The 1,148,526-nt window shown below is 40.5% G+C and overlaps 4 protein-coding genes, 3 long non-coding RNA genes, 1 other non-coding gene and 1 pseudogene across 23 annotated transcripts; 4 read left to right on the forward strand and 5 right to left on the reverse strand.

The window, feature by feature from the left end:
• Nucleotides 1-17,675: 17,675 nt before the first annotated feature.
• Nucleotides 17,676-637,268, forward strand: CPQ (carboxypeptidase Q). Of its 5 annotated transcripts, XR_008536792.2 has the most exons (10): nucleotides 17,715-18,065; nucleotides 54,675-54,734; nucleotides 156,685-157,150; nucleotides 212,853-213,060; nucleotides 257,668-257,875; nucleotides 343,360-343,471; nucleotides 406,820-406,911; nucleotides 443,478-443,679; nucleotides 635,743-635,902; nucleotides 637,128-637,268. XR_008536792.2 is itself a non-coding variant. In XM_054656909.2 (9 exons), the coding sequence occupies exons 2-9, from the start codon at nucleotides 54,708-54,710 to the stop codon at nucleotides 594,894-594,896; spliced, it is 1,338 nt and encodes a 445-aa protein (XP_054512884.2). In that variant the 5' UTR covers nucleotides 17,716-18,065; nucleotides 54,675-54,707; the 3' UTR covers nucleotides 594,897-595,327. The 5 variants fall into 5 exon arrangements, 4 of the variants coding, with proteins under 4 accessions (XP_063672511.1, XP_054512884.2, XP_054512885.2 ...); XM_054656909.2 differs by lacking the exons at nucleotides 635,743-635,902; nucleotides 637,128-637,268 and adding an exon at nucleotides 594,874-595,327 and having other exon boundaries at nucleotides 17,716-18,065; XM_054656910.2 differs by lacking the exons at nucleotides 635,743-635,902; nucleotides 637,128-637,268 and adding an exon at nucleotides 476,429-487,412 and having other exon boundaries at nucleotides 17,716-18,065.
• On the reverse strand, nucleotides 452,654-454,562 carry LOC134810682 (endogenous retrovirus group FC1 Env polyprotein-like). Its single transcript, XM_063816444.1, has 2 exons — nucleotides 454,322-454,562; nucleotides 452,654-453,201 (listed from the first exon to the last, which is right to left on the reverse strand). Exon 2 carries the CDS (start codon nucleotides 453,176-453,178, stop codon nucleotides 452,654-452,656), a length of 525 nt encoding a protein of 174 aa, XP_063672514.1. The 5' UTR covers nucleotides 453,179-453,201; nucleotides 454,322-454,562.
• Nucleotides 595,406-959,806, reverse strand: LOC134810683 (uncharacterized). Of its 2 annotated transcripts, XR_010159288.1 has the most exons (4): nucleotides 956,267-959,806; nucleotides 812,739-812,837; nucleotides 626,412-631,253; nucleotides 595,406-603,161 (listed from the first exon to the last, which is right to left on the reverse strand). It is a non-coding gene; the product is annotated as an uncharacterized LOC134810683 (long non-coding RNA). The 2 variants fall into 2 exon arrangements; XR_010159287.1 differs by lacking the exon at nucleotides 595,406-603,161 and having other exon boundaries at nucleotides 625,230-631,253.
• LOC134810684 (uncharacterized) lies at nucleotides 645,603-649,770 on the forward strand. Its single transcript, XR_010159289.1, has 3 exons — nucleotides 645,603-646,470; nucleotides 647,091-647,233; nucleotides 648,381-649,770. It is a non-coding gene; the product is annotated as an uncharacterized LOC134810684 (long non-coding RNA).
• On the reverse strand, nucleotides 668,350-672,907 carry TSPYL5 (TSPY like 5). The gene is made up of 2 exons (XM_016959710.4): nucleotides 670,550-672,907; nucleotides 668,350-670,161 (listed from the first exon to the last, which is right to left on the reverse strand). The coding sequence occupies exon 1, from the start codon at nucleotides 672,709-672,711 to the stop codon at nucleotides 671,458-671,460; it is 1,254 nt and encodes a 417-aa protein (XP_016815199.1). The 5' UTR covers nucleotides 672,712-672,907; the 3' UTR covers nucleotides 668,350-670,161; nucleotides 670,550-671,457.
• Nucleotides 748,779-748,992, forward strand: LOC112204331 (small nucleolar RNA U3). Its single transcript, XR_002937892.1, has one exon. It is a non-coding gene; the product is annotated as a small nucleolar RNA U3 (small nucleolar RNA).
• Nucleotides 959,807-1,017,815: 58,009 nt separating the features above from the next.
• LOC107976393 (uncharacterized) lies at nucleotides 1,017,816-1,023,730 on the reverse strand. Of its 2 annotated transcripts, XR_001720323.3 has the most exons (3): nucleotides 1,022,733-1,023,730; nucleotides 1,018,352-1,018,678; nucleotides 1,017,816-1,017,947 (listed from the first exon to the last, which is right to left on the reverse strand). It is a non-coding gene; the product is annotated as an uncharacterized LOC107976393 (long non-coding RNA). The 2 variants fall into 2 exon arrangements; XR_001720322.2 differs by lacking the exon at nucleotides 1,022,733-1,023,730 and having other exon boundaries at nucleotides 1,018,352-1,020,841.
• A 36-nt stretch (nucleotides 1,023,731-1,023,766) lies between these two features.
• LOC472824 (small ribosomal subunit protein uS5-like) lies at nucleotides 1,023,767-1,024,873 on the reverse strand (annotated as a pseudogene).
• Nucleotides 1,024,874-1,043,278: 18,405 nt separating this feature from the next.
• Nucleotides 1,043,279-1,126,178, forward strand: MTDH (metadherin). 10 transcript variants are annotated; one of them, XM_016959711.4, is made up of 13 exons: nucleotides 1,043,934-1,044,852; nucleotides 1,061,077-1,061,178; nucleotides 1,086,373-1,086,457; nucleotides 1,087,171-1,087,347; nucleotides 1,088,782-1,088,847; nucleotides 1,090,718-1,090,954; nucleotides 1,095,960-1,096,049; nucleotides 1,099,804-1,099,902; nucleotides 1,106,653-1,106,777; nucleotides 1,113,668-1,113,775; nucleotides 1,118,896-1,119,036; nucleotides 1,122,742-1,122,898; nucleotides 1,124,463-1,126,178. In XM_016959711.4, exons 1-13 carry the CDS (start codon nucleotides 1,044,472-1,044,474, stop codon nucleotides 1,124,531-1,124,533), a joined length of 1,839 nt encoding a protein of 612 aa, XP_016815200.1. In that variant the 5' UTR covers nucleotides 1,043,934-1,044,471; the 3' UTR covers nucleotides 1,124,534-1,126,178. The 10 variants fall into 10 exon arrangements, with proteins under 10 accessions (XP_001147548.1, XP_016815200.1, XP_016815203.1 ...); XM_001147548.6 differs by lacking the exon at nucleotides 1,095,960-1,096,049 and having other exon boundaries at nucleotides 1,043,279-1,044,852; XM_016959714.4 differs by lacking the exon at nucleotides 1,118,896-1,119,036.
• The last annotated feature ends 22,348 nt before the right edge of the window (nucleotides 1,126,179-1,148,526 follow it).

Here is a 1,148,526-nt window from a genome sequence, read left to right on the forward strand (position 1 = left end):
GCACTTCTTTCTGCCTCCATGTGAAGAAGGACGTGTTTGCTCCCCTTTCGGCCATGACTAAGTTTCCTGAGGCTTCCCCAGCCATGCAGAAGTGTGAGTCAATTAAACCTCTTTCCTTTATAAATTATCCAGTCTTGGGCAGTTCTTTATAGCAGGATGAGAACAGACTGATACACCAATACAATAAAAATCAAGACTCTTTTGAAAGCAAATGACAGAAATGCTAACTCAAATAAACCTAAATATAAAATGAATTTATTGGTGCATGTAGCTGAAAAGGAGCAAATTTAGCTTCAGGCACAGCTGGATCTCGGGGTTCAGATGGTAGCAGCACTTTCTATCTGCTCTCTGCTTACCTCTACCTCCCTCCTTGGTTTGGCTTCATTTTTTTCACTACGTATGGCTTTTCTGGTGTTGGGAAAGATGTTTGCAAATACAACAACTTCACTTTCCTCACCTGTCTAGAAGAATACACCCTCACTCTTCCAGCATCTATATTAATTTTTTTTGAGGCAGAGTCTTACTCTATCACCTAGTTTGGAGTGCAGTGGCCTGATCACTGTTCACTGCAACCTCCACCTCCCAGGCCCAGGTGATCCTCCCCACTCAGCCTCCTGAGGAGCTGGGGATACAAATGCACACCACCATGCCCAGCTTTTTTTGTGTGTGTATTTTTTGCAGAGAGGGGGTTTTGCCATGTTGCCCAGGCTGGTCTCCAACTCCTGGACTCAAGTGATCCACCCATCTTGGCCTCCCAAAATCCTGGGATTACAGATGTGAGCCACTGCTCCCAGCCGTGTATTAAATTTTAAGGAAGAATCTGGCCCACTTTGGGTCACATACCTATTTGAAACTAATCACATGGTCTGCAAGATGGGCTATTCTGAGTGGTCATTCTGGGTCTGGGGCTGGGGAGGGATGGTATCAGAATCATATGGAAAGAGAGCAGAGGAGCTCTAGAAAGGTACCAAAGTGCTGTTACTAGAAAAATGGAGAATGAGTTCATGGTAGGCAAATGCATTATCCATCACAGACAACTATATCCAAACCAGGGAGTACACACATTTTCCATGCCCAGGACACCTATCCTGACTTATTTTGTGTGCTCCTCATCCCTAACATGTAGGAGAATGACCCTAAAAGAATAACTCTGAAGGCTCCATAAGACATCCTGGAATGTCTTGCTAAGGCACTGGCATCCTTTTAAGTCAGGCCCTGTCTCTACCTGCTACACCGATGTCCACTCTGACCCATGTTTGCTTGTCATTTTAGTATACCTGAAGAAGCCAGTGAGCAGTTAGCTTGACTGCCACACATGTAGTAGGCAAAGTGCATCCAGGCTCAGCCACACAAAGAAATAAATCTTTGGGTCTCTGGTGAGATGGCTCCTGCCATACATGCCTACTGACTGTTTTTGCCTCTGGTAGAAAATGTTATAATCTACTCATGAATAAGGGGAGAAAATGTCAACTTGTCTTTCATTGCCCTTCCTTCCTTCCTTCTTTCCTTCCCCCTTCCTTCCCTCCCTCCCTGCCTTCCTCCCTCCTCCCTTCAAACTATCCATCCATTCATGCGTATGTATCTACCCATCTATCTTCCTTCTAAAATCTTTGACACTTACATAGCATTCACTGTGTGCCAGGCACCATTCTAAGTGCTTTTTTTAAAAAAAAATTATTTTTGCCAGGTGCAGTGGCTCACACCTGTAATCCCAGCACTTTGGGAGATTAAGGCGGGTAGATCACTTGAGATCAGGAGTTTGAGACCAGCCTGGCCAACATGGTGAAAACTTGTCTCTACTAAGAATACAAAAATTAGCCGAGTGTGGTGGTGGGCACCTATAATCTCAGCTACTAGGGAGGCTGAGGCATGAGAATCACTTGAACCCGGGAGGCAGATGTTGTAGTGAGCCGAGATCATACCACTGCACTCCAGCCTGGATGACAGAGCAAGACCCTGTCTCAAAAAAAAATTTTTTTTTACAAATATCAACTATTTTTTCTACATAATCTTCATATCCTAACAGTTCCCTTTGTGTCCCAGTTGAGGACAGGAGTTTTCTTCTGCAGGTTTATGAAAGTCCACAGGTTGATCTTGAAGATTTGAAGAGTCAACGTAATCAACAATTAAAACTAACAAGGAGAAACTTAGCTTAGAAAAAATCAAGACTACCGTAGAAGAAGAAGGGGTTGGGGGGAAGAAGGAGGAGGAGGAAAAGAGGAAAAAGAGAAAATGTTACATACATACTCACTGAAGTGTTCAGCCTCTGAGTCTTTTGAAAATCGTAATTCAAGACACTCTTCTGGATTACTTGAATTGGATATAAATAGATTGAATTCAATCAATGTTATTAAGGGTCTTCTATGTGATAAATACTGTGCTAAAAAATGTACTCAACTTATTTGTGCTTAGTGAATGACACAGTTCCTGCTATTATAAAATATACTGTCTAGTGAGGCTGGGCATGGTGGCTTATGCCTGTAATCCCAGCACTTTGGGAGGCCAAGGCAGGAGGATTTCTTGGGCCCATAAGTTCAAGACCAGCCTGGGCAACATAATGAGACCTCGTTGTTACAAATAATAATAATAATAATAGCCAGGCATGATGGTGCATGCCTGTAGTCCCAGCTACTTAGGGAGCTGAGGTGGGAGGATGATTTCAGCCCAGGAGGCAGAGGCTGCAATGAGACATGGTTGCACCATTGTACTCTAGCCTGGGCAACAGAGTGAGACCCTGTCTAAAAAAGAAAAAAAAGTACTGTCTGGTGAATAATAGTCATATGTGACAGACTGATAAATATCTTCTGTTTATTCCATCTTTCTTCCTGTTAGTAATAAAATATCTAAAAGTTTTAGCTGTGTATATGGTTGCCAAGATAGAAATGACTTTTTTAAGTATCCTTTGTGACTAGGTTTTGCTATGAAATTATGTTTTGGCCAATCAGGTTTAAGTAGAAGTAATGCATGCAATTCTCAGGTCATTTTTTTAAAAGAGTCTCCCTGATTTCACTTCTTCTCTCCCCCATACCATATATTGTGGGTATATGGTGCTGGGGTCCATCTTCCACCACGTGATAAGAACCACACTCTAGCAGCCTTTCTCAACTGGGGTTCCTGTAAGAGAATTAAACCTTCCACAGAATGATTTCAGTAATTCTTATCTACACTATTCCAAGGATGGTGTAAAGCTATACTATTCTAGATGCATAGAGGGAAAGTTAATTTATAATTATAATGGAAGCTTTAAAGCATTAAAGCTTAATTCTCTCAAGAAAATTCCACTGGAAAAGGCTTATTGAGAACATACGAGCAAGAAGATGGGAGGAAAGTGGAATTGTGCAGCAACATAGGACTCAAGAGGCTTGAGATTCAAAGAGCTGTGAGATGTTGGGCAGGTTGGGTTCAATCCGAAAAGATAAATAAGAACGCTCTGGTTATTGTCTCTGGCACAATTTTTCTGCTAAGAGAGGCCATTTGGACGGAGCAGCAGCTGCAGACCCGGGGAGAACACACTCTCAAGCGATGCCAGGGGGCGCTTCTCCCATGTGCCTCCTGCCCAGTGTTGCCCCTGACCCTTCTGGATTAAATACCCCCCTTATCCGTGAACCAAAAATTCAGACTGCCATGGAATCAAGTGTATGTAGAAAAGAACTGCCAGATCAAATACATATTAGCAAATGGCTGGCCTTTCTTATGGGAGACACATCTTTTCCTCAAAGACAAATAGCTGTAGTTACCAGCAGAGTGAGTGTTAATAGATATCTTGGGAAAATGCTGTATCTGGGTCCTATTGGATTTTTGTTTCTTTCCAGTATGGTAATTTTACAGCACCACAGTCCAACCGCTGATCTCCCTTCCATAGTTCTTACTAATAGAGACAGGACACACTAGATGTAGCTAGCAGTCAGAGGGTCTTAATTAGCATTGGTGCCTGAAGTACAAAGCCCCAACATCACATGCAGTTCTTATAATCTCTTATAAGGTGGGGAGGTATCAAAACAGATTTTTATGGATGAGAAAAGTGATGGCCAGAAAATTTTAAATAACTTGGAGAGAGGCACAGAGCTATTAAGTGATAGTCCGTGTGACTCCACAGCTAGTACTCCTTCTATTACACCATGCAGTCTCTAAGTACTGAATAAAAATGGTCTCTATGGTAGATTAAATTCTTGTCCCCAAGTTTTCACCACTCCCTCTATCCACACTCTTTACAAGTGAGTTTATAGTTTGTCCCACTAAAGGCATAATGGACTTCCCTGCCTATTGACTCTGAACTCAGCTACATGACTTGCTTTAACCAATGAATGTGGGTGGAAGTTACTATGCACCTACTCTGAGCCTAGGACTTAAGGTGAACCCCAATTTCTGCTGCCCTCTGGGCTTCTGCCATTGCCATGAGAAGAGCATGCCCTGGATAGTCACTTGCTCAAAAACGATGAGAATGCCCCTTAGGCATCTGCTTTCCCTTTAGCTTGGGCCCCTGAATGAACCTACACGGAAAAGACCCAAGCCCAGCCTACAGGAAGGAACTGAGACCAGACAGTCCTGCAGATTGAAGCAGAGCAGCCCAGCCAAGTCCAGTCTAGATCAATCCTGGCCAACATACAGACATGTAAGCAAGAATAAATAAGTATAGTTTTAAGACTGAGTTTTTGGGGTGGTTTGTTATATACCAACAGCTGGTTGAGATCATCTCTGAAAAAATTTTAGCCACTGTGGAAATATATTGGACTGTCCTGAAATTGGAGGAGAGATAATACTATTCTGCTTATAATTCTTAAGTGGCTCCCTATATGACTCCTTTGTGATAGTCTGTACCCTAATTGATCTCCAATAAACTTTCTTGGACCTGATCCCTGCCTGACTGTCCACTTCATCTCCTCCTCTATATATCCATTACTTTAAGCCCCACATGGATCATGCTGTTTTACACCTCCAGGTCTTTGTGTACTCAGTTCTGTCTTCCTAGAATGTCTTGTCACCTTCTCTGTCTAATTAATTCTAATCTTTCCTCAAGATGAAGCTGAAACATTCCCTCCTCCAGGAAACTTTCTCTGCCCTCCATTGTGACTTAGATGTCCCCTTAGATGTGCTTCCCTATACTGTAGCCCTTATCACACCATATTAAAACCAAATACTTGAAATTCTGGATTTATTTTGAAGGTACAGCCAGCATTATTGGTTGATGCCTTGGATGTAGGTGTGAGAGAAAGAGAGGAGTCAAAATGTTACCATAGTTTTTGGCCTGGGCATCTAGAAGGTTGGAGTTGCCAACAGATATGAAGAAGGCTGCAGGTGAGACATATTTGGACATGATAAGTTGGAGGAGATGCCTATTAGATATCTGTTTTAATTTGTTTAGTGTTACTATCACAGAATACCTGAGGCTAACTTATGAAGAGCTTTACTTGGCTCGTAATTCTGGTGGTTGGAAGATTCAAGATTGGGCAACTGCATCTGGTGAGGGCCTCAGGCTGTTCCAACTCAGGGCAGAAAGCATAAGGGGAGAAAATGTGTGCAAAAAGATCACATGGTGAGAGAGGAAGCAAGAGCACTGAACTGAGGAAGCTCTTTTTAATAACCGGCTGTCTCAGGAACTAATCCATTCCTAAGAGCAAGAACTCACTCACCCCAGATGGCGGGCATTAATCTATCCATGGGAGATCTGCCCCCATGACCCAAACACCTCCCACTAGTCCCCACCTCCCAACACTGCCATGTTGGGGATCAAATTTCAACATGAGTTCCAGAGGAGACAAACTATATTCAAACCACAGCAATATCCAAGTGGAGAAGTGAAGTCAGCAGTTGGATATACAAGCCTGGAGATGGGATGGAGAAGAATACATGAACTTGTTCAAGGTATTAATACATCATAAATGCTCTGTGAATGCCTTCCAAACCCTAAAAATCTGGTGGATTTTTATTTTCCTCATTTTAAAATGCAAACTAGATACTTCCCAAATGCTCATCAACAGTAGAATGGATAAATAAATGGTGGTATATGTGTACAATGTAGTAATACTGTATAGCAATGAGAATGAATGAACCACAGGTGTGCACGATAATATGAGTGAATCTCTCAAACATATTTTTAAAATGATAAAATTTTTATAGCCAATCACAGTGGCGTCAGCCTGTATTTCCAGCTACTTGGAGGCTGAAGTAACAGGATCACTTTAGTCCAGGAGTTTGAAACCAACCTGGGCAACAGAGTGAGACCCTGTCTCAAAAAAATTTTAAAAAAAATTTTTTTTCTTTTTTTTTTTTTTTTTTGAGAGACAGAGTCTTTCTCTGATGCCAAGGCTAGAATACAGTGGCATGATCATAGCTCACTGCAGCCTCCAACTCCTGGAATCAAGGGCTCCTCCTGTCTCAGCCTCCCAAGTAGCTAGGACTACAGGTGTTCAGCACCATGCACAGCTAACTTCTTTTTTTTTTTTTTTTTTTTTGGTAGAGATGGGATTTCACTATGTTGCCCAGGCTGGTCTCAAACTCCTGGCTTCAAATGATTCTCCTGCTTTGGCCCCCCAAAGTGCTGAAATTACAGGCATGAGCTACTGTGCTTGGCTTAATTTTTTAAAATTGTAGTAAAAAACCATGTAACAAAATTTACCATCTTAACCATTTTTAGGCGTATAGTTTAGTAAAGCATATTCACATTGTTGTGCAGTGGAACGCCAAATCTTTTTCATCTTGTAAAACTGAAACTCTATATCCATTACATAAGAACTCCTCATTTCCTACTTCCTCCAACCCTAGGCAACCATCATTTTGTTTCTATGAATTTAACTACTTTAGATAGCTCATACAAGTGGAATTATACAGTATTTGTCTTTTTGTGACTGGCTTATTTTACTTCCCATAATGTCTTCAATGTTTAGTGCCCTCCTGTTAGTGAGTGAGTTCTCATGAGATCTGGTCATGTAAAAGTGTGTGGTACCTTCCTCCCACTCTCTTGCTCCTGATTTTGCCACGTGATGTGCCTGCTCGCTCTTTGACTTCTGCCTTGATTGGAACCTTCCTGAGGCCTCCCCAGAAGCAGAAGCTGCTATGCTTTCTGTATAGCCTGCAGAACCATGAGCCAATTAAACCCGCTTTCTTTGTAAATTACCCAGTCTCAGGTATTTTTCTTTATAGCAATGTGAGAACAAACTAATACATGTAGCATGTGACAGGATTTCCTTCCTTTTCAAGGTTGAATAATATTGATATATAATATGTATATGCTACAACTTGTTTATTCATTCATCTATAGGTGAAATGTCCATTTGGGTTGCTTCCTTCTGCTGGCTATTGTGAACCATGTTATTATGAACACAGGTGTGAAAATATCTCTGAGATCCTGCTTTCAATTATTTTGCATATACACCCAGAAATGGGGTTGCTGGATCATATGTTAATTATATTTTTCACATTATGAGGAATTGCCATACTGTTTTCCATAGTGCTGTACCATTTCCTTGCCAACACTTGTTATTTTCTGTTGTTTTTTTAATGTAGCCATCATAATGAGTGTGAGGTGGCATCTTATTGTGGTTTTGATTTGCATTTCTCTAATGATTAGTGATGTTGAACATCTTTTCATATGCTTGTTATCCATTTGCATATCATTTTTGGAGAAATGTCTGTTCCAGTCTTTTGCCCATTTTTTGTTTTTAATTTTAAAAAATTTTAATTTTAAAAAGATAGGGTCTTGCTATTTTTCCTAGGGTGGACACAAACTCCTAGGCTCAAGTGATTCTCCTACCTCAGCCTTTCTCCCAAGTAGCTGGGACTAGCAGCATGAGCCATTTTTTGTGTTATAATTTATTTATTTATTTATTTATTTTGCTGTTGCATTGTAGGAGTTCTTTATATATTCTGGCTATTAACCACTTATTGGATATAGAATTTACACATACCTTCTCTCATTCTGCAGGGAGAAATTTTTACTCTGTTGGTTGTATCCTTTGATGCATAGAAGTTTTTAAGTTTGATATGGTCCCATAGGTCTATTATTGCTTTTGTTGCCTATGCCTTTAGTGTAATATTCAAGAAATTATTGCCAAGCCCAATGTCATGAAGGTTTTCTTCAATGTTTTTTTCCCTAGGAGTTTTATAGTTTTAGCTCTATATTTAGGTCTTTAATCCATTTTGAATTAATTTTCATATATGGTATAATAATGTCAGAGTCTGACCTCATTATTTTACATGTGGACATCTAGTTTTCTCACATCATTTGTTGAAGACATTGTCCTTTCCCCATTGAGTGGTCTTGGTATCCTTGTCGAAGATCATTTCACCATATATGTGAGGGTTTATTTCAGAGCTCTCTATTCTATTCTGTTGGTCTATATTTCTGTCATTATGCCATTGAACATATTTTTGAATAAACGAATCCAGACACAAAATGACACTGTATGATTCAATTTATATAAAATTTAAAAATATTTAAATCTAATCGATGGTATTAGAAGTCAGGCTGAGGGATAGCCTTGTGGGGGTAGGTGATGACTAATAGGCAGTATGAGGGAGACTTTGGGGGGCACTTGTACTATTCTGTTTCTTGATCTGCATGCTAATTATATGAGTGTGTTAACTTCGTGAAAATACACAGATATAGCCATGTACTGCATAATGCTATTTCAGTCAACAACAGACCTCATATGGATGGTCAACTTCGAAGATTATAATGGAGCTGGAAAATTTCTAATTCCTAGAGACATTGCAGTCATCATATTACTCAAATGTTTGTGATGATCCAGGTGTAAGCAAACCTATTGCACTGCCAGTCATATAAAAGCATGGCACACAATTATGTACAATACATAATTTTGATAGCAATAGTAAAAGAGTATGTTACTGGTTTATGTATTTACTATACTATACTTTTTATCATTATTTTAGAGTGTACTCCTTCTACTTACAAAAAAAAAAAACAGATTTAGGCAAGTCCTTCAGGAGGCATTACAGAAGAAGGCATTGTTATCATAGGTCCACGCATGTTATTGCCCCTGAGGACCTTCCAGTGGGACAATATGTAGAGGTAGAAGGCAGTGATATGGGTGATCCTGACCCTGCATAGGTAAAAAAAGTTAGCTATTATTAACATTTATTGAGTAACTAGCATGTGCCAAGATTGCTAGTAACTTTTATAAGGTTAATTAAATCTAATCCTTGAAGTAGGTTTTGTTATTTCCCATTTGATAGATAAGAAAATGAATGCTCAGAGAGGTTAAGTGATTTGCCCGTGGCGACACAGCTAATAAATGGCAGAGCCAGAGTTTAACTTCCAAATTGTCTATTGTAAAGCCCTGGTTTTCAAAATGCTTTGGCTAATATACTCCTTGGCACATTTTTGTAACATTAAAAAAAAAATTCAAACATCTTATAGATATTGACATTTCAACATAAAACTGTTACATCTCTCTTCTAAATGTATCTAATGGAATTTAGATTCTGCAATAACCAGATACTCCCCATGGTACCCTTAAAAAATACCTGAAAAAAGCTCTTTAATCGTCAGAAATTTTATGCTGTTCCTTTTCTTCCATAAAGTTGTTTTTCTATTCCAGTGCTCTCCATTCTGGGTTTTATCTCCCCAGTTTTTATGCTTCACAATATTTTGTTGATTTCCCTATCATAGTTCTCCACAACAAAAAAATACACATTAAAATATAATTTAAAAATTTTTTGTCCAGGTCCTGAATGTTAAAAATTTTGCTGAATTGAATTATCATTACGATTACTAGTATTATATGATTTATTACAACAATATAAATACATTACATATTTAATAAATAAGTATTGAATACAAGAAGTAAGATATTGGAAGTGAATCTTCCTGAGGCAGATGAGGGTCACGAATACTGATGGAACTTAGATTAATGGAATTATCAAAGTGTCCCTTGGCTTGACACATCTTTTCTTCCACCAGACAATGCACCTCAGAGAGATAGAGGATGTGTGAGAAGAATTCTTTCTTTTGAGAAGTGGAAGAAAGGTAATCATGAAAGGTACCTTGGAGGCAAATTTGTTTTGGAAAGAGGTAATATGGCGTTTTAGGTTCTGGATCTTGAAACTGATTCTTTACAACTGTCTCTGCCTGGCTGCTCCTTGGAAAGTTCTTAAGCACTACCACGACCACACATCCCTCTTTCATGCCTCTCGTCTCTCTGTTACTCACTGTCTCAGTTTCAGTGGTAAATTATTGGTCATCCCAGTGAGTACCCCTTGTCATTCCCCTTCTCATTCCCAAGGTGAACATATATTTAGATTTGAAGATGACTCTTGAAAACCAAGGAGTGCCTATGTCCTATTTCTTTTTTTCCTATTAAGATTTTAAAATATTCATTGCATACCTACTATGTGCCACACACTGTATTAGGTACTTCGATATATATCTCATTATCAAAATTATCATGTGAGATATTTTTATTATACCCTCCCCCTTTTAAAACAGTTTTTAAAATCCTGAAAACCTAGAAGGTTTAATTGACTAGCGATGGCTAATAAGTGGCTGAACCAGAGCCCAAACCTGGGTCTCCCTGTTTCTAAAGCCGTTTTTTTTTTTTTTTTTTTTTTTTGAGAGAGGCTTGCTCTGTCGCCCAGGCTGGAGTGCAGTGGCGCGATCTCCACTCACTGCAAGCTCCGCCTCCCAGGTTCACACCATTCTCCTGCCTCAGCCTCCCAAGTAGCTGGGACTACAGGTGCCCACGACCACGCCCGACTAGTTTTTTGTATTTTTTAGTAGAGACGCGGTTTCACCGTGTTTGCCAGGATGGTCTCCATCTCCTGACCTCGTGATCTGCCCGCCTTGGCCTCCCAAAGTGATGAAATTACAGGCGTGAGCCACCATGCACGGCCTAATTTATTTTTTTAGATGGAGTCTCGCTCTGTCGCCCAGGCTAGAGTGCATGGTGTGATCTCGGCTCACACCAACCTCTGCCTCCCAGGTTCAAGCGATTCTCCTGCCTCAGCCTCCCAACCAGCTGGGACTACAGGCACACACCACCATGCCCAGCTAATTTTTTTTTTGTATTTTTAGCAGAGATAGGGTTTCACCATGTTGGCCAGGATGGTCTCGATCTCTTGACCTCATGATCTGCCCACCTTGGCCTCCAAAAGTGCTAGGATTACATGCATGAGCCACTGCACCCGGCCTTTTTTTTTTTTTGAGACAGGATCTCACTCTGTCATCCAAGTTGGAGTGCAGTGGTGTGATCTCAGGTCACTGCAGCCTTGACTTCCTGGGCTCAGGTGATCCTCCCACCTCAGCCTTTCAAGTAGCTGGGATTACAGGCATGCATCACTGTGCCCTGGAGACCCAGGGACTAGACCTGGATTTCAAGAAAAGCCTATTGTTGAAATCCATGTCTAGTCCCTGGGTCTCCAGGGCAGGCAATGCCTTGCATTAGTGTCCTTTCCTGGGGCAGGAGGTCCTACCTCATGAAACTTGGGTTGTGGCTCAGTCCTCCTCACTGCCAGACTGCTCTTTTGCCTATTAGGCTCCCTTTAACAAATGTTTGTACTTTCTCGTAATCCTGGTTCTGTTCACCAGCATCTCTTTCCTGGGTGACAGCACAGTGCCAAACTATTCAGTGATGGCAGCCAGAGCAATTTCTCCAAATGCTAAATTAAATGCACTGGATGTAAGCCAGTCCAGTGTTTTCTATAAGGATAAAGCCTTAACCTCGAAACAAGATTGATACGGCCCTTTTTTCAAAGGCACACTCCAGCCCTACTAAACTTTCTTCTCCTTCCTTGTCCACACCCCGACTCCTCTCATTTATTGTTGAGGAGTTGCCCCACACACGTCTCCACCTATTGTTGCCTATGGTTGCCCCACACACGTCTCCACCTTCCGGAATCATTTTTGATTCATGCTTCAGATCTTAGATCTCTGAAAAGTTCCCTGGGTTTTGTGCACCACTCTCTGCCCCACTAACTTTGATGCCCGTCCAGTGGTGTGCTGAAGCCAGCTGGTACAGGCTCTCGAAGCCGACTGTGCATATCACTTCCCAGCTCTGGTGTTGCATGACATCACTTTGGCATCTTGAAATTGGCCATGATGGAAGTATTGATAGCATGGAAATCAACAAATGGTACAAATGAGGGTTTTATTAAAAAAATCCAACAACTTGTTGGTAAGCATTTACAAGCACACCACCATGCCCCTCTTATATTTTCATAACACTCTGAGCACTGTGTATTTCTTCATTTGTTCAGTGAATATTTACTGACTGTGTATTATGTGCCAGGCACTGCCCTCTATACTGAGGATATAAATGTGGGTAAATAATATCGTTCTTGCCATAATGGAGCTTAAAGTTAAAAGGGGGAGACTGCCCTTAAGTAAGTAAGTAAATAAATAAATATTCAGTGATAATTACGTTAAGAACTAAAAATGCTTTCAAAATATATAATAGGGTATTTGACCTAGTCTAGGAAGGTTTTCCTGAGCTAAAATCTGAAGGATAATTTTGAGTTGAGGAAGGAACAAGGTGAGGGAACAGCATTCCAGGCCAAGGGAACCGCATGTGCTATGTTTGGAGGGAGCATGCCTCCTAGGAGCAAGGAAATAAGACAAGTTTGGCTAGAAGGGAGTCAGAGAGTTTCGTGTAAGATGCAGCTGAAGAGTTAACCAGGAAGCAAGCCATGCAGAGTTTTGTAGGCCCTACTAAGGAGTTTTGTCCTTTCCTAAAAGCAGTGAAGTGTTTTTTTTTTTTCTTTTCTTCAACTTTTAAGTTCAGGGGTACCCATTACTGGGTATATACCCAAAAGAATATAAACCATTCTATTATAAAGATACATGCACGCATATGTTCATTGCAGCACTATTCACAATAGCAAAGACATGGAATCAACCCAAATGTCCATCAATGATAGACCAGATAAAGAATATGTGGTACATACACACCATGGAGTACTATGCAGCCATAAAAGGGAATGAGATCATGTCCTTTGCAGGGACATGGAGCTCCTTTAGGAGCTCTTGAAAGGCAGGCCTGGTGGTGATGAATTCCCTTAGCATATGCTTGTCTGAAAAGGATCTTATTTCTCCTTCACTTATGAAGCTTAGTTTGGCTGGATATAAAATTCTGTGTTGAGAATTCTTTTCTTTAAGAATGTTGAATATTGGCCCCCAATCTCTTCTGGCTTGTAGGGTTTCCACTGATAGGTCCACTGTTAGTCTGATGGGTTTCACTTTGTAAGTAACTTGGCCTTTCTTTCTGAGTGCCCTTAACATTTTTCCTTTCTTTAGGCCTTGGAGAATCTGATGATTAGGTGTCTTTGGATTGATCTTCTTGTGGAGTATCTTACTGCAGTTCTCTGGATTTCCTGAATTTGAATGTTGGCCTGTCTTGCTAGGTTGGAGAAGTTCTCCTGGATGATATCCTGAACTATGTTTTTCAACTTGGTTTCATCCTCTTTGTCTCTTTCAGGTACCCCAATCAGTTGTAGGTTCAGTCTTTTTACATAATCCCATATTCTTGGACATTTTGTTCATTCTTTTTTATTCTTTTTTGCTCTATTCTTGTCTACTGGTCTTATTTCAGAAAGATAGTCTTCAAGCTCTGAGATTCTTTCCGCCACTTGGTCTATTCTGCTATTGATACTTGTGATTGCATTGTGAAGTTTTTGTGTTGTGTTTTTCAGCTCCATCAGGTCAGTTATATTCCTTTCTCACCTATTCTGGTTATCTGGCTATCAGCTCCAGTATTGTTTTATTATGTTTCTTAGCTTCTTTGCATTGGGTTACAACATGCTCCTTTAGCTCAGCAAAGTTCGTTGTTACCCACCTTCTGAAGCATACTTCTGTCAGTTCAGCCATCTCAGCCTCAGTCCAGTTCTGTGCCCTTGCTGGGGAGGGGTTGCGGTCATTTGCAGGAGAAAAGGCACTGTGGCTTTTTGGGTTTTCAGCATTTTTGCGTTGATTCTTTCTCATCTTTGTGGGCTTATCTACCTTTAATCTTTGAGGTTGTTAACTTTGAATGAGGTTTTTGTGGGGTCTTTTTTGTTGATGTTGTTGTTGTTGTTTTGTTTGTTTGTTTTTCTCTTAACAGTCAGGCCACTTGACTGCTGCAGTTTGCTGGAGATCTGCTCCAGATCCCAGTTGCCTCACTTTTTCCTGTATCTGGAGGTATCACTAGTGAAGGCCACAAAACAGCAAAGATGGCAGCCAGCTTCTTCCTCTGGAAGCTTCATCTCGGGTGGTTTCTGATTTGTTGCCAGCCTGCTTCTTCCTCTGGAAGCTTCATCTCGGGTGGTTTCTGATCTGTTGCCAGCCCTCATACACCTGCAGGAGGTGGTTAGAGACCCCCATTGGGAGGTTTCACCCAGTCAGGAGGAACGGGATTAGGGACCCACCCAAAGTAGTCTGCCTGCTTTTTGTAGAGCAGGTGTGCTGTACTGGGAGTGGGGGTGGGTGGGGCCCTCATAGTCAGGACCACTTGTATTCTCCACAGCTGGTAGGCTGGAGCAGCTGAGTCCGCTGAACCATAAAGATGGTGGTTGTCCCTCTCCAAGGCAACCTGTCCCAGGGAGATATCAGAGCTCTATCCATAGAGCCCTGGCTGGAGTGACTGAAGCTCCTGCAGGGAGGACCCACCCATGAGGAGGAATGGATTGGGGTCCCACTTAAAGAAGCAGTCTGGCTGCAATTTGGCAAGGCAGCTGTGCTACATTGTGGGGGACCCTTCCTTGTATGGTCCATCTGTATTATCCACAGCTGGCAGGCTGGAATGGCTGAGTCTACTGAACTGCAGAGATGATGGCTTCCCCTCCCTCCAGGAGCTCCGTCCCAGGGAGAGATCAGAGCTCTGTTCATAAAACAGTTGCTGGAGGGGCTTAAGGAGGTCCTCTCTAGCAAGGAGGAATGACTTGGGGTCCCGCTTACAGAAGCAGTCTGGCTGCTTTTTGCTAGGGCAGGTGTGCTGCATTGTAGCAGAGGGAACCCTTCCTAGTTCAGACCGTCTGTATTCTCCACAGCCAGGAGGCTGCAGCAGCTGAGTCAGCTGAATCACAGAGATGGCAGCTGCCCCACCTGCTGGGAACTCAAACCTGTCTCAGGCAGACGCCTATCCACTGCCATTGGCTGGCTGGGATTCCAAGCTGGTGGGTCTTAACTTGTGGGGTGTCATGTAAGTGGGGCCTGAAGAATGGTATTGCTTGGCTCCCTGGATTCAGCCCCCTTCCTACAGATGGATTTCCTGCCCTGCTGGTGATTGTGGCCAGAGTATGTAAAACTTCTGGGCCTCTTTGTATGTGCCTGAGTGGCTGCTCTGTCAAGACAACACACAGCTCTGTGTATCAGACTCAAGGCCCTGGTGGTGTGGAGTCACGAGGGGGTCTCTTGATCCACAGGTTGCAAAGATTCATGGGAGAAGCATGGTTTCCTGGGTTGCACAATCACTCACCACTTCCCTTGGCTGAGGGTGGAGGTTCCTTTGGCTCTGTGCTGCTCCGAGGTGGGCTCCCCACCCTGCCCAACTTTTCTTCATTCTCCATGGGCCAGTGAGAGAACCTGGATATTTCAGTTGAAGGTACTGAATTCACTTGCCCCTTTTTATTCCTCTCTGAGTGCTGCGGGCAGGAGTTTCTAATTGGCCATTATGGATTGATCTCCCTGCAGTGAAGAGTTCTAAGTAGGAAGAACACATGGTATTGTGGAAAATCAGCATAGCATGGTGGCTCAGAAATAGATTCTGGAGCCAGGCAGGTTGCTTGGTTTGGAATTCTGGTCCTGCAACTTACTGGAACCTCTCTGTGCCTTAGTTTCCTCACCGTTTAAAGAGGGATAAAATAATATCTATAGGTCTATTTGCGAGGTTTTAAAATTCTTGGAATAGTACCTGGCTCATTATACATGCTATAGAAGTGCTTATTCAATTAAAAAAATAAAAGCATCTTTGGTAAGATAACGAACATTGTATGGTTTAGTAGAGGATGCTGACAAGAATAAATAATTAAAACATATCATGAAGTAAGCATAAAAGATAGTGGTAACGCAAAGATGCGAATGAGCTCTGCTTCCTGTGATTAGTGTGAGCAGACAAATTCACTGTACTCAGAAGCTTAAAGCCTAGCGTGGGAAGCTGACATGAATGAAAACCAACGGGAAAAAATGTTAGAGTAGAGGTGTAAGCAAGAGTGATTAATTTCAACTTGAAAGCAAATGGGGGAGGTTTCACAGAGAGGGGCCCAGCATGTTGGTTGATTGCTTGGGCTCCAGAATCAGGCCAGCTCAATTTAATGCTGACTTTGTACCTCACTGGTTTTGTGACTTGACCTCTCGAATCCTCCATCTCCTTATCTGTACAGTGGGGAAAAATAATAATGATAATAATATGTAGCTCATAGGACAAATAAGAATTCACAGTTAATGCATCAAAAATCTTAGCACAAGGCACTCAATAAATGTGAAGCTTTTATTGTTATTACGAGTTGAAACTTGAGTGGGAAAGAACTTCGTTCGCATTAAACATGAGAAAAGGCCCAGAAGTTGAAAAGCATTTGACATAATTAAAGAACAGCAAGTCAGTGCCACTTAAACTGTAATCCAACCACTGCCAGTCAATGAACAGCTTTTTACTGCTCCATGAACAGGTAAGTACAGAAATTGTGAGTAAGCCTTTAGAAATAAAAACAACAACAACAACCAATAATTGAAAAACTAATTTTATACTTTTTGGCATACTCATTGTACACTTGTAATAAAAACTGGGCTTGTAGTTTTTGTCTCTTTTCTTATTTGCTAGCAGGTTTTGATTTGTATTTTACAGAAATAATGGTCCATGTCAGATTGGAAATAATAAAAACTTGTCTTTTACCCTTGATAGTTTGAGAAAAAAGTAATTCAGTGGGGTTAGATATGGCATCCGAGAGATGATTCTGGAAAGGTGGGCCAGGGCCATGTTTATGTGGACCCTCCAATGACTCAGAGTTCACACTTGTTTCAGTGGGCAACAGGACTGGTAAGGTTTAGAGGGACTGTTAACCGAAGGTGAGTGGACTTTGCACATTTTATGGTATTTTTTTTTTCCCAGTAGGCATGTGCTTATTCTTTCTTTTCTTTTCTAATTAAAAGTTCTGTTTGGTTTTTTTAGTTAAGAGGAGAGACTGGAACTGCTCAGTGTTTCACAAAGATAACTGTTTGTATTTGATAAGAGTTTCGTTAAACAAAGGAATTTGCACTTATCAAAACATAAAGCATTGAAAACACTGAGCACATACTCTGTGACCAGAATGCGTGTGACTTGTTGAGATAAGCCACACCGGGTAATCAGATGAGTCTCCTTTCTTCTTGGGCACCCTCATATAATTAAGGCACAAACGAAAGAGAAAACACTTTTTCTGATCTCTCAGTTCGGGTCATCTCCTCTGCCTTCCATCATCACCGCCTAACAATCCTACACCTGGCAGGGTGGGAAAACGGTTTAATAATCTCTTCCCTTTGGGAGGCGTTTGACAGCTCAGAAAGCATGGCCTTTACTCAGGCTCAGAGACACACAAAAACCTTTCACGTTTTCCTTTCAGCTTCGCAGCCCCGTCCTTCTCCACCTGCACGGGCACCCACTGAAGCACAGGACCCTTCTGCCAAGCCATGAGCCTTCTCAGGCCCCTGCCGCCCGCCTCGCCTGAGGCTGCGCTTCCGAAAAGCACGCGGCCCTGGCCTGCGCACCACCCAGTCTGGAGGCGACGCCCCTGCACGAAGGAGGCAGGCCTAGGGGCTCGGGACCCAGGGCGACACTCAATTTTCTAACAGGAGCCACAGCCCAGAAGCTGAGAAGCCTTCCGGCCGATCTGTGGCCCTGAGGTCGCCCTTGGAGGGCGAGTGAGAACCCCCCAGGCGTTCCGGAGGTGGCGCCCAGCCCGAACCCAGCGCCCGCCCCGGCCCCCCGAGTCAGGTCTTTGCCCCGCCTCTCGGCCCCGCGGCCTGGCCGGCAAGCAGGGCTGCAGTCACGGGGCGGCGCGGAGGGCCCCAGCCCGGTCAGGGGTGTGGCCGCCGCCACGGTAAGGCTAGGCCGCGAGCTTAGTCCTGGGAGCCGCCTCCGTCGCCGCCGTCAGAGCCGCCCTATCAGGTGTGTTTGCAGCCGAACTGGCAGTGCCCGCGGGCGGCTGGGCCGAGGCCTTGGCTCCTACCCGCGGCGGTCGGGCGGGCTGAGGCTGGAGCAGCCCAGGGGCGGGGGCAGAGGGGGACGGACTGCCAGCATCGCTCATTCGGGGGCGTGACGGGAGGACCTGGCTGGGGAGCGGCGGGTTGGGAGCCTGTGGCTGCCCCTTCGGTGACAGTGGAGTCACCGAGCCTAGAAATGGGGAAGCTGTGACGTGGGGGTGGTGGAGGATGCTGCGGGACAGCAGCGAGCACGGCCCTCAGCCGTCCTTCCCAACACGGTTTCACTTCCCCTCAGCTCCAGGGCTCAGCCCCAAGCCGCCCCCTTCATCCCCCATCTGCAAACAATCCTGGTCCCCCTGAGCCTCCAATATGCCTTATGCAGTTCTTTTGGGGTTCCTTTCGCATTTTACCGTGTACTTTCGCTTTTGATGCGTCTAGTTTCTGCTACTGGACTCTCCTAGAATCGAAGTTCCATGAGGGCAAAGTCCCATCTGACTTAGGACTCAGAGCTACTCAATAAGTAATTGAATGAGTACCTATGCCGTAGAACTGAGTGAATTAACAAATGAGTAAGTGAATAAATGAGTGCATACGAGATACAGCTGAATGAATCAGTGCATGAGTGAAAATAAAGATGTGTGAAGTGGAAGCAGTGGAGACGCAGGCTTACAACTCCTGTTTTTTGATAGCTTTCCGAAAAGTTGTGTGAATGTCGCACTTTTGCAAATGGAGGCATTCTGATTGGGACCACTTAAAAAGAGTTCTATGCTGTTCAAATAGTCTCTGGAAACGCCCCCTGGTATTTCCATTTTTGTTGGACTTGGCTATATGTGTTTGCTTAAAACAAAATATGCCTAGGTTTTTTCTTGCTTGTGTTTTGTTCACTTCTACTTTGGACGTTTAAAGAATCATTGTCACTGTGATATTATTTCATGTATTTCTTAAAGATAAGGGTGACTCTGAAGGCAGAACTATATGACTCTGACTTGTTTGTAAAACCAGGCTTTTCTTTTGAATTCAGAGTTGTTAAGAATCTTGTCTGTTTTCCTGAGACAGGTGCTGGCTGATTTGCAGGTGACTGAAGAAGGCTACATAAGGCCCAGAAAGACACTTATTTGTTTGTAAACAAATAGGCTTAGCACATAGCTTTAATACAGTTGGTCACTGCATCCGTTCTTACTTGCCAGGTCCAGGTTCCAGAAGAGCTGGATGACCTTGGACTTGCCACTTGATCTCTTTAGGTTTTAATTTCTTAATCTCCAAAATGAAGATGTTTAGCTAGGAACCCTGCCTGAGTTAAACCTCTGGGATTCTTTTGTATCAGGGTTAGAAGGTGAAATTACAGATGATTTCATGGAGTTCTGCTTACTTCACCTCCCATAGCATTTTGTCTCTGCTCTCTTCTCTGCTGTTTACAGCTCATTTCCTTTCTTCTCCACATCTGCAACAAGAAAGCCTGGGAGCTCAAGATAAGTGTAATAAACCCTAGGCTGGTGGGGAGAAAGGAGGGTAAGATTTTCTTCTACATTGTCACAGGCTCTGGTCCTGGGTCTGACTTTTTTCCAGTGCAACCCAGTCTGACAATGCCATATATTCCCAGTATATCTGGGGAACTGCATCACTATTTCTTCGCATGCATTTGAGATTAGTTATCATAGATCACATTTTGGAGCTGGAAGGACCTTGGAGATTTTTTAAAGGCACTTCAAAAGTCATTATACATACATATTTAAATATTTTTGCATGCTACATTTAACAAACACAAAGTTCCAAATGTGTTAAGCAAAATGAAATTAATGTTACCTACTTCAGTGAATTCAAGTTTATAAGGAGAAGTGGAATACACATGTTGCTTGGTGAAAAGGGCCAACTTTCTCACACTGTTTTCCCAATGAGGTCATGTGTCATACAGGCATGGAATGTTACAAAGCTGATATTTATGGGGCACTGACCATACACCAGGCACTGTTATATTTAACCTTTTTACTTATATTGCCCCATTTAATCATCACTATATATCTAAGAGCTAGATACTATGGTAAGTCCTATTTGATCTTCTTAACTAGAAACAGTACATGGAAAATGGGAGAGTTAGGACTCAAAACTCAAGCAGATGGAAACAGGGTTTCTCCCAGAAACAAGACAATCCTGCCAGGAAAAACTGTGTGACTTTGAAGAATGTGGTCTCTGTGTGTGTTCAAGCATATATACAAACCCTGGGTTATTTGGGTAAATGAATTTAGAATGAGAGCACAGGATGAAATGATGAAGACTGAATTGTAGGGGAGTTGGTTGTTTTATCATTTTGAAAATTATTGAATTCCATTGAGATTCCAGGAGACTCTGATACTTTGACCTAGGTGCCCATGCATCTTAATTTTAAATGTGTTCAGACTTACCAATTTAGGGAATATAAAATGAGTGACATCGACAGCTGCCATCAGTGAATGGCACTTAAGGGCTTTGAACCATGAGTGCCAAGCAGTGTTGTTTCTTGGACTAGCTTTGTGCCCTTGGTAAGGCACTGCCTCCCAACCTCTTTCTTTATAAGACCAACAACCCCTAGTATAGACAAAGAACAATGCCTACATCTGTGTAATCCAGAGACAAGAATGCAGGATGGGTTTCCAGAACCCTTATAATTAATTGATGAGAGCAAAAGACGAAAAGAGAGGCCCATAAAATAAGTGGGAAATTATTTTGTTTCTTTTTCGTCAGCCAAGTTTAGCCCCATGGAAAGCAGAGACCAGTTGTGGCCGCCTGAAAAACTAAGAGCTGATGCCAGTTTGATTTAGCTCAGGAGGCTGAAACTTTCTGCCCCGAAGGCTGGTGTGATGGAATAGACCTTCCCATTGCTCACAATATTATGAAAAAAACATTAAAGCAACAATTTTTATTACTTGCCCTGCAGCTAGAGCTTTAAAATGTACTTTCTTCTCCCCTACCCTCCCTAAACCACTTAGGTTTTAAAAACAAACAACCCATTCATGTGTTTGTTACAGTCACATTATTAGTTCTTTCTCTTTATTCCTGGGCCCTTTTCTTTAATGCAGCAAAGTATTTGGAGGGATGTACTTGTGGATCTGTGGAATTTTACTTTAGTTATTTTATTCAGAAAATATTAATTTCAATAACCATTTATTGAGTGTATACTATGTGACAGATAAAGATGAATGAGAACAAATCTAAATAGGAGAGTGACCCATCTGCAAACAATTGCACCACAGGGTAATGTGGAAGTAGTGGCCACTCACTCTTCCAGGAAAGAGGTATGATTGGAACTCAGGAAGACTTTGCAGAGAAGGTGAATTTTGAACTGTGTTTTAAAGCCTAAAGACCAAGCAGAGGGAGAAGGGTATTCCAAGAATGGAGAACAACAAGAGCAAGGAAAAGGAGGCAAGTATGAACATGGCATTCTTCAGGAGATGGGAGTTCAGTGTGGCTGTGGTAGGGAGGTGTGGTAAGGTTAGGGCCAGACAGTGATGGTCCTTGAATGTCATGTTATTTAAACTTTATCACAGTCTAGATAATCCTTTTCAGCATTATTTTTGTTTTGTTTTGTTTTGTTTTGAGACAAGGCCTCTCTCTGTCACCCAGGCTGGAGTGCCGTGGCAAGATCTCACTGCGACTTCCGCCTCCCGGTTCAAGTGATTCTCCTGCCTCAGCCTCCCAAGTAGCTGGGACTACAGGCGCACAACACTACAGCCTGGCTAATTTTTTTATTTTTAGTAGAGACGGGACTTTGCCATGTGGGCCAGGTTGATCTCGACCTTCTGGCTTCAAGCTATCTGCCTGCCTTGGCCTCCCAAAGTGTTGGGATTACAGGCATGAGCCACCGTGCCTGGCTCTTTTCAGCATTTTTAAGCTGAATTTTAAACAGAGGAATGATATGATTGGATTTTCCTTAGAAAATAGCCAAAGTAATAATGTTTCAGAAGAACTGGGGAAGGAAGAGCCAGAAGGCCACAGGAAAATGAAGATGCTATTGCCATAGGTCTAATGAAATAGGATAAGGATCTAAACTAAGATAGGTTTGAGAGACTATTTGAAGACAGAGCAGGATTAATGACTAGCTGGATATGGGAAATATGTTTGAAAATAATCTGAGGTTTTGGAATTGCTTAACTGGGTGAGTGGAGATGCCACTAATGAGGGTAAGAAATATAAGGTGAGGAAGAAGTTTCGGGAGAAAGACGGTGAGTGAGCAGAGGTAGCTGTGGAACATCTGGGTGGAGATCCCAGGATATAGCCTTTTCTGTAGCTGTGCTGTGATGTCACACAGTCAAGACCTTGGCCAAACATTACAATAGGGCCTCAGTCTAAAAAGACACATCAATTTAATAACTCACTTAAAAAATACATCATGCTTATCTAATGACCATTACATTATATTTCAGGCAAGTTCTTAGAGAACTCTGATTCTTATGTAAGTGCCAGTGAAGGAAAAAAGATTGGAGACTCAAACAATGAGGAGTTATTATAAGCTGCCAGGAGAAACTGAAAAAGAGAAATACAGACCAGAGTCATTCAAAGGAACAAAGATAAGGAAATGGCAGGAGTGTTGCAGAAAGCAGTGGTTTCTGAAGACACAGGTATAGGCAGATATGAAATACAGAGAAGAAATTTGAGCTGGCACTTCCAAATAACTGTACTTCTTTAATGGTAAGATATCGCAAGCTTTGATTTCTCATCTTATTCAGTTTGTCAGGAAGAGACAAACAGGTGTGGGTGCTGGGCAGAGGGCTTGATCTCATTTTGCAGAGAAAGTGTTTGGAGACTTTGAACTAAGCAAAGAGTAACAGGGAAAATAAGATAAAAATGAAAAGGGTAATGATTCGGAGAAATTTTTCAGAGAATTTAAGGAATTCTATGACAAACAGGTGTTAAAGAAAAAGGCAGATCAACACAGTGTTCTCTTGATATAGTGGTATTAGACTTCACTGGAAAAAAGATTCGCATAGCCCCTTATATTTAAAAAGCAATTTTATATTTGATTGTTACAAGAACCTAGGAAGCAGGTGCAGCCAGGCATTATTATCTTTCTTTATAAACTTAAAATCTGGCATGAAGGAGGCTGCAGTTTGTTTCATGGCTCAGATGGCTCAGATCCCGTGGCTGGCAGGGACTCAGAGCCTTCTGACTTTGGGTCCATTGCTTTGTCCATTGTATCAACGCCTTGCCTTACCTTGGAACCTTGGCCTTCTGCAGTGTGCCTCCTTCCCTTATCATATCATATCACATAAATGTAAAAGTAAAGCAGATGGTATTTGAAGACCAAAAGAGCCAAGATCTCTGGGGAGACAGGCAGTGATGTGAAAGTATCCTTAGCACTGATTATGCTATATACAATAGGGATGTTCATGAAGAGTTGTGCATAGAGTGTTATCTACGTAAATCAAATGACACTTTCAGTGCAGTAGGGGAGTCCACAATATCCAAAGTGTTATGATTAAATTTTTTATGAGGCAAATAATCCCTTTATAAAATGAACAATCAGTCACTCCTTGATATATTATCTGAATAAATCCAGATTTTCAAATATGGGGTTGACTTAAAGCAAGATACATCTCCAGTAGCCTACATCTATATTTATCATATATGAAGATTTTTCTGACTTGGGTATTGAATATGAAGATGGGGATCTGGAGCTGGATCCTCTAATTGTTAGAGACCTTTTAAAATACAATGGACATCATGACTTGCAGCTAAATCCATTCAGCTACCTTTACTGTTTACCAAGCACCTAACAGGTACGCCATTGGATGGGGCAAAACTCAGCTGGGAAATGGAGAGAGAAGCCCAGCGCTGGCACTGCCTTGAGTCTGACAGTTAGACCACAAGAAAGTCATAAATGTAAATTCACCAATATAGTGAGCCAGGGTAAGAAAACTAGAAACTCTTATGGTCCTTGAATTCTACATCAGTATTAAAATGAAACCAAGTATATTTCAAAGCAAAGACCGTTATATTAGACCCAGAGTTATTCTGTACTGACAAAAGATAATCTTTGTAAGGAAGAAGAGGTAGTTGTGACTCTTTATGCATCAAACATTTAAAAATGCATATCTTTAAAACATATAAAACTAATGATTAGAACTATGAGAAATAAGCGAAGCTATTTGTAGGACACTTTAGATCTGTTGTTTTACATGACAAATCAAGTAGACAAAGTCAAATGGTAGTACACAAGATTTGAATAATATAACTAATGAGGTTGAATAATATAATTTATGAGTGAATAGGGATATGGAACATTTAATAGTATATTATTAATCAAAAAATTATGTATGAATATATATGTACATGATATATATTGGGATATATATGGGGTATATGTATGTATATATGTCTCCTTTTTTGCATTAATAAGTTCTTTTTTATTTTACTGTAAATTGGCAAATTATGGTTGTATATATTTATGAAATACAAAGTAATGTTGATATATGTCATAATACAACCTTCCATACAATGTGGAATGATTAAATCAAGCTAATAAACATACCCATCACCTTAAATACTTATCATTTTTGTGGTGAAAATATTTGAAATTTGCTCTCTTAGCAATTTTGAAATATACAACACAGTATAATTAACTATAGTCATCATGCTGACAATATAATCTCAAAAAATTTATTCCTCTTGTTTAATTGAAACTTTGAACCCTTTGGCGTTCCTCATTTTCCCCAACCCCTCAGACTTTGGTAAGCACCATTCTACTCTACGCTTCTTAGTTCTGTTGTTTTAGATTCCACGTAGAAGTGAGATCATGTGGTATTTGTCTTTCTGTGCCTATGTCTGGCTTATTGCATTTAGCATAATGTCCTGCAACTTCATCCATGTTGTCAGAAATGACAGAATTTCCTCATTTTTAAAGGCAGAATAGTATTTCATTGTGCATATATACCACCTATTCTTTAGCCATTTATCTGTTGATGGACACTTCGGTTGATTCTATAATTTGGCTATTGTGAATAGTGCTGCAGTGAACATGGGATTGCATATATCTCTTTAATATAATTATTTCAAATCTTTGGCTATGTACTTAGAAGTGGGATTGGTGGATCATATGATAGTTCTATCTTTAGTTTTTTTGAGGACCCTCCATGAAGTTTTCTGTAATGGCTATACTAATTTACATTCCCATCAACAATGTATAAGAGTTTCCTTTACTTCACATTGTCACCAGAATTTTTGTTTGTTTGTTTGAGACGGAGTCTTGCTCTGTCGCCCAAGCTGGAGTGCAGTGGCGCCATCTCGGCTCACTGCAAGCTCCGCCTCCCGGGTTCACGCCATTCTCCTGCCTCAGCCTCCTGAGTAGCTGGGACTACAGGCGCCCGCCACCATGCCCGGCTAATTTTTTTTGTATTTTTAGTAGAAACAGGGTTTCACTTTGTTAGCCAGGATTGTCTCAATCTCCTGACCTCGTGATCCGCCCGCCTCAGCCTCCCAAAGTCCTGGGATTACAGGCGTGAGCCACCGCGCCCGGCCCCAGAATTTTGTTTTTGAGGCAGGATCTGGTTCTTTTGCTCAGGCTGGAGTACAGGGGCGTGATCTCGGCTCACTGCAACCTCTGCCTCCCAGGCTCAAGCCATCCTCCCTCCTCAGCCTCCTAGGTAACTGGGACTACAAGTGTGCCACTGGGCCTGGCTAATTTTTGTATATTTGTAGAGAAGGAGTTTCGCCATGTTGCCCAGACTGGTCTCAAACTCCTGAGCTCAAGCAATCTACTCTCCTTGGCCTCCCAAAGTGCTGGATTACAGGAGTGAGCCACAGTGGCTAGTACATTTGTCATTTTCTGTCTTTTTCATAATAGCCATTCTAACTGGGGTGAGATAGTCTCATTGCAGTTTTGATTTGCATTTCTTTGATAATTAATGATGTTGAGCATTTTTAAATATATCTGTTGGCCATTTGTATGTCTTTTGAGAATTGTCTGTTCAGGCTCTTTGTCCATTTTTTAATCAGGTTGCTTGTTTTCTTGCTATTGAGTTGTTTGAGTTCCTTATACAGTTCATCCTTGAGCAATGCGGGGCTTAGCGGTGCTGACTCCCTCTACAGTTGAAAATTCTAGTATAACTTTTGATTCCCCCAGAACTTAACTACTAATAGCCAACTGTTGACTGGAAGCCTTACCAGTAACATATATAGCCAATTAACACATATTTTGTATGTTACATGTAATATATACTATCTGCTTACAATAGAGTAAGGTAGAGAAAAGAAAATTTTATTGAGAAAATCCTAAGGGAGAGAAAATATATTTACTATTTATTAAGTGGAAGTGAATCACCATAAAGGTCTTCACTCTTGTCATCTTTATGTTGAGTAGGCGGAGGAGGAGGAGGAAGAGAAGGGATTGGTCTTGCTGTCTTAGGGGTGGCAGAGGTGGAAGAAGCGGAGGAGGTGAAAGGGGAGGGAGGAGAGGCAGGCCCACTTGGTGTAACTTTCTGGAAATACATAATAATTTCTGTATGGCTACTTTTCTCTTTCTAAAAATGTTGTAAAGTTTATCTTAAAATGTTTCTATACAGTATCAGTCTTTCTTCTGCTATTTGCATTAGCTTCAGTGCCCATATCATAGAAGCGTTCATGTCATAAAAGAAGTCAAATGTAGTCTTAAATAATCAGAACGCTTCTGCCAGATTGTCTGATGTTAATTTGCTTTTTGGTACTTTTATATCCTCCTCATCATAATAAGGCACTGGTTCAGAAGCACTCCGTCAAGTTGTCTTCTGTCAATTCCTCTGGTGTGTAGTGTCTATTAGCTCTTGAATTTCTCCAAGATTCATATCTTGACACCTTCATTCACCACCTTTTTTCCCACTATATTTACAATCGCTTTCATTATTTCCTTGAATTGGCTTTGTCATAAACCCTGTGAAGTCATACACAACAGCTGGGCACAGTTTTCTCCTGCAGGAACTTATTGTTGGCTTGATGGCTTTCACAGCTTTTTCCATAACAATGATGGTGTCTTAATGGGGTAATCCTTCTAGGCTTTCATGATGTTCTCTCTATCGGGGTTCTCTAACATAGCACTGACATCCTTTCCATAGAGTACTGTGTATAATGAGCCTTCAAGGTCCTTATGATCCCCTAATCTAGAGGATGATTAGAGAGGTTGCATTTGGGGGCAAGTAGGACCCTTGGATGTCTTTGATGTTGAACTCATGGGGTTCTAGGTGGCCAGGGGCATTGTCTAATATGAAAATAATTTTAAAAGGCATTCCCTTACCAGCAAGATACTTTCTGACTTCAGAGAAAAAGCATCAGTGGAACCAATCCAGAAAAATAGTTCTTGTTTAAGCCAGAAGACTGGTAGCTGATGTTTATCTTTTTCCATCAAGGCTTGGAGGTTAGCAGCTTTATAGATGACAGTCCTGACCATAAACCTGACTGCATTTGCATGAAACAGTAGTTAGCCTATGCCTTCCTACCTTAAATCTTGGTGCTCACTTCTCTTCCTTACTAATAAATGTCCTTTGTGGCTTTTTTTTTTTTTCCCCAGAATACAGCATGTTCAGCTGCATTAAAACCCTGTTTAGGCAGGTATCCTTTCTCCTCAATGATTTTTTAATGGCTTTGCAATATAGTTTGATATCAGGTAGTGTGATGCCTCCAGCTTTGTTTGTTTTATTTAAGATCATCTTGGTGATTTTTTTAAATTCCCTATGAATTTTAGGGTTATTTTTTCTGTTTCCTTTTAAAATATACTTTCTGGCCATTTTTCTCTCTCTTCGTCTTCTGAAATTATGTGAAGATTAGTTCCCTTGACTGTGATTGTGTCACATAATTCTTGTAGGTTTTCTTCATCTTTTCCATTCTTTTTTCTTTTTGCTCCTCTGATGAATAATTTCAAATATTCTGTATTTAGCTCATTGATTCTGCTGCTTAATTGAGTCTGCTGTTGAAGATTTCTATTGCATTTTTCAATTAAGTCATTGTATTCTTTATCTCTTGGGTTTCTTTTTTATTGTTTCTACTTCTTCTATATTCTCGTTTTGTGTACTGTTTTTCAAATTTCATTTAATTTTATATCCATATATTCTTGTAGTTCACTGAACTGCTTTACAAGGATTTTTCTGAATCTTTTTTCTGCCACTTTATAGATCTTCATTTTTTAGTCTGTTATTGGAACTTTGTTAGTTTCTTTTGATGATTACAGATGCCCTTTGACTTACAATGGGCTTATGTCCTATTAAACCCATAGTAATTTCAAAACTTTGTAAGTAAGAAATGTGTTTAATACCCCAGTAAACCAATTGTAATGTCAAAAAATTATGAGTTGAACCATCATAAGTGCAGATGCTCCTTGACTTACAATGGGGTTATATCCTGATAAGTCCGTTATAAAGTTGTATAGTTGTAAGTTGAACCATCATAAATTGGGGACCGTCTATATTTGTAATCCTTGTGTTCTAGCATTGGTGTCTGCACATTTGAAGAGACAGCTTCCTCCTGAGTGCAGTGGTATAATGACAGCTCACTGCAGCCTTGACCTCCTGGGCTCATAAGATTCTCCCACCTCAGCCTCTTGAGTAGTTGGGACCACAGGTGTTTGCCACCATGCCTGGCTACTTTTTGTATTTTTTGTAGAGAGGGGTTTCACCATGTTGTCCAGGCTGGTCTTGAACTCCTGGGCTCAAGTGATCTACTTACCTTGGCCTCCCAAAATGCTGGAATAACAAGCATAAGCCACTGCATCCAGCCCCAACAGCTTGCTCTTCTGGTCTTTACAGGTATTCTTTGTCAGGGATTGACCTTTACTTCTTAGTCTAGGCTGTGATTCTAGTTGGGTCAGGTGGTAATGACCCCATGCAGGCAGAGCTCGCTATAGTTGGCTGGGTGCTGCCTTTGCTCTGAGGTCTGATGGGGCTGCTGGCTCGGCTCCCATGCTTCGGGGAGACCACTGGCTGAGCTCTGATATAATTTCTGATTGGACAAGGTTGTAGGGTGTACTTCCTGGCTGGGTGGTACTACTTTTTTGGTTCAACAGTTGAGCAGGGCTGCAGGCTGGACTCTGAGTTTAGGTGGAGTTGCTGCTCAGGATGGATGGGGTCTGGAGTATATGCTGCATAGAACTGCACAGTTGAGGATTGCCTGTCTCTGGGCAGGGCCTTAGAGTGGGCTCTGAGTCTGGATTGAGTCACTCTTTGGATTTCTGCATCAGGCAATTCCAACCCCTATGATCCACAGAAATGCCCTGTGATGGTCATCTCCACATCTCCCGCCTGGGTAAGGCATTGGGGTCGCCTCTGAGGCTGGCCATCTAAAGACTCAAAGCAGGCTGACCTTCTCATCATGTTTCTGTGAACAGTGAACTTGGCTTTGCAAGTGAGCCATACCATTGGCTGGTATCTCTGATTGTGCACCACCACTGGGAGGAACATAGAGCCATCACCAAAATTTGCACACTGGTCCCTGTGAGCTCTGCCTCCTTTCTTTGTTTATACCTAACCCAGGAGGTCTAGCCATGTCATTACTGCCAGTATTCCCCATGAGGTCAGATGGGAGTGGGCTTTCTGGGAAGTGTCTCAGAATGCTAGGGAGCTGGATGTCTAGAAACTCTGGTTACCTTTTTTTTTTTTTTTACTGTATGGGCCCAGTTAAAAAGATCCTCTTGGCTGGGCACAGTGGCTCACGCCTGTAATCCCAGCACTTTGGGAGGCCGAGGTGGGTGGATCACGAGGTCAGGAGATCGAGACCATCCTGGCAAACATGGTGAAACCCCGTCTCTACTAAAAATACAAAAATTAGCTGGACGTGGTGGTGTGCGCCTGTAATCCCAGCTACTCAGGAGGCTGAGGCAGGAGAATCACTTGAACCCAGGAGGCAGAGGTTGCAGTGAACCGAGATTGTGCCACTGCACTTCAGCTGGGGCAACAGAGTGGGACTCTGTCTCAAAAAAAAAAAATCCTCTCTCTGTGTGTCACCATGCTGATCTGGGGGAGCAGGAGGGGCAGTGTAGTCAACGTGAGATTGTTCCTCTTCTAATGTGGTTTTTATTTGATTCAGTGGCCTATTCATTCAGCTGTCTCCATTTCTTTCTCAGGTTTGTAAGTTTTCACAAAAGTGTTCTTGTCTTTGGATTGTTGCTTGTTGGACTTTCTGTAGAGGGAAGTGAAGCCAAGTGAAGCCTGGGACTTCCTATTCTGCCATCTTGCTGATGTCATGCCTACATGTTTACAGAAAATTCACATCCTGTTATAACATTTATGAGACATTGTAAAAAACAAAACAAAACAACAACAACAACAAAACCCAAAAGCCTTAAATGAAGACTTTAGTGAATTCCAGAGTCCTTCTTACTCTTACTGGCCTTGTGCCTTAGCCCTCTGGTTTAGCCCCTGTTTCCAGCTAGCTTTTAACAGGTTGAGATGATGAAAAGAAAACATACCTCTCTCCTTTCATAATGCTGTGAAGTAGCTCATATAATTCATCTTCCACGTTTATATACGTATGTCTCTTTTGTGCCCAGAGCATCATTTTGAGATTCTTTTTTCATTATCAAAATACATTGGATCTATGTTATTCATAACTAATCTGAGGCTGTATTTGTTACATTTGAGTATTTTAAATCATTAATGCCATATGTATTGTATACCAAAATTTACCATCTAAAACACCTGGCTATTCTTTTGTAGGGTTTTTCTTTTCATTAGCTTTTTTGAGCTAAAGCTTAAAGAAAATCAGGGACCAAAGGAAGGTTAGAAAGTGGCTGGAGGTATCATAAACACCAACTAAGTTCTTTGAGAAGCAGAAGGTACATCATGGAAATCAGCATTATTCTGACTTCATTTCATTGCCTACTCAGTCCAAATTTTAGGGTTTACAACTTAAACTAATAACTCACTGGCACCTTGCATTTCCTGTGGCTTAATGGTTAAGAACATGGGCTTTGAAGTCATTGTCCTGAGTTCAAATTTGAGGTCTACCACCATCACCTATGTGACTTTGGGCCAAACACATATACTCTTTATACCTCCATTTCTTCATCCATAAAATTGGGATAAAAATTATAACTGTCTGCAGTGGGCAGAATACTGTCTTCCCTACCACCCCCTACGGTGTCCATATCTTAATCCCTGAAACTGTGCATGTTAGGTTACATTGCAAAGGGGAATTAAGGTTGCAGATAGAATTAACATTATTAATCATCTGGCCTTAAAATAGGAAATTATGCTGGATTATCCTGGTGGGCCCAATGTAATCACAAAGGTCTTCAAAAGTGGAAGAGTGAAGCAGAAGAAGTCAGAGAGTTAGGAAGATGTGATTATGGAAGAATGTTCAAAGAGAGACAGTGCCACTGGCTTTGAAGATGGAGGAAGGGGGCCATGAGCCAAGGAATGTGGGTGGCCACGAGCCAAGGAATGTGGGTGGCCACTAGAAACTGGAAATAGATTCTCTCCTAAAGCTTCCAGAAAGGGATGCAGCCCTGCCAATACCTTGCTTTTACGTGATGCATACAGTGTCAGACTTCTGACCTAAAGAACTGCAAAATAATAAATTTGTATTCAGATACCAAATTTGTGGTATTTTGTTACAGCAGAAATAGGAAATAAATGCACCGCCATATGGGGTTGTTGTAAGGGTTAGGAAATGTAAATCTTTAAGATAGACCTGCCACATGGTAAATGCTCAGTTAGTATTAGCCACTATTATTATCCATTGGTACTTTAGTTTCCCTTCTGTCTTTGCTCTTTTGTGGTAGTTGTCTTGTAATTACCCAAATTTGTGGTTATCTTCCCTACAAAGACTATGGCCCTAGGTGTTTTTCACTCTCATTTTAGTCTAGACTCAGCCTCCAGTAATTTGTCAAAATTACCATTTCAGAGTTCCTACCATTTTGTGGTTCCAGCAGCTTCTGTTCCAGGTGAGTAGATCTTGGCTGTGACTCTCTGGATTTGCCTGTCTCTCCAGATTTTAGGGTGGTAGTTTGCCCTGCAACTTCAGTTCTTTGGGGCATCCAAGGGAAGTCACTGGTTTTCACTTTGTTTTGTTTCATTATTGTAAGGACATGAGTGCTGACTTCCGAGTTCTTTACATGTTGGTACTGAAATTGGAAGTGTGGGCAGTGCTCTTTACCCTACGGCTTTAATAATCTTTCTATACACATGAGATCTTCATCTCTACACTTTACTTCTTTCTGATTTCCATTATCTGGTTTTCACTTCATTCATTTCATTTCCAAACATGCTTTTTCTGTATTTTCTATTTAGGTTAGTGGCATCTCAATCCAAGGGATAGTAGTTAATTTGATGTGTCTGAAATACAGGGTACAAAACAGGCTCATAGTCGGGGAGATTACCCTTAGCTCTCCACCTTTCCTGAATCCTTTTCTTCAGAATTAGTAAGTCGCCAAGGGCTGTTGTGTCTATGAATTTTGCCCACATCCTTGCTGTCATTACGCTAGTCCTAACTCTTGACTCGGCCATGCAGAATATTTTAAACCACTTTATCCTCTACACTGCCTCAGAGTTAGATCATAAGTTGGATCATGTTACTTCCTCTCTCAGAAGACCTACATTTTGAAAAATTGCCTGTGGAATAAATCCCAAACTCCTAATTTGGCATTTAAAGTTCTTAAAGATCTGTAATTAAGGTATATTTCTAGGTGTATTCATAGTGCATGTACCTACTGTATTTGCTAGTGCTACCACAACAAAATCCTGCAGACTGGGGAGGTTAAACAACAGAAATGAATTTTCTCATGGTTGTGGGGGCTGGAAGTCCAAGATCAAAGTGTCTGCATGTTTGGTTTCTTCTGAGGCCTCTCTTTTTGGCTTGCACGTGGCCATCTTTTCTCGAGGTACTTACATAGTCTTCTCTCTGTGCATGCACACCCCTGATATCGCTCTGTGTATTCCAGTTTCCTCTTCTTATATGTACACCAGTCAGATTCTTTTAGGGCCCACCCTGATAGTCTCATTTTACCTTAACACCTCTTTCAAAGCCCCATTTTCAAATAGTCACAGTCCAAAGCCCTGGGGGTTAGGGCTTTAACGTATGAATTTTGGGGAACACAATTTAGCCCATAACACCGACTGTATCCCTCTATGTATTCTGTACTCATGAATGTATAATGGATCACCTAGGAAGATTTAGAAAATACTGATTTGGGGGTCTCACCCAACTTCTTGTAGGTTCTGAATCAGTAGGTCTGAAATGGGGCTGAGAATACATTTGGTGTGTGTGTGTGTGTGTGTGTGTGTGTGTTTACACTTCTCCCTAGTGCTTTCCCAGCTTTCCTAGACTCTTTAACATTATTGGTGAACATACTATAAATGTTCATACCTTTGCTCATATTTGTTTTTTAACTGAAAATTCTCTTCCTACCATACCTATGAAATTTAATATCTATGAAAATTAATTTAGCCTTCTAGGCTGATCTGAAATATCATCTTTTCTGTTATCTTTTTCTTATTCTCTCCAGAGATAATCCCGCAATACTTTGTTGTGATTTTATTTTACTTTATATAAATACTGAAGAATTTATTTTGTTTTATATGATAGTCATTTGCCTTCTTCTTTCACTAGCTTTCTGAGACCAAAGAGGACATATTCTTTATTTCTGTATATATGAAACAGTGGCAGTTGCTCTGAACATAGTAGATAATTAATCAATCTTTGCAGTGTGAAAAGTGAACTAGTTAAGAAATGCTAATATTTTTATTGTGACTTTTTATAAAATGGAGATCATTGGGTAAACAATGAACATATCAAATGTAAAACAAGTGGCAGACTTTTTTTAAAAAAAGACTTTACTTTTTTTTGAAAAGCAGTTTTAGATTTATAGCAAAATTGAGAAGGTGTAGAAATATCCCATACACTGCCTGCCCCTCACATGTGCATTCCCCACCAGAGTGGTACATTCGTTGCAATTGATGAACCCATATAGACATATCATCATCGCCCAAAGCCCATGGTTTATATTAGCGTTCACTCTTGGTGGTGTGCTTTCTATGGGTTTGGATTGCCCTAAAAATCCCCTGTACTCTACTTGTTCATCCTTCCCTTCCCCTCACTCCTGGCAACTACTGATCTTTTCTCTGTGTTTGTAGTTTTGCCCTTTCCAAGATGTCATATAGTTGGAATCATACAGTATGTAGTCTTTTCAGATTCGCTTCTTTCACTGAGTAATATGCATTTACTTCTCCTCCCTGTCTCTTTATGGCTTGATAGCACATTTCTTTTTAGCTCTGAATAATATTCCATTGTCTGGATGTACTACAGTTTATTTATCCGTTCACCTACTGAAGATCATCTTGGTTGCTTCCAAATTTTGGCAATTATGAATAAAGCTGCTCTTTACATCCATGTGCAGGTTTTTGTGTTTACATGTTTTCAACCCTTTTGGGAAAATATTAAAGAATGCCATTGCTGGATTGTATGTTAAGAGTATGTTTAGTTTTTTAAGAAACTGTCAAACTATTTTCCAAAGTGGGTGCACCATTTTACATTCTCACCAGCAATGAGTGAGCATTCCTGTTGCTCCACATCCTCACCAGCATTTGGTGTTGTCAGTATTATGGTTTTGGGCCATTCTGCTGGGTCTGTAGTGGTATCTTGTTTTCTTTTCCATTTCCCTGCTTACATATGATGTGAAGTATCTTTTCACATGTTTATTTTCCACTTTATATCTTCTTTGGTAAGGTGTCTGTTAAGGTCTTTGGGTCATTTTTTAATTGGGTTGTTTGTTTTCTTGTTGCTGAGTTTTTAAGAGTTCTTTGTATATTTTGGATAATAGTCCTTATATTTAATATGTCTTTTGCAAGAGTGGCAGAATTTTTGTTCGTTATTTTTTTCTTGAATTAAATATCCTTAACATTACACATAAACAGTATTTTTAATGTGTATTTTCAATTTGGAACTTTTAACATTTAAAAATTTCTCTTGATGAAGATATGTGATAATAAAAGGGGGGCAAAGTGAAGACATTGTAACAATTTTTGATAATCGCATCTTCTTCTGCATTGCATTTTTCAGGGCAGAGTATTAATGGTCCAGTTCTTAAAGATAAATGGATTCCTCAATGTTTATTTGTAGTATATCCTTGTTTATTCTCCTAATGAAGAACTGCATCCTTAAAGCTGGCATAATTAGGTAGACTTGTCTATTAGCTGAGCTACTAAGCTTTATTTTCCTGGGTCAATGAATAACAGAAACAATTCTCAAAATAATTAAATCTGTTAAGACCCAGTTTTGGGGTAAGGAGCTGGGGTCTGGCATTTCCTTTTTGTTGGTTTTTCAAAAATTATTAAAACTTCAATGCTTGGCCAGGTGTGGTGGCTCATGCCTATAATCCCAGCACTTTGAGTGGCAGGCAGATCGCTTGAGCCCGGGAGTTCAACACTAACCTGGGCAACATGGCAAAACCTCAACTGTACAAAAAATATGAGAATTAGTTGGGTGTGGTGTGGCACTCCTGTAGTCCCAGCTACTTGAGAGGCTGAGGCGGCAGGATCACCTGAGCCCTGTAAGGGTGAGGCTGCAGTGAGCCAAGATCACACCAGCACTCCAGCCTGAGCTACAGAGCAAAGCCCTGTCTCAAACAAAACAAAACAAAATCTCAATGTTAAACTTTCTAGAGAATGGGTAATCACCTTTCAAGTCATTTTTCCAAACCCATTTCTGAACCAGGACAGGCAATAACAGAGATTGGCAGGGGAAGGACTGATGTCTCCTCACAAGGGAAAAAGGACTCTGCATTGAAAACACAGATGAGCCTTTGGATGTGGAAATTTACAAGGCTCAGAGAGCTCCGAAACATCTTCAGAAGTGGAGCCCAGCAGAATAATGGGAGGCTGTGTGCTGGCTTGGCACTGGAGACTGTCTGGCACAAACTACACTGTAAACAACTCCTCAAACATTTTCATCTGCATACATGACATTAGATTCTCCAAATGTCCAATTAAACACTTGTCAATGGAAGAAATGTTTATTTCCTCAGCTGACCTGTTGTCAGCCTTGGCCTTCCTGATGGGGAAGCAGTTTCAGCTGATACTGTTGTATGCTTTTCCTTTCTGGGCCTGATCTTGTCCCTGTTGAGAACTGTTAAGACTGTGCCAAGCTGTGGACCATGGGATTAGGTTAGGTAACTAAAGAAAATATCCAGGCTGTGAGCACTTTTCAAACCTAAGAAAATCTTTAGTTTCTTTTGCACAGTTGTAAACCATTTGTGCTTAAAAAATTATAAAAGTGATTGCAGTTGAGATAAAGAGAAAAGAGCAGTGCTGATATGTGTTTATATACTTCTAAGGGCTGACTTCATTTTTTTCAACATCTTAAACTTCTATTGAACAAATATTGTGTGTGTAGGTGTGTGTTTGTGTGTGTGTGTGTCATCATCTCTGTTGACAGAAATGCTCAATTATAAGTCTCTGTGACTGGAAGAGCAGTGAAGGACTTGGACACATGCTGTAGAAACATAAAGGAAGTGAGGAAGGCAATATTGGAGAAGAATCAAAGGAGTTTAAATTATTCTTTGGAAAAGTTGGAGTTTATAAATTTAAAAAAAACTGTATGACCTTGAGCAAATTTCTATTTTTACTAGTGTCAGTTTCCTAATCCATAAAATAGGGAATATAATGTCAAGAACATCGAAGGTTATTGTTAAAATTAAATAAAACGATCTATGTAAAATACAGCAACACTTGCCACATTGTAAATGCTCAAGAAATGCTAGCTAATATTGAAATATGAAATAATACTTCTTTGGTCCAAAGATGTTTAAGCATTCCTATTTGGTAAAGAGAAGGAGCAAAAGAACAAGAGAAAAATTAGATAATTGGTACAGTATGAACAGAGAATTTGGCTTTGGAAAGGAGGGTGGGCAGTTCTTTCACTGGGACAGGAGCTCAGAATGACTCTATAGGTAAAGGGATAGAAGAACTTTAAGGTGAGGATGAAGAAAGACAAAGCATGTCATGGTCATTCTATTGTCTCTTCAGTTACGTAGAAGAGGAGAGCTTTTTCTGAGCATGAGGGGGAATAGGAGTGAAATTTGAGGCTTAAAGAGAATGGAAAAGTTTCATAGCAGCTGCTGTGGAGAATTTGATATGTGTCAACTGAAGATAAATATAAGGGTTGTGCAGCAATGCAGAGGATATGGCTGAGGTCAGACAGCCTTAGTTTATAGTGGCATGATTTTGGGAATGTAGATGATGGCATTATGTACCCTGGAGCAAACACAGAGAAAATTCAAAATTACCTTTGAGGAATAAGAAAGGAAGTGAGGAGTAAGGGTAAAGGCATCCTAAGGTTCTAATGAAAATGCTGTTGAAATCATTAACCACCAAGTAAAGTTGTGAGCCAAGATTAATCTGAAATGGTGATTTGTGTGGATAGAAGTACAAATAGACTGGAGGTGGGGAGGCCCTTCACTGGACAGGCAACATTAATCTAGCTGCCACTGTACCACACACATGCTGAATGATGATGATACAGGAATGAAGGAAACACAATTCACTTGGGCAGCTCAAGAGCATTTTTTAAAGCTCTTAGTATATACTGGCTAGATCATCCATATGACAGCAATGCTTCCCTTGAAAAGCTTTAAGTCTAGTGATATGCTCTGGATAATTTAAACTCAGACTGTGGGGTACGTTGAAGGAGGTAAGCAGAGGGTCCTAGGAAACAATAGAAGAGGACATTCAACATGACCTGTGAAAAGAAAGGGCAGGTCAGTAAAAGTATCCTGGAAAATATCTTGCTTGAGCTGAATCGATTGTAGAGAGCTAGGGTAAAGAATGGCAGAAAGGGAGAGGCAAAAGCAAGGGAGAAAAAGCAAGGAAAAAACAGAGCAAGGGAGTGATTTGGCTAGGGCAGACAAAAGATTTCAGAGAAGGGATAATTAAGATGAGTTACATATGATACTATTACTAAGTGAGAGAAATAAGGAAGACATGAATGAAAGTGATAAACAATATGTTGGTAGGAACAGAAGAAAGAATGTCAAGAGAACAGAATGATGAGATTTAATGACTGATTGAATACGTGGGGAATGAATGGGTGATTTTACACTCTTGATCCTGAATTATAGGGACAATTATGGTTTCCTTAACAGAAAGAGGGAAATCCCGAGTTAGGGAAGATTTAGGGGAAGGTGATGAGTTTGGAGATGTTGAATCAGAACATATGGTTTCAAGTGAAAGTAATTCAACCAAGATGGGATTAAACCAAATGAGAGAATTTGTGATGTTCATAATTAGTAAGTTCATAGGTGCATCTGGATTTAGGCATACCTGGCTCTCCAGGGTTCAAATATGATATGGGCTTATCTCTATTCCTATGATCTCTGTCTCTTAGATTAGCTTGTCTTGCTTGTTTTCATTCCAAAGACAGGCTTTCAGTATATGGTAGGCAAATGGGTACCTCCAGGTTCACATTCCAGCGATCCCAGTGGAAATAACTTTTATTTGCAACATCCATATATTTTAAATGTAGGTTTTATTATTATTCAGATATGGTGAGGCCAGGAGATTAGGAGAAAATTGCCAATGGAAAATATAATTTGTTACTCATATCTCCTATGATATGGGGGCACACAATGACATGCAGACCACACAGGGAAGCACCAGGGTCAGTTAGGAAGCAGAAGGAGTGAGGGAAAGAGCCTTTATTGTGGGGTTTGTGGGAAGGAATGGATGAGTCAAAGCAAGTAGGCTTAGGTTTGGCTAGTTTGAATGATTTTCGTGGGCTCTGGGTTGTAGAGTTCTTTAGCAAGACGTCTGGTACCTAGCCCTGTGGTTATAAAGGCAGGAGAATATTGGCTAGGTGTATGAGGATTTGATAAGGGAGGTCATGCTGGTGGGATGGGCTTTGGATTGGCTAGTTTCTGTATGAAAGGCACGCTTACAGGGGTGTTATTTGCTATCACTAGCAATTAGCTAATGCTGTGAGGGACAGTCCTTCCTGGTCCATTGAGTCCCTGGATGCCAGAACATTAAGAATACACAAAATAAGAGAATATAGTTAATACATTGTATACCAACGTCAGGAAAGATTCTGATTTGCCTTACTTGAGTCATTCCAGCTCTGTAGTTTAGGTGCAGAGTACAGGGTGAGGAATGGTATTGTGATTGACAGTCAACCTAGACCAGAGTGTAGGGATCAGGGAGGACTACCCTAAAGAAAATAAAGCCAGAACATGGGAAAGTATGCTGGTAAATCAAAAACTGTATCGACTGGTCTATCACAAGGTGGCTAGAGCCGTCTTGGTTGAGATGACCAGGTGGCCATTCAAATATGGCTCTTGGCCTCTAGACTTCGAAGAGGCTAAGGATTTTTATTTTTGTTTTAGCAGCTCTCGTACACCATGTATTGCTCCTGGGCTTGATGGCCCTCTTCTGTCCTGCTTTTCTAAAGCCTATATAGTTCCTGAGCTCAGTGTTAAAAACCAAACTGGAGTTTTAGGCATCATTTAGGGTTTCTGATTCTCTTGGTGAGGTACCAGTGTTTTCCTCAATGCCTACCTCAGAAACCTTAGCTTTGACTCCCTTCCTTTCCCTTCTATCAAGTCATCTATCTTCTTCTGAAATAGCTCCCAGATTTACTTCTTCCTTACTCATATTAGCTGTTGCCTTTCTAGTCTCTCTTTTTAAATACGGCTTTCTGAATATTGCCAGAGTTATCTCACTGGGGAAACATCATCCCCACTTCTCCCACAAAAAAATCTACCCCCGCCATTTGGACATTACAGAGAGTAAATGGTGTGTACATATTACATGGGTGAGTGTCTGAAGACCTAGATTCAAGTCACTTCACGTTCCTCCTCTGCATTTTATTAAAGATATTTGGTAGCTTACATAAGAAAATGCATGTTTTAAAACTTTTTATAAATCGTAATGTAGTTCAGATGATGGGGATTTTTTGATTTCTCTAATTTTGAAATTCTAATTTTCAGGCTTATCTTTTTCTTTTTTTTTTTTTTTTGAGAAAGTCTCGCACTGTCACCCGGGCTGAAGTGCAGTGGCACGATCTCGGCTCACTGCAACCTCCGCCTCCCGGGTTCAAGCAATTCTGCTGCCTCAGCCTCCCATGTAGCTGGGATTACAGGTGTGTGCCACCACGCCTGGCTAATTTTTTTATATTTCTAGTAGAGACAGGGTTTCACTATGTTGGCCAGGCTGATCTCAAACTCCTGACCTCGTGATCTGCCCGCCTCGGCTTCCCAAAGTGCTAGGATTACAGGTGTGAGCCACCGCACCTGGCCTTATCTCCTTTTCTAAATGAACCTCTCCGTCGCCACACTTAGGCCAAGTTTGTTTCTATCTTTATATCTTTCTATATTGTTCCCAACCCGAAATCCCCTTCTTTGCTCTACTGTCTGCCAACTAAATATTAGCTATCCTTCAAAGTGTGTCTGAAGTCCTGTCTCTTATATGAAGTCTTGTCTAATTATCTAGATCACCTGTATTCTCTATTTTTCTTACACTTCAATTTCACTACTGATTATTTACCTTTAATTATTATATATCTTTTATTCTCCACAATATGTTTGATGCTTCTGAGGGCAGGGATCCTGACTTTTACTTATTTTGTATCATGGACAGTTCTGGGCATAAATTTAAAAAAAAGTTGCTAATGATTAATTATTAATTGGGGAAAAGTACTAATTTGCAATAATCACACTTTGGATATAGTTTGTGAGCTTCCCTTTTCCTCATGGGAAGAAATAAGTTTGGATTGATTGGACTGACAGATGTTGAAACAATTTGGTTCAGTTAGACAAATTCTTATTGAGTTCTAGGACATATGGGTAACTGCTGAATAAATATTCATTTGTTCATTTATTCAGTCAACAAATATTTATTGGATATCCATTGTTTGCCCCACACTGTGCAAGTTACCATAATATATGTCTGCAATCAGACATTTAGATATTGAAAATCTAAACATGAATCTCACATGGTTCTCATCTTCAATTTGCTTTATTACATGACCAAGGATGAGATCATTGGGTGATTATAAAGCATTGCAGAAAAGTAAATGATATGCTTGTGGACATTTGAAGAAGGGAGTAATTTATTCTGACTCGGGTAGCTCAGAAGAGGATTCAAAGAGACCATATTCAGGAAAAAATGAAACATGTAGAAAGGAAATATTAACACTCATGTTTGCCTTGTGAAAATTTTGCATTTTAGACAGTGTGTTGTTAAAAATTAACATGTTGGAGAGTTTCCATTTCCAGGAAGATGGAGTAAATGTAGTTTTTCCTATTTGTCTCCTAAGTACAACTAAAAACCTTTGACATTATATATATAAAACAAATATAAGAAGACTCTGAAAGGTGGAGAGAATAAGTCAAACCAGCTGGAGACCTCAGGACCTGAGGAATGACACATTACTGAGTTCTCTGGGTTTTTCTTTTTGCCTTGTATATCTCAGACTTAGAGCTGAACAAATGGGTAACTTGGAGATGCCAATGGTGCAGACAAAAAAAAAAAAATCTCCAACAAAAGCCTGTTTTCTCTAACAAAGGACCCAAAAAGGGATAATCCAGCAAGACAAAACTTTTAAAAAGTAACCACTCTATTGCAAACAAACAGAAAAAATTGTGGCCCCACCCTTATGTATTCAGCAAAGACTGAGTGGATATCTTAGATGTCTACTCTAATAAGGCTGTGATGAGGTATCTGAATATCCCTGCCAGGGTAGGGTCAGAGAAGACCAAGTAGAGGTACTTTCCTTCCCATCAACCAGTAATGAGCCTCCTGCTGCCCCCACCACATCCCCACTTGTGATGTCAGCGGGGATCTTGGACTTGTGGCCTAATTGACAATAATGCACCTCTCCCTTGCCCTGCTGGCATGATGTCAGAGGAGATCTAGTGGACTTTTACCGTTTCCCAGAAGTATTGAGGCCATCTTACCACAGTGTCAGTGGATACCACATGGAGGATCTACAACTCTCACTTTCACTCAGAATGTATGAGGAGACCCTGCCCCTCCTTGAGTGTCAATGGAACCTGGACTTGTACCTCTATCTGGCATTGATGAGGCAGTGACACCTCCCACTCTCCATTACCCCTGCAGTAGTGTCAGAGAAATCCAACTAAAATGGATGTGGAGTCTCATAACATAATATAAATATCTGGGTTTCAATTGAAAATTACTTGTCACAGAAAGACAGGAGGAAAAAAAACCTAGAGAAACAAAAAACAGAGAAGAAAAATAGAAAATAAGAAATAAAATGGTGGACAAGTTCTAATATATCAACAATTACATTAAATGTTAATGGCGTAAATGTAACAATTTAAAACAGATTGCCAGAATGGATTGAAAAACATGATCAACTCTATGCTATGTACAAGAAACTTACTTCATATGTAAACATATATGCAATTTGGAAAGGAGAGAAAAACATATGTAATTGATTCTTGTTAATCATGGTAGTTATGTTCTGTAAAACTGCTGTGAATGCTGAATTTGCAAATACTAGACTGCTGTTCCTAGGGGAAATACAGAGCTAGATTCCTGCAAGCCTCTGGTCACATTTTTCTCAACTGGTCAATGAATAATTTTATTTTATGTGTTCTGTTTAAAGACACCTTACTGAGTATATATTATCGATTCATTAACTTTGAACTCATTGCCAAGAGCTCTAGAACTCATATCTGAACAAAGCTTATCGCACACACATGTTTTCTCTGTAAGGTACATCAGAGCTTTCATTTGCTTAGGAACAATAGGGCTTTAGTACTATGCTTGAGGCCATTTTAAACAGTAAAATCACCAACAAAAAGTACAAACATATCAAAACCGTGGCACTAAATAAACTGTGAGAACAGTTGTTTACAGCATGAGAGCTAAAACAAGAAGGCAAAGTATTTACTTGTTTGACCTAGGCTAGGAACATGTGTATGGAGTGACTCAATTTTTTTTTTTTTTTTTTTGGCTGTACTGCGCTTGTGCACAAATGACTGCAAAAGCAATGCAAGTATGATTTTGGGGTTACAAATAAATTTTAGTGAGTAGGCAAATTAGCAAATATGGAATCCACAAATAATGAGGATAGATGGTGTCATGCAAAGATCAATCAAAGGAAAGCAGATATATTAATATCAGATAAAGTAGACTTCAGATGAAAGAAAATTAAGAGACAGAGAGACATTATCTAATGATAAAAGCCTTATGCTAATGTTTATAACAGCTTTATTTGTAATAGCCAAAATGGAAAGAATCCAGTTGTCCTTAAATTGATGAATGGTTAAACAAATTGTGATATATCCATACTATGGAATACTACTCAGCAATAAAGAGGAAAAGATTATTTATATAGGCAATGACCTGGAAGAATCTTTAGGGAATTCTGCTGAGAAAAAAATCAATCATAAAGGTTATATACACATGTTTCTATTTATATAACAATCTTTAAATGACAGAATTATAGAAATGAACAACAAATTAGTGGTTGCCAGGATTTAAGGAGTTTGGGTGGGGGTGGGAGTAGAGGGATGCATGGGTGTAGCTGTAAAAGAGCAACAGGACGGATCCTTGTGATAGACATGCTCTATGTCTGGACTGTCTCAATGGCAGTATCCTGCTTCTGATAAAGTACTGTAGTTTTGTAGGATGCTGCACTGGGGAAACTGGGGAAAGTTTACATAGGATCTCTCTGTATTCTTTCTTATAACTCAATGTGAATCTACAGTGATCCCAACATAAAAACTGTAATTTAAAAAACTTAGTGTACTTTACTGTATGTAGCTCCTTTCCTTGTACTTGATAATCTTAAGTCTTTTTGTCAACCAGTGATACACTGGTCTACAAATATTTATTTTGAATTCCTGCTTTGTTCTCAGCATTATGGTGGCTGGAACTATTAGGAATACAATTACAGAAGCATAAGATTTAGAGTACATATAAAAAAGTGCGTGTGTGTGTAAAGCATATGCAAGTATGTCTGAGAGAGTAAACATAATTCTCATCTTTCAAAATTTTAGTGTTCCACTGTAAATTGTAAAAGCTATAGTGTAAAGTAGCATTTGTAATCCTATTCGGCTCTTAACTTGCCAAGAATATCCTCTCAGGATGTGTTGCTTCACTACAGTACCAACCATTGTGTTGTCAAATCCATGTGAATTATGCAAAACAAAAGAAAAACAAATGGCCTACCTAAGGTTTGGCAGCTGCAACAAGGAAACTATCAATTTGAGGTTTATTGTAATACATTAAATTTGAAAGAATATTCTTCCAAGTAATTCTAGGGCTTGGAATGAATGAAGGATCATTTGAAAAATCTGCAACTCATTTCTAAAAGATTAGGAAAAAAGAGAAAAGAACATAGTTGCCAACTTCTCCTTGGTTTGTATTTATGGAATATATGAAGGTTTAGCATTTTAGATTCTTTCCTAATTCTCAGTTAATTTACCTGTAGAATCTCTTTGAAGAACTACTTTTAAATTTCTTTCATTTTGATGAGAAAATTGAAAACTTGGGGCAACTAAAAAGAAGTGTTTAGCTTGAGTGATAGTTCATTAATATGATTTTTAGGGGCCTGGCAGAAACAAATAGGTCCTAGCAGGTCTCGTGATTTAGAGGATTATTAGAGATTTGGGTGAAATAGATAAGTATTTCTCCTTTGATAGAATCAGATAATTGTCTCTCTGTGCAATGTCCAACACCAGCTTTCTATGTAATAAAAATAAACTATGAAAACAAACAGGAGGCAAAAATAAAGCTTCATGGGCTTCTTAAACTGTTTGTGAAAGTTGTTGTTCTAGAGATCATAAGGTAGGGAGTTAATAAATACTTTGTTCCTTGACAGGGCTACCCCATTGTACCACTCCAAAACCATGGGAATGGTGTCCTGTGAGGTTGTATAGTACACAGTCAGCCTTGTTCTGTGCAGCATCCCTGGGACCTGCCATGTACTAGACACTGTTCTAGGTACTGGGGATATAGCAGTGAACAAAACAGATGAGAAATATCCCTGCCTTGATGGAATTTCCATTCTAGACTGGAAATTGAGACAATGAGCCAAATGGATAAATTAATTTTATAGCATGCTTGGAGGTGGCATATTCTATGCCAAAAAATAAAGCAAAGGAGTTGGAAAACGATTGCTAGGATTGGGGAGTTGTTTCAGTTTTAAATAGGGTGGTCAGATCACTTGAATGCAGGAGTTCGAGACCAGCCTGGCCAAGATGGCGAAACCCCATCTCTACTAAAAATACAAAAATTAGCTGGGCTTGGTGGTGTGTGCCTGTAATCCTAGATACTCTGGAGGCTGAGGCATGAAAATTCCTTTAACTTGGGAGGCAGAGGCTGCAGTGAGCTGAGCTTGCATCACTTTACTCCAGCCTGGGAGATAGAGCAAGACTCTGTCTCAATTTAAAAAAAATGGGGTGGTCAAGGAGTGCTTCTTTGAGAAGTGAATGTTGTTTCTTTAAAATTTTTTTTTAAAATGTTAGATTCAGGGGGTACATGTGTGGGTTTGTTACATGCATATAGTGTTTAATGGTGAGGTTTGGGCTTCAAGCATAGCCATCACCCAAATAGCAAACATTTTCAACCAAGATGAAGGTGTACTGTTCACTCTGGGTAAGAGTGTGCCAGGCAGAAGGAACAGTTACTACCAAGGTACTGAGGTGGGAATATTGCCCTTCAGCAAAGAGGCCAGAGTGACTGGAGCAGAGAAGGGGAATGGTAGATGTTACCAGTGGAGTCTTGACTAGGAGTCATCCAGGTTCTTGGCAGTTTGAACAAAGAATTGGACAAAACACACACAAAGCAATGAAAGAATGCAGCAACGGAAGTACAGATTTATTGACGTGAAAGTACACTCCACAGAATGAGAGTGGACTTGGGCAAGCAGCTCAGGAGCAGTGGTTACAGAATTTTCTGGAGTTTAAATACCATCTAGAGGTTTCCCATTGGTTACTTGGTTACATCCTACATAAATGAGGTAGTGGGCCATGACCAGCCTGATTGGTCGCCTTTCATGATCAGTCAGAGACTGAAGTGGTTACAAAGTTACACCCCTATGCAAATGAAGACTAGGCCTGTGACCAGCCTGATTGGTGGTGGGAGGGGACAAATCAGAGGTACTTTCCATTTTTCATCTGATACTGGAAGGGGGGTGTTGTAAAGGGAGTAGCCTCTGATACTTTTGTTACATGGGCTTGGAAAGTTGGGGTTTTCCTTATGATTTAGTTCTAGGAAGTCAGTGTGAATTGGCCTTAGGGTCCCTGCCTCCTGGCGCTATTCTCCTGCCTCAGTAGAGATGAGATCTGAACATAAGACGGGACTTGTGGGACATCCATAAGACTTCAGCTTTTATTCTGAGCAAGATAGGGTGCAATCTGAGGGCTCTAAGCTGGGAGGTGACATTAGCTGACTAGATAGCTGTGGGTAGTGTGAACACTATATTGTCTGGCTAGTTGGGAAGTGGCTCAAATATCATATTGAATAAATTGCAATAAAATGCTAACGTTGGAGCTGTAACTGAGGAAAATGGTGGTTAGAAAAGAGAAATGAAAAACAAATAAACCCGTGACAAGACTTTTCTATTACTTGTAAAAAAGTGGAAGTGGAGGAGTGGGGGATACTGTCTTGTAATAAAAACTTAGTCTTATTTCTAAAAAGTAATTGTTCAACTAGAAGCAACAAAACTAATCATAGGGAATCTGTTTTAGTAGGTAATGCAGTATGTCAACCATTTTTAGAGTATCTCAACATTTTCAACATTGGCAAAATACCCAAAGCTGGCATTACAGCTTGGATTCTTCCCAATGGAAAACCAAGTTGTACACAAAGTTCTGAAGAGGAAAGGAGTCTGAGAAATAGAAAGAACTGAGATGCATGTATTTCCTGAACCTTTTTTCCCCCTGTCCTTAATGATGTTGTGGTTAAAACACTTTTGTGGGTTTATTGAGACTGATAAATACACTCATTTACATCTCATTAATGTCAAATTGATGTGGCTGAATAGCATAGTTTGGTAGTCTCTAATGTGTGAGACTTCATGACTTAAGTAAACTTTTCTATTACTCTGAATTAGTGTCACCAAGGGCATAGGTTTTTTAAAGAAATGCTTGTAGAGACTTTAAAATAATGAAAAATATTCAACACACCTGGCTAAGAGTGATTGTATTACATTCCTGTTTCTTTAGATAAAGGTCTGTCAGCACATCCATTACAGGCACATCTTTTCAGGTTGAAACTTGGCATAGCAGTTCTAAAGAGGAAAGAGATTCAAACAAAATGTGAACAAAATGTTTCTTTTGCTTGAAGAAGACATTCCCTTCATACCCTGATGCAGCTACATCCCATAAAACTTTGAGAATCTTATTTTCGTTTTGTTTTTAGTAAAATAAGAAGCGCCTTTGAAAAACAGTTTATCTTTGGACACGAAGGTAAAGAAAAACCTTTTGATGTTTGGCAACAGATTTGCTTAAGAACAAAAATGATTTAAAGGACTTTTTGAAAAGAGTTAGTGTTGTCTATTTTTATTTTCTGAGACAGACCATAATCACAATGACAATTGAAACACCGATACCCTTAAGGGCTAAATTTATCCTGCCTGTCCCTGGAACAAAACAAGGATATCCACAAACATGACACCCTCTTTGGCAGAATAGACACTAAGTGCATATTTGTTGAGAATTGAGAAGATGCATAAGTCAGAGAAAAGAAATTATATTTAAAAAGGCTTTACAAATTTTTAGTTTTTGAGGTAATATATACAAGTGGAACACAACTCAAAAAGAGTATGTACTGAAATGTAAGTTTCCTTCTTCCTCCTTGCTCTAAGCCACCACTGGGTTACCCTCCACAGAGACAAGCACTGTTATCAGTGTCTTATGTATCATTTAAGAGAGCATATTCTTTTTTCTTTTTAGTTAATTGGTAGCTTTACATTTTATTCTGCACCTTGCTTTGTTCTCCTGACATTTCATTTTGGAAGCTGTTCAATATATGTATGTAGAGAGCTACTTCTACTGCATTCTTTTTAATTAGCTTCATGTTCTAATTGGTACGTTACATGTACCAATACACATAGATGTACCATGATTTACTTAGTCTATACATAAACATTTAAACTATTCCTAACTTTTCCTATTACAAACAGTGTAACACAACATCCTCGTGCACAGATCATTTTGTGTGAGTGTATCTGCAGGATAATTTCTAGAAGAGGAATATTTATGTTAAAAGTATATGCATGTATGTAGACTCTTCTCCATAGAAATTGTACACGCCCAGCAGCAATATGGAAGTGTGCCTATTTCTCCATTCCCTTTCCATCACAATGTATATCAAAAACTTAGTAATCTGATGGAGGGGAACAGCACTCTGTTTCAGTTTGTGTTTTTATCATGAGTAATGTTGAGCATCTTTTTATAAGTTTAAGAATCATTTGTATTTTCTATGAACTGTTTATATATTTTCCTGCTTTTAGAAAATATTATTGATCCTTTTCTTATTGATATGTGAAAACTCTTTTTTAAAATAAGTGTTTTCTCAACACACACTAGTGCATTTTTGGTGTATGTAAGTTCCAGTTGGCTTTTTATCGTACCAAAAATGTTTATTTTTTCCTATTTTTATAGATTAATAATAATTGTACATACTTATGGAGTATGTGTGATATTTTGATACATGCATACAATGTGTAACAATCAAATTGGGATATTTAGGATATCTATTACCTCAAACATTTATCATTTCTTTGCTTTGGGAACATTTCAATTCTTTTAGCAATTTTGAAATAATAAATTATTATTACTATGTCACCTTACTATGCTATCCAACACTAGGACTTATTCCTTCTACGTTTCTGTATATAACCAATCTCTCTTCATCCCTCCCACTGCCTCACACCCTTCTCAGTTTCTGGTAACCATCATTCTACTCTCTATCTCCATGAGATAAACTTTTTTAGCTACCACATGTAAGTAAGAGCGTGCAATATTTTTTCTTTATGTGAATTTATTCCTGGGTTTTCTATTCTATTCCATTGGTCCATGTGCCTGACTTATTTCACTTAACATAACGACCTCCATTTCCATCCATGTTGCTGCAAATGACAGTATATCATTCTTTTTTATGGCTGAGTAGTATTCCATTGTGTATATATATGCCACATTTTCTTTATCCAGTCTTCTGTTGATAGACACTTGGGATGATTGCATATCTTGGTTATTGTGAATAATGCTACAATAAACATGAAAATGTAGGTATCCCTTCGATATACTGATTTCTTTGTTTTGTATCTGCTTTTTTAAAAGTAATTTTTATTTCAATAGTTTTTGGGGTGCAGTTGGTGTTTGGCTACATGGATAGGCTGTTTAGTGGTGATTTCTGAGATTTTGGTGTACCCATCACCCAAGTAGTGTTCACTGTACCCAGTATGAAGTCTTTTATCCCTCATCCCCTTTCCAACCTTCCCTACTGAGTCCCCAAAGTCCAATATATCATTCTTATGCCTTTGCATCCTCATAGCTTAGCTCCCACTTATAAATGAGGACATACAATACTGGTTTTCCATTCCTGAGTTATTTTACTTAGAATAATGGCCTCCAGCTCCATCTAACTTGCTGCAAAGACCTGATTTTGTTCATTTTTATGGCTGAGTAGTATTCCATGGTCTATATCTACCACATTTTCTTTATTTACTTGTTGTTTGATGGGCACTTTGGTTGGTTCCATATCTTTGCAATTGCAAATTGTGCTGCTGTAAAAATGCATATGCATGTGTCTTTTTCCTACAATGACTTCTTTTCCTCTTGGTAGATATTCGGTAGTGGGATTGCTGGATCAAATGGTAGTTCTACTTTTTGTTCTTTAAGGAATCTCCATACTGTTTTCCACAGTGGTTGTACCAGTTTACATTCCCACCAGCAGTTCTAAAAATGTTCCCTTTTCACCACATACACACCAACATTTATTGTTCTTTGAATTTTTAATTATGGCCATTCTTGGAGGAGTAAGGTGGTATCTCATTGTGGTTTTGATTTGCATTTCCCTGATCATTAGTGATGTTGAGCATCTTTTCGTATGTTTGGTGGCTGTTTGTATGTCTTCTTTTGAAAATTGTCTATATGTCCTTTGTGCACTTTTTGATGGGATTTGGTTTTTTTTTTTGATGGTTTGTTTGAGTTCCTTTTAGATTCTGTATATTAGTCCTTTGTCAGATGCATAGTTTGTGAATATTTTCTCCCATTCTGTGGGTTGTCTGTTTGCTCTGCTGATTATTTCTTTTGCTGTGCAGAAGCTTTTTAGTTTAATTGGGTCCCATTTATTTATTTTTGTTTTTGTTACATTTGCTTTTGCAGTCTTATTCATGAAATCTTTGCCTAAGCCAATGTCTAGAATAAGTTTTCCAATGTTATCTTCTAGAATATTTATGGTTTCAGGTCTTAGGTTTAAGTTTTTGATCCATTTGAGGTGATTTTTATATAATGTGAGAAATGAGGATCCAGTTTCATTCTTCTACATGTGACTTGCCAGTTTTCTCAGCACCATTTGTTGAATAGGGTGCCCTTTCCTCAATTTATGTTTTTGTATGCTTTGTTGCGGATCAGCACTTACTTAATATATTTGGCTTTCTTTCTGGGTTCTCTATTCTGTTCCATCGGTCTACATGCCTATTTTTATACCCCTACCCTGCTGTTTTAGTAACTATAGCCTTGAGGATAATTTGAAGTTGGGTAATGTGATGCTTCCAGATTTGTTCTTTTTGCTTATCTTGTGTTAGCTGTGAGGCCCCTTTTTTGGTTCCATGTGAATTTCAGGATTATTTTTTCTAATTCTGTGAAGAATGATGATGGTATTTTGATGGGAATTGCATTGAATCTGTATATTGCTTTGGGCAGTATGGTCGTTTTCACAATATTGGTTCCACCTATCCATGAGCATGGGATGTGTTTTTATTTGTTTGTGTCATCTATGATTTCTTTCATCAGTGTTTTGCAGTTTTCCTTGTAGAGATCTTTTACCTCCTTGGTTGATATACTGATTTCCTTTCCTTTGGATAAACACCCAATAGTGGGATTGCTGGAGTGTATAGTAGTTATATTTTTAGCTTTTTGAGAAACCTCCATGATGTGTTTCATCATGGCTGCACTAAGTTAGATTCCCACCAACAGTATATAAGCGTTCCCTTTTCTTTGCATCCTTGCCAGCATTTGTTATTTTATGTCTTTTTGAAAATAGCCATTCCAACTAGGGTGAGCTATCTTTTATTTGCCTTTCCTTCATGATTAGAGATGCAGAGCATTTTTTCATATACATGTTTTCCACTTGTGTATCTTATTTTAAGAAATGTCTCTTCAGACCCTTTGCCCACTTTTTAATGGGATTATTTGGGCTTTTTTTTTTTTTTTTTAGCTGTTGAGTTGTTTGATTTCCTGTTATGTTCTGGATATTAGTTCCTTGTTGGATAAATAGTCCGCAAATATTTTCTCTCATACTGCAGGTTGTCTCTTCACTCTGTTGATTGTTTTCTTTGTTCTGCAGAAGATGTTTAGTTTACTATGACCCCATTTGTCTATTTTTGTTTTTGTTGCCTGTTTTTGAAGTCTTAGCCATAAAAATCTAATGTCCTGAATTGCTCCTTCTATGTATTCTTCTAGTAGTTTTATACTTTTGGGTCTTATGTTTTAGTATTTAATCTGTTTTGAGTTTATTTTTGTATATGTAGTAGGGGTCTACTCTCATTCTTCGGCATGGATATTCAGTTTTCCCATTTGTTGAAGAACTGAATGCTTTTTCTATGTCTACTGAGATGATTCATATGGTCTTTGTCCCTCATTCTGTTGATGTGATGTATCATATTTATTGTTGGTGTTGAACAATCCTTGCATCCCTGGGATAAATTCCACTTGATTGTGGTGTATTGTCTTTTTAATGTGTTGTTGGATTTGGTTAGCTAGTATTTTGTTGAGAATTTTTGCATCTGTGTTCATCAGGGATATTGGCTTCTAGTTTTCTTTTTATTTTTTAGTGTGTCCTTGTCTTGTTTTGATTTCAGGGTAATTTTGGCCTCATAGAATGAATTAGGAATAATTCCCTCTCTCCAATTTTTTTGAATAGTTTGAGAATAATTTTTGTTAGTTCTTCTTCATGAGTTTAGTAGAATTCAGCAGTAAAGCCATCTGCTCCTGGTCTTTTCTTAACTTGAGACATTTTGTTAATGATTATTACTAATTTTTATTCTGCTCAGGCTTTCTGTTTCTTCCTGGCTTATTCTTGGTAGGTTTTATGTGACCAGGAGTTATCCATTTTCTCTAAGTTTTTCCATTTGTTAAAGTATAGCTGTTTATAATAGTCTCCAGTGATTCTTTGTATTTCTGTGGTACCAGTTGTAATGTCTCCTTTTTTTTTTTGTTTCTGATTTTATTTACTTGAATCTTTTCTTTCTTTTTCTTGGTTACTATAGCTAGCAGTTTGTCAATTTTACTTATATTTTCAAAAACCAAGTTTTCATTTCATCGATCCTTTGTACTTTTTCAAGTCTTGATTTCCTTTAGTTTTGTTCTAATGTTATTACTTCTTTCCTTCTGTTAATATTAGGTTTGATTTGTTCTTGCTTTTCTAGTTCCCTGAAATACATCATTAAGTTGTTTACTTGAAATCTTTCTACTTTTTTGAGGTAAGCATTTATTGCTATAAACTTCCCTCTTGGCACTGCTTTTGCTGTATCCCATAGGTTCTGGTATGTTGTATTCACATCTTCATTTGTTTCCAGAAATATTTTAATTTCCTACTTTATTTCCTCACTGATGCAATAGTCATTCAGGGGCATGTGGTTTAACCTTCATATATTTGTACAGTTTCCAAAGTTCCTCTTGTTACTGATATATAGTTTTAATTCATTGTTGAAATTCCCAACTGATATGGTTTGGCTGTGTCCCCACCCAAATCTCATCTTGAATTCACACGTGTTGTGGGAGGGACTCAGTGGGAGGTAATTGAATCATGGGGGCTTGTCTTTCTCATGCTATTCTCATGATAGTGAATAAGTCTCATGGGATCTTATGGTTTTAAAAACAGGAGTTTCCCTACACAAGCTCTTTGCCTGCTGCCATCCATGTAAGACATGACTTGCTCCTCCTTCCTTTCCACCATTATTATGAGGCCTCCCAGCCCTGTGTAACTGTAAGTCCATTAAACCTCTTTCTTTTGTAAATTTTCCAGTCTTGGGTATATCCTTATCAGCAGCGTGAAAACAGACTAATTACAGTAAATTGGTACCAGGAGTGGGGTGCTGATGAAAAGATACCCCAAAATGTGGAAGCGGCTTTGGGACTGGGTAACATGCAGAGATTGGAACAGTTTAGAGGGCTCAGAAGAAGATAGGAAAGTGTGGGAAAGTGTGGAACTCCCTAGAGACTTGTTGAATAGCCTTGACCAAAATGCTGATAATGATATGGACAATGAAATCCCGACTGAGGTGGTCTTGGATGGAGATGAGGAACTTGTTGGGAACTGAAGCAAAGGTTATGTTTTAGAAAAGAGACTGGTGGCATTTTGCCCCTGCCCGAGAGATCTGTGGAACTTTGAACTTGAAAGAGATGATTTAGGGTATCTAGTAGAAGAAATTTCTAAGCAGCAAAACATTCAAGAAGTGACTTCAGTGCTGTTAAAGGCATTCAGTTTTAAAAGGGAAACAGAGCATAAAAGTTTGGAAATTTTGCAGCCTGACAATGCAATAGAAAAGATAATCTCATTTTCTGAGGAGAAATTCAAGCTGGCTGTAGAAATTTACATAAATAATGAGGATCCTAATGTTAATCCCCAAAACAATGGAGAAAATGACTCCAGGGCAGGTCAGAAGTCTTCATGGCAGCCCCTCCCATCACAGGACCAGAGGCCTAGGAGGAAAAGATGTTTTTTTTGGCCAGGCCCAGGTCCCTCTGCTCTGTGCAGCCTAGGGACTTGGTACCCTGCATTTCAGCAGCTCCAGCCATGGCTAAAAGGGGCCAAGGTACAGCTTGGGCTGTTGCTTCGCAGGGTGAAAGCCCCAAGCCTTGGCATCTTCCACATAGTGTTGAGTCTGTAGGTACACAGAAGTCAAGAACTGAGGTTCGGGGACCTCTTCCTAGATTTCAGAGGATGTATGGAAATGCCTGGCTGCACAGGCAGAAGTTTGCTACAGGGGTGAGGCTGTCATAGAGAACTTCTGCCACGGCAGTGCGGAAAAAAATGTGGGGTTGGAACCCAACACAGAAACCCTACTTCAGCATCGTCTAGTTTAGCTGTGAGAAGAGGACCACCATCCTCCAGACTGATAGATCCACTGATAGCTTGCACCATGCACCTGGAAAAGCTGCAGACACTCGATGCCAGCCCATGAAAGCAGCCAGGAGGGGGACTATACCCTGCAAAGCCACAGAGGCAGAGCTGCCCAAGGCCATGGGAGCCCACTTCTTACATCAGTATGACCTGGATGTGAGACATGGAGTCAAAGGGCACCATTTTGGAATGCCCTGCTGGATTTCGGACTTGCATGGGGCCTGCAGCTTCTTTGTTTTGGCCAATGTCTCCCATTTGGAATGACTGTATTTACCCAATGCTTGTACCCCCATTGTATCTAGGAAGTAACTAACTTGCTTTTGATTTTACAGGCTCATAGGTGAAAAGGACTTGCCTTCACTAAGATGAAACTTTGGACTACGGAATTTTGGGTAAATGCTGAAATGAGTTAAGATTTTGGGGGACTGTTGGGAAGGCATGATTTGTTTTGAAATATGAGGACATGAGATTTGGGAGGGGCCAGGGCAGAATGATATGGTTTGGCTGTGTTCCCCACCCAAATCTCATGTTGAATTCTCATGTGTTGTCGGGGGGACCCAGTGGGAGGTAATTGAATCATGAGAGTGGATTTTTCTTGTGCTATTCTTGTGATAGTAAGTCTCACTTACTCACTCGTGATAGTGAGTAAGATCTGATGGTTTTAAAAAGAGAAGTTTCCCTATACAAGCTCTCTCTCTTGGCCTGCTGCCATCCACGTAAAACGTGACTTGCTTCTCCTTGCCTTCTGCCATGATGGTGAGGCCTCCCAGCCATGTGGAACTGTAAGGCCATTAAGCATCTTTCTTTTGTAAGTTGCCTAGTCTTGGGTATGTCTTTATCAGCAGCATGAAAATGGGCTAATACACCAACTATTGTTGTACTGGAGTCTGTCTCTCCCTTTATATCTGATAATATTTGTTTTATATATCTAGGTGCTCTGCTGTTGGGTGCATGTATGTTTGGAATTGTTATATTCTCTTTCTGAATTGATCCCTTCATCATTATATAATGACTTTCTTTGTCTCTTTTTACAGGTTTTAACTTAAAGTCTGTTTTATCTGATATAACTATCACTATTCCTGCTTGCTTTTGGTTTCATTTGCATGGAATATATTTTTCCATCCCTTTACTTTCATTCTATATGTGTCCTTACAGATGAGATGAGTTTCTTGGAGACAGCATAAAATTGGGTCATGCTTTTTATCCATTCAGCTTGATTATATCTTTTAAGTGAAGACTTTAATCTGTTTACATTCAAGGTTATTATTGATAAATGAGGAAATATTCCTGTCACTTTGTAATATGATTTTTGGTTGTTTTATATATCATTTGTCTCTTTCTTCCTTCTTTTTTATTTTTTATCATTGTGGTTTAGTGGTTTTCTTTAGCGGTAATGTTTCACTTCTTTGTCTTTCTCATTTGTGTATCTTACTTTTATACTTTCATGTGTTTTTATGATGGTAGAGATTATCCATTTGCTTTCAGATGTAGGATTCCGTTAAGTATTTCCTGCAGGGCTGATCTAGTGGTGATGAATTCCCTGTTTTTGATTGTCTGGGAAATACTTTATTTCTTTCATTTCTGAAGGACAGATTTGCTAGGTATGGTATTCTTAGATGGCAGGGTTTTTTCTTTTGGCACTTTGAATATATCATTCCATTCTCTTCTGGACTGTAATTTTTTGCTGAGAAATTTACTGTTAGTCCTAATCAGACTTGTATATGATAATCCCCTTGTATATGACTTGGCACTTTTTCTGTTTTTAGAATTCTCTCTTTGTCTTTGGCTTTTGGCAGTTTGCTTATAATGTAATTTAGAGAAGACCTTTTTGGATTATGTCTATTTGTGAGTTTTTGTGCTTCTTGTACCTGGATGCCTAAATCTCTTGCAAGATTTGGGAAGTTTTTAAGTATTATTCTGTTAAACAGGTTTTCTATGTTGTTACCTATCTCTTGCCCTTCTGGAACTGCCAGAATTAGAATTTTTTTCTTTTTATGGTGTCCCATATATTATCTAGGCTTCCTTCATTCTTTTAAATCCATTTTTTCTATTTTTTTCTTTTCTCTTTTGTCTGACTGAGTTATTAAAAAAAAAACCTGTCTTCATGTTTAGCAGTTCTTTTCTCTGCTTGGTGTACTCTATTGTAGAAGCTCTTGATTGTATTTTTTATTTCATTTATTGAATTCATCAGTTCCAGGCCTTTGGTTTTGTTCTCTTTGGATATCTGTCTCTGGTATTTATCATTCAGCTCATGAATTATTTTTGATTTCTCTGTATTATTTATCTGTGTTCTCTTGTATCTCACTGTGTTTCTGTAATATTATTCTCTGGAATTCTTTTTTAGGCATTTTATAAATTTCCTTTACTTTGGGATCTCTTACTGGATAATTATTGTGTTTCTTTTGAAGTGTCATGTTTCTTTGCTTTTTGTGTTTTTTGTATCCTTACATTGATTTCAGTGCATCTGACATAACAATTGCTTCTGATTTTATGCATTGGCTTTCATGGAGAAAGACTTTTTCCTGTAGATAATCTATAGTGTTGGTTGGGTAAAGTGCTTTGGTTTTGATTCTGGTTGGGCACGGTAGTATAGTCTGCATGATTTCTTTGGCTGTAATTAGCATCAGTGTTTTCTCTGAGTTCCTCAGTGGCTTAGACTGCAGTTGTTAATGGATGTTGTGGTGAGGCTTTGCTGGAGATGGGCATGCCATGCAGGCTGGTCCTTGGGTACCAGTGGTGTTGGTGAGGCATGCCTGTCCTCAAGTCCCTGATGGTGGATGCAGGTGTTAGCTGTGGCAGGTACGGTGAGGACTGATCCTTAGACCCCCACACAGTATGCTCGGGTGCAAGCAATCATGGTGGTGGGTGGGATCGGCTTGTCTTTAGGCCCCAGATGATGTACTTGGGTGCCATCAGTGGTGGCAGCGGATAGGGTGGCCCTGTCTTCAGGCCCCTGGATGGAACATGTGGGTGCCAGTGGCAGCAAGAGGGATGGGTTGATTTCCAGGTTCTTGGATTATGTGCACAGATACCAGCAGCAGGGAAAGTGAGCCTGTCCTCAGGCCCCCTGATAGTGTGGGGAGGTACCAGCAACAGCAGGTGGAGCAGATTGATTTAAGAGTTAGCTCAGTGTTGGCCAGATGTGGTGGCTCACGCCTGTCTCCCAGCACTTTGGGAGGCTGAGGTGGGTGTATCACAAGGTCTGGAGTTCGAGACCAGCCTGGTCAACATGGTAAAACCCCATCTCTACTAAAAAAAAAAATACAAAAATTAGCCAGGCATGGTGGCGCTTGCCTGTAGTCCTAGCTACTTGGGAGGCTGAGGCAGGAGAATCACTTGAACCCGGGAGGTGGAGGTTGCAGTGAGCTGAGCTCATGCCACTGCATTCCAGCCTGGGGTGATAGAGTGAAACTCCATCTCAAAAACAAACAAACAACAAAAAAACAAAAAACAAAAAACAGAGTTAGCTCAGTGTTTTATGATTTATAAATATTTTCTTAATTTTCTAGGCATTTGTGTTTTGATTTTTTGTTATGAAATACTTTTTATTTCTATTTTTATTAGTCAAATTTCTCAATTTTAATGGGTTCTGAGTTTTTTGACAGAATTAGAAAATCTTTATTGCTCTGAGATCTTTTTTATAAACCATCTCATTTTTTAATGGTACTTTAAGGGTTCTTATGTTTAAATCTTTAATCTGTCTCAGATTTATTTTGGTGTAAGGTGTGTTATATATATCTAGCTTAATTTTTCTTCAATTAGTTATCAAGGTTTTTTTGTTTTTATATCACTTTTTGAAGTTCATTTTTTCCCATGGGATTCAAATATACTTATCACATTAAAATTTTCTAACTATATTTGTGTCTATTTCTGGGTTCTCTGTTCTGTTTCATTGATCTATTTTTCTGTTTACAAACCAGCAACTCACCATTTTAAATAATAGCTTTACAATAGGTTTTTATATCTTGCATTGCTAATCCCGATCATTTGCGTTCTTTTTCAGAATGTTTCTTGTTATTCTTATTTTTCCTGTGAACTTCAGAATCAAATCAATTTCTTTTGTTTCAAATAGTGTTAATTGTGTGTGTGTGAATATGTGTGAACATATTAAATTTATAGAATAAGTCAGGTAGAACTGACATCTTTAACATTTAGAGTTTTCTTATCCATCAATATCCCTCACTTTTCCATTTATTTAATTCTTGTGGGTCCATCAGTAACATTAAAAGTTTTATTCACATATTTCTTGTTATACATTTTTCTAGTTACTCTATAATTTTGGTTGCTACTTTTAATGCAATCTATTCTTACTTTGGATCTCCTATTTGCGTTGTTCGTATGTATGAAAAGTAGTGGTGTCACAATATTATTTTTGTATTCATTCACTTAACTGAATTCTGTCATTATTTATAGTTTTCCAGTTGATTCTCTTGTGCTGTCCAGGTAAATAATCATATAGTTTGCAAATAATGATATTTTAGTTTTATCTCTTAAAATTTTACCTGCATTTTACTGTCTAGTTATGTTATTCAGGACCTCCAAAAAATTAATGGTGGTCATAGTAGACACTCTTGTCTTCAACTTATTGTTAATAAGAATACTAATAGAGTTTTCATTAAGCATGACATGCTGGCTTTTGAGATGCAACAGAGATATTTTGTCATATTAAGAGAGGAAACCCTCTTTTCTTAGTATAGTACATGATAAAGATTTTTGTCAAAAATAACGTTGAATTTTATCAAAAGCCTTTTCATAATTTATTGAGATGGTATTTTAGTTTTCTCTTTTTATTATTAACATGGTAAATTATATTAATAGATTTATTGTTATACATTATTCTTTTATTTGGGGCATAAGCACCACTTAGTAATGGTATATTATACTTTAATGTGATCCTGGATTCTATTTGCAAATACTCACTTAGGGTCTTTTTTCATGATATTCACAAGTGAGTTTAGGCTATATTTTTATTTTTTTCTGTGCTTTTTATTGTGGATTTATATGTTATAAATATACATTTGAAGATTTTCTTTTGTTTTTCCTATGCTCTACAACACTTTGAATGGCATTAAAGTTAGGTGTTTCTTAAAAATTTGTCAGTATTCCGCTAGTGAAACCAACTATGTGTTGAACTATTTTGTTGGGAGTAAATTGACAATTTGTCCTCCTTTTAAAACAGATAGTGATATGTTAGATTTTCAAATTTATCTGGGGTGTGATTTCTTAGAAAAGCATCTTAATTCTCAAATTTACTCACACTGAATTGATCAAACTGGTGTTATAGGAGTCTTTTAATTTTTTTCGTTTCTGGGATCTTCCTCATTGTTTCTTGTTCTTTGTATTTGTATTTTCTATCCTTATAATTAAAAATGTTTTGGCAAGTTAAAGGTTTTGTTTCGTGTTATTTCTCCTCCTCCACCCATGAAACATCTGTTGGGTTTACTTATTCTTTCACATTCCATTTTTCTTTTCTTTTCTTTTCTTTTCTTTCTTTTCTCTTCTCTTCTCTTCTTTTCTTTTTTTCTTTTTCTTTTTCTTTTTTTGAGACAGAGTCTTGCTTTGTCACCCAGGCTGGAGTGCAATGGTGCGATCTTAGCTCATCGCAACCTCCGCCTCATAGATTAAAGTGATTCTCCTGCCTCAGTCTCCTGAGTAGCTGGGATTACAGATGCACACCACCACTCCTGGCTAATTTTTGTATTTTTAGTAGAGATGGGGTTTCTCCATATTGACCAGGCTGGTCTCGAACTTCGCCTCATGATCTGCCTGCCTCGGCCTCCCAAAGTGCTGGGATTACAGGTGTGAGCCACTGCACCTGGCCACATGCCATTTTTCTAATTCATTATTTCACTTTTTATGTTTATTAATTTCTTTTTTTCTATTTTCCTGTTTTTCATTTTATTCTAACTTCTTGAGTGCTTATATTATCTCTTTCATTCTTTCTTGTTTATTAATATTTCAGCTATATCACCTAGATAATTGTATATTGTTCTTTCTTCGATTGTTATTTCCCAGATATCCTATAATTTCAGTTTTGATTTTATATTTGATGCAAAACTTAACAGAATTTAAAAATATCCTGATAGTAGATTATTTTCATTTTCTGGGTTTGTTATTTTTAAGTTTTATTACATTATGAGCACAGATGTATACATTGTTTCTCCTTTTTGAAAACTGTCGAAGTTTTTTTTTTGTTTGCAAATGGTCAGTTTTGTGAATGTTCCATGGAAACTTGGAAAGAAGGTGTAGTCTCTGTTTTTAGAGTACTGTATATCACTTAATTTTATTTAGGTTTTCTATATTCTGAAAAAAATTTTTTTTTGCTTATTCTGTCATGTCCTGAGAGAAAAGAAAGTTTCCTATTGCTGAGATTTTATTTTCTAATTTAAGACTTCTGTTTTCTGTAGGTTTTTCTTTATTGATATTGCTTCTGTATTACTGGGTAATTAGATAGTCATAACATTTAATCTACATTTTGTATTGTGCCCTTTAGCATTACAAGGTGTTTATCTTTTTTCATTGAACATATACTATGCTGCATTAAAACCCATCTGATATTAATACCATGAACGTTATTTTCTTTTTACTTGCTCTTGCCTGTTGTAATCTTTGCCTTTCCTTTTATTTTCAACCCTTCTTGGTTACTTATTTATTTGTTGTATTCTTGTGTGCAGCAGATATTTGGATTTTGCTTTGAGGCCCACCTCATTTTTCTTTTAATGAGTATGTTTAGGCCATGTGTAGTTGTAGAAATAAGTGCTTACTTTTAATTCTGTCATTATATCTTATCACACTTTGTTCACAGTATGGACTATTTCTGCTTTGTGGGGCGTGTGTGTATTTTCTGATTTGGAAGATTTGTAATTTTATGCTACCAGTTACTTTATAATTATATCTTTATGTGACTCTCTATTTCCTATTATTAGCATAGATGAACTTGGCAATTTCCATTTTCTTCCTTCTACTCCTACTGCAAAATTGACGGTACTATATTTCTTCATGTATGCCTCTTTATATTTCAATGTACTGTAATTCTGTTGCTTGACTTACCAGTTTTAAATGATCTCTTTTGATTGCTAGTATATCAATTAGAATATTTTCATTGATAAATAACTGAAAAGCCATCTAGTGGTTGCTTAATCAATTAAGACAATTGCTACCTTAATAATAATGTTAATAAGTCCAGAAGTAGGATAGTTCTAGTATCTCAACAATGTTTTTAGAATCCAGTTTTTCCATATTTTTCTTGACCATTCTCAGCATGTAGGCTCTTAACCTCATTGTTGTTTCTTCTTGGTTACATTTATAGGCATGAATTTATCCTATAGCAGCGTAAGAGACAGAGAAAAATGCTGTTTATCTTCTCAAATTTCTTCATAAGAACTGAGAAACAAATGTCTGCTCATGACTCATTGGACAGAATTGAATCACATGTTCATGCTAAAACCAGCCAATGTTAAGAGAAATAGATTTCCCAAGACTAGCTTATGCTAATCACAAATCATTCTGTGGAGCTGAGGAGAACCTCCTAGTTCTACAATACAGAAGCAGAAAAGGATAAATTTGTGTAGGTCTCCAGTGGTGTCTGCTACCTCTGTCTCTATAAAATGAAGAAATCAGCAGAAATATACTGCCACTAATTTTCTTGCCCCCTTGCTGTGTCAAGTTTTGTTAATTACACATTGTTACATGTCAGGGCTTCTAACCTATTCATTCTATCCTGTAACCATAATGTATTTGTTTTGGTCTTCGTTATAGAGAATTCAGTACAACTATTAGTCATTTTGCCAGAGATTTATCATGCATTTCTTGATTGACTGAAGTTAATGCACTAGCAATTTCTTCCAGAAATGGAAAAAGGGAAGAAGGGAACCAAATTCTGTGGATTATTGCATGTTAAAAAAAGTTTGTCAGCAGTCATTGTACTTCAGCAACAGTTCGATTAGATATAAAATTTTTTCTTATTTCCTTGAGGACTTTTCTCTAGATGGGAAAAAATTATGTATTGAAACCTGTTCCTTCCATTGTTTTGATTACACTTTTTGGGGACACTAGTTGTACATATGCTTGATTTCCATTTTCTCTCTCTTCCTGGCCTTTTGGCTAAGATCAAGTGTAATTGATTTCCATTTTCTGTATATATCCTTTTTTCTATAATCATTAAAAAATTTTACTTTTGCTGTAATCCTTTTTAACTTGGTTATTTACATTTTATTCTGATCACTTTTTAAATTTGCGTCCTTCATAATTCTTACTTTGTTTTCAGCAGCATTTACTCTGTTTGGATTGTCTCCAATATGACCTTCATTTCTCTGATGGTTTTATTTTTCTCTCCTGTTTATGAACTCTGCCAGTCCAAGTATCATCTCCTTGTATTGCCTTGCCTTATTTTACTTGGGCTCTTGTATACTTAGTTTGCATTTTTAATTTATAGAGATATGTGCTTATTTTTTTGTTTATATCATTATATTTGGTCACAATTTTTATCTGTTCTGTGGCAATATTTTTTGGATGCCACTTTCCTCTGTTCCCTATTTTCTCCTTTTGTGCTCTTATGCAAGTTATTCCTTTTAAAAAATAATCATCTGTAACTGAGGCACATTTTTTCTGGATCAGCTACCTGTAAAAGGTTTGTGTGAGAGGGGCACCCCATTGTGTTCTAGGCTAATAACAATTGTCCTTATGATTTAGTGAGTATTTTTTTAAATTTAGCTTTTACTCTCTTCCCCATTGCCTTGCCTTCAGACAGATTTCTGAAAATATGGCTTATACATGTGATTTGTTATTCAGTCTCAGTTACTTGCTTTCTTTAGTGCCAAGTTGTGTCCAGGAAATATATTGCCAAGTTATGCAACTACTATCATTATTCCTAACAAGGGATTGTTAGTTTTTCTGTTAGGATGTGATGCTTACTTTGGAAGATTGTTTTCTGCTGTAGCCATATGTAGTTTCTTTTGACATCTTCTTGCAACTCCGTTTGAGCTGTGATACAAAGTTTACATGCCCAGTGCAGGGAAAATGATGTGTGTCTGCCGCTTTTGAGTGCTATGATTGTTCACTTCTTTAGATTCTCATAGTCTGTCCTGATAATTGCAGGAATTAGAAAAGGCTGGCCTAGAGTCCTTTCCTCACCTATGACTTTAGGGCCACATTATGGCTTCCTGTTCCCATTTCATGAAAATATGACTACATCTATGGTCTTTTATGAAAAACAAAGTAAAATGCCCTGCTAGCAACTGGCAACCCAAATCCAAGAGGTAACCAGATTTTCTTTAGGAATATAAGTTTTTCCAAGGCAATATCCATGTGTGAGACATCTTCATGTATATGAAATGCCTAGACACAAGAGCCTCCTGGGGGATATTTTCTGAATGGAAGAATAAATGTACAGTAGTTGGTTGTATTAGTTTCCTAGGGCTGCTTTAACAATTTACGATAAAACCAGTGGCTTAAAAGAACAGATATTTATTCTTTCACAGTTCTGAAAAGCTGAAGTTCTAAATGAAGGTAACAGCAGGGATGCTGTTCCTTCAGAGGTTCTAGGGGAAGAATTCTTCCTTGCCTCTTCCAGGTTCTAGTGGCTCCAGATGTTTCTTGGCTTGTTGCTGCATAACTCTAATCTCTGCCTCAGTCTTTATATAGCTTTCTTCCTTATGTTCTGTCTTCTCTTCTGTCTCTTATAAGGATACTTATCATTGAATTTAGGGCCCATCCAGGATGATCTCATCTCAAGATCTTTAACTTAATTATATCTGTAAAGTCCCTTTTTTTGAATAAGGTTATACTCATCAAAAGTACTAGGGGTTAGGACATGGATGTATATTTTGGGGGACCATTACTCAACCCACTCCACTAGTGTTTCTGTGTCATCTCTCTTCATACATTTAACAGTTGTATATATAGCAATGTCTTTGTGAGTAACACTGTTCTGGGGGTTTCAGAGTATTGACTATCTTTTCCTTAAAATGTTTATAATTTACTTGAGGACTCAAGATCTACATTTGGACAATAATATAAGTTAAAACAAAAAATAAAGCGGAGTCATTTTGGTAACTGGTGTGAGAATTCCATTGCTGGGAAATATGTTCTTGATATGATACTTTGATAAGCTTGGGTAGAAGTTAGCCTCCAAAGCCCAGCTAGTCCTCAGGTTTCTTTGATGCTGGTATGAGAAGTGGCTTTTCGGTAGAGGCAAGCCTAATGGGGATTTCCATGTAAAATGCTGTTCTGTGCACTCTGACCCTTCCTCATTACTCTAAAATATGTCCAAAACCATATAAATAACAGTGAAAATAGGTTGAGTGTATTTCTTTTGGAAATCACTGAACACGCTGGGCATTATCAAAACATACAATTACATATAATTAAATAAGACAATAATACTATTAATAAGTCATACGGTTCTGGAAAGCAGTAAGGTCTCTCTGGTTGGAGTTGTCTCTGGAAAATGAATCTTGAGTTGAATGTTAAAATTGGGTGGAATATGATTGAGAAAGGGTATTCTAGAAAGGAGAGTGATATTGGTAAGTGCAAGAGTGTACCTAAGACAAGCTTGAGACACCAAGTGAGTGGTCTGATCCTGCTGAATTACAGTAGGCTTTCAGTAGAAGTGAAAGATTGTACCTTGCTTGTAGGTGTGTAATAGAACTATTGTGAATAAAGTTGTGGTTCGTAATAATTATTGAACCCTAGGGCATTAAGCAAACATAGGCAGTGGTCAGGTAGTTACAGCGGGCCTTGGGTGAGACCCAGTGCTATGCTGGCTTCAGGTCTGACCCAGCACAGTCCCAGTGTTGGTGACTGCAGGGTTGCTTGTGTCACCCCTCTCCCAGCTCCAGGCAGCTCAGCATAGACAGACTCTGTTTGTTTGAGAGAAAGTAAGGAAACAGAGCAAGAGTCTTCCTGGTAATCCAGAGAATTCTTCCGGATCTTATCCAAGACCACCAAGGCGATAACTCTACAAGTCCACAGGAGCCACAGTTGTACTAAGCTTTAGGTGTCCCCTAATGCAGATACAGCTGCAATGACCAAAAACTTAGACCACAACACCCAAGTCCTTTCAAATACTTGAAAAGCCTTCCTAAGAAGGACAGGTACAAATAAGTCCAGGCTGCAAAGACAACAATAAATATTCAATTCTTCAACAGCCAGAGACCAATGAACATTCACAAGGATCAAGACGGTCCAGAAAACATGATCTCACCAAATGAACTCAATAAGGTGCCAGGGACCAATTCTGGAGATACAGAGATAGGTGACCTTTCAGAAAATTCAAAATAGCTGTGTTGAGGAAACTCAAAGAAATTCATTGATAAGGAATTCAGAATCCTATCAGATAAACTTAACAAAGAGATTGAAATAATTAAAAAGAATCAAGCAGAAATTCTGGAGTCCAAAAAGGCAATTGACACTCTGAAGAATGCATTAGAGTATCTTAACAGCAAGAATAGATCAAGCAGAAGAAAGAATTAGTGAGCTTGAAGACAGGCATTTTGAAAATACGCAAAGTAGACGAAGAAAGAATAAAAAAGATTGAAGCGTGCCTACAGGATCTAGAAAATGGCCTCAGAAGTGCAAATCCAAGAGTTATTAGCCTTAGAAAGGAGGAAGGGTAGGGAGGGGGGAGAGAGAGAGAGAGAGAGAGTAGGGTAGAAAATTCATTGAAAGAGATAATAACAGAGAACTTTCCAAACCTAGAGAAAGATATCAATATTCAAGTACAAGAAGGTTATAGAACACCAAGGTTTAACCCAAAGAAGACTACCTCAAGGCATTTAATAGTCAATCTCCCAAAGGTCAAGTATAAAGAAAGGATCCTAAAAGCAAGAAAAAAGAAACAAATAACATACAATGGATCTCCAATACATCTGGCAGCAGACTTCAGTGAAAACTTTACAGGCCAGGAGAGAGTGGCATGACATATTAAAAGTGCCAAAAGAAAAAATCTTTTACCATGGAATAGTATATCCAGCAAAAATATTCTTCAATCATGAAGGAGACATAAAGACTTTTCCAGACAAAAAAAAAGGCTGAGGGATTTCATCAACATCAGACCTGTCCTACAAGAAATGTTAAAGGGAATTCTTCAATCAGAAAGAAAAGGATGTTAATGAGGAATAAGAAATCATCTGAAGGCAAAGGACTCACTGGTTATAGTAAGTACACAGAAAAAAATGGAATATTATAACACTGTAATTGTGGTTTGTAAATTACCCATATCTTAAGTAGAAAGATGAAAACATGAGGTGATGAAAAATAATAAACTGCAACTCTTCAAGATGTAGGCAATACAATAAGATATAAATAGAACAATAAAAAGTTAGAAGCAGGGAGATGAAGTAAAAGTGTAGAGTTCTCTTTTTGCTTGCTTGTTAGTTTGTTAATGCAGTGTTAAGTCACCAGTTTAAAATAATGGGTTATAAGATGGTATTTGCAAGCCTCATGGTAACCTCAAATCAAGAAACATAAACAAATACACTAAAATTAAAAAGCAAAAAATTAAAACATAGCACCAGATAAAATGACCTTCACAAAAAGGAAGACAGAAAGGAAAGAAGGGAGGAAGGAAGAGAAGACCACAAAACAACCAGAAAACAAATAATAAAATGGCAGGCATAAGACCTTACTTATCAGTAATAACATTTAATGTAAATGGACAGAACTCTCCAATCAAAGGACATGGAGTAACTGAATGGTTTAAAAAAAAAAAGACCCAATTATCTGTTACCTGCTGGAAACACAATAAAGAAATATCAGACTTAATCTGCACAGTAGATCAAATGGACCTAATAGATATTTACAGAACATTTTATCCAATGGCTGGATAAGACACATTCTTCTCCTCAGCATATGGCTCATTCATAAGGATAGACTATATGTTAGGCCACAAGACAAGTCTTAAAACCTTTGAAAGAACAGAAATTATGTCAAATATCTTCTCTGACTACAGTGGAATAAAACTAGAAGTCAATAACAAGAGGAACTTTGGAAACTACAAACACACAGAAGTTAAACAATGTGACCCACTGGTCATTGAAGAAATTAGGAAATTAAAAAAAAATTGAAGCAAATAATAATGGAAACACAACATACCAAAACCTATAGGATACAGTGAAAGCAGTACTAAGAGGAAATTTATATGTATAAGCAGCTACATAAAAAAGAGGAAAAACTTCAAATAAACAAACTAATGGTGTATCTTAAAGAACTAGAAAAGCAGTTTTTTCCAATTCTGTGAAGAAAGTCACTGGTAGCTTGATGAGGATGGCATTGAATCTGTAAATTACTACTTTAAAGTTCATATGGAACCAGAAAAGAGCCCGCATCGCCAAGTCAATCCTGAGCCAAAAGAACAAAGCTGGAGGCATCACACTACCTGACTTCAAACTATACTACAAGGCTACAGTAACCAAAACAGCATGGTACTGGTACCAAAACAGAGATATAGATCAATGGAACAGAACAGAGCCCTCAGAAATAATGCCACATATCTACAACTATCTGATCTTTGACAAACCTGAGAAAAACAAGCAATGGGGAAAGGATTCCCTATTTAATACATGGTGCTGGGAAAACTGGCTAGCCATATGTAGAAAGCTGAAACTGGATCCCTTCCTTACACCTTATACAAAAATTAATTCAAGATGGATTAAAGACTTAAACGTTAGACCTAAAACCATAAAAACCCTAGAAGAAAACCTAGGCATTACCATTGAGGACATAGGCATGGGCAAGGACTTCATGTCTAAAACACCAAAAGCAATGGCAACCAAAGCCAAAATTGACAAATGGGATCTAATTAAACTAAAGAGCTTCTGCACAGCAAAAGAAACTACCATCAGAGTGAACAGGCAACCTACAACATGGGAGAAAATTTTCGCAACCTACTCTTCTGACAAAGGGCTAACATCCAGAATCTACAATGAACTCAAACAAATTTACAAGAAAAAAACAACCCCATCAAAAAGTGGGCAAAGGACATGAACAGACACTTCTCAAAGGAAGACATTTATGCAGCCAAAAAACACATGAAAAAATGCTCACCATCACTGGCCATCAGAGAAATGCAAATCAAAACCACAATGAGACACCATCTCACACCAGTTAGAATGGCGATCATTAAAAAGTCAGGAACCAACAGGTGCCGGAGAGGATGTGGAGAAATAGGAACACTTTTACACTGTTGGTGGGACTGTAAACTAGTTCAACCATTGTGGAAGTCAGTGTGGCGATTCCTCAGGGATCTAGAACTAGAGATACCATTTGACCCAGCCATCTCATTACTGGGTATATACCCAAAGGACTATAAATCATGCTGCTATAAAGACACATGCACACATATGTTTATTGCAGCATTATTCACAATAGCAAAGACTTGGAACCAACCCAAATGTCCAACAATGATAGACTGGATTAAGAAAATGTGGCACATATACATCATGGAATACTATGCAGCCATAAAAAATAATGAGTTTATGTCCTTTGTAGGGACATGGATGAAATTGGAAATCATCATTCTCAGTAAACTATCGCAAGAACAAAAAACCAAACCCTGCATATTCTCACTCATAGGTGGGAATTGAACAATGAGATCACATAGACACAGGAAGGGGAACATCACACTCTGGGGACTGTTGTGGGGTGGGGGGAGTGGGGAGGGATAACATTGGGCGATATACCTAATGGTAGATGACGAGTTAGTGGGTGCAGTGCACCAGCATGGCACATGTATACGTATGTAACTAACCTGCACATTGTGCACATGTACCCTAAAACTTGAAGTATAATAATAAGAAATTAAAAAAAAAAGAACTAGAAAAGCAAGAGCAAACTGAACCCAAAATTAGTAGAAGAAAATAAATAATAAAGATCAGAGCAGAAATAAATAAAATTAAAATTAAAAAATAGTACAAAAGATCAATGAAATGAAAAGTTGGTTTTGTGAAAAGATAAACAAAATTTACAAACTTTAGTCAGGCTAAGAAAAAAAGAAAGTCTACCCAAATAAATAAAATAAGAGATGAAAAGGAGACATTACAACCAATACCACAGAAATTCAAAGGATCATTAGAGGCTGTGATGAGCAAATATGTGCCAATAAATTTGAAAACCTAGGAGAAATGGATATCTTTCTAGATACAAACAACCACAAGATTGAACTATGGAGGAATCCAAAACTTAATCAGATCAATAACAAGTAACGAGATGGAAGCCATAATGGAAAGTCTCCCAGCAAACCAAAGCCTGGGACTTGATGGTTCCATGGCTGAATTCTAACAAATGTTTAAGGAAAAACTAATGCCAGTGCTACTCAAACTAGTCCAAAAAATAGAGGAGGAAAGAATACTTCCAAACTGGCCTTCTATGAGACCAATATTACCCTGATACAAAAACCAAACAATGACACATTGAAAGACAAAAACAAAAAATTACAGGCCAATCTCCCTAATGAACACTGATGCCAAAATTCTTAACAAAACATTAGCAAACTAAATTCAATGATACACTAAAAAGATTCATCATGACCAAGGGGAATTTATCCCAGGGATGCAAGTATCCTCAACATATGCAAACCAATTCATGTGATACATCATATAAACAGATTGAAAAACAAAAAATCATATGGTTATTTCAACTGATGCTGAAAACGTATTTGATAAAATTCAGCATCCCTTCATGATAAAAACTCTGAAAAACTGGATATAGAATGAACATAGTTCAATGTAATAAAAGCCATATATGACAGATCTATAGCTAGTATCTTACTGATGAGGAAAATCTGAAAGCCTTTTCTCTAAGATCTAGAACATGACAAGGATGCCCACCTTCACTACTGTTATTCCACAGTCCTAGCAAGAGCAATTAGACAAGAGAAAGAAATAAAGGGCATCCAGATTGGAATGGAAGAAGTCAAATTATCTTTGTTTGGAAATGATGTGATCTTATATTTGGAAAAACCTGAAGACTCCACCAAAAAAGTATGAGAACTGTTCAACAAATTCAGTAAGGTGGCAGGATACAAAATCAACATATAAAAATGAGTAGTATTTCTATATGCCAACAACAAACAATCTGAAAAGAAATTTAAAAAGTAATCCCACTTACAGTAGCTACAAATAAAATTAAATACCTAGGAATTAACCAAACAAGTGAAAGATCTCTACAATGAAAATGATAAAATGCTGATGAAGGAAATTGAAGAGGACACAAAAAATGGAAAGATATTCCATGTTCATGGATTGGAAGAATCAATACTGTTAAAATGTCCATACTGTCCAAAGCAATCTGCAGAATTAATGCAATCCCTATCATGATACCAATGACTTTCTTCACAGAAATAGAAAAAACAATCCTAAAATTAATATGGAACCACTAAAGGCCCAGAATAGCCAAAGCTATCCTGAACAAAAGGAAAAAAATGAGGAATCACATTATCTGACTTCAAATTATACTACTGAGCCATAGTAACCAAAACAGTATGGCACTGGCATAAAAACAGACAGACCAATGGAACAAAATAGAGAACCTAGAAATAAATCTATACATCTATGGTGAATTTATTTTTAGCAGAGGAACCAAGAACATATATTGGGGAAAGAACAGTCTCTTCAATAAGTGGTGCTGGGAAAACTGGATGTCCATATGCAAAAGAATGAAACTAGACCCCCATCTTTCATGATATACAAAAATCAAATCAAAATGGATTAAAGACTTAAATCTAAGACCTAAAACCATGAAACTACTATAAGAAAATATTGGGGGAAACTCTCTAGGACATTGGACTGGGCAAATATTTCTTCAGTAATACCCCACAAGCACAGGCAACCACAGCAAAAATTGACAGATGGAATCACAGTAAGTCAAAATGCTTGTGCATAGCAAAGGATACAACAAAGTGAAGAGACAATCCACAGAATGGGAGAAAATATTTGGAAACTATCCATCTGACAAGGGATTAATAGCCGTAATATGTAAGCAGCTCAAACAGCTCTATAGGAAAAAAAAATAATATTATGAAAAATGGGCAAAAGATGAATAGATATTTCTCAAAAGAAGGCAAACAAGTATATGCAAAGGTGCTCAACATCACTGATCATCACAGTATGCAAATAAAAACTACAGTGAGATATCATCTCACCCCAGTTACAATGGCTTTTGTCCAAAAGACAGGCAATAACAAATGCTGGCAAGGATGTGGAGAAAAGGGAACCCTTGTATACTATTGGTGGGAATGTAAATTAGTACAACCACTATGGACAACAGTTTGGAGTTTTCTCAAAAACCTAAAAATAGAGCTACCATAAGATCCAGCAATCCCACTGCCAGCTATATACCCAAAAGGAAGGAACTCAGTATATTGAAGAGATATCTATGCTCCCATGTTTGTTGCGGCAGTTTTTCACAATAAGCAATATTTGGGGGCAAACTAAGTGTCCGTCAACAGATGAATGGATAAAGAAAATGTGGTACATGTACACAATGGAGTACTATTCAACCACAAAAAGAATGAGATCCTCTCATTTGCAACATGGATGGAAGTGGAGGTCATTTATGTTGAGTGAAACAAGCCAGGTACAGAAAGACAAACATCACTTATTTCCACTTATTTGTGGGAGTTAAAAAGTAAGACAATTGAATTCATGGACATAGAGAGTGGGACGAAGGTTACCAGAGGCTGAGAAAGGTAGTAGGGGGCTGGTGGGAAGTGAGAATGGTTAATTGCTACAAAAATATGTTTAGAAAGCATGAATAAGACCTAGCATTTGATAGTACAACAGGGTGACTATAGTCAATAATAATTTAATTATACATTTAAAAATAACTAAAAGAGTATAATTGGATTGCTTGTTACACAAAGGATAAATGCTTGAGGTGATAGATACTCCACTTACCCTGAAGTGATTATACACATTGTATGCCTTTATCAAAATATTTTATGTAACGCATATATATATACGTACTATGTACCCACAAAAATTAAAACTGAAACCCCAAAATAATATAAACCACAGTGTCATATTTGTGATTCACTGCATTCAAACAAATTTTGAAACATATGGTACTGAGGGCCCAAGCTGAGGACAAAGAGACATCAAGCACACCTATTCTAAAGTGAACTATAAATAACTGGGGTCAGACACGTGCCCCAGAGATCAGTGAGAGGTGGCCAAACTGTCCTTATCACTCTAAACTGTCACCCAAGGCCTTTCCTATCATTTCCCAATTGATAAAAGAAGATGTGGGGTAGAGAGGAGAAAGAAGATGACATTGTTACATTTGTGAGTTTCTTGCCAAATGTTGTGTTTCCCTCCCTTTCCCATGGGGGCTTCCTGCCTACTTCAAAGCCCTGTGAAAAGTGGACTACTAGACAAGAGCCTGGGAGTGTTAACAGGAGACTGGCTTCTCACTCCTGGCTAGATGTTGCATGAGGTGAGACAGCAGAGGCTTAGCTTGGTGAGGTTGTTAGCATGAAGTGAAGTATGGTGAAGGAAGAAAAGGACCTACCATGGGTCCTTGATGTGTGGGGGCATATATGTACTTGGAAATTGATGCCTTCTGCTTGCGTGGCTGCACTACTCTGCCAAGGCTGATAGACAATGGACCGCAGGTAAGATGTCTAAGAAGAAGACAGAGAAAATCCCCCAGCTCACTTAGAAGGTCTGGAGGAGGATTTTCATGGTTCCTATGGCTTGTCAGAATAAGTCTAGCAGGTAGAATGCAAGGCATGAGTTTGGGAACTGATCAAGTGGCATCTAGTTATGAGATACCCCATTTGGTGAGAGGGTTGAGTGCGTGGACCAGTGACTGAGACACAAAATGGAGATGCAGTTGTCTCTTGTTTTGACGGCATTCTCAGTCATGTATAGTGCTGGCTTGAAGCAGAACATCTCTCCAAGTAAACTGCATGCACCTTCTGGGTAGATAGCACCACATTGGTAAAGACCACCAGCATCAGAAAGAACCAGACCTAGCTAGAAGGGAACTCGAAACAGCTGCCCACTTCTTCCAGACAGCCAGTCTCATATGTCAACCTCTGCCACATCTGAAATTTCTCTCCCACTGCTCTAATGCGTGGGTGGACTTACAGCCTGGAAGCTGGAGGAGGGAGGAGGTATAGAGGACACAGAGAACATCTCTTTCCTTCCTGAAGGATGGAGGGAGAAGAACTTTCCCCCTGTCTGCTCCAGGCCTGACCTGAAGCTTGGCTGGCCCCAGGGAGAGCAAAGAAGAGCTTTATACTAGCTATGAAACTGGAATTTAAAATATATTTGAGTCTTAAATACTGGAATTAGACTCTTCTAATAACTGAAAGTGATTGGAATTTTGTGGAATATTCCCAGATGTTACTAAGGGATAGTGAAATATGATTCAATGTAGGACAGCTGTCAGCAGGGATTGGGAAAATGAAACCATTTTAAGTTTATTTTACATCGAATACAGACTGTACAATAACCTGGTTATATACAATGTAGTGGAAAGAAAATAGATTAAGTCAGACTGACTTGGGTTTGAATCCTTGCTCAGCAACTTACTTTCCACATGATTTTTGGCAAATTACTTTCAATAGTTTTCTTAACTGTGAAATGGGGATAGGCAGTAACATCATTCTTCCAAGGATTTGGGAGAAGATTAAATGAAATAAATTCTAGGAAGCGTCTAGTGTGATGCCTGAGACATATAGACCTCTGAAATGGGGATTGATTATTACAGCTGGAGACAAATCTGGTAAATCAAGGACTAATGGCTGATGTAGCTATCAAATGTAATTTGAAGTAGTTAGATGGGTGGGATCTGATGAGTATTTGATGTTTTCTAAATCCCAAACTATCTTTTTCAATGAAGTCAATGCATTTTCAAAGCATTTTTCTGCTTAATTTGGAAGTTTAAATGTATCTAACTGGAAGCGCATACTATGAAAAGCATGAGAAAGGGCTTCTTGTCCTGATCAGAAAGATGAGGAGGCTCCGAAGAGATCTGAGGTAGGACTTCTGCCAGCCTCAAAATGTGCCACACACATTTCACTGGGAAGATGCTCTGAATAACATACTCTTGGTCATGTGAATGCGTTCCTTGGCAACCCTGGCCCTGCAAAGTTTGGCAGGAGGGGATTTTCGGGTTGCCAGCTAAAGCCCTGACACTCAGAGCAGGCCTCAGTGTCTCTGTTCCCAACCCTGTCCCCATCCCCAACTGAGGGAACTTTTGTTTGTGCAATAGCTGTTGTATCTCACTCATCCCTTCTACTAATTGGCTCTGACCCTAACTTTCCATATTCTCCAGCTTGGAGATGCCTGTGGGAGGTTTGCTTTGAGAAGGCCCCAGCTTTGGCATTGTCAGTTTTTCATCTGGCTCCTAATCTATTTCACTTTGTCTCAAGCTTCCCTTCTTTGGTGACCCACTAAAAACTGAAGTTGTGCTGGCAAGATGGTGCGTTGTTGTCATGGAAAGAGGCTGTTTGCAGAACTGCAGGGTTAACAAGAAGGCTTCTTTGGCCTGTGGACGGTTGGTTTGTCTTTGGCAGTAGCCAGTTGGAGTACAGCAGGGAGGCATGTTCATTCCAGAAGCTGTCTAGTCTTCACTTGAAGGAAGTGCCATCTTAATTTTGAAATGAGAGCAACTTACATCTAGAGCAAACTCTTTGAAGGAGGGGGATCTTCCAATATCCCGTGTGGGCCTCCCGAAGGCCCGAGGCATAGACAACAAGGAAGCAAGGAAGATGAGGAAGAAAAGGGGTGGGTAGAGAAAGGGAGAATAAGAGAGAGAAAGGTGAACGAAAGCTACAGCTGCTGAATCCTCTTCTGTATCCATCACATGTTTTTACTGAAAGTTTATGATAATATCCCATTGCCTTATGTTTATTTGTTTATTTTGATAGCTAACACTTAAATAGTGCTTACTACCTACCAGGTGCTGCATTAACACTATATATATTAAGTCTTTTAAGCTTCACTACAAACTCATGAGGTAGGCAATGGTACTATGTTTATTTCAAGATGGTAAACTGAGACATGGAGCCATTAAGTAACTTTTCTAAGATCACACAGCTAGTAAGTGGTAGAGCCAGGTTTCAAATGCAGGATTTATATTTTCTCTTCCCTTTCCTTCCTGTCCCTCCCTCCCCTTTCTCCTTCTGTAAACAAGTGTCTTCTTTGAGGTGTATTTAGTGTCACATATTTTGCATTTTTGTGCTTTTTTGGGGGGGGTTGTGATTTTGCTGTTTAAAATGGCCCCCAAGTGTAGTGCTGAAGTGTTGTCTAGTGCTTCTACATGCAGGAAGGTTGTGATGTGCCTTATAGAAAAAATGTGTGTGTTAGATAAGCTTCATTCAGGCTTTAGTTGCAGTACTGTTGGCTGTGAGTACAATGTTAATGAATCAATAGATAGATATTAAATATGATATTTAAAAGAAGCATACATAAAACAAGGTTATGTCTTCATAAGTTGATGAAAGTGTTATGACCAGAGGCTCACAAGAACCTAACTCTGTATTTCCCAAGAAGCCATTATTCAATAATCTCTAATTCAGTGTTTGTGACAACTTTATAGAACATAACTCCATGAATAATGAGACTTTGCCATATTTTTTTGGCAAAGATTATAATAAATATGTCTTGCCACCTAAGTTTAGCTTGATGCACAGTCTTCTTTCTAAGCTATGTGGCCATTTGCTAAGCAATACCACTATATATGTTTTGTTTCTTCAGTTCATAAAATCTCATGCATAATATCTTATGTGGTGCCTGAGAAATAGTCAGTGCCCCATAAATGCTTATTGAATGAATGATTAAATGAATGAAAAAAGTAACACTCAAAATTTACAAGATAATCTAGTCTAGTACTTTACATTTTAAGAAATACATGAATGGACCTGGAACTAACGTGTGTGTGTTTTTTTCTTTTTAAGTAAGCCATATAACCTATGAGGCAAGCAAGTTGTTCTAATTGCCTTCTGGTTGATTACATACTATTTGTTGAGTACTAGCTACTGGGATTTTCAAAATGGAATTTTGTGTAGTTTATTTCCCTCAATCCTACCTAATAAGATTAAGGTCCATCTGTTTTGTATAAGAGTCCACTGTTTACTTATCAAGAGTGCTTTGATAAACAAAGAGGTTATCAGCCACTTGTATGGGTATCCTATACTCTGTTTGGCTATAGTGAGGTTAAAAGGTCAAGAATCTGTAAGGGGATTCTTATCCATGAGGATATTATGTATGCCTAGGGACCATGGAAGTGAAGTTTTGTTTCATTTATTCATCTATTCAACAAATATTTTGAAGATGTGCTGGTGATATAATTTGGAATACAAAAATATGATGTCCCTGAGATTGTTCTTTGGCATCTTGGAAAATAGTCCTATGTAGAAAGCAACATCCTTCATACTTCCAGTTCTTAAGTATTCATCAAGCACCTATTATGTCCCAGGCACTGGGGATATAGCAGTAAGACAAAGCCCCTACCCTTTGAAACTTATATTCCTTCAGGAAGACCAGGCACTGAACAACCCATTTGAGGTAATACTCTCCCCTTTGGCCCTGATTCTGATTCAGCCACTCTTTATTTATTATCTCCATATTATGTGAAATTATCTTGCCTTTTTGCTCATTTGCTTATTGTCTGTCTCCCCTCATGACAAATGTAGCTCTAAAGGAGCAGAAACTTCGTCTTTCCTATTGCTGAATGTCCATCACTGAGAATAGTGTTTGATCCAACAGTAGATGCTTAATAAATGTTCGTTCTTATTTAATTATAGTTATGGTAATGCTAGGAAGTGTATTTCTGGAGATTTTGAATTAGTATGGATAATCAGGAATACTCCTTTAAGGAAATATAGATTAAGTTGAACTTTGAAGAAGTAAGCAGCAACTAAATGGAGCAAAGAGTACATATTCTAGGCAGAGGGATCAGGTCAAAGAATGGAGCATTAGAATGTGTGATATAAAATTGATATATCTGGAGTTCAAGAGTAGAAGAGTATATTAGGTGAGTCTAGAGAGGTAGGAGAGGGCAGGATAGTCAGGGATTAGGAGGCTATATAGGGATTTGGAGTTTTATCCTAAGAGCATTGGGAAGTTATTAAAGAACTACAAACAGGAAATCAATCTGTTGTTCTGTGGATGGGAGAGAGACTACTGAGTGGATAGTGCAACCATTCATGGTCTTGAAGATTAGGTGTTCAGTTTGGGAAATCTTTGATTCAAAGTACCTGTGACACATCCAGTTGGAGGTATTAAGTAGACAATTGGCTATACATATTTTTGGGTTCAGAGAAGGAGGTCTGAAATGAATACACTCATTTGAGTGACAGCACTGTGAATGGTGTTTGAAGTCAAGAGGACTGATGAAATTGTCTAGGGGGAGAGTGTAGAGTAACAAAAACAGAGGGCTTCATTCAGGCTAATCTTTGAGGAACTTCCTCTTTTAAAGATGATAAAGAAGGGTGAACAGGAAAGAATCTTAAAAGCAGAAAAGTTTAAACTGAACTATCTATGCTTATTTATATGGCCTTTCTGAGTGGTTTTATTGTCAATTGCCCAAGCATATCTCTCTAATAAGACTCTATTTAGTTTACCGTATTTTAATCACTTATTTTCTTGTCTTTTTCTTCTATTGTCCTTGAGAGTAGAGATTTTGTTCTTTAAAATCATGCTTGAAACCCTAGTGCCTAGCATGCTTCCAGCTTAATAGGCATGAAATATATCTGTTATTGAGTGGGAATACAGAGCTTTCTTAGGAAAGATGAGCAAGAGCGGAAAGCAGATTTTTCCTCACAGCCTCTTCTATGTGGGACACCATAAACATTTTATTTTAAGCCTTTTGTCTATAACTGTGAAATGGTGATTTAGGTATCAGGAAGCAGATGGGAAACTTTTTGAGGGGTAGAGGCGTTTAAATTCTGCATCTGTGGTTTCTTTGCATGGATTTGCTCCTACCCCTAGACCTGTGGCTGCTAAAAGTTATTTCCAGAAGCTGTTGCAGCCAAGAGTCTGGTGTCTACTTCATCACTTTGGAGGTTGGCCTGCCTAGGTCTCCCAATAGTCCCTTTCCTTCTATTCCCTCTCTCTCGACTATCTGTTTCCCATTTCCTCTAACTTTATCCCAATTCCTCTTTGTCCAAAGAATCCCAGGGCATGTTTCATAATTATAGGCATTATTTTACTCAGGATTTATTAACATTTTGTACAGTTATCACCTTTCCCCATTTTTCCATTATGAAATACATTTTTTATCTCATATAATTTTTACCTTTGATAATGAAGTGTGTATATTCTCTTTGATAATGGATCTAATGATAATGTGACCAGTGTGTGAAGATCAGTGGGCCTTCCTCTCCTCCCAGTTACTCCACATTCTGGCTAGGTGCCTCTGTTACTAATAGCTTAGCCTGCTGTTCCCATGTTTGAGGATTGATTCTTTTTCCTAGGCTGAGGCAAACAGTTGTAATGTTAAAGGCTTGCTGACAGCCAGTCTTTGTTGCCTGGACCGTGTTTTAATACGTGATCTTTGCTGCCTGAATTTTCTTTTTTCTAGACTACTTGATTTTTCTTGACCTGTGGAATTTTATGATTACTTGATTTGTGGAATTTATCTCAAGCCCCTGGTTTTGAACCAATGACTCTATTATTTTAAGCCAGGTGTATTGTTTTTTTAGCCTGTGTCTATTATACTGTGTGTTGCTTCTTATATTCCCTATATCTAAGTAACTTGGCTGACTGGGCATTTTGTTAACTTTGGGGAGGAAAAGCATCAACATGACCTGCATATGGCTGGAGAAGAGTGCGGTTAGCCCTTGAGGGTTGGGGGTGAATGTGTTAAGGGTATTAAGGGTGGGGAGATAGTGCTAAGTTGGAGAAAAACTTTCAGCAAATTTCACTGATTTCAAATCAAGCTGAATTTGAAGTTCTTGTCTACATGAGTGAACAATTTTTAAAACATTTGAAGGCATGCATTTAAAGTGACAGCTTAATGTTAAAATGGGAAGTTATGATTCATAAGCAGTAGTAAAATTTTGAATAACATGACTTTATTCATTGACAGTAACTGCTTTACATTTTCCGGTTTCATTATATTAGTACTGTGAATAAAATCCAGAAAAGTTATAGAGGAGGAAATAACTTTGAGTTTTTATTCAATAGTCATTACTTACATCTTTCCACATTTTTTTGCAAATTTTAAATTTCAGTAATGATCTTGCTATTCAAATTTTCTATTTCTTACAACCATAATCTTCTAGAATAGCCACAAAGGTAGGAGTAAGCTGAAGTAAAAAGCCTGTAGGTCAGTGTAAATGCCTTTCATAAAGCCCACAGCTTGATTCAGTAAAACCCAGATTGACGTCTCTTTTCTTATGACAGGCCCAGAATTTATTTGATTTAGTTATATCTATGACATTTTATTTATTTTCTCCTGGCAACATATAGTTTTCACTTTTGATCTAGGGGGAAAAAAAGGAGGCTTATAGCTGTAAAAATAGCCCTGTACAAAGTAATAGACCCTAAAGTATAACTGTGCAGAGACAATGAAGAAACAGATCACTGTTGCTTAGTAGGAATTTCTGCAATGATAGAAGTTTTTCTCTGCACTGCCCAATACAGTGGTCACTAGCCACAAGGAGCTGATGAGCACTGGAAATGTGGCTATTGAACCTGAGAAACTGAAATTTAATTTTAATTTCAATTTAACTAACTTAATCACATGTGGATAGGAGCTACTACAATGGCCTAGTCCAAGTATCTACTTCAAGCTTGTCCAACCTGTGGCCCAGGACAGCTTTGAATGCCCACACAAATTTGTTAACTTTCTTAAAACATTATGAGATTTTTTTTTCCTAACTCATCAGCTATCCTTAGTGTTAGCATATTTTATGTGTGGCCCAAGACAATTCTTCTTCTTCCAATGTGGCCCAGGGAAGCCGAAAGTTGAGGCACCCCTGATCTAGATTAGGCACCCCTGATCTAGATCATTGTATTAACTTTCTACTGGTATTACAAAAAAATTACCATGGACTTACTGGCTTAAACAACACAATTTCATTTTAATGAATGAATGAATGAATGATTTTTTTTTTGGCTTAGGACAACACAAATTTATTATTTTGTAGTTCTGGGAGTCAGAAGTCCAAAATGGGTTTTACTTGGCAAAAAATAAAGTGCCAGTAGAGCTGCATTCCTTCTGGAGGCTCTAGGGGAGAATCTGTGTCCTTGCCCCTTCCAGCTTCTGAATGCTGTCTATGTTTTTGGCTTGTGGCTCTTTCCTCCATATTTAAAGGCAGCAATTACCAGTCAAGTATTGTCATATTGTGTCACTCTGACACTCAAGTTAGAAATCTAGCACTGTTCTCACTGGGCTAAAATCAAGGTGCCCTCAGGGCTGCTATATTTTCTGGAGGATTTAGGAGAGAGTCCATTTTCTTTTCCTTTCTAGCATTTAATGGCTGCCCATATTCCTTAGTTCATGGCCCCCTTCCTCCATCTTCCAAGCCATCAATGTTGCATCTCTCTGTCCCCTTCTTCCGTAGTTCCATCTTCCTTTGCCTCTCTTCTGCCTCTCCCTTACACTTATAAGGATTCTTGTGATTACACTGAGCACACCTTGATAATCCAAGATAGTCTCCTTATTTTAAAGTCAGCTGACTAGCAATCTTAAATCCCTTTTGCTATAGAACCTAATATATCCGTAGGTTCCAAGAATTAAGACTGGATATTTTTGTGTGGGCCATTATTCTGCCTACCACAGCTTCTAAATTTGGAGCCATTTAATGAAAAGACAAGGTAAGCCATATGTGTGTGTGTGTGTGTGTGTGTGTATATATATATATATATATATATATATATATATATATACACACATACATTGTTTGTTGGGCCTATACCTATATTTCATCCAACACAGTATAGGGTCTCAAAATAATTTAAGAACAATAGAAACTTAATTTTAAAAGAGGACTGATATGATATCTGCTCCAATCTTCTATCCCTTGTAGTTTTATTCTCTTCTATAATAGAATCTCTAGTTTATTAATTTTCTGTCATTAGTTTCCTCTGAAGGATACTCCCTACTTAACAACAAAATCAGCTGCATTGTTGTATAGCTATGATTGTTCTAGATCATCCTATCACCTAGCCTTTACAATCACCACAGAGTAGCACTTTGGTTTCTGACTTTTGGAACAATGTTAACCTGCTTTTTCGCAGAGTTACGTATCTCAATAAATGGAATTACTACCTACATAGTTGTCTCGGCAAAATCTTGGGAATTCTTCTTTATCACCCACCATTCACCACTGTTGAATATTCTGAATATATAACTCCTAAAATATCTTTCAGATCTGTCTACTTCTTTTAAGTATTTTACTTTTCAGTTTTAGAATTTAATTTTTATATAGTTTCAATTTATTTGCTGAGATTCTCATTTGTTTATGAATCAAGACCATGTTTTCTTTTTCTGTCATTGTTCTTTATGTATGTTCATTTTTTAGTTTTTAAATTTATCTGTATTTAACTCATTTCCATAGCTTTTGAGGTACAAGTGGTTTTGTTTACATGAATAAATTGTACAGTAGTAAAGCCTACGATTCTAGTGTACCTGTCCCTGGACATTGTACCCAATATGTGGTTTTTTTAATCCCTCACCCCTCTCCCACCCTCTCCGCTTCTGAGTCTCCAAAATCCATTATACCAAGCTGTATGCCTTTGCATACCTACAGCTTAGCTCCCACTTATAAGTGAGATCATACAGTATTTGGTTTTCTATTCCTGAGTTACTTTACTTAGAATAATGGCCTCCAGCTCTGTCCATGTTGCTTCAAAATACATTAGTTCATTCCTTTTTATGGCTGAGTTGTATTCCGTGGTGTATAAATACCACATTTTCTTTATCCGCTTATCTGTTGATGAACACTTAGGTTGGTTTTATACCTTTACAATTTTGAACTGTGCTGTGATAAACATATGCATGCAAGTGTCTTTTTGATATAATGACTTCTTTTCCTTTGGGTAGATACCTAGTAGTGGGATTGCTGGGTATCTACTTTATTGCATACTCATTTATTCTGAGTACACATAAATGTGGTTGTGTATTGACTTGTGAATGCAAAACCATCTCTGCATCCTTGGGATAAAACCCACTTGATCATGGTGAATTATCTTTTTGATGTGCTGTTGGATTCGATTTGCTAGTACTTTGTTGAGGATTTTTGCATTAATGTTCATCAGGAATATTGTTCTGTAGTTTTCTTTTTTTGTTCTGTTCTTTCCCGGTTTGGGTATCATGGTGATACTGGCTTCATAGAATGAGTTAGGGAGGATTCCCTCTTTCTCAATCTTTTGGAATAGTTTCAGTAGAATTGGTACCAATTTTTCTTAGAATGTCTGGTGGATTTCCCCTATGAATCTCTCTGGCCCTGGGCTTTTTCTTTTGTTGTTGGCAATTTTTAAAAATTACTGATTCGATGTTACTGCTTGTTATTTGTTTATTCAGGGTTTCTATTTCTTACTTATTCAAGCTAGGAGGGTTGTATATTTCTAAGAACTTATCCATTTCCTCTAGATTTTCTAGTTTATGTGCATAGAAGTGTTCATAGTAGTCTCGAATTTTTTTTTGTATTTCTGTGCTATTGGTTGTAATGTCTCCATTTTTATTTCTAATTGAGCTTATTTGAATCTTCTCTCTTCTGTTTTGTTTATATTTTTAAAGAACCAACTTTTTGGTTTATTGGTTTTTTGGTTTCAATTTCATTTAGTTATGTTCTGATCTTTGTTATTTCTTTTCTTCTGCTAGCTTTGGGTTTGGTTTGTTCTTGTTTCTCTAGTTCCTTCAGATGTGACATTAGGTTATTAATTTGTAATCTTTCAGGCTATTTGATGCAAGCATTTAGACCTATAAATTTTCCTCTTAGCACTGCTCTTGCTGTATTCTGAGGTTTTGAAACCTTGTGTCACTATTATCATTCATTTTGAATAATTTTTATATTTCCATTTTGATTTCATTGCTATGCAAAAATCATTCAGGAGCTGATTGCTTAATTTCCACGTATTTGTGTAGTTTTGAGGGTTCCATTTGAAGTTGATTTCTAGTTTTATTCCATTGTGGTCTGAGAAGATACCTGATTTGATTTCAGTTTTAAAAAACTTAATGAGATTTGTTTTGTGGCATGTCATATGGTCTATCTTGGAGAATGTTCCATGTGTTAATGAGAAGAATGTATATTCTGCAATTCTTGGGTATAATATTCTGTAAATATCATTAGGTCAATTTTTTTTATAGTGTAGATTAAGTCCGGTGTTTCTTTGTTGACTTTCTGCCTCTATGATCTGTCTAGTGCTGTCAGTGGAGCATTGAAGTTCCCCACTATTATTGTGTTGCTATCTATCTGTTTTCTTAGGTCTAGTGGTAACTGTTTTATGAATGTGGGAGCTCCAGAGTTAGGTGCACATATATTTAGGATTATAATGTCTTCTTGTGACCTTTTTTGCCCCCCCCCTTTTTTTCTTACTATTATTGCTTTAGTCTGTTTTATCTGACATCAGAATAGCTACTCCTGCTTGCATTTAGCTTCCATTTGCATGGATTAACTTTTTCCACCCCTTTACCTTGCGTTTATTAGAACCCTTACATTTAAGGTGATCTCTTGAAGACAGCAGATATTTGGCTGTGATTTTTTAAAAATCCATTCTGCCAATCTGTATCTTTTAAGTGGAGCATTTAGACAATTTACATTCAACGTTAATACTGAGATGTGTGTACTGTTCAGTCATCATGTTGATGTTGCCCAGATGCTTTGCTTTCTCCACTGTGTGGTTGTTTTATAGGTCTGTATTAGTCTGTTCTCACACTGCTAATAAAGACATACCTGTGACTGGGTAGTTTATAAAGGAAAGAGGTTTAATTGACTCACAGTTCAGCATGGCTGGGGAGGCCTCAGGAAGCTTACAGTCATGGGAGAAGGAAAAGAAAACATGTCCTTCCTCACATGGTGGCAACAAGGAGAAGTGCTGAGGATAATAGGGAAAAACACCTTATAAAACCATCAGATCTGGTAAGAACTGACTCACTATCATAAGAACAGCAGCATGGGGGTAACTGCCCCCATGATTCAATTACCTCCCACTGGGTCCCTCCCATGACACATAGGGATTATGGGAACTATAACTCGGGATTTGTGTGGAGACACAGCCAAACCATATCATTCTGCCTCTAGCCCCTCCCAAATCTCATGTCCACATATTTCAAAACACAATCATGCCATCCTAACAGTCCCCCAAAGTCTTAACTCATTCCAACATTAACCCAAAAGTCCAAGTCCAAAGTCTCATCTGACAAGGCAAGTCCCTTCTGCCTATTAGCCTGTAAAATTGAAAGCAAGTTAATTACTTACTAGATACAATGGGGATACAGATATTGGGTAAATACAACTATTCCAGATGGGAGAAATTGACCAAAACAAAGGGGATACAACCCCTTTCAAGTCTGAAATCTAATAGGGCAGTCATTAAACCTTAAAGTTACAAAATGATCTCCTTTGACTCCATGTCTCACATCCAGGTCATGCTGATGCAGAAGGTGGACATCCATGGTCTTGGGCATCTCCACCCCTGTGGCTTTGCAGGGTACAGCCCCTCTCCCAGCTGCTTTCACAGCTGGTGATGAGTGTCTGTGGTTTTCTAGGCGCATGGTGTAAGCTGTTGGTGGATCTAGCATTCTGGTATCTGGAGGACAGTGGCCCTCTTCTCACAGCTCCACTAGGCAGTGCTCCAGTGGGGCCTCTGTGTGGGGGCTATGACACCACATTTCCCTTCCACATCACCCTAGCAGAGGTTCTCCATGAGGGCTCCATTCAAGCAGCAAACGTCTGCCTGGATATCCAGGTGTTTCCATACATCCTCTGAAATCTAGGCAGAGCTTCCCAAACCTCAGTTCTTGACTTCTGTGCACCCGCAGGCCCAGCACCACATGTAACCCACCAGGGCTTTGTGCTTGCACCCTCTGAAGCAACAGCCTGAGCTGTACTTAGGCTCCTTTTAGCCATAGCTGGAGCTGAAGCAGCTGGGATGCAGGGCATCATGTCTTGAGGCTGCATAGAGCATGGGGGCCCTGTACATGGCCCACAGAATCATTTTTCCCTACTAGGCCTCTGGGCTTGTAATAGTAGGGGCTGCCATGAAGGTCTCTGACATGCCCTGGAGACATTTTTCCCGTTGTCTTGATGGTTGACATTTGGCCCCTTGTTACTTTTGCAAGTTTCTGCAGCTGGCTTGAATTTCTCCCCAAAATTTTTTTTTTCTATTGCATCATTAGGCTGTAAATTTTCCAAAATTTTATGCTCTGCTTCCTTTTGATCGCTTTGCCCCTTAGGAGTTTTTTCTGCCAAGTACGCTAGATCATCTCTCTCAAGTTCAAAGTTACACAGATCTCTGGGGCAGGGGCAAAATGCCACCAGTCTCTTTGTGTACCAAGAGCCACCATTACTCCAGTTCCCAACAAGTTCTTCATCTCCATCTGAGACCACCTCAGCCTGCACTTCATTGTTTATATCAGCATTTTGGTCAAAGCCATTCAACAAGTCTCTAAAATGTTCCAAACTTTTCCACATCTTCCTGTCTTCTAAGCCCTCCAAATCTCTAGGAAGTTATAAACTTTTCCACATTTTCCTGTCTTCTTCTGAGCTCTCAAAACTGTTCCAACCTCTGTCTGTTACCTAGTTCCAAAGTCGCTTCCACATTTTCAGGTATCTTTACAGCAGCGCCCCATTCCCGTTACCAATTTACTGTATTAGTCCATTCTCGTGCTGCTAATAAAGACATACCCAAGACTGGGTAATTTATAAAGGAAAAATATTTAATTGAGTCACAGTTCAGTGTGGCTTGGGAGGCCTCAGGAAACTGACAGTCATGGCAAAAGGGGAAGCAAACACATCCTTCTTCACATGGTGCCAGCAAGGAGAAGTGCAGAGTGAAGTGGGGAAAACCTCCTTAGAAAACCATCAGATCTTGTGAGAACTCACTCACTATCATGAGAATAGAAGCATGGGGGTAACTGCCCCCATGATTCAAATACCTCCCACCAGGTTCCTTCCACAATGCATGGGGATTATGGGAACTACAACTCAAGATGAGATTTGGGTGGGGACACAGCCAAACCATACCAAGGTCCTTGAGTTTTATGCTTTCAAGAGGTCTATTATGGAGCATATTGACCTATTGTTTCAAGATTTAGAACTCCTTTTATCATTTGTTGTAGGGCTGGTGTGGTAGTGACAAACTCCTTCAGAATTTGGTTGTTTGAAAAAGACTATTTCTCCTTAATTTATGAAACTTAGTTTTGCTGGATACAAAATTCTTGGTTGATAGTTATTCTTTTTAAGAGGCTAAAGTGGACACCAACTCCTTCTGGCTTGTAAGGTTTCTGCTGAGAAGTCTCCTATTAGTCTGATAGGTTTTCCTTTATAAGTTTTCTGATACTGTTGTCTCACTGCTCTTAGAATTCTTTCCTTCATGTCTACTTCTGAAGCCTGTTGGCCATATGCCTTGGTCATGCCCTTTTTTCAGTGACTCTCTTAGGAGTTCTTTGAGATTCTTATATTTGGATACCTAAATCTCTAGCAAGGCCAAGGAACTTTTCCTCAATTATTCCATCAAATAAGTTTTCCAAACTTTTTGCTTTCTCTTCTCCCTCAGGAACACCAGTGATTCTTAGGTTTGGCCATTTTACATAATCCCATATTTCCTAGAGACTTTGTTCATTTCTTTTAATTCTTTTTTATTTCTATTTTTGTCTGATTGGGTTAATTCAAAAGCCTTGTCTTCAAGCTCTAAAATTCTTCTACTTGGTCTATTCTACTTTTTAAACTTTCCTCTGCATTTTGTAATTCCCCAAATGTGTCTTTAATTTCCAGAAGTTTTGATTGGTTTTCCTTTAAAATATCTATTTCTTTAGAGAATTTTTCATTCACATCCTGATTTTTTAAATAAAAAAATTATGTTGGTTTTTATCTTTCTCTTGTATCTCCTCAAGTAGCTTAATAATCAACCTTTTGATTTTTTTATCTGGTATTTCAAAGATTACTTCTTGGTTTGGATTCATTGCTGGAGAGCTACTGTGACCTTTTGGGGGTTGTTATAGAACCCTGTTTTGTATTTCCAGAATCATTTTCTGGTTTCTTCTCTTTTGGATAGATTATTTTTTCTAATTAATCTTGAATTTATTTTTGATTCTACTGTGTTTGCTTTTTTTTCCCTCTTGATGATGCGACTTTAGTATTTACAGTTTATTCTAGCCTAATGAAGCTCTTGGTGCTTTCAGGGGTGAAGACTCTGTATGAAATTTGTTGGTTATAGATAGTCTTTGTATTATGGCTTTCTCAGATGCTGATTGTAGTAGCAATGTGTTCAGTGTGTGAGCAGGTTCATAGTCTCTTGTGGGGTTGAAATGGCAGAGGTCTCTTGAAGCTTATCTTATTCCCCAGTGATGTGCACATTTTAATTTATTTTTTCCCCAGTATTTTACTTACTGGGTTGAAGAGTTCAGGCTTCAGGCCAGTAGGGGAGGTGTCTGTGGGTAAAAAACCAGTGTGGCCAAAGCAGGTGGGTAAATGCAATACCCAATGGTGGGCAGAGGTCCTAGCCTTGATAGAGGAGGCTGGGGGAGCTCTCAGTGAAACACAGTGAGGTCTCTGCAGGGGAAATTTAGGCAGCCACATTAGCTTCCCAGCCAGGCCAGCAGGAAAGCAATCTACCTCCCAGTCACACTCCTGACCCAGTGTTCTAGCTATTCACATCAGACAGGTGCCTCTTTCCATCTCCAAGAATGTTGATTCTCTAAGTAGATAGGGATTGTGACTCTACTCCTTGTGCAAGCCGAACCTGGAGGGCACTCCTCCTGTGAGGAAGGAGTTACTCTGAACCATTTCAGAAAGGCTGTCTATAGGTGTACCCACACGAAGCTCCCATGAAAGAATCCCCAGCTGTATCTGCAATGGTGGATGAGGGGGAGAAGAAGTCCCCTTCTCCAAGACCCTTCATGAGTACCAGGGCTGCCCGAGTATTGGATAGAGCTGCAGACTTTCCCTGTGGAGTGCAGCACTTCACTTTTGCCTCTGCTGAAAGAAACTTCCCACAAGCAGAAAGTTCTGGGACTCAAGACCTGCCATCTGGATTCTTTTGTCCCATGGGGTGCTCCCTTGATGTGGTGCAGGAATAGGAGTCCTCCTTTCTGCAGGAATAGGAGTCCCTGAGGGCCAGATTACTGTGAATGATGCTGCTCCTCTTAGTTTAGCCACCCAGTGGGGCTGTCACACTCCAAGCTGGTGCTAGGGAATGTCTGCAAGGGTTCCAGTGATGTGAACTGTCCTCAAGTCTCTGAGCAGCAGGTACCAGCTCTAGCTCTGATGCAGGTGGCAGGGGAGTGACATAGACTCTGTGAGATCCTTTGGGTATACATAGCCTTAGTGTGTTGGCTTTCTCAAATGTTGGCTGTAGTAGTAATGAACTGGTCATATGGACAGACCAGGACCTTCTCATTAGCTAGGGTGATGCAGGCAATGGTGAAAGCTGAGGTCATGCACAAGTTTTCTCTGGCCTGGGCGCTGTGTCATTTTAACTGCAGATGGTGTAATGGACTGTGTTGGTTGGCTTCTAGCAGGTGGTGGCACTTGCAAAAGAGTGCCAGCTGTGGTGGTAGCAGTGGATTTTTTTTTGTTGTTGTTGTTTCCATGAGCAAATATACAGATTTATTTTTTATTTATTTTTAAATTTTAAATTTTTTTTTTTTTTTTTTTTTGAGACGGAGTCTCGCTCTGTCGCCCAGGCTGGAGTGCAGTGGCACGATCTCGGCTCACTTCAAGCTCCGCCTCCCGGGTTCACACCATTCTCCTGCCTCAGCCTCCCGAGTAGCTGGGGCTACAGGCGCCCGCCACCATGCCCGGCTAATTTTTTGTATTTTTAGTAGAGACGGGGTTTCACCGTGTTAGCCAGGATGGTCTCGATCTCCTGACCTCGTGATCCGCCCGCCTCGGCCTCCCAAAGTGCTGGGATTACAGGCGTGAGCCACCGCGCCCGGCCTAAATTTTAAATTTTTATTTTAATAGATTTTAAGGGAACAGGTGGTGTTTTGTAACATGGATATGTTCTTTAGTGGTGATATCTGAGATTTTGATGCATCCATCACCCAAGCAGTATACACTACTACACTGAATGTGTATTCTTATTTCTCATCCCACTTCCACCCTTTCCTTGGAGTTCCCAAAGTCCACTATATCATTCTTAGGCCTTTGCATCCTCATAGCTTTGCTCCCACTTATGAGTGAGAACGTACGATGTTTGCTTTTTTATTCCTGAGTTACTTAACTTAGAATAATGATCTCCAGCTAGGTGCAGTGGCTCATGCTTGTAATCCTAGCACTTCGGGAGGCTGAGATGGGCAGATCACCTGAGGTCAGGAGTTTGAGACCAGCCTGGCCAACATGGTGAAACCCCGTCTCTACTAAAAATACAAAATTAGCTGGGTGTGTTGGCGTGGGCCTGTAATCGCAGCTACTTGGGAGGCTGAGGGAAAAGAATTGCTTGAACCCGGGAGGCAGAAGTTGCAGTGAGCTGAGATCACACCATTGTAGTCCAGCCTGGGCAAAAAAGAGCAAAACTCCGTCACACACACACACATACACACACACACACGCAAGAATAATAATCTTCAATTCCATCCATGTTGCTGTGAATGTCATTATTCCGTTCCTTTTTATGGCTGAGCAGTATTCCATGATATAAATATATATATATATATGTATATATACACACACACACACACACCACATTTTCTTTATCCACTCATTGATTAATGGGCATTGGGGCTGTTACATATTTTTGCAATTGTGAATTGTGCTGCCATAAACATGTGTGTGCATGTATCTTTTTCATATAATGACTTCTTTTTCTTTGGGTAGATAGCCAGTAATGGGATTGCTAGATCAAATGGTAGATCTACTTTTAGTTCTTTAAGGAATCTCCACACTGTTTTCCATAGTGGTTTTACTAGTTTACATTCCCACCAGCAGTGTAAAATTGCTCCTTTTTCACCACATCCATGCCAACATCTATTATTGGCACATAGCCACTGGTCTATGTGCCTATTTTTATACCAGTACTGTGCTGTTTTGGTGACTATGGCCTTATAGTATAGTCTGAAGCTGGGTAATGTGATGCCTCAAGAACAATATGATTTATTCTTTTTGCTTAGCCTTGCTTTGGCTATGTGGGCTCTTTTTTGGTCCCATATAAATTTTAGGATTTTTTTTTCTAGTTTTGTGAAGAATGATGATAGTATTTTCCTTTGCCTTATGTTACCCAGGGGAGGTACTCAGACAATGGATTGGGACATAGAGCTCCCCAAAAGTTCTATCATTTGTGTTAAGCTACTAGGACACATGGAGGGGCAAAGCCAAGTCGTGGGCGCTGGGTCAGGCAAGTATGTGTTCTGGCTCTCCACGTGTGGGCACAAGCAGTGGCTCCAGAGGGGATTGTAGGGCAGTTCTCTAGCTGCTGGGGTAATGTTCCAGGGAGGAGCACAACTGCCTCTGTTGTACAGAAGAGTCTTCATGGGGAGTGAGGAGTAGCAGGTGACAGTAAGCCCTACTTAGCTCCTATGCACTTGGCAAGGCTGTTTTCACACTTGCAGTGTTCCACTAGCAGCAGCTAGCTAGTTTCCAGGCAGTCTGCATCAGGACTCAAAACTTCCCCAGGCCATAAGCTTTCTCCATGGAGACAGAAACCACTGTACCCAGGCCATGCCCCTCCCAGCCTGCCCTAGAAGCAGGGGCACACTGCTTCTGTGCTTGTGGCTGCAGCCCACTTCCCACTCACCCCTCAGTTCTGGCCAAGGGAGTTCATCCCTACTTGAGATTATATTGTGAATCTTAACTGGGGGCTTCTCCCGACCTGTTGTGTCCGGAATTGGTGGGTTCTTGGTCTCACTGACTTCAAGAATGAAGCCGCGGACCCTCGCTGTGAGTGTTCCAGCTCTTAAGGTGGTGCGTCTGGAGTTTGTTCCTTCTGATGTTCGGATATGTTTGGAGTTTCTTCCTTCTGGTGGGTTTGTGGTCTCACTGGCTCAGGAGTGAAGCTGCAGACCTTCGCGGTGAGTGTTACAGCTCTTAAGGCGCGCGTCTGGAGTTGTTCGTTCCCCCCAGTGGGCTTGTGGTCTCGCTGGCTTCAGGAGTGAAGCTGCAGACCTTCGTGGTGAGTGTTACAGCTCATAAAAGCAGTGTGGACCCAAAGAGTGAGCAGTGGCAACATTTATTGCAAAGAGCGAAAGAACAAAGCTTCCACAGTGTGGAAGGGGACCCAAGTGGGTTGCCACTGCTGGCTTGGGCAGCCTGCTTTTATTCTCTTATCTGGCCCCACCCACATCCTGCTGATTCGTAGAGCCGAGTGGTCTGTTTTGACAGGGCGCTGATTGGTGTGTTTACAATCCCTGAGCTAGACACAAAGGTTCTCCACGTCCCCACTAGATTAACTAGATACAGAGTGTCAATACAAAGGTTCTCCAAGGCCCCACCAGAGTAGCTAGATACAGAGTGTCGATTGGTACATTCACAAACCCTGAGCTAGACACAGGGTGCTGATTGGTGTGTTTACAAACCTTGAGCTAGATACAGAGTGCCGATTGGTGTATTTACAATCCCTGAGCTAGACATAAAGGTTCTCCATGTCCCCACCAGACTCAGAAGCCCAGCTGGCTTCACCCAGTGGATCCCGCACTGGGGCTGCAGGTGGAGCTGCCTGCCAGTCCTGTGCTGTGCGCTCGCACTCCTCAGCCCTTGGGTGGTCGATGGGACTGGGCGCCGTGGAGCAAGGGGTGGCACTCTTTGGGGAGGCTCAGGCCACACAGGAGCCCATGGAGGGGGTGGGAGGCTCAGGCATGGCGGGTTGCAGGTCCCAAGCCCTGCCCCGCGGGAAGGCAGCTAAGGCTCGGTGAGAAATCGAGCGCAGCGCTGGTGGGCTGGCACTGCTGGGGGACCCAGTACACCCTCTGCAGCCACTGGCCTGGGTGCTAAGTTCCTCATTGCCCAGGGCTGGCAGGGCTGGCCGGCTGCTCCAAGTGCGGGCCTGCCAAGCCCACGCCCACCCGGAACTCCAGCTGGCCCGCAAGCACCGCACTCAGTCCTGGTTCCCGCTCACGCCTCTCCCTCCACACCTCCCTGCAAGCTGAGGGAGTGGGCTCCGGCCTTGGCCAGCCCAGAAAGGGGCTCCCACAGTGCAGCGGTGGGCTGAAGATCTCCTCAAGTGCCGCCAAAGTGGGAGCCCAGGCAGAGGAGGCACTGAGAGCGAGTGAGGGCTGTGAAGACTGCCAACATGCTGTCACCTCTCACTATGACCACTGCCTGTGTCAGCTGGCAGACTTCTGTGAGGTCCCTCCCCTGTGAGGTAGGATCAGGAATGGCTTCCCTCTATCTCTCCTGGAGACTGGGAATGCACACAAAGCATGTCTCAATATTACTCTTTCTCATATACTCCCTACTGCTCCCTATAACAGCTCCAGTGCTGTATAGGGTTAAGGCCTTCCCCTGTGCTTGGGTTGCCAGGTTCCCCAGTAGGAGTGTATATCCTGGAGGTAGTTTATCCCTCTCTCACATTCAGGGGACTTACGGTTTTCTGCCTGGCTCATGGTGTAGGCTGAAGCCTGCCACTTCATTCAAGGGGTCTGTGGTTTCTTTTAGTTTTCCTGTTAAGTTCCTGTATTGCTTCTTGGAGAAAAGTTCACAGTGTGAATCTCTGTGCACTATTTTGTCTTTCCAAATGGAAGAAGCATGCCACCAATAACTCCAATCTGCCATCTTGGAAAAGAATGTACATATATCAAGATGATATTTTCATTTCATTCTTTGAACATATTTTCTCTTAATTCCTTGAACATATTTAAAATAGCTATCTGAAAGTCTTCTGTAAATCCAACACTTGCGGCATCTTGGGATTGGTTTCTATTGATTACTTTTTTTAAAAAAACTGTGGATCACATGTTCCTTTTTTCTTTGTGGATCTAGTCATTTTTTTATTGTATGAGGGACATTGTAGACAATATATTGCAGACACTCTAAAATCTGTTATTTTTCTCTGAAGAGTTTCATGTGTGTGTGTTTTGTTTTGTTTGTTTAGAAGGCAGTAGAATTATTGGCTGATCACATTGAACTTAGATAGGCATGGTTTTATGCTTTGCTGGAATGGTTCTGTGGAAAGCTGTAGGTGCTGCCGAAGCCCCTATAAATTACTAGGACTTAACTTACAAATTACTTCCTCTGAAGATCTTGTCAAGACTTAGTTCTAGGCTTTTCTTGGACTAGTTTAGTCTGTACTCATAGGGCAGTGTTTCTCTATCTTTTTTTTCATTACTATAAAAGAGATTTTTAAGACATTTTTTTCCCAGTTTTGCTTCCCCCTCCTCCATGAAGTTTTAATACCACAGATATAACTCTATATCTGTTTATGTACTGTGGTTCTTTGAAGAGGTACAAAGCATTGTAATATCTAAGATTCTTTTTGCTCCCCGCCTCCCTGCCAAGAACTAATTTTCATCCCTTGGGGATGATATTCCCCTTGCTGAGAATGCATTTTCTATGGTGTGGTCCTAAGGTAAAGCCTTTCTGATATCTCTGCTGGATGCTCCAAAGATTAATAAGGTGTTCATGGGTTTTTTTTTTTTCTTCCCTGGCTGTGCCAGAATGCCAGTATCTTCCAACAATGCTCAAAATCTCATACATCTTTTATGTTTTTAATCCTATAGCAGCCACTCTATAAGCTTTGGGTAGTGCTGTTCTGCCCACGTACAGCCCATCTCTCAGCAATGTACTTGCAGGGGGCTCCTACACGGACTTTGAGGACCCCATGTTGCATGGTTTCTTCCTCTCTGGTGCCCTGCCCTGCATGTTTTAACTTTTAGCACTTTGAATTCTGCCTTCTTATCTCAGTAAGACTGCTGTCCTCTGCTTGGACTCTAGCTCACTTTACTGTGGTTGGGAGTTGTCCTGGCACAAAGAGATGGGAAATTGGGATTACTTTGTGAGTTTTTATTCTCTCAGAGATTGCAGTCTTACACTGCCCCCTTCCCAATGCCTGAAAATAGTTGCCTGTTTTGCCCAGTTTTATGGTTCTGTGGTCATGTATGGAGGGACAGTACACCTATACCAATAACTACAGTTTCTCTGACTTCTTTTGGAAGCAGAAGTCCTCCTTCTACTACTTTCAATTCTCATCTGCACCTAGTACAGGTGATAAGCATTCTATCAGAATTAGGATGATAATCTTCTAACGGGTCTTCTTATCTCCTTACTTTCAGCCTCCATACTACCTCCAGAGTGAACTTTTTGAAACACAAAAACACAAATCTCCTGTCATTCTCCTGTTTGGAACCCTTATTAGGCACTCCTTTATCCTTAGGATAAAGTAGCTCACAGGCCTCCCTCTGTGATCTTTCTTCCAGCTCTCTCTCCAGCCTTGGCTTTCACTCTCCACCTTGAACCTTTGTGCATGTCATACTACTTTTTTCAGTTTGTCATATGTGCAGTGGTTTTACTTGCCTCCTTGCCTTTGCACATTTATTTTTCTTTTTCCGGAATTCCTACTCTGTCTCCCCACTTTACTTGGCTAACTCTTGCTAATCCTTTAGGTTGCAGCACAGATTTAACTTTTTCTGGTAGTCCTATACCAGGATAGAGGCCCTGTTTTGTGTTTCATACACTACCCTGGTGTCATTATTAACAGTTCTTTTTTTCTTTTCCTTACTTCCACAAGAAATAAGCTCTATAAAGGCAGGGATTTTATTTGTCTTGTCCAGTGCTATATCCATAGTGCTTAGTACAATGCATGGTTCACAAGTAGGTATTCCATTAATATTTATTTATTGAATGAATAAATAGAGAAAGATAGTGTTTATTCCCTTTTTCATATGATTGCTCTTTAAATATATAGGATAACTCTTGTGGGTTCCTTATGTCTTTACTTTTTGAGGCTACATATTCAGAGATCATAAAGGAAAGGTTTAAATATCTATAGCAGGAGTTGGGCAAACTATGGCCCTGGGACCAGATCTGGCCTGCTCTCTGCTTTTGTAAATAAGGTTTTATTGAAATATAACCATACCAGTTTTTTTTTTCACATATTATCTATCTATGGCTGCTTTTGAACTATCATGGCAGAATTGTGTAGTTAGGACAGAGACATATGACCTAAAATATTTACTTTCTAGTCCTTTACAGAGAAAGTTTGCTGACCACTGGTCTACATGAAGTTTCCCATGCATCCTCAATTTATTTAAATGAAGAAGCATAGGAAAGTATGCTAGAGTATATGTTGTAAGTGATATACTAGGCTAGTCTGAGGTCAGCAACTAACCTTAAAATCTTAGTGGCTTAACACAACACAGATTTATTTCTCTCTCATGCAAATTTCTTTGATGCTTGGACAATTTTCCAGTGTACTCCTCTCCATATAGTGACTTAGAGATCCAGGCAGCTTCCATTTTGTGTTCCATCAAATCATCTATTTTCTTGATTTCCCTGGCGCAGGAAGAGGAAGCTAGAGGGCCTGCAATTCTTGGGACTGAAAGTGACACATAGAGCTTCTTCTCATAGCTCATTGGCCAGAAGTAGTCATATGGCCCTGCTTAGTGAAAGTTGGTTGGAAAGTAAGGAAAGACATATAAATATTTAATGAGCGATGAGCATCTCTGCCATAGAAAGATTGCCTTAAAATGATTAAATGCTTGTTTTTTGGGGAAAGTTTTTCAACTTAACATTTTCAGCTTCAGTTATCTTGAACATGCAATCCTTCCAAGTAACACATTATAATTATGTTTTTATTTTACAGATACCATACCCCGAATAGTAAAATATTATCAGAAGTAAATAGGACAAGGATTTTTTTCTTAAAAAATTGGGTCTACTGGTTTTTAAAAATTGGATTTTATTAAAAAAATTCACTGACACAATTTTCTAAGAATATATCAATTAAGCAAATTAAATAAAATACAGTAATGGTTGAAATGGCCTGAAGGATCTCCCTGACACAAGGGGATCTTTTTATAAACACTTAAATGGAGACTGAAAATTTATCCTGCTGATGGAGTATTGTTATTTAGAGTGGTGGTTTTTCACTACTCCCTCCACCCCTTTGTTTTGTTTTATGTGATAGAACCCTCTTAGGAGAGAGCCCAATTTATAAAACATACCAAAAGGAGCTATTGTGTCTGAAGAAGGCTTGCGTTGGATTCTGTCTACTCAATCTCTCTTTTATTACCCCCATCTCTCCCTCCCTAAATGAGTACCTTTTTAGTATCCTTGAGGACTGAAAACCACTGCTTTAAGCATCTATAGGACATAATTTCGAGCTGTAGAACCACAGATTTTAGAACTCAAAGGGAATTTAGAGACCATGTACTCTAATTTTACTATGATTTAGTAGATGTTGGTTAGCAACTCTGGAGCTGCAGGACAACAACCAACTTGAGTGCCTGATTTTCTAAAAAACTAGGGGCATCTCAAACAAAACTAACTCTAAAGTGATTATTTATTCCCAAGAGACCTCTTATATTAGGGGAAGACTACCAATTTACATCAAACTAGATTCCGAAGGGCATTTTCAGGATCTGTACTTTTCATTTTAATATAATATAATTTTTAATATATAAGTACCCAAGAACCTACCCTAAACAAAATCTGGGATCTTGGCAGTAATCTGTCTTTATACCTCACCAACCTATCTCTCTGCCTACCCCTATTTGAACTAATCATCATTCTGGACCCTATGTTTCTATTTGCTTGCTTTTCTTTTTGTATAGTTTTATTGCATCTGTATGCATTCTCTCTCTCTCTCTCCCTGCCCCCTTGCTGTTTTTAACTAAAAAATAGGGGATTGTGTTGTTTATAATCTTTTGAAGTACATTTTTAAAATTCAGTATTATACTGCTCAGAATCATCCATATTGTTGCATATTATAGTCATTCATACCTTTTGACTGCTCTTTAATATTCAATGTGTGAATATAACAGCTTGCTATGGCTTGAATATTTGTTCTTTCCAAAACTCATATTGAAATTTAATCCCCAATGTGGTGGTATTTAGAGGTGGGGCCTTTAAAAGGTGATTTGCAGTAGTATTTCTGTGCATAATATTCAAGCTGAGAGCCAAGTCAAGAATGCAGTCCCATTTAGAGTAGACACACACACACACACACACACACACACACACACCCCTAGGAATACATCTAACAAAGGAGGTGAAAGATCTCTATAAGGAGAACCACAAAACACTGCTGAAAGAAATCATAGATGACATAAGCATATGAAAAAGCATTCCATGCTCATGAATTGGAAGAATCAATATCTTTAAAATGTCCACACTGGCCCCAAGAAACCTATGGATTCAATATTATTCCTATCAAACTACCAGTGTCATTTCTCACAGAATTAGATAAAACAATTCTAAAATTCATATGGAACCAGAAAGGAGCCTGAATAAACAAAGCAATCTTAAGTAAAAAGAATGAAGCTAGAGGTATCACATTATCCAACTTCTTTATATTATAAGGTAGTGGTACAAAAACAGACACATACACCAATGAAACAGAATAGAGATCCCAGAAATAAAGCTGCACAACTACAACCATCTGATCTTTGAGAAAGTCAACAAAAATAAACAACGGGGAAAGAACTTCCTATTCGATAAGTGGTGCTGGGATAACTGGTTAGCCATATGCAGAGAATGAAACTGGACCCCTGCCTTTCACCACATACAAAAATTAACCAAAAATGGATTAAAGACTTAAATATAAGGCCTCAAACTGTAAAAGTCTTAGAAGAAAACCTAGAATGTACCATTCTGGACATCAGCTTTGACAAATAATTTATGGCTAAGTCCTCAAAAACAATTGCAACGAAAACAAAAATTGACAAGTGGTACCTAGTTAAACTAAAGAGCTTCTGCATAGCCAAAGAAACTATCAACAGATTAAATAGACAACCTACAGAAAGGGAGAAAGTATTCGTCAACTATGTATCCAACAAAAGTCTAATATCCAGACTCTATAAGGAACTTAAGCAATTCAACAAACCAAAAACTAATAACCTCATTAAAACGTGGGCAAAGGACATGAACAGACACTTATCAAAAGAAGATAGACAAGTAGCCAATAAACATATGAAAGAAATGCTCAACATCATTAATCATCAGAGAAATGCAAATCAAAAGCACAATGAAATACCATCTCACACTAGTCAGAATTGCCATTATTAAAAGACAAAAAATAACAGATGCTGGTGAGGCTGAGGAGAAAAGGGAATGCTTATATGCTGGTGGTGGAAATGTAAATTGGGTCAGCCACTGTGGAAAGCAGTTTGGAAATTTCCCAAGAAACTTAAAACAGAACTGCCATTCAACCCAGCAATCCCATTATTTGGTATATACCCAAAAGAAAATAAATCATTTTACCAAAAAAGACACATGCACTCATATGTTTACCATAGCACTATTCACAATAGCAAAGACCTGGAATCAACCTAGGTGCCCATCATTGGTGGATTGTGTAAAGAAAATGTGGTACATAAACATCATGGAATACTACACAGCCATAAAAAATAATGAAATTGTGTTATTTGGAGCAACATGGATGCAGCTAGAGGCCATTATCCTAAGTGAATTGACACAGGAACAGAAAACCAAATACCACATGTTCTCACTTATAAGTAGGAACTAACCATTTGGTACACATGGACATAAAGATGGGAAAAATAGACACTGGGGACTAGTAAAGTGGGTAGAGAGGCAGGGGGTCAAGGGGTGAAAAATTACCTGTTGGGTACTCTGCTCACTACCTGGGTAATGGGATCATTCATACCCCAAACCCATGTAACAAACCCACACATATGCCCTCTGAATCTAAAATAAAAGAAGAAATTATAGAAAAAGAAGTGATTGGGTCATGAGGGTTCTGTGCTCATTATGGATTAATTCATTCATGAATTAATGGATTAATGGTATAACAGATTGATTGCTTATCATGCGTATTAGTCTATTCTTGCATTGCTATAAAGAAATAACTGAAACTGGGTAATTTATAAAGAAAAGAGGTTTAATTTGCTCATGGTTCTGAAGGCTCTACAGGAGGCATGATGCTAATACCTGCTTGGCTTCTGAGGAGGCCTCAGGAAACATACAATCATAGTGGAAGGCAAACAGCGAGCAGGCATCTTACATGGCAGGAACAGGAGCAAGAGGGCGAGGGGTAGGTGCTACACACTCTTAAATGACCCATGAGAACTCACTCACTATCTTAAGGACAGTACCAAGAGGGTTGGTGCTAAACCATTCACGAGAAATCCACCTCCATAATCCAATCACCTCCCACCAGGCCCCACCTCCAACAATAGTGATTACAACTGAACATGAGATTGGGTGTGGACGTAGATCCAAACCACATCATCATGGGAGTGGGACTGGTGGCTTTTTGAGAAGAGGAAGGGAGACCTGAGCAAACACTTACGATCTCCTTGCCAAGTGATGCCCTTTGCTGCCTTGGGACTATGCAGAGAGTCCACACCAGCAAGAAGGCTTGCACCAGATGTGACCTCTTGACCTTGGACTTCTCAGCCTCCAGAACTATAAGAAATACATTTATTTTCTTTATAAATTACCCAGTTTCAGGTTTTCTGTTATAAGCATCAGCAAATGGACTAGTACATAGTTTATTCATCCTCTTTTCTGTTGATGGGAAATTGGGTTATTTCTAGGTTATTGCTGTTGAGTACAGTGATGGCTATGAACATTCTTGTGCATATCTCTTTTTGTACATGTGCAAGAGGTTCTTTTGGGTATACACTTAGTGACTAAATTACTGGGTCATAGAGTATGTGAGTTTTCCACTTTAGGGAGTAATACCAAATCGTTTTCTAGCCCTTTAGCCAATATATAATGGAAGCAACAGCACTTTTTTTCTTTTCTTATGTAAGAGCAAGCAGCTATTTAGTCCTGTCCCTGCAGTTCCCATTTCATTTTCACTGGGACCTGCATTAAAACACATCTGAGGGTGTCTCACTTTGAAAACAGGTGTGTTCAATCATCTACTTTCACCTTAGGTCATCCTCAGTCTAGTTAGCAGTCCTTGTTCCTGACATAAGGTATAAAAACACTCTCAGGACCACTTCAGGTTTTATCTCATCTCACTGCTATGTTCTGTGGCAGTACCACCTTGATTTTCCTAGCTGCTTTAGTCCTTATAGTTCTTTTACATCTCACCTAGCTTTCTGGCTTTAAAATCCCTAGCTTGCACCTACATGTTGAGGAAAGATAATTCTTAGGCCTCCCTGACTTCCAGATTCCGGATTTTTTTTCTCACCTTTGACAGCTGAGAGCTCCTTAAACAACGGGTGACACATTCAAATGCTTATATAGGCCAGGGTGGGAGCACTAATGAGTGACTCAGGATTCCAGGATTAATGTAACACTATCAGGAGCAGTGGGACTGTGGTGGCCTGATGATGGGGGTAGCTTCTCCTTATGGGGTTGCTCCCAGGACTTCTGATTTTTCCAGAGAAAAATAGTTATCTAGATTTTTAACTGAAATCTCTTGACCTTTGAGTGTCAACAATAGATTTAATATTTAGAAACACTGTGCAGGCCAAATGAAATATTTCTGACCTGGATTCAAACCATAGGTCGCCCGTTGGTGAACTTTGCCTCAAACTTTGGCTTATCTGCCTTTTGCTTTGGCCATTGCCTCATCTGCCTGTTCCTGCCAGGGTGTGCCCCTCTTTCTGGAGGACACCTCATTGTGACATCTCTCAGGTTTACCTTGACTTCCAAGTGACCTGATACTGACAGCAGGCAGGGCAATGTCTGATTACTTACCCTTTCCTTTCTCTCACTGCTTGCCTTAAATGCTTCTATCAAATGCTGGTTCTTGGAGGCCTGACTTGTTTTGATAATTTTTAGAAGAGAAATGTTATACGGAATGATATTTTTTTAACTTGAAAAAGTATGACAAGAGGCCAGGATTTTATTATTTAATGGCTCTCAAACTTATTTGCAGTTTTAGGGCTTCTCTGCTTGATCTTGCTCTGGTGTTGATCAGGTGGCCCTGACTTCACTGGATGCTGGATTTGTCCCTACTCTTGTCCTAATGGATTGGTGAACTAAAACAGCAGTTTTTTGATTTAGGAAAATAATGTCTTTGACTTTCCCCCATCTTAGAAACGGTCACAATATTTTGATTTGGGATTCTAGGCTTTTGAGCATTTGAGAATATCCTTCTCAAAACAGAAAACCTTTGCTTTCTTTGCAATTATTTGGCACATTCTAAGGGTGGATATGGTCAGTATCCCGTTGGGAAATAAAGAAAGTGCTTCATAAATCACACAACTTTTTCTGTTGCTGAGTCAGTATCAGACACAGATATTTCCTGAGTCAAGCCTGCTGTTCTGTCAGGTGGGAGATTATGGATAAGGTCTGAGATTGAGTGGAGTTCGTTAGAGCAAGATGCTAATGAGCACAGGGTCATGGGTTTGATCCCCATACAAGTCGATTAGCTTAAACCATAAAGGGACTCCTGGCTCATCCATCCTGGCAAATATGTGGTCACAGGCCTAAGGAAGACTAGGTTAGAGAGTGAGAAAAATCCTTCATCATCAAGAGGAAAAAAAACAAACAAACCTCAAAGCACATGTCCTATTGGATGTAGTAAGTGATATCATCTGTGGTTGTAGTCAGTGCCTATATTACTTATATGTAGGGAGAAGATTTGCATCCCATTAAATCTCCCAAAATATGTAATATAGCATGCATGAGGTTAAATAACCAATGGGAACTATAGTGGCATCCAAAAACTCTCGCAAGAGAAGTCTTATAGCTAACTGAGATGGGGTGGAACCTCCATGGCCATGGTGGAACTCTGTGACTGTGCTGAAGACCTCTTGTGCAATTAATTCCTTGTTGGGCATGAAGCCATGCACATATACCCTAAGACAATGCTGTCTTCTCCTGGAGGATGGATAAAAGGGCAGAGAGGATTGTGTGAGGGCCTAGGATTGCAGCCACTTGTCCTATGGCTGTCTTATTCACTCTGTATATTTGCACACCCTGGTTTCACATTATCTGAGTGTTTTCCTATGGAAAGAGGTTTTCCTATCTTCATTATAAGAAGGACAGTATTTTCTAGCCATACCCATTTTTCAAGGATGGTCTATTGAAAAATTATTTTTCCCAATGAAAAATTTCAAATGAAATAATCAGAATAGAATAATGAATGTCCATATACACATCATCTGGATTTAACAATTGTCAACATTTTGCCATATTTGCTTCATTATTTTGTGTTTTTTTGCTAGTGTTATCTCGCCTTTACATATTTTTCTTAAAAATGACAATTTTCTGCATAACTGTAATACTATTATCACTCCCATTAAAATTAACTATATAATTTCTTAATGTCCTGTAGTACTGCAAATTCAAATTGCTCAATTGTCCCCAAACTGTCTTTTGCAGCCAGTTTGTTCAGTCAGGATCTAATCAAGGATAGTGAATTTCTTATGTGTGTGTGTGTATGTGTGTGTGTGGGCATGTGACATGGAGCTGTGGAAGAGACAAGCCAGTTGGTCTGTACAATGTCTCATCTTTTCGATTTGTCTGAGTTTTCAGGATAAGTTTTGATGATTTGTATTTGGTGTTGAAAATGGGCTTGGGTCTGGAGATTGGCAGTGGCCAAGAGACCCTGAGGGAGGTAAACACAAAGGCAGTAGGAATGTTCCATATTTTTGTGTCTTGCTTCCCACCAGGGCTGACAGACACAAACTCATGTGAACACACAGGGACATAGACCTTTATAAAAGAACCGGGTAATGTTTTTCTCTTTGCCAGGCCATAGATAGCACAGAACTTGAGGATATGATCATCCTATTGGCTGTATATTTTGAATAGTGTATCCTGAATAAAACAAGATAAAACCAAGAGGCAGAAAAACGAATAGAAATTAAAGCTATGAGAAAGTCATAGAAAATTCTTAGTGGTTTGACATTTTGAGTTTGTTCTTCTTTGGTTAAGTTCACTCATCTCTCTTGGGAGTAGAGAGAACCCATATTTGAGATAAACAACTGCAGAGGACCAAGAGTCTTGGGAGAAGCTGATGACAGGCATTCAGAGGTAAGACTTGGGAAGAAAATAGCCACAGAAGGAAAGTACAGGGAGGCAAACAGTGGGAGGGGTCAGCTCATCTCTTTTCTCCTTCCCCCCAAAGACTGCTGGTTGTCAGTGGGCCTATAAAATCTTTTCTGATCTTAAAGGTATTTTGGAAGACTAAGTCAATCTTTAGCATTCTTAACCTGGAGCAGGGGTTCTGAAACTTGAATTGGCACATTGGCATCACCTGGGAACTCTAAAACACACTGATGTCTGGGTACCACCCTCAGAAATTCTGATAGAATTTGTCTCAGGTGTGGCCAGGGCAACGGGCTTTTTAAAAGACTTTCCAAGTAATTCTAATGAGTATCTAAGTTTGAGGACCACTGATCTAGATCAATTAACCATATATATATATATATATATATATGCCTTTTTTTAAAAAAAAAAAAAAAGATACATTTAACACCTCCCCCCACCCAATAAACCTTTTGGAAACCCAATGCATAAAAAAGATAAAAGTGGAGGTGCTTTACATAAGGTGCTCTTGAAACCTGGCTGAGTAGGCGCCATTTGCTACACCCACTCCCCGTTTCTTTCAAACCCTCTCATCTTCCTAGAGCAGTGTCTTCAAAGAATTAGGGTCTGAAGAGTAGGACTATTTGAAAAATAACTGGTCCAGAGTTTAAAGGGTTTTAACCATCTGCATCTAGAACTCTGGCTCTTTCAATTAACTTATTAACTGTATGACTTTGGACAACTATACCTAAACTCTCTGAACCTCAGTTCTCATGTATCTTAATTAGAGATGATACCTATCTCACAGGTTGTAATGAAGACTAAAGTTGGATATATGCTAGTGTACTGTCAGTAGAGATTAGTTCCTTCAGTAGTTCAGGCTTTCCTCCAGGCTACTGCAAGCTTTCAGGTCTGTCCTGGGATGGGACTGATGGTTTGGTTTAATCTGGGAACTTCAGTTACCTTCATATTATACTCATATGGTAGGGTGTACACAGATTCCCTTTACTCATGATGGGTCTAAAATTCCTGATTGACTTGCAGCATCATAGGAATAAATGGAGGTGGGATGGGGGTGAGAGTTTGTTCACTGCTGAATGCTAAGGGAGAAGCCAGGAGCTTCCATGAAATGACTCAGGAAATGCTCTATAATTCAGATAAACTGTTAATCAATGGGGAGGGAACCAGGCAAAGTCCATTTTAATATGAAAAAGGTATTAAGATCCATAATAGGCATAGTGGAAGGGCTGGGGGTGTTGAGGTGGGAAGGAGTTCTCTGTGGACCAGAGGAGCAGGTTCATGACTGAGGGAGGAGTTATTGATTTTTTTTGTAAACAATAGATTTTTAAGCAGGAATGAAGAAACATGAACATATTCTTCCCTATTTTTTTGTTCCAATATGGTTAAACAAAACTCCCAGATAATATAGAAACCTTGCTTATTCCCCTTATGAATATTTTACCAGTATTGCTAAGAAGTGAAATTGATTGATATTAATTTAACTTCTTCCTCTTCCCACCCAGACATTAGTAAATAGTGAAATGGTTGTAAGTGTTCAGGGAGATGACAAAAGATAAGTCTGAGGCTTGAGGAATTACAAAGTCAGATGATCTGTAATTGAATAATATTGAGTAGAATACACATATCAAAAGTGGTGTAAAATCTATTACAGGAAAATCTCATTTGAGTCTGGCCCTGTCACAGTAATTGAACTAGTGATTCAAGTCTGAACATGGCCAGCGGTGGTATTTCCTGTTTATCTTTCACAAAGCTGGCAATAATTTCCACATTATGTTCTCTGCACATCTCCAACCTCTACGGAATGAAAAATGCATTTTAGTTTCCTCAGCATTCACAATGTAGAACCTTCCAGAGAAGCTTTCTTTTCTTTCTGGCATCTGGATAAATGGAGGAATAGCATGAAGCGGTAGGTGCTTAGGCCAATTAAGATGTTTGGTGGGCTCAGTGGGGATGACCCTTAGTCTTTAAAACTTTTTTTGTAATTATCTTATTCACATATTGTTATCCAAAATACCATGACTGTGGTTTTGGTTGCTACTGCACTTTAATATAGTAGATGTATTTTTACTTTCTATTTTTCTTTTTTTTCTTTAAAGATGTCCATTCTTAATAGATGAGAAAAAAAATTTCCTAAGAAGTAAAATGTTAAAGATGCTTATTTGGGATCATAGGATCTCTTTTAGCAATTTGCAATCTGAAGCGGAGGCCACACAATTTCTGGCCACATTGGGATACTGTCTGTACTGCTGCCTCTTTCTCACATTATCTTCCTGCTATCTGACATACCTATGCTCACATCCAGGTACTGAACAGGGGCCCTACATGGCTCTGAGGTAATCAGAGTTCAGTTGTCCACAACTTGCCATTGAAAGGCTATGCCCTTTAGAATTTCGTATTCTGAAGAAAATTTCTATTTTTTTTAAATGTTTCAATGTTAATGAGTTGTCTGAGGAAAGAATGTGATAAAGGTAGTTCTGATCAAGGTATATGTGAGAGACTAATCAATGGTAGGACTCAATGTTTTATCCTGATATGAGTATATTCATTTCAAAAGGAGTCTTCTGTAAACTCCAGCTAAACAAACACAAAGGCATTTTCAGGATTTCAGGTATACATTTGATGGCTGGGGCAGAGTGGTATATAGAGTTTTTCATATAGACCCTCCTCAAATCTCAACACATGACTTCTATTTCAAATCTATTTTAAAGACCAGAACTATTTAAATTTTACCCTAACATGACTAAATTTACTTTCCTTTATACCTCCACATTGCCAGGACATTTAAAAGCCTCTTCCAATCCTACCAAAGATAAGACATTGATGACATCTCATCGCCTGCCTAACTTGTGACTATTCTCAGTATTGGTGAAGAGGTGAAATTTGTAGATGAGGGATTTTAATCCTTCACTTTATATTTGATACATGACTTTATGTATTATGGTGCTGATTTTTCAGAACATCTTTATTTTCCCTTTTCCAGTTTTAACAATGAACTTTTCCAATCTATCATTACTTAGTGAAGATGGTTAATAGTGAATACATGGTTCAGGTATTTCTTTTAACAGCCCTGCAAATAGAAATACAGTGTAAGTCCCATATATGATTATATATTTTCCTATAATCACATTAAGAAAAGAAACAGGTAAAGTAAATTTTTAATAATACATTTAATCCAATATGTCAAAAATATTATCATTTTAACATGTAATCAGTGTAAATAATGAGGTATCTCATTTTTTTCCTGAAAAAAATCTTTGAAATCTAGGAGGTATTTTACAATTACAGCCTATCTCAATTTGGAGGCCATATTGAAGTACTCAATAGCTAAGTGTGGCTACCATATTCACAGCCTTAGAAAATTTTGAGTAAGATGAATATAAGCTGTGAACCCGTACTTAGTTTCAGTTAGACTATCTTCTTTATGAAAATGTTTAAATCTAAACTCATTTTTCTCCCCAAATATGCTTCTCTGCTAGTGTTCTCCAATTCAGTAGTTGGCCCTGACATGCCTGTCGTATGTGGTTTTAAAGGTAGAACATGGTACACCTCTAAGAGGCATTAATTACAGTGTGCACAGCTGTATGTAGCAGTATGGGCTCAATAACACTACTTAGTTGTCCATGCCAGAAAAAGAGTTATTTGAGACACATCATCTTCCTCATTTCTACACTCCATCTTCCAAAATTGTCTTTCACTAAGTCCTTTCAGTTCTACCTCCAGAGTACATCTGGGACCGGATCACATTACTCCATCTCTACAATCTTCTCTTTAAGTAGGCTGCTACCTCCTAGATGGCTGCAATAGCCTCTAACAGGCTTCCCACATCCTCTTTGGATATTCTCCAGTCCATTCTCCATGTTGCAACCTGTTTTGTGAAAGGCAAATCTAAGCATGCCACACTCCCACTTAAAATCCTCTGACAGGCTGGGCGCGGTGGGTCACGCCTGTAATCCCAGCACTTTGGGAGGCCCAGGCGGACGGATCACAAGGTCAGGAGATCGAGACCATCCTGGCTAAAACGGTGAAACTCCGTCTCTACTAAAAATACAAAAAATTAGCTGGGCGTGGTGGCGGGCGCATGGAGTCCCAGCTACTCGGGAGGCTGAGGCAGGGGAATGGCATGAAGCTGGGAGGCGGAGGTTGCAGTGAGCCGAGATCGCCCCACTGCACTCCAGCCTGGATGACAGAGCGAAACTCCATCTCAAAAATAAAATAAAATAAAATAAAATAAATAAAATAAAATAAAATAATAAAATATCCTCTGACAACTTCCCAGGCTTTTATACTTGAGTCCAAAATCCTATGGTGACCTACAAGGTCTTTGTGATCTGGCTCTATTTATCTACTACTCCTTCCTTCTTTATTTTGCTATGCTACTCTCTCTTCCTGTGTGAGGATTTTCACATACTCTCTTACTTTTATCTGCAGTGCTTGTTTGCATGCTCTCTCTCTTTCTCTCTCTCTCTCTCTCTGTTTCTCTCTCTCTGCCTGGCTAACCTCTTTTTGCTGTTCTGCTTAAATGTGACTTTTTCAGGAACACCTTCTCTAACTTCCTTGACTTTTGGGCCCCATCCTGTATGTTTTTATATCAAACAGGACCACTATGTTTTTTTCAGGACACTTATCACAATTTTATCTATATGATTATTTGTGTAATTTTAGTATATTATCTGTCTCCACTAATGTAAGCTTCATACAAATAGAGAACCAAATCTCCCTTGTTTATTCCTTTTATGTCTGTAGTACTAGCCTAGGGCCTGGCATATATTAAGCCTTCAATAACTTCCAGCTGAATCTGGGAATGCATGTGCTCAGCCCATTGTCTGTAGCAGCTTGGTAGTTTTAAGAGGCTTCTCAAGGTTGCAGAAACCCTTGTGGGTATGACTAAGTGTTCCAGCTTCTGTTTCATTGTGAAGATTTTAGAAGTGTAGCCTTTAAGAGGCATACTACAATCCTTCCAAAAACAAAGAAAGTCTGAAAATAAATTTGGGAGAGGATGTGGAACAAAGTAATTTCTACACTAATAGGAAAAATGCAAATTGGTGTAACTTCTTTGGACTGTGTCCCCAAACAAAAGCTGGGTCATGTCAACTGGCTGTTATTCTGTCTTCTTGGTTATTGGGTGTTTCTTTGTGGGGGTATTCCTTCTGGTGGGTCATAACATATGCCATAAAAATCCACATTGTGGCCACTTCCATAGACCCATCTGCAGACAGGCCTTTACTCAGATCTTCTTGTCCCAGATCTTTCAATCTTTCTTCTTTCAGATGCCTGCCCAATTAGCCAGGGTATTCTTCACTGTTTATTAATCCTTATATCTTCTAACAGCAAGTCACTTCTTGTCCACACAAAGAGGATGATTTAGTATACTGCCTTCGTCCATTGGGAAGATTTTCCCCTCTTCGCTGTCTTTCGAGGCCATCCCTAAGGGAGGGTTGTTATGCAACAGCAGTCCATTTTTGGGTCACACCGAGATACTGAGCTGATTCATTTATGAGCTAGTTTTCCCTCTTTCAGCTGGCCATTAGGGACTCAACACAGGGCTACAGGTATCGTTTAAAGAGAAATGGATGATATGGGTTTGAGAGTCATGCAATTTGCTTGTGCCCCCTGGCCCTGCCTTTGTCCAATCCTGGAAGTATCATTTCCATCTTATGATGGAGTACTACCAGACCTGCCTAATCATATGAATTGTTGCGTTTGTTAGAACTCAGCTTAATGTGGTTATTTCTTATTGTAGGGTAACTTGAGGTTCTATGGTCAGATGCTCAGTCTCTACTAGGGCTCAGTAGTATTCCAAGAGCTGCTGTTTGAATGTTATATAGTTCCTGGCTGAAGATGGCATGCTTTGTTTTAGAATCCTGGGAAACTGCTTATGTTATGATTCTACTATTTCTTTCTATAAAATCCACATGGTGTCTTTTCAAACCACAGAAACCCCAAGAACCAAAAGTTTTGCCGTATCATATTGCATAAGTCATAGGGTCACTTTTATGACAACCTGAACCTGCTGGAGAGCCCTTTGGTGTTTTGAGCTCCACTCATAGCTCGTAAATGTGTATTGTTGCCTAACCTATGTAAATGGGTACTGCTTCTGATCTTCTTACTGATAGGGATGGAAAAGAATGCATTTGCCAGATAAATGGCTGCATACTACATGTCAGATATTGTGTTAATCTGCTCTAATGAAGCTATCATATCTGGCCCAGCAATTGCAACTGTGGCTACTACTTGGTTATTATAGAATGTTGTAGATTTTATTTCTTTAATAATTAATGGACATTAGAGATTTTCTAAATCTTTAATTTCTAAATTAGAGATTTTCTAAATCTTTAATTTCTAAATTAGAGATTTTCTGAATCTCTCTGAGCCCATATTGGTAGTTCATACTTTCCTAGGAATATGTCTATTTCACCTAAGGAATTTAGTAAATTTCTCTTATTACCTTTTTAATATCTGCTACATCTGTAGTTGTGTCCCTTTTTGATTCATAATATTATTTGTGCCCTCTTTCTGTATTTCTCATTCACTTTTGCCAGAGGTATGCCAATTTTATTAGTTTTTGCAAAGAACCAATATTTGGCTCTGTTGTTTCCTTCTAGTCTATCTTTGCTTTCTGTTTTATTAATTTCTTCCTCTTGTCTTTATCTTCTCAATTTTTATATTATTCCTATTTGCTCTTTTCTTAACTTTTCTAAGTTGGAGGTTGTATTAGTCAGGGTTCTCTTAGAGGGACAGAATTAATAAGATATACACACACACACACACACAAAAAAAACTAATAGGATATATATATGTATATGTACACATACAAAACTAATAGGATATATATATATATACACACACACACAGAACTAATAGGAGATATATATATATATATGTATATGAGTTTATTAAGTATTAACTTACATGATTACAAGGTCCCACAATAGGCTGTCTGCAAGGGGAGGAGAAAGGAGACCCTGTCCAAGTCCCAAAACTGAAGAACTTGTAGTCCATTGTTTGAGGGCAGGAAGCATCCGGCACGAGAAAAAGATGTAGGCTGGGAGACTAGGCATGTCTCACCTTTTTCACGTTCTTCTGCCTGCTTTATATTTGCTGGAAGCTGATTAGATAGTGCCCACCAGATTAAGGGTGGATCTGCCTTCCCCAGCCCACTGACTCAAATGTTAATCGCTTTTGGCAACACCCACACAGACACACTCAGGATTAATACTTTGTATCCCTCAATCCAATCAAGTTGACACTCATTATTAACCATCACAGAGGTTTAGCACATTAATTTTTCACCCTTTCTTGTTTCTTATTATAAGTATTTAAGGCTATAAATCTTCTTTTACTTTGGATTTAAAAATTATGTATATTTAAGTTGTAAATGGCTCTAAATCTGTCTCTATCTGCATCTCACAATTCTTGATTTGTAGTTCTTTTGTTATCTTTCAATTGTATGTATTTTCTATTTTTTAGTATTTTCTAATTTTTATTCTTCTATAGCCCATGAGTAATTTAGAAGTATGTTTTTGAATTTTCTAATGTGTAATTTTGTTTGATAGTTCATTTTGCTGCTGATTGTTAATTTAACTTTTTTGTCAGATATTGCAATGTATGAGATATAGATTCTCTGAAATTTGTCAATATATATTTTATGGCCTGAAATGTGGTTAATTTTTATAAACCGTGTGTGCTTGAAAAGAATGTGTATTCTCAAGTTGTTAGATGCATTGTTTCATAGACACACATTAAATTTAACCTTGTGCTGTTCAAATTTTTATATCATTATTGATTTGTTGCTGTTTGACATATCAGTTAGTGAGGAGGTATGTTAAAATCTTCCATTTATGTGGATTTGTCCATTTCTCTGTAGTCCAGATATTTTTTGCCTTATACTTTGAAATGTGTTATTAAGTGCATATATATGTAAATTGTTTTTTTTCCAGGTAGTTATTCATTTTTATTTTTTATTTTTTATTTATTTATTTATTTTATTATACTTTAAGTTTTAGGGTACATGTGCACAATGTGCAGGTTAGTTACATATGTATACATGTGCCATGCTGGTGCACTGCACCCACAAACTTGTCATCTAGCATTAGGTATATCTCCCAATGCTATCCCTCCCCACTCCCCCCACCCCACAACAGTCCCCAGAGTGTGATGTTCCCCTTCCTGTGTCCATGTGTTCTTATTGTTCAATTCCCACCTATGAGTGAGAATATGCAGTGTTTGGTTTTTTGTTCTTGTGATAGTTTACTGAGAATGATGATTTCCAATTTCATCCGTGTCCCTACAAAGGACATGAACTCACCATTTTTTATGGCTGCATAGTATTCCATGATGTATATGTGCCACATTTTCTTAATCCAGTCTATCATTGTTGGACATTTGGGTTGGTTCCAAGTCTTTGCTATTGTGAATAATGCCGCAATAAACATATGTGTGCATATGTCTTTATAGCAGCATGATTTATAGTCCTTTGGGTTATACCCAGTAATGGGATGACTGGGTCAAATGGTATTTCTAGTTCTAGATCCCTGAGGAATCGCCACACTGACTTCCACAGTGGTTGAACTAGTTTACAGTCCCACCAACAGTGTAAAAGTGTTCCTATTTCTCCACATCCTCTCCAGCACCTGTTGTTTCCTGACTTTTTAATGATTGCCATTCTAACTGGTGTGAGATGGTATCTCATTGTGGTTTTGATTTGCATTTCTCTGATGGCCAGTGATGGTGAGCATTTTTTCATGTGTTTTTTGGCTGCATAAATGTCTTCCTTTGAGAAGTGTCTGTTCATGTCCTTTGCCCACTTTTTGATGGGGTTGTTTGTTTTTTTCTTGTAAATTTGTTTGAGTTCATTGTAGATTCTGGATATTAGCCCTTTGTGAGATGAGTAGGTTGTGAAAATTTTCTCCCATGTTGTAGGTTGCCTGTTCACTCTGATGGTAGTTTCTTTTGCTGTGCAGAAGCTCTTTAGTTTAATTAGATCCCATTTGTCAATTTTGGCTTTGGTTGCCATTGCTTTTGGTGTTTTAGACATGAAGTCCTTGCCCATGCCTATGTCCTCAATGGTAATGCCTAGGTTTTCTTCTAGGGTTTTTATGGTTTTAGGTCTAACGTTTAAGTCTTTAATCCATCTTGAATTGATTTTTGTGTAAGGTGTAAGGAAGGGATCCAGTTTCAGCTTTCTACATATGGCTAGCCAGTTTTCCCAGCACCATGTATTAAATAGGGAATCCTTTCCCCATTGCTTGTTTTTCTCAGGTTTGTCAAAGATCAGATAGTTGTAGATATGTGGCGTTATTTCTGAGGGCTCTGTTCTGTTCCACTGATCTATATCTCTGTTTTGGTACCAGTACCATGCTGTTTTGGTTACTGTAGCCTTGTAGTATAGTTTGAAGTCAGGTAGTGTGATGCCTCCAGCTTTGTTCTTTTGGCTCAGGATTGACTTGGCGATGCGGGCTCTTCTTTGGTTCCATATGAACTTTAAAGTAGTTTTTTCCAATTCTGTGAAGAAAGTCATTGGTAGCTTGATGGGGATGGCATTGAATCTATAAATTACCTTAGGCAGTATGGCCATTTTCATGATATTGATTCTTCCTACCCATGAGCATGGAATGTTCTTCCATTTGTTTGTATCCTCTTTTATTTCCTTGAGCAGTGGTTTGTAGTTCTCCTTGAAGAGATCCTTCACATCCCTTGTAAGTTGGATTCCTAGGTATTGTATTCTCTTTAAAGCAATTGTGAATGGGAGTTCACTTATGATTTGGCTCTCTGTTTGTCTGTTGTTGGTGTATAAGAATGCTTGTGATTTTTGTACCTTGATTTTGTATCCTGAGACTTTGCTGAAGTTGCTTATCAGCTTAAGGAGGTTTTGGGCTGAGACAATGGGGTTTTCTAGATATACAATCATGTCATCTGCAAACAGGGACAATTTGACTTCCTCTTTTCCTAACTGAATATCCTTTATTTCCTTCTCCTGCCTAATTGCCCTGGCCAGAACTTCCAACACTATGTTGAATAGGAGTGGTGAGAGAGGGCATCCCTGTCTTGTGCCAGTTTTCAAAGGGAATGCTTCCAGTTTTTGCCCATTCAGTATGATATTGACTGTGGGTTTGTCATAGATAGCTCTTATTATTTTGAGATACGTCCCATCAATGCCTAATTTATGGAGAGTTTTTAGCATGAAGGGTTGTTGAATTTTGTCAAAGGCCTTTTCTGCATCTATTGAGATAATCATGTGGTTTTTGTCTTTGGTTCTGTTTATATGCTGGATTACATTTATTGATTTGCGTATATTGAACCAGCCTTGCATCCCAGGGATGAAGCCCACTTGATCATGGTGGATAAGCTTTTTGATGTGCTGCTGGATTCGGTTTGCTAGTATTTTATTGAGGATTTTTGCATCAATGTTCATCAAGCATATTGGTCTAAAATTCTCTTTTTTGGTTGTGTCTCTGCCCGGCTTTGGTATCAGGATGATGTCAGGATGATGCTGGCCTCATAAAATGAGTTAGGAAGGATTCCCTCTTTTTCTATTGATTGGAATAGTTTCAGAAGGAATGGTACCAGTTCCTCCTTTTACCTCTGGTAGAATTCGGCTGTGAATCCATCTGGTCCTGGACTCTTTTTCATTGGTAAGCTATTGATTATTGCCACAATTTCAGCTCCTGTTATTGGTCTATTCAGAGATTCAGCTTCTTCCTGGTTTAGTCTTGGGAAGGTGTATGTGTCAAGGAATTTATCCATTTCTTCTAGATTTTCTAGTTTATTTGTGTAGAGGTGTTTGTAGTATTCTCTGATGGTAGTTTGTATTTCTGTGGGATCGGTGGTGATATCCCCTTTAACATTTTTTATTGCGTCTGTTTGATTCTTCTCTCTTTTTTTCTTTATTAGTCTTGCTAGCGGTCTATCAATTTCGTTGATCCTTTCAAAAAACCAGCTCCTGGATTCGTTAATTTTTTGAAGGGTTTTTTGTGTCTCTATTTCCTTCAGTTCTGCTCTGATTTTAGTTATTTCTTGCCTTCTGCTAGCTTTTGAATGTGTTTGCTCTTGCTTTTCTAGTTCTTTTAATTGTGATGTTAGGGTGTCAATTTTGGATCTTTCCTGCTTTCTCTTGTGGGCGTTTAGTGCTATAAATTTCCCTCTACACACTGCTTTGGATGCGTCCCAGAGATTCTGGTATGTTGTGTCTTTGTTTTCGTTGGTTTCAAAGAACATCTTTATTTCTGCCTTCATTTCGTTATGTACCCAGTAGTCATTCAGGAGCAGGTTGTTCAGTTTCCATGTAGTTGAGCGGTTTTGAGTGAGATTCTTAATCCTGAGTTCTAGTTTGATTGCACTGTGGTCTGACAGATAGTTTGTTATAATTTCTGTTCTTTTACATTTGCTGAGGAGAGCTTTACTTCCAAGTATGTGGTCAATTTTGGAATAGGTGTGGTGTGGTGCTGAAAAAAATGTATATTCTGTTGATTTGGGGTGGAGAGTTCTGTAGATGTCTATTAGGTCCGCTTGGTGCAGAGCTGAGTTTAATTCCTGGGTATCCTTGTTGACTTTCTGTCTCATTGATCTGTCTAATGTTGACAGTGGGATGTTAAAGTCTCCCATTATTAATGTGTGGGAGTCTAAGTCTCTTTGTAGGTCACTCAGGACTTGCTTTATGAATCTGGGTGCTCCTGTATTGGGTGCATATATATTTAGGATAGTTAGCTCTTCTTGTTCAATTGATCCCTTTACCATTAAGTAATGTCCTTCTTTGTCTCTTTTTATCTTTGTTGGTTTAAAGTCTGTTTTATTAGAGACTAGGATTGCAACCCCTGCCTTTTTTTGTTTTCCATTTGCTTGGTAGATCTTCCTCCATCCTTTTATTTTGAGCCTATGTGTGTCTCTGTCCATGAGATGGGTTTCCTGAATACAGCACACTGATGGGTCTTGACTCTTTATCCAATTTGCCAGTCTGTGTCTTTTAATTGGAGCATTTAGTCCATTTACATTTAAGGTTAATATTGTTATGTGTGAATTTGATCCTGTCATTATGATGTTAGCTGGTTATTTTGCTCGTTAGTTGATGCAGTTTCTTCCTAGTCTTGATGGTCTTTACATTTTGGCATGATTTTGCAGTCGCTGGTACCGGTTGTTCCTTTCCATATTTAGCACTTCCTTCAGGAGCTCTTTTAGGGCAGGCCTGGTGGTGACAAAATCTCTCAGCATTTGCTTGTCTGTAAAGTATTTCATTTCTCCTTAACTTATGAAGCTTAGTTTGGCTGGATATGAAATTCTGGGTTGAAAATTCTTTTCTTTAAGAATGTTGAATATTGGCCCCCACTCTCTTCTGGCTTGTAGAGTTTCTGCCGAGAGATCTGCTGTTAGTCTGATGGGCTTCCCTTTGAGGGTAACCCGACCTTTCTCTCTGGCTGCCCTTAACATTTTTTCCTTCATTTCAACTTTGGTGAATTTGACAATTATGTGTCTTGGTGTTGCTCTTCTCGAGGAGTATCTTTTTGGTGTTCTCTGTATTTCCTGATTCTGAATGTTGGCCTGCCTTGCTAGATTGGGGAAGTTCTCCTGGATAATATCCTGCAGAGTGTTTTCCAACTTGGTTCCATTCTCCCTGTCACTTTCAGGCACACCAATCAGACGTAGATTTGGTCTTTTCACATAGTCCCATATTTCTTGGAGGCTTTGCTCGTTTCTTTTTATTCTTTTTTCTCTAAACTTCCCTTCTTGCTTCATTTCATTCATTTCATCTTCCATCACTGATACCCTTTCTTCCAGTTCATCGCATCGGCTCCTGAGGCTTCTGCATTCTTCACGTAGTTCTCAAGCCTTGGTTTTCAGCTCCATCAGCTCCTTTAAGCACTTCTCTGTATTGGTTATTCTAGTTATACATTCTTCTAAATTTTTTTCAAAGTTTTCAACTTCTTTCCCTTTGGTTTGAATGTCCTCCCATAGCTTGGAGTAATTTGATCATCTGAAGCCTTCTTCTCTCAGCTCGTCAAAGTCATTCTCTGTCCAGCTTTGTTCCGTTGCTGGTGAGGAACTGTGTTCCTTTGGAGGAGGAGAGGCACTCTGCTTTTTAGAATTTCCAGTTTTTCTGTTCTGTTTTTTCCCTATCTTTGTGGTTTTATCTACTTTTGGTCTTTGATGATGGTGATGTACAGATGGGTTTTTGGTGTGGATGTCCTTTCTGTTTCTTAGTTTTCTTTCTAACGGACAGGACCCTCAGCTGCAGGTCTGTTGGAATACCCTGCCGTGTGAGGTGTCAGTGTGCCCCTGCTGGGGAGTGCGTCCCAGTTAGGCTGCTCAGGGGTCAGGGGTCAGGGACCCACTTGAGGAGGCAGTCTGCCCATTCTCAGATCTCCAGCTGCGTGCTGGGAGAACCACTGCTCTCTTCAAAGCTGTCAGACAGGGACATTTAAGTCTGCAGAGGTTACTGCTGTCTTTTTGTCTGTCTGTGCCCTGCCCCCAGAGGTGGAGCCTACAGAGGCAGGCAGGCCTCCTTGAGCTGTGGTGGGCTCCACCCAGTTCGAGCTTCCTGGCTCCTTTGTTTACCCAAGCAAGCCTGGGCAATGGCGGGCGCCCCTCCCCCAGCCTCGCTGCCACCTTGCAGTTTGATCTCAGACTGCTGTGCTAGTAATCAGCAAGACTCCATGGGTGTAGGACCCTCTGAGCCAGGTGCGGGATATAATCTCCTGGTTCGCCGTTTTTTAAGCCTGTCGGAAAAGGTCAGTATTAGGGTGGGAGTGACCCGATTTTCCAGATGCCGTCTGTCACCACTTTCTTTGACTAGGAAAGGGAACTCCCTGACCCCTTGTGCTTCCCGAGTGAGGCAATGCCTCACCCTGCTTCTGCTCTCGCACAGTGCGCGCACCCACTGACCTGCGCCCACTGTCTGGCACTCCCTAATGAGATGAACCCGGTACCTCAGATGGAAATGCAGAAATCACCCGTCTTCTGCGTCGCTCATGCTGGGAGCTGTAGACCGGAGGTGTTCCTATTCGGCCATCTTGGCTCCTCCTCCTAGTTATTCCATATGTAAATTGTTATATCTTCTTGATGAATTGAGATTTTTATGTAGTGATCTTTTTTTATCAATAATCCTTTTGCCTTGAAGTCTATTTTGTCTCATACTAATAAAACTGTACCAGTTTTTAAATTAGTGTTTTCTTGATTTTTCTATAAATTTGACATTAAATTTTTGTTTTATTTTAAATTTTTGTATGTTAAGCTTTAGATGGTGTCTCTTGCAATAACTTAGAGTTGTATTTTCTTTTTAATCCAGTCTGACAATATTTGTCTTTTAACCAGGTAATCTAGGCAATTTACATTGATCATGATTAATATTATATTTGGATTCATTTCTATCATCTTATAATGGTTTGGACTGAAGTGTTGATCTGGATTGTTGCACATCCCTTGGTTGAAAGATGTTACAGCCACTGAATCACCCAATCACTGATCCACATCCTATTATTTTGAACTATACCTATGGCCCCCAATAGCATAGTGACTTAGGGTTAAATGGCAGTGTAAAAGGATACAGGAGGCTGGGCGCAGTGGCTCACGCCTGTAATCCCAGCACTTTGGGAAGCCAACGTGGGTAGGTCACAAGGTCAGGAGTTTGAGACTAGCCTGACCAACATGGTGAAACCCCATCTCTACTAAAAATACAAAAATTAGCTGGGCATGGTGGCTCATGCCTGTAATCCCAGCTACTCAGGAGGCTGAGACAGGAGAATCACTTGAACCCAGGAGGTGGAGGTTGCCGTGAGCTGAGATCACACCATTGCACTCCAGCCTGGGCGACAGAGCAAGACTCCATCTCAAAAAAAAAAATGTATACGGGAACTGGAGATGGTTAGTGGGGTGAAGAGCAGTTTCAGGAAAGAAGTTCATCATCATCCTATATTTAAAGGAGTATAATATGTGTATAAAAGAGGGATTAAAACATGAGCAGCAAATGACAGAACTAGAGCAAATGAGTGGAATAATACCTTATTCCTTGAGCAGCTGTTATGTGCCAGGAAAATTGCTAGATACTTTTCACATATAGCTTAATTCATACAACAAACCACTGAGGGAAGGGCTCATCATCCTTATTTCATAGGTGAGAAAAACGAGGCTCAGAGAGATTAAAGAAGATACTTGAAGTCAAACAACTAGTAACTGGCAGAATTGGGAATCATACTCAATTTTGTATGACTCTAAAACCCTTGTTCTTTTTACTGAATTACATCACAGAGAGGTGAACTGGTAAATACCAAATGAAGGAAGAATACTTTTTATAATTAAAATTCATAAAAAAGTAATGAACTATCATTTGAAATGATGAGCATCCCATCACTGGGCATTTCTAAACAGAGGTAATGTGGTCATGTGTCAGGACTGTTATAGTGAGAGTTTTACTTTGAGTGGGAAGTTGTACTTTAGAACAGACGCTTGGATTAGATGATCATTAATTATGGTCTATTTCATTTTACATGAGGTTATTGAAACTGTGCCAGAGCTTAACAAATGCATGATTTTCAAAACTCTCCCTACCTTCTGAAACTAGCCGCAATGTGAACTTGTCCTTTCTTCACTTAGCCTCCTTAACTCACTGCAGTGTTATGTGATGTGTACAGGTGGGGACTTTAATAAAACCCTATTTGATGATGACTTGATGAAAGTCTATTTGGCCTGTTTAGATAGGAGAAAAACAAGTCATGTGTATAAGTGCAGTGTAAGGTTCTTTAATTTGAAATACTGGAGCCAAGCAATGCAAAAGCTGAGAGACTCCATTTAATAGCATGTGAATATATTAAAACCCTTAATAATAAATTCATAGCACTTAAAATACAAATATTTCTACAGTGTAATATTATTTTACAGATGGTATTTAGTAAATAGCCAGTATTTACTGGGAAGTGGGGAATTCATTGTCCTTTGTGCCTTGCTTTGTTGACACATTCTACCATGTGAAGGCCAAGAGCCTGTAAGAATAGAAAAACCTTTCTGTCAGCAGCAGCCTCATCAAGCTGGTCCCTCTGTAGACTCTGCTCTGTCCACTTATTTTCTTTATCCTTACTGCTAATCCATCAAGTAACCATTTCCCCTTCTTTTAAAGCCCAGCCACAAGCATTATTTCTTCCCGGAGCTTTCATTGACCTGTGCCTCTCCCTGCACTGTACCTCTCGAGGTATCCAGTAGTGGCAGTTGAAGTATATGAAGAAGGATTTTATACATTATTTACTTTTGTTCTGAGTAGTTCTTTTAAACCTTGTGAAAGCAATTTCACAAGTGTTTCCTATAGTATTGCTCTGATGTGGATAGGAAAGACCTCATTATAGCCTTTGGACATGAAGAAACTGAGACATCAGGAGGCTGAGAATTGCCAAATAGTGGTAGAGTTTTAGCATCTTTCAGCTCCACAGCTCTACTAGCCAAATGTGCGCTCCAAAATATTTCCCACAGGTTTCTGACTCTTGGATTTTAAGTAGTATGTTATGGCTGGTACCTGGGATTTGGTGTATTTAAAATTTGTTTGGGCCAGTCGCAGTGGCTCACGCCTGTAATCCCAGCACTTTGGGAGGCTGAGGCGGGTGCATCACCTGAGGTTGGGAGTTCGAGACCAGCCTGGCCAACATGTTGAAACGCTGTCTCTACTAAAAATACAAAAATTAGCCAGGCATGGTGGTGCACACCTGTAATTCCAGCTACTCTGGAGGCCAAGGCAGGAGAATCGCTTGAACCCAGGAGGTGGAGGTTGCAGTGAGCAGAGATCCTCTCACTGCACTCCAGCCTGGGTGACAGAGCGAATCTTTGTCTCGAAAAAAAAAAACAACACTGTTTGACTCATTATTTGAATGGGCCAAGCAAGTGCTGACCAATGCATAGAGAGAAGTATGGTTATTGAATCCCTACTAGAATGTGAACAAATTTTGAGAAAGGCCTACCATTGAGGTGAGTGTGCTGTAACCTGAGCACGTGAGACCAAAAAAACACCTGAGAAAAATTTTTGCTTTCAAAATTCATCCATGTGACTCTATAGATTGGATATTCTGGTTTCATCCATTTAGCCCCATACTGACAGAGGGTTGTCTTGGGCAGTCAGAGATGTGTAGTGTAAAGATTATTGGGCACTACTTAGGAGCCAAAGGTTCTAATTATGGAGCGTCTTAAGATTAGATTCATCTTTTTTACTTTCCTGGCCTCAGCTCTCTCTTACGGCAAGTGAGGGGTTTGCAATGAGGTCAGTGGTTCTCAGACCATAGCCTTTGGAGTACATGGACCAGAATCGCCAGGTTATTTGTTAAAAGTTGAGATGCTGGACTCCATCTAGGCCTACTGAATTGGAATCTCTGGAGTGGCACTTGTTTATCTGCCTTTTGACAAGTTGACCAAATATGCACACTAAAGTTTGAGTACCTCTGGATGATGTAGATTCTAAGGTTCCTTCCAGCTCTATGATACTTTGAATGAGAAAGACAAAGACAGACAGCAATTACGGATTTCATTTCAGGTTTCTTTACTATTCTTTAATGTCAGAGCCTTTAGTGATTTTAAATTTGCCAGAAATCACCTAATTAGCATGTGATGACAATATACTATTTTCATTTTTTATGTCTGCCTCCCCCAGCTTATTATCAGCATTGTTTCTATTTCTTTTGTGCATTACTACAGTAATCATCAATCTCTTCTTATTCACTTCCATCCTTTGTATCATCTTCAGAGATTTTTGGTGTTGTTTTTGTCCATAAAACAACAAACACAAAAAATGTCCCTCACATGATTAATAAGTTGCTTTTTTTTTCTGGCAATAAAAACCCTTAATTTCTCAGCATGGCTTACTAGACCTTTCCAAGTATTATTTATCTTTGTAGTTTTATCTCCCAAATTTTTACCCACATCCAGCCAGGAATCCTTTAATTCTCAAACTAGTTTAGGTAGCTGATTACCTAGAGTCATCTTGTTTCTTTCTTTCTTATTAAATATGAAATAGCTTTATAGTTAACTTCATTGTACGATCTGGTACAATTTTATTCATAGAAAATATTACTATATGATAACATTTTAGACCGTAAGCATTTATTAATAATAAAAAAAAACCAAGCAGTGGATTTAGTTTGGCTCTCTCTGAGTTTTTTACCTAATATATTTTCTATCTTTTTTAACTGTTTGCTACCTCTTTCTGTTAGAAAAGTGAAGAAAAATACCAAAGAAATATTTTTGTAAGAATAACTTAAAATTAAGACTATTCCACATATCAATTTAAAAACAAAATTTCAACAGATTGCTACAGATTGCTTTTATATGGTTTAAATAATAAATTACTTTGATTCCATTTGTAGAGCACTGGTGTTTTTTGTGAACGCTGTTAGGTAACAAGACCTGTGTCCCTGTGGTTCTCTTTCTGGAATGCCTTTCTGAAGCTTCTCCTCTTAAAGAATTCCTGCTCATTTTTCAAGACCCAGTAGATTTGTCACCAATTGCAAAGCCTTTTCTGACCCTCATAGAAATAACTATCAACTCTCTCCTCTATATTTTCCAGATTTCTTGGTATGTTCATCTCTACTTAAAAAACTAATATCTAACATCATTATAATAATAATGATTATTCTGTTTATCTCCTCTCTTCCTCTCTTGCCTCTATGGGTCCTGGCACAAAGTTTATGTTCCATAATTGATGTTAAATGAATGTCTTGTTTTGACTAAGATATTTGTTCCTTAAGAACCTTATCCATCTTACCTTTATTCTGTAGGACCAAGAACACAAGATCTTATGTGTACCCATTTAGCGATGACAGACTGACCAAGTGATCTGGCTTTTCTCCACGCTCTGGGAAATAGTTTAACTCTGTCAAAGAGCAGTCAAGAAAAGTTCATATATTGAGAGTGATGTGATGATGGCTGTTTGAAAAGCTTGGAACTACCTTTTTAGATCAAATAGGCTTGGTTCTGTCTCAAATCTGGATTAGGGCCAATACTTTGATATCCCAGTCAGCAAAGATCAGAAGTCAAGAATTCACAATCTTTTATCATGCTCTGAAATCATTTGTCAATAAACAACAAAGACCTTCTAGGGCTGGATATTAGAGAGGGAAGTAGCCGAGAGCTTGGAAGGGGAGCTTTTCTATCAGCTGAGGACTCTGGATGGGAAAAAGGCTTAGTTCAGGTCTGGTAAAGAATTTGAGAATAAGTGAAATTCAAGGACACAGTAGTCAAGAAAGTGTTTAGTACTGGGTGTTGGCTCGGATGTGAGGAAAAAGGCACTTTACGCTGTTAGTGAGGACAGAAGTAGAAATTGGTACAGCCTTTCTGGAGTGCAGTTCTGCAAGGTGTATTAAAAATGTTAATGTTTTCCCACCAATTCTACTTCTAAGAATTTTTCCTAATGACATACTCTAATAAGTATACCAGGATTTTTGTATAAAGAAATTTATTTAGAACAACTATAAAGGTCCCAAAATAGGGAACTGATTAAACAAATTGATTAATCTATACAAGGTAATATCACACAGGCATTCAAATAATGATGTAGAGATATATTTATAGAAAAGGAAAGGGGTATATGATGTATTATCAGATTTAAGAATCTATTTATGAAATAATAGGTAGATTATGATTAATTTTTGTAAAACAGATATATACATGTATATATATATTTTATATATACACACACATATGCTACACAATTTATGGAAGTTGTCAATGAGAGATTTTTTTTGGTTTACCTTGATGTTACAAATTTTCTACAGATAATACATAATACTCAAATTATAAAGAAATAATTTTTTCAACATATATTTTTCAAAATATTTCAATAATTTCAAAAATAATTATTTTTCAAAATAATTTTGAAAAAGTTATTTCTTATAGGAGGGATAATTCTTTCAGATTGGTATTCTCCAGGTTGACTGAATAGTGCTTGGAACAGCGTACATGTGTGATATGTATTAGCAAATTTAATGACTGAGTGAATAGGCAAATGACTTTACTCCAAACTTGGTAGTGTAGGTTTTATTGGTGAGAATTTTCTAAATTTTATCCATTCATCTTCCACTGGAACTGCATCTGTAGGATAGCTGATTTTTGATTCCTGAGATCTTTTCTTTTTTTTTTTTTCCTGGTTTTCACTTTTTTTTTTTTCTCTCTTCAACTTTTATTTTAAGTTCTGGGTTACTAGTGCAGGATGTACAGGTTTGTTACGTAGGTAAACATGTGCCATGGTGGTTTGCTGCACAGATCAACCCATCACCTAGGTATAAAGCTCAGCATCCATTAGCTTTTCTTCCTGATGCTCTTCCTCCCCTGAACCGCTCTCCCAATAGGCCCCAATATGTGTTGTTTCCCCCAGTGTGTCCATGTGCTCTCATCATTCAGCTCCCACTTATAAGTGAGAACATGTGGTGTTTGGTTTTCTGTTCCTGGATTAGTTTGCTGAGGATAATGGCTTCCAGCTCCATCCATGTCCCTGCACAGGACATGATCTTATTCCTTTTTATGGTTGCATAGTATTCCATTATGTATATGTACCACATTTTCTTTATCCAGTCTATCCTGGATGGTCATTTGGGTTGATTCCGTGTCTTTGCTGTTGTGAATAGTGCTGCAATGAACATATATGTGCATGTATCTTTATAATGGAATGATTTATATTCCTTTGGGTATATACTCAGTAATGGGATTGCTGGATCAAATGGCATTTCTGCTTCTAGATCTTTGAGGAATTTCCACACTGTCTTCCACAATTGTTGAACTAATTTACACTCCCACCAACAGTGTAACAGCATTCCTTTTTCTTCACAAACTTGCCAGCATCTATTGTTTCTTGACTTTTCAATGAACCACCATTCTGATTGCATAAGATGGTATTTCACTGTGGTTTTGATTTGCATTTCTCTAATGACCAGTGATGAAAAGCTTTTTTTAATATGCTTGTTGGTCGCATGAATGTCTTCTTTTGAGAAGTGTCTGTTCATGTCCCTTGCCCACTTTTTAATGGGGTTGTTTAATTTTTTCTTGTAAATTTGTTTAAGTTCTTTGTAGATTCTAGATATTAGACCTTTCTCAGATTATTAGATTGCAAACATTTTCTCCCATTCTGTAGGTTGTCTGTTCACTCTGATGATAGTTTCTTTTGCTGTGCAGAAGCTCTTTAGTTTAATTAGATCCCATTTGTCAAGTTTTGCTTTTGTTGCAATTGCTTTTGGTGTTTTCATAATGAAATCTTTGCCCATGCCTCTGTCCTGAATGGTATTGCCTAGATTTTGTTCTAGGTTTTTTATAGTTTTGGGTTTTACATTTACATCTTTAATCCATCTTGAGTTAATTTTTGTATAAGGTATAAGTAAGGGGTCCAGTTTCAATTTTCTGCATATGGCTAGCCAGTTCTCCCAGCACCATTTATTATAAAGAGAATCCTTTCCACATTGTTTTTGTCAGGTTTGTTGAAGATGAGATGTTTGTAGGTGTGTGGTCTTATTTTTGAGTTCTCTATTCTGTTCCATTCTATGTGTCTGTTTTTCGTACCACTACCATGCTGTTTTGGTTACTTTAGACTTGTAGTATAGTTTTAAGGTGGGTAGCATGATGGCTCCAACTTTGTTCTTTTTGCTTAGGATTGTCTTGACTATTCAGCCTCTTTGTTCCATACAAGCTTTAAAATTTTTTGTTCTAATTCTGTGAAGAATGTCGGTAGTTTAATGGAAATAGCATTGAATCTTTAAATTAGTTTGGGCAGTATGACCATTTTGATGATATTGATTCCTCCTATCCATGAGCATGGAATGTTTCTCCATTTGTTTGTGTCCTCTCTGATTTATTTGATCAGTGGTTTGTAATTCTCCTTGGAGGGGTCCTTCACTTCCCTTGTTAGCTGTATTCCTAGGCATTTTATTCTTTTTGTAGGAATTGTGAATGGGAGTTCATTCATGATTTGGCTCTGCTTGCCTGTTGTTGGTGTATAGTAATGCTAGTGATTTTTGCATATTGATTTTGTATCCTGAGCCTTTGCTGAAGTTTCTTATCAGCTTAAGATGCTTTTGGGCTGAGACGATGGGGTTTTCTAGATATAAGATCATGTCATCTGCAAACAAAGATAATTTGACTTCCTCTCCTCCTATTTCAGTACTCTTTATTTCTTTCTCTTGCCTGATTGCCCTGGCCAGAACTTCCAACACTATGTTGAACAGGAGTGGTGAGAGAGGGCATCCTTGTCTTGTACCAGTTTTCAATGGGAATGCTTTCAGCTTTTGCCCACTCAGTATGATATTGCCTGTGGGTTTGTCATATATGGCTCTGATTATATCATGATATGAGGTTATATCCCTTCCTTGGTATGAGTTTGTGCCCCTTCCTGTGTCTGAGTGTTGATGATATATTTCTGACTGGTCATTAGTTGTTTTTGTTCATTTCATTAAGGGTTTTGAGAGTCAGGTTCCATTAACCAGTGTCATTCCACCATTTTATTCTGTGACTTCTTTTGGTGCTAATACATTTAGAAAATTCTTCCTCTCTAAAATGTGGTAAATATTTACCTACTTAGCTTTTAAAATATATTTTCATTTAATTCTAAAATGTATTTGAAATTAATTTTTATATGATGTGAAGTGAGACCACAAGTTGATATTTTTCTTTTGAAATACATAACCGGTTTTACACAAACCGTTTATAGAGTAGTCCATTTTTTCCATATTGGTTTATGATGTATGTTCTGTCACATATTAAGTTATAATGTGTACAAGGCTCTATTTCAGGCCTGTTTGTTTTGTTGTGTTAATTTGTCTGTTGATTCTTATACCACCATTACACTATTTTGTATGTGTTATAAAAGGCAGTTTAATATTGAGTTTGGATACATTTCCACTGATTTTACTTTTTTAAACAGTTGAACTATTTTCACACACAATATTTGCCAAATGCAATGCTTGACATTATATCAAAAATATAAATTAATTTTGGAATAATTAACATGTTTTATTATGTAGTCTACCTCTCCGGGAGCATATTTTATCTTTCCATTTGTTTAAGTTTTCTTCTATCTTGCATCCCTCAAGGTTTTGCTTAAGAAATTTATAGTTTGTAAGTATTATGTATTGACCTTTCCCTCATTACATTTTCTAATTATTGTTAGTATATAGAAAATTGAATCTTGAATATGTATTTTATAATTAGTGATTTTCTTGAGTATTATTATTGATTTTGGTTCTTTTTGTATCTTTTAGAAAAGCAATCATACCTTCTGCAAATAATTATAATTTCTATTCTCTTTTGAAATAGTTGTATCTTGTTTCTTTTCTTGCATGTTAGTATGATCTTGGACATCCTTACCTTCTTCCTGATTTTAATGAGAGCAGCTTTAATAATTTGCAGCTAAGAGGCAACTGGCCTAAAAGAAATTAGGAAATACACTTAGCTTCCTAGTGAGGCTTAAAAATCAGAAAAAAAAAACAGTGTTGAATTTTATCAAATGATCTTTTGTTCTTTTTTAAAAATAATTATGTCCTCTTATTTGACCTAGTGATGCAATGTGTTATATTAATATATTTCTAATATTAAACAATCCTTGCATTTCTGAGGTAATCCCTACTTGATTATGCTGGGTTATTGTTTTAATATACTTTGACTTAATTTTCCAGATTTGTTATTTAGAATTTTCACAACTGTATTCATAAATAAAACTTGTTTGGAAGAACATTTCTTGAAATGCATTCTAAGAAGGAATGTTATGAGGAAGAAATGGTTCCGTGGTCAAATACACTTGAGAAAGGCAGATTAAAACATTTTAACAAATTTCTTTGCTTTAGGTTTCTCAGAGACTTTAGTATGCTAATACATGCTGTAATCTCTGAGGGAGTGCTTTTCAAGCGCACTCACAATAGATTCCATTCCCCCCTCAGAAAGTGACACTAATTTCCACAGAACCCTCTTTGGAATATTAATCATTGTCATATTTTGTTATGAGGTTTATGTTAACCTCATAAAGTGAGTTAGGATAGCTTTTCCTACTTTAACGTACCTTGGAATGGATTATATAATGTGGGTCTCATAAGTTTCTTGAAAACGTGAAAGGCCTAGAACCAGTTTTGCAAATTATTCCTTAATAACATTTGCTAAATTTTCCATGGATATTCAGCTTTCTTATAATATTGAATCAATGTTATTAATTCATATTTCTAGAAAATGGTTCGCTTTATTGAAATTTCTAAATTTGTTAAAACGTGATTGTGAGTGGAATTCTCTTTTAATTCTTAAAATATGTTTCATTTACCTGTTGGTAAATACAATGAAATGAAATGATCTGTGCCAAATACTTGAAACAGCGCATGGCACATGGTAAATGGTAAATGTTTTATTTCCTCCCCCTTTTTCTTATTCTGTATCTTTCTTTTTCAAAAAATTTAGATTTGTCAGAACTTTGTTGATTTAAAAACTTTGTTTCCCAGATAATAACCTCTTCTGCTTATCTTTTAATCTACTTATCTCTTCCATCTATTTATTTGATTGTTTAAAAATTCATCACTGTTCGCCCTAGATTTATATTTTATTCTTCCTGCTTTTTTATAGTTTTTTTTCTTTCTTTTCTAGCTAGCTTCTTGAATTGATTGAATAATTCTTTTAAAACAAAATTCTTGGTTAGTAATGAAAATATTCAAGTCTATCAATTTGATTTAAAAATAGTTCTGTATTTTGTGGTCCTTTATGCACATTGTACAAAACTCAAAGCATACAAAAGGGCTTACAGATAATAGTGAATTTTCTTCATTCTCCTGCCTTAGTCTTCTTGTTCCTCACCAGGAGGTAACCACAATTATGATGTTCTTGTGTTTCCTTCCAGAGGTATTCTAAGTGGATTTGGCTATTGAGTACAGCTTTGTCAGAACTATATATATTTTTACTTAATTATTACTTTCATTATTTTAAAATAGAATTTGCTATTTAAATTTCTCACTTGATACAATAATTAGGAGGGTCAAATTAAAATACTTATTCATAGGACATTTTTTGTTATTAATTTCTAGTTTTGCTGCATTGTGATTAAAGAATGTAGTCTATAATTTCTGCTACTTTGAAAGTCCTGAGGTTAATCATGTGAACAATTACAAGGTCAAATCTTATAAATATTTTATGAAATATTTTAAAATTTATAATCTTCAAAGGGCACAAAGTATATAATTATTAATTCAAAATAATTTTTATTTATTGTGGTTTACTTGATCTATTACAGACAGCAATAAATTTGTTTCCTTCTCAAATCGAAATTTTGTTGTTTTATTTATTCTTATAATAACTGAAAAATTTGTATGCCATAATATTTTGCATAAATTATGATTATGATAAATTATGATTCTATGAGAATAAGCACAAGCATAAAAGCAAACTCTGGCTTGTAAATTTTATTAAATAAATAAGTCCTGAAAGTAACACCTATGCCAGGATATAAACATTCAATTAGTGCAGCAGGATATCAAATTAGAAGTGAAATTTTTGTTCAGACTCCCCATTTCTAATCTCACATTTCAGTCATAATTACTTTTGAATGCTTTGTATTTCTTCTAATAGTTACCTCCATAACTCTAAATAATGTGTTTAGATCTTTCATTCTTAATTAGTAACTATAGACTTTATCTATTGATTCTTCGATATGAAAGAGTAAGGCTCAAGTTATTTATACTACCCTAACCTTTCCTTTTCAAATTCTTCCCAATTGTAATTTTTTTCTTAGATGAATAACTTTTGTAATTTTTAAAAATACTTAAGCTTCAACTTCTTGATTCATCAACTTTAAACATTTTTTGGACTCTTGGTTATTTTTTGACTCTTGGGGAATGAATTTCCCAATTTAGCATTCTCTATGTCTTCCTTTCTCTACTGTCTGACTCCTGTTAGCTATGTTATCACTTTATGTGGGGAATGTTTAGAGCATTCTGTTCTCTAATTCTAATTAAATTTTCTATGCTTTGTAGGTTAATTCTGAAAGTCAAAAACTGGTGGAATTTTAATATAATAGTTATATAAATATTCATTTCATGTTTGAGGAATATTGGGTATGTAGAGAAAGCAATGCAACTCAACACCTACGCCCCTTTAAGGAGAATTTTCTAAAGGTCAAGATTAAATGGATTTTCTCTTTCTATTTTAACATTTCATCCATTATTCAGACTATTGTCATGATTTAACTTGTTTCATATTTGGACCATTCTTGGGAAATGTTTTGGGTTTAATTGCCTTTTTTCTTGAGAAAAGAAACACATATCTTTTTACCATATTGCCAATATCTTGCAATTGTTTAATGCTTTAGTAAGTATCACTCTGTTTCTAGGTCTGTTTCAAAGCCGTCACCCTGATATTTCTCTTTATTCCACTTCTAGATTAGTTTCACTATTTCTTAGATCCTGTGTACTCCCTTTTAAGAACATTTCTTTTTCCTCCCCTTCAGGACATTTATTCAAGTGATTTTTTTTCCATAAAGGGTGCATGGGAGGTAAACTTCCTGGGTCCTTGTTTTTCTGAAAATGTATTTATTTTTCCCTAATCCTTGACTGATAGTTTTGGTAGGTACAGAATTCTAGATTTAAAATGATTTCCAGCTGAGCGTGGTGACTCATGGCGTAATACCAGCACTTTGGGAGGCTGAGGTGGTAGATCACTTGAGATCAGGAGTTTGAGACCAGACTGGCCACCATGGTGAAACCCCGTCTGTGCTAGAAATACAAAAATACTTAGCTGGGCGTCGTGGCGCATGCCTCTAATCCAAGCTACTTGGGAGGCTGAGGCACAAGAATCACTTGAACCTGGGAGGCAGAGGTTGCAGTGAGCCGAGATCACGCCACTGTACTCCAGCATGGGCAACAGAGCAAGACTCCATCTCAATGATAATAATAATAATAATAATAATAATAATAATAATAATTTCTTATTAGTAATTTGAAGGCATTGCTTCTTTGTCTTTCAGCATTGGCTGTTCCTAATAAAAAGCCTGAGGCCAAGTTTATTCTCTTTACTTTCTAGGTAACCTGAAGTGCTCTATCACAAACTATATTTTCTTCAGTTTCATTCTGTTCTTCATTGTTGTCAATATGCTTTTAAACTCTTGATTTTGTTTTGGGTTTCCTTATATTTTCATATTTTAGCCAATTATTTTTTTCAGCTTGTTCTCTATTTATTGTGTTCTGACCTTGTTTCATAGAGATGATGACCTTTTACATATTTATGAAGACAGCAAAACTGGTTTAAATTTTCACTGAGAAAACTCTTTTTAGAAGTTTCTCTTTCTTTGAGGTTTTAGAGAGTTATCTATTTTCTCTGTTGTTGAAGTATCTTTTTATCCATAATCCCATTGTTGGCTCTTTTTCTACTTTTTCATTCTTGAATTGTGTGAGATTTATCCAGGCTTTGTCTTTATTAACAAAAATAATAGGTGAATTATTTTTTGCTTCACTTGCCGTTCACACATTTTGCCCAGATTTAAACTAAAATTTTAATTTGATGGTTTTTTCAAATGTCTAACGGGCTTTCATCTGTCATGGATTTAGGTGAATTAATACAACTCTTGCATTTTTTAAACTGTAAGGTTACATGTAATTCGAAGTTGTTTGAATAGTGTAAAACATTAATTAGTTTTTTCTAAATAACTGTGCTTCCACTCATGCTGATTATTTTGCTAAGTTAAGAGATCTGAGGTCTTTTAGCAAAAGTAAAATAAGTAGAGCTCATAGAATGGGAAGACTGGTTTGTTTAGGAGCCCATGACTGCAGTAAAGAAAGTTCCCATAAGACTGATTGCTGCTCACTATATTTCTCACCACTGTAGCCCCTGTCTTCTGAAACATGGTGTAAACTCTATGGGTAATCAACATCTTTTCTTATATTTTTTTGAGACCAGAATGGAAGGAAGCACCCATTTTATGTGGTTGTAAAAATAAAATATGTGATGTATGGTCTAAAACTACACCTGCCAACCTATTCCTGATGATACATTAAATGGAATTTTTATACTCATAGTGATTCTGATCTTTGGCTTTCTGTACTTTGCCAGTCAATGAAGGTGTGTGCATGTGTGCATGTACATATGCGTGCATGATTTTTTCATAATGGGAGATGGGGGAGGCCCTATCATACATAATAGCCTGCTGCCTGCTGCCATGTTAAGAAGTCCAACCATTAGTCTGTTTTGATAAGCTAGGCATCTCAAGTAGCCCTATTGATTTTTCTTTAGTTCTTCTTCTTTTTTGTTTTCTGTTCATTTTTGTGTTTTTAATTTATCCTAGGCAGTTGAATTAAATTGTCTTCCACTTAATTCATCTCAGCTTCTCTCCCAGTCTTTTTACGTCCAAAGTCCTTCACCAGTCTTCTTACTGCCTCCAGATTGTGAGCCAATTTCTTGAAGGTGGAACCAAGTCTCACTCTTTATATCTCCGTATAATACATGTTTCATACATACCTACTGATAAGCTGATCAGCTTAATGATGGGGATAGAAGTGAGCTCCTACTCCTGTTTTTTCCGTCAAAGGTAAACCCTGGAAAAGGACAAAGTTCGAGTAATATTTTCTACGGAGAGCTTGGAACTCAGACGTCTCCTATGGAGTTCTCATCTTCTTGCTCCCTTGCCTTTTGGTGAGGGAAAGAATATGCCACCTGTCTTGTCTCCTGGGACCATGCCAATAGGTGTGCTGCCCCAGGGGCTCTGCAGGATGGGTTTGTTCACCTGCTCACCTTGCTCCATCCCTGCCCTACCTTTCATCTGCTTTCAGGAGGCTCAAATTGTTTTCTTGTTTCCTTCTTTCCCTTTCCCCCAAACCTCCAGTAAAGAAGAGATTTTGGTATTAAGAAAATGGGCTGTTGAATTCCAAAATCAGAAATAGACCACATAAATATGTATGAAGCATTAAAACCCTTCTTTGAAGTGTGATTTCCTGGCTAATGGATGCTTCTGGGATGATTATTATATATATTTTTGTACTCAATTAAGCCCTATTCAGACCAACTTATTTTTTGGTGAACTTAAGGACCTTATGATTAGCATCCATTAGCATTTCCATTACATCTATATTGTAATAATACCATCTAAAATTTCTATGCTGTATCTTTCACAGAGTGCTTTTATGCCATTATTTTATTTGATACTCCCAACAACACCGTGAAGAATGTTGAGATTCTCTTAACATTTTTGTTTTATAGATGAGGAGACTGAGGTGCAGAACATTTAAGCGACTTGTCCAAAGTCATGCAGTGAGTAAGGGAGTGGAATGCTGACTAGGAGCCATGTCCTCAGCTAGTATGGCAAGGGCATGCTCCCTATCACTGCTAGTAATAGCAAATGATCACTACCACTGAGTATTTGCATCATGCCAGCTACTATATTAGGCTCTCTGTATATATTTTCTCATTTAATACTCCTCATAACCCTGCAAAGTAGGAATTGTTATTATTCCCCCCGTTACATAGAGGGGAACTGCAATTTAGAGAGGTTACGTAACTTGGTCCAAGTCACACAGCTAGTCCTAGTATACCTAGGACTATACTGCAGTTGGAACCCAGGTTTCCCTGATTTCAGGCCTCAGCCCTAGCCATGTGGGTCCCTCATGGTTTTACTGGACTGAGCCTATGAAGATATTCAACATAGCATAGCTCATAAAGGCTGTTCCAGTTCTCATGATTCCCTGAGCTGTGATTACGAGCTCTCCTTGTGACTCCTATGGCTCTGGGGCATATTGCCAGAGGTAAAATTGGGAGCTGTATGGATCAGAAAGGCAGAGAAAGTGAAGGGACTAATATTTACTGAATACTTACTATATGCCCAGTGGCCATTAAAACCCATATCACAGGAACCTTGTAAGTCTGGTATTATCATTTCCACTTTATGGAGGAGGAAACACAGGTTCAGAGAGGTAAAGAAATGTATGCAAGATTGTAAGTGGAAAAGTCAGGATTTTTAGTCAGGTCTGTCAGACCTTATAGCCCATGTTTTCTCCTCTATGCCTAAGTAGGAGTGGGCTCAGTGGTGATGTTTTAAGGGCTAATGTTGATGTTTTAAGGGCTAATGAGAAGGAGCAGTATTTCTAAAGGGCTTAAGGAGGATTTTAAGGAACAGAGATGAATTTAGACCCTGGTGGTTATAATGCATTATAATCAGTACTCTGGAGCCCTATAAAGGAACTCATAAGAGAACCCAAAGAGAAGAAAAACTGTGGCAAGTTTTAGGCTACATTGCCTAGCTTATATCACAATGCCAGCAGCCTTCAACTGCAATACATAGGAACTGGGACTTAAAAACCGGCAGAAACACATTGGTAAACATCATAATGACACGCACATTTAGGAAAATGATGTTTTTAATTTCAAATTCTATGCAGCCTTGCCTTATATAGTCAGTGCTAGGAAGTTGTGGTGTACCAGGAAATGATTTACATTTTAGCCTTAGGCAAAAATATGGAACTTGTAATTATGTCAGAGAGAGGCAAAACCTTCCAGATTTTACAGCTTTAAAGCTGTAAAAGTCTCAGTTGGGATGTGTGTTGATTAAACTGTGGTGTGGCTGAGCATTTTGCCTGAAACTTCATAGGGAATAAGCATCTGTTAATGACTTTCAGGTAAAAACCTTCCTTCTAAACCTTTAATGCAGTATTGTCAAAATGTGGAAGTGGTGGGTGACAAGCATTTTCTTGTTCCTTCTAAGGCCTTCCTGATCCAAGGTAGTTTTGAGCACAAACGGCTGTGCTGGTTAAGCTTTTGGCTTGTGGGAAGAAAGCCGCACATCAACTCCTGATACGCACGAGCTATGACCATCAGATGCAGATAAACTGCCAGACAGAGAAGCTGTCTTGTAGATGTGACTTTGCTGCCTTCAAGAGCAGGGCTTTCTGCACCTATGCTCTAAGCGCCCTTAGTGTTCCTCTCCCAGTGGTCCTGGATTGATTTCTCTAATGGGGAGCCTCCTCTGTAGGGTCTACAAGGTGACTGGTGGATTGATTGCCCTACTCCACGTAATGTGAGTAGGCGATTGTAAAGGGGAGGCTGAAGAGCTTGCCTGTTTTCTTTGTTATTCTTCTTACTGAGAGAGGTGGACTAGAGTGGTAGTTCAAAGATCTGGCTCTGCAGTCACAGATCTGGGTACCAATCAAGGTTCTGTCCCTGATTTTCTGTGTGACCTTGAGCACATCATTTATCATCTCTAAGCCTCTTTCTCATCTTTTAATGCTTTATTCACAATACCTGGTTCACAGGATTGTTGTGGGAATTAAATGAGATAATGTGATATTAAGTCCTTAGGACTTTTAAAGTTGACATAGTATTATAACTGTTACCTCCGCTAATAGCATCAAACCTTGGGTCTAATCAGGGCTCAGTCTCTTTACTGTTTGTGTGACCTTCCTAACCATTTTGCCATTCTGTCTCCCTTCTGAACATAGCAAATGTAACTAGCTTGCTTTGGCCTTCAAATTAATAGAATTCATCAGCCACAGATCTCTGTGAGCCACTTGCTCTGTAACAGGGAAGGAGTATGTGTGTCTGGCATGGGAGCTTGCCAAGAATATTTGCTCAATAGCTATGCTATTATACCATCACGTGCTGCTGTGGCTTTATAGGAAGTATATCCTGGATGGTTATTACATATTTAGCTGGAATTTAGTTTCCTAGGGAAATAAAAGTTTCATATTTTAAGAATAGACAATTATTTTGAACAAGTGGTTTATGTCCACAGAAAGTTCATGTTCTTATCTTTTATGTTTGAATGAAGGCACTGTGTATGAGGTGTCCCTGAACATTGGAAGTCTAAAGAGCATGGATTTGGATGTCAAAACTGGGTCCAGATTGAAGTTATGATATGGACCACCTGTGAGAGCCTTAATTTCTTCCTGTGTGAATGTAAATAATACCTACCTCATGGCATTAAAAGAGAAAATAATATAAGAAAGCGTGTATCATATTATGTAACACATAGTAGCCTCTCAATAAAAGTTAGTGGTTACTATTTTGGGCAGATCCAAACATTATGTTAATAAATTTCAATGGCTTCCACATTTTATTCTTTGGGGTGGCACATTCTGTAGAGATATCTTAGGGGCTACAGAGGGACAGTGATGGAGGGACTAAGGAAATAGTATCCAGGCTCTCTGCCCCACTTCCCAAGAAGCTCTGCTTATGTCTGTTTTATATCTAGGGCATCTGAGATTGTTTTACGGGGGAGAAAGAAGGCTTTATAAGTGCTTTCAGTTCAATTTATTAATTTTTCCCTCAATGAACCGTAGTTTTAGTGTTGTATCTAAGAAATCTTTGTATATCCCAAGGTCACAAAGGTTTTCTTCTAGAAGTTTTTATGATTTAGAGTTTTAAATTTAGGCGTATGATCAATTTTTTAGTCCATTTTTGTTTATGGTAAGAGGTGTGGTGTATTAGTTTGCTAGGACTGCCATAAAGCATCACAGATTAAGTGGCTTAAAAAATAGAAATATATTTTTTCACAATTCTTGAGGGTGGAAGTCTGAGATCTAGGTGTAGCAGGGTTGGTTTCTTCTGAGGCCTCTCTTCTTGCCTTATAGATGGCCATCTTCTCCTTATGTCTTCATGTGGTCTCTTCTCTCTGCCTGTCCCTGTCCAACTTTCCTCTTCTTATAAAGACATCAGCCATATTGGGTTAGGACCTACCCAAATGAACTCATTTTAACTTAATTACTTCTTTAAAGACTATTTCCAAATGCAGTCATATTCTGAGGTACTGGAAGTCAGGACTTTAACATATGAATTTGGGGGGGTACATAACTGAGCTTATAATTCATGGATGAAAGTGTTTTTTTCCCATATGGATATTCAATTGTACTAGTGTGGTTTGCTGCAAAGAACCTCCTTTTTCACTGAATTGCCTTTGTACCTTTCTCAAGAAACAGCTGTCCATATAAATATGGGTTGATTTCTGCACTCCCTGTTTCGTTCCACTGAACTATTTGTCTATCTTTGCTCTAATATCATACTGTCTGGATTACTTCCATTTTATAATATGTTTTAGAATTGACAAACTGGACTTCCTCAAAATGAAACATTTCTGCTCTTCAAAAGACACTGTTAAGGGAATGAAAGGACAAGTCACAGACAGGGAGAATATATATATATACACACACACATCTGCAAAAAGTAGAGCTGATATGGGACTACTCATATCTAGAATATATAAAAAACTCTAAGATATAAATAATAAGAAAGTAACCTAATAAAAAAGGACAAAAGATTTGAACAGATACTTCACCAAAAAAGATATGTGACTAGCAAATAAGCACATGAAAATATACTCAACATTATTAGTCATTAGAGAAATGTAAAATAAAACCACAATGAGACACCAATACACACATATTAGGAATATAAAAAGACTGACCATATCAAGTGTTGGTGAACATACAGAGGAACTAGAACTCTCATATGCTTTTGGTGGGAATGTAAACTGGTACAACCACTTTGAAAAACAACTTGGCAGTTTAAAAAAGTTAAACATACACTTACATGGTCCAGCCATTCTATTACTAGAAATGAAAGCATATGCCCATATAAAGAGTACAAATAAATGTTTTACTTGTTATAGCCCTCCTTGTTATAGGAGTTTTACTTGTTATAGCCCCAAACTGGAAGCAACCCAAATCTCCATCAATAAGTGATTGGATAAATGAACTGTGTTATATCTATATGATTCAGCAATAAAAAAGAATGAACTATTAGTGAATGCTACCACATGAGTAATTGCAAAATAAATATGCTGGATGATAGAAGCCAGGTATAAGACGCAAACATGCTAAATGATTCCATTTGTATCAAACTCTAAAACATGCAAACTAATGTACAATAACAGAAAACAGATCAGTGCCAGTGGTAGAAGGGTAGGAGGAAAGGAACACCAAGGAGCCTGAAGAACCTTCTGGGAGTGTTCCTTATAATACGTTCATTATCTTAACATATATTCATTCAGTTAAGGAACACATGTTCATTATTTTAACTGTGATAATGGTCTTATGGATGTAAACATATGTCAAAACTTATTAAATTATATATGTTAAATATGTGCAGTCTATTATATGTTAATTATATTTCAGTACAGCTGCTAAAAAAGTGATAAAAAACATTTGGGCCAAATATGAAAAACCCAAGACTAAAGTGAAAAATTACAAGACTGTTACTGATCAATGTTCAGGCCTATTAAAATTTCCCCTATCCCAATGGCACTTGGACAACTACTTTTCTTGTATACTTTAGGAAGTATCTAATTCAGACAGGGGACTAAGAAGAGACTCTTCACAGTGCTTGCTGATAGCCCCAAAATGCAGCATGAAACCACCCAAATGCCAAGACAAATTGAGAAAGGTTGACCTTTATATGTAGAGTTCAGTACCTTTGAATTAAATTGCATGTTCAGCTTTGGTTCTAGTTGCTAGAGGCTACTTTTTTCAAGTCCACAATTGGCTCCCCCAACTGCGTTTGAAATTCAGTAAAACCAGCCTTTGCACCTGCCTTTGTTAAAATCTGTACCTAAATTGTTTGGAACAAGAAAGAATAGTAACTAGAAGCAGATTTACTGCAGTCTGGACTTAGTTGTTTGGGTGACCTCTTTTTGCTGGTTTTCTGGGTTGATTAGACTTTGCTAATTGACAGAGTGTTTGGCGTGATAGCCCAGGCAGAGCCACTCTGCTCTGGACTTGGATTTGGTACAAGCATTCCTGGTGGTCAAGTCATGTATTTTCTAGTTTGGAAACAGACGTTGGAACAGGACTGCTGGAGCAGGTTTGCAGGGTTCTATGGTGGAGAAACTATAATGACTTTCAAAAACATGGGCCAAGGTAATTTGGCTGTCTTTTCATTCCCATCTCTAAAAGAAAGAACCCACCAAAGTTCAGAGCATCTTAAACATTTTGAAGTTGTGACAGTGAGTGTGAATAATTGGTGTCTGTGGGACTCTAAGGGTGAAAGCAGGGCTTACTAGTGCTTCTTCTTATTTAACAGAGAAGAGCCTGGAAAAAAAAAACCTATAGTCAGACATAAACATTTCAGCCTTATTTATTTTCAACCAGGGAATAGCTAATACCACGATGCTGTAAAGTTCTTGCATTTAAATGTCCATTTCACAGGTCCAAACCCATGTTCCACATAGTAGTATTATAATAGCACCATGGAGACTATCCAGTAGGATCCTGAAAGTCTTCTTACCCACTCTTTTCCATTTTGCTAAGCACTTGGTTAAATTAAAATTCCAAACAGTATTATTCAGAGACAGCATGGAACAGTGGATTCTTAATTCTGGCCCCCCCATTCATCAAGCACACATAGGCCAGGCAATGCATTTAGCACTGGAGATACTGAAGTAAGGGATTGCCTCTGCCTTCAATGAACCTTTGGTCTAGAGATGGAGACTGAGAAATAAACAGGAAATTCTAAGCAGAGTGCTGTGTACGATGGAGAAAGTCCTAAACAGAGTAATATTGGGACCTGTAGGAGGCCCTCCCACTCCAAACCATGAGGGTCAGGCAAGGCTTCCCAAAAGGTGAGTAAGAGTTACCTCCTCAAAGAAGCGGGGGAAATTGTCTCTTACTACTCTATGACAATGAGCAAATCACTCAAATTCTCTGACTCTCTCTTTTGGAAGAAATAACATCATTTACTGGTTGCTTTTGAGGATTGAATCAGATGAGATATAGTAAAGCCCTTAGCCCAGTGCTTGCTAGGGGAAAGGTCAATATTGGTTTTCATCTTTCCTTTCTTTTTTCCTCCCCTCCTACCTCCATCAGGTGGGGAGTGTGACTTCCGGAGCACACTACACAGAGGAGACTTTTGGAGGGTTTTTAGTTGTCATCTCTGTCACTTGGTGTTTATCTTCCTGCTTCTAGTTCGTTAGGGCCTTTTTCTTCTGATGCTGGCTTGGGCTGTGTTTATGCCTTTCATGTGCTTCTGTGACACTTCATCAGGGGAAGTGGCTGGCCCTCTGAGCAACTGCTGGAGGTGTAGGGAAGATGGGAATCAAATGCAGCCTCTGTAGGTGGGTGTGGAACAGAACAGCAGTGTGGCCCTGTGCATGTGTCAGGGGCAGGCAGCAGCCATCATCTGTCCTCATGTCCTGCCTGTGGGGTCTGATGAGAAAAGAATGAGTTAGTAATGAAGTAGAGAGGAGAGAGAGCTGAGTGCTAAGTGGAGAATAAAATCGTCTTCAAGTATAACTCAGGTTTACTCTGGAGCTGTGTATCCTGCAAATAGTACAGTATTCCCACTCTTGGCCAGGCACTAACAGCTGTGGAAGCAAATGGTGTAACTGCCTTTAGGGGGCGTTCTGACTGGCCAGCAGGCATTACTGATGCAGGGAAGCAATGCAGAAAACTCCACGGCAAGCTGGGCACACTTTGCTTTCTGTTGCTCTGTGTGTCCTTTGGTTTATTTTTCTGTGTACTCTCCCCTCCTAAGAAGACTGTGCTCTTTCCAAACCCAAATCACCTTCTTATGTTGCAAATCCACCTAACCATCAGATTTTTTTCCCGCACAGCTGTCACAACAAACTTCCCCTCATCTGCTACTAAATGTATCAGACACTGTTGTGCAGTCTGTGAGCTGCCGACTCATTATCCGAGGGCTTTCCAATAGAATCTGATGTTATCCAAAGCTTCTCATCTGTTTCAAAGGGAACAATTTCCTGCGTTCTCTGGAGGGAAATCAAACGCACTACGTTTAAGAAGTAGGACGGTCCTTCACAGATTTAGTAGATCTCAAGGCAATTATGGGCTGATTATTCCCAACTTAGTGTTTCCTCACCTCATTTCCCATAACAGCGACTAGAGTGACCTGAAGATGGGCTTTTTGTCTTTCCAGTGAGACATCGGGAAATAAATCACAAAAATCAAGATAAGTTGTGGTACCTTTGATTTCCCTCTGTCCTCTTCCCAAGCCGTTTTTGGCACTCCCTAGAGGAAACCAGTTCTCCTCTCCTCTTTTACTTCTGCAGTGGGCACTTGGGCTCCAAGTATCTTTTTTTTTTTTTTTAAGTTCATCTTCATCATCCTTTAAATTAAACACCTACTCCCCTGATAAATATGATGCTCTTTTTAACAATTAGTCTTTGGATATAGAAGTTGCTGATGAGGAAAAATCCCTTTCAGCTGGTTACCTATGCTTTTTTTTTTTTTTTTTTTGAGACGGACTCTCACTCCGTTGCCCAGGCTGGAGTGCAATGGTGCGATATCAGCTCACTGCTGCCGATGCTTCCCAGATTCAAGCGATTCTCCTGCCTCAGCTTCCCAAGTAGCTGGGATTACAGGCATGTGCCACCATGCTCGGCTAATTTATGGTATTTTTAGTAGAGACAGGGTTTCACATGTTGGCCAGGCTGGTCTCGAACCCCTAACCTCAGATGATCCACCCACCTCGGCCTTCCAAAGTCCTGGGATTTCAGGTGTGAGCCACCGTGCCCGGCCCCATGCTTCTTTATACTAGTTCTTTCCTCCCTTCTCACCTCCAGCCTGGGATGTAGTCTCCACTATGGTCTTTATTCCATACTCCAAATTTGTCTCTTTCCAGGTATCTTCCTAATTCCTTTTTTTAAAGTTACCTTTTTAATTTCCTGCCGTGAAACATCTGCTGTATCATCTTGCTTCCGCCACTTCCTAGAAAACTTGTTTTATGAATGTTCTTTCTCCTCAGTATAATTTTCCTGGCTGTGCCCTGATGTAGTGCTACAATAGTTTTATTTTACATTGACTGATTAAGCACTTTGAATAATTGTTTTAGCTCCATTATGGCAAATCTATTTGGCTTAACACTTTTTTTTTTTTTTGCAACCTTTGATTAATGCCTGACCATTGGGACAGAAAGGAATTGGCGCATTAATTTCCCCTTGACGCCACGGAGAGCTGCTCTTTTTCCTGTGCAAGAGCCTGAAGCAACAGATGCTCTGTGTTCCTATTGCAGGGGAGAGCACACACTGTTGCAAATAAGTATGTGTGTGTTCCCGGTCAGTGTTTGCTAATGGTGCTGTGTGGCAGCCATTTCATAGCAGAGAGCAAATGTTAGGATTTAGGGAAAATTGTACCAGCATATCAGATTTTAAAACGGAATGGTGAATTTTTGTTGAGTTAACAGTGTGTAGCTAGACGATGTTTTCTTTCTAAGCTCATGAAACTTAACAGCTGTTTAGTGAAGCAGTATTTTCATATATGCCTGTTTGACAGGTTTAATAGCAAATTTTGCAGTAAGTGACTTGCTGAACAGGGCTTCTGGCTTGGGCTGTAATAAGAACTGTATTTGCAGCAAGATTCATTGAGGGTCTTTGTGCTTTAGTGTTTACGGGAAGGGGAAGCCTGGCTAAAGTGAGGAAAACTGAAAGGCATAATTCAAAGGAAATTACTAATATCTCTACCAGAGTATTCCTCAGAACTTGTTATTAACTAGTTTAGGAGAAGATAACATGGGGAAAACATGCTGTTTAGCAATAAAAACACACGAGTACTATCAGCTTACTGTAACCCATTATCGCTGCATAGTAATTAAATCTATATATCTCCAACTTTATAGTTTTCTGCAGCAGAATCTCTGGAAGACTTCTGCACTTCATCTGATTCAAGGAAGCCTGTATTCTCTCCCCTGTCTCTGGAAAGGCTGCTGTGCTTTGTAATAGCTTTTTAATATTGCCAGATCGAAGACAAATGCTTCACTGGTTTTACTGGGAGAAATAAAGCACTTCCTATTACACTTATAGGGGGGATCCAAGTCTTGGGAAACTAGCACTTTATGAGGTTAGAATCCCTTTTCCTTTCTTCCCATTTTTGAGTTCTCTCAGATCGTAGGACCTCAGAATCACTCATTCCTAGGGCTACCCACTTTGTATTTGGCTCCTAAGTGCATTTTTCGTGATTTATCTGTGCTTTTATTGATTGCATGTGCTTAGTTATACCTGCTGATTGTGGGTGTGTGCATGTATGACAGAATCACAGATCATAGACCCCTGTTCTCCAGGGCAGCCACCCTCATGGTCAGCCCAGCATCCTCAGCTAACAAAAGGACCAAGAGCTGTCTTACATCCTCTTTGGATTTCCGCATAGATTTTGCAAGCTGTAAATACAAAATTTGTCTAGAGTTCATAGTTGGTTCTGTTTACTGGATTTTTTTTTTTTTTTTTTTTGAGACAGGGTCTGGCTCTGTTGCCCATGGTGGAATGCAGTGGTGTGATATTGACTCTGTGCAGCCTTCGCCTCCTGGGCTCAAACGATTCTCACACCTCAGCCTCCAGAGTAGTGGGGACTATAGACACGTGCCACCATGCCTGCCTAATTTTTGCATTTTTGTGGGGGGTGGGTAGAGATGGGGTTTCACCATTGTTTCTTAAGCAGCTTGTAAGGGAGCTTCATATTTGTTTGTCTCAGTCCCATCATGATGTAGGTCAAAAGCAAGTTACATTCAGCTAGCTGTATGACAAAGATGCCTCCTTTTGAACATTAAGAATTTAGGCTTTGTTGTTTTATACACTCAGGCAAATTGAAAAGGATAAAAGAAAGGTGGAGAAAAGAATAGTAAAGTGAGCTCAATTAATTTTCTAAGAAGGCAAACTAAAAACTTCTCACATGTAAACAATAAGATGTCAGGGACACAAAATGAGTTAGCCCATGTTGCTGGGATGAGGAGGGATAGCAGAAAAATGGCCATATGATGTCTGAGAGTGTGGCCAGTGGGAGGAGAGGGGTCTACTGGTGGACTTCTCTCAGCAGGTTGTCACCTCCACACTTTCTCATCCAGAGCTCCTGGGATTCCCTCTAGGAAGGAATCATTATACCATTTGCCCTGCTCCCATCATCTCACTAACCTGCTATCACTGTAGTAACTCCAAGAACCAGTGAGACAGGAAAGAGGGATGTCATGAGCTGCCTCTGCACAACTGTTGAATTCAATTTTCTTTCTTCAAGACTCCTTCCCCCGTGTTTCTCTAATGCCCATACTTTATTCAGGATGTCATGTTCAGTAGCAGAGACATTTGAAATGAAGCTTCCTTATCATGGCTTTTAGGGAAAATAATGGCAAAACTATTGGATACAGGTGAATTCTAGTCCAATATGGTAGGAGAGGTAAGCCTGGAATTGCCCTTTTTACATATCCTGCAGTCTGATTCTAATAAAAGTAGACACAGTTCTGGTACACTACTATGTGGTTATTTCCAGAAATATAAATGAGTGTTATTTTATATATATATATAATATATAATATGTACATATATAGTATTGAACCGACAGTAGGTACTTATGCCTTCTAAAAATGTAGTAGTAAGTGAACATAGGCAGGCAATATAGGAGGTGATACCTGAATTAGTTTTGAAAGGCTCTAGCACAGCCACCAGGCATACAATTAGGGAGGAGAAGTGGATGTACATTCTATACCGAATAATAGTTCCCTCCTTATAACCCAAAGAACAGTGCTGAATACATCTTACATGCTTTGTAAATAGGTACTGTCTTGAGTTGTTGTAACAAAGAGAACATATTGGAGAAGAGGAGGCTGGAGGCAGGGAGATCAGTTAGGAGATTATTGTGGTAGTTCAGGTTGAAGCAAGATAACTGAAACCAAGGTGGAGAGGAAGACCTAGGGGAAGGGATGGGTTTGGGGGCTACTTAGGAGCTAAATTTAAGAGCACTTACTGATTAACTGACTATAGAGTTGAAAAGAGCGAGGTGTCCAAAATGGTCCCAGATGATGGGGTGGTGGAAGTGCCATGCACCAAGAGGGAGAGTCTGGGAGAAGGGCAGACTCTGGAAGAAAACTCTTGATGGGGTATGGATGTATTGAGTTTGGGGTGTCTGTGGGATGTCCAAACTGAGAGAGCTCACTCAGTTATAGATGAGCTCAAATGATATACGGTGCCTTGATGTGAATGACTTTGCCAGTTAAAGTATGTAGTAGGACAAGAAGGTCAAGGAGAAGCCTTAGGAATCACTAAAATTTAAAGGACAGATGGGGGAAGGGACCCTGCAGGAGAGATTAAGAAGGAGAGCAGAGTGAGAGGAAGAAGACTGGAAAACGAGAGGCAGTCAACAATATAAAATGTTTTAGATGTCAGATATGATAGAAATTGAAATGTTTTCATTGGAGTTAGGGACAAAGGACATTCTTATTGACCTGTGTGAGTTCAATTTCAGCTGGCTGGTTGCAGGAGACAGCAAAACAGTAGATCAAGTAGTGATTTTTAACTATGAAACAATTAAGAGTTTGGTATAAGGCAATTTAGTTAAGTGCTAACATGGAGTGTAAAGAAAAGTGTAATTGATATTAATTATTTAAGAAAATCCATAATAGAATGTTAGAGCAGAAATGCGACCCCATTTTTAAATATAAAGAGAGATTTCAAGTAAATTGTTCAAGGTCATGCATCTAAAGAGGAACAGCCAGGACCAGGTCCCAGGTCTGTTTACTCCCTTTATAAAAGAAAATTCTGGATAGACTAGTTTAAAGGAGCAAATGAATGTCTGTTGCAGGAAAAGTGATTGTTAAAATGATGAATCAGAGCTGCATACTTCTATTGTGAAATATAACTACTTGTTTGATGAATTTATTCATGTATTCTATAAATATTAATAGATATTGTGCTATTTGTTTAATATGCAAAGACAAATAAACAATTAGTTGTAGAGAACATGCTTGGTGAATTTTATAAAAGTAAAATATTACCGCCATTAAGTGATATAGTCTAGCAGGGTGACAGACACAAAAATGGTATCATACAATGTGCAATTGAAAAGGCAGGAAATAGTTTTGCCTAGGAGTTGGAGACTAGTGAGCTGAATCTTCCATCATGATTGTGATTTCTCCAAATGGAGAAAGGATTAAAGGGAACTTTCAACAAAGGGAACAGTATGAACAAAATCAGACCAGTATAAAGAAAGTCTATAACTTCACAGACTGTTAAACAGCCTGGTGGGGATACGATATAAAGGTAGGGAAATAACAAAGAATTATTTTGAAGACTAGAAAAGTATTAGTTTGTTTGTGCTGCTATAACAAAATACCTGAGACTGGGTAATTTACAAAGAATAGAAATTTGTTTTCTCACAGTTCTGGAGTCTGGGAAGTTTAAGATCAAGGCACCAGCATTCGGTGTCTGATGAGGGCTGCTTTCAGCCTCTAGGATGGCACCCTGTGGCTGCATCCTTTGGAGGGGATGAATCCTACATCCTCACACATGGAAGGGACAGAAGAGCAAGAGAGTGCTTCCTTCAACTTCTAGCCTTTTTATAAGGCTGTTAATCCCAGGCATGAGGACAAAGCCCTCATGACTTAATTATCTCCCAAAGGCCACACCTCTTAATACTGTTGCAGGGGATTACATTTCAACATGGGCCAGGCATGATGGCTCAGACCTCTAATCACAGCACTTTGGGAGGCCGAGGTGGGCAGATCACCTGAGGTCAGGAGTTCGAGACCAGCCTTGCCAACATGGTAAAATCCCATCTCTACTAAAAATAGAAAAATTAGCCGGGCACAGTGGTGCATGCCTGTAATCCCAGCTACTCAGGAGACTGAGACAGGGGAATTGCTTGAACCCAGGAGGCAGAGATTGCAGTGACCCAAGACTGTGCCATTGCACTCCAGCCTGGGTGACAGAGCGAGACTCAGTCTCAAAAAAAAAAAAACAAAAAAAAAAACATGAATTTTGGAGGGGACACCATCTCAAACCATAGCAAAATTCATAACCATAATACTGAACAGTAAATAGTGGGGAAACAGATGTTTTAAGCCAAGGTGTCCTTTGATCTGGGCTTAAGATAAATCTGGTGGCAATGTGGAAGATGAGTTGGAAAGGGACCTCTGTTTAAGGCAGTGAGATGTGTGCAGAAATGTGTCACATGAGTGATAATGAGGTTGTGAGCTAGGGAAGTGATGGTAAGAGTGAAGAGGAGGGAAGTTAGTCAAGAAAGAATTTGAAGGCAGAATTACAGGCAGGGTTTGGCAAGTGTTCACCTGTTCTTCCTGAGGGAAAAAGAAGAATCCGAAAAAACCCCACAGTCATTTCTAACTTATTGACTAGGGTGGGGAATAAAGGGAGAGCAAGTTTGGAAAGGAAGATTCTCAGTTTGGTGTTGGATATTTAGAATTTCAAGTACTTTGGGAAATCTAGGTGGACCATACATGAGGTCCTAAACACAGCATAGTCATAGGCCTTGCTTATGGTGTTAAGTAGTGTAAACAATATATTTAATTATGGATCCCCAAGAAGCACTTAAAAGTAGTTTATAAGTTGGAAATGTATTCAGATACATGGCACAGAAAATCTGACTAAGTGGCTAAAAGAAGTAGAGTTTATTTTTCTCATATACAGGAAAGTTGGTGATGCTGGTATTGGTTCAACTGCTCAGTGATGGCAAGACCAGTTCTCTGGGACTTGCCATCATGGTTATAAATAGCTGATGCAGCTCTAGAAACATAACCACTTTCTTGTCAGGTGCTTCTGTTTGGGTCTGTTTGGGTAGAACTGGGTCACGAGGCCTCCTCTGGCTGGAAGGTTGGCTGGAAGAGCGGGAAGAAAACTGTTGAATTCACTTAAATACATACTTTCCCATCCTATTAGACACAATTCCTCTTTTTTAAAAACAAATAATTTGTAATGCCTTCTTTATTATCCTGAAATAAACATCATAGACAATCTGCTTGTGTACATTTTTAAATAAATATATTATCCTAACTGTAATATAAAGGAACAATTAAAGGAAAATAATTTATAATTATTTCAAAATGTGAATTCTAAGGCATGACTGCACTAGAAGACATAATGAAGAAGTCAGATTCTTGCACGGTGAATGTGACAGCAACATATGCAGGTGATACAAGGGTATGGTAATGGTGTTTCCAGTACCACAGGCAGCATATTCATTTGTGTTTTACTTAAAAGATGACCAATTTTGGGTCAAGTTCTGCACAAAACACAGCATAGTCTTCTCTTGATATACAAGATAGTTGTTTCTTGAAAGAGTCAACTTGCATGAAAACTGTGCAACAACAATTTTGTATTCGTATACACAATAGAGTTACATTCAAGGCCAAGGTAATAGGTTTTTCACATTTAGAAAGCTATTTGGAATGTAGGAGAGTTCTTAGTACACAGATTGTCCCCCACATAGCTGTCTGTCTAGTGTCCCCGGCCTCTGCCAACTAGTTACCAGTAGAATCTCCATATCATGGTGACAAGTAAAAGTGCTCCCCCCACATATTCAAAATGGCCCCTAGGGGCAGCATCATCCATATTAAAAACAACTGGCTTAGATTAATGGAACTGGACACTTTGTACTCCAAACAAAATGGTGGTTGGTTAGCAAGGAAAAGGGGGAATGGATATTGAATAGGGAATTAAGTGTCTACCAATAGTAGGAACTGGGTTTTCCTTATGTTTGTATCTTTTCCCAAATTCTTGCAGAATTCCTTGCATATAGTGAGTTCTCAATAAGCTTTCCTGAATGACTGAATAAATAACTGGAATGTAAGCTATGGGAAATGGAAACCCAGTATTATGTGAGCTTTGAATAAAGGCAAAAATCTTCCTTAAGATACTTAAAGGGCTAACTACCGTAAATCCAGGAATATTGTCAGAAGTTGGGAAGTGAACTTTGGTGTGCCAGTGTCTGTGCTAGGATTTAGCACTTCTGGACTTTCTGTCTGTTACACATTCTAGACTGAAGACTGAGGGTTAAATTTATATCAGTGAATCCTGTTCAGGAATGGAGGGTTTAGGGGAAATATTTAAGTTTTCATGTAAGTAGTATAGAAGAAAAAGTAACTGTCACAATAAAAGATCAATAAATCTCAGGCTTTAAATCTTAGTCCCTCTGTCTTTTAGCACATTCTCTTTCCACTGTGTTCTTTTCCACTTCTGTTTGTCTATTCGCTCTGGCATTTTTATCATAGCCTGAGACATTTTTGAATGATAATTTTTAGGAGAAATATTTAGAAACAGAATCAAAGGGCTTTCTTTTGTTTCCTCGAAATATAAACCTATTATTAGAATATAATTCACAGTATGAGAAATGTAGGTTTTGCTTGAGTTTGCTTCCAGATTTAAGTAGAAAAGAAAGAAAATGACATTATAAAGAATTTTATCTCTTTTTTTGTGAAAAAGATAATCTGTAACTATGGATTGTGAAGACAATATATGAAAAGCAAATCTTTTTCAAACAGTGCTCCAAAGTTGCCTTTGAATATATAACTTCTGAATTCAAAAGCATGATACAGCATGGGTTTTTAAAAAAATAGTTGTTTAACATTTTGAAGAGTATAACATTTGATAATTCCATACTTTGAATTCAAGTGAAGGAACAATAACTTCAACCTTTTGTTTATAAGAATAAGGAACACTAAAAAATGTTGTGTAGTTTAAGTTTAGACATTTCAAATAGTCCTATAATTGCTTGAGAGAGCAGTAGAGTTTTTTTTTCAATTAGTTTATTAGTATTTCAGGGATTTTAAATGGAAGAAAATCTTGAGTGTCTTTGTAAATGAATTGCATCTTTTATAGGCACAGATGTTTTTCGCAGCATTATTTTCATCCCCATGGCTGCTTTACAATATGTGGCCTATGGAGAAAATGACAAGTAGGTATATGATGAGTAGGGGAAAATGGTGGAAGGTACAGCAGCAATAGGAAGGAAGTATTCCCCAAGGTTTGCCTGAAAACATCTACTTTGTGAAGCTCCAACATTTATGGAGCAAAATGCCCTAGAGTGCTGCAACAGGAGACACAACTTACCACCCCTCATACGGAAGGATGGGAGGGAGAAATGGAAGGGGAAAGGGAAGGAGGGAGAATTCCTGTGATCTTCACTACCCGCTGTCTCCTTAGCACAGAGAATTCATCCATTGCCACATCACCACAAGGACAACATATGAAGTTCCTCAAAATTTCCAAATAAGCCATTACTTATTACCTATACGGTTATTCCCTAAAAGTTTCACACTGAAGTAAACAAGTGTTTTTGGTCATTTCATGCCAACAAACTGATGGCCCTTGATCATCATCCTTTGAACTGACTCCAGGTCTAGAATGAATTTTCCTATGTGTGGTGACCCTAAGTCTGTGTCTTAGAAAATATATATATATATATATATATATTTTTTTTTTTTTTTTTTTCTGGACTCACTGCAAACTCTGCCTCCCTGGTTCACACCATTCTCCTGCCTCAGCCTTCCGAGTAGCTGGGACTACAGGCACCCGCCACCACGCCCAGCTAATTTTTTGTATTTTTAGTAGAGACAGGGTTTCACCGTGTTAGCCAGGATGGTCTCGGTATCCTGACTTTGTGATCCGCATGCCTTGGCCTCCCAAAGTGCTGGGATTACAGGCGTGAGCCACCATGCCCGGCCAGGAAAGAACTTTTTAAGGTTGCCCTTGAATACCGGTCTTGATTAAGTTTTATTCTGTCTATATATTTCATTATTTTAATTTTATAATACATTTCTATTTCTTGCTTAGAATTTATAAATTATATATCAGATTATGATTTCTGTGTTTTAAAAATACCTATTATATCTTATGCTGGTTTTCTTAAGTGGAATGTGATATATTAATATCTTGTTCCATTTTTGTTACTTCTCCAAATATAGACGATTAGTAATAGTATTTTCTACTATTTATTAATGAAAAACTACCTTAGTTGGCCTAATGTAACTATCTAAAAACAATAATAATAAAATTCTGTAGTGCTGTTAGAGAGATATATGATTATGCATTCCAGCCAGGAATTACATCAGTAATTTTTAGATTATATTCCAGGGAAAACCAGGTTTTGAGTCAACTACCACCTATTTATTGTTCACTTATGTTGAAGGTTCTAGGTGATTTCTCATATAGCTCATTGTTTTGTGCCTTCGATCTTAGTAAATCTTCTAAAGTGCTACCGATATACTCAGGGAAAACTAACTTTGTTAAAAGAATATCTTTTAAATTAAACTACTTTTAAAAATAAGCATTATTATGTTTGTGGAATTTGAAAATACAGTCTAGTTAAGGTATTTAGAATAACACTCAGTTTCTGTTTTAAAGTGATTATATCATTTTAGTATCAAAATTAATTTAATTGACCATATAAGGAGACATTAAGTATTATTATAAAAATGGCATGTTATGGCAAAGTGTGGTGGCTCACGCCTGTAATCCCAGCACTTTGGGAGGCTGATGGGGGTGGATCACAAGGTCAGGAGATCGAGATCAGCCTGGCCAATATGGTGAAACCCTGTCTCTACTGAAAATACAAAAATTAGCTGAGCATGGTGGCAGGCACCTGTAATCTCAGCTTCTCGGGAGGCATAGGCAGGAGAATTGCTTGAAACCAGAAGGTGGAGATTGCAGTGAGCCGAGATTGTGCCATTGCACTCCAGCCTGAACAAGAGTAAAACTCCATCTCCAAAAAAAAAAAAAAAACAAAGGCATGTTATTTATTAATACGAGTAACATACATGCAAAAGGATGTCTGACTTAGGCAATGTTATTTTCTGGACATATTTTTTAACTAGACTGTGACCTAAGTTCTGGTGGTCCCTCTAGAAAGGGTACCATTCCCTCTTCTCTGCCTGCTGAGCCATTTCCTAAGACTGTCTTCAGATGTTATGTCTTCTCTAGAGCTTTTCAGCATTCCTTTTATTCTTTTTTTTGTTCTCATGGTACTCTATGCATGAGAATGTTTGAGTATATATATATTATTACAGTTATTTGCCTCTTAGACTGCATTTGGGTATTCCTCATTGAGTTTCTATTTCGTGTAAATGCATATGGTTTCCTATAAAAAACACAATTTATAATCCTCCAGGAAGTCTGTGTAAGTCAGTCAGTCAAATTACCTGGTTGATTATAGTTTCAGGTTTATCTGCTGCCTGGGAATCAAAACACAGGTCTTGATTAACTTTCTATAAAGCAAGGATATGGACTAGGGATCACTAAGCTCTCCTATATCTCTACAAGGGTGTCATTATATGATTCTAATCCATCACTAGAAATGTATTGTGAAATAGTTAATTAATGTTTGCAGAATGCTTAGAGAACTTTTAATGAGAAGTAGATATTTGTGGTTAGTGCTAATGAATAGATGTCTTATGAACTTTTTTTTGCACCAACAATACATTGGAAAAATGTACTTTCAAGAATAAATTGCAATCTGGTGAAATTTTTTTATTAGTTAACAAAATTTAGCTTTTAAAAACAAGTATCAGTATAGTGGCTTTAGTGGCTTTAGAAACCAGGACCCTATGCATGTAAATAGTTGTAATAAAAAGGGAAGCAGCAGCAGTGTATAGTTTTCATAATTTTTCAAAATAGTTTAAATATGATAGCAACTTTTTACTCTTACAGCTTAGTTGTGAAGGAGGCAAGGCCAGTACTCTTATACTCTGGGAAGCTAAGACCTAGAGAGATTAAATGCTCATTTATTTCTTAAATAAAAATGTATTGAGTGCCTATATTTGAGTATAACAATTGAAGGTGCAGTGGTGAATAATTTACCCTACTTGACTTTGATAGTAAGGGAGACAGGTTTATAAACAAACATATTAGCTGATAGCATAGTTAATTATGGTAGAAACACAGAAGATGGTGCAAATAACTCTGGGGTGTTGTTTAGTGAGCCTTTACAGAAAAGGTAGTTTTTAAAGCATTTTCATTAAAGAGTAAGTGGAGGCATTTGCCAGATGAAGGGGAGGAGGTGAGGAGAAGGGTCTTTCAATAAAAGAGAATGAACATATGTAAAGACCCAGAGTTATGAAAGAGCCTGTGCGTTTGAAGAACAGCGTGAAGTTCAATGCAGCTAGAGCAATATTGTCCAATATAAATATGAACACAAATGTGCAATTTAAATTTTTCTAATAGCCATAGTACAAAGTAAAAAGAGACAGGTAAAATCAATAATAACACATTTTATTTAACCCAATTTATCTGAAATATTTATTTATTTTTCAACTTAAGTCATTAAAATCAAATCAGGTGAATATTTTACACTTACAAAACATTTCAATTTGTCTTCCTTCCTTCCTTTCTTTTCTTTTCTTTCTTTCTTTTTCTTTACTTTTTTTTTTTTTTTTAGGGACTGGATCTTGCTATATTGCCCAGGCTGGTCTTCCTGCCTCAGTCTCCCAAAGTGCTGGGATTACAGGCATGAGCCACTGCCCTCAGCCTAAGACATCTCAGTTTGGACTCAATACATTTCAAGGGCTCAATATATAGAAGCTTAGCAATGCATGTATATGTATGTGTGTGTCGGAGAGAGAAAGAGAATGAGAATGAAAATCTGTGTGCTCTAGAGGGGGAGGAGGTTAGATAAGGTTGAAGTAGTTGTTGGAGTCATATTTTTAAAGGCTCTGCATGCTGGCTTATTTTAGAATTTTTTCTTATAATTTAGTAGTTTATGATTGTGCTTCTCATATTATCTGTGGTGAAGGAACAATTTTGAAAATTTTGAATTTGTTATAGACTAATGCTTTCGCAAAATAACAATAAATTAGAAAGGTGAAAGTAAAAAGACATACAAAGAGAAGCACCATTTTTTAATCATTAAAGTTGACAAGATGTTGTCTTAGTCTATTTTGTGCTGCTATAACGGAATACCATGGACTGGATAGTTTATAACTAACAGAAATTAATTGGTTTACAATTCTAGAGCCTAGAAAGTCCAAGATTGAGGGGCCACATCTGGTGAGGGCCTTTTAGCTGCATCAAAACTTTGAAAAGGCATCACATAGTGGAAGGGCAAGAGAGGGAGAGAGAAAAAGCAAGAGGGGGTAAACTCACTCCCATGATAAATAACCCATTCCCTCAATAAAGGCATTTGTCCATTCACGAGGGCAAATCCATCATGATCTAAACATCTCTTAAAGGTCCTACCTTCCAAGACCATTACAAAGGCAATTAAATTTCAACATAAATTTGGAGGGACAAAAGTTAAACCCATAGTATTCCTCCCATCATGTTTTTCTTACATACAAAACACATTTATTTCATCCCAATAGCTCCAAAGTCTTAATTCCTTCCAGCACCAACTCAAAAGTCCAAAGTCTTGTCTAAATCAGATATGGGTGAGACATAACACAATTCATTCTGAGGCAAATTCCCCTCTAGCTGTGAGCCTGTGAAATTATACAAGTTATCTATTTCCACAATACAATGGTGGGACAGGTATAGGATAGACATTCCCATTCCAAAATGGATAAATAGGCAAGGAAGGGGTAACTGGTTCCAAGTAAGTCCAAAACCCAATGGGGACAACAACAGTAAATCTTAAGCCTCAGAAATAATTTTCTTTGACTCCATGCTGCCCTGCTTCCTGGACACACTAGGGAAGGGGTTGAGCCCCCAAGGACTTGGAGAGCCTTGCACCTATGGCTTTGCTGGAAGGTTGGAGTCTTATGCTTACAGCTCTCCCGGGCTGGCTTTGTGTGCTGGTATCTACAGTTCAGGAGTCTCAGGTGTGGTTCTGCCCCTGCAGCTTCACTAGACATTGCTTTAGTGGGGACTGTTTGTGGCAGCTCTGCTCCTGCAGCAGATTTCTACCTGGATCCCCAGGCTGTCTGATACATTCTTTAAAATCTAGGTGAAGGTAGCCATGCCTCCACAGCTTGTGAACTCTGTGTGCCTGCAGAATTGGCACCGTGTGGATACCACCAGGACTTACTGCTTGTGCACTCAGGAGCAGAGGCCTTAGCTGCACATGTGCCTGCTCAAGCTATGGCTGGAGCAGCTTAAGGGCACTGCACCAGAATGTGGGGAACAGACATTTGGGCAGGTGAGGTGCAGGGCAGTGAATTCTGAGGTCCCCTGGGTGCCTCTTTGGAAACTTTGCCCTCAAGATTCTAGCTTGCCTCAGAGATCCCTGAAGTGCCTTTGGGGTCATTTTCTTATTGTCTTGATGAATAGCACCTGGCTCTTTACTATCCATACAAACCTTTCTAGCAAATGGTTGTGTGGCCACATCTTTTGTTTGCACTCCTAAGCACACATTTTTAGTCTTTACATGGCCAGGCTGTGAATTTTCATAATTTTTATGTTCTATTTCCCCTTAAATTATAAATACTGTCTTTAAATTATTTCTTTCCTCACATTCTATTATACACATTTAAAAGAAGCCACACAGCTCCTTCAGTATTTTGCTTAGATATTTCTTCCATCAGATATTCTAGTTTATCACTCTTAAATTCTGCCTTCTGTTAAAGCCCTCAGGCATGGACACACTTTGGCCAAGTTTTTTGCCACTTAATAACAAGGATAGCCTTTACTACAGTTTCCAATACGTTGTTCTTCATTTCCATCTGAGACCTCATCAGAATTGCCTGTACTGTCCATATTTCTGTCAGCATTCTGGTCATGAATCTCTAAGAATCACTCAAGTAATCTCTAAGAAGTTCCAGACTTTCTCTCTTGCTCATCTGCTCTTCTGAGCCCTTCCCAGAATTGCCCTTAATACTGCATTCATTGTAATCTAGGCTTTTCCTAGGCTGCTCTTCCAAATTCTTCCGGCCTCTCCCCATTACCCAATTTCAAAGCTGCTTTCACATTTTTCAGGTATTTGTTATAACAACCCACCTCTCTGGTACCAATTTTTGTCTTAGTTGTGTGTGTGTGTGTGTGTGTGTGTGCGTGCACGCGTGCTGCTTTAACAGAATACCACAAACGGAGTAATTTATAAAGAATGAAAATTTATTGGCTCGTGGTTCTGCAGGCTAAACAGTCCAAGATTGAGGGACCACATCTGGTGAGGGTCTTCTTGCCAAGTCATAACATGGCAGAAGGCATCGCACAGAAGAAGGGCAAAGAGGGGATGAGAGAGATCAAAGGAGACACAAACCCCTTCCTGCAATAAACATTAGTTTATTCATAAAGGTGGAGCCCTCATGTCCTGAATACCTTTTGAAAGTCCAACCTTATAATACCGTCACAAGCGCAATTACATTTCAACATGAGTTTTGAAGGGGGCAAACATTCAAACAATAGCAGACATACAGTTTATAAAAAAGTGTCTAAACCAGTGCTATCCAATAGAACTTTCTGTCATGATAGGAATGTTCTGTCTGTGCTGCTTAATATAATAGCCACTAGCCACATGTATCTATTGAGTACTTGAAATGTGGCTAGTGTGACTGAGAAAATAAATCTTTAGTTTAATTTAATTTTAGTTAATTTAAATTGAAGTGACCATATGAGACAATTGATTACTATATTGGACAGCATTGAATACATTTACTCATAATCTCTGTATTTACCTATTGTGCATTAGTAAAAAACAGTTTGTGGACTGGTATGGCCCACAAACCATGCTTTGAGTAGCACTGTTTAAAGCATGGACTCTAGAGCTAGAAAGCCTTTGTGTATCTTTGGCAAACTGCTTAATCTCTTGGTGCCTCAGTTTCCTCATTTGTAAAATAAAGGTAATAATAAACTACCTTATAGAGTTGTTGTGAGGATTAAATGCATTAATGAATGTAGCATACTTAGTACAAGGTCTGACACACAGCATGCACTATATAAATGCTTCCTGTTATTGTTATTATTATTTGTATTATGTAGGTGGTGGATATCAAACAGTTAAATGGTAACAAAGCCCAGTCTTTTTATTAATTCTCTGCTTTTTGCAGTAGCTTAGACTTTTTCCTTTTAAAAACATACCACAGTTTGTGGCATCTAGTGGCTTCCAATAAATAGCTTTTGAACATAAGCATAAAGTACTTTTCAAGCACAGATGAAGCAATTATTGTTCTGAAGGGGGGGTTGGTAAAATTATCAAAAACAGATGACAGCTGAGAAGGCCTCAGTGGAGGAGTCTGACAGGCAAAGAGGAGAGAACACACCTGGTGGAGGGAGCAAGGACACCCATTTGGATTATACTCTATTTAGGAGACTATACAGCAGGTAACACTGACTTAGCCCTATCACTGCTACCACCACTTCTTTCTCTCCTTCCCAGCTCTTTTCTTGATTTATCCTTTTAGCATATTTTAAACAGGATTAATAGGTAACACGTGATTCTACAGTTTTAAGGGAGGTCAATCGTTGCCTCTTTACTTGTTCATTCCTCGGAGTAACAGTGCCTGAATTTGATGGTGGATGTTGGGCAGTGGTTGGGAAGGGAAGGGGAATGCTGCTTGAAAAGCAATCCCTGGGTTATGGGCAGATAGCTGTGAGATTATTTTCCCCTAAAACATAATGTTTCTTATTTATGTAGATTATCTTAACAAGAAAACCAACTGGAAAAAAAATGAAATTCCTTATCTTCGCATTTTTTGGTGGTGTTCACCTTTTATCCCTGTGCTCTGGGAAAGCTATATACAAGAATGGCATCTGTAAGAGGACTTTTGAAGAAATAAAAGAAGAAATAGCCAGCTATGGAGATGTTGCTAAAGCAATCATCAACCTAGCTGTTTATGGTAAAGCCCAGAACAGATCCTATGAGCGATTGGCACTTCTGGTTGATACTGTTGGACCCAGACTGAGTGGCTCCAAGAACCTAGAAAAAGCCATCCAAATTATGTACCAAAACCTGCAGCAAGATGGGCTGGAGAATGTTCACCTGGAGCCAGTGAGAATACCCCACTGGGAGAGGGGAGAAGAATCAGCTGTGATGCTGGAGCCAAGAATTCATAAGATAGCCATCCTGGGTCTTGGCAGCAGCATTGGGACTCCTCCAGAAGGTATTGTTTGTCTTTTCAGTTTGATTTGTATTTTATAAAACTAATGTCCCTTGGTGTAATTGAGTACAATATGCATGATTCATATTATAATCTGGATAATTTCCTATTCCATTGGCTTAATGAGTTCTCTACCCTTTTTCATCCTCCCATTTTTTACTTCTGTTTCTTTTGTGAAAGGTAACTGATCATGTTGGATCGCTTTTTAAATGCAGAATCTCTAGCTACTGGTCCATGATACTTACCAGCCCTATTACTTTGTAATTGCTATCTAGTTAAACATTAGCATCGTTCTATAGATAATTGAAATATACATAAACAGGATACAAAAATGATGTCTTCTTCCAAGTGGCCTCAGTGTGAATAATTTTTTAGAATTAATGAAATAGAGAATAGAACTTTGCACTCTGAATTGATTTAATTATTTTTATAGAACTGAGGCTTCTCCTGCAAGGAATTATCCAAGGTTGAATTCTACCTTTACTTATAAGCACCCTGGATCAGCTTTATCAGATAATATACAGTAAATGCCTAGATCAGGGATGTATAGCCAGTCGTCAGGGAGCTATCAGTTAGCCTTGAATATATCCATGGGCTAATTTCCGGTGGCAGAAGAACAAGTTTCTATTCTTTTGACTTTTTTGAATGCCAAGAGAAAGGCGTAGTGAAGAAGTACATTGTCAGTTTAAAACATTATTTATTGAGATATAATTCACATACTATGATGTTCACGCATTTAGAATGTACAAGCGATTTTTAATATATTCACAGAGTTGTGCAGCCACCACAATCTAATTATAGAACATGTTCATCACCACAAAAAGAAACTCTGTGACTATTAGCTGTCATTCTCCAGTCTACCTATATCCCAGCTCTAGGAAATCACTAATCTGCTTTCTGTCTTTATGGATTTGCTTATTCTGGGCATTTTACATGAATGGAATAATAAATTATGTGATCTTTCATGAATGCTTTTTTTCATGTAGCATACTGTTTTCCAGGTTCATCTATGTTGTCACATGTTTCAGTATTTCATTCTTTTTATTGCTCAATAATATTCCATTTTATGGATGTACCACATTTTTATTTATCCATGCATCAGTTGATGGACATTGAGATTGTTTTCACCTTTTAGATATTATGAATAGTGCTGCTATGAACATTCATGCACAAGTTTTTCATGTGAACATTTGTTTTCATTTCTCTTGGGCATATACCAAGAAGTAGAATTGCTGGGTCATATACCAGCTCTATGTTTAACTTTATGAGGTATTGCCAAACTGTTTTCTGAAGTGGCTGCACAGTTTTATGTACCCACTGACAATGTATTATAATTTTTCCATATGCTTGCCAACACTTGTTATTATCTGTCTTCTTGGTTATAGCTATTCTAGTGGGTGTGGAGTGGTATCTCATTGTGGTTTTGATTTGCATTTCCCTAATGACAAGTGATGTTGAGCATCCTTCCATGTTCTCACTTGCCATTTGTTTATCTTCTTTGGAGAAATGTGTATCCAAATTCATTGCCCGGTTTTTAATCGGACTATGAGATTTTTATTATAGAGTTTTAAAAGCTTTTTTAATGTATCGTATATACAAGTCCCTTTTCATATATTTGATTTACTAATGTTCTCTCCCATTCTGAGGACTGTCTTTTCTTTTTTTTGACGGCAATATTTGCTACAGAAATATTTAATTTTTGATTAGTCCAACTAATTTATTTTATTTCTTTTCTTGCCTGTGCTTTTGGTGTCATATCAAACCATTGCCTACACCATGGTCACAAACATTTACTACTACTACTGTAATGTATCTAGGTATGTATATCTTTACTCTCATCTCATATTTTCTTCTAAGAATTTTATGGCTGCCATTCTTACATTTATATCTGTGAATTAATTGTGTTAATTTTTGTATATGGTATAAGATAAGGCTTCAGCTTTCTTCTTTTGAATGTGGTCATTCAGTTGTCTCAGCCTCATTTGTTGAAAAGACTATTCTTTCTCCTTTAATTCGGTGCATTACATTAATTGATTTTCAGATGTTAAACAAACCTTGCATTACTAGGATAAACCCCACTTGATTACAATACATAATCTTTTTTATATGGTGCTGAATTCAGTTTGGTGGTATTTTGCTTAATATTTTGCATTTACATCCATAGGGATATTGGCTTGTAGTTTCATTTTCTTATAATGTCTTTTTTTTTTTTTTGTATTAGAGTAAGACTGGCCTCATGAAATCAGTGGCAAAGTGTCACCTCACCTTCCATTCTTTGGAAGAGATTACAACTGACTGCTATTAATTCTTTAAATTTCTGGTAGAATTCACCAGTGAAGCAATCTCATTCACGCTTTTCTTTGTGGGAAGATTTTTAATTACTAATTCAGTTTCTTTACTTGTCTAATCAGATTTTCAGTTTCTTCTTGAGTCAGTTTTAGTAGTTTGTGTCTTTTGAGAAATGTATCTGTTTTATCTAAGCCATGTAATTTGTTGGTATACAGTTATTTATAGTATCTTATAATTTTTTTATGTTTGTAAGGATAGGGGTCTAAATCACTGCTGTCACTTGCTTTTGGGCAGAACAACTGTTTAGATTTTTCTAGCAACAAATTCTCTGAGCCTTTATTCATCTTTATCTCTTTGCTTAACCTTCAGTTTTGAAAGATAGTTTTACTAGACATGAGATTCTTAGTTGACGGGTTTGTTTTTCTTTTCTTTTTTTCTTTTCTTTCTTTTTTTTTTATTTTCAGCACTTTGAATACATTATCCATCCCATTGCCTTCTGGACTCCATTGTTTCTTTTTCTTTCTTCCTTTTTTTTTCTGAGATGGAGTTTCACTCTTGTTGCCTAGGCTGGAGTGCAGTGGCACAATCTCAGCTCACTGCAACCTCCATTTCCCCAGTTCAAGTGATTCTCCTGCCTCAGCCTCCCAAGTAGCTGGGATTACAGGTGCACACCACCATGCCCAGCTAATTTTTTGTATTTTTAGTAGAGATGCAGTTTCACCATTTTGGACAGGCTTGTCTCAAACTCCTGGATTCAGGTGATCCACCTGCCTAGGCTTCCCAAAGTGATGGGATTACAGGCTTGAGCCACCATGCCCGGCCTGGACTCCATTGTTTTGATGAGATGTCAGCTGTTACAGTTTTGGAGGTTTCCTTGTATGTGCTGAGTCATGTCTTCTTTATTGCTTTCAAGGTTTTCTTTTTCTTTTGATTTTTATTATTTTGACTCTAATGTATCTAGGTATGTATATCTTTATTCTCATCTTACTTGGAGGTTGTTGATTTTCTTGCGTGTGTAGATTGAAGTTTTTCATCAAATTTGAGAAGTTTTCAGCTATCATTTTCACAAATTCTTTTTCTTCCTTTTTTTCTTTTTCCTCTCCTTCTGGTACTTCCATTTACAGTGTGTTGGTGATTTAATGATGTCCCATATTTCTCTTATGCTCTGCTCATTTTTCTTTATTCTTTATTTTCTTTGTTCTTCAGATTGTATGACCTCTATCAATCTGTCATCAAGCTTACTGATTCTTTCTTCTATTAGCTTAAAGCTACTATTGAGCCTCTATACTGAATTTGTCTTTTTAGTTACTATACATTTAAACTCCAGAACTTCTTTTTGGTCTTTTTAAAAAATAATTTCTGTGTCTTTATTGATATTTTTTATTTGATGAGATGATGTCATCATATCTGCCTTTAGTTCTTTAAGTATGGTTTCTTTTAGTTCCTTGAATATTTCAATAATAGCTGCTTTGAAGTGTTTGCTATATCCTACATCTGGGCCCCCTAAAAGACAGTTTCTACTGCCTACTTCTTTTTTTTAATGTGTATGGGTTGTACTTTATTGTATCTTTTTATGCCATAGTTTTAAAAACAGAAAACCTGAATATTTAAAATAGTAATTTAAAATAATATTTTATGGCAACTCTGGATACTGACTTGTCTTCCTCCCTTTCCCCCATCCATTAACTTGGTCATTCATTTGTTTAATCGCTTGACTGTACTAACTCTGTGATGTCTATTTCTCCTACACTGTTCAGCTTCTGACGTTCCTGTTTAGATTGTTTTTCTGTTTTATTTTTTGTTTTTCTTTTGGCTGGGTTCCCTATGAGTCACCCGTAGGTCTGCATAAGCCACTTATTGGTCAAAGGTTATGCTTAGGTTCCTTTAGACAGTTATATTTTTACTCTTTGCCATTTGATGTTTTTATGGCTTGGAGTCTGTTATTACAACTTAAGAAGTTTGTTTTTTTCCCCAACTTTGGCCAAGGCCAAATGCCTTGGAAGTTCCTTTTCTAATCACTTCTGAGAGGGTGTGGCCTTGGGCATGCACACAGCCTTGCAGATTACCAGAATGCAAATAATTTTATTTTAAAGCTTGGCTTAATAGTATTTTCTGCAGGGTCAGAATAGCTTATTTTTTAGCCAGTGTTTGCTCAGAGGTTGTCCTTAAACACCTTGAGTGAGTGAGATTTCTGCCCTTTGTTGACGGATCTGTGTGCAGCTTGGGAAATGTTTTCAAGTCTGACCCATGTGTTGTTTTGATTGTTCCTGAGTAGGTATGACCTAGGACATGTGTGTAGCTTTTCAACCCCCAGGGTTTACTGGGATCCCAGGAAGGCCCTTCTTGGTTGTTTCTTTCCTTGGTTCTTTCTGTTAAAGCTATGGTTGTTCTGCCATTTTGCTTGTTGCTAGCAGTATCATGAAGCTACCAGCACCCCCTTAATTGTTCTTCACCAAGCTCTCCATTATTTTCAGCAACACCCTTAGGTAGGGAATTCTCCATTCTCTGCACTAAATGAAGTCACTAACATCAATAAGAACTATGGAGCTCTTCATCCTTATGGCTTCTCTCTTCCCCCAGGAGAACATTCGTGCTACTGCAAGGGAGCTAGATGCAGTGATAGTGGCACCTCCCAGTGTCACCCAGAATGATATCCTTAGTGGATGATAAGAAGGGAGGAGGTAGTTCTCAGCCTTGTTGGCTTGCAGCTTCCAGTGTGGGACCACCTCCTATGAGTGAGCTGAGAAAGGGGTGATCAGAGTCTTAGTATTCTTGATGGCTACTTAGGGTAGAGTTTCCACCCTATGAGTAGGACTTGGGTAGAGGAATGGCACCTCAGTTCTCTTGGCATTGCTTGACTAGAACAGAGGTTCTACCACAAGGTAATGGGGTTGGGGAATGAGAAACACTGGTAGCCTGTCCTTCCAAAGGTGAAACTATAGCCCTAAACTGAGAATTGGGTGGAGAGAAAGCTCTTATGTTCTTGTCTGCACTTGGTCAGAATACGGTACCTGTAGTAGAGTTTCTGTAACATGGGGCTGGGGGTGGGAGAGGAAAGCAGATCATGATCCAGATGCCACAGACTCTTACTGTTCTCATCAAGATTTGGTAAATTTTCTTGGATGAATGTTGTCCTTTGCTGTATGCCCTTAGGGGAGTTTTGAGAGACATTAAATTATTTTTTAAATAATTTTTCCCACTAAATATTTTGTGGGGTGAAGATCTGCTGAGTTACTCATGCTGCCATGCTGGAAGAATCAGTGGGATAGCCAGTTTTGATCTCTCTAAGGCTGCATGAATAGGTGGTAGAATTCTCCAAGGTATTAGGGAGCTCCTTAGCTTGGGTTCTATAGTGTTAGTCAGTTTTCTTCAGTTGCCTTCTGTTAAATGCTAATCTATGTTAGACACCAACTTAAATCCTCCTTTTTAAGCTCTCTCAATTGTCCAGTTATCTGAAAAGGATTAGCACTTTTTTTCCCAGATGAGAGAACCAGACTCCAAGAGGTTATGTAATTTACCAAGGGTTGCACAACTGGTAAGAGGCCTTGTTTGGGCATGAACAACTGTCAAACTCCAGAGTTTGTGCTTTTAGTCATTAGACTATATTGCCTCACATACAAATATTTTAATGTTGTTTCATTTATAAGACTACTATTTTTAGCCATCTAGCTGAAGCAGATCTGTTTCAAAAGCCGTTGATACCTGTACTGTAACAGCAGAATATATTGGTTTTTGTGTGTTTTTTTAAAGAAAGTTTTCTTATTCCCATTTCTTTCTCATTGTCATTTCTCATTCTACAACTGGGCCTCCTCTTTCCTGGCCACCTGCCTGGTATTGAAAACTAAGCCAAGTTACTGATTGCTCCTGAGACCTTCAAAACCCAGAGGATGTGAATTTTACTCACCGGAATCTATTCTGGTTTTCCAAGACTCACTTTCACCCCACTCCTCGTTCCATGGGGCTCAAAGTAGATAAACAGTTGTCTGGCAACTGGACTATTTTAAGCTCTGAAGAGACTGGAGAGTTAGGCTGGACCAGGTGTGGAAAATTCCCACAGGAGACAGTGTAAAGTTGGCGTAACAGGATCTCTAACCCAGGCAGAGTGGTGCAGAGCTTATCTTCTAGCCTCTCTCTCAGGAAACCTGTCTTCTCACTTTGGCTTACCACTAACTAGTTGTGTGACCTTGGTTGCCATTTAATCATCATGGCCTTGATTTCATGACCTGTGAAATGAGAGATGGTTGGAATGTTGAATCTGTAAGGTCTCCTCTAGATTGGAAAGGGTAATTTTTATGAGACTCCATAAGGGATCACTGAAGCTAGAATTCACAGGAGCTGGATTCTGCCAACTATATGTGATGGAGTAGATTCTTTGTTTAACCAGATTTTTAAACTTTTTAATTCTAGACTTGAGTATTACAGTATGTATGTTAGTTTATGCACTCTTCTCAACTTCAGTATTACAGTAGGTATGTTAGTTTATTCACATGGCAGGATTGAGAGCTCTGCAAGTTATCTGTGGAGAGTTTGAAGAAGGCAGATATACAAGCAGGCCAAGTCTGAAGAGATGAAGGACAAACTTACAAGACAGGAGAAAGCACAATCTCCAATCAGTCCTGAGATAACATAGCATACATCAGATTTGAATGGACCAAGTAAAAGAATGAGAATCAACAGTCACATCTGGGACAGGCTGACATATGTTCAAGAAAGAGGAACTTGGGCAGACTATGCGGTTCTTTCCCAGCAGACATAACTCTGGGTCTTCATGGTTTATGGTCTCTGAGCCCAACACAGCAGGTCATTGAGTATTTATTAATCCTCAGTGGAGACTGACATCTCTACCGAAATACAGGGCTTTCTTCAAATTTTAGGATTGTATGTTTTTATTATGTTTGGTGTATGTTTTATTATGTTTATATGCCATATTATGTTATGTTTTATTGTATGTTTTGTATTAGTTAGGGGGTTCCTGGCGGCCTGGACTGAGTCTTATCCATTTCTGTATTCTCAACATCTAGCATCATACTCAGTAAATAGTAGTTACTCATTTAGTTTACTCATTTATTTGAGAAACAGTGAATTTTTAAGGTAGTTCTTTCCTTGGGGTATTATTCACTTGTACTAAAATAAGGCCTTCTTCTACATTGTATTAGTCTGTTCTCATGCTGCTATGAAGAAATACTAAGACAGGATAATTTATAGATGAAAGAGGTTTAATTGAATCACAGTTCCACATGGCTGGGGAGGCCTCAGGAAAGTTACAATCATGGCCGAAGGCACTCCTTCACAGGGCGGAAGGAGAGAATGAGTGGCAAGCAAAGGGGAAAGACGGTTATACAACCATCAGATCTTGTGAGAATTCACTCACTATCACAAGAACAGCATGGGGGTTACTGCCCCCATGATTCAGTTACGTCCCACTGAGTCCCTCCATAAGATTTGGGTGGGACAGAGCCAAGCCATATACATAATGAATGATGATACTGTTGAGCCATCATCATTTACTCAGAATTTCTCTGATTATAAAATTAATACTTGCTTATTATAGAAAGCATGTACATAAATATAAAAATAATAAAAATCTTCTGTATTGGTCCATTTTCACACTGCTTATAAAGACATACCCAAGACTGGGCAATTTACAAAAGAAAGAGGTTTATTAGACTTACAGTTCCACGTGGCTTGAGAGGCCTCACAATCGTGGCAGAAGGTGAAAGGCACATCTCACATGGTGGCAGACAAGAGAAGAGAGCTTGTGCAGGGAACTCCCCTTTTTAAAACCATGAGATCTTGTGAGACTTATTCACTATCATGAGAACAGCATGGGAAGGACCTGCCCCCATGATTCAATTACCTCCCGCTGAGTCCTTCCCACAACACGTGGAAATTCAAGATCAGAGTTGGGTCGGGACATAGTCAAACCATATCATTCTGACTTGGCCCCTCCAAAATCTCATGTCCTCACATTTCAAAACCAATCATGCTTTCCCAACAGTTTGCCAAAATCTTAACTCATTTCAGCATTAACTCAAAAGTCCACAGTCCAAAGTCTCATCCGAGACAAGGCAAGTCCTGTCCACTTATAAGCCTGCAAAATCAAAAGCAAGCTAGTTACTTCCTAGATACAATGGGGGTACAGGCATTGGGTAAATACAGCCATTCCTTGTGGGAGAAATTGGCCAAAACAAAGGGGCTACAGGTCCCATGCAAGTCCGAAATCCAGCAGGGCAGCCAAATCTTAAAGCTTCAAAATGATCTCCTTTAACTCCATGTCTCACATCTAGGTCATGCCAATGCAAAATGTGGGTTGCCATGGTCTTGGGCAGCTCCATCCTTCCAGGCTGCTTTCATGGGTTGGTCTTGAGTGTCTGCAGTTTTTCCAGGTGCACGGTGCAAGCTGTTGGTGGATCTATCATTCTGGGGTCTTGAGGACAGTGGCCCTCTTCTCACAGCTCCACTAGGCGGTGCCACAGTAGGGACTCTGGGTGGGGGCTCTGATCCTACCTTTCCCTTCTGCACTGCCCTAGTGGAGGTTCTCCATGAGAGCAATGCCCCCACAGCAAACTTCTGCCTGGACATCCAGATGTTTCCATACATCCTCTGAAATCTAGGTGGAGGTTCCCAAACCCCAATTCTTGACTCCTGTGCACCGGCAGGCTCAACATCATGTGGAAGATGCCAAGGCGTGAGGCTTGTGCCCTCTGAAGCCATGGTTCAGATTCTACATTGGCCCCTTTCAGCCACAACTAGAGCGACTGGAATGCAGGTCACCAATTCCCTAGACGGCACACAGTATGAGGATCCTGGGCCCAGCCCATGAAACCACTTTTTCCTCCTAGGCCTTCAGGCCTGTAATGGGAGGAGCTGCCTTGAAGACCTCTGACATGTCCTGGAGACATTTTCCCCATTGTCTTGGGGATTAACATTCAGCTCCTCATTATTTATGCAAATTTCTTCAGCCAGCTTGGATTTCTCCTCAGAAAATGGGATTTTCTTTTCTATCACATTGTCAGGCTGCAAATTTTCCGAACTTTTATGCTCTGCTTCCCTTATAAAACTGAATGCCTTTAACAGCACCCAAGTCACCTCTTGAATGCTTTGCTGCTTAGAAATTTCTTCTGCCAGATACCCTAAATCATCTCTCTCAAGTTCAAAGTTCCACAAATTGCTAGGGTGGGGGTAAAATGCCACCACTCTCTTTGCTAAAATACAGCAAGAATCACCTTTGCTCCATTTCCCAACAAGTTCCTCATCTCCATCTGAGACCACCTCAGCCTGCACTTCATTGTCCATATTATTATGAGCATTTTGGTCAAAGCCATTTCAACAAGTCTCCAGGGAGTTCCACACTTTCCCACATTTTCCTGTCTTCTTCTGAGCCCTTCATACTATTCCAACCTCTGCCTGTTACCCAGTTCCAAAGTTGCTTCCACATTTTTGGGTATCTTTTCAGCAGCGCCCCAGTCTACTGGTACCAATTTACTGTATTAGTCCATTTTTGTGCTGCTGATGAAGACATACCCAAGACTGGGCAATTTACAAAAGAAAGAGATTTACTAGACTTACAGTTCCACATGGCTGGGGAAATCTCACAATCATGGTGGAAGGTGAAAGGCATTTCTCACATGGTGGCAGACAAGAGAAGAGAACTTGTGCAGGAAATTCCCCCTTTTAAAATGATGAGATCTTGTGAGACTTTTTCACTACCACCAGAAGAGCACAGGAAGCCCTGCCCCCATGATTCAATTACCTCTCACCAGATCCCTCCCACAACACATGGAAATTCAAGATGAAATTTGGGTGGGGACACAGCCAAACCATATAATCACCTATGATATTTTCCTCTAGAGAGTCATTGCTATCATTTCTATTTTTCCTTTTGATATTTCTATATGCATATGTATTTTATTTTATAAACTTGTGTTCACACTGCATATAGTTTGTGTCCTTTTATCTTATATATCATGAACATTTACCACATACTAGTAAATATCTTTTTAAATAAGTTCTAATGGCTACCAAATTTAAATATGCAATAATTAATATAATGCCTTGTTATTGGAAACTAGATTATTTTCTTATTTTTTTCTCTTCTTTTAAATAGCATGGGTATAAAATCTTTTAATGTAGAAAGAAGTATAGACTTTTAAAGGAAATTTTATGTTTTTAATAAATGACATATAAAGGAGGAATCATCGGTATATTCTAGGAAGTTGTAGGAGAGTAGAGACAATTAGTTTTGAAACTGCTTGTATAGATGTAAAAAATGCCAATAAAGTTCTTAGAAGCTGTTTTATTTTTTAGTGGTTTTAGTTGTTTAAAAATGTTAACACAATAGATATGTAAACATTGTATATAATGTACATTTTAATGATACAACGTAAATATATATTTAATTACTTTAAATTATTAATGTACATATTGATACATTTATATTCTTGATATATTTTGTTAAATTGTTTTCCAGATTGTACACACCTATTCTCTTATTAGCAGTGTATCTTCAAAACCCTGCACCTTCACCTGCATGGGTATTTTTTCCTAATCTTTGCCAATTTGATGAACCAAAAGTGATATTTCCCTATTATTTTACTTTGCATACCTTTGCTTATTGTTCAGGTTAATATTTTCATATGTTTACTGGAAGCATATTTTTCTTCTTTAAATTATTTGAGCATATCCCTTGCCTATTTTTCTACTGGTGCTTTAATGATATTCTAATTGATGAATAATAATTCATTATTAATGAATTATTTTAATAAATCAATTGTAATTGATTGTCCTATTTTATTCAAATTGAGTGTTTTAAAAGATATTAAGATGGTTTGCATTGATATATCACCTTCTTTTTCATTTTTTCTTAAAAGCATATTTCGTTCTGTATTTTGAGGATGACTTAGAATGTAAGTAATAGACTACAAAATAGCAAAGTTGACTAATTTCCACTCCCTCTCCCCTATCAAAGTGCTCTAAGGAACAGTTCTTTAGGTTAGCTTACACATACTTTGGAACATCAGTGTCATTGTTCGAAGATTGGTGAATGACATGCTTTTGAATATGTACCAGCAAACTTAAGGTCTCAGTGTAGCTAGACTTTGATTTTTGAGCTGCGTATATGGATTGGTACTTCTGCTGGTTTATGTCAAACTGTGTGTACCTTATGACTTTTCCTTTTGGGAATAATATAGGAGTGAGAGGAAGGACAGGTAAAGAGCACTAGATTGAGCTCAATGTGCAGAGTTGACTGGATAGTTAATGTTCAGCTGTGGAGATTAGCATCTCCTCTAACTGGTTTAACCAGCTATGAATATCTTACAGGATTTTAAATGGTTTACAGAATCACTGGGTAAGCTAATGATGCAGATTTTAAATTGAGCTTCTCAGGAATGAATTTGAGAATAATTCTGTAGAACCAGGCTACCATGATTCCTGTTGCCTTTCCTAGATTAAGCAATGGCCTTTGTCAGAAAACTGCCACAGAAAATCTAGAGATTTTCACAATGGTGCTTGTCTCTGAAACAGCAGAAAACAGTCTCTGTCTAATTCCTGCTTTCCAGATCTTGTTCAAGTGCAAAAAATTGGTGACACTTAAATTACTTCTAGAACCCTAACTGTAGAAAATCCCAGGAATGTAGTTCTTAGGTTTTCAGTCTTTGTTACTCAGAAAAGCACATTTGAAGGACCTTGGATGGATGTTGAATGCCAACTCTCCATATCTAACACAATACTCCTTTCATTATGTCCCTTAATCAACAATATGATATGGACTTTTTTGCATAAATAAACAAGAACAGATTGCCATTGGTTATATAGTACAAGTAACACTACCAATAGCATTGTGGTCCTCTGTGGTTATAGGATTAGAATGAATTTAATAGGACAAAAAGGAATATAGAGCATAATCATGAAAGGAGTTATCTCCAAGGGCATTCTGATGGATTGAAGGGAAATTGCTTTAGGCTGTTTGTCACATTTGCCATATAAGTTAAAGTAGGTTTGGCTGGGCGCGGTGGCTCACGCTTTTAATCTCAGTGCTTTGGGAGGCCGAGGCAGGTGGATCACCTGAGGTTAGGAGTTTGAGACCAGCCCAAGCAACGTAGTGAAACTCCCTCACTACTAAAAACTACAAAAATTGCCAGGTGCAGTGGCTCACACTTGTAATCCCAGCACTTTGGGAGGCCAAGGCAGGTGGATCACAAGGTCAGGAGATCAAGACCATCCTGGCTAATGTGGTGAAACCCAGTCTCTACTAAAAATACAAAAAATTAGCCAGGCGTGGTGGCAGGTGCCTGTAGTCCCAGCTACTCAGGAGGCTAAGGCAGGAGAATTGCTTGAACCTGGGAGGTGGAGTTTGCAGTGAGCCTAGATTGTGCCACTGCACTCCAGCCTGGGCAGCAGAGCAAGACTCCATCTCAAAAAAAAAAAAAAGTTAAAGTAGGTTCTCCTTCATTTTTTATACCCTTTCCCTTTATCTGTTTTGTATGCTTCTCTTTCCTAGGCCATATATATATATATATATTTCTGGTCTTACTCTGTTGCCCAGGCTGGAGTGCAGCAGCACAATCATGGTTCACTGCAGCCTGAGCCTCCCAGGATCAAGCAGTCCTCCCATCTCCATCTCTCAAGTACCTGGGCCCACAGGTGCATGCCACCACACCTGGCTAATTTTTCGATTTTTTTAAAATAAAGATGAGGTCTCACTATGTTGCCCAGGCTGGTCTTGAACTCGAACTCCCAGCTCAAGTGATCTTCCTGACTTGGCCTCTCAAAGTGCTGGGATTACAAGCATAAGCCACCATGCCCAGCCCCTAGACCTCATCTTAAAGGCTGGCATTTCAAATGTTTCTATCTTTTGTTTATAAACATTCTCCTTAAGTGATATGATGCAGTTCCATGGCCTTAAGTACCACCTTGTGCTTCAGCCACATGGGGTCTATTTGCCTTTCCCTCAACATGTGAGTACCCCTTGCCTTAAAAGCTGCTTCTTGGACCTCTGTCTAACCTAACCCTAACCCTGACCTTAACCCAACTCAACCCCTCTCTGCTTGGAGAATTTATACTAGTTTTTAAAGACTCATTTTTTTCTTTGAAGTCTTTCTGGAACCCCAACCTAAATAAATTTAATTGTTCTTTCATCTCTACTTTTGTAGCACTGTCTGTTTTATACAATGGTCAGATTTTATTGTAGTTGAGTGTTCACATGGTTATCTCCTCTGAAAAACAGTGACCTCCTCCATGGTAAAAGCCACACCTTATTTATCTTTCCATCTCCTGTAGCACTAGGCCCAGGGCCTGGTAAGTAATAGATACATATTAGATATCTGCATGTTAAATCATGAGTGGATTGTGAAAGGTCACAAATTTAAAAAGGATATTTGAAAACTCATTCATACTAAAACAAGCTTCATTTTAGCACTGTGTGATTCTCATAGGTCTTTTATGTCCATGTCATATCCAAATAACAAGAAATTTTGGTTGGCATCTCAGTGAAAGCAGATGAGAAAGAGAAGGATAAATAAACATCAATCAAATGGTGATTAGATTGTTCACCATGGCCTATTCTTTCTGGAAACTTAAGCAGCACAGATAAAGTCTGGGAAGCTACAGCCTAAACTTATTTCCAAACTCTTGTCTCATAGGAACCTAAAATAGCCTTCCTGCATACTTCAAGCACATCTAGCAAAAGAAGGCTTTCTATAGCCAATAAGTTCAGTCCATTTGTTAGTGAGATGCTAATTTACCTGCAAAGTCCCATCATCAGATAAGTAATTATTTGCACATGACCTCATCTCCTCTTTTGATCTCATCAAGGAAACAGCATTTTCAGTATTTTTTTTTTTAGGGCTTAATCTTTGTCTGATATCTAATTGCAGAATGAGCAGAAGTGCTCTAGACAGCCTGTATCCACAGATGATACTTTAAAATTGGCGGTATGGGATCAGTTGATGGATCTGACTACAAAGTGTCAGAGGTTGCAAATTCCTTCTCTCTGTATCAAATTAGGGATGGAAATGAGGAAGTAGGGGGCCAAGGAATTTACATTGATCAAGTGTTTATCATATTCTAGTCTAGTCATTGTGCAGATTCTTTTATGTATTTTGTCTGTGACTATAGGGGTTGTTCCCACTTTACAAATGATAGGCTCTGGGAGGTTCATCATCTTGTCCAAGGTCACACAGCTAATACATGGCAGGGTCTTGCCCCAACATCATGCCTTCCCAGTAGCCTTCCCTCTTCACCTTGCCTCATGGTAGATCTTTTTGCCCATATCTTTTAAGTATTCCACTTCCCTCTTGACTGTTTCTGTAACAATAAGCACACCTATCTCCTATGCACACAAGCATGACCTAAGAAGCATAAATTAAAAGACAAAAATATTGCTGAATTTGATTGCGTCAGAATTTAGAATTTCTGTTCCATGAAGGATACCATGAACAAAGCCATTAGAAGGCAAAATGAGAGAAGATATTAGCACTGTCTAAAATGTTAAGGAATAAATATGTGGGCCTAGAGAATACTGGAAATCAACATGAAGAAGGCAGTAGTCCTAATAGAAAAATGGGCAAAAGTTCTGAATTGGCAACTTAAAGAAGAGGAAGCCTAAAAGCTAGCAAGTATGTAAAGAAATGTTCAACTCATTAGTAATAAGTGCAATGCAAATTTTAAAAACAATGAGATCACTTTGTAGCAGGGATGTATTAATAAAATGTGTTGGCAGGGCTGTGAAGACATAGGCACACTCATGCACTGATTGGTGGGTGTGAAGCATGTGCCGCCATTCTGGAGAACAATCTCTAGCCAAATTAAATATATTTTCATATTCTATGACCCAGTAATTCACTTTTCTGGTATATTTCCCAGAGAAATTATTGTACAGACCCCTAAAGGTACATATTCAAGGATGATTATTATAGCAGTATTTATGGGGGCAAGATCTATGTGGGAGAGTGGACATATAAAATATGGTGGATGACCCCAGGGACTATGACAAAACAGTTGGAAGCAATAGACTAATGTATGTATTGCAACATGAATGGCTCTTATAAACATAAAGCTGGGCTTTAAAAAAGTAAAAAATAGAATTATATATAATACAATTGCATATGTATACATACAATTTTACATGCACACAGAATAATATTTTATATTTTGCAAGAAGATATACAATCAAAAAACATCTTAGAAGAGTTTTCTACTTAGGACATTGTGGGAGGGAGTGAGAAATGGGGATAAAAGAGAACAAATAGTTTTTTAAAAGCAAATAAGACAAAGAGACTTGCGATGAATAGGCTAATGATTTTGTACCATGAATTGAGGCACATAATTAACTGAACACTCTGAATTTGATTTTTTTTTTTTTTTGAGACAGGGTCTCACTCTGTCACCCTGGCTGGAGTGCAGTGGCATGATCTTGGCTCACTGCAACCTCTGACTCATGGGTTAAACCAATTCTCATGCCTCAGCCTCCCGAGTAGCTGGGATTACAGGCGTACACCACAATGCCCAGGTATTTTTTGTATTTTTTGGTAGAGATGGGGTTTTGCCATGTTGGCCAGGCTGGTCTCGAACTCCCGACATCAGGTGATCCACCCACCTTGGCCTCCCAAAGTGCTGGGATTAAATGCGTGAGCCACCATGCTGGCCTGAATCTGATCTTAAAAACAAAAATCCACTCGCCTGTGAGGCATGAGGTTAAGATAGATATATGGATAATTTATTACTTACCTCAAGCATAAAGGAGGCCACTTCTCTTTTACTCTTTCAATGCTTATCCAGTACCCTTTTCACTCACTATTTTATGACATTCAATTAGATTTTTGCTTTTGATTTTATATAATGTAAACACAATGTAATTATTCACTTTTTAAAAATATGTTTTTGGTTTTTATGTCATACATCTTTGCCATTGTTTTCTTCTTCATTTCTAAGCTTTTAAGGGCAGGGATGATATTTCTTTTCACTTGTTATTGTATAGTCCCTAGCATGGTGATAATCCCAGTGTTCAAATTTATGGAAAATCTTCTAGGAGGAGGTTTTCCTTTTTAAATTCTAAAAGTGTGGATAATGTTCCTAGGAGAATAGATGACTAAATAATGTAGGCTGATAGCATCAGGTATCCTTTTTAATAAACACCCCATTCCATCTTAACACCTCCTCTCTGCCTTCTCTTTAGCAAATCTGTCTGCCTTTTTTCCTGATAGAAAGTATCATTAGTTAATAACTGTAGATTCTTGATAATTGTTATTGTGAATGAATTGCAAAATCGTGGTCAATAATTAATAGGTTATAATAAGTATTGAGCTTAATTAAGTAGAAGTAGTAAATTTAGATATTTCTTCTTGATAGTTATGATTCCATCTCTTTATTTGTCTTTGTGTTTATTTTTTCAGCTTCTCTCTGTGTGTCTTTTTCTATATCTCTCTACTAATCACCTCTTTCTTTCTCTTTATCTCCCTCTCCCTTTCTTTCTCTTTGTCTCTTTCTTTATTTTTGATGGTGTCTCTTTGTTTTTATCTCTTTTTTTCCCCTCTCCTAGTTTCTGGTTCATGGCCTCACCAACAGTGTAGTCCAAGGCTGATGCATTTGCAGCTATGTCAGGTTAGTGCTCTAGAATTAATTAGAGCTTCTATCTTTTTTTTGAGTCTGTAAAAGCTTTCTTTGACAGGCTCATTGTAGTCTTGGAATTATAGTCACTTGAATCAAGCTGGTGAGTACATATTTTGTATCTTCATAACAGTAAAGAAACATTTTGTGATGCATTTCACATTGAAAGTGGCTCCAAAAGAGTCAGTGCCATTTTGATGGCACTTGGGAAAATGCATCAGTAATATCATTTAGCTGAAGGCACTTTGATTTCTCCAGGAGAGCTGAATAGACCAAGGCCTTGTGAGACTCTTTACAGTCCTGATTTTCTTTGCCTTGAAAAATTTCATGGCAATTTCCAGGAAGTTTCAGAACTTTATGTCATCAAATTGAAACTTTTTTTCTTAGAAAAACATTAAGATTTTTCTTCTTTAGTAGTAGATGGCTTAAAGGTTTTAGGTCTGCTATTGGTAAATGCATTGGATGTTCAAAGCTTGATTGACAAAGTGGGTAATAAATAAACCACTGGGACCAGATGACATCAACCCAGTATTTTTGAAGAAAGTAGAAGGTAATATTGTCAAAACTTGGTTCAATTATTTTTAACCCTTGTTAGTTGGCACTGAACACAGATTTTTTTGAGCTTACCCTTCATAAGAATTATCCTACGAAGACTTAAGCAGTACATTTTGTTGGTGATTATTATCTCTTTATTTCATCCTTGTATTAATCAAGGTTCTCAAAAGAAACAGAAGCATACACACACACACACACACACACACACACACACACACACACACACACACATATGGCCTCTTTGGAGGCCAAGAAGTCTCATGATTTACCATCTACCACATGGAGACCCAGGAAAGCCAGTGGTGTAGTTTGAAGGACTGAGAGCTGGAGAACCAATAGTATACATTCCAGTCTGGGTGTGAGGACCTGAGAACCAAAAAATGCTGAGGGCAGGACAAGATTGATGTCCCAGTTCAAATGATCAGGCAGAGTTATTCCAGCCTTCTTTTGCCCTTCTGCTCTATTCAGCCTCTTAATGGTTGGATGATGTTAACCCACATTGGGGAGGGCCATTTGCTTTATTCAGTCCACCAATTCAAATGCTGGATGGAATAAGAGAAAGACTGAAGACAGAGTCCAGATTTGAGGGATGAATGGTTTGATTTAATGGCTTCAGAAGTGGAGAAGCAAAAATGTTAAAGATCTATTAATACCTTTTGTATATGAGAGATGAAGGAATTGGAGGAATCAAAGATTATAAAGCTTTCAAGTTTGGATTGGTGAGAAAACCATAATGGTATTACAGAGAAAAAGAAGAGGGTTGGGGAGGTAAGTTAGCTGAAGCCAGTAATGAGTTTGGTTTTCAATACACTGAACCTTTTGAGGTTGATTCCATAAAAGGTAGTCACGTCCTCATATGCAATGCTCCCAAGTGTCACAGAGTGATAACAATGGACCAGTGTAGTCACTGATCCCACCCATGTAGCATTTCTTATTTTCTTCAGTTAAATTCTACAAACTCATCAGTATCTCCTACTAATACTGCCACAACAGCGATCTCTGCTTAGTTATCTGTCAGGTCAACATACTGTGAGCCTGATTATGGCAAGGGCTGCCTGTAATCTGTCTCCCAAGTCCTGAAGATAGCACCTGCCACTTGGTAGGTGATCAGTAATTGGTTGTTGCATTGGCATCCACGGTGTGCCCAGGTCAAGGTGATGATGATACACAGATGAGTCAAATGAGGAGATAGCACTGGTGTAATGTGGGAACATGGAGAAGAGGAGGAGTGATAATTCTGTTTGGGGGTTGAACAAGCCTTCAAAGAGATGTGACATTGAAGGATAAAGGATTTACTGGGGCTGAGGAGGGAAAAAAGATATTTTTAGGACAGGAAACTAGAAAAGCAAAGGCATGCAAGTGTGAGAGTATAAGATGTGTTTGCTCAATGACTGGAGGAGCGGGTTCACAGAGAGGAGAAATAAGTGGATGGTGCTAGAACTGGAAACGTATGCAGGTGGACTATAGAAAACCTTGCTAAGGCTCTTATGTGCTCTCACACTTCTTAGGACAGAAATTATTTTTAGAGTGAGGAAAGAAGGGGAGGGAGGTTGTTAGATGGTAATTTAATCTGGTATCTTTTAGTAGAAGCACAGAGAACTGGGAATGAAGAGTTTTGAGTTTTAATTTTTGTTGCTAACTAATGTGATTAGGACAAAGTTATAAAAATTCTCTGAACTATCTAGGGTTAGTTTCTGTTATTTATAAATACTATTATTAGTGGTATAATTTTTATTTGATACAAGAATTCCTAAAAGTTTTTTTTCAGGAAAATATCTAGTTTTTTTAATTTAAAAAAATCGAATAAACCAAACAACAGTTCATACTCTTTTGGTCACATAGGCATCAATGAAATAATTTCTATTCTGACTGTCATGGAGAATCATTAGCCTGTTGCCTACTAATGTTCCCTTTGTCTTTTACACTGTGGTTTTTTGTAAACTATGTCAGTCTTACTATGATTCAAAGGACATTAAAGCAAATGGGGTGTTTAGTGACAAAAGTATTTACAAAAAGCTTTTTTTTTTAAGTTCACACTGCCGTATTGTACTCTCTTCAACCTTACTTTTAAGTACATTTTCTATACTTAATTTGGGAGAAATTACCATAAAACATTCAGTGCTTTGTTTTCTGATACGGTTTGGTTTTGTCCCTTAGTTCATGGAATAGAACATTTGCCTTCGGACTGTATTTATGTATTACTTTCATCTGAAGAACATTTATTAAGCACCTGTTTGTGGGCATTGCCAGTGATATAACTGGTCTGAACAAAAACATAGCTAATGATGTGCAAACAGAAAGTGTAAGTTTCCTGCAGCCTTTTAAAATAATATTTTCCTGATCATAAAAGCAATGTACTTAGAATGTAATATATGTAGAAGTTTGAAAAATAAAGAAAAGCACAATTAGGAAAATAAAATTCCATGAAATTCTACTGCCTGAAGATAAGAGCTGTGAATATTTTGGTCTGTTTGCATGCTCTGTTTTTTTTCCCTATGCATTTAAATATTTATGTACATTTACAATATCTTGTGAATGCTTCCCCTCTTTTAAATGAGAGTATAGTGTGATTGTTCAGGACTTGGCTTTCCTGATCCAATTAATAATGACAGTGTGACCTTTATCAACTTATTTCACCTTTCAAAGGCTCTGTTTTATTTTCTGCAAAATGGGAATAATACTAGTGTCTACTTCACAGGTTTGGAGTCAGGGCAAAATGAGATAATGCATTTACCGCACTCAGAGCCTGGCTCATTACAGGAGTTCTTTATTATTGGATATTGCAGTTATTTCATTTTTTTCATGTATGTAATGTTTGCTAAGCTATGCACAGTCAGTGCCATCAGTTTCCTTACCATTCAGTTGTTAATCACAGAGTTTGATTCCATTACAATAATAATCACTGAGTCAGACTTTCACCCCACTGTAACTTGTCCCTAGTGGAAATTTTTCCATTAGTTTCTGAAACTTGGGACCTCTCTGTTGTTTCCCTCATGCAGATTTGGTCACACTAGATGACCTCATTTGGTTGTCGTGGGGTTTATTTCTGTAGTGGTGATAGCCTCTTACATTCCCTCCACCATAGAACTTGGTAGGGATGAGAACTAGCTGGATGGGGCCAGTAACGGGGTTGCATATGACCTTCTGGGTGGTTCTAGAGTCTGGATCTGAGTCACTTCTGGCAATGGATCAGCCATAGGATTTCATAAGAGTGGCCATTAGAGCCCTTTTAAGCAGAATACTGAAGTCTGGGGATGGAACCAACCTAGGATTAAGAGTTGGGGAATCAGCTATCACCAGCATGAGGTGGGATGGAGAAGGGGATGAGGCTAGCACAACATTAGGGAATTTTGCTGTTGTTTTGGCGGGCAATATAGGTTTGGCTGTGTGTTTGTCTTCTTGTGTCTTGGTTACATCTTAGAGCCTCACACTACTCCCTTCCTCAACTTATTTATTTATTGGAAAATATAATAAAATTGAGATAATTTTTACCTTTAAAATAAAAGTTCAGCTCTAAAAAAATGTTTGGCAAAGCAGAAACTCTAAGTACTAATGAGGGTATGAGTTGCTCCTACAGCCACTTTAGAGAGCTACTAAATGCAAATAAGCATGACCTGATTCTAGGCTCACACCCTAAAAAATCTCTCCCACAGTACTAAGACAGACTTGTACAAGCATATTTCTTGCAGTGTTGTTTGTAAAAATATGAAATTATTATTAAGGGAGAGTAGTAAACCAGGTCAGATTTATATAAGGAAATACTAGAAAGCAGTTAAAATGGATGAACTGTAGTTACATATGTCAGCCTGAATTAAACAATGTTGAATTTAATAGGTGTGTTGAGAATTACAGGTACAGTATCATACAATTTAAATGACATTAAAGAACATGCAAATGATACTGTATGCATTTATGTATAGTGAAAGTATAAATGCATTCATTCACATGTTGAATACTGTATTTAGATAACAAGTGCTATGTCTGGAGAAGGAAGAGAATGAGATGGGGGAGATAAAGCATCAGAGATTTGTATTCTATGGATATGTATTTAAGTTAAAAAATGACAGCAAAAACAAATATTTGAGGGGATGGATTCCACGTTTTCCATGATGTGATTATTATACATTGCATGCCTATATCAAATATCTCATGTACCCTATAAATGTATACACCTATTATGTACCCACAAAAATTAAAAGTAAAAAATTTAAAAGGACAAAATATTAAGTTTTAAGGAGACTGAAGTATGTTTTATATTATCTCTATTTGTTATCTGATTAATGTATTTCACCATTTTCTTAAATGGGGAAATAAGGACAGAGGAAATTAACATATAACCACAATAAATTCTAGCAGTGCAAGGGAAAGTAAGCCTTAATCACACTGCTGATCCCTGATCCCTTGTTCCTGTGGCCAGAGAAAACTGCTCTTTTTATTTTATTTTATTTTATTTTTTTGAGACGGAGTCTCGCTCTGTCTCCCAGGCTGGAGTGCAGTGGTGCAATCTCGGCTCACTGCAAGCTCTGCCTCCCAGGTTCACGCCATTCTCCTGCCTCAGCCTCCTGAATAGCTGGGACTACAGGCACCCACCACCATGCCCAGCTAATTTTTTGTATTTTTAGTAGAGACGGGGTTTCACCGTGTTAGCCAGGATGGTCTTGATCTCCTGACCTCGTGATCCACCTGCCCCGACCTCCCAAAGTGCTGGGATTACAGGCTTGAGCCACCGCGCCCGGCTGAAAACTACTCTTAATAGTTACCCATGAATCCTCATGACAGCCAGTGATATAGAAGCATATTGTATGCACATTCCTTTTACACCTGCATGGTAAATGCTCTTTGCTCCTTTCACTAAACTATGTATACCTTGGAGGTCATTTATCCTGCAATATCTGACCTTTTCTTCTAAAGAAACTTTTGCTTCATGAAGGTAAGTACAACTACAGTTTCTCTAAAGCTCAGTTTTGAAATCAGTGATATAAAATACATAGGGTCAGTTTTACATAGTAAGTTGTCAAGACAGATTGCACTCAGACTCAAACCAACCTTGAAAACAAAGTCCTGTATATCTGTATTTACATTTGAAAGGCTCTTTTCCCACTTCAGTTTGTCAAACAGTTGAATATGTTAAGCTTGAGACTAGAGACAATGTCAGGGTGAACATATGTGAGGGATTCACACTTCTCAAAGAAAAGCACGCTTTTTGTGGCCTTGGACAAAGCTGGGATTCGGTGCTGTTGTTATTTTCACAAGTCCCTCTACTGAGATCATGACTGCATCTTAGAGTTGCTGTTGAATACAGATGATGTTAATTTTGTTCTCATTCATATTCTATTTAGTTTTTACCAAACTAAATATTTATTAGTTCGTGATATTTAGGAAGGTTGATAGGATTGTGACTATATAGCTATATTTTATGAAAAATGGAGGAAAAGTTCCCTTTAAAATACCTAAATTTTTTTTGAGTTAAAGAAAGAAAAATAAAATTCATGAAATAGTGACGTGAAGCTTGGTAGTTTAGCTGCAGCTGCCAGGTGTCTAGGTTGGCTCTTGGGAGAGATTATTATGGGATCACAGTGAGCCTGGCTACACAGAGCATGGAAAGTCCCCTCGTCCTTGTCATCACAGAGTTTGGCTTACAGACCTCTCCTTTCAAAGATGGAGGCTTCTGGTATTTCTGATATTGTTTTCTCTTCCTGTCCCTCCTTATAGAGAGAAATCCAATATATTTTTGCTAAAATTCTCTAGAGTTGAATTTGGGAACACCAGGGGATAAAACCCCTCATGTTAAGGCATGTAGGAGGAAAGGTATCCTCTTATCAATCGAATTGTAGTTCAAATATGCTGTAAACCCACCTGTTTACTCCTTCGTGGTGGCCATAAGATGTGAAAAGGCAGGGGCTCCAGAAGTTCTAGGTAGGAGTCCTTTGTTCTTATGTTTTTCAAGGGTCTCATGGTGACCAACATTGTTAACTTCTTTTAGCCTCTGTTTCCTCACCCTCAAATGAGGTCAATAGTAGCTACTTCCAGAAGTGATATTCAAAACATCTGATATGGGAGTGGGACTTGGCTGTTATCAGACAGATGGCATATGCATCCCGTAAGGTTGTGCCTGGTGCTGTAAGGTTGTGCCTGGTGAATGTCAGCTAGGACTGTTTTACGGGGTTGCTATAAGGGTAAGATAAGATCATGCACATGAATGTGCTTTGAAAACTGCAAGGGGATACATAAATTTGTACTATTAATGCAAAATACATGCAATGGGCAGGAAGTTTGAGAAGTGCTTTGAGCTGTTTGACCAGAAGATTCTTTAATGAGAATAAGGAATTATTGCCCTGTGATGTCAATGTATTTAAATATATGCTTATTATACATATATTGAACTATATATATAATATACATATATTACACATATATTGAACTCAGCAATTGAATGCTTAGGTATTTACCTAAGAAAAATGAAAACACAATTCTACTCAAAGGCTTATAGGTGAATATTCACCGTAGTTTTATTCATCATAGCTAAAAACTGGCAACAATTTCTTATGTTGATCACCTGCTGAATGAGTAAACATGCTGTGATGCCTCCATACAATGGAACACTACCCAGCAATAAAATGGAACACATGCCTGATGGACACAGTAATGTAGACAAGTCTCAAGTGCATTATGCTAACTGAAGGAAGACAGACACAAAACATTACGCACCACATGATTCTATTTCTATGAAATTCTATCAAAGGCAAAACTTTAGCAACAGAAATCAGATAGTGGTTTTCAGGGGCTAGGGGTCAGGGGAGAGATTGGCTGTAAGAGGTATGAGGAAACTTTCTGAAGTAATGGAAATATTCTATCTCTTGATTGTGGTGGTGGTTACATGATTCTATATGTATTTGTCAAAATCTATGGAATTGTATACTGAAAAATTGATCAATTTCATTATACATAAATTATACTTCAAAAAAATGGAACTGGGTAAAAATAGTTCCCTCATGAAAAAAATAGAAAATGCAATGTTGAAAGAGAAAGGAGGAACATTCTTTACAAAACAAAATGTTTCTTCTTTATAGGCTATATATTTCATTTTCAGCTTCGAGTAATGAATTTTATGGCTTCGTCTCTTGCATTGAGCATTACACTCTAGTAAACACCCAACTTGCTAAGTCATCCCCCATACACACCTTACTGTTTCTCCTTTGTTATCATTTCCTTACGCTGAGCACTTGCCTGGAGTAGCTCCCTCCCCCAGCCTTCCCTGGGGCTCTCATTTCCTCCCTCACTCATTTGGTTAACTCTTATTTACCATTGAAGATTCAGTTTGGAATTCACCTTCTCCAAGAGCCTTCCCCTGGTTTCTCCCCATCCCTTTCACATTGGGGCTCCTTTGGGTATCCCTGGCCATTAGCTTTGTCAGTATACTCACCAGATTTCACTATAAGTAGCTCTTTATGGGTTTGTCTTCCCCAAAAGAGGTTAAGGACCATATCTTACACACTTTTATACCCTGGTGCCCAGCATGTTGCTGATGGTCAATAGATGTTTGTAGAATTAGTGATTGGGAGTGCCAAAGGGAGTGGTGAGGACATGTGAGATTGTGGAAAGAATGCAAGGGAAGGAAGATTGTTTGAATCCCACTCTCTCACTTAGTGGTTAGAGTAACTTTGGACAAGTTGGTTAATGTGTCTCAGATAGAAAATGGAGATCTAGACCCATCTACTGGATAGGATTACCATAAGATCTACATAAAACTATGATGTGAAAGCACTCTGTACCTAGTAAAGCTGTTCACACACTTAAGTTATTATTATGTCATTGGAAGAGTGTTGTTTCTCAGCTCTTGGATATAGCAATGTAAACCAAACCAAATGGATAAAATATATTCACCTTCAACTTTAAGGGTAGTGTCAGCATTGCATTGATATGTTCACCTGACTCCTTATAGCATCTAGTTAGAACTTCCTCTGCTCATAAGAGACAGCTATAGTCTTGTCAGTCCTTTCACTCTGTTATTTCTCATTGAAGCAATTGCTAACCAGTGTATATAATTTTTGAAAACATGGATCTTGTTTTATTTAGCTTTGGGTCCTCTATAGCACTTACTAGAGTTCATTGCATCTAGAAATGTTAAAATGGCAAGCCAAGTAGAGGTTAACATAGACATCTAGAGAAATGTTATCCAGTTTTCCAGAGAAGGCTAAATATCAAAATAGTGTTGTAATTAAATCTTATTTTTAGAATCTGATAAAGTAATTTTGGGTTACCACAGAAATCTTTCAAGTTTAAGCTAATAAAATATTAATGTCCTGGATCTTTGGAAATCTACTAATGTCTTCATTTGGAACTTCGTAAGAATCAAGAATTTCACTGCATCTAAGATCCGTTTTCCACAAGTCTTAAAATCTGAACTATAGCACATTATCTATGTGATATTCTTTCTAGCATTTCATAAGCCTATTCTTTTAAAAAAATAATTATTTTATCTTGATTATAGAAGAATGGAGTCTATACCTTATTTGTAGGTGATAGAGCAAGCACCAGGCCCTTGACCCACTCTCACTGCCTCCGTTCATCATTATTTTTAGATTCTACTAACCTTTATTGTATTATTTGGAACAAAATGGAAGAAAACCTAATTGGGTATATAAATTTTGATGTACATTAATAATTCATCAAAGTGATATTATAGATAATGTGACTGTTTTCATAAACAAAACAGGACTAAAATAAATGAATATGCAGAAGAAAGTGTGAGAGATACTGAAATATTTTGCTGGTATAGTATATTATGCAGATGTTTGCATTTATGAGGTAGAACTAGAAAACAAAAAAACTCTATGTTATAATCATTTTTAATAAATGAATTTTTATTTCCAGGTAATTTATACCTATATTCAAGTCTTGGTAAGCAATTTAAAATAATTTGCTGACTTGTTGATCTCACCTTTCAAATAATATGCCAGGGGCCAATAACTTCTTGCAACATGTATAGATATTTATCCAAATGTGTTTTTGATAAGGATATGAAAATATTTGGGGAATAAATCCAATACTTATGCTTATTTATGGTACATAAATCGGAGTTTCCCATGAGTGACTGTAAAAATTGGAGGAAGTGGAAAGAAAGAGGAACTGAAATATAAACCAAATGTTTGTTTATGGGCTTTATTTAGAAATCCACATTAGTGATTCTGACATTGGGATATTAATCCAAAATTTCCTTTCTTTGTGGATTATTTTCACACAAAATTGTACATTCTCATGAGGCAATTCTCTTTGGAGTACCCATAAAGAATTATTACATTTTTACCAGATAGGTTCTTTTTAATATTCTAATCTAGCAAATTTGCATTTAAGAAAACTACTTTATTCCAGGATAGCTTTTTTGCACAGGTTATTGTTCTGCCCACCTCCCCTCAAATAAAACCAGCATCATAACTTCTCAGAGCTTTGTCTGCTTTCAAGATTCTTTGGCACCTGCACTGGGTTATATGCCATACCAAAAATGTTTCCCAGCCATTCATGTTTAAATACATTTAAGTTTACATTAATTTTTAAAAGGATTAAAAGCACCTTCAAAAATGAAGCATGTATTCTCTAAGCAGCAAGTATTAATTTATAGGGGCTGTTCATGGAAAAAAATGCTGTTATTGTATGTCTCTTGCCCCATGCATAATAAAGAACTTTTCTTTTTGAAAGTAATTGCTGTAAAATATTCCTTGAGGGATCAAAATATTAGTATGATTGGGAAGTAGGATCTCTGTTCTTAGGCAGATTGTTTTGTTACTTAGTTCCAAATATAAAAGTGGACAAAAGTAGGTGAGGTAAGGGAATGATAGAGTGGTTAAAAGAGATCTTTAGATAAGAATATCTTTGGCAACAGGGATAGGGCCTTCACGATCTTTCTTAAAATCCTGGAGCGGCAGGCTTCACGTGGGAGGAAAGCAGGGGTTGCCACTAGATCAGCTAAGAGACAAGCAAGTAAGAGGCTGGGTGCAGAAAATGCTGAGTCTCTCCTAAGGTTTTTCCCTCAAGCTGAGCTGGTGTCTGGTTTTCTGACCACATGTTGTTTCTTCTCTTTATAAGAGTGAAACAACATTCCTGTTTTAAAAAAAAAAGCCAAAATGTTTGTCATCAAGCCTGACAGTGATATGGGTCCTCACTCAAATACAGTGAGACTTCTTCCTACGATATTGGTCCTGTGGAGTTAGGTCAGAAGGATGTGGTTATAAAATAAAGTGATTTCATTTTGTTTATCTCCTACTCAGAAACTTTCAGTGTTCCCCCTTTCCCACAGTGACAACAGGAAAAGGCCCGAAAGCTTCAGCATGGCAGGTGGAGGCCTTCTAGAACCTGGTTCCAATCTCAGCATAACTTTTACCACTTCCTAACTCAAGCCTCAACTCTAGCTCCACCATTCTTCTATGTAATCAAGAGATATTCTAGGCACTTCTGGTGGGAAGTAGAGAATAAGCCAAGGCTGGGAGGGGTGAGGCCTGGGGAACTTAACAGAGATTAGTACCCAGATCACTAAATTTGGGGTTGGAGGGTGAGGCAAAGAACTCTGGTACTGTCCACACTGACAGTCTTTCTAAGGTACCTTTCCAAGAAGAGAAGACAGTGCTTGCCAGTGACTGTGATGATTCAGGGATAATGTGACAATTCTTGACACCCTGCTGTTACTTTACTTATAGATCAGAACATATTCTGTGAGCTGATATATTAGATTTTAGAAGGAGAAGCCAATCCCAAAAGACAGGTAGGAATTAAATGGGGAACTCAGGATACACAACTATCAGTTTGGTGGCCAGAGCTGGACTTGCTTTCTTGAGGAAATTATGATGAAAACCAGGGCCTGAGTCTTGCAGTCAAACTGGCCTCTGAAAGAGAGGGCTGGAGGTGGGAATGGGTGGGAAAATGGCAGCTCACTCTGCTGCCTAGGACTCGTAACGCCTGGTATATCAGATACCAGAAAACAAGTATTATACTATTCCAGAGATTATCTGTCTTACTAATAGGGCCCTGGGTAGGGCAGAGCCTATAGGCTTTTAATTTTGACACCTGGGCAGGACAAGTTCTTTCAGCGACGGACACTTATCTTCCAGCACTATAATAGGCCTCATTATGGTACATATGATAAATTATCTTGTCCAATTAATTTATGCCACTTTAGACTAAGGACTGTCATATATATACATATATATACACACATACATATACATGCACATATATAGTTTCTTTAGGTCTTACCAAAGTATTAAATACTTTTTGAACAAATAACATATTTTGGGGGGGATTATTCTGTCCACTTACCTAAATCAAGGATGATATAAACAATAAATCCAATTTCATATAAATTAGATTTTAATTTTTTTTAATGAACAGAAAGCCAATTGATTGGTTTCCTGAAGCTCTATTGTTTCCTCCTGTCAATGGAATACAAAATCACAGGAACTCTTTATCACTTAGATTGGAGATTATGAATGCCGTGGAGGCAAGTAACTGCCTTTCTTCTTCTAATTATTTTGGAAAGAACATATTTTTCACTAGAAAGACCAGAAGCTGGAAAGCCAAAGGCTTTGGCCACAAAACTGTGAAGGGACTCTGGATGGATGGAGGCTCCACAAGAGCTTCATTCCAAATTAAGATGTTCAGGCTACATTGAAGAGAGCAATCTATTTGCCTTGGAAAAATTTATTAGTGCTAAGAGCTAATATATGAAATATACAATCTGTATCTGGATGTTTGCATTTCTCTAAATCTTGCCCTCAACATATATATCATTTTCAATAAATGGTTTTGAGCCATAATTTTTTCATTCATTCTTTATGCCAGTTGGTGTGCAGGTGGTGTTGTTATAGAAATGAGTAAGGCACAGGTGCTGACATCAGGGGCTCACAGTCCTCACTGGCATCAGGTGAGGCACTGCATGCAATACAAGGACAGGTCCTCAAGCAACTGATGCATAGATTTTTAAAAAGTGGTATAGCCATACAACAGAATAGTCTTTGGCAATAAAAATGAATGAAGTACTGGTGCATGCTAAAAACCTCAGAAACATTAGGATAAATGAAAAATGCCAATCACAAAAGACCGCATTTTATATGATTCCATTTATATAAAATGTATAGAATAGGCAAAGACATGGAAATAGAAAGTACATTGGTAGTTGCCAGGGGTTTGGCAACCCCACTTTGCCAGTGGAGGGTGCAGATGGGGAGTGATTATTAATGGTACTGTGTTTGTCGTAGAGGTGATTAAAACCTTTCAAAATTGATTGTGGTGATGGCTGCATAACTCTGTGAAATACTAAGAACCTTTAAATGAACACTTCAAATGAGTGAATTGTATGACATGTGAATTTAACCTGAACAAAGGTTTTATAAAAAGAGAGAGAGAAATGGAAGGAGGAGATAGATCTTTCAAAAAATTGTGAATTAGGGGAAGTAGAGAAAAGGGAAGGTGTTAAAAGAAGATGTTTTAATCTACATTGGTTATCAAATGTACACAACAGTTTTAAGTATACATTCTCATTTCATCCAAACAAGATTGCTGTGATTTTGCTGTTATTTAGATAAGGAAATGGAAGCTTGGAGAGCTTAAGCGATTTGCCAAAATACATACAACTTAACAAGCAGAATGGGCTATTAAGGTCAGACCTGAGGAAAGCAGATCACAGTTGAGGGGGTTGGAGGAAAAAAAGAAAGAAAGAAAGAGAAAGAAAGACAAGATGAAGATACAGGGATTTTGAATTCTCTGATCCCAGAAGCTCTCATTGGCTAAATCACAGTTTTAGCACTGTTCACTTTTATTCTTTTGTAGGCTAATGTACTAAGCTAATTATGTATTTACATTTTAAATTCCTTGAGGACTAGGCAATGTCTCTATCATTTAGATTCTTCTAGGTACAGGCATCCCTCGGAGATATTGTGGGTTTTGATTCTGGACCACCACAGTAAAGTAAATATCACAATAAAATTTTTTGGTTTCCCAGTACATATAAAAGTTATGTAGTCTATTAAGTGTGTAATAGCATTATGGCTAAAAGAATGTACATACTTTAATTTATAAATACTATTAATATATTGCTAAAAATGCTAACTGTCATCTGTGCCTTCAGCAAGTTGTAATCTTTTTGCTGGTGGCGGTCTTGCCTTGATGTTGATGGCTGCTGACTGATGAGGGTGGTGGTTGCTGAAGGCTAGGGTGGCTGTGGCAATTTCTTTTTTTTTTTTTTTTTTAATATTTGCTTTTTTTTTTTTAATTATACTTTAAGTTTTAGGGTACATGTGCACATTGTGCAGGTTAGTTACATATGTATACATGTGCCATGCTGGTGCGCTGCACCCACTAACTCGTCATCTAGCATTAGGTATATCTCCCAATGCTATCTCTCCCCCCTCCCCCCACCCCACCACAGTCCCCAGAGTGTGATATTCCCCTTCCTGTGTCCATGTGATCTCATTGTTCAATTCCCACCTATGAGTGAGAATATGCGGGGTTTGGTTTTTTGTTCTTGCGATAGTTTACTGAGAATGATGGTTTCCAATTTCATCCATGTCCTTACAAAGGACATGAACTCATCATTTTTATGGCTGCATAGTATTCCATGGTGTATATGTGCCACATTTTCTTAATCCAGTCTATCATTGTTGGACATTTGGGTTGGTTCCAAGTCTTTGCTATTGTGAATAATGCCGCAATAAACATACGTGTGCATGTGTCTTTATAGCAGCATGATTTATAGTCATTTGGGTATATACCCAGTAATGTGATGGCTGGGTCAAATGGTATTTCTAGTTCTAGATCCCTGAGGAATCGCCACACTGACTTCCACAATGGTTGAACTAGTTTACAGTCCCACCAACAGTGTAAGAGTGTTCCTATTTCTCCACATCCTCTCCAGCACCTGTTGTTTCCTGATTTTTTAATGATTGCCATTCTAACTGGTGTGAGATGATATCTCATAGTGGTTTTGATTTGCATTTCTCTGATGGCCAGTGATGATGAGCATTTTTTCATGTATTTTTTGGCTGCATAAATGTGTTCTTTTGAGAAGTGTCTGTTCATGTCCTTCGCCCACTTTTTGATGGGGTTGTTTGTTTTTTTCTTGTAAATTTGTTTGAGTTCATTGTAGATTCTGGATATTAGCCCTTTGCCAGATGAGTAGGTTGTGAAAATTTTCTCCCATTTTGTAGGTTGCCTGTTCACTCTGATGGTAGTTTCTTTTGCTGTGCAGAAGCTCTTTAGTTTAATTAGATCCCATTTGTCAATTTTGGCTTTTGTTGCCATTGCTTTTGGTGTTTTGGACATGAAGTCCTTGCCCACGCCTATGTCCTGAATGGTAATGCCTAGGTTTTCTTCTAGGGTTTTTATGGTTTTAGGTCTAACGTTTAAATCTTTAATCCATCTTGAATTGATTTTTGTATGAGGTGTAAGGAAGGGATCCAGTTTCAGCTTTCTACATATGGCTAGCCAGTTTTCCCAGCACCATTTATTAAATAGGGAATCCTTTCCTCATTGCTTGTTTTTCTCAGGTTTGTCAAAGATCAGATAGTTGTAGGTATGCGGCGTTATTTCTGAGGGCTCTGTTCTGTTCCATTGATCTATGTCTCTGTTTTGGTACCAGTACCATGCTGTTTTGGTTACTGTAGCCTTGTAGTATAGTTTGAAGTCAGGTAGTGTGATGCCTCCAGCTTTGTTCTTTTGGCTTAGGATTGACTTGGCGATGCGGGCTCTTTTTTGGTTCCATGTGAACTTTAAAGTAGTTTTTTCCAATTCTGTGAAGAAAGTCATTGGTAGCTTGATGGGGATGGCATTGAATCTGTAAATTACCTTGGGCACTATGGCCATTTTCACGATATTGATTCTTCCTACCCATGAGCATGGAATGTTCTTCCATTTGTTTGTATCCTCTTTTATTTCCTTGAGCAGTGGTTTGTAGTTCTCCTTGAAGAGGTCCTTCACATCCCTTGTAAGTTGGATTCCTAGGTATTTTATTCTCTTTGAAGCAATTGTGAATGGGAGTTCACTCATGATTTGGCTCTCTCTTTGTCTGTTGTTGGTGTATAAGAATGCTTGTGATTTTTGTACATTGATTTTGTATCCTGAGACTTTGCTGAAGTTGCTTATCAGCTTAAGGAGATTTTGGGCTGAGACGATGGGGTTTTCTAGATAAACAATCATGTCATCTGCAAACAGGGACAATTTGACTTCCTCTTTTCCTAATTGAATACCCTTTATTTCCTTCTCCTGCCTGATTGCCCTGGCCAGAACTTCCAACACTATGTTGAATAGGAGCGGTGAGAGAGGGCATCCCTGTCTTGTGCCAGTTTTCAAAGGGAATGCTTCCAGTTTTTGTCCATTCAGTATGATATTGGCTGTGGGTTTGTCATAGATAGCTTTTATTATTTTGAAATACGTCCCATCAGTACCTAATTTATTGAGAGTTTTCAGCATGAAGGGTTGTTGAATTTTGTCAAAGGCTTTTTCTGCATCTATTGAGATAATCATGTGGTTTTTGTCTTTGGCTCTGTTTATATGCTGGATGACATTTATTGATTTGCGTATATTGAACCAGCCTTGCATCCCAGGGATGAAGCCCACTTGATCATGGTGGGTAAGCTTTTTGATGTGCTGCTGGATTCGGTTTGCCAGTATTTTATTGAGGATTTTTGCATCAATGTTCATCAAGGATATTGGTCTAAAATTCTCTTTTTTGGTTGTGTCTCTGCCCGGCTTTGGTATCAGAATGATGCTGGCCTCATAAAATGAGTTAGGGAGGATTCCCTCTTTTTCTATTGATTGGAATAGTTTCAGAAGGAATGGTACCAGTTCCTCCTTGTACCTCTGGTAGAATTTGGCTGTGAGTCCATCTGGTCCTGGACTCTTTTTGGTTGGTAAACTATTGATTATTGCCACAATTTCAGCTCCTGTTATTGGTCTATTCAGAGATTCAACTTCTTCCTGGTTTAGTCTTGGGAGAGTGTATGTGTCGAGGAATGTATCCATTTCTTCTAGATTTTCTAGTTTATTTGTGTAGAGGTGTTTGTAGTATTCTCTGATGGTAGTTTGTATTTCTGTGGGATCGGTGGTGATATCCCCTTTATCATTTTTTATTGTATCTATTTGATTCTTCTCTCTTTTTTTCTTTATTAGTCTTGCTAGCGGTCTATCAATTTTGTTGATCCTTTCAAAAAACCAGCTCCTGGATTCATTGATTTTTTGAAGGGTTTTTTGTGTCTCTATTTCCTTCAGTTCTGCTCTGATTTTAGTTATTTCTTGCCTTCTGCTAGCTTTTGAATGTGTTTGCTCTTGCTTTTCTAGTTCTTTTAATTGTGATGTTAGGGTTTCAATTTTGGATCTTTCCTGCTTTCTCTTGTGGGCATTTAGTGCTATAAATTTCCCTCTACACACTGCTTTGAATGCATCCCAGAGATTCTGGTATGTTGTGTCTTTGTTCTCGTTGGTTTCAAAGAACATCTTTATTTCTGCCTTCATTTCGTTATGTACCCAGTAGTCATTCAGGAGCAGGTTGTTCAGTTTCCATGAAGTTGAGCGGCTTTGAGTGAGATTCTTAATCCTGAGTTCTAGTTTGATTGCACTGTGGTCTGAGAGATAGTTTGTTATAATTTCTGTTCTTTTACATTTGCTGAGGAGAGCTTTACTTCCAACTATGTGGTCAATTTTGGAATAGGTGTGGTGTGGTGCTGAAAAAAAATGTATATTCTGTTGATTTGGGGTGGAGAGTTCTGTAGATGTCTATTAGGTCCACTTGGTGCAGAGCTGAGTTCAATTCCTGGGTATCCTTGTTGACTTTCTGTCTCGTTGATCTGTCTAATGTTGACAGTGGGGTGTTAAAGTCTCCCATTATTAATGTGTGGGAGTCCAAGTCTCTTTGTAGGTCACTCAGGACTTGCTTTATGAATCTGGGTGCTCCTGTATTGGGTGCATATATATTTAGGATAGTTAGCTCCTCTTGTTGAATTGATCCCTTTACCAATATGTAATGGCCTTCTTTGTCTCTTTTGATCTTGGTTGGTTTAAAGTCTGTTTTATCAGAGACTAGGATTGCAACCCCTGCCTTTTTTTGTTTTCCATTTGCTTGGTAGATCTTCCTCCATCCTTTTATTTTGAGCCTATGTGTGTCTCTGCACGTGAGATGGGTTTCCTGAATACAGCACACTGATGGGTCTTGACTCTTTATCCAACTTGCCAGTCTGTGTCTTTTAATTGGAGAAATTAGTCCATTTACATTTAAAGTTAATATTGTTATGTGTGAATTTGATCCTGTCATTATGATGTTAGCTGGTGATTTTGCTCGTTAGTTGATGCAGTTTCTTCCTAGTCTCGATGGTCTTTACATTTTGGCATGATTTTGCAGCGGCTGGTACCGGTTGTTCCTTTCCATGTTTAGCGCTTCCTTCAGGAGCTCTTTTAGGGCAGGCCTGGTGGTGACAAAATCTCTCAGCATTTGCTTGTCTGTAAAGTATTTTATTTCTCCTTCACTTATGAAGCTTAGTTTGGCTGGATATGAAATTCTGGGTTGAAAATTCTTTTCTTTAAGAATGTTGAATATTGGCCCCCACTCTCTTCTGGCTTGTAGAGTTTCTGCTGAGAGATCGGCTGTTAGTCTGATGGGCTTCCCTTTGAGGGTAACCCGACCTTTCTCTCTGGCTGCCCTTAACATTTTTTCCTTCATTTCAACTTTGGTGAATCTGACAATTATGTGTCTTGGAGTTGCTCTTCTCAAGGAGTATCTTTGTGGTGTTCTCTGTATTTCCTGAATCTGAACATTGGCCTGCCTTGCTAGATTGGGGAAGTTCTCCTGGATAATATCCTGCAGAGTGTTTTCCAACTTGGTTCCATTCTCCCCATCACTTTCAGGTACACCAATCAGACGTAGATTTGGTCTTTTCACATAGTCCCATATTTCTTGGAGGCTTTGCTCATTTCTTTTCATTCTTTTTTCTCTAAACTTCTCTTCTCGCTTCATTTCATTCATTTCATCTTCCATTGCCGATACCCTTTCTTCCAGTTGATCGCATCGGCTCCTGAGGCTTCTGCATTCTTCACGTAGTTCTCAAGCCTTGGTTTTCAGCTCCATCAGCTCCTTTAAGCACTTCTCTGTATTGGTTATTCTAGTTATACATTCTTTTAAATTTTTTTCAAAGTTTTCAACTTCTTTGCCTTTGGTTTGAATGTCCTCCCGTAGCTCAGAGTAATTTGATCGTCTGAAGCCTTATTCTCTCAGCTCGTCAAAATCATTCTCCATCCAGCTTTGTTCCGTTGCTGGTGAGGATCTGCGTTCCTTTGGAGGAGGAGAGGCGCTCTGTGTTTTAGAGTTTCCAGTTTTTCTGTTCTGTTTTTTCCCCATCTTTGTGGTTTTATCTACTTTTGGTCTTTGATGATGGTGATGTACAGATGGGTTTTTGGTGTGGATGTCCTTTCTGTTTGTTAGTTTTCCTTCTAACAGACAGGACCCTCAGCTGCAGGTCTGTTGGAATACCCTGCCCTGTGAGGTGTCAGTGTGCCCCTGCTGGGGGGTGCCTCCCAGTTAGGCTGCTCAGGGGTCAGGGACCCACTTGAGGAGGCAGTCTGCCCGTTCTCAGATCTCCAGCTGCGTGCTGGGAGAACCACTGCTCTCTTCAAAGCTGTCAGACAGGGACATTTAAGTCTGCAGAGGTTACTGCTGTCTTTTTGTTTGTCTGTGCCCTGCCCCCAGAGGTGGAGCCTACAGAGGCAGGCAGGCCTCCTTGAGCTGTGGTGGGCTCCACCCAGTTGGAGCTTCCGGGCTGCTTTGTTTACCTAAGCAAGCCTGGGCAATGGCGGGCGCCCCTCCCCCAGCCTCGCTGCCGCCTTGCAGTTTGATCTCAGACTGCTGTGCTAGCAATCAGCGAGACTCTGTGGGCGTAGGACCCTCCGAGCCAGGTGTGGGATATAGTCTCGTGGTGCGCCGTTTTTTAAGCCGGTCTGAAAAGCGCAATATTCGGGTGGGAGTGACCCGATTTTCCAGGTGAGTCCGTCACCCCTTTCTTTGACTCGGAAAGGGAACTCCCTGACCCCTTGAGCTTCCCAGGTGAGGCAATGCCTCGCCCTGCTTCGGCTCGCGCACGGTGCGCGCACCCACTGGCCTGCGCCCACTGTCTGGCACTCCCTAGTGAGATGAACCCGGTACCTCAGATGGAAATGCAGAGATCACCCGTCTTCTGCGTCGCTCACGCTGGGAGCTGTAGACCGGAGCTGTTCCTATTCGGCCATCTTCGGCAATTTCTTAAAATAAGACAACAATGAAGTTTGCTGCAATGAATGATATTTCTTTCATGAAAGATTCTTCTGTAGTATGTGATGCTGTTTGGTAGCATTTTTCCCACAGTAGAACTTCCAAAATTGGAGCCAGTTCTCTCAAATCCTGCCATTGCCTTATCAGCTAAGTTTATGGAACATTCTAAATCCCTTGTTGTCATTTCAACAATGTTCACACACCTTCACCAGGAGTAGATTACATCTCAGGAAACTCGTTTATTTGCTCATCCATAAAAAGCAACTCCTCATCTGTGAAAGCTTTATTGTGAGATTGCAGTAATTTAGTCATATCTTCAGGCTCCACTTCCAATTCTAGTTCTTTTGTTATTTCTCCTACATCTGCAGTTACTTCCTCCTCTGAAGTCTTGAACCCCTCAAAGTCATCCATGAGGGTTGGAATCAACTTCTTCCAAACTCCTGTTAATGTTGATATTTTTACCTCCTTCCATAAATCATGAATATTCTTAATGGAATCTAGAATGGTGAATCTTTTCCAGAAGGTTTTTGATTTACTTTGCTTAGATACATCAGAGGAATCACAATCTATGGCAGCCATAGCCTTATGAAATGTATTTGTTAAATAATAAGACTTGAAGGTTGAAATTACTATTTGATCCATGGGCTTCAGATTGGATGTTGTATTAGCAGGCAAGAAAACAACATTAATTTTCTTGTATATCTTCATCAGAACTCCTGAGTGAACAGGTGTCATGCCAATTAGCAGTAATATTTTGAAAGGATTTTTTTTCTGAGCAGTACATCTTAAGAGTGGGCTTAAAATATTTACTAAACCATACTGTTTAATAAACCATATCTGTTCTATAAACAGATACGCTGTCATCCAGGCTTTGTTGTTTCATTTATAGAGCACTGTTAGAGTAGATTTAGCATAACTCTTAAAAGCCCTATGATTTTTGGAAAGGTAAATGAATATTGGCTTCAACAAAGTCATAGCTACATTAGTTTCCAACAAGAAGGTCAGCCTGTCCATTTGAAGCTTTGAATCCAGGCATTGACTTCTCTCTAGCTATGAAAGTTCTAGATCTTCTAATAGAAGGCTGTTTTGTCTACATTGAAAATCTGTTGTTCAGTGTAGTGACATACCTCAATGGTCTTAACTGGGTTTTCTGGATAACTAGCTATAGCTTCTACATTAGCACTTGCTGCTTCACCTTGCATTTTCATGTTATGGGCCCTCTTTCCTTAAATGAACCAACCTCTGCTAGCTTATATGGGTGCAGTTCATGGTGCTCCAAAACAATTATGATAGTAAATCAGAACTCACTGCTCACAGGTTATCATAACAGATATAGTAAAAATGAAAAAGCTTGAAATATTGCAATAACTTTTCTTTTGTAGCTTCCTTACTTCTTTCAGCCATCATAGAATTGAAGAGAGTTAGGGCTTTCCTCTGGATTAGGCTTTGGCTTAAGGGAATGTTGTAGGGGGTTTGATCTTCTGTCCAGACAACCAGAACTTTCACCCTATCAGCAATAAGATTATTTTGCTTTCTTATCACTCATGTGTTCACTGGACTAGCACTTTTTTTTTTTTATTGAGACGGAGTCTTGCTCTGTCACACAGGCTGCACTGCTTTGGTGCAATCCTGGCTCACTGCAGCCTTGATCTCCCAGGCTCAAGCAATCCTCCCACCTCAGCCTTCTGAGTAGCTGGGACTACAGGTACATGCCACCATGCCCAGTTAATTTTAAAATTTTTTTGTGGAGACAGGGTCTCACTATGTTGCCCAAGCTGGTCTCCAACTACTGGATTCAAGCAATTCTCCTACCTTGGCTTCCCAAATTGCTGGGATTACAGCAATGGGCCACCACACCTAGCCAGCACTCATAATTTCCTTCAAGAACTTTTCCTTTGCATTCACAACTTAGCTAACTGTTTGGCACAAGAGGCCTAGCTTTTGCCCTATCTTGGCTATTGACGTGCCTTCCTCACTAAGCCTAACCATTTCTTGTTTTTGATTTAAAGTGAGAAATGTGTGACTCCTTTCACATGAACACTAAGAGGCCATTGTAGGTTATTAATCGGCCTAATTTCAATGGTGTTGTATCTTAGGGAATAGGGAAGCCTGAGGAGAGGGAGAGAGCACCATGTACTGCACCTATATAAGAAGAGAAACCTAATCAATAAACTTTGTGTTCTGACTGCTCCATCAACCTTCCGGACAAGTCAGAACACAAGCAACACTTATTGATTAGGTTTCTCTTCTTACATGGGTGTAGTTCGTGGTGCTCCAAAACAATTACAATAGCAATATCAGAGCTCACTGATCACAGATCATCATAACAGATATAGTAAAAATGAAAATTCTTGAAATATTGCAAGAATTACCTAAATGTGACACAGAGACATGAAGTGAACAACTGCTCTTGGAAAAATGGTATGGATAGAGTTGCTTGATGTGGGGTTGCAACAAACTCGATTTGTAAAAAAGCGCATTCATCTGTGAAGCACAAAAAGGCAAAGCAAATAAAATGAGGTATGCTTGAATATTTGGGGACCTGACTACCCATTTGCCTGTTTTGGGCAACTGTATTCTGAGAAAAATCTGAGCTCATTGGCAACCAATCAGTAGAAGTAGGGTGGCCACAGATACAGACATATGTCCTTGTTAGTCATTATTATTTTGTAAGAGAGTATCACCTGTAGTGTCAATATGTATTACCCTGCCCTGAACTGATAACATGGAACACACATTACCTCCAAGTTTTTGGCAGAGATGCTGTCCTTTAACTCTTTGTTATTCAATCCTCATCAAATCCTTCTTTCCTTTTTCTAATTGCACTCCTTTTATACTCCCATATCAAATCATTCAATGTAAACTGTTAATTCTATTTCTAAAATATATTGCAAATTCAGCCACTTCTTTTTCTCTTCTGTGAAATCAGGCCTGGCCATCTCCATCATCTTTGTTTAGGTCTTTCTTTTCAGCTGGTTACATTACTTTCAAGTCTGTCTCTCCTCTACTCCGTAACTGAAAAACTATATTTTTTTTTCTATGGAAATTCCATCACATAGCTCCCTGAAGGTCCTCCTGCCTAGAAAAATTATCATCACACAATTACCTTTCAAAACACATCTTAAAAATCCAATCAGCAAATGTTTGAGGGGCTAATATGAGGGAGCTTCAAAAAGTTTGTGGAAAAAGTGAATTAAAAATAAAAATGAAAAATATAAACTTTATTTCTCAACATAAGCTCCATCAAGTTCAAAACACTTTTGTAAGTGATGATATCAGCCATTTAGTTTATCCCTAAATAACTGGGCACCCTAGGTATATAACCATATCATTGCAGTCTTTTTTACATTATTAACTAAAGAAAAATGGGTGCTCTTTACAGATTTTTAAGATTAGGAAACAAAAAAAAATCTAAAGGAGTTAAATCAGGACTTTCAGGTGGATGCCTAGTAACTTTCCCTTGAAACTTTTGTAAAATTGCCCTTGTTTGATGAGCAGAATGAGCAGGAGCATCATTGTGGTGGAGAAGGATTTTCTGGTGAAGCTCTCCTGGGCATTTTTCTGCTAAAGATTTCGCTATGTTTCTCAAAACACTGTTATAATAAGCAGATATTATTGTTCTTTCACCTGCAGAAAGACAATAAGCAAAATGCCTTGATCATCCCAAAAAACTGTTGCCATGACCTTTGCTCTTCATTGGTCAGCTTTTGCTTTCACAGGACCACTTCCACCTCTTGGTAGCCATGGCTTTGCTTGTGCTTTGTCTTCAGGATCATACTGGAAAGCCATGTTTCATCTCCTGTTACAGTTATTTAAAGAAATGCTATAGAATCTTGATTCCACTTGTTTAAAATTTTCATTGAAACCTCTGCTCTTCTCTGCAACTGATCTGGGCACAATGGTTTTGGCACCCATCAAGTGGAAAGTTTGCCCAACTTTGATATTTTAGTCAGAATTGCATAAGCTGACAAATCAAGATATCTATGGTGTTGGTTATTGTTTCTGCTGTTAATTGTCACTCTTCTTCAATTAGGACATGAACAAAGTGAATTTTTTTCCTCACAGATTGATGTGGATGATCTGCCACTGCAAGCTTCATTTTCAACATTGTCTTGTCCCTTCTTAAAATGAGTTATCGATCTGTAGGCTGCTGATTCCTTTGAGGCATTGTCCCTGTAAACTTTTCATAAAGCAGCAATGATTTCACCATTCTTCTTCCCAAGCTTCACCTTAAATTTGCTGTTTGTTCTTGTTTCAATTTTAGCAGAATTCATGTTGCACTGATGGGGGCTCTTTTTCAAAAAAATATTTTTTTATTGTACTAAAATATACATATATAATTTACCATCTTTACCTTTTTTAAGTGTGTAGTTCAGTGGTAATAAATGCATTTATATTCTATTTGTTTCTTCGACTCTTCTCCCCTCTCCTCTTCCTGGCCTCTGATAACTACCAATCTCTATCTTCATGAGATCTACTTTTTTAGCTCCCACATGTGAGTGAGACTATATGATATTTGTCTTTCTGTGCTTGGACTTTTTCACTTAACATAATGGTCTTCAATTCCATCTATGTTGCTGCAAATGACAGGATTTCATTCCTTTTTATGGCTGAATGATATTTCATTGTGTATATATATGGCATTTTCTTTCTTCATTCATCTGTTGATGGGTACTTAGCTTGATTCCGTATTTTCACTATTGTTAGCAGTGCTGAAATAAACACGGGAGTGCAGATATCTCTTTGATGTATTGATTTCCTTTCTTTTTGATATATACCAAGTAGTAGAATTACTGGATCATATGGTGGTTCTACTTTTAGTTTTCTGAGGAACCTTCATACTGTACATTAGGCTGTACTAATTTGCATTCCCACCAATAGTGTATGAAGGTTCCCCTTTCTCCACATCCTCACCAGCATCTGTTATTGCGTGTGGTGAGATGCTGTCTCATTGTGGTTTTCATTTGCATTTCTCTGATGATTAGGGATATTGAGCATTTTTTTCATGTACTTCTTGGCCATTTGTATGTCTTTTGAGAAATGTGTGTTCAAACCTTTTGCCCAATATTTAATCTGAATTTTTATTTATTTATTTTTTTTATTTTATTTTTTTTGCTATTGAGTTGTTTGAACTCCTTATATGTTCTGGTTATTAATCCCTTGTCAGATGGATAGTTTGCAAATATTTTCTCTCATTCTGTGTGTTGTCTTTTCACTTGTCGATTGTTTTCTTTGCTGTGCAGAAGCTTTTTAGGTTGATATAATCCCAATTATATATTTTTGCTTGGGTTGCCTGTGCTTTTCAGGTCTTAAACAAAAAATATTTGCCCAGACCAATGTTCTGGGACATTTCTCCAAAGTTTTATTCTAGTAGTTTCATTGTTTTAGGACTTCTATTGAAATATTTTATCCATTTTGGTTTGATTTTTGTGTACAGTGGGAAATAGAGGTCCAATTTCATTCTTTTGCATATAGCTATCCAGTTTTTGATAGGGGCTCTTTTAAAACTGATGTCTTATCCTTCTTAGTGCCTCAAACTAGATTCTGTTCAGATATGTTATAATAAATTAGTATGAGTTTATTTTGATGCAAAAAAGTTGAAATCTATTTTTTTATAATACACATTTTTCATGAACTTCTTGAAGACCCCTCCTATTTGCCAGACTCTGTTCTTCCATTGACTAATAAATAAATTCTCTCTCCTTTCTTTTTTCATTTTTCAGCTCTTGGGTTTTACAGTTTTAAAAATTAATTTTTAATTAGACAAGTAAAAATTATATGATTTGTACTGTACAAGTGTGATGTTTTGATATGTATGTACACTATGTAATGGCCAAATCAGGCATATCCATTACCTCACATACTTAACATTTTTTTGTGGTGATAACACTTAGAATCTATCCTCTTAGCAATTTTCAAGTATACAATCTATTGTTACTAACTATAGTCAGCATGATGTACAACATATCTCTTGAACTTTTTCTAACTGAAAATTTGTGTCCTTTGACCAACTTCTTCCCAATCTCTACATTCCCTCATCTCTGGTAATCATTATTTTACTCTCTGTTTCTATGAATTTGAGTTTTCTAGATTCCACGTATAAGTAAGCTCAGATGGCATTTTTCTTTGTGTGCCTGGCCTATTTTACTTAACATAATGGCCTTCAAGTTCATCCAAGTTGTTGCAAATGACAATATTTCTTTTTTTGGTAAGGCCGAATAGTAATTCCATTGTGCCTATATACCACATTTCCTTTATCCATTCATTCACTGATGGACACTTAGGTTGATTCCATATCTTGGGTATTGTCAATAATGTTGTAATGAACATAGGAGTGCAGGTATCTCTTTGACATACTGATTTCATATTATTTGGATATGTGTACCCAGTAGTGGGATTGCTGGGTCATATGGTAGCCCTATTTTTAATTTTTTAGCTCTATTTTTAGTTTTTTGAGGAGCCTCCACACTGTTTTTCATAATGGCATTCGCAATTTACATTCTCTTCAACAGTGTACAAGGATTCCCTTTTCTACTTATCCCTGCCAACACAAATTCTAACTCTTCACCATGGCCCAGGAGGCCCTGCATGATATGGTTCCTGCCTTTTTGTCAGATTTTGTCTCATGTTTCTCTTTGCCCTTTCTTACTGCACTCCAGCCGCAAAAAATCCTCTTTCAGCTTCTTGTGAAGGTTTTCCTGCCTAGAGGCTTTTGTAGGTACAGTGACCTCTGCAATGAGTATTCTTGTCTCCATTCTTCTTGTCCATAGTTCCTTAGCATAAAATCCTTCAGTTTTTCAGCTTAAATATCTCCTCAGAGAAGTCTTCCCTGATCACCTAATACAAAGAAGTTTTCTGTCCCCCTCATTCTTCAGTTAGCTAAAAATAATAGAAAACCCAAAACAATAGTAGCTTACACACCATAGAAGTTTCTTTCTCTGTCATATGAAATTATAGATAACTATGCACCAGAGTGTTAGCAACCCAGATTCCACTGTCCAGATGTTCCTTTCCAAGCCTACCTCGTCATCCAGGATGGCTTCTTCCATCTGCATTTGAGTGACCAGGATAAAGACATGCCACCCCCTTTAAGTAACATGGCCACATCTAGCTACAGAGAAGCTAGAAAATGGGGTCTTTTTAAAACTCTAGACAGTCATCTTCCCAGCAAAATTAAAACGGTTATTACTAAGGGAGAGGGAGAAAATGGAAATGGAGGGATGAAGAGGAGTTACATTCCACATTTTATACTCATGGTAGAAATGGACTTTTGTACATTATTGTATCACATGGCATTTTTAATTATATAATTTTCTTGTAGGAAAATAACTTTCTTATGGGAAATTTGTGCTACTCTTAAGCAACTGGCGTGTTTTCCTATTATGGACATTGTGAATCTTCTGCCTGATTATGTTTTGCTTTTTGATTTGTTTGCCAGGAAGTTTGTAGCTAAATTTATGGTCCTCTCCAGCAACTACACAAATCCTATGATGGATATTTTTTCTGATAATATTATCTGTAGCGTTATTTTATTTTACTATACCTTCTTCCTTTCTTTCTTTACCTTCTTCCTTTCTTCTTATTTTCTTCAATGTAATTTTGCAAGTCTCTTCAAATTCCTTTGGTAATAAGTCAGGAAATAAGTAAAACAGAAGTATAAATAAATAAAGTATTTTATATTTAATGAAGGTGATAAAAGTGCCTACATTATAGGGCTGTCGAGAGAATCCACTGAGTTAATGTAAGTAAAACATTTAGAGCAGTGCCTGGCATATTGTAAGACCTATAGAAATGGTAGTTCATTGTTATTATTATTTTAATTAAATCTTTCCTGAAGTGACCGTCAGATAAATCTGCTTGATAAGACAGTTTTACTTTAACTTTTGTTCTAGGTTAAACAAAGAGGGAAAGATTAAAATATACATTTAAGGACCACTCAGCAACAATTATTCTGTGTCTTCATATTCTAATCTATGTGGCAGCTAGTAAATGCATTGTGCTGTGTAAGATGGCCTCTAAATTTTGTATGTTTAGTATTTAGGCATCTTGTAGATAAAATGTATGGATGAATAATCAGATGAGGATTCAATGACCAGAAGTACTGTTGCTCTCTCTCCATCTCTTTCTGTTAGAAATAGATCTCCATCAGATAGGTCTGTGTTTGAATTTTAGATGTACTACCAACCACACTATGTGACCTAGGTCAAGTCTCAGCTTTCATGTCAATATATTTACCGATGGGTGGCAGTAATACCTATCACATAGGGACATAAGGATTACATTAAATAATACATGTTAAGATCTTTGCATGGTTCCTGGCCAGAGTACACATACAATAGCTATTTCTGATATCATTATTTTCACTCAAGTCTCTTAAACTGAAGAATTATCACCTTTTACCACTTGAATTTATATTGAATCTATACACACATCATTTTTTTATTTAAATATTTGAAATCCTTACCCTACAATCCAATGGAAATTCTGCAAATGTTTAAAGTTTTGGACTCCATGACAAAGTTGTATAGATAGAATAGTGGTTTTAAATATGGCTTGGGGATTACAAATGGTCCACATGGATCCTTGGGAATGAATCAAGCTACGAGCTCCTGTAGCAATAATATTTCTATTACCATAGCGTTTGTGCCTAAGTTTCTGGTGTGGATTAATAAATTATTATTGTTGTTAAATGGATGCCTGGTTTTCTTAATTGGTAGCTCATCAAAAGCTTATTAAAAACTTCCTATTCATTTTGTTGATTTCAGTGGTTGGGGATAAATGGCCCAGGAGGCTCTTTGCCCTGCTAAAGTGGATCATGAACAATGTGGGATATTTAATTCAATTCAATTCAGCAAACATATTGAATTCAAAATATGCAAAAAGCATTGTGCTACAAATTGTGGCAATATCAAGGGACATCCCCTGTGGTGGCCTTCTGTTGTTTGGTACCCAGGATCCATTTTTATTCTATTTGGGAACTACAGCCTTGGCCCACTCCAAGCTATGTGGTTTGGGTAGGATTGGCCCCTTACCCAGGTCTGGGGGTGGAATGGCCTTGCTTGGCTTAAGGTAGTCAGCATAGCCCTTTCCTATGGCCATGGTATTAGATTTATGAGTGGGCATAAAACTCATGAATCTTTAAAAGACTTGTGCCTGGGGCTTCTGAAAAAAAATGAAGTCTCCTCTGTCTTTGCAGTGGGAACTTCTGGAAAAGATACTTTCTCTTTCCCTGGGCCTATAGTTAGGATGTAAGGTCTAGGAGAGCCTGCAGATGTTTTGGGGGAGAACACCACACAGATTTTGAATATGAAGCTAACACCATGGGTTTGGAGTCGGTCTGACCTGGATTCAAATCCAAGCACTGTCACTGTCTAGTTTGGTAAGATATTTGAGCTTCGTTGTGCCTCCATTTTGTCACCTATAAAATGTGGCTAATGCCCTTACTCTCTCCTCCTTAAAACTATATGGTACTGGCTTTTAATTGTAACAGAATTAACATCGATAATTGGATTTGTGCCCATCAAGCCAATGAACTTTCATAAAATGAAATCCAGAAAATTTTCATGTAATTCATATAGTTCTGATATTTAACCCATGTCTCTAGAATCTTCTTCCAGTGACAAATTATGTTGTATTGAATCATGTGAAACTGAGCCAAGTTTATCATTATTTAGGGTAGAAATTCTGTTTTGTCACAGTAGTTTCACTCAAGTTTTACTTCTCTAAGAAGAACATAAGACACACTTAAAATTTTAAGCATATCTACATAAAAAAGCCCAGTTTGTTATACCATTTTCATACAGTTATTTTAGCCCTCTAATATAGCACTGTAATAACATTTTGTACTTGCTACAAACATAAGCACACTAGTTTCTATCATTTTTGCCCTTGGTTTATAAAGATGGAATTTAGAAAGCAAATACATTTAGGGATGAAATAGTGAAATCTGCTGAATGTGTGTGGAATTATTAAAGAGTATAACATGGCTGCTTGTTTTATTTAGAAATGACATTGGGTGGGTTAGCTAACCAAAGCTGCCAATACTGTATTTTAATGATCTTGAGCTTATCTCCTATTTACAATTCTTTGTCATTTAGTCTACAGGTGTTAGATCACTTAACACTTGCTGAATTCTTCAGATTTGTTTGTTTCCTGCCGTCTGGTGTTGATCATTTTGATGTGTGATAGGAGGAGGAAGTAGTTATCTAATTTTCACTGAACAATCTTCCCTAAGGTATCACATATATTCATTCTATATCTTCTATCAGTCAGCCATAGATTGTGAAAAACTTTGATAGAAACTTTAAATTCAGAGCCACTGAATTAGTCAGTTTTCACTCAGTAACGCTGTGGTAACAAACAACCTCCAAAATCTCAGTGGTTCACAAAAACCAAGCTTTAATTCTTGTTCTGTATATATATATACATATATCTGCCAGTTAGTAGTGCCTTTGCTCCTGCCTCAGGTATCTTTTTTTACCCCAGAATGCAGACAGAAGGAGCAGCTTCCATCTGGGACATGCCATTCTCCTGGCTGAGGGCAATGATCTCTCTTTTTCTTTTTTATTTTTCTTTTTAAGTTCTGGGGTACATGTGCAGGATGTGCAGGTTTGTTAACATAGGTAAACGTGTGCCATGGTGGTTTGTTGCACCTATCAACCCATTACCTAGGTATTAAGTCAAGCATGCATTAGCTGTTTTTCCCAATGCTCTCCCTCCCCGTACTCCACTCCTCAACAGGCCCCAGTGTGTGTTGTTCCCCTCCCTGTGTCCGTGTGTTCTCATTGTTCAGCTCCCACTTATAAGCGAGAACATACAGTATTTGATTTACTGTTTCTGCATTAGTTTGCTGAGGATAATGGCTTCCAGATCCACCCATGACCCTGCAAAGGACATGATCTTGTTCCTTTTTATGGCTGCATAGTATTCCATGGTGTATATGTACCACATTTTCTTAGAGACAATGCCAAATCTTGCAATGGTCCTTAAAGCTCCTGCTCAATTATGACCGTATATCATGCGTATTCATATTCCATTGGCCAGAGAAAGTCTCTTGGCCAAGTCCAGGCTCAGTGTCATTGACTGAGATATCGCAGTTTACAAGGCAATGGGTGGGCATGAGTTTTGAGAGGAAATAATGGAACATATGTCATAAGTCTGTTTTGGACAGGGCTACTGGTATATTTTTCTCTTATGTCCTATTCTTCTGCTGTTTTTTTCTCCAAAAACTCCCTTCCTTGGTTCTCTCATCCACCCCTCCATCACTTCCTCTGTACTCTTGGCTGCCAAGTAGACCCATGGAGCCTACTCCACTTTTCTGTCCAGCCTGATGTAGGATCTTTAGGATATCGGACCTAAATTATTGCTTTAGTAAAAACTGGAGCTGTCTGATGTTATAAGGAATAGCTCTACTCTGAGCCAAGTAGGCTTGATATTTACTGAAGTCATATCCACTTTGTTTTATTCCTGGTAATTTGGCTTGAAGTGAAATTTTAAATAAACCAGATACTTATTGCTTATGCCCACTAAATATATGTCCACAGCCCTTAAATAACTACCTTTGTCTTATAGTGCTTTATGGAACATAGAGCAATTTTACCACCATTATCTCATATGATGATCACAAGAAGCCTGGTGATGCCAATATTATTGTGATTCCCATTTCACAGGATAAAAAAAAGTTAAGTAGCTTATTCAGGATCAAAAGGCTGGTGAGCTTTATAGCCAGCATTCAAGCCAGGGTATGTAGTGATAGGCATTTCTTGTTATTGACAAAGAAATCCTCTGCTTTAAGCATATATCGAATAATGCATAATGTAATAAATACCCTGTTTTTTCAAAAAAAAGTTACAGAGTAAGATGTTGGCTTGTTTCACTGAAAATATTCAACTTAAAATTTTTAGAAATGTCTTCTTAGTTTTGAATGATCTGATGACTAAATTTCAGTTTATATAAAACTTTCCCTCATAAAACAATCATTACACAGTTTGGGCACTATGCTTGCTGGAGTATAAAATCCCATTGCAGTAAACAGTGTGTCATCATGCTGTTACTGAAAGTGGCCTACTATGCTTTATCTCCACTGCCCTGTCCCAATCTAAGCCACTGTCACCTCTTACCCAGAATGTGGCAGTAGTCCTTTCAACAGTCCTCTATACCTTTTCTGACTTCCTCCAAGCTTTTCCTCAAGCTGAGCCTAGTGATATTTTTAACTGTGAATGTGAATTTGTCTGACTTCCCTATCCTTACCCAAAGTCCTTAATACAAGTCTCCCATGTGATATCACCCTGCAGACGTGGCCAGCCTTCTGTCGTCATTCTCTCCCTCAATTTCTGCTTACTTTCTCATCTTAGTCCTCTCTCCTACCCACCCTCCAGCCAGTGTCTCCTAGTCAACTGGCACTCATTTTTCCCATCCCAGCTTCCCAGGGAAGCTAGCCATGACCCCCAGACCATGATAACTAGCCCATTTTAGTCTACTGTAGCTGGCAACTCACCTCCATATCCCACCCATTGCCACACCTGGATTTTCCTCTGTAAATACTGCTTGAACCTGACTGAGGTGCATTATGCTTCCTGCTGCTCACTTTACCAGGTTAGATGACAGCAGTTTTCATGAAAGCCGTCCCTCACTCACGCACATTAGTCACCTTTACAAGGAAACACCCAGTGATTAGAGAGAAAGCAACCACCATGTCAGCCATGCTTCAAAGCAACCATATTCAAAACAAGTTGTTTTTGGAAAAGAGTATATTTCATGTTTTAGAGTATAAATGTTCCCTGTGATAATTACTATAAGAAATCAAGGTACTCAAGTCTGAGTGCCTGTTCATGCTGCTGCAAAAACAATGGGAAAAGTTTGGATTTTAAGGCAATCCAATTTCTAAGGACCAGAAGCAGTCTATGCTTATGGCTGCTTATTGCTAGTTGGGTTCTTATAAACCTGAAGTGTCCTACATTTCATGTTGAATTGAACATAATGGGCCTGTGATAGGCACCTCTCCACTAAATAACAAAAGTCTCTGTATAAACTCAATATTTTAGAAGTCAAAGTAGACAGGATACTTTGCTTGTGGCTTGTCCTCAGGTATCAGTACAGCAAGTGGCTCTCAGCACACCACCCAACAGGGCAAGCAGCTGGCTCTCTAGTGGTAATTATAATTTATTGTGCCCATGGATTTTGATGCAGTGGGGTCCGGGCTCTCTCACAAGGCCAACAGAGCAGGTCTAATTTCAGCCAGATCTCAGGAGACACAGTCCGGAGAGGATGGGTCATGTGCCTTCAGTTATCACTTGGAGTTGCACTTTGCCCCTTGTTCCTCTTTCTCTCAACCAGTAGCTAAGTTTTAATTTTTTTCCCTGAAAATTTATTCAGAGATACTGTTTTCCTTTTCTTCCTGGAATTCACAGAATGAAGATGGAGGTCCATAAATACCTTGGTTAAAAGTTGGGAGATCATAAAGTGTCCCACTGTCTGTTTTGGGGCCTGGCAGGAATACTCCTAATCACTGTAAATGAATAGGTGTTTCATCTATTTTTGTCTTCTCTTCTTTGTTCTCTACCTGAAAACGTCCTTCCCTCATTTTCAGGCCACTGAAATCTTCTAAAGCCTTCTTAAAGTTTCTTCTTTATAGGAAACTTCCTAGATTTCTTCCTTTAGTCAGAATTAATGCTGATTTATGTTCTCTCATGAAATTGTACTTTGTACTTTCATTTAGTGCTGTGACTGTGTTCTTTTTAAAGTTATTGTTTACTTATTTTTTTCTCCTCCAGATTATACAATCCTTAAGGATAGTACTGGAATTTCCTCATCTTCCTATTGTCCACATTGCCCAGCATGAAATTTTGGCCCAGTAGGAAGGCTATACATTTGTTGAATTAATTTGAATCTGTAAGGCATATTCTTCCACCAAAAGGACATTGCACAATCACAATATTCTCCATAAACAAATGGACACTCAGAAAGAACTGTTGTGATGTTCTTTTATCTGCCTTCCATGAATGTGCAGTTTCCTTACCACTTCAAGCCAAAACACTGAGTTTCCCAGAACAATTGTTTCTCTTCTCCATAACTCTGAGTTCTGGAAAAATCAGCCATTCCATGGACCTAGTTATCTTGCATAGTGCACACATTAGAAGATTATGTGATAAGAGTAGAAAGCTAGGTTTCCTTTGGGTAGGGCTAGACTATTTCCTGTTCAGAGGTGAAGACTTCTGAAATCAGAATCAATTTTCTAAAACATACCACATTAAAATAAGCCCATAGACACGTTTTTCTGTCTATAAGTCTTTTTATTTTAATGGTAGAAAATGTTGTAAGATTATTTCATTATCTTCTTATTGTTAACTGTTTTGGGGAAGAATCAAATCAGGAGAGACTGAGATTGGAGTCTTTTTATCAAATTCTCTATAGACTAGATGATCCATGTCAATACCACAGCAGTCAGCAGCTGTTGTCTGTGCTAGGAGACCACAGTAGTAATTACACACAGGTTAAGTGGCTTTAAAAAATTGATCGGTTTTGAAAATTAGGTGTGGAAGATAGAAAGGAACCTGAGGATTTTTATAATATTTTTGTGATATAATAACTATAGCCAAAAGAGTTACTTTATAGTGAGTATTTTTAGCTTCAGTCCCACATTCTCTTCAGAAATTAGTATTATAATCCTTTTCATTACTCTAACAGAGTCTGATGACTCCTGTCCTAGAATGAAACACCCTCCCAACTCCCTTATTAAGAGATTGGGACCTAGTGTGATTAACAGCACCCTGATCGATGAGCAAGATTCTTATAAATTAAGGAAAAGAATTGCTGACAACTTAGGCAGACTTTTATATACCTGTTTGTTTTCCTTCCTAATTCCTCTTAAAATGCCAAGCTTTTCTTTTGATATTTGTTACATTTGTGAAAGAATATAACAATGCAGTTAATGGGAAGAGCATGAGCCCTGGATTCAGATATCCAATAGTTAAAAATCTCAGCTTCAGCACCTAGCAGTTATGTGAACTTTCTTCTCTGCATCTCAGTCTCTTCATAATAACTACTTTGCAGAGTTGCTGTGAATATTAGTGTAAACAATGGACATTCAAATATAGCTATTACTGTTATTATCATCATCAATTATTCTGACCTATAGAAATATGCAAGTTCCTTGGAAGTATACATTTCTGGAGAGTGATCAGGGATGGGGTATTATACTTTTATTTTTTCGGTTTCTCTTCATTCATGCAGTGGGTTGTGGGTATGTGTTTGTGTGTGTGTGTGTTTCACACATTATGTGCTAGGCAGTATTTCAGGCACTTGGAACTTACATTATTGTAGGGGTACAACTGGAAAGTGATAAATGCTGTAAAAAAATTAAACAAGCTAAGAGGTATAGGAGGTTGGGAGAGAGTTGCAATTATTGATAGGGACATTAGGGTAGGCCTTACTGTGAATATGACACAGGTTTTGTGTTCTTAGAGGTTTTCATGAACTATCTTTTGGAATGGGAGGATGGGAAGAAGGGAGATGAGAGTAAAGAGTAAGAGCTTGCTGATTTGTAGGCAGGCATGAATATTCCCTTTGGTATAAGGTGTCAAAACACAAACTAATATGGAAGGGTAAAATTTTCTAGGTGGTCTAGTTTTATTTTATTCCATTTGAGCAAAAATCTTCCTAAAGTATTTTGTACACACCCTGCCTTCCCAAACAATGGCTACTGAATACAGTGGCCCACCTTGTCTGTGACTGCTGGAGGAGGTCATCACCATGACTCACATCTGTTATTGGACTTTCATGAAGCAAGTCCCTCAGGGCCAGAAGAGATGCTGTCATCTGTTTGTCCTATGCAATGGCCTAAGCCTGCAGTCATTGTGAGTTCTACCCACATGTGGCTATTTAAATGTACGTATAAATTAATTGAAATTAAATGACATTAAAAATTCAGATTCTTAGTCAGTCTAGTCACATTTCAAGTGGTCAATAGCCACATGTGGCTAATGGCTACTGTGTTAGCACAGATAGCAAACATTTCTGTCACTGTAGAAAGTTCTCTTAGTGTTAGTTATTTTATATGTTTCTGACTCCAACATTGTTTTTTGTGGTACTGTTGTCAGTTTTCAGACCTTATTTCCTCTTTTTGATTTGTTGTTTCTCATAGCTGATAGGTTTAAATGCCAGATGTAGAATTTTGTGTAAAGTAAGGGTAACCAGGCTCTAAGAGATCAGAAGAGCTTTCTTGTGTTCAAGTTTTTGTACTTGGAATTTTTATTTCTATTCTGAGTGCCCCAAGGCCTCTTTTGCTTGGTTATTGTTCTGCAGCTGTACTGTAGGTGTAAGGGAATCAGACTGCTGAGTTCCTATGGGAGAAGGGCTATCAAACTTTAAAGGTAAAATTGAACATTCATGGAAATGCTTTAGATCCAGTCAGCAGTCTCTTATTTGGAGCAGCAGAACTCCAGGGGTGCTTAATGACCAACTGGCTACATGTACGCCAGGCACTGGGTTAGTCCCTTGACACACAAACAAAAATGAACATGGACCCAAATGGAGGAAATTACAGTTTAAGGGGTAGAGAGAGTTTCATTAAGTCAGTTCCCAGATATGTCCCAGGTACTCTGAAAGTCCAGAGGAGGGCGGTACCTGATCCAGGCTTCCCTGATGTTACAGGAGACAAGAGGCCAAGGAATGCTCCCTAAAGAAGTGATTCTTGAGTGGAATCTTGAGGGATGCATAGGTACTGGTCACATGATGAAGGTGGGAAAATGTGTCTGTATAGGTAGGTGTCTATACAGGCAAAAGTGTCTGTATAGGTAGGCAGACTTTGGATGTTGAAATGATGGGTTTTCGGCAGAGGTGGAAATGGGGAAGAGGGGTTGGGGATGGTGCCTGGGGCAGATCTGACTCTTCAGTAGTTTGACTTGTTCACTCTGGCAGCTCTGTGAAGGTAAAAAGGAGCCAGGTTGGAGGCTGGCACACTGGTGGTATGGGAGGGCCAGGGAGTAGAGACCTGTAATAGTTCAAAAGAGAGGTAATGACAGTCTGCTGTGAGAGTGTAAGGGGGTTGAACAGAGTTCATGATTTCAATTGGTATTGATTTCTAAGGAGTAAAATTATCAGTATTGGGGGATTGATTACATATGGGGGATAAAGGAGACAGAGGAATCAGAGATGACTGTGAGTTTTCAGAAAAACAGATTAATTTAAACTCTTCTTCCAAGTTCACAGTGATAGGTTTTGACCTGTAGCTGCTACTAGTGATTTGCATTGGCAACTGTGGTGTCTAGATTAGGTTTTGGCACTTTAGGACTCCACTCGCTTGTTTGTTAAAAAAAAAAAACAAAAAACTTGAATGGAAGCATAGACCATAGTGAAGTACTACCCTCGTATGACTTTAATTTCACAGTGGCCTATGAAAATTTATAGAAATTTGGCTTCATTTCTAGTGGCTCCAATCTGGATGCCAAAATTGCCCTGTTGTTGCGACATCCCTTGAGTGGACTATCGAACCTGTTATTCATTAGGAGCAGCTGAAAACCATCAGCCAAGTTCCCATACTATGCCAACAATAACACCAGTCAAATTTCAAGGTAACTCCAGGTTTCAGAAATGTATGAATCTCAAAATCTGTCTAGCCAAACTCTTATTTGTATTTTTATGCATGCATATTATATGAAAAAAGCTGGTGGTTTCCTTAGTTTCCATAATTATACATTGCTTCTTTTAGACTATAAATTGAGTTCTCAGTGTTGGTGAAGGCATACCTATAGATCTGTAGCCAATCACTTTAAAGTGAAAATGGAAATTCAGTCTGGATCATGGTACCAGGGGTAGCCAGCCCAAAGGGCCCATTATCATGAGGCCTATATTGAAAGCAAAAATTCTTGCATATCTTTAGTGCATTTTAAAAGGATTTTCCAAGTAACAGTTAACATTTGTTAAGCTTTCAGAAAAACTTATTTCTCTAGTTTTTAATATTAAGGAAATATGGAAATATATGTTGATACTTTGTTTTTTACTGACATACTTCATGACTGCATGGCTAAAGCCACAAAACACTAGGCACTTACCACTTTCTTTCTTTTAGATATATTTAGCCACTGCATCTGGCCTTTGTTGCCAAATATTTTTTCCTTTTTACTCTAACTACTCCATCAATTTGGATCTTTAATGGTCAGGCAAATTTTGAATGATTTCTTGGAAGATGTGAAACCCTGTTCCCTAATCAGGAAAATGTGGGCAAGTCTTATGGTGTGAGAAAAGAAGGGACATCTCTTCTAACACAGACAACAGGATTATAGCGCCATTACACAACATCTTCAACGTTTTTATTTGAAAAATAATGATGTGTTTGGTGATGAACAAGTACCGTAAATGGGAAGCATGGGGAGTTTCCACTCTTTAAGAATGTTTCTATGCAAAGGAGGAAGGAAAGCTTACTTTTTGTGGTTCTTCAGAGAGATTACATTAACCATTTGTTGAAAGTTTCATTTATGAACAACATTGGCTTCTAAGAGTATTCTTCACACACTGGCATCCTTTGTATGATGTTGTTGTAGGTTGTTTAGCAACATATCAAAATAGTTATATAAAAAGATTAATATGTGTTTCATTAATCCTAAGGAGAGCTTTCTGAAATTCATTTTTAAAAATAAATGATTAGCATCATTCTTTGAAATTTGTGACTTCTGAGGGTGGGAAAGAATTAAAAAAGAAGCTATCTTTTCAAGCAGTTTGTGATTTAATACCAGCTGGTCAAGTGAGTTGAAAAACCTTATGATTTTTATGTTATATTATTTTGAATGCCTTTTCACTCTCTTGGGAAGTTGGCTAACCCCACAGTCTTTTTCCCATGGTAAATGGCTCTAAAACTTTGATCTTCTTATACCAGTTTGCCAGATGTAGCAGAAAGAGCATGTATGTGACCTTTCCTGTGCCAATTCAACCCAGCTGATGGGAAACTGTAAGTTAATCTTGTATGACTTTTATTTCTAGGCATTACAGCAGAAGTTCTGGTGGTGACCTCTTTCGATGAACTGCAGAGAAGGGCTTCAGAAGCAAGAGGGAAGATTGTTGTTTATAACCAACCTTACATCAACTACTCGAGGACGGTGCAATACCGAACGCAGGGGGCGGTGGAAGCTGCCAAGGTGGGGGCTTTGGCATCTCTCATTCGATCCGTGGCCTCCATCTCCATCTACAGGTTTGTCACAATGTTCATTTGAACTCCTTTCAAAAACAAGGGTTTTCCATGAAGGAAAAGTCCTTATGAAGTAAAAACAAACCATTCAAATGAAAATACTTATTGTTCATGGAGTTTCCCCCCCAAACACACACACCCATTCCACATTTGGTCATTTGTTTGTAATATCTTCTTTGGCTTTTCTGGATTCCAAGCATCATTTGTGCGTTCCTTTAAAAAGCTTTAAGGCTTTTCACATCCACAGTGATCCCATTACATTACTTATATAACTAACATATTATGTATTTTCATTGGAGGAAGAACTGCGTTCATGTCTGCATTTCATCAAAGATTCCTAATGACTTCAGAGGGAGCCAGGCTGTTTTCCATGTTGCTAGAGAAGTGGAGTAAAAAGAGAGTGGGTGACATGATGGGGGCCATCTATGGTATAGTGAAGAGTTAGGGAATTAGAGGACCTTGGATACAGACTTGGCTCTGCTCCCAAACAACTATGTGGTCTTAGGAATGTTTCTTAAACTTCTCTAGGCCTCATAATTTTCTTCTGTTAACCAGGGATAAAGAATAATAATAAATGTACAAAATAATTTTGAGATTAAATGAGGTCAACTTGAAAAAGATACTTAATTATCTGTAAATGATTATCTACAAAGGTCCATATAAATATTTGGTAATATTGTTTGAGAGTAACATAAGACTTGTCTTTTTCTTTGTAGCCTTGATTGAGGTAATGCCAAATAACTTTATTGGCCCTCAGTCCTAGGATGAAATTCAGTATTACAGTGGATAAAAAGTCTAAAACCTGAGATGTAGATGTTCAGCCTAGTTTAATAGCTATTATGGCAGTGTCATACGTTAAGGATAAAATATTTGAGAAACATGGGGAAAAGAAGCATAACTTTAGTGTGATAGCCTGGCCTAAGATTTTTTTAAAATGCAAAAATAATAGCAGATGGGGTTTATTTGGGTCTCCGGATTGGATTTTTAATATCTATTGGAAAGGGAAGTTTATTTATTCTGCACAATTGCTGTTTGGAACTGGAGACACAGCTGCTTGACCTTAATTAGCACCCTACACCCCTGAAAATAAAAATAACTGGGGAACATATGTCAGCAGCTAGGAAATCCAGTCAGAGGAGAGTTGTACAAAAGTGCAGGGAAAAGGAAAGAGACATTTTCCTTATACAGGGATAAGATATCTTCCCAGGGGAGGAGGATGGGGCATGTTAAAACTACATGTTAGAAAGTTATACGACTAGTTACATTGATGTCATAGTGCTAAAAATAATGTTCTTTGCGGGGTCTTTAGAGGTTTCAAGACTAGTGAAATGATGATTGGACCATATTCTTTTGGATGATTAAGCTTCCCAGGAGGGAAGTCCTAAAATGGCTAGCTTACTTCCCATAATACCTCCATCACCCCTTGGAATAACATACTCAGCAAGCTGTGGCCATTCACCATGATTTCACTGGTCATGAGACTTAAATTATGGAGCTGGTCTGTTGCTTTGTGAAACTGGGTGATTGCCAGAAACCTTTATTTAAGAACTACTACTCATAAGACTAATAAATTCCCAAATGACTTAATGCACAGTAATTTGTCAGGATTCACTGGCACTTTTTTTTTTTTCTGGCATAATGAAGACATCTGGAAACCCAAGCTACAACTTAGGAGTACCAGTAGAATTGTCCAGCAAGGGACTTCAGAATCTGTTGCTAGCCTCTAAGACTGATTATAATGTTTCACTGATTTTATAGCCAATCTATATTTCACTGGACTCTTAACTTGTATAACTCTATTCTTTCAACATTTATAAATACATAATAACATTGGACTTTACATAGCACTTTAGAATCTTTCACATGTTACTTTATTTGCTCTGACAACAATTCAGTGGCTCATGTAGAAGGGTCATTATTAGCCCTATTTTATTGATAGGGAAATAAAAGTTCAGACAATTAGACATATTAACATGTTTAAGTTTTGCATCCTAAGAAATAAAAATGAAAATAAAATGAGATAAACTATGTTTGTCTACTTCTAGCTTATTGTTTTTAGAACCAAATTTCTTTGATGAGTATTCTATATTCCTACCTCTAATTCCTCACCTTTCATTTGCTCTTCAGACTATTATAGCCTGGCTTTTGCCAATACTGAAACAGGACTTGTTAAGGTCGCAAATAACTGCCTACGTGTCAAATTTAATGGACATTTTTCAGGCCATCATCTTACTTCACTTTTATGAAGCACTTGCCTCCATCAACTGCGTTTTCAGTGTTTCTTCTCTTTGGCTTCCATGACTTCTTTCTCATGTTTTCTCTCTCTTTCTTGCTTGCTGTCACTCTCACTCTCTTCTCTATTCCTTCCCTATATCTCTGGCTTCTCACTGTGACTGTTTGACCTGTGTATCCTCATCATGCTCCTATGAATGCGGTTCATACTTGTGAAGATGTGACTTCAACCACAATCTACATTGTGGCCATTTCCAAACCCCTCTCTCCCATCCATACCACTGCCGCCAGCTCTAGGCCTATATATTCACCTGCCTGTGGATTCTTCTTTGGGATGTTCCATAGCTATTTCAGTTTCAATTTTTTTCAAAATTGACCTCATCCTTCATCTTCTAAGTCACATGGTCCTTTATTGCTTTTTTCTCTTTCTGTGTCCATCATTTCTAACAGACACTGAGTCTCTTAGGTTCTGCTCCTTATCAGTCATTTCAACAATTACACACGGAGCAGCTCCATTTCCCAGCACGACTCCACATTCCAGCAGTCAGCAATCACTAACACTTTTCCCACGCACCACGTTTCCTCAAAGTGTTGTGACTTTGCATATACTTTCTCCTCTGCAACCCTCCATTTCCCTTCTCTCTGCCACACACTTATGAGTTTCTTCCTCTGGGGATCCCTCCCTGATATCCACTTGTAGCCCAGGTGAGTTACCTCTTTTTTGGTATTTCCACATACATCGTTCTGTGCATGCTCTGTATCATAATGTCTTGGAAGTATTGATAGTTTTGGTTCGTGCTTTGGTAGAGTAGACTAACTGTTGTAACAAACAGCTTCAAATCTCAGTCACTTCACACAATAGGAGTCTTTTGCATGTTCACATAATGGTTTCAAGGGGGTGGTCAGAATGTGGCCCTCTGCTCCTTTCCATCTGTGGCTCTATCATTTTTGAGATCTGAGTTCTCTGCAGAGTCTTCTGCATTCATCTGACGCATAAGGGGATAGAGAGAGAAAGTCGATAACCTAGAGGGAGATTTTCCATGGTTATCCATATCTAGGCCTGGATATGGCACACCTCACTTCTGCTGACATTCTATTGGGCAGAATGCTATTACATGGAGGCTAGGAAATTTGGCCTATCTTTATGTCCAGGGTGAAAGGAAAGTGAATTTGGTGAAATACTGCCCAGTCTGCCCCAATTGCCTGTCTCCACACTAGACTCTAAGTTCCAGAAAGACATTGATTATGTGTATTTTTTAACCTCTGGATTCCTATCATCTAGTATAATGTTTGAAACATGGTAATAACTTAGGAAATGTCTACGGAAGGAATGAATTTGTCTGAGGATGTAGAGTAAATCATGGCAGGGCTCTCGTAACAAACCAGCTGACCCGGTTCCTGGTGCTCTTTGTCCGAACTATGTAACCTATGTATAGTAAGTTTGAAACAACTTGAACTTTTAGGGTACTTTGCTCTGCATTTGGAGGAAAATATTCAGATGCCCAATATGCCAGATTATACATTTTTTCTGCCACAACACTTATGAACAAAGATGTTTTGAGTTGCTGATTAAGGAAAATAGCTCCCTTCTCTCTGAAAAGCATTTCACCTCTATGGGAGTGGGTGATACTGGATTTCATCTAAAAATATAGAGGTCAGCAACACTAGAGAACATTATATTATATATATATATTATAATTTGTTGCTGTTGGATTCAAAATTTGAGAATCCCCTGGAGGGTAGTTTGATTTGACCAGTTTGATTGGACACTTTGTGGTGTAATCATCAATATCATCAGCCATTTTGGGTCTGCAGTGGTCACACAGTTGCATGACAGATGTCCTGAAAAAATGTCCATTGCTTGTTGTCAGCATCGTCTCCAGGTTCATTATTGTTATTCTCTGTGTTGCCATTATTAGTGTTCTTGGGCTCAACTTTACTTCTAGGAGATATTCCCTTTATTAATGCTTTTCTAATGACACTTCTTTCCATCACCATTATCAACTGAGACCCCCCCATTAGAGCTTTTTTAGTTTTTCTGATGGTAAAATCCCTTTCTTTGCTTTTGTCATGGGAAATATATTTTAAGAATAAATGCAATTAATTAGAGATTTAAGTCCCACAGAGGAAAGCTTCTCTATGGAACAATTTGTCTTGCATTATTTCTCTAATTTATCATATTGTTTAGTACATATTTCTTGAGAGCTTCCTAGTTGCTCAGAAATTTCCAAGTACTAGGATTACTAAGGTGAATTCCATATGTTTTTTGTCCTCAAGAAATATTTTTATGTAGCCAAAAGAGAAGGGGGTAAGAACATGTAAGTGATTAGTGTTATTTATTTTATATTTAGTGCTAAGTGAATGATTGGGGGAAAGGGATAAAGAAAGGAAATTACTATTTATTAAGCACCAACTTTGTACTATTCTAAAGGGTTAAAGAGTTTGTCTCAATTAATTCTTTATGTAACCCAATAGAAGTAGATACTGTATTGGTATCTCTTTTACTGAAGGAGAGACAGGTTCAGAATGATTAATGGCTTATCATGCTACACATCTAATGAAAGAACTAGGATTCAAACTCAGAGTCTCTGGCTCTAACTTCCATGCTGTTAGATTGTACCAAGCAACCTGGAGAGCTAATGCTATAGGAATCTAGAGGAGATAACAGAAATCTGATTGGGGTTGGTTGCACTGACAATGTGGATTTGGGGTGTGTTCAATAAAAAGGCAGAATTGACCAAGAGAAAGGAGGTGGAAAGACTCTCTGTAAATATTAAAGCAAGGTGGGAGTGCATGATATATTTGGGTAAAACACAAGCAGATCAGTTTAGCTGGAGCCAGGCCTCCTAGGGGGTCAGAGAAATGCAATTTTGGGATGAGAGGAAGAGACCAGGCTTGAAGAATTCAGGGTAGCAGATTAGGCCGTTTTAAGTTTAATGTGGAGGAAATGGAGAACCATGGAATGTGTTAAAGATATGGGGTGAATTTTACAGCAGTGGTTCTTGAAGTGTGGTCCCTGGAATAGCAACATCAACCTGTCTAGGAGCTTATTGATGTGCAAATTATTAGGCCCCACCTAATACCCGTTGTATCAGAAAAGCCAAGGGTGGGGTCCAGCAATCTGGTTTAACAAGCCCTCCAGGTGATTCTGATACACATTAAAGTTTAAGAACTACTGTTTTAGAAAGATCAATTTGGCCATTGTGCATAGCATGCATTAGACAGGGAAGGACAGGTTACTCCTCTGATAATGCAGATATGAAGTAATGAGGGCATAGATGATGGCAATTGGAATGGAAAGAAATCAGCAGGAGGCATAGTATGAGAACATTAGAACTTGGGGATTGATTGTATTCAAAGGGGGAAGGAGTAGGGGTCCAAGTTGATAGGCAAGGATTAAAATCTATGGGATGAATCTGTGTTTAGTTCAGCCCAAAATTTAAAAATCATAAGTTTCAAATAACAATAAGGATTTGTGGTTTTAGAGAAAAACCAGATTTGGTGATGTATCTTGTATGTTCCGTTGGGCAAACTTCAGCTGAGCAGATTAGCCACCAAATTCTTCTTGTTGATGGGATGTCCCCCCTCTTATCTGCCAAGTTTTCCTCTCTTTTTTTATATACTTTATTCATTTATGTTGCCTATTCGAGTCCTGTAGATATTTGAGCTGATGATCCCTGCTCTAAGGATCCCAGCTTGGGGACAGGAGAATAAGAAATGTAGGGGTCGGGAGAGGGAGCTGGCTTGGAGGGAAACCAGCCAGTTTGGTTTCTAGACATTTTGAGTCTGAGGCAACTGTAAGATAGTCCCATTAATCTGGTCTTTATATTTTGCAAGAAAAACAGTTCAGCATTTCCATTTCTCTGTTGTCCACTTTTTAGATCACCCAAGGCAGTTTAAAATTCTAGGCTGGCTTTCTTGCAATACCTTGGGACTTCTGCCTCCTGCTTTCTTAGCATGCGAGCTCAAGAATGCAAAGTAATTTTTATATTAGCCCAAGTAAAATATAATTCAAAAGGTAACTCTACTGAGGCCAAATTGTTTGTTGTATTCCCATTGCCACACATACATTTTTTTCCTAGTTATTTTCTCCATTGCCCCAGATAGTTGAACAGAGACTGCAACTTTTAATCAGCTAAGGAAGCAAAAGACTTTCTCTTCACTTTACTGTGAAAATTGCATCACCACACTGGGTATGAACTCATTGAGGTGGGAATGAGTTGTTGATAGGGCTTGGCTTTGCAAATACTACTGGCTGATGTTTTATATCACTTGGCCTTTGTGTACTGTATTGACAGAGTATAGTGAAGAGGAGGAGGAAGAGGAGCAATTTAGTTTGAAGATGACTAAGAGCTGATTAAACATTCAGCTGGGGAGAGAGATGAGTGAATCCAGGTGATGTTTATGGAGTGTCAGAGAGGGAGAATGCTATACCATCTGGTGAGAGAGACATGAAAAAGTATATAAATCAATCTCTATAATGATACTTAATTAATACAGAGTTGATAAATGACATAATTGAAGCAATGGTTGGGCTACATCATAGAGTTAAATAGCTTCAAAGAGGGTGCTGATTAAAGCCATTACAATTTACAAAACATTCTTCATGTTAAGAAAGCATCTTGATGAGATTTCACATGAACATTTTGTAATCAGAGGGCCAGCTTAAAACACTCAGAGCAGAGGTGAAATGTCTTAAGAGGTCTATTTTGGATGATTTTTGAAAACCAGTTATTCTCAGGGAATAAAAAAGCTTGCTTTCCCCACTCCCTTTGTTTTTTAATGGGAAAAAAATTAATGTTGCATTCTTCACCTTTAGACAGTCTCAGATTTTTGATGTCCTGGTGGTTTGGTTCTTAAGCATGACCTTAAGATAATTAGCTATCAAGCTTCATTTAAATTGTTTTGAAATATCATTGCAATTTGGGGGGCATATGTGCCTGCTGGTGAAAAATAAGGAAAATACCACTGGGACTCAAAAACTGTACAAGTGACTCACCTCGATTAGTAGGCTTATTTTGTTTTTGCTTAACTCACTCTGAAGCTCATAACAGATGCACAGTAATCAAGCAGAATGCCAATTCTCATCATTCATGCAGGTGGAGGGCCACTGTGCTCCCAAGGGGGAAACCAGAGAAGACCCACAACGAGCACTGCGTTTTTTCTTCTCATCATCCTTTTCTTTTCCCCCTTTCTGATTTTTGGAAGGTACATTCTTTGTTTGGAAAGCCTTTGTTAGAAATTCCAAAATGTTCTTTAATCACTGGATTCTTATTATTGTATCAGGTAGTGTGACAGGCATGCTTCCTCATAATGGATAGAGCCAGGCAATGTGTTTTGGAGCCCGCATTCTGGAGACTCCATGCCTGTGTCTTTGTTCAGCCACTTGCCAGATGTGCCTCATTGGTGCCTCAGTTTCATCTGTAAAATGGGGGAAATATCTTCTTTGTTTTTCTTCCTGGAGTTTTGAGGGTTTTCTTTTTTTGTTTCATTTTGTTTTTGTTTTTCTGAGGCAGAGTTTTGCTCTTGTTGCCCAGGCTGCAGTGCAAATGGCATGAGTTCGGCTCACTGCAACCTCCGCCTCCCGGTTTCAAGCGATTCTCCGGTCTCAGCCTCCTGAGTGGCTGGGATTACAGGCACCCGCCACCACGTCCAGCTAATTTTTTGTATTTTTGGTAGAGATGGAGATTCACCACGTTGGCCAGGCTGGTCTTGAACTCTCGACCTCAGGTGATCTGCCCGCCTCGGCTCCCAAAGTGCTGAGATTACAGGTGTAAGCCACTGAGCCTGGCCTTTTGTGGGGTTTAAAAGCAGTAATGTTATTAATTCCTGACATATAGTAAGTTTTAAGTACGTGTAAAGTTGCTACTATTATACAGTCTTGTTAACTATTGACTGGATATAGTTATTGAATGAAAAGGGGGAAGGGAGGGAAGCAGGTAATCAGGGAGGGATTGAGGGAAGGAAGAAAGAGAAGAAAGGAAAGAAAAGAAGGAAGGAAGGAAGAAGAAAGAAGAGCTTAATTTAGTTAATGTCACTGTTGTAATTGGTGGATTATAATTGAAGCTGTCTGGTTGGGAGACAAACCCTATGCCATTTAGATCTCTGTCTGTTCAGTTTGTCCAAACTCTGCTGGGGTTATGTATTTACTAGTCTGTCTCCCTTTTTGGATTGGCAATTCTGCAGACAGACTGTGTATCTTACTCATCTGGGTATCCCCAGGGCTGTGCTCTATACCTGGCACACAGTAGTGCTGGAATAAATAAAGAGCTAGAAGCAGCACATCCCTTTCTCTAACATGTAAATTCAAGGTGTCACCATTTCACATTCATAGACATTGAATAATAATGTAGATGAGGTGACTAACCTTTTGAATTGCTACTTATCAAAAATGGAATCTCTGGAATCTGAGAGGAGACTATATAGTTATGTAAATTTCTGCAAAGTATTGCAAACTCCATATTACTATGGTGCTTTGTGGGGCTGCTATAATTAATGGTCTGTTTGCATTTCTAGTACAGACTCATTTTTCATCTGCTTATAACCTTGATATAAACATTTATTCTTGGCTGCTATTTTGCATTCGTAATTGTAAAATATATATAAATGTTAACCTTCTGTTTTCCAGCTTTTTTATTTATCAAAAGCACAGCTCAAGAATCACATCATTGTGGCATGTTTTTCTGAATCTCTAGTGGCAAAAAGAAATGAATGCATTTTGAATTCAGGCTTCAGGATTAAGGCAATGTTGTTTGCTTATGCAGTGCCCTTTGAAAAATGTGTAATGTAGCATATGAACCAAAAGAATCCTGAGAAACTTTTTCCAGCCGGTCTTTTTCTATTACTTATGCCTTTTTTATCCCTCTGTGTTCCTCCCCACCTCTGTCATCAGTTCAAGATGACTCTTAAAGTCCTCTTGCATCCATCCAAATGACCCATTGGCCTCTTTAGGTGCCTGGAGAAAGTACCAACAAAGGTATTTGTTGGAGTCTATCAAAGGTAACAATACATAGAGTGGGTTTCAAAATCAGACAGGCTGGGTTCTGTTGTTGACTCTCCCATTTAGATGCTGTGTGACCTTATGTACATTAAACAACCAGTGTGAGCCTGTTTTCTCATCTGTAACATGTGGAGAACAATGTTTACCTCATAGAGTTGTTGAGAGAATTAAATGAAATCAAGCCCTTGACACAGACTGAAACATGGGAAGTGATCGATGAAATATAACTGACGTCTTATCTTGGCCATGGTCATTATTATCACTGTCATCATTAGATAGTGATGGGACTAAGCTAGGTAGGTTGACATGAGCTGACTTATCTTAAAAGGCACCAGCTCTAGATAGAGCTCTCCTCAGTGTTCAAAGACTCAAGAGAATTGGGTTCTGTTTATCTCCCGATTTCGGGAGCCCACTCTCCTTAGTCTCCCTCAGTCATTGACTAAAAACTATGCACTTGTCTTTTCCATTCTCTCTATCCTCATGTTAAATGCTTGATATTGTTCTTGCAAGAAGTACCAAAGTTGTGGTGGCCCAATTCAGTATCAGTGGCCAGCTTACCCAAAATGCAGCAAATGTTCTATTTCAAACAATACCCAAGATATTTTCCACCTCAGGGCCTTTGCACTCACTGTCCCCTTTGTCTGGAATGCTGTTTCCCTGCTTTGTGTATGGTTGACTCTGTTTCAATCTTTACATTTCAACTGAAAAGTTCTTTTTGTGAAAAGCCTTTCCTGACTGTACTAAGTAGAGTAGCACTCTCCCTCAAACTCTCTCACACATAATCTCCTCTGTATGCACAGAATCCTAATTATATTTGGTAATTTATGTCTATCTACCTACCTACCTATCTAGTTTTCAGCATGTACTTCTGCATAAAAATATAAATTGCATGAGGACTGGAACTGTGTCTTTCGTGTACCTCGTTGTATTCTCAGTACCTAGGAGATTGCTGGCACAGGGCAGGTACTTAAGAGATATTGATTGAATAAACAACTATTTTAAAAATCATCTAAGACAATAGAGAACCAATTAAACAGATACATATTGTATCATAGCTATTTTTCTGAAGCCACATTCTAAAGCACCACAGATTTTTTTCTCAATTTTTTGTTTTGTTTTGTTTTGAGACAGGGTCTTGCTCTGTTGCCCAGGCTGGAGTACAGTGGCATGATCATGGCTCACTGCATCCTTCACCCCCTGGGACCACAGGCACAAGGCACAATGCCTGGCTATTTTTAAAAAAAAATTTTAGTAGAGATTTTTGTGGAAAAATATAAATCTATAGTAAGGCTGAAAGAACAGTAAATGAGTCATATACTCTTCTGAGATCAGACAAGATCTCAGTGTGGTATGGCCATAGATGTGACTCATATACTCTTTATAAGAAATTGCCTAACTTTTTATTTTTATTTTTATTTTTTGAGATGGAGTTTCACTCTTGTTGCCTAGGCAGGAGTAAATGGCGCGATCTCGGCTCACTGCAACCTCCGCCTCCTGGATTCAAGCGATTCTCCTGCTTTAGCCTCCTGAGTAGCTGGGATTACAGTCATGCACCACCACACCTGGCTAATTTTGTATTTTTAGTAGAGATAGGGTTTCTCCATGTTGGTCAGGCTGGTCTCGAACTCCTGACCTCACGTGATCCACCCACCTCAGCTTCCCAAAATGCTGGGATTGCAGGCATGAGCCACGGCGCCCAGCCTCCTAACTTTTCTTAAGGAAGTTGTACCATTTTATATTTTCGGCAGTCATGTGTGACACTTCAGGCTGCTCCACATTCTTGCCAAAATTTAATTTTAGCCTTTTTGGCAGATATGTATTGGTATATCACTGAAGTTTTGATTTACATCTCCCTGATTTCTGAATCTCACTTTGTGAAAAGTCTACTCCAGGCTTTTGCCCATCTATAATTTTTTTAAAAATTACTGAGTGGTAGGAGTTCTTTATATAATTTAGATACAGATCTGTAGTCAGATATATGTTTTGCAAATATTTTCTCCCAGCTGATGTCTTGCCCATCTTTTGTGTCATAGAGTCTTTTCTTAATAGTGCCTTTTGATGAGTAGAAGTTTTAAATTTTGAAGTCTAATTTATCCACTTTTAGTTGCTTTCTTTTATATGCATCTACATTCATTACTCAATATTTTGCCACATTTGCTTTCTCTCTCTCTCTCTCTGTTTCTGGATCATTTGAAAGTAAGGTTGTTATAACACTGAAAACATTTCACCCATAAATATATAAGCATGTATTCATAAGAGCAAGGACCACCTCTAACATAACTGTAATATCTTTGTCATGCCTAAGAAATTTAGCATTGCTATAGAAATATTATTTAATTTGAAATTCATCCATATTCAGATTTTCCCAATTGTTTCCCCCAGTAATGTTGTTGATCTTTTCTTTCTGAATTCCATAATCCAATCAAGGACATACATTACATTTAGTTGTCATAAAGCTTTAGTCTCCTTATATCTGAAATTGCTCCCTAGTCTTTTTAGTATTTTATGACACTAACGTTTTCAAAGAATATAAGGGAGTTATTTTGCACAATGACTCTCAGTTTGGAGTTGTTCCTCATTATTAGATTCACGTTAAATATATTTGGCAAGGGTTCTATATGGATAATGTCATGCCCGTCATTGCATCACATAAGGAAACAAATAATGTCACTTTTCCTTATTGGTGAGGCCAAATTTGATCACTTGTCTAAGGCATTATCTCTGGATTTCTTTATTGAAAGGTAGCATTCCACCTTTGTAGAGGAAATACATTGCAATTATGGTGGGATGCTCTTGAGACTTTGTGAATCTTAAGTTCTTTAACAAAATTTCACACAGTGAGATTTTAACATCCGTTGATGACCCCTGCCTGAATCAGTCATTGTACTGGAAGTTGCAAATGTTTTTCTAATTCAATTATTTCTATTACAATTATTTGCTGTGTGCTTTTGTAATAAAGAGCATCTGCCTCCTTTTCCTTCTTTTTGTTTCTGATGATCACTTCATGGGTTTTTAAAAAATGTATGTGATAAAATTCATTACTATCATTCTTTTTGATAAAGCATCAAAAATTTCAAAATAATTGATGTAAAAATTAGCATTACATGATAAGCTTGAATATTTGAAACACTGGAAGGAATACTCTTTTTATTCATCCAAAGTTACCCAGACTACCACAGATAAGTCAACTAATTAGGAGTGTGTAATCAATATCATTTCCTCTGAACTTTTTCATTAACAGCATGAGCTTTGGGGTAATAATCCTGAAGTTATTTTTAGTTTACAATTGCCAATGTATAGAATATGCAAATAAAGATCTTTCATCCCATACATAATTGCTGTTAATTGTTAAAATAAGTGAGCAAAATCTCAGGTCCAGCAATTGCTTCTGAGTTTCTGCAGACTGATATTTGTTTTCCTTTTTTTTTTTTTTTTAAACTATGCAGCTCTGATGTTGAGGAGTATGAAAAGAGCTTTTTTTTTTTTTTTTTTTGCAAGAGAAATAAGGATCTCAATATAGGTTTGCAGAGGCCAACAGGGATGTATCTTTAGGATGGGTTTACCTCATATCTGTGTAATACAGAGAACTATAAATTATCCACCCACTCCAACCTCCCCATGTCATCAGTGGTTGTGAAGGGGTAACTAGCCTCTGCCTGGGTGTCAACAGTAATAGTTTAATAGCTCAGTGAATGTCTGTTGCCTCACTGGTTACTGCTCCGTAGAGTAAATATTTGACATCAAGGACAAGAATTTAATTTTTAACTTTCTCAACTTAATTTTATTCAGTAAACATTTATTATGTGTCTTCTATATTTCAAGCCAGGAGAAGACCCAATTTTTGTAGGGGTAGGAACTTACATAATTTGGGGGCCTCTTTAAGAAAAACAATACGAAGTTACTTCTACACATTTAGATATAAAATCAACATTTATTTACAATAGGGAAGAAATTATAACAATTTATAAATTTAAGAGAGCCACCAAATACTACAAACGTGACAAAATTCAGAAAAATATCTTGTTTTGATTAAATAACTACCTATCAAGCTGCTGTACTTTGTCTGCATTTTTTATTTGCACATTCTTTGATTGCTCTTTGTATGACAGTGCTTTTGTGTTGTAGTTTCTAAAACAAGAATAAAAAAGGAATTCAGTCTTTCCTCTAGTATGGTTGATCATAATTTAGCTTTTATTATTGATAGTTTGGAAAAGTTTGTTTCAGCTTTATAGCTTTTTTATTGGTAGTGTCATACACATTTTTAGGATTGTTGTCAAATTTGGGGAAAATGTTATCAAGTTTTGTTCATGTATGGGCTGTAAGATTTCAGGACATTTTATGTTTTTGTATAGTGACAATGAATGAACATCATTCCATTTAGTTTGTTGTCTAGATCCTCTTTTTTAGTGGCATTTTATGAATTTTTGTTATCTTTGTATTTGTCAGCATTTTGTGTCAAACCAACAAGAAATTTCAATCTTTTCTCAAGGTGATTTACTTTTTCATTATTTGGCTTATTGAGTGATCTATGAGACTACTCATCCCAAATACCCAAAGTATGTCTCTTTCTGTCAATAAACTGTAGTTTTGTATGGCTTTTGTCTGGGAATGCCATACTTTGTCAGAATAGGATGTGGTGTATATTTTAACATGTAATCCAATATGTTAACACAAATAAAACTGTGACTTCATACATAGATGCATTTGCTCTTTGAGCTCTACAAACACAGGAATTCTGATAAATTCTATTTTGCATGACTTCCTTAAAAATATAAAATTAGAGGTTGTGTTCACAATAGCATACTCTGAATTACTGAACCTATTCTTGATAGGAGAGAACTTCCATTTTAAGTAGGAATTAATGAGGATTGGATACCTCGACTGCAGTTCTGCATATCTGATAACTGGAAGCATTTTCCAGTGACTGGTTTCTGGATCTCCACCACTGTCTCCATGCTTTCACTGCCAGATGTTGCAGGATGCATTCTTGTTACAATATGACCTCTGACCCTGTGTCTTTGTATTATGACACTAGTAGTCCCGGGACACCTTCCTGTACCAAGATGGACACAACTGTGAATCACCTAAGCACATCCCTGTAAACCCAAGCCAATATATCTCCAGGTCAGCTTCTCCTAGCTGGATCCTCAATGCCTATAGTCAATCCAGTGCTGCTCCATATGTTGGGAAGTACGACAGAAAGGAAGTCAGAGTGGATTAAAAGATTCCCCACCTGTGGAGGGCATGGATTGGTGCAGCCCTCCTAGTGAGACATCCCCAGATGTTAGCTGATAACATCCTCACCCTCATCCTCCCCACCATCACTTCTCTATGTTTTACTGGCCTGATCCAGTTTTTGGTGGCTTGGCACTTGGAATTCTTTACAAGCACTTTCTTTCTATAGTGACTTACTATCATTTTTAGAACCCAGATTTTTTAAATGTTCAAACTGGATGAACTCTTATACATTTGCTTTACTCTTTCATTTTATAAATGAGGAGCTTGGGGCCGAAGGTCATTCAGCTAAGTGAAAGAACAAGGACACATTATTTTTTAGCTCTTTATGCCATCTTTCTTTTCTTTCAAGTCCCCATCAGACTACACCCAGCCTTCCAGGATTAAAGTAAGTTAATTAGGCATGCATTGATTTAATCTCCGTAGGTCCCCCCTAAATTGATATTTTTAGGAGTTAGAATATTCAATGTGCTCCCCAAATGCTACGTAATAGTGGTTTTTTGCTCATTTTGATAGGGCTTTTAGCAGAGTGAACTGTTTCGTGGACACTGTCACAGGAAATGGAAGCTCACCTTGTGAAAAGGTAAGCTTTCCATGGGCTTTGAGTTTTCCTTTCCTCAGCAGGGGAAGGGCCTATATGTGTTAGTGTTAGCTGCCTGGCCTTCCTCTGGGGCTTGGTTTTTAATCTCCAGGGAGGCAAGGCTGACAAAATGTCATCTATTTGCCTACTAAGGAAAGAAGCTGTGAAATAGATCTCCATTGCTTATGCACCTCAAGTCGCTTAGTTCCAGCTGTATCCATAACATCATGGTGTATTTAAAATACTGCTCATTGCAATCCTTTTGAAAAGAGATTCTGATGCTTGTAAATACTCCAAAAAGGCATTATGGTGTTACACTGATTTTTATTTTATTTAATTTAATTTATTTATTTATTTATTGAGATGCAGTTTTGCTCTTGTTGCCCAGGCTAGAGTGCAGCAGTGAGATCTCGGCTCACCACAACCTCTGTCTCCAGGGTTCAAGCGATTCTCCTGCCTCAACCTCCCTAGTAGCTGGGATTACAGGCATGTGCCACCACACCTGGCTAATTTTGTATTTTTAGTAGAGACAGGGTTGCTCCAAGTTGGTCAGGCTGGTCTGGAACTCCTGACCTCAGGTCATCCACTCAGCCTCCCAAAGTGCTGGGATTACAGGCATGAGCCACTGCACCTGGCCGCTTTTTATCTTTAATTGGATTTATTCCCTTTAGAAAACTTAAGTTTGTGGATTCATGTCCAAATATTGCCCTTTACTGATCTAGCTTTTTCTGCTGTAGGTTCTAGGAACCTTTTAATTCAGAGAGGGGAAAAGAAAAGAGCTAGCATACACTCAATAGCTTTTATGTTTTGGATGCTTCATAAATATCACCTCATTTGGACCCTTACAAGAGCTTTGGGAGGCAGGGAGCTTTAGACACATTTTACATCTGAGTAACTTGATCAGGACATTTTGAAAAAAAGGTTTTTGATTATCTGTTTTTCAACTTGAGAGAGTCGTGAGATAACTAAACTACAAATGAAAAATATGTAGGTAAGTCTCTTTGTAAGGTCATATTTGTAAAGGTTGCAAAAGAGACCAAACAATGTATTCCAATTGAGAAGTCCAGGTAGAGTATTTGGTTCATTTGTGCTGCTATAACAGAATACCATAGACTGGGTAATTTATAAAGAATAGATCTTTATTTCTCACAGTTCTGGATCCTGGGAGGTCAAAAAACAAGGCACTGGCAGCTTCTGTTGTCTGGCAAGGGCTGTTCTCTGCTTCCAAGATGGCACCTTATTTCTTCATCCTCCAGAGGGGAGGAACGCTGTGTCCTCACATGTGGAAGAACAGAGGGACAAGTGAACCAAATCTTTGTGTGAAACCTCTTTTATAAAAGCCTTAATCCCATTTATGAGGGGAGGAGCCCTCTTAAAGGCCCCACCTCTTAATATCATCACATTGGCCATTATAAGTGTCAACACCTGAATTTTGGAGGGGACACTTTCAAACCATAGAATAAAGAAAATGAAAGGGGGAAAACTGCAAACAAATATGCTAACACCAGCGTTAATGAGATTAGATGGATTTGAAGGGGACTCGACAGTCTTGGGCCTTTTGTTTTGGAAGATGGATTTTGAAAGTTATCTTTTATTGTATTCCTGTGAGGCCCATTTGTTTCCTACCCTTTTCTCTTGTCCCCCTCTTCCTTCTCTTTATTCAGTATCTTCCTGTGGCAAATAGCAGTTACTAAATTTGGTTCTCTGTTATCTTCCAACTCGAAAGGCAAAAGGCACAGGCAGTACCCTCCTGGTAATTATTTATGATATTTCTCCTTCCAGAGATTTGCCCTATGGCAGCTTCAATCCGTTACCATCACTTTTTATTTTTTTGCCCATATTGGCAGCTTCCCAAGACTTTGGGAGGAAAAAGCAGATCTGCAGATACGCAAACCTCAAAATCAAGACTTGGTTAATGAAATCACTCCTCCACTTGCCCTTGCCTGTTACTGAATCCTGTTCCAGCTGGGATGGAAAAAGTGCATTGGTCATGCTGTCAAAAGCGTATCACATTTCTCCACTGCTATTTCCTTCCTTCTTAACTAAAAACAAAACAAAACACCACAGACAACAAATAGACACACACACACAAAAAGACACTAGGTGAGAGTGAAGGTAGTTTGTACTATTTTCATTTTTCGTGTGTTCAATCGTATTTCTCTCAGCAAATATGATTGGAAGTGGTGCTTTTCCTTCCTTCCCCACCTTCCAGCATTAGGTTTACAGGTGAACAGAAAAATACACTGACACTCAAAGAAAGAGCTCTTTCTGCTCTGCACACATCCCATCTCGCCCTCTTCCTTGCTCCTGCTTACTTCTCTCTCTTTCTGCCTCCTTACCTCCTTCAGTTTAGAGCTTAGAGAAGTTTTTCACTCTTCTTTTGACAGGTGTCAGATAGACAGTATGAGCTCATTTAAGCTGAACTGTCTGGGGGAAACTAAATTTGTTCAGGAGAATAGCAATTTGGATGACAAGTGCCAGGACATACCAGATGGCACGGCTGGAGAAATTCTTATCGGGCTCCCAGCTCACGTTCCAGGCGGCCTCTCTGTCTCTCTCCTCTATTCTTATTTGTTCATGGTTGACCCAAATGGAAACTTGAAATGCAAATGTATTTCTTCTTGGAAGTTTCCAAGTAAAAAAGGTGATAGTGACTCAGCATAAGATGCTTACATGCCCCCAGAAGAATAGCCAGTACTTGTTATTTATGCTTATTACTACTGATGCTTCCCAGACCCCTGTGGGCACATATTTGAAGAAGTCTTAATTGTGAGCCCTAAACTGATTGTGTAATTCCAGTTGTTTACTAAAACAGGACTGTTACCTAAGCTGCAAAATATTTGATGTTCTTGTCAGGATGTGAATGGAAGTGTTCTTAAACATTCTTCCTCAGTTGCCACACAGTTTGACTGATTTTGTTGGCCCTCACTTTCCAGAAAGGGAACCGTGGACATAAATGTCATGGGAAGGTATTTAGTAGAAGGTGTGATTTTTGGGGGTGCATATAAAACATTCTAAAATTCAAGGCCAGGGCGCTGTGACAGGCTCTAATCTATGAATCATTATATTCTTAACATATTCTGAGAACAGGAAGAGAAAGCTCAACCTTTATAGACACAGATGGAATTTCTCCTGTGAAGACTGGTAATTCATGTGACATTTGCTGTTTGCTTTTGTTTGCAGTCAAATTCTTTCTCTCAACCTTGCACTGTGCTGTTACTGGTCACTTAACAGACCTTCTGAAAGAGCAATATAAGTTTATATTTTAGGTACACAAACAAAGCAGATGTTTATAATACTGGGCATGATTTTTTTTTTTTTTTGGTCAATATTTGGTTCACATGAGAAGATCAACTTTTTCTAGCCTGTATACTTTGGCTCTGAATTTACGTGTTTTGAAAGGTTTGTTGTTGTTGATAATTTAGTGATGAAACTTACTCGTGGAAAAGGCTTATTGTGAGTGAATAAATAAATAGTATAGGCTAAAGTATGTGTAGCCTACATTATTTGGTAGTGTAGTGTACACTCCACATACTTTTATCATTTTAATTTTCTACTAAATTATGCATGTCCTGGTATTAGGATTCCCATAGTCATGGCAAAACCAATGATGGCAGCGCCATACTTATCTGGAGGTTAAAGTTTCATTAACAGTCTAAGGTGGAAATCAGAGAAGAAGGCCTCTGAGCCAGCCTAATAGATATTCTAACCCCACACAGCAAGGTAGTATATTGTATTGCTGCTCTTCTCACCAAGAGCTTCTGGGCCTTTAGCGCATTATTTTTAACATGTTTAAATTTCTGGGTTTTGTGGACACATCACATTAGCAGATGTGGGAATGATAGAGGATATTTTGACATACAGAGAGGAGACAAGAAAACAGAAGTGTAGCCACAAAGCTGGGTTGCCACATCCTATGGAGGTGTAAATTCATAAGGATAACATTGAGTCACCCAGAAAAGTTGTATTGTGTCTTCCTTTTAAGATACAATGTGGTGGAACTAAAAGCCCAGTAAAAGTGTAACATGAAAGGAAAGGCTATGTTATATTAATCCAATAGGGTGTGTGTGTATGTATGTGAATATGAAGAAATTTATCATAAAGAATTGGTTCATATGATTACGGAGGCTGACAAGTCCCAGAATCTTCAGGGTGAGTCAGCAAGCTGGAGACCCAAGTGAGCCAATGCTTTAGTTACAGTCTGAGTTTGAAGCCTGAGACAGGAGAACTGATTGTGTAATTCCAATCCTAAAGCTATCAGACTGGAGACCAAGGAAGAGTTGACGTTTTACTTCAAATGCAAGGCAGGAAACATTCTTCCTCAATTGCCACACAGTCTGACTGATTTTGCTGGCTCTCACTTTCCAGAAAGGGAACCATGGCCATAAATGTCATGGGAAGGTATTTAGTGGAAAATGCAATTTTTTGGGTCCATATAAAACATTCTGAAATTCAAGGCTTGATATCCCAGTTTGAGGGCAGCAGGGCAGGAGGAATTCTCTCTTCCTTGGGGAGGGTCAGCCTTTTTGTTCTATTTGGGCTTTCAGCTGCTTGAATAGGGTCCACTCACATTGGGAAAGGCAATGTGCTTTGCTCAGTTTACAAGTTTAAATGATAATCTCTTCCAAAAATGCCCTCACAGAAACATCCAGAATAAAGTTTGACCAAATATATGAGCACCCTGTGGCCCAGTCAAGTTGATACATAACAATCACAGCCATCCTTCCAATTAGTCACAGAAAGATACCTTCCTGCATCTAGACAACAGGCAGCTGCTGAGGAGGGCTGGGAACAGCAGTTCATGATCTGGTATCAGATCATGAACCCAGGGGTCCAGCACAAAGACATAGATCCAGCCCTGATAGGAGAATGCCTGGTTTTTAGAAATAGGGGGATTAGCTTCCAAACTATGGAAAGAATTCATTCATCCATCCATTCATTCATTTTAAAATTCAGGTCTTAATTCAAATATCACTTCCCCAGGGAGGCCTTTCTGATACATTGTCTACAGAAGTCCTTTCAGCCGCTATCATTTATTCATTCACGAAAATATATCAGGCCTACCCTGTGAAAGGCACTGGGAATCCAATAGTGACTGTGAATAACGAGCAAGGTCCCTTCCCTCACGCATCTTACTTACTAGTGGGGACAGACAGAAACTAAGTAAGCAAATAAAGGTAATTTCAGATAGTGATAAATGCCATAAAAGATAAAATAGGGTAATGCATTAGAGTGTTGATTTGAGGACAGGGGGAAGTTACACTAGATACACCCGTTAGGGAAGACTTCTCCAGAAGACCAGTCAGCTTGGATTGAAGGATGAAAAGTAAAAGCTCCATTCAGAGCTCTTGGGGAAGAGCCTCTTAGGCAAAAAACAGCTGGTGCAACAGATCAACGGACAGAACCATTTGGCCAGTTCTGGGACTGAAAGAAAGCCAGTGTGACTGGAATACACTGAGCAAAGGAGAGAAAGGTCAGAGAGGTGAGCAGAGAGGTTGGCAGGGCAAGATCTTCATGGAAGGTCATATAGGCCCTGATTCAGAGCTTGCATTTTATCCTGATTGGAAATAAGTTTTAAGCAGAGGAGTGATATGATCTAATTTGTGCTTTGGGAAGATCACTGACTGCCCAGCGGGACACAGATTGTGTGGAGCAGGAATGTTGTAAGAAGTACAGACATGTAGGAGGCTATTCCAATAGTCCAGGTGAGAAATTACAATAGCTGGGCTAGGGTGGTAGCTGTGGAGACAGTGGGCAGTAGGCAAGCTTGGCTGTTCTATTGAAAAAGTCTTCAGGAATTGCTGATGGTTTGGATATAAGGGGTGAGAAAAATAAAGGACTCAAGGGTGACTGCTAGGTTTTATTTTCTTAATGGCACATATTTTTGTTTGAAATTATCTTGTTTATTTGTGTACTTCTTTACTGTTGATCTTCCTCATCAGGCTGTAGGTACAGTGAGAGAAGGAATCTTGCTTATCGTGTTCACTGCCTCAGCCTCAGTATCCAGAAGAGCGCCTGTTCCTTGAATGTATGTGTATATAAATATTGATTGAGTACTTAGTATGGACCAGGCCTGTACTAAGGCTGAGATACAGAGGAGAACAAGACAGAGATGACCCATACGATCATGGAGGCTGCATTCTGGCAGAGGAGATAGACAATAAACACATGAACTGAGTTGTTTCAGGTTTTCATAAATGCTATGTTGACAAAAGGATGAAGAGAGTGGTTAAGGAAAAACCTCTTCTCTAGTGGTTCTGTTTTTCTACATGTATTCACTAGACTCTAACTTCTGTGAAAGCAAGGACTAGGTCTTATATTCTTTGTGTAGTGCTAAGAAGATAGTATGTGCCCAGGAAATAAAAGTGGGCTTGTCAAGCCTGGAAGCCATGCTCAGTTCCTGGAGCATCCTCAGTACCTGTTTTGTTACCTATGTGATGTGACCTGCTAGGGAAATTGTCCGAGTCTCTCCTTTCTCGTGTAGGTTGACAATGCCTAGACCCATCAGTCTCTGCCTGGACAGGCCTGTAATTTAACTGCCTGCCTGGCTCTGATTGCTAATAGGCATGGGTAGCCACCTATGGATTTGCACAGCCACACACGGCCTTGCTGCAAATTTAGCAGCAGATAGTGCCTCAAGGTCACTAGGGAAGAAATGGATCTGTAAGGTGAATAAACTAAGGCCAGTAAGCATAGAGTGCCAGAAAGTAGCGCCCAGAGGGATCTGAGGGGCATCTGCATGTTTATTAATAAACAAACACACAAAAAACCCCGCCTCCTCCTCTACTTAAGGAACACAGTGAGATCTCCTCTTATGAAGTCATTTCTCCCACGGCTTCTGTTTGAACAGAAGATTTTCAAAAGAGCTTTGTTTGCCCTTAAGCAGTCTTATCCTCAGATAAGGATAAACGATCAGAGGAAAATTTCACTGGGTTGTTGGTCAGCTATCAAAATGAAAAATGAAAAATCTTTCTTAACTGGAGTAAGTGTGGAATGCTTGAATAGTGCAGCAGCTTTTAGTCATTCTTTTACAACTGCTGTACACATTGCAGCCAGAAAAGACATTTTAGTTGTCAGGTAGTCAATAAATATTTATTACATGCTTCCTGTGTACTGGTCCTCCACTGGGAACTGTTCCTAAAGGTTTGTTTTCTTGTTACTTTTCTTGTCCTTGTGTTCCTCATAACTCAAAACTGCTGACTCATTTAGGAGGTATGGGAAAGCAAGATTGATCAGAAAGCAGACTGGGAAGAGACAAGTCATGGTAATTCTTATGCTGTCAAAAACTGAGTTTAGCATCATGCTAAGCAGGTAGTATTCAATTCATAATTCAAAACTGAGTGTCGCAGTGAATGGGGCCCTGCAAAGTCAATGTCTGATTGTTTTCTTGCTGATAAGCACCATGATCAGAGGTCTCTTCACTTTGGCTTAAATCATAAACATGTTTGGAGCACCTACCATGTATGGCCACTCTCCTAAGAGTGAGGTAGGATATTGAGGTACCCCCAATGTAGTGTCTGGCTTCTGGGGACTCAGTGTTAAATGAGTGTGGAGAGGATGTGTATATGAAGACTGTGTCTTAAGGGAGAATGTACCAAGGGAAATACGAAGTCTGGTAGGTACACAGGAGAAGGAGATATTAATACTTACTGGGGGGAATCCAGGCCTTACTAGAGATCCTTCTGCACACTGTCCCCCAGCTCCTCACTTTGAGTGTTTCTTTTGGATTATTCATTTTCTCTATCTTGTGGCAGGCCTCATCAAGACTGGTATGTGCATCTGTGTTTGCTTTTATCAGATAATCTTCTACCTACTTTGAGTTTACCTTCTGTTTCTAATTCCTTGCTTAACTTCTGAGTTCCTTGCACAGCAGCGTCTGATATCCTGCATGTTAGTTCTTTGTTTTCCCTACCCAACTGAAAATTACTAATGCAAAATTATATTAGCAAAATGGGCATAACCAGAATCACCACTGCTGGGGTAGTTAATGAGCAGAGGTCTCCCATTTGCTTCCTGCCCACCAGTCTCTCTCCTGCCCTTTCAAGGCAGACGGGTTGCTGGCTCACTAATTTCCCACATACTGCAATCTTTTCCTGTGATGCAGAAAGCTATGTGTATTTCCCCACTCCTGAGGTGACTGAACTGTTTAAGTAGTTTTGATAATTCGTTGCTTTAAAAAATACCCAAAGATTTGAATAATATAGATAAATGTTTTCCTTGACTACCCCCACCACCCTATTGAGGTCAGTATTCTTAGCTATAACGAACAATGTGAGTTTGATCTATATTCTTCCAGACTTTGCTCCCATGCACTGACATATGTATATATGTGTGTGTATGTGTGTTTGTGTAGTTTTGTGCTTTTTTTCTAACAACTCAGCTGCCAAATGATCAGTGCATATAGCACTACTTCATTGTTTTTATTCTCTTGAGTGTCATTCATGTATTTCTAACTCTTCGTATGCCTAATATTTTTTGTTTGAATGCCAGGCATTGTTTTAAAAAGCTATTGATGCTCCATAGGTTTACCTTTCCTCTACTAGGCAGATCAGGTTGAAAGACTGATTGCCTTAATCCAACAACTGACTAAGTTGCATCAGAACAGGTTGCAATTTTGTTAAATTACTTTTTGTTCTCCCTATTTCAGAAGCATGGCCCTCCAGGGCTTTTGATTGTAATTCTTTGTCTCCTCAGCACTAAGAGACTGCAGAATATCTTGTCTGCTTTTGAGAGATTTGGGCTTAGCTCTTTAGTCTTCTGCACTGTGCAGCTTCTGAACATGACAAATAACTTGACAGGGAGACCAACTCTCTGTTCAAGGCTCCTCAAATCTTCAATTTAACCACTGAAGCCATACATGGTTTCCAGAGGATCTGCTGGTTTCTTTGTCCCAGCAGCTTCCCTCTGCCTGAACCTACCCTAGATTCCATTCTCTAGAATAAGCCAGCTTAGGGTGGCAAATGTCCCTGAAGTTGGCTGCATGTCCTCAGATCACCTCTGAAATCTTTCCTTTCTATAATTTTACTGTTGTTAGAACTTTTGGCTTCATTAACTTTCTAATGTCCTTAAATATGTGATTTTTATAATTTATTTAAATTTTCTAGTTGTTTTTAGTGGGCATGTTGGCCTGCCATGAACAACTTCATTATACTTCGAAGTAGAACTTCTCCCTCATTGCTTTTAACTCCTTCACATTCTTTCATTGCATGATGTCTGTGGCTTATTTGGCCATTTCCCTGTTGATAGACATGCTGATTTTTATTTGTTTGTCACTGTTACAGTCTTATAATTTAAAATGAAGTACATACATTTTGTGTACTTATTTATAGCAATTACTAATATCTGGAATTTCTGGATTTAAAATATGGATTTTTAATTTTAATAGAGATTGCCAAATTGTTCTCCAAAAAGACTTAAATTTAAATCTCAGGGGCTGAGGCTTCCCTTTAAATAAACCAGGTCTATCTCTGATCTTATAGGTTGGCCCTAGTACCAAACAGTTCTACTAGTAACATTGAGAGTTCTATGAACTCTTTTAGAGACTCTGAGCACACCAAAAGCTTACCTGCTGTGTTGTCCTTGCCACTCTTAACTCAGTGCTCTCCTGTGGGTACATTTAGTACCTTTACAACGTGTGCAGTGATCATGCCATGGATTACAAGAGTTTAACACATTTTCTAAGACACCAAGTGAGTAATGTAGATACTGAGGAGATATTCAGTAGAAAAAGCCAAGTCACTAATAATAGCATATTTTCAATATACAGGCAATTTCTCAGTTGAAAAGCTTAGCTATTATTGCTATGGCCATGGCTTCAAAGCTGTGAGGTTCGCTTTTTATTTATATTGGCAATTTTCCCATGTGCTTATAAAAATCAGTCCTTTGGATGGTTCACTCAGTGTATTTGAATACCTTTTCCAATTCTCTGAAGCTCCTTGATCCAGTAACAGTTTCTTTCCTTGGCAGACCATGAGGAGTGGGAAAGTAGCTTTTTCTAAGTAGGCATTGATTGGCATTGAGCAGTGGGAAAGATTGGAGCTGGTGAACATGGGGTGTGCAAATGTATTCAGCCAACAGGAGCTCTTCCAGTTCATAGGGTGGATCTGCTGGAATAGTTGCCTTGGTTCTCCTTTCACTTCAGGGTGGAATTAAGCTCCTGGCTCAATAGGGAGGAAGCAGGATAAGTCTTAGCCTCTGGACACTTAACCTAAAATTCTAAAGAAAAATTCCTTATTTCTTTTTTCCTTTTCAATGGCTTACCTTTAAACAGCATTAATATACTGCCTGTTGTACTGAAGCAAGAAACTGTAGTACCTATTTTCAAAACTAGTACATGGATTTTCAATGTGAGTGTCTTGGTACTAAATGCTGGTTTATTTTGAATTTAAAAATGTATTTTGATTTTGTACTGACAGTTTAACTCTTTGAAATATAACGGAGGAAGGGTCAGAAATAAAGCAATCTTTCTTTCTTCTGGACTTATTTATTCACTCTTCTTTAAACAGTTGTTAAATCTCTCTTATGCATTTGACATTGGGCTTTGCACTAGTGATAGAAAAATGAATAAGACTGTGATATCTTTTGGTACTACAACATATAAATTGTCTAGATTGTACTTCTAAGCCAGCATGAGCATTTTAGAATATAAAAAATAGAAACCAAACCAAGAAACTCTAGTTCGGAGCAAAATTATATGCCCAGTTGTCTAAGAAAGGGCTTTGCTTTTTACCAGTAATTTAGAATTTTATGACTAAGACTAAGCAGAAAATTGGGAAGAACAGTGAAAAGGGCAAGAAGTTAATGGAGTGCGGTCAGAGCTGAGAGGACAAAATCTAAATGAAAGGGGGAAAAGCAATAAGGATTGAGGAAGGTTGTTTAGGTCACTAAGCTTACAAGATCTTCTATTTCCCAATTAGTACATTCTGACCCTGAAGACGTTTAAGTACATGACGAGGATGTCACTGGAGTGTGACAAATTCTTCACATTCTCACTTCCCTTTGCTAATTCTGGCGTCAGAAGTTATTGCAGAGAACATAGTCAACCGTCTGTGGAGATACATCTAAAACAGATGTGCCTATTGTTAAACAAACATGGTATGTTTAAATCCATATTTATTTATTAAACAAAAATTAGATAACTACTCCGATTATCTGGTACTTATTGCTACCCACAGGGATCATACAAATGACAAACACAAAGGGCCAGCACTCTGAGAATGAGAAGCCTAGAGAGAGGCCAGGCTGGGATAGTGCCAACCCTGACATAAGATAGAATATAATTAGGACTTTAAAGGAAATACAAAAAAATATTGTGGGCACTCAGGAAGAAAAGCACTTTTGGTTGTTGTGGATACAGGTAGAGGGAGAAAGCACAAACAACTCAGAGAAACTTTCATGAAGGAGATAGTATGCTAACTGGCCATGGAAAATTGTTTGAATGTCAACAAGTGATGGGATCTCAACAGGGATAAAGGATACAGGTGTCATAGGTAAGGTAGTGGCATAAGCAAATCCATGAAGGAGGACAGCTTGTTTGATGACTAGCAGTGTGTGTTATAGGAGATGGGGTGGAGGATGCAGAGAAACAATGTATTTTGAGACCATACAACTATGCCTTTAAATCCCAGCCCTTCTGCTTATGCATACGGGACAATGCCTAGGTTGCTTAACCTTTCTAAATCTCAGATTACTCATCTTTAATATGGGGACAATAATATTGATTTTTGCATTTGTGTGTGTGTGTATGTGTGTGTCTGGGAAAGAGAGAGAAAGGAGAGATAGAGGAGAGCAAGACTGGTTATAATCTATGTAAACCTTCTGGTGCTCAATAAATGGTAGTAATTATTATGGCAAGTAGTTAGGCTGTCTCAATTTTGGACAATGTGTTAGATAAAATCAAAAAAATAATTTGTGATCAAATTTTGGGTGATCTTAAGGATCTAGTTTAGGAATATGGAGTTACTTTGATAGGCATTGGAAAGCCATTGAAGACTTTTGACCAGGGAATGATGTGATTAGGGCTTAGAATTGCAGTGCTGATTCTAGATACATTGTAGAGCTACGACATAAAGGATTAGAACAATTAAATATGAACCATGGTGTCAGACACCTACATATCTGTTCTTTACTCTCTTACAGTTATAAAAACCCCTGATTTTTAGCTGGAGACGTGACCGTCTAAAATGAAGACCCTATTTACCTGTTTTGCTTGTGGCTAAGTGTGCCTATGTGACGATGTTCTGGCCAGAAGTATCATGCAGTAGCATACCTAAAAGATGGCTGGCCCACCTTTTACCTCTTTTCTTCTTTATCACTTCCTCCATCCTGCTTCTTAGATTACCTGCCATCTTGGTGTAGGTCCAGCTGCTAATTTGGACCCTAGCAATATTGGAGGGATGAACTGGCAGGAGACTGAGTCCCAAAGAACTTCATGGAACAGAATTCTGCCATACCATCCCTTGACTAAATTTCACTAGCCTTCTACATGAGAAAAGAATAAACTACCTTGTTGAAGCCTCTGAGATTTTGAGATTCTGTTACATGCAGTTGATCTTACAATCTGATTCTAACCAATTCAGATATGGAGGAAATAAATGAATAAGAACTTAGTTTCTAGGATTTCAAGCCAGTAGCCATTATAGGAATATAAGGAAACATGTTTGGAGCAGGGGGAGGATGATGGTTTTGGTTTGGGATTCAATCCAGGTGGAGATGTCAGGTAATTGGAAACAAATGTCAGGAGCTTGGAAGAGAGGCCAGAGTTGGAGGTTTAGACTTGGGGTGGGAAGTAGGACTTTAAATAGCTCTGATAGTTGAATGTATGATAGGGGAAGACATTTTCAAGGGATAAAAGTATAAAAAGAGTGCAAAAACCTGAAGGCTGACCCTGGGCTAAGTGTCTGCTTATACAGGTGAGGAGGCAATAGAGATAGTGAAATTGGGCAGGAAGAGGTGTGGTGAAGGTGAGGGTAAAGGGAAGAAGAGTTGAGGCTGAATTAATGAGCTTATTTCTTTTGCATATGGCATGTAGGAGAGGAAAAGGATTCCTAGGTTTCTCATAGTCAAGAATGTACTGATTATATGCATTTGCTTCATTAATGAATACAGTGCTATTTTGTTTAGTGTTTCAGGAAATGCTTTGATTCCAGCATTGTTTTCCACTTTTAATGCTTGGAAACAGCTTTGCTAGGCTCTTCTCAGGTGAGTAGCTGCACGCCAAAGTGTCTCAGTGACAGCATTGCTAAGGAGTTTTATGGAGAATGGATGGTCTTGACTGGAAAGTCACTTAATGGCTTTTAAAGTTGTGAGCAGATGATCATACTGTATAAGTGACAGACTGTGAAGTCTGAGGCCTCATGAATGGTTTTGATGTGGGCATCAAATAAAATTACTAACAAATTAGATCTGACATATTTTAATGGTATGTATAATTATTATTGGTCTTTGTGATTATAGGCTACATAGTAACTGCTATCACTGGTAATAGCCAGTATTACTTTTGTCTGGACACACACCAGACATTTAGGGAAATAGCTGGAAGAAGAATGATATTGAGAATTGAGGGAGAGGGTGGTTTGTGCCAAAAGGAAGGTTTGGGAGAGGTGGACACTATTCCTCTCTCACTTCCTAACCGGCTTATTCTGGAGTTGGAGGCCTCCAGTGCCTCACCCTGTCAAGCTGACCTAGGCACCTAGTATGTTTAGCTGTTCCAGTCCCCGATCTCCAGATTTGGCCACATTCTCTCAGTTGGAGATGATGGAAGATATTGCCATCTGGAGTTCTCTGATTTCCTGTAAGTTCTTTGAGACTTTCTGCATGGCCCCACCCAAAGCTTTTCCTTCACCCCAACAGGAGAGAAGGAGGCTGCAGACCACAGAAACTTCAGAGATGATGATTTATGTGGACTCATCAGAAGTCTAAAGGGGCATGTCTGTGTTCTTAAAGGGTACGGGAACCTCAGAGAGCCAATTGGCCCAAGAAGCAGTATATAGAATGGCTACATATTCTATATTTTCAAAGATCAAACAGTGCAGAGTGCAAGATTATAGGAAACCCAAAAGGGTCTTGTACAAACCATGATAAGAAAATATCCCATTCACTGCCATATTTTCCAAACCTAAAAGAGTGCCTCAATGAATGTTTGTTAAGTGAGTTTTAAATAAATATCTTTATTTCAGTAATATTTAAAAATGTATCCTAAATCTACTTGTCGTCTGTATTTTCAAACATAGGGAAATAAGCACCAATAGCTAATTGGAGGAATAGGATGGGGGATGGGGCACAGCATGAGGAGAGGAGCGAGAGTATGTCTCTCCCAGAAAACATTTATTGTAGGTATTGATTCAAATTCCAGTTCCTTTCATTCCTAGCTGTGTGATATTGGGCACATTACTTAAATTTGAGCCAGAGTGTCTCCACTGTTAAACTAAGTAACAATATCTACCTTATAAGATTATTGTGTAAAGTAGGTAAAATTTATGAGACATGCTTAATAAATTCTAAGTGACAAAATGTTAGGTGTTATTACTGACATTTATAACAATAATAATAATAATAAAATAATAAAGATTGGAACATGGCCAGGGAGTGGTGAGGGGTCATACCGTTGGTGTGAAAGTTGGATTTGAATGTCAGTTTCTCTGGATCATATGGTAACTCTGCCTATCCAGGATTTAACTTAGAATCAACAGCTCCCCAAACAACAGCTGAGCTCTATCCAGTTTGAACACTTGAACTAGTTCTTTTACTCAGTGAGAACCTGTGAGTCTGTCTGGAGTAGAGAGGCGGGTGTTGAGATTTAACCACCACAGTGGGCTGTCTCTGTCTTAGGGAAGAATAACAGAGAAGGAGTTTCTGCACACCAGTCTGACTTAGCGCTGAGCAGCACATAGACGTGTACCCAGGTATCTCATGCCTTATGCCCAGCGGGACCCTTCCTGGTGTGTATGGTCGATATGCTACCCTGTGGAGGGTGGCTATTTATTGAATTCCTATTCCACTCAACTTCAGTTTATCTGACTTTGGAGGGGTTGCAACACGGCCTTGCCTCTTATGCTGAGCTTTCTTTGGAATTGCTATGTGACTGGTTCTTTGACAGACTTAGTTAGAAATTCAGATGATATTGATTTAAAATAGACCCGTGGGGTTTGAGAACAGTTAGAGAGAGCACAGATGAGAAGGAGAGGTTAAATTTTTTCTAAACTCAAGTTGTCAGTACTAAATTCATTATCCCCCATTAACAGGCATAATAATGAAAATAATAATGTATAACTTTTTCACTCCATTCACTCATTTATTCATGAAATATTTATTAAGTGCCTATGTACTAGAGTGTATACTAAATGCTAGACATATATAGATAAATAGATAAACCATGCCTGTCTTAGGGACTAAGGTGGAAAGCCTGAGGGTGGCATATAGGTTAGTCTGGCATATAATCTCAACAAGCTTTTGGAAAGATGAAATGGTTGTCCTTAGAGGCAGAAATTGCATTTGTTTTGGTCACAGATGTAGCCTACCTCCATTGCCTGCCACAGAACCTGGCTCAGCTAAGTACCCAATAGATGTTTTTTGAATTGGCTTAATATTTCTAATTGCATGATTAAGTGGCCAGAATCAGTTAATTTAACCCATGAGTCCTTTTCACTCCTTTTACAGAGCTAGAAAATTTTTGTGGCCAGTCAACCTGGTAACCAAACATTTAAATTCTGGTAATTGGTAAATATGCCTCGTCACAGGTTTGTTGAATGATTTATTTTTCATAAAAGCAGGAGGTTCATGACAAGCTCAGCAAATCTGTTGGCAGTTTTAAGACATTATACCAGGTAGTTTAGGGAAATTTCTCGGCACATGAGACCCTTTAGATTATGTAATATTCTTGCAAGGCAACTAGGAAAAATAGTTTTTAAAATTATGTCTATTTTGCTATATTTAAAAGCAGAAATTATCTTATTATGGAGAATTGATTAAATATTTGATAGCATTTTTGTATGATTTAACATATTTATAGGTGTTAATTTCTCACAAAATTTAAGTTATAGCTCTAAGTGTAGAATTAATAGTTTCCCTTTGATTACAGTTTTTTTGGTGTTAACTTTCATCTATTTTTGGATGATTTGACTTACCCTTCCTTTTTAAAATTCAGACTAAATTTAAGGCTATACATCACCATAGTGTTTATGAAGTGAATTAAATCTTACAGAATGTTCCAGTGCAATCTGAAACTACAGCAACTACTTGAGGTTTTATGTCTGAAAAGTGTTTTAATCAGTGATGGATTTGGAATTATTGCAGCTGATTCCTGAATTCTTAGGCCTAGGCCTTAGGAACACACTATGCAGATGTTTATAAAATGCCATTTTACCAATGTCCTGTTTATACTTTGACTTTGTGGTTCAAAAGAAATACATTTGCCTACTTCAAAGTACCAGATGAAAGTATTTTACATCAACTAAATACTACATTTGAGCTGCCCAACAGTCCCTAACCCTGACTCCTTCTGCCCTAAAGGCATTTATTTCCTATCATCACCTATTTTCTCCAAGACATGTGAGAAGAATACAGCCTGTATTGTGGCATTTTGTGTGAATGCTAAGTTCTTGGCAATGTTTCTTATACCTTCCCTAGCTCTTCTATTTTCCCTAAAAAGTATTCTCTTTTTGAAAGAAAAATTTAATTTCTTAATTTCTTAAACCAGATTATTAATTAAAACTGCAAAATGAAGGAAGGAACACCCACTAATTCTTCAAAGCTCAGCAACAGAATCAAATCCTTTGAAGATCTGTCTGCTTAACTCATCACTATTAATCAGTTTAAGACTATTTAGAAAAGGTATTGAGAGAAAGAAATGAATAAAAATGGGTGAATAAGGCAATATTAAGCTGACACTTTATAGTCCGGTTGGTCGAGTAAAAAAGCAGTCAAACTTAACAGCTTTTTTAAAAAATTAAGAATGTTATATAGGTTGATGTTATTTTTATTATTATAAATGTAATATTTACTCTTTTTGCCAACTTGGAAAATGTAGAAAAGTCAAGAAGAACATAACATTCATCCATGATCCCACCACCCAGACAAAACCACTTTTACCTTTTCCCCTAATTTTTAAGTCATTTTTTGCTACATAATTAATCATTTTGCATAAATACAAAATTGAGGTAACAGTATATGCACAATTTTGAAACATGTTTTAATCACTTTCTTGTGGCATTAAATATTCTTCAACATATGTTTTTAGTGGCTGCAGAGTTATGTTATGACTTTCTCATCCTTTAGTTGGTCTTTAGTGTGTTTTTATGGTGTCCAGTTTCAGTCTCATGTTGATCTCCTTCCACCCTTTGTCTTCACTGAATCACTCTTGGCTCACTATGGTAATCATTAGCACTGGTTTCTAGATATTTCTGGCTCTTCACCTGCACATGAAACAGGGCTGTACATGTCAGTCCCTTGGAGTTTGGGTGAGGACATGTGACTTTTTCTAACCAATGAGATGTGAGTAGAGCATTTAATTACTGATGAGAGAGACCTTTCAGAGTGCTGTCCTCTTTGCCACAGTGACTGGCAGCTTTCCAGAGAGTGGCTGCTCCATTAGCGTGGATCCCAGAGTGAGGTTGAGGCCAACATAAACACCTAATTGGCCTGGGATGGATAGGTAATGTGAGAAGAAAATGAAACTTTGTTTTAGTGAGTGAAATCTTAGGGGCTGTTTGTTATCAGTGAATAAGTTTGCCTGTTATAACTGATAACACCAATCATTTGTATCTAGATTGGGAATCTGATTTAGACCTTGTGGTCATCTTATAGACTCATGTTCACCTTCACATCTGTAAATTATGTGGCAGGTCATCGTATACACTTTCTCAAACAATTGGGGAATCTTTGCCCCTATGCATCTGTTTTCAGGGTGTTTCTTTAGTTGACTTCAGGCGTATTCAATAACTCATATCATATACATACATAAACACTCATACCTTCATTCTCACAATGTTTATGATTAGCCTTGTTCATACTTTTCTGTTGACTAGGAAAATGTCAATAGAAATTTTAAAGTAAAGACTGATTTTTTTTAAAGTATAAACTTTGTAGTTATATGAAAAGGAGAAAACTCATAAGGAAAAAATCCTGTCATTTCCCCTGCCATTCAAACCTATTTTTTATCCCATATTTCCTCTATTCCCTGTGTATAAAACTTTATATTGCTTATCATAGTTTACATACAACTTGACATTTTCTCTCTATATAAAAATTTTCATGTTTTTCCTACACTTCATAATTAACATTTTAATGGCTGCAAAATATTCCACTGAAATTGAACACCGTAATTTATACTACAATTTCCTTATTACTGGTTTTTTAGTTTGCTGCAATTTTTTTGAAATTCTGTTGGAATAAATAATTTTTAGAGCATTTTAAAACAAATATACTAGAATGTATACATCTAATCAGTATTATCATATAAATAACTTCTAAGTCTAAACACATATTCTAATGCAGGTGCCATTGATACAAACATTTCTAATCTCTTTTAAAATGGTCTTTATGGCCAATTGATGAGCTACAAATTAAAAATTAGTCTCATTATTTTATAATATATCTTGATTTGGACCCCAAATCATTCATTCATTTTGTTAATCATGTTTTGGCTGTTTTCAAAAGTTAATTCTAATTTTAAAGCACCAAATTTTGCCTTCATTTAGACCATTTGGAAGGCTGCCAAATGCTCTGAAGGCAATTTCAGAGGAAAAGTTCCAAAACTGTTAACAGCACTGGGCAATTGCTGCGATAACTGTGCAGCCTACCATAGTGATGGTTTTAGAGAAAAAAACACTCCTTTTTAAATGTGAGTTTGAGTAGATTTGTTACTGTAATCATTAAATCCACAACTCTATAGTCACACTGGGCATGGATATAATATTGTTCAAAATAAATGCCAGTTGCTTGATAGCAGGGACTGATTCTTTCACGGCATCTACATTAGTGCCTTGCACATGGTAACTACTTAGATATATTTGTGATCGAGTCTGTGAAAGTGATCCCTGTTGAGATCACACTTTTTCCATTGGCAAGGACCTATCTTTGAATAAATCCTTTCTGCTGGTGAAGTCTTGAAGTCTCCAGCACTCTAGACTTACAGCATTAGCACCATGTGGGAATTTGTTAGAAATGAAAGTTCTCTGGCCTCACCCTGGACCTACTAAATCAGAAATTCTAGAGATTGGGCCAGCAATCTGTTTTAGCAAGACTTCCATGTTATTCTGACACATAATAACTAAATGGTAAAGTTAGCCTGAAGAAAAACTGAAAATAAAGGTCAAAGAGGTGATTCTATAATGAAAGAAAGTTGGTGTTAGAAGCCACAGACTAGCAAAATTCAATAAACATCTTCAGAGCACCTACTGTGGTCCAGAAATTGAGCTTGTAGATACTAGGTATGCAAAAGCAAAATAGATAATGTCTATACAGAAGACATAAATGTGCGTAAATGGGTATAAAATAAATACAATGCTGAGTGATACTTCGGTATAGAAGAATATACAAAATATGGGTGGTGATGATCATAACTACCATTTATAAACCACATGTTGTCTGTCAGGCACAGTACAGTGCTTTATATATATTATTTTTTTGGTATGATTATCAGAAGGAATATAAAGATTAAAAGGTGCTGCATTACTTAAATAGGTTCCCTTAAACCTGGAAAGAATAAAATCCTGGTCACAAAGTTCATTTCTTGCCCAGAGCACTTGACCCATTCAGGGACCCTGTGTTTGTCAGTTCACTTCAGAAATGATTATATTGGCACCTATCTCAGAAATGATATACAGATTAAATACGGTCATGGATGAAATTATTTAGCCCACTATATATCATCAATATTCATTAGACAGTAATCATTTTTATTGCTACTAATAGTAATCATCATCATCATTAGAGGGATGAGCGGCAATATAAGATAGATTCTATAGAGGTTAAAAGCATGACTCCAGCCAGATTGCCAGGTTTCAGTTCTGTCTTTGTCAGCTTCTAGCTGTGAGACTATGGGCTTAGCCTCTCTGTTTCAATTTTGTCATCTGTACAATGGGGACAGTAAGAGTCCTTCACAGGGTTGTAATAACTGGTAAATGAATTAATGTGTGAAAAGCACACAGCACACTGGCAGGCACAGGGCAAATGCTCAGTAAGTGCTAGCTTGGAGTGTTCTGTCAAAAAGCCTAACATCTCTTTGTGGTATTTTGTGATTTTTGACAGAATGGTGTATGCTTTAGGCATCTATGGAACAAAAATATCACCCTTCCTTAAATCTGTGGCGTTCAGGGATCACTACATATTTGAATAAAGGCCTTTCTGTGATGTCTAACAGGAAGAAGAAAACCACTGATACCAAACTAAGGTTTAAAAAAGGCCAAGGGGAAGAAAATTTTAAATCAAAAGTCATCCATTCTTATTTCATGGAAATGCGTTATTTAAGCAAATATACTGATAATGATGCACAGATGCTGTTTGTATACATTACTTTCCTCCTTTGAATTCACTAAGTACTGATTTCTTATTGGTGCCAGTGATCTTCAGAATTAGTTCTGTCCCCTTCTGTATCATTGTGTGAGACAAATATCTCATATACAACTTTTCTAAAGATTAGAAGACTAAAATATGTGTCTATTGCCTCAAAGGCAGAGAAGAGGTACACAAATGTGAATAAACAGTTAAAACATTAACAGATGTATTGGAAGAGTCCTTGAACACACAAGCGATTGATATCAAGAAAACATTAGCTTTGTAATTCTGCCTAGATCGAACACTGATGGGCTGGCACTACAGAAAGATTCAGCTGCAAGTATTTCATGTAACTGATGGTGTAACGCAAAAACATTTCAGTAGATATCTTTCTAATAATTTGCCACAGGTGCTCAAATGCCTGGGAGCTAGAATTTCAAGGATTCAAATTGCTACTGTGATAGCTTCAGGCTTTGCTTCCAGGTTTTTTTTTTTTTTTTTTTAAGCAGGCTGTGGCACATGTTTTTAAGAATTTAAGTCTATTTATTGGTGATGCTGCAGTTTGCTTGATTACAGTTTAAGAGGGTGACTGTAGTTTCTCAAAGAACCTAATGAATATGAACTCAGTTTACATCATTGAAAACTCATGTTCAATCTCTATCCTGTGTGTACTGTGTTCAGTTATTTTCTTTGAACTTAACATTATTTCATCTGCGTTTCTATGTACTGCTTTCGACCCATTGACATGTCATAGATGTCTTCTCTTTTGCCACTTCCTCTCCTGAAGTTTCTCTCCTGGGTTTCTTCTAGAGTTCAACGTATATATAGAGATGCAGAGAACATCTTAGTACAAATTATTTTTTCTTTTTTTACGATATTGCCGAGGAGTTTGTTCTCCAAAGCAAAATAACCAAAACAAAATCAGAATTTTTATAGGTTTGCTGCATTTTGGGAGATCACACTCTAGAAAGATCAAACTAATTTAAGGGCCACCAGCATTGGTTATACAGATTGATCATCCCTTATCCAAAATGGCTTGGGATCAGAAATGTTTTGGATTTTGAATTTTTTCAGATTTTGGAATACTTACATGTACATAATGAGATATCATAGGGATGGGACCCAAGTCTTAAACATACAGTTCACTTGTGTTTGAGATACACCTTATATACATAACCTAAAGGTAATTTTATGAAATATTTCTGATAATTCTGTGCATGAAACAAATTTTTTTTTTTTTTTTTTTTTTTTTTTTTTTTTTTTGAGACGGAGTCTCGCTCTGTCGCCCAGGCTGGAGTGCAGTGGCGCGATCTCGGCTCACTGCAAGCTCCGCCTCCCGGGTTCACGCCATTCTCCTGCCTCAGCCTCCCGAGTAGCTGGGACTACAGGCGCCCGCTACCACGCCCGGCTAATTTTTTGTATTTTTAGTAGAGACGGGGTTTCACCGTGTTAGCCAGGATGGTCTCGATCTCCTGACCTCGTGATCCACCCGCCTCGGCCTCCCAAAGTGCTGGGATTACAGGCGTGAGCCACCGCGCCCGGCCACAAAATTTTAACTGCATTTTGACTGCCACTGGCCACAGAAGTCATGTGGAATTTTCCATTTGTGGCATCATGTTGGTGCTCAAAAAGTTTCAGAGCATTTTGGATTTTGGATTTTTGGATTAGGGATGCTTAAACTGTATGTATAGTTTTCCCATAGCTTATACAGTACCAGATTTTTATTATAATTTAGGTGTGTAATAACTTCTTACAGTAATTTTAATTTAGATTTACTTAGTTGGTAGGAAGTTATATATCTGTGAGAGAAAATTCTTAATATTTATAATTTGAAAATATATAATGCACTGATCTATCATTTTGGTCATGGCAAACATTGGGATATATTTGTCTGCAAATAAAAGAAAATTCGACTAATGGTGGTTGTATTAGTCAGGGTTATCCAGAGAAACAAAACCAATAGGATGTGCAAGTAAGCAGAAATTGTAACATACAGTAGAATTAAATTGGAAAGGAAACAAGGAAACTCATATATTTTCTGATGTTTACTATGGGTTACAGAATGTATAGTAAACACAAAAGCTAATATTTATTCAATACTTTCTAGCTCACAAAACATTAAGTGTAAAATTGTAGCTATTTTAACTTTTCTTTTATCTTTATTTCACAGGCACTTACCTCCTGTATCTTTGAATCTTCTTTATATTTTTATGTTTAAGAGAAAAAAGCCAAAAGTCCTTTCTGTATGGTGTGGATGTTAAATACCAAACAGTTTTATTCCCCTTAACATTTTGACCATCTTCCTTCTTTCTTGCACTCTTGTGGAGTTGGCTGCTTTCCTCTACTTTGGAAGAAGCTACGTTTTTCTGACCCTGTAATGGTGTTCTTCTGAGATTTGCGGATGAACATAAGATATTAAACATATCGGTTGAGTTTTGTTCATGTGGAGTCTGTCATCAATATGGAATAGAATTCAATAATTTGACTTTTTCTTGCCTCTCTTCTGCCATTTCAAATGAATCATAAAAATTAGGAAGGAAATTTAGTCCCATCTCCTCTTTCTTGAGCAGATTTCTTTTCCTTCTCTTTTTTTTTTTAAACCTGTGGGAGTTGGGAATATTTTAGTACTCCCGCTTTGTGAATTATGGTGTAAATGAAACTTTTTGCTTTTGTGTTGTTAATGACAGTTTAAAAGTCTGAGATGGATTTTCTCTTATTGTTGTTAATGACAGTATAAAAGTCTTAGGTAAATTTACTCTTAAGGTGCTAAATTTAAAAAAAATTAATAAAGTCAATTGAAAATTTTCCAAGAGTTATTTTAAAGTTGATTTTTAAATCAAATAAGCTTTTCTAATAAGCAAAATAAGTGCTCTTTTAATTAGAAGCTTAAAAAAAACTCTATGGAAACAAAAGACTATACCTTCAAAAGCTCACAATCTTTACAATTCCCACCTCCAGACCTTTTTATAGGAAACATTCCAAGCCTTTAAACTATTTGTGAATAATTTTTATCTTAGTCAATGTGTTATATGCCCCTGCACAGACTTACATATTCTTCATTGAGATATATAATTGTCCTCTTGTTGGATATTTAACCTATAAGCTGACACTCACTTTCAAGGATTGATTTGAGCTTTGCAAATTTTGAAATGCTCAGAAACATAAAGTGCTTGGTATCTTTTATAAGAAGCTAGTCAGAACTGCCTGACATGAAGGGAGTTTGATTGATGTGTGATAATCAGGTGGGAAATTTCAAACTTATTTATTTAAGCACTGCATTTATTTTATGTAGATCAAAGGAAAATATTCAGCTGGCTTCAAATGATGTCACGTTTCATAAGATACACAAGAAATTTGATGAAATTTGAAAAACTGATTAAGACTTACATTTGTTCATGTTCATTTTATATTTTGGGTGTACTATCTTGCAAGCACAAACACCAGCAGGCTTTGCTTTTACACATCTCATAAGCCAAGTCCATGGAAGTATAAATTTTTAATGAGATAGATACTAGGATTCTCTCCTTAAAGGAAAATTGGAACCTTAGGATTCTTATTTTGATTTTTATAATAGAAGTTCTATTTGGGATATAATTCAGACACAATAAAATATACTCCTTTAACTTGCACAACTCTATGGTTTTTAGTATATTCACAGAGTTGTGCAACCACCACAACTAATTTTAGGACATTTCATCATCCCAAAAAGAAACCTCGTACCTATTAACTTTCCACTCTCCCCTGCCAGTCCTGGGCAACCTAAAATTTACTTTCTATCTAAAACCTAAAATTTACTTTATTGAATTTACATTCTATCTAGATCTGCCTGTTCTGGACATTTCATACAAATGGAATCTTGCAATATATGGTCTTTTTTGACTAGCTTCTTTCACTTAGAATAATGTTTTCAAGGTTCATCCATGTTGTAGCATGTACCAAATGTCATTTTGTATTGCTGAGTAATTTCATCATATGGCTATACTGCATTTTGTTTACACATTTATCATTTGATAGGTATTAAGGTTGTTTCTACCTTTTGACTATTAAAAATAATGCTGCTATGAATATTTGTGTGTAATTTTTCTTCATGTGGGCATATATTTTCATTTCGTTATAATATATACCAAGGAGTAGAATTGCTGGGCCATGTGATAAGTACATGTTTAACTTCTTGAAGAACTGTCAAATTGTTTTCCAGAGTAACTATGCCATTTCACATGCAATGTACAAGGATTCAAATTTCTCCACATCCTCCCCAATGCTTGTTTTTATCTCTTTTTGGTAATAGCCATCCTACTAGGTGGAAAGTGACATCTCATTGAGGTTTTGATTTGCATTTCCTTTATGGCTAATCATGTTCAGCATCTTTTCATGTAATTATAGTCCATTTATATATCTTCTTTGGAGAAATGTCTATTCAAATTATTTTCCCATTTTCATAATTAGATTTTAAAATTATTGAATTGTTAAAAATCTTTATATATTTTAGATACAAGTGCCTTATCAGATATATGATTTGTAAAAGTTTTCTCCCATTCTGTGGGTTGCCTTTTTACTTTTTGATGATGTCCTCTAAAGCACAAAAGTTTAACATTTTGATGGTTCCATTTATCTATTTTTTATTTTGTTGCTTGTGATTTTGGTGTTGTCTCTAAGAAACAATTTCCTTTCCCAAAGTCATGAAGTTTTGTAGTTTTAGCTATTACATGTAAGGCTATGATTCATTTTGAAATTATTTTGTCTATGGCATGATTTAAGAATGTAACTTTATTCTTTTGCATGTGGATGTCTGGTTTGCCTAGAACCATTTGTTGAAAAAACTGTTCTATTCTTGTTGAACTGTCTGGGTATCTTTGTTGAAAATGAATTGGCCATTCCTAGAAGGGTTTATTTCTGGACTCTCAATTCTACTCTATTGGTTTATATATCTATCCTTATACCAGTACCATGCTATCTTGGTTACTATAGTTTTATGATAAGTTTTTAAATATGGAAGTATGAGTTCTCCAACTTTGTTCTTTTTTTAAAATTCTAACTTGTTTTATTTTGAATGATTTCCATATGAATTTTATAATCAGCTTGTCAATTTCTTTTTTTAAAAAAAGCAGCTGGAATTTTGATATGGATTGCATTAAATCCATAAATCAACTTGGGGGACATTGCCATGTTAACAATATTAAGTATTCTACTTTATAGACATGAACATCTTTCCATTTATTTAGATCTTTAATTTATTTTAACAATATGTTATAGTTTTCAGTGTACAGGTCTCACATGTTGGTTAAATTTATTTGTTCTATTTTATTGTTTTTATTATGAATTACATGGATTGCTTAGTTAATTTAATTTTCAGATTACTCTTTGCTATTGTTTTGCTTTTGCATCGTTCATTGTGGCTGCACAATTGATTTTTGTATGCTGATCTTTTATCTGATAACCTTGATGAACTTCTTAATTAGTTCTAATCGTTTTGTGTGTGTGTGTGTTCCTTAGGATTTTCTATATGTAAGATCATGTCACTCTTTCTAGAAATTTGGCTTTGATATTAAAAATACATTAATATAAAACTAAAGAATTAGTTAGAATAAGATTTTATTAAAAACATTAACTTACTCAAAAAAAAAGATCATGTCATCTGTGAAAAGAGATACTTTTACTTCTTCTTTTCCAATATGGAATTAAAAAAATTTTTTTATTCTTATTTGATTCCTCTGGTTAGAATCTCCAGTAAAATGTTTAATAGGAGTGGGGAGACAAACATCCTTGGCTTATTTCTGATCTCAGGGGAAAAGCATTCATTCTTTTCCCATTACATATGATGTTAGCTGTGGGATATTTGTAGATGCTTTTTATCAGATTGAGGAAGTTCTCTTTCATTAGTTTGATTAGTGATTTTATCATTAAAAAGTGCTAGATTTTGTGAAATACTTTTTCAGCATCTGCTGGGATAATCATGTGGCGTTGTCCTTTATTATATTAAAATAGTATATTACATCGATTGATTTTTGGATGTTAAATCAACTTTGTATTCCTGGGATAAATCCCGTTTGTTTGTGGTATATAATCCTTTTTATATGTTGCTGGTTCTCTTTGCTGGTATTTTGTTAAGGATGTTTTGCATTTATATTTATAAGGGATTTTTGGTCTGTAGTTTTCTTTTCTTGTGTTGTGATGCCTTTGTCTGGTTTTGATGACAGTAATGGTGGCCTTGTAGAATGAGTTGAGAAGGGTTCCCTCCTCTTCTATTTTTTGTAAGAATTTATACAGGATTGTTATTAATCTTTAAATCTTATTTAGATTAGTTATGGCTTCCTTGGTAGTTTACCCTTTGCTTTTATAAATTGCAGAAGGGGCTTGTAAATGGGGACAGGACGGTGGTGTTTGTGCTGATTGGTCCCTTTACAATAATTTTACTACAGTGAAAGTAGAGGATTTTAAATAAAACTGAGTCTTCATTTTGCCTCCTTCTATAAAACAATGATAGATGCTCCACCATTGGAAGACATGCTTAGTTGCAGAAACAAATTCAAAGGTTTTTATATCTTAAATTAAAATTAGAAGATGCCTTTCAGTGCCGTCTCCTCAGCTGAGCCATGGGTGCATGCCCGGCTCACTGTCCCCACTTTAAGAAATCTTACCAGTAACCTATAAGTACAAATCTGTCTAGAAACACTACTTAAAAGAGCCTGTTAAGAAGTGTTATACTGACCTTCTCTTGGGTAAGAGCCTAAGAACAAGGAGAGTTTGTTGAATCCCAGACATCACGTAAGGTAATATGAATAATAAATATTTAGATTGTCTTCCTACATGTTGCAAGGTAATTTTTGGTCATTAATCACTCCACTAGCTCAGTGGGAAAAATTAACACCAAAGAAGCAATAACAACTAATGTTTACTAAGTAATTACTATGTGCCAAACACTGTCTTAAATCCTTTATGTATACTATCTCTTTTATTTTTCATAGCAATATTATGAGGTCAATGCTAACATTATTCTCCACTTTACAAATGTGGAAATTTAGAAACAAAGAGGTAATCTTAGTTGCAAAGAATGCTGGAGCTGGGATCCGACCTAGGTTAAGTGACCCCAGAACCTGAACCAGAATTTGGAATAGATTATATGCATCCCAGGGATTTAGACTCAGGGTCTCTGTATTCCAAGTTCTGGGTTTGGAAGATAAGTCTGTGTACTCCTTTTGATGAATAATAAAATTTGCAGTCCACCTTTTCTTTTCTTTTTTTTTTTTTTTGAGACGGAGTCTCGCTCTGTCGCCCAGGCTGGAGTGCAGTGGCATGATCTCGGCTCACTGCAAGCTCCACCTCCCGGGTTCAAGTGATTCTCCTTCCTCGCTATACCTGTAATCTCTGGGGATTACAGGCATGCGCCACCACACCTGGCTAATTTTTCTGTATTTTTAGTAGAGATGGGGTTTCCCCATGTTGGCCAGGATGGTCTTGATATCTTGACCTCATGATCCACCTGCCTCAGCCTTCCAATGTGCTGGGACTACAGGCATGAGCCACCATGCCCGGCTTGCAGTCTACTTTTTAGAAATGTTCATAGAGGGTATACTCAGATGGTACTAATCACTTGAGATTAGACAGTCTCTGCAGGGATAATTGAATAAGCAAGTTAATAAAATAAATATTTAAAATGCATTGAGTGATTAATGTGTTTGAGGGTAAGTGAGTTAGTTGTATAATTAATTATTTCTGCAAAATAACTCTATGAAATGGTATTATTATCACTTCCATTTATAGAAGACACCCCTGAAACAAAGATGTGGGTAACTTGCCCTGGGCCAGTTAGCAATAAGCCCAGATTTGAACCCAAGCAGTCTTGTTCCAGACCTTCTGTTTTTAAACAATTCTACATTGCAGTTTCTCTAAGTAAATAGTCACCTGAAATATGGTTACAACAATACAGTCACACCAAGAATGTAGTTAGAGATAAGAATGCATCATTGTGTTTGTGCATGTGGAGACTGGAGCTGCTTCTATAGGAGATAAGCACCAAGCTATCATCTGTTGGAGAGAAATGTGTTGTGGGTAAAAGGAGGAGGAAGGCTGTTCTGTAAATATGAGACAAGCTGAAACAAATATAGAAATATGAAAAGAAAAAACTAATTTTCAAAAGTGAAGTTTTTAGCCTATGCTTTAACAGAAGATAGGAATAGACTGTGGCATGCACTTGGAAGCTGTGACAGTTTGGTCCTGAGAGCACTGTGGTGTGGGAGGGTTAGGAGCCACACCTCAGGGGTGAAAAGGAACAGTTTGAAAGGGCAATTTTAGAAAATGACTTTGATAAGCTCCATTAGTAGATACAGAGGTTGAATCAACAGATTAATATAGGCTTCAATTATAAGTGTTTCTATGAATATAAGAAGCATCTAGAAATTAACAGGAAAATATCTGACCAGTTGGGATGGTATTTCTCCTTTAGTGCCAAAAGTATAATAGTTTTTTTTTTCTCTTGTGGCAGTAAAATTAAAGGCCTGGATTTATTCAGCAACTTTTCTTTATGAGAATACGAATATATTCCCAGACATTGTTCTACACTTTTCCTGCGTGGTGTTCTACCACCAATGTGGAGTTATAGATTTAGACCTCTGTGTTTGGGTGGGAAGAGAGTAGGCCCACTGGCAGGCAGTAACCACAGAACTACATGTATCTGGGCCAGTTTTATTCCAGACATGTGGATCTTCTGGTCTGCAGCCTTGACAAACTTCAGAGTTCCCTTGTCTCCTTGTACAGATGTGTGTACCTTTTGATCATGAAGGCACTATTAATGTCCTTCAGAGTTTGTGTCAATTTGCAACTTTGAAGGATATCCAAATTATCGAATAATTTACATATGATGATTATTAAATTGAAGTTTCTAATTTATTCTTAACAAAAAATAAAAATTACATTCATGTCAAAAGCAAGTAAATCAATACTTCCCACATTTCCTGTTTCCCAGATGCAAACAAAGATAAGTGGAAGTTAAATATCAATATACAGGTGTTTTCAAAAAAGTCTTTTGGTCTATTTCCACTTTCAAGGTAACCTGGTGGCTTCTTCTCTCAAGTCCTCACACAGGTATTCAGGAATACCAGGATGGCGTGCCCAAGATTCCAACAGCCTGTATTACGGTGGAAGATGCAGAAATGATGTCAAGAATGGCTTCTCATGGGATCAAAATTGTCATTCAGCTAAAGATGGGGGCAAAGACCTACCCAGATACTGATTCCTTCAACACTGTAGCAGAGATCACTGGGAGCAAATATCCAGAACAGGTGAGTGAAGGAGAAGGCTGGCCTAAGAATACAGTTTCCTGGTCTAGTTTGAGTTATTAGAGATAGTTTGGGAAAGAGAGAACGTGAAACCACCTAGATGGTCCTCATAGATTCATTGAAGGCAGAAGCTTTATATATATTTTTTCTCATCAAAATTTTACCATGTTTACCATCTCACACCAGTCAGAATGGGTATTACTAAAAAGTCAAAGAATAATAGATGTTGGTGAGGTTGTGGAGAAAAAGGAACACTTATATGTTGTTGGAGGGACTGTAAATTACTTCAACCCCTGTGAAAAGCAGTTTGGAGATTTCTCAAATAACTGAAAACAGAATTAGCGTTTGACCCAGCCATCTCACTACTGTGTATTGTAACCAAAGGAAAGTAAATTGTTCTACTAAAATGATACCTGCACTCACATGTTTATTGCAGCACTATTCACAATAGCAAAGACATGGAATCAACCTAGGTGCCCATCAATGGTGGGCTGGATAAAAAACAAATATATGGTCATAGATAGATAGATAGATAGACCATGGAATACTACCCAGCCATAGAAAAGAATGAAATCATGTCCTTTGCAACAAGATGGGCACAACTGAAGGCCATTATCCTAAGTGAATTAATACAGAAACAAAAACAAAAAGCATGTTCTCACTTACAAGTGGGAGCTAATCATTGGGTACATGTGTACATAAATACTGGAAGAATAGGCAATGGGGGCTCCAAAATCGGGGAGGGAGAGAGGGAAGCAAGGTTTAAAAAAACTACCTGTTGGGTACTACATTACTCTTTGGGTGACGGGTTCAACTGAAGCCAAAACTTTAGCCTCACTCAATATGTCCATATACCCCCTGAATCTAAAGTTTAAAAAATAAAAAATAAAAATTTTAGCACATTGACTGAAGAAGGGCAGGAGTAATTGAAGGACAGAATGGTATTCGTGGTGTGGAAATTCAACCTCGGAACAATTGAGAGTGGTATTTGTCCACATGTGTTGTATTTATTCCATTTGAAGCTAGCCTGGCATTTGAGATAAAACCAATAGTTAATACTTATTGTGTTAATTATCTTATTTAATCCTTTCAAAGCTTAGTGAATTTGCATATATTTTCTGTATTAGTCCATTCTCACATTGCTATAAAGAAATACCTAAGACTGGGTAATTTATAAGAAAAGAGGTTTAATTGGTTCACAGTTCTGCAGGCTGTACAGGAAGCATGGCGGCATCTGCTTCTGGGAAGGCTTCAGACAGCTTTCAATCATGGCAGAAGGCAAAGGGGGAGTGAGGTGTCTTACATGGCAGGAGCAGGAGCAAAGGGGAGGGGAGATGCCACACACTTTTAAACAACCAGATCTCATGAGAACTCACTAACACAAGAACAGCACCAAGGGGATGGTGCTAAATAATTCATGAGAAACCGCCTGTATAATCCAATCACGTCTCACCAGGCCTCACCTCCAACATTCGGAATTACAATTCCACATGAGATTTGGGCAGGGACACAGATCTAAATCATATGAAGTTTCTTCATTTTATAGGTGAGAAAACAAACCTAGAAGGAAACTCAATTACCCAAGGTCCACACAGCTAAGTAGGCAGCTAAGAAGGAATTTAAACCCAGGATCTTGTGAATATTAAACCAAGCTTTAAACCACAGTTTATGTGCAGTTTCCAGAGTTTATGAATTTATCTGCAAATAAAGGGATAGTATGCAAGTAATTAACAGAATTATTGTGAGGACTAGATTAGGTAAGGCACATCAAATAGCTTTGTCGAGTGTTTGGCACATCACAGCTCACTGAATGTAAGTTTCCTTTGTATGGCATCAAGTGTGCAATAAACACTTTTTATAAGGTTTCTGGTGCAAATCTCATACATTTGTTATTGAAATTCTAGAAATGGAACTTAAAAATGTTATTTAGAAATTTCAGACTTGTATTTTATTTGACAGCATCAGTGGGATGAAGGAAAGGGTGAAGAGTGATGGCGTTTGGTGATGGAGAAACAAGTCTTATGCACATGACTTCTCCCAGACTAAGGACTGGGAGACTCAGGACTCAGGACTTCTCCCAGACTTGAGGGCTGTACTGCAGTAAAGATTCATTTTCAGCTCAGGACTCTTTTCCCTCTTCTAAAATGATCTGCTTCAAGGACCTGGGCATCAACCATGGCTTTTGCCACAGGGATGATGGAAAACAAGAACTCAGTAGAATCACAGGGAGTCAGACAGCTGTAGAGAAACTGTGGTTTCAAACAGACAAGCCCAGCCCCTTGTCCCTTTAAGAAACTGATAACAACAGAAGAGCCAAGAGTCTATATTTCAGATGTTAAATAGTCAGATGCCTTAAAGTGTAATCCTTCCCAGGTATTTTCCCCGGTCAGTAGTTCCAGGGTAAAGTTATGTCATCATCAGGTAGCTAGCCCAGGGCTTGAAGGGTTTAGGATTATAATACTATCGCTGTTTGGTCGAGCAGGCTGGGTGAGCTGGCCTAAGGTTGTGGGCAGGTGGGTGGCAGGGTGAGAGTGAGTTATTGGGATCCTTAGTCTGTAGCAGCTAGGGAGTCTCAGAATCTGAGGCTGAAGTATTTAGGCAGAGGAGTTCTTGAGAGCCAGAGGGCTGAGATAGTGCTGGCTCTGACAGCTTCATGAGGGCCATTAACATCTTCTGGCTAGGAGAGCTTGGGCCTATTTGTCAGCTCAGCCTGACTCATTCTTTTATTTTTTAAAATCAGCTGAATTGAGGTATAACTTATATAAAATAAATCAGCCAATCTAATGTACAATTTGATGAGTTTGGAAAATGTATAATGTAACCACTACCACAATTATAATATATAATATTTCCACCACCCAAAGTTTCCCTTGAGTTCCTTTGTAGTCCATCTCCGACTCTACCACCCTGCCCTGGCAGCCAGTGATCTCCTTTCTAGAGCTATAGTTGTTTTTTAAATTATTATTTCATATATAAGTGAAATAATATAATTTGTAGTCATTTTCTGTCAGGCTTATTTCACTCAGCATAATGCTTTTGAGATTTATCCATGTTGTTAATTCAGTTGTTTCTTCCTTTATATCCCTGAGTAATATTTCATTGTACAGATATATGACAATTCGTTTATCCATCAGCAATTGATGGATATGCGGGTGGTTTCTAGTTTTTGATTATTGTGTATAAAGCTTTTGTGAACATTCTTGTACTAGTCTTTCTGTGGACTTAATGTTTTCCTTTCTTCTGAGTAAATATCTTGGAGTGGAATTGCTGGACTGGCCTAAATTTAAGTACCCTTCTCTCTGTCAAGATGCTTCATTCTGTATTTTGTCGGGGTAGCACCTTCTCCCAGAAGGTAGATGGACAATTTCAGGGCAATCATGAGATTTAGGATGTTGCCTAGAATTCCAAGAGTTGATCATAAATACTTTGTTACCAAGATGTAAAAGGTAGAAGTTTAACAAAACTTCTTCCACAAAGAAGTAACAGCATTACTTTCACAGAAAAAAATGAAAATGAGGACAGTAAAGTCAAGTCTGTGGTTGACTTTTGTGGAGGGAATCTGCATTCTAGCTGGCCTGGAACCACAGGGGACATACAGACTATGAAGGCAAGCAAGAAGCATGAAGTCCCTCTGCAGGTGTTAAGTTGACTAATGGGCCTGAAAAAGAATGGCCTTATCCCCAATAAATGTCGCTTCTTCCATGAAGACTGCTTTGGTAACATTCCCCTCATCCCAACACTTCATGCGACTGTTATGGTGTCATCTCCTAGCAGAACTTGCAAATGCCCTGAGAGCAGGCACTCTGTTCACTCTATTTCCTTTCTTTTCCTTTTTCCTGCCCTAATGGTTATTTCAGGAACTTGGCATGCAGTGGCTTCTCAACACATGTTTTATTTTGGTAAAAGGAAGGAGTAAGTAAAAAAAAAAATGGTTGGAGGATGTTACTAATTTTGATCCTCTTTAAATCTGGAAGTTTTACTGCCCTTTTAGCATACCAATTGTTCATTGGCACATTGAACCTCATCCCTGAATGTAGTGCAACATATCCAAATATGAACATATTGGCTCCCTCGTACCTGATTTTTTGTCTTTGTTTCTTGTTTCTATTAAATGAACCATATTTATCTAACAGCAAAGTTATAAAACTTCAAGTTAATTTTCATTCCCTCTCCTTTATCACTGTCCTACAGTCAGGTATCACATCCTATTCAGTCTATTTTCAGCATATTAAAAAAAAATTCTGTTCCTACCTTGCCTTTACTGCTACTACTGCCTTAATTCAGGCCCTCACTATTTCCCCCCGATTTTTTTTCTTCTGGTCTTTTCCATACTTCTTTGCAATGTGGCTCAAACTTATTTTAAAACATTTGATCTCAACATGGTGATTCCCTGCTTTCAGATCCCTGTCTCCTATTTCTTATAAGATAAAGGTTGTGATGAAGATAAATGCTGAGGTGAGTAATCAGAGGTGAGCAGAAGACAGAGAAAAAAAGACAAAGAGAGAGGGGAGTCAGGGTTAGATAACAGGCAGTTATAGTAAGAAGAAATTATATGGTACCATTCATAAATGAACAGAAAATGAGAATGAAGAAAGGGGAAAAGGAAATGTATGATGGTGAAAGGCAATGTCTGGTGGAGATTCAAGGTCAACTGAGAACTGATCTTTCGTAGGCCAGGGAAGGAGTTCAGTTCCAAAGTCTAGCAGACTTTCCTAAAATCATTCATTTTTAAGTTATCAGTAATGCTAACAGTAACCTAAAAGTTGGTTTTTATAATTTAGGTTGACTAACTTCTGCCTGACACACCCTTGCTACTTTGCTCCATAGCATACTAAAGAATAGTGGTGCTAAATAACTTATAAAATTAGCTGCAGTGGAAATTATCTCTATAAAAGGAGAAGGTCTGTTGAAACTATCATTATTCTGCCTGCAGAATAATGCAAATATCTTTGGAGACTTGAAGGTAGGCAGAGGGGAGGAAAGTGGGTATCTTAGTCTGTTTTATGCTGCTATTGAAGAATATCCTAGAATGGGTAATTTATAATGAACAGAAATTAGATCAGAGTTCTGGAGACAGGGAAGTTCAAGAGCATGGCACCAGCAATTTGCAAGGAACTAAGGAACTTCATGCTGCATCATCCCATGGCAGAAGGTGGAAGGGCAAGAAATGGTGAGAGCAAGAGAGCAAGAGGGGACCAAACTCCTTTTTATAACAAACTCATTTTTGAGATAATTAACCCATTCCTGTGATAATCATATTAATCCATTCCTGAGGGCAGAACCCTCATGATTTAATTACCTCATATTAGGCCCCACCTTCCAGCAATGTTGCATTGGGGATTAAGTTCTCAACACATGAACTTTCGGGTGACATATGCAAAACATTGCATGGACTAACACTAGGCAGTGGCTAATAGATATTGTTCAGTAATAACACCCAGTATAGTTCCTTACATCTCATCAACCATGCAGAGAACCTTAATAAAAGTAAAGCAGTTAGCATGTAAATAATCCTTCCATTTTGGCCCAAAACCCATGGGCAAAATGTGGTAAATATCAGCTTTAGAAAAGTGTATATGTGATTGATAAAGTATTAGTACATTTCAAAACCCTGTTGCATAATTCATCCATAAGCCTGGACTGAATTAACCACAGGCTTTAAAAAGATGCCAATAGGCCAGGTGCGGTGGCTCACGCCTGTAATCTCAGGGAGGCCGAGGCGGGCAGATAACTAGGTCAGGAGATGGAGACCATCCTGGCTAACACGGTGAAACCCCATCTCTACTAAAAAATACAAAAAAAAGTTAGCCGGGTGTGGTGGCGGGCGCCTGTAGTCCCAGCTACTGGAGAGGCTGAGGCAGAAGAATGGCATGAACCTGGGAGGCGGAGATCGCACCGCTGCACTCCAGCCTGGGCAACACAGTGGGACTCCATCTCAACAGGAAAAAAAAAAAAAGCCAATAATGAAAATACTTTATTGGGTTTCACTTTGTGAAAATAGCAGAATAGGGGTAGTATATACCTAAAATCTACCCTCTTTCCAAAAAACCGATGGTGGCACATTCTGGCTCCTCTAAGCCCAGAATTCTCTCTCCACTCTGACTTCCTCAGAAACTGTACTCTTCTGTGATTTGGGCATGTTGTGCAGGACCCAGAAGATCTTGGACAGTGTGCATGAGTGCACTTCACTGGGGCTAAAGCAGTCCTCTGGAAGCTCTGACATTAGCCTCAGAACTGCATTCTCTCAAGACAGCTTTATCCCTGGGAAATCATGGTATATTTAAGACCCATCTATGGTTGAGAATAAATCCGAGTAGGTGAAAATGAGCGCTTTTTGATTTCTGAGCTGATACTTCATGGTACTAAAATAGCAATATTATTTCTACCCCCACTTATCAAGGAACTACTTTGCATTTGAAAATTCAGAGGAAACTTCTTACCATCTGTGAATAGGTTTTATTTTTTGTTAACTCTATAGAGGTTATCCTAACAATTAAAATAGTCTTAGAGGCAGAGACAGAGAGTAGGGATCCTAGAGATTTAGTACAAACTCTATGACTTTCAGATTAGGAAAATTGACCAAGGAGAACTTGTCCAAGGGGACACAGCAAATATGTGGTACAAACACATCTGGAACATAACTCTAGATTTCTGGACTCCCATTTCTTTTAACCTCTAAGAGATTCCATTATGCCTGGGCATGCCTTAGTTGAATGGTGTCTAAATTTGAGGGCTATACATTGATTCAGGATATAGGCAGTTCCATCCTTACCAAGTCATTTTTATAGGAGAAATTGTACCTTTCTCTCATGCTTTTTCTCCTGACATCTTTTCCCTAAGCACAAAGAGTTCTCATATCTACTGTCCTTTGTCGTCTCAGAGTTTCCTTAGAGCACCCCTGAAGGAGTTTCACCTGGGAAAGTCGCCTGTGCTTGATCCATTGATTTTATGTATCCTCCCTCTAAGTCCTCCTTGGGTCATTTCTTTTTAGCTCCTTGTCACTTTGGAAGAGGATCTGATGAATGCATCACTTCTGGGGTGTTAATGACTCTTTATGACACCTTGTTCCCCTGTGCCTCTTTTCACACCCCTTCACCAATCAGCTACTCAGGTCCATCTTTATCAGAGGGCAACAGAAAAAGCCAAAATAGATGCACTACTAATCATATTATATTGTAAAATAAATTTTTTAGAAATAATTTTAGACTCACAGCTATTGTAAAAATAGTGCAGAAAGTTCCAATGTATGCTTTGACCAGGCTAACGTGATCAGTGATAACATCTTACGTAACCATAGTACATTAACCTGTTGAGGACACTGGTGAGAGGAGACTCCTGAGAGCGAGCTGCTTTCTTGGAAAGTGAGGGCTGTCTTGTGGGCATCTCTGTGTAGCACCCAGTGCAGGGTGGACCTGCTCTGACTTTAGCCCCCTTAGTCTTTTTCCAGTTTTAATTTATGATGCTTTCATGATTTTCCACAAACAAATGAACAAATAAACACCGAAGGAAGGTTGTGCTTGAATTGACCTGACCAGAGGACAAACTGATCCTAAACTGGACTCTCTCACCAGTAATGGATTCTCTAATGTTGACTCTTGGGGCTGGCCCATTTCTTTTGATCCCCAGCAATTTCCTAGGTCTTATTTTGAGGTTTGCTTAGTAAAGGCAATATTTTTAAAATGTTAATATATTCATGAATTATTCTGAAGTTATTGTATGGAAAGGAAAGTGTTTGGGATTTTGGAGTGGTTGGCGGTTGATGATATTCAAACCCATTTTGATAAGGCCTTGATGCAGTGAATTCTTTTTAACATGCCTTTTTCTTACAGCAGTTATTTTCATGCATTCAAAGAACAAATTCAGTTTTATATGCCAGTATTATTTTAAATATGGTACAGTACTGTGAAGGCTAGTGGGGAACATTGAAATGAAAACTCTAGTTTGTTAACTGAACACTTCACTTTCTTTTTTCAGTGTGGGGCAGGATTTCTCAACATCATCTCTGTTGGCTCTTTGGATCAGATAATTCTTTGTTGTAGGGGGCTGTCCCGTGCATTGTGGGGTGTTTAGCAACATTCTTGGCCACTAACCACTAATGTCACTTCCTACCCCACACCACACCTCCTGCAGTCTCGAGCATCAGAAATGTCTCCAGACATTGCCAAATGTCCCTTGAGGGACAAAAGCCACCCCAAGTTGAGAATCACTGATGTGGAGTAATGGAAGGATGACTAGATGGGTGTTGTGAGGCTTTGGTTCTGGTTTTATTTCTGGCACAAATAAGCTGAGTGGCTTAATCCTTCATCTATAGAAGGAGGAACTTTGTCTGAAAAAGCTTGAAGGTCATTGCCAGCCCTAAAATTCCTTTATTAAAAAAATACTGAAAGATGAAAAAAAATACTTAAAGATGAAATTTATCATCACACTAATGGTAAATTCTGTGTACTGTTAAATAGCAACAAGACATCATGGAAGCCCTTTCTAAAGCTGGTGCTGGAGAAAAGCATTATTTACAGAGTAAGGGTGTTGCTGTTTTGTTTTGTTTTTAAATTCTGTGTTCGAATACAGTTGGGAACTTTCCTATTCAAAAAGTTAAACAGGCTCCCTTTTTCTGTGGTACTTCTTAAGCCTTTAATGTGCTGATGTGCACTGGGAATCTTTAAGAGGTAGCTTTGCAGTATTCTGCAAATTTTTGATCATGGAACACTGTTTTCACAGAGTATCTTAACATAAAACATTTTGTGAAACAGTAGGATGAGGCATGAGTTTTGCTGGGTAGATTATGTTTTACTGTTTTTTATTATATTCTTTTTAAATTGCTCTTACATTAATTCGGCATCTATTTATTTATTGGGTATTGGTATGTGTGAGGCACTAAGGTTATAGCAATAGCATGGGGTGGGCAGTATGCTCTGAGCATAACCTGTAAAATTTGCATCCTGTCTCTTATATTTTGTTGGTAGACTATTTTGCCTTTCTGGATGTAAACATCAGCCTTTCCTGAAGATGGGAGAACTTATGCAGAAGTTGAGAAATAGGAAAGGCCCATTAGGAGGGACAGCCCACGGTGGGTCTGACATGCCATGTGAAGGGCCAGGGCTTTGTCCTGTAGGCAGCGCGAAGGCACTGTAGAGTTTTAGCAGTGGATTTGCATTTTAGCTTACTCTGGCCACTGCATACTTTTGAGTAGGCAAAGACTGAAATTCAGCCAGAAGATAATAGAGTTTAAACCAAGACAGTTGAAATAGTGTTGGAAAAGAGGAGAAGGATTCAGAAAATGTTTGGAAATAACGTTGGCAGGAGTTGTTGAAGTTTGGGTATATGAGAGAAAAAGAGGTAGAAGTGCAGTTTGGGTGAGTAGGAGAATTCATCCATTAATTCTACAGGAATTTATTGAGCTCCTACTTTGCTGGGTGTATTAGGGTTCTCTAGAGGGACAGAACTAATAGGATATATGTGTATATGAACAAGAGTTTATTAAGGAGAATTGACTCACACGATCACAAGGTAAAGTCCCATGATAGGCAATCTGCAAGTTGAGGAACAAGGAAGCCAGCAGTGGATCATCCCGAGTCCCAAAACCTCAAAAGTAGGGAAGCTGACAGTGCAGCCTTCAGTCTGTGGCCAAAGGCCCGAGAGCCCTTGGCAAACCACTACTCTGAGTCCAAGGGTCCAAAAGCTGAAGAACATGGAGTCTGATGTTCGAGGGTAGGAAGCATCCAGTACAGGAGAAAGGTGGAGGTCAGAAGACTTAGCAAGTCTGCTTTATCCTAGCCTCACTGGCCATTGCTTAGATGGTGCCCACCCAGATTGAGGGTGGGTCTGCCTCTTCCCGTCCACTGACTCAAATGTTAATCTCCTTTGGCAACACCCTCAAAGACACATCCAAGAATAATACTTTGCATCCTTCAATCCAATCAAGTTGACACTTAATATTAACCATGACAAGTTCACCCCTTGTCAACTTGAACCCATACACATCTCCTGAAATCGTATATAATCTCCAAATAAAGACAATAATTATGCCTAATATAATACAGCTATCTCTTATGCAACCGGGAGCACACTAATCGTTAACCTAAATGCTATTACATAAAGTTAACAATACTTAAATACTGATATGAAGTCAATAAATCTTACATCACATGACAAAGGAAAAAGAAAATGAAGATATTTTCTTAGTGCAAGTGTATACATCTACATATTCTTAACAAAATTAGGAGGAAATATTCACAACAATTACAGTCCTCTTTCTGTAGCTGGTCACGTGGTTGTAGCTGGTATTGATGACTACCTTTTTCTACTACCTATTCTGTATTCCCTTTGCCTTCAGCAAGCACCTCAGTGGGTCATAGTTTTTTACTTGGTGTAGTGACCCAAACCTTCACTCCTGAAGGGTCTGGGCCATTTGTAGTCATGCCTGGATTGGGTTGTTGTAGTTTCCCATTGACCATAATCACAAGGCATGGTAATACTAAGAGATGCCGTAAGGATCTCCTGTATTCCATGCATACTCTTCCTTACCTCCATTATGGGATAATAGACTAATTTTATCTTGATAATCCGGATCAGTCGCCCCGGCCAACACTGTAACTCCCTTCTTAGCCTGTTGACTTAGAGGTAGGCAGAGCCCAAAGTGTCCAGATGGCAACCTTAACTTCCAATTTAATAGAATCATTGTTGTGCCTCCTGGCAACATTCCTCCCTCTGGAACTAAGACTTCTAAGCCAGCAGAATATAATGTAGCAGGAACAGAAAACAAGAATTTTGCTAGTGGGTCACTAGGGGTGATGGTGAGTGATGCCACTTCCATTTCCACCCCTTGTTTCTTGGACCTGTGAATCCTGGCTATGGGAGAAACAGTACCATGTATTGGATGCTGATTCAGATCATACACAGCCTTCTGGAGAACTTCACTCGAGCCCTGCAAAGCCCTGCAAAGTATTGTCGCCTAGTTGGCATTGTAATTGTGACTTCAAAAGTCATTCCACCATTCTGTCAATCCAGCTGCTTCAGGATGATGGGTAACATAGTAAGACCAGTGAATTCCATGAGCATGCACACATTGCCACACTTTTTTAGCCGTAGAGTGAGTGTCTTGGTCAGAGGCAATGCTGTGTGGAATACCATGACGGTGGATAAGACATTCCATGAATCCATGGATGGTAGTCTTGGCAGAAGCATTGCGTGCAGAATGGGCAAACCCATATCCAGTGTCTATTCCAGTGCGGACAAACTGCTTCCCTTTCCATGATGGAAAAGGTCCAATATAATTGACCTGCCACCAGGTAGCTGGCTGATCACCCTGAGGAATGGTGCCATATCGAGGGCTCAGTGTTGGTCTCGGCTGCTGGCAAATTAGGCACTCAGCAGTGGCTGTAGCCAGGTCAGCTTGGTGAGTGGAAGCCCATGTTGCTGAGCCCACGTGTAACCTCCATCTCTGCCACCATGGCCACTTTGTTCATGGGCCCATTGAGCAATGACAGGGGTGGCTGAGGAAAGAGGCTGAGTGGTGTCCATAGGATGAGTTATCCTGTCTACTTGATTATTAAAATCCCCCTCTGCTGAGGTCACCCTTTGGTGAGCACTCACATTGGATACAAATATTTTCACAGTTTTTGACCACTCAGAGAGGTCCATCCTTAAAATTTTGTATATACATATTATCCCATTATCAAATATTGTCAAATTGCCCTCATAGCACCATAGCTGCATGGTAAGATGGGCAATTAAACAAGCAACAGTGATAGAAGGTGGTAAGTGCTACAGTATGGCAGCTACATGCTTCTATAGGGGCTCATTTGAGGGCAACCATCCTGGTCTAGGAAGCCAAGGATGGCTTTCTGGAGAGATTCAGTTTATTCCTACTAAAAAGAAGATTAACTGCATGCTAGAGATTATAAGGATGGGGTTGGGATGAGGTATATTACAAGCTGAGGAAGTACATGTGAAAGCCTGAAGAGTAGTGTTACTCTTTTTTTTAAGAAACGTGATGTGACTTCCTTTAACTTCTGAATTCATTTGCTAATGAATCCTGTTTTTATGGAGTTATCCTGTAAAATAACCCAAAGACAAAGACATGGCTTTTTTAATGTATATGTGTTTTTAGAAATAAATCATTGAAAAGCTCAGTAATCCCTTTGGAGGACAGCTTTAGCATTGATGCTGTCAAGACCCTTGTCAAAAGAATAAACCAAACCTGATTGGCCTGGTGGATAAACTCATTCCATACATAATTGAATAGTTAGAGACTGTACAGAAATGCAGTTTTGCCTTTCATCTGAATATGTAGTCTGATGATTTGTAAAAACCTTCTTAGTGGGAACAGCAGGTTATTCTGCCTGGGTGGGAGCCTTTTTACTAACTTAAGCAGCTGTTTAAACTTTCATAAGCAAAGTAATTATTAAATGTTTCATGAACATATTGGTTGGAACGTTTGTTCACATTTTAACCTTGAGTTGGCAAGTTTCAGGGGGGTGGGGTTAAAGAGTTTTAAGCTGGCAAATTCATTCTTTTTTTCTTTCTTATTATAAACTTTTTATGGCTTAGAACCAGCCAACCTAAATCATGGAAGGAAAAATACATGTGTGGCAAGCATGAGACATTTCATTGTTTATTTTTCAAATTTCTGAAATGTGCTCATAGCTGTGCATGCCTCTGGGCTCATAAAGACAGCAAATGGAAATAGCTGAAGCCAGACAGACTGTTTTAGATAGCCACCCAGGTAGGCAAGGAAAACCTTGTAGGTTACTCTTTCCTGGAATCAAATCATATTAATTTGCCAAAATGGGATTTTCAAGCAGGAGGATGTGATCTTTCATAGGTCTGAACACCTTGCCTTTTTCGATGATGGAGCCATTTAATAATAATCATAATCAGAAGATGAGGAACAATATACATTTATAGAGTACTTAGTACATGGCAAGTGTATATGACACATAGTAGTCTAGGTGTTTCTCATACATTATCTCCTTTAATGTTCACCACAACCTTTTCAAACAAGCAATGCTGTTATATCCATATAACAGATGAAGAAACGAAGGCTTAGAGAGGTCACAGAATTTGCAAAGCTTCTGAGTGGCTGAGCTGGGATTTAAATTCATCTGTCCTATCCAAGAACAATTCATTATCCTGTACTTCTTAGTGCCTTTTTATTCTAGTTTGTGAAGTGCTGCTACCTAAAGATTTTCCCATTTTACTCTAAATGAAAAAGAAAACCAGGACAACCATCAGCATCAACAGCAACTAATGCTTGTTGAACAACTACTATGTGCAGGACGCTATGTTATAAGCTTGGGAAATATTCTGGGATGAGAATAAAGAAGATAAAAGGGTCCTTGCCCGTGGCTGATGAGGAAAATAGGCAGTAAGTTCTAGAGCTCACACTGTGCAGCACTAGTGCAGGGCCTGCAGCACTGTGTCCTTGCTGGCCCAGTACTAATGTCTGCATATAGTACTTTACAATTTGTAATGTGCCCTCACTGATATTGTCCCACATAATCCCAACAATAGGACTGATAATAACGATTCCCACTTTAAAGATGAGGAAGCTGAGATTCAGAGGGACAAAATAATTGGACTAAGGTCAGGCACACACCAAAATAAGTGGAAAATACGATTCAAAATGTGATTCTCTATAACTTGCTGTAGTCATTACCTAGAGCCCTGCAATTTTATATAGCATAAAATAAATGCTTTAAGGATTACCTGAAACACAACCTTAAAAAATGAAAGCCTTTAAATAATAATAATTACAATATAGTGAAGTAATGAGAGCAATTTTAGTAGTTTTAAAATATGTCCACATTTTTTTTTAATTTCTGTTTAAAAGGTGGAGCCGAATTCTCTTCCCCTGCATGTGTACTGTACTTAGTGTCTGACTTCTAGTGAATAGAATATTGCAGAAGTGCTGGGTTATGGCAGCCAAGATTAGAACATAAAATGCAGTGTAGCTTCCGCCTTGCTCTTTCTCTTGCATCACTTGCTCTGGGAGAAGCCAGCTGCCACGCTGGGAGGAGCACTTGGAGAGGTCCAGGTGGTAAGACACTGACTTCTTCTGCTATTAACCAGTACAAACTAGCTAACAAGTAAATCCAACAGGTCCAGTCTAGGCTTCAGATGACTTCAACCCTGGCCAATATTTTGACCACAACCTTATCAGAGACCCTAAGCCAGAACCACCCAGCTACGCCACTCCCAGATTCTTGACTCACAAGAACAGTGTGAGATAATAACTGTTTATTGTTTTAAGCCACTAAGTTTTGGGGTAAACTAATACAGCAATTAAAGGGCACAAGATACACAGAAAGGAATAACTGTGTCTAAGCTGTCACAAAAGATGGGTACTAAAATGTGACAAATATGAGTAGGAACTTACAGGTGGACAAGGAATTTATTGGGAGGTGTTCTGGGCAAAGAGGCAAGTGTATGCAAAAAAGTGTGGAAGTGTGCCACAGCAAGGTACATTTATGAAACTGCACAGTACAGCACAAGATAAAAATCACACCAAGAAATGTAATATATCATAATATAACAACAAATGTTCTTAAGAGTGACTTTGAGTCTGCAAGAAATTTAGTTCTATATGGACTATTTTAAAAGATAGGAAAGCAATTAAAACATTGTTTGAAATATTTACTTCAAAATTTTTTTAAAGTACTGTATAAATTTTTAGTTAGAGTCTAAGCTATCCAGAAAAGCCACTTCCCTGTTTTCTTACTTCACTAGAACTGTCTGGTTCCATGTTTTGAAAACTTTAGTTTAAATGTAGAGCCAAGAATTAACTAATTAAGAACACCTGGATTTTCTGCAGGATTTCACTGCACCAATTCTGTCACAACAATCAGGTAGAAATTAACATTTTATAACCAATTATATGTTTTACTTGGCATCATGCTAACCAACTGAATTTTTACAAAAGAGAATTGGCCAAATTGACTCATTATTCTCCACTATACCTCACTCATTGACTATTTATTGAGTGCCGTCCATGTCTTACCCACTGTGATAGGCCCATAAAACAACCCTTTATGGTTGCAAAAATCACTTTGCATCCCAGTTGCAGCTCTACTGTTTTCTAGAGTTAATAGAAGTTCCTGGTGAAAAAAACTTTGCTTAGTTTTTTTCTAAGCATGTTTAACTTGGGTTTTTAATTAAAATTAATACCTACTCATTTGAAATAAAGAGAAAAGTGAAAAGAAATTTTACTTGGAAATACATTAATTGAAAGACAGTTGCTGTTAGCATCTTGCTGCACTTCTTTCACTCTATTTTCTTCTATGAGTATCTTTTTAAAGTTATAATATTTTATAGATACTGTCAAATCTAGTTGTTGTTTAACATCAGGCAAAATATCCCTTGAAACAGAATTTTTAATGTATTTAATTTATTCTAACAAATGGATATCCTGCAATTTACTTAACCTGGTATTAGATGTTTTGATTATACATGAATCTTTCAGGAAAAATGATGTCATAGTTAAATAAATATGTAGCTAGTGAATTTTGAATGTGTCTTTTGAACTGTTTATGGGCTTTGTGATAATTGGGTAATTTTAAATGATAATCAGTAGGAAGCTTAGGAAGAGGTTAACATGGTTTCTCTCCCTTCCAAGAGAACTGCCTTTGTAAGATTCTGAGATGACCACTGTGGCCATGTGCCCAAGTGTGCTGTCACAGTTATACTGTCAGTTAAATTAAGCATGAATGATTGGATGGAGAACATTATTATTCTCTGCACATTCTTGATTCTTAATTTAAGGTTAAACTAATTTAATGTCATGTGAATTTTTAGCAGCAATTATGGACAGTTAATGCATGTTCTTCCTTAGTTATGCCTCGTCTCTTTGCAAAATTACAATATTTCATTCCAAATTTCTTCTGACCAGATTTGGAAGTAGCTCTCTCTTCTCTTTTCCCTCAGTGTTTATATCAGAAGGGTTTTGAGTTTATACTGTAAATCTCCATTTGTGTATTTTCATAATAAGACTCTAAGAACCTTGACTGGTTATGAGGGCACTGGAATCAAAGCAAATGAGGGCACTGGAATCAAAGCACTGGACCCAGTGCTTTCTCCATCCTTCAGGGGATATTGTACAGACAATAGAGATGCTATCTTAACATCTCTGAGTTTTTCCCTCTCCACCTGTCTTGCATACCACCCTAACCAATACTCCTTAAGTATGCCTCTATATTACTATGCCCCTATCAACACTCTATTTTAAAAAGGCATGGCTTCACACTTCCTGTAAGATAATAGCCAGTAGTCCTTGAATCTGGCATTCAAAGCTTTAAATCTACAAGATGATATACTGGTCATACCTTTTCCTGCCTATTTTCTAGAGTCTTTTTCCAGAAGACTCTGTTCCATGTATTTGGTGTCACTTTCCTGTCTCTGTGCCTTCCTCATACTGACCCCCTTTTCTAATCTGACTGTTGAAATCTTACCTACTCAGTCTTTTTTCATTTATTTGTTGATTGTTTCAATAAAATTAATTTACTTAATAAGTATTTACTGAGCACTGATTGCTCATCAGACAACATTCAAGAGCCTACTGAAATGGCACCTTCCCTGAGAAGCCTCTCTTAATTACACACCCATATACAATGTTTCTCTCTTCAGAACTTCCATAGGTCTCTTTTCTATGCTTTCCATAAAATTTGTCACAAATCCCATACCTTATTTATGTGCATATAGGAGCATCTAATGGGAACTCAAAATTGCTTTAAAGAACATAAATGAATGAATGAACATGAATGAGCTAATGAATGAAAGAAAAGTTATGCCTTCTGCACCAGCAGAAGCTAATGACTAAAATAAAATGGTTAAACTGGACTAGAAATTTAATATTGTTATGGGTTTCTAGTCTAGGAAACACCCTCAATGTGGTTTCCATATTGGATTATCCCAACAGAGAAAGATATGGAATCCCCATCTTCTGATTCCCACACCATTACTCTTTCTGCACCATGTTATCACATGCTACTCTATTAAAATTGAGGCAGTATTATCATACTTTGTTATTGCTTTTCATTATTAGACATAGTGTTTTAAGGACAGTATTGAATAGGAAGATTGTTTTTTCAGAGTGCTATAACCCATTTTAGCATTCAAAAGGGCAAATGTATAAACCTGAGTGGTGAGAAAAACGTAGCAGATTAACTAATTTTGAAAGATAATTTATTTTGAACTTGAGTAGGGGCTAGGGACCTTCATTAGTTCCTAAGAAAAGTAGACCACAAACTCAACCTCTATGCTCTTTTTTATCTAGTCAAGATATTAGAGTATGTGTGGACTTTGACAGTGACACCTAAATGGTTTTTACTTGCCTCATTGTTTCCTTACTAACTGTATGAAAGAAGAACACGTGTTGAGCCCCTCCAATCTAAAAATACAAACTCTGGAATGCTCCAAAATTTGAAACTTTTTGAGTACCAACATGACTCCACAAGTGGAAAATCCTGACCTCACATGTTGGGTCACAGTCAAAAGGTAGTAAAACAATTGTTTCATGTGCAAAATAATTAAAAATTTGTATGAAATTATCTTCAGACTATGTGTATAAGGTGTATAAGAAACATAAATTAATTTTGTGTTTACACTTGGTCCCATCCTCATGATATCTCATTATGTATATGCAAATATTCCAAAATCTGAAAAATCCAAAATCCAAACATTTCTGGTCCCAAGCATTTCAGACAAGGAATACTCAACATGTGAGACTCTGGAGGTGAATTTTTGTTTGTTTGTTTGGTTGGTTGGTTTTTGCAGTAAATTGTTGAAGTCTTAGAAGGGGCGCATTCAGCAGTTAGAGCTTCCCTTTTAATTTGCATACCATGCCGAAGAAGAGGAGGTGTGATTCTCCTTCTGGAGATGATCATTCTTTCAAAAAGAATTATGGTGAATTCTGTTTTTTAAAAATAGACTTCTAGGGCAGAGTAGGGGAAAAACATAGGGAACCGTTAATTAAGGTATCAGGGCTTGAGAACGTTGTTTTTGTCTGCCCAAGACCCTTCCTTTGGAAACAGCACCTCTCCCAACATTTGTGCTCCTAGTGGACTGGCAACTTGCACTCCTAAGAACTGGAATCTTGAGGAAGACACAGAGCAATAGATGAGATTGGGGCTGAGTCATCCATGATGGTGTCCTGGGCAGTTCAGAATCTCTGAGCCTCAGTTTTTCTTCCCCCCAAAATGGGATTCTATGTCTCACTGAGTTATTTGAGGATTCAGTGAGATGATGTCTCTGCAAGCTTTGGCACAGAGTTGTTATTCAAGTGAATATTAGCTACCATTCTTTGAGGTTAGTAGTCCTGGGGACAATTCTTTTCTCCCCCTAAAGAAGGAAAGGGAAAGGAAACTTTCTACTGAGGAGGTAGCAAATGCAGAATCACTGAAAGTGCTTGGGAAGAATATCCAACTATTCAAATTATGAATTAGCAAAAGATAATCAGGTGATTGTGAACTGTGGGTTGCTGCTGCTTTGTTGTAATACTGCTGTTAAAACCCACGTTACTTCATTCTTAAAAAGTCAATAGTACTGCAGAAACTCAGGCTTCTTGTTGGGTCGGGGAGTGGCGAAATGTAAAGGGAGTAAAAAGGGTGGTAGTCTATAAAGGAACTAGCCATCCAGCCATCCAGAAACCAAGTCCCTCTTTTAATTAATAGAGTTATGGAGAGGCTCCAGCATATTAATAAATGTCCCCCTATGGGTGGTGAGAACGTCAAATGTGAAACAGAGCATATTGGATTTTGTAATAAAAATACAGAGAATTATAAATGAGATGTCCAGGAGGCATCTAAGTTAAGGACACCTAAGATCAAGAATTTATATTCTAGTTGATAAAAAGTTGTGGATAAAATTAGGGTGCTGAGATGGAAAAAGAAAGGCTCCTGTTGGCAGGAGGAACACTGATATGAAGTGATGGGAGAGTTTTGATCAAGCCTGTATCTTTGGTATTTAATATGGGGATGCGTAGAGAGTATTAGAAGCCATAGGTACAGCCACATACATTGTTAAAATGTGACTTTTTGTATATTATTTCATGTTTGAGCAATTACCAACTTACTAGCAGTTGTACAAAAAGTAAGCCATTGTGAATTTGGGATGCATTTTCACATATACATTGTATTAGACCATTCTTGCATTGCTATTAAGAAATACATCAGACTGTGTAATTTATAAAGAAGAAGTTTAATTGGCTCATGACTCTGGAGGCTTTATAGGAAGCATGGTGCTGACATCTGCTCCGCTTCTGGGGAGGCCTAGGAAGCTTACAATCATGGTGAAGGTGAAGGAGAATCAGGCAACTCACATGGCGGGAGTGGGAGCAAGAGAGAGAGAGTGGGAGGAGAGGTGCCACACACTTTTAAACAACCAGATCTCATGAAAACTCACTCACTATTGCAAAGGCAGCACCAAGCCATGAGGAATCTTCCCCCATGATCCAAACACCTCCCACCAGGCCCCACCTCCAGCACTAGGGATTACAATTCAAAAGGAGATTTGACTGGGGATAAATATGGAAACTATATTAGACATGAAGCTGCAAATTATTATTTAATTCATATTCTAGCATTAGGTATACCAGAACAAGGTATCTGGGTAAGAGAAAGTCGATATGAAGGGCACAAGATAATGGAGGAAGACAGTTTCTTCTATCATCTAGGGACTTTGAGCCAATTCTTGGGGAAAAAAAATAGATGATGTTGTCTTTGATGGTCCTTTTGTTGTTGTTTTGATCCTCTTCTTCAAATTCCTGGTACCTTTTCTTTCTGACTAACAGAACTCTCTTGTTGTAAAACAGCCCAGTGAAATAGGTATTATCCCAATGTTACAGTTGAGAAAATGGGGCTCAGAAAGGTTTTGTTAACTTGCTCATGCCAGTATAATAAATAGGAAAAGCCAGTTTCATAATCAAGTATGTCTGGCTCTAAAGCTCACCAAGTCCAACATTTTTGCCTTGGAATGTGTAAGTTAACAATGCCCCCACTAACAACATGAAGCAATACAGAAGGAATGGGTTGAGATGGGGTTTGGGCAAAGGAAAGATGAGCTTGGTTTTAGGTATGTTGATTTTGAGCTACCTTGGAAAGCCATTTTCTGTTTTGTGGTTGCAAGAGAAATCGTGGTTTGTTGCCCTGTGTTAGACATGGGTAAACTTAGAGTGTTCCATTTGCTGTAGAATTAGTGGAGGATAGATAGATGGGATATATAGGCAGAGATCAATAGACAGATAGTTGTTTGTACATTGGTTGTTTGAAAGTTGAGCAATGTCTGCAGTCACTAGTCAGTATTTCTATTGCTTAGCAACTCTATTTCCTCATGTAGCCATAACAAATGGAACTTTTATATTTATTTTTTATGCCTAAGGGTACATAGTGCTGCTTATAAATGATGCATAAGTGACAATTTTATGCTGTGAGCATTACTCTGACTCTTGGAATCATAGAATCTCAAGGTTGGACAGGAACTTAATAGTTGGATTTGTTCTATATTCAGACTGCTTTACACCTCCATGAGGTCCTGACTGACACATACTACTCATTTAGATAGTGCTCCCTATCTGAAAAGTCTCGGTTTTGAGATAACATTTTCTTTCCTTTAGGCAAATTGTTCCTGTTTTACCCATGAAGGACAAATCCAAATATCTTGTCTTCATGAGAGCTCATTGCACATTTAGAAATAGGCCCCATGTCTCTGCCAGTTTTCTCTTTCCTGGGCTGAACTTCTTCTCCATCTTTTCAGTGGCTCCTTGGGGAGATATATTCCTTGAGCGCAGGACTCTTTAGCCCAGGTTCTGGGAATGCACCTCACAGAAGGCTCCAGTGTCATCCCCTGCAGGCATTGTCTCACTGGCAGACAGCCACTCATCCATGGCCATAGCCTTTTCCGGTGTGGTCCCCATCTAATGATTAATTCAGATGGGGTATAAAAGCTCAGTTATTTCAGTCCAATATGTGACAACTCTGACACGCCATTTTAGTCTCAGAGCTGCTCATGGGGTCAGCCGAGTCTATTGTTGGGCTGCATTGCAACTTGATTTGTTTTCTGTTCCTTCTTGAGTCCTTCCCCTCCCTTTCTCAGGTGTTCATTCCAAGGGCATAAACATTCTGCCTGCCAACTCTGATGCAGAGTCTGCCTCCTGGGAACCAAGCCTGCAATGTATGACTTCAAGTCTTCTTATGAAACCATTCCAATTTGTTTATGGACTTAGACATGTTGGCAGGGCTTCTGGAGTGGATAGATACCTCTAGGTGTAATCTCCTGTGTAATCAGAATACATTTTGCTTTGAAGAATATTTTAAATTAGTAAGATTCCACAAATCTAATGTGTAAAGCTCATGCAGTAGAAAGTTTTCAGTGTGGATCTCTTAGCTTAGGTTCCCCCTCAAAAGCAGAGTGTGAAACAAGGACTTACATGTGAGTAGTTTATTTGAGGAAATTATCCCAAGGAACAGAAGTGGGAGACTGGAAATGATTGGTCACAATAATCTCTGTCATTTCATAGCCATAGTTTTTCATCAACACTTTCCTAATGAGCTCATCTTTGGGATGCCAAGTGACATTGCTGTGTGCTTTCTTCAAGAGATCTAAGCAATGTAGTCAGACAGCCAATTAACATTTTTATTTACTTTGGGAAAGCTTTGAGTCCTGAGACCTGCATGAGATTTTTCTGGTAGTATTTCCAACTGTCTAACAAAACATGTCAAAAATTTCATATTTGTCATTCCAGGAATTCAGCTTAATAAGACTACACAGACCAGGACTGAGAGGTTGGTGGCAAAGGAAGGAGCTACTGAGAGCCACACATCAATAAAATGAGATATCCAAAGCATGGAAGGAGGGTCAGTCAAGGCAATGAGGGATAGACTGGGATCAGTTCAGGAGGCTCCTCCCAGAACCAGGAATCTAATTAGGAGGCTGAAAACAAAGGAAGTGAAGGGGCCCCAAGCCAGAGAGCCCTATGTATAAAATTATACATGATTTTATATATGTAAGTCATAATTTAATTCTCACAGAAATATTGTGAAGAATGTGCCAATATTATTATCAAAACTATTTAGCAGATGAAGTAACTGAGGCACAAAGGGGCCAAATAAATTGTCCAATGTTGCATAGGTAGTAAGTGGCTGAGCCTGACTTCAAACCACGATAGACTTTTCCCAAAGTTCATGCTCTTCTGAATATTACTTATTTCTCATGTACCTGTTTCTGAGGCAGAGGTTCTCATGTATTATAAATTTCCTTGATGAAAGACCAGGACTGGTTCAGAATGTGTGTGTTGGAGAAGAGGGGTGTAACAGATACATTTTATTGACCTCCTTCCATCCATCTGGGCCCACTGCATCTTGCACTGCACCACTCAGGGAACTACCCCCTTGCCCTTGTCTGCTACTATGTATCTCGGTCAGCAAGTTCCAACTTGGAGTTTCTGGCTCTTCTTGCCACTTCAGGACTTGGATGAGATACTAAGCCATGGGGCACGCCATGTGGCCCCACATGTGTTGGAAGAAGCCAGATGATACACCCTGGACATGAAGGAGAGTTAACTCCTTGTAGGGTGAAATTTGACCAGAGGAGCGCAATGGACAGGAGGGAAGTGGCTAAATTCTCTCATCTTGCACTGTCCAATCGACTTCTCTGAGGCATGAGTTTTTCTTCTAGCTCATTCTTTCCCTTGTCAAGTGGACACACCAGCAAAGGACCTGTTGCATCTCTTTGTGGCTTGGTGTGAAGTGACAGGCAGCATAGTGATCCTTCAGTTGGCATTGCTTGGCATCTTTTCTTGCCTCAATTTCCTTCTAGCTCATTCTTTCCCTTGTCAAGTGGATGCACCAGCAAAGGACCTGTTGCGTCCCTTTGTGGCTTAGTGTGAATTGATAGGCAGCATAGTGATACTTCAGTTGGCGTTGCTTGGCATCTTTTCTTGCCTCACTTTCCTTCTTTCTAATCCTTGTGCCCTGGGTTTACCCCTTTCAAAGAAAGCATTAAAGGCCAAGCTAAGAAAATGGGTCTGGACTAAAAAGTGGAAACAAATAGAGTAGTAGGCATAGTTCTTAACAGCACTTCACTGTTCAGAGACAAGAAAGGACATAGATTCTTTGAAAAATAAGTGTAGAACAAGTTAGATGTTGATATTATGACTAATGTGTAAGTTCCAGTACTTAACAAGAAGTTGTTGTAAGGTGAGTATTTATGAAGAAGGGGGAGAAGGGAAGAACTCCCTGATCAGGCTGATTTTAAGTCAGATCTATTTACTGCCTGTTATGCCTGTCTCCTCTTCCTCTTCATGTTGCTAATAGCAAAAATAGCCGCTATTTTCTGAACACTTAAATATATGTCTGAGACCATGCTAAGTGCTTTATGTATATTTTCTCATTTATTCCTTTGAGGTAGAAAATTGAGACTCAGAGAAGAGAAGTAGCTGTCAAGCAGCTAATGAGTGCTAGCACCAGATTTCAAAGCCAGGGCTGACTAACTCTGAAGCCCATACTAAAAATGGATTTGTTCTGCTGTCTTCTGCAAAGTTCCTTATCAAAGGAAGTTATCTAGAGCAGAGGAAAGCCACATGGAGAAAAAAATATGGCGTGAGAGCATCTTATTCATTTTGTTCTTATTTGCTCCAAAAGCAACTTCTGGTGGAGCCAGCTGCTGGTGTTTGGAGTGTCTTTGCCTTCTAGGAGGAAATACTCTTTCCTAGGTGCCACACTGTTGATACTTCTCAAGACCAAAATACCACAGGCCTCCAGCTCCTTGATAAAGCTTTAATGTGTTGAATTGGCATAAATCAATTCCCTAAGTCTGCCTAGCAGAACCAAACTCTGAATATGGTGACCTCACAGGGTCACCTAGCTCAAGGCAGCCAGCAGGCTTCCTACTTGATACTTTCTTTGATAGATGTCTTTAGGGGAGCCAACTTTTCTTTAACATCTTTCCTTTGACTCTAAAGCTCTCCTCTCCCAACATTTCCTCCTCAGTTTAACCCGAGTTATGTGTTCATGACATAAATAGGGCCACGTTTGCCGCTGAATGATGTCACAGTGCAGGTGATCCACAGATAGAGAATACAAATAGCATTTGACATTTGCCTTTGGGATGCCTTATACTACTTTTTATCCTCCCAGTAATGTTTATGTTGTTGTTTTGTTTTTGTTTTTTGTTATTTAAATGATAATGGCAAAAGACCCTTGTTAAGAGTCATGAGATCTGGGATCTGATTGCACCTCTGACTTATCATCTGGATGTGACTTTGACCTCTCACCTGGTCCTCTAAGGACTCAGTTCATTCACCTGCAAAATGGGAGAGTTGGGAGAGATTATTTATTCTTAAACCATGCTGATCATCAGACTCACCACAGATGCTTTTTAAAAAGGGCCCATCTCAGAGTCCTGAATCACACTTCAGGTGAAGGGAGGAGAAAGGAGATTGGGGAGAGGAGCAAAGGTCCAGAATCCATAATTGCAACAAGCTGCCTAGGTCATTCTGATGCACAGTTTAGGACAACTTTATGCAATACTGCCAGTTGCACAACTCCAAGGGGTGCCACTTGCATTCTACAGACTCCATGGGCACAGTTCACATGAAATAGAATCTGAACAGCACCTCTTGGTATTGTGTAATACAGCAGCCCTGTATGAGCTGATTACGGTATAGGGTCATTTGTAAGCATGGATATTCTTTGATTGGATGACAGTAGAGTGCTTTGAGGTCCTCAGTAGACAGTAGCCCTGTATTAGTTCATTTTCACTCTGCTGTAAAGAACTACCTGAGACTGGGTAATTTATAGAGAAAAGAAGTTTAATGGACTCTTAGTTCTGCATGGCTAGGGAGGCCTCAGGAAACATACAATCATGGCACAAGGCCAAGGGGAAGCAAGGCACATCTTACATGGTGACAGGAGAAAGAGAGAGAGAGAGAGTGAGGGGGGAAGTGCCACACTTTAAAACCATCAGATCTTGTGAGACCTCACTCACTATCATGAGAATAACAAGGGAGAAATCCACCCCCATGATCCAATCACCTCCCACCAGGCCCTTCCTCTAACATGTGGGGATTACAGTTTGAGATGAGATTTGAGTGGGGACACAGAGCCACACCATATCAGACCCATAAGCATGTGGTTACAGATGAAGGCACAGTAGCTGTGACCAATAGGATAGGAGAGTGGATGGCTTAAGAACAGCTGATGAACACTGCCCCATACAAAGCTGACTCTCAGATTGTCTCCCACATTATAGCATTACAGCTGGTGCCCATCTGACAAGAGGGAGAGGTGTGTGAAGAAAGCAGGATGTTGAGAGCAGCGTGAGCCAAACAGCAGGACCTCGGGTCATGGTTTCCCCAATAGGGTTGAATTGAGGAAAAGAAACAAGGCTTTCTCCCAGCTAAGAAAAGCTTTTAGTTGCCTACTAATTTCTGTGCTTTGGGGTTTCTTTGACTTTGTTTTCCCTTTACACATGGTGAAATTCCTTTTGAAAATAAATTCAGCCCTGTCTTAACCAAAAAAAAAAAAAAAAAAAAAAAAAAAAAGACTGGTAAACCTGTATGGAGATATTACTTGAGTTCCTAGAAGCCAGGTTTTGTTAGTAAAAAATTGGATAAGTTTGGGTACTTGGGCAGACAGAAAGTTGAAAATCTGGGGAAAGAGTGTTAGCGTGCAGTTGTGATTACATTAAATGTTATAAATGAATTTTTATCAGAAGCTAGTGAGATGCTGCTGAGCTGACTTGAGGTATTCCATTGTCTAGAATAATACTCTGATTAATTTGCATGAGAATCAGTTGAGGCATTTGTCAAAAATACAGATTCCTGCCACAGCCCCAGGCAATTCTGAGTCACCGGGTATGGAGGGGGCACCTGGGCTGTGCATTTTACATGAGCATCCAAAAATCATGCTTTGAGAATGCTGCCCTAGACAACTGATGGAAAGACAGGGAACTTTGTTCCAGAATACATCCTGTGTTCCTTGGAAATTATATTAACTCCTCTCAGCCTTAGTTTTCCCTCATGTAATGTGGATAAGGATACTTACCCTTTCCAAAATCAGAGGTCTTAGAAAAGTATTTTAAAAAACTGGATAAAAGAGGTAATGCTAGTTACTTAGAATAGGAATTTATGTGAGTAAAAGTCTATGTCATGGGCTTCTGTAAACTCACCTCTCAACCCCAGCATACAGCACAAGAATATGGAAGTAGAAGGAAGTATGTATGCATATATGTGTATAAATATGATTGAGATTGCGTAGGAGCCTGTCTTAGTCCATTTGTGCTGCTATAACAAAATTATAATAAAATACCACCAACTACATAGCTTATATACAACAGAAACTTATTTCTCACAGTTTTGGTGGCTGGGAAGTCCAAGACCAAGGAGCTAGCTGACTCAGTGTCTGATGAAGGCTCACTTTCTCATAGATGGGGCTTTTTTGCTATGTGTCCTCCTGTGGTGGAAGGGACAAGGCAGCTCTCTGGGGCCTCTTTTATAAGGACACTAATTCCATTCATGAGGACTCTGCCCTCATGACCTAATCACCTTCCAAACACCCTGCTTCCTGTCACATCATATGAATTTTGGGAGGACACAAATGCTCAGACCATAGGAGAACCTTGGAAAGATTTCTAGAAAGTCAAACAATAGATTTTTAAGAAGTTTATTTTCTAATAAGCTATTAGTTAGTGCTTATTAGAAAATAGAATCTGCCAAAGTAATGTAGGAGGAGCATTTATCGAGGCAGATTGATAGAGACAGCTCAGTAGATAAGGCAAACAAATGTTGACAAGTGAATTATATTCATAATATATTTTGTATTTGTAATATATTTTGTTCTTAATTAGAGAATGTACTAATTAGGGTAAAGTATAGCTGCTGTAACAGAGAACCAACAATCTAGTGGCTCAAATAACAAAGAAGTTTATTTACTGCTCGTGTAGCAATCCTGGTATGAGTAGTCATTGCCTGATGAGTAACTTTGCTCTGCATGGTCATTCGGTGAGAGGTTCCTTCTATCTTGTTGCCCTGCTATCACGTAGGACACTGCCATCATTTACTTTGCAGAAGCTGGCTTGTCACCTGGAAAAGGGACAGAGAACATGGATCATCATAAAGCTCAGACCTGGAAGTGGCACATAGAACTTCCATTCACAAACCACTAGTGAGCTTAAAAACACCAGGATGCCTAAGTGAAGGGGAGGCTGGGGAATGTAGCCTATCAGAATAGCCATACCCAACCATAACTCTATTATTACTGCTGTTGAAGAAGGGGAGAATGGGGTTGGTGACTAACTAGCAGTCTCTGCCATGGGAAGGTATACAGAACTTTGAAAATGGAGCCAATTACTACTTTTTATGGCTTCACTAATTGGCCAGAGCTACTACTGTGCTGTGGAGTATCAGTGTTTCCTTTGATGTGTTGTTCCTAGCCTCTCTATGGGCTTATATCTAGTATCCCAGGTAAACCTGAGAGTTATCCTGGGCAATGTGGATGCTGGTATTCCCTTTTCTCAATTTTAGGATTCTCCTCCTGTATCCTGTACAGGTCATGAGAAAAGACTTGTTGAGTCCTATCCTACTGTTAATAAATGTGCTGTTGATAGGAAAATGTTGGCAGAAGTGCCAATATGAATAGTCTTCTAGTTGCCTTTCTGACGGTTGTGACATAATGAATCTCAAGTGTGACTTTTGTCATATAATTGGAGGCTCTGAACATTAAGAACATTTTCTTAAGGATCATCCAGGCAGAAAATGAGTTCACAGGTTTTTAACATTTTTACTGATGGTTCCCAAGGTTCCACCTGTCCCTGCATTCTATTCTATACTGCCTCTTTATTGGATTTCTCCCCCACTGCAACGTGTGTGTGTGTGTCTGTGTGTGTGAGGAGAGAGAGACCACAGAGAGAGGAGAGAGGGAGAAGAGAGAGACAGAAAGAGAAAAGATTGACAATATATTTCAGAATTCTTAAGGTTTGCTCCTCGTTATTCTGTGATGTGTAGTACTATTCATAACAGAAATGTCTGATAATTAGCTGCCTTGGGATGTTCTAAAGGTGAAGCCACTCTCCTGCCATGCATCTTGCAAGAGAGATTAGTGATGTAGACTGGAGGTTGGCATGTGACAGAGACTGTTAAGGACAAAAGCAGATTGATAACAGTGAAAGCTGCTGCTTGGATAGGTTCATGGATTTAGAGAGCGACCTCCCCACCATGGGAACTGGATCCCTATGAAACTGTGGCATGAACTACAATGAGATGAAATTACCTCAGAGAAAAATCTGAAGGCACATTTGAGGGTTGGGACATTGCTTAGGAAGCTGATTGCCAAAGACAAAAACATTCATGTGTATAGTGGGAGAATGGGAGATAGGTTACTTTTTAAATAGCTAGTTGGCATTGTCATTGAAGTTTGCCTTACTGGAAAAATTATACAGCTATTTCTCTTTTCAGTTTTATACACATGCGCACTCACACACACACACCCCCCATATATTCTGGGGAAGAGGTGTTTTATTTTCCTTTTGTATCATGATTTCATAGACCCTTATATTCTCTAAGAGATCTGGGCTTTCAGCCACATTCCCATAGGATTCTGGAATTTTTCCCTCTACCCTCAGCCTGCCCCATCACCCAAGTGTGATTTTTGTGATTCTTGTGTTTCTCTAGTGTCTCACCAACTGTATTTCTAAAGCTTGGTCAGTGTTCCATCTTGGATTTCATGTTTTGCCACTTGTGATGGCAATTTATAATAAAACCAAGATATGACCTGTTTTGTATCCAGCAATGAAACAAGTTGGAATCTGCCTGTGATGTGCAATGTGCCTTCAATGAAGGGGCAGCTGTGATGTGAATGGATCTTGGGGGAGAGGAAGGACCTTAATTTCTCTTCTCTTTTCCCATGGATATAAAACTTTGTTATGGTAAACTAAACCTCTGATATCATATGCAACCGCTGGCATTCTAGATTGTTTTAATGGCCACTCCTTATTGCTTCATGCTAAGCATTACCATCTGTTTCTTTCTTAATTATAAATGCAGCAGGAATTCACAATTACATCAGTAACGGTGGAAATAAAATGGAGTTAGAGGCTTTCTACTTAACACAAGGCAGCCTTCCTCTAATATTTTTCTTCTGTTATAGGCATTGGTCAGAGAGGAGACTTTTTCAGTGGTTTTCTTTTCCCTCTCTTCAGTATACTTACCATGAGAATGTCATGCTATAAATTCGGCAATTTCCTTTTAGTGAGAGGGAGAGCTGTGTTTATTTTCTGTCCATGGAGCTGGGGATGTGTGGGCAGCTCTTTCTCACAGTATTGGAAACCAGTGGTGTGATTGTCCTGCTGTTATTGGCCTCTGTTTTTGTGAAAAGAGATGAGTTATAATAGCCCAATGACATGAGTCATGTCATCCCCCAGAGGAGAGCTGGGAGTGGACATCTAAGAAACTCTGGTAGCCAGCTTGCCTGTCTGTGAATATATGGGAACATTTATAGAGGGAGGTGATATAAAAGCTGAAGACATGTTTAACCCAGATTACTTAGGCTTTTATTTTTCATTAAGTGGAAAAACTAATCAAATTTCAGACTCATGAAATTTTAGTGCTAAAAGAAACCCTTATAAATCACCTTGATCAAAGCTGTAGTGACTGCCCTTTCCTTTGTGTAGTGCTTGACCAGGTTGAGCACGAGATTTGGAGTCAGCAGTACAGGTTTGATTCTGAAGCCACCACCATGGACTTTGAGTCCTCTTCACTGAGTTTTTAGTGTCAGTTCTCTTTATCCATGACAGGAGACATGATGCTTCTTATGAAGCCTATGTTTGGATTAAATGAGAGGGAACAAGTAAATCCTAGCCATTGTGTGGCCGGTCTGTGGGGTTTTTTTCCCCTTCTTTCCATTCACATTTATGATAGATGAAGAGATATTGGTCCAGAGAGGTTAAATGCCTTGCCCAATATGATACATCTAGTTCAGGGTGGACCTGAAGTAGAAGTAGTTTTAAAACTCTATTTCAAGGCTTTTGCTTACTATGTCATATCTAGACCCTTTGCTACCTTTCTCCATCCTTGTCACCATTGTACAAGGATATGTACTTTTGCACAATGAATAACCACAATGGTTATCATGTGTATGATACTTTTTAAATCTGTAAAGTACCTTTTAAAATGTATATTCCCATTTAACATGAAGTAGGTGAAATAGTGTTATAATCTTTTTTTTCTCTCTCTCTTTGAGACGGAGTCTCACTCTGTCGCCCAGGCTGGAGTACAGTGGTGTGATGTCAGCTCACTGCAAGCTCCGCCTCCTGGGTTCATGCCATTCTCCTGCCTCAGCCTCCCGAGTAGCTGGGACTACAGGGGCCTGCCACCACGCCTGGCTAATTTTTTGTATATTTAGTAGAGACGGGGTTTCACCGTGTAGCCAGGATGGTCTTGATCTCCTGACCTCGTGATCCGCCTGCCTTGGCATCCCAAAGTGCTGGGATTACAGGCGTGAGCCACGCGCCTGGCTGAAGTAGTGTTATAATCTTATCCTTCCTCTTATTTTAAGTTGGAAATTCTGAAAGGTCAAGTATCTTGTTGAAGTCACACAGAAGGCTGAGTCAGGACTTGAACCAGGTTTTTAAGACTTTCCATGTATGGGCTTCACTCTATACTAGATGGACTCTTACTGTTACACCAGTACATGTAGGAGAGGACTGAAAGATGCAGTAAAAAGAAATTGATATTATTATCTATCATTTAATAGTTGTAGTTAGGACTTTTTATGATGTGAATACTATAAGACCAAAACCATTTTCTTGAATTACATTAATATTTTAGCGATCCACGTGCTTTTTACCCACCAGAAGGTTCCCCTGGGTAAGTAAAGAGGTGGAGCAGAAGAGAGCAGGTTTGCACCGAAAGTAGTTACAAAACAAAACAAAACATATATGACATCAACCACAAGAAGCCCTTGCTCCAAAATGCAAATGACTCATTTGCTACTTCAAAAATGCACCTCATCAATGAAGGGATCATTTGATCATTTGCTCCTGCCAAGTTTATGTTTAGTCCAGGAAGGGTCAGGCTGGTGCCTATTCTCACCCAGGGGTCTGAGAGCACAGTGGCAGGTGTGAAAAGAGTCTTTGGGCCTTGCACTTGCCTTTTCATGCCAATGCCCTCATCCAAATAAGAAGTCCCCTTTGCACTTTCCCAGCTTCTAGGCCATATGTTATGTCTGTTTCTTACAGGGTGATTCAATGATTCCTGGTGATAATGACATCACACTGAGTTTTACTTACATCCTGTTTCTCTTGTATAATGCCCATGCTCCTCTTGTCATGCGGTCCTGAGCCATCAGGGCCCACTCTATAAAGCTTCCTGAAAATCAGGCCTTCCTGGCAACAAAACTAAATCTTTTAATCTCAGAAACCCTACTACTGACCAGGTATAGAAAACCATGCAAATTTAAAGAATGTAAATATTGACATTCTCAGGTTTTCCCATGTAACCTGATTTAGTCTGATTTCCCTATTATTTCTGCCATTTCTGTGGGCATTTTACTGAAGCCAGGTTTTATAAAGCAGCCCAGAAGCAGCATCGTTCATAAGGTAAGGGCACAGGCTGTAGTATCGGCCAGACCTTTGGTCGAGTTCTGGCTGTGCAGCTTGACTGTGTGATGTCATGTAAGTTCTCAGAGCCTCCATTTCCCCATCTGTAAAGTGATGATAACGGTGCCCACCCATTAGCTGGTGCTGTGAGGATTGGATGAGCTACCGCATGCAAAGTGCTTAATTACAGGACAATGTTTTGCCTTTCTGACCCCCGAGAACCAGATGAATGATTCATTTGTGATGTTTTTCTCTCATTAGAAAGCTTTAGCTGGACAAAGGTCATTCAGGATTATTTTAACATATGAAATGCATTTGTTTTATTGAAAGAGATTAGAAATGTTATTTTGAAAGTTTTATACCTTACTTTAGAAGTCAAGTCTTATAACATTAGTAGGTTTTCACTTCAGGTTACTTTCATGTTCTGTCTTTTCACTGTGAGCAAGGTGGTGAGAAAGCCATTCTTTCTATTGTCTTGTATGCAAATGTGAAAATATCCTCTATGTGCCAAATACAACTTCGTGAGCATATTGTTTGTTTTAATGTAGCCTTTTAATGTCAGAAAAAAAGTCTCGAAGTTCTAGTATAATAATAATGATTAAAATGCTTATTAAAGAGCACATTAAAAGATAAGGCTATTTTGAGGACTCAGGGGCATATAAACAGGTTATTATTTTTTCATAAATGTATTAAATCAGACATGTGCTAGCCAAATGTATGACCTTATATAGGTTTTCTTCAGAGTTTTACAGAAATAATGCTAAAATAAAGGAATGTGAATTCCTTTGCCAGTTCTTTGAAGGAAATGGTAGAATCTGACCTACCTCGAAGGAGTATTAAGAGAAACAACCTGGTTATATTGCTGGAGGCTTAGAGTCTTTAAATAGTCTCAGAGATCAAATCTCCCTCGGCTACATAGAATGATTCCATATGCTTTCTTCTGAAACTTCCTCTCTTTATCTCTAAATGGGGCCGTTTTGAGCCCCACATGAGGAGGCGCAGTGGAAGAAAAATGTTCTGCTGAGCAGAATCTGCAAGCCATGCCACATGCAGACATCTCATCTGATAATGACATTCTCACTCTGTAGAGGCCAGGACCAACTGTGTTATCCTCTTTCTCCTGCTCCTCTCCTCCCACCACACACATGCACAAGCACCTGTCAACCAACATCCTCATACTCCTTCTTCTCTTAGAAAGGAGGGGCTTCAAATAATATTCTAGGGGGAAAAGTCCCATGACTCTCTGATAAGAAGAGGAATCTGTGTTAAATCCTTTAATTCTACTAAACATGCAAAAGCATTGAGCAAGCAATTAGGCAACCATGTATATAGCTCCAGATGTCCCATACATATGGACAATTGTCCACACTGCTGGTGGGGCTGGCAGCATTTTAAAAGCTGGTTACAACACATATGGTCCTTTGCTTTTTGCTCTGGCATCTGAAGTCTTGCTAATCCAAACACATCATCGCTGTGGTACTTCCAGCACAGTAAATACCTATCTGCTCTCAAGTTACGAATGCGGTGTGCTTCCCTAGCTCAAGGTTGTGGGTAAATTAATTCTTAAATGAAAGTGAGAGGCAGGGAGCTTTGCAAAGAGAAGAAGCATGTTAGGTGTAGGAAGAGGAAATTAAATGGATTGGACTCTCCTCTATCTTTTCAGTGTTTTGGCCCTCCACCCATTAAAAGCTTTCAAGCTTTATTGGATGATAGTTTCTAATTCCCCTTCTAGCCAAGGCTCCAAGGTACGATTTCAGGATGGAGAGTAAATTCTTTGTGTTTCCCATCTCTCAGAAAAATTGCTTATCAGCTAAAGTTTTCGAAGAGTCAGTTTATGGGAAGCTATTTTGGTTGTCTAGCTACTTATGTTATCATTATTCAGTCTAAAGTCTTGCCTATTGCTGAAAACTTTATGCAAAACAAGATATTGTGGTTATTTATTTCTTAGCCATTGCTTTGTTGTTTACACACCCACATAATTACCTTGAACACCACAGAAAAAAAATTTCAAAATAATATTTCCTAAACACACTTTGGGTTTACAAAGTGATTATAAATGGCTTTTAAAGAAAGTAATTCCTGTTCATTTCATTGTGTTCAAGCTTCTCTACTTAATTGTGCTGTGTGTGTTGGAGGATTGTGGTGGTAAGTTGAGATATGTAGACAAAACAGATTTTGTCATTTTTTTCAGTAGACAAAATTATAATAGTGTGGAGATACTGTCATTTTAAAATTAATCTGAAAAACATTTATTGAGTACTTTCAATATGTCATCAGACAACTTCACCTGTCTTTGGGTATGAAGTTTTTGTTTGTGTTTTGCTTCGATTAGTTTTGTAAAAGGAGACAGCAACCCAAGGACTTTATAGCTATAAAAAGGCAAGGGTGGTTACTACAAGCTAAATATGAGAAAAAAACAGTTTTGATTCATGCCTTGAATGCCTCCATCACAGAGCAGTTTTTAGCAATGGAAATAAGGTTGTGAAAGGAAAAGAACAGGGCCCTTTACAGAGCTCCAAGAATCCTTCTGTGGTACTTTCAGCAAGTATTGGCGGTAGAAAATTAATAGATATAATAAACACTGTGAGGTTGGCTGGAATTTTATCTATCCCTTGAACAGGTTTAGGAAATATAATTGACTTGTGTCCACAAATCTGAAATACAATTTTTTTGTGTGTAATAGTAATTTTCCCTGCAGCTTTGGCATTCTTTTTTCCATTAAACATCTCAGTTTTCAGTGAGGGGAATACATCCTTGGTCCTACTTTGTCATTTTGGGATGATTTATTTTAAAATTACAGTAAGGGACTTTGGTCGGAATTCCACTAGGCTAATTTCAAACCCAGTTTGCTGACTCCAACTCGCCATAATGTTCCCCACCTCCAGCACACCGAACAGGAAGTGGCATACTCAGATGCCAGGAACAAGGCGATTGCTCAGATGGAATAACACTTGGCAGTTTGGAAAAATTTGTTGATGTAAGCTGAAATTGTAGGTTAGATACTGACTTGTGGGATACATTTCTGCCAATTATGGTCCATTGTGCAGTCAAAAATGGGAAAAATTACTTACTGCAGCTGGCTTTTTGGCATTGAAATCACTGATGGAATAATCAGAGGGAAATCTTCTAAGTTATCATAAAAGATGGATTGTGACACAGGATGTCAGTTTCCAGGGTTATCCGTTTTACCTGCCTCACATGACTGGAAGGCTTTTTGTTTAAGGAAAGAATCAAAGAGCCAGAGAACTGTTGAGCAGTCCTTGACACTGACTTGCCCAATGATAACTGATTCCTACAACTAGCCTTCCTGTCCTGCTACTTCAGGGGCCTATGTTTTTAAGAGCTGCAGCCTTGGGAAGATTTTTTTTCCATGCCTCTCCTGTGTCCAAAGCTCCTGAAGCATCTGTAACTTCCTATTCCAGGAGTGTACACATTCTGTAACTAGAAGCCTACAGCTGTAATGCTGAACACCAAAATAACTACGGTTGATCACTGGAAACATGCCTAAGGCTGAACATAATTTTTCATTTTCATTCATGGATTTGTACATATTCTAAAAAAAAGTTCACTCTGAAAATAATATTTGCATAAAAGGAAATAAGAGAAAACATACTACCCACCCATGTAGAGCAAATGAGCTACATCTCTTTATTGATGAATTTTAAGTCATTTGGGTTTGTCCATACTTATTTCTCATTGAATGCTCCTTTTCCAGAAGACCTCACAGTTGTCTGATTGTGTCCTCCATCACAGTCCTCCCAGTATTCAGGACAGATCTTAGGATTCCTCTCTTGAGGGTCACGTATCCCTGCTTTGTAATTCACCTCCTCTCTCCTCTATTTCAGGATGCTCGGCTCTAAATACACTGCTTGCCTCAACCTTCCCTTTGGATTGTAAGTTCCTTAAAGGAACTTAAGCAGCCGATGTTTCAGCCTCCCCAGAATCTGCCTCCTCTTTTTCTGGAAATAGTACCTTAATTACTCAAGAGAACCTCCTCTCCCACTTTGCATACAGGCCAAGTGGCATCCCAATTAAGATTTTCTTCTCGTTTCTGCCTGGAGGTGATCACATGATTCAGTTGAGGCTATCCAGATTATCTCTGCTCTGAGAATTTGAGCTTTGAGTAGAATCCCTGTGAGAATGGAAAAGAGAGAGATCTGATTCCTCTTAGGAGAGTTTTCTGAAGAGAAGGCAGGATATCCTGCTGCTTGCCTTGACTTGCCTACTTCCCTTCCTTTATAAGCCCCGGTTGAGTAGCTTCACTTTAGAGTATGCGAGTTGATGCATATCTTGCCAATACATCTTTTAATTTTGTCCCAGTTGGCCCAAATTGGTTGGTGTTTGTTGACAAAGTATCCTAATACAGCCTCCATCTTCCAGTTCCTATTTATGTGTCATGATGATCTGAAGCATTTTGAAAGAATAGTGAAGGTTATTGCATAAGATTCAGAAAGTTCCAGTATTCAATGGGATCATAGATATGAATTAAACCAAAAAATATTCTTTATTATACAACTTTATTTCTTCCCAGGGTTTTAGAAATGTGTGAGTTTAAAATGGAGAGTTCGAGCAGGAAATAACTGGAAATTCATGACCATTATCTTTAAAAATGATTTTTTAAAAATTTTAGAATAGTTTTAAATTTACTGAATTTTTGTAAAATAGTGCAGAGTTTCCATATAGCCCACACCCAGTTCTCACACTATTAACATTTTACATCAGTATGGTAGAGTTGTCACAATTAATGAACAAATATTGAATATTTTTAACTGAAGTCCATAGCTTATTTAGATTCCTCTGTTTTTCCTTAATATCCTTTTCCTGTTCCAGGATCTTATACAGGATACCACACTACATTTGAAGTCACATCCTTTAGGCTCCTTTTGGTGTGATAGTTTCTCAGAATTTTCTTGTTTTTGATGGCCTTTACAGTTTGGAAGAGCATGGTCAGATATTTTGTACCATGCTTCCGATTGAGATTTGTCTGATGTTTTTCAAAAGTTTAGACTGGGGTAATTTGTTTTAGGGAGGAAGACCACAGAGGTAAATTGCCATTCTCATCATCACATCAAGGGTGCAAACTATCAAAATGCTTATTGCTGTTGATGGTAACTTTGGTCACCTGGCTGAGGTAGTGTTCGTCAGGGTTCTCTTTCTTTTTTTTCCTCCTTTTACACATTGCACTCTTTGGAAGGAAATCACTACACTATGTGTAGCCCACACTGAAGAGTTGTAAGGTGAGAGACAGACAGGTACAAAGAAAGAGGCAGTTATTAATTCCAGGATTTAAAAAAACAAGATGGCATTATACTCCACCTCCTTAAGGGTGTAGTTTGTATATATATATTATCTATAATTCTTCCACACAGGAGATTTATCTATTTTCCTTTTTTATTTTATAGCTTGTTTATATTACTGTAGATACATGAATACTTATTCTATAAGTACTGGTTATAATCTAGTACTAGTTTATTTATTATGTTGCTCAAATTGTTACAGCCTTGGCCATGGCCATTGGGAACTCTTTCAGTGGCTCTTGTGTCCCTTTGGCATACTCCCATTGTTGTGGGGTTTTTTGGTTTTTGGTCTTTTTTAGCCCTTCCTTACTTTCTGGCAACACAAAATGCTCTTGGCTTATCTCTCATACTTCCTGCTCCAGTCCTAGAATCAGCCATTTCTCCAAGGAACCCTGGTTCTTTTTAGTGGAGAATGGCATTAAAAATATGTATCTGGTGTTAGTTACGCTCATTACACCTAGAGTGTCATTGCTTCTAGGTCTTCTCAGCTGAAAGCAAGAAGATGTATGTGTGTATACTAACCCATCTGTATACACATATCTATAAGTATTTCTCTGTGTAATCATTTGTATCTATTAAGATAAACATGAACACATACTGATATCTCCAACTCTAATCTTTCACCACATTCTAACTTTGTCCTCTTGCTTTTCTGTAAGATCCCAACAGTGAAAATCTGGTTCCCTTCACCCACCATTCATTGTCCAGTTCCAGCATAGATGTATTGTTTCAGAATTGTTAACTCATACTCCTGTGGAGAGCAGCTGTATCAACTAGAGTACAGTGCTTATAGTGCAGTTACTGTTACCTTTAGCCATATAGAGTGTACTCTTAGTGTACCTTATTCCAACCCCCTGCAGTGACGTTGTTTCATACTGTTCTCTTTAAAATTATGTTTTAAATTTATCCAGGGGATAATGCATAGCTAAAGATGACAATTCGTGCTGATAGGCTTATAATAAAAACTAGCAGCCCCTTTCTCTCACTCCTTCTGCACCTTTACCTGTTCCCCAAGAACAACACTTTCAACTCTTTTAGCTGTTCACATCAATTTGTCTAAAATCTAAATAATGTACTTTACAGCTTGAGATATCAATTTTAAACATTATACATTGATTTCCTATTATCGTAGGTAAGGATTTAGCTTTATTGTACCTCCTTTCCCTGACCTATTTCTTTATAACATAGTTATTTCACATTTTTTATTAAATCAACATTTAGTGTTTACATTGCTTTCCTGTTTGTTTTTTTAAATCCTGGGACCAATAATTGACTCTTTCTTTGTACCCATTTCTCACCCTATAAGACTTTTCCCACATGATCAAACTTACCAGACAGTATCCAGTTTCTTCTTACTCCTAGTTCTTACTTCCCAGGACCCTCTGTTTATTCAGGCTGCTTCATTGAGTGTATTTATGCATAGCTAGGAATAGGGCTGCTGGTGTCTGGGAACTGAATGGGGAAGGAGACTAGGTGGGTGGGGGGTTCTCATTGTCTTCTATGTAGGCTTTCATTTCACCTCCTTGTTCTTAGATTGATGTCTCACCTCACCTCACCTTCCACTGTGCCCAGGTCACTAAGTCACAAGCCTTTCTGAGTCACTTACTGTGAGACTGATACTACTATCTCCAGACATTGGAAGGATGTGGGTTTCAGTTGCCTCATTGGGCATGAAGGGCTTAGGGACCTAAGGGTGTATATGCTTTTCATACTGCTTTCTAAAAAACTTTCTGCTTTCAACCCTATGACTTACCCTGCTTTAGTGGTATGCGGTACCTCTAATTCCTGCACCTGCCTAAGGTTCTTCGCAGTAATGCATTTGTTTCTCTTAGGTATACCCTAAGATTACCCCATGGGTACATAAGTTACTCTAGCTTTACTGTGCTGAGTCAGTAAGAATTCCTATATCTGCTTGACATCTTCATTTTGTGTGGTTCAGTGTTACAGATATCTTTCGCCTTTTTTTTTGTGCTGTTGGTTGTTGTGAGAGGTGATTGTGGAAAGAAAAGGGTGTGCCAAGTTAAACCTGAAGTCCCATACCTGGTCTACATTTTGTATGACCACACTAAACTCAGCTCATGCAGCCTCTTTGGAGAAGGTACTCCTGAATCTTCCAAAGTAAGTTTCTTTGTCTTTGGCTTCCACGGCATTCTGTCTGTGGCACATGCCATACTCTTGTCATTTTCCCCACTAGACAATAAACACATCTAGGGCAGGAATCATATCTAACAAACTAACGTATGTGTACTGTGAACTCTGTGCTGCTGACTCTACTAGATATCCTCAATGTGTACTTACTTAAATCTAAGAATTTGCTACATTAATTGTAAACTAAAACCTCTGAGATATATTATGTTGCTCAGGTACCATCTGAGAATTTATGTGTCAATGTTGGGCTGAAACTAGAATTTCATGTTTAAAAGTCTTAAACTGGTTTTATGTCCCACAACTCTGTGGCCCCTGGAAAGTATTCTTGTGTGACCTAGAAAAGATTGGAAGAAATTGAGGATACTTCAATTAGGGAGGTTCCCCAAATAACTTGATCTTTCTAATTAGATAGAGATATCTTTCATATTTAAAATTTTATCTCTGTGCAGATTTGCTGTGACTTTGGTGTGGCCTAATCTTTAGAAGTAATCACTTTAGCAGTGAAATTTAACTTAGAAGTCCAGTTAGGGTTAAGATAAAAAGGCCACATGAGGTAACAAATGAGAATATGTACTCTGGAGTTATACAGATCTGAGTTTGAACTTTAGCTCCTTCACTTACCAAATAAATAAGTCATCAACTTCTTTCAGCCTCAATTCATCTATGTTAAAATTGGGATAATAGCAATACAAACATTATTGGTCTGTATGAAGATTAAACAATATAAAATATGTAAAACAGCATAATGCCTGGTATGTGGTAAGCTTTCAATAAATGTTACCTTCATTTGTTATTATATATCATGACAGTTAATACAATGCTGAGCAAATATTTGATGATTGTCTGAAATAACCTGAAAAAGTTTAGTGAAAAAATTGGGGAATGGAGGGGTTGGGAACTGGGCACAGACAATTCAGCCATCTAAGGAAGCAGTGGCACTTTCTTCACTGAGCCCTATTAAATTGAAAGATTGTGTTCTAGCACCAGGGAAGAGTAACTATATGAATCATTTCTTGTGATCTGAAGTCCATTAGCTACTTCATTTAGCTGTTAATGTTGCGAGGCCATTGGTGGAAATAAATATGTTATTTGGTAATGGACTTGTTTTCTTAACAATTATAATATATTCTTTCCAAATACTGTAATTTAATTCTGCCATTCTGCTAATTAGTCAGCCGATCAGCCTTCAGCATTGTTTCAATATCCCGCCCACCACATTTTTATATTAAAGCTCATTTAATTGGTGGTGTGGGTTGAATTCTGTTCCCCCCCAAATTCACACATACCCTAACCCCTAGTACCTCAGAAGGTGATCGTATTTAGAGATATTTCATCTTGAAAAGATTAAAATTAGGCCATTTAGCTATTAGGGTGGGGTCTGCTTCAATGTGACTTATCAGAAGAAGAAATTTGGACACACAAAGGGACACTAGGGGCATGCAGAGAGGGACCACCTTGTGAAGAGACAGAGAACAGGCGGCCATCTGCAAGCCACAGAAAGAGACCTCAGAAGAAATCAGCCCTGCCAACAGTTTGATCTTCAACTTGAAGCCTCCAAACTGTGAGAAATATATTTCTGTTGTTTAAGCCACCCTGTCTGTGGGATTTTGTTACAGCAGCTAAGCAAACTAATGTGGTTGGCATTGAGGAGCAAAATTTAGACTGGAATTTCTGATTTATTTTATTCTGTATAGCTTATAAAGCACTTATCACACACGCCATTTGAACTTCACCCAGTCCTATAAAGTAAGTGTTATTATTAACTCCCGTTTTACAGATGAAGCCATTGAGGCTCTGAGAGTCTACACAAACGCATAGCTGCTCAGGGGGCAGGTGGAAATTGAACCTGGGCTACTTGATTTCAATCCCCCTTTCTTTTTATGTTTCTCATTTCTCTCCCCCTTTACTGTGAATGTAGGGCATGCACCTGTTCTTTTCTATTGCAGTTCATTCATTTGTGCAACTGACAGGTTACCACTGGTGACTGTGGATTGCTGCCTAATGCTGGGCTGAAGAAAACAACAAATTTGCCAATCTCAAAAGAGAGCATTTTTATTTATTGCTCAGCTTCCAGAACCTAATGCCTTTCAATTTTCTGTCATTGTTCCACTGAAAGTGAAGAATGCAATGTTGATATACCTCTTGTTTTTTCTGCTTTTATGCCACTCCATGTGGTTAGACCACCTTTTAGGTGTTCATTCATTCCACAAATATATACTGAGCACCTGTTTTGAGCCCCGAGTTTGGATGTCATGTTTTTGAGGCAGGAGTTAATGTGCTCAGCATGAAGAGCTGGGGCTGCACAGAAAACTGCTGCTTCTTGAGCCAGGGAGGTCTTCCCATGATACTATATTGCAGCTTCTTTGCTGTAATGAAAATACAGTACACCTTTCCCCAACTCCCAAATTAAGCTTTCAGTGTTCTTCATTCTCTGAAAAACTTTTATAGAAATTCTAAGAAGTGTGCCTCAAAATAATATAGTAAGCAACCTGATATTACTGGTTTTATATAATCTTAGTGCACTATCTTATTCATAATTAAAGTTACAACGGTGACTATGTGGAAGTATCTTGGAGGAGAAAGTGAATAGATGAGGTAGGGGGACATTTGAGTAATAACTTTGATTTTGGATGTCTTCTCTATTATTTTTAGATTATAATTTAAGTAAGTTCATGTGTATTATATTATTTCATCAAAAATTTTACTTTAAGATATGGAGAATGCTCCATTTTTCCCCGTAAGAGTAGCAATAATTTTTAAAATTGTCTTTTAAAATTAGATTAAATTACTTAATTCCAGAGACCTGTGTTGTTCTTGTGTGACAACACAGAGTATGCAACTTTAAGTTACTGGCCGTCTAATTAAAAAGATGTTTCCAAAGTATGACCAGCATTGGAATTTGTTCAGACCCATATTTATAAACAGTAACTATGACAACCCATTCCTCCCAACCATGCTCAACCCCTCATACTTTCCCAAATGTCTGTTTTACAAGATGACATAAGTAGAGGGTTTGGAAAAAAGAAAAAAAAATCTTTGGATGATAAACGCTTTTTGCAAACAGAGCCTATAAAGCTGTTTGTTCAGCAGCATGCGAATCGGACAGTGGGAGTTCATCAGACAGCAAGGATTAACCCCCTAATTTGTTTCTCTCTTTTGGAAGAGAACAGACTGCTGTGAATTCCGTGTACTCAGCCTGAGCTGCCAAACATGATTGAAAACTATTTGACTGACTGGTGGCCAAAACATGAGGCAGGGACAATTCATCATTTTCCTGCTCTTCATAACCCCATATAATAAGTTTTGTTTTGTTTAAAAGGAGTAAATGTATGTTACAGTTTTCAAACCAATGTCTCCCAAAACCTAAAAGCATTTCAATATTGTACCCTTTTCCAATAGAATGGAATAATGCTACATATCTCTAGCAATTTTAACCAAATTCCTTCTAGTTACCTCCATTTCCAATGCAGAAACTCCTCTCAAGTGAATACATACACAGGTTATAATATACTTAATGAGCCAGTTTCTTTAGGATGAGTACATGCATGATTGGTTTTGATTTGACCATTGTGGTATGCAGTGGGCTTACTGTGTCCATACCAGTGTCAGAATAGTCCTCTGGTGCTTGATTGGGTGGCATAGCCCATAAGATTAGCTGACTTTTAAAATCAAAGTAATAGGAGGACTATGCAATGGAGACAACTCCTCAACATTGACCCATCCCCTCAGTCCAATTCCATATGTTCCATTGGGAATTAATTTCCTGCAGGCATAGAGGAGTTGTAAGAGCTGCCTCTGCCAGAGAAGCCCCATCTTTCCTTAAGCCAGGAGTCAGTAGAAGATAGTAGGCTACAAACCATTTGACTATACCTCCGTGATCTCTTGCCACTGAATATAGAAAAGGAGTATAAAGAAGCAGTATAAAATATGAAATTGAATTGTCAGTGGCTAGATAGTTAAACATATAGTCTGGGTATTCAAAGGGAGTGCCTTTTAAAAATGTGCTCAACCCCCATTAGCCCATGAAATGCCTCCTTTCCATTCCTACACTGGCATATCTTTCACCAGAAGCATTTAACCAGATTCTAGAACCTGTCCATTGGGAATAATTTAGTCACCTTCTTCAACTTATTTTTCTCTTTTTCCCCTCTCAAATGTCATTTTTTTCGCATGGCTCCAGTCTCAATTCTCCTCTTATTTTATCCATTGTCCCCAGTAACACACTCTTCTTTGTCCATCTAGTCATACATCAATCCACCTATCTATTCATCCAATCAACTATTATTGAGCCCCAATTACATGCATGTGAAGCATATTCTCAAAGCACCTTTTCCCTGGCCAAGCTAGGATGATAATGAGAGATAAGATGCTCTGTTTCAGTTTGGTTATTCAAAGCAGACCCTATAATAAGAAATTGGGAGCAAGTAGTTTATTTGATAGGTAATTCCAGGAAGCAACAGTGAGGTAAAGAAGGAGGGGAAAGGGGGAAAAAAACCAACAAAATAATAAAGGTGCATTAAGATGTGAGAAACTGCTTATAGGCAACTGGGTTTAGTCCTGCTGGGAATTTTTTGAGAAACTTTGTAGAACATGCCTCAGACTTGTCCCCCTGAAGGATGAGAAAGCTGAGATGTTTATCCATTTACTTCAGTCCTCACTGGCTAAGAGTTATCTTGGGGGCATTAAATCCCTGGCATTTTCAGGATGCCCTCCCAGTAGGCTTTGCAAGCCTTAGTACTGGAGAGAGCCTTCAGGCAGAAAAGCAGAAGACAAGGGCATGCATAGTTTCTGTTCACCTAGGCTGCAGGTGAACTCAAAAGTGGATGCAGAGGTTTTGGTTGGGGGTGGGGGCAGGGGCGGTGGTGGTGATTCCATAGCATCTGCTTCAACCTCTGTGTGACCACCCCCAACTGCCTTAAATGGAAGCATATCAGAGTTTTTCATTTTCTGGTAAAGAGTACCAGGGTGGGCATCTACTCTATGTAATGTGCAGAAACACAGCACTGTGTTTAGAATTGGACTTACTCATTCCCTGAATATATGTATAGCTTCCCTTTCTCTACAACCTCTTTTCAGCAGATTTATGCAGACAAGAAAAATATTGTAACCCAAAGCGCCACTGCAAATTTCCCTGTGCTGACATTAATCATGCCCATTTGATTTATTATCTATCATTTGAAAAGAATATTTTGCAACTCTTGTGCATTGATTTTTTTGTTTTTTACCAAGAATGATTACATCCATGCAGCATAACTCTTCTAAAGGCTAATGCAGTTTGCTTTTATCACCCATTCACTCCCTAATTATGGTGTTTTCGAAAGCAGACACTATACCTGGAAAGTTGGGAGAGAAATATTTGATTCACCCATCTTTCAGAGAAGAGGAGATGGATTTAAACCAGGCTAGATACTGTAACTGATTATTGAGTACTTGGCTTGGTGGGCTTAATTTACCAGCTACCATTGAATTAATTGAAATATAAACTTCTGTGGATATTAATACTTTCAAGAGTCAAAGTTTAAATGCCATCTACTTTGGATCCATTCAAAATATTTTCACTAGCCCTTTATAATTTAATTGACTTTTTAACTTTTTTGTTCTGTTTTGTTTTAACACAGTGATCTACCCTTTTATGTAACCCCTTCTGCTCTACATATCACTGGGCTGGGGCCAAAAGTAACTGAGTGACTAATATCTGGGAAATATTTATTGAATGAGTGAAAGAAATCCACTTGGGATTTATACCCAAGAACAAATGCTCGTTAACTGTAAATTCTCCTTCTTTTGAGGTTCATATATAGATGCTCTATATGTGTTTATCAAACACCTATCAGATTATGAAAAGAATGCAAGAATGCCTCTCTTTTCTCTCCATTTATCCAAATCTATCATTTAAGGCCCTGGCATAATTTCTCCTTCTTTAATGAAGCTGCTTCAATTTCTTCCAATTCAGTGCTTCATATACTTGGCTGCAGTTGGGGAGCTGTAAAAAATCCTTTTGACTAGGCTACACCCTAGAACCCTAGATGATTTAAACCAGAGCCTTTGGGTGTGGAATTCAGGCCTCTGCTTTTTTTTTTTTTTTTTTTTTGAGACAGAGTCTCACTCCATCCCCCAGGCTGGAGTGCATTGGTATGATCTTGGCTCACTGCAACCTCCGTCTCCTAGGCTCAAGCGATTCTCCTGTCTCAGCCTCCTGAGTAGTTGGGATTATAGGTGCCTGTCACCACACCCAGCTAATATTTGTATTTTTAGTAGAAACAGGGTTTTTCCAGGTTAGCCAGGCTGGTCTCGACCTCCTGACCTCAAGTGATCTGCCCGCCTTGGCCTCCCAAAGTGCTGGGATTACAGGCATGAGCCACCGTGCCTGGCAAGGCCTCTGCACTTTTTTTTTTGAGACGGAATCTTGCTCTGTCGCCAGGCTGGAGTGCAGTGGCGCGATCTCAGCTCACTGCAACCTCTGCCTCTTGGGTTCAAGTGATTCCCCTGCTTCAGCCTCCTGAGTAGCTGGGACTACAGGTGTGCACCACAATGCCCAGCTAATTTTTTGTATTTTAGTAGAGATGCGGTTTCAACATGTTAGCCAGGATGGTCTCAATCTCCTGACCTCGTGATCTGCCCGCCTCGGCCTCCCAAAGTGCTGGTATTACAGGCATGAGCCACCGTGCCCGGCTGGCATCTGCATTTTTAAAAGCTCAAGTTATTACAATGTGCAGCCAAGGTTGAGAACACCACTGTACCTGGATGTGATTGCTCTCTTCTCTGAAAACCTAGGAATCCTCGATATTAAAAGCCACCTCTTAAGGACAGTTGTAATTGGCCTAGTATGCTGGCTTAAGTTACTCTGAAGATCAACTAGCCTAACCACCCTTCCAATTCCAAGATACCTCTGACAGCCTTCTGGTTGTCCAGTTCAAATCCTTAATACTGACATGAAACTTATTCCCAGTGCAGCCTTGCCCATCTTTGGGCAGCTCTGACCAGTCCAGATATAAGTCTGTCTCTTTGTAGCTTCAAGCTATTCTTCCTGTCTCTATCACTTTGGGGTGGGGCTGGGAGTGAGGGAATCTTTCTAACAAGTGTTTTAAATGTCTGAATAATCTATTTATTCAATAAACATTTATGGAATGCCTCCTATGTATTGGACACTGGGCTACCTCATTGAAAAGCAACGTACAAATTCCTAGGAGGATTTGCAAGCCAGTCCTCCTTTCTTCTTCTTCTTCTTTTTATTGTACTTTAAGTTCTGGGATACATGTGCAGAACGTCCAGGTTTGTTACATAGGTATACACGTGCCATGGTGGTTTGCTGCACCCATCAACCTGTCATCTACATTAGGTATTTCTCCTAATGCTATCCCTCCTCTAGCCCCCAAGCCCCGGAGAGGCCCCAGTGTGTGATATTCCCCTCCCTGTGTCCATGTGTTCTCATTGTTCAACTCCCACTCATGAGTGAGAACTTGCATTCTGTTTGTTGTTATTTTGTTATTAAGCTGCCACATTTCTGACATAAAAGAATATCTTTGGCTGCAATAGTGAAAGAGCAAATGGGCTTAAGCTACAACATGAGAAATTTAGGTAGCAGAGCGATGACTATTAAACTTTGAGAAGTTTTCTGTTTAACGTTGTGAAATCTTTCCTTGAAGCTTTAAATATGACATACTTTCATGTGACTCTATTTATATACTGCCTTGAGGGCAGAGGGCAATGCCCTGTGTTCCTTCTGAGGGTTCCTTCTGAGTGATTCTAAGTCTCTAGATGAGGTAGCCCTGAGGAAGCAAGAATGAATGATTAAGATACTTCCTGATGATGTTTTTAGGGGAAAGATAAACAAGGTTGCTTCCCCTGCTGGCTGGTGTTCCCCATCGTGCATGCATCCAGATGAGGTCTCCAAGGAAAATCTTGGTCCAGCAATGCTTGACTGTGCCAGTTCCCTGATGCTGAAGGCTTTGCTGGGAAACAAAGCACATTAAGGGTGGATCTAGGTCACTCTGGACTTCATACCTTTCCAAGGCAAGGAAAGGCCAAGCTCCAGGGGCTCCATTCACATTATTGTGCTCCTGAGGGGTTGCGCTCCTAGACTTCATCAGTGTCACTGGAAATGATACCTCCCACAGTCATTTATTGAGGTAGTCCTGGGCATATAGCACAGTGGAGATAGGCACCTTGTCAAACAACTGGTGCTGCAGAAGTGCTGAAAACTCTATGCTGTCTCATTGGAGGGAAGGTAAGGGGTCTCAGGGACTCTCTCCTAGGAATTAGAACATGGTTCCACTTACTCCAACCTAGAAACACATCAGAGAGGAATTTTATACTCCAGGAACCAAGCTAACTAAGATGTTTCCACCACCTTTTTTTGCCTGCTTAGATTTCAGATCCTTCTTTCTTTCTAATACACCAAGCCCTGAGATGACATGGGTTCCTTCTAATCTCAGAGTGTGAAATTTTCTCTCTGGAATTTAATTCTGGTTTATTCCTCCACCTTGCCCTGCTTTATCCTGTGGCATATGTGATGCCACAATGCAGTTGTGACTTCCCTAGATGCATCAGCGTTAAAGCAGACACAAGCACTGAAAATATGCAGGGCCAGACCAGCAGGTCCCGTACAGCCGAAGTTCGTCATGGTGTTTTACAACCAACCAATTACTCAATTCATTTTATGGGTTGACTGTGCCCATCTTTTACTCTCAAGAAGCATTTTCTAATATCATAAGACAGAAAGTGAGGGAAAAGTGCTCTTTCAGTTCCAAACCCTGGGGCATTTATGCACTAATAACCTTCCTCCTTTGTGCTTTTCCAAAGAATGTAAACCAAAGCAATTAAATTAAATGGAGTTAACATTGGCATGGTAGCATAAATCAAATGTCAGGAAATTCATTATTAAGGGGTTATCGTTCCTTTCTTATGAGCTATCTAGTATCTGCCTTCTCTGAAGTAAAAATAAGCCAAAAATTTGGTCCTGATATAAATGAGGGGACTGCATGAGAGAGAGACAGACAGGGAGAGAGAGACCTTGTGTTTAGCAGCAGATAGGCAGACTTGTGATTTGTGGGCGAAACATGTTTATCAGATGCTTGTCTCTTTGCCTCTTAATCAGGTTCTTCTTCCCATGGCATGCTAAGCAGGCAAACACAGTTAAGCAGTTTACCTCTGTACTCAACAGTTCCAGAACTGAAAGTAAACAGCCTTGTGTGTTTAGGCTGCAGCCACCGGGCTGTGCTCTGTAGAGCCGCCAGATTTCTCCACATCACTGATTCTCCCAGTGAAAAGCAAAGGCTTCCTCTTCATTGTGTTCACAGACTGAAAGTTGCTTGCAGGATTGGCTTCCGAAGTTCAGACCCCGATGAAGGAAAATGATACTCTGAGTCTGAGGGTGGCAAATCAGAAGAAATAATTTGTTTGGATTCGGGTCTGATTTTAATTTCAGGAGTCTGGGGCCTGAAAGCTTTCTGCTGAGTCTGAACACAAACCCCAAACTTCTCAACTCAGGTTGCTTTTAAGGAATTGTAAACTATTTAGAACCTATATATTTAAAAAATTATAATTTATTCCCAATGAGAGGATCCTCTCCCCAGCCAACCTCTATTTTGCACATGACTTTCTAATGAACTGTTAACAAGCATTTATATTAAGAGCTTGCTCGGGCTTTTGAATGATGGAAGATAATTCTGATTTACATGAGTGATCGTTTAAAATTCCAGGTGCTTTATTTCTGTTTATTGGGGTGGGACAGGGGAAGGACTAAAACTGCCTACAAAGACCCTTTCAAAGGCAAAGGAATAGAATGTATAACATTCCATTTTGTCAGCATGAGGAAGGTCTTATTTAAGACTCTCTGAACAGATGTGACCAATTGTATTGGTGAGGAGGAATGTTGGAAGATAAGATGTTCTGCTCTGTTTGAATGTGTATTTTTAGCAGTGTCCTATTATAAAGAAGTTATGCCCATTATCTTTTGACTTGCTTTATCAGATTAAACAAAGATGCTCATCTTTCTAGGCTTTCTAATATGCTCCCTCAATGCAAGTCTCTCAGCTCCAATGCTGCGTGTTGGAGTGTGATACCCCCTCCTGTTACTCCTATTTGGCTGAATTTCAGCAATCCATTTAGATACTCTCACGGTTTTGTTCAGCATTGCTCAAAACATGGCTTCTCACCAATTCTGACTGTCTCTCTGAAACATGATTAATTTTTTCTATGTCTATCTTTACACTGTAGAGTTTAGGTTGAAAATATACTTTTACTGTATGTAGTCTCTTATTTTCAGGAGTGTGTACGTAAGCACCCAAATGAATTCTACTCTGAGATACAATTACCCATGTATGCTTCCAACTGAAAGCATCCACTGAAAAAATATAGATAGAGAATTCAGTAGCTCTGACTGTTAGAGCATCTCAGTAGGCAAAAGTTTCCTTACAGTAATTGCTATGCTTTGGAAACAGCATTTTCTGTGTACTGAGAACTCAAGGGAGAGCTGTGTTCAGGTCAAAGCTTGGGTGAGATATAATAAGAAAGAACCCCAGCTGGAGCAGTGAAAAAACCAAGAGGCGAGAATTTTGTCCTCTCTGAACTTCTCAGTTAGAAGATTAAGAGGGAGATATAGGTTCCCTGAGACATACTCAGAAACTATAGGGGTTTCTATGGCAACAGAAATGAAAAATGAAAATACAGTCTCATCTTCTCTTGTAAGATCCCTCAGTTTCACATGAGCCCAAGATCAAGCAGTCAAATACAGAGAAAGTCACAGAGCAAAGAGGGAGCCATGTTTCTTTTCGTCCAGCAGATGGCTGGCAACAAGAACTCCTTAGAAGACCTTCACTTGTTGAGGAATTGAGAGAACTGTTGAATTTCCTTTTTGCCAGGTGATTTTTGGGAAAGATTAAAAAGTTAATCCAAAGAGTTGGTTGAGATAGAGCATTTATCTCACTTGGTAGCTCCCCCAGTGGAATTGAAGTCCACAGAACTGCTGTCTCAGAAGTTTCATTCTTTGGTTAGCTGTTTCCAAAGTGTAAGTGAGTCCTTCACAAACATGATTACCAAAAGTAATAAATAAATATATATCTGGCAGTGAGGATGATTTTTTTTGGAGATTTTTAGTTTTAAACCACGTATTTTATTGGAAGTATAATGCACCCATTTCCCAGTGGTTAGACGGAAAGACTTCATTCCTCTTCTGGTTCTCCCAGCAATGACTTTTCAGTCACTGAAGAATTCAGAGGACAATGACAACTCCCTTCACAGGATCATACAGACACCTGTCATTTGAATGCCTGGGAAAAGGATAGGAATGGAGATGTATCTGGTTGGACTCCAAGATAAGGAAAAACTTTTGATGGGCAATTGGAATGTCAGCAGATTTATATCTCCTTGAACTTGGGTCTGTCAACACTGCCATGAGAAGGAAGATGTTTTTCCCACAGAGAGACATTTATGGGGCAAAGACAGACATCAGTGTGCTAAATCTTATAAAATTCCTTGGCATCATCCACCTTGACAGATGGTCTTCAGGAATGTGCTGAACATCCAAAACAGAGGGTTGGGAGGAAACCCAAGAGTGTTCTTCACCTGTCTTCTGTCAATGACTACGACACACTGAAGGCCACATTGACCTTCTGTCAAACATACATGCAGGCTTCAAGCTGCCCTTCCTTCTTCCCCATAAGGGACTAGTTGAAGCAAAGATCATGCTATTAGGTATTAGGTAACAAGCCTCCACTTACAGAGTATCCTAGGGATGAAAACCTTTTTGCCTTATAGCCATGCTAGCTTCAAACATGAGATAGGTAAACTCGTTTTGTTTTCAACTTTCTTTCCATTTACTTCCCTTTAACTTTTCTATTATGCCACAAAGGACAAGTATGTGTTTTCCTTATAAAAAGAGGTTTTGGCAAAAAATGAAGTTTTGGTCCTATAGTTTATAGTGGCCCCAGAAAAAATTGCCTTACTATTTCCACAACACCATTGCTTGTTTTTTGTTTTTGTTTTTTTATATAGTCTCACACTTTCTTTTGCTCCTGTTTTATTTACTAACTTGGAATGCTCACTCTCCTGGGCCTGATACACTCCTAGGATCACCTAGGCTGGGTGAAGCTTGGCCTTCAGAGGAGTAGACAGAGCAGGAAGGATGACCACTACGGTCTTAGCTTCCTTTAGTATGACTTCCCTTTCTTCAGCTGGAGTACCTTCCCTAAACACCTGCAGCCATCCTGTGGCTTTGCATAGTGGAGCCCAGGGACTAACACGACAGTGGCCTGAGTATCTCAGACTTCGAGACTATTGCTTTCTCCTCTGTCCCAATCTCCAAAAAGAGTTCTATGAGAATAATTGCCCAAAGAGAAGGTACTTCATTTGGTAGGGCTGGGAAAAGAGGCATCAGATAGCATCTTGATATGGTGAAAGATTTGAACAGACAAAGATATATCTGGTGCTAGTTTAGTTGCCTTGAATCATCGTTACAGATCCCTCTGGACTATTTCCCTTTAGCCAATCAGCAGCTTCCCCAGGGAGAAACTTGAGATCTTTTATTCTAGATTTCTGGATCCCTAACTTGTTCCAATGTTCCTTTCTTTTTAAAATTATTTTTAGTTTTTAATTTAAAATTTTTTCAAACATATTTTTTAAAAATACAGAAAATCAGAAAAAGGGCAGCATGTATATATTCACTACCCAGATTGAACGGTTGTTAACACTTTGCTATGTTTTCATCAGATAACTTGGGAAGAAAGGAAGGAAGGAAGGAAGGAAAGAAGGAAATAGTGCAAATATAGTTGAAGTTTTACTCAGTATTTCCTGCTCTCTTCCCTTTCTTCCCCATATAATTTACTTAAAAGTTTGTATATATTATTCCTATGTGCATTTTGATTATTTTTGTTACATATACATGTTCTCATAAACCACATAGTTATTGATTTTTAATATTATAACTTTAAACAAGCAGCATCATAAAGTATGTATCCTTTTTCAACTTGATTTTTATTCAACATTATTATTGCATTTTTAAAGACTCATCCACATTGATATATCTAGCTCTAGTTCATCCATTTTAATTATATGAACTAGAGTTCGTTAAATGGTATAGTTGCTCTAAATGCCACTTTACTATACAAAGCTGATTATGTTTCTTCCCTACTCATAACAACCCAGCCCCAAACTGCCTTTCCAGTCATTGTGAATTACATGTTCTTGGACCCTTTCCCCTTGGTCCTCCTGTCTTTCAAAAGATGTGCTACATTATGTGATGAATTAATTGTGCTTTGACCCCAGTGAGTACAAACAGCTTTGTGAGCAGCCTCTTTCAGGTAAGAGAGTTCATTTGAGATATGAGATTTTGTTTGTTCACCATTATCTTTCCAGCATCTAGGAGAGTGCTTGATTCTTAATAGGTGTGCAATAGATATTTGTTGGACAAATGTCTGCATGAGTGAGTAGACGGCTGTGGAATTGGGTTTAATGCTGTGATTCCAATGCATATAATAAGGAATTAAGTTCTTTCCTAAAATACTCACACCACACTCTAGCAACCATTGGCTTCTTGCTAGTTGATTTATTCTCTAAGAATTGCCACAATAGATTAAAGAGATGATGTTTGTCAACTCTTTCAGACGGTAGAATCCTTGCTTGCCTCAGAGAGGACCACTGAATGTTTGCAAAGAACTACCACAAGCCCTCACCATGGGGAGTTGGTGATTTGAAAGGCCTGGCAGATGTTACACTCTTTTGCCATCTGTCTCTTGGAAGTAGCTTCAATTTGGCTTTCAGTAGGCCCCAGCAAGGTCATGAATATCAGATTTGGTGAGAAAACGCCAAGTGTGTAGCTTCAGTCAAAGGGAGACAGCTTTTCCCTTATGCTGCTCTTCTCAGCAGCCCAGGCCCATTTGTTCTTGCTCTGTGTGGAACTGGATGCTCCCTCCTGTAGTAAATGGTTGGAGGGTCCAGAATGAAATGGAAAGTGGTCCTGTATCATCAGCAGTAGCTTCTTGTGGACTTTGTCACCCTCATTCATTCAACAATTGTTTACTGAACAAGTAATTGACAAGACATTCTAACACCCACAAGTTGTGTTTAATTCAGAGGAGGAGACTGAACGCTGGTGTTTCCAAGGCACTAAATAAATGCTAAAACAGGGAGAGGAAGCACACAGGGCAGAGGAACGCTTAGGAGGAGCACCATACTATTCTATGGTGTGGTGGTCAGCAAAAGCTTCCTGGGGGAAGTGACCTTATCTGTAAAATGAAATGGGATTAATACCCATGTTGCAAGATGGAGCCAATGTAAGGTAATGTCTTTAAGTTTCCTGCTGCTTGCTTAGTAATAGCAGTGATGACCATGTGGTATTGATGGTGATGACAGTGATAGAGAAGAAAAAAAAAATGGCTTCACAACCAGATAGTCCTGTTTCAAATCCTAGCTCTTCTTGTCCTTAGCTCTGTGGCCTTGAGCAAATCACTTGGCTTCTCTGTGCCTCATCTATAAAATGGGAATAGTGCTATGTACCTCTACCACAACTGTAATGATTGCAGAAAATGTTCACAAGGAACCTAACAGGGCCTAGCACCTGGAAGGCATTCAATAAGAGGTGAAAATGCAACAGGAGCATGAAGAGAAGGTAGCAGTAGGAGCCATCAGTGGATATGGAGGGAAGAGCTCTGCATGTGGAGTCTAGGGACCTAGATTCTCATCTGACTATCACTGAGAAGCTGGGTGCCCTTGGGCATGTCATGTCTGGCATTCTCTGGAGTCTCCCATCAGTGCAGAGAGGCCCATCCATGAATCAGGTAATTTTTAAGTGAGAGGAACACACAACAAGCCTAGGATTAAGGATGGTAGAGAGATTACTGTGTGGTGCTATGGCATGGGAAGACTTTGTGGAGGAGAAAGCCCTCGGGCTGGATGCTGAAGGCCAAGTAGGTGTTAGACTGGGGGAGCTAAGTGAAGAGGGCATTCCAGGCAGGGGCATGATTGAGCAAAAGGGGCCAAGTCACGCATTAAGTATGTCAGCCGCTTCCCTCATCTCCTCACCTCTGGGGCAGCCTTACTCGTGGAGAAGAATGGATAATAGGAAGGTCTTGACTTCAGCTCAGAAGTTTGTTTCTTTGATAGTCAGGACTGGTTCTGGGAAAATTGTCAAGTCATTGAAGTTAGTCTGTGCGACCATTCATCTTAATGTGAGCAACCCACGTTTTTTGCCTGCACATTGCTGCCACCTGGGCTAAACAAGCCCCCCACTCCCACCCCACTTTGCAAGCCTACAAAATATGCCCTGTAGAGCAGCTCCTTTTTGATTCTTCTTTCCACCCTCCAAAGCATACCCAGAAGCACAGTATGTCAAAGCTTAGAGGAAGCTCGGAGTTCATTATTTTAAGCCCCCTTATTTTATTATGAAGGGCCATACCCAAAGATAAGCACTTACGTGCAGAAAAGGAACAGAGACAGATCACCACGATCTCCCAGTTGTGTTCTTTCTTCCACTATGCAGCCTACATTTCTCTCTACCATACATTTTGATTACTTAACCTAGGGCATCAATACCTATGTATTAATCAGGACTCTTGGGATTTTAAACGTCAAACACCTAGAGAAACTTGTTTGATAAGCAGGGAAGTTATTGGCTTGTGTAACTGAAGAGTTTTGGTAGGGCTGAATCCAGGTTTCCAGAAGATGTCAGGTGTTTGCCTCTCCTTCACAAGGCTTAACTTTTCTCAGTGTGGCTTCATTCTCAGGCAAGCTGCCTACAAATAGTGTCCAAAAGGCCTTAATGGCAACAGGCTTATATCCTACAAATAGTGTCCAAAAGGCCTTAATGGCAACAGGCGTATATCCTACCATCTTGGCATCCCAAGAAAGATAGAGAAATGTCTCTGGCATAGGTCCTAGATAGGGTTTTCATTAATTTGGCTTGAGACATGTGCCTACTTTCATTGTGATGGGGTTATAGAACTGTGATGGTCTTAAACTAGGTCAGGTACCCACCACTGAAACCAAGACTCAAGGTCAGTCTCACCCAAACCATGGATGACTGTGGGGAAGAGGAGGTTCCCAAGAGGTTACCAGGTTTCTGTTTCCAAAAGAGAGGGAAATAGATGTTAAGCTAGTATGTGTTCACTCACCCACACATCACCCTCACACAACCCACCACAAGCTGATAACAGTTTAAGGTATTGTATTCCTGATAGCATTAGCCTTTTGTGAAGGACTGTATGTGTTTTAGTTGAGTATAACATGGAAATTTGGGGTACCATGGAAAGGCCAGTGAGGGGGTTAGAGAAGGTGGAGATTTTGTATTTCAGGGTTTTTTAGGCTCCCTCAAATTATAGCACAAAATATCTACTTTGTGGTATAGCATAAAATACTTTACTCATAAGTTCTGTCCTGATGATAGCCAGGAACTCAGCCTGAGATGAAAAGGTTTCCATTAGTGAACCACATGTAGACAATTGAAAGTTAATGCTAATTCATTATCCTCACACCTGGGCTTTCCAAATTTGTCTACCTCTTTTTTTTTTCTTAACCATGTATTGCTTATCTTTCTCATGAACATAACCAATGTCTTATGAGCCCAAGTCAAGTAGTGAACATCAGATAGGAAATTATAATTTTGTGTATATTCTTTCCCTCATTTTTGTGGCCTTTTTGTGTAGTTCTCTTGTGCCTGGAGAAAACTCAGGGTTTGTGTGTTAAGAATGAAGTGCTTGCATTCCTTCACCCGGATGCAGTGCAGCAATGGGGTACAGTGGGACCACATTGGAAGGAGGTAAGAGTGGTGGCAGGTAGTTAAAAGGTAGCATTGTTTACTGTGGGTCTAATGCAGTATTTCTGGACTGAATGGAATGGAAGTTTTGCCTAACATCTTTTAGAAATCATTTTCAGGTCTGTTTCAATTCCTAATGTTCTTTTATATAATTTCTGACTCATTTGCTTAATGGTTTCATTTGTGTTTAAAAAAGCAACATCAAACCTTCATTATTTACTTTCCGTGATGCTTTAAATACCACAGAATTCAGTAAGGCCATCAGAGAGACAGAGAGGCCAACATTAAATATTAATTTTTATTACTTTGGCAAAGAATTCTTGAGATAATTCAGCACAGAGGAACCAGTACAGGTCTCTGATAGCTGTAGCAAGTGCTGATTAACTCAACCTCACAAAATCTCTTGCCTGTCAACAATTAGTAGAAACATACAGAAATATCTAAATATCCCAAAGATATTGGGGAGATATTTGGAAAGTATATGAAAACATTTAGAAACATCAGAAGTTTGAAAAACAAAGTTTTCCACATATATGAATGAGACTGGGGAAGGGAGTATGGTCTGTTTTCTTCTCACAATTTTATCACCCTGGCAGTTATTGGTGGAGAGAAGGTTCTCAGTAAGCATATGACGTATCTATTACTTTATCTTTACCTTGATTTCTCTATTCTCATAGCTTTAAAAGTCATTAGAGGAGATAAAACAGGGTCATTTATTTTGTATTGTCATATGTATGGATCTAGCAGCATGTGATATCTTTCCTTCCTCCCTCTCTCCTCCCTCTCTGGGTATTCCCTCCTTTCCTTCCTCCCTTTTTCTTTCCAGTATTTAATGACTCCTACTCTATGTCATTGTCTCTTATGACTGAGAGATGCATAAGCCTTAGTCTTGCCCTCAAAAAGCTTACAGTTTTTTGAGAGGTTACACACAAGTAAATGGGCAATTTCAATATAGTATAATAAATATTATGATAGAGGAAGTACACAGTGTCTTTGGGTCATTTAAGGAGAGCACTTAAACTCAGGGAATCAGGGGAAGTGCCATCTAATCTGAGCTTTGAAGGACAAGTTGAGTTAGCCAGAGCTAGTTTTCTATGGCCGGGTGGGCCAGATGGGAGGAGCCTGGACCTGAATTTAATCTCCCTGCTGGGGTAAGGCAGGTGTCAGTGGCCACCCCCAGCTTCAGGTGCTCAGATAGAGTCCAGTCCAGTAGTCATAGCATGGTAGCCAAAGGATTTTGCCTTGAGTTCATAATCAAGAATCCAGGCCCTGGGGAGCAAGAGAGGAGATAGTAGTACTGGAAGTCTGCCAGACCTTAGACCTTAGGAGAGACCCTTGTATGAACATGGTCAAGTGAAATTCTAGTGTCTGGAGACCATGACACAGCTCAGCCTGCACAGGGCTTGGGACTTGAGCTTTGTATGCACAGTGCAGTCCGGGATCCAGCCGACAGTCCAGTTGTTGCCTATACTCGCAGTCAATTGCCATGTTTTTTAGGAAGCCTCTGTCGAGCGACTCTAGAGGTGTTTCTCCCTTCCCTCTTATTACTAAACCTTACAGAAGCTAAGCTTGCTTCTAAGATATCTTTTAGGTTTAATAGTCACAGGATTACAGTGTCTGCATTCCTTAGATGCTCCTATCATGCTGTGCTAGTCGGGCACTGTGCTAGGCACAGGGAATGTTGAGATAAAAGGAACTTGGTTTGTTGTTTAAACTACCCAGCTTGTGCATTGTTAAAAATTATTATTTTTTTGGAACTCTTAAAATTTTGTTTTGCCCAAAAAATTACATGACACTTTCCTCTTAGAAATAAGTTAGTTATACAATACAGAAATGTAAAGGCCAAAACATTAATATTTTCCTTCTTTAAATTCTAGCTTCTTTCACCAGCGTTAACAACTGATAACCTTCTCTTGTGTATCTTTTTAGTCCATTTTCTATGCTTGCATATCCATATATAATTGTATCAGTTGAGATTCCAGTAGGAAACGGTACATTCAAATTAGAATAATTTAGACCGGGTGTGGTGGCTTATACCTGTAATTCCAGCACTTTGGAAGGCCAAGGTGGAAGAATCGCTTGAGGCTAGGAGTTTGAGGCTGCAATGAACTAGCATGGTGCCATTACACTCCAGTCTAGGTGACAGAGCAGGACCCTGGTCTCTAAACAACAACAACAACAAAACCAAATTAGGATAATTGAGGTTTAGTTTAATAAAGGGACTATTTATATGATGTAGAGAGGGTATAGGGAAAGCACAGGGGATCATGTTTATCAACCCTAAATCTGAAGGGGCACAGAGAGGAAGTGGTCATGGAAACCTGGACACAGAAAGGGTGCTGCAGAAAGGACCCTCTAATCGGCACTGAGACCTTTGATGGAGAGATGCAGCCAGTTCTTAGCAACCACAGGAAAGGGGCTGGGAATAAATGCACTCCTTCCTCTCTGCTTCTAAGCGCCCCCATTGACTGAACCCTATGGGAAGCCAAGGGAACAAGAAAACCTGTTGATGTAGTCCATATAGGTCAGCCCCCTTAGCCAGATTGCTGAGTGGAGAAAGGTGGAGAGTGGATCAGAGGGGCAAACAGAAGGTCTCCAGTACAAATACATACATAGCATATAGTTTTAGGAGCTTTTACTTTCTGTGCTTCCTTGTTACAGAAATGAGATTGTGCTGTAGTACTATTCTGGGACTTTTTGTTAACACAATTTGTCTTGAAGCCTTTTTGCATCAGTATGTATGGATCTAATTTAATTATTTTATTCATTGGCTGCTTAGTATTTCGTCATACAAGGTATCTGAACTTTTTAAAATTCTGTATATGTAATAGTTGGTATATACAACAGAATATGTACCACCTATGTAAGTTATGAAGCCTAGCAATAAAACAGTCATCTGTAAATTTATCTCTCAACCTAAGATCACTAATACCATTGACCTTAGTCAATCAAACTATTTGACCTCAGATCATCAGGCAATCAGGCATTAGTTAGAATTACCTAAGGAGCATGCATGTGCAGTGCACAATAGGGTTTGGGTTTCTATGAGAATCTAATGCTGCCACTAATCTAACTGACAGGAGGCAGAGCTCAGGCAGTAATGCTCACTTCCTGTTGTGCGGCCATATTCCTAACAGGCCACAGACTGGTACCAGTATGCTAGCTGGGGGTTGGGGACCCCTGCTATACAGTCTTCCTGTGTCCCCTCACCCTGCCAATGCTAGTCTGAAGTTTTTTGTGTTAATTCTCTTATACTTTTTAAAAATAGTTTTTCCATATTATGAGTATGTTGAAACAGTATATTATATAGTTACTTTTTACAAAGCTTTATAAAATTGCCATTTTAGTTGTACATAGTCTTTTACAATTTGCTTTTTTAACATAGCATTCGTATTGCAGTGTGCAGCTGTGCTTCGTTTATTTTCATAGCTTATAACACTTCATTGTGTGAATATGCCGCAATTCACCTCTCCATTCTACTGTTGATGGACTTTTGGGTCATTTCCAGTTTTTGCTGTTTCAAACAGTGCTGCTTATGAACATTTTTGTCCGTGTCTCCTGGCACATACATACAAGAGTTGCTCTAGGGTATATACCTAGGAGTGGAATTTCTGGGTCACGAGGTTTACACATACTTGGCTTTGCTAGGTAATGCCAAATTGTTTTCAATGGGATTATGCCAATTTACATTCCCATTAGAAGTATGTAAGAATTCTGGTTGTTCCTTTTCCTCCTTAGTGCATGGTATTTGCAGAAGGCTTAACTTTTTACCACCAATACTCTTTTCAGGGATACCAAGCAAAAACTTAATAAGAGTCTGACTCTGTTATCATAATAAATATTTTTCTACTTTTCTCTGTAAAAATGATTTTCTCTTTCTTGCCCTATTTTTTTGCCTCATTGTTCCCTAAGTTTATGTCATCTACTAATAAATTATATTTAAAAATAATTAATACATTAAAACAAATCTGCCAAATGGGCCTTTCAGTTCTTTCCAACTCTAAAATAAATGTAATTCTAGTAGAAATCCATATGCAAATCACGGTTCATAAAACTGAAGGTTAACATTGGTGCCATATGGAGAAGTTAGCTCACATACAAAAAGAGAAAACCATCAGTTCTCCAAATATTTCTTTTTACCAAATTTGACTTTAACAGCAAACTGGATTGTGTGTACTCTTGAAAGGAATAGTGCTCCATCTTCCTCTCCCTCTCTTTCTTCATCCTTCCTTAGTTTTGCTCTTTCTTTCTTTGCTTCTTTTATGTATTCATTCACTGATTCACTAAAACCCAGTGGAGAAGACAAATGAATTATTACTGTGTAGCCTGCAAATGGGATGATGAGGAATGGACAGATGTCTTCTGGAGTGAGAGAAGGAAACTTGACTTCTGTATTTCTTGAGTTCACTTCAGTTCCTGAGATAAAGTAGGCTCTACTGAGTATTTGCTAAATGAATGAACAAATCAATACTATAAAATGTTTTCAGCTTTTTACTCATTGTAGTGTAGGAAGAGCTCTACATGGAGTTGAATTTCTATCAACTAGCCCATCTTTTATTACTGGAGTTAGTCTTCTTTGGTAATTTAATACTCAGAGTACCTCATGTGATCTCTTTATCGATTCCTTCAGGACACATTAAATGTTCTATCAATTAATTATACTTAAAAAGAATACCTTTTGGATTCTTTCAAGCACTTCATCTTCTTTCCCCAAATCTTGGGAACTGGTGTCAGCTCCTTAAAATGAGCCAGCATGCTTTTTCACCCTCCCATATAAGTAAGAGCTTGTAATCACCCAGTGTTTCTCTGACCTAGAAAAGCTGAGAAATTCACATAAATGAAAACACAGGGGCTTACAAAATTGCTTTCAGCCCTCTGCCTTAGAAGCATGTCTGGCACTTGGTAACTGGCTGGATGGAATGTGGGTACTACAATGAGTGCCCTGCTGCTGCTGCTGCTGCTGCTGCGGCTGCTGCTAGGCTTATGTAACTTTGAAATCAGAAAGCAGATTCAGTGGGGTAGGGGAGAACTGCTTTTAACAAGCTGCTGGGATTGGCTGAACTTGTGCTGGCCTTGCACTCTTACTATTATAAACTTGATGTCTTTCTCATTTGTAAACTTTATTTGCATGCCAGAGCTCAGCTGAATTTGCCTGGGTTCCTAGTTTCTTTAATCTTTTGTCCTGACTGGCTTGCATGTAAATCAGCTTCAGACTTTCAGCTGCCCATATATTGCCCTAGTTTGCACTCTATAAAGAGTTCTTTCTTTGTAGGCTCCTGTCCAAAGCATAGCAGTGTGTCTTAAAACTGTACAATATGGTTACTATTAGTAGTAATGAGTTGTTATTGAGTGTCAGTATGAGGTTGGGTAGATGGAGCAACCAAGGCGGCTTAGAACTGAGGGTTTCCCAGCTAACATGCTGTGGAACCCTGGAAAATTTGCCAAGCTCTTCCAGGTCTCCTATTCCATCCTGCCAGAGGTGATGTTTTTCTTTCCTGCTAGGGATGTCATGAATATAACTGAGAACCATGATTCTAAAACAATTAGAATGAAACTTTGTAATTTTATTTGATGAGATAAGCACCGTTTTCATATCTTTACATACATACTGCATTGTTAAGTCCTATTGTCATACCCATGAATTAAATGTAATCATTTTTATATTTTTAAATATAGCAATGCAAGAAAACTGAACTGATAAAGAGTGATAATAAGGCAGATAAGTGAAAGAGGAAGGTGTTTAGCCATTCAAGCTACTGCTGAAATAGTGAATCTCTTTAATGGTAATATATGAGCTGGAATGTTTATCCTTATCCTTTCCTCTACAGAAGATTAATTTATTTGGCAATATCTAAATAACTGAAAATGGTATATTCCTCATTCATAACTTAGAGAAACAATTTGGCCACTTTTGTTGGCAGAACCTGAAATAGCATTGCCCTTCCAAAGACTGTTTAACTTGATTTCACAAGTAAACCACAAAATGCAATTATTTGATATTTTACCATATCCCATTCCCTTCTTTCATCCCCATAATGCAGGGGGCTGAGTTTGGATTTGCAAACCTTACTCCTTGGCCTAAGCCCTTACGATTGTTTTTTAAATGGGAATTTGATAATCTTGCCAGATGCATGTTAAGGAAGGAATCCTATAGAGGCAGGGTACTTGGAGCCAAGTTTTCAGGGTGGCCAGCTCTGCCCAGTTGCCTTCTTTGGTCCCAGCGAGATTTGTAGTTTTGGTTTCTCTGTTTGAGGCTGGGTTGGGTGCAGGGACCAAGCAAATGAAAAAACAGACCCTTGGGGTATAGAAGAGGTGAGACATAGGTCAAACAACCTATGGCTCCTCTAGCTGATACAGAAGATCCATCACCAACAACATAGGTTTATGGCTCAGTCCCATGACCTGGGTGGAATATCTGGAGCAGTTCTGGAAATATACCATCCATTATAATCATCTGAGTGCTTGATTAAAATGTATATTCCTTTAAACACAAACAACAAAAACAAAAACATGTAGATTCCTGGGACCCATGCTCAGATTCTGATTCACTAGATCTGGGGCGGGACCCAGGAGTCTGCACAGATGCAGATGTCACAGACAATTCTGATGCTGGTGCTCTAAGAGCCACACTTGGAAAAATTCAGTTTAGTGCCTCTTTGTCATTCTTCCCTTTGGCTCCTTGCCTTTACTTCAGGAAATAACTTTGAATATGACTTTCAATGTCACCTCTAGGAGCTGCAGCCAGACATTCCTATGATGTACTTATAGCTAATCTACTTGAGCTCCATTTGAGAGGATTCTAGATATATTACTTACTAGAGACCTGGCTTTCTAGAAGGCTCCCACTGGATCCAGGTAATGTCCAGTGGCTTGAATGATAGAAAGCTGGAGTCAGCAGCTGGCCTTCCAGACCCGTGCAAATCCTCTTTCTTTGGAAAGCCTCTAGCACTTCACTGTAAAATAACAGATAATCCCAGGCCAGAATTTTAATTAGAAAAGCTGAATGACCTGTAAGTAAGTTATTAAGAATTTGAATATCAGTTACGATCAATGGAACAGAACAGACAGCCCTGAGGTGCATCTGTAGATGCGTGTACACAATAATTAAGTTTGTTATAAAGATCCTATATACTATTTTCTCTGTATATAATGGTGGGACCTATTTTCATACAATCCATAGATACAATTGAAATAATACAAATAATACAAATCATTCATAACTGACTACCATGGGTCAGGCCTTGTTCTGCACGATTTCTATATATTCTGCTAATACTCATAATAAGCAGCACTTTAAGTATTATTACTCTTCTCCTTTTATAGTTAAGAAACCAAGGCACAGGGAAGCTAAGTAACTTGCATAATGTTGCACAGCAAGAAAGTAGCAGGCTGGCCCTCTTGGTTTATTTAAGTTAAAATGAAATAATGGAGGAAATTAGGAATCTGAAGAAACCTCCATTTTCAAAAGAGTAGAAAAATAGATACCTGAAGGGCATCGTAGGGTCATAACATAACCACTGTGAGAAGTGTTGTAGCTTTTTGTATGTTTGTGAAATTTTTCAAAAATGTGTCTAGGTACAGTAGTTGAAGCTTCTAATGCATATTGGGGTTAATTCCAGGACTCTTATCGTCACTCAGGGTTTGACAACGTAATAGTTATTTGTGTTACTAAACCTTTTAGGCTGGAAGGTTTTGTACATTAATAGATGTTAAAGATCTTACTGCAGAAATTACTGTCATGATTTTGGAAGCCCTAGTTTAACCCACATTGATCACAATATGTCTCTGGCATGGTCAAGAAGTTCTTTTTTCCTGATTCAAGTACTTTATAAAGCATATTTAAAGGCTGGCTTCAATCTCTCTGGAGTTATACAGCCCTTCTGTTAGTCCTGGTACAATCCCTCTTGAGAATTTTTTCTTTTTTTTAGTGTTATCAAAAACACAGTAAGACGATTGATATTGCTGAGTACTGAATCCCGGAGTTCTGTCTATGATCAAAATATCCTCTGGCCCACCACCCAAGATTCCAAAAGTGGTCTCATTATGGTTCATACCCAGTTTTCCATCCTACAGCCTTGGGTTGAGAGCTGCAGCCTCCCTCCAAAGTCCCCACCAGGCAGTTCTGGGAGTTCTGAGGTGTTTCTAATCTGCTCAGTCCATTTGTTCATGACCCCCTGCTTCTGTCATCTCGTTAGTATATCCTGATGTAATAAAAGTTTGAAAATATAATCAATGCTAGTAAGGAACAGAGTCCTATGCTGTACCATTTCTTTCTGAAGTGTAGCTTTGTTATTAAAAACAATAATAAAAAAAAAGGACTGGTACAAAATTTCCTGTTCTGGAGGTGTGGAGTTTTTCATATGTCAACCAGCTTTAACCTTTTGAAGGTTTAATGAAATCAGCAAATATAATCCACTGTACGAGAGTGGATATGAATCAAGTCTATCATTGTTGAACAAATGGCATTAATTTCCAGTGCACATGTGGATCTGAGTTTTAAAATATTGGTTTGAAAAATGTCAAGCTGCTCATTGTTTTAGAATATTTGAGCAGCTTGCTAGTATACTCTTTTTAAACAGTTGTACTTCTAAAAGGTTACAGTGTTTGCATATTTATTCCTTTCAATTTAAAAAGTTCTTCCAGTGGCCTGGGTAGTAGGGAAATACCTCGAATTCCTTTTTTTATGGATTGTACTTCCTAGAGGGTATTAAAAAAAAAACTCCCTTTCACTTTTAGCAGTAGCTGAAGCTACAGGACTCACTTTACACCCCAGTGCTCATCATCATGTCTCCGGGTGAAGTTCTCTTCAGTGTCCCCAGAAGCTGTAGAATTAGATTGCTTAAAGCTCATGGAAAAGCTTATATCTCCTATGTCCAGTGTCAGCCCCCTAGGAAGAAAAGAGCTCTGGGGGGAACTAATGCTTGTTGAGTGCTCTAAGGAACCAGGGAATGGATGATGAGCAGGATGGCCATGGGCCCTGCTCTCCTGGAGATCATGGTTGCTGTTCAGCCAGGGTCAGTGGGGCAGAGAGCACAGTCGTCTCAAAAGTGGGTGTGGGGAGATCCATGAGGATGTTGGAAGCAAATATAAAACTGAGGGTTTTCTCATTTTGAATTTCCATCGTTGCAGATGTTTCATAATGCAGATAGTGTATTGGTATTTTGGTGCATCTTTTACAACAAACTTAATTTTTTGTATACACATACACAGATGTGCTTCAGGGCTGTCTGTTGTGTTCCATTGATCTTAGCTGATATCTTTAAGAAGGATTGACAACTATATTTTAAAAATCTAATCTATCTAATCAGGAAATTGATTTAAACAAAGCACTCCATTCCATACAAGATTTGATTGAGCTGTTGTTTTTTTTTTTCCCAAGATGAAAGAGTGCCTAGGAGCATGGTTATTTTTGCCCCTATATCCAATTTAGCACCTCTTTCAAGTTAGGTTTGAAGTTGGAAGAATTACAACATATTTCTGTAAAATAATCTGTTTAATGATATGATGTTTCATTTCTTACTAAAACAAAACCCTTCCCATTAACTTGTTCGCTTGTCCCCATTTTATCATATATGCCTAGGGAGAAGTCTCCATTAACTGGTTTCTTCCTGCTCCTAAACCGTATCCTCTTTCTTAAGCAAGTTCTCCACACTATTAGTTTGCTTTCAGGTTCCCCTGTGTTTGCTCTCTGTTCAAAACTGGTGATGCTGTGAATTGTAGTCAGCTCAAGTGACTTCCAGGTGACTTGCCTTCAGCAGTGGCTGCTCATTTCATGCACTGCAGAATCCCTGGGTCATGCTGACCTGTTGATGATACCAGCATCACAGACTGCACATATCAGGCCCGCTTTCTATGATGCTGGTTTTCCAATTAGCTTTGTGAAAAGATATATCCCTGCTTATGTCTTCCTGGTTATCCAGCTCCTCTTGCATTTGATTTCATCTTCAGCACTCGTCTGTTTGCCAGTTTTCCATAGTAGAAAGATAGATTTTTTTTCAAAAACGACTCTTCCCTTTTAGTTCCATTCCATAGGACTTCTAAAACAGATACTTGCATTGCTTTCATTTCCAAAACAAAATTATTTGATAATTAGAAAAATAATTCTAGAAAATAATTGTCATGTTAGTTTGCTATATTGAATATTTTTTGGGACTTCTAGATTTAATGTATCACATTTCACTAATTGAAAGAAAATTATTATCAGCAAGATGAATCTGTTTGGGAGTGTTTACTTATTTAATTTTCTTTTTTTTTTTAATTATACTTTAAGTTTTAGGGTACATGTGCACATTGTGCAGGTTAGTTACATATGTATACATGTGCCATGCTGGTGCGCTGCACCCACTAACTCATCATCTAGCATTAGGTATATCTCCCAATGCTATCCCTCCCCCTCTCCCCACCCCACAACAGTCCCCATAATTTTCTAAATTAACATGCCCCTCCATAATTCTGAAATCCAAATTAAACTAGTATTTCTGGTACCTCAAGATTCCCTAAATGGAGCTTCCTGGGTTAGTACGCCACTTAATCTAACTTGTGAAGAAAGACTTCAGCACTCAAACTCATTCTGACCCTGTGGACTTTGCTTCAGCTGCTCCCTTTGGCTATAGTTCTCTTTCTCAGAGCTTCATGTGGCCAACTCTTATCATTCAAATCTCAACTCAAACCTTACTTTCTTGGAAAAACCGTTTTCTGGCCGCTGAGGTCTCTGCCACTATCTGTCATAGAATTTGATTTTATTTTTTCACATCATGTGTCAGTCTCTGGAATTATTTTTGTTAACTTGTACATCTACTGTCCTCCAATTAGAATGTAAGTTGAGAAGAACAGAGCCATTGTCTGTCAAGTTCATTGCTGTATCCCCAGTACATAGTATGGTGGCCAGCACACAGTGGTTTGATAAATTCTTGGTGAATGCATGGATATAACATTTGAGAAATGCTGCATAAAATATCATTCAATGGGTTTCTCTAGAGTGAGATATATTGGTACAGCATTTTCCAAATATATTTGACTAAGAACATGTATATATGCCATGTACCACATAATGCAGTTTTGATCAATGACTGGCCACATGTATGAAAGTGGTCTCACAAAATTATAATGGAGTAGGCTATATCATCTAGGTTTGTTATGTACACCCTATGGTGCTTGCACAACAAAGAAATTGCCTAAATGACACATTTTTCAAATGTATCCCCATTGTCTCCTACTATTGGTCTGTATGACTGTCATTATGTCAGTACCATATTGTTTTGATTACTGTAGCTTTGTAATACATGTTGAAATCAGGAAGTGTGATGTTTCCAGCTTTGTTGTTTTTTCTTATAATTGATTTGGCTATTTGTGGCCTTTTGTGGTTCCATATAAATTTTAGAATTGTGTTTTCTATGCCTGTAAACAAACAAACAAACAAACAAACAAAAAACTGCTATTGGGATTTTGATAGGCATTGTAGCCAAGCAGCTTGGCTTCAAAAATGCATTTTAAAACTTTTTTTCTCCTTTCTCTTTTCTCCTTAATCTCAAGATGTAACCTTCAAGCCAATTGCAGAAGCGTTTCCCCTTAACCTTAAAATAAGACTTCATGTCCCTCTCTTTCCCATCATTATCTAACTGTATGCTAGTATCTAATTATGTGCTTACTTAAAGTTCTGGGACTTAATCTTGAGACAGGCAGACCAAACCCAGAAACCCCGCTTCAAAATTTCAGATAACCTCAAGGTAGCTAGTCAACAACTTGGCCATTGTTGAGATGATGCCAGCCCATGCTCCAGGTGGACCAAGACCCAATATAGCAACCAAAACAAGACACGCAGATCTAGTACTTAGCGCAACTCCTGCTTGCCTTCCACATCAAGTCTCCCCTTTTTAAATACTTAGCTTCTTCCTAGAAATTCAAAGTGGTTACTTTGGATAGGGAATCTGGCCACTTCCCCATTACTAGTTTTGGTTAATAAAGTCACTTTCTTTCTAGCAGACCACTCTCTTGTTAATTGGACTCTGCAAGCAGTGAGTGGCCAGACCTGTGTTCAGTTACAAGATGACATTGAATCTTTAGGTTGCTTTGGATAGTATGAACATTTTAACAGTATTAATTTTTCCAATTTGTGAACTGCAACCTGTAAGTTTTGATATATTGTGTTTTCATTTGTTTATATTGAGGTATTTCTAATTTCCTTTTTGATTTCATTTTGACACAATGGTTGTTTAAAAGTGTGTTCTTTAATTTCCATGTATCTGTAGATTTTTCAGTTTTTCTTTTGCTATTGATTTCTGTGTCATTCAATTGTGGTCAGAAAAAATACTTGGTATGATTTCTACCTTCTTAAGTTGGTTAGGACTTTTTTTGTAACCTAGCATGCTACCTACCTTGGAGAAAAATTTGGGAGCACTTAAGAAGAATGTGTATTCTGCCACTGCTGGGTGAAATGCTCCATATGTATCTGTTAGGTCTGTTTGATCTATAGTGTTATTCATGTCTTCTGTTTCCTTACTTATCTTCCATATTGATGTCCTCTCCATTATTGAAAGTGTGGTATCGAAGTTTCCTACTATTACTGTATTGCTATCTATTTCTTCCTTCAGTTCTGTCCATGTTTGCTTTACATATCTAGGTGCTCTGATGTTGGATGCATATATATTTATAATTCTTATATCTTCCTGATGGATTGACCTTTTTAATCGTTGTATATGTCCTTCTTTGTCTCTTGTGATAGTTTTTGACTTAAAGTATGTTTTGTCTAAGGATAGCCACCCATGCATTCTTTTGGTTACCATTTGCTTAGAATACCTTTTTCTAGCCCTTCACTTTCACCCTGTATGTCTCACTAAGTCTAAAGTGAGTTTCCTGTGGAGTGCATGTAGTTGGGTATTTTGTTTGTTTTCCATTCAGCTACTCTATGTCTTTTGATTGGGAATTAATTCATTTAAATTCAGTGTAATAATTGGGAAGGGGAGGATTTATTATTGCGGTTTCATTAGTTGTTTTCTTTTAGTCCTATAGTCCTTTTGTCAGTCTTTTCCTTTCTTACCGTCCTCGTTTGTGTTTTCTTGATTTTTTTTTTTGTATTCATATGCTTTAATTCTTGTTGACATTTTTAGTATTATACCTTTTCATAGGTTTTGGAATTTTGGTTTGCTGACTCATTTTGAGTGGGATGTTTTTACATTCACTTTTTATTACATTTTTTCCCTTTCTCTGGGCTTACTCTTGTTTTCCTTGAGGTTTTGTGATCACTTTTATCTGGTCCGAAAGACTTCCAGTCCAGACCCAGGTTTTATTATGTTCTATCAGCCACCCTTGCCAATGGTGATATTGGGGATATCACATACTCTGTTACCAAGCGAGCAGGTGGTTTGATTCTGTGCCTGGGTCTGAAACACATCTTTGTCAACTTTTCCCTCACAGGCTTAAATTTTTATAAAACTGCTCCTCTTAGTGTGTCGTGTTTTTTGTTGTTGTAGTTGTAGTTTTGTTTTTAGCTTCTTCTTATTAGCCCAACCTCCTTGTTTGGCTTTACAGTTAACCTGGCTTAGGTCTCCTTATCTCCAGTGAGCCAATTTTAGATTCTTGTATCCTGTAGGAGCAGAATGCCCAGCAGTCAGTGCTGGCTTCTAAATCTGGAGCCTTGCAGGTTCCCTGACTTCAGACTTACTCACTGCTTGTGATTCTAATGCGTTTCTAGTCCACAGAGATGTTTATCTGGTTCTTGGAGACAAACTATAAACATTTTGTGTTTACTTTTTATGTTTCATCTCTAATTATCACATGTTTGGAATAGGAGGAGTTTTATAATGGTGTGAATTTGCTGAATCATGTTGACCAGAAGTCTCACCATTACTTCTGAAGCATTTTAAAGCATATTTCTGTCCTAATTTCTTGTCCATAGCTCTGTATGATTCTGACCTTTGAAGACTATAATAAAGTTTCATCATTTTTTAATGTACTTATTGTTTATACTCATCACTGAGAGAAAATACGTTACATTACACAGTAGTCGAGAATAAACTTCTTTAATGGGTTTATGTGACTAAAATTGTAAAGGTCAGGGGAATTAATGGGAAATTTGTTTTAATTATGCATTGATCACAAAACATAATATTGTTTTCTTTAAGGAACTGAACTAGCTGGATTCTGAATCATATTTTATTACTAAACAGAAACAAATAAACTCAGATTGATTTATTGACCCTGCTGTATGCCAGGCCTTGTGAGGAATACATGGGAAGGAAATAAAGAGGTCTCTGTCATTAGAAAGGCCGGTGTTTCTCAGCTGAAGGCTGAGGTTGGAGGGTCTCCTCCTCCCCTCTCCCCAGTAGAAATCTGTGAGAATCTGAAATAGGAGGCTTTTTAAATTTCAAACTATGCACCCTATCTCCATTTCCCAGCCCCCTACCACGAGGGGAGTGTGTCTGTTGCCCCTCAACTGCTTCAGAACTACTATCAGAGCCACTTTTACCAAGAACATACACCATAGCAATTGGACATTATGAAAACAATAAAATATGTAATTAAATTCTAAAATGAATTAGGATGCTAGATGGATTGAGCATACACTGGATACTAGGCAATGCATTAGGACCTTCCTTGCAATTGCTGTTACATCAACTCTGTGGACAGATGTTAACATCCATTTTTAGATACACAAAAGAGGGAGCGCAGAGAGCTCAAGCAGCTTGCTGAGGTTCCTAGTAAGTGGCAGAGGTGGACTTCAAATCCCGGCCTGCTTGCCTCTGAAACCCAGATCTTAATTACTGTGTTGTAATAAGAGGGAGAAAGACAAGGTTAAAATATGTCCTACTGTATTGTGGTTTACTGAAGGAATTTATGGAGATTAAAATTCATAAATTGTTATAGAGTTAAAACAGATGAAATAATGCTTCTTTGACAGACCATTTAGTTTTTTCTTTCATCTTTAAACAATGCTGCACTAAAATTTGTCTGTAATGGCATTAAAAAAACCTGATATTTGCCTTTTCTTCTCCATTCCCCATGTTTGTCAATCGTTACAGAGATTATGCTCAAATGTGATATCAGGAAATACTTTTAGTCCCCAGCTTAAGCTTCTCATTTCTGTGTGAAATATGGCAGACTTTTGATGCTTTCTCTAAGGTCCCGTTCTGGATATTCTCCCTGTGTTCAAGGCCCTTTTAGGGAGAGAGCCAGCCTATGGCCAGTCTTGCCAACTCTGTAAATGCAATTTACATTCTTAAAATTCACTATCACCAGGTCAAAACTAGCCCCTGGTGCATTTTGGGAAGCTTCAGTTCAAACACCTGAATTCATTTTCACCAATGCTACCTGGTTACCTTGTAACTCCAGAGTTTTTTAGAGAGGTTTTGTATATGATTGCTTGAGCTATAGCTTTTTCCCCTTTTGCAAGCTATTATTGAAATAAAAATGTAACTTACCTATTTCACGGTGTATAGATGTTTTTAAGTGGAATAAGTTCATGCTGTTTTAAATTAGGTTCACCAAACAACATTTTTAGAATATTTTCACCTTTCTAAATAACGTGCTTTTGATTGATACTCCCTCTAATTCAAACTGGCAGTGCATAGTACCCTAAACCAGTGCCCGCATAAGCAGTCTGTATAAAACATGCTTATGCTTTTCAGCTTCCCAAGTGAATCTTTCCTAGAGAGAATTGGTTTTTTTTTGAATGTTTGTTTAGGTCATCTTACAATAATTATGACATAATCAGTAATGGAAACAATTTAAAGAGTTTACACTATGTGCCAGGAATATGACCGTGATAAACAAGTCATCTCATTTATTTCTTACAACACACTTTTTAAGGGTAGGTTCGTATTGTCATTCCCACTTTACAGAGAGAGAAACAAAGGTTAGAGAGATTAAGTAACTTGCTCATGTCAAGGTGGTAGTGAGAAATTATTGAAAGCATTCATTATGCCATGTGAGTAAGCAAAAACTGGCAGATTAATTTTTAGCATACTCAAATAAAAGGTCATGCATTAGAAAAAAAGCAGTCAAAAGTAGCTTCTGCCCCATCTTTAGTGAAGCAGACAGAGGGATATGATTGAAATAGTCCTCAGCTCTGGGTCAAACTCTCTGGCTTCTATTTTCAGGCCCTGCCACTTGGGCAAACATTCCTTCTCTGTGGAAAAGTAGAATGTTGGCCACAATCTCCTAAAGTCATTCTAGCTTTGATAGGGTGTGATTGTAGGAGCCTGCAAAGGAATCTAGAGTCATTCTAGGTTTCCTAATGTCTGTAGCTCTACGCAATTAAAAAGATTGAGTAAATCTTGGGAGCTGTCAAGAAGGTTCTTACAGTTTATATATAACATACAAAAAAAAGTATAGGATACATCATAGTTTTGCTTGCTACATCTCCAAAATCTAGTGGAATTCAAGAAAGTTTCAGAAGGAACCACCAAAATGGCATGATGAGACTATTATAAGGGGTATAGCAATCTTTAGCCTGCAAATAGAGAAAAAAGTCTTATTTAGAAATGTCTACAAAATTATGATTGTTAGGTATTTCATACTTAGGAAAGTAATTTTAGTTGAGATAAAATGAAGTACTGTTTTACACAGTGGATGATAATTTTGTGGAACTTTCCATCTGTAGAATCAAAACATAAAAAATAAATGTGAAAACAGGCAAATGTAGAAATAACAGTCCATCATGGATTATCAAAGGACACTATAAAGTATGGAGTTCTCCCCTAAAAGTTGGTATTGATAGGGATCTTAGTTATTACGCCTTCCTACTGTATGTCCCAGGGTTCCAATGGAAGTTGTCAATACAGCATAGCTCCAATTCAGGAAAGCAAATTTTAAGTCATAAAAGGTTCTGTTTAGGATGGCAGATTTCCTTAATCATTAATTTTATTAGTTGTATAATATAATGTTAAATTTTTGTTTTGGTTCCAGTTGAAGAGCAGCATGATGATAGGAATTTGTACTAGAAAACAATACTAATATCACAGGAAAACATTAAGAGTTTCTTCTCTCTGAATAGTGGTCATAATAAGCCCATCCTTCCTTTTCATAGAGGTTGAAGGTGTCTTTGGAGATGATCTATCTCACGGCCTCCTCAGGGCAGGTGTCCATTGTTTACCAGGCAGGTGTTCCTTGCACCTCTGCTTGAACACTGCCCATATTTGGCAGCTTATCCTCTGGGGAGTACTGTTCCCTTGTGGGACTGCTCAGGTTTATTCTTTACTGAGCTCAAATCTATGTGCATATGCTCTTTCTCACTGGCCTGATTATTCCTTCAGGGCAAGTCTACTCTTCTTGCAGATGAAACATCTAGCCCCTTACAGTCTTCTCTTCTCCAGTGTAATATATTCTGCTGCTCTTCAAGCAATGCATTTCTAGACACTGGAAAATCCTGACAGCTCTTTTCTGACCACCGTCTCTTTTCCAAACTCTTTCCTCAAGTGTCCTGGAAGGAAACAAAAGGGAGTAAAAAAGTGTTGGATTTATTTAGAATAAAAAGGGAGTATTACTTCACATAATCAACAGCATTATTTTATTTTTATCAATGAACCTTAAAATCTTTAAAAACATTTTCCCATGACTGAGATACTGTTAGCTCAATATGCTTGTGGCCACCACCTGAGTTTCCTGATTGTTGCCAGACAGACCGCTATCAACTCACCCTCTCAAAGTGCAGTGTGTGCTTCAGATTTATCCCCACTGAATTATCTTGTCAGTTTTAAGCTATTATTTGTGCTTCAGGATATTTTACAATCTTGATTATTTGGTCCAACATATTAATGATTCATCTTATATTTTTATCATCTTAAAATTCATAAGGATATCTCCAAGGTATTGATGGAAATGTTAAACAAGATTGTATCAAGGGCCGAGTTAAGTTAAGCAATGCTAACATTCAAAACTTAATGAGAAATATAATTTAGTGAGAATGGTACTTTGATGCTTATATTTCCTTTAATCTTGCTCTAATTTATAGCCTATTAAAATATACTGTTTATGCTAATAAATACAAATTAAATTTTAAAATACATGTTTTTGTTTGTATTGTTTTTTCAAAAAATGCACAATTGAGGAAAAAAGTCCACTTTTCTTTCTTTTTTTTTAAGGTTTTCCACAGGTTGTGATTATTCAACACATGGCTACAATCGACTGATGAGATTTAACTGATTTAATGTATGATAATATAATCTAATGACAAGTCAAAATAATTAGGGGGACAGGGACAACCTCATGAGTGTTGACTTTAAAAATCTAAATCCACAACATGACAATAATGTCACAATGTCCATTGATGAAGAAAGTGAACAGTCTTTTTTTAATGATGTTCTTTTATTTTAGTTGATTGCATTTAGAGAGAGGACAACTAAATTATTCATTCTCCTTTGTGGTATCTATTAAGTTTTAAAAATTACCTTGTCTTTCTGTTTTTTTTTTTATTTATTTATTATACTTTAAGTTTTAGGGTACATGTGCACAACGTGCAGGTTTGTCACATATGTATACATGTGCCATGTTGGTGTGCTGCACCCATTAACACGTCATTTAACATTAGATATATCTCCTAATGCTATCCCTCCCCACTCCCCCAACCCCACAACAGGCCCCGGTGTGTGATGTTCCCCTTCCTGTGTCCAAGTGTTCTCATTGTTCAATTCCCACCTATGAGTGAGAACATGCGGTGTTTGGTTTTTTGTCCTTGTGATAGTTTGCTGAGAATGGTTTCCAGCTTCATCCATGTCCCTACAAAGGACATGAACTCATCATTTTTTATGGCTGCATAGTATTCCATGATGTATATGTGCCACATTTTCTTAATCCAGTCTATCATTGTTGGACATTTGGGTTGGTTCCAAGTCTTTGCTATTGTGAATACTGCCACAATAAACATACATCTGCATGTGTCTTTATAGCAGCATGATTTATAATCTTTTGGGTATATACTCAGTAATGGGATGGCTGGGTCAAATGGTATTTCTAGTTCTAGATCCCTGAGGAATCGCCACACTGTCTTTCACAATGGTTGAACTAGTTTACAGTCCCACCAACGGTGTAAAAGTGTTCCTCTTTCTCTACATCCTCTCCAGCACCTGTTGTTTCCTGACTTTTTAATGATCGCCATTCTAACTGGTGTGAGATGGTATCTCATTGTGGTTTTGATTTGCATTTCTCTGATGGCCAGTGATGATGAGCATGTTTTCATGTGTCTTTTGGCTGCATAAATGCCTTCTTTTGAGAAGTGTCTGTTCATATTCTTCTACCACTTGTATGGCCATACTGCCCAAGGTAATTTATAGATTCAATGCCATCCCCATCAAGCTACCAATGACTTTCTTCACAGAATTGGAAAAAACTACTTTAAAGTTCATATAGAACCAAAAAAGAGCCTGCATTGCCAAGTCAATCCTAAGCCAAAAGAACAAAGCTGGAAGCATCACGCTACCTGACTTCAAACTATACTACAAGGCTACAGTAACCAAAACAGCATGGTACTGGTACCAAAACAGAGAAATAGACCAATGCAACAGAACAGAGCCCTCAGAAATAATGCCACATATCTACAACTATCTGGTCTTTGACAAACCTGACAAAAACAAGACATGGGGAAAGGATTCCCTATTTAATGAATGGTGCTGGGAAAACTGGCTAGCCATGTGCAGAAAGCTGAAACTGGATCCCTTCCTTACACCTTATACAAAAATTAATTCAAGATGGATGAAAGACTTAAATGTTAGACCCAAAACCATAAAAACCCTAGGAGAAAACCTAGGCAATACTGTTCAGGACATAGGCATGGGCAAGGACTTCATGTCTAAAACACCAAAAGCAATGGCAACAAAAGCCAAAATCGACAAATGGGATCTAATTAAACTAAAGAGCTTCTGCACAGCAAAAGAAACTACCATCAGAGTGAACAGGCAACCTACAGAATGGGAGAAAATTTTTGCATTCTACTCATCTGACAAAGGGCTAATATCCAGAATCTACAATGAACTCTGTTATGTTTTTAAAATAATTATTCCTTATGGACTCTCAGTCTAAGCTAATTTTTATTTGTTCTCTCCAGCAGGTCTATCTTTATAACATTCAAGCTCCCCCTACTCCTTATCCTTGGAGTTCACTTTTATGGGGACAAAAGATGAGTTTTCTGTGCTTTGGAAAGCATGATTATGCTTCATGTTAGCTTTGGAATTAGAAGAAATCATTTTCGGACCATTCTTTTTGAGTTGTGATACACAAACATAATAAGGTTAATCAGCATTTTGGCTTATTAGTGGCCCTTGATTCTTACGAAACTAAGATAATTCTCTTTTTCCTGCAGATGTGACATTTGACTATGAATATTGAAGTTAAGCTTCAATTCATTATATTGTAAATGGAAAAGAAGAGTTTTTCATTTTAGGTATATATACATAATACATATATTCTTTTCCTTGGCTCTCATCGTGTTTATATTAGGTACAAAACTAGTTAACATGTCTATTCTGGCATTTTTCCTCCCAGATATGTAAATTCTAATAAAAAATAAGACGAGATTGGGGAATGGGGATAATAGTATTCTTTTAAACAAGGATGCAAGAAAATGAAATGTTTAATTTTTGCAACATCTCCTTGCTAAAACAAAATATACTGATGGAAATTTGGCTTGTTTCCTAGAGTCTCAACACAGGGGTTATTAACTGCGATGACTGGGCTAATACTATGTGAGGTGGAGTATGATAAAAGGATTAAAAGCTAGAGGTGCTATGCTTGGATAGCAAGTTGGATGCTTGTGCAGGCATGGAGCCTTTCAAAGTAAAGTTGGCTCCTTGACACTCTGTCCTGAAGCTTGCGCTGATTTTTAAGATCATTGAAAATCAGGTCATTGAGAAGTCTTCTTTTAGGGATGTCTGTAACATTCTTTGACTGTCTTATGTTTAAGCTAGAATTTAAGCATCCAAATAAAAGTTATTCTCAGGTGTCATCATCATAGGAAGCCATTCAGCTACCCTAAAGTTCACTAAAAAGTCCTGGAACTTGAGATGATTGACTTCTGACTCTCCATTGTCAGTGTGGTCCAGGGACATGGCAGGCAGGAACCAACTGCTTAAGGTAGAAATGCTTTGAGTAACTTTCATTTAAACTGCACAGACTATCATGGCTGGGTATTTTTCAAAGCTACATAGGGTTCTGGAATTTCAGAAACCATTAGGGGCCAAGAAGAATCTGTCAGCTTATAGATCTAAATGTTCAAAATTTAAGTTAAAGCCTGTTTCTTTTGGTAGGAAGCACCTTGACTCCCATTTTTTATCATGAAAGATTGATGATATCTCTATTAGCTTGTTTAAACTGAGCCATAAAAGAGTCTGTAGGAGGCCAGATACAGTGGCTTATGCCTTTAATCTCAGCACTTTGGGAGGCTGAGGCAGGCAGATCACTTGAAGTCAGGAGTTCCAGACCAGGCCAACATGGTGAAAACCGGTATCTACTGAAAGTACAAAAATTAGCCAGGCATGGTGGCACGTGCCTGTAATCCCAGCTACTCAGGAGGATGAGGCATGAGAATCACTTGAACCTGGGAGACAGAGGTTGCGGTGAGCCAAGATCACACCTCTGCACTCCGGCCTGGGTGACTGAGTGAAACTGTGTCTCAAAAAAACAAAAAAAAAAGTCTGTAGGGTACCAAATGCTTTTTTTTTTTTGGAGACAGGATCTGGCTCTGTGGTACATACTGGAGTGTAGTGGTGTGTTCATAGCTCACTGTAGCCACAGTCTTCTGGACTCAAGTATCCTCTTACCTCAGTCCACCTTCCCCTCTCCAGTAGCTGGGACTATAGACGTGCACCACTACACCCGGCTATTTTTTTTTTTTTTCAATAGAGATGAGGTCTCACTACATTGCACAGGCTGGTCTTGAACTCCTGGCCTCAAATGATCCTCCCTCCATGACTTCCCAAAGTGCTCGGATTACATGTGTGAGCCACCATGCTCAGCCTTCTTCTTTTTTAAAATCCCACCCACTTAGCATGACAAAGGCCTGGGACATAATGGTAAGCGAATAGTTGTAAGGAATGAGAAGTTTTAGCTGTGCACTGTACCATGCTTGGATTTGATTATGGGAAAGATGATCAATAGTAACATAGAAGTTACCTAAACTCTCTGTGTCTTTTCCCTTACCTCAGGAAGTTCAAATACAATGTTGTAATTCAGCTCTTCTACTCTTCCTGTCCTCTCAAATGAGACAACTTGTACTGTGGTTGCTGAGGCTAAATAGAGGAGGAATTCAAATACATGGTTCTTCTACTTAAGAGAAGATCATCTCCAGTTGCATCTAATCATGACTTCTGTTTGCAACCCAGTTGCCTCCATTTCATGAGAATGATTTCCTTCCATAGACATTCTCTGCTGTTCCCCTATCATTGTCAAATCAATGTTTAATCAATTCCAGCCATTTCTTGCAAATCCACTGCAATCACATTTTATAAATCTACCTAGTGCTTGGTTTTCATGCGCCACAGATAAATTAGGTCCTTCTTGTTTTATCCTGAGCTATCAGTCTAGTAACATGCTCACAGCATGCAACCAGGAATAGGCATGATCTCCTTTTTGTGAGTCTAATCTGAGTGTCCTTTATAAGTAAGAGGGGATAGTCTGGGAGTGGAAACAGCTCTTTTCAGGACCAGCTGGGTGATCCATGAGCATTTGAACAGATGGCCCATTTTTGTGGGAAAGGATTCTGTATCCTACAAGCTAACACCCAACAGCTTCACTGAAAAAAAAAAAAAAAAAGCTTGAAGATAAGAAATCAATTCAAGAGGAACCCACATGTTTGCTGTGTTGCCTCTGAACACACCCTGTATGTCAAGAGCTTAGCTTTATTCTGTAGACCACCTAGTCAGAATCATTGGGGAGGAAAATATTTGTTCAAACATAGTCCCTTTTGTCTGTGCTGGGCAATAGCACAATACATTCAGCAACTACCCTCTGAAAGCCAAGGCTTTGTCTCCAGTGGGGATTATGAAAACATGGATTTCTTGAGAAGTGCCTGCCCACCTGTGTTTAGATTTTAAATTTTAGGAAGATGCTTGACAGCCAGAAAAGAGGTGCTCAGGGAAAAGTCTGTTGAGATTATAGAGACTTTTTGAAAGACCATTACCTCCTTTAAAATGATTAGAATAGAAGAGGAATTCTTGAAAACTGGCATGGAATATCGTATTAGATGGAACCTTGGAAGGTTTTATTTATCCCTTCTCTTTTAGCTTTCTGTCTAAGGCCTCAGAATGTAGTCTATTTTAGAAACTCTCCAAGGAAGGAAATTTTTCATAACCTTTCCCCTGTTAGTCATTTTTTTTAACTTCAACAAAAGCCTGCATCAGAAGCTTCTTGCTCGCTTATATGACCCTAACGCTCACTGCTGCAGTCCAAGCCTGGCTTCCTTTGCGCTTTCTTTTGCTGTTCATATTCTTCACAGTGGGACCTGTCTTAGCTGAAGCCCATTATTAGGTCACTCCTTGGCCTCTTCTCTAAGGCTAAATAATGAGTTGTTTTTTTTTTTCTCCTTTTTTGGTACGTCATATTTTTCCAACCACTTAATGATTTTTGTTGTTGAAAATTTGGGGATTTCCTGTGTCTGGAAATGCATTAGGCCTCAAACTTTGTACCCCTAAGACTTTTCCTGCTACCTTTTAAAAGACACCAAGTAAAATTAAGACTAGGAGAAGAAAGCTGCTGCAATTTTTAAAAAATCACAAAAGCAAAAAAAAAAAAAAAAAAACAACCAAAAACACCGAGTAGCTGTCTTTCTGGTTTTTGATTGAGCAAGATATTTGTAAAATGAAGCATACTTTATTGTCAGATGGGCCTGTTGTTTACTGACAATTGACCAACATGAATGTGGTCAGGTTTAGATGAATATCTATACAACTCACATAAATTTTAATGAAGAGAGTTAAAAGCTAAGCATGCCAAGAAAATAAGTATGACTCAAAAGTGGCCCTTTCTTAGTATATTGGATGTATTATAGCTTCTAGTTACCAAGGGCCTTTGAAGATGACTGGGCCATTATTTTAATACTTTTTAATATGCTTCTGGATTCAATTATTGCAGCTTTTTACAATTATATTTGATCTCTAGTTAGTTTATAAGGAGGACACTATCTTTGTCAGGTTTTAATATCAAGATTGTGATAGCTTTGTAAGTAAATGTAGATATTTTCTATACTTTTTCTTTGCTTTAGAACAGTTGAAATAGAACAAGATCAATCTGACATCTAATGTTTGGTTGAACTCACTTCTAAAACTGAGCCCCTTGACTTTCAAAGGTAGGTTTTTGATAATTCTTGCTATAGTTTAACATATCACACATATGGAAGACTTTATTTATCTATGTTCAATCTAGAGAATAGTAATGGAAGGATTACACATGTTCTCACCACTGAGTTGCAGAAACAGAACACTATCAGTGTCTTTGAAGGTCACTGTGTTCCCGTACCTGATCACCTCCTCCTCTCTGCCCTAACCCCCATTTGATATAAACACAATGCTAACTTTGGTATACCATTGCTTTGCTTTTCTTCATAGTTATACCATCTTTGTATATATTATTACTGAAGATTATATTATTTAGTTTAGTTGAAATTTATATTATAGAATCATAATCTACTTCTTTTGTCTTTTTTGGGTTTTTGTTTTTTCTTGCCTATTTTTGTTTTGAGATTCATTTATATTTAATAATGCATCACTAGGTCATTTTCGGTTCACTTTACTTCTTTGTAATAGTCCATTGTATGACTATTCCACAATGTATCGATTCTACTGATGATGGACATTTGTGTGTTTTCAGTTTGAGAACTTCTGAATGTGTCTGTATGACCGTTTTGGTCCATGTCTCCTGGTGTTAGAATTCCTCTAATGTTTACACCAAGAGTGGAATTGTTGGATTGTGGAATGCCCATATGTTCAACTTTATAAGGATATGTCCAATTGTTTCCCTTAATGATTTTAACAATTTTCTGCTTCTACCAGGAGTGGATAAGAATTCCTATTGCTCAGCCTCCTTGCCAAGATCTCATTTGTGTGATTTTAAATTTTTTGCCAGATAGTTGTAAAGTGGTATCTTATTAAGGATTTAATTTACATTTACATTTCCCTGATTGGTAATGAAATTGGTCACCTTTTCAAATGCTTGCTGTCCATTCATAATTTCTTTTCTGTGAAATGCCTCTTTATGTGTTTTGCCTATTTGCTTTTTGGGTTGCTTGGCTTTTTTATTGATTTGTAAGAATTCTTTACCCATTTTGAATATAAATCATTTTGAGTTATATATATTGTAAATGTCTTCTAATTTCTAGCAACTCCTCTCATTCTATGATTTCTCTTGATGAACATAAAGGCTTCATTTTATGATAGTTAAATTTATACATCTACTATTCATGCTTTGAATTTTTATTCTATTTTTAAAATCTCCACACTGAAGATACAAAGATATTTTTCTCTGTTGCACTTAAAACTATCATTATATTGTGTTTATTTATTTTCCATCTTCCCACCAGAATCTAAATTCAATTAAGGCTAGAATATTTGCTTGTTTTATTCATTTCAGTATCTCTAGCACATAGTGGGAACTCAATAAAAATTGTTGAAGGAAACCATGACTGAATGCCAGAGAGCGTGAAATGTTCTTCAGTATCTTGCATTAGCTCATTTTCCTAAGGATGCACATCCTCTGAGGCTATTTCCTCTCCCTAGTCCTGCCATATTTTTTATATGTCTCATTTTCATCTCATAATCAGGTGGATCCATTTGGACTCAGTGTCTTCATATGCACCAGTAACAGAGGGGCTTGTCCTCAGGCTGCTGTCTGCACATCTTTGATTTCATCCATCTCCACTCTCAGACCTACAGCTGGCCTGCAGGTGGATGTATGCCGTTGCCATTCTGGTTCCTTCTCCTAGCAGGCTTTCATCCAGTGCATTTCTGTTCGACTGCGGTGTATTCTTCCTCTATTCCCAAGGCCCTCATTCCCAAGGTAGTCAGGGCTAATTTAGTCTGCCTCGCAAATAACTAACCCTACATTTCAAAGAACTAGAGTTCCCATTCTGCCTTTCTAGTTGTTTTGTTACAGCTGCTACTGCTATTGTTGTTTTCAGAGTAACTTTTTACTCTATACTGCATTTGGAAAAGATGGTGGTGAAAAGGAAGTTGGGGGAAAGGAATTGGTCAGTGCCTTGAGTGCCTCAGGATGCAGAACACAAGGGGTAGATGGGCAGGTGCCCACTTCTCTGTTGATTCTAGGCCATGCTTTTGCTCAAAGGAATCCGGATCTGGCAACAGAGGCAGTGAAGGGACTGTGCATTTTCCTAGCATTTATCAGGTGATATTTTTCGTGAAACTGCAGTTTACTGCATTTCTGGGTAGTCTGTTTTTGTTTGTTTGTCTAAATCAGATCCAAGTTTATTATAACTAATGTTCTTTTATGCCTGACCCTGACATAAGGGAGATTTTCAGTAGCCTTGTGCGTTGGTATATTTTTCTGGGTTATCTTTTGTGAGGTGACATTAAGGAATGCTAGCCACATTCCATTTTGAGTGAAACCTCCTGCACTGCTATTTTCTAAGTGTATGCAGAAGCTCATATATTTGGAAAATTCAAGTTCATTCAAATTGCTACTGAATTAGAAGGATCTTTTTGTCATTACCTAGTTTTAAATCAATAGATATTAAAATTACTACTACTATTTCATTGTTGCCCCAGTTTTTTTTTCTGATTAAAAAAAATATACTAAAACAAGCTCTCATAATCCAGAGAATATGTAATCATTCTTCTATAGCACTATACCAAAGACCTTATCCTATGGGACATCGCTTAGTTTCCTATCATTCAAAAACCATGTTTCCAATTTTTTAACTACCAGTTTAAGTAACATTAAGTAGATTACAGAATGGAGAAAACATAAAGAAGAATGATCATAAACAACTTCAATTTCTGAAAGAAATCTGAAGGATAAAATAATAGCTTCCTTGACTTAGTTGTTCCTATATATTATCTGAGAAAAAGTTTATTGAAGCACATTTTGACACTTTTAATCCACTGGAACGTCATTGAGAAAATGTTCTGAGAGTCATGAGAATGTTGACTAATTGGGCTGTTTGTCCCACATGGGATTACACCACTACTTTCTGAATCAGAAGTTCCTGCTATTGCAACATGAATTATTCTTTATTCTTTATTTTTCCCCCTTAGAAACAATCCATTTGGGTTCATTACATAGCCATTTGTTAGTTTGGGGGATTGTGCTTGTTTGTAACTACAATGAAGTCATACTAGACTGGGTCTGTATGTAAGTCAGTGGGAGATCGTGCAGCTGCTCAGTGAATCATTCAGTGCAAAGGGTCACCCTAATATTTTAACCCCAAAGTCCTGCTTTCCCAAAGTCATGGGTAATTTTTATTTTAATCATCAAGAAGATTGGTTCAACTTTGGTTTACTTAGTACATGTTGCACATACATATCAATCTGTAAAACTTTAAAAAAAATTATATTGAAGTATAATATTCTCAGAGAAAGTGCACGAATCCTAAGTGTATATGGTGAACCTGAGTACACCTGTGTAACTGCTACCCAGATCAGAAAACAGAACATGACCAGCACCCCAAAAGGTTTCCTCTACCCCCTTTTTGTCACAAACCCTCCTCACCAAGGGTAATCACTCTCCTGTTTTGTGTGTTTTTATACTTTATATAAATGGATTTATACATCATGTGTTATTTTGTATCTGGCTTCTTTCATTCTTCATTATGTTTATGAGACTCATACAATTTTATCATGAATTGTGTTTTTTCATTTTCCATTTCTACCTTATTGCTATGAAGTGTCCTATTGATAAATACAACACAATTTATTCATTCTATTGTCAGCAGACATTTCATGAGTTTTCTTTCTTTTTTTTTTTAGGAGGGTTAGGCCTATTATGAATACTCTGTTATGAACATTCCAGTACATCTTTTTTGGTTAAAGTATACACACACACACACACACACACATACACACGTCCTGTTGGATATATAACGAGGAGTAGCATTGCTGGGTCATAGTTTTGTGTATGTTCAGATTTAATAGATAAGCCAGTTTTTCCAGGTGGTTGAATGTACTTACACTAGCAATGTACAAGAGTTCCAGTTGCTCTACCTCCTCACCAATATTTGGCATATTTTGTCTTTTTCATTTTAGCCATCTGGTTCAATATGTATTGAATGTGGTTTAGTTTATATTTCCCTAATGATAATGAAGCTGAGTATCGTTTTTATGATTATTAGTAATTTGCATATCTTTCTTTGTGAATTGTCTGTTCATATACATATATATATATGCTGACTATTTTCTGTTTTTCTGTGGGTTACCTTTTCACTCTCTTAATGGGGTCTTTTGATGACTAGCTTTCCTAATTTAAAAAAAAAACACTCTCACATATTAAAGATCTTAGTAAATATTTAGAAAATTGTTAACCAATGTGTGAGGATCTCAGTAGTGACATGTTTAACTCAAAACGTAATTTATTATTTTTTTCTTTTATGGCTTATAATTTTTGTGTCCAGTTTAAGATATCTTTGCCTACTCCAAATTGGTGAAGTTATTCTATGCCTTCCTCTAAAATCTGTGTTTAGATATGTAATTCATCTGACTACATATTTGTATGTTTTATAATGATCAAGATACATTTTTTTTCAAACCAATATTCTATATACCCCAGCATCACTTTACTTGGTTTATAACTTGTTTGAAATGTGTCCACAAAATTTAGTTTCAGTGAATTTTTTAATATTTTCTTAGAATTAGTAATACTTCCTAAGAAGAATTTTAAACCTGTGATGATTTCAAATGTGTAATATAATTTCTAGATTTATTTAATACTAATGTCAGTTGAAATTTCCCTTAAAAGTTCTCCTGTTCAATTGGATCTAGTTTTGAAATCCAGCTATTTATTTATTCAACATCAATCTATAATGCATAAAACAATTTTTTAAATAAATTATTGTTCTCATTTTCTCATTTAAATCAATTCATCACATGTTTATTACGTTTCTTCTAGAATTTGGGACAGTTACGAATGTAGTTGAAGTTTCAAGTTTCATTTTTATGTCCTTTAGGTTTTAAGCCATATAATAAATTTATCAAATATCTGTCAGTAATAAGCCAATTTCTTTTCTTTTCTTTTTTTTTTTTTTTTGAGATGGAGTCTTGCTCTGCCACCCAGGCTGCAGTGCAGTGGCGCAATCTCAGCTCACTGCAAGCTCCACCTCCCGAGTTCACACCATTCTCCTGCCTCAGCCTCCCAAGTAGCTGGGACTACAGGCGCCTGCCACCACACCCAGCTAATTTTTTGTATTTTTAGTAGAGACAGGGTTTCACCGTGTTAGCCAGGATGGTCTTGATCTCCTGACCTCGTGATCCACCCGCCTCAGCCTCCCAAAGTGCTGGGATTAGAGGCGTGAGCCACCGCACCCGGCCAAGCCAATTTCTTTAGCAGTCAAAATTATATTAATAAAGAAAGGTACAAAGTGAGGATTTTTATTACTATTAGGATTGACTTAGACCCCTTATACAATTCCTCAATACCAAGTTTTCCACTAATAATGACACATATCTTTAAAGACATAAAAATAGGAAAGAAAATATAAAAGTTTCATTTTTATATTTTGAATACCTAAATTACTCTTTGATGTCATTTTTGCTTAGTTTTATTTTTTGACTTTTTATTATTTGTTCTAGGTTGTACTGGTCAGTGGACATCTGGACAGCTGGGATGTTGGGCAGGGTGCCATGGATGATGGCGGTGGAGCCTTTATATCATGGGAAGCACTCTCACTTATTAAAGATCTTGGTAAATATTTAGAAAATTGTTAACTAATGTGTGAGGATCTCAGTGACATGTTTAACTCCAAACACAAAATACTTAACAGATTAGTTACTATGGTATGTTCAAAGATCCTCTTGAGGTCAGTTGATTCCCAGAAAAGAAACAACTTATCCTCTTAAAGAAATTTTTATTCATGTGTACGCCAGACATCTAAAGTGTCAAATGTTATCAGCCACTGGGGAAAATGAACAAGCAAATAAAACTGAAGCAAATGTAACCACACCAGCTAAAGAATATGCAAGGAAAATATGATGAAATGCAAAGAAAAATCAGCAGCACCTCCTACTTCCTTTCCCTTATTCATCTTAACACATTATCAGACTATTAGGACAATGGATAAAGGCTGGTCGTCTTTCCATCATAGAAATAAAAGAGTAACCTAGATAGAAAGAATGATTTCCATAGCCACAATAAGGAATCCAGGCAGATAATTCTTTGTTGCAAGGTCTGTCCCATGCATGATAGGATGTTTTGCAGCATCCCTGACCTCTTCCCACTAGAAGCCAGTAGCACCCTCCCCTAACCTCAAGTTATGATAACAAAAATGTCTCCAGACATTGCCAGATGTCCCCTGGGGGGCCAGGGAAGCAGTTGCCCCATTTTGAGAACCACTAATATAAACTAATAAAAATATCTAGGTAACCTGAATACAGGGTCATTTTGTTAAAGAAAACAAACTAATTGGAAATCTTACATTGTATATATGCTTTTACCACAATTACCATACATGACAGAAAATATTTTGACCACCTACTTTGCTTTTTATAAAGCACTTTGTAAAAGCTGGGCACATAGGTTTAAAGCATGTCCCCTGTTCTTAAGGCTCTTAGAATGGAGTGGGTAACCTTCACACATACATACACACATAGTTATCAATATAGACATAATTTCAACATCTAATTTTAGAATTGGGGAAGGTTTGAGAGAGAAGTTATCCAGCAAATAAAACTGAAAGTCACACATTCCTTCACAGAAAATCTGGGAGACGCTATGTTAATTCTCTCCTCCTCTTCTCTTAAAAATATTCCCTTGGCTATCTCTTCTTTCTGTTTCTCATATCACTCCAGAAAGAAGTGGGTTCTAGAGGAAAGCAGGAAAAAGTCAAACATTTTTCCTCTTCAGAAAGCACCGATAGTGATTTTGGACATTAATTTTATTTCAGTATGTTCAATCAGCTTGATTGGAAGCTCAGTGGTGGAGTAAAAAGAGAAATTTTCTTTAGACCCATTTGAATTGGACTTTAGGTCACTTTACTATATTTTGGGCCTTAAGCAAGTCATTTGAATGCTCTGGACTTCATTTTTCTCATCTCTATTAAACTGTAAGCTTCAGAGTATTTCATTTGCTCTAGATTGGAATAAAAATTGTATCTTCTTTAAGCTTTGAATCTTACTTCTTTGGTATTCAGCATGGGACCCTAAATCACTGTTAATTGAATTGAATTCAGTTGCATGGACAAATGTTAAATACCATGCAAAAGTGAATTGAGTATCTTTTACCAGTTCTCAAAGTACATCGACTTCAGTTGCTTTTGATAGCTAGTGACCAGTCTCTTTAATTCGGGACTTAAATCTCCAAAAGATTTCTGAAAGTCTATGTAAAGATATGAATAGAACTCTAAAATAAAGAGTAATATTTCTTTTGAGTAGGCGTTATGAGGCACCATAGTATACTGTTAAAAACATAGGATTCTGGAGCCAGACTGCCAGGGTTCAAATCTCAGCTCTGCAGTCTGCTAGGTGTGTGGCCTTAAGCAAGTTACTTTGCCTCTCTGTGCCTCAATTTTCTCATCTGTGAAATGGGATAATAATAGTTCCTATCTCATAAAGTTGCTTTGAAAATTAAATAAGCAGAGTATACTTAGAACATGGGCTGGCCCAACCCAAGTTACCAATAAATGTTAACTTTTATAACTTAATAAGCATGATTCTGACAGTACCATTTTTTTAATATAAGAGAAGATGATAATTTAGTTTACCTCCATCCCCATTAGTGATTACTTTGCCTCCTAACTTAGTATATTAGCTATACTAATGTAACTTTAGGGCCAGTTGCTATGTATCCCTAAAATATCCTTTCCCTTTACTACTTAAGTCACCATCCCTTGTATGATAGAAACCCAGTGACCCCTCCACTTTTTTTCATTTCACACTAAATTTTTAGAAGTCTTAAATTTCTCCTGGTTACTTCTATATCCTGCTTATGTTTAATGCCCAGTATCTACTCTGCACCTCACTTTCCATGATTGCACCCATTGAGTCTTACTCTTTAATTTTGAAATTGTGGATTTCTATTTGTAGATTGCCTATGTATTTTAACATGAAGAGCTAGGTTCAGCATGTGATGTGTATGAATTCTGGATGAAAATTGCTGATATACTTGAACTAGAAATATACCCTTGGGCTTGAGGCCAAGAAATAGGTTCATAATTATATTACTTAATTACATGGAATCCAATCTGTTTAATTGGTAAAATGTGAAAGCTCTGTGGCAATCTCTTTTTCCAAGAAAAATGAGACTCCTTTTGGATGCTATTCCTTGGATGATGTGTCATGCAGCATGTCAGAGTCCCTCAGTGGAGCGTGTTAACTTGAAGAGCTGGTCCAGTGGGGATCTCTGATATTTGGAAATATTTTTCTAAGATTCATCCTTCTGGTATCTTCTTCTTTGTCTTCCCCTCTCACCACTCTTATAGATTCACTTTTTTGCTCAAGCCTTCAGCTTAAATTATATTCAGTTAATCTAACAGAAGAGTTATTTGTGCTTTGTAAATATAATCAGTCTTTCCCGAGTAACTGTCTACAGAAGGCTGTTTGCTGTGAAGCGTCGTTGAATACTTTTCTGTGTCTGTGGTTTACTGGACTTGAAACTGTTTATTTGAAATGTTATTTTCTGGAATGTTCTGGTGTCAGTGGACAAAGCCTATGGCCAATGATGCTCCAAAATGCTCATTTGGCACTTAGAAAATAAACTACCATCCATCCCAAATTCTTCCAACTGTATCATTTTCTATGAAGTTAGAATTTTGAGTTTCCAGGTCTAAAGAAATGAAAGATATGAGAATTAACAGTATTACCTGGTTGTTGGAATGTGGAATATATAAGAAACATTTTTCCAGAAAAAATGTAAATGTTGAGCCTCCTGACTGTGATTACTATAGAGCTTGAAAGTCTATGTCTTAGAAAAATATTTTATTGGTATGTTTCTTCATTCATTCACTCAACAAATACTTGTGCATTGACTGCTGGTTCATGTATCAGATGCCTTGCACTAAAGAGGAAAGAGAAATGGCCCTTTAAGTCCTTGAAGTAGGAGAGACATTTAATTCAAAAATTGCAATGAAATTGTGGTAGGTTCTCTGAATGTAGGATGTACAAATTACTTTGGGCACCTGGTAAAGAGACGGACCAACATGGCTTGGCTGGGTCAGAGCAACTTCACTAAGATGTTATTTGAACTTTCTTTCATAAAGATAAATAGAAATTCCTGAGATGAACAGTGCAGAATGAAGTATTCCCAGCAGAGTACAGAGCTTCCAGTTCTGTGTGTCATTAAAAATGAGAAGAAAATTGTTGACAGTAGCAGTCTTGGGATTATAGGGGGAGACAGGAGTTGTGGAATTACAGGAGAGGTTCACTTTTTACCTGATATATTTGTATAATGTTAGATTTTTGTGTAATAAGTATGTGTTACTTCAGTAATCAAGAAAAAGCTATCAAATACTCCTCTACCCCTACTCCCAAAAAAGAAATTAAAAAGAAAAGAAAGAGTTTTGGTATTGTCATTATCATAAACACCCTGTTAACAGAAACAACACAGCAGAGGTAAGGAGTTGGAAGCATTGTCCAGGAGTCACCAAGCCTCCCTGGCCCAGAATACAACCATGAAGACAGCCAAAGGCATGCCAGGGCTTTGATGCAAGTTCCACTGTAGCTAGAGCCTTATGCAGCCATTTCCAATGCAGTGGGTTCTCTCTTAGAAATGGGGACCCATCTGGGAAGAAGGTTTTCTTCCCTAAGGCTCTGGTCAAGACTGTCTTGGAAAAGCCCCAGGAAATGTAATTCAGAGTAACAGAGAAGAAAATGAACAGCCTCCAGTGAAATGGAAGCCTAAAGGGTAGAGCTAGAGATGGCTGGTGTCCTGAAACGAATCTGGGACTAGCCCAGACCTACAAAAGATATCTCCTTTGGAAAGGACCTCCCCACTGGGTTTAGCCGTACCACTGGGTATAATAAAAGTATTGAGAGCTAGCATTGACTGAAGATTACTATTGTAAGCATTGTGCTAAGCACTCCACTAAGTACATATTCTCCTTTATTCCTGAAAATAAACCCAAGCAGTAGGTAACTCGTGTTATATTCATTTTACAGAAGAGGAAACCAAAGCAGAGAAAAGCTAAGTACCTTGCCCAAGATCACTAGCTATTATGTGAAAAATTTAAATCTAGGCAGCCTGATGCCATGCCCAACACTCTTAAGTACTTTATAATATTGTTTTAATGGAAAAACACTGCCAGTCTGTTTCCAGGAACACTCATCCTCAGGATAAAAAGAGATATTATAAAGAAAGGGGGGGAAGTGTCCTATGGTCAGATAAGTTTGGGAACTCCCTCTTGGTAATTTCTTTATTTGTAAATAACATTTGTTGGGAGAGTACTCCGTGGGTATAGCGTACTTTGGAACACAATGCCCTGCGGCATTTTTTGAGGTGGCAGAACTGAGTAAGAATACAAGAATCCTTACACAGATGCACTTCTGGAAGTGAGTACAAATAGCCTTGGATTTGTTTTCATTCTAGATTTTCTAGGCTACCTTTGGGAGCCTGAGATTGCCAGAATATTGACAAGCTAGAACCATATGATGATTCCTTAATTGGCATGATAGAGCCTATTGTTGTGTCTCTCCCTGAAGAACATTTGTATCCACCCAAGTGCAAACTCTAGCTGACAACTAACTTTTTATCCACACTATCTGAGTCTATTTTTTCAAAATGAACGTAGTATTATTGGAAATATTTGAAATATGCTAATGACTCTTTCTATCAGGTGTTTCTATGGCCCCAGATGAATCAGAATTTGTAAGATTTTTATTTTCTAGAAGGAATTTTTATTTTAAAACATTCCATGAACTCTCCCTATTGCCATGTTGGATATGCTTTCTGCACAATTATTTGGGAACAAAGGAAGGGAGACTAATGGCCCTGGGAAAGGTATCCTATTAAAATCACTGGTCCTCAATATGTTTAGTGAATAATACATCTGCTTGTGAAGCTGTCTAGTCTGAAGCTGTGTTTTAAGTCTTAAATATTTCCCCCAACATTAAATTTTATTTTTATTAATTTAAATGTTAATGCGTAGATGCTGCTTGCTTCTTTGGTTCTGAATTTTGGTCTTGATGTTTTATAATTGCACTTATCAATGACAGTACCTAAAACAGTAGAAGAATTAGAAACTTGAAGAAATTGTGAAGAAGGATTAAAATGGCAGATAGGAGGCAGGACTAGTTTGCAGCTCCCATTCGAACAGACAGAGCAGTGTTTGGAGACTCACATAGTGAACTTTTGCTCTAAGAACTACCTCAAGAACATATCAGGAAAGCCAAGAGAATCCACAGACCCTTTGAAGGAACTGGATCACCACTGCAGGCTTCCTGAGATGCCAAAAAAACTATGAGTCTGTTTGCTTTCTCAAAGGAGAGGCTCTTGGTCTGGGGCAAGTTCTCAGCCCTAGTTACCTGTTGCCTGGAAATAGATTCGGTGTTGTTATGAGGGCACTGTGGGAGTGAGACTGGCCTTCAGGATTGCAGGCTGCATGGGAGCAGGGTAAGGCCTGTGACTGCCAGCTTTCCTCCACCTCCCTGGCAACTTGTATGACTCAGTAGAGACGGCCATAATCCCCCTGGGAATATAACTCCATTGGACTGGGATCCACACCCTCATAGCCCACAGCAGCTGCAGCAAGCCCTGCCCAAGGAGAGGCTGAACTCAGACATGCCTACCCCTTCCCCCACCTGGTAGTCTTTCTCTACCTGCCCTGGTAGCCAAAGACAAAGGTCATAATCTTTTGGGAGCTCTATGGCCCTACCCATCACCTGAGAAACCACTTAACCAAGTGTTCCTAGGGCAACTAGGAACACAGCTGATACACTCTTGTCAGTGCCACCTCCTGGCTGGAGGCCGACCAACACAAAACCAACACTCTAAACAAAAACACGACCAAGGACCCTCGCAGAGACGACTTCACTCCCTGCTAATTCCATCAGAGCAGGTGCTGGCATCCATGGCTGCAAGACCTGAAGACAGATCACATCACAGGACTCTTTGCAGACACTCCCCAGTACCAGCCTGAAGCCCAGTAGCTCCTCTGGGTGGCTAGACCCAGAAGAGCAAAAACAATCACTACAGTTCAGCTCTCAGGAAGCCCCATTCCTAGGGGAAGGGAAAGAACATCACATCAAGGGAGCATCCCGTGGGACAAAAGAATCTGATTAGCAGCCCTGAATCCCAGACCTTCCCTCTGACCTAGTCTACCCAAATGAGAAGGAACCAGAAAAACATCTGGGTAATATGAGAAAACAAGTTTCTTTTACATCCCCCAAAAGATGATACCAGTTCACCAGCGATGGATCCAAACCAAGATGAAATCTCCGAATTGCCAGAAATAGAATTCAGAAAGTTGATTATTAAGTTAATCAAGGAGGCGCCAGAGAAAGGTGAAATCCAACTAAAAGAAATAAAAATTATGGGATATGAAACAAAAAGTCTCCAGTGAAATAGACAGCATAAATGTAAAACAATCACAACTTCTGGAAGGCAAGAAATGCAAAATGCACTGGAAAGTCTCAGCAATGGAATGGAACAAGCAGAAGAAAGAAATTCAGAATTCAAAGACAAGGCTTTCAAATTAACCTAATCTGTCAAAGACAAAGAAAAAAGAATGAAAAAATTGAACAAAGCCTCCAAGAAGTTTGGGATTATGTTAAACATCCAAACCTAAAAATAATCGGTGTTCTCAAGGAAGAAGAGAAATCTAAAAGTCTGAAAAACATATTTGTTAGAATCATCAAGGAAAACTTCCCTGGCCTTCCTAGAGATCTAGACATCCAAATACAAGAAACTCAAAGAACTCCTGGGAAATTCATTGCCAAAAGATCCTCACCTAGGCACATAGTCATCAGGTTAACTAAAGTCAAGATAAAGGAAAGAATCTTAAGAGCTCTGAGGCAAAAGCATCAGGTAACCTATAAAGGAAAAACCCATCAGATTAACAGCAGATTTCTCAGCAGAAACCCTACAAGCTAGATGGGATTGGGGTCCTCTTTTTAGCCTCCTTAAACAAAACAATTATCAGCCAAGAATTTTGTATCCAGCAAAACTAAGCTTCATAAATGAAGGAAAGATAGTCTTTTCCAGACAAACAAATGCTGAGAGAATTCACCACTACCGAGCCAGTACTACAAAAACTGCTAAAAGGAGCTCTAAATCTTGAAACAAATCCTTGAAATATACCAAAATAGAATCTCCTTAAAGCATAAATCTCACAGAAACTACAGAACAATAACACAGTGAAAAAAAAGGTAATCAGGCAACAAATAGCATGATGAATAAAATAGTACCTCACATGTCAATACTAACATTGATTGTAAATGGCCTAAATGCTCCACTTAAAAGATAACAGAATGACAGAATGGATAAGAATGCACCAACCGGCCGGGCGCGGTGGCTCACGCCTGTAATCCCAGCACTTTGGGAGGCCGAGGCGGGCGGATCACGAGGTCAGGAGATCGAGACCATCCTGGCTAACACGGTGAAACCCCGTCTCTACTAAAAATACAAAAAATTAGCCGGGCGTGGTAGCGGGCGCCTGTAGTCCCAGCTACTCGGGAGGCTGAGGCAGGAGAATGGCGTGAACCCGGGAGGCGGAGCTTGCAGTGAGCCGAGATCGCGCCACTGCACTCCAGCCTGGGCGACAGAGCGAGACTCCGTCTCAAAAAAAAAAAAAAAAAAAAAAAAAGAATGCACCAACCAAGTTTCTGCTGTCTTCAGGAGACTACTCTCACACATAAGGACTCGCGTAAACTTAAGATGAAGGGGTGGAAAAAGACACTCCTTGCAAATGGACACCAAAAGCAAGCAGGTGTATCTATTCTTATACCAGAAAAAACAAACTTTAAATCAACAGCAGTTTAAAAAGATGAAGAGAGACATTATATAATGATAAAAGGACTAGTCCAACAGGAAAATATCACAATTCTAAATATATATGCACCTAACACTGGACATCCCAAATTTATGAAACAATTACTATTAGACCTAAGTAGTGAGATAGACAGCAACACAATAATATGGGGGACTTTAATACACCACTGATAGCACTAAACAGGTCATCAAGACAGAAAGTCAACAAAGAAAAACTGTACCTAAATGATACCCTACAAGTGAACTTAACAGATATTTGCATGACATTCTACCCAGCAACTGCAGAATATACATTCTATTCATCAGCACATGGAACATTCTCCTAGACCATATGATAGGCCACAAAACAAGTGTCAGTAAATTTAAGAAAATCAAAATTATATCAAGTACTTTCTCAGACCACAGTGGAATAAAATTGGAAATCAACTCCAAGAGGAACCCTTAAAACCATGTAAATACATGGAAATTAAATAATCTGTTCTTGAATGATCATTGGGTCAACAATGAAATCAAGATGGAAATTTAAAAATTTTTTGAACTGAATAATAATAGTGACACAGCCTATCAAAACCTCTGGGATACAGCAAAACTGGTGCTAAGAGGAAAGTTCATAGCATTAAATGCCTAAACCAAAAATCTGAAAGAGAACCAATAGACAACCTAAGGTCATGCCTCATGGAACTGGAGAAACAAGAACAATCGAAACCCAAACCCAGCAGAAGAAAATGACGAAGATCAGAGCAGAACTAAATGAAATTTAAAAAGAAAAAAGATAAATGAAACAAAAGCTGGTTCTTTGAAAAGATAAATAAAACAGATAGACCAACGAGATTAACCAAGAAAAGAAGAGAGAAGATACAAATATGCTCAATTAGAAATGAAATGGGAGATATTACAACTGGTACCACAGAAATACAAAAGATTATTCAAGGATACTGTGAACACCTTTACACACATAAACTAGAAAATCTAGAGGAGATGGATATATTGAAAGTATACAATCCTCCTAGATTAAACCAAGAAGATACAGAATCTCTGAACAGACCAGTAACAGGCAGTGAGATTGAAATGGTAATTTTAAAAAATTCCAAACAAAAAAAGTCCAGGACCAGATAGATTCATGGCTGAATTCTATCAGATGTTCAAAAAAGAATTGGTACCAATTCTACTATTTCAAAGGATAAGGAAATAGAGAATCATCCCTAACTCATTCTATGAAGCCAGTATCACCCTAATACCAAAACCAAGGGAGGACATAACAAAAAAAAAAAAAAGAGAGAGAGAAAACTACAGACCAATATCCCTGATGAACGTAGATGCTAAAATCCTCAACAAAATACTAGCAAACTGAATCCAACAGCATATCAAAAAGATACTTCACCATGATCAAGTGGGTTTCATACTAGGGATGCAGGGATGATTTAAGAGACATAAGTCAATAAATATGATACATCACATAAACAGAATTAAAAACAAAAATCACATGATCATCTTAATAGATGCAGAAGAAGCATTTGACAAAATCCAGCATCCCTTTATGATTAAAAGCCTGAGCAAAATTGGCATAGAAGGGACATACCTTGAGGTAATAATAGCCATCTACAACAAACAGATAGACAACATTATACTGAATAGGGAAAGTTGAAAGCATTCCCCCTGAGAACTGGAACAAGACAAGGATTCCCATTTTCACCACTTCTATTCAACATAGAATTGGAAGTCCTAGCCAGAGTCATCAGACAAGAAAAAGATATCAAGCACATCCCAATCAGTAAAGAGGAAGTCAAACTGTCACTGTTTGCTGATGATATGATTGTATATGTAGAAAACCCTAAAGACTCATCCAAAAAGCTCCTAAAACTAGCAAATGAATTCAGCAAAGGTTCAGGATACAAAATTAATGTACAAAAATCAGTAGCTCTTCTATATACCAACAGCAACCAAGCTGAGAATCAAATTAAGAACTCAATCCCTTTCACAATAGCTGACCAAAAAAAAAAAAACAAAAAACAAAAAACCTTAGGATTATACCTAACCAAGGACGTGAAAGACCTCTACGAGTAAAACTAAAAAGCTCTGCTGAAAGAAATCATAGATGACACAAGCAAATGGAAACACATTCCATGCTTATGGATGGGTAGCATCAATATTATGAAAATGACCATACTGCCAAAAGCAATCTACAAATTCATTGCAATTCCCATCAAAATACCACCATCATTCTTCAAGAAGTAGAAAAAACATCCTAAAATTCATATGGAACCAAAAAAGAGCCCGCATAGCCAAAACAAGACCAAGCAAAAAGAACAAATCTGGAAGCATCACATTACCCTACTTCAAACTAAACTATAAGGCCTTAGACACCAAAACAGCATGGTACTGGTATAAAAATAGGCATATAGACCAATGGAAGAGAAGAGAGAACCCAGAAATAAAGCCAAATACTTACAGCCAACTGATCTTTGACAAAGCAAACAAAAACATAAAGTGGAGAAAAGACGCCTATTCAATAAATGGTGCTGGGATAATTGGCAAGCCACATGTAGGAGAATGAAACTGGATCCTCATCTCTTACCTTACATAAAAATTAACTCATGATGGAACAAAAACTTAAATCTAAGACCTGAAACCACACAGATTCTAGAAGATAAAATTGGAAAAAGTCTTCTAGACATTGGCTTAGGCAAAGACTTCATGACCAGGAACCCAAAAGCAAATGCAACAAAAACAAAGATAGACATATGGGACTCAATTAAACTAAAAAGCTTCTGCACAACAAAAGAAATCATCAGCAGAGTTAACAGACAACCACAGAGTGGGAGAAAATCTTTACAATCTATATATCTTACAAAGGACTAATATCCAGAATCTAAGAACTCAAATAAGCAAGAAAATAACAAATAATCCCATCAAAAAAGGGCTAAGGACATGAATAGACAATTCTCAAAAGAAGATATACAAATGGCCAACAAGCATACGGAAAAATGCTCAACATCACTAATAATGAGGGAAATGCAAATCAAAAACACAATGCAATACCACCTCACTCCTGCAAGAACATCCGTAATCAAAAAAAAAAAAAAAATAGATGTTGGCAGGGATGCAGTAAAAAGGGAACACTTTTACACTGATGGTGGGAATGTAAACTGGTACAAGCACTGCGGAAAACAGTGTGGATAATCTTTAAAGAACTGAAAGCAGATCTACCATTTAATCCAGCAATGTCACTACTAGGTATCTACCCAGAGGAAAAGAAGTCATTATATGAAAAACATGCTTGCACACTCTACCCAGAGGAAAAGAAGTCATTATATGAAAAAGATGCTTGCCCACTCATGTTTATAGCAGCATGATTTGCAATTGCAAAACTATGGAACCAGCCCAAATGACCATCAATCAATGATGGGTATATATATATCATGGAATATTACTCAGCCACAAAAAGGAACAAAATAATGGCATTCACAGCAACCTGGATGTAATTGCAGACCATCATTCTAAATGAATTAACTCAGGAATGGAAAATCAAACATCGTATGTTCTCATCCACATGTGGGAGCTAAGCTATGAGGACGCAAATGCATAAGAATGATACATTGGACTTTGGGGACTCAAGGGAAAGGATGGGGGGCAGCAAAGGATAAAAGACTGCACATTGGGTACAGTGTATACTTCTCAGTTGATGAGTGCACCAGAATCTCAGAAATTACCACTAAATAACTTACTCATGTAACCAAACACCACCTGTTCCCCAAAAACCTATTGAAATAAAAAAAAATTTTTTTTAAGAATTTGTTCTTTTTTTAATTACATGTAAAACTAGGTTTATGGCCATGGGGCATCTGTGACTCCTCCTCTTTTTCTTTAGAGGATGATCTTCTCATTTTTTATTCTGATATGTTTTTTCCTCTAGCGGCAACTTATGTTAGTGAATGGCTTTTCTGTAAGACCCATGGCAGATACATTTTTTTTTTTTCTGCTGGGAATTGCTGAGAGCTTTTCCTAAGGTTTGAACACATTTAGAAGCTTCACTAACACACTCAACAACCTTATGTCTCATCAGTTTACATAGACATTTCTACTAGCATGTGTAAAAAGACAAATTGTGTGTAAATTGATTTGCAAAATACATCTGTGAGATAAAGCAAGATTTGTTTACAATGAGTCACTTAGAATGTGGTCTACCTTTTAGTCTGGATTTGGTATGAGAGATTCCATAGTCATTTTAGAGCCTTAGGCTACATGAATATTGCTGTTGTTATTGTATCATTTAGTTAGAATATACAATTTCTGTGCAAAAGTAGACACCACCCAGGGTATACAGCATAACGACCAGTTCTTTTCTATCTGACAGTCTGGAAGGGTGGCAGATGAATGCTATGAGAGGGCCCCCTTTTCTACAGCATGCTTAGCTTCCTCCCCGATGTATGCTTTGATTTGGCCTTAGAAAGTGAAGGCATGTGGTTGTAAAGGAAACGGAAGCTTAAGAAATTGGTATCATTTATCCTGGAGAATAAGGGCCATAGAAAATCTTACTAATGGTATCCTTAGTGCCCCAGTGGATTTCCTCCCACCCAGGAATGGAATACATACAAGTCCATGGTAGGGCTGTCGGAAAACCTAGGCTACCTTATTGCAATGGTATCATCACTGTATCACACACTTGGCTCACAAGGAGACGTCTTATTTCAATAAGAAGCTTTGACTGCCCACTTCATGTCAGGCAAATAATATGGACAGGACACAGTTCCTTGCATCAAGGAGCTCATAGTCAGGCAACAATGGCTTCACATGGATAGAGGCATTTAAACCAGGCCTTGAAAAGTTAGGAAGTGGGAAAAAAAAGAACAAATTAGAACTCATGAAAGTACATAGTTTGAGGAGTAGAAGATGTCTTCATAAATCTAGAGTAATGGGTGAGTGAGGAGGGGGTGGGAAACGAGTAAAGTGAAGGATGAGAGTTTGTGAAGGGTACTGGATGCAAAGCTAAAGGTTGGAGTTGGTGCTATAGGCAGCAGGCGCCACTGAGGATTTTAAGCATGATAGGACTTCTTTCTAAAATAGGGATATCACATTGACTATTTTAACTGCTAAAGTACTATGATAAATAGAATAGAGATACAGAAAAACAGAGTAGGGAGATCCCAGTTATACTGAGCCTGGAGAACTACAGCTTTGGAGTTGCTTAGCAAATTTTATTTGCTGTGGTGGATGAGCCAGCTTCTACCTCTCTATGTTAAATATACCAAAGAGGAAGTGATGGGGTTTCCAGGGATGCTGTGTTCTTCGCCTACACGCTTCTCTGCATCATGCTAATGCTGCATTTTGCAAAAGCTGTGGTTTACCCAGCTTCCAATGAATTTTGTTCCAGTAAACTTGCCTAAAAACAGAAGTCTGCAAAAAATAAGAAAATATGCTATGAACATCTGATCGGACCTTTATGGTTAACTGGGTTTTTTTAATTGCCGTGGAACGTAAGGGTTTAGTTCAGTCTAAGGCTCCTCGACTCCTGTAAACATTCTCAAAAATAAGCACTAGGAAAAGAACGTTTCTACTGGGTATGTGACAGGATAAAGAAAGTATTGAGGGAAGTTGATTATTATAAGAGTACTTATTTATAATCCTGCTCGTGCCCTCCTCATATTAGATAATCATTATCGATGAGCTGATGCTTGGCCCATGTTCTTGCCTGACACTAGCATTTTCAGACTACATGTGACCCAGATCTCAGTGATTTTTCAACCTTTAAGTCCTCCTTTCTTAATCCTTAAATAATTCAAAATCTCTAGGTAAGTGAGAGGCAGCATGAATAGTAGAATAAGCATATGCTCTATGTTAGAACATCTTGGATTCCAATCCTTCTGTGCTATCTAGTAGTTGTATTTTCCTGGACAAATTATTTAACATTCTATCATTATATATAGATTTTGAAACAGAGTCTCACTCGGTTGCCCAGGCTGGAGTGCAGTGGCACAATCTTGGCTCACTGCAACCTCTACCTCCTGGGTTCAAGTGATTCTTGTACCTCAGCCTCCAGAGTAGCTGGGATTTCCGGCACACACCACTATGCCCAACTAATTTTTGTATTTTTGGTAGAGACGGGGTTTCACCCTGTTGGCCAGGCTGGTCTCAAACTCCTGGTCTCAAGTGATCTGCCCACCTCGGCCTCCCAAAGTGCTGGGATTACAGGCATTAGCCACCGTGCCCAGCCTAAATTATTTAACATTTTAAATCTCAGTTTTCTCTTTTTACAATGGGAACAATTTATCTTCAGTGCTTGATAGGATAATTTGAAATAATATACACAGTAACTGGCCCCTGCTAAGCCATCAATAATAGTAACTATTATTATCAGATTCTAATTGCCAAAACAGCAGGTTGGATGTTCCAGGAGAGGTTATAATCCCAGTATCAACTCTCAGCTCTCCAGTCTTCATGTCTGTATCCCATTGCAAAGTTCAGCTTGGTCAGGGGAATCCTCACAGTGAGGAGGCCCTCATAATAAAGCCCACATGTGAGTTTGGCCTGGATAAGCTAAACTCACAAACCTTCACCCCAGTGTAGCCACCATCCATGAGTATACATGAGGCTAGTGTATAAGGCTAATTCTCTCCTCACTGTTGTAGTGAAGAGCACTTAATAGATGTGTCATAAATGTTATGCAGACTTAACACTCTGAGGACATGGGGATGCACAGATCATTTTTCCCATCCCTTTTGCTCTCTCTGTGATGTCCTTAACCTAAATAACAGTGTATAGAGAAAAATTTATAATATTCCTGAGGAAAAGAATAGTAGAAACAGTAAATAGCTGTTAAGGTCAATATAATTTACTACAAAATAAGTTGTTTGAGATACAGAAAAAAATCAAGGCAGAGAAAACACAATCAAATCTAGTGCTTACTATTTACAATTTACCCTGGGGCCTGAATTCTCAAGAAATCTTTCTGTTTTTTAATATAGTCACAACACCACAATTTTTAAGCATTTTCAGAAGATCCTCATGCATAAAAAACCAAGGATGGTGACCACTGATGCTTGTATTATTTTCCTTTCTCTGAAATAATGGCATCTTTTAAAAGGAATATATTTAAAATGTAATTGAAATTATTGAGTTGTTGCTCTGATTAATGTATGTGGGAAAATATAAGTCAGGAAGTGTTTCAAAAGCTATATTTCTGTTCTCATCACCAATCACCATAGACCCTAGATCCATTTAGCCATCCCATATTCACTTGTTTTAGGCAGGATGTTAGAATAAAGAAATATTTTATGAAGTGCTTCATACTGGAATTACTCCTTTTCTGAAAGAGGGAAGAGTGAATTTATCTTTTATAGTGAAATAATTTTACCTGAAGTCATTTCAATGTCATTTTTGGTCATAAATGAAGAGTTTGGTAGAGGAATCTTTGAACTAATTACCTTTCTGAAACCTTACAATATTTTGTTGCAAAAAACAATGGTTAAACTTATAAAGCAGAGGTTTTTGGTAAAGATGCAAAACATCTACCTAAGAAAGCCCCATGTCCTATATTTTCATTTTTATAATCTATAAACATTAATTGAACACCTGGGAGAATGGAGGAGAGAACCAATATTTATCTCCTATGTGACAGTTACTTACCATGATCTTTTTAAATCCTCAAAGCCTCCCTGTAAGGCATGTATTATTACCACTGGCAGGTCATTGGGCCTGTCTGGGACTCAGTTGCTTATCAGTAAACTAGATGGTAACACGCTTGCAGGACTGTTATATGGATCAAACATAATCTAGGAAAAACACATGTCTATTAGAGTTGCGAAGATGGAAAATACATGGCACATGATGTTAAAGAAAACTGTAGTGGCAGTGCTGCTACTAATGGTGATCATCTCATGGCTTGAATTGAAACAGAGCACTTTGGTGGAGCAGTGATGTGGGATATAGAGTGACAAGGCAATGTTCATAGTGGTTGTGATAAGGAAGAACTTCAATAATGTCCTACAGCATTTTATAACAGAAGCATCATTTTACTAATCACAAATATATAACATTTCCTGATTTTTTTAAATAAAAGAATTGGCAGTGAATACTCTTGCTTTAGGACTTAAATGAAGTAGAGTCAAATAAGATTTCTCATCCAGGTCTTTTATTTTTTTTCTTTGATATGGAGTCTTGTCTCCCAGGCTACAGTGCAATGGCACATCAGCTCACTGCTGCCTCAAATTCCTTGGCTCAAATGATCCTCCCACCTCGGCCTCCTGAGTAGCTGGGACTACAGGCATGCACCACCATACCCGGCTAATTTTTAAAATTCTTTTTTATAGAGACAGGGTCTCACTGTGTTGCCCAGGCTGGCCTCAAACTCCTGGACTCAAGCAACCTTCCTGCCTTGACCTCCCAAAGTGCTGGGATTACAGGTGTGAGCTACTGTACCTGGCCTCATCCCAGTCTTCTTAAATTGATGTGAAGATGGGAGTAGATTATTTCAGATTTTAGGATGAACTAATAATAGCAGTTAGCATGCTTGAACAGGCTGTATCTAGTTCTGAGCTAAATGCTGGATATGTGATTCTCATTGAGTCCAGGAGGTAGGAACCACTATTACTCCTTTGACAGGTGAAGGGACTAAGACTGATAATCTCACAACTTGCAAAACTAGAAAATCTCATATTTCTTTTTTGTAAGGTTGTTTTTTATTCTTTGCCCTTTTTTTAAACTAAGAAATATTTCAAATATTGAAAAATAACATTGAATATCCTCCACCTAGATTTCATAAATGTTAACGAATCTGGATATTTGTTTCAGATCCTTAGTTCAGAAGAAATTAAAAGTTACCAATACAGTTGAAACCTGTTTTCTACCTCTCCACAATCCATTTCCTTCTCCCTCTGCAGATGTAACCAGTGTTCTGAGATTGTTTTAAACTAACTCTAGAATATGTATATAAAAAATGGTATCATATAGTTTTTGTGATTTTGAATTTACATAAGTGGTATTTTCTTCCATATTCAGGTTCATCCTTTTGTTTATTTCTTCTATCTTTTTGAGGTAAATATTTAGTCTATTAATTTTCAGTCTTTCTTATTTTCTAATGTATACACTTAAGGCCATGCGTCACCCTCTAAGTACTAGTTTAGCTGCATTTTGCAAGTTTGAAATAGTGCCTTAAAGTTTCCAAAATAGAGAGTTATTATTGAGTTACTGAGCTCCAATTTTGTTGCATATGAGTTGTAGTGTGGTCTATAGAATACCAACTTTTTGTTATTTATTGAGAGTTAACTTTGGCTCATTACTGGTCAATATTTTTTTAAATGATTATATTGACTTGAAAAGAAGATATAGCCTCCTTTTGCTGGGAATAGAGTTCTACATAGTTCATTAGAGCAAACTTGCTAACTATTCAAAAGTACTGTGTCATTTGAAAGAAGTATATTAAAAGGCCCCATTAGGATTGTGATTTTATAAATTTCTCCTTTAATTTCTATCAGCTTAGCTCTATGTAGTTTGGGGTTTTATTGCTTTATACAGTTTAGCCAAAAGACCTTCTTTATCCTTAATAATGAATTTTCTCTGCAAGTCTATTTTATCAAATATTAATATCATAGAACCAATTCTTTTTTGGTTACTTTTTTTTTTTTTTTACTATTCCTTTTCTGACTTACCTCGGTTGTTGTGTTTTAGTTGATGCTGGTATATTTTTAAATATCCAATCTGACAATAGCAGTTAACAGGGAAGTTTGTCGTGTTTATTGTGATTACTTACATTTTGTGATTTTCTAACATTTTCTATTAAAGTTGCTATTTTGCTCCTTTTTTTCTCCTTGTTTGCTTTCTATTGGATTCAGTGGTTTTTCTTACCCTCTCTCCTCATTTTCTCTCCACTATTTAGAAACTTATACATTCCCTTTCTTTTTTTTAGTGGTTACTATTAAATATCACATGTATATTTGTCTTAATTAAATAATATAGTAACCACAGATTGCTTCAATATATCCCCTTCCATCATATATATTATTGTTGATTAGTGTTTTAGTTATGCCTTGTTTATAAACTGTCCCCAGATTTGTTATAACATGGTCATTATTATCTGCTGTGGTCTGAATGTGTCTCCCAAGTTTCCTATGTTGGAAATGTTGGAAATCCTCAATGCAACAGTGTGGGGAGGTGAAGTCTCTGGGAGCTGTTTAGGTCATGAGGGATCTGCCCACATGAATGGATTGATGCCATTATAAAAGGGCTGGAAGGAGGGAGTTCACCCCATTTTTCCCTTCTGTCTTCTATGTGAGGACAGTTTCTCCCCTCTGGAAGATGAATTGTTCAATGTGCCATTTTGAAAGCAGAGACTGGATCTTAACCTACAGTGCCTTGATCTTGAACTTGTCAGGCTTTAGAACTGTGAGAAAATAAATTCCTGTTCTTTATAAATTACTCAGTCTCAGGAATTATGTTGTGGTAGCACAAAATGGACTAAGACATTATTTGTTTGGCTTTGCCACTTACTGGCTGTATTACTTTGCAAGTTTTTTAGATGTGTGATGCCTAGTTTCCTCATGGATATACTGGGGATTATAATAGTATCTAATTATAGGTTTATTGTGATAATTAGATGAGCTTCATCAGTTCCTGGCACATAACTGCTCAGTGAATTTTAGCTGCTATGATTTAGTTAGTACTTATTAGATTGTCAACATGTTCACTGATATGTTTATGAACTATTATTTCTTTCTCCTGGTTCAGTTACCTTCTTCCTGAAGTAGCACTCATAGTAGTCCCTTTAATAGAGTTCTGTGAGTAATAAACTATCAGTTTTATTTGAAAACACGTTTACTTTGTTCCATCTTTGAATGATGTTAGTTGAATGTGAAATTGTAGATAGCAGTTATTTTTTTCCCAGAATTTGGAAGATATTATTTTATTTTTTCTGGCTCTTATAGTTGTTCTTAAGGAATCTAGTTGTATCAGTGATGATCTGCATTTTCACCATGATTTGTTTAGGGACACTTTAAAAAAATATTTCCTTGCTCTTACTTTTTTTTCTTCTTCAATCTGAGAACTGGGAGCTCTTATGTTTTTTTTTTTTAATTCAGTAATGTCATAAGCTATTATTGCCTCAAATATTGCCTTCCTGCATTCTATTCTGTCCTTCTGTAATCCATACAGAATAAATCTATCATTTTGTCTCCCATGTCTCTCAATCTCACTCTCAGGTTTTCCATCTCTTCAACTTGCTTTACAACTTTCTGTGTGATTTTCTCAGGATTCATCCTTTCAATTTATTTCTCTTTGGTTGTGTTTTTAATTCTATTTAATCCTTCCATTTAGTTTTTTAGCCGGATGCTTGGCATCTGGAGAAGACAAGAACAGGAAAATCAGGACAATGACCTGACTGTGTCACCCATTGGCATGAAATAATGAGGAAGGGGTGAGGAGAACTATGAAAAGCATGAATGGCATGTTCAGTGATCCTCAATCAGTTTACCAACAAGTTTTCTTGGTATTTTAACCTTTTGTGTGTGTTTTCAAAGGCGTTGTAAAAAACAAAACAACATATAAATTTGTTAAATAATAATAATGTATCTCCAGATTTTGCTTATCACAAAGATTTATAACAACCATACTTTAAATGACCAGTGTTACTGTATCAAATTGGTATTCTTTCAACTAAGAGAAAAGAAATTACATTTGCCAATTTAGTTTATTTGGGGTACCATCTCACCCATAAAGATATAATTTTTCTATGTTTTTTAGAATACTTGAAACTGGTTCATAGAGTCCCTTTCGTGATCATGGGTTTGTAAACACTGGCATAACATTACTGATTGGAGCTCTAGAAAGTGGGAAGTCATTCTTGCCTACCATCTTTTATTCAGCATTTAGCTACTGGCTGATCTAGAAACTGCATCTACAGCCACTGATCGTTACCTTCTTGACCCAAGTTGGAGCATCTACAGAAGATGGAGATGCAGTTCGTAAGTGGTCCAGGAATGAGTGTTGATTAGCTTTTAGAGGATGTTGCTTGGACTAGCACAAGGAGTATCATACAAAACTCTCTTGTTGCCACCCTTGACAAATGACCCTAATTTTCATATCAGATTAGAAAATTCGATTGGACCATCAAAGCAAATGTGTTCTTTTATGGTTTATTAGTGATTCTTCCCAGCTTTGGTAAGTGCAATTTATATAATCAGCTCTCAAAGATTTTCACTATGGGTTTTTATTTATTCTTGCAGAATAGTGCCTTAGAAAATTTTATACGGATTTTTTGTGGCAACTATTAAGCAGTTCTCCCTTATTCCCACTCTCTCAAACCCCAATGCCCAGCATGAAGAAGAAACAAATCTCTATTTTCAAATCTAAGCCACTCATGACACACCCAGCTGGGCTTACTCTGAAATTGGATTTCCATTGAAGGACAGTGGGCAGAACACTAATCACTTGGGGGCCTGGGGAAACAGTGGGAGGGTGAATCAGGAAGCCATCAGGAGATGCAGCCCTCTTGCTGCTTTATGTAGTTAGAGAGAGAGCATATTTTTAGAATGGACTTTGCTAGGAGGATAAATAATACAGTTCTATTATTTGGATGTTTGAATCACACACGTCTAGCCCTTTAACATATCTGATATACCCCTATGTACCATTATTTTTCCATAGGGAGAAAAAGGCATTAAGTGAGGGATAGGTATATTAATGAATATACTTAGAGTTACTACATTGAAATCTGGGGAATATAGATACAGAGACCAAAATGGGGAGTGATGTTGATCATTGTTGGCTAGCGGCCCTGAATGGAGCAGGGAGTAGTTTCCTGAATGGGCACAGGTAGGAATCATGTGGGAAATGGGCACATGTGCATCTTTCAAATCCCTCCATAGGGCTGCTGCCTACTGCTTGTATTAAAAGGCATTTTATGTTGCTTCTACTTGAAGATGCCTAAATATGCTATACTTTCACCTCTCCTCATTCAACATATGTCCATATGTTATGTATACTTCCATTGTCAGATTTGAGCTCTTGAAGCATGATTTTTAATCTGTGCATGCCCACATCCAGTGCAAAGTAAAAACCAATAGTGTCTTTCAGGTTTAGAACTGACCACAGTCAAGTACTTTAGGACAGGAAAGTGAGAGGGCCAGAGGGAAGCTTCGCTTTGGGGAGTAAAAGAACCAATCTACAGAGGCCCTTGGTCTCCCACAGAAACACAGAAATGATAAGGAAGTATAACTATGACTAAAGAGAAAGGAAAGAAGAGAGAGAGAAAGTGAAGAAACACAGCCAAGTAGAAGCAGAGCCTGCTCAGGGAAGCATAGATGGGTTAGAGGAGGGACATTTGGGATGCACATCAGAAAATCAGATGAGAAGTCCGCGTTTGTCTGTTTTGTCTGGTCACCATAATTGTGCTGGCTCTGAGTTTCAACCTTTGTTAATCATACAGCCTTGTTTAAATATGGAATCATTTTTCTTTTGTCCTTCCTTGACTCCTTCTTAAACATCACATTACTGATAACTCAGAGAACTTTTAACCTGGGCAATCTTCATGTGAGTTCCTTTCAGTTCCTTTTGATATACACATATTTAAAGTGACAGTTATTTCCTCTTATGGAAGATAGATTTTATTTAATAATTTTTTCAAGCGGAGAGATTAGTTGTGGTCACAGTAGAAAATTTTTCATAATTCTCCAAGTACTATAAAAAGTAACTTGATGGCATAAAGTGAATTCCCATGATGAGAGTCATCCTGTCACTGTGAATTGCTGTGATCATCTTTAAAGTGATATATCTTTCCACACTGTCTGTCAGCAACTATGTAGGGTTTGTTTTAGATTAAAAAATGTGTGAGATTAGTTGATCTATATCCAAGGAATTCAGACACTTTTTGTTGTTTTTGGATCTAGTCGCTGTTCACTAGTTCAGTTGTGGGGTAGTTTTCTTATGTTTATCTGTCCTGAAGTTTTATATTCAGAGGCAGTTTTTACATGCTCTTTTTTTCTTACCCTTCACTTAATGAAGCAGGGTTATAGGAGAAAAATAACTTTTTATCTTTCCTCAGTGATATTAACTTCATTGCATCTAACTTTTTAATAAATCGTATGCCTACTAATTTACAGAAGCCTTATTTCTAAAAAATGTAATATATATGACTTAAGACTGATCAACATCTTCCCCTTTCTACTACATACATATTCGGAGTTTTTATTTTGTTTTCTTTTTGTATATTCCAGACTGGGAAAAAATGTACTATTTGTAAGCAGATGATTTAATTTCAATAAATGTCTTTTTATTTCTCTCTCCCTTTGATTTATTGCTTGGAAACCATGAGAAACATCCAAGTGCACATGCTGTTTTCCAACTCTGACAAAACATTGCTTGTTGACCTCGCAAACTTAGAAAGATTTATCTCCTGTGATTCAATGGTGGAAGTAATAATATTAGCAGTTAAAATTTTCTAAGACATGATCAGGAAAAGGAAACTTTGGTCATTCTGCTTCTTGTTAAGAACAGCTGGCAATTTAAAAAGCAGACACTTGCTAAGGGGGAAGGAGATAAAGAAGATCAAACAGAAATGCCTCCCCCTTTAGTTAAGTATGAACTGAGGATGCTGCATAGTAGCAATAAAATCAGATTCTTAAATGCTTTCCCTTGTTTAGTGTGTATATGTGCTTATTTTTATTTAGTCTTCAAAGATGACTTTCCTTATATATTTATTCTCTTCGAAGGAAATACATCTTGACCAAATATTTTTTGCCAAATACTTGTTGTATATTAAAGCCAGCTTAAAATGTCATATTTGCTGTGGCTATGTTGAGACTCTGACAAGATTATCTGCAGTGTGAGTGATGTCTGCAAGAGTGGCCTCTCACCATGCCTTCTGCACATTGATTCCACTCATCTGCCAGGAGGCAGAGGTGATTCCTATCATTCTGAGAGCTTCCTATAGAAGGCAGGGCCTCTGCAGTCTCTAGAACTGAGGAACTAAATGAAGGCCACCAAAGTGACCATTAAGTTCCTTAATTGTGAGGAAGCATCTTTAAGAGGAAATGATTCTACAGCCAGAAATATGCGTGACCAGTTCTACAGGATGTGATGTCATGTGACTGGTGGAGCTTGTCTTTCTATCAAAGGCTTGTACAGAAAAGGGAAAAGAAATGGGCATGTTTCAGGTCAGTTCTGAATAATGGAAGAAAGAATGAAAGGAAGGAGAGGGGAGGGGAGGGGACAGGAGCGGAGGGAAGGGGAGGTGAGGGGAGGGGACAGGAGCAGAGCGGAGGGGAGGGGAGGAGAAGGGAGGAGAGGGGAGTGGAGGAGAGGAGAGGAGCGGAGAGGAGAGGAGAGAGGAGAGGGGCATGTGAGCTGGATTTCTTCAAACCCCACCAACCTGGACAGTGAGTCCTGGAATCAAAATAATGGTGAGCCTCAGCATCTAACATCAAACACCCAGACTTCCTTCTGGTTTAAGAAATTCCAAAGGCTCTCAGCTGTGATAAAATTAAAAGGACATATTCCTATTTGTTCTTTTTGTTATTGGTTCTCTGTCTCCCCCTGAACCTTTAGCCAGAAATAGAGATGCACCCTTTCTTCTTCAGTAGCTTTGAGGATCAAAGAATCTTAGTTGCCAGAGCTGGGAGGGGAATCTCAAAGATTGCCTAGTGGAACAATATGATTGTTCATGTGAATAAACTGAAACTCAGAGAGAATGTGGTCTATGCAAGACATGGCCCATAGTCTGTGTCAAAAGCCAGGTTTTCTGACTTGTGGCCCAGGGCTCTCTGTAGTATTCTGGGCCAGCAAAATCCCGTGTCTCTCCAGACACATCTTCTCTTGCACCAAATGGGCCTCCTTGCTGTGTCCTCCTCAAACCACCCTCACTCCCACCTCTGAACCTTTGCTGATGTTCACACCCTGCACAGAGTGCCCTTCTCCTCCAACTCCTCTGCTCAGCACATCACATCCCCTAATGCTCAGCCCGATCTCATTTCCAAAGTTAAGGCTCTGCTACTCTTCCAGCCCAAATTGATGTCTCCTCTCCCTAGACCCCTTCAGGTCTTTTTTCATTCCCTGTTTCATGTTTGATTTTAACTTCTCAACCAGATGATACTTTCCCAAGCCTGTGTTTTTGTCTTCTCCACAGCAGTCCTCCCAGCACCTACTGCCAGGCCAAGTGCTTTTCTCTACTTCAGTCTTCTTCTCTGTTAAATGTGAATAATAACACCTGCTCTAAATCTAAGCCTAGTGGACTCCCAGCTTGTTGAAGGGCATGTTGAATAGTCTTATGTACTGGAAGTTTGAGCTTTTGGGAGGGTAAAAGAAGGGACAGGGATGCCTAGGCACACAGAACTCAAATGCAGTTATTTGGGTTTTCCTCTAACTTAGCCTCCACTGGTCAAATGTTTTTAGCACCTGCACCAGCAGCCATTTCCATGTATCCCTTCTCCCTGGAGACAGTACAAACAAGAGATAATTCCTATCATTGTTGGGACAGAAGTCTCTCAAAGCCCTTACCAATATTATAGTTTTGAGATTCACAGTTTCCTCTGAAACTTCCCCTTTAGGAGGGATGGAAACCACAGGATGGGCATTCTGGTAAATGCTCAACATAGATACCTATGGACTGGGTAGCAGGTGACCCCTAGGAAAACCTCAAATATCCTATAAGGTCCTAATAAGGGCCAGTTATTCTAAGCAAAGGAGCTTCTGTGAGTCATAGTGCAATCCATAGATATGCTTGTTAGCTCCTTATTTAAACCCTTCCTGAAACAACAGCCAAGAAAGGAAAGGACTCAAGGTCACCTCTGGAATCAGAATCTACTCAGTCTTTTCCCATCCTAGTTTGTATTCACCATATTCAGCCCTCAGCCAACTTGAGGCAGAGTGCCTTGGTAGAAAGTGGTTCTTAGAGACAGGCATCCAGGCAATGTAGCAAAGTAGAAAGAGCCCTAGACTAGAAGTATAAAGACCCAGGTTTGAGGCCTGACTCTGCCACCTGCTGTCTCAAAAACTGCAATAATATAAAGTCTCTTACCAATTCTAGCTTCAGTCTTCTCCTTTGTTAAATGTGAATAACAATAATGCCTTCCCTGCCAGTCATGGTGGCTCACACCTCTAATCCCCCCTACTTTGGGAGACCAAGGTGGGCCAATCACTTGAGGCCAGGAGTTCAAGACTAGTGTGGCCAACATGGCAAAACCCCATCCTACTAAACATACACAAATTAGCTGGGCGTGGTGGCAGGTGCCTCTAGTCCTGGCTACTCTAGAGGCTGAGGCACAAGAATCACTTGAACCTGGGAGGCAGAGCTTGCAGTGAGCCAAAATTGCACCACTGCACTCCAGCCTGGGAGACAGAACAAGAGTCTGTAATAATAATAATAATAATAATAATGCTTTCCCTACATCTAGCTATAATTATTTCTTTAACATTTCCTTCCCTGCTACATTGTCAGCTGCATAAGAGCAGGGTCTATGTGTATCTTGTTTACCACTGTATCCCCAGAACCCTAGTAGGACATGTACTGTATTAACTGGTTGGTTGACTGAGCAATAGGGAGAAGTTTAGAGCAAGTGCAAGCTATTATTATGATCCTTATTATGTTTGATGTTGTTGTTATGGCTCCCTAGAGTTTGGTGGATTTTGGTTTGGATTTCCATTCCACTCTCCATCATTGAGAAGGAACTGAGTCAAAAGACCCATAGTGGATCAGCAGAGATCAACCACTCACCATGGTCATAAGTAATTTCAGAGTCCATAGTATCTCTCTGTAGATTCTTCCCTAGTCTCAGTACTTGGCCGCAGAGTGGATGGCTTTGATCTTACACAGATTGATTCTATATCTGTTGATGGGTGTGTGGCAGCAATCATCAACAGCAAGGTGACCTTCTCTGCTTATCATGACTGGCCCCTTTTCTTCTATAATTTTCTTCTTTGGTTTTTGATGTATGAGTATTTTTAGTGACAAAGATAAGCTTCCAATGGTACTGTACTAAATGTGGCTTCTGCCTGAGGATGCACTTGTGTCTGAGGAGGATCTAGACTGTCCAAGTGAGCTCTTATTTTAAAGCCCCTCTTACAGGTTGGCTCTGAAGGACTGAGGAGAAAGCAGGGCCTTTAGCATCAGACAGGTCTACTTTTGGAAGCCCATGTAGTTGACAATCTAGCTACATGGGACAATGTAGCTACAGGGAAGGAAATGTTAAAGAAATAATTATATGTGTGAAGAATACCTAGATGTAGGGCAGATATTATTATTATCATTTAACATGAGAAAAACTTAGTCTGAGAGAAGCAAGAAGCTTTGCTCCAAGTTTTTGAGACAGTGACACAGAGAAGGTGTCTCTTCTTATTGTATGATAGGGACAATAATAAAGCCATCTTCAAGGGATGTTGTGATGAATCAGTCAGAAAATGTATGTGAAGTTAATGAGCAAAGAGTCTGGCCATAGTATTAATTAGTATTAATACTATTAATAAGTATTCAATAAAGGAGAGTCTCCCACTTTCTTTCCTTCCACTCTGTTTTCCATAAATTAACCTGAGATAAAAGTGGTGGAATTAGACTTCAGTCCTGTAATGGTGCACCTGAAGTGCTTCCTCTCAATTCATACCCATCTTCCAGATTGCTTGTTGTACCCATATTTTCTGTTAACACAAATTGGAGGGAGTATCATGACTTTCATTTGTTGACAGATACACAAATGGGCAGAACACAATGATGAATGTCTCAATTCAGACAGGAATTGAATGTTGCCTGTGGGGTAGGCTGGCTCTGCCACCTGCACTGACAATACATCATCCCTGGAAATTAACCCATCTTCACCATAGCCATTGAAATGGAAAGAAGTGCTTGTTCATTAAAAACACCTTCAGATGGAAAGGATGAAGGTCTAGCATAGTATATATGGTGCATTAATATCTATAATCATGTTTAATTTGCATTAGTCTAACTCTGCCACTTGGAAACTGTTTTTAAGATATTGTGTTGCCTGAATGGGTTTGTGTATGCATTATTTGCTTCTTGAATAAGAGCTGAACAGAAGCTAATAGCTTTATATAAAATATAGTGATTACCAAATTCAAGAGTCAATGTCCTGTTTCACATTCATTCTTGCTCACTTTTAGTACAAGCTTATGCATCATCAGGCATGTTGTATACAAAAATAATGATGTAGGTCCTGGTCTTTATAGGTCTAATGGGTGGTAGTTCCATATTTCTGTAAATTTTAAAAGCATTATTACTCACTAAATATGGATCATTTTTAAATAATTAGATATATGTATGAATAGGCTTCATATCACAAAGTTTTATTTTCTTTGTTAAGGATATGAATCCTAATGTCTTTACTATTGAATCTGCTAATTCAAATAATATCTATCAGTAGGTAGATGAGCTAAACACTAAGCCTGTATGTCAAATTTTATACACGATATTATGCTTAGATGCATACATAGCAAAACCAATGTTTACAATATATTGGTGTACAAACAATATATTGGTGTAAAAAAATGATTAGTGCTTCTTCATCAAGTTAATATATTCAGGTTTCATAATTATGTATTATTTCATAGTGTATCAACAAGGAGAAGAGAAACTAGTTATTTCAAGCAGGAAGTGATTTAATTTAGGGAATAGATTCTATAACAGAAAGAATTAATGTTTACCAAACATTATATTGTTCTCCCGTTCTCTCTTGCTGTTAATTGGGACCCTGTGATAGTCCTGGCTGAAGGACTGTGAAGGGGAGGGAAGAATTAATATCCCAGGGCCTAACTGGTTAAGAGCTTGTGTGCCTCTTTCAACCCTCACTTTCCTTGGAATAAACCTTGGAGCTATATGTTGAAATAGAAAACAAAAATATGGATGAATCTTGGTCGTCTGAGTCACCAGATAGAGGAGATCTCTTGCCAATCTGCACGGGATTTTGCATAAGCAAAAAGTCACCTTTTACTGGGATAAGCCACAGAAATTTCGGAGTTTTGTCTATTGAGACAGCTAGGGTTAGTTACTGTAAAAATACTAGGGCCTGGAAAAATGTTGGAAGGATTGAGAGAGGGAAGATCAGATTGCAACTACTAGTATGCAGAAAATCATAAAGCATAGGAACTACAGGAAACTGTCACCAATGATCTCAGCTGTCTACAGCACCAAAGTGAGTGGTCAGTAGGAAGATACTTGGAAGCTGTTAGCAAAAGCTCACATCTGGGGTCTACCCAAGTCCATGTGACTACCTGTCTCAAAAGAGTAATAATAGTTCTATTTCTCTTTTGTCTTTGAAACCTTGCATGAATGAGTCTAATTGTCTTAATTTAAACCATAACCCTGCTGGCAGAGATTCTAAGAAATGTAGTTCTCATGCTTCCAATCCCTATAATACTAGGGAGAGCGTAGGAGGAGAAAATGGTGTCAAATTGCCAAAAAAAAAGAACCTGGCATATAGAAGTAGCCCAATTATTAGGGTGATGACATGCCCCAGTTTGTCTGGGACAGTCCCAATTTATTCCTGTTGACCTAGAGTAATTTTTGATAGTACCCCGTTTCAATCTCAACATGTTCCCTGCTTGGACACTAAATTATATGGACATCGACCTATTAATAACATGATAAAAATACTTTATTTCATCAAAAAACACTTATTCAGGATATGCTAAGTGCTAATCATTGTGTGGGACATTGGTCAACAGAGGCATTTACGACCTTGGCATTCATGAAACTTAGAGTCGAATCTAGTGAATGATGGGAGCCTAAACAAGGCAATAGCTATGAGGATGGAGCAGAGGAGGCATACTTGAAAGAGGTTGAAGAACTAAATCATACAGGTCTTGATAACTAGCATACTGGTTAAGACCCTTAGGCTCTTAAGTCAGACTATCCAGGTTTGAACACCAGCTCTATCACTTGTTGGGTATTTTAACTTGGGAATTTACCAACTAATCTCTGCCTCAACTTACAACTCTGTTAAATGGGAATTATAATAATACTTATAAGATTGTTGTGAAAATTAAATGAGATAAAAATGTATACAGTTTATAAGAGGGCCTAAAATATAGTAAATGCTCAAGAAATATTTATCATTATAGTGAAGAAATTGTGGTGGTTGTTGTTTTATAATGGCTGAATATGAGAGAACTGTTAAGAAAATCGTAAGTTTCTGACTTGAATATCTTGATGGATGGTTATGTAAAATAATAAATGCAGAAGAAGCTGATTTATGTGGGGGAAAATAGTGCATATAGTTTGAATGGATTGCTAGAAGAGTAAACAGAGGAATTGGCATTCTAATTTAAGTGGGGGAAGTAATGCATTTGGTTTGATTATGCTGAGTTTGAGGGACTGGTGGGAAATCCAAATGGCAAGGTCTGATAGCAGCTGAATAGTTAGAATTGGGGCTCAGATAAAGATCTGAGCTGAAATTTAGACTTGTGAGGTTTTTTTAAAAAAAAAAAAACGCTTCTATTTTAAGTTTAGGTGTGCAAGTACAGGTTTGTTACACAGGTAAACTTGTGTCATGGGGGTTTGTTATACAGATTATTTCATCACCCAGGTATTAAGCCTAGTACCCATTAGTTGTGTTTCTGGATCCTCTCCCTCTTTCCACCATCTCACACCAGTCAGAATGGCTGTTATTAAAAAATCAAAAGATTTGTGACTTTCTAGATGGTAGTTGAAGCCAAGGAAATTTGGGAGATGAATTAGAGAAGGTATTCAGAGTAGACCAGAACTTTAAAGGGCAGAGGAAAAGAAACATATGAGAAAGACAAGAAGGAATTGCCAGAAAAATAGAAGAGAAGCAGGCAAGTGATGTGAAGGAAGGCGAGGAAGGAGAGAAAGCCAGAAAGAACAGGGTGGACGATGGTGTTAAGTGCCAAGCACAAATCAAGAAGATGAGAACAGAAATGATTTCCACAGATTCAGCAATTGAGGGCTTTTGCTGATTTTAGTAAGAATAGATTCAGTGGAGTAGGGAAGGTGGAAGTCTTCTCAGGTCACCAAGGGTAGAGGTGAGAATGAGAAGAGAGAACATATAGATCATGAAATATTAATCTTTAGGGTGCTTGGCTGTGAAGGAAAGGAAAGGGTCAACTGGTGGCTAGAGGCTTTTTAAAAGCACAGCCTACAAGATCCTTTGGTCCTAGAGTTGCACAAAGGATTTGCAGACCAGGAAAGGTTTAGATTACATGACCACCAAAGTCTTCCCCATTTCAAAGTGTTTATTATTTCATGATTCTCTGCTTAATAAGTACCAAGGTTCAGCTTTTATTTTCACAGGTTGTTACCTGTAAAGAGGGTACAAAATCTGTTTTATCCTAACAAATTTAAGTTAGAATTTAGTTTGATCTTACGAGTCTTTAGGGAAATATATTTTAGGGGTCAAAATGTGTATCTGTACATAGTATATTTATGAATAGTGTTCTTAATTTTTAATTCAGTACCTTTACAAATTATTTTATAATTGGTTCCTGTTTTCAACCAGTTGCTTGTGCTTATATATGCAATTTGTCTATTTTTTTCATATCTGTTTTCAGCTTCTCCCAAAGAATTATCATTAGGTCATAACATTGGGGGAGGTTTACTGAATGATCATTCTTTTCAAAGACTTTACCATTTCCCCCAGAGCCTTGGTTGGTTTATTGACTACAGCAAAGCAGTTAGTTTGCTATTAGTGGAATAAGGTAGGCAAAGCATCTGGAAATGTTCTACCAGGAGGAGCCAGTGGCCTTGTTTTCGAAAAGTCCCAGGTCTCCCATCACTCCCTCCAGTCTTGCTAGGGCATGAAAGAATCAGAATTTATAACTGCATCATAATTCTGTACTACAGCCTTTCATCTGGGATCTTCTGTTTGGAAAGTCTCTTCAAATGTTTTCTTAGCCTCAAGGGAAAATTTCTCCCAGAGATACCTCAATTTTGATCAAAAGCATTCACAAGTCCACTTTTAGTTTTTTCTCTACCAATTAAAGTCCTCTTAGCTTGGTAGATTAAAGCTCATAAAACTGGTTCCACTGGTTTATTAGAAAACTCACTTTAGCTAGAAGAGTCAAAGCTTTGATATACACAGACCCTAGAGAGCTAGGAAAATCTTATTTTTCTCCAAAGGATTCAAGTCCTATTATTTAATTTTCATCTGATTTTGGCCAAGTTCAGATTTTTGCTGACTGTGTAACATAGCCTATTCATTTCAGCTACAAATAGTTCTCTTTTGTTTCCATTTACTTAGAAATTAACAAATTATTGCCATCATTTTATGTGTTTTCATAAATGTATTTAAAGCCTTTTATAATTATGATATTTAAATATTCTGTTTTTAAATTCCAAATAACATTAGTTGAGAGATGCATCTGTGACATAAAAAAAATTTCAGGGAAAAAATTTCTTGTAAAAGCTTCTCAGTGAGTGTATACATTGATCATAAGACCATTCTAATTCTAGAAATATTAAATATGAAAAAGTATACTTTGGGAATTGAAAAGATATGGCATTAATGGTCATTTCACTTGACTTGAGGCTTCCCATGTGTGGGATTCATCATTACTTCATATGCATCTATCTAATCTTCATTTATCCACTCAGCTCACAGTTATTGAGAACAATATTAAGTCTTAAGCTCTTTTGCTAAGCAACGGACAATGAACACTCCCTGGTGCTAGTTAGCATCCGAATTTGTAAAGTGAGCCATTCGTTGTATGTTTTAACCTTTTAAAAAATTCAGCATTTTTCTCTAAATATTTTGAAATCTAACTCAAGAAAAATAAAAATCACCCGGTGGCTTTTTCACATAATTTTAATCACCTTTATTCTTCTGCTTATCCTGTCTCCTCAGTCTTACATTCCCCTACACTGTGCAGCAACCTGAGTTGATAGCTATCATACTACGCCATGCTACTCTCATCATCATACGGTGGCATGATTAAGACGGAGAAGACTTGAAAATAAGTATGCTTAAAATCTTCAGAAAATAAAATGTGAATAGCATCCATTAAAAAATAAAAACAGGAGTTTATGAAATAACAATTAAGTGGTAATCAAATTAGAACATGCAGATTCAAAAGACAACCGATTTAAATGATTAGAAATAAAAATGTATAGTCATTTAGATTTTCTAGAAAAAAAATCTAAATAAAAGGAATAAATAAAGAGAATGCTGTCAAAGGGAGACTTTATAAATTGGATCACGGAAATTAGAAATTACCAAACTGTGCAAAACAGAGAAAAGAGAACTGAAAATATAAAAGATTTTGTAATGTAAGAAGTTCTATTATATATAAGTAAATAGTTCCAGTGGGAGAAAATAGAGAAAATTGCTGAACAGTTTCTAGAATTAAGGCAAGATGTGAGTATTCATATTCCAAAAAGGACAAATCATGCCAAGCAAGATGAAAATTTTAAAACCTCTTTCTATATTTACATTATAATGAAGCTAAAGAACATCAAGGGCAGAATGTTTGCTTTTCTGAATTGGGAGATATGAAATATCATTGAAGCTTTCCTTGATTACTAGAGGTTTATTCCTGCATTCTGTTGTGATAACACTTTCTTCTATGTTGATTTAGTTATTTGCCTGCTGTAACTTCTCATGCAGTCATTGTACTGGCCTCCAGCTCACTTTTGTTTACTGCTGTTCTATGCTATTTGCTGGACAAACCAAAAAACTGCCTTTGTTAAAAGACTTATAATAAACAACAATTGCTTATTAAACGAAGAATTGGCTTTAAAGAAGGTACATGATACTAGCGTAGCAAAAGCTAACATTAATCAGGTGTTTTCTATCTACTAGACATTTTTACAAGATTTTTCTCACTTAACCCTCACAATGTCCCCGTGAGGCTGGTATTACTCTATCACCCCCATTTTACAGATGAGGAACCTGAGGCTTAGTTAGAGAAACTGATTCACTTGCCCAAGATCATGTGGCTTTAGCAAGTATGTCAAGTGGTGCCTCCTAGATTTTAACAAAGTCAAATTCTAAGCCCAAAATTTTTAAATACTCCTTTTTCTTATCCTTTTTTTTTTTTAACTTTTATTTTAAGGTCAGTGGTACAGGTGCAGGTTTGTTACATAGGTAAACCTCTGTCATGGGGTTTGTTGTACAGGTTATTTCATCACCCAGCTATTAAGCCTAGAACCCATTAGTTATTTTTCCTTATCCTCTCCCTCTTCCCAACCCTCATCCTCCAAAAAGCCCTAGTGTATTTTTTTCCCCTCTACGTGTTCATGTGTTCTCATCATTTAGCTCCCACTTATAAATGAGAAGATGTGGTATTTGTTTTTCTGTTTCTGTGTTAATTTGCTAAGGATAATGGCCTCCAGCTCCTTCCATGTCCCTGCAAAGAACATGATCTCGTTCTTCTTTATGGCTGCATAGTATTCCATGGTGGGTATGTACCACATTTTCTTTATCGAGCCTATCATTGATGGGCATTTAAGTTGATCCCATGTCTTTGCTATTGTGAATAGTGCTGCAGTGAACATATGTGTATGTGTCTTTATAATAGAATGATTTATATTCTTTTGGGTGTATACCCAGTAATGACATTGCTTGGTTGAATGGCATTTCTGTCTTTAGGTCTTTGAGTAATTGCCATGCTGTCTTCCACAATGGCTGAACTAACTTACACTCCCACCAAAAGTGTATAAGTGTTCCTTTTTCTCCACAACCTTATCAGCATCTGTTATTTTTTGACTTTTTAATAACAGACATTCTGACTGGTGTGAGATGGTATCTCATTGCAGTTTTGATTTGCATTTCTCTAATGATCAGTGCTGCTGAGGTTTTTTTTTTGTATGATTGTTGGCTTCATGTATGTCTTCTTTTGAGAAGTGTCTGTTCATGTCCTTTGCCCACTTTTTAATAGGGTTGTTTGTTTTCTTTCTGTAAATTTAAGTTCCTTATAGATGCTGGATATTAGACCTTTGTCAGATGCAAGTTTGCAAAAATTTTCTCCCATTCTGCAGGTTGTCTGTTTACTCTGTTGATAGTTTCTTTGGCTGTGCAGAAGCTCTTAAGCTTAATTAGATCCCATTTGTCAAATTTTGCTTCTGTGGCAGTTGCTTTTCATGAATCTTCATCATGAAATCTTTGCCCTTGCATCTTTCCAGAATAGTATTGCCCAGGTTGTCTTCTAGGGTTTTTATAGTTTTGGGTTTTACGTTGAAGTTTTTAATCCATCTTGAGTTAATTTTCATATATGGTATAAGGAAGGGGTCCAGTTTCAGTCTTCTGCATATGGCTAGCCAGTTATTCCAGCACCATTTATTAAATAGGGAAATCTTTCCCCATTGCTTGTTTTTGTCAGCTTCATTGAAGATCAGATGATTGTAGGTGCATGGCCTTATTTCTGGGCTCTCTATTCTGTTCCATTGGTCTATGTGTCTGTTTTTGTACCAGTACCATGCTGTTTTGGTTACTGTAGCCTGTAGCATAGTTTGAAGTCAGGTGGCATGATGCCTCCAGCTTTGTTCTTTTTGCTTAGGATTGCCATGGCTATTTGGGCTCTTATTGGTTCCATGTGAATTTTAAAATAAATTGTTTTAGTTCTGTGAAGAATGTCAATGGTAGTTTAATAGGCATAGCATTGAATCTATAAATTACTTTGGGCAGTATGGCCATTTTAAAGATATTAATTATTTGTATCCATGAGCATGGAATGTTTTTCCATTTGTTTGTATCATCTCTGATCTCTTTGAACAGTGGTTTGTAGTTCTCCTTGTAGAGATCTTTCACTTCCCTAGTTAGCTGTATTCCTAGGTATTTTATTCTTTTTGTGGCAATTGTGAATGGAAGTTTATTTATGATTTGGTTCTCTGCTTGCTTATTGGTGGTATATAGGAAGGTTAGCGATTTTTACACATTGATTTTGTATCCTGAGACTTTGCTGAAGTTGCTTATCAGCTTAAGAAGCTTTTGGGCTGAGACAATGGAGTTTTCTAGATATAGGATCATGTTATCTGCAAACAAAGATAATTTGACTTCCTCTATTTCTATTTGAATACACTTTATTTCTTTCTACTGCCTGATTGCCCTGGCTTGAGCTTCCAATATTATGTTGAATAGGAGTGGTGAGAGAGGGAATCCTTGTCTAGTGAAATCTGATTTTCAAGGGGAATGCTTCCAGCTTTTACTTATTCAGTATGATGTTGGCTGTGGGTTTGCCATATATGGCTCTTATTATTTTGAGATATATTCCTTCAATACCTAGTTTATTGAGATTTTTTAACATGAATCATTGTTGAATTTTATTGAAAGCCCTTTCTGCATCTATTGAGATTATCATGTGGTTTTTGACGTTAGTTCTGTTTATGTGATGAATCACATTTCTTGATTTGCATATGTTGAACCAAACTTGCATCTTGGGGTTGAAGCCTACTTGATTGTGGTGGATAAACTTTTTGATGTGCTACTGGATTCAGTTTGATAGTCTTTTGTTGAGAATTTTTGCATCAATGTTTATTAAGGATACTGGCCTGAAGTTTTCTTTCTTTCTTTCTTTCTTTTTTTTTTTTTTTTTCGTATTTCTGCCAGGCTTTGTTATCAGGATAACACTGGCCTATAGAATGAGTTGGGGTGTAGTCCCTCTTCAATTTTTTGGAATAGCTCCAGTAAGAATGGTACCAGCTCTTTGTACATCTGGTAGAATTCAGCTGTGAATCCATCTGGCCTTGAGCTTTTTTTGGTTGGTAGGCTATTTATTACTACCTCAATTTCAGAACTCATTATTGTTCTATTCAGAGATCCAGTTTATTCCTGGTTCAGTCTTGGGAGGGTGTATGTATCCAGGAATTTATCCATTTCTTCTAGATTTTTTAGTTTATGTGCATAGAAGTGTTCATAATATTCTCTGATGGTTGTTTGTATTTCTGTGGAGTCAGGGGTAATATCCCCCTTATCGTTTTCGATTATGTTTATTTGAACCTTCTCTCTTTTCTCCTTTGTTAGTCTAGCTAGCAATCTATTTTATTTATTTCTTCAAAGAATCAACTCTTGGACTTGTTGATCTTTTTAATGGCTTTTTGTGTCTCTATCTCCTTCAATTCAGCTCAGATTTTGGTTATTTCTTGTCTTCTGCTACCTTTGGGATTTGCTTGCTCTTGGTTCTCTAGTTCTTGTAGTGGTGATGTTAGGTTGTTAACTTGAGATCTTTCTATCTTTTGGATGTGGGCATTTTGTGCTATAGATCTCCCTCTTAACACTGCCTTGTCTGTGTCCCAGAGATTCTGGTACGTTGCATCTTTGTTCACATTAGTTTCAAAGAACTTCTTGATTTCTGCCTTAATTTCATTGTTTACCCAAAGGTCATTCAGGAGCAAGTTATTCAATTTCCATGTAATTGTATGGTTTTGAGTGAATTTCTTAGTCTTTATTTCAATTTTGATTGTGTTGTGGTCCAAGAGACTGTTAATATTTCTGTTCTTTACATTTGCTGAGGAGTGTTTTACTTTATGTGATTTATTTTAAAGAAAGTGCCATGTGGCAATGAGAAGAATGTATATTCTGTTATTTTTGGGTGGAGAGTTCTGTAGATATCTATTTGATCTAGGTCCATTTGATCCAGGGCTGAGTTCAGATCCTGAATATCTTTGTTAATTTTCTGTCTTAGTGATCTGTCTAATATTGTCAGTGGGGTATTAAACTCTCAAGCTATTATTGTGGGGCAGTCTAAGTCTCCTTGAAGTTCTCTAGGAACTTGCTTTATGAATCTGGGTACTCCTGTGTTGGGTGCATATATATTTAGGAGAGTTAGATTTTCTTGTTGTACTGAACCATTTACTATAATATAATGCCCTTCTGTGTCTTTTTGTTTATCTTTGTTGGTTTAAAGTCTCCTTTGTCAGAAGTTAGAATTGCAACCCCTGCTTCTTTCTGTTTTCTATTTGGTAGATTTTCCTCCATCCCTTTATTTTGAGCCTGTGTGTGTCATTGCATGTGACATTGGTCTCTTAAAGACAGCATACCAATGGGTCTTGGTTCTTTATCCATCTTGTCACTCTGTGTCTTCTATTTGGGGCATTTAACCCATTTACATTTAAGGTTAGTATTGATATCTATGGATTTGATCCTGTCATCATGTTAGCTGATTATTTTGCAGACTTGTTTATGTGGTTGCTTTTTAGTGTCACTGGTCTGTGTATTTCAGTGTGTTTTTGTAGTTCTAAACCCAAATTCTTAATGACTACTCTATATCTTTTTTAGTGGAAAAAAGGACTTTATTTCCTAGGACCCCCCACACTATAAGCCCCTATATATTTCTCTTGAAGCCTGAAAGTCTTGACTTATTCTTCAGCTGTAATCAGCTGTGGTGTACTTTGGGGACCCATCACTAGATTTGCACTGTGAGGTTACCTATGCTCCATTTCTCCAGTGGCCTGGTGCTATCTGACTCAATCTGGAGTAATATGCATGCTTTGCCAAGTGAATTTGATGACTGAAGGGTTCCATAAGGGTCTAAGATAAGCATAGATGCATATTGGCATCATCTGCTTGGAAGGGGCCTTTAAAATGACACCATTCCTCACTATGCTACACCAAGGGAGGGGGGATAATTATCATTGCTTGTGGTAGGTGAGGCAGGATGGTCAGAGCATGTACTTTGAACCTCATCATTCTGCTAAGTACTACTATACGTTATTTTTTTGACTATCATTATCACTGACATCTAGGATATAAGCACCTGTCTTTACTAATCAGACTTAGTAAGACATTTTGGTATGTGTTGAGAAACAGTAATATTGAACATATAACCTTACAGATGGAATTACATTTTGGATTTAACTATCCTGACATCTTTTTCTTTAACTCTCCTAATTGATTTCCATTATGTTGAAATCCAAGTCCATCCTTTGAAATGTTAGTGGGAAGACTGAGGATTGAAATGTGTAGATAGAAAAATCACAGAATTTAACTTAAAGTACATGAAAAAATTCCAATGAAATTATAAACATTAATATCCTTAATACATAAAATATTCATACAAATCAATAATAAAGAATCCCCATGACTGCAATAAATAAATAAGTAAAGGTCCAAAATAAATAATTTGTAAAAAAAAAAAAAAGTTTAAAATGTTAAATCCCAGTAGCAATCAAATACTTATAATTCAATTCAAAACACTGAAATGACACTTGTAGTCTTTTAAATTAGTGATTTTAAAAAAACAAAACAACAAAAAAATAGAATATTGGTAAGAGAGCAATGAAAAATGCGTTTTCATACACTGTGGGAAAATAATTTGGTACCAACTATTTAAAAAGCAATTTGGCAATACTGTATACATCAAGAGCTACAAAATTACCCTTTGACTAATTTTACTTCTCATAAATTATCCTGAAAAAAATTCAAATATCTGGAAAAGCTTTAGTTCAAAGCTAATCATTACAATGTTATTTGTAATGTTAAATATCAGAAATAAATGAAAATTACTAAAATTGAAAAACAGTTAAAGTTTACTTCATCCTTAAATGGAATATTTCACAGAGAATACAAATAGAAATACAGAGAGACTGTGAAATAGCACAGATAAATGTCTAAGCTTTAATGTAAAATGAAGAATATACATATGTAATGGATCAACTATAAGAAACTTAAAAATGTGATTAAGAAAGAAAGATTAAACAAAAATACCAAAATGTTAACAAAGATTATCTCTTGTTAATGGGGTTTGACTATTTCTTTTCTGTGTTTCCCAAATTTTTATGATGAATGTGATTTATTCTATTTTAAGAGGGAAGTTTTTTTTATAAAGAAAAATTGAATTAAATTTTTATGGGGCTGAAGAAAAGGCCTCTATAAATGTGACTTGATTGGGAAGCTTGTGAATTTTTTCTGTAGCAACTGAGTATTTATGATCTTTTTTTTTTTGAGATGGAGTCTCACTCTGTTGCCCAGGCTGGAGTGTGGTGGTGCGATCTCGGCTCACTGCAACCTCCGCCTCCCAGGTTCAAGCGGTTCTTCTGCCTCAGCCTCACAAGTAGCTGGGACTACAGGTGTGTGCCACCACACCTGGCTAATTTTTGTACTTTTAGTAGAGACAGGATTTCACCATATTGGCCAAGATGGTCTCAATCGCCTGACTTCATGATCTGCCCACCTCAGCCTCCCAAATGCTGGGATTACAGGCGTGAGCCACCGCTCCTGGCCTATGATCATTTTATATGGACTAATTTAAAATCTGTTTTGAAGCCAGGTGCAGTAGCTCACGCCTGTAATCCCAGAACTTTGGGAGGCTGAGGTGGGATAATTGCTTGAGCCCAGGAGTTCGAGACTACCCAGGACAACATAGGGAAATTCTGTGTCTATAAAAAATAAAAATACATTTAAAAAATCAAATAAAATCTGTTTTGAATAGCCATCAAAAACAACTCCTACACTAACATTTAAGAGCGTGAAAGGTGGCAAGAAAAGTTCTATCATAGCTTAGATCCTAAACTATGCTACGCAGGTTTTTGATGGGCTCTAACATGTTAACAGCATATATGTAACACTAATTACAAAGAAACCTCATTTCTTCATTGAAAAGGTTATCAGTTTAATGCAGTGAAATCTGACTATGTGAGTGTGAGTATATATAGTTGTGCTAATATCAGTTTGTAGTCGTTCAAGGCTAATCTTCCCACTCCAGAGGAATTTTTTTCTCATATATGCATACATTGCTGCACTGAATAATGGGAACTTACTTAAAATAAAAAAGATCATTGCCTATTTTATATGCTCCATAAAATTCACTGACAGTAACCACCAACATCCCAGGTATCGTCTGCAGTTTAGAATCCTGAATATTTTCCCCAAAAATGTCCGATAAGGGAAGCAATTTAAGCAAGGCAGACAGTGCTGCTAACAGAGACCATACAGTTTCAGCCAGCGAGTCTGCTGACTGAAATGAAGTCCTGGGACCTGTGGTTTTTTTGTGGGGTTATTTGCTCTTGTAGAAGAAGGCTCTCAGAATTTCAATAAAAGGGTGAAAACAGTTTTGAAACTGAGAAGACTGTTACACTGCCTAAGAGGAATAGAGGTGTGATTGAGATGTGGTGAAAGAATCTGAAAGTTGAGTTGTTTTTTTTAAGTCTCTTCCCGTGTCTATGTCCTGCCATTTCTTAGATTTATACAAACCCGACCCAAAAAAGGGTGTCAGGGGCTTGAATCCAGCAGGCACTCTCATACAGGTCTGTTACACCACTTCACCTTTTATAGTCAGTCGACAGGACAGGGGGAATTACTTAGTATACAAAGAAGTGCAAGGGAAATAAAACCTATGCAAATCACATTTGTAGCCTTCTAAATATTTGACCTATATGAAAAATTCCAGCTTTGATTTCTTAGTCCAAATTGCAAATCAGCCAAACGTAGCTGATTCTGTCCTATATGAGTTGGTTATTACTGTCTTTCCCTTTCTTAGAACCCCTGGGAACAAACAAGAAAAAGTAAGGAAAACAAAATACTTATTAAAATGTAAATACAGTGGCTGGTTCCCTGATATGTTATGCTGACAACCCTTGCTGGCAACCCAGGAGGACCCAGGTGCACCAGGAACCGACTTATCTGGTCACAGAACATCGGGGGCTGGAAATTGACAGCCTCTGAAGGGGGCCTTTTGTTACTTGACTTCTGTGGCAGGTTGCTGGCTCATTCTCCTGCATGGAAGAGTTGAAACTCGTCTTTCAACTAAATGGAGTACATGAGGGCAGAGATTCTTTTTTGGTTTGGCAACCCAAGTATATTAGGAAAAAATAGGCACTGCAAAATAGCAGGAAAGCATGAAAAATGCTTTATGAAGAAACATAAAAGAAAACCAGAGGAAAGCATATTCAGCCTCAGTCATTAAAAAGCACACTACTGTTCCCAGTCTTGCCTTCTCCAAAAGTTTGTTTGTTTGAAGTTTCTTCTGCAGAACTCTAAGCAGGTCTCCAATATACCGACATCTTTAACAGCATTCTGGAATGAGAGGAGTGTCTATTAAGGGAGACATACTCCTCTATTTCATTTGGAATTTTACACAGCAGTTTTCTGTGTGGCTTAATTTTTGGCATCAAACTGTTTTAACAGAAGCTGTGCTTTTCAGTTAGATCTTTATCTTTGAGTTCTAGTGTCCTCCCACGATGCCCCTAGGAGCCTATCAAAGCAGGCCCACCCTGCAGAAATGCCTAGAATAAAATAACATGCAAATGCCACTAAGAACTTGCTTCCCTCCTGACTCATATTTTAGTTTCTATAAAGTGTCTGTTTTCAAAACTGACAGTGTCTGTAGCCTGTTAATGGAAGATAATGATTTGCACACCAAAATGGGAGTAATCACAGGGCTATTTGACACTGTCCTTAGAAAAATTCCTTACTTACTCAAAAGCCAAAGCAAAGAACTATTTCTAAAATGACAAATGTGTGTAAATTTTCAAAGTGGATTGTGATTTCACCCAGAAAAACACAGGCAGCCAGAACACAGTTATGCTTTAGTGTATATGGTGATCTAATTCTTGAAATAAAACTTATTTTGGGCAATAGCATGCATTTCTAGATGAGAGGAGAAATTGTTATTGCTCATAATAAAGGACGAAATGTTTTTCTTATTTGGGAACTTCAGGGGGATGAAGTAAGGAAGTGGGCTGCAGAACACTGGGATAAATCTTATTTATTTAACATTTAATGCTATAGTCTGTTAGGAAACAAACTCACTGTGGTATAATTATTTAATACCGGACAGTAAAATCATCTGCTAAGATTAGATTAAGTAGTTGACTCAAAGTACTCCCCAGGTTCAAGGCTCAAAAATGAATAAATCAACATGCTTACTGTACAGAGCCCTTGAACGTTATGTGTGCTGGGATGGTGGCTTACTGAACTATCCTCTCTTGTTTGGGTCTGTTGTGAAGTCAAGGCTTGAGGACATGACCTGACCTCTGTATTTAAAAAAAAAAATCCATTTAATATCAATTATCACTTGAAGAATTTAAAGACAGAATTATTTGCTCAGAACAATTTGATGCTTTGTGCTATTAAACCCTCAGTACACAGAAATAGATTTAAGCAACATGGTGGTGAATCAAGCCAAGGAGAGCTGGGAAGCTGGAATTGATGGCTCAATATTCTCTGTAATAATGTGTCAATTTATGCCTGGACATTTTAGTATGTCTGTTTATACAAATGTGAACAAATGTACCTTTGACTTGTAGCCAGGGTGAACCCAGTGCCAAAAGAATAGCTCTTCTCTTGGACTGGGTTTCTCATTTTTTTCAGTTTTGTGACTGGCCTAGGGTGTATTTTCCTTATTGGAGCCTTGTGTACATACACTAAATTGTTGTCACCTTCATCCATGCCAGGTTCTCATAGGACTAATCCCCAAGGAAGTCATCCCCAGTCTACTGGGCACACTGAGGGAATCCACATGTACAATGGAGGCTTAAGCTGTGAGCTTTGCTATCAGGAGAACCTGGCTTTAAGTCCTGTTTCTGCCCATTATTATATATGTGACCATAAGTGAGTTGCTTAACCTCTCTAAGCCTCAGCTTCCTGATCCATACAATAGGAAAAGTACTAGTACCTGCATCCTGTGTTACTGTGAGGTTCAAAAAGTAAAGGAACTAATGCACATAAAGTGTTTAGCATACTGCCTGGCACAGGATAGGGACTCCATAAATGCCAGCTTTCTTTATACAAAGAAAAACGTCTTTGCCCTTTAGTTAAAGTTCTCCTGTCCATGTCAAGGTCAGCATGACACCACGGAAGTCTGTCTAGCTTGTATTTGTGTCTGCTGCTCACATAATTGTTTCTTCACTTGCTGACCTGGTTGGCTGAAGTTTTGGCCATGGGCCACCCTGTCTGTGCCCCCTGGCTTTGGATCCCATCTCGTCCTATCCACAATGTCAGGAGCAAAGCCACTTCTTTACATACGTGGCAGAATCCAGCCAGACACTCTGCATCAGCAATGTCTCCACAGCCAGTTGCTTGGTCTTCAGCCTGTCAGGCACTGAGCACTCGTTCTCCATCTGAACCAGCTCTGTGCTGGCCTCTAGCAATTATAATGCACCTGCTGATGCCTCAGAGAGCCAGGCCAGACTGACACTTTCCTCTCGGTATTCTTTAATTCTATGCTTGACCAGTTCCAGCATTCTTTCTTCTTGGTCCCAGACACTTTCCACCTCATCTCCTACATGTCACATCTGATTTGTCCTTATTGTAGAAGGTAGGTGTAAGGCCTAAAGAGTGAGTGTGGTTTGTAGTCAGCTGCTCCAAATGGGGCGGCATTGGCAGGAGGTGCAGGAACTGATAGAATAAGATTTCTATATCTTTTCTTGAGTTTGTGACAGTGCTGTTTATGGTCACCAGTTTTTATTTGAGAAATTATCCGTTTATGCATAAAAATGTTTTTTATTCTATATATCCTTTAAAAAGACATACAGGTTGCCCTCTGGAAATGAGTCTTAAGCATGTCTATAGTATAGCTATATCATCCACATCTTGAGTCATTTTGCTCAGTGGATTTTCTTAATTCTCAATTAATTTGTATTCAGTCAGACAGTCTAGTGAGGGAGTAACGAGTGGTAAGTTAGAAGGTGACAATTTTATCCGAGGTCTGTGCATAGGGTACAGTGGAAGAATGGAGACGGTGATGCCTCATGGCCTCAGCTTACAGTGTGATTTGTACATTTTCTGTGATTTCTATAAGTAACAGGCTGACAGTGTTGGATTTGCTGTGTTGTGCTTTGTATCTACCTTTGTACTGCCTCTTTTTATCCCTCCCACGCTGACTTTATCTCATTCCTTGTTTTCCTTGAGAAGATTGCACTGGAAAACTTGAAGAGGGGTTAGAAGGTGGGGCCATAGTAGATACCAGTAGGAAGACTTCAGAACAGACCCTGTCCCCTGCTGTGATGATGCCTTGTGACTTAACACTGATGACCTTACATGGAGGATTTAGTGAAAGTTATATTAGAAAGCAATTCAGTTACTTCCAGATTGTTATTGAAGTCCAGCCTCTGTGGTCTACCTATGCCATTAGTATTTGTCCTAGGTTATTTTTGCTTTCGTACGTCAGAGAATGGTCTCAATGTAAGGGGGTCTGAGTCAGGGTGGTCTAGTTGAAAAGATATGGGCATTGGAGTAAAAAAATAAAAAATCTGGATTCATATCCAGCCTCTAGCACTGAATAGCTCTGTGACATTGTGCAAATTGCTTACATTCTTTTAACTTTTGTTTCCTTATCTGTAACTTGGGGATCCAGATATAATAATACTGTCAGATATTATAGAATTATTGTGAAAATTAAATGAGATAATGTCTGGAAAGAACTTAGCACAGCGTCTGGCATAGTGTTAAGTACCCAGTAAATCCTGATTCTTTCTCTCCCCCAGCCTCACTGCCTCACCAGCTGCCCAGCTGTCTCTAAACACAGCATTAGTGGAACTGTAAATACTTTCACAGTTATGTAATCGCTCTCCACAAATTCACTCTTTGATCACCTTTCTGCCCTCCCTCCAGATCTATTCCTAAACTCAATTTTGACTCTCCCTCTGGTATAATCTCCTTCTCTCTGCAGAGAACAGTAAGACCTTAATGTTTAAAAAATCATTTCTTCTTAAAACTTAAAGGCCCTAAAACATCATTTTGAGTTTTTGTCTCCAGCAGGGTTTATTTCTGACAACAAAATTAATATATTTATATTTAATATTTGGAGCTTTTATTTTACAATCATCTTGACAGTAATATTTTTCTGATATTTGAAAAGCCCCGTGATTTTTCTGTGCAGAGAATGCATTTTGTTAATTTGTCTAAGTGGCTGCTAGGCTTTTAAGGTTTTAGGTTCATTTTTTATTTTTCTGGAGCTCAGTCCCCTAAAATGCAAATGAGTCTTGAGCAGCTCTTCCAGAAGATAAATTATTCTTCTTTTCTGTCTCCTACTGTTCAAAGTTAGTGATAATTTTTAGACCCAGCAGTTGAAGATTTTGACATTCCTGTTGATATAAATCTGGACATTCCAATGTTGTTCAACTTCTGACTGTCTTAGGGACTGATTGCTTATCTCTATCAGCCAAGAAAATGCCCTTTGCATTGGTCTCATCTCTCACCCACACCAACCAAACACATATATGCAATCTAATGTCTATAGGTCACATTCTTGCCACTTTATCTCTTTAAAATTGGATAGTTTTAGATGGAATTTGCAGGTGCTAATATGGACCACTGGGTAACAGGGATAGATACAGTAGCATTGTTAGATTATATTCTCTAAGTTGAGATTTTTCACCTAAAAAGAGACAGAAGAAGATAGAGGTTGCACAGTACTGGTCAGATCTTCCCATGCAGTTTATCTTTTGGAAGGGCAACAGTATAAAGCAGTTAAGAGCATTAATTGGGCATTAGGCAGTCCTAGGTTTGAATCCTGGCTCTGACACTTATTGGCTGTATAATACTGGTCAAGTGACTTAATTTCTCTACCTCTCAGTTTTATTATTTGTGAAACAGGATGACAATATTACTTGCTTTGCAGAATTAAATGAGGTAATATTTTGAAAATTATATGAGCTATTGTCTAAAAACATTTAGCACAGTGACTGGCACAGTATAGACTGCCCAGTCAATCTTGGTCCCTTCTCCCCAATTTTGCCCTGAATGTTGGCCAGCTTTGCTGCAGATGCTTTCTCCACTATGCCATTACTCTCATCCAATCCTTTCCTTTATTAGCTTTCTTCCCTAGCCCTCACTTCTTCTCTTGGACCCAGTGTGCGCTCTCTCTCTCTCCAGAAAAATAATAATTAAAAAAAAATCAGTTCTTCACATGAATGCAAAACACCTACTACAATGATGTGGGTGATGGTGATGATGATAAGAATAATGTGGGAACTTTTTACCCTTTCTGTCCTCTGGATTGTAAGTTTCATGAGTTCAAAGATAATGATTTCTTCAGCACCAAATGCCTTGGTTCCTGGACCAGGAATAGTTGGTGAATGGATGAATCTGATATTCAGAGTTGCAATGATTGTGGCATTTAATCTTTTTTATTTCTGCACAGTTAGTCCAAATGAGTATTTATTGATTTGTATATTTACTACTTCTATTGCAAAATTTTAGTTTCTTCTTTTATGAAATAGAATTCTTAAATGCATGCTTGTGCATCCAAGAAGGACAGTAATGATGTGTTTCAATGTATTAAATGTTGAAATTTAAATGTTGGGGCATGTTCTTGAAATGGTGACTACACAGGGGAAAAAATTCTAATAGATTGGTTTTAAGGTTTGAGGACGGGGGTCCTGGGAAAGTGCTGAGAATGGAGGCATAGCATTCCTTCCCACACTCAGCACATAACTCTACATGGATTTGGTTTCATTTCGAAAACGGAGTGTTCACAGACTGAATACACCTCTGTACACTTGACCCTAGGAGGGCAGCAGATAAACTTGGGGAGTCTTTTTTAGACAATATTCCTCTGAGGTTTTAAGTAAATTTTTACAAGCTCCTAGAAATACTTTTAAGAATCTATATAAAATTTCTCCCTTGCCTTAACAGCTTTTACTTAGAAGATATATCAAAATGACCCCAAAAAGCAAAAGCTCCATAAGGTCAGCTAATCCATTACCTTAGCAATGTAAGGTGCATAAAATGTGAAGCACTGAAATTTCATGTAAACACCTCGCAGTTTGCTCTAAATTTTCTTTTATCTCAAGGATGCAAATGTGTCTTGTGCTTCCCATAATTGAAGAATGAAAATGTTTGAGATAAATAGCCCTTCCCCTGAGAGGCCAAATACTTTCCTTGAAGAAATGCCAGTCCTATGTCCGTGTGGGTAGGGTTCAGTATTTGTAGAGTCGCCAATTATAATGGCCCAGATCTAATAGGAACTCAAGGATTCCAGCCTATTTCCACCTACCCCACCTGCCCAAGACCAGCCTTATTTCCAGGCTTTACTCTCCCTTAGGCATATGTGGTGGCAGGCACCTGTAACCCCAGCTACTCAAGAGGCTGAGGCAGGAGAATCGCTTGAACCTGGGGGGCAGAGGTTGCAGAAAGCCGAGACCATGCCACAGCACTCCAGGCTGGGCAACAGAGCAAGACTCCATCTCAAAAAACAAGTAATAACAACAATAATAATAATAATATTAATGATTTAATGTTCAAAAATATCCTATGTCCAAAAGTTCTTTTTATAAATCTGATCCATATCGCTATTGTTGCAGCTTAAAATTCTGTTACACGTGGTAATACATACATTAACAAATACGTATAGGGCTCTTTGATTTACCAGGGGCTGTGTGTGAAAACTACATTAATCATAATTAACTGCCAATTTACATGGAAATGAGGCTTTTGGAAAAGGGAGTAGTTGGAGGTAACTCTGGGAGGCAGATCGGAATCTATCTACATAGGGCCTTGAATGCTATACTAAAGAGGATGGTCTATCCCATAGACCAGTGGCGTCCAAAGTTAGGAAGTGTGTAGGAAAATACATTTGTATATAGAAAAAGATGTATTCTTTATATAGAAAAAGAAATATATTTTACTAATTACTAATTACTAATACTAATAAGTATTGACAATGTTGTATATGTGTCATTTATATGTAAATATGCTATGTGGTGATCCACACTCAAAATTGTTTTATTGATAGAGATACATGTTCAAAAGAGGTTGGAGGCAGATGACTGCTATAGATGATAAGGGATGATTAAAGGTTTTCATGCAGCCAGTGACATGTTCAAAGCAGTATTCTAAGAAGATGAATCTGGCAGCAGTTATACCGAGAGGATTGGTGGAAGCAGTTAGTTGGCGATTGCAACAATTCAAAGGGCTTAAATTATGATAGCCACAGTAGGAATGTAAAGGAGGGGGAGAGTTCCAGGGATGTTCGGATAATCTTATTATTTGCATGGTGAGATTTTCCTTTAGCAAGAGTATTCAGCAATCTCTTTGGGGGCTGAGAATAGAGCAGTGCTCAAGAAGGTGAGTTTTTGTTTGAAACTGATTTCAAAAGTGGGTTAGTGGTCAGGCGCAGTGGCTCACACCTGTAATCCCAGCACTTTGGGAGGCCGAGGCAGGCAGATCACTTGAGGTCAGGAGTTCAAGACAAGCCTGGCCAACATGACAAAGCCCCATCTCTACTAAAAATATAAAACTAGCTGGGCATGGTGACAAATGCCTGTAATCTCTGGAGGCAGAGTCATGAGAATCACTTGAACCCAGGAGTCGGAGGTTGCAGTGAGCTGAGATTGCACCACTGTACACCAACCTGGGTGACAGAGGGAGACTCCATCTCAAAAAAAAAAAAAAAAAAAAAAAAAAAAGGATTAGTACTACCCCAAAGGTACTATGGTCTGAAAACCTAAACTTAAATGTGACCAATAATTAAAAATTACATTAATTACTGGTCAAAAACAATAAAGGATTAATCCTTTAATTGAGTGTAGATAACTTCATAACTAATTTTATACACAAGGAAAATCTTTGAAAATGTAGATAACATCTTCTCCACCATAGTCATAAAAAGGAGCATGTTAACAGAAGTAGCTTAATAATGGTTCCTGCATTATATTAAAAAAAACTTATGCTTCATATTTGCTGTTTGGTATTGAAAAGGGATCCCAGAAATTTTCTCATCTCAGTTGCTTGTTGGAGATGCATTACTTTTTTATAATACATGATTCAAGTACAAACAGTTGTTTTTCCTCACACAGCTTGATCTTCACAAAAAATAAAATTTAAAAAACCATTTTGGTAAATGTAAATTTGTAAAAGGAGGTTTTGGTACTTGTACTTGATTTACCATCATTTTCTTTAAAATTGTACTGTTGTTTAACTTCTCACCAGTTGATGTTTTTGTAAGGTAGAACTCTTAACAAAAGTGTGATTCAGAGTTCAAATCTATTATTAGCCAGGCTTCTCAATTTCTCCTTGCACATAAAAACACGGTAAATAATGATAGAGAAAAAGAAATGGCATGTTTGAAAATGCCAACTAGATCAGGCTTGTGATTCCTACATGATACTAGCATTGTCTTAGACATGTGCTGATAAAAGAGCCCTACTATCAGGCAATTTAAATTAAAAAAAAAACAAATTCACATATTTTAACTGTTGCCAGGAATCGGATATAAACTTAACAATTATCTCAATCAAGGTAAAATAGACTATAGATTGTGTGTGCATATGTGTGAAAATGAACAGAATATAGTGTAGAAAAATAGATACAATATGACACATAAAAAAGAAGATAAGATTTTAAAGTTCTACATTAAGCAAAAGTAACTTTTCTCAGGCATTGCTGGTAGAAATATAAATTGGTAACCTTTCTTTAGGGCATTGGTGGCATGTGTCAAGAGCCTTAAGAATGTTTATACTGTTTAAACTCAGTTCTATATTTCTATTTTTAAGAACTTGTCCCAAGAATAAAATCCTTAAATGCCCAATAATAAGGGAGTAGCTAAGATAAGTGAAGAACCATTTTTGAACATTATTGATTATAATAAGGACCATATGTGCCCTGACTTTAAGTGGAAAGGGCAGTAGAAAACTACTATTGTTTACATACATTTATAATTTTTGTATGTACATATTTGTATACATACATTTGTTTACAAAAAATGTAAAGAAGTATAACAATATTCTTACAAGTTGTTTTGGTTTCTAATTTTTTGTTTCTCTCAATATTAAATTTTAAAAAAGATATGTTGCTATATATTGTATTTATATTCAGAAAAATTATCAAAATAATTTTAAAAATAAAATAATTAAAGAGAGCTCCCAGAGTTTAAAATGTAAATACCTATCATTTAATTCAGTTAGCTGATGGAAAATTTTGGTGACCATTACATATTTATTTAATGACTTAGTCAACAAGAGCTGTTGATGTATTAAATTTTGAGTAGACCCAGCTGTGCTACAAAAGTAGGTAATGTAATGGCAACTAAAGCAAATGTCAAAGCTGAAGCACATTTAATTGTCTTGGCTACTGGGGTGTTTTAACCTGTGTTACTTGTGCTTTGGTCTCACAAAAATGGCATCTTTTACCAACTTTCTAAACTGAGTAGGCAATGCATGCTTTAGATTAAATGAAAAGGTGGTCCCTTTAATTTATATTTATACAAATATACTCATTCAGTCAATCAAATAAACAAACATTTATTCAGCAATTGTTAAATGTCAGGTATTGGGCCAGATTATAAAAAAGGGAAATGAGTATCAGAAAATTAATGGTCTAATGGGAAGATCAACATTTAAGGGTGGCTGAAAATGAAAATAGAGTTATGCATGCAGTTCTAGAGGAACATTGAGAAAGGGGCAGCCAACTCTGCCTTTGAGTTAGGGGAGCCTTCCCAGAGAAAGTATTATAGAGATAGGCTTTGTTCAATGAATAGGAGTTTCCTAGATGGAAAAGGTGAAGAGGTATTCTAGATAGGAAGAAGAGCATATACAAAATGTCAAAACTCTGAGATAACATGGCCTGTTCAGGGACTGGTAGGAAATATGGTATAGCTAGAGCTTAGGATGAGAAGCAGAAGCAGATCATGATGGCAGACCAGAAGCAAGACTAGATTGCAGCTGTCACTCGGATGGACAGAACAGTGTGTGGAGACTTGCATTGTGAACTTTTACTCAAGAATGACTGCAGGAATACATTAGGAAAGCCAAGAGAACCCACAGACGCTCTGAAGGAAGCAGATTACTCCTGCAGGACCTGGGAGACACCCCAAATACTGTAAGACACCCCAAAAAACTGTAGAAGTGGGAAAAGGAGATCATCTGCCCCTGAACATATATCCCCACTGGAGAGGGAACCTGAAGTTCTAGAGTACGGGAGAAGATTCCGACCTTACATGCAGCTGAGTCAATGTAGAGGGCCGAGCAAAATATGGGGTTAGAGGAAGCAGCAGAAAAGTCCCTGTGGGCTCGCTGGCTCCCCTAGCAAGCCACTTCTGCCTCACCTCACAGGGGTCCTTGAGGAGGGGTGCTAGAGGCACTGGGAAAAGGCCACAGGGAGAAGGAAACCTCCAGCTGAACTTTGTAACAATTTGAGCTGATCAAAAAGTCTCCTGGCCAGAACTGGGGGGAGGGCATGAATCCGGTGTGCAGACTCCACAGGCAAGGGAAGAAGGAAAGCCCTACTTACTTTTGCAGCTGGGAGGCAAGTAGCCTGGGGCAAGTTCTCAGCCCTGCTCACCCACCGCCTGGAAACAGACTTGGTGCTGTTGGGAGGGGCACAGTGAGAGTGAGATCAGCCCTTTGGGTTGCCTGGGAGCTGGATGAGGCTTGTGACTGCCGGCTTTCCCCTACTTCCCTGACAACCTGCATTACACAGCAGAGAGAGCCATAATCCTTCTAGGAACATAACTCCATTGACCTAGAAACTTCAACCCCATCCTCCACAGCAGCCATAGCAAGACCTGCCCAAGAAGAGTCTGACATGCCTAGCCCTGCCCCCACCTGGTGGTCCTTCCCTACATACCCTGGTGGCTGAAGACAAAGGGCATATACTCTTGGCAGTTCTAGGGACCCACCTACCACCTGTTCCTCCCCATATTACCACAGATGATGCTCTCTTGAATGTGCCACCTCCCAGCAGGAGGATAACCAGCACAAAAACAGTGCACTAATCAATCAAAGCTAAGGTATCCTCACAGAGTCCATTTCACCTCCTTGCCGCCTCCACCAGAGCAGATGCTAATATCCATGGCTGAGAGACCCATAGACAGTTCATCACAGGACTCTGTGCAGATGACCGCAGTACCAGCCCAGAACCTGGTAGACTTGCTGGGAGGCTAGATCCAGAAGAGAGATAACAATCACTACAGCTCAGCTCTTAGGAAGCCACATCCCTAGGAAAAGGGGGAGAGTACTACATCAAGGAAACACCCTGTGAGACAAAAGGAACTGAACACCAGCGTTGAGCCTTAGACCTTCCCTCTGACAGAGCTGACCCAAATGAGAAGGAACCAGAAAACCAACTCTGATAATATGACAAAACAGCGTTCTTTAACACCCCCCCAAAAAATCACACTAGCTCACCAACAATGGATCCAAACCAAGAAGAAATCCCTGATCTACCTGAAAAAGAATTCAGAAGGTTAGTTGTTAAGCTAATCAGGGAGGTACCAGAGAGAAACAAAGCCCAGTGTAAGGAAATCCAAAAAAATGATACAAGAAGTGAAGGGAGAAATATTCAGTGAAATAGATAGCATAAATAAAAAACAATCAAAACTTCAGGAAACAATGGACACACTTATAGAAATGCAAAATGCTCTGGAAAGTCTCAGCAATAGAATTGAACAAGCAAAAGAAAGAACTTCAGAGCTTGAAGACAAAGTTTTCGAATTAAGCAAAGACAAAGAAAAAAGAATAAGAAAATATAAACAAAGCCTCCAAGAAGTCTGGGATTATGTTAAACTACAAAACCTAAGAATAATTGGCATTGCTGAGGAAGAAGAGAAATCTAAAAGTTTGGAAAATATATTTAGAGGAATAATTGAGGAAAACTTCCCCAGCCTTGGTAAAGAACTAGTCATCCAAATACAAGAAACTCAAAGAACACTGGGAAATTCATCACAAAAAGATCACCACCTAGGCACATTGTCCTCAGGTTATCTAAAGTTAAGATGAAGGAAAGAATCTTAACAGCTGTGAGGCAAAAACACCAGGTAAACTATAAAGGAAAACCTATCAGATTAACAGCAGATTTCTGAGCAGAAACCCTGCAAGCTAGAAGGGATTGGGGCCCTATCTTCAGCCCCCTCAAAACATTTTATCAGCCAAGAATTTTGTACCCGGCGAAATTAAGCTTCATAAATGAAGGAAAGATACAGCCTTTTTCAGACAAACAAATGCTGAGAGAATTTGCCACTACCAAGCCACCACTACAAGAACTGCTAAAAGGAGCTCTAAATCTTGAAACAAATCCTGGAAACACATCAAAACAGAACCTCTTTAAAGCATAAATCACACAGGACCTATAAAACAAAAATACAATTTAAAAACAAAAAGCGAAAAACCAAAGTATACAGGCAACAAATAGCATGATGAATGGAATGGTACCTCACACCTCAATACTAATGATGAATGTAAATGGCCTAAATGCTCCACTTAAAAGATACAGAATTGCAGAATGGATAAGAATTCACCAACCATCTGCTGCCTTCAGAGACACACCTAACACTTAAGTGCTCACATAAACTTAAGGTAAACGGATAGAAAAAGAGATTCCATGCAAATGGACACGAAAGTGAGCAGGAGTAGCTATTCTTTTATCAGACAAAACAAACTTTAAGGCTCTAGCTGTTAAAAAAGACAGAGGGTCATTATATAATGATAAAAGGCCTTGTCCAACAGGAAAATATCACAATTCTAAATATATATGCACCTAACACTGGAGCTCCCAAATTTATAAAACAATTAGTAATTGACCTGAGAAGTAAGATAGACAGCACCACAGTAATAGTGGGGGACTTCAGTACTCTACTGACAGCACTAGACAGTTCATCAACACAGAAAGTCAACAAAGAAACAATGGATTTAAACTACACCCTGGAATAAATAGACTTAACAGATATTTACAGAACATTCTACCCAAGAACTGCAGAATATACATTCTATTCATCAGCACATGGAACTTTCTCCAAGATAGACCATATGATAGGCCACAAAACGAGTCTTGATAAATTCAAGAAAATTGAAATTATATCAAGTACTCTCTCAGACCACAGTGGAATAAAACTGGAAATCAACTCCAAAAGGAACCTTCAAAACCCGGCAAATACATGGAAATTAAATAAACTGCTCCTGAATGATCATTGGGTCAAAATTGAAATCAAGATGAAAATTAAAAAATTCTTTGAACTGAGTGACAATAGTGACATAACCTATCAAAACCTCTGGGATACAACAAACGCGGTGCTAAGAGGAAAGTTCATAGCATTAAATGCCTACATGAAAAAGTCTGAAAGAGCACAAATTGAGATTCTAAGGTCACATCTCAAGGAACTAGAGAAACAAAAACAAACCAAACCCAAACCCAGCAGAAGAAAGGAAATAACTAAGATCAGAGCATAACTAAATGAAATTGAAACAAGAAAATACAAAAGATAAATGAAACAAAAAGCTGGTTTTTTGGAAAGATAGATAAAATTGATAGACCATTAGCAAGATTAAACAAGGAAAGAAGAGAGAAAAGCAACATAAGCTCAATTAGAAATGAAAGGGACATATTACAACTGACACCACAGAAATACAAAAGGTCATTCAAGGGTACTATGAACACCTTTATGTGCATAAACTAGAAAACCTACAGGAGATGGATACATTCCTGAAAAGATACAACCTTCCTAGCTTAGATCGGAAAGAATTAGATATTCTGAACAGACCAAAAACAAGCCCCAAGATTGAAATGATAATTTAAAAATTACCAACAAAAAAAGCCCAAGACCAGATGGATTCACCCAGAATTCTACCAGACATTCAAAGAAGAATTGGTACCAATTCTATTGACACTATTCCACAAGATAGAGAAAGAGGGAACAGTCCCTAAATCATTCTATAAAGCCAGTACCACCCTAATACCAAAACCAGGAAAGGACATAACCAAAAAAGAAAACGAAAAGAAAACTAAAGACCAATATCCCTGGTGAATATAGATGCTAAAATCCTTAATAAAATACTAGCTAACCAAATCCAACAACGTATCAAAAAGATAATCCACCATGATCAAGTGGGTTTCATACCAGGGACGCAGGAATGGTTTAACATACACAAGTCAATAAAGGTGATACACCACATAAGCAGAATCAAAAACAAAAATTACACGATCATCTCAATAGATGCAGAAAAAGCATTCCACAAAATCTAGCTTCCCTTTATGATTAAAACTCTCAGCAAAATCGGCATATAAGGGACATACCTCAATGTAATGAAAGCCATCTATGACAAACCCACAGCCAACATAATACTGAATGGGGAAAAGTTGAAAGCATTCCCTCTGAGAACTGGGACAAGACAAGGATGCCCACTCTCACCACTCCTCTTCAACATAGAACTGGAAGTCCTAGCCAGAGCAGTCAGACAAGAGAAAGAAATAAAGGGCATCCAAATTGGGACTCTCGCTGTCTGCTGATGATATGATTGTTTGCCTAGAAAACCCTAAAGACTCCTCCAGAAAGCTCCTAGAACTGATACAAGAATTCAGAAAAGTTTCCGGATACAAAATTAACGTACAGAAATCAGTAGGTCTTCTATATACCAATAGCGACCAAACTGAGAATCAAATCAAGAACTCAACCCCTTTTAAAATAGCTGCAAAAAGATAATATAATAAAATACTTAGGAATATACCTAACCAAGGTGTGAAAGACCTGTACAAGGATACAAAACACTGCTGAAAGAAATCATAGACAACGCAAACAAATGGAAACACATCCCATGCTTGTGAATAGGTAGAATCAATATTGTGAAAATGACCATACTGCCAAAAGCAATCTATAAATTCAGTGCAATTCCTATCAAAATACCACCATCATTCTTCACAGAATTTAAAAGCAAACAAACAAACAAACAAAACCAGTCCTAAAATACATACAGAACCAAAAAAAGAGCCCACATAGCTGAAGCGAGACTAAGTAAGAAGAATAAATCTGGAGGTGTCACATTACCTGATTACAAACCATATTATAAGGCCATAGTCACCAAAACAGCATGGTACTGACATGAAATTAGGCACATAGACCAATGGAACAGAATAGAGAACCCAGAAATAAACCCAAATACTTACAGCCAACTGATCTTCAACAAAGCAAACAAAAACGTAAAGTTGGGAAAGGACACCCTATTCAACAAATGGTGCTGGGATAATTGGCAAGCCACATGTAGGAGAATGAAACTGGATCCTCATCTCTCACCTTATACAAAAATCAACTCAAGATGGATCAAGGATTTAAATCTAAGACCTGAAACTATAAAAATTCCAGAAGATAACATTGGAAAAACCCTTCTAGACATTGGCTTAGGCAAGGATTTCATGATCAACAACCCAAAAGTAAATGCAATAAAAACAAAGATAAATACTGGGATTTAATTAAACTTAAGAGATTTTGCATGGCAAAAGGAACAGTCAGCAGAGTTAACAGACAACCCAGAGTGGGAGAACATCTTCACAATCCATACATCTGACAAAGGACTAATATCCAGAATCTACAGTGAACTCAAACAAATCAGCAAGAAAATAAACAATCCCATCAAAAAATGGGCTAAAGACATGAATAGACAATTCTCAAAAGAAGATATACAAATGGCCAACAAACATATGAAAAAATGCTCAACATCACTAATGATCAGGGAAATGCAAATCAAAACCACAATGCGATACTACCTTACTCCTGCAAGAATGACCATAATCAAAAAATCAAAAAATAATTGATGTTGGCAGGGATGCAGTGAATAGGGAACACTTCTGCACTGCTGGTGGGAATGTAAACTAGTACAACCACTATGGAAAACAGTGGGGGAGATTCCTTAAAGAACTAAAAGTAGAACTACCATTTGATCCAGCAATCCCACTACTGGCTATCTACCCAGTGGAAAAGAAGTCATTAAATGAAAAAGATACTTGCACACGAGTTTATAGCAGCACAATTTGCAATTCCAAAAACGTATATATATACTACATATATACAGTATATATACAGTATGTATACAGTATATACTGTATACAGTATATATACAGTATGTATACAGTATATATACAGTATGTATACAGTATATATACAGTATGTATACAGTATATATACAGTATATATACAGTATATATACTGTATACAGTATGTATACAGTATATATACTGTATATATACTGTATATATAGAAACTAGTGTATATATATACACTATATATACACTATGTATATACTATATATATATACACTATATATATATACTATATATGTTACTCAACCATAAAAACGAATGAATTAATGGCATTCGCAGTGACCTGGATGAGACTGGAGACTATTATTCTAAGTGAAATAATTCAGGAATGGAAAAACAAACATTGTATGTTCTCACTCATATGTGGGAGCCAAGCTATGAGGATGCAAAGGCTTAAGAAAGACACAATGGACTTTGGGGACTCAGAGGGAAAGTGTGGGAAGGAGTTGAGGGATAAAAGACCACAAATTGGGTGCAGTGTATACTGCTCAGGTGATGGGTGCACCAAAATCTCACAAATCACCACCAAAGAACTTACTCATGTAACCAAACACCACCTGTACCCCAATAACCTATGGAAATAAAAAAATAAAAAATATAATAAGCAGAAGCAGAGGATGAGAGTGGAAAACTGGGCTAGGCCAGAAGTGGCCTTTATGCACTTGGAGTCATAATGTTTCTGCTTCACCAATGATTAATAGTGATTTTCCTGGCTAATAGAATCTTAATCATTATAATGAGGTAGGACTGTTGCCTTTGAATTATGGAAATTATAGCTGTTAAGACCTGGTCCACAAACACAGGTTATACATATTATCACATCTCTTTAATCTTCTTTACAGTTAATCACCCAAGTCTCCACGGGGCTTATTAGCAGGAAGTCTATTATCTCCTCTTGAGATCCCTCCCACTGCCCCTGAATTGTCCATGAATCCTGACTTTACTCAGGCCAAATGGGTCAGTCCTCCTGCAGAAGCCCATAGCTGGATCTGTCTGTGACTGCTGCCCTCTCTGGTGTCTGCTGTATGGCACCATTTGCACATCCGTGTCACAGGGTACCCATTTTGGGTGACAAGGTTACAACTCTCTTTGTTTACATTTCCATCCTCAGCCATTGTTCCCTAAATCATAACCACTGTGCCAAGCTGGCTGGTCTGGAGGCGCTTCTGGAGTTGGCCTCATGCTAGTCTGAAATTAGTCCTTCTCCTAGAATCTGAGGCCATTTTGTTGAGCCCAGATCAACAGCCCAGATTCTGCCCTTCTTTAGGATCACTTTATTTCCATGGCTTCCAGGACCTTCCCTGCTCCAGGACCTTAGTCAGTGTCATCCTGACCCAATAGATCTCTCATCCCCGGCCTCCAGTTCGAGGAAACGGGGATGAAGACACTAGGGCTTCCCTCCAGAAGGCCCTGGGCTCCTTTTTCCACACAGATTCTCCTCCTGCCAAGTGTGCAGATTGTTTCTCGGGGTGACTCAAAAGGTACCAGTTTGCAAGATGGAGTTTAAAAAACAGTTTGTTGCCCTGCCCTAATGCTCCCCCAAAATGCCTAATTGCTTTATATTTACATAAGTAAGAAAGACACCAAGGGATTCTTCCAAAAACAAAGATCTTCTTCAAAGTGATCTTCTGTTCTGCCTTTAAAGAGAAGTAGTTGCAGTTTACTTCACTAAAATAATTAATTTTTGTCTAACCATGCCCCTATTTTATCAGTGATAATGTGCTCATAAATTATATGACAGATTATGTAATTTGCCCAAAGCAGAAAGAGGTCTCAGACCGCAAACCCATGCATTTAACCACTCTGCTTTACTACCTCTTGTCATTCAATTCACACGCTACCATGTCATTATTTACTTTTATGTCTCGGATACTGTACTCTTATTAGTTAAGTTTATTGCAGGAATATAAATCTCTTTAAGTGTAGGCACTCTCTTCTGGGCTGTTGCTGAAATAGAGTGGGACAACAGGTGTATTTGTGAACTAGTAGAAAATGAGTATATTTACTGCAGAAGGAAGTTGTGTTTTCTCTGCAAAGTTAGATCACAGAAGGGAGAATGATACTTATCTATAGTTCTGGAGGGTTGAAACCGAATAGTAAATGGGTGTTAGGATCAATACGTATTGTTAAGAAACAGTGTTCTATAAATTTCATGATTTAGGAAAGCTGTCTACAAAGCTGGATTAATCTTTTTCTGCTGACAGCCAAGTTTACTTTGCTCTGCCCCTCTCTTTGTGCAAGTGTAAGACAGTCAACTGACCTTTCAGATTATCAGCTTAACGATAGTTCTGTCTCAGAATTCTTTAAATTTAAGAATAATGAAAAAAAAGTCCAAAGAGATCTTTTTCATCATTTCTCTTCTCCCTATTATTATTACTCTCCTCAATGAAATGAAAATGAAATGCCTGTGTATCCTATTTCATAAACCAAAACCAAGTTCTGACACATTATTGGAAGTTTATGTTGCTTTAGAGGAAAACCATGTTGGCTATAAACTGTTGCATTATCTGGAAATCATACTGTAGATTCCAGGAGGTCAAGGCATCTCTGGCAACTTCTATATATTTATAGGAGAACCGATTGCCTCTCCTCTAACAAAACCTCAATGAGACCTGACTCCTAGCCAGCTAAGACTCGGCATGGTCCTCCCTGCGTCTTCCAATTCTAGGACTTTCCCTCATGTGCTTGCCTTGGACTGGAGCTGCATGCTACCAAGCCAGCGCCAGACTGGGGACCAGGCTTACAGCAGAGCTTCCACTTACCCCAAATCTGCCACAGAATTAATTCCCTACATTTGACCTCATATTACTTTGTTTTGTTACTATCATTGTTACTGCTTTATTATTGTTGTTGTCGTTGCTTTCCTGTATATATTTAAGACTTGTGGCTTTTAAAACTAGTTTGGATTTAAGATACACAATAAGTTCTATCATTTGAAAATGATAAATATAGATGTCCTTATATCAATTGTCTTCAGATTTCGGATATATTTAGCCTTTTGACTTTATCCAAAAACTAAACATTCTGATTGGCCCTCATTTTAAAAGGGAAGAACCTGTTTCTATTTATTTAGATTTGTATATGCTCTATATTGGGATGAGGGAGCTTTTTGTACTGAAAGAAGTTATGTATTTTCCTACAGGTTAGATAAAATCTGTGTTTTCCCTTGGCTGGGTTTATGCATGCTGTATAAACAAAGGTGTTCTGGGGCTCCTAAGGAAGCGGTCTGAGGACCATGTGTCTCACCTAGTTCTCCCACATGCTCTCCCTGGTGACTGTTGGCACTAACCAGAAAGGTCTAGAGTGATGGAGAGAGAAGCTAATAAACAATTCTTGAAAACCTACTATGTGCCAGGGACTATGCTTGATATACATTTGCTTTGTTTTATTTAACTTTCATAACAATCCCAGCAGGCAATTACCATTTTCCTTATTATATAGATGAAGAGATTAGGTATTATAATTAATCTAATCTCACAGAGCCAGAAGTGGCAGAGCCAGGAGTAAAACACAGCTCATTCAGACTCCACAGCCAATGCCTTTCTGTACCCTACACCGTCCATCATGGATTTAGGTAGCCTGGGGACCTGAACTCCCCACTAGGTTTAAGGTCTAATTCTTGAATGAAACCTCACGCATTTCTCTTAGGTTCAGGGACAATCAGATTGTCAGAGTAGAAAGAGACTTTGGATTCAACATTTGCTAACCCACTGGCTTCCTAACTTCTTCCTAAGGCCTTCACTCTGTGAAGTAGGTGCTAGGGTTCCCTGCTAATGAGTGCTAAGCTTCTCAAGGGCTTGAGCAGGCTTGTTAGTCTTTTTAGGGCCAGCTGTGCACCAACTATGCTGTTGTTGTGTTGAGGCCTTAGCATTCCTCACTTCAAATCAATTACTTCTTTATTACCTTAATACATCACTGGCCATGTGGCTGATTTGGAATGTAAAGGAGACTAACCCTGTAGGATAATAACTTTCACTTGGCACACAAAATCTATATGGATATTCAGAGCATTTGCTTTTAAAAAATGAATATTCTGTAGCCTGTGCTGCCTGTTTATTCTTATTTAGAGAATTGTGTCATTTTAATAATTTGGTAATATTTTACTGGTAGGTGCAGAGATATGTAAAAAAAGTGTATTTTTTTCTTTTCTTGTGGATTTAAAAAATGTTTTGAATTTTTATTTGCAGCCTATAAACAATAATAGTACTTTATCCTTTCTTATTTTTGCCTATATTACAAGCAAGTAATTTCATTTAAATTGACTTTAAGCACATTCCTTTGAAAGAAACCAAAGATTGTTATCTTTGGCAATCCTGATTAGATTTCTTCCTCAGACAACAGTTTATTAAGTTTGTGCTATGAATGCAGGCAGGTGGTTTGACTCAGTGGAGCAAGCCGTGGGCACTCTAGAATTCTTGTTCTCCAAGTACTCAAAAGCCTTTGGAAGAATTTCCTCTCTGAGCATTTGGATGTTCCTTCTACTCTGTGAGGTGAAAGTGTGTTATGTGGTTTTATTTTTCACTTATTGAATGCCAATTACATGCCAGCCCCAGGGTTGTCTTACATGTGTTATCACATCTCATTTAATTTGAAAAAGGATTATGGCATAGGCACATAATATTATCTTCATCTTTCAGATAAAGAGGCATAAGTTCAGGTAAATACATTTCCCAGTAGTTACACAGCTAGTGCCTAATGATAGCAGGATTCACCAGATCTGTCTGCCTTTTTCAAATATAACACCTTGCCTGGGAATGAGCTAGCAGAAGACTTTTAGAAGATGAGACTGGAGAAGTGGCTTCAAATTTCATTCTAATCAAGACACTAAGCTTTGCATTTATTTATTCCTTCATTACCATTTATTGGGCACCTAATGTGTGTCAAACAATCTAGGAATTGGCGACATTACAATGAATAAAAAGCATAGATCCCTGTCTTCCAGAAGTTTACTTCTGGTTATTGGAGGTTTTGAGCTGAGAAATGACATCATCTGGCTTAGCTTTTACAAAGACCCTCCTGGCCACAGTGTGAAGCATCAGCTGAAGAGAGGTGAGGGCTTCAGCAGCAAGCCCAGTTAGGAGGCCACTGCAGCAATCCAGACAACTGTGGGGCTTGGACCACAGTAGTGGCCAAGATGAGAATTAGGATTCTATATGGACTTAGATGGAAACACCAATGGGATTGCTGAGGAACTGAATGTAGAAATTGCTTGTCCATGTTTTAACTGCAACTATGGTCAGCCTGCATCCTAAACCTATGCTTTTTAAGTTATGTTAACATGCTGAAGTATAAAGTGACTTCACAGCTATATTCAATTTCATGAAAAACTGTAGCTCCTCCTTTTCAGCTCCTTAGGCTTAGGAAAGGAGAGTGCCTCTTGGAGCCTGGAAGAGGCAGGAGAGAGCTCTGTGTCCCAGAAGCATTTGTCATCCAAGCTGGCTCCTTCAAAAGCCCCACACCTGGGTGGCAGCACATATGTGGTTATACTTGAGATATGTGGTGTGTCCATCTCAGAGGCACTCAAAGTCCATTTTAACCCTTCCCTATGGCTCCCCATGAGGAGGTGGGAAAACGAATCCTCTTAATAAGATTTAAGCACAGCTTCACATTTTTCTGCCTTTGTTATTTCTCAGAAATGCCATTATCAGTCTGAATCAGAACAGACATAATTCTTGGTCACAAAGTAGCACTTTTAGCATACTCTCACCATTTTTTTAACTTCAGAAACAGCTTCCTTGTAGGTAACTTTCACTGAGCTGACATTGTCAGCCAAAAATGGTTCTGGAGCCACTTCATCTGCCATAAAATTTAATAAGTCCAGGATACAAATTTGTGTATCACAAGTCAATAAAATTGCCACCAAGCTGTTTGTGTAGTAATAAGGTCAATAAATATCAGCCTCATTCAATTAATTTTCATTGACCTTAGGGAAATGACCTTCTATTTCCAAGTAGGAGAAGAAATTGGCCGTGGAGAAGCATAACTGTTGCATCTGCTTTTCAGTTATTACATTACTGAAGCTAGCATGGGCATCTAGCTATGCTTGTATATTCAGACTAAAAAGTAATCTACACGGCTTATCCTGAAGTAGACCCAAATGATTTAATTTCAATTAAGATCATTGAAAGACCCCACAATCTGCTTGGGGTCATCCTAACTGCATCTTCCAGATATGATCTAATATCTCACTGATCTTGGCCATCCATTGGGTTCTGCTGGGCAGGATATCAAGTTAAGGATGTGATGAAAGGCTCTCACTTTCTGGCCTGCAAACTGCATTTGTCACAACCCCTTTCTCCATTAACCTGGCCTGGAGATCAGCCCTGAAGTTGCTCCTTTGCTGTGCTGGCCATACCCTGAAGGAGACAACCACACCAGTGAGAGTTGAGTGCCTCTGATTTCCTCCTTCCTCCACAAGGCAGATGAGGGACCCTGCCATTTTTTTTATAAAATTCAAAATCAACTAAAGTATCACTTTTTTATTTTATTATTTTCCCAGGGCTGCGTCCAAAGAGGACTCTGCGGCTGGTGCTCTGGACTGCAGAAGAACAAGGTGGAGTTGGTGCCTTCCAGTATTATCAGTTACACAAGGTAAAAACCCAGCCCTGGATTGCTAAGCATTTGTACATGTAATATACAAAAATCCCTCTCATTGTCCATTTAAGACTTCAATAATAGTTTCTGGTCAACTGGCCCTAGGAAACACCCTTGTATGAGCCTTCTCCCTCCAGCCCTGTGAATGAGAATGCACTGGTAAACCAATGATGCTGTGGTGGAGAGCTGAGGGCTTTTCTTCTTCTACACCACAGTCTGAGGCCAAAGAAAAATTCCAATTGCCATGCTGCCATTTTTTTCAAGTCTCCCTAGTTCTGCTGTATTCATGTATGTCAGAGAAATAGTTATAGGCAAACACTCCCTCTCCCCACCGAGCCTATCCCCATACCTCAATGCCCGCCATATTCCCAGAAGCCTTGGCATTTGAGAGCCAGGTTCCGAGTCATTGAGTCTGCCAAGAGCATTGCCATGATGGTGGTGGAAATGGCAGCAGCCACAGGCCTCTGTCCCGGGAATGTGGAGGACAGCTTGGTTTGACACCAGCTGTCATTACACCAGTGTGAAGCTTGAAGCAGGAAGGTTATTGTGGATGGTCATGATTAGAAATACAAGACCACATGGAAGAGAGGGGATAGGGAGATTAATATCAAGAGAAAATTTTGAGACAGCAAAATATACAAGCTGAGAAATACTCTAGATCAAGTCAAATGTTAGTTCAAAGAGGAACTCCAAAATCAACGCGCATATGCTGGCAAGCAGTGATGGTTGCCCAGAGAGGAGCATTTGGTCTGTTGCTGCTGTTGGATGGTTTCCCCTGAATGTCCAGATGAGAAGAAGCAGATCTTGCAAGCTTAAATTATCCAAATCAGAGAAGGGTTTCTTTTGTGAATTGTGTGTATGTTATTTTTGACCTTTTTTTTTTTTTTCAAAGTCAGTCTCTATTACCCTATTTCAGTCAGTTAGAGTATAATGAGTTCAAAGTCATGAATTTGGTCACTGAATATAATTATTTACTGTACAAAGGACAACTTATGACCTATGCCCTACTCTTTCACCACTTTAGTTCTTTTGGCCTCAGGTGATCCTGGGGATAACATAATTCAAGACAAGTGTCCTTTGGTTGGTAGGTCAGTAACATCATTTTCTATGTGTTGTGGTAGACCACAGCATCATATAAGGGTTGTTCTAGATTCAGCAACATTCAATTAATATTTTCTGAACATGTACTATGTTCCATACACCATGTTATGCATTAATGTTAGCATGAAAAAGATCTACCCTGACCTTACAAAGTCTACATTCTAAAGGACACTGACGATTAACTTGAATTATAAGGTGTTAAGTCTTTGTGGGAAAGAAATTACATCTAAGCTGAGACCTGAAGACTGAGTGGAAGTAAGCTAAGGAAAATGGAGAGGGAGGGAGGAGGTGGGTACTGCACCTTGGCAGAGGGACCTGTGTGTGCAAAGGCAGGAGATGAGACAGAGGAAAGCACACCAGAGAAATGGAAAGGAATTCAGAGTGGCTGCTGCATAGAATGCAAGATGCACAGTGGTAGGAGGGTGGAACAGAGAGGTAAACAAGAGCCTGAACAAGAAGAACATATGAATCATATTTAGACGTGCAGACTTTATCCTCGAGGCAAGAGAGTAACTTATTTTTAAGAAGTAGCTCTAAAATTCTATACATATTGGACTTTATTTAAAAAAAAGAATAGTTAAAAGAACTATTCTTTTTTTTTTTTTTTTTTTGAGATGGAGTCTCGCTTTGTTCCCCAGGCTGGAGTGGAGTGGTGCCATCTTGGCTCACTGCAACCTCCGCCTCCCGGGTTCAAGTGATTCTCCTGCCTCAGCCTCCCAAGTAGCTGGGACTCCAGGCGTGTGCCACCACGCCCAGCTAATTTTTTGTACTTTTAGTGGAGATGGGGTTTCACCATGTTAGCCAGGACGGTCTCGATCTCCTGACCTTGTGATCTGCCCGCCTCAGCCTCCCAAAGTGCTGGGATTACAGGTGTGAGCCACCGTGCCCTCTTTTATTCTCAGTAATACACTCTACTCCAGGAAAAATATTGGATTTAAATTGCAATTGATCTGGCTAAAAATTTTATCATTGCTGAAATTCCTAGAATGTGAAAAAAGAAGGTTTATTTTTCTGTAATGTGAGTTTCACTGTAGCTTATCAAAGCACATGGATGAAATCGGAAATGCCTAAAATTCTGAGGTTGGCAGAAATACACACACTCAAAGGACATGCAATCAAATAAACAGAACTAGTTTATCTTGACAGCATCCAGGCTGCCTCCATACAAATGTAGCTTCATGTTGGTGGCTAGTCTGCATTGCATTTTCAGAGATAGAAAGAAGAAATTCCAGAAAGGGAAAACATTGGCATTTTGTTTTACAGTAACTCTTTACCTCACCTTTAAAAAGACACTGTGCATGCTTTACATGATACAGCCAATTTCAAAGGACTTATTCTGGATTCTTATGATTAGCATATTGATATTGACATTACTAAGACTATAATCATTTCAAAAGTGGCTGAGTTTAACTTAAAAGTTAATATAATAAGCAAGTCACAAACCACAAGGGTAAATTAGATTGTCTTTAGACTTCTCTGTGGCATTACTGAATGCCAGCAGACAGTCCAACAATATCCAGTTCACTCCAGTCACAACAGAGAGATCATCTGTTCCAAATAAGGTTATGCTAACTGCTGAAACAAATAATAGGTCAAATTTCAGTGACCTAACATAACCCAGAAATATATTCCTTGCTCACTTAACATCCAATCTACAGTAGGGCTCTGCTTTATACAGGTATTCAGTGATCCAAGCTGACATACCCTTTAACAACATGGCTTTAATATGCCTTTGAGTATTGACATCCAGCTGGCAGGCAGGGGGATAGTAGGAGGTTTTTATGGGACAGTTCTAGAAGTGGCTGACATCATTTCTACTCACACTCCATTGGCAAGAACTAGTCATGTAGTCCAACTACGTGAGAGGCTAGGGCATACAGGCACTGGCTGAGCAGCCACTTCCCAACAACAGCTCTATACTGTAGGCTGGGAGCATTCTATAGCTATATTCTCTGTCTTTGGCAGAAAGCTGACCCACTCTAGGGTCTTCCTTTAACTTCGTTCTGGCTTTCTAAACACTTTAGCTGCACAAGAGGCCAACTGCCCTGAGGTCTTTACCTCCCATGGTGCTCAAAGTTGAGATCAGCTCTGTGAGCTGCCTAAAAGTACTCATCTTCACCACTACCAGGATGCCTTTGTCTAGCAACACGCAAAAAGAAAAGAAAAGGAGTCACAGTCTTTGACCAGAAGGACCTTACATTTTACTTCAAAAATAACTTTAAATGCACACATAAGAAAGTTAGTATAACGAACCATATATAATGAAGTTTTAAATAATGTACTAAAAGTATTTTATTTTTATGGATGATGCTATCATTGACAAAGTGCCAAATGGTGTAAAGGCTGAACAGAGTAAATGGAAAGGATTTAGAAAAGGGAGAAATCACTATGGCATGTCAGTCGTGAGGAAGGAGGCAACACCTAATCCTTGCAGAGCAAGTGGATTTCAGCCAGTGATCAAGAGGGGAGAGAAGGGACAGCTGCTCCCCTTTAGATGGATGATAATGGAGTCTCGAGGTCTGCCTTTGGCATTGGTGTGGGTGATACCAAATAAGAACAGAACTTTTATGGCGGGGGTGGGGAGATCTATTTTAGTGATTGTAGAAATAAAAGGTGTGAACTTTTTAAATGACTCTGCTAACATTTTTATGATACAGTTATGGTTACTAGTGATCTATGTCAGGAATCAGAAAATTATAGCTGATGGACCAAATCCAGCCTGCCACTTGTTTATGTACAGACTTCAAGCTAAGAAGTGTTTTCATATGTTTAGCTGATTATGCTACAGAGATTGTATGTGGCCCACAAAACTTAAAATATTAACTATCTGGGTCTTTACAGAAAAAGCTTACCTACTTCTGGTCTATAATGATAAAAGTCATAAAATATCATCACATTATTTGTATACAATGATCTCTTTCTCGTTTGTATGACCTAAAATATAATTTTGTAAATTTTGTTTGGAGTCTAATATTAGCCAATGTAAGTATATTGTAGGAAGATATTATTGTAATGATAAAAGCTTGCATGCACAATCTTTTTTTTTTGCATTCTTATCTGGCAGTCTTTAATAATAAAGTTGGCTAAACCTACATGGCACTAGCTAGGGAGAAAAACAATATGTAGATTATTATTTCTTCCTTTTGTTTTTCTGAATGTAACATTCTTTCTTCCCCCTCACAAAGTCTTTTCAACAGCGAAAGTTCTACAAAGGCTATTTTAATAATAAATCAGTTTGTGGAATAATGAATTATTAATATTCATTATCCTTTCCTTAGTAAATATATCTTTGTTTACACTGTACTCTAATTAATATATGCAGAAAATATAAAATAGTTATTTTAAATTGTGTGGTAAAATGTATTGCTGAACTAATTTTCAAAACTGTATTTGGATTAAAAGCTACCTTTACTTCATAATTATGCTTTCTTATGACATATCAGCTCAATTATTATAATAAGTGCTAGAATTTACTAAATTTACTAAACAATTTGTTAAATTATAAAGGATGTGAGGCTATTTGTAGCTTGTGTATACATTTTGAAATTCATATGCAACTTTATTATAATGTCTAAAACACTTCAAGGAAACAAACTTTGGCAAAAATGGTCTATAAGCATTTTAGTAGCAGTTACTAAGTAAATAACTCAAACAGGAAGTTGAATATTTCACTGTAGTACTATACACTAGAATAGAAATCATTCCTGAGATCCATTCAGCATGCCTCTAACAGTTCATAGCGGAAAGTCCCATAAAAGATTTCTCTTCTTAAGAAAATGCAAGTTCACATGTTCTTAAGAAAATGCAAGTTCACATGTTTCAATAAGTTGTTAAATTTTCTCTCCTTGTTTTAAAGTCCTTTTCACCATGTCTTTGATTGTCTTGGTATTAGCACATAAGCTTGAGAATTATTTATATGGACAGTATATTGTTTGTGCTTTATTTAGAAGCTTCTTTTAGAAGCAACTCATTTTTCTCGCTGTTTTATTGAAGTTTAATTAGCATTTGGTAAATGCACATATCTTAAGTACACAGCAAAATAAATTTGGAAAATGTATACCCCTATGTAATCATCCCCCAGATCAAGGTATATAGCATTCCTATTACCCTGGTAAGTTTCCTTATATCCCCTTCAAATCAACCTCCGACTCTACCAAAGACAACTACTATGCTCCTTTGTAACTCCAGATTGGTTATGTCTGTTCTTAAACTTCATATAAATGGAACCACACAGTACATAATCCTGAGTCTGACGTCTTTCACTAAACAGTATGGTTTTGTAGTTTATCCATGTTGTTGCATTAACAGTAGTTTGTCCCTTTCTATTTTTTTTTTTTTCGAGATGGAGTCGTGCTCTGTCCCCCAGGCTGGAATGCAGTGTGGCACGATCTCAGCTCACTGCAACCTCCGCCTCCCGGGTTCAAGCGATTCTTCTGCCTCAGCCTCCCAAGTAGCTGAGACTACAGGCGTGTGCCACCACACCCGGCTAATTTTTGTATTTTTAGTAGAGACGCGGTTTCACCATGTTGGTCAAGATGGTCTCGATCTCTTGACCTCGTGATCCACCTGCCTCGGCTTCCCAAAGTGCTGGGATTACAGGTGTGAGCCACCACGCCCAGTCATCCCTTTCTATTACTGGGTAGTTTTCTATTGTGTGAATATACCACAGTCTCTTTATTCCCCAGAACGAATGAAGCAAGAATATTCTGTTGATGGACATGTGAGTTGTTTCCAGTTTTAGCTATTATAAATGAAGTTACCATGAACATTTATGTACAAATCTCTGGGTGGGCCTATGCATTTATTTTCTTTTCTGGGAGTATAATTGCTGGGTCATATGATAGGTGATGTTTAACTTTACCAGAAACTGCTGAAGAGGTGGGAAGTTGTACCATTTTACATTTCCACCAACAACATGTGGGAGTCCTAGTTGCTCCCTATCTTTCCCAGTATGTGGTATCATTAGCCTTTTTATTTTTAGCCATTCTTATAGGTGTTATGTGTTTATATTTTTCAAAGTACAGTTCTGAAGAGTTACAAGAAAAGTCGTGACTCCTCTCCTAATGGCCACTATTCTTTTGCCCTCCCTGCTTCTTCTTGCCTTAAGACTTTTTGTTTGTTTGTTTGTTTTGTTTTCTTTTGTTTTTGAGACAGAGTCTCGCTCTGTCGCCCAGGCTGGAGTGCAGTGGTGCGATCTCGGCTCACTGCAACTTCCGCCTCCCGGGTTCACGTCATTCTCCTGCCTTAGCCTCCCTAGTAGCTGGGACTACAGGCGCCCGCCACCACACCCGGCTAATTTTTTGTATTTTTAGTAGAGACGGGGTTTCACCGTGTTAGCCAAGATGGTCTCTATCTCCTGACCTCATGATCCGCCCACCACGGCCTCCCAAAGTGCTGGGATTACAGGCGTGAGCCACCATGCCCGGCCGCCTTAAGACTATCTTCATTTCGGTGTTCTGCTTTATGATTTCAGGGAGACCAAAGGCCTTTTTACCCTGCATGAGGTTTGTGGGGCTGTTCATGGTTGGAGGGACCTTATTTCAATTTAGAGAAACATCTTGGCAAGAGGAGGACATAGAAATGCCGTCCTGCTCATAACCACGGCCGACTCCCAAGAACACATGGGGGCTGTTGAAATTCAACTGGAGCCCAAAGGGGAGGACGATTCCCTCAAAGGGCATGAGGAGGAAGATTTCTCTTTTATGCCCAGAAAAGAGGTTATTCTAGGGAGAGGGGAAAAGTCCAGAAAATGCCTTTATGTTATTCTTTATTGATAAATTATATTTTTTAAAAATATGAACTCTATTGGTTAAATTTAACTGGCATTCACTTAAAAGGAAACTTTACCACATAGAGAAGCATGTTATTGCACTCTAGTGAATAAGAGTTTCTTTATAGGAGTGGAATTTGACTTTGAAATTTGAAAATATAGATGAGTTTATTGAATTTTCAAATCAGTGAATAAAGTGAGGGTTGTCCAGGTACCATTTGCCTAATCTGCTTTTCATGGGAATAATGTTGCTGTCTTCTCTTCTCTTCTCTTCTCTTCTCTTCTCTTCTCTTGGAAGGAGAACAGGATGTCATTTCTCATGTCCTGAAATGGACAAAGGAGAAAAAACATACCTAGCTTCAACTGGATTTCTGGCATTTGTTAATCTTTTCCATTTTAAGGAAAAATATGATCTGGCATAATTATAATGAGTAAGGTAATCTGGCCTTGAGAAAGCCTCATTACACAAGGTAATCAAATAAAATAGATTGATATGTCTTATTGTGGCATGAAAAATATTTTAACCTTTTCCTGATTTATTGCACAAACTTCTGGCAATTGAATTACAGGGATAATGAACACTGTTGTGTTCTGGTAGTCATTAATAAGGGCAATATTTTAAATAGGCTTTATTAAATGAGGGATGGGATGTATGGTCATTCCAAATACACGAATTTATCTGAACTCTAGCCAACTCTAAAACTGAAAAAGCAAAATTGAATATTTTGTCAGAATTTCCTGTTTTGTCATACTGAGGAACAAAAATTCCTCTTTATGTATAGAAATACACAAAAGTGTTAGCTTCTTTTAGCAGTGAAGTTCTTGCCAGCTTCCCAACCTGCATTAGGTTTCATGTTTCACTCTAAAATAAAAGAATATGTTAGAAATGCTTTTGAGACTTCTTCGTGCTATCTGGGCAAATGTGTTTCTTTGGCATTTTTATTTTACTAACTCTATTTCCTCTATATGATGCTAATTTAGATAGAGTGACACTGCTAGAGAAAGGGTATTGTACTCATGTTGAGCTCTGGTTATACAAATAATAGAGCTGATGTACTCATTCAGCATAATTGTGTCCGGACTATGTCTCCAGCACAGCCTTTCTTATATCTTTAATGTTCCGTGCAGTATAGACGTACTAATCAGAGGTTATTGTCTCAATCATTACTGCTGGGCCTTTATGCATCCTGTGTTTTTCTTTCAGTTCCTAGATATTGCATTAGTCTCTCAAGCACATCACAAAATTGGTTTAAATTTCATTTGTCTCAGTGTTTTCTTGGTCTGGAGCCCTTGTAGTTCCTATATTCACATGATTTATACTGCACACCTGGGAGCTCTTAAGGGTCTTATTAGAATTTGTGGATTTTATTTTTGTAAAAAAAAGGAAAGGATTGTCTTTCGAGTTTGCTTTCTCCTGTGTAGAATTCCATTGTGACTAGGGGACTTCTGAATCTTATGTACATATGGTAATTATATATCAATGTATGCCAGTCTAGGCAGAGCTATCAAAATATCCCCTCTGATACTAGGAGAATCGTATACCACCTTGCGAATAAACATGAGTAGGTTTCAACTCATCTCTTTGCTTTATCGCTCTTTAGAAGGGATCCTTCTTAACCGGCTTTTATTATATTTTTCTATATAAGAGAAAATAGTTTAAAGTAAAAAGACTATGACAACTAGAATGGAATTTTTTCATGTTTCTAGGAGAGCAAGACCTTGCCTACCATTCTGAGATAATTTTATTTAATTCAATGCCTTATGGTTTCAGATTATAGTGAAGTTTGACTTGAGTGTTGGTTTTAGCCCAGTACCTTTAAAGAAAAGAGAAATATTCCAACTTTTCTGCTACCATTACTGACCTAAGTAAAACAATTGCCTTTTAAAGTTACTCCTAAGAATGTTGTGCCAAAACTTTGAGGTTTCTTGTCAATTATTTGGCTGGCATTTATTCTCCCCTCCTGAAACCGTGAAGAATGGCTTCAGCTTGTATCTAGTCTGTTTTACCAGCTTACAGGAGAGTGCCTTCTGGCACAAATAGTTTCTGCCTCAGTGCCTCCCTTCTCCTAACCAGGTCATGACCTGACCCAGAAGGACCCATAGCATATTTAGTGCATGAACTTCCTGAGGAAATCAAGTTGGCACACCAGGATGCACAAATCTGAACTGAGGCATCATGCCTTGGGCTCACAAGTGAACTGCATGGGTCAGAGGCTTTGGGACTAAATTATCTCATTACATGTACTGGGGCCTTACTAAGTTACAGAGTCAGCAAACCACTTTTCAATCACCAGCACTCTTTTATTTTGCCTGAAGTTGTCTTCTGCCCTTTTGTTTTCTAAATCAGGGGTTGGCAAACTTTTTTTTTTTTTAACAGTCCAGATAGGAAAGATTTTAGGACTGCAGGTCATATGGTTTCTCTCCTCAACTCTCATTGTAGGCAGTCATGGGCAAAACTAGACAAATGAGTATGACTGTGTTCCAACAAAACCGTATTTACAAAAAAAAAAGAATAAAGGCAGGTCAGATAGTTTACTGACACCTGTTCTAAACTGTTACAAGGCAGAAGTTTAGAAAACTTTCTTCTGAAGACTTTTCTTATATCACGGTCACAGCTTTTAGTGAAAGAGATTCGTAGCACATAGTGGAATTCTAACGTTTAGAGATTATGTCTTGGTAGGCTAATAATAGGACTGTTGGTAAGCTTAGCATTTACAAGGTTGCAGTTGTTTCCCTGTAGGTATTTGGCCAACAGAACACACCATCACCAGATCAGTCTAGTGCCTTACTTTTATATCCCACTGAGCCACACAACAGGCATAATTACCTTGTTGGAGGAAGAAGTTAACATACTTCCCCAGTATTTCTAAAAGCAAGAACAGAACCCTTTATAAAGATAGCTAAATGTGTACTGGAAAATATATTTTAAAGGATATCTATTTTAAATGTTTACACATATAGAAGGGTCTTTTAGAGAAATGAACATTCCAATACATTTTGGCAATTTCACTGTTTAACCACATCCTAGTTTTGTCCATTGGTTTGCTTACACTATTTCTTTTTTATTTTTTTATTTTTTTTAATATTTCCTTTCCTTTTTAATATTAAACAATTGTGATTCTTTTTTTTGAGTGACTTCTTTTATTATTATTTTTATTATACTTTAAGTTTAGGGTACATGTGCACAATGTGCAGGTTAGTTACATATGTACACATGTGCCATGCTGGTGTGCTTCACCCATTAACTCGTCATTTAACATTAGGTATATCTCCCAATGCTATCCCTCCCCACTCCCCCCACCCCACAACAGTCCCCAGAGTGTGATGTTCCCCTTCCTGTGTCCATGTGTTCTCATTGTTCAATTCCCACCTATGAGTAAGAACATGTGGTGTTTGGTTTTTTGTCCTTGCAATAGTTTACTGAGAATGATGATTTCCAATTTCGTCTATGTCCCTACAAAGGACATGAACTCATTATTTTTTATGGCTGCATAGTATTCCATGGTGTATATGTGCCACATTTTCTTAATCCAGTCTATCATTGTTGGACATTTGGGTTGGTTCCAAGTCTTTGCTATTGTGAATAGTGCCACAATAAACATACGTGTGCATGTGTCTTTATAGCAGCATGATTTATAGTCCTTTGGGTATATACCCAGTAATGGGATGGCTGGGTCAAATGGTATTTCTAGTTCTAGATCCCTGAGGAATCGCCACACTGACTTCCACAATGGTTGAACTAGTTTACAGGCCCACCAACAGTGTAAAAGTGTTCCTATTTCTCCACATCCTCTCCAGCACCTGTTGTTTCCTGACTTTTTAATGATTGCCATTCTAACTGGTGTGAGATGGTATCTCACTGTGGTTTTGATTTGCATTTCTCTGATGGCCAGTGATGGTGAGCATTTTTTCATGTGTCTGTTGGCTGCATAAATGTCTTCTTTTGAGAAGTGTCTGTTCATGTCCTTTGCCCACTTTTTGATGGGGTTGGTTGTTTTTTTCTTGTAAATTTGTTTGAGTTCATTGTAGATTCTGGATATTAGCCCTTTGTCAGATGAGTAGGTTGCGAAAATTTTCTCCCATGTTGTAGGTTGCCTGTTCACTCTGCTGGTAGTTTCTTTTGCTGTGCAGAAGCTCTTTAGTTTAATTAGATCCTATTTGTCAATTTTGGCTTTTGTTGCCATCGCTTTTGGTGTTTTAGACATGAAGTCCTTGCCCATGCCTATGTCCTGAATGGTAATGCCTAGGTTTTCTTCTAGGGTTTTTATGGTTTTAGGTCTAACGTTTAAGTCTTTAATCCATCTTGAATTAATTTTTGTATAAGGTGTAAGGAAGGGATCCAGTTTCAGCTTTCTACATATGGCTAGCCAGTTTTCCCAGCACCATTTATTAAATAGGGAATCCTTTACCCATTGCTTGTTTTTCTCAGGTTTGTCAAAGATCAGATAGTTGTAGATATGTGGCGTTATTTCTGAGGGCTCTGTTCTGTTCCATTGATCTATATCTCTGTTTTGGTACCAGTACCATGCTGTTTTGGTTACTGTAGCCTTGTAGTATAGTTTGAAGTCAGGTAGCGTGATGCCTCCAGCTTTGTTCTTTTGGCTTAGGATTGACTTGGCGATGCAGGCTCTTTTTTGGTTCCGTATGAACTTTAAAGTAGTTTTTTCCAATTCTGTGAAGAAAGTCATTGGTAGCTTGATGGGGATGGCATCTATAAATTGCCTTGGGCAGTATGGCCATTTTCACGATATTGATTCTTCCTACCCATGAGCATGGAATGTTCTTCCATTTCTTTGTATCCTCTTTTATTTCATTGAGCAGGGGTTTGTAGTTCTCCTTGAAGAGGTCCTTCACGTCCCTTGTAAGTTGGATTCCTAGGTATTTTATTCCCTTTAAAGCAATTGTGAATGGGAGTTCACTCATGATTTGGCTCTCTGTTTGTCTGTTATTGGTGTATAAGAATGCTTGTGATTTTTGTACATTGATTTTGTATCCTGAGACTTTGCTGAAGTTGCTTATCAGCTTAAGGAGATTTTGGGCTGAGACAATGGGGTTTTCTAGATATACAATCATGTCACCTGCAAACAGGGACAATTTGACTTCCTCTTTTCCTAATTGAATACCCTTTATTTCCTTCCCCGGTCTAATTGCCCTGGCCAGAACTTCCAACACTATGCTGAATAGGAGTGGTGAGAGAGGGCATCCCTGTCTTGTGCCAGTTTTCAAAGGGAATGCTTCCAGTTTTTGCCCATTCAGTATGATATTCACTGTGGGTTTGTCATAGATTGCTCTTATTATTTTGAGTTACGTCCCCTCAATACCTAATTTATTGAGAGTTTTTAGCATGGAGGGTTGTTGAATTTTGTCAAAGGCCTTTTCTGCATCTATTGAGATAATCATGTGGTTTTTGTCTTTGGTACTGTTTATATGCTGGATTACATTTATTGATTTGCGTATATTGAACCAGCCTTGCATCCCAGGGATGAAGCCCACTTGATCATGGTGAATAAGGTTTGTGATGTGCTGCTGGACTCAGTTTGCCAGTATTTTATTGAGGATTTTTGCATCAATGTTCATCAAGGCTATTGGTCTAAAATTCTCTTTTTTAGGTGTGTCTCTGCCAGGCTTTGGTATCAGGATGATGCTGGCCTCATAAAATGAGTTAGGGAGGATTCCCTCTTTTTCTATTGATTGGAATAGTTTCAGAAGGAATGGTACCAGTTCCTCCTTGTACCTCTGGTAGAATTCGGCTGTGAATCCATCTGGTCCTGGACTCTTTTTGGTTGGCAAGCTATTGATTATTGCCACAATTTCAGAGCCTGTTATTGGTCTATTCAGAGAGTCAACTTCTTCCTGGTTTAGTCTTGGGAGAGTGTATGTGTCGAGGAATTTATCCATTTCTTCTAGATTTTCTAGTTTATTCGCGTAGAGGTGTTTGTAGTATTCCCTGATGGTAGTTTGTATTTCTGTGGGATCGGTGGTGATATCCCCTTTATCATTTTTTATTGCATCTATTTGATTCTTCTCTCTTTTCTTCATTAGTCTTGCTAGCGGTGTATCAATTTTGTTGATCCTTTCAAAAAACCAGCTCCTGGATTCATTAATTTTTTGAAGGGTTTTTTGTGTCTCTATTTCCTTCAGTTCTGCTCTGATTTTAGTTATTTCTTGCCTTCTGCTAGCTTTTGAATGTGTTTGCTCTTGCTTTAGTAGTTTTTTTAATTGTGATGTTAGGGTGTCAATTTTGGATCTTTCCTGCTTTCTCTTGTGGGCATTTAGTGCTATAAATTTCCCTCTATACACTGCTTTGAATGTGTCCCAGAGATTCTGGTATGTTGTGTCTTTGTTCTCGTTGGTTTCAAAGAACATCTTTATTTCTGCCTTCATTTCGTTATGTACCCAGTAGTCATTCAGGAGCAGGTTGTTCAGTTTCCATGTAGTTGAGTGGTTTTGAGTGAGTTTCTTAATCCTGAGTTCTAGTTTGATTGCACTGTGGTCTGAGAGACAGTTTGTTATAATTTCTGTTCTTTTACATTTGCTGAGGAGAGCTTTACTTCCAAGTATGTGGTCGATTTTGGAATAGGTGTGGTGTGGTGCTGAAAAAAATGTATATTCTGTTGATTTGGGGTGGAGAGTTCTGTAGATGTCTATTAGGTCTGCTTGGTGCAGAGCTGAGTTCAATTCCTGGGTATCCTTGTTGACTTTCTGTCTCGTTGATCTGTCTAATGTTGACAGTGGGGTGTTAAAGTCTCCCATTATTATTGTGTGGGAGTCTAAGTCTCTTTGTAGGTCACTCAGGGCTTGCTTTATGAATCTGGGTGCTCCTGTATTGGGTGCATATATATTTAGGATAGTTAGCTCTTCTTGTTGAATTGATCCCTTTACCATTATGTAATGGCCTTCTTTGTCTCTTTTGATCTTTTTTGGTTTAAAGTCTGTTTTATCAGAGACTAGGATTGCAACCCCTGCCTTTTTTTGTTTTCCATTTGCTTGGTAGATCTTCCTCCATCCTTTTATTTTGAGCCTATGTGTGTCTCTGCACGTGAGATGGGTTTCCTGAATACAGCACACTGATGGGTCTTGACTCTTTATCCGATTTGCCAGTCTGTGTCTTTTAATTGGAAAATTTAGTCCATTTACATTTAAAGATAATATTGTTATGTGTGAATTTGATCCTGTCATTATGATGTTAGCTGGTTATTTTGCTCGTTAGTTGATGCAGTTTCTTCCTAGCCTCGATGGTCTTTACAATTTGGCATGATTTTGCAGTGGCTGGTACCGATTGTTCCTTTCCATGTTTAGTGCTTCCTTCAGGAGCTCTTTTAGGGCAGGCCTGGTGGTGACAAAATCTCTCATTTGCTTGTCTGTAAAGTATTTTATTTCTCCTTAACTTATGAAACTTAGTTTGGTTGGATATGAAATTCTGGTCTGAAAATTCTTTCCTTTAAGAATGTTGAATATTGGCCCCCACTCTCTTCTGGCTTGTAGAGTTTCTGCCGAGAGATCCGCTGTTAGTCTGATGGGCTTCCCTTTGTGGGTAACCCGACCTTTCTCTCTGGCTGCCCTTAACATTTTTTCCTTCATTTCAACTTTGGTGAATCTGACAATTATGTGTCTTGGAGTTGCTCTTCTCAAGGAGTATCTTTGTGGTGTTCTCTATATTTCCTGAATCTGAATGTTGGCCTGCCTTGCTAGATTGGGGAAGTTGTCTTGGATAATATCCTGCAGAGTGTTTTCCAACTTGGTTCCATTCTGCCCGTCACTTTCAGGTACACCAATCAGACGTAGATTTGGTCTTTTCATATAGTCCCCTATTTCTTGGAGGCTTTGTTCATTTCTTTTTATTATTTTTTCTCTAAAATTCTCTTCTCGCTTCATTTCATTCATTTCATCTTCCATCACTGATACCCTTTCTTCCAGTTGATTGCATCAGCTCCTGAGGCTTCTGCATTCTTCACGTAGTTCTCGAGCCTTGGCTTTCAGTTCCATTAGCTCCTTTAAGCGCTTCTCTGTATTGGTTATTCTAGTTATACATTCATCTAAATTTTTTTCAAAGTTTTTAGCTTCTTTGCCTTTGGTTTGAATTTCCTCCTGTAGCTCGGAGTAGTTTGATTGTCTGAAGCCTTCTTCTCTCAACTTGTCAAAGTCATTCTCCATCCAGCTTTGTTCCATTGCTGGTGAGGAACTGCGTTCCTTTGGAGGACGAGAGGCGCTCTGCTTTTTAGAGTTTCCAGTTTTTCCGCTCTGTTTTTTCCCCATCTTTGTGGTTTTATCTACTTTTGGTCTTTGATGATGGTGATGTACAGATGGGTCTTTGGTGTGGATGTCCTTTCTGTTTGTTAATTTTCCTTCTAACAGACAGGACCCTCAGCTGCAGGTGTGTTGGAGTTTGCTAGAGGTCCACTCCCGACCCTGTTTGCCTGGGTATCAGCAGCAGTGGCTGCAGAACAGTGGATTTTCGTGAACTGCGAATGCTGCTGTCTGATCCTTCCTCTGGAATTTTTGTTTCAGAGGAGTACCCGGCTGTGTGAGGTGTCAGTCTGCCCCTACTGGGGGATGCCTCCCAGTTAGGCTGCTGGGGGGTCAGGGGTCAGGGACCCACTTGAGGAGGCAGTCTGCCCGTTCTCAGATCTCCAGCTGTGTGCTGGGAGAACCACTGCTCTCTTCAAAGCTGTCAGACAGGGATATTTAAGTCTGCAGAGTTTACTGCTGTCTTTTTGTTTGTCTGTGCCCTGGCCCCAGAGGTGGAGCCTACAGAGGCAGGCAGGCCTCCTTGAGCTGTGGTGGGCTGCACCCAGTTCTAGCTTCCCGGCTGCTTTGTTTACCTAAGCAAGCCTGGGCAATGGTGGGCGCCCCTCCCCCAGCCTCGCTGCCACCTTGCAGTTTGATCTCAGACTGCTGTGCTAGCAATCAGCGAGACTCCATGGGCATAGTACCTTCCAAGCCAGGTGCGGGATATAATCTCCTGGTGCGCCGTTTTTTAAGCCCGTTGGAAAAGCACAGTATTAGGGTGGGAGTGACCCGATTTTCCAGGTGCCATTTGTCACCCCTTTCTTTGACTAGAAAAGGGAACTCCCTGACCCCTTGCGCTTCCCGAGTGAGGCAATGCCTCGCCCTCCTTCAGCTCGCGCACGATGCACTGCACCCACTGTCCTGCGCCCACTGTCTGGCACTCCCTAGTGAGATGAACCCGGTACCTCAGATGGAAATGCAGAAATCACCTGTCTTCCGCGTCGCTCACGCTGGGAGCTGTAGACCAGAGCTCTTCCTATTCAGCCATCTTGGCTCAGTATTTCTTTTTTAAACCTGAATTATTTTCTGGGAGAGAGGCTCTTCCCAAGTGACCCAAAGATCATTAGGTCTTTGGGTATTCAGTAGCCCTTCTGGAAGTTCATCTTCTACTTCTGGTTACTGTGATTTTCTGTGCTTCCACGACACTAACACATAAACATCAAAGAATGGTCTCTCTAAGACAGCTTGAGGAGTGCACGAGCAGAAGTACTGGCAGGGCTGTTCATAAAGCCAATGCCAGAAAGCAGTTCCTGGCTGGCACATCCACTTTGTACTTTGAGAAGCAGTATCCAGAAGCCAGGATGGGCAATACCCAAACTATGTTACTTTAAGGGCTGAAGATCAGGCAGGGAACTGAGCCCCAGAATTGTTAGACATTGTTGTGAGTGCAAACTGAGCACTTTTGTCTTTCTTTCTGCTACTCATCTTACTTGATCATTCCTGAGTATATTAACCAAATCCTGTGGTGTCTTAAAGATACCATGTGTGCCCTGAGAGGCTGGTCTTGGTCCAGCTTTCTGATTTCCTTATCAATTGGATCACATCTGTATTTTCTGCTGACTCACTTATGTGTGTAAAAAACACAAAGGCATACTTTTTTTTTTCCTAAGCAGATCGGAACTTCTATTCCTTTTTTTTTTTTTCCAGAAGACCTCTCTCTTGTGTACTCTCATCAAATGCTTGTCCTACATTTGTAATTATTCATTCTAGAAGGTGAGGTTGCCCCTAGCAACCAGCAGTTTGTCTAAACTGTTTTGGTTTCAGGGTTGTCTTAAAGGAGAGTTTCTCAAAATCCATTTCCAAAGAGCTTTTATACCCCACACAGCAAAACATGTATAAACAACAATTCAAATTTAGGGAGCTTAACAAGGCCTTTCAACAAAGGTTTAAAGTGGTTTCATCACATGATTTATTTAAGATTAAACAGAATTTCTGTTACTAGTTAAAACGGGAGTGTAATTTGCTTTTACGGATTCCTATAGTTTCATTTAATAAAACTCATCCAATCAGATGCACTCCCTCCCCTGTGAAATCAGAGGCAGTGCCATATTTGTAAATGTGTTTCAGGCAACTCTCCAGGTAGTAACTGAGGGCTGGAAGAACGTACAGCATCCATCTGCCCTCACTGCCATAGCTGGACGTTTTTTCCCCTCCAAAGCTCTGGAAAATACTTTATTATACCTCACAGAGCCAAATGAGAGGCAATCAAACTGTTTTGTCATTTGAATTAGGAAAGGTCAAAGGGAAAGGAACATAATAGTAGACAGACAGAAAAGTGCTTTGTGAAAATTGCCCATTTTTTCCACGTAAGAAAAAGTAATTTGTTCCTTTTATTAGATCTGAAAATTCAGTGCTAGAGATTTTTTTTGATAGATTTACAGAGAGAAAAGAAACCATCAAGAATTTTGAAAGGTCCCATTTCCCAAACAAATATGTAACAAGTTCTTACCATTTAAAAGATGGCATTATAATCTCTTGCATCTATGTGATCATTTATAAATTACGCTTTCATGGACATCAAGTCATTGATGATAGTAATGACCCTAGTGGTTGCCAGACCATGTACTGTTTTCCTTATTTCACACATGAAGAAACAGAGGCTCAAAGAAGTGAAGAATGTACCCAAGTTTGCATAGCACAGCCCATAAGGTGCAGAGCCTGAACTTGGACTTCAGCCATGACTTCTATGACCACATACTTCTCTGTCACCATCTTAAATGTAGATATCTACTAATTTGTCATAAACTGAAGGACATACACAGCAGCATATTTAGGAATGCTGGATAATCAGTAACATATAAATAGATGAAAGGAGAAGTTGCTTCAAGGTGCTTATTTTAAAACACATATAGCATGGTATCAATTCTATACAATGGCCAAAGGATATTGTGTAACCATGCAGACATCAGTTGTCACTAGTAATTCTCAATGTTGTATATTCACACTTTCTTGGTATAAAAATAAATATTTGTATTTGTTCACGAAGTTAATGCTATAAATCCTGCTACAATGAGTTTTAAAAAAATAACCAACAACACTTCAGTCATCTGTGTAATTTTCCTTTAGTTTGGGGCATTTTCTAGGTAAAGTTTTAGCTAAACAATACAGAAAAATTAAAAAGTTCAGAGATCTTTTAATGATATGAAAAACTGTTTCTAATAATAATAAATGTTAAAATCATTTCACTATTCAAAAGACTGCGTTCAGAGCGGAGGCACCCTAACATACTACTCTAGGACATTTCTCACTGCCTTCATCTTCAAATAAAAGTGAGAATAGAACCCTAACCTTTGAGAGATGGAAATAATGCATGTATATGTCTGTTTTTATATCTTTCCCATGTGTATAGAGCTTAGACACTCTATATGTGAAGACCCTCCAAAAATCAAGTCTGGCTTTCTTCTTTCAGGATAACCATTCCCGAAACACCAAGGACAGGGATACACCAGAATGGACCCCTACCTGTGCTATATTTAAAGATCTCCAAGGATAGAGATTTTACGTATGTCAGTATTTTTTAACACTATCAGACAATGAGAATATTCCTGGCCAGGTCCACTTAGTGATTTCTTCATTGAAGGATACAATTTAGAAGATTGGAGGAGCAATTATAAAAGAAAGTAATACAATTTAGAAGATTGGGGGAGCAATTATAAAGGAAAGTAGCTGTAGGTCTCCAAAAGTTAAAGTCCCTTAATCCCAGTTGCCTTAGTAGTTCTTGCATGAAAGCACTAAGGAAGGATCAATGACTGGGAGATGGGATGAATTCTGAATTGCAAAAGAGATATTTAAATATTACTTGCAAACTAAACTCAAAGCACAAATAATTTAACACTGTTTTGTTTTAGTTTCTAAAAAAGTGGACTCTAATTCATTCTTTCCTTGTTCAGGAGATAAAACTATTTGTAACCTTTAACATGTTCTTTTCTTCACAGTTGAGAGCTCAGTTTGTTAATACTTTCTTTCCCAAACTGTTTTCTGAATGTATTGGAAAACTGCACCTGCCAGAATGGATTGGTGTTTGTTCTTCTTCAATGAAAGGTGGCTTTGATCAGGAGCTGCCCCTTTTAGAGAGCTTAAGCTGCCAAAGCCTAATACAACAGAGGTGGAACGGAAAATGAGAATGAAGGACATATTCAAAAATTTAACAAATTGTTGGTGCCTCAAGCATGAAGCCCATTGGTTTCCAAAGAATTTGGCAGAAAGATTTCTATCTTCTCATCTTGTAGGCAATTACCTTAATATGGCACACTTTTATGATGGCTTTCACTGAAAGGCTCTGTTTAAACATCTTTTTCTGAATCACCAAGATAAGAATGGAGCAAATGAAGGGAAAAAAAATATTCACTTGTACACAAAGCTGCTACCTTCAATTCTCTGAAATTGTAGTTAATGCCTAATTATACTGACATTCCTATTGTACAAAAGTGTTGAGAATGCAAATATAATTTCCCAGCTAATTATTTCATTACATGGAAGTGACATGAGTGAGGTAATAAATTAGCATCGTCTTTATAAGAACCAGCAATTCTGGACTTTAATATTGAAATTTTCAAGTGGAGTGAAGTGCTTTTTTCTTATGACTACTCTGATTAGGTGAAAAATGCCTTTTAAATTTATGTGTATAATACACCTCCTTCCTTCAGCAGATATTTTACCATTAATATAGGACAGTGATATTTATGTGAGTATATTATTACTGAGAAGGAGACCCAAAGGATGTCAAAGGGCAGAGCTGCCAGCTGTGACAGTCTGGCTTGTACTGCTTTTCTTAAATGTGGTTCAAAGCAATCAGATTATGAATAACAGTGAAATAAACTTACTTTTATTTTTAAAATACAACCACCATTAACAGCTCCCCAGTTAGAACAACTGAATGTCAAATAATTGTATTCTCAAATTTAAACTAGAAAATAGTAGAGCTTGAGGAAGGGGAGTGGAAACTCAATAGTGACACATTGAGATGGGTTAGAAGGTATTCAGTTCTCCATTTCTTTGATTTAAGGATCGTCAATTGTTAGCGGTGTGATTAAAATTAATACAAATTTTCAGGAAAAATAAAACTACATTAAATGCACAGGGGTTTTTAAACTGACAATATCATACAGTGCCCAACACTTTTGTTTTTAGAATCAATCTATGTCTAAAATACCTTCAATCCAGAGTCTGCAGATGTCTCTGAACCCTTTGGTCATTAGCAGTGAAGCATTGGCATTAAGGTGCCAGGCCACTTTGTGTCACCCATGCTCCTTGTTTTGACAAGGTGCTAAAGGTGTACCCTTGTGGTTGGCAGCCTATTACAAGGCATATTGAACACATCTTTCCTCTGTACTTTCAATTTGGCCAAGTTTTTTACACTTTATTTTTAATTTTAATATTTCTGTAAGCCATATAGCTTCTCCTGAAACTCTAAGGGAGCTTTTGGCAAATTGCTCAGTACCCGAGTGGGAGGCCTCCATGATTCATGGCTGGCTACACCAGTCTTTGCTCATCTTGAACACTCTAGAGTCTATTCTGAAGATTTGGCGATTTCTATTGTTTTTCATTGTTTTGCCTCACACATGAAAATCAATCGTCTATGTACATCAAAATATAATGAAGAATTTTAATCAATAATTATGGACTATAATTTAAAATTTAATGATCTGTGTTGATACCAGTGTAAATAAGTGAAGTGTAAAATACATTATCCAGGGCCCTTTCTGTGTGATGAAGTTTGCATGTGGACAAACAATGACAATGAATATATGAATACATGAATACAATACAATGAATATGTTTGTTTATTTGCCTAGAATTTGGTAACTTTCTTATGGAATGCATCAATAACAAGATACATTCCAATTTCCAAAATGCTAAAAAAGGAGAATACTGTGATTCTTACATTTAGGGAAATATGGTATTTTATCTTTTGAATTTTATACTGGCAGAAACAGGAGATGCAAAAAATCAGAAAAACAAGCCAGACGTGGTGGCACACATCTGTAATCCCAGCTACTTGGGAGGCTGAGGCAGAAGGATTGCGTGAGCCCAGGGTTTGTGATCAGCCTGAGCAACGTAGCAAGACCCCATTTCAAAAAAATTAGAAAAATTGTGCTTAAGTAGCTTTTTGGTCCTGATTTGCTTGAGAGTCCAGCTTGTACCCGTTGTCCTGACATAATCATTAATAGAATCCCCTTTCACTCTCAAAAGTTTCCTGGCCTACATAGCAACTTAAGTAATGGTTACTCTACTTATTAGTCACTTTTGTTGGTAATAACAATGCCTCGAGAGAACAGAATAGCTTGGTATATTATAGCCCTTCGAATAAATATATTAAATTTATATAATCCTCAGAACAACCCTATTAAATAGGCCTTTCTTTTTGATGAGGATATGAAGCTCAGTGAGATTAATGGTTGCCAGGGTCATTTAGCTATTATGTGACAGAACCAGTACTCCAGCCCACATGTCCAGGGCAAATTAATTCCATTGAGTTTACTAATAATAACACCATGAATGATCATCATCATCACCATTACTACCTTACTAATAAAGCTACCATTTGCCCAACAGAGGTTCTTGACCATTGCTGTGCCACAGGCCACTTTGGTAATCTGGTGAAACCTATGGACCTCTTTTCAAATAATATTTTTGAATGCATAAAATAAAATGCATAGTATTACAAGGATATGAATTTTATTAAAATATAGTTACCAAAAATGTTAAGCTAAATTTGCAATATAGTTATATATGTGGTTTTCCAAATGAATTAAACAAGATCTTGAAGGATTATTTAATTATGACTATGATATCAAAGTAATGATGAACATAAAGAATACTTAGAGATTTCTGCAACAAGTCTAATGTGATATGAAAAGATCTATGATTTCTACCAGCAACAAAGTGACAGGTTTTGCTAATACTACTGAAGTTTGTTGCTTACATTCATAATTAAAGGAAATTCTAAATTTTACATAGAGGTTAGTAAAAATAAAGATGTAATTTTTTCCCATTCAAGTTCACAGAGCTCATCCAAGTGTATCAACCCCCAAGGGACCCCGATTAGGACTTCCTGCCTTGGAATAAACCTGCAAAACAACTATTATTCCCATTTTACAAATGAGTAAACTGAGGCTCAGAGTAATTAAGTAACTTGCCTAATATTATTTACCTTATGGCTGAGAAGTGCATCAAATGGCATTGGCACTTGTACATCACCTCCTTTTGCTCCCCAGTGGCAAGCACTATAGAGGTGGGTATTGTAGTGTCCACCCCTCTCTCAGACTGACAACCTTTTCAGCATGGTTGCCCTAGTCACTTGCACATCCTTTAAACACCAGTGATGCCCTTGATGGAGAACACAGATATCCAAAGAGAAACTGGAGGAGAGGTCTGAGTGTCTGACTAATGCTTTTTATTCAACCCGCCTTGAGGATTTCTAGTGTTCAGTATCCCGTCAGTGGTCCTCACATGGCTCCCCAGAATAATCATTATGCCTGACATATTTGCTGCTATTTTCTACCATAGCTATTTTCCTCTTCTACCTTTAGGTGATTATTGCTGCTACTTATTACTATTCTCAGATGAAGGAAATTGTTTTTCTTCACCTCCCTTAGTTCAATACAGGTACCTATTTGGATTTTTTCAGTAATTGCTATAATTCCTTAGCCTCTCTTTATCTAAACTATACCCATTAAATTATGTTAACTCTTCTCAAAGCTAAATTGCCTCATCTGTTTATTATTTTCCTCATCTTGCCTGAATATTTTAAAACTTACAAAATATGTGAAGCGATTGTTAAAGATCTAAGTAGTCCCAGGACACATTTATTAGTTACTGTAATTGAGTCTTACTGATTACACATGCATTATAAGCCTCATGATGTGCTAACTTTAGCACAACAAAGATACAGTTTTAAAATATTATATATTTAATATTTTTAAAATTCTATGTTGTCAGTTCAGTTACTGTTGCTCATCCCCTTCTCCTCCTGAGTAATGGCCAAGTTATTTTGGTGAGTCTAACATATGGGAGTCTCATCTTTGATAGCAAAATAATGATGACATATAGTCTACTGAGAATATATTCAGCCCTGTTTTCACCTGAGAAGGAGGAGATTTTGCCACCTAGCCTCCAAAATAAGAGCATCTTATTCCATTATTGAAGGGACGTTTGAAGTTTCACTTGTATTTTGATAATTTATGGCCACTTCTTAAAAAATCACTATCACTCTATATATCCTTCTGGAAAGCATTTGTTTTAGCACTTGTAATGGATGTTGTAAACATTTGTATATTATTAAGTGCTTTATAACATACACAGTAAAGATTCAGCTAGTAACTTTAATTGTGGAACTGTAGGTTTTCTTGAGAACATTTTTTTAAAAAGGAAAACAGATTCTGAAAAACTGATGTTATTTTATCACCAACACAAGTAACCACATCATCATCATCAACATCATCATTATCTTCACCACCACCACCATCATCCAAAATGGCATCTAGTTACATGCTCGCATGGGTTCACATATACAAGTATACACACATATGTGTTTAAACACACACATACATGCATATATTTATTCATTCAGTCAGCACATGTTTACTGAGAGCCTACTAAGTGCCAGGCAGTGTTTTGAGGTCTGCCCTCATCTTGCTTCCATTCTAGTGAATCAAGACTGATAATAAATTGGATAAATAAGTAAAATTGTATGTTAGATGAAAATAACTGCTAAGGAGAAAAATAAAACAGGGAGCAGAGATAGAGTACATGAGGAGGGGGCTGTTTTAATTTTTGATAGAGAGGAACAAGGCAGACTTTATGGAGGTGGTAATATTTGGTTAAGACCTGAAAGGATGAAGAGGAGAGCCACATGGATACCTGGAGGAGAGCATTCTAGCAAAGATGGAGAGTTGTTCCAAAGGTGCTGCTGGAGGCCATGCTTGACATTCAGGGAATAGGGAGGAAGCCAATGTGCTTGAAATGGAGCAGTGAAAGGAAAGCAGTAGGACAAGAAGTCAATATAAAGAAGCCCAGGCAGAGTCAAGACCCATGGGCCATTTTCTCTGAGTGAGGTTGGAACTATGGGAGGCTTTTGAGTATAGGAGAAACATGATCTGAGTCAACTTTCTAAAATAATCATTCTGGCTGCTTGGTTGAGAACAGACTAAAGGGGAACCAGAATGGAAGAAAGATAATAGCCTAGGCAAGACAAGAGTGTAGTTTGGAACAAGATGATAGCTGTGGAAGGCATAGCAAGTTGTCAGGCTGCAGATAATATTTTAAGGAAGGAGCCAACAGAATCTGATGGTGGATTGCATATGGAGTATGAGAGAAATAGAGGAGTCAAGTGTAACCTGACAGTTTGGGGCCCAAATAACTGAAATGAGGGGAGTTAGGCAGGGGGAAAAGAGGGAGATAAGGAGTATGGGTTTGAACATGTTAAGTTTGAGATATCAGACTTTCATGTGGAGAGGTCAAGTAGGCAGTTCGGTAAAAAGTATAGAGTTCAATGAATTGACATTTCTCAAAAGAAGATATACAAATGGCCAACAAACATATGAAAAAATGTTCAACATCACTAATCATCAGGGAAATGCAAATAAAAACCACCATGAGATACCACCTTACCCCTGGGAGAATGGCCATTATTAAAAAATCAGAAAACAATAGATGTTGTCATGGATGTGGTGAAAACGGAACTCATACACTGCTGGTGGGAACGTAAATTAGTATAGCCTCTATGGAAAACAGTATGGAGATTCCTCAAAGAACTAAAAGTATATCTACCATTCTATCCAGCAATCCCACTACTAGTTATCTGCCCAAAGGAAAAGAAGTCATTATATCAAAAAGACACCGGCACATGTACATTTATCATGGCATGGTTCACAATTGCAAAGATATGGAATAAACCTAACTGTCCATCAATAGATAAGTGGATAAAGAAAATGTGTTACATACATACCACGGAATACCACTCAGCCATAAAAGAGTGAAATAATATCTTCTGCAGCAACTTGGATGGAACTGGAGGCCATTATTCTAAGTGAAGTAATTCAGGAATGGAAAACCAAATACCACATGTCCTCACTTATAAGTTGGAGCTAAGCCATAGGTATGCAAAGACAAACAGAGTGGCATAATGGACACTGAGACTTAGAAAGGGGGAGAATGGCAGGTGAATGAAGGATGAAAAACTACCTATTGGGTATAATGTATACTATTCGGGTTACAGGTGCACTAAAATCCCAGGCTTCACTGCTATACAGTGCATCCATGTGACCAAAAAACCACTGTACCCCTAAAGTTATTGAAATAACAAAATGTTTTAAGTATAGAGTTCAGGGGAGAAGTCTACAGATAGCCATAGGCATGGAGTTTTCTTCATATAAATGCTCCATCTGAATGGAAAATAATAGTTACCCTCTCACAACACCCCTGTCCCCTGTCCAGTGGAAGCTCAGCTTCTATATTTTCAATGCTGTGATTGTTGGTTTTGCTCTCCAGGGAATATAGTGCCCTTAGAGGCTCTGTCTCTTCATCTTGAAGATCCCCTGGTCCTAGGGTCTGGATTCTCCACAAGCCTCCTTTATCACATCATCATGACCCTCACTGGAATCAGTCTCTCTGAACTGTTTTCTTCCTCCTCCTGATGTCTCACTCCCCTCTCTCCTTTCTCCAGGGCTATTGTTGCCACCAGTTCCTAAAGCCATTGGATGCACCACCTTTCCTTCAATAAGTCAGCTGATGTAATTGGATAGAGACGGTTTTGTGGCTAACTTTTTCAGCCTTTTGAGGTTCAAGTCCATATTCTGTAGACAACTTGAGGCTTCTTTAGTCATAAAGCCAAATAAATAATAATTCAACTCTCACCTTCAGATTCTCCCTGACCAAGATCATTTCTCCCATTTTCTAAATAGGCTGAAGGAAGGCAAGGGCTGAAACAGGGAGACAGGATGCTACCGCAGTACTCCAGGTAAAGGCTGGTGGTCGCTTGGACTGAGTCAGAACAGGGAAACTGATGGGAAGTTGTTGGAGAGTAGGTCTTTGTTGAAAATAGAGCCAACAAGATTTGTTGATAGATTGCATTTTGGGTGTACAAGCAAGAGAGGAGTTCCAGAAGAAACCAACTCTACCAGCACCTTGATTTTAGCCCTGTAAGGCTTATTTCAGACTTACAACCTCCAGAACTGTTAGAGAATAAATTTTTAGGCTGGGCACAGTGGCTCATGCCTATAATCCTAGCACTTTAGGAGGCCAAAGTGGGTGGATCACCTGAGCCCAAAAGTTCAAGACCAGCCTGGGCAACCTGGCGAGACTTTTCCTCTATTAAAACAAAAAAATTAGCTGGGCGTGATGGTGCACCTGTAGTCCCAGCTACTCAGGAGACTGAGGTGGGAGGATTGCTTGAGCCTGGGAAGCCAAAGCTGCAGTGAGCCAAGATCATGCCACTGCACTCCAGGCTTGGTGACAGAGTGAGACCCTATCTCAAAACACACACACACACACACACACACACACACACACACACACACACAAATTGTGTTGTTCAAGTCAGTGACTTTGTGGTAATTGGTGACAGCAGCAATAGGAAACTAATACACAATTAGACATCTAAGTGGAGATACTGAGTAGCTGTGGGATATGAGTATAGAATTCAGGAGATGCATGAAAATATGAATTTGGAACTCATCACCATACAGATTTATTTAAAACCATGAGCCTAAATAAGGTTTCCAACACAGTAAGTGTGATAGAGAAAAGAAGAGGCCTTTAGTCTGTTTCTGAGCACCCCAATGTCTATTGGTGAGGAGGATGAGAAAACCAGCCAAGAAAAATGAGAAGGATCATCCAGTAAAGCATAAAAAGAGCCAAGAGTCTGAGGTTCCAGAAGCCAAGGGAAGAAAGCATTTCCAGGAGTAAACAAATGTCAAGTGCAGCTCCATCACAGGTTTGAAATTTGATGCTCACTAATGGTTTCCACTTTAAATTTTTTGCTAATGCCTACAAAAATTCTAGGAGGGACAACCAATGTTTGAGAGTGAGATACTCTACAGAACATGCTTATATTTATCCTTTTAGGGATTGCCTAAGCTCTGATCCTCTCTTGGAAAGCTACATTCTGGACATTAGTTGGATGCTTAGAATAAAGTCATTTGTTCATTTGACAAGTATTTTCAAGTGCCCGTTAGCTAGGTTCTGAGAATATGCTGATGAACTAACAAGATCCCTGCTCTCATGGGAAAACTTTCAATCTAGGGTATTTGCTGAGGCCAAACATCACCTCTTTTATCAAGCTTTTGCCAACATTTTTCAGTAGTTGCTTTCCCTTCTTTGTACATATTCATGGAACTCATCACATTTAATGTATTAGCCAGTTATTGCCTCTGCTGGTAAACTCTCCCCTCCTTTAGGAAAACAACCCTATCTTAGTCATCTTCATATATAGATACCCTCATATGTAGGTTGGAAATATGATTTATTGTTAAAACCAGGAAATGTTTGCAAGAGAAAGGAGGCTCTGTTAATTAACACCAAGACAGGGGATGTAAACTGGGACTTCCTAGGGCAAACAAAAATGTATAGTCACCCTATCACTCAAGTTTACGTCAAAATAACTGTTGAATAAATACATTTTGCTTCCTGAAAAAACACATTTACTGAAATGTGACTTAATATTTTGCTTTTGGCTTTAATTGAGGATCAATATGTAAGAAATAGTGTTAGGAAAAGTGTTTCTGCATCTTTTGTAAAACTGTTATTGGAGACTGTGTCCATTATTTTGTCCAGCGTTCCTCATATAAAGAGCCATGTAATTACTCCCCTTAGAACTGAGCGCTAGAAAAAAATACTGCTTTTTTCAAGGAGATGGTGGTGCACTTTCTCTTCCTAGATAATGAGAGCTCAGTAATACATCAATCACGCTCTCACACTGGCAGCCACAATCTAGAGCTAAATTACATCCTCAAGTTGCTTTTAAGGCTGTGTCAAAATGTTCCAAATTGTGACTTTTCCTTTGCCTTAAACATTTATTGTGCACCTACTATATGCTTAGTTCTGTTATTTAATCTAGAGATATGGCAGAGATCCACACACGTGATTCCTGTGTTCATGGCATTTTCTTGGTTCTAGTGCATTTACCTACTCTTTTAGTACAGTATTAGGATATTTTCTTGTAGAAAGCCTTAAATTTTTGCAGGAGCAAGGCAGGTATTTAAAAAAAATTGAATGAAGTGCAATAGGCCAACAAATTAGGGAGGGGTATGGACGGTAGTCACAGAAGGCTTGGGCAGAAGTAGGGCATGAAGTCACTTGAGCAGACCAAGGAGCCCTGAAGTTCATATTTTGGTACTTTTGTTTTTCATAAGGTTTCAAACCTGCTAATTTTCTTTTGAAAAGAAGAAGGAAAGGCCCGCCTAAGAAAATATAATTATTTCTAAAGTTGTGTTTAGCATCTTAACTAATATTTGTAAAGAGTACTTGATCAAATAAGGCATATGGGGATATTGTCACAATCCAGAAATGCTGAAAGTGCTTGTCTGTAGGCTAGAGAAAGAAAAACTCACAAATTGGGTTTTAATATGATACACCCTAATACACCCTAGGATTGAGTAAATATTTGGGTTCTAGAGTATAGCGTAGTCTATTTTTGCAGGACAAGAAAATGATGAGTACTATTTTTTTAAAAAATAACCTGTCTACTTATGGGTAGATGAACTTAGCGGTCCATTATAACCTTAGAAAGGGACTTGAAGAAGCTGCTGCAGTCTTCCCAACTAAGAGAAGGACATTAGAGGTCAACCAGAAAGCACTATCTTGGCTGGTACAACAATGCCATCAAAAACAAGAAACACATCTTTATGTGTTAGTTTATTTAGCATGTCACAGTGTTAAAGGAAAATGGTCAAATGAAGGAAAGGTTCTTCAGGCAGGCAATTTAGTTGTTACCTTTTGAACCTGGAGAAGAATAGTAGTGTGGTGGGTATAACAGGAAAGACTGACAGATAACCTGTTAGAAGAGGGGGCTGAGAGGGATAGAGAATGAAAAAGGCAGGGAAGTCTGCTCCTACAAACCCAGCTGTGTTGGCACTTTCTCTTCTACAACTGCATACTGAAATGAACGTGAAACCAGTAGCATGAAACACTTGACCAATATATAGCATTAAAGGAATCAAAATTTAATTGTGAGCTCTTGAGTCCCACTACTTCTATTATTATTATATTGCTTCAACATGAAAGAATAAAATTAGAAGCTGAAATAGATATCAATTTGCTATGTAAGCCTTTTTTTAAGTCATATCTACCAAATATCCTGGATATTGCATTTTTTAAAAAAGCATATCAAATGCAGTCAGATTTGCTATATAATATAAATAAAATTATTCTTTTTAGCTAATGTTTATGCCACATTTTTAGCCTTCCGGCTCACTGTTATTACCGTAGTGTCATTTATGCAGGGATCGTGTGTTTTTGGTAAGCTTAAGAGTTATCCACGGACCTTAACAAGCACGAGAGGAGAATTCACTAAGATCTAGAGTGCTTCAAATGACATTGCGAACATTGGACTGCCTGAAAACATAGGTTTGTCTCAGAACAGAATACCTCTGTGCACACACAGAGAATGATAGGTCTGGAAAGGGATCTCCAGTGGCTACTCATTCTGTTCCTGTCTCCAGGTACGATGGTGGCTAAACCATAGTTGGAGTGCAGTGAGAAGATGGTTAGATCCACAGAGGCTCCTGCATGTGTTAGGTTTCCCGCTCTGTCTGCAATTTTGGTACTAATGTAACTTACCCAAGACTGCCCATTTCCCCAAGCTGCAGCCAGTTGAGCTATCAAATAAAATAATTTATGTTATCATCCCTTTCCTGGCTCTCCCTTGGGTGCCCAAAGCTGTTCAAAACTGAGTGCTGGAGACTGAAAGTAAAGGTCAAAAGGAAAAGTCTGAACTTCAGGGTAGATCTGACCAGAAAATAAAGGCTGTCTTTCTACTTTGCACAGCAGGAGAACCTTCTTTACCTATCGTCCAATCATGTTAGTTGTTTGAGCTGAAGCTCTGTAAAGAAATCACCTTCATCCACAGAAACTGGGAATTCCAGGGTCACTGGCAGAACTGCAAAACAGGATTGCAGCAACTCAGCACACACATTGTAAGATGATTTGCTTTTGAGAACTTGTTTTGAGCCTACCACCTGACCAAACAGCATCACCACCGTTATCTGTAAAATATTTACATTTACAGGGCAAGAAAGAGTTACTAAAATTGATTGCCCTGTGTCAGTGTGGAGTTTACTTCTTTGAAGAATAAATTGAGGAGGCTACATGATTAATTCAAATAGTTAGGAGTCTCTTTTCTTTCCACTTGATCTTGAGACTTCAATATCACTTTTAGTCAAATTCAAAGACATGTTGAGAAACATGAGAAAATACGTTTATTTCATTTATTTTTCCATGGTGGTCTCATAGGTTATTTTTTCTAGGTTATGAGAAGATAAAAAACAACAAAGAAGCCAAATTTGGAGAGAAAGGAGCTATTATTGAACTTGGGTCTATGTTTCTGAAAAGTAGCCTAGAATTTTATAAAAGCAAAAAACACAAACATCATCCTTGTGTTTATATTAGGAAGTAAGTATTTTAAAACATGCAATATGTATTTTAAACACTTTTCTTTTGAATCTTGCGTTGCACCCAAAGAATGCTAATGGTAACCAAATTGTTCTTTGGCAGAGTAGCCTGACCCTTAAAAAAAGAAACAGAAGTGTTACAGCATGTGATTGTAGCACAAGACAAAATTATGAATCCTCAACCCTGAGCAGATATTAACTAATCCAGTGATCTGACCGTAAGAGGTTACCTTGGAGCATTCCTCTACATTGCATTATGTATATTACATGGTAATGAATGACAGTTTTCATGGCTCCTAATAAAGAGCTGCTTCTCTTTATTTAGAGAACAAAATAGGGGGTTTACAGATAATATCTGAGTTTATCATTGAGCTGCTCAGCCTCCTCTTCTAAGTGCCTCAGCTTGTCTCAATCGGTGCTGGTTATCTCAGCAATAAAGCATTCAGCCTCTAGAAGTTGGTTTCTTCCTACACCCTATAAACAAGAGGATGAATATCTTGTTACATGTGTTAAAATGGGTTGGGTGAAATGAGCATTACTCTGCTCCCTGTCACTAGCTATAATCAGCTTTTCAAATCTATACTGAGTGTGTCCCCACACATAGCACACTCAGGAATAAGGATGTTCGTGACAACATATTCCTGAGAAGCAGCAGTTCTAACAGCCCAGTGACACAGCTATTCATTCCAGTTTCTTTGTGCAGAGACATTGTCCCAACTCCTTCGCCATGTGCTAACAATTAGATAATGACTCCATAAATGTAGAGAAAAAGCAGTGTCATGGACGGTGGGTGGTTTGTTTTCTTAGTTCTTTATTGAAAACATATGGAGATGTTTATATATAAATAGAAAACAATAAAACGCTGCCATCATGTAAGCAGCAACTTAAAAAGTTCTACACGAATAGAAATCAAACATTTCTATACCTATGCCAGAATTCTGGTTTACTGATATCTACACATCCTGTCTTATTTGGCTTGAAAAGATGTTTTATTATTTTAGGCTTTTTATTTCTAGTTGGAAGCAAATTGTGGAGCAAGAGATTTTTGTTTTTGTTTTCATTTCTTTCTTGGCTTAAACAAATTACTTTTTTAGCAGGAACAACAACTTCTGTCCAAGTATACCTTGTGTTATGATCATGAAAAAAAGTTTTTAATGTATACATTTAACTACGGTCTTTGTATTTCTGAATTAAAGTGAGGACTTGTGGCCTGACAGAAGTGACTTTCAGGAGACCCAGCAGTGGAGAGGTTGAGAGCACTGCTTAGGAGGTAGAAGGAATTCCTCTGGGTTGGAATTCTGGCTGCACCACTTAACTAGCTAGGTAACCATGGGAAAGTTAGTCAACCTGACTAAACCTCAGTTACTTCATCTGTCAGATGAGAAATATAAGAGCACTTAAAGAATGATCATGCACACTCATGGGATGAGCTGTAAGACGTTACACATAGTGTCTGGCTCGTAGGAAACATTACAGAAATTCTGCCTAGCATCGTTGTAATCAGCTAACAGAAGGGCTTATATTGAGACCATCCTTGAAAATCTGAGAAGTGTTGATGCTCAGTGCCAAGAACAGTAACAACAGTAATGCTACTGTTTACCAAGTGCTAGTTATGCCCTAGCCTTTACAATGTACTGTTTTTGACAATTCCATGAGCTGGGTACCATTATCATCCCCATTACAGCTAAAGATTGGTTGATGTGAGGGTCAAACCCAGTCTGGATCATTCAGAAGCCCACACTTTTGATCTCTCTGCTAAAATGGCTGCCACATATATAGCCTAGGGCACCTTTGAAACCTTCTTTATTTACACTATTCTCTACGTTCCTGTCAACATCCTGTGACATTGCACAATGGCATTCACAAACTGTGAAGTCCCCTGTCCCTAGGACATCTGTTCATTTGTAGTTAAAGAGGACCAGGAAGCACTTAATGAACACATTATTAGAAGCCCTGGTTTTCAATTCATGCAACCATTTTTGCTTTGGTTTAAGGGCCTTTTCTTTAAAGGTGCTTGAAGCTTCATATGGACAGGCTCATTATTCAAGCTTTTGTCCCAACCTACAGATGCAGAAGCCAAGGACCAAAGTAACACGACTTGGGGACAGAGGGAGAGGCCATTCACCTGCCTTGGTAGCCCAGTGTATCAGTTGCTGAATCAGGAATACAACAGACTGAGCCCAGGGCAGTGTCCAACTCATCAGGCTGCTCATTAATGTTGGGTCTAACAGCCAAACTGCTAACTAGCTCCACTTTTTAAAAACTTCTATTTTAAGTTCAGGGGTACATGTGCAGGTTTGTTACATAGGGAAACTTGCCTCATGAGAGTTTGTTGTACAGATTATTTTCTCTCCCAGGTGTTAAGCCTAGTACCCATTAGTTATTTTTCCTGATCTTCTCCCTCCTTCCACCATCCACCCTCTGGTAGGTTCCAGTGTGTGTTGTTCCTCTCTATCTGTCCATGTGTTCTCACCATTTAACTCCCACTTATAAGTGAGAACATGTGGTATTTGGTTTTCCATTTCTGCCTTAGTTTGCTAAGGATAATGGCCTCCAGCTCCATCCATGTCCCTGCAAAGGACATGATCTCATTATTTTTGTGGTTGCATAGTATTTCCTGGTATATATGTACCACATTTCCTTTATCCAGTCTATCACTGATGAGCATTTAGGTTGATTCCATGTCTCTGTTATTGTGAATAGTGCTGCAGTAAACATACACATGCATGTGTCTTTATAATATAGAATGATTTCTATTTCCCCTTAACTGGTATATACCCAGTAATGGGCTTGCTGGGTTGAATGGTAATTCTGTCTCTAGGTCTTTGAGGAGTCGCCACACTGCTTTCCACAATGGTTGAACTAATTTACACTCCCATCAACATTGTATAAGTGTTCCCTTTTCTCCTCAACCTCACCAGCATGTACTTTTTTTAGTTTTTAATAGTTGCCATTCTGACTGGTGTGAGATGGTATCTCATTGTGGTTTTGATTTGCATTTCTCTAATGGTCAGTAATATTGAGCTTTTTTTCATATGCTTGTTGGCCACATGTATGTCTTCTTTTGAGAAGCCTCTGTTCATGTCCTTTGCCCACTTTTTAATGGGGTTGTTTTTCTCTTGTAAATTTGTTTAAGTTCCTTATAGATGCTGTATATTAGACCTTTGTCCGATGCATAGCTTGCAAAACTTTTCTCCCGTTCTGCAGGTTGTCTGTTTACTCTGTTGATAGTTTCTTTTGCTGTACAGAAACTCTTAATTAGGTTCCATCTGTCAACTTTTGCTTTTGTTGCGATTGCTTTTGGCATCTTTGTCATGAAATCTTTGCTAGTTCCTATGTCCAGAATGGTATGCCTAGGTTGTCTTCTGGGTTTTTACAGTTTTGGGCTTCACATTTAAGTCTTTAATCAATCTTTAGTTGATTTTTGTATGGTGTAAAGAAGGGGTCCAGTTTCAACTTCTGCTTGTGGCTAGTCAGTTATCCCATCATCCTTTATTAAATGGGGAACCGTTTCCCCATTGCTTTTTTTTGGTCAGCTTTGTCAAAGATCAGATATTTGTAGGTGTTCAGCCTTATTTCTGGGCTCCCTACTCTGTTCCATTGGTCTTGTGTCTATTTTTGTACCAATACCATGCTGTTTTGATTACCGTAATCCTGTAGTATAATTTGAAGTTGGGTGACGTGATGCCTCCAGCTTTGTTCTTCTTGCTTAGGATTGCCTTGGCTATTTGGGCTATTTTGGGGTTCCATATGAATTTAAAATAGTTTTTTTTCTAGTTCTGTGAAGAATGTCATTGGTAGTTTAATAGGAAGAGCATTGAATCTGTAAATTGCTTTGGGCAGTATGACCATTTTAATGATATTGATTCTTCCTATCATGTAGCTCCAATTTTAACCTACACAGTACATGACTAGAAGCACTTTGCCTGATTTTCTTGTTGGAAGAATGGGATCTGCCTGCAATATGGAAACCCTCACAAACAAGATGACTCAATTCTGTTTTCATTTGCAAGATATATTGTGAATGTTCTTTTCTCCTTTTTGCAGGAGAGGGAAAGGGTTTAGGGTTGTGGGTGTGGCAGGGCATAGAAGGGAAGAGGCTTAGGACTGCCAAATTACATGTCAACCTGCTGACTTAGCATCAGTGTACTAGTTAAACGAGCCCTGAATGTAAGACATTAATGCAAATATTTTGCATATTATTAACTCTAATGATGCTACCATAATGCAGTATCCTCAGCTGAAAGCTGAGGTGGCATTTTTTATTATAAATGCCCTGGGTCTTTCACTGAAAATCACCATGAAGACAAGTCCCTTAGAAGTGAGAGCAGAAATATGAACAGAGTTCTGCATCGTTAACCTTCTCATCATTAACAATAACAAAAAATATTGGTGTCCCAGGGCCCTGCATTCAGTAAATGCTGGCAACATCTTTCTTTAGAAACTGTCACTGCTCTTGCCCTTATAACTACAATATACTTCCAAAGCAAAAGGTTAGGCAATCATTGTAAAATGGAATCTGTTTTAGAAAAAAATACTATGCAATCCCCAAATTGTTATGTAGGTGGAAAATCATTCTAAATGCAGAACAAGTATTGCTTACCCTCCAGTGCCATGCTAGTGATGGTAGTGTGGAGTCTTGGAAAGCAGGGGGTTTCAGAGCCAGCGCTACCATTGGCCAGCTGTATGACATTGAGCAAATCGCTTGACCTCCCTGATTGTCAGATCCTTTCCTATAAAACAGCAACATTAATAATACTGCTTTGTCTATTTTATGAGTTGCCAAAGAACACCAAAGGAGATTGCAAATGTGAAAGCTCTCTGGACGCAATGTACAAATGTTATTATTGATTTTTTACTAGGTGAGTAATGAGGAATGAGTAGCAGTGTTTGTCCAAGGATAGCTTGGGAATAAGTCAACCAAGGTGGCAGTTGGTAGGTCTTGAAGATGTGGTTGGCTCCTGGGAAACAGATGAGCTGGCCAGTTTGAAGGATCTTAAAGTTGCAAGTTTTCGGGCTGGGTAGCAATTTAACTGTGCAACCTGTCAAGAGCCTATTATATTCTAAATTTGTGCCGTGACAATATTGGCTACATGAAATAACTGTGTGCTTTCTTACCAGACTTTATTTGGAAAGAGTTTATGAACTAGTGGCCTGGCAGCGTTGCCTGGAATTAACAGTGCTGTGGTTTTACACCAGGGAGAGCAGTGTTTCATGCCTTGTTCTATTACCTCCCTCCCTGGAGATTCAACAGATGGAACAACAACAAAATCAGAACCCCAAGACAAACCTGTCAGCTTGATGCCTTTAAGCTTCGGCAGAACTCACAATTAAGATAAGATAGAATATCCATTTAGAGGAAAGAGGTGCAAAGAAATAAGTTCACAGAGCATACCTTCTTTTGTCTGAGCATGGCTAATACTATCTGGAGATCCCTGCCACATAGGAGGAATTGTATACTGGAACACAGTGAACACTTAAGAAAATTAGTTGAAAGAATATTATTGCTAGTAGAAATAACTGAACATCTTTAATATGGGGCTTTATATTTCCCTTAATTATATTTTTTTAATCCTTTCAAGCCAACTCTTGAGTTTGGCAAATCCTAGGCTGAGTAATTGTGCATCTCAGAATGGTTAGATAATATGCAGAGCAGACCTTAAGTCAGGCACAGCAACATGTGTTTTGGCACAGCCGTAAGGATGTAAAGTATTTGGTAATTGTTGTTTGATAGTTCCCAAGGAGAAAGCACTGAAGCAACAGATAAGAACCAAACAATTTTCTCTTGTGTTTAGGTAAATATTTCCAACTACAGTCTGGTGATGGAGTCTGACGCGGGAACCTTCTTACCCACTGGGCTGCAATTCACTGGCAGTGAAAAGGCCAGGGCCATCATGGAGGAGGTTATGAGCCTGCTGAAGCCCCTCAATATCACTCAGGTCCTGAGCCATGGAGAAGGGACAGACATCAACTTTTGGATCCAAGCTGGAGTGCCTGGTAAGACCAAAAGATGAAGTTGTGTTCCTTATATATTGCCAACAATTTAAAATAAAATTTCTGTTTTAATAGAGCACAGTGAATACTGGTAGGCCAGGTTGTCCATGGAAACCTTAAGCTTTTGTTCAAGGTATAATCTGATGATTTCCAAAACTGGGATAATAGTCCTCACCTTGTATTTGTTTACCCATCTGTATCCCTCCACTCTTTCTAAAGTATAAGCTCCTCACTCCCAGAGATTCTGATTTAGTCATTCTGGAATTGGGCCTAAAAATCCATTGTTTTGTTTTGTTTTTTAAGGAGGTATCTTTGGTGATTATAGCACAAATGATCTCATAACCAAAATTTGAGAAATAGAGTAGAAGGCAAATATTACTACTAATATCCTTCTAGTTCTAGTCCTGTGCTAGAAAAACTTCCCTGATCCAAATAATTCCCTATTAAAACACTGTGGTATCTGAAATTTCACCATTAGAGATAGATTCCTTGAGGGTGGGGTACTTTCTTTTAATCATGTTTTACCTTAATGCAAAGACTCCTGTGCAAGAGGTTGAGCATAAACTAATTTACCCTGGGCAGTGATTTATCATGTGAATATCCTGAAGAGAAGTCCTAAGTCCCTGGGGTCAGGGATGAAATTATGAAATGGGAGCGGACATGAGGAGGTTACTTACAGAAATACAAGCTGGAACAGCTGGAACAGTCTTTTTTTTTTATTTTTTTTTATTTTTTTTTATTTTTTTTTAGACAGGGTCTCACTGTGTAACCTGGGCTGGAGTGCAGTGACATGATCACAGCTCACTGTAACCTCCACCTCCTGGCCTTAAGCAATCTTCCTGTCTCAGCCTCCCGAGTAGCTGGGATTATGAGTGTGCACCACCATGCCTGGCTAACTTTTGTATTTTTTGTAGAGACAGAGTTTCGCCATGTTGCCCAGGCTGGTCTCCAACTCCTGGGCTCAAGTGATCTGCCTGCCTTGGCTTCCCAAAATGCTGGGATTATAGGCATGAGCGACCATGCCTGGCCTCTAGAACAGTCTTAAAGAAGACAAATGTATACTACTTCACAAAGTTACCTAAGCCTGGCCATTGAAAAAGTTTACTGATATTGTTTGTGACCCGAGGTTGCTTCCTCAACACCATTATATCCATAATCCAAAAAAGTTAAAGGATCCATCTGCAAATTGTTCTGTATTTGTACTATACACATAGGAAGCCTAACATTTGAACAGTTTTAACATTGCTGTATTCAGAAATATTTCTGTGGCTACAAACATTTCAGAGGTACTAAAACAGTGTCTCTGGACCTACTCCACTCCAGATTTTTTTTTCCAGGCTGCAAAGTAGATTTTACCAATAGTAACATACTATATAGATTTAAGATTTTTAAAAAGCTTATTCTTGCAATACTGCAGATTTTTAAGGCATATTTTAAGTTTTAAGGTTTATAATAATCTTTCATAACTAAAAATAAAAGGAGCTTTTCTGTACTCTAATAGAAAGACCAAAATTATTTTCCTTTGTTCTTTGTTCTGTGTATGTTAACATATTTTGAAATCTCTTAAAGCAACATTTCCATTTACAATGCTGTACTTCTCCGGACAGATCCAATACTATCTACATATGTGTCATTGATGAACGTGATCTAAGTGTAGGGGAGAGAGTCTGCCCTTTAAATTATATAGAATCATTTGTATGAAATTCTAGATTTTTTCTGAGCCTGAAATATTTCAACAGGAACTTCTTAAAAATTGAGAAACCCTGAATAAGCTGCTGTGTGGTAGCTGTGAGGAAAAGACTGGTAGACTGTGGGTGAATGAGAGTGCAGACTGGGGGTGGTTCAAGGTGAGGTAAGGAGCTGAAACCTAAGACAGAATTGGGAACAAAAACTTGTCCCTCCCCATCCCAGGTATTTCTTTTTTGTTGTGTTTGATCATTGAGACTTGGCTCTAGCTTTTTTCCTTCACATGTACATGTTGTATAAGAATGGTTCTGTTTGGAGTGATCAGGTTAATTTGATTCTTTTCACCTAAAATAAGAAAGCATTTTCTGTCTTTGCCATGGTTTAAGATGAGGTCAGATTTGATTTCTACCTAATAGAATGGAGTGGGGAGACTGAGCCCATTATGGTTGTATAAGAATTAATAAGAGGCCGGGTGCAGTGGCTCATGCCTGTAATCCCAGCACTTTGGGAGGCCGAGGTGGGTAAATCACTTGAGGTCAGGGGTTTGAGACCAGCCTGACCAACATGGTGAAACCCCAGCTCTACTAAAAAAATACAAAGTTAGCCGGATGTGTTGGTGCAAGCCTGTAATCCCAGCTAACTGGGAGGCTGAGGCAGGAGAATTGCTTGAACCCAGGAGGCGGCAGTTGCAGTGAGCTGAGATCATGCCACTGCATTCCAGCCTGAGCTACAAGAGTGAAACTCCATCTGAAAACAAACAAAAAAACAAAAAAGAATTAATAAGAGTTAAAATGTGTTGAACTCCTAATATGTAGGAAGTACCTAGGCTTTTTGCAGACACTGTTTTATCCATACAACCATCCTATGAAGGAGGTACAATTACCATTATCCCTATTTTGCAGATGAAGAAACAGACTCATAAGGGTTAAATGACTTGCCCAAGACTATACTGCCCTTAGGGCAGGAGTCACCCTGAGAACAGGCCATTTTGGCTTCAAGGCTGGTGGCCCTTTTCTCACAATATGCAACAACACTGAGGGGTCTGGAATGCTGAGAAGTCTCCAAATCTCTGGCAGTGTCTAAAATGTTTATCTTACTCAGCTCTTGCTTATGCAAAGGATTTCAGTCCATTCCTGCTCCACAGTGATTTACCCCTGGGAGAAAGGAGTTTGTTATTGTAAATAACTACTTATATCTTCTCACATTCTTTGTTCTACTCCCTTCTTTAACTCTGAAAGATCAGAAAGGTTTACATAAAGTCAGTAGCTCATTTAGATGACTATAAATGTTTCCTTGAATGCTGTTTTATTTCCTTTAGAGCATTATAAGACAGAACCAAATTACTGCTGTCTTCCTTTTATTACTTTTGAGTTATCCTTTGATATTTCAAATTTGGGCTACTCCTGGAAGAAACAGTGGTACTGCTTATAACTCTTGTCACCTATTGAAAATTTCAGGAACCTCACTGTGTGCAGTGGCTTACCCCTGTAATCCCAGCACTTTGGGAGGCTGCAAGGTGGGAGAATTGCTTGAGGCCAGGAGTTTAAGACCAGCCTGGGCAACACAGCAAGACCCCCATCTGTCTCTAAAAAAAAAAAAAAAAAGAAAAGGATGAAGAACCATATTTGGGTTCTTCATCTTTTTTCTAAAAGATGAAGATGAATTTGTCTGAAAAAGAAAAAAGTAAAAATATATCAGTTGTGTACCCTATATTTGTGAAGGCCTGACAAATTATAGCTTAAAGCTAAGGGTAGGATTCTAAATACTAATTAAGTTATCATTTAAATAACTGCTCACCTAACTTCTAAAAAATTAATGCTAAATAATATTTCTAAACTCCATCCTTTTTTCTTTCTTTTTTTCTTTCATGGATTCAATAAACATTTATTGAGTCCCTACCATGTTCTAGGCCTATTAAATTTCTATAATTTGAGGTGACTCTATGATGACTAGACCCCAATATTCCATGTATACTATTTACCAAAATACTGATAGAACTGTATATCTATCACACAGATAGAATTAAAATTCAACATTGCTTTCATTAATTATAGAAGACAAAAGGATCAATTTATAATACGGCCATCTTTGGGAGAGAAAAGATGATATCCTTTACCCATCTAGATGATATCTATAATGGACAGAATAACTGTCAACATTAATATAAGGCTTTGGGGAAAAAAGATTTTCTTTAAAAGTATCTTGGATGTACTTTCCGCATAAACTCTTTGTTCTAGATCTTCAGATTCCAGCCTTCTCCCATGTCCACCTCCTTCCATATTCCTATTCTTTCCCTCTAAATCCTCAGTGCTCTTTAAGGTTCATTCTGTATTCATTGGTGTTCATGAATCCTTCCTGAGTCCGTAGTGCTCTATTGCTTTTCCAAATTTCTAACGCGCTTCAAGTCTTTGTCCCACAACCTGGCATGTGAATTACAAACTATGATGTTGTTCTTGGAACACTAGGGGCTTATGTGCATCCTGCTGCCTATATGCAGTGATCAGTTCTTTGAGGTTAAGGTCAATAATTTCTCATTCTTTGCCTATTCCATAGCTGTCGGTTTAATTTTAGGAGACATTTAAATTCTTATAAATCTGACTTAGCAGAAACAAAAACATTGAAATAATTATTGTCTAGACAAGCTTTTAGATACTTCAGTTTAAGAATATGAAGAAAATAAAGGATACTAAGAGCCAAAAACGTATAAAAAATATTGGGAGAATGATATAAATTGGGAAGCCTAGAGCAATAAGGATTATTTCTCTTAAAGGAGCAAAGACTGAGAGAAGATGTATCTTTCAATACTTTAGTGATTCTCACACATAAAATGGTGAATTGCTCTTCCCTGACAATTTGAAAGACAATACAAGAAATGACTTAAAGTGACCTAAGAGGGATTTAAGCTAGTCTCTATTCACTCCAGATAATAGAGAGGCTTTAAATCTCAAGTTTTTGCCTGATTCTCCTATATGAGCTCCAGGTTAGGATGAAAGGAGTCTATTTCATTCTGAGTATGTCACCAATGAGGTATAATCCATGGTTCTTAGATGTCCCTAAGTGTATCCTTCTTGAATATATTTCTTCTTTAGAAACTCTTTCACAAAATATACATTAATGAAAGAAAATTAAATACCCTCTTACTGTGACCTGAGAGAATGAGCCCACTCTTACTCTATATCTGCCAAGAAGAGTTTACTCCTCTGCTTCAGAATCTGAAATTCAACTTTTTGTTGTTGTTGTTTTTAGTGTGGTGGCTTGTGGTAGACAGTGTATTGCAAGGAGTTAGAGGACTTGAGTGTATATTCTGACTTCAAAACTTCTAACTATGTAGGCAAACGGTGTAATTTTTCTAAGCCTCATTTATTTGTTATTAAGCATCCTTATTAATCAACTATTGTATGGTACTGGAGAGTCAGTAGTAAGAAAAGACAGATAAGATCCACGCTCTCACAGACAACACAGACTAGTAATGAGACTTGGTTATTTCATCTGCAAAATAAGTCTGGTAACCTATGAGTCATTATTTCTACCAGGCCTCCACTTGTGTTCTCCTCCTCCTCTGTCCCCTATCTCATTAGCAGGCACTATAATTCAGAAACCTCAAAAGCACCCAGGACATAAAGCCAAATGTTTACAAGTCCTGTTTACTCCAAATCCCTGCTATTTCTTAAACCCATTCCCTCCTCTCCACCCCACAGACCTTGTCTCACCAAAACTCACTGATTCCTACAGCAGCCTCCTAGTAATATCCCAACCTGTGTTTTTAATCTTCTTTCACCTAATTGGCTCACTGCTTCTAGAATGAACTTTCTAAAGTGAAAATCAGTATATCAACCTGGATGCTTTTGGCTGCAAAATGAAACAGAAGACCCAGTCAGAATGGCAGTAAGGGGATGATGTTTTTAAATTCGCTTAAAAAGAACTTTGCAGCAGGTGTTACAGAGTGCATAATTTGGCCATTTGACCACTTCAGGGATGTTGGTTCTTTACATCTTTCCATGTTGCCATTCTCAGCATGTAGACTTTTGTCAGGCCTGTCTCTTTGTGGTCCCAGGATGGCTGCAGTTGCTCTAAGCAGCACATTCTCATACATTGTGCAGTAGTGGAAGAGAGAATGTCTGTAACAGATATCCCTTTTGAAGAGTGAGGAAATGTTTTCTAGAAGCCCTAAAACAAGTTTCTTAAACTCCATATTATTGGCCAAAATTGTGACATATGTCTGTGGCTAAATCATGCAGAGGCGATAGAGTGGAATTACCTAGATTGGCTTATACTGATCAAATTTTACTTCCTAGGCATAGGGTGGGGCCCAGTATTCACTGAAAAACAACTTCCTGAGAAGCTGTTTGAGAAAAATTGGGATTCTTTAGGGAAAAAATGATGATATCCGTTGGGTAAATAATTAAAAGTAGCTGCAATATCTGATCATCCCTGCTCCTTGCTTCCAATCCTCCAGCATCGCCCTGCTGTCTCCAGAGTATGTATGAATAAAGTGTTCACCAAGTATGGCATTCAAGGCCCCAAATCTCAGAAATCACCGCTAAATAACTTACTCATGTAACCAAACACCACCTGTTCCTCAATAACGTATGGAAACAAACAAATGAAAATGGTAATTTAAAAAAAAGAAATCAGGGGCATCCAAATCGGTAAAGAGGAAGTCAGACTGTCGCTGTTTGCTGATGATATGACCGTATACCTAGAAAACCCTAAAGACTCCTCCACTCCTTTCTATCCATCTCTCAGTCATACAAGTCTAATTGAAGTTCCAGGCACACCCTGCTGCTCTCATACTTCCTTGCCACTGGACCTGCCCTATTCTGTCTTTTTCACCAGTTAATTTCTACTCACTCATGATGCAGCTCCTTGTTCTCCTCCTTCTCAAACCTTCTGCAATCTGCTACAGTCTGAGTAAATGTCCCCTGGGTACACTCCTACAATGCCCTGTGTTCACCTCTCCTCTTAGTACTTATCTTGTTCTCCTAATTGTGATCAATTGTGAATTCCTCAGAATTCTCAGTGCCTACAAGTGCCTGGCCCTAGACAAAATGTCCATGACTCAAATGCTGAATAAGCAGGATCCATGTCTGTAGGAAGAGTAAGATAATGCCAATGAGGTTTATTAACTATAATGCAAGACACAACTGTAAGTTATGATTACTTTAGTAATGACATCACTCATTGAGCTGTCCTCTTTCATTGCATATTGTGTTGTTTTAAAAATCATATTTTAGTTTATGTCATCTTTTCTATAATAGTTCAGACTCCACGTTGAAGTACCAAATACACAGATTACTCAGAATTTCACGTATTTTCCATCTTGCTTATTTCTGCCCAATACCTCATATGGCATTAAGCAGAACTAAATTAAAACTTTCCATTTCTACATTTGCAAAGGCCTTTCCTCTAAAATGTTCTAAGAAAGGAGACATCAGGACACAAGTAGAAATGGTACTGTAAAGTAAATTGAAGGTTCAGCCTCTGGACCCAGGACTCCTGCGTTTTCCAATCACCAGATGGAATAGCGCAGCCCAGCGGTTCTATATCCCCTGTTGTCCCTAATTTAAGGGTGCCTCCCTTATGGTGAAAACACTGTGCAGTGATGTTTGAAGAGATTGATGCTCCATGGTAAGCAGACTTCGCCCTACTGGGAACATGAAAAGGAACCTCTCTGATTTGTGGCTGTAACCCTCAAGCCCTCGTTTAAATAGCCAGGGCAGTTTCATTTAATCAACAAGCATGTGTTGAGTGCCTGCTGTAAACCAAACGCTGAGACACTGAGGAGAGAGGATGAAAAAGACTCAACAGGTCTCTGCTCTTGTGTAGTTTACATTGTGATGGAGGGGTGGGACACTGGGAAGATATAGACTATAACTAAGAAATAGATTAAGAATAGAGAAAAACAGTAGACATTGATAAAGGCTATACAGAGAATTATAGTAGGTGGTTACCTCTTACCTCTTTAATTCAGATGAGTCAAAGCTCTTGCTATTCACTGACTGCTATTTGCTTGACAGCAGTGTATGACATCCTCATCAATATTTCATTCCTGGAAATTGTTCATCAGAACAGCTTATAAGCTTCTTCTGCTCTTCCCTCTTGCAGTAGATCTGCTTCAGCTCAAACAGAAACCACTGGGTATCTTGCCCAAAGCAGACCTGGCTCATGCCTTCTAGGATAATTACCAAGTAGGAGAAGAGCAAATTGTTATACCATTGGGCAGTTAGTCATGCACTGCTTTATGAAGTCTCTTCTATTGTTGCCTTGAACTGTTTTTTAAAGCACACACTTTAACTTTAAAGTTAATATACTTCGTACTTTATCTCCTTAACTGGATTGAGGATGAAGAGACTATTTTCTTCTTGTTCATATACCCACGACACCCATTATTACTTGGCATATAAAATGTATCCAGTAAATGTTTACTGATTAGATGTATTGATTTAAAGATGAAAATAAGCTAAGGAACAATAATAGGAAGTTTTTGGTATAGTACCAAGATAAATAACACATGCAGAATAACGGCAGGGGCACACAGGTCAGAAGACAAGAAAGACGTGGAAGAGAGGAGCTTGAGCTGGACATTGAAAGATATGTAGTATAAGAATGGACAGGCCAGGCGCGGTGGCCCACACCTGTAATCCCAGGACTTTGTGAGGCTAAGGCAGGCAGATCACCTGAGGTCAGGAGTTCAAGACCAGCCTGACCAACATGGTGAAACCCCCTCTCCACTAAAAATACAAAATTAGCCAGCTGTAGTAGCGGGTGCCTGTAATCCTAGCTACCCGGGAGGCTGAGGCAGGAGAATCGCTTGAATCCGGGAGGCAGAGGTTGCAGTGAGCCAAGATTGTGCCACTGCACTACAGATGTTATGCGCAGACCGTTAGTTCCCCAAAGAAGACCACCAGAGTCCAGAGCCAAAGCCAAGCGGCAAGGATCTTTACTACAAGTTCGAACCTGGTCCCTCCATTCCACAGCATACAAGAGGGCCCTGAACAATGCGAGTGTTTGCTTTTTATAGCCTGAAAGTTACAGGGGAACAAAGGAATTCTTTTGGTTCCCGCTCTTTCAGTAAAACTTTGAATGGCTGTCCCCTTATCAGAGACTTTCCTGGTGGTGTTTGTACTGGGCTCAGGAAGTTTGGGAGATATATGGCGATATGTGGTGGGATGGGAGGATGGGATGTGTTTGTACTGGGCTTGTTTGTTTTGAGCCCAGGGCTGAGGAATGTGCCCGGCTCCTTTCATTCCCCCCTTTCTTTTCAGGTATTTTTTAGAGCCAATCTTGGGTCTTATAAGTCTGTTTCTGTTTCAGCGTTTACAGGTTGGTATTGGGCTCTGAGGACCATGAGTTGTACAGTGTTAAACCTTTCTTTAACGAACCGCAAAATTCTGTTAACAACACAAGGTCCTACGGTAAGCAGAAATAGTAGGCTCAGCAGGGGTCCAAGGAAGGGGGCTAACAGAGAAAACATAGATGAGTTCCACCATTGGTCTGCAGCTGAAGCAAACTGCCGTGTTCTTACTTCTGTGCTTAACTTGCGTAACTGTTGGACCCGGTCTTCCATGAGCCCTGATTCATTTATGTAGAAACAACAGTCTTCCTTTAGAAACATACACGTTCCCCCTTTTTCAGCAGTGAGTAGGTCTAAGGCCCTCCGGTTCTGCAAGGTTACCTGTGCTAGGGACGTCAGCTGCCGCTGGAGGGAGGCAAGGGACTCAGCTGACTCCTCCATAGCAACGGCAAATTGTTGGTACAGCTTGTTACTTTCTATGAGGGTGTGACCTAGGGCTCCCCCAGCCAGTCCGGCCGCCATGAAGGATGCGGTGAGGGAGATTCCTGTAATGAGGGGGAGAAATATGGCTCATGCAGGTCTCGGTCTAGGGTCTGGGTGAATAACAGCACTAGTCCAGTTACCGGTATACCCTAGGAACTCGCCGGCAATAAGTAGAGTTAACCGGGGAACTAATGTGACAGGAAGACACAGTAGGTTGGTAACAGAGGGGCTTGATAGGTTTTTAGATAATGTTCCATTACACCAGAAGAATATGCCTGACGGAGCCCTTAAGGTGATATTAGGGGGCATTGCAGTGATGCTGCAGAGGCTGGAATTAGTTCCTGAGAAACAGTAGGGAAACTTTTCTTGACTGGGGTTTAGGTATAGTGGCACGTTAGGGATAGGGGCATATGAGAGGTTTCGGTGGTTGTTAGCTTGGGCAGAGGTGGAGGATCCCCATGGCAGGGGGACAGCGGTTAGCGGTGGACGCCCTAGAGTGGCACACAGAAAGCAGCCAGACAGGCTGTGAAGTCCTGTAAGGTTAGCAAGTTCTAATCCTTCTTGTAATAATTTTAACCAGGAAAAAGGACGTAAATCTTGTGTCAGGCGGTTTTCTTGTCGCTGGATATTTCCGTGGACCAGGGGCCGTACCTGCACTAGACCCCGCCACAGATAGAGGTGACTGCTAGGCCATGTGGAGGCGGAGGAGTAGTATACAGCCCCGTGTTGAGGCGTGGTCCAGCGGGAGTTCCAGGGGTCTCTAACTATCCATGTATATGAAAGGTCTCTATCTCGTCTGCGATGGAAGGGCCATCTGGGATCTATCTGTTCTTTTCCACCCACCATTGGTATTTATGGATGTTACAATAGTTATAAGGGCAGCCGGCACTTTGGTGCCACCAATAGTGCTTACAATTGTATTTAGTCTGATCATACTCGAAGCATATTATTGGTGCCACTGGTTTGGCTACTGGGAAATCGGTAAAATTTAGTAAAATTGGGCTATTGCACCCTGAGGAGGGGCAATCTGCACTGGCCACTAATTTCCCGGGCTTATGAGGTTGCCCAGGGTGGGTTTGGTTTTCATAAAGCCAGAATCTCCAGACAAAGGGATTAGGAGCTGGCTTTATGTTTTCCCCAGCGGCCACTAGGGAGACTAATGTTAGAGTTAGACTACCTAACTGCATGTTTGCAGTGAGCTATGCTGCCGGCGCAGGGTGAGTTTTAAGGGGTTGTTCTTAGCTCTGTCCACAGTCCACGTGTCCGGTGCTTCAGCCGCCGCCGTGATTGGCCCCAGAAGGTCGGAGGTTGGGTCCACTGGCTTGACGTGGGTGTAGTGGATCCACGACGCAATGCCTTCTACCTTCAGGGCGGTGGGTGTGGTCAGGAGTACTTGGAGTGGTCCTTTCCACCTGGGCTCTAAGGTCTCTTGTCAGTGTCGCTTAACCAGGACCCAGTCTCCCGGCTGGTACGGATGGGGTGTCGGTGGGGGACTGGTCTCATATAGCTCTTTCAGCTTGGGCCAGATTTCTTGGTGAATTTTCTGTAAGGCTTGTAGGGAAAATAAGAATTCAGAGACATTTTCTGTTTCAGACTTAAGCAGGTCATCTTTTAAGCTAGGAACCAGGGGCGGAGGTCTGCCATACATGATTTCGTAAGGGGTAAGGCCCAGTTTGTAAGGGGTATTACGGGCCCGGAACAGAGCATAGGGGAGAAGGACTACCCAATTAGCGCCAGTCTCTATAGTCAATTTAGTTAAGGTCTCTTTTAAGGTCCGATTCATCCTTTCTACCTGTCCTGAACTCTGGGGCCTGTAAGCGCAATGTAGTTTCCAATTTGCCCCAAGGATGGAAGCCAAGTCCTGACTTACCTTAGCGACGAAAGCGGGCCCATTATCTGACCCTATCTGGATGGGGAAGCCATACCTGGGAAGGATATCTTCCAGAATTTTCTTTGCTACGACCTGAGCAGTTTCTCTTTTGGTTGGGAATGCTTCAGTCCACCCTGAAAAAGTATCTACAAAGACAAGTAAGTACCGGTACCCGTACTTTCCTGGCTTTATTTCAGTAAAATCTACTTCCCAGTAGATACCGGGCCTGGTTCCCCTGAGCCTTGTTCCTGTTGCAGCTTGAGATTGGGGGTATGCGTTGTTAAGCTGGCAGACTTTGCAACTTGTCACGATACTGCTGGCCGTCTCAGCTATATGTCTGATTTTGAGCTTGGAGCGTCTGATCAGGTCTATCATCCGCCGGGCCCCCAGGTGGGTGGTTCAGTGGATGTGTTCTAACACCTGTTGTCCTAATTTTTCTGGTAGGATGGTTTGGTCATTAGTATCAGTCCACCACCCATTCTGGATTTGTTTCAGGGGAAGTTTGTCAATCCACTGGAGATCTTGTTCTGAATATTCAGGGAAATATGGCAAGTCCCGGGGGCCAGGGTCAGGGAGCTAGAGTGCAAGGAGTTGGCTGGGAGCCTTCGCCACATTCCTTGCAGTTTGGTCTGCCAGAAAGTTGCCTTGAGCAGTTGGAGTAGTTAGTTTCTGATGCCCTGGGCAATGTACAATGGCTAATTTTTCTGGCCTCCATAGGGCTGTTAGCAGGGCTAGGATCTCTTGCTTGTTTTTTAATCTCTTTTTCTTCAGCCGTCAGTAACCCTCGCTCCCTGTAAATGGCCCCATGTATATGCGCCGTTGCAAAAGCATATCGGCTGTCTGTATATACTGTCAGCTTTTTCCCCGCCCCTAAGGTAAGAGCTTGGGTGAGCGCTATCAGTTCGGCCTTCTGGGCCGATGTCCCCGGGGGCAGGGGTTCCGCCCAGATTACCTCAGTCTCTGAAGTTACTGCCACTCCAGCGTACCTCTGGCCTTGATGCATGAAGCTGCTCCCATCAGTGAACCAGACGAGGTCGGTGTCAGGAAGTGGGCGGTCCTGCAGGTCTTCTCGAACTCCGTGCACCTGAGCTAGTATCTTGGTGCAGTCATGGAGTGGGGCGTCCAGGTCCGGGTTGGGCAGCAGCGAGGCAGGGTTTAAGGTCGTTTGGGACAGGAAAATTATCCTGTGAGGATTTAGTAGTAGTCCTTGGTAGTGGGTGAGCCGGGCGTTACTCATCCATTGATTAGGTGGCTGTTTGAGTACACCTTCGATGGCATGTGGAGTAACGACCCACAATTCTTGCCCCATGACAAGTTTATCAGCATCTTGCACCATCAGAGCCGTGGCCGCAATCATTCGGAGACAAGGGGGCAGTCTCTTACCCAGTGGCCAGCCCCCTTACAGTAAGCACATTGGTCTTTGCTCAGGTTATCATGCCGGGGGGGGTGCCGCCTAGGTTGGGTGTACTCTGGCTGTAGATGCTCTTTCTGTACCACTGCTGCCAGGACCTTGGTCATTTTTTCAGTGGCCTTAAATTGCTTTTCCTCTGGAGTATCTCTGTTATTGTAAACCTGCTGGGCTATCTGAAGGAGGTCCTGAATCCGCTTTCCCTCCAAGTCTTCTAATTTCTGGAGTTTTCTCTTAATATCTGGGGCTGCCTGATTTACGAAAGACATTACAACAGCTGCCTGACTTCCTGGAGCCTCTGGATCTATGGGGGTGTACTGTCTAAAAGCTTCCATTAATCTTTCTAAGTAGGTAGCTGGGCTCTCTGTCTTCCCCTGCAGAATAGAATATACTTTAGCCAAATTAGTGGGCTTGCGAGCAGCTGCCCGGAGACCTGCCATTAGAGTCTGGCGATAAAGGTGTAGCCGTCCCCTACCTTCTGCCGTGTTGTAGTCCCACGCCGGCCTGGTCAGAGGAAAGGTTGCGTTTATGAGGTCTGGGTTGGCAGTCGGTTGACCGTCGTCCCCCGGGACCAACTTTCTAGCTTCTATCTGTATTCTCTCTCGCTCTTCCGTGGTGAACAAGATTCGGAGGAGCTGCTGACAATCATCCCAAGTGGGCTGGTGGGTGAACATGACACTATCCAGTAAAGCCAGTAAATCTTTGGGGTTGTCTGAAAACCGAGCACTCTGAGTCTTCCAGTTATACAGATCACTGGTGGAGAATGGCCAGTACTGGAGCCTGGGGATTCCTGTGTCATCTGGGGGTCCTATTTCCCGAAGGGGTAAAGCCACCGTGGAGTCAGGCGGCTGAGGGGGGCTAGTCCGCGAAGTGCGCCCTCGCGTCCGCCCCGCCAGCCCTTCAAAGTTACTTTCCCTTTCAGCGGGCCCGTGTGTGCTGGCCGCCTCCCGTCTGCCTGCTCCCTCCCGCAGCTCAGCCAGGGGGGCTGGGGCCTGGGGCCCGGAGGGGTACGGAGGGGGTTCTGTGAACAGTGGGTCCCCGCTGTCAGGTAGAACAGGATGGGGGGGGCAGTTGGTTGCTTGGATTTTAGTGGTCGAGCAACCAGTGCCTTACAGGGTTCAGAGGCTAATTGGAAAGGGGACAGCCAAGGAGGCGGGTTCTCAAGAAGGTCCTGCCATATGAGGATATATGGGATTTGATCTAAGTGGCCCACACGCCCAGGCAGGAAAATCTTGGACTTTACCCTAGTGATGACAGCAAGTCGGAAGGTCCCTTCGCGCGGCCACCCCACATCAAAGGCAGGCCATTTGGAGCGACACAGAGTAATTAGCTTTCCTTTCCTGATTTCTATACCAAGATCATGGCCCCTTGCTCTAACTTCTTTGAAATTACTCATAAGGAGAGATAGAGGAGTGCTCTGGGTATTACCCATCCTGTAATAATTTGTAGTCTCTTCCTGTAAAGGAATGTGGGTTTGAATCCCTGTAAAGGAAATCTGATCTGACTTATTAATGATATCTAATCGCAGGCACACTTTGGCAGCCCTGGTCAGAGTTAGCTGCCTGGATCGCGATCCTGCTGGGGCAGCCGAGATCAGAGACAGCTGCTTCCTGCCAAACCGGGGCAGTTCAGATCGCAAGCGCGCACCGGAAGCCCGGGTCAGAGTTAGCTGCCTGGATCGCGGTCGCGCTGGGGCAGCCCAGATCAGAGACAGCTGCTGCCCGCCAAACCGGGGCAGCTCAGATCAGAGACAGCTGCTGCCCGCCAAACCGGGGCAGCTCAGATTGCAATATAGATCAGATGAGAGCCAGGGGACGTCTCCCACCGGTCTCCGCTGGCCATCCTATAGCACGTCCGCCAGGACTGTGCCAGCTCCAGTTGCAGACCTTGCGAGTCACAGATTCGGATTCAGAACAGACACAGACAGACAAACGGAGACGAGCCAGCTCACCTATCAGTAGATCGATCCTAGCAGATCCGTTGACCAGGGGTCTGGTGGGCTTGGGGAATCCCGGACGAGCCCCCAGATGTTATGCCCAGACCGTTAGTTCCCCAAAGAAGACCACCAGAGTCCAGAGTCAAAGCCAAGCGGCAAGGATCTTTACTACAAGTTCGAACCTGGTCCCTCCATTCCACAGCATACAAGAGGGCCCTGAACAATGCGAGTGTTTGCTTTTTATAGCCTGAAAGTTACAGGGGAACAAAGGAATTCTTTTGGTTCCCGCTCTTTCAGTAAAACTTTGAACGGCTGTCCCCTTATCAGAGACTTTCCTGGTGGTGTTTGTACTGGGCTCAGGAAGTTTGGGAGATATATGGCGATATGTGGTGGGATGGGAGGATGGGATGTGTTTGTACTGGGCTTGTTTGTTTTGAGCCCAGGGCTGAGGAATGTGCCCGGCTCCTTTCACAGCCTGGGTGACAAGAGTGAGACTCTGTCTCAAAAAAAAGAATGGACAGAAGAGGGTAGAGAAGGACATTCCTGATGAGATAATAATATGAAAAAGGCAGGTGTCCCTGTGGGGCCGGAAAGGAAAGTGACACCACTTTCCTAATTCATCTTGCAGGGCAGTGGGCAATGAGAATAGGTGAGTACCTCTGGGCCAGATGAAAAAGAGTCATAAATGTCAGGTGAAAACTCTCATAGCTGATGCGAAGTTACCGGAACGCTTTACAAGGAGAGGGATTAATAAAAGCAGTGTTTTAGAATGTAAATCCCTAAAGCTCGTGCATGCCTAGAGCATCCAGGTCACACTCAAGTAGAAGGCTCAAAGTAAGAACACTTAAAGGGAACCGAGGAGCTTGAGGAAGTAGCAAAGGGTTGAAAACAATTGCTTTAGAAAATCAGATAATGACATTATGATGTTGCTCCATTGTATGTACTATAATGACCCATAAAACACTATTACTTAAGTCTCTGTACCATTTTCCGTGCCTTCTAATGACATAGCCTAGAAAAGTTTTCCTTCTCTATCTTCCCCTTTTAGGGTCTCAAGATTAGCTCTTCTGAGTTCCCCTTCTTATCCATAGGACTTTCCATCAGTTTCACTTTACAAGTTCTCTAATTTATTTCTTATGTTACACTTTAATCAATGGGTAGCTATAGTGTATATAAATTATGGAGGATACAAAAATGAGATATGGACCCTTCTCTCCTGGAGCTCACAATTGAAAACTGATTTTGGTTAGCTTAATAATCGTGAAGATAAGAATAAAGACTTCATCATAGAAAACTAAATAAAGCTACATTAAAATTTCTAAGAAAAATATCTAAAATTACTTGAAAGCCAGTGGAGTATAAAGAAGAAGGATTTCAAAATATGTTTTCTCCTTGTCAGCCATGTGAGATTTTTCTCTCTCTGCTTTAAATAATTAGGGAATGTAGAATTTATTTTGACTTGTTTTAATATATGAAGTGATTTTAAAGTGTGATTTTTTAAAAATGCTATTACCAAAACTTTCAAACGTATACAAAACTAAAATAATATCATGAACCCCCATGCACCCACCACTCAGCTTAAGGAGTTTTTCACTCATGGTCAGTCCTATTTCAGCCACACCCCAGCTACTCTCCTACACCCAGTTTATTTTGAAGCAGATCTCCAAAATCACATCATTTCATTTATAAATATTTTAATTTGTATTTCTAAAAGGTAAGGACTCAGTTTTATTTGTTTTTGTTTTTGTTGTTTGTTTGTTTTTTGTTTTTTGAGATGGAATCTTGCTCTGTTGCTCAGGCTGGAGTGCGGTAGCACGATCTCGGCTCACTGCAACCTCCGCCTCCCGGGTTCAAGTGATCCACCTGCCTCAGCCTCCTGAGTACGTGGGATTACAGGCACACACCACCATGCCAGGCTAATTTTTGTATTTTTAGTAGAGATGGGGTTTTACCATGTTGGTCAGGCTGGTCTCAAACACCTGACGTCATGATCCTCCTGCCTCAGCCTCCCAAAGTGCTGGGATTACAGTCATGAGCCACTGAGCCCTGCCAAGGACTCATTTTTATTTATATAACTACAATACTATTATTCTACCTAAAATATTTTACAGTGATTTCTTAATATCATATCCAATATACGGCCAGTTTTCAAATATTCCCAATTGTCTTCATACTTCTTTAAAAATAGTTTTCTAATGTAAACCAGGATTCCAATAAAGTTCAAACAATGCAGTTGGCTGATATATCCCAAGTTTCTTGTAATCTGTAGGTTCTACTTCCATCTTTTTTCTTCTTACCACTTATGTGTTACAGATGCCAAGTATTTGTCCTAACTCCATTTCCACGGCATCATCTGTCATGTTCCCCTATCCCTTGTATTTCCTGTGGATTAAGTTAAATCTAGAGGCTTGCTCTAAGTTTTATTTTTTTTTAGCGGGGGAGAGGGAGTGGGCTAAAATGCTTTCTAGATGTTGCTGCTTGTTTTCATAGGAATAATGTCTAATTATCTCCCTTTTTATGACATTAGCAGCCTAGATACATTTGAAGTTGACCCTTGAACAACAGGGAGTTTAGGGGTGCTGAGCCCTGCACACAAAAATCTGCATATAAGTTTTGACTCCCCAAAAACTTAACTACTAATGAGCTACTGTTGATCAGAAGCCTTTATGATAACATAGTCAATTAACACATATTTTGTAAATGTATTATATACTGTATTCTTATAATAAAGTAAGCTAGAGAAGAGAAAAGTGTTAAGAAAAGCATAACGAAGAGATACATTTATAGTACCGTACTCTATTTATCAATACCATCTGTTTACAAGATGAATTTTCTGAAATGGCAACCACGGTGGCACACCTCAATCTGTGGTACATATCAAGCAATTCAACTTTTTCTTGTAAAGTCACGACTTTTCCCTGCTTCTTGGGAGCACTTCTAACATCACTAGTTGCACATTGTATGAGTCCTGTGGTGTTAGTCAAGGTCTACAGTATTACACTAAATGTGATGAAAAGTATGTGAGAGCCATCACTTCTTCCTGTGATATGCAATTTACTGGAGAGATGAACTGCTCACATAGAGGTGATTAGCATCCGCAGCATTTTACCAGATACTGGCAACACTTGAGCTCACCACAATAGCAACAGGAGGTAGCTATGAAATTACTACAGTAGTACAGTATGTACTACAGATAATGTTCTGCGGTTATGATTTAATACTACATCTTTACATTTGTTTACATTTCTCTCATCTGCAAAGGGAGCCATGTACAATCTGTGTTTATGTGCATATGTTTTGACAAATTTTAACTTTTTATAATAGATCTGTGTATACTTTGTGGTAGTAAATGCTAAAATAAACTAGCATCCACATATATTTATGCATTCAAAACATACCTAACTTTTTCTTAATTATTTTGATATTTCCAGACTATGTGGTTCATTGTAGAATTTTTTTAAATTGTCACAAATCTCCAAAAAATTTGTGGAAAAAAATATTTGAAAAAGTGGATCCACACAGTTCAAACTCATGTTGTTCAAAGGCCAACTAGATTTAATTTCAGTATATTCTGAATGGTACAGTCTAATCATGTAATTCCTTCTTTATTAATTTAAATAAATCTACGCAAACAGAACTTTCCCCTTATCAGCTATTCAGTTACTCTGAGATACTTTTGTATAAGAAGGTAGGATAAATGCCTCATTCTTTCTCTTTATTTATCTATTTTTAAACCATCAGTTTGTTTACTAGTATCACCCAAAGATGATTTATTTATTTTTTGTGTCATTATTAACTGATGGATTTAAAAATACTTGATGTGTTTCATTCCATTGTAGTAGCTATTTTATTGATGCTCAAATTGTCCCATCTTTGGCCAACTGAAACATCTTTAAACTGGTTCTGAGTCCTTTTGACATGACCCTCATAGTTGTTGATATCATCCTGGCTTTCTGATAGGACAAATTGTTTCAGGCTATCTTGTACATGTCCTGCCCTAGATCTGAAATCAGCTATCTCTTCAAAGAATCCAATTTATTTTCCTAGGTCATAGTATTTAGAGGCCACAGTCTGAACAGTAAGTGTGTGTGTTGCTACTGGATTGTTCATTGTTTCTAGGTCTTTTCAGCAGACAGGACTAGGAAACACTTTTTTTCTCCAACAAGAAATTATATTACTAATTATATGATATTTCCAATTTAAGTTGAGGACTATAAAATTGCACTTTACCTCACTGATGTTACATCTGCATTTTCTTTTTCCCCTGCCTACAATCCTGGCTCTCAGTGGAACAACATAATCACTCATTTGCTTTATCCCACAATACACACCCAGTAGTCTCAGAAAAACAGTATCAACACGATCACCAACAGTATAACTATTGAAAAGAGTTTTCTGTAGTTCTTTTTGTTTTTAGTATGTATATTCTACTAGAGATGTACAAATTTCTGTTAACCTATGATGCATATTACTCTAAATATCATATCATTTCCATCTCTCTCTCTCTCTCTCTCTCTCTCTCTCTCTCCCCCTCTCTCCTTTTTTAGAGATGGGATCTCACCCAGGCTGGAGTGCAAAAGTACATTCATAGCTCACTGCAACCTCAAACTCCTGTGCTCAAGCAATCTTCCTACCTCAGCCTCCCGAGTAGCTAGGACTACAGGCTGGCGCCATTGTGCCCAGCTAATTTTTAAAAATTTTTTATTTTTAGAGATGAGGTCTCACTATGTTGCTTAGGCTGGTCTTGAATTCCTGGGCTCAAGCAGTCCTCCCACCTCGGCTGCCCAAAGTGCTGAGATTATAGGCAGGAGCCACTGCACCTGGCCATTTTTATTATTTTTGTTTTAAAACCTCCACTATTGATTTCTAAAATGTTTAAATGCTTATTTTCTAATTTTTCTTTATAATGTGGGGAAGAGAATATGAGTAGGAATCATTATATGATTTATGAATTACCTTGGAGTGTCATAGTTAGATCCTCAGGATACTATTGCCTGTTCTTTCTTCTTAGACCTGACTCAATTTCACAATTTCATTCACTCATTCATTTAAGAAACCCAAGTAAATGCTATGAAGCAATTGGAAAAGAGGCTTAAGGAGAGAATTTAACATATATTGGTTGTTTACTATGTGTCAAAATTATGATAGATACTTTACTTATCTCATAATTTCATAAGAACATTTTGAAGTATAAATTATTATTATGTGACCAATTTTCAAATGAGGCAGTTGGGAATCAGGGAGTTTCCTTTGCCCAAAGTCATAAAGATATTAAGTAGAGAAGCTAGAATTAACATATACAGTCTGTTTTACTCCCGTGTCATATATAAGATTCAGTCCCTGTCCTTAAGGAGTTAATGGAGGGTTGAGACCCAGGAAGAACAGAGTACAATAGGAGTTCAGGCCAAAAGAAAGGTATTAAACTGCCGGGGCCTCACAAAGAGGTGGCATTTCACCTGATTATCAGGAAATAATAAAATGTGCTGGATGTAGAGGGAATGCATCCCATGTCAAAAATTGGAGATGGGCAACATTCTGTAGGTAAGAAAATGTAAGGGGTATTTAAAATGATAACCAGTCGGGTTGGACCAAAGTTTAGTTAATATAGGGAAATAGAAAACTAAAAGGGTTGCCTGGAACCTCAGTTGGGATCTGAAGGTCATTCTGAGGATTCAGGACAGCTAGAAATTTTTGAAGGTTTGAGCAGGAGTGAAATATGCTAGGGCACAATCCTAGCCACTGGGCAGGCTCCAGCTAACCCAGATCCTTCTCCTTGGAGGGACTCCAGACAAAACCCACCCTCATAGATCCACAAGTCTTGCTGATTGACTGCATGTCTTCTAGCAATTTCCTAGAAAAGTTGCATTTTCTTCGATGTTTTGCTACTGGAAGTTTTGCCAAATTAAGTCTTCCAGTTGAAGAGAGATGGAGTAGCCCCACAAAGCATTGCATTGCGATTGGCAGTGGTTTTCTGAAGTCTCAGATGTGAGCAAATAAAGTCTGACTCTAATTAGACATACTTAATCTGCTCGTTGAAACTTGGAGTCAAATAAGTCTTAGAGTAGAGTGACATTTCACTGATTTCTTATAAGAGCTTTGCTAAAAAATATGCTTATCAATTTAATCAATTATAGGATTATAGAAATCACAGGAAAAACATCACAATTAAAGAGATTTTGGTAAAACTGAGTTCAAATTGGGTAGGACTTTTTACTATAAAAATAAGTTATATCTAATGTTATACAATAAACTGCCTAGTTTGGATAATTTCATTAGCTTAAACTCTTCCCTTTGCTCAGTATTAAAGTTCAGAAGTGGCCACCTAACCTAACGTTCTTACATATCCCCCTCATGGGGACTTTTAACACAGTGAATTAAAAGTGTCCCCTTTATTCCATTTATTTATAAGAAAGTATGAGATTGCATAATTCATGATAACTAAACTTACTTTTAAAATATGACATTTGCTGTCTTAATTCTTTCCAGTTCATAATCTATAAATCAAATGTGGTCGAGCTCTGTGAAATCTATTAGTTATGCATCTTTTGAGACCTGAGTGATCTGTTGCCTATCATAGGACTAGATATGAAGTGTGTCCTCAGTATTCTTAGTACCCAACCTTCTTTCCTTCCTTCCTTCCTTCTTTCCTTCCTTCCTTCCTTCCTTCTATACATGTATTTTTTGTAATAGCTTGAATAGTTTACTGTCATGTAAGAGAATAGTATCTTATTTAGAAACATAGCGTGGACTTCACCAATACTCATTTTTGGAAGTTTAAACCTAAGAGAAAAATGTTTGCTGGATACATCTTTATAAAATCTACATTTTTACAGAAATAGTTCATTGATTATTATAAATATCATGTTTGAAAAATTTTTTAAATGAAGTTACACACAGATATTTTTTAATACCTTTAGCACTATACTGCAAAGTGCACTGCAGAAATAAAGCCATTGTTTATTTAGATGGGTCAGTGATTCCAGACTCACTACTCCTCACACAAGATTTTATCTGAGATACCCTGATCATTGTAGTCATTTGGCTTGTGAGCTTCAGTTGCCCCCCCATACGCTTAAATTTCTCATTTTGTGCTAGTGTAGACCAAGTCAAAGCCCACATAAACCCAATATATGTGTTAAGGTTAGAGTTGTGCTTCGCACTCTTGACTGTACTTTAAAATCACCTGGGGAGCTTTTAAAATTATCTCAGTGCTGGGGCCCCACTCCCAGAGAGTCAGAGCTAATTGGTCAGGCTGCAAGGCCACAACAGTTGCACAAATGCAGGCGGCACCTCTTACCAAGAACCTCTTCATCTCCCTGGCCTTCCAACTTCCTGGAGCACAACTCCACTGTTTTCCATGTGAATAGCACCACTGTACTTGTGCAAACTTGGAAGCCCTAGCGATAGTGGCTGAGCACCCATGTTTTCAGAAGGCCCTCAGGTGTTCTAACATGCAGCCAGAATTGAGAACCACTGACATATAATATAACTTTGACATTAGGTGTATGGATTAAGGAGCTGTGTAGAAATAGATTCAAGATCTAGCTCTACTACTTTTTAGCTGTGTGACCTTAGGAAAGTCATTTCACTCCTTGGAACCTCAATTTCTTCCTAAATAAAATAGTAATACTAATACCTACCTCATGAGATTATATAAAAGAAAAATAAGATGGTCAAAGTGAAATGCTTGGCACAAAGTTAACACTTAATAAGCCACTTTTATTATTTTAGCTATTAAAGCAAGATTTCTATATTAGTCTAGATTCCTACAGTACTAAGTTACAGAGGTCTATCTCAGATGATCTGAAACAAAAATGGGGAAATTAAGCAAGCCATGGAAGGGTAGAGTTTGATCTGGCCTCAGATTTTGGCATTTGAAGGCTGCTAGGACACATATTCTCTCTCTCTTTCTCTCTCTGGGGCTTATTCCAGCTTCTCTTTTCATGGTGCTTGCATTCTCTCAGCCCAACTTCCCCCCTTGGGGTAAACCATGACCATGGGCAGCTCAAGACATATCTTTACAGCCTCTTTAGCACAGAACAGGCAAAAAATTCATCCTATCTGACCCGGTTGGAAAAGTTACAGTGACCCAGCCTGGCTCCATCCCTGTGGTCAAGAGCTGTAGTCATTAAAACGGGGAGAAGGAGTGCTGTGCAGATAAATACAATAACCAGCTTTGTTTCATTGTTGAGACCTGATTCAAAATAAATAAAATACATAAAACTCTTGCCATTCTAGGATCTATTGGCAGACAAGAAAAGTCAGCAGTAAGATCCCAAGAGCAAGAACTTCCCTGAAATTAAAACACCTAGTCTCTCCACTCTCCATGACCTATGCACAATAATCACCCCTTAAGGTGAATTTAAGATCACAGAAGTGTGCCTTATCCCCTCTGGTCCAGTTTACTTGAGACGCTCAAACTGACAGGCAAATGAGGAGTTGAATCACTTCATACCAAGCTCCCAGCAATCTGCATTATTGAATACCTGAAGTGTTCTGTCCTCCCACTCCCACCCCATGGTATTTCCTTACCCATATAAGTGAGAAGACTAGGCAGAGTTATTTATTTATGTAAGTGTTATTTATAGGAACACTCTCTACAGCTACTGTAACGTGTATGTTATCCAAGAATAAGGCAATGAGGTAAAACAACCACAAAAGGCCCAGAAACATCCTTTAACATTTGGATTGTTCTAACCACTTACCTGACACTTGTGGTGGAGAGGCAACAAGTGTCATGAAAGAGCAAGAAGATTCATCACTTATAGCAGTGTGCTTTTGACAAGTTACTTAACTTCCTGGAGCTTCAGTTTCCTGATCTGTAAAATGAGGGCAATAATATTTCAAAGGACTATTGTGAGAATTGAATGTATTTGATAAGTGATAATGTATTTGAATGTCAATTACACTCCATACAGTTGACATTAAATAAGTGGTTTTCCAGTGGGGGTGAATAATTTTATATTGAAAGCATTATTGAAAAAGCTTTGCTATGAACATGTTCTCATGTATTTGAACCCAGTAGAGAGGATGACTGGGCATGTACTCGACTATCCTAAGAAACATTGCAAAACAGGCACAAGTACTATTGGTACTCACCAGCCACTGGGTTCTTAGCATACTTACTTTGTGGTTAAAAAAAAGAGTGATGGAGCTACTAGCATACACTATAACCACCCTGCTACTATACTGGTTCAGTGTCCTTGTTTAGGAAAGCAGCCTGACTCATTTCACTGTAACATGGTACAACACTGCAGAGAATAATGCCAAGAAGAAAAATGTCAAATATTAATAACATTACTAGCTCTTCTATTTCAAAGAATGCCTCTAGGGATTTTGAGGTCTCTTTATAGTTCCTATTCAGCCAAAGTAAATTGATTATAGGTGATAAGAGTCGGTGGAGGATTATATGAGTGAATGTATAAAAGCACCTGGCCAAAGGCACAGAATAGCACTTGGACTGACTCTCACAGGCGACATCAAGTTCTAGTTTGTCTGCTATGGACTGACTGGGTATTCTTCACTGTAAAGGAGCCTCATCCCTAATGGTGATGTGAAGATAGTATGTATCCCAAAATATACATAGGGTATGCATTTTCTGTGACCTGGAAATGGGACAAGTACCTCTGTAAGCCTCACTTATTTTTTTTCACACTGCCATGAGAAAGTAAATGTAAGCCTCTTTTAGCATTAAAACTCTATAACCCAAACCCCACATTTTTCCAGAAGTGAAAATTGCTTACAATGTAAAAGACAAACATTTTGAATGAAGGAGCAGTCTACTCATAAACTTTTAGGAGCAAGAGATGAAATAGCACAAAACTGCCTGTATCAAAGAAACACGAATAAAGTTCAGATGTGGATTTTAAGTTGTTCAAAAGATTGGTACTTCAACCTACTAAAATATTGGGGACAAACTGATGAGAATAGCTTGGAAGTGAAGGAACATATTTCCTTAATTTTCAACATGTAGTCTTGGAACCACTTTTATTTCAAATTTTTTCTAATATAAATGTATGAATATCTGATTTATACAGTTTATGTATCCCGTGGCAATGTGATCTTTTGCTTCTCTCTTTTATTTTCTTCCTACCCCTCCCCCATCTTTTTCTTGAGGGAATCAGGAAAAGGTGTCCTATTTCTCAACTGTTGAATCTATTTATGAAAATTAGAACTAAACAGTTTAGCACAATTAAGCAGAATGCCACATTCATCAAATCTTCATTTTTCTAAGACTTCAATTCTGTCAGTCACTAGAAAGCATGTGCTAAGTGGAAGCTGTGTTTCCCGTCTTTTGGCATCCCACATCTGTTGACAATTACAGAGGCACATACAGTGCCATTCATAGAATGGCATGTGTCTCCCTATGCCTTGGTTCACAGGCCCTCGGGGACATTTACAAAGTGTGTACTTTTTAACTGTCCTAGAACTAAGGAGTTTAATTTTGCCTGAGAATGTGTTTATGTGCCTTGTAAAGGAGCTAGTTGTTCCCTTTTGCTTTCCTTTATTATGACGTGTGTACACTCTGTGTGTGTGTGTGTGTGTGTGTGTGTCTCTGTGTGTATGTACACCAAAGAAGAACCACACCAGGAATTGAGCATAAAGGCTTTCTCTTACCCATCTACCCACCTTTCTTGTAAGTTGCTGCTTTTATTTTTTATTTATTCTTTTGTTAATAGTGTATTTCTTGGCTTCTGCTGGATTTTTTTTCTGTTTCTAAACACTATTTAGTTCTGATTTCATATCCTTATGTTCTTCAGTCAAGACTGGGGTCAGACTTCTTTATATTATATATGTAATTATTATAATAAAAGTCACCATGTGTGGTGGCCCACACCTGTAATACCAGCAATTTGAGAGGCTGATGAGGGAAGATTGCCTGAGCCTAGGAGTTCAAGACCAGCCTGGGCAACATAGCAAGACCCTGTCTCTACATAAAATTTAAAAATTAGCCAGGCGCAGTGGTGCATTCCTGTAGTTCTAGCTACTTGGGAGGCTGAGGGAGGAGGATCACTTGAGCCCAGAAGGTGGAGGTTACAGTGAGCCATGATCATGCCACTGCACTCCAGCCTGGATGACAAAGTGAAACCCTGGCTGTAAAAAAAAAAAAAAAAAAAACAAGTCCCTGGACCCTCTCTGGAGCTATGCCCTCTTTCTTTTGGATCTCTTCCTGACCCATAAGCAAACCACATTCTTCAGGAAGTATCTAGTACCTAGAAAACTGAAGCTGAATCTACATGTCATCTATCCAGGAACTTCATCTCGCTAGTCTTAACACCTCAGATATTTGGCAATATCCAGAATATTGACCATTTTTCCTATTTTCATCCAAATATTTAATATTGGGTATGCATGACCATAGTAACATTAATTTTTTTCATTTAAAAGATAGGTACTGCCTTTGGACATTGTGAGCATCTCTTGTTAATACCATGAATAGTTAAATAAATTCTAGTATAGGAGCCACCTAGAGGAGTTGTTTAACGGCTGAAAGAAGAATTAGGTGAAAAAGAAGTTGAGACTGAGGCTAAAGCCAATTGTGGTTTCATCCACGGTGGTTAATGGTGTTTCTTAATCTTTAAATATCAAATGTGTTGTAATGCTTAATTATCCTTAATACATAAAGGAAGTGACCTACAAATTCTTTACTGTTTATTGAAAAGTAGCATATTTGGAGGCTTTGACAATTCTACAGAAGAGAGGAAGCTGTTAAATTCTAGGCTACCATGTCCTTCAAATGGGAAAAAACAAAATGCCTGAGCATGTCTCTTCTCCAGCATTAAATTTTTCATCAGTTTCCTATTAAACTCAAGGATATGTGAAGGGAGCAATTTTAATTGGCACTTAAAAAGCCTCCTCCACTGTTCAATGAGTTAGAAATATTTTGAAAATTTGATTGCATTTAGAACCACACAAATTTACCTGTAATAAAATTTTTGCTGCACGCTTAAATAATGTCTTCTAGAAATGAACATTTAAATGAACTATAGAATGCTCAGAGGGTAAAGGGAAGCTAATATTTATTGAAGACCTATAAGGTGCCAAATACAGTACATTCATTATTTTATTTGCTCTTCTTAACATCCATGTGAATGGGTATTACTGTTTCTGTTTTACGAATAAGAATTGGGGCTAAAACCAGCTGAGGGGGTTACCTAAATGGTACGAGGTGCAGGGCAGATCTGAAATCTGCTCTGTTTGATTGCAGAGTCTGTTTTCCTTCTCTGTTGTCTTTACATTCTCAGGATTATGTGGAAAACAGCAAAGAGTGCCATCTTATTAGCTCATACAGGCTTTACAGTCAGTGCAGCCTGATTCACCAAAGCTACACACCCACCCTCACACACAGAAAACCACTTGGGGGCTGACTTACCTGGATTTGTGTCTAAATTATCCCATATATCAAATAATACTAGATCTCCTCTTCAGTTTCTGCTTTGTAGTTAGCTTAAAATATCTCAAAACTCACATTGTCCCAGAGGAATACCAAGAATGTCATCTTACATTAAGTAAGTATGTACTGTACTGTCTCACATTAATTAAATTTATGGTACCTAAATCAAGAATCCTTCAGATTGGCTTTTGAAGTGCACTCTATCTCTGCCATGGGAAGAGCCCATTTTGAGGTTTTCCTACACAAAAGAAAAGAAAGCCACCTCCAGGTATCCTTAGGGTCCTTTCAACTGATCCCCAAACAGAGGAATCTAGTTTCAATGGAAGTTTTTAATAAACCTCATTATTTGACAATTAGTCAAGTGTCTGGCATTCCTTCTTTCTTTATTTTTCCACTTCTGCTTATGCTTTCAGGCTCCTTTGATGTTGTTTGCCCCTCGGTGGTGGTAAATGACCACGATGGCTAATAGGCTGGCTTCCACAGGCGCCTGTTAACAACCACCTCATAAATATTCAACAGGAGCATTCTGTGCAAAAGGCTGGGGAATTAGGTGACCTGCCAAATCTTTCCACATCTAATATCTATGATAATGGATACACAAATTACGCGGGACAGAAGGAATGGCCTTGCACTGTGAAAAACCGAAGGGGAATCAATACAGCCTGTGGCTCCCAGCTCAGGCAGGCAGCCTCGCCCAGTATACTTCTCCCAGGTGCCAACTTGGGGGGTCAAGGGCTTTCCCCTCTGCCTAATGAGTAGTTCTTCCATAGCAAGTCATCACCACCCCAGAGTGGTGGGCTCTTATCTGTATTTTAATTTTTTGTTATAATGGTAATTAGCATTACATCTTGAATAGTAAATTAAGAAACCCAAAACAGAATTTTAAATTTAAAAAGCTTTTCCATTAGGAATCCAGTTGCATTAATTTTGTGGATGGAAGGTGAGCTAAATTAGCCAAGTTTGTGCATTCATTACCTCGTTCTAATCCTCAACATCACAAATGCAAAAGACTGTCATTAGATTTGAGAACTGACAAGAACTGGGATTTCACAATATGAATGTTGAAAGATTAATTTGAAAAGATCTCACTAAAAAACACAAAAGGTTATTGCTAACACGGAATATTTTATATTCATAGTCTGTACCTAGTTTTAAAATGCCTATTTACAGTTATCTGGCTTAAAAATAAATGGTACATTTACAGTACTTGATCAAATTGGAATATTTCTAGGTATCTTGTTTTGATGATAGAGAAGTGTAGGTATCCAATATTATATGATAATATTGGAAATGCTTTTTTTATCAAGAGATATTTGACTTTCAATTATTATATCCAAAGAGAGGTTAAAAATAAAGAGAAACAAGAAAGAGAATGGGCTTTTTCACCCTTTTACTTCATAGTATGTTGTCAAAAAAGAAAGTTATTCTTTTGCAATATTTTACCCTTTGTGTTTGCCCTGAAAATATTAATGGTGAAGTAGAAATCACAGTGATGAAAGCAGTGTCATACATTTCATGAAAGTACAGTTAATTTTCACCAAATGAGTTGCCAAGCTGGTAGTGGGTAAAAATGTAAATGTTCATCTTTGATCAATTGAACTTTAATGTTGTGAATAGCTGTATGCCTTGATTTATACATCTGTAGCACATTTTAAACATCTGTGTTCAAGATGACCATTTGGGAAAAGATTCATTGGCTTCACTTAGTTCATGTTGTTTGGTTCTATATACTACATTCAAGTCCCAAATGAGACTTTTCTAAAAAGAAATTTTACACAAATTGCTTACTTTATTATAGACTGCGTAACCTAGAATGGCATTTTAAAAACCAGCATGGGTGATTTCACCATGAGTTTTCAAAGGTTATACAATTGTTGAAGAATGAAAATGTATCCGTTTCAACAGTGAAAATAAGAATAATTGATATTTAAATGCTACAGTAGCTGAGGCTAATGTTTCTCTTAGGAGCTCTGTTACCACAGGACCCTCACTCTCTGTGTTGTCTTTATTAGTTTCTAGGAGATTTTTGCATTTAGAACCTATAGCCTAACTTTTAAAAAATGCTACTTTAAGGTCATAGACTGGAGTGTAGCATTATTTTTCATCAAACTTGATTAATTTTAACCATAGGTAGCTCAAAAGAACAGCCCAATTAAAACTACCACATATACAGGAAGAAAAGAAATAGATTGCCTGTAGCTTAGCTCTAAAATAGGAAGTCCAAGCTATACTCGAAATAACTTTTACAGGTGACCCTTCTATTTTTAAGACAATTATAGGCTGGGCATGGTGGCTCACACCTGTAATCCCAGCACTTTGGAAGGCCAAGTCGGGCAGATCACCTGAGGTCGGGAGTTTGAGACGAACCTGACCAACATGGAGAAACCCCATCTCTACCAAAAATACAAAATTAGCCAGGTGTGGTGGCACATGCCTGTAGTCCCAGCTACTCAGGAGGCTGAGGCAAGAGAATCACCTGAACTCGGGAGGTGGAGGTTGTGGTGAGCCGAGATCGTGCCATTACACTCCAGCCTGGGCAACAAGAGCAAAACTCGGTCTCAAAAAAAAAAAAAGAGAAAAGAAAAGAAAAGAAAATTATAGTATTACCATTTCTAAAATGTCTAGGCAGCCATTGCTATTAAGAAAGTTGCGTTGCTTCTATTTACCTTACAATGTGTTTGCATCTTTCCTAAAAGCACAGGCCTAGAAGTAATTCCAATGATCCAGGGGGTAGTCCATAGTCTCCCCTTCGAGACCAGAGCTACAGATGCAGATTTTGCTAACATCAGAATAGTCCGCTAGTTCTTCTTCATTTGCTGTTAGTACAGGAATCCCCCCATGGGCTTAAAAGCAGCAGCTTTGTTATAAGAGGATCTTTTTAAAAAAATTACTCTTGAGATCCCTTTCTGCTGGAGATATATTTATTTTGTAGTCAATAAAAACTTACAGGACCCCTTCTGAAAGTTTTGCTTGGTAACTCATAATTTAAACATATGTCATTTTTTCCTTTTTAACACTACCCTTTATGTGTATTGAACTCAACCTAGGATGGGGTAGGGAGTACTGATCCTTTCTTTAATTTTGAGTGGCCTTTTGGAAACACTTACCCCTGGACCAGTAGTATTCAATGTGGTTAACAATCTCCTGTACAGCTTATTACAAGTGCAAAGACTCCTGAGCCCAATACCCCAAAATACTAATGTAGTAAGTGTGGGGTGAGGCTCAGAATTTTCATTTTTCTTAAGTTCCCCTGCTGGCTAAGAAGGGCATCTGGGAACCATCCTTTGAGGAGTAAGATGGTCTCTGAGTCCTTGTTTATCTGTTTACACAGAAACTATCTATTGTAACCACCTAAGAATTACGTGATCTAGGCAGTGTTTTCCCAGGTATACTAATGTTAACAGTTGCAGAAGCAAAAGGATAACACTGAGGTTACTTCACACGAATGGATGTTTGATGGATTCTGAGAGTTCCCTGGAGTAGGGAGACCTGGGTGAGTTCCAGGGCCCTGATGCTGATGCTCTGGTATTGTGCAACTTAAATGACTCAGTTTTCTAGTGTGTGAGTGGAGATAATCATCTTTCCCTCCTACCCACATAATTCCAATGCTCTGACAAATGTCGAGGCACTACTTGTAAAAATAATCTAATTTCTACATGATGGTGTAGTTATGTAAGTAAAAGTTTTCCAGAACAAAATACCAATTGAAAACCTAGCATTTTTTAATGTTTTATAATTTCCCCCCATTTTAGATGATAGCTTGTAAAACTACTTCCTCACAGACTTTCCCCATAACTTTCTACTTTACCTTTAACCTGTACTAATTCATTTCTATAAAGACATTGAGATACCAGATTACATGTCATGTTTCTAAACCACTCTCTAACTGGTGTCCTTGGAAATTTCACATTTCCCACACTCAGAACCTAGGAGATCAACCATATTTGACTCGCCGAAAATAATAACCAGTCTGGGATATGGTATGGGAAAAAAATTAGGTTAAACCACAAAACTCTTCCCAATAATGAGTCAGTGTGTGAGTGCCTCTGTGTAAGACCTCATTTAAGAGCAGCAGGAGCTGAGTGGGGGACAGTTCTCAAGCGGTTCTTTGGAATTAGCATTTTTGCAAGGAAGCTTTCTTACCCACCCCCACTAGAGAAACCTCTCATTGTTTTACCCACCTCATCCTCTCCAAACATTATGATGCAACTTCACATCATAACAGGATGCTGCAAGAGTCCATGCCCCTTTAACTTCTGCTTTGTCTAAGACCAAGAACACATCTATGGCTGGACAAATTGGGTTTATCATTCATTGCAGTGAGGGAGAACTCATGTCATGGGGACCCACGATGCATCTCAATAAAAGGGTGTTAGAAGGGCTTGGAGGAGGATTGAGATTTTGTGTAGAGGAGAGTTTGGTAAGAGTCCAAGAAAGTGGAGTTCACTCTAGACTGGGCGCTGTTGGGAAGTGGGGACCATCCTATGACTGTGTATCTTAATAAACTGTGTCTATAGGGAGAGAAGCCCAGAAGAAGACTAAAGCTTTGATTAGTAAAGATGCAGCCATCACTTATATTTCTCAGAAGAGGGGATGTCTGATATTTTGTGGTTTGCCAGTGACTTTGTTTTTTCTGGGCTTAAACGAAATTATGAACTGGCTAGTTTTGACTTACTTCAGTACAGTCACAGAGTGACCTTGTCTGTTGCTGGCGTTCCATGAGATTAGTTATTTGTTCATGAGGAGAACAGATGGCATGGTTTCTTTAACAGCACTGATACCTACTTGTAATTGTCAGGCCAGTTCCCAGATGTCAGAGGCTACTTCTTTTTTAGATCAGATACCTTTGTAGCATAAAATCAGTTTTAGGGCAGTATGATTTTTCATGGTGAACATTTTAGGTTCTCTTTGTAGGTGCTGGTTTTTAAATTAATCTTTAGTTTTGCCATTGTCCATTTATGATCAGTTGATCTGATTTCAAAATGCAAATCCCTAGCATTTAGGAACTTATACATTGGGAACATTTAGGGATTTAGGAAAAGTGGGAAGAGTGAAGAAAGGTTTCTCCCATGAAGCAGTGGGTCAGTAGGGAAATTATAAGGAAGACCAAAGAGAATGAAATGGTTACCAAAGTGTACTAATGTGAGAGATACAAAGATGGATGGATAGATGGATGGATGGATGGATGGATGGATGGATGGATGGATGGCAGAGAGAGAGAGGATGAAAATGTCATGCTCATCTGAACCTCATTCTTATCACCCCAGGGAAACTGCAGTTATCCTAAATGCCTCTGGTACCAATAACTGACAAAACACATGATTCCTACCATTTAGTTATTCGTCTGTTTGTATGTATGTGCATACGTACATATGCATTGCATCTGTTTGACACATAATACTGAAACTGTATACTGCTAAAATTATGGTAAAGAGCAGCTAGTGTTCCAATAGGCTTTTCTTGCTTCATAGCTAAGGGGAAAATATATGGGATGAAAACTCCAGTAGAAAACTGTGTGCGGCATTTAGTTTTAACACCCACTACCTTTGAAATCTGTCAAAAATCCATTGTCCGCTGTGGTTAGCCTCAGAATCATAAGGTTTAAAGGCTATAAAATGTTCATTTTCATATAAACATAGAATGGATTCAGGATTTGAGGTGATGCATTCCTTTTCCAATAGGTACTTCTGCATAACTACCCAGTAGAGAAGGATCCTTTCACAAGAGGTGTGGGAAAACTATACTACAAGGCTGCAGTAACCAAAATGGCACGTTACGGGTACAAAAACAGACACATAGGCCAATGGAACAGGTTAGAGAAGCCAGAAATAAAGCCACACACCTACAACCATCTGATCTTTGGCAAAGCCAACAGTAAAAAACAATGGGGAAAGGACCCCCAATTCAATAAATGCTGCTGGGATAACTGACGAGCCATATGCAGAAGATTGAAACTGGACTCCTTCCTCTCACCATACATAAAAATCAACCCAAGATTGATTAAAGACTTAAGTGTAAAACCTAAAATTATAAAAATCCTACAAGAAAACCTTGGAAATAACATTCTGGACATTGGCCCTGGCAAAGACTTCATGATGAAGACTCCAAAAGCAATTGTAACAAAAACAAAAATCAACAAGTGGGACCTAATTAAAGAGTTTCTGCACAGTAAAAGAAACTATCAACAGAGTAAATAGACAACCTACAGAATGGGAGAAAATATTTGCAAACTACGTATCTGACAAAGGTCTAATATCTAGAATCTATAAGGAACTTAAGCAATTCAACAAACTAAAAACAAACAATCCCATTAAAAAATGGGCAAAAGACATGAACAGACACTTCTCAAACGAAGACAGACAAGCAGCCAACAAACATATGAAAAAATGCTCAACATCATTAATCATCAGAGAAATGCAAATCAAAACCACAGTGAGATACCGTCTCACACCAGTCAGAGTGGCTATTACTACAATGTCAAAAAATAACAGATGCTGGCAAAGTTGCAAAGAAAAAAGAACACTTACACACTGCTGGTGGGAATGTAAATTAGTTCAGCCACTGTGGAAAGTACTTTTGGAGATTTTTCAAAGAACTTAAAACAGGACCTACCACTTGACCCAGCAAATGCTGTGTGTATACTCAGAGGAACATAAATTGTTCTACCATAAAGACACATGCTCACATATTTTCATCGCAGCACTATTCACAATAGCAAAACATGGAATTAACCCAGATGCCTTTCAATGGTAGAGTGGATAAAGAAAATACATTCATTACCTGGGTGACAAAATAATTTGTACACCAAACCCCAATGACACACAATTTACTCATGTAACAAACCTGCACATGTACCCCCTAAACCAAAAATAAAAGTTGGATAGAAAAAAGAAAGAGGTGTGAGAAAAGACCCCACTGTGACACATAAGTGGCATAGATAACAGTGGAGATTCACTCACATTTGATGCGTATTACCTAGACAAGGAGGACAATGGCCCCTCTTCCTTTCTGTATTCTTTGTAAAGAGTAGGCCTTCTGAGAGGTTAAACCACCAATCAGAATTTGAAATCTTTAAAGTAATCAATTTACTCACTATTCATTTGCCTTCTACTTTAAATCTAAAGTTTTGTCACAGCCAATATTTAGAGTCTCTGACATCACTGGGATCAGAATGGAGATACTAGAATCTGTTTTGTGGTATCCTAAATTCACTGAATTAGTCTTTATTGTAGGACTCCCATAGGGTGTGAGTCTTTACAAATAAAGGTAGGGAATGCCCTTTATTTGTAAGGGCAAATAAGTTCCTCCTTCTCTTGTCAAGGGGATGTGAAAACCTCCTTGCACATTTTTTCTTTTCTTTTTTTCTCTTTGCAGAATGAGTGTTCTGAGAAGAACAAAACTCTTTTCTGACAACTCTTATAAAACACTTTTGTGTTTGATTCTCCAACGACTAAGATTTGGACACACAATTCTCCATTCATTTCTCAAGTGTCAAGAGAGAATTGAGTTTAAAGGCTCCAATTCCCTTGCAGGTTACACTGTCTATCTAGATGAATTAGTATTCAGCACAGCTTTGGGAAAATCTCAAATGATTTGCAGGTTTGCAAATTGTTCAAACTCATAATGAAATTTCAGGCTGAGGAAATCACTAAACAGTTCATGGCATGAGTTTTTCCCTCTGAGGTCTGGACATCTTAGATCAATTCACTCCTCTACCTTCACTGCCCCATCCATGCCAGACAGCCCAGGGCTGCTTGAGAAAGTCACACACACCTGTCACCACTGAGGTTATTCTCCTATCCCCATGTCCTCCCCTGCTCAGCAAACCAGCCCACTCTCCATCCATTTTCATTCTTCATTTTCTGTTCCTATAGCATGTGTTGCTCTTCTTATCCAGGGCTATGTTCTGAGTCCGGTCCCCCTCTAAGCCCTCAAGCAACTCAAACTGGCAATTATTTATATCCTATTGCTTCAATTCTCTCTCTTCTCTAAACTTTTCCCATCAGAATATAAATATTTCAAGTATTAGCCATTAAAATATATATATACAGCTTTACCCAACTTTATGAACCTCCAGCTCTTTCTTTTCTTTGCAGCCAAGCTTTTTGTCCTCTCACTCATTCCTCCTTCCAGTGCATCCTGAATTCCACTTGGAACTGTCCACCAGGATTACCTTCCCAAGGACACAAAGGTCCTCCTTTTGGCCAAATTGAACTGGTGCATTCTAGTCCTTTTCTTGTTTGATTTTTCTGAAGCATTGACATAGTTGACCACCACTTACATCTTGAAACTCTGTATGTCCTTAGCTTCTCTTAACTCCTCTTTTCATTCCTTTTTTGCTTCCCTTCCTTGTGCCAGTCCCTTAAGTGTTAGTATATGCTAGGATCTCATCCTTGGACTCTATTTATTCAGGTCACTGTTCCTGGAAGATAACTCTATAGATTCTCAAATCTATATCTACAGATTTTGGAAGCCATGTGGCCAATGTTACCACTTGGATATCCTGTAGGTATTTAAATTCAACATGTCTGAAGCCAAACTTCTATCTCACCCTTACCACAACCCATCTCTAGGAATAGAAATTATTGTCCAAGTCGCTCAAACCTGAAAACTTGGCATTGACTTAGACTCATTTTCCTCATTCACTCTCCCTCATTCAGTCAATCCTTAAGATAATGCCATTTCTACCCTTTAAATGTAGCCTCTCCTTTATTCATTGTACTGCTGCCTTAGTTAAGGCACTCAAAATTCCTCATTACTGCATTGCTCCCAGTTGTCTTCCCAAAATGTGGCTTCCCATTCTTTCAAGGCCAACTCTTGAGCATGACATATTGGTATATAAAGGCCTACATGACTTGACACTTGCCAAACTCTCCAGCCTGGTCTCTCATGGGTTTTTCATGTGGACTTAACTCTGGCCATAGCATCCTGCTGGAAATTTTTTAAAAACACCAAATTATTTCACAATTCCTTATTTCATATGCTATTATTCCCTTTGCTACTTATCTTTTAAGGCTTAGCACAGAGAGCGTCTTAACACATATTACTCAAGAGATGTTAGCAATCACTATTGTTGTTTTTGTTGTCATGTCTCCCTTTAGTATCTAAGGCTGTTTGGTACTCCTCCTCTGTTTTCATAGTAAACTTAAAACATAGCCTTAATCATACTATATCATAGTTGGCTACTTGTTTTTCTTGTCACCAAATTCTGAATTTTACTTTTCTCACTTACATTGACTTCCTGGACCCTAAAAGCATTTGGGCTTGTTATTTCTGTTTAAAATAACAAAGACCATCAACAAATTTCCAGTGAAATTATAGTTGTGGTGGGGATGATGATGATGATGATGATGATAGCTACATTTATTGAACTCTATGTCCTAGGCACTTGCTAAATGTTTTTAAATGTTTTCCATTATAATCTTATTAATGATTTCATTTAATGGGTAAGGAAACTAACACTGAGAGAGGTAAGTACCTTGGCCAATTCATATAAGTTATGAGTGGTAGAGCCAGGATTTAAGCACATAGAGTAGTATTCCAGAGACCAAAAAATAAAGAAATCATTATCTATGTCCTGATACTAACCTTATTCTTATTAATTTATCAGAAACAGAGCCTGGAAAGTCAATTCAAAATATTTGTTACATGTCTACTTTATGTTGGATTGAATTAGGTCTTTGAATAAAACAGCTCTTCTTTGAACTTTATCTCCTAGAAAGGGAAATAAGATACGAACATCCCTAAATAACTAGGCAAAATATTATAAATGCTAAAACGTGCAACTGCTATAAAAATGGAAAGAGAGAAAGTTTAAACTGGTTGAGGAAAACTCAGGAAAGTCATCTTGGAGAAGGCGGCATTTGATATGTGCCTGAACAGTTGAGTCCTAATGCATGAAGATGGCAGAGGATTGAAGAGTGCATGAGATTTGAAGGGTACTTGTAAGGAATGGAACAACCACCTCTTATTACTCTGCTTTACGGCAAAGGAGTAAGATGAAGGCAAGAGGCCTTCATAGAGCTTTCTCCCTACAGAGAGGGGAAGAGTATAGTCCCTCATGACTCAGAATCTCTTGGTTGCTGCCATGCAGGCATCTATGGAATCACAAAAGCGAGGCCCAGGAAACTTTAAACTAACCTATGCTTCCCGCCCAGAATTCAGTCTATTTCCATATTAGTGGGTGCCTTCTGTCCATACCTATTTCTGTGTGCAATGTGTTGAGTCTTTTGAGTGGTGGCTTAACAGCCCAGGAGAGAATTGAGTTATACTGAGGCTTCATATATGAACACAGTATGGTTCTATTCTTGAAAAGGTTGCCAGTGTCCTTTTCCAAAACTATAGAGTTGTGCTGCTCCTGTCTAGAAAGCAGCTCAGTGAACTTGACCTTGACCCTTCTGCTTTATGAACTTCTCAGAAGATTGCAGATACTTTTATTCAATAAGTCTATTCCCCCTTTTTTTTTGTTTAGTCAAGTAGTTAACTATTTTGTGGATATATTTTCTTAGGGCAAATTCCTAATGATAATAGACAACCTGAAGTTGATAGTGGCCAACTCTGTGACATTGCTACTTGATAAATATACCAATCTTAGGATCTCTTCTTTTTTTTATGAGTACACAAAAATCATTTTGAAATGCCTGACTTGCTAGTTTTTTGATGCCTTACATATGGAATATGCTTAATAAATTACATTTGTGGTTTAGTATATGTGATTCAATATATACATATGCAAGTACGTATGTGATTGTAACCCCCATTTTTTCGTCCTACTCTCTGTCAAGAATAAGAAGCTTAAAGGTCCCTATAACCAACACAGAATTCAATGGCCTCTGTCGTGTAAGTAATGCTGGCAGCTACAACAAGCAATCCCATCTCAGTGGCTTAACAAAACAAACATTTAGTTCTTGCTCATGTTATAGGCCAGTGGGGAACAGTTTGTGGGAGAGGTTTGGGGAGGAATATTGTGCGCCATGCAGGTATTCAGGTATCCAGACTTCTACCTACTGACCTGGCTGTGCCCTAAGGTCTCAGAGCCTTGAAGTTCTCCACTGGAACTTCTGCAACTGGTTGCCCAGACAAGGAGAGAGAGAGAGAGAAAGAAAGAACATGTAAATTTACAAGAGAGGTTTCTGGAAGTACCACACATGACTTCTGCCCAAATTCCATTGGCTAGAACAAGTTACATGTTACATGGCCCTAACTAAGTGCAAGGGGAGCCAGGAAGTGTTGCCTTCCTATGTATCCAGAAGAAAAATAAAATGATTTGTTGAACATACAGCATTGTCTCTATCACAGCCTTTATCCCCTTCATTATTCCACTCATTTCTAGTATTTTGAAAGTTTCAAGGTCTCCCCCAACCCTCAGATGTCAAGAGGGCCTCCTAGTAGATTGATGGAGAGAGTTGGGGATACATAAAGAATGCAATCTTCCCAACTTTACACTACTCTCTTTTTCCTGGATCATGGCTTTCTGCAGCTGCTTCTCATTTAGTTCAGTTCAAAAACATTAATTGAAATCCCACCATGAACCAAGCACTGTTGTAGGATCTGGGGAGTCAGTGATGCACAAGACAGTCTCTGCCCTCAAGATGCTGAGTCTAGTGGGGTCCTCTACTACTGTGGCATGTTCTTTCATCAACTCCAAAGGGCTTTCTCCAGTGCTTTTCCCCCTCCCAAACTTCTGGGTTCTTCAGAGAGAGGTCATACTCCCCTTCCAAATCTAGATAGCAACTCTCAGCAGAAGCCCTGCTGGTCCTTACAGGAATACTCTGTGTTTCCAAAAACCTTATTTGAACACCCTAGAATTAATTTTGAGGGATAAGTCTAGAAAAAATAACCCAGAGCCATATTCCTGCTTATTATTAAGGTCCTCTTTAGATTATGTCCTCAAGCATGGCACAAATTCACTGATGTTCTCTGGCACAAGGAAAACTCTCATCCTCTCTGAGTGGATTGGTTGTCTTAATGGTCATAGTACAGGTCATCATACACCTCTGGAGGAAGTCTGTTCTCCAGTATTGAGAAAAATTAGCAGTAGAATCAAATTCCCCTTCACAGGGGAATTTATTCAATTGGGTCCTGGAAACAGCCATTGATATCCCATGATTCCCAAACAGAGACATGCAAATAGAATTCTACAATAGCCTGAGGTTGTATGTGTGTGTGTTCACTCACACCCCCACACACACATACATAAACACACAGATATGTGTATAAAATTAAATTTAGAAAGCCATTTTGTAGAAGAGACTGACTTAGGCCTATTAAATAAAAGTTTAATTTAACAAAGCAACCCGGTATTTTTTTCCACCAAGTTTTTAAAGCATTCAAGATGCTAAATTTTCCAAGATGAGTTTTCTGGAAGAAGTCCCAAAACTCCTTTCTCTCTCTTTTTTTTTTTTTTTTTTTTGTGATGAAGTCTCACTCTGTTGCCCACTACCAGGCTGGAGTGCAGTGGCACGATCTCAGCTCACTGCAACATCCGCCTCCCAGATTCAAGGGATCCTCCTGCCTCTGCCTCCTGAGTAACTGGGACTACAGGCGCACACCACCAAACCTGGCTAATTTTTGTATTTTTAGTAGAAACAGGGTTTCACCATGTTGGCCAGGCTGGTCTCGAACTCCTGACCTCAGGCGATCCATCCACCTTGGCCTCCCAAAATGCTGGGATTACAGGCATGAGCCACCATACCTGGCCCCAAAACTCCCTTTCTGATCACATCCTATCAGGCTTAGAAGGGGCAGGTATTTTTTGATGGGTTCAACTCCACCTTTGTTCATTTTGATTATAGGAAAAATTCTTAAGATATGTGTTTTTTTTTTTCTGACTACGTGGTTTCTCCTAGTGCTAAATTCTCACCATGCTTGAAATATTGTAGAGCAAAGCAGCTCTAGTTATCCTCAAGAAAAGGATCAAAGAAGGGAAAATATATTAATGGGCACAATAATTCAAAACCTCTTAAAATGCTGTTCCCAAGTGTGCTGGGACTTTCTGGGCATGTCTCTGCGAAATGGATATTTTGGATCTTGCTTTAGCATACACAGGAAACCAATCTCCAGGCAGTTCTTCCTTATAATTTCTTTACAAGTTTCCCCTTAAAGAATTCCTAATGTACTTTCCTCAATAGTAACATAGATTTTTCTAGAGTTAGAAAATTATGAGAAAATAGAGTGAGCGGCTATCTCAAGTGTGTTTACTTGTCTAGTCCCCTGATATTAACTAGCTATGTACCTCTAACACCAAGGCAACCACATTATTGATTTAATGATAAGCTGTACAGCAGTGAAATCACATTGTTTCTTCATAGACACAGAGAAAGCAGAAGCATAGCTACTGTTGTCAAGGAGGTTAAAATTTAGATGTGAACACTAAAAGTGGGAACCCCAACTGGAACATAAGTTCCACGAGAGGCAGCCTTATTCACTGCTGAATCTCTAGTGCCTTGAGTAGTATCTGGAATATGATACAGTTCTCCAGAATTATTTGTTGAACGAATGGAGATCCAACAGCATAGAGCAATATATCACCAAGTATTAAAACTGTAAGAATGGCAGGAGTTCACTGAGAAAAGTGAAGACTTTATGAAGACAGTGGAGTTGAGCAGAGCCATAGAGCTATAGACTTCCAATAGGTGGAGGAGAGAGGAGTGGGCAAACCAGGCAAAGAGAGATGAGAGAAGTAACACAGGAGGTAATGAGCATGTTGCAGTGGGAAAGTGGGCTTGGCTCTGGTCAGAGGAATCACCCAATGGATTAATAGAATCCAGGCAGGTCAGGGACAGGGATAAGGACTTAGACATCCATCTGGTTTTGTGTCCTAGCTTCGTCATTTATTCAATAGCTGAATAAATCACCCCTTTTAGTCTCATTTAATATCTAAATTTGAGAATAATACATAGAACATATATTTTTAAAATTCAAGAAGCAATTATAGGTTAAAAATGGTAAACTTGAAGAGCTTTTTTAAAACATGGTATTATCATTGTTATTATTTATGACAACAGTGTTCTGGTTGACCTTTTGATTGTGGTTTTCTTAGTGGGAAAATAGCTCTATAATGGCCCCCGAATGTATGCCTGGGAAGAAATATTTTAAAAAATGAAATCTAGTGATTGATTGTTTATTGGATAATTTCAAAATAGTACAAGTGGAAAAATTATTTTAATACTCCTAAGTATTAGAAATAATTTTACAGTTCAATTTGTGTGATTAAATTATTGTATATTATATACAGTCGTTTCACAAAATTGTTATGTGGGAAGTAAAGATCCGTTCAGTCACTGAGTTAGCAAAGGAACTTGATTAGAATAATACTCAACCACGTTTGTATTGTCAGGAAATGTTAGAGAAAGCTTTATTGTTGTTAATGACTCTTGGCATATATAATACTCCTCGTCCTTAAAGAACTTGACAAACATTGATTTAAGCCTCTTTTCAAATATATTCCAAAACTAAAGTCATTGTTTCTGAGTATGCCATAAAAGATAAAGTAAGATTTGGTGGTTCTCACATTAAAAAAACTGTTGAAGAAGCAGAAGTGAAAACTGCATATTCATAGAGTAATGATAGTTTGGGAGATGATAGTGTTGGCTTAAAACAAATTGCGTAGTATGTTCTGCCTACAATTGATCAAATTGTGGTCAATTATATAGACAGATTCAGCAAATATATAGTATTTCTGCAGTACTATATATATATATGATATACTATATATGTAGAAGATATACTATCTCTCTCTCTCTCTGTTTCTCTCCTTAGAGACTCTGAGTCTAAAGCAGACATCACTAATCAATCACACATTCTTTCCAACTGAGTATTTTTTTCTTTTTTTCTTTCTTTTTTTTTTTTTTTTGCCTTTTGACCAGGAAAAGGAATCCAACTGAGTTTTGATTTGGTCATTATGTCTCTTTGAGATATAGGGCTCTAAGTAGCCAATACCAGTAGATCAGAGTTGGCACAGGCAAAATGGAACCTACTTACTATCCTAGAATCAAGGATGGTTCTACAAAAGTTTCAAAGAGCCTCCCTTATCATTCATGGCTGCAAATATATAAGGGCATATAATTAATAATACATAAATGCAGGACTTAAATGACAGTAATATCTCAATCTCCCTTCCCACGTGTTGCTTTCTTCATTCATTTGGCCCTTCATTTTTATTCATTAGATTGGTGACTCGCTCGCTCTCTCTCTCTCTCTCTCTCTCTCTCCCTCCCCCTCCCTCTCTCTCTCTCTCTCTCCTGATAGCTCACCTTATGTTAAGTGCTAAAGAGAAAAGATATAAGACCTGCTTGCTGCTCTGAAAGAGCATGCAATATGGTACAGTTAGGGAGATAAGATCTAGCTGTGAGAAGCAGTCACACATCCTGCTTCTTTTTAAAATGAATGTGATTACTTGAGTTGTTTGTTTGTTTTGAAAATAAAAATGCACTCAAACAAAAAAAGGAAAACGGATGTATTTCTTCCTGGGTTTGCAAAGCCACTTCTGATTTCAAAGAAAGCTGCTCGGTAATTTCTTATGGGCTCAATTCTGAAAGAAGCTCTTAGAAACCAAAGTACCTAATTACTAAGTCACCCCCATCCAACCATCACTACTGTTTGAATTAAACTGCCTTTTTCCAGAAGTAGAGAGAGGAATAGGGGAGAGGTTCTGTGATGGGAAAAGAATGAGGACCAGAGTGATTGTATATGTTGCTGTTTCTCGCTATTCAACAGGCAATTGAAGGCCAAGCTTTACAACATTGGCAATAGTGCCTTTTCACTTACCTTCTTTTACTCGCAGTTTCAAGGATTCAGATTTGGTGTTTTGATTAGGAACATGGTCCAAAAGGCCTGAGTTCAGGTATTAGCTGTGCAATTTCAGCCAAGTTCTTAACCTATCTACATGTCAGTAAAATGACATTACTGACACTTTTCATCTGTAAAATGAGATTTTGCAACCTACTCATCTGACAAAGGGCTAATATCCAGAATCTACAATGAACTCAAACAAATTTACAAGAAAAAAACAAACAACCCCATCAAAAAGTGGGCGAAGGACATGAACAGACACTTCTCAAAAGAAGACATTTATGCAGCCAAAAAACACATGAAAAAATGCTCATCATCACTGGCCATCAGAGAAATGCAAATCAAAACCACAATGAGATACCATCTCACACCAGTTAGAATGGCAATCATTAAAAAGTCAGGAAACAACAGGTGCTGGAGAGGATGTGGAGAAATAGGAACACTTTTACACTGTTGGTGGGACTGTAAACTAGTTCAACCATTGTGGAAGTCAGTGTAGCGATTCCTCAGGGATCTAGAACTAGAAATACCATTTGACCCAGCCATCCCATTACTGGGTATATACCCAAAGGACTATAAATCTTGCTGCTATAAAGACACATGCACACATATGTTTATTGCGGCATTATTCACAATAGCAAAGACTTGGAACCAACCCAAATGTCCAACAATGATAGACTGGATTAAGAAAATGTGGCACATATACACCATGGAATACTATGCAGCCATAAAAAATGATGAGTTCATGTCCTTTGTAGGGACATGGATGAAACTGGAAATCATCATTCTCAGTAAACTATCACAAGAACAAAAAACCAAACACCACATATTCTCACTCATAGGTGGGAATTGAACAATGAGATCACATGGACACAGGAAGGGGAATATCACACTCTGGGGACTGTTGTGGGGTGGGGGGAGGGGGGAGGGATAGCATTGGGAGATATACCTAATGCTAGATGACGAGTTAATGGGTGCAGCGCACCAGCATGGCACATGTATACATATGTAACTAACCTGCACAATGTGCACATGTACCCTAAAACTTAAAGTATAATAAAAAAAAATTAAAAAAAAAAAGAAAAAAAAAACAGTGTCACTGAGGGAATTATGGTGCACTAAACCACCCAGCACTACGCCCAGACTTTGCATGGGCTGAAAAAATCTTGTCTAGTATTATCACTGGTGATGCTTAGTTGACTATATTAGTTTCCTTTTGCCACTGTAAGAAATCACCACAAAGTTAAGATGACTTAAAACAACAACAACAAAAAAGTGTCTTTTTTTACATTCTAGAGGTCAAAAGTCAGAAATCTGCTTCACTGGGCTAAAGTTAAGGTGTTAGTAGAGATGGTTCTTTACAGAGTGTCTGAGGGGAGAATCTATTTCCTTGCCTTCTAGTGCCTTGGGGCCCCTTCTTCCATCTTCAAAGTATATCACTCCAATCATCTCTGCTTCCACCATTGCATTGTCTTCTTCTCCAACTACCTCCTGGTTTCCTCTTGTAGGGACCATTATGGTTACATTGGACCCACCCAGATAACTCAGGATAATCACCCATCTTAAAATCCTTAATTTAAGCACACCTGCAAAGTTCCTTTTTGCCATATAAGGAAAAGGTGACACTCACGGGCCCTAGGAATTAGGATGTGGCCAGCCATCTTTGGGGAACATTATTCAACTTAACCACATTGACTAATCAGATTATTCAACATCACTGAGACAGTCTGCTTCATAGTGCTATAAAGCAGAGTGGTGACTGTGAACCTTGAGGCCATGAGGGTTTCAGATGCTAATCAAACAAATCACTTTAGAAAACTAGTATTTTTTAAACTCTAGTGTTATTTCTGTAACACCCATCTTTCCTTCCACTCCTGTCTTATCTCTACTTGCTCAGGAAGAAAGATGAAATTTGATAAAGCAGAACAGAAGAGCATAATCCTAAAACTCAGATAGACCTGAGTTCATGTTCCAACTGCAACCTGATGGCTAGCTGGGTTACCTTGGGAAAATTACATGATTGCATTGGGTGCATTCCTCAAAAGCATTCCCTGAGACAAAGATTTGAGGCAGGACTTTATCTGAAAGATGATCCCAGGAAAGATGGATGGAAAGTGAGGAAATGAGTCAGAGAATGGAAAGAAGCTAATAAACAGTATATTATCAAGCAGGTTACTCCTGTGGGCCACTGGGTGACCTGTGGGAAGTCACAGGGAGACAGTGTAGAACATCAGAGGTATCCTACCTGTGGAAAAGAAGCTTTCATCATTGGCTGAGGACTGATCCCTGGCACATTATCTTCCGCACTTCCAGGCTGCTCCTGAAGCAGGCTGAGAAAGCCCTGGGGAGACTGCATAGGATGGCCTACCTCTAGTGAGAAACACTGAGTGCCACACTGGTTGTAAATTGGGTACTAGAAAGGCCTCTCTGAACTTCAAGGATGATAGTACTCAGCTTGCAGGGATTTTCTGAGAATTAGGGATTTTCTGAGAATCACATACTAAAGCACCTACTAGTATGCATGATACATAATAATCGCTCAACAAGTGGTAGCTTCTAAATAATGATCATATCAAAGGTTTCCCTTTGGTTTCTGCTTATGAAATTAGTTTGCACAGGAGAAGATCACTCGACATTTTTGTGCCCAGTCGTTTTTTAATCTCTAAAATCAGGGAGGAGAGTAAACTAAACCATCCCAAAGTGTATTCTTAGGACTAATAATCTAAGTCGTCATGGCTTAGTTTCTCATGTCCTTTGGCACTATAGTTTCGCTCTGGCTTCTATGCTGATGATTGTAAACTGACCTCAGCTGATTTGGTCATGTGTGACTCTTAGGATCTTTTTGGTAAATCATACTAGCCCCTGATGAAGTTTTGAGGTAACAGTTGCCTGCTCAACTGGCAACTTCACTACTAGGTTATAATGAACAGAAATTCCAGACAAATACTGTCACATATAAAACATCCATCAAGTAAACATTTATTAGCAAGTAAACACACAGTTACACACACACAATTTATATGACCTGTTTTGTAAACTTGAGCATGTGTCAGCTGTTATTTTTAGCTGCTCTGACCCCCATCTTGCACAAAATATTCCCTGAAGGCCATCACAAAGATTCCACGGTCAGGAATTTGTCACTCTTTGGCTAGCATCAGGGATCTAGAATCCCTCAGTGTTCCTGGCTGGGCATAGGACTATTTAGAGATTTAGCCTAGATCATCATCCCTGAGGGTGAAGGCTACAGGACTAATTGGATTCTTGTGCCCTTGTGAAGCAGGTGTGGGGAGTGTTTCTAAAATATTTCTGCCGATCCACATGTAATGAATACTTTTAATTTCACTGAGAGTCTTTTTCTAACATTCACTGGTCTACATAACAAACTACCAATTTCATCAACAGAAAATCTGTTTCTGACTTTCAGTATGTTAATTAGCAAAGCATTGCTTGTGGGTTGAGATACAGGTAACAAAAACTTGTGGTAGCTAATTGAAAAGACCACCCCGGCATTGTGCCTTCGTGATTAGCATGCAGACAGCTCTCGGGTTATAGCTTAACCTAAGTAATGGCCACGTGGTATCACACAGCACATGCTGAAGTTTGGGGATTTTTTTAGATTATAGTAAAATAGACATAAAATTCCACCCAGCCCTTGACAACCAACATTCTACCTTCTGCCTCTGAATTTGACAACTCTGGATACCTCATCTAAGTGGAATCATACAATATTTGTCCTTTTGTGACTGGCTTATTTCACTTAGCATAATGTCTTCAAGGTTTATCCAGGTTGTAGCATGTGTCAGAATTTCATCTCTTTTTAAAGCTAAATAATATTCCATTGTATGTGTATACCACGTTTTGTCTGGTTTTTTACTCAGCCGTGGACATTTGAGTCGTTTCTACCTTTTGGTTATTGTGAATAATGTTGCTATAAACATTGGTATACAAATAAATGCCAAAAGCATTTTGACATAAATTACAGATATAACAATCTGCTCCTTTTACTAGGAACCTAAGGAACATGCAAAATATTGCTTAATCCTTAGTATTGTTGCAGTTTAGTAAAATACTTGTAGCTTCTTAGTACCTTAGTATATCTAAAAGCATTGGTCACGTGGATCTTCAAAATAAGATTTTAGAAGGAAACAGTTTTAAACTCTTTATTTGTTATCATAAGCCTGATTTCATATTTCATTCCCCAAACAGCTTTTAAAAATATCATTTACCCTATAGTCATTTAATTTTTTATACAGTACTTTCATTCTGCAAAAATCAGTTACATTTCTACAGCTATTTGGTAATTCTGCTTTGTTTCTAGGATGCAGTTGCATAAAACATTATATTCTGTGACCTCAACCTCTTCATCTGTGAATGCTGAAATGTGCCTTCATCTTCCTTTCCATTGGGAGGTCCCGATACTTTACAGAATTTTAATAACTTCCCTCTGTAAGACCATGAATGTGGATAGTATCTGCTCTGAATTCTGATGATGGCCACGAATGAATCAAGTGGATTACATACCAGCAGAGATTGGAGGGCTTGGATTCTGTGCAGGATGGATTGTTTGTTTCCTTAATTTATATGTGAGAATGAATGTGTTTGTAAAATCAGGAAAACCCAGGACCAGGCACTGTTCTTACCTACAGGTATGCTGTCAGAAAGCCCCTGCCCAGACTTCTGGATATTTCCTTAACATGCTTGGAAAGAAGTGTGTTTCCTCAGTGATGAGTTCCTGGGTTCTGACCCTATCTTTGCAAATGATAGACTGCAAGTTCTTGGAAAAGTTTACCTTGGACTTTGATCACACATCTATTAACACATTTTTATTGAGCACCTACTATGTGTCAGGCACTCTGCCAGGTGCTTAGGATACCTCAGTGAGGAAACAGTGCTCCCTGCTCTTGCGGCACTGCGTCTAGAGCTGCTCCTTGGGAGCCACTAGCCACATGTGGCTATTTAAATTAAAATATGTTTAAGTTTAGGAAAATTAGATAAAATTTAAAATTAAATTCTTCAGTTGCACTAGCCACATTTCAAGTACTAGACATCCAAATGGAGATGTCAGGTAGACAGTATGATGCTAAGAAAGAGGTGAAGGCTACAGAAATCATTTGAGAATCAACAGCAGGAGAGCCTTGGGCCAGATGGATCGCAAGTGAGTGAGCATAGAGAAGAGAAGAGCCCTGGCAGTTCCATCATTAAGAGCTTGGGGATAAAGAGAGAGAATCAGCAAAGAGCCGAGAAAGAGAGGCCAGTATAGGAAGAAAACGAAAGAGTGTGGAATACTAGAAGCCAGTGAAAAAGCGTATTGGGATAGAGGGAGTGATTCTCGTGTCACATGCTGCAGGAATATAAAGTAAAATGAGGATAGAAAACCAATCATTGGATTTAATATATTGGTGACCTTGACAAGAACAATTCTATTAGAAGGTGAAGAGCAAAAGCCAAACAGGAAAGAACAGAAGGGAAGGAATGGGAGCTACTGACTCTAATAGCAGAAATTTGCTACAAAGGATCTTTTTTTCAAAAAGGCTTAATAGGTAGTGCACTAACATTTATGGGATCCAAGCCAAAATGGAGGCCTATATACAATATTTGTAAATAGGTAAAAGTTATTTATCAAGCTAACAAACTATTAAACAAATATGTGCTTTGCATTATATTGACAAATATAACTTCATAAGAATCTGGAAAAGCAGATTCCAATTTAGAATTATTGGACTTTGGAGTTCTGTTCTATAATTTGGTGGCACAGGGAAAGGGCCTGAGGCCCACATGCCTTGGCTTCCAAACCCCAGCTCCATCCCATACTCTGAAGGGTGTGCTTGTGAAGGGCCTGCATGCCCTGGCCTGCATATCCCAGCCCTGTCCACACTTCTTCAAACAACAATCCCCTGAATATCTCTTGAGTCCAGGAGTGTGTAAATCAGCAAGTCCACCCTAAGGAAGATGGACCCAGAGAAAAGGACTATGAACACCCTGTAAGGGGCTAAGGACCATGTGGGCAGAGAATTCTGAGGTGCAGAGTACCCATGATCTAGATGGCAGGAAGCATCAGCTCTGACTAAGCACTTCTCCTTGGCCTAGCAAATGCTCACCCAGAGAGAGATGTATGGCTGGAGAAGGGCCAGAATACAGACCTTAAGGCACAGAGCCAAGGGCAGCTCTCTGAGTTGGTGGGGAAATGGGGCAAAGAAAAAGATTTTTAAGATAAGAGAAATAACATGTTTGCTCATGAGAACAATCCAGTAGAGTGGGAAATAGATGATGTGGAAAAGAAAAGGATAGCCAAAGCCATTATCTGAGTAAGCAAAAGGGAAGAGGCTGTGGTGTGCAAGTGTGGAAATGGGCTTTGGATATAAGCTTGAACAGTTCCTCTACAGCAGCAAATAAGAAGGCAGAGCATGTGGATGCTGATGCAGGTGAGGAAGTAGATGTGGTGGTGGGGCGATGTGGAAGTTCCCTTCTGATTAATCAGCACGTGTTTCTGGAAGATTTCTGATTAAGAATGCCTTGCCAGTGCTGTTTCAGGTCAAAGTTGATTATTTTTGTTAATTTAGTTTCTATGTAAGTCTCACTAATAATGCACTGTTTTTAAGTACATAAAGTACTAATACTCCATGTTGTATAGCTCTTTCACCTGCATAGTTTCTCCATGAGGAAACTGAGGCACAGAGAGACAATCATTTGTCAAGGGACACATAACAACTCTGCTGCCATTTTCTCCTGACTTATGATATAATAGGCAGCTCCTACTGGCCTTTTGAATGTTTTTCTTGATTTAGGAGTCTGGGGGTTCCCAAATAAGAGATTTTATTTTTAAAGACTTGATGGGATTATGTCAATTTTAAAAATCAATAAAAGAACTAGAAAGATGAATAAGAAGAATACAACTCCTTTCTTCTCATAAATTTTATTTTTAAGTGTCAAAACACGCAATTTCTTTTCAGATACTGAAACCTGTGATATTATGTGCCCTTTGCCTACTGCAATCGCTTTCTGAATAGTCAAGTGATTTCAGCGATTACCTCTGTGCACCCAAATCCTACCTGATTGGAAGGAAGTCACCGGGGAGGGGATGGTGAGATGACACACTAAAGTAAAACTCCTTGTTTGTAGAAGGTGAATAAAAACCACTTTTGTGTTACTCATAGAGACTGAATTGAGATCAACTTTAAAACATATTTTGAAGAATTTCCAGCTTCATAGAATTAAAGTGGTTAATTATAGAAAATAATATAAGAGAAAGAGAAGCTTGTTGAGTGAGGATTCTCCACCACATTTTCTCAAGGACTTCAACCTTTGGCTCACTCTTCCTCCATACCCATATTCTGCCATGATCCTTAGTGACTCCAACTTCCAACACAAAATGTCACCACCATTCAGCTTATCCTTCAGCATAGCTTGTAACTCATCAGCATTCAGAGATGCTCTCCCTCAAACATCTTGAGCATTAAATTTACCTCATACTTACCAACTTTCTTGTACATCCTGAACCTACTTCTCTTCTTCCTGACTTCCAGACCCTTGACCCTTCCCCACCCTTCACTGGCCCTGCTCCATCCCATTCCTGCTTCTAGCCATGATCCATTTCAAGGGTGTTCTTAATAGCTACGGTGCACTTTCATTCTCCATGCTCTGCTAGTTTCCCACATTGGCAATGATCTCCACTGTTGGTCTATGCCATACAACTCAGAATTGTTTCATTCATCTCAGGCAAACCCCCTTTCAGATTCTCTATAGTGCTGTGTTCTGAACCCTTAACATGCTCTTGAGACCACAGTTCTACCTTTCACTGAAGGTCTTTTCTCCACTATGTTGAGACATTGGAGGATGTCTGTCAGGGGTTTCATTCTTTTCTTCCCCTCACCCTTCACAGCTTTACCCAGCCCCCCATCTTCCTTCCTGACCCAGAAGGTTCCCCTCCTTTCTAAGGGTGAGCCATCAAAGTCTACCAGAACCTTGCTCTGTGAATGATCTCCTCTCTTCAATGTCTCTTCCTCAGTGATTCCCCCTTTGGCCTACAAACATGCTACACACAAATGATTTTTTTTTTCAGTTATCTAGACTTTTCAGACTCCTTGAATGATTATTCCCCTTCTCTTTCTTGGTGAATCCTATGGAATATGTACTCAGCGCTTTTGGCTCCTACTGCCTTACCCGCTGTTTTATGACCTCCACCTCCCTTTCTGGCTTTACCTCCATTCCCCACATGACTCGTCCTCAGGCCAATGCACATCCCCAGCTCCGTACCTTCTATCTCCATTTCTTCCTCCTTCTTTGCCTTCCCCCCCAAAAATTCTTTAAGGGTTATTCTTCATGGAGCCTTCTTGAGGCAGCACTTCTACAAATCCATGCTGTCTTTCTACCCAACTCTTATTTTTTTCTATTTTTACTGAGATACAATTGACATATGGTAAAATGCACCCAGCTTGATGAGTTTGGATAATTATGTAACCTGGGTGACCACCACCCAAATAAAGACAGAAGATTTCCAGCACCCCAGACATTTTCCCAGTTCTACTTTTCAGTCAACTGCCAACTTCACCAAGAGACAACACTATTCTGATTTCTATTACCAGATATTAGTTTTTCCTGTGCTTGAACTTCATATAAATGGACTCACACACGGGTATGTATCATATTTAGCACTGCATACTGTTTCTGAGATTCACCCACGCTGTTGCATTTATCAATAATTCATTCTTTTTGATTGCTGAGTACTATTCCATTATATAAATACACCACAGTTTGTTTATCCATTTTCCTGTTAAATGCATATTTAACTTTTTTTCAGTTTTTGCCATTTATGAGTAGACCTACTATGTACGTACTTATACAAGTGTGCAAGTTTTATTTTCTTTCTTGGGAAAATATCTAGGAGTGGGATTGCCGGGTCACAGGTTAAATATATGTTTAACTTTCTAAGAAGCTGTCAAACTATTTTCCAAAGTGGTTTTTACCCCTTTTCATTCTTCACATCCCACCAGCAGTGTGCATGGAGTCTGGTTGCTCCACATCCGTCCCCTATTTCTGTGTCCTCCTTCTTGGCTTTTTTTGGCATCATTGCCTATATTCTTAGAGCATCTTATCTCATCTCCCCTCCACTTGAGCTTCTGAGGGACTGCAGTTGTGCCTTCATCATCTCTGCACCCCCACACTCTAGCCTTCCTTAAAGCTCTAAATTTGTACAGAATAGGATAATATGGAATCCAGCGAAGGAGCCAGGGATTCGGGAGTTCTGTACAAACAACCAAGTGGCCCAACCAAATCAATATGATCCGACTCACCCAGCAGTGTATTACAGTATTGCAGCTTGAATGTGGGGCTCCTGCGGCCATTTGTCACAGTCTTCAGGAAAGGCTTTTTATCAGATTCATAGTGGCAAGTGATACAAATTATTGGATTTCTTTTCCAACATAAAAAATAGCTATTTGCAGCCTTTTGAAGCTGGGTAAATGAGCCATTGATCTTACCTGTGGAACACCACAGGGTATTTTTGTCCATCCTAACTTCCAATATTCTATGATGGGAGCCCACCCCTCCAGCCAAGCTGGTCTAATCATTATTCCTTGGGTGTGCCTGATCTGTATCCTCCTCCATACCTTTTCCCACAATGTAAGAAAATTTTTAGTGGGAATGTCCTCCCTTTTCCCCCTCCTAGAAGCTGTCTTCAAGGCCTGGCACAAATGCCAGTATGTCTATGAAGCCTTCCCAGCTGCATCATCCTGTAGTAACTCTTCTCTCCCATGAATTATTACAACCTTCCCAGGATGAGATGACGGCCTCCCTCATAGCTTCCTGGACTTCTAAATAGAAAGAGGAATCTGAGAACAGAAGAGAGCTCCCGAAATGACAAGTGTACCCCAGATGTCTGTGGCCATGTCCCAGAGGGCCAGCTGCAATGCAGGCCCTCTCTTTTGATGTCCCTTGTTCACAACGAGCCATTTCACTTCTAGTCAGGACTATCTGCCTCCTACCATCATCTTGAAGCAATAAATTGCTTCAGACTGTGTTTCATCACTTACCAGTCAGTCAAGAGCTTGGGTTGCATTCAAGAGCACATGTTAGAGCATTCTGTCTGCTGAGTGTGTGGGAAGGCACAGAGTAACATGGCCCTGCCTCATGTCGTCAGTGCAGGATGCTCATTTCCAAGGGGGACAAGAAACATTCAGCTTAAATTTGGTAAATATCTTGAACAAAACAAGAGGAGTCTAAAAACCCTCCAGGTTTCTTTTCTCTTATTCTGTCTCACTCTCTCTCAAAGCAAACCAGCACCTGGTCTGTTTCTTCATATGCTCTGGGATATCTTCCTGAAGAACAGCCTGAAAAGCAGAGTCTTCTCTTGCCATTGTCCACACTGATCTCCAGGAAATCCTTCATCTTTAACCCTGGAAAATGGCAGCTGGAGAACCAAGGAATACCAACCTCCCATGCTTCCTTATTTTCCCTTTCCAGCTTTGGTACTCCACTCTGTCCTCACCTCCCATTTCCTATAAAATATGTTTATTCATTAAAAAGTATTTAATGCCTTATTTATTATTATTATTATTATTATTATTTTTTTTTTTTGCTAAGACACTGTGGTAAGAATTAGAAGTCCAACAACAGACAAGATGAAAACAGTGTCTACTTCTGGGGCTTATATTTTACTAGGAGATATAGACACTCAACGAGTCATCTACAAAAGAGTATCCTGACTGCCATCTTAGTAAAAGTACAAGGACTGTGGGCATATGAGAGGGGCAAAGAGGCCAAGCTCAGGACATCTGGGAAGGCCTCAGAGAAGAACAGACCCATAAGCTGATGAGAGTTACCCAGAAGTCAGCTGGAAGCCATGAGGGTGGCATGGCACAGAGGACATGGGTGGGGGCACCCAGCAACTGAGAGCATGGCACAATAAGGAAGCAGTGGCAGGTATGAGAGGGAGTGGTGAAGACAAAGCTGAAAAGGGCAGCAAGGATATTCCCATCACAGGCCTTTCTTGGACGTTCTAAGAAAGAGTAGGGACTTATAGCAAAGGGGAGCCATTTATAAGCTCACACAGGGGAATGAGGGCATCGCTTTTGTGTTTGCAAAGGCCGTGCTGCAGCAGCACTGACAGCATGGATCAGAGGGCAACACTGGACAGGCAGGAAGACAGAGGAGACATGACAATCGCTTCCATGAGGGGAGGGGCAGTGCTGATGGCGTACATGGAGGCACTAGTGATGTCACGGAGAGGAAGGAGTAAAGGATGGGGCTCAGGTTTCAGGCTTGGGCCTCTGGGATAATCGGAGCACACCCACAGAAGTTGGGAAGACTAGAAGCTGCAGATCTAGGGACAAAGGGAAGCCATTTCGGGGATAGTTTGCTGTGTATCTGGGCCTCAGGAGAGGCCTGGACCATTGGGGTCACAAATCATCAAAACTTTGCTAGTCTTGCTGCCCTGGGAGTGGGTTAGACAGCCCAGGAGAAGAGGAGGGATGCTAAGGAGCAGGCAGGTAAAGAGAAGCCCATGGAGAAGACTGTGGGGCCATCAGGGAGTGGGGGCAACCAGGAGAGAGGCTACCATGACAGGGCTTGGGGAAGAGTTTTGCAAGGAAGGCAGATGATCAAGCAGGTCCAGTGTCCCAGAAAGACCTTTTTTTGTTTTTGAGACAAGTCCTGTGCTGTCGCCCAGGCTGGAACCTCAAGAGGCTTGGCTCTGAAGGGAGGAGACAGAGAGAGCAGCAGCAGGAGAAGGGTGTGGGGTAAAAGAATGGGTTGGTTTAAGACAGGAGGAATATAAACAGGACTTTAATGTGTTTTAGAATGAAGAGGATGAGTGAATGAATGTTTGGTGAGAAGCAATTACAGGATATAAAGCAAATAATTAGAATATAGGCACGGTGTTTACTGACTTAAACACTTAACAACAAAATTATATGATAGTGGACTGAATCCTCAGTTTGCAAAATGGTTAGAGAATTCAGTTCCATGTGGTGGAGGCAGCATAGTGAGCAGGTTCTGGAGCAAACCTCTGTGGTGCATTCCCAGTTGAGGGTGGCTAAGGGCAAGTGACCTAATCTCTCTACCAGAAATGGAGATAATCACACCCATCTCTCAGGCACCAACAACTGAGCTCAGTTAGAGCTCAACAAATGTCAGCTCTAATCAGCTACTAAAACCTAACATTAAGGGAATAAAACGTATCTGGTGGATACTCACCCAGTCTGCTAAAGGTACAGAAAAATGTGTTCATGTGCTGTTGATTTCTAAACTGCTGAAACTCAGACCAGTCCTCAAGAGCTGGGCCTGTTCCAACTGTGGAAACACTTAGGGTTTGTATTGTTTGGCTACAACGTGGGCAGCAGAGTGTCCATCATGAAGGCCATGTGTGCACAGCCAAGAAAACTCTTTTAGGTTCCTACCTGTCTCTTTCCAGAGCCATCCCTCTGGATTTCAAACGAGATTTCCCTATTAAGGAGGGATGCCAAATGCTGAGGATTTCATAATACTCCCAACCCCAGGCACCAGATTTGTGTAATTGCAGTGGTGGAGATTTAATTGTCCTTTGAAGAGGCCCCATACTGTTTGTCTGTCAAATTGTCTGCATGTTCGTGCAGTTGAAATTATAGGAGATGGGGAAACCAGGGGTATGTTTCAAAGTAGTTGGCACATGGTTGGTGATCCATAGTGCAGGTTTCCTTTCTGGAAGGTAACAGGACTGTGTTCTCATAAGGCAGCATGGCAGGGTGGAAGCCATATGGGATTTGCCCTCGAATTTCAGCGCTGCTGTTAAGCAGCTGTACGAACTTGAGCTATTTGCATATCTTCTTGAACTTTTTTGCTCCTCTGTGAATGAAGCCATCGCACCAGCATGTTTTCAGGATTAAGTGAGACAATATGTGGAAGTGCCTGGCACACAGTAGGTGTTCAGTATTTTTTTATTTTCCATTCTCTGTGTCCTTGTTTTGACTACCAGGTAACTATGTTTACCCTCAGAGATCTGATGTATTTCTTCATATCAAGTATATATCAAGAATTTCATCCCTCATCCTAATGCATTAAACTCACTGCATGGAAGTTATACCATTACCTAGACTCACCACGGTCTTGTCAGACACCAGCAGAGTTTTGTGTGGCTGCAATAGAGATGTTACCGCCAGTTGTCAGTATTGAAATGAGGCACTCCTTCATCCTTCAGTGAAATCTGTGCAGGCATTTTCCTTTCTCTGGTTAAACATTTTATAGTCTCCTTTAAAAACAATGCCCTCATTTCATTTCCTCTCTCTGGCTGGACTCTTCTCCTCCCTCCTGCTTTCCTAAAATCCATCTTGTTTCCCTGTATTGTTTGCTTAATGGGCAGTTTAATGAATACAGCATTTCCATTTTGAAATGTACAGAGCACAAGGCAGAAACTGAATTTCCTCCTGGACAGCTTCCATCCACAGTCTTCATTTCCAGTTTTCTCCCTTCTTTTCTTTTCTACAACACAACTGAAATTTGCTGAACCAGAAAGGGGAGGAAGGAGGTGTGACAGGAGAGGCAATATGCCTTCTCATTGTTTCAGCAAAAGCTTATTAGCATCCTGCTCCCTAGAAGAGACCAAGTGCCCTAAAGATGCCCTGGGTGCCTCTTCTATTGCACAAAGCTCAAGGTCCAGAGTATACAGTGCATGACAGAATCTAATTACCAAGATAATTACTGTTACCTGCACTACCTAACTGTTGTGTTTTGTAATCAAAAGCTATATTGGCAGGGGTGAGTGTGAGCCTGCTGAAAACTCAGGGAAACTGTTGAAGGTTTATCAACCCGAAACAATTTTACTCTAGTTAGTGGGCCTGTGTTGCTCAGTTAGCAGAATGTTTGGGGATCAGAAGAATACCCCAGAGCACTTCAGCCATTGCATAGACATTAGTCACCGGGTAGGAATATCCTCAGCTGACTCAGGTATTCATGTTGTTGAAACCAGACTTCATGGCAATTTGAAAACGTCTGTGCCATTTTTAAATTTGTTCTCGAAATAGTTGATCAGTACCTGACTTAGCCTTCATTTGGCATTCGGTGAAGGAGAAATTGATTTCCTTTGGGCATGGCTGTATGTACCTGATGGGTACAGCGTGTGCTAAGCTGGATGTAGGTATGTATTCATACTATCACCACCTGCTTCATATTCATTATGGCACAAGGTTACAAATTGGCTTTCTGTTTCCCATCTCAGCCAGCTCTAGTTAATTTATGTCTTTACCTCTGTGCTTCGCACACTAAAGAAATGGAGTTTCTACTTTAAAAATCAGGTTTATTGAAAAAATGGTTATAATTGTTTTTTTAAATTTTTAAAGAAATTCCAAGTGGAAGACAAGGAATAAGTTGCAAAAGAGTATGAAAAGTTTGGTAGTAAAGGCAAGGACACTTAAAAGGAGAGAGTAAAATAACAAAGCAAAATGGGTGAGGCTGACAGGCTGTAAATTGAAAAGGGAGAAGGGGTCAAGGAAAATGCAGACAGGAAGAAAAGAGACAGAAAAAGAAATGATATGGCCTTGAGTAATGGACTCAGAAAAGGAAATAGGAAAAGTTAAGACCAAAGTAAGAATTATGGAGACAAAAGTCAAAGACATCCAGGTCTCAAGAATTACAGGTTATTGGTGGCCTGGGAGGTAGTGAAGAGGGGCTAGGCATATCCCTCATGAAGTTAGATGTCTGAATTCCTCAGGACAGTGTGACAGTCAGGGAGAATGTCCCCTGAATATGCTAATTCAGACTCTAAAATAAGAGCCAGCCAGATTCATTACCATGGTTGGCCAGCCTGTAATGGCAACAGAATTCACTGATGCATATTAAACTGAATTTTTCTAACCAAGGTCTTAAATAAACAGACACCAACTATAACTGAAAATTAGAATAAGGCTTTCAGTGGTGACTGTTTCTGTAGGGAAAGTCTGAAAACCCTTAACATGGTTTTTTTCCAAATTTTTAGAAATTTGTGCTTCTTAAGGCTGCTTAGTATGTTAGCAATTGCTCCAGTGCAGGACTGTGTGGATCCCTCTGGTATTTTCTTTTAACTTTCTGCAAGGCAGAGAGAGTGGCTGACCTGTGATATAAATGAAACCCCGTGGCAGGAACATTAACTCCATCTACAACAAAGGAACATGTAGAGATCTGGATTCTAATGAAAATAATAGAAGCTCCTTCTCCCAAAGTTGGGAAATCCAGAGGAGGTCTTCTCAGCCAGTCCAAATTTGCAAAACCAGAATCATCACAGAAAGGTAGATAATAGGAGGCCTAAGAGAAAGCTCAGTTGTCCTTTGGCCTATGGCCTTTGGGCTTGCTGTAGATCCTCTGCTGGCAACTGGATGCTCTGTTGAGTCCAGGAATTGATGATAACCAGTAGTCTGTGGGTAGATTTCCATGTTGAGCACTGCCTTCAGCTAAGTGCTTTCAGTTGCCTCTTGTTATGGTTGGAGCTGAATGACCTTTGTTTACGTGTGTTTCAGGCTAACTGATGAATTAAAAGATTTTCACCGATGATTGGGAAATGTAGCGATAATTATTCAGACTGATTTATATTTGTCTTTGGGCTGGTTTTTCATGTATATTTTTAGACATTTTAATATAGTTGGATCTGATTTTTTATAAAATCATGAGGTTCTCTTTATGCTCAAGTGCTGCCAAGAAGTTGGACAGCCCTCCTGTTCTTCTCCCAGTTCCCCAGTCCCTATTCCAGATGAGGGGATGCAGAGTTAGTTGTCAATTCATTCAACAAACATTTATTCAGCAGTTAGAGTGACTATCTCATCTCAGTTTCCCTGAGACTTTTCTGGTTTGAGCACTGAAAAGTTCTATATTCTAGGAAACTCCTCAACCTCAGGCCAGCCAAGACAGTTGGTTACCTTATCATCTACCATGTTCCAATAGACCTAGAAATCATGACAATTTCTTTATTATTATTAATTACTTTTTAATATTCTTCTTTTTTTGAGACAGGATCTTGCCCTGTACCCAGGCTTGAGTACAGTGGTGCAACCACAGCTCATTACAGTCTCCACCTCCCAGGCTCAAGCAATCCCCCTGCCTCAGCCTCCCAAGTAGCTTGGACTACAGGCATGTGCCATCACACCTGGCTAATTTTTTATTTTTATTTTTTTGTAGAGACGAGGTCTCATCATGTTGCCCAGGCTGGTCTCAAACTTCCAGTCTCAAGCAATTATCCTGTCTTGATGATTTAAATTCAAAGAAACCTAGCTTCCCAAAGTGCCAGGATTACAGGCACGAGCCACAGTGCCCAGCCCATTCTGATTTCTACACACCCATTTTAAAGTGCCAGTTAAAGCCAAGGAGACCTCTTTATCAATTTGTTTTCCTTCTGATTCACACATTCCCTGGATTGGAAGAGATAATTAAGTTCTATGGTTGAAGATGTTATCTTCAGGCTGCATTAAAGAATAAAATTAAATAAAAGGTCATGCAGTGTGCCAATAAGAGTTTTACAAGCCAGGTTGGAATTTGAAAATTAGAGAGTCAAAAAGATAAAGTGAATCAAAAATCATTTATTTAGTATCGAGGCACCTTTTGGTACATCAAAGAGATCATTTATAAAATAGTATAATGTAAGGAAGTTGAAAGAATGAACTACAGTGGAATACTATTATTATATCTACTTATGCCTTTTTTTTCTGGAAAATGTTCACAATGATGTGAAAGGATCTAAGACCAGCCTGGCAGCCACCAGATGGTGATTCTAGTCCTGGCTCAGTCAGTAATAGGTCACTGACCCCAGAGAAATCAATTCAGCCTCCCCAAGTCCTTGGATTTCTTTCTGTGAAAATGAAAGCATAGGTAGGAATTTCCCATGGAACAGCTAGCAGAGGAGAAATATTAAAAGTCAGGAGACTCAAGCTATAGTTTTCATACTTCATTACAACAATGTTGTTTAGGACAAGTGAGTTAACCTGTTAGCTTCCTCATATATAAAATGGAAAGTCATTAAAAACCTACATAGCAGGGTTCTTGTGAAGATCAAGTGATAATGTAGGAAGCATGTACAAATGTCACATTCTGCCATCATGTAATGGCCCTCACAGCTTGAGGTAGCATTTAGCATGTGTCATGATTTAGTACAAGGGTTGGCAAACTGTTGCTCTTGGATTAAATCTGGCTCATTGCCTGTTTTTCAAAGAAAAAAATTGTATATGTGTGTATATATGTTATATATAGGTACACACACATATGTGCTATATATAGCATATATACACACATAATATATTATATAGCATTATATATATACGTGTATAATATCTCCAGTCCTCATGACCAGCCATGCTTGTTCATTTACATTTGCATACTCTATGATTGCTTTCATGCAACAATGGCAGAGTTGAGTGATTGTTTTGCAACAGAGACTGTATGGCCCACTAAACCTAAAATATTTAGTCTCTGACCCTGAAATGTAAGATTGATAGCCCAGGACCAGGCGTGGTAGCTCACACTTGTAATCCTAGCACTTTGGCAGGCCAAGGAGGGTGGATCACCTGAGGTCAGGAGTTAAAGACCAGCCTGGCCAACATGGTGAAACCCTGACTCTACTAAAAATACAGAAATTAGCTGGGCGTGGTAATGGGTGCCTGCAATCCAAGCTACTCTGGAGGCTGAGGCAGGAGAATCACTTGAACCCAGGAGGCAGAGGTTACAGTGAGCTGAGATGGTGCCACTGCCCTCCAGCCTGGATGACAGAGTGAGACTCCATCTCAAAAAAAAAAAAAAAAAAAGATAGTCCAAGATCCAGGATTCTTTTAGGTTCTGTGTCACTATGTGATCTCAGGTTAATGATTTATTGTTTCTGATTCTGTTTCTTACACTGTAAAAAAAAAAAAATGGTGGGGGGGGAATACAAATCCAGCCCCGTCTTTCCTCACAGAAATGTTGTTAAGATAGATAAGAAAACAAAAGCATTGATCTCTTCTGGAGGAAAGATGATTTAAATTCAAAGTATTACTCATAAGGTGGATGCTGTTAGATGACTCAGAAATGATGACTGATGTGTTATTATTATTCTCTGAAATTAGTTCCCTCATGTACCTCAGTGGGGAATTACTTAGATCAGCGATAGCATACAGACCCCTGCATCGTGACACTACATCAAAAGCTAAGATACTGCACCAGAATCTAATTTAATCACAGTACCCAGTCAGGAGTGAGTTTTAATTGTTTCTTTATCCCTTTATCCTCTGAAGACTGTCATTAACATTTACAAGACATGAACTTCAGATCATGCCAACATCTCTGCTGAGGTCACCTGGCAGCTAGCCATTTTAGTCCATGATCAAGACAGAGGGGCCTTCTGGGCACATGAGGAGGGATAAGACAGAACAGTAGTGGTGGTAGCAAATAAGCTGGTTTACAGAGCAAATACCAAAGATACTTGTTTTTGTTAAAACTTGAATTTATATTTTATTCTTGGACACATGACTGATATCCAGGCTGACTAAGAACATACACAAGTAATTAACAAAACTTTGTCTAACACGTATAAATGTTAGGATCTCCTTTTTCCCCAAGAATCCCCTCAAGCCTCCAGGGAGGATCTCCTTAAAGGAGCAGCTCTTCATGTGGCTGAAAGCAGCCACATAAGGAGGCTAAGGCTGGCCTCTGAAAGTTACCTCGGCACAGGTGCAGCCCATTTATAGACCCTCTATACCCAACTCCAGATTTGTGGCATAGATAAATTAGTGGGCAATCATTTGCTCTATAAAATGATTCTTCATTTTACAAGCTTATTCACTGCCGCATTCCTTTACTGATCTATTCCTTTACTGATCTATTCCTTTACTGATCCCTCTATACCCAACTCCATATTTATGGCACAGATAAATTAGTGGGCAATCATTTGCTCTATAAAATGATTCTTCATTTTACAAGTTTATTCACTGCCGCATTCCTTTCTGATCTATTGCCACTAGTGCAGTTCCAATAAAATCTCATTGTTAGAAATCCAGTACACAAATGCTTTTTCACTGCTAACCTGAATGGAAAGATGAAGAATACAATGCACTTATAATCCCCTTAGACCTTATGATGTGGCTTTGGTCAAAGTCTTCTGTTCTCAGTTTCGGAGCTTAATGTTCCTTGGTACTTACGATTGACAGGGAGAGACAGGATACAAGATTCTTTAAAATAACAATGAAACAATATGTGATTTCATTAACTAACTTGCTCTAATTATCTGCATGAGATTTTTAATAAAAGGATCAGTCATACAGAAATAAGCTAACTGGCCTTTTGATGATGAGTAATAATGATACTGACAATAGCTACCATATTGAGCATTACCATGTGCCCCATAGCATTCTAACTCATTAACTCATTGAAGCTAAAACCTAAAAGGTAAGTATAATTATTTTCATTTCTGTATTACAGATGAAGAAATTAAGGCACAGAGAAGTAAAATATCCTACCTCATGTCACAAGCTGCTATATTCTGAGTCAATATTCAAACTCAGTGGCACTGACTTTGTAATTTTGCTACTAAATAGTCACAGTGCTGTATTGACAAGTAAAGCAACTGTCAGGTGCTGAAATGTAGGAGCAAGAGCAATACATAACATGTGTTCTACCTTCAAGAAACTAATAAGAATTTCTGCCTCAGGCCATTAGAGAAAAACTGGTTTGGGACTTGTCCTTTGCCATAAAATGAAAGAAAAAAGGAAAACTGGACAAAATATATCAAACAACTAATTTCATACCTTGGACAACAGGAAGGTTGTTGTTGGACAACAGGAAGCCAAAGTGGAAAGAACTTGTTGGGTATATAGTAAATTCAACAGAGACCCTAGAAGGGCCTTGGTTTAATAGTAAGGCTAAACTAGCCCTATAATCAAGATTATTTTAGACTCACTCTGGTAAAACTTAAAAACAAGACTTGAAAGGATCAAGTACATCTAGAGCTGCCAAAACAATAGCCAACACTTTTTAAAGGAAAAGAAGACAATCTAGACAGACACTCAACATGTAAAATTTATTATATCTATCATTCAATCAAAAATTACTAGACATGTAAAGAAGCAAGAAAATATGACCCACAACTAGAACACCCACTGAAGAGAAGCAGACCTAGAAATGATAGTGATGATGAAATTTGTAGACAGGCACTATAAGCAACTATTATACATATATTCAAGGATTTAAGAGAAATCAGAAACATAATGAAAAGAGAAATGGAAACTATAGAAAAGGAATCAAATGTAATTCTATAACTGAAAAATACAATATATGAAATAAATTCACCTTATGGGCTCAGGCTCAACAGTAGATTAGATACTGCCAAATAAAAGATACATGAACTCAAAAAGATAGTGATAGAAGCAATTCAAACTGAAGATAAAATGAGGTTGAAGATAAAAAGCCTCTTGTAAAAATAAGAACAGTGTCTCATTTTTAAATAAAAATAAACAGAGTCTCCATGACCTGTGGGACAACATCAAGCAGACTAACATATATGTAAATGGAGTCCCAGAAAATGTCAGGGTAATGGCAAAAAAACCTGAGGAATTAATGACTACAATTTTTCCAAATGTAATAACAACTATAAACTGACATATCCAAGAAACTCAATAAAACCCAAGCATGATAAACGACAAGAAAATCATTACAATCAACTAGTCAGAAAGCAGCAATACAAAAAAAACTTAAAAGCCTCCAGAGAGTTGAAACACATTATATAAAACAGAAAAACATAAGAATAATCACTGATGTTTTTTGAGAAAATGCAATGTCTTGTAGAAGACAATGGGTGACATCTTTAAAGTGCGTGAACAAAAAATCTGCCCACCTAGAATTCTATAATCAGCAAAAATATTCCTCAAAAATAAGAATGAAATTAAGAGTTTTTTAGACAAACAAAATTTGAGGAGCAAATTTTTCACCACTCTGAGAAATGTCGAAGGGAATTTATCAAGTCAAAATAAAATAATGGGAACTCAGATTTGCACAAAAGAGAAAAGTTTCTAAATTAATAAATATGTAAGCTGGGTGTGGTGGCTTATGCCTGTAATCCCAGCACTTTGGGAGGCCAAGGCACGCGGATCACTGAGGTCCGGAGTTTGAGAACAGCCTGACCAACAAGCTGAAATCGCATCTCTACTAAAGATACATAAATTAGCCGGACATGGTGGCGTGCACCTGTAATCCCAGCTTCTCAGCAGCCTGAGGCAGGAGAATCGCTTGAACCCAGGAGGCAGAGGTTTCAGTGAGCTGATATCACACCACTGTACTCCAGCCTGGGCAACAGAGTGAAACTCTGTCTCAATAAAATAAAATAAAATAGTGAGTAAATATAAAAGGCATTTTGGTTTTTAAAATAGCTTGAAAAGTAAATGGACTGTTCAAATAAAAAATAATAAAGATATAATAATGATATATTAGGAAAAAAATGTATGATAATAGCATAAAAGAAAAGAGAATAAGTGGAAGTATACTATTGTAGAATTCTTAAATATATGAAGTACATATCTAATGAAGACTGTGATAAGTTAAAATGCATATTGTAAATGCTAGAGCAACCATTTTTAAAAAATGGTATAGCCAATAAGCCATAGAAAAGATGAGATGGAATTTGAAAAGAAAAACCTCATATGAAATGAAAGGAAGAAAGGAACAGTGGAAGAATAAAGAATAAGGTACAAAAAAATCAAGATGATATAATAGACAAACTCGATATATCAGTAATTACATTAGGCATAAATAGACTAACCATGCCCCATTAAAAGACAGAAATCGTCAAACTGAATAAAAAAAGCAAGATTCAGTTATATGCTATTTACAAAAAAACATATTTTAAATATAAAAATAGCTAGGTTAGATATAAATGGATAGAAAAAGATATACAGCAAATTCTATATACGTGAAGGCTGTCATAATTGTGCTATCTGAAAAAGTTGGCTTCAAAATAGAGAACATTATTAGAGAGGAGGAGGGACATTTTATAACGGTAAAATAATCTATTCATCAATAAGACACAGTGATCTTAAAAGTAAATTCACTCGCCGAGGTGGGCAGATCACAACAAGGTCAGGAGTTTGAGACCAGCCTGGCCAACATGGTGAAACCCCATCTCTACTAAAGAAAAACAAAAATTAGATGGACTTGGTGGTGGACACCTGTAATCCCAGCTGCTCTGGAGGCTCAGGCAGGAGAATCGTTTGAGCTGGGGAGGTGGAGGTTGCAGTGAGCCGAGATTGCACCATTGCACTCCAGCCTGGGCGACAGAGCAAGACTCCATCTCAAAAAAAAAAAAGTAAATTCATTCAATTACAAGCTTTGAAAACTACATGAAGAAAAAACTGACAGAATTGAAAGAATACACACATCTATAGTTGTGGCTGGAAATTTCAACACTTCTCAGCTGTTGTTAGAACAAGTAGCTGGAAAGTCTGGATATGGAAGATTCAAACAATACTATCAATCAACTTGATCAAATTGATATTACAGAACACTGCATTCAACAACAGCAGGGTGTACATTCTTTTTAAGTGCCCATGGGGTATTCACCATGATAGACTATATGCTGGGTTATAAAAGCTTCTCAACAAATTTAAAAGGATTAAAATTATATGAGGTCTGTTTGTTGACCACCATGGAATTGGGTAAGAAGTCAAAAGCATTAAGATATCAAGAAAATTCCCAAATACTTGGAAATTAAATATCACACTTCTAAATAAGCCATAGATCAAAGAAGAAATCACCAGGAAATTAGAATTTATTTGAACCTTATTGATAATAAAAACACAATATATCCCAGTGTATGGGATGAAGCTAAAGCAGTGCTTAGATGGAAATGTGTAGATTAAATGCTTATGTTAGAAAAGAAGAAAGTTCTAAAATCAGTGATCTAGCTTCCACATTAAGAAGCTAACAACAACAACAAAAATACTAACCTTAAGTACGTAGAAAAAAGTAGAAATCAATGAAATAGAAAATAATAAATAATAGAGAAAATCAATGAATTTTAAAACGGACTTTTTGAAACAAAGCTATAAAACTGATAAACTATCAGACTGGTCAAGAAAAAAGAGAAGATGCAAATTGGCAATCTCAGGTGTGAAACAGGACACATGACTACACATACGTCATTAAAAGGGCACTAAAGGACTCTAATGAACAAACATATACAAAAAATTCAACAACGCAGATGACATGCATAAATTCATTAAAAGACAAATTACTAATACTGATTCAAGAAGAAATAAAAAACCTAAATACTCCTATAAATTAAATGAATTGAATTCATAAGTAAAAGCCTTTACTCAAAGAAAACCCCAGGCCCAGGTAGTTCCCTAATTAATTCTGTGAAACGTTTAAAGGATAAATAATAACATGACTATGCAAACTTTAAGAAAACAGAGAAAGAGGTAAATACTTCCCAACTCATTTTATAAGGCGTGTATGACACTGATATCAAAACCAAAGATATGGTAAGAAAACTATAGACCAATATCCTTCATGAATATAGACACAAAAATTCTTAACAAAATATAAGCAAATTAAATTCAGCCATATGTAAACTGGATAATATACTATGTTCAAGTGGCATTTATCTTAGGAATTTAAGGTTGGTTTAATATTTTTAAATCAATCAATATAATTTACCACATTAACATAATAAAGGAAAGAGTATGATCATTTCAGGAGGTGCATAAAAAGCACTGCACAAAACTCAACACCCATTCATAATAATGACTTTTGGAAAATTAGGAATAGTGACAGCTTCCTCAACCTGTTAAAAGGCAGTGATGTCAAATCTTCAGTTTAATTATGAAAGAGTGAATGGTTTCCTACTACGATGGGGAATAAGACAAAGATTCCCGTTCTCACCACTTCTATTTAAAAATCATATTGCAAGTCCCAACTAGTATAATTAGACAAGATAAAGAAATCAAAGATTACAGATTGCAAAGGAAGTAGTAAAATTATTATTATGAATAAACAACAGAATTGTGTACTGTCAACCTAAATAACTAAAAGAGAGAGGCTCTGTGAAAGAAAGATGTTTATCTGGGAATAGAGCTTTGCAATGGAAATACCTAGGCTGTAGTTAACTATGTGTGTATTCAGGGAGGTAAAGGAAGACAAAGCTTTTTCAAGGAAAAAATGAGGAAGATTACATAATTGTTTTGAAATAATTATCCTTGACTACAAAGATCAATAAGAAGGGTGCGATGGGTACGCTAAAAGCCCAGACCTCACAACTGCACGATATATACACGTCTTCTGCACTTGTACCCACTAACCCTATAATTTAAAAAAATAATAATAATAAATAGCAAGAGTGACACCTTCTGAGGTTGGACAGGTAGCTGCTGGGCAGATGTACTTACAGAAGTAAGTTTTATGCAAAGTCTGGATGGTCTTTGTGCAAAGTTGTGGTTTTAGCGGTCTTTTTTGTTATCAGGCATGCAAGCATGAGAACCCTCTCTTCGTGACCTTCCCTAGCTGTATTTGTTTGGGTTTTCATAACATTTATGCCTTCATTTTTATTCTGATAACTTTCACAGTACATAGAAAATCCTAAGAAAACTACAAACATATGCTGCTAGAAGCAAGAAGTAAACTTAGCAAGGTCACAATATACAAAATTAAAGTTTATGTCTGTATACTAAAAACTAGCAAATAATATTTTTAAAAATAACATCAAAGAACATGAAATACTCAAGAATAATTTTAATAAAATACATGTAAAATTTAGGAGATTTTTAAGCAGACTTAAATAAATGAAAGAAAAATTTTGAAAAGGAGAAAAAAATTTTGAGGACTTACTCTGATTTCAAAAACTTTCATCTACAATAATCAAAGTCATGTGGTATTGGCATATTGGCATAAGAATAGACAGATCGGTGGAATAGAATAGGTCTATGCGTATATGGTCACTTAATTTTTTACAAAAGTACAAGGTTATTCAACGGGAAAAGGATAGTCTTTACAACAAATAGTGTTAAAACAGATATCCTTAAGGGGAAAAAAATGAACCTTAGCCCTTATCTCATACCCTGCACAAAAATTAACTCAAAATGGATCATAAACCTAAATGTAAAATCTTAAACTATGATAATTATAGAAGAAAATATAGGAGAAAAATCTTTTGACCTCAGGTTAGGCAAAGATTTCTTAGATTACTAAAGGAACTAACCATTTAAAGAAATTGATAAGTTGGACATCATCATAAGTAAAATTTCCACTCTTTGGAAGATATCATTAAGAAAATGAAAGGCAAGCCACAGAGGAGAAAATACAATACATACATCTGACAAAGGACTTGTAACTCTCACAACTCAATTAAAAGGAGACTAACAAGAAAAAATGAGCAAAATATTTTAACAAACATTTCACAAACAAGATACACCAATCCCCAGTAAGTACATGAAAAGGTGCTTGAGATCATTAGTCATCATTGAAATACAAATTAAGGCTAGGTGTGGTGGCTCCCAACACTTTGGGAGGCCAAGGCCAGCAGATCACTTGAGGTCAGGAGTTTGAGAACAGCCTGGCCAACATGGTGAAACCCCCATCTCTACAAAAAATACAAAAATTAGCCAGGCGTGGTGGCACGCACCTGTAGTCCCAGCTACTCAGGAGGCTGAGGCACGGGAATTACTTGAACCTGGGAAGTGAAGGCTGCAGTAAGCCGAGATTTCGCCACTGCACTCCAGCGTGGGTGACAGAGCAAGACTCCATCCCAAAAAAAATGAAAAAAAGAAAAAGAAATACAAATTAAAACCAAGACAAGACATTGCTAACATTCACTAAAATGTCCAAAACAAACAAACTATGCAATAATGTGGATGAATTCCCAAATCATTATGCTGAGCAAAAGAAGCCAGACACAAGAGATCACACTGTATGATTCCTTTCAGGCAAAAGTATAGGAAAGGCAAGCCTAATCAATAGTGACAGGAATCAAACCAATGGTTGCCCAAGACGGGGGTGGGAAGGAATGGACTGAAAAGGACCATGAGTGAATTTTTAGGAGTGATGGAAATGTTCTGTGTCTTATTGCTGTAGTAGTAACACAGGTGTGTTCATTTGCCAAAACTTGTCAAATATACACTTAGAATGAGTATTTTCTATTCTATTCAAATTTTGCATAAAAAGCAGCAGCTATTTTGTTGTTCATGATAGAAGCAATATTAGCACTTACTGTTCTCTAGCTCTTTCCCAAGGTTTTGCAGCACTATGAATTCCTTTAGTCACTCAGAGAATTAGGAAATTAGCATGGGTTGTTTTGATCTGATTGGGCATCACAATAGGAACTGACATTTCTGTCTTCTGAGCTCTAACTTTGGATCTCAGGTTTTGCTCCTGGTGTGTAAGTCCTAGCTCTCCTATTTGGGCCTCCTTAAGGGTGGGTGCTTGGTGCAACTGTCATAGTCCTTTGCTTAAAACTTTCTCCTTGGCCAGGCACAGTGGCTCAAGCCTGTAATCCCAGCACTTTGGGAGGCCAAGGCAGGTGGATCACCTGAGGTTAGGAGTTCAAGACCAGCCTGGCCAACTCAGTGAAACCTCGTTTCTACTAAAAATACAAAAATTAGCCAGGTGTGGTAGCAGGCACCTGTAATCCCAGCTACTCAGGAGGCTGAGGCAGGAGAATCGCTTGAACCTGGGAGGCAGAGGTTGCAGTGAGCCGAGATGGTGCCGTTGCACTCCAGCCTAGGCAACAGAGCGAAACTCTGTCTCAAAAAAACAAACAAACAAACAAAACTTTCTCCTCAGCTTATTTTACGAACATAGTTGTAAGTTGAATGAATGCACACCTGGAGAGCAATTGGGATGCACTACTGTGGAAAGTACTGCTTTTCCTATTAGTAGAGGTATTCAGAAAAGGCTCAACAGCCATATATTAGGGATATTATGAAGTGATTTAAACATTAGACGATGGTTGGACTAGAGAAGTTCTTTCCCAGTCCTGATTATGTGAAAAGAAAGCTTCCAAGGGCAGGAGACATTTCTCCACAGGGGGAAGTGAGTCTAAATATTAGGAGGGTCAGTAGCCATTCTGACAACCTACCCACCATAGACAGAGTGGGATTCACCCCTAAACCAGCAGAGTGGTTAGATGTCTGTCACCAGGCACGTGGGTCTGAATCAGAAGAAAGAGAAGGATATCATTTTGGAAATTTACAAGTGAGACATGAAATCTAATAGAAGGGATTTCAAAAAGCACAGATTCATATGAGAAGTTCCCTGGAAAGAAAAGATGGGTGCTGATGTGGGCAGGGGCCATCTGAGGATGGCAGCTTCACAGAATTGCCCTCTCACTCCACTCTGGGGCCAGGACTCCCCACTCCTGTAGTCTTCTCCCTAAGATGAGTAAATATGAATTCAGCACCAAGTAAAACGGCCTACACATCCTCCCACCAGACTCTTTTGCTTATAATCATCATTATTACCTTAAAGCCAAAGTTTACTCATCTGTAAAATGAGGATAATAATAATTATAGAATCATTGTGAGGCTTTGATAAGATAATGCCTGTAAGTGTTTAGTACAGGCTCATAGAAAGTACTTAGTAAATCCTGGCTATGATTGTGGTTATGATTTTGTTACTTGTTTCATCATTAAACCATATATCATTTACTCCGGAAACAAAAAGTAGGAATGCTATTTCCCAATCTCTGTACCACGCTCACAGCGAAACAGCCTGTGCCATCCACTAACATACCCATAAACAATCTCCACTGCATTACAATCAGGAACTTAGGGAAAATGGGGCTTTTTTCTTGTTAAGCTTTATCTGCAGAATCTCAAGTAGTTTTTAGCTGTGCTCTTTTATATTCCAGTCAACCTCATTTCCACAGATGTACTCCCCTAGATTGAAAGTTCCGTGAGAGCAGGCATCTGGTAAATTATGCCCACCACTCTTTCCCCAGGGCCTAGCAAGGTACTTGGCACTTAGTGGGAGCTCAGTAGATATAAGATGAATGAATATGGTACCCTTTCCAAAATCCTTCTACGCAAGTCCCGCTGCACTAGTCGCTGCCCTGCTATGGATGCCAAAATGAGTGAAAGGTTGATACATTGTAAACGTAACTGTGATCATTCTGAGTAGTCATTTAACCTCTTTACAGCAGCTGGATGATTATTTCTCAGCTATATGAAATTATTAAATAAGAAATAATTCATGCTTCATGTTCCATGTCCTCCATCATGAGGCCTTTTTACCAGTTTAATTAGTTAGTAAAGGACAGCACGCTTTCCTCTCCACCTTTTGTCAAGAATTCTAAAGGCTTTAGAGAAAAAATGACTCAGGAGGTGAAACAGCAGGACTCCTGGTGTTATTTATAAACTCGTCACTGGCATCTGCTGCAGCAAATCTCAAGCATCGTTTACCTTGCCCCGTAATTCTGGAGTTTGAGTATAAATGATGAAACAGCTAATGGCATGTTACCCGACAAAGTAGCATTAGCTTCCTTTATCATCGTCAGCTGTTTTTTTTTTTTTTTCACAAAAATGTGTAAATTGCAGTTTATCTCACCAGAGAAGCATTTGATCAAATGTACTTTAATTATATTTTGTGTGGCTACTGAGAATAATCACTGTTTCTTCATTATAAGGATTGTCCTAAAAAATTATATTAACGTGGGTCAACCATAAACAGCAGTGGGAATTTAGCTACCTTTAAATGCTAAATTTGCCTCTCAGCTTGTAGATTTCCTACAAATGAATTTCTTTGGGTCAAGATTTTTTCATGAGCATTGGCATTTAGTGGATATTCCTTGAATCAACCTTTTACTTTAAGTGAAATGTATTTGCATTAAGAGCATATTCATTTCCCAGGCTGCTTCTTAACACATTTGTTTCCCTTTGTTTGGGAATTCACAAAGCTTTTCATGGTTTGCTCGTTCATTCCCTCACTGCATAATGATTTTTAGTAGGTTATATTTTAGAAGGTTTTGTGTCAAAAAAAAAAAAAAATTTGCATCTCTTCTTCAGGTAGTCAGTTAAAGAGGCTGCGTTGAGCTGCCAAATGGGACGCTGCCAGGTGACCAAGAAAGAAAAGCCTACTTGCATAAATAAAACGAAAGCATATTAGAACATTTAGCTAACATTCACCCAATTTTTCATAGTTGGCAACTTCTAACTTTGTTTCATCTTCAAGGATTATGGTTTGAAGCAAGGGTAATTCGCCTTGTGTCTTCCTTTTAGTTCTTCCCTCAGAACCTGGTTTGGGAAAAACCTCACTAATATTTTGTAGCATCAGCCAAGTAGTTGTCATCTTTTTTGTAACCAACTGCCTTATACAAAAGCATAGACACACTTATTTTGGATAAATCCATACTGTCTGACACATAAGCAAATATGGAAAATATAAAGGAATCCAAAGGCTCTCACACAGATCAATTTTCTTCATTGGCCAGAGCTGCCTCTAAAGAAATTCACATGACACCGTCTTCATTTTTCTGAACATGATACATATTATTCATTAGCATTTAAGCTTATATCTAATGCACATTTTCAGATAGGATTTTTTAGTAGTAAGACTTTTTTATATGTTTACCTATTATCATCCATGGTAGAGTTTCTTGTGACCTTGACCCTGTGATATCTGGAAATGAAAAAAGCCCATTTTGTTTCAGACTCTTGGTCCCTCTAGCTATAATTCTACTTCTGACAGTGGCCCCCAGAGGCATTTTGTGGAGGGCCGCTGCCACTTTGACATCACCCCTAAAATTGTTGGGCACACCCTCTCTAAAATAATTTTATTTCTCATTATAGCTTAATCACTATGAATTTATACTAGAGTCATTTAAAAGAACAATTTTAGCCTGCCCTACTTGTTGGGAAGAATAGGGGAAATTAACAGCATCTTGTAACTGGAAGGACCTTTATAGGTTCCTAAGACTGATTCCAATTCCAAACAATAATACCAGTCCGTAAGTGGATCTACTTATAGAGAAACACCTGTTGCTTCTGTTTTTTGTCTCATATCCAGTTAGTTTCCCATTCACAGCAAAACATTCCCTTCAATCCCAAGGAAACTCAACCCTTTTGATTATTAGTATAGTTTCATCAAAGTTTCTTTGAAAGGTAAAATATCCCCTTTTTCTTGCCTATAATTTTTAAACCTTTTTAAAGGTTGTAAAGAATTAGTTAGTCAAGGCTTCTTCTCATAAAGCCAGGGTTTCTTTTTTCCTAGACTCTATGTGCTTAAGTGCTCTATGATAAAATGTGGATGTTATAAACTCATCAGCTTGGCCATGTGGAAGTGAAAACCACTGGTCAGAGGTGTGTGGATTCTCCCTTGTGACCTCTCTCATATTACTGTGAACCAGCTGGCCTCCAATACCATAAGCATTAACAATGGCTGACAAAATTGGGACTCCAGCTACATTGTGTCACCTGGGCATCCGTGCAGCACTCCTGCCAAACAGTCCTGCTAAACTATTCCAATTTCAGATGGGAATTTGGTCAGAAACAGCATTTTCTTGTAATACTTCCCACTTTTCTAATTCCCTTGTTTCTGGTTGCCAACAGAACGGGAGGTAGACATGAAGAGATGGGGAAAATGTTTAAGTTCAAATGTCATCTCTGCTAAAACCTGACTTCCACTGCACTGTGGCTTTGTAACTTCCTTGTGTTTGTAGCCAGCTATCAAAAATCTGTGCATTTGAGCATGATTATACTAAAGCATGATTATTTTAAAGCTTTCATTATAAACTCTACGCTGGAAATAATCTTTAGGGTGTTTTCAGGTTTGAAAACCCATATGCACTGAATGTTCTCATGGTGTGCTCTGTCAGAAACAATTTTTAATGATGTTTCCTCAGTGAGCATCATTCCCCAGATGTGGACAGAGCTGCAGAAAGGCATTTACAAGGAGTCATGCTGGCTCAGATGGGTGAAGAGGGAACTTTATTGACGTCAGACCATGAAAAGAGAGTGGGCAATAAATTCTGTATAGACAAAGGTGAACACAATAAACTGAGACTGACATATAAACATGAGTACAACTCAAAATACAGTGGTAAGGAGGTGTGGATGTTTCTTTATAGCTGTATATGTTTTTGACACACCCACACACACAGAAAATTATAAAGTCAAAGATAATGAACCTTGAGTCATGTGGAAGGTGTGAGGTAGGTCAAGGGAGAAATAGAGGTTATTAAGGAGTATAGGTAGGTATTGAAGAAGAGCCTCATTTTATACACATACAGACACATGCACACATATATACCTATATATACTCTTTCTCTCTCTCCATATATACATATATTTATATTTATGCACATGTAAATACATATATGTAATTTATATTTATTTTCCCCCAATACTCCTCATACCTAGAGACCATGAACTACATACAGAGGGAAGGCACACTTTCTACCTGAAGGCCAGCCCTTATATTGGTGATCAGTTTGTTCAGTGCTCTTAATCATTAGAGTAATTGTGTATAAAATCATGAATGGGGACTTTGTGAGTCACTTAACGTTTGCAAGAAGCATATGAACGTGATTGTTCTTTTAGAGTTTGTTAGGTGGGTGATGGTAAAGTAATACAATTTTCTAAATGGTAAAATCATGAATCTCATGCATGTCAAAAAATGTATTCAATTCATTAATTAATGAGAATATCAGTAAGATGTTATACCATTTTAAAGAGCATTTGAGAAACCAAGTCTGTGCAACTTAATAAATATATATTAGGATAAAATTGCTGGGTTAGATAAAAACTGGTTAATGTCTTAGAAGCCAATAAACTGTAACATTTGAGATATCTGTTCTATGGGACAAAATTCATTTTCATCTCTTTTAGACATCTTTAAGTTGACATGTAACTTCACTAAATCTGGGACCTTTAATCAACAGTAAGCAGTGAGTCAAAATAAGTACATTCTAATAAATAATCTTTGGGTGGACTTGGCCCCTGAATGACATTGAAAGAATGTACTGCCTAGCTTTTTGCTTTAAGTCATGAATAATTTTTATAAGAGTGGTGAAAGGTATAAGAACATACTGAGTTCTACATAATAGTGTTTGGATCTCAACTTGTATACTGCTATATGTTTACATGGTTTTGGTAAGGAGCACTGACTTGTCATTCTCCAAGGCAGAAGCTGAGAGTAGAACTCCCAGAAAGTGGGATTTACTTACCATAAGTTGCTGTAGAAAAGGAGGATGGAGTCAATCTTTATTTCTGCTTTTGTCCCATTACATGTTAAGAATTTTTTCATTTACCCATTCAGTGATTCAACAAATATCTGTTAAGCATCCACTATGTGCCAGGCATTGAGGATTGGGGTGAAAAAGCCCCTGCTCTTAAGGAGCTTACATTCTAGCAGAAAAGACAGACAACAATAATAAAACCATGATAATATTGTTTCAACTGGTAGATAGTGCTATGAAAAAGAAAAAAAAGCAGCAGCATGAAGGTAAGGAAGATAATGAGTGACCACATGGAGGGGTGGACTTTAGACTGAATGATCAGGGAGTCCCAGGAGGACTGGCAGGCCTGCAGAGTGTGGCCCGGCCAGAGCGATGGGCTTGGTGTCAGGTAGGGCTGCCATTCATCTTCTGCCCACTGTATGAATGTAATTCAAGTCTTTACTCTATTTCATGGTCCAGGATACCTCTGACCCAAGTTTCCATCTCTTTGTCATAAAGTAGAATAGGGGTGGGAGATCAGAGCTGCAAATGAAGCAAGTCATGCAAATGGTTTCCCACTGGAGAAAAGGCACATTTTTTCCTGAGATAGGGCAGTGAAGAAGGTACAGAGCATGGATTTCAGATCAGAGACACCTGGGTTTGAATTCTATTTCTACCACTTACTACTGTATGGCATCAGACAAGTTACTAAAATCTATTTTCCATCTGTTAAAGACACATGAAGATCCCTCCCTCATAGGGCCAATTCAATGAAATCATCTCCAGAAAGCCCTCAGTACACAGAAAGCACTCAACAAGCAGTGACTGTTATTTTTGTAATTCCCCTATTTGGGGAGTCTGTAGTATCATCTTCATGTAGTACTGATTAACTAGTCTTAGTTATTGCTGCCACACAGTTTTACAACCTTACAGAAAGATGACTCATTATCACACAGTTCAGATACTGTGGGACCTGCAAGTCCACCAGAGGTGTTGGTGTTGCCCTAAACTATTTGGTCAAAATTATGCCCACAGCCAAGCCAAGGTTTCCAAAGAGATAGAAGGTACATGGGCTTAGTGGCGCACCTAAAACTTTTTAGCCCAAGTTTGGAGATTCTTGGGTAGCTTGAGAGTTTAGAAACTAAAAGTAGAATACTTTTAATGGATTTGTGATTGAGGATTTTTTGTTTGTTTGTTTTTACTTTCCGGTCCTGTCCTGTCCTTTGTTTTCCTTTCCTTTTTTCCCCCACTTATGAGTTGAGTTGCTTTCTCTTCTAGGGAGCTATGTGTTAGGAAGCTGTTAATGAACTGCTTTTGAGTCTAATTTTCAATAAGATTTAATAGAGTAGGGATTAAACTGCCCCCTTGAAAAGAGAGATTAAGTGTCTGCAAATCCCATGAATTGATTTTCTAATTGTTTTGGTAATAATGTGTGTGTGTTTTTCATTTGCTAATGTTGCTGAAAATAATAATAATTTTAATTAAATTTTAAATGTATTTTTAGTATTTTAAGGATTCTAGAGGGACTAAGTTTTCTTGCAGGGAATATGTTAAGACCATAACATTCTTCCCTCACCCCCTAATTATTATGATCAGGGAATATCTATAATATATTCCATGGCAATTAAATTGCATACCCCAGACTGTTCAAGATGTGTTTATAAAAGGAGAAATGGATTTCCCACAGCTGCTCGCCTGTGAATGCATCCTTCACACAGAACCACAGTAGCCAGTATATGCACTAAAATAACAGACTTGAATTTAAACTTTCAGTGCTTTCAAACGTCTTTCAAAAACTTCTCATAACACAAATTGCTTAATTTGTGTACATGAAAACTCACTGATTACATATGAATGAGAGTCAACCTATAATAATGGGGACTTTGAGAATCTTTGTGTATGTGCCCACCCATCTCTTCAGGAATTAGCAGGTATTCAGTCTTGTTCCAACATTCTGCACAAGCCACAGTCATTAGTGAGAGCACCCTGTGAAGGCTGAAATCTGCTGTGAACAGTATGGGGCAGCTCAGGTATTTTTTATAATATTCATCAGATGGTCTTCACCCAGTCACGTAGCTGGAAAATGTTTTCTGTGAGATGAGTGTTTACAAAAAAAAAGATTCATAGAGAAGGAGCAAGGGAAGGAGGAAGAGGGAAAATAATCCAAACCAGGGTCAAGGCAGTCATATAGACTAGAATCACAGACCAGCTGTTCCGTCTTTAAAAAGCGATCGTCACAACTTTGATTTATTAAATTGGAATTTAAATCTTCCAAGCTGTAATGAATTGATCATGATACTGTTGATATAGATTGGCTCATCTTTGTGGCTGTATAACAACTATAATAAAGAATTAATTGAGTACCTATTAATCCTCACAAGCATCTTGGAAGTTGGATATCATTAGCCCTGTTTGCTGATTGAGGAAACTAAAGTTGAATGGCTTTACATCATTCTTTCAAAGTCACCCAGTTTTTAAGCAGAAGAATTTGAATTTGAACCCAGCCCTACCTGCCTCTAAACCCCATATTCTCTCAGCTGTATCTCCCTCCTAGGTGCAATGGCTCCTCGGCTGACATGCTGAAGGATATGTCTTCACATTCTTAAACTCCAAACCTCCCTTGGAAATAATTTCCTAACAGTGAAACTGCCCTAATAATGCTGTAGTTTGTTTCCAGGGGAGAATATTTGCCTTAAGAGCAGGCTCCTTCTACCAGCTTTCCATTTCATAAATGCATTCTATGACTCCCTCTTCAGAGCTCATATACCTGTCAGAAGATCCTATGCAATTTATCCCTGGGGATAGTTAACATTCCCTCTGACCCACCCACCCTGCAATGTCAGGTGCTCTCAGAAATGGAAGTGCAGGATCTCCCTCAGTGCCCATCTTTTAGATCAGTAGCTGTCACTGATAAAATGTCTCCTTGGAACTACAGAGACAAAGTTGCGAGCCAGCCAGCGGGCCCACCCTGGTATCTCCTGCAGTTATCAGCATTCTCACTAGTGATAGAACACGTTTTGGAGTTGTTTTAGTTTTGTAGAATGTTCATGGGAACTTAGATGATATCTGAGGAAATGCCTTCTTCAAGTCACTAGTTCTAAAGGAAGGCAGCCAAATTCCTTCAGTCTGAGAATGTTGGAGCTCTGAAGAGGGCATGGACAAATATTTCTTGCCTCTCTTTTTTAAATATGGAATTTGGAGGCTTTGTCTGTCGACCACCATGCCGTGTCTTTAAGAAGCTCTGACTGGGAAGGAAACAGCCCCAAGTGTTCCAAGCTCTGTCTGCTGGAATTAAATGTCCCTTCCTGTTTCCTGACATCCACAATTCTAATTCATCCTCCATTCACCCTCAGTGACTTCTGTTCTTTGAAGGTTTTGACTCTGTCCTTGTACATGAATTTGACATTCACCTGATACTCTGTGGGGTCCAGAGAGCATGTACTCCCCACCAGCTTCAACTAACTCTAAAATGTCACAGTTTCTGTTAAAGTGCTTTCTAGCTACTACCAGAGTAAACATACAGATTTGTCTCCCCTGGGTGTGCTGTGAGTTTATGGCATAAAGTATTTTCTGGTTTTAAAGTGGACTTCTGGCCTGTAATCCCAGCACTTTGGGAGGCCGAGGCGGGCGGATCATGAGGTCAGGAAATCGAGACCATCGTGGTTAACACGGTGAAACTCCTTCTCTACTAAAAATACAAAAAATTAGCTGGGCGTGGTGGCAGGCGCCTGTAGTCCCGGGAGGCGGAGCTTGCAGTGAGCCAAGTTCACGCCACTGCACTCCAGCCTGGGCGAAGAGCAAGACTCCGTCTCAAAAAAAAAAAAAAAAGGACTTCTGGCTTTTCTACTGGGAAATGTGGTTATCTGTGCCTTCTGGAGGTCAAGATGTCATCATCTGGCCCTGGTCCCTCTCACTTCTCCTCAGACTGGACCTCTTCTCCAGCTGTTTACTCACCTTCGTAGTTGTTCACACAATTTCTCCTTCATGTTTTTTGGAGCATCTCCCTAAGGTGCATCTCTAGTCACCCCACCTTCTCATTCATCCTCCCAACCACCATGGCTCCACATTTATGAACTACATTCAGTCTATTTTCAGCCTGACATTTAGGACCTTCCACAGGTAGTTGCCAACTTTATCTGCCAATAATTAGCCCAAGTTACCCCCCAGTGTCAACCAAACTGGAACGCTCACATGTTCTGTTCATCTGGAATACCTGTGCCTATATCTGTCTGTTGACATCCTAAGTACTCCACCCCAGAGCAAGGGGTTTATGGGAGTAGATAGGGGAAAACTCTGGTACAAAGTTGTAAGAATGTGGGTTGGGCTTGGAGAAAATCTAGATGGCATCCTGGGGCAATGGAGGGCTCAAGAACAATGGCAATGTCCAGTCCACAAGACAGGAGGTAGGGGATTTGAAGAGGGAAATCCTAGCAATGTGGTTACCAGAAACACATAGAAACATACCTCCCCTTCCCTAAAATAGTTATTGGATATAATAATAATTGCCTTTTAATAATACATGACTTAGCAAGAGGCAAAATAAGGGAATTCCTCAGAGGTGAGAAATAATAGAAATAATGAAAATCTATAGAAGTAAGAATACCCTGGGGCCTGGCATTTGTCTGCTAATCCCTGTTTGCCTAGAGCATGGGTTTTAATGAGCAGTGAGTGCATCTAGGACAAGTACAAAACTTGGGGCCACTAGTGTACTTTATAAGATATTGATTAACTTTAGACTTATTAAGATGAATATGTAACCTATAATTTCCAAGGTCTCCACTGACAGAATTGAAATAAAGCATGTAGCTTCCAAACTATAGAGTTGGAGGGAAAAGGAATGAGAGAAGGGAAAAAAATCAACCCAAAAGAAGGCAAGAAAGAAAGAAAAAAAAGAAACCTAGAAAACATAAACAGATAGAAGCAAAAAAACTCAACTCTAAACTATTCATAAGAGAAACTCCTAAAAGTATGAGATAGAGAAAGGCTGCCAGTAAAACGATGGGAAAGGACATACCAGGGTAATACTCTGCAAAAAGAACTAGGTGTGCCTATCTTAATTATTAGGAAAAACTGGACTTCCAGAACAAAAAGCAATATTACAGATGAGTTTTCAATTTACCAGGGATACATAATTTTAAATTTGTATACCCCTAACAGCATAACTTTGAAATATATTTTAAAAAATTACTGGAACTACGGAATATTCAAAATCACAAAGGGACATTTTCACACATCTCACAGAGGGACATTTTCACACATCTCTCTCAAAATTGATGGGTCAAATAGACAATAAATCAGTAAGGAGTTAAAAGTTTTGAAGAACACAATTAAGAAGCTTGATCTAATGGACTTACACAGAGCACTGAAAGCACATTCTCTTCAAATACACATGAAACATTTACAAAAATGCATCACATACTAGGCCATAGAGCAAACATCAACAAAATTCAAAGAATCTGTATCATACAGCCAACATTCTCTAACAGTTAAATTAGAAATCAATAATGAAAAAAATAACTCAGAAAACTTCATACTTTTGAAAAGTAAAAAAATGCATTCTAACTCATGAGTCAAGGAAAAATTAAAACTAGAAATTAATAAATATTTAGAACTGAATTGTCATGAAACTACTAATGGGAACTGGTGAGATACAGCTAAAGCAGTATTGAGGGAAGATTATAGCCTTACTGCTTATGCTAGAGACAAAGTACGTCTGCAGAGTAATAAAGTGAGTGTTTAACTCCAAAAATTAGAAAAAGAAAAGCAAATAAATCCAAAGAAAGGAGGAGTAAAATAATATAAGCATAATATAAACTTAAGAGCAGAAATCAATGGAAGAACAACTACTAAATAATAGAAAGTATCCAAAAAATGAAAGTCATCATTTTTTCTTTTTCTTCAAATTATTAATAAAACTGACAAACTGCAAGCAAGATTTAAAAAAAAAAAAAACAGAGAAGACACTGATAATCAACATCAAGAATGAAAAAGAGGGCATCACTATAGATGCTGCAGACATCAACTAAAATTAAAAACAGGATATTACTGACAACTTCATGCCAATTATTTTGAGCATTTAGGCAAAACTCACAAATTCCTAGACAAATGTAATTTCCATAGTTAATTCAAGAATAAGTACAAAACCTGAATAAGCCAATAACCATGAAAGAAATTGAATCATTAGTTAAAATTGTTATCATAAAGAAAACATCAGACTTTGATGGCTTTGTTAAAAGTTCTACAAAATAACCAGGAAATAAATAATTCTAATCTTACACAAACTATCCCAGAATGTATAAAAAAAAGAAGGAAAACCATGTTATGCATCAGATACATCCTTGATACTAAAACTGGAGAGCCACAAACAGAAAATGTAGGTTTTTCAAAATGAAAATTTACAATAGCAACAAAATATATAAGCCATCAAAGAAAATGAACAAAAGGGATGTAAAACTGTTATAAAACTTTAAAGACATTAAGAAGACAAATAGAAACATATATAAACACACCATTTTCATGGATAAGAACACAATATTCCAATAAAAAGATGTTAGGTTCCCCCCAATTTAAAATAGATATTACCACAATTCTGATCAAAATCCAAAAATACTTTTGGAGTATATTTAAATGATTCTAAAATTTATCTGAAAGAGCAAATGGTTCTGAATAATCAAAACACTCCTGAAGAAGAAGGAAGAGAAAGTGAAGGAATTTGCCCTAACAGATATCAAGGATTCTAAAGTAATAGCAATTAAGATAGTGTGGCATTGTTGCAGAGATAGACAAATAGATCACTGAAACAATTAGAAAGCCCCAAAATAAACATATAAGGAAACTTAATATGGCACAATCCGTACCGCAGATCAGTGGAGAAAGAGGATGTACTACTAATGAATAAATGTTTCTAGGCAATGGAAAACTGAAAATAGAATCCTACCTCACACCCAACACAAAAATCATTTCCTATTCTGGATGGGTGGAGAACTTAAAAATGAAAATAAAATATTTTTAAAATTTAGAATAGAATTTCAGAGAATATCTTTGTAATATTAGGGTAAGGAAGGACTTCTTAAGACATAAACAGTATGGATCTTACAGGAAAATATTCATAAATCCAACTACATTGAAAGTAAAAACACTTATTCATCAAAACACACACTAAACAGGGTAAAGAGATGAGCCACAAACTGGGAAATGATATATACAAACTTACTAACAGAAGTGCCTAAATTATGCCAAGAACTCTTACAAGTCAATACGAAAAAGACAAATCCATTGAAAAATGGGCAAAATGCATGAACAAGAACTTCACAAAAGAGAAAACACACATAAATGACAAAAAAATCCACATGTAAAAACATAATTAATCTCACAATTAGTTTCTTTTAAAACTGAAAATGAAATGTTAGCATTTCACACTCACCAAATTTACAAAAATTAGATTGACAATATCAAGTGCTGTAGACTATGTGAAGCAAGAGAATGACTCATATACTAACAGTGTAAGTGTAAATTGAAAAGGAAAACATTTTGGAATTGCTTGGTAAAATTGAACACAAACATACTCTATAGCCCAGCAAACCACTCCTACATTCAAAGCCTTGAGAGTGTTGGTAGCAGCACGTAATAGAAAACTGGAAACCACCTAAATGACCATTGTTGGTAAAATGGATAAATAAATACAAAGAGGTAATATACTGCAATAAAACATGAAAATACTACAGCTATACACAACAGCATAGATAAATCTTATATATGTTTGAATGGAAAAAGCAAGCTAAAGAAATATATCTGGAGGATATGGTTCAAAAGTAGGCAATATTAAACTGTATATCTGTACACGTATAATTGTTATATATAGGCATATACATATATGTGGTAAAGTATGAAGTGGTAAAACTGTAGAAAAGCAAGGAGTAATTAAGAGGCAAGACAGGCTAGTGGGTACCTCTGGAGGGAGGAAAAGATCTGCAATGGGCAGGGGTGTCATAAATGGGTTTCCAAGATACTGGTAATATCATTCTTGCATTAATTATGGACATATATATACTTATTATTTTCACCCTTTATAATATACATTTATGTTCTGTACAATCTTATGTGTGTATGGTATATTTCACAATAAAACAGTCAACCAACCAATCAATCAAGCTAGCTAGAGGCTAAAGAACTGAAACTAGAATCCATAAGATGGGTCTAGTAGGTTTTCAAGGATAAATAAGAGACAGTGAAGTTTCCCTGAGGCTATGATCCATGACTGAAACTAGCAAAAAGCTTCACACTTGAATGAGAAGAAAGCTTTGAAGCGGGGCAGAGACTCCTGCTGGTGCCCTTGGAGGTTGCTGGGGATGTTATAACTCTGGGAAGTAAATGGACGATTTGAGAAGGAAAACTTGAACAAAGGGGTATTGACTTTCCTTTGTATCCAGGAAGGTACATAATTTGCAAACGTGAAGATACTGTCTTTTTATAAATATGAGGCATTTGTCTCAGTTACTTATACAAATAAAAGTTTATTTTCGGAGGAGGACCCAAGATGGCCGAATAGGAACAGCTCCGGTCTACAGCTCCCAGCGTGAGCGATGCAGAAGACGGGTGATTTCTGCATTTCCATCTGAGGTACCGGGTTCATCTCACTAGGGAGTGCCAGACAGTGGGCGCAGGCCAGTGGGTGCGCACACCGTGCGCGAGCCGAAGCAGGGCGAGGCATTGCCTCACCTGGGAAGCGCAAGGGGTCAGGGAGTTCCCTTTCCGAATCAAAGAAAGGGGTGATGGACGCACCTGGAAAATCGGGTCACTCCCACCCGAATATTGCGCTTTTCAGACCGGCTTAAAAAACGGCGCACCACGAGACTATATCCCACACCTGGCTCGGAGGGTCCTATGCCTACGGAATCTCGCTGATTGCCAGCACAGCAGTCTGAGATCAAACTGCAAGGCGGCAGCGAGGCTGGGGGAGGGGCGCCCGCCATTGCCCAGGCTTGCTTAGGTAAACAAAGCAGCCGGGAAGCTCGAACTGGGTGGAGCCCACCACAGCTCAAGGAGGCCTGCCTGCCTCTGTAGGCTCCACCTCTGGGGGCAGGGCACAGACAAACAAAAAGACAACAGTAACCTCTGCAGACTTAAATGTCCCTGTCTGACAGCTTTGAAGAGAGCAGTGGTTCTCCCAGCACGCAGCTGGAAATCTGAGAACGGGCAGACTGCCTCCTCAAGTGGGTCCCTGACCCCTGACCCCCGAGCAGCCTAACTGGGAGGCACCCCCCAGCAGGGGCACACTGACACCTCACATGGCAGGGTATTCCAACAGACCTGCAGCTGAGGGTCCTGTCTGTTAGAAGGAAAACTAACAAACAGAAAGGACATCCACACCGAAAACCCATCTGTACATCACCATCATCAAAGACCAAAAGTAGATAAAACCACAAAGATGGGGAAAAAACAGAACAGAAAAACTGGAAACTCTAAAACGCAGAGTGCCTCTCCTCCTCCAAAGGAACGCAGTTCCTCACCAGCAACGGAACAAAGCTGGATGGAGAATGATTTTGATGAGCTGAGAGAAGAAGACTTCAGACGATCAAATTACTCTGAGCTACGGGAGGATATTCAAACCAAAGGCAAAGAAGTTGAAAACTTTGAAAAAAATTTAGATGAATGTATAACTAGAATAACCAATACAGAGAAGTGCTTAAAGGAGCTGATGGAGCTGAAAACCAAGGCTCGAGAACTAGTGAAGAATGCAGAAGCCTCAGGAGCCAATGCAATCAACTGGAAGAAAGGGTATCAGCAATGGAAGATGAAATGAATGAAATGAAGCGAGAAGGGAAGTTTAGAGAAAAAAGAATGAAAAGAAATGAGCAAAGCCTCCAAGAAATATGGGACGATGTGAAAAGACCAAATCTACGTCTGATTGGTGTACCTGAAAGTGATGCGGAGAATGGAACCAAGTTGGAAAACACTCTGCAGGATATTATCCAGGAGAACTTCCCCAATCTAGCAAGGCAGGCCAACGTTCAGATTCAGGAAATACAGAGAACGCCACAAAGATACCCCTCAAGAAGAGCAACTCCAAGACACATAATTGTCAGATTCACCAAAGTTGAAATGAAGGAAAAAATATTAAGGGCAGCCAGACAGAAAGGTCGGGTTACCCTCAAAGGGAAGCCCATCAGACTAACAGCGGATCTCTCGGCAGAAACCCTACAAGCCAGAAGAGAGTGGGGGCCAATATTCAACATTCTTAAAGAAAAGAATTTTCAACCCAGAATTTCATATCCAGCCAAACTAAGCTTCATAAGTGAAGGAGAAATAAAATACTTTACAGACAAGCAAATGCTGACCGATTTTGTCACCACCAGGCCTGCCCGAAAAGAGCTCCTGAAGGAAGCACTAAACATGGAAAGGAACAACCGGTACCAGCCACTGCAAAATCATGCCAAAATGTAAAGACCATCGAGACTAGGAAGAAACTGCATCAACTAACGAGCAAAATCACCAGCTAACATCATAATGACAGGATCAAATTCACACATAACAATATTAACTTTAAATGTAAATGGACTAAATTCTCCAATTAAAAGACACAGACTGGCAAGTTGGATAAAGAGTCAAGACCCATCAGTGTGCTGTATTCAGGAAACCCATCTCACATGCAGAGACACACATAGGCTCAAAATAAAAGGATGGAGGAAGATCTACCAAGCAAATGGAAAACAAAAAAAGGCAGGGGTTGCAATCCTAGTCTCTGATAAAACAGACTTTAAACCAACAAAGATCAAAAGAGACAAAGAAGGCCATTACATAATGGTAAAGGGATCAATTCAACAAGAGGAGCTAACTATCCTAAATATATATGCACCCAATACAGGAGCACCCAGATTCATAAAGCAAGTCCTGAGTGACCTACAAAGAGATTTAGACTCCCACACATTAATAATGGGAGACTTTAACACCCCACTGTCAACATTAGACAGATCAACGAGACAGAAAGTCAACAAGGATACCCAGGAATTGAACTCAGCTCTGCACCAAGCGGACCTAATAGACATCTACAGAACTCTCCACCCCAAATCAACAGAATATACATTTTTTTCAGCACCACACCACACCTATTCCAAAATTGACCACATACTTGGAAGTAAAGCTCTCCTCAGCAAATGTAAAAGAACAGAAATTATAACAAACTATCTCTCAGACCACAGTGCAATCAAACTAGAACTGAGGATTAAGAATCTCACTCAAAGCCGCTCAACTACATGGAAACTGAACAACCTGCTCCTGAATGACTACTGGGTACATAACGAAATGAAGGCAGAAATAAAGATGTTCTTTGAAACCAACGAGAACAAAGACACAACATACCAGAATCTCTGGGACGCATTCAAAGCAGTGTGTAGAGGGAAATTTATAGCACTAAATGCCCACAAGAGGAAGCAGGAAAGATCCAAAATTGACACCCTAACATCACAATTAAAAGAACTAGAAAACCAAGAGCAAACACATTCAAAAGCTAGCAGAAGGCAAGAAATAACTAAAATCAGAGCAGAACTGAAGGAAATAGAGACACAAAAAACCCTTCAAAAAATCAATGAATCCAGGAGCTGGTTTTTTGAAAGGATCAACAAAATTGATAGACCGCTAGCAAGACTAATAAATAAAAAAAGAGAGAAGAATCAAATAGATACAATAAAAAATGATAAAGGGGATATCACCACCGATCCCACAGAAATACAAACTACCATCAGAGAATACTACAAACACCTCTATGCAAATAAACTAGAAAATCTAGAAGAAATGGATACATTCCTCGACACATACACTCTCCCAAGACTAAACCAGGAAGAAGTTGAATCTCTGAATACACCAATAACAGGAGCTGAAATTGTGGCAATAATCAATAGTTTACCAACCAAAAAGAGTCCAGGACCAGATGGATTCACAGCCGAATTCTACCAGAGGTACAAGGAGGAACTGGTGCCATTCCTTCTGAAACTATTCCAATCAATAGAAAAAGAGGGAATCCTCCCTAACTCATTTTATGAGGCCAGCATCATTCTGATACCAAAGCCGGGCAGAGACACAACCAAAAAAGAGAATTTTAGACCAATATCATTGATGAACATTGATGCAAAAATCCTCAATAAAATACTGGCAAACCGAATCCAGCAGCACATCAAAAAGCTTATCCACCATGATCAAGTGGGCTTCATCCCTGGGATGCAAGGCTGGTTCAATATACGCAAATCAATAAATGTAATCCAGCATATAAACAGAGCCAAAGACAAAAACCACATGATTATCTCAATAGATGCAGAAAAAGCCTTTGACAAAATTCAACAACCCTTCATGCTAAAAACTCTCAATAAATTAGGTATTGATGGGACGTATTTCAAAATAATAAGAGCTATCTATGACAAACCCACAGCCAATATCATACTGAATGGGCAAAAACTGGAAGCATTCCCTTTGAAAACTGGCACAAGACAGGGATGCCCTCTCTCACCGCTCCTATTCAACATAGTGTTGGAAGTTCTGGCCAGGGCAATCAGGCAGGAGAAGGAAATAAAGGGTATTCAATTAGGAAAAGAGGAAGTCAAATTGTCCCTGTTTGCAGACGACATGATTGTTTATCTAGAAAACCGCATCGTCTCAGCCCAAAATCTCCTTAAGCTGATAAGCAACTTCAGCAAAGTCTCAGGATACAAAATCAATGTACAAAAATCACAAGCATTCCTATACACCAATAACAGACAAACAGAGAGCCAAATCATGAGTGAACTCCCATTCACAATTGCTTCAAAGAGAATAAAATACCTAGGAATCCAACTTACAAGGGATGTGAAGCACCTCTTCAAGGAGAACTACAAACCACTGCTCAAGGAAATAAAAGAGGATACAAACAAATGGAAGAACATTCCATGCTCATGGGTAGGAAGAATCAATATCGTGAAAATGGCCATACTGCCCAAGGTAATTTACAGATTCAATGCCATCCCCATCAAGCTACCAATGACTTTCTTCACAGAATTGGAAAAAACTACTTTAAAGTTCATATGGAACCAAAAAAGAGCCCGCATCGCCAAGTCAATCCTAAGCCAAAAGAACAAAGCTGGAGGCATCACACTACCTGACTTCAAACTATACTACAAGGCTACAGTAACCAAAACAGCATGGTACTGGTACCAAAACAGAGATATAGATCAATGGAACAGAACAGAGCCCTCAGAAATAACGCCACTTACCTACAACTATCTGATCTTTGACAAACCTGAGAAAAACAAGCAATGGGGAAAGGATTCCCTATTTAATAAATGGTGCTGGGAAAACTGGCTAGCCATATGTAAAAAGCTGAAACTGGATCCCTTCCTTACACCTTATACAAAAATCAATTCAAGATGGATTAAAGATTTAAACGTTAGACCTAAAACCATAAAAACCCTAGAAGAAAACCTAGGCATTACCATTCAGGACATAGACGTGGGCAAGGACTTCATGTCCAAAACACCAAAAGCAATGGCAACAAAAGCCAAAATTGACAAATGGGATCTAATTAAACTAAGGAGCTTCTGCACAGCAAAAGAAACTACCATCAGAGTGAACAGGCAACCTACAACATGGGAGAAAATTTTCGCAACCTACTCATCTGACAAAGGGCTAATATCCAGAATCTACAATGAACTCAAACAAATTTACAAGAAAAAAACAAACAACCCCATCAAAAAGTGGGCGAAGGACATGAACAGACACTTCTCAAAGAAGACATTTATGCAGCCAAAAAACACATGAAAAAATGCTCATCATCACTGGCCATCAGAGAAATGCAAATCAAAACCACTATGAGATATCATCTCACACCAGTTAGAATGGCAATCATTCAAAAGTCAGGAAACAACAGGTGCTGGAGAGGATGTGGAGAAATAGGAACACTTTTACACTGTTGGTGGGACTGTAAACTAGTTCAACCATTGTGGAAGTCAGTGTGGCGATTCCTCAGGGACCTAGAACTAGAAATACCATTTGACCCAGCCATCCCATTACTGGGTATATACCCAAATGACTATAAATCATGCTGCTATAAAGACACATGCACACGTATGTTTATTGCGGCATTATTCACAATAGCAAAGACTTGGAACCAACCCAAATGTCCAACAATGATAGACTGGATTAAGAAAATGTGGCACATATACACCATGGAATACTATGCAGCCATAAAAAATGATGAGTTCATGTCCTTTGTAGGGACATGGATGAAACTGGAAACCATCATTCTCAGTAAACTATCGCAAGAACAAAAAACCAAACACCGCATATTCTCACTCATAGGTGGGAATTGAACAATGAGATCACATGGACATAGGAAGGGGAATATCACACTCTGGGGACTATGGTGGGGAGGGGGGAGGGGGGAGGGATAGCATTAGGAGATATACCTAATGCTAGATGACGAGTTAGTGGGTGCAGCACACCAGCATGGCACATGTATACATATGTAACTAACCTGCACAGTGTGCACATGTACCCTAAAACTTAAAGTATAATAAAAAATTAAAAAAAAAAAGTTTATTTTCCCTTATATCACAGGAAATCCAGAAGAAGGCGGTGCAGAGCTTGTTGAGACAGTTAGCAATATTTTCCAAATGCAGGCTACTTCCACTCTGCCATTTTTAGTTTAGGGGCTTTTTGTCCCATGCAGCTCCAAAGTTCTCATCTGCCTTTAATGCAGCATTAGGGATATTTTCCCAACTCTTTGTCAACGAAGTTAAAGGCTTTTCTAGAACTCATCCACAGCTGGCTACTCACATCATAGTCATCAGAATGGTGACACATGGACACTTCTTGCAGCAAGAGAGCCTTGAAAAGTAATTATTTTGCTATTGCAGACTGTATAATAGGAGCAGGCAAAAGTGAAGGGGGAGAGGTGTGTATTCAGCAGTGTCTGTCAAAATACTCCACTAAGAATTCTTCCTCTTTTATCCCCAGGAGCCAGTCTACTTGATGACTTATACAAGTATTTCTTCTTCCATCACTCCCACGGAGACACCATGACTGTCATGGATCCAAAGCAGATGAATGTTGCTGCTGCTGTTTGGGCTGTTGTTTCTTATGTTGTTGCAGACATGGAAGAAATGCTGCCTAGGTCCTAGAAACAGTAAGAAAGAAACGTTTTCATGCTTCTGGCCAGGAATCCTGGGTCTGCAACTTTGGAAAACTCCTCTTCACATAACAATTTCATCTAATTCATCTTCAAAGCACAACTCTATTTCATGCTTTCTGTTATTATCTTTCTTGATACTTTCCAAATTCTCTGATTCTAGAAAAAGGAATCATTCTCCCCTCCCTCCCACCACATAGAATCAACATATGGTAGGGATCACAGTGGGGGCATTTCTTTATATCACCTCTTAAAAACATTGTTTCCACTTTAAAAGTAAACACTTAATAAATTTTTGGAAGATCTCTGATTTTTATGTGTTCATTTATGAACATTAAATACGAAAATATTATGGTTTATATTATTTATTGAAGGAGTAGAGGAATTACTCAACTTTAGTATGCTCTTAATTGAATATATGGAGGCATTTGACTTTCTAATTTGTATATTTTTATATTATGTGAATTTTAAAAATGAGCTTTGGAATTTTTTAATTTATAGAAAAAAAGGATATCATTTGGGGAAAAAATCAAGAATGTATAATTCAATTGCCTTATTAAAGGTAAATACTAGGGTCTGTCACTAGATAAATAATAATGCTATTTTGCATTTATGTTTTGTTATTTTACACAACATTTCCATGAAGTTGGGGCTTATTCACAATTTGCTGATGACATGGTTGGAGCTCAGAGAGGCTCAATAATATTTACAGAGTCGTCTAGAGCAAAAACATTAATCCCCATCCTCTCTGGAGCCAATTTCTACTATTCTGCCTCACACAACATCCAATATTCAATAAAAAATTACAAGACACACCGAAAAAAGAAGAAGAAGAAATAAACTTATTGTCAAGAGATAAAGCAATTAAGAGAACAAGACTAAGAGATGACCTAGAAGTTTGAACGATCAGAGGAGTTTAACCTAACTATGATGATTATGTTAAATGTCTAGTAAGAAAAATGGACTACACACATGAACAGAAGGGGAATTTCAGCAGAGCTGGAAACCATAAAATGGAGTCAAATACAAATGTTAAAAAATGCAATGTCAGAGATATAAAATTTTTTTGTCAGACTCATCAGCCAATTGGACAAGGCTGCAGAAAGCATTAGTGGACTTGTATGTAGGCCAATGGAAATTATCCAAAAAGAGAAGAAAGAGTAAAAAAAAACCAAAATGCCAGAGTGAATCATCCAAGAATTGTGATACAATATCAAGTTGTCTAATATGTGTGTAATTGGATTTTCAGAAGGAGAGGACAAAGCATCAATTGTATTAATGATAATAAAATGATTGAAAGAGTGGGATCTTTCATTTCTGATGAAGTAGCACACCAGTACTCTGACCCTTACACTGAAGATGACTAAAAATGCTAGATATTTGAGAAACATCTTATTAAATATATGAATGAACTGATTAACAAGAATATTAGACAAAAGACTAAGTATCGAAAGACTATATACCAAGAGATACATAGAATATTTTTTGCTTTTAAAAGGTTTTTAAACTTTTAAATATATATATATATACATATGTGTGTGTGTGTGTGTGTGTGTGTGTGTGTACTCTGTTGCCCAGGCCGGAGTGCAGTGGTGCGATCTTGGTTCACTGCAACCTCCACCTCCCAGGCTCAGGTGATCCTCCCATTTCAGCCTCCTGAGTAGCTGGGACCAAAGGGTGCTAAATTTTTTTGTGTTTTTTGTTTGTTTGTTTGTTTGTAGAGATGGGGTTTCGCCACATTGCCCAGGATGGTCTTGAACTCCTGGACTCCAGCGATCAGCCTGCCTCAGCCTCCCAAAGTGCTGGGATTACATGCATGAGCCACTGCGCTCAGCCTTAAAAACATATATATTTTTTAATTCCAATAGCTTTTTAGGTACAAATGGTTTTTGTTACACGGATGAATTGTATAGTGGTAAAACCTGAGATTTTAGTGCACTCCTCACCCAACTAGCGTGCATTGTATCCAATATATAGTTTTTTTATCCCTCACCTCCCTCTCATCCTCCCTGCTTCTGAGTCTCCAATGTCCGTTATAGCACTCTGTATGCCTTTGTATACCCATAGCTTAGCTCCCACTTATAAGTGAGAACATACAGTATTCAGTTTTCCATTCCTGAGTTACTTCACTTAGAATAATGGCCTCTAGCTCCATCCAAGTTGCTGCAAAAAACATTTCATTCTTGTTTATAGCTTACTCAGCAGTGTTCCATGGTGTACATATACCACATTTTCTTCATCCACTCATCACTTGATGGGCAGTTAGGTTGGTTCTATACCTATTCAACTGTGAATTGTGTTGCGATAAACATATGTATGCCAGTGTCTTTTGATATAATGACTTATTTTCCTTTGGGTAGATACCCAGTAATGGGGTTGTTGGATAGCATGGTAGATATACTTTTGGTTCTTTGGGAAATCTCTATACTGTTTTCCATAGAGGTTGTACTAATTTACATTCCCACCAATAGTGTATAAGCAGTCCCTTCTTACCACATCCAGTCAACATCTATTGTTTTTTGACTTTATAATAATGGGCATTCTGGGGCCAGGCATGGTGGCTCGTGCCTGTAATCCCAGAACTTTTGGAATGCAGGAAGATTGCTTCAGTTCAGGAGTTCAAGACCAGCCTGGACAATATTGTGAGACCTTTACTGTACAAAAAATAAACATAAAAATAAATTAGCCAGGCATGGTGGCATGCATCTGTGGTCCCAGCTACTTGGGAAGCTGAGGTGGGAGGATCTCTTGAGCCCAGGAGGTCACGGTTGCAGTGACCTGTGATCATGCCACTGCACTCCAGCCTGGGTGACAGCAAGACTCTGTCTCAAAAATAATAATAATGACCATTCTGACTGCAGTAAGGTGGTATCTCCTTGTGGTTTCGATTTGCATTTTCTTGATAATTAGTGATGTTGAGCATGTTTTTATAAGTTTGTTGGTCATTTGGAGATACATAGAACATTGAACAAGCTTTCTCTTTGAAAAAGTTTAAGGAATGTGGTAAACTTAAATTCCATTCAGAGATCAGGAGATTGTAGACAAATTCCAGATTCTGCCACATTAAGGATACTATAGAACTCCAACAAAAATGAGACCCCAAAATATTATACCTCAATACAGTGGTGAACAAAAATAACTCTCAGGTCTGCAAGGAAAGTTACCATGATTGAGTAAAAGCTAAGTAGAGGGTCTGAAGAAATTCCCACTTGTAAAGTTAGATAAAATATTAACTCACAACAAAAAGGGGAAAAAAAAGAATCACAGCATTCTGAGCAAGAGCAAACAAAAAAAGATAAAGAATTAACCCACAGTGTCCTCTGATATTGGAATTTTTAGGTTAAAATTATTTAAGCTATGTCCATTATTTCAAGGAAGTCAAAGAAGAGTTTGAAAGTAGAATAGAGAGCATGGGACCATAAAAAAAAAATGACCAAGCATATTGTAGAAAGAACCAAATAGAACTTTAGGGAATATAAATTATACTCAGTGAAATTTTTAAATTAGGGGACAAATTTAACCAATTTAATGAGAGTTAGTAAACTGCAAAACAATAGTGATGAAATTTATGAGAATTTAGCACAGAAAGACAAAGAATGGAAAATATAAATGAAAGGTTAAGAAATATGAAGGATAGAGTTATATTGTCTAATGTGTTTAATCAGGTTTCAGAAAAAAGAAAATGGGACAAATAATTATCTGAAGACATAATAAATCAAAATTTTCCAGAATTGAGATACACAAAATCAAGAAACCCAGTGAATCCCAAACAGAATAAATAAAAAGACGTATTTTAGAGAAACTACAGACCAGAAGAGACAAAAGAAGCTCTTTGAAGTAAGAGAGAAGAGATGGACTATCTTGAAAAAAGCAACAATTGGACTTTTAGCTAACTTCTTAACAGCAACAATGCAAGCCAGAAGATCTTCCACATGCTGAGAGACAACAATTATCAACCTAACAACTTTGTGCTCAGGGAAAATATCTTTTGAAAACAAGGACAAAGTAAGGATATTTTTCAGATTAAAAAGTGAAAGAGTTGGCCAGGCATGGTGGCTCATGCCTGTAATCCCAGCACTTTGGAGGGTGAGGCGGGTGGATCACCTGAGGTCAGGAGTTCAAGACCAGCCAGGCCAACATGGCAAAACCCCATCTCTACTAAAAAAAATACAAAAATTAGCTGGGTATAGTGGCACGTGCCTGTAATCCCAGCTACTAGGGAGCTGAGGCAGGAGAATCGCTTGAACCTGGGAGGCAGAGGTTGCAGAGAGCCAAGATCATGTCACTGCACTCCAGTCTGGGCAACAGAGTGAGACTCTGTCTCAGAAAAAAAAAAAAGAAAAAAAAAGTGAAAGAGTTTACTACCAGCAGGTCTTCACTACAGGAAATTAGAAAAAGTGTCCTTTAGGCAAAATTAAATGATTATAGAGTGGACACTAATATACAAGAAGTGAGGAGATTGACTCCAGGCCAAAATCAAAATCTGTATGTGACTTTCCAGGCCTGACTTTAGGCATTACAAAGGCTTTGCCTGGCAGGCGCTACTGGGAGAAAGCTGCCCCCTTGATGTGGTTTGATTGTGTCCCCACCCAAATGTCATCCTCAATTCCCATGTGTTGTGGGAGGGACCTGGTGGGAGGTAATTGAATCATGGGGGCAGGTCTTTCCTGTGCTGTTCTCATGATAGTGAATAAGTCTCATGAGATCTGATGGTTTTATAAAGGGGAGCTTTCCTGCACAAGCTCTCATTTGTCTGCCACCATGTGAGACGTGCCTTTCACCTTCTGCTGTGATTATGAGGCCTCCCCAGCCATGTGGAACTGTGAGTCTATTAAACCTCCTTTTCCTTATACATTACCCAGTTTCGGGTATGTCTTTATCAGCAGCATGAAAACAGACTAATACACCTTTCCACAGCTGACTTAGTGCTCTGCCAGTGGGTTACAGTTTTCCAGAAGGAGCTGCAGTCAAGGACTCAGGCCGCCTAGGGCAGCCACCCATTCCTCACCCAAACACCTCCATTCAAGGCCTCCTTATCTTATGACCAAGATACTTTCATCCACTCTGACCCAGTACTTTTCTAGTCCTAGACTTCCCCTACTCCCTTCTGTCAGTCCCCTGGACCATAAAATGTCAGGAGTCATTTGTTCAGGGCTCTTTGGTAGTGAGATGATTTTCCCTGTCTGAGCTGATTCATCTGACCCTTGCCTACTGCCATTCCCTGGGGAAAAAATGGAACGTTAGGAAGCTGGTGCTTATTTTTGCCTCTTGTTTACACTATTTCTGTAAGTGATTAAGGCTTGATTGTTAACTTTCAGTTTGGCTTATTGTTCTGACTGACCACCTAATCCTGGCCACTGGACAGAAATTAAGAGCAAAGAAAGTGATAACCGTTTTAAACAAACATAGAATAAATAAAAACCACAATAATAAGGTGGTATTTGAAAAGAAAACAAGATGGAAAGAATATATTTCACTGGAATAGCATGTGAATAACAAGTGAAGTTACTGGAATTAGTGTTCTAAGGTCCTTTTGAAACTGCCTTTGCAAAATTATAACAGTAAGAAAAATCTGACCTAGTTGACTCCATCTCACTTCTAACCCCAAGCTGTCCTTGGTCATTCCTGGACATAGGCCAAGATAACTTTGAGAGGAATTTAGTTTACAGTTTAACTTAGAAGCAAGAATGATAATAGTCCCTCCCTGAAACTAACCCTCTCCCTGTTCAATGGCTGAAACTGCCTTTGTAAGACTAATGAAAGGCCACAAGATTAGGATTATGGGAGAGGCCCAAGTTCTGCTAAAATGTAGGCATAGTTTCTATAATTTCTTACTGCTCAGGAGTCATGTGGCCAGAGGTACCAAGATTTATAACTTCCCCAATTGCTTCTATAGGTATCACTGTTGTAGAACCTAAGACTGGGGAGTTTTTTTTTTTAGATGTTTTTCAGACTGATCCCATCTGGACTCATGACTCAGCTGGTCCTGTGGCTCTGCCCACAGGTGGCCTCACTGCACAAGGACAGTCTTCCAGTGATGTGATGGCATTCCCAACCAATCAGCTGCACCCATTCCCCAGTCCCCTACCCACAAAACTGTCCATAAAAACCCTAACCTCTGACCCTTCAGGGAGACTGATTTGAGTGATAACTCCAGTTCTTCTGCATAGCTGGCCTCATGTCAGTTAAACTCTTTCTTTACTGCAATGCCATGGTCTCAGGCAATTGATTTTGTCTGTGCAGTGGGCAGAAAGAATAAATTTAGGAGCTCATATGGGATCCACCCTTGTGGGTGCCTGCTTGCAGTTCATTGGTTCCCCACAGGTCCGACTGACCTGGAGGTGAGCTCTGACGGCCACTTATTTCTCCAGAACTGAGGGTCTCTGCTGATGTCCCTCTGCAGCTGTCCTGCCAGTGAGGCACTGTTGACCCATCGTGCCTGGGCCTAACTGTCATGTAGAAATAGTTTCTGGAAGTCATCTTTAAACTGGTCTGGTAAGTATTCTAAGTGTGACCAACATCCCCTTCCTTCTCCTGACCTAGTTGGCCCCTTCTGTGGGTTCCAGATAGCCTTTTTCTGTGGGTTCATTTGTATTGCTCTAGAACAGGATAAAGATATTGTCTAACTTTAGGCTTTGCTAAGTTAAATATGAAAGTTAAATTTTCTGGCCAGGCGCCTTGGCTCATGCCTGTAATCCCAGTACTTTAGGAGGCTGAGGTGGGCGGATCGCTTGAGGTCAGGAGTTTTTAAGACCAGCCTGGCCAACATGGCCAAACCCTGTCTCTACTAAAAATACACACACAAAAATTAGTCAGGCATGGTGGTGTGCACCTGTAGTCCCAGCTACTTGGGAGGCTGAAGCACGCAATCATTTGAACCCAGGAGGCAGAGGTTGCAGTGAGCTGAGATCATGCCACTGCACTCCAGCCTGGGCGACAGTGGGAGACTCCATCTCAAAAAAAAAGAAAAAAAAGAAAGTTAAATTTTCTCAGGTAACCACAAAAAAGAGAGGTAAAGTGTGTAACAACAAAACAACCTCCCCCACCAAATGGAATGAGAAAAAAAGGCTTAACAAATTTGATATCATATTCTGTGACCACAATGCCACTAATCAACTAAAAACATATATAAGTTTGGAAAATTAGAAATATGACTCATTGAAATAAATAAATGACTTAGTAAATAAAGAAATTATTTAGTAGTTTATGAGTCTGATATGGTTTGGCTGTGTGCTCACCCAAATCTCATCTTGAATTGTAGCTTCCATAATTCCCACATGTCATGGGAGGGACCCAGTGGGAGGTAAATGAATCATGGGGGAAGGTCTTTCCCATGCTGTTCTCATGATAGTGAATAAGTCTCATCTGATGGTTTTATAAAGGGGAGTTCCCTTACACAAGCTCTCTTGCCTGCCGCCACGCAAGACATGACTCTTTGCTCCTCATTCGCCTTCAGCCATGATTGTGAGGCCTTCCCAGCCATGTGAAACTGTGAGTCAATTAAACCTCTTTTATAAATTACCCAATCTTGGGTATGTGTTTATTTGCAGTGTGAGAACAGACTAATACGGAGTTACAGAAAGAATTATAATTAAAATTAAAACATATGTACAACTGAATAACAGCTCACACACAGACAACACTTTCATATCAAAACTTGTAGGATGCAGGTAGGCAGTTTCTTAGAGGCAAAGTTACAGTTCAAAATGATAAAAATTTTAAAATAAACTAATAAACCCAAAGAAAGAATTAGGGATTATTGTTTATTCCCTAATTATTTGGTTTATTCTGCTATACTTTTTTTCCTCCAATTAAGAAATAGCAGAATAAACCCAAATAAAGAATTAAGGCTTAAACAATAAATATGAGTAGAAGTGTGTGAAATAGATCACAAGCCTTCAGTAGAAAGGATCAACAAAGCCAAAGATTTGGCTCTTTGAAAATCCTGAAAATTACTGATTAAAAGCTTTATGCCAATAATTTGGAATCTTGAATAAATGCACCAATATTTAGAAAAAAAATGTGATTACTTAAATGAGTTGATGAATAAACTTCATATTTTAATAGCTCTAGAAACATTAAATAAATTGAATCACTAGTTTAAAATGTACCCCCCACCACATAAATTCTTTAGTTTTATAAGTAAGTTCTCCCAAACTTTAAATAAATAATTTCAATTTTACAAAATTATTTTACAGTATCGAAGAAGGACTAATTAATTCTAAGCTCATTTTATGAGACTAGTACAATCTTAACACCAAAATCTAATTAAGGACAGTTTGGAAAAATCACAAGCCAACTTCACTCATGATTATAAATGAAAAAATTGAACAAAATATTAACAAACTGCATCTATTAGTGAAAGAAAAAGAGAATAAATGATGACAAAGTTGAGTTTCTGCCAGATATGCAAGATTGGTTTATCATTAGAATATCAGTTAATTTAATTCATCACATTAACAAATTTAAAAGAGAAAAGTTATCCAATCATCTCTAGATGCAGAAAAAGAGTCACATAAAACCTGGAATCCATTTATGGTAAAAATTAAAGAAGACATCCTTACCCAGATAAAAAGCGTCTACAAAAAAAGCTAAAGAAATATCATAATTAACATGAAATGCTGAAAATATTCCTTTTAAGGTAAGAAATAAACTAAGGGTGTTCACAGTAACTACTTCTATTTGGTAGTACTTGGATATTCTAGCTTCCACAGACAGGAGAAAATGTATAAGCAATGGAAAGGAAGAAAGAAAACTGTTTCTACTTGTAGACAAATATGATTGCCTACATTGAAAATTCGAAAGAATCTACCAAAAAAGTATCATAATTAAAAATGGGGCTTAAGAAGTTTGCTCAAGAAAAGAAATTTTAAAAAATGAAAAATATTTCTAGACAAATACTTAGAAAATGCAACTAAAAAGATATCATTTACATTTGCCTCAAATAATATAAAATGTTAGCTGTGTTCATTGGCACACACCAACATTACTGTAGTTCCAGCTACTAGGGAGGGATGAGGCAGGAGAATCACTTGAGTCTAAGAGTTCGAGGCCAGCCTCTGCAACATAGGAAGACCCTGTCTCTAAAAATAATAATAATGTAAAGAGTCTAGAAAAAAATTTTATGATAAGATGTGAGATTGTTTTATGGATAAAAATTATCAAACTTTATTAAAATATATTAAAGTAGAGCTAAATAGTTAGAGAAATATGACATTCATGTTTTGGAAGACTCCGTAGCAAAGATGTTCATTTTCCCCAGATTTATCTATGGAGTCAATATAATCTCTATCAAAATTTTACAATGGAGTGTTTTGGCTTTGAGTTCTTGATTTCGGTTTGTTGGTTTGTTCACTTATTTAATGTGTCAAGCTGAATCTAAAGTGTAATTGGACTACTAAGGGCTAATAACAGCCAACTATTTCTGAAAAAAAAAAAACAATAAAAGTAGGGGATCATAGCCCCTTAGTTCCACTTTCCTTCAAGGCAAGATTGTACTTTCCTGATTTCTTGTAATTTGGTATTACTATGTACTTTTGGCAAATTAATATAAGCAGAAATCAGCAGGTGTTTTGTTTTGGACTTAACTGTTGGGTGTTCAGTGAGAAGAGCTTCTACACAGGACTTACAGAAAAAGAGCAAAGCCCAAATATTAAGCAACTAAAACTCATGTTTCAAAGAGATCATACACCTCTGAGTGGAAATTGTAAAATTCCCTGTATGGTTTGCCATACTGTCTCTTTCTCCAAGGCCAATGGCAATGTTTCAGATAATGCCTGCTCCACAAGCTTGGATCCAGAGTGATAAGAAGGAATGACAGAGCTTCCAGTTTATTCACAATGGATGTGAAGCATGACTAAGAAATAAATTTTTGTTGTGTTAAGCCACTAATAATTTTGTGGAGGTTTTGTTGCCACAACATAATGTAGCCTATTCTGATTTTTTATCTTGTCTTGCCAGATGTCAAGACTTAACTTATTGTCTTTAAGATGGCATAGCATTAGCAAAACGATAAGTGAGTAGTCCAATGGGACAGACTAGAGTTCAGATCCAGAACCACATATGCAAAAACTTGATTTATGACAGGTTGGTATAGATGATCTGTAAAAAAAAGGTGGACTTTTCAATAAATGTTACAACAGTTATCTATAAGTAAACGTTTAAATTGGACTGCTACCTCATACCTCCTCTGCAGTCTTTTGTTAAGAACAGTTGGAAAACAAGTGGTTGTTTCCCTAATTTAAGGGCACCAAGAACAGTGCCCAGTACATAGTAGGTCCACAATATGTGTCCCCTGATTGAGGAATGTTAGCTGCTTCTATTTTACAGCAAATTCATTTCTCAGTTCCATTCCTCCTTCCTTCCCTTTTTTGAAGTAATGATGGAAACAAAATGAAAATTTCCATCAAGAAGCCCTGTCAAGAGAGAGCTAGCCTGAGTGCCTTTCCAGGAAAGTCCTGGAATTCTCTTAAGAGAGGAGAAAGTCTTAGGAAGGAAATATGGAAACTACCAAAGAGGCAGGTCATTATCACAATTGTGCTTTAGGTGGTATCATTCATATCCTATCTTCACAAAAGGAAACAAGTGGTCAGAAATGGAGATTTGTATTGGAGACACCACTCAGTAACCCACATGAGTAATAATTTCTACCACAGTGGCCCTTGATGACACAAGGAAATATTCTGAGTGATTAATATTGGTCATGTAGCATACAAGATGGTGTCTTTCAGCTCAATCCAAAAGACAGTCAGTCACTCTCAGGTTCATGCGGGATTTAGATATGTAGCATGTCCTGATTCTTTAACCAAGCTCAATGAGGTGAAACTAGAGCAACATTTAGTCTAGGGCTAATTTTGCCCCACTACTAAAGCTCAACCCTTCTAAGTACTCTTGATGCTCTATAGATTATGATGTTTTTTCTCTATGACTGAAGGAACAGGAGTTCCTAGTATTATTTTCTATATTCCTTCCAGATGGTTCGTTCCCCAGTTTCTGATCATTTCCGCAAATGCATGAACTGATCAGTACTCACCTGAAGTTGTGGGAAGGTGGGACCCTCTGCAGCTCCCTGGCCTTCTCTCTGTGTGTGGAACTATCCTCCGTGACACTGTGTCCTGTGAATTCTAGCTGCCTCAGCCTCTCTGGACATTCACATTCCTCTTTTCAACTCATGGTGGTTCCTGGGCTCTGCCTGGGTTTCCCTTCCCCACAGTGTAACCGGACACTCTATTAAGGAAGTAAGCTAGGGCCATCATAGTGCTCACCTCATTCGTTTTCTGCCTGTTGGGCATCATTGCTCCTCATTTCCTGGTGTCTGGTGTCTTGAACACTGTTATTTAATACATTGTATTCAGATTTTTTAATTGTTTCATGCATAAAGGTAAGTCTGGTCCCTGTTACTCCTACTTGGTTGGAAGTGGGTGTCAGACCACTAATTTTTGTCTGACGAATATACTTATATTCCTTTTACATTTAATGCATTTTGATTCATTTTTTTCACAACTTGATTCCAATCTGCGTATGTAGATTCACATAAATTTTCTGAACTGTCCAAAGTCTGCTCAAATATGCAAGATTGGTTTATCATTAGAATATCAGTTAATTTAATCCATCACATTAACAAATTTAAAAGGGCAAAATTATCCAATCATCTGTAGATGAAGAAAAAGAGTCACATAAAACCTAAAATCCATTTATGGTAAAAATTAAAGACGACATCCTTAACCAGATAAAAAGCATCTACAAAAAAAACTAAAGAAATACAATAATTAACATGAAATGCTGAAAACATTTCTTTTAAGGTAAGAAATAAGCTAAGGGTGTTCACAGTAACTACTTCTATTTGGTAGTACTTGGATGTTCTTGGTATCTATGAATTACCACAGTTCAAGGATAATCTGTAGTTTATCTAGTCATCATTATTGGATTTCAGAGTTATTTTCTAGAAAAGTTATATCCAGTTTTATAATTAGCATTAAAAATTCACAGGCTGACTGATTGCCTCCTTTTTGCTTTCTAAGATGGACATTTATGTCCTATTGAACTAAATTTCTTCCCTTTCCTTCAGTAATAGCAAAGAGTAACTTCTTATAGGAACACTGCCACACCAATGAGCTCCACCTCCCTTTGACTTGGGGCTGCTGTGCTTTCTGCTTATCAGCTCTGAGCAACATCTTAGATTATCCCCATAGATGGTGGAGCCCAGAGTAAGTTAAATTCTGTATTCTCCACTCACTGCTACCACCACCTACCCCAGTCACTCCAGAATTTTAGGTTTCAGAGCAACTTTAGAAGAGAGAAACTCACAAAGTTGTATTATAGTCTCAAAGTTCCACCAGCTGCTGGCAAGATCGTCATTTCCTCCCCCACTGCCTCCTGAGTCACTGTACCATTCTAGTTCCTCCAGGGAACTAGACCCTTTCTCCACCTCCACCTTTGGCATAGGGTTAGGGATTGTACCCCCATTGCCTTATCCTACAAGTGGCTCTGAAGAAATGGATCTTATTCATTCTCTCCGTAAAATTGTCTGTTTCCTTAGCAACAACAACAACAAAAAATTATATGGGGCCAAATGATAACATAAACGGCCCATTTTCTAGCTGGGCCCCTTTACTGCTGCCTTATTAGAGGAGTACAGAGTGTCTGGGTAGGGGCGACAATGTGACTGTGTGCAGGTAGGGGAGTGTGCTGATGAGTGTGGTTATCGATAGCAATAAGAGTAGGGGAGGTATGAAGAAGTATGTGGGAGTTAGAACAAGAGAGGGTGGAAGAAAGATGATATAGTTTGGATGTTTGTCCCCTCCAGACCTCATGTTGAGATGTAATCCCCAATGCTGGAAGTAGGGCCTGGCATGAGGTATTCGGGTCATGAGAGCAGATCCCTCATGAATGGCTTGGTGCTATCCTCACAATAGTGAGTTCCCACAATATCTGGTTGTTTAAAGGTGTGTGGCACTTATCCCATCTCTCTCTTGCTCCCACACTTGCCATGTGAGACATCTGCTCCCCTTTCCCCTTCCACCATGATTATAAGCTTCCTGAGGTCCTCACCAGAAGCAGATTCTAGCGCCATGCTTCTTGTACAGTCTGCAGAACCATGAGCCAGTTAAACCTCTTTTGTTTATGAATTACCCAGTCTTAGGTATTCCTTTGTAGCAAAGCAAAAAGCCTAATACAAGAGTGGTCTGTAGAATTATTTTCCTCTCATGAAAACTCTACCTGCACATCATAATTGCTAGGGTGTACCAGGCAATCTTGCAGCCTGGCACAAGCTATTGAGTAACTATCGCTATAGGCATTTTTAAGTACGATTCTCTTGTTTTCCATAAATTTAAAAAGAACTGTTTATCTGCTGAGAAATGGTATATCATTTGCGTGCTGGCCTATTTTCTATGCATGCAGCCACTTTCCAATTTGACTTTAGGGTCAAGTTGCTTTTCTGATTCATTTAGCTGAGTAGACTTAAGAGCAAATTGAGAAGAGAAACCCATTTAAATATTTTATCATGTGAAAAGGGTGAAATCTGTCACCGAAAAAAAAGGAGGAAGCTAGAGGGAAAGGAGGTCGATTGCTGATTTTGCCCTTGACATTGTTAAGATGTGGTTTTGAGGGTTCTGCTGTGTCTGTGGATAATTTGGAGTTTATGTTCCCCAGAGTGTTCCACCCTCCTCACAATAATTACAGTAATGACACCAAGAGCGTCTTAAAAATTCTCATGCATCTACACTGCATACATTACATTGCCACACACAGTCCTATTTGCTCAGTATGCTCCTTTCATAATAATTTGAGATGCTTCTCATTTACGTTGAGTAAATATCAAACGGATCTTGATATCTATATCTGTCTCATGAAATATACATCCTCTCTGTGCCCAAATGATTAATTTACAGCTATGTGATGATTAGCATAAAAACCTCATCACAACAAGAGATAGAAATGTTATCCCTAATTGCTATTTGAAGTGAAGAATGTTTTCTGCGTAGAAATTAATGATGCATGCTTACTTCTCAATTCTCTGTTAAACCAGAAAACCCAAGACTGTTTTTGGAGAAGAAAGAAATTACCTTTGAAGTTGTGTGGGGTTTTTTCCTCTCCCTTAGATGACCCACAGTTAACCAAAGGAATTGTGGAAGGCAATGGCTAATGAAGTTCCATGCATAAATTAGACAGATGTACTCAGCCCTTATCAAATCAAGTCTTGCTATCAATCCATGACTGAACTATTCAACTGCAGGCAAAGACATTTTCCCCTGGGCATGAGAGCCTCCCTGTAGCCTTGAAACTTGTCTCATAAATATTCTTATGTTTACAGCATATCCTAAGAGTGTCCAGGTTCTTCACAGAACCTGACGGTCTTAATATCATTGGTGATCATTCTGGGCCTGCTCAAGCAGCCACACAACTACCTATGAGTTGGATGGTACCTCAGAAAGCCTTGCTTTATTTTCCAGATTTAAAGAACATTGAGCTGTGACTTAGATTTTGACAATAAAGTCACGCCCTGGTCCAATTCGTTATCTTAATTCTAAGTACCAGCCAGTCCATCCCAGAGATTGCAATGGAACATGAATTTTCCCCAAGCTAAGCTTGTCTCTGAGATTCTGCCTTGCCATCCAAATCATCATCATCATTATCAGTAATACCTATCCTGGGCCAATCATGCTGCTAAAAACTTAATGCGCATTTTCTCAGTTAATGCTCACCCAATGCAATGAGGTAGGTCCTATTTTAATCCCCATTTTAGAGTTGAAAATTCCTGGGTATAGAGCTTGTAAGTAACTTTTCCAAGATCACAGAACTGACCAAATTTGACTAAAATCTAGATGATTCAAAACTGATTATCTTCCTCAAACATACTTCTCTGAATAGTGAGCCTTCTAATGTTCCCAGAGTGAATATATCCAATCTAACCGGTGCATTTTCATTTTAAGGAATAGAAAGTGGGGTTTGAACAGTGCCATGCTTCAGCCCACGAAAGAGGGGACCCCTGCCCTGAGCCCTGTGCTTTAGAGGATCCCATGTATCACAAAAACACACCAACAGTAAATTTACTGAAGGATATATGGATGCTTCTATCACCAGGGATCTGACACTCAGGGCTGGCACAGCGTGACTCTGCATGACTCAAAGTGTTCACCTCCAAGCTAATGCCATTTAGGCCCCAAAGAAAGGTGGTTCTCAGGTCCTGCCTTGGAGGGAAGACTGTGTCTGAATGTTGTGAAGACAGACACTGCTTTAGAGCATGAATATTTGAGGAACAAAAGTATTCAAGAAGACAAATTCATCAACTTGTCAAATCTTTCCTCTCAGAGAGCATAAAATCAATAGGTTCTCACATAAGGGAGTATTGTTTCCCAGAAGTGAAGAGCATCTATTCTTTGGGTTCTTGTTATGCTCCAATTTGTGGTTCCAAGGGAACTTGTGAGTTGGCATGGCATTTGCAATAGTTGTACATGGTGGCATTTTGCATTGTTTAATATCTGCAATGTTAAATAATTTGTACTTATAAATTTGATGTGTTCATCTAGGTATAACACTTCTGAAATGCAATATCCATAATTTACACTGGCAACAAGATGGGCATTTTCATACTGGAATTGCAAAGTTTTACTTTGTAAAATTAATAATATTCAGCAAACATTTTAAAATCCAAGTAGAAAAAGATTGCTTTATTTAAATATCTTTATTTAAAAATTTGATGTGTTAATCATAGTTAATAACTTCCCTCCATTCGACAGCTAACTTTAAATTATTGTGTTAAAAATTTTGTGTTAAATTTGTGTAAGCTTTTTGTTACAAAGCTACAGTAATCAAAACAATATAGTACTGATATAAACATAGATATATAGAACAATGGAGTAGAACAAAGAACCCAGATATAAACCCTTACATATGTGGTCAAATGATTATATTTTTGCAACTAAAAAGCTTACATAAAATTTAATGCAACACAAAATTTACTATCTTAACCATTTTCGTTGTACAGTTCAGTGGTACATCACATTGTACGTTCACATTGTTATGCAGCCATCACCACCATCCATCTCTAAAACTCTTTTCATCTTGCAAAATTGAAATTCTACTCCTCCAACATAACTCCTCATTCCTGACTCCACCCAGCTCCTAACAACTACCATTTCACCTTCTGTCTCTATGAATTTGACTCTTCTAGATACTTCCTGTAAGTAGAATCATATAGTATTTGTCTTTTTTCCAACTGGCTTATTTCACTTAGCATAACGTCCTCAAGTTTCAACCATGTAATAGCATGTGTCAGAGTTTCCTTCTTTTTAAGGCTTAATAATATTCCTTTGTCTATATACACCACGTTGTGCTTATCCATTCATCTACTGATGGACACCTGGGTTGCTTTCCCTTTTTAGCTTTGGGTTATTATGCTGGTACAATGCTGGTATATGGGTGTACAAGCTTCTTTTTGAGACCCTGCTTTCAATTCCTTTGGGTACATACTCACAAGTAGGATTTCTGGATCACATGGTAATTCTATTGTTAATTTTCTCAGGAACTTTTATACTGTTTTTCATAGCAGCTTCACCATTTTACACTCCCACCAATAGTGCACAAAGCTTCTAATTTCTACACATCCTAGCCAACACTTATCATTTTCTCTTGTTTTTTTTTTTTTCATAGTCGCCATCCTAATGGGTGTGAGGTGTGTGAAGTGGTATCTCATTGTGGTTTTGATTTACATTTCCCTAATGATTAGTGATGCTGAGCATCTTTCAGGTGTGCTTATTGGCTAGTTGTATATCTTCTTTGGAGAAATGTCTATTCAAGTCCTTTGCCCATTTTTTAATTGAGTTGTTTGGTTTTTTGTTGTTGAGCTGTAGGAGTTCTTTACAGATTCTGGGTATTAACCCCTTACCAGAGATATGGTTTGTAAATACATCCTCCGATTTCATAAGTTGCCTTTTTACTCTGCTGATTGTGTCCTTTGATTCACAGATATTTGTAATTTTGGTGTAGTCAAATTTATTTTTTCTTTTTTTTGGCCATGCTTTTGATGTCATATCTAAGAAATCATTGACAAATCTAATGTCATGAAGCTTTTCCCATATATTTTCTTCTAAGGGTTTTATAGTTTTAACTCTTACATTAGGTCTTTGATCCATTTTGAGTTAATTTTTCTATATGGCATAAGGTTAGGATCCAACTTCATTCTTTTGCATGTGGATATCCAGTTTGTCTAATAACATTTATTGAAAAGACCGTTCTTTCCCCATTTAATGGTCTTGATACCCTTGTCAAAAATCATTTGACCATATATGCAAGGGCTTATTTCTGGGTTCTGTATTCTATTCCATTGGTCTGTATGTCTTTATGCCAGTACTATACTGTTTTGATTACTGTGGCTTTGTAAGAAGTTTTGAAATCAGGAAATGTCAGATATCTGTTCTTTTTCAAGATTCTTTTGGATGTTTGGAGTTTCTTGAGATTTCATATTAATTTCAGGATGAATTTTTCTCTCTTCAGTTTTGATAGGGATTGTATTACTCTGCAGCTCACTTTGAGTAGCATTAACATCTTAATTACTGTTAAGTCTTCAATCCATGAATAAGGGATATTCCTCATTTATTTGTGTCTTCTTTAATTTCTTTCATCAATGTTTCATAGTTTTCAGTGTATAAGTAGTCTTTTTCCTTCTTGGTTAATTTATCCCTAAGTATTTTTTTGATGCTATTGTAAATGTAATTGTTTTCTTGATTTCCTTTTCAGATATTCACTGTTAGTATATATAAATGCACTGCTTTTTTGTATGTTGGTTTTGAATCCTTCAACTTTGCTGAATTTGTTTATTAGTTCTAACAGTTTTTTGGTGGAATCTTCAGACTTTTCTACATGTAAGACCCATGTCATCTGCAAATAGAGATCATTTTACTTCTTCCTATCCAATCTGGATGCCTTTTATATCTTTTTCTTGACTAATTTCTCTGGCTTCAATAATTCTGAATATTTTAGAAGAAAAATAACCTTTTGGAAAGCATAAAAATGTACAAAAATGTTTTTAATTGTTTACACTCACTTTAATTTATATTTCTATTAAATATATTCAAAATTTTCTACATTAGAATTCAAATACTTTTTAATCTTTTAGAGCATTATTTTAAACAGACTACAACTATATAATTATAAATTTATAATGACATAGAATATAATTGTGTTCTGGATTATAAGACCACAATTCATGATTTTGCTGAAAAGAAGGCAAGAAAAATAAATTTTATAGAATACATATGTAATAATTTGTGAATTATGTGTGTCTTTATTATTCATCCAAACGTTACTAGCCCATCAATAGAATATCAGACATGGGCAATAATGATTAAATTCAACTATCTTTGGTATTTTTTTGACTTTTAGTCATTATGAGTGTGTATTTGTCAAAGTACTTAGTTTAACAGTTTGTTAGTCTTCATGTATAACTTTTAAATATTTAGGTATATTTAAAAGTTTCTCTGTAACAGTCAAGAATCCCAGAAATAGCCAGTTTGGGCTGATCTGTAGCTCAATGCTCTCCTTGCCAGAGTCCCACCAACATGAGGGACAGGCTTGGGTTTGCAAGTACACTCTTACAGTAGGTTTCTCATTTACAGAAGTTATTCTGATGGGATAACTGCCCCCTCAACATTGCAGCCAGGATGGTGTTTATGTGTTACAAATCTGTCCATGCACTCCCCTACTTGGAGCCCTTTGGTAGCTCCCCTTCCCACTTGGGATGAGTTCATGATATCAGCCTTTTCCTTTCTAGATTCACTTTATACTGCTCCTCCTCTCTTCAGCCAACTCAGACCACGTTGGCTTTTTACCAGTTTTTCCAACATTTCCCCTCCTGTCCCAAGACCTTTGGCCATGTGGTTCCCTCTCCCCATAATGCTGTCCCTTTACCCCTTCCTTTGCCTAGCTTACTCCTGCCTATCCATGGAACTCATCTCCAAGGTCTCTCCCTCTGGGAAGCCTCCTTTGAATCTTTCCATGAGATAGATATCAATAATAGCAAAAATAATTATTATGCTGGTCACGTGTAAAAGCTAACACTGACTGTTTGCTGTACAATGAAGTAGTACGCACTTCATGTGTATTAACTCTTTTAATTCTGGCAAAAGTCTCCCCTCCAATTTTATAAATTAGTAAGTTAAGACTTAGACCTAAGTTAAGTCACTTGCCCAGGGTCACATTGTTAATTAGAGGTGGGGCCAAGATTTTAATCAAGACTGTCTAACTCCCAAGCTTATATACTTAGTCACACTGCCATATTGGTTTTCTCTGGCAAGGGTCCTCATTCATAATCTGGTCATTCATCCCAAATGTTCATTAAGTTTCTACCATGTGCAGGCACTGTGAGGCACTGGGAGTATGGTGTTGAACAGCAAAGTAGATAAGGTCCCTGCACTCAAGGAACTTTGTTCTAGTGGGGGAAGAAAGACCACAAAAAGTAAAAATAATCAAATAAACAAACAAGATTATTCCCATGGTGGAGCTGGACAGGTTCTGTGGTAGAGAGTAAGTAGGGGAAACTTACTATTGACAGAATAGATGCAGGTGGTCTCTCTAAATAGGGGTCATTTGAGCTGAGTCCTCAAGGATGATGAAGTAGAGGGAGATTATTGTTTTTCAAAAAATTACCCTTTTTATGGTAATAGAGGCCCTAAATTTTAGCTGGAGTAAAGATATTATATTCCCCTGCCCCAGTTTGTAATCAGGTGTAGCCACGTGGGTCATTCCTGGAAGTGGTAAGAAAAACTTCCAGGAGTTTTCCTTAAGAAGAGCTAAAGGAATGGGAGTGCTCTCCTCCTCCCCATCTTCCTTCTTGCTAGAAAGTTGTAGCATCAGCAGCAGATTTAGACCATGAAGTGAACTTGGGAATGGGAGTCACACATAGCAGAAACAAACAGAAAGAAGTGTAGGTCCCTGATACTCTGAAATACCACACCAGCTCTGGACTGACTACCTCAGATAAACTTTATTAAAAGAGTGCTTCCTACTGCAAGACGACTTCTTTAACCTTCTGAAGATTTAATGCTGCCACTTGTGAAATGTAGGGAATAAGCATCATGCACAAGCTTTCACCCACAGTAGTGACAAATTAAACATCCTCAGAAAGTCATTATAGACCCCCTTTAGTTGCCTCTGACTCCCAATCACAGGAAATGGCTGGGTTCTCTTTCTCTCTGGAATGTGTTTGGAAGGTGTTTGGCATGCTGGGAGGGCTACTCGATCAGATGGCACCTGCCAAACTGACATAGATAAAAACCTCCACAAAGTAGATCTCTGAGAAGCGCCTCTATGACATATTAGTGATTTCACAAACACATTCGAATGCTCAGATAAATCTTTTGATGTCCCTGATCTTTGCACCTCCAGATGGTGGTTGAACAAATAGAAATCGGTCTTCTTTGAAACCCTTCAAAGCAGTGAAATTGCCTAAATCAGTCTGTTGACTATTCTTTGACTTCCAAAGGTCAGGAAGGCTTTCCGTTTGTTCATCTTTCCAAAGACACGTTCACATTCTCTTCTAGGTACCTCTGTTCTGGGAAATTTAAATCCATAACTGATCTGTTCGATATACAACTTTAAATTCCACACGAAGACTTGGCTAGTTTTTCTAAAGACTGAACATGATTATTTTCAAAACAGTTGTACAAACATTCTATTAAGAAATGGTAAACTGAACTTATTGGCATGGAGGTAAATAATTAAGAGGAGAAACTGATTGTTTTACCAACATATTTAAAGCTCATGAAATCACAAATGTGTCATTATCATTTACTAGAATATTCTGTGTAAAATCCAATGTGCTGAGGTTATTATGTTACCATCTATGTGAACTGGGCCTGGCAGTAGGAAGACTCTGTGGTTTGTGTTTGTTTTTCTTTCTTTTTTTTTTTTTTGAGACGGAGTCTCGCTCTGTCCCCCAGGCTGGAGTGCAGTGGCACAATCTCGGCTCACTGCAGTCTCCGCCTCCCGGGTTCACGCCATTCTCTTGCCTCAGCCTCCCAAGTAGCTGGGACCACAGGTGCCTGCCACCACGCCTGGCTAATTTTTTTTTTTTTTTTTTTTTTTTTTTTTTTGCATTTTTAGTAGAGACGGGGTTTCACCATGTTAGCCAGGATGGTCTCAATCTGCTGACCTCGTGATCTGCCCGCCCCGGCCTCGCAAAGTGCTGGGATTACAGGCGTGAGCCACCGTGCCCGGCCTGTACTTGTTTTTCAACAATTGTTAACTAAGTAATCAGCTCTTGAGGATGACTCTCACCAGGTAGAAAACACCATGAAAATTACCACGTGCAGAGATGAACTAAGAGGCTGATACTTTACGGTTTTCTCTGTCATTACGACCCTCGTAATCAGGACTCTATAGGTAAGAGACAAAATACATTTAAACTAACTCCATAAGAAAGAGGAGATACTGAGGTATCACGTGAACTCAAGGTCTCGGATATAGTGAGGCTGAGGCTTCAGGAATCGAACTGGAGACTGCTGCCTGCTCAGCAGTGCTTTTCAACCTGCTTCACCTCACAAATATTACATAAAATGCTGATATTCCTATGGCTCATGGGGATAAAACAATGAGACTGCTCCAGTGCAATCGAAAGTGACTTACTCCTTGTCATACTGATCAGCCATCCAGATTCCAGATAAAGCCCTTTATTCTCCCAGTTCCCAAGCTCTCAGGAAAGCCATGGCAGATATTCATGGAGACCCTGTTGTGTGGCAAGCACTGTTTTAAGCACTATACCTGCATTTCATCACTCAACAAATCCTCACACAATCCTTTAAGTCAGCTATTATATTTTCCCATTTTATAGATAAGAAACCTCAATTACTTAGGGGCTAAGCAACGTGCCCAAAGTTGTGGGACTAGTGATGGAGACTGAATTTGAATCAGTTAGGCTCCTGTTTCCCCTTAACCCTCAGTTTCAGTGCCCCAGCAATGGAAGGTAATAAAGCTTTCTATAACAGGGAGGGAACTGATTGGCTGAGCTTGACTTAGGTGCCCACTCCTTGACCAACCAGCCATGAGAAGGGGATGGTCGCACACTGTAGATGGCAACTAGGTGCTCCTGCTAAGCCCTGTGGAAGTGGATAGGGACAAGTCCTAGCAAAAGAGTGCTTAACGGTCACTCATAGGGGTCCTCTTCTTTCTCTCCCTCCTGAGTCCCTCAGGGACTAAGGTTGACTTAATCATTCTCATCAGTTCACAGCAAGCTGTCATTCCAATGCATCTCTTGCTTTATTTCATCCTATTTCTATTTTCCATTCCCATTCTCCTCCCAACCCCAAAGGCAACCATCCTACTTTGTTTGATAGGAATCATTTTATTTTTATGTGTTCTTACATAATGTGTCAATATATATTGTTTTGTGTGCATGCATTATTCATTTACATACATGACACTGGGCTACAGGTCCTACTGTATGTCTTCCTTTTGTCACCCGGTGTTATGTTCATAAAATCTATCCGTGTTGCTGTGTGCACGTCCAGCCTATTGTTTCTGACCACAGCATGGACTCTGATGCGCCAGCAACACGTTTTGCTTTATCCAACCCATGTCCTGTTAAGTCACGGACTAGTGTGGTCTATGGGCTGGCAGAGGTGAAAAGATCTCCCTTTTCATGTAGCTTGCCCACCTACTTACAGCGTTGCATCACAGGGTCAAGTGTTTCTCCTCCACTTCACGCAGCTCGGGAGCCCTCTTGTCTGGAAAGGCCCTTCCCTGCTGGTGCCTCCAGGCTGGGCTGGTTGTTGCTCCTCTATGCTCCCGAGGTCCTCAGTGCCTGCCTTTATCAGAACAGAGGCCACAGAGCACCTTGGTTAAATGTACAGTCTCTGGGACCAGACTGTCTGGACTCACAACTCTGGCTCCGCCATTTACAGGTGAGTCACATAACCTCTCGGTGCCCCCACTTCCTTGCCTGCAAAGTATCATTTACCACAACTACTCATTGGATTGGTGTGAGGGTTCAATGAGAAAAATCTATGAGAAGTGCTAAGAATAGTACCTGCCATCAATTAAATTCTATTTGTGCCTATAAAAATAACATTTGTTGTATGTAATGAAATTGTGTTTACTTGTGTGTCTCCACCATCAGGCTAAGACATCCTCAAGTCTAAGGACCTTGGTGTTTTCATCCCAGAGCCCCACACCTTGCAAGTGTCCAGAGCATAGTCATTGGATGATGCTGTTTCCCACTTACCCTCTGGTTTGACATGGCTGCAGGATTGGCATATGGAAACTGACTGGGTTGAGAAGAGACTCAAATAGGGACAGACTGGAGATGTAGGCTTAGAAAGGAGACATTTCCTGAAGCTTTAATGCTGTGCAATAGAAATATACAGCATCAACTTCCTTATACAACTAGGCGGGTCAGCAGGTCACCTGTGGCGGACCCAGGGAGGATGTCCTCACACCGACAGGTGAGCTTGGCTCGGAGCATGGCCAGGAGCCAGCCCATAGCCACATGCCACCACTTTCTGGCCTTCACTGTGTTTGCCTTAGTGTCCTCGTCTGTAAAACAGGACTAATGGCATCTATCTCACAAGGCTGATGTTAGAACTTTGTGAGGAAACAGTTTTCAAAAGCTTAGAACAGTGTCTGGCATGTCCTCAATTGGCAAGAAATGTCAGCTCCTCTTGGTGTGATGATCACCAAACCCACTTTTTTTTACAAACAGAGTGGGGAGACACCACGTCATTTTCATTCTTGTTTCAGGATCTTGGGAATTTCTGTTTGTCCATTTATGCATTTGTTTTTGTCTTTATTTATTTAGAGTTCTGGTGGAGATAATTTGTTAGCATGTTTTCTGTTGGAAGGTGCAAGCCTTCTTCCCTAGCCTCAATAAGTGTGTCCCTGTAGGCAGAGGGGGGCAATATAGCTTCTCAATCTTCGAAGACTTCCTAAGGACAACATCACTCTCAGGTTGGAAATTCTCCGAAATCCCAGCTTCCAGCAACCCACAGTCAAGTATTCCTAGGGATATGAGAGGGTTTTGTTCGCAGTCACAGAACATGTATAAATGGGGATAAACTCAAATGGTTTGTTGTTTTGGTTAAAGTCAATAAAAGGGAAGAAGAACAAGGAAATCAAATACGGGTCCAGTGGGACCATCCTCAGTGTAATAACAGCCTTTCCCATTAGCTTTCTAAGCAACTTTTAGGCTGCTGATTTGCCACAGAAAGACTTTTTAAAATGCTTTAGTTTCATACATGGAAAGAAGCCCTCAGGGTGAATTGCTGGCTGCCCTACATTAGAGGCCTAGCAGTAAGAACCATTAGCTCTAAAGAGAGGTTAATTACGAGGAGAACTCCCTGGCCTAAGCTGAGGGAGTTACAGTGATTCCCAGTGAGAGGCTAATCAGGAGGCAGCGTTGGGTGGCAACAGCCCTCTCCTGGACAAGGGCTTAATGGGAGTGTCTAATACCATTTGCAGTGTTTGGGTTTATGTGGGGACCAGGGGTCCTGTTGTGTTTGGGTTCATTAGCTTCAGGGATTATTGCCTATGGGGATTCACTAACAAGTAGCAGGGGAAGGCAGGAAGAGGCAAGATGAGCTGGAGAGATTCAGCAAGACCTCTTATTCTATAAAATTAAGATCTTGATGAAACCCCAGACTTTGTCCAGGGCTGGCTCCTTGGTCTATGTGGATTGGCAAATAGGTGTAGACAACATATTACAGGATCTTACACCCCATGTCATCTATTCCAGATGATTCTGCAATCAGCTGTGCCTTAAAACATGTTCATGAAAGCTACTCTTGATTTCCAAGAAACTACATGAGATTTCGTTTAGAAGCCCTTGAAAACAAAGTTTGTATTTTGTCAAGAAAAGTTTGTTTAGAGCCAGCAACACAATTTCCAACCCATTCACCACCCTCCACCAACATTCTGAGGGCAAATAGGAATCCAGGATGTGCAAAATTTAGGAACTTTTCTCCAAAAGAGGTATTTTGACTAAATATATATAAGCATCAGATTCCACAGTTACTAACTGAGCACCTACTATGTGCTTGACACTGTGTAGAGTACTTTGCTTTGCTCCATGATTCCCACAATGCTCATTACTCCACAGGACAGGGGTATGGTTATCAGTTCTGCAGATGGTGAGACTGAGGCCTACAGACTCACAAAAGGCCACACAATGAGAGCAGAGCCAGCCTCTATCTTCCAGTCCTTTAACTTTGGTCATTTTTCCTGTCTTCTGCCCTGCCTCAACAGAATAACCCAAATAGTTACCTGTAATGGAAATTAGAACCATTGTAACAAGTATTCACAAGTATTTAGCTTAAGGGAAGAAATGTTAAAATGTCTCTCCCTGTGGGTTACTGAGTGTGACACCCCCTGACCTCACCCACCCTCTACAAGCGGGGGCCAGGAGCCCTGTTGTGTGTTGTTGCTGTTTGTCTTCCCAACTTTGGAGTGAATAAGTATGCAGATAAACCCTGTGACAAATATCAGGTAAATCTGAAGTGGCTGTTTGTGTTGACATTTCATTTTTATTATATGTTTTCAATATCTGTGAAAATTTTCAATAAATAAATTTTTCTTATGACAACTTCAAATTGAATTATATTTTAAGAATATCTACTTCGCTGTGCTGGCACTGGATGAAATTCTACTATTTTGAACTTCTGCTCTTCATGCCCATGTGACAATTAAGGTAATTATATAACATCTTACTGAATGATGATCTTGTCACAGGTTAATAAAAATTAATGTATTTCTATTCTTCACTCTTTAGTTTCTTATTAACATTTGGCTTAAGCATTTTTAGCTTTTAAATATTGTACATTTGGCAATGTCTATAAGACATTTCCACTTGAGTTCAGCCAAGGCGGTATGCAAATGAGGAGCTGACACTGTTCTGTAAGTCAGCAGAATGCGGTGGGTAACAGTCTGGTTTCTGGAGCCAGCTTGCCTGAGTTTGGTTCCTGGTATACCATCACTTCTGCTGTTGATCTTGGGCAAGTTACTGCACCCAGCTCCATCTTATGTTCTCTGTAAAAATAAGATTAAACATGCCCCTGCCCCATTTGGTTCCTGTAAAACCATTATTTATGGAAAGTGTTTAGAACGATGCCTGGAATATAGTAACTCTATATAACTAATTGCTGTTATTATCATTATGTAGGAAAAACAATGAATAAGACCTAAAAAATTTGGAAGGCAGCTACTGGGACATCAGGAATCAGGACTTGGGTATGCTGGGCCTCACCACCATGACCTTCCAGAACTGAAGAACTTGCAGTACTAAAGCACTTAATGATTATCTTAGTCCATCTGTGCTGCCATCACAAAATGCCACAGACAGAGTAATTGATCAAGAACACAACTTTATTTCTTGCAGTTCTGGAGGCTAGGGAATCCAAAACCAGGCTTCCTGGCATTGGCGTCTAGTGAGGGCTGCCCTCTGCTTTCAAGGCGGCGCCTTGTTGCTGTGTCTTCACATAGCAGATGGAAGGGCAAGAGGGCTGAACACTGTATGAAGCCTCTTTTATAAGGGCCCTAATCTGATTTGTTAGATCTCCACTCTCATGACTTAATCACCTCCTAAAGGCCCCCTCTTAACACTGTCACATTGGTGATTAAGTTTCAACATATGAATTTTGGAGGGGACACAAACATTCAAACCATAGCAGTGATATAGTCATGACTCTTCTCCCCTAACTCACCTCTCAGGCCTGTAATGTTCATGCTTTTTTCAGTCTATTAAATAAATCAGCTCGTAGTTCACAAAATATAGGCAAACAATCTTAAGATGTGAAAGTATAAATAAGTAGCCACTTAGCAAAAAGTTTGATTCTTGTAGGCAGAATTTATGGGATGTGTTAAGCATAAGATAAGCAGACAGCAAGTAGAACGTGTGTGTTATACCCAGATTGAGTAGGATGAAAGGACCGAGAAATAGCTAATATTTATGATGCAGTTGAGTATTAAATATTTGTAACATACTAGATAGACATTTAGACATAAGACTAAACACTGAGAGGTACCAAATAGACATGAGCATTTTATATACATGATCTCCTAATTTGGCAACCTATTGGCTATATCTTTCTGGTCCAATGTGTCCTCTGCCCCCAAAAACAAATAGAACTTATGGCTGCTCATCTTGCTAACTGGCAAGCTATAGCTGTCACCAGGCATACTTGTCCTTATATCTCTAGTAGAACAGGGATGTGATATCAACCCAGCAAATCCATCCCTATCTATCTATATCAGGGATTCCCAAGGCCACCCTCATGTTCAATGATTTTCTGGAAGGACTCACAAAAATCAGAAAAGCAGTTATACTCATGGTTACAGTTTATTATAGCAAAGGCTATAGATGAAACTTGGCAAAGGAAAATATGCAAAGGGTGGAGTCCAGGAAAGACAAGGTCCAAGCTTCTAGTTGTCCTCTCCCAATGGGGTTGTATGAACAACACTTAATTCTCCCAGAAATGATGTGTGATACTACATACAAAGTACTGCCAACCAGGAAATTTAACCATGCTTTAAACTTAGTGTCCTGGGTTCTTACTGGAGTTCAGCCATATAGGCATAGAGTGCCCATGTAGCTTATCTTAGCTACTCAAACCCTAGGCCCCCGCTGCCCCCTAGAGGTCAAACTGATAGCATATGGCCCAAGTCTACCACCTAAATCACATTTTTAGCATAAACTATCTGGTATGGCCCAGGGCACTGGGCAAACAGTAGCACTCTTATCAGTAAGGATATTCCAAAGGCTCAGGAATTATCTCCCTGAACTAGTCCAAGGGCCAGTCCTTTCTTTGGGATGTACAGGTTTGAACACCCCAGACCCACTGAGTTAACCCTTTCCTGCACAGTGGGGTCCTTCCACTCCACTTGTGTCTGATCCTAAGTGCATTAACTTACCCCGTCTCTCTCCTCTTGTGTCTCACTTTGTGTTTTAAATTGACTTAATAACCTTGCTATTTGCAAATTTTAATCTGCCTTTTAATGAGCCCTTCTGGGATAGCTTGCTTGATAGTGTATTTGTAGACTATCATTTCAGACTATCATTTCATGTACTTTGAGCTAACTTCTCACCAGACATGTCCAGCCTTCATCATTTGCTTTACCCACCCATCATTAGGTGGGTAAAGAGAGGTGGTATATTAGTGTGCTTTTCCTGAGCTATGCCATGGAGGCAAACAATACCAATGCTTACAGTGACCATGGTTATAAATTGGGAATCTGTACAACCTACCACAGTGGGATAGAGAGGAGGAGAAAGCTAAAAAAGCAGATTTTTGAGAGTATTATTATAGGCTTGGTCTTGTTCATTGCTTCTGGGCACTGCTGACCACAATTTGCCTACAAGTCACATTTAGTGAATGCCCACTACAGACCAGGCACCATGCTAACCACTCTAGATGAATTAGCTTATCCTCACAAAAACCTATGAAGTAGGTATTATTTATATCTTCACCATTTTATAGATGAGTAGATGGAGGTACAAAGGAACTTTGAGCTTGTGTGCTCTGTCAACAGTGGAGCCAGAATTCAAAGGCTGGTGACAAAGTTCACACTCTTAACCACTCTGCTAGGCTGTTTGGGCTCTCTCATTGGTTTGTCTCGGCTACCTGGCATACAGTAGACATAACTCTTTTAACTATGAGTGACAGAAACTCAACTCAAAAGGACTTAATTGAAAAGGAATACTTAACTCCACAAGCTTGAAAATTTCTAGAGCTAGAACTGAAACAGTTGGATACAGGAGCTCAATCAGGAAGTCAGGATTTGACTGCCGTCTTGCCATCTCTCAGTTCTGTCTCTTCTTATTGGTCTCACTTTTCTCTCGTGGCTGTTGGCAACTTGAAGCTGACATTCCCAAAGTCTGGCAATCCCAGCTCTATGAGAGACATTCTCTTCCCCAAGAATTCTAACCACAAACCAAGGAGTTGGAGTGGCTTTGGTTTCCCTAATCAATCCAGTCACTGGGGTAGAGCAGTGGCCTGGTGTGGGTGATGTGTCCATTCTTGGTGCTAGGTGCTGTGGTCAATCCCACTTGAACCACATGGATTTAACATGAAAGAGAACATTGGCCCAAAGGAAGAGGAAACAGCTCCAGGCAGGCAAAAATAATGAATGCTCTTATTGGGTTCAGAAAATATATGAATATTGGAAGATGGATGAATGGATGGATGGATGGGTGGCTGAGTGGATGAGTGGATGGATGGATGGATGGATGGGTAGACAGATGGGTATATGGGTAAATGAATGCAAAAGGTAATGCCCAAGACAAGGGCCTCTATGATGAGAAACGCATAAGAAAAATACTTCTTATGCACCCAAACAGTAAGAGGAGTCAAGGTTAGGTTAAGTCAGTCAAGGTTAAAGAAACTTTGCTTCTCTTCCACAAAAAGAGACACCAGGATATTTGGGGGAAATGGTAGAGAAAGACTATTGAAAAAAGATATATGAAACAAAGAATGAGAACATGAGGAAGAATTTCTCTAATGGAGACAATTACAGTTTTAATAGGACATCTGCTTCGAGCAGTATGAGTTTCTGGGTGCTGCTATTGTTAGTATATCTCTTTTTCTTGGTGCAGTAACTAGGCTACAGTTGTCATGGGCAATTACAGCCCAGTGCGCAAAGTCACACATCCCATCTGGAGAGACCGGTCACCTCAACTGGCACAAGCCAGCAGGATCCTCAGGAAATATGAGCTCACTCCACAGGGCTTCTCAGATTCTCTTTAACTTCCTAACTCAAACTGTTCCTTTAGGTTGCTCTCTAGTTTTCAGCCTTGTTTGTGTCGCCTTAAAGCTGCCATTTGGAAAGCTGAATTTTCAGAATGGGATTTGGCAAGGCAAATGGAGCCTCAGTTGGGAGAGACTATCTGTCCTGCAGAGAAGGTTATGAAAAAGGACAGGATGATGGATTCCAGCAGCAGGTTTAGAGAAAGAAAAAAAGAGTGATGTACATATTCACATACATAAGCATCTTGAACTGCTTTTATGCAGAGCTTGGGTTCAGCAAGTCCTTAGCATATTTCAGCCCAAAACACTTGTCTTATTTTATTTTTCACCCTACGATATGTTTCAGAAAAAAATGTAATCTGCATCTTTCTAGTTCTTCTGACTTCAATTTTGTCCTTCAAATTTATTAGCCCATCTTTTAAACTCATACAGCTATTCTTATATAACAACTCCACTCTTCTATAGCTAAGTAGATGTTTATCTTTTGTGTTTATGTCAGGGATTTGTTGTGAAAAAGTAGGGGGAAGGTTGCTTCCAAGAATTTGAAATTTCTTTTTCAACCCAGAAGTTTCTAAGAGTCATGAGCATCTGCTCTGCTAGTCTAGAGGGCTCAAGTCTAGGGCGCCTTTTGAGGTATGATGCTTCATTCCTTGGGCTCTGATGTGGGACTGAGTTTGCTTGCAATCTAGGACCTAATATCCTAACTATTTCCTTCTGCATCAGGACTGGTTATGCCCATCTCAAGCCAACTTAGGGTTAAATGTAAGAAAACGTTTTCATTGTAGAATGCAATTTGCCAACCAAAACTTATGCCAAAACTGAAATCTGAAGGGAGAGAGAACAAAATGGGGTCACTTTTACGAACTTTTGCCAACCTGGCTGGGCTAAATGCAGCACAAAGCAAGAGAGCTGGTTTTATAACTGCACCTCGGGCAAGCACAGTGACAGAAGTCCTTTAGGAACCACACATCACCTGCAAGACATGGAGAAAGTGGAGATTCAGCAAGGAGCTGGATTCTTTGCACAGATAATTTCAAACTTGTCCTTTCCCTGCTCTTTCAACTGGTGAGATACTCTGCAAGATTTTCTGCCTCATCCTATTTTATTGTCAACTTATCTCCACTCAATCCAGTTTTGCCCAGATATAATTAATGGCAACAAGAGCTTTCCAGCCTACAAAATTAATGTGGAAATGGCTGAAACAGTGTCTTGATGGCAGAAGGAAGAAACATTTCCTTATAATTTGCCATGCAAACAATCCGCTACATCCGTAACTGTGCCTTTTCACATGGAAATGAAGGAGCCAACCTGATATATGATCTTAATTGGGCCTCTTTAGGAAAGGAAGTCACATCTGAACTTGGCTTCAGGAACTTCTACCCACATTCACCTTAGTACATAAGGTCAAATGAATATTTTTTAAATGAATGCCTCACTGTATTTCTTTCCCTGCCTCCCTAGGCTATTTCATTCGGATTCAGATCTCATAGTCCAGGCATTAATACTGACAATTCATCTGACTGTTTAACAAAAAAGGGAGATAATTTCTTACATACAGAAACAGATAAGCCACTTCCTCAGATTTGATGAATTTAAATGCCTAACTTCATCTTAGAAAGAATAAAGCCAGTAATAGTGAGAGGAAGTCAGAAGTGGGCAGGGCAGACCAGGTAGGCCCTTATAAGCCTTGCTAAGACTTTGGATTGGAGGGTTGAAAGTGGGACATGACATGATTTGAATTAATATTTCCTCTTTTTATTTTATTATTATTTTTTATAAAGTTAGGATTCAAATTCTATTTAGGATGCTATTTTAAAAAGAGAAAATGCAAGACCTGAGAGAACCAGAAATCACCAGTCAGGAGCTGCCATATTATTTTCAAATATTCTCCTCTAAAAGTGGAACTGCCCACACAATACGAGCATACTCATTGGTCTTGCCACACAAGGAAGAATTTGTGAGAAAAGTCAAAATTCAGTTTATAACATTCTTTCTCCATAAATGATCACAGGATATCAACTTTTTCTTTATGATATGACTTAGGCTAAGAACTGTGATCCTGGATGAAACTTAGCTTCCTCGGCCACCCTGGCTTCTGCCTATTGTCAGGCCTCTGAGCCCAAGCCAAGCCATCGCATCCCCTGTGACTTGCACGTATGCGCCCAGATGGCCTGAAGTAACTGAAGAATCACAAAAGAAGTAAAAAGGCCCTGCCCCGCCTTAACTGATGACATTCCACCATTGTGATTTGTTCCTGCCCCACCTTAACTGAGTGATTAACCCTGTGAATTTCCTTCTCCTGGCTTAGAAGCTCCCCCACTGAGCACCTTGTGACCCTCCACCCTTGCCCACCAGAGAACAACCCTCTTTGACTGTAATTTTCCATTACCTTCCCAAATCCTATAAAACGGCCCCACCCCTATCTCCCTTTGCTGACTCTCTTTTCAGACTCAGCCCACCTGCACCCAGGTGAAACAAACAGCCATGTTGCTCACACAAAGCCTGTTTGGTGGTCTCTTCACATGGACGTGCATGAAATTTGGTGGATCAGGGGACCTCCCTTAGGAGATCAATCCCCCGTCCTCCTGCTCTTTGCTCCGTGAGAAAGATCCACCTACGACCTCAGGTCCTCAGACCGACCAGCCCAAGAAACATCTCACCAATTTCAAATCCGGTAAGCGGCATCTTTTTACTCTCTTCTCCAACCTCCCTCACTATCCCTCAACCTCTTTCTCCTTTCAATCTTGGTGCCACACTTCAATCTCTCCCTTCTCTTAATTTCAATTCCTTTCATTTTCTGGTAGAGACAAAGGAGACACGTTTTATCCGTCGACCCAAAACTCTGGTGCCAGTCACGGACTGGGAAGGCAGCCTTCCCATGGTGTTTAATCATTGCAGGGACGCCTCTCTGATTATTCACCCACGTTTCAAAGGTGTCAGACAACGCAGGGACGCCTGCCTTTGTCTTCCACCCTTAGCGGCAAGTCCCGCTTTTCTGGGGGAGGGGCAAGTACCCCAATCCCTTCTCTCCACGTCTCTACCCCTTCTCTGCTTTTCTAGGGGAGGGGCAAGTACCCCTCAACCCCTTCTCCTTCACCCTTAGCAGCAAGTCCCGCTTTTCTGGGGGAGGGGCAAGTACCCCAACCCCTTCTGTGTCTCTACCCCTTCTCTGCTTTTCTGGGGGAGGGGCAAGTACCCCTCAACCCCTTCTCCTTCACCCTTAGCGGCAAGTCCCACTTTTCTAGGGGGCAAGAACCCCCAATCCCTTATTTCCGCACCCCAACCTCTTATCTCTGTGCGCCAATCCCTTATTTCCATGCCCCAGCCCCTCTTCCCGCTTTTCTGGAGGGTAAGAACCCCCAAAACCCTTCCCTCCGTGTCTCTACGCTCTCTTTTCTCTGGGTTTGCCTCCTTCACTATGGGCAACCTTCCACCCTCCATTCCTCCTTCCTCTCCCTTAGCCTGTGTTCTCAAGAACTTAAAACCTCTTCAACTCACACCTGACCTAAAAAAAATGCCGCTTGACCCCAATACAAACTCGACAGTAGTTCCAAATAGCCGGAAAATGGCACTTTCCATTTTTCCATCCTACAAGGTCTAAATAATTCTTGTGTAAAATGGGCAAATGGTCTGAGGTGCCTGACGTCCAGGCATTCCTTTACACATCAGTCCCTTCCTAGTCTCTGTGCCCAGTGCAACTCGTCCCAAATCTTCCTTCTTTCCCTCCCGCCTGTCCCCTCAGTCCCAACCCCAAGCGTTGCTGAGTCTTTCTAATCTTCCTTTTCTACAGACCCATCTGACCTCTCCCCTCCTTGCCAGGCTGAGCTAGGTCCCAATTCTTCCTCAGCCTCCACTTCTCCACCCTATAATCTTTTTATCGCCTCCCCTCCTCACACCTGGTCCAGCTTACAGTTTTGTTCCGTGACTAGCCTTCCCCACCTGCCCAGCAATTTATTCTTAAAAAGGTGTCTGGAGCTAAAGGCATAGTCAAGGTTAATGCTCCTTTTTCTTTATCCCAAATCAGATAGTGTTTAGGCTGTTTTTCATCAAATATAAAAATCCAGCCCAGTTCATGGCTCGTTTGGCAGCAACCCTGAGACGCTTTACAGCCCTAGACCCTAAAAGGTCAAAAGGCCGTCTTATTCTCAATATACATTTTACTACCCAATCTGCTCCGGACATTAAATAAAACTCCAAAAATTAGAATCTGGCCCTCAAACCCCACAACGGGGCTTAATTAACCTCACCTTCAAGGTGTACAATAATAGAAAAAAGTTGCAATTCCTTGCCTCGACTGTGAGACAAACCCCAGCCACATCTCCAGCACACAAGAACTTCCAAACGCCTGAACCGCAGCAGCCAGGCGTTCCTCCAGAACCTCCTCCCCCAGGAGCTTGCTACATGTGCCAGAAATCTGGCCACTGGGCCAAGGAATGCCCGCAGCCTGGGATTCCTCCTAAGCCGCGTCCCATCTGTGTGGGACCCCACTGAAAATCGGACTGTTCAACTCACCTGGCAGCCACTCCCAGAGCCCCTGGAACTCTGGCCCAAGGCTCTCTGACTCCTTCCGAGATCTTCTCGGCTTAGCGGCTGAAGACTGACACTGCCCAATTGCCTCGGAAGCCCCCTAACCCATCATGGACGCTGAGCTTTAGGTAACTCTCACAGTGGAAGGTAAGCCCGTCCCCTTCTTAATCAATACGGAGGCTACCCACTCCAAATTACCTTCTTTTCAATGGCCTGTTTCCCTTGCCTCCATAGCTGTTGTGGGTATTGACCGCCAGGCTTCTAAACCTCTTAAAACTCCCCAACTCTGGTGCCAACTTAGACAATACTCTTTTAAGCACTCCTTTTCAGTTATCCCCACCTGCCCAGTTCCCTTATTAGGCTGAGACACTTTAACTAAATTATCTGCTTCCCTGACTATTCCTGGACTACAGCTATATCTCATTGCTGCCCTTCTCCCCAATCCAAAGCCTCCTTTGTGTCCTCCTCTTGTATCCCCCAACCTTAACACACAAGTATAAGGTACGTCTACTCCCTCCTTGGCAACCGATCATGCACCCCTTACCATCTCATTAAAACCTAATCACCCTTACCCCGCTTAATGTCAAGATCCCATCCCACAGCACGCTTTAAAAGGATTAAAGCCTGTTATCACTCACCTGCTATAGCATGGCCTTTTAAAGCCTATAAACTCTCCTTACCATTCCCCCATTTTACCTGTCCTAAAACCAGACAAGCCTTACAAGTTATTCAGAATCTGCGCCTTATCAACAAAATTGTTTCGCCTATCCACCCCATGGTGCCAAACCCATATACTCTCCTATCCTCAATACCTCCCTCTACTACCCATTATTCTGTTCTGGATCTCAAACATGCTTTTTTTACTATTCCTTTGCACCCTTCATCCCAGCCTCTCTTTGCTTTCACTTAGACTGACCCTGACACCCGTTAGGCTCAGCAAATTACCTGGGCTGTACTGCTGCAAGGCTTCACAGACAGACCCCATTACTTCAGTCAAGCCCAAATTTCGTCCTCATCTGCTACCTATCTTGGCATAATTCTCATAAAAACACACGTGCTCTCCCTGCTGATCATGTCTGATTAATCTCCCAAACCTCAATCCCTTACAAAACAACAACTCCTTTCCTTCCTAGGCATGGTTAGTGCAGTCAGAATTCTTACACAAGAGCCAGGACCGCACCCTGTAGCCTTTCTGTCCAAACAACTTGACCTTACTGTTTTAGCCTAGCCCTCATGTCTGCGTGCAGCAGCTGCTGCTGTTTTAATATTTTTAGAGGCCCTAAAAATCACAAACTATGCTCAACTCACTCTCTACAGTTCTCATAACTTCCAAAATCTATTTTCTTCCTCATACCTGACGCATATATTTTCTGCTCCCCAGCTCCTTCAGCTGTATTCACTCTTTGTTAAGTCCCACAATTACCATTGTTCCTGGCCCGGACTTCAATCTGGCCTCCCGCATTATTCCTGATACCACATCTGACCCCCATGACTGTATCTCTCTGATCCACCTGACATTCACCCCATTTCCCCATATTTCCTTCTTTCCTGCTCCTCACCCTGATCACGCTTGATTTATTGATGGCAGTTCCACCAGGCCTAATCGCCACACACCAGCAAAGGCAGGCTATGCTATAGTACAAGCCACTAGCCTGCCTCTTAAAACCTCTCATTTTCTTTCCATCATAGAAATCTATCCTCAAGGAAATAACTTCTCAGTGTTCCATCTGCTATTCTATCTGCTATTCTACTACTCCTGAAGGATTATTCAGGCCCCCTCCCTTCCCTACACATCAAGCTCAAGGATTTGCCCCCTCCCAGGACTGGCAAATTAGCTTTACTCAACATGCCCTGAGTCACAAAAACTAAAATACCTCTTAGTCTAAGTAGACATTTTCACTAGATAAGTAGAGGCCTTTCCTACAGGGTCTGAGAAGGCCACCACAGTCATTTCTTCTTCCCTTCTGTCAGACATAATTCCTCAGTTTAGCCTTCCCACCTCTATACAGTCTGATAACAAACCAGCCTTTATTACTCAAATCAGCCAAGCAGTTTTTCAGGCTCTTAGTATTCAGTGACAGACTAATGGTCTATTAAAAACACACCTCACCAAGCTCAGCCATCAACTTAAAAAGGACTGGACAATACTTTTACCACTTTCCTTTCTCAGAAGTCAGACCTGTCCTCAGAATCCTACAAGGTACAGCCCATTTAAGCTCCTGTATATACTCTCCTTTTTATTAGGCCCCAGTCTCATTCCAGACACCAGACCAACTTAGACTGTGCCCCGAAAAACTTGTCATCCCTACTATTTTCTGTCTAGTCATACTCCTATTCACCGTTCTCAACTACTCATACACACCCTGCTCTTGTTTACACTGCCAGTTTACACTGTTTCTCCAAGCCATCACAGCTGATATCTCCTCATGCTATCCCCAAACTGCCACTCTTAACTCTTGAAGTAAATAAATAATCTTTGCTGGCAGGACTATGCTGAATCTCCTTAGGCACTCTCTAATCAGATGTCCTGGGTCCTCCCAATTCTTAGACCTTTTCCATTTAGCTTTTCAATTCATACAAAACCATATCCAGGCCATCACCCATAATTCTACACGACAAATGTTTTTTCTAACAACCCCACAATATGACCCCTTAACCACAAAAACTTCCTTCAGCTTAATCTCTCCCACTTTAGGTTCCCAGGCCGCCCCTAATCCCACTTGAAGCAGCCCTGAGAAACATCGCCCATTCTCTCTCCATACCACCCCCCAAAAATTTTCACCGCCCCAAGACTTCAACACTATTTTGTTTTATTTTTCTTATTAATATAAGAAGGCAGGAATGTCAGGCCTCTGAGCCCAGGCCAGGCCATCGCATCCCCTGTGACTTGCACGTATATACACTCAGATGGCCTGAAGTAACTGAAGAATCACAAAAGAAGTGAAAAGGCCCTGCCCCGCCTTAACTGATGACATTCCACCATTGTGATTTGTTCCTGCCCCACCTTAACTGAGTGATTAACCCTGTGAATTTCCTTCTCCTGGCTCAGAAGCTCCCCAACTGAGCACCTTGTGACCGCCCCCCCCCAACCCCTGCCCACCAGAGAACAACCCCCTTTGACTGTAATTTTCCATTACCTTCCCAAATCCTGTAAAACGGCCCCACCCCTATCTCCCTTCCCTGACTCTCTTTTCGGACTCAGCCCACCTGCACCCAGGTGAAATAAACAGCCATGTTGCTCACACAAAGCCTGTTTGGTGGTCTCTTCACACGGACGCGCGTGAAACCTATGACTTGTTATGCTTTGTCATTGAAAGGTCCTGGCTGATCTTGGTCAAGTCACCCACTCTTGCTGGCCTCACTTTTCCTCTTTTGTACCATGAGCCCAGAGAGGACGATCTCTGAGGCATTTCTATCTGCCTCCTCATAGTTCTAAGTCTCCACTTTTAATCTACATTTCCAATTAAGCCAGCGATCTGTGAATGATTCAGAAGCAACATTCTAAAGGAGTGGTTCTAACCCCGCCCTGCCCTATTCTCCAGAAGGTATCACACCAGTTGCCTCCTTTAAATATAATTCTATGAAAGTGTTTGCTTACTTGCGTGTTTCCTTCCCTGCCTTCCTCTTGTGCCTTCCATTACAATTATCTTTTCCTCCCAGCCCCCACACTCAATTGTAGCAATCGCTCATTTGCTGGGTAGACATCTCTAGAGCACCTCTAGGTACAAAGCACAAGGCCCCCGTTTCTGACCATCAGAGAAGGGAAAGTTAGTGACCAAAGGCGGAAATGCAAGATAGAAAGTTCAAAGGAAAAGGAGGTCACACAGCAAAGATTTCCTGGGGAAACGAACAGAAGGAGGAGGAAAGGAAGCTGACAGAAATAGCCTCAGGACATTTGCACATGAAAGGCTCTGGAAGCCTATCTATGCTGCTCAGTCCCAGCTTTGGTTTCATAAGAGGTAACTGGTAAAACTGAGAGGATTGTAAAACCAGATTTCAAAGCATCTCTCTCTCCCTGCTTCTAAGAAACAAGCCTCTAGGCCTCCACACACAGAAACACTTTCCACAAGTCTTTGTCTTTTGGGGTTCAGAAGAGAAACAAGATACAACAGGCCATTTGGAAGGGAAGGGTAGCAGGAAAGAGGGGGACAGCTAGTGGAATAATAACCAATCATCATAAATTAATATTGAGCCCTAAACATGCAGACTTGCATTTAGAGCACAAAACAATTAGTTCCCACATAGACTGAGTCTTTACAAATATTTAAGTTGGAAAGAGAGAAAAGAAACAAATCCTCATTTTGGTATTTGCAGGAAATACATGAGTTTCAGCTTGGGAGGCAATGGGGTGCTCTAGGGTGGGAAATGATGTCTTGAACAATTAAGGTGCCTACTCCTGCCCTTTATCCAAGCAGACTTCCTTCCCATCCATCCCATAGCTATCACTGGGGTGTCTACCCACTGTGTTCACTTCTGCAAACTTCTCTGACAGAAGAAAGGGGGACTTGCAGCTGGACACTGCTCCCTGGCTCTTTGGAGTGGGTTCTTTACACTGTTCTTCTCCACAGCATGGACCATAGATTAATTAGCAGGCATGACTCAGGGAGAGCTTGCTAAAGAAGCAGGGTCCTGGCCTCCACCCAAAACTTCTGACTTTGAATCAGTGTCTAACATTTCTTTATTTATGTACTTACTTATCTGTTTTGTTCACTGCTATATCTTAAGCTCCTAGAAAAGTATTGAGCATGGTAGATGCTCAATAATTATGTACTGAATAAATGAATGAATTCACATATTACATTCACTTGGCCACAGTGGTTGGCTTTAGGAAACACAAGCAGTATGACACACGAAGACCCAGTTCGAGGGCTCTTGTTGGGAATGAGAGCCATTGTTTTATTGCAGGGATGGATTGAAAAAACAGTGGGGTGATTTTTGCCTGAGAATAAAGTCAACAGAGAGAAAAGTGGAGCCAAGAGATTGAGTGAGAAAGACTGGGTCCCGATGACACTAAACTAGAGCCAGCTGTGATTTCCTTGGGGATGAGAGGCAATAAATTCCTTTCTGCTGAAGCTGTGCTGACTGGGGTCTCCATCACTCACTGAGACCTGCCAGGCTTCCTGGTGCTTCCCTGTCAGGATCACACACTCAGGCTGAGTGACAGCTTTTTCAGAGCAGACTTGATGCCTTTTCGTGTTTCCTATATCTCTCCTTTTCCAACCTCCTGCTCTTGAGGGTCTTTAATGTAGGGCAGGGCTTTCTAGGCATGGTTACCATTGTTATGATTATTGTAAGAAACTTATTTTTGAAAATGACTTAAGAATTTGCAAATCATTTCGTATTTATTACCTCATTTGATCCTCTCAAGGACCCATAAATCAGCAGTGGACGTTTAATCCTCGTCCAGTTCATTGATGAGAAAATGGACACTCGAGGAGATAAAGGCTCCAGTCCTGGGGTCAGATGACTCGTATGCAGCAGGGTCTGACCTGGATTCTCACCCAGGCCCTCTAATCACATAGCCCTTGCTTTTTCACTTTGTCTTTATGTCTCCTTTTCAAGAAAAAAATAATAGGCCTAAGATTCAGTGAGTTTTCCCTAATGAATTTATAGACTCGAGCCATAAAGAACACTTGAGATTCCTTGGACCTTGCAGGAATGTTTCTGTGTCCCACTGTTGGATTTTGTAAATGGAACAAGTCTCCAACAGGATGATACTCAGGCCATGGCTGCTTTCTGGAGCTTCCAGATACTTTATGATGAGAAATTAGTTGAGTTCATGTCAGTAGCATCTTTGCAGCCCATTTCCTGGTACAGATGGTGTGGACTGAAACACAAGAGTGGGATGGAAATCCATCCTGGTAGAGTTCAGCAGATAAATGACATATTTTAGAACTTGTGTCCAGACAACATCCCAAGGTACAAGACACCATTTCCCCTTCACCAATACCTAATGCTCACTGTTGAGAAGCCAGTGCGGACTGCAGCCTAGACACACACACACACACACATTTATAATTTATTGGGTGTTTTAAAACTGTACACTCTAGGAAATGACTATGGATGAAAGCCTAGAAATTATATACCAGTAAAAAACAAATACAAATATGATACTAATTAAAACTATAGCAAGATATAAAGTTCACCCAGAAAACATCACCTTGTTGAGAAGAGTCTGTTTAAAGATACAAGTCAGAATACAAAGGCTGGCACCTTGTCCTTAGTGAATTAAAAATTCCAGAATCCTTCATGGATTTGAAACTTGCCATTGGAATTATAAATATTGCCATATTGATAGATATACCTTGACAGTTATGAATAGTAGCAGTAAAAATAACGATGATAAATATGTTATCTGAAATAAACAATAGCTAGTACTTTATTGTTAGCCAAGAACTCACTCTCCACATATCATCTCATTTGACAGAACAGTCCTGATGAAAATATGGAGCTCACCACAGGCAGTTCAGAAACAATCCCATGCATTATTAACGGATGTCCCGAAGCATCGGCTCTCAGAACAAGAGCGACTCATTGAGTCCAGCTGGATCATTCTACAGATGATAACAATAGCCAACATTTGTTAAGCCAGGCCCAGTGCTACACATTTTACATTCATTGTCTCATTTAATCCTCACCCCCAGTTTGCTGATCAGGAAACTGAGACTTAGCAATGTTAAGCGATTTAGGATGGTTACTCAACTAGCAAATGAGAGAGCCAGGCTGTGTGGTTGAAAGGTGTTATCCTTGTGGCTCAAGATACACTTCTAGTTCAGTCCTACACAACTTCATGTTCCTTACTAGCAGAGCTAAGATATGACAAACTTTCTGCCTTGGAGCAAAGGGTCCAAAAGAAGACAAATGAAAGAGAACCTATACTAACTAGCCATTTGCCCTTTGGAAAATCAGCATCCCCCAGCCTTGTCTTCTGCAAAACAAGACCCTTAGACTGAATGCTCTCTAAAGAATCATTCAGCTCTAACATTTGATGATACCATAAAATATATCACGCGTGGTAATAGGCAAGTGTGTTGGGAAGGGAAATTTTGCTATTAGCAAAAAAAAAAAAAAAGAAAGAAAGGAAGACAGGAATAAGCATAGCTACTTCTGAATTCTAGAGAAGCAGCAGAATTCCTCCCAGGGGACTCTTAAAATGCATCCTATTAGGCCTTTTGGTTGTTAGTATATTTCTTATAAAAGAATTTTAAAAGCCCTCTGGTGCCCATAAGTAAGTGATTTCTGTACTTCAGAATCCTTCTCAACACAGGGCCCCAGGCAGCCACCAATAAATGATCAAAGTGGGCTTGCAAGATAAAATGCATTTTATATCCTTCCTACAAAAGGATATTTTGGTTTTAAAAAAGCATATGCCTTGCAGACATCTCATGATTATACTGTAGTGGTCAAATAAATGGTGAATGGGTGACAGCCTGTTGGACAAGTGCAAGTCCTGCTAAATGCATTGCCAAGGACAAGGTTAAAATGCATCTGGAAATGAGGTAGTCCAATGACCACAGTCCAAGTTGTGGTCATTGGTTGGCTTTGACAGTGACATTCATAAACTCTCAGTATTACAGCCTAACACCTCTGGGATAGAAATTGATGTATCCACTTTCAGCCAGGAGAGAAAGAGAGAAGCTTCTCGGGGAGAGTCCACACTCCCCACCATGGGGCTCCCTCTCTGGGAAGACAGTAGCTACTCTCAGCATGCCAGCTCCCACAGGGCTCACAGACAAAACATCATACAGATGAAAGCACCCTATCAATCTAGTTTACTTCTCTCTCCTTTGGGAGTGAAGATGAGCTTGTGGGATCATAGCAACAAACTGTAAATAATGGTTGCAGGGACAAATGGAGGACGAGAGCATCTGGGCAGGCTCCTGGCTGCTGCTGCATTCCAGGTCCGCCTGCTTCAGTCACCACCACGCCCAACTCAGAGACATCTCCCGAAGGGAGTGTGTGTCCTCCTGGATTTTATTTCTGCTGCACTTTGCCTTCCTATTCCTGCAAACTTCTGTTTGTTAAAAGTTGAATGATACAACCATAGCTGAGTGAAAACACGGCCGGCAAATCTAGCTTTCTTCTCAAAATTGGGCACTCCCATGAGGTCCTTTGATTCTCTGTGAGAAGAGAAAATGATATCTCCTGAGGTATCCAGCTGGGTAGTTAGTCAAATATGTACATGGAGTGGCCACTGAGTGCCAGGCTCAGGGGATGCAAGTGAATACAAGGGGTGGGGAGGGCATGGGTCTTATTTCATGGTCCTAGCAGTTTAGATGGAAAGACGACTGAAATAAATAACTACCAATAACAAATGAAAAAATGGCTAAGTGCCAAGTGCTGTGAGGGAGGACAGTGGGCAATGGGAGCTCCAGATGGGGACCAACCGGGTGTGGGTTCTATGTGGTGAAAGTTCACACACACTCATTGATGTGTGAATATCCACAGAGCTTTATAGCCATAGCTACACCCTTAGCATCACTCCCTCTCTGCATCAATTTCAGGCATTTCCCTAAAAATGCACTCCCAAGTCCAGGGTTAAGCCATGTTTTCCAGCTCCTAGAAGCAGTGCTGGCAGCAGCAGTGGCTGGGTCCATAGTGGTGGTCAAGGCAGGACCCACAGCAGGAAGACTCTGGTGCTACAGCAGCAGTAGCAACGTGGTTCTAATGGCAGCAGCCTCTGTGGTGAACTGAATTCCCTGGGTGCATCATTTTGCCTTTTTCTCCATGGCCTGAGGAGCAGTAGCAACTCTCTGCAGTTACTAATCTGTGATTTCCCTTACTGTTCTCCTTATGCCATCTAGATTTTTCAGTCAATTCCCCAAATAGAATTCTCTCTGATTGAAATATGCCATCTAGATTTTTCAGTCAATTCTCCAAACAGAATTCTCTCTGATTGAAATCTCTGGCATGTTTCAGTTTTCCTGACTGGACACTGACAGACACAGGGTGCAAAGATGTCTAAGAAGTGGCCCTGCCTTCATGGTCTGCTGAGGACAAACCCTCGGCCTTCCCAGCGGTAACATTTGAGTTCTCTTCTCACTTCGCTGAGAGCGATGGGGTAAAGAAGAGAAACCCCTTCACTATCCCCAACTAAATGTGTCCTAGCTTGACTCGTTGAGGGGACTAAGAGCTTTCTCTCACTAAATGTAGGTACCCCAAAGCTTTGTGAATTGCTAGAAGTAAATTGAGAAAAATAGAAAGCAGTGGAAAGCATGTGCTGAAGGAAACTTAGCCAGGGAACAGAGAAGTACGAATGACAGAAGGCGACCTACAGAGAGGACTCAGAAGGTTAAGAGTGAACAGTAAGTAGGAAGAAGCAGAATTCAGGTTGGTCAAGGCCACCTCAGCCTGTTGGCCAGACTGGGTGTGATGAAGGAGGAATGAGCTTCCAATCTGCTCAGGGAATTGGGATATTTCTGCACAGCCAATTTCAGTCTAAAGCTGGGTTTATATCTGCAACCTCTCTGTAACATGGTGGCTAAGGCATGGCTTGTGTGTCAAGTCACACACTAGCTACGCGATTTTGAGCAGGTTTTTATACTTTTCTGAGCCTCAGTTTTCTCATCTGTTTAACAAAAAAATAGTAGAATGGGGGGAATATGATGGTCAATTTTAGGTATCAATTTAGCTGGACCATGGCATCTAGATGTTTGGCCAAACACATCTGGATGTTGCTATGAAGGTAATTTTTTTAAATTTGAGGTTAATGTTTAAATCAGTAGATTTTGAATAAAGCAGATTATCTCCATAAAATGGTGGGTCTCATCCAAGCAGTTGAAAGCCTTGAGAAAAAGACTGACCTCTCTTGAGGAAGAGGGAGTTCTTAGCCTTCAGACTTGAGCGGCTTCATCAACTCTTCCTTGGGTTTCCAGCCTGTCTTGTAGATTTTGAACTTGCCAGGCCTCCTCCAATTGCAGAAGCCAATTCCAATTCTTGAAATTAATCTAAATTAATCTCTCTCTCTCTCTCTCTCTCTCTCTCCCTCTCTCCCCTCCCTGGAGAACTACTATAGAGTAATCATTTCTACATTGCCAAACATGGAAGCCTGATAGCTTTGGAGGCCATTACTCAGCCTCCTACAACTTGGTTCCCTGGTCTGGGCTGATGCCCTGAGTTCAAAGGCGTTTACATTATGCCCTGAGTAACAGCAAAAATCAAAGCCCCACTGATAGGAAGAGAGGTTGTACCATGAGCCCCCAAGACAGCCCACTTCAAGACCCAAGGGATGAATAGGGCATGTTTGCTGAAGGGAGACCCCGTAATCCTGCCAAAGACTGACTCCTTGGCTGCTTTCCAGAAGCTTAGCTTGAATCAGAAGAGGCCTTGGCTGGGCTCATTCTTCTGGGGGGAATGAGTAGGGGGAGGAATGGCAGAGTCAGCCCCAGCAAAAGGTTATATTGGCCCAGGAATTCATTTGGGAAAAACAGTCTGACTACTAGACCAATTAAAAGGAGGACTCACAAATCCTTTTTTCCCTAATCTGTGGAACTTTCTGTGCCAAGAAAAGCAGCTTATTTTTTTTGACATAGCAAACTTTTTCTCCCATGTCCAGCTCCACTCTCAAGAAGGAGAAAACCATCTATCTTCATCTGTGCTAGCAGGCTGCTCAGTATGAGAACATGGAGGACTGAAATGATTAAGCCTGACAGGCAAGGACAGTTTTCTTTTTGCACAGGGAACGGGAGCAGCAGGCAGGAAAATTCTCAACTTTAGCTCTCTTGCTCTCTGGTCCTCACTCTGACATCATTGGCCCCTCACTGAACCTGCTTTATTCTCTGTAGCTGCTCTATTCTTGGTCTACAGCTTTAGTCTCTCCTTTTCACCCACAGCCCCTACTTGTTTAGCCCGGAGTGTGTGCAGATGTAAAACAATTACTCTTCAATCTTTACTTCCCTGGTGATTCTTCTGAGAGGTGCCCTGCACAGATGTTGGCAATGCCCAACTCTATCCCCTCTGCATTTACCATCACTGTAAATGTAGCCCAAATCTCACCTGCCAATCAGCACCCATGATGCTTTGCCTGCAGCCTCGCTCTAACTGTTACAGCCCCCTCTACCCACTGTGCCAACTGGGGCCCACCCAGCTCCCTCTGCCCTCAGATAGGATGACTCCAAGGCCTGTGCTCTATGCTGGCTCCCAGCGTTCCTCAGTGTCCACAGCAACAACTTGCCTGATGAGGGGCTTTACTTGGCTGCCTTCCCATCTCAGTCTTACTGCCCCACTCCTCACCAGTGCTTCCTGCAATCACCTCCCGAAAACTACAGTAGTCCCCTCGTATCTACAGTTTTGCTTACCAAAGTTTCAGTTACCCGCAGTCAACCCAGTCCAAAACTATCACATCACTATTCTTGTGCTTTGGGGCCATTCTTAAGTAAAATAAAGGGGACTTGGACGCAAGCAATACCATGACAATTTGATAACTGAGAGGGTGTATTAGTCTGTTTTCATTCTGCTATAAAGAACTGCTCGTGACTGGGTAATTTATCAAGGAAAGAGGTTTAATTGACTCACAGTTCAGCATGCCTGGGGAGGCCTCAGGAAACTTACAATCATGGCAGAAGGCCAAGGGGAAGCAAGGCACCTTCATAAGGCTGCAGGGAGGAGAAGCACCAAGGAAGGGGTAAGAGCCCCCTTATAAAACCATCAGATCTTGTGAGAACTCACTCACTATGAGGAGAACAGCATGGGGGAGACTGCCCCCATGATCCAATTACCTCCGCCTGGTCTCTCCCTTGACACATGGGGGGTTATGGGGATTACAATTCAAGATGAGATTTGGGTGGGGACACAAAGCCCAATCATATCAGAGGGCTACTAGGTGACTCAAGGTGAGCAGTGCCACAATGTGGAGATGCTGGACACAGGGAAGACTCATGTCCTGGGTGGGATGGTGTGATATTTTGTCATAGTACTCAGAACTGAGCCCTATTCAAAACTTATGCATTGTCTATTTCCGGAATTTTACATTTACATCACAATGCCTACATCATTCACCTCACTTCATCTCATCACGTAGGCATTTTATCATCTCACATCATCATAAGGGCGAATACTGTACAATAAGATATTTTGAGAGAGAGAAAGACTACATTCACATAACTTTTATTATAGTATATTTTTATACTTGTTCTATTTTATTATTAGTTATTGTTAATCTCTTACTGTGCCTAATTTATAAATTAACTTTTATCATATATAGGTATGTATAGAAAAAACATTATACATATATATATATATATATATATATATATATATATATATATATATATATAGGATTCTATACTCTCTGCAGGTTTCAGGCATTCACCAGGGAATGTATCACCCATAGATAAGGGGGCTGCCATATTTGCACTTGAATTCTTGCCTCAGGGTCTGCTTCTGGGAGAAATGTGAGCTGAAACATCCTCCTGTCATCTCTGGCACTCCCTGTGTTCCCCACATCCCCATGGGCATGAGCCTTGGAGCAAACTTTCCTATCTACTATTATGGCTTCATACCCTGAAATCTGCTCACTTTGGTAATAATGGGAGAAAGCAGATAGGGCCCAGCATTTCCTTGCTGTTCGTTGTCAGCCAAGATTGTTCGCTCCTGTTTGCTTATTATCTCATTTTTACACCCTACTTTAGCTTCTCCCACAATAAACACACACAGGCTTCCTTCTAGAAGCTATTCCAATGTTGGTTTATGGTAAGCTTCAAGTTTTTCTTGCTATTTTGCTTGTTTCTCATTTTTTAACCCATCTCTCTCTCTCTCTTTTTAAAAGAGATTGGTTCACGACCTCTGGAACAATTCAAACCCACCACGTGACCTCCTTCTTCTATTCCCAAGCCAAGTGCAGGCAAATGGCTCTCCTAAGGAAACTTCAGTCATCACTTGCCCCCATTGCAACTCTGTCAAATCAGAAACTGACCTTCCTGAATCAGCCCCTTTCAAAGCTGTTATTATTTATCTTTCTGGTCTCCAAATGCCCTCAATCTAGTTGACATCATTTTAATGCAGACAGGCTTGAACTATACCCAGGGTGGCTCGGCATCCATTGACTTGCATCCTGTCATTTCCAGCAGTGACAGGACCCCTAAGTCAGCTTTGCCCCAAAGTGAGGTCGATGACCTCAGTCATTATTGCTTCACTCCTGGGTGTCTCTCACTGTGTGTGGCCATTAATTCCTGGCTGATAGTAATGCTTGTTCAGTGTGATTTAAGAAACAAAACCTAATACAAATAACTATTCCTGTTGCTGGTAATTGGATCAAACTTCCTCAATGTTATCCCTAACAGAAGCCAACTCTCTGGAGAAACCCTTGATTGGGATTTGGAAGATGGAGAGGTCAGTGTTCAACTCTGTCCCTACCTCTCCAGGTCTTCCTTTTTGCCTATCCCATAAGTTTCTAAATGACTTTGAGGTTGGTGGGTGCGGGGAAGCCATGAAGGTCAATGCAAAGCCCCTGGGCTTTGAAATCCTGACATCCGGGTTATATCTCAGTTCTATCATTTGCTCGGCATGTGGCCCCTAAACAAGTTAACCACCACTCTGAGCCTCAGTTTCCTCAAGTGTAAAATAGGAAAGATAAAATTTACCTGCACATTAAAAGTGATACAGTGTATCTAATTCATGGGTCAATTATGGAGAGGAGTGTGTTGAAATATTTCACTATGATGGTGGATTGGTTGATTTCTTCTTGAAGTTCTGATAATGTATACAGAGAACTTAGCACAGGGCAGGCATGGTCGGCACTAAATAAACACACACATTTAACAGGCGGAAAGCTAACGTAGGGTGATAGATACAACATCTTATTTTTCGCAGCCATAAAAAAGAAAGAAATCATGTCCTTTGCAGCAACATGGATGCAGCTGGAGGCCATTATCCTAAGCGAATTAACGCAGGAACAGAAAACCAAATATTGCATATTCTGACTTACAAGCGGGAGCTAAACACTGGGTACTCGTGGACATAAAGTTGGCAACAATAGACAGTGGGGACTACTAAAGGGAAGAGGCGGAAGGAGGGAAAGGCAGAAAAACTAACTGCAGGGTACTGTGCTCAGTACCAGGATGAGAGATCATTCGTACTTCAAACCTCAGCATCACGCAATACACCCATGTAACAAACCAGCATGTGCACCTCGTGAATCTAAAATAAAAGTTGAAAAAAAGTCATATGTGCTATGTTTGAATTCCAGCTTATGCATCTATTAGCTGTGTGAGCTTTGAAAAAAAAAAAAAAACACTTAAATGAGTACTAGTTCTTCATTTGTAGAATGGTGGTAACAATTCTAGATATATGGTGGGCATTCAGCATTTCCTGTTTTTCCTGTATTTCTTTTCAACTACTTCAAAGTTGAGGTAGTCAACAGTGTGGACTCAGTATAATCGATTAGGGTGAAATGTGTTTGTCATTTGTTGTTGCTTTGTTATTATTTTGCCCCATGTCTTCTAATGTTAAACTTCCCAATTAAACAAAATATGGCAAAGCCTGAGACCATGCTTAGTTAACAAAAAGGTAAAATCTAAAGGTCTTACTGTCCTGTATGCCCCAGGTGGGGATTAAGCCACATATAAAAGATGTGAACCTTATCTCCTAAGATTCAATAAATGTATTTTATTTTGTTAGAAAGCAATTTCCTTCAGGCTTAGGTCAGAATTTCTCTGAAATAAAATGGCAACATATCACTACTTCGTCACAATTCTCAGTAAATCATTAGAGCTGTGAAAAATAAATTTCATTTTTAACAAAACATCTTTCTAGATCAGGGTCAGCAAACTATATGGCCCGTGGGCCAAATCTAGTCCACTGCCTATTTTTGTATTTTTTACATTTTAAAATGTCCTTTTAGAAAAATTAAAAGAAGAATATTTTACAACACAAGAAAATGATATGAAACTCACATTTCTGTGCCCATAAATAAAATTTTATTGGAACTCAGCCACACCTATTCATTTATGTATTATCTTTGACTGCCTTCATGCTATGAGAATCGAATAGTTGCAGCAGAGACCATATGGGCCACAAAGCCTAAAATATTTTCTACCTGGCCCTTTATATAAAAAGTTTTCCATCTTCTGATCTAGCTTCTAGATCGATGGTTTATTTAAACTATGTTAACTTTAAAAAACTGCCTCCAAGTTACCTCAAGTAAGAGGGATTTATCATCAGGCTCCAGGTTTCCACAGAAAGAGCTGAGGCAATCCTAGAGCAAGGTGCTGGCGTGCAGTAGGCTGCCGTCCTTGAGCGGATGCCTCACTGACAGCGACGGAGTTCCAGCCATGCTGCACTTGCTCCAGCCACTGACTTAGAGACAGCAACCTGTACAGGCACCAAGCAAAAGAAGAAATCTGGAGATCTCAATTAGACTAGGAAAATCTCTCTTCAATATTTCAAACCTTTCAAAAGCCAGGTTGGTTTTCATTTCCTTATCTTCCTACTGTTGACTGAGTTCTAGCTACGAGGTGCTGTGCTGAACACTTAGATCCATTGTGTCCTTGACTCTTCTTAAGAGTTCTGTGAGGTCAGTGTGATTATCTCCATTTGACGGCTGAATAATCTGAGACTGAGAGAAATTAAACAATATGTCTGCTTTCGTTTGTCCCCTCCAAAACTCATGTTGAAGTTTGATTCTCAGTGTGGCAGTATTAGGAGGTGGGGGCTAGTGGAGATGTTTGGATCACGGGGGCAGATTTCTCATGAATAGATTAGGGCCCTTCTTCTGGACTGAGTTCTCGCTCTCAGGAATGGATTAGTTCTGGAGAGAGCAGGTTGCTAAGAAGAATCTGGCTGCTTCAGTCAGCGCTCTTGCTTCCTATCTCTCCATGTGATCTCTGCACAGACCCACTGCCCTTCTACTTTCCACCATGAGTTGAAGCAGCCTGAGGCCCTCAGCAGATGCAGCTGCCCAATCTTGAACCTTCCAGCCACCAAAATTATAAGCCAAATAAATCTTTTCTGTATAAACTACCCAGTCTCAAGTATTCTGTTACAGCAACACTAAACAAAGTAAGACAATGTCCAAGGTCACCCACCTACAAAGTGTGGATTTGAGGTTTTAAACTCGATTTTTCTGACTTCAAGAGCCCCTGGTTCTACTCATTATACTCTACTATCTCATGTATGCATTTTTTTTCTAAGAAATGGAAAGCAAAAGCATGTACATTTTAAAATAAAGTCTGAGCTCTTGTCTGTTTTTCACTTTATTAAGGCTATGGAGTTGGGTATAAGTCCATCACCGTGGGATCCCAGATGCAGTTAGTTGATTATACCTTAAAGGTGTAATAACTTGCTTAAATGAAGCTTCATTCATAACCACCAGTGTGCACTCTATCTCCCGAGATGTCCAGTGATTAATTTCTCACACACTCGGGATTTGGAAACTTAAACGTGAAAGTGAGTGGCTCGGCAACCCTCCAAACTGGACTATGATGTGACTTTTCCCCTGGAGATGCCACCACTATTGTGAAAAGCATCACTAAGACTCAATCTCCATGTAGGAATATAGTCCACTTGGATAGTATAAGAAACACACAGTCTAGGATGCAGGGGTGTCCTGGATGTCCATTTGGTGCAGACTCCTGTGCAGTCCCCCTGAGAACTCAGGAACTTAGCCTGTTGCAGAACATATGATGGGCCCCAGGGAGAGGGCAGAGGGATCTTCCCAACATCCCTCAAAAGATCTGAAAGGAGACATTGAGTTTTATAAAGAATGATTGTTTTCAGGTAGCTACTAAAAGCTAAATTTTGCATCCCCAGGAGATCCTGATAAGGATTCTGTCTTAAAATCCTAAAAGCTGTCTTTTGGCAGAAATGCTCCAAGCAATATTTTTTTAAGTTTCAAGTGTAAAATATGAGTGGCATATGTATGCTCATTTATATCAATGTTATAAAACTCATCAAACATAAAAAGATGAAGTATATGACCAGTATTGGCAATGGGCCTAATCTATTTTTAAAGAAGGAGAATACAATATATGTCTAACACAAATATCAAAAATAGACCCCCCAAAACCCTGTAAAATAACTAACTAGCACAAATGGTTACAGGATGCTGATCTATGCCCAGTGGCCAACGTGAGGTGCAATCACAGATCAGGTTGGGGATAAACAGTTTATGTCAGTGAGGCTGCTTTGGGTGTCTGAGAAATAGATCAAGCTGATAGAGGGCAGAGGACTCTATGGAAGGAAGGCCCTGGGGATCTAGAGTATGGAAAATCAAGAATGAAAGCATAAATGGCAGAAAAGAAAAAGCACCTCCCATCCTCCTGTCAATGGTAGATGGCAGACTGGGTCATGCATTTCTCTGTTCTCCCCTCCCATTCCCTCCCTGTCTCCCTCCCCTGTCCCCAGTAACAACCTCTCCAAACAGTATCAGGACTTGAGTCATCAAAACCATCTTTGTGGATCTTGTACTTACAGTCCTCTCTCTTTGATTTAAAAAGAGATATTGCCCCCACTTCCTATGACCTGCCATTTCTTGGTGACATGCTCTCCTAGCACAGCTCCCAGGATTCTGTCCATAGTGGTGCCAGGAAGTGGGCACACTTTGGCCCTTCTGGGTGTGACAAGACACCGTCTTTACTGGGAAAGCAAGTCAGTTGTGGGGGAAGAAGTTGACTATTCAGGTAATTGTTCTGATTGCATCTGGAATCTCTGGACACAGAGTGAGGCTGGGAGGCCAGGAAGTGATGAGGAGTTCTGAGGTGGGGTGGAATGGGGGAATATTACCTCTCTTCCAAGCAGTGACATCACATGAAGAAATACCACCTGTGAGTAGTGAGAAAAAGCCCAGGATGGTTCAATAACACTGCAGCAGAGGGCGAGTCTCCCATGCTAAGGACAGGCTATGTGGCCATCTTCAATAACTCCATCCCACCCATCCCCCATGCTTTAGCACTTGCCATTTCCCAGCACCATGCTCAGCAGAGTACATATAACGAATGCAAAGACAAGTCACGCAGCACATAATAGGCACTTAGCAAATATTTGTTGAATGGATATGAATGAATAACTAAAGACAGTCTCTGCTCTCAAAGTTTTCACACTCCAATAGAGGAGACGCAAGCATGGAAAATGTAGTGCTAAAACAAAGGTGTGAACTGGAAACCATACCAGAACACAGGGGTGACTAATTACTTCTATTTGGGTGGGTCAAAGAGGATTGAGTCTGGGTTTTGAAAGAAGAGTAGAAGTTTTTCAGTTGCAACCCAGGCAGAGAAAATACCATATGCAAAAGTACAGAGGCTAGTATATGCAAAAGTATAAAATAGAATATGCAAAAGTATGACATAGTTGGGGAGCTGGAGCTGTTCAATATGGCTGGAGAGGTAAGTATAGTACTCAGGATGAGGGGAGGATCACGACTGAAAAGGTCAGGAATTGAATCATAGAAGGCTTGACGTGTTTTCCCAAGAAGTATGAAATACCATCCTGTATGGGATGCATATATCAGCATCCTGTAACAATTCACTTTAGTTAGTTATTTGTTTTATAGGGTTTTTGGCATATTTTTTAGTATTTGTGTTTAACATATATTTTATGCTACTTCTTTAAAAAAAGATTGGCTGGGCACTGTGGCTCACGCCTGTAATCCCAACACTTTGGGAGTCCGAGGTGGGCGGATGACCTGAGGTCGGGAGTTCAAGACCAGCCTGACCAACATGGAGAAACCCTGTCTCTACTAAAAATACAAAATTATCTGGGCATGGTGGCACATGCCTGTAATCCCAGATACTCAGGAGGCTGAAGCAGGAGAATAACTTGAACCCAGGAGGCGGAGGTTGCGGTGAGCTGAGATCACGCCATTGCACTTCAGCCTGGGCAACAAGAGCAAAACTCTGTCTCAAAATAAATAAATAAATAAGTAAAAGATTAAGCCCATTGTTAATATCCAAATATATACTTCACCTTTTAATGTTTGATGAGTTTTATAACCTTAAAATATGCTGCTCATTTTTTTATGAATGATTTCATTTTTCAAGAACTAGCAATTCTTGGGTGGACTACGGTTATTCATTGGATGAGGAGAAATTGAATTTAGGCAAAATCTTCCTGTCAGGTTTGGGTAGGCACACACTCAGCCAGCCCTATCATTTCAGCCTGAAAGAACCTGTCCTGCAGCGTGCTGTGACTAAGGTGCCTATCCCCTCTGGGGGTTCCAACGTGGGGGTGTGCGTGGACTCTGGATCCCGCACGCCGGGCAGTGTGTGGACAGTGGTGGCTGGTGCCTGATGCTGCCATGCTGTTCTTCGCACTGGCTCCAGGTTTCCTCTCACATTCAGTCTTGCCTCAAGACATAGGCCAAATGGAAATAAACTGTCGCAGTTGGCCCCTTTCCCAGAGAAATTATATTTAGCCTCCAAAAGCAGCAGGCTTCAAAATGGCATGGTTGTCTCAGCTAAAAATGGCCATCCGGAAGGAGCTGGATTATGGGAAGCCATCCAGAGATGAAGAACGGGCCACTTTGAGGCAATGATTATTATGTGCTTCAAGGAGTCCTGTTCTCAAGTCCTCATGGACTGGGCCAAATTAAAACAGATGGGCACATGACATTTAGAAGCTACCATAAAAAGGGCTTATCTGGAGGGTCCTAGGCCCAGAGCCAAGGCTGGCCAAGGCGAATTTCAGCCAACTTCAAATTTATGCTGCACAACATAGATAGCATTTACTACGTCATAATATTGAAGGCCTTTTAGGGCAAAAGACGCAAACAGACATCATACAAAGGGAATGATAAAAGTGTCAAACGTATGTTTTTTAAAGCTCAATCTTTGCCAAGAAACAAAATATAAAATACCATTTTTCAAAAATGTTTTAAAAATAATTATAGATAGTAAAGTTTTGGGAAATAGGTATTCTCATACAATGCTAATAAGAATATAAATTAGCTGAGCTATTTAGAGTTTTGTTTTAGAAAAAGCACTTCGACTAAGGGGTGGAGAATGGATTGGAAGGGCTCAAAATTCAAGGCAAGGAGACCACTTAGGAGATAGGACAAAAGCAGAGGGGAGAGTAGCCTGAATAGGGCAGTGGCAGAGGGGTGGAGGAAGTGAACAAAATCAAGAAGTATAACTCACAAGTCTTGAGAATTGATTGGATTGAGTACCTGGGTGGACAATGGCCATTCATTGAAAGAGGAGACATCATCATCACCATCACCATCAGTGCAAACTTTTATAGACCGCTGAGTAGAGTGAAGCACTGTTTTGAACACTTTAAAAGTATTAATGTGTAAGGAAAATACCTAATGCATGAGAGCTTAAAACCTAGATGACAGGTTGATGGGTGCAACAAACCACCATGGCACGTGTATACCTATGTAACAAACCTGCACATTCTGCAAATGTATCCCAAAACTTAAAGTTAAATAAAAATAAATAAATAAAGAAATAAAAGTATTAATGTGCTCAATCCTCACAGTAGCCCTATGAGGTTTGTCCATTCTTGTCCCCACCTGACAGATAAGGAAACTGAGGCACAAGAATTGAAAACTTGCCCAACGTTCACACATTGGCATTATTCTCTTCACCTTTGTTTATGATACTGTTAAAAATGGAAACAACTTCAAAATATCACAATAGTATATTGATTATATAAATTATGGCCCAGTCACAAGATGGAGTGCATGTTTTAGAAGAATATTTAATGAATGGAAAAAGACATAGAACATAAGTTAAAAAGTGAGTTATAGAATTCCAGGTGGGGGTGGCTGGTTGCAATGGCTCACACCTGTAATCCCAGCACTTTGGGAGGCCAAGGCAGGCAGATCATGAGGTCAGAAGTTCAAGACCAGCCTGGCCAACATAGTGAAACCCCATCTCTACTAAATACAAAAAAATTAGCCGTGCATGGTGGTGGGTGCCTGTAATCCCAGCTACTTGGGAGGCTGAGGCAAGGAGAATTGCTTGAACATGAGAGGCAGAGTTACAGTGAGCCGAGATTGCACCACTGTACTCCAGCCCCAGCGACACTGCAAGACTCCATCTCAAAAAAAAAAAAAAAAAAAAAAAAATGGGCCAGGCGCGGTGGCTCATGCCTGTACTCCCAGCATTTGGGAGGCCGGGGTGGGAGGATCACCTGAGGTCAGGAGTTCGAGACCAGCCTGACCAACATGGAGAAACCCCATCTCTACTAAAAATACAAAATTAGCCAGGCATGGTGGCACATACCTGTAATTTCAGCTACTCAGAAGGCTGAGGCAGGAGAATCGCTTGAACCTGGGAGGCAGAGGTTGTGTTGAGCCAAGATCTTGCCATTGCACTCCAGCTTGGGCAACGAGAGCAAAACTCCATCTCAAAAAAAAAAAAAAAACAATTGCAGATGGGAGTTTATCTATATATCTATATCTATATATATATATGGCCCCCATTTTCTGACAGGAAAAGATCATTTAAAGTAAATCCACTTAAAATATAAAAAAAAGTTATAATGAATAAGCAAGAAAAGATTTGATTAGGGTTGTGTCTTTAAAAATTAAGCTAAAAATTATGAAAATTTTTATTTTATCTTACATATAACACTATATAGATTACTATTAAAACTTTGAGCTAATTCTTGGAACCCAGACTGAAAGGAGGCTTAGATATGAGCTTTCTGAGAAACTATATAGTGACTTGACTACCCCCCAAAGTGAATCCCAAGTCAAGGACTTGTGTGCTGTTGGTTGACTCAGCAGGAGATCCAAGTAGCATGGCTGAGGAACCAAGGAGAGGGAGGAGAGGAAGAAATGCAATGCAGGCAGGCTATCAATTTTGTTGATCCTTTCAAAAAACCAGCTCCTGGATTCATTAATTTTTAGAAGGGTTTTTTGTGTCTCTATTTCCTTCAGTTCTGCTCTGATTTCAGTTATTTCTTGCCTTCTGCTAGCTTTTGAATGTGTTTGCTCTTGCTTTTCTAGTTCTTTTAATTGTGATGTTAGGGTGTCAATTTTGGATCTTTCCTGCTTCCTCTTGTGGGCATTTAGTGCTATAAATTTCCCTCTACACACTGCTTTGAATGCGTCCCAGAGATTCTGATATGTTGTATCTTTGTTCCCATTGGTTTCAAGGAACATCTTTATTTCTGCCTTCATTTCGTTATGTATTCAGTAGTCATTCAGGAGCAGGTTGTTCAGTTTCCATGTAGTTGAGCGGTTTTGAGTGAGATTCTTAATCCTGAGTTCTAGTTTGATTGCACTGTGGTCTGAGAGATAGTTTGTTATAATCTGTGTTCTTTTACATTTGCTGAGGAGAGCTTTACTTCCAAGTATGTGGTCAATTTTGCAATAGGTGTGGTGTGGTGCTGAAAAAAATGTATATTCTGTTGATTTGGGGTGGAGAGTTCTGTAGATGTCTACTAGGTCCGCATGGTGCAGAGCTGAGTTCAATTCCTGGGTATCCTTGTTGACTTTCTGTCTGGTTGATCTGTCTAATGTTGACAGTGGGATGTTAAAGTCTCCCATTATTAATGTGTGGGAGTCTAAGTCTCTTTGTAGGTCACTCAGGACTTGCTTTATGAATCTGGGTGTTCCTGTATTGGGTGCATTTATATTTAGGATAGTTAGCTCTTCTTGCTGAATTGATCCCTTTACCATTATGTAATGGCCTTCTTTGTCTCTTTTGATCTTTGTTGGTTTAAAGTCTGTTTTATCAGAGACTAGGATTGCAACCCCTGCCTTTTTTTGTTTTCCATTTGCTCAAGACCAATAAAGAAAAAAAGAGAGAAGAATCAAATAGACACAATAAAAAATGATAAAGGGGATATCACCACCGATCCCACAGAAATACAAACTACCATCAGAGAATACTACAAACACCTCTACGCAAATAAACTAGAAAATCTAGAAGAAATGGATAAATTCCTCAACACATACACTCTCCCAAGACTAAACCAGGAAGAAGTTGAATCTCTGAATAGACCAATAACAGGATCTGAAATTGTGGCAATAATCAATAGTTACCAACCAAAAAGAGTCCAGGACCAGATGGATTCACAGCTGAATTCTACCAGAGGTACAAGGAGAAACTGGTACCATTCCTTCTGAAACTATTCCAATCAATAGAAAAAGAGAGAATCCTCCCTAACTCATTTTATGAGGCCAGCATCATTCTGATACCAAAGCCAGGCAGAGACACAACAAAAAAAGAGAATTTTAGACCAATATCCTTGATGAACACTGATGCAAAAATCCTCAATAAAATACTGGCAAAACAAATCCAGCAGCACATCAAAAAGCTTATCCACCATGATCAAGTGGGCTTCATCCCTGGGATGCAAGGCTGGTTCAATATACGCAAATCAATAAATGTAATCCAGCATATAAACAGAACCAAAGACAAAAACCACATGATTATCTCAATAGATGCAGAAAAAGCCTTTGACAAAATTCAACAACCCTTCATGCTAAAAACTCTCAATAAATTAGGTATTGATGGGACGTATTTCAAAATAATAAGAGCTATCTATGACAAACCCACAGCCAATATCATACTGAATGGGCAAAAACTGGAAGCATTCCCTTTGAAAACTGGCACAAGACAGGGATGCCCTCTCTCACCACTCCTATTCAACATAGTGTTGGAAGTTCTGGCCAGGGCAATTAGGCAGGAGAAGGAAATAAAGGGTATTCAATTAGGAAAAGAGGAAGTCAAATTGTCCCTGTTTGCAGACGACATGATTGTATATCTAGAAAACCCCATTGTCTCAGCCCAAAATCTCCTTAAGCTGATAAGCAACTGCAGCAAAGTCTCAGGATACAAAATCAATGTACAAAAATCACACGCATTCTTATACAACAATAACAGACAAACAGAGAGCCAAATCATGAGTGAACTCCCATTCACAATTGCTTCAAAGAGAATAAAATACCTAGGAATCCAACTTACAAGGGATGTGAAGGACCTCTTCAAGGAGAACTACAAACCACTGCTCAAGGAAATAAAAGAGAATACAAACAAATGGAAGAACATTCCATGCTCATGGGTAGGAAGAATCAATATCATGAAAATGGCCATACTGCCCAAGGTAATTTACAGATTCAATGCCATCCCCATCAAGCTACCAATGGCTTTCTTCACAGAATTGGAAAAAACTACTTTAAAGTTCATATGGAACCAAAAAAGAGCCCGCATAGTCAAGGCAATCCTAAGCCAAAAGAACAAAGCTGGAGGCATCACACTACCTGACTTCAAACTATATTACAAGGCTACAGTAACCAAAACAGCATGGTACTGGTACCAAAACAGAGATATAGATCAATGGAACAGAACAGAGCCCTCAGAAATAACGCCACATATCTACAACTATCTGATCTTTGACAAACCTGAGAAAAACAAGCAATGGGGAAAGGATTCCCTATTTAATAAATGGTGCTGGGAAAACTGGCTAGCCATATGTAGAAAGCTGAAACTGGATCCCTTCCTTACACCTTATACAAAAATCAATTCAAGATGGATTAAAGACTTAAACATTAGACCTAAAACCATAAAAACCCTAGAAGAAAACCTAGGCATTACCATTCAGGACATAGGCATGGGCAAGGACTTCATGTCCAAAACACCAAAAGCAATGGCAACAAATGACAAAATTGACAAATGGGATCTAATTAAACTAAAGAGCTTCTTCACAGCAAAAGAAACTACCATCAGAGTGAACAGGCAACCTACAGAATGGGAGAAAATTTTCACAACCTACTCATCTGACAAAGGGCTAATATCCAGAATCTACAATGAACTCAAACAAATTTACAAGAAAAAAACAAACAACCCCATCAAAGTGGGCGAAGGACATGAACAGACACTTCTCAAAAGAAGACATTTATGCAACCAAAAAACACATGAAAAAATGTTCATCATCACTGGCCATCAGAGAAATGCAAATCAAAACCACAATGAGATACCATCTCACACCAGTTAGAATGGTGATCATTAAAAAGTCAGGAAACAACAGGTGCTGGAGAGGATGTGGAGAAATAGGACCACTTTTACACTGTTGGTGGGACTGTAAACTAGTTCAACCATTGTGGAAGTCAGTGTGGCAATTCCTCAGGGATCTAGAACTAGAAATACCATTTGACCCAGCCATCCCGTTACTGGGTATATACCCAAAGGACTATAAATCATGCTGCTATAAAGACACATGCACACGTATGTTTACTGTGGCATTATTCACAATAGCAAAGACTTGGAACCAACCCAAATGTCCAACAATGATAGACTGGATTAAGAAAATGTGGCACATATACACCATGGAATACTATGCAGCCATAAAAAATGATGAGCTCATGTCCTTTGTAGGGACACGGATGAAATTGGAAATCATCATTCTCAGTAAACTATCGCAAGAACAAAAAACCAAACACCGCATATTCTCACTCATAGGTGGGAATTGAACAATGAGATCACATGGACACAGGAAGGGGAATATCACACTCTGGGGACTGTTGTGGGGTGGGGGGAGGGGGGAGGGATAGCATTGGGAGATATACCTAATGCTAGATGACGAGTTAGTGGGTGCAGCGCACCAGCATGGCACATGTATACATATGTAACTAACCTGCACAATGTGCACATGTACCCTAAAACTTAAAGTATAATTTAAAATAATAATAATAATAATTAAATAAATCTTATCTAAAAAAAAAAAAGAAATGCAATGCAGGGTGCATTATTATCAAGGTCACTCCTGTTGACAGCTAGGATGTAGCCTCACCAGTAACCTGTGAGGAGGGCATAGAATGCATCTCAGAATTATCCACCTGGGGACTGACTGGAGGACTATTTCTCCATCAGCTCCTTGCCTACATTGCTTATGGGTTGTTCCTGGGGCCGTTATTGCTCCCAGCACTTCTGGGCTACTTGTGTCTGTTTGGGAAGCAGTGCTGGTGTCTACAGCATAGAGAAACCCAGGAGGGAAGTGAAGAGCAGGAGTCCTGAGTGTGGAAGCCCACAGAGAACTGCCTTCCATCCTGCAGCCTTGGCTGTGATGAGAGGAAAGAGCATGAGCACATGAATCTGGCCCTCAGAGGTGGGTGACTGACACGATAGCACACATCATAGCATTCTCATTTGAATCACAACATGATCATACTGAGGACCTCTGCAAAAGCGTTGCATAGAAGTCTTCATCAGTTTTCCCAAAGGCCTTTTGTATCCTTTAATATTCAACTCTTTTAAACCACCTTCCATGCTGTGCTGTTTCTCTTCTTTAATTGTTAACTGTCCCAACCCTGCCAAACAATGTTTGTTGATGACTTGGTATGTGTTTTCTGCAGTTCTCCAACTCACTTTAATCAGCTTCACAAAACAATGCATCTTTTGCAAGATTTGAGATTTCTCTTTGCAGTGAACTGGCAATGCATTTGCAATGAGCAGGCTAACCAACAAAAATATTCATGCGAGAGTGGGAGTATATACAGGGAGGGCTGGCTGTTAAGACTGAGAATTAATTTACTCAGTGGTCAGTTTATTACTTCTAGTTAGTGTCCTTAACCCACATCCATACCCTTACCTTTTCCCAGTTGGTTGCCTAATGAATATATCCCTAGGAAAGCAGAGGTCAATGCCTAAAGCTTGGAAATTCCTACCATACAACTGTATATTTCCCTCACAGCCACTCCCAGAAGAGAAAAGCAATGCAGGGTGTGTCCTCTCAAGCATCTCTGCACCTTCCCTACCACCTAGTCATGCCTGACTTCATCCTTGCCAGACAATTTCCCAACATGGGCTTCCTCTGCCAAGGATGTGAACTAGAATTTCTTTTCATGTCACCTTAGTAATATCTCACTGATATACTGAGACCTCCAGACCCTTAACACTAACTTCACTCTTATCCTCAAAGCCTCCTGACCCCATGCTTCATTTTCTTTCACATTAGGCAGGAAAATGTTGGTATTATAAAAACATGGATTGGAAGTGTCAGGCCTCTGAGCCCAAGCCAAGCCATCGCATCCCCTGTGACTTGCACGTATACGCCCAGATGGCCTGAAGTAACTGAAGAATCACAAAAGAAGTGAATATGTCCTGCCCCACCTTAACTGATGACATTCCACCACAAAAGAAGTGAAAATGGCCAGTCCTTGCCTTAAGTGATGACATTGCCTTGTGAAAGTCCTTTTCCTGGCTCATCCTGGCTCAAAAAGCACCCCCACTGACCATCTTGCGACCCCCACTCCGGCCTGCCAGAGAACAAACCCCCTTTGACTGTAATTTTCCTTTACCTACCCAAATCCTATAAAACGGCCCCACCCTTATCTCCCTTCGCTGACTCTCTTGTCGGACTCAGCCTGCCTGCACCCAGGTGAAATAAACAGCCATGTTGCTCACACAAAGCCTGTTTGGTGGTCTCTTCACACGGACACGCATGAAATTTAGTGCCGTGACTTGGATCGGGGGACCTCCCTTGGGAGATCAATCCCCTGTCCTCCTGTTCTTTGCTCCATGAGAAAGATCCACCTATGACCTCAGGTCCTCCGACCGACCAGCCCAGGAAACATCTCACCAATTTCAAATCCGGTAAGCGGCCTCTTCTTACTCTCTTCTCCAACCTCTCTTACTGTCCCTCAACCACTTTCTTCTTTCCATTCTTCAATCTCTCCCTTCTCTTAATTTCAATTCCTTTCATTTTCTGGGAGAGACAAAGGAGACACGTTTTATCCGTCGACCCAAAACTCCGGCGCTGGTCACAGACTGGGAAGGCAGCTTCCCTTGGTGTTTAATCATTGCAGGGACACCTCTCTGATTATACACCCACGTTTCAAGGGTGTCAGACCACGCAGGGACACCTGCCTTCGTCCTTCACCCTTAGCGGCAAGTCCCGCTTTTCTGGAGAAGGGGCAAGTACCTCAACCCTTTCTCTCCTTGTCTCTACCCCTTCTCTGCTTTTCTGGGAGAGGGGCAAGTACCCCTCAACCCCTTCTCTCCTTGTCTCTACCCCTTCTCTGCTTTCCTGGGGCAGGGGCAAGTACCCCTCAACCCCTTCTCTCCTTGTCTCTACCCCTTCCCTGCTTTCCTGGGGCAGGGGCAAGTACCCCTCAAACCCTTCTCCTTCACCCTTAGTGGCAAGTCCTGCTTTTCTGGGGGAGGGGCAAGTACCCCTCAACCCCTTCTCCTTCACCCTTAGCGGCAAGTCCCGCTTTTCTAGGGGGCAAGAACCCCCAATCCCTTATTTCCACACCCCAACCTCGTATCTCTGTGCCCCAATCCCTTATTTCCATGCCCTGACCCCTTATTTCCATGCCCCAACCCCTTATTTCTGCACCCCATCCCTTATTTCCACGCCCTGACCTCTTATCTCTGCGCCCCAACCCCTTTTCCCACTTTTCTGGAAGGTAAGAACCCCCGAACCCCTTCCCTCTGTTTCTCTACTCTCTCTTTTCTCTAGGCTTGCTTCCTTCACTTCACTATAGGCAACTTTCCACCCTCCATTCCTCCTTCTACTCCCTTGGCCTGTGTTCTCAAAAACTTAAAACCTCTTCAACTCACACCTGACCTAAAACCTAAATGCCTTATTTTCTTCTGCAATGCCACTTGACCCCAATACAAACTCGACAGTAGTTCCAAATAGCCAGAAAATGGCACTTTGAATTTTTCCATCCTGCAAGATTTAAATAATTCTTGTCGTAAAATAGGCAAACGGTCTGAGGTGCCTGATGTCCAGGCATTCTTTTACACATCAGTCCCTTCCTAGTCTCTGTGCCCAATGCAACTCGTCCCAAATCTTCCTTCTTTCCCTCCGGCCTGTCCCCTCAGTCCCAACCCCAAGCGTTGCTGAGTCTTTCTAATCTTCCTTTTCTACAGACCCATCTGACCTCTCCCCTCCTCACCAGGCCGAGCTAGGTCCCAATTCTTCCTCAGCCTCCGCTCCTCCACCCTATAATCTTTTTATCGCCTCCCCTCCTCACACCTGGTCGGGCTTACAGTTTCGTTCCGTGACTAGCCCTCCCCCACCTGCCCAGCAATTTACTCTTAAAAAGGTGGCTGGAGCTAAAGGCATAGTCAAGGTTAATGCTCCTTTTTCTTTATCCCGAATCAGATAGTGTTTAGGCTCTTTTTCATCAAATATAAAAATCCAGCCCAGTTCGTGACTTGTTTGGCAGTAACCCTGAGACACTTTACAGCCCTAGACCCTAAAAAGCCAAAAGGCCATCTTATTCTCAAAATACATTTTATTACCCAATCTGCTCTGAAATAAAACTCCAAAAATTAAATTCCGGCCCTCAAACCCGACAACAGTATTTAATTAACCTCGCCTTTAAGGTGTACAATAATAGAAAAAAGTTGCAATTCCTTGCCTCCACTGTGAGACAAACCCCAGCCACATCTCCAGCACAAGAGAACTTCCAAACGCCTGAACCGCAGCAGCCAGGCGTTCCTCCAGAACCTCCTCCCCCAGGAGCTTGCTACACATGCCGGAAATCTGGCCACTGGGCCAAGGAATGCCCGCAGCCCGGGATTCCTCCTAAGCCGCGTCCCATCTGTGTGGGACCCCACTGAAAATCGGACTGTTCAACTCACCTGGCAGCCACTCCCAGAGCCCCTGGAACTCTGGCCTAAGGCTCTCTGACTCCTTCCCAGATCTTCTCGGCTTAGCGGCTGAAGACTGACACTGCCGGATCACCTCGGAAGCCCCATAGACCATCACAGACGCCGAGCTTCGGTAACTCTCACAGTGGAAGGTAAGCCTGTCCCCTTCTTAATCAATATGGAGGCTACCCACTCCACATTAGCTTCTTTTCAAGGGCCTGTTTCCCTTGCCTCCATAACTGTTGTGGGTATTGACGGCCAGGCTTCTAAACCTCTTAAAATCCCCAACTCTGGTGCCAACTTAGACAATACTCTTTTAAGCACTCCTTTTTAGTTATCCCCACTTGCCCAGTTCCCTTATTAGGCTGAGACACTTTAACTAAATTATCTGCTTCCCTGACTATTCCTGGACTACAGCTGCATCTCATTGCTGTCCTTCTTCCCAATCCAAAGCCTCCTTTGCATCCTCCTCTTGTATCCCCCACCTTAACCCACAAGTATAAGATACCTCTACTCCCTCCTTGGTGACCGATCATGCACCCCTTACCATCTCATTAAAACCTAATCACCCTTACCCCACTCAGCGCCAATATCCAATCCCGCAGCACGCTTTAAAAAGATTAAAGCCTGTTATCACTCACCTGCTACAGCATGGCCTTTTAAAACCTATAAACTCTCCTTACAATTCCCCCATTTTACCTGTCCTAAAACCAGAAGAGCCTTACAATTTAGTTCAGGATCTGCGCTTTATCAACCAAATTGTTTTGCCTATCCACCCCGTGGTGCCAAACCCATATACTCTCCTATCCTCAATACCTGCCTCTACAACCCATTATTCTGTTCTAGATCTCAAACATGCATTCTTTACTATTCCTTTGCACCCTTAATCCCAGCCTCTCTTTGCTTTCCCTTGGACTGACCCTGACACCCATCAAGCTCAGCAAATTACCTGGGCTGTACTGCCGCAAAGCTTCACAGACAGCTCCCATTACTTCAATCAAGCCCAAATTTCCTCCTCATCTGTTACCTATCTCGGCATAATTCTCATAAAAACACACGTGCTCTCCCTGCCAATCGTGTCTGACTGATCTCTCAAACCCCAGCGCCTTCTACAAAACTCTTTTCCTTCCTAGGCATGGTTAGCATGGTCAGAATTCTTACACAAGAGCCAGGACCACACCCTGTAGCTTTTCTGTCCAAATAACTTGACCTTACTGTTTTAGCCTAGCCCTCATGTCTGCTTGCAGCGGCTGCCGCTGCATGAATACTTTTAGAGGCCCTCAAAATCACAAACTGTGCTCAACTCACTCTCTATAGTTCTCATAACTTCCAAAATCTATTTTCTTCCTCATACCTGACGCATATACTTTCTGCTTCCTGGCTCCTTCAGCTATACTCAGTCTTCGTTGAGTCTCCCACAATTAACGTTTTTCCTGGCCCAGACTTCAATCCGGCCTCCCACATTATTCCTGATACCACACCTGACCCCCATGACTGTTATCTCTCTGATCCACCTGACATTCATCCCATTTCCCCAAATTTCCTTCCTTCCTGTTCCTCACCCTGATCACGCTTGATTTATTGATGGCGGTTCCACCAGGCCTAATCGCCACACACCAGCAAAGGCAGGCTATGCTATAGTACAAGCCACTAGCCCGCCTCTTAGAACCTCTCATTTCCTTTCCATCGTGGAAATCTATCCTCAAGGAAATAACTTCTCAGTGTTCCATCCGCTATTCTACTACTCCTGAAGGATTATTCAGGCCCCCTCCCTTCCCTACACATCAAGCTCCAGGATTTGCCCCACCCAGGACTGGCAAATTAGCTTTACTCAACATGCCCTGAGTCAGATAACGAAAATACCTCTTAGTCTAGGTAGATACTTTCACTGGATAGGTAGAGGCCTTTCCTACAGGGTCTGAGAAGGCCACCGCAGTCATTTCTACCCTTCTGTCAGACATAATTCCTCAGTTTAGGCTTCCCACCTCTATACAGTCTGATAACAGACGAGCCTTCATTAGTCAAATCAGCCAAGCAGTTTTTCAGGCTCTTAGTATTCAGTGAAACCTTTATATCCCTTACGGTCCTCCGTCTTCAAGAAAAGTAGAATGGACTAAAGGTCTTTTAAAAACACACCTCACCAAGCTCAGCCACCAACTTAAAAAGGACTGGACAATACTTTTACCACTTTCCCTTCTCAGAATTCAGGCCTGTCCTCGGAATGCTACAGGGTACAGCCCATTTGAGCTCCTGTATAGACGCTCCTTTTTATTAGGCCCCAGTCTCATTCCAGACACCAGACAAACTTAGACTGTGCCCCCCAAAAAAACTTGTCATCCCTACTATCTTCTGTCTAGTCATACTCCTATTCACCATTCTCAACTACTCATACATGCCCTGCTCTTGTTTACACTGCCAGTTTACACTGTTTTTCCAAGCCATCACAGCTGATATCTCCTGATGCTATCCCCAAACTGCCACTCTTAACTCTTGAAGTAAATAAATAATCTTTGCTGGCAGGACTATGCTGAATCTCCTTAGGCACTCTCTAATCAGATATCCTGAGTTATCCCAATTCTTAGACCTTTTATACCTGTTTTTCTCCTTCTGTTATTCCATTTAGTTTCTCAATTCATCCAAAACCGTATCCAGGCCATCACCAAATGTTTCTTCTAACATCCCCACAATATCACCCCTTACCCAAGACCTCCCTTCAGCTTAATCTCTCCCACTCTAGGTTCCCAGGCCGCACCTAATCCCACTTGAAGCAGCCCTGAGAAACATCGCCCATTCTCTCTCCATATCACCCCCCAAAAATTTTTGCCACTCCAACACTTCAACACCATTTTGTTTTATTTTTCTTATTAATATAAGAAGGCAGGAATGTCAGGCCTCTGATCCCAAGCCAAGCCATCGCATCCCCTGTGACTTGCACGTATACGCCCAGATGGCTTGAAGTAACTGAAGAATCACAAAAGAAGTGAATATGCCCTGCCCCACCTTAACTGATGACATTCCACCACAAAAGAAGTGAAAATGGCCGGTCCTTGCCTTAAGTGATGACATTACCTTGTGAAAGTCCTTTTCCTGGCTCATCCTGGCTCAAAAAGCACCCCCACTGAGCACCTTGTGACCCCCACTCCTGCCCGCCGGAGAACAAACCCCTTTGACTGTAATTTTCCTTTACCTACCCAAATCTTATAAAACGGCCCCACCCTTATTTCCCTTCGCTGACTCTCTTTTCGGACTCAGCCCGCCTGCACCCAGGTGAAATAAACAGCCATGTTGCTCACACAAAGCCTGTTTGGTGGTCTCTTCACAGGGACGTGCATGAAAGGAAGGGCTTTAGCACATCAGACACGTACCCCCATTCATTGACATGTATCTTCGTCTGTTTTCTGCTGCTATAACGGAATACCTGAGACTGGATAATATGTTGAAGAAAAGAAATTTATTTGGCTCATGGTTCTGGAGGCTGGGAATTCCAAGATAGAGGGGCTGCATTTGGTGAGGGCCTTCTTGCTGTGTCAGCCCACGGCAAAGGCAGAAGGGCTAGAGAGCATGTGTCCACATGAGAGAAAATGAGGTCAATCTCATCCTTTTATCAGGAACCCACTCTCACAATAGCTAACCCACTCATGTAACAACAGCATTAATTCATTCATGGAGGCAGAACCCTTATGACCTAATCACCTTCCTTTTAAAGGTCCCACGTCTAAACACTTTTGCACTAGGGATTAAGTTTCCAACACATGAACATTGGGGAACACATTCAAACCATAGCAATGTGGGTCATGAACATGTTCTCAGTTTTATGTAAATTGTGAAAAAGCAGCTTTAGGGCAAGCCTCTTAGTCATCCCCTTTACCCCACAGTTGCCTCTAGCTCTGCCTAAGTGGAAATTCTGGCCCTACTCCTGACAGGGAGGGGCTTTATATTACTTGGTCATTGTTAAATCCCAAGCAATAATGATTGGCAGCTCAGTGCTCTAGGTAAAAGCATGAGTTCTCGTGTTTGAGCACCTGGCTTTGGGACCTGGTAGCACCATTTACAAGTCATGTTACTCAACTGCTCTGTGCCTCATTCCTCCATCTGCAAAGCAAATATAATTATATCAGCTACCTCTGGGCAGATGAGGATTAGTGAGTTCATTCATGAGAAGCACTTAGACCAGCACCTGACTTTGAACAAACACTCAAACATTAGCCAAAGCTATTCTACTCCCTCCAGTTTGAGATAGAGAAATAATACTTTTCATGTGGACCACATGTAATGAAAGAAGTCTGAAAGAAGCTAAGAGGATGACCATCAATTAACAACCTTCTTGGAGGGCACAACTTTCCTCTATCATGTCTGAGAATGTAGAGAGGGCTTATCCCAGCTCCCCTGGTTAGCTGAGCCTGACTCAACTGAGCCTCCTTAAGAAGATGAACAGATCATGGAAATTTATTAGCAAGCACCAGAACCATCATTGTGGAAGCATTTCTCCAAAAGCCATAATTGAAGGCTAGAATGTATGACATGGGGAAGTGGCAAGGGCCTGAATTAAACAGGGACTTTGTCACTTCATTTTTCAAGAGGGATGTGAAATCTGCACAGCCTCAGAGATCTGTATCCAGAGTTCAGTGGGTATTCATCCATAACCTGAGACCAGAAGCATTTGGCTGAGTCAGGCTGTCATTAAGGGTCACTGGGGGTGCTGACTGCAGCTTATCAAAGGCATCCTACTAAACTGAGAAAGCCACAGATGAAATAAACAGGACCTTGGCCCCACTGGAAATGGAGCTTTCTTTGCAGGGGGCTGACCTTGTTTTTGTAAAGGGCTTTGATTATCAGTTGATCTGACTCCAACAGGGTCATTCTAGGGCAGAAGGAACCACCTCCAAGGGAACCGATGCCGGTGCCAACACACGTAGGTGGGTACTGCCCACTTTTGCTTATGTAACCCTTCACCTGCCAGCTTCCTTCCCACCTCTGCCACTATGGGAAGGTGGCATAAACTCACTGACACACCCATTTCCAAGGCCTAGCAGGCCAGCCTTGTGTCCTAACTAACATAAGACAATGTTTAAGCACAGTTGCAGGGAGCACCTTTTGGCTATCAAATGACAAGTAACAATTTGTGTCTTTCAAAAGCAGCAGCCAAGCCCAAGTCACTTCAGGAGGGTGCAGCATACAGACCCTCTTCTCCCACCATGTGAAATAAGAACTGCTGTTCACTGAGAGCTTATCCAGGACCACACCCCTTCATCCACATGGGGATCCTGTGAGATAAGACAATCTCCATCTACAAATGAGAATTAAGGCTCAGAGAGATTAAGTAACTAGCACAAAGCAGCCCAGCAAGGAAGTATGAGTGGGGATTCATACTTGGGGTGTTGAATATAACCCAGAGGGGTCTTACACATGCTATCTCTGAAGATCCCCAGAAGCCTTATTAGTCTTTGGTAAAACTGAGAGGCAGCGAAGTTTATTTTTGGTTGTCTCCTGCTTGGCATTCAGTGTTTCTCCCCCAAAATTAACAGAGCACCTCTCTTTGTTGGGTGACCCCCTTACCCAAACACGTGTATTCCCCTTTGTCTTCTTCCCACCTCCATTGTCCAATCCACATGCTCTTCGTGTTTCTGCCTTAGCTTCCATCTGGAACAAAGAACACTGATGAATGAAACACATCAACTCAACCAACCGAGGTTGATGATGACTGCTGCCCACCTCACTCAGGGTTACTCATGCGTTCAAAACTTAACTCCAAATAACGAATTGTGATGGTTCTGAAAAGTACCCAGTATGGCCTAGAGAAGGCGACCTCCATGCTGTGTCTAAAATAATCCAGGCCTTGGGTTGGCCATGGTGGCTCATGCCTGTAATCCCAGCACTTTGGGAGGCTGAGGTGGGCAGATCACCTGAGGTCGGGAGTTCGAGACCAGCCTGACCAACATGGAGAAACCCTGTCTCTAGTAAAAATATAAACAAATTAGCCAGCCATTGTGGCACATGCCTGTAATCCCAGCTACTCCGGAGGCTGAAGCAGAAGAATTGCTTAAACCCAGAAGGCAGAGGTTGCGGTGAACCGAGATTACGCCATTGCACTTCAGCCTGGGCAACAAGAGCAAAACTCCGTCTCAAAAATAAATAAATAAATAAATAAATAAATAAATAAATAAATAAATAAATCGAGGCCAAAGGGCTATGTGTGCTTTCTTTCCTCTCCTCCATATGGTTCTTGAGACGCCATGAATAATCCAGCTATACCCAGCGATTCTGGGGGGTGCAGACCAGAGCTCCCCTGGCCATAGGCCTTTGAGTTATATCCACCTCAGGGGTTCTGGAGCTGATTCCTAGGCTCAGCATAAAAAGTCACTAGGCACAGTGGCTAAGCATCAGATGCCTGAGTCAGGTGGCCCAGTTCATAACATGCTCTGCCATTAACTAGCTCGTTCGCCCTGTACACATTACTTAACTGCTCTGAGCTTCAGCTTCCTTATCTGTGGGGAGGGGCCAGCACATAGGAGGCACTCTATAAATTGATGGACAAATGGCAATAATAAAATGACCTTCTTCATATTCTTCATAGGATTGTTGTGGAGGATATATGTGTGTGTGTGTGTGTGTGTGTGTGTGTGTGTGTGTGTGTGTGTGTGATTTATATGTGATATATATAAAGGCAGTGTTTGACTCCTAGTAAGTACTCAATAGATAACCATTATACTGTCCAAAGGTGTGACTTGCCCCTGACCCTGGAGATCTGAATCATATAAGGGGTCAAAAGGCATGAATTCGAATGGTGGGTGAGACTCAGAAGTGGCCTGCTATAGTTCTGGGCCATTACATTCCTGTTAGGTGCCCAGGTTATGGTCTAGTGAGCAGGAGAAGATCCAGTTGCCCCCAACTCCCTCTCAGTGAGGGGATGGAAGTTAGTGAGCCAGGCCCTGTCCTTTGATATGCATGGCAGGGCTTCAGTCCGAATGGGGAAACAGGGAAACTTGTTGTTGGTTGATGTGCCTCCTGGTCCTCATTCCTCAACACCAGACTCATTCCAGACCCCTGCTGGTGCACCGTGCACCATGAGGCTCAGCAGGGCCCTACACCCAGGATGGGTCAGGCTGGCTCAGGAAGTGAACTGGACTAAGCTGCCATGGGAGACATCGCTGCTTTAGCTGAGATTCTGGGCTACTCTGGGGTCCTGACCCCAGGAGGTTCTGGGGACTTTTGCCATAGCCCTGATCACATGGCTGAAGGAATCAGTCACTCCCATCTGCTGAGGGATGGAAGCAGGGAAAATTGTCAGACCATCTAAGTCACTTATTTCTTACTCATGCCTTTATCTGTCCATTCAAAAATAATTACTAAATTACTACCTATTCCAGCTCGTGTACCAGAGACAGTGAAAATAAAAAGCCCCTTGGAATTTACAATCTGTTAGGAGAGGCCCAACCAAATGAACAATTACAGTAAAACATGATTAATGCTGTAATGGAGCAAAAGCAGGTGCCATGGGAACATAGCAGGGCAGCTTACCTAGGCTGAGCCAGAGAGGCTTCCTGGAGGAAGAGGCACTTCCATTATGGTTAGTGATTATTAATAATATTCCCTCATTCTTAAATATGAAATACTATATATACCCCCAAATAAAGTGAGCTCTTTTTCCCAAAAAAGGGAAATCTTTTTAAAGAAAAAGGAGAGAGGAGTTGCCTTTTTCTGAGTTTTTACAGTCACATTTTTCATAGCAAAGAATCTCTCTGTAAGATTTTACCTAGAGTAACAAAGTTCTAGTAGGAGGAAGTATGTTAGGCTACATGACCTCAGTCGATACTAGTTTGGGATTGTTTAAACAGATGACCATATAAATTTGGCTGCAAATAAAGAAGGCAAAAGAGCATAAAACAAATGTAGTGATTATTCCTGCAGCTGTGTCCTCACTGTTGTGTTAGATATTGTAAGCAAGCATGCCAAAGACGCTTATGATACAGTGATAAGTTATTTCCTTGAAATATTTCCATGTATGCTGTCTTAGTCTTTTGGGGCTGCTATAACAAAATATCATAGGCTGAATAGCTTATAGAGAGCAGAAATTTGTTCCTCCTAGTTTTAAAGGCTTGGAAGTCCAAAATCAAGGTACTGGCAGATTCAGTGTCTGTTAAGGGCTTTCTGGTTCATAAATGGTACCTTCTTGCTTGTCCTCACATGGTGGAAGAGGCAAACAAGCTCTTTCAGTCCTCTTTTATAAGGGCACTAATCCCACTCATGCGGGCTCCATCCTCATGACCTAATCACCTCCCAAAGACCCCACCTCCTAATACCATCACCTTGGGGGCTACAATTTCAACCTGTGAATTTGAGGATGAACACAAACATTCAGACTATAGCATATGCAATGGTAGTTTGCTATCAGTGTCATATATGGATTCAAAAAGGGCTCTAGCTCAACAACCTTGGGGGCTACAATTTCAATCTGTGAATTTGAGAGTGAACACAAACATTCAGACCATAGCATATGCAATGGTAGTTTGCTATCGGTGTCATATATGGATTCAAAAAAGGCTCTAGCTCAACAGTGCTCTGAAAAACCACTGCAAATGCAGCTCTGGTAAGAAAAAGACAGTGATGTCAAAGACACCTGCAGTGTAATGAAGTATTTTAGTAAAGTGTACTTCAAAATAAAATGCTTTATGTACTATGTGATTTTTAAATACATGTGTATTCCTAAATTAATATATTAAGTACTTAAGTAGACATTTGACTAGTTGACCTATGAAGAGACTTCAAAAAGTTCATGGGAAAATGGAATTAAAAGATAAAAATAAAAACCATAAACTTTATTTCTCAACATAACTCCATCAAGTTTAAGACACTTTTGTAAGCAATGATACCAGTCATTTATTCCATCCCTAAAGAACTTAGGGTCCTGGAATTTAACCATGTCCATGCAGACTTTCTTACATTTTTAACTGAAGAAAAATGGATGCCCTTTACAGATGTTTTTAAGATTAGGAAACAAAAATAAGTCAGAGGAACCAACTCAGGACTGTAAAGCGGATGCCCAATGACTTCTCATCTAAACTCTCACAAAGTTGCCCTTGTTTGATGAGAGTAATGAGCACAAACATTGTCATGGTGAAGAAGAACCCTCTGTTGAAGATTTCCTGGGTGTTTTTCTGTTAAAGCTTTGGCTAGCTTTCTTAAGACACTCTAATAATAGGTAGATGTTATTGTTCTTTGGCCCTCCAGAAGGTCAATAAGCAAAATGCCTTGAGCATCCCACAAAACTATTGCCATCACTTTGCTCTTGACCAGTCTGCTTTTGCATTGACTGGACTCCTTCAACCTCTTGCTAGTCATTGCTTTGATTGTACTTTGTCTTCAGGATTGTATTGGTAAAGCCATGTTTTATCTCCTATTACAATTCTTCAAAGAAATGCTTCAGACTCTTGATCCCACTTGTTTAAAATTTCCATTGAAATCTTTCCTCTGGTCTGTTGCTGATCTGGGTGCAGTGGTTTGGCACCCATCAAGTGGAAAGTTTGCTCAATTTTAACTTTTCAGTCAGAATTGTGTAAGCTGAATCAATTGAGGTGTCGGTGGTGTTGGCTATTGTTCCTACTGTTAATTGTCAGTCCTCTTCAATTAGGACATGAACAGGATGATCTGCTGCTGCAGGCTTTATCTTCAATATCATCTTCTCCTCTTAAAACAAGTTATCCGCTTGTAAACTGCTGATTTCTTTGGGGTCCTTGTCCCCATAAACTTTTCATAAAGCATCAGTGATTCCATCAAACTTCACCATAAATTTAATGTTTGTTCTTGTTTCAATTTTAGTAGAATTCATGTTGCTTTGATAGGATCTCTTTTTAAACTGATATCTTATCCTTCTTAGTGCCTCAAACTAGATCCTCCTCAGACATGTTATAACATGGTAGTACAAGTTTATCTCGGTGCAAAAAAATTTTTGAAATCCATGCCTAGTTTTTTCATAAGATACATTTTCCATGAACTTCTTGAAAGCCACTCGCATATCCTAGGCTTTGTACAATCAGATTGACAAGAAAAAAAAACACTTTGGGAAAAATCTTATTGAGGAAATGAAGACTGTCTTAACTTCTAGCTTGTCTTCTATTTGGGCAAGATGAGAGGTCTCTTCAGTCACTTGGTCAACCAACAAGAATGTGTTGAGTGCCTACCTGAGTATTATGGGGGCTACTAAAGGGAAAACAGAGGTCTCCCTGTCCAAGAGTTTGCCCTCTTGCTGGGGAGACAGGACACAGTCATGGGAAAGGATCAGAGAACAGGACACAGTGTGGGGTGGGGAGGGGGAATCCCCTGTAGAACTGGCATGACCCATTTGTGAAAGCACATTCTCCAAATGCAGGTCCACTGTGTCTTGAACATGGAAGCACCCCATGTCCTTAGATACTTGTCAACAGGGGCTACAGCCCAGGCAAAAGGAGAAAACCCTGAAGTGTCCTCTATTACCAATGTGGCCCCCAAAGACACGGAGAAGGTTCATGCAGGGGCCCTCGATAAGCCAATGTGTGGCAGACAAGGCAAGGAATCACAGGGAGCCAACCACCATGCGACCCCATCTGCCATATTGCCAGCCCCTAGCCATCCTCTAGGTTCCTCTGAGGTGCATGAGGTTCTCTCTCATGTCATTCTGAGAGAGACATGTCATGAGGTTCTCTCTCATGTCATTCTGAGAGTGTCATTCTGACACTCTTCAGGCAGTCTGACAGTGCCAGTCCCCTGCCTGTGCAATGGCTCCTGGCGCTTCTGCGGCTGCATAAATGCCATACCCAAAGCAAAGCCCAAGGTGCAGATAAGCTGTGCCTTGTGCCTGTACCCACAGAGCACCTTTGACCAGGCCCAGACCCTGCCAGTGGCCCTCTAACACCACAATGCTTCATCGTGAGTTCACCAGCGGGCACAGACATTATCCCCCGGCCATCAGAGGCAAGTGCCTGGGCAGAGCAGGCAGAAACAAATTGCTTTACAGCCACTACCTTGAATCCGACACACATCCCTTTTCCAAAGTGTGCACCTCACTGGCAACTTCTAACTGAAATTCATGGGAAAGTATTTAGCAAATCACATGCTGACACATTTATCTTGTTAGCTGTCAAAATGAGTAAGTATGCACGTTGAATGCCATCATTCAGCCTGAACTGAGAAAGGCTACTAATCAAGAAATCTGACAAAATAAATACATTTTCTAACCTGATTTGTCAGATTTATATTAATCCTTTGTTCAGACCTTGTCCTAATTGACCTTAAATAGACCTACGATGACCCAGGTGACTAGAGACCACGAGCCATCATGTGCCCTACATATTAAAGCGACATGCTGCCCACAAGGCCCTGCAGAGGGTGTGATGGAGCAGCTATCCACCCAGCACCCCATATTTTACTGCCTTTTAGTACCTAATTACCCCGAAAAATCTATCAAAAACCATATGTTCAGGCCTTGCCACAAATGCAAGCAAAAAAGCCATGGGGCAGGTGAGGTCATGGTCACATTCTCAGGGGTTCTGTCCACCCTTCCGACAGCCAGGGCAGAGCCTTGAAGTGAGTTCAATGTGGAGGAAATGGTAAGAGCATGGACTCTGGGGTGGAAATACTTCAGAGCACTAACAGACCTCAGAGTAGAGAAATGTCGGTAACTGCCCACATCCTCCCCTGCCCTATCAACCCTGGCCTGGCCTGAGGCAGCAGATTAATTGCTGACTCATCTGTACAGGTTTAGGAGTTCCAGGGAGGACAAGCCCCTGCCCCCTCCTTTTTCTAAGCCTTCCTTGAGGACAGCCTTCTGAGTGCCTACCTTCCTCTGGTAACTTGAGATTAGGGGCCTAGGAATCTGTATGTGTTAAAGCTCCATGGCACTGGGGCCCGGTGTGCAGATGTAAAGCTCCCCCGCATTAGAGGAGAGTGGGCTTCCAGCTATGTTCAGAAAGGGCAAAGCAGACGTTAAAAGCACAATTTTATTTTCTCTGAAAGCTCTTGTTTTATTTTTAAATGTATTTTCTTAAATGCATAATGTTCTTGCTCTATTAAGATAATCAAAATTCAAAACTCTTCCCCAACTCAAACTGATCTCCCAAAATGTAACCTATTTATCCTGTGGTCTTATGTACTAATAATAGCTAGAATTTCTGGAGCACTTATTAAACACTTGGGAACATCCTAAGAGCTTTACCTGTCCTAGCTCATTTAACTCTCACGATTGCACTATGAGGAAAATAGCATTATCTGTATTTTGCCAATGAGGAAGCAGAGGCTTGGGGAGATTATGTGAAATCTCACCCAGCCAGAAAGAAGCAGAGCTGGGATTTGTGTCTTGGTTTGTTTGAACCCCAAACTGGCACCTTTAATCATTGTGATTGGCAGTCTTCTGGTATAAGATGCACAATCCTAGACCAGAGGCTATTTTCTTCCCCAGCTGAGGATGGACTTTTAATAACACTCCTCCTCCTCAAAGGAACAATTATAACAGCAATAACAAACAATGGTATGTGCAAGGCCACTAAGCGAGTGTGTGGAAGGACTAGAACTCAGTTCTCTACCATTCTTTACAGGGAAGGTGTGAGAGGTTCAGTGTGAGATGCTATTCAAGAGACATGGGAGGAGGCTTATAAAAGTCCCCTACGCCCCAGCCTCTCTTCCTACAGGGCACTGACAGAGGGGGCTGGCAGGGGAATCCACGATGGGAGGGCTACACACAGATGTGGTCTAGAAGGGTCTACGCCTGGAAGCTACCAGGTTTCAAGGGTTTGATTTTGCATCTGAAAATGTGTATGCTTTCAAAGGGCACATCTCAAAGGAGGTTTCAGTGCCTGCCGTCACCAAACATTTTTCTTCAAATTATATTTCCTTGCAGGTTCTGTCTGAGGAGATAATGTCTGAGAAAAAGCCTCTGGTAGCCCTGAAAAGGGAAGTTCCATAAAGGCCCTTCACAAAATGCTGACTTGAATGTGTAGCTCAGCTGACAACATGAAAAATGCAAGTTAGCCAAAATAGATTGCAGTAAACAGGGACTATGCCTCCTTGATTTAGACTGTATCTTGCCCTTCATTCATTCTTTCACCCATGGGATATTTATTGAGCACCTGCTAGGTAGATGCCATGCACTATGGTAGATGCTGTGCATACATAGATAGATATGCCTTTTATGATTTCAAAGTCAAATAAAAAAAGACATAAATATCTGTCTACACTTAGAATGAGGAATATAAGAAGTAATGGTTGCATGGCAATAAATAACAAGAGCCAGTAGTAATTGAGCACCTACTATACATCAGAGGCTTACTAAACCATTGCTGTGTACTAATGTGTTGAAAATTTACAGACCCTTTAGGATAGATCCAATTAGCATCCCATTTTACAGATGAGGGTATCAAGCCTTAGCAATATTAAATAACTTGCCTAGCATCTATAGCTGGGGCATTTAAAACCAAGCTCCTCAGGCTTTGGTTTAGAGCTGTTTAGCTCCAGAGCTATGATCTAAAGGGGCCTGGGTTTGATCCTAGCCTGGTCACTTAGCAGCCATAACACAGGTTGCAGTGAGGACTAAAGGCAAAATGCATGTGAGGTGTTGTCACCCACTCTAGTCATCTAGCCATGAACTTGAAGGTCTTTGTGTTTTCTGTAGAGGTCTGGACTACATGCCTCTTCATCTAGCTGTTCTGGTGATAGGCAGACAGGCAAGGAAAGCATCAGGGAGGTGACCTTAAACAGGATTTTGAAGGAGCTGTACGAGTTTGCCAGACAATGTGTTGTGGGGAACAGAGAAGAGAGGACACAAGAAAGGATACTCTAGGCATGGAAATGACATGAGTAGAAGCAATTAGATATGGCTGGAGCCTATCTCAGGGCTAGGCTGGGGGCATAAAAAGAAGAGGCCAAAGAGGCGGACAGGCCACAGGTCAGGAGACCATGGATGTTGTGCTACCAGGTTACACCTGACCAAAGGAAAGGTCACTCTGCAACAACATGCAACAAGGTGGAAAGTGATCACAGGGGGAGACCTGGGTGGCAGCCAGAAGCCCAGTTAAAGAAGTATTGACATAATTCAATGAGAGCTTCATTCATTCATTCAATCTATTAGCCAGGTAGTAGGCAAATATTTGAAGATTGTCTTACAGCAATTCTCAAATTATGATATGGGGACCCTTGGGAGTCCTGAAGACCCTTTCAGGGGTATCAAAGAGGTCAAAACTATGTTCTAATACTACTAAGACATTACCTGTCTCTTTTACTCTCATCATCTCACAAGTGTCCTGTGGAGATTCCCAGAGGCTGCACAACCACAGATAAAAGAACATATTGAAGGCAGGAGCAGATAGAAGAATCCCTAGCCTTTTATTAAGTCAAACAGTTAAAGAGATTTGCAAAAATGTAAAACAAGGCCACTCTTCTTAATACATGTTTTCGTTTTCAAAAATATAGTCATTTTTTCATAAAAATAGGTTCTTTATGTTAGCATGTAATGGGTGTGCTTTTTAAATGAACTATTTATTTAAGAGTATAATAAATATTTATATATTTTAAATAAGTATTTTTAGACGTTATGCTTTAATTTCTAATATGAAAATCTTGATAGATATAATCCACCAAAAAAAATTTTTGAGAGTGTAAAAAGGGTTTCTGAAACAAAATGTTTGAGAGCCACGGGTATAGTACATACGGGGTACTGTCTAGGACACTAGGAGTAAAGCAGTGAACAGGCCTCAGTCAGTTCCTGCCCTGTAGGGGCTGTCATTCTAGTTAGTGGAGGTCCATAAATCAACAGTGAACAGCAAAGAGCTGGGTAATGGGTGAAGAGCAGTGAGCCAGGCTCGCCTTGCTGTCTTTGTTTGCTGGCAGCAAAGCCCTGGTCCCACCCTCTTCTCTTGCTCTCACTGAATGCCACAGTCCCCAAGGGCATCCATCCTCTGAGGGCATATTAGTCCATTTTCACACTGCTATAAAGAACTACCCTAGACTGGGTAATTTATTTTAAAAAGAGGTTTAATTGGCTCACAGTTCTGCAGGCGTACAGGAAGCATGGCTGGGGAGGCCTCAGGAGACTTACAATCATGGTGGAAGGTGAAGAGGAAGCAGGCATGTCCTACATGGCTGGAGAAGGAGGAAGAGCAAAGGGGGAGATGCCACACACTTTTAAGCAACCAGAACTCATGAAAACTCACTATCACGAGAAGCAAGGGGGAAGTCCACGCTCATGATCGAATCACCTCCCACCAAGCCCCTCCTGCAACACTGGGGACTACAATTTGACATGAGATTTGGACGGGGACACAAATCCAAACTATATCAGAGGGCCTCTCACATGATGGCAGTTTCCCTCCCATGCCCCTCACAGCACAACCAGCCCTGGCGTTGGGGAAAGGGTTCTTCATGTTCCCACTGCCTCCTCCAGTCCCTCTCCCTCTTTCCTGCTCAGGCATTGATGTGTTGTTAGAAGCTTCCCAGAGCCAGAGTTCAAAATGATTCCCCTGATATACTCACACCATTCATCTCATAGATGAATTCTTCACACTCTCCTCCTCAAACACCTCTTCCCTGTCCTGACTCACAGCTTCCTAATCCATGGGGAAAATGGAAAAAATCCAAGAAGAACATGCACCTCACTCCTCACCCTGTCTACCCTAGTGCATCTACTCTCAGATGCTCTGGCTTCCCTCCCCCACCACTCTGTTACCAAGAATGAACTCTCCTGCTCCTGCCACCCTGCCTGCTGGGCATCCCACTGGCTCCTACATTCTCCACTTGCCCCTTCACTCTCTCCTGCATTATTTGTGTTTCACTCTTTACCAGAAATTTCCTATTGGCAAAATAATACAATATTTCTTCCACTAAAAAAAAAGAAAAAAAAAATCTTTACCCCACATCCCTCTCTATTGCCCCAAGTCTGTATTGTCTCTTTTAAAGCAAAATTCTTTAAAAGGATTGTCTTTACTAGCTCTCTCCAATTCCTCTATTCTCATCCATTCCTGAACCCATTCCAGTCATAATTTCTCTCCCACCATCCCATTGAAACTGTTTCCCAATGACACCCAAGTCACTAAATCCAAGGTCAATTTAAGTCCTCATCCTGCTTGACTCTTTCAACAGCACCTCACCCAGTTGATCATGGTCTCCTCTGAAGCACTTTCATTTTCTTCCCTTTCTTGGGAAGGAAAACCCAAGAGTGGGACTTCCAGAACGTCCCACTCTCGGGTTTTCCTTCCTTCATGAGCTACTTATTCTTGGTCTCCTTTGCTGGTTCCTCTTTGTCTCCCTGAATTCTGTTAGGGTTTAGTTCTCAGAACTCTTCTCTATACTATAGTCACCCTCTGGATAATTTCAGTCAGTGTCAGTGCTTTAAATGCTCTTGGCCAGGTCCATGGGTCAGCAGTCTCCAGCAGTCTAGCAGTAAGAACAATGTTTTTCTCCCAAGAATAATTTCTTGGGAATACGTTGTTGTTTTGGGATTGGGAGAATGTCTCTCTAAAATTCCAAGTAAGCACCATGCTTTGCTGAATTTCAACAAATGGAGCCTGTACTGCCTTTTTAGTGAGGATTTTGCCTTACTAAGCTGGATTCCTGCTGGTTCTTTTTCATTATTGCAGCAGAACTGGTTCACATGGAGCACTTTCTTCCATGTAACATTGATCTCTTAAAGACCGAATCTAATGTGCAACCACTTGACATAATGACCACAGGAGAAGCACAGAAAGCAAATGGAGAGCTTTGCATTCCTGCTGTCACTGGTCATCATCATGCAGGCTGCCTAAGCCTCCTTGGAAACCAGACAGACATCACCCCGTCGCACCCACCATCACTGGTCAAAACTTGAGTTCATGCTGTCAGACCATTCTCATTCATTCTCTCACAAGCCTGAGTTTATTACAGCCCACATCTCAGAGGAAATATTCCATATCTTGAGTTTATCACTATCTTTATTCAGCCTCCCAACAATTTTAGCTAAAGCTACCCACCAAGCCTTCTCTTAAATTCTGCAATTTGAAAAAAAAAGAGATACCATTCAATGTATTAACTCCATTCTTCATTATTCATTCACTCATTCATTTCTGTACAAAGCTCAGTACACATGGTCAAACAGGGAAGCAGAGATGTAAAGCAACTGAAAAACTGCTGAAATGGAGGCAATACAAGGTTAAGTAGAGTATCTTCTCTTTCATGCCAGTATTTTTGTACATGTTTTTCTCCTTGTTTGAAATAATAATAGCTAAGATCTAAAGAGCACTTAGTAATATGTCAAGAACCATGTACAATTTATTTTTCCTCAACTGAATGGAATAGCTATTTAACATCTTTTTGCCTTAGTTTCTCTTCTCAAAGATTGTGGAAGAGTCTCAAGTTGACAGGCACGAACCTAACATAATTTTATTTTTTTAGGACCTGAAAGCAGCTATATATACTCTGTCATTTTAGCTATTAGAGAGTGTTTGTCTTCTCACTCAGGACTCTGTGCCATTTATTTTAAAACTGCAAGCTTCTATTTGCTTCAAGGTTCTCCCCCTGACCATCCCGCACTGACTGGATTTATAGCTCCTCTAGTCCCGGATCATGGGCAGGGGTGGGTTAGGATCTGCATTTTTACCACCTCCCCTCTGCTGTCTCTTTCAGGGATTCACCTTCTGGTGTTGGGCAGGAAGAAGAAAGGGGCAAGGCACCTCCTTATGTGAGTGCTCATGCTGAGGTTGTTGTCCTATTTTAATGTTCATCCAACTCCAATCCAGCTCATGGTCTCCAGCCTTGGGAAGTAATATGGTGGTCTCACACACTCTACCGACAGGCCTTCATCTCATGTGACTCCTTAGGCATCAATGGTCACTTTCCTTTTTTTGTTTTTGTTTTTGTTTTTTTCTTTTTGGCAGAACTCTCACTGCCTTCCTCTGGTGCATGAAACTTTTTGTCCCATTCTGGAGCAGCCTCCACAGTGCAGCAGCCTCATCCCATCAATCCTCTGCAGGATGACCGGGCTTTCCCTTTCGACATGACTGTGCCCTCTGACTTCTCTTCCCAGTCCTCTGATGAGTTGGAGGAGCAAATCATGAGCCCCAGCTGGATTGGGCAGGGACCAGGCCACGAAGGGCTGGTAGTGGAGTAAAGCGTTTATGCTTTAGGCCAGGTGGAGCCACCAAAGAATTTTGAACAGGGGAGTGATATGATGAGATTTATTACAATCCTTCTTAGAACACAGCAGAGAATGGACAGGAGAGTGTGAGACTAGCAGCAGGGAGACTAACAGAGCCAAATGCCATGCTTTTCCATTTGCATATTGTCTGCAAACATGGCCAATCTTGATCACTCTTTTTGCTTATGACATAATCTAGAAGGTGATTCAACATGCCTTGGGTGAGTCGGTCCTTTCTGTCTATGGAAGGCTGTAGTGGGTTGAATTACATCCCCCTCAAAGGTATACTGAAATCCTAACCCCTGGTACCTGTGCCTGTGACCATAGTTGAAAATAAGATATTTGCAGATGTAATGAAATTAAGGTCATGATGGATTAGGGTGGGCTCTAAATCCAGTGACTGGTGTCCTTTTAAGGACAAGGGAGGTTCGAAGACACACGATGAAGAAGGCTGTGTGAGGAGAGAAGCAGACATTGGAAAGATGCAGCTATAAGTCAAAGAATTCCAAGGACTGCTGGCAACCACCAAAAGCCAGGAAAGACAAGGAAGGATTCTTTCTAGAGTCTCAGAGCCAGCGTGGCCCTGCTGATACTTTGATTTCCACAATGATGAGAACATTACTGTTTTTTCTTTTAAGTCACCAAGTTTGTGGTAATTTATTATAGCATCCCTAGGAAACGAACACAGGGCCAAATAATTACAGAACATTAGAACCATCTCCATCATCAGATGAGAAAGCTCAGGCCCAGAGATGTGACGTGGATTCCCGAAGTCCCCAGAGGATTCACGGCAAGTCCCGTAGATAAGGAAGGTATACTTGGGGAAACAGGGACCGATTACCCTGGTTGTAGTTTCTGACACTTCCTTGGCTGCCCGCATTTGACTTCAGACCCTCAGCTCTTTGCCTAACCAGACCCTTCTCCTCATCCCCTACCCAAGCCTCCCTCAGTCCTCTCTCCCTGATCATCCAGTTTGCAAACTGTCTGCCCACCCAGGACCTAGCTGGAGTCAGCTCTGGGGATCTGACTCAACACCTGTCTGAGCCTGACCCATCCCTGCTGCCAAGTGCAGCCACTGGGATCTCCAAGTCATCTCGTGAGCTGACCCTGAGGGATCTCTCCAGCTCCTAGACCCAAACATTTATTACACTAAAGGCAAGGCCACATCATTTTCATGAGTCTCTTTCCCACTAGACTATAAGCTCCTTGAGGAAAGAGACCATTTACTTTTACAAATCTTTCTTTTTTATACCCAGCACAATACCTGATCCATGGTGAGCTCTCAAGAATACTGAATGATGTTATTAATTGAGTCATTTCTTTACAAGCTGTCTAACATGCCTCAGCCCTATGGAGAGAGATTGGAGGGGCCCCAGGGTCAATTCACATGGGAAGTTCCCACCCCATGAAAAAGAATATGTGCAAAGAGATCAGGCAGAGTTACCAGCAGTTAACAAGTATTCCACAAAAAAAGAATATTGCATGTGCAAATAAGTTTGAGGAAGGCTATGTCATAAAGAGTTAAACCTCTGTCTTTACTATAGGACCTGGAGGGATCTTGAATATGCTAATATGCAGCTCTCCAAGATGAGTATCAATAGGAATCACTCTTCTCCACACAACACCTGACTTGCACCCCACGTCCCTTCTTTTCTGCTGAAGAATATTTGGATTTCTAGTGAATTTCTGTTTTGTTTTTAAGAGGAACATGAGCCAAAGGCGGAACATGAGCCAAAGGAATCCTCTTGTGAGCTGTAAGTCTGCCCGCTCGGTTTGAAGATGCTGACATGGCCCTAAATGTCACCACATGGATATTAAAATCTTTGGCTTCTCCCCACTCCACAGTGCCTCTGGGCTCTTTTGCCAGAGTGCTTTACGGGGGAAAATAGGCAGAGGAAATAGATGACCGCAGTGTTGCGTGGCAGTCACCTAGGAGACCAGCTGTGCCTCTCAATTCTGAGTGCGGCCCCAAATAAATGAGGCTCTGATGTGTGCGAGCTGAGCAGATCGTTCCTTGAGCATGGGGGACTGTTGAGAATGGAAACACTTTGAGCCTCCACTATGTTAGAGAGGAAGAAAGTGGAGCCCAGAGAAGTGACATAGCTTCCACAGCATCACGGAGCCAATGCTTGTCTCGTCAAATGTAACTCTCAACCTGGTCAAAACTGTAACTCAACCACCAACCATTATAAGGTGCTGTATTTTTAAAACTTGCTTCAGAAATAAATATATGCAGTCTGGGGTCCTAGCGTGGGCGTAGTAGGAGGGCCAGAAGACAAAGGCAGCCATCATCAGCCATTAGGATAGCAAGGGATTCCTAGGTAGAGGTGATGCAGGTGTGATTTGTCTCCTTCAGTTCTCAGCTGCACTTATTCCCACCTTTTGCTCACTCCCAGGCAACCACAGGGGATCTGGGAAGGAATCCTCCTCAGGTTCCCCAGGAGATTCTGCCCCAGTTTCCTGAGCATTCATGGCTAACAATTCCAAGGAGAAAGAGGCACCCGGCCTTCTCTCTAAGGGCATCCCTCTTCCCTGTGTTAAACCTGCAGCAGCAAGCCCAGCTGAGCACCTCCCACACCCCCTGACCCTCCAGGGGACTCTGCATCAGGGACAGAAGGGGAAGGGAGAAAGTGTGGTGGCTTTGTTGTCCCCTTCACACCCCACTCAGCATCCATTCACCTTCTCTAAGAGCACCCTGATCCCTGATTTCCTCCTGGTTTGAGTTGTAGTGGGATGGTAAGCCCAGGCACCTGCCCTCCAAATAAAGCAATCAAAATCTCCTTCCCCCAGAGCCTCCCTCAGTATCCCAGTGTTACAGGGGACAGGCATGGGACCACACTCAGTAGCAGGGGCTTTCTCATCTCTGCATCTTGAGTGCGTGTCCCTAGGAATGGTGATATGTCCAGAGTCCTACTCCCCTGTGGTGGCACCCTGGACATGCAGTCCTGCTAGAATTCTACTCCTGGGGCTTTGCTTCCTCATCCTCTAGGGCTTTCTCACCTTTTGCTTGTCTCCTAGCCTAGTTTTCCAACATTCCCTCTGATTCTATAAGCACCTGATCTACCTCCCCATAACCCCATTCCCCTGGCCAACCAAAGTCACTTTATGTTGCTTGCAATCAAAGACCCCTAAGGATACAAATTTGTGCACCAATAATCCTCAGCAGATGTAGTAAATACTTAAACTCTCACCAAGTGCCAGAAAGAGGAAAATGTTTGGGGAGAAGTGGGAATGGCAGGGGAAGAAATCCAGGAAGTCTTTGAAAAGGAGGAGATGTCTAGGGATTGGAAAGATCCCCTACAGGGTCAGGAATGGCCTAAACACTTAAGCAAGTGCAGACAGGGATGCTTGTGCACAGGTGGAGCAGCTGCAGGGAGGGGAGAAAGCAGAGTGTGTCCCAGGCGCCCCCTCTGCTGCTGCTTCTGCAGGACAGCCACAGCTGGGTCCCCCCACTGCACCTTCTCCCCAGAACTGAGATGCAAATGCAGCCACAAAAAAGCTGGCACCCACCCCTTCCTTCCACCTCTGGGCAGGGGCCAAGGGGAAAGGGGCTGGGGTTTCTCAGTGGTGACAACAAAGCCAAGCCAAGGAGGCATATGTGGCAACCTTGCATCCTCATAAGGGTCGTTCCTGAATGCCCAAGCCCAGAGCTTCCTCTGAGCGTACCTGGGGGCCATTGCAGCATTGGGTTCTAGTAACTTCTCCCCCTCTCTGCCGCTCCCTCCCCGAGCTTACTGGAAAAGTTCCCTCTTCATGTTTACAATTCTCCATTTCCCACTAGGCCATAATGGCCCATGCTCCATAAGCATGGAGACTATGCTTATAATGCTCTGCATTAGTCATTTCCACAGAGATTCAAGCAAAACAGCAAATCCAAGTGAATTAATTCTGACAAAACTCTGGCAAAGAAAAAAAAAAAAGGAAAAAGGGCCAATTGCTTATTATAGTCCTCAAAGTCAAAACGAGGGGTTATGGCAACTTATCTTGTGTTCCCCAGTGTCAAGGACAAAGGTGAGATAAGACTGATCCTCCCTTATGCCTGCCTCTTTCTTCACAAGGAGATTGGAAATAAGGAAGGTCTGGGAACAATTTGTTCAAGGTTTGAGCTGTTGGCTCCTAAACAAGGAGTGTTCTTGGGGAAAAACATTATAATGCAATTGTGACAAAAATCTCTTTTCAGTAGAAGATTTGCAGAACATTAAATCCACAGATGGTCTCAGATGCAGTCCCTAGTTGATGAGAACAGAGCGGCTTTTGAATCTGAGTTTTCTCCCTGCCGTACCTGAGAATCCTCTCTTTCCATTTGGGTGCTATGATTGAGGTTTGGCAATGAAGTGGCATTTCCTTAAAAGGAAAAGAAAATTCATATTTTGGTGGCTATGGCTCAGGTAGCACACGTTTCCAGAGGAAATGAAAGTCTTTGAAAGGAATGTTTGCCTCCTTCAGTATAAATAATGTTGATTTGTCGATGTCTTAACCTCTGTCTGGTGTTTAATGAGCAAAAATATATCTTTTCAGACATGGAGCACACTGGATCCTTTTTAGTGGGCCACACTGGGGTAAATAAAGATGAAAAGAAAAGCGTTATTGTGACTCCAGTGGAATACAGTGTTCTTTACGCAATTATTCTGAAGTTTGGATCCAGGCTGTTCCTAGGGAAATACCAGCTCCTTCACCGGTATTTTTCTTTTTCTTTTTTTCTTTTTCTGCCTGCAAATCGTAACCCCTAGAAATTTTAAATTACTTCTTCGTGCTTAACAAATTAACTAATTAGATGATTTCATTTGGACATTGCATAATATGGTAGAGTTAGGGATTGGTCAAGTTCCTTGATTTGATTTGAGAACCAGTTCCAGGAGTTACTGGCTGATGGATCTCCTGAAAGCCATTTTTCCCTTCAAAGCCTCAGTTACCACAGGCATGAAGGGGGGTGATAATACCCACCTCACCCCCTTCAGCTATTATGAAGATCAAATGAAATAATGAATTGAAAGTGCTATAATGCAGATCAAATAAAATAACAAATTGAAAGTGCTTTGGGAAGTACAAAGCATGTCACAATTAGAAGAGAGGGAAGGAAAAGGGAGTCATGGTTTATTGGGCACCCAATGTGTACCAAGTCTTCTGCAAACTGACTCTCGCAATAGCCTCCTAAGCCCTCTCTACATCTCCAATCTTACCATGCTCGCCCCAATCCATCCCGAATGGCATCCAAAATGACAGAAATCAGATCATGTCATTTCCAGCTCTAAAATCCTCCTGTCTCCCATTGCAATTATAATAGTATCCAAGCTCCTTGCCATGGCTTTATGAGGCTCTACCTGACTGCCTCCTCTCTCCCCAGTGCCTACTTCTCTACTTGGTCATACTGGTTCTTCCCATTACTGGACCATGTTCAGCTTCTTTCTGTTTTGGGGCCTTTGCACATGTCTTAACCTCACCAATCCTCTTCCTCCTTTGCAATTTGCATGTCATTTGCTCCCTCTCAGCTAGAACTGCCATATTGACCAGACCTGTTAAGTAATATACATCTCCAGGGGCTGCCATTCACATAGACTACAGTCTGCACGACAGCACATGGTGGCCCTGTTCTCAGCCTCCAGCACCACTCCTGTTATACCCTTGACTTGCACTACACTTCTCCTTCACAGCAATTTACACATTCAGAATCATTTATTTGTTAAATGTCTATTTTCTCCACTAGTCCATCAGGGTAGGGACCATGACTTCCCTGTTCACCTAGAATCCTCAGCACCTACAACAGAAGGTACTCAGTAAATGTGTATGGACTGACTTTCCATGAAGTACAGATGAGTACATATCATGCTGTCTCAACACAATGTCACTAAATAAGCATGAGCATTGAGGCTTGGCAAGTATCTCAGCAGCTTCCCATCATCCATCTCCATCCCCAGTGCCAGCATTGACCTGGAAGCTAAGAAGTCCTCCTATACCACAGACCAGGTGTAGAGGACCTCAGAGGAAGAAGGGCAAAGGGCCACTGGGAACTGAGACCTGCCTTCTGCTGCTAAGAGACACATCGCTGCCCACTAGAAGTATTTAGTGTCTCTCTCCAGAAATGAACTATTCCAAGGAAAAGTATATGAGAGCAGACTCTCAAGTTCTGAAGAGCTGAATTTTAATCTTGCCCTATAATGGGTGAGCTGATGATTATTGGCAAGTAATTATAAAATGTTCTATCCTTTATCCTTGCTAGGATTTTTTTAATTAAACAAGTCACTTTATAAGTAGAACCCTGAGCTCTAAGGCAGAATGACTCTAATAATGTGATGCAGCAGTGTTGTTATACAGTCGATTAATAAACCTCTCAAAGTATGTGGTTGCCATTGCTTCCCTCTCACCTGGGTCTTAGCTGTAGCTAGCTTCAGTAATAACTTGTTGATTAATCAATCACAAAGGATTTAGAAACAGAAGGTGATGTCTGCTCTGTGTTTTGCATAATATTAAAATAAATAACCCTAGCAAACTCAGTGCTCTTTTTTGGTGAGACCTCATTCATTGATTCTTAGAGCAAACATTTATCAAATGTCTTCTCTGCACCAGGGATTGTGTTATGTGTTGGGAAAGATGTGTTTCCTGCCTTTAAGAACCTCACCAGCTAGTGCAGGGGGTGGGGGGAAAGAGCGAACCAACGCGCAAGCAAACAATTGCAAGCAGAAGGTCAAGTCTGTTCTGATGGAGGTATGCACAGCATCCCACGGCAGCACAGCGGGGAAGCCAATCAACTCTGCCTGAGTGAGAAGACAGTTCTCAGGGATACCATCTTAGACAAAGCTACTCTGCATCTCATGTAGATACTCAAGGGAGAAGAAGGTGGGAAGGCTTTCTGGAATGTATTAGTCCGTTTTCAGGCTGCTAATAAAGACATACCTGAGACTGGATAGTTTATAAAGAAAAAGAGGTTTAATGAATTCACAGTTCCTTGTGGCTAGGGAGGCCTCACAATCATGGCAGAAGGCAAAAGGCATGTCTTACATGGCAGCAGTCAAGACAGAATGAGAGCCAACTGAAAGGGGAAACCCCTTATAAAACCATCATATCTCCTGAGACTTATTCACTACCATGAGAACAGTATGGGGGAAACCACCCCCATGATTCAATTATCTCCCACCAGGTCTTTCCCAGAACATGTGGGAATTATGGGAGCTAAAATTCAAAATGAGATTTGGGTAGGGGCACAGCCAAACCATATCATGGAGCTACTCCTGGGCAGTGAGAACCAATCAGATTCCTTCCAACTTCTAGTTATCCATTTAAATCTGATTCCCATCATCTGAGTGCACACAGACCCACTGGAAGGAGAACAAACAAGGAACTGTTTGCAGAATACCTCAGCCTAGGCCCTCTCAAGGTAGACAGGAGGTTTATGGGCAGCAACATCACTCCAAATTCCTCTTGAATGAGTGAGGTTTGGCAGGGGGCACTCTGCCTAGTGCATTTTTCTTCTTCTTCTTCTTCTTCTTCTTTTTTTTTTTTTTTGTTAATTTGTGTATTTCTGACGAAATTTAATTCTTAGGAGTCTCACTTGCTTACATTCCAAAATGCCATTTTTTATTCAAGGTATAAGAAGCCTCTATACACCCTTTCTTTCCAAAAATGTTAGATTTTTAAGTTCCCAAAGTCCAGAATGTAGGCTCCAGATTTAAGCCTGGAAAATCAGTGAAAGTTTGAGTTACAAGTGCTCTCATCTCTGACTCTCTGGGACTTCCACAGGGCTGGTGGTGACATGGTATAAGCCGTGCAGTGGACAGCAAGCTTGAGCTGGCTGTGACCATCGCATCTAGATTGGAGTTGGGGGCTGGCTTTTGTTGACCAACTAAAGTTCCATGGAGCTTTAGAAGGGCTGGATAGATCAGAAAATATTTTGATAAATTTCCTGGAGGAAAGATGAGAGCCAAGGAAACAAAGGAAATAGCTAAAGTGGTCCACAATAGAAACATAAGTGACCAACAAACATATTTGAAAATGCTCATCATCACTAATCAGAGAAATGCAAATCAAAACCACAATGAGATACCATCTCATACCAGTTAGAATGGCTATTACTAAGAAGTCAAAAAACAACAGATGCTGGCAAAGCTATGGAGAAGAAGGAACACTTACACACTGTTGGTGGAAATGTAAACTAGTTCAGTCGCTATGGAAAGCAGTTTAGAGATTTCTCAAAAAACTTAAAGCTACCATTTGATTCAGCAATCACATTTCTGGGTATACACCCCTCCAGAATAGATAATTCTGCCAAAAGACACATGCACTCCTATGTCTATCACCTAGCTATTCACAATAGCAAAGACATGGAATCAACCTAGGTGCCCATCAGTGGTGGATTGGATAAAGAAAATGTAGTACATATATACCATGAAATACTATGCAGCCACAAAAAAGGATGAAATCATGTCCTTTCAGCAACATGGATGGAGCTGGAGGCCATAATCCTAACTAATTAATGCAGGAGCAGAAAACAAAATACTGCATGTTCTCACTTATAAGTGGGAGCTAAACATTGAGCACACATGGACACAAACGTGGGAACAATAGACACTGCAGACTACTACAGATAGGAGGGAGGGAGGGGGTATGGGTTGAAAAACTACTTATTGAGTACTATGCTCCCTACCTGGGTGCATTATACCTATATAACAAACCTGCACATGTACCCCCTGTATCTAAAATAAAAGTCAACATTAAAAAAAGAGAAAGAAAGAAATGGGCAGAAACCAGGGGGCGGGGGAGTGAATGAAAAAGACAGGAGGGAAGATGGGAACAGAAGAGTTGAGGACCAAGCAACATGAAGGGGTCCAAGGAACCTTTCGAAGCAGAATTGGATGACACTGTGTTTGAGTCAGTTTCTGATGCTATGGTACAATTCCTTTCATCTTTCCAAGCCTTCAGTAATGTCACCTACACACAAAAAATGCCTGTGGGAGAGGTTTGTTTCAGGAAAGTTAGCAACTGAGTTACTTGGCGAATGTAGTGCAAGGTCAAACATAGACTGAAATAAACAGACCTACCGAATCCCTCAGCCTCCTCCTCTGTCCTTGTGGCATTTATCTCTTTGCTGCTTGGGCACCATATTTGGGTGAGACAATACGTAAATTGATTAATTTAGTGGAAGAAGGAGCTCAAAACCCAAGGTGACCGACCACAAGCATGTAATTTACCCCAAAATTCCTGTGACTCTGGAGGAAGTAGTTGGAAGTTCCATAACCTGTAGTTCAAGGGTGCAATAGTTTGAATGTTTTTATCCCCTCCAAAACTCATGTTGAAACTTAATCCCCAATGGAACAGCATCGGGAGGTGGGGCCTTTTGGGAGACGTTTAGGCCATGAAAGCTCTGTCTTTGTGAATGGATTAATCCCACCATAAAAAGGATTTGCACAATATATCCACATCACGTAACGGGACTAGCTTACCCACCCCCACCATACCAAACAAAGACTGCCAGCACTACAACCAACACCTGCATTCGTCAAGCACCAACTGTGTTGTGTACCCAGCACCATTCCAGGCAATATGCAGATATCCACTACTTTGAGGTAGTTATTCTTTTTTTTTTTTTTTTTTTTTTTTTTTTTGAGACGGAGTCTCGCTCTGTCGCCCAGGCTGGAGTGCAGTGGCGCGATCTCGGCTCACTGCAAGCTCCGCCTCCCGGGTTCACGCCATTCTCCTGCCTCAGCCTCCCGAGTAGCTGGGACTACAGGCGCCCGCTACAACGCCCGGCTAATTTTTTGTATTTTTAGTAGAGACGGGGTTTCACCGTGTTAGCCAGGATGGTCTCGATCTCCTGACCTCGTGATCCGCCCGCCTCGGCCTCCCAAAGTGCTGGGATTACAGGCGTGAGCCACCGCGCCCAGCCGAGGTAGTTATTCTTACATGAGCACAGGGGTGCTTAGAGAGCAGACATAACCATATATAGAGATCACTCAACAATTCTCATAAACTTAACTTTTGTTTAGTCTGTTCTTTTGATAGCAAAAACTGTTGATTAGTTCTGCCATCTGTAGCCTGAAGTATGGAAAGAACATAGGTTTTGGAGCCTACCTCTGACACTTTCTGTGTTAATTTGGGCAAATTCCTCAACCTCTCTGAGCCTCAGTTTCCATCACAGATCTAACACTTTCTTCCTTGCAAGATTAATGTGATATATGTAAGGAACCTAACACAGCTGTTGCCATGTAATCAGCACTCAATAAATTATAGCTACCATTTTAAAAAGACAGTGGCTGGGGAGTCTTGAGGGAGTTGAGAAAGTGTGTTGGCTCTCTTCCACTCTTCTACCAGGTGAGGAACAGCGTTTATCCCTCCTGAAGGATGCAGAATTCAAGGTACCATGTTGGAAATGGAGACCAGGTCCTTAGCAGATACCAACCCTACTGGTCCCTTGATTTTGGACTTCTCAGCTTCCAGAACTGTGAGAACTGAATTTCTTTTCTTTACAAATTACCTATTCTCAGGAATTCTGTTATAGCAGCAGAAAATGGACTCAGAGAGTTTGAACAATCTCATTTTACCCCTTAAGGGGCAAAGAGACCCCAGCTAAATCTAGGTCTAGAATTTTATTTTCTCATTTGATCATGTAGTAAATAGAAATAATTGTCCTATCTTCCAAAGGAAAAGGCCCAGAGGGTCTTTTATTTCCCTAAGTCCCATACCTAATAAGTAACAAATCCAGAATTTGAATTCAAGTCTTCAGCTGCAATTTTAAAAAATGTTTTGTTTAGAAATTTTTATAGACTTACAGGAAGTTGCAAAAACACTGCAGAGAGGTCCAGTGAACGCTTTATCCAGCTTCCCCAATTTTTGGGAATTCTTCTGCAATTTAATATTCTTCCCTTCACCCACTGAATTTAGGGATGAAGAGCTGAGCTGCAAAGATGAGTTTTGTGCTACAGCCGCCTTTCTAGGTTTACAGATCATCAGGCCCTGGGTCTCTAGCTGAGAATCAGAAAGTAAACAGACAAAGAGTTCAGCCTAAAGAAGTTCAAGTCCCAGAGCAGTGGATCTCAACCCTAGCTGCACATAATCATCATCTGGAGAGCTGTTTAAAATACAGGTTCTAATATAATCAATTAGTTCTGGGAATTAGGCTTCCATGTTTTCTGAAGATCCTTAGGAGTTTCTAACAGGCAGATAGGGTTGAGCTGTGCCATTGGTACTAATAGGCTCTAAAGTGAGCCCACCCTCTCATCAGAGCGTGGTGTCAAGCAACTCTCCTTCCTAGGATCCCATCGCTGACACCAAGATACCTATAAGAGGATCCTGTGAGTGGAGAGGCTCCTGGGGTAACCTGGCAGGGAAATTTGTCTATTGTGTTTACTGAAAGGCATTGTAGTACTGCCACTCAGAGCTGTGCTTCCCTTTCTGAAACAGTCAAGCAGTTCCGGGCACATCAAAGGAGATTATCATTCCTCTGGCACCGGCTTTGTTTTCTGCTGCCTCTAAAAGAAACAGGTCCACTTATCTCCAGAATGCTTTCCCAGAAAGCTCAGTCCCTGCTGGGTGAGGTCACCGGTCCACAATTTGCGTCCATCACACCTTGTAGGAAGTGAGGAGAAACTGGCTTGCTTTGTTTTCCAGCACCGGGGAAACAGATTTCTTCTTAAGCTTCACACAATAAATTGTATTAAATCCTTTCAGCAGGGTTTCCATGGCTATGTGAAACGAAAATCATACAGTAATTGTTTTAAATAATACAGCAAGGCAAGCTGGAGAGTACATCTTAATTTTTGTCATCTGTGCTGTGTTCCTGTTTGTATGGAAATGTTCCCGAGGCAGAGGAAAGGTTTCTGCATTCACTGGGAGTTGCTTGGTGAATGTAATGCAAGGTCAAATACAAACCAAAATAAACAGACTTACTGAATCCCTCAGCTTCCTCCTGTCCATGTGAGCCCCAGGGCTTGTCTGCTTACTTTAAGTGGGAACTAGGATGGCATTTATCTCTTTGCTGCTTGGGCACTAAAACTGAGCCTTCGACTGCATAAGCCTGATTCCTGCTTCTCCCTCAGTCCTCCATAAGGAGACAGAGCTAGATGTCTGCCCTAGACAAAGGCGATGCCTGAGAGGAACCTTGAGTATAAATTTGTCCCCCAGCTGCCTGGTACCTGGGGAATTCTGCAGGGTTAGGTCTTTCCACCAGTGTTAGCGCAGTCATTTACAACAAAACATCACGCATAACAGTCAAGGTCCTGTAATCCCAGCACTTTGGGAGGCTGAGGCAGGTGGATCACCTGAGGTCGGGAGTTCAAGACCAGCCTGACCAACCTGGAGAAACCCCATCTCTAGTAAAAATACAAAATTAGCCAGGTGTGGTGGTGCATGCCTGTAATCCCAGCTACTCGGGAGGCTGAAGCAGGAGAATCGCTTGAACCCGGGAGGTGGAGGTTGCCGTGAGCCAAGATCATGCCATTGCACTCCAGCCTGGGCCACAAGAGTAAAACTCCGTCTCAAAAAAAGCAAAAATAAAAAAGAGTCAGGGTCTTCATAATGGACTGTCCAAGATTCTGAGCCCCAACAACCAGGCTGTTGCAAACTGCCTACCCTCTCTGAGATTTCATTTCTTCATCAGTAAAACGAGGACGGTGAAACCTATACACCCAGAGATTCTGGCTCTCAAATCAGGTAAAGGATATAAAGTGCCTATCCTAGTATCTGACAAAGCATCAGGGCTCAATAAATAGTAATAGTGTTTTGTTACCATTATCATTATTAGTATTTGGTTGTAGAAGAGACTGCCTCTCTCATAATAAGGTGAACCAGAGGGTTGTTGCCTGCCTGGGTGGTATCCAGATTAAATTCAACAACTGCCACCGAGCCCCTTCCAGATGTCACAGAGCTGGCTAGTGTTGGGAAATTGGCAAAAGTCTGCTTCCTCCCCTGAAGGAGCTCTCAGTCTAGAACTAGGACCCTCACCAACTGATGCTGATGAACATTACACTCAGATTGTACTTGACCATGGCTGGCCCATGTTGTGCGATTACTCCAGGGAGAAAGCAGTTCCTAACTTAGTCCTAAACAATCAGTTGGATAAGGAAATAGAGAGCTCTATACTGTCACTGACAGAAAATGTCATGTTGGGTCCCAATCCTCTGTAGGCAATTCAGCTTCTAAATCGGGATACAAGTAAATTCCCTCAGCCAAGCCCCAAAGAGAGTCAGGGCAGACTGCACCCCAGGGCCTAGTCCTTTGACCACAATGATGCTGATGAGAACCTCATGTGGCCGGGAATGGGGAGGTGGAGGAAAGAGAAGATAGGAGTCGAGGAGGCAGAGCCTCACCAAGCAAGTATGAGATCACTTGGCAGACAAACCAACATTGGAAGGAAAAGGACATTGGCCCTAGTCACAGTCTGCCATTTTGAACTCTGGAAGTTTATTTTAGCTTTTTTTTTTTTTTTTTAACGTTTTACAGCATGGACAATAAAAAGTAAGAGAACGCATTAAGAAGATTCGCCCACACAGAAGTCATCTGTGGAGCCAAAACCAAGACATAGTTGAGATGTTTTGCTTTAATCTGTGCCTGTGAGAGACACTTGCTCTCTGCAGGCCCCATGGGAGTTGTGGAACAGACTCACCAGATTCCAGGGCTGCCTGAGAGTGTGCCAGTCTATGGCCCCTAGAGGCCAGTGTGGCCCTGTCCTTCGGTGCCTCTGGTCGGTGGCTTTCGCCTACAGTTCACTAGGTCAATCCCAAGCCTATCCCTTTTTCCAGATGCAGCTCATGCCTCACTCGCTTCCCTGTTTAGAACTTTTTCCCAAGGTGGAGTAGGTTGATGCCAGAGTTGGAGCCCCTCCTCTGCACTCCCATGTCGCCCTCTACTGTGGTACTTACCCCCTAGCCATACTTCCTGTTTACCTGTCTGTCTCCCCTGCTGGTTCATGAGCCCCTCATGATCACAGGGGAGGAACCGTCTCTTAAGTGTCGTGTGTCCCCAGAGCATAGCACAGGGCCTGGTGCATAGAGGCATGCAATAAATGGTTGTTGAATGAGTGAATGCCTATATAAATAAATGAATGGGTGACAAAGCTCACAGAGCACATCAGTATGGTGATGGGCTGAACATCAAGACATTCCTTTAAACCTCTCGGCTGGGGTCCAGCCTCTTTAAGTTTGCCCTCACCCCATGTGGAATTCCAGCACCCACTCACCCATCTACATGCACATACAGTGGACAGCAGCAGCATCTTAGGTCTCCAGGGGGCTTCAGAGCCCCTGCTCCTTCTCTCTAGGCTAGTGCCTCTGGTCTCACTGTAACAAGGGCTGGGTCTGCTCAACTGCTCACTATGACCTCAGTGAGCTAGGCCTGCTCAGCGCATGTGGAGGTGGTACGTGCCGTCTATGGAACCATAACAGCCCCATTTTAAAAGGCCAAGTGTTTCTATTTCTTCTGAGCCCAGGTTTTTTTCAGAACATTTCCCCCATGAATCAAAATCCCCTATAGTCCATTATAGAAAAATGGACAGCAAATACAAAGATGCTAATGACCTAACCTTACTCTCAGGTCCTTAGTAAAATGACCAGATTCTTAAATTAATTCTTCCCACATGGCCACAAGCATCTCATCTACCTTTCAACAAAAGCAGATGACTCACACTGGTTTACTAACCATAGTAACTACCTACTGACCCACTTTCTGTCACTATATTGTCGCTTTTCATACATTCTCTCTTTTAATTCCCATAACAAACCCATTAGGTGGGTTCTGTTTTGATTCCCATTTCATAGATGAGGAAAATGAAGCTCAGATATTTTAGGTGACTTGCCCACAATCACATAGTTGATAAATGATGAACTTGAGATTTGAAACCATGACTGTTGACCTCTAAAATTTAACCTTATCTGGTTATCTCTTGTTACATAACAAACCATCATCAAAATTTAATGGCTTAAAACAATTTACTATGATCTCTCATGGTTCTGTGGATTGACTGGGTCAGGTGGGAAGTTTTCACCTATAGTCTCTCACACAGATGCAGTCAGATGGCAGCTGGGGCTGCAGTCATCTGAAAGCTGAACTGGGCTGGATGTCCGAGATGACAAATCATATGGCCACCAGTCAATGTTCACTGAGGACTGGGAGTTCTTCTGGGGCTACTGATTGAGGATTTATATGTAGTCTGTGTGGTTTGGGCTTCTCACAGAATTTAGAATCCACAGGATAGTGAGATTCTAAAAAGGAGTATTCCAAGAGAAAACTTTTCAAGACATCCAGGCAGGAACTGCAAGGCTTCTAATGCCCTAATCTCACAAGTCCCAAACTTCACTTCCTGTGTATTCTATTGGTCAAGCAATTCCCCAGGGCCAGCTTGGATTCAAGAGGAGGGAGATAAGACAATAACTCTTAATAGGAAGAGGGTCAAAGAATTTGCAGTCATCTTTGTCACAGTATGCTCTCTGATTGCATATTATTTACATTCCTCCCACATGGTAAATACACGTGTCTCCTCCTAAGACCCAAAAGTCTCATCCCATTATGGCATCCACTCAAGCTTGAGGTCCAGGATTTTATCATCTAAGTCAGATCTTGATGCAGATGAGCCTCCTTGGGGTGTAGTTCCGTGAGTACAGCTCTGTCAATCTGAAGACCTGTTAGATGAAGAGACAAGTTATCTGTCCCACACACATAAATACAGTGGTGATACAGAGATAGGATAACTTCACTAAAGCTTTCATTCGAAAGGGAAAGAAACGGGAGGCACATCGCAGTCACTGATCCGTAGCAATTCTAAACTGCTGCCAGGTGCATGTTGCCAGATCTTTGATTAGTGAGTTCCCAGTTGTGCCTCCCTGGGAATGATTGTAGCTCTTGGCTCCCCACTCCTACTGGGATTTTGATTCTGCTCTCTGAATCATTCTTCCTTTTCCATAAGAAATGGCCATGTTTGCAGCTTAGTAGCCTTCTTGTCCTACTTCCTATCCATATAAGGCTCTCTACAGTTTGAACTGTCTCTTTCCTGTTTAGTTCAGGCTGATGGTGCTTTCGCATGTACAATTCTCTTAAATTTTTTGTAAGTTTCCTAAAGACTCTTTCAGGTTCACTCCATTAGTCAAATACATACCTACAAATCTCTTTAAGGTATGCCACTTTCTGCCTTGGGCTGACAGGTGCTATGGAACAATGCCCTTCAGAATTCTTCAAAGTCTGTGAAGTAGACTTTCGCCTCTCCGTGTGGCCTGGGCTTCTTACAGTATGTCACCTTAAAGGTTTCTAAAATCTTAGCAAGCGTCTTAGAGCCATATCTCTGAGATGATCATTACCTTATATCATGTCTTACTTTGAGAACTTTTTTTCCAACTGGAGAGGCTTGGAATGGAAAACAGCTTTATTTCTAAACCCAGCAAGTCTGGCTTCTTATATTCCATGTAAGTTTTGCTTGAAACCGAATAGTTCATTATGGAAGAGGGGAGTTCACTTCTCTATATTCATACTTTATCATACTTACCTAAGAGAAACCATTAGGCATGTTTAGCATTCTGCCTGGAAGTCTCCTTAGCCAAATCTGCCATTTCCTAGATATATTTTCTGTTTTTCACATTACCAAAAGCAACAGTATACCAAATTATCCATCATTACAAAACAAAGGATGCCTTTTTCCAACTTCCAATAACAATGTCCTCGTTTTCCCTCTAGTTCTCATTAATAGTTTCCTCAGGGACCTCACAGCTTCTTCCTGCTGCTTGGTCCCCAAAGCCAACGTCCCACATTTTAAGTTTTCATTATGGCAGCACTCCAGGTACCAAATTCTGTTCTAAGTATCCACAGTTCCATAGAATGCCACCCAAAACATAATTGTTTAAAACTGCAATTTATTATTTATCATGGTTTTATGGGTTGACTTCGTTCAGCTGGGTGATTCTTATCTGGGCTTTCTCCTACAGTTGCAGTCAGATGTTAGCTGGGGCTGCGCTCAGCTGAAGGCTTGATTGGGATCCGTGTCTATATGGCACACTCAGATAGCTGGCAGCTGATACTGGCTGTGGGAGGGAAGCTCAGTTGGAGCACCTACTTATGGCCTCTCCATGTGGCCTGGGCTTCTTACAGTATGCCACCTGGTTCCAAGATGGACCATTCTGAGAGTGAACGTTCCAGGAGACCCAGGCAGAAACTACAACACTTCCTCTGACCTAACCACAGAAGTCCCAGAACATCATTTTCACTGTATTTTATTAGTCAAGCAAGTCACTATGGCCAGCTTAGATTAAAAAAGGGGATGAATTAAGGAAAGGAGAAGACATAGAGACTTGTCTCTCATTAAGAATCCATCTCTTAATGAGAAGCAAGACTGTGTCCTCTCCTTTTGTACTATTCTATACAAATTATGGGTCAGCTCTGCATATCTGGTAACTCATTCCTTTAAATATTGATGCTGATTCTACTCCCAAGGCCATCTTGTCTCTTACCTTAAAAAAATACACATATCCTACTAATATATAGACTCAATTTGACATTATTCTGAGCTTTATATTTGTAAAATATGTTAACTTTTAGTAACTTTAGGACATATGAAAGCTAAAATTGACAATGGCTCTGTCAAACAGCCATCCATGGAGAACCTAGATCAAGAATATTGCCTCTCAATCCCCAGAGCTCGCTCACTCCACTTGATGGGGCCCCACGGGGCCAGGTACTGAGGGGACTCCCCTCTCTGTATCCCACCCATCACTAGCTTCCCCCTGTGCCCTGGGGGAGCCCTAAACTGGGCACTGGCTCATTCTCACAAATATTTTAAGGGGGAGTGGAAAGGGAGGGGGTCATAGCTGTTTTGTTTAACTGGAACTAGAACAGGGATCATGTCCTATTTTAGGACAGAAAGGGGGAAAGATATCAGGATCTCACTTATGCACTGGCCACCACCACTGTCACTCATCACTTTGAGTGTACGTCCCTCAAGAGTTTGTGTAAATTCAGGTCAGAGCTGCAGCTACACAGCCATCCAGTGTCATAGAAAAGCAATTCATGGATGACTGGTCTCTCCATTCGGAAGGATGCAGTCTTCACGTACAATGATGAGAAACTGTTATTTTATAATCTTTTCATTAAAAGCTTGGCTGAAAACCAAAAAAAAAAAAAAAAAAGAAAAGAAATATTGCCTCTCTTTAGGCAATTTATTCATGAGCAATTAGCTGCCTGAAACAAAGAAGAAAACACCCGAATCAAACATTCTTATAACCTTCAATTAATTACCACTGCTAAGTGGCAGACCAAAGTGTAAGTCTATGTCCAATTACACACCTTATGGGCCATTGCTTTTGTTGGTGTAATAAGCCTTCAGCCCCCTTTTGCTATCTTCATCCTTCAGAATGGCTATCTGATGTGGGTAAAAGTGAGTGGTCATTCTCCACTTGTGCTTCCTCTACCTCTGTCAACAAGCACGACAGGGGGAGGAGGCTGTTAGGCAAGAGGGGAGGAGGAATGGAATGCAGCAAGGGCCTCTGCGATTTTATAACTATGACAAAGAATATACGCTCTCCTGCTCAAATGACCACTTGGCAGTATCTCTCACCTTGCCGAGAGCCAGTATAGCTTGGAGAGAATGGGCACAAGCTCTGGAGTCAGGGAGCTTGTATCTGGTTCCTGGCCCTTCCATTTAATGTGCAACAAGGGACAAGTTATTAACCCTCTTCGTGCCTTATTTCCTCAGTTCTCAATACTCATCCTGCTTCTCCTGTTAGTCACATGTAATTATCCGATCACTCCCTCCTTTTGAAAACACCCAGAGTGACCGAAGGTTCAGGGAGAGCTGACTTAACACTGGGCAATCAGGTGAGCACATCTGAGGAGGTGGCATTTAACCTGAGCCTTGAATGACAAGAAGAACCCAGCAGGCTTGTAACAGTCATGGCAGGTGTATTAGTTTCCTGCAGCTGCTGTAACAAATTACCACAAATTGGGCAGCTTAAAACAACAGAAATGTATTCTCTCCTGGATCTGGAAGCCAGAAATCTGAAATCAAGGTGACAAGGCTGCCCTCCCTCCAAAGGCTCCAGGGGAGAACCTGTTCCTTGCCTCTTCTGGTGGCTCAGAAATTCTTTGACTGTGACCACAACTCTCCAGTCTCTACCTCTGTGGTCACATTGCCTCCTCCTCTTCTTCTCTGTGTGTCTGTCCTACAAGGATGCTTGTCATTGCATTTAGAGCTACCTGAATAATCCAGGATAAGTGCCTCTTGTCAAGATTCTTATTTTAATCACATATTTTTGCTATGCAGGGTAATATTCACAGGTTCCAGGGATTTGTAGGTGGACATATATTTTGGGGGCCACCATTCAACCCGCTGCAGTGTGGTCAAAAAATAAAAAGAAAATCAGACTGGATGGGGCCTTTTCAGCCTAGTAAGGGGTTTAGTTTTACTAGCAATGAGAAGCCATTAGAGATCTCAGGCAGAGTTTATACTGAGATGTGTGTGTGTGTGTTTGTGTGTGTGTGTATGTGTGTGTGTGTGTGGTTTTTTTTTTTTTTTTTAGAGGCAGTATCTTGCTCTGTAACCCAGGCTGGAGCGCAGTGGTGCAATCCTAGCTCACTGTAACCTTGAACCCCTGGGTTCAAGCAATCCTCCTGTACCTGAAACTACAAGCACACACCACTGATAGCTAATTTTTACATTTTTAATAGAGTCAGGGTCTTGATATGTTGTCCAGGCTGGTCTCAAACTGCTGGCCTCAAGTGATCCTCCTGCCTTGGTGTCTCAAAGTCCTGGGATAACAGGCGTGAACCACTGTGCCCATCCTATACTGAGATATGTCTTATGATGATCACTGATCACTCTTTCTGCTTTGTGAAGAATGGATTTGGAGGGAGAGTAGAAGTAGAAAGACCAGTTCAGAGGCCATTGCCAATCTGAAAACTTGAGTAGGGGGCAGATCTGATATTATCCATGTAGATTACAGGCAAATAATCCTTCATCAAAGCCTGTAACACAATATTGCTCATAAGAACAATTTTTTTGATAAGGCAACTTCTCATTCTAAATCCTACAAAATAGGACTATGTCCTGGCCCCACTTTATTTTACCTTTAACCCAAATAATTTACTTCTGCTATTAACTAAAATGAACTCATGCTCTGTTTTCCACAGCATTTGGGGACTTCCTCCATTATACCGATGACATGGTTTTAGAGTGAGGAACTCAGAGCAGCCTTGAGAAGAAGCTAAAACATTTGGTAACAACAATCAGAAAGAACAATGTCAGGTCTGCCATACAAAAGTGAAAATATTTGCAGTGGGGAGCAAGTGGGTAAGTAATAGACTGAATACTTCCTGTCTTAGGCTGATCAGGTGCCATAACAAAGTACTGTAGACTGGGTGACTTATCAACAACATAAATGTATTTTTTACAGTTTTAGAGGCTGGAGGTCTGAGATAGATCAGGGTGCCAACATGGTTGGGCTCTGATGAGGGCCTTCTTCTGGGTTGCAGATGGCTGTCTTCTTTTTGTATTCTCACATGGAGGAAAGAGAGCAAGCTAGTTCCCTGGACTCTTCTTATAAGGGCATTAATCTCATTCCTGAGGGCTCCATCTTCAAGACTTAATTACCTCCCAAAGGTTCCACCTCCTAATATAATCATATTTGGATTAGGGGTTTCAATATATGAATTTTGGGGGAACACAAATAGTCAGTCCATTGCACCCCGGCCATGCCCCGCAGGCCTTTCTTTCACGACATGAAGATTTCCTTACAACCAACTCAGTTGATGGGTCCATTAGCTTACAGGATGTGTTCAGAAACAGACTTTCTGCAGAGATGAGACTAAGCATTTTTGTGATTAAAAAGAAGCAGTGCTTTTATTAATGTTGCTTTTCAGGCCACAGTTGTCTCTTTCATGCATACAGCAGAGATCTCTGAGGTCTTAACCAAGTACATGCATCTCATGTGATTAAACTAGCCATTGAAATAGAACATTGGTTCTATTTCAAAAACAGATGTTGGCTCTACCAGCAGTTATCCCTGCAGCCACCCTCTGGTTTTGCCTTGCCTTACAGGGAAAGGGAAGAGAGGACCAACATTTATTGCCACCCACTTCGAGGGGTCTCACTTTGTGGCAGAGACTTCTGATTGTCCTTCAGTGGTCACCCTTCCTCCCTGTGCCCCTTCACCCTCGATTAGTAATAGGATCCTTGATTGTTAACTAGTTAGTGTTGCCAGATAAAATATAGGACATCCAGTTAAATTTGAATCCCAAATGAACAATGAAAAAAAAAATGTATGTTTCAAATATTGCATGAGACATACTTATGCTCAAAAAATTATTCATTGTTTATCTTAAAATTCTGATTTAACTGGGTGTCCCATATTTAACTGGGTTGTACTGAACAAAGATGATGTTTCTCACCTTTCCCTGAGGCTAAGTGAGACCTTGTGACAAAATTCTGGCCAAAGGGATGTAAATAAAAGTGTTCTTAAAAGAAAATAACGTGCCCTCTCCCTTTCTTCTTCCTGCCTGCGTGCTGGGACGTGAAGGTAATCTGGGAACTCCAGCAGCCATTTTGGACCATGAAGAGATCTTGGGGATGGAAGCCATTCGTGATACAACAACAAGCTAGAAGGAGTCTGGTCCCTGGTCTAGAAGATGAGTGAAAAATAAACTTCTACCTTATTGAAGTCACTGTTATTTTGTTTTTTTCCTGCTACATGCAGCTGAGGCTAATAGTACCTACTACACTATGTCTTCTAATTCTCAGTTAACCTTGAAAGGCACATTATTCACATTTTGGCAAATAGAATCCTGAGGCTGAGAGAAGTAACTTGGCCAAGGTGGTCACATAGTAATCATTGAGTCAGATTTTGAAACCCAGTCTATGCGAATGGTATCCTGGGCTCTTATTTTTCTACAATACATTCCTTCTCTGGGTAATAATTTTTATCAAATTCCTAAGGTTTTGTAGTATAATATTAAATTTGCTTCTGCATGTCTGCTCTCTAAAGCATTTAGCTTTCTCCCTCACCAAAAATACAGAACTGCTGTCAATGTTATAGGATCTAAAACTCCATCCCTAGATCTGATATTTGAGAGATCTGCACCAAACGACACATTATTTATTTACTTGTTTCCTTTGGGGTTGCTAAAGAAATGTTTCCAGTCTGTATTATAATAGTTCCCTGCAAAAATGTCTTAAGTGAGTTATGATTCAATATGAAGTGCTCGCTTTTATAGAGAATCAGTATTAAAAGGTCTATTTGTCTATATCTTTTGAAACTTACTGGGTTGTTTGTTGTTCCTTGTAAAATAGAATTTTCATGCAATAAATTTCACACTGAATTTAATGCCAGTAAAAAAATATTTTCAATATCTATTCAGGCATAATTCTATGTTTTTTTGTTTGTTTCTTTATATTTTTGTCAAATATCAAGAGAATAGGAGACCTTAACAGTTGCTTTTTTGCTTTGGTTTCTAGGAATCTTGGAGTTAAATCTCATGTTTATTTGTAGTCATTCAATCATTCCAGATACTAAAATATTTATTTCTGATTTTTACTTTTTTAAAATCCATTTTTTCTTTTTCTCCAACAGTTTTTTTCTTTTTCTTGTCTCTACATTTCCATTTTAGGATACATTTTTATTATTATTGACTACCTCAAATTTGCCTTCATTTATTTCACAAATGCTTATTCATTGCCTCCTTTGCATACCATACTTGCCTGAAAGAAGGTAAGCTGCAAGCTATAAATTCCTAACTGAGCCTTTGCTTGTAACTCATGAATACTATTTTCTTTCAAAATGGCCCTACAAATCTCTACCAAATAACTTATTCCAGAATTAGATGAAGATCAACAGTAAACCCAATATTTTCCAAAATTTACATTCTTTCTTCTGTTTTAAAAACCAAAATATTAGCCCCACCATTCCAGCCTTCTGACAGAAAGCACGTAGCAGTCACAAATTTCAGGTGCCATTAATAGGACCAAACCTAGAGAAAATTGTGGAGGGAGTAGCGTTTTGACAGCAGCATTTCTGCTGCCATCTCTTTTGCAATTGGGGCTTTGCTCTGGGTTCCCGAACACTGAGTACTTCTGGGCCCTCTTTTCACCCACTTCTAGCTACCAACCCTCTTCTCAAAGGATATCACAGACATCGTTATAGCTTTGTGTGGATGTCACTCTTTTCTCCCCCAGGGGGAATGGCATCTTTACCCTTATAGCAAATTAGGAAATGAAGGGCTTCATCCCCATTAGAGGAAACGTATACGCTGTTGAATAGGTTTTAAGAAGGGGGAGGAGCCAGGCACGGTGGCTCACGCCTGTAATCCCAGCGCTTTGGGAGGCTGAGATGGGCAGATCACAAAGTCAAGAGATCGAGACCATCCTGGCCAACATGGTGAAACCCCATCTCTACTGAAAATACAAAAAATTAGCCTGGCGTGGTGGCAGGTGCCTGTAGTTGAGACTACTCGGGAGGCTGAGGTAGGAGAATTGCTTGAACCCAGGAGGCGGAGGTTGCAGTGAGCCGAGATCGCGCCACTGCACTCCAGCCTGGGCGACAGAGTGAGACTCCACCTCAAACAAAAAACAAAACAAAAAAAAAATGGGGAGGGAGGGTGCAAAGCAAGACCTGAGGGCCTTGGAGACAGTAAGAAGCTGGGGCCTTCCTGGTGTCTCTGAAGTGGCCGTGCAGTCAGCATCCATATGCCTGCTTGTCCTGCCCAGCAAAGCACCTGGCAGGTGCATGTCTCCATGGTGATGCAGCCCGTTCTGGTAATATTACTGAGCTTTCAAAGGGTGGAAAAAACAGCCAAGCAGAAAATTTGAGCCTTTCTGCTAGACCAGGGAGGCTGAATTGGAATTTTGATTTTCTTGCCCCGCCCACTGTTAGAAATGGTTGACCCCATCATCTAGGATAGCCTGAGCTTTCTGCCCTTTCAAGCTGAAAAGAGAGACCAGCAACGGCCCATATTCCTAAAGAATCTGTTTGGCTCCTCCATGACATTCCCCTCCCTCACACGTGGGGTTTCCCCCTCTGCCCACAGTCTGTTCTTGGAGGAGGCTCCTGATCCAGTCCTCTCCGGCCTCACAGAGGGAAATCATGTGCAGTGATTCACAGACATTATGGTTCACAAACCCCTTTCACATGCTCTGTGAGGTAGGTTTACGACCTCTGCATTCCTGCTGAGGAAACAAGCTCAGGAAAATTTAGTGGCTTGTATAAGATTTACAAAAAATGAGAAAGCAGAGCTGGGACCAAGAGGTCATAGCTCTCACTCCAAGACAAGAGTTATTTTCAGTTCTCATCAGCGAATGTGTCTGCTGAGAGCCAAGCAGGTTGGCCTCCTCTTGGAAGCCTCCTGCTAGCAGATGCTCGGCCCCCTTCCCTTCATTCCCCCAGTGCTTTGCTCACACCTCTCACGTTCTAGGCGGCTGCTGATGTGACTCTGTTCCTAGGCTGTGAGTCTGTCAATGGCAGGGACAATGTCTGATTCAACTCCAACTACCACATGCCTACCAACATAAATGTCAAATGAAGGAATGAACTCGGGGCTAGACCCTTACTGCTGTCCTACCAGCATAAGGAGAGTACTCTAGTCCTTGTGGCACTCCGTATAGAAAAAAAAAAAACAAAAAAAAACATCATTTTCTTGACACATCATCCCCACTGCACACTTGCTGTATTCACTGAATAAAGAAGCAGGCTTTAGGTGTTGTAGGACATTTTAGTGGGAAAGATTTAATGCCCTGGAATAATATCTGCCTCATCAAGTCCACATCAGAAAATCAAACAAACCAGAATATGGTCTTTTTTCTGTTTTTGTCTTAACGGCTTTGGAATTGTGGTCAGTGGAAACAGCATAGTTTGCAGTAAAAATATTCCTGGCTAGCCAAGTGACACATCTGTTTAGTCAAGAACAAGGAAGAGAACAAACTCTTTCATTCCTCAGCAGCTCAGGAGAAGGCATCTGGGTGGGTCTGCCCATGAGAATGTTTGTGAAGTGTCATTTAAGAAACTCTAGCAGAGGAAGGATGATGAATTTCATAACTGAAATCAGGAATCAGGTCCAGAATAAAGTTTGGACAATTTTATAAAACTGTGGAGTAGACGAGATCCTACATGAGGACAATTATTCTATCCCTCCCCTGCTCTCTAGGACAAGACTGAAATTATCCTAGAAAATTTACTCATTTTAAAAATCTGTAGAATAGGAATTTCTTAAAACTTTCCTGGATGAGCCTTTTAAATACCTCACAAACTTTATGGGAAGAAAAGTTTTCCTTCTTTCTAACCCAAATCCTTCTTGCTGAAATTCAAATCCATTCCCTCTTGTTTGAGGATCAGCCAAGGATTTAATGCCTTGATCAATTTGCATCAAAACATGCAATAAACTTACTGGTTTTTTAAGATGTGTAAAGTACACCTATTAGCACTCCTTGTTGCAAATAAATACCCAACTCACAGTAACTAAAACCATAAAAGAAACTCTTTGATACCCATAAGTGAAAAGTACAGAAGTAAGCTGAGCCTTGGCATCTTAATAATGTCAATAAGGGCCTGTCTTATTTCCTATTATCTGCTCTGCTTACCATAGTGTCAGAGTCATCCTGAAGCTCTTTCCCTCATAGTGGCAAAATAGCTGCAGCAGTTCCACACCTCACAGGCTTATACCACACCATCCCTTCTGTGATAGTTTGGATGTTTGTCCCCTCCAAGCCTCATGTTGAAATTTGATCCACAATGCTAGAGGTGGGGGCTAATAGGAGGTGCTGCAATCATGGGGGCAGATCCCTCATGAATAGATTAATGCCCTCCCTCAAGGGCGAGTGTATTCTTACTCTATTAGTTCCCTCAAGAGCTGGTTGTTTAAAAAGGACCCAGCACCTCCCCATATTCTCTCTTATTTCCTCTCTCATGAGATCTCTGCACAGGCCAGGTCCCCTTTACCTTCCGCCATGAGTAGAAGCTGCCTGAGGCCCTCGTCATATGCCCATGCCCAATCTTTAATTTTCCAGCCATCAGAATCATAAGCCAAATAAACCTTTTTTTTCTGTATAAATTACCTAGCCTCAAATACTCTGTTATCACAACACAAATGGACTAAGACACCTTCTAAGCAACAGGTGCTCAAACTCACTCCCCCGATGAGACTTGCTTGGGTTATGTACCCACACTTGACCCAGGAAATGTAATATACCCGATTGGTTTGATTTAATCAGGGCTCATCCTGGACCTGGTAACAGGGGGCCAGCTTTCCAGCAGCACTTGGGCTTAGTGGGAAAGAAGACGAAAATGGAATTGAAATCTTGGTACTGTTGCAAAGGGGATGGGTAAGATGGACAATTGAATCCTCGGTAATTGTGCAAACAGAAATGCACCTAAGGTTAAAAAGCATGGTATGATTTGTTTTGCATATAAGACATCTCCCCAGACCTGTGGCTTGTCCACTTAGAGATGGGTTTTATAATCCTCATATATCAGTGTTTCCTACCCTTCCCTGATGATGAGAATCACTTGGAGCATTTGTTAAAGCCATAGCTTCTTAGGTTCCTCCCTTGGAGCTTCTATTCGATGGGTCTTGGATAGGGCCTGGGAATTTTTTAATGGAAACATTCTCCAAGTGATGCTTACGAGACAACGTCCCATACACAACCAACTCCAGTGCATGCTCTTTCTACTCCTAAAAGCAGGCAGGTACACTGTGGCTGCAAAGATCTTTGGGATGAGGAGGGGCATGCTCAAATCATGACAGTTCAGTCTAAAAAAGACTTTAGGAAGGTCTTTTCAGACTTGGTCATTGTTAGTATTGGTCTGAGTCTGTAAGTGGTGAAGAAAACAATTGCTAATCCTTATTGAGTACTTAATCTGTGAAGGATGCTGAGCTGAGTGCTTTGCATGAATTATCTTCTGTAACTGATGCATTTCCTTTTCTGGAGGATTTTTAGGTAAAGCAGGGACTCTCAACCTTCTAAAACATTCTTATTAAGCACTGACACCCTTATCATGTATAAAAATCAAAATCTCCCACAATAACCATTTACATATCCATTATTGAGAAAATATATAATATCAAGAAGTGACTTTTGTCAAAGTTTTCTTTTGTTGAAATTATGGAAACCAGCATGCGCTACCATGATCAATTTTTAATGTATTGGAAAGACTTCTAGGATACTCAGAGGCAATTCTGGGAGGTAAAAAGCCAGAGCTGGAGAGCAGTTAGAGTCTGACTGTGCATTGCCTCAGTTTCTACTTCATGTACTTGCAACACTCTTTTCCCCCTGCATCCCCACTTCCCATGCTGAAACTGGGGTGAGCAGGAGGTGGTGCCATCCCGCAGTTCCCAGTTACATATTATCACAGGGCCACTCACCTGCACCCAAAAGCTATCTTTGAATTCCAATTTCAAGTTTCTAAAAGGGAGGCTGTAGTTGGCTGAGATTAGGCAAGGCGTCTGCCTTGGATCCAATTCACTGAGACTGGGGAGAAGGGGCTCATGTGGCACAAACATGGGCCAGGAACCAGGGGCCAGTTTCTATTGGGGGGACGAGCTTAGTTCTCACAGAAAAGAAGTCTTTGAAAGCTGAAGAGAAGCCTCCCACAAGGCTATTGATACAATGAGAGTGAATCAATAGCTCTTGGATTTTTATTTTATTCATCCCAGAAGCATCTGGAAACATTTGAAAAATTGTGGTGCTGGATATGCTCGTGGCTTCCTAGACCTACTGCAGTAACCCTTCAGCCCTCCCAGGGTCCAAGGCCAGCACGTGGGAGCCAGCCTGTTAGAGGAACAGGAATAAACCAGGTGATTCTTAGGAGTCCTTGACCTCTCTGGTTACATCCTTGGAAAGAAATGGGGGAGATAATGCTTCACCTGCTAGAAGTGATTGGATGAAGAGCAACAGATTTCCTCCCTGGCCTCTCCCAGGGCCCTCCCAAAGGCCTACCTCCTCCCTCCCTGGCCTGCCTCAGAGCAGGCCCAGCCACTGAGCCTGCCTAGCTGGTAGTAACATTTCAGTCTCACTGGCAGCTGACTGCCCACTTCCTGGCAGCTCCAAACTGCAGGAGACTGATAAAACAAGACCTAACGAATGGATGGCACTGCAGTAATAGTGAACGCTCAGGTTTATTCTTGTTAATAATTTCAGTGGAGTAGGCCAAAGGGACTCTCATCAGTATAACTAGAAGATAAAATTCTGATGAATGAAGCAATACTTTGTTGCTTAAGGAATAGTGCATAATTAAGAGGATTGTTGACCCTAATTGAAATGATGTTGCCAAGGTAAGCCAAATAGCACTTCTGGACCAGAGAGGGAGTTTCTGCCCAGGACAGACTCTCCTACAAGCAGAGCAGCTAACTTTGATTCTGGTAACGTTAAGAAATGAGCTTTGGGCCAGGCGCGGTGGCTCACACCTGTAATCCCAGCACTTTGGGAGGCCGAGGCGGGCGGATCACGAGGTCAGGAGCTTGAGACCACCCTGGCTAACATGGTGAAACCCGTCTCTATTAAAAATACAAAAAAATTAGCCGGGCGTGGTGGTGCATGTCTGTAGTCCCAGCTACTCGGGAGGCTGAGGCAGGAGAACGGTGTGAACCTGGGAGGCAGAGCTTGCGGTGAGCCAAGATTGCGCCACTGCACTCCAGCCTGGGCAAGAGAGCAATACTCCGTCTCAAAAAAAAAAAAAAAAAAAAAGAAACGAGCTTTGTTAAGGGGGCTTTTTAACCTGGATATGGAGCTAGATCCTGAAGAGTGCCAAGTGCCAGACTCTGCCTTATATAGCCCTCCTGGCTAAGAGGAAGGGACCAAGATATAATCCAGGTGCCTGCCCATCCCAGGCCTCCACTCAGGGTCTGCAGTTGCTCTTCTGAGTGTCCGGGTGAACAGGGCCAGGTGGAGACTTTTAGAGAAAGTTTGCATAAAAAAAAAATAACCTGCCCACAATAAGTAATTTAAAATATAGTAGCAAATCTTAAAATTCAAGGAATGCTAAGATGTACTGATTTTTTTCCACCATGAGGACTTTGACGTATCTTTTAGAAATATCTAATTCTTTTAAAGGTCTGGGGCACATCTTAAGCATGTTTCAGGGCTCCTCTTGGGTAAACTGTGATGAGTCAGAGAAAGAGGCAGGACCGACAACCAACACACCTGAGTTCCAACCCTGGCTCTGCGTCTCAAGCAGCTCTGGAACTTTGGGCAAGTCACTTAACCTTTCTGGCTCTCAGAAAAGTCATTTGGAAAATGGTGGTTCCTCAATAGGCAGCGGTAAGAATCAAATGAAATGTCAAAGGGCTTTGTAAACTTAGAAACACTGTACAAATATAAAACGAAGTCCCTGTCACTGGAGCATTCATTATGCAAGGGCCTGAAATATGGTATGGCACAAGATGGTGAAAGGTTTCATATCGCAAAAATACTCACACATTGGTCCCTACTCCAAACCTCCTTACAATTAACACAAGCACTCCTTCTTGCCAGAAGCACAGGTCTGTCCCTTCCTGATGGTCTGATACCCACAATATCTGACCTTATTTGCAAATGCTGTGCAAATATATGGCAAAATGAAATTGCAAATCTGGTAATTAATGAGGGATTTCATGAGGTCAGTGAAAGTGATGTTGGAGGCTGCGTTAATTCAGGCAGCTAAGCCACTGACCAAGAAGTGTGGGCAGAGGTAGCCAATTCCCAAATAATGAAAGAAAAAAAGTAAGGTTAGTGATGCCTCAAAAAAAAAAATGATTTTAATGTCAAAGACTTAAAAGAAGCTCTTGCAGAAAATGATAAGAATTCAAAAATACTTGAATTTTATAAAAATTATTCTTTCAGGGATTGTGCTACAAAAGTTAAATGTGAAGAATTTGGTATAGACAATCATAATTTTGTTGGAAAATTTTCACATATAAAGTTTATTGTATTCATTCTTTAAGAATTAGCTGATAGTTGATATTACAACTTAAATTTTGTTCAACATAAAATAAGCTTATTTTATAGTTTTTAGTTTTATTTTCTAGGCAAAATCATAAACAAAACATTTGTTGTGTTTGTTTGTTTATTTTTTGCTTTTGGGTTTTGTTGTTGTTTTCGCTATTTACCACAATCTTTTTGGTCAATGTTTTAGGTGGAGTCACTTTCAAGTGACTTTATTTCTTCCGATATGAAGCAGTCTCAGATAATGAGGAACTTTTATAGTTATTTAATTATTATTGCTGATTTTATTATTTCCCAGTACCCTTCAATGGAAATGGTGTTGACAGTCTCCTCAAGCCCAAGAGAGGGAAAGGAGTGAACTCCCAAGCCTTTTGGAAATGGGAAGGTACAAGAGCTGCTCTTTCAGAGAGAAAGCCAACATGGCTTGGAAACCATACAGTGAGAAATGAGCCCAATTTTCTAGGCAGGTCTGAATTTTCTAGGCAGCCCAATTTTCTTGGCATGTCAGGCCGGTGCAGTGTGTTGTGGGAGAGGAGCATGGCAGAGACTGGACTGCAGGGCCTCTATACCTCACCGACCACAGGCTGGACTAGGCCACTCCGACTTGCCAGGCACAATGCACATCCCCGTCCTCTCCAATGGCTCCATTTCTCCCTCCCCAAAACTGAGGGGGACCAAACCTTAATCAAAAGAGTTGAAGTTTCAGAACACCCTTGATAGAACCTTCACAGAGAACACAGATGCTGTTGTCAGTGCCCTTAGAAACAATAGGGCCCACCTTACCAGCAGGTTGCTTGAGGAATTCAACATGCCAGAGTCCTTTGTACTCTGTCCCTCCAGGTGCTGGGCCACCATTCAGAGAAAATGGGCAGCTGGAAGATAAGATTGCAGGGTGCTGCTAGGCAGACCTGGGTTCAAATCATAATTCTGCCACCTTACTTGTTATGCAACCTCAGGTAAGTTACCCAAACTGTCTAAGCTTGTTTTCCCTTTTGTAAAATGGAAAAGGGTTCCCTATAGGTCTACCTCATGGAGCTTGGGGTGTGTCCTAGGTCAGATTCCTCAGAAGAAGATCCTGAGATGAGGATTCAAATGCATGGGGTTTATTTAGGACATGCTCCCACTAAGGGAGTTGGGGAAGTGGGCAGGGACCGAGTGAAACCAAGCACGATACAGCTTCCCAGCCTGAGGCCACGGGGCACTCTGGAGAATGTTATTCCTCAGAGTTTGTCCTGACTCACGCAAGCGAGCTTGGCTTCCAAACTCCTGCACTGGTCATTTATTGGCTGAGGGCTAGGTTGACCCAGATACTCTGGCTGGCTGTCTGCATGGTGGGCAAAGAGGCCCAAGAAGCGCTCAAACAAAATCACAGGTGTGAACCATTAGGAGCGTTATTATGGTAAAAAAGACCCAAGGATCTGGGCAGAGCAGGAATGGTGTCTGCTACAGCACTGGTTAAATGACATAATGGTAAACCACTCAGCACAGTGCCTAGTGCAGAGGAGGCATGGCATGTGTGCCATGCCAGCTCTTATTGCTGCTGGAATTATTAATAATACGATTGTCATCCTTCTAGGCCCTCTGCATCAGGGAATCTGTACTATGGGCCACAGCCAAGGAGCTGGCAGTCGAAGCCTCCACGTGGGTAGATCGCACACTTTAACGGACAGCAAAGAAGGGGCACTAACATTTATTGAACACTTACTGTTCCAATGTCAGGTACTGTGCTGAGCACTTTACAAGAGCTGTCTTATCTAATCCTTATAACAGCCCCATAAGATGGAATTATTATTTTTATTGTTATAGCTAAAGAAACTCATCCAGAAAATCAAAATAAGTTGCCCAAACGCAGCTAAAAAGCCATAGAGCCAGGATTCAACTGCAGTTACGTCTAGGTTCTAAAGCAATATTCCTTCTGCATAAGCTTCAGAGGCTGCCTCTAAAAGATGATGTGGCAGAGCCTGCCTGTTGCCTGCCCAGAATATTCTGCACAGCAATGTGCCTAGCTCAAATAATACATACATCAGCTTCCCTTGCAATTAAGGATGGCCAATAAAAGAAAGTAAAGTCATCTGGTGGGGCTCCTTTAAATAAAATGGATTCCATCAGGAGGCATTCTTTTTGTTCTTCCCCATTCTTCTCCTGCTTAGAAGACAGATGTGATGGCTGGTGCACCAAAAGCCATCATGGGCCATGGAAGCTAGAGACCTATGGATGAGCTCTGAATTTATCTAAGACTTATTTATATGAGAGAAAACAAACCTTTATATTACTATTACTTAAGCCTATTATTTCTGGTTTCTGCTTCTAGCAGCTAGACCTAATCCTAACAGACACAGATCACATGATATTTATGATCTCCTTTAAGGACTTTACTATCTTGAATCAAAGTAAATTATCCACTTGCCCCTGGCCCTCTGTCCTGGAAACATGTTGATGTATCTCCATGCTACAAAATTGAACCCATAAAGTCCCAACGTGTTGCTTTATAAACATCAACAGATAATAACAATAATAAACTATGAGTGGTCTGGGCTTTCAGAATTTCCAGGGCAGGTATGATTTCTTACCTTTTGAAACTGAAGAAACTGGGACACATGCTGAGAGACAAAGCCCTGATCTGACAGTGTTCTCTGAGACCCCGGAATCACTACGACTGGCACTTTGACATCCATGCCTCCCCACACATTCCTCATAGGAGCTGCGCCTGCCTTCTCACCTGGGAAGCAATGGCATTTTGCCCTGTATCTTGTAGCCCTTTAAGTGTCCCACTATTCAGTGACTTGTTTTTCTAACTGCAGTCCCAGGAAACAGTGCATGACTGAAAGCCTGACAAGGACTTCAATCTATTTCTTGCCACTTGCAGGAAGAGTTGATGAGAAGCTTCAATCGATAGCAGAATCTCCCAGTCTGGAGCACAGCAGAGGACTTACATAGCCAGGGATGGTTTGTCAAAGCAAATTTCACATGCAACTGATTCCATCACCCTGGGACTCTGGCGGAATAAATAATCACCATACACATTTTGTTAGCTACGCCTCGTTAGAGATGGATTTTAGGAAGTGGCATCCTGAAGGCTGCTTATCTGTCAGTGCTCCTTTAAGCATGGTAAGCTTTCCAGATTGGCTTTCCTAGAAAATTAGACCATTGCCATGGCCAGGTACCACCTGTCATGGTTACTGGCATTGTGGGAGCCAAAGGGAGGGATATAAAGGCCTGAGCTCACCTTCAGAAAAAGTGCTGGCAGAATGCTGGGAAGACATTTCCTTGCAGAGTGAAAACGATCAGAACTCTTGCCAAGAAGGCTCTTGACTTGAGCATCAAAGAATTCCAGCTTCAAGTCACAGTGTATTTCTACAACTTTCTCCCACATCTCTCTTACCACACTTATTCTATCTTGAGTTGGATCCCACTGAATGGAATGTTGGATGGACCATCCCTGTGATTCTGCCCTGTTTTCTGTGTTTCTATGATTACAAGGGATGTGGCCTGGCCACCATGGATGTTCCAATTGTATGTGATGTTCCAATTGCATTGAATTTGCATACCGAGTGTATTGTGAACCAGGTGCTGTATTTTGTCTGGGAAACAGAGGGCTCAGTGACCAGTCCCTGTCCTTGAGTGGTGGGACCCTAGGGACAACAGGGCCCCTAACAACATCCATTCACACAAAGGTCCCAGGGTGTGGTTTGGGGATTTTATTTTTAACCTAATTTGGCACCCAGCATATCATGGAGCCACAATCTGCATTCTTAATTTTAAAGCCTATATCTCTTTTATCTCTGTGTACTCCTTAACATTTTTTCCGCTCTAATTCTTATATCTTATACAGTCTTGTTTCCGAGGCCACACAAGCCTCAAGAAAAATAAAGCTCTGGGACTAATTAATAAGGTTGCTGGCTCTGGACTCCACCCAATTTTGTTAACAGGCTAACTACCCCTTACCTCACATTCATGTCACATGCCCCACATCTACTTTGTGTCACACGGACACCTCTGTAGGCCCTAAACCACTCCTATATCATGTCAACCATATTTAAATATGCCCATAGCCTTCATTTAGAGACATATAGGCAGATGGAGAGTTACAGAGTTCTATACATACTTATCTATATTATATATTATTCTACATTGTTTTGCTATAAATTTTTTGAAAGGATGTTCAATTTTCATACATTTGAGTTTGTGAAGAATACATTATTTTATTTTTATGATCCAAACATTTCATATTTACCTATAACTATATGAGACCTATACATAATCCATTATTACATGAATGGCCTAATGTTACATTTTGAAAACACCTAATTATTCATTTATTAATTTTGGCTTTGAAATTCTCTTTATGTATTAATAGTTAATAAATATTTTTACAATACCTGAAAAATTTATAGGCATCTGATATGTTGACCTACGAATAAACAACTCTGTTCTTCTCCCTCTACTCCCAGCATTACCTCAGTCAATCCCAAATTCCCTTTGTAATGGATCCCAAAAACTTCCTGCTCCCATATCCTTGCAACTAGCTAGATATTGCTCCTGGGTTCCTATTTCTGTTGCACTGGGTTCAGTGGTTACCTGAGATGACCACACCCCCAGTGAGCTCTTTATTCTCTTAAGGAGTAAGGCTCCCTCTTACGGAGTTTCTATCAAGTTTCCTAACCATTAGGCCACAAGATTACTCTGGTGGCTTCTCCATGTGCCATTTTACCCCCTGCCATAGAACATGTGTCTCAAAAAGGACACCAGAACCTAACTCTCCCCTACACTGGGATGAATTCCTGACCCCCACAGGACAGCCTTCACCTCCTTACCTTGCATCATAAGTCAAGCCCAGCATCTCGTGGTCTGACTCTAAATACCAATGCACTTATTCTCCAAAGAGTCTGGAATCTTACAAATCTGTCTTGGCATCCCAGAGTGACCCCATGCTCACCTTCTGATAACACTTTACACCCTCCAAAGAATCTTTATGCAAGATAAAAGATGTTTGACTCAGAAAGATGTTCTCTCCTAAGGATATTTTGTCTCCTAAGAATAATACCATTAAAACCAAAATTATGTCATAATGAATACATTTTTGTACTGAAAGGATTTTCTGGAGAAAACTCCATTAAGTCCATTTGACTCCTTGATCAACCTTCTTAAAATAGCCTACTTAAATCCTCTTTAATTTTTCCCATTTTCATTCATATTTTATTTCGCAGAAGTTATTTGATTGGGATTAATTTTTTCCTGTGTCAGTTTTATATAAAGCTTTGATGCATTACTCAATTGGTTTATTTATATCAAATATTATGGTTGTAACTTTTGACCTTGAAAACTTACTATATAGACATTGTTCTACAAAGTTCAATATTCCCAAGTCAGACTGCACAGATTAGATTTTAACTACTAAAGGCTTTAAATTCTGTTGATCATTTCTACCAGTGATATTCATTATATAAAAAAGCTGAGAATGGTGTCTCTTTCACAGCAAAGCTGCACACTCATGTCCTTAGTTAGATCTTCCAGAGTAGGCCTTTCATTTATGGCGGATTGTAGTACAGTGAGTGAATAAGGCATGAGCTCTGGAATTGAACTGTCTGGGTTAAATTGGGCAAATATTTAATTTCTCAGTTTTCCCATTTGTGAACTGGGGTCAATATTAGTACCTAAACCACAGGGTTCTTGTGAGGATTAAAGCAGAATTCACACAAAGTGCTTCACATAGTACATTGCATGCAGTGTAAGATGTGATAGCTCTTGTTATTACTCCAACCACCTTAAAAATTCTCTGTTATCTATTACTACAGTTAACAAACCAGCCCAAAACCTGATGGCTTAAAATAACAGCAATTTATCACTCAATAATATTTAATTGTATGGGTACAACACATTTTGCTTATCTGTTCATCAGTTAATGGACATTTAGATTGTTTTCACCTTTTGGCTATAGTGAATAGTGCTTCTATGAACATTGCATACACGTATTTGAGTGCAAAAAGAAATGAAGTAGCGATATATGCTACAACATGGATGAACATTGAAGACATTATGCTAAGTGAAGGAAGCCAGTCACAAAAGTGTCTCCATAGAGACAGGAAGCAGATGGGTGGTTGCCAGGAGTTAGAGGGGGCAGGGAATGAGAAGTGACTGCTTACTGGATACAGGGTTTGCTTTTGGAGTGATGAAAATGTTTTAGAACTAGAAAGAGGTGGTGGTTGCACAACATTATAAAGATACTAAATGCCATGAATTGCATACCTTAAAATAGTGAATTTTCTGTTATGGTGTATTTCACCTCAATTTTAAAAATCATCATAACAGCAATTTATTATTTCTCGTGACTCTGTAGGACAGCTGGGAGGCTCTGCTGGCTTCACCTAGGCTCCATTCAGCAGGAGAATTGGCTGGGAGGGCAGGTCCTCTCTCTCACCTGGTCTCTCATCCTCAAGAAGGCCAGTTGGAGCTTCAAGCAAATCCCTGTGAGCAAGCACTTACCAAGTCTCTGCTTGGGTTATGTTAGCTGATGTCACATGGACCAAAACAGGACACATGGCTAAGCCCAGAGTCAGTGTGGAAGAACACTACACAAGGGCATGGTATCAGAAAGTATGATTCATTGGGGGCCATTATTGTGATAATCTCTACAAGTAATATTCTAATCATCTACCCCAACCTGACTTGGTCTGAAATGACTCCTACATCCTGACTAACATGGAATAGAAAGCTTGGGCTGCATGGCTTTAGAAGAGTAAGATGCAAGTCTCAAATGTATTCAGAGTCCTCAGAATGAAAGGAAACTCAGCTTCTTTCAGCATTCCTTTTTTTCCAGAGTTCCCCCCGTATTTAAGTTCAATGTTTTTGATCAGAGACCTCTTGTTATGATGAATTTAATCTGAAACAACTGAATGAAGGGCAGTGGTGATGCAACACAATGATCATCTTCACAGTGTCCAATTGTAAGTGCTCCGGAGTCACCACCCTGACATTCCTGGGGAGTTAGTCCTATCAGAAAGGGCTGGTGGCAGCTCTATTGGGAGGGGCTCCCACAGCCAGAGCTGCCTGGTAGACAGAGTACCCACAGTGCCCTTAAAGACAACTGTTGTTTATGGAAGACACCTGCACCCACTACCTTACTTTAACCCTGCAAGCTGGTACTATCATGATCCCCATTTTGCAGATGAAGAAAGTGGTAGGACAGGAGATGCACTGCCCAAATGCCCTTTCTGGAGGGAAGGACTTGCCTCCAGCTGTCAGCTCCTTCAGGGTGTGCTTGCCATAGACAGCTGCTTTGCCCAAGGGCATCTCTTTCCTTTCCGGGTAGCCCAAATGCAACAGCTAACAGTGGCAGGGGTACAAAGACCCATGACAGGACACCTCTGAGGGCTGCGTATGCTCCACAGCTCCCAATAGGGTTTGCTGATCAACTTCTCCCTCTGTCCCATTCTACCCCCTCCCCCTACAGTTTACACATGTTGATCCATAATAAACACTCGCCACTTCCCAGTTGGTGAATCTGGGCAAGTCGCTTTGTCTTCCTGTATAAAGAGTGTGGTGGAGGCTGTCCTGCCCACTTCACAAAGTGTCAACAAGATGTAGAAATGCTGGTGAGATTAAGGCAAAATATGCTGACCCCAATATCTGCTTTTTGATCCACCAACGTGCCAATATCTTTTCTTGGATTCTCAGATACACTCACCCCTGGTTTCTTCAAATGGTTATAGCTATTGATCACTATGCGCTAGTCACTGTGGTGATAGTATTACCATGTGCTAGTCACTGTGGTGATAGTATTACTCATAAAAATGCTATGAAGTAGGCACTATCAGTAGTAGATTTGTTATTTTCTATTCCACTGTTTTTAGAGACATTTAGATCTGGTGAAATCTGTTAAGCAATTCTAGAAGTGTTGGTGTGCAATATTGGGAGTAGGACATGGGGAGAGCTGAATTGCCCCGTGCATAGAGGGGAAAGAATTTGGCAGTCTGAGAAATCTAGGAGGACAGGAGTAAAGAAAGATGAGGAAAAAGAACAGTGAATGAGATAATAAGCTGCTTGTTCAGTAACCCCAGATTGTCTGTAAGGTATATTAAGCTTGCAAAGTGCTTGCTATGAGTGGGTTTTGTGGAAATCGGGGCAGGAGCTGAGTTTTGAGTGTGGGCTGATGAGCATAAGCCCTATTTCTGGAGAAGGATTTGGGTTTCCCTAAACTATGGCCTATAGGTCTGAGTCCGAGGCATTGCTTTCAAAATCACACGATATTTTGTGTGACACAAGAGGTCCTGAGCCTTTATCTGGGGTAGGTATGATTATGGCCGTATTAAAGATCAAGAAACTGGCCCTCAGAAAGGTCAAGCTATTCACCCAAAGTCATCAGCAATCAGTGCTGGGGCCAAGATTCAAACCCATATCTGTCTTGTTACAAAGCTGGCGTTCCCGTGGCTACCCCAACACCATCCTTTTCGTTCCTCTGCCACCACCACCACTCTGCCCCAGGCCCACCATACTCTGCCATTCTCACACAGCCAAGCATGGTTTTCCTGCCAGGTCCCAGCACAGACCAAAAGGTGGAGCCACCAGCCCGCAAGAGACCGTCACTGGGGTTCAGAGGCAGGAGGGCCAAGAAGACAAGTGCCACGGCACCTCCTGTGGCTTCACCCTTCACCTCCACTTCTAGTCAGCCCCTTGCCCTCCCCACCTACAGCCACATGCCTCCCATGCAAGCAGGCAGAAAATCCCCCCAGAAAAGAGGCAGGTGGAAAGGGTGGCACCTTCTTCCACGACAAAGGAATCTCATGGTGGGCACCCCGGATGCACTGCAGCAGGAATCCTTTAACAATGGAACCAAGAGCAAGGGCTCCATGGTGGGCCAGACTCCCAAACAGAAGACGGAGAGCCCAGGCACTGCCAAAACCACACACCACAAGAGGGACCACTCTCCACCACTTCCTCTCAAATAAACAGCAGCGCAGCACTGCCCAGGGCCGGGGCCACAGCACAAGGGCTGCCAAAGCTTCCATTAGGAAGCCCCTCTTTTCTGTGCTGAAAATATAGCTTTCAGAGTTTATTCTGGGTTCAGACCCCTGCGTCATCTTGGGAGCCGGTTTCAAACTGACTTTTCCTTCATTTAGATTCCCCAGGGATAAAGAACTCCCTCACTACCCACTCCCCCAGCACACAGCCTTCGCCAAATAACCGAACAAAACTCCTAATTGTTTAAAGTGGTTTTACTTTTCGTTTTGGATTTTTTTTCCTTTTTTTTTTTTTCTGTGTTATGGAAATCAGAGAACAAATCGCTCCTCTAGGTAGGGCTGGAGACTGGACTGCTCCATTGTTTACAGGTGTGTATGTGGTTGGGGTGAGACGCGGGAGGACCTCACAGTGCCCCTCCTGCACGGCAGGAAACAGGACACAAATGCCCTAGCCATGGGGCCAGCTGAGCCCCCTCAACCAGCTGAAGGGGCCTATAGCTTTCTGTAATGCTGCCTGTTGGTTCTCCAGCTAACTCCCAGCAGGAGAAGGAGGAGGGGGAGGGGGAGGGGGAGGGGGAGACTTCCCTGTTGAAGTCCTCAGTCCAGAGTCCTGGGCTGCCCCTGCTGGCCCCACATTCTCTTTGAGCATCACTTCGTCACCCCATCCTCCCACTGGAATACAGCTGGCTGGAATACAGGGCTAGGCTTGACCACAGACAAGGGAAACGGAGGCACTCAAAGGGCCGAGATAACTGTGCACAGTCCCCTGGGTCTCCGCCTTGGCACAGGAAAAGTCTCCCTTTTCTGGGTGGTCTCTGTTTCCTTCTGCTCTAAACCTCATCCTCAGAGCAAAGCTTTCCCTCTTCCTTTCTCCCTCTGGCCCAAGGCTGGGCACCCCCTCTGGACTCCTTTGATTGCTAAAGGAGGAAACTGTCTTTTCTGCTTGGACCCAGGCTCCCCACTTGGACTTGTGGGTGGAATTATCTGGACACCCACTTCTCCCAACCTGATTAACCCATTTATGTCCCGCCGTAAGGGCTCTCCTTTTCTCTTATCCCACATCAAAGTCTGGACACACCAAGCCCCTAAATTTTGAGCAATGCATCTAAAATTCTCGTAATTCCCTTGTACCCATCTCCTCTGTCACCACAGCCCAGCCCAACCCAGAGGGAAGTGCACCGAACCACCACCACCAAGCACAGTCCATCTCTTTCTCTCACTCATGTTCTTGGAATGTGTTTGTGTGGAGCATTTCTCACTAACAATCTTATCCCCGGTGTTATACATTCATTCTAGTTCTGTCCTGCTCTGTCCAGAGGTGAACCCTGCCATCTCTCTGAGCCTCGGACACTTCACCTATATGGCCAGTCTTACATCCATCCCTCATGTGGCACCGTCCAGGGCTGGAAGACGCCCCTGCACCTGTGTGTCCCTCTGCCACCCACATTCACAAGGCATATCTTGTCGTGGGTTATCCCCAGGGGAACAGACCCATTATGCAGAGAGTGAAAAACTCCCAAGCCTCCCTCAAGTATGAACCCTGTGGCTCCCAGGAAAATCCCATCCCTGGTTCTCGAGGTGCCAGCCTGTATCACCGGACACTGTGCCTCTGCCCCTGAGGAAGCCCCTTCATCTGTCAGTAGTGGCTGTTAGCCTCACTTTTTGGACTTCCCTGCCTCACATGCCCACAGACAGCAACCACTATCTGGATTATCTGTAGCCAAGAGGCACATCAGAAATACAGAGGGAAAATACCAAAACCTTAAGAAAAGAATAATAGTAATTAAACAAGGTTTGATGCCTTAAGAGTTGAAAGCATGTGTATGTCACATTGAAGCTGCAACCAAATTTCTATCATATAAAGACTGTGCTACTGTGTAGAAAGGCAGGGTAGGGAGTTGCTGATGCTCGATGCCTGACCCTGGCCCGGATCCTCATAAATAAGTGTTTTTGGTTCCTGTCCCTCCCACTTCCTTATTAACAAGGATGACCTGGGAATGGAGTGCTTCTTCAGTGGGCATCTATTGTTTTGGCCTGCCCAGCATCCATCCCCCCTTCCTCTGGTACTAGCACCATGATTTATTTTCATTTGGAAAAAAATCATCCCTTTCCTATTGTCTGTTCTTGTAGCTTGGGTGGGGCTGACCCCTTTCCTGGCTCCAGGGCTGGGCAGTGACCCAGTTCTTAGCAATTGACTCAAGTGTTTATAATCAACTAATAAGCCAAGAGTCAACTTCAGGACTTTTTTTTTTTTCGCTGGTACTGGCAAGGAAGAAATACTTTCATGCTTTATTAGGGTTACTGAAAGGGTAAGATTTGCAGGCCTAGAGCATCAAGACGCCATCTTGCCACAGGGAGGAAAGGGTCTGCCCCTGGATCAAGTTGTATCTGAAACCCAGACTGCTCCTGGACTTTTCAATTCTATACATAATTTGAGCCTTGTTTTTTTTTTTTTTATAACTTCCATCTAACTCCAAACTTTTATTCCTCTTTTACAGATTAAAAAAAAAAAAAAACTTAGAGAAGCTAAGTAACCTTCCAGGTTCCACACACTAGCTAGTAGCTCTGAGTTTTGATATGAACACAGTTCAAACTTTTTTTTTTTTTTTTTTTTTTGAGATGGAGTCTCACTCTGTCACCTGGGCTGGAGTGCAGTGGCACAATCTCGGCTCACTGTAACCTCTGCCTCCTGGGTTCAAGCAATTCTCCTGACTCAGCCTCCCAAGTAGCTGGGATTACAGGCCCCTGCCACTACACCCAGCTAAATTTTTGTATTTTTAGTACAGACAGGGTTTCACTGTGTTAGCCAGGCTGGTCTCAAACTTCTGACCTCATGATTCACCCACCTCGGTCTCCCAAAGTGCTGGGATTACAGGTGTGAACCACCGCACCCGGCCTGATTCCAAGTCTTAGCTGTCATACTCTACAACCTCCATTATATTCCTTCCCTTCACTCTGTGCTCCAGACCCAACTCTAGTAAACATTTAACAGACAACCATTCTGGAACATGTGGTGTCACCATCAGGTACCCAAAGCCAGTGACGCCAGCCAGGCTTACTTGTACCACTGTCCATATCCACTGTGCTTTCTTGGTTCCAACTGGAGTTTCAGTTTGGGTTGTGAAGGCCAGGGCTTTCAAACACAGACTTCAAGCCAGCTATAAGGTGAGCATGTTCTGCAATCTGCATTTTACCATTTTTCCTTAGCCAAGAGATCCACATCATTTTCCACCAATTGCATGTTGACCCAGAAGCTACTGGAGCACTCAGGGAACGAGGACTACCTATGGATGACTGTTTGGCAGAACTGTCTTTTTAAGCTGGCTTGGGTCACCATGGTTCCAGCTCAACTAGGGCCGAGGAGCATTTAAAAATACCAAACAAGGTGAGGTGAGACATCAAAACCCTTACATCCAACTCCAATTAGAACAATCCCATGAAAAGAGAGCCTGAGAAATGCACAGGCCATACCATGTTGGGAATGACTCTCCCTGTTTTCCCCTAGCCCGCAACCAAGAAGAGGCTGAGATAAATAAGGTAAGCTTTTCTGGGAGGATAATATAACAGAAGTCCAATAACAAAAAGAACAGCCTTCCAAATGGTGATCTTTAGCAAAGTTACTGGGCTATGGGGAAAGTTCTCCATCTGGAGGTCTAGAGCAATCACTATTTGGGGGGATTTTTGGTTTCAAATGAGGACAACTACTCCTAGCCAAATTGTTATAGAATCAACACACAATTATCAGCAAAGTACGTGCTTGTGTTTAATCCTCTTACAGGATTATTCTAGAAACTGGGGCTAGATTGAGAAGACTGTCTTTAATCAGAGGCCAAACTAAAGTTTTGGCTGCTGCTGTAGCATTTTGCATTATTCAGATGCCTCAAATGTAACTGTTGAAATAAATGTTCATGCTTAATTTGAATGCAAGGTGACACCACTTGATTTTCATGCTGCTTAGATCCACAGGGAATCCATCAAAAAAGTCAATCATACATGGTAAAACTACCAGGGCTGATACTTAAATTCATAGCTGGTTCACATCTCTTGCCGAAGCACCAAATACTTTTTCTAGGAAGCCAACAATATAGATTTAACACCTAAAAATAATTTCCTTGGCCAAAAACAGCCTCCAAATCATTGAGAAATATTAATAGATGTATTTTATTTGGAAAGAAATAACAGAAAATATAAAATTAATCCCATTGATCAAAAAGAATTTAAAGTGCTTCCACTGAATCATGAGTAAGACAAAGAAACTCACAAAATCTTCCATGAAGAATCTACTGTATTGCCCTATGACCTCTTGGTCATATGCTGGTTTTTGTTAAATTTTTATTTCATGTTTTCATTGAACTGTTCGTATATACATATATGTATATACATATATATATACTTACACATATCTATATATTAATCTATCTATCTATCTATCTACCTATTCTATCTATCTACTCTTCCCATTTAGATGAAATAGTAAGTGCAAGCCTGTATTCTACAGGTCCTTTGACCCTATGGTGCCTAACGCATGCCTGAGATCACAGAAGGTACTAAACAAGCAAGCTGTCTGAATCGATGAATAAATGTTGACTATTCTCCCTTCTCCAAGGTATTCTAGCAATGGTGGTCATGGAGTCTGATGAACCCCTGGCCTTAGAATTGTGTGGTGAGTGCTTATCTAACAGCAATGTTCCTTCTTCCTTGCAGTTCCCAGGGAAACAGTCCTGGTCAGCCCAAGCCAGTCATGGCAATAACAGTCCCCTTTGCCAGCAATTTGTCTAAGGGTGAAGACTCATTTCTGGCCAAAAAGATAGAAAGCAAAGTCCATTGGGAGGCTTCAGGAAATATTTTCCTCCCCAGTAAAAGAGATAGGGTTCTAGGGGAGAAGTCCTTGTTTGCTCCCTTTCCTAACTTTCCTGTTTTAAACACTGTATTTGGGGATATGATGCCTGGAACAGAAGCAGTCATCTCAGGGACATGAGACAAGTTTGAGGACAAAAAGTCTTTGCCAAATCCAAAGATGTTGGAGGGGAAGGACTGGAAGGATGGAAAGAATCTGGAAGCTTGATAAGTGAGCAGCTAAAACTAAGCATGGGATCACCTACCTCCAGATTCCTTATTACAAAAATAGTGTCTGTCCTTATTTCTGGGCCTAAGTCAGGGTTTCTGTTACTTGCAACTGAAAGCATTCTAACTGAATCATACACCCTTGTTAAAAACAGGAGTAATTGTGTCTCCCCTCTTCTAGGTATGTTATAATTGAGAGAACAGAGGTTTGGGAGCCAAACAGACTCCAGTCAGACAGAATTCTGGCTGAGTAACCCTGAGCAAGTTCCTTAATCTTCAAAGCTTCAGTGTAATTAACTATAAAATGTAGGTAACAATGAAGACTTCATAAGCTTGCTATTGTAAAAAAATAAAATAACAACTGTATATAAGTCACTTAGGCATGCAGTAGCTGCTCAGTGTTAACTCCTTACTTTTTTACTTTCCATATAATCCCTGTGTGGAGTAGAAGGGTCAATTTTTTGTGAAGGGAAAAGCACACTCCCATGGTAATATCAAGAAACCTTGATTTTATTTTTCATCATCTTTCTTATTCCAAGACAAGACAAATGATAGGGATTGCTGTCCATGTGGGAGGCTGGAGTTCAAAGAACAGCTTCTAATCAGCAGGCCTGCCTACGTGGCCTGTACACAAACAAATCCCTCATTTAGGAGCTGTTCTTGCCTTTTGTTGAGCCTGATGCTATCTGTGACTCAGCCTGATCAAACCATCTTCTTAATGCCTCTATTCAGAAAGGCCTCCACCTGCTGGGCTGCTTTGGGCCAGGAGGGTCTCTGTTTCCCACAGGCTGCCCACAGCTGGGAGCCTTTAAAATGTGGACCCAACTACCTCAGTGGGCAGTGATCCCCAAGTGAGTGTGCATCATACCCTGGCAGCCTGAGGATGGTGTGGGTCTGAGGACAAGCAGCAGGCAGTCAAAGCTGGCTTGCTGGCCACTCTCATGGCCTTCCTGGACACACACCTAGATATGGCCCATGCACACACACACCCTTTCCACACTTTCCTCCCTGGTGATTAGGCACAGTGATCGTCACCCCCTGGAGAGCTGAGAACCTATCTATAGTCACACACTGTCCTTCCTCCTTCCTGAAGGCATGAGGACGATGTTAGCCTAACTCACAAACTCATACTGCAAACCTCCACCAGAGAGGCAGTGCACAATAATGGTTAAGAGCCTCTACCCCTAGTTCCAGGAATTACAACTTACATAACCTTGGGCAAGTCACCTAAACCCTCTTGGGCTCTTTTATCTCATCTGGAAAATGAGTATGAAAATAGATTTGTTTTGATAATGTGTATAATGTGCTTAGCACTGTCCTTAGCATGTGGTACCCACTCAATAAAATGGACTCTCCCAGTCCCCTTGTATATTAGGAAGGGATCATCTCCTCCTGCCAAAGGACAACCCCAAGGCATGGCCCACCCAACCTGCCATCTTAATTGGCTCATAAGATCAACATTTGCACTAGTCCAAAATATTTGTCAGATACCACCTATGTGTGAGCATTTGGGATCCAGCAGCAAGGATCTTTCAGAGGTTACAGTCTAAGGGAAGAAACAAACTCAGAGACAAAGTCATAGTCATGAATCGTAAATCCTATCAAGGAAAAGAGGGAGCTGTGAGAAGGAGTACAAAGCGAGCAGCAGGAGTGGGAGTATCATTTTACTGAAAGTCAGATAAGACCTCTTGCTGAGAGAATGGCATGTAAGCTTATAGGGACTCAGTGTCCCTCACATAAATGCTAGAAGGATAATAAATTGTCCTCAGGCCAGAGGTGGCACTAGTAGCAAGACAGGTTCTCAAAGCACAAGATGAAGAGATCTCCTGATATGGTGGGGCCCCACAACCTTGCTTCCTTAGGGACAATCTGCCCTGTAATCATAACCTCCTCCAGAATGTGCCTGGGTTCAAATGCCTCACCTTGCACCCTCGTCCCCCTCTTAATGCCCTGAATTATCTCATAAATCATCTAGTCCCACAGCACTTGGCAAAGCAGCACCAGGCTTTGATGACCATATTTTCCACATAGTCTTGGAATTCAGGCTATTTAGTATTGAAGCTCAAAGTAATTTTCCCCTAGATTTATTCACTCTGTTCCACTCTGCAGGTTTAACCTCCTGTCCAGGTTGCTTTTCAGCGAAACCACTTTTAGGGATTGTTTTTGTTCTACCCCAATTTTCTGGAGTCATTTAAATCCAAGGGACCTCTTAGGAGATTGCAGATTATATATACATGTCTACGTATAAAGACAGAGAAAGATCCCTGGGAAAGTCATTGTCCAGAATCACACTGGCTTTGCTTTTCCTTGTTTTCAATTACAGACTCAGGGGCTGTGGAACATTACTAAAGCACAGTGTACATGGTACATTTCCAACATTTTTCATTTGCTTTCCTGCTCTCTTCCATTTCCCTACTTGATTTCCAATGTGAGAGTGATTTGGTGCCACTGTTTTTTGCCCAAAGCTTTCTGCAGGTAATAGCTTCCCTCTCCCACCCCTTTTAATCCATTTCTATTAGGTTCATGCTTCTCCTTCACTTGAAGTTATTCCCAATCTCTGCTCCTGAGCTCTTCTAACCTCTCTGTAGTTTGTCACTGATACCTTCATCAATTTCTAAGGACCATTCATTTGCATTCATTCAGTGCTTAATGAGCACCTACTATGTGTAGGCCACTGGGCTGTGGGAATACAAAAATGATTAACACATACTGTTTTATTCTTCTGTGATCTAAGGATCACATAATCTCTGGTGGGAGCAGGCAGGTAAACAGGTAAGTACAAGTCATTACATTAGTTACTGTAGATTGAAGTGTGGACAAAATATTGCAGAAATAAAGCAAAAGGGAAGGATTAATTCAGCCTTGAAAGATTAAAAATAACAGCACAGAACAAGTATATCTGAGCTGTATGTGAAAGGGCTTTCTTGCTGAGTAAACAGCTTGTGTAAATATGAGTGTTCAGAGAACCAGATATGGTTCACACTGGCTGGAGCACAGTACAGGGTGGCAAGGGGAGATAGTTAGAGACAAAGATGAGAGGAGTTTGGTATAGGTTGGTTAGGGCCAAAATACAGGTCAACTGAACAGTTGACTGTAACTGACTGTAAATATTAAATAAATAAAAATCCACACACTTGTAGTGACAGTAAAGAAATCATGCCCTTATTTGAGACCAGTGGAGGTTATTATACCGACTTCTGATGCTGAAAATTGGTGATTAAAGGGAACGTATTAAGTCTTTACACTGCCTTTTTAGGAGAAAACGTAGTTCTTTGCCAGAAGATGAGGGAAAGACCTCCCTTATACCAGAATGCCAACTAAAGTACGTAAAAAGAATGACAGGATTATAAAATCACCATTTTGCAACCAACGGTGAAATACCTGACTTGGACAAAAACCATCAATGGCTGCTAAAACCTTGGGATGAAGTTTTGGGGAACATAATATTCTCTCAGTAACAGAGTACCATCTAGAAATTACCAGCTAACTGGAAAGGGAAAATGCATCTTTACAAAAGAGAGACATGGTGATCACCATCTTAACCAAAAGATCAAACTTATGGCACAACCGTAGGACAACCTCTCATTGTGCACCTTCTGATGTGACATATATAAAGTACACAGCTTCACTTAGGTAGTATCTTCGGTGTTTCAACTGCATCTTTAGTTATAAAAAAAAAAAAGGGATAGAGGAAAAAGTTAAAGCCAAGAAGCAGCAATTGGACAAATCTAGAGTATGGGGCATCCTACAAGACAACTGCCCTAACTTCTTCAGAAAGTTAATGTCACGAGTGGGAAAATTTAAAAAGGTGGGGGGATTATCTTGATTTTAAAAAGACTAAAGAGATATAACAGTCAAATGGAATGCCTGAATATTATTAAATCCTGATTGTAAAACTAACATGGTAAGATAAACTTGGAAACAATAGAGACATTTAAAGACATTTAAATATGGACTGGATACTAGATGGTATTTGGGAACCAATTTCTAGTCTTATAATGATCTTGTGATTATGTGGGAAAATATCTTTTTTTTTTTTTGAGACAGAGTCTCGCTCTGTCACCCAGGCTGGAGTGCAGCAGCATGATCTCAGCATACTGCAACCCCTGCCTCCCGGGTTCAAGTGATTCTCCTGCCTCAGCCTCCCAAGTAGCTGGGATTACAGGCGTCCACCACCACGCCCCGCTAGTATCCTTATTTTTAATGAGATGCACACTGAGTATTTAGGGATGAAGCATCATGCAACTAATTCAAATGGTTCAGCAAAATAAACATATATACACACACATAGACAAACTAAATATGTCTGAAAGTTCACAATCACTGAACTTAAGTTGTAGGTATACAGGTGGATTGTACTTTTCTGAATATTTGTAAGTTTTCATAATAAGGAAGTTTGGAAGAAACAAAAGGAAAAGGCACATAATGGAGGGCTTGTTATGAGCTCCTTGGGATTCTGGATCCTACTGCTGAAGGTTTTAACCAGTGCTTGACATGATCAAATTGACATTTTAGAAAGCTCATTGATGTATTGCATTTACTCAACTAGCATTTATTGATCACCCACATCCAATGTTGAGTGAACCCTGAGGTAGGTGCTGTGGGAGACATGAAAACCAAAAAGGCATCATCTGGCCAGAAAAGCACTTACCATGCAATAGAGGAGATGAGACACAAAACACTGAGCACAAGGTAAAGCTTTCTTGTCACAAGGGGTAACTGGGAGACCTGGGGGGAAAAGGCAGATGCACGGTGCCTCCAGGTGTTATCTGGTGTTCCACGCCCACAAAATTATCTCAGAAAGCATAAAACTACAGGTGACTGAAAATCACCTGTCAGCTCTAGCCCCTTGAACTTTCCTTATTTCTAGATGGCAGAACCATAACCCCGAGAGATACTGGAAAATGCAAGATTTCCTTGAGGTAGGGTGTAGGAACGTGACTCATTTCTGGCCCAAGGGACCTGACTTAGGTCTCCTGAAATCCACCAGGGACTACTGACAAAGATCTTCTTTCTTGATAAAAACAGAGACATGTAAGAAGGCCCCCTCCTCCCCCTTTCTTCCTGCCTCTGAGTGCATGTGGGTGAGGTTGTGATGCTTGGAGCTGGGGAATTGTGAGGGGAAAGCCAAGGGAAAGAAAGAAAAGATGGCAGACTCAGATCCCTAATATCATTGAGCCGCTGAAGCCTACAACCTGACAACCTCCCATTACCAGACTTCTTCTTATAGAAGCAAAATTTCCCCCTTTCCAACGAATTTATCAGCAGTTGTTGATATATATGGCCCAAAACCGCACTCAGCCCTCATCTGCAAGCATACTGTGTCTAGAGCCAATCCTAACCTTTGAACAACGCAGTTGAAGGAAGCCTCACCCACCAATGAGTCAAGTCGGTCCTGTTCCTAGTTGTTATGACCACATGCATGCTGTAGTTCAGGATGGTAAAGAAGTTTCACATTCATATGCCAACTCAGATTGATGGGCAGCAACTGGATAATCCGCTGTGCAGAAAGTTAAATACAGGTTCTGTGGAAAGAAGTGTCTAGATTCATAGTGCCAGACATCTGCCCTAGGCCACATGCTTACCGTCCCATGGATGGATGGAACTTGGAATCAGAAGACCCAAGTTTGAGTCCTGGCTCTACTACTTTTGTGATTTTGGTCATTTAACCTCTTTGAGCCTTCTTATGGCATAGTAGTTATAATCAAGATAATATAAGTGAATGTGCTTTGTAAACCATGAAGTGTCGGTCACACAGATGATAGCTACTGTCTTATTTAAATTTGTCAAACCTCAGCTGAGGACCAGGTTGACAGGATGGAGGGAGAGGAGGAATTCAAGACTCGAGCGCTGGATGGCCAGTAGCTGGACACCTGACAGGAGGTTCTAAGGCCAGAGTTTCAGGTGAAAGTGAATGAGTAGTAGTGAGTTGTGGCCCTGAACAGTGAAATATAGTTGGAGAAGATTCCAAAAGCAGGAGTGAAGACACTAACGGCAAATAAAAATAGAAATCATGGACTGGATAGCCTACGCTGTACTTTTTTATTGTTCTAACACCTGAGGGATATGATCCTACCCATCAGTTATAGTGGCTCCCCATGGCTGGGGACTTTTCTGAATCTTCAGAGGGGCAAGCGAATTTGCCAAATTTCCCTCCCTAGGTGGTTCTAACGTGCCTCCTTAGGGCAGTGTTTCTCTTTCCTCTGTTGCAAACCACTAAAGTAGACTAGAATGAAGAAGCCCAAAGTGCAAGAAGAAATAGACAGTCCAAAGCTGGTAGAGATCTTTGGTAAGCTCAGGGTGGCAGGACCATTTTATTTTTCTCTCCTCCCTCACCTATGGCCTAGCACAAACCTACCACATTTCCAAAAAGCCCAGGAGGTAACAGTGAAAAAATCAGAAGAGGGCTTTTTATAATAAAAGTCAAAGCTAAAAGGGGGGCCAAGGACTCTTGACTAGAATGACCCAAGAGGCCCTCCCTCTCCAGGTTATGGAAGGCCTGAGTCCCTTGTGAAGTCTGACCTAAAGGCCAAAGGTGAGGGAGGCTTCCTTTAGCCCCCTCTTCAACCCACATGGACCTAAAGCATTCACCAGCCCCATGCAGGAAAATGGAAAAAAAGATTGACTGTCAACCCCAGGTGAAAGCTAAGAAGAGACTGAAGCCTATGGCAGGTGGATGGCGGGGTGGAGTGCAGGTGGGGGAAGAAAAATTCAAAGTTGTATTTGTCCATAGCTATATCTCCAATGTCTACACCAAGGACTGGTTCATATAAGAGGCAATGAGTGAATGAGCCAATGGAGAAGTCGTAAATCCCAGATTAAATGGGTTGTCCAAGGAACTGAAGAGAGGTATTTGAAAGAGGGCCTGGACAACAGAGGCTCTGCACCCACAGAGAAGCAAGTGCATAAATGAAATTGAACTGGGCAGAGAGCCCCTCCCAATTCATAATCCAAGCAGACTCTGAGTGAATCCTGAGAGGAAGATCAGGCCTGGAGATGCTGCTCTCCATCCCTTCTGCATTCCACATATCAGAAAAACTCCAAGGGTTTAAATTATGTTTAACATGCAAAATTAGGAGATTCTACATAAAGATACTGTTGATAAACTGAAGATTATTCCTACTCAAGTCAAGAGCTATATGTGAGCTGGTGCATTCTTGAACCAGACTGCCTGAATTTAAAGCCTGGCTCATTCATTACCAGCATGATCCTGAACAATTTACTCAACCTCTTTTTACCCCATTTCTTCAACCCATCCCCTCATTAAGAGATAATTATCACTTGTTATAAGGACTTAATATATTAATCCTTGTATAACGCCTGCAACAGTGCCTGGCACATATGCCTCAATACAATTAACTACCATAACATGTGAGGCACATATGTGTCAAAAGAATACATGTTAAGATGTTGTGAGGGGTTAAATTGCTCCTGCCCTCACACCAAATTCATATGTGGAAGTCATAATCCCTAATACTTCATAATGTAGCTGAATTTAGAGACAGGGTCTTTAAAGGGTAAAGTTAAATGAGGTCATTAGAGGGGCTCCAATTCAAGATGACTAGTATTCTTATAAGAGATTAGGATATATATACACAGAGACACACACACACACACATACACACACACACACACACACACACAGAGACCATGTAAAGACAGAGAGAGAAGAAAGCTATCTATAAGCTGAGTGAGGCCCTCAGAAGAAACCAACCCTGCTGATACCTTGATCTTGAATTTCTAGCCTCCAGAACTGAGAAAATAAATTTGTTGTTTAAGCTACTCAGTCTGTGGTACTTTGTTATGGCAGCCCCAGAAAACTGATAAGATTTTCTTATGAAACAAATGTGGCCCACTTCACAAATTACCAAATTCAAATGCCCTCAGGCATCTGAATATAAACTGCTTTAAATTCATTCATTCATTCAACACTGTAGCACCTACTATGCCCTGAACACTGCATGTTTATTAAAACCCTTCGTCATATAAGCCAATTTTATTTTCTTGTCAGTAACCACCCACTTCTAATTTTGTCCATTTTCTGCTGGGCAGCTTAGTGTGCCACTTGGTTGTCTGCCACTGCTTCTCCTGATTAATGGGAAATGATCCTTGTTATGGATCGGAAATGAACAGCATCAGAGTATGTAGTTCTCAGCTCTGGCTAAACACTAGAATCACCTGGGAAGTTTTAAAAATACCTACACCCAGACCTACCCCTTACCCCATTCTGATTTAGTTGGTCTTCGTGTGGAGCTCTGGCAGTGTTTCTGTAAGCTTCCCAGACAATTCTAGTGTGCAACCAAAGTTGAGAACCACTACTTAAGTTTAAAAGGGACTTCAAGGTCACCCCCCCTTTCCACTCAAAGTACAGTTCACAGATCACCAGCACTGTCATCATCTGGAAACTCGTTAGAAATGCAGAATCTCAGGTTCCATCCCAAAATACTAAATCAGAATGCATATTTTAACACGATTCACCACACAATTCAGATGTACTCTAAAATTTAAGAAGCACTGTATTCCTACTAGAATCTAGATGATTCATAGAATCTAGATTATTCTAATGGGAGTTCACCGCTTCTGAATCAACTAGAAAGCATGTTAAAAACTAAGCTACCTGGCTTCCTCTCAGATTCATAGAATCTCAATCTTTGGGTAAAAGGCCTAGAAATCAAAATTTTATGTATTTTTGTGTAGCTAGTCACACAAGGGTCTGCGGTTTGGGAATCACTTATCTAGGGCAATGTATATATTCTCTCAGCTGCCCAGCCTCTGTTTAAAAACCTTCCAATTCTTTTTTGAAAATGAGAAATATAACAGAGATACAGGTTTTTATTTTTCCATCATGCATGCAAACTTACAACTATTTATACTGTTTAAGAACACAGAAATAATTGCGTTATTAACAGGGTGTCAAATTACCAAGCAGAACAACCAGTTACTAATTATTTTGGGGAGGTTATTTTCACAGAACACAGCAACAATTTCCAAATTATTCTTCCAAAACCAGAGTTATGAGACCAGTACAAGCTGATAACAATGCTAATGGTCACACAAGTTTCCATGTTACACAGAAAAAAAAGACTGACATTCTGGTGAAGGGTCTCAAGTACCTTATCATATCAGAATTTTTGAAAGAGTTTTACAACAGAACAGTCTCTCTCTTGTTTTGTAGATGCAAGGGAAAGGGAAGCATCCCTCTCATTTCTTTTTGAGACTCCTTGTTAATTCTTAAAACACATTTCTAAGGCCCATCTCTGGAACTTCATTAGTTAACATTAAAAGCAAAAAGCAGACCTGATGTGATTATGATAGTGCACCCCATCACTATCACCATCAAAAGAGACTACCAATCTCCCAAAGTAGTCACGGTTGCATTGGCATGGTGTCTTGGATTTTCAATAAACAATACAGGTGAAAAGAGAGAGATACAAATGAAACCAGGTTGACCATAACTGATAAGTGATGCAGCTAGGTGATGGACACATGGGGTCCAAGGACCATCCTCTCCACTTCTGTGCATGTCTGAAAATGTCCATAACACAGAGCAAAAAAAAAATAAATAAATAACAAAAAACAAAAAAGCAGACTTGCACATCTGTATCTTCCCATTAGACTAAAATGGGGAAAGTCGTAAGACTTTAAAGGCAAAATGTGCAGCATATAGCATTCTTCTGCATGTACAAAGCCACACCTAGAACAAAAAAATAAAGCATCCAAAGTAACATTATTCCGTTTCTGGTTTGTCTCTGTGGCTTATAAAATCTACTAATGATAAGATTGGACAAAACTTTGGGAACATCCTCAACTAGGCATCCTATTTGTTCATAACCCCTTCAATTCTCATTTTCCAAGCTAGGGAGGTCCCTCCCATACTCTATCACTGAGAGACAGGCATGCTCCCCCTGCGGCTTCTCAAGCCATTTCTGTCTGATTTTGCAGGCCCACTCCATACCAGTATCATGCCTACTCGACGGTTTTGCTCCAAATCCCCCACCTAGCACACCCTTGCTACAGCTTTAAGTCAAGGACTCTCTTGAGGAACTTAGAATGAGGCGTCCCTAACAAAAGAGAAGGTAGGGAAGAACAGGTGTAGATACAGTCCTTCTTACCCACCCTCAGGGATAAGAGAGGGAAAGGCCCAGCTCTGCTTTTACACCCACTGGAAATAACCCGGAGATCCAAAACAGATTCTGCCCATCCCAATCCCCATCCCCCAGGAGAAGCTTGAGATGCTCCATATTGGAGACTAAAGCCCACTCCTGGGGCTATTTGAGGTAGAAGCAAAGAGAGCAAAGGACTGCTGAAAGTGGGAAAGCTGGGGATTGAGGTCCAGATGGCCAGAGGCTACCACAAAGGAGGAAACAGCAGGAGGCACTTGGGTCTTAGGAAGCATTAAAACAAAGTCAAAACAAGAGTAAACACTAGTCTATGACATGGCTGCCTTGGGGTTTATAACTCAAGCAGATGCTAGGCATGAAAAGGATTTTCAACTTCAGAACTGTAGAGCAAGCGCAGGAGACAGGTTCAGGGTTTGCCAGCAGATCCACTTGGCCTTCTGGTTTCCTCAACTCTCTTTCAACCTAGTATGTGTGCGCAGTGCCAAGTTCTCAGCTACTTCCCGAGCTGTATGTAGAAAAATGTGGTTTTTCAGTTGTTTTCTCTGTGGTACTATTTAAACAAAATAAAAAAGAATAAGGAAAGAAGGAAGGGGAAGGCAGAAGGGGAGGAAGGGAGGCTACCAGGAAAGGGAGGGAGGAAAGAAGAATGAGAGGGAGGAAATGAGGGATGAAGGCAGGCAAGCAAAATAAGAAGTATAAGTGACCTGAAGTCAAGCAAGCAGAGGCCCACAAATCAGAAATACCTCTTCCCAGAACCCCTACTATGGCACTCTGCTCATGTCTTAGACGGGACTAAGGGAAGTTGACAACGGTATCTGGATTCTATATAGGCCCAGTCCTCACCCTCACCTGGAGCCACAGCATAATGACAGTGAACACATGTCCACACATACCAGCCCGCCCATCAGTCTGGCAGCCAGTAGGGTTCCTGGAAAGCTGGGGAGGGTAGGTGTGTGTCTCATGCACTGGTAGGGGGCCTCGGTCCACAGGCAGTTCTTGAAGTCCTTGTTGACCAGGAAGCCAACTGGGGCTGACAGCAACCCAGACAAAACTTAATGGCTTGATAGTGACACGGCATGGCGCAGATCTTGATGAAAGTTCACCAGTAGAAGGGCCCAGAAGCAAGAAGAGACACATGATGGTACAGAACACATGGCATACTGTTTCTTGCCCTTAACTTCATGCATGCCCAGCAGTCAAGTGCCATTCTGCAGAACATCAAGCAGGATGGGTATCACAGACCACAGGCCAAAGCCAGAAATAAAGCAGGTTGACATCTTAGCTGGTGACCCCAGACCCACAGAACAGGAAGTTCTGGCTGATGACTAATACCATGTGCACTGGCTTCATTCTGCAGTGGCAATGGAAACGCTTGCATAGATGACATGCATGGCCAGCATGAACACGAAGCCCAGCAAGTCACTGGCCCTGAAGGAGCAGAGCTTGAGGATGCACTGGTCGTCCTGGAGGATGACTCATGAGTGTCCATGTTAAAGACAAGTAGGAAAGGCCAGAGCCAAGAACAAGGTCCAGGCAATGTAGATAACAGGCAGCACACATCTAAAGTATGTGTGCTTAACATATGAACAGTCCGGGTGCGATCACATAACATGTGACACTAACGTAGAAAAGCAAGAGGCTATGGGAGGCAAAAGAACATGATCATAAATGCCATATTCTTGTAACTAAAGTCCAAAGGGTCTATAGTACACAGAGGCCAACATGAAGGGAAGGCAGAGAGCCAAATATGTAGTCAACCAGGAGCAGCCCAGCAGGAGGTAGCAGGGAGACTTGTGCAGGATCAGTTGGATTGGCTCACCCCAGGCTGAGTAGTCTCCATTGGCTGCTTTCCTGGACCTTGCCTGCCTTCTTTTTCCTTTCCTTTCTCTACACGAGCCCCTTCACTCAAAAGGTAGAACTGCAAGGGATTGGGCCACAATTCTTCGTTGATTATCTCCACAATCTTGTCAGACTCAATGGAGCTGTGGTTTGAAAACCACCCAAAGAAACTACGGTTGTTTTCTGGGTTTCCCTGGCTTAGGGACGGGAGATCATGCCCTGGGAGCCACTGGATTGGAGTAGAACGAGACACCACCTGGCCAGAAGGACCACACCCATATTCCTTGATGAGCACCTTATTTTGGAAATACGGGTTGCGATTGAAGTAGAACTTGATTTTGTAGCCCAATCTGGCAAGGCCGAGCTCTTCCACTTCCAAGCTGTTTAAGTAGCTCAGTACCTCTTTCTCTTGGCTATTCAGAAAGGATGCTAGCTGGGGGTGGTTCTGAAATGCTTGCCCCCAGAAGCCCGGGATATTTTGGATGAGGTGGTTCCTGCGCTCCAAGTGCTGCAGTCGCAACTGCCCAAACTTCCTGGAGAGCCGAAGGTAGGCCCTGTCCGCCTGGGCGTTCATGTTCTCCAGCTTCAGCTGCACGTTCTCCAGCGTATCCATGCTGCCTTCCGTCGCTGGGGGCCCCGACCCTGCAACCCTCTCTTCCTTCTTTTCCTCCCCAGCTGACACCGAGGTATTCTCTCCTGCCGCCCCTTTCTTCTGCCTCCCACCAGCTATGACCTGAGGCCCCCTCCCCGCGGTGCTACAGGTTTCTGGGGCCTTCTTCACGGCAGGGCCACGCCGGTTTCCAACGCGGGGGGCATTTTTCGGCCTTCCCACAGTTCCCGCTGTTCCCACGAAGACAGTGTCTGCGGCCAGGCGCTCCGAGAGAGATGCGGCCTTCCCCGGGCCGGGCCTGGCCGCGGCCTGCCCGTGGTCCCCCGCAGCTCGGGCCCGCAGCGCGAGGCCACAGTCCAGGGGGAGCCGGCAGGCGGCCTCCTCCCCGAGCCGGAGGAGCTGCGCGGACGCAGCGGCTTCCAGGCCACCCCACCCCGCGCCAGCCTGCACCTGTGCCGCCTGGGTGTCTTCCCCGAGACTCTGGTACTGTGAAGGGTCCGGGTCGCGCGGGGCGTCGTCCGGAGCAGGGCGGACTCGGGCTTTGGCGCGGCCTTTGCCCCGGTTTTTGGCGCGGGAGGACTTTCGACCCCGACTTCGGCCGCTCATGGTGGCGGCGGAGGCAGCTTCAAAGACACGCTGTGACCCTGCGGCTCCTGACGCCAGCTCTCGGTCGGGACCGAGCGGGTCTCTCCACGGCAACCGCCGACGTCACGAACGTACAACTGTACCGTCGCGAGAGGACGTGATGCGCCCGGTGATTGGCGCCGCCGCTGCGGCTGCGCAGGAGACGACCCCCGCGGGCGCTCCCACCCCCATCTCGCGCGGACTCGCTTTAGGTCTCGGCGAGTTTCTCTGATATGCGCTCGCGGGGGTGCTGCCCTTTCATCTCTTCCGCGCGGGCTCATCGTGCCCTCAGGGTCTCGTTGAACAAGGCAACGCTAAGAGCCATCACCACCTGTCCCCCATCACCTGTTTTCTAAACTAAACATCTTCAGCTCCTCCAGTTATCTCTTGTGGCATCTGTCATGAAGAAAGTGCTCGGGCGTGTGTGTCTCTCTTTGAACACCTTTGCTGAGGGATTTGCTCTGGTACCTTAACTCCAGAGAACGTAAAGGTGGATGCTATAATGCCGGGCGTCAAAGCGATTTGGTACGCAGTAAGATGATAGTAGAAATTATAAAAATAATGGCAACTAGTATTTTGTATCATTTGTGCCAGGCACTTTACTAGGTGCTTTAAATGCATTATCTCAATTTACAAAGGAGGTGTTGATATCATTCCCATTTTCGAGATAAGAAAACTGCAGCTCAGAGACACCCGGGCACATTCCCCAGGTTACACAGTAAGGGATGGAAGCACAATTCAAACTCAAGCCCATGGGACTCCGTATCCTATGCCTTATATTTGGAAATGGCAAGTCCTTCCAGACTTGTTCCACTGTCAATTACTTGGCTGGCTCTTAAGAAATCAGCCTTGCTCCTTAACAAACAGGCTTCCGTGGACCACCTGACCACCTCTTCTGCCTGGGAACATCACCCGAGTCCACCAGCTGCCTCAGTTTACAGAACTGGACTATCACTCTAGGTATAGGACCAGAAGTGAAGACCTGTATTAGAGCTCCTGTAATTGGAGTAAGACAAGAATGTGGTGAGAAGTGAAATCATTATTCAGGGAGCAGATTGAGGTTCAGAAGCAGAGCCTCCACGTGGCACTGCAGAAGCCCTAGAAACTTCTTACACTGTGCATGGAAACAGCCGGACAACCTCCCTCACAGTCCCGGAGGCAGCCCTGGACCACGCTCTTACTAGTGAGGTAATAGGACCATGAACAGTGAGGGGACCTGTGGCTAATGTAAAAATATAAAGAAAAACCTTTTGAGGTGGTCTTTTCAGGCTCAAAGGGAACAAAAAGGCCCTTGTAACCAGCTAGTGGAGAGATAAGCCCAAAAGCCCGGGGACCTCGTTACTCAAAGTGTGGTTGTGGACCAGCAGCCTGATATCACCTGAAAGCTTGTTAAAGATGCAGAATCTCAGGCCTTTCCCCAGACCTACTAAGTCAGAATTTGAATTTTAACAAGATCCTGGGTGATTTGTATACACCCCTAAGTTTAAGGAAACAATTTAAAGAGGAATTATTTTTATACAGATGGCCCTATTTTAAGCCGGCCTAATACAAGTGATCCCTCATTTTCTCAAAAGCTCTAGAATAGCCTGCAAGGCCCTGTATGATCTGGCAAGTCTTCTACCTGCCACTACATGAGTTACCTCTCTGACCTCATCTTCTCTCTCCTCTCTCCCACCTCTAGCTACACTGGCTTCCTTGCTGTTCTTAAACTCACTAGGTAAACTCCTGCCTCAGAGCCTTTGCACTGGCTCTTCCTTCTACCTTAAATGCTCTTTCCCAATGTGGTTGGTGGCCTTGGCCAGCTGCCTTCACACTTTGCTTAAATGTCATCTTCTCAATGACCATCCTATTTAGAATTGCCACCCACCCCATCCCTTTTATCCTACGCTACTTTTTCTTTATTCCAACACACTATACCAATTATTTATTATGCTTATTAACTATCTCTTCTCTCTAGAATGTCAGCTCCATGAGGGAAGAGATTTTTGTTTTGTTCACTGATGTATCCTCAGTGCCTGCAACAGTGTCTGACATATCAAGAGCACTTAATAAATACTTGTTGAAAGAAAGAACCAATCAAAGCAGAGTTTTCAAAAATGGGTTTGTAAATGATTGTCTGAAGTTCAGAATAGCTCCCCTTTTCCCACAGAAGCAATGCTATGGATGCTGTATTCTCAGATCAACTCATGGAAACCTACTAAACTCATAATTTAGCCAAAAAATTATCTTTTGTTACAGAGCACCATTCAGGGACAGTCTGTAAGTAAGAATTTAGAGTGACAAATTTAAAAATTAAGTTGGGAGATTTAATATTTGACTTAAAAGGGATTAATTAGTGCAAGGATTATCTTAAATTCTTGTTGAAGGCCCTTTCATAATAATTTCTTCCCAAGGCCTTCTGTGATCACCCCAGACCACAATAAGCAGCCTTGTCCTTGATCTCACAGAGTACTTGTTAACTATAGTATTCATTTGGCAGTGGGGCACACCCTGTTTTGTACCAGTTCTTTTACAAAATTACCTCTTAAGCTGGATAATCACAGCCTGAAACTCTCCGTAAACCTCAGAAAAAAAATTAGAAAATCATCTGACGCATTTGCCAACCCTCTATAGACTTTAGACATTGATGGGTTGGCCCACTTCTTAGAACACTCACAGATCAACCCATCTCTGTTGTCAAGAGTCTTAATCCAGCGTCAGCATCTGCGTCATGTAGCAGTCACCAATGGCTAAACCACTGCAGGATTAACACAGGGCTGGGCCATTGCAATGTGTTTATTATACAATCTGCCTTGAGCCTTTTTTCATCATGTCAAAGAGATAAGCATCAGATGAAGGGAAATAATTTACAAAAATACCCCTCTGCTCTAAGCCACCCAGTTCCCCATGGCTTTTGTATTTAAGAGTTTGGTCTGTGCTGCTGAACTGGACTGTGTTTTCTTCTTGGGTCTTAATATTTAACTTTATGTGGAACTGTAGTTTGTGTTCCTAATTGGATAGTAAACTGTGTAAGTGTGGAGACTGTGTCTCTTTTTACTTTTATCTCTCACAGTACCTAGCATGGGGCCTTGCACATACCGGTAATTATAATGAAAGTTTACATTTATTTCATACTTTTATATAGTGCTATGCCTTAACTCATTTAATCTCTGCAATCACCCCATGGAGCAGGTGCAATTATTGTTCTCGTCTTGGAGGAGGTTACTGCCACACAAAATGGTTCCATAACTTGCCCAAGGTCACACAGTTAATAAATGTTTTTTGCCCAAGCGATCCGACTCCAGCACCGTGCTCTTAATTAAAAATACATAATGTAAGATTATGGCTTAAGAGATTAAAACTCTCTCCAGTGGGTAAAAATACCTTTTAATGTTAAAAAAATTATATATATTAAAAATATATATACACACACATATGCAGATGCATACATATACACATAATACATACATCATTTGGTTATGAGTCATTTATTTATGGGGTATACAATATACCTGGCATAGCAATACTCAACATAAATTTAGTTTCAACAGCCCATGATGAGAACGAAGCATCTCTATTTGCACTGCATTTATCATAAGCATCCTGTTAATATTATGAAAGAAATGCAAGTTTACTGTCATGAACTCAGAGATCCTGGAGTGTTGTGAACTTCTTGCAATATCTGCAGGCTTAAGTTGATGGTAATATAAGCATTTAATTGATTATTTCTAATTAATATTTATTAGCAAATATTTATTAGAAATTCATAAAATATTTTTCAAATGTTTATGTGTATTATGTCTATATGTATGTATATGCATATGTACTTGTGTGTATGTAATTCAAAATATTAGAATAAAAAATCTTCACTTTTGTTTTCTGCATATTGTGCTTTCTCCGTTCCTTTTGATATGTTTTCTTTGAATCACAGAAATTTACAAGCTGGGAAAAAGACATTTGTCATCCAGCCTATTCCTCAGCCAAGGGAACAATATTCCCCATCATTTCTCTCGTAGAGCTTTAGGATCCCAGACTTGACATTTTTAGCCACAGGACTTTTCTATTCTTCCCCAAGGAGAAAGTTTAAGTCTGTTAGATAGCAGTGCGTATTGCTTACTGTGTGGAATTTTGCCAACCAACCCTCCCAGGTTACCAAAGGGTATGGAAAAGAAGGCAGTGTCCTAAGAAATATTTTCATAGTCAAGGAGGGAGGGAGAGAAAAATCTGCCTCTTATGATAAATTTCAAGACTATTTGAGCTTAACATCTTGAGAAATTTGCCTAGCTTCTTGCCAGTTCCTCGCCAAAGAGGAAAATTTTATGGTAGACCACGTCATTTATTTCAGATCATATCCTATAAGTAGCTATAAAATATTTTAAAGTATTGCCTGACGTATTCTTTCTTCTTGGCATTTCCTTTTTATCCTGCAGCATCTTAACCATTAAAAAAGATCTTAGGCTAAGGCTTTTGTTCTAGAAAAGGGAAAAAAAAAGCAAAGAACCCAGCAAGCAGAATTTCAGCAAGTCAAATTCTTCACTTTGAATTTCAAAATTGGCTCTTAAGAGGGTAAGACACAATATCATGGAAAGAGAAAGATATATATATTTGATATATATTTGAAGAGCTAAATGTGCGCACGCACACACTGCCTCTACTCTCACTATGTGTGTGTGAGAGAGAGAGAGACAGTGTGTGTGTGTGTGTGTGTGTGTGTGTGTATTTAGCTCTCCAAAGATAAGTCCTGGAGCACTAATAGCATAGAGTTTATAACATTAACCGTAGAAGAGGAAAAACATGATGATATACAAGCCATTTCTCTGCTACACAAAGAGGAGCTAAGAACCTTTTCTGGTCTGGAGTTGAGGAACTTGGAAAAGATTCAGAGAGTGAATAGTTGGTGTAGGGTCTTGAGAAATGCTTCTCACGGTGACCACACAGTGACCACCACATGGGTCAATACCCTTGGAGCATTGGTAAAGACCACCTTCTCTGGACAAGACAGAGGTATGGGAATAGGGAGAATTAGTTCCTAACTTGACAATTGAAACTCACACAAGAAAGGGCTTTTCTCAGAGGGCTCCATACCATCAAAGGGCAGCCAAGACAGTATAAAAGTATGTATAGGGTAACAAAGAAAGTTCTGAAATGGCTTCTCTCACCCTGTATGCCCCCCACTCCCAATCTCTGGCAGCCCTAGAATGAAGTGGAAGGGCAGCCATATGTTCCTCAGGCTTGCTAAGAGAGGTCCAGAGGTTGGCTAAGAGCAGATGGAGTTCAACTGGGTCTTGCAAGCTAGGCCCAGAAGTTGCAGAGTAAAGGGCTTGGTCATCAGATACCATGAGGATGTGCCGCATCAACGGACACAATAAAAGTAGAGGAAGATCCCAAAGATTAGGCAGGGCCAGCTAAGCTTCAGCAGAGGCCAGCAAAGACAGAAGATGAGATGCACACCAGAAACCTTTTCACCAGTTATGGGATGGATAACCCTTGGCTCCTGAGAAGATGGAGAAAAGAAACAGGGAACACCCTAAATGAGTACATATTTACCTCAAAGAAACTTGAATTTCAAGTAGTACGTTACCAAGTTGCCTGAATTGCCATGGTTACATTCATCTGGATTTTATAAATTGTTATAACTATAAAAAATTATATTCACTACAATAGTATTTTCTGGACCAGACCCAGTATCTAACAGATGTAGCCATATAACACTAAGGCAGAAGAAACTCAAGAAACAAGTGACTTTAAAACTCCCTGGAATATAAGTCACATTAATAATTTTAGAAAATAGCAAAAGGTATTAAAAGAAGACTTCATAAAATATGTTATGATCGCAAAAATCAAGAAATCCATGAAACTCGAAATATGAGCATTTTTTACAACAGTTAAGAGTAACTTCTAAAGCAAAACTGAGTGCTCTCCAAGAAAGTCTTCCATTCATTGCTTATGAGTTAAATTTAGAATGGTGGGTACACTCCATTTATTGCAGTTATTGCTTTTAACACATAATTTAGTAATTTATCATACACTTGAATTCTTCTCCAGTTGGGTTACATATGCAAGCCTTTTGCCTCCAACCAGACCAGAAGCTTCAAGTTGCAGAAACTGAACTTGCTTTATGTAAGCTGCACGGTGCCTTCTCCCTGAATTACTCCAAAGCCATTCCTGCACCAAACAAACCTCATCAATTTCCAAACCAAAAATAAGTTGTTCTCAGTCAACACAACCACGTGTTTTCTAGTGCAGAAAACAGCAAGGATGCAAGGTCTTTCTCTTCCCTACCATCTCTTTTTATGCCACTCAATAATGCTGATATCATACTTGTTTATATCTTTACGGTTATACATACATACAGACACACTCTTAACTCCCTTACCCCTCTTTTTTTTCTCCAAATACAACACATCAATTACTGGTGTAGAAATATACTAAAGAAAAAAGTAAAGTTGCAAATTTTTCACTTGGAAGATTAATTAAGAGGAAAAGATCCCAATAGAACCTGGATATGCCAGATGTCGTTGAGAAACAGCAAGATGGAAAACAGAAACTGGAATCATATCCACCTCATGTACTCTTAAGGTCCTGGATGGTTTTGAGAGTGAAGAAGGCATACTGCTTCAGAGAATGGCCAGGACCAGCATGGAGTTAGGGTCCTGGGGTGAGGTGGGGGAGTTGTCTCAGATAACCTGGAACACCTCAGACACCAGCCAAGCAGCTTTGGTGGTGAGAGAAACCAACTAGAAGACCCTCCCCCCCTTTATGAAACAAGTCATCGTTTTCATGGAGCTAGGAGTTTGTACCTAGGACATAAGAGACATGAACAAAGATAAAATTAAGTTAAATTTTAAATGAATGGGGAAGCATTGTGTTCAATCATATGTTGTAATCAATTAGAGTCCATAAGTATGGGGTTTCATTGTTCCAATTTATTTTACCTGGGCTAATTTAATTGAAGATACTCCTTGGCTTCTGGAATGCCCACTTTAGTTATTTATTTTGTATTTGTATAACACTTGGTAGCAATAAGACATTTTTAAAAGCACTTAAAAATGAATATTCAAGAAGAATGACAAAGGAAAATTAAGGGCTGGGAAGAAAAGAACAAAACAGAGTAAATTACCCAAGTGCATTCAATTTTATTGTGTTTAATATACTTGCTAAAGGCAGGCCACAGATTGGACTCTGACCTTTTATCCATCAGTGCAAAGAGAGAAATCAGATGTGGTATAACATTTATAATGTTTGTAATATTAAGAAAGAAAGAAAAAAACAGATTCTCAGGGAAAACACATTTATTTACAATACTTAACCCAGAGAAGAATGTCAAGATTGAAAGTCCCAGTAGAATCCTGACACTGAATCCAGCACTGTGGGCCCGTCCTGTGGCACTCGCCTTAGGCTGGTGAGCAGAACAGAGAGACACTTCATAAAAGCAGTTCCACGGTGGTTTAGGTCCAAAACTAGAATGACTCAATCCAAGGAAACAGTTCATAGAATTTAGAGGAGACAGTGGACATGTATCTCAAAGTCAGCCTCTGCAAACACCGCCTTCTTCAATTGACATTATTCTCCCTGACAAGAGCCTGGAGCCTGTGTATTGTCTGTGGTAGACAACATCACATGAGGAATGGACTGTGTTGAATTTCATTCTGTTTCCTGCACCAAATGGGTACAGAACTTTCCTGAGAGCCATGCCTTCTGTTGCTTTTAAAAATGTTTTCCCACTTCAAGTCCTCCCCACCTCACATTCAGACTAAGTTAGGTCCCAGTGGAGTTAAACATTTTTCTTTTTTTTTTTTTTTTTTTTATGTTTTCAGTAGAGACGGGGTTTCACCGTGTTAGCTAGGATGGTCTCGATCTCCTGACCTCGTGATCCGCCCGCCTCAGCCTCCCAAAGTGCTGGGATTACAGGCGTGAGCCACCGCGCCTGGCCAACATTTTTCTTCTCAGAGTGACTCTGCACCTTGGTTTCTCCATAGTGTCAGAGGTGGTTGTTCAGGTCAGGGTTCAGGTACAGGGTCATGCAGGTGGTGGAATGAATAGTGACCCAGTGCAGTCCTCAGGAAGTCACAGGGGCTGGGAGGGAGTGCGGGTTATGCCTCATCTCAGGCTGACAGTTGCCACTCAACTCCAACTGCGTGCTGCCGTGAAGAACTCTGCATTTTTATGTGAAATTTCTTACTTTTTAAAATCCCATGAGAACCAAATGAAACAATTCTGCTTGTGGGCTCCACGGTGCAACCCCTGTTCCATGCCCGTGTTCTTTAAAAACTATGTTTTTCAGTGAAAGCATGAACAAATGTCTGGAAGTTATTTGAATTCCCCTAAGGAACAGAGATTTTTATTCCTGTCACTCCAGAGACACTTTTGAAAATAAATAGCAGTAATATGATTCAAGGTAGGACTCCACCTTGTGTCGTTAAAGAGGAAGGAATTGATGGCAACTGGAAGACAGCTTTTACAAGTAAGGGATATTTTTGTTAAGCAAGATTTTTATTCTTTTTCATTTTAAACATCAAAGATGATGATTGTGTGGGTTTTTTTTAATTTTTTCCTTTTTTTTTTTTTTGAGATGAAGTTTCGCTCTGCTGCCCAGGCTGGAGTGCAGTGGTATGATGTCAGTTAACTGCAACCTCTGCCTCCCAGGCTCAAGCGATTCTCCTGCCTCAACCTCCCGAGTAGCTGGGTTTACAGGCTCCCACCACCACGCCTGGCTAATTTTGTGTGTGTGTGTTTTCAGTAGAGATAGAGTTTCACTATGTTGGCCAGGCTGGTCTTGAACACCTGACCTCAAGTGATCCACCTACCTTGACCTTTCAAAGTGCTGGGATTACAGGCATGAGCCACTGTGTCTGGCCTTATTTTTTACTTTTGTAGAGACAGAGTCTTGCTTTGTTGCCCAGGCTTGTCTCTAACTCCCAGGTTCAAGTGATCCTTCTGCATCATCCTCCCAAACTGCTGAGATTGCAGAAATGAGCCCATGCTTACCCGTGATTATTTTTAATTGGTTTTACTTTTTCATACATAGGGTTCTGTGCTACCTCTGTTTTCTTTTTCTCGCTTGCTTTTTTTTTTTTTTTTTTTTTTTTTTTTGCGACAGAGTCTCGCTGTTGCCCAGACTGGAGTGTGGTGGTGCGATCTTGGCTCGCTGCAACCTCCACCTCCCAAGTTCAAGCGATCTTTGTGTCTCAGCCTCCTGAGTAAATGGGATTACATGCGCCCACCACCATGCCCAGCTAATTTTTTGTATTTTTTTGTAGAGACAGGGTTTCACCACGTTGGCCAGGCTGATCTTAAACACCTGACCTCAGGTGATCCGCCTGCCTTGGCCTCCCAAAGTGCTGGGATTACAGGCGTGAGCCACCATGCCTGGCCTGTTTTCTTAAATATGTAGTTTAGATTCCCCAAACATGTTCTTCTCCCTACAATACGAAGGCTTTTCCAGAACATCTCAGACACATTCATGCTGCTTGCGGCCCTCATCAGTGGGATCCACAGATCTTTATTGAGCAACTAACACGCTCCTGACAGGAACGGCAGACTGAGTGACTAACTCTGCCTCTTTGGATGATTTTTTCCTCCCCATCTTAATCAATATCTACATAATTGATCAGGTGAGCCAGATGGCCCTTCCGCTTCACAGATTAAGACAATTAGGACACCAGACAGGTGTTCAAGCTGGCATTTTTCATAACTAAGACAAGAAAACCTAACACTTTATCTTCCTTGGAAAAAGGCAAGCTCCATCTGGTCCTGGGCATGAATCAGTACTAATTCATACGCTATCTAGCTAAAAATGGGTACAACCATATTTAGACAAAATACGGTATAAAAGGGAATTATGTGTCAGTAAGTTTGTAAGAGCTCCCACCACAGAATCTGGATAGAAATATCATAGTAAAAACCTAATAGAATACTGAGAACACTGTGTGTACCAACATTTTACAGACACTCTTAAGAGAAAGAGGCTGGTTCTAGAAAGCAGCTAGACTCCCTTCTCTAGGACCAAATCTCAGAGAGACGAAGAGCCCTGAGACCGGGGGAGCCTCACAGCTCTGAGCTCTGAAATGACTGGGGGGAACAAAAAGACCTAGAAACACAAGGCGAGTTATAAGGAAAGATTAAAGATCTATTTCTGGAACCTAGACTTACAGAGGGTACTCTTCCCATGCCACATGCTATTTCAATGGGAGAAAAAATGCAAAACAAGTCGCAGTTTGAACATGGAATGGTTACTTTATTTAGAACGAGAAGAATGTTTACCATTCCGTAGCTAAACATAGGACTTGTATTTCAAGAGGCCAGGGGATTTATGCTTCCCTCTGTGACATGTTCTCTTAACTCCAAGCCCCAGTGTTCCATTGCAAGAGTAGCAGAGGGACTCAGCTGTAGTGGAGGGACCCCACTGTAGCAGGGATCATCCTAGAAATGACACTGAACACCAAGCAGGCCCCTGCAGAAGATTTATAAACATAAGAGCGACTCCAAAGTACCTGGGCACCCTACCCGCCACACGAAGGAGAACTGAAAAATAACAGAAGTGCCTCTGGGAAGGAAATGACAAATATTCCTCCTGTCTCTTGCCTTCCATCACTCATACCAATTAAAAAGTAAAACGAACATAGCCAATGACAACAATCAATTTTCCCAGTTTATAATCAAACAAGATTTCAGCAAAACCAAGAATGTTGCAAAAAAAAATTATTACCATAAGCCCTGCATATTTCTATAGTAAATAAATTCATTCATCATCAAGAGAGCTTATATGATATTCTCTTGATGATGAAATAATTCACTTATGAGAAGAGAATTCTGGAAAAAGTCATGTTAAGAATCCTGCAGGTGGAGAATAGCTAATGGATGCTGGGCTCAATACCTAGATAATGTGTTGATCTGTGCAGCAAACCACCATGGCACACAAAGATTATCTATGTAACAAACCTGCATATCTGGCACATGTACCCCTGAACTTAAAATAGAAGTTAGAAATTTTAAAAAATTAAAAATTAAAAAAAAGAATCCCTCAGGCATAATTCAGTCTTGCCTTCTGGCCTCGATTTTACTATTCAAGAGTAACTGGAAAATATCATGCATGACAAACCACCCCCAAATTACACACAATTAACAAAGTAAAATGTCATTTTAAAATTAAAATAGAAAATTTGTTGATGTTTTTAGGATGATGTTTGCTGAACGGGATAGGTGGGACCATGTGGGATGGAGGAGGGGGTTGGCAGGAAAGAGTGGCCACAGGCAGGGTGCTAATTTATGAGTCAGTATGCATGAGGATCTAAAGAAATCTAATCCAGGTTTTTATGATTTTTAACTCAGAAAAACGCAGTTACCTGCTGACAAGAAGCAGCAATGCTGAAATAAGAGAAAAGGGAATTGGGACCTGAATTTGTTTCCTATTGCTGGTTTAACAAATCACTACAAATTTTGTAGCTTAAAACAACATAAACTTATTATTTCACAGTTCTGGAGGTAAGAAGTCCAAAACGGTCACACTGGACTAAAATCAAGTTGTCGGCAGCTCTGTTCCTGTTGGAGGCTCTAGAGGAGAATCCGTTCCCTTGGCTCCTCTCTCTTCTAGAGTCTGTCCGCCTTCCTTGGCTCTTCCAGTCAGCAGTTACATCGCTCCTACTTCTGCTTCCATCATCACAACCCCTTCTTTCACTCAGACCCCCCTGCCTCCCATTTTCACTAATAAGGACCCTCATGATAACACTGGACCCACTCGGGTAACCCAGTATCATCTCCCCATCGCAAGAACTTTAACTCACATTTGGAAAGTTCCTTTCTCTATATAAGGTAACACATTGACAGGTTTCTGGGGATTCGGATTTGGACATGTTTGGTGACCATTATTCTGCCTAACACAATGCCATAAATTATTGAGCTTTATTTCTAACAGAGAAGTGTCAGAAGAAAATGAATGATCAATTGTCATGTTTTATAATTGTTCATCCCCCTCTCATACACACTCAAACCTTTTTATTCCTGTGCCCTATATCTATTTTATATTAGAAATGGCTAGAATTTGCTGGGTGTTTGTAAGTATCAGGTACTGTGCTAGGCAACTTACTTGCATTTTCATATTTAATTGTCTCAACAATCCAGTGAGGTAAGTGCCATCCTCATCCCCATGTTGTGAATGGGAAAACTGAGGCTTACAGAAGGTAAGTCATTTGTCTGAGCTTTTACAGCTGAAATTCAAACCTACATCTGTTTGAATTGAGCTAGGGCTCCTAACCAATAAGAAAAAAAAAAAACAGAATATATTGAGGCTTACAACAAACAAAGGTGTATTCTTCCTTATGCTCCATATTGGACACTACGTGTTCATCTGGGGCCTGCTGCAGCCTGCACATCATCATCATTCTGAGACCCTGGCTGAAGAGGCAGCCCCTGCCTGGGAGATTGCCCTTCTCAGATGTTGCTCTTCGTTAGCAGTGGGGAAAGACAGGGATGGGGGGGAACTTCTTGGCGGCTTTTAGGGTGTTAATTTGGAAGTGATGTGCCCCACTTCTGTTCACATCTCATTGGCCAAAACAAACTCAATGACCAAGCCTGATATCCATGTAGCTGGGACGAATCATTCTGTCACCATGCAGGGCAGCAAATATTTGGAAATGATAGCACACTCTGCTATGGCTCTTAGCTTCTGTGCTCACTGAGATGAGAGGAAAAACAATAAACTATTATTATCACAGAGAGTCAAGATGACTTTGGACTTTCCTTAGTGGCACAGCACTCACCTCCAGGCCAGATGGACTCCTGGATCTATGTAGAAGAGGCCACTTGTATAAAGGGAGATTCTGAGAACCTGAAATTTTCCTTCATCCAGATGCCCAAAGTGTCTGACACTCCACCAGTAGAGATAAAGTTGTGCTGCCTGAGGATAGCTATGTGCTACTAGGAGTTATGATGTGTTCTTCAAGGAGGCTTTCTCCCAGCTGGTAGGACTCTTGGTATGGAGCTCCCTCAAAGCAGCAGATGAGAAAGAGTAAGGGTCTCCTAGTCTGAAGACTTTGTAGAATTCTAATCCAGATGAAGAACACTCTTCTCTGAGGACAGTTCTTAGGACTCAAAGATTGGGAATGATGATTACATCTTGTCCAGTATTTCTGAAACTGTGCTTCAAGGAGCCCTTGGTGTGCTATAAAGGTGTCTCAGAAATAGCAAGAGAGATACACATAACCCCTACATGCCCTTATGCCCTGAGGGCTTGACATACACAGAAGCTAAGGCTAGGATAAGAAATGGGGCTTTCAGTCCATCAGCAAACAAATGGATAAAGAAAATGTGTATAAGGTGTAAGGAAGGGATCCAGTTTCAGCTTTCTACATATGGCTAGCCAGTTTTCCCAGCACCATTTATTAAATAGGGAATCCTTTCCCCATTGCTTGTTTTTCTCAGGTTTGTCAAAGATCAGATAGTTGTAGGTAAGCGGCGTTATTTCTGAGGGCTCTGTTCTGTTCCATTGATCTATATCTCTGTTTTGGTACCAGTACCATGCTGTTTTGGTTACTGTAGCCTTGTAGTATAGTTTGAAGTCAGGTAGTGTGATGCCTCCAGCTTTGTTCTTTTGGCTTAGGATTGACTTGGCAATGCGGGCTCTTTTTTGGTTCCATATGAACTTTAAAGTAGTTTTTTCCAATTCTGTGAAGAAAGTCATTGGTAGCTTGATGGGGATGGCATTGAATCTATAAATTACCTTGGGCAGTATGGCCATTTTCACGATATTGATTCTTCCTACCCATGAGCATGGAATGTTCTTCCATTTGTTTGTATCCTCTTTTATTTCCTTGAGCAGTGGTTTGTAGTTCTCCTTGAAGAGGTCCTTCACATCCCTTGTAAGTTGGATTCCTAGGTATTTTATTCTCTTTGAAGCAATTGTGAATGGGATTTCACTCATGATTTGTTCCTTACACCTTATACAAAAATCAATTCAAGATGGATTAAAGATTTAAACATTAGACCTGAAACCATAAAAACCCTAGACGAAAACCTAGGCATTACCATTCAGGACATAGGCGTGGGCAAGGACTTCATGTCCAAAACACCAAAAGCAACGGCAACAAAAGCCAAAATTGACAAATTGGGATCTAATTAAACTAAAGAGCTTCTGCACAGCAAAAGAAACTACCATCAGAGTGAACAAGCAACCTACAACATGGGAGAAAATTTTTGCAACCTACTCATCTGACAAAGGGCTAATATCCAGAATCTACAATGAACTCAAACAAATTTACAAGAAAAAAACAAACAACCCCATCAAAAAGTGGGCGAAGGACATGAACAGACACTTCTCAAAAGAAGACATTTATGCAGCCAAAAAACACATGAAAAAATGCTCATCATCACTGGCCATCAGAGAAATGCAAATCAAAACCACTATGAGATATCATCTCACACCAGTTAGAATGGCAATCATTAAAAAGTCAGGAAACAACAGGTACTGGAGAGGATGTGGAGAAATAGGAACACTTTTACACTGTTGGTGGGACTGTAAACTGGTTCAACCATTGTGGAAGTCAGTGTGGCGATTCCTCAGGGATCTAGAACTAGAAATACCATTTGACCCAGCCATCCCATTACTGGGTATATACCCAAAGGACTATAAATCATGCTGCTATAAAGACACATGCACACGTATGTTTATTGCGGCATTATTCACAATAGCAAAGACTTGGAACCAACCCAAATGTCCAACAATGATAGACTGGATTAAGAAAATGTGGCACATATACACCATGGAATACTATGCAGCCATAAAAAATGGTGAGTTCATGTCCTTTGTAGGGACATGGATGAAATTGGAAACCATCATTCTCAGTAAACTATCACAAGAACAAAAAACCAAACACCGCATATTCTCACTCATAGGTGGGAATTGAACTATGAGATCACATGGACACAGGAAGGGGGATATCACACTCTGGGGACTGTGGTGGGGAGGGGGGAGGGGGGAGGGATAGCATTGGGAGATATACCTAATGCTAGATGACGAGTTAGTGGGTGCAGCGCACCAGCATGGCACATGTATACATATGTAACTAACACAATGTGCACATGTACCCTAAAACTTAAAGTATAATTAGAAAAAAAAAAAAAAAGAAAGAAAATGTGGTATATGTACACCATGAAATATTATTCAGCCTTGAAAAAAGAGACCCTGCCATTTGCCACAACATGGATGGACTTGGAGGACATTATGCTTGCTAAGTGAAATTAGCCAGACATAGAAAAAGAAATATTGCATGGTTTTACATATTGTGGAATCTATTTTTTTAAAACCTCAAATACACAGAGAAAATTAAACAGTAGTTATCACAGGTGGGAGTGGGGAGAGGAAATGGGGTGATGTAGGTCAAAGGATACAACATGGCAGACATGTACGATGGACAAGTCTAGAGATCTGATGTACAACATGAGGACTGAAATTAATAAAATTGTATTGTATTAGCAATTTTTGTGAAACAAGTAGATTTTAGCTGCTCTTATCACCAAAAAAGTAACATGTGAGCGGACAGATATTAATCTGCTTCACTATTGTAACCATTTTACTATCTACACGTATCTCATATCATCATGTTGTAAACCTCAAATATACACAATAATATTTTTTTTTTAAAACAAGAAATGGCGCTTTCAGGACTGAGACTTAAAGTAGATTAACAGAGAGAAGTGTTCTTTTTGATATAAAAATATAAGACCGTCTGCTAAGAGTGGCTCCATCTTAGGGGGCTAGAAGTTCTGTCTGTCAGGTATACCTGTGGTTCTGAATGGCTCTGCATGGCCCATCCATAGAGGATGGAGCTGAATGACCATCTGGCAGTGTATTAGTCTGTCCTCCCGCTGCTAATAAAGACACACCCCAGACTGGGTAGTTTATAAAGAAAAAGCGGTTTAAGGGACTCATAGTTCCATGTGGCTGGGGAGGCCTCACAATCATGGCAGAAGGTGAAGGAGGAACAAAGGCTCATCTTACATGGTGGCAGGCAAGAGACCATGTGCAGGGGAACTGCCCTTTATAAAAACATCAGATCTCGTGAGACTTATTCACTATCATAAGAACAGCATGGGGAAAAACCCACCCCCATGATTCAATTACCTCCCACTCGGTCCCTCCCATGGCACATGGGGATTATGGGAGCTACAATTCAAGATGAGTTTTGGGTGAGGACACAGCCAAACCATATCAAGCAGGAAGCAAAGAAGAAGAGGGTGATCATAAAGGGCAGGGGGATGGCAGGGACGGGGAGGCAGGGTGGTGAAGGAAGCTCAAGGGCTGGTTCCAGGGGAGGAACAAGGAAGAGAGAGGGTCAAAAGGGGAGGTTTGTTCTCTGTGACTCCGAGAAGGGCTATGTGGGTGAGCTCCATAACTCCTGGGGTGCAGAAGGTTGCATGGAGGAAAGTCACGCCTCTGATGCCCCTACCTCCTTTTGAATTCCTTGGGATGGACATGTGAGCTGAAATGGCCACCAGCAAGGCTGCTTAAAAACACTTATTATATTTTTACTTTTTCTGTCACAAAAGCATTGAGTGCACAAACATAAAAGGCTTCCACTTAAGATTTTGTTTGAATGTTTAAAAACAAAGAGTGAAATGCCACAATTTAATCCAGTGTTCTTATCTCATGAAAAAGGAAATGGGAGCACAGATTAAAAGACTAGTCTAAGGTCAGGAGAAAAACAGGTAGAAAGTTGAAGCCACAACCAAGACTTGGGGCTCCCAGTCCAGTGCTCCCTCCCCTACAGCCATATATCCCTCAGCTCCTGGGTTCCCATTGTTGGTGCCCACAGCCTCCTAAGTGAGGGCAGGCAACCCTTTGCTTTCCCTGGGTAACTTGTTGAGGCAGGGTGAGTTATTTACTTGGATTCTGCAGCAGCAGCACCCGGCTTTGAAAGCAACCAAACCCTCATCTTCCTGAGTTACTAGGCTCATCTGTACCCATAAGAGCCACATAGGAGAATGTTACCTGGCTTCACCCGGGTTCCCACTGTCTTGTCACATCTGTTCTCTTGGCCTCCTCTTATGGACCTTTGAAAGGCCTCTCCTGCTTGCCAGGTTGGGGCATCCTGTTAGCTGGCTACCAGTTGGATTTTTCACAAGTTTGCCACGTTGCAGTGACAGGACTGTGTTGAGGCCCAGATGCCTCAGCATAAATAAATAACACATCTGGGATGTGGAAGGGGTCCAACTGCATATTACAGAAGAAGCTGGGGTGGAAACAGAGCCAAAGGATACACATCTGGAAACAGTTAAGTCAGGAGTAAGTAGGGAGGAGGATGTAGTAGAAAAAGAGAGAAGAAAGGTTGAGGGGAAAGATCAAACTAGGAATTACTGTTGTCTGGAAAGATCTGAATTGAAATTGCTAAGAAACAGAACCATGGTTTATGTAACAGCTGAATTAAGAGCTTTCCTATAAAAATGATCGTTTCTAATAATTGACCTCAATGCAGAGAGGCTGAGCAGGACCGAGCAGCTGGAATCCTGGACGTCTGATCGCTTTGGATGTAGCTAGGAGGGGTGGTTCCCTCCTAGCTATTTGAATCTATAAATGGCTTCACGGTGAGCAGGGTGAAGGAGTTCAACCCTGTGCAGATGAGAACCCCAGGGCTCCCTGCCCAGGATCACCAGGCACTTGGGAGGCTTAGTGAGTTCCCAGGTTCCTGGGCAGCCTCCGCTTAACATGCCTGTTGTGAATATACAGAGCATTAAAGAGGAGGCCTGGAAGAGGGGGACGTGCAGTGACACCGCTTCCTCCCAGCCAGAGACCCAAGCAGATGATTCACCTAGATGAATCAGGAATGGCTGCAGAGGGAACTGCTCACACCCATGCCCCCAGCCAGCAACCGAAAGCTACAGTGACATCACTACACAGAGGACAGAAGTCTAAGTAACGGGGAACTTAGGACAAAAAGAAGAGAGAAAAAAATATCCTTTTCTCTCCCTCTCAATGGAATTCAAGTGTATGGATTACCTTCTTAATGGATGGCCTGATTTAATCTCCTGGCATAAAAATATTCCAAATTAATCCGTCATTAAGAGAAGACAGAATGCAGGCATTCCAAGCAAAACACAGAAGCACAGGGCAAGGCTTTTCTCATTTCTTCCAGCCCCCTGTCACTGAGTCTCTGTTTTATGACAGGTCATACAGGCTGGATCCTAAGAGAGGCTCCAGCTGACTTGGGGCTGAACTTTGATGGTGGTAAAATGTAGGCTTGTCATTGTTTAAATAAAAGCAGATGACTCAGCAAAATGGACCTACCACCATGGCAACTTTCACACCTGGTTTGGTTGAGATTCCAGGTTTTCTACATGTGCAGGGAATCTGAAAGAATAAATGGCTTTCTTTGGGTCTTGGTTAGAAACAGTTTCCAATTGGCGATAATTGTACTTTAGAGAACCCTCAAAATGATCAAACCATAACGCTACTCTCAAATACTAATCCTTAGTTTGTAGGTTCTCAGCATTCTAGTGGAGGGGAGAAACCAGTCCATCTTCCAATATCATATGCCTTGTGATTATGAAATCTTTTGATAAAACATAATTAGGGAATATGATTAGAACTTGGTATGATTCAGTTTTAGATCTGTGCGTAATATTAAAAGCTTTGTTCATTCAAGAAATATTTACTGAGTCTTCTAAGAGCCTGACATTATGCTGGGAGCTGATGGGTACATTGCTGAATGAGACAGAGCCCCTGCTCTCAAGGAGCTTATAATCTGGCCACCAGAGTTTCTGCAACCATCGTAACAGTAAAAACACAGCTGTTAATTCTGTTCAAGTTAATTTTCTGGAGCACCAGTGAATTCGAGGGCAAAAGAAGGCTGCATAGCTCTACAAGTATTCCATCCTCACAATAAAAATAGAACTATATTAGAAAATCTTAATTTTGTGGCATTTCAAGAGCACAGAAACTACATAAAGAGAGATAAGCCAAAATTCTTTCTGTAGCCTGGTTATTAATTTGCGGCTTAAAATCTGCTGCAGGAGACTCCAAACCAAAGTGATATTTTGTGGAAGAACTGGGGAGGTTGAAAATAATGGTTGAATATAACGTCTCCTAAAAGTATCTCCTTATTCAAAATCCACACAATTCAGGAGCAATTCTGACCAATGTGAGATAGTTTAGGTGCTGTTTACCAGCTAAAATGGCATTGCCATGTGGCCATAGCATAAACACCATTTATAATATATCCTGCCTGTCTGTTTGAAATTATATGATTTGGGGCTCATTGTTTGGTTAGTTTGGGGGTAAGCTGGATTTTTTCTGTTTGTTCCTCCAGATCCTTCTCTACTCTGCTCTGTATTCCCAGGAAGTCCATCTATATGGACTGCATCAACAGGTTCTCCAGCCTTCCGGCTTCCAGGCATGTTTCACCGATGGCTGGCACTTGCAAGAAATCAGGGAGATGGAGGAGAGAGGTCAGGCTCTCTATGCCCAGGGCTCCCTCTCTGCCAAGTCACTGTGGGTCAGTTGCGTCTTGTCCAAAAGTCCCCAGCTTCTGTCAGGTGGCCCTCTTCACAACCACTCTCCCAGGGGCTCATTAACGACTCATTCCCCTTGTCCTTTCAGAACTGAAGGGGGTACAAGTACTATTCCGTGTAGTTTCCCTACATCCTCCTCACACCTTTATAAACAGTCATTTTGTCCAATTAAAGTGTGCCATCTATTTCCTGCTGGAACCATGACAGATACAGGGGATTTCACATTATTTCAAGTGTTGTACCTAAACGAAGGCTTTATTATTATTTTCATATTACAGGGTTTCAAATTTCCATAGTAAAATTTGCATGAAAAAGCACTAATTTCAACAGATCCCCATGCCCATCAGTATCAGTAACGGTAGAAAATTGTTTACAATAACCTGCCTTAGATTTTCCTTTCTGGCTCAAACTATTCTCATTTATGACTTTGGGCTTTCCTTTTCCACTTTACTTAATTTAGCTTAAATAGTAGATGTAAGGTTGTCCAATAACTATTCCCTCCACCCTGGCTTCATTCATTCCTTGGCGAAAGGACAAACAGAGTTTACAGTGGACACATTAAGGCAATCATCCCTCTGCCTTTCTAGTCATTGGAAATCCATTCTCAGGCAAGAGTAAGCTCTGAAATATTTAGAACAAGCATGTGACATCTCTCCTTCCACTGCAGCACAGGGTTTAATTTTTGTTTTGCTTGATTTCATCATTGCAGCCCTTCTTGCTGGGTCACTGATTCAGCAGTATATGGTTTGGCTTCCACTACAGCTCAGCAAAGCCAAGACACACAGTTTGGCCATGGGGCAAATGGGTGTCTGTTACCAAAAGCTGTGGTACATCTGCTGATTTATGGGCATAGCCCATCATTTCAGCATTTCCCACCTCCATCTGGAACTCCCCATCCATCCATTCATTCTTATTCATTGATGCCATTTCCACTTCATCATTTGCAAGGAAATGCATTCTGGAAGCATAGTGGGAACGGGCAGGCAATAACTTCCTGAGATTCATGTCCAGGGAACATAGGTTTAAATGAAAAGGCAAGGACGGACAGTGACCCACCTTCGGATGGGCAGATGATCAGCATACTGGCTGACAGCATTGACTTCAGAATCAAATCTGGATCTTCTGCTTTGTATTAGCTGTGTAACATGGGCCAGTTGCTTAACCTTCTTCTCTATTAATACCTACCTCAATGGCCATTGTGGAAAGTAAATGAAGTAATAGCATAAAGCTCTTAGCACAGTGGGTGACACACTGGGCCTTCAATAAATGGTAGCTAGTCTCAAACAGTGAGCCCCTTGGTGGCTTCCCGCCCTCTTTTTCTTTTTAGACGGAGTCTCACTCTGTCACCCAGGCTGGAGTGCAGTCGCACTATCTCGGCTCACTGCAAGCTCCGTCTCCCGGGTTCCCGCCATTCTCCTGCCTCAGCTTCCCGAGTAGCTGGGACTACAGGTGCCCACCACCACGCCAGGCTAATTTTTTTGTATTTTTTTAGTAGAGATGGGGTTTCATCGTGTTAGCCAGGATGGTCGCGATCTCCTGACCTCGTGATCCCCCCGCCTCGGCCTCCCAAAGTGCTGGGATTACAGGCGTGAGCCACCGCGCCCGGCCAGCTTCCCTCCCTCTTAATTCTTTCAGATTAAGCACACCCTCTACCTTCCATTGCATGGTTATGACACGTAGGAACAGAGAGAATTTTCCTTTTATTGCTATGTTTAGATTTGCTAATCACTTTTGGTCACATTTTCCTGTCCCATACAGACCTCAGCTCTACAAACCCATGATTATGAAAAAGGGCAGCGTCATAGGCACATAAAGTTTTCCCCTTTTAACCTCTTTTAAGTCATTGTTTTTGGGGTGAAGGGTTAGGCTGAGCTGTACTTCTCTGATGCCTCTCTCCGAATAATAAAAGGCCAGAAAAACACCATTTAGCCCATAAAACGACCTAGCAGCTAACCCTTCCGATTTTCCTATCTGCTTACAACTCCTCTATTGGAATTGTTTTTATTTTCTACTCTTTCCTTTCCTAAATCTATGAAATTCAAATTTAATTCCTCCGGTGAATAGATATCACTGAAGAATTTTAAGCAAAGAGCATTTAGACTTAGATCCTCAAAAGATCATTCTGGGGGAGTATAAAGAATAGGGAGGGAGGGCTCATCTATCTCAGTGCTGATGGAACATTAACATGCATCTAATCACTGTAAAAATGCAAGTCCTCATTTGCAGTAGGCTTGGGGTAGAGCCTGGAGTTCTGCACTTCTAATCAATGCTGCTGGTCCATGGGGTGTACTTGCGTTCCAAGGAGCCAAACCACCTAATAATACAAGCTCTGATAGTCCAAGTTCTGATTTAGGACCATTGCCCATACCTTGCCCCATATAACTCCTAGTATAGTGTTCATTATAGTTAACATGTTTAATAATTGCTTTCTGACAATGCTGATGTCGATTGCTGACAGTCAAAAAATGAAGAGAAATTAAATTATTGAAAACGTGCCCAGAAGATTTCTAAATGCTTGGTTTTTGTTTGAGGGTAGAGAAAAATAACCCTGAGTTTACCTACCTTAGTTTAGGTTTTGCCAAACAATTCAACAATTTCAGATGAATTTTTCAGTTCAATAAAATAATGGGTCAATTCAGAAAAAAAAAAAAAATCTGTCACTGTGGTTCTCTGGTAGCACTGACAGGTTAACCTAATGTCCCTTGTAGAGAAGGACTGAGTGTCCGACTGCCTAAAGTCCTTTTCTCAGTCAACTCTTCTTCCTTTCCCTGGTCTGATGTGGAGACAAAGTCACTGGGGCTGCATCGCCTGTTCTCTGTCACTCACACTTCTCTAAGTCACTCAAATCACAAACGGTTTGCTTGTTCAGGCAAAGAGTGAGCGATCTACCTCAGGGACCCTCATTTTCCCAGATCAGAGGTTCTCAAAGTGAGGTCCTGCACCAGCAACATTAGCATTACCTGGGGACTTGGGAGAAATGCAAATTCTCAGCCTGGACTTCAGCCCTATTGGATCAGTGATTCCGGGATAGGCCCAGCACTCTGTGTTTTAACAAGCCCTCCAGCTGATAAGTTAGAGAACTGTTGCCCTCAATTTGGGTTTCCTGGTGGAAGAACTTCAGCTAAGCAACCCTCCTGATAATTTTTCCCCACCATAAAGAGAAGATCTATGTATAATTGCTGAGTGCGCAAGAAGAGATTAGACATTCTAAGCTTGGCGCCTCCTGGGATCTCTGATTCTGATCTTCCTTTCCCCAGGGAGGATCCACTCTGCCTGCTTCCAGCCATAATGGAGGTGGTCTGCCCCACTAGGGGAGGCCTGTGTCTGTCCAACTGTGCCTGAGACAGGGTGCAGAAGTTTAATTCTAAGAAAAGTGTCAGGAGACCCACTGTGGATAATGTTCACTTCTCCAGGGAACATTATCCATGATAAAGCTGATATGTGATCTCCATCTCTTTGCTTCCTGTGTGTTATTTCTGAAAGGATCCCAAATTTGGAAGGTGAAAAAGGATGCTCTATATTGAACCTCTAAAACTCCACCATATTGTTGTCTGAATTAAAAAACCCACGAGAAATAATAACAGTTAACATGATTTACTATGTGCCTATTTTCTAAGCCTTCTCCATGTAGTAATTCACTTGTGTCCCCACAATTCTCTGAGAAACACCCTGCTATTATCATGACATTTTACAGATGAGGAAACTTTGGCAGGGAAAGATTTAAAAACTTGTCTGAGGTTTTGTAGTCTGGACCTGTGAGAACTGTGACTTAACCCCAGACAGTCTGGTCCCAGGGTCCTCCCTGCTATATTGATGAGGACTGCTACTTTGGTTGACAAGAATTGCTTCTTGGGGAGAAAATATCTCACGTAAGTGACTGAAGCCAAGAAGTCTTGATTCAAGGCTGGAAGCTTTGGGCTTTTTGACTTAGTCCATTCAGGCTGCTATAATAAGATACCATAAACTGGGTGGCTTATCAACAACAGAAATTTATTTCTCACAGTTCTAGAGATGGGAAGTCCTAGATCAAGGTGCTGGCAGATTCAGTGTCTGGTGAGAGCTCAGTGTATTGTTCACAGATAGCCATCTTCTTGCTGTGTCTTCACATCATGAAGGATGAGGGAGCTCTCTAGGGCCTATTTTACAAGGGCACTAATCCCATTCATGGTGGCTCCACCTTCTAAAACTGTCACCTTGGGATTAGGATTTCAACCAGTGAATTTGGAGGGGACACAAACATTCAGATCATAGCAGCTTTGTAAGTGTTCAAGTAAAAAGAGAACATGCAAGTTTTTTAACTTGGAAGTTAACAGCAGCCTTTGCTGTAGCTAGGGGACTGCCTCATGTAGTATTCGCTTTCTATTGCTGCATAAAAAATTAACACAAACTTAGTGGCTTAAAACACCAAACATTTATTAGCTCACCATTCCCGTGGTTCAGAAGTCCTGGCATAGCTATACTTGGTCCTTTGTTCAAGGCCTCACAGAGCCACAATCAAAGCATTGGCCAGGGCTGTGGTCTCATCAGAGGCTTAGAGTCCTCTTCCATGCTCACATGGTTGCTGGCAATATTCAGTTCCTCGTGGGCATAGGACTGAGGCCCGTGCTCCTAGAGGCTGCCCCTTTCTATAGGCCGTTCATAGCAGGGCTGTTTGCTTTTCCTAGACTAGCAGGAGACTCTTGCTTTTAAGGCTTTCACTTGATTAAGTCAAGCCCACCCAGGATCATCTCCTTTTTGTTTAGTTCAAAGTCAACTGATTGAGAACCCAGTCCCAGATGTGACATGACATCATATTCACAGGTACCTCCCACACTTCAGGGGTGAGGATTATACAGCTCATGTATACTAGGGGGCAGGAATTTGGGGGGCAGAACCTTAGAATTCTACCTACCACAGTAAACAATGACTGTGATGTCCTTTGAGGTTGTCTTTGGTGTGACCTTGCAGGAGCACTTTATGCCTGAGCAGGCATGGCTGCAGCAAGAATTTGATTTTAGGGAAAATAGAAACTTTTGGACTTACTCAAGTAATCCTAAAATCAACAGAGCTATAGTACACAAGCTGTTTGGACACTAGGGTATGAAACAATTGCTTTTCTGCTTATGTTACGTTTCTTAGACATTTCTAGAGGCGAGGCCTTTAAACTACAAAGGCAGCTATATTATTCCTGGATGCAGAGCACCAACGTTCATTTTATGCCCGTCATGCGTAGACAGTGCTAAGTCACCTACACAACATGCAGTTCTCCGTATGTTGTTTAGAACTGTGTTCAGGCACAAGGGGGGGAAATGTGGAAATAGGTGGCAAATCCACAGACTCAACTCACCCACAAGCTTCAGTCTCCAGTTCGTTCTGAACTTGCTAACTACATACATTCTGGCCCTCACTTTCCATTCCAGGGTCCCTAACTTTGGTGACACTCCAAAAGGGTAATAGATTTCACCAACAAATGTATCAATAGGAATAGGAGCCATCAATTTATAGACAATATTCCAACTCTTTGGGTTTAAATAAAGAAAAACAGACCAAAAAAAAATACCCTCAAAAAGCTCAGTGAAATTATTACAAACTCAAAGCTAAGAGAGCAATTTAGGCAGTCTGAGCCTGAAAGAGTGTTTCTGAAAGCAGATTTGTTCAGAAATTCAGGGAGGAACTGGAATGATTGTCCAAATATGCTTCTGTCTCACTATCTAAACAAGGGCAGAAAGAAAATTAAAGACAAATAAAAGCAGATGGGCTGAGTAAGCCTAGGGAAGAGAAAAATTTCCTTAGAAGAAAGATTGGACTTTAAAAGACAAGATAAATGGGTATAGAGGGGATAAAGAGGCACACCCAGCTCTAACTGCTCATAAAGAGAAGATTAAGAAGAAGATCCACCAATCTAACACAGCCAGCTGCAACAACCCCTCCTCTGCCCTCACCCTCAAGGGAATCCCTAGTTCTGGACCCTACTGGGAGGCATGCTCTTGCAGCTATAGGAAGAGAGTTCATCATGAGAGCAATTGCAGAAATCACACACGGGAGACTGCACTGCTCTGCCAGGTGATCACAGAAATTTTAGACAGATTGAAGAGGGAAAGATCCAACTAAAATATTCAAAAGAATTACTGGGTGAGTTTCAAGGTAGAACCATTATTGTAAGTAAAGCTGAAGTATTACCTCTGATCTAAAGGAAGATGCCGAGAAATCCATGGAATTTGGACAAAGAAAGCCCCAATGAAGATGAGACCTTCTGAAAGGAAGCAAAGCAGGAAGAAAATAGTTGCAGGCCTCAGGTTACATATTGGTCTGATGGGACTATACCTCCTAGGCTGGAGTATCCCATATATGGAAGTGAAGGTGGAAAACTTGTGTTTGAACAATGAATGCTGGGAAGATCCAGAAATCTTTGACTCCTTAGCTCTCAGCATGAAGAACCCCAGAGAGGGGTATAAAAAAGACAAACACAATCCTAAAATTTCAAAGTTATGGTCAGGGAATGGTGGCTCAAGCCTGTAATCCCAGCACTTTGGGAGGGCAAGGCAGGAGGATCACTTGAGCCTAGGAGTTTGAGACCAGCATGGGCAACATAGAGAGACCCTGTCTCTATGAGGCAAAAAAAAAAAAAAAAAATTAGCTGGGTGTGGTGGTGCATGCCTGTAGTCCCAGTTAACTGGGAGGCTGAGGTGACAGGATCGCTTGAGCCTGGGAGGTCAAGGCTATAATGAGCTGTGATTGCACCACTGCACTCCAGCCTGGGCTACAGAGCAAAACCCTGCCTAAAAAAATAAAATAACATAACATTTTAAAGCTTTAGTTTGCTTTACAGGAGAGAAATAAGACCCTGAATTAGGCTTGGTGACTAGGGCTGCCACTGCTGTGAATTTTCTTTCTTTTTTTTTTTTTCTTTGAGATGGAGTTTTGCTCTTGTTGCCCAGGCTGGAGTGCAGTGGCACGATCTTGGCTCACCGAAACATCTTCCTCCTGGGTTCAAGCAATTCTCCTGCCTCAGCCTCTCGGGTAGCTGGGATTACAGACATGTGCCACCATGCCCAGCTAATTTTTGTATTTTTAATAGAGACAGGGTTTTTCCATGTTGGTAAGGCTGGTCTCGAACTCCCAACCTCAGGTGATCTGCCCACCTTGGTCTCCCAAAGTGCTGGGATTACAGGCGTGAGCCACCGCACCCAGCTGTGAATTTCTAAATTTGGCAAGAAAGCAGGAACATATCAACATTCAGTCCCTAATGAAGAAAATGGTTTTCAGGTGTGGCTTCCACACTCGCCTCCAATATGGTTAACCAGTGCGATGTCACCTCTTTATGGAAGATGTCTCCCAGCTGAGTTTAAATTAAAAGGTTATAGGCTATGGACAAGTATCTTAGATAGAATGGTTGGCATTTTGATAAAGATGAAACTGAAAATTCCTCTCTCATTGCCTCTACTACGGTCTCCATGGCATTAAATCTAGACTTATGGGGATATAGTTTGGCCAGATATACCTGCTCTAGAACATGGGTCCCCAACCCCCACGGTACTGGTCCATGGCCCGTGAGTAACCTGGTTGCACAGCAGAAAGTGAGTGGCATGACGGTTGGGCGAGCATTACTGACTGAACTCCGCCTCCTGTCAGATCAGTGGTGGCATTAGATTGTAATAGAAGTGTAAACTCTATTGTGAACTGTGCATGTGAGGGATCTAAGTTGCACACTCCTTATGATAATCTAATGCCTGATCTAAGGTGAACAGTTTCACCTCAAAACCATCCCCCACCACCACTATCCATGGAAAAATTGTCTTCCATGAAACCAGTCCCTGGTGCCAAAAAAGGTTGGGGACTGCTGCTCTAGAAGGTGATAATTTGCTTATGGTCCTCTAGGAGGTGGTAATTTGTTCCAGAAGAAAATAATTGATAATTCTGGGTATCCTATTAATTACTTGGACTTATTAAACTAAGAGACTTTGTGTTGAATTAATTCACTTCAAAGGCACCAAAGGAAACACACATCTTCCACTCAAAGGAACTGTACACTCAGGCCCTGAGAATCCTCCTGGTCCAGCCTGAGCCAAACATGCCTGAGAATGGTTCCAGCCATCAGACCAAAGATGTCCCAGTAAACTTACAAATCACATCCTTGATGCCTTTCTCACCCCAGCTGTCCTCCAGCATCTCCTTCTCCTGCTCCTGACTCCCATCTCCCCAACTGCCATGCCCCACTCCCTCCCTCTTTTTCCCTCTCTGACAATGAGCCTTCTAGAGCCATGCTGTCCACTGTGATAGCCACACATGGCTATTAAGCTCTTGAAATGCAGCTCTTCAAAATTCAAATGTGCTGTAAGATTAAAATACATGCTGGATTTTGAGGACTTGGTATGAAAAGAAATAAAATATCTCAGTAGTTTTTGTAGTAATTAGATGTTGAAGTGATAATTTGGGGGGTTAAACATAACATACTAAAATTAATTTTATTTATTTCTTTTGCCATTTTTTTCTCTTTTATTAAGTTGGTGTAAAAATAATTGTAGTTTTTGCCATTGAAAGTAATGCCAAAGGCAGCAATAACTTTTGCACCAACATAATATCTTTTCTAAATTAAAAAATTTAAAATTACCTATGTGGTTCACATTTCCTTCCTTCCGTCCTTCCTTCTTTCCTTCCTTCCTTCCTTCCTTCCTTCCTTCCTTCCTTTCCTTTTTTTTGGACACAGTTTTACTCTGTTGCCCAAGCTGGAGTGCAGTGGCACTATCTCAGCTCACTGCAACCTCCGCTTCCTGGGTTCAAGCGATGCTCATGCCTCACTCTCCTAAGTAGCTGGGATTACAGGCGTGTGCCACCATGCTGAGCTAATTTTTATATTTTTATTAGAGACAGGGTTTCGCCATGTTGGCCAGGCTGGTCTCAAACTCCTGACCTCAAGTGATCCACTCACCTCAGCCTCCAAGTGCTGGGATTACAAGCGTGAGCCTCCACGCCCAGACGGTACACATTATATTTCTATTATAAGTCTGGTGCCCCAAGCCCCAGCCATCTCACTCCATCCTCCCCTACTCCTGGTCTGCTGAGGCACCCAAACCAACCTAACTTTCCTTCTTCTGTATGAGCATAAGATTTTGGTGTTCTTAGTTGGAGAATTATTTAATAAATGAACCATCACACCATGATCATAATGGTTGACTATGCTTACTTTTATCTCTCCACTTGTACTTTTGAACACCTACCATGTTTATGGATTGTACTTGCTGTCAACGGGGCATACCAAGGAAGATAGGACAGCCCCTGCCATCCAGCAGCTAATAAGCTGGCAGGGTGTCCTCATTTAATTAGAGTAATCCGAAACACTGACATATCCTCCCATAAAGGAATGAATCAAACAGGAATTCTAGGCACCATGGAGGAGTTAGGAAAACTATTTGTATTATGGGTTATAAAGAAAGTTTCATGGAGCCCTTCAATTCATACCACGTGTGTCTACATGCTTCCAGCCCACTGCATTGTCAAGCAGTTGCAGGCTTTTGGTTTTTCGAGGGTTTTGTCCCTGACAAGAATTACGAGGTATCTCTTTCTCTGGTGCAGACAGAGAAGAAAAGTAAATGACTTGAGCCAAGTTAGAGAAATAAAACAAAATGTCAAAATATCTTCTATTCTGTCTCATCCATTTGAAGAGCCAGGTGTCTGGGAGCTGTGCCTTGATGGGTTCACCCTACAACATTTTCTTCCCATTTCTGCTCAGAGCAAAACCAATTAAACAAGAGCCCCACTCAGAGAGGAAATAAGTTCTGAGAGAATGGTTATTTTGTCTCTTTTCTCTTTTCATTGAGGAAGGTAATGGCGCCAGTTCAAGAAGCCAAGGATAGTTTTGTTCATAAATTGTATACTTTGACCTCATGGTTCTTAGCACAAATTAAAGATGGGATTCAGTTTCAGTTCTCTTTCTTTTGAATTGGATTATTTTAAAAGAGGAATGTTTTCCCTGAAGTATTTAGTATTTGCAACCCAAACATTTTCTGCTCATGGCTGTCTACAGGGCTGCCTTTTAGATACAAATGTTCCTAATAGATCACAGTTTGAGGCTTAAAATGTCCATGTTTATCCCAAAATGTTTATTTCCTTTCTCCTTCTGCAGACACTGTAGTCAATTTCTTTTCCAACCCTTTTTATCTCAAAGAAAACAAGCTTTATCATTTGGAAGTGTATCTCATGCCATAAAACCAGGTCAATATTAAGAGAAGAGTGTAATCACATAGATCAGTATCAGACACCAAATGCAGGATTTAGAGTGGAGAAAGATGAGATTGTAATGACCACAGTAATTAATTGCAAAGAATGGAGAAAATAGAGCCCAAGCTTAACTGTGGAGATCTTATTTATTGGGACCTCAGTCCCTGTGCCCTGGGACTGAGATCCCTCCAGGCAGGAGAAAAAAAACACTCTACTCTGTCTACCTTCAGCTGCCATAGTTAAGTCTGAGTGCCAGGTTCTGGTTCTAATCAATCACTGATTTATTTACCATGCTGTACAGACATTCCGGCCCTGAATGCACCCACACGTCCTCAAGCCACCTAGTTTACAAGGTTCATGATTTTCTTTGTGCCTATATGCCTCCCTCCCCTCACACCAGCACCATGCTTATCTCTTTCCCTGCTCATCCATGCCTGCCAACCTATATGTCCTCTCTTCTCCCTACTCAAGAAGAACCTCCTCTGAAACACCTTCTCTTTTTTACTTTCTCCTCCCTTTTGCCTCTAAAGTTTGGGTATTTCCAGAGGGAGGCTTCTCATCTCAGTCTCTGTAGTATGTACCCAATCGCAAGAGTTCAACAGCATCCCTGGACCCTTCGTCTCTCCTGATGAGGCCCCTTCGCAGCACTTGGTTTCAATCCTACTTATCTAACTCTTCCTGGAAACCCTCAATTTGTCCCTCAGGATTCCTAAACAATATGTTCAAGTTGAGTTTATCATCCCCTTGTCTCCCGACCCATCATATGCTTACCAGCAGTGTCTCCCACTTCAAACCACCTCAACCTTCCCTTCCTTGTTAATTTTCTGTCTCAGTGAGAGAACTTCTGTCCCCCTAGATACCCAACCAGAAATTCTAGAGTTGGCTCTTCCACCTCCCTATGTCTTCCCTGTGATATTCAACAGGACTTCAAGTACTGTGCATTCTGCCTCCTGAACATCTCCCAAACCTGCGTCCTCTGCATCCCCTTCACCACCACCCTTGTCTTTTCATATTGGGATTCTCCTACCTATGCTCTCTGTTTTCATCCCAGACCCCCTGATCTGTCCTCTATATGGCCACCAGAGTCATCTCTAAAAAGTGCAAATCCAGGAGAAGCCTTTGATGACTCCAGATTATTTTAGGATAAACTCTAAGCTTCTTCTAAGCACACAAGGTCCTGCATTTCTCTCAAACCCCACCTCTTGCTATAACCACAATGAAGTACTTGTGGTTCCCAAAGGTGCTCCTCTCTCTAGGCTCAGTGCCTTTATACCTGTCTTCCAGGAAGGTCCCTTATCCATATCTTTGTCTGGCTAAGTCTTACGTACTCTTCAAGCCTCAGCTCAGAACTTCCTTCAGGGAGACTTCTGTATCAGTTTGGATGTTTTCAGCTCAACTAACAAAATATCCAACTAGATATTTAATAGTATAATAAAGAGGTTTATCTCCCCAGTAAGATGTCTGCAGCAGCAGTTTCACAGCTGGTTAATTTAGCAGCTGGAGGATGTCTGAACTCTGGGCTGCCTTTTTTTTGTCTTGGCTTTCCCGGTACGGACTCAAAATACATGCCTTAACTCTAAACATCAGATCCACACAAAGCCATACTCAAAACAAGAAAAGAAGTGAGGAATTCCCCTTAGACACCTCTCCTTTTTATCAGAGAGAAAAACTTTCCCAGCAGACTTTGCATCTGGTTCCCTTAAGATCTGGGTCTCCCGTTTACTGTATTCAGACCACTGACAAAGGGAGAAGAGTTGTTGTGGCTTATCTGTGACTGCGGGAAGAAAGGTATCTTCTTTGAGTACACTCTGCCTCATATAGAATAAAATTAGTGTTCTCTTGGCAAAGACAGAGGCAGAGACAGTGACTGGAGGAGGCTACCAACAGTTTTGGCCATGGCTTCTTCACCCAGTGTCCCTTGCTCATGGCTCTCTTACCAGAGTGAGTTAGATGCTTTTCAAGTACTCTGTTATTGTCTTTCCAAAGTATAGTTTAGTTGTTGATTTACTTATCTATTTCCTTACACTAACCTCCTCAAAGTTGGGGACTGTTTTATACATCACAATTCCTTGGAGGACCTAAGACTTGAGACCTAGCTAAGGCCTAAGGCCTAGTGCATAGCAGGTGCTCAATAAAAATAAATCCATAGAAAGCATTGATTGAATGATTGTATCACTGAACTAATTAATTAGTAAATTGTCCAGGACACTTTCCACATAGTCTAGAATTGTAGTGCATTAATGCTAGTAATTTAACCCAATTGATATATGGCCAATTTGTGCTATTTGCTCCATGCAATTTCTATTGTCTTACTGTTTTTATGACTCAGCCCTGTGATTTGTTACCCACTGCAGCAGCAACCAAAGGACCATGTTCTTTTTTAAATAGAGTCAATGTTTTCTGGTCCTGCAAGCGGCCATCCTGGGGTTATCAAGACATCTTTTTTTTCTCTTGGTCCATCAGTGCTCTGCCAAGCCAGCCTGGATCAACATCATCTACCACCCTCCCATCTTTAGGGTAGAACTTCAAAGGCAGGGTTTCTTTTCCTAGGTCAAGTTGACCTGTAACTTCCATCTTCCTCATACTAACTCTCAGTTTGTAGAACTGCATAAGCTCTGCAAAGTGGTCACAAGCTTCTCATCCAGTCAGTGCCTTAACAAATATTTATTGAGGGAATTAATGAATGGATCATTTGACTGACTTGTGTGTAATCTGCAAAAACAGGCATAAGCAGACAAGAGTTCTCATTTAAAAGGTATGTGCCTCAGCTAAAACACCTTTTAAAATAACCAAACCAGCAGCTTTTATCAATGTTGGCATTCTTTCCTCAAACTAATTATCTGCTTATATAACTGACCTTATTAAGGGCTGTTGCCACCTTCTTAAGTTATCTTTGGACACCAAAATCAAACCCAAAGACAATTTATGATCTTGCCAGTTTCAAAGACTGCCATTTTGATGTGACCAGAATTCCCTATTGAATTCAGAAATCCAATGCAAATCTTTGTTGGAAAAGACGAATGTAAATTGAATCAATAAATGAATAATAAATAAAACAGTCGATGATTAACTTAGTCATGAAAATAAAAATAGAAGTGTCAACTGAAGCACCCTCTGCTAATTTTCTATTATAAGATAAACATTAGCTGGTTGATGAAAATTTGTTTTTGACATTTATACAGAAGATGGCTCCTTAGCAAACCAAAGCACTACAGAATACTGTCATGGCAATATCCCGTGTGACAATGAGGACTGTCCCATGGCAGAAATCATAGTCAGGTTCCTTGAGAATCCCCTCAGCACAGGAGAAACATCAAATAGAATGTTCTATTAGAAATTAAGGTCTGTGAAAACAAAGTCATAGAATCGTGCCCCAGACAGCCAGACAGGAATACCTCTTGATGCAGCTCCCCCAAGATGTAAACCAATCCATGAAACAAGGGAACAGAACTGCCAGCAAGCATTGCCCATCACTACAAACCAAAGGCCAATCTTGGCTCACCCAGTCATAAACTCCTAGAGGACAGAAACAGCTAGATGATGATATTATTTGTAAATAATAAGGCTTAAGCTGACTCTGCAATGCACATTCATAAAATTGCTGAGTGAAGATGAGCTTTAGAACATAGTTAATCCAAATTCCTCTTCTAACTGAAGAAAAAACCAAGTTTTAACGAGGGAAAGGGACATGGCCAATCTCATGTGGCCCTCTCTGGGGAAGTTAAGACTGGACCCCTGGGCCCCTGACTCCTACCCAGGGCTCTTCCCACTTTATACCATAAAGTCCCTACCACATTGCCCTGCCTGCGGCTGGCTTTCAGTACAACTTGATGAATAAATCATGTCAATCTTCATTATGTAGGAGCATGGTCAGATCCCGGTTATGTGGGGCCTATAATTCAGGGGGAGGGCCTTCTTTAAGAAAAAGGATGCAGACTGAGCGCAGTGGCTCATGCCTGTAATCCCAGCACTCTGGGAGGCTGAGGCGGGTGGATCACTTCAGGTCAGGAGTTCAAGACCGGCCTGGCCAACATGGTGAAACCCGTCTCTACTACAAATACAAAACTTAGCCAGGCATGGTGGCACGCACCTGCTGAGGTGGGAGGCTGAGGTGGGAGGCTGAGGTGGGAGAATCGCTTGAACCTGGGAGACAGAAGTTGCAGTGAGCAGAGATCATGCCACTGTAGTCTAGCCTGGGTGGCAGAGTGAGACCCTGTCTCAAAATAAAGTAAATAAATAAATAAAATAAAAGTAGGTAGAAAAGTGAATATTTATGTAGACTGTGAGAAGAAAGCATAACAAATTAGAAATATAACAAAGTTGACTATTAAGTATCACAAAATCCAGAAACCTAATGTTTCTATTGAATAACTGCTGATATGCTTCTACAATGCTTCCTTCTTTCAGTTCTTGGCTTCATACTATGATTTTCACTCTTCATATCAGAAAAACTGTATAATCTTTTCTGGAGAGAAAACAGTTCAGTCTTCTAGCAAAAAAAAAGAAAAGGTTGTTTTGTATTATTAATCGCACAGAAAAGTTACTTTCTACTTCACAATTTGTTATTGATTATCTTACATAAATTTTTTGGGTGGTTATCAAATTTGGGGAAACTTGTATCTGGTTGCTTTTTTAAACAGCTGTAGGATTTCAGGGCATTTCTTGGCTAATTTTAAGAGTTTTTAGAATTCATGACACACATTCACCAGAGAAAATGTACTTTAAAAGTCCACTATATTATAATGTGCTACATAATTTGTACAACAAATTACTCTTACGATACACAATGATTCAAAGATGAGTACGTGTAGGAGTTTTGTTCAGCAGAACATTTGTTTTTTCAGGCTGTTTCTTGCATGCTGTTTCATCTCGAACCACCAGATTTCATCAGGACAAGATACATTAGATTCACAAAACTATAATGTGATATGCATGCAAAAATATGCAACTTTACATTTTGAATGGAGTCACTGCTTAAAGTACTGTCACAGGTTTGTATCCTACAAATACAAGAATTCAGATAAATTCTATCTTATGAGACTCCCATTATAATAGGAAAAACTGTAAGATGTATGATCAGCGCACACACTACATTACTAAAGTTTATTTATTTATTTATTTTTTGAAGAAACAGAGTCTTGCTCTGTCTCCCAGACTAGAGTGCAGTGGCGCAATCGTAGCTCACTGCAGCCTCAACCTTCTGGGCTCAAGCAATCCTCCCACCTCGGCCTCCCAAGTAGCTGGGACTACATGCATGTACCACCCTTGGTTGGCTAATTAAAAAATATATTTTTTTTTGTAGAAATGGGGTCTTGCTATGTTGCCCAGGCTGGTCTAAAACCCCTGGCCTCAAGCAATCCTCCCACCTCAGCCTCTCAAAGTGCTGGGATTATAGATGTGAGTCACAGTACCTGGCCTAAAGTATATTTCTAACAGAAGAGAACTTCATTTTGACTAAGAGTTGATGCGCATCTAGTTTTCTAATTATAATTTTACACGTCTAGTGATTAAAAGAAATTTTCACAGGTTAGTGCGAATACACTTCAAACCTTGTTTCTCCCCCGCTATTTTGGGACTAGGCACTGAAGGACACAAGCACACTATGGTCATACTGTGGTGTGGTCTCCAGCCTTGCACTGTTGTTTCACTTCACCCAGTGAGTGAGCACAGTGAGCGAGAGAAGGATTTCAGAAAGTCATCTGCACTGGAGAGCCAGCAGTAATGGAACAATACATGCGAGTAACTGCAAACTATGTAAATATATCCCACTAAGTTAAATTAAATGTCTCTCCAGCTTTACATTACCTTGGCAGGATCCCAGAAAGTTCATAGTCATGTTAAGTCACCTGACCCAAGAGAAAGACAGTGCTCTTAATTGATCATGGTTAAAATACCACTTTGCAAATTTTACAAAAATGTATCATCATGTGGACATAAAGCTGGAAACCCACCCGTGTCCTTGGAATGGGTCTCCTCAGTGAGGGGCCCTGAAGCTTTTGCTTCATGAGGTTTGTGGTCATTCTTTTCCTATGTAATGGCCTTTCTACGACTGCTGCGCAAAGACAGGAAAACAATCAGCAGTATCATATTTAAATGTGAAGGACAAGGATTGAGCATATGGACTGCTGGAACATGTATTCCTTTTGTAGCGCTGCCATTACAAAGTACCATGAACTAACTGGCTTAAGGCAATGGCAACTGGTTGGCTCATAGCTCTGGAGGCTAGAAGTCTGAAATCAAGGTGTTGGCAGAGCCATGTTCTCTCCGAAGGCTCTAGGGAAGAATGCTTCCTTGCCTCTTCCACCTTCTGGTGGTTCCTAACAATCCCTGGCATTCCTTGTCTTGTAGATGCAATTCCTTGTCTCCAATCTTTGCCTCCATCATTACATGGTCCTGTCTGAGTGAGTCTGTGTCCCTTCTCCTCTTCCCATAAGGACACTAGTAATACTGGATTGGGGGCCCACTTTAATCTAATATGACCTCATCTTAACTAATTACATCTACAAAAACTCTATTTTCAAATAAGGTGACATTCTGAGATACTGGAGTTAGGACTTCAACATATCTTTTTTGAGTGACACAATTCATCTCATAACAGAAAGGAAACAATGCTGTCTTCATTATGCATTGGTCATCTGTATGATCCTAAGCAGCTCAAATTTGTCATTCAACAAACATCAGTTAGCACTAAGTGTGTGCTGGGGATACTGAGAAGAGTATGATCAGGCAGCCACTCTTAGAGAGCTCCCAGCCTGGGAGAGAGATAAGGAAACTAGCAGTGCAATGCAGAGTGGTGCTTGCTAAACTGGAGGCATGCGCACACAGTGAGACAGGCCCACTAAGGACAGAGCCTGAGAGCATGAGGGTTTGAGGGGCTCTACAAAACGTGGCCTGTTTGAACAGAGTCTTTAAGAATGACTAGATGTTCACCAAATAGACAATGGAAGTCAGAAAATTCCAAGTGGGAGTAATAATGCATGAAAAGGCTTGGATTAATGGAAAATTGTGCATTTGAGGAGATTTTGTGTTATTTTGTGCGACTGGAAGCAAAGTGGCCTTTGACATAGCAGATTAGGCCAGAAAAATAGGGGGACTCAGGTGATGAAGACACAGGAAAGTGTGTGGAGGGTGTGTGTGTGTGTGAGAGAGAGAGAGAGTGTGTGTGTGTGTGAGACAGAGAGAGAGAGAGAGTGTGTGTGTGTGTGTATCCACATGTGAGCCAGGGGTAGAGCCAACCATGGTAAGAAGTCTGGTCTTTATCTAATAAGGGGGATGGGTACCAAAAGGAAAATAACTTGACTGGGTTTGCATTTCAGAAAGATTGCTGGGGCATCAGCGTGAAAGGCGGATGAGATGGAAAAGGAGAGCAAAATGGTCTCTCTCTCTCTGACACCCTCGTTTGGCTAGGCAGGTTCACACAGGCTATCTTCTTTAACCTCTTCAACCACCCTTTCAGATACACTTGAAAGCTGTGGGAACTGGGGCAAGCAGCAGAGGAAAATACCCACAGTTCATAATCAGCCAGCTATTGGCTACTCGGTCCATTGGCTCAAGGCATGGCAGTAGTCCATGGAAGAGGCCATCGCAGCCTGACCTAAGGCAAGAAGCAGCGTGATAAGGAGGAGAAGATGGAGGCAAAGAATGCTCAGACTAAATTCCCATCCATGGAGGCATGGAGGGCAAGATAGATGGCCTCACTGGGCCTGTTTCTTCATCTGTCATGTGGGGAAAACAGGCCTTACTAATATTCCCACAGCCTCAGGTCGAGTGATGACCACTATAACAGAACACCTTGAGGAGATGAAACGCACAGGGTCACCTGAGCATTGCCACAGAGGAGAGCTTTGTTTTTGTCACTTTGGCCTTTTTCTGGAGTATTCACGCTGTAATAAAGCTAAAATCATCCCAGGGATTATCCAGGGAAAAGGAAAATTTCAGGGAGGGAGAATAAGGGCAGGAATTGATCTAGTGCCTCAGACGCAGGAAAGTGTGTGGAGGGTGTGTGTGTGTGAGAGAGAGAGAGAGTGTGTATGTGTGTGTGAGAGAGAGAGAATGTGTGTGAGAGTGTGTGTGTGAGAGTGTGTGTGTGTGTGAGAGTGTGTGTGTGAGAGAGAGAGTGTGTGTGTGTGTGAGAGAGTGTGTGTGTGTGAGAGAGAGAGAGTGTGTGTGTGTGTGTGTGTGTATCCACATGTGAGCCAGGGGTAGAGCCAAGGCTTCTTTTTTCTCTTTGTTTTCTTGTGTTTTTATTTTTCCCTGCCTTTCTCTCTCTTTCTTTCCTTGTCTTTTCCTTGTCTTCATTTTCCTCTCTTCTCTTTTCCTTTCTTGGATCTATTCCTTTCTGGGGTATCTCTAAAAGACCCCGAACCCCCTGCAAAAAACAAACACAATTATTCCATGAAATCTCTTATTTGGGTGACATATTGCTCTTCAAATTTATCCCACTACCTTAAAAATAACTACAATGCTTGCTTTAACTTTGGTAGTCTTATCTCTGCCACTTTGATGTCATTTAGCTTATATAAGGGCAAGATGGCAGAGTGGTGTTTTGTTTTGTTGTTAAATTCTTCCCTACTTCTATTTCCTAGCTCTCTCTATATTTGGAGTTTAAGTGTAGTGGTGGCTGATTTTGAGTTCCTTTTTAAATCTAATCCAGTATAAATATTAACCTGCTTAATATCTAGACATTTATAGGCTCACTCAACTTATGTTTGGTACTTATTTTTTGTTTGTTTTGTTTTTATGGAGACAGAGTCTCTCTCTGCCACCTACATTGGAGTGCAGTGGTGTAATCACAACTCACTGCAGCCTCAACCTCCTGGGCTCAAGCGATCCTCCCAACTCAGTCTCATGAGTAGCTGGGACTACAGGTGTGCCCACTCATGCTTGGCTAATTTTTAAATTTTTTTGTAGAGATGAAGTCTTGCTATGTTGCCCAGGCTGGTTTTGAACTCCTAGCCTTGAGAGATCCTCCCACCTCAGCTTCCCAAAGTGCTGGGATTACAGGCGTGATCCCACAGATCATGTTTGGTATTTTAAAGTAAAAACAAATGTGAGTTGGAGGAGTAAAGAAATTGTTCGCATAAATTTATCTTTATGAGATCATTTGTATTACTTGTGAGTATCTTCCCAGACACCAGAGCTTCAGCATGAAAAGTCAGGCTCCCCAGGCCTCATAGGATAGAGAAGCCCTCAGGGAGTGCAGTGGGTCTTCCCCTGACCCCACCTCCAGAAATGCCATGCAGGTGAATTGCTTAACATATATACTATATTAATTTTATATTCTCATAGGCACATCATTGCATGCATCAGATTAACTCTATTAAAAGGCTTATTAAATTGTGATAATAAATTAACTTCACAAATCCTCAATCGTTTATATTTGTTCTTATTGATACGTTTACTCATACATGTTAAGGATTGAGGAACTTTATGTTCCACCCTACCTTTTCATTCATGCATGCATCCATCAGTCATTCTTCATTTTACAAATGTGTATTAAGAAACTACTATGTGCTATGCTATGAGGATAAAACCATACCAGAAAATGATAAAACAAGTGAATTTAGTGAAAAATTCATTGAGATGTTTATGCCCTATATAAATGTGTTATGTATGACTGTGTTTTCTCTTTTATGCGCAAAGATGATCCCTACAGCCTGCCATCAGCAGGACTTGTACCTTAGCTACTTTCTGGTCATGGTATGGGGTGCCCTAAACCATCCCTTCCATACCCCAGGCCCTGTGTGATCCTAGATATGTGCAATGCTTGTATTCTGAGACTCCATTCACTCATACACTCCAGACCTGGGTCTCTACATACACGGGTGCTGAAGATTTTCAAATCATTTAAAAGTTAGGGACGTCTGCTTTTATCCTACAAAAAGTACCTAAACTACCTTTCCTTTAACCACAATGGTCACATTGGTTGTGTGTGCTAAAACCATTGATTTTCCAAATATAGTGCCTGCATTTAGCAAAGAGAGTAAATTCCCCTTAGTTGCCACAAAGCCAAACAATACTGGGAGAAGCCTGCCTATTGAGGTGGAGCTGATGCTGGGGCAGAGGGATGAGCTCTGGCCGCAAGTTCATGGTGGCAGGCAGACTTTCGGCATGTGAAGGACTAAGCCCAGACAACAGGGGAGCCAGCAGGCTGATGCATGACCAAAATACAGGGAAAGAGAGTGTAGGAACAGACAATACTCAGAAACACACGGGCAGGCAGCAGGGCCAAGCAAAGTCTGTCGGCAGACACAGAGACCAGGCTAAGCTGCTGGGGCAGGGGGCAGGCATCAGATGAGTGCAAAAGAAGCTTCCCTCAGGAAGACAGAAGAGGGCAATGACAGAGTTGACTCCAGAGGCAGACAGAGGTAGGTGTGAATCCTGATCCAGCTACTGTGTAACTATGGAGGAAACCACTGGCAGATTTCTTTTTTTTTTTTTAATTATACTTTAAGTTCTAGGGTACATGCGCACAATGTGCAGCTTTGTTACATAGGTATACATGTGCCATGTTGGTTTGCTGCACCCATTAACTCCTCATTTACATTAGGTATTTCTCCTAATGCTATCCCTCTCCCTGCCCCCGACCTCATGACAGGCCCCCGTGCGTGATGTTCCCTGTCCTGTGTCCAAGTGTTTTCATTGTTCAATTCCAACCTATGAGTGAGAACATGCAGTGTTTGGTTTTCTGTCCTTGTGATAGTTGCTCAGAATGGTTTCTAGCTTCATCCATGTCCCTGCAAAGGACATGAACTCATCCCTTTTTATGGCTACATAGTATTCCATGGTATATATGTACCACATTTTCTTAATCCAGACTATCATTGATGGACATTTGGGTTGGTTCCAAGTTTTTGCTATTGTTAATAGCGCTGCAGTAAACATATGTGTGCATGTGTCTTTATAGTAGCATGATTTATAATCCTTTGGGTATATACCTAGTAATGGGATGGCTGGGTCAAATGGTATTTCTAGTTCTAGATCCTTGAGGAATCGCCACACTGTCTTCCACAATGGTTGAACTAGTTTATACTCCCACCAACAGCGTAAAAGTGTTCCTATTTCTCCACAGCCTCTCCAGCATCTGTTGTTTCCTGACTTTTTACTGATTGCCATTCTAACTGGTATGAGATGGTATCTCGTTGTTTTGATTTGCATTTCTCTGATGACCAGTGATGATGAGCATTTTTTCATGTGTCTCTTGGCTGCATAAATGTCATCTTTTGAGAAGTGTCTGTTCATATCTTTTGCCCACTTTTTGATGGGGTTGTTTGTTTTTTTTCTTGTAAATTTGTTTAAGTTCTTTGTAGATTCTGGATATTAGCCCTTTGTCAGATGGATAGACTGTGAAAATTTTCTCCCATTCTGTAGGTTGCCTGTTCACTCTGATGGTAGTTTCTTTTGCTGTGCAGAAGCTCTTTAGTTTAATTAGATCCCATTTGTCTATTTTGGCTTTTGTTGCTATTGCTTTTGGTGTTTTAGTCATGAAGTCCTTGCCCATGCCAATGTCCTAAATGGTATTGCCTAGGTTTTCTTCTAGGGTTTTTACGGTTTTAGGTCTAACATTTAAGTCTTTAATCCATCTTGAATTAATTTTTGTATAAGGTGTAAGGAAGGGATCCAGTTTCAGCTTTCTACATATGGCTAGCCAGTTTTCCCAGCACCATTTATTAAATAGGGAATCCTTTCCTCATTTCTTGTTTTTGTCAGGTTTGTCAAAGATCAGATGGTTGTAGATGTGTGGTGTTATTTCTGAGGGCTCTATTCTGTTCCATTGGTCTATTTCTCTGTTTTGGTACCAGTACCATGCTGTTTTGGTTACTGTAGCCTGGTAGTATAGTTTGAAGTCAGGTAGCGTGATGCCTCCCTACTGGCAGATTTCACACCTGAATCCTCTTCCTCGTGAGCACACATCCCTTGTTGTTAGTTGTGGCCACTAACTAGACATGACTGCATTTTAGCCAATGCATGGTGAGTGGAAGCAATCAGGACTGGTCCTCCACTCAATTCTCCATTCTGCTGCACCATTGGGTTGACCTTGGAGTTGAGAGGTAAAACTATAAGATAGATGGGGCTTGGCCTCTGAATAATCACTGCTTGGAGGAAAGCCCTGGCCACTCAGAAACATCTGCTCTGGATTTCAGGTGAACAATAAATGCATTTCTATTGGGTTGAAACTGAGATTTAGGGGGTTACTGTTACTGTAGCCACTATTACCTTAACTCATGCAATAACTTAGACAAGTTACATAACCTTGCTAAAGCTCATCTGAAAATTTAGAGGAATATTAATCAAATGATTTCCTATCACTCTTCAGCAACCTGGGATTCTCTTTCCCAGATAGTTTCCTCTTCCATGACATTGCTTCATAGAGGCTCTGCTTTTATATTGCTGATACTTGAGAAAGGAATTCCTCGGCCATTCTCTCTAAAACACTACTCTTCTCTTGCAGCATCCACCATCATTTTTCTTCTAAATTTATCTTCCCCTCAATTTTATTGGCATATAATTGGAATACAGTAAAATGTACATATTCAAACCATGAATTTAATTAGTTTTTCCATGTGTGCATACCTTGCCCTGATTTAATTTTCTTCTTAGCATTTATTTCTACCTGATTTATTTGTTTGTTTGTTTATGACCTGTCTTTTCCATTAGAATATGTTTCATTAGAATGTAAATACCATACCTTTTGGGCAGCATGGGTGACTTTATGTGGGAGCTATAGTCCTAGGCTGGCTCTCTTCATGGTTTTCCTACATCTAATTCATCCAAGAGCAAAAAAAGCCAAATAGGTTCTCTCCTGCATGCTAATCCTAGGCTGCTGGATACAGCTGCATGGAGCACCAAGTTGAGGGGAATTCTAAGATTGCATTTATCTGGGCTTAGCAGAAATGAGAATGGTGATCCATTAATGATGCCTACCTCGAGTAGGAAAGTAGGAAGTGTCACAGGCATATTTGCAATTATTTTCCTAGAAACTATTGTGGGGCTGACCCTGCTGGTGGGGGTCAAATCATCTCAGCTGTGGGAGGAAGTGAGCCACAGAGGCTGGGAAAAGGCAGGACCTGACAGTAACATTGCTGAAATGCCATTTACCGCCTGCACTGGCCGTGATTACGCAAAGGCTGGCAGTTGTGTGATTAAATACACTGAGATGATTAGTCTGAATGGGCTTTGGGCTCCTGGCTTTTTTCCTGATGATTTTCAATGGGTAATAATAACATGGTGATAACTTCCACGTAGGAAGAGGACACAAGGGCACAAGAGGACTGTCATGCCCACCTTAACCAGGCTTGTGTTTACCCTGACAATGGTTGCATCTCACTAAATTGGTACTTATGCAAGCCCCCTTTTCATTCCAGCAGCATGATTTCTTTCCATGGGATGCCTTAAAGCAAAGCACCTAGAGCCTGATGAAGCCTCGTCTGACAGTAATTGAAGATACAGACTAAACCCTCAAGGTTTGAAGCTCGCCACATGTAATTCAGCCTTGTTCCAGCAAGCCATAAATCTGAGATGTCTCCTTTTATCATGAACTGTCTCTTGCAAAATCATTTTCTGTTTGTCCAAGACCAAGCTTCAAGAGATCCACTTTACTGCAGCCAGATCTAAAGCCTGGATGCTGCCTAATATTCTGTAAAGCCTTGGAATTTGAATAGCTCAGAGGCTGAAACACAATATACATTAAGTGCTTAACTTCTTCAGGTATCCCCTCAAAAGCCACTGAATCTCGCTGCTGTGCAAGTCTCTCCTTAGTAGAAAGTCAGGAACCCAGTGGACTTTCCTACCAGTCTTCAGAGTCACTTGTAATTGTAAGGAACATGGCTGTGCTTTCGTCAAGGATAGGCCGAGGTAAACATCCAAAGTGACTCAGCGAGTTTAGAGTGCAGGCGTATAACTCCACTTGTTATCACAGCCATGTAGCCATAACATGGGAAGGCTTATCATTTGGCTCTAAGCCACTATTGTCTGTAAAATATATAATTGCCCTGCTGACACTGTACAGGTGCGCTCATGCCCAGAGAGAGATAGAGTTAAGCTACTGACCCTGAAGGTGAGGGAGAGCTGGCCATACAGCTGTGCATGGGAGTGGCTGGCTCAAGCAGCCAAGACAGAGCAGACAGTGTAAGACAGCTGCTGATAAGAGAGCTGCTGAATGAAGCTGTATTTCAGCTACCTACGGCCCCCCATCGAGTGTTCTTTCAGCTATCTGCCATTCATCCCCCCACTCCCTTCAGACCTCAGCACGGGCTGGAACCTGAACTTGAACCTAACAGCAACCCTTTAATGTATGCAGTGGCAATGGTTAGGGATTCTATCACCCATCATTGCCAGTATGACACCCACACCCAAACTAGTGTGTATGTGTGTGTATTCATATCCGTGCTCATTTTTAAGTCTTTTAATTCTTTCAATACATTTTTATTATATTTTCCACCTAATTTTTTGTATTTTTAAAATGTTTTACTAGGTACCTCTTATTTTTTAACACTATTTTGATATTTTACTTCATTATTAAAATGATTGCTGGTATATAAAAATTTATTGTTTTGCTGTTATTCTTGTTTTTATTGGTTGTTTATCCAATCATTTTGCTAAACTTTCTTATTAATCTTAATAATTTGTCTGTAGATTCTTTTAGATTTCCTATATAGAAAATTTTATATTCTGTTACTAATGACTCTTAGGATGCTTCCTTTTCAATCTTATTTCTTCCCTTACTGAACAGGTCAGCATCACTGAAATAGAAGTACATGAAATAGAAGTAGAGATGATAAGCACTTTAGTCTTATTCTGATATTAAAGAAAATATTTTCAATAGTTTTCCTTTTTTATTTTATTTTATTTTATTTATTTTATTTTTTTTGAGACAGAGTCTCCCACTGTCACCCAGGCTGGGGTGTAGCGGCACGATCTCAGCTAACTGCAACCTCCCCATCCCAGTTCAAGCAATTTTTGTGTCTCCGCCTCCTGAGTAGCTGGGATTGTAGGCATGTGCCATCACGCCCAGCTAATTTTTTATAGAGATGGGGTTTCACCATGTTGGCGAGGCCGGTCCCAAACTCCTAACCTCAGGTAATCCACTACCTTGGCCTCCCAAAGTGCTGGGATTACAGGCATGAGCCACCACACCCAGCCAATAGTTCTCCATTTCTTATCATGTTTGCTGTTGGGATACTTTAGCTTGATTTTTGAGGTTAATAAAGTTTCTTCCTATATCTAGTTGCTCAGTGTTTATATTGTGAATATATGGTGAATTTTAGCAATACATTTTTCCATTACTACTGAGATGACTTTGTAGTTTTCCCCTTTAATTTATTAATTGACTTTCTAATGTTAAACTAATCTTAAGTCTTTGGGATAAATCCGACTTATCCATGGGGTATTATTCTTTTCATGCATTGCTCAATCCAGCTTGCTGATATTTTGTGTAGAATGATTGCCTCTATGTTCGTAAATGCCATTGAACTGTCATTTGTATTTTTTGTACTGTCTTTGTCAAGTTTTGGTATTAAGAGTATGCTAGACTCATATATTCTACAAGAAATTTTATAAAATTGAGATTATTTGTTCATTGAATGTTTAATAGCGTTTAACAGTAAAATTGTCTGGGCCTGATTATTTTTGGTGGGAATACTTCATATTACTCATTGAGTATCTTTATTGATTATAAAATTATTCATAGTTTCTATTTTTTCCTGAATCAGTTTGTTGAGTTATATTTTCCTAGAATTTGTCAGTTTCATCTAAATTTTTAAATTGATTGGCATTATTCAAAAGACCTTATTTCCATCTTAATAATTGCAGCACCTGTAATCATATCTTTACATTTATAATATTAATTTGTACCTCCTATCTCTGCCATTAAGTTTTCAGTGTGTCAATTTTATTAGTCTTTTAAAAACACTTTGGCTTTGCTGATCTTTATTACATGTTCATTTTCTGCTTCTATCTTTGTTATTTAATTCCTTCTACTTCCTTTGGGTTTATTTTGCTATTCTTTTTCTAACTTCTTAAGAAGAATACCTAGTTCATTAATTTTCTTCCACGATTCTTGTCTGACTATCCCTTAGACTATAAATTTTTCCCCAAATATAGCTTCAGTGAAAACCTAAAACTTTTAATAAGTAATATTTTCAATTCTATTTCATTCTAAATAGGCTGTAATTCTCCTTGTTATTTGTTCCTTTGGCCTTGGAATGTTTAGAATTATGTCTTCAGGTGTCTAAATAAATAAAATTTTTGTCATATTTTTCTTTTTTATTTTTAGCTTAATTATACTATGATTAGAGAATATGACCTATGTGATTAAAATCTTTTAAATGTGTTGAGCCTTGCCTTGTGGACTCATATGTTGTTGATTTTCATAAATGTTTCTTGTGTGCCTCTGAAGTGTGGGTTTCCTGAAACTGATTGCAGTATTTCATTTATGGAACTGATCTATGATTATATGAAACTTGTTAATTGTGTTATGCAAATTTTATCTATCCTTAGTGGTTATGTTCTTAGCCTGCTTGTCTTCTTACTAAGGAGATATATTAAAATATCAGCTGGGCACAGTGGCTCACACCCGTAATCCCAGAACTTTGGGAGGCTGAGGTGGAGGATAGCTTAAGGCCAGGAGTTTGAGACCAACCTGGGATACATAACAAAACCCTACCCCTACAAAAAATTAAAAAAAAAAAAAAAAAAAAAACCTCTCACTGTGATGCTGGATTTGCCCATTTTTCATTGAAGTTCTGTAAATTTTTACTTTATCTATTTTGAGGCCGCATTTTTAAGGTTCGTATAAACTTTATTATTATATCTTTCTATTGAACTTAACCATCTCGAAATGAAGATATTCCTCCACTAGAAATATTTTTCCCTTATGGTTTATTTTGATATTAATAAAGTGAAACCAGTTATCTTTTAATTAGCATTTGCTCATTGTTCCTTTTGCCTAAGCAGTAAATGAGTAAACTACATTTTGTTTCCTATTCGATATGGTCATATTTGCCTTTTCATTGGAATGTTTAGTTCATTCTCATGGATTATAACTACTGATATATTTGGATTTATTTCTAGCCATTTTAACTCTACCATAACTCTTAACTTCTCTTTTATCTTTTCCATCTCTTTTTCTGTTTCTACATTCTGAATAATTTCTTCTCTTATCTTCCAGTTGACTAATTCTGTTTAGCAGTAACTAATAAATTGTTAAAAACAATTCATATGTTAATTCAATTATAATACTTATCATTTTATGCACTTCTGTTTTATTCTATTTCAGATTTGCTTGCCTGATCTTTTTTTGTTATTGTTGTTTTAGTGACGTCTTTTTTTTTAATTAGTGACTTTTTAATTTTTTATTATACTTTAAGTTCTGGGATACATGTGCAGAACGTACAGGTTTGTTATATAGGTATACATGTGCCATGGTGGTTTGCTGCACCCATCAACCTGTCATCTACATTAGGTATTTCTCCTAATGCTATTCCTCCCCTTGCTCCCCATCCCCTGACAGGCCCTGGTGTGTGATGTTCCCCTCCCTGTGCCTATATGTTCTTATTGTTCAACTCCCACTTATGAGTGAGAACAGGAGGTGTTTGGTTTTCTGTTCCTGTGTTAGTTTGCTGAGAATGATGGTTTCCAGCTTCATCCATGTCCCTGCAAAAGACATGAACGCCTTCTTTATGGCTGCATAGTATTCCATGGTGTATATGTGCCACATTTCCTTTATCCAGTCTGTCATTGATGGGCATTTGGGTTGCTTCCAAGTCTTTGCTATTGTGAATCGTGCTGCAATAAATAGTGCACACTGTGAATATGTGCATGTGTCTTTAAAACAGAATGATTTATAATCCTTTGGGTATATACCTGGGTCAAATGGTATTTCTAGTTTTAGATCCTTGAGAAATCGCCATGCTGTCTTCCACAATGGTTGAACCAATGTACACTCCCACCAACAGTGGAAAAGACTTCCTATGTCTCTACATCGTCTCCAGCATCTGTGTTTTTCTGACTTTTTAATGATCATCATTCTAACTGGCATGAGATGGTATCTTCATGTAGTTTTGATTTCATTTCTCTAATGACCAGTGATGATGAGCTTTTTTTCATGTGTCTGTTGGCCACATAAATGTCTTCTTTTGAGAAGTGTCTGTTCATATCCTTCACCCACTTTTTGATGGGGTTGTTTGTTTTCTTTCTAGTAAATTTGTTTAAGTTCCTTGTAGATTCTGGATATTAGCCCTTCGTCAGATGGATAGATTGCAAAAATTTTCTCCCATTCTGTAGGTTGCCTGTTCATTCTGATGATAGTTTATTTTACTGTACAGAAGCTCTTTAGTTTAAGTAAATCCCATTTGTCAATTTTTGCTTTTGTTGCCATTGCTTTTGGTATTTTAGCTATGAAGTCTTGCCCACGTCTATGTCCTGAATGGTATTGCCTAGGTTTTCTTCTAGGGTTTTTATGGTTTTAGGTCTTACATTTAAATCTTTAATCCATCTTTAGTTAATTTTCGTATAAGGTGTAAGGAAGGAGTCCAGTTCCAGTTTCAGTTTTCTGCATATGGCTAGCCAGTTTTCCCAACACTATTTATTAAACAGGGAATCCTTTTCCCATTGCTTGTTTTTGTCAGGTTTGTCAAAGATCAGACAGTTGTAGATGTGTCATGTTATTTCTGAGGGCTCTGTTCTGTTCCATTGGTCTATATATCTGTTTTGGGACCAGTAACATGCTGTTTTGGTTATTGTAGCCTTGTAGTATAGTTTGAAGTCAGGTAGCATGATGCTTCCAGCTTAGGATTGTCTTGGCTATACAGGCTCTTTTTTGGTTCCATATGAAATTTAAAGCAGCTTTTTCCAATTCTGTGAAGAAAGTCAATGACAGCTTGATGGGGATAGCATTGAATCTATACATGAGCATGGAATGTTTTTCCATTTGTCTGTGTCCTCTCTTATTCCCTGAGCAGTGCTTTGTAGTTCTCCTTGAAGAGGTCCTTCACATCCCTTGTAAATTATATTCCTAGGTATTTTATTCTCTTCATAGAAATTGTGAATGGGAGTTGATTAGGCTCTCTGTCTATTATTGGTGTATAGGAATGCTTGTGATTTTTGCATATTGATTTTGTATCCTGAGACTTTGCTGGAGTTGCTTATCAACTTAAGTAGTTTTGGGGCTGAGATGGTGGGGTTTTCTAAATATACAATCATGTCTTCTACACACAGAGATAATTTGACTTCCTCTCTTCCTATTTGAATACCTTTATTTCTTTCTCTTGCCTGATTGCCCTGGTCAGAACTTCCAATACCATGTTGAATAGGAGTGGTGAGAGAGGGCATCCTTGTCTTGTGCTGGTTTTCAAAGGGAATGCTTCCAGCTTTTCCCCATTCAGTATGATATTGGCTGTGGGTTTGTCATAAATAGCTCTTATTTTTTTGAGATACGTTCCATCAATACCTAGTTTATTGAGTGTTTTTAGAATGAAGGGCTGTTGAATTTTGTTGAAGGCCTTTTCTGCATCTATTGAGATAATCATGTGGTTTTTGTCATTGGTTCTGTTTATATGATAGATTACATTTATTGATTTGCATATGTTGAACCAGCCTTGAATCCCAGGGATGAGGTCATCTTGATTGTGGCCGATAAACTTTTTAATGTGCTGCTGGATTCAGTTTGCCAGTATTTTATCGAGGATTTTCGCATCAGTGTTCACTAGGGATATTGGCCTGAAATTTTCTTTTTTTTTTTTTATTGTGTCTCTGCCAGGTTTTGGTATCAGGATGATGCTGGCCTCATAAAATGAGTTAGGGAGGAGTCCCTCTTTTTCTATTGTTTGGAATAGTTTCAGAAAGAATGGTACCAGCTCCTCTTTGTACCTCTGGTAGAATTCAGCTGTGAATCCATCTGGCCCTGGGCTTTTTTTGGTTGGTAGGCTATTAATTACTGCCTCTATTTCAGAACTTGTTATTGGTCTATTCAGGGATTCGACTTCTTCCTGGTTCAGTCTTGGGAGGGTGTATGTGTCCAGGAATTTATCAATTTCTTCTAGATTTTCTAGTTTATTTGCATAGAGGTGTTTATAGTATTCTCTGATGGTAGTTTGTATTTCTGTGGGATCAGTGGTGATCTCCTATTTATCATTTTTTATTGCATCTATTTGATTCTTCTCTCTTTTCTTCTTTATTAGTCGAGCTAGCAGTCTATTTTGTTAATCTTTTCAAAAAGCCAGCTCCTGGATTCATTGATTTTTTGAAGGGTTTTTCATGTCTCTAACTCCTTTAGTTCTGCTCTGATCTTAGCTATGTCTTGCCTTCTGCTAGCTTTTGAATTTGTTTGCTCTTGCGTCTCTAATTCTATCAATTGTGATGTTAGGGTGTCAATTTTAGATCTTTCCTGCTTTCTCTTGTGGGCATTCAGTGCTATAAATTTCCCTCTAAATGCTGCTTTAGCTATGTCCCAGAGATTCTGGTACATTGTGTCTTTGTTGTCATTGGTTGAAAAGAACTTATTTATTTCTGCCTTAATTTCGTTTTGTACCCTGTAGTCATTCAGGAGCAGGTTGTTCAGTTTTTATGTAGTTGTGCAGTTTTGAATGAGTTTCTTAATCCTGAGTTCTAATTTGATTGCACTGTGGTCTGAGAGACTGTTATGATTTCTGTTCTTTTGCATGTGCTAAGGAGTGTTTTACTTCCAACTATGTGGTCAATTTTAGAATAAATTCGAAATGGTGCTGAGAGGAATGTATATTCTGTTGATTTGGGCAGGAAAGTTCTGTAGATGTCTATTAGATCCTCTTGGTTCAGAGCTGAGTTCAAGTCCTGAATATACTTGTTAATTTTCTGTCTCATTGATCTGTCTAATATTGACAGTGGGGTGTTAAAGTCTCCCACTATTATTTTGCAGGAGTCTAAGTCTCTTTGTAGTTCTCTAAGAATGTGGTTTATGAACCTGGGTGCTCCTGTATTAGGTCTGTAAATATTTAGGATAGTTAGCTCTTCTTGTTGAATTGATCCCTTTACCATTATGTAATGCCTTTCTTTGTCTTTTTTGATCTTTGTTGGTTTAAAGTCTGTTTTATCAGAGACTAAGACTGCAACTCCTGCTTTTTTTTGGCTTTCCATTTGCTTGGTAAATATTTCTCCATCGCTTTATTTTGAGCCTATGTGTGTCTTTGCATGTAAGATGGGTCTCTTGAATACAGCACACCAATGGGTCTTGACTGTTTATCCAATTTGCCAGTCTGTCTTTATATTGGGGCATTTAGCCTGTTTACATTTAAGGTTAAAATTGTTATGTGTGAATTTGATCCTGTCATTATGATGCTAGCTGGTTATTTTGCCCATTAGTTGATGCAGTTTCTTCATAGTATCAATGGTCTTTACATTTTGGTATGTTTTTGCAGTGGCTGGTACCAGTTTTTCCTTTCCATATTTAATGCTTCCTTCAGGAGCTCTTATAAGGCGGGCCTGGTGGTGACAAAATCTCTCAGCATTTGCTTGTCTGTAAAGGATTTTATTTCTCCTTCACTTCTGAAGCTAAGTTTCATTCGATATGAAATTCTGGGTTGAAAATTCTTTTCTTTAAGAATGTTGAATATTGGCCCCCACTCTCTTCTGGCTTGCAAGGTTTCTGCATTGAGATCCACTGTTAGTCTGATGGGCTTCCCTTTGTGGGTATCCAGACCTTTCTCTCTGGCTGCCCTTAACATTTTTTCCTTCATTTCAACTTTGGTGAATCTGACAGTTATGTGTCTTGAGGTTGCTCTTCTCAAGGAGTATCTTTGTGGTGTTCTCCGTATTTCCTGAATTTGAATGTCAGCCTGTCATGCTAGGTTGGGGAAGTTCTCTTGGATAATATCCTGAAGTGTGTTTTCCAACTTGGTTCCATTCTCCCCATCACTTTCAGGTACACCAATCAGATGTAGGTTTTCTCTTTTCACATAGTCCCATATTTCTTGGAGGCTTTGTTCATTCCTTTTCATTCTTTTCTCTTTAATCTTGTCTTCGTGCTTTGTTTCATTAAGTTGATCTTCAATCTCTTATATCCTTTCTTCCACTTGATCAATTCAGCTACTGATACTTGTGTATGCTTCACAAAGTTCTCATGCTGTGTTTTTCAGCTCCATCAGGTCATTTATGTTCTTCTCTAAACTGGTTATTCCAGTTAGCACTGTCTGTAACCTTTTATCAAGGTTCTTAGCTTCCTTGCATTGGGTTAGAACATGCTCCTTTAGCTTGGAGGAGTTTGTTATTACCCACATTCTGAAGCCTACTTCTGTCAATTTGTCAAACTCATTTTCTGTCCTGTTTTGTTTCCTTGCTAGCGAAGAGTTGTGATCCTTTGGAGGGAAGAGGCTTTCTGGTTTTTGGAATTTTCAGCCTTTTTACTCTGGTTTTTCCTCATCTTCATGGATTTATATACCTTTGGTCTTTGATGTTGGTGACCTTCGGATGGGGTTTTTGTGTGGTCATCCTTTTTGTTGATGTTGATGCTATTGCTTTCTGTTAGTTTTCCTTCTAACAGTCAGGCCCCTCTTCTGCAGGTCTGCTGGAGTTTGCTGGAGGTCACTCCACACCCTGTTTACCTGGGTATCACCAGCAGAGGCTGCAGAACATCAAATATTGCTGCCTGCTCCTTCCTCTGGAAGTGCCCCAGAGGGGCACTTGCCAGATGCCAGCAGGAGTTCTCCTGTATGAGGTGTCTGTTGACCCCTGCTGGGAGGTGTCTCCCGATCAGGAGACTCAGGGGTCAGGGACCCACTTGAGGAGGCAGTCTGTCCCTTAGGAGAGCTCAAGCGCTGTGCTGGGAGATCCGCTGCTCTCTTCAGAGTCGGCAGGCAGGAACATTTAAGTCTGCTGAAGCTGCACCCAGAGCCGCCCCTTCCCCTGGGTGCTCTGTCCCAGGGAGAGAAGAGTTTTATCTATAAGCCCCTGACTGGGGCTGCTGCCTTTCTTTCAGAGATGCCCTGCCCAGAGAGAAGGAATCTAGAGAGGCAGTCTGGCTACAGTGGCTTTGCTGAGCAGTGGTGGGCTCCACCTAGTCCAAATCTCCCAGTGGCTTTGTTTACACTGTAAGGGGAAAACCGCCTACTCAAGCCTCAGTAATGGTGGATGCCCCTCCCCCCACCAAGCTCATGTGTCCCAGGTCGACTTCAGACTGCTGTGCTGGCAGCAAGAATTTCAAGCCAGTGGATCTTAGCTTGTAGGGCTCCTTGGGGGTGGGATCCACTAAGCAAGACCACTCAGCCCCTGGTTTCATTCCCCTTTCCAGGGGAGTGAACAGTTCTGTCTCACTGGCTTTCCAGGTGTCACCAGGGTATGAAAATAACTCCTTCACCTAGCTGGGTGTCTGCCCTAATGGCCACCCAGTTTTGTGCTTGAAACCCAGGGCCCTGGTGGTGTAGGCTCCCAAAGGAATCTCCTGGTCTGCAGGCTGTGAAGACCATGGGAAAAGTGTAGTATCTGGGCTGGATAGCACCGTCCATCATGGCATAGTCCCCCATGACTTCCTTTGGCTAGGGGAGGGCATTCTCCGACCCCTTGCACTTCCCGGGTGAGGCGACGCCCCACCCTGCTTCTGCTCACCCTCTGTGGGCTGCACCCACTGTCTAACCAGTCCCAGTGAGATGAACTGGATACCTCAGTTGGAAATGCAGAAATCACCCACCCTCTGCATTGGTCTCGCTGACAGCTGCAGATTGGAGCTCTTCCTCTTTGGCCATCTTGCCCAGGAAAAAAAATGTTGCCTATTCTTTATAGATTCTTTCCACTGCTCATATTTTCAAGCTTGTCTCTTACTTTATTAAATATGTTTACTATAGCGATCCAGAGTATTTTCAGGTCTGTTTCTGAAGTCTGTTCATTCTGCTGTTGCTTTCTATCCTTGTGATTTTTAACTATGAGCTGCTCAGTTTGCTTGAAAATTTATCTCTGGAAATTGCTTAAGGGCCTGGGATGACAATGTGTTCCTCCAGAGATAACCCACATTGGCTTCTGCCACACTCCTGGAGGCCTGTCATTATAAGTCTAACTTTAAATCACATTCATGGCTCAATGTTTTTTGAGCTGCTAATTCCATTTAAATTCAGACTTCAAATTAGCATGAGGCCCACCGTGTGGCTAAAAATTCTGAGAGGACTTTTCCTCTGATTGGCACCAAGTTTTGAGACAATTTATTTCCTCTGCAGATAGGGGAGAGAGGAAGGATAAAACCAACCCCTTAGGGTCACCGCTTTTTAAAGAGAGGGTCTATTATTAATTTCCCACCTTGTACACACCCTGGGTTTTCTCCTGTTCCCTGTTTTCTATGAGGCCATGAAAAAAAAAAAAAGATTAAGTTTATCAGGATCAGCAACTCTACACAAAACATCATAAGCCCAATTGTGGTTCTCAGTAAGTAAAACCAGGTCACCCTCTGCTTTTACAATTACCATATTGTATATCTAAATGTCAAAAATTATCTGACCTACATTTTCAGTTTAGTGATTTGACACAAATCCAAAGATGGTGTGTGTGTTTCAATAATACAGCCACTTCAGAGCTTCATAATTCAGTACAAAGGAGAAGGCACTAATGAGAGTCAGGGGCTGGGGAAACATTGTGTGATACATACAGGCAACATTCTTGATAATATCATAGAAGAAAAAAGGCTTAGATCTTAGATATCTCAAGTGCAGCCTCTTCGTTTTACAAATAAGGAAACAATAGATCAGAGATGCAATGTCATATAACATATTACACAGCTAATAAATGTCAGAGCCATGGTCAGAGATCATCTAACTTTCAACTGAGTCTTTCTTCCTCATAAAACTGTGGTTTCTAAACTTGAGTAGGTAGGATAAAACTTCCCCATGAGTCACTCCTCAAAGGTTCTTTGATCAAATAAATTTAGGAAATTCTGCACACCATAACTCCCTCTTAGAGACTTAGAAGCCATACAACATACCTAGGGCTCAGAAACATTGTGAAGTAAAGAATTCTACATAACTATTACTTCACAAAGTAAGTTAACCATAAAAATCTTTTTCTACAGAATACTTGCTAATACTGTACAGGGCACTGGTGTTTCCCAAAGCAAATTAGGAAATGGTCCCTTGAAAAGTCATCTCAGCTACTTTCTAAGTAGCATGAAACTCTGCAGTTATTACATCCCCAACAAAACAAAAGAAAAAATCCTCCTGCATATATTATTTTATTACATTTGAAGTTGGCATGCCTAGAGGCATAGATCAAAATTTTGCCTCATCAGTTATTTGAACTTTCAATTATGTAAATAGAAAATTTTAATCTTTTAAAAATGAATTAGAGAGGACTTCCACTTCCAACTATAATGGATTACCTCTTATCAGACCACCTTTCCTACTAAAAACAATTCCCAATGTTGAATAGAATATGAGAAACAGCTGCTTAAAGATATCAGTAATCAGTTAAGGCAGCCAAAAGTTGCTGGGCCAAGACCCCAGGGAGGAGGGAAAGGCATTTCTGTGAGCCTATCTTCTCTGCCAATTTGTAAATGAAGTAGAGTCAAGAAGCCAACCAAAACGTAACTTCTCAGAGCTTTTTGCAGTTTCATGGAGCTACAGAAACAAAAATTGAAGTTTTAGGTGACAAATAAGTCAGTACCTAAAGTCCTAAGATACTACAGAAAAGGAAACTACAGGTAAGAGGGCCCCATACTCTGTCTGTGTGACTTTTCTCAATGAAGAATTTGCTGATTCTCAAGTTGCACCATAAACAAAACAACAGCTAAGAGGCAAAAAGCTAAGCAGAACTCTTAGGATTCTCACGGTGCTAGGAAACAAAAGTAAAGGTTAGGGCCTGACAAGAGAAGGGGTCCTAGTAAGCACAGAAGACTTTCCAATGACAGTCCTGAAGGGCTACTCTCTAGAAGACAAAAACTGGAAATATATTAGCCTTTAAAAAGACTGAAATCCAGCTTGGAATGGTATGATTTGCAGCAGGATCAAGGTCATCTGTGACTTCTCTAACTGCTACAGGAAAAGTTAACCCTCTCTGAAAAAAAAAAAAAAAAGCCTCTACAATTTCTCATAGAGATATTCTGGCCTTGAATAAAAAGAAAATTTACAGATATGCCAAGAGAAAGGACTGTATGACTAAAAACCAAAGGGAAAATTAGATAATAGGAATAGACCTACAAATGCTACAGATAATCACCATCAGATACAGACTTTTAAATCACTATCTTTGATATCTTCAACAAAAGAGATGAAAATATGAAAATTTCACTGGAGAACTAGAATCTATAAAAGCATGAAATGAGAATTATAGAACTAAAAAATGCAATTACTAAAAATAAAATCCCCATAGTGAAATTATCAGGAAACTAGATACAGCAAAATACAGGATTAGTAAATAAATGATAGGTCCATAGAAACTGATAGGCCAGTCTGCAGAACAGCAAGGGGAAAGAATGGAAAAATACCGAACAAAGGATAAGAAACATGGAAAGTGGTAGAAGGTCTAACATATTGTAATTCACCTCCCAGAAGGAGAAGATAGAGAGAATAGGGTAAAAGCAATATTTGAAGAGATACTGGCTGAGAGCTACCTAAAATAAAGGCATCAAACCACAAATTTTTTAAATTCTACAAATTTTAAGTAGAATAAATACAAAGAAAGCCATACCTAACCACATCATAGAAAAATTGTGATAAACAAAACCAAAAGGATATCTTAAACCCACTTAGGATAAAATATGCATTACTTTCAAAGATAAGGTAATCTTTGCAGTTGACTACCAACAGAAATTATGGAAGCAATGGTGTCTTTAAGTTGTTAAATGAAAATAACTGCCAATATCCAGTGAAAATGTCCTTCAAAAATAAAAACAAAATAGGCTGAGTGCAGTGGCTCACACCTGTAATCCCAGCACTTTGGGAGGCTGAGGTGGGTGGATAACTTGAGGTCAGGAGTTCAAGACTAGCCTGGCCAACGTGGTGAAACCCCGTCTCTACTGAAAATAAAAAAATTAGCTGGGCATGGTAGCACATACCCATAATTCCTGCTATTGGGGAGGCTGAGACATGAGAATCGCTTGAACCCAGGAGGTGGAGGTTGCAGTGGGCTGAGATCACACCACTGCACTCCAGCCTGGGCAAGAGAGTAACACTTTATCTCGAAATAAAATAAAAGCAAAATAAAACATTTTCAGGCAGAAAAAGAGATTGAAATTGTCATCAGACCACCTAAAGGAAATACTAAAGCGAATTCTTTAGGCAGAGAAAAATGATCCTAGATGGAACATGGAAATACAGGAAAGAATGAAGATCAATGGGAAGAATAAATTTATTGATACACCTAAACAAAAATTGACTGCAAAAAAATGATAAAGATACTTTGATTTTAAATATACGTATAACAAAAATACGTGACAAAAATAGCAAATTCAGAAAGCAATAAAAACAATTGAAGAATACTAACATTCTTGCATTATTTGATAAATGGTAGCAGTACTAATTTATAATGTGCTCTAATAATTCAAGGTTGTATATCATAGTCTATTGAATAATTTAATAGAACAGTAAAAAAAAAAATAGCTATGACTAACAACCTAATGGAGAATAGATGAAATTTTAAAATTTGGTTAGGCCATAGGTAAATTTTAAAAAGGAGAAAAACAGGAAACAAGAATGTATGAGAAGGCCAAGCACACCGGTTCATGCTTGTAATCCCAGCACTTTGGGAAGCAGACGTGGGTGGATCACTTGACGTCAGGAGTTCAAGACCAGCCTGGCCAACATGACAAAATCCTGTCTCTACTAAAAATACAAAAATTAGCTGGGCTTGGTGGCGCATGCCTGTAGTCCCAGCTACTCAGGAGACTGAGGCCGGGGAATCCCTTGAGTCCAGGAGGCAGAGGTTGCAGTGAACCAAGACTGTGCCACTGCACTCCAGCCTGGGTGACAGAGTGAGACTCTGTCTCAAAAAAAAAAAAAAAAAAAGAGATAAGTAGAAAAAAAGGACAGGACAAATAATACAAATACAACAATAATTACATTGTTAATATATGAAATGTACTTTAAAAACAAAGCTTGTTAGATTATATTGTAGATAACCAATTACATGCTGATGACATTAAATGGGGGAACAAAGTTGATGTAGCTTAGTAATGTCAAACAACGTAAACTTTAATGCAAGAAGATTATCAGAAATAGAGACATTTTATAATGATAAAAGCATCAATCCACTAAAAAAGACAAAACAATCTCAAATTTGTTTGCATCTAATAGCATTGCCTTAAAACATATAAAACGAAACTTAAAAACCTAAGGGATAAATAGAAAAATTTACGATCACAGTTGGTATTTTAATACATCTCTCTTAGTAACTGAAAGAACAGACAATGAATTAGCAAAGATATGAAAGAGTTCAACAACACAAATAATGAATCTGATCTAAATAGCACATACAGAACGCTCTGCCCAAAAAACTGAAAGATACACTCATTTTTCAAGTGCATATAGAACATTTACTTAAACTGACTATAAACTGGGCTGAAAAGAAAGTCTTAATAAATTTTCTAAAATTAAAATTATATAAAATGTTTTCTGACTTCATTAAAAGAAAGCCATAAATACATAATAAAAATACAGTTAGACTATATACATTTAGAAATTTTAAAATATATTTATAAATGACCCATGGGATCAGAGAGAAATAAAAACAGACATTGGAAAATAACTTTAACTGATTAATAAGATTATAACATATCGAAACTTGTGAGATGCAGCCCAAGGTGTGTTTACAGATAAATATATAGTCTTAAAATCATGTATTAGAAGGGAATTAAGCTTGAAATTTAATGATCTAAATATCCATCTCAGGAAAGTTTTAAAAGACATAAAGATCATGTCTTTCTCAGGGACATGGATGGAGCTAGAAGCCGTTATTCTTGGCAAACTAACTCAGGAACAGAAAAGCAAACACCGTATGTTCTCACTTATAAGTGGGAGCTGAATGATGAGAACACATAGACACATGTTGGAGAACAACACACACTGGGTCCTGTCGGGGGTGGTGGTGGGGAGAGGGAGAGCATCAGGAAGAAGAGCTAATGCATGCTGGGCTTAATACCTAGGTGATGGGTTGATCTGTGCACGTGTTTACCTATGTAACAAGCCCTCACATCCTATACAGGTACACCAGAATTTAAAATAAAAGTTGAAGAAAAAAAAGAAATGGAAAAAAAAAGACATAAAGAGCAGAAAATTAATGAAACAGAAAACAAATTCAGAGAAAACTTACAGAGACAAAAGTTGGTTCTTTAAATAGAACTTTATAAACTCTATAAACCCCTAGCAAGAATGAAGGAAAAAAAGAGAGAAAACACAAATTACCAACATTAGAAATCAAAACAGAGACATCATTTCAGATCTAATAGATATTTAAAAGGTAATATGTGTATATTACAAACAATTTTATGCCAATACAATTGAAAATTTAGATGAAATGGGCAAAGTCCTTGAAAAACTTAATTTACCAAACTGACTCAAAAAGAAATAGACATATAGCAATAGAAATATGAATAGCCCTATATTTATGAAAGAAATTGAATAATATAGAGCTTCCCACTTTAAAAAACAAGCTCATTTTAAAATGCAAATCTGGATGGCTTCACCAATTTTTCTAAACATTTAAAAAATAATGTTAAATTTATACATATTCTTCCAGATAAAGAAATAAAATAGTCTGTATGTCCCCATTTGTATCATGAAGCCAGGATAAACTTGATACTAAACCTCACAGAAAACAATTAACAACAAAATCCCTCTCATGAAATAAATACAATGTTAGCAAATCCAATTCAACAGTAGGTAAACATATCATACAACACAATCAAGTTGGATTTATTTCAGGAATGGAAGGTTGGTTTAACATTCCAAATCATCTTTCTAATTTTAATCTCAATAGATACAGATAAAGTATTTAATAAAAGTCAACATTCATTTACTATAAAAATTCAACAACTAGGCACAGAGGTGAATTTCGTGATAAAGCAAATTTCCTGATTAAGTAAATTTATCTTATGAAGGTGTATACAAAATGCTGACAGCCAGCACCATTATTGTTTTGAGTTATTAAGCCATTGGATAATTGTTAGGTTTGAAGCCCATCCTTGTTTACTTTTCTTTGTTATTGGGGGCCAGGACTCTGCAAATCACATTTTCACTTTGCCAGCAGAATCCATGTTCAGCTGTGCCAATAAGGGGCATAAGAGGGAGGCTCCAAGGCTGGAGGAGGAAAAAGGTTTTCTCCCTCCTGTTTGCTTTCCATTTCTGTTTGTATTAATGCACCAGAAGTTCTTCATCCTGGCAGCAACAGTTGTTCCTAATAGTGGCTGTTGGTGCCACTCTGCAGTTTTTTCCTACTTTAGAATCTGTCTCACCATGCCCCTCCAGGGATCCCAAGACCAACTCTGGAGTTGCTCCTTCCCAAGACCTAAGACTAGCCCTGGAGTTACTCCCTCCTTCAAGATTGGAACCCCAGCTCCAAGGAACCCTCTTCAAGGTTCCCAAGCACCAGCACCAATCAGGCAGTGAGTGACCTGCACCCAGGGGTCTATGATCTGAATCCATGGAGACTCTCATCTAAGCTTTTAAGTTTTATGACTATCAACCTCTTCTCTTTGTTTTCCCAGCACTGGACTAGTAGCTGTTTCCTGTTGTAACAACAACCTCTGTGATACCTACTGTCCTCTCTGCCTTTTGTCTTCTCTGAAATGTGGTTAACAATTCTTCAAATTAAATTCTCTCTCTTAAAATAACTGGCATGGTTTCTGTGTCTTAACTGATGCTGACTGATATAATGCATAATGGTAAAATTTTGAAATCTCCTCCCAGTGAAAATGAGAATTAGCAAGGACACTGCTGACATCTCTTCTATGAAACAATATTCTGAGAGACCCAGCCAGGATAGTAAGACCAGAAAAAAAAGTAAAAGGTAGGAAGATTGGGAAAGAAATAAAATTCTTATGACAATGTGATTGTATGCACACATTATATACAAAAAGATGTACCTATAAATTATTAAAATAAATAAGTGGACTTAGCAAGTTTGATAGATAAACATATCCAGGGCAATATAGAAAAATAAATTGTATTTCCAAATACTAGCAACAAATCATGACAAAATAAAAAAATTTTTAAGGTAATATTTATATTAAAATTATGCAATCGCTATAAATTTAACAAAAGATGAACAAAGAATTATTGACAGAAATTTCAAAAAACCTAAGAAAACAAAAGGATTGCATCCACTGACCAAGAATACCACTTTGTATTTCTGCGAGTAGAAAATAAACTTCAACTGGGCTAAGCCAATGAAATCTAGGGATTTATTTGTTATACGTGGTGTTAGACTCCATACATATATTAAAATCACAAATGTTTTGGCTAAAAATGCAATCCAATATGACATTATTTTCTCAGAGATCAATTATTTGTTTAGCCCCTCAAATGAGGCTGTTATTAGATTTCATTTTAAAGAGTTTTAATTAAAAATCAGTCTTTTTCTTCAGCTTTCACTCTACTCATTTCAACAAACTGAGAGGCTTTCCTATTTGTTAGGCTTCAAGGATAAGTTGAGCCAAACTGGTCCCAACCCCATTCTCATGACCAAGGGAAGAAACCCTGGGAGGAACACCACTTTCATCATCTTTCTTTCCTAAATCTCTTACACAGTTTTATTAAAGGGCAGAGTATCAGAGACAAATTTGCCTCCCTTGCCTACTGGTCCTTTAGAATATCTGCTCTAATCCTTAGCTTCTGGGCAGATGATCATGTGATCCTCCCCCACCCCACAGCCAGGTGGTGTGTAACCAAAAGCCAGTGATTTATGGGTTCACCAAACAAAAAAGTTCTTTCTTCTGGGACTGGAAGGTTATTCATATCCATTTTAAGCCACATTCATACCAATAAGAAAGCAAGGAAACCAGTCTACAAAGAGAAGCCAGAGAGTAGTGCTCCTGTCTAGAAAAAAGCAGGAGCATGTAAGCATTTGGAGAGAAAGAACAAGAGAGACCACCTCACAGTCTTCTACCTCCTTCTGAGGCTTAGCTATACTTCCTGAACATGAATCCCATCAGACTTCCCTGTAAGCTTCCAATAAGCCCCTTTCCCCTTGAGCTAATTTGAGTTGGCTTTGGTCGTTTGTAACAAAATAGACCCTGATTAAGGCAGAGAGTGTTATGACAGTATTTAGCCAGGAGTCTAAAGAAGAGATGAATCCTGTCTTCTCTCAGTTATCCTTCTGTCAAAGTACAATTTTCAAAATATTAAAAATCTAATTTTCATGTGGATAGATAAGTGAGCACATGTCAAAGTTTTATTCAACTCATTAATGAGAGAAGCAGTAGGATGACAAAGCCAGTGCGAAAGAGAAGATGAGAAAATAGGACTTCTGCAGTCAGAGGGAAGAAAAGGATTCCAAAGTAAAATTGCAAAGTCAGACACAAAATTAGTTAGTGTCCAAGAGAGCAGTAAAGCCATAATATTTGCAATTGTCTTCTCTACAGGACAGAAAATTAAAATTATCACCACCTTTCTACTATTATAAACAACCGAGCCCAAATCAATGTACAAACTATGTTGTATTCCCCTGGAGTGTAAGAAAACACTTAGGCAAGCTTCTCAAGATCAATGCTTCTCAAACTGAAAATACAGACTCCTAGGCCCTGCCCCCAGAAATTCTGGTTCAGTAGGTCTTGGGCAGGGCCTGGGAATTTGCATTTCAACAAGTTCCCAGGTGACATCATTAGTCAGCAAGCCACACTTGCAGTAACATAGCCTTAGATGACATTGCAAAGTCATACAGTAATCCTTTTGCTTTATTTCCAAGTTTTGCATAATTTTCTTAACACTCCACTCAAGGTCCCCAGGGGAAATCTAAGCCTCCAGATGACAAAAAGCAAAATAAGGCTAAATAACACTTCACTCTTGGCTGAAAATTTGAGTCCAAAACTGAGTGAAGAACTTAGATGAACAAAATGAGGTCACAGGGAGGAGTCTGTTCCTACATTGAACAAATGCAGATCCTTGACTATTTTCCCCAAAGCTCATATTTGAGATCCTCATGTTACCATTGCAGTGCAAGGAAAAATTGATTCAAGCTATACCACCAAGGAAAAGAAACTAAAGAGAAAGGGAGACAGCAAATTCCTTCCAAAATCAAGAACGAAGCTGGCCTAGGCTGTCTTCCCAGAGGGACCTCAGTTTGGTGTCAAAGTAGAGGATAGCACTTCTAAAGGGGAAGAAAAGAGGCAACAGGCCTTCTCCCAAGGAAGCAGTCTGAGCTTATTGTGGCTCCAAGGGATAAAGTCAACGGATAAATTATAGGAGACAAAACTAAATTTGAATTTCACATAAACAATAAATAATTTGTTAGTGTAAGTATGTCTCAAATATTGCACAGGATATACTTACGCTAAAAAAAATTACTCACTGTTTATCTGATATTCAAATGTAACTGGGCATCCTGTATGTTTCTTTGCTAAATCTGTCAACCCTAGAAAGAGAATATCTCAACAGGGCCACATCACGTGCAATGGCCTTGTAGCACAGGATACAAACTCGAATGCCTATGGGTGCCAGGAGGATGGTATAATTCAATCAATTACATTGCAGCAAATCTGGGCCTGCATGCTGCTCAACAGGTGCAGCCACCATACAGTTCCAGCCCATTTCCTGGAAAAGGGTTGTAGGCTCAGTGTTACTGGGTCTGATATTTCAAGATATGCCAAAAATTTAGCTTTATGTAAAATCTTCCAATGTTTGGCTGTTGGGACGTAATTCCATTTTTTAAAACATTGAGCAGAAATAAGAATCTCAACCCCCTATAGATTTCACTCAGTTAGTTTTTTCTCAAATCTCACCAAAGCAGGTCAAAACTTCTCTTCCTGGGTATATATCCTGGTCTTGAGACATTGCCAAGGAGACAGAAAGAGAAAAAGAGGAGGCCAATTCGTCCAAACTTCCCAAGAGGAGAAAATAACCTTAAACTTCTCCCAGATACTAACCCCCCAGTTTTTCTTTCTTGCTTTGGTTAGTCTTTTTTTAAAAAGGTTATTGGACACTTGGTGGTTAGCCCACCCAGCTGTGCTGCTGGCCTTCATTGGTAGCCACTCCTGACATGAGGGTTTCAGTCACATCTTTCTTACACTCCCTATTTACACAACAGGGTTATTGAGATAAGGAAATTACTTACCTCTATTTGTGTGCCTAGTACAGTGCTTTGCACAGAGTGGAAGATAATTGATAGTGATGAATTCTTTTAGCTTTTGTATATCTGAAAACATCTTTATTTCACCATCATTATCTAAAAAATAATTTTCATTGGTATAGAATTCCAGGTGGACAGGCTGGGTTTTTTCAGTACTATATTTTAAAAATGTTACCCAACTCTCTACTTACATGCATTGCTTGTGACAATTAATTTGTTGTCATTCTTATTTTTGTACAAAATATGTCGTTTTCTCTATCTGCTTTTATAATTTTCTTTTTATCACTGGTTTTCAGAAGTTTGATAATAATGTCCTTTGGTGTCGTTTATGCTTCTTGTACTTGAGGTTTGTTGAGATTCTTGGATCCTTGGGTTTATAGTTTTCAATAAATTTGGGAATTTTTAAGTTATTATTTCTTAAATAATCTTTCTGTTCCCCTGTGCCTCCATCAGGAACTGCAATTATGCACACATTCAGCCACCTAAAGTTGTCCCACAGCTCAGATGCAATCTTCTTTTTTTAAAATTCTTTTCTCTTTGTGTGTTCCATTTTGGATATTCTCTATTGCTATGGCTTCAAGTTCACTAATCTTTTCTTCTGTGTTTTCTAATCAGGTATTAATATCATTCAGGTATTAATATCATCTTGGATTCTGTTTTCATCTGATATGGAGAAGCATTGGATCTGAGTGGGACACATCCTCTCTAATGCACCCTGCCTTTTCCGCTGCTCCAAATTTCACACAAGCGTCAGAAAGATTCAAGACAATCTAGAAAATCTAAGTACAAATACAAAAAGGAAAGTGTTTTCTTTCAAAGCTGTGAATTATATAAAGTGAGTAAGCTCAATAAACATTTGCAGAAGTGGGAACATGTGTTAGTTCATTCTTGCATTGCTATAAAGAAATACCTGAGACTAGGTAATTTATAAGGAAGAGAAGTTTCTTTTAGTTCATGGGTTCTGCAGTCTGTACAAGAAGCATGATGTCAGTATCTGCTTCTGGGGAGGCCTCAGGAAGCTTATAATCATAGTGGAAGGTAAAGGGGGAACAGATGGTGTCACATGGTAAGAGTAGGAGCAAGAGAGGGAGGAGGAGGATCCAGGCTCCTTTTATTTATTTATTGTATACATAACGTGTGTGTGTGTGTGTGTGTATATATATATATATATATATTTTTTTTTTTTTTTTGAGATGGAGTTTCACTTGTTGCCCAGGCTGGAGTGCAATGGCACGATCTTGGCTCACTGCAAACTTCGCCTCCTGGTTTCAAGCGAATCTCCTGCCTCAGCCTCCCAAGTAGCTGGGATTACAGGCGCCCACCAACACGCCAGGCTAATTTTTATATTTTTAGTAGAGACAGGGTTTCGCCAAGTTGGCGAGGCTGGTCTCAAACTGCTGACCTCAGGTGATCCACCTGCCTTGGCCTCCCAAAGTGCTGGGATTACAGCCGTGAGCCACCGCGCCTGGCCCAGGCTCCTTTTAAACCACCAGCGCTCACATGAACTCAGAGTGAGAACTCACTCATCACCAAGGGAATGGCACTAAGCCATTCATGAAAGATCTGCCCCCATGATCCAATCACCTCCTACCAGGCCCCACCTCCAAAACTGGGGATCACATTTCAACATGAGATTTGGAGGGGACAAAACTAAATCAGAGTGGGATGGGCAGAAGGGACCAACATTCCACCTCTTCTTTGGAGGGCTCCTGTTTCATTCCTTCTAGGAGGGTGGAAAACCTTCAAAATGAGATCTGCTGTTCTGCTTTCACTCTGTGCTTCCTTTGTGAGAGGACAGGGAAGGAACTGGAGTGGAGAGCTGGGACAGAATGAAAGGGAAAACCCTTTCTAATCCATCTTCTTGCTCTCAAGCTGCAGGGTCAGGTAGACCTAGGACTGAATCCCAACTGTGCCCCATACCAGTTATTTCACCTTGGCAAGTTATTACCTCTCTAAGCCCCAGATCTTCAACTTCAAAATAGGAATAATATTGCTGGCCTCATGGTACTGTTGAGAAATAAATTAGGTCATGTTGAACAATGCAAGTAACGCAATTAGCACAGTGGTTGACATGGAGAAATTAACATTCAATACATGTTTGTTGTATGGTCATCACCCTCATTTTTGTTACTGTCATCACCAGGACCATGTGATTAAAGATGAAAATCTAAATGAACCGACAGCACAGATCTAATTTTGGAGGTTGGAATTACAGGTCATTTTTATTTTCTAACTCTTTAATATGAAGATTTATTTGCTTTTCTAAACAGAAAACAAAAGATAAGTTATTTTTAAAAGTTGACCAGTGTCCTTTTGGGATTCCCTTTATCTTACACTGGTGAAAGCTATCTTCGTATTTCTTACCTCTCTCTGCCCAAAGAAGGAACAGTTATGTAGGCTGCAAGCACCCACAGCAGCCCTATAAAGGTAGCCATGCTTCCTACGAATCTGAGAGCTGCAGAGAACGAAACACCCCTCTCCTGCCCTGATGCATTCCAGATTTGGCCACAGGCTCTCTAGACACCAGAAAGAAACAGAGGCTCCAGACTGGCTTGGTTACTATGAAATGAAGTGCAAGAATACTTGACCCCAACCGGGGCCAGCAGTAGGGTAAGGTGAGTGAGATGCCTAGGGTGCAGAATGGAAGGAGGCGCCGACAGTGCACTCAGGTGACCCTGAGAGTATTGCTTCTTTCCGTTTTGCACCGTAAGTACCTCACTCACTTTACCTTAGTACTGGCCCTAATCTCAATCATGACCATGTCCAGAATAATAGCCAGGATCCCAACCAGACTCATACCCCACCTCCCCAGCCCTTGGAAGAGAAAGAGGGTTTATCAGACAGTTCTTTATGGCAGGTGTACTGCCTAGACACCCAGTGGAAAATTTACATCCAGAAATCTGGGGTTGTATACGCTGGAGGGAGCAAGGCAGCCTTAGGCTCCAACCTAGTTGAGATAGCGTTGTCATGTCCTGTCCACCTTCTGGGGTCATGGTGCCCTCTGGCGCAGTCAGCCTGTCCCCCAGACTGTACAGTATGTGCCTTCTCTCTATCCACAAGGTTCTGCAGGAGAACCAAACCAAACAGCTCTCTTAGCCAGAAGCTGAGCTCATCAGCAATTAACTTCCTTCACAAGCAGCTGCTAGGCCCCCATCTGTGTTGGCCTTCTCTTTCCATTTGTCTATAGGAATCCTCCCCTCTCTAAACTGCACCAAGGTCTGTGATACTATTTCCTCCAGAGCATCACAGAACAACTCCCACCCCAGTTGCCGCCCCCTTCTACCTGCCAGAACAGCAGCCTCCTGTCAAGACCCCTCAGGTTTTCTGGCTTTTTTGGTTTGCATAGATCAGCATAATCCTTAGTGTTGAAAGCAGTAGATAATTAATTTCTGCTAATGATTTTCTGCCTTGTCTCCTAGACTCCTTTCAGTAACTCCAATGACAATTTCAGCATTAAATGATTCAGCACTTCCCTTGCTTCCAAAGGAATTCACTGCCTGGTTTATCTATTTGGCCCACTGAAACCTCCCTTTGTCCTTAGCTACAGTTTCCCTCTCTTCTCTGACAGTTAGTGTTTCTGAGTCTCCCGGCCTCCAGCACTGCCCATGTTGCTGCTCCACTTGCCCCTCCACCCTGGAGTCAAAAAACACTGGTAATAATACAAAGAAAGTCTGATTCTTCTGTCTTTGGCATGCCTTGCAAATCCCTGTCAATAACTAGAAATTTAACAGGTGTTACTTTTAGTGAAGGTATTGTTGACCAACTCTGCTTCCCCCAGCTGGGTTCCTTGAATGGCCCTTGATAAATGTGTGCAAGACCATGTTGTTCCTCTTGGGGACTTCTTTTCCTTACTCAGTCATGAATGATGAAACAGACCAGATGTGGCCCAGAGCTGCTCAGGTTGTAGGAAACAGTGGGAAAGATTCCCCCACTATTTCCACTTTCACTAGGGCTCGCACTACAGAATGCAGACCTTTGCCTGAGCTCACTCTGGCGTTTCATCTTGCTAGCCATGAAAACAACCCAACACAGTCCTGCCTCCTTTCCTTTAGCAATTGTCATGTGTTGGGCATCAGAATTATTGTCTGAAAAGTTATTTTCTTTCTCTTACACTCAGATGCCCAGAAACATGTATCTGGGCTAACTAAAAGACAGAAAATCTTTATTCATAAAATTTATATGGGAGAATTAACACGTGATACCATCACACATTCTTCTGACGCTTTAGCCAGTCTAAGTTCTTTCTTCCACTTAAATTTGTCCTTAAAGCAAAGGAAGGCCTGATGAGTCATGTAGAATCTGTGAGTATATTCAAAGCTTCCAATAATTACTTTCTACCCATCACATGAGAGGTGACTGGTGACACAGATGTTTAAACATGGCCTAAGTTGGTATCTGACCAGAGGCTATCAAGGTTATTGTGAGATAATCATCTTATTGATAATTTAAAATTGGCAGTGTATTTGGTTCCATTAACTCCAAATCAAGACAGGCAGTTTCAAAATTGCTTTCCCTGGTAAAAAAGCTCTGTCTCCAGAAAAAAAAAAGAAAAAATGGAAGAGGATGTTTGTGGGTGAAGAAATGTCCCCTGGGCAGGAAAGTACAAACAGACCATGCTTATATGACACTGAATAATAGTTAGAATAAATGGTTCAGAGCAATGACTAAATAGTCAGAGCTGCCTGAAGCAGCTGAACGAAGTAGGATTTTCACCAGTAACTGTTTGATTACAACCCATTAAAAAGCTGACTTGGGGCCGGGTGTGGTGGCTCACATCTGTAATCCCAGCACTTTGGGAGGCTGAGGCGGGTGGATCACCTGAGGTCAGGAGTTCAAGACCAGCCTGGACAACGTGGTGAAACCCTGTCTCTACTAAAAACACAGAAAAAATTAGCCAAGTGTCGGGGTGGGCGCCTGTAATCCCAGCTACTTGGGAGGCTGAGGCAGGAGAATAGCTCGAACTTGGGAGGTAGAGGTTGCAGTGAGCTGAGATAGCGCCACTGCATTCCAGCCTGGATGACAAAGTGAGACTCTGTCTCAAAAAAAAAAAAAAAAAACCTGACTTGCTTTGCCTCCTTGTTCCCTCCTCTTCTGAGTTCTGCTTTTTTGGCCCACTCTGGATGGTTCAACACTCATTGTTCAACCAGTTTATCCCAAAAACATTTATTGATCACCTATTCCATTCATAGCACTGTGCTGGGCCCAGGAGAAATACGAAGATGAAAAAGTTATTCTGTACTGTCAATGACATTAGAGTAACCACAGACATATACAAGTAAATAAAAAATTAAAAGTCAGAAAAGAAGGTTATCATTGTTATGAAAGAGATATAAGAAAGAACAAAGAAGGCAATTTGCTCTGAGTAGATAATGTTTATTTTGATTTCAGTCATGTTAAAATTAGTTGTCTAATGGGGCATTATGATTTTCCAAGAAGAAGATAAAGGATGCCTTGTTTCCCAAACTCATGTTCATGGCACAGGGTGCCTTCATTTATGGCAAACTGGTGACTCTCTTACTGAAATCAATTTGGAAAACGCTGGAGAAAGCCATCTATTGTGCAGAGGAAGATGTGTTTGGTAAGGGAGGTTGGGGTGTGATGGAAAGAGGCCTTGATATTTCCTGCTCAGAGGAAACTGGCTCAGCCTTCTTTGCTGCATTTGTGTTTCTCTGAGGCCAGAATGGTTGTCCAGTCAGTTTCACATGCTGGTGTGTTTCATTCTAGGCGGAACTTGTTCCTCGGGATGAATCTAGCCTGAAGACATAGTGAGGGACCCTCTCCAGAGCCTTTGATTCCTCAAGTCACTCAGTGTGTTTACCCCTGGTCAATGGGCACAAAACAAATGTTCAGAGCTAAAATTAAATGAACCAACAACACATTGTAAAGGCAAAACCAGAGTGCCCCTATTTGCACATCTGTAAAATGGTGTTTACCATTTGCAAACCCAAAACATGCTAATTACAAAGATGAATAAAAAGAAACACAAAGCATTGTGTACCCATTAAAAAGAGAACATGCTTCAGAAAATAAAAAGTAAAGTTTGTCAGAATATTGTTTTTTCTATGAAATGAGTTAATGGATTTTGTGTACAATCCTAACACATTTTGTAAATCAGAATTTATAAAATTCAAAACCTGCCTGATGAGTAATAGGCCACTTGAGAAGAATCACCATCTTGGGACCAGATTCCACCAACATTCCTAATGGCTAATAGTTCTTTTGTGTTTGCAATTTACGAAGTACTTTTGTGTCTGTGATCTCAATTAATGTTCACAGCAAACCTGTTAGGAAGTTAGGACAACTCTTGCACCCATTTCACACATGAGAAAACTGAGGCTTGGGTAATATCTGCCCAAGAGAGTGTAATGAGCATCAGACTTGGCCCTGACACTCTCACCCCAGAGTGGTCCTTCCACTCCCCTGTGTTCTCTCCTGGGACACGTGGCAGCTGCTTTAAGTACCAGACTTCCCAAAGGGACAAGGAGTTTCCTCACCCTCTTATTAATTCAAATATGTATTCATTCATTTAACAAGCCCTCACTGAGTGTTGCTAGGCACAGGAGATATCATGGTGGCAGAATGTAGGTACCCCCATCCTTCTCCAGTTCTTAGTTAGCTGAACAAGACACACAATGAAACAAGCAGTAATAATGGAGTGTGGTTATACTATGACAGGGCAGCCACAGTAGTCACTGGCCTAAACTGAATGTACCCATTGTCTATAGCATTCAACTGTCCCTGGGCTTTGCAGCCTTTTGCATAATAGTAATAACTATCATGTCAAGGCTCAAACTCAGAAGGATCCACTTTCAGGCTCACTCACGTGGGAGCTGGCAGGATTCATTTCCTTGGGGCTGTTGGACTGGGGGCTCAGTTCCATACTACTTAGCTGGAGGCCATCCTCAGTCCCTTGTCACATGGGCCTCTCCTTAGGGCAGCTCATCACATCAGAGTCACAGAGACAGAATGCAAACAAGGTAGTATTTTACAAGCTGATCTCCAAAATGACAGACCATCACTTCTGCCATAGTCTATTAATTGGAATCACTAGGCCCAGCCCATATAAACACAGAAGGAGAGGGTCATGCAGGGAGCAAACATCAGGAGATGGGATCACTGAAAGCCATCCTGCTACTCTTGCCAACAGCTAATTTGTAGTATATTCAAAACCCAAATCCAAGCCTGTCTGACTTACAGTAGCTGTGCCACGTCCACCAAATGACAGTCTCACAGGTCTCCAATATGTGCAGAGTTAATTATATTACATTTCCAAGGCACTATTACATGTGTGATTTGTTTCATTCAAGGTACACACGGGTAGATATCTTAATTCTCATTTTATAAAGGAAAAAACTGAAAATCACAGAGTGTAAATGACTCATGGACTTCTGTAGGTCATGGTAATTTTTAGTGTTGAAGTTAAATGACTTTTTAGTGATGGAACCTAAATGATACGCCCAAGCTCACACCAGATGGAGCCTGGGTGCAGGTTTTCTGCCTCCAAATTCCAAGAAGTTCAATGCCGTAACTGTATCTTCCATTGATTTCCACCTATTTTCCACAAAGCCCTCCCATGCAGCTCCTAACCCCCACCTGTCTGTAGATAGCAGTGTCAGATCCTAAAGCCACCTAAAGCCCATCAGAGGGCACCTCAGGCTCCCACGACTTTCCAATGTGACTGCACCTCCAAAGCCACCATGACGGGAAGATTGGGAATGAAGTGAGAAGAGGAGGTCTGAGAACTTTGGGATCGTCCCCTGCGTGTTGAAGACAGATCTCACTTCCCTTCTTGGGGATCACAAGGTAACTTTTACAGAGTTAGAAGTGGAAAAATGGCTCATCCAGTACTCAAAGAGCATCCATCTTACTTTCGTTCTTTTGCAGGTAGCTCTGGCAACTCTTCTTCTTCTCTTGCCAGTCACAACCAATCACTGAGAACTCCCAAATCCCCTTCACACCCACCCTCTGCTGCCTGCTCATGCAGCAGCCTCCTTACTGAGTTGTTTTCCTGCCTCTAGTCTCCACCCTGAAATCCATTCTCCATGGCACCCAGAGTGAGCTTTCCAAACTTTGATCTGATCTTAGAACTCTCCTACTTAAAACCTTCCATGGTTCCGCATTGCTTCCAGCATAAGGCTGATATTCTTATCATAGAGCCAAGGCCCTGCCCATCTGGCCCTCTCCTTTCTCTGCCAGCCTTAGCTCTCATCATTCTCCCATCATCCCTTCTGCTCCAGACACACTGACCTGGCATGGCCAGTGTCTCCCATGCGCCCTCCTCTTCCTCATTTTCTGGCTGTCCCTGCTGTCTCCCAACCCCTTTTATTCTTAACCTGATCAAGACCTCCAACTCATTCCTCATCCAGATTTGGTATCCTTCCTTTGTCATCCCATAGAATGTCTTGTTGTGCCTGTCACACTGTGTTGTTATTGTATGGTCAGCACCAGAAGGAGCGAGCCTGAGTTTGCCTTGTCAGTGATATCCACTGTGGCCAGCATAGTATCAGGGCCATGGGAATAACTTAGCAAACTTGTTGAACGAATGAGTGAATGAAAGCAATCTCCATTCCCATGTTCCTGGGATTAAAGGCTTCCATGTGCTTACTCACCCACCCACGGGTCACCGAGCTTCCTTTAGTCCTGATGACTCCAGGGGGGTTGTCCAGTCATTGGTGGGGCCCCCCACTGCTTGAGGCAACCTATTCATACATTTGTTTTGTCAGCAAACATTTGTGCCAGGCATGTGCTGGGTGCTGGAATAGAGTTGAAGATGAGTAAGGAACATAAGAGTCCAGTCCAAAATGAGTTCTCAGTCTGGTGCCTGGAGCTTACGCAATTTCAGAGTTCCTTGGGGAAATAATAGGTTCATCTTTAAAAGTACCTAATAAAGACATTATCTTGGTATTACTATCCTCTTTCAAATATGTCTGATTTTTACTCACTGTAGCATTATCAGCTTATTCTACTCATATTCAGCCTATTCTGTCCACTGTTATATTTTTGTTTCACTTTTTAAGTTTTGGGGGTATGGGGCCAGTGGCTAGCAATGTGGCAGGGCTCAGACCTCCTCTGCATTGATGACAGCCCACACACCAGCTGCAGCTTTATTGTTTGGAATTGTTTTTGAGATGGTAATTATTTTAGGAGTTACTGGTGAAAAGCAATATGGGTCAGCAATATAGTCAGCAATATACTTTAACATTTTATGACCCTTTCTTCATTCCTTTCTAGTTAAAAAATAAAAAATAAAAAATAAAAATCCTTCTTAAGGCTTAGGGGGTTGTAAGCTTCTATAGGATTTGAAGCCATCATCATTAGAGTTTGCATAGTTCATACCCCAGACTGCTCCAGTCTATGAGAGGAGAGGAATGCTCCAGCAGGATGGACCTGAGTTTTTCTCCTCCAATATAAATAATTATATTATTAAATGTACCTACAAATAAATAGGTACATTTATTTATTCATGTATTTATTTATTCTCTCATTAGTTCTAGTATTTATAATAGTCATAATTATGTAGCATTGACTCAGTACTTACTGTATGCTAGCCACCATATTAAATGGTTTCCATTTATTACCCACCACAGCCTTAAAAAAAACTTAGTACTCTTGTTATCCCCATTTCATAGATAACAATGAGGATGCTGAGATTTGACAAGGTCAAGTAAGTCACCCAGGGTCACACAAGGATTAAGTGGCAGGACAGGAATTTGACCTCAGGCCAGCCTAACATGGGAATTCACATTTTTAACCATTGCACTCTTCTCAATTCCCTTAATTCCAGAAATATTTGAGGTGGGTTACAAAAACACATTCAGTACACAAGAAGACAAATCAGTGAAGTAAACAGATAAAGAGGAAAATTCAGGTAGAAACAAGTAAGATGAAGTTAGACTTAATATACTATATATATACCCACAGAGTCCTGTGCACTTTGTAGAAGAACGCAGCAAATTTGATTCTATATTTCTCAAAGAGAGAAATGTATTCATTTACATGTTTTACCATATTCATAAAATCAAAAACAAACTAGGTGCTCAGGGGAAAAAACTCTCCATCTTGATACTGAGACTTACAGAAAACTTCTCACTTGAGCCTCTTAAAAAATTACTGTGTAACATAATAATAGACTGTTGAACTTTACAGCATCCCTACAGCAAAGTCAGCAACCATTCTGTGAGACTGTTTCACAGATCCATTTATAATACATCTCAGTGTAGTGAAACATCAAAGCCTAGGTTAAAAGGGCAAACCTCAGATTTTACAGCTTTCCAATGGCTTGGCTGAATCCCAGGAAGCAGAGCTCCAAAAACACATTTTCTTACACCAAGCCTGGAGATTTACTCCCTGACACCAGTCTGGGGTGCAGGAATTCCACAGCACCAGTCAGAGGCAGGCCTGTGTCCTTCCATAAAGTGTACAGGTGTTGACATCTTCCTGTGAAGAGCAAGGAACGCATACAGGATGAGCATCTGATGTCTGTGCCTCACCCCCACCTTTATGCAGAGCCAGACACTGGCAGGGCTCAGCTCCCCTCAGAAGAGGATTCTGGTGGCATCAAGTAATGTGGGTGATGCATTCTCAAAACCTTACTCCATAGAGCATGGCTATGATCATTTCAACCTGGAAATGTGTTTAGTCAGCTGTTACTAAACTCTAGGCATAGTCATGTAAAAGTCAATCAATCAATATGTGGATTAAAGTGTATTTTGAATATATAACACCAAGCAGTGTCACATCCTGTGGGAGCCTCCAAGGTAAACCAGTAACAAAATACATGGACTTGTAGAGAGTTGTTAGGACAAGTTAGACGTTGGAAGATGTTGTTGATATGGCCAATGGGACTCAACCTCAGCATCTGGAACAATTGTTTCTTTCCACCTCCTTTAAAGGCAACTGCCAGAGTCCAGACATGGTATCCTAGAGCCATAGAACCAATCTGTCCACCTAAACAGTACATCATCATCCCTGGGCGCAACCAGGAGTCTGCCTACATGTATTAGTCCGTTTTCACACTGCTATAAAGATACTACCCGAGACTGGGTAATTTGTAAACAAAGGAAAGAGGTTTAATTGACTCACAGTTCTGCATGGCTGGGGAGGCCTCAGGAAACTTACAATTATGGCAGAAGGGGAAGCAAGCATGTCTTACATGGCGGCAGGAGAGAGCACATGTGAAGGAGGAACTGTCAAACACTGACAAAAACATCAGATCTCATGAGAATTCCCTCACTATCACGAGAATAGCATGGGGGAAACGACCCCATAATTCAATCAGCTCCCACTAGGTCCCTCCCTCGACACATGGGGATTATGGTGAATACAATTCAAAATGTGATTTGTGTGGGGACACAGAGCTGAACCATATGACTACACTCTCAGTGGGAGTGTGAGGCAGGCTGTGCTGCTGTGCCTTAAAGAACTGTGTGGTCACTGAACTTTGGATCCTACACTCCATCAGTAACCATTTTACACATACATATATATAGTAGATTATAAGTATCAGTTACTGTACAGTATTTTATAAGTAATACAAAACATCCATTAAAATAAAGATTGGGAGGAATGAAATATAAAATGAATATAGAGAGAAGTTCTCTGGAAGTTCTATTTTCTTCCCACATTTCTTTGTATCATCCTGCACACTCCTCTTTGGAGAACACTGTCTTAATGTAAGAAGGGGGGCCTTCTCTAAACCACCTCTTGGCACTTCCAGCAAGCTTTTCATCATCCAACCCCAACCCATCTCCCCAGCTGTCCCTGCTGGTGCTCTCCACCCATACTCCACTATCCACCACGACAGCATACACACCATTTCCTGCACGCACAATGTACTCTGCATTCTTTGTTCATGTCATTCCTTCATCCCAAATGCCTCTCCCTCTTTCTCCAGCTATCAAAATTTTCAACTTGCAAGACCCAGTTCAAATTCTATCTCTACCCTGTAATTAACCTAGATCCCTTCTCAAATAGAATGAATCACTTTCTTCCATAATATTAACTAAAATTATATTTTCTAATCTTCCCAATATCCCTGCAAAGTATTATTGAGTATTTGACAGATTAGGAAAGGCTCTTTTCTAGTCAGAAAGACTATAGAAGGCTCTTTTTCTAGTCAGAAAGACTACAATGGCTCTTTTCTAGTCAGAAAGACTATACTCTCAGGAATCATTTCTATAGTTTTTTACTAGAGAAATTTCTCTGAATGTGTAGAGCACTGGAAACCGTGAGGAGAAGCTGCATTCTCTTCTGAGCATGAAGTGAGCTCTCAGTGTTGCTTCTCTGCAACTGCCATTTGCCATTGATGATCGTTCTTCTCTTCCTCTGGGAGAGTAAAAGGGTACAGGATGCAGTCTGAGTAATTACCGCTTTAAAAAAGAAAAAGAAAAGTCTCTTGGATATTGTGTAATTAACCCATACCCCTAGTGACTGATAGGAGCAGAATTTGAACCCATAACACCCCAGTGGCTATGTTCTTTCCAGCGCACTAAGGTTTCCTTCATGCCTTGGCTTCCCATGACAGAAACTGCACCCTATATATATTCTCTTATGACATCTTCAACTAGCCCTGTGAATACATATTATCATCTCTAGATTGGAGCTGAAAAAACAAAGCCTTGGAAAGGTGAGGTAGCTTGCCTAACGTCACTTAGTTAGCAAACAGCAGGGATGGTTCCAACCCAGGTTAGTCTGACTGTAGATCCCATATTCTTTCTGTTTTGCCATGCAAGTGGGTCTATTCTTCTCATTACTTGTTACTTTTACCTCACTTTAGCTTTTAGTCATTTTGCCTTGGCTTAAATAGCAACTTTAATACCTCTTTCCTTCAATGCTCTGTGAGGTAACTGAGGACAAGAAAATATGTTTCACTCAAGTCTCTGGTGGCCAGTACCTACATATCAAAAGTATGTTTATAAATGTGAAGTTGAACCCTATAGGAAGAATGATTGCAAAGAAATCTCGATTCACTGCGCTGTCTCTGTCTCTAGAGTTTTTGTACCTATTGGTTTGCCAACACTGCATTCAAAGAATATGGAAAGGAAACTGAAAACGGTGGAAGAGACCACCACCTCTTGCTATCTCCTAAAAGATCATTTTTAATAAACTGCAGCCTACCCTTGAAAACTATCTATCATAAGCAGAGTGCTGGCAACATCTCCTGAAAGATGATAGAGGTCCAGGTGGCCATCCAGATGCTGGAACATGCCTGAGGACGTGGGGGGATGTTTAAAATAATTGATAATTTTGAAAATAGAAAACAGTTTATTATATAAGGATATAAAGAATAAAATATTTTGTATGGCTCTACAGTGTGTTTGTATTTTGAGCTAAGTATTATTACAAAAGGGTCAAAAAGTTAAGAAAATTTAAAAGTTCATAAAGTTAAAAAGTTATAGCAACCTAAGGTTAATTTATTATTGAAGAAAGAAAAATATTTTTATAAAGTTAGTGTAGCTCAAGGGCACAGTGTTTATAAAGTATACAGTAATGTACAGTAATGTCCTGGGCCTTCTGAGAATGTATCCCATCACTAAGTGACATGATTGTAGTAAACTCCTTGCAGATGTTGACTAAGTCAAGGATTTTGAGATGAGAAAATTCTCCTGGGTTATCTGGATGGGGCTAAATGCCATCATACGTATCCTGGTAAGGGAGAGGCAGAGGGATATTTGACACAGAAGAGAAGGCAATGTAACCACAGGGCCAAGACTGGAGGAATGTGGCCACAAGCCAAGGAAAGCTGGGAGCCACCAGGAGCTGGAAGAGGCAAGGAACCTACGCTCTTCTAGGGCCTTTGGAGGGAGTGTGGCCCTGCTGACTCTGGTTTCAGCCCAGTGATACTGATTTCAGATTTCTGATTTGTGGTAATTTGTTAGAGCAGCCATCAGGAATTAATATACTAGTAAGAGCTTTAGTGCAAGGAGATAGAAGCGAATGACACACATGACAAGTAATAACTTAGGTACGGTATTCAGCACCTCTCCAGTCTTAAGCATGCTCAAAACCTTGGCTACCGCATTCCAGGGAAACCAGGCTATCCCCCACCACCAAAAACCCATGCTTCTTTGGACAGTCTATCAGTTCAGATGGAGGATGATTATTTCTAAGATGACCACTCCACCATCCACCAAAGTCCTGCAAAAAATAACTCTGTGTGGCTTTCCAGTTAGTTAAACCCCCCACGATCACGGGCTTCTCTTTATTATTAAATATAAGTTCTAATGGATGCTATCCTCACCTTCATTCTCATCCCTGTACCCCCTTGGATTTTATCTCCTTAGGCCTGAACTCCCACTGGTCCCAAACCTTCCACCAGGCCATTTGGGACTGCTACCCAATTTAAAGCACCTTGCTATATCCTCAATCTTTTCCCCATGCCTTTACTGCTCTCACTCCATCTGGGTTTTGCCTATCACATTGAGAACCCCAAGCCATTCATCCCGTCTATTGATCAGTCCCTTCTCTCTTCACTTCCTTGCCCACACGGTCCAGATCCTACAGCTCATTAGTTCAGCCGCTCCTTTGCCAATATCTTCAACTCCCTTACTCCATCTGTCCTCCTGTTGCACCTGCCTGGCAAAATCCCACACCCAAACCAATGCAAACATCTGGCCTTCCTCATCTCTACCTGGGCTTCTGGCATTCCTCATCTCTACCTAAGCTTCTGAGCAGTGGCGAAGAAAATCAAAATATCCATCAAAACTCTAGCTAATCATGGTCTCTGGCCTCACCTGGATCCTTAAGACAGTCTTCGCATTTTTCTAGTTAGCTTTCTCGACAGTGGCTGTATCAAACCTTCTCCACTCTTACCAAAGCCCCTATGACTTCTTTACCCTCTCAGCCTTGTGCATTTATTTATCCATTCATTGTTTCTTTCAACAAATACTGGCTGGGTGTCAACCATGTGTCAAATGCTGCACTAAGCATAAGGACAACACAGTGAAAAGACAGATATGGCCGCTGCTCTAACAGGACTTAACAAGCTACCGGAAAACACTCTCTCAGAAGACCACCTTTCTGAGAGAGGAGACACAGAAGCTATCTGAGGATTATTTCCACCTTCCTGTGTCCAGACTCACATCATTGCACCTTCCTTCTATCCTCCTTTTTTGTACAAAGAGAATCATGTTTCTCCTGTCAACAACCAGTGCCTTGGCCGATGCTCCAAGGTCCCTTGCGTCCCCACTCCTTGAACTCCTTGTTCTCTAAGTTATCCCTCTATCTTGAATTGCCGCCCTTTCTTTCTCTTTCCAATGTCTTTTCACCACCAGTGTTTAAAAGGTCTTAGGTCTTTTCCATCTAAAAAAAATATATAATTACTCTCCCAAGCTGCTGTCTTATTTTTCTCCTATTCACAGGCAAACTCGTTTAAAGAGTTGTCTGCGTCCCTAGTCTCTGCTTCTTGCTTCCCAGTCCCCCAAACACCCACTATAATTTGGCATATGCTCCACTCCCAGGCCCCGTCTTTCTTGACGTCTGTATAGGATTTGACACTGTTGACTACTCCCCCCTTTTTGAAACACTACTCCTTTAGTTTCCATAACACTACACTCTTCTGGTTTGTCTTCTGTCTCTCTGTGATAAGCAGAATTCTAAATATGTCCTCTCAAAATTCCCATCTCCCAATTATTCAATTAAACACTAATCTAGTTTTTGCTGTGAGGAGACTTTACAGATGGAGTTCTGGTTACTAATCAGCTGACCTTTAAATAGGGAGAGTGACCTGGATTATTCGAGTGGGACCAATGTAACCACATCTGCCCTGAAAAGCAGAAGAGGAAGGCAGAAGAGTCAGTCAGAGAGATGTGGCAATAGAGAGTCAAAATGTGAAAAGGACTTTTCAAATTGTGAAAAATGCCGGCTTTAAAGGGAGCCATGAGCCAGGGAGTGTGAGTAGCCTCTAGAAGCTGAGGGCATCTTCCATTCAGCAAGGAATTTTACCAATAACCTGAGAGAGCCTGGAAATGGATGCTCCCCGCTGGGGCTTCCAGCAAGGACTGCAGCTCTGCTAACTCTTTGATTTCAGCCTGGTGAAACTCTAAGCTAAGAACAAACTAAAAACCAGCTGAGTCATGCTGTGCCCAGACTCCTGACCTACAGAACTGAGATAATAAATGGATATTATTTTTAAATGATGAATTTGTGTTCATTTGTTATGGCCACTATCAAAACTAATACATTTTCTATCTGCTCCCTCTCTGCCTCTTTGGGGACCTGTCTTCCTCTATCTGTCCCTTAAACATCATTTTCTGTTCTACTCATTCTCGTGAGTAATATTATTAGCTCTATGCTTCCATTTCTATCTATATGCTACTAAATCCATAAGCCATAACTCTTTGTCAGATATCTCTGCTGAGTTCCAAACCAATAAATCCAGCTGTCGGATAGATATTTCCATCCATATGACTCAGACGCACTAAAACTCAACATATCCAAACTTGAACTCGTTATCTACCCCTATAGCTGCTCTTACTCCTGAGACCTCTATGGCATAATAGTTATCCAGCTGCCAAAGTCTAAACCGGAGCCTCATCCTGGCTTCTTCCTCTTCTTTGATGCTAAATCAAATCCCCACATGCTATCTATTCCAACTCCAATTTCCTCTAATCCTTCTACTTCCCTCAGTTTTTGCAGCACAAGTCACCATCATCTCTCATCCATGCTACTGCAAAAGCTCCTTACCGGTCTCCTCCTCTCCAGTGGTACATCCTCCAGTTCATTCTCCCAGCTGCAGTCAAAATATCACTCCTGAGATAAAAATCACTCTCCTTGAGGGAAATAGAATAGAGTAATATGACTGAAGACCAAGTTACCATTCTGAAGAATGAAGTCAAGAAAATCATCCATAACTAGGGCAAAAAGATAAAAAAAAAAAATGAAGGAAAAAGTAAGAGACGTGGAGGATTACTTCATGAGGCCCAATATCATCTATGATTTCTTAAATGTGGGACTGGGAAGTAATTTTTAACATAAGAAAATATTCCAAAGTTCTAGAAAGGAATTTCCAAGTGCCCTAGACTATTAATAAAAAAAAAGACCCATGCTCAGGCATATCCTAATAAAATTTCTCATCGGATGCCTAAACACCAGGGAGAAATATATTGAATCTACTAATATAAAACAATTTTAAATCTAGAATCCCATTTTCATCCAAACTAACTGACTAATAGAGGTCAAAAAGAAAGTATTTTCAAATATACATAAAGACCACCTCTCTAAATGAATTGTCTATGATGTAAACTGTGCCAGTATTTTAATTAACCTCATACAATTCTAGAAAGTCGTCACCTCTGACAGATATGATTAAAGCAAAACAAAAAATGTCATTCTACCATGACTTGTAAGTAAAGAAACCAGGATCACTTACAGTTAAATCCAAATAAGTTGGTGCATGTTTTGCAGCTGACCAGATTTTAGAATTTTGCTATCTCAGGGATAGATTATACTTTGATTCTTTGAATCACAATGGGATGAATTTCAGAACACCAAGAGACAGGCTGATCAAAGGATTTCACCACCCTTTATTCACTATCATATGCAATGTTTAAATAATATTTAGACATTGCTCATATTGATTTCAGCTCTCTGCCCAAACACTGGAAACACCAATTATGTAAACAGTCCCAGAATCCAGAGCTAGGGTTGCTTGCATAGCGCTTAAGGGTAGAGTATACAAAGAACGCCAGGAGCCTGATGCCAAGCCCTACAGGGAACTTTCAGGTTATAATTCCAGCAAGCCGATTATAGACCTGTGGCTAAATTTACTTAAAACCACCACCCAGGGTGAAATCCATTGTGAACACCAGCCATGGCAAAATCCCATTACAACTTCCTTCTGATACAAAGGCACATAATAAAAGAGCAAGCAATCAAGAGTCCCAACCAAAAGACCTCAAGTGGGGCCTCGCAAATATTTTTTCTCCATTTCCCAGATCTTGCAAGATAGGACTGTAGAGCCCTTGGGCATGCTGCTGAAAAACACTGGTTACCATTAGCAACCAATGTTTATTCCAGGATTTTGTTTTATTATTGGCTATAAGGATAGTTACACCAAAACCTTTCTATGCTACATCAGTGACACAGTGGAAGCTATTTTAATATTATAAACTCATGTGATATTTCAGTTTAACTCTAATTTTATCTTTTCTTTTCTGATTTTATGTAATCATTTACTGATTCATTTTTTTCCAAGAGGCCAGCTTTTCTCCTGTTTTCTGTATAACTGTTCCTAACAATTTTAATACACTCCTACTATATGTTGTCACCAGGTGTTTAAATTACAGTATTCTTCAAAACTTTCAAAATCTTAATTTTTCCACAAAAAAAAATTAACAAATTCACTAAGGCAGAAATAAAACACATTAAAAACTCACAACTAGAGAAGGGTACCTCTGAGGTAGGCTGAATAATGGCCCCATAAATTGTCCACATCCTAGTCACCACAACCTGTGAAGATGTTGCTTTATATGGCTAGAAGAACTTTGCAGATGTAATTAAGTTAATGATCTTGTGATGGGGAGAATACGCTGCATTATCTAGGTAGGATGAACGATGAAATCACAAGTATTCTTATAAGAGGAAAGCAAAAGAAAATACTACTATGGAAGAAAGGGCAATGTGGTGACAAAAGCAGAGATTGGAATGGCGTGCTTTGAAGGTGAAGAAAGGGTCCACAAGCCAAGGAATCGGGCAGCCACTAGAAGGGGAAAAAGGCAAAGAAATAGAGTCTCCTCTCAGAGCCTTCAAAATAAACTAGACTTGCCAATACTTTGACTTTAGCCCAGCGAGAACTGATTCCATACTTATGACCTTTGGAACTATAGGAGAAAAAAACTGTATTGTTTTACATCACTGAATTTGTGGTAATTTATTACAGTTTCAGTAGGAAACTAATATAACCACCCACAAAAAAAACCTAATTTATTTGGGAATTCAAAAACACTTTTCAAAAAAACTAGTTAATTAAAAGAGTAATTACAAACTATTTAGAAAGGAAAGGGTGTGTACTACATATTGGAGGTTAAGGGATTTGGCTACTGCAGTAAGAAAAAAAAAAAGTAGAGAGAGGATTCTGGGAAGACAGCAGAGTAGGAAGCACCAGTAATATGTCCCCCTATCTAGACAAAAATTGCACTGGCAGGATCTGTCTGATTTAACTATTTTCAAACACTGGAGTCTATTAAGTTTTGCAACTTTCAGGGGAAGTTTTGAATAGTAAACTGCATTAATTTTGATCAATTTCAGCTCTTAGCCCAGCAGCAGCTACCCGTCCCTCACCCCTCAGCCCCATGGCAGGTGGTTGTGCATGCGTTCCTAGAGCAATCTGCACACAGCTTGCAGGAGCCAAAGTGAGCAAAAAACATTCTGTCCTCCAGATATCAGAGATCTGTGCTCTGTGCTTTGATTGCTAATTTCTACTTCTGACCAAAGAGGTGCAAAAAAGTGTTGACAAGCTTTTCCTCTTCTGCCTGAAAAGATGTCCAAGGGATTGATTGATTTATTTATTTATTTATTTATTTATTTATTTATTTGGAGATGGAGTCTCACTCTGTCACCCAGGCTGGAGTGCAGTGGCATGATCTCGGCTCACTGCAACCTCTGCCTCCTGGGTTCAAGCGATTCTCCTGCCTCAGCCTCCCAAATAACTGGGATTGCAGGCACGACAGGTGCCACCATGCCCAGCTAATTTTTTTTTTTTGTATTTTTAGTAGAGATGGGATTTCACTAATGTTGGCCAGTCTGGTCTCAAACTCCTGACCTTGTGATCACCCTGCCTCGGCCTCCCAAAGTGCTAGGATTAGGGCATGAGCCACTGCACCTGACCCCAAGGGATTTAAAGTGCCCTTTCCACCTTATTTTTTTCTATTTTTTCCCTTTTGGGAGCCAGATATTAGACACTAGAATATTTTAAAATAACTGCATATGCAGGGAGAATTAGAAAGTGACCAAACATGCCCAGAGAAAGGCACAGGCTCAGAAAAGACTTGAGAAGATGTTGAGTTTACACTTCAGGCTGATCCTTGGCACAGAGACAACCCACAACAATCAAATCCAAAACAATTAAAAATAACAAAAACCAGCAAACCCTGGGAGAAGGGGAGAATTTTATTTCCAAAGTTACCACATTATTAGATTTAAATGTCTAATTTTTAACAAAAATTCACAAAACCCAAAGGAAGAGCAAAGAAAGGCCCATTCAAAGGAATAAAAAAAATAAATCAACAGAACTGCCCCTGAACAAGATCTGATGGCAGCTCTTCTCATCAAAGACTTTAAAACCACTCTTTTAAAGATGTCCAAAGAACTAAAGGAAAATGTGAAGAAGGTCAAGAAAATGATGTATGAACAAAATGGAAATATCAATAAAGAGAAAAACCTAAAGTGAAACCAAAAAGAAATGCTGGTGCTGAAAAATACAATAACTGAAATGAAGAATTTACTAGAGGGATTTCAAGTCAGATTTGAATAGGCAGGAGAAAGAATCCGCAAAAACGTGAAGATAGGACAATGGACATTATTGAGTCTGAGGAGCCGAAAGAAAAAAGATTAAAAGAAAGTGAACAGAATATAAGAGACCTCTGGGATACCATCAAGTGGACCAACATATGCATTGTGGGAGTCTCAGCAGAAGAGAAAGACATAAGGACACAGAGAATGTTTGAATAGATAATGGTTGAAAACTTTGAAAATTTGATAAAAGACATGAACATAAACATCCAAGAAGCTCAATAGACTCCAAGTAAAATGAACTCAGAGACCAACACCAAGGCATGATCCAACTTTCAAAAGACAAAAAGAGAGCAGCAGGAGAGCTCCTGAGAGCAGCACCTAGTCACATACAAGAAATCCTCAGTAAGATTATCAGCCAATTTCTCATTAGAAATTTTGGAGGATGAAAGGTAATGGGCTAATATATTCAAAGTGCTAAAAGTAAAAAAGAAAAAAGAAAAAAGAAAAGCCAACCAAAAATTCTATATCAGGCACAACTGTTCTTCAAAAACGAGGGAGAAATTAAGACATTCCCAGATAAACAGAAGTTATGGGACTTTATTACCACTATGACTTCCCTAAAAGAAAATCATGAGGGAGTCCTGCAAGGTGAAATAAAAGGACAGTAGACAGTAACTTGAAGCCATATGAAAAAATGAAGATCTTAATAAAGGTAAAAAAAAATGGACAATTATAAAAGCTAGTATTTTGTAATAACAGTTTTTATTTTCTACAAAAGTGTAACTACACCTTTTGTTTTCTACCTGATTTATGACTAATACATTTTCTAAAAGATTAGTCTTAAAGCCAGTATAATCATAACTTTGATTTGTAACTTCACATTTTGCTTTCTCCATAATTTAAGAGACTAATAGTTTATTTCTTGGGGGCACACAATGTATAAAGATATAATTTTGTGACATCAACAAATGAAAGGACTGTAAAGTAAAGGAGCAAAGTCTTTGTATGTTATTGAAGTTAAGCTGGTATAAGTTCAAATTACCATGTTATGACTTTTTTTTTCTTTGAGATAGAGTCTCACTCTGTTACCCAGGCTGGAGTGCAATGACACGATCTCAGCTCACTACAGCCTTCACCTCCCAGTTCAAACAATTCTTGTGCCTTAGCCTCCCAAGTAGTTGGGACCACCAGCATGTGCCACCACACTTGGATAATTTTTGTATTTTTAGTAGAGATGGTGTTTTGCCATGTTGGCCAGGCTGGTCTCAAACTCCTGACCTCACGTGATCTGCCCTTGTTGCCCTCCCAAAGTGCTGGGACTACAGACCCAGCCAAGAGTGTTATAACTTTAAAATGTTAAAAGTAATACCCATGTTAACCACAAAATAGTTACAGAATGTACACAAAAAGAAATGAGAGAAAAATTTAAATATTTTAACTACAAAAAACTGACTAAACACAAAAGACAACAAGGAAGAATATAAGGGATTAAAAAGCTATAAGACATATAGAAAACGAATAGTAAAATGACAAAGTTGTCTCCTTATCAATAATTACTTTAAATGTAAGTGGGACTGAGCGCGTTGCCTCAAGCCTGTAATCCTACTATTTTGGGATGCTGAGGTGGGCAGATCACTTGAGGTCAGGGGTTCATGACCAGCCTGGCCAATGTGATGAAACCTCGTCTCTACTAAAAATACAAAAAAAATTAGCCAGGAGTGGTGGTGCACGCCTGTAATCCCAGCTACTTGGGAGGCTGAGGCAGGGGAATTGCTTGAACCCAGGGGGCAGAGGTTTCAGTGAGCCGAGATTGTGCCACTGCACTCCTGCCTGGGTGACAGAATGAGTGAGACTCTAACTCCATTTCAAGAAAAAAAAAAAGTAAATGGATTACATTTTCCAATCAAAGGACAGAGATTGCAGAATAGATAAAAACATATGGCCCAGCTATATGCCATCTACGAAAGACTCACATTAAATCTAAAGACACAGATTGAAAGTAAAATGATGGAAAAAGATATTCAATGCACATAGTAACCAAAAGAGAGCATGGGTGGCTATACTAATATCAGACATAATAGATTTTAAGTCAAAAAAGTTTATAAGAGACAAAGAAAAACATTATATATTAATAAAAGAATATATTATATATAATAATTATAAACAATAATATGTAATAATTATAAACATTTACACATATGACACACCATCAAAATACACAAAGCAAAAACTAATGGAAATTAAGAGAGAAATCAATAGTTGTTTAAAAATAGTTGAAATCTCAATACTCCCCTCTCAATGGATAGAACAACCAGACAGAAGATTAGTAAGTAAATAGAGGACTTACACAACACAGTAAACCAACTACATCTACCAAGCATGTACGGAACACTTTACCCAAGAACAACAGGACAACAGGATACATATTCTCCTCAAGTGCACATAGGACTTTTTAAGGATAAACTATACGTTAGGCCACAAATTAAGTCTCAATAAATTTTAAAAGGTAGAGATCATACAAAGTTTCTTTTTTTACCACAATGGATGGAGTTAGAAATCAATAACAAGTAAAACTGGAAAATTTGCAAAATTGTGCAAATTAAACATCACACTCTTAAACAACAAATGAATCAAAGAAGAAGTCATGTAGGAAATTAGAAAATATTTACAGATGAAAGAAAACAAAAATATAACACACCAAAACTTATAGGATATGGGGAAAGCAAGCCATGCTCAGGGAAAACTCAAACAAATCAGCAAGAAAAAAAAAATCCTATTAAAAAGTCGGCTAAGCCCAGGGCCAGCCCCATCATCATGGTATTGGTAGCCTCGCCCCATCCATGTCATCCACGTCACATCAGGATGTGCAGTCTTCCTTGTCCTCTGCTAGTGGAATTTGCCTGGGAAAACCTCCACTGAATACTGAAATTGTTGCATGCCCATGGATTTCTTACAACAAATGGGGAACGTGGTGTTTCCCACCTCTTGTGGGTAGAAAGAAACTGCAGTCTGCCTTGAGGAGGCAAGAAGGCAAAGCCCGGGCAGAGCCTTGCTGCGGGAAGCATTCAGTGAGAAAGCAGGTTTAGATGCTTAGGAGGGCTGAGGGAGAAGATTCGACCAGCACTATCTTTGCTTCAAGTTTTAGGATGTCTGAACTTTCTGCTTTATGTTTTCAACCATCTTTTTTTTTTAATGGCATAACCTACATCTTGCTTTTAAAAGAAGTAGCCTCAAATTAAACTTCTTAAACTCTGATGCTCTGGGGCTAAGAACAACAAGTTTGGATCTCATGCCGTGTAATTTGATGTTTCATTCTGCTGCCTCCATCACAGAACAGAATCGCTTTCTAGAAAGGCAGTTACTGGAAACAGCAGAGGCTCCCAGCAGTGGGAGGGCTGCTCAACAATGCCTCCTATCTCCCCCAACACCCTTTTTTTCCTCTGAGGGGCCCAAGGGTTATGGCTTTCATGTCTAAGTGTGGGGACAGAGGAGGGAGAGGCAGAGCCTGGGCCCAGAGAGGACAGCCTGGTCTGAATCTGGAATAATTAATGCCACCCAAAGAAAAGGTCCTGCTACGTCCAGTGTTGTCTTAGATCTAACGATGCTGCTATATACAAAACACTGATCATCCAAAAGCTTGAATCTGTTCCTCCTTGAATGACCCTGTAGATGCTTGACCTCTACCATACCTCCATATCATTATTTATGTCTTTGTAGGAAAATGTGCACGTGCTCCATGCACTATGGGGAAGGGTGTGTTTTTAAATTAATAAAGTGTGTTACCATCAGCCATATAAAAAAAAAAGTGGGCTAAGGACATGAACAGACAATTCTCAAAAGAAGATACACAAATGGCCAACAAGCATATGGAAAAATGCTCAACATCACTAATTATCAGGGAAATGCAAATCAAAACTATAATGCAATGCCACCTCACTCCTTCAAGAATGGTCATAATCAAAAAATCAAAAAATAATAGATGTTGGTGTGGATGTGGTGAAAAGGGAACACTTTTACATTCTTGGTGGAAATGTAAACTAGTACAACCACTATGGAAAACTGTGGAGATTCCTTAAAGAACTTAAAAGTAGATCTACCATTTGATTCAGCAATCCCACTACTGGGTATCTACCCAGAGGAAAATAAGTCATTATACAAAAAAGATATTTGCACACTCATGTTTATAGCCACACAATTTGCAATTGCAAAAATATGGAACCAGCCCAAATGCCCATCAATCAATGAGTGGATAAAGCAAATGTGAGATATATATATGTATATACATGCACACACACAATGGGATACTACTCAGCCATAAAAAGGAATGAAATAATGGCATTTGTAGCAACCTGGTTGGAATTGGAGACCATTATTCTAAGTGAAGTAACTCAGGAATGGAAAACCAAACATCATATGTTCTCATTCATATGTGGGAGCTAAGCTATGAGGATGCAAAGGCATAAGAATAATACATTGGACTTTGGGAACTCAGGGAAAATAGTGGGGGTAGCAAGGGTTAAACGACTACACATTGGGTACAGTTTACACTACTGGGGTGATGGGTACACCAAAACCTCAGGAGTCACCACTAAAGAACTTATTCATATAATCAAACACCTCCTGTTCCCCAAAAACCTATTGAAATTAAAAAAAAAAAAAAAATTCCCCAAAAAAGAAAAGCGCTGGACCTTATGGCTTCACAGGTGAATTCTATCAAATATTTTTAGAGAATTATTACCAATCCTTCTCAAACTTTTCGAAAAAGTTGTCGAGGAAAGAACACTTTCTAACTCACTCTATGAGGTCAGCATTACCCTGATACCAAAGCCAAACAAAGACATCGCAAGAAAAAAAAAACTACAGGTCAATATCCTTGATGAACCCAGATACAAAAATCCTCAACAAAATACTAGCAAACCAAATCTGCCAGCACATTAAAAGAATAATACGCCATCACCAAGTAGGATTTATTCCTGGAATTTGAGAATGGTTCAACATACAAAAATCAATCAATGTAACACATCACATTAACAGAATGAAAAAATTTACATAATCACCTCAATTGATACTGAAAAGGCATTAGACAAAATTCAACACCTTCTATAATAAAAACAATTAGCAAACTAGGAAAAGAAGTAAACTACCTCACTAATAAAACCATTTATGAAAAACTCACAAGGAAGATTATAATTAACAGTGAAAGACGGAAAGCTTTTTCTTTAAGATGAAGAACAAGGCAACAATGCCCACTTTCACCACTTCTGTTCGACTTAGAACCAGAAGTTCTAGGCAGAGCAGTCTACTAAAAGAAATAAAAGACAACCAAATTATAAAGGAAGTAGCATTAGCTCTGTTCACATATGATTTGATCTTATGTAGAAAGCCCTAAATATTTCACATGCAAAAACTGTTATAACTAATAAATTAATTTAGCAATGTAACAGGATGCAAAGCCAACACACACAAATTAGTTGCATTTCTATATACTAACAATGAACAATCTGAGAGGAAATTTAAAAAATAATTTTATTTACAATAGCATCAAAAAGAATAAAATGCTTAGGAATTAACTTGACCAAGGAAATGAAAGACTTGTACAATGAAAATTATAAAAAATTGCTAAAGAAATTTTAAAAGACATAAGTAAATGAAAACACATGTCATGTTCATGGATTGGAAGACTTAATATTGTTAAGATGTCAATACTACTCAAAGCAATCTACAAATTCAATACAATCCCTATTAAAATTCCAGTGATGTCTTCAACTGGAATAGAAAAACCCATCCTAATATTCATATGGAGTCTCAACCCTGAATAGCCAAAACAATCTTGAAAAGGAATAACAAGGCTGGACGGCTCACATTTCCCAATTTCAAAACTTATTACAAAGCCACAGTTATCAAAACACTGCGATACTGGCATAAAGACAGACATATAGATGAATAGAATAAAATAGAGCCCAGAAATAAGCCCTCCTGAATATAGGGTACCAAGGGTGTCAAGACCATTCAATGGTTAAAGGACAATTTTTTCAACAAATGGTGCTGGGAAAATTGCATATCCACATGCAAAAGAATGAAGTTAGACCCTTACCTAACACCATATACAAAAATTAGCTTAAAATGGATCAAAGACCTAAATGTAAAATCTAAAACAATAAAACTCTTAGAAGAAAACATAGGACAAAAGCTTCATGACAGATCTGGCAATGATTTATTGGACATGATATCAAAGGCACAAGCAACAAAAGAAAAAAATAAATTGAACTTCATGAAAATTTTTAAAATGTATGCATCATAATGCCTTTTAAAATATGAGAAATACTTTGTACAACTTCACATTAATAAATGTGAAAGTTCACATGAATTGTATGCTTTTCTATGAATGTGTATGACTTATGAAGAGGAAGGAAAAACTTAATGAACCCATAATCACTTAATAAATTGTTTAGATTGTCAGAGAGTTATCCTGAAAATTATAGTAAGCTCAGATAATTTTAATGGCAAGTTCTGCTAAGCACACAAGCTCTGTGTTATTTAAAATAATACAGAGCATAGCAGGGTGGAGTAGGTGAGCTGTTCATCTCATTATGTGAGGCTGGCATACCCTTGACACCAAGATGGAAAAAAATAATAAAGAAAGAAAACTACGAACCTCACTTAGGAAAATAAATGCAAAAGTCATACAATAACAGCAAATAGAATATGGTAGTAAATTTTTTAAATATACATCATGATAGATTGAGTTTATGCTAATTATTCAAAGACATCTTTGTAGTAAGTATTAAAATGTCTATTAATTTAATTCAACACATTATCAGGTTAAAGAATAAAAGCCACACAAACCAACAGTTTCCAAAGAATATTGGATAAAACAACCTCCTATTCTGACTTGAGGTAGGGGGCAGGGGACATCTTAGCAAGCTAGAACCGGAAACAAACAAACTTACGTAACATGATAAACTATCAGAAATCTCTTGCTGAGCGCGGTGGCTCACGCCTGTAATCCCAGCACTCTGGGAGTCCAAGGTGGGCGGATCACAAGGTCAGGAGATAGAGATCATCCTGGCTAATCACTGTCTCTACTAAAAAAAAAAAAAAAAAAATTAGCCAGATGTGGTGGCAGGCGCCTGTAGTCCCAGCTACTCGGGAGGCTGAGGCAGGAGAATGGCGTGGACCCGGGAGGCAGAGCTTGCATTGAGCGGAGATCACGCCACTGCACTCCAGCCTGGGCAACAGAGCGAGACTCTGTCTCTAAATAAATAAATAAATAAATAAATAAATAAATACTAGAAATCTCTAACAAACCTTATATTAAAAGCATTCTCATTAAAGTCTGATAGAAGACAAAGATGTCTACTAACATTATTGTATTGCAGATTCTAACCAATGCAGTAAGTAAAGGAAACAATGGGTATAATTTGAAAATGTTAAAAGACCAAAGGATCTGCATTTGACCTTGCATCTATGGAAAGCTTACAAAGAAACAGGGAGAAGATAAGGCGAAGAGCCAGAAACAGGTCAAGACATGAAGTTTCAGGCTTATTTGGGGGATGCTAGATAAGGTCAGGTTAGTTGTTTCTAGATCAGGTAAATTAGTGTATCAGAGTCTTAGGTTGTCCACCTTCTTTTACCTGATTATATAATCCAAGTGTGGGGTTTGGGAGAACATTTATCATGCATACAAACTTACACACACAAAAATGTCATTATTTACAGTGGATGTATCTTCTAAGAAATCACAAAATATTTTTTTCTTTTTTGTTAAGACAGAGTCTTGCTCTGTTGGTCAGGCTGGAGTGGAGTGGCATGATCTCGGCTCACTGCAGCCCCCGTCTCCCAGGCTCAAGCAATTCTCCTGCCTCAGCCTCCTGAGTAGCTGGGATTACAGGCGTGTGCGACCACACCCAGCTAATTTTTGTATTTTTGGTAGAGATGGGGTTTCACCATGTTGGCCAGGCTGGTCTCGAACTCCTAACCTCAGGTAATCCTCCCACCTCAGTCTCCTAAAGTGCTGGGATTACAGGCGTGAGCCACCGCACCCAGCTAGTTTTTTTTTATTTTTATAGGAAAATGTGAAGCAACCAAAATAATTTTTAATGAAAACTAAAATGCCAGAAAAAATATTGAAAACATCTTGAAGGCAGAAAAAGCTGCAAAATAATTAAGAAATACTAAGGAAAGATGATGAATGGAGGTGGGAATCTAGACTGGGCAGCAGAGCGCAGAAGCGGGCTCTCCCTCCGAGGGCATCTGCCAAACCTAGAGCACTTGTATTTCATTCTGACAGTCTGAGGAATGCCAAGACCCACCAAGAGTGGGCAGACTGATAGAAAATTTTCATTCCATAAAGCTAACGCCCCAAAGGGCTATATTCTCAGAAGAAAGAAAAGAACTTGTAAGTTACACCCACAAGCTGTTCCTCACACTAATTTATTGCCAAGATTCACAATCTGAGGTAGTCTTTAAAAATTATCAACCATTGCTCCATGTATACCTATTTCAAAATAACATATTGTACATGACAAATATATACAATTTTTATTTGTCAATTAAAAATGCATAAATAAAAATACATAACTTTTTAAAGATATCCTAAGACAAGTATTTAATTTCAAAAGATTCCGAACTGACAATGACCTCAGATACATTGCAAAGGCAAAACTCACTGGAAGAATTCACCTTAATTTCTGCCTCAAGAATTTGTACACACACACAGAGACATATACTCAAATTAAGGTATCTAAGTTTTCTCAATAGAAATTCACCAAGCCACAAGAAAGTCTGTCATCAAAATGAGAAGCAGCTGAAACAATAGACAGCAAAATCCCCAAAAGAATTTAGACATGGGAATTATCAGTCAAAAAGTATAAAATAGCTATGCTTACCATCCCAAAGAAAGAAAATACAAGCTTGAAAAATATGTGTAATAAACAAGAAACTATTAAAAGATTAAGAAAATCTGTACAGACACAAACAAAATTTCTAAACATGAAAAACATATAATTAGCATTTAAGCTCAATAGATAGATGTAACAGCAAAATGGATTCAGCAAAAGAGATAATGAATTAGAAGATAGATTCCCCCCAAAATTATCCAGAATGAAGAATTAAAAAAAAAAACATATAGAAAATATGAACAAATTAAAGCTGGAGAACCGATTTAACATATATCTAATTGGTATTTCAAGAGAAGAGAGAAAAGATGTCAGGAGAAACATTTGAAAGATAATGGCTAAGAATTTCCCAATAGTCTTGAAAGACACTATATACTGCTGTGTATATGAATCTATATTCATAGATTCAAGATACACAAAGTTTCTACAGCAGAATGAATAAAAATAAATTCATACCTATCTATACCAAGGCACACTGTGGAACACAAAGAAAGACTATGTTAAAAATAGAGATAGAGGGCTCACACCTGTAATTCCAGCACTTTTGGAGGCCAAGGTGGGCAGATTGCTTGAGGTCAAGAGTTCTTCATGCAGCCTGGCCGACATGGAGAAACCCTGTCTCTACTAAAAATATAAAAATTAGCCTGGCATAGTGGCCTGTACTTGTAATCCCAGCTATGCAGGAGGCTGAGGCGGGAGAATCACTTGAATGTGGGAAGCAGAGGTTGCACTGAGCCAAGATCACACCACTGCACACTCCAGCCTGGGTGACAGAGCAAGACTCTGTCTCAAAAAAAAAAAAAAAAAAAAAAAAGAGAGAGAAAAGATAGACTACTTTCTATCAGTTGGACTAACAGCTAAAATCCCAACAACCGCAATGGAAACCAGAAATCAGTTTAATGATATCATCAACAAAATGAGAGAAAATAATCATCATTCCAAAATTTTATACCCAGAAAAAAAATCATAATACGTCTGATAAATTCACACCGTGGATTATGTTTTTCTTCTGTTTTGCATTAGAGTTTGTTGTTTGCTGCATTTCCCTTTTTCCCACTGTAACATTCTTTGAAGATGGACTTTGTCTTATTCATCAAGTATCTATCAAAAGTAGTGCCTTGCTTGCATATAGCAGGTGATATCTAAAAGAATGGGGTAGATCTACATGTGCTGAAAAGGAAACAATTTCTAAGATATATGATCATGGGGGAAAATATATTGCAGAAAATACAGTATAACTCAATGTGTGCAAAATATTGATTACATATATGGGCCTGTGTTCTATAAATATATGAAAGGAAACTGCCTGGAAAGATCCATTAAATAGTAAGTGATGATTACCTTTGAGGGGAAGCAATTTATCTGATTACTGAGACATGAAAATGAGAAAGGAACATGTGTGGCTCATGCTGGGCTCTTTTTTGCTGTCAAGTTTAGATCAAGCTGTCTGCAGGACACATTTGTTCTTCCCTCCTCCAGGCAACAAGCACCAGGATAGACTCTACTTTGCACAGGGCACAGGGCCATGAGCCTGCCAGTGCCCAGCTGCTCCATTCCCACCTGGATGGACAAGTTCAACTCAAGATGGGGAAGAAGCATGTTGACTATTTTGGCCTTAGGTCCAAATAGCATTTTCTAATCCCATTTTGTCAGAGATAAATTTCATATTTTGATTTCAATCTAACTTCTGTGTCTTTTTCTCAGTAAGTTCAGCAATTCAACCAGAGATGGATATGAATAATTGGCCACTTCAAAACTCCAACAATGAAAATGTATTTATATATTAACTTGGAGAGTCTGCACCCATAGTGTGATTTCAAAATACAGAAAATCAAAGTTATTAGTATTGAAAAGAAGCAGTTTGTCTTAGATTCCATTCAGTTCAACACAGAGATATTAATTACCTGCTATACTGCAAGCAAAGCACTGCTTTTGATAGATACTTGGTGAATAAGACAAAGCCCAACCTTAAAGGACATTACAGTGAGGAAAGATGGAATGAAGCAAACAACAAATTCTATGTGGAGCAGAAGAAAAACAGATGCTCAAATAGAGGGAAAATCAAAGCTCTGGGGGAACAAAGAGATTGGTCACTCAATTCTACTTTAGGAGAATCTGCTCAGACATCACAAAAGAGAAAGCATTTGAGATCACTAGAAGGATGAGTAAAATTGTAATGGTGAAACAAGGGCAGAGAGAATAGCGGAAGCAAAAGCACAAAGCAAAATTCTACACATTCTGAGTTTGTAGAACTCTGAATTGCATGCCGCAGTTGGGACACATTAGAATGGAAGAGGGCCAGAGAGGAAGAGAAAATGGGAAAAGGGGAATGTAGTTATATGAAGGAAGCTGATGAACATTGGGCTCAAGAATTTAACGTTGTGCTGTAGGCAGTGAGAAACCATTGTGGATTTTTGTGTATGGCATGACATGATAAGATCTGTGCTCTATAAAAATAATTTTGGTGTGAAGAATGGATTGGAGAAAAAAAGAGAGAGCATCCAGTTAGTTATTTACTGCAATACTGGTCCCTGGAAGTGACACTAAGGGTCTGAGCTGCAAGCATTCACATCATTAAACATAAAGGAAAGTAAGAGCAAAGGCAGAGTTCATGAAACATGTTAGATGTGGTGAAAGAGAACTGTTTCAGGCTCCAGCAAGAGACTTTGAAGGGAAGGAAGGAAGAGAGCCCTCTCCAGGTGCAGGCTGGCCACCCAAGAGCAGGAGGCAGTGCCAGGAACCCAGCAGCCAACAGGAAACCCAGTTTCTGGAACAGGCTGAAAAGATGTCACCACAGAGCAAAGTGAAAACTCAGGGAAGTTGCAAAGTGGTCCTGGATCCCAGGAGCGGAATAGATCCTGCTTTTAATTCTTTTCGTTTTTAAACAGAGGGACTCTGGTGCTGTGGCCCTGGGATGGGGTTTCTCATCTCTCCCTCAAGGCCTCAAGTGGTCTGTCAGGCTCCTGCTTCCTAGACGGGGGACATACACATGTCCTGAAGCAGGGGCACAGTGGGGTTTGGGGGTGTGCCTCTCCTCCTGAGCCACATCAGTGCAAGGGGGAGGACCAAGGCCAGCCACACTGGGATAATCGGGGACCAGACAGATACAAAAAACCTGGTTTGTTCCTCCCCGATATTTCTTCAGTTTCATTGTTCTTAAGTCTGGAGGAAGCAAGCTTCATTTAATTATCTCCAAGATCTCTAGAATGTGCATGCCAAAATCCTTTCTATTTTAAACCCTTCCCGGTTGAGTCTTCTTTGATCCCTAAAAACAACTTTAATTATACAAAGATCTCAATCAACTTGATTAATTTTTAATGTGCATAGAAGGCTACAACAAACTTTATTTCCATCGAGCAAAAATACTTTTCAGAAGCCTAAACAGCCTGCCGCTACCTTTGCGATTCACCACCATCATTTTATAACCACTAACTCTGGGGACCCCCCCAACACCAAGATTTTAAAAGTAAGTGCCTGTTTTCTATTTCTTGCCACACCAAGATTCACTCCATAATCCCCCACAACCTGGCCCTCTGGCGGATGAGCAGGGAGCTGGCCAGAGCACAGCTGGGGAGCTTGGCTCCATATGCCTCACCCTGGCAGCTGGGGATGGTGTGGGCTCCTAGGGAGCTTGTGTCATAATAGCCTCAGTGTCTGAGGAGAACACACCAGGCAGCAGAGGGCTGAACAAAGGGTCACTTGTATGAGCTGGACCGGGTCTGCTGCTGTTACTGTGACCCGGCTCCCCCAACCATCAGATCCTCCAGCTCTTGTTCCATCCCCTTCTCTTTTCTCCCTGGGACTGCTTTAGTGTTGCTCCAGAAATGAGTGCCTCTTCCAAACCCCTGTGGTTCTTAGTGTCAGGGCTGCTTGATCATATCCAGGGCCACCAAGAACAGCAACAACAGAAGCAATGTAAATGTAACAGCTCCTATTGACCGAGTGCTTGCTGTGTATGTGCCACACATGTGTCTTCTCAAGTTATCCTCCCCACAACGCCCAAGGTAAATTTCCTTAGCGTTCACATACTATAGATGAGGAAACTGAGGCTTAGAGAGATCCATTAGCTGGTGCAACATTGCACAGCTGGAAAGTAGTGACTTGAGCCCAGGACTGCCGACTCCAGCCCTGGACCTCGTAATTGCCACTCTACACATCTGAGTTTGTGGAGCTGTGTGTTTCTCCATTTACATTCTCCATTCCACTCACCAAGTCTCAGAGAGGAAAGCGGAAAACATAAGCTACCCTACTATAGGTGCTGAAATTCCCTGAACTTTGGGCAGGGTGAGAATTTTGGAAAGACATACAATAGACTGCCTCAATGAGCCAGAGACTAAAATTAGTAGGATAGGGTTAGGATAATAGAAAGACTCCAACAAGATAAAATTTAACAAGGAAAGAGTCCTACCCTGGACTCCACATGGGTAAATCCAGATGCCTGGCAGAACATCATGTGAGAAACATGAAAGGGTTTAGACAACACTGGTACTTGAAACATTACTAATAATTATAATAATTATAATTCTAATACCAGCACTGTGCTATGTGCTTTTGTTGAATTAATAACTTGATCCCCACTTAAAACAAATATATTACATTATAATGGTAGGGTCTTTAGTAGTCCTCATTTACAGAGGAGGAAGCTGAGACTCCAAAAGCTCTTAAAATGATTTCCCACAGTCCCTCATCAGTAAATACTGGAGCCAAGATTAGAACCCATGCAGTCAGATTTAAAATTCTGCTCTGGCACCCTCTGAGCTGTACACAGGTCCACTCAATAACTGGTGCCATTGTAGACTGCATGCACTGCAGTTTCTAGAATGAGGCAAGTGCATTCCACACTTCCCTGTGCCACACCAAGCCACAGATAGGGTATCGCCACATCCAACCCGGGAAGCCATGCTTTAAATAAAGATGATCAAGTCTGAAGCATTCAGGACAGCAAAGGAGCCTGAACTACATCCCATAAGGAAAGTTAAAGGAATTGGCCATACTTCCTTGAAGAAGACACTTCTTCAGATTCTTTCAGTATACTGGGAGGACTTGCTGGTGCAAAGGGACTGTATTTATTTTAGATGGCCTTAGGGGTGGAGCTAGGACCAGAGGTTGGAAGTAGCAAGGAGACAGCCTCCGCTCAGCAGTCTAGCAGCACTGGCAAACGCGGGAGGGACAGAGATGGCCCTTCACTGGCTTTCACAAGCCAGGCCACCACATGGCAGAATGTTGTCATGGGGGCTCCAAGCAGCAGAATGTAGCTGGCAAGATGACAGTAGCAGACCATGTGTGCAATGATTCTCCCATCTCTGGGGATGCTCTGTCCAACACCTCTCAACTCACAGAGACATCCCGCCTGTAACTGTTACCAAACAAAGGGGCTCCTGCTAGAAGCCAATACTAAGATACCAGGTTTCTGAGAAAAGAAAAGCTCTTTGTTGTAAGTCAGTTCCCAAGAAGACAGGAGTCCAGCTCAAATCTTATCTCCCTGTGCTGGCTTTAAAGCAGTAATTTTATTAGAAAAGGCATAGGGAATGGATCCCGGGATTAGCAATTGATTGGTGGAAGGAAAGGGGGTCTGGGAAGTCCTCAGTCATGCAGTTATCTCCTCATGCTGCCTCATGGGCCCCATGTGTAAATTTGGAAGGAGCTAGTATGAAGCACACGGTGGAAATTCAGGCTGTGACATCAGCAAGCTCCTTCTGTGCAGACTGCACTTAGCCATATTGGTTCCAATCAATTTAAGCCAATTTTTTTTTAACTTTAAGTTTGGGGTACATGTGTAGGATGTACAGGTTTGTTACATAGGTAAACATGTGCCATGGTGGTTTGCTGCACCTATCAACCCATTACCTAGGTTTTAAGCCCAGCATACATTAGCTATTTTTCCTGATGTTCTCCCTCCCCCCAGCTCTGCACCCCCCAACAGGCCCCAGTGTGTTGTTCCCCTCCCTGTGTCCCTGTGTTATCATTGTTCAGTTCCCACTTATAAGTGAGAACATGCAGTGTTTGGTTTTCTGTTCCTGTGTTAGTTTGCTGAGGATAATGGCTTCCAGCTCCATCCATGTCCGTGCAAAGGACATGATCTCATTTATTTTTATGGCTGCACAGTATTCCATGGTGTATACGTACCACATGTGCTTTATCCAGCCTATCATTAATGGGCATTTGGGTTGATTCCATGTCTTTGCTATTATGAATAGTGCTGCAATGGATATACACATGCATGTATCTTTATAATAGAATTATTTATATTCCTTTGGGTATATACCCAGTAATGGGATTGCTGGGTCAAATGGTATTTCTGGTTCTAGGTCTTTCAGGAATCACCACACTATCTTCCACAATGGTTGAACTAATTTACACTCCCGCCAACAGAATAAAAGTGTTCCTATTTCTGTGCAGCCTCACCAACCTCTATTGTTTCTTTATTAAGCCCATTTTTTTAACCTCACAAGTGGAGGGAGTTTCAGAGTTTCAGCAAGTTGTTTATTTTCTTATATGCTCTCCTGTAAACCCAAGAACAGAGTCACTGGCTTTTTAACTCTTTGGGGCATGGTTTTAAAACCATTCTGTATTGTCCAAACCCTCTCTCATCCCTCATTGCTGCCCCACCCACAGATGATCAAATGGGGGCAGATGCCTGATCCAAACAAAGACATCAGATACTTCACCCTGGGAATTGAGGCTTGGGAATGGATAGGAGTGGGCAACTCCAAGTGGCTGACCCCATAGCATGTCAATTTGAGGGCTTTATGGTAGCTATGTTCTGCCAAGTAGCCACAGGAGCAAAGGAATCAGTCTGCAGAACAAAAAGGACACAAAATAAGAACCTTCCAATTCCTTGGACTGGGCCCTATCTGGGGGTGGCTCTTCTGCCCCTGAGCAGAGGAAGATTGTATCATTTTTAAAATATTCCCTAGGGAAATTTTGACACCTGTAATTAGAAGAATCTTGATTACGATAGCAGCTGGCCAGTAAGGTCCCATCACTCAGAGGGTGTGTGACTGATGACGGCATATTCCAGTGCAGCCCTTTGAAGTCGGTTCTTGAAAGACAGTACGTATATTGAAATAAGATCCTGAAATATTAATCTTGAAGCTTCCTCTTTCTTCCCTCACTTGCCAACTGTGCAGGAGCAGAAGTCCCTGAGTGGAGCAGAACTTGCAGTCTGTGCCACAACAAGATTAGAGTGCACCCCTTTCCCTAATTGGTCATGGGCATCTACAGGTCCTCGAGCCACAAGGACACTGAAAAAAGGTAACAGGTAATAGTCAGACTCTTTTTACCTCCAAACTAGACTTTTGGAAATCCAAAGAGAAAGCCCTGAGTGGAAGGGAACATAGAGTTTATGATGGAATCAAGACTAGAAAGAAAATGGAGGGATAGGGAGCAACTGAGCAGCCCTCCCTGGAAGATGAAACAAAGGGCACCAGGATGGGTGAGGGCACTAGCATGGTGGGGCCATGACCTTGGGGGTTCTGTCGACAAGAAGACTAGACATGGCATGGAGTGCAGAAATTACTCTCAGAGAGGGAAGTCTGTGTGGAGAGGCATCTTAGCCCCTCCTAATGAGTCAGTCTAGTGCCTGTGGATCATCCCAACCCTTGGAGGGAGCAGCTCCCTTGCAGAGGCTGCGCTGCAGGGTCTTTGACAGCAGACTGCACATCTCCCAGCTCATCTGGCTGCCTGGGCTACAGGACTTTGCCAAGCCCCCATCAGAGCTTCCTCTTATGGACCCCTCCCTTATCAATGGCCCAAAATGCTCTAATGTCCCTGAAATAGAAGGTGATGGCCTTCACCCTGGAGGAGCCACAGTGGTGTGAAAGCAATGAAGGCATGAAGCCTTCATTGAAGTTGATTTCCTTGGGTCACATCAGTATTGTCCCCAGTTTCTGTCATTCTTGGCACCTCCTAAAGTGCAGCCCTTATCACCCCAGGTGCTCTCCTCTCACCATCACATGTGCTCTCTACTACTCCACCTTTTCTTCCCCTCCTTTTGAACCTGCCCTCTCTTATTAACAGAATTCACCCCTCCACAGGATGCCTCAGCAAGGCCCAGACCTCCAACACACACCAATTCCCCATTCATCTTCTCAAATAAGTGTGGCTCTTCTCCCCTTAGCCCAGAACATCCCCAGGCCAGGAGGGACACAGTATTCCCCATGTTGCTTCTAACCTTTTTCATCTGTACTTTCCCCCTTCACTCACCTGTCACTTTCTCCTCAGTCACTTACTCTGGCATCTGGTGCAGCATCTTCATTCTCCATCCACAGCCTGCCCATCTCTCCTAGTGATCTCGCTTCCTGAAACAATACTTCTGAGTTCCAAGCCTCACATTCCTCAGTTACCTCAATTTCAACTACCTCCACCTCTGAGCACAGCCTGACTCTACCCATAGTCGATTCTCTTCTTCCTTTTTTTTTTTTTCTTGAGACTGAGTCTCACTCTTGTCACCCAGGCTGGAGTGCAGTGGTGTGATCTCAGCTAACTGCAAACTCCACCTCCTGGGTTCAAGCGATTCTCCTGTCTCAGCCTCCCAAGCAGCTGGGATTACAGGCACGCATCCCCACGCTGGGCTAATTTTTGTACTTTTAGTAGAGACGGGGTTTCGCCATGTTGGCCAGGCTGATCTCAAACTCCTGACCTCAGGTAATCTGCCCGCCTCGGCTTCCCAAAATGTTGGGATTACAGGCATGAGCCACTGCCCCTGGCCAATTATCTTCTATCTTAAACCCCAGCATTTACAATCTGAAAGTCTTTCCTGCAAATATTTTTAACTCCATCCTTAACCTCCTTGTACCTCAGTTCTGCTGCACCCCCTTTCTTTTTTCTGTCAATGAATAAAGACTTTCCCTGGTCTTGTTTCTCCCCTCTCTCCACTGAGCCCCCTTAAACAGTAACATTTTGTGCACTTGCAACACTCATATCCCCTGTCCTTCCACCTCCCCCAGCCTACAAACTCAACCCTGGATCAACCCAACAATCTGCCTTCTACCCCCTCTGATACTAAAACAACTTGGGGCAGCTGCAGAATATCTCACAACCTCTCTGGCTGGGGCTGTTATCAAAATGCCAGGGTTTTGGTCTAGGTCCCATAGCTCCTCACACAGAATGCCAATCACTGAGACAATGAGTATTGCCAGAGAAGAAGGCTTTAATTGGGTGCGGCAGCCAAGGAGAATGGGAGAGAAGTCTCAAATCTATCTTCCTGACTGGCTAAAATTGAGGGCTTATATAGTGGGAGAGGTGGGAAAACAGAAACTAGGGAGAGATACAGAAGCAATTATGATGGATGAGGGGTCTTGTGGCTCATTTTCTTGATGCCATGAGCTGGTGAGTTTCAGTCGCTTGCCTGAGGGTCGGTTTCCTGAGGAAAGAACTCAGATGAGACAAATCTAAGTTTCAGATTTTAAGATGGGAGGGTCAACTTCTTTGTGTATTCAAAAACCCATGAATATCAGTTCTATGGAACAACTGGGCCAGTTCCAGGGTTACTACAATGTGTAGTTCTCAGCTAGCCCTTTGGCACTGCCATCAATCCTTTGATTTATTTTAGATTAACTCCCTTTCTTCAGTAAATACACCCAACTTTGCAATTACCCTACTAGTCTGAGTCAGTGATGTGCCATTATTGGCTTCCTCCCACTGATGTCCAATATCAGTAGGTGCCCCCATAAGATGGGGGTGGGGGTGGGTGAAGTTTAAAGTACTAACCCTCTAGTAATCACCTGTCTGGTTTCCATGGCAATCAGTCCTTTTTAGGAGCCTGCCAGGCCCCCAAGCATGGAAATAAAGGAAAATTTTGAGTTCCTTCAAGGGAAATTCCAGGCATCTAGCTACCCTTCAGAAGACTACAGCATAGTACGAATTATATATATATTTGGTCCCTACACCCACCCCGCTGCTCATTTTCTGGACACAGCTCCTAAAACTCTTAAAATCTCCCAAGCGATGTTGTCTTTTGTATGCTAATGTGGTGACTGGTGGCTGGGATCCTGGATGCCTCAGGATGGGGACTGGTTGCCATGGAAACAAGAGAGGTGAGTACCAGAGGGTTAGTACTTTAAACTTCACCCACCCCCACCCCCACCCCCTACTCACCTCTAGGGAGAGGAGAGTCTGGGAGTTGAGTTAATCATTAATGGCCAATGAAGTCTTCATAAAAACTCAATGAATAAAGCTGCAAGAGCTTCTAGGTTGATGAAGACATCCACATGCTTGGAGGGCTACTCACCCCAACACTACCAGGACAGAAGCTTCTATGTGCAGGACCCTCCCAGACTTCACCTTATGTGCCTCTTCATCTGTATCCTTTATCAAATGCCTTATGTACCTTTTCATCTGTCACTTTTACCAATTTCTTTCTTCACCTCTATTCCTCTGCATCCTTTATCAAATCCTTTATAACACACCAGTAAATGGTAATGTTTCCCTTAGCTCTGTGAACCATTACAGCAGATCATCCAGCCCAAGGAGGGTGTTGTGGGAACCCCTGATTTATAACCAGTCAGAAGAGAAGATGACAACTTGTACTTGCAATTAGCATCTGTGTTGGACTGTTCTTGCATTGCTATAAAGAAATACCTGAGACTGGGTAATTTATAAGAAAAGAGGTTTCCTTTGCTCATGGTTCTACAGGCTGTACAGGAAACACAGTGCTGGATTGTGCTTCTGGGGATGCCTCAGGAAGCTTTTACTCGTGGAAGAAGGGGAAACAGGAGCAGGCAGCTCACATGGTAAAAGCAGGAACAAGAGCGAGTCAGTGGGAGTGTGGTGGGGGAAAATACCACACACTTTTAAATTGCCAGAAATCATAAGAACTCACTCACTATCATGAAGACAGCACCAAGCCACGAGAAATCTGCCCCCATGATCTAAACACCTCACACTAGGCCCCACTTCCAGAATTGGAAATTACAATTCAATATGAGATTGGGCAGGGACAAATATCCAAACTATATCATTATGTTCCTGGCCCCTCCCAAATTTCATGTCCTTCTCATATTGCAAAATACAATCATGCCCCCCCAACAGTCCCCTAAATTCTTAACTCATTCCAACATTAACTCAAAAGTCCAAAGTCTCATCTGAGACAAGGCAAATCTCTTCCAACTATGATCCTGTAACGTCAAAACATGTTAGTTACTTCCAAGAAACAATGTGGGTATTGAAGTAGTGTCATTGTCTGTGGTAAATACCCAGGGTTCATTGTCTCATACCAAGATTAAGGACACGGACACATGACGAGTGAGTTTAGGAGCAGAGGTTGAATAGGCAAAAGAAAGAGAAAGGAGAACAGCTTTCTCTCTTATGAGAGTGAGGGGTGCCCAGAAGGGAAATCCAGCCCATGGAAGAGCACACTGGATTTTATAGACAGGCTTGAGGAGATGGTGTTTGATTTACATAGGGCCCACAGATTGATTGGACCAGGTGAGATGTCTACATAATGCATGAGGAAGGCTGGCCACCCCATTCTAATCTTACGCAAATGGGCTTTCTACTTGCCCAGCGCCATGTTGTCTGCTCCTTACTGTACACGTGGCTGGCAAAGAGAAGAGAACATGGAGCCATCATTTTGACCATGCCTAGGCCCAGGTAGCCTTTTCCTATTGGCACAACTGCTGGCATTCACCAGTGCACGCTTCTAGCTTGCTTGTCTATGTTTGCAGCTTAATTTTACAGAATGCTCTTTGTTAGAAAAGAAAATGATTTGGGGGCTGCTTTTTATTAAAAGGAAAACCTTACTGAGGACTTTGTTACTCTATCTGCTTAAATGACTTCTTCTTAACTCCTATATCAGTATAGGCATTGGGTAAACATTGCCATTTCAAAAGGGAGAAATTAGCCAAAAGAAAGAGGCTACAGGCCCCATGCAAGTCTGAAACCCAACAGAGCAGTCATTAATTCTTAAAGCTCCAAAATAATCTCATTTGACTCCGTATCCTGCATCCAGAGCACACAGGTGCAAGGGGTGGACTCCCAAGGCCTTGGACAGCTCCACCTCTCTGACTTTATGGGGTTCAGCCTCTACAGCTGCTCTCACAGGTTGTTGAGTGCCTGAGGTTTTTCCAAATGCAGGGTGCAAGCTGCTGGTTGATCTATCATTCTGGAGTCTAGAGGGCGGTTGCCCCCTTCCCACAGCTCCATGAGGCAGTGCCCCACTGAGAACTCTGTGTAGGGGCTCCAACCTCATATTTCCCCTTTATACTGCTCTATTAGAGGTTTTCTGTGGGGCTTCTGCCCCTGCAGCAGGCTTCTGCCTGAGCACCTAGGCCTTCTCATACATCCTCTGAAATCTAGGTGGAGGCTGCTAAGCATTCTTCACTGTTGCATTCTGTGCACCTACGGGCTTAACACTACATGGAAGCTGCCAAGGCTTATGACTTTCATTCTTCAAAATGGCAGCCCAAACTATACCTGAGCCCCTTTGAGCCACAGCTGGAGATGGAGGAAGTATCCCAAGGGTGTGCAGGGCAGCAGCCTGGGCCTGGCCTACAAAACAATTCTGTTCTCTTAGGCCTCCAGGCCTATGATGGGAGGGGCTGCCACAAAGGTCCCCAAAACGTTTATGAGGCCTTTTCCCCATGTCTTGGATATTAGCACTTGGCTCCTTTTTAATTATGCAAATATCTCTGGCAAGTGGTTGCCTCACAACCTGCTTGAATTCCTTTCTTGAAAACACTTTTTCTTTTTTCTGCCACATGGCCAGGCTGCAAATTTTCCAAACTTTTAAGCTCTGCTTCCTTTTTAAATATAAATTCCACCTTTAAGTTATTTGTTTGCTCCCACATCTGAGCACAGGCTATTAGAAGCAACCAGGCAACATCTTGAATGCTTTGCTGCTTAGAAATTTATTCTGCCAGATACCCCTACGTCATCACTCTCAAATTCAATCTTCCATAGATCCCCAGGGCATGAACAGAATGCAGCTAAGCTCTTTGCACAGGACCTTTGCTCCAGTTCCCAATAAGTTCCTCATTTCCATCTGAGACTTTGGCAGCTGGGACTTTACTGTCCATATCAGCAGTTTGGTAACAACCACTTAACCAGTCTATAAGAAGTTTTAAACTTTCCCTCATCTTTCTGTCTTCTTCCAAGGCCTCCAAACTCTTCCAATCTCTGCCCATTACCCAGTTTCAAAGTTGCTTTTACATTTTCAAGTACCTTTATAGTAATACCCCACTTCTGGCACCAATTTTCTGTGTTAGGCCATTCTCACATAGCTATAAAGAAATACCCGAGACTAGGTAATTTATAAGAAAAGGGATTTAATTGGCTCATGGTTCTACAGTCTGCATAGGCTGGCATCTGCTCCTGAGGAGGCCTCAGGAAGCTTTTATGGATGGTGAAAAGGGAAGCAGGAGCAGGCACATCACATGGTGCAAGCAGGAGCCAAAAAAAGTTGGGGAGAAGGGGCAGTGCCACAAACTTTTAAAAGAATAGATCTTGCAAGAACTCACTTACTATCACAAAGAGCAAATCATGAGGGATTCACCCCCATGATCCAAACACCTCCCACCAGGCCCCACCTCCAGCATTAGGGATTAAAATTCTGTGTGAGATGTGGGTGGGGACAAATATCCAAACTATATCAACATCTGAAGTGGGGGCAGTCCTGTGGGACTGAGCTCTTAACTTGTGGGATCTGACACTAACTCCAGGTGGATAGTATCAGAATTGAATTAAATTGTAGGACACCCAACTGGTGTCAGAGAATTGGTCAGGGTGGGAAAGCAGACCCACACCACCACATCTGGTGTCAGAAGTGAAGTATTGAGGGTAATATTGAATATAAAGAAAGAGAGTTTGCTTTTCCTTTATGCAGACCAAGTTCATAAAGACCCTCCAATGATTCCCCCTGCTACTCATGAAGGAGTGCTGGTTGACATTCTCTGGTTTGACCCAAGCAAGCTCTTTGATAAAATGGTACTATCCCAACTCCTGGATATTGATGTGCAGTCTCTGAACACAGATTTCTACAGCAGTGGGTAGACTCCGGGGATAGGCCTGATGGGACTTATAGTGTTTCTGAGTAACCTAATGCTAGGAAGCACCATTCATCCACAGAGGCCACTTTTGGATAGAGATTGCAATGACCCTAAGAAACTCCTTCAATTTCTATAGTCGACCTGGGCACAACTTCCCTTGATAATATTTTAAAGCTGATTTTCAATTACTACATATCACACTTCAAACACTATTCTAAGTGTTATTACATATATAGTATATAGTAATTCATTTAATCCTCACAATCCCCTGAGCCCAATACTATTATTATCATCCCCACTTTACAAATGAAAAAACTGAGCCAGAAAAAGGTTAAGTAACCTGCACAAAGCTGGTAAGTGATACAGCCAAGATTCAAACCCAGCAATTATGCCCCAAAGCTCATACATTTGACCACTTCCCTTTACTGTTGCTGTGGTCAAGTGAGTGGCAATCAGGATCACTGGCTTTCTTAAGATCAGCTCAGCTCAAACTTCCATTCACATCCTGGGGAAACACCAGTGCCCTGCTAAAGGTTCTTGAGATGTCTCAAGGGGTCAAGGGTCTCATGGTCACCTCTGGCACCAACTGTGTAACTCCACTAAACGTCTCATGATTCCCATTCTTAACTCCACATCTCATGCATATTAATTTATCTCTACCCTGGCATTGACCCAATGGGGAAATTCTGTCTCTTCCCTTAATTGAGTGTTTTTCAAACTGCAGGTCCCACCCATTGGTGGATCATATAATCAATGTAGGAGGTTGAACTAGAATTTTTTTTAATTAACTAGAAAACATAAAAGTTCGCAGGGGGAATTGTGGCAATGTAAATGCTGACACAAATATTGTGGCCAACTGCTCCTTACATGTGAGAGAGACAGTGGTAGGTATATAATGAATATACACAGTGGCTAGGAATGGGTCATTTATTCTTTTGCTCAATGACATTTTATTCTGTTCCTCAGCTTATGATGGTCAATTTGACCATCACCATAATGGTAGAGTTAATTTGGTGCACTTTTATTTTCTATTATCATAAATTTGCATTTCCTCTGTCAGCAAAATTATAGAGGCTTTCAACTGAGTTTTGGTGACCAATTTGCAAGGTCGTTTTCAGAAAGGATACTTTCAAGCAGGACTTTTTTTAGTTTCACAACAATTGTTATCTTTTTATTGAAACAGTGTAACTTGTCCTTCAACTGTCTTACTTTATTATTAGAAGACAAAAGATTGAAGAGGGGGAAAATCCAGAGGCATGTGTGCCAGTTCAACAGCTGAATCTGGAAGTTCAAAACTAATGATATTGAGCAAAATGTTCACTCTAATCAATAAACGTGGACCTAATTGAGTTTTATTTTTAAAAAGTAAAAAGTCAATGTAAGCTTTTATAATGAAGATTATTTTTAAATGCATTTTATCTTATATGTAAACTTCTTTGAAAATGACAGAAACCAATGCATCTTTGGTAAGTATATATTTTCACTAAGTTCTTCAAGAATTTTCAAGTAAGGAAAAGAAAAGACATGAATTACTGACACAATTTCTCATTTAAGAGGTAGTTCAATATATTGGTTAAGTACCAAACTTTGAAGTTAGTTGCTTGGGTTTGGATTCCAGAACTTCCTTTTGCCCTCTTGGGCAAGTTACTCTCTATGGCTCAGTTAATATAAAACAAAAATAATGATGGTAATTAGTTTATGGCATTGTAAAAAAAAAAAAAAACATGCAAAGCCCATGGAAAAGAGCTTGCAGACAGAGACTGCTATTCAGGGGTCTCCAAACCCCAGGCCATGGATTGATACTGGCCCGTGGCCTGTTAGGAACCAGGCCACACAGCATGAGGTGAGCGGCAGGCCAGCAAGCATTATCACCTGAGCTCCGCCTCCTGCCAGATCAGCAGTGGCATTAGATTCCCATAGGAGTGCAAACCCTATTGTGAACTGTGCATGCAAGGGATCTAGGCTGCGCATTCCTTATGTCTGGCAGAAGAAATTTCAAAAATCTAATGCCTGTAATGCCTGATGATCTGAGGTGGAACAGTTTCATCCCAAAACCATCCCCCTCGATCACAGCCTCCAGTCCATGGAAAAATTGTCTTCCATGAAACAGGTCCCTGGTGCCAAAAAGGTTGGGGACTTATGCTACCTATAATACTGTATATAGGTGTTTGCTGTTTGTAGTTTTAGTCACTTTACAGCAGCTAATAAGAAAGCCTTATTCTAATATGTAGTTGTATCTTGGGTGGTAAAAGAGAAAATGGAACACATCGTTCCTAAAATGTATTATTCTTTTAGTACATATGAATATATGGGTGTAATTTTAAATAATAAACCAGCAGATTAAATTAAATCTCTTCGTCTTAGTGAAAACACAATACCACTGTACAGAATGCACAGGCTAGTAAAGATTTCAAAATCTGACTTAAGGGCACTAGTTTTCTAAGAGAAGCAATATTTTTATGTCAGATGTATGTGGTTAGATAATTCATGGAGAATTTGCTATATAATTTAAATTTATTTTATTTTATTTATTTATTTATTTTTTGAGATGGAGTTTCACTCTTGTTGCCCAGGCTGGGGTGCGATGGCACGATCTTGGCTCACTGCAACCTCTGCCTCCCAAGTTCAAGCAGTTCTCCTGCCTCAGCCTCCTGAGTAGCTGGGATTACAGGCGTGCACCACCACACCCAGCTAATTTTTGTATTTTTATAGAAATGTGGTTTCTCCGTGTTGGTCAGGCTGTCTCAAACTGCCAACCACAAGTGAGCCACCTGCCTTGGCCTCCCAAAGTGCTGGGATTACAGGCATGAGCCACTGCTCCCGGCCATAATTTAAATTTAATCTCACATAACTGAATTACATACAGTTACAAAATGAGAAGAGTGCATTATTGATCAATATGAATTAAACTAGAGCACTATTAAAAAGCATAGGAGAGTAAATACACCTGGAAAATTTGGTGGAGTTAAATGCTACTAATAACAGTGCATTTGGAATGTTTTATATGTCTTGATATGGGCATCTAAAGATATTCTACCAAATCTCGTGGACAAATAGAAAACTTCATTCTAGACTGTTAATTTTACTGAAGGAATCTCACTGAATAGCTAACTTTTTGGAATATTTTATTGAGGGACTAGAGTTAATCATATCTACTTACTATATCATCCCAAAGTTTATTGGTTGTTACAGGGAAAGTGTTGAACCTTGTATATGAATTCTGGAATGAGATTCATATTTTTCTAGTTAAGCTGCAATATCATTTGGCAATTGTTTCAAAAATGGTGTTTGTTAATAAAATTGGCATATTCAGCTGATATTTTCGGCATTCTTAATGAACTAAATCTGAAACCATAGAGAAAAATCAACAAGATACTCAACATAGGGATTTCAAAAGATTTATTTGCCTACTAAAACTTAAGTGATCACCCTATCTATTAAATGTTCCCAGTATTGTTACAACATATCAAAGAGAACATTACTAATGAACATCGCCCAATTGAAATAGAATTAGAGATATTGTTACAACTTCCTTCTGAACCAAATTTTTCATCTTTAACTTTCCAAAAGAGAAATTGAAACGTTAAAGAAAAATGCTTGGATTACAAATCCATTTGCTTTTCCAAAGCCTGATTCAATAATTAAGTTTCATTGGTGTTGTCCAAAGAACAGAACAAATTATTGCAGTTAAGTCATTCATGCTGAAGAACGATCACAGTGATCACAAGACTTACGTTTATGTCCATCATTTTTTATTAAGATTGAATAAGAATTTCTATAATTAACTAGAAAAAGTATATTGCTATTATCATTCACAGAAGCCCATTTAGGTTAACTAAATCTTCAACTATGACTGCATTAAAAACAAAGAAAAAATGTCATCAACAATTCACCAGATGTGCTAGCAACCTTGTGCACATATGTCTTAGAAAGGATGAAATTATGAACAGGCAAGCACAACTATCTCATCACATCATCTCTGTTTATTTGAAATCATATAGTTCTTATTTATTTGAACTATTTCTATGTTGCATTTAGGGATTAATAATACCATATTTAATATTTAACTTTATGTGTTTACTTTATCACACAAAATAAGGACAAGAATTGTTTTGCGGACGTGTGTGTGTGTGTGTGTGTGTGTGTGTGTGTGTACAGGTGCGCGTATACTCATTTTGGGTTTAATGAAAATTCATCCCAACAAGATTACCTGAATCAGTCCTCTCAACCTTACTCTAAATCACTCATGAAAACAAGGCTGTTGCCAACATCCAAACAGGACCAGGGTCTGCATAACAGAGGGCTTACATGGCCATACATGTAGCTATCAACTTGAAGTTGCAATTTATGTTTTGAATTTTATTTATTTATTTATTTATTTATTTATTTATTGGAGAGAGGATCTTGGTCTGTTGTCCAGGCTAGAATGCAGTGGTGCAATCATGGCTCTCTGTGGCCTAAACCTCCTGGGCTCAAGCACTCATTCCACCTCAGCTTCCTAAAGTGCTGGGATTACAGGTGTGAGCCATCATGCCCAGCCAAAATTACAATTCAATTGTCCTTGTTCTTAAGTCATGTCAGCCATCATGGATCACTTTGAGACCTCAGCCTCCTGCTGTGTGCTGGCTCCTCTCTTCCTTTTTCTACCCCTTCCTCTCACTACCCCAAAACCCACCTCCCCAAGTCCCCCAAGAAATTCCAAGTTTGTTTCACTCTATTAAGCGCAATATTTCAACTGTCCTCAGCCAGCTCCATGTCCACCTTCCAAAGCCACTTGAAGTGTCCACTAAATAAACTTAGGCCCATTTCCCTCTAGCAGACCTCTCCTCCTTTACATTCTCAGGCCCCAAACCTATCTACCCATCCTACCTTCCTGCACCCTTAGGATTCAGAAAGTCTCTCCTCAAACATAAATCTTCTTGAGACCACCTCTTCCAGTATTCTCAGGCCTTCCTGACTCATCTTTCTTGCTCCAGCCCCTGCCACAATTTCCTTTTGTAATTGTCAGTTTCTTGTGAAAAAAATCTGCCTATAGCCAGGACCACTCTGAGTGATCTCTTTCCTTCATCCGCTGAGATCTGAAACTCTCCCTCATGTGGGAGTTGTTCCTTCCTCAGCCTCTCCCAAAATGGCTCTGCAAGTAACACTTCCTGAGCACTTAACTCTCCTGGGTACTATGCCGAGTGCTTTGCATAAATTATCCCCACAACAGCCCAGCTTGGCAGATTCAGTTAGTTCCTGCATTTTACTAGAGATACAACCTGAGGTTTACAGAGAAAAGGTAATTTTCCCATTCATTCAGCATTAAGTGGGGCAGCTGGGATTTGAAAATACTGTCACCCTGGTGTGACAGCCCAGGCTCACTACTCCATCCACCCCTCTCCTGTGTTAAAAATCACTTCTTGCACTCAAACCACACTCTAGTGAAATTAGAGCAAAGCAGGGAAAAATAGAAAAAGACACCTGATCTTCTGAGAATTCCTGAACTACAGGAAGGAAGGGCTTTGTTTGCTCACTGCTTGATATGATTTGGATCTGTGTCCCCAACCAAATCTTATATCAATCTAATCCCCATGATTGAAGGTGGGGCCTGGTGGGAGGTGATTGAATCATGGGAACAGTTTCTCATGAATGGTTTAACACCATTCCGCTAGCCGCTGTTCTTGTGATAATGAGTTCTCATGAGATCTGGTTGTTTAAAAGTGTATAGCACCTCCCCACTCTCTCTTCCTCCTGTGCTGGCGGTGTGAAGATGCCTCGCTCCCACTTCTACCATGATTGAAAGCTCCCTGAGGCCTCCCTAGAAGCATAAGCCACTCTGCTTCCGTAAGGCCTGCAGAACCATGAGCCACTTAAACCTCTTTTCTTTACAAATTACTCAGTCTCAGGTATTTCTTTATAGTATTGCAAGAGTGGACTAATATACTGCCGTATCCCCAGAACCCTGACCACTGAACACAGAACAGATGAGGGGCTCAGAATTAATTGCAGGGTAAATAAATGAATGGAGTTTCAAATTCTATCTCTAACCATTAATTTTTTTTCTTTTCTTTTTTTTTTTTTTTTAAACCGTGTCTCACTCTCGTTCTGTCACCCAGGCTGGAGTGCAGTGGTGCGATCTCGGCTCACTGCAAGCTCCCTTTCCCAGGTTCATGCCATTCTCCCGCCTCAGCCTCCCAAATAGCTGGGACTACAGGCGCCTGCCACCACACCTGGCTAATTTTTTTGTATTTTTAGTAGAGATGGGGTTTCACCATGTTAGCCAGGATGGTCTCGATCTCCTGACCTTGTGATCCGGCCGCCTCGGCCTCCCAAAGTGCTGGGATTATAGGTGTGATCCACCGCGCCCGGCCACCTCTAACCTTTAATTTCTTAGCAACAGGAGCAATAGTAAAGGTTTTCGTATGTAGCTCACCAAGCACATGCACATCCGTTACCTGATTCAAGCCTAACAACAGTCCCATGAGTTTAGAGTTACTGTCATCCCCCTTCAGTGAGTACCTACTATGTATGGAGTACCAGGACATAAGCCCAGTGGTATGAAGAAGCATAACCATGCTACCCATTCATTCATCCATTCAACAGGTATTTATTTATTGAGCACCTGATAAATTCCAAATACTGTTCTGGGTTCCAGGAATTGAACAATGAACATGAGGGCAATCTCTGCCCTCATGGAGTTTTAAGACTAGTGGAGAAGGCAGAAAAACAGATATGAAAATATATTTACAGTATAATGCAAAGGAAAAATACATGTTATTGAAAATAGTAAAGTAGGAGGGAAATGATGGTTATTGCTCTATCTAGGGTGCTCATATTTGAGCAGAGCCCAGGATGATGTGTGCAGGAAGGAAAGCCAAGCACATGCCTGGATGGCAGGGGGAGGCAGCGGGAGAGTGGTGCACCGGCACAGGCAGGTGTGTACGAAGCTCCCCTAAAGAACAGCCAAGACAGGGATGGCCAGAGTTCAGCCTGATGGAGGGAAAGAGTTGTCAGGCTGCAGCCTTGTTCAATAGCCCACAAGATGACTCTGTGAAAACTTGAAAAAGATATTGCTTCCCCTAAACACCTTATTTCAACTGCCAGAAAATTGCCTGGCATTGTGCCCCTGCCATTGTGCACAGCTAAAGAAGAGAAATTCAAGAAAGAACCCAGGCATAGCCCAGAAGAGAAGGATCCAGTGAATGAAACCGGGACAGAATGGGCAGGGTGGGAACCAGGGGAGTGTAGTATCCTACAAGCCAAGTGAAGGATGCCTCAAGAAGGAAGGAGATGGGTGGGATGCTACTCATCAGTTGAGATAAAAACTCAGAGATTTCCAATAGATGGTCATTGCAGACCTGGAGTTTAGGTGGAGTAGTGAGGACCCAAATCTGATGGAATGGATTAAAGAGAGAACAAAAAGTGAGGAAATTGAGGCAGCTACCAGAGACAACTCCCATAGTTTAGAATAATATTAGAAATAAAGGGGGGGAAATGGGGCTGAGCAGGATGTGAGGTTAAAGATAAGTGGTACTGCAGAGTGTTTAAATTTCACTGGAATGACACAGTAGAGAGAGATAGGTGATGCAGAAGGAAGCAAGAAGAGCGGGAATAAAGTGCTGGAGTAGGCGAGAGCAGAAGGGATCCAGCATGCAGGGGGAAAGCCAGCCCTAGGTAGGAACAAGGACTTCTCATTCAAGCAACAGAAGTAGAGATGCAGGAAGGATCGTAGATCTTGTAGTTGAAGCCTACCAAAATTCTCTTTCAATTGCTTTCATTTTCTCAGTGACATAAGAAGCAAGTTTATGAGTGGAGCAGAGAGACCATTGCTGGTCTGAGGAAAGAGAAGACAGGAGTGAAATCACTCTTTGGGAAAGTGGGGATGGATTGACAAGGTGAGTGAAGCCCCTCTGCCAGGAAGGGCTGAGTGCCTACTTCAAGTCCAAGGTCAGGAGTTTAAAGTGAGGCCAATTGACAAGGGTGTGTGTTCTTCACAAGCCATAGGGAGCTTCTTGGGTGAAGGAGGAGAATAGTCCAAGTTGGATTTAACCAGGATTGAAGCTTTGCCAATAAGTACAAAGAAAGATGAGATGAACAAGGGAGGTGAGTGGCATGCAAGAAAATGTATGCAAGCCAGTTCATGAAATCTCAGCTGGATAACGGGGAAAGAGATTGACAGAGAAAAGGAATAAGGTGGATTGGCAGTCTCAGAGGTCCCAAAGAATTGCTGGAGTTGGGATACCAAAGGGAACAGGCTAGAATAGAAAGACAGGATGATCAGAGAGCACATGAAGTGAAGTGGAGACTTTGAGGTGGTGAGGGAATGGTTAATACAAAGTCTAGGGTATGGCCCTGGAATAAAAGACCGACATGGTCCAAGGATAAAATCCTTGCAACTGAGAGGCCAAGTGTTGGATGAATTATCTATGTGGATATTCAGAATACTGAAAATAATGACATAAGTGGCAGTGGAAAGACTGAAATCCAGGTGCTAAAATTCTCAATAAATGAGGGACATGCGGAGGAGGAGCGTAGGTGACACAAAAGGAGGGTGTGGGATGTGGCGGAGCCCGGTGGCATGTGCTTCGGATGCACTGCAATTCTTTGAGTGGGTACAACAAAGGCCTGGAAGCAGCAGGGAGAATCAGGGATATCTCACCTGCCTCCAGGCTCAAGATGTGAAGACGGCAGGAGAGAAAAGAAAAGGAAGGAAGCACCACTTGAATGGGCTGCAAAAAGATGAAGAAAGTGTTCAGAAAACAATTCGAGACTAACAGGATTTTGCTGATGACCGTCTGGGAGCCCAGAAAGCTTAGTGCACAGGTTTGAGGACTGGGAAGAGTCAAAGCTTGAGTTAGAGAAGGGGCTGTAAAGGCAGCAAGAGAGGGAACAACATGGGTTGGCCTGAGATGCTGGGTCACTCACAGTGTCCAGGTGAATAGGCCATTCTTGGGTAGGGCACAATGGGAAATGAGACCTAGTGGGTGATTATTCCTAGATGCTGCCTCTTTAGGGACTGGCCTGGGAGTGCTGAGTGTTGAGAGAGAGGAATTGAACGTCTTTCCAGAAGCACTAATGGACACCAAAGCGTTTTACTTCTGATCTAACTTGTTCAGGTTTCCTTATTCCTGATTTCTCTTTGCTGGCTGGGTCCTGATTTCCTGGCCCGATTAAGCCAGTGTGAGCTTCTGAGCATTCTGCTACTTGGATCAACATCCAAACCTGAGCTCATCTCTGCACTAGTGAACATGCCTCTGTAATTCCACCTACAATAAATAGGCTATGGAAGTAAATATTTGGGGACTGTTCTGGTTGCATTCTCTCTAACCTGGCCCAACACTAAGGGCTTTTCATAACATGAGCAGTAAATAAAACTAACTGAGCTTTATTTTCAGTGAAAACACTCAGACACCCCTTCCTGGTAGACAAACACATGGGAGAGAAAGCATGAAATGAGCGAATATAATGGCAGCCAGAGGCCATGGTATTAATTATCTTTTTATTCTCTTCTTGTAGAATATGACAATCCCAGGTCATGTCTTTTCACACCTCTCTGTCCTTAAACAAGCTATTCTTGCCCCTTGGGTGTGCTTCTTTCCTTTGTCTACATGTAGAATTCCTACTCAGTCTTCAAGACCCAGTTCAAATGCTATCTCACCTTCAAATTCCTAGATCAGCCTCTCACTTCTCTAGCCAAGCTGCTTCACTGTATTTCCTCGTTAGTTTGTTATAATTTGCCCCATTGGGTCCAACTCATCTTGCAACACTCCAGCTCCTTCCTGGGGCTAAGAGTCACCTCATCCTTCACCTCTTCCACTCATCACCACTCTTTGCTCAATGGCTCATGTCTTCTTATCCTCCAGTTTTGCTTATAAATCATTTCTTCAAAGAGGCTGCCCTGACCCCTTTTTTAGGGGTAGGTCCTTCCTGTTATTTTTTCAGTGGACAAAAGGTCCACTGTTTGTGTCCTTCAGGCCCTGATCATAATTGACCACTGTTTCCGGCTCTCTCTTCCAGACAAGCACATAGTCCAGCTGCAGCCATCTCCCGCTTCCCTCCCCATCTTCTGCGAATGTTTCTCCATTAAATCTAGCAATAGACAGCATCTAGAAATGAAGACAATCATTGCCATCCTATCTTATGTCACCCTAACTGCATTTTTTCTTAACATGGAACTGAGTTTTACCTGTTCTCTTTTCATCATCAACAAGCCCTGTGTTGCTGAAGATAACTTAGCATACAATGGAGATTGGGTGGGTGGAGGGAACCACGGCTTCCTACTTCAGCCAGAGCAGAGGCTGGAGAAGAAAGAGGTGCTTCTCCTCTCTCCCTCTCTGGGCCAGGACCACTGGTGCCAGCTCTGCTTGATCTGGGATCTCTTAAAGCCAAGATCTGAGATTTGTTTGGAGTCAGAGGACAGAGGAAGAGTTTCAATCAGAATTTAAATTCTCCCATTTGGAACTCTATGGAGCAACCAGAATGATCTTCTCAAAGGGAAAACCTGATCAGATCCCTCTCCTGCTTATAAACCCCTTCAAAGACATCCAATGCTCATAGGATGAAATCTAAACCTCTTGACAGACCTGTGAAGCTCTGAATGGTTTGAGTCTTGACCATCTCTATGGCATCGACATCAGCCTCCTGGGGTCTTTGAGGGCCCCATAATTAGCACCTTTTTTTCCCACTCAAGTTCTGACCAATGGAGAAATAGGACAAAGGGGTAAGCATCTTTGTCAGTGATAAAGGCAGGTCGGAGGAATGTAGCTTGAATCTGTGCACTGGTTTACCTCGCACTCAGAACCTCAGAATTAGGATGCCCAGGGGAAGATAGTGCTGATCCAAGGCAGGCCACTCTCCTATGGGCAGAGCCCTCCCTGGAGGACCAAAGAGATCTCAAGCTCCCTCCCTGAGAAGAAAAGAAGGCACTGAGCTGCTTCTGTCCACTATAGACATCATTCCTACTACACTCCAAGGGAGGTGAGTCAGTAAGGGGTAGAAAGAGGCCAGGAATGCTCTAATGAAGTTACCTCCACATGAGAGAAAACTCAAGAGAGGGGAATAAGGACCCACTCACACAGCCCTCCCTCACTTCTTCACTCTGGCCACATTATCTCCTATCAGCTCCTCATACTCACCTCCTTCCACCATAGGGCCACTGAACACAGTGTCCCTCTGCTGGAATGTGCTTCCCTCCCCTCGGGCCCAGTTAACTTCTCCTGATCCCTCAGCTCTCAGCTGCAACATCATGTTCTTTGGAAAGACTTTCCAGCCCCACTCCATTCCCACCCAAGACCAGTCTCTCATGTCTCTCTCATTCATAGGACTCGTCACGGTTGAAATCTTATAAGGTGTATATGATTGATTGAATAATGTCTATCTTCCCTACTAGCCCATAAGCTTCATGAGGGCACAGCCTGGCACAGTTCTTGACACATAGTAGGTATTTGATACTCACTGAATGGAATGCATGAATGAATGAATAAATATATTTTGGAGAGAATTAACAACATACGTGTGCACACACACACCCACAAGCCAGAGATTCCACAGACAGAACTACACATTTCTGCATGCATGAATGGGACCAGAGAGACAGTTGCAGTCTTTCCCTGGGAAATAGCCTTGGAGGTGAATACTTGCCTACAGAAAGATTGTTGGGGGATGTTCTTAGGATCAACACCCCTGGGGAAGTGAAAGAAGCAGGACTCAGCATAGAGAGCAATTGAAAGTCATAAGAAAGGCCTTGGTGGAACCTATGCAAGCTCTAAAGCTGAACGGCCTTTCAGAGATTTTTTGAGCCAACTCAGGGGGCCTGGCCTTTGTAGCCCCACTGTACTGACGAGTCATTGGAAGTGGGCTTCCCTTGGGAGGGAACTATGACCTTGAGTGAGGTGTCTCTCTTATTCTGAGGACAATTCTCAGAGAAAGATTCAGCTGAGAGCTGTCAATACCCCCAGCAGCTGGGGAATGAGTGCCTCAGCCCTTGGAGAGGAAGGGGGATCTGGGTGGTGGACAATAGCATCCATTACAAGCACTCATTTGTCACCTGCTTCCTGAGTCACACATGGGCATGGCCTCTGCTTAGAGATCTTATTCATTAAATGTTAGGTCACTTATCCAAGATTTCCTTGAGCACCTTTTATATAGCAAGCACTGAGTTTTGTAATGTCTGAAAGAAAAATATAAATTTTCTAAGAGGGTCACTAAAAGGTTTAAGAAGGATATTAATAATAAGAGCTACCAGGTCAACACTTTTCATGTGCCAGGCACTATAGTAAGTACTTTGCAGGCTCATTGAATCCTTGCATCAGTCTGAGATTGATATTACTATCCCCATGTCTTAGTCCATTTTGTGCTTCTGCAACAGAATACTACAGACTGGGTAACTTACAATGAACTTTATTGAATCATGCTTCTGGAGTCTGGAAAATCCAAGACCAAAGGGCCAGCATCTGGTGAAAGCCTTCTTGCTATGTCATACCATGGCAAAAGGTGGAAGGGCAAGAGAGAGAGAGAGTAAAATGGGGCTAAACTCCCCCTTTTATAAAAGAACCCACTCTAACAATAATGGCATTAATCCATTCACTCTACCTTCATGGCCTAATCACCTCTCATTAGGCCCCACCTCCCATCACTGTTGCACTGGAGAGTAAGTTTCCAACACATGTTTTTGGGGAGATACATTCAAACCATAGCACCCCATTTTATGAATGCAGAAAATTAAGCTCAGAAAGGTTAGTGACTTGCCTGAGGCCATACAGCTCATGAGCAGCAAATCTCTGATTCCCAAGTCCTTGCCTTTAAACACTATCTTACGCTGCCCACATTTGAAGATAGCAACTTCCTGTCAGAATGCTTTGCATATACTTCTATGTCCACTGGGAATGCATCCTGCTGTAAGTAACAGGCATTCCAACTTACAGTGGCTCAAACAAGTCAAGATTTAACTTTCTCATATTATGAAATATCTGGGGGTAGCCTGCCACTGGTGTTGGTTTAGTGGATGGATTATGTTATGTCTAGCATCTCTGCAAACGTCTTGGCCTTTACCACATGTTTATTGCCTCATGGTTGCAAAATGGCAGTTGACACTGTAGATACCACACCCATTTCAAGTCAAGAAGAATGGGGAAAACTTACATTAGTGCTGGCCTTCCTTCTCTTTCCACCAAAAAAAAAAAAAAAAAAAGAAAGATAAAAGCTTTCTGAGAAACCATATTACCTTCCTCTTACATCTCATTGGCAAGACTGTTCATATGATCACCTTCCTGCACAGGAAACCAGCAGACTAAGTATTTAGCTTTTTGAACCTCTATGGGGGTGGCAGGCAAGGGGTCTGGGTACGGGCACTAAATTGGCCAGTCAGTCACATCTACCACAACCGCCTAGATGATCAGTCTGCCTTGTAGTCATTGTCTGTGCATGTGTCTGTCTCCCTCACATATCAGGCAAAGGTAGAAATCCCTTCTTACTCATGTTTGCGTCTCCAAAGTTCCTGGCACTTAGTAAGTAAGAGTTTAATAAGTAGATGTTCTACAGAATTAATGCTCCATTCCCCAGGTCGTGCTCCAATGCTGAACCTTAGGGAAGAAATTATAACATCTTCTGGATGGCGCACTACCCAGTCTGCAGCCCTGCTGGCTATGAAAAGAAGGCATATCTAGGATTGTCAACAGTGTGTAGGCTTCCAGACTCATATTCAGGCTTCAGAGCATCCTCCATAAATCCTGGACAGAAGGTATGGACAGAAGGACAAAGGGTGTGAGAAATTAAAGGGGAGACTTAGAAATTTTAGTGCAGCCCAAGGGTCATTATTTAGCTTTGTTAATAGAAAGAACACAGGCATCTAAGTCAAGGGCCCTAATTTTAGTCCAATATTTTCTCATAAGTAAGTATGGCCTTAAGAAAGTTGCTTCACACACCTCTTTGCCCCAGTGTCCCCACCTGCAAAGTAATAACCATTCAACTATGAAGATAGTTTCTTAGAATTGGAATAAACATTCATCTCTCCTTCTAAGTTTTTATTTGCCATTTTTTACTTTTTAGTTTTTGTGGGTATATAGTAGGTGTATATATGTATGGGGTATATGGATATTTTGATCAGAGTAAATGAGGTAATCCATCACCTCAGGCAGTTAATCCTTTGTGTTACCAGCAATCCAATTATACTCTTTTAGTTATTTTTAAATGTACAATTATAAATTATTGGCTTTTGTAGTAGATTTCATATAGCTAGTAAAAAATATCTTTTATTATTGACTATAGTCACCCTGTTGTGCTATCCAAACCTAGATATTATTTATTCTTTCTAACTATATTTTTAGTACCCATTAACCATCCCCTCTTCCATCTCATCCCCACCCCACTGCCCTTCTCAGCCTCTAGTAGTCATCATTCTACCCTCTATCTCCATGAGTTCAATTGTTTTAATTTTTAGCTCCACAAATACAGGAGAACATATGAAATTTGTCTTCCTGTGCCTGGCTTATTTCACTTAACATCATGACCTCCAGTTCCATCCATGTTGTGGCAAATGACAGGACTTCTCTCCTTTTTAGCCATTAGAAAATTGGGGCACAGAGGGGGAAAGTGACTGACACAGATTTTCTAGTTAGAATCACATGGAGTTGTCTAAATAAGAATTTACACAGACACAGGAAATATGATGGCAACCCACATAATCACAAACTCTGCCACACTTTTCTATTGGGTGGCTTGCTGCTGACCTGAAAGGGGCTCAAAATACCTCCAGGCTGAGGTACCACTGGCATCCTCACTCAATCAGGCTCAGGGGTGACATTTTCTAGTATCCAACCAGCCAGGTTATATTGAGCCACATGTGTCCTGAAAGAACCTTCTCATTCCTATGTACATCAACAACAGTAGACAGGCCAGCCACACTGGTGTCAAAGCTTGTCTGCAAGCAATCACTGAGCCTTTTAATTAGTCCTGGTGAAAGTCTGGGCTCTTTGCAGCTGCACTGCTTCCTGCACCCCTGAGGTCTCAATCAGTGGTGCCCAACTCCAACGTCACAGCAACTGAGAGAGCATCATCCACTGAGAAAACACAAGGGTCAAAAAGTACTCTGAATCCAACAATGCTTCTAAATAAATTTGTGTTTTACTCATTAAAACAAGCTCTACATATATTTTCAATCAGTCATTTTAAAATATGAATATTTATAATTCATTTAGTCGAGAGAGTTGATACTTGCTCTTAGGCTAGGAACCACTGGTCTAAAAATCAATGAACCAAGTCATCAGTAATATGTCATTATTCATGTGTTTTCATACAGAGTCATGATGGAAATAATCTGGCTGGAAAGGAGTAGATGAGAATCATGAGACCTGGTAAGCATTCTCTGCCTATAACTATATAACATTTGGTGATTTGCATTATCTCTCAAAGCCTTTGTTTCCTTTTCTGCAGGATTCTCATCTCTAAGTGCACATGGGAATCACCTTGGTCCTACACCCAGATATTCTGGTTTATCTTGGTCCTACACCCAGATAATCGGTCTGAGTGTGGCCTGACATTGGGATTTTTTATGCTCCCCCAAATGGCTGCAGTATACACCCATATTGACAACCACTGTTATAAGGGACTAGATAAGGCACAACAATTACTGATCCATATTCTGCCATAGCCCTCCTCTCACACCCATTGTGAACATCACTATTGATAGCAGTGCCCAATCTGCTGAGCCCAGATAGATATTGTCTTGCTATCCTTCTCAACACAAGAACCCACCCAACAGCTACCAATAGTTCAACACTGGCACAAGGAATGAGATCATTTTGCCATTCCCAGACTAGATAACTCTTGGGATTCATCTCTAAAATTCTGAGTCTGAGATTTCCTCTAGTACTGAGAAGTGAGAAATGATAATGAATTTCACAGGTTAACTCGTGGAATATTTGATGTGACTCAGAGCTATTTTTTTTCCTATTTCCTTGCTGATGCTCACACATTCTGCAGTGATAATGCTGATGAGTGATGAGTTAACGCACATAGAGATAACCAGTTTGTGCTTCTCCAGACACTTGGCCAAAACATTGTGTTCTATATTCTGGACATCAAGGTCTCAAACACTGTAATTAAATCTTTTTTTATTTTATTTATTTTTTTTATTTCAATAGGTTTTTGGGGAACAGGTGTTGTTTGGTTACATGAATAAGCTCTTTGGTGGTAATTTGTGAGACTCTGGTGCACCCACCACCCTAGCAGTGTATATTATACCCAATTTATAGTCTTTTATCCCTCCCCACCCCTGACCCTTTCCCCCAAGTCCTCAGAGTCCAATGTATCATTTTTATCCCTTTGCATCCTCATAGCTTAGCTCCCACTTGCAAGTAAGAACACACAATGTTTGGTTTTATTTCTGAGTTACTTCACTTAGAATAATAGTTTCTAATTCCATCCAGGTTGCTGTGAACGCCATTATTTCATTCCTTTTTATGGCTGAGTAGTATTCCATTGTATATATATACACCACATTTTCTTTATCCACTCATTGCTTGATGGGCATTTAGGCTGGCTTCATATTTTTGCAGTTGCAAATTGTGTTGCTATAAACATGCATGTGCAAGTATCTTTTTCATATAATGGCTCCTTTTCCTCTGGGGAGATACCCAGAAGTGGGATCACTGGATCAAATAGTAGGTCTACTTTTAGTGCTTTAAGGAATCTCCACACTGTTTTCCATGGTGGTTGTACTAGTTTACACTCCCACCAACAGTGTTAAAGTGTTCTCTTTTTGCTGCACCCACACCAACATCTATTATTTTTTGATTTTTTTAATATGGCCATTCTTGCAGGAGTTAGGTGTATCGCAATATGGTTTTGATTTGCATTTCCCTGATAATTAGTGATGCTGAGCATTTTTTCATATGTTTGTTGGCCATTTGTATATCTTCTTTTGAGAATTGTTTATTCATGTCCTTTGCCCACTTTTTGAGGGGATTGTGTTTTTTCTTGCTGATTTGTTTGGGTTCTTTGTAGATTCTGGATAGTAGTCCTTTGTCAGATGTATCGATTGTGAAGATTTTCTCCCACTATGTGAGTTGTCTGTTTACTCTGCTGATTATCTCTTTTACTGTGCAGAAGCTTTTCAGTTTAATTAAGTCCCATCTATTTATCTTTGTTTTTGTTGCAATTGCTTTTGGTTCTTGGTCATAAAATTTTTGCCTAAGCCAATGTCTAGAAAGATTTTTCTGATGTTATCTTCTAGAATTTTCATGGCTTCAGGTCTTAAATCTAAGTTTTTAATCCATCTTGAGTTGGTTTTTGTATAAGGTGAGAGATGAGGATCTGGTTTCATTCTTTTACATGTGGCTTGCCAATTATCCCAGCATCATTTGTTGAATAGGGTGTCCTTTCCCTTCATGTTTTTGTTTGCTTTGTCGAAGATCAGTTGGCTCTAAGTATTTGCGTTTATTTTTGGGTTCTCTATTCTGTTCCATTAGTCTATGTGCCTATTTTTATACCAGTATCATGCTTTTTTGGTGACTATGGCCTTATAGTATAGTTTGAAGTCAGGTAATGTGATGCCTCCAGATTTGTTATTTTTGCTTACTCTTGCTTTGGCTATGTGGGCTCTTTTTTGGTTCCATATGAATTTTAGGGCGTTTTTTCTAGTTCTGTGAAGAATGATGGTGGTATTTTTATGGGAATTGTATTGAATTTGTAGATTGCTTTTGGCAGTATGGTTATTTTCACAACACTGATTCTACCCATCCATGAGCACGGAATGTGTTTCCATTTGTTTGTGCCATCTATGATTTCTTTCAGCAGTGTTTTGTAGTTTTCCTTATAGAGGTTTTTCACGTCCTTGGTTAGGTATATTCCTAAGTTTTTTGTTTTGTTTTGTTGTAGCTATTGTGAAAGGGGATGAGTCCTTGATTTGATTCTCAGCTTGGTCACTGTTGGTATATAGCAGAGCTACTGATTTGTGTACATTAATTTCGTATCCTGAAACTTTGTTGAATTCACTTACCAGTTCAAGGAGCTTTTTGGATGAGTCTTTACAGTTTTCTAGGTATACGATCATATTATCAGCAAACCGCAGCAATTTGACTTCCTTTTTACAGATTTGGATGCTTTTTATTTCTTTTTCTCATCTGATTGCTCTGCTAGGACTTCCAGTACCATGTTGAATAGAAGTGGTGAAAGTGGGCATCCTTTTCTTGTTCCAGTTCTCAAGGGAATGTTTTCAACTTTTCCCCATTCAGTATAATGTTGACTGTGGGTCTGTCACAGATGTCTTTTATTACCTTAAGGTATGTCTCTTCTAAGCCAATTTTGCTAAAGGTTTTAATCATAAACTGATGCTGGATTTTTGTCAAATGCTTTTTCTCCATCTCTTGAGATGATCATGTGATTTTTGTTTTTAATTCTGTTTATGTGGTATATCACATTTATTGATTTATGTGTGTTAAACCATTCCTGTATCCCTGGCATGAAACCCACTTGATCATGTTGGATTATCTTTTTGATATGCTGTTTGATTCAGTTCACTAGTATTTTGTTGAGCATTTTTGCATCTATGTCCATCAGGGATATTGCAGCTTTCTTTTTTTGTTGTGCCTTTCCCTGGTTTTGGTATTAAGGTGATACTGGCTTCATTGAATGATTTAGGGAGGCTTTCCTCTTTCTCTATCTTTTGGAATAGTGTCAGTAGGATTGGTACCAATTCTTTGAATGTCTGATAGAATTCAGTTGTGAATCTGTCTGGTCCTGGATTATTTTGTGTGTGTAATTGTTTTATTACCGTTTTAATCTCACCGCTTGTTATTGGTCTGTTCAGAGATTCTATATCTTTCTGGTTTAATCAAGGAGGGTTGTATATTTCCAGGAATTTATACATCTCCTCTAGGTTTTCTAGTTTATGCACATAAAGGTGGTCATAGTAGCCTTGAATAATCTTTTGTGTTTCTGTGGTATCAGTTCTGATATCTCCAGTTTTGTTTCTAATTGAGCCTATTTGGATCTTTTCTTTTCTTGGTTAATCTCACTAATGATCTGTCAATTTTATTTATCTTTTCAAAAAACCAGATTTTTGTTTCATTTATCTTTTGTATTGTATTTGTTTGTTTCAATTCATTTCATTCTGCTCTGATCTTTATTTCTTTTTTTCTCCTGGGATTGGGTTTGGGTTGTTCTTGTTTCTCCAGTTACATCAGGTGTGACCCTAGACTGTCTATTTGTGCTCTTTCAGACTTTTTGATGTAGGCATTTAATGCTATGAACTGTCCTCTTAGCACTGCTTTTGCTGTATCCCAAAGGTTTTGGTAGGTTGTGTCACTATTATTATTCAGTTCAAATAATTTTTTAATTTCCATATTGATTTCATTGTTTACCCAATGATCATTCAGAAGCAGATTATTTAATTTCCATGTATTTGTATGGTTTTGAGGGTTCCTTTTGGAGTTGATTTCCAATTTTATTCCACTGTGTTCTGAAAGAGTACTTGATATAATTTCGATTCTCTTAAATTTACTGAGACTTGTTTTGTAGCCTATTCTATGGTCTATCTTGGAGAATGTTCCATGTGCTGATGAATGGAACGTATATTCTGCAGTTGTTGGGTAGAAGGTTCTGTAAATACCTGTTAAGTTCATTTGTTGTAGGATATAGTCTAGGTCCATTGTCTCTTTGTTGACTTTCTCTCTTGATGACCTGTCTAGTGCTGTCAGTGGAGTATTGAAGTCCCCCACTATTATTGTGTTGCCGTCTATCTTATTACTTAGGCCTAGTAGTAATTGTTTTATAAATTTGGAAGCTCCAGTGTTAGGTGCATATGGATTTAGAATTGTGATATTTTCCTATTGGATTAGTCTTTTTATCATTATACAATGTCCCTCATCTTTTTTAACGGCTGTTGCTTTAAAATTTGTTTTGTCTGATATAAGAATAGCTAATTCTGCTCACTTTTGGTGTCCATTTGCATGAAATATCTTTTTCCACCCCTTTACTTTAAGTTTATGTGAATCCTTATGTGATAGGTGAGTCTCATGAAGACAGCAGAAATTTGGTTGGTGAATTCTTATCCATTCTCCCATTCTGTATCTTTTAGGTGGAGGATTTAGGCCATTTAAATTCAATGTTAGTATTGAGATCTGAGGTGCTATTCTCTTCATCATGCTATTTGTTGCCTGAATAGCCTGTGGGTTTTTTTTTTCATTGTGTTACTGTTATATAAGTCCTGTGAGATTTATGCTTTAAGAAGGCTCTATTTCATTATATTTGGAGGATTTTCTTCAGGATTTAGAGTTCCTTTTAGCAGTTTTTATAGTGCTGGCTTGGCAGTGGCAAATTCTCTAAGCATTCGTCTGGAAAAGACTTTATCTTTCCTTCATTTATGAAGCTTAGTTTTGCTGGATACAAAATTCTTGGCTGATAATTGTTTTGTTTAAGGAGGCTAAAAATAGGAAGGATCCCAGTCCCATCTAGCTTGTAGGGTTTCTGCTGAGAAATCTGCTGTTAATCTGATAGGTTTTCCTTTATAGGTTACCTGTTGCTTTTGCCTCCCAGCTCTTAAGATTCTTTCCTTTGTCTTGACTTTAGATAACCTTATGACTATGTGCCTAGGCAATGATCTTTTTGTGATGAATTTCCCAGGTGTTCTTTGAGCTTCTTGTATTGGGATGTCTAGATCTCTAGCAAGGCCGGGGACGTTTTCCTCAATTATGCCCTCCAATGTTTTCCAAACTTTTACATTTCTCTTCTTTCTTGGGAACACCAATTATTCCTAGGTTTGGACATTTAACATAGTCCCACACTTCTTGGAGCTTTTATTTTTTTTTAATTCTTTTTTCTTTGTGTCTGATGGACTGGGTTAATTCAGAAGCCTTGTCTTCAAGCTCTGAAGTTCTTTCTTCTGCTTAATTCTATCGCTGAGACTTTCCAGTGCATTTTGCATTTCTCTAAGTGTGTCCTCGATTTTCAGAAGTTGTGAATGTTTTTTATTTATGCTATTTCACTGAAGAATGTTCATTTCATATCCTGTATCACGTTTTTTATTTCTTTTAGTTGGACTTCACCTTTCTCTGGTACCTCCTTGATTAACTTAATAATTGACCTTCTGAATTATTTTTCTGGCAATTCAGAGATTTTGTCTTGGTTTGGATCCATTGCTGGTGAGCTAGTATGACCTTTTAGGGGTGTTAAAGAACCTTGTTTTGTCATTTTTCCAGAATTATTCTTTCTGGTTCCTTCTCATTTGGGTAGACTATGTCAGAGGGAAGATCTGGGAATCAAGACCTGCTCTTCAGATTCTTTTGTCCCACGGGTGCTCCTTTGATGTGGAGTTCTCCCCGTTCCCTTAGGAATGGGACTCTCTGAGAGCCAATCTGTAGTTATTGTTTTTGGTCTTCTGGGTCTAGCCACCCAGTAGAGCTACTGGACCCCAGGCTGGTACTGTGGATTGTCTGCAAAGGGTCCTGTGATGTAATCCATCTTCAGGTCTTGAAGCCATAAATACCAGCACCTGCCCCAGTGGAGGTAGCAAGGGAGTGAAGTGAACCCCGTGAGGGTCCTTGGTTGTGTTTTTGTTTAGTGCACTAGTTTTGTGTTTGTTGGCCTCCAGCCAAGAGGTGGCACTTTCAATAGAGCATCAGCTGCCATCCTATAGCAGGGAGGCAAACTTGCCCTAGGGATACCTGGCTAAGTGTTCAGGTTTCTCAGGTGGTGGGCAGGGCCATAGAGCTCCCAAGAGATTATGACCTTTGTCTTGGGCTACCAGGGAGGGTAGAGAAAGACCGCCAGGTGGGGGCAGGGATAGGCATGTCTAAGTTCAGCCTCTCCTTGGGTGGGGTTTGCTGAGGCTGCTGTGGGGGATAGGGGTGTGGTTCCCAGGCCAATGGAGTTATATTCCCAGGGGGATTATGGCTGCCTCTGCTGAGTCATACAGGTCACCACAGAAGTTGGGGAAAGCTGGCAGTCACAGGCCTCACCCCACTCCCAAGCAGCCTCCAGTCCCAAAGGCCAGGTCTCACTCCCACCATGCCCCCACAACAGTACCGAGCCCATTTCCAGGCAGCCGGTGAACAGGGCTAAGAACTTGCCCCGGACCATGAACCTCCACATTGAGGAAGCAAGAAGACTCACAGTTTTTCGGCATCTCAGGGAGCCTGCAGTGGTGATCCAGTTCCTTCAAAGGGTCTGTGGATTATCTCAGCTTTCCTGGTATGTTCCTGCAGTAGTTCTTGAAGCAAAAGTCTATGATGTGAGTCTTCACATGCTGCTCTGTCCGTTCAAGTGGCAGCTGCAAGCTAGTCCTACCTCCTATCCGCCATCATAATCCATTGTGATTAAATCTATTACAAGCCTCTTATGGGTAATAACACAGAAATTGGCTATCTGAATGGTGAAAAATCTAATCCAATCACAACAGAAAAAAAATAATAATTAACAACATGGCTGCATCTAAGTACATTTGAAATTACCTAATATAAACTTTCTAAACTTGAAATATCATTTCCTGGAATTTTTTTACTTTCCTTATTTTGTTTTTAGTGGGAAGGGGTATGGATTGTAAATGAATTTACAGCAAGCAAATGAATAGGGAAAAGTTTTTACCTTCAGTTTCAGCATCATACTTTATCTTTCACCATTCCCAGGGTATAAATATGAAGAAAATATACCCATAACATAAATTATAATAAACAATATAATTCCATATATGCAAATTAGTTAATAAATGGTTCTTACTGAAGCAATTTCTAAGCAATACTCTATAACCTATAACTATAGCTTTAAATTGTTAATCGGGTGATGAAAAACTGTTGGATCTCTCATTCAAAAAGTCTGCAGTCTTTCTAAGACAGAAAGTTTCTTCAAGAGCAGAGATGCTCAATGTCCAGGCATCAGAAACACCTTAGGTGGTAACATTAGATCCACTATTTTCCAGGTTTGATTTATTTCAGGGAAATAAAAACAGAATTAGTCAATACCTTCCCACCAGCGTACACTAAGGAAGGTTTAAAATCACTCAAATAGTTTTAAGACAGTGGTTCTTAACTTTGGCTGCACCTCAGAGTTAATGGAGAAACTCTGAAAATCACTGATGCTTAGGTCCCACCCTAGAGATTCTGTGTAGTTGATCTTGAGGGCAGCCTGCACATCAAGAGTTTTAAAGACTCCACCACCAACCCTGCTGTGCTCCTAACGTCAAGCACCACAGCCTCAGAAAACACCATCCACATTAAGCCAGGGGGAGAGTTACATAAACAAAGACATGCAATTCATCCCGTGTCACTAGCTATTCATGCCCACTGCTTTTTGGCTGAACTAAGGGGAACCGGGAGGTAGGAAAGTCTGGAAGTGAAATTGATAAACAAAGAACAAATCCAGAAACCATGAACCAGAGCCAGAAAAGCTACCACCACAGCCCAGAGGCCAGCACTTTGTTGGGACTGTCCTGGCAGGAAGCAAAGGTGCTCTATTAGAGGGCCTGGGAACTAAGCTCCCGGGGATGCAATGTATACCTATGGATTTAGGAGGGTCAGAAGCCCTTAAAGGGCAAGAACTCTGCTCATCTGCTTGCTCTCTCTGCTCAAGAGGAGCCCCACATGGGAGACAGAGTCCTGTAGTGAGATCAGGTGACTGCAATGAAAGCAATAAATGGGAAATTCTGGAAACTGATGACCAGCGTGTTTGTTTATATTTTGCCCCTGGAACAGGGAGACCTTTGAATGTCTCCTCTGCTCAGGGCGTCTGTTTTCCACATGTCCCAACACTGAAAAAAGGGAAAAAGAAAAAACAAAATGGACTTTTTTTGGGACGCAAAGCCTATTGGTCAAACATCCCCTTTGCCTGGTGCCAGACATTTACCTTTCATGTAGTCATAGCCGTTTGGCATGAAAAACATTGGCCTATAAAGATGACTCTTTTTTTTTTTTTTTTTTTTTTGAGACAGAGTCTCGCTCTGTCACCCAGGTTGGAGTGCAGTGGCGCGATCTCAGCTCACTGTAAGCTCCAGGTGACCTTGTTGGAATAATTTTGCCATTATCTTTTCTGTGTTTTCCAGCCCAGCACTAAGTTAATTTAAAATAAATGACCACTTCAGTGTCTGTGCCATGTAAGATGGGGAGTAATTTCAAGGGAAAGATGCTTAACAGAGCAGTGAAATATACACTGACTGACACCTGTTTTACACAAAAATTCTGAGGCTTTATACAAATGTATCATTAAGTTGCAAATATTTGTTGAGAGCTGAGTTTTTGCTCCGTAAACAATCCCAGCTTATGAAGACCTTCGAGAATTGTCTTGATTTCAAAACGCATTTCATGATCTGTAAAGGGCAGGAAAAAAATGCAGAAAACCACTACAAATAATAATTCCCATGTTCAACATGGGGAAGTAATAATGTATTGGTAATCATTAGGCTTTCTGTTTATCTAGATTCTCTCCAAGGAGGGTGTATGAATCTGCAACAAAGTAGAGAATCATCTGGAAAACACAGTGGCTCTCTAAGTTAGCTCTCTGAACAAATGTGGGAGAGGCGGGGGATTTCTGTGTGTGTGCTTACACATCCCTCCTCCAACTGTTTGCTCGCTTTTCTCTTTTCCAATTTTTCTAGACATCGGCTGTTAGGCCCCAGTGCCAGCTAAATTTGGCAAGGATGGCATTTTTTTATTTCCACTTTCTTTTCCTAACTTATTTCTTTCATGTAGCAAATATGCATTGACTGCCATTACTGTCAGTGAAAATCTCAGAATAACCTCTGATTGAGTTCATACAGTGACTTTGGAACCAGAAATGAGCCAAAGATCTCATTGTTGGGCCTGATTCTGACCGCTTTAAGATTCTGCGAGCCATTAGGTCCCCAAAGTGCCAATTCTTTCATTTACTCTAAATGGCCACATCTCTCAGGCAATCTGGGTTAGCTGAATGCAAACCAATGCAGCATCACTTTTCATTGCTTTCACCTGTTTGGTTTTTGTCATTTCTTCCTTTGTAACATCAGTAAAATCTGTCCTTGTTTCCACATTCAATTGTACAGCTCCAGTTGGTAAGGTAGGTAGACCTATACTTACCTAGACATGTGAGAGGCCTGAGCAATGAATAATTGGGTGACCCTACAGACCAATACTCTTTAAAGATTTGCTCAACATTTATTTCATGAAAGCAGAGAGAAACTGATTTTATATTAATAAAATTGTATTCTTTTCTATTTTCAGTCATGTGGGATTCATTACTAAGGTCTTCAGAATGAAAAAAAAATGTTTTGTAAGCAAATTGAACCATGTAAAGATGTAGACAATAAATCCCTCTAAAATAAATTACTGAGACCCACTAAACAGTAGCATGTCATATATTATTGAATTTCAAAATAAGTTGCAAACACCAGCTTCTCACAACTGTCAACAAGAGCTGGTCTCAGGGTTAATGGAACAGACAGAACATGTAACTTGTACATACATGCATGTTGAAAGATACTCAAAGATGGCAGTCAAGGGCAAATCTTTCATTTCTACTGTACAGCAGGACCTACTTTAGTGGGAGCAGAATCGATTTACATTTGGCCAGTATGGAAGTCATCACATGGAAACCTGAGTTAGTCTGTACTATATTTCTAGGAGGGTTTACAGATTGACATCCGGGAAGCTCCCTACCCCGCCACTCCCTAAAGCTAGTTCTGTTCCCAGTCTAGGGCCTGCCCATCTAACATGAGGACTGCTACTGATTTTTCATCATTTACTTCTATGAATGAATAGGAGTTCCTGCCTCCATTTTCTCTCCCTTCAAATAAGTCCCATTTAATCTGGTTTACCTTGTCCTGGTTGCCATTCAGTCACTAAACCCAAAATAGGCTTTCCTGTGCTTCATACAGTTTGTGAAGAAGTGATGAAGAAAACACAGGCTCCCTGAATTAATACAGCTGCCATATCTATGGGATGTTTCTATGAGTGTACAGTCTGGACTCCCAGAGTTACAATGGAAATTGGCAACCTGTAAATGCCACTTCTGCAGGGCTGCATTGCGCCCCCTCCAGGGATAGTGAGAGGTCCTCACCACTGCAAGGCTTTCTTTTTTTTTTCAGTGAAAGCCTGTGTGGCTAGTTCCCTGTACTCCGAAGTGAAAAGATAATTAAGCTGATGAGATAATAATTTCATCCATCATATGTATCTTGGGAGGAGAAGAAATGAACTCTTCCCTTTAAAAATGAGGTAAATCCATTAAAAGCCTCTCTGTGATGAGCCTACTTAGAAACAGGTCACTTGCCTTGAAAGCACAGGTGAAAATTGTGCTGCATGAATACCCAAGAGCGTGCACACTGGCCAGAACAGCAAGAAGAGAATTGAGACCTAATCCTGCCTCTGACAGCTGACTGATCACCCATGGGCAGGCGCTCAGTCTCCTTGAGTCTGTTTCCTCATTTGTAACATAAGAAGAAGAATCTCTGTCAATTTCAGTATCTTTGAGATGCTTGGTTTAGGGGGAAATATATATATCATAAGCCAACTCTGTTTTCTATAACCTCCCTTATTTCAGATGGGACATCGGTAAGTGAACTAAGTTAATTCTTTTTCAATTAATCACTCCAGGAAAAATGATGTACCTTTAACGCAAAGAGAAACTCCAAAGCTGGTGGTTTTATTGAAAAGAAAAAAAAAGTTTTTACAATATTGAAAAACCTTTGCAAGAAAACAGTGATGATGGCTTAACTTTCTTGTTTGTTGATTTATCATCTCTACCCAATTCACTCTCATCTCCCTTTTTAAAGGAAGTTCTGAGGCTGCCCAAATGTGAATTGGGTAAAGAACCCCTTTTCTATCTTTTCTTCTCAATTTACTTCCCGATTGACTCAGGCATAGGCTTCACTCCCCAGCCCACTCCCAATGCTGAGACACCCCTTATGCCAAGAGCCTTCCTTCTCTCCTGCCTCCCCTTCCCCACCTCTCTGTGGTTTAGGGAAGGATAGGGTGCCATGCAGCATGGTTCCATCAAGCCATGCCCACCTCTGCCCACCTCCCTCCCTCCCAGCTCCCCTCATCACACTCCAAAGGGAAGGTGGATCTTCTAGCCTGATTAGTTCGGCCAGAAGACATTCACTGGGCCATGCTTATTATCTGGATGAGGGAAGGGGGCATTCAATGCCTTAAAAGCAGAAGCCCTTAGCCTCCCTTGTTCCCCTCTCTGTTAGGTCCTACTTCTGGCCTTCATGTGCTCATGAAGCCTAGGAGGGCCTGGCCCTGCAGGACACACTAGCCAGCCTCACTCTTTTCAAGACCAAGAGGCTGAGTAGACAAGGAGGCTCTGGGGCCCAACAAGGCCCAGGAGTCATTCTCTCACTGTGTGTGTCCCCACCTGTCCTTCTCTGTCCCTGCCACACTCCCACCTACCTGCCCCTAAACATCCCCTAGGGCCCTTCTGTACTTCTCTCTCTATGGAGAAGCAGTTTAGCAAAGTAGTTATGAGATCAGGCTCTGGGCTGGGACTTGACTTGACTCATGCCTGTAATCCCAGCATTTTGGGAGGCCAAGGTGGTTGGATCACTTAAACCCAGGAGTTTGAGACCAGCCCGAGCAACATAGTGAGACTCCTGCTTCTGGCTCTACCACTTACCAGTTTTATGAGCTTGACAATATATTCCTCGAGCCTCAGTTTTCTCATCTGGAAAACTGGCACCTGGGTCATTGTTTCTGCTCCATTTAGAACAATGTCTGGCACATAATAGTCCACAAGTGTTAGCTCGTATTCTCATCAGCACTGCTCCTATCATTGGAAAGAAAGAAAGAAAGAAAGAAGAAGAAAGAAAGAAAGAAAGAGAAAGAGAGAGAGAAAGAAAGAAATAAAGAGAAAGAAAGAAAGAAAGAGAAAGAAAGAAAGAAAGAAAGAAAGAAAGAAAGAAAGAAAGAAAGAGAAAGAAAGAAAGAAAGAAAGAAAAAAAGAAAAAAAAAAGATGGGGTCTCACTCTATTGCCCAGGCTGGTCTTGAACTTCCAGCCTCAAGTGATCTGCCTACCTCAGCCTCCCAAAGTGCTGGGATTACAGGCATGAGTCACTGCACCCAGCTTCCTATCATTCTTTTTGAGTCCATGTGGCTGGGTAGGAAAGATGGCTCAGGGCCCCAGAAGAGCAGCATCCCCCACCTTCCTTTTCTACAGCACCCTTACATGCAGATTTAACTTGGTGATAGGTTAAACCAGGGCCTGTTTGCAGACCAACTGGCAGCCTCTTTCTCTCCTAAATGTCCTTCCTCCACACCACAGGCAGAGGGTAGTATGAACCACGGTCTGAAATGGGGGTCACTAAAAGATATCCCCCATATAGGCTCTGAGCCAAAACTGCATGATCTAACCCAGACTTTACCAGTTTTCTGCTGGGCTTCGGCTGGCACACTTATTATAAAGAGGTCCTTTATTCTCATTCTGCTATTGTTTTCCCAGACACTCTCCAGGTGACAGGAAAAGCGTTGTTACTGGGAGCCAGAATGGGGGCCTTCATGGGAATCTGGTCATAAAATTATCAATAAAGCAGCAAATCCACACCTTTATCTGTCATAAGCCAGGCACATACACAGGAACTCTTTTAGATACTGGGGGCACAAAGACCAATCGGGCTTATCATCCCTGACTTTGGGGAGCTGATAGTCTAACAGGTAAGATTATTTCTCTGCAGAGTGGTTCTCAAATGTTAATGAAAACCAGAATCCCCTGGAGGTCTTGTTAAGTTACAGATTTCAGGGCTCCAACTTCACCCTTTCTGATTCAGCAGGTCTTGGTGCTGAGAATTTGCATTTCTGACAGCTTCCAGGAAAGAATGATATTGCTGAGATGGAAACCACAGTCAGACCCGCTGCTTCACTGTGCTCTGAGCAAGCACAGAATGTCTGGGATTCTATGGTGCTACAGACTTTTACCTCTAAACTACAGGGCTGTGGGTCCACACCCAAATTATCCAGGGGCTAGGGAATATTTCCTGGAGTACACAAACCTGCACAGGATCCTAAAGGATATGTACGGATTAAGCCTGGAGTGGCTTTTGCGCCAGGTGCTCAGCCAAGTGATCTGGGCATAGGGATTATCATCATTAGAATGACTTGGAATATTGGAGTGCAGCTTCACCAGCCTTTAAGAAAGCCGAAGTCAATAAAACAAACAACCCCATCAAAAAGTGGGCAAAGGATAGCAACAGACACTTCTCAAAAGAAGACATTTATGCAGCCAAAAGACACATGAAAAAATGCTCATCATCACTGGCCATCAGAGAAACGCAAATCAAAACCACAATGAGATACCATCTCACACCAGTTAGAATGGCTATCATTAAAAAGTCAGGAAACAACAGGTGCTGGAGAGGATGTGGAGAAATAGGAACACTTACACTGTTGGTGGGACTGTAAACTAGTTCAACCATTGTGGAAGTCAGTGTGGCGATTCCTCAGAGATCTAGAACCAGAAATACCATTTGACCCAGCCATCCCATTACTGAGTATATACCCAAAGGACTATAAATCATGCTGCTATAAGGACACATGCACACGTATGTTTATTGCGGCACTATTCACAATAGCAAAGACTTGGAACCCAAATGTCCACCAATGATAGACTGGGTTAAGAAAATGTGGCACATATACATCATGGAATACTATGCAGCCATAAAAAATGATGAGTTCATGTCCTTTATAAGGACATGGATGAAGCTGGAAACCATCATTTTCAGCAAACTATCGCAAGGACAAAAAACCAAACACCGCATGTTCTCACTCATAGTTGGGAATTGAACAATGAGAACACCTGGACACAGGAAGGGGAACATCACACACCGGGGCCTGTTGTGGGGTGGGGGGAGGGGGGAGGGATATCATTTGGAGATATACCTAATGTTAAATGACGAGTTACTGGGTGCAGCACACCAACATGGCACATGTATACATATGTAACAAACCTGCACGTTGTGCACATGTACGCTAAAACTTAAAGTATAATAAAAAAAAAAAGAAAGCCAAAGTCCAATGCTGATTGTGCCATGACAGGCCCCAGAAACAACAAAGGAGATTTAGCTACTCATGGGTGTTTTGTGCCCTCCAGCATCCCAAAGGCCCCTGGTCCATACAGACCCTGACCAAGCCAGGGAATAAACCAGCAATTAGATCAAGAACAGATGAGGCAATCAGGGGGAGAAAATGGTCAAGGGAAATAAAAAGTGGAAGATTAGAAGGAAATATCAATAAAGCCAAAGTTGTGAGACAAATGGTGGGAATTTCAGTAGACCTGACATGCAGAGGAGATCCAGTTTAGGGGAATAAGCATAGCCTTTGAAATAGCATAGATCTGAGTTTAAATAGCAGAAGTAACTAGAATATAGTTAGTGCACAGTGATAGTTGTTGGATTAATTGGTATATGAAAGTATTTTCATATCTTATGAATTCAGTGGCCTTGGGAGAACAATGTACCTACCCTTTAGGGAGGTGGTAGATACCATCTAGAAAAGATGGTCTTTGATAAGCTTTTGGGCTCTAAGCTATGGGTCCTCTTGATCAATGCTTCTCAAACTATCTATGGAGGAGGACCTGTGGGGTTTCTTTTGTTGCTGTTGTTTCCTGTCATTCTAAATCCACATGTGGATCCACTGCACATGATGAGTATCTACAGGTGATTTTTTTTTTTCGAGACAGGGTCTTGCTCTGTCGCCTAGCCTGGAGTGCAGTGGCTTGATATCAGCTCACTGCAGCCTCCACCTCCCAGGATCAAGTGATCCTCCCACCTCAGCCTCCCAAGTGACTGGGACTACAGGCACTCACCACCACACCGAGCTAATGTTTGTATTTTTTGTACAGACTGGGTTTCGCCAGGTTGTCCAGGCTGGTCTCGAACTCCTGAACTCAACAATTTCCCCACCTTGGCCTCCCAAAATGCTGGGATTACAGGTGTGTGTCCCTGCTCCCAGCCTTACAGGTGATTTAACACATGAATTTGAAGGCAACCAAATAAATCTATACCTTGTTCAATAAAATGAACCAGCTAATCATGTACTTGGATATTGTAGCTTTGTCAAATTGCTACAGCAGAACTGCTAGATGTCAGATTTTGAAGAAAGCAGGATTCCACACAACTTCCTTTAGATACCAAAAATGAAATTTTGAAGTCTGGGGAGTTTTACTTGGAACCACAGTAAGCTAGAAATCACTCTAAGAAGAATTTCAAGCTCTATTAGAGAGGTTTTTAGTGTGCAGAGAGAAAACAAGAACAAGGAGAAACAAGAAGTCAGACACATCTTAGTCACTTCCCCACTCCCAGCACTGCTATCATCACCATACCCAAAAACCACCAGGCAAAAATCCCAGGGCAGGGAGAGGGCCTTGCTGATTGTAGTAGAAACATGCAGACACACATGGAAAAACCAGAGGGCACCAGGACCAGCGGCCAGATTTCATGACACAGTTGGGTGGGGGCTGCTGCATGCTTCTGCAGAAGCCCCAGGTCCTGCACAGCATCACACCCAGTTTGGCACACTTGCAGATGTGCACCTTGGCAGAGGGAGGAGCAGATGTGGCACCTGGAAAAGAGGTCACCTCCTCTGACCTTCTGACCTAACTCCAGTGTTGTTTGGGTTTTGCTTTCTTTTTTGAGACAGAATCTCACTCTGTTGCCCAGGCTGGAGTGCAGTGGCGCAATCTCAGCTCACTGCAACCTCTGCCTCCCATGTTCAAGGGATTCTCCTGCCTCAGCCACCTGAGTAGCTGGGATTACAGGCACGCACCACCATGCCCAGCTAATTTTTGCATTTTTAGTAGAGACAGGGTTTCACCATGTTGGCCAGGCTGGTCTTGAACTCCTGGTCTCAAGTGATCCACCACCTCAGCCTCCCAGCGTACTGGGATTACAGGCGTGAGTCACCATGCCCAGCCCTAACTCCAGTTTTCTTCCCACTCTTGGCTCCATTCTGCACCACACTGGGGGCCACCCAAATGTCCACAAACCCACTAAACTGTTGCTCCCTGGCCATCCTGGGGACCAGATAGATATACAGTGGTAGCCCGGGAGATGGCATGCAAGGTTCTGGATGCAGCCTCAGGGACGTTTACACAGGAATTTCAGAGTCCTGACTACCCGAAGGGTGGTCTAAGAAAAGAGCACAAACTCTTGGCCCCGTGGACTCCTCACTAGAAGGAAGGGGTGCAGCCAGAGGAACAGATAAGGAATGGCCTCCAATGTGCAGGGCCCAGGGCTGCACTCAGTTGGCTGGACTCAGTTGAGTGCACTCAGGGCTGCACTCAGTTGGCTGCACTCAGTTGCCTCGGGGCAATACAGAGAAAAGTCTAGACAGACAGCCTGAGCTGGCACTGGTGGTTTCTCATTACTGGTGCACTATATTCAGACAGTCTAGAAGTTCCCATGTGCCCTGGTTGGGGACACAGAGGTGGAGGGAGGAATGAGGACTAAGGAGGCCTGAGATGAGGAAGGCAAGCCCATCAAGAGCAGGAACCTTGAGACTGGAGACAAAAGCAAGGTCCAAAGCCAGCGACTGCTGATCCCAGCATGGGACCCAAAGCCAGACAGGACCAGTGACACCAACAGTGAAATCAAGAAGGACAGAGCTGGTATACTCAGTCAAGCAGGCCAAGACCCTTCCAGTAAAGCCAGCAAGGATCTAGAAAACACAAGCCGAAGAACTGCACGCCCATACACTGGGAGCCAGCCCGGAATGAAAAAGGGGGAAGGAAAGAAATTTTGAAAATTCAAGCATTTCTGTGGAAGGCAATGAGCTAACTTGAAAAAGGCAGTTTAAACTGGAAAAGACAGAGAAGTCATCATCATATCAACTGGGAAGCGGATGTACATACCCCTTTTGCCTGGCAGGGTGGGTCCCAAGAGCGAGGTCAGTTTCCAGTAGAGTTTCCCAACCTTTTTCACATGGTAGCACAGATGGAAAATGATAATACCTGTATAGAGCATAAAGGAAAGCAGTCAAGACAACTGGCTAGGGACTCCCAACCCTACCCAGGTTCCAAGAGGCAGAGGACATCAAGGTCTCTGCACCCCTGCAACTCAATTGCACCCCTGTGCCACAGAACATCAGTGAGGGGGCCTGAGTTACAGAAAACAAAGAACCTACATATTCCTCTGCACATACAAGTAATCGCTTGTAAACTTATAGACCCCAACTACAGGATGAATGAATGAATGAATGAAGAAATGAATCCATATCTTATCACTTCTGACTGAGTAACTTCTGTCAAGTTACTTAACTTCCTAGTTTCTCTGGGAAGAGTACAGATAATAATACCTGCCTTGAAAACTAATTTGTGAGGATTAAATGAGGCAATGTTAGCTTTGTCAATCAATGTGAGCTTTTTGGACCACTTCTCCTTATCCACTCTAAGCAGGCCATCCCAGGGAGACTAAAATAGCTAAAGGGACAAAGCTCAGCTTTTTGCCTCTGCCCATTAGGGCCCTTCCCTGGTAGGCCCTGGTACCCACAATTGCCTTGGGGTGATTTGTCTGGCTCTTGAGCTACAAATTGCTCTCACCTCCGCCAGCCTATTGTGTACCCATATGTTAAGTTGCTTTTTCTCTTGATTCATTCTTCCTTTGGCCCTCAGACCTTGTCCTCCTTGCCTTCACAGCCAACTGGTTCTCATTTTTCCCTCTCAGAACCTGCAGCCCCCTCTTTCCTTACAGTCTTCAGAGGAAAGGACCCTAACAATATATCCTGGATAGAGGTTCACAGTTTCAGGGAGAAGCTGATATCAGGAGCCTATGAGAATGCCTAGAGAATCCTGGCAGATCTGAAAGAAACTCTGTGACCTGTAAGAACACGACACTTCAATCCCAGCAATTACTTTCCCTAAAAAGTGCTACATCCTTTCCTGAATATTGGTTATAGCACCAAATAAATCAGCAAATCCATCATCGTATCTCCTTGTGGGACATGTTTTTCCCCGATGTCTATGAGTCGTCTCATTAAGTCAGCACTCAGAAAGCTCTGAGACTGAATATCCCCACTTATCCTGCACTTCAGCTATTAATGAGTAACAGCAATATAATTAAGGCTTTTCACTTAACGATGAATCAACCAAAGCACTTGGGAAAGATGTGACACTTACAAGAACATTTACATTTTTTGTGCTAAAATATTATTTTAAAACTGCACACTATATCACCAAAAACAGTTCTGGGTGGAATTAAACACCACATTTCATGTAACTTGGTGCCATATGTTTTGTTAAACCTTGTGCTCTTGAAATGTCTGAGTCTGCACTGGAACCGAGGCAAGAAGGGTGGCTCAATAGGAAGAAATATGTACATACATCAAGTGTGTTTTCAGTTCTTATGTGCCAAGAAAACTGGAACCAGTGTGAATGCATTAGATGACCCAAGTGGGTTGACAGGATGCAATGCCCTGAGGGTAATACATGAGTTCCTAGGAAGAACTGAGAGGCAGAAAAGTTCACCAACTTGACAAGAACATGGCTTAAGATACTGACTACTCAGTAAATTGCTTCTAATCTGCCCTTCCTGACAGCTCATTAGTTTCTTTCCCAAACATGCTATATGCTAGACTGCCTTCTCTGGGGCTGAGGAAAAATGAAGTGAACCTTATGAAATATAGAGTTGAGCCCCTCCTCTCCACAGATATCCAGAAGTATCATTGCTTAGGGAGCTCATACAGAGACAAATGGTGGCCGAACTCGATAAGGAATGGTATGGGGCTCACCGTCTCAGCCAAAAGTGCTCCCTAGATTTTAACATCTTTCACATTTTGCTCTCTCCTTTGAATTTATGACTTTAGCAAAGCAACTCATGCACGTAATTCAGAAATGCAACCTTTTTTTGTCGTGGGAGACAGGTTGAACAAATAGACTTATTTTAAATAAATGATTCCCCGTGAATTGTGCATGAAACATGGGGATGTCTCCTTTTTGGAAGAGTGTGGCTAACATTTTGTTCTTCTCATTGGAATGGAGTTTGTTTCTGCTGTGTTTCTTTCTTCTACTTAGCCGAGTTTTCCAATATGTCAGAGGCTGACATAGCGCACACCTATGGTTCAGTGACCCCTCTGGAATATTTGATTTTCGGGTGATCCATTTCTCCTTGGCCATATGATAAACTCAAATCAGGCTACTTTCAACAAAATGTTGTTGATTAAATCATTGTGTTGCAAATTAAGTTTTCTTCCCAACTTCCCTTCCTGGGGACAAGTGCCTACCGAATATTTTTGTAATGGTACTTAAGACTCTGAGGGATGGTGTATGAGTTCAAATATGAGTTCAGTTGTGTGTGACAGCAATGCAAAATAACACTGGTATAAACAAGATAGAAATATATTTCTCTCTCACATGAAAGTTGCCCTCAACCACATGACCCCAGATGACTTTTCATTAAGTCCTCATTCCAGCCAGCAGGAAGGGGAGAGAGAAAATATATTCCTTCCTTCTGAGATTGGTGAAATGTTACATTTCATTTCTACTTATATCCCATTGGCCCATACTTAGTGACATAGCCAGACCTGGCTGCAGGGAAGTCTGGGAAGTGTAGTTTTTATTCTAGCTTGCCTGATAATGTACTTTTCAGGCTACTATAGCTTGCCTGATAAATTACTTTCAGGCTACTAGTTTATCAAGGTAATTTCCCACATGACAACTGTGAAGTCAAAACAATCTGTGACTTTGGACCAGATTGGTATTGACTTTGGGCTGGTATTTGTGAAGGGTACTCCCTTCAATTTATAACTCTGGGGAGCAGCATAGACATAAAATACGGTGCTCCGTATTTTTGAATATGGATTTCTTAACCCAGGGAAAAGTCTATTTACAGAATGAAGTGCTTGAAGGAATTATCCAGATAATTCAAGGCAAAACATAAAGCTCTTAGAAACCAGACTTCTTGTTTTGAGGGACTTGAACCAGAAAAACCCTATGCAAGGAGTCTGACATTATCTTGAAGGCTGCTAAGTAAAACTCTCTTTGGCAGAAAAAAATCTATTTCAAGTAGCTGTGTCAGAGGCGTTCAAAACAAAGTGACTCCATCTTGAGTGCGGGTTACGAAAATGAGGCTGGGGCTGGCTGGGCTGCATTCCCAGAAAGGTATTCTTAGCCTCTAGATGTTTACGGTTAAAGGAACAAATTGATAATGTTTACTAAACAGACCCAGGCAAAGGCATTCCTAATTTTGCCGTAAAGATAATAATATTGATTCTTGCAAAATATAGTAATTACGAAAATAAATCCTTTATCACAAACCCTTGTAGCACAGCACATCTCCCCATGATCTTTTTTTATCCTATATATACAAGCATTGTACCTAGAACGGACGTGTTCCTCCTCTTACTTTCGGGAACACCGTACTCTCTCTATGCAGTAGCTATTCTTTCACCACTTTACTTTCTTAATAATCTTGCTTTTGCTTTGCACTGCAGACTTGCCCTGAATTCTTTCTTGTGTAAGTTCCAGGAACCCTCTCTTAGTGTGGATCAGGACCCCTTTCCTGTAACAGCTGGGATCAGCAATCCCACTTGCCATATCAACATTATGTGTCCAGAGAAAGAAGTGCTGGTTACACTGTGGATTCTGAAGTCATTGTCTCGTAAGACAATGTTGTAGAACAAAAGGCAGGGGTCAATTTGTCAAAAATCACAATCCTGATACTAGCCGGCCTTGGTTCCTATGTTAGGCAAATATGCGATCTCTGTTGTTCTCTCTAGCAAGGGTGCTGGCTGTTACTTATAGATAATGCTTGAATGGGAACTTACACTGAGAAATCAAACTTTGAGTTTTACCCTGACTTCAGGAAAAAGATATCAAAAAGGGAAATGTTAGGCTATTTGACAGGTGGACTTTTTTGTTTCCTGACAGAAATTATCTAAGCAGTGGTTCCTAACTCTCATAGTACATTGGAATCACCAGAGGAATTTCCTAAAAATTAAAAACTAATTAAAACTAATGTCTAATCCCAACTTCAAGGATTCTAATTCAGTTATCCTGAGATGGGGCCAAAGGATCAGAATTTTTAAAACCTTCCTAAGTGATTCTAACATGCAGCCAGGGTTGAGAACCAATAACTTAAGGACCCTCCTCCCTGCCCTGATCCATTCCAATCATTACAGGATTGTGCAATCCAGATTAAAAGATTTCAAATGGGCTGAGCAAGGAATCCCTTTGCCATCAATAGCTGTAGCCAATTATCACACACCCACAGCTCTGATATCAAGCCCTGGGGAAGAGCAGATATAATAAACGGAGGGAAAAATAACAAAGGAAGGAGGTTAGCTTTAGTCATGCTCATTTTGTACAAGAAATCCACCCAAGGTACCCCACAAAAGATGTAGGTTTATTATAACCCTACATAAGTACCTGCAGTAGATGTGAAAAATGGGATAATTCCAGGGACCAGCTCCTCACTGAGTCTCCTTCATGGGCCTAATATTGAAGACTGCCTGCAATGTCACCTGAATGACTCATCTTTTCATCCTATTTTGCATTATTTTCCTACAGTCACCCAACTCTCTAGCCAAGCTGGACCACTGTTTGTTCCCAGTGTCCCAACTTCTTCATGAAGTCTCTTTTCTTTTCCCCAACAGGAGGTGATCTAGCCCCCCTTCTTAATCCAACACGTTGTATCGCTGTTAGACATGTGTGTTATTCTGCTTATGTTGTGCTTACTTGTATTCTTTTCCTTCCCAATAATATAAAAACATCTTGCAAACAAGCTCTGCATCTTACTCATGTTTGTACCCCTTTAGTCCCTAACATAGCTCTTTCTGTGTGTTTGGCCCTCAGCAAATATTTACTAAGTGGAAATGAATTTTCAGAAACTTCTCCAGATGGTTCTTTCATATCGTGGATTGGTTCCGAGTATATGTACTTTATACCTTATCTGCTGCTTCTGAACCATGAAAGCCTGAGCAACTCTGTCTTTGAACGAAGGCTCTTCTTAGGTCTACACATGCTAAGAGAAATTGCTCTGGGCATGTCAACTATTATTTATTCAGCAGTTCAGCATCCACTATCTTAAATGGCCCTCTTCCAACTGCAGTGACTCATCTGACATTTTGGAATAACATAAATATCCCTTTTAGGAAAAAAAAAAAAATCCCAAAGTTTCTCTTTAAAAGCTTTGGGGTTACTAGGGGGAAAAAAGAATGGAAAGGAAAAATATGGGAGTGGATGCAGTGGTGAACGTGCAAAGAAAGTTCTTCCAATGACAATAGAGCTTTTAAATATTTATGAAGAAGGAAAGAACACTTTTCAGAAGCCAAGTCATTTTTCAGTTAAACAAACCTCTCCATCTCCAGGGAGACATGGGTATTCCCATTTGATCTGCAGGGGGAAAGTGGAGGATTAGCAAAAGGATTTTACTCCTAAGCACATTTCTGTTTTTTAAACTTTAAAAAGCCAGCTAGACACTCTGCCTCCAATACAGGAGTAACTATATCCACAGAATTTGTGAGGATTGACAGATAAATATTGTCATAGTAAAAATAACATAATTGGTATTCATATTTACATGACTCCTTCCAAGTTATAACATTTTTCATATGTGTTATCTCATTGAAAACTCACAACAACCCTGTAAGTAATAGGAATTATAATCCCCATTTTACAGAGCACGAAACTGAGGTGCTGGTTGTGCTTGTTGCTAGAGAAGACAAAGTGCCCAGGCATTCTTTCCAACCACACACCCTGTTAATATGCAGGACAAAGCTAAGCAGATGGAGCCCTGTACAAACAGTTCCCCACTCAAATACATCCAGGGTCAGTGCAGTGATTAAGGGCTTATGCTTTGGAGTCAGACAGAACAGACCAAGAGGCAGAGATTCCAGCTCTGCCTCTCCATAACCCTGGGCAAGGTACTTATTAACTTCATTTGGTAGCAGGCTTCTAATTTGTAAAATGCACATAAAAATAGCCACAGGGTTTTTCTGAGAATTAAATGAGTTCGTGAAGTGCTTACCACAGGGCCAGGTACAAGACAAACCCTTAATGAATGATAGTTATTAATATTAGTATAGGTTCATCTATGAGGAATAACACATTGCACATTGCAAAGTGCTCTATAATTATGACTTCTAATTAAATGCATGGCCTAATGAAAAACACATCTGGGAGTTTTCTCTGGCTGAGAGTAAACACTAATTTAAAATGAAAAATCGGTGCTAAACCATTGTACCTCAAAAGGGACTCCAATATTTTTTCAAGATTATGTATTCTGTTACTGAAAGTGCATACACTAGTCAAAGTTGGGTTTTATTTATTTTAAAATACCCTGTGTTTTAAAATTTTTACCAATAAACCATGTCTACCAGATTACCCCATATTTCACTGCACACTTCAATAATCTTTACACGTTAATCAACCACCTTCACTTTGCACCCTGTATTTATTGTGCCCATATTTTATTATTTCCTTGGTAAACCTTATGTTTCAAAAGCTTTCCAGAAGAACTCAATCACAAAACTATGCTTCTGGGTGACACTTAAGATATAAGGTTTTAACCCAGTGGTGAAATAATTTTAATGATAAAAACAAAACCATGAAATGGAATCCTAGTGACAGTTAAACAAATCTGTAATTATCCAGCCAGTGTGTAAATCCCTTCTCTCCCCTTTCTCATTCAATTTGCAGACCTGGATGTCATCTCATTAAATCAACAGCTCAGATGTACACACAAACGTCTTACACCAAATACATATTCCTCTTTCCACCTCTCTCCCAACATCCAAGCTTCTCTTACGTAATGGCAACATCAAATTAAATCAGGGGTAAAAAGTAAATGAGGAAATCAGGTAGCCAAAGTAAATGCAAGCAGCTACAGCTGGTGCTTCAAACCAACAATCTCCAGGTGTTGAAAGAAGATTATGTGAATGGGAATGCTGTGTGTGTGTGTGTATGCACGCACACATGCAATTCAACAATTACTGAATTCTTCCCATTTGCGTATTTCCAGCACTAAGCCACATGCCTGGCACATATGAGTCTTAATAACTGTTCATCAGATGAATCTATGAATTACAAACACTCCACTGAAATCACTCTCTGTAATGGTCCTTGCATGACCCTCTGATCCCACTTATTCAGCATCTGTATTTAAGACTTTGTTTTGGTAATTAAAAGTCTTAACAGTTATGCTTTGTTCAAGCCCAAAATACCATTCAGATGAGATGGCGCTTCCTGTAGCAGTTTCTCTATGTCATGCATCTACGCCAAGCTTCCCTCTTACCCTCAAGAGCTTGCTAAAGTTTTTGCAAGAGATGGGAATGTCTGTCATCCATAGAAGGAAAAGAGAGGGTGCAGTGCTGCCTGAAGTGCTGAGAAGCACAAGCCAACACTCTTACTTCCAGGAAATCCATGGCCTTATGGACTAAGTTGTTATCCATGGTCCCCAGCTGTAAGCCTTCACTCCTTTCCAAGCTGGGCCCCAAAAAGGGGACCTGGGGCCCAGGCCTTGAGAATGGCTTGCAATGGCAGGAAGTAATTCAGGAGTATGCTTTTGGGAGTCCTAATCTCCGATGCTCCTTGCACTCATGGGATATCATTGTGGAATAAACTCTCAGTGAGAAAATAAGGAACTGGACCCAACCAAAGACATTTTAAAAACACATCTGCTATTGGAAAGAGAAGTGAATCTAATATCTTTCTCACAGAACTGACTTGCAGATAAGTGGAAACTCTAAGTGTCATTCCTGGGGATGCCGCGCCCTGCTACACAGCTGGAGTGGATCCTTATCCTCCATCTGGGACTCATCCAGAAACCCAAAGCCATCATGTCATCCACCTGTCCATTTAATTACCAGGCTTTTTTACTTTTAATATTCTTTCATTCTCACCATCTGGAATTGGTATTTGTCAGATGTTAGGATCCATAATATCTTCCTCTGAGTCGCTAAAATTGGATGAATTTCTTTGGGATTAATTTGGGAGGAGGTGTTTTCTTTAATTACAAACTCAAACATCTCAAAATGTTTTAATGAGCAAGGGAATTGTGCTCAAAACCAGAGCAGTCCAGCCAGACTTGGTCCTTTTGACTTCTGGAGAAGAACACAAATAAGTCCTTCCCTCAGTGTCAGGAACCAGATGGGTATTTACTGCTCACAAAAGGAAGAGTTCATATTAATTTAATAACAAACTTTTTTTTAGGAAATTCTCTGTGTCGGTTCTTTAGATATAAACTAAGAAAAAGGAGTCATTCTCATCATGACAGAGACTGAGATGAGACCTGTAAGTGTGGAGTCCACTGTGAAGGTGGCTCTGTTGGACAGAGGCCCTGGCCATAGGCCAACGGGCAGAGAAAGAAGGTGGCAGGTGATTAAGGAGTTGCAAGAGGAGGCTATGTTGCAGAAGAATTACTCTGCCAACAGTAAATGGGGTGGATAGGAATGGGAGAGGATGGGGCCTGCAGTGGAAAGCCAGGCACCTCTGTATCAGGGACGGGCCAGGAGAGGTGGCAGTAGGAAGGCAAACACCTCCCCCACCCCAGACATTCTAAAGAAATACAATGATTGGACTTAACTAAATAAGTGATGAGATAAAGGTGAACCTATGAGCAAGCCTGAGTCAATGCTAGAAATGGATGAGGAAGTAGGCGGGTGTCTTGGTCTGTTTCAGCTGCTATAACAAAGTACCATAGACGGGTAGCTTACAAACAACATAAATATATTTCTCACAGTTCTGGAGGCTGGAAGTCTGAGATCAGGATGCCAGCATGGCAGGGTTCTGGTGAGGGATCTCTTCCAGCTTGAAAATGGTCTGTTTTATAAAAAGAGGCCCTCATAAGGGTGCTAATCCCATTCATGAGTGCTTCACCCTCATGATCTAATTACTTCCCAAAGGCCCCATCTCCTAAAACCATCACACTGGGGATTAGGATTCCAACATAGGATTTGGCAGCAGGACACATACACTCAGTCCATTGCAGTGGGTTTGAAAAGTTCTGGTGGGCTGAGCTCTAGCAAGCACCTGAAAAATGGCAGAGCTCCTGCATGCCAAAACACCTGTGGTTGACTCACTCTTCCCACAGCCCTAGTATTATCGGCTAGCTTCATTTCCCTCCATGATGCTCTGCAGAAGAAACAGCATCCAAACAGGAGAAAGAATGAAGTCCACTGCTTTGATTTTGCATGTAGCAGACACTAAGCTACTCAATTTTTTCAGACCTTCTAGTTCATTTTTTTAAAGATATATTTATTTGACAACACGGAGTTTGCCCAGAGGAAGAAAATTAATCTGGGAAAATGTTTGGAGATGGTGTCAAAAGAAGAAAGGCTGTTGTCTATAAAGAGCTGTCATATGGATGGAGTAGACTATTCTCTCTGTTGCTTCAGAGGGGCCAAACAAGGAGAAAAGGATAGAAGCTGCAGGGGGATACATATTGATTCACTATAAGAAAGATTTTTTCTTATAATTAGAATTTGCAACCACACCTCTTGGAGGAATGCATTTCCTGGGATTTTTGCATGATCACAGAGTTATTAAGTTGGTGTAGGAGCTATAGAGCCCAACTTCTTCATTTTATAGAAAGTAAAATTAAAGCCTGAAAATACTGCAGGCTCACCATTGGTTCTGGAGGTTAGAGTAGGGTCTCCTGCATTGAAGAGGGTATTGAGATGACCTTCAAAGCGTATTCCAACTTGTGAGCCCAGGTTCCCAAAACGTAGCTCATAATACAAGCAGAAAGGCAGAGTATAATGGGAACTAAGAACATTAGCTTAAAATTGACAAATGGGATCTAATTAAACTAAAGAGCTTCTTCACAGCAAAAGAATCTACCACCAGAGTGAACAGGCAACCTACAGAATGGGAGAAAGTTTTTACAATCTACTCATCTGACAAAGGGCTAATATCCAGAATCTATAAAGAACTTAAACAAATTTACAAGAAAAAATCAAACAACCCCATCAAAAAGTGGGCGAAGGATATGAAAAGACACTTCTCAAAAGAAGACATTTCTGCAGCCAAAAAACACATGAAAAAATGCTCATCATCACTGGTCATCAGAGAAATGCAAATCAAAACCACAATGAGATACCATCTCACACCAGTTAGAATGGTGATCATTAAAAAGTCAGGAAACAACAGGTGCTGGAGAGGATGTGGAGAAATAGAAACACTTTTACACTGTTGGTGTAAAAGTTCAACCACACTAGTTCAACCAGTGTGGAAGACAGTGTGGCAATTCCTCAAGGATCTAGAACTAGAAATTCCATTTGACCCAGCCATCCTATTACTGGGTATATACCCAAAGGATTATAAATCATGCTGCTATAAAGACACATGAACACGTATGTTTATTGCGGCACTATTCACAATAGCAAAGACTTGGAACCAACCCAAATGTCCATCAGTGATAGACTGGATTAAGAAAATGTGGCACATATACATCATGGAATACTATGCAGCCATAAAAAAGAATGAGTTCATGTCCTTTGTAAGGACATGGAAGAAGCTGGAAACCATCATTCTCAGCAAACTATCTCAAGGATAGAAAGCCAAACACTGGATGTTCTCACTTATAGGTGGGAATTGAACAATGAGAACGCTTGGACACAGGATGGGGAACATCACACACCAGGACCTGTCGTGGGGTGGGGGGAGGGTGGGGGGATAGCATTAGGAGATATACCTAATGTAAATGACGAGTTAATGGGTGCAGCACACCAGCATGGCACATGTACACATATGTAACAAACCTGCACGTTGTGCACATGTACCCTAGAACTTAAAGTATAATTAAAAAAAAAGAACATTGGCTTTGGTATCAGAACTGAGCCAAATCCTGGCTCCACCACCTACCAGCTGTGTGACCTTGGGCCACCCAAAATCTCTCTCTCGTACCTATCTTGCTTCTTTACCCAATAAAATGGGACTGATACCTGTAACTACCTCAGAGGGCTCTCATGAGAGTTAACTGAGAGAATGTATGTTAGCTATTATTACCTTTGCCTGGCCCCAATACCTGACTGATGTAGGTGTTTTCATTGGATGCAAAACATAATTTATCTTACTGTCACTATGCTGAGAAATGCGACACAAAACATGAGATTGCTTTGCATGAACTTACTTACCGCCACATGAATTCCATCCTTATAGAGCCTTTGGCGCTTCCCTGCCATGCCAGGTTTCTCTTGAAGAAAAGTGGTATCTGAATAAGTATTTACAGTCAATTGTTCACTTACTGAGCAACTACATGCTGTACCACTTTTCTTCAGGAGACACAGGTCTTGCCCTCAGGAAATGCAACCCAGAGAAGAAGACAGAAGACAGATGGATGCTTTTCTTCCCAAAAGGACTCCAGTTCATATCGACTCATTAATGAATCCTTTTTGGGAAAATAGTCGTTATTATTTGAACTGTGCCCCCAAACAAAAGATATATTGATGTGTTAACCTCCCAGTACCCTTAGAATGTGCCCTTATTTGGAGATAGGGTCTTTATTGAGGTAATCAAGTTAAAATGGAGTTATTATGGCAGGCCCTAATCCATGACTGGTGTAGATATATAGATAGATAGATAGATAGATATAGAGATAATCATATATATACATGATATATATTGATATATATAGATATAGATAGATATATTGAGATATAGATATAGATATAGATATAGATATAGATATAGATATAGATATAGATATTGAGTCAGAGTTTCGCTCTTGTTGTCCAGGCTAGATTGCAATGGAATGGCGTGATCTCGGTTCACTGCGACCTCCACCCCCTGGGTTCAAGCGATTCTCCTGCCTCAGCCTCCCAAGTAGCTGGGATTACAGGCACCCACCACCATACTAGGCTAATTTTTTTGTATTTTTAGTATAGACAGGGTTTTGCCGTGTTGGCCAGGCTGGTCTCCAACTCCTGACCTCCGATGATCCACCCACCTCGGCCCCCCAAAGTGCTGGGATTACAGGCGTGAGCCACCACACCCGGCCTGGTCCTTATAAAAAGGAAACATTTGAACAGAGACAGACACACACACAGGGAGAGCACCACGTGGAGATAAAGACGGAAATTGAGGTGATATTTCCACAAGCCAAGGATGCCAAAGGTTGCAGCAAACTACCAGAAGCCAGGAAAGGGGAGCAGGACAGATTCCGTCTAATGGTCCTCCAGAGGAAACAGCCCTGCCAACACCTTGATCTCAGCCTTCTAGCCTCCAGAAACAGTGAGACCAAAATTTCTGTTTTTTAAGCCACATAGTTATCACAGCCCTAGCAAACTCAATACTCTATGCCAAGTCCTCTGCTAGGCATTATGGGAGATAGATGCAAAATAAGAGCTCTAATGGGTTGTAATGTACTGTCATGTTACACCAGCAGGATGAACAAAGTGTTGGAATAGCTTACAAAAGTGATTAATTTTGACTACGGAGGGAAAAAAGCAAAGGAGTTTTTATAAGGGAGGTGACATTTGAGGTAGCTCTGAAAGGATGAGTCTATGATTTCATGAGGTGGGGAAATGGAGAAGGAATCCTTGAGATCAGGGAAACAGCATAAGCGGAGGAAGATTGACGGTATGTTCGGGGAAGTCCGGCGTGGTTAGAGATGGGGTGCAGGGACAAGGAGGGAGTGGTTGCAGAAGAGACTGTGGCCAGTCTGCAAAGAGTGATGGCAATCTGGTGGAGAAGTCTACTTTTATTTTGTCAACAATGGGGTGTCATCAACAGTTGGGGAAGCTGTGTTATAATTGTACAGATTCAAATCTTTTATCTAAGTGCCCTTTGCCTTCAAACTGACACTGGCCTCATGGTGAGTTCAAACATCCTATCCATACAAGGAACTCGTGTAGCTGGAGGTACCACTAGGTGGGTCTGGATCCCCTGATGATTGCCCAATAGTGGAGATGCACACCTAGCTCAGTGCCAGGTGCATAATACATGCTTGTTAGACAACAGCTAATAATCATTCATCCATTCCATAAATAGTTTTTAATGAGATAGGGTCTCACTATGCTGACCAGGCTGGTCTTGAACTCCTGGCCTCAAGCGGTCCTCCCGTCTTGGCCCCACAATGTGCTGGGATTACAGGTGTGAGCCACCACGTCCGCGTCCGGCCATTCCATAAAACTTTAATAAGCATCTATTATATCCAGGCTCACTGTTCCAGACACCATGTAATGAAAATGACAAAATCTTTGCCTTTCATTCTAGCAAAAGGAGGCATAGAATAAACACAGAAACAAATAAAAATGATTTCAGATAGAGTGATGAGGAAAACAGAACACATTAAGTGGGATGGTGAATAACAGGGCATGGGGAAGGATGCTGATAAAGGAAGGTTGTTCTAAGGAGATGACATTTTTGCTGATTCCAGAAGGATGTGAAGGAGCTAGGTAAGCAAAGTTCTGGGGAAGAGACTTCCAAATATAGGGAGCATCATACCTGAGGTGGCAATGAGTTTGGAAGTTCAAGAAACAGAGAAAAGGACATTGTGGCTGGAGGATCATGGTGTGGGGAAAATAGTAGAAAAATCATCAGAGAGGTAAGTAAGGAAAGGCCCGTGCATTTGGGGCCTTGCAAGTTCTCATAAGAAATTTGGATTTTATTCTGACTGCAATTTAAGCCATTGAGAGTAAGTCTAGTCACCAGGAGAGATGTTTGACATGATTTACCCTTAAAATGACAAAAGTAGAAGCAGGAAAATGAGTTAGGAGGTTCCACAATAGTCCAGATGATGAATGGAGGGAACTTGACTAGGTAGAAGCCATGGAGATGGTGAGGAGTGATAGAATTGGGGGTATATTTTCAAGGGAGGATTACAGGGCTTGATGATGGATAGCTCATGGTCATAGAATGTTGCGTTAGTCCGTTCTATGTTGCTATAAAGGAATTCCTGGGATTGGGTAATTTATAAAGAAAATAAGTTTATTGGCCGGGTGCGGTGGCTCATGCCTGTAATCCTAGCACTTTGGGAGGCCAAGGTGGGGGGGGATCACCTGAGGTCGGGAGTTCGAGACCAGCCTGGCCAACATGGTGAAACCCCAGCTTTACTAAAAATATTTAAAAAAATAGCTGGGTGTGGTGTCAGGTGCCTGTAATCCCAGCTACTCGGGAGGCTGAGGCAGGAGAATCACTTGAACCCAGGAGGCAGAGGTTGCAGCGAGCTGAGATCGTGCCATTGCACTCCAGCCTGGGCAACGAGAGCAAAACTCCATCTCAAAAAAAGAAAAGAAAAGAAAAGAAGTTTATTTGACTCACCGTTCTGCAGACTGTACAAGAAGTGTGGTGCCGGCATCTGCTTCTGGTGAGGGCCCCAGAAGTCTTGTAATCATAGCAAAAGGCAAAGAGGGAGCAGGTGTATCACATAGCAAGAGTGGGAGCGAGAGAGAAAGGGAGGAGGTGGCAGGCTCTTTCAGACCAGATCTTGAGTGAACTCAGAGTGAGAACTCACTCTTACCACAAGGACAGCACCAAGACATTCATGAGGGCTCTTCCTCATCACCCAAACACCTCCCAGGAGGCCCACCTTCAACAATGGAGGTCACATTTCAACATGAGATTTGGAGGGAACAAGGCATCCAAACCATATCAGCCGTTCAGAGGATTGAGGCTGCATATGTGGCAAATGGTGTCACGCACTAGAGGGGAAGGTTGGAAAAGGGCATGTTTGGTGGGAGAGGGGTAAGATCAAGAGTTCTATTTTGAATGTTTAAATGTCAAGGTACCTATTAGCCTTCTAATGGAGACTGCTATTATGTGCAGCCAGGATTAAGAATTATCTTATTGTGTCTATTAAAGTATAATCAGTCTGAACTGAGTGGGGCATGGAAAGCTAAATCATTCCTGAATCTCGAGCAGTCATTATCCCAAGGCCTATGAGATGTTCCCAGTATAATAAACAAAACCCTCTGGGATGCTGGCCCTGTCTGCACATTCCTGCCCTCTCACTCACAGCTTTCCTCTCATCCCTCCTTCAAAGCATCTGAGCTGGATGGCTACCCAGAAAGCCTCCCACTGCTGCAGAATTGGAAATGTGGGTCCTCCACCTAACAGCTGGGTTGGATCCTGGGTCAGCAGCAGATTAAGGCTACACTGCAGGGGCCTGACCCAGGAGTGTATTTAGGAGCTTCTCAAGTCAGGCAGCAGGAAGTGAGTCATCACTCACCATCAGAGATGTAGGACTCCCTGCAGCTGGACACTGCCACAGCCTGTCAAGCCTCCTAAAGGCAGCTGAGTGCGCTGGAAAGCAGAATGGAAAATTACACTCACGGCCACCCCTTTTAAAGAAAGTTTATGAAACTGACCAGTATATGTTGTGGAAAAGTCTGGGCTCACAGAAGAGGAAAAACATAAACCTGGAAGCTGAAAGCAAGGAAAATTGATTAAAGAAGAACATAAAAACTGCCACACCCTTAGCTATTCCACTAAGACTACCCTGGTTTACTAATTCAGCTCTCCTCTTTTTTTTTTTTTTTTTTTGAGATGGAGTCTTGTTCTGTTGCCCAGGCTGGAGTGCAGTGGCACAATCTTGGCTCACTGCAACCTCCGCCTCCCGGATACAAGCAATTTTCCTGCCTCAGCCTCCCGAGTAGCTGGGACTACAGGCGCGTGCCACCATGCCCGGCTAATTTTTTGTATTTTTAGTCGAGACCGGGTTTTGCGGTGTTAGCCAGGATGGTCTCCATCTCTGGACCTCATGATCCGCTCGCCTCGGCCTCCCAAACTGCTGGGATTACAGGCGTGAGCCACCGAGTCTGGCCAGCTCCCCTCTTTCTAAGACCCTCTTCTCTCCTGCTTTTCCCTTCCTTCCTGCTCTCTTGTATCAATTTGATTTCTCAGGGAGAGCCTTGGTTTATGGACTCAATTAGTTTTCAAGTGTTTGCTGATGAGCCAATCGCATCCTCCCTTCTTATGTCAGATTCTCTGCATCTCAGTGGCAGGAGAGATGAGCACAGCTGCTCAGATGCCCCTCCAGGAGCAGCCTCTGTGCACCCTGTTGGCTTTGGAGGGGCTAATAAACAGCATCCCTATTCCCCACTGGAGTTCTGAAACAGTTCAGAGGTAGACATGGGAACCTGGAGGTTGAAGGTGGAGAGAGCACCCTCAATACAGATGAAAAGCTCTATCGGAGGCCATGGCTTAGTTGTTACTCACCAGTGACAGCTGCAGTTGGAAAATGACAGGCTCCTCCTTGGAGACCAACCCTGTCAGGCTTTCCTCATAACAGAGGACAAAAGAAAACTCGTCTTTACTAAAGGCAGGTAAAGCTAAGCTCCTTCTCCCAGACTCATCAATCAGGTCAAACACTCCTCGTCTGGAGAAGAGTGACACACGACATGGGAGCAGAGGGAGAGCAGAGTGTTCCTCTAGAAAGGATCCTCCACACAGAAGGAACCACGGAGAGTGGAACCAGATCATAAATATTTTAGGCTTTGCAAGCCAAAATCCCAAAATCAAGGCCATGACTTATGTAGTACTCATAAGAAAGGACATAAACTTCTACAATTTTTAATTGGTATGTTTTTAAAATACGATAATAGTAACAATTTGGTATAATTTTGTACTACAGGTCTACTCATAAGAATAAATTTTCAACTTTTGATACAAATGTGTATGGTACACGTGCAATTTTGTTACATGTATAGACTGCTTAGTGGTCAAGTCAGGACTGTTAGGGTACCCATCACTCAATTAATGTAGATTACAATGCTTGCTGACACCTCGTCTACCTTTGCTCCCTTCTAATGTTTCTCTACACTCAACAAGATGAATATATTTGAAATACTTACCTGCCTAAAATACTTCAAAGGATTCCCACTATCCTTAGGTCTGAGACTGACATCCTTAAAAGACCCTTTATTGCCTTTCGAAAATCATTTTGTTTTGTTTTATTTTATTTTATTTATTTATTTATTTATTTATTTTTTTTGAGATGGAGTCTTACTCTGTCACCCAGGCTGGAGTGCAGCGGCACAATCTCAGCTCACTGCAACCTCCACCTCCCAGGTTCAAGTGATTCTCCTGACTCAGCCTCCCAAGTGGCTGGGACTACAGGTACACACCACCATGCCGGGATAATTTTTGTATTTTTGGTAGAGATGGGGTTTTGCCATGTTGGCCAGGCTGGTCTCGAACTCCTTACCTCAAGTGATCTTTTCGCCTCGGTCTCCCAAAGTGCTGGGATTAGAGGCGTGAGCCACCGCGCCCAGCCTTCGATAATCATTTTGTACCATATTACTTAGTGCTCACTCCATTTCACTTACACTAGACTTACTTATTCTTAGTCACCATGTTCTAACCTGCCTCAGGGCACTTGTACATACAGGTTCTTTTGCATGAAACACTATTCCCTCTCCTCTTGCTTATTTAATATTATCAGAGTTTAGATCTAAAGTACACCGTTGGCTGGGTGCAGTGGCCCATGCCTGTAATCTCAGCACTTTGGGAGGCCGAGGCAGGAGGACTGCTTGAGCCCATGAGTTCAAGACTAGCCTTGGCAACATGGCAAGACCCTGTTTCTACAAAAAAAAAAAATAATAAAATAAATAAAAATTAGCTGGGCATGGTAGCACACGCCTGTGGTCCCAGCTACTCGGGAGGCTGAGGTGGAGGATCACCTGAGCCCAGGAGATTGAGGCTGCATGAACCATGATCGCACCACTGCACTCCAGCCTCAGTGACAGAGTGAGACCCTGTCTCAAAAAAAAAGAAAAGAGAAAGAAAATAAATGGTCAGTTCGTTAGAGAATACTTCCCTTATGTCTCTGACTTTGTCAACCACACACACAGCCATATACATTGCTTGCTTTCATAATACGAGTGTCTTATTTACATTATCATATTACAATTGAAATTGTAAGGTGGCTCTAGAAGGCTTTTAGAACTGAGCATGATCATTTCTTCTCAAAATTCTCTCCAGGTCTCACTATCCTGTGATTTGAAGTCTAAACACTTTAGGCTGGAATGACATAGTCTGCTAACTTTTCCCCAATATCCACTCTCTCCTTACTTTTTTTTAATACAACCCTTGCCCTCTCCCACACACACCTACGTTTTAATTGGGCACAAGGTTTTTCAGCTACAGTCTACATTTTCTATGTTTCCATATGACTACTTTCTAGCTAATGAGACGTGAGGAAAAATACTGTGGGCAATGTCTAGATCATCTTCTTAAAAGAAAATTGCTTGCCCTCTACGTCTTTTTTTTTTTTTTTGAAACAGGAACTGGGTCTTGCTCTGTCGCCCAGGCTGGAGTGCAGTAGCATGATCATAGTTCACTGCAGCCTCAAATTCCTGGACTCAAGAGATCCTCCCACCTCCCAAGGTGAAGGGACTACAGTCTCAGCCTCCCGAGTGGCTGGGACTACAGGCACGAGCCATCACACCCAGCTAATTTTTTATACATAATATTTGTAGAGACAGGGTCTCACTATGTTTCCCAGACTGGTTTCAAACTCCTGACCTCAAGCAATCCTCCCTCCTCGGCCTCCCAAAGTGCTGGGATTACAGGTACGAGCTACCATGCTTGGCCTATGTCCTCTTTCTTCCTTTCCATGCACTAGAAGAGAGATGGGGTAGGAATGAACCAGATTCAACCATGCAGAAGATATCTCAGGGGACAGAAGCACAATAAAATGAAGGCACGTGGGACCCTGGATACCTCTGTGAAGCAGAACAAATCACCTCCCTGGGTCACCTACCAGCTTGGACATTTACAGGACTTAGAACTAAATCTTCTACCTTGATTTCTATTAAAGTGACCAAACCGATGTACTAATACCAGTACTCAAGGATCTGTGAGTTCTGCTCCCAGTCATCCTACTTCCCCTTCCAGTCCTGCAGGAACCCACAGTCATGCTCCTGAACTTGCCACCTGCATCCTTGCTCTGGCCTTTGACAAGTTGGTTCTGGGAACATCATCCTATCCTCCTCGCCTATTTTTCATCTGTCCAAGTTTACACATCCATTGACATCCAACTCACACTCATTTCACTAATTTAACAAACTCTTTAATATTAAGCACCTACTATGTGTCCAACACTGAATGATTTCTGCCTATAATCTAAGGGCAGCTATTTCTAAATGTCAGCTGTTACATGCAACTCACCTGTCTCTCTAGTGTCAGGTGTCCATTTGGACTCCCTGCTGTGGGCTTTACCCACCAGATTATATCCCTGGGCACCAACTCTATCCAAATCATTGCTGAAAGCATTTCCCATGTAATAAAGAACTTGGCCTCTGTCTCCAGGTCCTCAAGGCAGTGTCTAAATCCTTAAAATTTCCCAAATGATAAGAGTGTCTTTGTTATTCATGGTGGGTCCCCTGATAGTTGTTTAGGCTAATGAGGTGACTCATGGTGGACCCCCTAGATAGTTTATAATAGCAAGATAACTCAGGATCGGGACTAGCCATACCAGAAAGAACAACGACGCGATCAGAGGTTTGGTGCTTTGAGCCACACGATATCAGCCCAGCCTTTAGGAAGAAAAGGAGGGCTGAAGATTGAGTTCAATCATATAGCCAATGATTCAATCAATCCTGTCTACATAATGAAACCTTAATAAAAACTCAGAACACCAAGATCAGGTGAGTTCCCTGGTGGTGATACTCTGTCACACAATGGTGTACTGAAAGGAAAATACTTCCTGACTCCACAGGGAGAGGACACAGAAGCTTTTCTCAGACCTCACCTATGTCTATCTTCTCTGGGCTGGTTCTAAATTGTATTCTTTTTGCTATAATAAAACCCATAGTCATAACTGTGCAATTTCCTGAGTTCTATGAGTCCTTCTAGCAAATTACCAAAACTGAGGGGTATAAGCTTCCAAATTTGTAGCCAGTTTGTCAGATGTAAATGTAGCCTAGAGACCTCCAGATTTGCAGCCAGTATCTGAAGTGAGAGTAGTCTTATGGAGGGCTGAGCCTTTAATCTGTAGTTTGGCTTAACTCTGGGTAGTGTCAGAAGTCATGGCAGTGTTCTTCCTGCTGGGGCTGAGTATCTGGATTACCTAATTATGCGCTTCATTCATTTAATCATCTAGCAAAACTATATTGAGCATCAACAATGTGCTAGGTACTGAATTCAGGGTGGGATAAAACATAGATGAGATAATTCTAATCCCTGCCCTCAAACAGTTTGAAATCTTGTACAAAAGGAAATTACAACAGTATAGTAAATATCCACAGAATTGTGTGTGAAGTTTGCCACAATCAAAGGGAGGATCAACTACAAGGTATGGGGAGAGGGCACTCCAGGAGACTTCCCAAAGGAGGCCACCTCTGAGCTGGCTTTTGAAAGATGAATAAGCATTTGCCTCATGGTCAAAGAGAAGGGGCACTGTATTCGGCAGGGATTGCATGTGCAAAGGCACAGCGGTGTGAAAAGGTGCACTGTATTCAGGTACAGTCATCTGTCCTTATCCTTGGAGGACATATCCCAAGACTCCCAGTGGATGCCTGAAACCACAGATAGGACCAACCCCTGTATATACTGTGTTTCTTCCTATACATACATACATACATGCCTATGATAAAGTTTAATTTATAACTTAGGCACAATAACAGATTAACAGCAACAACTAATAATAAAATAGAACAATTATAGCAATATTGCCAACATCACTGCTCTTGTGCTTTGGGGCCATTATTAAGTAAACTAAGGGTCACTTGAACACAAACACTGTGGTACCGTCACAGTCAATCTGATAACCAAGCTGGCTGCTAAGTGACTAACAGTCAGGGAACGTGTCCACAGCATGGGTATGCTGGACAAAGGGAGGATTCACGTCTCAGGAAGGACAGTGAGAGGTTTCATCACGCTATTCAGAACAGTGTGCAATTTAAAACTTATGAATTGCTTATTTCTGGAATTTTCCATTTAATATTTTTGGACTACTGTTGAGGAGAGTGAACCTGTGGATAAGAGGGACTACTGTACCTTTAAGTTTATTCATATTTTTGGAACACAGTGTGGGGATGAGAAGTAGGGAGTAGAAGAAGATAGGTCTGGGGAGTAGGAAGAGGCCTTGTTTTCCATGCTGAGCAGCTTGAACTTTGTTCTAGAAGTTTCTCAAAGTGATGCCTAGAGTCCAACTGGAAATAAATAAAGTTTAACAAGCAAGCCTTTTTGAGAATGACAGCAGTGGATAATAAGAAACCTGCACAGACTTGCATTTTGAAAGACCACTCAAGACTTGCAGTGTCTGGAAAAAAACAGCTAGGTTACTCAGATCAATCTTCCAGCTGAAATCAAAGAAAAATGAAATGTTGTAGAAACAACAACTTAAGGCCAGGTGTGGTGGCTTATACCTATAATCCCAGCACTTTGGGAGGCCAAGGAAGGGAGGATTGTTTGAGGCCAGGAGTTCAAGACCAGCCTGGATGACATAGCAAGACCCCATCTCTACCAGAAACAGTAAGGGGGCAACTCAAAAATACTGAAGAGCTGAAAAGATAAGAGGAACTTCCCAGGCTAATTTTTGGATGAAAACCCATAACCAGAAAAGGTAAGCCAAATCCCTCAGATCATAAGCCTCACTTTCTGAGGCTCTAGGGCAAAATTATTTCCTATTCTGTCAATTGCATTTTGGCAAATTTCCACGTGGTGAGCTGCCCTTTTACGGAGCATACCTGGTAATAATTACTTTTTCTTCCCCAGAGAGGCTGTGATTGCTGGAATGTTTAATGTGGTGGTTGATTGGACTTATGCCTTTGGTCAGCAGCTCAAAGATTGCTACAATTCACTCTTCTACAAAGTAGACATCCAGCCTTGATACCCAACCCAGAACTCTGAAAGAATGAAAATTTGCCATCTCTAGCAGGTGGAATTATCAGTAGGTACTTTATTAATGCCCAGTAGCTCAATTTCATAATGTTTCCCTTTTTTTATTAAGAACTAACATCCTTTTGTTGGTCCATATCACCAGCACGCTGTGTCTGGGGTGTTGCACTGTTACAGAAATCAACAATCCTCCTCACAGCTCCATAAAGATAAGTGGGTGAGAGATTGTATGGCACCTGTAGGGCTGGGAAATTTTATCTGAAATTCCCATAAGCAAAACTGCAGTAAAGACCTCTTTGCCCTTTGTTAATTGAAAATAAACTACTCCTTTTTTTGGAGGAGGCCTCCGAAGGCTGCCATGGAAACAAGCTCACTAAAGGCTTCAGCAACTGCTCAGATATTTAATTTCACCCACAGTGAATGTAATCCAGGTGAGAAGTGCTCACAATATGAAAACATTGATTAGCAGGGGACTGCATGTGTACCTTGCTGGGTACAGGCCCCACTTTCTTTCTCTTTGAGGACACTGAGCTTGAACATCCAAGGGGAAAGACATCCAAAAAGCATCGCAACAAACCAGCTGTGAAGCTGACCAAGAAGATCATGGGTTCTGCCTGCAGGGAGGAAAACACAGGGTAAATTACTAGAGAAGTCAGCTTCTTCTGCCCCTCAGAGAAATGAGGAAGCTCAAGTCAGGATCGGGAGACTAGAAGACTCCAGAAAAAAAAAAAAAAAAGGCTTATCTCTGATTCACCCTCTGCTGCAGTAACCAAGCCTTCTATCAGTGGCTGAGATTTCAGAGTCATTTTCCCAGAACAAAACAATGATACTTCCAAATCAAAGAGAGGACAAAGGACAGGATTAATAAAAGGGGGTTGGCGACCTCTTTGAAAAGGAAGGCAGAGCTCGGCATCTTTTATATTCTCCCAGTTGTCCAGACTCCAACCCCCAAGCCATGTCGTCATAGCATTCCAAGCGGGAAGAAAAATGAGCAACTGTCAGTCTACCATTTTTACATTCTAGAGGAGGAACTGAGATCCAGCAATGTAGATGAGTGATGTGGCCAAAGCAGTGACAAAACCAGACCCAGAACCCAGGCCCTCTGAGTTCACCCCCTGCACTGACCGTTCACTCACTGACCCTTCCTTGCCTCAATTTTTCAGCAGCCATCAATCAGCAAGTTCTACTGAGTCTCATTTTCCCATTCACTTTCTTGCCAATGCTACTACACAAGCACAAGCCCTTATCATCTTGACCCAAGACAAAAGGAGAATAAGGTCAGAGTTCTGTGCTAAGCCCTTGGTAAACATGCCTTTAAATCCTTACCACAACCTAAGAGGTCAGTAATAATTCCTCTTTTGTAGATGAAGAAACAGGAGCTTGGAGACTGAGAGAGGCTACACAATGACAAGTGACAGAAGCTGGACTCAGAGCCCTCATTCCTCTGAGCCCAGGTCCATGCTAATAACCCATCACTCTATTGCCTCAGGAGACTATGTCCATGGCCTCCTAGTTGTGTTCATTCCCTTCCCATTTTAAACTATCTTGTACCCTGAAGCCAGATTGATCTTCTTTAAATTTCCCTTTAATCATGTCACTACCTTCCTCAAAAGCCCAGCCCCTTGTCTTGCGCTTTGATGTGGTCCTACTGACAGGTTCAGCTCCGCCCTCCAAGCTCACACACTGTCCTGTGGATGCTCTCACATGCCTCTTTCCCTCCCCTAGAATGTTTTCCCCTGCCTTTTCCTTCATCCTCAAAGCCCCAGTAATGGCTTCTTTATTTCCTCAATACTAACTGAATGCCTACTAACTCTTCTACAATATTTATTGCTAAGAGGCAGTATTGCTCAGTGGGCAAGGCACAGACTCCGGAACAATTGGCCTGATTTGAATCCTGATTCCACCACTTATTAACCACGCGACCTCAGGCAAGTTTCTCAACCTGTCCGTGCTTCAGCTTCCCAAAACATAAAATGATGATATTTACGGCTCCTATTTACAAGGTTCTTGGAAGGATTAAATTAGTTAATACATATAACACTTTTGGAATTGTGCAAGGAGCAGACTAATAGCTCCAAAACCATGAGCTAGTCCTAGCAGTAGTGGTAGGTACCAAGCACTGGCCTCATTGCTGGGATCCAGAGATGAGTAAATCACAATCAGTCCCAGCCAAGCGCAGTGGCTCACCTGGCCAAGATGACAAAACCTCATCTCTCCTAAAAATACAAAAATTGGCCGGGGTAGTGGAGTGCACCTGTAATCCCAGCTACTTAGGAGGCTGAGGCAGGAGAATCACTTGAGCTTGGGAGGCAGAGGTTGCAGTGAGCCGAGATCATGCCACTGCACTCCAGCCTGGGTGACAGAGCGAGGCTCTGCCTGAAAAAAAATAATAATAATCACAATCAGTCCCTTTCCCAGACATCTAGTGAGCAAAGTGGACATGTCAACCGATAATCATAGCCCAGTGCCCTAGGTGCTGTAATAAAGGCAGGTACAGAGGGCTGCGGGGAACAGAAGAGATATTAAGTGTCTGGAGTAGGGTAAGATTTCAGAAAAGAAAAAAAAGTTTCATCTCGAAATTAAAGAATAATTGGAGTTCTTCCTAGTGCCCCTGCATGCACATGTCGCTATCATCCAGAGATATCATCCAGAGGTTGCCAGGAGCCCCAGTGGCTGGAACATAGCATTTGTGGGGCTGGCAGTGAAGCTGGCAAGGCAAGCAGGCGCCTGTTCTCACAAAAAACCTTGTGCCTTTCAGAGAAGGTTGTCCCTGAGACTGTAAGCAGAGGAAAGCCCACCCCAGACCATCACGATCTCAGCCTCTTCTGGCCTCATCTAGAGCACTAATTGCATATTTTACTAATGCCACACTTATTTGCTATCTTATATTATTATTTCTGAAAATCTTGACTATACCAACCCACCAGCAGCGCCTCTCTGAGGCTTCTTATCCCAGGTTGACACATTTCGTACCAGGTAACTCTGCTACCTTGGTCACAGGTGATTGGACCAGGGATTAGCATCTGACCTAAGGGCAGCTACCCTATGGTTGGCCAGTGCCCTACAGGAGGTGGCCCAGAACAAAGCCCAGCTCATTGGTGCCATTCTATCCTGCACGCTGACTGCCTAGACAGAGTACCTCTCTCAGGGAATTTCAAATGTGAGACACAGAAAGGAAAACAGACACAGGGGCAACAGACGTGGAAAAACTCACTTGGAAGAAAGCAGTAAGCAGGAGACGTGACAAGCTGAGCCTAGAGGTAGAGAACAGAGTGAGTCAGTCATGTCAGAACAGCGACATGGACAGAAGCCGCTAAGACTCAGTGAGACAGAACACTGACCGAGGGATCCCAGAACGAGATAAACCACGGTATATGGTTTATCCCATATGAGGCCACTGAACTGTGGCCTCATTCCCAAAGATCATTCCTATCATTCCTGTTTTTTGTGAGTTCGGGCAGTGTCACTGACTAAGACAATTTTCTGTTTCTCATGATTTCATGAGCATCCTCGTAATAAACCCCAAAACACCCTGAGCACATCGCTTCTCCTTGCCACATGTCCTTTCCGCTCGATTAAAAAGTGTGTTCTGTCATGGGGGAATGATGGCCGGTGGTGTGAGGGTGAAAGAATTTACCAAGACAGTTGTAGATAAAGGAAGGCAGATTTATTTGAGAAAGTAGGAAAATACGTGGCCAGAGAGACAACGGGCAAGTCAGCAGAAGCTGACTGTGAAGAAACAAAGGCTGGCTGGAGAGTGTATGGGATGGTGTGTACGCTGTCTGTTGAAGGAGGCTTTGTGCAGCACTGGTAACGCCAAGGTTGGGCTGCAGGGAGCTGACTTGCAGGTGTCTGGTGAGGGTTGGGCACAGGAAAATTGTGAGTTACTTTCACAGGAGGGCTGTGTGTCCTGGACCATGCAGAAAGGTGGACTTGTTGCTCACTTCCTTTCTCTTTTTGCTTTCCCCTCATTCCACCAGCCTGGCTCCCTTTTCCCCATGGAACGCCCATGTTCCATGAGGGCTTTCTTATGGAACAGAGAAACAGCCCATGCGTTAGCAGAAAAGCAAGACCCAGAAGGGCTGATTCTGAGCGATGTCCAGGATTTTCGTGAGAGAGGATGGAGGCAACTTTACGGGGAGTGGGGAGACATGAGGCAAGAGAATTGCGGAGGAAGCAAATCTTACAGGGATCTGGGCTTTCTCCTGAGGTTCTGGGGCCCGTTTAAGGGATTAGGAATGAAAAAATATGATCAGGTTTGGGATTGCTGGATAAAATGTTGCCACTTCATACAATACACACTGTTATCTCCAATACACATGAGGTGTCTCCATGGAAGTAAACATAAGGTATTTGGGGTCTCAGAGCAACTCTCTTCTGTGAAAATGTCTGATTCCTACATGACCAGGAAGGAAATCCATCTCTCCAGGAATATTCACCCAGCCAAAAATGTAAAGCAGAGAAAAAGAAATTTAGACACATTACACATCTAGTGCCTAGATAAAGGACCTCCCCCAACCCCATCCCCCGCAACCCCTGGAAGAACAACATCAACAGTGATTTTCTTAACACAAAACACAACACGCACACAAAGAAGACCCAGAGCTGGTGGGGGCTTTTGTTTTTTTTTTTTTTTTTTTTTTTGAGACGGAGTCTCGCTCTGTCACCCAGGCTGGAGTGCAGTGGCGCGATCTCAGCTCACTGCAACCTCTGCCTCCCAGGTTCAAGTGATTCTCCTGCCTCAGCCTCCAGAGTAGCTGGGACTATGGGCGCACGCCACCACACCCGGCTAATTTTTCTATTTTTAGTACAGATGAGGTTTCACCATATTGGCCAGGCCATTCTCAAACTCCTGACCTCTTGATCTGCCCGCCTCTGCCTCCCAAAGTACTGGAATTACAGGCGTGAGCCACCGCGCCCAGGCTGATGGGGGCTTTTTAAAGACACATGTGTAGTAGCACACAAATTTCTCTCTCAGGAAAAACAATCTCTAAAGAAAAATTTAATGGAAAATTCACACCATGAGTATCTTACCTACCTTACCTTGGCCCGAGTTTCACAAATACTTGCTTCTACCCCACACAGCCAGGCACTGAGAAGTGTACAGAAAGACTCCAACTGCCCGAGATTCCCAGAGAAGCAGAACACACTGAGCCACGACGAGAACTCAGGATGGAGTAAACTTCCAGGTCCATGTGAGCTTCCAGGACCCAGCCCATATCTGCCAACCCACCGTGTCCTCTGCTTCATGTTTACCCTCTGCATCCTTTTCACTGATGCCTTCAAATATCCGTGTGTGTGCACGGGAACAGTGGTTATGCTGCCAATTTAAAGAACCAAGGCTTCAGAGGAAAGGAAACTCATGCTTGCCCCCACCCCCCACTCCCCGGTTCCTGCTGGTTATTTGTAAAAGTTATTCACAGGAGGAAAAGAAAGAGCCTTCGTGTGTGATTCCCTGCTCACATCACGGTGGGGTGAACCAAGGTTCTCTGTGCAGCTTCCTCCACCATCTGTTTGCACTGCCTTCTCTCGGAGACTTGGCAGGGAAACACTCACTGTTTTTCATCCCAACTCAAAGACAGTGAGATTTTTCATACCTGCACAGGAACCATGCAAGTTGTGATTGAAAAGAGCATCATGGGATGCAAACAGAAAGAAAAGCGGTGAAGGCGCCAAGCTGCGGATTCTAACAGCTTCCAGAACGCTTGGCCATAAGTGGCCGTCAGACTGCGGAGTTCCATTTCCTTCTTTTCTTTACAGGTTAAACTCTGTCAAATTTGATCCAACTCCAACCCAAACTTCTGTTGAATGAAATGATTGTTTTCTAAGCTCCAGCTGGTAGCGAACTCATTTTGAGACATATTCAGTATAACTGATCCGCAGTGTAACATAAGGGGGTGCCTTGGCCTGAATTTTCCTTTCCTTCCTCTGGTTCTCAATCCCCTTCTTCTCTTCCTCCCTTCCTTCTCACCTCTTTCTTTTCAGGGTTTTTTTTTTTTTAACCCTTTGTTAAGTACACTTTTCAGGCCTCATTTCTGCTTCATTTTCTTTTTTTTTTTTTTTTTTGAGATGGACTCTCACTCTGTCACCCAGGCTGTAGTGCAGTGGCACAATCTCGGCTCACTGCAACCTCTGCCTCCCAGATTCAAGCAAATCTCCTGTCTCAGCCTCCTGAGTAGCTGGGATGACAGGTGTGTGCCACCATGCCCAGCTAATTTTGTATTTTTAGTAGAGAAGGGGTTTCACCACGTTGGCCAGGCTGGTCTCAAACTCCTGACCTCAGGTGATCCACCCGCCTTAGCCTCCCAAAGTGCTGGGATTACAGACATGAGCCACCACGTCCAGCCTTCTTCATGTCCTAGATGTCTTTCACCCTTTCCTATCTTCACCCTCACTTATTTACACTTCACTCTTTTGCCTTTTGTTTCTCTCTTCTTTCTTCTGTCTTCTTGTCCCTTCTCAATCTTAATGTAGAGAGAAGCTACAAACTCAAAACCAGGTAATGTTGAAAATGTTACCAAACGGGACCACACAGCACTGACTCATCAGAACAGACACTAGCGGTTGAACTGCAGCAAGGTCTAGAAGGTTTCCTGCTCTACCACTAACCAGTGGGTTGTGGGGAGGTCTGGGGGAAGCAGGCACCAGGCAGGGAGATGAGAAAGCCCTCAGAAGGCTCATGGCCATGGCTAAATACTACGCAGTACAGAAGTATTTCTATATTTTAACAATCAATATGGCTGTACAGAGTGTACCAAATTGAGAACAAGAAAAACAGGTCCTAACATCCCAGAAATGGCCTGGTTCTGTCAGCCAGGACTTGGTGCTGCTAGGAGCTGGTGTTGGCACTCATAGTCTTGTTGAACACAGACAATTTCACAGAACCCCAATATCACGCCAGTCCACTCCACAACTGTAATGAATCAAAGCAAAAACAAGAACACTCCATAAACATGCCTGAGCATGGACAAAAATATAAACATTGTTCAACGCACAAAAATGACCGGACATCCCCCTGTTGTGCTAATGAGTGACAGCTGCTGCTTTTTCCTTTTTTTTTTTTTTTTTTTTTTTTTGAGACAGAGTTTCGCTCTTGTTGCCTAGTCTAGAGTGCAATGGCGCGATCTCGGCTCACCACAACCTCCACCTCCCGGGTTCAAGTGATTCTCCTGCCTCAGCCTCTCGAGTAGCTGTGATTACAGGTATGCGCCACCACGCCTGGCTAATTTTGTATTTTTAGTAGAGACAGGGTTTCTCCATGTTGGTCAGGCTGGTCTCGAACTCCCGACCTCAGGTGATCCGCCTGCCTCGGCCTCCCGAAGTGCTGGGATTACAGATGTGAGCCACCGTGCCCAGCCAGACAGCTGCTTCTTTACCAATCAGAGCTCTGGCCTGATTCCTTACTCCTACCTTATAGAGGCCTGTTTAAGATACCCAACAATAAAATCCCCCTGCTTCCTGAAAGCATCCAGGTCTTAAACGCATCTAATCCTGATTTTCCTTTTTAAAAAAATTTTATTTTAGATTCAGGGGATACATGGGCAGGTTTATTATTTGGGTATGTTGTGTGATGCAGAGGTTTGAGCTTCTAATGATCCCATTGCCAAGTAGGAACACAGTACCTCATAGGTAGTTTTCAACCCTTCCCTCCCTTCCTATTTGAAATCCCCAGTGTTCATTGTTACCATCTTTATGTCCATATGTCATGGACAATGATTAGCTCCTACTTATAAGTGAGAACATGTGGTATTTGGTTTTCTGTTCCTGTGTTAATTTGCTTAGGATAATGGCCTCCAGCTCCACCCATGTTGCTGCAAAGGACATGATTTCATTACTTTTTACAGCTGTGTAGTATTCCATGGTACACATGTATCACATTTTCTTTATTCAAACCGGCATTGATGGACATCTGCAATCCCAAATTTTTTTTTTTTTTTTTTTTTGAGGCAGAGTCTCGGTCTGTCACCCAGGCTGGAGTGCAGTGGCATGATCTCGGCTCACTGCAAGCTCCGCCTCCCAGGTTTACGCCATTCTCCTGCCACAGCCTCCCAAGTGGCTGGGACTAGAGGTGCCCACCACGCCCGGCTATTTTTTTGTATTTTTAGTAGAGACGAGGTTTCACCGTGTTAGCCAGGATGGTCTCCATCTCCTGACCTTGTGATCCACCCGCCTCGGCCTCCCAAAGTGCTGGGATTACAGGCGTGAGCCACTGCGCCCGGCCTATAATCCCAATTTTTTTAACCCTCCCTCAAATCACCAAACACAAGCCGAAACCTTCTAATAGGTCTTTTGAAACATCCTTCTGCTGAGGCTCCCCACAGTTCCTTATGGTGTGGTCTCCTCATTGCAACCAGCAATAAACTCAACTTGTTCAAACACAGGTGTGTGCCCAGTGGTCTTTGGCTGCAAGGTCATTGAGGAAATATGAATTCACACCCTGCCCAAAGCCTTAAGATCCCTTTGAGGAGGGGATTTGTGGCAAGGAGGACCTGAGCCTTCAATGAGGACTGCTAATTAAGTTTCCCTGTGAGGAAGAGAAAAGGGGGACCTGTTCCCCACCTTGTTTCTCTTCTGGAGTTTTAATCCTGGAAAACTTCCAAGAAGGGAGCATGACAAAGAGGGCAGTCTTCGGTGACAAGAAGAAGAACATGATGGCTCTTAGATCTAGCAGGTGAAATCCCAGCCTCTTACCTGGGGAGCCCGTTAAGGCAGCAGGAGAAAAGTACACAGTTTGGTAAAGATAATCCCTTTGCCTGCCCTGCTTGAGGGCGAATTTTTGACCACTCGGGCAGCTCTCTCTGTGTCCCGAAATGGTTCCAGAGCACCTGTATTATTGCTGCTTACCTCCCTGCCACAACCACTTCCACTCCAGAACTGACTTCCCTTCCCACAGAGTTGGATCATAAGTGCAAGAAAATGGGACAAAACCAGGTGAACAAGCGTGCTCCTTCTTCCTCCTGTGGCTAGGTTTTCAAGCTTGGTGCAGGAGCTCCAGCAGGCATTTTCCCTTTCATGATTGCTTTCAACTAACACAAGGGAAAGAGCTTAGAGCAAACAGAAAACTTACCAACCCATCAAGGCTAATGTCAAGAGGTAGGACCAACCTCTCTCTTTCAAAATGCAACTTTACTTTCAGAGAAGCACCAGGTTTCCAGGAACCTGATGGGCTACATGGTGTGCCCAAATTCACATAGCAATGTTTTCTTATAAAGCAATTCTTTTCTGCTTTCAGACACTTAGTGAAATATGCTGCTTCAGGAGGATGTATAACTGCCACACAACAAATTAGCCACAAACCAAAATTTAGGATTGCTCTTAAATTATTCAAGATGTTGGAAAAATACATACACAAAACAGATCAATCAAAGAAATCAAATACATACCCCGCAGTTTTGAGACAATTAGGTGAGAAACATTCTGCAATCGAACACCAGCAATTATTTCTCCCACTGAGCAGTATCAGAAAGCTCAGAAAAAATTAAATGTGGTATCATATCACTAACCCACAAGTAGAAAATGTCATCCTGAGCACTGATATCAGTAAACAGAATTACAAAGCCTAATAGAATCACAGAACAAATGCAAACCTGAGGGAATCACCATCTTTAAAATAAAACGATTATCTCCACGTGTGAGCTTTTTGCTGACAGGGGAGCTGCTACCTGATTTAAGGATCTCACTGTGGCTGGACTAGCGCATGGGCATGCCAGGGCGGAGGGGCGTCTCTGCATCCCACCAGCACCTTAGTCGCCCACCTGTGGGACAGTTTAATCCGACAGAACAAAGCAGATGGCAGGTGTTGGGATGAAATCTCAGCATGCTAAGGACGCATTCTCTCTATGCTCATTAAAAAGGTATAATAATCGGGGTAACTGAGCTGCTATCACAAATAAATCCCAAATTTCCAGGGCCTTAATAAAATAAAGGTTTCTCACTTAAGTGATTTTCCAGTGTGAGTGTTCCTGGTCTATGGGCAGCTTTCTTCCCCATGATGCTTTCCATGTTATGGCTATAACCCCCCTCTACAGCAACAGTCCTCCTACTTGGTTGTCTCCTAGAATCACTTATGGAGCTTTTCCTGCTGCTCAGACTACACCCCAGCCCAATTAATTAGCATTCCTAGGGGTGGACTCTGAGCACTAGGACTTTTTAAGGATCCCCAGGTGATTCCAATGACTGCAAAGGTTGCAATCACCATGTCAGAGCCCCAGAGTCCTTCACATTGGGCTGGTGGAAGAGGAGAGAGGCAGCAGAGAAGGCACCCCACTCTCTAAAGCCCTGACCCAGAGATGAGATGTTACTCTGCTCACATTCCATCATGGCAAACGTGTATGCAAGCAGGGACAGAAAAGGTAGTCTCTGCCTGGGGTGCCCTCTCCCGGTAACCTTCCCACAACACAGAAGGGAGAGTACGTATTTTTGGTGGATAGCTGAATATCTTGATAAAGCGGTGAGCATATGAGAGGGGCTGAACAGAAGCAGACATCAGAAAGGAGGTGAGGGTTAGGAGTAAAGAGACAGAAGAGGAGAGAACCACAGCAGTTGGAAAGTTGATGTCACTTGGCCCCTCACTCCACCTGGTGCCATTGCTCACCTGGGAATACAAGTGCCATCCTCTGCCCAGTCTCCCACCCTGGACACACTACTTCACCAGTGTTTTGGTTTGGGTTTGGGTTTGTGGTTTTTTAAAAGCACAATCTCAGTGACCGCCAAATCACTTTTTCTGAAATTGGCATCAAATCAAAAGCAAAACACTGGGAGGCATTCTCATCTCCCCAACTCAGTTGAGGGACCCTGATGAATCAAGATCAAATTATATGACCATATAGGATCAATTCCTCTCCCTACCAAATAAGGAGCATTGCTTTGGGGGTAGTTGGTACTTCAATACACCTGCATACTCCATGCTGAGGGGAAAGACATGGAAAGATAAGCAGTAACATCAACATTTTTAGCAGCCAGGGGAAGTGCTTGGTAGAGCCCCATTGGCTGGGACATACAATGGCCTGTGTTTAAAGCCAAAATAGAGCCCATTTTCTGCTTGGCTCCAATACAGAAGTCACTCTTTTTACCAAATTAAGCCAAAGTGGAAACTCCTTCCCAATGCCATGGTGTAGCAGAAAACATGGAGGCAGAACCCAGGGGTAGCGGCACACAGCAACTGCTCAGAACAGAGATGAGCAAGCCCTGGAGCCTTGGGAAAAGGACACTTCTGACAACTATGCAGCTGTTTTTGCAGAGCATGTTGAGAAACATCGGTCTCCTTTAAATACTATTCACATAGACTCATGCTGAAAATGAACTCAGACCAGTGGCAGAGAGGGACTTAGAATTCTCTACAAATGCTAATAAGGGCCAGATACAACCAATCAATAGTCCCACAGAGTGGCTGGGGACAAAAACAGTGCTGACCACATGGAAATGGTCAGCAGGATGAGGATGGTGTAAGAAAAGATGCCTGGATCAGACCAGGACTGAGATGATTTCTTGGCTACAGTTTGCTGAGGGTTTCCCCAGGAGGTTAGGAAGTGGAAATGAATCTCACAACACCACTGGATAGTATTCATGATTGTTGTAAATAATCAAGCTTGGGTAACCCCTAAAGTAATCTACATAATGTTCTAATTCCATGGTGGGAGTTACATCATACCCAGCATGTCCTGTTTGTTACCTTTACATGGCATGGCATGGCATGGTGTGGCATGGCATAGTAATACCCTTCCAGGTATTAATAAAAATTTAGACCTAATCTGGATATGCCCCACTAGACTGATATAGTCATAATCCCAGTGTCCAGAGGGGGGTGTCCAGGCAAGCAGTTTGCTCCACAAGGAATACAGCTGTCAGTAGCATTGGAAAGAAGAAGAAGGAGAAGGAAGAGGAGGAGGAGGAAGGGATAGAGGGAAGGAGGAAGAAAGAAGGAAGAAAACAGGACTCACTTCTGGGAGGAAATACCGTATACGGAAAATAATAGATTCAAGCATGATGAAAGCAGAATTCAGTGCAGACTCTGGCAAAAGCTAATGTTTATGACCTTGGACAAGTCCCATGTCATCTCTGGGCTTCAGTGGCCTCCTGTAAAATGACAGTATTGGACTAGAAAATCAAAAGGCCCCTTCCAGTTCTGCAATCCTTCCTTCTATTCAATGATAAAGATAATTATAGAAAAATGACTACCTAAAATCAACTTGGTTTCTTGTAAGAAATGACTTCATATAAGTCTCTAGTCATTTCTAAATTATTGATGCAAAAGAACTCAGATTAGAAATTATGCAGGCCTCTGCTTTCTCCTTTTCTGGTTCTGCTACTTGTAGCCGTCATCCTGTTCATTGAAGTTACTGTAAGATGAACAGCAGGAAAAAAAAAGAGAGAAGGAGCTAAAACGCAATCATTTCCTTTTCCTTACTAGGTAAAGAGCAAATATTGAGCAACAACATGCCACTAGGTACCAGTGGGGACTTGATACATCAAAGAGGAAAAGGAAGGCTGGGTGCAGTGGCTCACCCCTGTAATCCCAGCACTTTGGGAGGCCAAGGCAGGTGGATGACTTGAGGTCAGGAGTTGAAGACCAGCCTGGACAACATGGTGAAATCCTGTCTCTACAGAAAATACAAAATTAGCTGGGCGTGGTGGTGCACACCTGTAATCCCAGCTAATAGGGAGGCTGAGGCAGGAGAATTGTTTCAAACCCAGAGACGGAGGCTGCAGTGAACCCAGATCGCACCACTGCACTCCAGCCTGGGCAACAGAGTGAGACTCTGTCTCAAAATAAATAAATACATTTAAAAAAAAAAAAGGAAAAGGAGAAGAAGGAAATGTAAGCCTTGTTTGACATGCCCATGATTTGCTGCCCTGTCGTTGGCATGTAAGGAGAGCTGGCACATAATGACCAGCCTTCTTTGCTGTCTGCTGGGGAGGCCTCTGAATGTATGTGAGCCTTAGATTGGATTTCTCACGGGAACTTAGATCTGATGTATCTTTTCTCATTAAAGCTCTGGTCTTCTCATTCTTAAAAATTTGTACTTTCATTCTATTTATGCTGTCTCACATCACACATAAAAAGGCAGCAGTAATTGTGTGAATCTGGCCATCTGACAAGTACCAAACTCAGTTGTTCAGTGGAGACTTGGTGATGAGGTCATCTTTCAGGACTTTTGTGTTCATGAGGTGTTGGGATAAGCTCCTGTCTTCTTAGACATATTTACACCAGCACTGTATACCTAAATGTGGCCCACAGCTACAAAGGACAGTCTTAAGCAGAGATCTGTCGTCTCTCAAAAGTCAAACCTCTAGGCTAGGGGAGGGATAGCATTAGGAGAAATACCTAATGTAGATGACGGGTTGATGGGTGCAGCAAACCACCATGGCACGTGTATACCTATGTAACAAACCTGCACGTTCTGCACATGTATCCCAGAACTTAAAGTATATTTAAAAAAAAAAAAGAGGCCGGGCGCGGTGGCTCACGCCTGTAATCCCAGCACTTTGGGAGGCCGAGGCGGGCGGATCACGAGGTCAGGAGATCGAGACCATCCTGGCTAACACGGTGAAACCCCGTCTCTACTAAAAATACAAAAAATTAGCCGGGCGTGGTGGCGGGTGCCTGTAGTCCCAGCTACTCGGGAGGCTGAGGCAGGAGAATGGCGTGAACCCGGGAGGCGGAGCTTGCAGTGAGCCGAGATCGCGCCACGGCACTCCAGCCTGGGCGACAGAGCGAGACTCCGTCTCAAAAAAAAAAAAAAAAAAAAAGAAAGTCAAACCTCTACTTGGTCATTGGATAAGTGAGGATAAGCTAAGTTGTCCTTACAGATAGCCACAAAGATTTAGGTGTCTAAAGAACAAGGAGTTTATTCTTTTTCCTGTAACAGTCCAGGTACCCAGGCTGACAATGGCGCTGCCATCTTCAGAAAGCGGCTACCAAGGCCTCTCTGGGAATTGTCATCCAGTTAGCCATGAGAGGAAAGGAGCATAAAGGAACTCACCAGGGAGGTTTTTATGGGCCAGGCCTGACAGCTATACATATTACTTCCATTCACATTCTGCTAGACAGCACTTAGACACCTGGTTAAATCTCAATGTATAGAAGGCTAGGAAATGTAATCTCACTGTGACCAGAGAAAGGGCAAATGGATTCTGATGAACGCCTAATGGTATTTACCACAGCATTTTTCAATTACAGGTCACAACTCAGTGCATCATAAAATCAATCCTGGAAGTAGAAATTAGTACTTTTAAGATGGAGTGGAAAAGAGCAGAGAAGGGAAGAGAACAAAACTGAATGGAATGGGGAGGATGGAAGGAGAGGAACAGAAGGAGAAGAGAGCGAGGACCTGGGTGGGGAGGGATCAGAGAATATTGCATGTGTAAGGGTAAGTACTGTTTAATGAAATGTGTGTATCAGTTTTGTGTATGTTAATAAGTTATAAGGCAAAATGAATTTCCTCCTGTGGGTCACAGTCAGAAATGTTTGAACGTCCACTTGCTTAATGTATTAGTCCATTTTCACACTGCCGATAAAGACATACCTGAGACTGGGCAATTTACAAAAACAAGTGGTTTATTGGACTTATAGTTCCATGTGGCTGGGGAGACCTCACAATCATGGTGGAAGGTGAAAGGCACATCTCACATGGCAGCAGACAAGAGAAGAGAGCTTGTGAAGGGAAACTCTCCTGTTTAAAACCATCAGATCTTGTAAGACTCACTCACTATCATGAGAAGAGCACAGGAATGACTCACCCCTATAATTCAATCACCTCCCACCGGGTTCCTCCCACGACAGGTGGGGATTGTGGAAGGTGCAATTCAAGATGAGATTTGGGTGGGGACACATCACTTAGTCTCCGTCTCTTCTTAAGTTTGTTATTTAAAAATCTAGGAAAAATAAAAATAAAAAAATCCCAGAAAAATGTGGGGGTTTTTTCTTCCCTCAGCCTATTATTATAATATGTCTCATTGAACAACAAACTAACACTATTCATTATTCACTATAGGGTGGGATCCTGTCTTGGACACCACTGAGTGGGGGAAATACATTCCTTTATTCATCTATTTATCCATAACAAAACAGAACTAGATGTGGAGTTGGAAAACCTGGATTCAGATCCCTGCTGTTAGGCTACTTCATGTATTCATCCCCTTCACAAATACATATTGAGTACCCACCATGTGTTAGTCACCATGCTGGATGGTGGAGATAAAGCATTCAGCAAATAGTCAAGGTCTCTGACCTCACTTTTCTTTGGAGAGACAAACAATAAACAAGGAAACAAACCAGGTAACTATAGATTATGAAAGACATATTCTGTTAACCTCTTAGGGCCTCTGTATTAGTCAGGGTTCTCTAGAGGAACAGAACTAATGGAATAGATATAGAGATGATAGAGATAGAGATAGAGATAGAGAGAGATAGAGATAGAGATAGAGATAGAGATATAAAGGGGAGTTTATTAAGTATTAACTCACATGATCACAAGGTCTCACAATAGGCCGTCTGTAGGCTGAGGAGCAAAGAGAGCCAGTCCGAGTCCCAAAACTGAAGAACTTGAGGTCTGATGTTCAAGGGCAGGAAGCATCCAGCACAGGAGAAAGATGTAGATTGGGAGGCTAGGCTAGTCTCTTTTTTCACATTTTTCTGCCTGCTTATATTCTAGCTGGGCAGGCAGTTAATTAGAAGATGCCCACCCAGATTAAGGGTGGGTCTGCCTTTCCCACCCTTAAATGTATTTCCCCTACTCAGTGGAGTCCAAGACAGAATCCCATCCTATAGCCCACTGACTCAAATGTTAATCTCCTTTGGTAACACCCTCACAGACACACCCAGGATCAATACTTTGTATCCTTCAATCCAATCAAGTTGACTGTCAGTATTAACCATCACAACCTCCATTTTCAAACTTATAAAATTAGTATTGTATAATCTATACCTCAAAGGTATGTGAGGGTGCTTTGTAAGTGTCTATACCTAGGTAAGGAATTACTTTACTTATTCAACTATGATTTGCTAAATTCTGACCCCATGCCCAGGAGTGTTCCAGGACCACGGAGTTTAGTTATTAAGAAATTAAACAACCTTGTTATGAAGCCGCCTCACCTGGTGTTAGGGATTGAATTGTATCTCCCAGAAAAGATATGTTGAAGCCACAATCCCAGGCACCTCAGAATAGGATCTTATTTAGAAATAGAGCCTTTGCAGATGTAGTCAAGATAAGGTCATTAGAGCAGACCTTAGTCCAATATAACAGGAGTCCTTATGATCAGGGGAAACTTTTGGGCTAAGGACATGCATACACAATTCTCAAAAGAAGAAAGACAAATGGCCAAGAAACATCTAAAAAAAAGTTCAACATTACTAATTATCAGGGAAATGCAAATCAAACCCACAATGTGATACCACCTTACTCCTGCAAGAATGGCCATAATTTAAAAATCACAAAAGAATAGATGTTGGTATGGATGTGGTGAAAAGGGAACACTTTTACACTGCTGGTGGGAATGTAAACTAGTACAACCACTATGGAAAACAGTATGAAGATTCCTTAAAGGACTAAAAGTAGAATGACCATTTGATCCAGTGATCCCACTACTGGGTATCTACCCAGAGGAAAAGAAGTCATTATACGAAAAAGATACTTGCACATCCATGTTTATAGCAGCACAATCTGCAATTGCAAAAATATGGAACCAGCCTAAATGCCCATCAATCAATGAGTGGATAAAGAAAATGGATATATATATATACACATACACACACACACACACACACACACACACACCATGGAACACTACCCAACCATAAAAAGAAATGAAATAATGGCATTTGCAGCAACCTGGATGGAGTTGGAGACCATTATTCTAAGTGAAATAACTCAGGAATGAAAAATCAAACATCGTATGTTCTCACTTGTATGTGGGAGCTAAGCTATAAGGACGCAAAGGCATAAGAATGACATAATGGACTCTGGGGATTCAGGGGGAAGGATGCGAGGGGGATAAAAGATTACACATTGGGTACAGTGTACACTGCTCAGGTGATGGATGCACCAAAATCTCAGAAATCACCACTAAAGAACTTATCCATGTAACCGAACACCACCTGCTCCCCAAAAACTACTGAAATAAAAAATAAAACTCAAACTGAAAAAAAGGAAAGGGGAAACTTTGACACTGGCATGCACACAGGAAGAATGTCATTTGAAGATGAAGGCAGAGATCAGGATGATACGTTTACAAGCCAAAGAACACAAAACCACCAGAAGCTACGAGAGAGGCATGACACTGATTCTCTCTCACAGCCCTTGGGAGGAACCAACGCTGCTGACACATTGATCTCGAACTTCCAGCCTCCAGAAACTGTGAGTGAATAACCTTCTACCCTTTAAGGCATCCAGTTTGTGGTGCTTTGTTAAAACAGCCCTGGCAAACTAATATATCTGGATAGCAAGAGCCAGGACAGCAACACAAAGAGTCTAGACAGCTCTGCAGCAGGACTTCAGGTCTTTTCTTGATGGATGGATTCTAGGGCTCGAGGCCATCTGCTGAATGCAGAAACTTTGAAAATGAGGGCTATTTTCATTCAAATGCTCCACATTTTCTTTTTTCCCTTTAGCATTAGGCTGGAATCGAGAAGTCAGAAAGTGAATACAATGCCATTATTAACAACATTATTAACAACTCATTTATACAAATCTTAGAATTAGATTTTAATGTTTCCTTACACTGAGTGCCAGTGCTGGCTACACCCAGTTAATTCAAGGCGACAAAACTGGTTAAGCCCATGCGTCATTTATTTTTACTCCTATAGAAAGTTGACACTTTATTCATTAAACTACTCCCTTTAACACATTTCTAAATCATTGCTTTCCACTCTGATCCGGTCTAGTTTTCATTTCTGAGTTTCAGCTGGAATGGCTTTCATAATTATTTCTTTTTTTACCTGACAAGGGAAGTTAAAACCTCCCCCTACTGAACATTTAAAAGGGAAATTGGGGGGTTTTGTCAGGCTGTTTATCATATCTTACAAATACTCAAATCTATTTCCTTTGGAAAAGGTTTGTCTTTCTATGACAGGCATATAAAAAGGTTTTATTACAGTGCTCTATTCACTGGAGCTGCTCTGCCCAAAGATAAAAAGGAATTCATTTTCTGGATTTTCCTTGAATGTCAGCTGTATAGTTTCTTTCTATTATCGGAGTTCTTAACTCAAGAAGAATGAAGGGGAAAGAGAATTCAAGCTGATATACAATATCAAGATCCATTATGGACTAACATGAAAATCAAAAATCCCAAAATAAAATCCAAATCTAAATGAAAGTGGTAAGTAAAAACAGGGGGAAAAAAATCTCTGTAGGTTTAATAGCAAGCATGGATTTACTTCAAACATGCAATGCTGCATGAATCCCTAGATCTGAAAAATCTCCCCAGCATCATTTCCTAAGTACACTCCGATCTGTCAGCTATGGTATCAAGCAGCGCTTCTCAGGCTCTGCTATGTGTGTAAATCACCCAGGGATCTGGATAAAGCACAGATCTGCATTCAGTAGGTGGGGTGGCGGGCAGCCTGAGCCTCTGCATTGCTAACGAGCTCCCTGGTGACACTGCTGCTGGTCAGGCACAATGCCCTGAGTGCCAGGGGATAGAGCTTAAAAGGCCCAAGCAGCGTGTTCCAGGCCTGATTGGAAACATGAGCTTCACTCCAATCCTTGAGCTGGGTTTGTCAGAATAACAATCTGGATATTACACGAGAGTCTTGGATCCCACTAATTTGTACCCACTCCTGGAATTCACCATTGTCTGGGCATGACGGATGGGTTGATGGAGAGTCCACATCAGATTCTGACCCCAGCCAGCCCCATAGACTCATGTCTGAGGCCTTCGGAGAAGGAAGGGCGCAGACAAGCTGGAAGAGCTGTACGCAGACGGGACTCTGGGAGACTCAGAGACCCATGCAGAGGAGAGCCATTGAGCATAGCTGGCTTAGGATCTGGAAAAAAATGCAGAGGGGCCAGGACCAAGGCCACTGTTAGGGTTTGCAATGTGGGAAGCATCAGGAGACTATACAGTGGCAGCAACGAGGTGCTGCTGTCAAACCACAGACATTGACAAGAATCCAAAACAGAAACAGAGGCAGTCCCAGAGACTCCCAGCAACAACTTGGAGATCTGAATGGGGCTGGAGATCATTCATTACACAGCTGCAGGAATGAGCAGAGAAACTTGACTTTCCCCATGCATGTAAACACAGGAGGCTTAAGGAAATTTGGATTACACTTCCTTCTAGTCACTGGGGGCTTAGGGCAATGAAACAAGGATGAGTCGTTGCAAGTCTATCTCTATGACCAGGAAAATAACTCCAACACAGTTAGTAAACCTTCAGACAGTAGGGTCACAGACCTCATTTCATAAGTCAGTGAGATGGCCAATCCCACAGCACAATAACTAAGTATGATATAGGAATTTTAAAATAGAGGGAAGTAAAGAGGAACCATCAGCTCAGTATCTGTAGCATCAAATTTGGGGAGCAATGTAAGTTCAAGAGAAGTCCAACAAGGGATAAATTAAAATCTGCCCTCATTCTTCCTTGCTAAGCCAAAAACATGTTCCTTAAACTTCTGAGCCTGAACCTGGCCACATGTATGAGTTCAGGCCTGAGTCTAAGGTATGGGCATCTTTGTAGCCTTGAAACTTTACTTTTAGCAACTTCTATATTCTATTGGTTGTTGCTCCTCTTTTCTTACCTGAAAAAGAAGAAGAATTATATTGGCAGCAGAAACTGAGTGATAGAGAAAAACCTGAAATTGCCTTCTTCTATTTCTTTATTACAACAAACCAACCAACAAATGACACTGTCTGTCCATCCACCTTTATCCACACCAACAACCAAAAGGCTTTCCACTCCATAGACCTGGAGGGCTGGGCTCTGGGCAGTGAGGTGCTCAGAGGAGCAACAGTCAGGACCTTGCCAAAGGTAATGTGGGCATCAGTTGCTGTGGAAGGCAAGTCCCAACCTCAGTGCTATCCTTGGGTGGCACTATGGCTAAGAGAAATCACATGTTTTTGCACGGTCTGGACATGCTCATAACCAGTTATGTGAGACCCCAGGGTTGGCCTGTATGAAAACTTGCATGTGTCCCTTGCTAGTGTTTTTACTCACTCTGGTGGTCAGTTATAGCAGCTCAGGGCAAGTTGACGCTTCACCACCACCCCCAGCTCCATTCCACTGATTATATGACATATGCCTCAATTGCTTCTGCTGTCAAATGGGAATACAATGGTACCAACCTCACTGTGTGGTTAAGAATATAAGTGAATAATGCATTTAAGAAACACAGTACAGTGCATGGCACATAGTAGATGCTCAGTAAATGTTTCCTGTTCTGCTGCTGCAGTTTTTGCCCTGTCTTCTACTGCTAAGAGACAGGGCAGCATAATGGTTAGAAGCATGGGCTAAGGCTTCAGACTGCCTCAGTTTGTAATCCTATCTCCACTGCTACTCAATGGCAAGCTATTCAACTTCTCTGTGCCTCAGTTTTCTCGCCTGTAAAATAGGGGTGATTATAAGAGTAACTACCCACAAGGTATGAAAAGACGAAATAGTATAATCCATGGAAAGCATTTAGCATAGAGCACCTAACATACAGTAAGTGCTAGATAAGTTTGGGTGCAGTGTTATTATTACTATTATTACTTCTGACTGACACCTTTAAAGAGAAAGTCACTTCCATTTGAGCTTTGTACAATATGTTACAAACCAACACACTGGCACAAGCTCCTCTGTGCAACTCACTCCCACCTTGGCACCATCTCCCTATTCAAATGATTTCTGAAAATGCAAGCAGCATTTTTAGAAATGCAGTCCCAGTGGAGAAAAACGTAAAGTCACCTTCTCAAACTGTACTTAAGCTCATGCTCTTGCCCAGACAGAAAACAGTAGTCAAGAGAAGAGATGCAATTTTCCGAAGCCTTGATAACATCTTTATTTAAACCTTATCGACACTGTAAAATATTTTTGAGGATTTGGCTTTTTCCCACCTTCCAGCTCCTCACAGCTTGTCTGAGAAACAAAGACATACAGTTAGGTAAATGAAAGAATTTTAATCAAATGATTCTGTCTCTTTTGTTTTTTGGCATAAACAAAAATTCTTTTCCAGAACCCTCTAACAGGCTGTAAAGAAGCCTTCTTTGGGATTCCCTTTCAGTTGAAGCTGGCTTCTCCATGAAGGCTTGGAGGTCAGGGCAGGGGCTAGATAAGCCTCCAAAAAAGTGAATCCGATGAACCTAGCCATCAGCACAGAACCTCAAGTCTGGTCTGAGCAGCTTGTCCCATTACAGGTTTGCAGCAATGACAAAAAGTAGGAGTGTTTCAAAAGATCAAACTCATAACATAGCCAGCTTGAGGCCACATTTGTCTCTGCTTCCCTCTGCTCTTCTTTCACTCTCCCTCAATGCCTTTTGGAGACCTCACCTCCCACCACACCCCAACCCTCAGCCTCCAATCTCCAGCATATACCCACACTCCATATCCCTAATATCCTCCAAATGTCCAGGACCCATGGTAGGGAACATCTGCCCTATCCTAGGCCTGGTTCTCTTCCCTTCCTTCATCAAATTTTCCCATGCCAAATCCTAAGTCAGCAGGTGCCTGCTCTCTTCTATTGAAAATGAGTTGAACTTACCTTACATGAAGGCAGGAAAGGCAATTGCTTATATGATATGATTTAAAGCACACCACCTAGAATGTTCTCTGCTCCCATACTAAAATTTTCCCCATCCCTCTCCCACAGTGCCTTAAATACCATCCTTGGGAGGTTTTCTGCTTTGGGTTTAATCTTTACTGTTTCCACGGGTCCTCTGTTGAATTACAATGCACCTGGGTTAGAACAACACATGAAGTCATAACCAGGAATAGAGAGCTCATGGAGAAGGAAACAAAAGACAAGGCAGTTGTGATAGAAAAGTAGGACGGGAAAACTCAGTCTAGAGCACAGGAATTATTTTATTTAGAAAGAATAGATAAGGTCAGTCAGGCGTGGTAGCTCACGCCTGCAATCCCAGCACTTTGGGAGGCTTAGGCGGGCAGATCACGAGGTCAGGAGATCGAGACCATCCTGGCCACATGGTGAAACCCCATCTCTGCTAAAAGTACAAAAATAAGCTGGGCTTGGTGGCATGCACCTGTAGTCTGAGCTACTCGGGAGGCTGAGGGAGAAGAATCACTTGAACCTGGGAGGCAGAGGTTGCAGTGAACTGAGATTGCACCACTGCACTCCAGCCTGGGTGACAGAACAAGACTCCATCCCAAAAAAAAAAAAAAAAAAAAAAAAAAAAGAATAGATAAGGTCGTTGGGTAAACAAGGCACGGCATAAAGGCCCTGGGTTACAGAGAAGAGGCCAAAAAAAAAAAAAGGAAGGTTAAAAAGAATTAGGAATAAATCTCACCCACTTCCTGGTTCTGCTCAGCTCCAGCACAGTGGTGGATCTGAAGCGGAATAATAATTGGATAAACTAGTCCTCCTTTCACTGTGTCATCTGCTAACGTGTTACCTCCCACTGCCTTGCTTCTCTCATCAGCTTCTCCTTCTGCTCTACCCAGAAAACTTCTGCCTAGAACCAATCAGAATGTGCACTTTACTTTAAAAATGACATCAATACAGGAATAAGGTACTGCGACAAAACAGCAAGGGATACAATTTGGTGGGAGGTAAGGACTTTTCAACAGGCCTCTCAAATCACTACATTTTTGTGACCATTTGTTTCATTATACATAAAACAGGGTTGGATAGTTTTATTCCATTTGTGTCCTATAGAGCCTAGTTACAGTCTCTTCATTCATTCATCCATTCATCAAATACGTACTGAGTACCCACCATATGCCAGGAACTGTTAGGCTCCAGAGATCCAAAATGAAAGCCCTATTCCTGACTTCAGGAAACTCATGTGCTGGCCAACCAGCTCCCCCCACCCAAAAAAAGCTCAACATCACTGATCATTAAAGAAATGCAAGTCAAAAAACCACAATGACATACCATCTTGCACCAGTCAGAATGGTTTGTTACTAAAAAGTCAAAAAATAACAAATGCTAACGAGGTTACAGAGAAAAAAGAATGCTTATACACTGCTGGTGGGAGTGTAAATTAATTCAACCATTGTGGAAAGCAGTGTGGCGATTCCTCAAAGAACTAAAAACAGAACTACCATTCAACCCAGCAATCCCACTACTGGGTATACACCCAAAGTAAAATAAATTGTTCTGCCATAAAGACACATGCGTGCATATGTTCACTGCAGCACTATTCAAAATAGCAAAGACATAGAATCAACCTAAATGTCCATCAACAGTAGACTGGATGAAGAAAATATGGTACATATACAACATGGAATACTATGCAGCCATAAAAAAGAATGAAATCATGTCCTTTGCAGGAACATGGTTGGAGCTGGAGGCCATTGTCCTTAGCAAACTAACACAGGAACAAAAAAGCAAATACTGCATATTCTCACTTACAAGTGGGAGCTAAGTGATGAGAACACATGGACACACAGAGTCAAACAAAAGACACTGGGGCTTACCTCAGGGTGGAGGGTCACAGGAGGGAGAGGATCAGGAAAAATAACTGATGAGGACTAGGCTTAACATCTGAGTGACAAAATAATCTGTACAACAAACCCCATGACACAAATTTATATAACAAATCTGCATATGTACCCCTGAACCTAAAATAAAAAATTAAAATTAAAAATTGAAAAAAGTCTTAATAATTTTTAAAAAACCACAGGTTTGGAGCATTTGCCAAATGCCATGGTGTAAATATCCTCACTATGGCCAATCTCAAGTTACCCATAGTTTAGCAACTGGCTAACATCACTCCTGAACATGTAACAATCAACTCTCCCCAGTTGATACCAGCAGGCTGCAGTACAAACATAGTCAAGCAAGGGAGAGGGGGTAGCCATCAGAATACTGAAGCAGGCACAGGGCTATGGAACCACGAAGGTAACAGACAAAGTCTAACTACAGAGAGTCAAGGGAAACAGAAGAGAGAGAGATCATGAACTCCAGCCATTGAAGGAGAGAAATTAAATTTTTACAATGCCCCACAAGACTGTGAGCTGAGGGAGGACAGAGACTGCGGTTTCTTTTTTATTGTATCTTTCTGGTAATGTCTTTCAGTGGATTTTTCAGTGTATGACATAGATACACAGTACAGCCATTAACTGAGATTCTGAAGGACACAATTAACATAAGTAGCTTGTCCCTTTTTCCTGGTGGCTGTGCAGTGGTTTTCAGATTTTATAAAAGGAAATCTTGCCATTGCTAAGTGCACCCTGAAAACTCATTTTATTATTTTGACTTCAGTTTTAATTAACTGTACATATGGCTGCTCACTCATTAGGGTCAGATGGCCCAGCTGGGGACAGAGCATCCTGGCATCTGGGCTGAGCTAGCAGGTGCCTTTGGGATTCGGGTCTGTGAGGAGACGTTGTGAAGGAGAAATTCAGGAAAGGTTACAAACTCAGGTGCCAAAAGCAACTGCACAGCTCTTCCAAAGTGAGAGCAAAGAAAAAACGGCTGTAGGAAAATGTTCCAAGGTAACAAATAAAATTCACCGTACAGCAGAGGCTGGCTGGGCGCGGTGGCTCATGCTTGTAATCCCAGCACTTTGGGAGGCCGAGGCAGGCGGATCACCTGAAGTCAGGAGTTCAAGACCAGCCTGGCCAACTTGGTGAAACCCCATCCCTACTAAAAATACAAAAATTAGCTGGGCATGGTAGCATCCCTGTAATCCCAGCCACTCTGGAGGCTGAGATGAGAGAATTGCTTGAACCCAAGAGGTGGAGGTTGCAGTGAGCTGAGATCAGGCCATTGCACTCCAGCCTCAAGAAAGAAAGGTAAAAAAAATTCACTCTACAGCAGAGGTTGACCAAGGACTATTCAAGCCCACTGGAGGTCTGGAGAGGGGCTAAAATGTCTGCAGACTTTTTAAGTTGGCAAGTTTCAAAATAAAAATTCAATGACATACTACTAAATCCAATAGCAGAAAATACCAGTGACCCAGAAAATATCACTCCACAAAAATGCACGTCAATCTAACAACCACTTTCATCTGTGCTACAGCTAAATCTCACTTTTTTAATGCAAACCTCAAAAGACACTTAGCAGAAAACAGGTTTGTAACCCTGGTAGACCATATGGCTTGCTGACTTCCAGAAAAGAGACTTCCTTTCTGGAAGGCTTATGTTTCCATATGATTATTTAAAATTGACTACTGAAGCCATGTCAAACAATGCCAAAAAAAACCCAGCCTGCTTGATTATTTTAGATAAAAAAAAATCAGTCGATCCATTATTAATATTGTGTAGAAAAACAGTCGATTCACTAAAGTTTTAACTGGCTGCCTAAAGCACCTAGAATGAAGACACCACTTCAAAAGAAAGTGAGAAAGAAAGAGAAAGGAAATGGTAACTGTGTGAGGTAATGAATGTTAATTAGCTTGATGCAGTCATTATTTCACAATGTATACATATATCAAAACATTGTTGTACACCTTAAATATACACCATTTTATTTGTCAGTTAAACCTCAATAAAGATGAAAAAGAGAAAAAAAGGACCCACTCTAGAACAAACATAAGAATTACAAAATAAGAAAAATAAAGTAACTAGCAAAAGCCTCTAGCATCTTAAAACATCAATTATAAAAAGCCAGTTACTATCAAGTTTTCTTTGATTCCTTTATCGAAATGAATAATTCTTCACTAGTGGCCACCAAGCTCAGCCCTTCCCCTTTCAACAAAAATCTTTGTGCAAACTCTATTGAATTCAAATTTTCTACAACAAAAATACATCATCAGATTGCTCCAAGGGCCCTGATGACATTTTCTTAGTAGCACAAGCACAGTGGTAACTAATATCTCATTTACTATATGTTGAGTATAAAAAGTCATTGGCCTGGAGACCCCCTAAAACACCAAATATTTTTCTAAAATCATTAGCATTTTCCCTATGAAATGAGAGTATTATATATTGAACCATATTTGTTATTTGTATTCTAGCTACTTGAAAAAAGCACCTGAGGTGGTTGAGACAATAAACATATATACTTCTCAATCATTCAAATATGGATAAAATATCAGCTGGGCTTGGTGGGCCATGTGTGTAATCCCAACACTTTGGGAGGCTGAGGCAGGAGGATCACTTGAGCCCAGGCATTCAAGATCAGCCTAGGGAGCAAAAAATAAAAAAAATTAGCCAGGCATAGTGGTGCCAGCCTGTACTCCCAGCTACTCAGGAGACTGAGGCAGGAGGATCGCTTGAGTCCAGGAAGTAGAGGCTGTGGTGAGCCATGTTTGTGCCACTGTACTCCAGCCTGGACAACACAGCAAGACCCTGTCTCACAAATAAATAAATAAAATAAGGAGAAAATATCATAAGTATGTACTTGAGAAGAGGAAGATTATTATACTAGAAACCCAGGCTAAGGGGAGTTACTATAAATGAGTCCTAAATCTTGTTTTAGATTTTTCAGTGGCAAACAGGAAATTTGGTGAACATTATAACTCTCACTTATTAAAACAGAAACAAAGCTTTTTCTTTTGTACTAAACTCTAAGAGAAAATTATTGTATGAATCCTTATATAAAGAACACTAAACAACAATAGGCAACTTTTAAGGCAATTTTAGGGAAGCAAACTTTTTTTCATATGAACATTTCATATAACCTCAAGGGGATCATATTAAATAATCATTTTATGAAGGTTTTTCTCCAGAGAAATAAACTAATATAGTCCAGGTATGTGATTTTTCTGGAGCTGTAATTTGATGAGGAGATATAGCCTGGAAAATCTAAAAGATTAGATTATTAGAAGTTCTGTTAGATAACCTTAGTCAAGTATAAAACACTGTGGCTGTGTCTTTAACAGACAACTAAAGACTGAGCTCCCTTGAGTGTGTCTATTTTCTGGTCAACGCCTAAAATCAGAGCTGCATGCTTTTGATAACAGAAGTGCAAAGAGCCAGATGCCACTTGGTTAAGATAATCAAAAAGCAGCACAGTGGATCTCAATCATGATACTTGCCCTGCCCAGAGCCCTTGCAGACATCTTTGCTGAAGGGGTTGTACCACATGTACCTAGCCAAAGCTAACTGGACAGGGGCAGTCACCTAACTTAAAGGCCAATAAGCCATAGGCCAATTAGGCCCATGATATGTGTAGGGGAGAAAAAGCAGTATCTTTTACTTATCCATCACAAGGTTCAGGGCTGAGGCTCCTATCATAAAAGACAGGTTAACAAGAGAAAAGCACACACTTTTATCTAATAGATGTTTTATGTGGCTCCGGCACCTTCAGAAATGAAGACCCAAAGAAACAGGAAAATATGTATTTGTATGCTTACGTTTGATGAAGAGTAGATGGTTGAGGAGAGGTAAGATCGAAGGATAATAGGATATGATCTAATAGCAATAAACTGGGGGAAACTTAGCAAGGCTGTTCAGATACTTCTCTGGGTCCGTGTCTTCGGAGATAAGGATGTTGTTTTCCTTTAGGTATAGGACAGGCACTTCTGGAATGATAATTTTATGACCTCTTTCAGGGAAAGTTTAGCTGGGTTTTATGGCCTGATTCAAGGGAAGAGGAGCAAGGAAAAGGTGAGAGTGACCTCCCTGCTTCTTCTGTTCCTCAAATGACAAGCTGCCATATTTTGGGGTAGCATGTCTTGAGCCCCATCACATGGCTTGGCTTGAAAACATAAACTTGTCCATTCTGATTGGCTCTCTTCATCATTTAAACAAACAAACAAACAAAAAATACTGAGATTGGGACAGAAGCTATGAGAAGCAGAAGATTTGAGGCAGATGAGTGCATGGAGATAAAGATGAGAAATCTGAGCAAAAAGGATCCAAGGGTGTTTTCCAGAGGGGACTGACCCACGTGCATTTCCAAGCTCTAGAATTCAGATCATTCTGCTTCTCTCCACTCTATGGGTCCTGCCTTTTCCTGTCTGGTTCTTCAGTTTTTCCTAGCTTCCTCTGTGTATGTACCCTTCAAGTAAATGGTGAATTACCTAAAGTAATTTGTCTAAGTCACTTTTTTTGCACCCAAAGCAGATAAATTAAAATATATTATTTTATCTATGGAAAGAGCTTTTCACCTTTACTAGAGATTAGCTAAATCAATCTTTTGGGGCTCTGTTTAGCCAGAGGCAAAATTGTTCTCCAGCAGCATCCTCTTAGGAGCCTGGAAAAACTGAAATCAATTGAAGCCCCTGAGTTTTCACCATGAAGTACAAAAGAAACAGATTTAACCTGAGATAAATATTTAAGGACAAATATTACCAGTTTTCTGTCTTTATGGGGAAAAAGAATGATAGTACAAGTCTCTTGAATATCTGATTTTAAGCAGCATTGCTTCCTGGCCAGGACCAGGGTTGGTTAACTGCAGATGGGTTAGTCCTAGATAATCCAATATATTTTGTGTTACAGTCCATCTAAATATTGAAAAATGTCAATCCCAAGTAACAATTTTGATTTCAAAGTACTAATGAAAGTAAAATAAAAGATAATAAAGTTGACTAAAGACATTTTCTGGGAACAGACAGCCTGGATTTAAATCCTGGCTCCTAAATCTGCTAGATGTGGAAACTTGAACAAGTTTCTGCATCTTCATTTCCTCATCTGTAAAATGGGGATGGTTATAGTACCTTTCCAAGTGAGTGATTATGACTTTCAAACAAAATGATTTATGGAGATCAGTTAGTACAGTGCCTAGCATACAGCAGGCACTCAATAACTGTGAGTTATTACTAATACTCCTTCTGGGTTATCTTCTTTTAGTTATTCCAGTCACTTTATTCAAGATACTGTACTCGGGAGTCATCTTTAGAAAAGTTTTAAAGAAGCAAAATCAAAAAGCAAAACATACAGAAGGTAGTTTGCATTAATATGGTAACATGAAGCTATTTGGGACTGAAGTGCATGGATTTGAAGAACTAGAGTTCCAAGGGCTCAGTGGAGGATGAAGAAGCCATTTTATGATAGTGAAGATGTAAACATCCATTCAAAGATCTGGCATCCTGGAGGAAAATACCTATATTTTTAAAATAGGTATTTTAAATTGGCTGGGTGTGGTGGCTCACATCTATAATCCCAGCACTTTGGGAGGCCAAGACAGGAGGATCGCTTGAGCCCAGGAATTTGAGATCAGCCTGGACAACATGGCAAGACCGCATCTCTACAAAAAAATATAAAAATTAGCTGGGCATGATGACACACACCTGTAGCCCCAACTACTAGGGAGACTGAGGTGGGAGGATCACTTGAGCCCAGGAGGTTGAGGGTGCAGTGAGCCATGATCATGCCACTGCACTCCAGCCCAGGCAACAGAGTGAGACCCTGTCTTAAAATAAATAAATACAAAGACAAATTAATTAAAACAACAACAAAACTATTTTTTAAACACCTTCTGTTATTATTTTCACACTCACTATTATTGCTGCTAGGTTCTTAAAAGCTTGTGTCAACACAATTTCTTTACCTTCCCAAAATAAAATCCCCAATCTAAGCACCCGTAGTTGACACTATCAATGTCCCACTTTTACTCTTTATCCACAGCCTTCTCACTGCAGGTATCTGCATCTCTGTTCCTGCAGGTTTTTTATAGAACCAAAGTGTTGCTCCCCACCAAGTGGCAGAACAAAAGTGCTAGGAAGAAATACCCTACCCTTGGGAATAGCCTTCAACCAAAGACTTTTGGGAGTCAGTGTATAAATACCCTAGCTCCCTCACTCTTCAGACAGAATTCAAAGACAAGTGTTTTACCCAACTTCTCAGGGATTTCCTGCAGAATTAAGCCCTAGTCACCCACAGTAGTTGCTGAGTTAATAATACACCCTTATTGGCTGTCTTTTCTTCTCAATATTACTTTTCCACTCCCACCCCTAATGTTCCCTGCACCTCTTAAATAAACTACTTGCCTTGAATCCTTGTCTCAGGCTCTGTCTACGAGACAACCCAAATCTCTGCAGACATCTTTTTCTTATTAAGCAATCTAAAGTGTCCATGAGAGCAGTTAAAACTCCCAAGCAGCCTTCTGCGTTGATATTTTTTTGCTCTCTTCCCCATAGATTTGCCAAACTGCAGAGATGTCTGTCAAGATGTCGAGCCTAAGAACTGGGAATGAAAAACACCAATGCAGCTGTGCAAAAGGTAGCCTCACTTTTTCATGGGTAGTATCCCAAGAGACAGAGACAGAACTCAGTGGCTGCTTTTCATCTCCACTCTCCAGTACAAAGTGGCTGGATAGCCTTTGCCAAGGTATCAGTTTTCCCATGGTGAGGACTGCCAGGCAATTAGATTCTTGCTCTCTCCAAATTTCAGCAGGAGCACAGAAGTTTTATTTTTAACTGTGCAGGAAGATGTTGCCATAGCAACATAACAAACTACAAGAGCAATTTGATTGATTGATGATGTTGTGGGGAAGGAGGACTGGCATGAAAGACACTGAAAAAAATCATTTAGCTTTATCACCCTGGGTTGAGTTCATAGATCTTGGTTATTAGACACAGTATGTGACACATGTTTATCATTATGCAAAAGGAAACATAGACCTTTTTCTGCCTTGGTTCCCCAAAGCAAGATGATGACAAACTAGTGAATTGGCCATCAAGAAAGTGAGCTGGTCTCATGAGTTAAAGAGACATGATAAACGTGGCTGAAAGAACATAGTATTTGCTAGGCAGGCTAGGCATAGTGGAACATTCATATGCCCCACTCATCAATTAATGGGGAATATTCTGCTATTCCCTGCCCTAAAAACATTTCACTTTCAGCCATCCTCTCCTTTCAATTAATCTTCCTCACCAACTTCCTTCCCTACAGCCCAGGGAAGGCAAGGGAGCATGCCAGTAGGGAAGAAGGGGGATATGACTAAAGAGCGGTTCTCATCAGACAGGAAAGGAATGTGGAAAACCTTTTGGTAGGGCAGGGAGAAAGATTTAGGGCAGCAGCTCTCAAAGTGGTCTGGATTCTCCTGTGAGTCCCAAGATCCTCTGAGGCGCTGCATAAGGCCAAAACTATTTTCATGATTCTACTAAGACATTATTTGCTTTTTACACTGTGTCTACTTCAGGAAGGTACAGTGGAGTTTTCCAGAGGCTACATATGATTATCATTAATAGTTTAAATGTTGAAGCATATATCTTCCATTAGATATATGCTGAAAACAGACACCGTCTTCTGTGAAGCCAAACATAAAAGAGGTTTCCAAAAAATGTAAAATGATGCTACTTTTCTAATTGCTTTGTTTCAGAAATATAGTTATTCATTAAAAATGTAATTTATGTTAATAAGTAATGAGATTTTTTATTTTTAAATAAATCAGTAACAGTTTTGTTTTAATTTCTAATGTGGTTAATATTAATAGAAATAACCCATTTAAGCAGAAATTCTTTGCAGTTTCAATAATTTTTAAGAGTATAAAGGGGCCTTCAAGCCAAAAATCTTGAGGACCAGTCACAAGAGATCAGATTAAGATAACTACGTTACTGAAGTCCCTGAGAAAGGAGTCAGAATCTCAGCACAAGATGGGCTGGAAGGGATTAAAGAATATCCAGTTTGCCGGACAAAGCCTCTGGGAGAAGTTCCACACTCACTCTGGCACCACCATTAACAAGCTCTGGAGCAGTAGAATAGGCGGCAGCAAGGATAGAAGGGCCTGGGTGAACAGTTCCACTTCCGATTACCCATGGCTGCGCTTGGTGTGAAGGGATTCAGAAGCCCAGTGGGGTCCGGCGGAAGTGATAACTCAAAGAGCTGGAATCGTCGTGGAAGCAAGGCAGGAAGACTGCAGACTGTGGTGCTAATCCCCCAAAGGCTTGGGCAGGGACCATTTACTTCCACTAACAGGCAGGAGCCATCCTTCAGCAACATCAGTATCAGATGTCCTATGACCCAACAGGGCCGGGAAGATTCTCGGCACTAGAAGGCGAGGGTCTCAAGAGCCACAGGCCCCGGTTCTTGCAGCCCATGAGATATCAGCCTCACCATCTTGAGAAGGAAAAAGGGAAAACACCTTGAGAAGCTGAAAGAGGCCCTCTAGGAAGCTTGTGCTTTCTGTTAACTACATATTTACTCACAAAGGACTATGTTATACCGGAAAACCCCAGTTACTAGATTTAAGCAAATCTAAGGTGACTTTTTTCCTACATCAGTTGAAATTGTTGGTCAGAACAATATGAGCTCAACTAATTTTTGTACATATAAATCATAGTGGTTACATTTTGACATCAGCTCAAAGTTCTCTTTCTCTGTTCCTGTCCTATAGAAAGCTTTCCTTAATAATTTCTTCATCTTTTTCCTTTATCGTTCTCATTTTTTTCCTCCATTCGTTTCCCTCTCCTTATCCATCTGCTTTTATTCTCCCTCCTCTATATTCTTTTTTATTGTTCTCTGCCTCAAGCAAGTTAATCGTAGCCTAAACTTACTGACCCAACAGTATTCAAAGCTGTTTTCAAGAGTTGCTAATTCCTGTGTCATTTACTGTGAGTATACAATAGTACACCAGGAACTTTATACAGAGCATTTCATTTAATCTTCACATCAACCCTATATTTAATGTTTATACTTAATGCTTTATTGCAGCTCAGAGTAATGAAATTTGTCCGGTTTACACAACTGGTTATATGTGTCAGGGTAAGGATTTAAACCCACACTCGTCAAACTCCAAGCCCATGCCCCTTCCTCTATATCAAGCAGCCTCCACGGGTACAGTATTTTACAAGTTACAGTCCAAGAGCTATTTGCACCCCAATCTTCCCTGCCCTCTCTTACTCTTCGCTTATGACATATGTTTCTCCTGTGCCCATACTCTTCATGAGTTGATGGTTGTAGACAAACCAAGAAATGGGGAGCAGTCACACACAACATTATACCTAGACCATTATCTAAGAATAAAATGCAGAAGCTTTAGCAGTGGAACTCCAATTTGTATTTTTCTTTAATCACATGTGCCTTGGAAGTTGATGATATGACAGAAGTTATATGATGAAGTCAAAGAATTGCCAAAATTCCCAGAATTTCATTAGATACAATTCTTAAATTATCTTTAATTGAGCACTTGCTATGTACCAGGCACACTAGTTAATTTCCATATATTATCTAATTCAACTCCTGCAACAACTCTACATGACAAATTTTAATTCCCTTTCACAGATGAGAAAACTGAAGCCTTAAGGGTTTAAAATACTTTCTTATGATATCACAACTAGTAAATTCAAACTCAGGTCTGTCAGATTCAAAGCTTAAGTTCTTTTCGCTCCCTGCAATGATTATGTTTCACTGATATGTTACAATCCCACTGCTAGCATGTGACTTGGAGTTATTAGATTTTTTTTTTTTTTGGTATAAACCTTTTAGGATTCAATGTGCCCCCTCAGGCAGAAAACTGCCACATAGAGATGATGCATTGTCCCAGGAATGTGTTTTTTAAATCAGAAACAAATCCATTTCTCTGCTTTTATATTGCATTGATGTCCTTCCTCCTTTTAAAGTTCTCCTGAATGATAGAGGCATTGAAAATGACATTTTGCCTGCTAGTTTTCTTGTTAGCATCTACTAGCTTTTGGTGCCACCCTCCTCCTTTTTATATTTTTTTGAAGAAAATAGTGTAATAGCTTAGATATTAAACTATAAATTATACCAAGATGTGATTTGGAACTGAAATAAACCTCATGCTTTTTTAATGGGAATTTTCAAATACTGAAATACAATTTATTACCCAAAGGGAAAGACGAGTCTAGACTTTTCTACTTCTCCCCAGTGCCTGGGTGACAAGTGACCTCAGGTTTCACCGAGGAATCACCAGAGGAAAGGGGATAGATTCAAGAATTTCATAATCAGAATGAACTTTTCAAAGACATACAACCACCCTGTATGCATTCAGGCATGAGCTCCAAAACATTTAAAGTGACTAAAACATGCTACAAAGTTAAGCACAATTTCATCTGTGCTAAAAATAATAATAAAGAGTTCCAGCTAGGTGCAGTGCCTCACAACTGTAATCTCAACTCCTTGAGAAGCAGACAAGGGAAGATTACTTGAGCCCAGGAGTTCAAGATCAGCCTGGGCAATGTAGTGGGACCTCATCTCTACAAAAAATAAAAAAGCATGTGGTGGCACATGCCTGTAGTCCCAGCTACTTGGGAGGCTGAGGCAGGAGGATTGCTTGAGCCTAGGAGGTGGAGGCTACAATAAGCCAAGATTGTGCCACTGCATTCCAGCCTGGGTGACAGAGAGAGACCCTGTTTCAAGAAAATAAAATAATTTAAAAAAAATTTTTTTAATTTAAAAAAAAATTTACACCCATTTTCCAAGATGGCAGATTAGAAGCTTTCAGCATACCTCAGCCACTTGGAAACAGCAAGATAGTATATAAAGATCAACTCTGTGAGCTTTATTCAAGAAAGAAAACGGGAATGCACTGGAATCATGAAGGACACCCCAGATCCCAGAGAGGAGAACATCGGCAAACGGCCCCCATGATGGCATTCAGCTGATAAGTGGATGAGGCCCTAGTACATGAGAGAGGCAGAGAACCGTTCTCTGTGACTTACCTTTCTACTGGGGATCTGAGCAACCCAGGCCAAGGAAGAGCACTTTGCTTCTCCTGAGCCAGAGTTAATATGGGGAAAGTCTTGGAGACACCATGAGGGAAAGACACCAGTAAAAGCTGCAGGCATTTTCCCAGATCCAGGACTAGAAGCAGGACACCATTTTTAATGTGGGCACATACAAAGTCAGTCATTCTTTGGTAACCCAGCAGCAGGGCTGCATAGGCATTTTAATCTCAAGCCAAAGATTGGAGTGCCTGCTGGAGAGTGGAGTAGGGGCCTCCACAGCAAGAACTGTGGAAAGCACCTCAGCAGTAGGTGCTGGGATTCACAGGCTACAGCTGCGGTTTTTCCTGGGCAGTGAGACTTGCAGTCAGGCCAGCTTGGCAACCTGGAACTGATCTGCGTGTGCCAATGCTGGTTGCCCCACCCTGCTCCCCTGAGATTTTAGTGCAGTGGGGACTTATCGTCTCTACCCCCAGGCAGAAATCCAGACATTTGGAGCACTCACTTGCCTGGACCAACAGCCTGAGCCGCCCCACCCCTTCTGGACATAAATCTTGGTGCAGTAGGGCTCTCTTTGCTCCATGCTCATGCAAATCTCCAGGCATTCAGAGAACCTGCTCATCTGGATCAGCAGCCTGGCCCACCCCACCATTCCTGTGCAGAGATGCGGGTGTAGGGAGACCGTCTCTGCTACCCAGGTAGATCTCCAGACATTCAGAGCACCTGCTTGCTTGGTTCAGCAGCCTGAGTCACCCCACTCCTCCTGAGCAGAGATTTTGGTGCAGGTGGTGACCTCTGCTCCACACCTAAGCAGATCTCTAGGCATTCAGAGCATCACTCATTAGATTAGCAGCCTGAGACACCCTACCCTTCTTGTTTAGAGGTCCTGTTACAGAGAGATCCTCTCTGCTTCACACCCAGGCAGACAGATCATTAGGCATTCAGAGCACCCACTCATCTGGTTCAGCAACTGGAGCTGCCCCAGTCTTCCTGGACATAGATCATAGTGCAGCAAGACCCTCTACGCTTCACACCTAGGCAGATCTCCAGGTATCTGAAGCCCTGACTCTCCTGGATTAAAAGCTTAGGCTGCCCCTGATCTCTGTGCAGAGAACTCGGAGCCAAGGAAGTTTCTCAGCTCCATGCCTAGGCACACCTCTGGGCATCTGATGGCTACCCACTGGATTTTCCCTTGGCACTGGTGCTTGTGCCTGCCATCAGGGGGCCTGCACATGGACCTGCCCAGTCCAGCCTCACCCTTTGTGTCTCTCCTTGCCCTGGGATGTGCAGAGAGCTCAGATAACTATGCATTCTATGAATCAGCCCACGGCCTGAGGCAACGGACAGCTTCTGCCAGTAACAAGAATCAAGTATATACCCAGCCACATTGGCTGCATCTGGCTCTTACCTAAAAGTGCCAGGCTTGTAGGATGAACTGCATAGGCCCACATAAAACCTGCCAAAAGAAGTGCATAGGGCTATAAAAACAACCAAAAGACCCTTCCCAGCATTCTCTACAGTCACATCCCCTAGGAAGGGGGAGGGAAAGTGACAGGGGAAAGAAAAAATAATTTTTTAAATAACAAAATTTTGGGGGAAAAAAGAAAAGAAAAAAAATCCTATCTGCATAAAAATAATTACAAAAATTAGAAGTGCCAGTATCTCCAGAGATGAGAAGCACCCAGAGCAAGAATTCTGGCACCCTGAAAAATCTGAATGTAGTGACACCACCAAACAATTGGCTCTCCAGCAATGGTCTCTAACCGAAATGGAAACTGAGAAATGACAGATATATAATTCAAAGTATGGATTGCAAGGAAACTCAATGAAATTGAAGACAAGGTTGAAAATCAACACAAAGAAACCTCTAAAGCAATCCAGGAAATGAATGAAGAGATAAACATCTTAAAAAGAAATCAATTAGAGCTTCTGGAATTGAAAAACTCACTTAAGGAATTTCAAAATACAATTAAAAGCTTTATCACTAAACCAGACCATGCAAAAGAAAGATTTTCAGAGCTTGAAGACCAGTCCTTTGAACTAACCCAGTCTAACAAAAATAAAAATTAGTTTTAAAAAATGAGTAAAGCCTTTGAGAAATATGGGATTTTATAAAGCAACCAAACATACAAATTATTGACATTCCTGAGAGAGAAAAAGAAAAGGCAAACAACCTGTAAAACATATTTTAGGGAATAATTCAAGAAAACTTCCCTAACCTTGCTGGAGAGGTAGACATCCAGATATAAAAAATCCAGAGGACACCTGCAAGATACTGTACAAAACAATCATCACCAATGCATAGAGTCATCAGACTGTCCAAGATCAATGTTAAAGAAAAAATCTTAAAGGCAGATACAGAAAAAGGACAGATCACATACAAAGGGAACCCCAGCAGGCTAACAGTGGACTTCTCAGTAGAAACCTTACAAGCCAGGAGATATTAGGGGCCTATTTTCAGCATCCTTAAAGGAAAGAATTTCCAACCAAGATTTTATATCCTGCTGAGCTAAGCCTCATAAGCAAAAGAGAAATAAAATTTTTCCAGACAAGCAAGCACTAAGGGAAGTTGTTAGCACTAGATTATCCTTACAAGAGATCCTTAAGGAAGTTCTAAACATGGTTCTAAACATGGAACAAAAGAATCATACCTGCCACCACAAAAACACACTTAAGTACATAACCCTCAGACCCTATAAAGCAAAAACAACAAAAACTACAAAGCAACCAGCTGACAACTTTATGACAGGATCAAAACCTCACATAGCAATATTAACTTACATTCCAATGTAAGTGGTCCAGATGCCCCCACTTAAAAGGCAGAGTGCAAGTTGAATAAAAAAAAAAAAAACCTATCCATCTGCTGTCTTCAAGAGACCCCTCTCACACATAGTGACACCCAAAAACTCAAAGTAAAGAGTTGGAGATAGTTCTACCATGCAAATGGAAAACAAAAAAGAGCAGGGGTCACTATTATTATATCAGATAAAACAGACTTTAAACTAACAATAGTTAAAAAAGAAAAAGAAAATAAAGGACAAAGAAGACATTACATAACAATAAAGGGTTCAATTCAATAAGAATACTTAACAATTTTAAATATATATGCTAATAAGACAAGTACTTCCAAGCCTACAAAAAGACTTAGCCACACAATAATAGTGAGGGACTTCAACACCCCACTGACGGCATTAGATAGATCATCAAGGCAGAAAACTAACAAATAAATTTTGGACTTAAACTCAACCCTTGACCAACTGAACCTAATAGACATCTACAGATTATTCCACCCATCAACCACAGAATATACATTCTTTTCATCTGCACACAGAACATACCAAGATTGACCACATGCTTGGCCATAAAGCAAGTCTCAATAAATTTTTAAAAATTGAAATCATACCAACCATACTCTCAGACCACAGTTAAATAAAAATAGGAATTAATACCAGAAGATCTCCCAAAACTATGCAAGGACATAAAAATTAAACAACTTGCTCCTAAATGACTTGGATAAATAATGAAATCATGGTGGAAATCAAAAAATTCTTTGAAATAAATGAAAACAGAGACACCATATACCAAAATCTCTGGGATGCAGTGAAAGCAGTGTTAAGAGGAAAGTTTATAATGCTAAATGCCTATCTCAAAAAGTTAGAAAAATCTCAAATTCATGATCTAACATCACACCTAGAGAAACTAGAAAAACAAGAACAAACTAACACCAAAGTTAGCAGAAGAAATAATTAAAATCAAAGCACAACTGAATGAAATTGAGACCCAAAAATTCATACAAAGAATCAATGAAACCAAAAGATGGTTATTTGAAATAATAAACAAGACAAATAGACCACTATCTAGATTAGCAAAGAAAAGGAGAGGAGCCAAATAAGCACAATCAGAAATGACAAAGATGACAGTTAGTCCCACAGAAATACAAAAGACCCTCAGAGACTACTATGAACACCTCTATGCACACAAACTAGAAAATCCAGAGAATATAGATAAATGTCTGGATACACACAATCTTCCAACACTGAATCAGGAAGAAGTTGAAACACTGAACAGACCAATATTGAGTTTTGAAATTGAATCAATAATAACAAACCTACCAACCAAAAAAATCCCCAAACCAGATGGATTCACAGCCAAATTCTACCAGATCTTCAAAGATGAACTGGTACAAATCCTACTGAAACTATTTCAAAAAATCAAGGAGGAGAAACTCCTCCCCAACTCATCACCCTGATACCAAAACCTGGCAAAGACACAAGTGAAAAAGAAAACTATGGGCAAATATCCTTGATGAACATAGATGCAAAAATTCTCAACAAAATACTAGCAAACTGAATTCAACAGCACATCAAAAAGTTAATTCACCATGATCAAGTAAGCTTCATTTCTGGGATTCAAGATTGGCTTAACATATGCAAATCAATAAATATGATTCATCATCACATAAACAGAATTAAGAACAAAAACCATGTGATTATCTCAATAAATGTGGGAAAAGCTTTCAATAAAATCCAACATCCCTTCATGATAAAAACCCTCAAGAAACTTGACATCAAAGGTATATACCTCAAAATAATAAGAGGCATCTATGACAAATTCATATCTAACACCATACTGAACAGACAAAAACTAGAAGCATTCCCCTTGAGAACTGGAACAAGACAAAGATGCCCACTCTCACCACTCCTATTCAACATAGTACTGGAAGTGCTAGCCAGAGCAATCAGGCAAGAAAAGAAATCGAAGACATCCAAATAGGAAAAGAAGAACTCAAACTATCTCTCTTTGCAGATGATATGATTCTATACCTAGAAAACCCTAAAGACCCCACCAAAAAGCTCCTGGAGCTGATAAATGACTTCAGCAAAGTTCCAAGATACAAAATCAATTTACAAAACTTAGTAGCATTTCTATACACCAACAACATTCAAGCTGAGAGCCAAATCAAGAGCACAATCTCATTTAGACTAGCCACACAAAAAGAAATACTTAGGAATACATCTAACTAAGGTGAAAGATTTCTACAAGGAGAACTACAAAATACTGCCAAAAGGAATAAGAGATGACAGAAACAAATGGGGAAAAATTTCATGTTCATGGATTGGAAGAATCAATATCATTAAAATGTCCATACTGCTCAAAGCAATCTACAGATTTAATGTTATTCCTATCAAGCTCCCAATGTCATTTTTCACAGATTTGGATAAAAAACTATTCTAAAATTCATATGGAACCAAAAACAAGCCCAAATAGCCAAAGAAATGCTAAGCAAAAAGAACAAAGTCGGAGGTATCACATTGCTCACTATACTATAAGGCTACAGTTACCAAAACAGCATGGTACTAGTACAAAAACAGACACATACACTAATGAAACAGAAAAAAGAACCAGAAATAAAACCAAACACCTACAGCCATCTAATCTTCAATAAAGTTGACAAAAAATAAGCAACGAGGGAACAACTGTCCATTAGATAAATAGTGTTAGGATAGCTGGCTAGGCATATGCAGAAGAATGAAACTGGACCCCTAAGTTTCACCGTATACAAAAATTAACTCAAGATGGATTAAAGATCTAAATGTAATACTTCAAACTATATGAATCCTAGAAGAAAACCTTAGAAACACCATTCTGGACATGGGCCTTGGGAAGGAATGTATTACTAAGTCCTGAAAAGCAATTACAACAAAAACAAATTTTGACAAGTGGGCCTAATTAAACTAAAGAGCTTCTGCCCAGCAAAAGAAACTATCAACAGAGTAAACAGACAACCTACAGAATAGGAAGAAATATTTTGCAAACTATGCATCTAACAAAGGTCTAATATCCAGAATCTATAAAGAACTTAAACCATTGAACAAGAAAAAAACAAATAGCCCATTTAAATATGAGCAAAAGACATAAATAGACACTTCTCAAAAGAAGATATACAAGGGGCCAAGAAACATATGGAAAAATGCTAATCATCACAGAAATGCAAATCAAAACCACTATATCTCACACCAGTCAGAATGGCTATTATTTAAAAAGTCAAAAAACAACATATACTGGCAAGGCTGCAGAGAAAATGGAACACTTATATGCTGTTGGTGACAATGTAAATTAGTTCAGTCCCTGTAGAAAGCAGTTTGGGGATTTCTAAAAGAACTTAGAACTACCATTTAATCCAGCAATCCCATTTCTGAGTACATATCCAAAAGAAAACAAATTGTTCTACCAAAAAGACACATGCACTCACACGTTTATTGCAGCAATATTCACAATAGAAAACATGCATGGAATCAACATAGGTGCCCATTAATGATAGATTGGATAAAGAAAATGTGTATATATACATTATGGAATACTACACAGCCATAAAAAAGAATGAAGTCGTGTCCTTTGCAGCAACATGGATACGGCTGGAGGCCATTATCCTAAGAGAATTAACACAGGAAGAGAAAACCAAATACTACATGTTCTCACTTGTAAGTGGGAGCTGAACATCAGGTGCTTGTGGACATAAAGACAGCAATAGACTACTAGAAGGAGGGAGGAAAGGTAGGGAGCAAGAGTTGAAAAACTAACTGTTGGGCACTATTGTCAGTACCTGGGTAATGGGATTGTTCATACCCCAAAACTCAGCATCATGCAATATACCCAAGTAACAAACTTGCACATGTACCCCTGAATCTAAAATAAAAGTTGAAAGATAAATAAATAAACTATACTATATGTCATCTAAATTCTATTTAGCAAAGACTGTTTTTTATTTATTATACTTTAAGTTCTGGGGTATATGTGCACAACATGCATGTTTGTTACATATGTATACATGTGCCATGTTGGTTTGCTGCACCCATTAACTCATCATTTACATTAGGTATTTCTCCTAATGCTATCCCTCCCCCATCCCCCAACCCCATGACAGGCCCCAGTGTGTGATGTTCCCTGCCCGGTGTCCAAGTGTTCTCATTGTTCAGTTCCCACCTATGAGTGAGAACAGGCAATGCTTGGTTTTCTGTCCTTGCAATAGTTTGCTCAGAATGATGGTTTCCAGCTTCATCCACATCCCTACAAATGACATGAACTCATCCTTTTTTATGGCTGCATAGTATTCCATAGTGTATATGTGCCACATTTTCTTAATCCAGTCTATCTTTGATGGACATTTGGGTTGTTTCCAAGTCTTTGCTATTGTGAATAGTGCTGCAATAAGCATACGTGTGCATGTGTCTTTACAGTAGCAGGATTTATAATCCTTTGGGTATATACCGAGTAATGAGATGGCTGGGTCAAATAGTATTTCCAGTTCTAGATACTTGATGAACTGCCACACTGTCTTCCACAATGGTTGAACTACTTTACAGTCCCACCAACAGTATAAAAGCGTTCCTATTTCTCCACATCCTCTCCAGCACCTATTGTTTCCTGACTTTTTAATGATTGCCATTCTAACTGGTGTGAGATGGTATCTCATTGTGATTTTGATTTGCATTTCTCTGATGACCAGTGATGATGAACATTTTTTCATGTGTCTCTTGGCTGCATAAATGTCTTCTTTGAAAAGTGTCTGTTCATATCCTTTGCCCACTTTTTGATGGGGTTGATTTTTTCGTGTACATTTGTTTAAATTCTTTGCAGATTCTGGATATTAGCCCTTTGTCAGATGGGTAGATTGCAAAAAATTTCTGCCATTCTGTAGGTTGCCTGTTCACTCTGATGATAGTTTCTTTTACTGTGCAGAAGCTCTTTAGTTTAATTAGATCCCATTTGTCAATTTTGGCTTTTGTTGCCATTGCTTTTGGTGTTTTAGTCATGAAGTCCTTGCCCATGCCTATGTCCTGAATGGTATTGCCTAGGTCTTCTTCTAGGGTTTTTATGGTTTTAGGTCTAACATTTAAGTCTTTAATCCACCTTGAATTGATTTTTATATAAAGTGTAAGGAAAGGATCCAGTTTCAGCTTTTTACATATGGCTAGCCAGTTTTCCCAGCACCATTTATTAAGTAGGGAATCCTTTCCCCATTTCTTGTTTTTGTCACATTTGTCAAAGATCAGATGGTTGTAGATGTGTGGTATTATTTCTGAGGCCTCTATTCTGTTCCATTGGTCTATATCTCTCTTTTGGTACCAGTACCATGCTGTTTTGGTTACTGTAGCCTTATAGTACAGTTTGAAGTCAGGTAGCATGATACCTCCAGCTTTGTTCTTTTTGCTTAGGATTGTCTTAGAAATGTGGCCCTTTTTTATTCCATATGAACTTTAAAGTAGTTTTTTCCAATTCTGTGAAGAAAGTCATTGGTAGCTTGATGGGGATGGCATTGAATCTATAAATTACCTTGGGTAGTATGGCCATTTTCATGATATTGATTCTTCCTATCCATGAGCATGGAATGTTCTTTCATTTGTTTGTGTCCTCTTTTATTTCGTTGAGCAGTGGTTTGTAGTTCTCCTTGAAGAGGCCCTTCACATCCCTTGTAAGTTGGATTCCTAGGTATTTTATTCTTTTTGTAGTAATTGTGAAGGGAGTTCACTCATGATTTGGGTCTCTGTTTGTCTGTTATTGGTGTATAGGAATGCTTGCGATTTTTGCACATTGATTTTGTATCCTGAGACTTTGCTGAAGTTGCTTATCAGCTTAAGGAGATTTTGGGCTGAGATGATGGGGTTTTCTAAATATGCAATCATGTCATCTGCAGACAGGGACAATTTGACTTCCTCTTTTCCTAATTGAATACCTTTTATTTTTTTCTGCTGCCTAATTGCCCTGGCCAGAACTTCCAACACTTTGTTGAATGCAAGTGGTGAGAGAGGGTATCCCTTTCTTGTGCCAGTTTTCAAAGGGAATGCTTCCAGTTTTTTCCCACTCAGTATGATATTGGCTGTGAGTTTGTCATAAATACCTCTTATTATTTTGAGATACGTCCCATCAATATCTAGTTTATTGAGAGCTTTTAGCATGAAGGGCTGTTGAATTTTGTCGAAGGCCTTTTCTGCATCTATGGAGACAATCATGTGGTTTTGTCTTTGGTTCTGTTTATGTGATGGATTACATTTATTGATTTGCGTGTGTTAAACCAGCCTTGCATCCCAGGGATGAAGCCAACTTGATCGTGGTGGATAAGCTTTTTGATATGCTGCTGGATTTGGTTTGCCAGTATTTTATTGAGAATTTTCACATCAGTGTTCATTAGGGATATTGGTCTAAAATTCTCTTTTTTTGTTGTGTCTCTGCCAGGCTTTAGTATCAGGATGATGCTGGCCTCATAAAATGAGTTAGGGAGGATTCCCTCTTTTTCTATTGATCGGAATAGTTTCAGAAGGAATGGTACCAGCTCCTCTTTGTACCTCTGGTAGAATTCGGCTGTGAACCCGTCTGGTCCTGGACTTTTTTTGGTTGGTAGGCTATTAATTATTGCCCCAATTTCAGCGCCTGCTATTGGTCTATTCAGAGATTCAGCTTCTTCCTGATTTAGTCCTGGGAGGGTGTATGTGTCCAGGAATTTATCCATTTCTTCTAGATTTTCTAGTTTATTTGCATAGAGGTGTTTATAGTATTCTCTGATGGTAGTTTGTATTTCTGTGGGATTGGTGGTGATATCCCCTTTATAATTTTCTATTGCATCTATGTGATTCTTCTCTCTTTTCTTCTTTATTAGTCTTGCTAGGGGTCTATCAATTTTGTTGATCTTTTCAAAATCCAGATCCTGGATTCATTGATTTTTGGAAGGGTTTTTTTGTGTCTCTATCTCCTTCAGTTCTGCTCTGATCTTAGTTATTTCTTGTCTTCTGCTAGCTTTTGAATGTGTTTGCTCTTGCTTCTCTAGTTCTTTTAATTGTGATGTTAGGGTGTTAACTTTAGATCTTTCCTGCTTTCTCTGGTGGGCATTTAGTGCTATAAATTTCCCTCTACACACTGCCTTAAATGTGTCCCAGAGATTCTGGTATGTTGTGTCTTTGTTCTCATTGGTTTCAAAGAACATCTTTATTTCTGCCATCATTTCATTATTTACCCAGTAGTCATTCAGGAGCAGGTTGTTCAGTTTCCATGTGGTTGCGCAGTTTTGAATAAGTTTCTTAATCTGAGTTTCAGTTTGATTGCACTGTGGTCTGAGAGAAAGTTTGTTGTGATTTCTCTTCTTTCACGTTTGCTGAGGAGTGCTTTATTTCCAACTATGCGGTCAATTTTGGAATAAGTGCAATGTGGTGCTGAGAAGAATGTACATTCTGTTGATTTGGGGTGGAGAGTTCTGTAGATGTCTATTAGGTCTGCTTGGTCCAGAGCTGAATTCAATTCCTGGATATCCTTGTTAACCTTCTGTCTCATTGATCTGTCTAATATTGATAGTGGGGTATTAAAGTCTCCCATTATTATTGTGTGGGAGTCGAAGTCTCTTTGTAGGTCTCTAAGGACTTGCTTTATGAATCTGTGTGCTCCTGTATTGGGTGCATATGTATTTAGGATAGTTAGCTCTTCTTGTTGAATTGATCCCTTTACCATTATGTAATGGTTTTCTTTGTTTCTTTTTATCTTTGTTGGCTTAAAGTCAATTTTATCAGAGGCTAGGATTGCAACCCCTGCTTTTTTTTTTGCTTTACATTTGCTTGGTAAATCTTCTTCCATCCCTTTATTTTCAGCCTATGTGTGCCTCTACACATGAGATGGGTCTCCTGAATACAGCACACTGATGGGTCTTGGCTCCTTATCCAATTTGCCAGTCTGTGTCTTTTAATTGGGACATTTAGCCCATTTACATTTAAGGTTAATATTGTTATGTGTGAATTTGATCCTGTCCTTATGATGTTAGCTGGTTAATTTGCCCATTAGTTGATGCAGTTTCTTCCTAGCATCGATGGTCTTTACAGTTTGGCATGTTTTTGCAGTGGCTGGTACCGGTTGTTCCTTTCCATGTTTATTGCTTCCTTCAGGAGCTCTTGTAAGGCAGGCTGGGTGGTGACAAAAGCTCTCAGCATTTGCTTCTCTGTAAAGGATTTTATTTCTCCTTCACTTCTGAAGCTTAGTTTGACTAGATATGGAATTCTGGGTTGAAAATTCTTTTCTTTAAGAATGTTGAATATTGGCCCCCACTCTCTTCTGGCTTGTAGAGTTTCTGCTGAGAGATCTGCTGTTAGTCTGATGGGCTTCCCTTTGTGGGTAACCCAACCTTTCTCTCCAGCTGGCATTAACATTTTTTCCTCCATTTCAACCTTGGTGAATCTGACAATTAATTATGTGTCTTGGAGTTGCTCTTCTCGAGGAGTATCTTTGTTGTGTTCTCTGTATTTCCTGAATTTGAATGTTGGCCTGCCTTGCTAGGTTGGGGAAGTTCTCCTGGATAATATCCTCAAGAGTGTTTTCCAGCTTGGTTCCATTCTCCCCGTCACTTTCAGGTACACCAATCAAACGTAGATTTGGTCTTTTCACATAGTCCCATATTTCTTGGAGGCTTTGTTCACTTCTTTTTACTCTTTTTTCTCTACACTTCTCTTCTCGCTTCATTTCATTAATTTGATCTTCGATCACTGATACCCTTTCTTCCACTTGATCAAATTGGCTACTGAAGCTTGTGCATGCATCACATAGTTCTCGTGCCATGGTTTTCACCTCCATCAGGTCATTTAAGGTCTTCTCTATGCTGTTCATTCTAGTTCGCCATTCATCTAATCTTTTTTCAAGGTTTTTAGCTTCCTTGAGATGGGTTTGAACATCCTCCTTTAGCTTAGAGAAGTTTGTTATTACTGACCTTCTGAAGCCTACTTCTGTCAACTTGTCAAAGTCATTCTCTATCCAGCTTTGTTCCATTGCTGGTGAGGAGCTGTGATCCTTTGGAGGAAAAGAGGTGCTCTGGTTTTTAGGATTTTCAGCTTTTCTGCTCTGGTTTCTCCCCATATTTGTGGTTTTATCTACCTTTGTTCTTTCATGATGGTGACCTACAGATCAGGTTTTGGTGTGGATGTCCTTTTTGTTTATGTTGCTGCTACTCCTTTCTGTTTGTTAGCTTTCCTTCTAACAGTCAGGTCCCTTCGCTGCAGGTCTGTTGGAGTTTGTTGGAGGTCCACTCCAGACGCTGTTTGCCTGGGTATTACCAGCGGAGGCTGCAGAACAGCAAATATTGCAGAATGGCAAATTTTGCTGCCTGATCCTTTCTGTGGAAGCTTCCTCTCAGAGGGGCACCTGGCTGTATGAGGTGTCAGTCGGCCCCTACTGGGAGGTGTCTCCCAGTTGGGCTACTTGGGGGTCAGGGACCCAATTGAGGCAGTCTGTCCATTCTCAGAGCTCAAACACCACTCTGGGAGAACCACTGCTCTCTTCAGAGCTGTCAGACAGGGACATTTAAGTCTGCAGAAGTTTCTGCTGCCTTTTGTTCAGCTATGCTCTGCCCCCAGAGGTGGAGTCTACAGAGGCAAGTAGGCCTCACTGAGCTGCGGTGGGCTCCACTGAGTTTGAACTTCCCAGCCACTTTGTTTACCTACTCAAGCCTCAGCAATGGTGGACTCCCCTCCCCCAGCCAGGCTGCTGCCTCGTATTTCAATCTCAGATTGCTGTGCTAGCAGTGAGCAAGATTCTGTGGGCGTGGGACCTGCTGAGCCATGCTCGGGATATAATCTCCTGGTGTGCCATTTGCTAAGACCATTGGAAAAGCGCAGTATTTGGGTCGCAGTGTCCCGATTTTCCCAGTACAGTCTATCATGGCTTCCCTTGGCTAGGAAAGGGCAATTCCTTACCCCTTGTGCTTCCCTGGTGAGGTGATGCCCCGCCCTGCTTCAGCTCACCCTCCATGGGCTGCACCCACTGTCCAACCAGTCCCAGTGAGATGAACCAGGTACCACAGTTGAAAATGCAGAAATCATCCGTCTTCTGCGTCAATCATGTCGGGAGCTGCAGACCGGAGCTGTTCCTATTCTGCCATCTTGCCATCCATTCAGAAATATTTTTTTTGAGACAGAGTCTTGCTCTGTCTCCCAGGCTGGAGTGCAGTGTCATAATTTCGGCTCACTGCAACCTCTGCCTCCTGGACTCAAGTGATTCTCATGCCTCAGCCTCCTGAGTAGCTGGGATTACAGGCATGCCCCACTATACCTGGCTAATTATTGTATTTTTAGTAGAGATTCAGTTTCACCATGTTGGCCAGGCTGGTCTTGAACTCCTGGTCTCAAGTGATCCACCCACCTTGGCCTCCCACAGTGGTGGGATTACAGGCATGAGCCACTGCACCTGGCCTAGTAAAGAAAGATGCAAATATTTAATATACAATACTTAGAGTAAAACGGAAACAGGGAAAGATTAATGACTAATCTATATTTATATTTCTTCAAAATGACAACTTGTATAACTCAACAGTGCTAAATATTTCTCCTAGTGTTTTGCATTTCTTTTCTAATTTGATTCACAGACCATTCCATAGCTCTGATACTCACCTAAATAGTCTAGAGGAAATTTTGACTCAAAACTAGAAACTTTGAATAGAATCTTTTTTTGTAATTTATTTGGTGTTTGCATTTTGAATACAAAATATACATGGTAAAAATATATATATATAAATTAAAATTTTAGTCTGAGTTCAGCACTGGTTCTTATATTATCTCTGTGAAATCTGTTTTCTTTTTATTCTGTCTATAATGACAGCCCTAGCAACAATAAAGTCATTTTCTACTTGGTTAAAAAAAATACAGGGCTAGAAAATATTTGCAAAATACATATCTCCTAAAGGAGAGTTTTCCATAATATACAAAGAACCCTTAAAACTCTACAATAAGAAAACAAACAACCTGATTTAAAAATGAACCAAAGGCCTTAATAGACACCTTACCAAAGAAGACATACAGGTGGCAAATAAGTGTATGAAAAGATGCCCCACATCCTATGTCATCAGGGAAATGCCAATTAAAACAACAATGAGATACTGCTACACACCTACTAGAATGGCCAAAATCCAGAACACTGACAACATTAAATGCTGTCAAAGATATAGAGCAACAGGAACTCTCACTCTTTGCTGGTGGAAATGCAAAATGATATAGCCACTTTGGAAGACCATTTGGTAGTTTCTTGCAAATCTAAACATACTCATCAGCAATCATACTCCTTGGTATTTCCCCAAAGGAGTTGATAACTTATGTCCCTGCAAAACATCTTTATTCATAATTGCCAAAACTTGGAAGCAGCCAAGATACTTTCGGTAAGTGAACAAATAAATAATAATCTCCATTCTGTCTAGACAATGGAATATTATTCAGCACTAAAAAGAAATGAACTATCAAGCCATGAAAGACATGGAGGAAACTTACATGCATGTTACTAAGTGAAAGAAGCCAATGAGAAAAGGCTACATACTATATTATTCCAACTATATGACACCTGGAAAAGGCAAAACTATGGAGACAGAAAAAGGATTACTCAGGAGGCTGAGGCAAGAGGATTGCTTGAACCCAAGAGTAGAAGTCTAGCCTGGGGAACATAGCAAGACTGTGTCCCTAGGGGAAAAATTCAGTGTTTTCCAGGTTTGGGGGAAGACAGGATGAATAGGAGGAGCACAGAGGGTTTTTAGGGCAGTAAAACTACTCTGTATGATACTTGATATGGTTTGGCTGTGTCCCCACCCAAATCTCATCTTGAATTGTAGTTCCCATAATTCCCACATATTGTGGGAGGGACCTGGTGGGAGATAATTGAATCATGAGGGTGGTTTCCCCCATACTGTTCTTGTGGTAGTGAGTAAGTCTCATGAAATCTGATGGCTTTATAAGGGGTTTCCTTTTTCACTTGGGCCTCATTCTCACCTACCACCACATAAGACATCCCTTTGCTCTTCCTTTGTCTTCCACCATTTGTGAGGCCTCTGCAGCCATGTGGAACTGTGAGTCCATTAAACCTCTGTCCTTTATAAATTATCCAGTCTTGGGTATGTTTTTATCAGCAGTGTGAAAACTGACTAATTCAATGCTATAATGGTGGATATTTGTCATTGTATATTTGTCCACAGAACATACAACATCAAGACTGAACCCTAATGTAAATTGCAGACTTCATGTGATTATGATGTGTCAATGGATGTTCATCTATTGTAACAAGTGCCCCACTCTCATGGGGGACGTCGATAATGGGGGAGGCTATGCATATGTGAAGGTGGGGTAAATGGGAAATCTCTATACTTTCCACTCAATTTTGTTGAGGACCTAAAACTGCTCTAAAAAATAATGTATGTTTAAAAATAATTATAATAAAAGGTGTAGGATATATATATATATATATATCCACCCCTCATCTTTTATATACTAGGTAGACTCTGCCCCTGCAGAGTTGAGGAGCAGAGGAAGAACTGTAAAGGGCAAGGACAGATCTTACTTGAGAGGTATTGTAGTATTTTGGTCTTGGTGCTCTTTGGACTCTTGCTGCATTGTATTAGTGGATTCACCAGAGACCTGCTTAGTGACCTCTCACAAAATTCCCTTAACACATCTGATACTCCCACCAGCCAGCCACTTATTACCCATCCTTTAGCCCCTTGTTTCTGAAAGACCACCCCATAGATCCTCTTTTAGGATCTTAACACCCCCTGCAGGCTATACTGTTGAGACTATGTAAAATCACTCCAGATCATGATCCACACTGGATCGACTGGAAATTCACACATTTTCTCTCCCAAACTAGGAGTGCAGACTATTCTGTAGGCAACCATTTTCCTTTGCTCTGTCTTCTGGCCATCACAGTCCTCTGGCTTTTAGACTTTTCTAGAGCCTCTAAACCCCACAGTCTCCAGAGCTACCACATGCCTCCCGAGTCTTCTCTTCTACAAGGGCAATATTAATAGATGCTTTAACAATTCTTTATATGATGTGCTTTTGAGGCTGTATTAGCTAGCTATTGCTGTGTAACAAACCAATGCAAACTTAGTGGTTTGAAGAACCGTTATATACCTTGTGAGTCTATAGGTCAGCTGGATGGTTCTGCTTATCTAGGCCAGGCTTAGTTGATCTCAGTTGGACTTGTATATGCATTTGCAGCCCCAAGCGTCAGGTCAGCTGACTGGTCTAAGATATTCCTCTCCATGTGTGGCAGAGGGCTGACTTGACTTGGGCGACAGGTATAACTAGGTTATGTGTTTCTCATCATTCAGCAGGCAAGCCTGGGCTTGGTCACATGGCAGAGGCACAATTACAAGAGAAAGTGCAGAAACATGCAAGGACTCATGAAGCCTAACTCAGAACTGCTATCCTGCCATTTTTGCCATTTGCTATACAGGCCAAAGTAAATCATAAGGCTTGATTCAAGGGATGGAGAAATATTCTTCATCTCTTATGGGAGGAGCTCCATGATCAAACTGCAAAAATCTCTAGTATATGGAAAAAGGGGACATTTCTGCAATCAATCTATAATGCAAGCAATTCCTTATTCTGGTCTTTACAATAAGCTCCAGCTCCTATTGACCCCACTTAGCCCTACCTCTATTAGTCTAGCCTAAAATGGACATTAATATATCAAGGAAGTTGCTGTTAAACTAAATTTGGCCTGAGGATGCCTCCATACTTTGAGTCCCTAGTAACAAACTGCAACCTATCTTAGGATGTAAATTAACTAAAAGCCTAATTTAGGAATACAGTTTTGAAACAAATTGAGTCTCATCCAATCACAGCAGCTGAGCCTCAGTCAATCACAGGCAGCCAACTGATCAGACCATGTCCAAATTAGGCAAATGCCAAGTTGTAACCAAGCAAAATGTTTCTATACCTCACTTCTACTTTCTATCAATAATTGCTGCCTGCCCACCTTGTGGAGTGGAGGTCTCTGAATCTCTTCTGGTTCTAAGGGCTCCCTGATGTGAATTATCCACATATACAGGGCCCCTCTGACCTGATTTAACACAAAAATGAAGTCAAATCAGGAGCTGTAGTCTCTGCAGTTTGTGGTGGGAGAATTATGATTCCTGTTAGAAAGACCCTTCTTATCCAGAGCAAGCCTGGTAAGACCAAGCACAGATGTGTGGTGTCAGGTCAGTCCAGCAGTACCTTGTGGATATAAGCCTAATACCATTCAGAAAGCAATAAGAGGGAAAAGAAAGGAAATCAAAGAGCAGGTCAGTGAAGGAATAAATCAAAAGGAAGAATCCAGAAAAAGAAAGAGAGAAATTAGACTGTAGTACATTTATTTTTATGGGGAGAAAAAAACATATTGGGATATGAGACGGTAGGCAGGGGAGAAGAAGCGGGACACATCTCTGATGAATTCCCTGCTCATTCTTTAGCACGCAAAAGCTAGTGCCTATTTGGCAGATCACTTTAAAAGGCTCTGCTCATTCCAGTCCCAGCAGGTGGAGATTTAAGGGGTAAGGCTGTCTGATCCACTGAGTGGATGGGCAGTATTTGGAGTTTCTGGGGAGCCATTTTAATCTCTCTTCAAAGGGGCCAGTTACTATTGTATCACCACAAGAATGCATCATAATGCCAGTGGTGCTTACCACACTAAACTGGGATTGCTTTTCACAGAGAGCCTCCCTAGAGACCAAAACTTTTGCTCTGAATCTTAGGGATTTCTCTGGTGGAGCAAGTTTTACATATCCTTCACCTATCCCCCCAAAATAAACAAATAATTAAAACTAACAAGGAAACTGGGAAACCCAAAATAGAATACAAAAAGTAAAAATGGACCTCACTGTATTACAAATAAATAACCACACTGAAGAGGATGAAGAAGAAAAAAACTAGCCTAAATAACTTTGGGAAACAGTATCCTAACTGATTACATGGTGGTGGGCGCCTGTAATCCCAGTTACTCAAGAGGCTGAGGCAGAATTGCTTGAGCCCAGGAGGCAGAGGTTGCAGTGAGCCGAGATTGTGCCACTGCACTCCAGCCTGGGTAACAGAGCAAGACTCTGTCTCAAAAAATAAATAAAAATAAATAAAATATAAGACTAAGAAAAAAATTAATAGTACACAAGACTAAACAAAAAATTAATAGTATACAAATGCTATAATATAGTTATTAAAGTGTTTCTCCCAAAGGTATGGGTTAGCTATTCTTTTTTTTTTTTTGAGATGGAGTCTCGCTCTGTCACCAGACTGGAGTGCAGTGGCACAATCTCAGCTCACTGCAATCTCCACCTCCCAGGTTCAAGGGATTTTCCTGCCTCAGCCTCCTGAGTAGCTGGAACTACAGACACACACCATCACTCACAGTTAATTTTTGTATTTTTAGTAGAGGCAGGGTTTCACCATGTTGGCCAGGATGGTCTCGATCTCCTGACCTTGTGATACGCCCGTCTCTGCCTCCCAAAGTGCTGGGATTACAGGCATGAGCCACCACACCTGGCCCTGGGTTAGCTATTCTGAAGCACTTTACATGTGTACTAGAATCAAATAATTAAATAGTGTATATTGTAGATAAAGAAAGCTAGACTATTAGAGAAAAGTTTACAAAGAAAGACTAAAATGGACCTGGCACAGTGGCTCATGCCTGTAATACCAGCACTTTGGGAGGCTGAGGCAGGTGGATCACCTGAGGTGAGGAGTTCAAGATCAGCCTGGCCAACATGGTGAATCCCCGTCTCTACTAAAAATACAAAATTAGCTGGGTGCGGTGGTGGGACCCTGTAGTTCCAGCTACTTGGGAGGCTGAGGCAGGAGAATTGCTTGAACCTGGGAGGCGAAGGTTGCAGTGAGCCTTGATCGTGCCACTGCACTCCAGCATGGGTGACAGAGTAAGACTCCATCTCAAAAAAAAAAAAAAAAAAAAGAACCCTCTGGTCTTGAATTGGAATCAGAAGTATTAGGATAAACTCATTGTTTTTAATATCTATACAGACAGATACGTGCAGAAATATAAATGTGGGGGTGTTGCTATACATACATGTATTTTCTAGCTCTGTCTGCTGGATAAGCCTAAAAGCAATGACACTCCAGTAGCAATGAGCATGCCTAATTGCCCAGATTTTTATTTCTACTCACTTTTCCCCAATTTCTTAGAGAAGTAGGTGATTCTAAGGCTGGGGTGGGAAAAATACAAGACGGATGTCTTGTGGTGGCAGAAAAATGAAAGTACTCAAAAAAGATTGTGAGCTTGCCAGAGAACACGAGCTAACCTGAAAGAGCTCCTAACAACTAAAGATGGAAAAGGTTAAACAACAAAATAAATAATGATAGCATTATATTTTAATCAGTAAAATAAGCTAAATGTCCATGAGTCTACACTGATATAAATAAGCAATGAAATGCATAAAGAAATGGGGAGAAAGGACATCTCTTCCCTAAAGATCAATTTCAAGCAATATACAGAGAAAAGAGAAACAAAAAATCACTATTTGGTAAACACCACAGTAAAAACTGTTGCAGACAAGATCTGCTTATGAATCTTAAAATTACTGGAAAAATTTGAAGGGGAAATAAATATTTTTATATTCTCAATACACCTACTCAAGATATTTATGAACTACAAAGGGAACGATAACTCTACAGTGGGAAGACTCATCAGGTACCACCTGAAAGAAGTAATCATGGTTAATATCACCAGTAGTAAGACCTACTGACATAATGAACCCCTTAATATGATGCCCTGAGGATACAATATCATTTTTGTTTTGCTCTTAACAAAAACATACAACCGCATTCTAATTGTGAGAAATGATCAGGCAAGCCAAATTGAGAAATATCCTACAAAATAACTGATTAATACTCTTCAAAATAAGTCAGTCCTAAAAGGACAGACTGAGGAATTGTCATGGTTTAGAGGAGATGAAGGAAAAATGACAACAAATAAGATGAAAAGCGGGATTCTAATTAAGATCCAGGAACATCTGAAAAAGAAATCAAAAAAGGAATTCCATTTACGATAGTCACAAATAAAATTAAATTCCTATGTATTAACCAAAGAAGTGAAAAATCTCTATAATGAAAACTATAAAACACTGATGAAAGAAATTGAAAAGGACATCAAAAAATGGAAAGATATTCCACGTTAATGGATTGGAAAAATCAATATTATTCAAATGTCCATACTGCCCAAAGCAATCTACAAATTCAATGCAATTCCTATCAAAATTCCAATGACATTCTTCATAGAAATTTTTAAAATTCTAAAATTTATATGGAACCCCAAAAGACCCAAAATAGCCAAAGCTATCCTGAGCAAAAAAGGACAAAACTGGAGGAATCACATTATCTGACTTCAAATTATACTACAGAGTTAAAGTAACCAAAACAGTATGGTACTGGCATAAAAACAGACACATAGGGGCTGGGGTGTTGGCTCATGCCTATAATCCTAGCACTTTGGGAGGCCAAGGCAGGTTGATTGCTTGAGCTCAGGAGTTCAAGACCAGCCTGGGCAACATAGTAAAACTCTATCTCTACAAAAAATACAAAAATTTTCTGGGCATGGTGGCACACACCTGTAGTCCTAGCTACTCAGGAGGCTGAGGTGGGAAGATGGCTTGACCCAGGGGGTGGAGGTTGCAGTGAGACAAGATCATGCTACTGCACTCCAGCCTGGGTGGCAGAGCCAGATGCTGTCTCAAAAAAAAAAAAAAAAAAAAAAAGACACAGAGCCAATGGGGAACCCAAAAACAAATCCATACACCTATACACCTATAGTGAACTCATTTTTGGCAAAGGTGCCAAGAACATACACTGGGGAAAATGGATTAAAGACTTAAATCTAAGACCTCAAATATAAAACTATTAAAAGAAAACATTGGGGAAAAAAGAAAAAACACTGGGGGAACTCTCCAGGATATTGGATTGGGCAGATTTCTTGAGTAATACCCCACAAGCACAGGCAACCAAAGCAAAAATGGACACATCAAGTTAAAAAGCTGCTGCACAGCAAAGGAAACAATCAACAAAGAGACAACCCACAAAATGGGAGAAAATATTTGTAAATTACCCACCTGACAAGGAATTAATAACCAGAATATATAAGGAGCTCAAACAACTCAATAGAAAAAAAAATTGAAAATGGGCAAAATATTTGAATAGACATTTCTCAAAAAAAAAGACATAAAAATGGATATTCAGAGAAGGACTGTGTGGTAGATAGAGCTCCCTCTCCCCTCTCCCCTCTCCCCTCCCCCCTCCCCCCTCCCCCCTCCCCCCTCCCCCCTCCCCCCTCTCCCCTCTCCCCTCTCCCCTCTTTCCACGGTCTCCCTCTGATGCCGAGCCGAAGCTGGACAGTACTGCTGCCATCTCAGCTCACTGCAACCTCCCTGCCCGATTCTCCTGCCTCAGCCTGCCGAGTGCCTGCGATTGCAGGCGTGCGCCGCCACGCCTGACTGGTTTTCCTATTTTTTTGGTGGAGACGGGGTTTCGATGTGTCGGCTGGGCTGGTCTCCAGCTCCTAACCGCGAGTGATCCGCCAGCCTCGGCCTCCCGAGGTGCCGGGATTGCAGACGGAGTCTCGTTAACTCAGTGCTCAATGGCGCCCAGGCTGGAGTGCAGTGGCGTGATCTCGGCTCGCTACAACCACCTCCCAGCCGCCTGCCTTGGCCTCCCTAAGTGCCGAGATTGCAGCCTCTGCCTGGCAGCCACCCCGTCTGGGAAGTGAGGAGCGTCTCCGCCTGACTGCCCATCGTCTGGGATGTGAGGAGCCCCTCTGCCTGGCTGCCCAGTCTGGAAAGTGAGGAGCGTCTCTGCCCGGCCGCCATCCCATCTAGGAAGTGAGGAGCGCCTCTTCCTGGCCGCCATCACATCTGGGAAGTGAGGAGCGTCTCTGCCTGGCCGCCCATCATCTGAGATGTGGGGAGCACCTCTGCCCTGCCGCCCCGTCCGGGATGTGAGGAGTGTCTCTGCCCGGCCGCCCTGTCTGAGAAGTGAGGAGACCCTCTGCCTGGCAACCGCCCCGTCTGAGAAGTGAGGAGCCCCTCCGCCCGGCAGCCACCCCGTCTGAGAAGTGAGGAGCGTCCTCCCTCCTCGTCTGGGAGGGAGGTGGGGGGGTCAGCCCCCCGCCCGGCCAGCCGCCCCGTCCGGGAGGTGAGGGGCACCTCTGCCCGGCCGCCCCTACCGGGAAGTGAGGAGCCCCTCTGCCCGGCCAGCCGCCTCGTCTGGGAGGGAGGTGGGGGGGTCAGCCCCCCGCCTGGCCAGCCGCCCCGTCCGGGAGGCGAGGGGTGCCTCTGCCCGGCCGCCCCTACTGGGAAGTGAGGAGCCCCTCTGCCCGGCCAGCCGCCCCGTCCGGGAGGGAGGTGGGGGGGTCAGCCCCCCTCCCGGCCAGCCGCCCCGTCCGGGAGGGAGGTGGGGGGATCAGCCCCCCGCCTGGCCAGCCGCCTCGTCCGGGAGGGAGGTGGGGGGATCAGCCCCCTGCCCGGCCAGCCGCCCTGTCCAGGAGGTGGGGGGCGCGCCTCTGCCCGGCCGCCCCTACTGGGAAGTGAGGAGCCCCTCTGCCCGGCCAGCCGCTCTGTCTGGGAGGGAGGTGGGGGGGTCAGCCCCCGGCCCGGCCAGCCGCCCCGTCCGGGAGGGAGGTGGGGGGGTTAGCCCCCCGCCTGGCCAGCCGCCCCATCCGGGAGGTGAGGGGCACCTCTGCCCAGCCGCCCCTTCTGGGAAGTGAGGAGCCCCTCTGCCCGGCCAGCCGCCCCGTCCGGGAGGGAGGTGGGGGGTCAGCCCCCCGCCCGGCCAGCCGCCCCGTCCGGGAGGGAGGTGGGGGGGTCAGCCCCCCGCCCGGCCAGCCGCCCCGTCCGGGAGGGAGGTGGGGGGTCAGCCCCCCGCCCGGCCAGCCGCCCCGCCCGGGAGGGAGGTGGGGGGGTCAGCCCCCCGCCCAGCCAGCCGCCCCGTCTGGGAGGGAGGTGGGGGGATCAGCCCCCCGCCCGGCCAGCCGCCCTGTCCGGGAGGTGAGGGGCGCCTCTGCCCGGCCGCCCCTACCGGGAAGTGAGGAGCCCCTCTGCCCGGCCAGCCGCCCCCTCCGGGAGGGAGGTGGGGGGGTCAGCCCCCCGCCGGGCCAGCCACCCCGTCGGGGAAGTGAGGGGCGCCTCTGCCCGGCCGCCCCTACTGGGAAGTGAGGAGCCCCTCTGCCCGGCCAGCCGCCCTGTCCGGGAGGGAGGTGGGGGGTCAGCCCCCCGCCCGGCCAGCCGCCCCGTCCGGGAGGTGAGGGGCGCCTCTGCCCGGCCGCCCCTACTGGGAAGTGAGGAGCTCCTCTGCCCGGCCACCACCCCATCTGGGAGGTGTACTCAACAGCTCATTGAGAACGGGCCATGAAGACAATGGCGGTTTTGTGGAACAGAAAGGGGGGAAAGGTGGGGAAAAGATTGAGAAATTGGATGGTTGCTGTGTCTGTGTAGAAAGAGGTAGACATGGGAGACTTTTCATTTTGTTCTGTACTAAGAAAAATTCTTCTGCCTTGGGATCCTGTTGATCTGTGACCTTACCCCCAACCCTGTGCTCTCTGAAACATGTGCTGTATCCACTCAGGGTTGAATGGATTAAGGGCGGTGCAAGATGTGCTTTGTTAAACAGATGCTTGAAGGCAGCATGTTCGTTAAGAGTCATCACCACTCTTTTAATCTCAAGTACCCAGGGACACAAACACTGCGGAAGGCCGCAGGGTCCTCTGCCTAGGAAAACCAGAGAACTTTGTTCACTTGTTTATCTGCTGACCTTCCCTCCACTATTGTCCTGTGACCCTGCCAAATCCCCCTCTGCGAGAAACACCCAAGAATGATCAATAAAAAAGAAAAAAAAAATAGTCTTAGATCATATTTTTAGGGCTCATGCCTATAACCCCAGCACTTTGGGAGGCTGAGGCAGGAGGCTCTCTCTCAAGGCCAGGAATTGGAGACCAGCCTAGGCAATATAGTGAGACCTAGTCTCTACAACAAAAATTTATAAATTAGCCTGATGTGGTGGCACATGCCTGTAGGCCTAGCTACTTGGGAGGCAAGAGGATTGCTTGAGCCCAGGAGTTTGAAGTTGCAGTGAACTATGATTCAGCCATTGCATTCCAGCTGGGCAACACAACAAGACTCTGTCTCTATCAAAATAATAATATTTTTAGGACAACTAACGAAATGTAATATGGACTATGAATTAGTTGATAGTATTACATCAATGTTAAATGTCCTGATTTTTATATCTATACTGTGGTAACATAAGACAATGACCTCGTTTGTTTTTTGTTTTTTTTTTTTTTTGAGTCTCGCTCTGTCGCCCAGGCTGGAGTGCAGTGGCGCGATCTCGGCTCACTGCAAGCTCCGCTTCCCAGGTTCACGCCATTCTCCTGCCTCAGCCTCCTGAGTAGCTGGGACTATAGGCACCCGCCACCACGCCCGGCTAATTTTTTTGTATTTTTGGTAGAGACGGGGTTTCACCGTGTTGGCCAGGATGGTCTCGATCTCCTGACCTCGTGATCCACTCGCCTCGGCCTCCCAAAGTGCTGGGATTGCAGGCTTGAGCCACCGCACCCGGCCGACCTTGTTATTAAGAAATACACTCAGGGGTAATGAGTCTCGAATATATCTCAAATATTTCAGGAAAAAATGTGCATATATTTATAACTATGTATGTAAAGAGAGAATAATAAAGCAAATGGAGCAAAATGTAATTAATTTATGAATTTGGATAAAGGACTTCTGGGAGTTTCTTGTACTGTTCTTGAAATTTTTCTGTAAGTTGGAAATTATATTGTTTTAGATCATTTGTTCCACATCTTCATTTTGAAGAGGTGAAAATTCAGATTTTGAAAGATGAAGATTTGCTGAAGGTCACACAACAATTTAGTGGCAGAGTTAGGGCCAAAACCCAGATCTCCAGAAGTCAGTCCTCGTTTTACAACACCAACTGAATCCTTTGGTGTTTGTTTGGATGGCAAAGGTTGAGCCACCCCTTTTTACTTCTCTTTTTTAGTTTTTTAGTTCCTTAGAGCTAGTTCCTTTTATTAGGGAACCAGAGTAACGTAACTAAATGCTTCTTTCAGTTCCTTCGTGATTAGGCAAAGGTCAGTTTGAAGTTTTTGAGCTGTGGAGTTTGGAATATCCTTTACCTTTTGTAGGCTCAATGTCTTTCTTATTGCCAGCCTTTTCCTGCATATGGTTTGTTTCTTTTATATGGTATTATTTGTACTCCCTCTCCCATATAATGATGTATTATTGTTTAAATTTCTTTCTGTAAGCCACTGAATTTCAAGGTCTCATAAATATTATCTACTCTAAAGATAATTGGCCTGGTGCGGTGGCTCATGTCTGTGATACCAGCACTTTGGAAGGCCGAGGCAGGTGGATCACTTGAGGTCAGGCGTTCGAGACCAGCCTGGCCAGCATGGTGAAACTCCATCTCTGCTGAAATTACAAAAATTGGCTGGGCATGGTGGTGTGCACCTGTAGTCCCAGCTACCCGGGAGGCTGAGGCGGGAGAATTGCTTGAACCTGGGAGGCGGAGGTTTCAGTGAGCCGAGATCGTGCCACTGCATTCCAGCCTGGGCGACACAGAGAGACTCCATTTCAAAAAATAAATAAAATAAAATAAAAAGATAAAAAAAAAAAAAAAAAAAAAAAAAAGACATAAAAATGGCAGGCATTTGAAAAGGTACTCAACATCATTAACCATCAGAGAAATAGAAATCAAAACTACAATGAGGTATAATCTCATCCTAGTTAAAATGGCTTTTATCCAAAAGACAGGCAATAACAAATGCTGGCAAGGATGTGGCAAAAAGGGAACCCTCGTATGCTGTTGGTGGGAATGTAAATTAGTACAATCACTATGAGAACAGTTTGGAGGTTCCTCAAAAAGGTAAAAATAGAGCTACCATATGATCCAGCAATTCCACTGCTGGTTATATTCCTAAAAGAAAGAAAAATCAAGATATTGAAGAGATATCTGAACTCCCATGTTTGTTGCAACACTGTTCACAATAGCCAAGATTTGGAAGCAAATAAGTGTCTATTAGCAGATGAATGGATAAAGAAAATGTGGTACATATACATAATGGAGTACTATACAGCCATAAAAAAGAATGGGATCCTGCCATTTGCAACAACATGGATGGAACTGGAGGTCATTGTGTTAAGTGAAATAAGGCCGTCACAAAAAGACAAACTTTTCATGTTCTCACTTATTTGTGGTAAGTAAAAACTAAAACAATTGAACTCATAGAGATAGATAGTAGAAGGACAGTTACCAGAGGCTAGGAAGTACAGTGTTGGGGTAGAGGGCATGGGGGAGAAGTGGAGATGGTTAATGGGTACAAAAAGTAGTTAGAAAGAATGAATAAGACCTAGTATTTGATAACACAACAGGGCAACTATAGTCAATAATAACTTAATTGTACATTTTAAAATAACTAAAATAGTATAATTGGAATGTTTGTAACACAATGTTTGAGAGGATGGATACCCCACTTACCATTATGTGAGTATTACACACTGCATGCCTGTATCGAAGTATCTCATGTACCCCATAAATATACACACCTACTATGTACCCACAAAAATTTTTTTAAAAATTAAAAAAAGATCCAGGAACAGAAAAAGGACATTACTGAAAAAAACTAGGGAAATTAAAATAAGAGCTACAGTTAGTTAATAATATTATACCATTGTTAATTTGTTGGTTTTGATAACTGCAGTATGGTTATATAAGATAAATATTAGATTAAAATTAAAGTGAGAGGTATATGGGAATCCTCTATATTATTTTTGCAATGCTTCTGTAACTCTAAAATTAGTTCAAAAAAGGGTTTTAAAAAGAGAAATTCAATTAAAAATGTGAGCAAAATATTTGAACCGATACTCATTGAAGATGTGTCAAAAGAAGCCACTGAGAAGATGTTTAACATGATCAATCATTAAGGAAATAAACATTAAAACCACAATGAGATACCACTACATATCTATTAGAATAGCTAAAATTAAAAAAAAAAGTAACAATACCAAGTGCTGGTTTGAGAATGTGGGGCAGCTGCATCTTTCATGCATTGCTGGTGGGAATACAAAATGATAGTGATTTGGGAAAACAGTTGGCAGTTTCTGATAAATTACATACTATATGACTCAAGGATCCCACTCCTAGGTATTTACCCAAAAGAAATTAAGACTTATGTCCACCCAAGAACTTAGTTGCAAATATTTATAATGGTCTACTTATAATAGCCTCAACCTGGAAATAAAATGTTTCTCACTAAATGATTAAACAAACTATGGCATATTCCCACCCTTTGATTCTTGGGAAAGGCTGGGAAAGTTGGTTATCTGAAAGTTTTGCAAAAATAACAGGAATCAATGATATACGCACCTAGAGGTCAGAGGATGAGAAAACACACAGTATGATTTATCCCACTGAGTCACCTTTTGGGCCCTATGGTGCCCATGTTGAATGGATTCCTGCAAATCTCTTCTCTCTTGGCCACCCTCCCTCTGTCCCATCCCCACTCCCAGGATCTAGCCTCCTCTATTCCAGCACCTACAAGGTCAAGGGGAGACCTTCCTCCCTGGCTTCATTGAGGATAAACACAGTGTCTTCACAGTTCCCTGAGCTTCACAGTTCCCTGGGCTTCTCGGTTCCCTCCACAGTGTCTGGAGGCTGAGCAATCAATGCTGTTCTTAGCATAATTTTAGATATTTGGCTAGACATTTATTGAGTTCTGACTGTATGCCAGCAATCAGAGAAACAATGACAAAACAGACAAAATTCCTGCCCTAATGAATAGGGATAATAATCATTTAATTTTAAAAGAGAAAAACTAATGGAATCATGGCTCAAGGTAGACACCTTGAGCAGCAAGAGGTCCTGGAGGGAAGAAGACAAATCTGGGGGGTGGCTTGCCCTTTCTTCAAATACGATGCTTGCTTATCTCCTTAGGGAGTGCAAAGATCTTTCCTTTTTTAACTTTCTTTAAATAGCCTCCAGTGGACTCTTCCACATCACAGTTTCTATCAAACATATTTGAGTTAAGAAATTCTCTGATGGTAAGATATAAGTAATATTAATGGTATTGGAATTTAAAGGTACAAGGTAGAAAGAAGACCCATTTTTCCTTAAATATCCTGATATGCTTTGAATTTTTATCATATGTGTATACTATTTTTATATCACAAATAATATTAACAAATTTTTATGTGTTCTTCTTTCTATGGTCCTATGACAGAATGTACTATCACTAGCATTTTCTCCTAAGCTAACAATATATAATCAAATCCTTCAAAAGCCCATGACTTTTTAAGAATTGAGCATCAAGACCGCACAAGCCTCCTGACCAAACCCTGCCTTCTATTTCCATCCCTGCTCCCACTTCACTTCACTGTAATTATATAACTAAGGTGATCTTTCACCCTGATAATAAACACTAATGTCTATGTCATTCCTCTGTTCATAACACTCCCATTGCTCCCTATTAAAAAAAAAGAATTGAGTGTCAAGCAGCAATTCCATTTCTAGAAAATTATTCTGCAGAGGTAGTGAAGCATATCAATATGGAATGTGGGCTCTGGAATGAGACCTGGATTTAAAACCTAGCTCCGCCACATTCTACCTGTGTGACCCTGAACAAACTACTTAACGTTGTTTCTACTAATTCCTGCCTCCAATACCTACCCCATTGGCCTGTTAAGAAGATTAATTGAGATAACACATGTAAAGTTCTTTGCCCACAGCTTAGGCCAAAGAAAATACAATTATGCTTCACTTAATGATGGGGATACATTCTGAGAAATGTGTTGTTAGGCAGTTTCTTCAGTACTCAAACATCACAGAGTGAACTTACACAAACCTAGATGGTACAGCCTACTACACACCTAGGGTAGATGGTATAGCCTATTGCTCCTAGGCTACAAACCTGTACAACACGTTACTGTCCTGAATACAGTAGGCAATTGTAACAGAGTGGTATTTGTATACCTAAACACAGAAAAGGTACAGTAAAAATAGGATATAAAAGATTTAAAATGGTACACTTCTTTTTTTTTTTTTTTTTTTTTTTGAGACAGAGTCTTGTTCTGTCTCCCAGGCTGGAGTGCAGTGGCGAGATCTCGGCTCACTGCAAGCTCTGCCTCCTGGGTTCACACCATTCTCCTGCCTCAGCCTTCTGAGTAGCTGGGACTACAGGCGCCTGCCACCACGCCCAGCTAATTTTTTGTATTTTCAGTAGAGACGGGATTTCACCATGTTGGCCAGGCTGGTCTCGATCTCTTGACCTCGTGATCCACCCACCTCAGCCTCCCAAAGTGCTGGGATTACAGGCGTGAGCCACTGCACCTGGCCGAAAAATATTTCCTTTATGTCCTTATTCTATAAGCTTTTTTCTATTTTTAAAATTTATTATTATTTCTTACTTTTTAAACTTTTTTGTTAAGAACTAAGACACAAACACATTAGCCTAGGGCTATAAAGGATCAGGATCATCAATGTCACTGTCTTCCACATCCACATCCTGTCACAGTGGAAGGTCTTCAGAGGCAATGACACACATGGAGCTGTCACCTCCTTTGATAACAATGCTTCTGGAACACCTCCTGAAGGACTGCCTGAGGCTGTTTTACAGTTAACTTTTTTATCCTCTTTTTAAAATTTTTTATTTTTATTTTTATTTTTGTTTCAATAGGTTTTTGGGAGAACACGTGGTGTTCGGTTACATGGATAAGTTCTTTAGTGGTGATTTCTGAGATTTTGGTGCACCCATCACCCGAGCAGTGTACACTGTACCCAATGGGTAGTCTTTTATCCCTTGCCACACCCATCCTTCCCACTGAGTCCTCAGAGTCCACTGTATCATTCTTATGCCTTTGGGTCCTCATAGCTTCGCTCCTACTTATGAATGAGCACATACAATGTTTGGTTTTCCATTCCTGAGTTACTTCACCTAGAATAATGGTCTCCAATTCCAACCAGGTTTTTGCAAATGCTGTTATTTTATTCCTTTTTATGGCTGAGTAGTATTCCATGGTGTGTGTGTGTATATATATACACCACATTTCTGTTATTCACTCATTTATTGATGGGCATTTGAGCTGGTTCTATATTTTTGCAATTGCAAGTTGTGCTGCTATAAACATGTGTATGCTGGTATCTTTTTTTGTATAATGACTCCTTTTCCTCTGGGTAGATACCTAGTAGTGAGGTTGCAGTGTAAAAAAGTAGGTCTACTTTTACTTTTACTGTTTGACTTATTTCTTTAAGGACTCTTCACACTGTTTTTCATAGTGGTTTTACTAGTTTACATTCCCACCAACAGAGTAAAATTGTTCCCTTTTCACCACATCCATGCCAACATCTATTTTTTAAAGCTTTTTTGATTATGGCCATTCTTGCAGAAGTGAGGTGATATCACATTGTGGTTTTGATTTGCATTTCCCTGATAATTAGTGATGTTGAGCATTTTTTCATATGTTTGTTGGCCATTTGCATATCTTCTTTTGAGAATTGTCTCTTCGTGTCCTTAGCCCACTTTTTGATGGGATTATTTGTTTTGTTCTTGCTGATTTGTTTGAGTTCCTTGTAGATTCTGGGTATTAGTCCTTTGTTGGAAGTATACATTGCAAAGATTTTCCCCCACTCTTTGGGTTTTCTGTTTACTCTGCTGATTATTTCTTTTGCTGTGCAGAAGCTTTTTCGTTTAATTAAGTCCCACCTATTTATCTTTGTTACAGTTAACTTTTTTTAATAAGGAGAAGAAGTACACTCTAAAATAATGATAAAATATAATATAGTAAATACATAAACCAGTAACATAGTTGTTATTATCATTATCAAGTATTATGTACTATACATAGTTGTATATGCTATACTTTTATATTATTAATAGTGTGGTAGGTGTGTTTACACCAGCATCACCACAAATACATGAGTAATCTGTTGTGCTATGATGTTATACCACTAGTTGATAGAAATTTTTCAGTTCCACTATAATCTTTTGGAACCATTGTCATTGACCAAACAGTCATTATGAAATATATGATTGCATATAGTGTATCTGAAGGTAATGGTGCTGTGGGTAAAATAAGCAAGAAACAGGAGGGTAGGGAGTATCAGTTGTTAGAGGGAAGATGTTTGCTGTTTCAATTAAGGTGATCAGGGAAGTCTTCAGTGACAAGAAGGCAGCTGATTGGTGACACCAAGATGGCGAGGGGGCAAGCCAGAAGACACTTGAGAGAAGAGCAGGCCAGATTAAGAGAACAAGTGCTAAGGCTGTGGGCTGGGAGCAGGCTTGCCATGTTCAAGGACCAGCAACCAAATAATTATGGATGAAGTGGCATGAACAAAGGGTGAGAAGTGGGAGAAGGGGTGGGAGAGGTAGCAGAGGCCAGACCATGTAGGGTCTTGGGAGCCATATTGATAGCTTTGGATTTAACTCCAGGTGATATCATAAGCCACTGGATGTTCTGGGCAGAGGAGTGCCATGAGCTGACATATTTAAACTCGTTCATACTGGCTGCTGTGTTAAGAATGCCTGAAGGAAGCAAAAAGATAGATGTATTGATACCAGTTAGAAAAATATTGCAATACTACAAGACAGAGATGATAGTGAGTTAGACCATGGTGGTAATAGTAACAGTAGTGAGAAATATTCAGATTCTAGGTAAATTTTGAAGGTAGAACCAACAGGATTTGCTGACAAATGGGATTTGGGGTAAGAAGAAAAGAAGAGTCAAGGATAAATCACAGGTTTTTAGACTGGACTAGAATGAGAGAATGGCCACTGATTGAGCCAAGGAGATTAGAAGAGGCACAGATTTAGGGGAGAATCTGATTGAAAGAATTTGGTGTTAGATGTTAGATTTAACATGCAAGTGGAGATGTTGAAAAGGCCGTTGAATATATATGAGTCTGAAGTTCAGAGGAGTCCATTGCCATGAGGTATGAAAAATATTTAAAGCCGCAAAATTAGATCAATTGCTCAGGTTTCACAGGACACAGTTTGGCCTGTATTGTAGTTTTTATGAATAGTGTCCCCTGGAATTAGACAGTAAGCATACATGGTGAACATACAATGATTCCTTAAATGATGTCCCTAGATAAAAATCATCTAGAAACTGACTAAGCTTTAAGAGTCTCCAATATTTAGAAGCCAAAGAGGTAAGTTGGAATGAGCAAAGGCTAAGAAAAAGTAGTTACTAAGGTAGAAAGGGAACCAGGAGACTGTGGGGTCCCAAAAGGTACATGAAGAAAATGTTTCCGGAAAGAAGAAGTAATCAATTGTGGCAAATTCTTCTGAAAAGTCAAAGGTGAAGGCAGAAATTGTTCCTTGCAATTACTTCTATTACATGCAAGTAAGTATAGTCCCCACCCCAGACCCCTTGCTCTGGAGTGCTTTCCTCAACTTTTTCTAAGCCCCCCTCCAGTGCTTGAGTCCAGACATAGCCATTAATGCCATCTAGGAAAAGTGACTCAAGTCTGATCCTGGTACCCTGGTAGTCACCAGAAGTACCTCCCTTGAAATTGTCTAAGTCTCCTTTCAATGCCTGGTACTGGCTGGGACCAGCAACACCATCTGAGTGGGAAGTCCCAAGCCCAGACAGTTACAAGCATAGACTCTGGGATCCATTTCTGCCCTCCAAGACACTCTCCATCACTCTATCCCATATGTGGGGTCAACCAGCTGCCCCAAGACACTCCTGGACCCATGTGTATGGAGGAATTTTGAGGCTGCATGGCTGGATCTGAGTTCCAGGAGGCATCCTAGTCAATGTATCCTTCCGACTCACCACCAGAACAGTATTTCTTTTGTAGGATTGTACAAAACCAGGCCACTAGAATGGTGCTGACCTACTGATTTTTGGTGATTCACATAGGATATTGGATGAATTCCGGGACTGGGGCAACCAATAGTCTGCCACCATCTCTTGGGTGTGAATGCACCTGTATGACAATTCTCACTCAGCTGTATTATGACTATAATACCACCTCTGGTCCACAGTAGAAGGTGGTGCCAAGAATCCTTTATCCTGTGTGCCCCTGTTCCTAGCACCCAAGGCAGTCACCCACCCCCTCTACAGGCTCCACTCCATGTGTCAGGCAGTACTCCAGAAGGGGCATGCCTATCTCCTCTAAGAACTTTTTAAGACCATTGCTCTGCAATACCAGTGGGCCCTTCCAACTGATGTCCTCTCTTGTGTCCACTTGATGTGGTGATGTCATGCTCTCCCAAGTTGATCTTAAATCATGTTGAAAGGACAGTGAGTGTTCCTGGAGTGAATGGAACCACTCTCCTCATTCCATCCGTGGTCCCCTCTATTATCCTTCCTTCTTGGTGGCAGTGTGTGCACTTAGATACTTAGAACTAGGAATACAGAGATTACAGCCTAGACACTGTGTTGTTCTACACTCATACAATAAACTTCTGAATGGTTCATCTAACATGACCAAAAAATTAAGCATTTTTCTCATTTTCCTGCATGCTGTGGGTGAGAATTCCATTTGTGGTGGTGAGCAATGAAGCTCAAAGGTTATTTTAGAGAGTCATTGCAAGCTGGCATTCACAAGCAGCATAATAAACGATACAGCATGATGAATGATAAGATAACCAGCATTAAATAATGATATCAGGGAAATGCAGAGGCAAGAAGATCAATATTGTTTTAATGCAAACAGGTTCTGAAGCGCCACTGCAAAGTAATTATAGCCTCACTACCTTTTCTTGTGATAGGAGATGTGAAATTAGTTGGAAACATCACATTGGGCAATAAAGAACACAAAGGCATTGTCCGTGGATCTGAACAGGAGAGTTGTTGCCTGGACACAATGATGAATCTTCACTTCCACTGATGGGATAATAACTAAATACATAAGAACTTCCTCTCCATCCATTATCCTAAATCTTCATCAGTAAATCATTAGACCTCATATGAATTTTGCAATACATCTTTTAATCAAAAACTGTATATGGACAGGACCCACACACATACATGCAAAATTTGTAATGTTCATGAGTAGATGAGAGAGAAGGGGAATTTGTGAAAAACTGGAGGTGCTGCCCATAAATGGAGCATAGATAATTCATCCATAAAGGACGGCAGGCTGAGTATAAAGACCCAGATGCAGTTAGGTGGGTAGATGTGGTGATGGTCACATGTGGATGTTTTCTTTTCTTTTTGGAGACAGAGTCTCGCTCTGTCGCCCAGGCTGGAGTGCAGTGGGGCGATCTCGACTCAGTGCTGCAAGCTCTGCCTCCCGGGTTCATGCCATTCTCCTGCCTCAGCCTCCCGAGTAGCTGGGACTACAGGCACCTGCCACCACACCCGGCTAATTTTTTGTATTTTTAGTAGAGACGGGGTTTCACCATGTTAGCCAGGATGGTCTGGATCTCCTGACCTCGTGATCCGCCCACCTCAGCCTCCCAAAGTGCTGGGGTTACAGGCATGAGCCACCACGCCCGGCCATGTGGATGTTTTCTAATGGCTTCTATTTTCTCAGTGACAATAGGCAGCAAGCCTGTCTCATAGTAAGGATTGTGGACGGGGCTTGAGAAGAGAGAAAAAGATGTGAAATAGCTAACCAGAGGGGTGGGAGTGTAAGTGGACTAGGAAAACGTAATGAGATTGCCAGGCAGCAACAAAGGCCCACTTGAAGTTAATGGCCATGAATTTAAAAGAGCTCCAGTCAGTATGACCATGAGAGTTTTTCTCCAGCTGTACTCATTGAACAGACACAGAATCAGCACAGTTGAATTTAAACAGGAATTTGCCAAGAGAATATAATAAAGGGAGAAAAAGAAAGGAAATTAAGAGTATACATGAGGGAGTGATAGAATTTGGACCATGGAATCCAAGTGAAGCAAAAGAGGGAGGGCTTGATGGATTGTGCCTGTCAGTGGTGCTAAAAGTTTCATCATTAGGATACTAGAGGGAGTAAGCTGCAAAGAGTGGTATGCTTCCAGCTGATATTGTGGACATGGCATGGTTATCAGTGATGGTGAGGCCTAGGGTATGACCTTGAAGTGGAGGCTGAGATATGGTGGAGCAAAAGATCATTGGAGGAGAGAGAGTAAAAGAACTGAGAAGCAAGGGTGCTAGCACAGTCATGTATGTGGATATTAAAAACCTCCCAGACTCATATCAAGAGAGGTTGTATCCCTATAGAAAGCATGACACAGAGCACCACCCTTCGAGGAATGAGAGGTGGGGGAAGGTAGAGGTTGGAAGACATTTGCAACAGAAGAAATCATAGGTGCTACAATTTGATTGAGGTTCAAAGCTAGGGTTTCCAGGAAGAAGACAAGGAGAATGATCTGAAAGTGGCAATGAAGAATAAGGAGGACACCAAACCCATCTCTAGGCTTCATGAAGGAATATAGGAGAGAAAGCAGCCCCTGTATCAAAGGGAGGCAGAGGGGGGCCGGGGTTCAGTTGTTAGAGCAAGGAGGTGAAGAAGAATTTCTGAGAAGAGGCTGGAGATACAGGTCAATGGCTGACTGTGGTTCCAGAGGGCACAGTATAACAAATTTGAGAATTCTGGGTGTGAGGGGCAGAGAGAGTAGGTCAGAAAAGGGGATGCACAGAGCCTTATGAGCACTAGAGTCCTGGGGAATAAGGGTGACCAGGAAGATGGAGGTAAACTGACTCCCGGATGATTCATGCTGATGGTTTCAAGTCGGCAATGGTATTAAAGCCATCAATGTTGCAGGGAGGGGGGCAGTAGAAAACAAGTTTGCAGAGTTCTGGGAATCCCTCTGCTCTCCTGCCAGCAGATGAAGATGCAGGGAGAGGGCTGACCCGCTACGTGTACATTTCTGGAGCTTTTCATCACTCATTGGATGGGGAGATTATAGACAATTTTAATTTCCTTTTGCTTATCGGATTCTACAATTTATATAATGAAAGCCTACCCCTTTTGTGATAAGAATATTTTACCCAATCCCAGAACTTTCCAATTCTTCCAGCTATTGTGTGACTTTGAATTAGTCATTTAAAAAATTTAGAGAGTGTCTCCATCTGTTTATTAAAAATGTAAATGGAAGGTTAAAGTATTTCCTGTACATACAAATATAGGAGAGAGTTCTATCACTTACATAGGAAAAGCTTTCACATTCATGTAAATCTACATTCCAGAATCATCACCAATTGGCCTAGAATCTGATCTTTCCATGCTGTTACTGAAATATTTACCCCTAAGAATGACAGTGCTCTATCTACTTTCTAAGAGTTCTATTTGTTTGTATTAACCCATGGAAGTCAAGACGTTATAAGCCAGAACAAGATCACAGAAAGCAGAAATCACCTGCTCTGATTAAATCAACCTTAGGAAAGAGGCTGTGGCAAGCCTCACAGGTGTCTATTTCCAGACACTGGAAGAAATCTGTAAGAAATCGGCAAAAGCCAATTCAAATTATTTTTAAAGCATTATGAGGTGAGGTAGATTATTGCTAATACCAGGAAAAGCTACTCATATAGCCCAAGCCCCTTTTAAAACCAAAGACAGAACATTTCCTTCTCTGCTAATAGTGAGAACGTACATTGTGTTGCCCTGTCCCCTTGTGAATTCCTTCCCACCAAAAGAACCCCAGCAATGCTCCCATAGAATTCATTCCTTTATAACTAACAGACTATTCAAATCTCCAAATTGCAAGAAAGACTTCTAAATGGGTCTTTTAGAATAAAATGTGTTTCCTGAAGAAGAAATTGGAATGGCTGTTTGGAGCACTGAAAGCCTGTATTTATCCAGGGAACAGGAACTTCTTTTGGAGTTACTTTGCCCTGAAATGTTGTCTTGCTATTACATGAAAAACAACAGCTCTCAGCCAGACCAGTATTTGCCAGCCTTTCTGAGCATTTAGTGATGACAGCAATGAGGCCTCTCCCCAGAATGGCCATCCATAATCCAACGATAGTCTCAGGCTGTGAGCCATCTTTAGGAAGACCAACCCGACTTTACCCCAATTGCTTTCTGACCCAAAGTCCATTAAACTAGACTCCTGGTCAGGTCCATTTGTGCTTTATGTCTAATTTTAAAGGAGTGTGTTCTGGGTCAAGAGATTATTTCCAATCCTCTTTTAAATTGTCTAAAATTCACAGGCTGATATAGTTAGACACCAGGAAGATCAATGGGGATAGAATAGATGCCCATCTGTCTAATGAGATTTGGATGTTCAATTTTACTGGCCTGTTGATTCTAGCTACCATCCAGTTGGCCAGAGGTTACTTCCACAGTGTGTTTCTATTTTCTTGTTCAGTCAAATTTAAAAGTATTGGAGCGAGGGGCCCCCATTGTTTCCTCAGGAGCAAGAATGAGACAGATCTTTTCATGAAGACATTTTCTTGCACCACCTTAAGAAGTTTTTGTTGCCCTCAGCACTGATGCATTTTTTTTCCTAGATGTTTCCCCTTGGAGCCCAGTAAACTATTTACTCCATCCCTAACATTCATGCTTCAGGTACTTGCAGATGATTTGGATACTCCCTCCTCAACCCTGTTTGGCTGTATTGTAAACACATCTAACCATCTCATTTCTTATTCGTCCTGACTCCTGCCCTTCCCCTGATAAATCGGACATAACTAGTTGTGGCTTTTCCTAAATATTCTAGTATTTTTCAACCGTTTCCTAGCACTTGGTGAAATGTAATTGTATTGGTTTGCTATTTCTGTGTAACAAAAAACCCACAATATCTTAGAGTTTAACAATAAGCATTTAACTTTTATATCTGTGGGTTGGCTGGGAGTCAGCTGATCTAGGCTGGGCTCAGCTAGGGTGGTCTGACTGGGAGGGTTCAGCTGGGTTGCGTCTGTTCTGTGTACCTCTTTTCCCCCTCCTAGCATCAGAGGCCTAGATGTGTTCTCCTCATAGCAATGGCAGAACATAAAAAGGAAAATGGAAACACATAGACCTCTTGAAAATGAGGCTCAAAAATTATGCACTATTACTTCCACCTCTTTCTCTTGGCCAATGCAAATCACATGGCCCAATCCAAGTCAAGAGACAGGGAAGTATATACTTCCATCCCTTTCATAGGGGGAACTACAAAGTCACATGGCAAGTGGCATGGATATAGGACATAGTGAAGAGCTGGGGCTAAAAATGCAATCTACCATAGTAGCCAATGCATCTGAACCATCACACAAGTGTCTTTCTAAGACCTGGTATTTTTCATTGTTCTCTTTAAGTACCATGAAATAGCTACATTATTGGTATTTTTAGCAGTATTGCTGATGCTTATCAGAGATTGTGAGTCCTTGAAGGGCATCTAGAACATGATTTCCCTAGCAGAATAGAGATACAGCCTGTTTAAGAGAGAAGCCTTAAGCCCCTCCAGAACCAGATCAGGATGATTGTGGAAGCACTAAAAAGTAACTAATGTCATTTTAAACTTTGGTGATGAAGTAATAATGATAGGTAGTTTTCATTGAGTATCTAATATGTTCTAGGCCATTGATATATACTCTTTTATTGATAATCTCACTACAAACCTGCACAGTATTATTATCACTACTCTCAAAGGAGGAAATTGGCTCTAGAAGATTAAGACACTTGCCCAATATTACATGAGTTTTAAATGCAAAAGGTAAGTTTCAAACCCATGTTGGTCCTAATCGCAGTATCTATATTCTCTCCAATACCTCCCATGAAATAAGATTTAAGAATCCTCTTGATACCTGTAATATGTACATACAGACACAAAATATACACGAGATGGAGTAAAATAACAAAAGCAAGATAAAGAACATTTAGTATAATATACTATCTTTGGGGTTTAAAAAGCAGGGGGCAAGGATAGGTAGGAAGAAAATTAAAATTTGTGTTTGTATTTGCTTGTCTATGCATGAAGAAACTCTAGAACAATACATAAGAAACTAAGAACTGTGATTATATATGAGGAAGTGGAATGAGGACAAGGATGGGAGGGAGAATTTCATGGTGTATCTATTGATACTTCCTGGTTTTGTGAACAATGTGAATGATAGAGCTATCCACAGAATTAAATGTAAAGATAAATAAATAAATACTGGACCAAACTAGGGTAGGACAGAGAAATGAGCTAGGGCTTTGAGGAGTTTAGTGTCTACAAAGCTCCATTAAAAAGAGCAGCAGTTTGTGGGGGAAGGTGAGATTTAGAGATCCAGTGTCCATCTATACTCTACCAGGCTATTATTTGAACAGCAAAAGGTATTGGCATAGACGGTCTCATCCAGAATAGTGCTACCAGGACAGTGACTCAGAGCTATTAATGGGAAAAACAATTATTCCTCTGTACTAGATGTTAATCAGTCCTGGCTGCATTTAGCCCCATGTTGTGCTACTATGTGATTTGCTGCCTGCAATCCCTTTGTATCTCAATGTGACAGATCCTAAGACCCTTTTCTCCCTACCATGAAATTCTTTTTACTGGATGTCACTGCTTGAATTGTCTTCATTATTATTTATCAGTTTCTCCTATTTATAGGTTCTCTGTTACCAGTTCCATTTGAATTATATCTCTTGAATCAGTGACTGTTTTTACCATTTAGAGATCATTGTTAAGCATTTATTTAGTGTGAGGTTTGACTATAAAATAAAGTGAACATTTCTAATACACTATGACTTGCATATATAAATGAGTGTTTTCATTTCAAAGTAGTCACTTCAGGATGTTATTCCCCTAACAATTTAAGAGATTATACTCATAATTGTTTCCTTGCTATTAACTGAAAAACATGCTAACACTTACTCTTGCCAAGTTCATCCTTTAAGACTCAGTTTAGGGATCCTCTCCCTCTGACAGCCTTTCTGGAATCTTCAGATATTCATTCTTTATGATCCGATAGTTTCTGATCATGGCAGATTATATTTTCCAAAATGGTTACAATAGCATCTCCCATCCACAGGCTATTCTTCAATAACTTTGATACTTCTTCCAACAAGAGAAGGTCTATATTCCCTCTCCTTAAATATGGGCAGGTTTGTGACCATATCAGAAAGATGTTAAGGCTCTATTATTTGTAGAGCTATATCTTAACAGGTGTTATAATTTCTCCCTGATTCTCTTTGGGGTTTATTCTTGGAACCCAGCCACAAAGCCCGGGCAGCCAAAGGAAGAGGCTGCATGTAAGTGGTCAGGCTGACATTCCCAGCTAAGGTCCCAGACAACAGCCAGCATCAACTACCAGACATACAAGTAAACATATCTTCAGATGAGTCTATACTTGAGCCATCAATTCATCCTCAGTCTTCAAGTATCCCCAACTGAGGTCCCAGACATCATGGAACCAAAACAAGATATCTCTACTGGCATGTCTAGAATTCCTGATGCACAGAATCCACAAACTAACAAAATATTTGCTCTCATATGCCACTAAGTTTGGGGTAGTTTGTGGTAAATCAATAGTATCTGAAATAGGTTTTGATACCTATTTCAGTATCAAAAAAGAAAAAAAGTATGCTGCCATAGTAAAACCTAAAACATTTAGCATTGACTTGGTATTGGTTGATTGGTGGAAACCTATAAGGCTTTGAGGGGGCTGTTGGTGAAGTATTAAAGGAACATTTTTTTTTCAATGTTATTGAAAGCTGGAGAAGAGGACACCCTTGCTAGTAGAGGCAGAAAGTTTAGCAACACTGTCACTTGCAGTAACGTAGAAAGTAGGGTTGTATCTAATAAACTCAATGAACTAGATTAGGAGATTTCTAGTCACAATATTGAAAATGACAGCTGGCTTCTTCTTGTATCCTACAAAAAAATGTGAGGAAAGAAATCAGTTAAGGAATGGAATGTTGAATATAAAGACAGGACTTAGTGGGTTCAAACATAAAACTGTTTCCCATTCTCAGCCTCTTGAGTGGCAAACAATTATTAAATTAACAAAGGATTTCAGGCCAAAAGTCAAATCTAGGCTGGGACACTAAGAACCTTTGTTTAAACCTTGTAGCATCTTTCCAATGAGCAAAAGTTCTGAAGATCTGAAGGGCATACTTCAGAGACATTCTCCATTAAACAATGTGGTTTCTAACAACTACAAGGGCATTGTCCCACAGTAGTCTCACAGAGAGCCTGAGGTAGAAAAGACTTACTGCCAAGAGTTTTGTGGCATGGGTTTTAAGCAATGGAGGGGTTTATAAATAGATACATAGGAAATCTGCAAAGATTTTTTTTTAATTATATCAGCTTTGATTTTAAAAGACAAAGAGCAGAACAGAAACAGGAGTTCTTTGATCCTTAAAGTACTACAAGTAAAGAAACCAGCTGAGAAAACTACTCAGTGGCAAATACTAGCAGCTTCTTATAGAAAAAGAAAGATAACTCAGAGAATAGAAGCAAAAGCCAAAAGAAAACTCCCAGGCAGTAGGACTGAGCCCTAATTAAGGAACTGACAACATACGTCCAGCTCAATTTCAAAATTGCTATGGACTAGTGATAATAGCTGGGAAATCAGTGTGTTTCCTATTTTTTCTCTTTCTAAATGGGAGCACTATTACAGTTAGTCAAGGCGTATCCCACGTTGTATATTTGATGGGTAAGGGGGAAGGCAGATAACTTGTCTCTTTAGTTCACTGGTCTTTAGAGAAACTGCATCAGAGGAGCTACGTGAAGAGTTTCATCACGCTGGACTTGATGGAAGTGATAAGATCCTGGATTTCAAGCTGATGCCATTTTGAGATGAGACTTGGGGCTCTTGGAGAAGGGGATGTGTGTATTTTGCATGTGAGAGGTATGTGAATTATTGTGGCCAAAGGGTAGACTGTGGCAGATTGTATTTTCTAATCCCATTACGATCTTCTTACAATATGACTTTGGGACTCCTCACATGAAAAGTGGGGTTTACATCCCCTCCCCTTGAGTCTGGGGTGCAAGTCTGGCTTGGAATTCTGGCAGAAATGACACTGTGTGACTTCCGACCTGTGTGGTTAGATTTTTTAAAGCTATACAGCTTCTGCCTGGTTCTTTTTGGGATTCTCACTCTTAAAACTTAGTCAAAAGAAAAAAAAAACTCAGAAACCATGCAGTGAGGAAATTCAATAAGTCACATGGAGAGGCCACATGTGGGTGTTTTGTCTAATGGCCCAAACTAAGGTCCCAGTTGACAGCCATTATCACCACCAGACATGTGAGTAAGTTAGCCCTCCAGTCCTCAGCTGTTGCGTCACCCCAGCCTTTCAGTGTGCCCAGCTGAGATCCAGACATCATGGAACAAGATGTTCCATTTTATGGATACATAGCCCACCAAAACCCATGAGTATAATAAAATTATTATTGTATTATGTCACTAAGTTTGAGGTGACTTATTACTCAGTTATCAAAACTGAACACCTATGAAGGATCTGTCAAGGGCAGAACTCAAGCCTCAGACTCTGGAGACACATCTAGATTTCAGTCTCAATTTCATCCTTTACCAGCTCTACGACTGCAGACAAGTCCGCCAGGTAATTATTACTGTTTTGTGGTTGTTTATAAGGATTTAATGGGATAATACACATAAAGTACAATGCAGAGCACATGACACAGTCATTGAATGCCTGTCTGCTTTGATTGTTCTTCAGATATGCCTTTATTACTGTACTTACCATTGAAATTATCTGTTTATGTGCCTGTCTCTTCCACTAGACCATAAGTGCCTTGATACTGGGAACTATATCTTGTTCATCGGAACAGATTAGTGCCTAGCCCAGTTTGCTTAGCTATTTTAAATCTCAAATAATACAACGTATACAAAGTATTTTGTAAGTGGCAATGTGTTTCTGAAGCATACAGTATAATTATAGCTAATTAACTTCAAATTTGATTCATAGCCACAGAGCACTTAATGTGTGGTAAAGCATTTTCATAAGCATCTGACATACTGTTAAAAGTGATCCTCTTAGCAGCATTAGGAAATATTATTTTCATTTTACAAGTGAAGAAACTGAGATTCAGGTAATTTAAAGACTAGCTCAACATCACTCGTGGGGCTGAAATTCACCCACACGCACAGCATTTCCTACTGCACTACAGCTGACATTGCTAAGCCCTCTTGTCCCCCTATTTCAGAGCCCAACCCTTCAAATATCCCCAACATGAACAAATTTTCATCCTTCAAAAAGGTCAGAAATTATATGGAGATCACACAGATGAATAAAGAAGACATCTATTTGTTTTCTCCAAAACCAGGCATGACAATATAGTAATAAAACTGATTTTCTCCCAAGCTTTAGAAATTCTTCCAAAATAAGAGGTACGACAATGTTTCTAATAACTTTGGAATAAATACCTAAAGGTGAAGATAAATACTTATTTCAATGCATTACTTTATACATTTTCCATCTTCTGAGTGTTCCCTTTAACTATTATGCCTGGCCAAAAGGGAATAGGAAGCTTTAGAAAGATACTTCGCAATCCATACCAGCAGCTTCAAAGAAAGGCGGAAGGCACCAAGTAAAAGGTAAGGAAGATACTTTCAACGACTTGTTGACTCGTTTCATAGTCAATGAATAGTCCTGTTATTCCCTTAAGTGATGACTCCATCAAGAAAATGATATTCAAAATATATTCTAAATTGCATTTTAGAGAGGAAAAAGGAGAGGGAGACTTCACACAATTTAAGCAATATTTTTTTCTTACTGTTTCCATCTTGAAAACTATTTCTATAAAAGAAAGCCTAAATTTTTTTATTACTTTGAAGAAAAATATTATGACTAAGCATGAAAATGCTGGATTTTAAGCTTCCAAGAAAGTAATCCCTTCTTTCAAGTAAAATGAGTTTTAATGAGAAAATTTCTGTTCATAAATTGTTAGCCCCCAGATAATTGTGAAACGCTAGAAATAAAGTTTTAAAATATTATTTACTCATTATTCATTGTTTCATTGAACAAATATTTAAAGAGTGGATGCTGCTGGCAGATACCACCCTGATTGCTGGGAATGCAATGATGAGTCCTAGAAACATAGTCTCTCATTTCAGAGAGTTTCCAATCTAATAGGGAACTCAGCAGTAAATGCTAAATGTCATAAGGGCAATGAAGGAAACGTTGAGGTGGTAGGTGATCATATAGCAGGAGGATATACCCTAGGCTGTGGGAGGATCTGGAAGGCTTCTCCAAAAGATGACATTTGAACTCAGAGCAGAGGGATGGTACATGAGTTTCCAAGGGCTGTCTAAGAAACCATCACAAACTAGATGACTTAAAGCCAACGTTTATCCTCTCACCATTCTGGAGGCTGGAAGTCCAAAATTAAGTTGTCAGCAGGGCAATGTTCCCCCTGAGACCCTGGACAGAATCCTTCCTTGCCTCTTTCTTGCTTCTGGTCATGGTCGTCAATGCTAGGCCTTCCTTAGCTTGCAGCTACATCCCTCCAAGGTCTGACTCCTGCCAGATAGTGTTCTCCCTGGGAGTCTTTCATGGCCTTCTTATAGGGACACCAGTCATGTTAGATTAAGGGCTCACCCTACTCCAGAATGGCCTCGTCTTAACTAACAGCACCTGCACCAACCCTATTTCCAAACAAGGTGACATTCTGAGGTACTAGAGATCAGGACTTCAACATATCTTTTAGGGGGGCACAATTCAACCCATAACAGAGGGTTAGGAACTAATCTGGAAAAGACAGGTGGGGCAGAGGGAAGGCCCCAGCAAGGCCCTGTGGTAGGAAGGAGCACAGCACATTTGAGGAACAGAGGCAAGGCAGGGTAACTGGCAATCTGTGATCTTGCTTCTTCTCAGCTTATCGTGTTCTGCCTATCTTTCCTCATGACAATTTATCAAAACTATCTTTTTTTTTTTTTTTTGAGACAGAGTTTCGCTCTTGTCCTCCAGGCCGGAATGCAATGGCATGATCTCGGCTCACTGCAACCTCCGCCTTCCAGTTTCAAGCGATTCTCATGCCTCAGCCTCCCAAGTAGCTGGGATTACAGGCACGCACCACCATGCCCAGCTAATTTTTGTATTTTTAGTAGAGAGTGGTTTCACCATGTTGGCCAGGCTGGTCTCCAACTCCTGACCTCAAGTGATCTGCCCATCTCAGCCTCCCAAAGTGCTATGATTACCGACGTGAGCCACCATGCCCAGCCAAAACTATGTTGATAGTTACCTTGATCAGAATCAGAAAGCATGCCATGAGCCTACCATTTCTCTGACTCTGTTTCTGACATCCTCATAGGTAAATCCCTAAAGATGGAACACAGAGATTTCCTGGGCACTATGTCTCTTAGTAACCATGACTGCAACATGATTTAAAATAGTTTGCCCTTCACTCCTTCAGATCCTGGGGGATTTTGCATGTAGTTTGAAGTCTCTGAATAAATTACTAAACCAAGCCTCATTAAAAACAAAAACAAAGAAAAACACCTTGATGGTCTCTTTCATGGTACAAAACAAGTTTAGTTTCCAGAAGGCTGCATCTGAATGAGCATCCACCCTTGTTTTCAAGACCAACCCACATCCTGATGCTGTGGTCATTTGCTTCTTTGAATTCAGATCAACACCATAACCAGTTGTGAGACCACAAATCAAGATGCAATGCCTAGTTAGACAATTCCTGTAAACCCTTCATCTGCTTCCAACATTTAAAGTTGCAACAGATCCCACAGGGTAGCGAAACTAGATAGTTTATGCTGGACTAACTCAACAGCGCTAGAGTGTCAAAGAAACAGTAGACCACAGAGTACCTAAGAGTTGGATCCAATTTTTGGCTACTGTCCCTTGGGAGAGTGGGGTGGGTGCATATGTGTGTATGCGTTTTGCTGTTATCCAGACCACAGTTTACTTTGGAACAGGTTCTTCTAAGAAGTTACATGGGACACTGAGAACATCACATATTCTCAGGTCAGCTTTTCCTGGAATACAACACAAGTAGCTTGAAATCCATCATGTAATATATTTGTCTCCCTTTCGCAAACTTTATTCAACATCCATGAACCTGGGCACCAAAGCAGCAACATCAAGACCTGTTGTTGACATGAAAATTCCTCCTGACTCTGTCAGCTTCCTTGTAGTTCAAAGCTCTCAGAGCAAGGCTGGCCAATGCAATACAGAGAGTCACATTATGCCATTTACTTCTACTCGAACCTTCTCTTATCCTACTCATATCATTTGTGAAAAAGGCAAAAAGCCACTCTGGCTCCTTGCATACTAAACAGAAAGTTTCTCCAGAACTGCCCCTCACTAGTTAAGAAGCCAGTAGGGGACAGCTACCAGGTAGAGGAGCTAAGTAAGAGGCTTAATGGTATCCTGGAAAAACATCTGGAATCAGATGTGGATTTCAGTGTGATCCTGCCTACAAGGTACTATTTGGCCGGAGCAAATGATTTGTTTGCGGCTCAATGCCCCTTTCTTTAATTGAGCATACCATGTGCCCCATGCACCTCACAGGGTCATCGAGAGGATTTAATGAGTTAATTATGGGACAAAACTTTGAAAACGATAAAGGGCCATGAGTCCAGGTGCAGTGGCTCATGCCTGTAATCTTAGCACTGTAGGAGGCCAAGGTGGAAGGATCCCTTGAGCCCAGGAGTTTGAGGTTACAGTGAGCCATGATCACGCAGCTGCACTCCAGCCTGGGCAACAGAGTGAGACCCTGTCTCTAGAATTAAAAAGAAAAAATGAATATTAGAGGTCTGATTATCGATTCCCTTATCTCCAAGCCTCTCTCTGAAATCAGTTCCTCTCTGTCCTCACTCCTCACTGTCACCTTCACTCCATGCTCCTCCAGTTGCCCAGTCATGGGAGGCAAAGCATCCCCGTGGGTACCCCCACACTCCCTCTCGGGCATTCTCGCCCACAGCTGCATATTTCATCCCAGTGGCTGTCAACCTGGCTGTACATTAGAGGCAATTTCTTTCTTTTTTTTTTTTTGAGACAGAGTTTCGTTCTTGTTGCCCAGGCTGGAGTGCGGTGGTGTGATCTCGGTTCACCGCAACCTCCGCCTTTCAGGTTCAAGTGATTCTCCTGCCTCAGTCTCCCTAGTGGTTGAGATTACAGGCACGCACCACCACGCCCAACTAATTTTTGTATTTTTATTAGAGACTGGGTTTCACCATATTGGTCAGGCTGGTTTTGAACTCCTGACCTCAGGTGGTCCACCTGCCTCAGTCTCCCAAAATGCTGGGATTGCAGGCATGAGCCACTGCACCTGGCCATTAGAAGTAATTTTTATATTACCAGTGCCTGGACCCCAGCCCAAAATATTTCATTCAATTCGTCCAGGCTATCCGTAATTCACAATTTTTAAAGCACTCCTGGTGATTCTTGTGGGCCATGAGTGGCTGGTTTTTTTTAAATATCACTGTTTTGACTACAAAAATTAGCTGGGCATGGCGGCGTGCACCTGCAGTCCCAGCTACTTGGGAGGGCAAGACAGCAGAATTGCTTGAACCTGGGCAGCAGAGATTGCAGTGAGCTGAGATCACATCATTGCACTCCATCCCGGGCAACAGAGCAAAACTCCGTCTCAAAACAAAAAAAAATTCACTGTTTTGAATCTTACAAACTAAAATCACAATAATAAAATTTTTTTGGACATTTACAATGTACTGGGCACTATGATAAATATTTAAATACATTATTTGATCCTCACAGCCACCCATTGAACTAAGTGCCTTTTCTCTTCCCCTTTGCAGAGAGAAACTGAGGCTCACAGAGCTTAGATACCATACTTCCTGACACACAGCTACTAAATGATGCGATAAGGATTTGGACTCGGCTGTGTCCGACCAGGACACGTGAAGCCACATCACTGGTAAATGAATATGGAGGAACACTGAGAAATCTGATTGTAATTGAGAAAAAGAGGGAAGGTGAAGAAATTTGTCATGCACAATGAATCTTAAAACTCAAACGTCTTCTGAGCCAGCATGGTTAGAGCATTTTTCTCTCTTATATTTCAAACGTCTGGTTGACCCTGGAATACATTAAAATTTGAGGTTAAATTCAATTTTATATTGCATTCCATAAAGCAGCGTTATCTCACTCTCAGATTTCATAGTCCAAATGAAAGCATAAATGACGAGGTTTAGTGGAGGGAAAGGGATTGGGGACTTCCAAATCTTTCCCAGCTAAGAGAGACACCCCTTTCTTTTCCCCTGCTCCACCTCCCTGCAAGTCACAGCAATATGTAATGTGTAATAAGCTTAGGCCATCCACAAGCAATAGAATCTCTGCCTTCTGTGTTTGTTTAGAACAGAGCTCATTCTCATGAAAATGGGTAAGTTCTGCGGTTTTCTAATGGTGCTGGCAGAGCCCTAAGGGTTCCTGGGGTGTCCTGGGTGGAGGAGAGGAAGTCAGACTGAGCTGGGCTGCTGGAGGCAATCGGGCTGCACCAGAGCCACTGAGCTTTTTTATTCATTCCCTTGACCTTGTAAACGTCACGTAAGTTTCAGTTGTAAGACTGGGCTGCTCCTCTGGTGAAAAGCAAATGCTTGGAAACCACAGTTCTAGTTAGTAAGCTGTGATTCAGACCCTACATGAATTACTAATTTTCAAAGAATAGAATCACAATAAAAAGCACTTAATCCTAAATCTGTGCTGAGCCAATCTGGATGATTCAGAAAGTACCACAAGATCTTACTATAAAAGTAGTTGTTAATAAGAAGTTCTGGTTAGTAGAATGATGGTAATGGCACGTGCCACGCTTGGCTCTCCCGATATATCATATGTACACAAAATAAACCCTCAAAATTGCTCTTAGTAGATGTTCAGGAGCTGCTTACAGACCGGTTGGAAAGGATGGATGTCTCCTAATCTCTCCACAGTGTGCAGAAACCTTGTCCAGCCTCCCCATCCTCTACAAAAGCAGCAGCAGCAGCAGCAGCACAAGCCACAGCTCTTTGGAGTCAGTAGCATGGTTTTGCCAAATGGCGTTGCAGAATTTTTTTCCATGATGTTTAAAGTGGGAATTTTAGTTGTATTTTTTAATATAAAGCCCAAAACTATAAAAACCCTGGAAGACAACCTAGGCAATACCATCCTGGACATAGGAATGGGCAAAGATTTCATGACAAAGATGCCAAAAGCAATTGAACAAAAGCAAAAATTTACAAATGGGATCTAATTAAACTTAAGAGCTTCTGCCCAGCAAAAGAAACTATCAACAAGGTAAACAGACAACCTACAGTATGTGAGAAAATATTTGCAAACTACGCATGTGACAAAGGTCTAATATCCAACATCTATAACAAACTTAAACAAATTTACAAGCAAAAATCAAACAACCCCATTACAAAGTGGGCAAAAGACATGAACAGACCCTTTTCTAAAGAAGACATACATGCAGCTAACAAGCATTTGAGAAAAAGCTCAATATCACTGATCATTAGAGAAATGCAAATCAAAACCACAAAGAGATACCATCTCACACCAGTCAGAATGGCTATCATTTTAAAAGTCAAAAAATAACAGATGCTGGCAAGGTTGTGGAGAAAAGGGAACACTTATACAATGTTGGTGGGAGTGTCAATTAGTTCAACCATTGTGGAAAGTAGTATGGAGATTCCTCAAAGAGCTAAAAACAGAACTACCATTCAACCTAGCAATCTAGCAATCCCATTACTGGGTATATACCCGGAGGAAAATAAATTATTCCACCATAAAGACATATACACACGAATGTTTGTTGCAGCACTATTCACAATAGCAAAGACATGGAATCAACCTAAATGCCCATCAATGACAGATTGGATAAAGAAACGGTACATATGCACCATGGAATACTGTGCAGCCATTAAAAAAGAACAAGACCATGTCTTTTGCAGCAACATGAATGGAGCTGGAGGCTACCATCCTTAGCAAACTAACACAGGAACAGAAAACCAAATACTGCATGTTCTCACTTATAAGTGGGAGCTAAATTATGAGAACTCATGAACACAAAGAAGGAAACAACAGACACTGGGGCCTACCTGAGGGTGGAGAGTGGGAGGAGAAAGAGGAGCAGAAAAAAATAACTACTGGGTAAGCGGCTTAGTACCTGGGTAACAAAATAATCTGTATAACCCCCTGACACAAGTTTACCTATGTAACAACCTGCATATGTACCCTCCAACTTAAAATAAAAGATAAAGAACAATAATAATGTTTCTGTCATTTTCGGGTTACAAAAGTAATATTGTGATAGGTAACTGCCTTCATTCTCTTCTGCTTGCTGCTCAGATCTCTCAGGCCAAGAATTATAAGGCCTGCCTTCTTATTTAAAATAGGGAGGCCAGACACAGCGGCTCACGCCTATAATTCCAGCACTCTGGTAGGCCCAGGCAGGCAGATTACTTGAGTCCAGGAGGTCAAGATGAACCTGGGCAACACAGCCAAATCCTGTTTCTACTAATAATACAAAAAATTAGCTGGGTGTGGTGGTGTGTGCCAGTAGTTCCAGCTACTCCAGAGACTGAAGTGGGAGAATCACCTAAGCCTGGGAGGTCAAGACTGCAAGCCAAGATCATGCCACTGCACTCCAGCCTGGGCAACGGGAGAGAGACCCTGTCTCAAAAAAAAAACAACAAAAAAAAACAAGGAGAGGCTGGGGTGCAGTGGCTCATGCCTATAATTGCACCACTTTGGGAGGTTGAGAGGCTGAGTGGGGAGGATCGCTCGAGCCCAAGAGTTCCAGACCAGCCTGGGCAGCATAGTGAGACTCTGTTTCTACCAAAAAAAAAAAAAATTTTTAATTTGTCAAAAGGTCTAATATCCAGAATCTTTAAGAAACTCAACAAGTCAACAAGTCAAAAACAACCCCGTTAAAAAAAAATGGGCAAAGAACATGAATAGACACTTCTCCAAAGAAGACATACTCATGGCCAACAAGCATATGAAAAAATGTTCAATATCACTAATCATTAGGGAAATGCAAATCAAAACCACAATGAGATACCATCTCACGCCAGTCAGAATGGCTATTATTATTATTATTATTTTTTTTTTTTTTTTTTTTTTTGAGACGGAGTCTCGCTCTGTCGCCCAGGCTGGAGTGCAGTGGCGCGATCTCGGCTCACTGCAAGCTCCGCCTCCCGGGTTCACGCCATTCTCCTGCCTCAGCCTCCCGAGTAGCTGGGACTACAGGCGCCCGCTACCACGCCCGGCTAATTTTTTGTATTTTTAGTAGAGACGGGGTTTCACTGTGTTAGCCAGGATGGTCTCGATCTCCTGACCTCGTGATCCGCCCGCCTCGGCCTCCCAAAGTGCTGGGATTACAGGCGTGAGCCACCGCGCCCGGCCCAGAATGGCTATTATTAAAAAGACAAAAAACAACAGATGCTGGCAAAGTTGCAGAGAAAAGGGAATGCTCATACACTGCTGCTGGGAGTGTAAATTAGTTCAACCATTTTGGAAAGTCATCTGGAGATTTCTCAAAGAACTTAAAATAGAACTACCATTTGACCCAGCAATTCAATTCAATTATTGGGTATACACCCAAAGGAATATCAATCATTCTATCATAAGGACACATGCACACATATGTTCATCACTGCACTATTCACAACAGCAAAGACATGGAATCAACCTAGATGCCTATAAACAGTGGACGGGAGAAAGAAAATGTGGTACATATACACTATGGAATACTATGCAGCTATTTTAAGAAATGAGATCATGGCCTTTGCAGCAACATGGATGGGGCTACAGACCATAATCTTTTTTTTAATCTTTTTTTAAAATTATACTTTAAGTTCTAGGGTACATGTGCACAACATGCAGGTTTGTTACATACGTATACATGTGCCATGTTGGTGTGCTGCACCCATTAACTCGTCATTTATATTAGGTATATCTCCTAATGCTATCCCTCCCCCCTCCCCCCACCCCACTACAGGCCCTGGTGTGTGATGTTCCCCTTCCTGTGTCCAAGTGTTCTCATTGTTCAATTCCCATCTATGAGTGAGAACATCCGGTGTTTGGTTTTCTGTCCTTGTAATAGTTTGCTGAGAATGCAGCTTCATCCATGTCCCTACAAAGGACATGAACTCATCCTTTTTCATGGCTGCATAGTATTCCATGGTGTATATGTGCCACATTTTCTTTTGTTTTTTTTTGTTGTTTTTTTTTTTTTTTGAGACAGTCTCTCTCTATCGCCCAGGCTGGAGTGCAGTGGTGTGATCTCGGCTCACTGCAAACTCCACCTCCCAGGTTCATGCCATTCTCCTGCCTCAGCCTCCCGAGTAGCTGGGACTACAGGTGCCCACCATGGCACCCAGCTAGTTTTTTGTATTTTTTTTAGTAGGGATGGGGTTTCACCATGTTAGCCAGGATGGTCCAATCTCCTGACCTCGTGATCCGTCCGCCTTGGCCTCCCAAAGTGCTGGGATTACAGGCGTCAGCCACTGCGCCAGGCCATGCCACATTTTCTTAATCCAGTCTATCATTGTTGGACATTTGGGTTTGTTCCAAGTCTTTGCTATTGTGAATAGTGCTGCAATAAACATAGGTGTCCTTGTGTCTTTATAGCAGCATGATTTATAATCCTTTGAGTATACACCCAGTAATGGGATGGCTGGATCAAATGGTATTTCTAGTTCTAGATCCTTGAGAAATCACCACACTGTCTTCCACAATGGTTGAACAAGTTTACAGTCCCACCAACAGTGTAAAAGTGTTCCTATTTCTCCACATCCTCTCCAGCACCTATTGTTTCCTGACCTTTTAACGACTGCCATTCTAACTGGTGTGAGATGGTATCTCATTGTGGTTTTGATTTGCATTTCTCTGATGACCAGTGATGATGAGCATTTTTTCATGTGTCTCTTGGCTGCATAAATGTCATCTTTTGAGAAGTGTCTGTTCAAATCCTTTCCCCACTTTTTGATGGGGTTGTTTGATTTTTTTTCATAAATTTGTATAAGTTCTTTGTAGCTTCTGGATATTAGCCCTTTGTCAGATGGGTAGATTGTAAAAATTTTCTCCCGTTCTGTAGGTTGCCTGTTCACTCTGATGGTAGTTTCTTTTGCTGTGCAGCTCTTTAGTTTAATTAGATCCCAATTGGCTATTTTGGCTTTTGTTGCCATTGCTTTTGGTGTTTTAGTCATGAAGTCATTGCCCATGCCAGTGTCCTGAATGGTATTGCCTAGGTTTTCTTCTAGGGTTTTTATGGTTTTAGGTCTAACATTTAAGTCTTTAATGCACCTTGAATTAATTTTTGTATAAGGTGTAAGGAAGGGATCCAGTTTCAGCTTTCTACATATGGCTAGCCAGTTTTCCCAGCACCATTTATTAAATAGGGAATCCTTTCCCCATTTCTTGTTTTTGTCATGTTTGTCAAAGATCAGATGGTTGTAGATGTGTGGTATTATTTCTGAGGCCTCTGTTCTGTTCCATTGGTCTCTATTTCTGTTTTGGGACCAGTACCATGCTGTTGTGGTTACTGTATCCTTGTAGTATAGTTTGAAGTCAGGTAGCATGATGCCTCCAGCTTTGTTCTTTTTGCTTAGGACGGTCTTGGCAATGTGGGATTTTTTTGGTTCCATTTGAACTTTAAAGTAGCTTTTTCCAATTCTGTGAAGAAAGTCATTGGTAGCTTGATGGGGATGGCATTGAATCTATAAATTACCTTGGGCAGTATGACCATTTCCACGATATTGATTCTTCCTATCCATGAGCATGGAATGTTCTTTGATTTGTTTGTGTCCTCTTTTATTTCGTTGAGCAGTGGTTTGTAGTTCTCCTTGAAGAGGTCCTTCACAGCCCTTGTAAGTTGGATTCCTAGGTATTTTATTCTCTTAGTAGGAATTGTGAATGGGAGTTCACTCATGATTTGGCTGTTTGTCTGTTATTGATGTATAGGAATGCTTGTGATTTTTGCACATTGATTTTGTATCCTGAGACTTTGCTGAAGTTGCTTATCAGCTTAAGGAGATTTGGGGCTGAGACTATGGGGTTTTCTAAATATACTATCATGTCATCTGCAAACAGGGACAATTTGACTTCCTCTTTTCCTAATTGAATACCCTTTATTTCTTTCTCCTGCCTGACTGCCCTGGCTAGAAATTTCAACACTATATTGAATAGGAGTGGTGAGAGAGGGCATCTCTGTCTTGTGCCAGTTTTCAAAGGGAATGCTTCCAGTTTTTGCCCATTCGGTATGATATTGGCTGTGGGTTTGTCATAAATAGCTCTTATTATTTTGAGATACATCCCATCAATACTTAGCTTATTTAGAGTTTTTAGCATGAAGGGCTGTTGAATTTTGTCAAAGGCCTTTTCTGCATCTATTGAGATAATCATGTGGTTTTTGTCTTTGGCTCTGTTTATATGATGGATTACATTTATTGATTTGCATATGTTGAACCAGCCTTGCATCCCAGGGATGAAGCCAACTTGATCATGGTGGATAAGCTTTTTGATGTGTTGCTGGATTCGGTTTGCCAGTATTTTATTGAGGATTTTCACAACAATGTTCACCAGGGATATTGGTCTAAAATTCTCTTTTTTGGTTGTGTCTCTACCAGGCTTTGGTATCAGGATGATGCTGGCCTCATAAAATGAGTTAGGGAGGATTTTCTCTTTTTATATTGATTGGAATAGTTTCAGAAGGAATGGTACCAGCTCCTCTTTGTACCTCTGGTAGAATTTGGCTGTGAATCCGTCTGGTCCTGGACTTTTTTTGGTTGGTAGGCTATTAATTATTGCCCCAATTTCAGAGCCTGCTATTGGTCTATTCAGGGATTCAACTTCTTCCTGGTTTAGTCTTGGGAGGGTGTATGTGTCCAGGAATTTATCCATTTCTTCTAGATTTTCTAATTTATTTGCATAGAGGTATTTATAGTATGCTCTGATGGTAGTTTCTATTTCTGTGGGATCGGTGGCGATATCCCCTTTATCATTTTTTATTGTGTCCATTTGATTCTTCTCTCTTTTCTTCTTTATTAGTCTTGCTAGCAGTCTATCAATTTTGTTGATCTTTTCAAAATCCAGCTCCTGGATTCATTGATTTTTGGAAGGGTTTTTTGTGTCTCTATCTCCTCAGTTCTGCTCTGATCTTAGTTATTTCTTGCCTTCTGCTAGCTTTTGAATGTGTTTGCCCTTGCTTCTCTACTTCTTTTAATTGTGATGTTAGGGTGTCAATTTTAGATCTTTCCTGCTTTCTCTGGTGGGCATTTAGTGCTATAAATTTCCCTCTGCACACTGCTTTAAATGTGTCCCAGAGGTTCTGGTATGTTGTGCCTTTGTTCTCATTGGTTTCCAAGAACATCTTTATTTCTGCCTTCATTTCATTATTTACCTAGTAGCCATTCAGGAGCAGGTTGTTCAGTTTCCATGTAGTTGTGCAGTTTTGAGTGAGTTCCTGAGTTCTAGTTTGATTGCACTGTGGTCTGAGAGACAGTTTGTTGTAATTTCTGTTCTTCTACATTTTCTGAGGAGTGCTTTATTTCCAACTATGTGGTCAATTTTGGAATAAGAGCACTGTAGTGCTGAGAAGAATGTATATTCTGTTGATTTGGGGTGGAGAGTTCTGTAGATGTCTATTAGGTCCACTTGGTCCAGAGCTGAATTCAAGTCCTAAATATCCTTGTTAACTTTCTGTCTCATTGATCTGTCTAATGTTGACAGTGGGGTATTAAAGTCTCCCATTATTATTGTGTGGAAGTCGAAGTCTCTTTGTAGGTCTCTAAGGACTTGCTTTATGAATCCGGTGCTCCTGTATTGAGTGCATATATATTTAGGATAGTTAGCTCTTCTTGTTGAATTGATCCCTTTACCATTATGTAATGGCCTTCTTTGTCTCTTTTGATCTTTGTTGGTGTAAATTCTATTTTATCAGAGACTGGGATTGCAACTGCTGCTTTTTGTTTGTTTGTTTGTTTGTTTTCCATTTGCTTGGTAGATCTTCCTCCATCCCTTTATTTTGAGCCTATTTGTGTCTCTGCACGTGAGATGGGTCTCCTGAATACAGCACACTGATGGGTCTTGGCTCTTTATCCAATTTGCCAGTCTGTGTCTTTTAATTGGAGCATTTAGCTCATTTACATTTAAGGTTAATATTGTTATGTGTGAATTTGATCCTGTCATTATGATGTTAGCTGGTTATTTTGCTCATTAGTTGATGCAGTTTCTTCCTAGCACTGATGGTCTTTACAACTTGGCATGTTTTTGCAGTGGCTGGTACTAGTTGTTCCTTTCCATGTTTACTGCTTCCTTCAGGCACTCTTGTAAGGCAGGCCTGGTGGTGACAAAATCTCTCAGCATTTGCTTGTCTGTAAAGGATTGTATTTCTCCTTCACTTCTGAAGCTTAGCTTGGCTGGATATGAAATTCTGGGTTGAAAATTCTTTTCTTTAAGAATGTTGAATATTGGCCCCCACTCACTTCTGGCTTGTAGAGTTTCTCTTGGCTGAGAGATCCGCTGTTAGTCTGATAGGCTTCCCTTTGTGGGTAACCCAACCTTTCTCTCTGGCTGCCCTTAACACTTTTTCCTTCGTTTCAACTTTGGTGAATCTGACAATTATGTGTCTTTGAGTTGCTCTTCTTGAGGAGTATCTTTGTGGCATTCTCTGTATTTCCTGAATTTGAATGCTGGCCTGCCTTGCTAGACTGGGGAAGTTCTCCTGGATAATATCCTGAAGAGTGTTTTCCAACTTTGTTCCATTCTCCCTGTCACTTTCAGGTACACAATCAGGCATAGATTTGGTCTTTTCACATAGTCCCATATTTCTTGGAGGCTTTGTTTGTTTCTTTTTACTCTTTTTTCTCTAAACTTCTCTTCTCACTTCATTTCATTCATTTGATCTTCAATCACTGATACCCTTTCTTCCAGTTGATCGAATCGGCTACTGAAGCTTGTGCATGTGTCACGTAGTTCTCGTGCCATGGTTTTCAGCTCCATCAGGTCATTTAAGGTCTTCTCTATGCTGTTTATTCTAGCATTCGTCCAATCTTTTTTCAAGGTTTTTAGCTTCTTTGTGATGGGCTCGAACATCCTCCTTTAGCTCAGAGTTTATTATTACTGATCGTCTGAAGCCTTCTTTTCTCAACTTGTCAAAGTCATTCTCTGTCCAGCTTTGTTCCGTTGATGGCCATGAACTGTGTTCCTTGGAGGAGAAGAGGCGCTCTGATTTTTAGAATTTTCAGCTTCTCTGCTCTGGTTTCTCCCCATGTTTGTGGTTTTATCTACCTTTGGTCTTTGATGATGGTGATGTACAGATGGGGTTTTGGTGTGGATGTCCTTTATGCTTGTTAGTTTTCCTTCTAACAGTCAGGACCCTCAGCTGCAGGTCTGTTGTAGTTTGCTGGAGGTCCACTCCAGACCCTGTTTGCCTGGGTATCACCAGCACAGGCTGCAGAACAGCAAATATTACAGAATGGCAAATGTTGCTGCCTGATCCTTCCTCTGGAAGCTTCCTCTCAGAGGGGCACCCAGCTGTATGAGGTGTCAGTCGGCCCCTACTGGGAGGTGTCTCCCAGTTAGGCTACTCGGGAGTCAGGGACCCACTTGAGGAGGCAGTCTGTCCGTTCTCAGATCTCAAACTCCATGCTGGGAGAACCACTACTCTCTTCAAAGCTGTCAGACAGGGACGATTAAGTCTGCAGAAGTTTCTGCTGCCTTTTATTCAGCTATGCCCTGCCCTCAGAGGTGGAGTCTACAGAGGCAGGCAAGCCTCCTTGAGCTGCAGTGGGCTCCACCCAGTTTGAGCTTCCAGGCCACTTTGTTTACCTACTCAAGCCTCAGCAATGGTGGATGCCCCTCCCCCAGCCTTGCTGCCACCTTGCAGTTCGCTCTCAGACTGCTGTACTAGCAGTGAGCAAGGCTCCTTGGGCGTGGGACCCTCCAAGACAGGTGCGGGATATAATCTCCTGGTGTGCCATTTGCTAAGACCATTGGAAAAGCACAGTATTAGGGTGAGAGTGTCCTGATTTTCCAGGTACCGTCTGTCACGGCTTCCCTTGGCTAGGAAAGGGAATTCCCTGACCCCTTGTGCTTCCCGGGTGAGGCAATGCCCTGCCCTGCTTCAGCTCACACTCTGTGGGCTGCACCCACTGTCCAACAAGCCCCAGTGAGATGAACCTGTACCTCAGTTGGAAGTGCAAAAATCACCCATCTTCTGCTTCACTCATGCTGGGAGCTGTAGACTGGAGCTCTTCCTATTCGGCCATCTTGGAACCCTCTACAGACCATAATCTTAAGCAAATTAACACATAACAGAAAATCAAATACCACATGTTCTCACTTGTAAGTGGGAGCTAAACATTGACCACACATGGACACAAGGGAACAACAGACACTAGGGTCTATTTGAGGGTGGAGGGTGGAAGGAGGGTGAGGATTGAAAAACTACCTATCTCACATTATGCTGGTTGAAATGAAAAAATTATCCATACCCCAAACCCCCAAGACATGCGATTTACCTGTATAACAAACCTGCACATATACCCCTTGAACCTAAAATAAAAGCTGAAAAAAAATTGTCGGATGTGAGGCATACAACTTTATTCCCAGCTCCTTGGGAAGCTGAGGCAGGAGGTTCACTTGAGCCCAGGAATTTGAGGCTTCAGTGAACCAAAATCATACCAGTGTACTCCAGCCTGAGCTGCAGAGTGAGATCCCATCTCTATAAATACATAAATAAATTTTTTAAATAGGGAGAAGGAAAAATTATATGAAAAAAACATTATTTACAATGTCAATGAATTGACCTGCAGCAAAATGATTTTTTTGTTTTGTTTGGAGGGATGTGATGGAGCTGTACATATGTCAAAAATATTTTCTCACTTCAATAAAAAATTCCAAAAAGCATTGTGTTGATAGTCTATCTACATATGCACACTGTACTTTATTCAAACATTTTTCTATTGTTGACCTTTAAGATTGATTCCACATTCCCCGGCAAGATGGCAGAATAGGAACAGCTCTGGTCTGCAGCTCCCAGAGAGACCAATGCAGAAACTGAGGTACCCAGCTCATCTCAATGGGACTGGTTAGACAGTGGGTGCAGCCCATGGAGGGCGAGTACAAGAAGGGTGGGGTGTTGCCTCACCCAGGAAGTGCAAGGAGTTGGGGAACTCCCTCCCCTAGCCAAGGGAAGCCGTAAGGGACAGTGCCATGACAGACAGTGCTATCCAGCCCAGATACTATGCTTTTCCCAGGGTCTTTGCAACCCGCAGACCAGGAGATTCCCTCGGGTGCCTACACCTCCAGGGCCCTGGGTATCAAGCACCAAAGTGGGCAGCCATTTGGGCAGACACTGAGCTAGCCGCAGGAGTTTTTTTTCATACCCCAGTGGTACCTGGAACACCAGCAAGACAAAACCATTCACTCCCCTGGAAAGGGGATTGAAGCCAGGGAGCCAAGTGGTCTTGCTCAGTGGATCCCACCCCTATAGAGTCCGGCAAGCTAAGATCAACTGGCTCGAAATTCTCACTGCCAGCACGGCAGTCGTGCCAGCACAGCAGTCTGAAGACGACCTGAGATGCTTGAGCTTTGTTGGGGGAGGGGCGTCCACCATTTCTGAAGGTTGAGTAGGCAGTTTTCCCCTCACAGTGTAAATAAAGCCTCCAGGAAGTTTAGACAGGGTGAAGTCAACTGCAGCGTCAGAAAGCCTCTGTAGCCAGACTGCCTCTCTAGATTCCTCCTGTCTGGGCAGGGCATCTCTGAAAGAAAGGCAGCATCCCCAGTCAAGGGCTTATAGACAAAACTCCCATCTCCCTGGCACAAAGCACCTGGGGGAAGTGGCAGCTGTGGGTGCAGCTTCAGCAGACTTAAACGGTCCTGGCTGTCAGCTCTGAAGAGAGCAGCAGATCTCCCAGCACAGCACTTGAGCTCTGCTAAGAGACAGACTGCCTCCTCAAGTGGGTCTTGGCCCACATGCCTCCTGACATCTCCCAGCAGGGGTTGACAGACATCTCATACAGGAGAACACCGGCTGGTATCTGGTGGGTGCCTCTCTGGAACGAAGCTTCCAGAGGAAGGAGCAGGCAGCAATCTTTGCTGTTCTGCAGCCTCCGCTGGTGATACCCAGGCAAACAGGGTCTGGAATGGAACCCCAGCAAACTCAAGCAGACCTGCAGAAGAGGAGCCTGACTGTTAGAAGGAAAACTAACAAACAAAAAGCAATAGCATCAACATCAACAAAAAGGATAACCACACAAAAACTCCATCCAAAGGTCACCAACAGCAAAGACCAAAGGTAGATAAATCCACGAAGATGAGGAAACACCAGTGCAAAAAGGCTGAAAATTCCAAAAACCAGAACGCCTCTTCTCCTCTATAGGATCACAATTCCTTGCCAGCAAGGGAACAAAACTGGATGGAGAATGAGTTTGACTAACTGACAGAAGTAGGCTTCAGAAGGTGAGAAATAACAAACTCCTCTGAGCTAAAGAAGCATGTTCTATCCCAATGCAAGGAAGCTAAGAAAACCTTGATAAAAGGTTAGAGGAATTGCTAACTAGAATAACCAGTTTAGAGAAGAACATAAATGACCTGATGGAGCTGAAAAACACAGCATGAGAACTTCACGAAGCATACACAAGTATCAATACCCAAATCTATCAAGCAGAAGAAAGGATATCAGAGATTAAAGATCAAGGTAATGAAATAAAGCATGAAAACAAGATTACAGAAAAAAGAATAAAAAGGGATGAACAAAGGCTCCAAGAAATATGGGACTATGTGAAAAGACCAAACCTACATTTGATTGCTGTATCTGAAAGTGATGGGGAGAATGGAACCAAGTTGGAAAACGCACTTCCGGATATTATCCAGGAGAACTTCCCCAGCTTAGCAAGACAGGCCAACATTCAAATTCAGGAAATAACAGAGAATGCCACAAAGATACTCCTCGAGAAGAGCAACCCCAAGACACATAATTGACAAATTTACCAAGGTTAAAATGAAAGAAAAAATGTTACGGGCAGCCAGAGAGAAAGGTCAGGATACTCACAAAGGAAAGCCCATCAGACTAACAGCGGATCTCTCTGCAGAAACCTTACAAGCCAGAAGAGAGTGGGGGTCAATATTTAACATTCTTAAAGAAAAGAATTTTCAGCCCAGAACTTCATATCCAGCCAAACTAAGCTTCATAAGTGAAGGAGAAGTAAAATCCTTTACAGACAAGCAAATGCTGAGGGATTCTTACCACCACCGGCCTTACAAGAGCTCCTGAAGGAAGCACGTGGAAAGCAAAAACCAGTACCTGCCACTGCAAAAACAAACCAAAAGTTAAAGACCACTGACACTATGAAGAAACTGCATCAACTACTGGAAAAAATAACCAGCTAGCATCATAATGACAGGATCAAATTCACACATAACAATATTAACCTTAAATGTAAATGGGCTAAATGCTCCAATTAAAAGACACAGACTGGCAAATTTGATAGAATCAAGACCTATCGGTGTGCTGTATTCAGGAGACCCATCTCATATGCAAAGACACACATAGGCTCAAAATAAAGGGATGGAGGAAGATTTACCAAGCAAATGGAAAGTAAAAAAAAAAGCAGGGGTTACATTCCTAGTCTCTGAGAAAACAGACTATAAACCAACAAAGATTAAAAAAGACAAAGAAGGACATTACATAATGGTAAAGGGATCAATGCAACAAGAAGAGCTAACTATCCTAAATATATATGCACCCAATACAGGAGCACCCAGATTCATAAAGCAAGTTCTTAGAGACCTACAAAGAGACTTAGACTTCCACACAATAATAATGGGAGACTTTAACAACCCACTGTCAATATTAGACAGATCAACGAGACAGAAAATTAACAAGGATATTCAGGACTTGAACTCAGCTCTGGATCAAGCGGACCTAATAGACATCTACAGAACTCTCCACCCCAAATCAATAGCAGAATATACATTCTCAGCACCACATAGCACTTATTCTAAAATCAATCACATAACTGGAAGTAAAACACTCCTCAGCAAATGCAAAAGAATGGAAATCATAACAGTCTCTCAAACCACAGTGCAATCAAATTAGAACTCAGGATTAAGAAACTCACTCAAAACTGCACAACTACATGGAAACTGAACAACCTGCTCCTGAATGACTACTGGGTAAATAACGAAATTAAGGCAAAAATAAATAAGTTCTTTGAAACCAATGAGAACAAAGGCACAACGTACCAGAATCTCTGGGACACAGCTAAAGCAGTGTTTAGAGGGAAATTTACAGCACTAAATGCCCACAGGAGAAAATGGGAAAGATCTAAAATCGACACCCTAACATCATAATTAAAAGAACTAGAGAAGCAAGAGCAAACAAATTCAAAAGCTAGCAGAAGACAAGAAATAACTAAGATCACAGCAGAACTGAAGGAGATAGAGACACAAAAAGTCCTTCAAAAAAATCAGTGATTCCAGGAGCTCGTTTTTTGAAAAGATTAACAAAATAGACCACTAGCCAGACTAATAAAGAAGAAAAGAGGGAAGAATCAAATAGACACAATAAAAAATGATAAATGGGAGATTACCACTGATCCCACATAAATACAAACTACTGTCAGAGAATACTATAAAATCCTCTATGCAAATAAACTAGAAAATCTAGAAGAAATGGATAAATTCCTGGACACATACAGCCTCCCAAGACTAAACCAGGAAGAAGTTAAATCCGTGAATTGACAAATAACAAGTTCTGAAATTGAGGCAGTATAATTAATAGCCTACCAACCAAAAAAAGTCCAGGACCAGACAGATTCACAGCTGAATTCTACTATAGGTACAAAGAGGAGCTGGTACCATTCCTTCTGAAACTATTCCAAACAATAGAGAAAGAGGGATTCCTCCCTAACTCATTTTATGAGGCCAGCATCATCCTGATACCAAAACCTGGCAGAGACACAACAAAAAGAGAAAATTTCAGGCCAATATCCCTGAAGAACATCGATGCAAAAACCCTCAATAAAATACTGGCAAACTGAATCCAGCAGCACATCAAAAAGCTTATCCACCATGATCAAGTTGGCTTCATCCCTGGGATGCAAGGCTGGTTCAACATACACAAATCAATAAACATAATCCATCACATAAACAGAACCAATGAAAAAAAAAACACATGATTATCTCAATAGATGCAGAAAAGGCCTTTGATAAAATTCTACACCCTTTCATGCTAAAAACACTCAATAAACTAGGTATTGACAAAATTCAACAGCCCTTCATTCTAAAAACACTCAATAAACTAGGCATTGATGGAACATATCTCAAAATAATAAGAGCTACTTATGACAAACCCAGAGCCAATATCATACTGAATGGGCAAAAGCTGGAAGCATTCCCTTTGAAAACCAGCACAAGACAAGGATGCCCTCTCTCACCACTCCTATTCAACATAGTATTAGAAGTTCTGGCCAGGGCAACCAGGCAAGAGAAAGAAATAAAGCGTATTCAAATAGGAAGAGAGGAAGTCAAATTATCTCTGTTCATAGATGACATGATTGTATATTTAGAAAACCCCATCATCAGGCTGGGCACAGTGGCTCTCACCTGTAATCCCAGCACTTTGGGAGGCCGAGGCAGGCAGATCACGAGGTCAGGAATTTGAGACCAGCCTGACCTACATAGTGAAACCTCATCTCTAAGATACAAAAAAACCTCATCTCTACTAAGATACAAAAAATTAGCTGGGCATGGTGGCAGGCACCAGTAGTCCTAGCTACCTGGGAGGCTGAGGCAGGAGAATTGCTTGAACCCAGGAAGCAGAAGTTGCAATGAGCCGAGATCGCACCATTACACTCCAGCCCAGGCGACAGTGCAAGATTCTGTCTCAAAAAAAAAAAAAAAAGAAAAGAAAAGAAAAGCCCATCATCTCAGCCCAAAAACTCCTTAAGCTGACAAACAACTTCAGCGAAGTCTCTGGCTACAAATCAATGTGCAAAAATCACAAGCATTCCATACACCAATAATAGACAAAGAGAGAGGCAAATCATGAGCAAACTCCCAATCACAATTGCTACAAAAAGAATAAAATACCTAGGAATACAACTTACAAGGCATGTGAAGGACCTCTTCAGGCAGAACTACAAACCACTGCTCAAGGAAATAAGAGAGGACACAAAAAAATGGAAAAACATTCCATGCTCATGGACAGGAAGCATCAATATAGTGAAAATGGCCATACTGCCCAAAGTAATTTACAGATTCAATGTTATTCCCATCAAGCTACCTTTGACTTTCTTCACAGAATTAGAAAAAACTACTTTAAATTTCATATGGAACAAAAAAAAGAGCCCACATAGCCAACATAATCCTAAGCAAAAAGAACAAAGCTGGAGGCATCATGCTACCTGACTTCAAACTATACTACAAGGATACAGTAACCAAAACACCCTAGTACTGGTACCAAAACAGATATATAGACTAATGGAACAGAACAGAGCCCTTAGAAATAACACCACACATCTACAACCATCTGATCTTTGACAAACATGACAAAAACAAGAAATGGGGAAAGGATTCCCTATTTAATAAACGGTGTTGGGAAAACTGGCTAGCCATATGCAGAAAACTGAAACTGAACCTCTTCCTTACACCATATACAAAAATTAATTCAAGATGGATTAAAGATTTAAACATAAGACCTAAAACCATAATAACCCTAGAAGAAAACCTAGACAATACCATTCAGGACATAGGCATGGGCAAAGCTTCATGACTAAAACACCAAAAGCAACTGCAACAAAAGCCAAAATTGACAAATGGGATCTAATTAAACTAAAGAGCTTCTGCACAGCAAAAGAAAGTATCATCAGAGTGAACAGGCAACCTACAGAGTGGGAGAACATTTTTGCAATCTATCCATCTGACAAAGGGCTAATATCCAGAATCTACAAAGAACTTAAACAAATTTACACGAAAAAAAACAAACAACCCTATCAAAAAGTGGGCAAAGGATATGAACAGACACTTCTCAAAAGAACACATTTACACAGCCAACAAACATATGAAAAAAAGCTCATCATCACTGGTCATTAGAGAAATGCAAATCAAAACCACAATGAGATACCATCTCATGCCAGTTAGAATGGCGATCATTAAAAAGTCAGGAAACAACAGATGCTGGAGAGGATGTGGAGAAATAGGAACACTTTTACACTGTTGGTGGGAGTGTAAATTAGTTCAACCATTGTGGAAGACAGTGTGGCGATTCCTCAAGGATCTGGAGCTAGAAATACCATTTGACCCAGCAATCCCATTACTGGGTATACACCCAAAGGATTATAAATCATTCTGTTGTAAAGACACATGCGTACGTATGTTTATTGCAGCACTATTCACAATAGAAAAGACTTGGAACCAACCCAAATGCCCATGAATGTTAGACTGGATTAAGAAAATGTGGCACATATACACCATGGAAAACTGTGCAGCCATAAAAAACAATGAGTCCATGTCCGTTGCAGGGACATGGATGAAGCTGGAAACCATCATTCTCAGCAAACTAACACAGGAACAGAAAACCAAATACCACATGTTCTCACTCATAAGTAGGAGTTGAACAATGAGAACATATGGGCACAGGGAGGGGAACATCACACACCGGGGCCTGTTGGAAAGTGGGGGGAAAGTGGAGTGATAGCATTAGGAGAAATACCTAATATAGATGACGGGTTGATGGGTGCAGCAAACCACCATGGCACGTGTATACCCATGTAACAAACCTGCACATTCTGCACATGTATCCCAGGACTTAAAGTATAATTTTTAAAAAAGATTGTTTCCACGTTTGAGTTATGATAAATAACAATGTGATGAACACTTGAGCATAAATCTTGGCCTGCCCATGAGGTTATTTTATTTGGATAAGTAAGAAAAATACAATAGTACAGTTTTTCACACCATGTTTTAATGAGATACCCCTTTCTATTCTCCCCCTTTTTTTGACATTCCATGTCCTTTTATTCTTTGTGACCTTTCTTTACTGGGTGACTTTAGCAATTTCTGGATATGCTTTTGGGCTTCTGTCTTGTCTTATTTTGAAAGATTCTTCTGGGGATTCTATTTTCACCGAGTCATTTCAGTTGTCCTGGCCATTTGATTTGAGCTCTTAATCAAGAACAGCATTCTCTTGGTGCTGATGCAATCTCTAATTATCTTATATCCTATTATACTTTACAAGTCATTCCCCAGGATCTTTCAGTACATAACTTGGATCTTACATTTTCGTCTTCTTCTAATACCCTTGCCTGTTCAAAGCATATATTAAAATGGGTAGAAAACAGCCTTTATAACACAAACCTGCACTTTCTGAACTCTTTTTCCATGGGAAATCCTTCATGCTTAGAGAGAAAGTACAACCTTGTATAATTCTTTTAGATCAGAGTTTCACTGGGGAACATGGCAGAGTTATTGAGATTTGCACTTATTAGCATCCAAGTTGTAGTTAAACACCTTTCTATATTCAGTGCTTGAGCAAAACAGGCCCACAGATCTATACCAGCTATCTCCCTATGGCTACGTTAAATGAAGCCAAATTTTAAAGTGTTAGAAAACACAAAAAGATTTCAAACATATCCAAGGGATTTCATTTCTTAAGAATTCACGCTTTACTCTGGCATTTTCAGAATCTGAAAAAAAAATCAGTTCAGAGGTTGTTCATTTCTTTGTTTGTTGTTTGTTTGTTTTAAAACTCTGTGATTTAAGGGTCAGTGTCCTTTAGAAAGCTCCAGGGGGCATTCAGCCCCCAACGCTACATGGCTGCCACTGTTTCCACCACAGCTTCCCCATCCATTCTGCATGAGGGCTTACTAAATGCCACTACAGGGACAGAGGTCCAGCATGGTCCACAATCAGTCCCATCAGCCTGGCATTCAGCAGGGTTTTAGACAAAATCAATGTTTCTCTGCCCTGCTATGAAACCTGCATAAAGAGACTTCCCCATGAATAAACATATCTGATAAGATTACATAGATCATTCCACTGGGGGAAATTGAGGCTATTTAAAATGCAGCCTTTCTCATCCTGCTGTAAACTCCACAGCATTCATTTTATTGAGAAAATGAACTTGACCAGGGCTAAAATGTGGCCCAAATGTATCTGGATGATTATGGTTGTTGTGAAAATATTGAAATATTTACTAATTGGTACTGTCTGTTTACAGTACCAATATCTGTTTCCAGCATACCTGGCCCCGGACATCAGGCCCCTCCCTAGACCCCTACCTCCCCAGGATCCAGCAACTGGTAAAGAGTTAGCATCTGGCACAGAAGGAGCCTCTAGCTCCTTAATCTAGCAACACTGGGTCAGGGTCCATTTTGATTGATGATCTAGTTCAGGAGTAATAAATATTTTGAATATCTTCTTGAATGGGACTAATGTTTCAGCTAACCTCAAAAAAATCATGGAATATGTGTTTACTATAGTTTTAGTGGAGTGTTATTTTATTCTCACCTTCAATTATTCAACAAATGTTTATTAGGCACCTGCTCGGTGTTGAGCAGGGCACAGTCCTGGATGCTTACAATCTAGTAACAAAGAGAGGTAACTAAATAAATTTCAATCCTGTGTAAGAAGGCTACAAAGAAGCAGGTACAGTGTGCTATGATAGCTCAGAGGAGAGGCCTTATACAGGTTTACAGGAGGAAGCAACGGTAAACATGAAACTTCAGGGGCAAGCCTACATAAGCCACGTTAATAGGGGTGGGGACAGGTGTTGTATGGGGAAGGTACAAGCACAGTAAACAGCCTACAGAAAGGCCTAGAAGCGAAAGAGAAGCAGGCAAGTTCAGGGAGCTACAAGGAGTTCCTTGGGGATGGACAGAGGGAAGTGATGAGAAAGAAGCTGTGGCGTTAAGCCGAAGAATGAACTGCTTTTTCCATCTCACAGTTGCATCTAAGCTGAGGATGCACTGTAGTTGGCTATTTTCATTCCTGGGTATCTTAGAGTACTTGTGGTAGCAAGCTATATTCAAGCTTGCCAAGGTTCTGCTGAGCATTTGACTCCCAAGACTGCTCTGGAGGTCTACTAAGATCCCCCTGCATGGTAAACCCAACAGCTATGAAGAAGATATGCAGCAAGGGGCTGATAGCTCGTTCCAGGGGGACAGGGCCTCGCCAGGCTAATGGCTTCAGCATGGAGCCTAGCACCACAGGCTAGGTGCTAGTGAAAATCTGTTGAATTAATACATGAATGGAGGCATGAATGGTAGGTAATAAGTGACAGTGACAGTTTTTAAGATGATGTTCTCAATAAGTGCATCACAAATACTTGACTCAGTGATCACAACAACTCAATAGTCACTGCTTCCATTTCAGAGTGATACTTTGGCCGGGCACAGTGGCTCACATCTGTAATCCCAGCACTTTGGGAGGCCAAGACAGGAGTTTTGAGACAAGCTTGAGCCCAGGAGTTTTGAGACAAGCTTGGGCAACATAAGGAGATCCTGTCTCTACAAAACATTTTAAAATTAGCCAGATATGGTGGCACATACCTGTAGACCCAGTTAGTCAAGAGGCTGAGGTGGGAGGATTACTTGAGCCCAGGAGTTGGAGGCTGCAGTGAACTATGATCATGCCACTGCACTCTGGCCTGGGTGACAGAGAGAGATCCCATCTCTTAAAAAAAAAAAAAGAAGTGATGCTTTTAACATATTTTAAGAGAAAAGATAAACACTTTACTAATTGTCTCTATCTCCAAACTGTCCTCATTGCTTGTTTTTCAAAGCCTGGAATGTGTGATGAGAGCCTTGCCACCATTTCACTCTTTTCTTCATCCATTGCCTCTTGTTCCTCAACCCCCTCTGGCTCCTCTTCCTCCTCATTCTTAAGTGGCTGGCATTCTAGAATTACCAGCTCTTCATAACTTTCCAGAATTTTTGTGGTTTTAGCATTGAAAATCCACATCCCTGGATACTTTTCTTCCCCAGCCCAATCCTGGCAAACTGGAAAGGTTTGTCACCCTTCTGGTAAACAGCTTCTTTTCCAGCTGAATAAACTCTGAAAACAATGGGACACTTCAGTCACCTCAATGGCAGGAAATTATTATGGAGGACAATTTCCAAAGCCTCACATAAATTCACATAAATCTAGCAGTGAACGAGCAGGAAATGGCACTCTAAGAAGGAACAGCATCTGCAAATGTATGGAGGTTATTCTGACTGAGTGGAACAGAAGTCCAAAGAACATCAGGAGGGCTGAAGGGAGGAAATCAAGAGATTTCTAATTTTGAAGACAGAATTTTCAGTAACAAAATAGCAGATATTCTTGTGTTAATGTACAACTAATAGCTGCTGAAAAGAAACCCTTTTGAATGCCGGTTTAGATTAGCTGTGCTCTGACTCTCATCTATTGCTGGAAATAATCAGAAATTTGCAGAACTTCCCACTATTCCCAAGGGTGAGTGTGAACTGGATCCGGTCCTATCTATCACACTCATCCTGTTCATTCCTACTGTTAACGTGAATAAATAAGCAATCTGATGTGACTAAACATCACCATGAGCTGCTTGATATAGCAAAGGGCTAATTTATTTTTGATCTACCACCGATGTATAAACATCTGACTCAGAGCATCTCGCCTTCTCTCCAGGGACTCAAGCAGCTAAGTTCATGAAACACCTGACTGTTATGCAGCAGAACTTGGATTCATTTTGTCTCTCTTCTTTTCTAACTCTTCACTCTAAACATCTGTTTTCCCCTGTGGAAGCACGAGTTCATCAGCAGAACAACATAGCAGTCCTATATATAACAGTATTCTTGGCTATGATACTTCAATGTGTATGTCAAGGTCTTCTACTCACTATAGCTTCCTTGACTACCCTGATAACCAAGGAACTTCCACTTGTGTTGCTTTATGTCACCAGAGTCCACCAAAATACTTCCCCATCATTTGCACCACACTGAATTGTGCTGGCTTTGCATAGGGGACATTGTTGGTTGCCTACAAAATCCCATTCCCCCTTCTTCTTTCCTAACAGAACCACAGTTTTGTTCAGGTGCCACACAGCCAAGTGCCTCAAGGGAAGATGACTCATTCCAGCTAAAGGCAATCCTTCTAACGGTGATACTACTCCTGTGGAGTCATTGGCTCGGGCACAGGGATATAACCCAGGGATGGCCAATGAGATGCAAGAGGCTGGAGCTTCTCTCATTCTTAATAAAAAGCCACTGGGAGATCAGATGGTTTGTCTTTCCAGATGTTAACCCTGCCTGAAATTGTTGCAGCCATGTTGCTGCCAGGCAGATGTAGCCAACACTGAAGATGACAGAACAGAGGCAGAAAGAACCAGATACCAGACCATAAGCTTCTGGTCAAGGTTTTTATCCTACAGTACTCCTCCTAGACACTTTCCTGAAGGATGATTTTTGGGTGTGGCAGGTAGTGAGTAAATGCCCTAGACTTATTTCTCAGAACTAATTCCACTCAACTAATTTAGCACTAATCTGAAAATTATTTTCACTAATTTGCAGCAGCTAAAGTCATGGTTTACTCTGATATTCTTAGACAATATTCATTATTGGCAGATAATAAATTTAAAGGGAAAAATGGGAAAGGAAGTAATAATATCATTGATGAAGATAAAAGGAAAATAGGAGCTGAAAGTGAAAAAGAAAAGTATAATAAGTAAAGACCTTTGAGAGTTCTTCTCTCTCGTTAATAGGAGAATTCTGTCATTGGAAACATACACTACAATGGAAAAACCCTAGTGATGGGAATGGAAGTAAACTTGCATAAGAAAGATGGATAGCAGACATGACAGAACCAACTGGGATCCAAAGAATAGTACATGTGGCTGTCATTAACCCTTGACCAAATGGTAGAATTGTAAAAATAAGAAAATTGGACAGAAGTTACTATAAGTATTCACTGATCATGGATATTAAAAGCCATGAGATATCCTTTGTGTATGAGATGATATTATTGCATCATGATCAACAAGATGATTTTTCAAGCTACTTTTTCAATATGACAGAGAACTGGCACTGAGCCAGCTTCACCTAATTATCCAGTGCCTCTTTGAAAATAGTTGACCAAAGAGAGATGTGCAAGTTTTTGATTGTCTCTAAGTCTCAGGTACCTTACCTGTAATTAGAGACAATACACAATTCAAAGGTCTGTGAAGAGAATGAAAAAGATGGTATATGTGAAGCACTGAGCAAGTGTTTTGCACACTGAAAGGTCTCAAATATTTAAGTTCCCTTTCCTTTGTCCTCCCACTCCTGACACAACTGAAAGGGTCATTGCTCCCTTGGAGTATATGTGAAGTCTGCCTTCTAATGAGTAATTAGAGGCATAAGGATAGAGACCTATTTGATTTGGGGCTGCCTCTTGGACTCATCCACTTCCCACAGATGGCTGTAGGCAGAATTGCAATTCACCTCCAGTCTCACCAGCTTATTTGACTCAGAGTCAAGTGTTCCCCCAAAGAATTACCATTGTATGGCCTAAGAAAGTACTTACCCCACTGATGGCAGCAGCTGCTGCCATCACACTGGCTACAGGAGGGAGGCATGACTGGGGCTGCACACTCCATGGAGCCGGTGGGAGTCCCACCCCTTCTGGGTGGCGGGTCTACAGCCACCCAAACTGTGGCTGTGGATCCAAGCCTGTGCTCATGTAGGGGGCCAGGAGCAGGCAAAATCTGACCTCCTAGGTGCAGCTGCAGCTTCAGGATCCATGGCTGCAGACCTTGGCCTCTAGCTCCAAGGAGCAGGCAGGAGCCGGGGACAAGCAAAAACCCCACCCCTTCCAAGTTGGCAGGGCAGGAGCTCCCTGGGTACAGCTACGGCCTGCCCTCCCAGGGCCAGGACCTGGACATCTCTGCAGCCTACATCCTGGGGGACCGGGAAGCCCCTCCCCACAGTCCCTACTGGCTTGGGGGTGTCTGCTCCCACTGCCTGGCCACACAGTAAGGCTGGGGCCAAGCCCAGGGCCTTGAATGGCAGTGGGAGGCAGAGTTGAAGCAGTGGGTCCCCCAGAAAGGCTCCACCTTCAGGCCAGGGAAGGCCCGAAGGCTGGGGGCCAGGCTGCCAGTCCTGCCGAGGGGAGTGAGGACTTGTGGGTCTCCTCTGGGCCCACCCATAGCTGCCCATGGACCAATCAGCAGGCACTTCCTCCCCTCTGAGCCCCATAAAAGCCCCAGGCTCAGCCAGAGCAGGGCAGAGGGCAGAGGACAGAGAGACAACAGGTGGACCAGCTGCAGAGAGGAGCTACCCTCTCTGCTGAGAGCTAAACACTTGACGGGATGACCTGCCTACAGAGAGGAGCTACCCATTGCAGGTCTCCTCTGAGCTGTTCTGACACTAAATAAAGCTTATCTTCATCTTCTTCACCCTTTACTTGGCTGCATACTTCATTCTTCCTGGACACAGGACAAGAACTCAGGCAAAGGCGCCACCAGCTACAGAGGTTTCCAGGAAGAAAACTGACACCCCAAAGATCCCATAACAACACTATAGTGTAGTCATTTATATAAATTTCTTTACTACTAGACTGGAAATTGCTAGAGGGAATTCCTTTCTGTAACCAAGAGCCTCACACAGAACCTGAACATAGAAGATGCTCAGTAAGAAAGGGAGAAACGAATGGAAAGAAGGAAGATGGAGGCAACAAACAACAGAATGGGCAATGCTTAGCTTCTAGACCACTGCTGTCTGGTATAAATGTAATGCAAACCCTAAGTGTGAACCATGTGTGTAATTTTATATTTTTTAATAGCCACATTAAAAAGTAAAAAGAAGGCGGCACCGCAGCCATGGAGGGAGGCCGCGGCGGCGGCGGCGGCTCGGGTGGCTGCGCTGGGAGGCGGCGATGAGAGGCTCGCACGCCTCCAGCCCGGCCCCGGCCCCCCGGGACGGAGAGCCGAGCAGCCCCGGCTCTGGGCTACGGACTATGGGCGAATAGCTCTGACCACCCGGCGAAGCATGCCGCCTGCCTTGGCCTCCCAAAGTGCCGAGATTGCAGCCTCTGCCGGGCCGCCACCCCGTCTGGGAAGTGAGGAGCGTCTCTGCCTGGCCGCCCATCATCTGGGACGTGAGGAGCCCCTCTGCCTGCCTACCCAGTCTGGAAAGTGAGGAGCGTCTCTGCCCGGCCGCCATCCCATCTAGGAAGTGAGGAGCGCCTCTTCCCGGCCACCATCCCATCTAGGAAGTGAGGAGCGTCTCTGCCCAGCCGCCCATCGTCTGAGATGTGGGGAGCGCCTCTGCCCCGCCGCCCCGTCTGGGAAGTGAGGAGCGCCTCTACCCGGCCGCGACCCCGTCTGGGAGGTGAGGAGCGTCTCTGCCCAGCCGCCCCGTCTGAGAAGTGAGGAGACCCTCCGCCAGGCAGCCACCCCGTCTGGGAAGTGAGGAGCGTCTCTGCCCGGCAGCCACCCCATCCAGGAGGGAGGTGGGGGTCAGCCCCCACCAGGCCAGCCGCCCCATCCGGGAGGGAGGTGGGGGGTCAGCCCCCCGCCCGGCCAGCCGCCCCGTCCGGGAGGGAGGTGGGGGGGTCAGCCCCCCACCCGGCCAGCTGCCCCGTCCGGGAGGGAGGTGGGGGGGTCAGCCCCCCGCCTGGCCAGCCACCCCGTCTGGGAGGGAGGTGGGGGGGGTCAGCCCCCTGCCTGGCCAGCCGCCCCGTCTGGGAGGTGAGGGGCGCCTCTGCCTGGCCGCCCCTACTGGGAAGTGAGGAGCCCCTCTGCCCAGCCAGCCGCCCTGTCCGGGAAGGAGGTGGGGGGGTTCAGCCCCCCGCCCGGCCAGCCACCCCGTCCGGGAGGGAGGTGGGGGGGTCAGCCCCCTGCCAGGCCAGCCGCCCCGACCGGGAGGGAGGTGGGGGGGTCAGCCCCCCGCCCGGCCAGCCGCCCCGTCCGGGAGGTGAGGGGCGCCTCTGCCCGGCCGCCCCTACTGGGAAGTGAGGAGCCCCTCTGCCCGGCCAGCTGCCCCATCTGGGAGGGAGGTGGGGGGGTCAGCCCCCTGCCCGGCCAGCCGCCCCGTCCGGGAGGTGAGGGGCGCCTCTGCCCGGCCGCCCCTACTGGGAAGTGAGGAGCCCCTCTGCCCGGCCAGCCGCCCAGTCCGGGAAGGAGGTGGGGGGGTCAGCCCCCCGCCAGGCCAGCCGCCCCATCCGGGAGGGAGGTGGGGGGGTCAGCCCCCCGCCTGGCCAGCCGCCCCGTCCGGGAGGTGAGGGGCGCCTCTGCCTGGCCGCCCCTACTGGGAAGTGAGGAGCCCCTCTGCCCGGCCAGCCGCCCTGTCCGGGAGGGAGGTGGGGGGGTCAGCCCCCCTGCCCGGCCAGCCGCCCCGTCCGGGAGGTGAGGGGCGCCTCTGCCCGGCCGTCCCTACTGGGAAGTGAGGAGCCCCTCTGCCCGGCCAGCCGCCCGGTCCGGGAAGGAGGTGGGGGGGGTCAGCCCCCCGCCAGGCCAGCCGCCCCATCCGGGAGGGAGGTGGGGGGGTCAGCCCCCCGCCCGGCCAGCCGCCCCGTCCGGGAGGTGAGGGGCGCCTCTGCCCGGCCGCCCCTACTGGGAAGTGAGGAGCCCCTCTGCCTGGCCAGCCGCCCCGTCTGGGAGGGAGGTGGGGGGTCAGCCCCCCGCCCGGCCAGCCGCCCGGTCCGGGAGATGAGGGGCGCCTCTGCCCGGCCGCCCCTACTGGGAAGTGAGGAGCCCCTCTGCCCGGCCACCGCCCCGTCTGGGAGGTGTACCCGGCAGCTCATTGGGAATGGGCCATGATGACAATGGCGGTTTTGTGGAATAGAAGTGGGGGAAAGGCGGGGAAGGGATTGAGAGATCGGATGGTTGCCATGTCTGTGTAGAGGGAGGTAGACACGGGAGACTTTTCGTTTTGTTCTGTACTAGGAAAAATTCTTCTGCCTTGTGATCCTGTTGATCGGTGACCTTACCCCCAACTCTGTGCTCTCTGAAACATGTGCTGTGTCCACTCAGGGTTAAATGGATTAAGGGTGGTGCAAGATATGCTTTGTTATACAGATGCTTGAAGGCAGCATGCTCGTTAAGAGTCATCACCACTCCCTAATCTCAAATACCCAGGGACACAAACACTACGGAAGGCCGCAGGGTCCTCTGCATAGGAAAACCAGAGACCTTTGTTCACTTGTTTATCTGCTGACCCTCCCTCCACTATTGTCCTATGACCCTGCCAAATCCCCCTCTGTGAGAAACACCCAAGAATGATCAATAAAAATAAATAAATTAATAATAAAAAAAAGTAAAAAGAAACTAGACTAATATTTAATAATATATTTTACCTAGCAAAATGTATCCAAAATATTATATCAATATGTAATCAATATAAAAAATTATTGTGAGATTTTAGAATTTTTGTATTGTCTTCCAAATCTGCCGTATATTTTACACTCATTGAACATCTCAATTTGGACTGGACATACTTTAAGTATTTGACAGCCACATGGGGCCAGAGGCTTCCATGTTGAACAGTGCAGCTCTAGACTCTACATACCTTCTCACTGTCTTTTCCATTTCAGAAGCCCTGCCTTCCCCAGCTGGAGCCCCACCTACTTAAAGGTGTCCAGCTCCTCCCGACTAGCCACTTAACTATCCAAGTTAAAAACATTCCTAATTCACTCTGACTTACAAAATGTACCATCCCATCTCCCAGATTCCTGCCCTAAAATGCCACTTAGTTTGGTGTTATTAAGTGCCAATCAATTTAAGTAGCTAATATTCCCAAGTAACAGTCTGGTTTTTAACATGTTTTAGGAAGGAAGACATTTTCTTCCCATTAAAGGCTTTACACATATCCTATATCGGAAAAAAAATGTGACTACGAACTTCGATGAAGGCACTTCAGAATGTCCCTGGCACACCCAAAGATGTGGGTGAAATATAATACTTTGGTCCAGGACTCACTGAATACAGAAACTATCTGTCTTCATGTCCGCAGTGCCAAGCACTGTGTCTGGCACAAAGACAGCACACTAAATATTGGTATTATATTCATTAAAATTAGTTGAGAAACACAAGTGAGAGTTCCATCAGAGCTAGTTAAGGTTACCCAGCAAGGAAAAGAAATTCATGAGGCATGACTAATGGCATTCTTGGGTTTTTAAGTCAAAGAGTCAGTATTTTATTAGAAAGTGGAAAAAACAAAATGACATAATGGGAAAGAAATAAAATGGCAAAAGTCCCTTAAAGTCCATGGATCAGAGAGCAGAGCATTTATGACTAATCTTCAGGGATTGTGGGGGAGGATATTTACACATTCATTCAACAAATATTTCTTAAACTGCTATGTGCCAGGCTCTGTGCTTGGCAGAAGTCACACAAATGTAAGACATCGTTCCTAACCTAAAGGAGCTCTAGACTTGAGAATAGACAGGCATGAAAAATAAACAGCTTCCTACCTTATGATGTGATGAAAGCTATGCTATAAGGGAGATATTTGCAAAGAGGAATGGGGTCAAAGAGGAAGGAGGGACTGTTTAGGGAGTTTCAGGATAGCTTCATAAAGGAAGGGAAAATAAGACCTTGAGAGATCCGTAGGTTTCTGCAGGCAAATTTAACAACAAGTGCAAAGACAGAGGAGAGAAAATACATACAGAATATTCTAGATAGGAGAGTAATGCAGTGTAACTGGAGCACAGCACTGCATGAAAAGTGGAGAGTAGCAGGAGATGATATTGAAAAAGCAGACTGAGCTCAAATCACAAAGGACCTTGCAATGCTCTGCACAGGGATTTGGACTTTAGCCTAAAGTCAAAGTGGATCCACCCCAAAGTTCTAAGCAGATACACGATAGGAAAGAATTTCTCTGCCTACAGGAAGCCAGAAGTGATCATGTGACTTATTTGGGCCAGTGAAATGTGAATAGAAGTGATGCTACATTCTGGCCAGGCATGGTGGCTCACGCCTATAATTCCAAGACTTTGAAAGGCCAAGGTGGGTGGATCACCTGAGGTCAGGAGTTCAAGACCAGCCTGGCAACATAGTGAAACCCAATCTCTACTAAAAGTACAAAATTGGCCAGGTGTGGGGGTGCACGCCTGTATTCCCAGCTACTCAGGAGGCTGAGGCAGGAGAATAGCTTGAACCCATGAGGCGGAGGTTGCAGTGAGCTGAGATCATGCCATTACACTCCAGCCTGGGCAACAAGAGTGAAACTCCATCTCAGAAAAAAAAAAAAAAAAAAAAAGAAATCATGACACATTCTATTTTTTTCTAGCCAGTGACTAACAATTTTAAGATAGTGGCTTTTCAGAACTCAAACAAATTTACAAGAAAAAAACAAACAACCCCATCAACAATTGGGCGAAGGATATGAACAGACACTTCTCAAAAGAACACATTTATGCAGCCAACAGACACATGAAAAATTGCTCATCATCACTGGCCATTAGAGAAATGCAAATCAAAACCACAACGAGATACCATCTCACACCAGTTAGAATGGCAATCATTAAAAAGTCAGGGAACAACAGGTGCTGGAGAGGATGTGGAGAAACAGGAACACTTTTACACTGTTGATGGGACTGTAAACTAGTTCAACCATTGTGGAAGACAGTGTGGCGATTCCTCAAGGATCTAGAACTAGAAATACCATTTGACCCAGCCATCCCATTACTGGGTATATACCCAAAGGATTATAAATCATGCTGCTATCAAGACACATGCACATGTATGTTTATTGCGGCACTATTCACAATAGCAAAGACTTGGAACCAACCCAAATGTCCATCAATGATAGACTGGATTAAGAAAATGTGGCACGGCTGGGCGCGGTGGCTGACGCCTGTAATCCCAGCACTTTGGGAGGCCGAGGCGGGCGGATCACAAGGTCAGGAGATCAAGACCATCCTGGCTAACACGGTGAAACCCCATCTCTACTAAAAATACAAAAAATTAGCCGAGCGTGGTGGCAGGTGCCAGTAGTCCCAGCTACTCAGGAGGCTGAGACAGGAGAACGGCGTGAACCTGGGAGGCGGAGTTTGCAGTGAGCCAAGATCGGGCCACTGCACACCAGTCTGGGCGATAGAGCGAGGCTCCATCTCAAAAAAAAAAAAAAAAGAAAAGAAAAGAAAATGTAGCACATATACATCATGGAATACTATGCAGCCATAAGAAAGGATGAGTTCATGTCCTTTGTAAGGACATGGATGAAGCTGGAAACCATCATTCTCAGCAAACTATTGCAAGGACAGAAAACCAAACACCGCATGTTCTCACTCATAGGTGGGAATTGAACAATGAGAACACATGGACACAGGATGGGGAACATCACACACCGGAGACTGTTGTCGCGTGGGAGGAGGGTGGAGGGATAGCATTAGGAGATATACTTAATGTAAATGACGAGTTAATGGGTGCAACACACCAACATGGCACATGTATACATATGTAACAAACCTGCATGTTGTGCACACGTACCCTAAAACTTAAAGTATAATTAAAAAATTAGAAAAAAAAAAAAGATAGTGGCTTTTCTGTCCGCCTGGGTTCCTGAGTGATTACAATTGAGGTAGGAGGCAGGACTCAACTCCAGACCAGATTAAAGACTGACTGAAACACGGAAGTGGCGCTGAAAGCACCTCTCCATAAGATGTGCCCACCAGCACCATGACAGTTTACAATTGCCATGGCAATACACAGAAGTTACCACCTCTTCCCATGGCAACTAGCAGGAAGTTTTCACCCTTTCTCTAGAAATTTCTGAATAACCCACTGCTTAATTGCATATGATTAAAAGTTGGTATAAATATGACTGCAGAACTTCCCTGAGTTGCTGCTCGCAGCACACTGCCTATGAGGTAGCCCTGCTCTGCAGGAGCAGTGACCAAGCTATAACACCACCTCCTCAATAAAGCTGTTTTCTTCTACCACCAGCTTGCTCTTGCATTCTTTCCTGAGCAAAGCCAAGAACTGTCCTGGGCTAAGCCCCAGTGTTAGGGCTCACCTGCCCTGCACTGCAGTGAGCAGAGCCTTCCTGCTGAATGACAGTGGATTTGTAATGGGAGTAAGAATTAAGACTTTGTTGTCTTAGCCACTTTGATTTGCAGGGGCTTTCTTATTACTGCATAAAAACTGCAGGCTATCTTGACTGATAGAGCAGGAGACCAGCATGATGAGATTTATATTTTTAAAAGATAATTGAGACAACATGGAGGATGGATTAGAAGTAGTAGAGGAAGTTAATTACAGGCACAAAACCAATACAGAGATATTGCAATACTCCAGGAAAGAGATAATAAAGGCCTAAAATAAGAGCAATAACAGTGGAAGTGAAGAAAATGAGTTATATTTAAGAAATATTTACATTGCAATATCAACAATATTACATTGCAATATCAAAGAATATAGTGATTATCAAAATGTGCTATATAGATTTTTTTTCACCTATTCCTATGTAAAAAATTACCCCAAAACTTCTCGACTTAAAACAATGATAAAAGACATTATCTCACAGTTTCTGTGGGTCAGAAAGTTCAAGAACAGCTTAGCTGGTGGTCCTGGCTCAGGATTTCTCATGAGGTTGCAGTCAAGATGTTGGCCAGGGCTGCAGTCATCTGAAGGTTTGACTGGGGCTGGAGGATCCACTTCCAAAATGGTTCACTTCTATAGCTGGGAAGTTGATGCTAACCGTTAGCAAGAGGCTTCCGTTTCTTATCATATGGACCTTTCCATGAAGCTGCTTGAATGTCCTCATGATGTGGCAGCTGGCTTTACCCAGAGTGAGTGACCCAAAAGAGAATATGGTACAGTGGCAATTTCTCTTATGTCTTAGCCTTAGAAGTCACACACCACGACTGCTTGTGTATTCTTTGGCCATAGTGACCAAACATGATGCACTGTAGGAAGGGCCCCTAAAAAGAGGTGAATATAGGAGGTAAGGATCATGAAGGGCCAGCTTGAAGCCTGACTACCACAATGAACAAGATGGAAATAAAGAAGCTGACTGACTCTGAGACTTCTAGCTTAAATGATTCAATGGTCAGATTAAGCAAGATACAGAAAGGAGGTGGTTGGACCAGTTTGGGAAGGGAGAAAGCAGATCATTAGTTCTATTTTGAAACTGCCATGGGGAGGAGCCTCGAAGACATGCAAACAGAGATGCCTAATTGTTAAATAAGCAGCTCCTAAGAGAGGGTTGATAACTTAAGAATGAATACTATCTGAGTGGTGGGAGGAGCAAAGGCAGAAAATAATATGGCCCAGGAAGTATATACAGAAAAAAGAGGGAAGAAACTAAACAAAACACCAGGAATGGATCCTTATGAAGAGATTCTTATATTTTTAAGGGAAGGGGGAAAGAGGAAAAGTCAGTAAATGGCACAGGGCAGCAGGACTCAGGGAAGGAATCAGAGAATGGGTGTTGTCTGGATCGGGAAGCTATGGTGGACAGTTCTGTGAGTTTCAGCAGCAATGCCACATGACATAAAGCAGTCAAGCAATGTGAAAACTGAGACAAGCCCACTGGATTTCAGAGATATAGTGTGTGGCCATATGGTAAGTATCTCAGTGGAGGTGGGATGGTATTGCTCACCTAAATGCATAATTTCACCATTGAAAGATTAAACTCTTCCTCTCATGCAATAGAGGTGGCTTCCCTCATAACAGGCCCACAGTATAACACCTTGAGGACAGAACAACCACAGCCCACCCATGATGTAAGAACTAGTCCACACAGCAATGGAAAACTCCTTTCATCATGGGTCTGTCATGAGCATATCTATTGTGAATGGAGCATGAATGGGTCAGAGAAAGAACAATTTCTTCTTCCCAAACAACTTTGCCTTCATGAAAAGCTTAGGTTATTGATGAATTTCTTAGGGCAACCATATTGCTTGGTAGCTACTCCATGGATCTAAGGTTATAGGATAGGAAGTCCCAAACCCAGAATCGCAGGATTTGAAAATCGTAAGAAGAGATAATCTTGATGAATCTTCTTATTTTAAAGATAAAAGAAGACCTAGTAAGATTAAGCTATTTGGTCAAGGTAATTTTTTTTTTTTTTTTTTTGCTATGATTGGGTCCTGGCTTTCTGGCTGACTGCTTCTCATCCAGAACCCTTTTAACTCATTCACATTTCTTCACATTATTTTACACACACATACACACACACACACACGTGCACATAGATATAAATCTGATATCAGGAGAAACTGATGTTCAGTAGTTTAATAGGCATCTCCAATTTAACATAGCTAAAACAGATCTCTTGATGTTGTTCCTGAAAATAGATCTCTACCCACCTCCCCCATAACTATAGAGGGTACTCTCACCCATACCCCAGAAACCTTTCTTGATGGCGCTCTCTCTCACCATCGTAGCATTTACCAATATCTGACGTTGTTTTAGATTTTTATCTGCTTATTATCGTTCCACTAAAATTTAAGCTCCAGGTGGCATTTTGTTCAGAGAAAACTCTTCACTGCTTTAAAAGTCCCTGGCACATAGTAGGCGCCCAAAAAATATATGTTGAATGAATCCATTGGTATTAAATCCTGTGGTCAGGAAACACTTATGGCAACATTATTTTTAGCTAAATGGGAACTTAATGTAGGGACTTACCAGAAACTGAAAGCAGAAATGTCACAGTCATTGCTATAGGCCATGTAGTTGCCTTTGATTTTAAAAACAATGAGGCCGGGCACAGTGGCTCACACCTGTAATCCCAGCACTTTGGGAGGCTGAGGCAAGTGGATCAATTGAGGTCAGGGGTTCAAAACCAGCCTGGCCAACATAGTGAAACCTGGTCTTTACTAAAAATACAAAAATCACCTGGGCATAATGGCACACACCTGCAACCCCAGCCACTTGGGAGGCTGAGGCAGAGAATTGCTTGAACCCAGAAGGTGGAGGTTGCAGTGAGCCAAAATCACGCCACTGCACACCAGCCTGGGTGACAGAGTGAGAGTCCATCTAAAATAAATTTAAAAAGACAATGACAGTCACAGTACCTCTGAAATCTTTGTATAGGATCAAATACCAGCCTATTAATATCCTCAGGAGTAAGTGACCCTGATACGACAGGAGGTAATATGGCAAAATCAAAACCTACTACTACTCTAAATTAATGACTTTGGCCATATCATTGTCAATATCCACTGAGCCTCCCTCACTTCTAGATATCCTGCCAGGAAATTATAGAAACAAACTCAGTTACAAAGCAATAAAGGACACTGCCGTGAAGGATCCAATTCCACTAATTTATGTATTCATTTATTCTATTTATTCAGCAAACTTTCACTGAGTGGATACTATGTGCTTGACACAACTAGGTGCCAAGACTAAAATCCTGTCTGGAATAGTGTTTACTATTGATTTTGTTGAAGTCATATCTCTGTCGCCATCATCTTATTCATGCAAAGCTGAAGGCATATAAAGGTTACCATGGGAAACTAAAGAAAGGCATCTCGGTGTCCTTTACTTATTTTTCCTACAGTGGGCAGTGATGATGACATTTATCAAGCTGTCTCACCTAAACCACCGACAAGTTGTTGTATCCTAAGAACTGATGTCTCTATCTTGGGACCATATTATCTAAGTTACCTGAGTCATAAGGATGAGGGGAAGCATTCGTTCTTATTTCAGAGGGGAAATTCCATTCCCCTACTTTGACAATATTTTCCCAGTAGTGATTTAATCCTCAGAATCCTGTAATACCCTTAGGGTAGTAATGAATAAATGAATGGCTGCAGTACGTTAAATCCTTATTTTCATCCTAAGAGCTTGATCTTGGTGGTTACCATTTTTCAGCTCTTCAATCATTTATTGCAACATATCACGCTACAACAGAAACTATTTAGAAGCAAGCAAGATGCTAACTGCTGTTATGTGCATTTAGAAATGGTCAGTTGATGAGAGGAGAAATCAGATGGTTAAACTTCTGCAACATTTTTCAAAGACCTCCAGTAAGGCTTAATACCTTGAAATACAAATTACAGGAAAAGAAAGATTTGCCTGTACTAAAATTTTGGCAAAGAAACAACAGAAACATATCTTCGAACCCATCAAACAATTCTCTTCTGTCTGACCCTTACCAAGAACTCTCTTTATCTCCTTGGAATATTGACTTCCTTCCAATATACAGGACTTTTCTGCATTCCCCAGGTGGGCCTATTGTCACTGAGAGTTTTTAACATGATGCATTAACCTCCTTGGGCTGCTGTAACAAATTAGCCCAAACTGGGTGGCTTAAACCAGCAGAAATTTATTCTCTTACAGTTCCAAAGCCTAGAAGTATGAAATCAAGGTGTCAGCAAGGCCAACCTCTCTCTGAAGGCTCCAGGAAAAAAATCTTCCTTGCCTTTTCCGGTTTCTTCCATTCCAGGTTGCCAGAGGGATCTTTGGCATTTCCTGGTTTGTAACTGCATCACTTAAATTTCTGCATCTGTCTTCACATGGCCATCTTCCCCCTAAGTGTGTCTTTTTTTTTTTCTTTTGAAACAGGGTCTCGCTCTGTCACCCAGACTGGAGTGCAAGTGGCACAATCACAGCTCACTGCAGCCTTGCCTTCCTGGGCTCAAGCAATCCTCCTGCCTCAGCCCCACAGAGTAGCTGAAACTACAGGTGCACCACCACACCCCACTAATTTTTGCTTTTTGTTTTTTGTTTTTTTTTGAACAGATGGGGTTACAACATCTTGCCCCAGGCCGGTCTCAAACTCAGGCTCAAGTGGTCTGCCCGCCTTGCCTCCCAAAGTGCCGGGATTACAGGCATGAGCCACCACACCCGGCCCTGTGTGTGTCTTTCTGTCCAAATCTCCCTCTTTTTATAAAGACATCAGTCACTGGCTTTAGGGCCCATTCTAATCCAGTACGACCTCATCTTAACTGGATTACATCTGCAAAGAACCTGTTTCCAGATGAGGTCACATTCATAGGTACCAGGGCTTAGGACTTCAACTTATTTTGGAGGACACAGTTCAACTCACGACAATGCCCAAACTCTGAGCCTTCTAATCCGAGAAAATTCCACCAAATGGCATCATAAACATGAGGTAGCACTTGGACTCTCTGGGTCTTCTCTGAGAAACTGGAATAATCCTTCTCATCTTCAAAAGCTTGTCACAAGTTATAATGAAACAATTTCCTCCCTTCCTCCTTCTCTCCTTCATTCTTTCCTTCCTTTATTTCCTCCTTTTCCTCTCTCCTTCTTCTTTTCCTTCCTTTCTTCCTCCTTTCTTTCCTTCCTTTTCACAAATACTTATGAGTATTTACTATGAGATAACCCAATGTTTCTGCTTTGGAAGACAGAAAGATGAAGTGAGAGTCCCACATTCAAAATTCAGAATTAGGGCTGGGTGCAGTGACACCTTTATTCCCAGCTACTTGGGAGGTGGAGGCAGGAAGAGCGCTTGAGCCCAGGAGTTCGAAGCTGCAGTGCACTATGAAGGAACCTGTGAATAGTCACTCCAGCTTGGGCAATATAGCGAGACCTCATCTCAAAAAAAAAAGAAAATTAGACTTTGTTGGAAGATTCAAAAATCGTAATATAAGGCAGAAGGTGGTAGTTGCCATAAGAGAGTCATAGATCCTGTGGCACAAAAATACAGCGAAAATAGATCAATTCCTGCTGAGAAGAATCCAGCAAGACATTGGAGCTTGACCTTGAAGAATTATCTAGGATTTGGAGTTTCAGAGATATAGAAAAAGAGTTCCCAGTTAAGCTGGGGACAAAAGCATAGAGACAAGAAGCCAGTGTATTTATAAATTTCTCAATGTGTCAAGGGCCCCTTATGCGTCATTGCTACAATTGAATTTCAGAAGTTTTAATAGAAAAGAGATTGGAAACGGAAAAAAGCACCAAAAAAAAAAAAAAAAAACTAACAATGGTCATCTTTGAGTGGTTAAGAAAAATTGTGCTTTTATTTATTTTTCAATTTTTTTCTAATGAGCTTGCATTATTTTTAATTAGAAAAATTTTTTAATTTTTCAAGAAAGATTTTTCAAATCACCTCAAAATTGTTGCCTCAAGAAAAGGACAAATCAAATCCTTCCAGACACAGAATGTTTACTGAGTGAGACAACTATCATCATGTCCATTATGACACAGAGGAAGGAATGGCCATTAGAGCTACTTGATCAATCAGCTGGTTCCTGCAGATACAGGCATTTTAGCCTCTACTTGAAGGCAGAGTAGAGCTTGGATTTTTCCTTTAAGTAAGCAATGTCTGCCCTCTGCTGGGCATTTAAAAGTTACCAAACACAACACTTTGCCTTTCCCATGTGGCAAGACAGAGTGATCAAGTGACAAGAAAGGTAAAATCACCATTCTGATCTTAAAGGCATTCGTTTTATTACTTTGACCAGGTTTCCCATTTCTATAAGCATGCTCCCACATCAGAGAGGAAAGCCCTTTGTTCACTTTCCCTCAGAGGTCAGTAGCACAGCCCATCCTTGGCTGGGACTCCAGACCACCATCCGAGTCAGAGGCACATGGTTTCAGTTGGCAGAGGGCAGGTATGCTTTGGTTTGTAGGGGATGGGGGCAGGGGTTGGGCCCAGTACCCCAGTGCTTGGGGTTGGCTGGAGGATCTGCCTAAAGCAACATGGACAGTCACGATGCAGAAAGGAATCAGCTGTTTCTCCTAACTCAACACCTTTGAGTGGGGTATTTTCTGAATTAGGCTACATTCTCAACCTCAACACTATTGACTTTGAGGACAGGCTCATTCTTGGTTATTACACAGAGGACAGTGCAGGCTGTCCTGTGCATTAGAGGATGTTTGGCAGCATCCCTGGCCTCTACCCACTACATGCCATGGCACCCTGCCCTCAGTTGTGACAACCGAAAATATCTCGAGACATTGTCAACTTCCCCTCCTTCCCACCTGGAGGGAGGATGGGGAAAGCTGGGTAGGGGGAATGGCCCCCTGCTGAGAATCACTTCTTGAGCCCCAGCTTCTCTTCCTTTTAACCCCTGACATATATACAAACCATCACTCTCATTGTGTGCAAACAAGCAGCAATGACAAGGACAAACAACTAGAAGTTAAAGACCCTGGCCGGGCACAGTGGCTCACGCCTGTAATCCCAGCACTTTAGGAGGTCGAGGTGGGCAGATCACCTGAGGTCAGGAGCTCGAGACCAGCCTGGTCAACATGGTGAAACCCAGTCTCTACTAATAATACAAAAATTAGCCGGGCATGGTGGCACATGCCTGTAATCCCAGCTACTCGGGAGGCTGAGGCAAGAGAATCGCTTGAACCCAGGAGGCAGAGGTTGCAGTGAGCCAAGATGGCGCCATTGCACTCCAGCCTGGGCGACAAGAGTGAAATTCCGTCTCTAAAAAAAAAAAAAGAAGTTAAAGACCCTATGTTTCCCTGTGCCACATCCTGGAGCCTCCTGGCCTTGGTTTCATCAACTGCAAATATAAATATATATCATTACTTTTATTTTGAAAGACTGTTGTGTGTTTAGTTAACAAACACTTACTAAGCACCTACTATGTGTAAGGCAGTGTACTGATGACTCCATGAGGAACAGTTTCAAATCTGAAAATGAGATTACTACACAGAGCATGATGCACTATACAGACGTGCTTCTATAGGAAAATTAATAATGAATCATTGGGAGATAGTACTTTAAGAAAGACAATATTGACCAGGTGCAGTGGCTCACACCTGTAATCCCAGCACTTTGGGAGGCTGAGGTGAAAGGACCACTTGAGCCCAGGACGTCAAGGTTGAAGTGAGCTATGAGTGCCACTGCACTCCAGCCTGGGTGACGGAACAAGACTCTGTCTTCAAAAAAAAAAAGAAGAAAGAAAGACTGAATACAGGCCCAGAACCTCTTATTCACATTTCTGAAATCCAAAAAATTCTGAGAACCTATTTTTCTTTTAATGTATTTGGCATCAAAATTTATTTGGTGGCAAAGCCTGACCTGAGGTGAATGACACCACCAACAGTCTTCATTGGTCCTGCTGAGTGTGACTATTCATGTTTTTCTACACAAATATTAATGTGTTTGGTCAAAAGGTGCTTGCTCAGGCTATGCTGGGGGTGTTACATAATATATAACGTGCACTGTTTTGCCTTTCTGAAACCCAAAATAATCTGAATTCCAAAACGTATATGGCGCTGAGGGTTTTGGATAAGGTATTGTGGACCAGAATATGTAAATTCTCAGGGAATTGAGCAAAACTGGAGCTAACACCTTCACACTATAAGCATTCATTATTCCTCATTTGCATCTTGTACCGTGCCCAGCAAACTGTGAGCTTACGAGATAAATAGGGAAAGATGGGAGTGTGAGTTTGCATGTAGGGCATGTGGATTTTGTCCCTTCAATAGCACAGGTAGCCTCTGTCCAAAGAAACCAGTCACTGTTTACATCCATCTCCCAGAAAGGAAAGAAGCGAAGCTTAATCACAGATGTGGCCCAGTCCCTCTCTGTAGCCCCAGGTACTGGAAGCAGCCCTCCTGCTGGAAATGACACTTCTCTCCAGTTCCAGCGAGCAGGAACCCACTTCAACTCACCCGGTTTGCATGTTCTGTTCTCCAACTTTCTTCATGCCCATTCAGCCCAGCAGGCTCAGACGGAGAGGAACAGTTCCTGCATCCTTGGGTCTAGTCTCCGCCAAGTTGGCGGTGGAGGCAGAGGAAGGCGTGGTGCTCTTACCCTGTTGTTTAATATGCAGAAGATTTTATGGGAGCCACGGATTAATCGGCTCAAAAAATACGAAGAGATATTTATGGTAAGTTCAAGTTTCACAACCACTCAAGAGGTTTTTCACTTCAAAGGATTTTAGTTCAAACCAGAGCTCGATGTCTCATTACCACAAACTTCGATCTTTTGGCCTTCAAAGGTCTTGTCTCCTTGACTCAATTCTTCACTTCAATTTATTTGTTTGAAAATATATACTGAACCTGTATCACGTGCCAAGTGCTGTGCTGGGTGATGGAAATATACACACAAATAAGACATGGCCCCTGCCTGGGAAAAGTCATGGTCCAATAAGGGAGACACTGTTGGACAACAGGCTGTCTCCAATCACTTTATGAGCAAAAGCTACCTTTCTTTTACCTAAGTTTGTGGCTGAAAGCAGAGGTCAGGGCAGGACGTGATGGCTCACGCCTGTAATCCCAGCATTTTGGAAGGCTGAGGCAGGTGGATTACTTGAGTCCAGGAGTTGAAGACTGGCCTGGCCAACATGGTGAAACCCCCTCTCTACTAAAAATTCAAAACAAATTAGCCAGGTGTGGTGGCTTGTGCCTGTAATCCCAGCTACATGAGGCTGAGGCAGGAGAATCGCTTGAACCCGAGAGGTGGAGGTTGCAGTGAATGGAGATCATGCCACTGAGAGGTGACAACATGCTAGCAGCCCTCGCTCGCTCTGGGCGCCTCCTCGGCCTCCGCGTCCACTCTGGCCGCGCTTGAGGAGCCCTTCAGCCCGCCGCTGCACTGTAGGAGCCCCTCTCTAGGCAGGCTGAGGCCGGAACCAGCTCCCTCTGCTTGCAGGCAGGTGTAGAGGGATAGGAGTGGGCGGGAACCGGAGCTGCGCACGGCGCTAGCGGGCCAGCGCGAGTTCCGGGTGGGCGCGGGATCCGCAGGCCCCACACTCGGAGCAGCCCGCCAGCGCTGCTGGCCGCCGGCAGTAAGGGGCTTAGCACCCGGGCCAGCAGCTGCAGAGGGTGCGCCAGGTCCCCCAGTACTGCCCGCCCGCCCGCGCCGGGAATTCTCGCCGGGCCTCAGCCGCCTCCGCAGGGCAGGGCTCGGCACCTGCAGCCGAACATGCGCGAGCCACCCCTCCTCCCCGGCAATTGGCTCCTGCGCTGCCCTAGCCTCCCCGACACACACCGCCCCTGCTCGGCGGCGCCAGGTCCCATGGACCGCCCAATGGCCATCTCTGTAAAATGGACCAATCAGCAGGATGTGGGGGAGCGTGGGACGGGGGTGGGTGGTCAGATAAGAGAATAAAAGCAGGCTGTCCTAGCCAGCAGCGGCAACCCACTTGGGTCCCTTTCCACACTGTAGAAGCTTTGTTCTTTCACTCTTTGCAATAAATCTTGCTGCTGCTCAGTTTTTGGGTCTGCACTGCCTTTATGAGCTGTAACACTCACCACAAAGGTCTGCAGCTTCACTCCTGAGGCCAGCTAGACCACTAACCCACGGGGAAGAATGAACAACTCCAGAAGCACCGCCTTAAGAGCTGTAACACTCACCGCGAAGGTCTGCAGCTTCACTCCTGAAGCCAGCGAGACCACGAACCCACCAGAAGGAAGAAACTCTGAAGACGTCCGACCATCAGAAGGAACAAACTCCGGACACACCACCTTTAAGAACTGTTAACACTCACTGCGAGGTTCTGCGGCTTCATTCCTGAAGTCAGTGAGACCAAGAACCCACCAATTCCAGACACACCACCACACTCCAGCCTGGACAACAGAGCAAAACTCTGTCTCAGAGAAAAAAAAGCAGAGGTCAGCAAATGGACCTGCAAGCCAGCTGCATGTTCTTTTTTTTTTGGAGACAGAGTCTCACTCTGTCACCCAGATTGGAGTGCGGTGGCATGGCATGGTCTCGGCTCACTGCAACCTCTGCCTCCCAAGTGATTCTCCCGCCTCAGCCTCCTGAGTAGCTGGGATTACAGGCGTGTGCCACCACACCGGGCTAATTTTGTATTTTTAGCAGAGATGGGGTTTCACTATGTTGGCCAGGCTGGTCTCGAACTCCTGACCTCGTGATCTGCCCACATCGGGCTCCCAAAGTGCTGGGATTACAGGCGTGAGCCACCAAGCCCAGCCACATGTTCTTATAAATAAGGTTTTGCTGGAACATAGCCACACATATTTGTTTATGTATTGTCTGTGGCTGCTTTTGCACTACAATAGCAAGTCAGGTTTGCTCTGAGTATGCAATAGAGATCATACAGCTCCCAAAGCCTGAAATAGTTCCTGTGTTGCCCTTAAAGAAAAAGTTCGTCGACCCCTGGACTTAAGGATAGGTGGAGGGCTGGTGGCAGGGAAAGCTATGAAGGAAGGTAAAAGGAAAGAAATTCCTGACAGTCAAGCCCCCAAGAAGAACAATAAAATGACAGTGTATAAGTTGGCATTTGGCTCAGCTGTGCATAACAGAAAATTCTAGGCTTAAACAAAATAAAGATTTTACATCTCCTACATGAAAGAGGTCAAGAGGTGGACAGCCTAAGTTTGGGTTTGGTGGCTTCATGGTCACCAGGGAGCCAAATTCCTTTTATCTTTCTGCTCCCTGTCATTCCTAGCAGGAGTTTTCCTTCCTCCAGTTTGTCTCATGGCCCAGTATAGCTGCTGGAGCTCCGGTAATTACATCTGTGTTCCAGATAAACAGCGAAAAATGAAGCAAAAAAGAATCTACCTTTTTTCCGAGTCAATTCTCTTTAAGAACATGACCTGGAACTCCCACTCTAAAATTTCCATTTCTGACTCATTGGCCACCCCTAGCTACAGGGAAGATGGAGATCTAGTCTTCCACAGCACCCTGTTCATAAACCCTTCACATTTTTTCCCACAGAACCATAGAAGCACGTATAGATGTTAGCATGTTCATAGCTAGGATGTGAGATCCTCTAATTGAGTTCCAAAATGAACACTGTGAACAAGGCTCACTAGAAAAAAATAGGAAAACCTCTTCCCCGTCTTGCTATTAATATATTTGTTCATTTTTCAAATATTTTTGAGCCTCTCCTGTGTTCCAGACACTGTGCTTGCCACTGCAACCCTCTTTCTTTTTTTTTTTTTAATGTGTCTTTTTGTTGTTGTCGTTATTTCAGAAAACAGTGGGATAGAAGAAAGCTTCTAAGGTGTCATCTAAACCATTCAGTTATTCCATGATTAATTATGTGAGTTGACTTTCCTTTACATGACACGCATATGTAACTGTTAGCAAGTAGTATATGTCTTTGGATGGTATGTCTTCCCAAATGGTATGGGTTAAAGTTGTTTTGTACTGTTGTTAATGTAAAGGGAATTTACATCTTATAAAAGCACCCATCCATTGTTATATTTGTTTACATTTCTCTCCTCCAATAAATAGACTGTAACTCCTTAAGAACTTTGTGTTTGCTAACTGCAGTCACTTAATAAATGTTCAATGAGGGAATAAAAGAATGGTCTTTCAACCTTCTGGTTGAGTACTCCCTGCCTTTAAAACTGAGCTTAGTGACTGTTTCCTGTTCTTTTGAGACAGATGACAGAGATGAGGATAATGCTTTCGTGTGTGCAGGACTTCAAAACTTTCTAAGAGCTTTTCACATACTTTTTTTAATAATTTAAAAATAAATTAACCTAGAAAATATGCCTCAACCATGGAAGTGGTAGCAAGTATCCCTTTTACACTGAATGAAGTTAGGAGGAGTTGTCTTTTTCCTTCCAATTGGTTCTTCCTTCCTTCAAATCCTTTAAAGGCAGGATTTGAAAAATGTGCATTTCAAATGCCAGGAGAAGCGTGACTACCTTCTTCAACTGTAGGAAAACCAAGAAGTAGAGAAGTTAAACAGCATTGAAAGGAATCCAGGTTAAGACTCGGGGAAATTTTGTTGAACATAAAATATATGAAGCAGGAAAATGCCTTCCTAAAAGAGGTATGGAATCACCACAAAAATGGCACACACTGGTTGCTTCATTCGGAAGGGCTTGGTTCAATTTTCCTTGGGAAAAACATGCATGAAAAACATTGGCCACCAGAGGGTGCTGTACCAAAATCCAATGGAACTCCTGCGAATTCCCGACAGAGTGCTCACGTGTTGAAGACGTAGCACGGGCCAGTCTCAAAGCTTTCCTGGTTTTCCCAATCAGTTCTCCATAAACTGTGCTTCATGGAAAAGCACCCTGACTTTTGCTCTAGACTTCCAGAGCAGAACACCCTTTCTTAGAAGCAGAGTCACATGGGACCAACACTGCCCTCACCGGGAGAGCTCTATCACCTACAACCCAGTACCCTTACATGAACAGTCCCTTTTCTATTCTTGCATCTGCTCATGAATATAGTAATTTACATATGGTTAATTTATGTCTGCCACTTCCCTTAAGTACACTGGTGATTAATAAATAAGGACAATATGAGAACCTATGAGACTGTTACATTTAATTTCATAATTAATAGTTAAGATTAAGAGACCTATTTGTCATTTAGGAACACCAGGATTCATCCTCTTAATTGCCATCTGGATTTCTTGTCAATTATTTGATTTGTTTAAGCCTTGTTTATTCTCATTCAAAAGCCCTCAGATTTCACTAATTTGACATGCCAGATACTCAGCTAATCGTCTTAGCAGAAAACAAAATATGCAGAAGCTCAACACTTGAACCACCATGGTCATGAAGAAAGCCAGGGGGGCGTAGGTGGGGAGATACCTGCTCTCCCATCACGTTAGCCACCAATTACCTGTGGGACTGTGAGCAAGTCACTCTGTACTTCTCGACCTCAGAGAGAGGATTGGACTAGAGTAGAGGATTTTACCTTTTCAAGTGAACCGCTTCTTCTGTAATGGAAGGGGTATATTCCACCAATGTCCTGGCTCTAAGGAGATGGTAAACAGATTACATTTGGCTTCACTCAAGTTTATAATGTTTTGCCTTTCATTCTACACCACCTCTCCAGGTTTCTAGAGGCTAGGCCCCCCAAAAATCATGTGGGCGGAGCTCATGAGTGCAGGACAGACATTCCAATGCTGGTTGTCTACACAAAGTAAGAGCCGATAGCATCGGGAGATATACCTAATGCTAAATGACGAGTTGATGGGTGCAGCACACCAACATGGCACATGTATACATATGTAACAAACCTGCACGTTGTGCACATGTACCCTAAACTTAAAGTATAATAATAATTTTTAAAAAAAGAAACTAAAAAAAAAAAAAAAAGAGTCATGGGGCCGGGTGCGGTGGCTCACGCCTATAATCCCAGCACTTTGGGAGGCCAAGGCAGGCAGATCACCTGAGGTCAAGAGTTGAAGACCACCTGGGCAACGGGGTGAAACCCTGTCTCTACTAAAAAATATATATATATATATACACACACACATGTATATATACACATTATATATACACATATATACACACATATGTATATATTTATATATTTTTATATATACATGTATATATTTATATATTTTTATATATATACACATATACGTGTATATACGTGTGTACATACACGTGCGTATATATACACACACACACATATATACACACACACACACACACACAAATGGTGGTGGGCACCTGTAATCCCGGCTACTTGGGAGGCTGAGGCAGGAGAATTGCTTGAACCCAGGAGGCAGAGGTTGCAGTGAGTTGAGATCGTGCCATTGCACTCCAGCCTGGGCGACAAGAGCAAGACGCTGTATCAAAAAAAAAAAAAAAGAAGAAGAAGAAGAAGAGTCATGGGGACTTCATAATTGTGCTCAGGTACATGTTTCAGAAGCAAAAATAGTGGATTAAGTGAGGGGTTTATTTCTCTCATGTAACCAGGAAACCGAGTACTGGGTAAGCCAGCCCTAATGGGGCTGCTCACAGAAGAGGCTCCTGCTACCTCCCCACTCTGTCATCTTTGCAAGTGGTCATAAGATGGCTGGGGCATCTTTAGGCATCATGTCACCATTTCAGGCAGGAAGGAGGAGAAAGGAGAAGGCAAAGGGCTCACGCCCGCTGAGTCTGCCCAATTTTCCTAGGAAAACAGTAGCTTTCCCGGAACCTCATGGAGTGGAAGATATAAACCTTTCATTCACATGCCATTGGCCAGACTATCCACATGACCTTGAATTGTTGATGGGCCCAACACCATCCCGAAGCAAATTGGAGCTATAACAAGCAAGGGAAACGAGGCGAGTGGAAATTGAGTAGGCCACTGGCTGCATATGTCAAAAGAAGGAGAAAAGTATTAGGACACAGATTCGGAGGTCCTCATGCTAGGGAATGCAGCAGATGGCTGTCTACGAGGAAGTCCTCACCAGACAGCAACAAGAAATCTGCTAACCAACCTCCTCCTTATGGTGGATGCAGCGCTCACTGCAAGGGAGTCTTGGCTTCTTTTGACAGCCTGCATAAGTGAGCCATTCATCAATGGCTGCTGAGCCAGCAGAGCATCACACCCTCTAGGTGCCAACTCTGCACCTGCTGGAGTCTGGTCCCTCATCCCAGCCCCTCTGACCTCCCTCCCTATTCTCTTCCTCTCCATCTTGGACTCTCCTCCAGCTCTGAGAGTCCCTTGCCCTTCCTCACTTCCCAAATCTCTAGTCTGCGCACAGGAATCTGCTCTTTCTGAAGCCTGAGCTTCTGAAACATAGAACCCAAGAATACCCTTCTTTCTTTGTCCCTCTGTTTTCTCTGTCACCTTTCTCTAAGGCAGTGAACACAGAATGCCATACTCACTGAATGCATAAAGGAACCAGGGGTATAAGGAAGTTCCAGGAACAACAACAAATTAGATTTCGGCCAGTGGCAGCTTGGTGGCTCACACCTGTAATCCTAGCACTTTGGGAGGCTGAGGCAAGCAGATCACTTGAGCCCAGGAGTTCAAGACCACCCTGGAAAACATAGTGAAACCCCATCTCTCCAAAAAAATACAAAAATTAGCCAGGCATGGTGGCACACACCTGTAGTCCCAGTTACTCAGGAGCTGATGTAGGAGGATCACCTGAGCATGGGGAGGTTGAGGCTGCAGTGAGCTGTGATCATGCCTCTGCACTCCAGCCTAGGCAACAAGGTGAGACCCTGCCTAGAAAAAGAAAAGAGAAAAGTAGATGTTAAAATATCATTCCTCTGCTCTTCATGTGAAATCTTACCCAGAAACCCAAAATGTAAAACATAAAAACCAGAGTATGGTTAAGGGGTGGAAAGAATGGGAGATGAGAGGACCCCGGGGCCTTCCCCCAGAGGCCTGAGAGAAGTCTGCCAAGGAAAGTTTGAAAACTCACCAAACTGGGAAATCTCTGCAGTCTCTTCCAGCTTGAAAGTTCTACAATTCAGTGTTAAGGAGCAAACACTTGGCCTAATTCCCAAACTTGAGAATAGTCACGCATACTAAGTGTGACAGGTGAAGTAAATGATGATTAATGTGGGTGTGTTGCAGCCTTTTTTTGACCCTGATCCTACTCCTTGGCCTGCTTCAGGCCCTTCAGCTTCCCCACCCTCCAAGCAGGGTTTTTTCTTTGTGTGTGATAAGGAATCAGTATGGAAAGATGAGAAACACAAGAGTCGCCAGGTCAAAAATTAAGCAGAAAAATAATGCATGACAGCAAATCCATACCCACATAAATACCAAAAAGAACTGGAAACAGGGACTCAAACAAACACTTGTACACACATGTTTATAGCAGCACTATCCATGATAGCCAAAAACAAGAAACAACCCAAAAGCCCATCTACAGATGAGTGGATAAACAAACTGTGGTATTTTACATACCGTGGAATATTATTCAGTCATCAAAAGGAAGTAAGTACTGATACATGCTGGATGAGCCTCAAAAACATTAAGCTGCTTGAAAGAAACAAGACACAAAAGGCCACATATCGTATGGTTCCATTTATAGGAAATGTCCAGAATAGTTAAATCCAAAGAGAGAGGCAGCAAATTGGTGGTTGCCAGGGGCTCAGGGAGGGGAGAATGAGGAGTAACTGCTTAATGGGCATGGGATTGTATTTGGGGAGAATAAAATGTTTCAGAACTAGATAGAGGTGATGGTTCTACAATATTAAGAATGTGTTAAATGACACTGAATTTTTCACTTTAAAATGGTTAATTTTAGGTTTTGTGAATTTTATCTCAATTTTTTAAAAATCAGTTGAGCAAAAAGAAAAAGAAGAGATGGCACCAGGGAATGTTTGCAGAGAGAGTGTTTGAGGGCAGTGGCTGTGGAAAGAGCAACTGCAGGTATGAGTGGAGTGGAAGGGGAGGGCACTGTGGGAGATGTTCTGCCCTCTCCCCACGCTGAAGTGCAGGTAAAGAACTCCAGCACTGGCGTGGTTTGGAGCAGAAGCTCTGGAACCTGACTGCCTGGTTTTAAATCCCCATCCTATTACTTATTAACAGTAACCTTCGGCAAGTTGCTTAACCTCTCCATACCTTGTTTCTTCATCTGTAACACGGAGATAATAATAATACATAACTAAGGATTGTTTAAAAGGGTTAAATAAATTCTTTCATATAAATCACTTGGGATAGTGTAGACCATCTCCTCAATATTCGCTTCAGCCTTCAGTGAATGTTACCCAGTGTTCTTTTCTCATGTGGTTTCATAGGTCTTCCTCTTTGACTAGACCATTCCAGAATTGAACCATGTCCACTGTCCACTGTGCTTTGTAAATCTTCTATCAGTGTTTCCCTATTCTGCAAAATGGTTTTTGAGTCAGGGTCCCACTTTGTCACCAAGGCTAGGGTACAGTGGCACAGTCACAGCTCGCTGCAGCCTCCACCTCCTGGGCTCAGGTGATCCTCCCACCTAAACCTCCTGAGTACCTGAGACTACAGTTGCCTGCCACCACACCCTGTGAATTTTTGTAATTTTTAGAGACTGGGTTTCGCCACATTGCCCAGGCTGGTCTTGAACTCCGGCACTCAAGCAATCTGCCTGCCTCAGCCTCCCAAAGTGCTGGAATTACAGGCTTGAGCCACTGTGCCCAGACTGCAGGTGTTTTTAATACAAACTTTGAAATAAGTATAAATAATATCCTTTTCAAGGAAAGCTGCCTTTACATCTCAGGTTCTAAAGAACTAAATCCCCTAGTTTCTTTGACTGCCATAACAAAGTGCCACAAACTTGGCTTAGAACAACAGAAATTTCTTCTGCCCCAGTACTTAGGGCTAGAAGTCTGGCTACAGCCACCAGGCTCTTTCCCAGCTGTCACCCAAGGCGTCAGCAGGGTCATGCTCCCTCCAAAGCCTCTCGTGGAAAGCCCTTTCTAGTCTCTTCCAGTTTCTGGCAGCCTCCCGGCCTTCCTTGGCTTGTGGCAGCAGAATGTTTGCCTCTGTCCTCACATGGCTGTTATTCTGTCCTCACATGGCCGGGACAGGGGTGCGGCGCAGAGAGCCCCATGTCCTGGGAAACGGGGTGCTGCTGGAAAGGCAGCTGCACCCTCGACCCTCACGTGGGGAACCTGATGCTAAACCATTCGTAGCCCACCTGCTTCTGGGTAGGGGTTTCATACGCAGCAGAGCAGCTACCTGCTGAGATCTATTGAAAGTCAGCCCTTGACACAAGGGTTTGTAAAAGGAAAAATAAATAAATAAATAAATAAATAAATAAATAAATAAAATGAAATAAATGAAAAAAGAAAAAAGACTTCAACGAATCTCCTAGGGGACATAATTCAACTCGTAAACTTCCCAATCCCTATAGCTCTCCTAATGCATTCATAAGCTCCACCGCCACACTTCTGTGGGCTTCCCAGACTAACCAGCTGCTGGAACAATCTTTTGTTTGGCTTTGTTTTGTTTTGTTTTTTAGATACAGGTTCTCACTCTATGGTCCAGGTTGGAGTGCAGTGGCACAATCATAGCTCACTGCAGCCTCAATCTCCCTGGCTCAAGTGATCTTCCTGCCTCAGCCTCCTAAGTAGCCGGGACTATGGGCTCATGCCACCATACCAGGCTAATTATTTTATTTTTTGTAGAGACAAGGATCTCACTTTGTTGCCCAGGCTGGTCTCGAACTCCTGAGCTCAAGTGATCCGTCCACCTCAGCCACCCAAAGTGCTGGGATTATAGGCACGAGCCACCGTGCCCAGCTGGGAGAAATATATTTTTAATGTTTTAAATGTTTTATTTGGCACACTAAAACCCACATGCTTAACCACTGTACTGCAATGAATGAATGAATGATGAGTGTTGAATCAGAAAATATGTGTTGATCATGTCTAAGAAGGGAGTGAAAACCACAACTGAAACCCACCAGTCTCTAAAAAAGTTATGAGTAAATTGGTGCAAAAAAATATTGTTTATCCACGCCTGTAATTTCAGCACTTTGGGAGGCTGAGATAGGTGGATCACTTGAGGTCAGGAGTTTGAGACCAGCCTGAGCAACATGGTGAAACCCCGTCTCTATAAAAAAATTCAAAAATTAGCCGGGTGTGGTGGTGCACTCCTGTGGCCCCAGCTACTTGGGAGGCTGAGGCTCAAGAATCACTTGAGCCCAGGAGATGGAGGCTGCAGTGAACTGTTATCAAGCCACTGCACTCCAGGCTGGGTAACACAGCAAGACTCTTTGTTTCAAAAAAAAAAAAAAAAAGAAAGAAAGAGTATGATTGATCTATACATTAACTCCCCACAAAGGCACAGAACAGCAGAAGCTGCCCTGGAGAAATCCTGTCTTCTGGCTTCTTTGTGAGTTAGACAAGAAGTGGGATAGACCTTGGAGACCAAGACTGGGGCTTACCAAAGAGCCAGGCAGCCCCTAGGAGGGAAACTGTGTCCCTCAAAGGGTGTAAACTCCTGGAATTTTTTTTTCACTTCCCACTACAAAAACAGAGAATTATTAAAAGAGAAAATAATTAACACATTTACCATGGGCCTGAGCCAATAGGAACCAAGTACCCAAACACAAGATTGCTAATAGACTGCTAATAATAGAACTTAATAAATGAAATAATTTATTTCATTTATTGTTGCTTGGAATACAGAAAGTGCTTAGTAAACATTGAATGAATCAACAAAGTGCCTCCCAATATAGAGAAATCACTTCTGAAAAGAATAAAACCAAGTTGATCCTATTCAATCGAAGGCATCTTTTGGGGCTGTTACAGTTATTTCCTTTATTTGAAGAAGGAATATGATATACCTACTTTGTTCCAAGTCACTGCTTATAATGTGCTAATGGTACTAATGGAGTTCTTAATTATATAAGAAAGACTATGAATGTCCTATTTTTCAAGTGTTCAAAAATGGAGGCATACTTTAAAAACCCATTTTACTCTTCTCTGTTTCTCTTTTAGGGTGGTTATGGCTATTTGTGTTTCCATTTGTGGAAAGGGTAACAGTGAGAACACCTGTGGTGGGGGAGGGCAAGGAGAATGAAGAAAAAGTGAGAAAGCAGTTATGTGATGGAGTTCCCACACATAAGCCAAAGAAATGGGGAGAAAAATAAACTCAGCTAAGAGAGTCCCAAGAAATCCCTTCCTTCCTCACAGCCATGGAGCTCCTTTCCAGTTCTCATGCCTCTAGGTATCTTCATCTCTGGGACTTGCAAAGAATTACCTACAGGTGAACACATTTTAAGAAAGCCTAATGTATGGGCCCCTGTATCAGAACCACCTGGAGCACCAATAAAGAGCACAGACCCCAGGGCTCATTCAAGTAGGATAGGGCCCTGGCCTCCATCTCTTTACCAAATTCCTGGAGCGATTCTGACCCACACCCAGGTTTAAAACCCACTGGTGTAGACCACCTAGACCTGGACCAAAATCCAAACAGAAAATAATTATCACTTGATAAGGTAATTCACCATAGGATTCCTATAACTTACAGCTTTTGTTACATTTTTAAAATAAATTTACATCATTATTTCATGTATTTTTAAGTGTCTACTGTGTAACCAGAACTAAGTTGTATGAGAGTTTGGAAATCCTTTCCCTTGCCTCAAATAACTTAACGTTTCTTAAATAATAGCAAACCAAGAAGACGGTAGATTGGCATCCTAAGGTACCATCTTAAGTCAGTACAAATTTCAGGCTCTTTTTATGTTAAGGGCAGGGAGAAGAGAGAGAGGCTGGGATCAATGACCGCAGGGCTGATCCACAGCCGCAGACATCTGGGCACCAGCGTGTGTCTGAGGACTTCCTTGTCCTTGGTCAGGTCACAATGCTCCTATAAATCTTTAACAACACATAGTTGTTTACATACTTCCCCTTTCATCCCAGAATTAGTTTTTAAAACTACATGATTACTGTTTTTGCATATTACCTCAGTGCTCTAAAATTATCCCAGCGTATATGCAGGAATAGCTCCTTAAACTAAACTGTGCAGCTAACTAAAGGGCTTCGTTGCCAGGCATGGTGGCTTATGCATGTAATCCCAACACTTTGGGAGGCCGAGGCGGGCAGATCACTGGAGGTCAGGAGTTTGAGACCAGCCTGGCCAACATGGTGAAACCCCATCTCTACTAAAACTACAAAAATTAGCCAGGCATGGTGGTGGGCACCTGTAATCCCAGCTACTTAGGAGGCTGAGGCAGGAGAATCACTTGAATCCAGGAGGTGAGGCTGCAGTGAGCCGAGATCGTGCCACTGCACTCCAGCCTGGGCGATAGAGCCGGACTGTCTCAAAAAATAAAAACAAAAAAAAAGGGCTTTGTTGGTTAGTTCCTTGGCTGTTTCACTGTTACAGAATCAGCAAGGACCATGTCGGGGTCAGGAACATGCCTGGTGTGTTTAAGGAACGTAATAAGGAATTCCTGAGTGGAAATGGAAAGAGGGGAGGGCGTGGTAAGAGACGAGGTCAGAGAGGTAGGGGAGGACAGATTGGGTGGTGTCTGCTAGTTATTGTACTGAGATGGAAGCCATGGAGGGTTTGGGGTAAAGGACTTACATGATCCATTGGTATCTTAGCAGAATCATCTTGCCCGCTGGACTGAGAATACACTGGAGAGGGGCCAGGCAGGAAGATGAGTCAGGAAGCTTTTGTTGCCCTCCTGGAGTAGAAGCCACCCCCCACCCACAGCATTCACCTCCAAAGGTTGGGCCACTTGAAAATGTATCCAGCCTGCTCTTGCAATGTCATCTCGCAGCGATCATATTTAATCCCTGCTGTGCAAGAAAATAAAAAAAGAGAAAAGAGAAAATGGGGCTGGACATAAGGGTTACAGTTTCCCAGGAAATAAGGAAAAAATAAGTAAATTGCAATTTGCGTTTTTGACAGTCAGGGAAATTGAGTGGACCAAAGTTGCCTTGGAAAGAAAAAAGCTAACGTTAGTAAGTTAAAAATAACAATGCAATACAGAGTGTGCCTGAATAATTAGCCTTGAAAAGGGGTTTCCCCAGTCATCCCATTACATTTCCTCAGATGACTTTCCCAAGCAGTGGCAGGTGAGGAATAGGAAACCGCTGGATCACCAGACATAATGGTTTGATTTTAAAGCCTATAATTTAATGTTGAAATAAATGGCAGAGTTCAAAAACATCAAGACCAATTAGAGGATAGTTAAGGAAAATGGCATGCACTAGTGTCCTATACACAGCTCTCTTGGGATGTCCTATCATGCTGTGCCCTTCACTGTATGTCAGGACCATGAGCCATGGTATCCCTGGACACCAGCCAAATACACATGGGTGGGGGATTGTGTACATTAAATTGTACAGCACCAATCAGTTTAGAGGCAGAAGGTTGGAAGAATTTTTTCCTAAACTGCACTTATGGAAACCAAGACCCACCATTTGAAGGGCTAATGCTTTGCTGCTGTCAGTGTTTTTTTTTTCTTTTTACCCTGCCTGCCGACTTGGTAAGCTGAAACAAAAACCAATTACTCTCTAAGATCAAAATCTTCAGATGCCTCAAGAGCTGTTTTAATTTGGTTTTAGAATTATGGGCTGGCTTTCTCCCTCGCCTGTTCATGTCAGATGTGGCCAAATTAAAAACACTGCCAAGTAATGGAAAGTTATTTAAACGTTTCTCTTATAACTGTTCTGTATTTACATTTTAAATGACCATTTTCTGGCTAGCCACAAATACATTTCTTTTAAAATGGAATGCCCTATGGCTCATTTTGAGCTATTTTTCTCACCCTCTTTATTGACCTCTGTCCCTTTATCTCATTCTATTGGAAGCCTGAACCTCAATTTCGTAAACATGTTAAAAATAAAAACTGACCCCATTTGCAATGAGGTCATGTTGGTGAATTTATTCTCAGATTACATCATGATTGAAACAGTTCTTGTTCACTCTATGATATGATTAGAATTCAAGTGTGGCCAAGCTTCAAACTCTTGGTTTCAATAGTGGTGAAAGTAGAGCTCTTAAGCTATGCTACTCCTTCCCCCATCCCAGCTGATTGCTGCTTTGGCCCTGCCTGTTTTCTAGGATAAATTGTCCTGCCATCTCTCTGCAGTTGGACTAGATAACAAGTAATGAGCAAGTATGATACTGCTTCCTGCCCATGACACCATCTAACTCAACATCTCAGAAACTGGCCTTTGCAGAAAGGTAGTCTCCAACCTTCAATGACATCTTAGTGCTGTCCACGAATCCTTCCACATGTCCCTACTTGATATGGTTTGGCTGTGTCCCCACCCAAATCTCATCTTGAGCTGTAGCTCCCATAATCCCCAGGTGTCATGGGAGGGACCCAGTGGGAGGTAATTGAATCATGGGTGTTGGTTTTTCCTATGCTGTTCTTGGGATAATAACTAAGTCTCATGAGATCTGATGGTTTTATAAAGCCTGCACATGCTCTCTTGCCTGCCGCCATGTAAGACATGCCTTTGCTCCTCCTTCACCTTCCACCATGATTGTGAGGCCTCCCCAGTCATGTGAAACTGTGATTCCATTAAACCTCTCTTTCTTTATAAATCACCCAATCTCAGGTATTTCTCCATAGCAGTATGAAAATGGACTAATACACTACTCATTAATTCAATTCATTTTACTGAGCACCTACTCCATGCAAGGCATTGTGTCAGACACAGAGAGTTCATGGTCTGCAAAAAGCTCCATCTCCTATTCCTCCTACACCTGTTTCTAACCCCAGGTGTTCTGAAGCCCCCAACTCCAACACCTTTATTTCTCTTAACAATGACCTAGGCTATTTTAGAAAAAGACTCCCTCAACCTTTTTTGTTCTTTTTTTTTTTTCTGAGACAGAGTCTCACTCTGTTGCCCAGGCTGAAGTGGTGCAGTGGTGTGATCTCAGCTCACTGCAAGCTCTGCCTCCCCGGTTCACACCATTCTCCCACCTCAGCCTCCCAAGTAGCTGGGGCGACAGGCACCCACCACCATACCCGGCTAATTTTTTGGTTTTGTATTTTTGGTAGAGATGGGGTTTCACTGTGTTAGCCAGGATGGTCTCAATCTCCTGACCTTGTGATCCACCTGCCTCGGCCTCCCAAAGTGCTGGGATTACAGGCATGAGCCATCGTGCCCACTGACCCCCTCAACCTTTTATACCACCCTCACACCTACACACATATCAGCACCTTATTCCTTTTCCCTCACTTCCATGGAAAAGGTATGACTTGGGTCCCATCACTTATTTTCTCAGGAGTTTCACTCCATTAATTTCCCCCCTCTCTCTTCTCTACCCTCAACCTCTTTCTTGTTAGTTGTTCTCTCCCAACAATATTTAAATGTTCAGGTCTATCCCAAATTAAAAATTCATAAACAAATGGCTGCTGTGGCTGGGCGTGGTGGCTCATGCCTGTGATCCCAACACTTTGGGAGGCCAAGGTAGAAGGATCACTTAAGCCCAGAAGTTCGAGACCACTGGGCTCAAGTGATTGTATGACAATGTAGTGATACCTCATCTCTACAAAAAAATTTAAAAATTAGCTGGGCATGATGGAGTGCATCTCTAGTCCCAGCTACTTGTGAGGTGGGAGGCTCACTTGAGCCCAGGAGGTTGAGGCTGTAGTGATTGCACCATTGCAGTCCAGCCTGGTCAACAGAGTGAGATCCCATCTCAAAAAAAAAAAATGGCTGCTTCCCTAAGTCCTCCTCTAGCATCCAACTTATCTGTGTCTCACCATAGCCAAGTCCCAGAAAGGGAAATCTATACTTTCTATCCTCACTTTATTATCTCAGCATCAACCTGTACCTAAATGGTTTCTAAATGTAAATCAAATCTATGTCCTGGATTCCTCACTATGTAATCAAACCCATACTGGATACATCACCAAGTCAATGACCCAAGACCATTAAAACTTCATATGCCTGAAATTTAACTCATCAATTTCCCCAAGCTATAAGAGTTTAGATCCCATCTCTAGCAATTATAGGCCAAGTGACTGTGAAAAAGTTGGGAAACTTTTTGTGTTTCAATTTCCTCTTTTGTGAGCATCAAGCACTGCAAAGTGTTTGCAATGTTATCCTAATAACTAGAAGTTAGTCTGCCACTGTTTCATGGATGCTGGCAGAAGATAGAAAACTCCTGGGTTAGAAGAAAAGAACGGTTTGTTACTGACAACAACTGCAGTAACCAGAGTATCAATACATTTTGCTGTGGTTCCCTGCACCCTAACTTCCACAGGATAATGCAAAAGGGGCCAGATGGCACCCACACATGCAGTGTGGTTACTGGAAAGAAATCCTGAGCTTAGAGAAAGTGTTGTTTGCCCCAGAGGGAAACAATATATCTTTCAAGGCTGTTTTGCTACACAAATGTCTTGAAATGATAGACTAGAACAAAGGGCAATCAGCGCCTAGCTCACAAGATGCACAATAAAATGAGGAAAAGTATATAGCAGCTAACTCACCAGGTTGTGAGTATTAAATGTGTTAATAAATGAAAATCTTTAGAATAGTGTTAGGCAAATAGTAAGCCCTAATATGATTTCATGACTCTGTCTCCCAATAGCTTGTTGCTTGAGGCTGTGTGTTACCCATCTCATAAGCCCATGTTCAGCACAATGCATTGCACAAAGTAGTTGCAGGATAAATGTTTACTAAATAGTTGGTTGTCAAATATCTGAAGATCTTGAAATATCATATGTACTATTTTACATTCTAGGTGCTTTAGTGATAGAAATCTTAAATACTGACTCATTTTAGGTTTAACAAGTAAATTACAATGTTAATGCTAATTGTGAAAGCTGTCAAGTTAACATGAGTTGTGTGGGAAAGAAAATCATTTTATATCCTGCTTTTAAAAAAAGATTTAATAATGTCTAAATGCTTGTTTTTAAACTATACTCCATAAAAAGTAATATTCCTGAGGCCAGGCACAGTGGCTCATGCCTGTAATGCCAACACTTTGGTAGGCCAAGGTGGGCGGATCACTTGAGGTCAGGAGTTCGAGACCAGCCTGGCCAACATGGCGAAACCCTGTCTCTACTAAAAATAAAAAACTAGCCAGGCGTGGTGGCACACACCTGTAGTCCCAGCTACTCAGAAGGCTGAAGCAGGAGAATCGCTTGAACCTCGGAGGCAGAGGGTGTAGTGAGCTGAGATCGTGCCACTGCTCTCCAGCCTGGATGTCAGAGTGAGACTCCATCTCAAAAAAAAAAAAAGCAACTGTATTAGTTCATTCTCACACTGCTAATAATAGAGATACCCTGGAATGGATAATTTATAAAGGAAAGAGGTTTAACTGACTCACAGTTCAGCATGGCTGGGGAGGCCTCAGGAAACTTACAATCATGACAGAAAGGAAAGCAAACACGTCTTTCTTTACATGGCGGCAGCAAGGAGAAGTGCTGAGCAAAAGGGGGAAAAGCTCCTTAGAAAACCATCAGATCTCCTGAGAACTCACTCACTATCATGAGAACAGCATGGGGATAACCAACCCCATGATTTTATTACCTCCTACCAGGTCTCTTCCGTGACATAATCATGGGAACTACAATTCAAGATGAGATTTTGGTGGGGACACAGCCAAACCATGTCAGTGATATTCCTTTAAATAAGTTATAGGTTAATAGGGGCAATTTCAGAGAAAAGATTGCCTTTGCCCTTATGGTTAATTTGACCTATAGCACAGTAAGTCTCCAATGAATTCACAACCAAAACTTCATCAGCTATTGTATTTTGACATAAAATTTATTTATTAAATAAATATTTATTGAATACATTCTTTGTGCCAAACATTATCCTTGGCTGTAGGGATAGCCTAGGCAGAGAAAATGGCCAATACTCTTTCTTCCTTCAAGGACTCACATTCAAAAGGCAAAAGAAACATCAAAAATTTAAATACATAAATGTTGGGGGACTTCAGGGAAACACCAACAAATAGATTCACATTTCCCTGCCCAAGTTCTGAACCAATTAGGAATTAAGACAAAAGAGTCATCATAGGAGACCAAAATATTACCCTCATAACTGACAAGGCTGATATGGAGTATCTGGCAATCTGGATTTAGGTGTGGGAGCCATGTGAGCTTTCAACTCCCAGTTCCCCTAAATTGGGTAGACTCATCAACCCAGTCGTAGAAGATTCCAAATCACCGCAGGCAGTTATCCCCACATGACATAGATACAAGTTCTCTCCTACTTATATATATATGACTGAAAACAATTGGGAACAAGTGTTCTCTGCAGGCAGGCAGATCCTGAAAGAGAAGGCAGCAAAAAGAACTTTGCTACTCATATCCAGTTCCTTCTTGCTATGGCTTCAATGTGTTCTCCAAAAATCATGTGTTGCAAACTTAAAGTAACAGTGTTGGGAAGTGGGGCCTAATGGGAGGGGTTTAGGTCATGAGGGTTCCACCCTAATGAATGGATTAATGCCAATTATAAAGTCTAGAAGCTGCAAGTTTGATCTCTTGTGCTCTTATGCTCTCTTGCCCTTCCACTTTCCACCATGGGTTGATGCAGCAAGTAGGTCTTCACCAGATGTTGGCACCTTGACATTGGGCTTCCCAGCCCCTAGAACTGTGAGAAATAAATTACTTTTTAAAATCTAAAGTGCCCAGTTTGTGGTATTCTGTTATAGCAACGTAAAGCAGACTGGGACACTCCTCAAACTCACTACTCAGATAAACTGCTGTAGGGAGGAGAATTAAGTGGAACAAAACATCAAAAATGTTGAGGAAAATGCCCTCCTCATGGAAATTAGGGGAGTGGGGAGAAAATGTTCCCCTCTAACAATAAATCAGATATTTTTAGGAATAAATAGAGCTATGAAGAACATAATATAAAGCAGTATGAGAATGTGGGGTAGGGGGAGAATCTTCCTTGCCTGGGATGTTCATGGAAGGCCTCTCAGAGGAGAGGTATTCAAGCTGGAGTCAGCTCCCCAGTGCCTTGGGAGAAGGCCATTCTAAGCAGAATGAATGCTTAGGGCAAAGGTTCTGAGGTGGGAATAAATCTGATGTCACTGAGAACAGGAAGAAGGCCAGTGGGGGTACAGCTGTGGAGTAGGCTGAATAATGTCCTGCCCCAAAGATGTCCATGTCCTAATCCCTGAGAACTGTGAACATGTTATTTTTATGGCAAAAGGAATTTTGCAGATGTGATTAAGGATCTTGAGAAGAGAAAATTATCCTGAATTATCTGCCGGACCCAGTATAATTAATCACAGGGGTCCTTATAAGAGGGAGGCAGGAGAGTCAGAGAGAGAGAATGGAAGATGTCACCCCTGCTGGCTTTGAAGATGGAAGATGAGATCACAAGCCACAAACTACAGATGGCCTTTGAAAGCTGGAAAAGGCAAAGAAACAGATTCCCATCTAGAGCCTCCAGCAAGAACAGAAACCTACCAGCACCTTAATTTTGGGACTCCTTACTTCCAGAACTGCAAGAGAATAGATTTATATTGTTTAGGCCACTATTGGTGGTGGTAATTTGTTGCAGCAGAAATATAAAACTAATACAAGCTTGGCCAGGCGTGGTGGCTCACGCCTGTAATCCCAGCACTTTGGGAGGCCGAGGCAGGCGGATCATGAGGTCAGGAGATCGAGACCATCCTGGCTAACATGGTGAAACCCCATCTCTACTAAAAATACAAAAAATTAGCCAGGGGTGGTGGCAGGCGCCTATAGTCCCAGCTACTCGGGAGGCTGAGGCAGGAGTATCGTTTGAACCCAGGAGGTGGAGCTTGCAGTGAGCCAAGATCGTGCCACTGCACTCCAGCCTGGGCTACAGAGCGAGACTCCGTCTCAAAAAAAAAAAAAAAAACTAATATAAGCCAAGTGAACAAGAAGAGAGTGAAAAGCCAGGTGTGGTGGCTCACACCTGTAATCCCAGAACATTGGGAGGCAGATTGCTTGAGCCCAGGAGTTCAAGACCAGCCTGGGCAACATGGTGAAACTCTGTCTCCACAAAAAAATACAAAAGCTGGGGTGGGAGGCTCACCTGAGCCTGGGGAGGTCGAGGCTGCAGTGAGCTGTGATCATGCTGCTGCACTCCAGCCTGTACAAGAAAGTAAGACCCTATCTCAAAAAAAAAAACAAAAAAAACACATATACACACACACAAATAAAGAAGAGAGTAGAAAAGATGAGATTCAAGAAGCTGTTAATAGCCAGATTATGTTGCCCTTGTAGGCTGTGATAGTTTGGGCTGGGTGTCATGGCACACACCTGTAGTCCCAGAAGGCTGGGGTGGAGGATCGCTTGAACTCAAGAGTTCAAAGCTGCAGTGAGCTATTATAACTGCACTCTGGATTGGGCAACAGAGTGAGATCCTGTCTCTAAAAAGAATAAATAAATGCAATTTTTAAAAAGAGTTTGAAAAGGGTTTTATTCTGGTTGCTATGGGAAAGAAGCCACAGGGTGTTTTAAGGAGAGGTGTGATCTTTCTCAAACCTATGCTTCAAAAAGATTACTCTGGGTATTGTGTAGAAGAAAGAGTAGAGGCCAGAAGACCAATCAGGAGACTGTTGCAATCATCCAGGTGTCTTGAGCCAGGTTTGCAGCAGTGGAAAGAGAGAAAAATGGTCGCCTTTAGGCTCTTTCTTAAAGGCAAAGATGATAACACGTACTGATGGATTGACTGTGGATTTTAAGGGGGGAAAAAAAGAAAAATCAAAAAGGACTCCAAGGTTTTTAGCCAGAGCTACCAAACTAGAAATAATAGATGTTGGTACTTCTAACTCAAATGAGGAAGGCTTTGTGGAGGAAGAATATGGGTGTGGGGTGAAAGGGAAATCAATAATTCTATATTTGTCATGCTAAGTTTGCTATTCCTATTAGACACCCCAGTGGAGACGTTACTTCAAAATGTGGATATATGAGTTTAGAGACCAGAGGCAAGACCTAAGCTGGCAATCAAAATGTGAATGCCACGAGCACATCGATGGAATATAAAGCCCAGGACTGGAGAACTCTCCTAGCAGGAGGGCACAGACAGAGCAGAAGGAGGATGGAGCCCTAGAGCATTTTGGCTTTTAATGGTCAGCTCGGGGAGGAGACATCAGCAAAATAAATGAAGACCTAGTGACCAATGAAGAAGGAAAGAAGTCAGGAGAGTGGGTGTCTCAGAAGCCCAGAGGGGGGAAAAAGTGTTTTCAGGTAAAAATGGTCTATCAGGGAATTCTACAAAACAAAGAACTTATTTTCAGCCACCGATTCAGATTCATGATGTCTGATTAGTAAAAGAGGTCTGAGAGTTAGAGTCTACCAAGCTTAAAAAAGGAAAAGGTACACACTTCTCCATAACAGATCCTAGCCAGTTTGAGAGTTTTGTTCAGACAGTGCAGAGTATGAATAAATCGTTTGGCATTTTTAGGGCCACTTTATTACGTTGCATGTTATCATGAAAATTTATATTGGGCAGATACTGACTTCCTTCCCTCATGACTCTTTTCAATTTCTTACAAGTGGAGTCAATATTTTTGTCATTTATCTCACTTTTGAAAAAATAAATGTCTGAACATTTCTTTCATGAATGCATTTTACACTCAGCAATTTTTTTTAAATCACGTTCTTTAAGTAATCTTCATAGATAATTATAACAGATAGTTGGAGCCTCATCTTTTCAAACCTCCTCTAAGATTGGATTCTAGAATTGGAAAGTTGTAGCACATCACAAGAAGTCAATGACAACACATTTCCCAATGTGTGTCTGAGTGAAAGAGAGAGAGAGAAAGAGACAGAGAACATGTGTGTCTGATGTTTCCCTGTGATTAAATCCAGATTCTGTGTCATCTTTATCAGGAATATCATGGAAGTGATGCTGAGTTCTTCTCGATGCATTCCATCAGAATCTATTATTGGTGATGTTAACTTCTATCACTTGATTAAGGTGGTATCTACCAGACTTCTCCAGTGTAAATTTACACTTCTCCCCTCTGTAATTAATACATATTTTGTAGGGAGGTACTTTGAGAACATATAGACATCCTGTTCTTCACCAATCTTTCAAGTTAGTCATTTACTATTTACGTCATATTGAATCATGGTTCTATTTTATTCAGTGGATTTTAATCCATTCCTATCAAGCTGGCTTCTGCATCCTTTCGCACAACAAGATATTTCAGGCTCATCCTGTGCTTCCCTACTCAAACCCTGTATCAGCCACTTCTCCAAGGGGTCCTGGATCCTTTTAGTGGAGAATGGTACTTAAAAATCAAGACCTCAGTGCTAGATTTGCTCATTGCTCTTGAGGTGTACTACACTCAGGCCCTCAAAAGGAGCAAAGCTAGGGAGCATACATATGCACACGCATACACACACACACGTACACACACACACACACACATATCTATATTGATTCCCATATCTACCCATCTGTGTATACTGAAAACTATGAACTCACGGTAATATCTCCAACTCCAAACTCTAACAGCAGAGAGCTCATCAGTTTTCTCCCTTTCCATATTTTAACTTCCTTCTGTGACAGTGAGAAACTTTGCTCCTACTCTCCTCCATATCTTGACATATTGGAGCACTACTATATGTAATATCCTACCTTATAGGCCCTGACACCCCCCTGCCAGGTTGCCCTCCCCTAGGCAGGCCCCTCTCACCCTATTCGGACTCCCACACCCAGCACCAGGCTGCTGATTCCCCTCATCTAAGGCCCTCCTCACCCCACCTGGCCTCTGATGCCACATGCTGGGCTACCATAGGAATGTGCACCCCACCTTGCTTGGTATCTGACACCCATGCCAGGCCCCCATCAGCCCCTCGTGTGCATGCCTTTCTCACTCTGCATGGCTCCAACACCCCGCCCTGGTCTTCCTCCCTGCATGCCTCCCCACCTGAACTTGTTCAGACACTGATACCCTACCTTTTGTCACTGACCTGCCCAACCCCATCTAATAATGGCTTTTGAAATGGATTGTTCTGGAAGGAAACAGAAGGGAAAACAGATAAGAAAAAAGAATAGGACAACATTCTTCTTTAAATGCTAACTATGATTTCAAAGCTGTTTTTGAAAAATATTCTGTAAAAAGTGGTATGTCCCTTTTAAGTAAAGCTGTTTATAAAAGTTGTGTATTATTTAGGGACAACTCAAACAAATGAAATGCTATCATTTAAATTTAGGAACATGGAAGCAATATATAAGAAACTCAAGATGCAATAGTGGCTGAGAACAGAAATGTTTCCCTTTTTAGGTTATGTAGAAATTGGATTCTTTTTGTTCAGGAGAAAGGAGGTTTTGTTGTCATCAGAGTGAATGTGGGGTTGATCATCTACAGTCTCTCTTTCTGCTTTGAAGAGAATACAGGGGAATCAGGGAAGGTGGCAGCCTCCCAAGACAGTAAGGAGGCTAGGAGGATACACTTAGGTTTACCTTTTATTAGCTTGGCTAATGCCACATGCAAATGAGGCATCCAGGCAGCTGGGAGAAGTGGAGGTGCCCAAAACTGGCCTGAAGTCCCAAAGTGTGTTCCTTCTTCAGGAGAGTCCTGACTCCAAGATAAGACTTTGAAGTGAATTATAAAGATTAGGACTGGTAGGCTGCGTGTGGTGGCTCATGCCTGTAATCCCAGAGCTTTGGGAAGTCAACACAGACAGACCACCTGAGCTCAAGAGTTCAACACCGGTCTGGGCAACATAGCAATACTCCGTCTCTACAAAAAATACAAAAATTAGCCAGGCACGGTGGTATGCGCCTGTAGTCCCAGCTACTCAGGAGGCTGAGATGGGAGGATGGCTTGAACCCTGGAGGCAGAGGTTGCAGTGAGCCGAGATTGTACCATTGCACTCCAGCCTGGGTGACAGAGCGAGACCCTGTCTCAAAAAATAAATAAATAAATAAAGAGTAGGACTAGCTATTTTATCAGGGTTACTTTACATCAGAACTGATAAAATATTAAAGACTGAATCCAACTATTAGGAAAGTTACCAAATTATACTATGGTGTTTCTTTTTTTTATGCTAGATATACGTTTAAATTTCTGCTTTCAGCCATGATAGACTAGACTACACCCAACCAACTCTTCTACCAGGAACAACTAGAAAAGTTGGATAAAATACAAAAGTCATTTGTTTAAAAGCATCAGAAAACTACAAAAATAGCCAGGAATTAAGAGCTCAAGATCCTGACTTTGAGTTCCCCCTGAAGCAGATCCCCAGGGAAGGATTTGAACATAAGGAGGTGATGTCAGGAAGCATTATTAGGGAAGTGAGGAAGAGAAACAAGAAAGATAAGACAGCCAAAAAAAAGCTGGTTCTTAAACAAACTGCCACTGTGAGTAACTGGAGCTTGAGTCCACTGGGGAAATCAAGGAGACCTTTTTCCTCAGAGTTATCCCACCCAAAGGGCAAGGGGATCTGCGGCATTTATGATCCAATTGCATTTTATTGGGTCTTCTTGACCATGATAGCAAAACTAGATAATGATACTGCAAAAAAGAAAAATTGTAGGCCATTCTCTCTTATGAACATAGATGCAAAAATCTGAAACAAAATATGAGCCAATCAAATATGGCTATATGCTATATATCCCATCGAGACTGGGCTTATTCCAAGAACACAAGACTGGCCAGGCAAGGTGGCTGACGCCTGTAATCCCAATAATTTGGGAGGCTGAGGTGGGTGGATCACTTGAGCCCAGGACTTCAAGACTAGCCTGGGCAAAATAGCGATACTCTGTCTCTACAAATAATACAAAAATCAGCCAGGCATGGTGGTACGTGCCTGTAGTCCCAGCTACTCAGGACACTAAGGTGGGAGGATGGTTTGAGCCTGGGAGGCAGAGGCTGCAGTGAGCCGAGATCGCACCACTGCACTCCAGCCTGGGCAACAAAGCGATACCCTGTCTCAAAAACTAAAATAAAATAAAATTTAATTTAAAAATATATTTTTAAAAAAACAAAAGTGGAGCAAAAGGCTAATTTATACTTAAAAATCAATCAATGTGATTTTACCATATGAATAAAATAAAGGAGAAAATTATATGATCATCTACATAAGATGGTATTTAATATTCGGTGTGGATATTTATTAAATATTTCTCTCTTCTTCTGAGACAGGGTCTCACTCTGTCACCCAGGCTGGGGTACAGTGGTGTGATCTCGGCTCACTGCAGCCAGGACCCTTCAGGCTCAAGAGATCCTCCCATTTCAGCCTCCTGAATAGCTGGGACTACAGGCACATGCCACCACACCTAGTTATTTTTATTTTTTAAAAGAACAATATGTGTTCATTTCCACTCAGCTAATTGCATGGCTTATTTTAAATATAAAAGGTAAAATGACCAGGGTACAAAAGTAGCACACATTAATTATAAAATCAAGTTTTAAGGGGCTTGGGTGGCCAGGTGTGGTGGCTCACACACACCTGTAAGCTCAGGAGTTCAAGACCAGCCTGGGCAACATGGCAAAACCTCATCTCTACAAAAAATACAAAAATTAGCCAGGCATCGTGGTGGGTACCTGTAATCCCAGATACTCAGTAGCCTGAGGTAGGAGGATCACTTGAGCCCAGGGAAGTCAAGGCTGCAGTGAGCCGAGATCGTGCCACTGCACTCCAGCCTGGATGACAGAGTGAGATCCTGTCTCAAAATAAATAAATAAATAAAAGGTTTGGGGGGACCTCTTGAACGGGCAGATCTACATTGAGAATAATGACAATGACTATGAAAGAAAATGTGTATCTCTTATGAACCAGTGAGTTAAAACCAATTCTCAAGAGGTGACATATTAGAAAAGACTGAGAGAGGGCAAGACCCAGGCCAAATATATAGGTAATTTATAGTATAGCTATGAACGTAGGGACCAACACATAGAAGCTTGAGTCTAGCAGATAAAGGAAACCAACATATGGGTCCAGAAATGGAGAGATGGATACCTTAAGTCATGATCCAAGTAAACCCTTAAATGTCAGTCTAAGTAGAGACGGAGCAAGTGGAAAGTGCATTCCCAGAAATGTGTGCCTTCTCAATTCCTAGCTGTTTGGGTAGCTTTCTGATGCCTTCAAATAGATAATTTTTGTATTTTACCCAACTTTTCTAGGAATGAAGCTAGTCTAGCGGAGAGTCAGGTCTAGTCAGTGGCCTAAAAGTAAAGGCCTAGTCAGCCAGCGGAGGCTCCACTGGTGCACGAGGCAGTTGCCAGTGTCGGAAGGCCCAGTACTAATCATTCATTCAACTGACATTTACGGAGGGCGACCAAATTGCAAACCCATTCCTTTCACTCAAAGTGGGCGCCATCTGGTGGGGAAATAGGCAAAGACAAGAGCAAATGTTAAGAGAAACACAAAATTAGAGCAATGCAAAACGTATTTTATGAGCATGAAAAGGAGAACCCACCTCATTCTAGAGCTGCACTATCCATTATGCTAGCCATTAACCACATGTGGCTATTTAAATTAATTAAAATTAAAAATTAGTCATGCTGGCCACATTTGAAGTTCTCAAAATCACATGTGCCTAATGGCTGCCATATAGAACAACACAGATATAGGATATTTTGTTATAGCAAAAAGTTGCATTAGACAGCATTTCAATTCTAGCAAATTCAGAGAAGGCTTTCTAATGCCTAAATTGACTCTAAAAATGCTTATCATGGCTCATGTCCATAATTTGAGCACTTTAGAAGGCCAAAATGGGAGGATTGCTTGAGCCCAAAAGTTCAAGACCAGCCTGGGCAACATGACAAGACCCCTTTCTACAAAAAAATAAATAAATTTTTAAATGCATATGAACCAGTGCAAGATGTCACCAAATCACACATAGGTAAAAGACTAATTCAAAGTACAAGACAGGCCAATGGGTTTTATGTAACAGAGCTTGTTACTCTGTTTATTGTGGTTTCAGATTTTATATTGCAACTAACTTTTAAGAAGCTACCATTTGTTTTATCATAATAGCAAAGAATATCCCCCAATTACTTTAAAAGACTATTAAAATACTCCTACTTCCTTCAACTACATAACTGTGAGACTGGGGTTCATCCATTTTTTTTAAATGCATAGAATTTAGGCAAGGAAAAAACAAAAAAAAAGTGGGATGACTATTAGTCCAAGAAGAGAAAATGAACATGACAAAAAATAATAAATGAATCTAGAAATTCAGGCAGAAGCAGATCATTCAAGCCTATATGCCAGTAAATGAGCTTAGGTTTCATCCCATATGTAGGAGGGCCCCAGATTAACTCTCAGTTCAACTCAGAATGCAAAGAAACTGTAGGCTTCTTTTAACCATGACTTATGTAATTGTCACAGTGGCAGGGAAAGAAGGTGTCAGAACGGCATCTAGATCCCTTTGCTGCTTTTGGATTCTCCCTGGCCTCTGTGGGGATGGGATCCCTCATCACTGCTTGCCCCCGATAATGGCTCTAGAGCCAGTTCATCCCAGCCATCAACAGCTAATTGCACACATCTTTTCTCACATCTGTGTTGGGTAACATGTTGATAGCTTGAAATCAACTACATTAGGAGTAGTTACACCACAGAAATTAGCAAACACTATGAATCTTTTAAACTGGGCTATTTTGGTTTTGTTTTCCTGGAGGGCTAATTTACCAGCACATCACCAATTCCCACTTCCACGATAGCGTAGCTTCTAGGCCGGCCTCTCAGGTGGGACTCCCTGGCTGCTTCGGCCTGGTCTTGGCCTTCACTGGCCTCTGCAGATCCCTCTGAGTCTCCTCCACATCTCCCCAATGATTCTGGGCCAGGATTCAGGATCCCCTTGCATTTTGCTGTGGCAGGCCCCAGGGAAACTCCTGGCTCTCGCTTCAGAAGACAATGTGAAGATGGGGCTACACAGGGGGACAGAAGTGACTATACTGAGCCCTCAGCTCAAGAGGCCTAGATTCAGTCAGTAGTTATTTCACACTTAGCCTGGATTTTTTTTTTTTTTTTTTTTTTTTTTTTTTGCCTAGCAGTTTTGTGATGGTAATTCACTATTTCATAATGTTCAACATTTCTTTTTAGCCTAAAAGGTGCTATAGTCCTCCTTTTTTATTTGGCATATAATTAGGTATTCCCAGATAAGAGGCTTAAGACATGAAATTTCTGGGGTTTTTTTTTTAACTTAAACAAGATTCGTAAAGTTCAAAGTGATGTTTTTGGTCACAAGATCCCTCTGAAAAATTTTGTGGATGCTGTACACCACAAGACATATAGAAGCCCAAAAAAGAGAAGATCACCAAGGGTCCCACGGATGACAAGACCTTGCGAATGGTGGCAAAGGCACCATTTACAAGCCCTCTGAGTCCACCCAGACACTCCTTCCCCTCCGCTGTGTTTGTGAGTTGTAGTTTGTTACGGTGACGGAGAGTAGGCTGAAGTGGGAGGTGCTTTTTGAAAGATTTGTGATATGCAATTTACAGTATAGGTCCTGTCAGCATTTACTCCCCTAAGCCAGCTTTGAGACAGCACATTCCCCACGGACACGTTTCCAGTGGACCCCACATGGTCAGTGATGTGGCCTGGAGGTCTGCAAGGCAAACTTCTGCCTGATGTCATTTCACTGTCCTGGGACCCAGGGGAGGCTGTGGTTATACTGTGAGAAAAACAATCCCAGCAGAGGACCAGCTAATGATGGGACAAAAGACTGCATCTTGTCTTTCTCCAGAAATGCCTAACCTTATGTCTATAGGAAGAGAGAAGACAGATTTATTGAGGGTTTGAATTATATGGATGAGTGTGATGGAAGGGTAAAGGTGCAAAGGAAGTGGTAGATTACTTTAGTTGAATAACCATGAAATGGCCAGGTAGAGAATGAAGAAAGCCTAGAAGCCTGAAAAGACAGGAAGAAAACTGAGTGATTTAGCATTAGAGATGGTAGAAAGGAGGCCAAGAGGAAAGTAAGGTGGGAGTTAGGCCATAGGAAAGACAGAAAGACAGCTGGTTGGTGGGGAAAAATAGAAAATTAAAGTGAAACTTTTTTTATCTTTTTTTTTAGACAGAGTCTCGCTCTGTTGCCCAGGCTGGAGTGCAGTGGCACAATCTTGGCTCACTGCAACCTCTCCCTCCCAGATTCAAATGATCCTCCCACCTCAGTCTCCCAAGTAGCTAGGACCACAGGCATGCACCACCATGCCCAGCTAATTTTTTTTTTTTGAGATGAGTCTTGCTCTGTTGCCCAGGCTGGAGTACAGTGGCATGATCTCGGCTCACCACAACCTCTGCCTCCCGGGTTCAACCGATTCTCCTGCCTCAGCCTCCCAAGTAGCTGGGACTACAGGCGTGCACCACCATGCCCGGCTAATTTTTGTATTTTCAGTAGAGACGGGGTTTCACTATGTTGGCCAGGCTGGTCTCAAACTCCTGACCTTGTGATCTGCCCGCCTCGGCCTCCCAAAAGTGCTGGGATTACAGGCATGAGCCACCGCGCCCAGCCTAATTTTTTGTATTTCTGGTAGAGATGGGGTTTTGCCACATTGCCCAGGCTGGTCTCAAACTCCTGAACTCAAGCAGTCCGCCCACCTCACCTCCCAAAGTGCTGGGATTACAGGCGTGAGCTACCGCACCCAGCCAAACTTTGGGTAGCTGTTTCCAATTTCAACACAATTGACGATGAGGCCCAGGAAGCAGGTGGTTACCAAGGATTAGAAGTGAAAGTCATGGGAAGCTCAAGAACTGCAAGGCCAAACTCTGGGTTGGGAGATCTACAAGGCATCAAAATATTCTAGTTTGTGGCAGACTTCTTCAACAGGAAGAGTAAGCTCAACTACCAGGTTTTCAGTGAATGAGGGGGATGAGCTCCAACTTACTAGTGGGTGACCCCCAGCAGAAGGTGAGGAAAATCTACCTGAACACCAGGCCCTCAAAGGAGGATGTTCTTGGACATGAGAACAAATGGTCCACAGCCAAGAAGAGGCTGAGATGAGCCAGGAGGAAGCCAACACCTCCTCCTTCCCTTCCTCCACCAACGGTCCTTGGTGGGGAAGAATAAAAGAGCTACAGAAGAATGTTTTTGGGGATTGAGCCAGATTTTAGTTAAGGCCAGGAGCGGGAGATAGGAGTCTGAAAGTATGGGAGATGTGGAGGAGTTTGCTAACAATGGAATAAGTGCTGCAGACTGTGCAGGGGAAGGAGGCTGAGAAAGTGCAGACCAGGAAGATAGGAAAAGTACAGAGAGGACGAGGGAGCAGAAACCAGGGCGGGGGGTTGGGGGTGGACTTGGCTTTTCCAGTGATCACAGAAAGGAGAGGACCAGTTGGAAGTGACTGACAGAGCTGGGGTTAGGATGAGACAAGGGAGGCACTTGCCTGGGGCACAAAATTTAAAAGTGCCAAAAAAAAAAACCTCATTAACCAAAATAAATAGTTTAACACAGGGCCAGGTGCGGTGGCTCACGCCTGTAATCCTAGCACTTTGGGAGACCAAGGTGGGTGGATCACCTGAGGTCAAGTGAGACCAGCCTGGCCGGAACGTGCCCGTAATCCCAGCTACTCGAGAGGCTGAGGCAGGAGAATCGCTTGAACCCAGGGGGCGGAGGTTACAGTGAGCCAAGATCGCGCCACTTCACTCCAGCCTGGGCGAAAAAGCAAAACTCTGTCTCAAAAAAAAAAAGTATATATATATATTTGTTTTATATATATATATAAATGTATATATATATACACCTTTATATATATATGTATAGTTTAACACAAATATTTAAGAATCAAAGGTAATGCTAAAAAAAATTCATGATGAACCAAATATCGACATTTTAAACAAAGACAAGCTGTGTGTTTTACTACCTGGTGTTATTGTACAGTGGGAACAGTCATTTCCAATCAGCCCACTGTTCTCAGATCCACCCTTCTAGCCTGTTGCATCCCCTGAGTCGATAGTGGCACGTGAACAGATTGAGCAACACAGGGCTTTATATACAGTTATGTTTAGGGACTGTTCAAAATATGAGAAGAAATTTTGATAAATGTACATAGAGATCCACATTTCTCTTTTTGCCTCAGGCTTCCCTATGGCTTAGCAGGGCACTGGTGACCGACCTCAGATGTCATAACTTTAGCCCAAATCTCTGTGTGCCAAGAGTGATCAAGGGCCCAGGGAGAATTGGCCTGGCCTCAGAGAGGTGAGGAGGATTTCCCGAGACTGTGAGCAGCCTGTTCTTTAAACACACTGAGCCACAAAGTGCAGAGCAGTGGAAGAGCCATGGTTAGTGGCAGGGGTCGCACGCATTTGTGGAGCAGATGTGAGGTGTCCACAGACCCCAGAGACCCTAAGCAACTGCTCTCAAAAGCAAGGCAGTGGGAAGAACAGGCAATGCCAGACAGACCGATAGATCAAGAGCAGAAACCAGCCACAAAGCAGGTGGGTCACTAATGGGAGATGAATCGAGTTGCTAAAAACCTGTGTTCCCAGCAAGCATTTAAGACTCGATTACTTAGGACAGAAACCTGCTCTCAAACACCAGGCCACCAAGGTCAGGGACTATTCAGCAGCAAGATGACTGGATGCTGAGTTCTTGTCCGTACTTCCCAGGTGAGGATCAGGCTTGGGGTAGGCAGAGAGGCCAAGACACTGGGCAAGGGGTGAAGGTGGGTAAGGGGCTTATGGCAGAAAGAGAAAAAGACATGGGCCACACCTGATCTCAGGAAGGTAGACCACCAAACGCTTTGTAAACTTTGTTCAAGTGAGGTTGGAATTTCAGAATCCAAGTGTTGGTGTCTGGTTTTCACAAATCAGCTCTGTGGTGGTGGGAAGGACATTACATTAGGGGTTAGGAGACTCACCATCCTGAGGTATGACTGAGTTTCAATTGCCCCTTCTATAAAATGACGATATCCATTCAGCCACTTGCTAAATAGGTGTCAGGATTGAAGACTGTAATGTAAGTGAAAGAACTTGGGGGAAAAAGCAACCTGCTCTTAATGTATAGTGTCATTTATTTTTTGTTGTTGTTGTTTGTAAAACATATTTACATCTGTTTCTAACTTAGTCCTCAAAGTTGCTCATTCATTCATCCAGGAAATAATTAAGAGTTGATCATCTGCAGAAAGTGTTACACCAGGTGCTATGATATGTGTTGGCTGATCTTTTGGTTGCTAGAAATAAAAAATGAGGATCTTTGCAGCTCTGGGCCTCTGGTAAAAACTTCTTCCTTTCTTTCCCTTATTTTCCCAGTATCTCTATAAACAGTCTCTGGTATGAGCCTGTTTGGGTGTACACAGTTAAATCTTCCACAGATAATAGAAAAATTATTTTAAAATGTCTGCCATAAGCTATGGGTTTTTTCTTGTTGTTTTTGTTGGTTTTTTTTTTTTTTAGATTCACTCTCTGTCACCCAGGCTGGAGTGCAATGGTGCAATTACAGCTCACTGCAACCTGGAACTCCTGGGCTCAAATATAAGCTATTTTTAATTAAACTATTATTTATGAAATCAAACTCCTCTTGCTAAAGAGACCAGTTTAGTAACCTTTTTTTTTTTTGAGGCAGGGTCTCACTTTCTCACTCAGACTGGAGTGCAGTGGCATGAACATGGCTCACTGCAGCCTCAACCTTCTGGACTCAATGGATCCTTTTTTGAGACTCCGTCTCAAAATTTTAAAATTTTTTTTAAAAATTAAGATAAATGTACTTAAATGGTACCTTTAAACGTAGTTTTTCTGGCTAATGAAATTATAATTCATTTTATTTTTCTTGTACTTTAATGTAATTTTTTTATTATACTTTAAGTTTTAGGGTACATGTGCACAATGTGCAGGTTAGTTACATATGTATACATGTGCTATGCTGGTGTGCTGCACCCATTAACTCGTCATTTAGCATTAGGTATATCTCCTAAAGCTATCCCTCCCCACCCCCAACCCCACAACAGTCCCCAGAGTGTGATGTTCCCCTTCCTGTGTCCGTGTGTTCTCATTGTTCAATTCCCACCTATGAGTGAGAACATGCGGTGTTTGGTTTCTCGTCCTTGCGATAGTTTACTGAGAATGATTTCCAATTTCATCCATGCCCCTACAAAGGACATGAACTCATCATTTTTTATGGCTGCATAGTATTCCATGGTGTATATGTGCCACATTTTCTTAATCAAGTCTATCATTATTGGACATTTGGGTTGGTTCCAAGTCTTTGCTATTGTGAATAGTGCTGCAATAAACATACGTGTGCATGTGTCTTTATAGCAGCATGATTTATAGTCCTTTGGGTATATACTCAGTAATGGGATGGCTGGGTCAAATGGTATTTCTAGTTCTAGATCCCTGAGGAATCGCCACACTGACTTCCACAATGGTTGAACTAGTCTACAGTCCCACCAACAGTGTAAAAGTGTTCCTATTTCTCCACATCCTCTCCAGCACCTGTTGTTTCCTGACTTTTTAATGATTGCCATTCTAACTGGTGTGAGATGGTATCTCATTGTGGTTTTGATTTGCATTTCTCTGATGGCCAGTGATGGTGAGAATTTTCTCATGTGTCTGTTGGCTGCATAAATGTCTTCTTTTGAGAAGTGTCTGTTCATGTCCTTCGCCCACTTTTTGATGGGGTTGTTTGTTTTTTTCTTGTAAATTTGTTTGAATTCATTGTAGATTCTGGATATTAGCCCTTTGTCAGATGAGTAGGTTGCGAAAATTTTCTCCCACTTTGTAGGTTGCCTGTTCACTCTGGTGGTAGTTTCTTTTGCTGTGCAGAAGCTCTTTAGTTTAACTAGATCTCATTTGTCAATTTGGGCTTTTGTTGCCATTGCTTTTGGTGTTTTAGACATGAAGGCCTTGCCCATGCCTATGTCCTGAATGGTATTGCCTAGGTTTTCTTCTAGGGTTTTTATGGTTTTAGGTCTAACGTTTAAGTCTTTAATCCATCTTGAATTAATTTTTGTATAAGGTGTAAGGAAGGGATCCAGTTTCAGCTTTCTACATATGGCTAGCAAGTTTTCCCAGCACCATTTATTAAATAGGGAATCCTTTCCCCATTGCTTGTTTTTCTCAGGTTTGTCAAAGATCAGATAGTTGTAGATATGCGGCGTTATTTCTGAGGGCTCTGTTCTGTTCCATTGATCTATATCTCTGTTTTGGTACCAGTACCATGCTGTTTTGGTTACTGTAGCCTTGTAGTATAGTTTGAAGTCAGGTAGCGTGATGCCTCCAGCTTTGTTCTTTTGGCTTAGGACTGACTTGGCAATGCGGGCTCTATTTTGGTTCCACATGAACTTTAAAGTAGTTTTTTCCAATTCTGTGAAGAAAGTCATTGGTAGCTTGATGGGGATGGCATTGAATCTATAAATTACCTTGGGCAGTATGGCCATTTTCACGATATTGATTCTTCCTACCTATGAGCATGGAACGTTCTTCCATTTCTTTGTATCCTCTTTTATTTCATTGAGCAGTGGTTTGTAGTTCTCCTTGAAGAGGTCCTTCACATCCCTTGTAAGTTGGATTCCTAGGTATTTTATTCTCTTTGAAGCAATTGTGAATGGGAGTTCACTCATGATTTGGCTCTCTGTTTGTCTGTTATTGGTGTATAAGAATGCTTGTGATTTTTGTACATTGATTTTGTATCCTGAGACTTTGCTGAAGTTGCTTATCAGTTTAAGGAGATTTTGGGCTGAGACAATGGGGTTTTCTAGATGTACAATCATGTCATCTACAAACAGGGACAATTTGACTTCCTCTTTTCCTAATTGAATACCCTTTATTTCCTTCTTCTGCCTAATTGCCCTGGCCAGAACTTCCAACACTATGTTGAATAGGAGTGGTGAGAGAGGGCATCCCTGTCTTGTGCCAGTTTTCAAAGGGGATGCTTCCAGTTTTTGCCCATTCGGTATGATATTGGCTGTGGGTTTGTCATAGATAACTCTTATTATTTTGAGATACGTCCCATCAATACCTAATTTATTGAGAGTTTTTAGCATGGAGGGTTGTTGAATTTTGTCAAAGGCCTTTTCTGCATCTATTGAGATAATCATGTGGTTTTTGTCTTTGGTTCTGTTTATATGCTGGATTACATTTATTGATTTCCATATGTTGAACCAGCCTTGCATCCCAGGGATGAAGCCCACTTGATCACGGTAGATAAGCTTTTTGAGGTGCTGCTGGATTCGGTTTGCCAGTATTTTATTGAGGATTTTTGCATCAATGTTCATCAAGGATATTGGTCTAAAATTCTCTTTTTTGGTTGTGTCTCTGCCTGGCTTTGGTATCAGGATGATGCTGGCCTCATAAAATGAGTTAGGGAGGATTCCCTCTTTTTCTATTGATTGGAATAGCTTCAGAAGGAATGGTACCAGTTCCTCCTTGTACCTCTGGTAGAATTTGGCTGTGAATGCATCTGGTCCTGGACTCTTTTTGGTTGGCAAGCTATTGATTATTGCCACAATTTCAGAGCCTATTATTGGTCTATTCAGAGAGTCAACTTCTTCCTGGTTTAGTCTTGAGAGAGTGTATGTGTCGAGGAATTTATCCATTTCTTCTAGATTTTCTAGTTTATTTGCATAGAGGTGTTTGTAGTATTCTCCGATGGTAGTTTGTATTTCTGTGGGATCAGTGGTGATATCCCCTTTATCATTTTTTATTGCGTCTATTTGATTCTTCTCTCTTTTCTTCTTTATTAGTCTTGCTAGCGGTCTACCAATTTTGTTGATCCTTTCAAAAAACCAGCTCCTGGATTCATTAATTTTTTGAAGGGTTTTTTGTGTCTCTATTTCCTTCAGTTCTGCTCTGATTTTAGTTATTTCTTGCCTTCTGCTAGCTTTCGAATGTGTTTGCTCTTGCTTTTCTAGTTCTTTTAATTGTGATGTTAGGGTGTCAATTTTCGATCTTTCCTGCTTTCTCTTGTGGGCATTTAGTGCTATAAATTTCCCTCTACACACTGCTTTAAATGTTTCCCAGAGATTCTGGTATGTTGTATCTTTGCTCTCGTTGGTTTCAAAGAACATCTTTATTTCTGCCTTCATTTCGTTATGTACCCAGTAGTCATTCAGGAGCAGGTTGTTCAGTTTCCATGTAGTTGAGCGGTTTTGAGTGAGTTTCTTAATCCTGAGTTCTAGTTTGATTGCACTGTGGTCCGAGAGACTGTTATAATTTCTGTTCTTTTACGTTTGCTGAGGAGAGCTTTATTTCCAACTATGTGGTCAATTTTGGAATAGGTGTAGTGTGGTGCTGAAAAAAATGTATATTCGTTGATTTGGGTGGAGAGTTCTGTAGATGTCTATTAGGTCCGCTTGGTGCAGAGCTGAGTTCAATTCCTGGGTATCCTTGTTAACTTTCTGTCTCGTTGATCTGTCTAATGTTGACAGTGGGGTGTTAAAGTCTCCCATTATTATTGTGTGGGAGTCTAAGTCTCTTTGTAGGTCACTCGGGACTTGCTTTATGAATCTGGGTGCTCCTGTATTGGGTGCATATATATTTAAGATAGTTAGCTCTTGTTGTTGAATTGATCCCTTTACCATTATGTAATGGCCTTCTTTGTCTCTTTTGATCTTGTTGGTTTCAAGTCTGTTTTATCAGAGACTAGGATTGCAACCCCTGCCTTTTTTTGTTTTCCATTTGCTTGGTAGATCTTCCTCCATCCTTTTATTTTGAGCCTATGTGTGTCTCTGCACGTGAGATGGGTTTCCTGAATACAGCACACTGATGGGTCTTGACTCTTTATCCAATTTGCCAGTCTGTGTCTTTTAACTGGAGAATTTAGTCCATTTACATTTAAAGTTAATATTGTTATGTGTGAATTTGATCCTGTCATTATGATGTTAGCTGGTTATTTTGCTCGTTAGTTGATGCAGTTTCTTCTTAGCCTCGATGGTCTTTACAATTTGGCATGATTTTGCAGTGGCTGGTACTGTTTGTTCCTTTCCATGTTTATTGCTTCCTTCAGGAGCTCTTTTAGGGCAGGCCTGGTGGTGACAAAATCTCTCAGCATTTGCTTGTCTGTAAAGGATTGTATTTCTCCTTCACTTCTGAAGCTTAGTTTGGCTGGACATGCAATTCTGGGTTGAAAATTCTTTTCTTTAAGAATGTTGAATATTGGCCCCCACTCTCTTCTGGCTTGTAGAGTTTCTGCCGAGAGATCTGTTGTTAGTCTGATGGGCTTCCCTTTGTGGGTAACCTGACCTTTCTCTCTGGCTGCCCTTAACATTTTTTCCTTCATTTCAACTTTGGTGAATCTGACAATTATGTGTCTTGGAGTTGCTCTTCTCAAGGAGTATCTTTGTGGCGTTCTCTGTATTTCCCGAATCTGAATGTTGGCCTGCCTTGCTAGATTGGGGAAGTTCTCCTGGAAAATATTCTGCAGAGTGTTTTCCAGCTTGGTTCCATTCTCCCTGTCACTTTCAGGTACACCAATCAGATGTAGATTTGGTCTTTTCACGTAGTCCCATATTTCTTGGAGGCTTTGTTCGTTTCTTTTTATTCTTTTTTGTCTAAACTTCCCTTCTCACTTCATTTCATTCATTTCATCTTCCATCACTGATACCCTTTCTTCCAGTTGATTACATCAGCTCCTGAGGCTTCTGCGTTCTTCATGTAGTTCTCGAGCCTTGGCTTTCAGCTCCATCAGCTCCTTTAAGCACTTCTCTGTATTGGTTATTCTAGTTACACATTCGTCTAAATTTTTTTCAAAGTTTTCAACTTCTTTGCCTTTGGTTTGAATATCCTCCCGTAGCTCGGAGTAGTTTGATCGTCTGAAGCCTTCTTCTCTCAACTCGTCCAAGTCGTTCTCCATCCAGCTTTGTTCCATTGCTGGTTAGGAACTGCGTTCCTTTGGAGGAGGAGAGGCGCTCTGCTTTTTAGAGTTTCCAGTTTTTCTGCTCTGTTTTTTCCCCATCTATGTGGTTTTATCTACTTTTGGTCTTTGATGATGGTGATGTACAGATGGGTTTTTGGTGTGGATGTCCTTTCTGTTTGTTAGTTTTCCTTCTAACAGACAGGACCCTCAGCTGCAGGTCTGTTGGAGTTTGCTAGAGGTCCACTCCAGGCCCTGTTTACCTGGGTACCAGCAGCAGTGGCTGCAGAACAGTGGATTTTCATGAACCGCGAATGCTGATGTCTGATCGCTCCTCTGGAAGTTTTGTCTCAGAGGAGTACCCGGCCATGTGAGGTGTCTGTCTGCCCCTACTGGGGGGCACCTCCCAGTTAGGCTGCTTGGGGGTCAGGGGTCAGGGACCCACTTGAGGAGGCAGTCTGCCGTTCTCAGATCTCCAGCTGCGTGCTGGGAGAACCACTGCTCTCTTCAAAGCTGTCAGACAGGGACATTTAAGTCTGCAGAGGTTACTGCTGTCTTTTTGTTTGTCTGTGCCCTGGCCCCAGAGGTGGAGCCTACAGAGGCAGGCAGGCCTCCTTGAGCTGCGGTGGGCTCCACCCAGTTCGAGCTTCCCTGCTGCTCTGTTTACCTAAGCAAGCCTGGGCAATGGCGGGCGCCCCTCCCCCAGCCTCGCTGCCGCCTTGCAGTTTGATCTCAGACTGCTGTGCTAGCAATCAGCGAGACTCCGTGGCGGGGTAGGACCCTCCGAGCCAGGTGTGGGATATAATCTCCGAGTGCGCCGTTTTTTAAGCCCCTCGGAAAAGGTCAGTATTAGGGTGGGAGTGACCCGATTTTCCAGGTGCCGTCTGTCACCCCTTTCTTTGACTAGGAAAGGGAACTCCCTGACCCCTTGCACTTCCCGAGTGAGGCAATGCCTCGCCCTGCTTCAGCTCGCGCACGGTGTGCTGCACCCACTGTCCTGCGCCCACTGTCTGGCACTCCCTAGTGAGATGAACCCAGTACCTCAGATGGAAATGCAGAAATCACCGGTCTTCTGCGTCGCTCACGCTGGGAGCTGTAGACCGGAGCTGTTCCTATTCGGCCATCTTGGCTCGCCCCTCCTAATGTAATTTTATTCTGTATTACATTTGTAATATGTATTATACTTACGAGACAGTAATTTTTAATGTTTATACCTTTTGACAACATGATAGCATTTCTAAGAACCTCTCCCCTAAGGAAATAATTTGAAACATGAATATATTTGATGATTGTAGTATTATATATAATAATGGAAAATTGAGACCATTTTGCTCAAGGCAATTTCCTGAATTGTTTTTGAATGACCTCAAAATGTTGCTACTACAATTTGGAGATGGTGCCACTAGGTGGCACTAGAGAGTCTCTGCCATGAGAGTCCAACTTCAAGGTTAGCTTGCAAACTTTCAGAGCCCAGCCTGATGGAATGTTCATTGAGAATCTTTATCAAAGTTATCTCAAAATGTTACCCAAAAGAACCACAAAAGCCTTTAACCAAGAAACCAGACTTTTAGAGATAAACTACAGAAAATAATAGGACTACATGAACAAGATGTATGTACATGTATTAGTCTGGGTTCTCCAGAAAAACAGAACCAATGTGATATACAGATAGATAGCTAGAAACAGATTTACCATAAGGTGTCAGCTCACATGATTACAGAGGCTGAGAAGTGCCCAGGAGAGCAGATGGTGTAGTTCCAGTCCAAGTCCAAAGGCCCGAGAACCAGGAGAGCTGAGGTAAGCTCCAGCCAGAGTCTGAAGGCAGAAGACCAATGTCCTGGCTCAAAGACAGAAAGAGCAAATTCTTCCTCATGAAGCCTTTTTGTTCTATTCGGGCCTATGACAGATTGGATGATGCCCACCTACATTGGGGAAGGCAATCGGCTTTACTCAGCCTACCAATTCAAATGTTCATCTCATCCAAAAGCACTCACGACACTCCCAGAATGTTTTTGTTGTTATTTTTTAAACTTTATTCTTGTTTTTTGTAGAGATGGGGTTTCACAATGTTGCCCAGGTGTTCTCAAACTCCTGGGCTCAAGTGATCTTCCCACCTCAGCCTTCAAAGTGCTAGGATTACAGGTGTGAGCCATCACCCCGAGCCCTTTATTTATCTTTTTATGCTTTAAAATTTTTTTTCAGAATAATGGTTTTTTCTTCTTCTTCTCCTTCTCCTTCTCCTTATTCTCCTTCTTCTTCTTCTGACAGAGTCTTGCTCTGTCACCCAGGCTGGAGTGCAGCGGCACAATCTCAGCTCACTACAACCTCCTCCTCCCGAATTCAAGCGATTCTCCTGCTTCAGCCTCCCGAGTAGCTGGGATTACAAGAGCATGCCACCACGCCTGGCTAATTTTTGCATTTTCAGTAGAGACAGGGTTTAACAATGTTGGCCAGGCTGGTCTTGAACTCCCAATCTCAGGTGATCTGCCCGCCTCGGCCTCCCCAGAATAATGTTTAACCAAATATCTGCACACCCCATGGCCCAATCAAGTTGACACATAAAATTAACCATCACAGTATACAATAGCAAAAAATGTAAAACAACTTAAATGCCCATCAGTGGTGGATTGAATGCATACATCACGATACCTTACTAAATTAGACCAAGCTCTATATTTGACATGGAAAGATGTCCATTATACACTGTTGTTAAGTGACTAGAAAGCAGATTACAGGACACTAACATAGAAGGTAATTTGTTATAACAGCTAAAAGCACACTATCTAGAGCCAAATGGTCTGGGTTCATAGTCCTACTATTAGCTGTGACCTTGGGGAATTTTCTTAACCTCTCTAGGTCAAATGCAAATGATATTACTGTAAAATGAAAGTGATATTACTGCCTCACCACATTGCTGTGGAAATTAAACCGAGTATTACAGGTAAAGTCCAAGAATAGTGTCTGACATACAATAAGCTCTCAGCAACTGTAGCTAGCATTATAATATAAAGTGTGATCTCATTGTCTTCTTAAACATCCAATTTATCTATATTTAGACACATGCACTTTCTAGAAAGACACGTATCAAAATGTTACAATTGTTATATCCCAGTGGTGAGATTGCAGATAGTATTTTGATTAAAGCTCTTAATAATTTGGTGAAAAAAATTCTGATGATGGCTCTATATACTCAAATACAGAGATCTGTAACTATGACTTCCATACCATCTTTCTAATAAAAAATTAAATATGTATGTGTCTGTAATATATATATGTATTCTTTTTTTTTTTTTTCCTTTTTGAAAGAGGTGGTCTCACTCTTACCCAGGCTGTAGTGCAGTGGCGAGATCATGACTCACTACAGCCTTGATCTCCCCGGCTCAAGAGATCCTCCCACCTCGACCTCCCAAAGCGCTGAGATTACAGGCACGAGCCACCACACCCAGCCCCAAATTAAAGATTTTTGTTCAGAAAAATTTTATTTAATAACCAAAAAAAACATTGTTTTAAAATAAGGTCTAATGTTTCTCCTTTCTAATAATTTTCCTTTTTAAAACAATGTTTGATTCCGTCTCTCATCTCAGCAGAGCCTGTTTGTAATGCTTCTTTACACCGCACCCTAATTGGAGCTTGGGGTGGGGCCGTTCGCCCAGCCTAGAACTGCCCTAACCCCGCAGCGCCGGTCCTCTTACCAGAGCCCTGGCGGGCTAAAACGGGATCCTCCTATTCTACTTCTACTTCTTTCTTCCTACCACAGGGACCCCAAACCATTCCCTGTTCAAGAAAAACTAATTCCTCCAGTTAGATTCCCTCCAGTCAGACCTCTTCTCGGCCTCTGAAACACCGTTTCCCTTTTTGTTCCCTTTAAATAAAGAACAGCTCCTCTCCTACTCCGCGCACCCCACCCACCCTGTCCAGCCTCCTTCCTTTTTCATTGTCTGGTTGCTTTGTGTACAACGTCCCAGAGATGAAACACCCTCCAGCCGCTTCCCTTTTCAACCTTGCCAGTTCCTGCAGAAACCAAGATGAAATTTTCAAAATCCTGACCGACACCAGAACGTTTTGTTTAGAAAATTAACAGCTAATTAAACTGCTTCTATCACTGCAATTCATGATGTCTGCTTTAATTGCACCCCACTCAATTGCTAACACAAACTTGATGCTGGTTATTGAGTTTTCTCAATTAACTATTTCACCTAATCAATGGCCTTAAAATATTAGCCTCTACTTTTGAAACTTTGGAAGTAGAAGCCAGCGAATTAATTCTCAGTAGTAGAAAGAAATCAAAACTGAAGTTGACCCCTTCTGCCGATTTAAAAGGGCTGGAGCTCTGCTGACACTGGAATTCGCAGATAACTGACTCTGGCATAACACAATTTTTTGCATTCAGCGATTAATGCAATTAGAAGCAACTGCTACTACAATTTTATCTTATTTTTTAATTGAAGCAAGAAGTAGCTACTACATTTAATTAATGTAAATGTATATTGCAGGTAGGATAATGGTATAATTTTGTAAGGATAAAATACAGTAAATGAAAGTAACTTCTGATTTTACTCCCATCAGCCTTAGACATTTAGATTGGTTCAAGAGTAATTTTTAGCCCTGGTGTGGCTCATACCTATAATCCCAGCACTTCGATAGGCCAAGGCAAAAGGATCACTTGAGCCCAGGAGTTCCAGACCAGCCTGGGCAATATAGCGAGACCTCGTCTTTACTAAAACTTCTAAAAATTAGCCTGGCGTGGTGGTGTACACCTGTGGTCCCAGCCACTGGGGAGCCTAAGGCAGGAGGATCATTTGAGCCCAGGAGTTTGAGGCTTCAGTGAGCCTTGGTGACAAAGTGAGACCCTGTCTCAAAAAATATAAATAAATAAAAACTTTTAAATTAGCTTTATATTGTTTTATATTTAAATCACAAAGTTCTCACAAGGATGGAGGTTGTTTTCTCTTTAATGGAAAACAAAGCTTATTTTGAGGATCTATTCATTCATCAAACATTAACTTGGAATTGATAACTAGCATAGTGTTGGGAGTGTGGTGGGGGAGGGGTTACAGAAAGCAGAAGACAGTTTCCACTTTCAAGTTTATGATCTACTTAGAGAACAAAGTATATACATAAAATCACTCATAGGAAATTTTGATCACCACCATAAGACAGGGGGAGAAAAGCAAAATAAGATAAATAAAAAAGAAAAAAGATTTTAAAGAAAATTTTGAGGCCAGACATGGTGGCTCTTGCCTGTAACCCCAGCACTTCGGGACGCCAAGGCAGGCAGATCGCTTGAGCTCAGGAGTTGGAGACCAGCCTGACCAACATGGTGAAAGCCCTTCTCCACCAAAAAAAAAAAAAGAAAAGAAAAGAAAAGAAAACGTTGAAAGCAACATAATAAACAAGTATAACAATGGGGATTGTTTGTTTTTCATGACCTTTACAACTTAGTTGTCAGGTGAAATACAGGACCACCAGTTCAACTTGAATTTCATAAACAAAAAATAATTTTTAGGTTATGTATAGCATGTCTCATGCTAAAAAAGAAAAAAAAGTATTCATCATGTATCTGAAATTCAAGTTTAACTGGGCATCTTGTATTATTCTTTGCTAAATTCTGCAGCTCTAAACTTGAGGCATGTGCATTACAAAAAGGATCTTGACAGAGTGGAGTTCATCAAATGAGCTTCCTGGAGAATGTGAGCTTTCAGCCAACTGCTGAGGAAAGCAGTGGCTGGAAACAGAAGACATTCCACATGTGGCCAGTGCATGTTGATGGCACTGAAACCGAGATGAGCAAGTAATTCCTGGCCACGGCAGCAACCAGATCAGCTTTGCAGGAGGGAGACAGATGGATAAAAGAACCGAAAACCAGCAATGGGAGTGATCAGTCATCACTGGATTTATTTCTATGGAGTTTGTTTAAAGGCTATTTTCCAATCAATGAGAACTTATTCTTCACTATTTCCTCCATATAAGCAAGGACTACAGGCTTTATTGGTTGGGACTCACAGGATTTAAAGTGTAGAGGGGCCAGGCACGGTGGATCATGCCTGTAATCCCAACACTTTGGGAGGCCAAGGCAGGCAGATCACCTGAGGTCAGGAGTTCGAGACCAGCCTGGCCAACATGGTGAAACCCTGTCCCTACAAAAAAAAAAAAAAAAAAAAAAAAAAAAATATATATATATATATATATATATACATATACACACACACACACACACACACAAAAATTAGCCTGGTGTGGTGTTATGTGCCTGTAATCCCAACTACTCAGGAGGCTGAGGCAGGAGAATAGCTGGAACCCAGGAGGCGGAAGTTGTAGTGAGCTGAGATCGTGCCACTGCACTCCAGGCTGGACAACAGAGCATGACTCTGTCTCAAAAAATAAATAAATAAAGTGTAGAAGTATTTATCTCTAAGGTATGTACATGGGCATTACAAGTGGAGTTTTGTAAGTACACATCTTAAAGATCAAAAATGTCTTTGAGATAGGTACCTTTGGGGAAGAAAAATAAATGTCTTTGAGAGAGAGAGTTATTCCAACTGGCTTCCAACAGTAGGGTTCTGGTATCTGGCAGGTCTTTGTTGCATGGTGCTCAGCAGGGTTGGAGGGAAGAGAATGAGTGAGACTTTACATGCTCTGTACAATGAGAAGAGCAAGCATGAGAGTGAGGAGCTTGTAGTCTAAAGATTGTTCCTGTTGGTGTAGAGAAAGGTTCTGGGGAGAAGTGAAATAATTACAGAAATAATGAAATTAAACTTTTTGTCCTGCTTTCAAATTTTCCGTGTCTAACAGCCCTGTTTCTAGAAATTGATCAAAACCATACACTGGCAAAACTAAAATTAGATATATGCACAAAGCTACTCATTGTAGCACTATTTGCAACAACAACAAACAACTGGGAATAATCTAAATGTCCTTGAATAAGGGACTAGGTGAGTAAAACATGGGGCATCCAAACAGTGGAGGACTCCACAGCTGTCAAAGGGAGAGGGGGTGGGGAGAAAGGAAAAAAAGCGGGGGAGAGGATACGTTGTTAAGTGAAGAAAGCCAGATCTAGGACAGTGTGTATAGCATGCTCCAGCTACATATAAGAACTGAGTCTAGGCCGGGTGCAGTGGCTCACACCTATAATCCAAGCACTTTGGGAGGCCAAGGCAGGCAGATGACCTGAGGTCAGGAGTTCAAAACCAGCCTGGCCAATATGAAACCCCGTCTCTACTAAAAACACAAAAATTAGCTGGGCATTGTGGCGGGTGCCTGTAATCCCAGCCACTCAGGAGGCTGAGGCAGGAGAATCACGTGAACAGGGAGGTGGAGGTTGCAGTGAGCCGAGCTCATGCTATTGCACTCCAGCCTGGGCGACAAGAGAGAAACTCTGTCTCAAAAAAAAAAAAAAAAAAAAAAGAACTGAGTCTACAAATTTGTTTATATTTCACACATTTGTATGATTATATTTTTATATTTTTAAAACAAAACTAAAGGATAATTATAAAACAAAAAATCATAACGCTCACCTCTGGGGGAGGGAGGAAATACGGTAGAGAAAAAAGAGACAGAAGGCTGGGCATGGTGGCTCATGCCTGTAATCCCAGCACTTTGGGAGGCCAAGGTGGGAGGATCACCTGAGGTCAGGAGTTCGAGACCAGCCTGAGCAACATGGTGAAACGGGCCTCTGCTAAAAATACCAGAATTAGCTAGGTGTGGTGGTGGGTGCCTATAATCCCAGCTACTCAGGAGGCTGAGGCAGAAGAATCACTTGAACCCGGGAGGTGGAGGTTGCAGTGGGCCAAGATTGCAGCACTGCACTCCAGCCTGGGTGACAGAGCAAGACTCTGTCAGAAAGAAAGAGAAAAGAGAAAGAGAGAAAGAAAGAAAGGAAGAAAGAGAGAGAAAGGAAGGAAGGAAGGTAGACTTTTTGTGTGTGTGTGTGAGACAGTCTTACTCTATAGCCCAGGCTGGAGTGCAGTGGTGCAATATTGGCTCATTGCAGCCTGTACCTCCCTGGGCTCAAGTGATCCTCCCACCTCAGCCTCTCGAGTAGCTGGGACCACAGGCTCACGCCACGATGCCTGGCTAATTTTTGTATTCTTTATAGGGAAGGGGTTTTGCCATAGTGCCAGGCTGGTCTCAAACTCCTGGACTCAAGCAATCCACCCACCTCGGGCTCCCAAAGTGCTGGGATGACAGATGTGTGCCACCATGCCTGGCTAGACTTCTTAAAATGTGCCTTATTGGGTAGATATAACTTTGGGATCATGTAATTATTTAAATAATTTATCATTAAATTATGAAAAAACAATCCTCAAAATCAAAAAATAAAAGGAAACAAATGAACATGTATATCCAGTTGGTGGCATAACACCAAAGAGGAACCACTTTAAGTGACTTAAAACACAGTAATTTCACGGGCATTCCCAATGGGATATACTGTAAGGATAAAAAGAACTGTGAAAAAATAATTTTAAAAATCATAAAATTATTTTAGAGTTTGTGATGTTGGTATCGGAGATTGATGTATAACTTGGGACAAAGCAAATGAGTAATTATATGATGTTCATTCTCTCATACCCAGAGTCACTGAGACCAGATTCTTGGCATGGGAGGAAGGAAATAAATGATAGAAGAGGTTAACTGAAAATCCTGTAGTCATGAATTTCAGTATGGAGTACCAATATGAACAAATGCAGTATTTTATCTTCAAAACAAAACCAAAAATATTTCCTAGTTCCGTTTGATAAGAAGTCCTAGAAATAACAACAAAAAAGGTAGCAATGAGCACTCTAGTGCCCCAATTGTGACCTTAAATACTATTCCCACTAAAAGAAACAAGACTCTTTAGAAAGAACTAATTCTAGGGGCCAGACAAATACATGACCTTAGAACATCTTGTCATATCAGACAACGAAGGGGCTACCACAGACCACAGGATCATGTCAAAAGGGCTCAGGCGCCAACCTAAAGAGACCCCCACTGGCAAGAGATGAAACAATTCAAGCATAAATATGAATAATAATAGCAAGAGCTTGAAATCCATCCAATATGTTTACTTTATGAGTTTGCAAAGGCAGTACAGCAAAATATAGCCTAATTGATCACTGTTGCAGGATACTAATGAGTCAGCTTATTATTTTGAAAGCTGATAAAGAGAAAGAATCAAGCATTTATCCTGCCTTCCTATACAAACTATTCCACTGTGTAAACAAATTGTATTCAGCTAGAAAATGAAGAATGAGTGGCAGAATTAGAATGTCACCATTCTGCAATCCCTAATGAATTAATGGACCTAGGCATTAACCGTCAATGGCTGCTAGTATCACAGAGAGACAATCGCACCTACGGATGGAAGGACTATATAACCTATGAAGTGGTCTCGCTGAAAACTCAAACTTGAAGCTGACAAAGCTTCAAGATCTAACTACCAGGTCACAAGAATCTTAGGAGACAAAGGAACATGCTACACACTATGGGGGTGCAATTAGCAAAATCCACATGAGAATGTCATGACATGACAATCTTCGACAATTAAATTGCAAGGGGAAAAAACAAAGAAAGGGTGAGAACAATTATGGATTAAGCCAGACTTAGGAGACACATCAACAATCACAATGTGTGGACATTAATTGCATCCTGAGTCAAACAAGTGAATCAGTTTTTTAAATTATGATCTTTGAGACAATTAGAAACTTGAACAGTGGCTTTAAAAAAATTTTTACCTCTCCCTCTCCCGCTCCCGCTCCCGCTCCCTCTCCACGGTCTCCCTCTGATGCCCAGCCGAGGCTGGACTGTACTGCCGCCATCTCGGCTCACTGCAGCCTCCCTGCCTGATTCTCCTGCCTCAGCCTGCCGAGTGCCTGGGATTGCAGGCGCACGCCGCCACGCCTGACTGGTTTTTGTATTTTTTGGTGGAGACGGGGTTTCGCCGTGTTGGCCAGGCTGGTCTCCAGCTCCTGACTGTGAGTGATGTGCCCGCCTCGGCCTCCCGAGGTGCCGGGATTGCAGACGGAGTGTCGCTCACTCAGTGCTCAATGTTGCCCAGGCTGGAGTGCAGTGGCGTGATCTCGGCTCGCTACAACCTCCACCTCCCAGCCGCCTGCCTTGGCCTCCCAAAGTGTGGAGATTGTAGCCTCTGCCTGGCCGCCACCCCGTCTAGGAAGTGAGGAGCGTCTCTGCCTGGCCGCCCATCGTCTGGGATGTGAGGAGCCCCTCTGCCCGGCCGCCATCCCATCTAGGAAGTGAGGAGCGTCTCTGCCCGGCCGCCCATCGTCTGAGATGTGAGGAGCGCCTCTGCCCGGCCGCGACCCCGTCTGGGAACTGAGGAGTGTCTCTGCCCGACCGCCACCCCGTCTGGGAGGTGAGGAGCGTCTCTGCCCAGCAGCCGCCCCGTCTGGGAAGTGAGGAGCGTCTCCACCCGGCAGCCGCCCGGTCCAGGAGTTAGGGGGCAGCCCCCGCCCGGCCAGCTGCCCCGTCCGGGAGGGAGGTGGGGGGCGCCTCTGCCCGGCCGCCACCCCGTCTGGGAGGTGTACCCAACAGCTCATTGAGAACGGGCCATGATGACGATGGCGGTTTTGTCGAATAGAAAAGAGGGAAATGTGGGGAAAAGAAAGAGAGATCAAATTGTTACTGTGTCTGTGTAGAAAGAAGTAGACATGGGAGACTCCATTTTGTTCTGTATTAAGAAAAATTCTTCTGCCTTGGGAAAAAAAAAAAGATTTTAATTTTTTTTCTTGAGACAGGGTCTGTCTCTGTCGCCCAGGCCAAAGTGCAATGGCAAGACCTCGGCTTACTGCAACCTCCACATCCCAGACTCAAGTGATCCTCCCAACTCAGCCTCCCAAGTAGCTGGGAACACAGGTGCGTATCACCACTCCCGGCTAATTTTTTTTGTATTTTTGTTAGAGACAGGGTTTCATCATGTTGCCCAGGCTGGTCTCAAACTCCTGAGCTCAAGCAATCTGTCCACATTGGCCTCCCAAAGTGCTGGGATTACAGGTGTGAGCCACGGTGCCTGGCCTTTAGGAATTTTTATTAATGTTAATATGTGATAATGGCATTATGGTTATTTTACAACATGAGGCTTTTTTATCTCTCAAAAACATATACTAGGGCTGGGCGCAGTGGCTCACGCTTGTAATCCCAGCACTTTGGGAGGCTGAGGCGGGTGGATTGCTTGTGGTCAGGAGTTCGAGACCAGCCTGACCAACATAGTGAAACCCTGTCTCTACTAAAAGTACAAAAATTAGCCAGGCATGGTGGCAGGCACCTGTAATCTCAGCTACTCAGGAGGCTGAGGCAGGAGAATGGCTTGAAGCCAGGAGGCAGAGGTTGCAGTGAGCCAAGAGCGGCGCCATTGCACTCCAGCCTGGGTGACAGAGTGAGACTCCATCAAAAAAACATAAATTATATATAATATATATATATATACTGAAATATTTATGAGTAAAATTATATGAAATCTGAAATTTGCTTCAAATGGGTAAAGAGTGAGAAATAAGATGAAATAAGATGGTTCATGAACTAATAATCATTGAAGCTGGAAGACCAGTACATGGCAGTTTATTGTACTTTTCTCTTTACTTTTATATACATTAGAAACTTCCCTTAATTTTTAAAAATCTATATTGCAGATTAAAAGACAGCTACAATTTATTGAACAATTAACATAAATCATCATTTTTTAATCTTCACAACACAGTAGTACCTACTGTGAGGTAGGTACTATTACCATAATCTCCATTTTAGAGGTAAGGAAACTGAGGCTTGGAGAGGTTAATTAATGTATCAAAGATCATGTAGCAAAAGACTCAAATCCACATACTAAGTAACCATTGTCTCATAAGTGGGTTTTCTGGAGACTGCATAATGATGCCAAGCCATGTGTCTAGGTTTGCATGAAATGAGAACAGAAGGTGTCCTTGGGGACACCTGGCATCTGGGTTTCAGCCATTCAAAAACTTTGGCTGGGCATGGTGGCTCACGCCTGTAATCCCAGCACTTTGGGAGGCCGAGGCGGGCAGATCACCTGAGGTCAGGAGTTCGTGACCAGCCTGACCAACATGGTGAAACCCTATTTTTACTAAAAATACAAAAAATATTAGCCGGGCATGGTGGTGCATGCCTTAATCCCAGCTACTCAGGAGGCTGACACAGGAGAATTGCTTGAGGCCGGGAGGTAGAGGTTGCAGTGAGCCAAGATCGCGCCACTGCACTCCAGCCTGGGCAGTGGACAGAGCGAAACTCTGTCTCAAAACAATAAAAATTAAAAAAAACTCTCCAAAATACATAACAAAAATAATTGGGAAAACAATAGCATGTCCAAGCCATGCCAAGGAAAATGTATCACTACTTCTATTCATAGTAAAAAGCCTATTTCAACACTTTACCAAAAAAAGTATTACTGAGCCCTTCAAGGAATGAAAAAGCAGGCAATATACTTGGAGACAGGCAAAAAGACATATGGTCCTCAAGGGAATATGAATTTGAATGGAAAAATTTGAACAATGGAGAACAGCTTGCCTCTTACTTCCCCTGATATATGAAGTTTGGTCCATTTCCAATAGCAATCAGAAGCTTCTGGCAGTGGCCCAGCTGGCCTGCCTGTAAGACCATCTGGGAGAAAGGGAAGTGTCCACCACACACTGGTCAGGCTGACACCAGCACTGAACTGTTTGTTCATTTCTGCAGTACCTGCGGAGCTACTATATAAGGCTGGAGTAGTGACATCAACTTCAAACCATCCACGACTCCAAATAAATTAACTTGTCTGATCAAGATATTAAAGGGGGCCGGGCGCGGTGGCTCACGCCTGTAATCCCAGCACTTTGGGAGGCCGAGGCGGGCGGATCACGAGGTCAGGAGATCAAGACCATGTTGGCTAACACGGTGAAACCCCGTCTCTACTAAAAATACAAAAAATTAGCCGGGTGCCGTGGCGGGCGCCTGTAGTCCCAGCTACTCGGGAGGCTGAGGCAGGAGAATGGCGTGAACCCGGGAGGCGGAGCTTGCAGTGAGCTGAGATCGCGCCACGCCACTGCAGTCCGGCCTGGGCGAAAGAGCGAGACTCTGTCTCAAAAAAAAAAAAAAAAAAAAAAAGGTATTAAAGGGGACTTTTGGCCAGGCACCGTGGCTCACACATGTAATCCCAGCATTTTGGAAGGCCGAGGCAGGAGGATTGCTTAAGCCCATGAATTGGAGACCAGCCTGGGCAACATAGCAAGACTTTGTCTCAATTATTTAAAAAAAAAAAAAAACAAACTAAAAGGGTCATGCAACGTGGCTCATGCCTGTAATCCCAGCACTTTGGGAGGCCGAGGCAGAAGGATTACTTGAGCCCAAGAGTTCTGGATCAGCCCAGGCATATAGGCAGATCTCCTCTCTACAAAAATACAAAAACTAGGCGTGGTGGCACACACCTGTAGTCCCAGCTACTCAGGAAGCCGAGGTGGGAGGATGACTTGAGCCTGAGAGGTCTAGCCTGAGTGAGCCATGCAGGCCACTGCACTTCAGCCGGGGTGACAGAGTTAGACCCTGTCTCCAAAAAAGAAAAGAAAAGAAAAATATAAATAAATAAAGGAGAATTTTCAGAAACGTAATGAATCAAGCTTAGAATAACTTATCACCAAGTTTTTAAAAAATTGGTCTGGAGTTCATCCCTGGTCTAATTAAGACCAATATTATCTTTTCTCCTGAATATAACTCAGGATAGCTATCTTCATTATTCTGCTTGTATCTAATGGCCGAGACATTAAGTCTCTGACTTTAATATGTAGCTTTGAGGTTGAAAACTGTTATCTACCCAACACATTCTGTTGTGGGAGGAGATCACTTTTTATGTCATAAGAGATCAGACTAATCCTTTATTCTTTTCTTAGAAACAGATAAATATTCACAAGGATTCTTCAAACACCAGAGATAAAATACTGGATCATAAAAACATGATTTTAAAAAATTTTCTACTAGATTCATAGGTGAAACAAGATGAATTTGAACCATATACAAACAGAGTTGTTTTACCACAAATTTACTGATTCTAAAGGCTTTCACGTAGTAATAAGAGGTAAGAAATTAAAAGAAAGAGTAGAGGCAGGCGTGGTGGTTTATGCCTGTAATCCCAGCACTTTGGGAGGCTGAGTCGGGAGGATTGCTTGAGGCCAGGAATTCGAGACCAGCCTGGGTAACATAGTTAGACTCCGTCTCTATAAAAAATTTAAAAATTAACCGGCTGTGGTGGTGTACACCTGTAGTCCTAGCTACTCAGAAGGCTGAGGCAGCAGGATCACTTGAGCCCAAGAGTTTGAGATCACAGTGAGCTTTGATCACACTACTGCACTCCAGCCTGAGCAACAGAATAAGACTCTGTCTGTTAAAAAAAAAAAAAAAAGAGAGTAGAGAAAATGCAGAATCAATCACTATAATTAGAAAAATTTAAAATGTTATAGATTTCCTATTTTATCAATTTTTTCCACTGAAGAGAATATGTCAATATTTTGTATGCAATCGGAGAAATAATAGGTGCTCAGTTGTTGAAAAGACATAACTGCAAATCAAGCCCACCACCACACTCTCAGATTACTGATAATGTAGATGCTGTCATCCTCGTTTTCAGTTTTCGAAAGCACTTATTTATCATTCACTTACATAGAAGGGAAACTCTCTTCCCTTCTATAGGTCAAGCAATATAGATTATATGCATATTCATTCATTTAACAAATACAGCAGTAAGTTTGGCAAACTACTGTATTATACACCAGTCACTGTGCTCAGAACTCGAAATACAACTCTGAATAAAACAGACATGGTCCCTGCCTATATGAAGCTTTGGGAGGGACAAATAACTAAACAGATCATTACAATAGAGAGTAAGAAGATATTAGGAATTAATGTAATCTCAACTATGGTGACTACTAGGAAGGGGAATATAGTGTGCTATGAGAGAATATAAGTGGAGTCTAAATTTGAATGTTTATCATACCAGAAACCTCAATGAAATACTTAATGTTGTTAGAATATCCATATGAACCCTCAAATTTCCCAAACATTCTTCCAAATAGGCAGTCATGTGATTAGTTTGGGCCAATGGGCTGGGTGGAGAAGTGTATCATTTCTAGGAGGAAGCATTTTTTTTTCTTTTCTTTTTTTTTTTTTTTTTGAGACAGAGTCTCACTCTGTCGCCCAGGCTGGACTGCAGTGGTGCGATCTTGGCTCACTGCAACCTCTGCCTCCTGGGTTCAAGTGATTCTCCTGCCTCAGCATCCCAAGTAGCTGGGACTACAGGCACACGCCACTATGCCCAGCTAATTTTTGTATTTTTCTGTAGAGACAGAGTTTCACCATGTTGGCCAGGCTGGTCTCGAACTCCTGACCTGAAGTGATCCACCTGCCTCCGCCTCCCAAAATGCTGGGATTACATGTGTGAGCCACTGCACCTGGCCAAGGAGGAAGCATTTAAGAGACAGAGCTACTCTCTAGCTCTTTCCGCTCCAGCCACTACAGTCATGGAGGCCACGTATTCGGATGAAGTTTCAAAAGATGGAGACAGCCTAGATTGCTAGGTCACAACAAGGACAGGTACCCTGGAAAGTTGCTGACATTCATCGAATGTCCTGTGAGCAAGAGATGAACTTCATTGTGCTAAACCACTGAGATTTAGAAGTTATTACCATGACATGGCCTATTCTTCCTTGTCCATACTCTCAAAGGAGTCACATTCACTCTTATGATATCTCTCCATTTTGCCAATGGAGAAATGAAGACAGAAACATTTAGTGAGTTGCCTAAAATTAGTCAGTACTGAAATAGAATATCCTGCCTTCCACGTGAGAGCTCTAGTCAAAAGATCAGTATTTTTCAAAACCAGATTGAGACATACTAACTTTAAAATCAATTTAAGTCACAATTAGGAATTTTTATTTTATTTATTTATGTTTGTTATTCAGTAGGGGTTTTGTGGATATTTTTATTATTATTTTAGGTTCGGGGGTACATGTGCAGGTTTGTTACTTGGTTGTATTATGTAATGCTGAGGCTTGGGCTTCTAGTGAACTCATCACTTGAATAGCGAACACAGCACCCAATAGGTCATTTTTCAGCCTTATACCTCCTCCTTTCCTCCCCCATTTTGGAGTCCCCAGTGTCTATTATTTCCATCTTTGTGCCCATGTGTACCTATCATTTAGCTTCCACTTACAAGGGAGAATGAGTAGTTCTTAATTGTCTATTTCTGAGTTAATTCACTTAGGATAATAACCTCCAGCTCTACCCACGTTGATGTAAGCGACATGATTTCATTCTTTTTTATGGCTGCATAGTATTCCATGGTATATGTGTACCACATTTTCTTTATCCAAACAACTGTTGATGGGCGCTTAGGTTGATTTCATGACTTTGCTATTATGAATAGTGCTGTGATAAACATACAAGTGCAGGTATCTTTTTGATGAAATAATTTATTTTCCTTTGGGTAGATACCCAGTAGTGGGATTGCTGGGTTAAACAGTAATTCTATTTTTAGTTCTTTGAGAAATCTCCATACTGTTTTCCACAGTGGTTGAACTAACTTACATTCCCACCGACAGTGTGTAACCATTCCCTTTTCTCTGAATCCTCACTAACATCTGTTATTTTTTACTTTTTAACCATAGCCATTCATGTCGGGCGCAGTGGCTCATGCCTGTAATCCCGGCACTTTGGGAGACCGAGGCAGGTGAATCACTTGAGTTCAGGAGTTCGAAACCAGCCTGGCCAACATGGTGAAACTCGTTCTCTACTAAAAATACAAAAATTAGGTGGGCATGGTGGCACACACCTGTAATCCCAGCTACTGCAGAAGCTGAGGCAGGAGAATAACTTGAACCCAGGAGGTGGAGGTTGCAGTGAGCCAAGACTGTGGAGGTTGCAGTGAGCCAAGACTGTGCCGCTGCACTCCAGCCTGGGTGACAGAGTGAGACTGTGTCTCAAAACAACAACAACAACAAAAACCATAGCCATTCTGTCTGGTATGAGATGGTATCTCATTTTGGTTTTAATTTGCATCCCTTTGATGATTAGTGATATTGAGGATTTTTTCATGTGTTTGTTGGCTGCTTGTATGCCTTCTTTTAAGGAATGTCTGTTCATGTCCTTTGCCCACTTTTTAATGGAGTTATTTGTTTTTTTCTTGTTGATTTGTTTAAGTTCACCATCAGGAGTTTTTAAAAGATAAATTAGGACACACTAACCTAGGGTAAAAAATACCAGAGTGCATTCCATTAAGTGTTTTGTTTTAGGAAACTTTTGTTAAAAACATATATACATACAAACATATTTATTACATTATACATACATACACATATGTATGCATCAGAGACCTGTCATGTAAAATGTATTTCTTACCGTGTCATAGACAAATAGTTTGAAAAATATTACATTAGACTGCACAATAATTGTTTAATGAGAGGCATTTAGATAAAGCAATATAAGAATATTAATGAAGTGGCTGGGCGCAGTGGCTCACGTCTGTAATCTCAGCATTTTGGGAGGCCGAAGCGGGAGGATCACTTAAGGGCAGGAGTTTGAGACCAGTCTGGCCAACACAGCGAAACCCTCTCTCTACTAAAAATACAAAAATTAGCCTGGCATGGTGGTAGGTGCCTGTAGTTCCAGCTACTCAGGAGCCCGAGGCAGGAGAATTGCTTGAACTTAGCAGTGAGCTAAGATCATGCCACTACACTCCAGCCTGGGAGACAAAGTGAGCCTCTGTCCCAGAAAAAAAGAAAAAGAAAAGAATATTTATGAAGTGAATGCATTGTTTTTATGCCATTTAATCAGAAGCTTTGTTATCAGGGAAAACATAGTACAGCATAATTATAGATTCATTCTAAGATGTCACAAAAAAGAAATGTTATTACATAATTAAAGTTAAATGTTTAAAATTAAAGTTAAATGTCTCATAATTAATTTAAAATGTAAGAAAATGTTAAGTGGCCAGGCATGGTGGCTCACGCCTGTAATCCCAGCACTTTGGGAGGCCAAGGCAAGTGAATTGCCTGAGCTCAGGAGTTCGAGACCAGCCTGAGCAACATGGCAAAACCCTGTCTTTATTATTTTTTAAAAGTAAATATATATGTATATATATTTATTTATAAGAAAACATTAAATGAATCATTGGCAGCAGGAAAACTAAAGTTAGGATTTGGATTCACTTATTCATCCATCCATTCATCCAAAAAAAATTTATTGAGCACCTGCCAGGTGCCAAATACTAAGCGAGGGTCTGAGAAAATGGCTATGTATAAAACAGAAATGTTTTCTGCCCTTATGGAGCTTATATTCTAAGCAAGGAAGACAAACATTAGATTTTTTAAAATACACATTTAGTTATTGAGCTATGATTGCAGTGAGTGCTAAGGAAGAAAAGAAGACCACGAATGCAGCAGTGTGCTAGTAAATGATTAACAACCTGAGCTCCAAGAAAAAAACTTTTTGTATATCTAGATACATGTGTTTGTTATAAATTTTACTGACATAAAGGATATATAGCACACAATTTTAAAATAACAATAAAACATGCAAGACTCTATTTTAAATTCAATGCACACAATTGATTCTCATGGAATGTTTTCACAGATTTTTTATGAATTCTTTTATCTGTAGCCAATATATGGTTGCAACTAAGGAAAGATTTAGTTCTAACATAAGTGTTGGTGGATATTTTCATTTGTGTTAAAGAGTAAGATGAAAGTGAAACAATACTTCTGTCAGAACTTGACTCAATTGTCAATTAAGTGAGCGACTTTGCAGAATCAGATTAATAGCTTCAAATACTTGAAGGATATTTTCTCAATTTCTCAATCTTTGTGCTAGTCATAAATGAACTGTTTTAGGCATGAAACACTTTTAGTTTAATCTGCATTACTAACATTTTCTCTATCAGTTTTTTAAGTATAAACAACCAGTAAAACAACAAATCAGATTCCTGCGGCATTTGCAGATTTCCCTGGAGGAAATGTCCATGAGAATATGGTAGCTGATTTCAGCCTCCAAGGTGGCATCACAGGACATGGGAACACAGGGTTTGGAAGAGCTTTCTTTGCGGTAGCACATCATTACATGATGTTTCCATCATACAGATGGAATAAATACAAATAACCTCAAGATCTCAAATAATAGTAACACATTGTAAAATAATTGGGGAGTGAAGAACTTTGAGTATTTATCTTTGTTTTGAATATAACTTATTTGATTGTAAGGTGTATATAATTTATTTATTATTTATTTATTTATTTGTGGAGACAGGGTGTCTCACTCTGCTGCCCAGGCTGGAGTGCAGTAGTATGATCTTGGCTCTTTGCAGCCTCAACTTCCCAGGTTCAAGTGATCCTCCTACCTCAGCCTCCTGAGTAGCTGGGACCACAGGTGTGCGCCACCACACCCAGCTAATTTTTTTGTAGAGACAGAGTTTCGCCATGTTGCCCAAACTGGGAAGGTGTATATAATTTAATTCTTAATTATGGCTGTGTTTGACAACTGCCCCACAAAATTCTTGAAATTTTAACAATAGGTTCTTAAGAACACACCCTGCCTAAACCCCACAAGATTTGAGAAACAGTAAACTGAAAATGGGGGAGGATCTTTAGGGAGAAGTGCTGCTCTTATGTGTCCCAGGACAGGGAGGGCTGGATATCATGGAAGACATTGGTACAGTAGGACCCAAGCCCACCGATGCCAAGTGTGGCTCCCAGAAATTATTCTCCATCAATAGCAATAGCCGAGTGAGCTTCTCTCTGGCTTCTCCTCCACAGTAGAGCCAGAGCAGAGAAAAGACTATGTAGGCAAACAACAAAATATTTTTCTTTTCTTTTTTCTTTTTTTTTTTTTTTAACCAGAAGCCCAAACCTCACCAGAACAATGAAATATTTCTAAAATCATTCCTGGCCAGCCGCAGTGGCTCATGCCTGTAGTACCAACACTTTGGGAGGCCGAGCTGCTTGAGCCCAGGAGTTTGAGACCAGTCTGGGAACATGGTGAAATCCCATCTCTACAAAAAATGAAAAAATTAGTCAGGCATGATGGCATGCCTGTAGTCATAGCTACCCGGGAGGCTGAGGCAAGAGGATCACCTGAGTCTGGGAGGTCGAAGCTGCAGTAAGCCATGATCATGCCACTGCACTCCAGTCCAGGTGACAGAGAGAGACCTTGTCTCAAAAATAAATAAATAGATGCATAAATAAAATCATTCCTCTTTAGCCCCTTCTCATTATCTATTCTCCTTAAAATGGCTGTTGGGTTTTTTAATATGGGGTATATTTCAGATTTTACTTCTCTTACCTCCAACATCTGTCTACCAGCTTGTTGAAATCCCTTTAATGGCACATAAAATATTTTATTCCAAAGTTTAATTTAGGCTGGGTGGGGGGCATGGTGGCTCACGCCTGTAATCCCAGCACTTTGGGGGGCTGAGGCAGGAGGGTCACCTGAACCCAAGAGTTTGAGACCAGCCTGGGCTATAGAGTGAGACCGTATCTCTACAGAAAATAAAAACACTAGCCAGGCATGGTGGCAACACATCTGTGGTCCCAGCTACTCAGGAGGTTGAACAGGGAGGATTGCTTGAGGCCAGGAAGTCAAGGCTGCAGTGAGCTATGATCATGCCACTGCACTCCAGCCTGGGCAACAGGGCAAGACCCTGTCTCAAAAAATAAATAAGTAAATAAATAAATAGGCTGGGCACGGTGGCTCACACCTGTAATCCCAGCACTTTGGGAGGCCAACGCAGGTGGATCACTTAAGGTCAGAAGTTGGAGACCAGCCTGGCCAACATGGCAAAATCCCATCTCTAGTAAAAATACAAAAATGCATGTGCCAAGTGTGGTGACTACTCAGGGAGGCTAAAGGACGAGAATCACTTGAACCTGGGAGGCAGAGGTTGCGGTAAGCCAAGATCGCGCCACTGCACTCCAACCTGGGCAACAGAGTGAGACCCTGTCTCAAAATAATTAATTAATTAATTAAAATAAAATTGAATTTAAAAGACTAAAAATGTGTTTTTAAGTAACACAGTTATGCAAATAGTCCATACTAAGGGATAGGCTCACAGTCCATCAATAAATAGTGTGCATGAGATCCTTTCCTGTTTGATAGCCTGATGAGAATACTGGGAAATACAAAGACTACTGAGTGGGGTAGGAAGCCAACTCAGAGAGCTAAAGTTGCCACTGTTTATCAACTTACTTGGACCAAATAGAAGATGTTAATGGGGATACTTTTAAATATCATGGCTTGTGGCCAGGCTAAATGGCTCACACCTGTAAACCCAACACTTTGGGAGGCCAAGGCGGGTGGATCACCTGAGGTCAGGAGTTCAAGAACAGCCTGGCCGACATGGTGAAACCCCACCTCTACTAAAAATACAAAAAATAGCTGGGCGTGGTGACATGCACCTATAGTCCCAGCTACTTGGGAGGCTGAGGCAGGAGAATCACTTGAGCCCAGGAGGCGGAGGTTGCAGTGAGCCAAGATCGCTCCACTGCACTCCAGCCTGGGCAACAGAGTGAGGCTCATCTCAATCAATCAATCAATCAATATCATGGCTTGAGACAACACAGCAACATCTCCATAACCCAAGCCTTTGTGTTTTAACATAATCCAGCAAAATAAAGGAGTCTCCTTCTCAGCTGGCAGTAGTAGCTTATGCCTGTAGTCCCAGCTACTCGGGAAGCTGAGGATGAGGATAAGTTGAGCCCAGGAGTTCAAGGCTGCAGTGATCTATGATCATGTCACTGCATTTCATCCTGGAAGAAAGAGTGAGACCCATCTCCAAAAAAAACTAGTCCATGAATCACTAAAAGGATTCCCTGCAGTAGTTAAGACAAACTGGCATCTCACTAAAAAATTATATGTAATGTTTAAATTACTTTTTAAAACATTACGTTGTAATTATTTGTATATATGTTTGCTTCCCCCCAAGAGAAGTAAACTTCTCTTCTAAATTGTGTCTTGGGCTGGGCATGGTGGCTCACGCCTGTAATCCCAGCAGTTGGGGAGGCCAAGGCGGGCAGATCACCTGAGGTCAGGAATTCAAGACCAGCCTGGCCAAAATGGTGAAACCTCATCTCTACTAAAAATACAGAAAATTAGCTGGGCATGGTGGCAGGCGCCTGTAATCCCAGTTACTCTGGAGGCTGAGGCAGGAGAATCCCGGGAGGTGGAGGTTGCAGTGAGCCAAGATCACGCCATTGCACTCCAGCCTGGGCAATAAGAGGAAAACTCTGTCTCAAAATAAATAAATAATAAATTGTGTCTCCCAAAACTTTATATGTTGAAGCCCTAATCAACCCCTAATATGTATGGTTGTATTTGGAGTAAAGAAATAATTAAGGTTAAATGAGATCATAAGAGTGGGGCCCTAATTTGATAGGAGAAACCAGAGGGCTCGCTCAATCTCTCTCCACCATGCGAGAAAATTGAGAAGGCAACTGTCTGCAAGCCAGGAAGAGAGCCCACCCCAGGACCCAAATCAGCCAACACCCTGATCTGGACTTCTCAGGCCCCAGAACTGTGAGAAATAGGTTTCTATTGTTTAAGCCCCCCAGTCTATGGTATTTTGTTACAGCAGCTGAGGCTGACTAATCCAGAGGGATTCTATGCTATGTATGTTTCTAGACGTGACACATAGAAGCACCTGGCACAGAGAAGGGACTCACAAAGAGGACCTTGAAATAAGTGAGGAAATGTACATTGTGTCTGTCCTTCATGTTTAAGATCCTCAGACCCTCAGTCCAGCTTGATTCCCTTCTGTCCATAGCACCAGGAAAAATTATCCTTTTCCACTGTTCACAGGAATCTATCTCACCTAGCAAATAACTCAGGACAAATGTTTAAGAGGCCTTCTGTCCTCACTTATTCATTAATCTCCCCATCAGCCAGATTTGCTGTTTCTTGATCCATACCTTCTCTAACACAGCTATATCCCATCCAGCGGTGTGCTGGTAAATGTTTAACAACCAGCTCTTAGGGCAGTGGCGTGGGAGAGAGACCCGATTGGTAGGTAGCACTTGCCAGTTTCAGTGGCATAGATACACTTTCATGAGGGCTGAGTTCAAGCTACTAGTGTGACTTCATTAAATGCATATTTGAGAAGAGATGAACACAATAGACTCTCAAAACCCTACTTTAGCTCACCGTTGATTTTCATCTTATCAATAGACAGTGGTTACCAGCATGACCTTGAAGTTGGACAAAGCTGAAATCTAGTCCCAACTCTACTACTGTGTGATGCTGGGCAACTTGTTTAAAGTCTCCAAGCTTCCATTTCCTTATTCATAAACTGGAGATGATAATAGCAACCTTAGTTCATAAGTATTAAATGAGAGAAGGCATATCAAGTGCTTACCACAGTGGCTAGCACATAGTAGGTGCTTTAGAAATATTAGCTACTTCATGTTTAGAAGGCAGATTTTAAAAAAAGAGATATTAACTACTATCATCATTATCATCATCATCATCATCATCTTTATTAACCCCTACCCTCTGAGGTCACCATTCAGCGCTTACTCAGATCCATAGATATCAGCTGCTCATCTGCATGGCTTGGTAGGGGTCACAGGCATCCATACTTCATCTGGTTTATTGTATAAATATTTGCATAAACATTAGCACCCAAAAATCCTGTTATATTTTTGTTACTGAACTTTAAACTAGTAGGACATATGTCTGGAATATTTGCCACTGACCATGAATGAGACTAATTTACTTCCATAACAGGAAGAGAGAAACAGAGCCTGCCATTTGTTAAGTACCTACTTTGTGGCCCACAGGGCCTTGTGCTAGAGATTCTCCCTGTTATCTCAGGTAATCCTCACAACAACCAGGAGATATTAAATCTTCGTCTCATTTATATGGATGAGAAAACTAAAGCTCAAAGAAATTAAGTCACTTGCCTGAGGTCACACAGCTAGTGATACAAACCCAGGACTCTTCTGGCTGATCCCAAAGCCACCCTTGGCAGTGTGCCATGGCACTAACCTCATCAAGAATGCCCAAGTGGTGAGATGACAGGCTAAAGCAATTTAAGAATGCGCTGGCTGCCTGCCACACTGGCCTGTAGAGAAGGTCTTGGACAATTAAGTTCAGATTAAATTGAAGCATTTTTGACCATTATTCTGGTTAGGTTTGAGTTAGCCTGCATGTAACAGAAATTCAATTACAGTGTCTTAAGGAAAGATTTTTCCTATGTAACAAGAAGTCCAGAAGGAGGCTCCTTTCACTTTCTGATCATCCATTTTTTGTGTGTGGCTTTCTTCTTCATGGTCATAGAGAGCTACCCCATCTCCAGGTATTACATCGATGTTCCTGGCAGAAAGAAGGAAAAAGACACCTATTTCTAAATATGCTTTTTTTTCATAAGGGAAATCATCAATCTCCCAGAATTCTCATCTTGTGGATTTTGCTTATATCTCATGGGCTGGAACTAGGTCACAAAGCTGCTCCTAGTTGCAGGGGACCCAGGGAATTATGTCTCCTTAACTGGACATTCTAATTCTCTAAGCACAATTGGAACTCTGTCACAAAGGGAAATGGAGACCACATACAGGAAAAGCAAGCAACAGGGCCTACCCTTGCATAGATACTCAGAAAAGCCTGGAGTTTTTCAGGGTTCAAAGGAGCATAGAATCGTAGGATGAAAATGGAACTTTGTGATTATTGGTCTAGTCCAATTTCTTGCCTAATGAAGGAATTACTTCTTCAACTTCTCTAACAATGATCACCCAGCTTCTGCTGAATACAGATAAAGTAGCAATGTCTGGATGCTTGACTATTATATGCAGGAGAATAGGATTTAGGGACAAAGTGTTAGGGTCACATTTTTCTGTTGTGTCAGTGGAGGCAAGTCCATACATTTTGTCATGTGTCTCCTATGCATCTTTCAGATTTTTATCCTTACTCAATTCATTGCTAAAAAAAAAATTCCAAAAAATTTTTTTAATTGTTTGTTCCATAAAACTACATTATTAATACTAACATTGATGTGTTTTTGGTTTTTTTTTCTGAGACAGGGCCTTGCTCTGTCACTCAGGCTGAAGTGCAGTGGTGCAATCACAGCTCACTGCAGCCTTCACCTCCCAGGCTCAAGCAGTCCTCCCACATCAGCCTCCCCTGTAACTGGGACTACAGGCATGTGCCACCACACCCAACTAATTTTCTTAATTTTTTGGAGATGGGGTCTCACTGTGTTGCCCAGGCTACTCTCAAACTCCTGGGCTCAAGCAATCCTCTCACCTCGGCCTCTCAAAGTGCTGGGATTATAGGTGTGAGCCACTGCACCAGGCTTATTATTGTTATTTTTAAATGAATCAATAAAAATATTTTTTAAAATTTCTCAGATTTAATTTCTATTGTAGTAAATATCAATAGTTATAACCCATGTAAATAAAAGCTCTTTAGGATTCTCAACAATTTTTTAGGGTAATGGGGTCCTGATGCCTAAAATTTTGAGAACCGCTAATCTAATTCAGAATCCAAAGGGGGATTTTGAGAACTAGTAATGCTGGCTTAAGACAGTAAATCTGCTCATTGGATAAGTGACTCTATAACATTAAAATAATAATAAGGATGGTGAAGGCCAGGAGCGGTGGCTCACACCTCTAATCTCAGCACTTTGGGAGGCTGAGGCAGTGGATCACTTGAGGTCAGGAGTTCGAGACCAGCCTGGCCAACATGGTGAAACCCCATCTCTACTATATAAAAATACAAGAATTAGCTAGGATTGGTGACAGCCACCTGTAATCCCAGCTACTTGGGAGGCTGAGGTGGGAGAATCATTTGAACCGGGAGGCAGAGGCTATAGTGAGCCGAGGCTGCAGTCGCGCCACTGCAAGCCTGGGCGACAGCACGAGACTCCATCTAAAAAAAAAGGAAAAAAAAGAATAAGAATGGTGAAAGGATGGTGAAGTAACCAAACCCATGCATTAATTTTGTGCTTAGTAATAAGTTTTATAAACATCAAGAATATCCTCATGAGTTTGCAATTGAAGGTGTTTGGAATTGCTCAAGAGAAACTGACACATTATAGAAACTAACATCATCCTATGATTACTGAAATTTTCCCTTTTTTAACTTATTGCAGAATGTGTAACAGAATTTGGTTACATTTATAGACAGTACTTAAATATTTAATATATACTACATTTAGAAATCTATATATTAATTTAAATGCGTTTAGATTCACAAGAGCTGTTTAAATGCTTACAAAGATTTTGCTTGCTTCAAACCTAACATTTGCACTATTTGAGATACCAGATATATAGTATTTTATCAATTCTAGATGCACATTTCTTCCTCATTTTAGCAAATGTGCAAAATGGATCTGGATATGTCTTACGATCAATATAAGATTGCATTGGTGGCATTTTCCCTTTCTGGTAGTACATAAAATAATGGTGCGTCTTACAACTAATGGCAGTTTAGATTTGATGCTATAGTATGAAACTCGTAAAAGTAGTTTAAAATGTTTAAGAAAACTCAATAAACTACTTTTATTTAGGGAACTTTAATCTGTTAAATTTATAAATTAATGAAACATGGATTTTTTAATGAAAGCAATTTTTCTTAATTTTTACAAAAATGTATAACATTTATTAATAAAATAACAAGTTGCAAATTTGACTAAGAGGCATAAGAAAAACAAAATTCTCCAATTTATAATTCTAATTAGTTGGACATTTATTAAATGTAAGCAAATATAGGCAGCCCTTTCCACGCATAATTTCACCCTCAGATAAAAACTCAAAAGATGTCATAGAATGGCATGCAGAATAGGGGTAACAATCTCCATTGAGAGTTCTTAGTACCAATGGGTTAAGAAACATATTATTGGCCGAGTGCCGTGGCTCATGCCTGTAATCCCAGCACTTCGGGAAGCTGAGGTGGGTGGATCACTTGAGGTCAGGAGTTCGAGCCCAGCCTGGCCAACATGGTGAAACCTCATCTCTACTAAAAATACAAAAATTAGCTGGGTGTGGTGGCGCACACTTGTAATCCCAGCTACTAGGGAGGCTGAGGTGGGAGGATCGCTTGAACCCAGGAGGTAGAGGTTGCAGTGAGCTGAGATCATGCCACTGTACTCCAGCCTGGGCGACAGAGTGAGAATCCATCTCAAAAAAAAAATAATAATAATAATAATAATAATAATAAATTAGCTGTGTGTGGTAAGGCACACTTGTAATCCCAGCTACTCAGGGGGCTGAGGCAGAAGGATCACTTAAGCCCAGAAGTTCAAGTGAGCTATGATTGTGCCACTGCACTCCAGTCTGGGCAACAGAGCAAGCCCCTGTCTCTAAAAAAAAAAAAAAAAATATATATATATATATATATATATATAATATATATATATATATAATATATATATATATATATTTTTGTCTGTGTATGCCTGAATGCCTTAAATATTTTAGTAGCAAACAATTTACCTTTCTCAATGATAAATTTTGAAGTTAATCAATAGGTTAATTATGATTGGCCTTACACAAATTTTTAAACTTTTTTTCCATAACAAAAATGTTATATACAAGGAGTCCAACTGCCCTGGATAATATGTGGTGAGTTTAGAAAGGTTATCCTAGGAGAACACTCATTGTAAGCACCACAAAGACAGAATAAAATCACCTTACTGAGGAAATTCTCTGACTGTAATGATATTACCTGTGAAAGCAAGAAGCAAGCCAATGAGGACACCTTGGTGTGAGCCCCTTGGCTTGCCCGTAGTTAATAATATTACTGGGGCCAGGTGCAGTGGCTCACACCTGTAATCCCAGCACTTTGTGAGGCTGAGGTGGGTGGATTGCTTGAGGTCAGGAGTTGGAGACCAGCCTGATCAACATGGTGAAATCCTGTCTCTACTAAAAACACAAAATTAGCCAGGCGTGGTAGTGCATGCCTGTAATCCCAGCTACTTGGGAGGCTGAGGCAGGAGAATCACTTGAACCCAGGAGATGGAGTTTGCAGTGAGCCAAGATCGCGCCATTGCACTCCAGCCTGGGCAACAAGAGCCAAACTCTGTCTCAAAAATAATAATAATAATAATATTACCTGCCATTCAGGTGATCAAGCTTGAATCCTTCTCTGTTCTCATATCCAATCAACAACCAAACTTTGGTTCTTTCTTTCACAGAGCTCATCTCTACCCTTCCCATCCCATTCTCACAGCCACCATCACACAATCCAGCCTTTATTCCTTCCCACGAAATGCCTTCTAATTATGGAAACATTTAAAAATTCAAAATCTAAGTGTGACAGGCATCTCTCTCTTGATTACTACAAAATTTAATTTAAATAAAAGGTTTGTTTTGCTTTTTTAAGGCGGTATCTATTTTGTCTTCAGCAGCTCCCTAAAGAACTAATACAGTACCTTTATGTGGAAATACTATCTTGAGAGAGTTCTGCAGTTCTCTTTGCAATGCCCAATCTTTGGTCTCCTGCTGGAATACCAGTCCTTCCAATGTCCATCCGCTGTCCCTTCTAAAGCGTCAGAGCAGACTCAGGCTGCCCTCGCAGTTGCTCTCAGAATGACCAGCTCAGCCTCTCCAGCCAGGGTCAGAACACCCCAACAAGACCTGCACAGCCAATCAGCTGTTTCTTCTGGCTCCCTTTCAGTCCCAATCCTTAGTCTGTTTAAAGGACTGAAAGTTAAATTTGAGCCAAAGAAATAGCTAGAAGTTGACAACAGCTAAGTCCCCAAGGCTTTAAATAGAGTAAGACGTGTAAGGAGAAGCCTCCCTGGAGGCACCTACCCAATGAAAGGGATCTCTCAGGAAAATCACTCTCTGTGCATCACTCATGCGTGCACTGGAGTCAAAGGCCAGGGCGCAGCCAATTTAAGAAAAGGATGGAGGCAGCAGTGTCTGGCTTTGCTAGGAGACAGATTACTGTCATTATAATGCACGAGAAACATTCCATTTGTTAAGCCAGAGAAAAAGATATTTCACACAAAAAATAAGAGGAATGTATCTATTGGTCAATTATTTCATCTTACTCCAAGAATTACTGAATTTCAGATAAATGATTCTTCATCATAGAAGATATTAGTTGCCAAAGAGTCCTCTAAAGACAAGGCCGGGCAGGCCCTTAAATGTGTGAAATACAAATGTATAAAATGAAGTTAACAGGCGAGTGCACTCCCACCTAAAGACATTCAGATTTTAAGATATTTGAAAACATTGATCTGGTCATACAAAACCAAAACACAGCTGTATGCAAATCTGGCACACAGATGCTGGCTTTCCTCTCTGGCTCTCAGGTTAAGCAAAGAGATTATTAAAATAATCAAAGATCTGGAAATGTTTTTGTTTTTTTCTTAACTACATGGTTTAATTTTAGACAGCATGGGTTGACTCCCTGCTATGAAAGATGAAGTGATTACACTCTTAACAATTTCTCCTACCTACATTTTTCTCCATTTCTCTTCTCATTAATTATAATATATTTTACTTTGCCAGGTTATAAGCCATCACATCATGTTCTGTAATTATGATACCCCTAGTTACTTAGTTTTTGTTCTATTTTTAAAAGCGTCTAATGCTCATTTCCAGTTCTTTTACCACTCCTACATTCTTGATTTTGATTCATTTCTTTGGCTGGATTTCAATGTCCAATGGTTTTGTTCATGAAAGGCTTACTTCTATATCTTTTACACACTAGATTCTAAGTACTACTTTCCCTCTGTCTTTTCATATTTGAGAAAGCTTGCTTGTTGACTTTATAACTGAACAGTTTTGTTGGACTACACTTTTTTTTAACAGGCTTAATTCGCTTTATTTTACTTGTATAAAAACCTTATGTTGTAGCCACAGCTGGAGCCTGGGTCCTCTGCACGTAGACTCTGGCGTGGGTCTTGACAAGGTGGTCAGTGAATTCCTGATAGGGAGACTTGGTGAATACAGCCTCCTTCCAGAGGTCGGGGGTCAGGTAGCTGCAGGTCTTGGAGATGGCATCAAAGGTGGCCTTGGCGAAGTTGCCCAGGGTGGCATTGCAGCCCCCAGCTGAGGTGTGGCAGTCATGGATACCGGCCATCAGCAGCAGCTTCTTAGCTACTGGGGTCGAGGCGATGCCAGTGCCCCAGGTGCAGGGATGAGGTGCACCAGCACAGGGCCGCAGCGGCCTGTCACCTTGCAAGGGACGGTGTGGGGCTTGCCGAACTTGTTTCCCCAGTAGCCTCTGTGCACGGGGACAATGGAGACGTTGGCCAGGATCATGGACCCTCAGATGGCAGTGGCTACCTCCTCGGAGCACTTAACACCCAGACCGACGTGGCCACTGTAGTCCCCTGTGGCCACCAACGCCTTGAACCTGGTGCACTGGCCAGCACGGGTCTGCTTCTGCACCAGCATAATCTTCAAAACCTCATGCTTGAGAGAGGCCCCCAGGAAAAAGTCAATCATCTCAGACTCCTCGATGGGCAGGGAGAAGAGATAGATCTCCTCCAGGGACTTGATCTTCATGTCTTTGACCAGGCTGGCACAGCTTGGTGATGGGCATCCATTCTTTGTCCTTGGCCTTGCCTCCACAAGCTCTGCGGCCTCAGACACTTCCGCCGCCGATCATGGCAGCAACCCCGGCCGGGGATGCCACTGCCGCAGCCTCCACAGAAGACTCCGCTGTTCCCCATCCCAGAGCCCCTTCCTCTCTCCGCTGTCCCAGCGCCATCTACCATTTGGTGTTTTCTCGGAGAAGAAGTGGGCTACACTTTTTTGTCCTCAGAAGTTAGTGGATATTGCTCCATTCCCTTCTGTATCACAAGATTTTTCATTAGATTTTTTCATTCGATTTAGAGGCAGATGATTTAATCTGACTTTATTTTGCCACTTGCATTCAGAGATTTCTTTGCTTTTTATATTGTCAAATTTTATATACTTACATAATGTAAGGATGTAAAATACCTAGAGAACTATTACCAATACATAACTTTTTTAAAAGCAAAAAATCTCCATCCTGTTTATTGCTCTGAAATAAACGTTCCTCAGAACTGCTACTGTATGATAGTTAAAGAGCCAGCATAGACCTCAGCCCCCAAACTCCAGACCCTGACAGACCTGTATTGGAGATCCCAACTCTGCCACTCACTAGTTGTGGGATAACTGAGCAAGTTACCTAATGCTTAGTTACTTTTAATGGCAAAACACAATTACTTTTGCACCAACCTAATATTAAAAAGGGGATGATAATAATACCTACCTCATCAGTTGTGAGGATTAAATGAAATAATGCACACTAAATGCTTGCCACAGTGCCTGGCATGGAACCCACCTATTTTCTAGGTTTTGCATGCTGCTTCCCCTCTCCGTGACGCAGGCCATGGAAAAGAAATTTTTTGAATTAAAGGAAATTTAAAGGTTATCTTATCCAAGCCTCTCACATCACAAAAGACGAATTAAGATCATGAGAAATTGCATCAGATATATTATACCTACTCCTCAATACCCTGACACTGGAATTAGATTCTTGATCAATGGGCATGAACATTCTGATCCTTGTGAAGGGGCATTTCTCATTGTAAATTATTAACTAGGTATCCAATTTATTAAAAACACAACAAAATCATTTCAACAGGACCTGTGACAACAACCTGAGACCTCTGAATCTAGGTCCGGTGTACTTTCCACTAATTGACAGCTTCACTTACATTATTAAAGGAACTATCTTCAATCCCATGAAGGATTACAAAAATATTTATATAAAGAAGTGTAAAATTTTAAAAATAAAGAAATAGGCCGGGCGCAGTGGCTCACGCCTGTAATCTCAGCACTTTGGGAGGCCAAGGCAGGCGGATCACTTGAGGTCAGGAGTTTGAGACCAGCCTGGCCAACATGGTGAAACTCCATCTCTACTAAAAATACAAAAAGTAGCCAGGCATAGTAGCATGTGCCTGTAGTCCCAGCTACTCAGGAGGCTGAGGCAAGAGAATCGTTTAAACCTGGGAGACAGAGGTTGCAGTGAGACGAGATCGTGCCACTGCACTCTAGCCTGGACAACAGAGCGAGACTCAGTCTCAGATAAATAAATAAATAAATAAATAGCCAGGTGTAGTGGCTCATTGCCTGTAATCCCAGCAGTTTGGGAGGCCGAGGTGGGAGGACTGCTTGAGCCCGGGAGGACTGCTTGTGCCCGGGAGTTCAAGACTAGCCTGGATAATATAGCGAGACCTTGTCTCTATTAAAAAAAAAAAAAAAAAAACCTTAAAAACAAAACTTAGCCAAGCGTGGTGGCACCCCGGCAGAAACACGCCTAAGCCCAGGAGGCAGAGGTTGCAGTGAGCAGAGATCATGCCAATGCCCTCCCAGCCTGGGCAACAGAGCAAGCACCCTGCCTCAAAAATAAATAAATAAATAATTTTTTATAAAAAGAAATAAAGAAATGTTATTGGGGTTTTTAAAAACATGTTAAAGTAGATAAGGAGACATATCATTAAATATCCAAACTGTTCAAAAGATACAGGACTCTCACAGAGTTACACTAAGCTTGTGAAGACTTAGCTACTAAAAAGAAGAAAAAGAAATATATATATATAAAAAGATACACTAAGTAGCCGGGCGCAGTGGCTCACGCCTGTAATGCCAGCACTTTGGGAGGTGGAGGTGGGCGGATCACAAGGTCAGCAGATCGAGACCATCCTGGCTAACACAGTGAAATGCCGTCTCTACTAAAAATACAAAAAAATCAGCTGGGCGTGGTGGTGGGAGCCTGTACTCCCAGCTACTCCGGAGGCTGAGGCAGGAGAATGGCATGAACCCAGGAGGTGGAGCTTGCAGTGAGTGAGCCGAGATTGCGCCACTGCACTACAGCCTGGGGGACAGAGTAAGACTCTGTCTAAAAAAAATAAATAAATAAAAAACAAGAAGATACACTAAGCTAATGAAAGTCTTACCTTTGTCCATACCCACTGGTATAAAAGTTTTAACGCAAATTTATAATTCATCATAAGATATGCATTTAAAGGTCACAGTACTAAAAATGTAATGTTGTGATTAGCTCAAAAAAAGTAATGAATCCTTAGAGGAAAAAAATATTTAATATCTTAGACCACAGTGACTTGCACCATCCTAATAATGTACATTGCTTCCAACCCAAACGTTCTCAGCCTAAAAGGCGTTAGAGAAGGAGCAGCCTTGGGGAATACATTTCACTACATAAAGCTCCTGTGCCACTCCAGCTTCTTTGGTGCACCGCCACCAGGCACTCTCCTTCTTGCAACTCAACACCCAAACCCTGCCCTCCTCAGCTCACACCCTAAAAATGGCCCCTGGTCGTTCAGATTGTATTGTTGTTGATATTCTTGTCTCAGTTATTCCAGCCTGAAATATAGATGCCATTAATTCAAATTTTTCTTACTCCTAATGTGACAACCAGTTAATCAGATAAACAGGTCAGCTTTAAATGGTTAAGAGATAAAGGAAACTAAGGCCAGGCGCGGTGGCTCACCCCTGTAATCCCAACACTTTGGGACCTCAGGTGGATCACCTGAGGTCAGGAGTTCAAGGCCAGCCTGGCCAACATGCAGAAACCTGTCTCTACTAAAAATATAAAAATTAGCTGGGTGTGGTGGTGGGCACCTGTAATCCCAGCTACTCAGGAGGATGGGGCAGGAGAATCACTTGAACCCAGGAGGCGGAGGTTGCAGTGAGCTGAGATTGCACCATTTGCACTCTAGCCTGGGCGACAAGAGCGAAACTTCATCTAAAAAAAAAAAAAGAGAGAGAGATAAAGGAGACTAGAGATACAACATCCCACTCCCTTCCCCTCTCTGGAAATATATATGAGTAAGACTGAAGCTTTCAGAGATGGCGACTTCATCTTTATTGCTTAACCTAAAGAAATGCCTTCTGTGGTTAAAAAAAAAATTATTGCTACAGGAGCCAGAAGAAAGCCATGGCATCCCATACTTGTTAGAGGTAACTGAGGGCTATAGTAGACTACTACAATAAACATGAGCAGAGCATGGTGGCTCACATCTGTAACCCCAGCACTTTGAGAGGCCATGGTGGGAGGATCCCTTGAGGCCAGGAGTTCAAGACCATTCTGGGCAACATGGTGAGACCTTGTCTCTACAAAATTAAAAAATTAGCCAGGTATGGTGGCACGCATCTGTGGTCCCAGCTATCAGGAGGCTGAAGTGGGAGGATTGCTTAAGCCTAGGAGGTTGAGGCTGCAGTGATCTGTGACAGCGCCACTGCACTCGAGCCTGGGTGACAAAGTGAGACCCTGTCTCAAAAAAATAAAAATAAAAATAAAGAAATAGAATATGTCTGGGTGAAATTTGGAGTACTCCTCAAAGAAGCCCCAAACATATGGCTACTTAGTCCTGGTCTGTCATCAAACATCCGAAGCCACAGTGGCTCTAGTATTGCAGGAGATGGCCACCCGCAGGCACTCCCTTACCACCTGCTGAGGTTCTGCTGCTCCCAAATGGACCAGAGCAGAGAAGTATCATGTGACATCATTTCCTTGCTGTGCTAGGACCCCTGACATTTCTGATCATCCTTTTCTCTGGGCCACTTGGACCCAGGCTGGGACTCCACGCTTCTTGGCCCTTCACTTGCTCACAGTCTGCACTCTTCTTCCCCTTCCCAGTCAGGGGTGACAATGCTACAACTGAGCATTGGCCAGGAGATTGGAGAATGCTGCTTCCCTCCAGAGCAGCTCTGACTAAGGTGAGCATTGGCATTGCCTGACAGCAATGACTTGCCTGTGCTCAAAGTACTTTCTAAGGCTCAACAGAGATACCCTATTTAGAAAGTATTGAAATCCACTACATTCTACACTTAACTTAAAAGCTGGCCACTCAAAGCCTCTAGCTTTCTCAGAAATGCTGATTCAACCATAAAATTTCAGAACAACAAATAAGCCAGAAATTTCCTTACAGATAGGTTGTTCATTACTTTCATATAAAGTTATGTGACTCTTAAGTGAATTCAAAGGCCAAATCTTCGAAAGTCAAGATCCATAGAATAAATAAAACAGTTATTATACTTCATTTACACTTAGTTTTTGACAATATATTTTCAGCATTTGCTGATGATGCATAAGGTTGCTTTTGTTTTCTTCTTCACAATTGAACATGCAGTCAAGCAGCTTAGTCCAACAAGCAGTAATTTGAGACTAAAGAGTCATAACTTTTGGCATGCCAAATTCATACTTCACATATTCCCTTAAGAAATAGAATTCATAGCCAGGCATGGTGGTGTGCACCTGTAGTCCCAGCTACTCAAGAGGCTGAGGTGGGAAGATGCCTTGAGCCCAAGAGGTTGAGGCTGCAGTGAGCCATGATCATGCCACTGCACTCCAGCCTGGGTGACAGAGTAAGACCCTGTCTCAAAAATAAAAATAAATTAAATAAAATAAATAAACAGAACCTGGCTGGGTGTGGTGGCTCACACCTGTAATCCCAACACTTTGGGAGGTCGAGGCAGGAGGACTGCTTGAGGCCAGGGATTCAAGAACCAGCCTGGGCAACAAAACGAGACCTCGTCTCTACAAAAAAAAAAAAAAAAAAAAAAAAAAAAAAAAATTAATTAGCTGGGCCCACTGGCGAGTACCTATAGTCCCAGCTACCTGGGAGGCTGATGCAAAAGGATCCTTTGAGCCCAGGAATTCGAGGTTGCAGTGAGTTATGATTGTACCACTTCACTCCAGTCTATGTGACAGAGTGAGACCCTGTCTCAAAAAGAAGAAAGAAGAAGACGAAGAGAAAGAAGAAGGAGGAGGAGGAGGAGAAGGAGGAGGAGGAGGAGGAGGGGGAAGAGGAGAGCAGAACTGACATGCAACTTCTGGGTTATGCCCCTTAAATGAATAACATGTCTTTTTATTCTACTTTGCCTTCTCCCATCTTGCTGCCTGGAACTTGGACATGGCAACAAACCATCTAGGACCAAACAGATGAGGCTAATATTTTAGGGACACTTGAACGGCAGCATGGAAGAGCCAACAAACATATCAGCATTATTTGAGAAAGGAATCAGACTATTAAATGAGAAATAAAATTCTTTTTTATTATTTTTAAAACTCTACCCCTGAGTGACATATTAGAGAAATAACATTCTATCCTGTTTAAATTTTTGTTGTCTTTGTTAAAACAGCTAAAACTTTATCATCCTAATTGAAATGTCTTGCAATTTCAAAGTCACATTTAGAATTCATGTTTTTGTTACTAATTGCTATTTCATTTTCACTAATTGTTACAGAGTATTTAAGGCAAGGAGCAATAAAACATTCAAAGAATTATACAAATTTTTATACAAAGATAGTAACTTTACTAAAATTGATGGGCATTAACATGATGCAGTAGTTCAAAATGGTCATTATATCAGCTAATTATAAAAGTTCTAACCCAGTGAGCAAATCCTTTTCTCAAGGATTTGTGAGTAGGCAGCATTTAAATGCTGCCTACTCATAAAGAACATTAACACAGTCTGGAAGGGGAGTGTGTCTAAACACTGAATTTGGTTTTTGCCCTTTTGGAGCAGCTAGGGCAAAGGCTAGAAGAAAGCATTCCAATCATTCATAATAAGTAATTTCTTGGGGCTAACTCCTATGAGCAGATGTTATCCAGCTACTCTAAATCTATATTTAACAATCTTTTGAGTTTCAGGCTTTGTTTTTTGTTTTTGTTTTTGTTTTTTTTGAGACAGAGTCTCACTCTGTCACCCAGGCTGGAGTGCAGTGGCTGCGATCTCAGCTCACTGCAACCACCACCTCCCAGGTTCAAGCAATTCTCCTGCCTCAGCTTCCTTAGTAGCTAGGGCTACAGGTGCATGCCACCATTGCTGGTTATTTTTTGTATTTTTAGTAGAGAGGGGGTTTCACCATGTTGCCCAGGCTGGTCTCGAACCCCTGACCTCAAGTGATCTACCCGCCTCAGCCTCCCAAAGTGCTGGGATTACAGGCGTGAGACACCACATCTGGCCTTCAGTTTCAGTTTTAAAGTTAGCTAAGAATAGTCTGTTCATAGAGATATGTTCAAAAGAAATGTTCATAAGAGTTATATTCAAAAAGTTCAAGAAAACTGAAATTATTGTAATTATGAGCTCTTTCAGAAAATAGATTGCCATTAGATGCAAATTTCCATTCATAAATAACTCAGCTAGAGAACTGAGAAAGTTAGTTTTGAGTCATTCTCTCAGGATTATAAATACAAGGAAGAAGTGAAGACAAGAGAAATAATCTTGAAATAAAGAGCACTAGTACCTAGAAGTTTCATGTCATTGTGATGCCCAACATGAGCATAATTTCTTTTTCTTTTTCTTTTTTTTTAGACAGAGTCTTGCTCTGTAGCCCAGGTTGCAGTGCAATGGTGCAGTCTCGGCTCACTGCAACTTCACCTTCTGTGTTCAAACAATTCTCCTGCCTCAGCCTCCCGAGTAGCTGGGACAACAGGTGCCCACTACCACGTCCAGCTAAACTTTTGTATTTTTAGTAGAGACAGGGTTTCGCTATGTTGGTCAGGCAGGTCTCAAACTCCTGACCTCAAGTGATCTGACCGCCTTGGCCTCCCAAGTGCTGGAATTACAGGCGTGAGCCACCACGCCCAGCCAATGACCATATTTCTATTTCTACTATAGCTACCACAAATAAAAGAAGTAGTATTACTAGGAGAGGTGGGCGCAGTGTAATCTCACCACTTTGTAATACCTGTAATCTCAACACTTTGGGAGGCTGAGGTGGGAGGACTGGTTGAGCCAAGGAGTTCGAGACCAGCCTGGGAAACATAGGGAGACCTGGTCTCTACAAAAATAAAAAAAATTAGTCAGGCGTCGTGCCATGCGCCTGTGGTCCCAGCTACTTGGGCAGCTGAGATAGGAGGATCACTTGGGCCTGGGAGGTCGAGGCTGCTGTGAGCCATGATTGCACCACTGCACTCCAGCCTGGGTGACAGAAGGAGGCCCTCTCTCAAAAAAAATAATAATAATAATAAAAAAGAAAAATAAAAAAAGAAATGTGTATTTCTAGCCCTTATAATTTTCTTTGTTGTCGTTGCTTTGGGACAGGATTTTACTCGATCGCTCTATCGGGCTGGAGTGCAGTGGCGCCATCATAGCTCACTGCAGCCTCGACCTCCACGGGCTCAAGTGATCCTCCCATATCAGCCTCCCAAGTAGCAGGGACTACAGGCATGCACCACCTTATCCAGCTAATTTTTTTTGTATTTTGTAGAGACAGGGTTTCACCCTGTTGTCCAGGCTGATCTTGAACTCCTGAGCTCAAGTCATCTGCCCACCTCAGCCTCCCAAAGTGCTGGGATTACAAGTGTGAGCCACCTTGCCCAGCCTAGTGCTTATAATTCTCTTTGGGCTACCAAAGTAGGGTAAGAGTGGTAAGAATACAGGGTCCCTGAATGTTGCTGGAGGGGAGAGAAATCACATCTTAGAGAACATTCAGGGAACATCTGGGAGAAGCTATGAGAACATTCAGTTTTACAAATCATGAATAAGTCCTAAATTAATGACAGTAATCTCATTTCAAAGTGAGGATTAGTAGTAATGAACTAACTTTTCTCAGTTTCTCTATTTTCACTAATAGGACAGTGATCACCAGGTCACTTAGTCACAGAGCATTACACACCCATAGATTCTTCCCTCCACTTTATCCCACTTCTGTCACTACTTATTGCCATTCATTGTCAGCCTTTCTCTTCATTCCCACCACCATTGAATGAATTTAGGTACTTGGGGTACTTCACATCTCAGATCACTGAGATAGCCTTCTTTGCACCCACTTTCCAATACCACATTCACTAATTCATTCATTCAATACATATTTACATGAATAGGCACTGCAGTAAGTGCTGTGAGTACCATATTATACAAGTCAGACACCCTTCCTGCCCCAGTGGAGCATATGTTCTAGCAAGAGATGCTGGCAAACTAGTTTTATTACATACTTGTCCTCAGAGACTATAGAATAGTCCTGGATCTTATCCTATGTTATTAACTGCAGTGTATCCTCCCACTCACAAATTCATATTTTGAAGTCCTAACCCCTCAATGTGACTATATTTAGAGATACAGTCTTTAAGCTTATATGAGTTCATAAGGGTGGGTCCCTAATCTGACACCACTGATGTCCTCATAGGAAGAGGAAGAGACCCCAGGGACCTCTCTGTCTCTCTTTCTCTCCAAGGACACACAAAGGAAAGGCCATGTGAGGACATGGCAAGAAGGCAGCCATCTGCAAGCCAAGGAGAGAGGCCAGGAGAAACTAATCCTGGAGGCATCTTGATCTTGGACTTCCAGCTTCCAGAACTGTGAGAAAATCAATGTCTGCTGTTTAAACCACCCAGTCTGTGGTATTCTGTTATGGCAGCCTGAATTAATATATCCTGTTACTCTTGTTCACACCAGACTTAAGCACTATTCTCTATTACCATCCCTCAGCTCCTGTTAAGTAAAATTCTCCAAAGGCAGGCTTTTTCTTCTTCTTTCTTCTTCCCCTTCTCCTTCTCCTTCTTCCTCTTCTTTTTTCCTTTTTTTTTTTGAGACAGCGTCTGGCTCTGTCACCCAGCTGGAGTGCAGTGGCACAATCTTGGCTCACTGCTGCCTTGACCTCCCAGACTAAAGCAATTCTACCACCTCAGCTTCCCAAGTAAGCTGGGACCACAGGTGCACAACACTACCACACCCTACTTAACTTTTTTATTTTTTGTAGAGGCGGGGTTTCGCCCATGTTGCCTAGGCTGGTCCCAAACTCCTGGGCTTAAATGATCCTCCCGCCTCAGCCTCCCAAATATGCTGGGATTCCAGGCATGAGCCACTGTATCAGCCTTTTTTTTTTTTTTTTTGAGACAGGGCCTCACTCCATAGCCCAAGCTGGAGTGCAGTGGTGCGATCTCAGCTCACTGCATCCTTGATTTCCCAGGGGCTCAGGTGATCCTCCCACCTCTGCCTCCCCAGTAGCTAGGACTACAGATGCACACCACCACGCCTGGCTAATTTTTTGTATTTTTTGTAAAGACAGAGTCTCCCTATGTTGCCCAGGCTAGTCTCGAGCTCCCAGGTTCAAGTGATCCGCCCTCCTTGGCCTCCCAAAGTGTTGGGATTACAGGTGTAAACCACGATATCCGGTCAATAGGGAGTGTTCTTATTTTAGTTGTAGACAAAGTACACACTACCTGCACTTTGGGAAGCCAAGGAAGGAGAACTGCTCGAGGCCAGGAGTTTGAGACCAGCCTGGGAAACATAGCAAGACTTCGTCTCTACAAAAAATTTTAAAAACTAGCCAGTCCTGGTGGTGCACACCTATAGTCCCAGCTACTCAGGAGGCTACAGCAGAAGGATCACTGGAGCTCAGGAGGTCAAGTCTGCAGTGAGCTGTGATGGCACCATTGCACTCCAGCCTAGGTAAGACCCAGAGTGAGACCCTGTCTCTAAAAAAATAGAAAAAGGAAGGAAATGTGAAGTATAAAGGCCATGGTCCATAGCAATTCTGAAATGCAACTCAGCAAATATTGGAAGTTCTTTGATTAGGTTTCAGTGTATGGAAATAATTTTCTGTGGATCTTGGCTCCACCCTCTATGCTCCTGGTTCTGCCTTCTGAGTCTCCCTTCCTTTTTCATGAAAGGTGTAAAGTTTGATGCTCAGTGGTTTTCTTATGCTGCTTCCTGCTAATAGAATTTTGGAAGTTCAATGACTTCTTTTCATTTGCTACTCTTTCTGTCCCTTTCAGTCCAAACTGGCAGTGTTTTTGGTGATGCAATTTTCTTAAAAACTTTGTAGGCCTTCTGTGAATTTCATTGGCATTCACTCCATTGGATAAAAGCCACATCCAAAAATCTCATCTAGGTAAGATCTTTTTCTACCTTGGGCTCCTGTTGATTTTGCTGAGAACAATGTCCTTAAACTTCCTAGAAGACCTGTGGTTTCACTGAAAAGGTCCTTGAGGCACACTCTTAGTCTCTTTCAAGGGCCTTTTATGTAACTGAATACTGATTCGTTCATCTTTCTGAGATTTTAACAAAAGGCTACATAGTCACACCTCCAACATTTCCTCTGCCATTCATTTTTCTTTTTTTTCCTTTTTTTCTTTTTCTTTTTTTTTTTCAGGGTCTCACTCTGTTGCCCAGGCTGGAGGGCAGTGGTGAAATCACAGCTCATCATAGTAATCTCAAACTCCTGGGCTCAAGAGATCCTCCTGCCTTAGCCTCCCAAGTAACTGGGATTACAGATGCTCACTACCATACCCAGCTAATTTTTATTTTTTGTAGAGATGGAGTCTTGCTATGTTGCCCAGGCTAGTCTCAAACTTCTGGGCTCAAGCAATCCTCCCACCTCAGCCTCCCAAAATGCTGGGATTACAGGCATGAGTCACCATGCCCAGCCTCTCTGCCATTTTTCTTGACAGTGCTTGGAAGCCATTTCTTGTTCTAGCATATTCTCCGCTCTGAAGAGACTGAGTATTTTCAAAATCATCAAGTCCTAACTCCTTTTGTTTCATAGTTCTCTCCATTTATTTCTCTCCTCTCATATTTTGCTATAAATATTAAGAAGAAATCCAGTGGGGCCTTCAACACTTTGCTTTGAAATATCCATTCCTACAAAAGCAAACCCAGGACTCACATGTTCTGCTTTCCACATAATTGCAGGAGACATTTGACTACATTTTCTGCCATTACATAACAAAGATATATACCTTCCTCCAGTTTCTAAAAACATGCTCCTCATTTCCTTTTGAACTTGGGAGTGTTTCTAAAGTCCATAAAGTCCTTTAAAGTCTTTAAAGTTTCTATTAACAGTATGTTCAAGCAATTTGGACTTTATCATTCTCCTCAAAATTATTCCACCTTCTTACTATTCCCTGGTTTCAAAGCTACTTCCACATATTTTGTTATTTTTTATAGCAGCATTGCACTCCCAGGTACCATAATACTAAAACCAGTTCTCTCTCACTATGTAACAATGTTACCACAAATTTAGCAGCTTAAAACAAACGCACATTTACTATTTCATAGTTTTTGTGAGTCAGGAATATGGGAACAGCTGTGCCTGCTCCTTTCTTTTCGGGTCTCTGAGAAAGTGTTAGCCAGGACTGGGGAGTCATCTGATGACCAACCAGGTAGTGATCTGTTTCCAAACGCATGATGTTGCCAGCGGGATTCAGTTCTTTCTGGGTCACTAGGCTGAGGGTCTTTCTTCCTTGCTGGCTGCTGGTAGGAGGTCACCCTCAGTTCTTGCTACATGGGCCTCTTCTGATGGATATTTACTTTGCCAAAGCCAGCAAGGGAAAGAGAAAAATAGTCTACTAGCAAGATAGGAGCACCAATTTTATGTAACATCATGATGGAAGTGACATACCATCTCCTTTTGCCATATTTTATTGGTTACAGCAAGCCACAGGTTCCTCACATATGCATGGGGACAGGATTACACAAGGATATAAATACTAGAAGGTAGGGGTAACTGGCAGAAATCCGAGAGTCTTTCTGCCACAAGATACTAACTGATGGCCGGGTACGGTGGCTCACGCCTGTAATCCCAGGATTTTGGGAGGTTAAGGCTGGCGGATCACCTGAGGTCGGCAGTTCACGACCAGCCTGACCAACATGGTGAAACCCCGTCTCTACTAAAAATACAAAATTAGCTGTGCGTGGTGGCACATGCCTGTAATCCCAGCTACTCGGGAGGCTGAGGCAGGAGAATCGCTTGAACCCAGGAGATGGAGGTTGCAGTGAGCCAAGATCACGCCATTGCACTCCAGCCTGGGCAACAAGAGCTAAACTCCATCTCAAAAAAAAAAAAAAAAAAATACTAATTGATGCATTAAATTAGAGAAACAGCTTTGCGCCATGTGTAAATGCTATTAGTCTTTTTTATTCACATTAACATTAATATAAACTATTCTTTCAAATATATTCTGAGCACCTACCAGGTGCTAGGCATTATGCTAAGTATAGGATATGGTACAAAGGTGAGCAAAAACAGACACAGTTCCTGTCCTCATGAAAATTCTAGTCAGAAGGAGAGAGAAAATAGTTACGTGAATAAATGTGAAATTATGATTTTCACAAATACTATGAAAGTTTATGATACTATGAAAATCCGTAGGATGAGGAAATGACCTGATCTAGTGGTTGGGCACAGCTTCCGGGAGAAAATGACATTTCATTTGAGATATAAAAAATGAGCAAGAACAAACTAGAAAAAGCAAGGAAATAAATTCCATGCATTCAGAAGATCATGTAGGTACTGCAAGAGGCAGTACCCCCAACTCTGATCACCACTTTGGGGTCTACACACATACATACATCTGCTTATTTGTACTTCTCAAAATCAATGTGTAGAAAACCAATCTTGGCTTGTAAAACTTAGTCCTTTCCCAACATTCCCTACTTCAGTGAAAGACACCACCATCTGTAAAACTGGAAGTGAGAAACCTAGGAGTTATTCTTGACAGTTCCCTCTTCTTCACTCCCTCACCAAATACTATGCACTTTATTACTAGTTACACAACAGGTCTCTCATAATCCAGACATACCACATTCTCTCCTGTTCCCCAAGCCTTTGCTTTTGCTGGTCCTATGCTTGGAAATTCCTCTCCATCCTCACCTCCTTCTCTTCTTAGCAATATCCTAATTCTTCCTTCAAGACGTAACCCAAACATATTGCACTTGGCATTCTACTACATCCATGCGTAAATAATAACCTCTCTCCTCAGGGATATAATACACTTTTCAAATACCTCATCACCCCTGTTACAGGTTGGTTGTCTGGGAAGCAGACTTTCAGGCAGATCGGCAAGCAGGACAACATTAGGAAGTGCTCCTGGAACCAATGCCAGTGGAAGGAGAAGGAACTAGGATTGGGCAGAGGGAGAGCTGGGTTGAGATGTACCAAAAGTCCTCAGCCAAGCAGTGCTCTGGGCTGGGATGGTCCTTGGGATCTTTCCAAATTGAGTTAAGAAGGCCAGGACTTTAAATCCTCCTCCCCAGGATGATCAGTCCATTGGATGCGAGTTATCCCTGGAAGGAGGCATGACTTTGGCTGAAGAAGTTTTCCTCAGTAATCTCCCCCAAAGTATGACAGCTTAGGGATGTCTTCTGGATGTTTCCCAGAGTTAGAGAATAAGTCTTTCATTCCTGAAGAGGGATCCAGGAGATGCACTGCAGCATCCACTACGATCCCTAGGCTCAAATCAGTTTACTAGAACCACATTCCCTTGTGTTAAGGAAGGCTCCATTGCCCTCACTAGGTATTTTTTTTTGGTGTGTGTGTGTTTTTGTTGTGTGTGTGTGTGTGTGTGTGTGTGTGGTTTGGTTTTCTTTTCCTTTTTTTTGGGGGGGGGGGACTAGATCTCACTGTGTTGCCTGGGCTATTCACAGTGGCTATTCATAAGTGCGATCATAGCATACTACGACCTTGAACTCCTGGACTCAAGCATTCCTCCTGCCTCAACTTCCCAAAGAAGCCTAACTAGTTTTTGAGACATTTGCTTCCTTAAAGAGTTGGGATTTAATAGAAATCTGGTAAAGGAATTACTGAATAAATGACCCAAGGCGACTGATTAACCAAAAACACAGGACCTTACTTGAAAAAAACAGAGTAAACCCGGCAGGGGGCTCACACCTGTAATCCCAGCACTTTGGGAGGCCGAGGCAGGTGGATCTCTTGAGGCCAGGAGTTCGAGACCAGCCTGGTCAACATGGTGAAACCCCGTCTCCACTGAAATTACAAAAATTAGCCAGGCGTGGTGGCTCATGCCTGTAATCCCAGCTACTCAGGAGGCTGAAGCAGGAGAATTGCTTGAACCCGGAGGCGGAGGTTGCAGTGAGCTGAGATTGTGCCATTGCACTCCAGCCTGGGCAACAGAGGGAGACTCCATCTCAAAAAAAAAAAAAAGAAAAGAAAAGAAAAAGAGAAAACAATGCAAAACAGAGTGCAAATATCCTTTTTTTTTTTTCCTCCCAGACAAGGTCTCACTCTGTCGCCCAGGCTGGAGTGCAGTGGCAAGATCTTGGCTCACTGTACCCTCGACTTCTCTGGGCTCAGGTGGTCCTCCCACCTCAGCCTCCCAAGTAGCTGGGACAACAGGAGTGTACCACCATGCCCAGCTAATTTTTCTACTTTTTATAGAGACGGGGTTTTGCCATGTTGCCCAGGCTGGTCTTGAACTCCTCTGCTCAAGCAATCTGCCTGCCTCAGCCTCCCAAAGTGCTGGGATTACAGGCTTGAGCCACCACACTCAGCTGTCATTTAATTTTTGTCATTTAGATTTAATTACAAAGTATTTTAGGCATACAAAAAGTAGAGATAAGGAGTACCTGTGTATTCGTAACTTTTAACCTAGTTTAAGAGATAAAACATTATATATTTGTAGCTCCCTTGTATAGTTTTCACTTATCCCATTTCTCTCCCACTCTTCCTAGAAATAATCACTATCTCAAATTTGGTGTTCATTATTCCCATGCACGGTTTTATATTCTTACCACATATGCATTCTACTGAATGAGTATACTATAACTTTCACTTTTGTTATCACTTTCACAGCCTCCATGCTTCCCCCAGCCCCCACCCTGATGTTCCCTTGAGGTACAATTGATAAAATCTAATTTTTAGTTCCATACAGATTCTTAGCTTATCTTCTGATCTCCTAAAGGAAACATCTTGGCCCTTGCAGCAACACATTTACAAACTAGCTTAGGATTCTGAGCATACTTCTGCAGGCAGTTTAGTTATTTACTAATTCTTCCTTTATTCTGAGAATAACCCTTTCCGGACTGTGTCTGAAAATTCTTGGCACACTCAACTATAGTTCCCTGCTTTACCATAAAATCATTCTCCTAGGTGTGTAACTCTGTGACCTGGTAGTTTACAATGGCAAGAATCTACATTTTGAAGACCCAAGCCATCATGTTTCTTTCACCAGCCATCACATAAGCTGTTTCTGCAACCAGGAAGAGGGCTCTCACCAGAACCCAACCAGGCTGCCACGTAGCTTGGACTACCAGCTCCAGAACTGTGAGGAAAAAAAACTTCTGTTGTTTAAATTACCCAGTATGTGGTATTTTGTGATGGCAGCCCCAGCAAACTAATATGCACACTAATCCCCATAACTGACTGCACAGTATACTGAAAAAGAGGAGTGATCAAGTGTCAAGTGCAGTGGGAGGTCTGAGTTCCTGTTTGGGCTCTGTCACTCAGACTCTAGGGCATAACACTTGACCCTTTGAAGCTCCCTTTTCCTCATCTATAAAATGAAGGGCATTAAGTAGCACTTCATGTCCCCGAACACTTTCAAACTGAAAGTATTTAATTCACAAATTGTGAGCTATGGCTCAGGCAATTATAGCACAGCGCCACTACTCCATCTCAGGAGGTAATCATGGATATTCACAAAGATTTAGTTACAAACATATTCATGACAGAACTGCATTTAATGGCAAAAAAAAAAAAATCCTGTCAATAATCTAACTATACAATAAAGTATGTTAAATCAGAGACAGACAATATCTCGCCATTATAAGTGATACTTTAAGTGAATATTGTGCAAACTCATTAAAAAATGTTTTTGTGGCCAGGCGCAGTGGCTCACGCCTGTAATCCCAGCACTCTGGGAGGCCCAGGCAGGCGGATCACCTGAGGTCAGAAGTTCAAGACCAGCCTGGCCATGGTGAAATCCCATCTCTACTAAAAATACAAAAAATTAGCCGGGCGTGGTGGTGGGCACCTGTAATCCCAGTTACTCGGGAGGCTGAGGCAGGAGAATCGCTCAAACCTGGGAGGCAGAGGTTGCAGTGAGGCAAGATCATGCCATTGCACTCCAGCCTAGGCAAAAACAGTGAAACTCCATTTCAAAAAAAAAAAAAAGGTTTTTGTTAATGAACATCAAGGATATAGTGTTGAGAAACCTTGTTCTTTAAAATCATAGTTTGGCAAAAACTTTGAAATCTCATCATTGAAAATGGAACATCTCACTCTTGTAGGATCTGAGTCCTATGAGTCATTTTATTTTTAAATTTTTTGGGGTACATGGTAGAAGTATATATTATAGGGTACATGAGACATTTTGATACAGGCATACAATTCATAATAGACACATAAAGGTAAATGGAGTATCCATCGCTTCAGCATTTATCCTTTGTGTTACAACCCAATTATATTTTTATTTTTAAATGTACAATAAATTGTTGACTATAGACACTGTTGTGCTATCAGATGCTACATCTTCACTCTAACTATACATGACTTTTTAAAATCTTTTTTTGAACTGCTTTATTCAAGTATGACAGACACGAATTAAACAATACTTTATATAATTTGATAAATTTTGAAATATATACCCATAAAACCATTACCACAATCAAAATAATGCACATATCCATCACACCCATGGGTTTCCTGGTACCCCTTGGTTATCCCTCCCTCTCTCCCATTTCTCCTTCCTCCCACCACCCTCCACCCCCATCCCCAAGGAATCACTGATTTGCTTTGTCACTATAGATTAGTTTGCATTTTCAAGTTTTATGTAAATGGAATCATACACCATGTACTCTTTTTTATCTGGCTTCTTTCACTCAGCATAATCCATGTTGTTACATGTATTCATAGTTCATTCCTTTTTATTTCTGGGTCGTATTCCACTGTATGGGTCACTCCCAGAAAAAGCAGTCCTTATTTCCAACCCGGTGCAGAGCTGCAGGTAAACGGTTTCATACACAACAGCTTAACTTTGTCATTTACAAGAAATTAGAATTCCCACTTTAGGCCAGACTTGATTTTAACTTCTTTACCACTTCAATTTGAAGGTTTTGTTTTGTTTTGTTTTGAGACAGAATCTCCTGTCACCCAGGCTGGAGTGCAGTAGCACGATCTCAGCTCACTGCAGCCTCCACCTTCTGGGTTCAAGTTATTTTCATGCCTCAGCCACCTGAGTAGCTGGGATTACAGGCGTGAGCCACAGCACCAGCCATTATTGTAAGAGTTTAATTTGAAAATTCACAGGTGGGCCGGGAGCGGTGGCTCACGCCTGTAATCCCAGCACTTTGGGAGGCCCATGCGCGCAGATCACGAAGTCAGGGCGACTGCAGCCTCGGCAACACAGCGAGACTCCATCTCAAAAGATAAAAAATCAAAAATTCACAGATGTTTATCTAGAATGGTCAGAATAGTCAGTGGAACTTCTTAGGAAAATCATGACCCTTCACATCTCTAGAACCAAAACACGTGCAGAAATCTTATTTCACAAATATAAATGGAATTTGGAAACTTTGAGTTAAAGCAGATCCCAATAACATTTGCTAAGTTTTTGGCCTCCTAATTTAATTTAGTCTTTAATCATAAGTCTTGGCAAGTGTAGTATACTTTTATTATTTATTATTTACAAAACTCCCTTCCACACATGAATCACAATATGCATTACGACACTGTTGCAAAATAGGTCAAAATACATTTTTGGTATTTGGTGGTTATTAATATTACCCCTGCTGTATTCCTTGAGAAAGCCTGTATTTAGTTCACTTAAGACAGTTGCTTACACGCTAATGATCATTTACCGATAAAATACAGAGTTTCCTTATAGCAAAATATAATCTTAAAACCCTAAGGCAGCCTTCAAGCATTTCCCTTATAATTAAAACCTGAAGGCCTGGCGTGGTGGCTCACGCCTGTAATCCCAGCACTTTGGGAGGCTGAGGTGGGCGGATCACGAGGTCAGGAGATCAAGACCATCCTGGCTAACACGGTGAAACCCCGTCTCTACTAAAAATACAAAAAATTAGCCGGGCGTGGTGGTGGGTGCCTATAGTCCCAGCTGCTCGGGAGGCTGAGGCAGGAGAATGGCTTGAACCCAGGAGGCGGACCTTGCAGTGAGCGGAGATAGTGCCATTGCACTCCAGCCCGGGCGACAGAGCGAGACTCTTGTCTCAAAAAAAAAAAAAAAAAAAAAAAAAAAAAAAAAATCTGAAAAGGCAGTTCGTTTCCTTCTATAGCTGCATCCCAGAGATGGTCAACATGGCATATAAAAATGGAATTTTTGCAAACCCCTTTTGCAGTGTTGTAGAAAAGCTTAAAATAAAACGTAACGAGAAAGCTCCCTCCATAAGTAAATACAATCTAATGTGCTTCCCCTTATGTGTTATTAAAGCTACAAATTAGTAGGAAAAGAATAGTGCCGCCCACGGGCTTTCCAACTTTTGAATTCTGGGGACTAACAACAGAGAGCAAGAGTGAATGAGCCAAACGACGCAAACGTGCCCTCGCCAGGCTGGCAACTGGTAGGCACGCAGTGTATTAGTTGCCCTGGAGAGAAACACCCTGGAGAGAAATACCCAATTTGTGAACTAAACCTAGGTCCCGGAAGAACAGTGTTCGGCGTCAGACTCCGTTGAGCTCATTCTGGAAGGATCCAACTGGCGCCACCAGGGAGAAAAAGCGATTCCACCTCAATAACACTCCAGAAAAAGGCATGAAGAGCCCTATACCTGCCAGGGCGACTTTGACCTAGACCCGGTGACCCGGTTCCTAGCGCTGCAGCCCTACCCGCCCCCCGCCCGCCCCCGCCTTGCGCGGAACCCCTCCCCTGTACTCATTCGTTGCGCCACGTCTCCTAACTCAGCGCCACCAGCCACCCCGCAGAGGCGTCCGCCAATTAACCCCTCCCAGCTTCTGGTCTACAGTCACGGGTCCCCAACGCCGCGTCTTAACCAGGCCCGAACCGACCACCGCCAACCTTCCCTGACACGCCTTTGCCCCACCCGACCCCGCCCGCCCCCACGTGACGCCCACGCCCCGCCCACTGGCGCCCACGTGACCCACGGTCGTCCCCGCGCGCGGCGTGGATCGCGGCCCAAGCCGCCATTGTTCCGCCGAGGGAGGACAGCGGGGCCTGGCGCTGGCGCCGAGACGCCGCTTAGCGGCCGCCACTGGAGACACTCCCTCCCGCCTCCCGGGTCTCCTGGCGGCGGCGGAGTGAGGCTGACAGCGGGGAACCTGGGAGACCCCTCCGCCCTCCCCGCGGTGGCAGCGGCCGATCCCCGGCTCCGGCGCGAGGGACGGCCGCGATGCGCTCGGCCTGAGGTTACCCGGCCTGGCCCTTCCTCGCTTCCCTCGACTATTCCACTGCGTCTCCGCGCCCCGGCGTCATCCTGCGAGTCCCTCTGACGGGAGGGAAGATGGCTGCACGGAGCTGGCAGGACGAGCTGGCCCAGCAGGCCGAGGAGGGCTCGGCCCGGCTGCGGGAAATGCTCTCGGTCGGCCTAGGCTTTCTGCGCACCGAGCTGGGCCTCGACCTGGGGCTGGAGCCGAAACGGTACCCCGGCTGGGTGATCCTGGTGGGCACTGGCGCGCTCGGGCTGCTGCTGCTGTTTCTGCTGGGCTACGGCTGGGCCGCGGCTTGCGCCGGCGCCCGCAAAAAGCGGAGGAACCCGCCCCGCAAGCGGGAGGAGGCGGCGGCCGTGCCGGCCGCGGCCCCCGACGACCTGGCCTTGTTGAAGAATCTCCGGAGCGAGGAACAGAAGAAGAAGAACCGGAAGAAACTGTCCGAGAAGCCCAAAGTGAGTATGGGATGAGCGGCAGTAGAGAACGGGCGAAGGGCGGGCGTGGAGACCCTCGAGCTTGGGGGAGGCCGCGCCCCAGCCGGGAAGGAAAAGAGTGCTTAGTCGAAAGCCGAGAGGCAGCACTCCCAAGTGGAGGAGGAGGTGATAGGTGGTCATGTTATTTGGGGAATGGGGGAAACTCAGGAAGTATAGGACTAGTGGGGAAGCCCAGTTTCGAGGAAGGAAGTTAGGAGGTCTGGGGGTCCGTTCAGATAGGCGCCCAGAGGTCAAGCCATCTTTGGGAACCTTCACCGCTAGAATAAGCACAGCATCCTTCCTTGAGGCCTGCAGAGTAGGCTGCATGTGGAGCGTAATGGGACCTTAAGGTGGTGTTAGGAAGTTGTGGAAAGACTGCGCTCGGAAGACAGATGTCTATCTCAAGTCACATTGAGACAGTAGCCAGTGGAAGAAGTGCGGTGACCTAGAAATTCTGGGGCTTACACGGGATTAAAGGTGTCCAGGTCTAGACGCGCTTCCATTTTAGTTGGGACTGTTAAAGGGAAATGGTTGCCCATTCTTGTTCTGGCAAATGTGGCCAACAGAGGCCGGAACGGGAGCAAGGCAAGAGGGGGTCGGTTACCTAATACGCTTTGAGGTGTATGGTCCTGTGAGAAAGAGCTAAGGCGAGTTCAACGAACGAGTCTGTTGCACACTCTGTGGCGTGGTAGATTTGTGAAATAGAGTAAAGGGAGATGACAGGGCAGAATGGTGAAAGCCGAGAGAGGAATTCACGCACCGATTTACTGGGCCACGTGTGGAAGTTGCAGAGGGCATCACGTCTGTCTTAGGCCTTCATGTTTTACGTTTACATTCTTTATTGCCATTCCCATGGTTCTCCCATTATATCTTTCATAGTTTTATGTATTTTTAAAAATATTTTACATTTGAGCAAATTGAGACTATGGAGGGTATGCAGAGTTAGAAACAGCACCTAACCTATTTTTATATCCACCGAATTAAGCTCTTCACCTTTTCAGTACAATTCAGTAAGCCAGTACGAAGGCCCTACTATGTGAAATTTGCACTCTGGTGTTTGGAGGGCAGTGCAAGGTATACACGTAGAGTCAGTGTTGGAGAGTAGTGTAGGAGACAGATTCATAAATAATTAGAATTTTGCATAGACTGATAGGTGTTAAAGAGGTTTTAACTGAGTGTTAATGAGGTTTGGAGGGTAGGAGACATTTCATTGGAGGGCTTTAGGAAAGTTGTTGGAGGAAATGGGGTTTGAGTTCCAACTAACAAGAGTTTTGTTGGTAACAAACTCTAATCTCTAGATTAGAGATGTGACAGGTCACAGTTAGTGCATTATGAGGCCTGGATAGGCCTTCACGTTTTGCCTGCTGATTAAGAGATGCAAGATACATATGAAACCTGGAAAAGGCACAACTTTGTCAATGTGAATACTACCATAAGTTAGGAGAGGAGAAAATAGAACTGATTTGGAACATAAATAATTTAAAAATTTGTGGAGACTATCAAGAATTACCAATTATCAAAGTAATGTTATGGTGAAAATAGAGAATCTTGCTCCAAGGTAAGGAAAGAAGGTGATCTTGAAAGAAACACATTCAGCACAAACCCATGTGGATGAAGCACATTGTGAAAATTTCAAAGCCCTATTTGGGACATCTAGAAATTTCAGATAAACTTGAGTTGAGAGAGACAGGTTCTCCAAGAACCCATCCGAAATGCGTTATAACACTCAAATGACTCATCTGAAGGAATACAGATTCCGGCGAATGCTTATACATTACTGTGAAAAATGCTCAGTAGACTTAAAAGACTTACCCCCTCATTTTCATTCGAGTTAAGGAAGTGGGGAGTAAATAAGTAAACCTAGCGTTAGCTTTGAGGAGTGGAGAATGGGAAGACTGTATGGCTGAATGTTAATTGGGTGAGGAAGTATCCTTATCTACCAAATATTGAAGATGTATTCGAGAAGTTTAACCAACATTTACAAAATTGTGACTTTCAAGCTTTTCTGACTGCAACCCACAATAAGAAACACATTTTACATTACATTACACACATAAAACCGTTCTGTTTTTCTTTAATGTTCATGACCCACTAAATTCATTTCACATTTGACTGTGAGGCATGACCCACAGTTATGGGGTAGCTTTACAGGGCAAAGCTTTACAGGGCAAAGAAGTACAAGCTGCCGTTTGGTACTCATTAGATACCTTTAACTGTGCTAAGTATTGAAGAAAAGCAAGATACTGCTTACAAATTGAAGGCGGTTAAAAGGCATACAATATGGGCATATCTCTCTGTGACAGGGATACAAAGGTAAAAGCTCAGTTTCTCCCCAGGGAGCTTTTTGTTTCAGTCGTGGAAAAAGATATACTTAAAAAATTAATGATACAACTGGATGTGGACCCAGGTGGGCATGAAAGGCCTTGTCACAGAAGCTGACTTTGAAAGTGGGTAGGAGTCCCCAGGAATTCGAGAATGACCTGGGCAATATAGTGAGACCTCATCTCTACAAAAAATTTTAAAAATTAGCCCAGTGTGGTGGTGTGCACCTGTAGTCCCAGCTATTCTGGAGGCTGAGGTTGGAGGATTGCTTGAGCCAGGAGGTGGAGGCTGCAGTGAGCCAATTCGAGGCCCTGTCTAAAAAAGGGGGGGGAAGGGAGGGCAGTAAGAGCAAGATAATGTGAGAGGCCTGAGAAACAACGAAGGCCCAGGATTGAAAGAAGACAACTCTGTCAGCCTGGCAGGAATGGGAAACTCTAAACTTGAGTAAGGCATTTCACCTTGCTCTGTTCAGTGTATCTTGTTTACAAATTGAAAATCTTAGTTGAGTTAAAACACTGCAGTATTCTTCAAAGTGTTATCCCTGGCTACTTGCAGTGAGTCACTTTGAATGCTTATGGAAATGCTTGGGCCAGGCACAGTGGCTTATGCCTGTAATCCCAGCACTTTGGGAGGCACTGTTGGGAGGATCACTTGAGCCTAGGAGTTTGACGCTGTGATGAGCTATGATCAGGTGACTGCACTCCAGCCTGGGCAACACAGCAAGACTCTGTCTCCTAAAAGAAAAAAAAAAAAAAGCTTGTAGATTCCTGATCTCTGATCTTTTCGTTCCATTATTTTTAGCTTTCTCTTAAATCACTCCAAATTTTGCGACTCCTGTTTTCAAATTTTTCATTTGTAGAGTAAATAGTGACTAAATCTGTATTTACCTCAACCTGTTTATAAGCAATTTCTGAAATTATTTTATCAATTTGTTTTTTATCCCCTAATAAAACCATGCCATAGATCTTTTAGGGTATGAATTACAGTTTGTTCCCTAATTAAAAGTGAGGGGGGCCACTTTTTACTGGGCTCAGTTCTTGGCATTTTTTCTTTTCCCCCCCACCCCTGTTCCTGGCATTTTTGGAAATCATTATCTTATATGTATTTTTCATGACATCTACCTCAAAGTCTGTATTAAATGGGCACTCAAGTATTTTTTCACTTGATTTTTAATCTGAGTAATGACTTAGATTGAAGTGAAGTCTGCGAAAACTGGTCTGTAGCAATTGGCTTTGAATTTCAACTGGAAGCACATAATCAGGATTAATATCAAAGAAAATTGTCTTTTTTTTTTTTTTTTTCTTTTTTTGAGACAGTCTTGCTCTATTGCCCATGCTGGAGTGCAGTGGGGGTTATAGCTCATAGCTCACTGCAGCCTCAAACTCCTGGCCTCAAGCCATCCTCCCGCCTTGGCCTCCCAAAATGTTGGGATTACAGGCATGAGCAACCTCACCCAGCTCAAAAATTTATTTTAGTGGACAAGTTATTTGCATATTAGTGTAGGAATGTTTATAAAGATTTGCTATAGTGTAATTGCCATATCTCTAAGCTCAATGAATAAAATAATAGTGTTTCCTTTTGTTTGCTACCAGGTAGCCTTGCACAGTGCTTGGTACTCAAAAATAATTGTTGAATGCATAATATAGTAAGATGTCCAACAAAAGTATTTATACAGCTTACTCCTATTATTCATGCCTGGTAAATACCTATGTGAGCCCCCTTTTTCTCTTTAGGTGGAAAGTGGCTATTTGCCTCATCTGGCTGTAATTTTGTGAGGTGAAGCACTGCCTATATAATGACCCCATAAGATTATGATATTGTATTTTTACTATACCTTTTCTATGTTTAGATACACAAACACTTACCATTGTGTTACAGTTGCCACAGTATTCAGTACAGCAACATGCTGTACAGGTTTGTAGCCTAGGTTTGTGTCAGTATACTGTGTGATGTTTGCACAAAGATGTATTTCTCAGAATGTATTCTCATTAAGCAGTGTATGACTGTATTCTAATAGTATGCAGTGTCTTTTGTAGTCATTACTTCTGTTCCAGTTTCACTGCCACTGCCCTACTTTAGGACTTTATTACCTTTTGTTTAGACTGTTCTAACATCATCCTAACTAGTTTTCCTGCTTCCAGTTTCTTTTTTGCCAATCTTTTCTACCCACTCGTGTGAGTAGAGTCTTTTGAAGCCCAACCCTGATTGTGTGACTTTGATGTTCACATCGTTTCAGTAGTTTCCCCATCACCTGTTGAATAAAATGCAAAATTCATGACATGGCACTCGAGTCTCTTCATGATCTAACCCTACCTTAGGCTTGTCTCTCACCATTACTCCTAAGACAAGAAATAATTCTGCTTAGCTAGATTTCTGTGTCTATTTATGATTATTTTCATTTTTGTTGTTGTTGTTGTTTTTGGAGACCAGAGTCTCACTTTGTCCCAGGCTGGAGTGCAGTGGTGTGAACACAGCTCACTGCAGCTTCCACTTCCCAGACTCAAGCATTCCTCCCACCTCAGCCCCTCGAGTGGCTGGGATTACAGGTGCACGATACCACACCTGGTTATTTTTGTATTTTTTGTAGAGATGGAGTTTCACCATGTTGCCCACGCGTGGACTCAAACTCCTGAGCTCAGGCAGTCCACCTGCCTCAGCCTCCCAAAGTGCTGGGATTACAGGCGTGAGCCACTGCCCCCGGCCATTATTTTTATCTATTAAAAGACCCTTCTTTCTATCTCTCTACCAATTTCTTTTCTTTTTGAAACGGAGTGTCACTCTGTCGCCCAGGCTGGAGTGCAGTGGTGCGATCTCAGCTCACTGCAAACTCCACCTCCCGGGTTCACGCACATTCTCCTGCCTCAGCCTCCTGAGTAGCTGGGACTACAGGCGCCCACCACCATGCCCGGCTAATTTTTTGTATTTTTAGTGGAGATGGGGTTTCACCGTGTTAGCCAGGATGGTCTCGATTTCCTGACCTCGTGATCCGCCTGCCTCAGCCTCCCAAAGTGCTGGGATTACAGGCATGAGCCACCAGGCCCGGCCAGTTTCTTTTCTTATTTTTATTTTTAAATTTCTTTTCGAAACAGGGTCTGGCTGTGTCAACCAGGCTGGAGTGCAGTGGCGTAATCTTGGCTCACTGCAACCTCAACCTCCCAGGCTCAAGCGACTCTCCCACCTCAGCCTCCTGAGTAGCTGGGACTACAGACGCACACCACCATGCCCAGCTAATTTTTGAATTTTTTGTAGAGATGGCGTTTTGCTATGTTGCCTAGACTGGTCTTGAACTGCTAAGCTCAAGTACTCCACCTGCCTAGGCCTCCCAGAGTGCTGGAATTACAAGCGTTAGTCACTGTGCCCAGCCTCTCTCTACCGATTTCCACCTGTCCTTCAAGGCCCAGCTGCAGTGCCGCTTCAACTGTAAAGCCTTCCCTAGCTCCTCAGCTAGAGTTATATATTGTAACACCTAGCATAATGTTTCGTGTTTAGTGGAAACTATGGAATTGCCTTTTTAAAATTTATTTATTTATTTATTTTTTGAGCTGGGGTCTCACTCTGTCACCCACGCTGGAGTGCAGTGGTGTGATCTTGGCTCTCTGCAACCTCCGCCTCTCAGGCTCAAGTGATCCTCCCACCTCAGCCTCCCGACTACCTGGGACCACAGGCACACACCACCACACCTGGCTATGCCATATTGTTTAGATTAGAATGGTCTAATATCACCATTTCATTTGGTTCTAATAGTCATTCAGCAAGTATCTGAGTGTCTGCCCATTATCCATATTAGGAGCACAAAACGCATTACTAGTGGTCACACACATAAAAGGTATGTTGTAAATAGTACTGGAACAGATCAGCATAGTTGATTTTCTTTATCTGCAGAAGTTCTATAAAGTTCCCACTGAATTAGCAAGTACTAAACTAGTGCTCCTAGGGAAAGTGCAAAGTTAGGTCCAAGCCTCTGGTCACAATATTTTCACCAATACCATATACAATACATGGTCTTGTTTTATGAGTGTTTCTGTTTAAAGACATTTAATTTAATTGATTCATATCATTGAACTCACAGCCAATAGCACTAGAACTCATGCCTGAACAAAGCTTATCTAATGCATTATTTTCTTTGTAAGGTATATCACAGCCTTCTTATGCTTAGGAATGCTCAGCAGCACTTCAGCACTACAGTTGGGGACCATTATAAACAGCAAAATCACTAACAAAAAGCACCCCAAAAATGCAAAATATGTGACACTAAATAGTCCTCAGAAAGGACTGAGGACTATTTACAGTGATGAGAGCTGAAATAAGAAGGTGGAGTCTTGACCTCAGCTGGGAATGTGCCTGCAGAGTGACTTTGCAGCTCTGTGCATGTGCATGTCCAGAAATGACCGTGAAAGTACCTCAAGTATTGATTTTGGAGTAACAAATTTTAGTGAAAAGGTAAATTCACCAATACAGAATCCATTAATAATGGGGAACAACTGTATATTAGTCCCTATCTGTATCTAGACTGTTCTGTCATCTCCAGAACCTCATGTCTACATGTATGCTTGATTTCTCTGATTGGGAGTCTGATACGTATCTCAAACTTTTTAAAAATTATCTCAAACTTTTAACATCTCCAAAACAGAACCTATTATTTCTTGCCTTCTCCCAGTCTTCCCTGTTTCTGTAAGTGGTAAATTACTCTACCATCCATTCAGTTATTCAAGCCAAAAATAGAAGAATCATCCTTGATTCTAATCTTTTTCTCACCTCTTCATATCTTCCTCACCTTATATCTAACCCATCAGCAAAGTACCATCAATTTTATCTCCAAAATATATATTCAATCTGACTACTTTTTCTAGTGTCACCTTAGCTCCCCTAACCTGCAGCAGTAGCCTTCCTTTTACTGCATCCAGTCCTTTCTCAATGCACTAGTAATGAGTTTTATCAAAGCAAATCACTATGCTGCCTAAAACCAACACTTAGTAGCTTTTGCATTTAAAATCTAAATCTCTTTCCATGGCCCATATGGCCCAGCACCTGCTTTTCATTCTAAGCTGAATTTGTGTGAGTTTCCTGTCATTTGCTGTTCAGTTCTTCAAACTCTTTCACAACCCAGCGCCTTTACATGAGCTATTATTAACACTTTTGGAACAATCTTTCCCTCACTATTCTCCTCAGCCTTTAGTTTTCACCTTAAAAGTCACCTTCCCCGAAAATCCTTTCCTGATCACCCTATTTGAAATAGACATCCCTTTCTATTTTCTGTCTCAACCCCTTAGATGTTTCCTTCATAGTGGTTATTACAGTTTGTACATTATTTGTTTACTTACCCATTTACTTTTTTGGGTTCTCTCCCTCCCCAGATTGTAAACCGGTGGCAAACTGCCTGGTGTATAAGTGCCTTTGGTAATTATTTGTTGAACTAAAAGCTGAACAAAGTGACTAAAATAACATCTCACAGTTAATTGGATAATCTGTTATTGAGTTAAATAAATTTATCTCTTAGTATATTCCCAATAGAATTGTGTTTTTTTATTCTTAGGTAATAGTTTTGCTGGTAATATTAAAAAAGTTATATCACTTGCCACCTATAGAGTTTTCTTTTTACCTTTAAGTCACTCTTTGTCAGTTTTAATTCTTAAGAGAATAATCAGCCAGGCGCGGTGGTTCACACCTGTAATCCCAGTACTTCGGGCAGATCACCAGGTCAGGAGATTGAGACCATCCTGGCCAACATGGTGAAACCCCATCTCTACTAAAAATACAAAAATCAGCCAGGCATGGTGGCGTGCACCTATAGTCCCAGCTACTCAGGAGGCTGAGACAGGGGAATCGCTTGAACCCGGGAGGCGGAGGTTGCAGTGAGCCGAGATCGCACCACTGTACTCTAGCCTGGCGACAGAGCGAGACTCTGTCTCAAAAAAAGAAAAAAAAAAAAAAAGAATAATCATTTGCTCAAAAAAATCCAAATTATAAGTAAAACAAATATTCATGATTTTACAGAAGAGAAATCTTGAGATTCAGAAAAATTAACTGACTTATTCAAGGTCATAGGGCAAAGGAGTTTAAAAGGCAAAACAATATCCTAATTTCTAGTCTAAGAACTTTGTTATTTCCACTCTACCTCTCTGGTTTCGATGGCATGTTCCAGGATATTAAATTGCATTCAGAGAACAAATAACAGTTTTCCCAGTGAGTTATGGCTTTATTGCTTTTAAAATTTCGAGTCAGAAGTTTCTGCTGAAAATTATAATGACCTTACAAAAGCTCCAGAATTTTGGCTCCATTTGTTTGGTTATGTGACAGGATTTTTTCATCTTTTCTTTTCATTCTGCCAGAGGCCTAACGTAAAAGACCTTTAACAGTTCTGACAGAAAAGACCTTTAGTAGTTGTGCCCATCTTAGATACCAAGAACAACAATAAACCCTATGAACATTCATTTTTGTTGTGCTTTGGCATTATTGGTTAGTGTACTATTTCTCAAGGCTGTAAAAGCCTTGAGAGTATTTTTAAATTATTATTCAAGCAAAATTCAGAGATATAAGTGAGGAATTGGTGTTATTTGATCAGTTTTAAAATGCACTTTTTTTTCTCTCCAGCTATGCTAGTAGTTTTCAAACTGTTCCATGGAATGCCAGGCTTCCCAGAAGGCATCCGTCAGAATGTCTTAGACATTTTTCTTCTGTCTGAGAAAGAATTATACAGATGTGTATTTGCTGTATCATTTGTAGTCCTTATCACACCCATCAGATGTAAAATATTGAAAACCAATGCTTGTATTTAGTTTTTCAGAAATCATCTTTGGCATATCTTGGCCATGTGACAGTTATTACCATCTCCCCATCTCATAAAGGTAACCCTGAGCATCCCTGCTGTAGTCAACAAGGAGACAGTTTGGAATCCTGAGTTGAATTTTTGGCTGTTTAGAAAGCACAGGGATCTTTACCACTAAAGGAAATATCTCAGTATATAGTGAGATTTTGCAAATTTGAGCCATAGGTTATATTTGTAAGATTGTTCTCTCAGTTATTTGGAGTTTGAAATTGGGGTTGAACTGTGTCTAAAGCTATGGTTTATGTGTATGTTTAGTTTATGTAGTTGCTGTGTGCATAACATTTGGCAGGGGAAAATGTTTTTACTTTCAAACAAACTGACAAGAAATTGTTCCATCTTGAATTTGTGTAAGAACGTTTCAGAACTAAAACAAACTTACCAAAACTAGGTCTTGTCCATTAAATGAGATAATGCATGTAATGTGTCTAGCAAGTACTTGGAAATTATTATTGTTAAGACTATCTTATAGTCTAACTTATCAACTACAATGATGCCTCTTCTGAATTTCCTAATTTCTTGCCTTTATCTTTTTTTTTTTTTTTTTTAATTATACTTTAAGTTCTGGGATACATGTGCGGAATGTGCAGGTTTGTTACATAGGTATACATGTGCCATGGTGATTTGCTGCACCCATCAACCTGTCATCTAGGTTTTAAGCCCCACATGCATTAGGTATTTGTCTTAATGCTCTCTTGCCTTTTATCTTTTTTATGATGAGGATTATATATATATATATACACACTATGCCTCCTGTATGCTCAGTATCACTTTTAGCCAATAAAATTGAGATTCTGGCCAGGCACAGTTGCTCACACCTGTAATCTCAGCATTTTAGGAGGCCAAGGCAGGTGGATTGCTTGAGCTCAGGAGTTTGACACTAGCCTGGGCAACATGGCAAAACCCTGTCTCTACAAAAAATTAACTAGGCATGGTGGTGTGCGCCTGTAGTCCCAGCTACTTGGGAGGCTGAGGTGGGAAGATGGCTTGAGCCTGGGAGGCTGAGGTTGCAGTGAGTCGAGCCAAGATCACACACCACTGCACTCCAGCCTGGGCAACAGAGCCAGACCCTGTCTCAAAAGAAAAAAATAAAAATGAAATTCCAGTGTTTGTCCAGGGTGAAACACATTTGGGATCTCAATCCTGGTCTCCCAGCCTGCTTTCAAAACCTGTACTCTTGAGAGTGTGAGGGAGAGTACACCTTTTGTTTTATACTTTACTATGTGTTATTGTATACCTGTCTTCCTTTACTAGGTTCTAAGCTTCTTGAGTGCAGGCATTGAGCCTTATCTTTGTTTCAAGGTGTTAAGAGTTCTGCACAGCACTCTACTGAGTGAATATTATGTAATTTTCTTGGAAAACAGCAGTTTTTTAAAAAGAAAGATAGCATTACAATGCTGCCTCTAGAGCAAGCCTGGACTATTTTAAGCCTCTGAGAGGATATATTTGCTTATTATTTTTAATCCATTAACTTCCCAAAAGAATTTGCATCTGGAGCATTGGACCTGATGGATGCCTGTCCAGGCCCTTTTGACCACCAGGACTTAACATTCATCTGAGCTTGTTAATATAAAAAAATGGCCCAAATGCTTGAACGTGGGAATAAAGGGCATAGGCCATCATAGCTTTGGAGAGAAAAGGGTAGACGGGCCAGGTGCAGTGGCTTATACCTGTAATCCTAGCACTTTGGGAGGCCAAAGAGGGAGGATCGCTTGAGCCCAGGAGTTCAAGACCAGCCTGGGCAACATAGCAAGACCTCATCTCTACCAAAAATTTAAGAAAAATTTTAAAAAGAAGGGAAAAACTGTTTCTGGAGCAGGTATGCTTTCACATGCTCTGTCACTTGGTGTAATTCAAATGTAAATGTGTAAGACAAAGTATATATTTTTCTCATATTTACAAATGATGAAATCAAGGGTTAAGTCAAGGAAAATGCTTAAAATCACAGTGATTAAATATGGAAGTTAAGCCTTAATCCCAGGTTTGTCAAACTCCAAAGCCCATAGTCTTCTCATATTCCATTTTTTGGGGGAAGTTGGTAGACTGCCCTTCTAGTTTCTAAACCTAAGAAGTTTCTAGGTCATTTGAATCATGATCTTTACATGTTGTGGCTAGAAATACAGTTTACGTAACTAAGTGAAAGTAGGGTTCTATGTGATTTCATTTTAGAAGTCAGTGTTAAGCCTTATATATGCTTACCTCAGATACAGGTTCTTTTGCAAGTTGGAATCAGTTTTAACAAGTGAAGAGTGCTCAAATGACATCTGTTATTAAGCATACTTTTTTTTTTTTTTTTTTTTTTTTTTTGAGACAGAGACTCGCTCTGTCCCCAGGCTGGAGTGCAGTGGCGCGATCTCAGCTCACTGCAACCTCTGCATCCCAGGTTCAAGTGCTTCTCCTGCCTCAGCCTCCCGAGTCTGGGACTACAGGTGCTTGCCACCACACCCAGCTAATTTTTATATTTTTAGTAGAGATGGGGTTTCACCATGTTGGCCAGGATGGTCTCGATCTCTTGACCTCATGATCTGCCTGCCTCGGCCTCCCAAAGTGCTGGGATTACAGGCGTGAGCCACCGTGCCCGGCCTATTAAGCATAGTTCTTATTCTGAACTTTAAAACTCCTTGTGGCAGAAACTCCATTCATATGTCCTTGTTCCTACAGTCCTTAGCCTGATGCCTGGTACTTGAGTACCAGGAATTGAGGCCAGGTGCGGTGGCTCACACCCATAATCCCAGCACTTTGGGAGGCTGAGGCAGGCGGGTCACTTGAGGCCAGGAGTTCTAGAACAGCCTGGGCAGCATAGCGGAACCCGCTCTCTACTAAAAATACAAAAATTAGCCAGGCGTGATGACATGTGTCTAATGCTGAGACACAGGAATCACTTGAACCTGGGAGGTGGAGGCTGCAGTGAGCCAAGGTCATGCCACTACACTCCAGCCTGGGCGACAGAGCAAGACTGTGTCTCAAAAAAAAAAAAAAAAAAAAAGTTATGGAATTGTATGAAATTAATAAATTGAAGATTGACTAGTCTGCTATGTGGCCCCCTCTTCCATTCCATTTTCCCCTGATATATAGATATCCTCATTCTGGTTTACTACCACCCCTGCCAGCACATACATACTAAGTGTTCCTTTGTGCATGCATTTTAAAAAAAGAAAGATCCAGGTGTGGGGGTCGAAGAAAATTATAACAATAAGGTAAACATGGTGATGTCTACAAGGAGTTTATCCATCAAAATAAAATGATTCTATCATTTTTCTGTTACTGGTTGATTTTCAACAAATTTGAAAGATATCTTTGGTCTAACTTAAAACATAGATTGTAAGCTATATATGAAATAACTTTGATTGGCCCTGGTGGGGAAGACCTTAAAGTTCTTGAGAGAATTTTAAACTGGGGTATAATGAGAGGCCCATGTAATTGCTAATCTGTAGAAAGCCACCATATAGATTAAAGTTCCGTGATCAGAGAAAACTGCTTTTTTTTTCTTTTGTATTTTTTTTCTTTTCTTGAGACAGGGTCTCATTTTTTTGCCCAGGCTAGAGTGCAGCGGTGCAGTCACAGCTCACTGCAGCCTTGACCTCCCAGGCTGAAGTGATCCTCCCATCTCAGTCCCTCAAGTAGCTGGGACTACAGGGGCATGCCACCACACCCGGCTATTTTTTTAAATTATTTTTTGTAGAGACAGGGTCTGTCTATGTTACTTGGGCTGGTCTTGAACTTCTGAGCTCTTGCTGATCCTCTCGCCTTGGCCTCCCAAAGTGCTGGAATTACAGCCGTGAGCCACTGCACCTGACCAACAACACTTTTATGTAAAACCCATATTGACAATCACAAGGGTAGACACACTGGATTTGAAGTTTTGGTTTGTAATTAGTTACTATTCATGTAAGTAGATCTATATGATATGCTCCCATTTAGGGATTTGCTAATTTAAGTATGATTAGTGATTTTCCAGGGCAAGGCCTTCTCGACCAGCTGTTGGCAAAATGAAAGGACACATTGGCTCTGCTGTATGAAGGAGAATCACCTTAGTGTATACTTTTTTCCAGCAACCCAAGAATTATATTGACTTTACTTTTGGGATAGGAGGCTTATTGTTTCATGGCATCAGGCATGTGTGGGAAGTTGCTGATGACTTCTGGAATCCCAGTAATGATGAAAGCTATATAAATTCTAAGAGTTTAGTGGAAAATTGGGAGATCTACACAGGTCAGAGAGAACAGCTGCGATTAGAGCTATTATGTAGATTGATGTTGCAAAGAAGGAACTAAAATTGGCACAGATAGGAGCGTATGAGCACCTTTGGCTTGCCGATCATTTCAGAGCCTATGGAAATGGGACCTGAATGTTCCTGAATCTGTGGGAATGCAGTTGGTCACTTTCAGACTTTGTGTTGTTTGAAAGAAAAGAATGTTTCATATTTCATTTGGGAGGCTACATCAATATTGTTTGCAGTTGGTCTCACATAAATGGCATTGAACTTGTTGGTGAGTTTTTAAGACGGTTTTTGACCGAATAATTTCTAATCTTCCTAGTATTTAGTAAATAAATCCCAATGACTCAGTGTCATGTAAATGAGTAAAATGAAGGTGGTATATGGCAGTATATAAGTGGTTATGATGGAGAGTTTCCTGAAGGGATTAATTAAATGAAGTTTAGCAGATGTAAGTTTTGTGAGTTGCCAGTTGAAGAGATAGGAGACTATGGAACTGAAGCTGCAAGATTGTTCAGTTGGTATAAGTCTTACATGGAAAAGTGTGGCCACAAGAAAATCAGAAAAGGCAAGTTTGGCCAGAGAAGATAGCATGAACTAAAAGTAGCGTATAAGAATAAGATGATGATATTAGAGGCCGGGTGTGGTGGCTCACATCTGTAATCCCAGCACTTTGGGAGGCTGAGGCGGGCGGATCACGAGGTCAGGAGATCAAGACCATCCTGGCTAACACAGTGAAACCCCGTCTCTACTAAAAATACAAAAAATTAGCTGGGCGTGGTGGCAGGCATCTGTAGTCCCAGCTACTTGGGAGGCTGAGGCAGGAGAATCGCTTGAATCCAGGAGGCAGAGCTTGCAGTGAGCTGAGATTGTGCCACTGCACTCCAGCCTGGGCAACAGAGCGAGACTCCGTCTCAAAAAAAAAAATGATGATATTAGAAAGTAAAATTAAACAAAGTTTTGTATTCCTGATGTAGATATGGCCCTAAGTCCACATTCCATTTTGAGGTTTCTTACCTTTACCCACATACTACCTCCCTCTTCCTTCCTTCCCCCATATGCATAAATACACAGAAGAGGGATTAGAAGAGGCAACATTAGAAGTGGCAAGACAGCATAGAAGAAAGAAAACCAAATCAAGAGTAGAAAACCTGGTTTTAGCATTAGCTGTCTGACTTTAACAAGTTGCTTCAGACCCAGCAGATTATATTTGGGTTAATTAGGAATTTAACCAGCTAAAAGACAGCTTTTGTTTTGATTTTCTGCCACAGATCTTTGTAAAGCCTACAAATTGAATTTGAGAATATAAATGGTCTCCTTTTCCAACTTTGTATCCCTGATCATTGTTAACAAATGCATGTTAAGTCATACTATAGAAACTTTGAACACTTTGTATTGTTTTCTTGAGTATAGCTCTGCTGTAATGAGTAGGTAGCTGGTAAAAGTGTGTTCTGTAAGAACTGAAAATAAAGCCATTGAAACTAGTATATTGACTTACTAACATGTTGAATTTGAGGGGAATGCATAAGTGAAAAGATGTTGTAGGATCCAGAAAGACGGTTAGAGTACAGATACCTAGGCCCCATTCTCCAAACTTCTCAGTCTGGTGATGGGGCTCAGAAATTATTATTTAAAAAGTAAAAAAGAGGCTGGGCACGGTAGCTCACGCCTGTAATCCCAGCACTTTGGGGGGCCGAGATGGGTGGATCACCTGAGGTCAGGAGTTCAAGACCAGCCAGACCAACATGGTGAAACCCTGTCTCTACTAAAAATACAAAAATTAGCCGGGCATGGTGGCATGCACCTGTAATCCCAGCTACTCAGGAGGCTGAGGCAGGAGAATCACTTGAACCTGGGAGGCAGAGGTTGCAGTGAGCCGAGATCACACCTTGGCAGTCCAGCCTGGGCAACAAGAGTGAAACTCCGTCTCAAAAAAAAGGTAAAAAAAGAATGATTCTGGTTAAAAGCCAGATTTGGGAATCACAGACTTGAGTCTACTCATGAGCATCTCTAAGTGCTATCCACCATTTTATTTTAGGAATGTTAGGAAAGCTTTTGTAGCCTTTTTTAGGCTGTGGCAATGGGTCGGAAAGCATCTTACTCCCAGAACAGTAGAGCCATGAAATTACAGAATTAGAGGTTCCATTAGAGATTGCCTAACATTCATTTGTTTATGTATCATCTATGGCTGCTTTTATGCTACAATGGAGGAATTATGTAGTTGCAACAAAAACATATGGGCCAAAAAATAAAAATAAAGAACAAAGATATATGGCCCATAAAACCTAAAATAGTTTCTGTTTTGTTTTGTTTTTGCTGAGGACTGTTGATGGCAATCAATAAAATATTTTTTTCTGAATTTTATTTTGCCATACACCCTGAATATGTTTATAAATAAAATATTTTCTATCTGGCTGTTTACAGAAAAAGTTTGCTGACTTTTGAGTAGATCATACCTGTCACTTTATAGATGTAGAAATAAGGCTCGGAGACAATGAGTGAAATATTCTGAGATTACACAGTTAATTGGTGGTCAAATTGCAAACACAATTTTGTTCTCCTTTTAACTGCTTCCATTCCATTATTTTTGTTAGAGGGACTGATACCTTGGTGAGATAAGAAAATTTGTGGTACAGAATTTTGCTTATGAATTTTATATGTATATATATATAAACACTAGGGATAATAATCTATCAACTCTTAGATAACATTGGTGTACAAAAACTTTTTAAATTTAGGTACAGAGGTAGGATTTGATTGTAGTATATATGGTTTCCTGCGTATAAATCTTTGCATTGATCTGCTAAGCAGTTTGATAATATGATACTTTTTGTTGCCTGTGCAGCCAAATGGGCGGACTGTTGAAGTGGCTGAGGGTGAAGCTGTTCGAACACCTCAAAGTGTAACAGCAAAGCAGCCACCAGAGATTGACAAGAAAAATGAAAAGGTAAGTTTGGGAGCATATGAAGTTGTATGCAAGACTCTTAATAGAGTGACATATAAGGATAATGCTTTTCTGTTTCATAAGATTGTATGTATACCCCTCATTTAAACAAAACTCAGAAAATCTGAATTAACCATAGTGGATGGGTGGTAAAAGTTTAACTGAGTTGTTTTTGTTTTTTTAAAGGAAAGTTGCATCACCAAATATTTTAAACATTGCTGTGGCAATACTAAATATTCATTATACCAAAAACAATTCATTCACAACTTGAACATCTTGTGTAAGTTTTCAGATATATAACATATATACCTTTTATTCAAAAACAGAACTGTGGAATTGTGTTACCTTTGTTAGTAAGACACATCTAGCATGAAAACCTTAGCAAAATCGTTCAGTGGTGTTTAGTGTTGAAATAGATTTCTGTTGTGTTGGAAACATAATTGTCTATTTACTAGACATAGATTAACTTCATTTAACAAAAGAAAATGTGGGCTGGGTGCTATGGCTCATGCCTGTAATCCTAGCACTTTGGTAGGCCGAAGTGGGTAGATTGCTTGAGCCCAGGAGTTTGAGATCAGCCTGGGCAACATGGCGAAATTTTGTCATTACAAAAAATACGAAAATTAGCCAGGCGTGGTGGTACGCACCTGTAGTCCTAGCTACTCAGCAGGCTGAGGTGGGAGGATTGGTTTCAGTGAGCCAAGATTGTGCTAATTCACTCCAGCCTGGGCACCCGAGACCCTGTCTCAAAAAAAAAAAAAAAGAAAAAAGAAATAGATGTGCACTTTCATTTGGATGTGAGATTTTCCAAGTAAGACAATCTATCATACCACATAAATGGTACACTCCTGAGATTTTATTAATTTTCCAGTTGCTTGGCATTAGAACCGATTCATTTTTACTTGACTTAATCTAGCTTGGAAGTAGGCAAAATGAATAAGAAATTCTTAACGGTGGTTCCTTCTACTGTGAGAAAAAGACTTTTCATTCAGTTCCCTTTTGTGCATTGAATTACCCTCCCTTTCCTTTTTTTTTTTTTTAATACAGAGACAGGGGTCTCACTATGTTGCCCACACAGCATAGTCTTGAACTTCTAATCTCAAGTGATCCTCCTGCCTCGGCCTCCCAAAGTGCTGGGATTACAGGCGTGAGGTACCACATCCATAGCCCCTCCCCCTTTTTAAAAAAATCCTGTCTATGCATAGCCCCTTTTCAGGAAAAAAAAAAACAAACAAAAACAAAACAAGACAGTCACTGATCGGTAAGTGGTTTCTGGGAACCACAGTGCAGCAGCTCTAGCTTCTTGGAATAGTGGTATGAAATGGTTGCTGCTGGCAGGGTGTGGTGGCTCACGCCTGTAATCCCAGCACTTTGGGAGCCCAAGGCAGGCGGATCGCCTGAGGTCAGGAATTCGAGACCAGCCTGGCCAACATGATGAAACACTGTCTCTACTAAAAATACAAAAATTAGCCTGGTGTGGTGGCACATGCCTGTAATCCCAGCTACTCGGGAGGCTGAGGTAGGAGAATCACTTGAACCCAAGAGACAGAGGTTGCAGTAAGCAGGGATTGCGCCACTGCACTCTAGCCAGGGCAACAGAGCGAGACTCTGTCAAAAAGAAAGAAAGAAAGAAAGAAATGGTTGCTACAGTTTCTTAATGCTTCCAATTTCAAAATGTCTTTGAAGAAGTGGCTAAGTCAGTTCTTCAAAGACATTTTGAAATTGGAAGAACCAAGACAGCTGCAGGTAGAATGGCTTAAAATGAAGGATAGTTTTGGGAAATAATTAAATTTATGTCTGACTTTGTCTTTGGCAGAAAAGTAATGACTTGTGTTAACAAGTAAGCATGTAACATAAGGAGTGTGAGTTTATAGAGTGACTAGTTGATATGCCCAATATAGATTTACACATCTCTGACCTAGTGTTTTCTTTTTTCTGGGCTTTCTCTCTATTAGTGAGTAATGTATACTTACTCCTGCTTCTACTCCCTGAATTGCCCTGAAAAATTTGTAGTTGCAGTAATTGAGGAACTACCATTATAGTGATTAATTTATATAAATTGAATGTGACAGGGTATAAAATCACAGTTTAAAGTTTATCATCATTACTTTGAAATGTCTTGTGGTGGGAAATAATTATAATAGTTGACATTTACTTACTTAAGTATAATATGGCAGGCACCATGCAAGGTGAGGTATGTTTGTATGTGTAAATATACTTACATATCTAGTAGGGACAGCTTATTGAGTACTTACTAGATATACTTTTAAGACTTTATGGTTGTTGCTGGGCACGGTGGCTCTCGCCTGTAATCCCAGCACTTTGGGAGGCCAAGGTGGGCAGATCACGAGGTCAGGAGATCGAGACCATCCTGGATAACATGGTGAAACCCCGTCTCTACTAAAAGTACAAAAAAATTAGCCAGGCGTGGTAGCGGGCGCCTGTAGTCCCAGCTACTAGGGAGGCTGAGGCAGGAGAATGGCGTGAATCCAGGAAGCGCAGCTTGCAGTGAGCGGAGATTGCGCCACTGCACTACAGCCTGGGCAACAGAGCAAGACTCTGTCTCAAAAAAAAAAAAAAAAAAAAGACTTTATGGTTGTTTAAAAAAATAATCTATAGATATTATTTCCTTCTTTTCACAAGGGCTCTGAGGTGGTAGTATTATATCCATCTTACAAATGAGAAACTTGAGGCTTCTGTTACCTGAGCTATTGAAAGTATAGTCAGTTCTAACCCAAATCTATCTGACTTCAAAGTCTTTACTTTTTACTGCCTTATATTATTTCTAATCCTCTCAAAAACTCTGCCAGGCAGATAGTTATAGCCCCATTTTACAGATAAGGGCTCCAGTGCCTAGAAAAATTTTGTGATTTAATTAATTTGATACAGTTGGCCGGGCACAATGGCTCAAGCCTGTAATCCCAGCACTTTGGGAGGCTGAGGCGGGCAGATCACCTGAGATCGGGAGTTTGAGATCAGCCTGGTCAACATGGTGAAACCCTGTCTCTACTAAAAATACAAAAATTAGCTGGGCATGGTGGCGTGTGCCTGTAGTCCCAGCTACTCGGGAGACTGAGGCAGGAGAATCACTTGAACACAGGAGGTGGAGGTTGTAGGGAGCTGAGATCGTACCATTGCACTCCAGCCTGGTTGACAGAATAAGATTCCATCTCAAAAAAAAAAATGGATGCAGTTTCTGGACTAGGATCTGAACGCAGCTTATTCTGATTCGAAAAAGTTCTTTTTATCATTTAACAGTGCCACCTTTCAGTTGCTGTTGCTTTTTCAGTACAAAGTTTCTACCTTTGGTTTCTTGCCTATTCTATTTGACTTTTCAAATAATAATACATGCTACAACTCATGGCTGGTGTTCTGTTTTTGCCATCCTGTTTTGCATTTTGAATTTATGCTTTTTAATGTGGTCAGGTCTAGGTAACTCAGTTAATTTTTTGTGGTATTGCACTATGTGTGTATTGTGCTTTGTGTTTTAAATAGTTGGTGTTTTTTAGACTTTCTTTCTTTCTTTTCTTTCCCTTCTTTCCTCTTTTCCTTCCTGTCTTCTTTCCTTTCTTTTTTTTCTTTCCTTTCTTTGTTCTTTCACTCTTGTTGCCCGGGCTGGAGTGCAATGGCACGATCTCAGCTCACTGCAACCTCCGCCTCCCAGCTCAAACAATTCTCCTGCCTCAGCCTCCTGAACCACTGGGATTATAGGCACGCACCACCACGCCCAGCTATTTTTTGTATTTTTAGTAGAGACGGGGTTTCACCACGTTGACCAGGCTGGTCGCGAACTCCTGACCTCAGGTGATCTGCCTGCCTCGGCCTCCTAAAGTGCTGGGATTACAGGCGTGAGCCAGTACACCCGGCCTACCTTTCCTTATAAAGAAATACATCTTTGATCTTATGCACCTTAATATATTTTTTGTTTTTGCTCTCTGAGCCATATCTTGGGCACTTTGAGAAGTACAATTTTTGTCTGTAGAGTAATTGTACTCCTAAGCTGTGATATTGATTACCTTGCCATATCACTTGAGTAAGCCTTGTAGATAAAAGTTTGCCTAGAAACTGTATATGACAAGATCTTAGGTCTATAAAGCAGGTTAAACTGCCATAGTTTTCTAGGTCCTTATTTGGGTTTGAAAGTCAGTGTTTCATTAGTACTAGTCTCTAGTAGAGTACACATAGGACCATTAGCCAGACTGAATGCATTGTGCTAATAGATGCTAAAGGTAATAAAAATGTAAGATGTACTGACCCTTAGATTACAGGCTAGTTAAGGAAAGGCAAGCAAAGAGAAGATACCTAGTAATACAAGGCATTAAGTGCTGGATATTCAGAGGAGAAAGGTTATCCTACTTGGGTAGCCAGAAAAGATTGACTTAATTAGTCTCTTAAGTATAGGAATGGTATTTTCAGTAAGTAGGCATGTGGAGACAAGTTTTAGAAGGGAAGAGAAACAAATGAACACAACCTGACATTATTTAGATTAAACAAATGGACATATTCAGACATAAGGGGAAGCCTTAGACAAGTTTGACTGGTCAAGATAGGGTAGGGATATGTAAAAACTTAGATATATTCAACTGGCAGCAACATTGATGATTAATGAATCAGTTTTGCATCTCTGATTGTAAAGATCTGGCCGGGCGCGGTGGCTCACGCCTGTAATCCCAGCACTTTGAGAGGCAGAGGCGGGCGGATCACGAGAGGTCAGGAGATCGAGGCCATCCTGGCTAACACAGTGAAACCCCGTCTCTACTAAAAATACAAAAAATTAGCCGGGCATGGTGGCGGGCACCTGTAGTCCAGATACTCAGGAGGCTGAGGCAGGAGAATGGCCTGAACCCAGGAGGCGGAGCTTGCAGTGAGCCACGATTGTGCCACTGCACTCCAGCATGGGCGACAGAGCGAGACTCCGTCTCAAAAAAAAAAAAAAAAAAAAAGATCTGAATTAATGTAGAAATGTAAAGATTGCTAGTGAGAGAAACAACGGAAACAAAATGTGTAAACTTTTGTCACCACCAAGTTGTTAGGATGAAGTCAGCGATATCCACTAAACCCTGATATCATTTATTACAAGTATTAATAAGGTCTTACATTTTTATGATGCTACACAATATACAAAATATTTGTACAAAACATTTTCACATCTCTTAATCCTGATGAACAACTCTGAGGACATTATCATTTCTTTTACGTAGCTCAATAAAGAGTTTTGTGAATTGTCCAGGAACACATAGCTGATAAGGAATGCTCCTTCAGTTTCTCTAAGGCAGCAGTTTTTGAAGCATGGTCAGTGAACCCCTAGGAAGGGACCCTAGTGACCCTTTCATTAGGTCCCTGAAGGCAAAACTATTTTCATAATAATTAAGACATTATTTTCCTTTTTAACTATGTTGATGCTTGCACTGATGGTGCAAAAGCGATAATAGGTAAAACTGCTGGCTCCTTATCATGAACCAAGGCAGTGGCACCAAACTTCCACTCATTGTATTCTTGTTTTGTTTTGTTTTTGAGACAGTCTCACTCTGTCACCCAGGGTGGAGTGCAGTGGCACGATCTCACTCACTGCAGCCTCCACCTCCCAGGTTCAAGCAATTCTCATGCCTCAGTCTCCTGAGTAGCTGGAATTACAGGTACCTGCCACTACCCCCAGCTAATTTTTGTATTTTTAGTAGAGACGGGGTTTCACTGTCTTGGCCAGGCTGGTCTTGAACCCCTGACCTCAGGTTATCCACCTGCCTCCGCCTCCCAAAGTGCTGGGATTATAGGTGAGATCCACCGTACCCTGCCATTTTGTTTTGTTTGAAGAGACTCTCACTCTGTTACCCAGCCTGGAGCGCAGTGGCACAGTCATGCTCACTGCAGCCTTGACCTCCCAGGCTCAAGCAATCCTTCTACCTCAGCCTCCCAAGTAGCTGGGACTGCAGATGCACACTACCATGTGCCCAGCTAATTTTTTGTAGAGACGCTGTCTTACCATGTTGCCCATGTTGCCCAGGCTGTTCTTGAACTCCTCAGCTCAAAGCAGTCCACCTGCCTTGGCCTCCCAGAGTGCTGGGATCACAGGCATCTCATTGTATTTTTTACTGCCATCTACTCACAGTTAAAAAAAAAAAATGCTAGTTTCACTTGAGTGTCCTTAATGAAGCAGCAAAAATTATTATTAGCTTTATTAAATCTTTATTAAATCTCAGTTCTTAAACACATGCTTTTTAATCTGTGTGATGAAATGGAATATATGCATAAAGTATGCTGCAAAATGAAGACTGATGATTGTCTTGAGGAAAAACACTTATGCAATGGCTTGTGTGCCAGATTAGCCACTTATTCATATTACTCTTTTTTTGCTTGAAAGAATGACTGATAGACAAGCCGTGATTATTCAGATTTGCATATTTGCAGACATTTTCTCAAAAATGAACAAGGCTATCTTGTCACTTAAAGGAAGCTGGTAGTATTTGTTGCAAATGATAACATGACTTCTTGGCAAGTGAAAATTAGAAATTTGGAAAATTTGCTGGTGCAGTAGCTCACACCTGTAATCCCATCACTTTGGGAGGCCAAGGCAGGAGGATTGCTTGAGCCCATGAGTTCAAGACTAGCCTGGGCAACATAGCGAGACCCTGTCTCTACATTTAAAAAAAAAAAAAAAGGAAGAAATTTGGAAAATTTGTGTCTGCTACCATGAGCTTGACAACTTACCAGTACATAAGGAATTTCTAATGACATTAGTTGGTATATTAACAAATGTAATTTTTAAAAATACATGTTGTTTAATGGAATGTTTTAACATTTTGGAAGATCTACGGCCAGGCGCGGTGGCTCACACCTGTAATCCCAGCACTTTGGGAGGCCGAGATCAGTGGATCACAAGGTCAGGAGATCAAGACCATCCTGGCTGACATGGTGAAACCCCGTCTCTACTGAAGATACAAAAAACTAGCCGGGCGAGGTGGCAGGCGTCTGTAATCCCAGCTACTCGGGAGGCTGAGGCAGGAGAATGGCATGAACCCGGGAGGCGGAGCTTGCAGTGAGCCCAAATCGCGTCACTATACTCCAGCCTGGGCGACAAAGCTAGACTGCATCTCAAAAAAAAAGAAAAAAATTTTTGGAAGATCTTTATAACTCAGTGAACAAATAATTTTCCAGTGGACCAGTGCTTGCATGTTACAAAATCATGCATAAAAGATTCATGCATATTGCAATATAGGGGCACATGTTCCCAGGATCTCCTGAGGGCTGTGTCATGGGCCAAAAAAAAAAGAAAGAAAAGGAAAAAAATTGCAAGATAGACCAATGGATTTTAATGTAATAGAATATGGAAAGTTCATTGATGCAATTTCAGATTCCACACTGTAACAACTTTTTTTTTTTTGAGACAGAGTCTAGCTCTTGTCACCCAGGCTGGAGTGCAATGGCACAATCTCGGCTCACTGCAACCTCTGCCTCCCAGGTTCAAGTGATTCTCCTGCCTCAGCCTCCCGAGTAGCTGGGATTACAGGCGCCCACCATGACGCCTGGCTAATTTTTATATTTTTAATAGAGATGGGATTTCACCATGTTGGCCAGGCTGGTCTCGAACTGCTGACCTCAAATGACCCGCCCACCTCGGCCTCCCAAAGTGCTGGGATTACAAGCATGAGCCACCGCGCCCGGCCATGTAACAACTTTTATGAAGTTATGATGTGATGGGTTTTGGTGTAATGTTTTTCCTTCCTCTACCTAAAACCCTTCATGCCTTCCCATTGCTCTTAGAAAACACTCCCCAATCTGAAACATGACCTAAAAGCCCCCTGCCTTGTCTCATCTCCCACTTCTTACCCTCTCTGAACTCCAGCCACATTGGTTTTCTTTCCCTTTTGTTAAACAGCTTTATTTTGAGATAAGCCATAAAATTTACTTGTTTTAAATGCGTGATTTAAATGTTTTCACAGAGTTTTACAGCTATCACCACAATCTAATTTTTTTTTGAGACGGAGTCTCGCTCTGTTTCTCAGGGCTGGAGTACAGTGGCACGATCTCCGCTCACTGCAACCTCCACCTCCCTGGGTTCAAGCAATTCTCCTGCCTCAGCCTCCCTAGTAGCTGGGATTACAGGAACCTGCCACCACACCCAACTAATTTTTGTATTTAATAGAGACAGGGTTTCACCATGTTAGCCAGGCTGGTCTAGAACTCCTGACCTCAAGCGATCCACCTGCCTCAGCCTTCCAAACTGCTGGGATTACAGGCATGAGCCACTGCGCCTGGCACCACAATATATAATTTTAGAACATTTTCCTCACCCCAAAAAGAAATCTCGTGTCCATTAGCAGTAACTTAATATTTTCCCCTCTCTGCCACTTATCCCCAGTCCCCCTGCAACTACTAATTTCTGCTATAATATCAAGGAGGAGTGAGACCCAGAATTATGTGAAGAAGCTCTTAAAATACTACTCCCGCCAATCACAGTGGCTCATGCCTGTAATCCCAGCACTTTGGGAGGCCGAGGCAGGTGGACCATTTGAGGTCAGGAGTTCGAGACCAGCCTGGCCAACATGGTGAAATCCCGTCTGTACTGAAAATACAAAATTAGCTGGGCATGATGGCACACGCCTGTAATCCCAGCTATTTGGGAGGGTGAGGCAGGAGAATCACTTGAACCTGGGAGGCGGAGGTTGCAGGCGGAGTGGAGCAGAGATCGCACCACTGCACTCCAGCCTGATCAACAGAGGGAGACTCCATCTCAAAAAAAAAAAAAAAAACTACTCCCTTTTCTACTTGCGTTTCTGTGTATATGTAGCCTGGTTTTTTTGCCCTTTCTCTCACTGCTGTAAAGAAGTACGTGCCTGGGCGCCATGGCTCATGCCTGTAGTCCCATCACTTTAGGAGGCTGAGACATGTGGATCACTTGAGGCCAGGAGTTTGAGACCAGCTTGGGCAACATGGCGAAACCTCGTCTCTATTAAAAATACAAAAATTAGCCAGGCACGGTGGCACGCCGCCTGTAGTCCCAGCTATTTGGGAGGCTGAGGTGGGAGAATCACTTGAACTCCGGAGGCGGAGCCTGTAGTGAGCTGAGATCGTGGCACTGCACTCTAGCCTGGGTGAAGAGTGAGACCCTGTCTAAAAAAAACAAAAACAAAACAAAAGACCAGCTCGGTGGCTCGTGCCTGTAATTCCAGCACTTTGGGAGGCTGAGGCGGATGGATCATGAGGTCAGGAGATCGAGACCATCTTGGCCAACAAGGTGAAGCCCCGTCTCTACTAAAAATACAAAAAGAAAATTAGCTGGGTGTGGTGGCATGTGCCCGTAATCCCAGCTACTTGGGAGGCTAAGTCACGAGAATCACTTTAACCCAGGAGTTGGAGGTTGCAGCGAGCTGAGATCGTGCCACTGCACTCCAGCCTGGTGACAGAGCGAGACTCCGTCTCAAAATAAAATAAAATAAATAATAAAAATAAATGCCTGAAACTGGATAATTTATAAAGAAAAGAGGGTTCAGTTGGCTCATAGTACCACAGGCTGTACAGGAAACATAGCAACATCTGCTTCTCAGGAGGCCTCTGGGAGCAACCCATGGCAGAAGGTAAAGCATGAGCTCTCTCTGTTGCCCAGGCTGGAGTGCAATGGTGCAATCTCGGGTCACTGCAACCTCCGCCACCTGGGTTCAAGTGATTCTCCTGCCTCAGCCCCCGGAGTAACGGATTACAGGCGCCCACTGCCACCCCTGGCTAATTTTTTTGTATTTTTAGTAGAGACAGGGTTTCACCATGTTGGCCAGGCTGGTCTTGAGCTCCTGACCTCAGGTGATCCTCGTGTCTCGGCCTCCCAAAGTGCTGGGATTACAGGCGTGAGCCATAGCACCCGGTGGGGGATAACATTTCAGTATGAGATTTGGGTTCGGACACAGATCCAAACCATATCGTGCCTCAGTCAAAATAATGTGTTGCAGTAAATTGAATACAAACACAGATATATGAATCCAGCTGTCTTAAGGTAGACATTAAAGATATTTGCAGAATATAAAATCTGCCACTGTTCTCGCAAATTTTTTTTGTTTTGAAAAATATATAGGTATCATTATATAACATAATTTATGATTATTTTGTTATGAATTAATATATCTAAACAATTTCTTAAGTTTGTATGATAGATATAACCCACATAAACAAAGGCTCTTGGCCAGGCACAGTGGCTCAGACCTGTAATCCCAGCACTTTAGGAGGCCAAGGTGGGAGTTCAAGACCAGCCTGGCCAACATGAAGAAGCCCCATCTCTACTAAAAATACAAAAATTAGCTTGGCGTGGTGGTACGTGCCTGTAGTCCCAGCTACTTGGGAGGCTGAAGCACGAGAATCACTTGAACCCCAGGAGGCAGAGGTTGCAGTGAGCCGAGATCGTGCCACTGCCCTCCAGCCCGGATGGTAGAGCAAGACCCCATCTCAAATAATAATAATAATGGCTCTTAATGACATCCTTAATACATTTTAAGAATCTAAAAGAGTATCATGTGACCCAGAGGTTTGAGAATTGCTCTGGGAGAGATCAGTGTCTAGAAAGTCGAAAACAAAATAATTTTGAGGCAACATGCATTTAAACAAGTATAAGCTAAAACAGCTCTTAGCAAAACAGAGTATCTGCATGCCCAAAGAGTTTATACACATGTGTATTTTCCTTCCATAATGCATCTTAGAAACTATAGTTTAAAACCATAGGTTGGCAAACCATGGCCAAATCTAGTGCTCTGCCTGTTTTGTAAATAAAGTTTTATGGAAACACAGCCACACTTATTTATTTATCATTGGCAGTTTTTTACTATAGCAGTGGAGTTGGATAGTTTCAACAGGAGAGGCCTTATGATCTGCAAAGCCTAAAATATTTACTGTCTGGCTCTTTTTTTCCCCCTTCCTGAACCTATTAAATTCTCATTGTAGTCCTTTGGAGTCTTTAAATGTTTTATCTGAGTGCTTTGATATGTTCTCTGAGCCTTGGACTATTAACCTTTTGGGTTCTCTTGTGCCACAGAATTTATAGTTTCATGATTTCTTGGGTTCCCACCCAAGGAATTAGTTTTCAAGGTTCCCTTTAAGGTAAACAAAGCTACAAAACTGTTTTTCTGTAAAAGAGAATACCATACCAGGAAAACCATATTTATCCTTCTAGACTTTTCTGTCTGAACTGCAAATGGCCAAATGGAGACCAGAACCAGGATTTCTGCCCCAGTCAGTCATTTTTCCACTATACCATGGTTTTACCTTACACAGGAAGTGGCAAGAGGGGATTGAAAAACGGTGAAATGGCAAATTTGGTTTTAAACATGCTTAGATTGCGGCGAGAATGGGATCTCATACTGAAATTAATTTATTAGTTTGTTGGGAATGTGAGAACCGTATCTGGGGAAAAGTTCAAAGCTAGATAAAAGGAGTTCTTAAGAGAGGTTTCTTGTAAATGTCTTAGGATTGTGAGTTTAGCCATGTTGCTTGTGCCGTATGCTATGTCCTATGAGCCCACTCCAGACATATTTAAATAATTTAATGACTTGGATGATGGATCATGTATACAAATATAGTAGCTCAGAGGTTTTATTTGAGTGGAGGAACCGAATAAGAGTTAGGTAGACACGGCTGTATGTAATTCAGTCTAATTTTAGGCTCTTTCATTGGTTACTCATAAATTAACTGAATACCTTCTGCGTGTAAGGTACTACTGTAGGCATTAGAAATACAACAGTTGATAAAACAAGAGCCCCTACTCTTGTGAAACTTAGTCGGGAAAACAACTAAAAATATAAGCATATTCTCTACTGTCTGGTGGTAAGTGCTATGAAAGAAAACAATTAGGCCAGGCATGGTGGCTCACATCTGTAATCCCAGCACTTCAGGAGGCCAAGAAGGGAGAATCTCTTGAGGCCAGGAGTTCAAGACGAGCCTGGGCAACATAGTGAGACCCCACCTGTACAAAAAATTTTTTAAATTTAGGCCAGGCACGGTGGTTCACGCCTGTAATCCCAGCACTTTGGGAGGCCAAGGTGGGTGGATCACCTGAGGTCAGGAGTTCAAGACCAGCCTGGCCAGCATGCTGAAACCCTGTCTCTACTAAAAATACAAAAAATCAGCAGGGCATGGTGGCTGGCGCCTGTAATCCCAGCTACTTGGGAGGCTGAGGCAGGAGAATCATTTGAACCCAGGAGGTGGAGGTTGCAGTGAGCTGAGATCGCGCTGTTGCACTCCAGCCTGGGCAACAAGAGCAAAACTCTGTCTTGGGGGGGGGCGGGGAAGGGGGAGGGGCACAGGAATTGGCCAGGTGCAGTGGCTCACACCTTTAATGCCAGCACTCTGGGAGGCCAAGGCGGGCAGATAGCTTGAGCTCCAGAGTTCAAGACCAGCTTGGGCAACATGGCAAAACCCTGTCTCTACCAAAAATATAAAAATTAGCCAGGCATGGTGGTGCATGCTTGTATTCCCAGCTACTTGGGAGGCTGAGGTAGGAGCATTGCTTGAGCCCAAGAGGCGGAGGTTGCAGTGAACCAAGATCATACCACTGCACTCCAGCCTGGTCAACAGAGCGAAACCCTATCTCAAAAATCAGTTAATCAAAAAAAAATTTTTTTAATTAGCCAGGCATGGTGGCATGCACCTGTAGTCCCAGCTACTCAGGAAGCTGAGGTGGGAGGATCACTTGAGCCCCAGAGTTTGGGACTGTAGCAAGCTGTAATCAAGTCACTGGCACTCCAGCCTGAACAACAGAGACCCTGTCTCTGAAAAGAACAAAAATGAGGAAAAAAATCAAACACGGTAAGGAGATAGAGATAAAGTGCAGGTTGTGGGCACTTCCCTGCACCTGCAATTCTCCTACTTCTTCCATTTAGGAAAATAACAATAGTACCAAGTGGAATAACCTTGAATCTCCTTTAAGTTAAACCCCACCAAAAGGGGGGAAATCAATTGCAGACTTTTCTACTTTTAAGGAGATTTGTGACAGTTTTCACACTCTCATCCTGATATTGTATCACAAGGTTACTAAGATGGAGAACTGCTGGTATAGGCAAAATAGTGAAATATAATTATTATGCTTCTTGGATAATCCATGCTTTCCCATTTAACCATGCCCAGTTTGTATATATATTTGGGACAAGTGAGAAAAATAAATAGTGCCAAAATGTGAAGCAATATAAAATAGGAACTTGCCATATTTGGCCAGAAAGTGGATGAAATTGACTCTAAAGCAATTTTAATTTCATCAAGTACATTTTAAAAAACATTGTTAATATTACAAAAATGAAAATGTTGACACAATAGAAGTAGAAAAAACAAAAATCTCAGAAAATAGAACACTTTTTTCCATGAGGTAGTTGAAAACCTTATACACCAGTCAGTAGTCTGCAGACCAAAACATCATAGCAAGAAAATACTCAGCATTCTTTTTTTTTTTTTTTTTGAGACAGAGTCTTGCTCTGTCACCTAGGCTGAACTGCAGTGGCATGACCAAGGTTCACTGCAGCCTTGCCCTCCCGGGCTCAAGTGATTCTCCCACCTCAGCTTCCCAAGTAGCTGGGACTACAGGCATGCACCAGCACACCCAACTAATTTTTTATTTTTTGTAGAGATGGAGTCTCACCATGTTGCCCAGGCTGGTCTTGAACTCCTGGGCTCAAGTGATCCACCTGCTTCGGCCTCCCAAATTGTTGAGATTACAGATGTGAGCTGTTGTGCCCAACCAGCATTCCCTTTTATTCATGCTCTCATTCCTTTATCACTTCTGGCATTACCATGAAAATCTTTAGATGTTTATAGGGCTATAAATATTAAAGATGTCAGTTCACCAAATTTTTAAGGACCAGTACATCCAGAATAGAGAATTAATAAATTGAGTAAGAATTACATTCAGGGCTGAGCACAGTGGCTCACACCTGTAATCCCAGCACTTTGGGAGGCTGAGGTGGGTAGATCACCTGAGGTCATGAGTTTGAGACCAGCCTGGCCGACATGGCGAAACCCAGTCTCTACTAAAAATACAAACATTAGTTGGGTGTGGTGGCATGCACCTGTAGTCCCAGGTACTCGGGAGGCTGAGGCACAAGATCGCTTGAACCCAGGAGGTGGAGGTTGCGGTGAGACGAGATCGTGCCACTGCACTCCAGCCTGGGTGACAGAGCAAGACTCTGTCTCAAAAAAAAAAAAGAATTACATTCAGGGCCAGGCAAAGGGGACTCATACCTGTAATCCCAGCACTTGGGAGGCTGAGGTGGGCAAATTGCTTGAGCTCAAGAGTTCGAAAAACCAGCCTGGGCAACATGGCAAAACCCTGTCTCTTCAAAAAATACAAAAATTAGCCTGGTGTGGTAGCGTATGCCTGTAGTCCCAGCTCCTTCGGAGGCTGAGGTGAGAGGATGGCTTAAGCCCAGGAGGTAGAAGTTGCAGTGAGCCAAGATCATGCCACTGCACTCCAGCCTGGGTAACAGAGCCAGACCCTGTCTACAAAAAAAAAAGAATTTACATTTAGAACCTGGCTACCTACCTTGTATAAATGGCTAATTGCAAATAGGTTATCTTTTTTTTTTTTTTGAGATAGGGTCTCACTCTGTTGCCCAGGCTGAGTGCAGTGGTACAATCATGGCTCACAGCATCCTCAATCTTACGGGCTCAGGTGATCCTCCCACCTCAGCCACCCAAGTAGCTGGGACTACAGGCGTGCACCACCATGCCTGGTTAATTTTTGTATTTTTTGTAAAGACAGGGTCCCACTGTATTGCCCAGGCTGTTCTCGAACTCCTGGTTGCATGTGTTCCTCCCACCTCTGTCTCCCAAAGTGCTGGGATTACTGGCTTGAGTCACTGCACCTGGCCACAGAAAGTGTTTTATTTTTATTTATTTATTTTTACTTTTATGGTTTGTCTCTGGGATGTAGAAAGTATCTTAATGATAAGGATAGTGTCACTTAAAATTTGTATGGTATCCCCCTTGTGATAGTTTTGATACTATACAGATAATAGATTATACTCCTTAAATTGGTCTTTTTGGCATGAATTGTACACTATGCCTTTCTTTGTACTTTGCAATTCTCTGTCAAAATCTGCTAAGGGGGCAGTTAGCCATTTGAATAGCTCTACTCTTGCTGCCAACATGTACTTTTTGCCACTCTAATAAGTGATATCACTTGTTGTTTGGGTATTGTCTAATATTAGAAATACTCAGCTGTGTGTGGTGGCTGACGCCTGCAATCCCAGCACTTTGGGAGGCCAAGGTGGGTGGATTGCTTGAGCCTAGGAGTTCGAGACCAGCTTGGGCAGCATGGTGAAACCTTGTCTCTACAAAAAATACAAAAATTGGCCAGGTGTGGTGGCTCACGCCTGTAATCCCAGCACTTTGGGAGGCCCATGTGGACAGATCACGAGGTCAGGAGATCAAGACCATCCTGGCTAACATGGTGAAACCCTGTCTCTACTAAAAAATACAAAAAAATTAGCTGGGCGTGGTGGCACATACCGTAGTCCCAGCTACTCAGGAGGCTGAGACAGGAGTATTGCTTGAACCCAGGAGGTGGATGTTGCCGTGAGCTGAGATTGTGCCATTACACTCCAGCCTGGGCGACAGAGTGAGACTCTATCTCAAAAAAAAAAAAAAAAAAAAAAAAATTAGCCAGGCATAATGACACATGCCTATAGTCCCAGCTACGTGGGAAGCTGAGGTAGGAGGATCACTTGAGCCCAGAAGGTCAAGGCTGCAGTGAGCCTTGATCACACCACTGCACTCCAGCCTGGGCAACAGTAAAAGCCTGTCTCAAAAAAAAAAAAAAAAAGGCCGGGCGCGGTGGCTCATGCTTGTAATCCCAGCACGTTGGGAGGCCGAGGCAGGTGGATCACAAGGTCAAAAGTTCAAGACCAGCCTGGCCAAGATGGTGAAACCCCGTCTCTACTAAAAATAAAAAATTAGCCGGGCGTGGTGGCAGGTGCCTGTAGTCCCAGTTACTCGGGAGGCTGAGGCAGGAGAATTCCTTGAACCTGGGAGGCGGAGGTTGCAGTGAGCCGAGATCATTCCACTGCACTCTAGCCTGGGCGACAGAGCGAGACTCCATCTCAAAAAAAAAAAAAAGAAAGAAAGAAAAGAAAAAGGAAGTGGACACTATTATTTCTAGTAAGAACTCTATCAGCTACATCACCATGAAGTTATGATGATTTAATCAGATGTTATATAAATTGGTCCAGATAGTGAAATCATCAAGAAGGGGTTTTGAAATAAAAATATGTTTATACTTTTGGTATTTAAAATAAAAACTTTGCCTAATTATACTGTGCCTTGAAATTTTAGCTAATGGTATTCTGAAACTATTCTAGTTTAGCAAGATATCTAAGCATTCAGAATGTAAAAACTGGCATTTCTAGTTTTTTTTAGAGATATTTATTTATGCATTATTCTATATGACAAAATTTTACTGAATTTAATTATAAATGACTGGATGCATGTCTTGAGGGTTTCTTATTTAAATAGAGAAAGAAATACTATGGGGAAACACTTGTTCCTCTGCCATGGTAATTAGCAAAAAACAATATTACAGCCAATCAAAATGCATTCATTCATTAGCATATACTGTTTGATGCAGCATAAAAATGTTGCTAATGATATTAAATAAATTAGTACCAGAGCAAATTTCCCAGCCTGGTAGGGATAATGTACAGATGTTTCTAACATTAAAGCTTGGGAGTACTTGCTAGATTCTATTTCAATAATGAAACACATGAAGAACCACTTTTGTGAGCAATTAAAGAGATATCCACAAAGACATATTCTCAACAGTAAATCACTTATTTAACTTTTTTGAATGTTTGTGGAAAAACTAAACAAAAACCACTGATGGACGGCTTTGACTGGAATTAAAAAAATAAATGGGGAGTTAGGGAGAGATACCACCATGTGTGAAATTTATTTACTACATTATTTCTAGAAAACTATGATGACAAAAGAGATTAATGCCAGATTGCACATTGGAAGACCTTCAAATTACAGTAAGGGTGAAGGTGATAATCATCTTTTATGATGCAAAGATTTTACAAGAGGATTCATTGACTCTATTATAGCAAAATACTTTGATAAAGCTGAACAACTTTTAAAAGCGAGTCATACATTTTTTCTCCTTTCTCCCTCTTTCTCTCTCTCTTTCCTTTCCTTCCTTCCTTCCTTCCTTCTTTTTTTTTTTTTTTTTTTTTTTTTTTTTGAGAGAGAGACAGAATTGCTTAGTCACCCAGGCTGGTCTCGAACTCCTGGCCTCAAACAATCCTCCCACCTCGGCCTCCCAATATGTCGGGATTATAGGCATGAGCCACCTTGACTGGCCTATTTTTCTTTTATGAAAGATGAAGTGTTCCAAGTCTGTTTATCTTTTTTATAAAGATAAATGGTTGTCTGCTTACCAGATACTTTTACAAAGAATTTATACTGAATCTGCCCCTTCACGCTTAAGGAAAGCTTACTTAACAAGATGTCAGAAAATAGCCAATTTTTGAAAGAAACTCATGCAATGAAGAGTGTATTCTGACAAACTTACATCATTGCATGTTTTGTTATTAAAGAGCATTTGTACGTTGGATGTGAAAATCCTCATATCTGCCCAGCTTGGGAGCAATTTTCTAACAGAAAAATAGCCTAACAGCTGAGATTCCAGAGCACGAGTACATGGGATCCAATTCCAGTTCTAACACTTGACTAATGATGTGATTTGGGGGTTGGTTAGTAATCACTTGTGCCTCCCTTTTCTTATCTACAAAATGGATAGAATAGCATTTACCTAGGGTTACTTTGAGAATTTAAATGGAACTATGTAAGTAATAGCTATAAACCAGATGTAAAATTTTGTCTTTTTAGTGAATTTACTTGTTAAAAATACAAAAAAAAATTATCTCACCCATGGTAATAACAAGAACAAAATGATGATAATGATAATAGTAATAATAATAATAATAATAAAGTAGAAAGTACCAAAAACTGTAGAACTTTCTGATCTACAGTTCAATACAGAAACAATGTATTGATGTTAAAGATTAAAATTTACTGGCTGAATTTTCACAAAAACTTTTGCATAGTTGGAGAATTAGATTGAAAAATTAGTGTCATATTTCAGTAAGCATGGCCAATCATGTGTCTTCCATTTTGATCTTCTTACTTTTTCAAGTGTAACAATATTTAATACCAAATATTAAAATGAATGCATTTAGAAGATATTCGAAAGAATGAAGCATGTGCATTGATATTGCTATCGCTAAAAATAGTTATATTTTACAAATGTATACACTATCAGTGTAGTAGAATGTGTATAAAATTTATAAACAAATATTTTGGGGTATATGCTCAATTTTTTCCCATGGAAGTATGAGAACAACAAGCTTATTTAACCCGCTGTTACAAGAGTGATAGCAGACCCCTTTATCTGGCATATTTACTCAGGTATTTAAGTGAGTTACCATATGTTCCATATATTGATTAGCAATTGAGTATTGGCACTGCTTATTTGCTTATTTTGAGTAACTCCTAATAAGATACTAGAATTTTTGGAACTTATTCGTCATAATTTCCTAAGGAATTATCAATCTGTCTTATTCAGTATATATCTTTGGCAGTTTTAGAAAGTTGTAATGGTGGATCTAATGATTATTTATCAAAGCCTTTTTGTCATCTAGTTTTTTTGTTTGTTCGTTTGAGACAAGGTCTTGCTCTGTTGCCCAAGCTGGAGTGCAGTGGTGCAATCTTGGCTCACTGCAACCTCGACCTCCTGGGCTCAAGTGATCCTCCCACCTCAGTCTGCCGAGTAGCTAGGACTACAGGTGTGCACCACCATGCCCAGCTGATTTTTTATTTTTTGTAGAGACACAGTTTTGCCGTGTTGCCCAGGCTGGTCTCAAACTCCTGGCCTCAATCAGTCGGCCCACCTCAGCCCCTCCAAAGTGCTGGGATTACAAGCATGTACCACCGCACCCAGCTCATCATCTAGATTTAAAAGAATGGAGCCATTTGCTGTTCCACGTGCAAATATTGTTTGTAGTCCCAGTGAATATGTATTCATTGTCATTTAACTCATTCCTCTTTTAGGAGTGTTATGGTGTGTGTATGTATACATGCACATACATGTGCACACATGCCTATACATGTACTTAACATATAACACAAAGATTTTTTTCTAATGGGACTATACTATAGCCTACTTTGTTGGTAATATCTGTATTATGTATATGAGATGGAAAGAAGACATAATGTGAAATTTTAATGAAAGCTAATAGGAAAATTAACATACAGATTTTTTGAGATGACTTCTGATACATTGAGTGATGTCTGTTCTGAATAATTTCAGAGGTTTTGGGTTAAAGGTCATTAGCTTCATGCAGTATCTGAACCCCTGCTAATTTCAAATGCTAGACAGGCTTCCTCAAAAGCGTATTTCTATCAGTGCTGATCATGAAGCATTCAAATAAAGGGAAGTAGAGATTCTGTTGAGAATATAATGAAATATCTCTTGTTCTCTTGCTTTTAAGAAGCTTATTATTAGAAAACTGGGAACACTTGAACACATGGAAAGGTATAGCCATACTGGAAATGTCCCAAGGAAGTTTGTGACAAATGACCAAATCTTTTTCAGTTTTAAATGTTTTGAGATGCAAGATTATATGTATTTAGGGGAAAGGAAAAGGGGGACAGTGGTAGAGATAAAGCAAATGGAGTGGAACGTGAGCTGGGTCAGAAAAAAAAAATGAGTACAGGCCATTTCAGGCATTGAACATCGGTAGGGGAGCAGATGATTCAGGTGCAAAGAAAATCACTCCAGCACTTTGTTCTGAGAAAAAATCCACAGTCAGTGCAGCTTGGTTAAAAACAGGAATGTTCAAAGAGGTACCAGTCTTGTAGGAATCAAATGCTCATATGTATGAATAAAGGAATGTAAGGTTGAGATCAATTTGTGGAAGACATCATATGTCATATAAGGAAGTTAGACCTTGTAAAAGGTAGGAAATATCTGCAGCAGTTTTTTTTTTTTAAAGTAAGAATGAAAATGAATTGGATTGATAAGATATATTGGGAAGGAAACTCTTGAAGATAAGAATTTTTTCTTTTTTTTTTTTTTCTTTGAGATGGAATTTCGCTCTTGTTACCCAGTCTGGAGTGCAATGGTGTGATCTCAGCTCACTGCAACCTCCGCCTCCCGGGTTCAAGCGATTCTTCTGCCTCAGCCTCCCGAGTAGCTGTGATTACAGGCATGCACCAGCATGCTTGGCTGATTTTTGTATTTTTAGTAGAGATAGGTTTTGTTATGTTGGCCAGCCTGGTCTCAAACTCCTAATCTCGGGTAATCCGCCCACCTCAGCCTTCCAGGTGCTGGGATTACAGGCATGAGCCACGGTGCCCAGCCAATAAGAATTTTTCCTAATGTCTCACTTGCGTGTCATTCTCCTATTAGATTATAGCGCAGTTGCTATCAGTAAAGACTTGTATTTAGTTATGTATACTCGGCTCCTAAAACAGTGTCTGACACATAGTAGTTATTTTATAAATCTTGGTTGTATGAAGACCATTTAAGAGAAGACCAGTTTAATTATCCACTCAGTTCTGTGGTGGAGCCTGACAACAAGTTAGGGAAAAAAGAACTGTGGTAACAAGGAAGCCAGAGCTTTATGCTACCAGCTTCCTTCAAAAGTCTTAGCTAAAGTGGAGCTGCTAAGAAGTAAGATGTTTGCTTCAGTAGTATGGCCAAGGCAAATAGCAGTATATAGCACATATTTATTTTAAAGTTTTTCATAAGCTATTATTTTATTTAATCTTATCGGGATGGGTGTTCTTGTTAATTACTTTATATATATATATATATATATATATATATATATATTTTTTTTTTTTTTTTTTGAGATGGAGTCTTGCCGTGTCGCCCAGGCTGGAGTGTAATGGTGTGGTCTTGGCTCACTGCAACCTCCGCCTCCCAGGTTCAAGCGATTCTCCTGCCTCAGCCTCCCCAGTAGCTGGGATTATAGGCGCCCGCCACCATGCCTGGCTAATTTTTATTATTTTTAGTAGAGACGGGGTTTCACCATGTTGGCCAAGGCTGGTTTCAAATTCCTGACCTCAGGCGATCTGCCTGCCTCGGCCTCCCAAAGTGCTGGGATTACAGGCGTGAGCCACCGCACCTGGCCTTTTGTTAATTACTTTTAAAGGCAGTAGTAACATCAAATAATATTTAAGCCTAATCTAAGATAATCTTTTTCTACAGATTTTTAGTTACAAATCCCCAGATATTTCCTTGTAAACATAATTTCTATTATTTTTTCAAAGTCTCCCTTCTTAAAAAAAAATCTTATTTATATATACTACTTTGTAGTTAACAGACTCTTTTCACTTTTTGTTTTAATTCTTAAAATAACCTTATATGAGGTTAGTAGGAATTTTTGTCCATATGACGGGTGGGGAAAAGGGTTTAGAATGATTTAGCCCAAAGTCACATAGCTAATATATGATTAAATTTGTATTTAGAGTTAAATGTGGGGAGACTAAATAAGAGGTTATTTGCAAGGGTAAAGTGGATCAGAACTGGAATTTAGTCCTAGTTTCACCACTTTTACCCTATGATGCTCTTAGACACTCTTTTTTTTTTTTTTTTTTTTTTTTTTTTTGAGATGGAGCCTCTCTCTGTCACCCAGGCTGGAGTGCAGTGGCGTGATCTCAGCTCACTGCAACCTCCGCCTCCCAGATTCAAGCGATTCTACTGCCTCAGCCTCCCGAGTAGCTGGGACTACAGGCACGTGCCACCACACCTGGCTAATTTTTTGTGTTTTTAGTAGAGATGGGGTTTCACCATGTTAGCCAGGATGGTCTCGATCTCCTAAGCTCATGATCTGCCCGCCTCGGCCTCCCAAAGTGCTGGGGTTACAGGCGTGAGCCACCGCGCCCAGCCTCTTAGACACTCTTCTTTGTTTTTTGTTTGTTTGTTTTTTGGGGTTTTTTTGAGACAGGGTCTCACCCCGTTACCCAGGCTGGAATACAGTGACATGATCACAGCTCACTTCAGCCTCAACCTCCCAGGCTTGAGTGATCCTCCCACCTCAGCCTCCCAAGTAGCTGGAACCACAGTTGCATGCCGCCACCCCCACTGATTTTTTTTTTTTAAGAGAGAGAATCTCCCTGTGTGTTGCCCTGGCTGGTCTCATACTCCTGAGCTCAAGTGATCCTCCCACCTCAACCTTCCAAATTGCTGGGATTACAGGTGTGAGCCACAGCACTCAGCAATCTTAAACACTTTTTATGGCCTCAGTTTCTATGTGTAAAATGGGGATACCTACTTTAGTTCCTGTGGACCTGCACTGTCCAGTATAGTGGCCACTTGCCACATGTGGATATTGAGCACTTAAAATGTGACTAGTCCGGCCGGGTGCTGTGGTCACACCTGTAATCCCAGCATTTTGGGAGGCCGAGGCGGGTGGATCACCTGAGGTCGGAAGTTTGAGACCACTCTGACCAACATGGAAAAACCCCATCTCTACTAAAAATACAAAATTAGCCGGGCATGGTAGCGCATGCCTGTAATCCCAGCTTCTCAGGAGGCTGAGGCAGGAGAATCGCTTGAACCCAGGAGGCAGAGGTTGCGGTGAACTGAGATCACGCCATTGCACTCCAGCCTGGGCAACAAGAGTGAAAAACTCCTTCTCAAAAAAAAAAAAAAAAAGAAAAAGAAAAAACGACTAGTCCAAATTGAGATTGCTGTTAAGTTTAAAATACATGCCAGATTTCGAAGACTTACTTTGTTTTCTTTTACATACTATCTTACTGTGTTGCTTTTTTTATATGAGTTCCATGTTGAAATGACAGTATTATAGATACATTGTGTTAAAATTGTCACCTATTTTAACTTAAAAATGTGTCTACTAGAAATTTTTAAAAATATATATGTGGTTTGCATTATATTTCTGTTGGCCAGCACTGCTCTAGACCAAGGATAGCAAACTCTGACACCCCAAATCCAGACAGATGCCTGTTTTTGTAAATAAAATTTTATTGGAACATAGTCACACCCCTTTGTTTATAAATTGTATGTGGCTGCTTTCATGCTATATGAGCAGAGTTCTGTGGTTGCTCCAAAACCCTGTGGCTTGCAAAGCCTAACATATTTACTATTTGATCCTTTGCAGAAAAAGTTTGCTGCCTGTGCTCAACTGTAGTTGACAGATGTTCAAGATGTTATCTTTACTTAAGAGTGGCTATGGTAAAGACAAAGACAGAAAGTAGAATCATGGTTGCCAGTGAGAAAAGAGGAGCTGGGAGTAAACGCTAATCATTACAGAGTTTCTTTTTGGGGATTAAATAATAATTTTGAGGCTGGGAGCAGTGGCTCACGCCTATAATCCCAACACTTTGGGAGGCCAAGGCGGATCACTTAAGGTCAGGAGTTCGAGACCAGCCTGGCTGACATGGTGAAATCCCATCTCTATTAAAAATATAAAAATTATACAGATGTGGTGGTGGGCACCTGTAATCCCAGCTACTCAGGAGGCTGAGGCGGGAGAATCGCTTGAACCTGGGAGGCAGAGGTTGCAGTGAGCTGAGATCATGGCACTGCAGTCCAGCCTGGGTGACAGAGCGAGACTCCGTCTCAAAAAAAACCAAAAAATAATAATTTTGATAGTTGTGCAACTTCAGATATACTAAAAACCACTGAATTGTGTACCTTTAAAAGGGTGACTATTATGGTATGTGGATATCTCCACATATCTTTTTTTTTAAGTGGATATGAGTCTAGTTTAGTACATGTAATAAAGCAGTATATTAATTATACATACTGTAATAAAACAGTATATTAAACATACATGTTAATGATAATGAGAACATGCAGCAAAATGAACAAATGCAAATCAATTATGAGGTCAGTAAAAAAATTTTATTTTTTTAATGTAATCTCTTGTTAAAGACAATTTTTAATCACTTTGAAGAGATCATGTCACTTGAGAATATATGCAGGTTTTTTATTGGTAGGAAAAGCAGTTTTCTGTCATTACTTACTCACTTGCTCAGATTCATTTACTGCCTTTAAGATAGTGTGCAGTACTTTGAGAGGCCACGGCGGGCAGAGCACAAGGTCAGGAGTTTGAGACCAGCCTGGCCAACATGGTGTAGCCCTGTCTCTACTAAAAATACAAAAATTAGCCAGGCGTGGTGGCAGGTGCCTGTAATCCCATCTACTCCTGAGGCTGAGGCAGGAGAATTGCTTGAACCCAGGAGGTGGAAGTTACAGTGAGCCGAGATTACGCCACTGCACTGCAGCCTGGGTGACAGAGCAAGACTCCATCTCAGAAAAAAAAAAGATAGTGTGCAGTAGTATATACATAGCTGATCTCAATAAATAGCTAAATAAGTGAATACAAAGTATAAAAATACTATTTTATAAACGTTAATTCTCTTTTGGAAGCACTTATTGAAATACAGAAATTATGGCTTATTTCGTTTTTAGCAAGCTTTTGAAAAGATAGAATAATATTAGGAGAAGGGAATTGGAATATCATTCGCAAACAGCCATAGCTTGTATGCGTATAGGTATTTTATCTGGATTGAATTATTAAACATCTGTATACAAATCCTAGGTATTTTCACATTGCTTTGAAACTGACAAAATATTACCTGCTATGTACAATTGACTCATTAATTTGTTATACATAGGATATAGCAACAATCTGCTTTATGCAATCCAGAAACTGATAATTACCACATAATTTTTCATCTGAACATGTTGCAATAGGTTTTAATTTTATTGCTTTGAAAACACCGTATTACAGTACTGTATTTATGACGTAACTTATATTAGCATGATGTGGAAGGGCACAGGCTTTGGAGCCAGACAGACCTACTTCCTAATTATGACTTAGTTTACTAACAATATGATGTAACAATTTAGTTAATATTTAACATCTCTAAGTTTTCATTTCCTCATCTCTAAAATGGGACTAATACCTTCTCCAGCAAGTTTCTTTTAAGGAATAAATAAGAAAATGAGTACAGAATACTTAACACATAGTAACCACTCACTCAATGGTAACCTCATATGATTATTATTGCCACTTAATATGTTAAGTTTTTTAAATCAAACAATTTTTTTTTAGTTGTCAGCATCATACATTTCATTATGTATTTTACTGACTCCTACTTATTCAAAAACATAACAAAATATTAAGTAACATTCTATTTTACTTTCAGTCAAAGAAAAATAAGAAGAAATCAAAGTCAGATGCTAAAGCAGTGCAAAACAGTTCACGCCATGATGGAAAGGAAGTTGATGAAGGTACTTGAGCAAGGGAAAGGACTGTAGAAAATTTTTTAATCCTTTTTTATCAAAGTGTATTATATAAAAGCTGCATTTGTTTTACTTAATTTTGTGTTTAGCCTTCTTTTTTATTACTGTAGACCTTAATATATAGAGCTGTGACACTGTTAGGAAACGCTTTTGTTAAGGATCCAGTAGTGCTTTTTCTGAAGGGAACTGCCCTGAAATTTAAAGTCAAGCTCAGTATTTTGAGCAATTAAAAAGTCATTCATCTTGTCTTTGTCTCCTGGAATTATGGTTTGTTTGTTTTTCCCCCGTGGTTCTTAAATATACCATTCCTGAAAGACTTTGTACAAAATTATTTAGTAAGTCATTTATTATCACCACCTAATAAACCCATTTATTAGTGATTATATATAATACTCCTGTCACTTCTACCTAGCAAGATAAAAAAAGATAGACAAGATGACTTATATATATCACTTTTTCTAAACCATAGATGACAGATTTGATAAAAATTACCAGAATAAATAATAACAATTGCCTAAAACAACATAATGAAATTAGAAAACATTCTTAGGATGAGTTAATATAATCAACACTCTTGGTTTTAGCTTAACATCTAAATTTATCATGATATTTTATGTGCTCCACCCCATATTCTCCCCCAACACTATAACTTTTTTGTCTTCCCCTTACTGAATAACATTTTTTTTCTGGGGCTATGTCAGGAGCCTGGGAAACTAAAATTAGTCACAGAGAGAAACGACAGCAGCGTAAACGTGATAAGGTGCTGACTGATTCTGGTTCATTGGATTCAACTATCCCTGGGATAGAAAATACCATCACAGTTACCACCGAGCAACTTACAACCGCATCATTTCCTGTTGGTTCCAAGAAGAATAAAGGTATATTAGTGGAACATAAGACAGTGGTACATCAAATCAAACTCCTTTTATTCGGATGTACAAAATATCATTATGTCAAAATCTGACTATTTTGAATGCTAACATCATTGTGCTGATATACCCTTCTTCATGAGAGTATTGTGAACCATGTATCGGTTTACCGAATACCAGCAGTGTTACTTGTTACGTATTGCCTAATGACTGGCCTATTAAATTAAAAATTTGCCTTTCTGCCTTGAGTCATGTGAGAAAATGATGTTGCCACTTTTCTAGTGCGTATCACTTTGCCCCAACTCCCTTGCATCTCTGTTCCTTAGAATGGATAAGACATTTATTAAATGAAATGATTTATCACCATTTTGCATGTTGAGAGCTTTCATTCCAAGATGAATCATGCATGTTCTGGTGAGTGCAGGTTGTGTCTGGATTTCTTATCACCCCACCTTTTTGAGAATATTATAGATGTTTGATAGAGCTAGACCAGAACTTCAAAGATTGAGCTAATGTTCTTTCTCTCAAGTATTAATATTTCAGATGTTCATACTATCCAATACTGGTGGCTTCTTGGTAGCCCACTCTTTAAATTACCATCATTTTTACCCTGGAGACACCAGTCTGCAAAGTGATACTGTTCAATTTGCTGGAAGGCATTGGCGTATCTTCCTTGTCTTTTTGTTAATGACCTTCCCACCTCCCCACACCTCAGTTGTTTCCAAACCATTTTCTTAGCCTTGTTACCTTTTATTTTTTGCTTGATAACTTGGTGGAATTTATTGCCATGGTACAGCAATGACTTCTGCTTACCCATTTTCACTGTTACATATTAGCTATGCTTTAGTATTTTTGTTGATTCTTTTTCGCTGTCTTGTGCATGCCATCCTTGCTAGCACAATCCTATGTCATGCTGGTTTTTTTAAACATTGTGATCATTATGCTTTTTAGTGTCAGAGAAATAGTATTTTTGTGTTATAATGTGTATTCTCACCTCTTGCCATATTTCCTAAGTCCTGGTCCCAAATACTGGCAAAGTTCTTCATAAGTTGATGTGTTTGCTTCCAGGATTGTTGAAAAGGCAGCGGGTGTTGTTGAGAGGTGGCAAAGTTGAATCCAATTACAGAGCCCAATACTGCAGTTCCTACTTAAAATAATCTTGATAACTGTTGTAGAATAGCAAACTCTGTCTGTACATAGGCAGTTTTCCAGGTTCTTTATTGGCATTTTAGTTGACTAAGAATATGGTAACCAGAAAACTCAGTTCCTTACCAACAAGTGAAATGTGTTGTAAAATTGACTTTTTTCCAGTGGAAGAATTTAGCACTTGAAGGAGCAATTCATAATAGATAATAAGTAAAAATTAATTTATGTGTTACTCCTAATTTAATGTGCATAGTGCCCTATTTAGTATTAAATAAATTTTATTTCTATTTTAACCAGGTGATTCTCATCTAAATGTTCAAGTTAGCAACTTTAAATCTGGAAAAGGAGATTCTACACTTCAGGGTGAGAGAAATTACATGTAACTTAAATTGAAGGCCCATCAAAATAGAAATTTATATACATACCTCTTTCCTCAAATGAATGACACAGAAGGAAAGAAAAAAGTCTTAAAATGATTTTTAATTAATAAAGTAACATAATCACAGTCCAGAGATTTTGGAAAATAAATAAAAAGAAAAATCACACCCACTTCTAACGATCTTTGATATGTTCTAGTCTTTTTCCCCCATATATAAAAACATTCAGTAGTCGCTTATATGCAACTTTGAATCTTGTCACCTAAGTCAGTAGAGAAGAAAGATTTTTGTTGGGCTTGGGTTTAATATAGCATATATCGGATAAAATACTTGATGCTTGTATGTTAAAAAAAAAAAAAGCTTTAGTTCCTATAATGTTTTAACTGCTTCCTTGACAGTCAAGTATCAAATATTTCACAATGGACTATAGTCTAAAGTTTTTCATTGCTTTATAAATAGAAAATATGTTTTATTACTCATTTATGATAAAGATTGAATTAAGTAGAGTGTTATGCCTGACCTGAAAACAAAAGTGTTGTAGTAAAATAAAATTGGAAATGAAAAAAGCACCTTCTTCTTTCAGGCCTTTTTTTTTTTTTTTTTGGGGGGGGGGAAATGGAATTTCACCCTTGTTGCCCAGGCTGGAGTGTAATGGCGTGGTCTTGGCTCACTGTAACCTCCACCTCCCGGGTGCAAGCAATTCTCCTGCCTCAGCCTCCCGAGTAGCAGGGATTACAGGCACCCACCACCATACCTGGCTAATTTTTGTATTTTTTAGTAGAGATGGGGTTTCACCTTGTTGGCCAAGCTGGTCTCGAACTCCTGACCTCAGGTGATCCACCCACTGCAGCCTCCCAGAGTGCTGGAATTACAGGCATCAGCCTTTTTTTTTTTTTTTTTTTTTTTTTTTCTTAAAGACAGAGTTTTGCTTGTTGTCCAGGCTGGAGTGCAATGGCACAATCTCGGCTCACTGCAACCTCCGCCTCCTGGGTTCAAACAATTCTGCTTCAGCCTCCTGAGTAGCTGGGATTACAGGCACTTGCAACTACGCCTGGCTAATTTTGTGTTTTTAGTAGAGGCAGGGTTTCACCATGTTGGCCAGGCTAGTCTTGAACCCCTGACCTCAGGTCATCTGCCTGCCCCCAGCCTCCCAAAGTGCTGGGATTACAAGTGTGAGCCACTGCGCCCAGCCTCATTTCACACTTTTCAGTGCTTGTTCTTAGCACTGTCAGCTTCCTTCATGCCCATGATTCTCAACCCTGGCTACACATTAGTTATCCAGGAAGCTTTAAAAAACAACATGTACACACATATATGTAAAAAGAAACAGGTACTTACCTATACACACACCTATGTGTATTTGTGTGTGTGTACATACATACACTCTACATACATAATGATACCTGGGCTCCACCACAAAGATTCTGATTTTAATTGGTCTGGGCTGAGGCTCCAGAGTCTATTGTTAATAAATTTTTCAGTTAATTTTAATGTGCAGCCAGGTTTTAGAATCATTGCTTGATACATAATGTAATATATATAAATAATTAAGGAAAGAACATGTAACTAAGGAAATGTCTTCATATTCTTAGTGGGTGAGTATTCAGAATATGTGTCATTTTCCTCTTTGCTCTGTTGTACTTCCTTTGAGCAAGTTATTCTGCTGTGAACAACTTTGTTAGTATCTATGTTATGTTCAAGCCTCCTGTTTTTAAATTAAGGCAATCCTTGGTGATCAAAGGATAGTAGGGGAAGTGAGTAATAAATGTAAGTCAAGCAATCATAGAAATGTGAAAATATCCCAGTTTTAAGAAGTCATGTAACTGTTTTTTAATATTCATTTTCTTTTCTTTAAGTTTCTTCAGGATTGAATGAAAACCTCACTGTCAATGGAGGAGGCTGGAATGAAAAGTCTGTAAAACTCTCCTCACAGATCAGTGCAGGTGAGGAGAAGTGGAACTCCGTTTCACCTGCTTCTGCAGGAAAGAGGAAAACTGAGCCATCTGCCTGGAGTCAAGACACTGGAGATGCTAATACAAATGGAAAAGACTGGGGAAGGAGTTGGAGTGACCGTTCAATATTTTCTGGCATTGGTAAGAAGTGTTAGAAAAATTTAACTTTATTTAAAATTACTAATCTTGTACATTTTTAATTTTTCAGAAATAGAAAAAAAAACTGAATAGAAAAATAAGTACTGCTCTGCAGAAATAATAGTAATAATTAACTCATCTCACATCCTTTTTGTAGAGCAAGGTGGGAATTAAATAAGTAAATAACATTTATCATTTACTCTTTACATAGTGCTTTCACATACTTTATCACATTTGATTATCAACATAGCTAACTGGTGTAATTATATATTCTTAGTGATGTGATACATGTAATGTGTGGGTAGACTTTTTGATTAATTTCAACAATTCTGTTGAGTCTAAATAAAAATAGTAAATGGAAGTACAGTTGATAACATCCACTTATATTTTACAGTCTGCATGGTGCCTATTTATAATTAAATTTTCCTCCGGATTTTAATATAAAGACCAGTAGTTGAGAAGTTTATTTCTGTTGAGAGCTATCAAGTTAAAAGCAACTTAATTTGTGTGTGTGTGTGTGTGTGTGTGTATTATAGAAAAGAAATCCACATTACATGTGGGAAATTGCAAAATGATAAGGAAAATCCCAAAATGCCACCTAGTGACAACCGCTGTTATATTTCTTCTCCCTCCCTTTCTCCTGCCCGCAACTGTGTATAGTGTTTTTTGTTGTTTTTTGTTTGTTTGTTTGTTTGTTTGTTTTTTTAATGGAGTCTCGCTCTGTCTCCCAGGCTGGAGTGCAGTGGCGCGATCTCAGCTCACTGCAACCTCCACCTCCCGGGTTCAAGCGATTCTCCTACCTCAGCCTCCCGAGTAGCTGGGATTATAGACATGGCGTCACCATACCTGGCTAATTTTTCTATTTTTAGTAGGGACGGGGTTTTGCCATGTTGGCAAGGCTGATCGTCAACTCCTGACCTCAGATGATCTGCCAGCCTCGGCCTCCCAAAGTGCTGGGATTTACAGGCGTGCGCCATCGCACCCGGCCTATAGTTTTGCTTTAGTATTTTTGTTTTTGATGTAATTCAAATTGAATATGCGTGTTTATGTCTCCCCTAGTCCCCACTTAACATTGTAACATAAACATTTTCCTTACTTTTTGTAAGTATATTTAATGGCCCTATAATGTTTAAGGATAGCATAACTTACTTAACTATTCCCATATTATTCAAGAAGTAATTTTCCTTTTTTTTTTGAGATGGAGTCTCACTCTGTCGCTGTCACGCTGGAGTGCAATGGCGTGATCTCGGCTCACAACACCCTCTGCCTCCTGGGTTCAAGCAGTTCTCTTGCCTCAGCCTCCCAAGTAGCTGGGATTACAGGCATACGCCACCACACTCAGCTAATTATTTTTTTGTATTTTTAGTGGAGGTGGGGTTTCACCATGTTGGCCAGGCTGGTTTCAAACTCCTGACCTCAAGTAATCCGCCCACCTCGGCCTTCTAAAGTGTTAGGATTACAGGCCACGGCGCCCAGCCAATTTTCCTTTTTTTAACCATTGTAGATAATGTTTCACGGAATATATTTGTTTGGGATTTTTTTGTTGTGGTTTTTAAGATGGAGTCTCGCTCTGTTACCCAGGCTGGAGTGCAGTGGCATGATTTCAGCTCTCTACAACCTCTGCCTCCTGGGTTCAAGCATTTCTCGTGCCTCAGCCACCCGAGTAGTTGGGATTACAGGCGCACACCACCACACTTGGCTAATTTTTGTATTTTTTTAGTAGAGATGGGGTTTCACCATGTTGGCCACACTGGTCTAGAACTCTTGACCTCAAGTTGTCTTCCTACCCCAGCCTCCCAAAGTACTGGGATTACAGGTGTGAGCCACCACACCTGGCCATGTTTTGCAGTTATTTCTTAAGGACAGAGTCTTGTGAGTGATATTGGATTAAAGGGAATATGGATGTTTGTAATGCTCTACTACATAGTGCCTAAGTATTTTCTAAGAGAGTTGTTCTAATTTATACTCAAAGCATCAGTATAAGTGCCCATTTATCATCTGCTTACCAAGGTTGGGGATTTTTTTTTTTCGCCTTTTCTAATTTGATAAGCAAAAAGTACGTAAATTATTTTGGTTAACTTTTTGGAATCACTAATGAGATTGAAAAGTTTTCCACAACTTTCTTGGTCATTTCTTTTTTTGTTTGCTTGTTTGTTTGTTTGAGACGGAGTCTCGCTCTGTCGCCCAGGCTGGAGTGCAGTGCAATCTCAGCTCACTGCAACCTCCACCTCTCAGGTTCAAGTGATTCTCCTGCCTCAGCCTCCTGAGTAGCTGGGATTACAGGGGCCTGTCACCACAACCGGCTAATTTTTGTACTTTTAGTAGAGACAGGCCATGTTGGCCAGGCTGGTCTCAAACTCCTGACCTCATGATTCACCTATCTTGGCCTCCCAAAGTACTGGGATGACAGGCGTGAGCCACCATGCCCGGCCGTTTCTTGGTCATTTCTATTTCTTTTATGAATTGTCTGTTCTTGTTATTTTCCCATTTGTCTAATGAGCTCTTCATGTTTTTTTGTTTTGTTTTGTTTTTAATTTTTTGAGACAGGGTCGTACTCTGTTGTCCAGGCTGGAGTGCAGTGGTGTGATCATTGCTCACTGCAGCCTCGACTTCCAGGGCTCAAAAGATCTTCCTGCCTTAGCCTTCTTAGTAGCTGGGACCACAGGCATGTGCCACCACACCTGGCTAATTTTGGTATTTTTTTGTAGAGACAGTTTCGCCATGTTGCCCTGGCTGGTCGCAAACTCTTGGGCTCAAGTGATCCACCTGCCTCGGCTTCTCACAGTGCTGGGATTACAGATGTGGGCCACCACATCTGCCTACTGTTTTATTTTTTAAATCTAGTTATACTTTCTTGTGCATTAAACATATGATTTTTTCTCTTGTGCTTATGGCAGATATTTTTATCTGCTCTAATTTGAGGGAGCAATAGATACTAGAAACTTTTTAGTTTTAGTATGTAAGTAGAAAAATATTTCTTCCTTTGTTGTTAGGCTTTTTCTGGGACTTTTTTTTTTTTTTTTGAGATGGAGTTTTGCTCTTGTTGCCTAGGCTGGAGTGCAATGGCACGATCTCGGCTCACCACAACCACTGCCTCTCGGGTTCAAGCAATTCTCCTGCCTCAGCCTCCTGAGTAGCTGGGATTACAGGCATGTGCCACCACGCCTGACTAATTTTGTATTTTTAGTAGAGATGGGGTTTCTCCATGTTGGTCAGGCTGGTCTCGAACTCCCAGTCTCAGGTGATCCACCTGCCTTGGCCTCCCAAAGTACTGGGATTACAGGTGTGAGCCACCAACACTGGCCCCTCTCTTTTAAAGCTAACACCCTCAAAAATCAAACACCAGATCATTTAATTATATTGTTTTTAAGCTTGCTCTCCCTTCCTCCCCATTATATTGAAAAATTGTGTAGAGGTATCACAACTTGTTTGAAAAAGACATTCCCTTGCCTGGGCATGGTGGCTCATGTCTGTAATCCTGGCACTTTGCAGGGCTGAGGCTGGCAGATCGCCTGAGCCCAGGAGTTCCAAGACCAGCCTGGGCAACATGGTGAAACCTTGTCTGTACTAAAATACAAAAAAATCGCTGGGCATGGTGGCACGTGCCTGTAATCCCAGCTACTCGGGAGGCCGAGACAGGACAATTGCTTAAACCTGGGAAGCGGAGATTGCAGTGAGCCAAGGTCGAGCCACTGCACTCCAGCCTTGGCAACAGAGCGAGACTCCCTCTCAAAAAGAAAAAAAAAAAGACCTTCCCTAAATTCCCACTCTCATTTTTAGCAGAGAAGAAAGCATTAATTTCTGTGCTATAAAGCATCCTTTCATATTTGGTAAAAGAAATGGTTGAATTTTGTGGAGTAATGTTAGGAACCGTGTGACCTTTTGGGATATTTACAATTTGCAATTTGCTGCTGCCTTTTTTTTTTTTTTCTTTAAGATGGAGGCTTGCTCTGTCACCCAGGCTGGACTGCAGTGGCACAATCTTGGCTCACTGCAACCTCACGTCCTGGGTCCCAGTTCAAGCAATTCTCCTGCCTCAGCCTCCTGAGTAGCTGGGATTACAGGCACGTGTCACCATGCCCAGCTAATTTTTGTATTTTTAGGAGAAATAGGCTCTCACCATGTTGGCCAGGCTGGTCTTGAACTCCTGACCTCGTAATCTGCCCGCCTCAGCCCCCCAAAATGCTGGGTTTAGAGGCATGAGCCACTCCGCCCAGCCTACAATTTACTTGTAAAAGTTATATAGCATTTCATATTTAGGACATAAATTAGATGGTATTTGCTTAATGTTGTTACAGATAATATTAAACAGCAAATTAGAGTTCCTGCCTAGATAGACTAGGACTTTTATTGAAAATGAAAGGGAACTATATTAAATTAGATTTGTAATGGGTCACTGGAAAGAGACAGATGTGACTCGTCTCATGGAGGTTTACGTTCTTTAAAATAAGAAATGTCTTGAAAATATTGAGAAAGTAGCATGGTATAGAGGAGTGAACAGGGACTGGTTCAGACAGATCTATTAGGTATTAATCTCTATTCTTCTACATGATAGCTTTTATGGACATTCAGGCTAGTTATTTAACCTGTATGAACCTCATACTTATGTAATTGTGAGGATTTGTTGTAATGAAAGTCAAGTACCAAGTTCAGTGCTATCCCAAAGTAGTTGCTTAATTATGATAAATAATGCAGCTTGGTATAGTGGAAAAGAGCATAGGCTTTGGGAATTGACTTAAGCTGCATTCGTGGCTCAGCTGTTTTCTAGCTATCAGCAAGTCACTTAATTGCTCCAAAACTGCCTAGCAAAGTTTCTGTAAGGATTAGAAGTGGTTGGTGTAAGGGGCCCAGCTACGTAATAAATATTCAGTAAATAGTAGCTATTACTATATTAAGTGGTTCTCATTTCTAAGGTTATCTTTAAATAGTCTCATAGTTTTAAATCTTTACATATCTTTCAAGTCTGATGCAAGTTGAAGGTTCCAAGTGATGTTTTTTATTTTAACAGCTGCTTGGTCTAGTGTGGATAGGGGAATGAATACCTCTGAACAGAATTCTGCTTCTTTTGCATCTCTCACACTTAACTCTGCTGTTTCTGGTATGTGAAAAACAGTCTTTTGTTCAGCTAACAAAAACATTTGTTTAATTTTAGTGCTTGTTATTTGAAGAACTAATCAACATCAAGTACTGCTATCAATATAAATAGCAGGTATTATAAAGTGGCAGAGGCCTTTACAACAGGAAGAGAAGACCTAAATTCTTATGTGCAAATGGCTTAATTCCCCTCTCTAGGGGAGTAAGGATTCTGTAGCTTGAGATCACTGACAGTGTATTGGCACACAGACAAATACACATGCAAGGCCTTCCATTCAGGTTCATATTCTTCTGTTGCTAATGTAGTCCTGCCATACTTTTAGTTACAATTTGACATTTTACTTCTGTTCACCGTTACTCATCATGAGTTTAAAACTAACCCTTTCAGGTTATGGATTCCCACGTAATAACTATAAGTATCTGTAGATTTATAAAATACATGATTACTAATAAACTACTGTTAATTCTGCATTACTTAAATGGATATATGTTTTATTAATCATATAGAAACTACATGTATTTAACAAATATTACATAAATATGGGAGGCCAGGTGTGGTGGCTCACATCTCTAATCCCAGCACGTAGCGAGGCTGAGGTGGGAAGATCACTTGAGCCTAGGAGTTCAAGACCAGCCTGGGCAACTACATCACCACATAAAGTTAAAAAATTAGCCAGGCATGGTGGTATTTGCCTGTGGTCCCAGCTACTCAGGAGGCTGTGGTGGGAGGATTGCATTAGTCCAGGAGGTTGAAGCTACAATGAGCAATGAGTCATGATTGCTCCACTGCACTCCAGACTGGGTGACAGAGTGAGACTCTGTCTCAAGAAAAAAAAAAAAATATATATATATATATAATATATATATAAAATATATATATATAATATATATAAAATATATATATATAATATATATATAAAATATATATATATAAAATATATATAAAATATATATATAATATATATATAAAATATATAAAATATATATATAATATATATATAAAATATATATATATAATATATATATATAATATATATATAATATATATATAAAATATATATATAATATATATATAAAATATATATATAAAATATATATATATAATATATATATAAAATATATATATAAAATATATATATATAATATAATTTTTTTGTGTGTGTGGACCCAGTTTACTAATTTTGTAGTTCCGCAGTGTCTGGAATCACTAACCTAGAAAGGGGGTCAGCAAACTTTTTGTATAAAGGGACAGATAGTAAACATTTTAGGCATTGTGGGCCATGCAGCCTCTGTTGCAGTTACTCAACCCTGCTGTTGTAACAGGAAAGCAACCTGAGACAGTAAGCAAATGACTTTCTGGTTCCAAAATATTATTATTTCGGTTTTTGTTTTTGTTTTTTTGAGACGGAGTCTTGCTTTGTTGCCGGGCTGGAGTGCAGTGGCGCAATCTCGGCTCACGGCAACCTCCGCCTCCCTGGTTCAAACGATTCTCCTGCCTCAGCATCCCATGTATCTGGTACTGCAGGCACGTGCCACCACACCCGGCTAATTTTTTGTATTTTTAGTAGAGACAGCGTTTTACCGTGTTAGCCAGGATGGTCTGCATCTCTTTACCTCGTGATCCACCTGCCTTGGCCTCCCAAAGTGCTGGGATTACAGGCATGAGCCACCGCACCTGGCCTGATTTTTTTTTTTAACCATTTAAAAATGTAAGACCTATTCTTGGCTCATGGACCATATAAAAACCGGATGGTTGGATTTGGTCTGTGAGTCATAGTTTGCTAAACTCTGGTCTCATAGACTACATTTCATTTCCAGAGGTACAAGTTTATTGCTTCCTCATTTGGTGACTCTGTACAACACACATGCTATTCCCTTCATATATGCAGAGAAAGCCGTGTGGGCTGCCAAAGGAATAGCACCAGTGTTACAGTACTGCTTCTAAGCAGCTAATATATTAATACATGTGAATTTTATAGGGTTACTCTGTTTATAGGGTTACTCTGTTAAAGTTTACATTAAAATATACATATTAAACATACATATAGAGAGAGTATATCAAGCAGATAATATATTAGTGGAATGCTGCTGGTAAGATCATCTGTAACCAAGAAGAAATTTATAAATTAGTAGTAAGGACTCATGTGGGAGGACATGATTGTATGTAACACTTTTATACTAACCAAGTATCTTTTCTTCCTAACCATTTCTTTATACAGTGGCTCTGAATCCAAAATACATATCAGAGTCATCTAAGGACTCCAGTACACATGTAAATTCCAATTCAGAAGGGGTGTATGTGTGTGTGCGCACGCCTGATGGAAAACCACTGCTTTACATTTACATCCTAAAGTGAATTTATATCTATAAAGCAAGGGTTTGACCTGGCATCAGTGAACTCATATGCCCCCAAAACTATATGCAGAATTTTGTGTTAAGCTCTGGATAGTAGACTGCCACAGCTTTCATCAGGTTCCTAAAAGACTATGTGAACCCACTCTCACCCGACCTACTCCCCTCACCTGAAAAAAAACAAAAACAGACAAAACTTATGAGATAATATTTTGTTTTCTTTAAATGCACTTGAACTTAGTCTCTAGACCTCCTGCAACTCTTCTTGTCTCTTTGGCTTCTCTCTGCCTCACCTCTCTAGATAACCACCTATTTCTCTAATGTTTCTTAGCCAAAAGATGCTAGCTAACTCAGACATTTTCTAGTTCCCTCTTTCAAGGTTCTGAGGATACATAGCCCTGAAACATCCAGGACTAAAATGATCAATGGCAGAGATTTCTATTGTGTTTTATTTTCCATTAAGAAGAAGGAAAAAACAACTTTTTTTGACTTCTTGAAATTTGTAGGCAGGGCACAGTGGTTTATGCCTGTAATCCCAGCACTTTGGGAGGCAGAGGAGGATCCCTGTAGACCAGGAGTTCAGGACCAGCCTGGGCAACACAGGGAAGACCCTATCTCTATGAAAAAATTTTAAAAAATAAGCCAGGAGACGAGGCATGGTGGTTTATGCCTGTAATCCCAGCACTTTGGGAGGCTGAGGCTGGAGGATCACTTAAGCCTAGGAGTTCAAGACCAGCCTGGGCAACATGGTGTAACACCCCATCTCTACAAAAAATACAAAAATTAGCTGGGTATGGTAATGTGTGCCTGTAGTCCCAGCTACTTGGGAGGCTGAGGTAGGTGAATTGCTTGAGCCGAGGAGGCAGAAATTGCAGTGAGCCGAGACTGTGCCACTACACTCCAGCCTGGGCAACAAAGTGAGACTCTGTCTCAAAAAAAGAAAAAAGAAAAAAAGCCCAGCATGGTGGTACAAGCCTGCGGTTCCAGCTGAGGTAGGAGGATCTCTTGAGCCTGCGAGGTTGAGGCTGCAGTGAACCACGATCATGCCACTGCACTTCAGCCTGGGTGACAGAGTGAGATCCTATCTCAAAAAAAAAAAAAAAAAAGAAATTTATAGGTAACTTACCAGTTGGTGTATAATACAAAACACAAAATCTAATGGATTGGTGCTAGGGAAAACATAGATTTCTGATCATTGAATTAGATCAAGTGATTATCATAGTTAATCTAAAATTACCCTCAATTCTACTTTTCCTTTTAACTTAATTCTTTTTCTAATGTCTGAATTTTTCCTTTTAGGAGAAATTTTAAAAATAAAGTCTCCGTGTCAAAGTATAGAACTATTGTTATGAAACATCATTAGGAAATTCCATTTTTAATTTTATTGCATTCGTTTTTCATTTAAGGGTCTACTGCTGAGCCAGTTTCTCAGTCTACCACTTCTGATTATCAGTGGGATGTTAGCCGTAATCAACCCTATATCGATGATGAATGGTCTGGGTTAAGTATGTCCTTTTAAAAATTATCAGTTATTTTTTTCAGAGTTTTCTTTCTAGCACCCTGAATTCATGCTTTATGTTTTAATTTTAATTCTAATTTCTCACCTTTAAAGGTCATAAGAATATAATTTAATACCAAATGTACTACTTGAAACCTGATTATTGAATACCTGTAGAATTAAAACTGAATTTTCGTAATTGAGGCAATATTTAAACATAAAGTTTTCTTCTAGTTGCTCTGTAGTATTTCTAGTTTTTAAATTTTTTGTTTTAAATGAATGTCTGTTTCTCCTCCTAGGTAGTATAATAGACTGAATTAAATATACAGAAATGGCTTTGTATTTGTGAAGTATACACACATTTTTGTGCTGGTAGAAAACTACTTTCTTAACCCAGTTGCCAGTAGAAGTTTAGTTAAAGGAAGACATTTTAGAAGGGAAGAATATGGTTTGTATGTTCGGAAAGCTCATGCCGTCTTCATTTAAAAAAAGAAAATTATGAGTTTTTTTTCCTCACAAACCTAAATCTCAAAATGTACTTTCTCTGAATTTTTATTTCACATCCTTTTTTACTATTTACTGTTTTCTACTGTTAGCACTTATATGTTCCCTGTGGGGTTTTCCACCATTTTTAAGCATATGTTTTCCTTCTCCAAGTAGAGTTAAGAACTCTCTGAAAATGGGGACTAGCACTCTTCCATACACTCAGGACCTAGTGCAAGCCTTTATACATAGGTGTTCGGTGGTAATAATAATGACAATAAAAACAGTGGACTATGTGCCAGGCACTGGTCTTAGTCTTTTGGATTTTATTATCTCATTTAATGCTTAAAACATTTCTGTGTGGTAGGTTTTATTTGTTTCCACACTTTCCAGATGAAAAAGTTGTGACAAGGGAAAGTTATCTAGCTTTTCCCAGGCCACACAGTTAGTTAAATGGAGGAGGGTGGTATTCATACCTTGCTAGTCTGGCTCCAGAGTTCATGCTCTTAACCACTATCTGGTACAGCCTTGGTGATGATAGTAATCATCAAGGTAAGCTGGCGACACAGTGGTTAAAGCACAGTTCTTACAGATTAAGGGAGATGAGGAGAGAAAGATCAGGGAGGACCATATTGTGAAATGCATGCCTTGAATTGCTGGCTAAAGGTTAGGGGGCTTGGGGTTGTCAGTACTAGCTTAGACAGTAGATATGAATTTTAGTCCCGACTCTAAAATGTAGTAGTACCTCATATGGTTAGGGCTTTGTCACTTGTCTGGGAGCTGTAAAATCGAGCAAATAATGTGTCATATCTGTTTTCATAGGTTGTTGTGAGGCTTTAATGAGATAATGGGTGAACATGAAAGCTCTCTAAATTAGTCATCTCTCAGTATCCATGGGGGGTTGATTCCAGGACCCCCCTCAGGTACCAAAATCCCCAGGTGCTGAAGTCTCCTATGATAAAATGGCATAGTATTTCCATATAACCTACATATGTCTTCCCATATATTTTAAATTATCTCTTGATTACTTGTAGTAACTAATACAGTGTAAATAGTTGTTATACTGTATTGTTTAGGGAATAATGACAAGAAAAAAAGTGTGTACATATTCAGTACAGACACAGTTCATTCATTTTTTTTCCTGAATATTTTTGAACCCACGAATGGAAAACCCATGGATACGCAGGGCTGACTGTGTATGAAGTATTTAAATCCAAGGTTTTACAAGGATGTGAAAGCACTATTTTGGGGGAAAAAAATAAACAGTATATTTGTGCTTTAGGAAGAATTATCAGCTATATGCAGAATAGAATTGAGGATGATTATAACAATGATAGGAGTGACTATAGGAAAATAGCAGTAAGGTATCTTGGGCTGCTGTGGGTTGAGGCAGAGGAAAATTGAGTGGACAGGTCTCCAGGCTTTCCTGCTTGGACAGAATAGATACACTTTTTATTTTATCCATATTAAGATACTTTGAATATGAAAAACATGATTAGCTGCTAAAATAAAAGATTTTTAAAACATGTATCCACAGGATTCTATACTTAATCAAAGTAATATGTATCAGAAACACCATCTTCCTCAAGTTTGTTATGCTGTATTGGCAGTCTTTTTAAGTCCAGAGTTTCTCTTTAACATTTTCTCTGTAAACTTTATTTTCTGTGTCACCATCTTTAATGCAGCTCTATTTTTGGTGCTCAGTGAATTTAATTATTACTTCTGAATTTCTAAAATGAATGATTTAGTATTTTAGATTACAAATCCACAAATATATTACATTAGATTTACATTTACAGTATGATATAATTAACATATCGGCCCTCCAGTTTGAAGACATACATTAATCTATTACTATCTTGACCATAAAGGAACAGCATTATTGTAACCCATGTAAAAAGTCAGATGTTGAATAGAACTTTTTCTTGGCACACAGGGGTGAATGAATTCGCTTCAGCATAATGGAGTGGTTGAGAGCATGAGCTTTCAGGACAGACTACCTGGGTTTCAATCTTAACTTCCCTGCCTTTGCCCTTATGCAGGTTACATGATTATTCTATGCCTCAATTTCCTTCTCTGTAAAAATAATTCCTCCCAAACAGTACGGCTGAGAAGATTAAATGAGTTAATACATATAAAGCTCTTAGAACACTGCCTCACATATAGTAAATATGCAGTAAGTACTGCTGTTGGTATCCTTCTAGTGGCAAAATTAGTCTACCCAATGTGGTTAACTAACCCAATGTTGTTAACACTGGAGAATGTCTAACATAATTGTTTTCTTTTATTAAAAAGTTATTAAAGTTTACATTGAATTAAGTTCTGACAAGAAACAGCTGACAACCAAATAAAGACCAGCAATGAGATGCTTAAACCTAAAACATTATTCCATAAGTGAATTAAATGGAGAGACAAATTCCTTACCCTTTTGAAAAGAAAACCAGTATGGCTCTTTGAAAAGAATTAAGTTCTGACAAGAAACAGCTGACAACCAAATAAAGACCAGCGAAGAGATACTTAAACCTAAAATGTTATTCCATAAGCAAATTAAATGAAGAGACAAATTCCTTACCCTTTTGAAAAGAAAACCAGTATGGCTCTTTGAAAAGACACTGGCAGACTAATGGAAAACTTTAGCGATAAGAAATTATAATTGGAGCAAACTATACTGTGAATCATTTTTAAGGGAACTATGTCTAAGAAGTTTTTTGGTACATTAGGCCTATGAATCTTAAGAATTAGTTACCCAGGCCGGTGCCATGGCTCACACTTGTAATCCCAGCACTTTGGGAAGCCAAGGTGCAAGGATTTCTTGAGCCCACGCATTCAAGACCAGCCTAGGCAGCATAGTGAGACCCCATCTCTACAAAAAAAAATTAGCTGGGCGTGGTTCGCATACCTGTAGTCCCAGCTACTCAGGAGTCTGAAGTGGAAGATCACTTGAGCCTGAGAAGTCTAGGCTACAGTGTGCCATGATCTTGCCACTGCACTCCAGCCTGGGCAATAGAGCGAGACCCTGTCATAAAAAATACTTTTACTAAGCATTTTACTCAATTTTTATTTTTCACCTCCACCTCCTACCACATGTATTAAGAAAATGGGTGACATGTTGGTATATTGCCCACTCAAATTGCCTAAACTTTTTTCTGCTTAACAGTTTCTTTTCTGGCAAGAAGTCTTAGAGACATGGCTTATGGATGGCAATTTTCAAAATCTGGGTTTCTTATCTGTGAGATTTAAGCAAAGCCACTGATAGCTTGGTATGTGAACCTCCTAAAGTATTATTAATGAATGGTTGGTATAAGATGAGTAGTTGGTTCCAGACATCTACTAGATTGAATTGAAGTATATCTTACATATGAAGTATATCTTAATGAGAGGTTCATCAGAATTGTGAGAAATAAATTTTTAACTATACATGCCTTATAGATTAGAAACTGGTTTTAATATCATCAGTGATAATAAAAACAGTAGCTACCATTTATTGAGCGCTTACTGCATTGCCATGAATTGCTTTACATGTATCTCATATACTCCTCTCAGCAATCCTATGAAGTTGATAATAGAGCCCATTAAGAAACTTGACCAAAATCATCTTGTTATTAAGTGGTAGAACAATATTCAAATGTATATTTGTTTGACATGAAGACCCATGCTCTTCGCCTCTGTGCTACTATGTAATACTGACTCCAGATACTTGCTCATGGTGGTGAATTTAGAAATACAAGAAGGAACTTCCTTTTTTATAACACATTTCACACTTGTAATCACCTGTTCCATGTTTTTCCTCCACTAGGCTATAAATTCTTATGTTGTCTCTCCCTGTCCTCCACTAGCTTAGCTCTGTTTCCACAGCCCCCATGGCAGAATCTGTCACTCTGTATTTAATAGTTTGTTAAGCTTACCTATCTTCACCCCTGAATAGACAGACTACAAGCTGCACATGCAGAAGGATTCTATTTTACTTATTTTTCTATCTCTAGTACCTACCTAGCTCAAGTTCTAGCACATAGTAAGTGCTTAATAAGGACTGGATAGATGTAATTTCACTATTAAAATATATTTATTATTCCAACCTGGGCAATATAGTGAATCCCCTTCTCTACAGAAAATTTAAAAATTAGCCAGGCATGGTGGCACATGGCTGTGGTCCCAGCTGCTCAGGAGGCTGAGGCAGGAGGATCACTTGAGCCCCAGGAGGTTAAGGCTGCAGTGAACTATGATTATACCACTGCACTCCAGCCTGGGTGACAGAATAAGACCCTGTCTCTTAAACTAAGAAAATATATATATATTGTATACATATAATGTTTTATTTTCTTCTGTCTCTTCCTCATAAATTTGAGATCATACTGTGTAGACAATTTTGTCTATGATTTTTTTTTCTGTGAGCGTTTTCCCAGATTGTTATATATTCTTCCAAAACCTAGATTTTAAAACTTTCGTAAGAATGTATTATATATTCCTGTTAAACAAAAACAATAATAGAGTTCACCTGGAAAAATAAGACTAGCAGAAAGTAAATAGGAGTACTAAATAAGAGTAATGCAAACAAATGTGTCCTTCTAGATATAAAAATGTATTGCAGAGTTATGTATAGCACTGTCCCAGGAATAGATCAGTGGAATAGAATAGAAATTGCAGAAACAGACTGAAGTGCATATAAAAGAATTGAGTAAGGCCGGGCACAGTGGCTCAAGCCTGTAATCCCAACACTTTGGGAGGCTGAGGCAGGTGGATCAAGAGGTCAGGAGTTCGAGACCAGCCTGACCAACATGGTGAAACCCTGTTTCTACTAAAAATACAAAAATTAGCCGGGTGTGGTGGTGCACGCCTGTAATCCCAGCTACTTGGGAGGCTGAGGCAGGAGAATCGCTTGAACCCGGGAGGCGGAGGTTGCAGTGAGCCGAGATTGTGCCACTGCACTCTAGCCTGGGTGACAGAGTGAGACTCCATCTCAAAAAAAAAAGAGAATTGAGCATTGCTGGGCGTGGTGGCTCACGCCTATAATCTGTTGAGTCAGGCAGATCACAAGATCAAGAGTTCGAGACCAGCCTGGCCAACATTGTGAAACCCTGTCTCTACTAAGAATACAAAAATTAGCCAGGTGTGGTGGCGCATGCCTGTAATCCCAGCTACTCGGGAGGCTGAGGCAGGAGAATCACTTGAACCTGGGAGGCAGAGGTTCCAGTTAGCCGAGATCATGCCACTGCACTCCAGCTTGGGCGACAGAGCAAGACTCCATCTTGGGGAAAAAAATAAAGAAAGAATTGAGTGTTGGATAAGAGTAGCATTAGGTATTAGTGGGAAATGATTGGATTTTTCATTTAAGCGTTGTTGGGACAACTTGTTAACCATTTGGAAATAAAGCCTAACCTTTGTCATCTTAAACCATTGTAAATGAAACCTGACTATAAGTAGATTTACGGGAACATATATAGGAGTATATGATGTGCAGGGAGAGAAGGGAAGAATTAACTTTGAGAGCTACTTATTTAATCTGGTTAAAGGCAAAGACTGGTTTCTCCTTTTAGAATAAGTCATTGATAGCTTCCTCAAGGAGTTAAAAATTCAGTGCCTCCTATAGTGAAATAAAGGGATCTAGAAGTGTAGAATAAAATTTATTTTTGATAATAAATGATGATTGAAGCCCTGAAAATTATTCAAATGCTTTTGAAATGATTGGATAAAAAGCACATTGAATGATCTGAAAAATATAAGAAAGTACAGGTTAAGTATTTAAAAAGGGGGAGAAAAATAAGAGGTTGAATATTGTCATGACTTGGTGAATTTGAAGAAACTAATTTTGAAAAGCTCATAAGGATAGGAGAGGTGTAGTATAAAATGACAGGTAGGGATTGTAACTTTGGTACTACTTTTAAGAATTAATTCCAAACCCTAGACAATAAATCAATTACAAAAATGTTGTAATAATCAGGGGAGAAAACAACCAGGTCCTAGACCAGGTTAAAAATGGATAGAGAAAAGAAATTCAGGAGACTGATAACAAAGGAAGCACAGAGAGTGGAATCAAATGGCTAATAAATTTTCTGGAATTTCTTAGAAATTCCATTTAACCATATGATATGCTTAGCAGAAATTGAATAAAGATTGTTACCTTCATGTTATTTTTTTTTCTGGCTCTTAAAATGTGCTTGGGAGACAGAACAATAACTTAAAATTACAGCTTAGTTGAACATAAGGAATTTTTAGTTTTTGCCTTTTAATTTATGGCAAAAATGATAGACGCCTAATTCACACTGTTAAATTTTAGATGGTCTGTCTTCTGCTGATCCCAACTCTGATTGGAATGCACCAGCAGAAGAGTGGGGCAATTGGGTAGACGAAGAAAGAGCTTCACTTCTAAAGTCCCAGGAACCAATTCCTGATGATCAAAAGGTGAGTATAAGAGATTCCTGGGTGTTTATTTGTTAATGAAAGAGACAGGCTGGGCACAGTGGCTCACGCCTATAATTCCAGCACTTTGGGAGGTACTGTGGGAGGATTGCTTGAGCCCAGGAGTTCAAGGCCAGCCTGGGCAACATAGCGAGACCCCATCTCTATTTATAAAAATAAAATAAAGCAACTGAAGGAGAATTCTGGGTCACAGAGGCTGACACCAATTGAGAGCCTCAGGGAGGCAATAATCAATAGCATCAGAAACAGCAAACCCAAGTTTTGATAGGACTGGAGGAGAAATAGTGGATAATAGCAACACGTGGTATCAGGAATGGTTTTGCTAGGGTTGGGGGGTTGTATTTTAATGATAGGGAGATTTTGGTATAGGGTCAGCAGTCTTTTTTTCTTTCTTTTTTTTTTTTTTTTTTCGGAGACAGATTCTTGTTGTGCCGCCCAGGCTGGAGTGCAGTGGCATAATCTCAGCTCACTGCAACCTCTACCTCCTGTGTTCAAGCAGTTTTCCTACCTCAGACTCCTGAGTAGCTGGGATTACTAGCCCGACACTATGCCCGGCTAATTTTTGTATATTTAGTAGAGACGGGATTTCACCATGTTGGCAAAGCTGGTCTCCAACTCCTGACCTCAGGTGATCCGCTCACCTCAGCCTCCCAAAGTGCTGGGATTACAGGCGTAAGCCACCATGCCTGGCCTTTTTTTTTTATTTTTTATTTTTTTGAGATGGTGTCCTCAAACTCCTGGCCTCAAGTGACCCTCCTGCCTCAGCCTCTCAAAGTGCTGGGATTACATGTGTAAGCCACTGTGTCTGGCCTGCACAGTCTTTATTAAAAAGCCATACATTCTGATACAGCTAGTCAATTATATAGCAAGTAGCCATAGATTATATGGAAATGAATTTTATTTGTAGGAACTAATGCTGGGCTGTATTTGTAATTTGCCAACCCCTGTTTTAGCATGTCTGTCAATACAAAGGGAAAGGATCCGGAATAAACTAAAAAGTTAAACATAGGCTGGGCACAGTGGCATACACCTGGTAGTCCCAGCTATTCAGGAGGCTGAGGCAGGAGGATTGTTTGAACATAGCAAGACCCCATCTCTTAAAAAAGAAAAAAAAAAGAAAAAGTTAAATGAGAGGGAAGATTTGACTGATAAAGTAAGGTGCCAGAAGAGGATCAAGAAGCCTTTAACAAGTGGATGGATTGGTCTTTTTTTTTTTTTCTTTTTCTTTTTGAGATGGAGTTTTGCTCTGTCACTCAGGCTGGAGTTCAGTGATGCAATCTCAGCTCACTGCAATCTCCGCCTCCTGAGTTCAAGCAATTCTCGTGCCTCAGCCTCCCAGTAGCTGGGATTACAGGCACCCGCCACCATGCCCGGCTAATTTTTGTACTTTTACCATGTTGGTTTCACCATGTTGGTCAGGCTGGTTTCGAACTCCTGACCTCAAGTGATCCACCTGCCTCGGCCTCCCAAAGTGCTGGGATTACAGGCATGAGCCACCATGCCAGGCCTTTTTTTTTTTTTTTTTTTTTGAGATGGAGTTTCGCCCTGTCTCCCAGGCTGGAGTGCAGTGGCATGATCTCAGCTCTCTGCAACCTCCCCCTCCCAGGTTCAAGTGATTCTCCCTCCTCAGCCTCCTGAGTAGCTGGGATTACAGGCATGCATCACCATGCCCAGCTAATTTTTGTATTTTTAGTAGAGACGGGTTTTTGCCATGTTAGCCAGGCTGGTCTCAAACTCCTGACCTCAAGTGATCCACCCGCCTCGGCCTCCCAAAGTGCTGGGATTACAGGCATGAGCCACCATGCCAGGCATTTTTTTTTTTTTTTTTTTGAGATGGAGTTTCCCCGTCTCCCAGGCTGGAGTGCAGTGGCATGATCTCGGCTCTCTGCAACCTCCACCTCCCAGGTTCAAGTGATTCTCCCTCCTCAGCCTCCTGAGTAGCTGGGATTACAGGCATGCATCACCATGCCCAGCTAATTTTTGTGTTTTTAGTACAGACGAGTTTTTGCCATGTTAGCCAGGCTGGTCTCAAACTCCTGACCTCAAGTGATCTGCCCACCTCAGCCCCCCCAGAGTGCTGGGATTACAGGCGTGAGCCACTGCCCCCAGCCAGGATTGGTCTTTAAAACAGGATATAGGCCGGGCACAGTGGCTCCCACTTTGCGAGGCCAAGGTGGGTAGATCACAAGGTCAGGAGTTCAAGACCAGCCGGGCCAAGATGGTGAAACCCCGTCTCTGCTGAAAATACAAACATTAGCTGGGCATGGTGGCGGGCACCTGTAATCCCATCTACTCATGAGGCTGACTGAGGCAAAGAATTGCTTGAACCCAGGAGGCAGAGGTTACAGTGAGCCAAGGTTGTGCCACTGCACTCCAGCCTGGACAACATAGCGAGACTCCATCTCAAAAAAAAAAAAAAAACCACCAGATATAATACTAATGGTAGAAGGAGGGGTAAATAAATGTAGAGGAGGACAGTTAACAGGCAATGTGAAAGTCAACAGCGGGGAAAGGGGTTTTAGATTGGACCTACAAAAAGGCTTCTTAGTACAATATCTTAATATATAATACCTTAATACATAGTGATCATTCAGATGTTTGTTGGACATTTAACACAATAGAACCCATGAATGGAGTAAAGACTTTATCATACATCATAGGAATTCTTTTTCTGAATATATTCAGAGATTACCTTTTACATTTCTAAGCAAAAGTGAGCTGTCATCAAAATGTTCATCAGTTGGGGAATGGAAAGATGTGATATGTTTATACAATGGCATATTAGAAGTTAAAAATGAACTAAAGCTACAATGTTAGCATTATGAATGGAAACTCAACATGCTGAATGATGAGCAAGTTATAAAAAGATAGAATATGTCATTTATGTAACTTTTTATATGGATACAAATAAATTTATAGAAAAATTGATTGGATAGACACAGAAGTTGTTCACAATTTTGGTTACCATTAGGAAGGTACTGTGAAAATGGGATTGGGAAGCGGTATAAAGGAATTTGAAATTTATCAGTAATGTCCTTTTTATTTAAAGATGTAAAATACGTTTATCAAAATCTCAACTCTTTCATAGGAGTTAAAAGTTGTAGAGTTGATTTCAGTATCTTCCCATTAACAAAAATAGTATTTTGCCATGGGAAACTACATTTCTTGTATGATTGGATTATAATGAAGTGATAAGCTGACTGAAGAAAGTCCTTGTGACCTGAGTATCATTCATGGCACGTATCTGTTCATCATATGGCATTTTAATCATTACAAGACCTTGAAACAGCTTGTGGTGAAAACTTCTAGGGATGTTTCTCCACAACTTGTAGCCAGCCAGCCTAGACTGAAAATCTCTTAGCTAAGTTTGTGCCAGATTTTGTTTTGTTTTTCCATCTGCTTGTAATTTCTGTAAACTGGTAGTTCGTGAGACCACCAAAATCATTATAATGCCTATAGTGCTGAGCAGAGAAATAGCGGTTACTAGGATCATCTCTTCCTGTAAAGATAGTCTAGGAATCTAGGTTGTCATTTGTGAGAATAAACAAAAAGCATTTTTCCATAGAAAGTTAAACTACAGTGCTTACTTCAGCAGCACATACACTAAAATTGAGGCCAGGCGTGGTGGCTCACATTTGTAATCCCAGTACTTTGGGAGGCCGAGGTGGGCGGATCACCCGAGGTCGGGAGTTTGAGACCAGCCTGGCCAATGTGGTGAAACCCCGTCTCTACTAAAAATACGGAAAAAAAAAAATTAGCTGGATGTGGCAGTGTGCGCCTGTAATCCCAGCTACTTGGGAGGCTGAGGCACAAGACTCGCTTGAACTGGGAGGCAGAGGTTGCAGTGAGGCACTTCACTCCAGCCTGGGCAACAGAGTGAGACTATCTCAAAAAAAAAAAAAAAAATAGATAAGGCCGGGCGCGGTGGCTCACGCCTGTAATCCCAGCACTTTGGGAGGCCGAGGCGAGTGGATCACCTGAGGTCAGGAGTTTGAGACCAGCCTGACCAACAAGGTGAAACCCCATCTCTACTAAAAATAGAAAAATTAGCCGGGCATGGTGGTGCACACCTATAATTCTAGCTACTTGGGAGACTGAGGCAGGGGAATTGCTTGAACCTGGGAGGTGGAGGTTGCAGTGAGCCAAGATGGCACCATTGCACTCCAGCCTTGGCAACAGAGCAAGACTCCATCTCAAAAAAATAAATAGATAGATAGATAAGATACAGAGAAGATTGGCATGGCCTCTGCATCATTATGAATACTAACATAACAGTGCTAACTTGATAGGTATATTTTTGTCCTGCAGAATGCTATTTTCAATGACATGACCTCTCAAATTCAGTTTTTTAAATTAAACCTTTTATTTTGAGATAATTGTAGATTCAAATGCAGTTATAAGAAATAATATAGGCCAGGCACGGTGGCTCACGCCTGTAATCCCAGCACTTTGGGAGACCAAGGTAGGAGGATCACTTGAGCCCATGGTGTTTGAGACTAGTCTGTACAACATAGCAAGACCCTATCTCTAATAAAAAAAAAAAAAAGAAAGAAAGAAAGAAAAATCAGCCTGTAGTCCCAGCTCCTCAGGTGGCTAAGGCAAGAGGATCAGGAGGTCAAGGCTGTGCAGTGAGCCTTGATTGCACCACTGTACTCCAGCCTGGGCAACAGAGCGAGACCCTGTCTTGAAAAAAACAAAACAAACAAAACAAGGCAGGAATGAAACAGAGTGATCCCCTGTACCCCTTTTACCCAGTTTTCCCCAGTGGTAACATGTTAAAAAACCATAATACTGTACAGTAGCACAGTAGCCATCCCCACCGCTCCCCACCTCCACTTATACACGGGATACATTCCAAGACTCCCAGTGGGTGACTGAAACCACAGATAGTGTCAAACCCTAGGTATACTATGCTTTTTCCTATACATAACCTCTGATAAAGTTTAATTTGTAAATTAGTAAAGGATTAACAACAGTAATCATAAAACAGTTATAAAATTTACTGTAACAAAAGTTATGTGAGTGTGGTCTCTCTCACTTTCTGTTGTCTTTCAAAGTACTTTAATATCAGACTGAGGTTGACCACAGGTGACTGAAACTGCAGAAAGCAAAACTGCAAATAAGGGGGAACTACCTTTTCACAACTGGCGTGTTTGCATTGATGCAATCAAGATACAGAACATTTATCGTTTCAAGAATGTTTTATTAATGGAATTATAATATATATAACCTTTTGCTATGGTTCTTGTTTGTTCGTTTGATTGAGATGGAGTCTTGCTCTGTTACCCAGGCTGGAGTGCAGTGGCATGATCTCGGCTCACTGCAACCTCCACCTCCCAGGTTCAAGCAATTCTCCCATCTCAGCCTCCTGAGTAGCTGGGATTACAGGCGCATGCCACCAGGCCCAGCTAATTTTTTTATTTTTAGTAGAGACGGGGTTTCACCATAGTGGTCAGGCTGCTCTTGAACTCCTGACCTTAGGGGATCCACCTGCCTTGGCCTCCAAAGTGCTGGGATTACAGGCTTCAGCCACTGCTCCTGGCCTTGGTATGTTTTGTTTGTTTTTTTTTTTTTCACTCCACATAATTCTCTGGAGATTCATCCAGGTTGTTGTATGTGTCAGTAGTTGTACCTTTTTACTGCTGAGTGATATTCCATGGTCTGGATGTACCTCAGTTTCTTTAACCATTTACCTATTGAAGGACATTTGTGTCCTTTCCAGTTTGGGACTATTATGAATAAAGCTGCTAAATGTGTAGGTTTTCAGAAGTCTCTGTCTAAACATAAGCTTTCATTTCTCTAGGATAAATGCCCATATGTACAATCGCTGGGTGTTATGATAGTTGCATATTTTAGTATTCTAAGAAACTGGTTTTTCTGTATCCTCACCTAAATTTGCAGTTGTCACTGTTTTTTATTTTAGCAGTTCTGATAGGTGTATAGTGATAACCCATTGTGGTTTTAATATGCATTTCCCTAATAGCAAATGGAGTTGAGCTTTTTCCCATGGTTTCTTTGGCATCTGTGTATGTTCTTGGGTGAAATGTCTGTTCATGTCTTTTGCATATTTTCTAAGGGGAATTTTTTTTAAACTTGAGTGTTCCTTATATTATATTGTACAGATACTAGTTCCATGGATGGAACCATATGGCTTGCAAATATATTCCCCCATTGTGTAGCTTGTTATTTCATTCTCTTAACAGGGTCAAATAAATTTTAACACAAATTGCACTACATTTGAACTTCAAAATAAAGTAGAATTACCTATTCAGTGAGTTTTTATTTTTTTATTTTTATTTATTTATTTATTTTTGAGACGGAGTCTCACTCTTTTGCCCAGGCTGGAGTGCAGTGGAGTGATTTCGGCTCACTGCAAGTTCCGCCTCCCGGGTTCACGCCATTCTCCTGCTTTAGCCTCCCGAGTAGCTGGGACTACAGGCGCCTGCCATCACGCCCGGCTAATTTTTTTGTATTTTTAGTAGAGATGGGGTTTCACCATGTTAGCCAGGATGGTCTCGATCTCCTGACCTCGTGATCCGCCTGCCTCGGCCTCCCAAAGTGCTGGGATTACAGGCATGAACCACCGTGCCCAGCTTCAGTGAGTTTTTAAAACACTAAAGTTTACACAGCTCTCTACTTAGGTTGTAGTGAGTGATGGATGACGTAGACACACTGAGAGAATGAGGTTCCATGTATTTTGTTATTTTTTAAATATGTAGTTCTTGATCCATTTTATTACTTATTACTAGTTTTTATTTAGATTTTGGGAAATGAAGACTGTACCTAATGAATGAAATTATTTCATAATAATTTTCTAAATAATGGACACATAACCATTTGGTTCTCTTTAATATTTTTGCTTTTAACCTAAGGTCTCAGATGATGATAAAGAAAAGGGAGAGGGAGCTCTTCCAACTGGGAAATCCAAAAAGAAAAAAAAGAAAAAGAAGAAGCAAGGTGAAGATAACTCTACTGCACAGGTAAAATGTCAGAACAACAAGCATTCATTAAGCGCCTCTGGCTTAAAATGTGAAAAGATTATGTACAGATGCTAAAAATATATAGAGATAAAAGACAGTATGAGACATCATTTATTTGAAAAATCATAGACTTTTACATATTCAATACATTATATTGTAATAAAAATGTTATTGCTCAAAAAATTCGTGTTAAAGGTGTTGCTAAACTCAAAAATAAGTAAAATTCCAAATTATTCATGCATTTTTTTATTATATAATGGTGAAATGGGAAAAGAGATACAGTATTTTACACATACAAAAATTCCTTTTGAGTAACTGGAAGGTAACATTTAGCACACATAGAAAAACCATGTGTGTAACAAGTGGAGTCTTTCACTTGACTTTGAGTTTGCTGGTTATTTCACTTAGAAGTATCCTTTCCTGCTTTTTTGGCATCTACCCAACAGACATTTTCTCTTTCCATCACTCATACATTGCCTTTTCTTTCTTTTTCTTTGCTCTCCTATCTGGGGGAAAAAAAGTAAATTATAATAAAAATGAAGTCAGAGTTGAAATTTTAAGCTGGGCACAATGGCTCATGCCTGTAATCCCAGCACATTGGAAGGCTAAGGCAGGAGGATCACTTCAGTCCAGGAGCTTGAGACCAGCCTCGGCAACATGGCAAAACCCTGTCTCTACAAAAATTAGCTAGGCACGGTGGCATACGCTTGTAGCCCCAGCTACTCGGGAAGCTGAGGTGAGAGGATCACTTGAGCCCAGGAGGCAGAACTTGCAGTGAGCCAAAAATCACACTACTGTACTCCAGCCTGGGTCACAGAGCAAGACCCTGTCTCAAAAAAAAAAAAAAAAAAAGATATTTTAATTTCAGATGTATCAGATTATTAGGAACATGCATAGGTTTTTTTAAAGCACTAATACTGTTTGTTTATCTTTTTTTTTTTTTTATTTGAGACAGAGTCTTGTTCTGTTGCCCAGGCTGGAGTGCAGTAGTGCAGTCTCAGCTCATTGCAGCCTCTGCCTCCCGGGTTCAAGCGATTCTCCTGCCTCAGCTTCCCAAGTAGCTAGGATTACAGGCATGTGCCACCACGCCTGGCTAATTTTTGTATTTTAGTAGAGACAGGCTTTCGCCATGTTAGCCAGGGTGGTCTCAAGTGATCGGCCCAACTCAGCCTCCCAAAGTGCTGGGATTACAGGCATGAACCGCCGTGCCCAGCCTTATTTATTTATTTTTGAGACAGAGTCTCACTCTGTCACCCCGGCTGGAGTGCAGTGGCACAGTCTCACCTCACTGTAACCTCCCTCTCCCAGGTTCAAGTGATTCTCCTGCCTGAGCCTTCCAAGTAGCTGGAATTACAGGCATGAGCCACCACACCCAGCTAATTTTTGCATTTTTAGTAGAGAGGGGATTTCACCATGTTGGCCAGGCTGGTCTCAAGTGATCTGGCCTCGAGTGATCTTCCTGCCTCAGCCTCCCAAAGTGCTGGGATTACAGGTGTGAGCCACCACGCCCAGCCACTTACTGTTTTTGAAAGAAGTTTCTACATGGCTTTTTAAGGAAATATGTATTCAGTTATTTTTTATTGTGGGAAGCACAAACCCTCATAAATGATACAAGCTTATTATCAATACTTGCTTGCTTTTTCAGTAGTCAAAATGAATGGGCATTAAGGTTGTAGCATAGCTAAGATCAGTGGATATGAACAAACTAACACTATAATAGGTATGCTTTTCTTGTTAGCTGGAGCTGGTAGATGAGAAATGTTACATCTATCCTTTGTTAGTAATACTACCTGAAAACCATTTTAGCCAAGTTTTTCTTGAATTTCTTTGACTTTGAGTATTTACTAATAATGATTTAGTGGATTGTGGATTAGTTGAGCTCCTTTTAAAATAAATTTTGTAGGATAGATGTATTCTGAAATGTTTAACGTATTGGCAAAGGTCATTAACATGTGACTGTTTCTTTGGTATTCTGATTATCCTTTTTAAAATGTTCACTGTGTTTTTAAAAATATAATGAATAAGTATTCTAGGTTTAGAGTCAGATCTATATTCTGAATCTTGTTCTGTCATTTTTTTTTTACCTTGCACAAGTTACATAATTGCATAGGTTGTTTTGAGAATTTGATATCCATGAAGTTCTATGCTGAGTACATAGCACATATATCCTATTAATAAAAGGTTATGGTTGGGCGCGGTGGCTCACGCCTATAATCCCAGCACTTTGGGAGGCCACGGCGGTTGTATCACCTGAGGTTGGGAGTTCGAGACCAACCTGACCAACATGGAGAAACCCCGTCTCTGCTAAAAATACAGCATTAACTGGGCATGGTTGCATGCACCTGTAATCCCAGCTACTCAGGAGGCTGAGGCAGGAGAATCACTTGAACCCGGGAGGCGGAGATTGCAGTGAGCCAAGATCGTGCCATTGCACTCCAGCCTGGGCAACAAGAGTGAAACTCCATCTTAAAAAAAAAAGAAAGAAAAAAAAAGTTAGGCCGGGTGCGGTGGCTCATGCCTGTAATCCCAGCACTTGTGAGGCCGAGGCGGGTGGATCACAAGGTCAGGAGTTTGAGACCATCCTGGCCAACATGGTGAAACCCCGTCTCTACTGAAAATACAAAAATTAGCCGCACGTGGTAGCTGGCGCCTGTAGTCCCAGCTACTTGTGAAGTTGAGGCAGGAGAATCGCAGGTTGCAGTGAGCCAAGATTGTGCCACTACACTCCAGCCTGGGCAAGAGAGTGAGACTCTGTCTCAAAAAAAAATTATATTGTTTTTTCTCTTTTTGTTTTGTTTTGTTTGTTTGTTTTTTGAGACATTCCACTCTGTGGTGAGGCTGGAATGCAGTGGCTCCATCACAGCTCACTGCAGCCTCGACCTCCTGGGCTGAAGGGATGGATCCTCCTGCTTCAGCCTCCCAAGTAACTAGGACTACAGTTTTTTTATTTTTTTGTAGAGACAGAGTTTCCCTATGTTACCCAGGCTATCCCAAACACCTGGGCTCAAACAGTCCTCCTGCCTTGGCTCCCAAAGTGCTGGGATTACAGATGCAAGCTACCGCACCAAACCCAAAGTCCTTTTTGGTGTTCGTGTGTGGCTGATGGGGTCTTTCACTGTTGAGTTCAACTTAGGATGGAAATAAATTGATGTCTTCTGACTTTGTAAGATTGCAAAACTTTGAAAAACTTTGTAAGATTACAGACTTCACCCACATACTTCCAAAGCTACCTGCTCAGCCTAAATATATAGAAAATTTTGACTATCTAAACCCACTACTATACTGAATAACTATCATAAAATAGAACATCAGTGTCAGAAGAACATTAAGATCATCTTAGCCATTTGTTTAAAAGAACGGCCATTTTATATGGATGCATTTGCCAAAGAAAAATACAGTAATCCTTCTATTTAATATATTCTAGTTCATGTTTACTTTACATATAATTTACTAAGCATATAATGTGCTCTAGAATTATTTTGCCGAAACTTCATAAAAGTTTGAAAGTCTAAGAATGGAAATCTTGCTGCCCTGATGTCCTGTGGTGTTTGGCATGTGCCCTCCTGTCTCCTGACTAATCATAGTGGCATGAGGCCCACGCCACCCAAACCTTTCACTTTCCAAAGAGCTAGCCATCCTCCACCCTGTGCCATGGTGTCCTAGCCTGTCTGCGTTTGTTAGTGGTGATATTCTTTATGTATAATAAATTTTTATGCCCCCCCCCCAAAAAATGGAAATCTTAAAGCTTATGTGAGTTTTTAGAAATTATTAGGGCAAATTTTACTTTACAGTTGAGGAAACAGGTTTAGGGAAACTAAATGACTTGTCCCTGAGATTGTTTGTTTGTTTGTTTGTTTTTGAGACAAGGTCTCACTCTGTCACCCAGGCTGGAGTGCAGTGGCGCGATCTTGGCTCACTGCAACCTTCACCTCCCAGGTTCAAGCAACTATCATGTATCAGCCTCCCAAGTAGCTGGGATTACAGGCGTGTACCACCATTACCAGATAATTTTTGTATTTTTAGTAGAAACAGGGTTTCACCATGTTGGCCAGACTGGTCTTGAACTCCTGACCTCAAGTGATCCACCCACCTTAGCCTCCCAAAGTGCTGGGATTACAGGCATGAGCCACCGCACCCGGCCTAATTTTTGTATTTTTAGTAGAGATAGGGTTTCACCATGTTGCCCAGGCTGGAGTGCAGTGGCGAGATCTGCAAACTCCGCCTTCCAGGTTCAAGTAATTGTCATGCCTCAGCCTCCCAAATAGCTGGGATTACAGGCGTGCGCCACCACACCCAGCTAATTTTTGTATTTTTATTACAGACAGGGTTTCACCATGTTGGCCAGGCTGGTCTCGAACTCCTGACCTCAGGTGATCTGCCTGCCTCAGCCTCCCAAAGTGCTGGGATTACAGGCGTGAGCCACTGCACCCAGCTATCCCTGAGATTTTGTAGCTAGACTGTGGCATGGCCAAAATTGGAATTTTCTGTCTATACCCTTTCTACTATGTAAGCTTGATTTATCTAGAAAATTAACTTATGTATAAACATTTTATTCCTTGAAGTTGTTAAGTGAAGTGTTTTTTGTGGGTTTTTTTTTTTGTTTTTTTTTTGAGACAGAGTTTTCCTCTGTTGCCCAGGCTGGAGTGCAATGGTGCGATCTTGGCTCACTGCAACCTTCACCTCCCAGGCTCAAGCAATTCTCATACCTCCTCCCGAGTAGCTGGGATTAAAGGCATGCACCACCATGCCTGGCTAATTTTTGTAGTTTTGTAGTTTTGGGTTTTTTTTTTTTTTTTGAGACAGAGTCACCCAGCCTGGAGTACAGTGGTGTGATCACAGTCCACTGCAGCCTCCATCTCTCAGGCTCAAGTAGTCCTCCCTGCTCAGCCTCCTGAGTAACTGGGACTACATGTATACACCACCACATGTAACTAATTTTTGTATTTTTGTAGAGACAGGGTTTCACCATGTTGCCCAGGCTGGTCTCAAATTCCTGAGCTCAAGCAGTTCACCCACCTCCGCCTCCCAGAGTGCTGGGATTACAGCCATACACCACCATAGATTTTAATTAATGAAGAATGAATGCTTTATATAATCTAATAGGTTATTTTTCTCTATAGGACACAGAAGAATTAGAAAAAGAGATTAGAGAAGAGCTTCCAATGAATACCTCTAAAACCCGTCCAAAACAGGAGAAAGCTTTTTCCTTGAAGACCATAAGCACTAGTGATCCAGCCGAAGTACTCGTCAAAAATAGCCAGGTAATTTTTAAGAATAATAAAGTTGCCGGGCGCGGTGGCTTACGCCTGTAATCCCAGCACTTTGAGAGGCCAAGGCGGGCAGGTCATGAGGTCAGGAGTTCAAGAGCAGCCTGGCCAACATAGTGAAACCCCGTCTCTACTAAAAATACAAAAATTAGCCGGGCACGGTGACAGGAGCCTGTAACCCCAGCTACTTCGGAGGCTGAGGCAGGAGAATTGCTTGAACCTGAGAGGCGGAGGGTGCAGTGAGCCGAGATCACTCCACTGCACTCCGGCCTAGGCAACAGAGCAAGACACTGTCTCAAAAAAAAAAAAGAATAATAAAGTTTTGTTGACTCAAGTATTTTATCATAAATAATGTTTTAAGCACTGTGCTAAGCATTTAAAATATAATGACTAATTTAGTCTTCAAAACAATCCCAAGAGAAAGGTGAGACGCATTTTATAAATGAAGCTAGAGAAGTTGAATAACTTGCCCAGAGTCATATAACTATCAGTAGTGAAATCAAGAACCACACTGTACTGTATTTTCTCCTGCTAAATATCTAGGCATACAAGGGATAGACAGCTTAGACATAGAGAAAATATGAGTGGTTTCATTTTCCCCCAATATATGTACATAATATGACTATGGTTCAGCCTCCCAAAATGGAACATTTGTTTAAAACTTGGTTATAGGCTCTTGAATGATGTGCCTTCTATGGAAAGTATCTGTATGGCAGAAGGGACCATTTTACAAAAGGCCTAGGTTGGTGACACAAAATCTGATTTCTAATTGGGTAAATTAATTACATCATATAAATTCAGGGCTGGGTGTGGTGGCTCACGCCTGTAATCCCAGCACTTTGGGAGGCCGAGGTGGGTGGATCACAAGGTCAGGAGTTTGAGACCAGCCTGGCCAATATGGTGAAACCCTGTCTCTACTAAAAATACAAAAATTGGCCAGGTGTGGTGGCAGGTACCTGTAATCCCAGCTACCCAAGAGGCTGAGGCAGGAGAATCACTTGAACCCAGGAGGCGGAGGTTGCAGTGAGCCAAGATCACGCCACTGCACTCCAGCCTGGGCAACAAAGTGAGACTCCATCTCATAAATAAGCAACCAGGTGCAGTGGCTCAGGCCTGTAATCCCAACACTTCGGGAGGCCAAGGCAGGAGGATCGCTTGAGTCCAGGAGTTTGAGACCAGCCTGGGCAACATGGCTAGACTCAGTATTTACAAAAAGCACAAAAATTAGCTGGGTGTAGTGGTGTGTGCTTGTAGTCCCAGCTACTCGGGAGACTGAGTGGGAAGACCACTTGAGCCCAGGAGGTCGAGGCTGCAGTCAGCTGTAATTGCGCCACTGCACTCCAGCCTGGGTGACAAAGTGAGACTTTGTAAAGAAGAATATATATATATATATATATTTATTTATTTATTTATTTATTTATTTATTTATGTGTGTGTGTATAATAAATAGCAAAGGGTCTATTTGACTTTTTTTTTTTTTTTTTTTTTGAGACAGAGTCTTGCTCTATTGCCCAGGCTGGAGTGCAGTGACGCAATCCGCAATCTCGGCTCGCTGCAACCTCTACCTCCTGGGTTCAGGCGATTTTCCTACCTCAGCCTCCCAAGTAGCTGGGATTACAGGTGCACGCCACCACCCCTGGCTAATTTTTGTATTTTTAGTAGAGATGGGGTTTCACCTTGTTGGCCAGGCTAGTCTCAAACTCCTGACCTCAAGTGATCCACCTGCCTCAGCCTCCCAAAGTACTGGGATTACAGGCATGAGCCACCACGCCTGGCCTCTGTTTGATATTTTTATATTAAATCATTTTCAGAAGCCATCTTATGAAGAAGATTTGATCCGTTCTGTGACTTAATGTAGATAAATGAGAGAACAAAGGGGAAAAGGAGATTAAAAATAAGTAACAATAAAACTTCTGGATATGAAATAAATACAGGGAACACTAAGAAAGGTAAAGAAACTAGGCAACATAAATACAACCTCAGGGCCAGCCACGGTGGCTCACGCCTGTAATCCCAGCACTTTGGGAGGTTGAGATGGGTAGATCACTTGAGCTCAGGAGTTCAAGACCAGCTGGGCAGAATGATGAAACCCCCGTCTCTACCAAAAATACAAAAAAGTAACTGGATGTGGTGGTGTGCACCTGTGGTCCCAGGTACTTGGGGGACTGAGGTGGGAGGATCATGTGAGCCCAGGAGGTGGAGGTTGCAGTGAATGAAGATCACACCACTACACTCCAGCCTGGGTGACAGAGTGAGACCCTGTCACACACACACACAAAAATACAACTTCAGATACCTGGAATAGGAAGAAGGAATCCTAGTAATTACTTGGGCTCACACCATTTCCTCTTGTATCCTTATCCCATTTTGCTTTCTCGAATCTATGGGCCCTGGAAGAATAGGGGCAAGAGAAGCATTACTTACCCTTCTTTCTATGTTCAGGATAATGATCACAGATAGAGCTAATAGGTGAAATGATCTACTCATCTCTCATAACCCGAAGGCACTCCAAATTACTGACGTTCTTATCATTACCAGGTCCTGATCATTTATTAATGGATATGCTTCAGTGAGGCAAATCAGTTAGTTTACCTCCTTTCTGCTTCCAGGCTGTAGAGAAGTAAGGCTCAAGAATCTAGGCTCTGCCTTAAGCATTCTAATTTCACTACCAGACTGGATAAAACACTGAAAATTTGTACCTGAGTGTTACCAGTTGCTTGAGTCAGTAGGACTGGTAACCACAGTGTGCTTGTAGGAAACAGAAGCTGTTGCTGCTGCTATTTGAGAAATTCTTACCTGTTGGGAAGGAGATTAGGAGTTGTCATCTACTGGTAGTTCAGAAGTTAGCTATTTTCCTTCTGTTTTTCACAAAAATTGTTGAAGCGTTCTGAGTTGGTGGAAATGGACAACAACCAATGAATCACTAACAAGTATAAAATCAGCCATTCTCAGTGGTTCACGCCTATAATCCCAGCTACTCAGGAGGTTGAAGTGGGAGGATTGCTTGAGCCCAGGAGGTCAAGGCTGCAGTGAGCTGTTTTGTGCCTCTGCACTCTAGGCTAGGCCATAGAGCGATACTCTGTCTCAAAAAAGAAAAGCATAAAATCATCTTATTTATATGAAACTTAAGAATATAAAAGGCCGGGCGTGGTTGCTCATGCCTGTAATCCCAGCACTTTGGGAGGCTGAGGCAGGCAGATCACGAAGTCAAGAGATCGAGACCATCCTGGCTAACACAGTGAAACCTTGTCTCTACTAAAAACACAAAAAAAATTAGCCGGGCATGGTGGCACATGCCTGTAGTCCAGCTACTCAGGAGGCTGAGGCAGGAGAATCATTTGAACCCGGGAGGCGGAGGTTGCAGTGAGCCAAGATTGTGCCACTGCACTCCATCCTGGGCAACAGAGCGAGACTCCACCTCAAAAAAAAAGCTAATGAAAAATTATTCATTTCTATTTGAAATTCAGTAGACATTTTATAATTTCATACCTTCATTTTTATCTCAACATATATTCATAAATGTTGTAGGTGATGATTGATTTGGCTGTATCACTAGAGGGCAGGTATGAGTTACATTGTTTATCTGGAAACCATATTAGTGTTGAATTGCTGCTAAACCACCTCTTGGTATTACTGTGATATTTAAACTTTATTTGAAAATTTCACCAAAAAACCTGAGATGATTTTTTCCTAAAATAGCCTATCAAGACTCTTCCACCTGCTACTTCTACCGAGCCATCTGTAATCTTATCAAAAAGTGATTCTGACAAGAGCTCTTCCCAAGTGCCGCCAATACTACAAGAGACAGATAAATCCAAGTCAAATACCAAGCAAAATAGTGTGCCTCCTTCACAGAGTAAGTAATCCTCATTTTTTGTTCCTTTGTACTGTTTACATTTTTCATGTGTTAAGGTTCTGATCTTAAAAGTCTAGTGGAGGCCAGGCGCAGTGGCTCACGCCTGTAATCCCAGCACTTTGGGAGGCCGAGGCGGGCAGATCACGAGGTCAGGACATCAAGACCATCCTGGCTAACATGGTGAAACCCCGTCTCTACTAAAAATACAAAAAATTAGCCAGGTGTGGTGGCGGGTGCCTGTAGTCCCAGCTACTCGGGAGGCTGAGGCAGGAGAATGGCGTGAACCCGGGAGGCAGAGCTTGCAGTGAGCCAAAATCGCGCCACTGCACTCCAGCCTGGGCAACAGAGCGAGACTCTGTCTCAGAAAAAAAAAGTCTAATGGATTAATAAGAGTAACCCTTTCTTCCTTTGAAAATGCTAAATTCCGCCGGGTGCGGTGGCTCACGCCTGTAATCCCAGCACTTTGAGAGGCTGAGGCGGGCGGATCACTAGGTCAGGAGATCGAGACCATCCTGGCTAACATGGTGAAACCCCGTCTCTACTAAAAATACAACAAATTAGCTGGGCGTGGTGGCGGGCACCTGTAGTCCCAGCTACTCGGGAGGCTGAGGCAGGAGAATGGCGTGAACCCGGGAGGCGGAGCTTGCAGTGAGCCGAGATCATGCCACTGCACTCCAGCCTGGGCGACAGAGCAAGACTCTGTCTCAAAAAAAAAGAGAAAATGCTAAATTTTTTGGACGTTTGTCTACTTAAGTTGTGAAGGCCAAGTTGTTAAAATAACTGAAGGAGGCTGGGTGCCGTGCCTCACACCTGTAATCCCAGCACTTTGGGAGGCTGAGGCGGGTGGATCACTTGAGGTCAGAAGTTCAAGACCAGCGTGGCCAACATGGCGAAACCCCGTCTCTACTAAAAATACAAAAATTAGCTGGGTGTGCTGGCCAAACATCTGTAATCGCAGCTACTCGGGAGGCTGAGGCAGGAGAATCGCTTGAACGCGGGAGGCGGAGGTTGTAGTGAGCCAAGATTGCGCCATTGCACTCCAGCCTGGGTGACAGAGCAAGACTCAATAAATAAATGATCAATCTATCTTATCTATTTCTGAAGGACAGAATACATTGCTGAGAACAGAGAGGGGGAACTTTCATGCCTGCCTGCTTGTCTATGTGGTCCCTCTCCCTTTTTCTCTGCACATGTTCTTGAGGCTACAAATTATTCTATGCTTTTTTTACTCCTTTACTCTCTTCAGCTACCTTTAGTATCCATTTTACCCATTTTTCTCTTTTATTAGTTAGGTTGAGCCATATTAAATAACAGTTTTTTTGGGTCAAAACTGGTTGAATATCAGCAGTTCCATATAGTTCAACCTAATAATACCATTGAAAGGAAAGGAGGGAAGAAGACATAGAATAACTTAAAATATATAACGAGGGCTTGAAAACTTAAACATAAAATTTGAGTATTTAAAAACATTGTTTCATAGTTACTACTTTTATATTATTGAGACGTAACAGTATTTACCATCCTCCTAATTTTTTTCTTCGTTTTCCCCCCTTTTCTTTTTTAGCCAAGTCTGAAACTAGCTGGGAATCTCCCAAACAAATAAAAAAGAAGAAAAAAGCCAGACGAGAAACGTGAAATTTTTTTTCCTGAATTGGACATGTGTTTGCAAACACTGTCTTGAAGATTATGCTGTTTATGCAATAATTTGTGAACATGTACAGAGTTTTATATAAATTTAAACCAATTTTTAAAACAAAACTGCGGACACAACCACCATAAAAATGGAATCAAAAGAAAGTTAATTTATGAAATTAAGAGGTCAGCAGAATATACTCAGTGATGGAAGACACTTGGGAAAGTCTTTTTAATAGAACAAGAACGATCTTAATTTAAGAATATTATCCTGGTTTAACAACAGTGCCCTGTTTACAACAGATTGTGCCCTATCTCATCTGCAGCCGAGGAATAAAGGATTCTGATTAGAAAGAGGGTTGCCTACAGATTAGTAAGCAATTCCTTGGATCTTATGCACAGAACTTGTACCATTTGAATCTGTTTTATGCTTAAATCAAAGTGCTTTGATCAAATGCATAACCTGCCATATCTTTACATATTTGTTGGTAGCAATTTGTATTAAAGAAATCACAAGTGCAAATAAAAAGTCATTTATCATTTGTTTAACTAAACTGTCATGGTTTAGTTTACAATTTTTAAAAAGTTCTTAAAATACTGAAAATGCAGTTGACACTTGTGTATGGCTTATGAAGTTATTTTTGATAGTCTTACATTACTTGAATTGTTCAAAGTACAGTATATTTTAAATTAAGAAAAGTGAACTATATGTATTTGTTTTATACATTTAAGGCTTAGACTCATGAATAATGCTATTGTTTATGATTTGAAAACTTTCAGGCAAAATCCAATTTACATTTTTCCCTTCCCTAGCAATTACTTTTTTCCAGCTTCAACTCTTCTTAGTTACTAATACTTTTTTGATTTAAAAATGAAATCATTCACAAACTTTTGGTATATGATGGAGAATGAAAAACTAGAGTCAGACAGCTTTAATTGACATTGTCAAGACCTCCAGTTATCAGGAATACATTTTTTTACTGCCTTAACCTGTAGTGCGTAGAATATGCATCAATTTCTTGAAGGGGATTCATGTTTTTATAAGAATTTTCATGTAATTATTGCAATTGTGGTCAAATAAGGAACGTTTCCTGCTTGAAATTATATTGATTTAAATGATGTGTGAGATGTTTCACCATTTTCAGGCACTGTGTAATTCTATTGTAATAAACTGGCAGGTATCTTTGTAACTATAAATAGTGCATGCTCAGCCATGTACACTGTAAATAGCCTTTACCAAACGTGTTTGACAAGGACCATAATTAACATCACTTAGTGAATTGTGATAAAGAAAAAAAAGCCATGATTTATTCGATGTGATTGGCTTGTTTTTATGTGGCGCCAAGAACGAACCTGTTTAACAGCTGTAACCAATGGTACTGATCTATCCATCCAATGTTGTCAGTATATTTGACTGTGGTTCAACAGTATTGCGTTGTCAGACTAGGAAAGCTAAACAAACAAAATGGTTTTAGTTTTGCTGAAGACTGGCCTTATTAATGGACAGCTTTCCTAACAAGAGATTATTAACTTTTATCAGGTGTTAACATCTGTTTCAGGAACATGGCAGTATGTTTACATGTCAGAAGTTTTGTTTAATTCTATGGTATTTCTAAATTGACTTGTTTAAATAAATTCAGCAAATGGATAGCATTGTTTTTTATTTGCTTCAATATGGGGGTAGATAATAGCTAAAGAGCCAAGGATGAATTTCTTCAAATAACTTTATTCTGTTAGCTTTACATAGGTGTTGGAGGATTCCTAAGGTGTCAGCATTTTGTAAAGGTACCACAAAGGAGAATTTGATAGGGAATCTAATTTTAGAATGTGCCAAATGGTCTGTGCTCAACAATATAATTGAACTCTCTCAACTCTACCTCACCATTTCTTTATCTCAAAATTCTGTTGGCTATGTCAAACGTTGGATTTTATTTCTGCAGCCTAGTATCTCCCCATCCTACCACCTATGCCAGATGTTAAAGACAGCAGATGTTTTGAGGAGAATGACATTGTGGAGATGCAGAGATGCATTGCTAAGTTGAGGTGGATCCAGTATAGAGATACCTCTATTTCTTCTTTATGGCTCAAGAGCTAGGACTTGGATTTTGTTTTAAGAGATGGCAGCTGGCCGGGTGCAGTGGCTCACGTCTGTAATCCCAGCACTTTGGGAGGCCGAGGCAGGTGGATCACGAGGTCAGGAGTTCAAGACCAGCCTGGCCAAGAGGGTGAAACCCCATCTTTACTAAAAATACAAAAAAAAAAAATTAGCTGGGTGTGGTGGTGGGCTCCTGTAATCCCAGCTACTCAGGAGGCTAAGGCGGAGAATCATTTGAACCCAGGAGACGGAGTTTGCAAAGCCAAGATCGTGCCACTGCACTCCATCCTGGGCAACAGAAGGAGACTCCATCTCAAAAAAAAAAAAAAAAAAAAGGCAGCTATATAAATGATAAAATTAATTACATTCTCTTTCACATGCATGAGGTGCAAACTCTGTCACAAAGTATTTTAATTACCTTTTACCTTGTTTCATAGATCTTTATGTGACATAAAAACAGTTTCTGGCACGGTGGCTCACGCCTGTAATCCTAGCACTTTGGGAGGCTGAGGCAGGTGAATCACCTGAGGTCAGGAGTTTGAGACCAGCCTGGCCAATATGGTGAAACCCCATCTCTACAAAATTTGCAAAAAGTAGATGGGTGTGGTAGTGGGCGCCTGTAATCCCAGCTACTCAGGAGGTTGAGGAAGAGAATCGCTTGAACCCGGGGGGTGGAGGTTGCAGTGAGCCGAGATCGCACCACTGCACTCCAGCATGAAAGAGCGAGACTCAATCTCAAAAAAAAAAAGTTTCTGGCACCTGAACAGGAACTGGTTTCCATCATCAACTCAGAAAGCACTAAAATCTAGGTGGTGATTCAGGGAGGAGCAGGGGAAGACAGCCTCCTATGGTGGCATGAATAAGATGCTTCCAGAACTAGTAGGGAAATAACTAACCTCTTCAGGCTTTATCAGGCCTGGAGGGGAACCTTGCTCATGTTAGCAAGAAAGATATCCTAGAGAAGCCACTCAAAAGGCTCCCTAATCCAGCCTGTCTCCACATACATACTGAAAATTCTTCCCTACTCTGAGGCAGGGTGTAGTGGTTTAGGGGTTTCTCCAGACTGGAATCCTACCTATCTGTACCGACAATTGAGCAAACAACAGTTGAGAGAGTCCAAAAAAAAAAGTATTAAAATGTGATTGATGTAATTTACCATGTTTACTTTATGCATGCATTTTATTGGGGAGGGGAGGTCAGAATAATTCACCCAAATCTAATGGTCTTATTTCATAGGCTAATCTGGTTTATATTTGCATTAAAGATACTGGAGGGCAATATTTACAGAGTTTAGTTTTTCTTAATTAAAAACAGTCCTCTATTAATATAGTGTGAAATATCTTTCAAAATTTAGAGTTTAGGTTTAAGATGTCTACTAGATATCTTTAAGATTTTCCTGTAAACTCACTGCACAAACTGGAATTACTTTCCAAAAGACTTAGGGAATGCAAATATGTTATCTGTAAGATGCATTGAGTATTGTAAATAAAACAAACCATTTTTGATTTGTTTAAATTGCTCGTTACAGTTCTCTTGTGGGGAGGGACTTTGTCAGTCATTTTGCATCTTAAGCTAGACTAAACTTTTTGTTGTTGTTTTCCTAAAACCATAGGTGCAAGCTTTGCCGCTGGGAAGTCATATTGAATTAAGCACTTTTGAAAATGTCACTGTTTGTGACACACAATGTTCTCTACAGAAAACTTCTTCTATCTCATGTCATTTTAGCAGTAGATGTAACTGCCTGCCACCAGGTGCAATATGTCATTTGCATCAGCCTTTTCAGTTAAGGAAATTAAACTAAAACTTGGCATGCATTAGTTCGTATGTATGAGTTTGGCTGTGTCCCCAAACAGCAATTGCTTGTACAAGATAGAAGTTTGTTTCTCAGCTGGGCATGGTGGCTCATGCCTGTAATCCAAGCTCTTTGGGAGGCCAACGCGGGAGGATTGTTTGAGCCCAGGAGTTTGAAATCATCCTGAGCAATAGAGTGAGACCCCCATCTCGACAAAAAAAAAAAAAATTTTTAAAACAAAAAAAAGATTGTTTCTCTTTCATATTAAAGTTTGGGAAGGCAATCCAGAGCCCATATGACATTATGCAGGGTCAGGGATCCGGGTTCTTTCTATATTGTTCCTCCCCATTCTCAACCTGTGGCTTTTTTTTTTTTTTCTTTTAATGAGATAGGGTCTCACTCTGTTGCCCAGGCTGGAGTGCAGTGGCACACTTCTAGCTCACTTCAGCCTGGAACTCCCGGGCTCGAGCTATATTCTCCCACTTTAGCCTCAGCCTCCAGAGTACCTGGGACTACAGGTACACACCACCATGCCTGGCTAAATTTTTTTTTTTTTTTTTGGTAGAGATGAGGTCATTGCTATGTTGCCCAGGCTGGCCTTGAACTCCAGGGCTTAAGTGATCCTCCTGCCTTGGCCTCCCAAAGTGCTAGTGTTACAGGTGTGAGCCACCGTACCTGGCCAACATGTGGCTTTCAGTTCTTACTTGAAGACAGCTGCTCTAGCTAGAAACTTCCTATCGGCATTTGAGCCAGCTGGTAGAGGGCATTACCTCCCCCACCCCCAAGAACACTTCCTAGAAGTTACACACAATACATAAACTTCAATTTCAAACAGTTGCTTGGTCCCACTAGCCATGAAGCTGGATGGGACGTAATATTCTATCTGGGTTGTCATGGGCCAAATTAACATTTTGAGATTCTGTTAGGAAGATGAGAATTGGATAATGGGCACCTCTAACAGTGTCTGTCAGAGTTGACATAATTGTGTATCTCCTGCACCAAAGCATTTTTGAGATCAAGTGTTCTTCCAGCTGAGCAGAAATTTGGAAGGCTATTCAGTGCTACTTAGTGTAGCAGCTAATAATGTTCCAACTTCTATATGATAGTTTGCTTTTTGTTTTTTGTTTTTTCCTAGAGACAGAGTCTCGTTGCCCAGGCTGGTCTCCAATTCCTGGGTTCAAGCAATCCTCCTGACTCAGCCTCCTAAATGCTGGGATTACAGGCATGACCCACTGTGCCCAGTCTATATATAATAGATTTTAGAAGAAATTTCTGCCACTCAGTGACTGCTTTAAATTCTAGAGACAGAGGCTGAGAGAAACTTAGTAGCCTGCCTGCGCATACTGCAAGTACAGACTATATAACAAGTTGAAAGAGAATCACCCTGGTATATAATATTTTAAAACATGAAAAAGGCATTACTATTGTTCTGGTCTAAGTACTCTAACAGGACAATGATTTCTAACCCTAGCATCATGACATGTATATAGTGTGTTGTAAGACATTTGCCAGCTAATAGTTACAGTACTGAAGCTTGTGAATACGTTAATTGAGAAAACTTTAAGCAGGTTCAAAGTTATCCCATGATAGTGGCATTCTTATTTGTATATACGTGCTTTCCTTTTTTATTTGTATCAAGGCATTTAAAATGAATATATGTAACATGTACCTAAGTTTTAAAAGCATAATAAAATGAACACATCTGAAACCACCATTCTGCTCAAGAAATATAACATTACTCAAGAAATACAGTGTTACAAGGGGATACTGGGAACCAGCTTGACTTGTAACAGGATTAGAGGGGGAAAGGCTTGGGTGAAAATGACTGTTCTCAAGTGCCTCACCTGGCACAGGCCCTTTTTGGTACCAACAGAGGCTTGCAGTCCCAGGAAACATCTAGCCTGATCTCAGAAAGGTTTAATGGCAACTTCATTGCCACTCCTCCCTCAAGACATTTCATGATACCTTGGGAAATTGTTTTAATAAGTACACAGGGGCACAATGACTATGAATGTGAATGGTGCCCCAATTTGTATAGTGCACAACTCTACATGGCAGCCTTTCCCTGGGGAAGGGGGATAGATCACAAGATAGATGTCACTTCTAGACAGCTTTGCCCCACTCAGAAAAGCAGCAAGTGCCCTATAGGCACTTAGAGTGAGGGGTTCCTCTGAGGTTTGTTGTGGGGCTGCAGACTCTTGACAGACACCAAAGGAGGTCTTAGGGCAAACAGCTATTAGTAACGGGATAGTGAGATTACCAGAATTTTTTTTTTTTTTTTTTTTTTTTTTTTTTTTTTTTGAGACGAAGTGTCGCTGTGTTGCTCAGGTGCTCAGGCTGGAGTGCAGTGATATGATCTCGGTTCACTGCAACCTCTGTCTCCCAGGTTCAAGTGATTCTCCTGCCTCAGCCTCCCGAGTAGCTGGGATTACAGGTGCACGCCACCACGCTTGGCTAATTTTTTGTATTTTTAGTAGAGACGGGGTTTCGCCATGTTGGCCAGGCTGGTCTCAAACTCCTGACCTCAAGTAATCCGGGTGCCTCTGCCTCCCAAAGCGTTGAGATTACAGGCATGAGCCACTGGGTCTGGCCCATTTTTTTAACAGACAGGAGCTTCCTCTGTCTACCAGGCTGGAGTGCAGTGGCACAATCACGGCTCACTGCAGCCTCAAACTCCTGGGCTCAAGCAATCCTCCTGCCTCAGCCTCCTGAGTAGCTGGGACTACAAGCACCCACCACCACACCTGGATAATTAAAAATTATATCTTTTATAGAGACAGGGTCTTGCTTTGTTGCCCAGGCCGGTCCCAAACTTCTGGGCTCAAGCAATCCGCCCACCTCAGCCTCAAACTGCTGAGATTAACAGGCATAAGCCACTGAGCCCAGCCTGAATTTTTTAAAAATACCTCAAAGATCATGAAAATAATAATTTAGGCCAGGAGCGGTGGCTCACACCTGCAATCCTAGCACTTTGGGAGATCAAGGCAGGAGGATCACCTGAGGTCAGGAGTTCAAGACCAGCCTGGCCAACACGGTGTAACTCCATCTCTACTAAAATACAAAAATTAGCTGGGCATGGTGGTGGGTGCCTGTAATCCCAGCTACTCGGGAGGCTGAGACGGGAGAATCGTTTGAACCTGGGAGACAGTGGTTGCAGTGAGCCAAGATGGTGCCACTGCACTCCAGCCTGGGTGGCTGAGCGAGACTTCGTCTCAAAAATAAATAAACAATCTGAGAAAGATCAAGTAAGGAAAAAATAGTGGGCAGTGGTGGGAAGGAGCAGAGGGCTAGACTTAGGAATAAAATATTAGAATAAAATATAAAACAGCTTGCCTCAGTAAGTATTCTTTGTTGTAAAACCCAGAATCTGCTCTGGCAAGTTCAAGCTGGAAAGGAATCTAGAAGGACCAGAGATCCAGGCCTTTTCACCATCAAGAATAACACCTCAGACCAGGTGCGGTGACTCACTGCTGTAATCCCAGCACTTTGGGAGGCCGAGGCAGGTGGATCACCTGAGGTCAGGATTTCAAGACCAGCCTGGCCGACATGGCAAAACCCCGCCTCTACTAAAAATACGAAAATTAGCCAGGTGTCTGGCATATGCCTGTAATCCCAGCTACTCAGGAGCTGAAGCAGGAGAATCACTTGAACCCAGGAGGTGGAGGTCGCAGTGAGCCGAGATCATGCCATTGCACTCCAGCCTGGGAGACAGAGCGAGACTCCATCTCAAAAAAAAAAAAGAAAATAGAGAGCAAGAATAACACCTAGCCATTTTAGAGGCGGCTCTAGCAAAGACAATCCACCCATCAGCTCCTGAGGATGCTTGGGACTGAATGCCAGCAGCTCCATCCCTGCTGCTGCTGCTGATGATGATTAGTTGGATGCCACTCCACCATGCTTGCCAAACTAGATTCTGCTCAGGCGTACACCCTGTCCTTGCTCTTTTCTTAGTGTTTCTTAGAGGCTAGGTCATCCCCATGTCTGTGTCAAGCAGCGGGGGAGACAGAATGAATTTGGGGAACTCCAAATGGAAAGGATATTCAAGATATACTAATTGAGCTGGGCACGGTGGCTCACGCCTATAATCCCAGCACTTTGGGAAGCCAAAGCGGACTGATCATGAGGTTAAGAGATGAGACCATCCTGGCCAACATGGTGAAACCCCGTCTCTACTAAAAATACAAAAATTAGCTGGGTGTTGTGGCACACGCCTGTAATCCCAGCTATTCAGGAGGCTGAGGCAGGAAAATCGCTTGAACCCGGGAGGTGGAGGTTGCAGTGAGCCGAGATCACACCACTGCACTCCAGCCTGGGCATCTCCTGACCTCCTGACCTCGTGATCCGCCCGCCTCGGCCTCCCAAGGTGCTGGGATTACAGGCGTGAGCCACCGCGCCTGGCCGATTACCTTACTTTCACAGTTAAGTGAAGCTGGGTGACCCTTATCTGTATCTCAAATGAGTGAGCTGAGATCACGCCACTGCACTCCAGCCTGGCAACAGAGCAAGACTCCATCTCAAAAATAAAAATAAAAATAAAAAAGATATATTTATTGAACAGCTAAAACCCAATTAACGTGCACTCTACCAATGGAATCTAATAAATTCTTAACAAAAGGGATAGTCAAATTGGTCAGGAGAACCAGAGTATGGAACCCAGAAATAGATGGGAATTTTGTATACAACTTAAGTAGTGTTTTAGTTGAGAAGTAATTAAACCAATCAGTGACTTACTTAATAGATGGTACTGGCACTACTTATTTGGAAGTAAATAAATCTGGGACCCTATCATACATATTAGGAAAAAAAACTTTAAAGATAATACAGGGAGCTATATGTATAACCTAGGGATCAGGAAGATAGATATTTTTTCATAACACTTAAGTTCTGTTAAACTTGAAGAAGATTCTTTTTTTTTTTTTTTTTTTTTTTTTTTTTGAGACAGAGTCTCGCTCTGTCGCCCAGGCTGGAGTGCTGTGGCTCAGCCTCGGTTCACTGCAAGCTCCACCTCCCGGGTTCAGGCGATTCTCCTGCCTCAGCCTCCCGAGTAGCTGGGACTACAGGTGAGTGCCACCATGCCCAGCTAATTTTTTGTATTTTTTAGTAGAGACGGGGTTTCACTGTGTTAGCCAGGATGGCGGGCGGATCACGAGGTCAGGAGATCGAGACCACGGTGAAACCCCGTCTCTACTAAAAATACAAAAAATTAGCTGGGTGCGGTGGCAGGCGCCTGTAGTCCCAGCTACTCGGGAGGCTGAGGCAGGAGAATGGCGTGAACCTGGGAGGCGGAGCTTGCAGTGAGCCGAGATCACGCCACTGCACTCCAGCCTGGGCGACAGAGCGAGACTCTGTCTCAAAAAAAAAAAAAAAGGAAAGAAAAGATGCGGCCGGCCGCGGCGGCTTACGCCTGTAATCCCAGCACTTTGGGAGGCCTAGGCAGGCAAATCACGAGGTCAGGAGTTCGAGACCAGCCTGGCCAACATGAAACTACGCCTCTACTAAAAATACAAAAAATTAGCTGGGCATAGTGGCAGGCGCCTGTAACCCCAGCTACTCGGGAGGCTGAGGCAGGAGAATCGCTTGAACCTGGGAGGCAGAGGTTGCAGTGAGCCTAAATCTCACCATTACACTCCAGCCTGGGCAACAGAGTGAGACTCTATCTCAAAAAAAAAAAAAAAAGAAAAGAAAGAAAGAAAGAAAGAAAGAAAAGAAAAAGAAAAGATGGGCCAGGTGCGGTAGCTCACGCCTGTAATCCCAGCACTTTGGGAGGCCAAGGCGGCCAGATCACGAGGTCGGGAGTTTGAGAGCAGCCTGGGCAACATGCAAAACCCTGTCTCTACAAAAAATAAAAACATTAGCCAGACGTGGTGGGGTGTGCCTGCAGTCCCAGCCACTCAGGAGGCTGAGGCACGAGAATCACTTGAACCCAGGAGGCGGAGGTTGCAGTGATCCGAGATCATGCCACTGCACTCCAGCCTGGGTGACAGAGCAAGACTGTCTCAAAAAAAAAAAAAAAAAAAAAAAGGAAAAGAAAAGATGGCCATATTTAACTGTATACAATTTTTAAATTATTATTATTATTATTATTTGAGAAGAAGTCTCGCTCTGTCACCCAGGCTGCAGTGCAGTGGCGCAACCTCAGCTCACTGCAACTTCCACATCCTGGGTTCAAGGGATTCTCCTGCCTCAGCCTCCTGAGTAGCTGAGATTACAGGTGCCAGCCACCAACACCTGACTAATTTTTGTATTTTAGTAGAGATGGGGTTTCACCATGTTGGCCAGGCTGGTCTCAAACTCCTGGCCTCATGTGATCCACTCACCTTGACCTCCCAAAGTGCTGGGATAACAGGCGTGAGCCACCGTGCCTGGCAATTTTTTTTTTTTTTTTTTTTTTTTTTGGAGACAGAGTCTCACTCTGTCTCCCAGGCTGGAGTGCAGTGGCACGATCTCAGCTTACTGCAACCTCTGCCTCCCGGGTTCAAGCAATTCTCCTGCCTCCGCCTCCTGAGTAGCTGGGATTACAGGCATGCACTACCACACCCAGCTAATTTTTGTATTTTTAGTAGAGACGGGGTTTCACCATGTTGGTCAGACTGGTCTCGGACACCTGACCTCATGATCTGCCCTCCTCAGCCTCCCAAAGTGCTGGGATTAAGATGTGAGCCACCACGCCCGGCCATGCCCAGCAATTTTTTATAAACTTTTAAAATGTTTTATTTTGAAAACATTAGAGGCCAGGCACTCCATTGCTCTCCAGCCTGGGTGACAGACTAAGACTCTGGCTCAAAAAATAAGTAAGTAAATAACATAAAATAAAATAAATAAAATAGAATGTGCAACACCTTTGATAGATTACAAGCTAATACTTTCTAGAATACATAAAGATAACTGACAAAGGGGAAACAACACAAGAGAAAAATAAGCAGATGAGAATAAGCAGTCCAAGAATAAACAATACAAAATGTTCATCAAACATATTTTTAAATGTTTAAACTTACTAGTACCAAGAAAATACAAATTAAAGTTAGAATAAGCCAGCTATCACTTCATGCCCATCAGACTGGCAAGAGTTTCTAAAAAAAAAAAAAGCTGTAACTCCAGCTGCTAATAGGCATACAGAGAAAGTGTATTCATTCACTGCAAGTGGCAGGATAAATTACTACAATCCTTTGGGAGTGCAATCAGCTACGCTTTTTTTTTTTTTTTTTTTGTTAAGATGGAGTCTCGCCTGTCGCCCAGGCTGGAGTACAATTGCAAGATCTCAGCTCACTGCAACCTCCACCTCCGGGGTTCAAACGATTCTCCTGCCTCAGCCTCCCGAGTAACTGGGATTACAGGCACCCGCCACCACACCCGGCTAATTTTTGTATTTTTAGTAGAGATGGGGGTTCACCCTGTTGGCCAGGCTGGTCTTGAACTCCTGGCCTCAGGTGATCCGCGTGCCTCAGCCTCCCAAAATGCTGGGATTACAGGCGTGAGCCAACGTGCCTGGCCTAATCAGCTACCATTTTAAAAATTAAAAGTAAGGCTGGACACAGTGGCTCACACCTATTATCCCAGTGGTTTGGGAGGCCTAGGCAGGTGGATCACCTGAGGCCAGGAGTTCAAGACCAGCCTGGCCAACATGGAGAAACTCCATCTCTACTAAAATACAAAATTAGCCAGGTGTGGTGGCGCATGCATGTACTCCCAGCTACTTTCGAGGCTGAGGCAGGGGCATCACTTAAATCTGGGAGGTAGAGGTTGCAGTGAGCGGAGATTGTGCCATTGCACTCCAGCCTGGTCAACAAGAGTGAGACTCTGTCTCAGAAAAAAAAAAAAAAAAAAAAAATTAAAAGTAACAGGTCAGCGCAGTGGCTCACACCTGAAATCCAAACACTTTGGGAGGCAGAGGCAGGTGGATCACTTGAGCCCAGGAGTTCAAGACCAGCCTGGCCAACACAGGGAGATGCCGTACCTACCATAATAATAATAAAATAAAATTAAAAATGAGTCAGGCATGGTGTCACAGGCCTGTGGTCACTGCTACTCGGGAGGCTGAGGCAGAAGGATTGCTTGAACCTCAGAGGTCAAGGATGCAGTGAGCTATGATCACCCCCAGTGCACTCCAGCCTGGGCAACAAAGCAAGACCAGGACTCAAAAAGAAAAGGAAAGAAAGAAAATAAAAGGTAATAGGCCGGGCATGGTTCATACCTATAATCCCAGCACTTTGGAAGGCCAAGGCAGGCAGATCACGAGGTGAGGAGTTCGAGACCAGCCTGGCCAACATGGTGAAACCCTGTGTTCTGTGCAGGAAATGTGCAAGAGGAAAGAAAAGACACACTCTCTCTCTATATATATATATATATATATAAAAGACACTATATATATATATATAAAAGACACATATATATAAGACACATATATAATATATAAGACACTATATTATATATACACACACACACACACACACACACACATACATATATATATATGCCTCCAGACTGTGGAGGATTCATCACCACATCGGGAAGCAATAGCCTGAGCTCCAGAGTCGGCCACCTGTCTGTGTACGTGTCTCTCCAAATGAGGAGAGGTCTCATGAAGCTTTAGCAAGGTCTGGGACCCTAGCCCTTTTTGTAACAAGTTGTTTGGCATGAGGTCCAGTCACGAGGGCCCTTCATGATTGGGCTCAAGGAACACAAAAAGGTCAACTGTTTTTGCGATTGTCTGTTGTTTGTCAATAACTAATATATAGGAATGGATTGAAATAGAGATTTGTCTGAAACATTGCTCGATGAATGCCTCAAGGGGCTCACGCAACCTGTTCCGGGACTTGGTGACCATTTTTTGTGTCCACGTTCTTTTTAGTTCAAATTTAATATTTAACTTTTCCTCCACACCCTGTCTCTACTAAAAATACAAAAATTAGCCCAGTGTGGTGGCCTGTAATCCCAGCTACTCCAGAGGCCGAGGCAGGAGGATCACTTGAACCGAGGAGGCAAAGGTTGCAGTGAGCCGAGATTGTGCCGCTGTACTCCAGCCTGAGGACAGAGCAAGACTCCGTCTCATTAAAAAAAAAAAGAAGAAGAAGAAGAAGGACCAGGTTCAGTGGCTCACACCTGTAATCCCAGCACTTTGGGAGGCCGAGGCCGATGGATCACAAAGTCAGGAGTTCCAGACCAGCCTGGACAATATGGTGAAACCCTGTCTCTACTAAAAATACAAAAATTAGCCAGGTTTGGCGGCGCGCACCTGTAGTCCCAGCTACTCGGGAGGCTGAGGCAGAAGAATCGCTTGAACCCAGGAGGCGGAGGTTGCAGTGAACCGAGATCGTGCTACTGCACTCCAGCCTGGGCAACGGAGGGAGACTGGGCGACGGAGGGAGACTGGGCGACAGAGCGAGACTCCGTCTCAAAAGAGGAGGAGAAGGAGGAAGAGGAGAGGGAGGGGGAGAGGGAGGGTGAAGGGAAGGGGAGGGGGAGGAGGAGAAGGGAGGGAGAGGAGAGGGAGGAGGGGGAGGGGGAGGAGGGGGAGGAGAAGGAGAAAGGAGAAAGGAGAAAGGAGAAAGGAGAAAGGAGAAACCTTAAGGAGAAATCTGAAACTACCACAAGGTGGCGACTTGAACATGGGCCATTCTCTCCACCTCCCCATCCCCTTATTACCATTTTTCAAATAAGAAAAATGCAAGCTAGAGATTGAGCACCAATTTAAGTTGCACAGCTGACAAGTGGCAGAAACTGTATTTAAAGCCACGTCCCCTGTCCCCGAGTTCAGAGCTCTTTTCACTCTCCCAATCGCTGTATGGCCACGTGCAGATGCCCCTGCCTGCTCCCTGTATACTACCTGTGAATATTTGCCTGTGTTTTTCTCTCTGAGGATCTCTTTCTCTCTACCTCCTTGTACCTTTATGTCTCTTTGTCTCTCTCTGTTTATTGCTGTCCTGTGTATCTTTCCTTTTCTCTTATTCTAATCTCTGTCTCCATTTCCCCAGCCCCCAAATTCATGTTCTCTTTTCTCTCCCTCCCTCTTTCCTCTCCTAGTGACTGGACTAAACATGCATCTGAAATATAACACTCAAAGAACACTTTTAAGTTGTTTACTAAAATAGAAGGATTTTATTTGTTGTATTTAAATAAATTACTTCTGATTTGTAAATAATAATTGCACAGAACTAGTGTAAGGTTTCCATTATATTATGTCATGTATTATATTACACGTCTATCCATACAACCACTCAGTGAGGTGTTACTATTATTCCCATTTTACAGATGAGGAAACTATGAGGTTAAGTAGCTTCCCAGGGTTTAGGAAGCTAACACACTACGGAGTATACCTTTTTTTTGAGACAGTCTTGCTCTGTTACCCAGGCTGGAGTGCAGTGGCATGATCTCAGCTCACTGCAAGCTCCGCCTCCCAGGTTCAAGCTATTCTCATGTCTCAGCCTCCCAAGTAGCTGGGACCAAAGTTGTCTGCTACAATGCCTGGCTAATTTTTGTATTTTTTGGTAGAGATGGGGTTTTGCCATGTTGGCCAGGCTGGTCTCCAACTTCTGACCTCCAGTTATCCACCCACTCAGCCTCCTAATGTGCTGGGGTTACAGGCATGAGCCACCATGCCCAGACCTCATTTTGTATTTAAAAGAAATTAGGGCCAGGCGCGGTGGCTCACGCCTGTAATTCCAGCACTTTGGGAGGCTGAGAGGGGCGGATCACCTGAGGGTCGGGAGTTCCAGACCAGCCTGACCAACGTGGAGAAACCCCATCTCTACTAATACAAAAAATTAGCCAGGCGTGGTGGCACACGCCTGTAATCCCAGCTACTCGGGAGGCTGAGGCAGGAGTCTCGCTTGAACCCGGGAGATGGAGGTTGCAGTGACCCGAGATCACGCCATTGCACTTCAGCCTGGGCAACAAGAGCGAGACTCCGTCTCAAAAAAAAAAAAAAAAAAAGAAGAAAAGAAAGAACTTACTTTTGCTTAATTTAGCCCCAATAAACTCTTTCCTTGCTACCACGGATCAGAGCTTCGTCAATTAAAAAATAAAAAGAGTTCTGTACTATTACCAGGCTAAACACTGGCAATCATTCAGGTAGGAAATACTCTGGACTAAATCTCATGGATTTACTCTAACAGCAAAATAAGAAGGGAGATAGAGGCTGGGCGCAGTGGCTCATGCCTATAATCCCAGCACTTTGGGAGGTCCAGGCTGGCGGATCACGAGGTCAGGAGTTGGAGACCAGCCTGGCCAATATGGTGAAATGTCGTCTCTACTAAAAATACAAACATTAGCTGGGCGTGGTGGCGGGCGCCTGTAGTCCCACCTACTCGGGAGGCCGAGGCAGGAGAATCACTTGAACCTGGGAGGCGGAGGTTGCAGTGAGCCGAGATCACACCACTGCACTCCAGCCCGGGCAACAGAGTGAGTCTCCGTCTCCAAAAAAGAAAAAGAAAGAAAAAGAAAGAGAGAGACGGGACGGGAGATAGAATTTACACAGATCAATGGGTTGAGATTAGTAACACTCTAGAAATGCGCAATGAAGGACAGTTCAGAGTCAAACTATATCAAATATGACTCTCTTCATGTCTCTTATTATCATGTATGCATATTTTAACTTAATCCTTTGAGTTGGCAATGCATGTGCTTCAAAATTCAAAATCTATCAAACAGAATACAATAAATATGTCTTCCTCTCTTTTTCTCTTTTTTAAATGTTTCTTTTTGTTGTTGCTTTTTGTTTTTTTTTTGAGACAAACTCTCGCTCTCGTACCCCAGGCTGGAGTGCAATGGCGTAATCTCGGCTCACTGTAAACTCCGCCTCCTGGGTTCAAGCGATTCTCCTACCTCAGCCTCCCCAGTAGCTGGGATTACAGGCACCTGCCACCACACCCGGCTAATTTTTGTATTTTTAGTAGAGATGGGGTTTCGCCATGTTGGCCAGGCTGGTCTCAAACTCCTGACCTCAGGTGATCCGCCCACCTCAGCCTCCCAAAGTGCTGGGATTACAGGTGTGAGCCATCGCGCCTGGCCCCATCACCCCATTTTATCACAACATTGTGCCTCATTAAATGAATATACTGTAATTTACTTAACCATTTCCCTATTGGTGAACATTTAGGTTTACACAAATTTTCTGCGTTACAAGCAATGCTATACTGAATAATAATTCACCTGTTAGTTTTCTTCATGTATGAGTATAGCTGAAGATAAAGTCCTCAGTTATAGACTTGCTAAGTCAAATGATATGCACATTTGTAAATTTGATAAATATTACCAAATTGTCTGAGAGTGTGCACCACGTACACGAATGTCTGATCTCTTACACCATAGCCTATACAGGTTGTTATCAAACTTCATCTTTGTCAATGATGAAGTCAGTATTTCTCTCATTATAAGTAAGGCCAAGTATCTTTTCCTATGTTTGAGTTATTTACATTTCTATCTGTTCACATACTTTGCTGTTTTTCTATTTGTTTATCCTTTCTTATCAATTTTTTCTCTATTAAGGAAATTATGTTTTCTGTTATGAATTATTGCTATTTTTCTAGGTTTGTTTTGGCCTTCACTTTATTATTTTTGTTTGTTTGTTTCAGACGGAGTCTCGCTGTTGTCACCCAGCCTGGAGTGCAGTGGTCCAATGTCGGCTCACTGCAACCTCCGCCTCTGGGGTTCAAGAGATTCTCCTGCCTCAGTCTCCCAAGTAGCTGGGATTACAGGTGCCCGCCACCATGCCCAGCTAATTTTTGTATTTTTTAGTAAGATGGGGTTTCGCCATCTTGGCCAGGCTGGTCTCGAACTCCCAATCTCAGGTGGTACACCCGCCTCGGCCTCCCAAAGCGCTGGGATTACAGGTGTGAGCTACTCGCCCAGACTGTTTGTTTGGTTTTTTGAGTCTTGCTCTGTTGCCTAGGCTGGAGTGCAGTGGCTCAATCTGGCTCACTGCAACCTCTGACTCCAAGGTTCAAGCAATTCTCCTGCCTTGGCTTCCAAAGTACTATAGACCTCTGCTGCTGCTTCAGCCGCCCTAGTAGCTGGGAGTACAGGTGCCTACCACAACGCCCAGCTAATTTTTTTGAATCTTTAGTAGAGACGGGGTTTCACCACGTCTCCAACTCCTGAACTCAGGTGATCCGCCCACCTTGGCCTCCCAAAGAACTAGGATTACAGGCATAAGCCCTTGTGCCTGGCCTATCACCCCTCTCACCCCCCCGCCTTTTTTTTTTCTTTTTGAGACGGAGTCTCACTCTGTCGCCCAGGCTGGAATGCAATGGTGAGATCTCAGCTCGCTGCAACCTCTGCCTCCCGGATTCAAGCGATTCTCCTGCCTCTGCCTCCACAGTAGCTGAGATTACAGGCACCCGCCACCACACCCAGCTACTTTTTGTATTTTTAGTAGAGACAGGGTTTCACCATGTTAGCCAGGCTGGTCTCGAACTCCTGACCTCAGGTGATCTGCCACCCACCTCACACCATTATGCCCGGCTGAATTTTATTTATTTATTTATTTTTTGAGATGGAGCTTCGCTCTTGTTGCCCAGGCTAGAGTGCAATGGCACGATCTCAGCTCACTGCAACCTCCGCCTCCCGCGTTCAAGTGATTCCCCTGTCTCAGCCTCCCAAGTAGCTGGGATTACAGGCTCATGGCACCACGCCAGGCTAATTTTTGTATTTTTAGTAGAGATGGGGTTTCATCATATTGGTCAGGCTGGTCTCAAACTCCTGACCTCAGGTGATCCGCCCACCTCAGCCTCCCAAAGTGCTGGGATTACAGGTGTGAGCCACTGCGCCCGGCCTGATTTTTCTTTTTTTTGGTATTTTTTGTTGAAATGGGGTTTTGCTATGTTGGCCCGGCTGGTCTCGAACTCCTGACCTCCAGTGATCTGCGCCCCCCTCGCCTCCCAAAGTGTTGGGATTAACAGGCGTGAACCACCGTGCTGGCCTACTTTATTTAGGATAGTTTTTTTGTTTTGTTTTGTTTTTCTCTTGTTTTGTTTTGTTTTTCTCTTGTTTTGTTTTGTTTTACAGATGAGGTCTTACACTGCCACCCAGGCTGGAGTGCAGTGGCACAAACAAGGCTCACTGTAGCCTCAACCTCCTGGGCTTAATTGATCCTCCCACCTCAGCCTCCTGAGATCCTGGGACCACAAGTGTGTGCCACAACGCTTGGCTAATTTTTTCTTTTTTGTAGAGATGGTGCCCAGGTTGGTCTCAAATTCCTGGGTTCAAGCAATCCTCCCACCTCCCAAAGAGCTGAGATTGTAGGTGTGAACCACCAGGCCCAGCAAATTTATAATTTAATTTAATTGTCTTATATTGTATTGTATTTAAATCTAATTTTTTTTTTAAAAATTATTTTCTCTTGGCTGGGCGCAGTGGCTCACACCTGTAATCCCAGCACTTTGGGAAGCCAAAGTGGGTAGATCACTTGAGGTCAGGAGTTTGAGATCAGCCTGACCAACATGGCGAAACCCCGTCTCTACTAAAAATACAAAATTAGCTGGGTGTTGTGATGGGCGCCTGTAATCCCAGCTACTCTGGAGGCTGAGGCACGAAAATCGCTTGAACCAAAGAGACAGAGATTGCAGTGAGCCGAGATTGAGCCATTGCACTCCAGGCTGGGCAACAAGAGCGAAATTCCATATCAAAAAAAAATACATATATTTTCTCTTTCCTCTTATTTTCTAGCCATTCTTTAAATATAATAAATCTAGGCTAGGCACGGTGGCTCACACCTGTAATCCCAGCACTTTGGGAGGCCGAGGCAGCTGAATCACCTGAGGTCGGGAGTTCGAGACCAGCCTGACCAACATGGAGAACCCCCCCCCCCCCCCCGGCTCTACTAAAAATATAAAAATTAGCTGGGCATGGTGGTGCATGCCTGTAACCCCACCTACTCATGAGGCTGAGGCAGGAAAATCACTTGAACCCAGGAGGTGGAGTTTGAGGTGAGCCAAGATGGCACCATTTGCACTCCAGCCCAGGCAACAAGAGTGAAGCTCTGTCTCTCAATAAATAAATAAATAAAATGTAAATTTTTTTTTTTTTTTTTTTTTTTTGGAGACAGAGTCTCACTCTGTCACCCAGGCTGGAGTGCAGTGGCACGATCTCGGCTCACTGCAAGCTCCACCTCCCAGGTTCATGCCATTCTCCTGCCTCAGCCTCCCGAGTAGCTGGGACTACAGGCGCCCGCCACCACGCCCGGCTAATTTTTTTTTTTCCTTTTTTTTAAAGTGGAGTTTCGTTCTTGTTGCCCAGGGTGGAGTGCAATGGTGCGATCTCGGCTCACTACAACCTCTGCCTCGCGGGTTCAAGCGAATCTCCTGCCACAGGCTCCCGAGGAGCTGGGATTACAGGCATGCACCACCACACCCGGCTAATTTTGTATTTTTAGTAAAGGTGGAGTTTCACCATGTTGGTCAGGCTGGTCTCGAACTCCTGACCTCAGGTGATCCGCCCACCTCAGCCTCCCAAAGTGCTGGGATTACAGGCGTGAGCCACCGCGCCTGGCACGCCTGGCTAATTTTTTGTAGTTTTAGTAGATACAGGGTTTCACCGTGTTACCCAGGGTGGTCTCGATCTCCTGACCTCGTGACCCGCCCACCTTGGCCTTCCAAAGTGCTGGGATTACAGGCGTGAGCCACTGCGCCCAGCCTAAATTTTTTTTTTTTTTTTTTTTTGAGATGGAATCTCACTTTGTCACTCAGGCTGGAGTGCAATCATGTGATCTCGGCTCACCACAACATCTGCCTCCTGGATTTAAGAGATTCTCCTGCCTCAGCCTCCCGAGTAGCTGGGATTACGGGTATGTGCCACCACGCCCAGCTAATTTTGTATTTTTAGTAGAGACGGGGTTTCTCCACGTTGGTCAGGCTGGTCTGAAACTCCCGACCTCAGGTGATCTGCCCACCTCGGCCTCCCAAAGTGGTGGGATTACAGGTGTGAGCCACCACGCCCGGCCCAATAAATCTAAATTTAAAGAGCCACATAGGCAATCACTTTAAGATCCAACTTAAATACCATCTCCTCCTGGACAATTCCCTTGATCTCCAGTCTTCATTCCTAACTTCTACGTGCAGACACACACACAGACATACACACACTCAGAGGCTCCTGCCCCTCTGCACAGCCCTGCCTGCATCTGCTCCTCTCCAAAGATATCTATTGTACTCCATAGTAGGGCAGTAACACTGCCCTACTTTGCTCAGTGTACTCTGTAAATTCCTTAAGGCGGGGTCTGTCATCTTTCCGCAGCACCACAGTGTTCTGCAGTGCCTTTCAACTAGTGGGAATGGAAGAGCTATTTGTTGGGTTTTAGGTGTTACGGCAATATTTGTTAATGTCCAAACAGAAATTGGCCTATGTGCAAATTTTCAGATATACATGTAAATTTGATACTTGCATTAGCGTAGAACTCAATTCTGAGCTTAAGAAACAAGAAAGTTAATTGAAAGTTCATTTTTAGAATTTATCGAGAATTTACCTAGGTTATTTTCATTTTATGCTGCACCAATCCTCGCACTGATTTCTGGAGGATACTGATACCAAATTGTTTTCTGGATAACAGAAGTGATTTTAAAGTTTCTGGGGCTGGGCGCGGTGCTCATGTCTGTAATCCCCAGCATTTTGGGAGGCCGAGGTGAGCACATCACTTGAGACCAGGAGTTCAAGGCCAGCCAGGACAACATGTGGAGACCCCGTCTCCACAAAGAATACAAAAACTTAGCCTGGTGTGGTAGTGCGCACCTGTAGTCCCTAGCTGCTCAGAGGGCCTGGGGCTGGAGGGATCACCTGAGCCCCAGGAGGTCGAGGCTGCAGTGAGCTGTGATCTCACCACTGCACTCCAGCCTGGGCAATGGAGTGAGACCTTCTCAAAAAAAAACAAGTCAAAAAAAAATCTTTCTGGAAGCCTGCAGTCCTATTTCGCAATGTTTGCCATTTTCCAGCAGGAGCCAATGAAAACTTTTCTTTGCTCTATAATCATCTATCAAGTATAAAGAACTGCTTGCCATGTAGTATCTTCAACTAAAAGCAAAGCCTTTTTTTTTTTTTCTTGAAACAGAGTCTCACTCTTGTAGCTCAGGCTGGAGTGCAACAGCATGATCTTGGCTCACTGCAACCTCTGACTCCCCGGTTCAGTGATTCTCCTGCCTCAGCCTCCCAAGTAGCTGGGAATACAGGCACCCGCCAAAACAGCTGGCTAATTTTTAATACTTTTAGTAGAGACGGAGTTTCACCATGTTGGTCAGGCTGGTCTCAAACTCCTGACCTCAAGTGATTCACCCACCTTGGCCTCCTAAAGTGTTGGGATTACAGGCATGAGCCACTGCGCCCGGCCTTTAAAAAAAAAAAAAAAAAAGAGTCTGTCCCCCAGGCTGGAGTGCAGTAGTGTGATTTTGGCTCACTACGACCTCTACCTCCTGGATTCAAGCAATTCTCCTGCCTCAGCCTCCCAAGTAGCTGAGATTACAGGTGCCCGCCACCAAGCCCAGCTAAGTTTTGTATATTTAGTAGAGACAGAGTTTTACTATGTTGGCCGAGTTGGTCTCGAACTCCTGACCTCAAGTGATCCGCCTGTCTCAGCCTCCCAAAGTGCTGGGATTACAGATGTGAGCCACCATGGCTGGCCAAAGCAAAGCCTTTTTGAAAAAATAAGCTTTTTTTTGGCCAAGAGCGGTGGCTCACGCCTGTGATCCAGCACTTTGGGAGGCTAAGGCGGGCGGATCACCTGAGGTCAGGAGTTTGAGACCAACCTGACAAACATGAAGAAACCCCGTCTGTACTAAAAATACAAAATTAGCCAGGCGTGGTGGCGGGCACCTGTAATCCCAGCTACTCAGGAGGCTGAGGCAGGAGAATCACTTGAACCCGGGAGACGGAGGTTGCAGTGAGCAGAGATTGCATCGTTGCACTCCAGCCTGGGCAACAAGAGCAAAACTCCATCTCAAAAAAAAAAAATTTTTTTTAAATAAACGTTTTTTGGGCTGGGCACGGTGGCTCACGCCTATAATCTCAGCACTTTGGGAAGCCGAGGCAGGTGGATTACCTGAGGTCAGCAGTTCAAGACCAGCCTGACCAATGGGGTGAAACCCCGTCTCTACTAAAAGTACAAAAAAAATTAGCCGGGTGTGGTGGTGCATGCCTGTAATCCCAGCTACTCAGGAGGCTGCAGCAGGATAATTGCTTTAACCCAGGAGATGAAGGTTGCTGTGAACTAAGATCACGCCACCGCACTCCAGCCTGGGCAACAGAGGGAGACTCCGTCTCAAAATAATAATAATAAACTTTTTGTCGGGGAGGGATGGGGAGATGTTACTACAAGGATGCAAACTTTCAGCTAAACAGGAAGAACAAGTTTAAGAGATCTATTATATAACATGGTGACAATGGCTAATAACAATATATTGTATTATTTGTATTATTATTATTAGTTGAGACAGTGTCTTGCTCTGTCACCCAGGTTGGAGTGCAGTAGCATGATTACTGCTCACTGCTGCCTCGACCTCCGGGGCTCAAGTCATCCTCCCACCTCAGCCTCCCAAGTGGCTGGGACCACAGGCTCATGCCACCATGCCTGACTAATTTATTTTTTAAATTTTTGTAGGCCGGGCATGGTGGCTCACACCTGTAATCCCAACACTTTGGGAGGCCAAGATGGGTGGATCACGAGGTCAGGAGTTTGAGACCAGCCTGGCCAACATGGTGAAACCCCGTCTCTACTAAAGATAAAAAAAATTAGCTGGGCGTGGTGGTGCATGCCTGTAATCCCAGCAACTCGGGAGGCTGAGGCAGGAGAATCGCTTGAGCCTGGGAGGTGCAGGTTGCAGTGAGCTGAGATCATGCCATTGCACTCCAGCCTGGGCGACAGGGTGAGACTCCATCTCAAAAAATAAATAAATAAATAAATTTATAAAGACAGGGTCTCCCCATGTTGCCCAGGCTAGTCTTGAATTCCTGGGCTCAGGCAATCCTTCTGCCTCAGCCTCCCAAAGTGTTGGAATTACAGGCACGAGCCACTGCGCTCAGCTAATATATTGTATTCTTGAAAATTATAGGTCAGGCACAGTGGCTCACACCTGTAATCCCAACACTTTGGGAGGCCAAGGCAGGCAGATCACCTGAGACCAGCCTGGCAACATAGGGAGACCCCATCTCTACAAAAATACAAAAATTAGCCAGGCATGGTGGCACGAGCCTGTAGTCCCAACTACTCGGAGGTTGAGGTGGGAGGATCACCTGAGCCTGAAAGGCTGAGGCTGCAGTGAGCCATGATTGAACCATTGCACTCTAACCCAGGCATCAGAAGGGACCTTGTCTCCAAAAAAATAATAATAATAACTAAAAAAAAAAAGCCACTGGGGAAATGTACTTACTGACAGTGCCATGAGTAAGGGTTTGATTCTATGTCTATGAACCTCAGATTTTTTCAATGAATAGCTATCATTTATGGAATATCTATAGTAGATGTTTTATGAGTATTATCTGAGATGCTCACAAAAGCTCAGGAAGTTAAGTTTTAGCCCCATTTCATAGTCCCAAATCCCAGAGAGGCTGTGCAGCTGGAAGGTGGCAAGGAATAGAACCAGGGTCCCAGCCGTCTTTCTAACTCAACATTTTTCAACCCTGTATTCCATGACACATTTTTGGGCATTCGTATTACTTGTCTCAAAACTGTGCTCCAGAGTCAAAGAATGCCAGTGAACCATTTCCTCTCACATGAGTTTACCCTTCACATCAGCAAATTTGCATTTTAGAGAAGGCCTGCATCAAAGAAAAGCATTTATTTCATTTAGTTGTTTCCAAATACATTTGGATTTGGAACTATCTGTTCAAGGGATGCCTAGTAGCATCCTGGAAACTTGTACAGATGTTGAGTTGAGTTTTCCCCTTGCTCTGCAACTGAGGCCTTCAGCTGAGGAAAAAGGGGGCATTAAGTACCCCACATTCTAAAGAGAAATACCACCACTGGGGCATCATCCTGGTCCATGCCCTCCCATCTTGTCAATTCCCAACCCCTACCCGGAAAGACTGGGCTGGGGAGATGGGAAGCGAGTCACAAGAGCAGAATGTTGTTGGCCATGCACGGTGGCTCATGTCTGTAATCCCAGCACTTTGGGGGGGCCAAGGTGGGCAGAT

The sequence above is a fragment of the Pan troglodytes genome, chromosome 7 (genome assembly GCF_028858775.2).
Source record: "Pan troglodytes isolate AG18354 chromosome 7, NHGRI_mPanTro3-v2.0_pri, whole genome shotgun sequence".
Classification (NCBI taxonomy): Eukaryota; Metazoa; Chordata; class Mammalia; order Primates; family Hominidae; genus Pan; species Pan troglodytes.

What these genes read in the sequence shown, in the direction of transcription:
- CPQ (XM_054656908.2), top strand. Translation starts at nt 54,708, where the DNA reads ATGAAACTTTGGACTACGGAATTTTGG. An exon ending in CATTGGGACTCCTCCAGAAG is followed by an intron (nt 157,151 to 212,852) that starts GTATTGTTTGTC and finishes TTTTATTTCTAG; the next exon opens with GCATTACAGCAGAAGTTCTG. An exon ending in CTCACTTATTAAAGATCTTG is followed by an intron (nt 343,472 to 406,819) that starts GTAAATATTTAG and finishes TTATTTTCCCAG; the next exon opens with GGCTGCGTCCAAAGAGGACT.
- MTDH (XM_016959711.4), top strand. Translation starts at nt 1,044,472, where the DNA reads ATGGCTGCACGGAGCTGGCAGGACGAGCTGGCCCAGCAGGCCGAGGAG. An exon ending in AGGAGATTCTACACTTCAGG is followed by an intron (nt 1,088,848 to 1,090,717) that starts GTGAGAGAAATT and finishes CTTTTCTTTAAG; the next exon opens with TTTCTTCAGGATTGAATGAA. An exon ending in TTCAATATTTTCTGGCATTG is followed by an intron (nt 1,090,955 to 1,095,959) that starts GTAAGAAGTGTT and finishes TTATTTTAACAG; the next exon opens with CTGCTTGGTCTAGTGTGGAT.
- LOC134810682 (XM_063816444.1), bottom strand. Translation starts at nt 453,178, where the DNA reads ATGGCGGCCGGACTGGCTGGGGGAGCCCTAGGTCACACCCTCATAGAA.
- TSPYL5 (XM_016959710.4), bottom strand. Translation starts at nt 672,711, where the DNA reads ATGAGCGGCCGAAGTCGGGGTCGAAAGTCCTCCCGCGCCAAAAACCGG.